At 43.7% G+C, this 863596-nt stretch overlaps 2 protein-coding genes across 5 annotated transcripts; one reads left to right on the top strand and one right to left on the bottom strand.

Moving 5' to 3' along the window:
- The first annotated feature begins 97999 nt into the window (after positions 1-97999).
- dctd (dCMP deaminase) lies at positions 98000-152147 on the top strand. Its single transcript, XM_041185565.1, has 6 exons — positions 98000-98521; positions 103460-103568; positions 106032-106167; positions 121251-121367; positions 147662-147758; positions 151790-152147. The coding sequence occupies exons 1-6, from the start codon at positions 98436-98438 to the stop codon at positions 151857-151859; spliced, it is 615 nt and encodes a 204-aa protein (XP_041041499.1). The 5' UTR covers positions 98000-98435; the 3' UTR covers positions 151860-152147.
- A 105102-nt stretch (positions 152148-257249) lies between these two features.
- On the bottom strand, positions 257250-842021 carry tenm3 (teneurin transmembrane protein 3). 4 transcript variants are annotated; one of them, XM_041186059.1, is made up of 28 exons: positions 841738-842021; positions 821387-821668; positions 588040-588258; positions 531055-531292; positions 496860-497098; positions 473881-474003; positions 459796-460010; positions 441374-441584; positions 438469-438570; positions 436575-436769; positions 424300-424500; positions 414624-414809; positions 371718-371864; positions 352221-352437; positions 344814-344933; positions 335705-335966; positions 334017-334284; positions 328346-328489; positions 308850-309099; positions 294583-294815; positions 293454-293608; positions 283331-284205; positions 281471-281646; positions 276327-276562; positions 273777-274073; positions 271857-273468; positions 261462-261592; positions 257250-258942 (listed from the first exon to the last, which is right to left on the bottom strand). In XM_041186059.1, the coding sequence occupies exons 1-28, from the start codon at positions 841964-841966 to the stop codon at positions 258187-258189; spliced, it is 8319 nt and encodes a 2772-aa protein (XP_041041993.1). In that variant the 5' UTR covers positions 841967-842021; the 3' UTR covers positions 257250-258186. The 4 variants fall into 4 exon arrangements, with proteins under 4 accessions (XP_041041993.1, XP_041041994.1, XP_041041997.1 ...); XM_041186060.1 differs by lacking the exon at positions 424300-424500; XM_041186063.1 differs by lacking the exons at positions 821387-821668; positions 841738-842021 and adding an exon at positions 659746-659783.
- Positions 842022-863596: the final 21575 nt, after the last annotated feature.

The raw sequence follows: 863596 nt of genomic DNA on the forward strand, positions 1-863596 counted from the left end.
AGCCGACTGAGGAAAAGAGCATTTGAGACCAGGACCTTAAACAGGAGACTAAGGTCATGGTTTACTGGGCAGCAACACTGCCCACGCTCCTATATGCTTCAGAAACTTGGATGACCTACAGCAGGCACCTTAAGCACTGGAGAGGTAGCACCAGCATGTCTTCACAAAATCCTTTAAATCTGGTGGCAGAAAAGGCAGTCCAAAGGCAGCATCTTCGCTCAAGCAACATACACAGCATCAAGGCACTAATCAATCAAAACCAGCTCCATTGGGTAGGACATTTCATTCATATGCCTGACACCTGACCCCTGAGGTAACTGTTTTACCTGGAACTTGCTTGTGGCAGGAGACACCCAGGAGGACAGTGGAAAAACTTTAGGGATGTCCTCAAAGCATCCCTGATTATGTCAAACATCCCTGTCAACTCATAGGAGCCTCTGGCTTGTGATCAACCAAAATGGAGAAGGTTCATTTGGGAAAACACCGAACACATTGGGAAGCTTCCTCTGGAGTAGGCAGAGGCATAGTCAAAGCATCGGAGGGAGCACACAAACCTCCAAATAATTCATCTACCCCACCCTCCAAGCACTGCCTGCCCCACATGTAGCAGGATCTGCAGAACATGCATTGTACTGAGGAGCCATCTCAGGACCCATTGAAACAGAATGGAAGCAAGTCATCCTCGATCCTGGGGAACTGCCTAAGAAGATTTTTAGTGGAGAATTTTCTCCTCATCAAGGGGGCTGAGCAGGAGCAGGCGTGGGCGCACCTGCGATTCGTTGGGTGCCGCCATTTTGCGGTGGGTGGGCAAATGCAATTAAGGCCCGCCCAGCGTGACGCGCACCCGGAAGCGCTCAGCGCTCCCTGTGCAGGCGGGGGGAGTAGGTTGAGTCGGGGCCTGCGCTCTTTTGTGCATGTGCACGAAAGAGCGCAGAAATCTCCCTGAGGCACAGAGCTGCCTCAGAGAGATTGGTTTGATTTTTTTAAATTTTAATAAAGGAAAAAAAAAAATGTTTTAAGACATGTTCCCTCATGTGACAGTGTCACATCAGCTGGGACATGTCAATGAACTTTAATTTAAAAATTTATTTCATTTATAATCCCTTCATGAAACCTCACCCCGCCCGTGGACGAGGTTTCATGATAAATGCGAAGGTCGACTGGTCTCTTCGCCTGTCCGCCAACCTTAAGGTTGGACGGGCAGCTCAGTTAATAACTTTAATTAGTTTTTAAATGGCCTTAATAGACCTTTGACAGTTCGGCGGGTGTGCAGCCGACTTCGCTGCACAGTGACGTCAGGACGCACGCCCGATGTCACCATGCATCATTTTACTCGTTGGAAAGCAGGTCCCGCCCCCGCTCGCCGACCCGAAGATTCTGGCCTTAGTGATTTTGAATCAGGTTACTCACAGCTGGAGGACTGGACACCCTTATTGAAAATGCTTATTTTTGCTGATATACCCATTTATTAAAACTGCAACAGGTTACTTACTCTTGAATACATCAAAATATAATTTTAAATGGAAAGAAAGAAAGAAATTATTACATTCGACTGCACCTGGTCCATGGAACCGTTATGATTAATGAGTCTTAGTGCAAATTTGAAGCTTAACCTAACAAACACAATTTTAAATACATTATGGGTGTGAATTCCCGATTGCATCTAAAGTGGAAACTCAGTAAAGAATACACGACTGGTGGGAGTTGTCTACAGACTTTCTGACAGTAGTGATATAGAGGGTGGATATATAAATAAAGAGAAGGAACCATACAGCAAAAATGACGTAGTTATAATTATTTTAATTTTTACATGGACTGGGAGAATTGGAATAGACTCATAGAATAGTTACAGCACAGAAGAGGCCATTCAACCAGTCATGTCTATGCTGGCTCTCTGGAAGAGCAACTCACCTAGTCCCAGTCCCCTGCCTTTTCCCAATAGCCCGGCAATATTCTTTCATTTCAGATAATTATTCAATTCTCCTTTGAAACCTTGATTGAATCTACTTCCATCACATGCTCAGACAAAGCGTTCCAGATCCTAGTCATGCGCTGAGTAAAGAAATTTTTCCTCATGTTGCTGTTGTTTCCTCTGCCAATCAGCCTAAATCAGTATCCTCTGGTTCTCAACCTTTCGCAAATGAGAACCATTTCTGCATATCTACTCTAGCTAGACCCCCCATGATTTTGAAAACCTCTATTAAATCTCTTCTTAATCTTCTCTTTTCCAAGGATAACAACCCCAGCTTCCCAGAGGAGGTGGGGATTGCCAGTGATCAAGTGGGTTTTGTTTAATTTATTTGTTCACGGGACGTGGACAATGCTGGCTAGGCCAACGTTTATTGCCCATCCCTAATTGCTCTTGAGAAGGCGGTGGTGAGCCGCCAAATTGAACCATGTGGTGTAGGTCCATGGGCCAGAACTTTTACTTTGTTGGGCGGGCATGGCTGGCGGGTGGACCGGGGAGCAGTCGCGAAGCCGGTGATTGGGCCCCGACATTGATTTCGGCTGGCTGGCCAACTAACGGCCAGCCAGCGTGAAACACGTGCTGTAAAGTTCAGCACTGCCAGGGTGGGGGGAGGGGGGGGGGGCCGCGGGAGGAGCGCACACGCGCAAGTTCGCGCATGCGCATGAGTTTGTGCAATGAAAGTTCCCTGAGGCACAGAGCTGTATAAGTAAAGAATAAAGAAATAAGGAAAACATGCCCCCTCATGTGACTCTGTCACATGAGCAGGGACATGTTAGAAATGCCCGTGGATGAGGTTTCATTAAAAATGCAAAGGCCGCTTGGCCTATTCGCCTGCCTGCCAACCAAACGGTTGGACTGGCAGCGAAAAATTCAAATTACTTAATTGATTAAGGGCTTTAATAGGCCACATAATTGCTGGCGGGTGAACTGCCACCTCTCGCCCATGCCCGCTGAGCAAAATATGGCGAGGGTGCGTGATGACGTCGGGACGTTTGCCTGGCGTCATCGCACACTATTTTACTCTCTTTCAGGTTGGCTGCGTGCCCACCCGATGAGAGAAAAATTCAGCCCCAAGTGCTGCTAGGAAGGGATCAGCTGGTATCAGAGGTATAATACACGCACAGACATCCCACAAGACAACAAAAAGTCTATGTGCCATAATGTCTGCAGATCCAGAATTGGCCTCACCAGCTATCTTTGGACTCATGAAGACATCATCCTCGCTAGCAAGGGATAGCCAATAATATTCCCAAAAGCAGGTTTTTAATATAATTACTGCTAGACTGCATTTTATGCCGGCATTTGAACATGGCTATAACAGGTCATTGCATGTTGACAGGTATATCGACACAGATTTTGTGTTGGTTATGCTGGTGATACTGGCTGCATTCACCATCATTCTCCGGAAGTGCTCTCAGTGATCCTATGCTTTTGCAGAGGGCACTGCTTAGGCACTTTCCGAGACTGAAATCGGTGGGAGACCTATGAATTGATGCAAACTTACTCTCTTACACTGTTAGTCTCTCTGTAAAAAATATTGAAACAGTTACTTCTTGTTAAATGAGAAGTAACTGCTGCTAGACCCTCTCACTGACCCTGAAAAGCTAATTTTATATTTGTGGAATGACAAATTTCTCCAGTGCGACTAAAACAAAACTTACGAATATGCAGAATTTTTAAAGTTTGTTTATATAGATATTTTAATTTATATCTAAATTCAATAATAATCATTTATTTTGCTACCTGAAAATTTAAACTAAAGTGAGAGATAAAGTGTTTTTAACTGTGTGGTTTGCTGCCTATGTGAATAGATTCAATAGATTATCTAGATTCAATATGGAGTGAATTTAAATAACATGTCAAGAGGCATGGGAGAGGCAATGGCATAGTGGTATTGTAATCCAGAGATCCAGTGTAATGTTCTAGGGACCTGGGTTCAAATCCTGCCATGGCAGATGGTGGGATTTGAATTCAATAACAGTCTGGAATTAAAAGTCTAATGATGACAATGAAATGATTGTTGTAAAAGCCCATCTGGTTCACCCATGCCCTTCAGGGAAGGAAATCTGTTGTCCTTACCTGGTCTGGCCTACGTGTGACTCCAGACCCACAGCAATGTGGTTGATTCTTAAATGCCTCTGAACAAGGGCAATTAGGGATGGGCAATAAATGCTGGCCTGCCCATTGATGCCCACATCCCATGACTAAACTTTTAAAAAAGTGACATTGAGCAGAGTTTGAACTGCTAAGGGGTAGGGTGGGGGGATGACTTAAAGTCTCAGAAAAGGTTACCCAACACGTTCCTACTCACTTCCAGATTTAACCTGGGTAGGCAAGCGGTGAGCCCTTGTGGAGCTGTTAGGTAAATAATTAATATTCAAAGATCTTACTGTTACTATTTTGAGGTTTACCCAGTATTCTGGCCTTAACAACAAACACACAGCTTTCCTGAGTTGTGTGGAACTTGCCAGAGTCAATCAGAGGAGAGCTCAGTTGGGAATGCTTCTTCATTGAAACTGACAGGCTGGGAAGCCTTCAAAAAGTGAAAACAGAAGAGCTGCAGCCAAGTCTAGATGGCAGCAGCACCAGCAACATTGACAACAGCAGGAGAAATGTCAGCAGCAGCACCTTCTCCTCAGCCACATGCCGCTCCACAGGACAAAGAAGGTGGAAACAAAGGTCCAAGTGGAAGGAGGTGAGGCACCCAACACAGCATCCACAGGCAGAGGATCAGGTGTTTTGACATGAGTGAGCATTGGTGATGAATGTGAATGTTGGCTGTCCAGATGGAAATTTGAGGAGATGCCTGTAGAGCTGCAACGTGCGTTGGTCTAAGGAGTGCTGTGCAGGAGAATTCTGGGAAAGTCAGACTGTGTGTCTTGGCACCTAAATGTCACTCACTTTTTCCACTTTGTGAGGTTCTGGATCCTCTTGGGGCTCAGTCTCCAAGTTCAAGGGACAACACTCCTGCTGCCGACTTCCCCAGCCACTTTCATCTGCACCTGCTTGGTTGGAGAGGCTAGCCTCTTCTGCTCTCTTTGGCAACATCACCTCAATTCAGTCCCTTAGGTTTCACAGGAGAGCCTCCAGCTTAGGGTTTGAGACCTGGGGATAAATGCCAGCTCTCATCTCCATTCCTGTCTTTTCTGAATCTACAGGAACCAATCTACAGTTCAGTTCTCCTGCCAGGTCTGACAATCATTCCCTTCACAGGTTTGGCATGCCATTCCACCCACCTGCTCTGATTGGGCAGGAAACCCGAAAATGAGATGTTAAAGATGTTAAAGAGCCATGGCGAGGCCCGTGAGAAAACAAACTGTTCCCACCCACAATGACTTACCCACTATGTGCAGGTCTGTTTAAGTAAAATTTGGCCCACAACAGTTAGCATTTTCTGTAGCCAAATGTCTCATATTCAATGATGAAGTAATGGAGATAGCTGGTGAATGTAGTGCGGGTTGATGTAATACATATGAATTTTTAAAAGGCATTCCATAAAGCTCCACAAACTAGACTTGTAAGCAAAATTGAAACCCATGGAATTAAATGGCCAGTGGTAGCATGGGTACAAGGTACAGGAAGCTGTAAGTAGTGGTGAACGTTTGCTGTTGCTTTTCAAATTGGGATGGTGGGGTTCGCAAGTGTACAGTAGCTTCCCCAGGGGTCAGTGTTAGGACCAAAGCTAATTTTGATATATGTTAATGACCTGGACTTGGGTACAGGGCATAATTTTCAAAGTCAGTAGATGTCATGAAATTTGGAGATATAGTAAACCATGCAGAGGTTAGCACCATATCTCAATAAGACATAGTCAGACTGGTGTAATAGGTGGGCATATGGCAGATAAACTTAACATAGAGTAGTGTGAGATGATACCTTTTGAAAGAGAAAGTGAGGAGAGGGAATGTAAACTAAATGGTAGAGTTTTAATGAGAATGCAGAGAGACTTTAAGGTTTATGTATAGAAATCTTTGTAGGAGGCATGACAAATTGAGTTGGCTCTTAATAAAGCATCTGGGACCTGGTGGGATAGTATTGGTTACAGAATATGTCAAAGAAGTCTTCATGGTTTTCTGTACGTTAACGGAAAATCTTTATGAACTACTTGTAGCTATATTTTTAAATTAATCTAAGGGATGTGGGCATCACTGGCTAGACCAGCATTTATTGCCCATCCCTAATTACCCGTGAGAAGGTGGTAGCGAGCTGCCTTCTTCAACCGCTGCAGTCCATGTGGTGTAGGTACACCCACAGTGCTGTTAGGGAGGGAGTTGTAGGATTTTGACTCAGCAACAGTGAAGGAGCGGTGACATATTTCCAAGCCACAATAGTGAGTCGTTTGCAGGAGAACTTCCAGGCTTTTGGTGTTCCCATGTATCTGCTGCCCTTGTCCTTCTAGCTGCTGGTGGTTGAGGGCTTGGAAAGTTCTGCCTAAGGAGCTTTGTTGAGTTTCTGCAGTGCACTTTGTAGATGGTAGACACAGCTGCCACAGTGCATCGGTGGTAGAGGGAATGAATGTTTGTGGAAGTGGTGCCAATCAAGTGGGCTGCTTTGGCCTGGATGATGTTAGTTTCTTGAATGTTGTTGGAGCTGCACACACACAGGCAAGTGGAGAGTATTCCATCTCACTCCTGACTTGTGCCTTCTAGATGGCAGACAGCTTTGGGGAGTCAGGAGATGAGTTACTCGCCATAGGATTCCAAGCCTCTGACTTGCTCTTGTAGCCACAGTATTTATATGGCTAGTCCAGTTCAGTTTGTGATCAATGGAAACACTGAGGATGCTAGTGGGGTTTCAGCAATGGTAATGCAATTGAATGTCAAAGGGCAATGGTTAGATTCTCTCTTATTGGAGATGGACATTGCTCGCCACTTGTCAACCCAAGCCTGGATATTGTCCAGGTCTTGCTGCATTTGGACAAGGACTGCTTCAGTATCTGAGGAGTTGCGAATGGTGCTGAACATTGTGCAATCATCAGCGAACATCTCCATTCTTGACCTTATAATAGAAGGAAGGTCATTGATGAAGCAGCTGAAGATGGTTGGGCCGAGGACACTACCCTGAGGAACTCCTGAAGTGATGTCCTGGAACTGAGATGATAGACCTCTAACAATCACAGCCATCCTTCCTTTGTGCTTGGTATGACTCCATCCAGTGCAGAGTTTCCCCCCTGATTCCTACTGACTCCAGCTTTGCTAGGAATCCCTGATGCCACACTCGGTCAAATGCTGCCATGAGATCAAGGGCAGTCACTGGCAAGACCACATTTATTGCCCCATGACAAGATGCCAACCGAAGGTGGTGGGTGGCCTTCTTCTAGAACTACTACATTTCCTGTGATAATAGAACTCTCTCCTGGGTAAAAAACATCCCCACTTCTGAGTTGAAGATGGTTGGGTCTAGGACACTACCCTGAGGAACTTCTGCAGTGATGTCGTGGAACTAAGATGATTGACCTCCAACAACCACAACCATCTTCCTTTGTGCTAGGTATGACTCCAACCAGCAGAGAGCTTTCCCCCTGATTCTCATTGACTCCAGTTTTGTTCCTTAATGTCACACTCAGTCTAATGCTGCCTTGTTGTCATGGTCAGTCACTCTTACCTCACCTCTGGAGTTCAGCTCTTTTGTCCATATTCAAACCAAAGCCGTAATGAGGGCAGAAGCTGAGTGACCCTGGCAGAACCCAAACGGAGTATCAGTGAGCTTGAACAAGTGCTGCTTGATAGCACTGTTGATGACCCCTGCCATCACCTTACTGATGATCGAGAGTAGACTGATGGGGCAGTAATTGGCCGGGTTCGATTTGTCCTGCATTTTGTATACAGGACATACCAGGGTAATTTTCCACATAGCCGGGTAGATGCCAGTGTTGTAGCTGCACTGGAACAGCTTGGCAAGGGGCACAGCAAGTTCTGGAGCACAAGTCTTCAGCATTATTGGCGGAATATTGTCAGGGCCCATAGCCTTTGCACTATCCAGTACCTTCAGCTGTTTCTTGATATCACGTGGAGTGAATTGAATTGGCTGAAGACTGACCTCTGTGATGCTGGGGTCCTCTAGCGGAGGCCAAGATGGATCATCCACTCAGCACTTCTGGCTGAAGATTGTTGCAGATCTTCAGCCTTATATTTTGCACTGATGTGCTGGGCTCCTCCATCATTGAGGATGGAGAAATTTGTGGAGTCTTCTCCTCCAGTGAGTTGTTTAATTGTCCACCACCATTCACGACTGGATATGGCAGGACTGCAGATCTGTTGGTTGTGGAATCGCTTAGCTCTGTCTATCGCTGGCTGTTTGTGCTGTTTATGCTGTTTGGCATGCAAGTAGTCCTGTGTTGTAGCTTCACCAGGTTGACACCTCATTTTTGAGTATGCCTGGTGCTGCTCCTAGCTTGCCCTCCTGCACTCCCCATTGAACTAGGGTTGATCCCCTGGCTTGGTGATAGTGGTAGACCGGGGAATATGCCTGGCTATGAGCTTTCAGATTCTGGTTGAGTAAACTTCTGCTGCTACTGATGGCCCACAGTGCCCCTTGGTTGCCCAGTCATGAGTTGCTAGGTCTGTTCAAAATCTATCCCGTTTAGCATGGTGGTAGTGCCACACCATACGAGGAGGGCATCCTCAATGTGAAGGTGAGACTCCATTTCCACAAGGGCTGTGCAGTGGTCACTTCTACAGTTACTGTCGTGGATAGATGCATCTGTGGCTGGCAGGTTGGTTAGGATGAAGATTATGTCTGTCCCTCTTGTTGGTTCCCTCATCACCTGCAGCAGACCCATTCTAGCAGCTATGTCCTTTCAGACTCAGCCACTTTGGTCTGTGGTGGTGCTACCGAGCCATTCTTGGTGATGGACATTGAAGTCCCCCATCCAGAGTGCATTCTGCTCCCTTACTACCCTCAGTGCTCCGTCCAAGTGGTATTTAATATGGAGGAGAACTGACTCATTAGCTGAGGTGGTGTGGGGGGGCGGGGGGAGGTGTGACACGTGGTAATCAGTAGGAGGTTTCCTTGTCCATGTTTGGCCTGATGCCATGAGACTTCATGTGGTCCAGAGTTGAAGTTGAGGGACTCCCAGGGCAATTCCCCCCCAACTGTATACCACTGTGCTGCCAAGTCTGCTCTGTCCTGCCGGTGGGACAGGACATACTCAGGGATGGTGATGGTGGTGTCTGGGACATTATCTATAAGATAGGATTCCTTGAGGATGACGGAATAGGATGACTATGTCAGACTATGACTATGTGAGACAGCTCTCCCAATTGTGGCACAAGTCCCCAGATGTTAGTAAGGAGGATAAAAGCAAAATACTGCAGAAGCTGGAGATCTGAAACAAAAACAAAAATAGCTGGAAAAACTCAGCAGGTCTGACAGCAACTGCGGAGAGGAATACAGTTAATGTTTTGAGTCCGTATGACTCTTCATTAGAACTAAGGAAAACTTAGAAATGAGGTGAAATATAAGCTGGTTGAGGGGGGTGGGACAGCTAGAGTTGGATAGAGGGCCAGTGATAGGTGGAGGCAAAGAAGAGATTGCCAAAGATGTCACAGACAAAAGGACAAAGGGGTGTTGACGGTGGTGATATTATCTAAGGAATGTGCTAATGGTGACATTAAGGGTAGAAAGCAGGACGAGCAAGTGACAGATAACCCTAGTGGGGGTGGGGTGGGGGGAATGGATCGAAATAGGCTAAAAGCTGGAGATAAAACAATGGATGGAAATAAATTTAAAAATAATAGAAACAGGTGGGAAAAGAAAAATATATAAAAGAAAATATATTAGAAATATATAACTTATTGGAAAAAGGGGGATCGGAAAAAGGGTGGGGATGGAAGAGAGAGTTCATGATCTGAAGTTGTTGAACTCAATGTTAAGTCCGAAAGGTTGTAGAGTGCCTAGTCAGAAGATGAGGTGCTGTTCCTCCAGTTTGCTTTGAGCTTCACTGGAACATTGCAGCAGGCCAAGGATGGACATGTAGGCATGAGAGCAGGGTAGTGTGTTGAAAAGACAAGCGACAGGGAGGTCTGGGTCATGCTTGTGGACAGACCGAAGATGTTCCACAAAGCAGTCACCCAGTCTGCGTTTGGTCTCTCCAATGTAGAGGAAACTGCATTGGGAGTGGTGAATGCTTTAGACTAAATTGAGGGAAGTGCAAGTGATGCACTGCTTCACTTGAAAGGAGTGTTTGGGCCCTTGGATGGTGAGGAGTGGGGGAGTAAAGGGGCAGGTGTTGCACCTTCTGCAGTTGCATGAGAAGGTGCTGTGGGAGGGGGTTGAGGTGTAGAGGGTGATGGAGGAATGGACCAGGGTGTCCTGGAGGGAACGATCCCTGTGGAATGCTGCCGGGGCGGGGTGAAGGGAAGATGTGTTTGGTGGTGGCATCATGCTGGAGTTGGCGGAAATGCTGGAGGATGCTCCTTTGAATGCGAAGGCTGGTGGGGTGATAATTGAAGACAAGGGGGACCCTATCATGTTTCTGGGAGGAAGGAGAAGGCATGAGGGCGGATGCGCGGGAGATGGGCCGGAAACAGTTGAGGGCCCTGTCAACCACCGTGGGTGGAAAACCTCGGTTAAGGAAGAAGGAAGACATGTCAGGGGAACTATTTTGGAAAGTGGCATCATCAGAACAGATGCAACGGAGCTGAAGGAACTGAGAGAATGGGATGGAGACCTTACAGGAAGCAGGGTGTGAGGAGCTGTAGTTGAAGTTTTAATATATTTTTCTTTTCCCACCTATTTCTAAATTTATTTCCATCCATTGTTTTATCTCCACCTTTTAGCCTATTCGATCCCTTCCCCCCACCCCACCCTCTCTAGGGCTTTCTGTCACTTGCTCATCTTGCTCTTTACCTTAATGTCACCATTAGCACATTCCTTAGCTAACATCACCACCGTCAACACCCCTTTTGTCTATGACATCTTTGGCAATCTCTTCTTTGCCTTCAGCTATCACTGGCCCTCTATTCAGCCTTACCTGCCCCACCCCCCTCAACCAGCTTATATTTCACCTCATTTCTATTTTTCCTTAGTTCTGATGAAGAGTCATATGGACTCAAAACGTTAACTGTGTTCCTCTCTGCAGGTGCTGTCAGACCTGCTGAGTTTTTCCAGCTATTTTTGTTTGTGTAAGGAGGACTTTGCAAGGTCAACTGGGCTGAGTTTGCCATTGTCATTTCTGATGCCTAGGTCGATGTACAGTGGTCCGTGAGGTTTCATTCCTTTTACTGACATTTTAGCAGTTTTGATACAACTGTGTGTCAATTTATGAGTCAACCACATTACTGCAGACCAGGAGTCAAATGTAGCCCAGACCAGGTGTGGATATTAGTAAATCAGATAGATCTTCAGAATGACAATTGACAATGGTTTCATAGTCATCAATAGACTATTAATTCCAGATATTTATTGAATTCAAATTCTGCTGTGGTAGGATTTGAATCTAGGTCCCCAGCATTACCCTGACTCTCTGAATTACCAGTCCAGTGACAATATCACTATGCCATCACCTCCCTCCTAATATACAGTAAAGGGTACAGACATGGAGCTATCTCCATCTTAGGTCTTAACACATTTCTGGCCAACACCACACTGACACCAGGTTTAGTCGTGTGCCTTCTTACATCACTGTGTGGGCGGCACTGTACTCAGTCCCACATTAACGCTGTATGAGCCAGATCCTTCTACCACAGGATCTATGAGTTTATACATAGAGGCAAAGAGTACAAAAGTAAGGGATTCTGCTAAATCTTTATAAATCTGTAATTAGTCTTTAGCTGAAGTGTTTTGTCTGAAAAACAACCACTCATTACTACTCTCAGTTTCTTCTCACTCAGTCAACTTCGTATCCATGCTGCCATTGTCCCTTTTATTCCATTCAACTTTACTGGCGGGTCTAGTATGTGGCACTTTATCAAATGTCTTTTGGAAGCCCATACACTCTGCATTAACTGCATTACCCACATTTACCCCTTCTGTTACCACATCAAAAAATACAATCAAGTCAGTTGAACACGATTTGCTTTTGACAACTCTATGCTGAATTTCCTCAATTAATCCACACTTGTCCAAGCAACTGTTAATTTTGTCCCAGATTATCGTTTGTAACAATTTTCTCACCAGTGAGGTTAAACAGACTGGCCTGTAGTATCTGGATTTATCCTTACATCGTGTTTTGAGCAAATGTGTAACATTTGCAATTCTCCAGTCCTCTGGCACTGCCTCCATATATAAGGAGGATTGGAAGATTGTGGCCAGCAACTCTGTAATTTACTGCCTTATTTCCCTCAGTACCCTCAGAAGCACCTGATCCAGTCAACTTTAAGTAGAACTGGCCCTTTAATACCTCTTCGTTATCAATTTTTAGTATATCCAGGATCTCAAATGCCTCCTTTTTCACTATGAAGTTGGCAGCATCATTTCCCTTGGTAAAAAAAAATGCAAATTATTCATTTAACACCTCATCCATAGCCTCTGCCTTCATGTGCGGACACTTCTTTTAATCTCTAACCAACCCCACCACTCCTCTTTCTATCCTTTTATTATTTATATGCTACAACAACCTTTTGGTTAACTTTCATGTTAGTTGCTCATCTTTTCTCATACTCTCTCTTTCCTTCTCTTATTTCCTTTATTACTAATGGCATCAAGTCAAACATAGGCAAGTAAATCTCCAGCTGGATGACTACCTACCTCCCTTCATCAACTAATGATTCAGTGCTCTTCATCCATGTTGTACACTACTTGGGCACTGAGGGTAACAAGGGCATAAAATGAACTCTGGGCTGTACTTCAATGTCCATCACCAAAAGTGGCTCAGTAGCTCCAATACTGATGGAGCTGGCCAAGCCCGGAAGAACATATCTGTTAGACTGGGCCTGGGGTAGGGGGGTGAGGGAACCAACAAGTGGGAAACACTTACATGACTCATCCCCTATAATCCACCTGTCGCAGATGCATCTGTCCATGACAATATTGGTAGGAGTGACAAAGTCTCTATTGTTTAATGTGGCACTACCATCTTGCTGATTGGGAAAGACTCAAAACATGTCTAGCAACTCAAACTGGACATCCATTAGGTGCTGCGGGCCATCACCAGCAGCAGAATTGTACTCAACCACAATGTAACCTCATGGCAAAGCAAATCCCTCACTCCACCATTATCATCAAGCCCAGGGGCCAGCCTTGGTTCAATGAGGAGTATAGGAGAGCATACCAGGTGCAGTACCAAACACACCTAAAGATGAGATGCCAACCGGATGAAGTTGCCCACAGGACTATATGTCTGCTAAACCATGGAAGCAGCATACAATAAACAGAGCTGAGCGATCCTACAACCAGCAGATCAGATCAAAGCTCTGCAGTCTTGCCACATCCAGTCATGAATGGTGGTAGACAATTAAACAACTAACAAGAGGATCCAGAAACATTCCTATTCTCAATGATGGCAGAACCTAGCATGACAGCATGCAAAAGACAAGGCTGAAACATTTGCAAATGGCTTTTGTCAGGAGCACTGAGTGGATGATTTATCTCAGCCTCCTCCTGAAGTCTCCACCTTCATTGAAGTCAGTCTTCAGCCAATTCAATTCACTCCATATGATATGAAGAAATAGCAAAAGCTATGAGCCCTGACAACATGCTGGCTGTAGTAGTAAAGACTTGGGTTCCAAAACTAGCTGTTCCCTTAACCAAGCAAATAAATTTTGGCTGCAACATTGGCATATACTGTTTTTACTCCCAACTGTCAGCAAAGTAATGTAAATCATTGACAGTGTTATCAAGCAGCACTTATTCAGCAGGAACCTACTCCCTGATGCTCGATTTGTATTCAGCCAGGGCCACTCAGCTCCAGACCTCATTAAAGCCTTAGTCCAAACATGGACAATGGAACTGAATACAAGAGATGAGGTAAGTGTGACTGCCTTTTAAGGCAGCATTTGACCAAATGCTTCACCAAGGGGCCCTAGCAAAATTGAAGTCAATGTTTGCACCTTCTCAGATACTGAAGTAGCCTGTGTCCACATGCAACAAGACTTGGACAACATTTAGGCTTGGGTTGATGAGTAGAAAGTGACATTTGTGCCAGGCAATGACCATGAGAATCTAACCATCTCCCTTTGATGTTCAATGGTATTACCATCACGGAATCTGCTACCATCAACGTCCTGGGGGGGTTACCATTAACCAAAAAGTTAATTGAGCCAGCTATATAAATACTATGTTTACAAGAGCAGGTCAAAGGCTGGGAATTCTGTGGTGAGTAACTCACCTCCTGACTTCCATTGTTTATTGTAAGGGGATTGATTACAAAAGTGGTGAGATTATGCTTTTGCTATATAGGGCACAGGTGAGACCACAGCTGGAATACTGTGTACAGCATTGGTCTCCTTATTTAAGGAAGAATGTAAATGCATTGGAAGCAGTTCAGTTAAGGTTTACTAAACTAATACCAGGAATGGGCGAGTTGTCTTTCGAGGAAAGGTTGGACAGGTTAGGCTTGTATCCACTGGAGTTTGGAAGAGTAAGAGGTGACTTGATTGAAACCTTTAAGATCCTGAGGGATCTTGACAGGGTGGATGTGGAGAGGGTGTTTCCTCTTGTGGGGGAATCCAGAACTAGGATTCATTGTTTAAGAATAAGGGGCTGCTAATTTAAGACAGAGATGAGAAGAAATGTTTTCTCTCAGAGGGTCGTGAGTCTTTGAAACTCTTTGCCTCAAAAGGCAGTGGAAGCAGAGTCTGAATATTTTTTAGGCAGAGCTACATAGATTCTTGATTAACAAGCGGATGAAAGGTTATTCGGGGCAGGTAGGTAGTGGAGTGGAGATAACAATCAGATTAGCCATGATCTTAGTGAATGGCAGAGCAGGCTCAAGGGGCCAAGTGGCCTATTTCTGCTCTTAATTCATATGCTTGTATGTTCATATGTCCACCATCTACAAGGCACAAAACAGGAGTATGATGCAATACACTCCACTTGCCTGAATGAATGCAGCTCCAAGAACACTCAAGAAGCTCAACATCATCTAGGACAAAGCAACCCTCTTGATTGGCACCCATCCTCCAACTTAAGCATTCACCCCCTCCACCACTTGTGCATGGTGGTAACAATTTGTGCTGTCTACAATATGCACCTCAGCAACTCACCAAAGTTCCTTTGACTGCAGCTTCCATTCCCACGACCTCTCCTCAAACCAACTTCTCTTTAAAGGCAGCCCTTTGTTCCACTACAGTTTTGCCTGCCAATCTCCCATTTAAATTTACGCAGGACAGATCCATTCTCAACCCACTGAATGTATCCCTCCTTCAATTAAGTGTTTTCATTCTATATAGTTCCTTGTCCTTTTGCATAGCTAATCTACACAACATGATATTATGATCACACTTCCCTAAATGTTACCCTACCCACACTTGATCCAGCTGCCCCACCTCATTCCCACAACTAAATCTAGCAATGTCTCATTCCTCGTTGGGTCAGAAATGTACTGATCAAGAAAATACTTCTGAAGTCACTTCAGAAACGCTTCTCGCTTTCTGCCCTTTACAATATTGCTATCTCAATCTATACTCAAAGATGAGATTAAAATCAGCAAAAAAAAAGAGAAGTGAACTAACTTAGAGGTGTTTCTTTTTTTAAATCCAGGCCAGAGGGCAGGGGCGAAGTAACTAAGTTTGTTTGAAGAGCGGTATGTCTGGAAGTTCTGTCTTAGCAGAGGTATAATTATTCACATCTGCAACATATTAGCTCCAGATTTATAATTGGCATTACTAACCTGAATTGCTCTGACTGTGGCTGCTACAGTTAAAACTGCTAATAATATTACTGCAACTGGTTCATTCACCTGGGGAGGTGGGATGGGGGAAGATAAAGAGGCAATCCACTGCTTCGGCCTAAAAGTAGAAGCAGGGTGGATTAATTTGGAAGGATGGCAGTTTTATTCACTCTCTGGAGTGTGCAGAGAAACAAAAATGACAGAGTGCTACGTTGGATTTCTTAGAATTCTGACAATGATTAATTGTTCCGGACTGAAATTTTCCATCAATAAGATGATATGCATCAACTGAAAAGTATTTAGCTTCCTTCATATGTAAATGGTTTGCAGTTGTGAAAATGTAAACTAAATTCTTGGACACTTTCAAGGTTAAATATTCTTTAATATCTCAATTATTCAACCACAATGATGGAACTTCAGAGCTGGCCCTTGGGGGATAATGGATATATCTGGTACACCGTGACTCACATAGATCACCTTAAAACACCAACCAAGCGCACAATATAACCAGACACATTTTATCATTAAAGCAACATCATGAGATGTTAAAGCAACAAATTTGAGGCTTGGATGGCTCCAGAAGTGCCCTATAGTATATGTGATGCATTACGTTAACATTTATTAATGGATTTGGCTCCTGTATGTACAGATACTCATATTCATAGTTCTTGCACATCATTAATAGTGCCACTGCTGTTAAGATTACCACCATCTATCAATTCCAAGGCTTTCATGTGAATGATAGTAGAACTGGGAAAGTGATAAGATCCTGAATTAAATTTTGAGGTTGCTCTACTACTGCTTCAACAATGGTGAGGCATAAAAGTAACTGGAAATTTCTGAACAGCACACCAGACAGATGACAACCTGACCTCCTCATGGATAATGAGAGGATTGGAAAATGATGGTCAGAGTCTCTACTATTTCCTCCTTTGCTTCTCTTAACAGCCTGGGCTAATTTAGCCCAGGCCTGGCAATTTATCTACTTTTAAAGGTACTAAGCCCTTTAATATTTTCTCTCTCACTATGTTTGTCCCATTCAATATTTCACACTCCTCATCCATAGTGGCTGTATCCTCATTCTCTTTTATGAAGATAGACACAAAGTATTCATTAAGAACCATGCCCACATCTTCTGCCTCCACACACAGGTTTTTGATGTCTAAGTGGCCCCCCTCTTTCCTTATTCACCCGCTTGCTTTCTTTGTATTTATAAAACATCTTTGAGTTTTCCTAGATTTCAATTATCAATTATTTTTTAATGTCCTCTATTTGCTTTCCTAATTTCCTTTTTCATTTCACCCCCGCACTTTCCACACTCCTCTAGACTTTCTACAGTATCGAAACCTGATATAAGTTCCCCTATTTTTGCTTTATCCTACCCTTTATGCTCTTTGACATCCAACGGGCTCTAGCTTTAAGAGTCCCACTCTTCTTCTTTGTTGGAATACATTTGTTCTGAATCCTCACTATTTCCTCCTTGAATGATTCCCACCACTATTCACCTTCAAGTAACTGTTTCCAATCCACTTTTTCAAATCACATCTCAGTTTATTAGAATTGGCCATTCCCCAATTGAGAACTTTCACACCTTGTCTAATTTGATAGGTATGTATGTACTATGTTCACACTCTCCAAACCTCTCCCCTTCTCTTTGCTCCTTTAAGCTACTTCTTAAAACCTATGACTTGGACCAAGCTTACGATCATCTGTCCTAATGCCTCCTTATATGCTAAATTTTGGTTGGTAATGCAGCTGTAAAGCATCTTGGAACATTTTTACCACATTAAAGGTGCTACAGGAAAATCTCTTGTTACCTGGCATGCTCCAGGAATGGGGAGTACCAGCTAATCAAATATGTCGGTTAGCTGAGATGTAAGGTGAGTTCCGGCATCTTCATCCTGGATGATTACACGGGTGTTGAGGCCTCACGAGAGGTGCAGGGCCATGCGAATCAAGTAAGGGGTGCCAAGGGGAGATGGTGCTGTAGGGCAGTGGGAAGCTGAGACCGGAGCAAGGACAGGCCGCTGATGACTACTACCAGTGGGTTTGGTACGTCCAATCAAAAATCAGGCCCAACACTGGAATTCTGGTCAATAGAGAATTTTAGTTGGTAGAGTGCCTGATAACAGAAATTTTATTGTACATAAATGCAAACTATTTTTGTAACATTTGTCATGTTTAATTCAGGATAATAATATATTGTGAAACTCTCAAATTCAATAAAAATTATTAGATGAACTCCCTACTATAGAATATCAAAAGCACGACACCCAATTCACTTCAAAAACTACATTAAGAAAATATGTGCCATTCTCTCCTCTGAAGGAAACAGGATTCCTTTTCCGATCCATTAACTCTGTTTCTCTTTTTGCAGATGCTGCTAGACCTGCTAAGTATTCCCTGTGTTTTCTGGTTTTATTTCTGGTATCTAGTTTGCTAATCATGACTAGTTATTGAATCCAATATCTTTACCTGCCTAGTTCACAGCAGTCAACCTACTGAAGATATTTTTATTTCAATTTTTTATTATACAACTTTGACTCTTTTTCAGACTCATGGTGACACAGTCCCCTGGGTGTCAGCTGTTCTCCAGTGTCACAATATTCAATCTTCACATTGGAGCTGAGACTGACTTTCAGCAAGCTATTTGACTATGGAGGGCATCATAGCTAATCCTGATTCCATTCTTTTTCTGATGCCACATCCACACACTTTCCAGCACAGCTGATGGAGTTGTGAGCAAGAATTGGAATCTGGTTGATATTTAGTTACATTTCCTGGCCTGGGCACACAGCTCTGAGGTTAATTATACCATCTCACTGTTGCCTAAATGGAGGCCAGTTCTTAGAATAGACCAAGATTGAAAAGAGACCTTCTCAACCTTCTCGACCACACTGAGTAGTTCTTTAAGCAACAGACCATTCAGCAAACTCTTCCCAGGTTCTTATCATAAAGATTGCATTAACCGTTCTTCATCCTTTTCCTCTGTTTTTCTTTGTGTATTAGGGTTGAAGGAATCAAACTTGTCCAAAGCATAAAGGGATACCACTTTGAAAGCTCTTCCACTATCGATTCAACTTCCTGCTCAATGAACCATCACTTCCTTACTCTATTTGATTGAATGCAACGTTCTGCTTCATTTAACTGTTCATGGAACCATTCGGGATTGAGAGCCTGATTTCTGGTTGTTAAGTTAATTGAGATCATTATTGGAAATGTGTTTTTATCTGATGGTTTTGTTTACCATGTTATAATAGAGGAAATGGCATTCTTAAAAGGAGCATGGCTCCTCCTCTTATTTATTACAAGTGCCATGAAAGTCACACAGCAAGAAAACCCCATTTCTAAGAACATAAGAACTTAAGAAATAGGAACAGGAGTAAACCACTCAGCCCCGCGAGCCATTCAATGAGATCAAGGCTGATCTTCTTGTGTTTTGATTTCCACATTCCCATCTAACTCCAATAACCTTTGATTCCCTTGCCTAACAAGAATCTATCTACCTCTGCCTTAAAAATATTCAATGACCCCGCCTCCACCATCTTCTGAGGCAGAGTTCCAAAGTTGCAGAACCCTCTGAGAGAAAATATTTCTCCTCCGTTCTGTCCTAAAAGAGCGCCCCCTAATTTTAAAACAGTGCCCCCTATTTTTGGACTCACCCAGAAGAAGAAACATCCTTTTGATGTCCACCTTGTCAAGGCCATTCAGGATCTTGTATACTTCAATCAAAACACTCCTTGCTCTTCTAAACTCCGGTGGAAACAAACTCAGTCTTTCCAACCTTGCCTTATAAAACAACCCACTCATTCCAGGTATCAATCTAGTAAACCTCCTTTGAACCACCTCCAATATATTTACATCCCTCCTTAAATAAGGAGACCAAAACTGCACACAGGTGTGGTCTCACCAATGCCCTGTATAACTGAAGCATAACATCCTTACTTTTATGTTCAATTCCTCTTGTAATAAAGGATAGCATTCTATTAAGCTTATTAATTACTTGCTATACCTGCATACTAACTTTTTGTGACACATGTACTAGGATATCTAGGTCCCTCGTATCTCAGAATTATGCAGACATTTAAGTAATGCTGTGCTTTTTTTGTTCTTTCTGCCAAAGTGAACTTTGAAAACAAAGAAAACTTCACATTTTCCCACATTAAACTCCATTTGCCAGATCTTTGCCTATTCATTCAGCCTACCGATATCCATCTGCAACCTCCTCATGTCCTAGTCACAACATACTTTCCTACCTATCTTTGTGTCATCTCCAAATTTAGTTACCATGTCTTCACTCCCCTTATCTAAGTCTTTAATGTAAATCTTAAAGAGTTGAGGCCCCAGTACAGATTCCTGTGGGACTCCACTCTTCACATCCTGCCAATCAGAAAAAGACCCATTTATGCATACTCTCTGCTTTCTACCAGCCAGCCAATCTTCTATCCATGCTAATGTTACCCCCTACGCCATGCACTCTAACTTTCCATAATAACCTTTGATGTGGCACCTTATCAAATGCCCTCTGGAAATCCAAGCACAATATGCCTACAGGCTCCCCTTTATCCACTGCTCATGTTCCTCCTTCAAAAAACTCCAATAAATTGATTAAACATGCTTTTCCTTTCGCAAAAACATGCTGACTCTTCCTGATTGCCTTGAACTCTTTTAAGTGCCTAGCTATAACCTCCTTAATGATCGATTCTAATAACTTCCCCACAACAGACATCAAGCTAAAAGGCCTATAGTTTCCTCTTTTCTGTCTCCTTCCTTCTTGAATAAAGGGGTTATATTTGCTACTTTCCAGTATGATGGAACCTTTCCAGAATCTAGTGAATTTTTGAAAATTAACACCAGCGCATTTACTACCTCATTAGCCAGATCTTTTAAGTCACTAGGATGCAGTCCTTCGGGACCCAGAGACTTGCCAGCCCGCAGCTCCATCGATTTGCTCAGTATCATTTCCTTAGTGATTTTAATTTCACCAAGTTCCTTTCTCCCATTTGTCTTCTGATTTGTAGCTATTTACCTGAATATTTTTTGTATTCTCTTTCGTGAATACAGAAGCAAAATATTTGTTCATTTCTTCTACCATTTCCTTATTATCTACCATTAACTCCCCACTGTCACTCTCGAGAGGACCTACATTCACTTTACTTACTCTTTTCCTTTTTAAGTATCTGTAGAAACTCTTGCTAGCCGTTTTCCCATTTCTAGCCAGCTTCCTTTCATACTCTAATTTCTTTCTACTGATTAACCTTTTAGCCATTCTCTGCTGTTCTTTGTATTCTGTCCAGTCATCTGTCCTGTCACTCATCTTTGTGGAGTTGTATGCTTTTTCCTAAAGTTTGATGCTTTCCTTAACTTCTTTAGTTAACCACAGATGGTGATCCCTCCCCTTAGAATTTTTCTTTATAATAGGAATGTGCTTATTCTGAATACTTTGAAATATCCCCTTAAATGTCTGCCATTGCTTCTGTATTGATTTATACTCTAGCCTTGTTTCTCAGTTCACTTCAGCTAGCTCAGCTTTCATCCCCACATAGTTGCCCTTATTTAGGCTTAAGATACTAGTCTTAGACCCACTCTTCTTCCTTTCAAACTGGAGGTAAAATTCAATCATTGTTGTCGCTGCTACCTAGGAGTGCCTTTACTCTGAGGTCATTAATTAATCCTGTCACATTACACAATACTAAGTCTAATATAATCTGCTTTCTGGTTGGTTCCAGAACATGCTGCTCTAAGAAACTATCTTGAAAACATTCTAAGATCTCCTCATCCAGGCCACCAGTGCCAATCTAATTTTCCAGTTTATGTGTAGATTAATATCAGCCATGATTATTGCTGTCCCTTTATCACAAGTACACAATTTTTCTTTTGAATACTTTGTCCTACTGTTCGGGGGCCTGTTGACCACTCCCACTTTTGACTTTCCCCCCCTGCTATTCCTCATCTCCACCCAAACCGATTCTGCAGCCTGATCTCCTGAATCAAGGTCATCTCTAATTATTGCACCATTGCCTTCTTTGATTAACAGTGCTATCCCTCCACCTTTACCTAGCTTCCTACTATTCTTGAATGTTATGTACCCCTCAATATTAAGAATCCAATCTTTGTTGTCTTGCAGCCACGTTTCTGTAATTGCTATCAGATCATATTTATTTACTTCAATGTAGCCCATCAATTCATTTACTTTGGTATGAATGCTATGCGCATTCAGATAGAGAGACTTCAGTTTTGTGTTCCTGTTAACTTTGTAACATCTAGTCTTGACTGTTGATGTATCCTTAGGTTTTATCTCTCTGTCCTTTCCTGCCATTCTCTGACCCTCATTTCTTATATTACTATTTTGCTCTCCTGTCTTGACTCCACACCTTGAATTGCTACCTCTACCCAAGCTTGATTCCTTGCCCCTCTTGCTTAGTGTAAAGCCCTCTCTACTTCCTAAGTTATGCAATTTGCGAGGACACTCCTCCCAGCACAGTTCAGATGTAAACCATCCCAACAGTACAGCCCCCACAATCCCCAATACTGATGCCAGCGCCCCACAAACTGGAACCCACTTATCCCACACCAGTCTTTCAGCCATGCAGTCATCCCTCTAATCTTATTTGCCCTATGCTTATTTGCACATGGCTCAGATTAAATTAAATCCAGAGATTATTACCTTTGAGGTCCTGCTCCTTAATTTGGTACCTAGCTCCTCATGCTGACTTTGCAGAACCTCTTTCTTAGTTCTACCTATGTCATTGATACCTACATGGACCACAACAACTGGATCCTACCCCACCACCCCCACCCCACCACCACTCCCACTGCAAGTTCCTCTCCAGCCCTGAGCAAATGTCCCAAACCCTGGCACTGGGCAGGCAACATAGCCATCTAGACTCTCACGATTTGCTGCAGAGAACAGTGTCAACACCCCTCACTATACTGTCCCCTACTACAACTGCACTCCTTTTTGGTCCCCCCGCTTGAATGGCTTCCTGTACCACAATGCCATGGCCAGTCAGCTCATCCACCTTGCAGACTTCGCTTTCATCCACACAGGTTGTGAGCACCTCAAACCTGTTTGATAATTGCAAAGTCTGAGGCTCCTCCACTACTGTTTGCTTGGTCCCATTACCTGCCTCACTGTCAGTCACATCCTCCTGTCCCTCACTGCTGACCAAAACAGAAGACCCTCTTCTAAGAGTTGTGACTGTCTTCTGGAACAAAGTATCCCGGTATTTCTCCCCCTCCCTTATAAGAACATAGAACATAAAAACTAGGAGCAGGAGTAGACAATTCAGCCCCTCTAGGCTACCCTGCCATTCAATACGGTCATGGCTGGTCTTATTTCGGTCCCAACTCCAATTTCACAACCTCTCCCCATAATCTTTCAACCCGTTACTAACTAAAAATCTGTTTATCTGTTCCTTAAATTTATTCAGCATCCATTGCACTCTGAGGTAGTGAATTCCACAGATTCATGACCCTTTGAGAAAAGTAATTCCTCCTCATTTCTGATTTAAATCTACCATCCCAGCCTAAAACTATGACCTCTCATTCTAGAAAGCCCCACAAAGGGAAACATTGGCTCCACATCTACTTTGTCTATCCCCTTTAGCATCTTATACACCTCAATTAGGTCTCCTCTCATCCTTCTGAACTCCAGCGAGTACAGTTGTTATGTTGTGCAGTGTCTGTATTTCGGTTTCCAGATCAATAATCCTGATCCAGAATTCCTCAAGCTGCTTACACTTCCTGCAGACGTGTTTGTTGTGGATCACCTTGGCGTCCAAAGGCTCCCACATACCACAACTGCAACATAACACCTGTCTTGCCTTTCTAACTTATGTTATTTAGTTAATTTGTTTTAATTACTTTCTTCCTATGTATGCTACACTTTACTAAAGAGATTTAATCAGGTTTTAGCTCCTTTATTCAAAGACTTCACTGATTGATCACATTATTTTTGGGCTGCAACAACTACATTTCAGGAACAATTACATTTTACTTGTTATCGGTTATGGTTAACCAATTCTGTTTTTAAAAAATCCTCTGTTAACATTGCTCTGTAACTGGTTGGTTGGTGTAGCATATAATCACCCCCATCCAGTAACTCATTCTTCACTTCTTTCCCACTCCTGTGGCTATTATCCTCTCCAACCATTGCCTCTCCAGCCACCCAACATGAGGGCTTAGATTTTCAGCTCCCATTGGGGCCATGATCGGAAGCTTGCAAGAACTAAAAATAGGCCCACCCGCCTGCCAGTTCCTGGCACCATCCCTCCTCCCATCCATTTTTCCAGAGCTGTGAGGGGGGGGCCAACAGGACCAGCTGCCTGCATGCAGCAGGTAGCTGACACAGCTCATTAAGACCATTTAAGATCAATTAATGGAGGTCAACTGTGATTTTCTAGTTGGTCTCCAGGTTCCTGAAGGCAGCTCTGTAGTTTAGGTGCCTGGAGGTAGCCTCCTGACAGCAGGCTGGGAAGTGGTGGGGTGGGGGGGGGGGGGTGTGGGGGGCAGCGCTTCAGGCATGCCTCATGGCCCTCCCTGCCTTCCTAGGTGAAGGTGAAGCCACAGGCTCCTCTGTAGAGGGGATTCCCCCCGACACCAGTGGTGACCTGGCTGCAAGATTCATATTTTAGTTTAGCTTATAAAAATTGCCTCCATCTTGAAGCTCCATCTTCCTTATTGCTCTCCATTGCAGCCCACTGGTCCTTTCAAGCTTTGAGAGCCCACCCAGCATCCTTATTTGGATGGTGAGCCCACCTCCAGGCCAATTAAGGAGGCGTCCTCACAATAAGTGACTGTTTCTTCCTACAGGCAGGTTTAGGATCTGGAAATAGCCCCAATCTGTGTTTCCTGCCCAACGAATTTGCCACATTGTACATCACAACCTCACCCCAAAATAATTTATTCTACATTAAGAGTATTAAGTTGCAATTCACTTTGAACTGGTGCTATGAGTGCAAGACTTTACAAGACAGTTATTAAAATGTTTCTTCTAACCTACAGGAAAATAGAATGTCCTGAATAAGGGGGATAGTGATCATATGAAACTCTGGCTAGAGGCAGGCCCAATGATCTGTAACCAAAACCTACAGAAAATTAAATGATAGTTTTCACATCTTGACACAAAAGAGGGGCAGATGGTTCTCTGGACACAGAGACATGGAGAGGAAGACAGAAACTGCTGCTGTTTTGAAAAGCAAAGGAAAAGGTTACCCGCCAAGCAGGATGCTGGTGAGAACTGGTTCTCCATTTGAAGAGCCAGGGCTTGTGGAAATTTAAGGAACAAGGAATCACTGGAGTGGGCCTTTCTGTTGGAAGTCAATTCGATGATACTCAGAAGGCTAAGTTGAATGAATTTCAAGAGACACTGGAAGACTTGCCCTGGCATGACAGGGAGAAGGGAGCTTGCTGAAAAGCAGAAAGGAGTTTGGAACTTAATCTTCAAGGCTACATTTCTGCTGGTAGCATGGTGTAAAGTAAAATGTGTCATGAAGTATTTCAGTACAATTTCTTTAGTTTTTTTTATTCAGTCGTGGAATGAGGACCTCGCTGGCTAGGCCAGCATTTATTGCTGGCTAGACCAGCATCCCTAATTGCCCCTGAGAGGTTGGTGTATTAGTTGCCTGTTAAGCAATGTTTAGTATTAGTTGATTTTAGTTTATTTGTTACAGTAAAAGACTTAAAATGTGAAATCTTATCCTTTGATTCTTTCCATTATTCGCTGGGAAATTCAGCTCTCTTTTTAAAAATTATTGGTCTGTATGGGTATCATAACACTGGAAACTTGGGATACCATTTGTATCAACTGGCAAATGTTTGAATGTGGTGTGAAGTTATTCACGTCAGATAAAATAAGATAAAAAGAATAATCCAAGTAACATATTTGAAATACAAATTTCCCCAGACTAAGTATTTTGAAATGGATGATGAAATAAATTTCCAGCTTTTCTTCCAAACCTATTAGCAATAACATCTTAAGTACATAAGCTACTATCACAAACAGATGTAATCTAAAGAATTGAAGACAATGGCACTATGCAAGAGAAAATACACAAATGCAAATGGAATTCAGCAAGCAACATTCCTTTTGCTAATACCACAATAATTATACCTATACAATGTTCGCTCTCCACCCATTGTTAACTTAATTAAATAGAATACACATACCAAATAGGAAGTATTGTTATTGCTTGTTCAGCTTATAAAAACAAAGATTTATTTGAAACAACAGAATGCTTATCAGCAAATCATAGAAATTGCAACACAGAAAGAGATACTGCAGTTGTACCATAAATCTTCAACCATATAGTGTAATCCCATTTCTTCACTTTTTCCCAATATTCATTTATATTCTTAATTTTCAAATAATTATCCAACTCCCTTTCAAATCATTGTATTAACAACCGCTTGTAGTACAGGATTACATGACAGAATTATAGCATTTCTTCAAACATCCTCCCACATTCTTTGCATGATAATCCTCATTTTATTACCATTGTTACCATTTGCTAGCCAGTTGAAGCAAATTGGCTTCACAATTTGCTCTCTCAAAACCTTTCATAGTCTTAAAGATCTCCATTAGATCCTCTCTAACCATTTCATGTTCCAATGAAGAAAGACAAAACTTTTGTGCGTAATGATAACTTCTCATTTCTAGTATAATCTTTGGCAGACGCTTTTCTAATATCCTCCCTATTCAAGGGTCCACAGAACTGTACACAATATTCCAACTCTGACCAAGCCAATGCTTTGTACAAATTCAACATTGCCTTCTTAGTTTTACATTAAATACATCTCTGTTAAATCCAGGTTCCTATTTTCTTTTAATGCACCTTTCTTACATTGCTTTGCCTTGATAATTTGAAGCAAATGTTTTGGGTGATATTGTGCACCAGTTAAAATTGAAAGATACTGTGGGTTGCTAAAAAGAACACTGAAGTAAGGTCAATGGCAGAGCATGCAAGTCCACTGAGGGATTGCATTGCAAAGTGACAGGAACCTCAGAAAATTTTCAGCCAGGTCACCTGGAACATACATATAGCAAAGGTGTCGTGAGGCAAAGTGCTGGAGGGAAAATCAGAGGCAGATTTAATGCAAGGATCTGTGGTATACTCCAGTTGGTCCAAATCTTTGTGCAGTATTAAGAAAGGGCTTGGTGTAGATTATCTGTCCACCCGCTTGGCTGAGAATTGGCAAGCTTAAATACTTAAAGTACTAACTTAAAATTGAATGGAGGCAAAGAACACTTCAATTAAGAGTTATACAAGCCATTATGATTGTTGACACTAAGTAAATGTCAACAGCATAATTCAGGGACTTATATATAAGGCATGACATCAGCACCAGAGAGTTCTTTAAACTGTCACATCTTACAGGCTGATAGCAATTTATCTGGTGCACAATATCACAAAAATTTGCTTCACATTATCAAGACAAAGCAATGTAAAAAAGATAAAAGCAAAAAACTGCGGATGCTGGAAATCCAAAACAAAAACAAAAATACCTGGAAAAACTCAGCAGGTCTGACAGCATCTGCGGAGAGGAACACAGTTAATGTTTCGAGTCCGTATGGCTCCTCAACAGAACTAAGGAAAAATAGAAAAGAGGTGAAATATAAGCTGGGTTAAGGTGGGGTGGGACAAGTAGAGCTGGATAGAGGGCCAGTGATAGGTGGAGATAACCAAAAGATGTCATAGACAAAAGGACAAAGAGGTGTTGAAGCTGGTGATATTATCTAAGGAATGTGATAATAAAGGTACAGATAGCCCGAGTGGGGGTGGGGGAAGGGATCGAAATAGGCTAAAAGGCAAAGATAAAACAATGGATGGAAATACATTTAAAATAATGGAAATAGGTGGGAAAAGAAAAAACTATATAAATTATTGGAAAAAATGGGGATCGGAAAGGGGGTGGGGATGGAGGAGAAAGTTTGTGATCTAAAATTGTTGAACTCTATATTCAGTCCGGAAGGCTGTAAAGTGCCTAGTCAGAAGATGAGGTGCTGTTCCTCCAGTTTGTGTTGTGTAAGAAAGGTGCTTTGCAGGATGAAAAGGATTGATGTGTTGTTACTCTGCTGGCTCTTAGGCATTTCTGCTCTGCATCTTAACTATTTAAGGACTGTATTTTACACTTAACATAAATCAAAACTGTAGACGAAGTTATAGGGGTGAGTATGATAAATGGACAGTACTTATCTCTAGAGAAGTCATAATTTTTAAACAATCATGGTGATATCAACAAAGAGAATTTAAATCCTTAAGAAGAAATAAAATGAGAAATGACCAATTGGTTTATTAAGGCTATTCCTGCCGTACGACATGCACAATCCACTGTATTCAACTCAGTTCATCTTCAGATAAAAGATTTACAAAGTTTCTCATTGGCACAACCAAAAGTGAATCACGCAACAATTCTGGCCTTACATCATACATGAATTATAAATCCTTGGCCAATTACATTGTCAACTCACCCCCAATCCCTAATTTTCATGTGTAAATGCTTACTTTACATTTTTTAATTGGTTCTGGAATGACACTGGCAAGGCTACACAGTAAAGTATGAGGGGAAAATTTGCCATGGTAGATAGGGAAACTACATTAAAAGGTATGATGGTAGACAGGCAATGGTTAGCATTTAAAGAATGAATACATGGTTTACAACAGATTTACATTCTTTAGAGGCACAAAAATCCATCAGGAAAGGTGATCCAACTATTGCTAACAAGAGAAGTTAAAGTTTCTATTAAATGAAAGGAAGAGGCTCATGAAGTTCCGTTAAAAAAGTAGCAAGTCTCAGGATTGGAAGCATTTTAGAATCAGCAATTGAGGACCAAGAAACTGATCAATAAAGAGAAAATAGAATATGAAAGTAAATTAGAAAGAAACATGTAAATAGACTGTAAAAGTTTCTATAGGTATGTAAAAAGGAAAAGGTTAATGAAGACAAATGTTGACCCATTATAGGCAAAGATAGGAGAATTTATTATGAAGAATGAGGACATCGCAGAGAAACTAAACAAATACTTCTGTCTGTCTTCATGGAGGAATGTACAAGAAACCTCCCAGGAATACTTAAGAACCAACAAGCCAGCAAGGATGAGCAACAGAAAGAAATTAGTATTAGTTAAAATGTAGCACTGGAGAAACTAATGGGACTGAAAGCTAATAAATCCCCTGGATCTGATGATCTACATCCCAGATCGTTGAAAGAGTTGTCTGTTGACATAATGGTTGATTGGCGATCATCTTCCAAAATTCTATGGCTTCTGGAACAGTTCCTGCAGTTTGGAAGGTAGCAAATGTAATCCCACTATTTAAGAAAGGAGGGAGCAAGAAAACAGGGAACTGCTGACCTGTTAGCTTGACATCAGGAGTATTGAAAATGCTAGAATCTATTCTAAAGGATTTGATAATTGGACACTTAGAAAATAATGGTAGGATTCGGCAGTGTCAACATGGATTTATGAAAGGTAAATCATGTTTAACAAACCGGTTAGAGTTTTTTGAGGATGTACCTAGCAGAGTAGATAAGGGGGAGCCAGTTCAAGTGGTGCATTTGGACTTTCAGAAGGCTTTTGGTAAGGTCCCACACAAGAGGTTAGTAAGCAAAATTGGAGCGCATGGGATAGGGGTAATATTCTGGCACGGATTGAGAATTGATTAATGGACAGAAAGCAGAGACTAGCAAGTGGGTCATTCTCGGGTTGCTGGGCTGTGGCTAGTGGGTACTTTAAGGATCGGAACTTGGGCCCCAGATATTCACAATCTATATCAATGATTTGGATGTGGGGACCAAATGTAATATTTCCAAGTTTGCTGATGACACAAAACTAGGTGGGAATGTGAATTGTGAGGAAGGTGCAAAAAGGCTCCAGGGAGATTTAGAGCAGCTAAGTTAGTGGGCAAGAACATGGCAAATGGAATATAACATGGAAAAATGTGAAGTTATCCACTTTGATTGGAAAAAGAGAAATATAGAATATTTCTTAAATGGTAAGAGACTCTGCTTCCTTCTTGAGGGATTTCAACATTTTACTTTCAAAGATCCACCCTCCGAATTCCCATGAAAGCCGCTCCAGCCTGGGCTGCCACAACAACTGCTGAAGCTCGCAACCCTGAGTAGGTGTCTTCTTCGAATCAAAGGACAGCTGACGACAAGGTTCCTCCTCTACTTAGAGGTGCTGCAATTGTGGTCAAAGGACTGACAGTGGTGCATGGAAAAGAATTGAATCTCGTACTCAAACCTGTCTGAATACAGTGCTTGAATCAGCCAGATAGGTGTATGGGACAAAGTCCTCAGCAACAAATCCCAGGGATAGATTCTATACTAGATAATCAATTGTTGCAGGAAAATATAAAAGAATGACTGGGCTTTAAAAGTATATGCAATCAATCAGTACTAATCAGAATTGCTGCCGCACATAAAACACAGTTATTACTGTTATTTTTGAAATCACCATCAATTCCATCTGATGTCGAGTCAGTCTATCAGTCACTCACAAGCACAGAGATTACTCTCTTATGTTTACTCCACTGCATCTTTAAAATTATTTCCTCAAATTTATACATTTTTTTCTACTCCCTTTGCATCAAATTTTAGTCCAAAGAGCAGAAAGATAACTTGCTGCTGGGCCTCCCTCAAATACCACTCTGTAGCTGGCTTCTAAGAAATACTTAACAGTAGTTTGGGATGATTTAGCTGTAATCCTAAACATCAAGAGGAACTGACTTTCATTCAGTGCAGTGCCTGGGAAAGATTCAGAGGAGGGCCACTAGATTATCTCCAAGTTTAAAATGCTTTAGTCACCCAGATAGGGTTTAAAATCTGGTTCTATAGAAATCTAGATTTAGGTGATGTGATTGAGATCAACAAAAGGATTAGATTGTGTGACAAATTAGTTCATTTTGATAAATTGAGGAGGACCAGAGATCACATGTATGATTAAATATAGGATTCAGATTTTACATGGTTCTTTTCCCAGACAATAGGAGACCCGTGGAACAAGTTGCTGCTTTGTGCACTGAGCGCTTATTCACTCTAAAAGAGCGAAGAGAGGGCTGGACTTCTCCCCTCGTGAGGAGAATGTGTCATACAAGAGGTAGGTGCTAAATAATACGAGGCATGATTGACATGATCCTAGGACTAATTTCAATTGCTTTGGGAATGATGAGAAATCTCCAGACCTTTTTTTTCCCTAATTGGTTATGGGTTTCTGACCTCATTTTTATTTGCCCAGGAGATTATATGACACTCCGGGAGTCCGGAACCCCTTAACATGATGCGTATAGCATCACACTTGTATGGATTAGGCTAGCTAGGCTAGCTTTTTGGACACTTGTGTATGCCTGAATGTATCAATTTCTTTATGCACAATGGCTAATCAAATTCACGTGGAAAATAAATACATGTTAGAGTGATCCCAAATTCCAAGTAATAAGGAAACAAAAATCAAAAATAAATTGCAGGCACTGGAAATCTAAAACAAAAACAGATGATGGGTTATACCTGAAATGTTAACAATTTTTCCTTTCTTTACAGGTGATGCCCAGGCCTGAATTGATTTTTCAGCATTTTCTATTTTTGTCCCTTATGAGAAGGGCTTCGGGAAGACCTAACAAGGGCAAATTGGATAACTTTGACTTACTAGTTCAGAGTTCATTCCTAGCACCAACATCAAAAATGCTGCCTAATCCATTCCTGTTCCTTGACCTCTCAATATCAACCTGCAGTGTTCTAGTCCGACACTTTCAGTAACTCATACTAATGTCTCCCTGAATCCCCACTTCTCCTTTCAAATCAATTGTGATCACATTCAGTGTGCCTCAGGATGACATAAATGAAATGAAGTTGTCCTTGATTTATGCTGAAGATTGTCCCAAATGACTGCTGGAGGTATTAAATTAACTGCCCAGCACTGGCTTAATCTTTTGATTTCAACACTAAATCTGCACAATATTCACGCTGAGTATTTATATGAATCTCCTTCTTTGAAATGTAGAACAAGCGTGCTTAAACTTGAGAACTGCTACTCAGAAACCTGACCGCGTAAATAACTCTGCACACTTTATGGCTGCTGGTGACAGTTTTGCACATTCAAATAAATGCCGTTCATACCAATTTATAAGAAACTTTAGTGCTGCAGACATAGTTGCCTTGGAATTTAAATTGAGGCGGGCCAAATGTTTTTCATCAGTTGCCTCCTGATAGATCATATAAAATAGATTGGAAGCAGTAGGCATTCAGCTAGGTTGTCCTCACACCGCCTTTGATGTGTGCTGACCTGTAAGAATTTTGGCTCACTGACTGTGCCATTCCCTGCCTGTGTTGTGTCCTGGGGCTTGATTTTAATCACTGTTGAACTGTCTTTAAGTTGGTATAACTCAGTGAACCAAAGGAGATATGCCAACAAAGGACAAACTATAGCAGGAAATGCCATCAGGTGAGGTGATGTTTGTGGAAGTGTTTAAAATTTCTGTGACATTTATGTGCAATGATTTAAGGTCCAATGGAAACATAAAACGATGTGAGTGCACAGCAGGTCTGCCGGCATCTGAAAAAAGAGAAGAGTTAATGTGGCCAGGAAACTGTATGCTGATGGTGCTAATCTTCCTGATATGCTTTCCTTGCCTGTGCCAGGAGCAATGAAGCAGAAAATCCTGGTCTAGCAATCCAATCGGAGACATTGGATAAGCAGTAAAGAGTGTGAATTCTGGTTAATGTTTTTCTATCCTTACCTTAAGTGACAGTGGATCTGGTAGAACTCATGGTTTACATCCCACTTTAGAGACTTGGGGCAGAAGTTTCTGTGCCTGCTGGCATCAGGCGGCATGAGCAGCCAAAAATTGGTTTCACGGCCAGAGCGGGTGTAGAGGACATCACAGTGGGCCTCCAAGGCATCCAAAAGGCGCTGAAGGGATGTGTCACTAAAACTGGGGGCTGCAGTCTCCTTGCCTTTTGGGGCCATGTCTTCTTCGCAGCAGTCCTGGATTGGAAGCACTGAGAGGGATGTGCGTGGCTGTACTTTAAATGTGGTGGGCAGCATGATGAAGCAGCGAGGTGATGGCATGGCGGGCAAATCGGAGCCTGCCTGCCATTGAAACAGCATATGTCCTAGGAATGTATAATTAATGTGGTGGGATTGGGACAATATGGCGCGAGAAGCCACCATTGCGGCCAGCAGGTAAAACCTTGTTGTTCCTGTCCGCCACCCCACTTAGTGCAAATCTGGGTCGTTTCCACACTTGGGCACAAAATATAGGTTGTAGTATTGAGAGAGCACTACGCTAATGGAAGTGCCATTCTTTTTGGATGACACTAAACCATGTCTCGGGCGACATAAAAGATTCCATGGCACCCCACCCACTACCTTGGGCATTCACTCCCTCCACCACCACGTACAGTGGCTGCAGTGTGTACCATCTACAAGATGCACTGCAGCAATCGCCAAGCCTCCTTGGGCAGCACCATCCAAACCCACAATCTCTACCATCTAGAAGCACAGGAACAGCATACACATGGGAACGCCACACCTACAACCTCCTTTCCAAGACATACACCATCCTGAGTTGGAAATATATCGCCGTTCCTTCATTGTCGGTGGGTCAAAATCCTGGAACACCCTTCCTAACAGCACTGTGGGTGTACCTCCACCACATGGACTGCAGCAGTTCGGAAGACTGCTCACAGCCATCTTTTCAAGAACAATTAGAGATGGGCAATAAATGCTGGCTTAGACAGCAATGTTTACATTTCATGAAAAAATATATTCGGAGAAGTGCAGGTGAGTTTTTCCTGGTGTCCCTTAACCAACATCACTGAAACAGATGATCTAATATTTTATCTCATTGCTGTTTGTGGAACCTTGCGCTTCCTACATTACAACTTGTGATTCCCTTCATAAGTAGTTCATTGACTGTAAAGTACTTTGGGGCACCCTTAAGTCATGAAAGTCACCAAATACATGTATGATGTTCTCCTTTTCAGATTTGAACTATCAGAGATACTCAGACAAGCACTGTTTTGCTCCTTCTTTCCTCTGCAGTTTTCCTTCAATTCTATCTTTAATCATCTTCTCCTGAAGATGCTGGCATACTGTCGCACAACAAACACTTTAAAACACGAGAGAATCTGTACATGTACTTCAAACCTAAACTAGAACATTGAATTCTGAGAGGGATACTGGGGTTGAGCTGATTCCTACTGCCATAATTTTTAAAGTGTCATAACTACCAAGTCTCCTAGAGGAGGGTTGTTGGAGGATAGTATAAACATTCTACAGTAAAGGTGATTTTCTTGGACTGCACATACCATGGATAACTCTCCCCTATTTGTAAAAGGGAAGAGTGTAGAATTTGTCTGTCTAACTTGTGCACTTCGGCCAATAATATTTGCATGCACTGCTCCAGTGTGAGAAATTTGCTTATCTGAAAGCTGCTTATCTAATATCAGTCCAATTAATACCTGCTGCATGGTTCCAATGTGTCCAGATATTTCCTGTTCTTGTGAATTGTAAGCATGACCTTTACAGTCATTCTCCATTTGGACATCAGAAGGTTGAGAAACTATTTACTTTGTGGTGTCAAATCCATCTTCAGTCTCTCACTTGAGATATCAAACTTTTGCCCTTGCAGAGCATCCTGAAGGTCTGGGGATGTAGGGATCAGCAACGTGGGACTTGTGCAACTCCATAACAACCATTAAGCTCACTCCTTGCCCAAATTCTGTTTAATCACCCAAGGGAACATTCTGCAAAATTCCACTTGAAAAGATATTTAAGAAAGGCTTCAGAAAATTTATCCACTCCTGAATCTCTACTGTTCATCTCAACCGTTTGCTTCTCATAGATGACAACACTTTCCACAAAATATCAATCATCAAGTTCTATTTATGTACCTGCCTCAGTAACTTTCCAACCAATTTCTAACTGGATAGCAGCAAACATTCCTAAGGTTAAGACCATTCAAGCAACTCGCTCTGTGACTACCTTCCTCTCTTTTCCTCCCCTATTCCCAATTTCTTCCCACCACCCACCAATTTCCCATCCAAACTGCCTCAGATCCCTTGTCACTCTATACTTTCTCTCCATTCTGTCCCCTGGCCTGACCTTTCAAACTTCTCTCCCATAATATCCATTCCCACTAACTTGATTCACTCTATCTCTGCAACTTCCTCCAGTCTATATCTATTTCTGTACTCTCCAGTCCTCCAACTCTGGCCTTTTAGCATCACGCTTCTCTTCACCCTATCATTGGTAGCAGAGCTCACAGCTACAATGTCCTAGCCAATGGAATTCTTTTCCTAAATCATTCCACACCTCTAGTTTACTCCCCACTTTGAAAAAACCTTCTCAAACTGACCTCTTCAACCAAGCTTTCAGTTAGCGTTCCTACCATGGCTCACACTTTTTATCTTTTGTATTCATTTTTTCCCCTATTCTGTCAAGTATTTTAGCTTGGAACTTTCATATCAAAAATGCAATAAAAAGGCAAGTTATTACTGTTGATGAAATTTTTGCATTCTTGCTTTCAAGGTATTTGTTAATACATAATTAAATGTTTCTGCAGAGTTGGTTCCATCAGTTTTTATTCCAGTCTGGGTATTATCAAGAATACGGGCTCCAAAATCTTGCATTTGGGAATGCTAAGCCCTACTGTGGTGGTACACCTTGGAATACATTGCAGACAAGATAATTATAGGCACACAGAAAAGAAGCAATGGTTGTGTCTTAGTTTTTGCCTTCATTTTCTACTTAGCTCATGGCTTGTGTTGATTTTTGCGATTTTTGTGTGTTGGGATGAGAGAAGGCTCGGTTTGTCATTCTGATCTGTGGAACAGATGGGATTAATGTGGGGTGCCACTAATAGCAGAGCTGCAGCTGTGAATGTCTGTCAATAAATAATAACAATATTTTCCAGAAAATAGTTTTCACTCTAGTCTTATTACTCTGCTGCACTGACCAGAACGAAATTAAAAATATAGCAGTTGCATTGTCAGCTGAACTACTGCAGCAGGAATAAACGTCAGCTCTGTATACATATCAGAAAATAGCACCTTTAGACTGAATACAAAGGGAACAATGTTTCCCAGCTCAGAAATCAGGTTAGCACAATTTCGTAATATGTCAGAGCATGATAGTGTGTTCCTGCTGTCAACAATGGGAGACTGAGACAAGGCACTTTCCCCAGAGAGCAGGGGACAACGCCAGTTGCTGCTTTTATCTAGATTGGCCAACTGTGGTTGGACACTTCCTGGGGGTTTCACTTAATGCCAACCCTCCTCCAATTGCTCAGTCAAAGAAATTTTTTTCCCCTTCTTGAATATTTTTAATAATATTTTTCTCATTTAAAAAGGCTGTTCACCATCTACAGGGCACAAGTTAGGAGTGTGATGGAATACTCTCCACTTGCCTGGATGAGTGCAGCTCAAACTTGACACCATCCAGGACAAAGCAGCCCGCTTTATTGGTGGTCCATTACTACCTCCAACGTCCACTTCCTCCAGCACTGATGGACAGTGGCAGCAGTGAGTGCTATCTACAAGAAACACTGCAGCAGCTCACCAAGGCTCCTTCGACAGCACCTTCCAAACCCACGACCTCTTCCTGCTAGAAGGACAAGGGCAGCAGTGGAAACACCACGACCTCCACATTCCTCTGCAAGCCACATACCGTCCTGACTTACATACGAGCAGAAGAACATACGAATTAGGAGCAGGAGTAGGTCACTCGGCCCCTCGAGCTTGCCCCGCCATTTAGTAAAATGACGGCTGATCTGATTGTAAACTCAACTCCACATTCCCACATACCCCCTATAACCTTTCACCCTCTTGCTTATCAAGAATCCATCTACCTCTGCCTTAAAAATATTCAAAGACTCTGCTTCAACTGTGTTTTGAGGAAAAGAGTTCCAAAGACTCACGGCCCCCTGAAAGAAAATGTTTTCCTCATCTCTGTCTTAGATGAGTGACCCCTTACTTTTCAACAGTGATCCCTAGTTCTAGATTTGCACAAGAGAAAACATACTCTTCACATTCACCCTATCAAGGCCCCCTCAGGAGCTTATATGTTTCAATCAAGTCGCCTCTTACCCTTCTTAACTCCAGCAGATACAAGCCTACCCTGTCTAACCTTTCCTCAAAAGACATTGTGCCCATTCCTGGTATTAATTTCGTAAACGTTCACTGAACTGCTTCCAAAGCATTTACATCCTTCCTTAAATAAAGAGACCAGTACTGTATACATTACTCCAAATGTAGTCTCACCTATGCTCTATATAACTGAAGCATAATCTCTCTACTTTTGTTCTCAATTCCCCTTACAAACAACTATAACATTTTATCAACTTTCCTTATTACTTGCTGTACCTGCGTACTAACCTTTTGTGATTCATGTAGCAGGATACCTAGATCCCCCTGCATCTCGGAGCTCTGCAATCTCTCACCATTTAGATAATATGCTCCTTTTTTATTTTTCCTGCCAAAGTCTACAGTTTCACATTTCCCACATTTTTGGCCATTTGCCAGATCTTTGCCCACTCACTTAACCTAGGTATATCTCTTTGAAGCCTCCTTATGTCCTCTTCACATCTTACTTTCCTACGTATCTTTGCGTCGTCAGCAAATTTAGCAACCATCCCTTCAGTCCCTTCATCCAAGTCATTTATATAAATTGTAAAAAGTTGATACCCCAGCACTGATCCCTGAGGCACACCACTTGTTACATCCTGTCAACCAGAAAAAGACACTTTTGTGCCTGCCCCCTGTTTCCTGTTAGCTAGCCAATCTCTATCCATGACAAATGTCACCCTTACACCATGAGCTTTTCTTTTTCACAATAACCTTTGATGCGGCACCTTATCAAACACCTCCTGGCAATCTAAGTACAGTACATCCACCAGTTCTCCTTTATCCATAGCATATGTTACTCCTTCAAAGAACTCCAATAAATTGGTTAAACATGATTTCCCTTTCACAAAACCATGTTGACTCTCCTGATTACCTTGAGTTTTTCCAAGTACCCTATTATAACACTTTTAATAATAACTTTGAACATTTTCCTTATGACAGATGTTAAGCTAAATGGCCTGTAGTTTCCTGCTTTCTACCTCTACCGAACACCCCCCCCCACTCAAACTTTTGAATAAAGGAGTTACGTTCGCTGTTTTCCAATCTAATGGAACATTCATCAAATCTAGTAAATTTTGGAAAATTAAAACCAATGCATCAACTATCTAACTAGTTGCTTCTTCATCCCCAGGATGAAGCCAATCGGGACCCAGGAACTTGTCAACCTGCAGCTCCAACAATTGGCTCAGTACCACTTTCCTGGTGATTTTAATTTTCTTGATTTCCTCCCTCCCTCCCATTTCCTGATTTACAGCTATTTCTGGGGTGTTACATGTGTGCTCTATAGCAGAAACTGAGGAAAATTCAATTCATCTGCCATCTCCCTATTTTCCATTAGTAAATCCCTGGACTCACTTTCCATAGGACCACACTCACTTTGTTAATTCTTTTCTTTTTAAATATCTATAGAAACTCTTACTATCTGTCTTTATATACCTAGCTAGCTTTCTCTCATACTCTAACTTTTCCTTCTTATCAATCTTTTAACATTGTTTGCTGTTATTTATATTCTGTCCAAACTTCTGATCTACAAGCCATCTTTGCACAATTAAACACTTTTTCTTTAAGTTTGATACTACCTTTAACTTTTTAGTTAACCACAGGTCGTAGATCCTCCCCTTGGATTGTTTCTTTCTCATTGGAATGTATATATTCTGTGTATTCTGAAATATCCCCTTAAATCTGCCTCTGCATCTCTGTAGACCTATCCCTTAACATAGCTTGCCAGTTCACTTTAGCTAGCTCTGCTTTCATGCCCTCATAATTGCCCTCATTAAAGTTTAAAATACCACTCTTAGATCCTATCTTCTCTCTCTCAAATTGACTGTAAAACTCAATTATATTGTGAATGCTGCTTCCTAGGGGCGCCTTCACAATGAAGTCATTAATTACTCCTATCTCATTGCACAATCCATATCTAGTATAGCCTGCTATCTGGTTGATGCCAGAACATACTGTTGTAAGAAACTATTCCAAAAACATTCTATGAGTTCCTCATCTAGGTTACCTTTGCCTGTCTGAGTTTTCCAGTCTATATGTGGTTTAAAATCCCCCATGATGATTGCTGTACCTTTCTGGCAAGCTCCCATTATTTCTTCCATTATACCCTGTCCTACTATATGGTTACTGTTAGGGGGCCTGTACACCACTCCCACAAGAGCCTTCTTGCCTTTATCATTTCTTAGCTCTACCCAAACCGCTTCTACATCCTGGTTTCCCGAATTTAGTTATTCCTCTCTATTGTGCTAATACCATCCTTAACTAAGAGACCCAAATTTCTACCTTTTCCTAGCTTCCTGTCCTTCCTAAATTTCATGTACCCTTCAATATTCAGGTCCCAGTCTATGTTACCCTGCAGCCATGTCTCCATAACGGCTATTTCTATTAGCACTACCAGTTCATCCGTTTTGTTTTGAATGCTATTCAGATACAGAACCATTAGTTTTGTCCTTTTATTATTTTTGTATCCTATAGCATTATTTGCTAAGTTACTGTTAGACTTGTACTCTCTGTCCCTTCCTGTCATGGTCTGTTTATCATTTCCCACATTAATGCCTTTCTCTCTTGCCTTGCCTCTACTCTTTGTTTTAAAATAACTTACCAAATTTGATCTCTTGGCCCCACTAATTAGTTTAAAGCCCTCTCTACTTCCTTAGTTATGTGACTCACTAGAACACCTCCCAGGACGGATCAGGTGTAAACCGTCCCAATGGTACAGCCCCCCTTTCCCCAGTACTGGTGCCAGTGCCACATGAACTGGAGGCCACTTCTTCCACACCAATCTTTGAACCACGCATTCATCTCTCTAATTTTATGTACCTATGACAATCTGCATGTGGCTCAGGTTATAATCCAGAGATTATTACCTTTGACATTCTACTTTTTAATTTAGTGCTTAGCTCTTCTTACTGGCTATGCAGAACCTCTTTCCTATTTCTGCCTATTTCATTGGTGCCTACATGGACCACAACGCCAGGATCCTCCCCATCTCGCTGCAAGTTCCTCTCCAGCACTGAGCAGATGTCCCGAACCCTGGTACTGGACAGGCAACACAGCCATCTGGACTCTCACTCTTTGCTGCAGAAACAGTGCCAATCTTCCTCACTATACTGTCCCCTGCCACACACTACATTCCTTTTTTGCTCCCCACACTTGAATGGCTTCCTGCATCATGGTGCCATGGTCAGTCAGCTCTTCCACCCTTCAGCCCCTGCTCTCAACCAAAAAAGCTGAGGGAACCTCAAACCTATTGGAGAATTGCAAAAGCTGAGGCTCCTGCATTCCTACCCTTTGGGCCCCTTATCTGCCTCACTCAGTCACACTTTCCTGTCCCTGACCACTGACCAAGCATGAAGGCCCTATCCTCAGGGTGTGACTATCTCCTGGTGCAAAGCTTCTAGGTAACTTTCACCCTCCCTGATGTGTTGCAATGTCTCAGCATCAGGCTCAATGATTCCGAGCCGAAGCTCCTCGAGGCACAAACACTACAGATGCTGGATCACACTGCCATCCAGGAGTACCTGCTGCAGCCGTGTCACATCACTTGTCCTGCCACCCTTAATGTGTTTTAATTCACTACTTAATTATATTACTCAGTTATTTATTTTCCTATTTTGTATATATTTTATTAAACTTACCACCAGTTCCTGTACTATTTTAAACTTTAGAAATTAAATAGCCATCAGGTACTCACCACACAGATAGGCTCTTTCCCTGTCGTAGAATAAGAACAATTCCTACAGGGTGAAAAAGTTAGAAAAAGTGAATGGAAAGGAACACCTTGCCCACCTCACCTAACTCCCCCACTCACCAAACTACCCAGGTATACACTCAATTCCAAACTGCACTCACTTGCAAGGCTGCACCAAAGACCCCTGAACTTACATTAAACTGAACTGCCGCTACAGAAACCAGATTAAACCAATGTTTTCTTGGAACTATATCACCATTCTTTCACTTTTGCAAGGTCAACATCCTGGAACTCCCTCCCAAACAGCATTGTGGGTGTATCTACACCATATCTACATCTGGACTGCAGCGGTTCAAGAAGGCAGCTCACCACCACCTTCTCAAAGGCAACTAGGGTTGGACAATAAAAACACTGGCCAGCCAGTGACGCCCATTACCTGTGAAAGAATTAAAAGTATTAAACAAATGTGTTCAAAGAGAAGAAATAAAAGCTGATTCTAAAATGACATGTTTGATGTTGTGGGATTGGGACAGAGTCAATATTTCATGGATAACTTAGTAACCTGAGTTCAGCAGCTTCAGGCCATGAACTCTCTCCTCCATTTTTACCATTTTTTAAATCAAATTTTAAAATTTTTAATTATTTTTATTTATTCATTCATTTTTAAAATTCTTTTAACCAACCCTCCCACCCGCACCCCACCCTCCAACCCCACCCCCCACAGGGCACGTCTGTCACTTGCTTCTATATTGTACTTTCACAGAGCACTGACCCTGGTTTTGCTATTAACATATTCTGCTGTCTTATCTTTATGCCTCTATCAGCACCTTCTTTAGTTTTTAACACTACCATTAACACTCTCTTTGTCTTGTGTCCATGACATCTTTGTCAATCTCTCCTTAGCTCCCACCTATCCCTGACTTTCTATTTTGCTCCACCTGCTCTACCCCTCTTAATCAGTATAAAATCATCACATTTCTACTTCTCTTTAGCTCTGAAGAAGTGTCATAAAGGCTCAAAAGGTTAACTCTGTTTCTCTCTCCACAGATGCTGCCAGACCTGCTGAGTTTTCCCAGCATTTTCTGTTTTTATTTTAGATTTCCAGTATCCGCAGTATTTTGCTTTTATCTTAGCAATCTGATATCTGTGCCTGTCAGATCTGCAGTACTCCAGATCATTTTGATAGCTGTCTAGCCAGCCTGCTTCATTGATGGGATCTGAAGAGGTAGGCTGGCCACAGAGGTTAGGGTTCATCCTACTGGCTTCCAGGTGACCCCAAAGCAATCCCCTAAAGGGTAGTGTGGCTCTAGATGGTGAAGCATTAGTAAACTGTGCAGTTCTTGCTATTTAATCTCCAGGTAAGTGTTCTATGGGTGCCAGAAATCCCTAAGCCATGGATCTTGCCAACCAGGAGCCAAAAGCAGAATTTTCAGTTCTGGAGACTAAGAGTTGTGTCGGGTGGGAAAATCAGCGTGAATCCCATGAGGTGGCAGGGCGGGTTCTTGTGCCAGATTGCCTGTTTTTCAGTTCATTATGCATCAGCGAGGAGCTCATCGAATCTCATGGTGGTGCAGGCAAGGATTCATCTGCCCCACTGTTACCTCATGGGGTTGAAGGTCCAGGTGCCATATTTAAATGGCACCTACACACACAGTCACACCCTGTAGGGCAGGCATGTGTGGAACCTATTGAAAATCGCGACCAGAAGATCCAAACCATCTGCCCCAAAGTTCAGCAACACCTCCTTGGAGAGACTCCTCTAGGTGATTGATGATTACTTTTGGGTCACCAGGAATGGTGGGAGGTCCTCTTTTACGAGGAATGGAGCCAGAGATCCACCAACCAGCCCATGGCAGCCTAGGAGGAGCTTGCTAGGGTGTCACTGCATGTGGACCCAGGAAGTGCAGGAAGAAGATGAATGATCTCATCCGCTCCGTCAAGGTAAGTCAACCTTCTCCTCACTCCAAACTCACACTCTCATAAGGGCAGCAAGCAATCTAAGGGTTACAGTCCATAGGGATCTCATACACTACCAGCAGAAAGGACATCCGGTTGTCTGAATGACATTTTAACCATCCTGCACAATGGCATCTTCATCCCTTACTGGGGAGGACTCAGCACACACAGCAGGCATCATGCTTCTGATCTGCTCCTTCATCCATGGTGACAGTCAAACCGACTGTCTTTATGCAGGACAAGATCACCCACAACAACAGGGAGAGATTGATGACTGGAGCGGGGATGCTGGAATTGAGGCCACTGTCCCCCTACGAGGAGCAGGCGGCAGAACTCTCTGGTGAGGACAGAGACCGTTCCTGCATGGAAGGTGAAATCGGCATCCACCAACCACCAGTAAGAGAATGTGGAGGGAAAGCATCAGTCAGCGCATCAGCCCCAGCCCCTAGAGCATCTCGAAGGGGGAGGAGGCTAAAGAGGCATCTGTAGAAGACCCATCACTATGTTCAAATACACCCTCCACCAGTGCAGATACACACAACTTGGTGGGTCCTAATTCTAGAGTAGGTTTGGGGTTGCTATCCGTTGATCACCTCACAGACACATGTCCACAGCAGACAGAGGCAGAGGCAGCTGAGGTCTTTGACACTTGGCAGACTGAGGGAGACCAAGCCCCGCGAAGTCTGAGCCTCTGGGATCAGCCCTCAGAGAAATGTTGGGGCTGCAAAAACAGGCAGGGGAACATCAGGCAGGGTTGCCAGAGGCTGTCACCAGATTAGAACAAAGAATGGAGAAATCCATCCACAGTCTGGATCTATCCACCCAGGAGTCCACAACGTTGTCCTGCCACTTCAAATCCCCTCTGCCTGTGACCCCATCCACTCCAGCAGGTCAGCCAAGGAGGGTGCACCTGATCCAGAGCAGGAGACCCTTAGCAAACAGGGACCCTCCAGGCCTCAGATCCTCCAGAGGATGCCCACCAAGGTAATCTCAGACAACAGGACATAGCAGTCAGCAGGCAACTCCACCTCTGCTGCGGATGTCAGGGCTGCACCTAGATGATAGTAAGAAAAGTTCAGAAATTCTAAAAGCACAATGGTGGCATGGGTGTTCAATCACTATTTATACTTGCACCTTTGTAAATATATTTTGCTTCTCTCCATCAAAGTCTCAGGTTCTGAATGGCTCTTCCATATGATACAATGTTCTGTGGTCATTGAAGGGTTACAGATGCACCCCACCCCCATCCATCCCCCTCAATTATCCCCCATAGTGTCCCTCAGTTTTATGCTGTCTCACTCAATCTCAGCTCAGTCAGTCGTCTCGATGTCCACATAAGTGACACGAACAAAACCAGTTTCCATTTGAACATGATGGTTGGACAGTGCATATGTAAGCCTTGCATCAGTGGATCATATAATGTGGCCTCATGAGTATAGCTCTAGGAAGGTTATTGATTATCCTGATGTAGCTGAAGTCTGTTCTTTGCCTATATTATAGGTATTTTTCATGACCTGCATTGCAGTTATTCTAACCAAGTGCAATTTTCAATGGCCTCCATGTAATGACTGTCAGGTTTGAGTTACAGTTTAATTAAACATAGAGGACCTTAGCATTTCATGCCTGCCTACAACGTTATCTGGTTACTACATTTATAGTTGGACATTAGTCTTTTATTAGTACCCACTCTACACATGCATGATGCTGAGCAATAAAAGTAGTTTGCACTTGTTGACATTTGAATTGCCTGCTAGGCAGCAATGGGTCTGTGATGTTATAAGTGTGTGCCTAGCCTCATGATACTGCCTTGTTACATGTGATGATGTTAGTTTGCCCATGCAGATCTGGCTAGCATGGCTTGATGGAATCCATGTATTAGGTCTCATAAGGTCAATCGACATGGATCTCTGAACGTGACAGTGCCATCAATGTGTTAGGTTTCCTCATACGTATTGCACTCTGGCAGAATGAAAATCTGGAGGACTGTAATGGGGTGAGAATGAAGCCCCTGAGTCTCTCCTGAGTGGTTTTTAGTATTTATGAGGGTATTATGTTATCCTTAAATGCTGCATCAATACAGATGGGCCATGTCTCTCCCAGATGCCAAGGCAAAGCTGGACGTGAACTTGGGAAGCTTCCAATGAAAACAGGTCATGAGTGCTTGTCAATGATCATACAATCATACAATCTTCCTGCTGAAGCACTCTCTGTGATTACAAACTCACAGATTCGCTTCCATGCTGTAGAGTGACAGATCACAGTGTCCCTAAAAATGATGTCATCCTGTAGGCTTAGTGTGAAGATGAGGCCCAGCCATTCATCATGCATGGGAGATGGCATTTGGAGATACCCTGCTGTGTGGGTTTAGATCCATCCTCAGATGATCAAGCGATAAACAGTGGCAGAAGATTTTCCTCCTTGAGGTGCCTTGCTATGTTCCTACCACACTGCCATGAGTAAATTGATGTTTGCACTGGCATTCCAGCCTCTCAAAAACTGCCATGGTCAGTGAAATGTTGGCACAATTCTTGAAAGGACAGTACCATATCCACTTAATTAGACTGAGTGCTGGTGGAGTTCTTGCCCAATTATAGAATGGCCAGATACTCCATAGCGTGCTTAGCCTTTCAAGGATGAGGCCATCATTATGCAGGATTATGACTATTCATTCTGAGATTGATATCTTTCATTAAGATGTTGATGATAACAAAGAAGGTCTTAATGTCTACCCTGCATCGAAAGGACGGGAGAAATGCACTTGTCTGAGCTAATCTTAACCTTAATCACCTTGGAACCTTATTGCTATGAGGGTCTCACATGCACGTCTACCGCATGGTGTCTGTGCAATGATCTCCTCCTGTGAGGTTTCATCATCTTCAATTTCATCCCTCTCCATGCCCTCCTTGTCCGAAGAGACGTGGGCCTCCTCCATTTCCCCATGTGGCAACTCATCTCTTCTTTGCAGTCCTAGGTTGTGTAGGGTGCAGCAAACCACTATGATGTGGAACACCCTCTGTGGAGAGTACTGTAGCCATCTGGTCAGTCCAAACATCTGGAACACATCAACGTGCCAATTGTCTGTTCCATTAAGGACCGTATTGCAGAATATGCATGTTGCACCTCTCCAGATGCACTCTGTAGGTGTTGGTGCCATTGGCCACATCTACCTTTTATCACCAAGGAGTCAATCCTGAATGGGCTGAGAGCGCTCAAAGATCTGTGGCACCTGCGAGTGACTCAAGATTTAAGAGTCATGCGATCTCCCAAGGGACCTGGCACAAACATGCATCATCTGCTTTCAGTGATCACAGATCAGCTGCACGTTGAGAGAGTAGAACTCTTTTTGATTGATAAATCTTACTCGTAAGGCCACTTGTGTGCAGTCAATGGCACTTGTGAGAATCCAGAGATCACTGTGAATCCCTCTGCTCTAGTAGCCTGGCTTGCTTCATCTATGCTGAATTGGACATAACTGTGTGCCTTATTGAAAAGGCATTGGTCACCTCCCTTATGCATTTACGATTACAATATTCTACAGAGGATCCCAGTGGAGGCCTGGAATGATATGCTGGCAAAAAAGTTGAAAGTGGCATTTGCCTATAGCATGACCAGCATTGGATGACTCCCAAGTCGTGCAGAGTGAGATCCTCATGGAGAATGTGACAGATATGATCCACTACAGCCCTTGACAAATGAAGGAGTCTATGGCACTGTCTCTCGTCAACTCCATGTATAGTAAGCATCTTCTGTACACCCTAGGTTGTGCCAAACACCTCTGCGGATGTGGTCCCTCCTTGTCAGCACCTGGTTCTTCCTGGGTCCCTGCTCGTTCTTGTTCCTCTGGGTGACACACTTCCCTGAGCTCAGGCATATGGCACCAGGCCCTTCTTCTCCTCATCCGCATCAGTGCTATCAAGAAGACAGCATTGCCTGCAGCCTGCGTTCTACTCCTCCTCGCATCTTTAGACCAATAGAATGGAGACATGATAGCACCTTACCCTGGAATATTCTCCCTCCATCGGCAAGCAAGGAAGCCAGTGTGGAGCCATGGGGCTGCCCTCATTCCTAACATGGCATCCCCAAGCCACACCTTACAGCTAAAGGACATCCCTGAATGTTCATAGGTGGCTGAGCATCCCCTTCCGACATGACTGCACATTTACAATGAGGCTTTGATCAGGGTGAATACAGTCATGTGTTTATACCCTAAGTCAGACTATTGTCAGACTGCCTCCTTTAGCCTAGGCACTAGCACAGCCTCCCTCCAATTTCATGACGGCAAGCATTGTGGCCCATAAGCCACGACCATTGAAAAGATTATGTGGAGCCTTGTCTCAAGCTTGTTGCTTATGTAAAACAGCTGTGGCCCCCTAATTATTTGCACTCACTTCCCTCCTTATGGACATGTGGGCAACCAGACCAAATCAAATGTTTCCCCAAGCATTAACGGATTCTCGCATGAATGCGCTCCATGTGTTAAGGTGCCGAACTACTTCAATGGGCATTAGACACATGTTAATGGATCTCAGCTGAGCCATGGTCTGTAGGACTTGCTCTGAAGAAGGGTCAAATGGACTCGAAACGTTAACTCTGTTTCTCTCTCCACAGATGCTCCTGGACCTGCTGAATTTTTCCAGCATTTGCTGATTCTGTTTCAGATTTCCAGCATCCGCAGTATTTTGCTTTTATTTTTATCCGAAAGTTATTAGGATGCCTCTTCAATCAGCCCAAAATTGCAGACATTGACTCCTCCCACACATCCTTAGGGCACTCCCCAGGCAACTTTCTTCACACTTCATTTTTCAACTGTGTCATTCCAGCGCCTAGTCACGATAATGGTGCTGCAATTTATCTTTGAGACCAACTTCCAGCCTCCCGCCTTACCCTCCAAGTCCCTCCTATCCTCCTCCACCCTCACCACATCCAAATTCCCCTTCCTCCGATCACTCTCCTGCCTCCCCCTTAACCCTGGAGCCAATCTTGATTGTGATTGATATTCCTGTCCTCTCCCCGAACTCCTTTCTGTTGATGTCCCAGTGCCTTATGTTGACCTGACCCCTTCCCTTCTCGAGGCTGCATGTACCGTGACTTTCAGGGACATCTCCCCATGAGACCTGCCAACACCCATCCATGACTTATATGCTCCCACTTTACTGGATGCAGATGTGTCTCCTGACCATGACTGCGCCATCTGCTTCCCAATGATGATTCTCCAAACCCTAGGACCAACCTCTCTAGCACACTGATCACGCCTTGCACATCATGCTGTGTCTGACCATCCCTGCCCAGGGAGGCCTTCCCCTTCCTAGAACTGGGACCACTACATGCCTACCATGCAGGGTCCTCTAGCATAGCTTGCTCATCCCCAGGACCGTCTGCAGAATCTGCCCCCTGATAGTGTGGCCTCAGCCCCAGGACAGTCTCATATTACTAACCTCTGTACCGTTGACAACAGCGCCCCTACAATCCCCTCTCCCACCCGCCCGCCACCCCAGTCATGCACCTGTGTTGCAGTCTTCCCTCCCTGACTGAGCTCACTTGCACCCCCCCCCAAGTTATGCCTCTGCCTTCCCCCCCTTGCTCCACTCACTTCCTCCCAGTCATACCTCTGTCTTCACCCTCCCCACCGCTATTGCCTCCCGCGCAGCAGCCTTGGCACCGAGGTTTCGCAGCAGCAGTGAAAGGTAGGCGAAAGAAGCATCTACGTATCTCAAAGTTGCCATCGAAGTGAAGGTTGCCAGGTGCAAGCCACTTATATACGGCCGTGAAACAAACTGTTCTAATTTTCCGCTGGTGTGGCATTTAAAGTTGGAGGGCAAATGTGATTCCGGCACGTTGCCTTTTTAATGATGATTCATGAGATGCAAAGGGACACAAACGTGGTTCCCAAAATGGATCAGTGGGAAACTCGAGCTGCCATGAAAGTTGGGAGAAGAAAATTCCAAACTTATTTTCCGTCGGTGGGAAACTGACTTTTGCCATCGTTCCAAATTTTGTGCCCCCGCCTGCCACGAGTCCCACTGCCGGCAGGAGCAGAAAATCCCACCCTATGTTTTTTGAGCTCAGCTAAGTGTGATGTGGCTGTGGGCGAGCGAGGGTGAATAACAGAAACTTTAGTAGCTTTGTCTCGAAACTCTTTGGTGAACAGCTTCACCGTGTGCCAAACTGGCAACTGACACAAGAAAAATCACAATTCTAGTATTTTTTAATAGAATTGTAAGGGGTTTCAGTCGACTGAAGTTATTACATGCATCTGAGAATTGAAGTATGCACTGAAAATATGCCAGTAAATTGAAAAAGTTATAACTCACTGCTTTCAATAAATCCACATTTAAAATATTGCTTTCAGAATTCCTTCTCCCCACTCCACAGTGGGAAGCCACTCTAGAGAAAAGTTAACTTGGGCCAGATGGACACTTCCAACATGAGGTGGTATTTTTTAATTGCAGCAATCCTGTAAGTTAGTTTGAAGCTGATGTAAGAGATTGATTGCAAATGTAGGACACAGGGGGTGAAAGTGGTTTGAAGGGAGGGAGAGTCATCATATCTGCCTCAATACTGAAATGTGATAAACCCTTTGTGGCCCAGAATTCTTACCTTTGAAAATTGCCTTGAAAGGAAAATAGGTTAAGAGGTTGATTCATGACACATTTGTGGGTCTCAAATGGATTTGCAACATAACAATCCTTTTAAAAATCTGCTTTAAATTGTCTTGTAGGCATGAGAGTATAACCAATATATTACCAACAAAGTGAAACTCAATATTGCAACTTCAAATTTCTTGTTCTTTTCTATTTTTTTTCCTTTGCTCCTCTACTCTGCTACAGATCGTATCACCCAACTCCAGAGGCAAATACAATCTTCAATAAATTACTGGAGGGACCATTCTTTATGTGTGAGAGTATGCAGTGAATATCAGCAGACCTGTAACAATGGGAAACATTAGATCCAAGCACGATGCCTATTTACATGCCTTTACATGAGACACAGCAAAACAAGTGGGAGCACAAACTCTAACTGATCATATCGTCCTTAGCCTTAGAGGTGCCAAGGCCAATTTAAACACCTCAACTGCTACCCCTCGCTGTCTAAGCTAACTTAGGACAGACCTTGGGTCAAACCTGGAATTTTCCTGGCCCAGTACCCCACCACCAAAACTGCAATCCAGTCAATAAGAAATGATTCATCTACATCTGAACCATTGATGTCTCTTAGCAAATGCCTGTTTCCAACATGTTTTGGTTTTATCACAGTTTCCAGCGCCTGCATTTTAAAACCAAAAATCAGCTAACAAAAGACTCCTCTGTGATTTTATATTAAAACGCCCTGCAATAATTAAACACAGAGTAGTTTGGCATGCTCCTTGTGGCAATGGGATGTTGTTAAATTTTCTAGGATCCATTATGGAAATGTAAGAGGCTACGTAGAATGATTCAGATTCCAGGATCTGTACTAATTGTCCTTTGTTAATGCTTTGTCTTTTACACAGTGTCCGCTGGGGAATTCAGTAAAAGTTATTTTGCAATCTATCACGAAGTCAATGTCTGGCAGGAAAATAAGGACATTTCAAGCTGTCAATCAACATAAATTCCACAGTCTAGTTACCTTTTAACTCACAGCACAGTGCCCCCCTGGCAGTGCATGGATGAGTAAGGCAGATTAGAACAGAAGAAAGAACAGACCTAGAAGACTTAGAACAGCCAAAATATATCTTTTTTCTGTAAAAGATTGTCCATTGATTGGCAAATATCTCACACTTAAATTATATGTGTTTCTAGGTTCTGTTAGTCAATCAAAAATTGATTTGGTATGTTGCTACTGATTTAAGCTTTTGGTACTTAAGCAGCACAAATTTCAGATTCCAAACTGTTTGGTGTTGGCAAAGTTGTGTAGCTTGTTGAAAATTATTATGTAGTCAAAGTTAAAATGTTACTGGATTCAATACAAATGAAGACATGATGGAACAAACTCTACAGTTCCTTTAATGAGGTTAAAGGATAGGTCTTTAGGGATGCAGTGGCAGACATTTAAAGGGATATTTCAGAATATACAGAATAGATACATTCCAATGAGAAAGAATAATTCCAAGGGGAAAACCCACCATCTGTGGTTCACTAGAAAAGTTAAAGACAGTATCAAACTTAAAGAAAAAGCACATAATTGCACAAAGATGGGAGGCAGGTCAGAAGATTGGACAGACTACAAAGAACAGCAAAGAATGACAAAAAGATTAAAAAGCAGGGAAAAATTAAGGGTACGGGAAAAAGCTAGCTAGAAATAAAAAGATGGATAGCAAGACTTTCTATGGATATTTAAATAAGAAAAGAGTTAACAAAGTGAAAGTTGGTCCTATAAAAAGTGAGTCTGGGAAATTAATAATGAAAAGTAAGGAGATGGCAGGTGAATTGAACAGGTATTTTGCATCGGTTTTCACTATGGAGGATATGAGTAACATCCCAGAAATAGCTGTAAATCAGGAAATGGGAGGGAGGGAAGAACTAAAATTACAATCACCAGATTAACGCTATTGGGCAAATTGTTGTGGCTGTGGGCTAATAAATCCCTGGGTCCTGATGGACTTCATCCTAGGGTCTTGAAAGAAGTGACTAGTGAGATAGTTGATGCACTGGTTTTAATTTTCCAAAACTATCTAGATTTGGGGAGTGTTCCATTAGATTGGAAAGTGGCAAATGTAACTCCTTTATTCAAAAAAGGAGGGAGACAGAAATCAGGAAGCTACATGCTAGTTAGCTTAACATCTGTCAGGGAAAATGTTAAAAGCTATTATTAAAGATATTATAGCAGGGCATTTAGAAAAGTTTAAGGCAATCAGGCAGGGTGAACATGGTTTTGCGAAAGAGGAATCATGTTTCGCCAATTTATTGGAGTTCTTTGAAAGAGTCACATGAGCTGTGGATAAAGGGGAACCCATGGATGTACTGTACTTAGATTTCCAGAAGGCATTTGTTAAGGTGCAACATCATGATGTAGGGGGTAACATACTTGTATGCATGGAAGGTTGGCTAGCTAACAGGAAACTGAGAGTAGCCATAATTGGGTCTTTTTCTGGTTAGTGGTTTGTAACAAGCGGTGTGTCACAGGGATCAGTGCTGTGACCTCAACTTTTTACGATTTATATAAAGAACTTGGATTAAGGGACAGATGGGATGGCTGCTAAATTTGCTGACAACACAAACAGGAAAGTAAGTTGCAAAGAGGACGTAAAGAGGCTACAAAGGGATATAAATAGTTTAAGTGAGTGGGCAAAGGCCTGGCAAATGGTGTATAAGTGGCCAAATGTGAAATTGTCCATTTTGGCAGGAGGAATAAAAAAGAAGCATATTATCTAAATGGCGAGAGATTGCGGAGCTCTGACTTTCAGATGAGCCTGGGTGTCCTAGTGCATGAATCACAAAAGATTAGCATGCAGGTACAGCAGGTAATTAGGAAAGCTATAGAATGTTGTTATTTATTGTGAGGGGAATTGATTACAAAAGTAGGGAGGTTATGCTTCAGTTGTATAGGGCACTGGTGAGCCCACATCTGGAGTACTGCGTACAGTATTGGTCTCCTTATTTAAGGAAAGATGTAAATGTGTTAGAAGCAGTTCAGAGAAGGTTTACTAGACTAATATCAGGAATGGGTAGGTTGTCTTATGAGCAAAGGTTGGACAGGTTAAATTTGCATCCACTGGAGTTTAGAAGAGTAAGAGGTGCCTTGATCAAAACCTTTAAGATCCTGAGGGGTCTTGACAGGGTGGAAGTGGAGAGGATGTTTCCACTTGCGGAAGAATCTAGAACTAGGGGTCATGGGTTAAAAATAAGGGGTCGCTCATTTAAGACAGAATTTTTTTCTCTCAGGGAGTCATGAGTTTTTGGAGCTTGCTTTCTCAAAAGGCAGTGGAAGCAGAGTCTTTGAGTATTTTTAAGACAGAGCTACATAGATTCTTGATTAACAACGGGGTGAAGGGTTATCGGGGGTAGGTGGGAGGTTACAATCAGATCAGCTATGTTCTTATTGAATGGCAGAGCAGGTTTGAAGGGCCATGTGCCTACTCCTAGTTCATATGTATGCTCATATTTACGAACGTACGAACACATGTTTGATATCCATATTCTGGTTGCAGGAACACTTGTGGTTCACTGTGAGTAGGGGGAAGCTCAATTTAAAATTATCGCAGAAATCCCTGGGCTGGGAGAGAATATGAGCTCAAAATCTTGCCTATTCTTGTGAACAGCTCTTAATGATCCTAACAATGAATGCCAACAAGAGCTTACCTTTATCTTGATGGAGCATCACCAAGATGACACGTGTATTACAAAGGTAACCAATCACTTTGTCGACAAATTCACTTGTAGCTGCACTTTGTTTCCGGTATGTAATTGCCAACAGCAGTATACTTACATATTGCTTTTAACAGAATGAAACATCCCAAGGAGCTTCACTGGGGCATTATAAAACAGAGTATGATATCCATAAATCTTGCAAGCTAGCACCATTAACCATGCTGCTAACACAAACTATCCTCATGCTGTATGTTCATGGATTCGCAAGGGGTAAAATTGACATAAGAAAATTGAGTGGGATTTTAAAAAAACTGCCATTTCAATTTTGCCCATTGATACCACCATCAATCTTGGTCAGCAAGGCACACATCACCGAGTCTGAAAATGAGCCCAGGCTAATTTGTAAGTTGATAGGCTTGGTCTGATAAAGTCATAGATAAAGATTTCAGAGGCCAGGTGGAATTAGGAATGGAAGTGGGACATATTGTTGAGGCAGAGGTAGTGGTTTTAGTCAGAATGTGGTTTCAAGCTCATCTCAAGGCCAAACAGAAGCCTAATAGAGTAGTTGGTAGAAGGATGGAATTGGCAGCCAAGTAATGGTGGAGGTGTAGAGGGGGCGGGGGGTGTGGGAGGTGATGGTGGTGAAGTGAAAGGATTTGCGAATGCGTGTGAAGGGTGGGGTTGAGGGAAGGCAGGACCAGAGTGAAATCAGGAGAGATAGAGATGGAGAGTTGAGGTATAGATTGAATCGTGAAGGAGAAGAAGTAGAGTCTTCAGTGCAGCATCTGAAGAAAGAGAAAGAAGGACATCTATGAGGATATCAGTGTAGGTTTTGAGGACAGTAAGCAGCAAGGTTTTTAGGAAAGAGAAGTGAGAGATGGGAAGGACTAAGATGCTCAAAGAAGGAGAAAGTGCTAGAGCAGCAGGAAGAAAGGTCAAGATGAGACTTTGTGAGAGGACCATGATGTTATTATAACAGTTTGATTGGGCTTCAAGTCAAAAGTAAGCCAAGGTGAGATGGGGGAGCTTCTGTAAGGACATTACTAGCCAAAAATTAATCTTGGAGGAGTGCACATGGCAACTTGGTTGCTGGGAGAAAAGTATGAGCCAGTTTGTATTTCTGCTCTTGGACAGCCACTGATAGCTCTCACAGTTGACTCAATAACAAATGTTAGCAGAGGCACAGAGGGAAGCAACTTCCTATGGGAGAGATTGAGCATGTGTCAATGGTTTGTCTTGTGGAGTAGTGATAGGTGAGAAGAGGGATCAAGACTGACAGGATAGTGGAAAAGGCAGAGTCAAAAGGTTGCATGGCTGGGTAAGAGGGAAAGAAGAGATCGGGGGCCAGTTTGTGCAGAAACAGCTCTGGATTAAGCAGATCGGAGTCTTAGGATTAGGATATAGTGGACAGGAGATAATCAATAACCAAATCTGAGGGCCCCGAAGGTCAGGAAACAACAATTGCACATTAGATGTAGTGGGAGGATCATGCAGTAGCAATTAGCTCGTAAGAAAATAAATCAACTTTTAGGTAGATAGGGAAGAAAAGGGGGGCTTCGGGACCATTGGAGGAGTGAAGTATCAATCCCAAGACACAAATGGAATTTGCTAAGGATCCAGTGGACTCAAGGATCCAGAGGTGAGGTGGAGAGTCAATCAGGCACCAGTGGAAATCGCTCCAACTTTCCAGAGGAGTGGAGAATGATCCTGGCAGTAGCAGGAGTGTAACACAGCAATGGAACAGATTGGGTCCCAGGAAATTATGAGCTCTCCAGCTGACCATCAACCAAGTGAAGAAAGGAACCCATGAGGCCAAGGAACCAAAAGAAAAGCAGCCCTAATCAGGAAATAAGTGGTGGGGAACAGGGCAGTAGGAACTCAGCCAAGGAGGTCATTAGAGCAATAGATGAAGAAATGAGAAGAAGGGAAGAAAATGGCAGATGGTTCAACCCAGCAATGTGGTAAAAGACCAGTAAAGAGTAATCTTTCCTTGATTAACCATTTGTCCAGTCATTTAGAAAAGTAAAGGAAACCTGATTGCATGCTTTCACATACATAAATCTATACTTATTGTCATAGACATGTTAATGGAGTAGAATGTCTTTTTGTTTATGAAGTGGGAGGGAGAAGGGATTGGGGCCTAAATGTGATAAATAATGACCTGTGCTTTCAAAAATCTTGCCATGATAAACATTTCTGTGGGGAAATTATCAAAGGAGATTGTCCTGTCAAATAAGACATCAATTGCCTGCTTGATGCATTGGTCCAATGCTGCTTGGACGATTTGGTTTATGTTCATTGCTGTTGCTTGGAAGGAGCCTAAATCATAAAGGTTCAGAGCACTCATCACATTAACTGCTTAGCCATACCTCTCTTGGAACTATTCTGAACCATTGGCATCAGGAAAGGGCATATTTCTGTCATGAGCTTCCTTGTGAATTGTAGCCTTCCAAAGGAGATCACCATTGATGCATTAGGGTCAGTCAGTGATTGGATAAAGGCAGGTGTGGCAAGGCCATCAAAGGTGTAAAATTAGCTCCCTTTCATTCCTCCTTAGATTCTTCTCTTCCTTCTCTATAGGCAGAAAATGTTGTGATATAGTGAACAAAATGATCCTATTTAGGTCTGTGGTGCCTATGGTAAACTTAATAGACACCCAACAATATGAGGTAGGGTCCTGATAGAAAATAGCAACAATTAATACAATAGGGCAAAATAAAAATGACAAATGCATCAGGCAAGATAGACAGGGAATTTTTCATTCCCTTTAGTAAAGCAAGTTCCAAAATGGCTGAAGGGACTTCCAGGTAGTGTTCCTCTCACATGAAGGATGAATAATCGGTTTGTTTCTGGCACTAATCTAGCATTAGGTTGGAAATACCTCATTTATATTTTTTCAATGTCTTAATGAGAGGAGTGCAATCCATGTGTACTTGTCCTCTGTTCCTCTGTCACTGTCAGTCTATATTATGGTGTGTTCAGCATTTTAGGAAAACCATCAGCTAAGACCTGACTGCCTGATAATGCAGGTCCTTCTTGTCGTAGGCCGGTATTTTCTGTGTCCATTGCCTTTGGGCATGTTTGGTGGTGTGAGTGGGCAATACGATGAGAAGGCCAAAAATCCATTTCACAACATCGCGAAACCAGTTTGTGATCGATTGCTCAGCCCAAAAATGGCGGGCCGCATTTCCAGCCATCGGATCTCGGGAACCTCATCATAATACATCTGTATTATAACATTATAAGGCTAGCCCGCTGGATTGTCTGCCTCATATCGGAGGGAAAACACACCTACATGTTTCACAACACCATATACAAGGCGTGCACTTGGCGACTGCACTTCATTTGGGACTTCAAGGTTTGTTTGCCTACCTTGCTTCGAGCAGCACTCACAGTCATCAGTGCCAGGCTTCACAGATAGCACCACATCACTTTTAGGGGTCTCATGGACAGGCCTCTACCTACCAGATCAGTCATATGTGGGTGGCTTTTCAACAGCTGCAGGGCTAGGTCTTGCTTGAGAAAGGGGGAGAAGTGGCCTCAGGTGAGGGAAGAGGCTGCAGAGCAAGGGCTGTACTGGGGAAGGAGGGTATCTCAGGGTGAATGTGGGGGCACATGCTGATCTGTGCAAGTGGCCTCAAGATGGTGAGGACTGAGGAGGCAGCTTCCAGAGGAGGTGAGGCCAGATGGATATGTGAAAGTATGAGCGTGAGATTGGGTGGTGATGTCCCTTGAGCTGGCAGTGAGCGAGATGTCAATGAAAGTGTGATGGGTTGAGTGGGTGAGTTTAGAGTGTGGAGATAGTTGCCATACCCTGGCTGATGGATGAGATAATTCATCCTCTATCTGCATTGGACGGCCAGCCTGTTCTGTGCAGCATTGGCACCGATCACCACTGCCGTCGCCTACTAAGCCATAGTGTTAATGTTGCTGCCCCTCCTGCGGCCAGTGCAGGTGTAGAGGACATCACAGTGGGCCTCCATGGCATCCAAAAGGTGCTCAAGAGCATACATCTTCTTGTCTTTTGGGGCCATGTCTTCTTTGCTGCAGTCCTGGGCTGTAAGCCCTGATCGCGGCTGTACTTTGCATTAGATGCCTTGCATGATGAAGTGGAGGGGTGACAGCTTACAGGCGAATCAGAGTCCACCTGCCATTGAAACGGCGCGTATCCCAGGCACATATAATCAATGCAGCAGGTTTGGGATGATACGATGTGAAAAGTCATCATGGCGGCTGGTGGCTAAAACATTGTTTTTCTTGCCTGCTGCTGCACTTAGTGCAAATCTGGGATGATTCCACCCCCAGAATCACATACAAGTTGCCACACAGAAACAGGCAGTGTTGGTGTTTATCTTTCACATAAACAGTCATCCTTGCAACTGCCCTCTGGGAGTCATATTTGTGTGTATGAAGGTGTGGGGTGTGAAAAAATCCAATTTTGGAAGCACATAAAATCCATCCCGCTACCTACCTGCCGAAATTCCATGGGGGTGTGGGAGACATCAGGCAACCTGACCATGCTCGGGCCTATTGAGGCCCTTGAGTGGCCAATTAATAGCCACTTAGGGCCTCATTCCCCTTGGTGGGTGAAGGGCCATGCCATGCAGTAAGCCTGACAGCTTTAGCTGATGTCAGGCAAGGCCGGGGGGACCTCCTTTGCAGATGCCCTGGGCTCATCGGAGGCACTCATCCCCCAAAGGTCATCCCTCCCTTTAATTCTCCCCACTGGCCTGTTGAACCCAGCCCCCCACACTCCTCAGCCCCCTTGCCAAAACCCCTAATCCCAGACCTACCTGGGTTCCTTGGTATGGTGGGCTGGCCTGTAGTCCCAGAAGTGGCCACCAGGCCTGGTTGGCGCTGCTGGGACTATAGAGCCGTCCAATTGGCCAGCAGGTCTCTAAGGCAATCCAGCATTAATTACTGTCGGGCAGCCATTGGTATTGTGGGTGGATTTCTCTCCAACTTTTTATCTGGAGTTGGCTTAGACTATGCAGCCCTTAAAATCCAGACTGTTGTGGTCATGAAAAGCATTAGATAAATGCAAGTCTTTATTTACATCTTCTTCTTATCTCACTGAGGTTTGCCTTTTCCGGCCTATCACTCGACACCTCAGAGACCGAAAATCCGCTGAGACCTGGTTCCAGCCTGCACTGAGAGTACTCACAGGGCCCTCTCAAGGGCAGAATTCCAGGCAAGCAGATGTCTGAAACGTGCAATAGTGGCTCGGGCACCTGCCACCCAAACTTAAATGTGGTGACCTTTCACTGACCCTACATACTTCAGTAAGGTTAGAGGTGGAGATCTCCACTAGGTATAGTCCTGGCACAGTTCTGGCAATGCTGTTTCATCAAATTTCTGACCTTTCATCACACTTTCTTATCTTTACAACCTAGCTATATTATAGTTACTGTCTCCCAATAGTTCTCCTGGCCTCACATCAGTTAGTTGTCCTACTTCAACTCCTATATCAATGCCTGTCCCTCAGGTTTAAAATCCTTACTACTTAAGAAGAAGTCTTGGATGAATTCTGAAAGTCTTCCCCACTTTGACTACTTTATTTCAGTCTGTTGTGGAATAATTAAAATCACCCAACATTGTTCTAACATGAATTTCTGAAATGCCTGAGGAATTCTCTCCCTAAACCTCTCTGCCTCCTTACCTCCCTCATTCCTCCTTAAACCACTTTTTTGGCCAAGCTTTTGGTCAATTGTCCTCTCTCTCTTGCAGTCCCTCAAAGCGAGGAGGAAGCTTGACACGGAGCCTGTGACAAGATCTTGCATGCCAAGACTTTTAATGTGGGGATGAAGATGCGCTGCAGCTGCCACATAGTTCTGGCTGACTGGGAAACTCCATCCATTCTCATCGCCTGCCATAGGGGTATTGGAAGGATTTACAGGTTAATGATCAACTGCTTGGTTATAAGATGAACGCACTTTTCATGGCCATCAAGTCCTGGGATGAAACTCGAGCCAGGAGTTTCTAGCTCAGAGGTAGGGATGCTACCCGCTGTACCACAAGACCTCCTTATCAATTGCCCTAATATACCCTTTTGAGGCTTACTTTCAAATAATATCTGCAAATGCTCCTGTGGGGCTCCTTGGGTTGATTTACTATTTTAAAGGTGCTATATAGATGCAAGTTGTTTTTGTGTTGTTTTAGAAGTAGTTGTCCCATCAGTAACTTGCCATATCTTTCAGCTTCTGGGTTCATTATCTTACTTGTAAATAAAAGGGTGAAAAATCAAGTTCAAAGATGCCAAGGTGCATCCTGCACAAAGAATCAATTGAATAATAGTGACCTTGCATATTTATTATTGCTTTGAACAAGTATAATTAGATTAACACCAAGGACAAAGTGACCTGACTCAACTGGAGATCAAAGAACCTGCCTGCATTCTGATAGACAGCCGGCATCTATTTTGTTGGTTAATCAGCAAAAACACAACTTCCTTCTAAACTCTAGTCATTTCTAGATCAAATTTGCCCTGCCTGGCTAAGTAGCGTACAAAAAAAATACAGATTTATTTTTCTGTTTGATCCAGAGAAAAAGGCTCTGCGTTTCTCACATGTAGTAGCAATTTCTTCGGTGGCTACTGGAGCTAATTTATGCCTGAGGGGTTGAACTATAGCCTTATTAAACATTACAGCTTTAATCCATTAAATGAAACAGTTTTTAATTTTCAATCGTAAAGGTGCATTGATCCATAATTAAGCTCTCGGTCATTTGAACAAATTAGCTTTTGTTCACATTCTCTACTTCTTGGCACCAACTATGGATGTGGGGATACCTGTTTTAAACTTGTCAGTTTATAAAGAGTGGAGTGGAAGGGCAGAGGGAGAGGACTGGATGGGCTGAGGGCTGGATTTCATGGGGTCAACCGGGGTCTTGCCTGTCGGCTGAGAACCGGCAGGGAACCCTGTGTGTTACATGGAAGCAAGTTCCCTTAGGGTCAGCATCGGGCCTTCCCCACGATTGAGGTCCACAGTGGAGGAAGTCTCACCCACTGAGAGGCACCGGCCAATCAAAGGCCAGTAGCTACTAGTCGCCGCCAGTAGGGAGCTGGTAGCACTACACCCACCAGAGGCCCAGGAATGTTATGGGTCCCAGACCAAACGTGAGTGACGGCAGGATGGGGGGGTGGGGGAGTGGGTCATGGGAGAGTGGGGTGGAGGGTCAGAGGCAAGGGCAGGGGAGCTGACTTTTAGTGGCCCCCACATCCCTCCTGATGCCGGGTCCCCTGATCAGGCACGGACAATGAGGGACCCCCGCCCCTTCATTGATACCACTGGCAAACTGAACAGGGTCCATTGGGCGGCCTTCCAAGGGCACAGGAAATCTCCCTTGAACCATGACTAAACTGTGGTGGCCCCAGGGATAGTGGGTGTGAGTTGGCTCATTAAGGAGCTGGGAGACTGATGCAGGGCCTGTCCTGTGATTAAATGGGCTCAATCACCATGGCTCCCACCATGATAGGCTGCATTAAATCCAGCCTAGAGCGCCACTCTTTAAACTGAGCCATAGAGTACTTTATTTTATGATTTGTCTAATAATGCCAATTGATAGTAAGACATTATGTAGTGCCTAGATACCCCTTTTGTTCTGCAATGTTAAGGTATTTATAATAAGCTTAACAGCCCAAGCTTTTTATCTTCATTTAGGAGAAATGCAAATTCACACTTTTCAGGTAATTACTATCAGAAACCATAGCCATTTTAAAGAATTTAGTATAACCTGAATGTTTGGTAATAAAGGCATTACCTGTCTATTTGACTTTAAATATATAAGATTACTCTACCCATGTTATAGTCAACACTCAAGGACTTTTCATAACTTCCTAAGCCCAAAGGAAAAGTAATTTCTTCTCCCTCCTCACCAATTTGTTCCTGCTAATTTCTGTCCACACCCCTTTTCTCCTGAAATATGAACTTGCTGAGGTACAACCCTGGTCACCAATTTGCTCTTCAGTACCTTATGCAAGAGCTGTTATTCATAGGTGAATCCTTACAGTGAGTGTGGGCAACTGCTCAGCTTGCAGGGGCAGTCCAGCTGAACTTGACCCTGGCTTCACCGGATGGCCACTTCCAGCAGAGGCCCCTATGCAATGGTCAGGAGTTTGAACCTTGGCTGAATTTCTGCCCTCTAATGCAAGAGTGCTGAGGGCAATCTTTGGTGTTCCTACTGCTGCTCCAGCCATGATCAACTCACTAAAGTCATGATGAGATTAATGCCTATAATGTTCTTCAAAATTATTTTTTAAAATAGAGTTTGGTGGTGTGTTTTTGTGTGTGTGTGTGTGTTAATTGGATTAAAGCCACCTAGATGGGTGCTTTGATGTATAGAAAGAAGTAGGTTTGAAATGTGGCAGATGGAACATAATGTGGGGAAGTGTCAGTTTATGTACTTTGACGGCATGAATAGAGGAGCTGAATATTATTTAAACGGAGAAAGACTGAAGAAAGCTGCAGCACAGACAGATTTGGGGATCCTCGTACATGAATCCCAAAAAGCTAGCATACAAGTTCAGCAAGTAATAAGTAAGGCAAATGGAATGTTAGCCTTTATTTCAAAGTGAATGGAGTATAAAAATAGGGAAGTATTGCTAAAACTCTGCAAGGCAGTAGTTACACCACACCTAGAAGACTGAACAGTTTTGGTCCCCTTATCTAAGGAAAGATATACTGGCATTGGAGGCAGTCTAGAGAAGGTTCACTAGGTTGATTCTGGGGATGGAGGAATTTTCTTATGAGGAGAGGTTGAGTAGGTTGGGTCTGTACTCATTGGAGTTTAGAAGAATGAGAGGTGACCTTATTGAAATATATAAGATTCTTAGGAGACTTGACAGGGTAGATGCTGAGAGGTTGTTTCCCCTTGTGGGAGAGTCTAGGACTAGAGGGCATAATCTCAGAGTAAGGGGGTGCCTACTTAAAACAGAGATGAGGAGGAATTTCTTCTCTCAGAGGGTAGTCAATTTGTGGAATTCTTTACCACAGAGAGCTGTAGAGGGTCGTTAAGAATATTCATGGCTGAGATAGACAGATTTTTAATCAGTAAGGGAATCAAGGGTTATGGGGAAATGACAGGAAAGTGGAGTTGAGGATTATCAGACCAGCCATGATCTCATTGAATGGTGGAGCAGAGTTGATGGGCCAAATGCCCTACTTCTGCTCCTATGTCTTATGGTATTATGGTAATTAGATAAACATGGGGAAGTTTAGAAACATCAATGTCAAGGGGATGCATTTACATTTGTTGGATAAACTATTCAAGACTGTGGGTGAAATTTTGCACCTAGCTAGAAGATGCCAAGCAATGTGTTCATTTTTTTTAGCTTACTAATAAAATTGGTGGAATCAAAGGGTGTTATTGTTAGAATAATTAGAAAAATTAAAAATCTAATAATACAATGGGTAATTTACATTCAAAGAAAAAGCTAGGTATAAACAGAAAGGTGTTTGTATGTGTAAGTCAGAGGGATTTAAGGTCTAACCAGCCTGTATGCCTGCAATTGTGTCTGCAAGGAGCCTTATTTTGAATTTGTAAGGTCAAATGTGCTTTGCCTGGGGTCTTTTAAAATCTATGAGTTTTACTGTTGCCTTAATGGGGGTGTAACTGAGAGTCAGATTAATTAGGAGATATTTGTAGTTATTATAGTAATAATTTTGTAGATATATGTATGTGTTTACAATTTTTCTTGCATTAATAAATGTTTAATTTAGTCTTATAAAAACCCTCTTGAGACCCGGTGGTCTTATTACTAATAAATTCAAAGCCTGCATCTCAAAACGTACAAATTGCAAAAAATAGATTATGACATTGTTTCGAGTTTCCCTCTGGGATTTGAACAATTCAGCCCTTACCATCGGTTGTGTCACAATACTAAGCACAGACTGAGGGTCAAAGCTGCAATGTCCTCTGCCAGCTACTCACGGGATAAATTTAACAATGGGGTGAATTTGTCCTTGGGATTTTTCCACAGAGATGCTTTGGAAACCTTGGAATAAAATGCATAAACGACGTTTCTCATGGATTTTTCAATGCATTTGAAGCCGATGATCAAAATAACCCCCATGATAATTCACCCACTGAATCTCTATGGAAACTATATCGCACAATTTCAATTAACTAGCAGTTTATATAAAAGAAGAACTTCATACTTCAGATTTAGTCAGTTAACCCTGGCATCATATGCTCTGCAGAAAAAAACAGGTTCTGGAAGATATAATAAAGTAATATAGCTGTGGGTTCTTGATCACATTGCTCCCTTTGAGGCCAGGTCACCGACATATATGGTCCAGAAGTATGCACTATTGAAGTGTTAGTAGTATTCTGAATGATATACTGTCTAACCATTGTATGCACGACTGCAGAATGCACACTATCTAACCACATGCACTGCTGGGGGAGACAGAATGTATAACCATTGTTGCAGGATGCACAATGTCTAAGCCTTGAATGTACTGTTGCAGAATCAACATTGTGTAACCATTTGTATGTACTGTTGGAGAAGACACAATATTTAACCATTGTATGTACTGTTGCAGAATGCACAATATCTAACTATTGCAAGCACTGTTGCAGAAAAATATTTTGTAATTACTGTTTGCAACACTCCGGAATGCACAATATCTAACCATTAAGTACCACTGCAAAAGTGCAGTTTAAACATCATGGCTTTGAAATTCAATGGGAGCTCTTTTGATCTCCTGCTATAACTTATAAACTGTGACCCTGAAAAATAGCAATAATTGAGGTGGACAGAATGGAGATCCTCCAGTGACAAAGGGCCTGACCTACCCCTTACCCCTGCAGTGGCAGGATTCCGGAGGAGAATTCTGCTTGTATGTACATAGTAGAAGGGGTATTTTAAAAGATTCATCCTGGCGCAAAAACAAAACCTCGGTTTTTTTTTACACTTAAGATCTAGAGAACACTGTGTAACTGGGTTTCACATAGTTTAGATAAATATAAGTTCAGAAGCCCATATTTCAGTATGTTTGCTGTGGAGAGGAGAGAGACTAGGAATTCTGACCTACTACATTCCTGAATGTCTTATTTTTACACAAATGCCTGGTAAATGAGTTACCACCTATTTAAAAACAGCCACACAGGAATGTAGTAAGAATGTGTTAACCATTCATACATGAACTTGCCAATGATGTGTCTACCCTTCGGTTTCCAATTAAACCCATTTTAAAGAGTGAGATGATTTTACTCAGTCTTACTTTGAAATCTGCATTGCAAATTGTTTTCAAATTTTTGCCAATTTTGTTCTCATGTATGTGAGAGGTGTCAGCGCTGGGGAATAGGAGCTTTTCCATTTCAGATGTGGAGTAAATCATCCTCTACTCTGCCCCAACAATGGATATTGGGCGGTTCGGGGGCAGTTTAAACTGGAGAAAACGGGTGAGTTTTGGATCAGGAAGGGGTGGGGGGGTGGGGGGGTTAAAGCTTAAAAATTAGGTTCCCAAAACAAATTCATCTCCAAACCACCCGCTTCCAGCTTTGGCGGGAAATCCCCCTTCTCACCACTGAACCCCTCTTTCCCACCAAAGGATCCAACCCATCCAGTCCCCCTTTATCTCCCGGCATGAAGTTACCTTGTCCTGCGACCTTCGCCGGCACAGCATGGAGGGGATTCCTGACTTTGAATTCTCCATGACTTCCTGGCCCATCCACTGCTGGCTGGTCTTGAAAGTAAAAACCCACACCAACATGTCTGAGCCTCAAATTCAGAAGAGTATTCCTCACTGCACCAGTTTTCATTGTCTATACCAGCAATCTCACGATATGAATGAGTGGGGTTGGCGTGTTACAGTTCACTCAGGGAGTGCAAGTTGCAGTGGTAGCATGCGCTTTTACATGCATGTTGTACTCTGGAGCTATGAAAAGCGATGGTAGAGGCTCCAACTTTATTTTCATCACATGGTTGACAAGGATCCTCCCCCACTCTTACCACCTGCCGTTAGCATACATTGGAAGAATTTGCAGATTGATAATCAACCTGTTTGGCCACTTCATGAACACATTCCTTGGCCATCAAGTCCTGGGTGGGATTCAAACGCAGAATTTCTGGCTCAGAGGCAGGGACACTACCCAATTCACCACAAGACATCTATGCCATTGCACAGAGATAAAAACAAAAAAACTGCGGATGCTGGAAATCCAAAACAAAAACAGAATTACCTGGAAAAACTCAGCAGGTCTGGCAGCATCGGCGGAGAAGAAAAGAGTTGATGTTTTGAGTCCTCATGACCCTTTGACAGAACTTGAGTTCGAGTCCAAGAAAGAGTTGAAATATAAGCTGGTTTAAGGTGTGTGGGGTGGGGGGGGGTGGGGGGGGGGTGCGGAGAGAGAGAGGGAGAGAGAAGTGGAGGGGGTTGGTGTGGTTGTGGGGACAAACAAGCAGTGATAGAAGCAAAACAAAAACAGAATTACCTGGAAAAACTCAGCAGGTCTGGCAGCATCGGCGGAGAAGAAAAGAGTTGACGTTTCGAGTCCTCATGACCCTTCAGAAGCAGATCATCAAAAGATGTCAACAACAATAGAACAAAAGAACACATAGGTGTTAAAGTTGGTGATATTATCTAAACGAATGTGCTAATTAAGAATGGATGGTAGGGCACTCAAGGTATAGCTCTAGTGGGGGTGGGGAGAGCATAAAAGATTTTAAAATATTTAAAAATAATGGAAATAGGTGGGAAAAGAAAAATCTATATAATTTATTGGGAAAAAAAAGGAAGGGGGAAACAGAAAGGGGGTGGGGATGGGGGAGGGAGCTCAAGACCTAAAGTAGTTGAATTCAATATTCAGTCCGGAAGGCTGTAAAGTGCCTAGTCAGAAGATGAGGTGTTGTTCCTCCAGTTTGCGTTGGGCTTCACTGGAACAATGCAGCAAGCCAAGGACAGACATGTGGGCAAGAGAGCAGGGTGGAGTGTTAAAATGGCAAGCGACAGGGAGGTTTGGGTCATTCTTGCAGACAGACCACACAGGTTTGTCAAATTAGTGTCTGTTTTGTGCTTTGGCCCCAGAACCATTAGAAACTGCAGTGAGATTGTCCAAATGTAGCTAACAAAGGAGAAACTTTCATAGTGTCAGCCTTTAATTGGCCCCCTATGTGAAAGACCAGTGTTTGACTTATATGGAACTGCAGATTACCATTTGTCAAAGCTGACTGCTTTTCAACATCATTTCTTAGGATCTGTGTTTAATTATTTCTGACTTATATCTGTGGAGCTGACTGTTCAGAGAGAAAAAGTTGTGAAGCTCATTGCCATGAAAATCTGTGGAACATTATCTCAGCAATTTTCAATTTCCCCTGGGTCAGCTGCGGTTCAGTTGGTTGAATTCTCATCTCTGAGTCAGAGAGTTCATAGCGGCCATTCCAGAGGCCTGAGTACAAAATCCAGAATGACACTTCTGCATGGTACTGACGAGGAAGTGCTGTACTGATGAACCACTGTCACATGTTGCCAAATGTATCAAAAATGATGATGTATGAAATGGATGAAAAGAATTTCCAAAAATATACTTTCTCCATCAAATTTGTAAAGGTACATTACTTAGCAGTTCAACCTTAAAATTACATATAGTGCAAAATAGATCAGTTCTTCACCATACATTATGTGGCACTTTGAGGTGCCTAGCCACATTTGCAATTACGGGTTACATTTACAATATTCATTTAATGTTAAACATTCAGCCTGAGGGGCTTTACACCATTTCTAGCCCCTCCCCCTATAGCAGGAGGGCCTTAGACTGTGGCCTTTCCCTGTTGAGCCTTTGCGGCAGATGCTCCAAGCTTTACAGAACATAGTCTTGTATCTCGAAATTTGCTAGTCTGCAACACTCAGTCATCAACAGTTCTTTGCAGTAGAAGACCAGTACGTTTTGGGCAGCCAAAAGCAGCATCTTTCATCGGGTTGATGTTCCTCAAAATGGGTAAATCACTGATGAAGTGATGTAATTTATGTTTAAGCACTGTATCCCAAAGACCCTGTCGTTGGTGGTTGCAGCACTTAGCCCCCTGTTATACACATCATCATTGCTGATGCATACGGTGACTGTGTGACACTCAACAATCAATAAAGCATTCCAGGGCTTGCTCATGAGAAAGATAAGCTGTGCCACATAAACTGCTGGTCCAGAGACCACAGGTATAAAGGGTTGTTAAGAAATCAAGTCCTGACAGATAAATTATAAAAGACAAAATCTGACTGCTGATAAAATATCCAGATCTTCCCTTATCACTAATGCAGAGCTCAGCACTCCCATTACTGGCAGTCATGACACAGAAGCAAAAATGTGCAAGAATTTACGTGGTCTGAGGTGAAGGAGAACGTCCGGAATTTAAATCACTCCCAGTCATGTCTTTGAAATTATTGTCCAGAGCAAAGGAAAGATATTAGATGAATTCCTTGCATAGATATAGTTACAATGAAGGATCACTTGCTGCTACCTGATCCTCTTTTAAAAAAATGTTCACACCTAAAATTCTTTGCTGTTACAAGAAAAGCATTGCATTCATGAGAGGCCAAATGTTCCAGACCAGTATTTCTTGCATGGTTTTTTGTTAAACCAGTTTCCTTTACCAAACAAATCACAATGGGCAGAATTTTCCCATCGGCAATTTGGGGGCGGGGCCCGCTTGCCGACAGGAAAATGATGTGGGATGATGTCGAGAGGAACCCCCGATGCATCCAGGTTCATTTAAATATTGAGGAAGGCGGGCGGATAGCGAAATCAGCTGTCCGCCCGCCGACCTGTCAATGGCCAATTAAGGCCATTGACAGGATAATTAAGCTTGTTAAATGCCCTGCCCGTTCAACCTTAAGGTTGGCGGGCAGGCCAGGAGCCCCAGCGGACTTCTGATAAAACATGAAATCTCATCCACTGGCGGGATGAGGTTTCATGTCCGTTTTTAAAAACTTCAATAAAGTTTATGTGCTTCTTATTAACATGTCCCATCTCGTGTGACATTGTCACATGAGGAGGACATGTTAATAATTTTAAAATTTTTCTATTTTTAAAGATTTTTATACTGTCAGTAATCTCCCTGAGACAGCACTTAGTCTCAGGGAGATGTGCGCTCTTTCGGGCGCTTCCTGTCGGGCAGGCCGCTGGGTGGGCCTTAATTGGCCCGCCCACTTAAAATGGCGATGGGCCCCGTTTCGGTGGCGGAGTTCAGCTGCCTACCTGCTGCCGAGTTCGTGGGGCCCGCCTGCCCATCAAGGTAAAAATTCTGGCCAGTGAATGTAACTGCTGAAAGATACCAAAAGTATTTTTAAAAATTTAGGAACCTCCACAAATGGCCCCAATGGGTAAATGCAACATCTCATGTGGTGATACAAAAGAAAGAGCTTCCATTTGCATAGTGCTTTTCAGGACCTCATGACCTCCCAAAGCATTTTACAGCCATTGAAGTACTTTTTGAAGTGTAGGCACTGTTGTAATGTAGGAAACTACATTAACTCACCTACTGACACCCAAAAGCCTGTCCACCATCTATAAGGCACAAGTCAGGAGTGTGATGGAATACTCCCCACTTGCTTGGGTGAGTGCAGCTCAAACAACACTCAAGAAGCTTGACATCGTCCAGGACAAAGCAGGTCGCTTGATTGGCACCACATCCACACACATTCACTCCCTCCACCACTGAAGTGCAGTAGCAGCAGTGTGTACCATCTACAATATGCACTGCAGGAATTCACCAAGGCTCCTTCAACAGCACCTTCCAAACACACAACTATTACCATCTAGAAGGACAAGGGCAGCAGATAGATTGGAATACCACCAGCTGGAGGTTCCCCTCCAAGTCAGTCACCATCCTGACTTGGAAATGTATCGCCGTTCCTTCACTATCACTGGGTCAAAATCCTGGAACTCCCTTCCTAACAGCACTGTGGGTGTACCTACACCACATGGACTGCAGCGGTTCAAGAAGGCAGCTCAACACCACCTTCTCAAGGGCAACTAGGGATGGGCAATAAATGCTGGCCCAGCCAGCGAAGTCCACATCCTGTGAATGAATAAAGCAAAACACAGCAGTTAATGTGCACACAGTGGGATCCCACAAACAGTAATGTCGTCAGATCATCTGTTTTTAGTGATGTTGATTGAGGGATAAATATTGGCTAGGTCATCAGGGAGAACCCCCCAGCTCTTCACAAAAGCACAGAATTGGGAGCAGGAATAGACCACATGGCCCATCAAGCCTGCTCCGCCATTCAATATGATCATGGCTGATCTTGGGCTCCAACTCCACTTTCCCACCTGCTCCCCATATCCCTTGAATCCCTGAGAGACCAAAAATCTGTCTATCCCAGCCTTAAATATATTTAACAATGGAGCATTCACAACACTCTGGGGTACAGAATTCTAAAAATTCATGACCCTTCAAGTGAAGAAATTTCTCCTCATCTCATCCTAAATGATCATCCACTTTTCCTGAGTGTGTCCCTGCCCTCCCCCAACATCTTAGATTCTGCTGGCAGCAGAAATAAACCTCCCAATGTCAACCCTGTCAAGCCCTCAGAATCTTGTATGTCTTCTTTGAAATAGAGCCACAAGGTCTTTTAGGTTCACCTAATAAACTATTCAGATCTGTAAAGTGCCTGGATTGGTTCCTGTTTCTGCTCAGTTGGCTGATCTTAGCCAGGCCTGGAACTGAGGGTTTACATTTGGCTTCACAGCCCCAAGATTAAACAGAACAGATTGATGTCCAGTGACTCCTGCTGGAAACTAAACATTTGTAACCATCAGATGAGGGCAGGATCAGGCTCAGTTGTGACACACCCCATGCTTGCAACATAGCTTGCAACAATCACAGTCAGGGTTCACACATGAAAAACGGCCTCTTGGGTGAGGTATTGGGACCTTGCTAGGTCCACTGAAGTACAAGGCAGCAAGGAAAAGAGAAGGGGAGAAAATTGGGGTTAAAAATAAGAAAGTGATTGCAGGTTGGGTTTTTGCATTGATAGCTTCAAGAGTTATAATGTTCAATGGTCTGCGTGGAGTTTTGTATTTATCTTCTAGCTTTTGTGCAAATTGCAGTTCTAAACTGGGGGAGATATAGCGGCTAGAAAATAAAAAGGTGAACTGTAATTTTTAAAAATCTACTTGAAGCAGTATAACTGGGTATTGGCTGATCTCAAACAGGACAATTGATCTCTCAGTCTCTGGAGCCAAGAGGACAAAACAAGCCAGTTTTCCTGCTCCTGATTATTTTTATGTATATTTGGAAAAAGCAGAATCAAATACAGCTGAAGTGCCCCTGTGGTTGTTTGGCCTCCCATTGCTCACTGTATAAGGTCCTACATTTACTGATACTCATCTCAGTCAATGTCCAGAAATGTCTGCTTTGCTATAGCAGGTGTGACGTAGCAATCAAGAATGATGAAATCCTGGATGATGTTTTCCCCTCTGCAGCCAAGGGGCACCGAGGCAGGTGACAGCATCTCTACTGCCATTCCAAAGTAAAATAATTAACTGATAATAACATAATAGAAGCAAGAGTAAGCCATATGACCCCTTGAGCCTGTTCCATCACAGAATCACAGAATCACAGAATTTTTACAGTGCAGAAGCAGGCCATTCAGCTCATCATGCCCACCAGCTCTCTAAATGCGCAATTTAATTAGTGCCATTCTCTCGTTTTCTCCACATAATCCTGCATATTCCTCCTTTTCAAATAATAGCCTAATTCACTTTGAATGCCTCGATTGAACCTGCCTCCACCACACTCTCAGGTAGTGCACTCCAGACCTTAACCACTTTGTGTGTGAAATTTCTTTTGCAAATTACCTTAAACCTGTGCTCTCTCATTCTCGATCCTTTCGTGAGTGGAAATAGTTTCTCCCTATCTACTCTGTCCAGACCCCTCATGATTTTGGATACCTCTATCAGATCTCCCCTCAGCCTTCTCTCTTCCAAGGAAACAGTCCCAACTTCTCCAATTTACTTTCGTAACTGATGTCCCCCATACCTGGAACTATTCTCGTGAATCTTTTCTGCACTCTGTCCAATACCTTCATGTCCTTCCTATAACGTGGCGCCCAGAATTGTATATAATACTCCAGCTGAGGTCTAACAAGTGTCTTATATAAATTCAGCATAACCTCTCTGCTCTGCTACTCTATGCCCCTACTAATAAAGCCCAGGATACTATATGCTTTATTAACTGCTCTTTCTACCTGATCTGCCACCTTCAATGAGTTATGCACATATACACCCAAGTCTTTCTGCTCCGGCACCCTCTTCAAAATTTCACCCCTTATTTTATATTGTCTGTCCATTTTCCTCCTACCAAAAAGAATCACACCACATTTCTCTGCATTGAATTTCATCTTCTATCTGTCCGCCCATTCCACCAACTTGTTTATGTCCTTTCAAAGTTCTACATTATCCTCCTCACAGTTCACAATACTTCCAAAAATTGTTTGCAAATTTTGAAATTGTGCCCTGCACACCAAGGTTTAGGTCATTAAGATATGGAAGAGCAAAGGTCCCAATAATGACCGTGGGGAGCCCTACTTCAAACATTCCTCTAGCATGAAAGACATCCATTAACCACTACTAGTTGTTTTCTACCACTCAGCCAATTTTGTATCCATGTTGCTACTTTCCTTTTTATGCCATGAGCTATATCTTTGCTCACAAGTCTGTCCTACAGGACTGTATCAAATGCCTTTCGGAAATCCATGTATTCCACATCAATAGCCTTGCCCTCATCAACCCTCGCTGTCACCTCTTCAAAAAACCTCAGCAGATTAGTTAAACATGATCTCCCCTTAAAAAATCCATGCTGGTTTTTCTTAATTAACCTGTATTTGTTCACGTAACTATTAATTTTGTCCCGAATTATTGTATCTAGAATTTCCCCACCACCAAAGTTAAAATGACTGGCCTGTAGTGGCTGGGCTTATCTTTACACCCTTTTTTGAACAGGGGTGTTTGCAATTCTCCAGTCCCCTGGCACCACCCCTGAGTTATTCATTAAGATCTTGGCTGATCATCTACCTTAACTCTACTTTTCTGGCCTGTGTGACTCACTATCACATCCCATGATGTCTTATCCAACTGAGTCTTCAGAAAACCCGTCACGCAATTAGAACATGTACTTTTAAATTTACAACGCTGGATTCTTTTGGATCAGTTAATTTGGTGTCTAGCGAGCTTGCCTGATACTTGCTAGCATCCCCTAGCATTTTTACTTTGACCAAGCTTTGTACCTGCCTAATTCTACAGGAGTGCTTCAATTCAATAGAGCCTGGCATGCAAAAAAGAGCCTTTGATACTGCTGATTTTTAGGTGGGAACACAGTCCAGCATTATATAAAAAAAACAAAATATTGTGGATGCTGGAGATCTTAAATCAAGAACAGAAGGTGCTGGCAATACTCGGCAGCTCTGGCAGCATCTGCAAAGAGAAAAACAGAGTTAATGTTTCAAGCCCAACATGACTCTTCTTCGGAACTGAAAAGTAGAAATGTGATGGGTTTTACATTGTTGTAAAAGGCGGGAGGGGCAGGTGGAGCAAAAGAGAAGGTCAAGGATAGGTTAAAGACACAAAGCTTGGTCAGAACAGGTGTTCATAACAGAATAAAGATGAGCGCTGTCTGAAAGCAAAATAGCAGATTGTGTTAATAGCAGAATAAAGATCAGTGCTGTCTGAAAGCAAAACATGAGGAAAAAGATACAGATGGGCACTAGGGGAAAACATTTTCAAAATGGAGGACAGAGTTCAGGGTCTGAAGTCCAAGTTCATGGTCCAGCATTGCTTCCACTCATTAACACTAGGCCTGAAATTTCTTCCAAGTTTCTTTTGTTCCACCACTGTATCTTCACTAGAGTTGAGCTATTATTTTTAACATTTATCTGACTCACTACAACAGGCATCTCTCCTAAAAAAATTCCAGTATACTTCAGTCCTATTGCAAACAGATCCATTAATTTCTGCCAGCATTTTTGTAATAGGATAGAGCATTGTACTTGAGTGATGAAAAGCTTTCATGAAATGCCCATTTTATTGTAAACGGGTGGGGGCACCTCTGCCCCAGAATTCTTCGAAAAGTTTTTGAAACTTTTTTTAATTTTTGAAAAAAAGTCCTCTTGTCCACCTCATCTCAGTTACATGGTTGCCATGGCGATTTGGGTTAGGTATTGGCTCCATTGCACGAGAGATAGAAGAAAATATATTTTTTTTCCTCAACTATGGTAGCATGGAACTAAAGTTTTAATTTCTCATATCAATCCCACATAGTCAGTGAACTGAGGTTTTAAATGGACAGTTATAATCCTTCTTAGGCTGCCCTCAGAATTGAGGATGTCTTGCTTCCACTCAAGTTCAATGCGTTGTGAGATGGCTGATAAGTCCAATGCGCGATCTGCAGACTCTGTCACATGCGGGGCTGGTGCTGCTAGAAAGGTTGGGTCGATGGGTTGATTGGAAGTTTGAGCACTCCCTCCAAAGGCTCAACTTGACCTCAGTATGTTCCTAACAAAGTCTCTCGATGTGTGCAGTTAATGAGACTTCTTGAATGAGCCTTCCCTGGCAACCAGGATTAAGGAAAATCCCAAGGCCTTTTATACATATGTAAAAAGCAAGAGGGTAGCCAGGGAAAGGGTATACACACTCAGGGACAGAGGTAGGAATCTGTGTGTGGAGCCAGAAGAAATGGGAGAGATACTAAATGAATACTTCTCATCAGTATTCACCAAAGAGAAGGACTTAGCGGTTGATTTGACTAGGGAAGAGTGTGTAGAAAGCCTGGCTCATGTTGAGATCAAAAAAGAGGTGTTAGGCATCTTGAAGAATATTAAATTGAATAAGTCCCCAGGGCCAGATGGGATCTACCCCAGAGTACCGAGGGAGGCAAGGGAGGAGATTGCTGGGGCCTTGACAAAAATCTTTGTAATTCACTGGCTATGGGTAAGGTCCCAGAGGACTGGAGAGTGGCCAATGTTGTTCCATTCTTTAAGAAGGGTTGCAGGGATAATCCAGGAAATTACAGGCCGGTGAGCCTTACATCAGTGGTAGGGAAGTTATTGGAGAAGATTATTCGTGACAGGATTTATTACCATTTGGAAGCAAATGGGCGTATTAGTGAGAGGCAGCATGGTTTTGTGAAGGGGAGGTCGTGTCTCACTAACTTGATTGAGTTTTTCGAGGAAGTGACAAAGATGATCGACGATGGAAGGGCAGTGGATGTTATATACATGGATTTCAGTAAGGCCTTTGACAAGGTCCCTCATGGCAGACTGGTACAGAAGGTAAAGTCGCATGGGATCAGAGGTGAGCTGGCAAGATGCATACAGAATTGGCTTGGTCATAGAAGACAGAGGGTAGCAGTGGAAGGGTGCTTTTCTGAATGGAGAGCTGTGACTAGTGGTGTTCTGCAGAGATCATTGCTGGGACCTTTACTGTTTATAGTATACATAAATGATTTGGAGGAAAATGTAACTGGGCTAATTAGTAAGTTTGGAGACAACACTAAGGTTGGAGGAGTTGCAGATAGTGAAGAGGATTGTCAAGGATACAACAGGATATAGATCGGTTGGAAACTTGGGCGGAGAAATGGCAGATGGCGTTTAATCTGGACAAATGCGAGGTAATGCATTTTGGAAATTCTAATACAGGCGGGAATTATATAGTAAATGGCAGAACCCTTAAGTGCATTGACAGGCAGAGGGATCTGAGTGTACAGGTCCACAGGTCACTGAAAGTGGCAACGCAGGTGGATAAGGTAGTCAGGAAGGCATATGGCATGCTTGCCTTCATTGGCAGGGGTTTTGAGTATAAAAGCTGGGAAGTCATGCTGCAGCTGTATAGAACCTTGGTTAGGCCACACTTGGAATATTGCAGGCAATTCTGGTCGCCACATTACCAGAAGGATATGGAGGCGTTGGAGAGGATGCCGAGGAGGTTTACCAGGATGCTGCCTGGTCTGGAAGTTATTAGCTATGAGGAGAGGTTGGAGAAACTCGGATTGTTCTCACTAGAGCAACGGAGATTGAGGGGCGACTTGATAGAAGTTTACAAAATTATGAGTGGCATGGACAGAGTAGATAGTCAGAAGCTTTTTCCCAGGGTGGAAGAGTCAATTACTAGGGGACATAGATTTAAGGTGAGAGGAGAAAACTATAGAGGAGATGTGCGGGGCAAGTTTTTTACGCAGAGGGTAGTGAGTGTCTGGAATGCGCTGCCAGAGGAGGTGGTGCAAGCAGGTACGATAGTGGTGTTTAAGAGGCAGCTTGACAAATACATGAATAGGATAGGAATAGAGGGATACGGACACCGGAAGTGCAAAATGTTTTAGTTGACTTAGCAATATGATCGGCGCAAGCTTGGAGGGCCAAAGGGCCTGTTCCTGTGCTGTAGTTTTCTTTGTTCTTTGCTCTTCTCCATTTTGGTCACTCACAAGCCAACTAGGGTCTCCCATGTGTCGGAGGGTATGTTTGACCATGAATCACTTAAAACCAGCTCCATGGACAGGCCACGTCATTCATTTGCCTGTCACCGGTCTCCCGAAGCAACTGCTTGACTCGGGATTCAGTTGCGGCAGGAGACTACCAGGAAGACAGTGGAAATGCTTTAAGAAATGCTGTTGTCCTCAAACAGTTATGATAACACTCCTTTTGCATGCAGTTTTTGTAATTTTGTAATTAATTGATTCAAAACAATTTCACCTGTGTTCTCATTAATAATATTCCCTTATTGTATATTCTTCGCTAACGTTTTGAAAAGCTCCTGTGGCCCTGCACTATTAATGTAAGTGTGTTCCTCTTTTCCCCAGGTCATTTGTATTTGCAGGCAGGATTGCCTGAGCCTATTAGTGCAAATCAACAATATCCATAGAACCTTAGAAAAGTTACAGCACAGAAGAAGGCCATTCAGCCCATCTTGTCCATGCCAGCCCGAGGACACCCAGGTGCCCTTTCTAATCCCACCTTTCTGTACCTGGCCCATAGCCCTGCAGCTTACAGCACTTAAGGTGCAGATCCAAGTACTTTTTAAAAGAGTTTAGAGTTTCTGCCTCTACCACCAACTTGGGCAATGAATTCCAGACACTCACCCTCTGTGTGAAAAAGTTCTTCCTCATGTCCTCCCTACACCTTCTGCCACTTATCTTGAATCTATGTCCCCTGGTTCTAGAATTCTCCACCAAAGGAAACAATCCATCCCAGCCATACCTGATTCGCTCTCCTAAAGTGGAATGGATCATCCTAAACCCAAAGTGAGTTGAAGAAAAGTTTCAAAAATATTTAATTCCTCAGCTATTACTGTAGTCTCTAGATACTATAGAAGGTAAGGAATCACTCTGCAAATGATTACTTTATTCTAATAATGGTTTGAGGCCTATAGCAAAAAGATTCTTGCCATTTTTCAACTGGTGTGTGCTGCCAAGGCCTTTCAAGGGCATTAAGACAGGGCTTCCTTGCAGAGTCAGAGGAACTCATTCTTTTTATTTGTTCATTGGATGTAGGCATCCCTGGCTAGGCCACTAAAGGATATTAGTGAACCAGATGGGTTTTCACAACAATCGGCAATGGTTTCATGGTCATCATCAGACTTCTAATTCCAGAGTTTTACTGAATTCAAATTTCAGTATCTGCCATGGTGGGATTTGAATATGGGTCCCCCGAGCATTACCTTAGATCACAGAATCACACAGTGCAGAAGAGGCCCCTTGGCCCATCGATTCGGCACCGACACGTGAGAAACACATCTCTGGAATACCAGTGGGTGACAATCCCACTATGCCACTGCCTCCCCTAGATGCACTTGTGACACACTCACTTGATCTGGATACCGTGGGTGGAAGATTTGCTCATCGTCTGATAATTTCAGCAGGGCGGAACCCTATCCACATTGAGCTCCCCCAGGCAAAAAGGGGACCCTTTCTGCCATCTCAAGAATTTTGGTACCCAGCAGTCCAAATAAAAGTCTTTTAAGCAACTATCTGGATGGGACAGTAACTTGCTACAAATTATTTTTTTTCAGGATGTGCAAAATGCTTAACGGGGATGGAAATTAAATGTATGCTAAAGAAGGCAAGGTATGTTTCAATTTATCAAAACAATGAACAGAGTCATTAAGATGGCTGTCTTGAGGTATCTCATGCAAAGGGAACATGAATACGGGGTTAGGAGGTGGGGTGGGGATATTTACTGCCAATCACTAACTTCAGAAAAAAATAATTACTTTACTAGAAATGGTGGCGGATGTAAATCTATAATAGCTATGTAAAGGGAAGTAGAGGAAATTTAGAAAAAAAAAAGGAAAGGGGTTGAGGACAAGGGTAATGAGGCTGCTGGCGGAATTTTCCGCTCCAGAGGCTAAGTGCTGGGGCAGGCAGGGTTAGCGACGAGTTTCCCGCTGATTGGCAGGTCAGGTTCTGAGGTCTGATCTTCTGCTTGGAACCCCATTAATTAAGCATAGGCGAGATGCTCGCTGAATCATGTAGCAGGGTGGGCACTGTTTCATCCGCCCGCCATCCACCTCATGGGATTATAGCCCCTGGCGCCATATTCAAACATCGCCCGAGCACACCCATTACCCTCTGCAGCCCGGCTGTGTGGTCAGAAATTCCAGAGGTGGGTCCAAGGAACAAGAAGAGCACGCAAAGGTTTAGCCACAGCTCCCTTGGAGCCTTTAATTAGCGGTGTCTGTCAGCACTGGGAGGTTCTTTTTTCCTGGGGTGGATGCTGGAGGTCCACCAACCTCACCTCGCTGGCCTGGGAGGCTGTAATGATGGAGGTCAGCACTGCGGACAGCCTCCAGCGAAATGCCATCCAGTGCAGGAAGAAGGTGAATGATCTCACCTGCACTGCCAGGGTAGGTCACTCTTCAGCTCACCCCAAACTCACACTCTCATCATGGCATTATGCACTCAAAGCTTTGCACAGTTCAGTGATCTCACACAATATTAGTGGTGGAGGTATCAGCATTGAAAGCCTATTCACCAGCATCTCACCTATCATCCCGCACAAACAGCATTTTCAGCCTTTACTGGGGAGGGCTCAGCACACACTGGAGGCATGAATGCTTCCAAAGCTCTGCTCCATCCCTTCACATCACATCCCATCCATTTGTCTTCATGCAGGCCAAACTTACCCATGACAAAAGGGAGAGATCCTAGACTGATGGAAAGGCAGCCAACATCCAGGAGCTCTCCAAATACGTGGAGGATGCTGCCAGGTTGGAAGGGGAGGACAGAGATTGCTCCTGTGGTGAAGGTTAGATCAGCCTCTCCCAGCAAGCCAGTATGGATCTGCTGTCCATGAGTTAATCACATCCTGACATTCACAGTGAGTGACATGCAATATTGTATTCAGCCTGTTCATGAACTAGATCTATCTTCTCTCTCTTACAGGCAGCACCAGGTCCAGACAGACCAGCACAGACAACATAAGACCCAGCTCCCAAACAGCCTCAGAGGAGGCTGGTGAGGATCCATTTGAAGAAGACCCATCACTGCGTTCACCTGCACCCTCCAGCAGCACAGAGAGACACACACCATGGTGGATCACACATCTAGTTTAGGCTCGGTGTCACATTCTGGGGAACAATTCACTGACACGCCTCTGCAGCAGTCGGAGGCAATGACAGCCCAGATCTCTGACACTCGGAGGACTGCTAGAGAACAGGCACCTGCTGAGTCCAAGACAGATGATGAGCTTCTGGATGTGGCTGTTGCAAACATACTGGACATGCAAAGACAGGCACTGCAACATCAGGCAGAGCTGTGAGAGGCAGTGAACAGACTAGAGAGAAGAATGGAGAAATCCATCAGCATTCTGTCTGATGTCATAGCTCTGACATTCAAGCACTTTGAGATCTCCGTGGGAAAGGTGGCAGACCTTGGTCCAGCAGCTTCTGCTGGATTTGTGCTCGGACCTTCCCTCAATCATGATAGGCATTGGTGGGATCTATTTATGGCTAGGAGGAGAGGGGGCAGGGCACCTAGACTGCCCACCTGGTGCCCTCTCTCCTCAAGGAGTCAGGTAGGGGCCCTCAGGCACCCACAGGGGTAGGCGCAGCAGCTGGAGACCCTGGGGCCACCTACTCGGGTGACTCCACAAGTGTTCAGCTGATCCCAATCCGCTTTGCTTGTGAATCCCATCACCTCCAGCTGCACAGGCCAAGGATGGTGCACCTGCCTCATACCAGGAGACCCAAAGCAGGCCAGGGCTCTCCAGGCCTCAGGCCTTCAGAGGATGCCCGCCAAAGTCATCAATGACAACAGGGGGCAGCAGTGACCAGACTGACTTCACCTCTGTTACTGATTTCGGGGACCCACCAAGAAGTAGCATAGGATTAGAAAGATGAAGGAACCTTGATATTACTTTTGGGTCATGGGTGTTCACTCATTGTATATATCATGCACTTTTGTAAAAACATTTGCTGCTCATGACAATGGTCTTGTCATTTGAATACATCTATCTGGGCTCTTATTACTAGTGTGACCCACGCTCCCACTCTATGATTGCCTCCCTTTGTTAGCCTCACATCATGTGATGTCTAGCTGACTCATGTTAGTTGCTTGCCCCTTGTCTAATATCAGGGAGATGTCAACCTCTTTATTGTAAGTAACTGCAACTTATGTTAGGAAGTGATATTTATTAAAAGACATGGAGTTGTGCGTGCTCAATTGCATTGCAGGGTTACCACTCATGTTGTCTCATCGTCAAATAGCTGTCTTCATTGTTTGCGCCAAAGCACAAGGTTTGCAGCCATGTTCACATCTCTGTGACAGCAAGAAATGACTCATTCAGGAGGCCACAAGTGCATCAAGTCCACTTGGCACAGGCTTCGTGCTGGCGTGTTGCCTTTCATGTCCCAGAGCCGTTACATACAGCTTTGACTGCTGACCTTTCCAAAGATTAGGGCCTGGTGAAACATGAGGGTTGGAGGTCCAAGGCCAATGCTGACCTTGCTCTTGATGCTAGTGGTTGTAAAGGCCTTTCAGATCACTGGCCTTCCATGGGGCAGTATCCTTGCCTGCACTTTACTCCTCCTGGAACCTTGTGGGTATGAGTGGGTCAGGGGCATGTCTTCCACGTCTTGCAGCTTCGATTACATACTTGCATGGAAGCTCCCTATCATTGCCCTCTTCAGGTTCTGCCTTTCCAAATCTTCCTGATCCGAGCAGTTCTCAGCCTCCTCCATGTCTTCCTCTGGCAAGTGATCTCCCCTTTGAAGCGCCAGGTTGTGCACTGCCCAAACACCATGGTGATGTGGGACACCCTCTGTGGAGAGTACTGCAGAACCCCACCTGAGCAGTCCAAGCATTGGAATCACATCTTCAGGATACCAATGGTGGATGATGGATCTTGTCAAACTACGCACTGCTTTGTATCTTTCTTCCGAGGCACTTTGCAGTTGACGCATGGGTGTCATGAGCCATTGTTTCTGCAGGTACCCCTTATCACCAAACAGCCAGCCCTGTAAGCGCCACGGCCTAGTGAATATCTGAGACACCTGGGAGTGCCTCAGGATGTATGATTCAGGGGAAGTCCCAGGGTATCTGGCTTAAAGAAGCATGATGTGCTTCTGATAATCTCACACCAATTGAATGTTCATGGAGTGGAACCCTTTCCTGTTAATGAACATTAGGGGCTGCTGCCATGAGCTCTCAAAGCCACATGTGCGCAATCGATCGCACCCTGTACCCTAGGGAAGACAGAGATTTCAGCAAAACCCAGGAAACTAGCAGCCTGGCTAGCTTCATCCAGTATGAACTTTATACAATGATGAGCCTTACTGTAAAAGGCATCCTTCACCTCCTTGATACATTTATGTATTGAGGGCTGAGAGATTTCATATAGTCCCTGTAATGACCTGCAGGCAAAAAAATTGAGTGTGGTGGTAAACTTCGGGGGTACTGGCAGGTGATGTCCTCCCAGTCCATGCAGCATTAGCTCCTGCCACAGGATGTGGCAGATATAAGCGGCCACATCTCTTGACAAGCATAGACGTGCACAGCATTGTCTCTCACTTATCTCCAGATAGAAGCGCAATATTTGGTAGGCCCTTAGTTGTGTATGTTGCCTCCGTGGAATGGGTCTAATCTCCTTATCCTCCGGGTCTTGCTGGGGTTCCCCTAGACCATGGTCCTCAGGCTGGGCCCTTCTCGAAGCTGTGCTAGGCAGCACAGGGCCCTTCTTCACCTCCTTAATCGGATCACTGCCTTCAAGAAAGCAGCATTAAGCACAGGCTCCATTATGCAATCCTCCTTCTCTCGGTGGACAGATAGATCCAATAGATTAAAGGGTAATGGACAACTATAGTAGATTGCGACCAGAAAGCCACCGTCATGTTCTATAACTGTGCGTGCGTAACGCGTCTTTCCTTGATGCAGCGTTCCAGCTGAGGCTCAGCCTCACAGATCTAGCTGACCAGGATGTCACCCCAGCTACTTAACATTTAATCCCAGGATATATTCAACCATATCTAATGCACTCCTACTATGTCTGACCTGGTATACTCATTATGCCTAACCTGCCCTATTGGAATGACTGGATGCCCTTTAGGCCATTAGCCATGCCAATTGCAGAAAATGCCTCAGCCCCCTCCCTTGCAGATTCGTTTCCAGTTTCATTTTTAAGTTGCATCATAACTTTGGGGTCTCTAGATGGTGGTGCTGCATTTTTACTTTGAGACCAACTTCAGTCTTCCCCCTGTCAAAGTTCAGGTCTCCTTGATCTTCCTGGAACCTCATGTTGTGCATGTAGAATTCCTTCCAGTGATTCCCTGGCCTCCCCCGTACCCCTGAATCCCATTGTCATTGTTGTGGACATTCCTGCCTTCCCCACTGAAACCCATCACTGTTGATGTCCCATGCCCCATGTGGACCTCACCCCTCCCCATCTTGAGGCCATATACACCGTCACACACAGAGGTGATCCTCCCCCCCCAGGAGAGTTTTGAGTAAACCCCCCCCCCCACCACTAACTTTATTCCATAATCCCCATTTACACACTGCAAATGCATCTCCTGACCATAACCATCCCACCTGCAGCCCAGTACTGAGTCAGACACCCTCATCACCACTGTCTATGAGGCTATGACCACACCCTGCATACCAAGCTTTGCCTGATCCCCATTGAACATACAGGCTCCTTGGAGCAGGAACACGACATACCTGCCAAGCATAGCCCTGTAGCATGGCCCTTAGAGCTCCCAGACTGACGTTAATCTCTCAACCTGACCTCTTGGCACCAGTCCAGGGTCTATGACTGTCTTTCACTCAGGTCTCCAGCTCCTCAATGAATGATCACAAGATTTTTTCCCTTCCCCCCTACCCATGGGTCCCTGTGCAAGCTGTCCCTCTTGTGCAAGCCTTCCCCGGCCACCCCACTCATGAGCCTCTGTGCAACTCTTCCCTCTTGTTCCACTCTAACCCCCCTCCTTTTCGTATTTTAAAGTGTGCGTGCATCCCCTCCCGTTCATGCAAATCAAATCCCATCGAGCCCCTCCTGTGTCTGCGTTCTCCTGTTCCATGTTGGGCTCCAGCTTCCCTACCCCAATCTTCCCTCTGCCTGCCACTGTTCTGCCCTTCCAACCCTACTATTTCCCTTCATCCTCATATCTCTGTCATCTCCCCCCCACCCCTCCCCAGTCGCCATGTTGGTCTCTATTTTAGAGTGCAGCCCTGCCTGAGACTTGCAGCACAGAATGCTCTCCTGCTGGAGTAGCGCAGCAACCATGGTGAGCAGCCCAACTCAACACGCCTGGCAACCACGATGAGCAGCCCAGCCCAACACCCCAGGTAACCACAGTGAGCAGCCCAGCACAACACGCGAGGCAGCCACGGTGAGCAGCCCCACCCTACATCCCCACCAGTGTGGGCTAACATTGGCATCACTGAGGAACCAGAGCAGCGCTGTTGTAGGTAGGCTTTGAATATTGCACTCACCTCGAAGTTACAAGTGAAGTGAGTGTGGACATCTGCAAGCCACTTGTATCTGGTTGTGATTTAGACCAGTCTAATTTCCCACTGGCGTGGCATATAATTGGGAGGGGGAATGTGATTGCGATGAGTTGAGTTTTTAATGAGTATTCATGACATGCTAATGCATGCAAATGAAATTCCCGACATGGGAAAATTCACTCGTTTATCTGCCAGTGGGAATCCGGCTTATGGCCTCACTCCGTATTTTCTGCTCCCTCCTGCCACGAAACCTGCTGCTGGCAAGACCATAATATTCTGCGCTATGTTGCTTGATCTGTGAGCGAGGGTATTTTGGGCTGAGTGGGCTCTTTCTGTATTGCAAAATTTCTGAATAGATGAGAATGTAAAGTAGAATTTCTCTTTTTCTCCCGCCCACCCTATCCACTTGCTCTACTAAACTTAACAAATGGCAGTCATGATAGTCATATATATTGAAAACATCAAATAACCTTAGAATAACCTATTTTGCTTAGAGTTACTGACATATAAACAGTCTGTCCCCTGGTGAGTTAAATGCAGACTCATTCAGAAGGGGGGTTGGATTCATTCATGATTCAGTAAGGAATGAAGCGTGTGAATTTGCGGTAGGAAAAATAATTTTTATTAAACGGTCAGTTTGGGAATAATGTTGCAAGGCCAACGATAGAGGAGGAATGGGGTGAACAGATATGAATGAAGTGAACAGGAAGAATGAACTGAGTGGGATGAATGGCCTTGTTCCTGCATTCTTGGCTTCTGATGTAATGCAATGTTCATGGCACAACTCCTAGGTGTGGTTCAGTTATTTGTGAATATGGTAAACAAGCAGCCTGGTGTGTGTGGGTTGGTCAATTGACAGGTTGTTCACCAAAGGCATGAAAGACATTGCCAATCAGTACAAATTGACATCCCTTTACATCTTTCAAATCCTCAGAATCCTTGTGACTACAAAGCAGTTCACAACAAAATATTTTAGAGTGCAGGCACCATTGTTTTGTTGTCAAACACATCAGTCATATTAACAGTAATAGACTGAGGGATAAATGTTAAAAAAGGACATGCATATATATATATATATATGTATATATGTTTTATATATATATATAATATATAAAGTCCATAATCACCAATTTAATGATTTTGACATGTAGTCACTGTTATAATATAGTAAACACAGCAGCCAAGTTTAATAAAAACAGAAAATGCTTGAAAAACTCAGCAGGTCTGACAGCATCTGTGGAGAGGGGAACAGAGTTAACATCTAGAGTCCGTATGACTCTTCTTCAGAGCTAAAAGTTCTGTCAAGTCAGTGACGATGAAGGAATGGTGATATAGTTCCAAGTCAGGATGATGTATGACTTGGAGAGGAACTTGGAGTTGACAGAGCTTCCATGCGCTTACTGTCTTTGTCCTACTCATTGGTAGAGGTCAAGAATTTGGGAGGCTCTGTCACAAAAGTGTTGATGAGTTTCTGCAGTAGATGGTGCGTACTACAGCCCCAGTGCACTAGTGATGGAGCGAGTGAATGTTTAAGGTGGTGAATAGGGCAGTGATCAAGCTTTGCCCTGGATAGCATCAAGCTTCTTAAGTGTTGTTGGAGCTGCACTCATCCAGGCAGGTGGAGAGTGCTCCATCACACTCCTGACCTGTGCCTTGAATGTGGTGGAGACGCTTTGGGGAAATTAGGAAATGAGCCGCTCACCACCTCAGTCTCTGATCTGTTCTCGCAGCCATGGCTTTTATGTGGCTGGTCCTGTTAAGATTCTGGCCAATGTTGACCCTAGGGTGTTGATGGTGGGGGATTCAATAGTAATATCAAGGAGACATCGCTGCATTAGCTTCAGGAATTGAGAATGGAACTGAAAACTTTTTTTTTTATTTGTTTCTGGGATGTGAGTGTCACTGGCAAGCCCATCCGTAATTGCCCTTGAGAAGGTGGTGGTGGACTGCCTTAATGAACCACTGCAGCTGCCTTGTTGAACCACTGCAGTCCATGTGGTGTGGATACCGCTACAGTGCTGTTAGGAAGGAAGTTCCAGGAATTTGACCGAGCAATAGTGAAGGAATAGCAATATAGTCCCAAGTCAGAATGGTGAGTGGCTTGGAGGGGAACTTGCAGGTGGTGGTGTTCCCATGTGTCTGCTGCCTTTGTTGTTCTTGGTAGTGGAGGTCATGGGTTTGGAAGCTGCTGTCAAAGGAGGCTTTAGGAATTGCTGCAGTGCATCTGTAGATGGTAATCACCACTGCCTCTGTGCTATGTTGGTGGAGGAAGTGAATGTTTAAGGTGCTAGATGGGGTGCCAATCAAGTAGGCAGCTTTGCCTTGATGGTGTTGAGCTTCTTGAGTGTTGCTGGAGCTGCACTCATCCAGGCAACTGGGGAGTATTTCATCACATTCCCGACTTGTGCCTTGTAGATGGTGGACAGACTTTGGGGAATCAGGAGGTGAGTTACTCACCACACAATTCCCTGCCTCTGACCTGCTCTTGTAGCATAGCTAAAGATGGTTGGGCCTAGTACACTGCCCTGAGGAACACCTGCAGCAATGTCCTGGGACTGAGATGATTGGCCTCCAACCACCAGAATCTTTTGTGCTAGATATGACTCCAACCAGTGGAGAGCTTTCCTGCTGATTCCCATTGGCTTCAATTTTACTAGGGCTCCTTGATGCCACACTGGGTTACATGCTGCCTAGATGTCAAGGGCAGTCACTCTCACCTCACCTCTGGAATTAAACTCTCTTTTCCATATTTGGACTAAGGCAGTAATGAGGTCTGGAGGTGACAGACCCTGAACTCATGAACAAAAAACAGCTGTGGGGGGAATATAACAATATTTTGCAAGATTAGGAATCTCTGAAGAAGCAGGAGGTCATTGCAGGTGTGGTACTGAGATTGAAAAGGAAAGTATAGTGGTAGATGGGAAGAGACATATGACAGATGTTTGCATGAAGTGAGGGAGGACTGTAGTGAAAGTTATTAGTGGGAACCGAAAGGAGCCAGCGTAAACTGAATGGCAACAGAAATAGGAGGGGTAGAGGGTTAATATCAACTGAGAGGGGTGATAACAGGGATACCGGGGAGAAGGTTGCTAACTCAGACGGGAAGGGAGGAGGCAGAGGGGTGCAAGGTTTTTGTAATGAAGGGGTGATGGTCAGAAGCAGGAAGCTCTTCTGTGAATTGAAGGAAAATGGATAGAGGGAGAAAATGCCTCTGAGAAGAAAAGAATGCCTTTGTGAAGGAGAAAGTGAATGTTAAGGTATCATCTGCTGGTTGGTTTGGCCTGTTAAACATGGATATAGCAAATGCCATTCATATTTTTCCTATTACTTTTACATTAAAAAGAATAAATTGTTGAAATAAAAAAGTCTTTAACAGCAAGCTATCATTTTCAATATAAAAGCTCTCTTGGGGAGCGTGGCCTTGACCAAATAAAAACAGAAAGTGCTCAAAAAACTACAGCTCTGAAGAGCAGTCAGATTGGAAGTGAGACATTAGCTCTGTTTCTCTCTCCACAGATGCTATCAGACCTGCTGAGTTTTTCCGGCACTTTCTGCCTTTATTTCAGATTTCCAGCATCCGCAGTATTTTGCTTTTATGTCCTGGTCCAATATGCGTGAAGACAATTTTATATTTGCTGCATATGCCCCTGATTGAACCTGGAGCCATTTACCGCCTGTTCCGCTTAGTAAATTCAATAAGCCATTTTCTGGTTTATTTTAAGAAAACAATGCATTGGTAAAGAATAGTTGGTGCATTAACTAATCATCAACAAGCTTGTCATCAAATTCTATAAACAGAAAAACCTGAGTGCCAAACGATCTTGGAATCAAGTCACCAAGCTCATTGACATTGTTTGGGACAGACATTTCTCTGGATTTTATTTTTGGCTTCATGCAGACACCCACATGCTTACAAATTCGAGGCTTCTTAACAAATCTTTCTTATCCATTCAAAACGTGTGCCAAAGCATCACTAATATGATAGTAAAGGGTTTTTTTTGTGTTCCAAGGACAAATTCAACCTTTCAACAAAGCAGTCAATGTTACCAAATGTAAATAATTCAAACCAATGATGGAGCACCACCTGGTGGCTTCCAGAAGGCTGTCACTCATGATTAAGTGTCACAGTTTGCTGCTAATTTCGAGTAGCTTTAAATATAATGATTTGGGTCAGTATTAAATTTCAATTCCACTGTTATTTATATTATTCAATTAGTATTATTGGATTGTTTGAATTTTTGCCTCAAAACAGGAATAGACTAGTTCATTCAGAATATTCAACTTCAAATTAAAAGTGTTTATCTTCTCCCCAGAATGCTTTATTATTACATGAATGACACCTGGAACATGGAAGCATTTACACATAACTGAATTAAATGATAAAAATCTCAAAACAATAAGTTCTAATTGTGATCAGCTGCCTCCCCATGTATTTTTAAAATTAATTCTAAGTATGCGCTACCAAGGCTGAAATTTATTGCCTATCCCCGAGTACCCTTGTGAAGCTGGTGTTTGGTGAATTATTTTCTTAAAGTGTTGCAGCCTGTGTGGCAAACGTTCTCCCAGAGTGCTGTTAGCTAGAGAGTTCCAGGGTTTAGACCCAGCTTAGGTAAAGCTCTCTGGCCACAGGAGAGGTGCCAGAGGACTGGACGACAGCGAATGTGTTACCATTATTCAAGAAGGGTAACAGGGATAAACTAGGTAATTATAGGCTGGTGAGTCTAACATCCATGGTAGGGAAACTATTGGAAAAATATTCTGAGGGACAGGATTAATTCACACTTGGAGAGGCAGGGATTAATCAGGGATAGTCAGCATGGCTTTGTCAGGGGGCAGATAATGTCTATCAAATTTGACTGAATTTTTCGAGGTCAGGAAGGTAAGAGTCCATGGGATTCAGGGCAATTTGGCAAATTGGATCCAAAATTGGCTTGTAGCAGGAGGCGGAGGGTGATGGTCGAAGGTTGTTTTTGCGATTGGAAGCATGTGACAAAGGATCGGTGCTAGGACCCTTGCTGTTTGTAGTGTACATTAATGATTTGAATATAGGAGGTATGATCAGTAAGTTAGCAGATGACATGAAAATTGGTGGTGTCGTAAATAGTGAGGAGGAAAGCCTTAGATTACATGATGATATAGATGGGCTGGTAAGATGGGCAGAGGTGAATGGAATTTAATCCTGAGAAGTGTGAGGTGGTGCATTTTGAGAGGACTGGCACAGCAAGGGAATACACAATGAATGGTAGGACCCTAGGAAGTACAGAGGATCAGAGGGACCTTGGTGTACATGTCCATGAATCCCTGAGGGCAGCAGCGCAGGTGGGAGGGTTGGTTGGAAGGTCATATAGGATATTTGTCTTTATCGGCCAAGGTGTAGAATATGGGAGCAGGGAGGTTATGTTGGAGCTGTATAAAATGCTAGTTGAGCCATGGCTAGAGTGTTGTTTGTAGTTCTGGTCGTCGCACTATGGGAAGGGTGTGATTGCACTGGGGAGGGTGTAGGGGAGATCCACCAGAATGTTGCCTGGGCTGGAATGTTTCAGCTGTGAAAAGAGACTGGATAGGCTAGGGTTGCTTTCCTTAGAGCAGAGGGGGGACCCGATAGAGATATACAAAATTATGGGGGGCATAGATAGGGTCGATAGGAAGAAACTTTTCCCCTTAGCAGAGGTTTCAATAACCAGGGGGCATAGATTTAAGGTAAGGAGCAGGAGGTTTAGAGGGGATTCGAGGAAAACCTTTTTCTCCCAGAGGGTGGTTGGAACCTGGAACACACTGCCTGAGGGGGTGGTAGAGGCAGAAACCCTCACAACATTTAAGAAGTATTTAGATGAGCATTTGAAACACCATAGCCTACAGGGCTATGGGCCAAGTGCTGGAAAAAGGGATTAGAATAGATAGGTGCTTGGTGGCTGGCATGGACACGATGGGCTGTAGGGCCTGTTTCTGTGCTGTATAACTCTATGACTCTATGATAATGGTGGTGTATGTCTGAGAGATGGGATGTGACTTGAAGAGGAACTTGAAAGCGTTCCCTTGCTTTTGCTGCCCTTGACTTTCAAGGTGGTATAGGTCATGGGCTTGGTAACTGATGTCTGCAAATTGGTAACTTGTCACTATTTGTGGTAGATAGAATTACTGGAGAAAGTGTTTCACCACACATAAAATCCACAACGACATGGCAAATAAAATTTAGTGCTGAGAAGTGTAAAATGATACTTTGTTGTAGGCAAATTGAGAGGGGGTAATGTTAACTCATTGATATAATTTTAAAGGGGGTGCAGGAACAGAGGGACTTGCGCATATATAAATATTTCAATGTGGCTGGACAAGTTGAAAAGGCTGTTTAAAAAATGGAATCTTTGGCTTTAAAAGCAATGAAGTTATGCCAAACTATTATAAAACACTGGTGAGGTCTCAGCTGGAGCATTGAGTTCACTTCTGGGCACCCACTTTGGGAAGGATGGCAAGCACTTTGAGAAGGTGCAGCACAGATTTATTTGAATGGTACAAGGAATGAGGGACTTCTCTTAAATGGCAGGCTGGTTAAACTTGCGCTGTTCTCCGTAAATCAGAGAAGATTAACAGGAAAATTGATGGAAGTGTTCAAAATCATGATTGATTGTTAGAGTACAGAAGGAGAAACTGCTTCCAATGGCAGAAGAGTTGATAACCAGGGGATGCAGATTTAAGACAGAAGAATTAAGGGTGGCATGTGAAAAGATATTAAGCAGTAGATTGTGATCTGGGATGAGGTGTCTGAAAAGGTGGTGGAAGCAGCCTCAATAATAACTTTCAAAAGCAGTAAAAACTTGAAGTGGAAACAAGTTGCAGAGCTATGAGGAAAGAGAAGGGGAATGGAACTAATTGGATCACTCTATGAATCTATGTATGGTGATTACCAGGATTTGTAGAACCTCTTGATCGTGGAATAAGAAAATACCTCAAGCAAGGGTCCCTGTGTTATTTCTAATGAACAGTTTAGCACAGAAAATTCCTTTTTGTACAATAGATTGAAACCTTACCATGTGATATGAGATAAAAATAGAAAATGCTGGAAACACCCAGCAGGGCTAACAGCATCTGTGGAGAGAGAAAGACAGAGTTAACCTTTCAGGTCACCTGATGAATGGTCATCGATTCTGAAACATTGAGCTGGATTTTACAAAGTGCTGGGCTGCTGAAAGCTTATATGTGTGTAATCTAAAGATGGCTCTTGATGTTTTCAACTGATGGGGCTATGACTATTTCCTTTGGCAACTTGTTTTAATGTGGGATTGTCCTTGGGAAGAAACGTTGATACACTGTCTTGTAATTGTGTGGATGGCTACCTTGTGTTTGTCATTGTCAGAGGGCACTAGGTACTTGTTTCTGTCAATTCTCACCAGTCCCATTCCATATTTTATAAAAGTTGGTCAGTCTATTTTTTTTCTCTCCCTCCTTTGCTGTAGTGATTCCCATTCCAAATCTTTGATCAAAGATGTGACACTGGTGTATTTCAGAATCATGCAGCACATCTTTGGATTGCTTCAATTTTATTTATATCTCTCGCCATGTAAGGATCCCACACACAACTTGCATACCTGAGGAATGAACAAATGTACGTCTGGTAAGCCATAGCACTGATATTTTTGTTGCAGTACCAAAGATTTCAGCCCAGAAATCCAAGAACCCTGTTTGCTTTGGATGTTATTGGCTGAATGTGGAATCCCCATTGAAGATTGTTTTTACGATGGACTTCCAGGTATGGTTGTGCATCTAGATGACAGAGAATTTGATTACAGAACTTAAAGTTATCGGTTGGTGGATCCTTTTTCTTGGTGATATACATGACATCCCATTTTTTGGCATTGAATGCCATCTGCCATTGTTTGCAATTCCAGAAGATCACCTTGCAGTTAATTGACATGATCTTGAGTTTTCCCTGTTGTGTAAATATTTTTGTAGTAGACCATATGAAATGAATAATGTCTCTGATGTTTTTATAAAAGATATTTTAAGGTTGCAGACAATGCTGGTAAGGCTGCATTTATTGCTCCTGTGATTGTATTTGGTAGCAAATTTCAGGATTTGGATCTTGCAATGATAGATTCCCTGATATATATTAATGATCTAGACCTTCGTGTGCAGGGACAATTTCAAAGTTTGTAAATGATACAAAACTTGGAAGCATTATAAACTGTGAGGAGGAGGACAGTGCAGAGCTTCAAAAGGACATAGATAAGTTGGTGAAGTGGGCAGATAGGTGGCAGATGAAGTTCAATGCAGAGAAGTGTGAGGCAATTCATTTTGGAAGGAAGAACATTGAGAGACAATATAAAATAAAGGGTACAACTCTAAAGGGTGTGCAAGAGCAGAGCGACCTGGGTGTATATATAAATAAGTCATTAGAGGTGGAGAGAACAGTTAATAAAACATACAGTATCATATTACTTATTAATAGGGGCATAGAATACAAGAACAAAGAGGTTATGCTGAACTTGTACAGGACACTAGTTAGGCCTCAGCTGGAGTATTTTGTATAGTTCTGGGTGCTACACTTTAGGAAGGATGTAAATGCATTGGAGAGAGTGCAGAAGTTTACAAAAATGGTCTAAGGGATGAGAAAGTTCAGTTATGAAGATAAATTGGAGAAACTGGCACTGTTCTCCTTGGAGAGGAGCAAGCTCAGAGGAGATTTGATAGAGGCATTCAAAACCATGGGGAGGGCTGGACAGAGTATATAGGGAGAAACGGTCCCTGCTGGTAAAGTGATTGAAATGAGAGGGCACAGATTAAAGTGATTTTCAAAAGAAGCAAATGTGATGTGAGAAAAAACGTTTTCACACAGTGAGTAGTTAGGCTCTGGAACGCACTGCCTGGAAGTGTGGTGGAGGCAGATTCAATCGAGGCATTAGATGATTATTTAAATAGAAACAATGTGCAGAGTTACGGGGAAAAGGCAGGAGAATGTCACAGAGCCATAATGCTAATTCGGAGAGCTGGTGCAGAAATGATGGGCCAAATGGCCTCCTTTTGCACCGTAACAACTCAATTCTATGTATTTTCCCACTGTTTCTCAATCTCTTTATGGCAATTGCTGCCTTTCCCCTCAATAACTCTCTATAAAGCTTTCATGGCTATCCAAGACTTGAATACTACTCCCACATCTGGAGAAGCAGCTTTAGTGTCACTGTCATAATCTTGGAAGGATGCAAGAAAACGTCAATGTCAGTCAATCCCCCTCTCAGTTCAAAGCTTTGCCCCTTTTCACTCACTTTCCATGCTAACTTTTCTTCTTTCCCTCCTTTTACTTCATCATCTATGAACCTTTCAACTTGTTCCTTCTAGAGACCGCTCTCCTGGTTGTGCAGAAATTAAAACGCATCATATGAGTCCTCTTGGAAGATAATCTCTGGAACTCAAAGACTATGGAACCTGCTACCATAGATTATCAACACAGACTTGTCACATAAATTACACCTGGATCCCAACACAGATAATAACCTGAAACATAGAAAATAGGAGCAGGAGTCAGTTATTCAGCTCTTTGAGCCTGCCCACCACCCGATATGATCATGGCTGATCCTCTATCTCAACACCACACTCATCTCTCCCCACAGCCCTTGACACCTTTAGAGTCCAGGAATCTATCTATTTCTTTAAATATATTCAGTGACTTGGCCTCCACAGCCCTCTGTGGTAAAGAATTCCACAGGTTCACCTCCCTCTGAGTGAAAAGTTTCTCCTCATCTCAGTCCTAAGTGGCCTACCCCGTATCCTGAGACTGTGACCCCTTGTTCTAGACCCCACCCAGGCCAGAGGAAACATCATCCCTGCATCCGGTCTGTCCATGCCTGTCAGAATTTTATATGTTTCAATGAGATCCCCTCTCATTCTTCTAAACTCCAGTGAATAAAGGCCTAGTTGGCTTAATCTCTCCTCATACGACAATCCTGCCATCCCAGGAATCAGTCTGGTGAACCTTCGCTGCACTCCCCCTATGACAAGTATATCCTTTCTTAGGTAAGGAGACCAAAACTGAACAAAATACTCCAGGTGTGGTCTCACCGAGGCTCTGTACTGCTGCAGTAAGACATCCTTGCTCCTGTACTCAAATCCTCTCACCATTTGCCCTCTTAGCTGCTTGCTGCATCTACATGCTTGCTTTCAGTGATTGGCGTACAAGGACATCCAGGTCCCTTTGTACATTAACATTTCCCAATCTATCACTATTTAAATAATATTCTGCCATTCTGTTTTTCCTGCCAAAGAGAATTAATTAACACTTAACCACATTATGCTGCATCTGTCATGCATTTGCCCACTCACTCAACTTGCCTAGATCATCTTGAAGCCTCTTATCACCCTCCTGACCACTCACATTCCCACCAAGTTTCTTGTCTTCAGCAAACTTGGAATATATTACATTACGTTCCCTCACCCAAATCATTGATATATACTGTGAATAGCTGTGGCCCAAGCGTTATCTTGACTCCCTTCTCTCTCCCCTTGTCCAGTCCCTTCCCACCTACATCCGTGATTCCTCTGACACCTTACCTCACATCAACAATTTCCAGTTCCCTGGCCCCAACCGCTTACTCTTCACCATGGACGTCCAATCCCTCTACACCTCCATCCCCCACAAGGATGGTCTGAGGGCCCTTAGCTTCTTCCTCGAACAGAGGCCCGAACAATTCCCATCCACCACTACTCTCCTCCGTCTGGCTGAACTTGTTCTCACACTGAACAATTTCTCCTTCAACTCCTCTCACTTCCTCCAAATAAAAGGTGTGACTATGGGTACCCGCATGGGCCCCAGCTATGCCTGTCTCTTTATGGGGTATGTGGAACATTCCTTGTTGCAGTCCTACTCCGGCCCCCTTCCACAACTCTTTCTCCGGTACATCGATGATTACTTTGGTGCCGCTTCATGCTCTCGTCAGGACTTGGAAAAATTTATTAATTTTGCTTCCAATCTCCACTCCTCCATCACTTTCACGTGGTCCATCTCTGACACTTCCCTTCCCTTCCTTGACCTCTCTGTCTCAATCTCTAGTGATAGACTGTCCACCAATATCCATTACAAACCCACCGACTCCCACAGCTATCTCGACTACAGCTCCTCACACCCCGCTTCCTGTAAGGACTCCATCCCATTCTCTCAGTTCCTTCGCCTCCATCGCATCTGTTCCGATGATGCTACATTCAAAAACAGTTCCTCTGACATGTCCTCCTTCTTCCTTAACCGAGGTTTTCCACCCACGGTCGTTGACAGGGCCCTCAACCGTGTCCGGCCCATCTCCCGCGCATCCGCCCTCACGCCTTCTCCTCCCTCCCAGAAATGTGATAGGGTCCCCCTTGTCCTCAATTATCACCCCATCAGCCTCCGCATTCAAAGGATCACCCTCTGCCATTTCCGCCAACTCCAGCGTGATGCCACCACCAAACACATCTTCCCTTCACCCCCCTTATCGGCATTCCGTAGGGATCGCTCCCTCCGGGACACCCTGGTCCACTCCTCCATCACCCCCTACTCCTCAACCCCCTCCTATGGCACCACCCCATGCCCACGCAAAAGATGCAACACCTGCCCCTTCACTTCCTCTCTCCTCACCGTCCAAGGACCCAAACACTCCTTTCAAGTGAAGCAGCATTTCACTTGCATTTCCCCCAACTTAGTCTACTGCATTCGTTGCTCCCAATGTGGTCTCCTCTACATTGGAGAGACCAAACGTAAACTGGGCGACCGCTTTGCAGAACACCTGCGGTCTGTCTGCAAGAATGACCCAAACCTCCCTGTCGCTTGCCATTTCAACACTCCACCCTGCTCTCTTGCCCACATGTCTGTCCTTGACTTGCTGCATTGTTCCAGTGAAGCCCAACGCAAACTGGAGGAACAACACCTCATCTTCCGACTAGGGACTTTACAGCCTTCCGGACTGAATATTGAATTCAACAACTTTAGGTCGTAAGCTCCCTTCCCCATCCCCACCCCCTTTCTGTTTCCCCCTTCCCTTTTTTTTCCAATAAATTATAAAGATTTTCCTTTTCCCACCTATTTCCATTATATAAAAAAAAACCCCACTAGAGCTATACCTTGAGTGCCCTACCATCATTCTTAATTAGCACATTCGTTTAGATAATATCACCAACTTTAATTTTAACACCTATGTGTTCTATTGTACTACTGTCGTTGACATCTTTTGATGATCTGCTTCTATCACTGCTTGTTTGTCACTACAACCGCACCCCCCCCACCTCTTTGTCTCTCTATCTCTCCGCCCCCCACACACACACCTTAAACCAGCTTATATTTCAACTCTTTCTTGGACTCGAACGCAAGTTCTGTCGAAGGGTCATGAGGACTCGAAACGTCAACTCTTTTCTTCTCCACCGATGCTGCCAGACCTGCTGAGTTTTTCCAGGTAATTCTGTTTTTGTTTTGGCCCAAGCACTGATCCCTGCAGTGCCTGCACCAGTCACTGCCTGCCGCTCCAAAGACCCATTTATCCCTAACAAATACAGAATTACCTGGAAAAACTCAGCAGGTCTGGCAGCATCGGCGGAGAAGAAAAGAGTTGACGTTTCGAGTCCTCATGACCCTTCGACAGAACTTGAGTGAGTCCAAGAAAGGGGTGAAATATAAGCTGGTTTAAGGTGTGTGGGGGTGGGGGGAGTTTGGGTGGGGGGAGAGAGAGAGAGAAGTGGAGTGGGGGTGTGGTTATAGGGACAAACAAGCAGTGATAGAAGCAGATCATCAAAAGATGTCACAAACAACAGAACAAAAGAACACATAGGTGTTGAAGTTGGTGATATTATCTAAACGAATGTGCTAATTAAGAATGGATGGTAGGGCACTCAAGGTATAGCTCTAGTGGGGGTGGGGGAGCATAAAAGATTTTAAAATATTTAAAAATAATGGAAATAGGTGGGAAAAGAAAAATGTATATAATTTATTGGAAAAAACAAACGGAAGGGGGAAACAGAAAGGGGGTGGGGATGGAGGAGGGAGCTCAAGACCTAAAGTTGTTGAATTCAATATTCAGTCCGGAAGGCTGTAAAGTGCCTAGTCGGAAGATGAGGTGTTGTTCCTCCAGTTTGCATTGGGCTTCACTGGAACAATGCAGCAAGCCAAGGACAGACATGTGGGCAAGAGAGCAGGGTGGAGTGTTGACATGGCAAGCGACAGGGAGGTTTGGGTCATTCTTGCGGACAGACCGCAGGTGTTCTGCAAAGCGGTCGCCCAGTTTACGTTTGGTCTCTCCAATGTAGAGGAGACCACATTGGGAGCAACGAATGCAGTAGACTAAGTTGGGGGAAATGCAAGTGAAATGCTGCTTCACTTGAAAGGAGTGTTTGGGCCCTTGGACGGTGAGGAGAGAGGAAGTGAAGGGGCAGGTGTTGCATCTTTTGCGTGGGCATGGGGTGGTGCCATAGGAGGGGGTTGAGGAGTAGGGGGTGATGGAGGAGTGGACCAGGGTGTCCCGGAGGGAACGATCCCTACGGAATGCCAATAGGGGGGGTGAAGGGAAGATGTGTTTGGTGGTGGCATCATGCTGGAGTTGACAGAAATGGCGGAGGATGATCCTTTGAATGCGGAGGCTGATGGGGTGATAAGTGAGGACAAGGGGGACCCTATCACATTTCTGGGAGGGAGGAGAAGGCGTGAAGGTGGATGCGCGGGAGATGGGCCGGACACGACCGTGGGTGGAAATCCTCGGTTAAGGAAGAAGGAGGACATGTCAGAGGAACTGTTTTTGAAGGTAGCATCATCGGAACAGATGCGACGGAGGCGAAGGAACTGAGAGAATGGGATGGAGTCCTTACAGGAAGTGGGGTGTGAGGAGCTGTAGTCGAGATAGCTGTGGGAGTCGGTAGGTTTGTAATGGATATTGGTGGACAGTCTATCACCAGAGATTGAGACAGAGAGGTCAAGGAAGAGAAAGGAAGTGTCAGAGATGGACCACGTGAAAATGATGGAGGGGAAGCAAAATTAATAAATTTTTCCAAGTCCCGACGAGAGCATGAAGCAGCACCAAAGTAATCATCGATGTACCGGAGAAAGAGTTGTGGAAGGGGGCCGGAGTAGGACTGGAACAAGGAATGTTCCACATACCCCATAAAGAGACAGGCATAGCTGGGGCCCATGCGGGTACCCATAGCCACACCTTTTATTTGGAGGAAGTGAGAGGAGTTGAAGGAGAAATTGTTCAGCATGAGAACAAGTTCAGCCAGACGGAGGAGAGTAGTGGTGGATGGGGATTGTTCGGGCCTCTGTTCGAGGAAGAAGCTAAGGGCCCTCAGACCATCCTGGTGGGGGATGGAGGTGTAGAGGGATTGGACGTCCATGGTGAAGAGTAAGCGGTTGCGGCCAGGGAACTGGAAATTGTTGATGTGAGGTAAGGTGTCAGAGGAATCACAGACGTAGGTGGGAAGGGACTGGACAAGGAGAGAGAGCAGGGAGTCAAGATAACGAGAAATGAGTTCTGTGGGGCAGGAGCAAGCTGAGACGATCGGTCTACCGGGGAAGTTCTGTTTGTGGATTTTGGGTAGGAGATAGAAGCGGGCCGTCCGAGGTTGGGCGACTATCAGGTTGGAAGCTGTGGGAGGAAGATCCCCAGAGGAGATGAGGTCAGTGACAGTCCTGGAAACAATGGCTTGATGTTCAGTGGTGGGGTCATGGTCCAGGGAGAGGTAGGAGGAAGTGTCTGCGAGTTGACGCTCAGCCTCCGCAAGGTAGAGGTCAGTGCGCCAGACAACAACAGCACCACCCTTGTCAGCGGGTTTGATGACAATGTCAGGGTTGGACCTGAGAGAATGGAATGCAGTAAGTTGAGAGAGAGAGAGATTAGAATGGGTGAGAGGAGCAGAGAAATTGAGATGATTAATGTCGCGCTGACAGTTCTCAATGAAAAGATCAAGAGAAGGTAAGAATCCAGAGGGAGGGGTCTAGGTGGAGGGAGAATATTGGAAGTGGGTGAAAGTATCTGTTGAATGGGGAGAGGACTCCTGCCCAAAGAAGTGAGCCCGGAGACGAAGACGGCGGAAGAAGAGTTCAGCATCGTGCCGAGCCCGAAATTCATTGAGATGAATTATCCCTATTCTGTTTCCCTACTGCTAACCAATCCTCAATCCATGTCAGTAAATTACCCCACCCCCATCCTTTGCTTCAAAGGCAAAATTCTGACCCGCCCCCTGAGCGAGCCGCTCCGACTCCACTCCCTGAGCGAGCCGCTCCGGCCTCGCCCCCTGAGCGAGCAGCTCCGATTCCTCCCCCTGAGCGAGCCGCTCCGACTCCACTCTCTGAGCGAGCCGTTCTGACCCCGCCCTCTTAGCGAGCCGCTCCGACTCCTCCGCCTGAGATCCTCTCTGACCTCGACCGCTGATCGATCCGATCTGGCCCCGCCCCACTGATCGATCCCCTCTGACCCTGCCCCCGCGTGAGCGAGCTACTCTGACCCCGTCCCCTGAGCGTGTCGCTCTCACTCCGCCCCCTGACCGTGACGCTCTCACTCCGCCCCCTGACAGTGACGAGTCAAACGCGACAAAAAAAGGGAAAATAACAGTGATTCCAGAGGAAAGTCACAATCGAATAAATCGACAAATCTCGAGTGCGTGAAGGTGAAGAAGCCTACAGTAAGAGACTTGGGCAATTCACAGAGAGAAAAAACCTCCTACAATCGCTGTAAAGTGAGAGAGAGGAAACGCAGAGGGACAGAGAAAGCCTCATGATGCTTGGTTCTGATTCTGTGGAGAAGGGAACATCCAGTGAAATCCCTAAGGAGAAAGGTCCCAGTCTGCGAACACATCCCTGGTAAATTATTATTATTAACATGCAGACATTTCCTGTAACTACAGCAAATTTCAGGTAATATAATTATAACAAGGTAAATATTTGGTGATTCTTATCATGACCGTGAACGACGGCTAATATACCTGCAGTAATAAACTGCAAATCATGCTTAGAAGGTAGGTAAACTACAGTTAATCTTCTCAGACAGTCCCAGAGGATCAAAGATGACTTGCTTCCACTCTGGTTGGATGGGTTCTGAGACGGCTGATAACTCCAATGTGTGATCTCCAGGCTTTGCCACATGCAGGCCAGGTAGTGCTTGGAGAGTTGGATAGACACATTGGAGGTTTGTCCGCTCTCCCCGGTGCCTTACTTCACCTCTGTGTCCCAATGAATTTGGGGTCTTCCTGAATAAACCATCTCCATTTTGATCACAAGCCAGGGATTCCCATGAGTCAGTGGGGATACTTGATCTCTTCAGGGATGCTTTGAAGAATTCAATGGCAGTAAAACCATCCTGGGCTAGGGACAGTCATCAACAGCATGCTCCTCTTCCATTTTGAACCCCCCAGTGGCCGAGACCCGAGGTAGCCACAGAGCTGTACAAGTGCTGAGGCAGGCTAGTTAAAGGGTCCACCTTCATCCTCTGGCACTTCAGCCCACCTCTATTAAAGACTGTTAGGCCCTCTCATTCCTCACACTGCCTCACCAACACTGTATGCAGCCTCCATGCCTCCCCATACTCCCAATGCCCCCTCCATGTTCCCTTATTTCCCCATGCCCTCCATGTATCTTCCATAGCTATTCACTCAGTGTTCACTATGGGCAGACATCAGGATAAAAACATATTAAGCTTATGACAATCTAATAGAGCTGTCACTCATACACATTTCATACAGAAAAGAACTCTCATTCATAAAACCCATGCAAAAGATGTAAATCCCTTCAAATGGTCAATCAGTTCTAAAAATAAGCAAATATCTATTTCACTTACCTCATCAAAGACAGATAATTCTTTAATAACCTCTTAAAACTGTCAATCTAAATGTCTATATGGCCACCTGCTGAATAAGTAGTTGTAGACCTTTTGAAATTCAGCCAAGCATTCATGATGTGCTCAGCTATAATACAAACTGTAGGAAATCTAAACAATGGAGTTAATTGAAATTGCAAAAACAGATGGCTAATGGTTTTTACTAAGCTACACCAGATGGCCTGTTAATCAATGCACTCTAGCAGCTGGTGTCTGTTTTTCCCCCTATGTGAAATCTGCACCATATTTCCCTTTTTATAAGCATGACATTTAAAGTTTTAAACCGTCTAACTATCCTTCATGCACATTAGGTGGAGTATGTTTAAGAACATGCAGTCATGGAAACTTTTCACATTTGAATGTGGCTCATACTGATGCCATAAAAATATATTCATAGAAGCCAAATATGCAATGCAGGTCTCAATAATAAATTCTTAAACATTGCAATAACACCAGAAAAAATAACTTTTTCTGCTTTCCCTAAAAATTAGGTTTTAATTTTTACATCTGTACATCACTTAGACCACCCATTTCCACCTGTAAAATATTATCTTACTTTGCTCCTGTTTCAGCCCATTTTTTGCTAGAACCCTCATTCATGCCCTTGTTACCTCTAGACTTAACTATTCCAGTGCACTCCTGGCTGGTCTCCCATATTCTATCCTGCGTAAACTTGAGGTCATCCAAAGCTCTGCTGCCTATGTCTTAACGCGCACCAAGTCCTGTTCCCTTATCATCCCTGTGCTCACTGACCCATGCTGGCTCCCGGTAAAGCAGCATCTTGATTTTAATCAAAAACAGAAAATGCTTGAAAACCTCAGCAGGTCTAACAGCATCTGTGGAGAGAAAGACAGAGTTAACATTTTGAGTCTTTCTCTCCACTGATGCTGTTAGACCTGCTGAGTTTTCCCAGCATTTTCTGTTTTTGTTTCAGATTTCCAGCATCCACAGTATTTTGCTTTTATTTTGATTTTAATTTCTCACCCTTGTTTCCAAATCTCTCTATGGCTTTATCCCTTCCTACCTCTGTAATCTCCTCCAGCCGCTCAAACCTCTGAAATGTCTCATCTTAAGATAATTCTAATTTTCAGCATCCTCAATTTTAATTGCTCCACCATTGGTAGCTGAACCTTCAGATGTTTTGACACTTGGCTCTGGAATTTCCTCCCTACATCTCTCCACCTCGCTTTCCTTCTTTAAGAACTACCTCTTTGACCAAGGTTTTGGTCCCCTGACCTGATATCTCTTTATTTGACTTGGTGTCATTTTTCTTTATAATGCTCTCTGAGGTGCCTTGGAATGTTATGTTCTGTTAAAAGTGCTATACTAATATAAGTTCTTGTTTTTGTTGTTGTTTTTCCTTGAGCCAGTGTAAATGCAGGAAATTTTCTGTCACAGCTCTTTATCTTGGGAAGGTAGCCATTGCAATAAGCCCAGATGGTTTTTAGGAAAGGATCGATAGGTGGCCAAAAATGTCTTCGAGTCAATAGGAAACAAAGAGGCTATTCTGCCCATTGAGTCTCATGCTGGGAGCAAGGAAATTCAGGCATACTGTATTGCATGCATAACACACTTTCCCCAAGTGTCCCTAGGTATCAGGACACAGGAAATCCTACCCTCGTGAGTGTCTGGCTATGTTTTTGCCATGTCTAGAAACTGAGAATTGCACGCACAAGGACAAGGAAAATCTCCCTAAAATTCAATATAAATGGGATGATTTGACTAACAGTTGTTATTAACTTGAAGAGGATGAAAGTGTATAAATTAATTTAAAACAAATTTTGCGAGACTTACTCAGCAGGTGAATCAGCATCTGAAAGAAGATTGGTTAACTAAATGAATTAATTCAAAAGTTTCCTCATTGTTATTGGTCAGTGTTCTGCAGGACCGCACCTGCATTCTAAACGTTCCTTTACCTTCCCACATACAGCTGAGCCAGCTCCGTATTTCCAATTTTTTTTTTGTCTTACTTCTGATTCTGTCTAGACTTGGATCTACTTTGTCTTTGTAGAAACTAAGGGCGGCATTTTGTTAGTGGCGTGCCGTTCCCGACGGCGTTCTGGAAATGTGTACCCCTCACCTCTCTTTCTTTTTGTCGGTTTCCACATGATACTACTTAAAATTTAAAGTGCATGGGGAGACACATGCGATCAGGCGGGTGGGGTAATGCTTTTCAGTGGTGAGACCTGCCCTCAGCTGACAATGAAGCAGGTATGGGTGAGCTAAGAAAGAACCTCCTGGTCAAACAGACCCTTCAACACGGCCACAACTTTCCTGCCCAGCTCCATTGCCATGAACGGAAGAGTTGAGGGCACAAAGGGTAGCACGCGTGTTTTTCCAAATTAAATTTTACTTGCAAGTATTTCACATTACATATTTATTGAGACTAGCTTAATCAAAGAGATTAATATGCTGGTACACCTCGGTTGGCACAGATTGATGGTTACAGGGGAGTTTCTTGTGGAAGGAACAGTGTAGTGATTTTTTTTTGTTTACCCTTTATTGAATGTCCATGTTAGTGTCCAGTGTTGTACTCCATACTCTATGGGACTTGGCTAAACTTGCAGGCTCAGCTGGGCCTCCCTTCTATGCATTGCAAAGGACATTGTCTGAGAGCAGCCTCAGCAGGGATCATTGAGTTGTTGTAGGTGGATGCAAAGCCCTCTAAGGACTCTGTCAGCCAACACCCTGAGATGGACCCACATTTAGTCAATATTCACCCTGCCCTTTAGGCCCCTCAATTTCTTGACCGACTATTCCCACCACACCTGGGATGCCAGGCCCTTCCCACTTCACTCTCCATGCCCCTAACCCCATCCTCTGTTCCCCCCTTGGGACCCTCTTTCACTCCTCTATGCCCCCGACCCGACCCTACACCACACCATAGCCCCAAGCACCACTGACTCATTTTGCCGGTCCGGAGCCTCTATGCAACCTACCATTCTCCTGCTCCCCTCCCTTTTGCTACAGGGTTCAGCAAGAATACCGCTGACCTCAGACACAGCAGCACAAAGCCAATAGGTGCACGCCGCCATTAAACGAGCATCAAGTGAGTGTGATGCGATTCTCATGCACTGCTGTCTTTATCTTGAAGATAGGGCTTCATTTTAAAAAGGTTTGACGCTAATGAGTATTCATAGCATGCAAATGTATCACAAGTACGAACCCGCCACAGGACGGCGCGAGGCTCGATGCCCAAACACACCGCTGACTTAATCTCTGCATCTCAACCTGCCATTGGGAAATTGAAATCTCCCGTTCTGCCTCAGTCATCCCGCACGCCATGTTTCCTACTCTTGCAGGGTCCATAAAATGCCCCCCACTAAGACTCATTACAGTGATCTACTTGAGATGTCCTCTTGATTCCAAAGCTTATTGTACTTGTTACCACGTTATTATCTCGCTTTTATATTCCATTTGTGTTTTTTTTTCCATCCCTTTCTTGTCTATTCTACAAAGTACAAATTTTTGAAAGTGTTGAAGATTCAATGATCTTTAAATCAATCTGCTCATTGTGTAACAACACAATAACACATGAATAAAGTCTTGTGCGTAATCTGACAAAACCACACATCTGCTGACAGCTGAAGTGAACAGACCCTACCTGAAATTTTAGATTCTATATTATTTTTCACTCTGCAGGTGTGCTTTGAATTTCCAGCATTTGTAGTTTTTTTGTGTGTTTTATCTCTGAATCGAGTAATTGACAGTTGTATTTTCACAGCTTTTACAGAGAATGCAGAACTTTAGGGCTGATTTTCAATCACTTGTCACTGCTCACCTGTGTAGAAGGAATCCCATGTGAGACTCCTTGTGATTTATGCACGTTTGCCACAATGGCCCTTGTATTGAGTAATGCCAGATCAAATTAGAACAATGTTGCAAACAGTGCCTGCATGATGAGATTGTGTTTAATTTTACTACAGGAGTGATACAGTGCCATGCAAAAAACGGGAGGAGTATCTCGAGTGGTCAGAATATTTTATGGCTGTTGCTTTTCTATCAGCACAGAGGAGCAAGGACCCAAACTCCCAGGTAAAAGTCAATGGGAATGGAGAACTTCAGATCACAAGCAGGTGCTCAACATGCACACAATGTGCGATTCAGTCGCTCGCTCGTTTATTGTCTTTGGGCAAGCTGTGAGCAATGATTATTTTTTCTTGAAATATTTACTCAATTCCCCTTTTGAAACATGCTATTGACTGATGTCACTGCCCTTTCGGACACTAAATTCCAGAGCAATTACTATTTTTGACAATGACTTACCCAGTCAGAGATTGTTGCCTAGGCATTTCATCCCTTGTCTCTGTCTATTCAACTCTCTTTCTCATTATCAGCATTATTATGCTCAGTGCTTCTCTGAACTTGCTTTTCTTGTTTCTTCAACACACCAAATGTGCTGTTCTCCGTGCCTTTCCATCTGCTTGCATCCCGGTAATGTTCTGGGCTTTCTTCTAACACTTTTACTTTTGGCCATGGCAGCGACAAGAGGCAGTTTCCCCAGGCAGACTATGATCCTATAAACCAAAATTGCACCCTTACAGGACTTGAGTGAGATAGTGTATTACAGGACCTTTCTCTTTGCCTCTCTATCTCTCTTTTCTGCTTTTAAGATGCTCCTTAAAACCTACCACTTTGACCAGGCTTTTAGCCATCTGCTCTAATATTGCCTTATGTGGCTCAGTGGCAAATCCTGCTTTATAATGCCCCTGTGAAGCGCCTACGGATATTTATTTACATTAAAAGCACTAGCTAAATAGAAGTTGTTGTTTAAATTATGGTAAAACACATCAGAGATCATGTGGAAAGTCCATCCTATTTACGATAATTGGCACAAAAATCAGGGGCAGGGTGCATCAGGGGAATGAGGAGTTGGTGAGTTTACACAGTGAGTTGTTTTGATCTGGAATTTGGTGTCTGAAAGGGTGGTGGAAGCAGTCAATAGCATCTTTTAAAGGGGAATTGAGTAACTTTTTCAAGAAAAAATTTTCAGGGCATTGGGGAAAGAGTCGGGGTGTGGGACCAATGGCTAACTCTTTAAAAGAGCCAGCACACTCGATGGGCTGAATGGCCTTGTTCTGTGTTCTATGATTCATATATCTACCCTTAAAGGGACTAAATGCCATTGCATTCGGGATAGAAATCGACCAAATTTACTTACAAGAAAAACAATTAGCCAGCAGCAAACAACAGGAAGATACCAAAGATACTTGGAAAAGATAGTATCCATCCAGAAGAGTTTTTATACCCTTTCCTGGAATATATTTCTCAAACTATTTCAGTGTGACGAAGCTTTTAGATAGACCTTCAACAATACGAAGCTGTATGTGAGTTATGTGATAGCTGTGGATTATGAAAAATTCAACAGTCAGTTCCAGAAACTGAAGTATTGACAAAAGTCTGCCCTATATATTTCAGACCAAATGTCCTCTGGATAAAGTGATGTCAGTCAGCCACACTTTGAATGGGAAGGAGATGTTTGCATTCCATGCTAATGAACACATTGCCAGCATATGAGGAATGCTATAGAAATTCAGATTGTTGTTGTGCAGTGTTCTAAATGTACACTACAGCTTTACAAAAACGGTGATTTATATTTTAGTTGTACAGTGCAGAGTTGCCCAAACAGTTCCCTGTGGTGTCTGGCTATCAGGCATCCCCAAAGGCCTTGAGTCTCGCTCTTGTACTGACTCACTTATTCCGAGTTTTAGTTTTGCGTTGCAGATTTTGGCTGTTAGAACTTGGCCAGTTGGAAAGCTCTGTGCTAAATGACCCATTGAGTCCACCAGTAAAGGAATGGAACTCAGAACTGGCCATCTCAGACCCAACATTAAATAGAAAGGAGCATTCAAAATTCCACCAAGTTCAGATTATAATATAACTGGAGGGAGAATGAGGCATTGAGGGCATCCCTTAATTTTGTTTGTTCTGTAATTCTTTGTTTATATCTCCATGGTAACCAAGCAACCAAAAACAAGTTTGACCAACACCAGTAGATCGATAAAATGTTTGAGTTCAAATCATAAGTTTTAGTTTCAAAAGCCTGGCATTTTTAGCCTTGACACTGAAATTCAAAATTGTAATAATGTCCGTTTTACAAGTCACTGCAGCATATTCTGCAGAGTGATAATAGAATCGGGGCAAGGTGAGGTGACTTTTTTTTGCGCAGTGAGTTATGATCTGGAATACACTGTCTGAATTTGGAACTTCTGCCTTTCATTAGTGATGCAGTAATGGCTGCTTTATTGTGCCTGGAAAGTTATGAAATGATGGTGCCAGATAGAACTATTTTACTAGGGAATAAAATGTATGTTATTGCTACGGAAAAGGAAAGATTGTTTTACTGAATGCTAATAAACACCCTGTTTACTCCAGCATTATAAATATCATTGTATAAGTAGACTGGGTTATAGTGCATGTGAAATGTGAGGCCAAATTATATCGACCAAGCTCTGTTCTACTGTGAATGATGGTGATCAATATTTGATCTGAATACAGGTTGGCGCTTGTATCGTGAACCCTGAAAACAAGATAGTTGGCATTGGGTACAATGGGATGCCAAATGGATGCAGCGATGATCTTTTACCGTGGGCAAGAACTGCCTCAAATAAACTGGACACAAAATACTTGTATGGTAAGAATTGTGAAGACTAAAGAGATTATCTGGAGCTGTTTCTTCATAATATGGTTCCACTGAATAATTCAAAATAATGGCGAGGGTTGAAGAAGAGTGGGCTTGTACTGGTGAAGAATTGGGGTTTGCAAAATACTGAGGGGTTTGACTGATCTAAATCTGATTCTGTTGTCCTGAAGCCAAATGGTGTTCAAGGTCTCGGGTCCATACTGAGAATGACCATTTGGCAACAAAGGGGTGGATTTTTTTTACCTAGGTGGGTAGCTTGAGTCAGGAAATTTCCCAATTTGCTAGCTCCACCCCAGTAAAAAGTGCCCTGTTACATGTGGTTTTTGCTCAGGGAGGAGTGCAGGATAGGGATGGATGAGTGCCAAGGAGAGCTGGTTAGAAGGCCCGCCTTGGTTCTCTAGGACTTTGTCCCAATTATTTCAGAAGTTGTTAGGCCCTCTAGCTCTTAACCCTGATCCTCCCCGCATGGCCTCACATACCCTTCATACCAGCTCAATGCTAATTCATGCCCCCTCATAGCCCCCATGCCAACAGAATGCCAGTTCATGCTCCCAACCACCCCATGCCCCCCAAATAGTCCCCATTGCTACCTCCATAGCCATTCACCCAATATCCACCATGGGCAGACATCAGGAGCTTTGGAGATAGGGGGGAAACCTTCTAACAAAGTAAGCTCTTAATTATATAGACTTCATAGTGAAAAAGCTACCATTTATGAAATCCATACCAAGGATTTAAATTTGCTGAAGTGGTTAATCTGTTATAAAAGCAAACTTTTATTCAGATCCTACATCAAAGACAGCTAATTCTTTACTAGAGCCATAGAAAAGTTATTGCACAGAAAGAGGCCATTCAGCCCATCGTGTCTCCTCCGACCAAAAAAGAGAAAAAAAGAAATAGCCGCTCATTTTAATCCCACTTTCCAGCACCTGGTCCGTAGCCTTGTAGGGTACAGCACTTCACGTGCAGATCCAGGTATCTTTTAAATGAGTTGAGCATTTCAGCCTCGGCCACCAACTTAGGCAGTGAATTCCAGCCACTCACCAACTCTGGGTGCAAAGTTTTTCCTCATGTCCCCTCTAATCCTTCTACCAATCACCTTAAACCTATACCCCTAGGGGTAACCTAGACAGTAACTGCCAATAATCTATCGGGGGGGGTGGGGAAGTGGCATGTCTAAATCCAATATTGTCCTCAGCTATCCTTCATGCTCAGGCACTTTACAGCAATGTTCCCTGGATAGCGATCAGGAGTGGGAGCTCTTGGGACCTTCCCAATCTATAGAGCCAAATACATGTGCTTTCAAGAAAATTATTCTGTCTAAGTGAAAACATAACGACAACGCCAACTTGTATTTACATAGTGCCTTTAATATAATAAATAGTTCACAGGAACTTCATGGGGACTAAATCAGACAAAAACTGGCATGGACCCAGAGAAGGAGGCATTAGGACAGGTGATCAAAACCTTGATCAAAGAGCTAGTATTAGCGTCTTAAAGGAGGAGAGAGAAGTAAACAGTCGGAGAGGTTAAAGGGAGGAATTCTAGACCGTTGACCCTTGGCAGCTGAAAACGTGGCTGTAAGTCATGGGCTGAAGTTAGTTGGGTGTTCAAGAGTCCATTTTTTTCAACAAATTTTGATAAGAAAATACTGAATAGACTGAAAGGAAACTATGAAAAGCAAAAACTAAATTTCACTAAAACTTTGGAACAAAAGACTAGACTAAAAGTAGAACTTAGTGCCCTCCAACAACCACAAATGAAATAAAAGTAAAAATTTGTAGACCAGAGAACATGACCACTGCTAGAATTATTTCTAGGACCAAGATGTGTTGTTGATTTGGAGAAGCATTAGAATCATAGGGCTGGATTTTCATCCTCGAGGCGGCTAGCGGGTGGCGGGAAAGTCGCTATCTTGGCCCGCCTTCGAAGAAAGTGCCCACAAGGACAGGATTTCCATTGTGGTTGGGGGTAAGAGTCGGGTTAGCTGACCGAGGAAAAAGTTCTGGGGCAGCCACAGTAGCCACTGGGTGTGGAGGCGGATTGTTTAAAAGGCTTGCCTCGGTGCTGTGGGATTACATCCCAATTGGAATAAAAACAGAAACTCCCTCCAGATCTCACCCCTCATAATCACTCACCCCCACGCACTCCCCATTCCCCATTCATGCCACCTCACATCCCCCCACCCACCCCCATGTCCCCTCATACCTCCATGCCAAACTACGCCCACCCCAAACAACCCAATGGCACCTGGGAACGGTGGGATCTGTACGAGGCAAACGGGTTGCACCTGAACCGGAATGAAACCGACATCCTTGCAGGGCGGTTTGCTAGTGCTGTTGGGGAGGGTTTAGACTAACTTGGCAGGGGGATGGGATCCTGAAAGGAGGTTCAGCAGGGTGTGATGCACAGCCAAAATTGGAAGAGAGAGCAAGTGAGTCTGGAAGGCATAGAAGTTATAGGCCAGTTAAGGCACAAGGGAGTTTGGCAAGGTTGGATGGTATTTATTGTGACAAATAAGGCAGATGAGTTGAGGGCACAAATTAACACATGGAAGTATGATTGCTGTCACAGAGACATGGTTGAGAGAGGGGCAAGATTGGCAGCTCAATATTCCAGGATATAGGGTCTTCAGGCGAGACAGGGAAGGAGGTAAAAGAAGAGGAGAAAACTGCAATATTGATCAAGGAATGAATTACAACAGTAAGGAGGGATGACATCTTAGAAGGCTCCACAAAGGAAGCCATATCGGTAGAACTTAAGGAGCAATCACATTGCTGGGAGTGTATTATAGGCCCTCAAACAGCCAGAGAGAATTAGAAGAGCAGACATGTAGGCAAATTTCAGAAAATAAGACGCTGATACAGCTAGAGTATTGCATGGCAGTTCTGGAATCCGCATTATAGGAAGGATGTGATTGCACAAGAGAGAGTGCAGAGGAGATTTACCAGGATGTTGCCTGGGCTGGGAAGTTTTAGTTGTGAGGAGAGATTGGATAGACTGGGGTTATTTTCCCTGGAGCAGAGGAGATTGAGGGGGGTCATGATTGAGATTGTGAGGAGCATAGATAGGGTAGACAGGAAGGAACTTTTCCACTTGGTGAAGAGATCAGTAACCAGCGGGCATAGATTTAAGGTAAGGGGCAGGAGGTTTAGAGGGGATTTTGTGGAAGAATTTTTTCACCCAGAGGGTAATGGGAATCTGGAACTCACTGCCTGAAAGGGTGGTAGAGGCAGAAACCCTCATAACATTTAAGAAGTATTTGGATGTGCACTTGTGATGCCATGGCATACAAGGCTACGAGCCTAGTGCTGGAAAATGGGATGAGAATAGTTAGGTAATTGTTTGACCGGCGTAGACTCAATGAGCTGAAGGGCCATTTTCTATGCTGTAGACCTCTATGACTCAAGCCCACATGCCAAGGCATGCCTCCCACCACCCCTGTGACCCTTCATGCCCCCCATGAAGGGGCCAAGAGGCTATGGGACTTTCATGCTCATTTTAACCATGATACACTATAGAAGCAATGAACCCTATGGTAATAGTAGGATGTTTAAAAGAAAGCTTCAAAAGAATTATTAATTGACAACTTTCCACTTTCTTAAAAATGCTCTTTTTTTCTAATTGTCAATCATCTAGACCCTTTAAAGTATCAATAGCAGGAACTGCGAGCACTTGAAACCTATTTATCTTGTGTAAATAAATATTGTGAAATTGACAGCATAGATCAGAGGGTAAGAACTGTCAATCAAGCAGTGTTTTCCCTGGGGCTCAGATGTTTTTGTATTCCAATGGACGTCTGGGCTCTCAGCCAAGAACACATAATGAGGCTTGGCTGAGAGCCGAGAAATCCATTAGCCTGTTGAAATACCTGAGCCCCCGGTAGCTGAGGGGGGCAGTGGCATGAGGGGCCATAGGGGTTGTTTGGAGGGGTGTACCTTGGCATGAGTGGCCCTGGGATTGGGTGGGGCCATACCTTAGATTAAGGGGCATAAAGAGGACCTTTTGAACTTGTCTTTTAAAAGATTCCCTCCTGCAGACTATGGTTCAGAACATTTCTAAGGTGCCGTGAACCGTATCTCTTTGAAAAGCTGGCTCGATTCCATGCAACTTGTGAAGGACTAGGACATGGCTATCCCTGCAGTGGAGCCGGCTAGGTAAGGAGTGCAGTTTGGGCCGCGAGCCTGCACCTTTAAAAGGCTCTACTGAAAATCAGAAGCTCCAGGAATAGACTCAGGAATCCCAGCGTTGGGCCTCAGTCGCCATTTTCACCCCTCCAAGGAGTATCCATGAAAATCTAGCCTTTGAGGGAAACGACACATCCCAACGTTTTCCCCTTAACCCTACAACTTGATTCTCTTCAAGCGCATGCAAATGCAAGTCTTTTTTTTCCTCTCATTGAATGCAATAGAATATCTTTCCTTGGGATTTTAATTCTTTATCTCAAGGTTGCTTGTCCAGTACCAAAACCATTAGGTTACCATCACAGGCAGTAATCGGGTTACCTGTAGGTCATAGAGGTCTACAGCACAGAAAAAGGCCCTTCAGCCCATCGAGTCTGCATCGGTCAAGCAATTACATAACTATTCTAATCCCATTTTCCAGCACTAGGCCCATAGCCTTGTATGCCATGGCATCACAAGTACACATCCAAGTACTTCTTAAATGTTATGAGGGTGTCTGCCTCTACCACCCTTTCAAGCAGTGAGTTCCAGATTCCCACCACCTTCTGGGTGAAAAAATTCTTCCTCACTTCTCCTCTAAACCTCCTGCCCCTTGCTTTAAATCTATGCCCCCTGGTTATTGATCTCTCTACCAAGTGGAAAAGTTCCTTCCTGTCTACCCTATCTATGCTCCTCATAATTTTATACATCTCAATCATGTCCCCCCTCAATCTCCTCTGCTCCAAGGAAAATAACCCCAGTCTATCCAATCTCCCCTCAACTAAAACTCCCTAGCACAGGCAACATCCTGGTGAATCTCCTCTGCACTCTCTCTAGTGCAATCACATCCTTCCTATAATGCGGATTCCAGAACTGCACGCAATACTCTAGCCGTGGCCTAACCAGCGTCTTATACAGCATAACCTCCCTGCTCTTATATTCTAAGCCTCGGCTAATAAAGGCAAGTATCCCATATGCCTTCTTAATCACCTTACCTACCTGTCTCACTACCTTAAGGGATCGGTGGACATGTACACCAAGGTCCCTCTGATCCTTGGTACTTCTCAGGGTCCTACCATTCATAGTGTATTCCTGTGCCTTGTTTGTCCTGCCTGAGTGCATCACCTCACACTTATCCGGATTAAATTCCATTTGCTACTGATCAGCCCATCTGACCAGTCTGTCTATATCCTCCTGTAATCTAAGGCTATCCTCCTCACTATTTAGCACCCCACCAATTTTCATCTCATTCGCGAACTTACTGATCAACCCTCTTACATTCAAGTCTAAATCATTTATATAAACCACAATCAGCAAGGGACTCAACACTGATCCCTGTGAAACCCCACTGGACACAGGTATCCAGTCCCAAAAACACCCCTCGACCATCACCCTCTGCTTGCTGCCACTCGACCAATTCTGGATCCAATTTGCCAAATTGCCTTGGATCCCATGGGCTCTTACCTTTGTTATCAGTCTACCATGCGGGACCTTATCAAAAGTCTTGCTGAAGTCCAAGTAGACTACGTCAAATGCATTGCCTTCATCTACACACTTGGTCACCGAAAAATTCAATCGAATTGGTCGGACATGACCTCCCCTTAACAAAACCATGCTGACTGTCCTTTATTAATCCCTGCCTTTCCAAGTGTAGATTAATTCTGTCCCTCAGAATTGCTTCCAATAGTTTCCCCAACACTGAGGTTAGACTGACTGGCCTGTAGTTCCCTGGTTTATCCCTTCCTCCCTTCTTGAATAATGGCGCCACATTGACTGTCCTCCAGTCCTCAGGCTCCTCTCCTGTGGCCAGCGAGGTATTGAAAATTATTTCCAGCACCCCTGCTACCTCCTCCCTTGCCTCAGTCAACAGCTGGGATACATTTCATCCGGGCCTGGAGATTTATCTACTTTTAAGCCTGCCAGACTACTTAGAACATCCTCCCTTTCTATGCTAATTTCTTTAATTAGATCACAGTCCTTCTGCCTGGTTTCCATACCCATATTGTCCCCCTCACTTGTGAACACCGAATACAAAGTATTCATTTAGAACCCTACCTACATCTTCTGGCTCCACACAGAAATTCCCACCATGGTCCTTAATGGGCCCTACTCTTTCCCTTGTTATCCCCTTACTCTTAATGTATTTGTAAAATAACTTTGGATTTTCCTTTATTTTACCTGCCAGTGTTTTTTCACGCCCCATTTTTGCTCTCTTAATTTTCTTTTTAAGTTCCACCCCACACATTCTATATTCCTCCAGGGCTTCCACTGTTTTGAGCCCTCGGTATCTGCCATAAGCGTCCCTTTTTTTCTTTATCCAATCCTATATATCCCTCGACATCCAGGGCTCCCTGGATTTGTTGGTCCCACCCTTTGTCTTTACTGGAATCTGTTGGCCTTGCAGTCTCTCTGTTTACTTTTTGAATGAGTCCTACAACTCTGATGCAGATTTTCCTAAAAGTAGCTGCTCCCAGTCCACACTGGCCAAACCATATCTGATCTTATTAAAATCGGCCTTCCCCTAATTTAGAACTCTGATTTTTGGCTCATCCTTGTCCTTTTCCATAACAACCTTGAATCTAACATTATGATCACTATCTGCAATTTGCTCCCCCACTGATACCTCTACCACTTGCCCAGCTTCGTTCCCTAAAATTAAGTCCAGGACTACCCCCTCTCTTGTAGGATCTTCTATGTACTGGCTTAAAAAGCTCTCCTGGATGCATTTTAAGAATTCCACTCCCTCTAAATCTATCATACTATGACTAACCTAGTTAATGTTGGGGAAGTTGATATCCCCCACTCTTACTACCCTATTATTTTTACACTTTTTACACTTAACACCATAACAAGTGTTATGTGGTTCAAGAGAATTGGGAGCGTAAAAGAACATTTGGAGTGAAGAAAAGCCAAATAACTAAATTATGTACACTTTCTGTACAAAGACACTTTCAAAAAAATAGTTTTGACAGTTGTTGTAGTTACACAGGAGTGTGTTGAGAAAACCATATGGAGGCCCTCTGTAAAATGAATATCCAATATAACCTTCATGTGGCCGTTAAATTGGCTCCCCATGCACTTGAACCTTGCATAACATGAATTATTAAGCATTTTAATTTGCTTCAGTGGTGCAGTCTAATAAAAAACAAAACTCATTAAATCAGGCCATGCAAATGGGTATTTTATACAACCTTATTGCACTTTATTTGAATCTATTGAAACCTTCAACAGCTACTTTATCAAAATGAAATACAAATGACTGCTGTTTTTATTATGAGAACGGGCCTCAGTCCCAACCTGCAAAAGAATATCCCACTGTTGCAACACTTGTCCATTTTCCCCCATCAGTCCTCTTGCGTGCCTTCCTAAGAAAATGATTATTGGTACCAAACTGTGGAATTGAGTTTGGAATTGAGACCACCAGATCCGTCACGTGCAATACTTACAGCTACTGGACAAGGGAGTCCGTGATCTCACGTGTCTAAGCTGGATTTGACCCCATGCCCCAGAGTGAAAGACCAGAATCTTTCCTGCTTTCCCCTATGCATTCTAACCAATTTGAGGAGGTTCTTTAGCTTTGCTCCTTCCCCGTGGCAAAACACATCTATGATGTTTCTGCATCTGCAAGGATTTTAATCTTTGCTCTGCTCGCTATCCGGCATCCTTGCTTTGGCTTCATGGATTTTGCTTTCTTCTGCCTCACAGTGCCTAATTCATATCACCAGTAGAGGCCACTGCTGCATCAGATTTTACAGCGAGTTAGTTTTTTAACTGCATATCCCTCAACCTACTGTGTGTTGAAAGGATGGAATTCTGGTCACTGTTTGGGGCTGCTGCATGGTTTCCTGTAGTCATGGCAAATCAGGTGGCATTTTGTTGTAGTTGACAATTTGGACATCTTGTCGATCACTGCCACTGTTCTTATCAGGAAATCCAGGTTAAAGGTTTTGGTCAGCTGTGAAATGTAGCTAATTGTCCTTTCTGATGAGTTTTTTGAAAAGCAAAGCAAAAACTGTTTATACTGTCGGGAACTTCACAATCAGAAGTCTGAGGATATATTCTCAGATTGCTTGTTTATTGTTTAGCTCTGTAAAATGATTAGTACAGAGTAAATTCCTCTCTAACTGCTTGGTTGAAATTATAGCAGAGAGCCAGAATTTGCTTAGCAAAACAACAGCGAGTTTAATAGTGCTCACTGTTATCAATGTGTAAATTGTCAAACATTTTGTGGCAAGGAAGAGACGGGGCATGAGTCGTTGATCACCACAAATTGATGGACAAATTGTGTCTCATCCTTAACCCACCCACCCACCACAACTGTTTGCTTCAAGAAATTGCTGTATTTGCACATTAATTACTGAGTTAAGGTCTGTTTTCTCGCAGTGTATGTGTACTACAAGATTTATGTCCATTTAATGTCACTGAACTTCTCGGGCCCAGAAAGGAAACATTTGATGCAGTGGAATCACATTTCTGCTGGCAGTAAATTTTTCAGAGATTATTTAAATTTAAAACTTAATATTTTGGATTTTTTTTTCTTTCATTTCCTTTTTGGCTCTCTATTTTTCTCTGTTTCTTAAACCAATCATTCTGACGCTCTTTTTATTTTGATTTCTGATTTGATTTTAATTGCTCCATCAATGACAGCCAGGCATTCAGCTACCTAAATCCTAAACCCTGGAATTTCCTCTTTACACCTCTCCACCTCTCTTTCCTCCTTCAGGATGCTCCTTAACACTTACCTCTTTGATCAAGCTTTTGGACATCTGCCTTAATATCTCCTTGTGTGGCTTGGTGTCAAATTTTGCTTCATAATAAACCTAGGAAGTGCCTTGAAATGTTAAAGGTGCTATCTAAATAAAAGTTGGTGCTGACACTAATTCACCCTATTTCCTTCTCCACCATTTCTCTGCTTCTTTCTTAATCCCTAAATCTCATTGGCTAAAGAAATAACCAGTCACTATTGGCCTCCTTGTCCAAGATCTCATATGCACTGTTAACCCCATTGCACTTTTATCAGATCATAATCCAAGCAATTTACAGAGCAAAATATTTTCAAGGTGAAGTATGGAAACTAGCTAACTAACTGGGTGCATTGCAAGTTTTTTTATTCTTTGACAGGATATGGGCGTCACTGGCTAGACCAGTATTTGTTGCCCATCCCTGATTGGCCTTGCGAAGCTGGTGGTGAGCTGCGTTCTTGAACCGCTGCAGTCCATGTGGTGTAGGTACCTCCCACTCCAACAAATTCCCGGCCAGTGGCTTTGGTGAAATTATGAGACCTTCTTCCATAACCGTAGGTTTTTTTTATTTGATCCTGGGATGTGAGTGTCACTGGTAAGGTCAACATTTGTTGCCCACCCCTAATTTGCTTTGCAAAGATGGTGAAGAACTGCTGTTTTGAACCACTGCAGTCCATATGATGTAGGCACTTCCACTGTGCTGCTAGAAAGGGAGTTCCAGGAATTTGAACCAGCAACAGTGAAGGGAATTACGATAGAGTTCCAAGTTAGGATGGTATGTGACTTAGAAGGGAACTTGCAGGTGATGATGTTCCCATGTGTCTGCTGCTCTTGTCCTTGTAGGTGCTTGAGGTTGTGGGTTTGGAAGATGCTGTTGAAGGAACCTTGGCAAGTTGCTGTAGTGCATCTTGTAGATTGTACGTACTGTTCCACTGAGGGAGTGAATGCTTGTTTAAGGTGGTGGCTGAGGTGCCAATTAAGTGGGTTGCTTTGTCCTGGATGCCGCCGATCTTGAGTGTTGTTGAAGCTGCACTCATCCAGGCAAGTGGGGATTATTCCCTCACACTCCTGACTTGTGTCTTGTAGATGGTGGACAGACTTTGGGGAGGCAGGAGGTGAGTTACTCGCTGCAGAGTTCTTAGCCTTTGTAGGCACAATATTTATATGACTGAGCCAGTTAAGTTTCTGGCCGATGGTAAGCCCACTCCTCCAGGATGTTGCTGATGGAGATTCAGCAATGGTAATGCCATTAATTGTCATGGGAAGATGGTTAGATTCTCTCTTGTTGGAGATGGTCATTTCCTGGAACAAATGTCTTGCGAATGTAACTTGTCACTTATCAGCTCAAGCCTGGATATTGTCCAGGTCTTGGACATGGCCTGCTTCAGCATCTGAGGAGTCGTGAATGGTGCTGAACGTTGTTCAATCATCAGCGAAATTTCCTACTTCTGACCTTATGATGGAAAGAAGGTCATTGATGAAGCAGCTGAAGATGGATGGGCCAAGGACACTAACCTGAGGACCTCCTGCAGCATTATGCTGGGGTTGTGATGATTTGTCTTCAACAACCACAACCTGCTTTGTTTGTGCTGGGTATGGCTCTAACCCATGGAAAGTTTTCCCCCGATTCTCGTTGTTTTCAGTTTTGCTAGGGCTCCTTGATGCCACACTCTAGATGAATATCTAATCTGTAAATGACTACAGGAAGTTACTTTATTTGCCATTGCCACCCCCCCCCCCTCCCCCTCCTTAGTGAGAGAGCAGGACATCTAAACCAGTTGCACTGTGGAAGCTTAGAGTACCTGGTTAAGCATTGTAATGCTACCTCTAGGTCCCCCTCTCAGCAGCTTTAGAAATAGGGAAACCCTAGTTACTGACATGAATGCCAGTCCACTTTCCTCCTCCTCCCCAGTTACAATTTTAAATAGCAAATTTGTGGAAAATGCAATTAGAGAAAATCCAGAAAGTGCTCTTAATTTTAAGCACTTACTTAACATCTCATTGGAATAAAATGTTTTGAATTGCAGCTGCTTCACAGTTTTCATTTTCCCCTATCATCCTCCAGCTGTTTGCCTGGTGCTTGTCATTGTTAAGTTGCTCTTGCTTTCCTTTTCACACTGGCACACTGTGCAGTAAGGTTTAGCAGCCTCACACAGTTCTTTTAGATTCTCTGGTGGAATAAAGCTGCAGAGATAGATGGAGCTACCATCTCTGTTGAAAATCACTTGGGATTTTTTTCCGTGAAGAGATAAAACTGCATTAATGTTAATGGCTTGTTATAAATGTTGCAAGACATTGAAAACTGATATCTACTTTTTCTAGGCTGCCTTAAAATGTCATTAGTAGTTACTTTTACGAAAAGAGTCGGGGCCTTCCTATATTCTGAGCTGGGTGTGTGTATTTGTATTTTTTTTTTGTTGTTGGCTTCTTCGCAGCCACAATCCTCGGGAGGTTTCAGCGGTTGCAGCACTCAACAGCTGATGAAGACATTTGAATCTATCGGAGCTGACACTCAGACTTCCCCGACAGGGAGAGAGTTGCCATGTCTGTGGGAAGCAGAGTAAACTCTTGGGGGAAGAGGAGAAATAAAGAAGAAACACTGCACATTGAAGGCTTTAACAGACAATATGTTAAAAACAAAATGGCCACTGCATTTTGGATAAAATGGTAGCCAAAGATAGTGGGGAGGGTAATTTATGCATCCAGGCAGTAACCCTAATGTTTGTGCTTATCTTGAAAAGTGAGGGGGAATGTGAGGAAAGAGTGCTTTACTGAGCTTAGTCTTATTTTTAGCATTCAAACTACAGCACAACATCTTTTGGACAGTATATTTGGAGGTCATGATTCCTGCCACAAAATGGAACATGCACCACCAGTGGCAGAAAATAAATGGTCTGTTGAGCAGATCTATAAATGTTAGTAATAAAATAAAAGTGAAATACTGTGGATGCTAGAAATCTAAAATAAAAATGAAGTGCTGGATAAACTCAGCAGGCTTGGCAGCATCTGTGGAGAAAAACAGAGGCTGGGATTTTCCATTCCGGGGCCTAAGTTCTGTGGCGGGAGCAGGAACCGCGAGCCTTTCCAGCCACAAAGCCCGGTGGAAGTTCACGCCGAATCGCACAATGCTGGGCTCATTAATTATGCAGTTGGGTGTTCCCTGATATATTGCAGGCTGGATGAGCACTCTGCTGTCATATCTGGGCACCCGGACATCAACTTCTCCTGCTGAGGGCTGACTTTTTGCTTTAGAAGAGCCTGTTGGCCTTGGCTGCTTTTCCCCACCACCTACTGTCATCTTGGACATTGGTGATGGAACTGTAGACATTGGTCATCTATCCACCTCTTCCGATATCTAAGGATGGCTTGCGGAGATCAGAGGTAAAGAAACCTTGGTCTTGAATTGCTTTGGCTGGTGATGGTTATTTTTGGTTGCTCATGTGGTAATGTGTTTTGACCATCATAAAGAAGGACAAACAGCCTGCAAAAAAACCTCTACCTTGCAGAGGCTGAGTGTGAACTCGCAGACACTTCCTTCTACCTTCCCCTGGACCATGACCCCGCCAATGAACATCAAGCCATTGTTTCCAGGATTGTTACTGACCTCATCTCCTCTGGAGATCTTCCTTTCACAGCTTCCAACCTCATTGTCTCCTAACCTTGGACGGCCCGCTTCTATCCCCTACCCAAAATCCACAAACAGGACTAACCCGGCAGACCGATCGTGTCAACCTGTTCCTGCCCCACGGAACACATTTCTTGCTATCTTGACTCCATTCTCTCTCCCCTTGTCCAGTCCCTTCCCACCTACATCCGTGATTCCTCTGACACCCTACATCATATCAACAATTTCCAGTTCCCTGGCCCCAACCCGCCTCTTCACCATGGATGTCCAATCCCTCTACACCTCCATCCCCCAACGGGATGGTCTGATGGCTCTCCGCTTCTTCCTCGAACAGAGGCCCGAACAATCCCCATCCACCACTACTCTCCGTCTGGCTGAACTTGTTCTCACACTGAACAATTTCTCATTAAACTCCTCTCACTTCCTGCAAATAAAAGGTGTGGCTATAGGTGTCCGCATGGGCCCCAGTTATGCTTGTCTCTTTATGGGGTATGTGGAACATTCTTTGTTCCAGTCCTACTCTGGCCCCCTCCTACAACTCTTTCTCCGGTACATCGATGATTGCTTCGGTGCTGCTTCATGCTCTCGTCTGGACCAGGAAAAATTTATTAATTTTGCTTCCAATTTCCACCCCTCCATCATTTTCACATGGTCCATTGCTGATACTTCCCTTCCCATCGTTGACCTCTCTGTCTCAATTTCTGGTGATAGACTGTCCACTAATATTCATTACAAGCCTACCAACTCCCACAGCTACCTCGACTACAGCTCCTCGCACCCCACTTCCTGTAAGGACTCCATCCCATTCTCTCAGTTCCTTCGCCTCCGTCGCATCTGTTCTGATGATGCTACCTTCAGAAACAGTTCCTCTGACATGTCTTCTTTCTTCCTTAGCCGAGGTTTTCCACCCACAGTGGTTGACAGGGCCTTCAACCGTGTGTCCGGCCCATCTCCCGCACATCCGCCCTCACACCTTCCTCTCCCTCCTAAAACCATGATAGGATCCCCCTTGTCCTCACTTATCACCCCACCAGCCTCCGCATTCAAAGGATCATCCTCCGCCATTTCCGCCAACTCCAGCATTATGCCACCGCCAAACACATCTTCCCTTCATCCCCCTGGTGGTGTTCCGCAGGGATCGTTTCCTCCGGGACACCCTGGTCCACTCCTCCGTGAACCCCTACACCTCAACCCCCTCCCATGTCACCTTCCCATGCACCGCAGAAGGTGCAACACCTGCCCCTTTACTTCCCCTCTCCTCATTGTCCAAGGGCCCAAACACTCCTTTCAAGTGAAGCAGCATTTCACTTGCACTTCCCTCAATTTAGCCTACTGCATTCGCTGCTCCCAATGCAGTTTCTTCTACATTGGAGAGACCAAACGCAGACTGGATGACCACTTCGCAGAACACCTTCGGTCTGTCCGCAAGCATGACCCAGACCTCCCTGTCGCTTGCCATTTTAACACTCCGCCCTGCTCTCATGCCCACATGTCCGTCCTTGGCCTGCTGCATTGTTCCAGTGAAGCTCAATGCAAACTGGAGGAACAGCACCTCATCTTCTGACTAGGCACTTTACAGTCTTCCAGACTGAATATTGAGTTCAACAATTTTAGATCATGAACTCTCTCCTCCATTCCCACCCCCTTTCTGATCCCCCTTTTTTTCCCAATAATTTATATAGATTTTTCTTTTCCCACCTATTTCCATTATTTTTAAATGTATTTCCATCCATTGTTTTATCTCTAGCTTTTAGCCTATTTCGATCCCTTCCCTTCACCCCACCCCATCCCCACCAGGGCTCTCTGTACCTTGCTTGCCCTGCTTTCTACCCTTAATTAGCACATTCCTTAGATAATATCACCACCTTCAACACCTCTTTGTCCTTTTGTCTATGATATCTTTTGGCTATCTCCACATATCACTGGCCCTCTATCCAGCTCTACCTGTCCCACCTCCTCCCCACCCTTAAACCAGCTTATATTTCATCTCTTTTCTATTTTTACTTAGTTCTGTTGAAGAGTCATATGGACTCGAAACATTAACTGTGCTCCTCTCCGCAGATGCTGCCAGACCTGCTGAGTTTTTCCAGGTATTTTTATTTTTGTTTTGGATTTCCAGCATCCACAGTTTTTTGCTCTTACCTGCTAAAAAATATGTTTATGATATAGGCTGAGATGTTAAATCATTAGGATTACTGATCCAAGTGTATTATAATGTGGCCAGATAAACTCTTGGCAACTACTTCAGAATTGTTATCCTATGTAAATGGTGGAACAAATTTTCTGCTTACTAAAAAGCAGGATGGAAAATGGGATTTTTTTTTTTAGTTTGCCTTTTTTTGCTGTTTATGGTATCTTCTGAGCCTCTTGATCTCTAACAAGAATGTAAGGAACTGGTTATTTAATCCCAACTCTGACAGAAATCCCTCCTCTTCAAAGGTTGTGTGGAAACACAAGGCCAGATGAGGATTAATTGGAACGCTAGCTGCTTTGCTTATGCATCTTATTTTTAATTCTCTTATGACTTATTATTCTCTCCTCTAGTTTGTCACGCAGAATTAAATGCGATTCTGAACAAGAACTCTGCTGACGTTAAGGGATGCACGATGTATGTGGCCTTGTTCCCCTGTAATGAATGTGCTAAACTCATCATCCAGTCAGGTAAGGATTTGCAATTGTTCCAACTTCGATTTGCTGCATTTATATACCAGCATGTAGCTCAATATCTCATTACAGAGCAAGTATTTTTTTAAACTGGTACCCTTTGGTCCAAATTAATCATACAATCAGTTGTGCAAAAAATTATCCCTTGCTGTCGCTGAGCAATGTCAGGTTCCCAGTGACTAATTGCTCTATGCGCGACTCTTAACATGTTTTTAATTTAAATCAGCGACCTTCTAAAACATGGGCTGCCAAATAAGAACTCAAACCGTGTGCATAATTAATGTCAGGTTCTTGCACTTTAAAGATCCTGAGCACACATTTGAAAGATTGATGGAGAAACTATAGTCGGAAACAGATTCCATTGGCAGATTACCATTTTCTGCTCCATTAAAAATGTTGGTAAAGCAGAGAAGATGTGGTTACTCACCCCACCCCAGCCATTATCATCACCCCATCCTGAAAATTTTTGTTGCTGGGGTAGGACTTCCTTTGGGTAACTGACCCAAGCAACTATTCTTAACATGTGAGCCTTGACTTACGATTGCTACAGGGTTATTAAACTTCGATGGGCATCAGCCATTGAGCCTGATCCTCTCATCACACGCTCTTTGCAGCACGTGGCCATAAGATAATGGGGAGGAGAACCCTGACTAACCCCATTTCTTTTAATCTCCCATGGTTCAAGGGCACTGTGCTTCATTGTATTACATCTAATGTCAGCCTGGCTAAAGTTGACTGAGTTGTTTGCAGTCCAGGCATCAAAGCAGCAGCATCCCTGATTTGAAATGGCCCGCTGTCTTGCCAGGTGTTGCATTTTACCCACTGTACCATTTGGAACTAAGTTATGGCATTAAAAAGTACAATCTCTGTGTCTGCTGTTAGCCAATTTTCCGTTACTGAAAGAACGCATAAATAAACTCTGGCCTACTGCACTCCCAATGGGAAGCTACACTCGAAGGATAAAGAATGGGCCCTCTGGCCTTGCAGCCTTATCTCAGATCAAACCTTCAAACACTTCTGCCCACTGGGAGTGCAGCATCAGTGAAGATGATTGTGCACTGAAGTTCAGAAGCTAATTTATTGAGAAATGTCTTCAACTGTAATGGTTTTAAAGTTTGAAGAATCCTTGACATTTACCGTCGGTTGCGAACTGATGTTGGATAAGGATTTGCAGAGGTAATGATTGAGGCTATTAATCTACTGCTGCATTCACATTGTTCAGCTATATGCCCAAGTGTCAGAGCAATTTACATCCAACAAGCAGGCTTCCATAAAAGTGAATGGATAATATCTTTGCTTAAATGTTGTAGACACTTGCAATGACTTAACTGGTTAAGGAAATAAGTAGCTGAACCATAAAAACAATGACACTCAATCCCTAGTCTATGCTGCCTGAGCTCATTGATCTCAGCAGGGCTAGTGGCTGGGTTACTTTAATTGGCACCTGCCCCTGAATTAGGAGAGAACTGTTAGTCAGGGTTCCCTTTCTCAATTTGCTATACAGTTAATCTGGTTGGTAGCATGCGTATGGACACGGGTTAAGACAGTGTTAGGTCCTTCAGTATTGCTATCTGCAATTGTATAGTCCACTGACATTTACTGTCCAGGCTTGTGCACAAATAACAACTTCCTGAGCAAGTTACTGTTTGCTGCCAATGGATGCCATATCCCAGCAAGGAATCAAGGGAGGAGAGAAAATGTTTGATGATCTTTGCCAGGAAAAGGGAGAGGGATCATGGTACTTTGATTACGAAGTCAAATTAAATTGCAACTGCAAGACATTGAGGCACAGGTGCAAAGTGTTAAGACACAAGTTCAGGACTAATATGAGAAATATAATTTCTTCACCTCAGTTGCTCCTTTGGCTAGTGTAGTTACATGGAGTCCACAGCATGGCAACAGGCCATTCAGTCCATCTGGGCTGTGCCACTATTTATGCTACACAGGAGGCTTCTTCCACTCATTTTCATCCAGCCCAATCACCACGCCCTTCTGTTCCTTTGTCCCTTATGTGCTTATCTAGATTCTGCTTAAATGCATCTATGCTGTTCAACTCATCTAGTGCTTCTGATAGCACACCCCACATTCTTTCCAGTTCGAATAAAAAAGCATCTTCCTAATTCTCCTTTGGGTTTATTAGTGACTATTTTATAATTATGTTTCGGACTTCCCTACAGATGGAAATATTTTCTCTGTGTCACCAAGACACATCATGAGATATTATAGCTGATGACCAAAAGTTTGGTCAAAGGTAGATTTTAAGGAGTGTCTTAAAGGACGGAAGAGAGGCAGAGAGGAAATTCCAGAAGTTAAGGCCTTGGCAGCTGAAGGCAATGTTGGTGTGATTGAAATCAGGCATGGTCAGGGGCCAGAAATGGGCGAGCATAGATATCTTGGAGGGGAGGATGTAGGGCTGAAGGAGATTATAGACAGGTGGGGAGATGGGGGTAGGGTGGGTCATAAGGCCATTTGAAAACCAAGGTAAGAATTTTAATATAGAGATGCTGTTTAGCCGGGAGCCAATGTAGGTCAGCGAACACAGGAATGATGGGTGAACTGAACTTGGTGCAAGTTAGGATACAGGCAGCAAAATTACCTCTGATTTACATGGGTAGAACTTGGGAGGCCACCAAGGAATGCATTGGAATAGTCACATCTAGTTTATAGATTAATTTGATTTCATATTTATTCGTCATTTCTGATTATTTATGTATGGCAGATACTTTGCCTAAAGGATGTTATTCTCTTAATACTTAGATTAATGATAAGTTAAACACTTAACTATCACTGTGATCCTCCTGATAGGCTATGCTGCTAGTACCTCTGACTACCCCTGTCATCTGCCAGTCGTAGACCCCCAGTAGGTACTGCTGCTGCCACCTCTCACTTGTTTAAATATCACTGTAGTTCTCCCAATGAATTCTGCTAAAGTGGAGACTAAACTCCAGAAATACTCAAGAGGCATTTAGATGCTGTGATGGAATTGCAGACATCTATGGAAGAATGAGGCAGATGGGCTGACTGGCCTCTCTCACCTGCATTGGTTGTACGTCTGGGATTGGCAGGCTGTTGGTAAACCCTTGTGTGCTGAAAATTTCTAATCTATCAGTAAAAGTTGGTTAGGCAGCTGGGATTGTGACCACATAGTTGTAGCTCCTAGTATTAATGGAGTTCTGAGCGATGTGTTAATTTGTTTCTCTGTGATTAAATCTATATTTTGGGGATTGTTTTTGTCTGTGTGCGCGCATTTTAGGTGTGGAGCCACAGTTACTTTGCATCTGTAAGGGTGACCTCTGGTTGACTGGGGATAGTAACGTTTAGGGTACAGAATGTGCCAAGGGTTGATATATTCCTACCTAGGAAAAGGGGCGGAATCATGTTGGGAGATATTAACGGGTCATACAGTTCCATTCAAGGCACAAAGTGAACAGCAGTCCGTTGGAAGCAGACAGAGAGGAGAGTCAACTCCATGCAGCTGAACTGCTGCCATTTGCTCGGTGCTGCTAAGAGCTGGGGCTCATGGAAACCCAGAAGCAGTTGTTGGCAGCAGCATAGCTGAGAATCTGGGACCGTGCCCATTTTTAGATACAGGCGTGTCGTCTGGCCAGCACAGGGTGGAATGCTGTCTCAGTAGGACATCAGCTCAGCTGGAAAAGAAGACTAAGGAGACTCGACCTGGGAGCACATTTGAGGGAAATCTGGAATAGTGTGCCTTTTGGGTTAAGGTTTTACCTGTGGAACACGGGTAGAGTAAAGCTGCTGTTGGCTGGGGATCAGATTAGCTCTTTGAAAGAGAGAGAAGCAGAAATCCCTTAGGAGGAAGACAGGGTTTTAAAGAATTTTTGTGATTCCCTGGCATTCGTGTGGGTTGCTGAGAAAATTCAGGGGACCTGTCTTGGTTCTGTCTGCTGTTTAATGTGCAGCTTGTGGTGTGTTCGACCACAGTTTGCCTGTTCGTTCATGTTTACCTCATGTTAATTCTACATGTTCAAGTGTACAACAGAGTATATAGACTGTTTGCTTGGTTGGTTTTATTAGTAAATTTTTTTCTGTTCATTTGAAATTGTGAAATCTTGTGCCTTTATTTGCTTTGTGAGTAACTGGGGTTTCAAATTTCGTCTACTTGAACAAAAAAGATTATTGGTCCCTAACCAGATTGTAACAAATTTTGGAATCTCGTGCAGGACCATAACAAGATATGGGAGTCTGGTATGGGATTGTAACATTCAAACCAGTTAAGTTTCAATTGAGAAGCAAACAAATAATTGTAATGGACATGCCCTATTGTAGGCTATTGGCGACTTCTTAGCTTCCTGGCTCCTAATCCCAACTGTTTTCAAGTTGAGTAGCTGCTTTACTTGATATTTACCCGATTCTTTTGGATTGAGTTCCATGCTTTTTATTTCTATATACTTTTTTTTTCCAAAAAAAAGAAACAGAAGATGGAACACTATCTGTGGGCAGTGAAAGGTCATGAGGAAGCCTTCTGATATTATTGCAAGCACGCTGCTGAAAGATGGGAGATAGAGTGGGAATCAAATAACACAGGCATTGAGATGCTTGCTCTGACCCTGTGTATTCAGGGGAGTGTGAAGTGAGCAGCATTTTCACTGCTCTGCCACTGTGCCTGTGATCAGCACAGTTGTCTCTTGAGGGGAGATGCCAAGAACAGTAAGTGTAGTTTCAAAAAGCAATTGCACATTAGCTGTGTAAGGCATAACTATATTTGTCAGCTAAATATTTTCTTTCTAGCATAACAGTTATAGGATCAAAAATAAATTATTGTGCTTAAAAACAATTCTTCTTAATTGGCCCTTTCATGTAAGACATGGTGTTACCACGAATAGCACACATTACTTAAATCAAATGGGAAGGCTGCGAGTTGGTGTATAACCTATCACCTTCCAGTTTTCTTCCATGTTTTTCCTGATGGTATTGCTTCACGTTGGATTGTGAACATATAAAAATGACAAGCCGAAAACCAGCTGGTATTTCAAACCTTGCCCCACATTAATAATTTTTGCAGCATCATGACCAGATGCTCCTCACCAACAGTCATGTAATCTACTGAGAGCTTCCTTAAAAATAACTGAGCCAATAAAAGTGGGTGGTAAACTGCTTCCGCAGATGCTACCCTCTGAAGCCACCTGATGCAGCTGGGCGGTGTCCACACTGCAGCCTTGACAGTGACTGACCACAGCGATGCCCAGTCATTTCTGCCAGCTGCGACTCAGCTGGTAGCATTCTCACTTATGATTCGAAGGTTGTTGGTTCAAGGCCTACTCCAGAGACTTGAACACAAATTTAGGCTGACGCTCCAGCACAGCACAGGGGGAGTAGTATGCACAGCCTGTGGTACCATCTTTCGGGTGAGATGTTAAACCAAGGTCCCGTCTACCCTCTCAGGTGGATGTAAAAGACTCCAGTAAAATATTACAAAGTGGAGTGGGAAAATCATCCTCGGTGTCCTGGCCGATATCTATCCCTCAATCTACATCATTAAAGCAGATTATTTGGTCCTTATTACATTGCTGTTTGTGGGAACTTGCTGTATGTGGATTGTCTGTTGCGTTTCCTACATTGCAACAGTAACCACACCTTAAAAGCATTTTATTGGCTGTAATGTGCCTTGGAACGTCCTGAGGTTGTGAAAGGGGCTGTATCAATGCAAGTCTTTTTTCTTTCTTGACAGTATCACTATGTGCACTTTCCAGGAGATGAAGGATAGTAGCGAGAATTGGAAATCATGGGTGTTTCTCGCCCACTCCCACTCCCATATCTCCCCTCCTCCCCTGAGCCAGGCACCCCCAGGCCATTTAAAGCACTATTGTAGGCAACCAAGCTGAGACCAACTAATTTGACACTGTCTGGGGATAGAACCTGGAACCTTTCTGCTTCGTTGCACAGTGCATTTAGCTCCACAGCCCATTTAACCTGAGGTTTACAGAGAACAGGAATGTATATCTTTAATAATAAAAACAGAAAGTACTGGAATTCTCAGCAGGCCTGGCAGCCTCTATAGAGAGAGAAAAACAGAGATAACAGGTAGAATTTTCTGTTTTGGACACCAAGTGCGGTGGCGGGCGGGAAAATGGCAGGGTTCCCGCTAGCTGGCAGGGTGGGTTTTTGCGTCCAATCTTCTACCTTTCAGCTTATTAGTTATGCAGCAGCGAGGTGCTTGTCGAATCTTTTGGTGGGGTGGGCAGCAATTCATCCACCCTGCAATTACCTCATGGGGTCGAAAGTCCTGGTGTCATATCTAAATGGCACCTGCACACACTTTCACTCACTGCAGCCCAGGTGTATTAGGAACTTCTTTGCAATGGCAGACAAAAAAACAAACCCATCTGGTCCACAGTTCAGTGAGGACTCCCTGGAGTTTCTCATCCAGGAAAGGTGGGAGGTCCTCTTCCCTTGGGATGGGAGCAGGAAGCCCTTCCACTGGACCTTGGTGGCCTTGGAAGAAGTTGCCAGGGAGGTCAGTGCCTATGCCAACCGAAAAAGGACTGCCCTGCAGTGCAGGAAGAGAATGAATGATATGTTCCACTCCGGCAGGGTAAGTGAACCTTCTAATAAAAACAAAAAAACTGAGGATGCTGGAAATCCAAAACAAAAACAGAATTACCTGGAAAAACTCAGCAGATCTGGCAGCATCGGCGGAGAAGAAAAGAGTTGACGTTTCGAATCCTCGTGACCCTTCAACAGAACTGATGCTGCCAGACCTGCTGAGTTTTTCCAGGTAATTCTGTTTTTGTAATTGAACCTTCTACTCACTCCAAACTCACACTTTCTTAAGGGTATCAGGCACTCTAAGGGTTAGAGTCAACAGGGACGTCACACTCTACCAGTAGATGGGACAGCAGCACTGATTGTCAGCCAGTTGCTTTAACATCAACATCTCATGTAAGATCCTGCACAAACAGCATCTTCAGCAGTTACAGGAGAGGGCTTAGCACGCACAGCAGGCATGCATGCTTCTAAACTGCTCTTTCATCCATAGTGCTCACAGTCAATCCATCTGTCAGTATGCAGGACAGGATAGCCCACAACAAAAGGGAGAGAGACAACACTGGAGATGGTACCCTGTAATTGTGGGACCTCTCCACCTTGGAGGAGGAGGATGCTGAGTTGTCTGTTGAGGACAAAGATACAAAGATCGTTCCTTCATGGAAGGCGAGATCCACCTCTCAGAACAAGTCAGTGAGGATGCATCCAGTATACATCAGCAACATGCAGACACTGAGTGTACCTGCCTAGCCAATCACTATTTGCCTCTTCCCTTTGTTCCAGATACCAGCAAGAAAAGGCGGAGGAAGAGGCCCAGCCTGCGCCTCAGCCCTTGCCCACCTTAGATGAGGTGGCTGAGGATCCATTTATAGAAAATCTGTCAATGCACCCTCCAGTAGCACAGATACACACACTCCAGTGGGCTCTAGTTCTAGAGTAGGTTCAAGTTCACAACCTGGTGATCACTTCACGGATCTGTGCCCACAGTAGGTGAAGGTGGTAGCAGGTGAAGGCGATGGCAGCCAAGGTCTCTGACAGTTGGTGGACAGTTGGAGACTAGGCCCCTGCTGAGTCCAAGGATGAGCCTCTGCACTCAACCCACAGAGAAATGTTGAAGATGCAAAGACAGGCAAGGGAACATGAGGCGTTGAAGTGGATGATCAGCCATGATTGTATTGAATGGTGGAGCAGGCTTAATGGGCTGAATGGTCTCCACTTGCTCTTATGTTCCTATCAGACAAAATTGTGAGAGGCTGTCACCAGACTCGAATGAAGGATGGAGGAGTCCGTCCACATTCTGTCTGATGTCGTGGCTGCAGGATGCAAGCGCATCATAGCCTCCATTGGGAGGGTGGTGGTTGCCTTGGAGATCCAGATCCATAAAGCGCACAGTTTCTGCCAGATTTGCATTCGGACCCACACTCCATGGCTTTAGACATGGGTGCATTCCAGCAGCAGCTAGGCGAGAGGGGGGAACGAAGCACCTTGACGTATCTCCAGGTGCTTCCTCGGGTGCTGTGCCTTCCAAGGATGACCGCTTTGTTAGGGGTGAAGGCAACTTATGCTTCCCGCTTCTCATCTTGTGATTGTTCACTTCTTGTGAGATGTTCAGGATGACAATGAAGGTCTTATTGTCTCTCCTACGTCAAGATGTCAGGAGAACTTGTGCTCGCCTTCACCTTATTCCTCTTGGAATCTTGTCGCTATGAGTTTGTCATGGGCATGTCTTCCGCATGCACGTACAATGGCATCCCCTTCATTGTCCTCCTCTTAAGAGACGTGTAGCTCCTCCGTGTCTCCATGTGGCAACTCATCTCCCCCTTTGCAGCGCTAGGTTGTACAGGGTGCAGCAAACAATGATGATGCAGGATACCTTCTGTGGTGAATACTGAAGAGCCCCACCTGATTGGTCCAAACATCTGAAATGCATCTTTAAGAAGTTAACAGTCTGTTCCATTGTGGCTGAATGTGCGGCATTGTATCTCCCTTAAGGTGCACTCTGTGGATGACGAACCGGCGTCATTAGATACATCTTTAAGGGCTAGCCCTTATCACCCAGGAGCTAACCCTCTTTGCGCTGAGGGCCCTCATAGACCTGTGGCACCCTTAAGTGACTCAAGATGTAAGATTCGTGGGAGCTGCAATGGTACCTAGCACAATCATACATGATCTGCTTGGTGTGATCACAGATCAGCAGGACATTGAGAGCGAAATCCTTTTCTATTAATGATTCGCACTGGTTGTTGCCAGGGAGCTCTCAAGGGTACTTTACAGTTGATGCCCTGCACTTGCAAGAAGCCTGAGAGCACAGCGAATCCCACAGCTCTGGCAGCCTGGTGTGCTTCATCCATGCTGAAGTGCACGTAATGGTGAGCTTCATTGAAAAGGACATTGGCCACTTGCCTTCTGCATTTATGTGTAGCCAATTGTGAGATTCCGCAGAGGTCCCCATTGGAGCTCTAGAAGGATCCACTGGAAAAAATGTTGGGGGTAGTGGTAACCTTGAGAGCAACCGGTATTAGATGGCCTCCCATTCCATGTGGTGTCAGATCTTCACCGAGATTGTTATAGATATCAGCCACCAAATACCAAGTCAAGCGAAGGCATCTGCGACACTGTCTTTTGCTCATCTTGAGGTGTGAAATGCATTTTCTGTAGACCCTTGGTTGGGCCAAACGTCTCAGTCGATTGAGTACTCTTGTATTCAGTCCTCTAGAAATAAAGGCCCACATTCCATTTGCCTTCCTAATTGCTTGCTACACCTGCATGCTAACTTTGTGTTCCTTGTACAAGTACACCTGAGGTCACTTTGACCTTTCCCCCGGATTTTGTCACAAAAATCCAGAACGTGCTCGTCGACTTGTCTAAGACAAAAGGTTGCACTGGGTCGCTGCTAATGTTCTAAGTCTTCCGCTTAGGGAGGGCGGTCAAGTGCTGGTGTGCCTAGGTACCCAGGTGGCGACTTTCTGCCTTCAGGCGCTGCAGCGATACCTTTACGTTGAGATCCCTCCAAGATGGTGTGCCCTGGTGACGTATTTCTTCCGCCGGGTGCATGGCCTGTGTTATGACGTGCTGCTCCTGTTTGTAGACCTGAAGGACCTTTGTGGCTCCTTGCAGGTGTTGCACGTCTTTTACCAGGACCTGATCAAAGTCTGGAATATGGTCGCCTCGCGCCGTAGCTCTCCTCTGTCAGAAGTAGCAGCTATCATCAGAGAGCCGCTGCTCAGGAATCTGCACTTCTGCCCTTTCCAGTGGCTGGCAGAGAGGAGGGCGGTGGCTCCCGGGGTGACCAGGATCAGGGATGTGCTGAGTGGTGGAGGAGTGGGCTTGATGTTTCTGCAAGAATTGAAACATTGCATGTCCATGGACATCCGGCTCGCGGCCAATGCCATTGAACACCTTAGGACAGGTGTGCTCAGCCCTGATGTCATTCTGGGTCTTGAGGTGGCGCAGGTGCGCTATGGTCTTCTGTCTAAGCTTACCCCTGTTCGGACAGAATTCCATGTTGGCCCCAAGCCTGAACCCTCCTTTTGGAGCCAGTGCCCCGCTACCTGAGTTGCCCCGCGGAAATACCCTCCGTGCCCTTTAGCATGGTACGGAGGGGTTTCCTATATGGGCTGCTGCTTCACATCCTTGACCTTGCCCGCCGCCTGGACATGCCCTGACATGCTTTGTTGCCGACCAGTAGTGGAGGTCCCCAGTGGGGGGCCCTGTACAGGGGGTGTCCTCCCATTTTCCATTGGGGACCTGGGATGGAGGGTGTTGCACGCAGCAGTCCTATACAACTGTAGGATGTGCCAATTCACAGATTCCCAAGATGCCTGCATTTTTTGGGGCCTTGTGGAGTCTGTTGACCACACGTATATAAGTTGTCGTAGGCTGCACCCCCTATTTAGTTACTTGAAAAACCTTTTGCTTCTGTTTTGTTTGCACTTCAGACCTATGCTTCTGATCTACAGGCAACCGGTGCGGAGGGGGGCCGGGAAGGAGGAGGACCTCTTCTTGAACCTGCTCCTAGTTGGCCATTAACAGGTCCAGGCAGCAGGCTATCGAGGGTGTTGTCCGACCTGACTGTCTGCCCCTTTTCTGCAGCTACGTTCGTGGCCGGGTGTCCATGGAGAGGGAGCACGCTATGTCTGCCAGCACTGTCAAGGCCTTCCATGCTCGGTGGACACTGCAGGGACTGGGGTGTTTTACTGACCCTCTTAATCACATTTTGGTTTAATGTTTGTAAGTTTCCTTTAAATTTTGCCTTTGTTTCTGCAGTTTCCCTTTAAGGGGCTGCTTTTTAATTTGTCCCCAATTTTGTTAATTTAGTTTATTTGGGTGACTCAAAAAGAGTTACACCAGAGTCCCTCTGAGTATTAACATTTACAAGTTTCATGCCTTTTAAAAGATAAGGTGCTTTTCTATTCCAACTACCAAAATGAATGACCTCACGTTCCCCATGTTATATTCCATCTCCTTGTTGCCCACTCACTTAACCAGTCTATCTCTTTGCAACCTCTTTCTATCCTCCTCACAGCTTACATCCTACCTAGCTTTGAATTGCCAGCAAATTTAGATACATTACTCTCAGCCTCTTAATCTAAGCCATTAATATAGATTGTAAATAGCTGAGGCCCCAGCACTGACCCTTGCGGCATTCCATCAATCGCAGCCTGCCAGTTTGAAAATGCCTCGTTTATCCCTACTCTTTACTTCCTGTCTCTTAACCAATTGTATGTCCATACTAACTTATTACACCTGACTCCAAGGTATTCTGTGCCCACTGGCTTTGGGCATGTTCGGTGGCACAAGTGGACAATATGGTGAGAAGGCCAAAAATCGGTTTCACGATGTCGTGAAACCACTTTGTGATTGTCTGCTCCCCCCGCCAATGGCGGATGGTGTTTCCCACCATTGGGCGTTGGGAACCTCATTGTAATACATCAGCATATCTTTAAAAGGCCAGCCCGCTGGAATCGTGTCCACCCCGCTGGATCATCCAAGCTCGTAGGAGTGATTGCATACCGACATATTTCACAACAGCATATAAAAGGCATGCACTTGGCGGGCTGCACTTTGAGAGGAACTTGGAGGTAAGTACACAGTAACATTGTGGAGCGCTTGCCCGGGACATCTGTTGGACTCTAAGGTTGAGGCGCTTTGGGGGGCCAAGGGCTTCCCTGCAGTTGAGGTGACTTAGCAGGGGGTGGGGGATCCAAGGGTTCCCCTGCAGTTGAAGGTAGCGCACCAGCACATACAAGGTGGGAGGGTGGGGGATGGGTAAGGGAAGAGGCCACACATTAGTGAAACCTTGTATAAAGCGACCATTACTTTGCAGCTGAGGCAGTTCAGGCGCAGCCACGTTGATATTGCAGTTGGGCCCCTAGCTTATCTGCCCACTCAAGCAACACAGGGGCATCAAAGTGCCACCAAGTGCTCCAGAGCTATTCGCTCTTCGGGCATAGACTGCAAAGTAATGAATGTTTTAGTGTTCTGCAGAACAGTTGGACGACTGGGCACATTGTACAATCTCCTTGCTAAAGCTGACTGTGGAGCGGCCACTGCTGGAGGCACTCACAGCCCTTTGCAATTTCGTCATCCCAGTTTGGCCAGTCTCCCCCATGGTTCAAGCTAACAGTGCAGTCTTGCAGCGCGGGTTGGGAGAATGCCTGAGCTGAGAGCACACTGTGCAGTACAATGGGCAAAATTGTCACCAATTGGTTGGGTAGAGTGGGGCAGAGGTGGTGGGGTTTCAGGCATCCATGCAGTGCATTAATCTCTGGTCATCCAAGTGATGGCCAGCATTCTCCGCGATGTGTTACGGGCCTTCAGACTTAACCAGGACAGGTTCTTAATACACCCATGCTAACCATGTGTCTCTCTCTTTCATCCTGTAGGAGGAGTACATTAGGATCATGGAGCCTGGTGACCTCGCTGTATGCTTCATGGCTTACAGAGAGTGAAGACGGCGGAGAAGAGAGAGACTGAAGTGCTTGGCTGCTAAGAGGGAGGAGCAACACCCTGTGGAAGAAGGGGCAGCTGGGGCTCCCGCACATGTCATAGTGAGTCATCGCTGATCGGTGCCTAGCTAAACCCCAGAGTCTATAGACGTTGCCTTTCATTTCTGCAGATGACTGAGAGCCAGTGTCGCCGAAGACTGCGCATGTCCAGGGAACTGGTCGGTCACATCTGCCAGCTACTGCAGGATTTGAGGCCACGGGGACGTGGAGGGCATCCACCACCAGTGGCCGTGAAAGTGACAGTGGCGCTCAATTTCTATGCCAGTGGCTGCTTTCAGGGCTCCACAGGCGACCTCTGTGGGATATCACAAGCCTCCAACCACAAATGCATCTGTGAGATCACAGATGCCAACTTCGCGAGGGCACACAACTTTGTGCATTTCACCTGTGACCAGGACAGCCAGGATGTAAGAGTAATTGGATTTGCCCACATCTCAGGTTTCCCACAGATGCAGGGTGCCATCGACTGCACTCACGTGGTGCTCTAATCTCCATCGCAACACACGGTGAACTGTGTCAACTGCAAAGGATTCCATTTGCTGAATGTGTAGCTGATGTGCGACCACCACAAACTCATCCTGCAGGTGTGCGCACGGTTTCCAGGGAGTGTGCATGACTCCTACATTCTCAGTTGGTCACAGATCCCTGAAGTCCATAAACGATGTCACGCATCGTCTGCTGTGCCCTTTGCTGCGCCAGGTTGTAATGGGGAGAGGAGCTGTACGAAAAAGATATGGAGGAACTGGAGGTCTCCTTTGACAGGGATGAGAGTGAGGAGTTCCTTGAAGTCGACAATGACTGGGATGAGGCTCTTGCACTGACCAGGCGAGGCAGGCGCGGATGAGAGGCCCTCATAGCTGCGAGATTTGTGGAGGATGATGACAACATGCAGTGAGGACATGCCATAGATCTTCACATAGCCTCCGAGAATGTGACTCCTGTCCGGCCAAGGGCAGCTCGCTTATGCTCTGTCGTATCAGTGAGACTCAGCCTTGAAACTTTAGAAGCATCTGATCCTTTGTCAGCCTTCAGCATCTGACCTCTTCAGGAGCACAGCATCACTGGTCACAGATGCTGAAGAGGTGGTGGCCAGCCCCACCTTAAAGGTGATGAGAGCGCACAGAGAGAACGAATGGACTCTGTGACGCCTGCCCACGGCATTCTGGCAGCAATGACAAGCACCGTCGAGGTGCAGGCATCAGTAATGTGTCCAGTGAGTGTGAGGCCAGACCATCACTTTGGTCTGAAGGCTGCACAAAGCACAGGGAGGAGGGTCTGGACTGAAACACCTGCCTCTAGCTTGTGCAGAAAGGTGCCATGTCTGAGCGACACGAACACTGCTCATCGGAACAAGGAGCCATAGGTAGGGAGACATTCTTGGGAGTTTATTGACAAAAGTGAACAGAATGTACAAGTGATTAACACCCAGGCTGTGCTAACAAAAGAGTTAGATCATCTTAACTTCCCTAACACTGCCGCTATGTCCTGGTGCTTCCCGGACATCCACGGCAGAGGTGGAGGCAGCCTGTAGACTGCTATTTCCCATCTGTGATGACTTTGGTGGGTGTCCTCTAGAGGGCTGAGACCTGATGGGCTCTGACCTACTTTTGGGGTCCCGCTGTGTGGCAGTGGCCCCCTCCTCGGCCTGTGGAGGTGGAGCTGCTGAGGTCACAAGAAGAGGGGATTAGGATGGGCCGGACCCTCCCGGAGTCACCTGGATGGATGGCCGTTAGGGGGCACACCTGCTGGAGGCCAACTATGGCATCAATGATGGTGTTGACCCCATGCAGCAGTGCAAGAGTGACATCCTGGGCAGAGATCTCCATGGCGGCTGCCATCCTGCCAGTGTTGTCCTTTGTGCATTGGCATGATGGTGCTATCACCTCAACCTGAAGGCGGACAGACTCTTCTATCATGCCTTGCAATCTGAGGGGTGCAGTGGCCACCCCTTCCTGACGTTCCGAGCTTGCCTTTGCAGCTCCAGCAACTGTAACTTGACCGGGTCTAGATGCTCATTATTTATCTCGGACTCAGCAAATTTCTTGCCTCCAGCAGTCCTCTGAGTGCTGGACACCTGGGAAGTCCATACCGCCACCTGGTGTCGATCAGCCAGTGTGATGTGCTCACCGGGTTGTGATCCCGAGGCTATTGTAAAGCTAAGCCCCACCGCTGTGTGTGTCCCTGCACTGGTGGAGAGTGTTGGTGAGCGCTGTGATGGGACTTCAAGGAGGGTGCCTCCAAATTCCTCTTCAGAGAAAGCCTCAGGGTTTGATTGGAGGCCATGGGTTGTGGATTCCGTTGGCTGTTTCCCAAATGTGCCTGCGGAAGCAAGGGGAGATAATTAGTGTATGGCAGTGGCCTGTGAAACAGGACACATCACTCACGGCATAGTTGTTTGGTGGATGTTACATTGCTGGGTCCTCACTTAGTAGAGTATCACCGACCTCACTGCCAACACAGGAACGGTCCAGATTGTTGCCAGCCAGCTGAATGGCTCTGTTTTCAAAGTCGGTGAGGATCTTGATTTTAGGCATTCCTCCACCGGTCTGCAGCCTTTTCTTCTCGTGTGCCAGCTGTCCTACATGAATAGAGATGGAGAGAGTGTAAGCCTGCCAGGCCATTTGATAAGTAAGCCTGGCATGTGTGGGTGCTGATAACGGATTAGGACAATGAAGGTGTGTGTGAGAGTGAATGGTGATGTCCCTTGAACTGGCAGTGAGTGAGGGCCCTGTGGGCATGTGATGGGTTTGTGAGTGTGTGAGTTGAGAGTGATGAGAAGAGTGACTTACCCTGGCAGAACGGACGAGATCATTCATCCTCGTGCGGCATTGGGTGGATGTCCTCTTTTGAAGGGCGTTGGCGCTGACCACTGTTGCCACTGCCTCCCAAGCCTAGCCAGTCATGACGCTGCCCATCCTGCGGCCAGAGCGGAGGTAGAGGACATCGTGGCAGGCCTCCACTGTGTCCAAAAGTTGCTCCAGTGATGCATCATTAAAACTGGGGACTGCTGCCTTTTTGCCTTTCCTGGACATCCTCCCTACAGAAGCCCTGGGCTGGAAGTATGGACATGTGTGCTTCTGGCTGGACTTTAAATCTGGCGCCTAGTGTGATGAAGCAGCAAGGTGATGGCGTAGCGGGTGAATGGGAGCCTGCCCACTATGGAAACAGTGTGTTTCCAGGGAATGCATAATTAATACGGCGGGTTTGGGACGATACGTTTTACCTGCCAGCCATCACCGCATTTAGTGCAAATCTGGGATGATTCCGCCTCATGAGTCCTTGGCTGGGATTTTCCATGCCCACTGGCGTCGGGCGTGTTCGGTGGCGTGAGTGGACAATATGCAAGAAGGCCAGAAATCAGTTTCACGATGTTGTGAAATCAGTTTGAGACCATCCACTCAGTGGGCCACATTCCCTGCCATCAGATGTCAGGAACCTCATTGTAGTACGCCAGCATACCATTATAAGGCCAGCCCACCGGACTCATCCCTGCCGCCACCGCTGGATCATCTCCCCATGTCGGGAAAACACACTGACATGTTTCACAACACCAGATACAAGGCATATACTTAGCGGGCTGCACTTTGCTCTGGAATTCAAGGTTTGTTTGCCTATCTTGCTTCAGTCAGCACTCACAGTCATCAGCTCCAGGCTTCACAGACAGCACCACCACTTTTAGGGGGCTCACAGGTAGGTCTCTACTCATCAGATCAGCCATATATGGGCGGCTTTTCAATGGCTACAGGGCAAGGGCTTGCTTGGGGAGGGGCGAAGAGTTGGCCTCAGGCAATGGAAGAGGCTGTGGACAAGGGCTGTACTACAGAAGGAGGGTGAGTGGGCACACATGTTGATTTGTGCAAGTGGTCTCCAGATTGTGAGGGCTGAGGAGGCAGGCTCCAGAGGAGATGCGGCCAGATGGACATGTGAGGGTATGTGTGTGAGAATGGGTGGTGATGTTCCTTGAGCTGGCAGTGAGTGTGATGCCAGTGAATGCATGATGGGCTTGAGTGTGTGAGTTTAGAGTGCAGAGATAGTTGCCATACCATGGCACACAACAAGATCATTCCATCCTCTATCTGCATTGGATGGCCAACCTCTTCTGTGCAGCATTGGCACTGATCACCACTGCCATCACCTTCCAAGCTGGAGTGGTAATGTTGCTGCCCCTTCTGCTGCCAGAGTGGGGATACAGGACATCACAGCTGGCCTCCACGGCGTCCAAAAGCCGCTCGAGGCCTTTTGGGACTATGTCTTCTTTGCTGCGGTCCTGGGCTGGAAGCCTTGAGCACAGCTGTACTTTAAATATGATGTCTAGTGTGATGAAATGGTGTGATGATGGCATGGCAGGCGAATGGGAACCTGCCTGGCATGGAAACAGCGTGTATCCCGGGAATGCATAATTAATGCAGCGGGTTTGGAATGAAATGGCATGAAAAATCACAATTGTGGCCAGCAGGTAAAGCGTCATTTTCCTGCCTGTTACCGCACTTAGTAAAAATCTGGGACAATTCCATCCCTTATTTTGCGTATTCACCTTGTGTGTAGCACCTTATCAAATGGCTTTTAGGAATCCAGGTATATTTAATCCACAGATTCCCTTTTACCTACCCTAATAGCTATACCTGCAAAAAACTCTAAGTTTTCAAACACAATTTCACTTTCATAAAAATCCATGTTGTCTTAATCATACTTTGATTTTTTAGGTGCATCATTAAGACTTCATTAATGATAGATTCCAGCGCATTCTTGATGACTGATGTCTGGTTAACTAGTCGGCAGTTCCCTTTTTTTCTCTCCGCCTCCTTTCTTGAGTAGCGCTGTTACATTTACTAACTTTCATTCTTCTGGGACCATTCTAGAATCTAGGGAATTGTGGAAAATCATAACCAGTGCATCCACTAAACAAACTCTCCCTTTATGTTGTGATGCATTTATATCTGGCCTGTGCCAGCTGTTGTAAGTGGAGCTGTATACATACACTTCAGCATACCAATCGCTGGCTGCTTGACCTAATGTTTCAATTGACACTGAGCCAAGAGGTTTGCAAGCATGGCACTAATTTATACAGTTGTATTAATTCTCTCTGTGTTGACATTTCTCTTGCAGATAAGGCATTTAATGATGTTTATAGACAGACAAAGGACAGACTGATACTGGGGATAAAATTTCTTGACAGTCTTGATTCAATACAGAGAAAATACATGGGACAAGCACGGGAACTCCTGCTGTTAAATCTTTGCATGCGAAACAATTGAGATCCGAGGCCAGAAAACTGCCTTTGAATGTAAAATGCGTGAATGCCTATTTTGCACAGTAATTAATTCCACACTGCATTGAAATGTGAGCTTTCATTACTTGGTCATTAATTACAAAGAAAAAGGCATTCTTTTAAAAGAAATATCACCCCCTCCCTCCCCAAAAGGTTGGTGTTTTAAGCCATCTGTTAAAAGGCAATGGTTGTTTTCTTTTTGCAGCTCAACACCAAAAAGTTACCATGAATAGAATATTACAGCGATGTGCTGGATGATTTAAAAGGAGTTATTTTACTTGCCTGATGGACCTCATGAATCATTAACACTGTTTTTCAAGTGAGTGATGAGCTCTCTGCAGTATTGACAACTCAAAACCACTTTTCAGAAACTGCTGGCACTTTGATCCTTTAATAATTCCGAAATGAAACCACAACTGTCGCACTGGGTTTGAATGGGGGAGGTGGTTGTGAGAGATTTTGTCCAGCATAATGGAGTGCAATCTGACTGGATGGTGGACTCTATTTATTAGATGTTTTTAGCATTCTGTGCTTGCCGTGCACCCCCAGCCCCAATCTGCCCCACTAAAACTAGACACTGATTATTCACTTACAGATATTGCATCTCCTGGCGCCCCTTGACTCAGTGGCTCTGACGTAGTCATTTTTAGTTTCTGATCGGACCATGATCTTTATATCTCCCACTATCTAATTGGAATCACCGGCTACAGATGACAGCGCTTCCCTTTAAGGTGTGTCTTTGTAGCCTTGTGTAGCTCAAGGAAATGCATGGGTATAGTGCATGAATAAGCAACTGAGAGGTCACCTGTTGAAAATTTCATCTCGTAATGTCGAGACTAGGTTGTTATGGTGTTTACTGCTTCTGAGGGAGCTGAGCTGCCGTTTGAGTTTCAAAGTGTGCTGTATTAAATTAGCTTTGTTAAGCAACGAGCACGGTTTCTTTTGAGTTCAGATGACTAGGTTTCAAAATCCAATACAGGAGCACAGAATCTAGGCTGACATTTGAGCGCAGCACTGAAGGAGGGCCACTTTATCAAAAGGCTGTACTTCAATTGAGCTGTTAAACCAAAGCCCTGCCTGCCTGTTGTGCTAGTTTATGTGGATGCTGCCGGTCCAATGTGAAGCTTCAAAGATAAAGCTTCCTGGTGTCCTGCTGAATGCTACTACGACAAACTACATTTACTTAGCACCTTTAACATAGTAAAATGTCCAAAGGCACATTGTAGCAGCATTATCAAACAAAATTTGACATTGAACCACACAAGGAGATAGTAGGGCAGGTTGGTCCAAGAGGTAAGTTTTAAGGATCATTTTGAAAGAGATAGAGGGGTTTCGGGTGTGAATTCTAAATCTTAGGACTGATTCTTTGCTCGATAAGGCTACCATGTTTGTCCACATAACAGAAGTCACTGCACATGTCACAAAGTTGTATGTCCAGTGCATTGAGATATGAGGCAAGATCTAGAATTAAAAGACTTTCTTTAAATTTTATTTTGGTAACTTTTGGGGTAGCTGGTGGCATAGTTGTAATGTCACTGGACTAGTAATCCAGAAGCCAAGGCTAATGTTCTGGGGACACGGGTTCAAATCCCGCCACGACAGCTGGTAGAATTTAAATTCAATTAATAATCCGGAATTGAAAAGCTAGCCTCAGTAACGATGACCATGAAGCCATTGCTGATTGTCATAAAAACCCACCTGATTCACTAATGTCCTTTAAGGAAGGAAATCTGCCATCCTTACCTGGTCTGGCCTACATGTGACCTGTCTTGTCTGTCTATCTGTCGCTCTCTCTCTCTCTGCCTCTCTCTCTGTGATTGACTCTTAACTGCCCTCTAAAATGATGTGGCAAACCACTCAGCTCAAGGGCAATTAGGGATGGGCAACAAATGCTAATCTTGCCAGCAAAGCCCATATCCCATAGAATTAAAAAAAAACTAGGGTTATCTGATTTCTATCTTTGCAATTTTCAGTTTCACATAATAAAAAATATTCTGGGAAAAGTCATAAATAGGCACATAGAATGTTTATTTGAAAAGGACACAAACCTGACTTGACGATACATATTCCAAAGATGGTGAACACTGCAAACCAGTAGAAATCTGATCAAATGATGTACCCCATTTTTCTCTACAACTGGTGACTGGACATTTCCAGCAGTTTTAATATCTGTATACTTCATTAAAATATGCTATTTATGTCATGCAGTGCTTATTTGCACAACACCATCAGGATGTGTGGTCACATCCTTAAGTAGCATTGCTAGCCCTGTTTCCTGCAAGCTGCTCCATGGTTAGTGCTGTGGGACCCGCAGGATACTTCAGTAGTTTCTAAAAACCATTTTTACAATAAAACCTGATCTTGCGGCGAGTATGTCATCATCTTTAGTTTAGACTTCCTTAGAGTTTATAAAGCACACAGTATGTTTTGAACACTTAACTTGGCAGTTCAAAGAATCATGCAGTGCAGAAGGGGGGATTGGTTGACCCATTGTACCTGCGTCGACCCTTTGATAGAACCACCCAGTTAGTTTCACTCTTTGGCTCTTTCTCCATATCCCTGCAATGCTTTCCCTTTTCAAGGTTACTATTGACTCTGCTTCCACCACCAATCCAGATCATCATCATTTGCTGTGTAAAATAAAGTGTCATCTCTCCCCTGTTGTAAGGTGTTGGGCGTAGCTTGATAGGTCTTATTAAGGTTTTCGTAGTCTTAGGTAGTTCAACAGTAAGCATTTATTAACTATATACATAGATACAGTAAAGGTCCAAGCTAGGAGTTGTCTCCATGCTTGCTTCTACACACAGCTCTGTCCCACACTACACTAACCCCTAGGTGGGTATCATGTGTTCTCCTACATCACTGTGTGGGCGGTACTGTATTCAGTCCCACATTAACCCTTCATGTGTCAGGCCTTTATGGTACAACCCCCCCCAAGTCTTTATCCAACATATTTACAATTTATCCCAGTTTGCCATTACTATTACCCCATTTTCCCCCTTCAAGTCTCTGAGTCCATATATTCAGGAGGTCTGTAGGCCTTATAACCTTCCATACCTTGTTCTCGTTACTGTCGCAGATGTGGTAGGCTCTGTCACTGCAGTTAAAATGTGTTGAATTGGAGGTTATTCTGGCATCTGATGTCTTCCTCAATTTCTCTCCATTGATACTGGAACGGACCCATTGATGAATGAGAAGGATGCTCATCCTGTTCCTCCTGATCATACACTCTAGGGTGCCAGCAGATATGACTAGGGTTGGTCATCATCTTTCCGGATAGTGCGCTCTCCCTTGTGGTCTTTAATCCAGACCTTCTTGTCCTTTTGTAGTTGTGGCAAGTGCCTGGCGTGGTACCTTTTGTTGTAGGCGGAAGCCTGCTTCTGCCTATAGAACTGTTTTCAGTCTTGGATGTCCTAGTAACCCTTGGCTACTGACCCTGGTACGAGTTTCTTCGGCAGGATTGGGAGTTGCGCGTAGAACTCTTTTGTCTGTCAGGAGTTCAGATGGGGTTAGGCTGCGTTATAATGGGGTGGATCTGTAGGTTAACAATGTTGTTTGGAATTCTTTGTTCTTTATTAGGAGAGCTTGTATAATGCAGACCCCTTTTTCAGCCTCCCCTTTTGACTGTGGATATCTTGGGGAGCTGGTATGGTGGTGGAAGCCGGATGTCATGGTAAATTGGGTGAAATACTCGTTTGAAAATTGTGGGCTGTTATCAGGATGCTGTGGCTCGTGAACATCTCCTTCAGTGCTTTAACTACTGCTTGTCGTGTATAGTTGCTTCTCTTCAACCCATCTGGAAAAGTAATCCACCACAATAAAGAATGGTTCTCTGTTGAAGACAAATAAATCGATGCCCAGCCTCTCCCATGGCCTGGTAGGAAACTGTGGGGATAAGGGGGCTCCCTTTGGTTCTGCTTGTGCAGCACACACATCTGACAGTTCATTATCATGACCTCAATTGCCCTGGAAATGCCTGGCCTCCAGGCAGTGGATTGGGCCGGTGTCCTGCACTTGGTGATGCCCAGGAGGCCCTAGTGTATTTTTTTTGGAGGCTTTCTTGCTGAAGGGAAACTAGGATGACCTAGCTGCTCATTGTAAACCAAGAGATTGTCTATGACTGTTAAGTGTTTCTGTTGCTTGAACCAAGCTTTCATGGTTATCACCACTTGATCACTGTTTTGGCCAGCCTTGTTGGCAGTAACGGTGGATGTGGGCACACTCCTCCTCGCATTTGCTCCTGGTGAATCTGTTGGAGTTTACTAACGGTTGCTAGCTTGTGTCTCTTTGTCAAATGGGAGTATGCGTCAAGCTCCCCGATCAGATTGACATCCTGTTTTGTTGTAAGGTCCACTGTGGCTCTGGAAAGTGCGTCTGCCATTGTTAGGTTTTTGCGCTGGACATATACCGTCTTGTAGGCGAACCTCAGGAGACGTAGGCGGAATCTCTGGATTCTAGGAAGCATCTTTGCCAGCTCCTTCTCATCGAGCAATGAGACCAGTAGTTTATTGTCTGTTTCAATAGTGACCTTTTGGGCTGATGATGTAGTCTGAAAATTTCTCGCACACTCATGTGATGGCGAGGGCTTCCTTTTCGATAACTGCATATCTCATCTCTGTGACCAAAGATTCTCTGGAAGTGTAATACACCGGCAGGCTCCATCCATCCAGTTGCTCATGAAATAAGACTGCTCTGAGGCCTGTAGATGAAGCATCAGTTACTGTGGTGGTGGGCAGGGATGGGTCGTAGTGGGCTGTGAATGTCAGTTGAGAGGTGCATCGCTTTGATGCGAGTGAATGCTTCCTCTTGATGTGTGCCCCAGCACCATGCCTGGTCTTTCTTAAGTAGGTGTCTCAAAGGTTCTGTGACCTGTGCCAGATTTGATAAGAATTTTGCTAAGTGCTTCACCATCCCTAGGAAGCTTTGGAAGTCCAGGCTTGAGGATGGGGTTGGAAAGTTGCTAATAGCTTTTGTTTTCTCTGGGTCTGCTTTGATGCCTTTATTGCTGGCAATGTGCCCCAGGAATCAAATTGATATCTTGGAGAACTCATATTTCTCATTCAGCGTCAGCCCTGCTTCCTGCAGGCTTTCTAGGACTGCTGTGAGTCTTCTGTCGTTTTTCTCCAATGTTGTACCATGAACTAAAACATTGTTCATATGGTGGATGACACCATGTAGGCCTTGCAAAATACCTGACGTTGTACGTTGAAATATTTCTGGTGCTGAGATGATTCCAAATGGCAGGGAGTTGAAGCAGAATCTGCCAAATGAGGTAATGAATGTGGTCAGCAACCTGGGCTCTTCATCTGGGGGAAGTTACCAAAAGCTGCTGTTGGCGTCGAGTTTTGAAAATACCGTGCTCTTAGAGAAGTTAGTCAGCCTGTTTTCCACTGAGGCTATGAGGTGTGCTCCTCTGGCTATAGCTTTATTGAGCTGTGTCAAATCAGTGCAAATATCGATGGATCCATTCAGTTTTGGGACTGAGACCATCCTGGAAAACCAAGTGGTTGGTTGTGTGACCAGGGAAATTGGTCCCATATTTGTCAACTTGTTTAGCTGCTGCTGCACTTGCTTCATGAGTAGATGGGGAATCTTTCTTGGTATGAAGAGGCACACAAGTTTAGCATTTTCCCTTAGTGTGATCTTGTATATGTTCTCCAGTTGCCCCAATCCTGTAAAGCCAGGCCTTTGTTGGTTGACTTCATCAATTTTTTGTAAAAGGCTAAGATCGACACAGGCTTTTCAGCTGAACAGTGAACAGTCCTGGTTGTGGCATACGAACAGGGGGTCTCAGTTTTTTTTGTCTTTGTACCTGAGTGTCGCCTGGTGAATACCTTTCACTGGGAGTTTGCTGCCTCCTGCTTTGTACAGGTGGGTTGTGGGTGGCATCAACCATTGGTTCATGAGCCATAGTTCTCTCTCTGGTAGAACTGAAGCACTGGCTCCGGTGTCCAACTTAAAAACTTGTGAGATGGCCATTAACCAAGATGTCCACATTCCAGAATGAAAATCTAGGATCTTTGACTTCACCCAGGAAACATGGTTGTGTGCTCTCTTGGTGTGCTGTCTCAACCTCCTAAATCCTCTGTGCGTTTTGATGTTTTGCCTTTGCACAACTTCCCGACCTGAAGGAGTCATTTATTTAAGGAATCTCTTTCTCCATGTTGTAAGGTGTTGGGCGTAGTTTGGTAGGTCTTACCAAGATTTTCGTAATCTTGGGTAGTTCAACAATAAGTATTTATTAGCCACTAGAAACTATATAAATAGGTACAGTGAAGGCCCAAACTAGAAACTGTCTCCATGCTTGCCTCTACACATGGCTCTGTCCAACACAATACTGGCCCTTTGGTGCAGGTCATGTGTTCTCTTACATCACTGTCTGGGTGGTACTGTACTCAGTCCCACGTTAACCCATTATGTGCCACATCCTTAGACTACATCCTCCTTGCTCCTGTTTGCAAATTCCGTTAAGTCTGCCCATTGTCTCTGGTTACGACCTCTCCTGTCAGAGGAAACTGGCTATCCAAAACTCATTATTTTGAACATTTTTATTTTAAGCACATCTCCCTGCGCACACCCATTGAACTGCATCATAAGCACTCTCCTGTGGTCAACAAGTCCTGATGTGGGACTTGAACCTGGAGCTTCTGGCGCACAGGTAGGTGCTTATTAAAAAGCAACTGCCATAAAATATTCTGACCACTCAAGGTACTCCTCCTGTTTTTTGCATGGCACTGCATCACCTCTGCAGTAAAATTAAACACAATCCGATCATGCAGGCACTATTTGCAACACTGTTCTAATCTGATTTTGCATTGCTCAGTACAAGAGCTAATTTGACCAACATGCATAAATCACAGGGAGTCTCACATGGGATGCCTTCTGAGCAGTGACAAGTGATTGAAAATCAGCCCTAAGGTTCTGCATTTTCTCTAAAAGCTGTGAAAATACAACTGTCAATTACTCAATTCAGAGATAAAACACACAAAAAAACTACAAATGCTGGAAATTCATAGCACACCTGCAGAGTGAAAAATAATATAGAATCTAAAATTTCAGGTAGGGTCTGTTCACTTCAGCTGTCAGCAGATGTGTGGTTTTGTCAGATTACACACAAGACTTTATTCATGTGTTATTGTGTTGTTACACAATGAGCAGATTGATTTAAAGATCATTGAATCTTCAACACATTCAAAAATTTGTACTTTGTAGAAGAGACAAGGAAGGGATGGAAAAAAAACCACAAATGGACTATAAAAGCGAAATAATACCGTGGTAACGAGTACGATAGGCTTTGGAATCCAGAGGATGTGCTCGAGTAGATCACTGTAATGAGTCTTGGTGGGGGGGAATCTTATGGACCCTGCAAGAGCGGGAAACGTGTGCGGGGTGACTAAATGAGGCAGAACGAGAGATTTTAATTTCCAAACGGCAGGTTGAGATGCAGAGATTAAGTCAGCAGTGTGTTTGGGCATCGAGCCTCGCGCTGTCCTGTGGCGGGTTTGTACTTGTGATGCATTTGCATGCCATGAATACTCATTAACATTAACTAAAAGTTAAATACATTTTTAAAAAAGTTTTAAAATAAAGTCCTACCTTCAAGATAAAGTCAGCTGTGCATGAGAATCTCATCACACTCTTTTGACGTTTGTTTACTGGTGGCGTGCACCTATTGGCTTTGTGCAGTTGTGTCTGAGGTCTGTGGTCGTATTGCTGAACTCTGCAGCAAAAGGGAGAGGAGCAGGAGAATGGTAAATTGCGTGGAGGCTCCGGACCGGCAAAGGTGAGTCAGTGGTGGTGGGGGGGTGGTGTATGGTGTGGGGTCAGGTCGGGGACATGGAGGAGTGGAAGTGGGCTCCAAGGGAGGGCAGAGGGTAGGTTTGGTGTCATGGAGGTATTAAATCTCCCTGAATCTTCTCTGCCTTAGTTTGCAATTCTGTTTTTTAAGATTTTAATGAAGGATGCAAACACGTTTGAGGCAGTTTACTTGTTTGATACCTGGAATGCGCAGGTTGTCTTATGAGAAAAGGTTGGACAAACTGGGCTTGTTTCCACTGGAGTTTAGAAGAGTGAGGGGTGACTTGATTGAAGTATATAAGATCCTGAACGGTCTCGACAAGGTGGACTTGGAAAGGACGTTTTCTCTTGTGTGTCGATCCAGAACTAGGAGGCACTGCAAATTAAGTGTTGCCCTTTTAGGACAGAGATGAGGAGAAATTTTTTCACAGCGGGTTCTGCAACTTTGGAACTTTCTGCCTCAGAAGGTGATGGAGGCGGGGGCATTGAATATTGTTAAGGTGGAGCTAGATAGATTCTTGTTAGGCAAGGGAATCAAAGGTTAGTGGGGTTAGATGGGAATGTGGAATTTGAAACACAAACATATCAGCCATGAGCTTATTGAATGGCGGAGCAGGCTCGAGGGGCAGAATGGCCTACTTCTGCTCCTATTTCATATCTCCATATGTACTTGGCATCTTGAATGTGTTTTTGCTTTTTTTCGTCTGCAGGCATAAGTAAAGTTACTTATATGTCAGACAAGTACCGTGACACACCAGAAATGAAGGCCTCCAAGCTCATGTTGGACATGGCTGGTGTAGAATGCAGGTAAGTGGATGGCATGCTGTATTGTAATCCAAGTCCTGAATACAACCTCAGAACCAAGGTAAATAAGAACTATCCACAGGAATAATGCCTCACTGTGCTAATATTATACATAACGTTTTTCTAATGAAGTGGCGTTAAGTGACAGGTTTAATTCAATCACAAAAACAATCTGGGTTGTGGTTAGTGATTTTAATGTGGTGACGCTGTGTTTCATGGACACTGGCTCGCAGTGTGAAAGATTGATCACCTGACTCAGAGTTGCCATCTAGCTTTGTCCATCTGTCTCCCCCACCCCTCCCCAACCCCTCTTGACGGTGTCCTGGACAGTTCTCAAAGCACAAAATAAATCAGTTCATTCACCTAACTGACTTGAGGCACTGCACTTCAGGCCAAGCAATCGCATCCTTTAAAGTGTCTGTGAGCGTTTCTGTCAGATGATCTCTTGACATTAATTTGACCTAGTTCCTTTTAGACCGTTACATTTACTCCATCAAACCACAGTTTCCAAATACCTTCCAGCTGTATCACTAATTCTCTGTGGAGCTTTCTGCAGCTTCTGAGCTGTTTTGTCTGTATGCTTCGGGTGACATGAGCAGTGAGAACTGCACATTGTGCAGACTGTAGCTCTCTATGTGAAGTTACAGTGCTTTACTATCCAGTGAAGGAAGCATCAAGCTTTCTGCCTTTGGCCAGCTTGTGAAAAATTCAAAAACCCTCGAGAAGCCATCTGTGTCATCCTCTTCTTTAAAATATGATAAAACTATTCTACATTAGCTGGATTGACTTTACACTTAGCGCATTCCCCATAGACCTGCCTTTCTCTGTCAGTTCAAGTGTGCTGCTGCTGCTTTTCCTCTGCCTTGGAATTGTACACAACTTCCTCATGCTGGTATTGACACTCCTTTATCCTTGTATCTACCCTGGTTCTTTTTGCCAACCCTGTTCGGCTTGAAGCAAACACTCTTGTGTTTACCTTGAGCCTTCCTGCATTTGTGCTTTCTTCTTGTACTTCTGGCTAGACTGCATCCAATACATTGCATAGTGTTTACAGCACACAAATAGGCCATTTGGTCTGAGGTCTATGCTATCGTTTGTGCTCCATACAAACCTTTTCACAACTCTATTCACCCATTAGAAACAACATATCTTTCAATTCCTTTTTCCCTCATGTACTTACTATTTTCCCCAGAAACCCATCTATACTATGCTCCTTAACTAATACTTATAGTAGTAAGTTCCACATTCTAGGTAAAGAATTTTCTCCCAAATTCCTGAGTGCTTTTATTTATGCCTGCCTTATATTTCCGGGCCGTAATTTAAAATGCAATACCATGCTGTCTAATAGCCTTTAAGCCAGATACACAACTCTCAACATCAGGAACATGGCAGTAGTGAGTTTAATGATTGAAAAAATCAACAGGACTTTGCAGCATATATAGATGGGTTTATTGTCCTACATGTGATATACGTCAAACAAGGCGACATCAAAATGATCACGCCTCATTCCAAATGAATGGGAATTGATGGGCTTGTAAATTATTTCAGTAATTTGCTGCTTTGGGTGGGTATCACTAGCAGCGGAAATGTGTAATTCCTCAATGCTGCACATTCGCCACAAAGTTGTTTGTTTGAAATTCAACTTGGTCTGGAGAGGAATTGTCTGTCCATTGGTGATTCATCCATTTGATGGTTACTAAAATCTCTTTTTGAAGTTTTGAAGTTCCCCTGCTCGATCTGTGAGGCTTATTGCTGTCTGTTGAATTATATAACCAGTGCTTCATCTCACATGGGAAGATGAAACACCCTAATGTGTACAGAGGATTCCCCCCCCACCCCCCCCCAAACATTAGTCGAGTTGATGAGATTAAACACAAAAGGTAACTCCATGTAAGTAATGTCGGGTATGAAGATACTTTTGTCAGATCACGGTTCTCTACTTTAAGGTGTTGGTGAGAGATAAGCCTGTAACATAAATAGCTGCACTGCACAGAAGGCTGATGTGGACATTTTAATTTCTTCCCCAGGCCCCTCTCTGAGGCGGTGGGGGGAAAGAAAGCATCAGGACAAGTGGACAGAACATCTGACTGAAATCGCTTTTTCCATTGGAAATTTTGCAAATATTTTTGCAAGCCAAACTGTCTGCACTTCAATTGGCATACAGTCTCTCCCTTCAAAACCCTGCTCATTGACAAATTCACATCAGCTGGGCATGGGTTTTAATTGCAGTTTGTGAGGACACATTCAACTTTTACTTTCAGATCGGCTAGAGCTTCTGGCTAATTTTTGGATTTTTATGAATAAATGTTAAAATGGGCTATTAGGGTCTTTGTACAAAATTCCACATTGCATTTCTGTCTCACAAAGAAAGTTTATTTTTTTGGTTGCGACTTCTACATCAGACCTTGAAAGTATTAATTTGAGCACATGCGGATTGCACATTAGAAATGAATAAAGACCTGTCCAAATTGACTGGTGCAATAAACAAAGATCTGATAATCTGTTCACATTACAGCCAAACCGCACCCCACCCCCCCCCCCCACCCCGCACCAGAGGTATGGACAGATTATTGTGTCCTTTTATTGTCAGGGCTAATTTTTCATTCCAACCCAGGGATGAGCTCTTCACCTGCTTAAAAAGAAAGTTTTAGCGTTGCTGCCTTGTAGGGGGTCTTCATATTGTGTCCGTGAATGATAAAGTCTCAAGGAGCATGTATCTTAGTGAATCCAACCTGTAGTGTTATTGCAGATTTGACGAGCTGAAGCCAGACCACATTGTAATAGTGCTTCCACTGGAATTAGTCCCATGATGTAAATAGTATATCAGTAGACCTGCAATTGTGATTCAGTGAGGTGGTTAAATCAATGTGAACCCAAAATCACTAGTTTTCTGTTTTGGTAGAAATTAACTCCCTTGTGGCAAATCCTTTCCACAAATCAAGCGTCAGTTCAGCTGGTAGGCAGCTTTGTTAGATAACGACAAAATGGAAGAAACAGGGTTTTTTGAAGTGATTTTTATTTTCCATACGCACATAATACGTAGCTGAGCAAATAGAAAATGTTGAAAATACTCAGCAAGTCTTGCAGCATTTGTGGAGAAAGAAACAGATTTAACAGCTGGACTCTTGTGCCCTCCCCTGTGGTGGGTTTGGTGGTGAGGGGCATTTAATCAAATGGGAGGGCGGTGGGTGGGGACCCCACCACCTTCCTGCCTTCACCCTGTTTAAGTCTGTGGTGGGAAAGCCTCTGGACGGCCTTCACGCCCTGCCACCAGTTGAAGCCCTTAAGTGTGCAGTTAATGCTCACTTAACAACTTCACCCTGCCGCCACTGGTATTAACTCAGTAGGGGGCCTGCCATGCAGAAATACAAGTAAACCTGTGCATGTATGTTTGTGGGTACCTGGGGGTGTCCCTCGTTCAAAGACATTTGGTGCCTGATCAAAGGACCCAGCATCGGGAAGGGGGAGGCCCGCTGAGAGCCATCCCTCTGCCCATGCTCCTGACCCGCCCTCCCCGGTGAACCCCCACCCAGTGAACCCCACCTCTTCCATCACTCCCATCTGGCTTGGTGTCCAGAGGCGATCCTGGGCCTTGGGACTTACAGCAACTGCCACTGCCTCCCCAGTGGTGCTGATCTTCAATCGAGATGCCAGCCTTTGATTGGCTGGCAGCTCTCGGTGGGTGGGACTTCTACCCCCCAGGTTCCCTGATCCCAGGGGAAGGCCTGTCAAGTGCCTGAGTGGAATAAAAGGCAGCAGACCTTCCTGAAAAGAGGTGATGCTGGGGTCTTGCCAGCTCTCCAGCCAGTGGCCAAAACCCCTTCGCCCCCAGTAGATTCCAACCAACATTACAGGTGGATGAACTTTCAGCAGAACATCACAGACCTGAACCATTAACAATGAGCCAAGGACCTGCTTTCGAGCAGAGCACCCATGAATGAGTGAATAGTATATGTAAAATGTGTATGTGTGTGTCCTGGTTTAAAAACTAAATGCATATATGTACTAATACACTTCTTTCTTTTGTTTTATAGCAAATTTACTCCAAAGAATAAAACAATAACCATTGATTTTGAGTCAATAAACATGGTGAAAGTTGTTTAGAAATGTGCCAGACTGCCTCCACATCATCGCCATGAAGCTGCATCCTGGAGAATCTCATTTTCTACTTCCATATTTTCCAAGTTTGTTTTTGTACTTACTCTTTCAAACAAATGTCCTGCTGACAGTCTGTATTCTAAACAGTACAGATGGATCAGTGAATGTATCACAAATATAGTAAAAGAGTTTTTTTTTTGTTGCAGTTAATACTGAGCTGCTGTTGTGCTTCAGCTTGTGTATATGCATTTATTTTGTTTTCTATGTTTACAGAAATAAATCTTCGGTAAGTCATTAGTCACTAGGAACCTTACTTCTAGCAGGAGGGCAGGAGATAAGACAGAGTCCTGGATTTTCCTCAGAGCTCTATTTGGGGCTTCAGATTTATTCTGGACTCCTGAACACTCCCAAATGTTTCTTTCTGGCCCCTTAATAAACAAGGTTCATGGAGAAGGGAGCAGCATTCCCCTTCCATCCTGCCCCCTCTATAACTAGTATGCTCTGATACAGTTTGCAGCCTCCTGAGGCAGATGTCTGATGTTACTCCTAGTGATGTGGGCACCCAACCGGAACATTTAAAATGAGACCTCTTCTCAAATATGCAAACTTTGGTGGGTCAGGTTACGGTTGTGTTGTTTATACTGTATCCCTGGGCTTTTCACTGACTACCCAACAAAATTGTGGCAGAGAACCCCTGTGGGATTAAGTCCGACAAGTCAACCATCCTAGACAATGATTGCCTGCAGCCATCTTGCATTTAAAGATACAGTTTTATTTTGTGACAGCATCTTTAAAGACCGTGAATACAAATCATTACCAAACAAATTTTCTGTTTATTTGCTAACTCTCCAGCCAGAGAACTTGTGGTTCTGTAGCATCCTTTAAAGCAAAATTGATAGTGGAAATGATTGACTATCATTGCCCGCACCGCGCCCCCCCCCCCCCCCCCCCCCCCCCCCCCCCCCTCCGGCCACCTCTGTCTTTCCTAAATTATGCACTGTTTGCATAGATCCCTGACTGTTGAAAGAGGCTGACTGTGCTCCTTTGAGTAACCAGTTCAGATATTAACGGGTTTCCTTCTAACAGAATCATACAGAACAGAAAGATACCATTCAGCCCATTGTTCCTGTGCCATATCTTTGACAGGGCTATCTTGTTCATCGTAATCCTCTGGTCTTTCCCCATAGCCCTCTAAGTTTCTCCCTTTTAAGTATTTACCCAATTCCCTTTTAAAAATTGTTATTTAAACTGCTCCCAGGACCCTTTCAGACAGTGCATTCCAAATCATAACATCCTGCAGAAAAGAAATTCTCATTTCCCCATCCCACTCTTTTGGGAGTTATGTGAACTGTGCCCTCTTCTGCTAGTGGAAATAATTCCTCCTTATCTACTCTATCAAAACTGCTCATAATTGTGAACAGGTCAATCAAACCCAGCCCGCAACCCCCCTCCCCTCCCCAACCTTCTCTGCTTTCAAGAAAACAATCCCAGTTTCTTTACCATATTCTACATTTTTAAATTTGGAAACATGTTCAACAATTAGTGCCTTGTGTTTACTTGGATCTTTTGAAAATGTTGGACGTTTTGCAGGAAAGCGTTAGAAGCACCTTGCATTGTTGGGTGGGGTGCACATTGTCCCAGGTTTCAAGGGGAGTTAACTTTGTTCAGAGGGATATCGAGGTTCCTTGATATAATTGTGCCACAGTCATGATCTGTTAGGCCCGGATGTCAGTTTATATTATTGTTGAATGTTTCTTTGATAGTTTTAAAATAAAGTGTGACCTCTGCTCAGTGGTCAAACTCTTGCCTCTAAATCAGAGGTCATTGGATTTGAATCACACTCCAGAGCTCTAATGGAAAAATCTAGGCTAATGATTTGGTGTAGTACTGTGGGAGTGCTACATTATCAGAGGTACTGATTTCAGATGAGATTTTAAAGAAAAATGCTGTTTGTCTGTTAAAGTCCATGCACAAGGACCCTGTGACATCACAAATGGAAGAACAGTGTCTTGACCAATATTTATCCCTCTACCAACAACACTGAACTCAGATTAAGTGGTCATTTCTGTTTGCAGGATCTTGCTGTGTACAATTCAATCATGATTATGCTTCAAAAGTAACTAATTGTTTAGGAATTGCTTTGGAACATACTGTGGACTGGAAAGATGCTACATAAATGCAAGTTATTATTTTTAAAAAGTGGCACTGTTTTTATTGTTGATCTTGAGGTTCATTATCAAACAATGCAACAGCAAGGGTGAGGTCTAGCGGTACTGCCATGGGCACAAATTTACACTTAAATCCTTTTGAACAATTTTGTTCACCAAACTACCAAAACAGAGACTAGTTCCACTGTAGATATTTACCTGAAATAATATTTGGAACAGATTTCAGAAGGAGATATTTGAATCGGATCAAATAATGCCTCAAAAATGGGACTGAATTGATACATTCAGAAGGCCTATTGAGGGTTATTGACACATGGACTCCCTGGGTCATTTTCTTGCTCCTCAGGATCTTATATTTTTCAATGAAGTCACCTCTTACTCTTCTAAACTCCAGTAGATACAAGCTTAGCTTGTCCAACCTCATCTGGTAAATCTCTGAACTGCTTCCAATGCATTTGCATCCTTCATTAAATATTAAATAAGGTGATCAATACTGTACACAGTACTCCAGGGGAAGAATTTTCCCCCTGTCGGGGGGGAAATTCAGGAGCAGGTGCACCTCCGATTGGGGGCGTGCTGCCATTTTATGTGGGTGGGCCAATTAAGGCCCGCCCATCATTACGTCCACCAGGAAGCGCTATGCGCTCCCTGTGCGGGCGGGGCGGGGGGGGGATTCCCTAAGCCGAGAGTGCGCTCTTCCATGCATGCACACAAAAGAGCACGCTCATCTCGAGATCGGCACCAAATTCAAAAATGTGAAATATAGAAAAATAACATTTCCCTGACCTGTCCCCACATGTGACACCGTCACGTGAGTTGGGACATGTCCATCACTTTTAATTAAAATTATATTAAATTTTAAAAAACCTACATGAAACCTCATCCCGCCCGTGGATGAGGTTTCATGACTTTTCCAATGCCCGCCAGGGCTCCCGGCCTGCCCGCCAACCTTATGGTTGGATGGGCAGGACCTTTAATGAGCTCAGTTAGTTTTCAAATGGCCTCAATAGGCCATTGACAGGTCGGCGGGCACACAGCTGATTCGGCTGTGCCCCCGCCGACCTGAAAATTGATATGACGCGGGGTGAGGTTGGGAGTTCCTCCTGACGTCATCCCGCGTCATTTTACGTGTCGGCAAGCGGGCCCCGCCCACCTGCTCACCGAACTCAGTATCCTGCCCAAGATTTGGCCTCACTAGTGCTCTGTATAACTAAACCATAACTTCCCTACTTTTGTATTTAATGCCCCTCGCAATAAATAGTAACATTCTATTAGCTTTCCTAATTACTTGCTGTACCTGCATACTAACCTTTTACAATTCATGCACTAAGACACCCAGATCTCTCGGCATCTCAGAGCTCTGCAATCTCTCACCATTTAGATAATATGCTTCTCTTTTATTCTTCCTGCCAAATGGACAACTTCATATTTTCCCACATTATACTCCATTTGCCAGACCTTTGCCCACTCACTTAACCTATCTATATCTTTTTGTAGCCTCCTTTTGTCCTCTTCACAATTTACTTTCCTACCTATCTTTGTGTCATCAGCAAATTTAGCCACCATCCCATCCATCCCTTCATCTGAGTCATTTATATAAGTCCCAGCACTGATCTCTGTGGCACACCACTTGTTACATCGTTTCTGGATATAGAATCACTCCATATGGCCCTTTGAACTAATACTAGTATACCAATTTAGTCAAAAAGTTTCAATTATCCCAGCATTCACAGCCTTTTAGGAGGAGAAAGTTCCAGATCTCCCCCTACCATTGTATGAAACCGTGTTTCCAGATTTCACCCCTGAATGGCCTGGCTCTAATGTTAAGGTTATGTCCCTTTGTTCTGGATTCACCTACCAGTGGAAATAGTTTTTCTCTGTTGAATCCTTTTTGCATTTCAAACACCGCAGTTAGATACCCACCTGAGCCTTCTACACTGAAGGGATTGCAAGTCAACTTTATGCAAACTCCCTTCATAATTTAACCCTTTAAATCCCCATCTCATTCTGAATCCCACTGTGCTCCCTTCTAACGAATTGCTCATTTTGCTCCCTATTCTGTTTTGTATTTTCCTCTGATCCTCGGAAGGTGCCTATACTTGAGGGAATGAATCTTATCCCATAGAATGGGCTTACAGTGATTCTGTGCCCATTGGGCACAAAAATTGAACAGGTTATTGATTAATCATTGTCTCCCCTTTACTTCAGTTTTTTTATGGATTGTTCTTTAAATTAACTCTACTTTAATAAATTCTTTGTTTCTCGATGTGTGTTGGCTTTTGTGTGGATATCTAAACTCTGCTGTTTCGACCCCAAATCAAAATTTTCTGTGTGTGAGATTTAAGAATAGGTAAATGCAAAATCCTTTATCCATGTCTAAAAATACTTTTAATGGCAAGTGCTATGTGAGAACAGGCCAAATGATCTGCAGTCCGTCTGTATTCAGTTCAATAATGGCCAAACATTGTGCTTGGCATTTAATGTACTTCAGTGAGCACCTCCTGTCTGATACAAAACAAGTGAAATTTTTATCTCTATATTTGTGTTTGTCAATGTACTGCTCTCAAGGTTCTTAAACTGCCGATCAGAAGAGCAGCACCATTTAAGATCGTGTTTAAGGATTCCATTACTTCGATAATGCAGCTGCCTCTTATTTTAGAGGGCTGGTGTATATTCCAAAAACAAAATGAGGAATTATTGGAAAGAGATCAATTCCAAATAACCCTTTGTTTCCGATAAGTTTAAAAAAAACCTCTTAAAGCTTGATAAATAAAGTTAATACATTTAAATAGAATACATCAATCCAGATAGACGTCATAACCTGACACCCTCAGAAAGGCTAAATGACATGATAATCATTTTATCCTCGCCATCAAGCCAAGCCATTAAGATCCTGAAGAAGGAAATTAGCTCTCTAGGGAAATAAACATGTTTCACTTCTAGCTTTTGTTTACTGTTTCATTATAATCTGAGTGATGCGCGACCAGGGCCAAGTCTTTGCAACTTCAGCAATCTGTTAACAACACTGGATAATCATCTCCCTTTTTGTTTTCAACATAACGAGTGCAGACGAAATGGAAGCTCTTTGCATATTTTGTCTAATCTACTCAGATTGCCTTCTGGCCTATTGGGGGCTTTCATTATATACTGCAATTGGCATATGAACTGTTGATAATAGCTTTTATATTCCATCTAATCTGTGGATTGCAAAACAGCTTCCAATTCATTTTTGAGTCTTGGTCTCGAGTGCATTTCTTTTGGACCGATGTCAGTTTATTAATGTGTAACTTTTCTGGTAGCAGAGATGAAATGCTAGCAAGGATTGGGCTTGTGCAATTAAAGTGCGTTTGCATTTCAGTGTTTCAATTTACAATTTAAAAACGCACTTTCCGTGTATCCTTAGAATTCCAATTATTATAGTTTGGTTCTTATGTTCAGTGAAGCCTTTTCTTCATGTAGCAATTCGTCTGAACTTAACTTGTCAGTTCTTCTTCACTTACTAGACAGATTTTTAAAAATCTTTTTGTAGTATATGCAAGCTTTAGAAGTGTTAGCAATGTCTTGTGGGAGTTTTGTACCCAAAGATTCTTGCAAACATTGATAAATGGTGCTTATGCTTTATGTGAATCCTTCACTTGATTTCAGATCCGTGTTGGATGGAGTGTTGATAGAGGTAACAGATCTTCTCTGTTAAAATGTAAAGAAAGATTTGCATTTATGTTATGCCTTTCATCATGCCCCAAAGTGCTTTACAGACAATTTTTGAAGTGTAGTTGCCATTGTAACGTAGGAAATACAGTACCCAATTTGCACAAAGCGAACTCCCACAAACAGCAATGGAATAATGACCAAATCTATTTGACTCCTCATCCAAAGGTCAGCGCATCTGATAGTGCAGCACTTCCTCAACAACAACTTAAATTTTGTGCTCAAGTCTCAGGACCAGGATTTGAACCCACAACCTTCTGACTCAGAAGTGAGTGTGCTACTCTTCCTGTGCACTTCCATTGGCGTTATCAGAGCTATTTGGTCTGAAGGGATTAGGTGGAGTGGCCAAGAAAATGCTCAAGAAAACGGGTTTAGTGAAGGATGTCAAATATCCCGTGATACTATTTGAAGAACAGGGGTGTGCTGCCAGTATTGATTCACTTCTATACCTCAACCAATACCACTAGAGACACAGATAACCTGGTCATCTATCTTATTGCTGTCTGTGGGACCTTCTGTACAGCAATCAGCATGTTTAGTTACATAACCGTGTGGCTATACGTAAAAAGTAGTTAGCTGTGAAGCTGAGGAATTTTGAGGTTGTGAGAAAGCACTATGTGAATAAACGTTCTTGCTTTCTGATATACTTTCTTAATTTGTAATCTGCAAGTAGGCAAGGTTTGCGTGGCAAAGTAGTAAGTCTTTTCTGTTGATGTTGTAATGTGCCCTTTAATTATGAAAATTATATCGGTTGGTGAAAATGACTTTCTGTAAAAATTAATTTGCCAGTAGATTACTGTTTACAAGAGCGGTTGTTGGATTGTTTTGCTTTTTATGTATTTCAGCACTAATGAAATAATTTTAACGACTTTAATTTCTATAAAAGCAATTTAAAACCAGGAAAAAGCTGCTAACAAATGTGGGTCATAATGAAATATTTCGCAAAAAATTTAAATATTTAAAATCTTCTGTTCCATGATTTAAGAAATAATTATAATTTTTAACCTGCGTCTATTTTTTCCTTAATTCCTATTTTGTTGGATCGGAGCAGTCATGAATATTAAAAAAGAATAAACACTAGCTGGTGCCAAATTAATTTTTACAGAAAGTCATTTTCACCAACTGATATAATTTTCATAATTAAAGGGCACATTACAACATCAACAGAAAAGACTTACTACTTTGCCACGCAAACCTTGCCTACTTGCAGATTACAAATTAAGAAAGTATATCAGAAAGCAAGAACGTTTATTCACATAGTGCTTTCTCACAACCTCAAAATTCCTCAGCTTCACAGCTAACTACTTTTTACGTATAGCCACACGGTTATGTAACTAAACATGCTGATTGCTGTACAGAAGGTCCCACAGACAGCAATAAGAGAGACGACAACCAAATAGACTTTTATCGTATCTTGCACTCTATTATCCTTTCATTATATCAGTAGAAGATAAAGCATCTGCCCAAAATCCAGAGGGAAAGAGTAACTGTCTCCTGTAATGTCTGTGGCACAAAAGCTGAAGGTCTTTAGTGAGCTTCAGAGCCATTGATAGTGAATGGCAAGCAGTTGATCCTGTGCAAGTGAATGGAGGACAGATAGCACACCTCAATCACAGTCAGCCTGCTCAGATTGAAGTTCTTTACAAACTCTCTCTGCCGTGCTCAGGTAGCTGCCTCTATTGCAACACATCTTATGGTTGAGGGTCACTCCTGCTGAAAGCTTTAAACCTCCTATGCCCTTTGAGTTTCCAGGTTGCCCTTCTCTTTTTCTGACCGAGTGATCAACCACCCTTGCATACAGAAAATACCTGCATGCTATGCTTTATTCTCATTTCTGAGGCAACATTTAAACATCTTCCCCTCTTTAAGCTCACTGAGGATAATTCTAACTGCAATAACGTAAAATAGTGGCCCTGAATTTGCTGTCCCTGTTGACATAGGGCATCATAGCGGGGAGCGGAGCGTGGCTGGGCGAGGTAAGAGGGAATAGCGAGAATTGGAGAGGGCAGAGTGAGCCCATAGGGTGTGACAGTAGAAGGGACAGCAAGGATGGTTGGTGCAGATTTGGAGGCAGGCACTGACCCTGGGTCTGGGAAGGAAGAGGTCAGGGTGGGTCAATGTGGATGGGGGTGGGATCCTCAGGACTATAGGAAATGTGCATGTTCACCTGGACATCCCCGAAAGAAAAGGGTTCTGGTTGGTAAATGATGGTGGGGAGGTGAAAGGTTCCTGCGGGGTCAACAGTGATGGGGGATAGGACATGGGTGATTGCGGGAGGGGAAAGGAAAGGGGAGCTGAAGACATTCTTAACAACCACCACGCTTCTAAAATTGAAAGTGAGCAGAGCCTCGTGTTGGGCAGGCACAGATGCTTCATGGGAGTGCATGATCAGTGGGTGGGTAGAGATGCAGCTCAGCTCAGATGGACAACTGAAAGAGAACCCCAGCAGGCAGCATTGAAAATGCTTGGGACATTTGAGAAGAGTGTGATGGAGGAAGGCTCCACGTGCATGGGAGAATGCTTGTACGAGGCTCCAAAAGGCCTTGCCACACACACACTTCTCCCTTCAGAATCACTCGTGGGCCAGCTGCGTGCAGCTGAACTGCTAGCTGGGGGTGTGGGGATGCAGTGGGAGGACTCATGAAGCCTGTAAATGGAGCTGAAAGACCATTACACATTATTACAGTGAAAGTGAATATATTTTCAGATTATAAAGTGACAAAATGTGTTCACCCTTGCAAGCACTTGTGATCAGAATTTCTTAACTTTTCTAGGGCTATCACTTTTTCTAGGTGCTGCCCTGACATCCGCAGCAGGGGTGGAGACAGCCTGTGCAATGGTTGGCTCTGTTGCCTCTGATGACTTTGGCGTGGGTCCTTTGGAGAGCTGAAGCCTTGAGGCCCCGGCTTGTTTTAGCTGCCCTCCAGTGGGCCAGTTGCTCCCTCTGTGGTGACAGACCAAGGTTAAGAGGGTCACAGGCAAAGATGACTTGGAGGGAGAGGACAGCCTCAGTGATTCCTGAGTGGATGACCAGGGGTGTCCAGCTGTCACTCCTCCTCCCTTCGGGTGTATGGGGGCCCCGGCCTGACTCCTTGAAGAGAAGGAGCACCTGGAGGGACGTCAAGGTGTCCTGTTTTCTCTCATGTTTTAACCTGCAGGAACTCACCCATGGCTGCCACAATAGAGTGCAGGTCTGTGCGCATCTCCCCGTTCTTCTGGACAAGGTGTCTGCCATCCTTCCCACGGAGACCTCCATACACGCACACGTGGGCACCACTTCATCAAAGAGCAGGTGAACGCACTCCTCCGACTCACGTGCCACTCTGCTGAGGGCTTCCAGCAGCTCTGCGTGATGTTCCCACGCCTTCTGCTGACTCTCCACGATGAGTTGGAAGGCCGAATCTAGAGGCTCATCATCTGACTCAGACCTCACAGGTGCCTCTTCCCCAGCAGCCCTCCAAACACCAGGGAGTTCAGCTGAACCTGCCTCCTCCGGCTGCAGACACATGCGGTGACCACCAGACTGTGAATCCGAGGCTACTCTAGATCCCATGGAGTTGTCTGTCTGTTGAGTTGGTGGAGGGGGTGGGTAAGTGTGGTGACATATCTTCCAGGCTGCTTATTTCCAGCTCTTCAATGGAGGAGGTGTCCTCTTCTCTGCAGCTGCAGACCTGGATGGAGCTGAAGGATTGGCTGGCTGAGGGAGTCGGTTGCTTGGCGGAGCTCCCTGTGACCCAAAGTAGAGATAATTAGTGCATGGCAGCAGAATCAAAAACAGGAGGGAGAGCACTCACAGTTGCGTTGAGAGAGGGATGATGTGCAGGAGAGTGTTCACCTCATGAGGATGTTTATCGCTGACCTCACCGTCCCCGCAGGCATGGTCCGCATCCTCACCAGTCAGCGTGATGGCATGCTCCTCCAAGTGAGCGAGGGGCCTAATGTGGGCCACTCCACCCCCAGTGTAGGACCTCTCCCTACTAATGTGTATCAGCTTCTCCTGCACAAAAGCAGATGGAGGGACTGTGAGCCTGACACATGGCACTGTGTGGAATGTTTGTGTGGAGAGCAGAGCCATGGACAGGATGAGGACGCAAGCTCCAGAGGGTATGAGCTGATGGACATGTGAGGGTGTGTGTGAGAGTTAGTGGTGTTGTCAGTTGAGGTGTGAGATCTCTGTGGATGTGTGATGGGTTTAAGAGTGTGTGAGTTGAGAGTGATGAGAAGAGTGACTTACCCTGGCGGAATGGATGAGACCATTCATCCTCTTCCTGCACTTGGTGGCCTCTTCAGCAGGGCATTGGCACTGACCACGGCTGCCACCGCCTCCCATGCTGGATTGGTGACGTCGCTTGCTGGCCTTTGCCCAGAATGGCGGTAGAGGACATTGCAGCGGACCTCCACTGCGTCCAGCAGCACTTCAGGGAGGTGTTGCTAAACCTTGGGGCAGCATGTTTCCTCCCTTTGGTAGCCATCTGTTGAAGAATGCTAGCTCTTTGCAGGTGAAGCCTTTAAATATGGCTGCTGAAGGCCTGAGGCGATGGCGGGGGTGGGCGAATCAGAGGATGCTTCCCCCCACCCCACCTCCAGCGACTGGAGGTGTTTCCTGTGAATGCATAATTAATGAGGCTGGAATGGGACAATACAGCGAGAAAACCCACCATTGCAGCCAGAGGGTAAAATATCCTTTTTCCCACCCACTACCGCACTTAGTGCAAGTCTGGGATGCTTCCGCCCAGTGAATCAGCAACCTGTTTTACATTTCTCTCCATTTTCATTTCCATTGAAGCCAATCAAAATAAAAATGAAAAACAAAAACAGAAACAGAAATACCTGGAAAAACTCAGCAGGTCTGGCAGCATTGGCGGAGAAGAGCACAGTTGACATTTCGAGTCCCCATGACCCTCATGACCCTCATGAGGACTCGAAATGTCAACTGTGTTCTTCTCCACCGATGCTGCCAGACCTGCTGAGTTTTTCCAGGTATTTCTGCTTCTGTTTTTGTTTTGGATTTCCAGCATCCACAGTTCTTCGCTTTTAAAATAAAAATGAACATTGGAGTGGGATGGTATGGTCAACTGTGTCCAAAAACTACAGGCAAGTCAAGGAGAGTAGGGAGTTTTGGAGACCCTGATTACAGTCACATCGGGCCGAATCTTCTAACAAGTAGCAACCCCCTCAACTATTTTCTTACCCAATGCCAGAGCTCCACATTTCTGGCCCAGACTTCAGAACTGGGCCTGTTCAGAAATACAGAACCCACCTATTCTCAGAGTCTTTCCTCATAGTGCTGGATCATCGGGGGAAGCCAAGCCACAGCCCCATCTTATGGCACCTGCTGCCGTCCTCTGCTAAATCTTCATTCACTGACACGGAAAAGCTTTAGGACATCTAAGTACCTTTTCAGTGCGTTAGTGAATAAGTGTGAGTGAGGTAAGTGGGTAGGGTGGTAGGCAGGCTGGTGAGGGCAGGTCAGGGCTGGGAGGTGAGTTGGAGCTTCGGGTGAGTTGGAGGGTCAGGGAGGTTGAAGGGGAGTTCGAGGGTCTGGAGCAGCTGGAAGGTCAGGGTGAGTCAGTCAGGGGGAGTCAGAAGGTTAGGGGTCGGAGGTTCAGGGGGTTGGAGGGTCGTCGGAGGGCCGGGGGGAGTCGGGAGGTCAGTGGGGAGTTGGGGGGAGTCAGTTGTATAGTTACCCTGGAGTTGGAGAGTTACCCTGGAGTTGTATAGTTACCTTGGAGTTAGACACTTTTTTTTCAGTCTAACATTTCTTGGGTAACTATCTAGGTGAGTCAGAACCTCTGAAGTCTTCGACTCCAACTCAGTTGGGCACATTTTCAGAGGGCTCTGGGGAGCTGGGGAATTGCCCTTTGGAAGTTGAAACTTCCCGGGCAATTCCTGCAGAGTCCTTACATTGGGGTTTCCTTGGGGTCCTCTAGTGCATTTTCCAGGGTACGTCTGGCCTTCAACCATCCGGAAACTGGAAGACCTGGGCCATAGCAAATATTTGTTACTTTGACAATGGCCATTTCAGTGCTGTGGCACAGGGATGAAACCTAACAAAAAAATCAAATATGAATAAAAAATGCTGGAAAAGCTCAGCAGGTCAGACAGCATCTGTGGATTCCAGGTCCATGACCTTAGATCAGAACATCGAGCTGCTTAACCTGCTAAATTTTTCCAGCACTTTTTGTTCTTATTTCAGATTTCCAGCATCCGCAGTATTTTGCATTTTTTAAAAAAAATAGCAAATATAATAAATTAAAATTGTTTTATGTAACATGAGTGACAAATACATTGGCAGAGGGAAGTTCTTTGAACATTATTTCGACAATGTTATTGCAAATGTGTTAAATCAGTTGAGCAGAGGAATTTTATATAAACTCTTTAATGTGCTTGGCTGAGATTTTCCACGCCTAACCCTGGCATCAGGCATGTTCGGTGGCATGAGTGGACAATATGGCACGACCGGCTTCACGACGGCAGGAAACCTGTTTGCTATTGTCCGCTCAGCCCCCCCGGTGGCGGGCTGTGTTTCCTGCCTACGGACTTTGGGAATCTCTTTGTAAAATATCTGCGTATTGTTATTGGGCCAGCCCACCAAAATCATCCCCCCGCCGCTGGATTGTCCATCCACGTCGGCGTGCTTTCCCGCCGACATGTTTCACACCATACAAAAGGCGTGCATTTGGCGGGCTGCACTTTGAGCGGAATTCGGAGGTGAGTGTACAGTAACGATGTGTGGCAATCGCCAGGGTCGCCTGTTGGAATTCAAGCTCGAAACATGTTGGGCTGGGGGGAGAGAAGGGTTGCCTTGCAGTTGAGGTGACTTGTTGGGAGGCATGGGCAGCCCTACCATTGAGGCGACTTGTCGGGAGGGGGCTGCAAGGGCTGCTTTGCGGCTGAGGTGACTTGTTTGCAATCTGAGGAGTGCAGCAGACATCCTGTCCTGTCCTGATGCTTCTCAAGCTTGCCTTTGCAGCTCCAGCAACTGTGACATGACTGAGTCTAGGGGCTCATCATTTGACTCAGACCCAACAAATTTCTGGCCTCCAATAGTCCTCTGACTGCCAGACACTTGAGAAGTCCCTGCCACTGCCTGCTGTTGATCAGAAAGTGCAGTGTGCGATTGTGATCCTGAGACTATTCTAAAGCTATATCCCACCGACGTGTGTGTCTCTGCGCTGGTGGAGGGTGTGGGTGAACAGTGTGATGGGACTTGAAGCAGGATGCCTCCAGATTCCTCTTGAGGTTTATTTGAGGCTTGATTGGAGGCCCTGGATCATGGACTCCATCGGCTGTTTCCTAGATGTGCCTGTGGAAGCAAGGAGAGATAATTAGTGCATAAGCAATGGCCTGTGAAAGAGGACACATCACTCACAGCATTGTTGTCTGATGAATGTTGTACTGCTGGACATTTACTTGGTAGAGCACCGCTGGACTGGTCCAGATCATCACCAGCCAGCTGGATGGCTCTGTTTTCTAGGTTGGTGAGGACCTTGATTTCAGGCATTCCTCCACCGGTCTGCAACCGCTCCCTGTTGTGTGCCAGATTGTCCTGCATGAATCGAGATGGAGAGAGTGTAAGCAGGACGCCTGTCAGGCCGGATGATAAGTATGCCTGGTATGTGTGGGTGCTGAGTGGTCCCAGGGACGGGATGAGGACAATGACGGTGTGTGTGAGAGATTGCCTGGTGATGTCCCTTGAGCTGGCAGTGAGTGAGATCCCTGTGGATGGTTTGTGACTGTGTGAGTTGAGAGTGATGAGAAGAGCGATTCAGCCTGGTGGAACGGAGGAGATCATTCATCCTTTGGTGGCACTGGGTGGCTGTCCTCTTTTGCAGGGCATTGGCGCTGACCCACCGCTGCCACCACCTCCCAAGCCTGGTTAATCACGCCGCTGCCCACCCTGCAGCCAGAGATGGGGTAGAGGACATTGCGGGAGGCCTCCACAGCATCCAAAAGGCGTTCCAGTGATATGTCTCTAAACCTGGGGGCTACAGTCTTCTTGCCTTTCGTGGACATCTTCCCTGCAACAGTCATGGGCTGGAAGCACCGCGATGTGGACTTTAAATATGGTACTCAGTGTGATGAAGCGGTGAGGTGATGGCAGGCGGATGAATGAGAACTCGCCCGCCATCGAGACGGCGTGTTTCCCAGGAAATGCATAAATAATGTGGCAGGTTTGGGACAACACGGCGTAAAAGCCCGCCTTCACGGCCGGCAGGTAAAATGTCGTTTCTACCGTACTTAGTGCAAATCTGGGCCGATTCCGCCCCTTGTTTCTAAAATTGACCAATCCGAACTCCACTGACTGTCCCACCCTCTGCTCAAGAGCTTTGCAAAGTTTGATTTGAACTGTGAACCGATAATTATTTGGACTAAAAGGAACCCCAAATATCTGTTTTTTGCAAAACAACTGAACAGGAATATGTCCCAAACTGGTGCTTGCTGTTGCAGCTGACCTTCCCTGTGAGGCTGTCTTTGGAACATGCCAGCAGTAGCTCATCTTACCACATAGAACGGTCATAACATTATTGGAGGTTGTGACAGGCTGGAGAGTGTGAGAGTGAAATGTCCCTCTGTGCAAAACTGCTTCTAGTAAATCTTTCGCACCACATCATCCTGCCTATCTAGATTTGCATCGACAGCAGGAAGCTGTGTTTCTTAACACTGCATAATGGAATAGGACAAACATACACAAAGCACAGTGTGTGTCAGCATGGCAGAACACATAGACTCAAGTATGAAAAATGGCTGTTATTGCAGTAAGCCACAAGTTCAGAAGGAGCTATGAAAGGTGATAATAAATATCCTGATTATTACTGGAGCAGAGAGCTGAGATGCTTCATGTCCTTTGCGAGCAGTATTCATATTTCCATCTAATGTTTTCAATTTCCCACTTGGCACAATTCCATGAACATCATCCCATCAACAGTAAAAAAAGTATAAATAATGTTGCGCCCTCTCATTCTCCATTAGCCTCTGTTGTCAGATAATTCACATGCCTGATGTTCAGTTCCGTAAGCAGCAAGTTATCCTGCAGAAAGAGTGACATAATTGTCTTAGACAACACATCTGTTATTTCCCATTTATGAACAAATGTGCTGCAAAAAACACTTCAGATCATGACAGATACATATGGGGCAATAAAATTCTCTTGCTGCAGCTATGCTAACATCTTTTCTGTTCATAATGGAGTGCACTATTTATATCCATTGTCAACAATGAATGCCAGCTTTAGTGGTTGCCATCTTGAATTCAACAATTTCACCCACAGTACAATAACATTGCGATTGCTATCCTGATTTTGCCCCCCTGCTTGCAGGGCTTTCAATGTTAAATGGTCAGTGTGAAAGATTCAATTAAGTTCTGCATCTAATTCGCATTTGCCAACACAGGAGACTGCTGTGAAATTTCCAACCAATCCTGATCACATTTACATTTAATTGGCAGAAATTATTTTTTAATCACTTACATTACTCAATACAGCTTTCACGGCACCTCGTAGAATTAATTGCTTACTTAGAATTAATAACTGTAACACTATCTAGTTAAAGCATCCTGGCAGTTGCCGCCAATGGGGGTGGTGGAAGCAGAGATGATCAATGATTTGAAAAGGAAATTGGGTGGGCACTTGAACAAAATAAACTTGCAGAGATATGGGTATAGACCAGGAGAATGGGACTAATTGGTTTGCTCTACAGACAGCTAGCATAGGGCCCGAAGGGCCGAATGGCCTCCTCCTGGGCCATAAATGACTCTATGACATTAAAACGATTAAAAATAAGATGTAAAAAAAAAACTACCAGGCAATCATTTTAAACATTGACTTCATAGCAATTCCAGTGTAACTAGCAGTAAAGAACCAGAGGGCGCCAATTTAAAGTGATTGGCAAAAGAAGCAATGGCAATGTAAGGAAAAACCTTTTTTACAGAGCAAGCGGTTAAGACCTGGAATGCACTGCCTGAGACTGTGGTGGAGGCAGCTTCAATCGTGGCTTTCAAAAGGGAATTGGAAAAAATTGCAGGGCTGCAGGGATAAGGTGGGAGAATGGCACTAGGTGAATTGCTCTTGCAGAGAGCTGGCACAGACACAATGGGCTGAATAGCCCCCTTCTGTGCTGTTCCATAGGATGAAGGTGGTTTTATAGCTCTTGCCTAAGTTCAACTTGCACAACTGTGCACCCAAATTATCTGCTAAAACTGAAGGAAAATACTGCAGATGCTGGAAATCTGATATAAAAACAGGAAATGCTGGAAAACACTCAGCAGTTTCTGTGGAGAGAGAGAGACAGACAGGGTTAATATTCCAAGTCGATGACCTTTCATCAGAAATGTGTGTACTAAATGATACCATGCTCCCCAATGCCCTGTCTAACCATGAGGTGAGTGTTAAACCGCATATCTGTTTGTCATTAAGACTGTTTCTTCTTCATTTAATGAAGTACCCGCATATGCCTCTACTTCATCCCCAGGGCTGCTGAGATCTATTTCCTTCATCTTCTCAGATGCTGGACTTCCTGGCCTCTTCTTTGCAAGGCTTCACAGGGTAAATTTTCAAGTTGCTGCCTGGGTGTAGAACCTGGCATCTCAGATCGGCCAACTTTTGTGAACGTCGGCCAATTATCCTGTCCCCACCATGCCCAAGAATTGTAAACCCTCTGGTCCACGTCCTCTTGGAAAAAATTTACTTCTTTCTATCATCTTACTGTGTGTGCCCCAACAGATTCCTTTCAAGGTCTTTGTCTTTACCTAAAATCACCCTAACCTATGTGAAGAAATTTTCTCCAGTTGCTCACCCCAGTGTTGCATCCTCCATTCTTCCGGACCTTGGCTACATTTGTTCCCTTCTCTCTCTCCACTTCACTGCCACCACTCGCTTGCCCTTCCAGAGCCACTTAACCCTGTTGCTCTAGTATAAGTGGTCTATCAGATTGATTTGAATTTTATATGTACACCTCCTGAAATATAGATGACCTTAAACCTTGACTGTCAGGGAAATGGATGCCTGAGATAGACAGATAGCTCTCATCAACCACAAAAGAGAAGCAGGCTCCTCCGACAATTACCCTCCTCCAACTCCTAATGAAATAGACCGAAGAGACACGTGTACAGGATTATCATGGGAACAGATGCATAGCCAGTAGGCCACTATGTAAATCAGACAGATTGGATGCACACATCAAAGGAAGTGAAAAAGGAGAAAAAGGTTCCCACGTACTGATCATGATACGAGGAGCCTGCAAAACACTGAGACACAGAAACGTTTGTCACAATTTGCTGCATGGTGTCTTCGATGTACAGATGGGGGTAACTGGAAAAATGCCCATTGCTTATGTGACAATTTGAATTTTCTTTAAAAAAAAAGCACCATCTCATACAGATCATTGGCATGGAATCAAATATTTAGGAAGAAATCTGAATCACCCGACTCAGGTTAACCAAGTTTAGAGTTGTTTTGAAAGTTACCTGAAGGCGGAGTTGCAGATGTGTTGTCCAAAATAGAATTGAATATGCAGCCCACCTACCCTCTCCTTCAGCTGCTGAATCAGCTTTCCTCCTTGTTAAACACCACTTGGAAGAAAGCAGTGAGGTTGGCAAGGGCACAGAATGTACTCTGCTTGGGAGACTTCAATGTCCATCACCAAGCGTGGCTCAGTAGAACCACTACTGGCCAAGTTGGAAATGTCCTGAAAGACGTATCAGCCAGACTAGGCCCACGGCTGGTGAGAGAACCAATGAAAAACCTACTTGAACTCATCCTCTCCAATCTACCTGTCACAGATGCATCTCTCCATGACAGTATTGGTAGGAGTCACCATTGCACAGTCCATGTGGAGATGAAGCACTGAGGGCATGCTCCAGGGTATTGTGTAGCACTACCACTGTGCTAAATGGGATGGACCCAGAACAGATCTAGCAGTTCAAAACTGGGCACCCATGAGGTGCCGTGGGCCATCAACAACGGCAGAATTGTATTCAACCATAATCTGTAACCTCATGCCCTCACTTGTCCCTCACTCTACCATTACTATAAACCCTGTGTACCAACCCTGCTTCAATGAAGAGAGTAGGAGAGCAGAATCAGGCATACTTAAAAATGAGGTAGCAGCCTGGTGAAGCTACGATACAGGACTATATGCACGCTTAACAGTGGAATAGCGTGTTATAGGCAGAGTTAAGCAATTCTACAAACAATGGATCAGATCAAAGCTCTCCAGTTCTGCCAAATTCATTCATGAATGGTGGTGGACAATTAAATAACCAACCGGAGCAGGAGGCTCCACAAATATTCCCAACCTAAAAGATGGTGGAGCCCAGCACCTCAGTGCAAAAGACAAGGCTAAAGCATTTGCAACAATCTTCAGCCAGAAGTGCTGGGTGGATTATCCATCTTGGCCTTCTCCGGAGGTCCCCAGCATCACAGATGCCAGTCTTCAGCCAATTCAATTCGTTCTGCGTGATATCAAGAAACGACTGAAGGCACTGGATACTACAAAGGCTATGGACCCTGACAATATTCCGGCAATAGTACTGAAGACTTGTGGTCCTGAACTAGCTGCACCCCTAGCCAAACTGTTCCAGTCCAGCTACAAAACTGGCATCTACCCAACAGTTTGGAAAATTGCCAATTATTTCCAGTGCCAAAAAAGCAGGACAAGTCCAAGCTGCCCAGTTACTGGCCCAGCAGTCTACTCTCAATCATCAACAAAGAGATGGAAGTTGTCATTGACATGCTATTAAGTGGCACTTGCTCAGCAATAAGCTGCTCATTGAGGCTCCAGACTCATTACAGCCTTGGTCCATAAGGACAAAAGAGCTGAATTCCAGAGGTGAGGTGAGAGTAACTACTCTTGACATTAAAGCAGCATTTGATTGAGTGTGGCATCAAGGAGCCCCAGCAAACTCAAAGTCAATGGGAATCAGGAGGTAAACTTTCTAATCGATGGTGTCATACCTAACACCAAGGAATATTATTGTGGCTGTTGGATGATAACCTTAGACCAAGGACCTTACTGTAAGAGTTCCTTAGGGTAATGTCCTAGCATCTTCAGCTGCTTCATCAATGCCCTTCCATGTCCAAATGCAGCAAGACCTGGTCAACATTCAGACTTGGACCCCTAAGTGGCAAGTAACATTTGCACCATACAGGCAATGACCATCTCCAACAAGAGATAATCCAACCATCTTCCCTTGATATCCAATGGAATTACCATCTTTGAATCTCCCACCATCAACATCCTGGGGGTTATCATTGACCTGAAACTTAACTGGAACAGTCATATAAATACCATGGCTGCAAGAGCAAGTTAGAAGCTGTGAGTAACTCATCTCCTGAATCCCCGAAGCCTGTCCACCATCTACAAGGCACAAGTCAGGAGTGTGATGGAATACTCTCCACTTGCCTGGATGAGTGCAGCTCCCACAACACTCAAGAAGCTCGATAGTATCCAGGACAAAGCAGCCCGCTTGATCAGGAACCCATCCACCAATCAGTTCCAGAACTCAACACAGTCATGTTCCAAACATGGACAAAAAGAGCTGATTCAAGAGGAGAGGTGAGAATGGCTGCCCTTGAATATCCCTCTACCACCAGCGCACCATGATAACAGTGTGTACCATCTACAAGATGCACTTCAGCAGTGCACCAAGACTGCTTCGACAGTACTTTCCAAACCTGCAACCTCTACCTCTAGAAGTACAAAGGAGCAGATGCATGGGAACACCACCAGCTGCAAGTTCCCCTCCAAGCAACACACCATCCTGACTTGGAACTATATCACTGTTCCTTCACAGCCGCTATATCAAAAACCTGGAACTCCCTTTCTAACAGCGTTGTGGATGTAACTACACCAGATGGACTGTAGCAGTTTAAGAAAGCAGTTCACCAACACCAGTTAGCGATGGGCAACAAATGCTGGCATCTGTTATTGTTGGGTTGTCTCTAGTAAGTGAACTGGCTGGGGGGGGTGGGGGGGGGGGGTAAAGATCTTTCCTTAAAAGTGCTTTTATTAATATAATTAACTATATGTAAGATTACAGAACACCAGGATAGAACTGCTGCTCCTGTGTTAGTTTCTTCTCACTCACGTCTCTCTGAATGACATCATTATGAAATAGCTCCTTACGCACATGCAGAATAGCTATTATTAAGGTAATGTTATAGTTTTACACTTTACCCCACATCTTCCTACACTATTATATACACATCTTCCTAAGCCTCCCTACAAAGTCATTGTTTTTTGTTTTTTTATTCATTCACTGGATGTGGGCCTCATTGGCTGGGCCAGCATTTATTGCTCATCCCTAATTGCCCCTGAGAAGGTGGTGGTGAGCTGTCTCCTTGAATCACTGCAGTCCATGTGGTGTAGACACACCCACGGTGCTGTTAGGGAGGGAGCTCCAGGACTTTGACCCAGTGACAATGAAGGAACGGCAATATATTTTCAAGTCAGGATGGTGAGTGGCTTGGAGAGGAACTTCCAGGTGGTTGTGTTCCAAAGTGTCTGCTGCCCTTGTCCTTCTAAATAATAGTGATCATAGGTTTGGAAGGTGCTGTCTAAGGTAACTTTGGTGAGTTCCTGCAGTGAATCATGTAAATGATACACACTGCTGCCAATGTGCTTTGGTGGTGGAGGGAGTCAATGTTTGTGGATGTAGTGTCAATCAAACGAGCTGCTCTGTCAAGGATGGTGTCAAACTTCTTGAGTGTTGTCGGAGCTGCACTCATCCAGCCAAGTGGGGAGTATTCCATCACACTCCTGACTCGTGCCTTGTAGATGGTGGACAGACTTTGGGGAGTCAGGAGGCGAGTTACTCATCACACGATTCCTAGCCTCTGACCTGCTCTTGTAGGCACAGCATTTATATAGCTAGTCCAGTTCGGTTTCTGGTCAATGGTAACCCCCAGAATGTTGATAGTGGGGGATTCAGCGATGGTAATGCCTTTGAATGTCATGGGATGATGGTTAGATTTTCACTCGTTGGAGATGGGCATTGCCTGACATTTGTGTGGCACGAATGTTACTTGCCACCTGTCAGCCCAAGCTTGGATATTGTCCAGGTCTTGCTGCATTTGGACATGGACTGCTTCAGTATCTGAGGAGTCGTGAATGGTGCTGAATATTATGCAATCATCAGCAAACATCACCATTTCTGACCTTATGATGGAAGGAAGGTCATTGATGAAGCAACTGATTAGGCTTACGACACTAGGAACTCCTGTAGTGATGCCCTGGGACTGAGATGACTGACCTCCAACAACCACAGCCATCTTACTATCTGCTAGGTATGACTCCAACCAACGGAGAGTTTTCCCCCGATTCCAATTGACTCTACTTTTACGAGGGTCCTTGATGCCACCCTTGGTCACATGCTGCTCTGATGTCAAGGGCAGTTTTTCACACCTCACCTCTACAGTTCGGCTCTTTTGCCAATGTTTGAACCAAGGCTGTAATGAGGTCAGGAGCTGGGTGATCCTGGCAGAACCAAAACCTGGTGTCAGTGATCAGGTTATTGCTAAGCAAGTGCTGCTTGGTAGCAATGTTGATGACGTCTTCCATCCCTTTACTGAAGATGGGGAGTAAACTGATGGGACTGTAATTGGCCGGTTGGATTTGCCCTGCTTTTTGTGTACAAAACATAACTGGACAATATTTCACATTGCTGGGTAGAAGCCAGTGTTGTAGCTGTACTGGAACAGCTTGGCTAGGGGCACGGCAAGTTCTGGAGCACAAGTCTTCAGTAATATTGCCAGAATATGTCAGGCTGTTGCTTGACGGGTCTGTGAGACCGCTCTCCCAATTTTGGCATTAGCCCCCAGATGTTAATGAGGAGGACTTTGCAGGGTTGACAGGGCTGAGTTTGCAGTTGTCATTCCCAGTGCCTAGGTCGATGCCGGATGGTCTGTTCGTTTCATTCCTTTGTCTTTTTTGCAGATTGATACAACTGAATGGCTCGCTTGGCCATTTCAGAGGGCATTTAAGAGTCAACCACATTGCAGTTGGTCTGGAATGACATGTAGGCCAGACCATGCAAGGACAGCAGACTACCTTCCCTAAAGGACGTTAGTGAACCAGATGGGTTTTTACTTCAATTGACAATTGTTTCATGGTCATCATTAGACTTCTAATTCTAGATTTTTATTGAATTCAAATTTCACCTTCTGCCATGGTGAAACTTGAACCTGGGTTCCCAGAACATTACCCTCTGTCTCTGGATTACTAGTCCAGTGACAATACCACTATGCTACTGCCTTCCCCCAAAAGGGGCGGAATAGTCTCTCTAGCGGTTTCACCAATCTCCCTAAATGTGTACCAAGTTCCTTTTGTGGTTGATGAGAATCTGTTTGCTCCCAACTTGTTCCCTGAAAGTTGCCACTCCTTGTTTCCCTCGATGGTCATTCTGCAGGCGTGATGCCATCCTGGGGGTCAGGGTATGGAACCCATGCTGCTAATGGTTTTCTGTTTATTGAAGTCAGCTCTGTAACTTTCTTCCCTTTGTCTGGCACGACCATGGTCTTCTACCATGACATTTGGTATCAATGTGTGGGGAAGGAAAGGAAGTTGTGTTCTTAGCCTGCAGCTTATCAAAAACTCACGTGGGGTGCAACGGTTCTGCAACCGTGTAGAGCGATAGCTGAGCAGGGCTACCCAAAGATCTTAATTTTTTCTGAGGTGGTCTTCAATGGTACGTACCCCTCTCTCAGCGTCTCTGTAGGCCTGAGGGTACTTCAGTGAACTTGTGACTTGAACAAATCCATAAAATGCTGCAAAGGAGTGGAAACACTCGTTGGTGAAATGTGGCCCATTATCAGAGACGATAATGTCTGGAATTCCATGTGTGGAAAACATCCTCCTCAGAGTGGTTATAACAGCTTCAGAGTTGAGGCCAGGTAGGTGTTGCACCTCTATCCAGTGGGAATAATAACCAACAATGAGAAATACTTTCCCCTTGAGTTTGCATAAGTCCATACCAAGATATGCCCATGGCCTGGATGGGAAGGAGGAGGAGGGCAGAAATGGTTCGTTCTGCTCCCGTCTGTGAATGGTGAAGATGGCACAGTTGGAGACCATGTCATCGATAGAGTGTGATAAACCTGGCCACCGCTTAGTCTGTTGTGCCCTGGCCCAACACTTGGAATACCAAAATGTCCATGATGAATCTTCTCTAAGACTTCGGGTGGAGAGCTTGTTGAGCCACCAACTGCTCATTATAGACCAAGAGGTCAACTATGATGCTGATGTGATTACGTAGTTCAAAGTACTGCTTGACGACAGGGTTACCAGGAACATACTGTGGCCACCCATCAAGGCCATAAGTGCGAATCTGCATACATTCTTCATCTCGCCTTTGTGAGCCTCTCGAAATTCTTGCAACTTCCGCTCTGTTGTTGGCAATTATTGAGTGGCTAACGTCGTGAAGGCCTTGACTTCCTCAATGAAAGCTTTATCTTCCAATTCTGGGTAGTTGGTGGGTATTCGTATGGATTGTCAACAGTAGACTAGTATTTACCCTGCAAGTACACCATAGTAGTGTTTTATTAAATGATTCTCAATTTGAAGCTCTGGATTCAGGATGGCATCCTTGCAATTTCTTTGGTGTAACAAAGTTACCAGAGGTTTTTGATCAGTTTCGATCTTGAATTGTAGGCTCAAGACGTCATCACAAAATTTTTCACATGCCCAAGTGGTCACGAGGACTTCTTTCGAAATGACAGCATAGAGCTTTTCAGTCTCAGTCAAGGAATTTGATACATAATAGAAGATCTTCTTGTTCCATTACTCTGGATCTGGAATAACACTGCTCCCAGTCTTGTTGCTGTTACATCCACCGCTACGATAGTTGGAAGTTCAAGGTCTTAGCGAGCTAGGATCACCAAAGATATCAATATGGTATTGATTCGTTCAAATGTCGATGTTGATGCTCAGTCCAGCGCCATTCCTGATCTCGTCACAAAAGTTGTCTTAGAGGTTCATTTACTCGAGCTAGGTGAGATAGGAATTTTCCCAGTTGGTTGACCATACCTTTGTATTTCGCTGATATCCCTGGGCAGTGGAATTTTCTTATGGCTTTTGTCTTCTGTGGGTCTGCAGTGATTCCTGTAGCTTGGATAATTTGGCCTCAGGACTTTATTGTGACTTCGGAAAACTCACACTTTCAGTCGAGTGTTAAGCCAACACCTTGCTGTGTTCTTCGTGTTTTTCTTATTCTTTTGTCATGTTCTCCCTTTGTTAAGCCATGGATTAAAACATTGTTCATGTGGCATATAATGTCTTCCATCCCTTCTAGTATGTTGGACATCATCTTTTGGAAAATTTCCAGCATGGACATGATGCCAAAAGGCAGGAACAGTAGCGTGCAAACAGTATTATGAAGGTGGTTAGAAGTTTAGACTCTTGATCCAACCGTAACTGCCTGAATCTGCTGTTTGCGTCCAGCTTGGTAAAGATTGTATTCTCTGTGAGTTTGGCTGGGTTCCTGCCTATCGACTTCATTGGATGTATTTCTTGTTCCACCATCTTGTTCAGTTACATCAGGTCGATGCAAATTTGGATGGAGCCATCTGATTTGGGAATTGGTAACATACCAGAGCACCACCTGGTTGGTTTAGCAACTGGCAAAATAACCCCTTGTTGAAACATCGCTTCTATCTCACTCCTTACCCATTTCAGAAGTGGGTTTGGGACCTTACTTGGTGTAAATGGACAAATGGGTGTCTTGAGCGTGATGTAGTACACAGTCTTCAATTTTCCCAAGCCTCTGAAGAGTTTTCAAAATTCTCTGCTAAATTCATTGTCTTGTCCTTGTTCATTGACTTCACCGACTTTCAGGGTTACAGATTTTTCTGCTCAATGAAGTACGTTCCTAGTTCTGAATGACATTTAGGGCCTGAACTTCCACAGAGTGACAATCAGAGTTGGATTGCCACTCCACTCCTACTTCCTTACCTGGAATTCTTCTCGATCCTGTCTTACCCAACCTTCCAACTCAGGCCAGGTGAGAACTGTATAGGGCAGTGCGCTCCTGAGGCCTTTAGTCAAGCACTGCAAAATCAGGCAGAAGGGTGCCACACCGTCTCTTACAGCACTGGCTACCAAAAATCAGGTAAGTTTAAAGGTCCAGCCACTTTTAAGCCAGGGAGGAAGTAGGTTTGTTAGGTAAGTGGTTAGAACTTAGGGGGAGGGGGTGGGATCTGACAGTCAGCGGGGTGCAGTCAGATAGTTGGGGGTTGCATTGATGAAGGTTGCAGAGTAATTTTTTGCAGTCACTGAACCAAGGTTCCAGCTTCTGTGTCCAATTTAAATTCTGTATGATGTCCTTTGACTTCAATGTTAGCGATCCAGTCTTGGCATTTATTTTCTGTTATTTCTCCTAGGAAAGTGATTTCTTGGTTGTCTGGTTCCTGTATTTCTTGTATAGAGCTCCTTTGAAAAGACTTTTTTTTTGCTTCGCAAACACCGGCTTTTTTGAACAACATACTGTTTTAGCATGACTAACCTTGCCACACCCTTGGCACTGTGTAGTTTGGGCAAGATATTCTTTGCACCTGTGGATCTTCTTTCCACCTCAGCAGGGCATTGCCAAGTGGTGGCTGGTGCCCTTTTAGTGCACTTCCCTGGTTGCTGCCGTAATGTACTTTCAGTTTTGCACCTGACAGACTGAATGGCTTCATCCGGCTGTCCCTGCTAGATTTCTCTCCCACCCCTTACAAAGACTCGGTTTTGCCTTCGCTCTTTGGTCTGCCTAGCCAGTTGTACAGCGTTACTTAGTGTCAAATCTTCCCGAGATTGTAGAAAGTCTGACAGGATTTCCTCCAAAAAAAAACACAACTTTATTCTATTTCTTATCAAATTGTCTTTCAATGCCCTGTATTTGCGGATGTCAGCCAAATAATAGAGATCATTTGTAAATGAATTGATTCCCTCGCCTGGTCTTTGGCTTTGTCAATTAAATTTTTCCCTCTCTATTACGATGTTTCGCTATGGGCTGAGGTCCCTGTTTCCAGCATTGCTTCCCATGCTAGTGGCTGGGCAATCCTAGTGCTTTCCCTCGCTGGTCTGACTACTGGGTTGGCCTTGAAGCCTTTCACCCACTGCTCTCTGCTGCTGCTGGGCTTCTCTTCCAGTTGTTTCCCACCTTTTTTTTGCTGTTTCTCTGTAAGTGTAGTCACTGCTGCCATCATCTGTTGTTGTTGAGTTGTTTCTGAAAATACCGAGTGTCTTACTGTAGTAAGAGATCTGGCTGAAGGAAAAAATCTTTCCTTAAAAGTACCTTTATTACATAACTATTTATACACAAGATTACAGAACTTCAGGGCAGAAATATGAAACAAAAACAAAAATAGATGGAAAAGCTCAGCAGGTCTGACAGCATCTGTGGAGAGGAATACAGTTAATGTTTCGAGTCCGTATGACTCTTCATCAGAACTAAAGAAAAATAGAAATGAGGTGAAATATAAGCTGGTTGAGGAGGGTGGGACAGGTAGAGCTGGATAGAGGGCCAGTGATAGGAGGATCCTATCACTGAACCTCTCACTGGCCCTCTATCCAGCTCTACCTGTCCCACCGCCCCCCTCAAACAAGCTTATATTTCACCTCATTTCTATTTTTCTTTAATTCTCATGAAGTGTCATCCAGACTTGAAACGTTAACTGTGTTCCTTTCCACAGATGCTGTACACCTGCTGAGTTTTTCCAGCTATTTTTGTTTTTGTTTCAGACTTCCAGCATCCGCAGTATTTTGCTTTTATCTTAGGACAGAAATATAATTCTCCTCTCTTAGGTTTTTCTCACTCATCTCTCTGAGTGACATCATTACAACATAGCTCCTTAAGCACATGCTCTGGAGCTATTATTGGAGTAATGTTAGAATTAACCCATTACTCTACAGCCTTGCCAGTGAGGCTCACATTCCCTGAATGAATAATAAAAAAAACAGATTCATGGGGACAATTTTAACTTTAATTAAACAGGTAAAAAATATGGATGATCATGATCAGCAAAAGAGGAAAAAGGGAAATCGGGCGAAGTGTAAAACAGGATGCTGATTCATTGGTGCTAAAGGTTGTCCTCCTTTGTTTGATTATCAGTTGGTACTGAGTTAACTGATCTCAAACAGGACAGTGGCAAAGGACACTTCAAGTGACCCCAGTGCCCATGATTGGCAAGGGGACAAAAGTAAGCCAGGGTCTGTAATGTCGATTGTTATACTATGGTTTTAATGGAACATACACACTTGGACACTCAGTGAGGGCTTAAACTGACGCTCACACAATCAAATGGCCTGTTGACCACTAGCATATATTGTTTGAATTCAGGTTTCTAGCACAGGACACCACTTGGAGCACATTATTCAGAATTCAGGTTTAGAAGTCAGCAGGCCCCACAGCAATTTTTTTACATTCATTAACAGGATGTGGGCATCATTGGCTAGACCAGCATTTATTGCCCATCCCTAATTGTCCTTGAGAAGGTGAGCTGCTTTCATGAACTGCTGCAGTCCAGGTGGTGTAGGAACTTCCACAGTGCTGTTAGGGAGGGAGTTCCAGGATCTTGACCCAACAACAGGGAAGGAATGGTCATATAGTTCCAAATGAGGATGGTATGTACCTTAGAGGGGAATTTGCAGGTGGTGGTGTTCCCTTGCATCTGCTGCCCTTATCCTTCAAGGTGATAGAGGTCACAAGTTTGGAAGGTGCTGTCAAAGGAGCCATGGTGAGTTGCTGCAGTGCATTGTAGATGGTACACACCGTTGCCATGTGCGTTGGTGGTGGGGGAAGTGAATGTTTATTGTGGTGGGTGGGGTGCCAGTCAAGTGGGCCGTTTTGTCCTGGATGGTCTCCAGCTTCTTGAGTGTTGCTGGACCTGCACTCATCCAGGTAAGTGGAGAGTATTCCATTACATTCCTGACCTGTGCCTTGTAGATGATGGACAGGCTTTGGGGAGACAGGAGGTGAGTTACTCTCTGCAGAATTCCGAGCCTCTGACCTGTTCTAGTAGCCACAGTATTTGTATGGCTTGTCCCATTCAGTTTCAGATCAATGGTAACCCCCAGGTTGTTGATAGTGGGGGATTCAGTGATGGTAATGCCATTGAATGTCAAGAGGCGATGATTACATTCTCTCTTGTCGGAGATGGTCATTGCCTGACACTTGTATGGCGTGTATATTACTTGCCATTTATCAGCCTAAGCCTGAATATTGTCTAGGTCTTTTGTCCTCTGTTCTGGACTATGCTGAGGGGACATTCTGACCTCTGTGTCGGAATTGCTGTCAAACTTACCTCAATGCCCAGAGTCACACATCAAGAGTCAGTTGGGTGATGTACAAGAGGACAGCTAGACCTTGTGGAACAACACCTTCAATGAATTAACACCTTAAGTTGAGGAGAAAGAAAAAATGAAAACATGTTTAAAATAGAATGTAATCCTAATTGCAGTGAAGGGCCAAAGTTACATGTACATTTGTTTTGCCAACTCTGATTCAAAGGTGACCTTTTTAATGACTTGAAGTGCCATTGATTATAAAATGCCTTGAATTTTATGGGGTGAGAGTTATTTTTATAAAAACAAAAAAACTGCGGATGCTGGAAATCCAAAACAAAAACAGAATTACCTGGAAAAACTCAGCAGGTCTGGCAGCATCGGCGGAGAAGAAAAGAGTTGATGTTTCGAGTCCTCATGACCCTTCGACAGAACTTGAGTTCGAGTCCAGGAAAGAGCTGAAATATAAGCTGGTTTAAGGTGTGTGTGTGGGGGGCGGAGAGACAGAGAGACAGAGAGGTGGAGGGGGGTGGTGTGGTTGTAGGGACAAACAAGCAGTGATAGAAGCAGATCATCAAAAGATGTCAACGACAATAGTACAATAGAACACATAGGTGTTAAAGTTAAAGTTGGTGATATTATTTAAACGAATGTGCTAATTAAGAATGGATGGTAGGGCACTCAAGGAATAGCTCTAGTGGGGTTTTTTTTATAATGGAAATAGGTGGGAAAAGGAAAATCTTTATAATTTATTGGAAAAAAAAAGGAAGGGGGAAACAGAAAGGGGGTGGGGATGGGGGAGGGAGCTCACGACCTAAAGCTGTTGAATTCAATATTCAGTCCGGAAGGCTGTAAAGTCCCTAGTCGGAAGATGAGGTGTTGTTCCTCCAGTTTGCGTTGGGCTTCACTGGAACAATGCAGCAAGCCAAGGACAGACATGTGGGCAAGAGAGCAGGGTGGAGTGTTAAAATGGCAAGCGACAGGGAGGTTTGGGTCATTCTTGCGGACAGACCGCAGGTGTTCTGCAAAGCGGTCGCCCAGTTTACGTTTGGTCTCTCCAATGTAGAGGAGACCACATTGGGAGCAATGAATGCAATAGACTAAGTTGGGGGAAATGCAAGTGAAATGCTGCTTCACTTGAAAGGAGTGTTTGGGTCCTTGGACGGTGAGGAGAGAGGAAGTGAAGGGGCAGGTGTTGCATCTTTTGCGTGGGCATGGGGTGGTGCCATAGGAGGGTGTTGAGGAGTAGGGGGTGATGGAGGAGTGGACCAGGGTGTCCCGGAGGGAGCGATCCCTACGGAATGCCGATAAGGGGGGTGAAGGGAAGATGCGTTTGGTGGTGGCATCATGCTGGAGTTGGCGGAAATGGCGGAGGATGATCCTTTGAATGCGGAGGCTGGTGGGGTGATAAGTGAGGACAAGGGGGACCCTATCATGTTTCTGGGAGGGAGGAGAAGGCGTGAGGGCGGATGCGCGGGAGATGGGCCGGACACGGTTGAGGGCCCTGTCAACAACTGTGGGTGGAAAACCTCGGTTAAGGAAGAAGGAGGACATGTCAGAGGAACTGTTTTTGAATGTAGCATCATCGGAACAGATGCGACGGAGGCGAAGGAACTGAGAGAATGGGATGGAGTCCTTACAGGAAGCGGGGTGTGAGGAGCTGTAGTCGAGATAGCTGTGGGAGTCGGTGGGTTTGTAATGGATATTGGTGGACAGTTATTTTTAAATATGTGGAAACTGAAAGCTCAAGAAACAAGAAAAGTTGGCTGCTTTTGTAAAGAAGAGTTGTAAAATGTCTTGTCTGGAGTTTATTTACAATTAGTTAAGAACTCACAGTTGGTGAAATTTTACACTGTATTTATCTTCTCTGCTTAAATAAATCTTCCATTGTTAATTTATCTTCCTTGCTGTGAGTGCTTTTGCTAAAGATGTGCGACATGCAGTTGAGATAATGGGCACCAAACTGGCAGAGATTGCATCACTCTGTGTTCGTAACTGAAGCAAATTTATTTGTTAACAAGCTGACTTAATTACTTACAGTGAAGGAGAGCCTTTTCAGGCTCAGAGGGACATTAGGAAGATGAAGCAGGATTCATTTATAAGAACTCCCAATTATGCAAAAATGATTTGAAGTAATTTAGCTGTTAGCTGTAATCTGTCGCCAATCTTAGTTGTAAAAGTACCTGCAATTTAGTGCCACTAACTGAATGCTCAGTCGAATGCTCCTCAAAAGACAATTGAATTTGGACTGCACTTTATCAAGCTGCTATCTGATTCAATGGGTAGCAGTAGGGAGGGAGATCTGCAAGAGATTGGAAAAGCCAGCAGAGTGTGCTTTGCAGCTTTAACTGGGCAATTGCCAAGAGCAAACCATTTCACCAAGCTAATGGGAGAGCTGCAGGTATAAATGGTAAGGTGGGAAGGGGAGAGCATACAAGCTGATAAATGAAAGATAATTGGACACTGCATATGAAGGCACTGCTGAAGTCAATAAATCAATCATTTGCACATTAAGTTGTTCGATCATAAAATCCTCAAAATTCAGATCAAGAATTTCAAAAGTCTGACGATTTTAGGAAGTAGGAAAGATTACTGTTAAACAGGAGGCAAGGAATTCCACAGTTTGGGAGGACAAAATGATTTAGAGTAGAAGACAGGGTGATGAGTCTTGCTTGCCACTGAGTGAATGTAGGAAGCATGTTGAAGAATGCCTGTGCAGTCTTGATGCAGAACCATGGACTGCAGAAGAAATTATGAAAGAAGAACAACAAAGTTTATTTATTTAGTGCCTTTAACATGATGAAAGGTACCAAGGAGCTTCACAGGAGCATTATAAACAAAGTCACTGAGAAACATAAGGACATATTTAGGTTAAAAACAAAAAAACAGAATTACCTGGAAAAACCCAGCAGGTCTGGCTTTATCGGCGGAGAAGGAAAGAGTTGACGTTTCGAGTCCTCATGACCCTTAAAAAGAACTGAGTGAATATTAGGAGAGGGGTGAAATATAAGCTGGTTTAAGGTGGGGTGTGGGGGGGGGAGAGAATTTGGGGGGCGGGGGTGGTGTGGTTGTAAGGACAAGCAAACAGTGATAGGAGCAGATAATCAAAAGGTGTCACAGACAAAGGAACAAAGAGGTATTGAAGGTGGTGATATTATCTAAACGAATGTGCTAATTAAGAATGGATGGCAGGGCACTCAAGGTACAGCTCTAGTGGGGGTGGGGTGGAAAGACTAGCAGGGCATACAAGATTTAAAAATAATGGAAATAGGTGGGAAAAGAAAAATCTATATAAATTATTGGAAAAAATAAAAGGAAGGGGGAAGAAACGGAAGCGGGGTGGGGATGGAGGAGGGAGTTCAAGATCTAAAGTTGTTGAATTCAATATTCAGTCCGGAAGGCTGTAAAGTGCCTAGTCGGAAGATGAGGTGCTGTTTCTCCAGTTTGCACTGGGCTTCACTGGAACAATGCAGCAAGCCAAGGACAGACATGTGGGCAAGAGAGCAGGGTGGAGTGTTAAAATGGCAAGCGACAGGGATGTTTGGGTCTTTCTTGCGGATAGACCGCAGGTGTTCTGCAAAGCGGTCGCCCAGCTTACGTTTGGTCTCTCCAATGTAGAGGAGACCGCATTGGGAGCAACAAATGCAGTAGACTAAGTTGGGGGAAATGCAAGTGAAATGCTGCTTCACTTGAAAGGAGTGTTTGGGTCCTTGGACGGTGAGGAGAGAGGAAATGAAGGGGCAGGTGTTGCATCTTTTGCGTGGGCATGGGGTGGTGCCATAGGTGTGGGTTGAGGAGAAGGCGGTGATGGAGGAGTGGACCAGGGTGTCCCGGAGGGAACAATCCCTACGGAATGCCGCCGGCGGGGTGAAGGAAAGATGTGTTTGGTGGTGGCATCATGCTGGAGTTGGCGGAAATGCCTGAGAATGATCCTTTGAATGCGGAGGCTGGTGGGGTGATAAGTGAGGACAAGGGGGACCCTATCATGTTTCTGGGAGGGAGGAGAAGGCGTGAGGGTGGATGCGCGGGAGATGGGCCAGACACGATTGAGGGCCCTGTCAACGACCGTGGGTGGAAAACCTCGGTTAAGGAAGAAGGAGGACATGTCAGAGGAACTGTGGTTATATTTAGATTAGTTGAGCAAAAGCTTGGCCAAAGTGGTAGGTTTTAATGAGTGTCTTAAAGGAGGAAATCGAGGGATACAGGTGGAAGGGTGAAGGGAGGGAATTCCAGAGCTTGGGGCCTAGGCAAATAAACGCATGGCAACCAATGGGCATGTGATTTAAAAACTGGGGAGGTGCAAGAAGCCAGGATTTGAAGAATCCTAATCCTTTTCTAAAAATCTAATTTTGTTTGTGTTTAACATTTAACATCTAACTTAAATTTACTGTTTAAATTCTAAGTTTCATCCAGGCTTAAGCAGAGATATATAAGCTCTCCACTGGAGAGCAGAGTGTGACTTTGAACAAGCTAGGAGTTGGGTGAGTGAGGGAGTTATTGGAGAGGGGACGGTAGTTAATAAGCAGTTAATTAAACACATTAAAGATGGCAGGACACGTGATGTGTCACTGCTGCAGCAGGCGGAAACTCCTTTGCTTTTCTAACTTTTTCACTCTGTAAGAATTGGCTCTTACTCCACTACTCATCCACCCTACAGCTCCCACTCTCATCCAAACATGCTGAAATAACCTCAAACTTGTTGACAATTGCAACGGCGGAGGTTTCTGCACTCCTCCTGGTTCCACTTACCTGCCTTCCTCACAGTCACAATCTCCTGCCCTTGACCACTTACCCTCAATCAGAAGACCCTCTCCTAAGGGGTATTACTGCCTCCTGGTACAAAGCGTCCAGGCAACTTCCCGCTCCTTGATGCACTGCAGTGTTTGCAGCTCAGCCTCCAGCTCAATGACGCTGCCTCTCAAGCCGCACACACTTACTGCAGACGTGTTGACCCTGGATCACAATGGCATCCAGGAGCTCCCACATGCTGCAGCTATGACACATCACCTGTCCTGCCATCCTAAATGTGTTTTAATTAAATAATTATTTTATTCAATTAATTATTTTCCCTTCTTTACATATTTTATTAACCTTACTGCAAATTTGTATGCTATTTTATACCTTAGGAATAGAATAGACCGTATTCACTTACCAGATACTCACAAAATAGATGGAATATAAAGGAGGAAATAATAAGAACTTGTCAGAAAGGTATAGCGATAATCATGGGGGATTTTAATCTACCTATAGACTGGAAAAATCAGATGGACAAAGGTAGTCTAGATGAGGAGTTGATAGAATGTTTTTGGGATAGTTTCTGAAAACAGCACATTCTGGAACCAACCAGAAAGCAGGCTATAGATATGGGATTAATTAATGACCTCATAGTGAAGGTACCCCTAGGTAGCAGCAATCATAATATGATTGAATTTTTCATTCAGTTTGAGGGAGGGAAGACTAGTATTTTAAATTTAAATAAAGGCAATTATAAGGGCATGAAAGCAGAGCTAGCTTTCGCAAATAAGGTTAAGGGTTAGGTCAAGAGATGCAGTGGCAGGCATTGAAAGGGATATTTCAGAATACGCAGAATAGATATGTTCCAATGAGGAAGAAAAACTCCAAGGGAAGAACCACCATTCGTGGTTAACTAAAAAAGTTAAAGACAGTATCAGACTGAAAGAAAAAGCATATAATTGCATAAGAATGGGTGGCAGGTCAGAAGATTTGACAGAATATAAAAAATAGCAAAGAATGACTAAAAGATTAATAAAGAGATAAAAATTAGAGTACAAGAAAAAGCTAGCTAGAAGTATAAAGATGGATAGTAAGAGTTTCTTTGGATATTTAAAAAAGAAAGGATTTAGCAAAGTAAGCATTGGTCCTAAAGAAAATGAGTCTGGGGGATTAATAAAAGAAAAAGGAGATGGCAGATGAATTAAACAGGTATTTTGCATCGGTCTTCATTATAGACGACAAGTAACATCCCAGAATTAGCTATAAATCAGGAAATGGAAGGGAGGGAGGAACTCAAAGAAATTACAATCACCAGAGAAGTGGTATTGAGCAAATTGCTGGAGCTGCGAGCTGTCAAGTCCCCAGTTACTGATGGATTTCACCCTAGGGCCTTAAGAGAAGTGGCTGGTGAGAAAGTTAATGCGTTGGTTTTAATTTTTCACAATTTCCTAGATTTGAGGAAGGTTCCATTAGATTGGCATATAGTGAAAGTAGCTCCTTTATACAAAAAGGGAGGGAGACAGCAAGAAATGACAGGCCAGTCAGCTTAACATCGGCCATAGAGAAAATGTTAGAAGCTAATATTAAATATGTTATAGCAGGGCATTTAGATGAATCCAAAGTACTCAGGCAGAGCCAACATGGTTTTGTAAGAAGCAAATCATGTTTAACCAATTTTTTGGAGTTCCCTGAAGAAGTAACATGTGCTGTGGATAAAGGGCAACTGGTGAATGTATCATACTTAGTTTTTCAGAAGGCATTTGATAAGGTCACACAGAATAACAGTGCAGAGGAGGCCCTTCGGCCCATCAAGTCTGCACCGACACATGAGAAACACCTGACCTACCTACCTAATCCCACTTAACAGTACTTGACCCATAGCCTTGAATGTTATGACGTGCTAAGTGCTCATCCAGGTACTTTTTAAAGGATGTGAGGCAACCCGCCCCCACCACCATCCCAGGCAGCGCATTCCAGACTGTCACCACTCTCTGGGTAAAAAAGTTTTTCCTCACATCCCCTTAAACCTCCTGCACCTCATCTTGAACTTATGTCCCCTTGTGACTGACCCTATGGGGACTAACTAAGGGGAACAGCTGCTTCCTATCCACCCTGTCCATACCCCTCATAATCTTGAACAGCTTGATCAGGTCACCCCTCAGTCTTCTCTGCTCCAACGAAAACAACCCAAGTCTATCCAATCTCTCTTCATAACTTAAATGTTTCATCCCAGGCAACATCCTGGTGAATCTCCTCTACACCCCCTCCAGTGCAATCACATACTTCCTATAATGTGTCGACCAGAGTTGCACACAATACTCCACCCGTGGCCTCACCAAGGTTCTATATAACTCCAACATGACCTCCCTACTTTTGTAATCTATGCCTTGATTGATAAAGGCAAGTGTCCCATATGCCTTTTTCACCACCCCACTAACATGCCCCTCCGCTTTCAGTGATGTATGGACACACACACCAAGGTCCCTTTGTTCCTCAGAACTTCCTAGTGCCATGCCGTTCATTGAATACTTCCTTGTCAAATTATTCCTTCCAAAATGTATCACCTCACACTTTTCAGGGTTAAATTCCATCTGCCACTTATCTGCCCATTTGACCATCCCGTCTATATCTTCCCGTAGCCCAATACACTCAACCTCACTGTTAACCACCCGGCCAATCTTTGTGTCATCCGCAAACTTACTAATCTTGCCCCCGACATAGTCAAGAAGAGTCGTTTATATCAATGACAAATAATAGGGGACCCAGCACAGATTCCTGTGGTACACCACTGGACACTGGCTTCCAGTCACTAAGGCATCCTTCTGTCATCACCCTCTGTCTCCTACAACTAAGCCAATTTTGAATCCACCTTATCAAATTACCCTGTATCCCATGTGCATTTGCCTTCTTTGTAAGTCTCCCATGTGGGACCTTGTCAAAGACTTTGCTGAAATCTATATAAACTACATCAACTGCACTACCCTCATCTACACACCTGGTCACCTCTTCAAAAAACTATTTCAAATTTGTAAGGCATGACCTCCCTCTCACAAAGCCATGCTGACTATCCCTGATCAAACCTTGCCTCTCTAAGTCGAGATAGATTCTCTCCTTCAGAATTTTCTCCAATAGTTTCCGTACCACTGACGTGAGACTCACTGGCCTGTAGTTCCCTGGCTTCTCTCTACAACCTTTCTTAAATAGCAGAACCCCATTAGCTGTTCTCCAGTCCTATGGCACCTCCCCCATGGCCAGAGAGGAATTAAAAATTTGGGTCAGAGCCCCTGCAATCTCCTCCCTTGCCTCCCTCAGCAGTCTGGGACACAAATCATCTGGACCTGGAGATGTGCCCACTTTTAAGCCTGCCAACACTTCCAATAACTTGTCACTCCCTATATCAATTTGCTCAAGAATTTCACAGTCTCTCTCCCTGAGTTCGATACTTTCATCCTGATTCTCTTGGGTGAAGACGGATGTGAAGTAGTCATTCAACACTCTAGCAATGTTCTCTGGCTCCACCCATAGATTGCCCCCTTGGTCCCTTATGGGCACTACTCTTTCCCTGGTTATCCTCTTCCCATTGATATACTTATAGAATATCTTTGGATTTTCCCTACTTTTACCAGCCAGAGCTTTCTCATATCCCTTCCTTGCTGGCCTAATTGATTTCTTAAGCTCCACCCTGCACTGTCTGTACTCCACTAATGCCTCTGCTGATTTGGTCCCTTTGTACCTGCTAAAAGCATCTCTTTTCCTTCTCATCGTATCCTCATTATCTCTGGTCATCCATGGTTCTTTAGGCTTGTTACTCCTTCCTATCACCCTGGAGGGAACATGTTGAGCCTATACCCTCCCCTTTTCCTTTTTGAACAGCCCCCACTGCTTCTCTGTAGAGTTCCCCACAAGTAGCTGTTCCCAGTCTACCTTGGCCAGGTCCTGCCTTATTTTACTAAAATCTACTCTACCCCAGTCCAAAACAATTTTTTCCAACATGTCTATTTCTTTGTCCATACAAGCTTAAATTGTACCATGTTATGGTCGCTATCACTTAAATGCTCCCCCATCACCACCCCAGCTGTCTGTCTGGCTTCATTCCCCAGAATTAGGTCCAGCACTGCGCCGTCTCTTGTTGGACCTTCTACATATTGACCTAAAAAGTTCTCCTGTACACATTTCAAGAAATCCACTCCATCCAAGCCCTTAACACTATGCCTATCCCAATTAATGTTGAGAAAGTTGAAATCACCTAATATAACAATGTGGCTGCCCCTTTTTTATTCTAGCCATAAAGCTTCATTCGATGCCCCCTCCAAGGTATTGTCTCTCCTTAGTGCAGTAACTGATTCCTTAACTAATAATGTAATGCCTCCTCCTCTTTTACGCCCTCCCCTGTCTCACCTGAAGATTCTATATCCTGGAATGTTGAGCTGCTGATCCTGCCCTTCCCTCAACCACATCTCAGTGATGGCTATTATATCACAATTCCACATGTCAATCCTCACCCTTAACTCATTCGTTTTACCTGTAATACTCCTGGCATTAAAGGAGAGGCCTTCCAGCCTGGCCTTACTCTCTTGAAACTTAATGCAGCTATACTCCCTCCGACTTGATTGTTTTACTGTATTACTGTGCCCCTATTCTGCTAACATTCTGTGTCCCCTCCCCCTGCTGAACTAGGTTAAACTCCCCCAACAGCACTAGCAAACCTGCCCGCAAGAATGTTAGTCCCACTCTGGTTCAGATGTAGACCGTCCTACTTGTACAGGTCCCACCCTCCCCAGAAACAGTAACAGCGATCCAGGAATCTAAAACCCTCCCTCCTGCACGAACTCTTAAGCTACGTATTCATCTGTGCTATTCTCCTATTTCTGAGCTCACTAACACGTGGCACTGGGAGTAATCCAGAGATTACAACCCAAGAGGTCTTGCTTTCTAGTCTACTGTCTAACTCCCTGAATTCTTGATGCAAGACCTCATCCCTCTTTCTATCTATGTCATTGGCGCCAACATGTAACATGACCTCTGCCTTATCACCCTCCCCTTTCAGGATGCCCTGCAGCCGTTCAGTGACATCCCGGACCCTGGCACCAGGGAGGCAATACACCTTCCTGGAGTCACTTTGATGGCCACAGTAGCGCCTATCTGTTCCCCTGACTATAGGCTCCCCTATTACTGTTGCTCTTCCTCCTCTCCTGTACAGACAGGCTGCTTGTGGTGCCAGAAGCCTGGCTTTGTCTGTACTTCCTGAAGGAACCAGTGCCTTCATCAGCCTCCAAAATGGAATACCGATTTGCGAGCAGGACCCCAGGGAACTCCTGAACTACCTGCCTGTTTCTCTTGTGCTGCCTGGTGGTCACCCATTCCCTTCCTTCCTCAAGTCCCTTCAGCTGCAGTGTGACCACCTCACTAACCATGTTATTCACGATGTTCTCAGACTCAAGGATGCTCCACAGTGTCCCCAGCCACCGTTCCAGCTCTGAAGCCTGAGCTTCCAGGAGCTGCAGCTGGACACACTTACTACACACATGCTGGTCCCAGGTACTGGAAACGTTCCCGGCTTCCCACATGGAGCATGAGGAGCACACCACGGCTTTGAGCTCTCCTGCCATGCCTTATCCCTTTAAATTAAATCTTTTAAATAAATTTCTCTAGGGCCCTTCTTTCCTGATCCTCGTTACCACAGAATATACAAACTATAAACCACAAAAAGACCTTAAACTATAAGCGATGAAATTAGTAAATACTTTTCTGACCTTACCCACTACTTACCAGTCATTCCTTTCCCTTGTCGCCTGTACTGCTGCAGCAGCGCAAGACCACTCTCTGAAGATTTAAGAAGTTGGATAGCAAAGAAAAAAATGCAAAGAGCACCTCTTCCCCTCTGCACCGAATTCCCACTGTGTGCCAAATTGCCAATACCCACACTCACTCTGGCTGTGTCTCACTCACGATGAGGGCTCTCCCCTGTTCGTGTGCAAGCACACTGTAGTGTGCTTCTAAATAGATCCTTTCTTAAATAAAGCTGAGAGACTCACACTAGTTAAGCTTCAACTAGTAATCAACGCCTAGTCAGGCCCTAATCAGAGTTCAGGTGATTGACAGTTAACTGTCACACAGTCAGCTGAGTCAGCTGCCTTACCAACCTTTTAATTAGACTACTGAACTTACAAAAATTAAAGAGAAATGAAAGAGAAAGACTTACCATTTCAATTCCTACTGTGCACCAAATTGCCAATACCCACACTCACCCTGGCTGTGTCTCACTCAGGATGAGCTCTCTCCCCTGTTCGTGTGCCACATCAAAGGTTATTGCAAAAAATAAAAGCTCATGGTGTAAGTGGTAATATATTGGCGTGGGTAGAAGATTGGCTAGCTAACAGGAAGCAGAGAGTAGGCATAAATGGGTCATTTTCTGTTTGGCAAGGTGTAATGAGTGGTGTGCCACAGGGGTCAAAGCTGGGGCCTAAACTTTTTCAATTTATACAAATGACTATGGTTACTAAATTTGCTAATGATACCAAGATAGGTAGGAAAGTAGGTTGTGAAGAGGACATACAGAGGCTACAAAGGGATATAGATAGGGCAAGTGAATGGGCAAAGTTCTGGCAAATGGAGTATAATGTGGGAAAATATGAAAATGTCCATTTTGGCAGGAAGAATAAAAAAGCATATTATCTAAATGGTGAGAGATTGCAGAACTTTGGGATGCAGAGGGATCATGATGCACAAAAGGCTAGTGTGCAGGCACAGCAGGTAATTAGGAAAGCTAATAGAATGTTATTGTTTATTGTGAGGGGAATTGAAAATAAAACTAAGGGGCACTATTTAAGAATAAGGGGTTGCCCATTTAAGACAGGGATGAGGACTTCAGTTTTACCGGGTCTTAGTGAGCCCACACCTGCAGTACTGTATACAGTATTGGCCTCCTTATTTAAGGAAGGATGTAAAGCAGCTCACCACCTCCTTCCCAAGGGTAATTATGGAAGGGCAAACAATGCTGGCCTAGCCAACGTGCCCACATACCATGAATGAATAAAAAAAATATGTGGATGCAGTTGAGAGAAGGTTTACTATACCAATCCCTGGAATGGGAAGGTTGTCTTATGAATAAGATTGGATAGGCTAGGCTTGTATCTGCTGGAGTTTATAAGAGTAAGCATATAAGCATATTGAAGCATATAAGATCCTAAGGGGTCTTGGCAAGGTGGATGTGAACAGGATGTTTCCTCTTTTGTGGGAATCTAGAACCAAGGGGCACTATTTAAGAATAAGGGGTTGCCCATTTAAGTCAGGGATGAGGAGAAAGTTTTTCTCTCAGAGGGTAGTGAGTCTTTGGAACTCTCTTCCACAAAAGTGGTAGAATATTTTTAAGGCACAGGTAGATAGATTCTTGATAAGCAAGGGAATGAAAGGTTGTCGGGGTGGGTGGGAATGTGAAGTTGAGGTTACAATCAGATCAGCCATGATGTTATTGAATGGTGGAGCTGACTCGGGTCGAGTGACCTCGTCTGGTCCTAACTCAAATGTGTATATGTTCATATGACTGTCCGCCAACCTATGCCCCTCCACCCACCATCCATAGTCCCCCATGCCAATCTTTGCCCCAAGCCATCCCCCGTGGCCCCTCATACCCTCCATGCCAACCTATGGCACTTCCATGCCCATTCACTAGATGTGCACTCTGCTCAGAACCACTAAACCCTACAGTAACAGTAGCTCTGTGATAAGCTTTAAAGCTGTCATTCATTCAGAAGAATTGATTTTACTGCAGCCCTCTAAAAGTGTCAATCATCCAGATCCTTTAAAGTATCAGTAGCAGAAAATGTAAACTTGAAACCTCTTCATCTTGTGTAAATAAACGTTGTTCAATTGACAGAATTAATCAGAAAGAAGAGCTGTCAATTGTGCAATGTGTTCCCTGGTGCACAGATGTTTCAATAGAGTAATGGATGTCTGGGCTCTCAGCCAATCTTCATTATGCATTCTTAGCTCATAGCATAAATACCCCTTACTCTGTTGGAACAACTGCACCCCTGGAAAAATATGGCAGTTCTCCTCTTTGATCTAGTCTGTCAATTGCACAATGCTTATTTAAACAAGTGCTTGCAGTTTCAGCTAATGATACCTTAAAGCGTCTGGATGATCTTCTCTTTTATTTGTCTGCAGCAAATGCACTTTTTATGAATGAATGACTTTTTTTAAAGCTTTTTCACAAATGCTATTGTTACTTCAATGTTTGGTGGTTCTGTGCAGAGTGTATACTGGATGAATGGGCATGGAAGTGCCATAGGTTGACTTGGAGGTTATGATGAGCCATAGGGGGTGGGGAAAGAGGTAGCATGGGTTGGCATGGATGGGACATGGGGAGTTATTGGGTGTGAGGGAGCTGAGGAGGTGTGAAGGATGAGGGCCAAATGGCCGTTTTTGTTTTTTTGAATTCATTGTAACTGGAACAAAGTGCCAGAACACTGAGGCAGGCCTTTAAAACAGCATGCCTTGGCACCCAGAAGCCTCTGTGACTGCCTCCAACTGCTTTCCGGGGGCATAAGGTCGGACTCCAGCCACGACCCACCGAACACAAGTCCTACCTTTGCAGGCATTCTCTCCCAATGCAGATGCTCTAATTTCCTGACTCCAGCTACCCACCTTGAAGATGAAAATCCAGCCCACAAAGTTCTTTTGGTGCTGGACAGGCTGGACATTGAGAAAATGTTTCCCCAGGCTGAGGATCCAGCAATCGGGATCACAGTCTCAGGATAAGAGGACAATCATTCGGACTGAGATGAGAAGACATTTTTTCACTCAAAGGATTGTGAATCTTTGGAATTCTCTACCCAGAGAGCTGTGCATTCTCAGTTGTTGAGTCTATTCAAGACAAAGCTGTTCCTTTCTGACCTTGCCCTCACCATTCTACCTGTCACAGATGCATCTATTCATGACAATATTGGTGGGAGTGACCTCTGTACCATCAATGCCTGGGGTCAATAAGAGTGTAGTGGGCAGATGAGAGTCTCTGGGAGTGTGTAAGGTTATGGCATCTTCAATGATGAGTTCAAATCGAGAGTACCCATCACTTGTCAACTTACAGAGCCTCAGTGAGGCACGTGTCTATTTTGGCAAGCAACTGTCGTGCTTGCATAGACACTTAGTGATGATGTTCTTAACTAACATATTCTGTTTCTCCCTGAGAAGCGCCATCCTCACGATGCATGGCTGATCCCATTGACATCTGCCGAGCGATGCACCCATGTCACATCCGCACTCTGCATCAAGCACCAGCGCAGATACAGGAACATCAGTGGGCTAAAGTGCATCGGCTCCATTTGCACTGGGGCGAGGATACATCACACCCGCATGAGGAACTGGCAGAGGCATCAGGAAGATATAATAATTCTCATAATGTTATTGGAATTTATTGTAAAATAATTGGGGGGAGTGTGTGTGTGTGTGTGTGTGTGTGTTTGTGAGTTAATTGGATTCAAGGCAGCTGGTCTGAAGACTTTGATGTAAACATGTTAAACATGGGGCAAGTTTAGAATGTAAGGTGTAAAAGGACATTTGCATTTTTAAATAAACCAGACTAGGTTGTTTCAGAGGAAGAGTGAAATGCTCACCTAGCTGGTGAAGTTTAGAAACAGTGGGCACGTAAATACACGTAATTACATTCTTTAAAACCTACATGAAACCTCATCCCACATGTGGATGAGTTTTCATGATTTTTCCAATGCCCGCCAGGGCTCCTGGCCTGCCCGCCAACCTTAAAGTTGGACGGGCAGGTCCATTAATTAGTTTAATGACTTTGTAAATGGCCTCAGTTGGCCACCGACAGGTTGGCGGGCGCACAGCTGATTCTGCTGAGCCCCCGCCTACCTGAAAATTGAAATGGGGCGGGGTGACGTCGGGAGTTCCGCCCGGCATCATCCCGCGTCATTTTTCGTGTCGGCGAGCGGGCCCCACCAGCTCAGCGGCGGGCAGGCAGCCAAACTCCGCTGCTGAAATGGGCCCCGCTGCCATTTTGAGTGGGCGGGCTGCCCAACAGGAAGCGCTATGCACTTCCTGTGCAGGGGTGAGGGAGGGATTCCCCAACTGTCAAAGTGCGCTCTTTCGCGTATGTGCACAAAAGAGCACACTACTGCTCCCTGAGGCTACGTGCTGTCTCAGGGAGATTGGTGACAGTTTAAAAAATATCAAAAATAGAAAAATAAAAAAATTATTAACATGTCCCCCTCATGTGACAATGTCACACGAGATGGGACAGGTTAATAAAAATGACATAAAGTTTATTAAAGAATTTTAAAACGGACATGAAACCTCAACCCGCCGGTGGATGAGGTTTCATGTTTTATCAGAAGTCCGCTGGGGCTCCTGGCCTGCCCGCCAGCCTTAAGGTTGGATGGGCAGGTCTTTAATTATCTTTAATTATCCTGTCAATGGCCTCAGTTGGCCATTGACAGGTCAGCGGGCGGACAGCTGATTTCGCTGTTCACCCATCATCCTGAATATTTAAATGGGGCGGGATGACATGGGGGATTCCTCCCGATGTCATCCTGTGTCATTTTCCCCTCGGCGAGCGGCCCCCGCCCCCAACTCGCTGGTGGAAAAATTCTGGCCAGTGTGTTTATTTTTGCAAAAGATTACTGGTAAAACTTAGCTCTATGAGAGATTTTTATTATCAGAAAGGTAAAGTCCAAAGACATGGGCCAGGATTTCCCGGTCGGCAAGCAGGGGGCAGGGCCCACTCGCCAACGTGTAAAATGACGCACGATGATACCAATCGGAACTCCCGACGTCACCCCGCCCCATTTCAATTTTCAGGTAGGTGGGGGCTCAGCAGAATCAGCCGTGCGCCCACCAACCTGTCAATGGCCAATTGAGGCCTTTTACAAAGTCATTAAACTAATTAATGGACATGCCCGTCCAACTTTAAGGTTGGCGGGCAGGCCAGGAGCCCTGGCGGGCATTGGAAAAATCATGAAAACTCATCCACATGCTGGATGAGGTTTCATGTAGGTTTTAAAGAATGTAATTATGTGTATTTAAAAGTAATGGACATGTCCCAACTCATGTGACAGTGTCACATGAGGGGACATGTCAGGGAAATTTTATTTTTCTATTTTTAAGATTTTTTATTGTGGAGCCAATCTCCCTGAGACAGCACTTAGCCTCAGGGAGATGAGTGCACTCTTTTGTGAGCATATGCGAAAGAGCACACTCTCAGCTCAGGGATCGGGGAGCACAAAGCACTTCCTCGCAGACGTCACGCTGGGAGGGACTTAATTGACCCACCCATGTAAAATGGTGGTGCACCCTTGATTTGGGGGGGGGGGGGGGTGGGGGGTGGGGGGGGTCGCCGATTGGAGGTGCACCCACACTTAAACTTCCCCCGCAATGGGGGGAAAATTCTGCCCATGGTGAAACAATGGGAATTTGCCTTCAAAGGGAAAAAATACCTATAAAGAAGCAAAGGTTGTGTGTAAGGATAATCATTTTTAAGATCTAACAAGTATGAAAAGCCTTCCGCATCTCTGCCTCAAGCTGCTGTTTTCAAAGAACTGAAATTAAGAAACTCACTCTGAATTCAGTTGGTTCAGGGTATTGTCACATTGCCTGGGTCTTTTAAAATTTATGTGTCTTACTGCTGCCTTGATGAAAGTGAAACTGGGAGTCAGATTAATTAGGAGATTTAGAAATTATCATACTAGTAATTTGTAGATTTATGTATGTGTTTAAAATCATTTCTCTTATTAATAATTGTTTAATCTAGTTTGGTTAAAAAAAACTATAAGACTTGGTGGCCTTATTACTACTGAATTCAAAGCACACATCTCAAAATTTACACAAATTGCAAAACAAGTTGTGGCAGTTGTTTCAAGTTTCCCTTTGGGATTTGAACAACTCAGCATTTACCATCGACTGTGCCATAAATAGTTGGGGGCTCTTTGCAGGATCTTTTTGGAATTCCTTGATTGGTTAGGAGTTGGTGAGTCTTAAAGTTATGAATACGAGACACATTTTTAATTCAGTAGTTGGTGTGAGGTTTTTTTAAAGTGGTGAGACTGCAATATGGCTTTGGCAGTTGCTCAGTTTTGTCTTGGAGTTGAAGTTATAAATTTGGCTGGTTTACACAAGGTAACTAAAGTTAAGTTAATGGAATTGGCGGATAAATCACAATTGAAGTTACCTGCAGGGGCAAAGAAAGCAGGTATAATTGAAAGTATAGTACAGTATTTAAAGTTGGAAGTGTTATCTGTGTAAGTCACAGGTGGAGGTAGTGGGGTTTCAGTTAGAAATGAAGAGGTTTGAATTTGAACAAGCAAAAGAACTGAGAAAATTTGAATTGGAGGCAAATGAAAAGGAAAAAGAATTGGAAATAAAAAAACTGGAACTAGAGGCAGAAGAAAAAGGAAGAGCATTTCAAAGGGATCAGGCAAAAAGGCAGAAGAGAGAATGAAAACAAGAAAGTAAATTAGAAATGGCAAAGTTGGAAGAGGGGGAAAGAGAAAGAGAGAGAGAGAGAGAATTCCAGCTTAAAATGCAGGCAAATAAAAAAGAGATACCAGTAGGTGAGGAAGGACTTATTTCCAGGTCAGAACCCAGTGGGGAGATATTTAAATTTGTACAAGTTCTTCCAAAGTTTGAGGAAAGAGATGCGGAAGCATTTTTTATTTCATTTGAGAAGATAGCTAAGCAGATGAAATGGCCACAGGAAAACTGGACATTGTTGTTACAATCCAGATTGGTGGGTCGAGCACATGAGGTTTATGATTCACTTTCAGAAGAAATGTCGGTGAACTATGATGTGGTAAAAAAACGGCTATTTTGAATGCATATGATTCGGTCCCTCAGGCATACAGGCAGAAATTTAGGAATATGAGAAAACAGCCTGGGCAAACTTATATTGAGTTTGAAAGAGTAAAACAAAGTATTTTGACTGGTGGATACGGGCATTAATGATAGAGACAACATATGCAGCTTTTCGAGAGGTAATTCTTTTGGAAGAATTTAAAAGATTCAATTCCTTTGGTAGTGAGAACTCATGTGAAGGAACAGAGGATTGAAGTGGTAAGGCAAGCAGCAGAGCTAGCTAATGTTGAAGAGTTAGTTCATAAAGCTAAACATTTTTTCATTACCCTTTTAAATCAATAAAGGATAGAAAGTGGGAAGGCGAAAGGAAGGTGGATAGGCAGGGAAGAGAAGGAGTAAGTAGAAATTTACGGGAAGTTTTTTCTCAGAATAAAATGGAAGATGCGAAGGGTAGAAGTGACATTTGAAAATTGAGGTGTTTTAATTGTAATAAAGTTGGCCATGCGAAATCTGTCTGCTGGAAATTGCAGGGAAGATCTGTTGGAATTATACGGGTGCATAAAGCTTCTGGAAGCAGAAGTACTGTGGGTTCTGAGGGTCAGGAACAGGAAAAACCAGGGGCTGAGTTTTCTGGCTGGTGGGGAGGGGTGGCAGAGCAGGAGAGGGCATGGGCCCAATCGCCGCCCATGATCGGGTCTGCACCGCCATTTTACACAGGCGGGCCAATTAAGGCCCGCCTAGCGTGAATTGCGGCTCCCGAAGACAGCGGGAGTGGGTGGACAGCGGCAGGTCTGCAATGATCACCAGGTCCATTGGCAACCCAGCGGCCCATTTTAAAAAGTTGCTGCAGCCTTTCCAAGGTTGCGAATCATGGCCAGTGGAAGGGCTCCCCAGAGTTCTACTGGTGAACAGGCCAGGCAGGACGGTCAGGTGGGGGTGGGGGTCACTGTGCCCCTCGTTTTTCCGATGATTGCCTTGCTGCCCTCCTCGAGGAGGTGGCAGCACAGTGGGAGGTCCTCATTCCCCAGGTTGGGAGCAGGAGGCCCCCCTCCACATGACCAAACCTGCCTGGGAGGGGGTGGTGGAGGTGGTGAGCTCCCGCGGCATGGTGCGGTGCACCAGGGTCCAGCGTCGCAAGCGCTTCAATGACCTGTTACGCTCAGGAAGAATGAGCCCCATGTTGGAATTGGTCACTTAACCCAGCAGGTCGGCTTTCCCCCTGGTGCACCCCTGGCCTCCAAGTCTGAGTGTAGTGACTGCTTTGAATCATTGACGGTATGTGTCCTTCGCTGGCTGAGCCAGCAGATATTACCCATGCCGAGGTCACCCTGAGAGGGTGGTGAAGAGATGGGTTCTGCCCCCGCAGCCTGTGGTACTCTGAGACCCACATTACTGTTTTGGGGGTAACCTGGAGGATCTGCACCGAGGCACAGCACTGGAACTCCAGGACATGTCAAAGTCAGGGTGCTGACAGGCTGGGAAGAGAGCTTCAAAGTGGTGTGGCACCTATCGATCTGCTGTCCTCTGCGCTCCACGTGCTTGCCTTCCTTGCTGTGGAAGATTAGACTGTGTGGTGCCTAACGTGATGTAGGCGGCATTTGGCCAAGGGGGTGGGGGAGTGGTGGGGACAGGCCTAGCATCTTTGTGTGAGGGTTCGGCAACAGTGCGGTGAGAAGACACTTGAATCCTGCAATGTCCCACTCTGGTTGGAGTGGGCCGTCTGCAAAGAGAGTCCAGGTACAATTAGCACTAATCAATACTCTTCTCTCCTTTTCAGGAGAAGGATGCACATAATGCAGCTGAGCGGGTGAGGACTGGCAGAGGGCCGGCACAGTTAGCGATTCTCAGCCACTTCGAGCAGGAGGCCCTAGATTTGGAAAGACGCCATGTGCCCAGGTCCACCGGTGTCAGTGAGGCTGAGGTGCCATAAGCAGATATGCTTGCCCAGCAGTGAGGTCACCGTTGTTCTCCCAGCAGCCATGGCAGTGCTGAATGTTCAGTAGCTGAAGTTTGCAACATGGCTAGACCATTGCTTATGGAAGGATGAGCGCATAATGAACAGGGGGACAGGGATACACATTGACATTGTCTCCATGTTAACTGATCCAATGTCCTTGTTCTTCCTTTCAGCGGAGCAGGGCCAGGAGGAGGAGCAGCAGAGCCCCCCTCTCACACCAAGGGCCCTGAAGCCTCACCAGCGTCACACCATCTCTGCCAGGCAGGCACCAGCACAAATACTAGCACCTCGGTGGGATTTAGAACATCGGCTAGTGTCCTGGGGCACTGCGGTGAGGGCACTTCACAGTCGCTGGAGGAGCTGGCAGAAACAGAGAGTGCCCAGGGCACCAGCAGTCGGAGGACTGCAGGGGACCAGGCACATGCTCAGTCGGTACCTGATGATGTGCCTCTGGAGTCGTCTGCGATGCAGCAGGTGCAGGAAATGCGGCCGCATGTGTGGGAGCATCTGGGGGAGATACATGAGGCTATACTTGGCTTAGTGTCCATTGTGGAGGAGTCTACGTGGATGATCGCTGATGCAATGAGCCTCATGGCCGAGTGCCATGCTTCCTCCATGGACAGAGTGGCGACTTTCTTGGAGAGGCTACTCCAGGAGACCCATCAGGGCTTCCTGGGGATGCACTCAGACCAGCAAGCCCTCACATCGGCATTGACCTCAGCTGGTCTGTGCCTGTGTGGGAGATGGTTCTGGGCACCAAGTTTCCCAGCTCGGTGCCCATCCATCCACGGTGAGCAGGGTGGTCCGAAGTGACCTCACATTGGCGCAGCAACTGTCTGTCATCTCTGCGGGCTCCTCCCAGGGTGCTCCAGATGTGGGCGGCAGCTCCTCCGCCCCTTTGCCAGTGACTGTTGCATCCGGTGAGGCTGGGACGAGTGGGGAGATGCCAGATATGGAACTGGCAGCTCCCTCCCAAGTGGGGCCAACACAGGCTCCATGGACCAGAGGTCGACCGCCAAGGTCATCGAGGCCAAGAGGACAGCAGAGTTAGCAGGCTGTTTCAGATGCCACTGTCAGTGAGGGGTCAGCACCAAGACGTGGCACATATGTAAACATAAGGCACCTTAGACACACCATGGGTTTATCATTAGTGCTTTTGTGTTGGCCCGCAATGAAGTCTTTATGAGCTGGTGTGATTTTTAACACCTTTTTCATTTTGTTTCATTAAGTTTCTTTGGTTGCAAAAATAAATTCAGACATGTCACCATGACTGAGGTTGCCTCTTTTGTTCTGCAGGTGGATGGTTCAAAATAATGTAATGAGTGCTTTGTGGGACATTCAGCTTTATTAACAAGAACCATAGTTAATGTTTCTAACCAGGGAAATTTTGCACTTAGGTCTTGAATACGGAGCATAGAGCCCAGGCTTGTCCTGGAGGTCCATATGTGGTGTGCTAGCTGAAGGTTCATTGGATTAAAGCCTCCCGGGTGTCCCTGCCTCCTTGGAGTATGCCCGGGTCAGTGTCTACCCCCTCAGCATTTCCCTGTGTATGATCATTCTCGGACGCACTGTTGGACTCATCGTGTGCATCCACAGCCAATGCGTCTACGTCTTCATCGTCCACAGCGTCCCCCCTTTCCAGAGCGAGATTGTGGAGAGTGCAGCATGCACTCAGTGACACACGACCTGGGGGGTACTGGAGTGCGCCCCCTGAGCTGTCCAGGCATCGGAGGTGCATCTTGAGAAGACCAATGGCTCTCTCCACCACAGCCCTTGTGGAGGCGTGGCTCCTGTTGTAGCACTGCTCAGCTTCTGATATTGGATGGCGGAGAGGCGTCATGAGCCACCTACTGAGGGGATAGCCCTTGTCACCCAGCAGCCATCCATTGAGCCGGCTGGAGCACTGAAGAGCCCCGGCACTGGGAGTGTCTGAGGATCTAGGCGTCGTGGGAGCTGCCTGGATACCTTGCACAGACTTGTAGAATCAGCGTCCTGTGATCACACACTATCTGCATGTTCATGGAGTGGAAGCCGTTCCTGTTGTCGAAGGCACCGGGCTCACCTGCTGGCGCCTTGATGGCCACATGTGTACAGTCTATTGCACCCTGGACGCGGGGGAAGCCAGCAATGGCCGCGAAGCCTCTGGCTCACTGTGTCTGACTTGCCTGGTCCCAATGGTAGAGGATGAAGGTCAATGCACACTTGAACAGAACATCTGTGACCTGCTTGATGCAAGTGTGGACAGCTGATGGGGGACACCGCAAAGATCACACACCGAGCCCTGGAAGGAACCAGAGGCATAGAAATTGAGGGCAGCAGTGACTTATGGAGCCACTGGCATGGGGTGTCCACCCACACAGTTAGCGGAGATCTCAGGGCCAATCATCTGACAGATATAGTTAACTGTCTCCCTTTGTCACTGCACCTCAGACATATTGAGGTAGCTGCTTCACTGCCTGTATACCCAGGCAGCTCCCACGACGCCTACAGCCTCAGCCACTCCCAGGTGCCGGGGCTCTTCAGTCCTCCAGCCTGGCTGGGTGGATGGCATCTACTGTGGCCCCTACCGCCTTGGGCTATCTCTTGGCCCTGCATCCCTTGTGCCCATGCCTGACCTCCCAAAGGTGGCTCCCCTGGAGGCTGAATGTGCACTCCTGGCCTCCTCCCCTTTCTAGCCCTCCCTTCCTCCTCAGAGGACGAGACTCCAGTGGAGAGTTCAGCTCCCATTACCAGGCTAAGGGAAGACTTCCTGAACCTGCAGGCCCAAAAAATATCTCTCATTGCAGAGTGTTGTCCTGAAGGTTGTGAGTCCAGACCAGGCAGCTGGTATGTGTTTGGAGGTATTGCAGATCACACAGGCAAGTGTCAGTAACTTTGAAACATCTCGCAACCTCACTGAACCCTCCTTACCCGCCTGTGGATGTGGTTTATACAGATGTGTCCTACCTGCCTGCCCGTTGTGCCCGTGCACTGACCTGAAGATTGCATGGGCGCTGAAAATTCTTGGTCAGTTGGGGCCTTGAGGGCCTTAGGCGGCCCATTAATCAATGGCGGGCGTGCATTGGAGAGCATTGCGCACCCGCCCAATGAAATATTGCATTGGCACATGGTGATGTTGGGATGCTTGCCTGATGTCACCGTGCATCATTTAATGAGTGTGCGTACAGGGCCCACCCCTGCACGCCAATGGGATAATTCTGCCCCAGTGGTTTTTATGTAGGTGATACTGGAAGAATCAGTGATAGGTAAAGAATTGGGAATGTGTTCACAATTTACCGAAGAGAATTTTGAGGAGCAGACTGCAGAAATGTTTAGAAACAAGCTATAGCTCATAGTTTTGTTGCTGGGGAGAAAGTGCTAGTTCTGTTACCAATACTAGGTGACTTATTAAAAGCAAGATTAAGGCTTGAAATTGCTGATTCATTGAAATGAAACTGAGTGAAGTGAATTATTTAATAAATATTCCAGATGGAAGAAATAAGCAGAGAGTGTGTCATGTAAGTACGCTTAAAATGTACTTTGACAGGGAAGAGCACCAAAAGGAGGTGTTAGTGGTGGTAGATAATGAGAAAGAAGTAGAAATGCAGGATTCTGAAATTGATTTTCCTCTAATAAAATTGGATAATGAGGAGGTACTTGAAAATTTAAATGTAATATTGAGTTACCTTCCAGACAAGTATCAAAATGATTTGTTAAAGCTACTGTGGCCACACAAAGATTTTGTGGAAATAAGCTGGGGAGGATGAATTTAGCCATACATGATGTGTCTGTAGAAGTTTCATCTTCGCTAAGGCAACATCCTTATATATTAAATTTGGCAAAGTTATTACAGGTACAGAAAGAAATTGAATTCATGCTTCAAATTGGTACCATTGAGTCTAGTTGCAGTACCTAGAGCTTGCCTCTTGTGCTGGTACCAAAACTGATGGAACACAAAGACTGTGTGGACACAGGGGAAAGGTGAAAGCGGTGACAAAAGTGGATTCATATCCTATACCATGGTTGGAAGATTGTGTTGAGAAAGTGGGAAAATGAAAATTTATCACAAAGATTGTCTTGCTAAAAGGATAGTGGCAAGTACCGTTATCAGAGAGAGCAAAGGAGATATCAGCTTGTATGATGCCAGATGGACTATATCAGTTTAAAATCATGCTGTTTGATAGGAAAAATGCACCTGCAACATTTCAAAGACTGACAAAGTAATTGCAGGTCTGAGCAATTGTGCTGTTTATATTGACAACTTGATAGTTTTCAGTCAGATGTGGGAGGAGCATTTACAACATCTGGAAGAATTATTTACTTGATTATAAGAAACTAATTTGGTGATGAACTTTACTAAAAGTGAATTTGCAAAAGCACAAGTTACGAATCTAGGCCATGCTATTGGAAATGGTAAGGTGGCTCCGGCAGATATGAAAGTCAAGGCTATTGTGGATTTCCCCATGTCTACAACAAAACAAGGAGTTTTGAGATTTCTGGGCATGAGTGGTTTCTTTTGGAAATTTGTACCAAATTTTAGCAGTGTGGTTGCTCCACTGATTGAACTATTAAAAAAGAACAATTAGTTTCAATGGACACAAGAGTGTCAGAAGGCATTTGACAATTTGAAAGCTGTATTAACTACAACACCAGTTTTGACAGTATCCAATTACACCAAGCAATTTAAGTTGGCCATTGACACAAGCGACACAGGCATCGGGGCTGTACTCTTACAAGAAGATGACACTGGAATTGAAAAATTGATAGGGTGTTTTTCATGGAAGTTGAATGCACAACAGAGAAGATATTCAACAATCGAAAAGGAGACTTTGGGTTTGGTGTTAGCACTACAGCATTTTGAGATTTATGTTGCAAACAATTCATCGGAAACAATTGTCTATACAGACCACAACCCTTTAAAGTTTCTGGACAAATTTCAAGATAGAAGTGCAAGATTATTCAGATGGAGTTCATTACTGCAGCCATTTGATCTACAGATTATACATGTAGTGGGATGAGAAAATCTGATTGTAGATGCGTTATCAAGAGTTTGAATCTTAACGGCAAAATTGGACATTTAAAACCTGGACACTGAACTGAAATGATTTCTGTTCATACAAAGGATTTGTGTATATATATTGTTATGTTATTGCATGCCTCTGGTAATGTAATAGTCTAAGAATATAGATAAGTATAGGAGATAGTATAAGATGGGTTAATAAAAATGAAGCCGTCTTTTTAAATTATGACGGTTCATTTCTTAATAAGGAGGGAAATGGCAGGAAGATATCACAATTCTCATAATGTTATTGGAATTTATTGTAAAATAGTGGCATCTGTGTCTGTATGTGCATGTGTGAGACTTAATTGGATTCAAGGCAGCTGGTCTGAAGGCTTTGATGTAAACATGTTAAACATGGGGATAGTGCAGAACGTAAGGTGTACAAGGACATTTGGATTTTAAAGTAAACCAGACTAGGTTGTTTTCAAAGGAGGAGTGAAATATGTTACCTAGCCAGCTGAAGTTTAGGAACAGTGTGTTTATTTTTCCCATGGATTACTGGTAAAATTTAGGGCGATGATAGATTTTTATTATCAGGATGATAAAGTCCAAAGGCATAGTGAAACAATGGGAATTTGCATTCAAAGGGGAAATTATGTATAAAGGAGTGAAGGCTGTTTGTAAGGGTAGGCATTTTTAAGACCTAACAAGTGTGAAAAGCCTTCAGCATCTCTGCCTCAAGCTGCTGTTTTCAAAGAACTGAAGTTAAGAAAACTCACTTTGAATTCGACTGGTTCAGGGTATTGTGTGTCACATTGCCTGGGTCTTTTAAAATCTGTGTGTCTTACTGTTGCCGTGATGAAAGTGTAACTGGGAGTCAGATTAATTAGGGGATTTAGAAGTTATCATGATAGTAATTTGTAGATCTATGTATGTGTTTAAAATCATTTCTCTTATTAATAAGTGTTTAATCTAGTTTTGTAAAAACCTAAAAGTTCTTGTGGTCTTACCACTACTGAATTCAAGGTACGCATCTTCCAATTTATATAAATTGCAAATCAAGTTGTGGCAGTTATTTCAAGTTTCCCTTTGGGATTTGACCAACTCAGCATTTACCATCAGCTGTGCCATAACAGAGGCAGAGAGTGCCCAGGGCGTGGGCAGTCAGAGAACTGCTGAGTCTGAGGCAGGTGATGAGCCTCTGGAGTTGTCCATCAGGTGGCAAATGCTGGATATCCAGCGGGATGTGTGGGAAGATCTGGTGGAGATCTCTGAGGGTCTGTGTGCCATGGTATCTGTCATGGAGGAATTCATGCAGAATGTGAGCACTCTATTGACCCTAAACACCAAGCGCACAGCCTCATCCATTGAGAGAGCAGTGACTCTCATGGAGAAGCAACTCCAAGAATAGAATCAGGGGTTCCTGGAGTCGTGATCAGACCTGCACTTCCACACATTGGCAGTGGCGTCAGGAGGTCATAGCCAGTGTGAGAGATGGATAAGACACCTAGTCTCTCTGCTAGGTGCCCATCCATCAATGGTGGGCAGGGATGTCCAGATATATCTCATGCTGGTGGACGAGTTGCATGTTGTCTCTGTTGGGTCCTCTCATGGCGTCCCTCATGAGGTTGGCAGCTACTCTGCCCCTCTGCTAATGACTGTGCCATCTTCTGATGCCATGATGACTGATGAGTGCCTAGCCATTTTGCTGGTCATACCCTCCCAGGCAGAGCCTGCTCAGGCCCCACCAGCCAGAAGAGACAACCAAGGTCATCAGGGCAGTTCAGCAATTTGCCTCCAATACCACTGCTAGTTGTTGGGGTGGGGTGGGGTGGGGGGAGCACCAAGATGCAGCACTCACAAGCTTAAGCTTAAGACACCATGAGCACAGGATGGCGTTATCACGGGTGACATGCATTCATTTCACCAGTATTATGTATTGTTTTTATGTGACTTTGGCAATCATTTTATGTTTTTTTCCTTGTTTGCAACTCTGGTAAAGATATAAAGCAAGATTTTGTTCCAATGCCCTGAGTCTCCCTCATGTTTTCCATAGGTGCAGGCCTGATCAGTGCCTTATAGATGGCAGGGAAAGGAAACTTGATTACAGAGGTTGTAAGGTGACATTGGGGCCCTGGCATTGCCTTCTCAGAAATGTGTGTGACGGAGGTAGTACCCTTGCACTGAGACGGAAGCCAAGCCTTGGCAGCCTAGTTGAAATAGGATTGAATGGTTGAATCAAGGCCTCCCTGGTATCCCTTCCTCCCTGAAGGTTCATCAAGTCTGCCTCCGCATCCTCCCTTGTGATTGCCTGGGCTCATCATCAGTTCCATCAGTAGAGTTTTCCTCTGAGGCCTGTGGAGCTGCCTTGCTATCCTCATCCTCCAATGGGTCCCTCCTTGCCAGCGCCAGTTTGAGCAGAGCGCAACAGACCATGACAATAAGCAACACATGCTCTGAAGGATTTTGCAGTGCATCCCCTGATTGGTCCAGGCAGTGGAGCCCCATCTTCAGTAACCCTACTGTCCTTTCAACCACTGCCCTTGTGGAAGCATGACTCCTATTCTGCCTCTGTCCTAGGGTGCCGGAGTGGCGTCATGAGTCACCTTTTCAACGGATATCATTTGTCACGCAGCAACCAACCATGCAGCCGAGCTGAAGCCACAAACAGCCTTGGTACCTGGGAGTGTCGCAGGATGTATGAATCATGGGAGCTGCCAGGGTGCCTTGGACAGACTTGCAGAATCTGGGTCTTGGAGTCACACACTATCTGCACGTTCATGGAGTGGTAACCCATCCCATTCACAAAGGCATCTGGCTGACCTGCTGGCGCCTTGATGCCACATGAGTGCAGTCCATGGCATCCTGGATGCGGGGGAACCTGGCAAGAGTTGCAAAGCCTCTGGGCCACTCAGCCAGGCTGGCTTGGTCCTTCTGATAATGAATGAATGTGAGGACCCTTTTGAACAGAGCATTAGTAACGAGCTTGATGCAGCTTTGGACAGCTGATTAGCACACTTCACATAGATCGCCCACTGACCCATGGAAAGATTTGGATGCAAAAAATTGAGGGCGACTATAACGTTCAGAGCCAATGGCATTGGGTGCTCACCCACACAGTTGGAGGTGATCTCTGGCCCAATCATATGGCATAATGATGTCACAGTGTCCCTGGAGAGGCAGAGCCTCCTGCGGCAGTGGACCTCAGACATGGAGACGGAGTTGGATCGCTGCCTGTACATCCTGGCAGCAGGATATTGGCGTCTTCTGTGGTCCTGCCTGCCTTGCTGTCCCTTCTGGCCCTGCACCCATTATGCCTGCACCTCTCCTCCCACAGGTCTCTCCCTGCGACTCTGCCTGCGGACACCGGGCCTCCTCTCCCTTTTGCCCCCTCGTCCTCCTCAGAGGAGGTGCCCCCAGCAGAATACACAGTCCCCAACTGCTGAGATGCAGATGGCACTGCCACGTGCACTGAAGGCTGCACTGGGCAGAAATGCTCCAACAGAGTTGACAAAACCACAGAGTCCTCAGAACAAGGCTAACAAAGTAAATATTTCAGAAGAAACCAGAGGAAAAGTTCTGAAATCTCAGCATTAAAGCGACAGCAAATTCTCACCTGAACTCCTAACAACTCACACAGCCAATGCTCCTGCCCCTTTTTATCCTGCCCTCAGATGAGAAAGGGTTGGCTGTCTGCCTGTGCGCCGAACGACTAATCGCAATGCAATGCAAACTTCAAGTCAATTGCACTTTTAATTGCCTTAAGTGGCTGATTAGTTGTTGGCGGGTGCACTGCTGACTTGAGCGCACACCCACCAACCGTGCTATCACGCACCTGAGCGATGACATCGGGACGCTCGCCTGAAGTCATTAAGCACGATCTAATGTTCTTCCGGGTCGGCCGTGTGCCTGAAAATAACATGTAAAATTCTGGCCCTGGAATTCCCTTCATACATACCTTAGCCTCTTTACCTCTCCTCCTTTAATAGGATCCTTGAAATCTACCTCTTTAACCAGGCTTTTGACCCTCTGACTTAGTGCCTTATATTACGTAATGTGTCTTGGTGCCATATTTTGCTTCATAATGCTGCTGTGAAGCATCTTGGGATGTTTGATTACACTAAAGGTTGCTATATATATACAAGTTGTTATTATACATCTCTGGAAGATGACATCAGACCTTTCCAGGCTAAAGAGCTCAAGTTTCCCCAGTCTCTCCTCATAACTCAGGCCTCTAACTCTTGGAATTGGTTTCATAGCTGATCTGCATTTGGCTCTAATTCTGGAATATCTTTCTTGGATCTTGGGACCAGAGCTGGACACAGTATTCTAGGCGTTTTCTTGAGAAGAGCATTGTATAAATTGATCATGACTTCCTCTGCCTTTTGTTTACTGGTTTTGGTCTTGTCACAGGATCCCTAGCCTCTGACCTGCTCTTGTAGCCACAGATTCTAGTCAATAGTAACCCCCAGGATGTTGATAGTGGGGGAATTCAGTGATGGTAATGCCACTGAACATCAAGTGGTGATTGTTGGATTCTCTCTTGTTGGAGATGGTCATTGCCTAGCACTTATGTGGTGCAAATGTTACTGGCCACTTGTCAGCCCATGCCTGGATATTGTCCAGGTCTTGCTGCATATGGACATGTGTTTCAGTATCTGAGGAGATGTGAGTGGTGCTGAACATTGTGCAATCATCAGCAAACATCCCCACTTCTGACTTTATGATGGAAGGAAGGTCATTGATGAAGCAGCTGAAGATGGTTGGGCCGAGCACACTACCCTGAGGAACCCTGCAGTGATGTTCTGGAGCTGAGATTACTGACCTCTAACAACCACAACCATCTTCCTTTGTGCTAGGTATAAATCCAACCAGCAGATAGTTTTCCCCCGATACCAGTTTTGCGAGGTCTCCTTGATGCCACACTCGGTCAAATACAGCTTTGACGTCAAGGGCAGTCACTCTCGCCTCACCTCAGGAGTTCAGCTCTTTTGTCCATGTTAGAACCAAGGCTGTAACGAGGTCAGGAGCTGAGTGGCCCTGGCAGAACCCAAACTGGGTGTCAGTGAGCAGGTCATTGCTAAGCAAGTACCGCATGATATCACTGCTGATGACCCCTTCCATTACTTTACTGATGATTGAGAGTAGGCTGATTGGTGTTAATTGGCCAGGTTGGATTTGTCCTTCATTTTGTATACAGGACATACTAGGGCAATTTTTCACATAGCCAGGTAGATGCTGGTGTTGTAGCTGTACTGGAACAGGTTGACAAGAGGCACGGCAAGTTCTGGAGCACAAGTCCAGCATATTTCTGGAATATTGTCAGGGCCCATAGCCTTTACACTATCTAGTGCCTTCAGCCATTTCTTGATATCATGTGGAGTGAATCAAATGGCATCCGTGATGCTGGGGACCCCTGGAGGAGGCCAAGATGGATCATTCACTAGCAAATGCATGAGCCTTATCTTTTGCACTGATGTACTGGGCTCCCCCGTCATTGAGGTTGGGGTATTTGTGGAGCCTCTTCCTCCAGTGAGTTGTTTAATTGTCCACCACCACTCACGACTGGATGTGGCAGGACTTAGATCTGATCCGTTGGTTGTGGGATCGCTTAGCTCTGTCTATCACTTGCTGCTTGGCATGCAAGTAGTCCTGTGTTATAGCTTCACCAGGTTGACACCTTATTTTTAGGTATGGCTGATGCTACAGCTGGCATGCCTTCCTGCACTCTTCATTGAATCAGGGTTGATGGTAGTGGTAGAATGGGGATATCCCAGGCCATGAGATTACATATTGTGGTTGAGTACAATTCTGCTGCTGCGGATGGCCCACAGTACTTCATGGATGTCCAGTTGCTAGATCTGTTTGAAATCTATCCCATTTAGCATGGTGGTAGTGCTACACAACACGATGAGGGTTTCCCCAATATGAAGGCACACAATGACTGTTCAGTTGTCACTCCTACCGATGCTGTCGTGGACAGATGCATCTGCGGCAGGCAGGTTGGTGAGGATGAGGTCAAGTATTTTTTTCCCCTCTTGTTGGTTCCCTCATCACCTGACATGGCAATATCAGTCAGTAATGAGGCTACTGAGTCACTGTTGATAATAGAAGTCCCCCACCCAGAGTGCATTCTGCACCCTTGTCACCCTCAGTGTTTCCTCCAGGAGGCACTCAACATGGAGGAGAACTGATTCATCAGCTGAGGGGGTGGGGTGGTACATGGGAATCAGCAGGAGGTTCCCTTGCCCATGGTTGGGCTGATGCCATGAGATTTTGCAGAGTCAATGTTGAGGACTCCCAGGGCAACTCCCTCCCGACTGTATACCACTGTGCCACCACCTCTGCTGGGTCTGTCCTGCCCATGGGACAGGATGTACTCAGGGACGTTATCTGTAAGACATGATTCCTTGAGAATGACTATGTCAGGCTGTTGCTTGACTAGTCTGTGAGACAGCTCTCCCAATTTTTGCACTTACCCAAGGGCTTTGCAGGGTCGACAGGGCTGAGTTTGCCATTGTCTTTTCCGGTGCCTTGGTTTCATTGACTTTGTAGTGGTTTGTTACAACTGAGGAGCTTGCTAAGCCATTCAGAGTCAACCACATTGCTGTGGGTCTGGGTCTGGAGTCACATGTAGGCCAGGTAAGGATGGCAGATTTCCTTCCCTAAGGGGCATTAGCAAACCAGAAGGGTCTTTACAACAATGGTTTCGTGGTCATATTAGGCTTTTAATTCCGGTATTTTATTGAACTCAAATTCTGCCATCTGCCCTGGTGGGATTCAAACCCAGGTCCCCAGCGCTTTACCCTGGGTCTCTGGATTACTGGTCCAGCAACAATACCACTATGCCATCTCCTCCCCCTACTCAACCATCATGGCCCAGCATATTCCTCACTCTATCATCATCACCAAGTCAGGGGATCAATCCTGGTTCAATGAGGAGGGCATGCCAGGAGCAGCACCAGGCATACCTAAAAATGAGGTGTCAACCTGGTGAAGCTATAACATAGGACTACTTGCGTACCAAACAGCATAAGCAGCAAGCAATAGACAGAGCTAAGCGAACCCACAACCAACGGATCAAATCTAAGCTCTGCAGTCCTGCCACATCCAGGCGGAATTGTAATGAGCAAGACTTCAGTGGGCAGGGCAGGGCTTAACTTTATGGAAATAGACTTTTAATTAAAAACAAACAAAAAGTATGACAAGGGAGCTCAGTCCCATGTGTTGTGCAGCATGTGGGAATTCTTAGACACTCCTTGCAGTCTGGATGACCACATGTGCAGGAAGTGCCACCGGCTTGACCAGCTTCAGCAACAGGTTTCAGAGCTTGAGCATCAGCTGGAGACACAGCGGTGTATCCACGAGGCTGAGGGTTACATGGATAGCACGTTTTTAGATGTGGGTCACTCCACAGCTTAAGGAAGTGCAGTCAGAGAGGGAATGTGTGACCACCAGTCAGAAGAAGGGAAGCAGGCAGGTAGTCAGGAAAGCCCCAAAGTGCATCTCACTCAAGAACCGTCTTTCTATATTGGAAAACAGTGAGGGTGATGTTTCTCCTGGAGATTGCAGCCAGAGCCAAGTTCACAGAGCAGTGGGTAGCTCAGCTGCACAAGGGGGAGGAGTAATAGTGCAAGAGCAATAGTGGTAAGAGACTCAATTGTGAGTGATGCAGACAGGAGCTTATGCCGCCATAGATGTGACTTTAGGATGGTGTGTTGCCTCCCCGGTGCCAGGGTCAAGGATATCACAGAACGGCTGCAGACCATTCTGAAGGGGGAGGGTGAACAGTCAGAGGTTGTGGTTCACATTGGTACCAACGACATCGGTAGAAAGAGGGATGAGATCCTGCAATGAGAATTTAGGGAACTAGGTAGCAGATTAAAAAGCAGCACCTCAAAGGTTGTAATCTCTGGATTATGCCCTATGCCATGTGCTAGTGAGTATAGGAATATGAGGATAGAGAGGATGAATGCGTGGTTGAAGAGATGGTACAGGAAGGAGGGCTTTAGTTTCCTGGATCACTGGGTCTGTTTCTGGTGAAGGTGGGGCCTGTACAAGTCAGATGGGTTGCATGTATGCCAGAATGGGACCAACATCCTTGCAGGGAGGTTTGTTAGTGCTGTTGGGTTGGTGGGGGGTGGGGTTTAAACTAATTTGGCAGGGGAATGAGATACAGAGTAGAGATACAGTAGGAGGTGATGCACAGCCAAATATAGAAGAGAAATTAAGTCAGTCTGGAAGGCAAAGCAAATATAGACCTGTTAAGGCACAAGGGAATAATGTGAGGCTGAATTGCATCTATTTTAACGCAAGGAGTCTTACAAGTAAGGCAGTTGAATTGAGGGTGCTGATTAACACATGGGAATATGATATTGTTGCTATCACAGAGACATGGTTGTGAGAAGGGCAGGACTGGCAGCTCAATAATCCAGGGTATAGAATCTTCAGGCATGACGGGGGTGGAGGGGATATAAAAGAGGAGGCAGTATTGTATTATTGATCAAGGAGTCAATTACTATAATAAGGAAGGATGGTATCTTAGAAGATTCCTCAAATGAGGCCATATGGGTAGAAATTGAAAACAAAAAGTGAGCAATCACTTTGCTGGGAGTGTACTCTAGGCCTCCAAATAGTCAGGGGGAGATAGAGGAGCAGATGTGTAGGCAAATCTCAGAGAAGTGTAAAAATAATAGGGTAATTATGGTAGGGGATTTCAACTTCCCCAGTATTAATAGGGATAGTCTTAGTGTGAAAGGCTTAGAGGGGGTGGAATTCTTAAAGTGCACGTAGGAGAGCTTTCTGAGCCAGCATGTAGAAAGTTCCACAAGAGAAGGGCAGCACTGAAATGAAGCTGGGCAAGTGGTAGAAGTTCAGTGGGGGAGCATTTTGGGGATAATGACCATAACTCTGTAAGACTTAAGTTAATTATGGAAAAGGACAAAGATGGACAGGAAATAAAGGTCCTGAATTGGGGGGAGGCCAATTTTAATATGATAAGACAGGATCTGACCAAAGTGGATTGGGAGCAACTACTTGTAGGAAAGTCTACATCAGACCATTGGGAGTCATTCAAAAAGGAAATAGTGAGAGTTCAGGGCCAACACGTTCCCGTAAAGGTGAAGGGTAAGTCCAACAAGTCTGGGTGTCAAGCGATATAGAGGATTGAATAAGGAAAAAAAAGGAGGCTCATAGCAGATACAGAGGGCTGAAAACAGCAGAAGTCCTAGAGGAGTATAGAAAGTGTAGGAGGGTACTTAAAAAAGTAATTAGGAGTGCCAAAGAGGGGTTATGAAAAAACACTGGCTGGCAAGATAAAGGAAAATCCCAAGGCATTTTATAAATATATTAAGGGCAAGAGGATAACCAGGGAAAGAGTAGGGCCCATTAGGGATCAAAGTGGCAATCTGTACATGGAGCTGGAGGACATGGGTGAGGATTAGAATGATTACATCTGTGTTCACATTGGAGAAGGACGATGTAGGCATAGAAATCTAGGAGGGGGACTGTGATATACTTCAACAAATTAGCGTTGAAAGGAAGGAGGTATTAACGGTTTTAGTGGGCTTAAAAGTGGATAAATCCCCAGGCCCAGATAAGATGTATCCCAGGCTGTTACGTAAGGCAAGAGACAAGTTTGCAGGGCTCTGACATGAATTTTCAAATCCTCTCTGGCCACAGGAGAGGTGCCAGAGGACTGGAGAACAGCGAAAATGGTACCATTATTCAAGAAGGGTAGTAGGGATAAAACAGATAATTACAGGCCAGTGAGTCTAACATCAGTGGTAGGGAAACTATTGGAAAAAATTCTGAGGGACAGGGTTAATCTCCACTTGGAGAGGCAGGGATTAATCAGGGATAGTCAGGATGGCTTAGTCAGGGGGAGATCATGTCTAACAAATTTGATCAAATTTTTCGAGGAGGTGACGAATTGTGTAGATGAGGGTAGTGCAGTTGATATGGACGTAAATAAAGCTTTTGACAAGGTCCCGCATAGGAGAATGATCATGAAGGTAACAGCCCATGGGATCCAAGGCAATTTGGCAAATTGGATCCAAAATTGGCTTAGTAGCAGGAGGCAGAGAGTGATAGTCAAAGGTTGTTTTTGCGATTGGAAGCCTGTGACGAGTGGTATACCGCAGGGATCAGTGCTAGGACCCTTGCTATTTGTATGGTACATTAATGATTTAGAGCTGAATATAGGAGGTATGATCAGTAAGTTCGCAGATGATATGAAAATTTCTGGTGTTGTAAATAGTGGGGAGGAAAGCCTTAGATTACAGGACGATATAAATGGGCTGGTAAGATGGGCAGAGCAATGGCAACTAGAGTTTAATCCTGAGAAGTGTGAAGTGATGAATTTTGGGAGGAGTAAATTGCAAGGGAAACAGAATGGATGATAGGACCCTAGGAAATACAGAGGATCAGAGGGACCTTGGTGCACATGTCCATAGATCCCTGAAGGCAGCACCACAGGTAGATAAGGTGTTTAAGAAGGCATATGGGATACTTGCCTTTATTAGCCGAGGCATAGAATATAAGAGCAGGGAGGTTATGTTGGAGCTATGTAAAATGCTAGTTAGGCCACAGCTGGAGTTCTGTGTGTAGTTCTGGTTGCCACACTATAGGAAGGATGTGATTGCACTGGAGAGGATGCAGAGTAGACTCACAAGCATTTTGCCTGGGCTGGCGTGTTTCAGCAATGAAGAGAGACTGCATAGGTAGGGTTGTTTTCCTTAGAGCAGAGAGGGCTCGGGGGAACCTGATAGAGGTATACAAAATTATGAGAGGCATAGATAGGGTAGCTAGGAAGAAACTTTTCCACTTATTGGAGGTGTCAATAATCAGGGGGCAGAGATGTAAGTTAAGGGGCAGGAGGTTTAGAGGGGATTTGAGAAAAACCTCTTTCACCCAGAAGGTGGTTGGAATCTGGAACACACTGTCTGAGGGGATGGTAGAGGCAGGAACCCTCAAAACATTTAAGAAGTATTTAGATGAACACTTGAAACGCCATTGCATACAGGGCTATGGGCCAAGTGCTGGAAAATGTTATTAGGATAAATAGGTGCTTGATGGCTGGGATGGACACGATGGGCCAAAGGGCCTGTTTCTGTGCTGTACAACTCAGTTACCTCTAGACTCAATGTCGTGAATGGTCATGACTCCTCAGATACTGAGGCAGTTCATGTCCAAATGCAGGAACACCTGGACAATATCTAGACTTGGGCTGGCAAGTGGCAAGTAACATTCGTGCCACACAAGTGCAAGGTAATGACCATCTCCAAAAAGAGAGAATCTAACCATCTCTCCTTGACATTCAATTGCAATCCATCGCTGAATTCCCCAGGAGTGTGTTGGAATACTTTCCACTTACCTGGATGAGTGCAGCTCCAACAGCACTCAAGAAGCTTGACACCATCCAGGGCAAAGCAGCCCGCTTTATTGGCAATCCATCCACAAACATCCACTCCCTCCACCACTGACACACAGTGGCAACAGTGTGTACCATCTACGAGGTGCACTGCAGAAACTCACCAAGCCTCCTTAGACAGCACCTTCCAACCCCACAACCACTATCACCTGGAAGGACAAGGGCAGCAGACTGATGGGAACACCACCATCTGCAAGTTCCCCTCCAAGCCACTCACCATCCTGACTTGAAACTATATCACCGTTCCTTCACTTTCACTTGGTCAGGATTGTGGGTATGCCAACAACACGTGGACTACAGCAGTTCAAGAAGGCAGCTCACCACCACCTTCTCAAGAGCAGTTAGGGATGGGCAATAAATGCTGACCTGCCAGCAATGCCCACATCCCATGAATGAATAAAATAAAAAGCAATGATAGTTGTCATGGTCAACATTATCAAGACTAGCTTTAAATTCCCAAATTATTAACTGAATTTAAATTCCACAGTGAAATTTGAACCCCTATCCACAACTCCAGGAGATTTTCACCTAGGACTGTGGATTACTAGCCCAGTGACATTACCATTACACCACCACCTCCCCCACACTATGCTTATCTGGATATGACTAGATATTTGGAGAATTGAACAGACGTAGCTACACTATTATAATGGTGCAGGTTTCCAGCAAGTTCCAGTCAATGAAAGAGCTAGAATATGTTTACATAGAGAGATTATTTCAATTAGGTAAATTAGCAAAGACCAAGGGCAGAACTGGGTTAAATTAACCTTTTCCCAGGCAATAATACCAGTGGAACAAATTGCCAACTCATGTGGTCAGTGCTGATTCCCTGTGCTCTTTCGAAAGAGAAATAGTTCAGCTTCAAGGCTGGGGTGGGTATTACAACATATAAAAGATAGAAGGCTTATTAAAAAGTAAAAATCTCAATCAACATGATCTCTAGGTTCAGTTTGGAGATACATTTTCCAAGTTTTATTCTCCCTCAATTGTTATTAGATATTTTATGTCTTTTTAAATTTTTCCTGTCCCGGGAGCGATGGTTGGGGTTGTGACTCCTGATGTTTAAAGGCACCCTCACTGTGCATAGCCAGATTCAATGGACTAACGAATCTTTTCCTGTCTGTTATTTCTTTATGTGTTTAAGTGTACATTGGGTGGGTACAGCTTAGATGCAAAAATATAATGAATCACTAAGGACAGGAAGGTGAGATTTATATTGGAATTATCTGCATACAATGACATATATATACAGGTCAGAGCTACAATTGTGAGAGCACTGATAGATGATGTGCTGTGTTAATATATAGTGGGTGCATAATAGTGCTTGAAGACGCTTGAGGGCTTCGAGCATTGTCAGAAACTACTAGATAAAAGTTTGAACACTTTATGATGATAATCTTGGACACACTCCCAGAAATGTTTTCATTTTATCTATATCTAATATGCAGTCTTTTTTCTGCATTAGTAAGCTAGCTTCTTTCAATGTGAATAGGAGTGCTCATCTTTTTCTGTTAACATCATCAATTTTTCTATATTGCCACTTCTTCATTTTTTGTTTGATGACCAAAAGAAAGATTTTATTGCAAAATGGTGCACTTTTTCTACTGGGTCAGGATGTTCTTACATCTGTAGATATACACACACACACACACACACACACACATGCATATATATATATAATATATATATATTTATATATATAGAAAATCATGTATTAAATAGGAATTAGCTGTAATGATCACTTTCAATTTAAACGACATCCTTGCTGTTTCTCTAGGCATGTTCTCCTTTTCTCATTATCAAAGTGCCATTGGAGAACTGGAGTTTTGCCATGACTGTCTAATCTTGTTCCATTTTACACAAAGTTTGACCTTTCCGCCATATTGGTTTGATAGTTTTGAGTGGGGTAATAAATGAAGAAGAATGGACTGTAGATAGTTTTTGGGTGGTTGGAATTACTTTAACTTTATTTTTAATCCAATACCAACACATTAAGTAAAGGAGGCAGTTTGATTTTGTATAAATGTCTTATAAGAGATCAATCAGGATTTTGACCCAACGACAATGAAGGAATGGCAATATATTTCCAAGTCAGGATGGTGTGTGGCTTGGAGGGGAAATTAAAGGTGGTGGCGGACCTATGTATCTCCTGCCCTTGTCCTTCTAGGTGATGGAGGTTGCGGGTTTGGTGTTGTCGAAGGAGTCTTGGGGAATTGCTGCAGTGCAATCTATATGATGCACCACTGCGGGCACTGTGTTTTGGTGGTGGAAGGAGTGAATGTTTAAGGTGGTGAATGGGGTACCAACCAAGTGGGCTGCTTTGTCCTGGGTGGTGTTGAGTTTTTTGACTGTTGTTGGAGCTGCACTCATCTAGGCAAGTTGAAAGAATTCCGTCACACTCCTGACTTGAGCCCTGTAGATGATGGACAGGCTTTGGGAAGTCAGGAGGTGAGTTACTCGCCACAGGATTCCTAGCTTCTGACCTGCTCTTGTAGCCAAAGTATTTATATGGCTGGTCCAGTTCAGTTTCTGGTCAATGGTAACCCCCAGAATGTTGATATTGGGGGATTCAGCGATGGTAATGCCATTGAATATCAAGGGGCGATAGTTAGATTTTCTCTGGTTGGAGATGGTCATTGCCTGGCACTTATGTGGTATGAATGTTACCTGCCACTTATCAGCCCAAACCTGAATGTTGCCCAGATCTTGTTTCACATGGACATGGACTCTTTCATCTGGGCTGGAGTGGCTCTCAACATGAGTTGGACTAGCTGTCAGGAAGGGTTCAACAGTTCAAGTTCACAGGGCTGATTGTGCAGAAACAAAGAAGAGTTCCAGCGTGGAAACTGCAGACTTAGTAAACGGTGAAGCTCCAGCACGTAGCGTAGCAAGACCATGAAGCCATCAGAGCGGAAGAATCCATGACAGGGATCAAACATGTCGAATTGTGCCCAAAGCTCAGATGTAAAGTGAAAGCCAGGCGAGTGGTCAAGTTACTGTAGTAGTAGTCCTGGTACATACAAGGTTACTGTGGAACTAAGTACAGTTCTGCCCACACAGTGATGTAAGAAAGCACATGACCCAGAGCCAGGATCAGTCTAGAGATGGACAGAGAGGTGTAAAGTCCTAAGGGGGAGTCAGCTCCATACCTGTACCCTCTACTGTATGTATAATAATAAAGACCTGCTGTGAGTATACTCAAGACTACGAAGCTTACTTCATGATGTCCGAAACAGAGTTCTTCATGGTGGCAGCATCTGGATCAAACTCCCTCATCCTCACAAGAATGAAGAAAAACTAAGAAAAAGGATTCAATGGGTTCTGAACTGAAACAAACTCCCAAATAAAGGCACGTATGTGGAGAAAATTCACCAGAAAGCAAAAGCTCCGGGAAGAGAAGAGCCCGGAAGTGAACAAGTAGAAGTTTTACTCCAGCATAAGACTCCATTGAATCTCCCTTGGAAGCTTCAGCAAGCCGAGGGTCACAGTCTGCAAGGGTGAGATGAAATTTTTTAAATTCCTGGCCAGCCAGCCCTGAGAAACCCTTTTCCATTCGTTCAGTTGGAAGTGCCGTTTGAAAGAAACCCGCTGCTAATCCCAATCCCCGTCTTCGAGTCTCAACACGTGGCCCCCGAGTTCGGCAAAGAAAAAATAAATTTTGTCTTCTTCGGGTGCTTTGTGACAGTCCGATTTCCTGAACAGCAAGCCTACGGTTCTTTTCTACGCGTCCCAACTCGCAATGCTACACCACTGATTAAATTAAGCCAGCAGCCAGCCAACCCACACAGCCATTGCAGATCCTTCTTCTTCAGGCAGGAGCCCACCATTGCCATTTTGGAAAGCCCATCAAAATCCAGCAAGCACGGGAATATCCATTGTTCGACAATGAATGGCAATGCCACCTTGGAAGCCTGTGATTTGTTAAAGCTGTGCCAACACTTGTAAAATGAATCACAAATCCAACTCACTGGATTGGTTTGGACCAACCCAAGAACCAAATCCAGCAGAACATTCGGCATCCTTGAGCAGCGATTTTTTTTACATTACTTGAGTACATTAGAACCATAGAACCATAGGGCAGAATCGTCAGTGCACGCTGGCGTCAGGCGTGTTCGGTGGCGTGAGTGGACAATATGGTGATAGGCCAAAAATCGGTTTCACTGCGTTGTGAAACCAGCATGCGATCTTCCGCTCAGCCTGTAGATGACAGGCTGCATTTCCCACCACCGGACATTGGGAACCTCACTGTAATACAACAGCATATCATCCCCCCCACCATTGGATCGTCTGCCCACGTTGGCGCGATTGCATGCCAACATGTTTCACAACAGCATATATAAGGCATGCACTTGGCAAGCTGCACATTGAGGAGAACTCAGAGGTGAGTGCATAGCACTCGTGAGGGAGGCCTGTTGGACTTCAAGGTTGAGGCCGGTTGTGGGGGTGGATAGAGCAAAGGCTGCTCTGTGGTTGAGGCGACTTTGGAGAGGGCAAAGGCTGCCCTGTGTTTGAGGCAACTTTGGGAGGAAGGCAAGGGCTGCCCTGCGGTTCAGATAAATTTGGGGTGGGGGGGGACGGTGCAAAGGCTGCCCTGCGGTTGAAGGTAGCACACAAGCACTTGCAGGGTGAGTGATGGTGTGCGAGGGAAACGAACACGCATTAGGGACATCTGTCTAAAGTGAGCATTTCTTTGCAGCTGAGACAGTTCAGGCACAATCCACATTGATATGACTGGAATCAGGCCTTGAGGTTACCTGCCCACTCAAGCAACACAGAGGCATGAAAATGCCACTAAGTGCTCCAGAGCTTTTCACCCATCAGACACAGACTGCAAAGTCATGAGCATTTTAGTGGACTGCAGAACAGTTGACAGCTGGGCATATTGTGCAAACTCCTTGCTAAAGCTTGCCATAGAGCAGTCACTGGTGGAGGCGCTCACAGCCCCTTGCAATGTTATCAGCCCCAGCTTGGACCACTTTCCCCCATGGTTCAAGTTAACAGTTCAGCCTTGCAGTGTGGGTTAGGAGAATGCCTGCACCTGAGCTGAGAGCACAGCATGCAGTCCGGTGGGCAAAGCTGCCGCCAATCGGTCAGGTGGAGTGGGGGAGAGGTGATTGGGGTTTCGGGCAGCCATGCAGCGCATTAATCTCTGGCCATTCAGACTTAATTAAGAGAGGTTCTTACTACAGCTATGCTGACCCACACGTCTCTCTCTTTTATTCTACAGGAGGAGTAAATCAGGATCATGGAGCCTGGTGGACTAGATGTATGCCTTGTGGCATACAGATGGCAGAGAAGAGAGCAACTGAGGTTCCTGGCTGCACATAAGGAGCGGCAGCATCCTCTGGAAGAAGGGTGGGGCTCCCGCATATGCCACTGAAGAGCCACAGCGAGCTGTCGTCGGTCAGCGCCTAGCTAAACCCAGGGTCTATAAACACCGCCTTTCATTCCTGTGGATGACCAAGAAACAGTGTCGCCGAAGACTGTGTGTTATGACTGAGCAGTTGGTAAAGCTGAGTTTTTTAAAAATCCCAGAGAGAAACTTTAAACAACTGTCATAACCTATTATTTTAAGTATTACATTTGAGATGCAACTCTAAATTCAGGAATCATACTACCAGTTCTTGAGAGGTTTTATATTAAGCTAAATGAAACCTTTTATTAATTTACACAAGTTAAATATATACACATGGCTTCAAATTACTACGATCATAACTTTTAACAAATTCTCAAACTAATCTCCATTAAGGCAACAGCAACCCATAGACTTAACCAAACACCAGGCAAAACATTTTCACCTTACAAATTCAAAATTAGGTTATTTTCACTTTGGTTCCTGTGGAGACAGTTGGAGGCTTTCAGCTGCTTTTGATCTCACATTGCTTCTGTTCTACATACACAAAACTGCTGAAGTTATACCTAGCACTGTTCATTGGATGTAAATTCTCATTGTATCACCAGCCTCCTTGAACTCCACCTTTTAACAATAAAACCCCTTTGATTTTAGTAGCAATATAAACATACTGCTTGGTATCTGTTAGCTAGGTAGCAGTTTTCACCCCACTTCCTGAATGCTCTACTCAAAAAATACAAATGCACTCTATCTCTCTTACATATCAAAACTAATACATAACAAAGCTCCCAGACTAGCTGGCTTTAATCCAATTAAGACACACCCACAGACTAAACCCCTATTTAAAAAAATATTTTCCAATAATATTATATACGTTAATAGCTTCATGACACTATGCATGTCTAGGGAACTGGTTGGTCACATCCGTCAGCTGCTGCAGGATTTGGCGCCCCGGGGACATAGAGGGCATCCACCGCCAGTGGCCATGAAAGTGACAGCGGCACTCAGTTTCTATGCCAGTGGCTCCTTTCAGGGCTCCACAGGTGACCTCTGTGGTATCTCACAAGTCTCTGCCCACAAATGCATCCATGAGGTCACGGATGCCATCTTCCCGAGGTCACACAACTTTGTACCTTTCACCCGGGACCAAGACAGCCAGGATGCAAGAGAGATTGGATTTGCCCAGTTCTTGGGTTTCCCACAGGTGCAGGGTGCCATCAACTGCACTGACTGCTCAGGTCTCTGTTGCAACACACGTTTAACTGCCAGGGATTCCATTTGCTGAATGTGCAGCTGGTGTGCGACCACCACAAACTCATCCTGCAGGCGTGTGCACGCTTTCCAAGGAATGTTGCATGACTTCTACATTCTCAGCCGCCCATGGATCCCTGACCTCTTCCAGGGTCCACAGAAGCTGCAGGGTTGGCTCCTCGGGGACAGGGGCTACCATCAGAGGCCGTGGCTGATGATACCTGTGCAGCAGCCTCAGACTGCAGCAGAGCGATGGTATAATAAGGCTCTTGCTGCAACTCGCAACTTGATGGAGAAGACCATTGGGATGCTGAAGATGAGGTTCAGGTGCCTGGACCAGTCTGGTGGAGCCCTGCAATACAGCCCACAGAGGTTGCCACACATCAGTGTCACTGAAACCTGGCGCTGCAACAGGGAGAGGAGTTGGCTGAGGAGGGGATGATGGAGCTGGAGATTGCCCCCGATAAGGATGAGTCAATGGTGATGAGGCTGAGGAGTTCCTCGGAGTTGACAATGACGGCGATGAGGCCCTCGCACTGACCAGACGAGACAGGCGTGTTTGGGAGGCCCTCATAGCTGCTAGCTTTGTGAAGGATAATGACAACATGAGGAGACATTATAAAATCGCCACATTGCATCTATGAACATTTAACTCCAGTCTGACTTATGCTCCTGTCATGAAGAAGCAGTGCAAGTCCTAATAGTTGCTCAGTTGGAGGAGGATGATAACAACTTGCAGTGAGGATACTCCATAGATCTTCACATAGCCTCTGAGAATGCCTGACCCCTGTCTGGCCGAGGGCAGCTCATTTGCGCTCTGTGATCAGGGTTATTTAACAGAGACGCAGCCATGAAACTTTAAAAGCATCTGATCCTTTGTCTGCCTTCAACACCTGAGCCCTTCAGGAGCACAGGGTCACTGGTCACAGATGCTGAAGAGATGGGGTCCAGCCCCACCTTAAAGGTGCTGAGAGCACACAGAGAGAATGACGGGAACTCTGTGACGCCTGCCCACAACATTCTGGCAGCAATGACAAGCACTGTCAAGATGCAGGCATCAGTAATGTGCCCAGGGAGTGTAAGGCTGGACCATTTTGATCTGAAGGCTGCACAAAGCACAGGGAAGAGGCCCTGGACTGAGACATCTGCCTTTATCTTGTGCAGAAAGTCTTCACATCTGAGTGACAGGAACACTGCTCATCAGAACAAAGAGCCATAGGCAGGGAGACATTCTTGGGAGTTTATTGACAATAGTGAACATTATGTACAAGTGATTAATACCCATGCCCAGGCTATGCAATTAATTCTTCTTAACTTTCCTAAACCCACTGCTATGTCTTGGGGCTCCCCGGACATCCACAGCAGAGGTGGAGGCAGTCTGCTGTCTGTCACACCCTGTTTATGATGACCTTGGTGGACGTCCTCTGGAGGCCAAGACCTGGATGTCCCCGATCTGCTTTTGGGGACCTGCTGTGTGGCAGAGACAGCCTCCTCCATCTGTGGAGCTGGAGCTGCTGGGATCACAGGAAGAAGGGATGGGCCAGACACTCCCGCTGTCATCTGTGTGGATGGCCCCAGGGTGTGCACTTGCTGATCCTCCTCCCTATAGATGCCCAAGTGCCCCAGGCTGACTCCTTGAGGAGAAGGGGTAGCTGGATTGAGATCAACCTGCTCCAAACCCCTCTCACGTACACACTGTTGGAGGCCAACTATATCATCAGCAATGGAGTTCAGCCCACGCATCAATGTAGGAGCAAAATCCTGGACCATGGTCTCCATGGCGGCCGCCATACTACAGAGTTTACTCAGTGCGTTGGCATGCCGGCGCTATCATCTCAGCCTAATGTGGACAGACTCCTCCATTGTGCCTTGCAATCTGAGGAGTGCAGCGGACATCCCTTCCTGTTGTTCCCGAGCTTGCCTTTGCAGCTCCAGCAAATGGGGCATGACCGAGTCCAGAGGCTCACCACCTCAGACTCGTCAAATTTCTGGCCGCCAGCAGTCCTCCGAGCGCTGATCAGATGGTGCGATGTGCTCACCAGATTGTGATCCCGAAGCTACTGCAATGCTGGGTTCCTTTGAGGTTTGTGTCTCTGCACTGGGGAGGGTGTGGGTGAGCGCTGTGACAAGACTTCAGCAAGGATGCCCCCAGATTCCTCTTCAGAGATTCTTTCAGGGCTTGATTGCCGTGTCATACGGACTCAAAACATTAACTGTCTTCCTCTCCGCAGATGCTGTCAGACCTGCTGAGTTTTTCCAGCTATTTTTGTTTTTGTTTCAGATTTCCAGCATCCGCAGTATTTTGCTTTTATTCTAGTAAGTCTCCTCTGCACTCTCTCCAGACCAATTATATCCTTCTTGTAATGTGGTGACCAGAACTGTTTGCAAAATTCCAGCTGTGGCTTAACCAGTGTTTTATATGGTTCCAGTATTACATCCCCGCTTTTGTATTCAATACCTTGCCCAATAAAGGAAAGCATTCCATATGCTTTCTTGACCACCTTGTCCTGCCACTTTCAGTGGACATGCACTCCAAGGTCTCTCACTTCCTCAACCTCTCTCAATTTTCTCCCATTTATTGAGTATTCCCTTGCTTTGTTTGCCCTCCCCAAATGCATTGCCTCACACTTCTCTGGATTGAATTCCATTTACCGCTTCCCTGCCCACTCAACCAAACCATTGATATAATTCTGGAGTTGACAGCTAGTCTTCTTCACTATCAATTACACAGCCAATTTTTGTGTCATCTGCAAATTTCCCAATCTTGCCTCCCACATTTAAGTCTAATTCATTAGTATATAGAACAAACAGCCTGGGCGCCAACACTGAGCCCTATGGAACACCACTGGAAACCTCAGTAAAAAATCAGAGGAACACCAGATTAATGTTTTTTTAGTGAAGGGTCATACAGACTCGAAACGTTAACTGTATTCTTCTCCGCAGATGCTGTCAGACCTGCTGAGTTTTTCCAGGTATTTTTGTTTTTGTTTCGAATTTCCAGCATCAGCAGTTTTTTGCTTTTATCTGAATGTTTTTTTGAACTGGTTGGGTGATCTTGTCAATCATGTTCTCCTGATGCAAGACATTGATGGATCTGAAACCAGCCTTTGATGAATATTTTAATCTTCCAGCTGAGGAGAGCTCAGAGTTTAAAAAGAGGCATGGGAAACCCCCAGAAAAATGATGGAAAGGCAAATGACAGCACCTGAACAAACCACACGAGGGTGCCAGAGAGACACGGTACCTTCCAGAAGTCCCAGTGATACATCTTTACCCAGAGCCCAAGGCAGAAGTCCCAAATGATTTCCTTTTCTTGGACGCTCTTCCAGAGCTGTGTGAGCGGATCGCAGTGAATGACAAGGAAAGAGCTCTGCACCAGGTGGGCCAAGAAAAAGCAGAGATTCACTCAGAAAATCTTCATGTCAAATGTCTATTGAAGATCTAATACAGGCAGGAATTATACAGTAAAATGGCAGAACCTTTAAGTGCATTGACGGGCAGAGGGATCTGGGTGTACAGGTCGACAGGTCACTGAAAGTGGCAACGCAGGTGGATAAGGTAGTCAGGAAGGTATATGGCATGCTTGCCTTCATTGGCAGGGGTATTGGGTATAAAAGCTGGGAAGTCATGCTGCAGCTGTATAGAACCTTGGTTAGGCCACACTTGGAATATTGCGTGCAATTCTGGTCACCACATTACCAGAAGGATATGGAGGCTTTGGAGAGGGTGCAGAGGAGGTTTACCAGGATGCTGCCTGATCTGGAGGTTATTAGCTATGAGGAGAGGTTGGAGAAACTCGGATCGTTCTCACTAGAGCGACGGAGATTGAGGGGCGACTTGATAGAAGGTGACAAAATTATGAGTGGCATGGTCAGAATAGATAGAAGTTTTTTCCCAGGGTGGAAGAGTCAATTACTAGAGGACATAGATTTAAGGTGAGAGGAGAAAACTATAGAGGAGATGTGCAGGGCAAGTTTTTTACGCAGAGGGTAGTGAGTATCTGGAATTCGCTGCCAGAGGAGGGGGTGGAAGCAGGTATGATAGTGGTGTTTAAGAGGCAGCTTGACAAATACATGAAAAGGATGGGAAGAGGGATACGAACCCCGGAAGTGCAAAATGTTTTAGTTGACGGGCAATATGATCGGCGCAGGCTTGGAGGGCCGAAGGGCCTGTTCCTGTGCTGTAGTTTTCTTTGTTCTTTGTATTTTGTGAGTTGGACGAACTCAACCTTTAGCATAGCCAGGCATGATAGCAGACAAGAAAAGCACCCATGATGCTCACTGCCTTGAAAAACTCTTTGACAAACATACATGACCCTGGAAAAACACAAGGGCCAGAATTTTCCAGCCCCCTGCCCCGAGTGGTGGATTCCCCTGTGGCGGGGCCAGCGAACCACTGAAATCGCCGTTTACATCAGCGGAACCGGAAAATCCTGCTGGCGTGAGGGGCTGGGAAATACAGGCTGAGGAGTTGGAAAAGACTATGAGTGCTAATTCAGAAAAAGCTGTGTTGGATCTGTCAGCATTGACAAAGCTATACACTAACACACAAATTCAGAAGACAGGGCTGAACAAGAAAATAAACAGTTGAAATAGCAGCTAATTGTCCTTCAGGTTCAGATTCAAAAACAATCCATTACCCTTCAGCAATACAGCTGAATTAAGGATATCTTGAGCAGCAGAATGGCAGAACAGCAGAACAAACTCAATGACACTCTGCTAAGTGACAAGAAAACTCAAGACAATGTACTTGAGCTTTGCAACAAAAAGGAAAACTTGTTGAAGGATCTTTGCATGCTATAAGGATCCCTCAGGTCTGAGTTTGTCCCTCTACAAAGCGAGACAAAATTAATTTAATGCCACTCTGAAAGAACCGACGACTCGGTTTTCAGAGAAGGCTCAGGACTGTTCACCATTCCGGGAGGAAGCCGAGAGGTACAAGAATGAGACTGCAGCACTGAGGGAAGCAATTGCACATTTGGAAGGAATCTTGGAAAAGCATTACATTCCAAAACAAGTATGTATACAAAGAGATGAACATCCAGAACATGGAATAGCAAGTGAAGGTAGAAGTTCTCACTAAAGCGTGTGAAGTCTTTCAAAAATAATTGGCAGAAGTGCTATTACAGAATGTGACCTTGAAAGGTAGCACAGAGGAATTATATTCTGCCAAAGAAAAACTGATTCAGTGGAGAGAATCCAACATGGAGCAGCAAACAGATCTTTGAGCTGATGTATGTTGTCCGTAATCAGCCTTTCTCTCTTCTGAGCAGAGATGCCTGCGTAGCCCTAGATTTCTTCCAGATGACTGAAGATGTCAAGACCACCACTATTGTTGGCCAGCCAGAACGGCACGGTTTTGAGTCCTCAAACCCTAAAGAGCATTCAGACTCTGATTTCACCTGCAATCTCTCTTCTCTTTTTGAGGAGCAGGTTTGTACATCAACAAAAGTCCCCAATGGGGGACCAACCTACTGCACATGAGATTACCATAGCACCTCCAGTGAAAGTGTTTCCAGAGATGGATCAACAATCTGAGGAGCCTCTACCTCCAACTACGATGACTAGTACAGTTGGTAGACACACCAACCAAGGCAACTTCCAGCCAATGTGCCCGAACCACAAGGGATACTGTCTCATACCATCAACAACAACAAACAGAGATGAGTGTGCTACTCAATATTCTTCTTGCCACAGAAACTCCCTTCTTCAGCCTCAGAGAGCTTCTCAACAGCCTAAATGGAAAAAGAAGAAGAAAAGCAGACAAATACCGTTGAAAGCTCCGAGGAATACTCTGGTACTAAATTTCAACACTCGGAGTCCAGATGCAATTTCAAGTGGTTCCTTTATTACGCATGCGGGGAGAAAACGCTGGGCAATCCAGGTGCTTCTCCACCAAGGTTCAAATGAGCAGAGTTTGTATATCTTTTACTATCAGTTACAACTTAATGGTATTCGTTAGACAAAGGCCACAGCACAATGACCCCCTGGTGGGCTGATAATTGTGTTCTTGTACAGATTTTCCCACCATTTTCTCTGATCAGTGGGTGAGTCAAATGAGTTCCAATTGTTCTTTATCATTTTGCCAATCAAATTTTATATTGTCAGCTAAATGCTGTATCAGGGATCCCTCTGGTCCCTACTCGAGTTTGTCACTACTGGCCATATCTGGGTCAGACAGTCGTGGTATTGTTGTCGTCAGCGGTACGGTTCTACCTGGATCCTTTCTGACCGAACTCGTTATTTGCGACTAATACCGGATGTAATTGTAACAATCTATAATAGAAGCGTTTCTACCCCACCCTTACCACCCCTTGAACTATTGCCTGGAATCTAGGTTTCGGATACGCGTGGCACCTGACACTTCCTGGGTTGGGACGGAGTTGGATTTAGTATGAATAAAAATGTTCTCATACTGTGACTCGTCCCAGTTCCCCATCGGTGTCCTGTGTCCTTTGTACCCTGCTCACAGCGCCAATTGAAAGGTCCGAGGAATACTCTGGTACAAAATTTCAACACTCGGAGTCCAGATGCAATATTCAAGTGGTTCCTTTATTACGCATGCGGGGAGCAAACGCTGGGCAATCCAGGCGCTTCTTCACCGAGGTTCAAATGAGCAGAGTTTATATATTTTTTTACTATCAGTTATAACTTAATGGTATTCGTTAGACAAAGGTCGCAGCACAATGACCCCCCAGTGGTCTGATAATTGTGTTTCTGTACAGTAATTGCAGTGCAGAGACTGGGCATTGTCTTTTTTGAAGATGGCTATCAGACGGTGTGAAATGGCCTTCCCCATCTCTTGATTGAGTTATCCATGTCCCCACCCGTGTGTCTCCCATTTCGTAATTGCAAATTTACAGCAGAGCCCTTTGTACAAGTTTATAGCTTTCATGTAAGGCTGCAACTGTTTGTATATGCTTTGGTGCTTTAGCTGCTGGTCCTGGCTCGTACTTTAAAATAAATTCAAATTTTCAGCATTCTTCACCATCCACCCCACAAGAAACGATCAAAAATAACAACAACCATGCACCACCAAACCAGCCAGAGCAACCAGGTGTGGTTTAACATCAAGCAATGGAAAAAATGGATGAAATCAAACCTAAATGCCAGTCCAACCTCCAAGCCAACAAGAAGCAGAACCACCAGAGCCTACCATTCTCCCAACAGAACAGTGAAAGAGGTATAAGGCCCCCAGGCCACCTGAACATCAAACTTCAAGGATTTGAAGTGGGGAGATGGGGTAGCGAGAATGTTGTTAATGCTAATACTGTAATAGCAATAATATTGGAATAACATTAAGGTTGTAACAATAAGGTAACTGCACAAGACTTGTAACAATGTAATATGTGAAGTAAACTGAAGTAACTCTATGACCATGTGGTAAAGATTGGAGGGAGGTGTAGTTGCAGAGTCAGGTACATTCAAGATTAATATGGGACTGAGTACAGTACCGCCTACACAGTGATGTAAGAAGACATATGACACAGGGTCAATCTAGAGATGTGTAAAGACCTAGGATGGAGTCAGCTCCATATCTGTAACTGTATGTATGCCTATAGTTATGCGTTGTTAATAAATACTTGCTGTTAATATACTCCAGACTATAAAACCCACTTTATGATGTCCAAATCAGGATTCTTCAGTTACTGCCTTGGTTTGATAAGTGTAACTCTTGTTTCTTAATAAATTGTCCTGATTTACTAAATCAAAATATCTCCTTTTGCCTTCCTGGTTTTAGTCTTGTCAAGCTAAATCTTGAGTGGGGCAAAAACCCACAGGAGGAAGGCTCCCTCCGGTGCACTATGCGTAACTATTAACACATTTATAAAGAGTAGAATTACAATTACATTGCATAAACAGTACAGAGGTATTCTTTCCTCCAGCTACTTTTGAAGTTGAATTGCATGGTTCTCCAGTAAATAAACATTCCTTATGATTCCAAATTTATTGTTTTTTTTATCATGTGGAGAGGATGAGAGTTAAAATGGTTAAATATGCTGCAGGAAAAAGACCAGAGCCATACGAGGCAGGAAGATTTGATGACAATTTCCACAATGCACTGACTTTGCCCACCTTAACCCAAGCATAATGTGGTTCCCGTGTTGTCAACTATGGCTCGGTGGGTAGCTCTCTAACCTCTGAGTTAGAAAGTTTGTGGGCTTGAGTCCCACTTTGGAGTTTTAGCACAGAATCTAGGCTGGCACTACAGAGCAGTGCTGAGGTAAGGTTTTAAATGAGTACTTTGCATCTGTATTCACTATAGAGAAGGATGAAGCAGGTACAGAAATCAACAAGGGGGACTGAGATACACTTGAACAAAATAGCATTGAGAGGGAGGAGATATTAATGGTTTTAGTGGGCTTAAAAGTGGATAAATCCCCAGTCCCAGATGAGATATACCCCAGGCTGCTGTGGGAGGCAAGGGAGGAGATTTCAGGAGCCTTGACATTAATTTTCAAATCCTCTCTGGCCACAGGAGAGGTGCCAGTGGACTGGAGGACATCTAACAGGATACCATTATTCAAGAAGGGTATTAGGGATAAATCAGGGAACTATAGGCCAGTGAGTCTAACATCAGTGGTAGGGCAACTTTTAGGAAAAAATTCTGAGGGACAGAATTAATCTCCACTTGGAGAGGTAAGGATTAATCAAGAATAGTCAGCATGGCTTTGTCAGGGGTAGATCATGGGCAGGATTTCCTGGTTGGCGAGCGGGGGGGGGGTGCCTGCTTGGGGTGGGGGGGGCCTGCTTGCCGACGCGTAAAATGACACAGGATGACGTTGGACAGAACTCCCAATGTCACCTCGCATCATTACAATTTTCAGATCGGCTGGGGTGCAGCCGAATCAGCTGTGCGCCTGCCAACCTGTCAATGGCCAATTGAGGACATTTAAAAAGTAATTGCTGTAGTTAAAGGACCTGACTGTCCAACCTTAAGGTTGACGGGCAGGCAGGGAGCCCTGGCGGGCTTCAGAGAAAGCAGGAAACCTCATCCACGTGCAGGTTGAGATTTCATATGGGTTTTTAAAAATTTAATAAAAGTTTAACTAAAAGTGATGGACATGTCCTAACTCATGTGACAGTGTCATATGAGGGGACATGTCAGGGAAATTTTATTTTTCTATTTTTAACATTTTTGAATTTGGCGCCGATCTCCCTGAGGCAGCACCTAGCCTCAGGGAGATGAGTGCGCTCTTTCTTGATATGCACGAAAGAGCGCACTCTCGGCTCAGGGAATCCCTCCCCCCAGCCTGCAAAGGGAGTGCATAGCGCTTTCTGGCTGATGTCACACTGGGCGGGCCTTAATTGGCCCGCCCATGTAAAATGGCGGCACACCCCCGACAGGGGGCACTGATCAGAGGTTTGCCTGCATGCTCCCACTCCTGAACATCCCCCCCCCCAATGGAGGGAAAATTTTGCTCCACATCTAACAAATCTGACTGAATTTTTCGAGGAGGTGACTAGGTGTCTAGATAAGGGCATTGCAGTTTATGTTGGCTACATCGACTTCAGTAAGTCTTTGACAAGGTGTCACATGGGAAACTGGTGAAGAAGACAAGAGCCCATGGGATCCAGGCCAATTTGGCAAATTGGATCCAAAATTGGCTTTGTGGCAGGAGGCAGAAGGTGATGGTCGAAGGTTGTTTTGGTGACTGGAAGCCTGTGTCCATGTGTGTACCACAGTGTTTGGTGCCGGGTCCCTTGCTATTTGTAGTGTACATTAATGATCTAGGCAGGAATGTAGGAGGTATGATCAGTAAGTTCGCAGATGACACAAAAATTGCTGGTGGGGTAAATAGGGAGGAGAAAAGCCTTAGACTACAGGACAATATAGTTGAGCTAGTCAGATAAACAGAATAGTGGCCAATGGAATTTAATCCTGAGTGTGAGGTGATGCATTTTGGGAGGACTAACATGGCAAGGAGTACACGATGAATGGTAGGACCCTAGGAAGTACAGTGGATCAGAGGGACCTTGGTGTGCATATCCATTGATCCTTGAAGGCTGCAGGACAGGTAGATAAGGTGGTTAATAAGGAATATGGGATTAGTTGAGGCATTGAATACAAGAGTAGGGAGGTTATGATGGAGCTGTATAAAGTGTTAGTTTGGCCACAGCTGGAGTACTGTGTGCAGCTCTGAACGCCACACTATAGGAAGGATGTGATTGCACCGCAGAGGGTGCAGAGGAGATTCACCAGGATGTTGCTGGGCTGGAGTGTTTCAGCTATGAAGAGAGATTGGATAGGCTGGGGTTGTTTTCCTTAGAGCAGAGATGGCTGACTGACTGATGTGTACAAAATTATGAGGGGCATAGATAGGGTAGATAGGAAGAAACTTTTCCCCTTAGTGTAGGGGTCAATAACCAGAGGGCTTCGATTTAAGGGAAGGGGCAGGAGGTTTAGAGGGGATTTGAGGAAAAAAAAATTCATCCAGAGGGTGGGGCATATCGGGAACTCACTGCCTGAAAGGGTGGTAGAGGCAGGAACCCTCACAACATTTAAGAAGTATTTAGATGAACACTTGAAATGCCATAGCATACAGGGCTATGGGCCAAGTGCTGGAAAATGCGATTAGTGTAGATAGGGGCTTGATGGCCGGCACGGACACGATGGGCCAAAGGGCCCCTTTCCGTGCTGTAAAACTCTATGATTCTAGATGATAAAAAACCTTTTCACACAGCAAGTAGTTAGGGCACTGCCTGGAAGTGTGGTGGAGGCAGGTTCAACTGAGGCATTCAATAGGGCATTAGATGATTATTTAAATAGAACCAATGTGCAGGGTTAAAGGGAAAAGGCAGGAGACTGGCACTAAGTTAAAATGCTCAGAGAGCCGGTGCAGACATGATGGGCCAAATGGCCTCCTAAATAGTAAACTCATAAATAGAATGTAAATGATTGAGAATTTAATGAACTCAACCTGACACATGGACTTTAATACAAAATGCAGAGTGCCATAGACCTTTCATTTTTATTCTGTAAGTTGAGAAGTTTTGCAATGTATTGTAATTACCTGTATACTGAAATCTTCATAATTGTGCAATTCTTTCGTTATTTTATACTTTAATTTTATTTTATAATATAATTATGTTATGAATTATGAATACGTTTTATTTGTATCATCATCATAATTTGGCACATGTCACCATGAGAATTTTTCAATAAACCAATTATTTCCTCTCTCACTATCCAGTAAAATAGAAGAAAATGACATATACTTTTAGGAAAAAGCTGGAATTAAATAATTGATAGATCTGCCAGCATTTGAAATTAAAAAGATAGGTTGAAGTTTTGAGTGTAATGTATCTCTGGACAGCGAATGTGTGTTTTGTGTACGTATGTTGATTAGTGAAAATAGGAACTAGCTTGGCTATGAGGTCTCCTCCCCCTTTGCCCTTCCCGATGGAAAACTTAATGCTTCCCCCGGCTCACACCTGCAGTAGAGCCTTTTGGATGAATTGCCAGAGGGCTACCAGTAACAGTGGAAACAAACCCCAAGATCAGTCGCAACTAATGGGGGAGAAAACTGAGTCTAGAGAACGAAGAGTAAATGGTAGGGGGAATTAGCAGTTGAACAGAAGTGCTTCTAGATATTGTCGTGCTAATAAGGCGTCAGTGCAAGCAGGGGGAGCCCAGGTCTTCTGCTTGACCATAACACAGATGGGAGTGAGGCAGGGGAGGAACCTCCGTCTCCAAACAGGATGACAGAATCTTTCCGTAGGGGGGTCAAGTCTCGTTGCCGGGGCCAAAAGCCGCAGCCAACCCTGCTCTGGCGGACGGTGCGGCCCTGGGGCTACTGTGGTATAAAGGAGAAAAAAATGGATCGAAGTAATGAAATACCAGTGATGATTCAACGTTGTCTGGATTGCATCTGCACACCTCTATCACCTGACCCGTAACAGTATCAGTGCAGAGGTAATGACACCCAGCTCATTGCATGGAACGGCCCCAATCTGAATCTTTTGCTGACTGCCATACATTTGCCCTTTAAAAGAACATTGTGAATTATAAAGCAGCATTGTAGAAATTATTTTTGATGTGCCTTCCCACAAACAGCCATCTTGACCAGCGGGACAGTAACAGTTAATACAATTATGTAGGGATGTGTGGCATTTTGAACTAGGTGCAAATTTGAAATAAAATTTTATTGTACTGCGATATTACCTTCTGAGCTGATGGCCTCTCTGCATTTTTCATCTCTTCAAAAATGATTGTGAAAACAGTCTAATGGGTGCAATCATTCTAAGGCATAAGAGAGCTATTTGTGAATTAGAAACGAAAAGATCACAGAGAGGTAAGTTTCAACTTCATTTTCTTTAAGCTTTGGGGCTGCTAGATTTTGCTGGAAGGATTGCAAGTGCTATTTTTGTGAGCCATCCCTGGGGCATTACTTTAATTGCCTTGATTGTAGCATAGTATCTGCAGTGTATAAAAACACTATAAAATCTTCACATAATTACTTCTGTACTATTGGGTTCCTTCACAATTACCATTAAGCCACTGCTGCATTACCATTTAATTACTCAGTTTTGACTATTCATGCTATAGAAAATTGTTGTGGAATCTCTACATAATTACTTTTGGTTCATCACTTGCTTTATTCATAATTGCCAGAGTCAATGATTAATATCGATTCAGGCACCACATTTTCCTCATTCAACCACCTTGTTTAACATATTTAAATTCTCCTTCAATATGACGAATCCCAACATTTGTTGTATTTATAGAACCATAGGTCAGCAACGTGTTTGGTTTTTTTCTGATGTGAGCCATGAAGTTGCTCCTGCGTTACTAATGACTCAGTTCAACCCATTGCAAATTATTTCCACCATTATGTCAGGGAGGCAAGAGTTGCTGCAGGTGACCCTTAAAATTCAGCATTAATCCCCAGTACACAGGCAGAGGACAAGCAGTGAAGTCTTCTACATCATTGGTTTGGCTTGTGGGGCTCATCCATGTAGTATCATTGCCTAGAATTCTTGTCACCTCACACAGAAGTACAAATGTGGAGTCAGCCATTAGCTGATGAAACAGACTTGGGACATATGCTTGAGGCCAGATTTTAGCCTTGACACTCCAGTAGAAATTCTATAGCCATAAATCACTGGAATTACACGCAAAATCTGGCTTTGGTGTCACTTAATTCCAACTGCACCATTTGCTGCAAATAAAGGCAGCAATATAAAGATGATATACTTTGATCATTCTTCATTCGCTATAGATTGACAAGTGAGTGTAAATGATAATAGTTGTCTCTATGAAATAGAAACACAGTATAAAATACTCAAAACACTGGAGTCTTTACACCTACTTGATCACAAAACTGGACTCACAAATCACTGAGTTTTGTATGATTGTAACTCTTTACCTAAGGAAGGATATACTTGCCTTGGACGCTGTGCAATGAAGGTTCACAAGATTGTTTCCTGGAATGAGAAGGCTATCGTATGAGGAGATGTGAGCCTATATTCTCTGGAGTTTAGAAAAGTGAGAGGTGATCTCATCAAAACCTATAAAATTCTGACAGGACTTAACAGGGAAGATGCTGAAAGGTTTTATCCCCCCTGGCTGGAGAGTCTAGAATTCGGGGCATAGTCTCAGGATAAGGAGTTGGCCATTTAGGAGTGAGTTGAGGCAAAATTTCTTCACTCAAAGGGTGTTGTGAGTTTTAAGAACTCTGTACCTCAGAAAGTTGTGAATGTTCAGTCATTGGGTTATCTCCAAGGGTGAAATTGATTGATTTCTGGGCACTAAGAGAATTGAGGGATATGGGGGTAATTCAGGAAAGTGGAGCTGAGGTAAAAGGTCGGTCATGATCATATTGAATGGCAGATCATACTCAAGGGGAAAATGGCCTCCTGCTCCTATTTCTTTTGTACCTATGTATGTCAGATATTATTGTGTACAATTAGTGAAAAGTGAGGATTTCTTAGCTCTTGTGTTAGTTGGATAGCCTGAAGCTAGAGATTTTTGTATTGTCAGGAGCAGGGCTGATGTGTGTCATTTTCAGAGAGAGGTGTTTCGAAAGGTCAGTCACCAAAGTTAAGCTGGATTGCTCCTTCTTGTTTGTAATTCTGGTAATGTGAGTCAAAATACATTCTCATCTGCTGCACAAAGACAAGTAACTGATGCCTTATTGCATTGCAGAGTTGTGTGCTTGCCGCTATGGCGGAGGTTCAGCATGAATTCTTCAATAGGTCGTCTGAGGCCTCAGAACACAGATAAATTTCCAGCACATCTTGATCCTGTTACTCAGAGTAAGAGGCATGTATGAGATTAAGATGCATCACATACAACTGCAAACAACTGGTACCCACTTCTCCCATTAAAACAATAGAAGATATGAGTGCTGATGCAGAAGTCATTCTGCCTGGGGCAAGATTGCTGGGATGTGTTATAAAACATAAATATGTCAGGCATTGTATCTGATTTTGCTGCTGTATTGTAGAAAATGTTGCTTAATGTTTGGGGAAACCAGATCTCTGGAGCATTATTCTGGCCATGACTAAATTAGTGCAGTGAACACGGTTGAACGAGACTTAACTTTTAAACCAAATACTAACCTGCAGTTAGCACAATAAAGTTTTCCAAAAGCATGTTACTCTCGGGTAGTAACACCACCAAGCATTGAGGCTCATGTCCTCTTTTGCTAATCATGCAGCTTAAATGTCAAATGAGGCAAGATTCTGGAGCACCTCGGAGCTTACATTAATTTTTGTGTTCTCATTACAGGTGCGGAACGACTCTCGGGAGATATGCTTCTGCAATCTGAGAGCGCTTTCTAGACCATAAAGTAGTCTAAAGATAAAGAAAGATATCCCTTGTGGTTTAAAGGCATCATGTAACATTCCAGTTAATGTGCCTTTTTGTTGTCCTGTTAAGGCAATTAGGACCTTGCCCTTTACAGCTTCAAAATGGACTTTTGTACACGAGATCATACGCTTGACCTCATTGTTTCATATCCCTTTTTTTCAAATGACTGGATACCTCATGTGGTACGTGTTAAATTATTTGTGTCAAGAGAATAAGTGCAGCTTGTTACCAGACTTCAAATGGTTTGTTCTGATGCTTCACAGAATGTTCAGTGCATTCAAAGCAACTGAGGGATTTCTGTGCAAAAACAAAATACAGCGGATGCTGGAAATATGAAATAAAAACAGACAATTCTGGGAATACTCAGCAGGCCCGGCTGCATCTATGGAGAGAGAAAAATAGAGTTAATGTTTCAGGTCGATGACCTGTTGTATTCCAGAGTTCAGAACATCAGTTACAACTGGTGGTTGTAAATTTAAGGCTGTTTGGGTTTCATATCCCTTACTGTATTCACTTAGATGAGCTGATAGCATGAGTACACAAAAGCACAGAAGGACCACTGTTGGATTTGACTGCAATATTTTATGTTACCTATCAAAGATTGTGCTGCATCACTGGAACTGATGGGATTTTGGGCTGGATTTTCACCAAGCCGTAATGACTTGGAATCCCTTTAAAAAGTGTAGGCAGATCCCGATTCCTGACCCCATTCCTGGGCTTTCTGATTTACAAGAGTGCCTTCTGAAGGTGTTGGTTGGTTCAGGTTGCGAATCCGCACTCTGCACTCCTGACCTGGCTAGCTCCACTGCCAGGATAGGCATGTCCTAGTCCTCTGTAATCTTAATGGAGTCGGGCCAGCTTTTCTAAGAGTTGTGGTTCACAGCACCTCAGTGGTGTTGTGAACCATAGTCTGCATGAGGGAGCCTTTTGAAAGGTAAGTTGAAAAGGTCTTCCTCATGCCCCCAAGCCAAAGTATGACCCCAAACAACCCCTATGGCCTCTCATATCTTCCATGCCAAGCTATGGAACCTCCATGCCCATTCACCTACTATACACTGATAGAGCCAATGAACCCTATAGTGACACTAGAATGTATAAAAACAACATTTTAAAAAGTCATTCATTGATATTTTACACTTTCTTAAAGAAAAACTCCATTTTACTACAGAAGTGTCAATCATCCAGGTTCTTTAAAGTATCAATAGCTGAAACTGCAAGCATTTGAAACCTCTACCTTATATGTAAATAAACATTTGTGAAATTGACAGCCAGAGCTGTCAATCAAGCAATGTTTTCCCTGGGGTTCAGGTGTCTCAACAGGCTAATGGATTTCACAGCTCTCAGCCAAACCTCAATATGTATTCTTGGCTGAGAGACCAGACAGAAACACCTGAGCCCCAGGAAAAGCATTGCTTGAATGATAACCTTGGTTCTTTTTAAAAAATTGACAGGGAGGTGCTCATTTTCAATCATCTAGCAAGCAACTTAACATTTTTGTCTGAGAACTGGATAGCCAGGAGAAAATCATAATGGCCCTGAGCCGCAAGATATTATTTTGAAACCCTGACTCCTGATAAATTCTGAGATGGAAAATAGAGTACATTGGATTCCAATTAATGTATGAGTCATAAATCCTTTTTTAAGCAGTTTCCATATTGAGTAAGATAAAATAACAAACATGCTGCTGACAATCAGTTGTCACTGTAAATGCATATGTAACATGTCTGTTCCTCACTGTATAGGTAGCTTCAAATGTCAGAATGAGACACCTTTGTGCCACAGGGGGCTCATCTTACCAGAAGTGTTGTCAACATTCTTAAACACAACATGTGCCCATTTCCCCTGTGTGCAACTTAAGTATGGTACAGCAGGCATATCTGTTATTCTCAAATTGATTCACATAAATAAACTCACACAGCTTTGGGCAATTGATTGTCTGTGGAAAGTAAGCATTGGTAAGTGCTCTATCAACAACAACTTGTGTTTATGCAGCTTCTTTAATGTAGTAAATTGTCCCAGATATTCATAGGAGCGCTATCAAAATTAAATGGTACCAAGCCACATAAGGAGGCATTAGGGCAGATGACCCAAAACTTGATCAAAGAAGTATGTTTTAAGGAGTGTCTTATAGGAGGGAAGAGAGGTAGGGAGGTGGAGATGTTTAGGAAGGTAATTCCAGAGCTTAGGACCTTGGCAGTTGAAGGCATGGCTGCCAATGGTGGAATGATTACAATTGAGGGTATGCAAGAGGCCAAAATTGGATGAGCTCAGATATCTTGGAGGATTGAAGTGCGAGAAAAGATGGAGTTAGAGTGGGGTGAGGCCATGGATGGATTTGAAAACAAGCACGAGAATTTTAAAAGCAAGGTGTTGCTTAGCTGGGAACCAGTCTGAGTCAGCGAGCACAGGGTGATGGATGAACGGAGGGTAGAAAGTTGGAGGCTGGTCAGGGGTGCTTTGGAACAGACAACTCTAAATGTAACAAAAGGTATGATGAGGGTTTCAGCAGCAGATGAACTGAGACAAGGACAGAGTTGGGCAATGTTATGGAGTTGGAAATAGGTGGCCTTGGTGATGGCGTGGATATGTGGACAGAGTCTCCTCTCAGGATCAAATATTATACCGTGGTTGTGAACTGTCTGGTTCAGCCTCAGACAGTTGCCAGGCAGGGGGATGGAGTCAATCATTAGGAAACAGAGTTTGTGTAGGGACCAAAAGCAATGACTTTGGTCTTCCCACTATTTAGTTGGAGGAAATTTCTCTTCATCCCATACTAGATGTACTAAATGTCTGACAAGCAGTATACTTTAGGGACAGTGGATTGGTCAACCTGACCAATTACTGCTCCATCAGTCTATTCTCAATCAATGGTAAAGTGATGGAATTTGTCATCAACAGTGCTATCAAGTGGTACTTAATCAGTAATAACCTGCTCACTGATGCTCAGTTTGGGTTCTGCCACAGCCACTCAGCTCCTGACCTCATTACAGGCTTGGTCCAAACATTGGCAAAAGAGCTGAACTCCCGAGGTGAGGTGTGAGTGACTGCCTTTGACATCAAGGCAGCATTTCACCGAGTGTGGCATCAAGGGGCCCTAGTAAAACTGGAGTCAATGGGAATCAAGGGGAAAACTCTCCACTGGTTGAAGTCATACCGAGCACAAAGGAAGATGGTTCCGATTATTGGAGGTTAATCATCTCAGTCCTGGGATATCACTACAGGAGTTCCTCAGGGTAGTGTCCTCAGCCCAACCATCTTCAGCTGCTTCATCTATGACCTTCCATCATAAGGTCAGAAGTGGGGATGTTCACTGATGATTGCACAATGTTTATCACCATTCATGACTCGTCAGATATTGAAGCAGTCCATGTCCAAATGCAGCAAGGCGTGGACGACAAGGTTTGGGCTGACAAGTGGCAAGTAACATTGCAACACACAAGTGTCAGGCAATGACCATCTCCAACAAGAGAGAATCCAACCATCAACCCTTGATGCTCAATGGCATTACCATCACTGAATCCCCCACTATCAACATCCTGGGGGTTACCATTGACCAGAAACTGAACTGGACTAGCCATATACATACTGTGGCTATAAGGGCAGGTCAGAGGCTAGGAATTCTGCAGACAGTAATTCACTGCTTGACTCCTCAAATCCTGTCCACCATCTGCAAGGCACAAGTCAGGAGTGTGATGGAGCACTCTCCACTTGCCTGGATGATTGCAGCTCCACTACAATAAAAGAAGCTTGACACCACCCAGGGCAAAACAGACCGCTTGACTGGCACCTCATCCAGTACCTTTAACAACTACTCCCTCCACTACTGATGAACAGTGGCAGCAATGTGTACCATCTACAAGATGCACTGCAGCAACTTGCCAAGGCTCCTTTGACAGAACCTTCTAAACCCGTGAGTTCTACCAACTAGAAGGATAAGTGCAGCAAATGCATGGGAACACCACCACCTGCAAGTTCTACATAAATCCATGTACTATCCTGACTTAGAACAATATCATTGTTCCTTCACTGTCCCCGGGTCAAAATCCTGGAACACCCTCCCTAACAGTACTTAGGGTGCACCCACACCATATGGACTGCTGCGATTCAAGAAGGTGGCTCACCACTACCTCCTCAGGGGCAATTAGGGATGGCCAATAAACGCTGGTCTATCCAGCGACACCCACATCCCATGAAAGATTGAAAAAAAGAGAGCAGTGATGGTGAGGTAGAGCTGGTGCTGTTGGCATACATGTGAAAACTAATATTATGTTTTTGGATGTTGTCACTGAAGGAGCAGCATGTAGATGAGAAAAAGAAGTGGGGGCTAAGGATAGATCCTTGGGGGACACCAGTGATAACAGTGTAGAAGCAGAAAGAGAAGCCACCAATTTGCAATTCTCTGGCTATGACAGGTAAGAATGGAACCAGGCAAGCGCAGTCTTATCCAGCTTGACAGCAGCAGAGAGGCATTGGAGGAGGAAGGTGTGATCAACTTCATGGAAGGTTGCAGACAGCCTAAGTGTAGGACGAGGTGAGAAAGTTCACCTTTGTCACAGTTGCCTAGCTGTCGTTTGTGACTTTGATTAGAGTTGTTTTACTACTGTGGTACGAATTGAAACAATTCAAACATGGAGTTCTTGGTAAGATGGGCATAGTCTTGTGAAATAACAGCATGTTCAAAAACTTTCAAGATGGCAGGGAGGTTGGAGATGGAACAAAGGTTTGCAAGGCTGGAAGGGTCAAGGGTTGACGGGTGGAGGGGGGGGAGGTGATGGCAGATTTGAAGGTGAGGGAGTCAGTTGCTGAGGGCAGTGAACTGCTAGCGTTTTTGGTTAACATGAGAGCCAAAAAGGAAATTGGGTGGATGTGAGTTTTGTGGGGATAGGGTTGACGGAGCAGCAGATGGGTCTCATGGTCAAGATTAACTGAGAGAGGACATGAGGGGAAGAGGAAGAGAATCTAGAGAATGATATGAATTCAGAGATAGGGCAGGGGAAACCTGACTGGAAATTTAGGCCTGTGGTCAGGAGAAGAAGGGATGCAAAGGAGTCAGCTGAGGCAACGTCTTAATCTTTGTGACAAAGAAGTCCATGAATCCCTTGTACTTGTTATTGGAGGTGAGGATGAAGGAGACAGAGAGATGGGTTTAAGAAGATTGGTTTGCAGGAGAGGGATTATCTTTGCATTCCAGTATGACCCTGGAATATTGAGTAGTTTTAGAAGACGAGCAGGATGGTCCAGCCAGACCTAGTGATGAATGGCAATAAACATTCGTCCACCATATCTGATCAAGTCTGTGTCCTTTGGACCTAATGTTGTGGAGATGAGGGTTGTATCAGTGGAATAGCCAGGGTGAGAGCAAGAGCAATGAATTAAATGGGGTCTAGCGTGTTAAAGGTGGGGGATGTGTGTGACCTGTCAACGGCCAATTGAGGCCATTTAAAAAGTAATCGAAATAATTAGTGGACCTGCCTGTCCAACCTTAAGGTTGGCGAGCAGGCCAGGAGCCCTTGCGGGCTTCAGATAAAGCATGAAACCTCATCTACGGGCAGGACGAAGTTTCATGAGGGCTTTTAAAAATTTAATAAATGTTTGATTTAAAGTGATGGACATGTCCCAACTCATGTGACAGTGTCACACGAGGTGACATGTCAGGGAAATTTTATTTTTGCCCCTTCACCATTTTTAAATTTGGCACTGATCTCCCTGAGGCAGCACTTAGCCTCAGGGAGATGAGATGAGTGTACTGTTCTGCGCACTTGCGTGAAAGAGCACACTCTCGGCTGAGGGAATCCTCCCCCCCCCCCGCCGCCCACACAGGGGTCACATAGTGCTTCCGGGCGGACGTCATGCTGGGCGGGCCTTAATTGGCCCTCCCAGGTAAAATGGCGACGTGCCCCTGAACGGGGGTGCCGATCGGAGGCCTGCCCGCTCCTCCACTTCCCCCCCCCGACGGGCGGAAAATTCTTCCCCAAGTTTACTTATACGCGAATTGGGGTGGGGGGCAAACAGAAGGAAGTAAGGTTGGGAAGGGAAAGCGGTTGTGGATGGAGAGTGATAAAAGGAAATGATCAGAGATCTGTGATGAACACCATGAGAGTAGTGAGGTTAAGGAGTTGGCCTGTGTGGTTTATATGGAAGGGGAGATTATGGGAGAATATGAGGGCAGTGAACGTACAGGAGAGAGAGCATAATGAGCTAAGATGAAGTTTGAAGTCACTGAGGATAAGGAGTTGCTCTGTGCAAAAGTAGTCAAGTTACCTCGGGGAGAAAATATTTATGCTTGGAGCTTGAGGGTTTTAAATGAGGAGTGGGGGTTGGAACGAGATGAGATGCTCAAAGGAGGAGAAGGTTCAGGAGGAGTAAGGAGCTAGACTAAGGTGTGATTGGGTGATAAGAGCCACATGGCCACCACAATGGTCTGGGCAGGGTAAGGTATAGCTAAGCAGGGAGGCTTCATTCTACCACTGGGCAGAGTATTATGAAAGGGAGACAGATGTTTCTCACTGGCGTTCAATTTAATTGAAGCGTTGCTTGAGAATGCCTTAACCCACCTTTGTTATCCATTCAACAGTACATCCGGGATTCTGAATTTGGAAAGAAGAACCTCAAAATTCTATAGACTCATGCCCTGAAAGTTTGTAATTTGGGGGAATAGGATGTAATTGTAAAATTGGGATAATACCAATCGTTGGAAAACAGTGGCAGAATTGGACAGAGTCAGCATGGATTTATGAAAGGGAAGTCATGCTTGACAAATCTACTGGAAGTTTTCGAGGATGTAACTAGTAGAGTTGATGAGGGGGAGCCAGTGGATGTGGTTTATTTGGACTTTCAGAAGGCTTTCGACAAAGTCCCACATAAGAGATTGGCGTGCAAAATTAAAGCACATGGCATTGGGGGTAGTGTATTGAGATGGATAGAAAACTGGTTGGCAGACAGGAAACAAAGAGTAGGATTCTGTCGAAGGGTCATGAGGACTCGAAACGTCAACTCTTTTCTTCTCCGCCGATGCTGCCAGACCTGCTGAGTTTTTCCAGGTAATTCTGTTTTTGTTTTGGATTTCCAGCATCCGCAGTTTTTTTGTTTTTATCTAAAGAGTAGGATTATATGGGTCCTTTTCCAAATGGCAGGCAATGACTAGTGGGGTACCGCAGGGATTGGTGCTGGGACCCCAGCTATTCACAATATATATTAATGATTTAGGTGAGGGAACTAAATATAATATCTCCATATTTGCAGATGACACAAAGCTGGGTGGGAAGGTGAGCTGTGAGGAGGATGCAGAGATGCTTCAATGTGATTTGGACAAGCTGTGAGTGGGCAAATGCATGGCAGATGCAGTATATTGTGGATAAATGTGAGATTATCCATTTTGGTAGCAAAAACAGGGAGGCAGATTATTATTTGAATGGCTATAAATTGAGAGAGGGGAATGTGCAACAAGACCTGGGTGTCCACTTACACCAGTCGCTGAAGGTAAGCATGCAGGTGCAGCAGGCGGTAAAGAAGGCAAATGGTATGTTGGCCTTCATAGCCAGAGGATTCGAGTACAGTAACAGGGATGGCTTGCTGCAATTGTACAGGGCCTTGGTGAGACCATAACTGGAATATTATGTGCAGTTTTGCTCTCATCTGAGGAAGGATGTTCTTGCTATAGAGGGAGTGCAACGAAGATTTACCCGACTGATTCCTGGAATGGTGGGACTGACATATGAGGAGAGATTGAGTCTGTTAGGATTATATTCCCTAGAGTTCAGGGGAATGAGGGGGGATCTCAGAAACCTATAAAATTCTAACAGGACTAGACAGGGTAGATGCAGGAAGGATGTTCCCAATGGTGAGAGAACCGGGGGTCACAGTCTGAGGATACGGGGTTTAGGACTGAGATGAGGAGAAATTTCTTCACCTGGAGAGTGGTGAGCCTGTGGAATGCGCTACCACAGAAAGTAGTTCTGTTAGGAGTTAGATGTAGGTCTTGGGGCAAAAGAGATCAAAGGATATGGGGAAAAAGCGGGAGCAGGCTATTGAGTTGGGTGATCAGCCATGATCATGATGAATGGCAGAGCAGGCTCGAAGGGCCAAAAGGCCTCCGCCAGCTCCTATTTTCTATGTTTCGGATTCCATCACTAAGACAGCAGAAATTTTCAGGCGTATTCAAGAGCAGGCTATTAGTGGTGTAGAAATGCATTTATTGCAATAACCAGTTTCTTCAGCCCTCAGCTGCTTCTTGCCCCTTCTAGCAGTCCCGAGCAGACAGGTAAATGTGTCAGGATTCTCTGGACATGATTGTGGTGGGGCAAGGTGGATTGAAACCTGGATCAGGACCACTCCTACTCTTCCAGCCCCACAGGGAAACCTCTTTTTAAAAAATAACAACTTACCTAGGTTCTCCTGTCCCTTATACTTTGCAGAATTTTCTCTGGCTGTGATCAACAGTGTGACCCACGCGATAAGGGGTTAAAATTGAGACGCGGTCTGAATGACTTCATTGGACCATGGTAACATGCTTGCCTGGGAAAGTGCTTCATGCACTGACCAAAATATGCTTGAAAAGATACTGTGCGGCACAAAGACGGTGTTGATATCGTTCTCTGATTTAATTTTGCTGCACTTGTGCCAGTTGAATGCAATGGGAGTAGTCCAGGCCCAGGCTTTTTGGAGAGGCTAAACATTTAAACTTAAAGTAAAGATAATTCAGTTAAACAGAATGAAGAATATAATTTTTGATTTTTTAATTTTTCTTGTTCACTAGGTATCATCCTCAATTATTTATGGGTTGCTGAACTACAGTCGTGCTGTGGTTTTCTACAGGGCAGGGCAAGGAGGCAGGCCCTAAGTTTTCAGCCAGAACAGAGATCAAACTCTGTCTTGTTGACATAATTCTGTTCCACATGTCAGCTGTCTAGTCAAATTAGCTATACCATATCTAAACCCTTACATAAGAAATAGTGGGAGTAGGCCATATGGCCCCTCAAGTTTGCCTCGCCATTCAATAAGATCATGGCTGATCTGCCCCAGGCCTCAACTCCTCTTTTGTGCCAGTTCCTCATTGCGCTCAACTCCCCGATATTTCAAAAATCTATCCAGTTCCTCTTTAAATACTTTCAGTGATGTAGCCTCCACAACTCTCTGGGGTAGAGAATTCCAGACATTCACTACCCTCTGAGAGAAGAAATTCCTTCACATCTCAATTTTAAATGAGTGTCCCCTTATTCTGTAACTATGTCCCCTCAGAATCTTGTACATCTTGTACCTTAATTTCTTTAAACTCTTATTTTATAGAGTAGAAACTTTATTTACTGATTAAAAAGTAGCTGTTATATATTGTTGTATTATCTGTAAATATCTGTAAAGAGCTAGGGCCTAATTAGCTAGGAACTAATTTTATATATAAGTGTTCCAGGGGCTACTTTTCATGGCTGCACTAGAGGGTCATGTGATGTGTAACAGAACCAGTTCAAACCAGTCCTTGTACAAGGCCGCATGGCAAATATTAAATGTAAAGAGCTCTCATCCTTCTAAGCTTTAAGTATTATTATTATCAACATCTGGAAACCAAAAGACAACAAGAACACATAGCATGGTGTCAGCGAGTATCTGTGAGTAAGCCTAAATCTTTAAATTAATTTTGTGCTGATTTGGAAAATCGACCAACATTAGCCCAGAAGAAAATCTGAGTGAATTGTGCGAAAACCAAAAGCAAAATGTTGCCCGGTGCAGCGATGAATGCACAGCCACAGCTTATAATGAATTAGAAGCTGATGGTGTCATAGAGGCTTTAGCAAAGTTTAAACAAAAGTGCAGATTGACATTCAGTCATTTCCTAAAAGGCACCAGCAATGAAGAGGGAGTCAGCTACATCCTTCTGTGGGCAGGAAATCCAGGATTAAATTTGTCTAACAGCTGGGAGCTTACTTAAGAGGACTGCAAAAACCCAGACACATAGTTTTGAAAAGTTCAGCACCCATATCCAGCCCAAAAGCGAATTATCGGATTGACCGGTATGAATTCCAAGGCCTCAGACAGGAATTAGGTGAGCCTATTGATAAACTTAACAACAGAATTTAAAAGTGCAGCTAGAAAATGTAAGTTTAAGGACACAGATTTCAACATATTTGGGGTCCTGCACACCCTGAAGTACAGGAAGCACTAATCGGAAAACAAGCTCGCAATATCGCAGACTGTAGACGCTGCCAGGACACAGGCAGATGGAGGCACTGATTACCCAAACAGCTTGTCTTCAGTTAAGCCAAGGGAAAGGCAGCAGTGCAGAAGCAACAAAAGAAAGTACACAAAACAGAGAGAACTATGGCCAGGAGATATGGATGACCACATGAACTCACGGACAGAAGGAAATGTCCTGCATATGGTTCAATCTGCAAAGCTTGCTGCAAGGCCAAGCATTGGCAAAAGATGTGCAGAATAAAAGTAGAGGGTGCTGGACAAGGCACCAGAGCCAGAGCAACAGGATGAATGGCCAGGAAAAGAAGCCAAAACATCCATACCCTTGAAGATGACGGTGAGTATGAGAACCCATAGACATTGGAATCACACATTCAGATCAGGAAGAGGCTGAGAGAAAATCCCACAGTGATAAATCTGAAGGTGAAGATTGATACCGGGGTGCAGAGAAACATCATCCAGCTCAGACTATGCCAAAAGATCTTTCCTGAAAATTTGGACGAAAATGGTTATCCAAAGAAAGATGCTCTGAAAGCGAGCAATGCCATACTAACAGCTCGGATTTCAACAGCTCAGACCAACCCAAATCAGAGGGACACACAAAGGAAGAGACGTTAACTGCATGTTCTATTCCACTGAAACAGATGATCCTGCTATCCTAGGGTTGAGCAGTTACAAAAAGCTACAGATTATCTCAGTAAACCATGAGGTAAAGGAGGTGACACTGAGTGTTGAAGAAAGTACACCCATTGAAAAGCACTGTCTGATCAGAGGCAAAGGAGACCTGGTGCAAATGTACCCAGAGTGTTTTGATGAGACAGCTGGATGCTTTGAAGATTTTGAGAGTCACATCACTATTGAAGCAGTGAAGAAACCAGTGATTCATACCCCATGTAAAGTACCAATAGAACTAAAAGGAAATATGGAAAAAGAGCTCCAGGAGATGGAAGAAAAGAAGGTGATCACAGAGTCTACAAGATTGGGTAAATTCTATTGTGGTGAGAGAGAAGTCAAATGGACAGCTAAGAATTTGCCTGGATCCCAAAGATTTTAATCAAGCCATAAAGAGGGATCACTACCCCATTGCAACACTGGAAGACATCACACCAGCACTGGCAGGGGTAAACGTTTTCAGCAAGCTCAATGCCAGAAATGGCTACTGGAATGTAAAACAAGATGCAGAATCTTTTCTGTTGACAACACTCAACACACCCTTTGGGTGGTACAAATTCCTGTGTCTACCTTTTGGCCTTGAAGTGAGACATGATGTGTTCCAGCAGAAATTAGATGAGACGCACAGAGGATGCAAAGGAGAAGTTGGCCTGGCAGATAATATCCAGATATATGGTGTAAACAAAAGAGATGAGGAGCATCTACATGAAGCCATGGAGAGAACCAGGAAATCTGGGTTAAAGTTAAATGTAGACAAACACATTGTGAAAATGACAGAATGCCAGTTCTTCAGAATGGTGGACATACCTGACGGAATCAAGCCAAGCCCTAAAAGAGTCATGGCTACCTCTGGGATGGAAGCCCCAAGAGCTAAGAGAGAGTTGAGAAGCTTTCTTGAAGAGCTTCTTCATACCACCTTTGTCAGAGCACACAGCAAACCTGCGGGAACTGATGAAAGAAGATGTTGAGTACCAGTGGTCAGGTCACACAACAGGAGTTGCAACAAACATGAAAAGGTGATATGCCAGGAGACAAGTCTACTACGACAAAGAAACCTGTTGCTCTGCAAGGAGGTCTCTATTTTCCAAGCTTAAACTGTGATTCTTAACAACATTTGGGAAACTAAAGACGACAAGAGCACAGAGCAGAAGCAAAGGTTAAATAAAAAAGCTGGAAGTGTTTTGAGTGATATGTGGGAATCCAGTGACTGGACTTTGCAATCACAGGTTGTTGTAACTGCATAATAGCAGCTATTAATATCACACAGTGCTATCTACAAGAGCAACAGATAATACAGGTACCTATAACATGGATGGAAATTTCCTTTCAGTCCATTTTTGCCTCTGAAATAGGAGGTATACCACAATTCAGAGACCCAAAGCTCACCCACATTGAGCCATTTTCATAGCTTAGTTGCCATTTTTATGCCTTCAAAATGAATGTAGCATCAATGAGTTTCTAGCCCAACAAATTTTCAGTAAATCTCTGACCCTCACCCCATAATCAATACATATTAGGCACACTGATAAATCTAAATCGATCTTGTTCTCTGACCTGTAAGATAATAAACATGGGTGGCAAAATGTGTCCTTTTTGAGGACCTCATTTTATCTGAGGCACAAATTCTACTTTCCAAGAATTGTTATTTAATGCTTATGGAAAGCTCATTAAATAAAGTCATTAAGAAATTTTTAAAAAATTGACAATGAATTATTAACCAGCTTGATGGTGAAGATTTGTCAAAATTGAAATCTCACGCACTGGTTATCAGAAAGATGAATAGCAGGGCTCAGAATCACAGAATCACACATTGAAGAAAAGACCCTTCAGCCCATCGAGTCTGCACCAACACGTGAGAAACACCTGACCTACCTACCTAATTCCCATTTACCAGCACTTGGCCCATAGCCTTGAATGTTATGGCATGCCAAATGCTCATCCAGGTACTTTTTAAAGGATCTGAGGCAACCTGCGTCCACCACCCTACCAGGCAGCGCATTCCCACCCTCTGGGTAAAAAAGCTTTTCCTCACATCCCCCCTAAACCTCCTGCTCCTCACCTTGAACTTATGTCCCTTTGTGACTGACCCCTCAATTAAGAGGAACAGCTGCTCCCTATCCACCCTGTCCTTGCCCCTCATAATCTTGTACACCTCGATCAGGTCACCCCTCAGTCTTCTCTGCTCCAACGAAAACAACCCAAGTCTTTCCAACTTCTCTTCATAACTTAAATGTTTCATCCCAGGCAACATCCTGGTGAATCTCATCTGCACCCCCTCCAGTGCAGTTACATCCTTCCTATAATGTGGCGATCAGAACTGCACACAGCACTCCAGCTGTGGCTCACCAATGTTCGATACAACTCCAACATGACCTCCCTACTTTTGTAATCTATGCCTTGATTGATAAAGGCAAGCATCCCATATGCTCTTTTTAACCACTCCACTAACATGCCCCTCCGCCTTCAGAGATCTATGGACACACATGCCAAGGTCCCTTTGTTCCTCTGAACTTCCAAGTGCCAGGTTGTTCATTGAATACTTCCTTGTCAAATTACTTTTTCCAAAGTGTATCACCTCACACTTTTCAGGGTTAAATTCCATCTGCCACTTATCTGCCCATTTGACCATCCCGCCTATATTTTCCTGTAGCCCAAGACACTCAACCTTACTGTTAACCACCCAGCAAATCTTTGTGTCATCCGCAAACTTACTAATCCTACCCCCCACATAGTCATCTATGTCGTTTATATAAATGACAAATAACAGGGGATCCAGCAAAGATCCCTGTGGGACGCCACTGGACACTGGCTTCCAGCCACTAAAGCATCCTTCTGTCATCACCCTCTGCCTCCTACAGCTAAGCCAATTTTGAATCCACCTTATCAAATTACCCTGTATCCCATGCACATTTACCTTCTTTATAAGTCTCCCATGTGGGACCTTGTCAAAGGCTCAGTCGAGAAATTTTGCAAAAAAAAAAAAATCTCAGCTATTTTCTATTTTGTTAATAAGGAGCTACATGATCAAAAATGTTCCAAGGTGACAATTCTCCAATTAACAATCAATGCTTTTGAGTTGAGGAAAGTGGTTATGGTACTGGGCTTGAAACCCCAAGATCAAGAGTTCAAATCTCACAATGGCAAACTATGAAACAATGTAACTTCATCTGAATAGGAACAGATGGAAACGTGTTTGCACTCGAAAGAGTTACACGGCTGATCTCCAACATTAAGAATTTACCTCTTTTCTTCCAGGTTAAATGAATTGGAAAAGTCTGTGCTGATGCATATTATACATGGTCTGTTACAAGTCTCAGTCTCTTTGGGTTAAGTACCCTTGCTTCATGTTGTATTTAATTTGCTTGGGTTTGCCTGGAATTTGGGTTCAATCAGTTCCTCACTGGGTTCTCTGGTCACTTTTCTTCCTTCACTTCCAAGGTCCTGCTCCTTAGAGGTGCCCAATGTAACAGAATTGATGGAACCTTTGTGGTGATGTAAATGGACTGGATTATCCTCGCTTCTCAATGGAAGTTTCCAATTGATTTAAATTGTCGCACAGAAGAATTTTATTTTTCAACTTTTGTTAGCATGAAAGAAATTGCAGATTGATTTGATAAGAGACATTCAAAATGATGGACTGAAGACTTGGTTCCATGTTTTGGTTTCTATGAAATTCTACGTAAATGCTATGTTGCAGTTTCCTCTTCTAAAAGCAACGCCTTATAGGAAAAAGTCAATAGGAACAGGAGTAGGACATTTGGCCCCTCGAGGCTTTTACACCATTCAATTAGATAATGGCTGATCTGCTACCTCAATGCCATTTTCCCGCACTATCACCATATCCCCTGATTTCTTTAATATCTAGAAATCTATCGGTTCTGTCTTGAATGTACTCAATGACTGAGTCTCCACAGTCCTGTGGGTAAAAGAATTCCAAAGATTCACCACCCTCTGAGTGAAGAACTTTCTCTTCATCTCAGTTCTAAATGGCTTATCCCTTATTCTGAGACCGTGTCCCCTAGTTTTAGACTCCCAGCCAGGGGGAAACATCTTGAGCCATGTAAGAATTTTGTATGCTTCAATGAGATCACATCTCATTCTTCTAAACTCTAGAGAATACAGGCCCAGTGTCCTCAATCTCTCTTCATAGGACAATCTCACCGCCCCAGGAATCAATTTGGTGAACATTCTTTGCACTTCCTCTGTGACCAAAACTGTACAAAGTCTCACCAAGACTCACTCTCATATACACTTGCCATCTATTGGTACCTCACCCATATCATGTTTCAGACCTTTGCATTGAGTGTAGAAAGGCCATTTGACTAAATGGGGCCTCATAGTTAAGTGGATTCCAACTGTTACACCACACCCATAAGCATACACTGTGTAATAGAAATCACCAGGTATTAGGAACCCTGGCTAATATTCTCAGAGGGAAAACATGGGCTAATTTTCAGCATGCTATTGTTAGTCTGACCTCAACTAACTCATCACGGGTGGGCAATACTAACTCATCAAATTTTGCCAATAATTCTGAATGGTTCAGCTTTAGAAATGAGTGCTTTCTGTGAAATAATTTGTGCCCAACCACCATTTTCCTACGTTGGGGCTCAGTATTTGTGCAGGGCAAATTCCCAGAGGTTTCCTGCCAACAAGAGGGGATCCACTACTGACTTATTCCAGATCTTACCCATTCTGCAGCCATCTGCTGATGCAGCACCAGGAAGCCAGCATTTAAAGGTGGAGCAGAAGCCTTGTAAGCTTTGTCCAAGACACTGTGAGATGCCCTCACGGTCCCTGCCTCAGAAACCACCCCAACTCTCAGAGTGATTGGGCTGGCAGCACCTGGAGATTGTCTGCTATTCTGAATTAGACGGCAAGCCAGGATACAGCCAATGAGGTGACCACCTCTGGTAAAATCACAGAGCTAGTCCTATTGCCTGCAAGTGCAGGCTCAGGACTCCCATTTGGCCCTGACATCAGGGTCCCAAAGCTTGTGGCAAAATTCCGCCCAATGAGTTATTGCAGGAGGAGGTGGAATAAAGTGTGGTGTAGCGATTGGAGGAGAGAGAAGGGAAATGGGGGCGGGAAGGCTTCTGAGTACGGGGGCTCTAGGTGGTGGTTAGCTGAGGAGAGAATAATTGTACAAGAAAAGCAATTAAACTCACTGCCCCTTGCGCTCCCAGTAGTGTGCTATTTCAAATATGTATCCAATTTTCCAGAACATGATGCAATGGTCTCTGGTTCAACTAAACCCTGTGGCAAAACACGCCATGCTCAAACAACCCTCTGTGTAAAAACATTTCTTCTAACCGCTCTCCTCACTCTCTAAGTGATGCCTTGCAATTGACAATCCAACCAGAGAAAGTTGCTTTTCCTTATTTAGTCTATCAAGATGTTTCATTGTTTTAGACATCTCCATTGGTTTTCTATTCTCCAGTGAGAATAGTCCACTTCTATTCATGGCTATTGTTTCCCATCCCAGGTGTTATCCTGATGAAACATTATGCCCTTTCTATGTGGACCAACCAAAACTGAACACCACATTCTAAATGGCCTAACCAATGTATTTTAAATACATTCATCATTATTTCACATTAACTCATTATTTTTGTACTCAGATGCCTCTATTTATAAAAGTCAAAATTCTATGATTTCTGATGGCTTTACCTGCCAGTACTCACACTGCAGTGAATTATTAATTTGAATCGCTAATTCTCTCTGCTCATCCACTCTTTGTTCACCATGTTTTCATTAAGCATATTATCCAATTTTTCGTCTTTTCTTCCAAAATGTTTAATCTCACATATACCCCAGAATTAAAGTATATTTGGCACATGTCTGCCCATTTTTCTCATCTGTGTCTTCCTACATCTTTTGCTGTCCTCCTCACTGCTAAACTTGCAACTTCTGTGCTGTAAACAAATTTCAGGGATAAGCTGAAATCCAAATCATCTATACATAATTGAAGAACAAAAGCGGATTCAGCACTAACTGTTGGGGTGCACCACTACCAAACCTACTCTAGTCTAAGCAATACCTATTTGCCCTCTGTTTCCTGCCCATTAACCAACTTTCTATTCTGCTATTTGCTGCTATATTTCCTTACACCATCCGACCAATTTTGACAAGCCTCTTGTGAAGCTCCTTACAAAAGTCCGTTTGGTTAAAGGCCCTGGTTTCGTGCGAATCACCTGTAAATCTAAGGTAGAATGAGTATCTATATCACATACTTAAAGATCTTACAGTAACACACCAAGCATTCTTTGCCTAGGAAGTCTTATTCTAGGGTAGTGTTACCACAGAATTTCTGTGTATTATCATGTTTGACTTTGGACTGGGGACAGTAATCTAAGTTGTGGTACTTATCATTACTCCACATGATATTAAATACAGTTTTAACAGAATAGCTCAAATTCACTCAACCAATCACTAAGGAGTTGATTTGCATCTGAACAAGGTAAACTGGTGTTATCTTCTAAAACGTCCATCAACTTAAAGCCCCTGAGTTGAGGACCATAATCTGTCAAAGGGACAGCCATCGACAAACGCCCCCATTGAGGGGGTGGAAGAAAACAGTAAAGGTGGTCTTTTGGGGCCAAAGATTCCCCACATTTTGTTCCATTTTATGTTCTGAGAATGGTGAAATCCCAGAGGATTGTCTACCCTGGAAGCTTAATGCCAAACTGTGTTACCGATTTTTTGATGCAGCTCGAAAACTGTCTAAATTCTTGAAATTTACCACCTCACGAACATCAGTCTCCAGTTTTGTATTTATTCCTCCAAGATAAATGGATAAAAATGAAGTACCATCCCGGCATAAGTGGTCTCTTCTGCAGACCACGCTAAAGGTCATAGGGTGCGCAGAGTTGGGGGGCGAGGTAGGGGCAAGAACAGCCATGAGTAGAGGAGGGCCTTTGGTGAGTTTGAGGCACGTCAGAGGGAGAAAGGGCTGGAAATTTTTGTGCAAGTCTTTTGAGTGAGCGAAGTTTGATGGGTTCACCTTGGAAATGGCTGCCTCAATCAGTGAGCTGCTTGCAATATTTTTGAGAAAGATTTGCATTCCTGATTTTTGGTGGTGGCCAAGACCCCAATCCAGGGCTGGGCACGCAGATGGTTCCCACATCACTATCCGTCCAGCGAGAGCTTAGATATGCCAACCTTACTCCAAAGACCCGACTGACAGTGTTCCTGCCCTCACTTCTGTAAATGGACTTTGCAATAATGACAGAAATTTGTAGCCTCGCAAAGCCATTCTGGGACCTGATGTATCTAGGTCCAAGTGGATTCAGATGGTTTACTATCATAAAGGCAATATATAAATTCAAGTTGCTGTTTGCAGTTGTTCTGGGCTGCTGCAAGGGTACAGTGGACTCCATTGCAATAGCTGTTGATTTTCAACCCAAGGAAGTCCATTTTAAAAGCCCATTGCCACCCCATGAAACAATTTATCGTGCCATTGGACATTGCCTTTGATGGTTTCATCTCTGCTTTAATACCATTGAAACACATTTCTCTTTCTTTAAATAAGAAGCAATAATAGACTTTATAATGTAAATTACTAAGGATTGTGTGCAGTTTTGGTCCCCTTAGCTAAGAAAGGATATACTTGCCACAGACGGAGTGCAGCAAAGGTTCACCAGACTGATTCCTGGGATGGCAGGATTGTCGTATGAGGAGAGATTGGGGTTGACTAGGCCTGTATTCACTGCAGTTTAGAAAAATGAGAGGGGATCTCATTGAAGCGTATAAAAATGCTGACAGGCCTGGACAGACTGGATGCAGGGATGATGTTTCCTCTGGCTGGGGGGGATCTAGAGCAAGGGGTCACCATCTCAGGATACGGGGTAGGTAATTTAGGACTGAGATGAGGAGAAGCCTCTTCACTCAGAGGGTGGTGAACCTGTGGAATTCTCTACCACAGAAGGCTGTGGAGGCCAAGTCACTGAATATATTTAAGGAAATAGATTTCTAGACTCTAAGGGTGTCAAGGGGTATAGGGAGAAAGCAGGAGTATGGCGTTGAGATGGAGGATTGGCCATGATCATACTGCATGGCGGAGCAGGCTCGAAGGGCCGAATGACCTACTCCCATTTTCTATGTTTCTATATTTTCTGTGATCGTTTTGAGGAACAACTCTTTGGGATACTCTGTGCGAGTAGGCATCTGATCAAGCTTTTTTGAAAAAACAAAATCCTTTCAAAACATATTTCATCCTTTCATTTTTGTATTTGCTACATGGTTTGCTAACCTCTATGAACCTCATTTAACCTCTAAAGTAATCAGAATGATTGGCAGTTACTACATAGGCAGAATATATTTCTTATACAGTATTAAAAAATGGGACTTGTCACAATCTCAGGATGTCCTAAAGTGTTATACAGTCAATGAAGTACTTTTTATGTGACATTACTGTTGCAGAGTAGGAAGCCCTTCAGCAAGGGTGCGTACAGCAAGGTCCCACAAACAGCAAAGATTAAACTAGTTTGGTAGTGTTGGGTGAGGCTTAAATATTGGCCAGGACACCAGGATAACTCCCTTGCTCTTTTTTTGAAAAGAGCGCCTGTGGATTCTTTTACACTCACCTGAGGGGGAAAACCAGACCTTGGTTTAAAGTCTCATTCAAAAGATGACACCTCCGACAGTGCAGCACTCATAACCAGGTGACTTGATACGAAAAGATATATGAGATGTCACATTGTCAGCGATTTATTTATAAATGACTTCGAGGGGTGGCCGACATAAATTAAGTTTCACCCCCTTATATATGCAATTTCTCTGCACAAGTTGAGGAATGTTTTCTGCAATTTTTTTGCCACAATCTTCCACGACACAAATGCTGCATTAATGCAAGTTCCATCTCATACTCTAAAATCCAGACCAAATTTTCATTAACATACTGAAAACATACCTCTGGCAACTTAATAAGTTAGTAATGGACTTTCCTCAAAATCAAGGTCTATATTGGTTTTAAGAAGTAATAAGGGGTGACAGATTTGAACATGAAATGCGATAGCGAAAAGGATTGCCTTGCAGCATCTCATTCCCCCTTAAATTAAAAACCAGGTTACAAGACAGCCACTGTATTTTAAAGATTTTATTTTCAAGTATAAACTTCTTTGAAACACTTTACATAAATTAACATCTTTTGAGACTAGTATCTGATGAACAGTAAATTGGAATTCATATAAAAACTCCATAAGGTACTGGTCTCACACACTTTACAAAAAAGAAAAAAAGTTTTCCTTCGCTTTGCTGTGAGGGTGATCTTGTATGTCGTGTAACTTCCCAAGGCAAATCCCATGGCATTGCAAAATTGAGAAGAGTCATTTTCTGTTGGTGCCACAGTCAATACAACTTTGCACAAAATGTCATTGTATAAAGCAGCACAGCTGAAAGCAGGGGGAAACCCTCCGCTCCACAGTACGGTGATAAAACTGCATTGTTTGTGTTCTGTGCCACGGGTCCAATGTGTTACATTGCTTACTGTGGGGAAAGATTAAGACTACTTCTGGTAAGCAAAGGTTACTCATGTCATAATACACAGTTAGTTTCTGTATCTGGACACTGATTCTAATGCTTAATACAGTGTTTCTTAAACAACAGAAAACAGTCAACAGATTTGGCCAAGTACAAAACAGTTAAGCTTTTTTTTACATGTTAGTCCAACCTTGGGTCTGGGTGTAGTGGCATTCAACTGTAAACAATTATTTTTTGAAGCAGTTGACAATCTGATTTATCAAGGATGATTTGAAGTTTCTTTTTGCAGTAACCACCCTTCTTCACCTTTGTAGGCTCCAGCTGAGCAGAAAAAGAGTTCCACCAATTCCAACAGCTCTAGGAAAGAACTTGTGCTACAGATAGATTTGAACAGAGGTCTAGCTCAAGCTTCAGTTATATTTCAGTTTCCTCAGTTTACCATGTGGTAACTAAGGGCAGCAAAACTAATATTCTGTTCCCCCAGAAAGAGAAGACAGTGCTAAGTTTATTTCTTTGGCAGCCACCAACTAGCCTGTGTGTTACCTCTTTCCTATTTCGTTCTGTCTTAAGAACTGAATATTGTTCGCACTGTCTGCTAGCTCTGGGTATTGCTCCACAGAGAGTACATAGTACCCATCATATCCTTGCACTTTGGCAGCGCTCAGAAGCTGTCGCTTTTCTCCTTCTGTCCATAACCTGATCCCTTCCTCGCCGTCTCTCACTCTTTGCTGCTCTCTGGTCCAAGCACTCACCAGCGCTCTCTGCCTGGCCTGTTCCAGTATGCGAGCCTTCTCCTCGTCCAGAGTCGTCCCGTAGCGAACATGGAGAGACAAAGCACTGTACTGCATTTCGACATCGGCAAACCTTCGAGTCCTGCCATTCACCACAGTGGTGGACTGGGAAACAGTGACGTTGATGCCGTTCTCTAACGCCTTGCGCCCGCTGGTCAGCCTCAGAGTTCCGAGGTCACTTTCGGGTGAGGCAGCTTTGATGAAGTAGTGAGTGTCTTTGCCCTCAATTGTGTAATGTAAGTTGTCCAAGTAGTACGCTCCATTTAGCACTGCCGCAACTTTTATGCAGTCTTCGTTTGCGATGTTGAGCACGTTGGTCGTCACTTTTCCTTGGCTGACTGCAAGCATGACTCCCTTGCCGACCAGAGACTTGACCGTTCCAAACCAGAGCCATGGCTTTGCTCCGCTGGCCTGGTGTTTGCCAGTCTGAATTTCTGGCATTTTCCCCAGGCCCATAAAAGCCTTTGCTTGTCTTGCTACGGTTTGTTGCACTCCAGACAAAAACTAGAAACAAGGCCAAAAAAGATTTTAAGAATTAAGTATGAGTGAGTACAGAAAAAGTTCCCTTTTTGTTCTGAAAAAAAACCTTTTTTATTAAACGATGTATTTCTTATTTACCTTGCAAGGGAACTATAATGGTATGATACATTTCCAAATACAGAGTGGATCTAAAGAAACATCAATGCAATTTAGTAAATGTAAATCAATGTGGGGAGTCGTGAGGCATCCAGTTTGAACCTAAAAGATCAGGATATTTTCTAACAATGAGAAGCTCAGAACTGTGGAGGAGAGATTAGGGGATGCATGTATAGAAATCACTGAGAACTAAAGGATAGGTACAAATGTAAAAGGCTAATGGAATGCTGGCCTTTATCTAAAGGGAACTGGAATGCAAAGGAGTGGAGATTGTGCTACAGTTAAAGCCCTGCTTAGACCCCACGTAGAGTACAATGTTCCATTCTGGGATCTGCACCTCAGATAGGCTATATTGGCCTTGGAGGGAGTGCAGCACAGATTCACCAGAAAGATACCAGGGTTAAAAGATCTAAATTACAAGGATAGGTTGAGAAGGCTCGGTTTGTATTACCTTGAGTATAGAAGTTTCAGGGTGATTTACAGGATGTGATTGGGTAGATAGAGAGAAACTATTTCCCCGGTGGGGGAAGTTCAGAACAAGCGGGCATGATCTTAAAATTAGAGCTCAGCTGTACAAGGATAATGTCAGGGAACACTTCTTCACACACAAGGTAGTGGAAAGAGGGGTGCAACAATTTATTTCCGTGCATGTGGGCCCGTGGCACAGCTCCTGCTCTCTATCAAGTAAAACAGATATCATGTAGGGTTAGGCCAAGATGTGCTGCCTTCTCCATGGCCAAATAGCCCACTGTCAAACACATTTTATGCCCACACATGAAGAGCTGCCATTTGGCAAGGTAATGGAAGGGATGCCAGTTCCCTTGGATGTGCCTTTTTGAGAGGAGTGAGAAAATGGCGAGAAGTCACGTCACTCATTTCAACATCATACTGCAATCAATAAATGAACCATCCACTGAAAAATAACCATGGGTAAGATCATTTCTAAATAAGTTGCAAACTTTAAAAAAAATCAATGAAAACAATTGAACATCTGTTTTGTCAGCTGCAGCATTGTATTATTTAATTAATTGAAAAGGAAATGATGTTTCAAACTATTAAAATATGGCTGCATTATTTTCTTTCACCTTTTTGCTGAGAAGCGATAAATCTTTCGCACCACAAAGTATCAGCAGCTAAATGTACCTCTGACCATTGAAGACAACAATCTGTCACTATATGGAAACAATGATGACTGCAAAGATCCTATTGGCTCAAACCCGCCTATCTCTGAAGCTAATAATCTTGTCTGTACAGTTAATGTATGTGTGATAATAGGAAGGATTTCTCTGGAGCTCAGTTTTGATGTAGACTAACAGCACAGGTGGATGGGAGGGAAATCTTCCACTTGCATATGGCAGGAGCGGAAGGAGCAGCCTGTGGTGAAACTGGTCAGGGTAGAGGAAGGAAATGCAGGTCAATGGTGAGGCAAGTCTCATTGTCCAAACCTATCCTCATTCTGAGTTGGATAGAAGCTGTGAATCCAGCCCTAACTTTATGAAAAAGGGAAATATTTGTATATTTAATTGTCCTTTTCTTTCCTCAAAAGGTACTTTATACCAACACTTGAAACTGCTTCTTCCTGATAGTTCATGGCCACCATTTCACAATAAGGGGAGGTGTTGAACATATGAATTAGAAGCAGCAGTAGGTCACTCTGCACCTTGACCCTGCTCTGCCATTCAATAAGATCATGGCTGATCTGATTGTAACTTCTTGCCTATCCCCTTGTTTATCAATAATCTATCTATCTCTGCCTTAAAAATATTCAAAGACTCTGCTTCCACCGCCTTTTGAGGAAGGGGATTCCAAAGATTCATTACCATCTGAGAGAAAAAAAATTCTCCTGATCTTTGTCTTAAGTGAGCAATCTCTTATTTTTAAACAGTGACCCCTAGTTTTAGATTCTCCCACAAGGGGAAACATCTTCTCCACATCCACTCTGTCAAGACCCCTCAGGATCTTAAAGGTTTCAATCAAGTCACCTCTTACTCTTCTGAACTCCAGTGGATACAAGCCTAACCTGTCCAACCTTTCCTCATAAGACAACACACGCATTCCAGGTATTTGTCTAGTAAACCTTCTCTGCACTGCTTCTAAAGTATTTACACCCTTCCTTAAATAAGTAGACCACAGTAGTTCAGATGTGGTCTCACCAGTGTCCTGTACAACTGAAACATAACCTCCGTACTTTTATATTCAGTTCCGCTCACAATAAATGATAACATTCTATTAGCTTTCCTAATTACCTGCTGATGACTCAGCCTTTTCCTTCAAGGAGCTGGGTTATCAACCCATCACCTCCATGACATCAACTCTGCTCTCAGAAGTCAAAGGTTTGGTTTATTCTATTATTTAGTCATATGACAGATAGTGATGAAGAATCTTACCGGTACATCATCCCATTCTTGACTCTTTAAAAGCTCATATGAAGGTTCTTCCAGCCCCTGCCTGGGCACAGGAAAACCAGGAATAACATTGTGGAGTTGGAACCCAAACATCAGTAGCCAACTGTTGACATCTGTGGAGACAAGATAATATTGAGAAGGAGAATCCAATGAAGGTGTGGTACACTCAGCACTTTCAGAAACAGATGATCCACACACTACAAAGAGAATGCTTATTTTTTATGCACACTTGAAACATCAGCATGTTTAATATGTGTAATATCCTCTGTTATTTATAAATACAACCATTGCCTTTATTTTCTAAAAACATACACTTTTTGGGAACCATCTTTTCCTCCATGTTTTACACAATTCTCCTTTGATAATAGTTGTAAAAGAGCCTAACAGTGAGAAGTGTAATGGCAGTAGGAGATGTGGCAGGAGGGTTATGACATTAAGGAGTTCCTCAGTCAATTGGCCATATCCATATGCGAGCCTCGATAGTGCAGATCTTCATCACAGATGAACCTCTACAAACTGTGAGAATGGATGTCATTTAAAAAATATATTTTTGGGGAATATTGTGTTATTCTGTAAAGAAGGTGGTGTGTTTGTGTGTGTGTGTGTGTGTGTGTGTGTGTGTGTGTGTGTGTGTGTGTGTGTGTGTGAGAGAGAGAGAGAGAGAGAGAGATTTAATTAAATTGGGCAAGGGATTGATCGGAGTCAGGTTGCCTGGGGGATTTAAAACATTAAAAAGTTAGAGGTGTTAAGTTTGAGGTACAAGTAAAAAGGTTAGATCTAACATTGAGATAAAAACAAAAAAACTGCGGATGCTGGAAATCCAAAACAAAAACAGAATTACCTGGAAAAACTCAGCAGGTCTGGCAGCATCGGCGGAGAAGAAAAGAGTTGACGTTTCGAGTCCTCATGACCCTTCGACAGAACTTGAGTTCGAGTCCAGGAAAGAGCTGAAATATAAGCTGGTTTAAGGTGTGTGTGTGGGGGGCGGAGAGATAGAGAGACAGAGAGGTGGAGGGGGTTGGTGTGGTTGTAGCGACAAACAAGCAGTGATAGAAGCAGATCATCAAAAGATGTCAACAACAATAGTACAATAGAACACATAGGTGTTAAAGTTAAAGTTGGTGATATTATCTAAACGAATGTGCTAATTAAGAATGGATGGTAGGGCACTCAAGGTATAGCTCTAGTGGGTTTTTTTTTATATAATGGAAATAGGTGGGAAAAGGAAAATCTTTATAATTTATTGGGAAAAAAAAAAGAAGGGGGAAACAGAAAGGGGGTGGGGATGGGGGAGGGGACTCACGACCTAAAGTTGTTGAATTCAATATTCAGTCCGGAAGGCTGTAAAGTCCCTAGTCGGAAGATGAGGTGTTGTTCCTCCAGTTTGCGTTGGGCTTCACTGGAACAATGCAGCAAGCCAAGGACAGACATGTGGGCAAGAGAGCAGGGTGGAGTGTTAAAATGGCAAGCGACAGGGAGGTTTGGGTCATTCTTGCGGACAGACCGCAGGTGTTCTGCAAAGCGGTCGCCCAGTTTACGTTTGGAGAGACCAAACGTAAACTGGGCGACCGCTTTGCAGAACACCTGCGGTCTGTCCGCAAGAATGACCCAAACCTCCCTGTCGCTTGCCATTTTAACACTCCACCCTGCTCTCTTGCCCACATGTCTGTCCTTGGCTTGAACGTAAACTGGGCGACCGCTTTGCAGAACACCTGCGGTCTGTCCGCAAGAATGACCCAAACCTCCCTGTCGCTTGCCATTTTAACACTCCACCCTGCTCTCTTGCCCACATGTCTGTCCTTGGCTTGCTGCATTGTTCCAGTGAAGCCCAACGCAAACTGGAGGAACAACACCTCATCTTCCGACTAGGGACTTTACAGCCTTCCGGACTGAATATTGAATTCAACAACTTTAGGTCGTGAGTCCCCTACCCCATCCCCACCCCCTTTCTGTTTCCCCCTTCTTTTTTTTTTTCCCAATAAATTATAAAGATTTTCCTTTTCCCACCTATTTCCATTATATAAAAAAAAACCCACTAGAGCTATACCTTGAGTGCCCTACCATCCATTCTTAATTAGCACATTCGTTTAGATAATATCACCAACTTTAACTTTAACACCTATGTGTTCTATTGTACTATTGTTGTTGACATCTTTTGATGATCTGCTTCTATCACTGCTTGTTTGTCGCTACAACCACACCAACCCCCTCCACCTCTCTGTCTCTCTATCTCTCCGCCCCCCACACACACACCTTAAACCAGCTTATATTTCAGCTCTTTCCTGGACTCGAACTCAAGTTCTGTCGAAGGGTCATGAGGACTCGAAACGTCAACTCTTTTCTTCTCCGCCGATGCTGCCAGACCTGCTGAGTTTTTCCAGGTAATTCTGTTTTTGTTTTAGATCTAACATTTGCATTTTCAGATAAGTTGAGAGTTTATTTGAATATCAAAGGGGAGTCTCAGGGACCTGTTTGCATCTTGTAGGAGTTCCATAAGTAAATAGTAGTGGGGATATTATGTTTTTTTTGACCCAAAAGCAAAGACAAGATAGAGACATACAAGATTTTATATCTGGAAGGATTTTAGTTTCAAAGAGATGTGAGAACAATGGAACCAAAGATGAAAGGGAAGAGAGATATTTTAGAGTTATTGTGGATAGCTGGAGTAGCTATAGAGATAACTGGAGCTGTTGAGCTGTAGCTGGAGTTCTGGGCTGGGAGAGGATGCCTTTTGAATTAGCCATCCAGTAAAGCCAGATAAGTCTTGGACTGCAACAAGCAGTTTGATTCTGAAGTGGATTCCACCACAGAGTGGAAGAGGGTAGAGGGCATGTGGTATACCTTTATTGAAGCTACAGCAGTTTGCCTTGTGTAATATTCCTAGATTTTATAGTTAAACATCTATAAAGAAGTGTTGCCTGGAAGGTGTTACTTATGGGTTTCACCAAGTAGAGCGTTCTTTTGGGGAATGTTTTGAAAGACTAACCTTAACTGTGTAAATGTAACCTTGTGTGATTAAATTTGTCTTTTATTCTTGTTAACAAGATGTTTACTTTTAATGTTTAAAATTCCAAAAGTGTTACTGGATGCCTTACTGCTGAGATTGGTATGTCGTCGTCAGCTCCTTTTCAGAATACAAAAGAAAAGGTATGGCCCATAAGCCAAGTTTCCCTCAGGGATTTAGTTTGCGCAGCAATTAACATCGGCTGTGGTCATAACAATACTTACACAAGCACACGCTCATACACATACAGAAACACACACACACCACACCCTCCCACCCGCGCAGGCAAGCACATACACAATTCCAGCAGCAGGGCCTGTTTGCTTGCAGTCTGGAGAAGAAATTCAGACCAATTAGCCTTCTCTACTCAAGAGCATTTCATCCAATTGTAAGGATAAGATTTTTTTTCACATATTTTTTACAGTGAAATAAACTGCAGTCGATATTTGTACCATTTTATTTGGAATTCATACTGATCTATGGTTTAAACATATCCACCACTGTAAATGAAACATCGATAAATGCTTTAATGCAGTCAATAAACTATTGAAAATTACCTTGCCTGGATGCAGAGCACTCACTGAAGCTTTTCTTATGAATAAATTAAAAGACATATTCTGGGGTGCTCAATGACAGGTTAGCATAGATGCAATTTTCTCGTCAACTGGTTAAGGAGGCTGCATTACAACATGTCTGTCGATGAAAGCTGCAACTGAGTCAACCCAGAATGGAAGACTTGATAATCTGATAACTGTACCAGGCAAGACCACATTAAATCCAGAGCATGGGGGATAACTGATCACACAGCCTGGTTCATTAGTGACATCTGTATAGGCAGCACTGTCATAGGATAAACCTGCCAGCCAATATTTCGATGGGTGCAATGATGCTGGTTGGATAATAGCAGAAAATCATGTGATTCGAACATAACTCTGTGTCCCTAAGTCTTAGCTGCTACTAACGTATGTCAGAGCTCTTTGGGTTTAGGGAATTCAGGTGGGTCCTTACAAGGAGACTTTACGCAAGAAGCTCTATTTATGTGACAGACACACAGCCGATCAGAACAAAAGGAAACTTTTACCCACCCACAGGGCTTCATTCTTTTGGACAATAATAACTTGGGAGAAGAAGTTTGAACAGTTCTCCAAACCCTGCCTTTCCTGCTCCTCTAAGTAACACTAGGAGTCTTCATTTCTAAGGCACGGTCGCTTTAATGTTTCCTGGAAAGCTTAGTGATAAAGGTTCATCTGATAAACCAGTAAGTGTCTGTATTGTGTAGTGTGGTACTGAGCCAGTGAGGGTCTGCGTTGTGCAGTGTGACACTGAGCCAGTGAGGGTCTGCGTTGTGCAGTGTGACACCGAGCCAGTGAGGGTCCGCATTGTGCAGTGTGACACTGAGCTAGTGAGGGTCTGCATTGTGCAGTGTGACACTGAGCCAGTGATGGTCTGCATTGTGCAGTGTGACACTGAGCCAGTGAGGGTCTGCATTGTGCAGTGTGACACTGAGCCAGTGAGGGTCTACATTGTGCAGTGTGACACTGAGCCAGTGATGGTCTGCATTGTGCAGTGTGACACTGAGCCAGTGAGGGTCTGCACTGTGCAGTGTGACATTGAGCCAGTGAGGGTCTACATTGTGCAGTGTAACACTGAGCCAGTGAGGGTCTGCATTGTGCAGTGTGACACTGAGCCAGTGATGGTCTACATTGTGCAGTGTGACACTGAGCCAGTGAGGGTCTACATTGTGCAGTGTGACACTGAGCTAGTGAGGGTCTACATTGTGCAGTGTGACACTGAGCCAGTGACGGTCTGCATTGTGCAGTGTGACACTGAGCCAGTGACGGTCTGCATTGTGCAGTGTGACACTGAGCCAGTGAGGGTCTACATTGTGCAGTGTGACACTGAGCCAGTGATGGTCTGCATTGTGCAGTGTGACACTGAGCCAGTGAGGGTCTACATTGTGCAGTGTGACACTGAGCTAGTGAGGGTCTGCATTGTGCAGTGTGACACTGAGCTAGTGAGGGTCTGCATTGTGCAGTGTGACACTGAGCCAGTGATGGTCTGCATTGTGCAGTGTGACACTGAGCCAGTGAGGGTCTGCATTGTGCAGTGTGACACTGAGCCAGTGAGGGTCTGCATTGTGTAGTTTGACACTGAGACTCACAATCTAGGAAAAGTCCAAATATCATGTTGACCAATGCGATCACCGCAGAGGTACACTAAGTCCCTGTTTTAAGTTGCCCTATTTTAAGTAGTTCATCTTTAACATCGGTCAGTTAATTGGGCCACTCTCCTTGTTTTGCATCAAAAGTTTCATTTTAATGTCGTTTTGCACCAGGTCTGACCTGGTGTTGTGTGATCCGATTGGGGCCAATTTAGAGCAGCCTCTCCCGCTCCCGGACCCTCCAGCTCATGGCCTCTCCCACTCCTTGACTCTCTCAGTCACTGCCAACCCTCCAGTTTCAGGCCACTGCCGCTCCCCAACCTTCCTGGATGCTGCCCACCCTCTCTCTCTCGCCACCCCTCCAGATTGTGGCGTGCCTCCTGCATGTTGAAGCTGCTCTTCCTGCCTCTTGCCACTTAAGCTATGGAGCTGCAGAAACACCCGTCTATACCCCTCACTATTGAGTCTTCTACCACTATTGCTCTTTTTCTCTTTCTCCTCCCCCCTTGTGCAGCTGGGCTCTGGCTGCACTGCCCAGAGGAACCGTCACTCTCACCATATTCCAACACAGAAAAACAGTTCTCAAGTGAGATGTATTCTAGGGCTTTTCTGACTACCTGCCTGCCTCTCTTCTTCTGACTGGTGGTCAGCCATTCCCTCTCTGACTGCACTTCCTTAAGCTGTGGGGTGACCATGTCTAAAAACGTGCTACCCACGTAACTCTCAGCCCCGTGGATGCATTGCTGTGCCTCGAGTCGATGCTCAAGCTCTGAAACCCGGCGCTCCAACTGGTCAAACCGGTGGCAATTCCTGCCAGGGGCGTCTAAGACTTCCCAGATCCTGCAGGCCGTGCACCACACGGAATTGAGCTCCCCTGCCGTATCTTTAGCTAAAATACTCTTAACCTAGATTTAAGACACAGAAAGGTATTTAAGTTTTTTTTTTAAAAAAACCTTTCCTTAATGCAGCTTCAAAGCGGAGAAAAACAACTTACCCACTACCTACCAATTAGCTCTCTGCTTTGCACTGATGTCACTTTTGTCAGCCTTTCTGAATTCTGGCAGGGTTCCTCTTGGGGTTAGCTGCTGCTCCGACTGGCTCCACCTGCATCTCAACCCTCAGGCTTTTATTGAGAAGCTCCACTGGCGCCGTTCACCCTCAGGTTCGCACTGTTCTGGCTGTTGCTCCAACTGGATGCTCTGCCTTCCAGACTGATTTGGTTTTTCTTCTACACTCTTCTATGCAGACTCTTCTCTGCACAAAGTGATATTCCTTTGCTGAATTCTCACCTTACAAAGTATAATGTTTTAATGCTTTTTTTCCTGATGATAAAGGTGCTACATAACCCAAATACAGATTTTACATTGGTTTAATGGGAAAATCTGTAGTTTTTTCAGGAATGCAAATACAACTTTAAGTGAGCACTAACTGTACTCTGACTGATCTTGGTGTTTGTCAACTGGGGGAGTGTTAAGCCAACAATCACAGTTCCTGCTCCTGATTGCAAAGTAAAGACTGTCACCTCTGTGTAGTGCCCTGTGCATGTATGTGCTGTGTACCACAAATGCGTGTGTGTTGGAGTGTCCATGTGTACTGTGGAACATTTGCGTGCACATGCGTACAAATCTGCAGGTCCAACCTTGTTGTACTGGATTACCCCACTCCCTACTTCGAACACACCTCCAGCACTCAATATTTGAGCACACAAATAGAAGGTAGCGGCACATGGTGCAACATTCACTACAGATGGCTGCGGGTACGATGTTGATAGACAGCTAGCAGTAGTGGGACTATCACCAACCAGAGATGGCTAACTTCGGGATCAGATAGAACAAAGGAAAATAAAGTAGGTTAGTGGTAAATTGCCCATTTTCCTGGTTTTCTAATTATTTGTTATATTGTAACAAATATTGAAAACTATATTTCCAGGAGCTTATTTGTCTCAGTCTGTGTATTTTAGTTGCTTCTTATATTATTCTAACATCAGTGAAGACTATAATGGCATCTACGCTAAATTCACCAATATAATCATTCAATTCTTCCTCATCATGTGACAACTGTATCACATCACTGTGCTGTACAGATTTTGACAGTAACCATGGTGATCTGCTCCAAATAAACATGGAAGATCAAGCCCAATTTGTGGCCAACTATTTTCTCTGCACAAGATGATTTTCCTTTGCTGCATTTTCATGTATAATATAGCACATCTATCAAACAAGGTCAAATCCTGCTCCAGACTCAGGCTGCAGACTCTAATCTCAGCATCAAGCCACTGAACATGCTCCTATCTTAGTCTTCCATTTGACCTCTCAGATTCCAATCATGTAGTGAGCTCCCTGCTGCCTCACATCAGAGAAAAGAAAAATCCTCTCAAAATCTAAAAACCAAAAACAGGACTGGACTTTGTGCTAATGTAAAGATGATAGTACAAAGCTATTTTAAAATTAAATAAGGTCCATGTGGTTTCTGCAAGCTGCCTAAGAGATGTACATGGGAGAAGAAATAAGGGACGCAATTTTAGCTTTGAAGTTGAGAGACTCTGCTCCCCGCACAGAGGGCAGGTTTTTAAATCAAAGTCGGGAACCTGACACCCAGATGTATTCCAGGTCCTGAACTGCTTCGATCTTGAAACACTTTTAACAATATATAACTGCCCTAATTGGGCAGGAGGCATCTTGGGTGCTCAATCAGTGATGCAAATCTGCCCAGGAAGTGGGAGCTGCTTGCGTGGCATCAGTGGCAAAAGCAGAGAGCGGCCATGTTGAGGCCTGCCACTGCCTTACTGAAGACAGCTGCTCACCAGAGGGCCAGGAGGATAAATTATTGTTCTGGAGGTCGAACGGGCCAAATTAAGGTAATGCATACATTCTGGCTAAGATTACCTGTGAGCCCCATAAATTCTACCATCAGAAGATCTTTCCTCTGGCTTCGCAATGAACATGATAGTTTTGCACTAATGTGTACCAGCTGGTACTGGTTCGCTGAAATCAGAACTGAAAGTTGCCTTCCAGAATGCCCTGGCCGCTTAACAAGCTCCTAAAGGTACTTAATGGGCTGGGAATTGATGCCGAGTGGGCTCCTTGTTTCCTCCCTCCCGCCTTCTGCTAACCCTTTGAAAATTGGAAACTGGCTTGGAGGCACTGGGATCCTGTAGGTGAACTCCAGGACCGCCATTTTCAAAAATACCCATGCTGGGTTCTGCCCCTGCTGGAGTTTGAAAATCTGGCACAGAATGTCATTTGACGAGAGTATGGACGGCAGAGCAAGAGGTCAACACAGCCGATTCACGCTGCGCCAAGCAATCCGGGATGTTATGCTCCAAGCAAATGAAGTTCCGCACTGCAAGTGGAGTCTTGCCATTTCAGATGTTTTGTGTTTTTTTGATTATTTTCATTTCAATATTCATAAAGTACCTTTAAATGACATTCATTTGTTCTATCAATCTAATTGCTGTAAAGCCACTTGCAATGTATAATGTCAGAAAAGCCATCATAGAAGAAGCCTTCTTCTCCTAATCAGGACTACCTAAGGCCTCATTTTCGTTATTAACACTGGGAAGCAGGAGAGAAGTAAAATATAATGTTGTGATAACAGCCAAAAGTAAAATAAATCAGTGAAGAATCTCTCTCAATGGGCAGTGGATTAATGTATATAAATGTCGAACTGATTCATAAACACCAATAAAATCCCACGTTCCAATCTGAAGGATCTTAGCTGGGATGACAAGTGGTGCTGCTAAGATTGGCCTCAGCAGTTTTAGCTCAAGAAGCAAGAATCAGTCTTGGTACTCACTTCAATCAGTCAGGGTTATAGAATAGCACCCACTGGGAAATGTGTTTGTGGGCATCACAATTAGGCCCGGTTATAATTGCTTATAGTACACTAACATTCAGAGTATGGCTCACATGCAAAGTGTGGACACTGAGCATAAGCAACAATGAATTAGATTTAGGTACAGCCTTTAATGCAAAAAGACGATCCCAAGGCACTTCACAAGAACGTTATAAATAAAAATATGTCACCGAGGCACATAGGAAATTTCAGGTCAGATGGCCAAATGAGGTCAAAGAGCTGGATTTTAAGAAATGTCTTAAAGGAGGAATGTGAGGTAAAGATGCAGAGGTGTTTAAGGGAGGGTATTCTAGAGCTAAGGGCCTAGGCAGCTGAAAGCAAGGATACCGATGGTGGGCTGATTAAATAAATCAGAGATACTGGAGGCCATGGAAAGACTTGAAAGCATGGATGAAAATTTTAAAATCAAGGCATTGCTTGACCAGGTGTCAAAGCAGGTCAGTGAGTATGGGGGTGATGGGTGATGAGGACTTGATGCAAGTTAAGGCACGGTTAAACCCATTTTAAATACATAGAGCTGATTTTAATACTTTAAAATTAGATTCCACCTGTAAACAAAAACAAGGATGCCTAATGTTAATTGTGTATCAATTGGGCGTTAACTGTATTTAGTTGGTAGATATTAACTGGGGATTCAGAAAGAGCAGGCTGAAAGAGGGCTTGTTTATGTGTGTGTGTGTGTGTGTTTGTAAATGGGAGTTTGTAAGTGTGCAAAGACTAGACTTCAGTTCTCTCATTCACCAACTGGCAGCCAAGTTCTAACACCTAATTCCAAAATGAGTGCAATTTGATGGGAAGCAAACAAATGGAACAATGCCAGCACTGCCTTCAAATGGTTATGTGCACACCAAACTATGCAGTCTGTTTGTGGGAAAAGGTGCAGGCAGTTGACATATCTCTGAGCAGCAAAAGCACTTTGCTTTTTAACTCACGCTGGGTTATAAACAACAGATGATTTTTCTTTCCTCTCAAAATTCCAGCATCAAATTTTCTGCAGAAGTGTTGCCCTGTTGTATGATAAAATATCAATCAACCCCTTCTTATCACATCCTGGAAAACAATATACGCATCTGTCAACCCCCTCTCACTGTATTTATCAAACTATTTCTATCTCCAGAAACACCTTTTATTTAACCCATTTATTTCACCTGCTCCTTTGATCTTCCCATGACATTTCCTCCAGTACTTCCACGTGACAATAATTCTCCCCAACTTCCACACCCCCTCAAGGAATTTTTAACTTGTCTCTTCGACATACTGAACAATCAGCTTGGAGATATTTTGCCAACTCCTCATTCAGTAAACGTGCACTTTGACAGATTTATCCAAATTACTTGGTTTGGTTGACTTTCCTTACCTGTAATGTAATCCTTGATATTCTCAACTTTGCCCACAGGGTTGTTGTTTCTGAACATGTACAGGTTGAATGGGGCCGGGTCACTGGCAACTTTCATCCAAACGGTGATGTCAGGCGTTGTCCATCGGCCAGCCAGGATATCATAGTCCTTCTCACCAAAATGAATCAGCTTAGTTAAAGGATCATAGAGGCCGCCATGGAACCCTATCACGAGCTGAAAGTCAGGGTTGGAATCCAGGTATATTTCGCCGTAGGCGGTATATTGAATTTGCTTAATCATCAGACCATTGCTGCTGAACACGGCTAGTGGCGTGCCAGTATTGTCCGAAGCAATGTAGAACTCCTCCCCACTGCTAATCTCCATGGCAAAGACGTGGCCCTGAAGGTCATAATAGAGGGAAGTGATCTCAGAGCTGGAGTGATTATAGACGTGAGTTATTCGGTTTGGGTAGTTCAGATCAGCGTAGAAGAACTGAAGGTGCTGACCGATGCTGGTCTTGCTAGAGACACGACGTCCTAGGCCATCATAACGGTACTGTATGTTCCAGCCACCAGCCTTGCTGTAAACTCTAGTCAAAAGCCCCTTGGAATTGTATTCAAAAATGTCACCCCCGCGCTGATGCAGGAAGCCATCTTCGTCCAGCCTGTACTGGACATCACCTAAGCGAGTGATTCGGTCTCGTAGGTCGTAGCGGAGAGGGGTCAGGCGGGCACTGCTACCTGGGTTTAGCAAATGCAAGTTGCCGTTCAAATCGTAGTTGTATCGCCACATGATTTTGTCATTCAAGTAGACGGTTTGTAGCTGCCCGTCAACATCATACTCATAGCCATATTTGGTGGTGTTGGCAAAGGGGCCAATCTTCATCTCTCGCTTTGTAACTCGCCCCATGTTGTCGTACTGAATGGTGATCCAGTACATCAGCGACCGGAATATTTCGTACTGGATCTCCTTGATTCGCCCGTGTGCATCGAAATGTTTGGTGTAGGTCATCACGGCTGTTGAAATGATCTGGTTGATGTCATAGTAGATCACGCCAAATTTCCCAAACTGCTCAAATTTGCCTGATATGTCATCGAATTGATACAGATCAATCGGCAAAGGGGTCTCGTTGATCACAGCTTGCATACTGGTCACCCGGAAGTTGTTGTCATAGCTGTAATCAAAGCGAGCGTTCACCATTCCGTCTTCGCTGAAACGGAAGATCTGCCTGTCGATCAGAGGGCCAATTTGCCGGTATCTGATGGTGCAGATAAAGCCCTCGCTCTGCAGGTTCACCGTCTTGAGCACCCCGGCGGTCTCATCATAGGTGAAGCTGACGCGCGTGCTGTCATACAGGAGCTCGGACAGCTTAGACATCCGCCTGTACTTGTAGAGCACGCGCCGGCCTGTTCCCAGGTAAGCTGTCTGCAAGAGCAGTCCTTCCTCACTGTAGTCCACAATCATGGAGGCGTTGCTTTCCGGAGGGTTATAAATGTTACGGTAATAGCCAATGGAGCGAATGGTCTGCATGGTGTGACGGGCAACACTGGGCATCGTGACTGCAGACAGACGATCCAGTAAGTCATACTCAAAAATGTACTGCCGCTGGCTGTGGAGAAGTAGCACCATGGACTGTAAAATAGAACAGAATATAATTGCATACTTAGGAATGAAAATGCAAATTAGATGACAGAAGAAATTAACACTCCAAATGATGATGCATTTGTTTAATTAAGTCATCCTTGACCTACAAGTCTTTAGCAAAGCTCGGCATAATCTACTTGTACGTATAAATTTGAAGCTTCAGATTATTAGTTCCATCTACATAATGTACAACTACGCCATGCCAGGCTATGCTTCATTTTGTGTCAGACACAGTTAAGAGAAACGGTATGCGATCAAACTCTTCTGCGTACAGTAGGTACTCCCTTGTTCCTCACCTTGTCGAGGTACGTGTAACTCCAGGTTTTTCCGTCATTCAGTACACGGGACACAATTCTCCCCTGGGTATCGTACTCAATTCTTTCCCCCAGCGGGCCCCGCTGAATACCAGAGATTTGGCCGGTAGAGGAATAAGTGATGTTGACAGCTGTTAGCCGGCTGCTGGGTAGCCAGAGAGTGGGGTGGCCTGACTGATCGTAGAGGATCCTCAGCTGAAATTTACGGTGATCATCATAGATCCTCTCTGTCCGAGTTGTTCGATCAAAGTCAATGGAGAGGAGGTTCCTGCCGTTCACCTTAGGTAAAAACACCCGGAACAAATCAATTAGGAGCATTCATGTTCCCACCCCGTTATTGCTTTTCAGACAAACTAGCTGTTTTCTAAAGGGTACTCAGAGTGATTGATCCTTCCTTGGTGCAAAGTACTTGACAAAATTCTTGATGTAAATGAAGAGCAAGTTTAACTGCCTTTCAATATGTTAAAAGACAGCTTGGCTTCTGTTCAAGCCTGATTCACATTAACTGCTGCAAGTTCACATTATTAGTAAAACATTTATTAGCAAAACATCTGAGATTGTCCACTTTCAAGTCTTCCCAAGACACCAACCTGCCTGAGCTCCGTTAATGACTGTAGGGTTTGTTCATTTTCGAAAAAGAAGCAAGGCTTGATCCATTACCCACTATAATTCACAAAAAATAAGGATGTGCCAGTGCATGGGGTAACCATAGCAGTACCTTGCCAAGCATAACCATGAACCAACCCATGGAAGTCCATGGTTGCCAGCGCCCTCTTAGGGCATGGCACCTGAAGAGAGAGAGAGCTGGTCAGTGACAATCCTAATGATTTGCTGGTGGTAGGCATTGCTGGGGGGACAGGGTGTGCAATTGATCAATGATAGTTTCACTATAATGTCGAAGTGATGTTAGTGAAACACCACAAATGGAAGAATGATGTTGGGCAATCACTACCTCACTTTAGTGATGTGACGCCAGTGACTTAGAATGCCATTATAATTCAGCTACCAAGGTCCTAAGCTTTGGAATTCATTCATTAAACCTCTCTGACTGTCTTTCCACCTTTAAGATGCTCCCTAAAAACTAACTCTTTGTCAAGTTTTTGATCATCTGCCCGAACATCTCCTTACACGGTTTGGTTTCAAGCTTTCATTTTATGATGCTTATGTGAAATGCCTTGTGACAATTTACTACACTGAAGGCACTATATAAGCACAAGTTGCTTCTGTGATGTTGATCAGTGAAAATGTCGCTATAATGAGAAGAGGTTGGGGGTGCTCGAGGTTAGTCAGTCACAATACTCCAACATTAAAGAGTTGTTGGTGTTCATCCCTTGTTCTCTCGATGTTGATGCCCGTGAGTGACGCTTCCAGTGTAACATGCATCAAAATGTATAGCACTGTTTAATATAACTATTACAACTAATACAGGTGCCAGTTTTGAAAACTGTCATTGCCTTGACCTTCAAGCAAAGCTTGTATAAAGGGTTCCACAGGATGGACCCACTGAATGGTGCTTGTTAAAATTCAACCTGTACTGGTTGTTAAAAATCAACCAACAAATACTCAATTACACAAAAATCTTTTTTGAGGTACGGTTTGCTCACTACCATCTTGCTCAAGTAGCCATATTCATGCAGGATCTGAGACAAGTGTCACAACTAAACCCGGCTCTTTTCTCAGCCAAAAGTCACACATACGTAATCCTGGCAGAGCTCATTGGTAAAGATCAGGAATTGTCTCCACAGCAATTTGTACAAAAAAGACTAGCATTTATGTGGTGCCTTTCATGGCCTCAGGACATCCAAAAGTGCTTTACAGCTAATGAAGTACTTCTGAAGCATAGTCATTATTGTTAGGCAGGAGTTGCATCAGCCAATTTGTACACAGCAAGATCCCACAAATAGCAATCTAATAATAACCAAATAATCTGTTTTTGTGATGTTGATTAGGGCTGCAAATACAAACCAGGTCAACTCTCTGGCTCTTCTTCAATATAGTATCATTGTACCTTTTCCAGCCATCTGAGAGAGAAGGCTTGTCTTTGGTTTAACTTGACAGCACAGCACACCTTCAGTATTGCACTGGAGTGCCAACCTAGATTCTTGTGCTCATGTCCTGGGGTAGGACTTGAACCTACAACCATCTAACTTAGAAGCCAAGAATGCTACTAACTAAGCCACAGGTGAGACAAAGAGTTTTCCACACCCAGTGGATCACTTGAACGTAACGAACATTGGGAAACCAGGTAAGGGAGTGCACATTCTTAAGGGGGCCCTCCCTCTTCTTTAGTAATTTAAATTAATGGTTGAAACATTGGATTGGTTTTGACTGGCGTTGTGTTCCTCCTTGCTCAATTTCCCAATCTTTCCTAGGTGCAGGATATCCAATAGCCTAGGCACAGGAACAGAAAAATGCGCCCTGCAATGTGATTCAGTGAGTTTACAACAAGCAGACTTTTCAATTGTTAGTGTCAAACCGGTTTAAAGGAAACAAAGGTAACAGTTAATGATTCATTAACAGAAGGCTTTTTACCCTCAGTTTGCGCCCAAAGATACTGATCTTTCCTCTGGTTTGTTCCTTTCTGAACCGCCACTCCACCAGGTTCAGACTGTTTTCCACAGGGAGCGTGATGTTGCGCCTGGCTATGATTGGATTCACTGTGCCAGCCAAGATATGGGGCTCTGTCTGGAAGTTAGTATCCATGCCATTGGCATACATTACCCGGAGGGAGCTATCATAACCAACCTGGTAGCTGTTTCTCAACTGATCTAAAATACAATAGAAAATTAATATTAATCAAAATGCAATGTACATCTAAACATTAATATTCATAAAGTAATAACACTGCAGATTTAAAAGGTGCACCTGCCACAAGCCTAAATTTTCATTTCTAAAGCATCATAATTCTTAAAGAATACAGCTGAGAAATGATTATTGGTGATGTTATCACTTAATGCCTCCATTGAAGCAACGGGATAGAAGTGCATTAAATATTTATGTAATTTCTATTCTTACATTTTGCTGCCTCAATGTAAAACGACACTACACCGTGTGCAGTTTGAGTCTGGCTCCTACTCTATCAAATCCATCATGTGAATCCACTATAATTATTTTAGAAACACAATGGCTATTTTCTTATAGATACACATTTGCAAGTCTAACTGGAATCTCGTTGGCCCTTTAATATTTGTCGTGTTTCAATACGATGAAAAGACTCAATCTTCAGAAACAGAATAACAGAGAAAAGACCAACATGAACTCACAAGACAAAATGCACTGGTTGGAAAACTGGTTGGAAATACATTTCAGGATCAGAGTGTCTCATACTGCACCTGGAGCTGCTGAATTCATCATCATTACTCTCAATATGAAAACTGCAAAATAGTCAAAAGGTGTTTTTTGATGCATCTCGTTATTAAAAAAAAAAATACTTCTGCCAGTGTAGGTTCTTCCTTCCCCTTCCCATCTCACCAGTGAGCAAATAACGAGCCAGAGAGAGAGAGAGAACATACGGCCATGCTTGAATCCTCAGTTTCCCTATGGTTGAGCTGGTGTGACTGATACCATTTTATAGCTGCCTTAGTATTGTAACAATTGCCTGATCACACCGCTCCTGCTTGACCGACATTCAAAAGAAGGTTGCGATGTCAGGAGGGTTTGTACCAAGCTGTTCAGGGTATGAACTTCACTGTAACCTGAAGAACGAGTGAATGAGAGGGGCTTGGGGGCGGGGAGGGGGGTGATGAGGGGGGGAGGTGGTTGTAGTTCCACTGGGCTCCATTAACACTAACATTAAATTCCTGCGTGGGCATTTAAAAAAAGTTGTTGATTCATTTTTGACAGGTTAATGACTTTGTTAAAAAGCATGCACAGAGATTTCAATTTTAACCCCTAAACTCCAGGGTTTGCTCTTTACTCATTTAGAATATGCTCAGCAGTGCTTTACTCTCCTCAATATCTCTTCCACCCTCTGCAATTTATTCCTTCAGTGCTTTGCTGGTAACAGGTCAGAGGGTGGGAAGGCCTTGGGAACCACATGATTTTCTAAAGATGCATATAAAGAAGCTCATTGACTTGAAGCTGGGTAACCAGGAGCTGATGTAAGGCTTTTAATTTATGCATGTCCACATCGGACTTCGGTTCCGTTTTTAGCAAACTATAGCTAGTCCCTGGACTGATAGTGAGTCCACTTGGGTATCTTCAGACATGATATTGCACATTCTGGTTTCCTTCTTGCCAAGTGCAGCCATTCTTTGAGGGAGATCCAACTGCTTACAACCTATACAACAATCAGCACACCGAGTTCAGCGTGACTTAATATATCTCATTGGTGCTAGTGCATCAGATATAACAATGGTGCTACCTGTGACTCAACTGTATTAATAATATGTGGAATAACACTACTTTTTCCATAGAGTAACTCTAAAACTCAGCCAAAAATATAATGATAAAAAAGAGTTCTTCAGACATTAATTAAAGGTGGGCATTTCTTATACTTTATTCATAGAGTCATAGAGGTCTACAGCACAGAAAAAGGTGCTTCGGCCCATCGAGTCTGCACTGGTCAAACAAGTACCTAACTATTCTAATCCCGTTTTCCAGCACTAGGCCCATAGCCTTGTACGTCATGGCATCACAAGTGCACATCCAAATACTTCTTAAATGTTATGAGGGTTTCTGGCCCTACCACTACTTCAGGCAGTGAGTTCCAGGCTCCCATCACCCTCGGGTGAAAAAATTCTTCCTCACATCCCCTCTAAACCTCCTGTTCCTTACCTTAAATCTATGCCCCTGGTTATTGATCCCTCCATCAAGAGGAAAAATTCCTTCCTGTCGACCCTATCTATGCCCCTCATAATTTTATATACCTCACTCATGTCCTCCTTCAATCTCCTCTGCTCCAGGGAAAATAACCCCAGTCTATCCAAAACAAAAACAGAATTACCTGGAAAAACTCAGCAGGTCTGGCAGCATTGGCGGAGAAGAACAAAGTTGACGTTTCGATTCCTCATGACCCTTCAACAGAACTGAATAAAAATAGGTCCTATTTCCCCAACACCATTTCCCTACTAATACTAATTTTTTTTCAGTTCCTCCCTCTCACTAAACCCTGTGTTCCCCAACATTTCTGGTATGTTATTTGTGTCCTCCTTTGTGAAGGCAGAACCAAAGTATGTATTTAGTTGGTCAGCCATTTCTTTGTTCCCCATTATAAATTCCCCTGTTTCTGACTGTAAGGGACCTACATTTGTCTTCACCAATCTTTTTCTCTTCACTTTTTTAGTCAGTTTTTATGTTCCCTGCAAGCTTACTCTCATACTCTATTTTCCCCTTCTTAATAAATCCCTTGGTCCTCCTTTGCTGAATTCTAAACTGCTCCCAATCCTCAGGTCTGTTGTTTTTTCTGGCCAATTTGTATGTCTCTTCCTTGCATCTAATACTATCTCTAATTTCCCTTGTAAGCCATGGTTTGGCCACCTTTCCTGTTTTACTTTTGCGCCAAACAGGAATAAACAATTGCTGCAGTTCACCCATGCACTCACCCAATGTTGGCTTCTCTCAGGAAATTAAGTTCTGCTTTAAAAAACTGTAGCAGGTTCATAATGATCATGTCTCTGCATTGCATTTCAGAGAGTGATCCACCGCTACAAAAATACTTTCTGGATCTAACCTAATTTAGCCTACAGATTTTATAGGCATAGCCTTTAGCCCTACCATACCTATCTATTTCAAATAACCTATATTACTGCATCCTATCCTATTCTGAGCTATCTCTCCTGGCATAACCAGTCCTGTAAAATTTACCTTCAAAATTGTGCACAAATTGATCCGTGTGCACCAACTCTTGACAGCAACCTTAACCCATCCTATCCCTACCATTGCTTCCAACTTCTTCAATATAGTGTCATTGGAACTTTTCCAGCCACCCGAGGGGGAAGGCTTGTCTTTGGTTTAACTTGACAGCACAGCACACCCTCAGTATTGCACTGTTGCTCTAGAACACTATTTCAATTCATATTTGTCAAAGGTTTTGAATCCAGCTTACTGTAATTTACTGTAATCCTGTAATTTACTTCCTAAAACCTACCCATCTTAGTACATCTCTCTGCGTCTTCAAAAACGTTCCCAGGACCTACTCTTTGACTACACATCTCCCCAAATTTCCTCTTAGCTCTTGCTGAGTGACTCTCAGTGATGACTTGCTATGTTAACGGTGCCGTGAGAACAGAAGTTATTATAATCCTGTTCGGGTCGCTAAGATACAAGGGAAATATTCAAGCTCTGGTGACAGTTTAGAGAAGAATCACAAGACAGGTTTTCTACTTTTGAAAGGCTGAGTTGTAAAAAGAGACTGGAGAGACTTGGGATTTTCAGCCTTGTTGGGGAAGTGGCTCATAAAGGCAACTTTTAAAAATTTACTCTTTCACAGGATGTGGGCATCGCTGGCAAGGCCAGCATTTATTGCCCATCTCTAATTACCCTTAAGCCGAGTGGCGTACCACACCATTTCAGAGAAGAATCAAAAATCAACCACATTGCTGTGGATCTGGAGTCACATGTAGGCCAGATCAGGTAAAGATGGCAGATTTCCTCCTTAAAAGACATTCGTGAACCAGATGGGATTTTACAAAAATCAGTGATAGCTACAGTCAACATTACAGAGACATGCTTTACAATTCCTGATTATTAATTGAATTTAAATTTCACCAGCTGCCTTGGTGGGATTTGAACCCTCACCACCAGTGCATTAAGCCTAGGCCTCCAGATTACTAGTGCAGTGACATTACCACTACACCATCATCTCCACATGGCTAATAAAAAAAAGTGCTAGCAAATGAAAGGTAAATTTGAGGAAGTGGATGGTATAGTGGATTAGACACTGTCATTGTCATTCTAACTCTAACAACTGGGCTCAAATCCAACCCAGACTGAAGGGATGAAAGGTTCCTGTTTACTGGCAGATATACACATTCTAAGACATGAATTTGGGTGTCTCAATTCAGTTCCCATTAGCATTGGGCCCACAGCACAAATTTGCCCCTCATTCAAGAGTAATTGACTATCTCACTCAAACAATTGATAGTGCTTATCTGCAATTATGGAATAATCACACCCTCCCTATCTGGCTGAGGAGGTGGGTTTTGAGAATCAGAAACAAAATATTGATCGTTCCTGATTTTTGAAACATCTGTTGCTGTGCTTGTCTGTTGCCAAAGAGTTTCTGCTTATGTGTCACGGACAGGAAATTGCACACGGTTCTCCCAATCTCCCATAATAACTTCGGGAGAAGGCTGATGGAACCCCCCCCCCAATCCTGCCCGCTCCACCTTACCACCACCCCAACAACCCGGAGAAATGAAGGAGACAACAACTTTCGGCTATCTATGATGTTTCTCTGGGGAAAGCTGCTGAAAGTGCGAGCAGAGATACTGCGAGACATCTGAAACTTGACCCCCTCCCCACCACAGAAAAATCGCACAGCCGCTATCTAAATTCTCCACATGTCACCTAGAAATTCTGCCCTGACTTGAACACTGATATGTTCCTTTCAGCAATGAAACAAAAATGCCTGCCCAATGAGCCTTGTGGTTTGGAGCATTAATTGCAAACATTGTGGGCCTGAGTATGAGTTTGGTGCAACGATGGCAGCAGTGTGCTGAGTACCACTAAAGTACCTTGGACAAGGGTGTAGAAGGCATCCACTGAAGAAAGGTTGGTGGTGATGGTGACATCATCCTCCCTGTTGGACGTTTCAATATTCACAGTTATCGCCTTCTCCATCTCCCCATGGAGATTCGAGACCACACCAGTGGGAAATGTGACATTCGTCAGTCGGCCTTCACTGTCATAGCTGAAGAAAGCAATTTAAAGAGTGGCCTTTTTAACAGGAGACTGAAGGATTTATTTTCCAAACACTTACCCTTTAAGGCAACTGGCCTTCCTGAAAAATAATAACATTCTCTTTCACTTTTACCAATAAAATGTAATGCTGAACCTCAAGAAGCAAATTCTGATATATTTTTCAAAGACAGGAGCCCTTTTTAGAATCACCTCTCACAGAAATTCCCTTATATAACACTCCATGTGCAGAACATTTCCACTGACTGACCTAGAATTTCAGTTAAGATCAGTCCAACAGAGCATGTACAATCTATCCTGTCATGGAATCTTCCTGATTTCTTTAACCTCCTGAGGGAGGTGAATAACCACAGGCAACACATCCAAGAAGATCAAACCAAAAATTCTCTCTGACCTTGAATGCAACTGAGTGAAAAACTCAAGTTGACACAGCTCAGCCTGTTCCACTGTAATAACGTAGAGGGGTGATGGCGGGGGGGGGGGGGGGTGAAATTGGACAGAGTGTACAAACCACTTTCACCTGTCCTGCACTTCTGCCAAAGAGAAATTTCGCCATCAATCTCTCTGCAGACTGAAAAGGGCTGGGACATGATGGGCGGAATTTTGGCAGCCCGCCAAAGGTAGGAACGGAGGGTGGTGAGCCTGGAATTTCCCGCTGCTGGCTGGAATGCCAACATGGTCTTGTATCTGGACCATTCTTAAAGAGGCCAGGTCGGGGGTGCCGCGGGCAAATCCGCTACCCGTCGGTAAGCCAACTGAGGCTGCTAAGGGTCCCACTTTCCATTAGGCAGTTGGTCCCCTGTGGTGGCTGAAACATGGCCAGTGAGAGGAGGGTTCCCTCAAACCCTGCTGCCAATACAGAAGAACGGTCACCCCTGTTGCCTTCTCTCTCCCTTAACTTCAAATGGCAGGCAGCAACTTTCTCATTACCGGAGGGCCTCCTATTGGTCCCTCCTGTGTTCAGGAGCCTGCCCACAATCCTTAATAGGGTGGCAAGCGCATCCTCTGGCCTTTAGTTGACCAATTCCAACAAAAGTCGCATTGGATGTGTATTACGGGAACAGGGAGGGAAAGCCTCTGGTGTTTATAAGTGCTGCTGTAAAGGGGACGGAAGATGTTGTTCGGAGGGCATGGAATAGAACTCAACTCCCTGTGGTTGAAGTCTGATGATGCTCAAGCCAGGACCACTTATGCTTGTCGGTTTGTGATTTGCCATCGAGTAAAGGTGGAATATTGGGATCTGATGAGTGTAGAAGTGGAAAACTGTCCACACTCACACATAAGGAAAGGGCAAGGAATTGGATGTCTACCTATTGTCTGTTCCAGCAAATGCCTCCACTTTCAGGAGGGTAAGAGTTAGAATGGGGGGGGCGGGGGGGGGGTCGCGAAAGGAGCAAAACACCACTGTGGGTGTACCTATACCACATGGACTGCAGCAGTTCAAGAAGGCAGCTCGCTGCCACCTTCTCGAGAGCAATTAGGGATGGGCAACAAATGCTGGCCCAGCCAGCAAAGCTCACATCCCAAAAATGAACAAGAATGAATAAAAAAAAGAGGCAGTGAAAACTCAAACAGAAGTCAACATCAAAATCTACAAAAGACAGTTTTATGAACTAAAAATAATTTCATACTCTACTTTTTTGTTCAGCTTTACTAGAAGATAAGGAGACTCTTACTCAAAGAAAGTTGTCCAGCCAGTCTTGTCGCTTTTTGTTGCCAAGAGGCCACTGTAGCTGTGGTAGGTGAGTAAAACCAGCTCTTGACCCTGGGCTGTCATGCCCTTCAATCCTCCATTGGTGCCAATAGTCAGCCAGATCACTTGGTTGTCTGGAGACACAATTCGCACTGGCATGCGGTTGGGATCCCTTCGGATCCGCAGGGTGTTTCCATTGTTGTCTGTCACAGCTGTGATGTCATTTTCGTTGCTGTAGCTGAAGTTGTAGAGGTAGTCGTTTGTGATCAGGCTCTTGGTATACAGGTGTGTGCCATTGACGTCAAAGATGTATAGCTCCTGCTCTGAAGGTGATGCCACCTTGTACAAATTCACAGACGTCAACACTGGCTTGTTCTTGGAGGCCGCTCGGATCCGAATGTTGCCCATGTCAGCAATGTACAGTGTGCCGTCAGGAGAGACAGCCAGTGAGGATGGGGAGTTGAGCTTGGCATCTTTGGCATAGCCATCGCCGGTCTGGTAACAGTCGCAGTTGACATCATTCTTGCAGTCGCAGTCCGAGGGTGCGCCGGCGAGGAGTGAGATCTCTCCGTCGGTGGTTACCTGCCTCACGCGGTTTATTTTCTTTTCATCGGTTTCTGCGATGTAGAGGACACCGCTGTAGGACACCGAGATGGCGCTGGCTGATTCGAGCGCCGTGTGAACTGCTTGTTTCCCTAGTGTGTACTCGACGCCTGGTACCTGGCAGTGCATGGGCCGACCGGCTGCAATGCGCACCTGGTGATTCTCTGTGATCTGCAGCACAATGTTGTTGTCCAGCACATAGAGGGAGTTATCCATCGGGTTGATAGCGAGATCTGTTGGCCACTCCAAGCGGACCTGACATTAGAGACACACTTGTTTTTAAGATTGCAAATGTCACCGAAAGGGTCAAATTTCCTCCCAAGTATCAACATCACCAGTATATATTAATGAAGTTCCCTGTGTTCCTCATGAAAGGATGAGGCTGTTCTTTCAGCAAGTTTATCATTTTGTTACAGGAAATTTTCACCCGTATGGCTGCACAGAGAAACTAAAGGCATTGTTACATCAAGAAGCCCTATGTCCCTCTGCCTCTCCAATACATTCCCCTCCTCTCCTGAGGCACAGGCCCATGCTGTGTTTGGTTTTAAGGGTCCCAAAAGCACTCCATTATTTTGCTTGGGAGACCATTACGGGTCATAGGCGCAGAAAGGGAATATGAGCAGCAGTGTTGCAAACCCTGAGTCATGGACAATGTCATGGTACTGCTTTTTTCAATTCAATGTGTATGATTTGCGAGAAAGGAAGAAAGAGAGAAAGAAAAATGTTCTCTCGCCTTCTCCTTTCCAACTTGGAAAATCAAGCACTAAACCAACAATGCAAAGTTAGCAAATTTTTAAACAGCACCGTAAGTGATGAAAGATGCATCACAGCCATGCCCAATCCTCTCGCCTCTAATGTTCACAATGTGCAACAGAGGTCAGTAGACAGTGTAGGTTTATTTTAACTGCAGTAGAATGACTGATTTTACTTAGTACATCTTGATCTAGCAATTAAAGTTCTGAATGAATCTGAGCATGTACTGGTAAACCCAGTGCATTTTATTGATTTTCACAATAAATTTTCCTTCAATGCACATGCAGACAAGATAGTAAGTGCAGCAAAACCATAAAAAGAACTCATTTACCTTCTGTAATTTATGATGTACAGCAACTTGACGCATTGTACTGTTCTCTGAGGAAAAGCATAAACTTGCATCTATCATAGGGTCTAAGTGACGCTTTTGGAGGCTCTGGTTACAGCCTGGCACGAAACAACTTAAAGAAAAATTGTCCCAATATTTTGCACTATTTTGTATTTGACGGGGGGAGAAACAAAAGGCTGAAATTGTGCAACATTGGAACCAAATGCACCCTAGAATTTGTCTCACAATCCTCTCTATGCTATTTTAATAAGTGCAGTTTGATGCACCTGTTAACACACCAAAGAAGTTTTGAATGGACCTTAATGTACATTTTATTGATGTTACGCAGCATAATTTCAACCAGCATGGAGGTGAGAGGTCTGGCAAGGCATTGCCATGGTGGGGCAGTATTAAAAAGGCTAAGTGAAAATCCTCTCTTTGTGGATTGCAGCACTGGGATTTGGGCAGAGCTGGGGGGACGGGGTTGCCAGTGGGGGGATGTTGGGGGCGGTGGGTTTCATAACCCAACCTCCACTCAGTAAGTTGCCATGTCCTGATGTGAACAATGATAGAAATCTACAACCATTGACTGGGATGGTTAGGAAAGTCTCAACCACTGTTTAGCATGAGCCCATTATCAAGTATTAATTCAGCAGTAAGCTCCCCATCTGCATTCATTTTAAAGTTCTGAATACCTCTTATTTGCCCTATATTGCATCCTATGTTCTCCCCAGGTGACAGCTCCAACACTGTAGGAATTTGAGGCAAAAATAGAGAAAGAAGAAGGAGAAGAAACATAGAAAGTGGAAAAAATAATAAGAGAGCGAAACAACTGAAGCAGGGAGACAAAGAAAGGAAGAAGAGAAACAAAAGTGGAGCAATGGGAGATGCAAGTGAGGGAAGAGGAAGGGAAATGTGAAGGAATGGAGAAGGAGGAGAAGAAAGTGAGGGAGGAGAGGTAGAAGTGACAGTGTCATGGAGGCAGGTTCAACTGAAGCATCGAAAGGGAACTAGGCTGTTATCCAAAAATGAAGAATGTGCAGGGTTATGGGAAGAAGGTAGGAGAATGGTACTAGGTGAGGTGCTCATTTCATGAGACGGTGAAGACACGATGGGCCCAATGGCCTCCTCCTGCACTGTAACAATTCTGTGATTCTGTGAAGTGAGAGGAAGCATGAAATAGAAGTGATGGAGAGGAAGATTTTGTTTTATGGACACCAGAGCAGCAAGTGCCTTTGGCTAAATCTTTTGCATGAGGCCAGCCCAAAACATTTGAGAGCCCCTAAATCTGACAGTCTTGTCATGAATGACAATTGGTTTGAGGGACCTCTGAGTGAAAGCAAGAATATTCACGTGGCCAAGCTTCTAATATCTACAAAGCTGAGAGATCAGAAAGGGATTGTGCGCACAAAACCAAATCTGGATTTGATTTTCACTTTTTTACTTAATAGAGTAGGATGATCCTCTTCTAGTACAAGTCGAAGAGAAATTGTTGAACAAGTCAAATGTATGACAGAAGTTACACTGATTTACCAGAAGGTGGGGCTACAGCTTTACATTTGAGAACAAACGGGAAGCAGAAAATGGACTGGAAGAGACAGGACAGAGATAGGGATTTTTCATGCCCGCCGGCATCAGGTGTGTTCAGTGGCATGAGCAGACAATGTGGCAAGAAGGCTAAAAATCAGTTACAAGTGAAACCGGTCTGTGATCGACTGCTCCGCCCGCTGATGGTGGGCCGCGTTTCCCTGCCATCGGATATCGGGACACTCATTGTAATACATCAGCATATCATTATAAGGCCAGCCCACTGGAGTCATCGCCCCTGCCCCCCCACTGGTTTGTCCGCTCATATCTGCAGGAAACACAGCAGCATATATAAGGCATGTACTTGGCGGGCTGCACTTTGTTCGGGACTTCAAGGTCAACACTCTCAGCTGTCAGCGCCAGGCTTCACAGACAGCACCACATCACTTTTAGGGGGACTCACAGGTAGGTCCCAACTAACAAATCAGCTTTTCCATGGCTGCAGGGCAAGGTCTCATTTGAGGAATGGGGAGAACTGGCCTCAGCCAAGGGAAAATAATGTTATTCATAGCTGGTTCTACACTATGCCCTAGGGTGTGTGGGGGCACATGCTGATCTGTGCAAGTGATCTTAATATGTTGAGGGCTAAGGAGGTAGTTTCCAGAGGAGATGAAGTCAGATGGACATGAGGATATGTGTGAAAGAATGGGTGGTGATGTCCCTTAAGCTGGCAGTGAGTGAGATGCCAGTGAATGTGTATTGGGCTTGAGTGTGTGAGTTTAGAGCACTGAGACGATTGCCATACCCTGGCTGCACAGATGAGATCATTCATCCTCTATCTGCATTGGATGGCCAACCACTTCTGTGCAACACTAGCACTGATCACCAGTGCCATCACCTACCAAGCTGGAGTGGTAATGTTGCTGCCCTTCCTGTGGCCAGAGAGGGGGTAGAGGACATCATAGCGGGTCACCATGGTGTCCAAAAGGCGGTGAGGGCTGCAGTCTTCTTGCCTTTTGGGGCCATGTCTTCTGTGCTGCAGTCCTAGGCTGGAAGCACTGAGCGTTGCTGTACTTTAAATGTGATGCCTGGCGTGATGAAGCAGTGAGGTGACGGCGTGGCAGGCGAATTGGAGCATGCCCACCATGGAAACGGTGTGTTTCCCAGGAATGCATAATTAATGCGGCAGGTTTGGCATGAAAAGGTGCAAAAAGCTGCTTTTGCAGCTGGTGAGTAAAGCGTCGTTTTACCCGCTTGCTACTGCACTCAGTGCAAATCTGGGGTGATTCCTCCCAGAGAGTTTAACAGTATCAATATATCAACGAATAAGGTCTGTGCAAAAAATTGTGCTTGAAAAAAACAATTAAAGATTTCATCTGAATGCATAAAGCATTTGTAATAAGATAGATGAACTGGCGGCAAAATAAAGATAAATGGGTTTGATCAAATCACCATCACAAAGACATGGTTCTAAGGTGACCAAGGTGAAATAAATATTCCAGGGTATGCAACATTTTGAAAGGGTGGGCAGAATGGAAAAAGAGGAGTAGCCCTGATGGTAAAGGATGACATAAGGGAGGTAATAAGAAAGGATCTTGGCTCAGTAAATCGGGAAATAGAATCAGTATGGGTGGAGATTAGGGATAACAACAGTCAGAAAACAGTGGGAGTAGTTTATATGCCTCCTAACAGCAGTTATATGGACTGAGCATTAAGGAAGAAACAATCGGAGCTTGTAACAAGGGCAATGTAATAATCATGGAATTTAATATTCACATCGTCAGGACAAATCTAATTGGCAAAGGTTGTCCGAAAGTTGAGTTTGTAGAATGCTTTTGCTCCAGTTTCCAGGAACAAAAGGTTGTAGAACCAACAATGAATAACATTATGATAAAAGCAAAAAACTGCAGATGCTGGAAATCTGAAACAAAAACAAAAATTGCTGTAAAAACCCAGCAGGTCTGACAGCATCTGTGGAGAGGGATACAGTTAACATTTCGAGTCCGATTGACTCGTCATCAGAACTAAAGAGAAATAGAAATGAGGTGAAATATAAGCTGTTACACTATTTTAGGTCTAGTATTGTGTAATGAGGCAGGATTAATTAATAACCTCATAGTAAAAAGATTTTCTGGAAGAAAGTAATGGAATTCCCAAGTAAGTTTGAAAGCAACCATACTTGAGCCCAAAACAGGAATTGAAACCTTAAACAAAGCCAACTTCATAGATATGAAGGGAGAGCTGGCTAAGATTGATGGGGCAAATTGAAGGTACAGCGGGAAGCAAACATTGGAAAATATTGAAAGAAATGACTCTAAATTTTCAAAAAATACAACCCATATCAAAACTAAAACTCACCTGTGTCTTACTTGGTAAGTTAAGCAGAGATTTAGATTAAAAGAAAAGGCTTATAGTGTTATGAAGAATCATAGTAAACCTGGGCATTGGGACAGTTTTAGAAGCCAGCAGAAGGTGACCAAAAGGTTGATAAAAAGGAAGAAAAAATGGAATATGACAGGAAACCAACCAGGAATATAAAAATAGATTGCAAGAGCTTTTACAAGTTTATAAAAAAAGGAGAGTTGCCAAGGTAAACATTGGTCTCTTTGATACAGAGATAGGAGGAATTATCATGAGAAATGAGAAAATGGCAGAGGCATTCAACAAATAGTTTGTGCCTATCTTCACAAGACACAGATTTCATACTACAAATAAAGGGTAGCCAAGGGGCTAATGAGAGTGAGGAATCTAAAGCAATTAACGTCAGCAGAGAAAAAGTGCTGGAGAAACTTAAGTGACTAATTGCTGAAAAATGTCCAGGACCTGATGGCCTACCTCCCAATGTTCTAAAAGAGGTCGAAGCAGAGATACTGGGCAAAATATAGCCCTCAATGGGCGGGTGGGCCCCACCGGCTCGGTGGTGGGCGGGCAGCCAAACTCTGCCGCCGAAACAGGCCCCGCTGCCATTTTGAGTGGGCGGGCCAAATTAAGGCCCGCCCAGCGGGCTGCCCAATGGGAAACGCTATGCACCTCCTGTGCGAAGGGGGGGAGGGATTCCCCAACTGTCAAAGTGCGCTCTTTCACACATGCGGGTGAAAGAGCGCACTGCTCCCTGAGACTAAGTGCTGTCTCAGGGAGATTGGTGAAAGTTTAAAAAACATCAGAAATAGCAAAATAAAAAAAATTATTAACATGTCCCCCTCATGTGACAATGATTAAAGATTTTTTAAACAGATATGAAACCTCATCCCACCAGTGGATGAGGTTTCATGTTTTTTTTCCTTACCGCTGGCGCTCCTGGTCTGCCAGCCAGCCTTAAGGTTGGATGGGCAGGTCATTTAATTAGCTTAATTATCCTGTCAATGACCTCAATTGGCCATTGACAGGTCGGTGGGCAGACAGCTGATCTTGCTGTCTGCTCGCCTTCCTGAATATTTAAATGGGGTGGGATGACGTCGGGGGTTCCTCCCGACATCATCCTGTGCCATTTTCCTGTTGGCGAGCAGGCCCCACCCCCAACTTGCCGACGGAAAAATTCTGGCCAATGGTTTCACTGGTTATGATTTTCCAAAATTTCCTAGATTCCTGAATAGTCCCAGTGGATTGGAAGTTAGCAAATGTAATTGCTATTCAAGAAAGGAAGGAGACAGAAAACAGGGGACTCCCTTCAGTTAGCCTGGCATCAGTCATCTGAAAAATGCTGGAATCTATTATTAAGGAAGTCTTAATAATGGGCTTAGAAAATCAGTGTGATCAGACAGAGTCGACATGGATTTATGAAAGTGAAATCATGGTTGACAAATTTATTATAGTTTTTTGAGGATGCATCTAATAGGGTCAATAAAGGGGAATCAGTATAATACTACGCTTGGATTTCCAAAAGGCTTTTGATAAGGTGCCATGCAAAAGATTAATTGGCAAGATAAGGGCTCATAGAGTTGGGAATCAGCATGGTTAGAGGATTGGTTAATTTGAGAGGAAGCAGAGAATAAAGATAAATGCGGTATTTTCAAGTTGGCACACTGGAACTAGTACAGTGCCACAAAGATCAGTGCTGGGGCCTCAGCTATTTACAATCTATATTGATGACTTAGACAAAGAGACCGAGAGTAATGTATCTAAGTTTTCTGACAATACAAAGCTAGGTGGGAATGCAAGCTGTGAGGAGGTCACAAAGAAGCTGCAAAGAAATATTGAGCGGGCAAAATGTGGGGAAATATGAGGTTATTGTCTTTCGTGGTAAGAATAAAAAGCAGGATGTTTTTAAAAGGTGTACAAGTTATAAATGTTGATGTTCAGAGAGATTTGGGTGTAATTGTACAGGGAACACAGAAAGTTCAGATGTGGGTACAACAAGCAATTAGGAAGGCAAATTGTCTATCGACCTGTATTGCTGCTGAGTATTTCTAGCATTTTCTGTTTTTATTTCAGAATTTCAGCACTTTGCTTTTACTTTGCTTATGTGCTGTGTTATTTACACTGACTAATTCAAATTATCCAACAAAATTGAATTTTGTTCAATGCCAAAGACTTTTGAGATATCGTATATTCTGAAATCGGTAGGGATTTCAACTTCCATAGAATGCCAAATTAGTCACAAATTAAGGGATTATTTCATTATTCACTTAAAGCTATCTGTATTTAGAGGTTTGCTTGCATTTCTTGTTTTCTTCAACGGACCAATTTTGCAGATTACAATTGAATCATAGGGCAGAATTTTCCCCCCGTCGGAGTAGGCGGGGGGGGGGGAAGTTCGTGGAAGCGCGCCTCCCATCGCTGCCATTTTACATGGGTGGGCCAATTAAGGCCCACCCAGTGTGACATCTGCTTGGAAGTGCTATGCGCTCCCTGTGCAGGCAGGGGGCGATCCTTAAACCTGAGCGTGTTCTCTTTCGCACATGCACACGAAACAGTGCACTCATCTTCCTGAGGGAGATCGGCTGCACATTGAAAAATATTAAAAATAGAAAAAAATAAATTCCCTGACATGTCCCCACTCATGTGACGGTGTCACATGAGTTGGGACATGTCCATAACTTTTAAAAACACTTCAATTAAATTTTTAAAAACCTACACGAAACCTCATCCCGCCCGTTTCATACTTTTTCTAATACCTGCCGGGGCTCCTGGCCTGCTCGCCAACCTTAAGGTTGGACGGGCAGGTCCATTAATTACTTTAATGACTTTAATCGGCCATTGACAGGTCGGCGGGTGCACAGCTGATTTTGCTGAGCCCCCACCTTCCTGAAAATTGAAATGGGGCGGGGTGACGTTCTGCCCGACATCATCCCGCCTCATTTTACGAGTCAACAAGCAGGCCCCACCCCCCCGGCGGGAAAATCCTGGCCATATTCTGCTCCTGTTTTTAAAATATCTCTGAATACTATAAAGATACTGCCGTATTTCCAGGAGTATGGGTGCAATGGCTTATTTACAACATGTGATACACTAACTCCTACTACACATGTTGTGAGAGCTCTCTGGAAGGTAACTTAAACAGTCATTCCAGTCCATTTCACTTTAGATTCAGTTGGTTGCTTTCTCATGTCTGAGGAACACTGGGTCAGGGTGAAGGAGACAATTTTAGCTCTGGGCTGACTGATTGGTGGAGAACACCGACAACGTGCCCATTTCAGCAGTGAAGAGATCGGCATCATTTTGTGGCCTGGGCCTCATTTAAATAGAACCAGCGAACTAAAGGCACAAGGTGGGCAGCTTGTTGGAGTCAGATGGTGCAGCAGGTGAGGAGAGGCAGAGAGTGCAGTGGTAAAACCTAAGTAATTTTTTGGAGCCTGGAACATCATTCGTCCTCTTCCTGGCCCCACAAAAATAATTGAAAACTATTTTCCAGGACCTCGTCAACTCTATTGCTGGATGGAGAGTGAATGCCACACACCTGAGTCAGTTCAATTCTATGGAGGGAGGAGTCCCATGTATGTCTAAGTTGAATATTTTTTCTTATTTGTTCATGGATTGTGGGGGTTGCTGACTAGACCAACATTTATTATTATCATTTATTTATTTATTATTGCCCATCCCTAATTGCCTTTGTTCAGAGGGCAGATAAGAGTCAACCACGTTGCTGTGGGTCAGGAGTTACATGTAGGCCAGACCAGGTAAGGATGGCAGGTTTCCTTCCCTAAAGGGAATTAGTGAATCAGATGGGTTTGTGAAAACAATTGGCAATGGCTTAATCAGATTTTTATTGAACTCAAATTTCACCATCAGCTGTGGCAGGATATGAATCCAGGTCCCCAGAGCCTTATCCTGGGTCTCTGGCATACCAGTCCAGTGACAATACCACTGTGCCACCACCTCCAACTATTAATAAGGCCATCCCACCTGAAAGAGGGAAGCGTTTTGGCTGCCCAGGGTTGGCCACTGTTAAAACAACAGAGGGTCTAACCGTAGGGTAACCCTGATGCTAAGTTGATCAATCCCATTTTGAGGCCTCTCGTAACAATTTTGCCAAATTAAAATTGACTTGTGGAACCTTGAGTGCATCATCTAACATGACGCTTGAGTTCAGTACTGGGGGGAGTGGAATATTGACTCTTGGGTGGAAGGTTAAACAGGGACTTTCTTCAGTTAGATGTTTTTTTTTAAAAAAACCAACAGCGTCACAGTTCAGGGAGATGGTCTAGTATTTTGATCAAAAATCTGTCAACCAAAGCTGTCACAAACTGATTAACTGCTCATTGAACACATTTATCGTTTGCAGGGCCTTGCTGTGTTATAACTGATATTAAAGATACCATGTGGATGCAAGTTTTTTTTTCCCATTCCCATTAGTTTGTTATTTGGGGCAGCCGCTTCAATCCTATCAGCATTGATCAAACACTGTTTCCTGTATCTTCTCTTGTTTAAAGGCTGAACCTTTTGTGCAGAACCATACCTGGCTTATATGCATGGTGGTGTCACAGGTCAAGGGTCGAGCCGATGTGAGGTCATTGGATCCTAGCAGTGTGGAAATGATTCCATTCTGATCCACCTTTCTGATCATGGTTCCATCCACAAAGTACATCAAACCATTTTTGTCGATGGCAATTCCTGTCACCAAGAAATAAAATCACGTTGACGCTGACAGACCTCAAAACAATAATCGAGACTTTTATGGCTGTTACATTAAATATTGATGTTGCTAAATTAAACAAGTGCCTAATGGCAACAGATCTGCTCAGGCAGGAGGAGGAAGAGAACACAGAGGTATCAGAAGGTGTTGTCTGCACAATACTCTAACTGGGTTTCTATGCTTCTAACTTCCAACTATTCCCCATTCAAAATATCAGAATTAGAGACAAACTGGCAAGCAAAGGTTTTGTGATGTACTGGGTTTTTCCTTGAATCTCCCTGCCTTTATACACTGTTCATTATTCGCCACTTCCCTTAGAGTTTGCTGGTATCAAACTGAAAGTCTCTGAGTGCTTTTATGAAAATTTCATCCAATTATAAGACTCACTTGTGATACTGAGGGTCTCAGAGTGCTAATGTGGAAATGCACAGTATCCTCATTATAAAGCTCTCATTTATTGCACTATCTTTGTTCTGAGGCTCCTCTCACTGTGACTCCTGACTCTTGAATGTTCTGGGACATTCATTACAGCACAGATCTTATTATAGCATAGCCACAGACTGGTTTGAGTGTTTTAGCTTTCTTCAGTGAAACTATAAGCAAATGTATAAAAACTGACATTAGTCATTTTAAGTAATTAATACCTCAGAACCTGCTTCTGTTCATAACAAATGCTTCACAAATTCTGTCACTCTCTTAAATCATTAAATTGTAACAACCCAGCCTGTGTAGCAAGTCATCCTAACTCTGGTACCAACATGGGTATAGTTCAGTCTGCAACAAACATAATCTCAGTTTGGTTAAGAGTGCAGAACTTTGCGAGCAAAGGAATGTTTTTACCTGCGTGCATATGTGAATGTGTGTACGTATGTGCTTTTGAGTGTATGTAATTTTGTGTATGACCATGTGTATATATACCATGTTTGTGTGTGTGTGTGTATACACAACATACCTTTAGGACTCATCAGTGAAGCTTCTACAGCTTTGCCTCCATCTCCACATCGAGCTTCATCAAATGGCAGACATTGTTCTCCAGTCCCTGCTACCACTTCAGAGTTGGCCGTCAGATCTTTAGCACCAATCAGGGATTTTGGATGATAGATCCTCCGTGTGTTGGTATCTGAGATATATAGATCTCCAGTGACTGGGTCAGTTGCCAGGAAATATCTATGTGCTGGGTTATTGCTGTAAAAAGAAACACATTTCTTTTAATAAAAGGTATTTTTCAAGATATTGAATTCAAACAGAGCAATGGCCCAGTGGTATTGTTTGCAATGGCTGGAAAAAGCAGTGGAATCTCCTCCATACCGGAGAGCAGATGGTACTCAGCATCCTTTATAATGATTCTGTTGAACATTTTAACATGTTTTTATTGTAACAGAGGACAGAAAACTCATTAAAGAACAAGTTAAAACCAGGTTTAATCATTCAACACCAACTATACTAACCCAACACACACCAGAGTGTTCATTACACCATCCATATATAGGATTACAGCAAGAACTCATTAATAGTAGCAGTTTAAGAGATCCCAATACCGATACTCCCACTGAGTGAATTAATTCTACAAATCATTACTTGTATCAAGACTACTCCTGTTCTGTAAACCTGCTTATGTACAATGTATTGGTGGTATATTCAATGAGAGAGAGTGGGATACATGGTGCCTTTTTCATGTACTCCTGTTCATTACGAGATTTTGGCAACAATAGAGCTCTTCTGTTAAGGGAAGACCAGCATTGAATGCTGCCTGAGTTTTACCATTAGGTTGTAGTTCTAAAAGAATTGTAGCTTCAACCAAATGGGGAAGGTGCAGCTTCTTTTTCAATTACTGTCCCCCATTTGCTCAGCAGCAAGGCTTCCCCCTAGATATAGGTGCTTGGATTCCCTCCAGATGTTCTGGAGAGAAATGCTGCTCTTCATTAACACTGAAGAAAAAGATAGTAAAGCATACTTTAATGGGTTGAATCAGTTTAAGTGGAACCAAATAGGCAGAAAATTGGTCTACCCGAGTAGCACAATCCAAATTCATAGCGTCTTATTTCATTTGCACTGACGCCAATTCATCATGAGCCTGTTTTGCGCTACTGGCTACCGGCAGGGATTAATTTCACACCCATAGTATTCCGCCCTGGAAGCAATGATGGATCTTATACAGTTTACCCCAGCACTCATTCTAATCTTCATTTCAGAGAGGGTACATGGAATTATGAAGGGAATTGAGAATGCTGCTTAGGGCCACGTTCAGGGAAGCTGCAATAGTTTGAACAATGACTGGTGAAACTTTCTCTGCCATGGCCATTCAGCATATGACAACCAGTTGGATTTAGTTAGGCTGGTGTAGGCACTCGTGGAGTTGAGGTCACTTCCCCACAAGCAGGGGAAAACCCTGCCAACGTAACAATTGGTCCTAACATTTTAACAGAGTGTTTTCACTTGCCCTTTGAATGCTGGTGAAGACAAAGATCTTCACAGCTTTCTGACTCTGGCCAGCAAGAGGAAGAGATTCTACAAAGAGAAAAAAAAAAAATCAGTTCTGTCAACATTTTAGAGGCGGTTGGAGCAAGAAAGGAGGTCTGAGACACAAGAAGTGATGTGGCCTTCAAGGGCTACAGGTGAAGGAGGCACCGACTGAACCCCAGATATTAATATGAGTAATACTGGGCTGGATTTTAAAGACCTCCGCCAGTGCATTTGAAGGCAGTGGGGCGTGGTGAGGGCGGAGAGGGCTCGTAAAATAAAGCAGATGGCCTTCCCACCACCTTCCCACCCACCCCCAACCTGTATCCCATTTTAGGACAGCCCGCCCTGTTGAGACTACTTAAGGGACTCAAATCTGTCGCTATTTTACGTGTGGCAGGGGAAGGCTGGTTTTCACTGTTAGGCAGGAAGAGCGAGTTACCTCTTTTGGGGTGATCCCCTGTGCCCATCGGAGGCTAACTCCATAAGATTATACCCCACCCCTCCTTAACTCTCACCCCCAAGCCTCTCCAATCCACCCCACCCACCTCTCTTCCCCCTGCCTCCCCAACTCACTGGGGTCTTCCAGCCAGGCCCATCCAAAATCAAGAGTCATTTTTAAGTTGGGGCTATATCACTTCTTTTTCTTCGGGATTGCCTGTAGTTCTACCAGTGGCCACCACTTGACCCTGGTGCTGCTGGGACTACAAAGCTGCCAGTCAAACAGATTTGGCTGACAATTCTCTAAGGCAGGACTTCCTCCCACCCATGATTATCTTTTTCTTATAAAAACAAAAAAACTGCGGATGCTGGAAATCCAAAACAAAAACAGAATTACCTGGAAAAACTCAGCAGGTCTGGCAGCATCGGCGGAGAAGAAAAGAGTTGAAGTTTCGAGTCCTCATGACCCTTCGTTCTGTCGAAGGGTCATGAGGACTCGAAACGTCAACTCTTTTCTTCTCCGCCGATGCTGCCAGACCTGCTGAGTTTTTCCAGGTAATTCTGTTTTTGTTTTTATCTTTTTCTTTCCTGTCTCTTTGTCCTGATCTGACTTCTGGACAAATAATGAATCTTTAACCTGCAGGTCATTTGTCAGACGCTGCAATTTGCTGAGTCTTCTCAAGCCGAGGAACTGAGATAAAAAATTGGAAGACCTTGATGCTTCATAGTCAAAAGGGTCAGCCAGCCCCAATGATTTGTATTGGCCATTAAATGATACATTACACTTGGTTGTCAATTAAGACTGCTCCCAGCCAAATATGGCTGCAGGGCAGCCAGGGTTGGATGGACAGGCTGATGACTGACATTTCGTTTGGTGGGGGGGTTGTGGTGGATGGTTGGGAATACGGTGTCCTGTAAAATCCAGTCCATTGTTTCCTACTAATCTCCGATGCAACAGAAATGTGGCTTGGAAGCAAATTGCAACAGTCGGACATCAAAATCAGTCAAGGGTCACAAGAAAGTGGGCATGACAGCACAACAGATTCCATGACAGCAAAACAAATAACAACATTAATGTGGAATAATATAATTTATGGAAGATGTGATGAACTTTTATTACCTAAACATGGCATACATCTAAGCCACACTAAGATGCACCATGTAAGTTTTCAAGTTGAAACTACCACAGCATTCAATGTTGCACATTGTAAGACCAAGATTCAACATATTTAACAAGACTTGCATTTATACAGCACTTTTCATGGCCGCAGGACATCTCAAAGCTCTTTCCAGCCAATGAAGTATTTTTGAATATAGTCATTGTTGCAACGTTGGAAATCTAGCAGCCAATATGCTCACAGCAAACTCTCACAAACAGCAACGTGATAATGCCAAGTGATAATGATCTGTTTTTGTGATGTTGATTGAGTGATTAATACTGGGCAGGATACCAGGGATAACTTCTTGTTTCTTCAAAATAGCACCATCAGTTCATTTACATCCACACGAGCAGTGAGATGGGACCTCGGTTTAATGTCTCATCCAAAAGACAATGCCTCCAAAAGTGCACCACTCTCTCTCACTGCCATGCTGGAGTGAAAGCCTTGATTTTGAGCTTAAATTCTGGCATGGGACTTGAACCCGGAACCTTGTGACTCAGAATTGAGAGTGCTACCAAAAGGGCCACAGCCGACAGTCTAAACAAAGAAATTTAAAACTAATTTAGTCACATTAACTATGAGTGGCAGTGTAGAAATCTGCTATCATGCAGGGAAGTAATGTTAAGGAGGTAGCAGGATCCCTTACCTACTCACAATGTCATAGAAATATAGAAAGGATCTCAAGGAGGCTGGCAGGAACTAGTTTTGGTGACAAATAGGATGTAATAAGAAATGACTGAATAGTAATTAAATGTGAATGTGCATTGATGATAGATTCAAATTTATTGGATCCCGTTTACTTGCATCATTTATCTTCCAGATCGCTTTAATATCTTATGTTGACAACCAAATGTAATGTATCATTTAATGGCCAATACAAATCATTGGGGCTGGCTGACCCTTTTGACTATGAAGCATCAAGGTCTTCCAACTTTTTATCTTAGCTTCCCAGCTTGAGAAGATTCAGCAAATTGCAGCGTTTGACAAATGACCTGCAGGTTAAAAAATTCATTATTTGTCCAGAAGTCAGATCAGGACAAAGAATCAGGAAAGAAAAAGATAATCATGCAGAATATCCTGTAAATGGAGGTGTCACCAGGGACAAATCATCCATTGATAAGAACAAGATAGGTGTCCCAGGATGCAAAGAAGGTCACACTGCAGGGGATAAGGGGCTGGTGGTGGTAAAGAAAAAGCAAGATGCACATTAATCTATCATTTGCAAAGCCACCTCTAAAATCACCCAATTCTACAACCAATTGCCATATTCTGGTCAGGGATAAAATGGGGAAGTAGAATTGGTACCTCATAGACAGTTTATGATGTTCAATGGAGGGACCACTTGCCCTTCTGTGTTCAGAACTTATGTGATGATAGCTGATATTTTGTGTTAATGATCGATTATTGTAAGACTCTTCATAATTTCCTCATCCACTGAGGTAACTATAAACAACGACAACTGTGGCAAGGCAATGTGGATACATCAAGCGGAAAGGTAGGCAAGACCAGTGTTACATGCTCTTAGTAACTTGACAAAGATTTCTTGGAAAGTGATGAAATTTATGGAATTCTACCTTGCTAATATTGTGAGTTCCAGCTAAGTGCATAACTGATCCAAATATTAAACAACTTCCGATCACCTTGATTGAAAAGAACTCAATCGAAACAGAATGGATAGATGAAAAGTATCTATTCACCTATAAATTGTCAATGACAGAGGGTTTGATTCTGAACACACAAAGTAAATCTACCCCGAGATCAAGTTTGATCAGATAGAACTATGCCTTAAAATGAGGACCATTGAATATTAGTGATTTTAATAGATGAACTGATCAATTCATTTTAGCATTAAAATAAAGTGATAAAGGAATTGTGTGCAAGTGCTAATGTTCAATTTCAAGGCACATGTCTTCAATTTTCATTTATTTAGACTGAAATACAAGGATTAAATGGTTGCTACTTTGCTATTTTTTCAGCAATTAGCAGCACTATAATGAACATTTTACTGGTCTTCTAATGCCCTAACAGGTAAGCTGCAGTTCACAGAAAGGATAGGTCAGACGATTGGGTCTGTAAATATGTAACCCTATTTCTGGCCTTGGCCCGCTACAGTATGATGGATCCTCCACAGGGTTTATGGGATGATGGATTCATTCCCAATTGTTTAATCATCTAGTCAACAGTGAAGTTGAAGAAGGAGGGGAGACATGTACACCCCTGAACTCTGCCTATTACGACCAACTGAAGGGACGTTCTGTTTGATTTGGTCAGCCAATCATTGGGACGTACGGCCCACGTACCTGGAGGCATTGCACCTGCACTAGAATTTAACAAATCAAACAGCATGTTCCTCCAGCTGCTCGTGATAGGCAGCATACAGAACGTACTCAACCAGCCCATGCTTGCAAAACCCAAAACAAAATGTCTGCTGTTAGATGTGACTCTGTGATTGGGCAGCACTTGCTGAACAAGATAACCAATCAAGCTCATAGAGTGGCTCATTTACACTTGCTAGAAGTGACATACATTCCCACACAAGGACCATTCTCTGCAAACAGAAGGAATATATTAAAGCCCTGCGCCCATCTGGGAGCCTGTAGTTATTATTGGGGACCTTAAAGCTCCCCGTTGCTTTCTCCTTGGAAATGTCTTGGTCCATCAGGGTCAACTTGCCAATTGATCATCACCCTATTCTCCTACATTAGAAATTGTAATGATCATTTCAAATTTGACATTCTTGCATTTGTCCTGATGAGTGCAGGATGAAAAGCTTCGGCAACATGTCTCTGTCTCAGAAATAAAAATTATTTCCAATACAGCTGATACTATGTGATAAACATAATCAATATCAGCAAATTGGAAGTAATTAAATACACACTACCAGGTGGTGGCACAGTGGGAGGGAGTTTCCCTGGGAGTCCTCAACATTGACTCCGGCCCCCATGAAGTCTCATGGCATCAGGTCAAATGCGGAGAAGGAAACGTCTGGCTGATTACCACATACTGATGCTCCCAACCTCCACCACTCCCACTCAGCTGATGAATCAGTGCTCCTCCATGTGAAACACCATTTGGAGGAAGCACTGAGGGTGTCAAAGCACAGAATGTACTCAGGGTGGGGGAATTTCAATGTCCATTACCAAGGGTGGCTCTGTAGCACCACTATTGACTGAGCTGGTCGAGATCTAGCAACTTAAGAGTGGGCAGCCATGAGGCACTGTGGGCCATCTGCAGCAACAGAACTGCATTCAACCACAATCTGTAACCTCATGGTCTGGCATATCCCACATTCTGCCGTAGCCACCAAGCCAGGGGATCAACCTTGGTTCAATGAAGAGTGCAGGAAGGCAGCAGCAGGCATACTCAAGAATGAGGTGTCAACCTGATGAAGCAACAACACAGAACGACTTGTGTGCCAAACAACATAAGCAGCATAAGCATAGACAGAGCTAAGTGATTCCACGACCAATGGGTCAGATCTAAATTCTGCAGTCCTGCCACATCCAGTCTTGAATGGTCGTGGACAATTAAATAACTTGCTGGAGGAAGAGGCTCCACAAATATCCCCATCCTCATTGATGGGGGAGACCAGCACATCAGTGCAAAAGATAAGGCTGAAGCATTTGCAACAAGCTTTAGCCTGAAGTGCCAAGTGGATGATCCATCTCATCTTCCACTGGAGGTCCCCAGCATCACAGACGTCAGTCTTCAGCCAATTTGATTCACTCCACGTGATGCCAAGAAATGGCTGAAGGCACTGGATACTGCAAAGGCTATGGGCCCTAACAATATTCTAGCAATAGTGTTGAAGATTTGTGCTCCAGAGTTTGCCACGCCCTGAGCCAAGCTGTTCCAGTACAGCTACGACACTGGCATCCATCCAGCAATGTGGAAAATTGCCCAGGTATGTCCTGTGTACAAAAAGCTGGACAAATCCATCCCAGCCAATTACCACCCCATCAGTAAGGTGATGGAAGAGGTCATCAACAGTACTATCAAGCAGCACTTGCTTAGCAACAACCTGCTCACTGACGACCAGTTTGGGTTCCGCCTGGGTCGCTCAGCTGCTGGCCTCATTACAGCCTTGGTTCAAACATGGACAAAAGAGCTGAACTCAGTAGATGAGGTGAGAGTGATTGCCCTTGATATCAAGGCAGCATTTGGCTGAGTGTGGCATCAAGGAGCTCTAACAAAATTGGAGTCAATGGGAATCAGGGGGTAAACTTTCCGATGGTTGGAGTCATACTCTGACTACGAGAGCAGGTCAGAGGCTGTAAATCCTGCAGCGAGTAACTCACCTCCTGACTTCCCAAAGCCTGTCTACAGCCTGCAACAGACAAGTCAGGAGTATGATGGAATACTCACCAGTTGCCCAGATGAGCACAGCGCCAACAACACTCAAGAAGCTTGACACCATCTAGGGCAAAGCAACCCACTTGATTGGCGCTCCTTCCACAAACCCACCATCGACGCACGGTCACTGCAGTGTGTACCATCTACAAGATGCACTGCATGAACTCACCATGGCTCCTTAGACAGCACCTTCCAAACCCATGACCACTACCATCTAGAAGGACAAGGGCAGCAGATAGATGGGAACACCATCATGTGGAAGTTCCCCTCCACGCTACACAACATCCTGAATTGGAAATATATCGCTGTTCCTTCACTGTCGTTGGGTCAAAATCCTGGAACTCCCTCTCTCACAGCACTGTGGGTGTAGATACACCACATGGACTGCAGCGGTTCAAGAAGGCAGCTCACCACCACCTTCTCAAGGGCATTCGATGTGGGCAATAAATGCTTATCTAGCCAGCAACACCCACATCCCATTAATGAATAAAAAAAACACAACAGGCATAGGTCAAACCTTGATTTAAGTCCAGGTAAACTCCTTCCACTTCCCAGTTCTGCATTTTAGCAAATATTTTGAATTGCCTGATTTGGTTCTTACAATACCAGTTTCAATTTCTCAGACCAGACTCCAGTTTTCCACTTTACAATTCCCCTTTTCTAACTCCAACAATGTCAGCTCAACCTTAACCTGCATCCAGTTTCATTTCACTGTTCTAATTCTAGTCTTACCTGTCTCCATTTGTTGTTCAAGTTCTGCTGGTACCCCTTTCAAAACCTTGTCTAACTCTAGTCATACTCTTCTCCATTTCCCTGTACCAACTCCACCTAAACCCTTTTCCATGTCCTCTTCCCTTTTCTTAAGTGAGCTTTCCATTTTAATTCTTCACATCTTGATGTGACAGTTTCTATTTCCCTCAGCAAGGTTCTGGGTTTCAACTCTCAGATATTGCAGTCAAATAACTGCTGCTTATTGCAGTCAAAAATCTAATTTGCACAAGTTTTTTGATACAAAGATTGGTCCAGCCACTGAACGTAGCAACAATATATATGTGTTTGTGACAAATTGCTCTGTTTGTCAATTCGAGTGAAATCATAATTGCCTCCTTTAGAACGTTTATCTTTTCACCAGAAGTAACAGCGAGGGACAAAAACACTTTCCAACGTAAGCGCACAGAGCGACAATCCTTATCGCCAAATATGTGAATGTGTTCTGTGTTTATTGAAAAGATCTGGACCATTTATTTCTGAGTAGGGTGGAGGTGTGATTGTCTTAGATATTTGTTCAATTAAGTTATTCAATATATGCATGATTTAAAAAAAAATCCCTTCCAGTTCTCTAATCGAGGGGAGGCAAGTTGTCTGCTCCAAAGAAATTGCTCTGCTCCTGGTCAGCAAGAGATGGCGCATGAGAGCAACTCTGGGTGGTTACCTCAAATACTATTTCTTCCATTTGACCTCTGCTCAGCGATTCCCTGCCTAGGTGTGCACATGATATGACTTACCCTTCCATGCCGCAGCATATTGCAGCACCACAGAGCTTTGTACCTGGCCCTGGAAACTGAGAATTCATGACGTGCAGCAACACAAAGTGCCTATTAAGCTGAAGTCATCAAAAAATACATTTATTCCATAAACAATTTATTTTTTAAATCACCACTACATTTTCTGTTAAGTAAGCTCTTTAAAACCATTTGCATTTTTATATCGACACTTATTCTTCAAGTTGATAAAACAATGCCTATTTAAAACTCACTTGATATTTGGAACTATTCCCAGCTCTTTATTCACCACGGGTGCAAAATAAAGTCTGCCAGTAAAGCAGATTAACTAATGCTGCTGATACAAACATATGGAAGCTGCTGTACAATTGATTTTCATCAAAGTCTGTTAATACAGGGGCTTCACAAAATTTTGAGGGGAATTATATTTTGTGATGGCGTGCTTAAGGGTCAGGTGAAAATGCTTTTTAATCTCCTTTTGCATCTCAATTTTATTTCAGGTGTGACATTAACAAAGCAAATGACTAGGCCAGGCCGCTGAACACGATTATAAATATTGTGACTATTTTGAGCTACAAACTAGTTTGGTGATAGTATTGGAAATTGATGATTGTTGTTAAAACTGGCACGAGTTCACCAATGAAAACTTATTACAAGGGCACGAGTGAAGGAAAATGCCTCAACTCATTATTATGTCCGATCTTGCCACAACCATTCATAGGGTCAATGAATCATACAACACAGATGGAAGCCTTTCAGCCCATTTTGCCTGTGCCGGCTCTTTGAACAAGTTATCTAATTTAGTCCCACTTTTTCCCCCATATTCCTGCAAATTCATCCTCCTTTAGGACATGTCCCATTGCCTTTTGAAATTTACTACAGAATCTGATTGCACCACCTTTTTAGGTAGGGCATTTCAGGTCATAACAACCCCTGAATGAAGAATTTCCACAATTCCCCTCTGATTCTTTTCTCAGTTATGTTAAATCTATCATCTTTAATGACAGATCCATTAGCCAGAGGAAATAGTTTCTCCCTGCTTCCTCTACCAAAAACCCTCACAATTTTGAATATCTCTATTCGGTCTCCCCTTAGCCTCCTCTGTTCTAAAGAGAACACCCCACCTTCTCCAATCTCCCTACCTAACTGAACTCCCTCATCCCTGGTATCATCCTGGTAAATCTCCTCTGTATCTTCATCAAGGGTTTGACAGCCTTCCTGAGATTACAATTAAATCATTTCATTGGTCTAAAATTATTTGGCAAAATTCATTTTGTGTTCAAATATTATAGCCTCAATCAGATGCTTAATCTTGCTTGCAGCAGCAGCAAGAGGGGGGACTCTCTGCAGGAAATATTATGCTGTGCAATTTGCTCGACTCCGACACAAGAGCTGAAGATACATGCATGGGGTCCCACCACTGGTGAGATTTCTTTCGAATTAAAAGAGGTAGTTAGAGAATTGGCTGGTTTTGATTAGTACATAACACAAAGCAGCCCCTTCGATGCCCAAAGGTATACTGACATCAGTCAACATTAGCAGTGTTAGTTAGCCAACACAAAGAACGTTTCTTTAAAAATTCATTCATGGGGTGTGGGCTAGGCCAGCATTTATTGTCTATTCTTAGTTGCCCTTGAGAAGGTGGTGGCGAGCTGCCTTCTTGAACTGCCACAGTCCATGTGGTATAGGTACACCCACAGTACTGTTAGGAAGGTAGTTCCAGGATTTTGACCCAGCGACAGTGTAGGAACGGCGATATATTTCCAAGTCAGGATGGTGAGTGACTTGGAGGGAAACTTCTAGATGGTGGTGTTCCCATCTATCTACTGCCCTTGTCCTTCTAGGTGGTAGTGGTTGGGGGTTTGGTAGGTGCTGTTGAAGGAACCTTGGTGAATTCCTGCAGTGCATCTTGTAGATGGTACACACTGCTGCTACTGTGCGTCAGTGGTGGAGGGAGTAAATGTTTGTGGATGTGGTGCCAATCAAGCGGGCTGCTTTGTTTTGAACGATGTCAAACTTCTTGAGTGTTGTGGAAGCTGCACTCATCCGGGCGAGTGGGGAATATTCCATCACACTCCTGACTTGTGCCTTGTAGATGGCGGACAGGCTATGGGGAGTCAGGAGATGATTTACTTTTTGCATAATTCCTAGCCTTGCAATGCAATTCAATACTTTGCATCTCAGCAATACACTGATGCCAAGAAAAGACAATTGTGTGGGAGAAAATAACCACAAAACATGAGCAGTTGGGTGATGCATCTTTCACATGTTAAGGGCTTCCAGAAGTGCTTCACATAGCCAAATCATTATTTTTGAATTATGGTCTCAGTTGTCATGTGGGGAAATGTGACAGTCGATATTCACATGGTAAAATCCTAGCAACAAAAAAACGGCTGGCCAATTAATCTGTTCACTTGGCATTGCCTAAGGGAGGAACATTGGCCTGGGCAATTGGAAAGCTTCCTGATATTCTGAAAAAAAATGGCCAAGGAAATTTTTTTTAAGCGCACCTGAATATGCCTAACTTCAACGTTTCATTTATAACACAGCATTTCTGGGAACCTCAGTACTGTACTCAAGTGTCAGCCCAGATGATGTGTTCAAGTCTATGGTGGGGATTTGGAGGACTTAGTGGGACCACTAAGCCAAGCGGATTTTAAAAGATGGTGTATAATGAATGCAGGAAACAAAATGATGGGAAACCATGCATAGTGTCTCAATCACATCTGTTATTTTCATTGCACAGGAGGAAAGGAAGAAGAAATGAGAGAAATGAGTTGACCTGATAATACAAAATCTCCAATACTCAGGAATCAAGCTTCAATTCTCCTGGTACTAAAGACTGTAGAAATGGTTTAATGGGTCCTGAAGATCCAAATTTAATAATATTTTTTGTGAATGCAGCTATAACCATTCGGTAACTAACTGGACTCTATGGGGAAGGTGCTGAGGGAAGTGAAGGAGGGAAAGAAGAAGGGTAGGAGCTCAACTGACACAAGAGAGAAAGACCAAAGAGAGTCAAAGCAATGATCTATAAAACGGAAAAACAGAGCACAATAAAACAAGCAGTTTGTGATTCAAAAACTTTTAAAAGCTGCAAGAACTTGAAATTCTATGTTATTCATGAGGGATTTCAGTTATGTGGAGAGACCAAAATTCTCTTTAGAACAGAGAAGGTTAAAGGCTAGAATTAATAAAACTGTTTAGGATCATGAATGGCATTGATAAAGTAACTTAAGGAAAAACTGTTTCCTGTGGCTGGAGGGTCAGTAACCAGAGGACAAAGATTTAAGATGACTGGCAAAAAAACCAGGGGAAAGATAAGGAGGCTTTATTTGACTCAACGAATTGTCATGATTGGCAATGCACTGCCTGAAAGGACAGATGAAGCAGATTCATATTAACTTTCAAAAGGAAATTAGATATATACTTGAAAAGGGAACATTTAATTTTTCACAGAGTAAGTCACGTTGGCTGATAGCAGTTAGCCTTTCTCATGTTTTTGCCTCACAGAGTTTGAAATGTTAATCTTAAATAGGACTGAAATGACTGTTCTCATTTTTTGTGTCAGTCCATACTAAATCAATTCCGAGAGTCTGCTTCTGTTAAGGAATATCGGGTAAGAGCAAATAAGGGGGATTAATTGGATAGCTCTGTCAAAGAGCCGGCGCAGATAAGGGGGGATGAATTGCCCCTTTCTGTGCTGTACAATTCTATGAGCGAATGTAATAAAATAAGCTCGAATTTAATTCTTTAATATTTCTTGTAAGCAATGAGGTTTTGTTTCTGGGTTTATATGATTTTAATGGTGAAGATATCGATTTGTATAGATGGCTCCTCAGTGGTACACTCTCCATCTTCCCCCTGATCAAACTCCCAATAAAGTACTAAAAGCAAATGCAGATCCAGCACCTCTGTGAGTATAGTTGGGGCTTAGGCATTATAATGAAAGGACAATTTATATAGGAGAAGAAAGTTAATTAGAACATAGAAACTGATGTAAACACAGTCAAGGACACAACAGTTCTCAAAACTTACCTATGTCTAAAATCTTTATTTCTTAGTACGTAGCAAGAAAGAAAAGAGAAGAAAAGTGTGAATTAGGCGTGGAACATAAAACAAGTGAGTCCAGTTTGAATAAAGTGCATCTATATCAGTGTGTCAAAGTGGTTCAAACTGTTTACACTATATTAGAAGAGGAGCCGTCACGTCATTTTAATGTCATGCGAACAGAACACAGTTTCCAGGCAAATCAGCTTTGCTTCACTACAAGTGCACGCTAATAGCAATCTGCAACACAGATTGACTTTGACGTGTTCGCCAGTGCGCTGACCAGACACTTGTTCATTTTATCCTTCATAACAAGACAGATAGAAATTTTGAATGTGTAACCCTTTCATTGCAACAGCACTGTATTAATGGTTGCCAGCAGTGACCCACATGCAAGCAATGGTAACCTAGATTTCTGCTGGTGACAAAAAGAATTCTTATTGAGTCAATGAACTTTCATACCACGTGACATTCCATGAATGCAAATAGAAATACAATTTAATGAACAGTTGAACAAAGCTGTACAACAGCTAGTGCATGGATTATTCAAGTTGTACAAATTAATTTAACCACATTATTTATATATTTGCAACTGTTGAGCTTTGGAAGTGCCATCGGTTCTTCAAGAAACTGCATGGCCAATCGTATTCTAATGAGTGCACTTTAGAAACTTGCAAGTTCCTCACTAGAAAGGGGACTTGAAACTAATTAAAGCATTTGGCAATGACCTTATGCTTTAAATCAATTGTCTTCCTCTCTGCAGCAGTGAACCACTGCGTTCAAATATTCCTGTCAAATTAAGAAAGACAGGCAACACTTAAAAACAACTTAAAACCAATTCAGATTCAATGCTGTATTAATAGCTTCTTTATTGGCTGATGAAGGGGTAGTTAGTCTTCCTCTTTTTTATCTTCATCACAGAATTTCACATTTTAATCTTTAAGGGACTGGAATGTTTGACTTTTCTAATCTTCTGTGTCGATTCAAATAAAATCAAATCATGACTTCTAACAAGGTGTGTGTCTACATTAATGTAAGTCTTCCACAAGGATGGGCAGGGGTTGCGGGGGGGGGCGGGGGGTGCGGGGAGATGGTCTTGCAGAGGTATAAAATTTTATGAGTTAACTTGTATAGCCTCTCAGATTCTTTGGCTTGGGGGGAAAGTAGGGGAGGGTAAGGACTGGAAAAAAAAAACATTTTCTATTATGCAGAAGCTGTAGCATGCAGGATAGATTTTATTGTTCTAGACCTACCTCAGCTCTAGAATGCTTGTCACATTTCCTGAAGGAAAGATACGGCGGATGTAGTTGAAATCACCGACATACAAACTGCCATCAATGCCACACGCCAAAGCCACGGGAGCTAGGAGCTTGTTGCCATCTGATTGGCCATTGCAGCTTGGGCACGAGATGCTGCGTCTACGTCCATTGCCCATGATGCTGTTGATCACAGCTGGCTGTTGAGAGATGAACTGATTTTCCCCATTTCCTTTGTACAGGATTCCTAATAGGAGGATGATAAGACTAACTTTATCACTGTCACAAGCAATAAGGCATTTTCCTTGATTGCAAAATCATCATCATAAATCATAAAGTGCAATTTAAATTTCACATTAGTCCACACCAATCAAAACAATTGATTAAGACAGGTTGTGCCTCCAGCAATTCTGGAAAGAGAATACAGATTAAATCATTGTTGAATGTCAAGCCTACATCAATCTCTAAAGGTTAGAATCATTTGACATTCACCTGTTGTTTGATCAGCTAAAGTATAAACACAATGATTAGATCTTAGTCATGTCCATCAAGCATGCTGGGTGAAGCAGACTTGTTACTCAAGGAAAAGAGGTTAGATGAAAACAATTTTTAACTGATGACTGTTACTTATAAACATTTATTTGGTTATTATATGGAGGTTGAAGAGTTAGTTATAAACAGTTTACTAATCTCTCTTCCTACCCACTTTGTCTTCCTCTGCTTTACATACTTACTATTCTTTCCTCAAAAGATTCTGTCTCAACTCAGTTTGTTTAAGAGAGGTGTTATGCTCCAGTGTTGTAGAACAGATTTCACCAAAACGAACATGACAGAAAAGAAAGGAGTTCCCTTCTATGAGTTCTACAAGCAAAGTCCGGCAGATTTTTAAAGAAAGCATCTTTATCACCCTAATTTATCATTGTTCTACCTCAAAGCCATGATATGCTAGATTACAACTCCATGGATACTGGTAGTCCTCTTGTTCCTCATCCTGCTGGTGAATCTTCATGCAAAAGCTGAGGATCTGAGTGTTGGCATGGCCACTGCAGCCACGTCTGATCATGTCCTCATTGGCCTACAAGCAAAGATTATGGGATGGCAATAAGAAGCAGGAACAATGGATTATTTATTCCTCCCGTGTATAGATGGACACACCATGGCCAGCTACAGCTCTCCCACCATTACTCTGACTGAGATCCGCAGGCTAGCACAGACTGGGATCAAACCCATCAAACATCCTTGTGGCATTACCCCGACAAGATCTGTAATTGCTCAAGAGGTAGGCCCACCATCATCTTCTCGGGGCAACTGGGGACGGGTTATAAACATCCCAAGAACGGCGTTTAAAAAGTCCTGGGTGGAATCATCCCAGATTTGCACTAAGTGCGGTAGCAGGCGGGTAAAATGATGTTTTACCCACCGGCTGCAATGGCGGGTTTTCATGCCGTATCATCTCAAACCCGTCACATTACTTATGCATTTTTGGGAAACACACAATTTCCATTGTGGGTGGGCTCTCCATTGCCCGCCATGTTATCACCTCGCCGCTTCAGCACGCCGGGCATTACATTTAAAGCCCAATCATGCGCATACATTTCAGTGCTTCCAGCCCACGACTGCTACAAGGAAGATGTCCACGAAAGACAAAAAAGACTGCAGCCCTCAGGTTTAGCGACTCATCACTGGAATGCCTTTTGGATGCCGTGGAGGCCCGCCGTGATGTCCTCTGCCCCCGCTCTGGCCGGAGGATGGGCAGCGAAGTGACCAACCAGGCTTGGCAGGCGGTGGCAGCTGTGGTCAATGCCAACATCCTTCAAAAGAGGACAGCCACCCAGTGCTGAAAGAGGATGAATGATCTCCTTTGTTCTGCCTGGGTAAGTCACCCTCTCACACTCTCAACTCTCACACTCACAAACCCATTACATATCCTAGGGGCCCTCACTCACTGCCGGTTCAAGGGACAACCCCATTCACTCTCTCACACACACCTTCATTGTCCTCATCCCACGCACACTTATCATCTGGCCTGGCAGGGGTCTTGCCATCTCTATTCATGCAGGGCAAGCTGGCACACAACAGGGAGAAGTCGCAGGCTGGTGGAGGAATGCCTGAAATCCAGTTCCTCATGGACTTTGAAAAAAAGAGCCATCCAGCTGGCCGGTGACACCTTACCAAGTGAGGACCCAGCAGTACAACATCCATCAGACAACCAATCAGTGAGTGATGTGTCCTTTCTCACAAGCAACTGCTATGCACTAATTATCTCCCCTTGCTTCCGCAGGCACATCTGGGAAACAGCTGACCGAGTTGACCACCCAGAGCCTCGAATTAAGCCCCGAAGAAACCTCTGAAGGGGAATCTGAAGGCACCCTCCTTGAAGTCCCATCACAGCGCGCACCCACACCCTCCACCAGCGCAGAGACCCATATCTCGGTGGGATTGGTCGGATGGACTGGGGCGGGAGTGGGTGGGGTCTCGGGTAGCCATGCAGCGCACTAACCTCTGGTCATCCAAGTGGTGGCCAGCACTCTTCGGGAAGCATTAAGGAGCCTTCAGACTTAACCAGGATAGGTTGTTAGTACACCCATGCTAACCCACATGTCTCTCTCTCTCTTTCATCCTACAGGAGGACTACATTAAGATCATGGGGCCTGGTGAACTAGCTGTATGCCTTGTGGCGTACAGAGAGCGAAGACGATGGAGGATAGAGTGACTGAGGTGCTTGGCTGTGCATAGGGAGGAGCTGCACCCTCAGGAAGAAGGGGCAGCTGGGCTCTCCTCCCACACACACTGCTGAAGAGTCACAGCGATCCATCGCTGGTCAGTGCTTAATGACACCCAAGGCCTATAGACGCTGCCTTTCATTTCTGTAGATGACCAAGAAGCAGTGCCGCCGAAGACTGTGCATGTCCAGGGAACTGGTCAGCCACATCTGTCACCTGCTGCAGGATTTAGCACCACGGGGACATGGAGGGCATCCACTGCCAGTTGCTGTGAAAGTGACAGCGGCATTCCATTTCTATGCCAGTGGCTGCTTTCAGGGCTCCACAGGTGACCTCTGTGGGATCTCACAAGCCTCCACCCACAAATGCATCCATGAGGTCACGGATGCCAGCTTCACGAGGGTACACAACTTTGTGCATTTAGCCCAGGACCAGGACAGCCAGGATGCAAGAGCGATTGGATTTGTCCAGTTCTCGGGTTTCCCACAGGTGCAGGTGCCATCGACTGCACTTACTGCTCAGGTCTCCGTCACAATGAGGTCGACTACATCAGCAAGGGGTTCCATTCACTGAATCTGCAGCCGGTGTGCGACTCCACAAACTCATCCTGCAGGTGTCTGCACGGTTTCCAGGGAGTGTGCACGACTCTTATATCCTCAGTTGGTCACAGATCCCTGAAGTCTTCCAGGAACCACGGAAGCTGCAGGGATGGCTCCTTGGGGACAAGGGATACCCCGCAGAGGCTGTGGCTGATGACACCTGTGAGGCGGTTTCAGACTGCAGCGAAACAATGGTATAATGAGGCTTTTGCTGCAGTTCACAACTTGATGGAGCAGACCATCTGGATGCTGAAAATGAAGTTTTCAGTGCCCTGGATGGGTCTGGTGGAGCCCCACAATATATTCCATAGAGGGTGTCATGTATTGTCCTGACCTTTTGTTCACCTTCAGCACCTGACCCCTTCAGGAGGACAGCGTTACTGGTCACAGATGCTAAAGAGATGGGGGCCAGCCCCACCTTAAAGGTGCTGAGAGCACTCTGGGAGAATGACAGAATTCTGTGATGCCTGCCCACGACATTCTGGCAGCAATGATGAGCACCAACGAGGTGCAAGCATTGGTAACGTGTCCAGGGGCTGTGAGGCCGGACCATCACTTTGGTTTGAAGGTTACATACTGCACAGGGAAGAGGCCCTGAACTGAGACACCTGCCTTTACCTTGTGCAGAAAGGTTTCACATCTGAGTGACACGAACACTGCTCATCGGAACAATGGGCCATTTGGACTGCATACTGTGCTCTCAGCTCAGGCACAGGCATTCTCCTAGCCTGCACAGCAAGGCTGCACTGTTAGCTGGAGCCAGGGGGGGGGACTGATCAAAACCAGGATGATGACATAGCAAGGGGCTGTGCGCGTCTCCACCAGTGACTGCCCTATGGTGAGCTTGCTCATGACTTTGCAGTCTGTGCTGGCAGGGGGAGGGGCTGATGGGTGAAAAGTTCTGGAGCACTTGGTGACATTTGATGCCTCTGTGTTGCTTGAGTGGGCAGATAAGCTAGAGGCCTCACTCCAATCATATCAATGGCTGCACCTGAACTGTCGCAGTTGCACCTTATATAAAGTGACCGCTCCAGTATGAATGTAGCACACAAGCATTAGGGGTGGGGGGTATGATGGGCAAGGGAAGCGACCACGCTTTATTACACACCTAGAATGAGTTCATTATAAATGAATAAGTCAGAATAACAAGTTTCCAGTTTGGAAAGTGAAAGCGTTTGTGGCTATAGGCATGCACAGTTGTGAAGCACCCCACACATAGCACTGCACAACTGACATTCCAGGATTCAAATCAAATTGAGTTTTGAACATAAACATACATGTTAGGATGGTAGATGGAGTGGAACTGATGGTCACAAATGGCTAAACAGCAATGTTGAAAGTGGGAGCTTTTAACTAACCAGCACAGAATCGCAGAATCTCACAGTGCAGAAGAGGCCCTTCAGCCCATCGAGTCTGCACCGACATGTGCGAAACACCTGATCTACCTACCTAATCCCATCTACCAGCACTTGGCCCATAGCCTTGAATGTTATGACGTGCCAAATGCTCATCCAGGTACTTTTTAAAGGATGTGAGGCAACCCACCTCCACCACCCTCCCAGGCAGCGCATTCCAGACTGTCACCACCCTCTGGGTAAAAGAGTTTTTCCTCACATCCCCCTAAACCTCCTGCCCTTCACCTTGAACTTATGTCCCCTTGTGACTGGCCCTTCAACTAAGGGGAACAGCTGCTCCCTATCCACCTTATCCGTGCCTCTCATAATCTTGTACACCTCGACCAGGTCACCCCTCAGTCTTCTCTGCTCCAACGAAAACAACCCAAGTCTATCCAACCTCTCTTCATAACTTAAATGTTTCATCCCAGGCAACATCCTGGTGAATCTCCTCTGCACCCCCTCCAGTGCAATCACATCCTTCCTATAATGTGGCGACCAGAACTGCACACAATACTCCAGATGTGGCCTCACCAAGGTTCTGTACAGTGGAATATAAAACTGTAATTTATGGAAATATTTACTTGGAAATCCTTATTACAGTGTTCTGTTGTTTCTGAGTGCAAAACCTTTTTGCTTTATTTATGTATTTATTTATTTATATGTAAAACAGTAAAAAGCTTTCTGCACCTAGAAAGTTGGTTCGTCTCCACTGCAGACGGGTGGTCTTTATAAATAAGTAGGGCGGAATCTTGCGCAGGCGACGGGGGTCTCAGCTGTCAGCTGGAGAGCTGGTGAGAGCCCCCACATCGTATCTTTCTAGGAAGGCCCACTGCAGCTTGTTCCACTCAGGCACTTGACAGGCCAGTGGCAGGCCTTTTCTGGGATCATGAACTTCTGGGCAGAAGTCCCACCTGTCGAGAGCTGCCAGCCAATTGGAAGCTGGCAGATCTACTTCAACGGCAACGGCACCGGTGAGGTGATGGCTGCTGCTGGTGCGACACCCAGCTCAGGCCCACTATCGTCACTGGGTCCCAGGTCAGAGTTGAGTGATGGTGGGGGGGGGGGCGGGCGGGGGATGGGGAGTGGAGTCAGCAGCAAGGGCAGAGGGGATGGTTCTCAACAGTGCCCCCTTCCCAGATGCCGGATCGCTCGATCAGGCACCAAGTGCCTTTGACTGAGGGGCCCCCCTGCTCCCCTTCTTTACAATTCAGTACATTCACATCTATTAGCTTTCCTTGTGGGAAAGCAGCTGAGCATCTGTCTCCTTCTTTCCTGGGGCTGGGGGTGGGGAGAGGTGAACGGGAGGGAAAACTTTCAGGCATGAAGAGTGCTAACATGCAGAGTTGCTGCTGACTGCATTAATGGGCATATGTGGGAAGAAGTATGTGAACTGTTGTGGGCGGTGGGACAAGAAAGCTGAAGGTTACACCTTGTTCTCATCTTCAAAGGAGAACTTCAAAGTCAGAAATACTCTCCTCACACTGTTAAATAATTCATAGCAAACACGATGTTTGCATCTGCAGCCAGCTTGATATTAGCGCTGTTTTTTTTAATTCCCTAAACAGAACAAGGACTGCACACAGAGTCCTACTGTGTGGACAGTCAGTTATAAATTTAGCATGGTTTGTGCGTGGATGGACAAACTGTGTAAAACTAGGAAAGGAACATAGTTGCATACAGGAATCTGTGATCTACTGCAGCCAATAAAATAAAGTGCATTGTCGCTCTGAAGCATTAATTTCCCTGGGCAACTTTCAAATATTGAGGAAAAAAATATATATACGTTAGGTACAAAAGTCTTCTGTTTGCCACAAGAAAGTCGCACATGAGATGTTACGCTCTGGTTACACTCCAAAGCGGCAAACTCTTATTGTAGATGCAAAATAATTTTTAAAACAAAAATAAGCCACACGATGGACTTCTGCTCCAATATCTTATATTCTTATCATCAACCTTAGATTTACAGGCTTTCCCATGTCTCATGATGCATGAGGCTGACAAAGCATATTGTTTACATTTGTTTCCATGGCTAGTTTTTCCTGGAAAAGGTTGCAAGCCTGTTGCCAGAGGCTATAGCTTGAGGGGTGCCACCCCGCATCAAGCATGGCAGTTCCGAAGACTTTCCCAATCTTACCACCTGCCATTGGTGTATTGGGAGCACTTGTAGGTTGATAATCAACCTGTCTGGTGACGTTATGAATGCACTTTCTGTGGCCATCAAGACCTGGGCTGAGACGCAAACCAAGAGCTCCTGGCTCAGGGCAGAGACACTGCCCAGTGCACCACAAGACCTCCCTTACCATTGGCCAGGAACCCTAAATTAACAAGTACCCGCCAATCTGCAACTACAACTTTAATTGGCTTCATCTTCCAGTTATCTAACAACAATTTAGACCTGGTAGCATGACCAGGACCCAACTCTGCCTTTGCAGCAGGATAATACATTACAGATTATATGGACTGAACCACATCTTATGTATCATTAGATTTATCGGGAGCAATGCCAGGGGAAGTCTACTAGTTAATTATATATGAAAACATAATAACCACATCACTTTAATTAAATCAACATGACAGGGGAAGGGTCAATTCCTGTAGGGTTTCTTCCAACATGCTGCCGTAACCTTGGCAGGAACCTTGTTAAGAGGCCTAATGCCAATTTTAGGATCCCTTTTCCATATTGCTCAAAAACTAAAGAGCTGCTTTTACATATGGGGCTGTGGGTCAGTGACTTCAGCAGAGAGGGGAGAAAATTGGGGGCTAAAATACATATACACACCATCAGCAGGAAAATTGTACAGGACTTTTGACTGTTTGACAAAACCATGATTCAAGAGTGTGAAATTTTTATGCTTCACTCACATCAGGCATTCATAAATTAATTTATCCCACAGAATAGCTTTAAAACAAGCTATAACAGTTTTAGTGTACATTTACAACACCCAACTGTGACAATTACTTTCCCCAAATAGCTGAGTTCTGGTAATGTTCATCAAAGAACTCTTCTGTGTCAGTGTGCTTTGTTATTATACCTGATACATTCAGCCATTATGTTGAAAAATTACTACTTTACAATTTCCCTCCATAAAATACAAAGGGAATGATGAACAGTATTTTATCTTCATTAGAATATTTATCACTATTTTTCTGGGTGCCCTAACATCAGCCACAGTCTGTATTCTGCTCCAGAATAAATCTCTCCAGTTAATGCAGCTTGTCATAACAACTAATCACTGTGTTTATTCAATTAGACACAATTCACTTCAGAATGTTATTGCCTGTCACTGCACATCCTAGAATAATTCAAAGAATCGATTCACCAGCACAATGCATTTTTGAGAATTGACTTGTCCAAATTTTTTTTTTTTAATTGCTTCATCCTATATGTTCACTAGATCATAATTCAATTATCTCTTTGTTCCAACAGAACTATCTCTGATGTCGCACTGTAAAAGCTTCAATTAGGGAAATTGGTAGACTTGTAATACAAATGGATCAACCACCGATTTTATTCACAATAGAATGGAAAGAAACGGATGAATTTTCCATGGTTTGTTCAATTCAGGCCACGTTAGATTCACCTATCCCAGTGAACAGTTTTAAAAGAAGCGACAATTATTTTAGTATAAAATGGCAGAATCCAGCTTTGACAACTGCTTTCCCCAAATATTTATATTTATATTTTTAACTGTTCATTGTAAACTGATGAGAAGGTATTATTATTGTGGACTACCCAAATTCCAGGACTACATGCTAAGGGACGCACTAAAGTTTGGGGCAGCCACCGCAGAGTTGCAATGGGGAAAGATCGCTGTTTAAGACCTTTCAGCTGAAGCACACAGTGGGGCTGGGAATTGTATAGACCCCCTTGGGCTATATAACTCACATTGAATGTATGGAGTGAATATTACATGTATCACAAATATATTGAAGCACCCCAGGGTGCAACATGATCTATGTAGACAACTTAACTACCTTTGCACTTTCTCTAACTACCATTTTGAAATGTTTGTAATGTTCCTTTGATTTTATTGAAGCACCTCAAGGTGCAACATGATCTATGTAGACAACTTAAATACCATTGCATTTTCTGTAATGGCCATTTTGAAATGTTTTGCAATGTTCTTTCAGGTATTTTATGAATAAAGAATACTTCTGCAAAAAAAAAAATATTGTGGACTACAGAATTCTATCCAAGGTCATTGCCAATAAGGTCAAGTTTGCTCTGGAGTTGGTGATCCACCCTGATCAGACCTGTGCTGTATCTGGCAGGATGATCTCTGACAGCCTCACACTACTCAGGGATACAATTGCCTATGTGCGGGAAAGGGGTATGGACATCTGCTTCATCAGCTTGGACTAGGAAAAGGCCTTTGGCAGAATATCGCACACCTACGTGATGGGTATAGTCTCCAAAATGGGATCTGGAGAGGAAATCTGCAATTGGATCCAACTGCTCTATACAAATGTCATTCACACAATTTCATCCAATGGGAATTGGAAAGCTTTCTGATCAAATCTGGAGTCAGGCAGGGTTGCCCTCTCTCCCCTGTCCTGTTCGTGTGTTGCACAGGACCCTTTGCTGAGTCCATCAGGAGGGATTCAGGCATAAGAGGGGTGATGATCCCAGGCAGTGGAGGCACTCAAGCCAAAGCCTCCCTGTACATGGACGATGTCACTGTCCTCTGCTCAGGTGTGCTGTCAGTGCCGAGACTGCTGAGCATCTGCGATTAGTTAATCATGGCAAGAATGAGGTCATGTTCTCTTGGAACTGGGCCAACTGATCCTTTGCCCCCTTCACCGTCAGGTTAGGCTGCCTGAAGGTGCTGGGGATACAACTGGGAGGACTGTGGCGTGTGCTAAAAACTGGATGGATTGAATAGCTATGGTGAAAAACTGGGAGTGATGCTCCCTCTCCATTGCAGGTAAAAACCTGGTCATCAGGTGTGAGGCACTCTCGGTGTTGCTGTACATGGCGCAGGTCTGGCCCATCCCTCAATCCTGCGCTGTAGCGATTACCCGAGCCATCTTCCGCTTTATATGGAGGTCAAAAATGGACCACGTTTGCAGGGACATGAAGTACAAACCTCTAGATAAAAGGGGAAAAAAACATACCCAAAATTGCCCTCACCCTGATGGCTACCTTTGTGTCTGGCTGCATCAGGCTGTGCACAGACCCTCAGTATGCGAACACCAAATGTCACTATGTGCTGAGGTTCTACCTGTCTTTGGGGTTGCGAAGGATGGGTTTGGTCACGTTGCCATGCAAAAGTCCAGCAGTTGGACCATGCCATACCATCTAACCCTAGTGGAAAAGTTTATGCAGAAAAACACCTTTGACTACAAGTCCACCAGGCTATAGCCTGCATGTATTGTCTTAAAGGCCCCGCTGGAAAAGAAGTTGGTAGATCCTAGATGGTTCCCTGAGCAGACTGTCAAAGTCATTTGGCAGAATGCCTCATTACCAGAACTTTCAAATAAGCACCCAAGATGTAGCCTAACAGGTGGTGAGAAAGGCCCTCCCCATCAAATCCTTCCTACATGCCCAGAATCTCACACCCTATGCTCATTGCCCTGGACCTGGCTATGGTGGGGAAGAAACCGTTGTTCACCTCCTTCTGGAATGTGCCTTTGCAAAGCAGGGCTGGAGAGAGATGCAATGGTTTTTGTTGAGGTTCATTCCAAGCAGCCCTGTGTCTTGCAGGACTCAGGCATGCACACTGAGACAAACATCAACTGGAGAATCGTCAATTCCGTGAAAGATGCTCTTTGGTCTTCCCGAAATTTGCTAGTCTTCCAGTGAAAAGAGTTGCCCACAACTGAATGTTGAAGACTGGCGCATTCCAAGATCCAGGATAATATGCTGACGAATGCACTAAAGCCTGAGACAGCCACCACAGAGGCACAATGGGGCAGGTCGCAGTCTAAGCCCATTCAGCCATAGTACATCCAGGGGCAGGAATATGTGTAAATCCGCTCGGGCTGCATGACTTGCATGTAAGTTATACTTCGCGAATATCAAGAGTATTGAAATTGCATTGCAGCACCTCAGAGAGGAACATGCTGTATGAAGAAAAGTTGAACTCTATTGCACTTCCTGTAGGTTTTCAATTTGAAATATTTTTGCCCTCTAGCTGTATGCCTGACATGGAATGTGTATTGTAAATATCAAGACTATTATAATTGTATAGAGGCACCTGGGAGTGGTACATGCTGTGTGGAGACAAATCGATTTTATAACATTTTCTGTAACTTTCAAGTTGGAATGTTTTGGAATGTACCTTTACAAATTTTATGAATGAAGTATATTTATGGGGAAAAAAATCATTAAGGTCCAGGACTATGTGCTGAGGGATGCACTAAAGCTTGGGACAGCTGCTACAAAGGCAAAAGGGGTAAGGCCTTTGACTAAGAGCCTCCCGCCGCAGTACTAACTCAGGAGTTAGAAACTGTGTAAAACCCCTTGGGCTGCATGCTTGGCACAAAATGAATATTGTAAATAAATGGTGTAATTGTAAGTGTAATACGTCAGAGGGCCACATACTGTATTGAAAGGAGCTGGTCTGCCTTGCACCTCATGTAAAATCAACTTTGAGCTGTTACGTAATGTACTTTCATAAATTTTACAAATTAAGTATATTTTTAGGAAAAATATTGTTATTGAGAAATATAAATGTGTATTTTCCGTTTGCTCTTCAACTTTCCCCTCTTTGCTCTTGGAGACTTGAGAGTTTAGTTTTCCTCCCTCCATACATCTTAGCATCTGGGTGGTGCATAGTTGCAAGTGCCCAACTTGAGATCCGAGCTGTGTTTTCAGGTTCAGCTAATTTAAATGTTCTGGGTGGGCACTGAGTGGAAACTACCGTTTTGTGTGGGGTTGTCATCTTTCATGATTTTTGTCTACTTGGCTAAAGAGGAATTTGAGGTTAATTTATAGGAAGATGTTGCCATTAAGTATTGGGGAGAGAAGCTATTGCAAGAGGCGCCCAAGCTACGATCAAAAAGTTAAAAATCCTACTCAACTGGACAAGAGTTGGCGAGACAAATATTGAGCAAAGCTTCAGGTTGTTCATCCATCTTCAAAATGCCTGCTTCAAAATGCTTAGCCTACTGTCCTTCGGTGAATATTTCCCTTTGCCTTGGCTTCACAGTTGCTGTTCTGTTCTGTGCAGTATTTGATCACTTCAATCTATATCTGTCCCTGCAGTTACCAGCCCTGCTTCCATTCTGATAATTTGATCCAGTTGCTTTTTAAAGTTAATTGTCTCAGCTTCAGATGATTTCACTGGGAATTTGTCCCACATATCGAAGACTCTGCAGGGGAATGAAAAATTTCTTTGACCTCTAGTTTCATTTCAGTGATTCTAATTTTAAACCTGAGCTCTGTGGTTTTGCTCTCGCAATCCGAGTCTAAATAGTCTGCTTAATTCTACATCAATCTACACCACAACCCCAACACAATCAAAAACAAATTAAGGAGTCACTCACCCCACCTACTGTTTGCGGGAACTTGTGCATCAATTGGTTGCTGCAATTCCTTACATAACAACGGTAACTGCACTTCAACAAGGTAATTTCTTGGCTGGGAAACCTTTTGGTAAATTATGAGGGCGTGATAAGGCGCTACTTAAAGGTAAGTTCTTGCTTTCTTCGTATTCAGAGAAACCTGGGTTACATCCCTCTTCAAACTTTTCAAGAGTGCCATCCATGATGATCAGGCATAGATTGAAAGAGGATGCCGTCAATAAAACCAGAAAAAAATACATGAACTGTCGCTTCTTGTCTGGAACATCATCATCTTCAAGTTCCTCTCCAAGTCCTACACCATTCGGACTTGGGCACATAACACTATTATTTTACTGTGCCTGCTTAAAAGTCCTGGAATTTGTTACTTAATGGGATTATGGGAATGCCATCAGCAAAAAATACTGCAGTAGTTCAAGATGGAGGCCCACGATCAACTTTGCAAGACAACCTGGTGCTTTTGGCCACATCTCAAGGAGAAAGGAAATAGATAAAATGTTAACTAGTCCAGTGGTGCCCCTGGTGTTGTGGCCAATATTCCTCCCTCACTTGAAGGTAGCAAAAATAAAACTTTGATCAACAGGTGTCTTTGCTGTTTATGGAAATTTCCCACAGGATTCCCACATTTTCCTACAAAAAGATCAATAGTTGTTCAAAAGGAATTCAGCATGAAGGACACTGATGTGATAGGCTGTTATGTATAAACAATTTTTTCTTCTTTCATGGGATATGGGCATCACTGACAAAGCCAGCATTTGTTGTCCGTCCCTAATTGCCCTTGAACTGAGGGCAGATTCCCATCCCTAAAGAGCATTAGTGAACTAAATGGGTTTTTACAACAAATGATGAATGTTGGCATGTTCACCATTATTGAGATTAGCTTTATATTTATATTCCAGATTTATTAATTGAATTCAAATTCTACCAGCTGCCATGGTTGGATTTGGACTATATTAGTCTGGGCCTCAGTGATATTACTACCATGCCACCATCGCCCCCAATTACAGTTACCAATTGATCTCTCATGGTGTTGCTCATGCACAGAATATTGTCTAATAAAAACAGTCCTAAAAATTATAAATTAATTATTTAAAAACTTCTAAAAATTATAAATGAATTATTTCGGACAAAAATAACATTTATATTTGTTATGAGGAACTGGAGAAGCTACAAAATGCATTCAACATTGGGTTTTTTTAAATTTAATGAGCAAATCTGACATAAGGAAAATGTTAGAAGCTATTATTTAAGGTTATAACAGGGCATTTAGATAAATTCAAGGTAATCAGATAGTCAACATGGCTTTGTAAAAGGAAAATCATTTTTAATCAATTTATTGGAGTTCTTTGATGTGGATGAAGGGGAACTGGTGGATGTACTGTACTTAGATTTCCAGAAGGCATTTGATTAAGGTGCCACATCAAAGATTATTGTGGAAATTAAAAGCTCATGGTGTAGGGGGTAACATACTGACATGGATAGAAGATTAGCTAGCTAACAGGAAACAGAGTGGGTATAAATAGGTTATTTTCTAGTTGGCAGGATGTAACAAGCGATGTGCCACAGGGATCAATGTTGGGGCCTCAACTTTTTACAACTTATATAAATGACTTGGATGAAGGGACTGAAGGTATGGTTGCTAAATTTGATGATGACACAAAGATAGGTAGGAAAGTAAGTTGTGAAGAGGACATAAGGAGGCAATGAAGGGATAAAGGTAGGTTAAGTGAGTGGGCAAAGATCTGGCAAATGGGGTATAATTTGGGGGAAATGTGAAATTGTCCATTTTAGCAAGAAGAATGAAAAAAATGCATATCATCTAAATGGTGAGAGATTGCAGAGCTTTGAGATACAGAGGGATTTGGGTGTCCCAGTGCTTGAATTGCAAAAGGTTAGTATGTAGGTACAGCAAGTAATTAGGAAGGCTAATAGAATGTTACTGTTTATTTCGAGGGGGATTAAATACAAATGTATGGAGGTAATACTTCAGTTATACAGGGCATTGGTGATACCACATCTGGAGTACTGTGTACCGTACTGGTCACCTTATTTAAGGAAGAATGCAAACGCATTGGAAGCAGTTCAGAGGAAATTTACTAGACTAATACCAGGATTGGGTGGGTTGTCTTATGAGGAAAAGGCTAGGCTTGTATCTGCTTAGAAGAACAAGAGGTGACTTGATTGAAACCTTTAAGATCCTGAGGGGTCTTGACTGGGTGTATGTGGAGGAGATGTTTCTTTTTGTGGGAGAATCTAGAACTAGGGGTCACTGTTTAAAAATAAGGAGTCTTTGGAACTCTCTTCCTCAAAGGGGGAGGCGATGGCATAGTGGTATTGTCACTTGACTAGTAGTCCAGAGACACAGGGTAATGCTCCGGGGACCCACGTTCGAATTTGAATTCAATAAAAATCTGTGGTTGACTCTTAAATGGCTTAGTTGTATCAAACTACTACTAAGTCACAAAAAAGGAATAAGATCAGACGGACAACCCAGCATCAACCTAGGCACCGGAAATGACAATGGCAATCTCAACCCTGTCAACCCTGCAAAGTCCTCCTTACTAACATCCGGGGGTTAGTGCCAAAATTGGGAGAGCTGTCTCACAGGCTAGTTAAGCAACAACCTGACATAGTCATACTCATGGAATCATACCTTACAGACAATGTCCTAGACACCACCATCCGTGGGTATATCCTGTCCCACTGGCCCAGGACCCAGTCTGCGGCAGGTGGTGAGGGAACTAACAAGAGGGAAAAACATACCTCAGCCTCACCAACCTGTCTGTCCCTGCTTCATCTGTCCATGACAACCGCAGAGTTTTTGTGGAGGCAAAGTCCCGCATTCACATTGACGATACCCTCCATTGTGTTGTTTAACACTACCACTGTGCTGAATGGGATAGATTTCAAACATAACTAGCAACTCAAGACTGGGCATTCATGATGCGTTGTGGGCCATCAGCAGCAGCCGAATTGTACTCAAACACAACCTCATGGCCTAGCATAACCCCCACTCTACCATTACCATTAAGCCTGGGGATCAACCCTAGTTCAATGAAGAGGGCATGCCAGGAGGAGCACCAGGCATACCTAAAAATAAGGTGTCAATCTGGTGAAGCTACAGCACAGGACTACTTGTGTGCCAAACAGCATAAGCAGCAAGTGATAGACAGAGCTAAGTGATCACACAACCAAAAGATCAGATCTAAATTCTGCAGTCCTGCCATATCCAGTTGTGAATGGTGGTGGACAATTAAACAACTCACTGGTGGAGGAGGAGGTTCCAAAATATTCCCATCCTTAATGATGGAAGAGCCCAGCACATCAGTGCAAATGATAAGGCTGAAGCATTTGCTACAATCATCAGCCAGAAGTGCCGAGTGGATGATCCATCTCGGCCTCCTCCAGAGGTCCCCAGCATCACAGAAACCAGTCTTCAGCCAATTCGATTCACTCCATGTGATATCAAGAAATGGCTGAAGGCACTGGATACTGCAAAGGCCATGGGCCCTGACAATATTCTGGCAATAGTACTGAAGACCTGTACTCCCAAACTAGCTGCGTAACTAGCCAAGCTGTTCCAGTACAACTACAACACTGGCATCTACCTGGCTTTGTGGAAAATTGCCCAGCTATGTCCTGTACACAAAAAGCAGGACAAATCCAACCTGGCCAATTAACGCCCCATCAGTCTACTCTCAATCATCAGTAATGTAAGGGGTCATTGACAGTGCTATCAAGCGGCACTTGCTTAGCAATAACCTGCTCACGGATGCCGAGTTTAGGTTCTGCCAGGGCCATTCAGTTCCTGGCCTCATTATAGCCTTGGTTCAAACATGGACAAAATAGCTGAACTCCCAAGGTGAGGTGAGAGGCTCCCTTGACATCAAAGCCGCATTTCACCGAGTGTAGCATCAAGGAGCCCTAGCAAAACTGAAGTCATTGGGAGTCAGGGGGAAAACTCTCCGTTGGTTGGAGTCATACCTAGCACAAAGGAAGATGTTAGTGGTTGTTGGAGGTCAGTCACCTCAGCTCCAAGACACAGAAGTTGCTCAGGGTAGTGTCCTCGGCCCAACCATCTTCAGCTGCTTCACAATGACCTCCCTTCAATCACAAGGTCAGAACTGGGGATCTTGGCTGATGATTGCACAATGTTCAGCACCATTCACAACTCCTTAGATACTGAGGCAGTCCATGTCCAAGTGCAGCAAGACATGGACAATATCAAGGCTTGCGCTGACAAATGGCAAGTAACATTTGCGCCACACAAGTGTCAGGCAATGACCACCTCCAACAAGAGAGAACCCAATCATCAACCCCTGATGTGTAATGGCATCACCATCACTGAATCCCCCATTATCAACATCCTGGGGGTTACCATTGACCAGAAACTGAACTGGACTAGCCATATAAATACTGTGGCTACAAGAGCAGGTCAGAAGCTAGGAATCCTGCAATGAGTAACTCACCTCCTGACTCCCAAAAGCCTGGATGAGTGCAGCTCCCACAACACTCAAGCTTGACACCATCCAGGACAAAGCACTTGATTGGCAAAACATCCACAAACATTCACTCCCTCCACCACCGATGCACAGTAGCAGCAGTGTGTATCATCTACAAGATGCACTGCAGGAATTCACCAAGGCTTCTTCGACAGCACCTTCCAAACCCAAGGCCACTACCCTCTAGAAGGACAAGGGCAGCGGATAGATGGAATACCAATTGGAAGTTGCCCTCCAAGTCATTCACCATTCCCTCACAGTCACTGGGTCAAAATCCTGGAACTCCCATCTAAACAGCGCTGTGTGTGTACCTGTACCACATGGACTGCAGTGGTTCAAGAAGGCAGCTCACCACCACCTTCTCAAGGGCAATTAGGGATGGGCAATAAATGCTGGCCCAGCCAGCGATGCCCACATCCCATGAATGAATTAAAAAAACGGTGGTGGAAGCAGAGTCTTTGAATATTTTTAATGCAGGGGTAGATAGATTCTTGATTAACAAGGGGGTGAAAGGGTTTCCGGAGTAGACGGGAAAGTGGAGTTGTGGTTACAGTCAGATCAGCCATGATCTTATTGAATGGCGGAGCAGGTTCGAGGGGCCGAGTGGCCTACTCCTGCTCCTAATTTGTATGTTCGTACATATATTTGTATTAGTCATTATTTCACTAAGTTCATTATTTCATAAGTTCTTTATTTAAATCAGGCAATAAATGCAGTAACTTATTATTAGCTGCAGATAGTAATTTATTAATTATTAAATGTAGTTCTAAATGAATTAATTACACTGACATCTGTAGATGTTAAAATGAAGATTTGCTTTTCTGCAGGATGTCATGAAATTTGAATATTTACAGTTTCCAGTATTTACAATGAAATTTCTCTGAGGTTCATAGAAATCTAATCATCTTTCTTCTAAGAAAAAAATCTAAAAATACGTTTCGTTATTGATTTAGACCGTGAAATTAGTCCCTGAAGGTTGCTTTGCTTTCCTGCCTCAACTTAGTGAGTGATGGATGAAGTTGATGCAGAAGGGCCGTAAATGCCTGTTCACAACATTTCTCTGAGAATGTCACAAACATTTTGCCAAAGACCCGTGACAACCCCTGTGGAAATCTGGGGCCATTATGTCTTCCTATGAATGAATCGGTAATAAGGGCACAGACTTTGAAGTCAGTGTTGAACTGATGGCACTCTCTCCTGACCAGAAAAAAACTGCCCCCAGGAGCTAGCAATCTCTGTGGTGTCGATTTCCCCTTATTTGTTTGTTCATACATCAAGCCAAGGGGATCTCCAGGTGGCCAGCAACAGTGATGTCAGCAAGCAGGCGAAACAGCCAGTCACATTGAAGTATTCTTGCAGGCAGCAAATCAGGGAGGAAAATGGGCTGCCACCCTTTCTTTTAATTACATTTTTACAGAGAGCGAAATAGGTGATTCGGGCATCTACTTGGGATTCAGGTAGAAGCTGAAATATTATAAACAAACTTTAAAAAAAATGTTAATTTTAATCATAATGGAGACATTTGCCATTGCACAAATATAAAATTAGTTTTTCAAAGGCAGTAACACTGCATAATTTAGCAGTAATTATGAACTTAGTACCTCATTAAAAATCCTGTTACAATCTTATTCAACAAGTTATACATTTTTCTAGGGTTTTAACAATGAGGTTAGTCATATAAAAGGACAGGTTTTCATCAGTTCAGTGATTTCTACTTGATTACAGCTGCAGGAATCTTCAACTGTGTGGTGAAATGTAGAATTATTGACATCATTTTCTCAATTTCCATCGTGAATTGTGATTGAGCGGATTCCGGAAGGAGTTGTCAGCTTCAAAGTTGAACAGCACTGAACGCTGACAGTTATGCTGCCTCAAATGTTGTCAATGTTGCAAATGTTTGCATGAAACACTGCAAGGAAACTTGTGCTGACTCTCAAACCATGATCACACACAAATACAATTTACTATGTACCTTATTCCATTGGCATGACACTATCACATATTATATGGTGGCATACTGTACTGCATCATTTCTATTATTATACATGGTAGGAGTAATATTATGAGGCTTCACTGCCGGGAATGGGGTCAGAAACAGGGCTGTAACATTACAGCATCAATTCTCAGACCCATACTTGGAGAACTGGGTGGGAACAGAAACCGTCATGCTTACACCAAAAAGATGGATGCTGGGTTTTCGCAGGAACAGGAGGTGAAGAGAAATTCTGCCCGCTCCATACAAGGCAAGGCTGCTTGGAAAGCTTCATAAATTGAGTTTTCTGCAGCTCCCTCCTCCATAGAACCCAGTGATTTGGAAGTCTGGAAGAAACCAAAATCCAGATCCTTGCCAAGAGTCCCACTGGGCCTTTGCATGGCAGATCTTGCTCACACTGGTGCCAGCTGAAAATATTTAAATTAAATAACGTTGGGAACACCAGAAGTTGATGGAACACAGGTCGGGGTCACAGCTGTATTCCCATTCCATTCCCCTTATGTTAGTGCAGTGGGCCTGAGCATTTTTGGAACTTTTCAAATTAACTGTGAACCTTCTGTGGCTCTGGTCAAGACAGAGGAAATTTCTCTCAGGTGTGATGCTCAATGTCAGAAAGCTCTATTGGGTGGTAGTTGTATGGAGCTGCAGGTGTGACTGTGTGTCACAGTCAGGTACCCAAATAAGGAATGTGTGACATATATAGCCATAGATAGACAGATAAGCATTGTATGTCTTTCACCATCTGAATGACTTACCATTTTGAACATCTAAAACGTGGTGTTTGTTCAGTGACCAGCCACCCATGTTTGAAGAATCCAATTCATACCCTTGCAGAACAGCCGTTCTCTTCTCCCAGAGGATGAGATCCAGACAGGACTCGTACTCATAACCAACGGAGACTGGACAAAGACAAAACCATCATTAATTGACTGCTGGGCACGAACATTTTCTTGCAAAATTCATAAGGCTGAAAGACAAACAAGAAGCACTATTGCACACAAAACATAGTAGAAATTTGGAACTTCCTTCTCCGAAAGGCTGTGGGCTTTAGGTCAATTGAAACTTTCAAGGCTGTAGACAGATATTTGTTTGGTAATGGTATCAAGGAATTGTCGATCAAAGACCTGAAAACAGGGTTGAAATGCAACTGAGTCATGATCTAATTGAATGGTAGAGAGGCCTCAAGGACTGAATGACCAACTTCTGTTCCTGGGATCCGACAAAGCAAAATCGGATTTACGTTTCTCCTACCTGAGCATCAGCACATTTTTGGTGCCATGTTCCATAGAAAATCAAAAAGAAATTTGTTTTCCTCAGTCTTTTTTCTGCCACTGAGCAGCCTTAGTTGGATAAATTATAATGGTGAAAATCGCCTACAATTCTGTAGGTTTCTTTGTGCTGTACTGTTAATGTGGGATTTGGCAAAAATACATTTTTCACTTTTCAAACGTAAATACGTAACTGCTTCTTTCTTTCCACAGGGCCGTAGATGCCTACAACATAGAAGGAGACCATAAGGCATCTTGTGCCTGTGCTGTTAGGATTTTCTCCTTCCAGCAGAGAAGGTTAAGTGGAGATTTGATAAAGGTACTCAAAGTCATGAAGGGGTTTTGATAGGGTAAATAAGGAGAAACTGTTTCCAGTGGCAGAAGGGTCAGAAACCAGATGACAGAGTTAAGATAATTTGTAAAAGAACCAGAGGCCAGATGAAGATTATTGTTTTTTTTTTTACACAGAGTGCTGTTATGATCTGGAATGCACAGCCTGAAAGAGTGGTGGAAGCTTTATTATTTATTATTTGAAGGTGAAATAATAACCTTCAAAAGGAAATTGGATAAATGCTTGAAGAGGAATTAATTGCCAAACTTTGGGGACTAATTGGGTTGCTCTATCAAAGAGCTGATTCTGGCATGAAGGGCCGAATGGCTTATTTGTGTATTTAGCATTCTATGATTCTAAAAACTCTCTGCATAAAAAAACTTCATTTAAGCCCTCTCTTCAATCTTTTAGAGGCACTTTTAACTTGATGGTTCCTTCACATTGACCAAAAGTTGGGCCCATTAAGGATTGAAAGGAAAATCTTCATGTAGAAACAGAGGGCATGGCTAAAGAGTTAAATGATTACTTTGCATCCGATGCACAAAGGAAGCAGATAATATGAAGGTTACACTAAAGATGAGTGGGAAGCTATGGGTAAGATAGTAAAAGATGGGAGAAAATGCACCAAAAAGATCATGACTGAAAATTGGTAAGTCAGCTTGTCAAGGTAAAATGCATCCTAGGGATTGTTGCAAGAAGCAAAGGTAGAAATAGCAGAGTCATTATTCAGAATTTATCAGTCCAACGTGGTACAGGACTACCACACAGGAGGAGTGCTAATGTCATACCACTAGTCAAGAATGAGGAAAAAGATATACCAGGAAATTACAGATCAGTCAGACTAACATTGGTGGTGGGGAAGTTATTGGAAATAATTATCACAGGGGAAATATGCTTTCATTTGGAATGGAATTGATTAGTCAAAGGTAGTCAGCATGCATTTGTTAAAGGCAAATCATGCCTGATTAACTTGATTGAATTCTTTAATCAGATAACAAAGAAGGTGATCAAAGTAATGCTGTAGATAATATTATATACAGACCTTCAATAGAAAAATGCCACATAGCAGTCTTAAAAGCCAATGGAATTAAGCTGAAAATGGTGGAATGGATGCAAAATTGATTCTTTGACAGGAAACGAGGGGGCAGGTTTACAGTGGTGTTCCCGACTGGTCAGTTTTGTGTCCATTAATCTTCAATTTTTATAAACAACTTAGATTCTGGTGTGGGGAGCAGCATTATAAAATTTTCAGATGATATAGAAGTTAACAGAGCAGTAAGTGGTGATGAGGATTGTTATAGGTTTCAGGATGAGATAGACAGGATGGTGAAGTGAGCAGAAGAATGGCAGATGGGGTTCAATATGGAGTGTGTGAAGTGATGAATTTTGAAGAGACTTAATATGGAAAGACAATGTACAATAAATGATTCCACTTATTGCAGGGCAAGTTGGTATGGTGTTTTCAAAACAATATGTGGGTTTCTTGGGTTTATAAATAGAGGAACAGCATATAAAAACAAAGAGATCATGTTAGAACTTCGTAAATCATTGGTTAGGCCTCAGCTGGAGTATTGTGAACAAGCTGGGCACCATTCTTCAGGAAAGATGTAAAAGCTTTAGAGAATGTATAGAGGAGGTTTACCAGGATGTTACCGGGGAAGAGGGGCTTCAGTTACCAGGAAACGTTGGAAAGGTTGGGACCATTTGTCTTGGAACAGAAAAGATTAAGACGTGATCTAATAGATGTTTCCAAAATGATGAGAGGGTTTGCTGGAGAAATTATTCCCCCTGGTGATTGGGTCAATAACTAATGAGCATAGATTCAAAATCATTGGCAAAATATCAAGAGGGAAGATGAGAAGGCATTTTTGCACTCAGAGAGTGATCTGGAATGCTATGCCTGAAGAAATGCTGGAACTGGATTCCATAATTAACTTTAAAAGAGTTGAAAAGTGCTTGAGGATGAGGAACTCACAGGGTTACGGGAAAAACATGGGCACGTGGGACTAAGCACGACTACACTTTCAAAAGAGTCACCACATGCATGATCTTTCCTGTTGTAAGTTTCTATAATTCTATATCTAAATCTGGTTGGATTTTAAAGTCTCAATTGAATATTCTCTTCACTTTTTATGCTGCAGTAGAAATAGTCTAATTATTTTGTTTTTATTTATTTGTCCACGGGATGCAGGAGCCACTGGCGAGGTCAGCATTTGTTGCCCATCCCTGATAGCCCTTGAGCTTGGCCACTTCAGAGGGAAGTTAGGAGTTAACCACATTGCTGTGGATCTGGAGTCATATATAGGCCAGATTGGGTAAGGACGGCAGATTTCCATCCCTGAATAGGTTTTCATGACAATCGTTGATTGTCATCTCCCCACCGAAGTTATCTGAAATCACTCATAACAATAACTTACACACAGCAACTCTCATGGTGTTTCAGGATAAAGACATGGCAAATGAGCAGGAAATGAGCTTTGTCAGTTATTAAATCACAATGAACCCACTTCCTATTTCATCAAGTACTGGAAACCATTAGTGGTCGATGATCTCCAATGTCTTTAATAATACAACAAAGATACAGAGCAACCTCTAGTAAACCAATTTCTGACCTTTACATCCTACAACAATGCCGGCAGCGGGGTTTAACTGAACATTTGCTGCGCCTGGTAATGCGATGCCAAGGAAAAGGGAAAGCCCTGTGACACGAGTGCTAAAAAGTACCAGAAAACATCGCAGCAGAAACTCTGAGAAAATAGAATTTTTTTTGTATAATTGAGAGTTCTTTTACAGTGAAAAGCTGGAGCTTGCGTTTGTCTATGGAATCTCTATATTTTATTGCACTCTGTAGTTTAAAACCTTTAATTTGAAAAGGCTTACTCGGTTTAAAAATATAAATATTCCCTTAGAGAACCTGTGCACTCAATTCTTGTAGTTCATGCCATTAATTAACATGAGTGATAAAATCAACCTTTTTGCTTAGAATTAGGTATTGCTGCAGGGATCTGGGGGCACTGATAAAAATGTCTAGTTTGATCTCCCCTGACTGTGCTGAGTGGAACTGAACCACACACACCAATCTGTGCTGATTTAGTAGGATTGTGCCAACTGCACGTGGTGGTGAGGGAAAAATCAGCTGCAGTTAAAATGCTGCGTCCAGTATGAGACACCATTGGGATAGTTTGATAGAGATTCATTAAGATTACATCAGGGGCTGAAAGGCTTAAGTTATGAAGTTTATAGGAGAGATTAGAGAAATAGAGGGGGGCTTGTTTCATCAGAGAAGGCTAAGAGGAGATCTGTTCAAGGTGTTCAAAATTGTGAGAAGTTTTGGTGAGGTGAATAGGGAAAAATCCTTTTCACTGGTCAATGAGTTTGTAACGAGAGGACACCAATTTTAGATCATTATCAAAAGAGCAAAGGGAAAGGTTGGGAGAATTTTCTTTAAGCAGTATGTTGTTAGCCTGTGGAATGTTGCCTCAGGAAAAATGGTGAAGTAGAAGACACACTAGCTTTTTAAAAAAACTGGATGTGTGTTAAAAAATAAAAACTGAGATGGGATGAAGTTGGTCGTCACAATGGACCAAATGGCTTCCTTCTCTACTGTAAGTTTTTAAGATTATAGACTCTTAACTTCCCATTGGGTTGCATCTTCCGGTCAGCGAGCGGGGGGCGGAGCCCCCTTGCCAATGTGTAAAATGATGCGGGGTGATGTCAGGCATATGTCCCGATGTCACCCCACGTCACTTAGATATTCAGTTCGGCGGGCGCGCAGCCAAATTGGCTGCTCGCCCACTGAACTGTCAAAAGGCCTATTAAGATCATTAAAAAAGCAATTAACATGATTAATAGACCAATAGACCTGCCCATCCAACCTTAAGGTTGGCAGGCAGGCGAAAAGCCCAGGAGGACTTCAGCAAAAACATGAAACCTCATCCAAAGGCGGGATGAGGTTTCATAAGGGCATTAAATTTTTTGTGAAATGTTTAAGTATAAGAAATTGACATGTTCCAGCTCATGTGACACTGTCACATGAAGGGACATGTCAGGAAAATGTTTTCCACCCTTCAAAATTTTTTTTACAACTTTGCCTCAGGGAGAACTGCACGCTCTTTTGCGTGCAAGTGCGAAAGAGTGCACTCCTGGCTCAGGGAATCATTCCCTGCCCACACAGGGATCATAGAACGTTTCTGAGTGGACATCACGCTGGGCGGGCCTTAATTGGCCCGCCCATGTAAAATGGCGGTGCGTCCCTGATTGGGATCAGGAACCCGCCTGCCCCCGACGGGGTGAAAATGCTAACCATTGTTACGGAACTGATCTCAGCTGAAAGTTCATGAGCATTGACAGGAGGTGAGGGTAGTGTTTGGAACTGAAATAGTAAATGCTGGAAATACTCAGAAGGTCTGGCAGCCTCTGTGGAGAGTGAAACAGAGTTAACGATTCAGATCAATGGCCTTTCATAATCTGTTCTAATGACAGGTTGCAGACCTGAAATGTTAACGCTACTTTCCTCTCCACAGATGCTGCCGGATGTGCTGATTATTACCAGCAATTTCTACTTTTAATTCAGATTTCCAGCATCCACAGTATCTTGTTTTTGTATTGTGTGAGGGCAGTATTGGGTTTGCTTGTACTGTTCACCACAGTTGGTAATTTGCCATCAATCCCTGGCAACAGGGCTAAAATCAAGAACAATGACTTTGAAGAGGTGCTTTGTGTGGCTGGGTCCAATGCTTTTTGTTTGTAGCTTCAGGTGCAGAGAAGAGAAAGCTGGAGATGCACAATAAGCAAATACACCAAGGCAAAGTTCTCTTTTCAACTTACCGACTGCCTCAGACAAGCCAAAGACCTTTTGATTGTAGGCATCAGTTTTGTCCCATATGAAGCTGTAGGACAGGTTTGGCGACGCAGGGAACCATTTCTGGAACAGTCGGCCCACCACAGCCACCATCAGGTGAACCTTCATCAAGTTGAACGGTACGGTGCTCTGGGTCATTGTGATTTTAAGAACCGGCTTATAACCAGGAGCACGTGAACTCAGGTAGGTTAGCTTCAGGTCAGTGCCAGGAATCTCTGTCTCTTCATGAAGCACCTGGAGGATATATCGGAGAGAGAGAGAGAGAGAATCAGAAACAGAGAGAAGATCAGAGAGAGAGAGAAAAGAAACTTTGTTTACAGCAGAAGTAAAGGCCATGACAATGCATACAATCACTGGGGAGATCTTAAGACCAAAACAAAAAAAAATCACTTATTTCATTTCAACTGTGATTTCTCCTGGGCAGGCATTACCAACACTCCATTAGACAGTACAGATGGAGCCATCAATATGGAATGGGAAATTTGATTGAAGAATGTAATTATGTCTGTACACAGTGCCACAAAGTTTATATTAGCACAGACCCCAGGTGTGTGAACGTGAATCTTGTAATAAAACAATGTCATAATGCTAAGGTGATGGGGTGATGCCGCATGTTGGAAAATCAATGTCTGGCAAGGCATAAGAGAGGAATTTCCCCAATCTCCACCATCTTGGTGAAAGAAGATGGTGAGAACAAGTTCCTCCCACCTATGGAGTTGCTGAGACAAAGAAGGGATAACAGCAGCAAGGGAAAAAGTGAGCTGAAAGTTACAATGTTTTACAGACTAGGAATCTCCCCAGTTTCATTGCTGGTTTGCGAATGAGTTAGCTGTTTCAACTGGGCAGGGTGTTCCCACTTATTTGGAGAATCCAGAACTAAGGAAAATAAATATAAATAGCCACTATTAAATCTAATAAAGAATTCAGGAGTAATTCCTTTAACTGAGAGTGGTGAGAATGCGGGACTTGGTACCTTGAGATGAATCGCTTAGCTGCATCTAAGGGGAAGCTAGGTGAGTATATGAGGAAGGAAGGAATAGAAGGATAAGGAGATAGGGTGAAATGAAGTAGGGTGGGCGGATGCTCATGTGGAGCACAAACACTGGCATAAACCAGCTGGGCTGATCTGCTGCGATATGGTAAACTCCATGTAACATAATTCTATGTAAACAATTCGGTGTGAAACCAGCTGCATGTTTTTCATTCTCTGTTTTTTTACTTTCTCCAGTAGTTGGTACTGCTAGTGGTGATGGGAGGGGCAGGAGGCACAAGATTGCACTGTTGGGAGCACAGCATGGGTTTCAAAGGCTTTTCCTCGCCAGTCTTTTCACTGTTTGTATGACTCCCCACGTACAGCTGGTGGGTGAAGACGGGATCAGAGACAGCTGCAATGACTCCCGCATTTGAACAGTCTGCTGCACGTGGTGACGTGTGAACGTTATCTTACAATCGGGTGAGGGGTCAGACAACAGCCGTCCAGTGTGCAAGTGCCTTGAGGGGTATAAATGAACAGAATGGAGAAAAAGGGAAAAACACCGCGCGATGGTCTCAAAGAGGTTGCTGGAAAGCACTGAATGCTCTAAATATTTGACTTTTCTTGTAGTTTTCATTAGTTGCCGTACATGAGGAGAATGTGGGGCAGGGAGCCATCTACCTGTGTCTCAGGAATAATGGGGCTCTCCGAAGGAGATGACCGGAAAAAGGTGGACAGAGGCGAAGCCAAGATGATGGGATTCGGCCTCACGAATCCGCTCAGATCGCAGCTGGGAATCTCATTCTCTTCCTTCTTCATGACCATGGTATCCATTACATAAAAAACATTCCAGGGAATCCACACGGTGTGGTGCTGGGTGATGAATGGGACACGTTCGAAACACAGAGTGAGGGAGGCCCCGCCATTTGCCACCAAGTCAAACCTTGATTAAAAGACGAATCAGAGAAGGAAGATCAATATCACTCAAGGCATCAAACTACATTATAGAGCTGGGCTTTATCTTTAGTATTACTGAGCACGACACCCTGTGCCACTCAATCACATTAAAATCATTCACAATTGTTACTGTGGCTGCTACAACACTACAACTGAATAGAAAGTGGTGATTTTCCTTTTGAGAGAATAATTTCAGGCCTGCAAGCAAGAAAATACAATTTACAGAAACTATTCATGAAATTACACTACTGATGACAACAGGTAGTGGCGAAGAAATTGGGCCTAATGTAATCATTGTTTGGAAATCATGGAATTGTTCAGTCCACAAATGTATTGCTTGGTCTGGAGCTGGATCATGGAGATCAAGAAGGCTCAAGATTCCTTTCCTGGCTTCCATTGAGTTAAGCGACAACAGCTGCATGGTAATTAGGTAGCTACAAAGGGCCTCAGCACCTGTAGATAAAAACAAAAAACTGCGGATGCTGGAAATCCAAAACAGAAATACCTGGAAAAACTCAGCAGGTCTGGCAGCATTGCCAGAGAAGAGCACAGTTGACGTTTCGAGACCTCATGACCCTTCAACAAAACTAAGTAAAATTAGGAAAGGGGTGAAATATAAGCTGGATTAAGGGGGGAGCAGGGTGGTTTTTTGGGACAAGCAGCCAGTGATAGGAGGAGATAACCAAAAGCTGTCACAGACAAAAGAACAAAGAGGTGTTGAAGGTGGTGATATTATCTAAAGGAATGTGCTAATTAAGAGTATAAGCCAGGACAGATAAGGTACAGATAGCTCTAGTGGGGGTGGGGGAATACTAACAGGTAGAAATAAACAATGGTGGAAATACATTTGAAATTAGTGGTAATCGGTGGGAAAAGAAAAAATCTATATAAATTATTGGAAAAAACAAAGAGGGGGAAGAAATGGGGAAGAAAGTGTCTCCTTTCAAGTGAAGCAGCATTTTAGTTGCACTTCCCCCAACTTAGTCTACTGCATTTGCTGCTCCCAATGCGGTTTCCTCTCCATTGGAAAGACCAAACGCAGACTGGGTGACCGCTTTGCAGAACACCTTTGATCTGTCCGCAAGAATGACCCAAACCTCCCTGTCAATTGCCATTTTAACACTCCACCCTGCTCTCTTGCCCACATGTCTGTCCTTGGCTTGCTGCATTGTTCCATTGAAGCTCAACGCAAGCTGGAGGAACAGCACCTCATCTTCCGACTAGGCACTTTACAGCCTTCCGGACTGAATATTGAGTTCAACAATTTTAGATCTTGAACTCTCTCCTCCATCCCCATCCCCTTCCCCGTTTCTTCCCGCTCCTTTTTGTTTTTTCCAATAATTTATATAGATTTTTTTCTTTTCCCACCTATTTCCACTAATTTTAAATGTATTTCCACCATTGTTTATTTCTATCTTTTAGTACTCCCCCACCCCCACTAGAGCTATCTGTACCTTATCTGTCCAGTCTTATACTCTTAATTAGCACATTCCTTTAGATAATATGACCACCTTCAACACCTCTTTGTTCTTTTGTCTGTGACAGCTTTTGGTTATCTCCTCCTATCACTGGCTGCTTGTATCAAAAAACCACCCCCCCCCCCCACCTTAAATCAGCTTATATTTCACCCCTTTCCTAATTTTACTTAGTTCTGTTGAAGGACTCGGAACATCAACTGTACTCTTCTCCGCCGATGCTGCCAGACCTGCTGAGTTTTTCCAGGTATTTTTGTTTCTGTTTTTGCTCAGCACCTGTAGGTTGGCAGAGAGCGCTGTGTGGGGTTTTTGGTTAAAGTTCCTAGCCACTCCTGCTTTAAAGTGAGCATCTAGTGAGGACAGTATTGGGCTCAGAAGCTGATTCTTCCTGTGGTCAAAAGCCTGCTAACACACCATCTCAGCTCTCACATGCCCTGCTGGGCATTGTACACAAAGAAGTTAAGCACCTGGAAAACCCATACCTGTATAAGTAATGCTGTGATAGAAGAAATGGTGAGAAAGCTGAAGGGAGGGAAATGATTTTGCACAGGATAAAGAATTAGAACACCATATTGTTCTTTGCCTCCCTCTCGATCTTAAAAATCTTTCAATTAGGTTAACTTGAATGCTTTTTAATAAACAGACCGGTCATAATTCATAAAATTAACAATTATTGACCTACAAATTTAGATACGCGATGCCTAAAATCATCCTGGCTGCTCATCTTATTGTCTCAGAAGGGCAGTACAACAGCCTATCTTTATATAGAGCCTCTAATCCAATAAAACACTCCAAGGTGCATCAGAGGGGCATTATTAAACAAGACTTGACATCGAGCCACATAAGGATATATTAGGGAAGATGGCCTAAAGCTTGGTTAAAGAGGTAAATTTTAAGGAGCATCTTAAAGAAAGAAAGAGAAGTAGGGAGGTAAAAAGGTTTGGAGAGGGAATTCCAAAGCTTAGCCCCTAGGTAGCTGAAGGCTCAGTCACCAGTGGCAGTGTGATTAAAATTGAGATGCTCAAGAGGCCAGAATTAAAGGAGCACAGATATGTTGGAGGGTTGTAATGTTAGAGAAGGTTACAGAAATAAGGAGGGATAGGTCATGGAGGGAAAGTAAAGATGAGAATGTTAAAATCAAGACATTGCTTAATTGGGAGCCAATGTAGGTTAGCAAGTACAGGGGTAATAACTGAATGGGTACAAGTCAGGTGATTGCAAGTTCACAGTGAGTGGAACATAGGAAATCAGCCAGCAGTGCTTTAGAATAAACAAATGTAGAGATATTGAAAGCATGAATGAGGTTTCAGCAGCAGATGAATAATAGCCTTCCTGTCATGATGGACAGCTCAAGTAGCTTCCTCTAGTGTAACCCACTTAAGTTGCAATGTCACATCTCTGGTCGCCTCTTTTTGTCTTCTGCCTTTATGATGTCAATTAATTGCCTCAGGCTTACAAACCAAAAATTCAACCTGAGACCAGAGTAGGTGTCAGAGTAGGCATTGACATAACCTTCTACTCTGTATTCCTTGTGCACAAAGTTCCCATATGGGATCACAGAATATGAGAATATGGGATCACCCTGCAATCTTAGCAACTAAAACATAACAGGAAATCTTTGTTTTAAGCACCTATTACTGCTACAGGGCTTTTTCCTTATTTGTTTTCACCTCCGAGTTCTCTTCAAACTCACAGCGGTTGGACATATATGAATGTTCCTTCATCATCACTGGGTCAAAATCATGGAATTTCCTACCCACACCATCACGAGTGCACCTTCAGTTCAAGGAATGCAGTGATTCAAGTAGAAGATTTATTACCACCTTCCCGGAATAATGAATGCAGCTTTGTGAGCTTTGTTCAGCAGCTCCAGAGTTTGCCCTGTCTCCTTAGGGTCAGTAAATAGCGGTGTAAACTCATTGTGCCATCAGGGGAAGTTCTTCAATCTGATTTTCTCCCTTTTCCAGATGGCCACTACATATTTGTTTGGCCACTAAGCGCTGTACACCTGGATCTCTCTCCCACCCTCCAGAAACCTCTGTCTCTGGGGAAGTCCGGGTGAGCATGCCAGTGAATCGGGAGACATCTTTTTGTTAGGACTGTCTGATCCTTTGTCCTAATTTGTTCTTCAGTTACACAAGATGCAAGTGAAATAGGATCAATATTTTGATGTGAAAAGGGAATGTTGCAAATGCTGGAAATCAGAAATCAAAGCAAAACAAATTTACATTTCAGACAGAGACTCTGTTAGAGCTCAGAGCAGGTTTCCACATGAAGTCTTAACCTTACTTGTTCCTATTCAGAGGCAGATGGGCATTTTACTGTGGGTTCAGCACAATTAAAGCACCATCTGTAAGGATGAAGGCTACAAATTAGATCAAATAAATGGCACTTGAAGACGATGCAAGAATTTGGTGGGGCAAGCATGACAAGCAGAGTTCAGGACAAGGGGTCAGAACTTTAAAATTAGAATTAAGTGATTCAGGAGATGCTTCTTCACCCAAAAAGCAGTGGAAATCTGGAACTCTCTCCCTCGAAAAGCTGTTGAGGTTAGGTCAATTAAAAAGTTCAGAACTGAGGTAGATTTTCTTTAGGGAAGGGTATTAAAAGATAGGGAGCAAAAGTAGGTAAATAGCGTTAAGGTAAACCATAATCTATCTGAAGGGCAGAACAGGCTCCAGGGGGCCAATGTTGATGTGTGTGATTGCTTAATTATGGGACATTGCATCAGTGGCCTAAAGGGGGACATGTTTTGATCATTGCAAAAGAGAAATGACTGCAGACAGCACTGAAAAGTTAAATAATCGTTTCAATGGCAGAGGCATAAAGAAAAGCCATAAATGCTAGAACGGAACAGTCATGCTAATATAATTACTATTTTTGTTACTATTTGAGTGAGTGGTTGAAGTGCCTTTAATCATAAGTTTAATCACCAGTCATTTATCAGCTAGTCATTTGGTAGGAGAGAACTTGAAAAGAGAGGCATGTTGCCGAAGCTTTTCATCTTGCACTCAACGGGACAAATGCAAGACTGCCAAATTTCAAACAATCACAACAATTTATACGACAGGAGAAAAGGGTCTCAAATGGGTTGACAAGTCGACTCTGATTGGCTGAGGCGTTGCCATGGAGAAGGCAACAGGAAAAACAAAACTATCAAACACTACATTTATAAAACTCTAATAGTATTTCAGATATTGTGATTTCACAGAATCACAGAATTTTAATGGCACAGAAGGAAGCCATTTGGCCCATCATGTCTACACTGGCTCTCCAAATGAGCATTGTGACTTAATGTCATTGCCCTGCACATTTCTAATAGGCAAATAATCATCCAATGCCCTTTTGAATGCCTTGATTGAACCTGCCTCCACCACACTTCCAGGCTGTGCATTCAAGACCCAAACCACTCGTCGTGTGAAAAAGATTTTTCTCACATTACATTTAATGATAACATATCAAGCTCAACATGATCCATGTTTTATAGTTGGAATATATACAGCTCCCTGTGTTCTTCAATATCAACTGATCTTCGTCTTTCAGATGCTGACTGGCTTATGACTTTTAAAGTAATTATTTCTCTTTTTACTGAAGAATTTAGAAAATAACGTTGAAATAATAAAACATAGTCAGTGACTTAAATCTGTTTTGAGCTACTAAAAGGAGTAAGTGCTATTAACTTATTCTTTTGGTCTAATTTTACACAATGGTGCAACTTAAAAACTCTTACATTTGGGCTAATATCCAATTTTAACAACTGAGAAATTGATCTTTCTTATCTATTCATGGGATGTGGGCTTCACTGGCTGGGCCAGCATATATTGCCCTTCCCTAATTGCCCTTGAGAAGGTGGTGGTGAGCTGCCTTCTTGAACCGCTGCAGTCCATGTGGTGTAGGTACACCCACAGTGCTGTTGGGAAGGGAGTTCCAGGATTTTGACCAAGCGCCAGTGAAGAAATGGCAATATATTTCCAAGTCAGGATGTTGTGTGGCTTGGAGGGGAACTTCCAGCTGGTGGTGTTCCCATCTATCTGCTGCCCTTGTCATTCTAGATGGTAGTGGCTGTGGGTTTGGAAGGTGCTGTCGATGGAGCCTTGGCAAATTCCTGCAGTGCATCTTGTAGATGGTACATGCTGCTGCTACTATGCGTCGGTGGTGGAGGGAGTGAATGTTTGTGGATGTGGTGCCAATCAAGCGGGCTGCTTTGTCCTGGGCGAAGTCAAACTTCTTGAGTGTTGTGGGAGCTGCAAGCATCCAGGCAAGTGCCTGACTTGTGCCTTGTAGGTGGTGGGCAGGCTCTGGGGAGTCAGGAGGTGGGTTACTCGTCACATGATTCCTAGCCTCTGACCTGCTCTTCTAGCCATTGTATTTATATGGCTGGTCCAGTTCAGTTTCTGATCAATGGTAACCCCTAGGAAGTTGATAGTGGGGGATTCAGAGAAGGTAATGCTATTGAACATCAAGGGATGATGGTTAGGTGTTCTCTTGTTGGAGATTATCATTACATGCCCCTTGTGTGGTGCGAATGTTCCTTGCCACTTGGCAGCCCAAGCCTGGATATTGTCCAGGTCTTGCTGCATTTGGACATGGACTGCTTCAGTATCTGAGGAGTTGCAAATGGTGCTGAAAATTGTGCAATCATCAGCGAACATCCACACTTCTGACCTTATGATGGAAGGAAGGTCACTGATGAAACAACTGAAGGTGGTTGAGCCGAGGACACTACCCTGAAGAACTCCTGCAGTGATGTCCTGGAGCTGAGATGACTGATCTCCAACAACCACAACCAACTTCCTTTGTGCTAGCTATGACTTTAAACAGTGGAGAATTATCCCTCTGATTCCCACTGACCTCAGTTTTGCTAGGGGTCCTTGATGCCACACTCTGTCAAATGCGGCCTTGATGACAAGGCCAGTCACTCTCACCTCACCTCGAGAGTTCAGCTCTTTTGTCCATGTTTGAACCAAGGCTGTAATGAGGTCAGCTGCTGAGTGGCCCTGGCAGAATCAAAATTGGGCATCAGTGAGCAGGTTATAGCTAAGCAAGTGCCGCTTGATAGCACTGTTCATGACCCCTACCATTACTTTACTGATGATGGAGAGTAGATTGATGGGATGGTTAATTGGCCAGGTTGGATTTCTCCTGCTTTTTGTGTACTGGACAATTTTCCAGATAGCCGAGTAGATGCCAGTATTGTAGCTGTACTGGAACAGCTTGGCTAGGGGCGTGGCAAATTCTGGAGTACAAGTCTTCAGTACTATTGTTGAAATATTGTCTGGGCCCATAGCCTTTGCTGTATCCAGTGCCTTCAGCAGTTTCTTGGTATCATGTGGAGTGAATCGAATTGGCTGAAGACTGGCATCTACGAGCTGGGGTCCTCTGGAGGAAGCCGAGATGGGTCATCCACTTGACACTTCTGGCTGAAGATTGTAGCAAATGCTTCAGCCTTGTCTTTTGCACTGATGTGCTGGGCTCGCCCTACATTGAGGATGGGATAGGAATATTTGTGGAACCTCCTCCTCCAGTGAGTTGTTTAACTGCCCACCACCATTCACCACTGGATGTGGCAGGACTACAGAACTTAGATCTGATCTGTTGGTTGTGGAATCGCTTAGCTCTATCACTTACTGCTTATGCTGTTTGGAACGCAAGTAGTCCTGTGTTGTAGCTTCATCATTTTTTCGGTATGCCTGGTGCTGCTCCTACCATGCCCCCTTGCACTCTTCATTGAACTAGGGTTGATCCCCTGGCTTAGTGGTAATGGTAGAGTGGTAGGGCCATGAGGTTACAGATTGTGGCTGAGTACAGTTCCACTACTTCTCATGGTTGCCCAGGCTTGTGTTGCTAGATTTGTTCAAAATCTATCCCATTTAGCACGTTGGTGGTGCCACACAGCATGATGGAACATATCCCCAATGTGAAGATTCGACTTTGTCTCCACGAGTACTGTGGTCACCCCTATTGATACGTCATGGACAGATGCATCTGCGGCAGGCAGGTTAGTGAGGATGAGGTAAAGTATGTTTTTGCCTCTTGTCGGTTCCCTCAACAACTGCCACATACCCAGTCTAGCAGCTATGTCCTTTCGGGCTCGGCCAGCTTGGACTTTACTGGCGCTACTGAGCCTCTCTTGGTGATTGACATTGAAATAACCCAACCCAGGGTACATTCTGCACCCTTGCCACCCTCAGTGCTTCCAAGTGGTGTTCAACATGGAAGAGCACTGATTCATCAGCTGAGCGGGGACCATACGTGTTAAGTGTTTAATTCAAAGTCCTGTCAGACTTGCTGCCGTGAATAGGTATGTCATGAATCATTAGCAGGTACAGCACGTGATTAGGAAGGCAAATTGAATTTTCATTTTTATTGCAAGGGAATGAGATATAAAAGTAAGGATGTTTTACTGCAGCTGTATGGAGAGACCACATCTAGAATACTGTGTACAGTTTTGGTCTCCTTATTTAGAAGAGGATATAATTACGTTAGAAGCAGTTCAGAGAAGGTTTATGTGACTCATTCCAGGAATTAAGGTCTTATCTTATGAAGAAAGGTTGAGAAGGTTGGGCCACACCCATTGGAGTTTAGAAGAATGAAAAGTGACCTTATTGAAACATACAAGATCCTGAGGGCACTTGATAGGGTGGATAGGGAAGGATGTTTCCTCTTGTGGTGGAGACAAGAACCAGGGGACACACTTGAAAAATAAGAAGTCTCCCATTTTAAGACGGAGATGAGATTTTTTTTCTCTCAGGGGTTATTTGTCTGATGAATTTGCTTACCCAGAATGCAGTGGAGGCTGGGTCATTGATTTTATTCAAAGCTAAGTTAGACAGATTTTTGATGGACAAGGGAATCAAAGGGTTAGGGAGGGCAGACACGAAAGTGCAGTTGAGACCACAATCGGATCAGCCATGATCTTATTGAATAGAAGAGCGGGTTTGAAGGGTCAGATGGCCTAATCCTGCTCCTAGGTTCTATGTTCCTACGAAACAGGACAATGCAGAGGCGGAATTTCAATAGGTTTCTTCGGCAATAGACTGTATGTACACTGTAAGCTGATTTCCATATTCTCTGTGGGGCAGTAACACTCTGAAAATCACAATCACAGCATTGAACATATCCTGTTCCCATTCCGAGATGAAACTTGTCCAAGCCTCCATCCAAATATCATTTGATGGAGTCACGCAATTGCAAACAGGATAACTGAACTTGAAGCGCACCTGGATCATGGAACAACTACAAATTGGTATTTGAATGCAAAACATGTTGCTATTCTACTTAGGTGCGATACCTGATTACTGCCTCACGGAGTTAAATCACGCGCAAGCTGCATTTTATTTCTACCAGCAAAAACTCACATTCCATCCTGGCGTGTGATGGTGTAGCCATATTGTGGGTAATGTAGAAAGGACACGTTTACTCCAATGAGGGGTGTTCCATCTGCAGTCAGCACTTGCCCTCTGATAACGGAGCTCAGGCTGTGGGGAGTATGTCGGGGAAGAGAGAAAAAGAGGGGAATCAAATACCTTTTGAAGGAATTGTTCGTGCACTGAAATGTTCTGTCTGAAAACCTGTTCTAGATGAAAACCCCATCAAAACAAATATGATCAAATAATACCAGCAAAGACATTCCAAAATAATTCATCTTCATAAAACACTAATATTATTTCAGATATTGTGATTTAATGCAGGCATTCCCCAGGCAACTTATCAAGCTCAGCATGATCCATGTTTTATAGTTGGAATATATACAGCTCCATTTCCCTGTGTTCTTTAATTTCATATGTTATATTTCAACTTAGCATGTAAATAAATAATGAATTGATTATTAAAACTTCCTGGAAATTACAAATGGGATTGGTTGCGGGGGAAGGGTAGGTAGTTGATAGGAAATAGGAAACAGGCATTATACAAGCTTTAATTAAATTCAGTGGCTAAACTGCATCAGGGCAATTTAAATAACTGGAGGTTCCTAGACTCTGCTGTACATCAAGAGCTTGTGCTCTGCGAATGCACCTGCTAGTTTTGTTCACACTTTATTTCCAGGTCATTACAAATTCATAAAAAGCGCATTAAATAATTTGTGCCCCGTTATTGCACTTCGTTAGGGCCTTTATTAAATTTGTGCCTTACTTGATTAGTCTGCTTTGAAGTTCTTAACAGACTTTTAAAGAGTTATCCAGTTAGCCTGAAGCAAGGGAATCTATTGGAGAATTTGTGGATTTACAATGGATATGCTCCCATCAAAAACATGAAGGCGACTTGTGCAGCTTGAAAATCAGTGCATTAAGGCTCTGTTTCTGCAATTGTAATTCTTTAGATCATTCTTAGGCTCAGAGTTTTGGCGAAATATGCAACATTATGTTTTTAAAAAATTACCTGATGGTGATCGTGAATCCCAAACTCTGGTTCACACTCTCCTTCAGTTTGTGTCACACTGTGCACAGTAGGAAGTCAGCTGATCGCAAAGTGTACCTTAGGACATTCAATTCACCACTGATTTATTTTACATGTTGTTTCTTGGCTAATAAGGGCAAACGGGCAATTAGTTTAGAACAAAAAACTGCTGAAATAAAAATAGGAAATACTGCAAATACAGAACAAAAAAGTCAGTGGCTATAAAGAAAAAGACTGTTTTGTGCCATTCATCAGAACCCAAGGCTAAAAGATAGCAAGTACATTAGCACCATTAGGAAAAAAATAGAGAATCTGGAGGGGGGAGGGAAGAGAATCAGCAGATAATGGGAATCACTGCAACGTTTGAAAATAGATTGAGTGATCTGCTAATTACTAGGTAATAATAACATATAATTCCATTCTATCTTTTTTTTCATGAAACATATTCTATAACAAAAACAAAAATTGCTGGAAAAACTCAGCAGGTCTGACAGCATCTGTGGAGAGGAAGACAGAGAGGACTTTGTCTTCCTCTCCACAGATGCTGTCAGACCTGCTGAGTTTTTCCAGCAATTTTTGTTTTTGTTTCAGATTTCCAGCATCTGCAGTATTTTGCTTTTATCTTTGAACATGTTCTATACTTGGGTACAACCCGTTTTCAGGTCTTTATAATTCTAGCTAAAGACAATTCCTCATATTGCAATCCAGGTATCTTGGGCTCTTATTTTGTTTCTCACTGTTCCTCGGTGGGGAAGTGTCTAACCTCCACATGGCTCCTTTTCTCTGTCAGGGTGCACAACATTTTTGGAAGTCAATGCAAGTGCAAAAATAATGCCTTTTCCCAAAATGGCACAGTTGTGAATAAGCCCTTGCCATCTCAATTTGTTTCATGTGCTACAATTTATGCATCTCCTGTAGCTAGCGTGTAGCCAAGAAAATACATGGCTCTCTCATCTCCTTAATTCCAACTGAAAGGGCACTATGTCTAAATGTCTGCAGTCACTATGAGTTGTCTGACCTGATCATCACATGCTAACAGCAGGTAACATAGCCAGGACATATGACTGAAGAGAACTAACTCCATTTTTGTCCACAGCCACCAAGAGATGCCTGACCTGTCAATCACACTGAAATGCCAGCTCTCGCAGAACAGAGGTGGAATTTCCTCTCTGTTTTGAATTCATGAGCTGTAAATAAGCAGTTCATTTTCTCTGATATACACACACATCACAGGGACAAGCCCAAATCAAACTTAAGTGCGGGATTTACTGAAAGGTCTTTCTTAACACAGCAGTTACATCTTGATTTAACAGTGGGTCCCCAATTTAAACTAACCCTTTAAACTAATTATATGTACATTACTTAACTCTGCACTGATGATGTTTCATACCATCTAGCAATTATTATCAAGTAGTTTGTAGATCACTCAATCTATTTTCAGTGATTCCCATTATCAGCTGATTCTCTTCCCTCCCCCTCCAGATTCTCTGTATTTTTTCCTAATGGTGCTAATGTACTTGCTATCTTTTAGCCTCGGGTTCTGATGAATGGCACAAAACAGTCTTTTTCATTATAGCCACTGACTCTTTTTGTTCTGTATTTGCAGTATTTCCTATTTTTATTTCAGCAGTTTTTTGTTATAAACTGATTGCCTGTTTGCCCTTATTAGCCAAGAAACAACTTGTAAAATAAATCAGTGGTGAATTGAATGGTACACTTCGTGATCAGCTGACTTCCTACTGTGCACAGCGTGACACAAACTGAAGGAGAGTGTAAACCAGAGCTTGGGATTCACAATCACCATCAGGTAATTTTTTTAAAGCTTTATGTTGGATATCTTGTCAAAACTCTGAGCCTAACAAGTATATTGTGAGGAACCTGCCCTTCACGCACAACAACGCCCCCCCACAATAGAACTCCCACACAAAGCAACTGCAACTCAACTACATCTAAATGGAAGGGCAGCAGCGTGGTGGTATTGTCATTGACTAGTAATCCAGAAACCCAGGGAAATGCTCTGGGGCCTGGGTCTGAATTCCACCAAGGCAGATGGTGAAATTTGAATTCAATCAAAATCTGGAATTAAAGGTCTGGTGTTGACCATGAAACCATTGCCGATTGCCATAAAAACCTATCTGGTTTGTTAATGCTCTTTAGGGAAGGAAATCTGGCCTACATGTGACTCCAGACCTACAGCAATGTGATTGACTCTTAAATGCCCTCTGAAAAAGGGCAGTTGGGGTTGGGCAATAAACGCTGGCCTTGCCAGCATGGTCCACATCCCACAAATGAATAAAAGAAAATCCAAACCAATTGGTAACTAACAGTCTGTCCAGGCTTTATGAATTCACGAGCAGCACTGCAAGGTGTTTTTTTTTCCTTTCTATATGTTTGCACAGAGATTTCAACAGAACAATCAGTTATTTAAAAATGGTCAATGCAATGAAATCGTCTACAGGAAACTAAGCATTATCTTCCATCAATGAGAGTGCGTATTCAATCAGTGAGGTGCTACAAGCCACCATGTGTGAAAACAAATCAGAGCATTAAATAAAAAGGACTAACAATGATCAGAATGTTGTAGCCACCAAATGCTCAAACTTTGTTTCTTTTTAAAAATAAATACTGATACTTCTAAATCTGAGTCAAGAACTAGGAAGGCAATGTGCTAGCTATATTCAAAACTATATTTGTGACTTCAAGATCGCCTTTTATTCAGCACAGACCAGGGATTGAACCTAAACAACTGAACCTAAATAAATCTCCAAAAGACAGCAAGGAATGCCAAGGAACACTTGGTGGTGAGTCAATGTAGGCTGTAGAACTGGATATTGGGTGGCAGGCATATAGGTGAATAACAAAGGCCAGACCAGGAAATATCTGGGATGAGGACTTCATTTGTTTGGAGAGACAATAGAAGCTGGGGTTGTTTTCTTTACAGCAGAGATGGTTAGAAGAGGATTTAATAGAGATGTTCTATTAATAGAAATTTTATAGATCATTAAGACCATTTGCCTTAGATTTAAGCAGGCATTAACTAGTCATTGCACTGTAATCTTGCTCTGCACTGTGCCTATCCCCAGGAATTTCCAGACTCTCATTGAAACAGAGTTTAAAGCTTTTGAAATGAGCAAGAAAAAAAATTCAAAATTTGAAAGCGCCAATTAACAGATTTTGCAGTTTGCATAGATCTGACTTGTCGTGGATCTACTTACACATTGGTTGCCATGTTCACCTACATACCAAAAGTGGCTGCATCTCAAAAACAATTCATTGGCTGTGAAATACTTTGAAATGTCCTGAGATTGTACAAGGCATTATATAAATGTAAATGCTTTTTTTCATTTTTACCCTGACTGCACCTTCTGTCAGATACATTCAGCTGACAGCCCTCCCAATATCGTGGTGCAGGAATATCCACCCTATTTGAGCAGGGTTCAGATCTAGGTGACAAAGCCATTGACTGGGTCATATACAATTAAAACTCTTTGTGGTCAGGCAAAATTGTGATTAAACAGCATGGCCAATATACCCATTTTCTTTTCAATGAGATATTTGCACACTTAATCAATAACACAAGAACGTAAGAAATAGGAGCTGGAGTAGGTCATACAGCCCTTTGAGCCTGTTGCACCATTCAATAAGATCATGGCTGATCTTCTGCCTCAGCTCCTCTTTCCTGCCCTACCCACATATCCCTTGACTCTCTTCGTGTCCAAAAATCTATCGATTACAATCTTGAATGTACTCAACATCTGCAAATTTGAAGCTATTATCAGTAAATATGTGACTCCCAGAAGGAAAGAAAACAAAACAGTAAAAATTGGGAAGTAAGAATATTGGTCCAAACTGGTCTTGATACCTTAAAATGGAACGCCAGTAAAAACAGGGAAATAAAACTACTGGTCTGAACTGTTTTTTTCCTTCTGGGTTCTCCCACATGTATTAAAAATCCCAACACAGCCTGCCATGGTTCACCACCAAGTGATCCTTGTCTCTCCTGTTGCTGTCTTTTGAGGATTTATTTTGGTTCAATTGTTTAAGTTACGTCTCTAGTCTGTTAGCAGAGTTAGACGATCTTCAGTGGTCAAAAACGCGGCAGGTAGGGTGTAATTTGGGAAAATGTGAACTTGTCCATTTTGACAGGAAGAATAGAAAACAGTATCCTATTTAAATGGAGAGAGATTGCAGAACCCGGTGGTACAGAACGATCTGGTTTTCCTGGTACTTTAATCACAAAAAGTTAGTATGCAGATACAGCAAGTGATTCGGAAGGCAAATGGAATGTTAGCATTTATTGCAAGGGGAATGGAATATAAAAGTGGGGAAGGTCTACTCCAGCTGTACAGGGCCTTGGTGAGACCACATCTGGAATATTGTGTACAGTGGTCTCCTTATTTGATAAAGGATATAATTGTGTTAGAGCAGTTCAGAGAAGGTTCACTTGACTCCTTCCTGGGATGAAGCACTTATCTTTTGATGAGGTTGAGCAGGTTGGGCCTATATCCATTGGACTTTAGAAAAGTGAGAGGTGGATAGAGTGGATACTGGGAGGATGTTTCCTCTTGTAGGGGAAACTAGAATTAGAGTACACAATTTAATAATAAGGGGCCTCCCGTTTAAGATGGAGATGAGAATTTTCTTTCTCTCGAGGGCTGTTAGTCTGTGGAATTCTCTTCCCCATAAAGCAATGGAGATGGGGCGGGGGGTCATTGAACCTATTCAAGGCTGAATTAGACTTTTGATAGAGAAGGGAGTCAAAGGTTTTGGGGGAAAGACAGGAAAGTAGAGTTGACACCACACCATAATCTTATTGAATGGCGGAACAGTCTCGAAGGGCCAAAGGGCTTACTCTCTGCTCCTAAGTCCTATGTTCCTAACCAGAATAACAGTGAGCTGTTTCAATTAGCCTTGGTGTGCTTGAAAAGGGGGTGGAGAAGAAGCAGCCAAACTTGATGTTCCTCGTCACTATCCAAAGGCTCCAACTGGAAAGCAGAGGAACTGGGTAAGCATAGCCTTCGACTCAGCTCTAATGCCCTCAGCCAACCTTCACTGTCCAGTTTGGTGTGAAAAAATGGGCACTTGTGTGGACTATCAGCGGATTACTGATACCTGTGTGCCTGCACCCCAACGAGGAGTCAGTGTCAGTGGCATAGCAGGGGGGAACAGGGCAGCAGATGGTGAAATGCAAAGCAAACAGCAGCAATATGCCACCCTGCGAGCTTCAGTTAAAATGTTATCAATACAGGAAAGGAATAACTTACGTCTATACAGAGCCTTTTACAAGCTCAGGACATTCCTGAGCTTTTTGTAACCAACTGAAAAGTATCCATTTAGGCTCAGTAACATTACACAAACAACAATGGGACAACTAACCAGTTATCATGTTTTTGATGGTATTGGTTGAAGTGACAAATCTTAGCCAGGTTAACTTCCATGCTCTCCTCTGAACTGTGATATTTTGCACTCACATGGATAGGGCATCTGTTTACTGTCTCATTTGATAGACAGTACCTCTGATGCGCTTCTGCACCTCTCTACATTGCATCGAGTGGCAGCCTAGACTAGGTACTGTGGTAATAAAAACAGAGAATGCTGGAAAAACTTAGCAGGTCTGGCAGCATCTGTGGAGAGAGAAAGAGAGTTAACATTTGGAGTCTGTGTGACTCTTCTTCAGAGCTAAAGAGAAGTCGAAATGTGATGGATTTTATACTATTTAAGAGGGGGTGGAGCAGGTGGAGCAAAATAGAAGGTCAGGGATAGGTGGGAGCTAAGGACAGATTGACAAAGTTTTCATGGACACAGGACCAAAGGGAGTGTTAATGATAATGTTAAAGACTAACAAAGGTGCTGACAGTGGCATAAAAGTAAGATAGCAGAATGTGCTAACAGCAAAACAAAGATCAGCAGAACTGCTCCGCCATTCAATAAGATCACCTGCTCCACCCCTGCTTAAACAGTATAAAATCCATCACATTTCTACTTCTCTTTAGCTCTGAAGAAGTCATACAGGCATGAAACGTTAACTCTTTCTCTCTCCACAGACCCGCTGAGCTTTTCTAGCATTTTCTGATTTTATTGCAGATTTCCAACATCCGCAGTATTTTGCTTTTATGTTAGGTGCTGTGGTCTTGGAATGAAGCTTAATCCCACAAACATCTGATTCACATACAAGAGTGCTACCACTCATAGCCTTGATATGGGAGCCAGAGGTGTTTTAATGGCATAAAGCAACAATCCAAAATGTACTTGAGGAATGAAATATAGTGTGGACAAAGTCTGTGATTACATTTCAACAAAATAGACAACATACTACATCACTGTGTGATTGGATTTATATGCGTTCATCTCAGCACTGACAGACTAACCTCTTGTTGAAAGGATTCTCCCCAGGTAGGACATGACTGCTGTCTGGTCCAATCAGAAACTTGATACGATCATGGAAGGACCGGGCAGCTTGCTGGGAGGGTGGCTGCTGGCTTTGACCAATAATGTCCAGTGGGTCAGGAGATCCGCGGCAATAGGGCTGGTTCTGGCAGGAGCTGTGTAAACAGCAGTCTGGATCCATGCAGTCAATCAGACCATCTGCAAAATGGAAAAGCAGTCAAGTGAAAAATGTCTTCTCCAACCACATGTGAAGATATTGAACTGTCGGCTTGCTGTCTTAACTCATGTCCAAAAACAGCAGCACAGAGCAGCAAGCATACAGTTATATAAATATCCATTTGTAGACAGCTACAAGGACATTGTGTGTATGTTAGCTTATACACATCTAACAGTTCACAAGGAATTCCTTTATTTTCTATTTGAACTCTCTTCGGTTTAACGCCTTTGTTTAAGGAATGAAAATGGGTTGTCATTTTTGACAACAATATTCACAACTGCACCCTAGCGAGAAGTCAGGCTATATTTGCAAAAATTCTGACATGGGGTTTTGCACAGGAAGCAGGCATCTTATTAACATCTCTGTGGGATGTAGTCAAACTTACTGCAAATGTGAAGCCCTCCTGAAATGTTAATCTGTCTCTTGCTTTCAAATATTGAGCAATGTGGGGGTCAATGCATGTGTGGTTGGGGTTTGGGGGTGTGGGGGTGGGTGCGGCGGCATATGCTCTTTCTGTTGACAATTTTAGCAACAACAAAAGCCAGAGTGGCGGTTCTTGAGTTTTCTGTCCAAAGGCAGGTCTGACTCGCAGTGCGACGACCTTCACCATGGATGGGGCAAGGAGGCTGGCCCCAAATCTACCCCAGCTGGAACAGGGATCAAACCCCATGCTGTTGGCACCAATCTGATCCACACTGGTCATCCAGCCAATTGAGCCAACCGCGCCCCCCCCCCCCCGGCAAGGAGTCTGAGTCACTGTGGCAACATACACTTTTACATGCATGTTGTAGCCTGGCACAATGGATAGTGATGGTAGAGGCTCCAATTTCTTTCCATCATATGGCTGATCAGGAATCTCTCCCACTCTTACCGCCTGCCATTGGCATATGTTGGAAGGATTTACAAGTTGGTATTCAACTTGTATGGGCATGTTATGAATGCCCCTTCCTTGGCCATCAAGTCGCAGAGTGGGACCTGAACCCACGGCTTCTGGTCCAGAGACAGGCACACTGTCCACTGCACCACAAGACCTCCCCCTGAGTGATTACAAAAGAGGAAATCACATTTTGTGTGCACCTCAATTCTTTTGCCAGTATTGTCACCAATATCAGTCCTCCACTCTGCTTTTCTAGCATCTTTTGTTCTTACTTCCAGACTTGGGGCATTGTGCTTTTCATTTTACTTTGTTGAGGTGTGAATCACAGCCTTCGATTCAAGTGAGGTTGATGGTACCTTTCAGTTTTCCTCCCAAATGATCCAAAGGCCTTTGTATATAATAAATCCAATCATTGACTGAAGTGTGCACATTTACAATGGATGCCAATAAGAGATTCTAACCCAATTCAATGCAACAGTCTAAGTAACATTCATAAGATATGGAGAGAGTTATGGTGCTTCAGGAAGACTGAAGGCATTGTGATATTGCAAGTGGGAGCTGGTATTTGCTTTCCTTTGCCCAGATTCAGACTTGCAAACATCCATCTGTCTTATTCCCTGCATGACCTGTATGTCATTTTGGAGGACATTGCTTGCCTGGGAAATAACATTAGGTGAAGGGAGGAAAAATGAAAAAATAATGTTCAGATGATCACAGGTTTCCTCTGAGATGACCTGAAACTGAAGCAGGAACCTCTATCCCTGCCCTAATATTTCCTTTCAATTAACTCTTTCATGACTGAAGACTACTGGGGGCCACTTTCTGAGAAATGTGCTGGCAGTAGGGAACTTCACTTCCTCAAGTGCATAGTTGAAAATTAATCGCATAGCTTCCTTTTTGGATCTGCGAACTGAATGCTCAATATTATCTTTAATATCATTGTGGTTATTAAGAAAGTGCCCCTGATTGTTGCAACCATCTTTTTTCAAAGGGAGAACATATATGGTGCTTTTAGTTAGCTGCAGTTGCAGCACAGAGAGAGTTAAAGTTCTTTTGTAGCAGTACTGCTGCACAGTCCTCTCCCTCAGGAAATACAGAAGAGAAGGAGAGAAAGAAGCACACTCAAATTTAGTCATTCATCTTTGTTAGTTTATGTAAAGCAAATGTACATCTGGCACGTAGTCTGCAGGTCATAAAACAGCAAGAGATTGACACCCGCAGAACTAATCAGCTGGAAATGCATTTTTACAAGCTCCTCTGAAAACATCAATCAGAAACAAGAATCTCATTTTCAGTGGCTGGGAAGGAGCCTGAAGTGCATGGTTATTTTTCGATGGAGTTTATCAACTACTTGCCTGAGTGAGTGACGGATGACTGTGGAACTCTTTTCCCATAACTTGAGAAGTTATTCTTCATTACTTGATGCCCTCATACAGCCAGCATTATTTATTGTCACTTACTTGATTGCACCACTGTTTTTTCGAAAGATTGTTGCTATTACATAACATGGCAATGGAAGTCTTGGGATCTCTTGATAGGGTTCCTCCTAACCGACTACCTGACCACAACCAACAAAACACCCTCTTCGCTCAAGCATGTCACCCTATGGTGCCAGTATGTACAACAGGACCTACCGACATACTGCATCACTGTGGGTTCCTTCAAATATGGTGTTAGTTTTTTTTTTGTCTGCAGGATTTGAGCATCACTGGCTAGGCCAGCATTTGTTACCCATCCCTAATTACCTGTAACAAGGTGGTAGTGAGCTGCCTTCTTGAAACGCTGGAGTCCATGCAGTGTACCCACGGTGCCATTAGGAAAGGAGTTTGACACAGTGATGAAGGAACTGCCATACGGTTCCAAGTCAGGATGATGAGTAACATGGAGGGGAATGTGCAGATGGTGCTGTTCCCAAGTCTGGTGCCCTTGTTATTCTGGGAGGTAGAGTTTGTGGCATTGGAAGGTGCTTCAAAGGAGCCTTGGTGAGTTGTCGAAGTACATCGTGTAGATGGTACACGCTGCTGCCACTGTGCATCGGTGTTGGAAAGACTAAATATATAAGGTGGTAGGTAGGGTGCCAGTTAAATGGGCTGCTTTGTCTTGGATGGTGTTGAGCTTCTTGAGTGTTACTGGGGCTGCACTCATCCAGGCAGCAGTGGATAGTACTCCATCACACTCCTGAGTTATGCCTTTTGGATGATGGACATGCTTTGGGCAGAATTCTCAGCCTCTTGCTGATCTTGTAGCCATATATTTATATGGCTGGTGCAGTTAAGTTTTGGAACAATGGTAACTTCCTGGTGTAATTGTGGGGTTGCAGCGATGGTAATGTCGTTGAATGCCAGGAGAAATGGTTAGATTCTTTCCTGTTGGAGATGGTCATTGCCTGGCACGAATGTTACTTGCCACTTATCAGGCCAAGTTTGAATGTTGCTCAGATTTTACTGCATGTGACCATGGACTACTTCATTATCTGAGGAATTGAAAGTTCTACTGAACACTGTGCAATCATTAGCAAGCATCCCCGCTTTGACTTTATGATGAAGGAAAGGTAATTGAGAAGCAGCTGAAGATTGTTGGGTCTGGGACACTACCTTGAGGAACTCCTGATGTCCTGGGACTGAGATGATTGGCCTCCAACAACCACAGCCATCTTCCTTTATGTTGGGTAAGACTCCAACCTGTGGAGAGTTTTCCTCTTGATTGCCAGTGACTGCAATTTTGCCAGGGATCCTGATGCCACACTCAGTCAAACGCTGCCTTGATATCAAGGTCACTCTCATCTTATCTCTGGAATTCAACTCTTTTGTCCATGTTTGGACCCAGGCTGTAATGAGGCCTAGAGCTGAGTGGCCCACCGAGCCCAAATTCAGCATCACTGAGCAGGTTATTTTTGAGTAAGTGCCACCTAATAACACTGTCAATGACACCATCCATCACTTTGCTGATGAAGAAGAGACAACTGATGAGGGTAGTAATTGGCCAAGTTGGATTTGTCCTGCTTTTTTTGGACAGGACATACCTGGTTAATTTTCCACTTTGTCAGATAGATGTCAGTCAGCTGTACTGGCTAGGGGTGCAGCTAGTTCTTGAGCACAAGTCTTTAGATCAAAAGCTAGGATCATGTCCGGCCCCATGGCCTTTGCTGTATCTAGTGCCTTCAGCCAGTTTTTGGCTTCATGAAGAGTGAATCAAATTGGCTGAAAACCGGTATCTGGGATGCTGGGAACCTCAGACAGAGGCCAAAATGGATCATCCACTCAGTACTTCTGCGAATATCTTAGCCTTGTCTTTTGCACGGAGGTGCTGGGCTCCATCATCATTGAGGATGAGGATGCTTTTGGAGTCTCTTCCTCCTGTTAGTTGTTTAATTTTCCACCACACCGGCTGACTGGATGTAGCAAAACTACAGAGTTTTAACCTGACCTGTTGGTTATGGAATTGCTTAACTCTATTGCATGCTGCTGCTGCTGCTGCTGTTCAGCATGCATGTGGTCCTGTCTTGTAGCTTCACCAGGTTGGCATCTCATTCTTAGGTCTGCCTGGTGCCACTCTGGCATGTCCTCCTGCACTCTTCATTGAAGCAGGGTTTGACACTTGGCTTGGTAGTAATGTAGAATGAAGGATATGCTGGGCCATGGGGTTACAGATTGCGATTGAATACAATCCTGTTGTTGCTGATGGCCCATGGCACCTCTTGGAGGTCCAGTTTTGAATTGCTTAATCAGCTTTGAGTCTTTTCCATTCAGCATGCTGGTCGTGCCACACCATACAATGTAGGGAATTTCAGAGTGAAGATGGGAGTTAATCTCTGCACGGACTTTGTGTTGGTCACTTCTGCCAACTCAGTGATGGACAGATCAGATGTAGCTGTGGCAGTTAAATTGGTGAAAGTGTGGTCAAGCTCTTGTTGATTCTCTCATCAACCATTACAGGTCCAATCTGGCAGATATGTCCATCAGGACTCGGTCAACTCGGTCTGTAGTGGTACTACCAAGCTACTCTTGGTGATGGGAATTGAAGCCTCCCCCCAACTCAGAGTCCATTCAGTGCTCTTGTTACCCTCAGTGCTTCTTCCAGCATGGAGGAGTACTGATTCATCAGCTGAAGGAGGGCTGTAGGTGCTAAACAGCAGGAGGTTTTCTTGGTTGACCTGATGCCATTTTACTTCAATGTTGAAGTCTCCCAGGGCCACCACTTCTGCTGGGTCTGTCCTGCCAATGGGGCAGCACATACCCAGGATGGTGATGGAGGTGTCCTGGGCCTTGGCTTTAAGGTACGATTTGGTGAGTATGATTATGTCAGGCTGTTGTTTAACTAGTCCGTGGGACAGCCTTTCTAATTTTGGTACAATTCCCTAGTTGTCAGTGAGGGTGACTTTGCAGGGTTGACTGGGCAGAGTTTGCCTTTGTTGTTTCCAGTGCCTAGGTCGATGCTGGGTGGTTCATCCAGTTTTATACTTATTTAACTTTTCTGTAGTGATTTGATACAATTGAGTGGCTTGATGGGACATTTCTGAGTTGGGGTTAAGAGTCAACGACATTGCTGTGGGTTTGGAATCACGTGTAGGCTAGATCGGGTAAGGATGGCGATTTCCATCCCTGAAGGACATTAGTGGATCAGATGGATTTTTATAACAATCTGGTAGTTTCTCGATAATTATAATTAAGACTAGGATTTCATTCCAGGTTTTATTAATTAATTGAATTTAAAATCGACCAGCTGCATGGGGGGATCTAAACTCATATCTCTGGATCATTAGTGTGCCAAGAAGCGAAGGTGCTTAAATCACAGTTGAAATGTCCATATCACAGGGAGAATTGCATTGGCAGTAATTTATATTCCATTGATTTCAAAATTATCTAGTTTATTTCTGTTATAAAAAAAATCCAGAGATTCAAGTGAAAGCCTGGAAAATTATGGAGTAAAAGTCATTTTTATGCAGAAGTTCACATAGCTGGGGTTGATTTTGTGGGGCAGCTGGATCACCGGTAGCAGAGGTGAAAGGTCTGCTGAGATTTCGAGGCCCTGGCCTCATTGAATTTGGTAGGTGAGCTATGATGTCAAATGGGTGCCCTAAAGCAGATCCGAATCCTCTGATCTCTGAAACGTCTGGAGACACCAGCAGAGGCCTACAAGTAGCTGCCCAAGGGAGAGGTAATGTCAAGGTGGAGCAAGGCCTGGCTGGCAGCAGCCTGCAGTATAATGTGGGAGTAAGGAGGAGCCCTTCTAATGCTTCCAGATCCACAAAACAAAATCAATGCTTAAAATCTTTCTGGCCCTTTCCTGACTACCAGTACACAGGAACGAACAGTTTGCATCATAAGCTCTGGCCCTGTGCTTCCTAAAATTGTGAAAAGCTCATAATTATGTTATTAAGGCACAACTTTGGGTGGGATAGAGGTAAACCCCTTGTTTTAAGCAGGCACTTTGGCAGCCCAGTGGTAGGCCCCTCTGAAATGGGTCGATTGTTGGGGTTGAATTGGCATTAATGCTAAGAAGCTCCTTTTTAGTCCCTTAGGTCCCGTTAACGCTAATTATCCCAAAGTGAAAACTGGTGCCAGTGAACAGTTGAAGTGGGTTTTTAGAGAGGGGTATCATTGAGTTGGTCTGTACAGACCTAGTTCAGTTCCCCATTTTAATGTTGTATATTTTATTCTTTGCATAATACTTTAATTTTATGGTGCGGCTTAGAGGTAGGTAGCCAAAAATTGATCCTTTGGGAAGCAGAAGAGTCAAAAAGCCTGTCTGGTCAAGGAGAGAGGAGCGGTACAACTGAGGCACGATGGCACCACTGCTGGCAGGAGGGCATTATTACATCACAGCCAACTTGCATGTGTCATTCACAGTGAATGTACACATAGGACATCACAGGACCAGAACAATTTATAATAGTAAAAGCTGACACAGGATGTGGATTTTTTAAAACCATAATCACTATAACAGACACAAGATGGTTATATGAAAAAAGTTATACCTACAAAAATGTGAATGGCTTTCACTTGAATCTCTGGATTTTTTTTATAACAGAAATAAACTAGATAACTCTGTCACCAGTATTACTCACTAAGTTACAATATTGCAGTAAATGCATTTGTGATGTAGACTTTATTGGACGACACTGAAGAAATATCAAGAGAAGACAGACATGCCTTTCATGACCTCAGGACATCCCAAAGCGCTTTACAATCCAATTAAGTTCTGTTAAAGTACGGTCATCGTATTGTAGGCAATAATTTTCTCAAATTGCACACAGCAAGATCCCACAAACAGCAAGGATATAAATGGCCAGATAATCTGTTTTAGTGATGTCGGTTGAGGGATAAAGTTTGGCCAGGACACTGGGGAGGGTTCAGCTGCTCTTTTTCAAAATAGTACCATTGGAACCTCATGGATTCAGCTGAACGAGCCTCATCTAATTGAAAATATGACCTCTGACAGTGTAGTACACCATCAGTACTGCACTGAAGTGTGAGCCCAGATTTTAGGCTCAAATCTCTGGAGTGGAGTTTGAACCTTCAATCTTCTGGCTTAGAAACAAAAATGCTACAACTGCACCACAGTAAACAAGTAGATGCTATAAATAATGGCAGAAGACAACTCAATAGAGCAAGATGAAGAGTGCATCCTGCAACCTTGAAATGCATTGGCATATTTTAAAGGGACTAAAAATAAGAAATATCTGTTAAATGTCATTGGCAAGCCCAGCAGTGGTCGAGAAGCTAAGCTGAACTGGAATTGACTGGAGGGAGCAAATGCATCCACTGTCACTCTGTTGTCATATTCTAAGTGAATTGACATGATGTTACTTGACTCCTACTGGGTTAGGGTGCATTTTTATTCAAGACCATATCTTGTATACTATTTATATATGCAACATTCTTTATGCTCACAAGTCCTTTTTTCCCCTCTCCGTGTCCCTCTACGCTTCCCCTCATGGCTGATTCCAGTATGGTAATCACAGGTCCCGTTCACCATCCAGCACTTTGCTAGATTTGCCCTGACTCATATCCACATCTTGACAGTGAGCTGCAAAAGTGAGTGATGGCAGACTATTTGACTATGGGATGTATTGCAGATGAGCTTAGTCCTGCCCTACCCCAACATCCACAAATTTCCAGCAGAGGTCATTGGGTAGTGATCATAAGAAGGGAAAACCTGGTGACTGTTTTCCCCTCTGAAACCAAGGCTGATGAAACACCTTGCATATCTGTCCTGGATGAGGCCAGAAAACTCAGCACAGATTGTGAGCAGAATTGGGACTTTGCTAGTCAATGGCACTTGAGTGTTAATTATATAAACCTGTCAAGTCATCAGGAGAGCTTTTAACTTTTATTTAATTAAAATTTCAGTATTGAGAGGTTAAGAACATCGATCGCATCTGTGGAGGGAAAAACATCTGGCCCTGCCATGGGAATGGGGCGGGTCAGGACCGGAAGATCCCGATGGCGGGTGGGGCCAGAACATCCTGGTCAGAGTTTACATTTCAGGTTGATGACCTTTCTTTGGGTATTTCCAGCATTTTCTGTATTTAGAATGAAAACAGAGACAAGTGCATGGGTGGTGCAGTGCATCTGCGCTCTGATTTTGCCTCAGGATTCTGGGTTTAAATCAAGCCAGACTGATGGGGTGCGAGTCCTCCCCTAGTATTCTAAGTGAAAGGAGTTGCAGGCAGGGAAGCTGGAAAGATGATTGATATGGAAATTTCTAATGCTACACTGTGCAGCAAAGGTTGTTCCTCTGACATTGGGAAAAGTTAGGAAGTGTACAGGCAACTTTACTCTCTCCACCTAACCTGGCAACAATCTCCACCTGACTTGGAAGTACTTGAATGAGTGCTGTGGGTGACAACAACAGAAAAATGTTCTATTCATTGTTACCTCACTGAGTGACAAGATATCAATGCCAATGTAGAGCAAACAGAGGAAGATCTTGATGATAGGCTGCGGCAAAAATTAAAAGTGTAGTTTATGATTTATTAAATTGTTTGCTTCGTTCCTTCTTGTTAAGACATGCGTAGGGTGAAAGCAGATTCAATTCAAGAACTTACCCAATCTGGACATCTATGCAGAAGCAGAGCAACATTGACTGAACAATGAATCACAAAGTGCGTTTAATATACTAGTGCTTAAGTGCAAAATCAATAATGGTATTCTGTTCAGAATCAGTCCTAATATAAATTTATAAGGCTACGGAGAAAGAGCAAGGGTGAGGGTGGGGAGTGGACTAATTGGATAGCTGTTTCATAAGGTCACCATAGGCATGAAAGGCTGAATGGCCTCCTCCTGTGCTGTACAATTCTTTATCTCTTTATTTAGATGTCCTACATCACAGATATGAACTTCAGAGTTTACTCTGATCAGAAAGCATCCTTTGTGTTTGGCATCCTGTGGATATTTGCCAGCCTGATGCAATCATAAAACATAAATAATTGATATGTATAGTCCCAGGCTGAACTTCAAAAGTATTAGGAAGTACAACTCGGGTATAGTGTCCCGAGTCTGAAGGGGGAGGGAGGAGGCTTTGTTGCAGGTTAGTGTGAACACCTACACAAAGTTATGGCCTGGCATCTTGTTTCAGGTCTTGTTTTACACTGAATTGTAGAGACTATTCATTTTCTCAAATCAGAATGCATTGTTATGCTTTTTTGTAAATAGTTGTCTAACAACAGTGACTACATCTCAAAAAGTACTGAACTGGCTGTTAAGTACTTTGGGATGCACTGAATGATGAAAAGTGCTACACAAATGTAAGTTCTTCATCTGCTGTTACCCTTTGTTACTGGTTACTTTAAAGTCAATGCAGTTTGCTTGGTTGGTTTATTCTACGGCTCTCTGAAGTCAGGGAAATCATATGTGAGCACATATGGCAAGTGGAAATACAGTGACAAAAGGTTTTGATGCTGGGCTCATGAGACATACCCAGATATTGGATATATGAAGCTTTATGAGTACTGGTATGGCCACAGGTTATAAAATAAAAGTTCTGTTTGAGGTCTTTCACAAAATAGTGAAGAAAGCACAGATGGAAAATTGGAAATCCATCATGATATTACAGAAAGAAATGTGTCACTTAATCTTAGGAAATGGGAGGCAGGAATACAGCTAGGTGATGCTGACTCAGTCGCAGTGGGTCATCGCTGACTCAAACACACATAAGCCTTACTCTTCGAAATGTGGCAGTTATATTAATTGGTTCCGCTCAAGTAAAACACCAACCGTGTACTAACGGTGGATAGAGTTTGAAATGGTAAACAAACCACAACCTTTTTTTCCTAAAGCCTACTTATTAGTGACGTATTTAACACCAATAATGTTACATGTGAGCAGCAGCGATTAATGGTAATTGCATACTCTGGCAGGGAAGATTAAAGTACTGTACATTTATCTTTGCCAACGTCACTGTTATAGTCAATGGATTAGGAAGTCTGGATTGCCACCCCAATGGGTAAACTGTTCATCTGTTTCCAATTAGCAAAGTGCCATTAACCTACTTCTAAAGGTCTTGGATTTGAATGTGATGTCACATTGCTGTTCTGTACAATTTGTAATGAAATGGTTCCCTGCATCTACAACAGTGACCTAACTCACTCAGTTGAAACTCTAAGGGCACAGGCAGATTTTACAGTTTTACAGTTGGGAGTAAAGCACCTGTGGCTGAATTATAAGAAGCAAATTAGGCTTCCATATTTTACAGTCACCTAATTTAATATTAACTCTTAGGCATACAGCATACAGAATTTCTGTGATCTGGGAACTTAGTGGGGTATGATTTACACATAGCCTTCTAAAGACTCAGCAAAAGTCACAAGTGTGACTTTACAGTAGTGCAGCTTTTCCTACAGTAATAATGAGTGCACTTATTGTGTCAAGTATCACATTTCTCAGTAAACAAAGATGTTTTGAGAGAAAATTAGATCTTAAGAAATAAGAGCAGGAGTAGGCCATTCGGCCCCTGAAGCCTGCCCTGCCATTCAATAAGATTATGGCTGATTTGTCGCAGGCCTCAACTCCTCTTTCCTGACAGCTCCTCATAGCCCTCAACTCCCTGATATTTCAAAAATCTATCTATGTCCTCTTTCAATACTTTCAGTGATCTAGCCTCCTCAACTCTCTGGGTAGAGAATTCCAGACATTCACGACCCTCTGAGAGAAAAAAATTCCTTCGCATCTCAGTTTTAGATGAGTGTCCCCTTATTCTGTAATTATGTGCTCTAGTTTGAGATTCCCCCACTAGTGGAAACATCTTCTCAACACCTATCCTGTCAAGCCCCCTCAGAATCTTGTACGTTTCAATAAGATCACCCCTCATTCTTCTAAACTCTAATGAATAAAGGCCTAACCTGTTTAGCCATTCTTGATAAGTCAACCCCTTCATCCCAGGAATCAGCCTAGTGAATCTCTTTTGAACTGCCTCTAATGCCAGTAAAGCCTTTTTTAAATACGGGGACCAAAACTGTATACAATACTCCAGGTGCGGCCTCACCAACACCATGTACAGTTGGAACAAGACTTCCCTATTTTAAACTCCAACCCCTAGCAATACAGGCCAAAATTCTATTTGCCTTCTTAATTACTTGCTGTACCTGCATGCTAACTTATTGTGTTTCATGCACAAGAACACCCATGATCCCTCTGTGCTGCACATTTTTGGAGTCTCTCTCTGTTTAAATAATATTCTGTCTTTTGATTCTTCCTACCATACTTTCCTACATTAAATTCCACCTGCCAAGTTTTTGCCCACTTACTTAACCTATCTATATCCCCTTGCAGATTGTCTATGTCCTCATCACAACTTGCCCTCCCACCTATTTTTGTATCGTCAGCAAATTTGGATACATTACACTCTGCCCCCTCCTCCAAGTCATTAATATTGATAGTAAATAACTGAGGCTCTAGGACTGATCCTTGAGGCACTCCACTAGTTACGTCTTTCCAACCTGAAAAATAGCTATTTTTCCCGACTCTCTGTCTTGTGTGTGTTAACCAATCCTCAATCCATACTAATACATTACCCCCAATACCATGAGCCCCTATCTTGTGCCATAACTTTTTATGTGGCACTGTCATGAAACTATTAAAGTATATAATATTTGGGAAATTATTTTTTCTTTAAAAATAGAGGTTTGGTCTGCCAGCTAGTCTGGGTGCTTTGATATGTGCTAGTTTAAGAAGTAAACAGAGAGGTAGAGTGTATTTGCACTTTTTTAATAGAGCATTCAAGAAGTGGGGTGAAAACTTGACGCCTATCTAGCAGATACCAAGCAATATGTTCATATATTAATAAAATTGGTACTACGAAAGGGATTTCATTGTTAAAAGGTGAAGTTCAAAGAGGATGTTGATACAATGAGAATTTGAATTCAATCAGTGGTTGTAGGTATAACTTCAGTAATTTCTGGGTGTGCAGGCAGAGGCAATGTAAGATCAAGAGGTAGCTGCAAGCCCCCAACTGACTCAGTGAAAAGAACCTCATTTTGAATTCGTAAGGTGAAAATGCTTTGCCTGGTGTTTGGTTAAGTCTATGGGTTGCTGTTGCCTTGATGGAGATTAGTTTGGGAATTTGTTAAAAGCTAAGATAGTAGTAATTTGTAGCCATGTATATCTATCTTAACCTGTGTAAATTAATAAAATGTTTCACTTTGTTTAATGTAAAACCTCAAGAACTGATGGTCTGATTCCTGAATTTAAGGTCACATCTTAAACATAACACTTTAAGTTAATGGTTATGACAGTTGTTTAAGGTTTCCCTCTGGGACTTTTAAGTAACTCCACTTTACCAACTGCATCGATCATAACAGGCTGGATGCCTTCTGGAAATCCAAATACACTACATCAACTGGTTCTCCTTTTCAACTTTGCTTGTTATATCCTCATTGAACTGTGACAAATTTGTCAAACATGATTTCCCTTTCACAAAACCATGTTGACTCTGATTGCGTTAAGCTTTTCTAAATGTCCTGCTATTTCTTCCTTAATAATGGACTCCAGCATTTTCCCAACAACAGATGTTAGACTGACTGGCCTATAGTTTCCTGTTTTTTGTCTCCTCCTCTTCTTGAGCAGGGCATCACATTAGCAGTTTTCCAATCCTTTGGGACCCTCCCGGAATCCAGTGAGTTCTGGAATATTTAGACCAATACCTCCACTATCTCTGCATCCACTTCCTTTAAAACACTTGGATGCTGGCCACCAGGTCCTGGTGACTTGTCTGCCTTTAGTCCCATTAGTTTGTCAAATACTTTGTCCCTTGTGGTAGAGACTGTTACAAGATCTTTCCTCCCATTAGCTCCTTGCTTATCTGATATCTTTGGGACGTTTATATTGTCTTCCACCATGAAGACCAATGCAAAATTTTTGTTTGAATTATCTATTTCCCTGTTCCCTGTTATCAATTCTCCAAGGGTCCCACGCTCGTTTTAGCCACTCTTTTGATATACCTGTAGAAGCTCTTGTTTTTGTTTTTATATTTCTTGCCAATTTACTTTCATAATCAATTTTCTCCCTCTTTATTAGCTTTTTAGTCATCCACTGCTGGTTCCTAAAAAATACCCAATCTTCTGGCCTACCACTAGTTTTCTCTGCTTTGTATGCCTTAGTTTTTGATTGGATACTCTCCTTGGCTGCCTTTGTTAACCACGGATGGTTCATCCTTCTCATCGAGTCTTTCTTTTTGACCAGGATAAATTTTTGCTGAGCGTTATGAAATATCTGCTTAAATGTCTGCCATTGCTCATCCACTGATCTTCCCCTTAGTCTATTTTCCCAGCCCGCTTTAGACAACTCTTTCTTCATAGCTCTGTAATTGCCCTTATTTAAGTTGAGGACGCTAGTTTGAGACCTGAGTTCTTCGCCCTCAGACTGAATTTGAAATTCTACCATGTTGTGATTGCTACTCCCTAGAAGATCCTTAACTACAATATCTCTCATTAGTTCCTTACATATTAGTAGATTTGAAATAGTCTGTTCCTGGGTAGGTTCTGCAATGTACTGCTCTAAAAAGCAATCCCTGATGCAATCTACAAATTCGACCTCCATGTTACCCCTGCCAATTTGATTTGTCTGGTCAATATGCAGATTAAAATCACCCATGACAATTGTAGTACCCTTCTTATACACCTCCATTATTTCTGAATTTATACTTTGTCCTATTGTGAGGCAACACTTCGGGGGCATATAGATGACTCCCACCTGTGACTTCTTCCCCTTGCTATTCCTTATTTCTACTCAAACCTACTCCACATCATGATCTATTGCACCTATATCACGAGTCACCACTGCACTGATACCTTCCTTTCTTAATAAAGCTATCCCACCTCCTTTTCCTTTTTTCCTATTTTTCTGGATGGGTCAAATACCCTTGAAAATTGAGTTTCCAGTCCCCTGAAGTGGCCGAGCAAGCCCTTTAGTTGTAGTCAAGAAAGTGGCTCACCACATCTTCTCAAATGCAATTAGGGATGAATAACAAATGCTGGCCTTTTCAGCAATGCTCATAATCCTGTAAATGAACAAAGGAAACAGTTCCACTATGGATATGAGTGGCCGAATGGCCTCCTTCTGTACCGTAATGACTCAATGACTCTAGTGAGGATGAGGGGTGCACTTAATGCAAAATAATCCCTCGTGACATCTGAATGTAATAAGATTGTCATTTTTTGGTGAGGGTATGGAGAAAATAATGAGATTTTAAAACTATGTGATATTGCAGATTTAAATGCATTTTTTTTGTTGTTTAGTCATTGTTTACCACTCAGTCTTATATTCCTCTATTCTTTTTTCCATGTATTAAATTGCATCTGCTATATTTTCAAATTAACTGTTATTTCTATTTTTCTTCATGTTTCCCATTACAGTGCTGAATGCTATATATCAACCTAGTTAATCACTTCACCAGGACATTGTGTTTAATGAAGAACTCTCAGCATGGTACTAAGTTCTGACTGATGTGGATTTGTGTTTGAAGTTTGCTTTTCCTTATTCATTTTTAAAGGCTTCATTCACTGAGTCTGTTTCATGCATTCTCGATTCCCAGTTTGTCACTCAGATTTGAAGATTTATTGATTGCAAAAAGGAGACTAGCGCTGTAAACCTAAATATACATTAACAATATCCCGGAGTCCATCTTTAGAGTCGATGTTTCTGCTCTATTCACAATGCCTTAAGAAGAAGTTGCAATAATCTCATAGGCTCTGTGCTAAAGGAATGTTAAGAATATCATGAATAATACAGTTTGTTCCACTGTTCGTGACACCACTAATACTCCTTTATCTTGTAATGCCCAAAGCTATTCTGACCTTCTGTTAAGATGCTGCATCTGGGAATGGAAAATAAATTGGCTGAAAGATAGGAAGCAGCGCCCTACTTGTTGGAGGAGTAATATCAGGGCCGACAGGGGGGTGGATGGCAGGGGGGATGTACTGAGTTGAGTGCCTCAGGGATTGTGTTGTGACCACTGCAGCTGTTAATTTACATCAATGGCTTGGATTCAGAAACTCAGTGAAAACTGGTCAAATGAGTAGACGATACAAATCTTGAAGAATCTGAAGGGTGGATCGCCAAAACGAATTGGATAAATCTGAAAGAGGGAAGAAACAATGGCAGGTGGAATATAATATGGACAAGTGAAAGGCATTCTAGGCTGGGAGAAAAGATAGTCAACACATGTACCTCATGAATGGGCTGAAATAACTTAGTATGAAGTTGAATCAGATTGAGGCATGTTAGTTGACTTGGCCCTAAACTGGTCCAGTCACTGCGGAGCCACAATCAAGAAAGAAAATAGCATGCTGAATTTTACAGCCAAATTAGTAGGGAACATGATAAAGGTTGTCATGTTGCAGTGCTTTTGTCAGGCTGCACGTTTACCACTGAGTCTAGCTTTGGTCACTGTCATTTAAGAGAAGCATTCAACAAAGCAGTTGCACAGGACAACTAAAGTTAGATTCTCATTCTCAGTTGACTGAGTTGTGAGGAAAACGCTTGAAATTTGAAAGGAGGTGATGAGGAAAGGGCCTCATTTAGATATAAAAGACAGTAAAGTATGAATGAAAAGTAAATGTGGAATGCTGCTTCAAAGGAAATCATGATATCAAGACAAGCGGACATTTGTACACAGGTGAAAGGCCAGTTTAGCTCTTCTTCATACAAAGAGCCATCAAATGACTTCTCAGTTCCATAGCTGAGGTAAATCGGATAACATTAACACCTTAAGATCGGGGTGGGGGGGGGGGGGGGGGGGGGGGGGGGGGGGGGGGGGGGGGGGGTGTTGGTGTGTGGTTGGGGTTGGGTAAATGAAATTTTAAAGATCTCAAACCCAATACAAACCTGGCCAAATCTGGTTCAACGGAGGTGGGACAAGGGCCGGGTAGCAAACCCAGGAGGCAGGTTCTCCATTTAAGTATTATAGTAATGGAGACCAACATTTAACCTAATTTACAGTTTACCACTGGTTGGATTGGTTTAGAAGGCCTTTTGAAACTTGTCACGTTTCTTTGTGGAGAAGTTAAGTGCCTCTCGGTACTGCCTGTCGGCTAGGAGAAGCAGGAGTGTTTCCCCCTGGCCCTGCAAGCTTACCTCCTTCACTGGAGTCACTCCACTACATGCCCCTTCCATTCCAGCTTTGGAAATGGCCTTCCTTCTCCAGGCTCCTCACCTTTGACTACAATCAACTCTGCAGTGTTTCAGCCCAGCTGGAAGCAAAGCTCACCAAATCAGGGGAAACCTATACTTCAGTGTTCCAAACATTGCACCTCCCCACTCCCCATATTCAGCCCTTTACAAAATGCTCCCCACTCAATATTGGGGTCAGAAACTTGGGAATCATGTAAGGAACTTTTCATATGTCTGTAACCTCCTTCTGCTCTACAATGCACCGCCAACACCAAATTCGATTTCCCTGGCTCCAGCCTCCTGTTCACGTTTCTCCCTTTGCTTTGCCATACCTGGCTGTGCCTTCGGCCACCTAGGTTGCATTCTGGATTTTGCTTCATAAGTCTCTCCAGCTCCCTCTTCCCCTTTCAGACCTTCCTCTGTGATCAAGCTTTTGGTCATCCCTCTTCATCTTTCTTTCTTTAGCCTGGCATCTGTTTTACCCATGCCTTTGTGAAACACCTTAGCATGTGTATCGATATTAAAATGCTGTTTAAACCATTTTTTTCCCCTTATGGATAGATGAGTTGCATGGCTTTCCTTATCTGTGTGAATCTTGTGAACCAGGGGTTGATACATTAGGGAATCCGTGCTAAGTTAGGAGTATCTATATGTTCTGGATAGGTAACCACTAGCATACAGGTTGAGGTTGTCTAAATACACAGATAGGAGCCTTTAACTGGCAGAGGCAAAAGCCAACAATCTCTCCAAGGGTTCTCTTGATCAGTCACCTTTTATCCAAAGTTTCTGCCGATCTTCCGGTGTGGAAATGGTGTTTGGTCAAGAGAACCTCTGAGAAAATCCCTGGCAGTTCTTTCTCCTCATCAACCTGGGTTTAACACAAACACAACTGTTGGAGACTTTCAGCTAAATATTTCCGACATTACCTCAGTGACTGCACTAGGAAAGTACACCATTGGCTGTGAAATGTTTTGGGATGGTTTAGGGTTGTGAATGCCGCCAAATAAGTGCAAGTTCATTCTGTCATTCTTTCTTCTTCGAAATATGGATCAGGCTTTCAAGGAAAATATAGTAGCTGCTTAAAAAATACTTCAAAGTAATTCTAACTAAAATGAAAAGAAGTTAGCAGCCAACTCAAACCAGCTACTTCGGAAACCCGCTTTATCAGTTGGAGTTGGGGGGTGACTTGCCACGCACACATCAGGAGTGCAGATTGTATGTGTGTTGAACTAGTTTCCAAATTAATGCTTTAGTCAAGTGCCTTGCTCAAACAATGTTTACCACCTAGGATCATTTGTCCTGGAAAACCTGTCAACAATCGAGCCAGCATGGGAAGCACAAAGCAACGTTAATCACGTGGAGAAAAGAAATACAATAATACAACTTCAATTCACAAATGTTGAGATAATTTTCCAAAGAACTGAGTAGAAACCCTTAAGAGATTGACCATTTTTAAAGAAAGTGGAGCCCTTCTTTGATCACTTCCAAGGTGGGCAATTCTGGTGCAAGGATCGGGTCACTCTGTTCATTAAAATGCATATTTTAGAGCTCCCCTAAGGGTCAGAAGATTTCCCAGTGACTACCTGGGCAATGGTGAGGGTGGGCGATCCCAGCTTTGATCCACGTTTTGAGCTGATTAAGCTGATTTCAGCTTGGTTTCTGGATATTACACACGGCTGCAGTATATATGACTAAAGCAGCAGAGATCCGTGTTCCTCATTACTATTGAGAGAATCACTGGAAACATTTCTGTGGATGGTGGATGAGAACAGGATGAGGCTTGAACTGTCTGTCAATACCCAATGTTAATTTTTTTTTTTATTTGTTCGTGGGAAGTGGGCGTCGCTGGCAGGGCCAGCATTTATTGCCCATCCTTAATTGCCCTAGCTCAGAGGGCATTTAAGAGATTGATGTAAGAATAATGGCTGCTTTGTTACAGCATTAGTTGGTGATCAGTGCCTATGGGAACGAAACTCACTAAGGATTTCTGCTGGAATTAAGAGAAATTATACATTTATGCGCTGCCACTCATGGGAATGAGGACTTGGCTGAACAGGAAGGACTACATCGACTTGGACTGGACTAGACAGTTAGGACTGGAATAGACAGTGAGAACTGCACTGGACTGGAATATTGACACTCGACATCACTGGTAAAGTGGAATTGGAAAGTAAGGCTGACCTCTTTGACTCAATTGATTCTTAACTTCAACAGAATGGCATATCTACATGTTGAAAAGGGGGCCTAGATTTCAAGTGATTGGCAGAAAGATTAGAGGGAAGATGAGGAATTTTTTTTTCACCCAGGGGGTTGTGGGGGCCTGTAACTCATGGCTGAAAGGGTGGTATAGGCAGAAACCCTCAACTCATTTGAAGGGTGTCTGGATATGCACCTCAGGTGCCGGACCTGCTAGGCTACAGGCCAAATTCAAGTGGGATTAAGCTGAGTGGCTTGTTTTTCACCTGGTGCAGACACGATGGGCCAAGTGGCCTCTTTCTGTGCCAAAAACTTCTGATGATTCTATAAAAGATTTTGCTGCATTTTTGCAAAATCCTTTATTTGCTTTTGCTGTGAAATTGTATTTGAATTGTACATTGCTTAATTCAATGATTAATTACATCTGTTTAACATGCATGAAAGGCTCCAAAAAGTATCAAGCATTATTCCAAAGAAAGAATCAGTGGGTAGTAAATCTGCATAAATGTTTCATGTCATTCGTGTTAACCTTTGTTTTCAGGCATGGACAGCTGCAAGGGTTGAATATCTGTATTCTTACCTCCTTCGTTGTCCTTGCTATCAGAGCATGCAGTCTCCATGGCAACGTCGCACCCGGCTCCTCTCCACCCCATCTGGCAAACACAATGCCAGCCATTTTGGTCAAGGGTACACCTTCCATTACTATTGCAAAGACCAGGACAACCCTCTGAGAAAAGAATACAGAGAATAAATACTAAACATAATGCTCTGTTGCTGTGTTATGCAAATAAACACTCATGGAGGATCATCAGCTACAAGCCTTTTATTGAAGCACAGATACCATAATTTCACATGGATAAACTGTACCCTTCTGCAGTAGAAACTATGAATATTTGTTACTCTTTGAAAGGCACAAACAAAGCAGAATCATTGAATGGTAATTGCAATATTATATCCAAATGTGTAATCTATGCATATATAGTTGGCTGAAGGAATATGAAAAAGTCAGATCTTGATAAAAATTATGTTATATATAGGAATCTTATGAGGAAATTTCAAATTATCCATTATTCTTATGAATAACATTATGGTTACCAAGGAAACCAAATATGTGGATGTGGAGTCCTCTCAGAGTCCTGAAGATACAATAGAGAAACAGCACAGAAAATAATGGAAAGAAGTGTGAATTATGTAACAAAAGGCCTTTTACTATTACAATTACAAGAACATGAAATTCCATGCTCGATCCAGTAACGGTCACTTCAACTAAAGTGATTTTCTGAACTGAAATTAATTGCGACTTCCTCAGAACTGTGGTCACACATAACTTTGCCAGCTATGGTTTTCTGCTGCACTTCCAGCAGAATTATGGTGATGGAACGGGACTAGGAGCAGTTCCAAGGAAATCCTGTGCCTGGGCTAGATGGTTTGCGAGTGCACAATATTGTCCCCTTTTACCTGTCAGAACTGGAGGCAAGGAGACGAAGATTCCATCACTCTGTTGTCTGTTAAGAAAGGCAAGTGAATTGTGGTTCAATCCATTACCCAATGGACCAGGTTACGGTAAAGAGATGATCCAAATTCACCATGATTCTATGGTTCCAAGACATTCCCAGAACTGACAGGCTAACTGCTGGGGTGAGTCTTGGGTGCATCGTGCACTGGGAACTTTGGCTGCTGATGAGGAGTGGGAAGCCATTCAGCTCTTTTACTATTCCAATCAAGGTAGCCCTGGCCTGTCTACTGAACATGAGAGCCCTGAGGCATTTGAACATTTGGTCACTCCAACTTTAGCCATCAAATTTTGAAAAGGCGATAAAAGCCCTGTAATACACCCAATCACGAATACTCGAACAGAATACTGGCTCCAACCCAAAGGTTCCCTAGTGAATGTGTTCCCTGGAGCCTGACCTCATCCGAGAACATCTGGGAAGGTAAAATAGAGGGAAATTTGTTGGGACTTTTCATGCATCTCCCAATTACCTTTGGTGGAGGCATAGGAACAGACCCTCACTGTCAGGGACCCGTAATGTGGCAGGCATTACAGGTTCACATAACGGGGAAAAACAAAATGGTGGGCGGGGGGGCATTAAATAGCAACAAAAGATAACCAAGAATAACAAACGGTTGGTCAGTGGTGTCTAATGTTCTTAGCTACCCTTTTGAAGCTAGGCAAGTGCCAGTGAAACTGATGGCTCAATATGTTTGCAGCTTCAGGCTTTGTATGTGAACTATGTCAATTGGACTTAACCTGAAGAGTCCTATTACCCACTGTAAATAAGTACTGAGTAGAAATTTACCACTTCAAAATACTAGCCCAGATTTTTCACTCATGCTGTGATGTGCTAGCTTTCCCGATGCACCAGGAATATATGATTCTTGATCAGCAGCTGTGCCACTGAATGTTCATTCAGCAACAGTATAGGGTTCTATCGCCCCACCAAATTTTCTCTGCTCCTTTTCTAAAAGCACTTCTCTTCAATTGGCAGAAGGTACCACAGGTGCCAACCACCCCACCCACTGAGGCTTCATTCTGGCCATTCTTCATGTGTATCAATGGAACCGCAGTCCAATCAAAATCCTCACAGACATGCATTTTCCAGCAAGAGTCATTGGATAGGCTTATAATCATAGAAACATAGAAACTAGGAGCAGGAGGAGGCCATTCAACCCTTCGAGCCTGCACTGCCATTCATTATGATCATGGCTGGTCATCTAAATCAATAGCCTGCTCCTGCTTTCTCCCCATATCCTTTGATCCCTTTCGCCCCAAGAGCTACATCTAATTCCTTCTTGAAAACATACAATGTTTTGGCCTCAACCACTTTCTGTGGTAGTGAATTCCACAGGCTCACCACTCTCTGGGTGAAGAAATTTCTCCTCAACTCAGTCCTAAATGGTCTACCCCATATCCTCAGACTGTGACCACTGATTCTAGACTACCCCACCATTGGGAACATCCTTCCTGCATCTACCCTTTCTAGTCCTGTTAGAATTTTATAGGCTTCTATGAGATCCCCCCTCATTCTTCTGAACTCCAGCAAATATAATCCTAACCGACTCAATCTCTCCTCATATGTCAGTCCCGCCAACCCAGGAATCAGTCTGGTAAACTCTCGCTGCACTCCCTCTATAGCAAGAACATCCTTCCTCAGATAAGGAGACCAAAACTGCACACAATATTCCAGGTGTGGTCTCACCAAGGCCCTGTATAGTTGCAGCAAGACATCCCTGTTCCTGTACTCGAATCGTCTCGTTTTGAAGGCCAACATACCATTTGCTTTCTTTACCACCTGCTGCACCTGCATGCTTACCTTCAGCGACTGGAGTATGAGGACACCCAGGTCTCTTGCACATTCCCCTCTCTCAATTTATAGCCATTCAGATAATAATCTGCCTTCCTGTTTTTGCTACCAAACATAACCTCACATTTATCCACATTATACTGCATCTACCATAATCCCTTGTGTATAAGTGATTATTTGGTGGACTAACTGATGTATTCAAGATGATCAATGGATTGAATAGAGTAGATAGAGCGGGACTATTTTTTCTCATAGAGGGGATCCAGACAAATGGGACATGGCTTTAAAGCTAGAACTAGGCAATTCAGGGATAATATCAGGAAGTACTTCTTCGTTTAAAGGGTAGTGCAAATCTGCAACTCCTTCTAACTGAGGCTATGTCAATCAAAAATTTCAGAACTGTGATAGGTAGATTTTTGTCAGGCAAGAGTTATGGTTACCAATGGGTAGATGGAGTTAATATGCTTAGCAGCCATTATTTACATGGCAGTCAGGACAGGTTCCAGGGCTGAATGGCCTACCCTGTTCCGATCTTCTTACAGCAGTCGGGAATGAAAACCACAGATTAATTTTCCAGTCCTAGCTGAGAAATGCTGAAGCCAGTTGCAGCCTCCAATTGTTGTCTGTGCTGAGACTAGAGCATGGAGAACTGGTTAGGATTTCAGTCTGGCTCCATGTGGTTTAGATTCACATCAGGTGGTGCTTTGTACTCAACAGGTTAAACATCTGAAGGACTTAAACCTCAAGAGTTATTTCCAAAGAACTAATAAACCTTGCTTGTAATTTCTGAGATTTATCTTTTCTCTCCATTTTCCTCTGTGTTTATCCTCTTGTAGACAACTCCTCAGCACAGGAGGCTAGGACTATATGGCTTGACACACAACCCCCACACAGATGAAGATCAGCATACCAATTCAGCATGAAACATTTGGGGGCAAGAACCGTGTCGGTTTCTGTCTCCTGCACCCATTCTCTCAAACTGCAGATAGGATCTCTTACTATTGTGGAGCTTTCAAGTTGATGCTTATTCATGTGAAATTATGGCAACTGAAATAGATGAACAAAGTATAGGTAAGGTATTTATAACTATACTTTATTGATAACGAAAAAAAACTTTTAAGCTTTAAAAACTCACATTCCTTTCAAAAGAGTAAGCAAAGGTCAGGAAACAAGTGAGTGCTGAGCACCTAATCAAGACTGCGGATGGGCTGAACGGGACGGACAAGGTTTTCAACAGAAACAGCAGCTTGGCATGTCGTACGACTTAAGACGGACAGAACGTAATAACCATAAGAACCACAATGGACATAGACTAAAAGCCTGAACAGAAAAAAAAGTCAACAAAAAAGAACTTAAAAATAAAAAAAATCACGCTAAATGACGTGCTTGAAGACAGATAGCGGAGAGGGATTGTCCGTAACAATCTCCCTAGGGCTTTTGTCTTTACCTTTATATCCTATCTTGTCTGCTATTATGGACAAGGAGGAAAATTGTGGAAAACATAATTAAAAGTAATGGCATATTCAGAATCTGTATTTATACAAAACAGAAGAAAAAGGATGCTCGCATTTACAAAGATGTGAGTGAGTTGAACAGAACTTCTATTGCTGCTCTTAATAATGAAGACTGGATTCATTGTCAAAGCTATCAGCTTAAATAAGACATGTCTGGAAATGCAGCTACAGGAACATTTCTGCAAACTAAATAACATATTTCAGAAATGCTGCGAAAACACATAAATACTATTAATGAAAGATGAGATGCCATGATCATTAAACTTGTATCAAATTTACCCCAAGCCACTTAACAGTTTCACACATAGCTTACAAATAGTGCTTGACATCGTTATGAATGATTTCTTCTTGCATGATGAAATTACTCCTCAAAAATTCTGCATTCTGTGGCTCATTTTTTTTCTCCTGCATCAACTATTAATGCGTAACAGGAATGAACTGCTCTCAATTACTTTTGAGCAATTTTGCAGTGCCACATTAGGTGAGTTTGCATCCGTACCACCAGCTACAAAGGGAGAGCAAATGAATCTGAAACAAATGTATTGCTAGCTAATTGACTTTCAAGATTTTCAGGTACTAATTGCTGTAAAAATATTGCAGACATAACTCAGTGTAAATGGTTCATTAATGCATTAACTGACAAAAGCTTGAATAATGAAGTCATGACACAAGTAAGTAAGAGAGTCAGTTACTTATTGACTGTATATACAGGGTCAGCATAACAAGAACAACAAAAAAACATGCAGTACCTTTAACAATCTTATCCAGAAAGTGTGCTTTGGAAATAAAACATACAGACATTTAGGAATAGCATCATACAGTACAGGGAAATCACTGCATTCTTGGCTTTCAAATGTGTTCTCAAATCTGTTTTATATACTCTTAAATTGCAATTTTCCTGAGGTGCAACACATTGCCGCATATTGCTTACAGTGTACACGATTCTGGAGGCCAGAATGTCTTGAAGAGCTTATCCTTAACATGAGAGCCCTGCTGCTCAAGGGTGATGTCAAGAAGCCCATTTTCACAAACTCTCCTAAGGCAGGTAGATGCAGTTAAGATAAAGATCAGTGATGAGCTAACTGAATGGTGGAATAGGTTTGAGAGGCTGACCCACTCCTGTTCCAGTGTTAGGATGGCAATCTGGAGAGAGAATTGCAGCTGATTTTCCTTTCCCTAGCTGAGGGATGCTGAAGCCAAGTGAAGCCTCCAATTGGTTGCCCTGCCAAGATCAAAGAATGGGGAGCAGATTGTTCATACGTTCCCCTATGTCAGTCCTTGAAAGTGACCCTGGTGTCTTATTCTGGGGCAGACAGGAATGGAGCTAATGCATTCAATAGGACCAGTAACATGGATGTGGCACTACAGAAAAGAGATTACAATCAAATCAAACACTATATGACTTTGTTCTGTTTTACGAGATTAGTACAAGTACAACAAGCTATTTTCATAAAACATAAGACAGTAAATGACTTGTCGGCTGTAAAAGACTTGGTAGGTACATCAAATAGTTGCTTTGGAAAAGAATCAGGAAAGTGAGGATGGTTAGCCGAAAATTTAGGCTGATTGTTAAGAGTTGGTGCAGGGTATCATCAACAAGACAGGAAGATTCTCTCTGATCGGTAACTCTAGCTAAAAACTAAAATGTATTTTAAGATGCGAAGGGGAAGAACTTCCCTGGTCACCACATATTTCGCCTTCATAAGTACATTCTTAAAAATATACATGTTTAAACAATAAGTGATTAACCTTCAAAAATAATTTAACATACGTGTAGTAATTTGGGATCTGCTGTAAAGTACAATATAAAGGCAAGCTCTTTTTTATGAGGCTGCTGCACAACATGATCAATTTGGTGCAGAGTACATTATTACTAAGCAACCAGAGAAGAAACCTTCCCTATTCCTTTGTTAAACAAAATAACGGGTCTGACTTGTTTAGATATCAAATTCCCGGCCTGATCTATGTATTTCTTTTCAGAATGCAGTCTTAGTACATGTTAACTTGGTAACAAAGGATAGAACCTTGTGCCCCCCCCCTCCCAACTTGGTGAGGTTGGTAGGGGGAGGGGCTTTTAATTGGGCAGAAAAGTGGGGGGTGGGGACCCCGCCATATTCCTGCCTCCATCCTGATTAAGTCTGGGGAGGAAGGCCCCAATGCCAATGGAGGCTCTTAAGTTGGCATTAATTGACAGCTTAATGGCTTCGTCCTGCCGATGCTGGTGTTAACCCAGAGACGAGCAGGAGGGCTTCCCCTCAAATGTATCTCAGCAAGTTGCCTCAATTACTCATCATGGCTATGAGTTCCACATTCTCATTACAGCGTTGGTTCAAACATGAACAAAAGAGCTGAACTCCCGAGGTGAGGTAAGAGTGACATTCCTTGACATCAAGGCAGTACTTGACCGGGTGTGGCATCAAGGAGCCCTAGCAAAATAGGGGTCAATGGGAATCAGGGAGAAAATTCTCCACTGGTTGGAGGCATACTTAGCACAAAGGAAGATGGCTGTGGTTGTTGGAGGTCAATCATCTCAGCTCCAGGACATTACTGCAGGAGTTCCTCAGGGTACTGTCCTGGACCCAACCTTCTTCAGCTGATTCATCATTGACATTCCTTCCATCATAAGGTCAGAAGTGGGGATGTTCGCCGATGATTGCACAATGTTCAGCACCATTTGCAACTCCTCAGATACTGAAGCAGTCCATGTCCAAATGCAGTGAGACTTGGACAATATCCAGGCTAACATTTGTATCATACAAGTGCCAGGCAAAGACCATCTTCAACAAGAGGGAATCTAACCTTCGCCCCTTGATATTCAATGGCATTACCATCACTGAATCCCCCATTATCAACATCCTGGAGTTACCATTGACCAGAAACTGAACTGGACTAGCCACATAAATGCTGTGGCTACATGAGCAGGTCAAAGGCTAGAAATCCTGTGGTGAGTAACTCACCTCCTGATTTCCCAAAGCCTGTCCACCATCTGCAAAGCACAGGTCAGGAATGTGATGGAATACTCTCCACTGCCTGGATGAGTGCAGCTGCAACAACACTCAAGAAGCTTAATACAGCCTGCTTGATTGGCACCCCATCCACAAACATTCACTCCCTCCACCACTGACGCACAGTGGCAGCAATGTGTACCATCTACAAGATGCACTGCAGGAACTCACCAAGCCTCCTTGGATAGCACCTGTCAGATGCACAACCACTACTGTCTAGATGGATGAAAGCAAATAGATGGGAACACCACCACCTTGAAGTTCTCCAAGCCATCCACCATCCTGACTTGAAAATACATCACTGTTCCTTCACTGTCGCTGGGTCAAAATCCTGGAACTCCCTCACTAACAACTCTGTGGGCGGACCTACAGAACATGGGCTGCAGCAGTTAGGCAGCTCAGCATTACCTTCTCAAGGGCAATTAGGGATGGGCAATAATTGCTGGCCTAGCCAGCGACACCCACATCCCATGAATGAATAATAAAAGAAAATTCTAATCATTCACTGGGTAAAGAAGTCCTGATTTAGTGACTATCTTATCTAACAAAATCATGAGTGTTCTGGATGGAGTGGATAGGGAGAAGCTATTCTCACTCATGAAAGGATCGAGAACAAGGGGGCACAGATTTAAGCTAATTTGCAAAAGAAGCAAAAGCAATACGAGGATAAACCTTTTCATGCAGTGAGCGATTAAGGTCTAGAATGCACTGCCTCAGTGTGTGGTAGAGGCAGGTTCAGTCGAGGCATTCAAATGGGAATTAGACTTTTATTTGAAAAGGAGCAATGTGCTGGATTATGGAGAGAAAGTGGAAAAAAAGACACTAATTAAACTGCTCACTTGGACATTTGGTGTAGATACAATGGGCCGAATGGCCTCCTTCTGTGCTGCGCAAATTATGTGATTGTTCTCTTTAATGCTTGTTACGAGTTCTGTATTTACCACTGGTTCTTTAAGGGATTTGTGTCCTAGCAAAACACTTATTTTAACAATAGCAGAACTCTCTTTTTAAGATGATGCATCCAGCATTTCTACTGTGCTGTATATTATAACATCTAATGGTGGGATACTGATGGTATTCATATTAAAAAAGGACCAATGGTCATAGTCCTCCCAAACCTTATAAAAGGTCTAAGTGTGACCAGTGGCTTTTTATGCCCCTGCTACAAGTGCCATACCTTTGTCAACAGCTGTATCCCTCTCACTGACCATTGACTCAATGTATGACAGCTTCACTGAGCTTTAGGGTGGGATTTTCCAGCCCCGCTCGTGGTGGATGTCATGGAAATTATCAAGATCGGGAAAATCAGTTTATTACCATCCTAAAAGCAGCCCGGGATCGTCCGCTCCAGCTGTCAATGGCGGGCCACATTTCCCACAGCAGCACACCGAGAACGGCATTTTAATACCTTTGCATCTCATAGTGAGGGCTGCGCTCCAGAATCAACTGCTAACACTGGATCAAGAGGGCATGTCTGCATTCAATTAGACTGACAACTGTATATAAGCGACGTGCACTTCACTCGTGACATTGCGGTTCATTCGCCTATCTTGACATCGCGCAGCGCTCGTGGCAACTCAGACTCAGTGCCAGACCACGCAGGCAGCACCACATCGCAGAGCGAGGGCTCCACTGAGGAAGGAGGGAAACTGGCCTGAGGCATGGAAAGGGGCTGTAGGGCAAGGCCTCCACTTAGGGGTTAAGTGTGGGGAAGACTGCACTCAGTCACGACTGCGGGGTGGTGGGGGGACGGTGGGGAAGCATCCTCAGCATTAGGATAGGGAGAGAGTTAGTTACAGAATGACATCAGCGGCTTTGGGCCAGAATGGGAGGATTGCTGAGTGAAGAAGTGCTGCAATATTGAGCTTGCAAAGACTCTCCTTGTCCCAGTCCAGGCAGGGGGCATGTCAGTCCAGTCTCAGTTGTACCCAGGATGTTGTGCATTGTTGCTTTCATCACGTGCCTTGGTCCAGGGGGTTTCTGGCATCAGAAGACACTCAGTTAGAGGAGGCATCTGCAGCCTTTAGCTGGGCAAAAGGTATTGTGGAGGCATCAGACGTTGTCAGAAGGGGGGAGAGCGGAATATGACAGGCTGTGCAAGTGTCCTCAAGATGGGGAGGGGTGAAGTCCACACCCCTCCTGGAAGGTGATGGCGTAGTGGTATTGTTGCTAGACTAGCGATCCAGAGACCCAGGGTAATGCTCTGAGGACCCGGGTTTGAATCCTGCCACAGCACGTGGTAGAATCTGAATTCAGTAAAAATCTGGAATTAAAAATCTAATGATGATCATGAAATCATTGTCAATTATTGTAAAAACCCACCTGGTTCACTAATGCCCTTTAGAGAAGGAAATCTGTCTAGACAACATGTGACTTCAGACCACAGTAACGTGGTTGACTCTTAAATGTCCTCTGAAATGGCCTAGCAAACCACTCAGTCATAACACACCGCAACAAAGTCACAAAAAAGGAATGAAACTGGACAGACCACCTGGCATCGACCTAGACACCAGAAACAACAATGACAATTGACCCTGCAAAGTTCTCCTTACTAACATCTGGGGGCTAGTGCCAAAATTGGGAAAGCTGTCTCACAGGCTAGTCAAGCAACAGCCTGACACAGTCATCCTCATGGAATCATACCTTTGAGATAATGTCCCAGGCATCATCATCCCTGGAATCCCTGGGTATGTCCTGTCCCAACAGCCCAGCAGAGGTGGCGGCACAGTGGTATAGAGTCAGGAGGGAGTTGTCCTGGGAGTCCTCGACTTCGACTCTGGACCCCATGAAGTCTCATGGCATCAGGTCAAACATGGGCAAGGAAACCTCTTGCTGATTACCACATACCGCCCTCCCTCAGCTGATGAATCAGTGCTCCTCCATGTTGAATACTCCTTGGAGGAAGCACTGAGGGTGGCAAGGGCACAGAATAGACTCTGGATGGGGAACTTCAATGTCTATCACTAAGAGTGGCTCGGTAGCATCACGAATGGCCGAGTCCTAAAGGACTTAGCTGCTCGACTTGGTCTGCGGCAGGTGGTGAGGGAACCAACAAGAGGGAAAAACATACTTGACATCCTCACCAACCTACCTGCCACAGATGCATCTATCCATGACTGTATCAGTAGGAGTGACCACAGCACAGTGGAGTCAATGTCTCAGCTTAACATTGAGGATACCCTCCATCATGTTGTGTGGCACAACCATCGTGCTAAATGGGATAGGCTTAGATTTTGAACAGATCTAGCAACTCAAGCCTGAGCACCCATGAGGCGCTGTGGGCCATCAGCAGCAACAGAATTGTACTCAAACACAATCTGTAACCTCATGGTCCGGCATATCCCCCTCTCTACCATTACCATCAAGCCAGGGCATCAACCCTGGTTCAATGAAGAGTGCAGGAGCACCACCAGGTATACCTAAAAATGAGGTGTCAACCTATAACACAGGACTACTTGCGTGCCAAACAGCATAAGCAGCAAGTGATAGACAGGGCTAAGCACTCCCACAACCAACTGATCAGATCTAAGCTCTGCAGTCCTGCCACATCCAGTCTTGAATGGTGGTGGGCAATTAAACAACTCATTGGAGGAAGAGGCTCTACAAATAACCTCATCCTCAATGATGAAGGAGCCCAGCACCAGTGCAAAAGACAAGGCTGAAGCATTTGTTATAATCTTCAGCCAGAAGTGCCGAGTGGATGATCCACCTCAGACTCTTCCGGGGTCCCCAGCATCACAGATGCCAGTGTTCAGCTAATTCGATTCACTCCCCATTATATTAAGAAATGGCTGAAGGCACTGGATACTGCAAAGGCTATGGGCCCTGACAATATTCTGGCAATAGTACTGAAAACCTCTGCTCCAGAACTTGTCACGACCCTAGCCAAGCTGTTCCAGTACAGCTACAACACTGGCATCTACCCAGCTATGTGGAAAATTGCCCAGGTATGTCCTTCACACAAAAAGCAGGTGAAATCCAACCCGGCCAATTACCTCCCCATCAGTCTACTCTTGATCATCAGTGAAGTAATTGAAGGGGTCATTAACAGTGTTATCATGCGGCACTTGCTTAGCAATAACAGCTCACTGCTGCCAAGTTTGGGTTCTGCCAGAGCCACTCAGCTCCTTATTACAACCTTGGTTCAAACATGGACAGGAGGGCTGAACACCTGAGGTGAAGTGAGAGTGACTGCCCTTGACATCAAGGCAGCACTTGACAGAGTGTGGCATCAAGGAGCCCTAGCAAAACTGGAGTTTGGTATCCCTTTAATTGCTTCCTCCAGTGCATGCACCTGCCCTCCAATCGGCCCACAGAGCCCTCACCAGCTGCAACGGGGGGAGGACTTGCTAGATGCCGACATGGAGGAGACACACATCTCCTCCGATGAGGATGACATCAAAGGGGATGAGGGCATGGAGTTCGAGGAAGCCAAAGCTGCAGGGGAAGAGGCCAATGCACGGGCCAGACAAGGCAGGCATGCACGTGAGGCCCTAATATCCACCAGATTGCTCCAGGAGGATGAGTAGTTATAGTGAGTACCCGCTTTAACAAGAGTCTTCTGTCATTGGCCAACATGTGCACCTGTGTTGCAATTCCTCTCATTTCACTGAGGCACTTCAATATGCAAGCGAATAGTTACACATCCGGCTCATATTGTCCTGATCTTTTGAAGGATAAAGCAGCCTTTGGAGCGCATGTCCTTGCTGAGACGAGGTGCCAGCTGGAGAAGGGAGTCCCGGCATCAGATGTCAGAAGATGCTGACTCTTCAAGTGTCTCTCCAGTATTCCAGTTGCACTAGCAGCCTACGAGAGCCAGGAGCTATTCTTCTATCCTTAGCGGTATCGTAGCTGTATGCCTTCAATCTGACAAAGCACCTCGAGGAGATCCAACTCCAGCAATGGAACAACACATTCTGTGTAATGTCAATGGTGAAATTGATAGGTGACACTTGGGCTAAGGCAGCCGAGGGCATTCTGCAGTTGTGCATCTGTTCAGAGATGACTTAATCCTCTATGTCGCCTTCTTCTCTATCACATTAACATCCAGCACTCTCAGTTAGGGATGCTGGCCTGTTTTTATCCTCACCTTACTATGCATGTGGACCACCTAAAGATGATGACGTCCAACCACCTGCGTGCCACTAATATCAAGAATGATTTGAAAAAGGGGCACACACTGTGGTGATATGGAAGCACAGTGCATAGACAAGAGGCCCATGATAGCAACATCTATGATAAGTGGAGGGAGGGACCATGGTATCATACCAGGTTGATAGCAATATAGTTCAACATGAAAAGGAGGCATACACAAGAGATGTGAAATGAATGCGATTCTATTTACATTGTGAACATTAGGTACATATTCTGAACACCTGTGCCACCGCTGTGCTCCTAAATTTTTATAACCTTCCTAACCCTACTGCTAAGCCTGGGTGCATCCCCGGCATCTGCAGCAGAGGTGGAGGCAGCCTGCTGATTGCTTTTCCCTGTTGTCTGTGATGACTAGCGTGTTTCCTCTGGAGGACAAAGACCTGGAGGACACTAGCCTGCTTTGGGCGTCCTGTCGGCAGGCAAATGCACCCTTCTTGGTCTGTGGAGCAGATGGTGATGGGGTCACAGGAAGAGGGGATTGGGATTGGCCGGAGAGTCCTGGAGTCATCTGGGTAGATGGTCCCGGGGTGTCCAGCTGCTGGGCCTCCTCCCTATAGGTGCCCAAGGGCCCCTGGCTGATTCCTTGAGGAGAATGGGAAGCTGGAATGAGATCTAGGTGCACTCCCTCTCACATAACCACTGATGGCCACAGCAAAGGAGGGCTGCTCCTGCAGCAGTGCAGGACTAATGTCCTGGGCCAAGGTCTCCATGGTGGCAACCAGCCTACCAGTGTTGAGCTTGGTGCATTGGCATGTCGATGCTATCACTTCAGACTGAACGTGGCCGGGCTCCTCCATCGTCCATTGCAATCTGAGGCATGCAGCTAACATCCCATCCTGATGTTCTCCTCCTTGTTGCTGCAGTTCCACTAACTGATTTGGTACCAAGTCTGGAGGCTCGTCATCTGACTCGGCCTCCACAGATTCCAGGCCTCCAACAGTCCTTCGAGCGCCACCGCTCTTGGATGTTTCTACCTCCGCCTTCTGTGGACCAGACTGTGCGCTGTGCTCACCAGATTGTGACCCTGAGGCTGCTCCGGAACTAGGTCCAAACTCTGGTGGCAGGCGCAGATGAGAATTGTGAGTGCCCTTCCATGGTGCTCTCCTCTGGCTCCTCATCTGAGGTGTCATTGGGGCTGGAGCTGGATGCTTTTGGATGCTTTCCAGAGATGCCGATAAGAAAAAGGAGACAATTAGTGCATGACAGGCGACTCTAAAACAGGACAATGTCCTCAGTGTGAGGGATGAGGTGGTGCTGGACCCACATAGGGTGTGCACCATCCACCTAACTGTCAGCACAGGCATGGTCCATGTCCTCTCCAGCCAGCTTGATGGCTCAAATGTCATAGGGAGTGAAGGCCTTGAGTTCGGCCATGCCACTCATGGTCTGAGACCTCTCCCTTCAGTTGTGTGCAAGCTTGTCCTGCCTAAAGACAGATGGAGAGTGTGAGCAGGATGTATGTCAGGGCAGATGATAGGGATACCTGCCATGTGTGGGTGGTGAGTGCAGCCATGGGCAGGATGAGGACGTGAGCTGCAGAAGATATGAGGTCAGAGGGAGATGTGAGGATTATGTGTGTGAGAGAGTGAGTAGTGATGTCTTTTGAGGTGGCAGTGAGTGATATGCCAGCGAACATGTGATGGGCTGGTGAGTGTGAGAGTTTAGAGTGATGAGATGTGGCAGTATGGATAAGATCTGCATTGCTGACCTCTGCTGTGCTGCATTGGCACTGACCACCACTGCCACCGCCTGCTAAGCGGAAGTGGTGATTTTGGTGGACGCCACCGCCCCCCCCCCGCCCCGATTTCATGGGGTTGCAGACATCTCGGAGGGCCTCGACTGCGTCCAGCAGGCGCTCCAGGGACGTGTCACTGAATTTGGGCACAGCTGCCTTTTTCATGTTCGGGCACCTCTCTCATCTGTGGCAGTCCTGGGCTGGAGACATTGACAAAGCTCCACACAGGTGCCGTTTAAATATGGCGCCTGGAGTGAGAAAGCCCTGAGCTTGCGGCGGGGGCGGATGAATTGCGCCGTGATCTGGCATGTTTCCCATGCGTGCATAATTATTGCGACGGGAGGTGGACGATAGGGTGCGAAAACCTGCCATTGCGGTAGGCGGATAGAATGCAATTTTTCATGCCTACTGCCGCGCTTGGTGCAATGGTGGGGGGTGGGGGGTGGGGAAAGACCCACCCTAATACTGAGGTAAAACAAGTGTTAAGAATAATTTTCCCTTCAGCAGATGAGTTTCTTCACAAGGGCATCATATCATTATAATAACATTTAATTTAGTTCAACTCCAAAGTGAGGGAACTCAGCATCTGTCACTCCATTGTCAATCTTCTAGCACTGTAACCACGGCTGGAAGAATAAAAAAGAAAACAGCAATAGGTCTTGGGTTTGGTTCTTACTTCAGGAACTGAACATTTACTGAGGTAAACCTGCCAAACAGGATTCTAATTTCTGCCTCATGAACAGATTTTTAATTCTGTTATTATTCAGCTGATTTTATTTGGTTGCTTATGCAGTTTGGACCTAGAGTCCGAATAAATGCATCAAATAACTCACTGGACTGAATTACACATTTTGAGTGCCTTCCCTGGAGTATTCCATTATCATTTCAAGGTATTTTTTGCAGCACTGTAGTTTTGGACGTACATACAAATCAAGGTGCAGCAGATCTAAATTTAAAATTTATCGGCATGTTATTCTTAGTGGGTACCCACTTTGAATTACCACAGGGAAAACCATTCGCCAGATTGGATTTGTTCTGCTTTCTGAGGACTGAATATAGCTGGGCAATTTTCTCAGGTGGATGCCAGTGTTGTAGCTGTACTGGACCAGCATGGCTAAGGGCACAGTCTTGTTGTCATGACTTCTATCAGTAACTCTAGTTGTGCATTGTACAGCTTCAGGTTCTGGGGCTGTACATTGCAGAGGGTTCCTCAGCACCTCCTGTTTACTGATTTAAATCTATTATATCTATTCTTATATCTATGTCCATCCTTCTGTTCTAAAGGACAATCCCTAATAACACTGTTTCTCTCCACTGTGTGCCATCCTTTCAGAATTTTAACTTGCTTCCGTCAAATCATCTTGTAATCTGAGATTCAAACAAATACAGCCCTCATTATTCAAGTGTTTTTTGGTATTATTTCATCACAGGCAGCATTCTAATGAACCTGTACTGTGCTTCTTCCATTGTCTCAACATTCAACCTTTAGTCTGAAGTTACAGACTGGAAATGGTACTTCAATGGTTGTTTTGCTAAGTTTTATACATGTAGTATAAAGGGCTAATAGAATGGTTATGGTAAAGGGTGATGTCGATCATGATGCAACAGCAACATCAGACCCTTGGGAGAGAGGATGGAACACTCTGTACTCATGACGGACATACCTACTCTGTAACCTATCTTATATAAAGTCTTAATAAACCAGTTTGTAGCAACTACCCGAGTCAGACGACCGTAACTCAAGATCAGATAGGAAAAGCAACCAGCTTTCGAAGCAAAACACAGATTCCTTATTGCAACTCAACTTTCATATTCTATCCTTCTAGCCATAAACTTGTATTTCAGTAGCTTGTTACAGCCTCGTTCATTTGAGGTGTGTTATGAGCCTGAATACACAATTCTCTTACGGTTCCACATCACCCAGCATTCCCCCATTCAAAGCATAATTATTACATTTCCTTAATCAAAATGTACCACATCACATTTACTGACGTTGAACTTCATTGGTCACTTTTTTGGCCGTTCTACCACCTTATTATCCCCTTGCTGTTTCCTTTGGCCTCAAGAATTATTTACTATGTCTCCTATTTCAGAATTATTTACTATTTTAGAATTGCCTGCAAATATGGGCACCAGTCCCTCTAGCACTCAATTCATATCATTCTTGTACACACTGAACAGAAACAGTTTCAGAACAAAGCCTTGCGGCACTTCCAACTTCTCTGAGAAACTGAATTGAACTCTTACCCTTCCCTTTCTTCGAGCCAGTTTTAAATTCAATTTTCTACCCTACACGTAATTCTATACGCCTTAATATTCTCCAATAGTCTCCTATCTGCAGCTTGCCAAAGCCTCTTCTTCCATCCATCAGATCTGTCACCTCCTTCAAAAACTCTTATCAGGTTTGTCAAGCATAAGCTTCCTTAATGAAATCAGTGCTGGCTGCTTCTAATGATTATCTCTTTGTCTAATAATTTCCATTTTAAAATTCCAGGATTTTCCTGACCACAGGCGTTGAAGAACTGTCCCAGAATTCCTGAGTTAGCTCAGCTTCCTTTTTGAGAGAAGGATTTTACACTGGCCACTCTCCAGTTCTTCGGCGCATATCCAATGGAACCCTGAAATACAGGGTCATTTACATTCACTACTCATGCACAAAACATTAAGGTGTGGCTGCCCATTGTAAGAACCATTCAGTTTTCTTTAAATCGATTTGAATGGAATTGCCAGGCAACATAGTGGCTCTTGCAATATTCAAAGTGCAGGTGGCACTATAGAGTGAAACTTAGAATATCAGAGGGATTTATTTCAAATGGTGAATTGGCTTATTCTTATTCTTGACATTTTTAATCTTCTTGGTAAGTAAGACTTTCTCCTGATATATTTATATTACATTTCTTTTCACCAATTTCCATTTCTGATCTCTGTTCTTCATTTCTGACTTTGAAATAATAATGAGGGTACCTCATCTGTACCATTTATTAATAATATTTGATGTGCTTCATTGAGGCTGTCCCACCTTGACACTGGCATTTTTCTGAGCTGTGGAATCCGAGTTCTGTAGCCTTCCCTCAGTTTTCATTAATTTCCAATTGGGAGCAGCCTAGTGGGTTTTTTCTGTGCCCTTTCCACTGTATGTGTATCTATTTCGTTGGTGTGAAGACTTACAGTGAATAAAATATAGATGATTTGCCATTTTGGATTTTTACTCTTGTGATTTATCAAAGATTGTTTCCCCTTCGAATATGCACAGGATCTGAAAGCCATCCTCTAGTTAATTATCTTCCTGAATGGCCAGTGAAGACTCTTCATTAACAATTAACCTCACTTTTACAGCAATCTTTGCAATGAATAGTAACTGCTATCATTAATGCTCCATTAAGGAAATAAATAGATGGAACTCATCAGCAGACCCAGATTATTCACTGTCAGATATTAATAGCTATGATGAAACAGTAATAATGTACAAGTGGGTATACATTAACTGTGTTCAGTTCAATCATTGAGCCCTGAATCTGGCTAAATTGCCCAAGCACTGTTTCTTCATCGCTTAATTATTATTCATCACACAATTCTGCCACTTCACATAAACTGATACAGTTATAATAAATTATTTTTATTGTGCATATATTGAGCAATTTTGTTACCTGAAAATTATCATCTAATCTTATTAGGCTTCTTTTCAAGTTCATTTCTTTCCATACACGGCCGTATTCTGCATTATGATCAACATCAGCCCAGACTCATGACAATCAGCTAATCTGAATCCTTTTATCACCAGTCTTAACTTGCTGCTTGAAGCTTACAAGGTTGTTTTTCCATCATTTAGCAGTGAAACCAATAATTAAATGCTGAATTGTTGCTGTAGTATGACAGATGCTGCAATATTGTAAGATGTAATAGATTTTGTAATATCAAAAATATTGTAATATGTACTAAGTCTGTACTATCAATGATCCTATAATATGTAATAGAAACTGTAAGCACTGGAAGATCACACATGATTGATACTGTGCTATGAAAGTTACTCTAATCTGTAATAGATTCTGTACCTTGAGAGATATTGTAACATGTAAAATAAACAAAATGGCACATTTTGGAATATTGTAATAGATATTACTCTGTACAATAAATTCAGCAAAGGAGTGAGGCTTTATAGAGTTCAAATCCTAACATGACAGTTTGACAATTTAAATTCAGCTTTTAAGAATCTGGAAATAAAAATCAAATGCAAGTATCTTTAAAGAATGATTATGAAACTGTTGGATTATCATAAAAACCCATCTGGTTCACTTAAGTCCTTTAGGGAAGGAAACCTGCCTGGCCTGTATGTGGGTCCAGTCCTGTGCATGGTTGACTCTTAACAGCTTCTGAGCAGCCCTAACAAGATGCAGCACAACCTTCTCAAGGCAACTAAGGATGGGCAACAAACCTCACATCCCAAGAATGAATTTAAAAACCTAAGTTTATTTAAGTATTTGAATATGGTTGTCATTGGCGAGGTCAGCATCCATTGCCTGGCCCTAACAACCTTTGGGAAAGTGGTTCTTCTTGAACTGCTGCAGTCCATGTGGTATAGGTACACCCAAACTGCTGTTAGGTAGGGAACAGGATTTTGACCCAGCAATAGTAAAGGAACAATGATCCAAGTTATGATGGCATGTGACTTGGATATGCTATAATTTCTTTTTACTCTTTCACTGGATGTGAGCTTTGCTGGAAATGATGCAACTTTCCAACAGTCATATGTAATAAATACATATTGTGATAATGTACAATAAACTGAAATATGAAGGATAATGCAATGCCTGTAATATATCCTGTAATATGCAAAAAAACTGCAAAGCTAAGATTATTATAGGCAGATGGCAATTACATGTTATCATGCAAGAAGTTTTTTCTAGTCCTGTTTCATGGCCTCACATGAGAAAACATGGAGAATAGGTACTGAAAATCTAAATAATGAAGAACTAAAAGGAGAATGTGGACAACAATAAGAACCAGCTTGCAATATAATTTCTCATTGGGTAGTTCTAGAAGAAATGATGCCCAAGATCCTCATAGTTGGGACATTGATTAGGATATTTTGAGGATAATAAATAATTTGTACATCAGATCTCTAAGAGAATAAAGCTCTGTTCAGTTGGTTTAAATAACTAATGAAGGGTGAACTTCAAGTTAGACAATAAGACCATAAGGCATAGCAGCAGAAATTAGGCCATTCAGCCCATCGAGTCTGCTCTACCATTCAGTCATGGCTGATAAGTTTCTCAACCCCATTCACCCGCCTTCCCCCCATAACCTTTGATCCCCTTACCAATCAAGAACCTATCTATCTCGGTCTTAAATACGCTCAATGACCTGGCCTCCACAGCCTTCTGTGGCAATGAATTCCATAGATTCACCACTCTCTGGCTAAAGAAGTTTCTCCTCATCTCTGTTCTAAAAGATCTTCCCTTTACTCTGAGGCTGTGCCCTCAGGTCCTAGTCTCTCCTACTAATGGAAATATCTTCCCCGCGTCCACTCTATCCAGACCTTTCAGTATTCTGTAAGTTTCAATCAGATCCCCTCTCATCCTTCTAAACTCCATCAAGTATAGACCCAGAGTCCTCAAACATTCCTCATATGTTAAGCCTTTCATTCCTGAGATCGTTCTCATGAACCTCCTCTGGACCCTCTCCAGGGCCAGGACATCTTTCCTGAGATACGGGGCCCAAAATTGCTCACAATATTCTAAATATGTTCTGACCAGAGCCTTATAAAGCCTCAGCAGCACATCCTGGCTTTTATATTCTAGTCCTCTTGAAATAAATGCCAACATTGCATTTGCCTTCCTAACTACCGACTCAACCTGCAAGTTAACCTTAAGAGAATCCTGGACTAGGATTCCCAAGTCCCTTTGCACTCCAGATTTCTGAATTCTCTCCTCATTTAGAAAATAGTGTATGCCTCTATTCTTCCTACCAAGGTGCATGACCTCACACTTCCCCACGTTGTATTCCATCTGCCACTTCTTTGCCCATGCTCCTAACCTGTCCAAATCCTTCTGCAGCCTCCCCACCTCCTCAATACTACCTGTCCCTCCACCTATCTTTGTATCATCTGCAAACTTATCCAAAATGCCCTCAGTTCCTTCATCCAGATCATTAATGTATAAAGTGAAAAGTTGTGGTCCCAACACTGACCCCTGCGGAACTCCACTAGTCACCGGCCGCCATCCTGAGAAGGACACCCTTATCCCCACTCTCTGCCTCCTGCCAGACAGCCAATCTTCTATCCATGCTAGTACCTTGCCTCTAACACCATGGGCTCTTATCTTACTGAGCAGCCTCCTGTGCGGCACCTTTTCAAAAGCCTTCTGGAAGTCCAAGTACATAACATCCATTGGCTCTCCTTTGTCTAACCTACTCGTTACCTCCTCAAAGAATTCTAATAGATTTGTCAGGCATAACCTCCCTTTGATGAATCCATGCTGACTTTGCCCTATTTTACCATGCACTTCCAAGTATTCTGAAATCTCATCCTTAATAACGGACTCTAAAATCTTACCAACGACCGAGGTCAGGCTAATCGGCCTGTAATTTCCCGTCTTTTGCCTCACTCCCTTCTTAAACAGGGAGGTTACATTAGGAGTTTCCAGTCCTCTGGGACCCTCCCTGACTCCAGTGATTCCTGAAAGATCACCACTAACGCCTCTACTATCTCTTCAACTATCTCCTTCAGAACTCTGGGGTGTAATCCATCTGGTCCAGGTGATTTATCCACCTTCAGACCTTTCAGATTTCCTAGCTCCTTCTCCTTAGTAATGGCCACCATACTCACCTCTGCCCCCTGACTCTCTTGAATTTTGGGGATGTCATTCATGTCTTCCACTGTGAAGACTGATGCAAAGTACTTATTCAGTTCCTCTGCCATTTCTTTGTTCCCAACTACTACTTCTCCAGCATCATTTTCCAGCGGCCCAATCTCCACTTTTGCCTCTCTCTTACCCTTTATATATCTAAAAAAACTCTTGCAATCTTCTTTTATATTACTGGCTAGTTTACCCTCATATTTAATTTTCTCCCTCCTTATTTCTTTTTTCGTTGTCCTCTGTTGGTCTTTGTAGGCTTCCCAATCCCCTGGTTCCCCACTGCTCTTCGCCGCTTTCTCTTTAGCTTTTATGCTGTCCCTAAATTCCCTTGTCAGTCATGCCAGTCATGTCCCTCAATCTCCCTTTAGTATGCTTCTTCTTCCTAGGGATGAATTTTCGCTGTCTCTCCCAAATTACTCCCAGAAACTCCTGCCATTGCTGTTCCACTGTCTTTCCTGCTAGGTTCATCTCCCAGTCAATTCTGGCCAGCTTCTCCCTCATGCCTCTGTGGTTGCCTTTATTCAACTGTAATACCGTTACATCTGATTCCAGCTTTTTCCTCTCAAATTGCAGGGTAAATTCTATCATATTATGGTCACTTCCTCCTAAGGGTTCCTTCACCTTAAGCTCCCTTATCAAATCTGCCTCATTACGCATCACTAAATCTAGAATTGCCTGTTCCCTAGTAGGCTCCACCACAAGCTGCTCCAAAAAGCCATCTCGTAGACATTCCACAAATTCCTTTTCTTGGGATCCACTACCAACCTGATTTTCCCAGTCTACCTGCATTTTGAAATCCCCCATGATCACTGTAAACTTGCCTTTTCTATCTCATGGTGTATCTTGTGCCCCACATCCTGACTACTGTTCGGAGGCCTGTACATAACTCCCATTATGGTTTTTTCACCTTTGCGGTTCCTCAACTCTACCCACACAGATTCTATGTCATCTGACCCTACATCATTTCTTGCTATCGATTTATTTTCATTTCTTACTAACAAAGCAACCCCATCCCCTCTGCCAACCTGCCTATCTTTTCGATATCTTGGATATTTAGCTCCCAGTCCTGATCCCCTTGCAGCCATGTCTCCGTGATGCCCACCACATCATACCTGCCAATTTCAATCTGTGCCACAAGCTCATTTACCTTATTTCTTATACTGCGTGCATTCAGATACAACACTTTCAGTCCTGTATTTTCCATCCCCTTTCTCATTGTTGTCCCCTTATCTGATGTGCTTGAAGTTAGATTCCTAGCCCTTTCCAAACACTCTGTCCTATTTTGTGTTCTGGGGACTTTAATAACCTCTCCTGGGCTCTCCTTTCTTTTCAGTTTGTTCATAATTTTCCATGAAGTTGAATCCACCCCCACACACGCTAACCTGCTGCTTTGTTTCCCATTAGTCATACTTCTTGGAGTTTTACCCTTCCCTCCCCCCCAACTTTCTAGTTTAAAGTCCTGTTGACCACCCTATTTACGTTTTTCACTAGAACTTTGGTCCCAGACCGGTTCAGATGGAGACCGTCCCAACGGTACAGATCCCTCCTGTTCCAATACCGATGCCAGTGTCCCAAGAAATGGAACCCCTTTTTCCCACACCAATCCTTTAGCCACGTGTATACTTCCCTTATTCTCGCGTCCCTATGCCAATTTGCATGTGGCTCGGGTAGTAATCCGGAGATTATAACCCTTGAGGACCTGTTCTTTAATTTAGTTCCTAGTTTCTGATAATCCCCAAACAGATCCTCTTTCTTAGTTTTACCTGTTATTTGTCCCCTCCCTCTCCAATATCCTTTCAAGCCGGTCAGAGATGTCCCTCGCCCTGGCACCGGGCAGGCAACATACCATGCGGGACTCTCGATCGTGCTTACAAAGGATGCTATCAATTCCCCTAATTATAGAATCCCCTACAACTACCTCTTGTCTTTTTGCTCCCCCCTCTTGAATGGTCTTCTGTGCCATGGTGCCATGGTCAGCTGGCTCATCCTCCTTACAGCCCTGTTCCTCATCCACACTGGGAGCAAGTACCTCATACCTGTTGGACAAGGTCAAGAGCTGATGCTCCTCTATTCCTGAACACAGGATCCCTGTACCTTTACTGTTGGAATGCACAGCATTCCAGAGGGGCATAGAGGCAATGCAATCAACCACGGAGCACGTTGTCAGCTCTATGAACAGTGCTGATGGGTCAACAGTATTGACGTCTCTAGGATCAGCTCTGATAGCTTCATTGAAAACTCAGCCTGCTGCCTTCTTGGTTCTAGGTTCCAACATCTCCTTTGGCTTTCAAAGCATGATTATGGAAAGTGTCTTTCAAAGAATTAGAAGGACTATAGAGTTTAGAGTAGAGAGGGCGGCCATGTGACACAGCATGTACGAACTCATCAATTGTAGCTCTCTATTTCCATCTTGCTGCTCTCTCACCATGTGCATTTATAGTCTTCCTTTTTGAAATACTTAACCAATTCCCTTTTCAATTATAGTTCTCTCCACATGTGGTAAAGCATTCCTTATTCCCAATAACTTGAGAGAAAACAAATGCTTCTGACTTTCCCCCATACTCTTCAAGTAACAATCCAATCTATCCACTTTGGATACTGTTATGCTATGGCAGGTGGTAATTGCCAGGTTGACCAAATCCCAAAGAGAAACTTGGCCAAGCTATCACAACGATTTGCAATTTGTATTTTTATTATGAGAAGATATGCGTACTGAATTCAGAAGTAAAGATTCCACTATCACTTTTGGAGATTTTAAATATTAAAATATTAAATTAAAACATTTATTAATAAAAAGAAACTTAGATACACAAGATTACAGTTACAGAGTTAAATTTAGTCTTATAACATTTCCCAAAAGATTCTTACTTAGCTAGATTCGCAAATAAACAACGTTTTCCAGGCAACAGTCCAAATAGATTTTTAATCTATAAAACATGAATTACCACAAGGCACTCACTGTTGCTATAAGGGACATATTTCACAAGCTTCCCTCTCCCTCTCACTAGACAATGGAAATCCAAGGCTGAAACAAAACATTGCTTTCTGAAACAAGCAAGTATTTCTCTGGGGTATCTAGAAACTGCTACTTCACAGTATATTCTTCAAGATCTCACATGGCCACTCACATACAGCTTTCAATCTTCCCTTAAATATATTTTCTCCCCTTCTATCTCTAAACCCATTGTTCTAAACTTTCTTTGGAAGTTACCTTTCCCAGAACATAAAAATCTTTTATGTTGACATTAAAGCCAGCACTTGCGGGAAAAATAAATTTAATAACTTTGCCTTATTTATTTATGTTTTTTGCCTGTTGTAAAACTTCTTGTTATACCTCTTTGAAATTCAATAGCTAACAACTCACTCCTCACTTATCTCCGAATGCAAATTCCCATTCATACTGTATGAACTGGGATCTCATCTTAGCACGCCCATCTTCATTTCAAAATACCTAACCCGTTTGATGATTTAAACGTTGCAGTGTGACTGTCTTCAGTTTAATTAAATTTGTCTCACATACAGCCCTCACAAGCCTGCTTCACAATATCCAACAGTAATATTAAGAAAACTGATATTCTCTTTACACTACCAATCCCTCATCTGATGAAAACCGTTTTTGACAACTTAATCTCTCAAAATTCTCCATAATTTTCAAAACCTTCATTAGATCACTTGTAACTTTCTCTGCTGTGAAATAACTCCAATATATTTTGATCCTTTATAACCATAACCTATTTCTGGTGTTCTCAGATCATAAATTCTGATAATGAGGTGCCCAGAACTGCAACAGAACTCCAGCTATGGCTCAAACAATTTATGTACAAATTCAAAATCTTTGCTTTTATATTCAGTGCTTTTTTGTACAAAACTAGGGCCTGAATATCACTTGGCTGCAGGGCACTCTGAGTCGGCGGGGACTCTTGGGATGGTGAGAAGGGAAACCCTGCCATTCGAAAAATTTAGGCCTCGGAATCTCTTTTCACAAGATTGCAGGATTTGTATAGATGAGTAAGGCCATTCGGCTTAGTTTAATTCATCCATCGTGAATAACACTTGTCCTGCACACTTTATGATTGCAGCATCTAATTGTTTCTTAAATGATTTCAGGGATTTCACCTCCAGCACAACCTTTCACACCCATCTTTGTCCCTACCTTTGAGGGTCTGTTGCTGAAATCTTTATCCATGCCTTTGTCACTATTAGACTATTCCAATGTTCTCTTGATTGTCCGCTCGTTCTCTACCATCCGTAATCTTTGCCTCATCCAAAACTCTGCTGATTATGGTCAATCCCGTTAACATTAGCTATTATATAAATTCAAACTGTTGTCAAAACATAGGGCAGGTGGGAGCACATTTAAGAGAGTCCATTCGTTTTTCAGATGGAAAATAATTTTCCTCTATTCAGTACCCTCAAAGTGACCTAACATGTTAGAACCATAGAACACTACACTACAGCACAGAAAAACAGGCCATTCGGCCCTCCTAGTCTGCTGAAATATTATTCCGCTAGTCCCATTGACCTGCACCCGGTCCATAACCCTCCAGACCTCTCCCATCCATGTATCTATCCAATTTATTCTTAAAACTTAAGAGTGATCCCGCATTTACCAAGTCAGATGGTAGCTCGTTCCACACTCCCAGCACTCTCTGAGTGAAGAAGTTCCCTCTAATGTTCCCCCTAAACCTTTCCCCTTTCACCCTAAAGCCATGTGCTCTCGTGTTTATCTCTCCTAATCTAAGTGGAAAGAGCCTACTCGCATTTATTCTGTCTATACCCCTCATAATTTTGTAAACTTTTATCAAATCTCCCCTCATTCTTCCATGCTCCAAGGAATAAATTCCTAACCTGTTTAATCTTTCCCTGTAACTCAACTCCTGAAGACCCGGCAACATCCTAGTAAATCTTCTCTGCACTCTTTCAATCTTACTAATATCCTCCTGTAGTTAGGCGACCAAAACTGCACACAATATTCCAAAGTTGGCCTCACCAACGTCCTATACAATCTCACCATAACATCCCAACTCCTATATACAATACTTTGATTTATGAAGGCCAGTATGCCAAAAGCTTTCTTTACAACCCTGTCTACCTGTGATGCCACTTTTAGGGAATTATGTATCTGAACACCCAGATCCCTTTGTTCCTCCGCACTCCTCAGTGCCCTACCATTTACTGTGTATTTCCTACCTTGGTTTGTCCTTCCAAAATGCAACACCTCACACTTTTCTGCATTAAATTCCATCTGCCATTTTCTGGCCCATTTTTCTAGTTGGTCCAGATCCCTCTGCAAGCTTTGAAAGCCTTCCTCGCTGTCCACAATGCCCCCAATCTTAGTGTCATCAGCAAACTTGCTGATCCAATTTACCACATTATCATCTAGATCATTGATATAGACAACAAACAACAATGGTCCCAGCACAGATCCCTGAGGCACACCACTAGTCACAGGCCTCCAGTCTGAGAAGCAATCTTCCACTACCACTCTCTGTCTTCTCCTACACAGCCAATTTCGAATCCAGTTTACAACATCTTCATGGATACCAAGTGTCTGAACCTTCTGAACTAACCTCCCATGTGGGACCCTGTCAAAGGCCTTACTAAAGTCCATGCAGACAACATCCACAGCCTTTCCTTCATCTACTTTCTTGGTAACCTCCTCGAAAAACTCTACAAGGTTCGTTAAACATGACCTACCACGCACAAAGCCATGCTGACTATCCTTAATCAGCCCTTGGCTGTCCAAATAATTGTAAATCTGAACTCTCAGAACACCTTCCAATAATTTACCTCCTACTGACGACAGGCTCACTGGCCTGTAATTACCTGGTTTACTTTTGGAGCCTTTTTTAAACAATGGAACAACATGAGCTACCCTCCTCCAGCACCTCACCCGTGGCTAAGGACATTTTAAATATTTCTGCCAGGGCCCCTGCAGTTTCTGCACTAGTCTCCCTCAAGGTCCGAGTGAATATCATGTCAGGCCCGGGGGATTTATCTATCTTTATTCGCTGTAAGGCAGCAAGCACCTCCACCTCTTTAATCACTATATGTTCCATGACACTACTGCTTGTTTCCTTCCTTCCTTATACACTATGCCAGTTTCCTGAGTAAATACTGATGCAAAAAACTGTTTAAGATCTCCCCCATCTCGTGAGGCTCCACACATAGACGACCACTCTGATCTTCAAGGGGACCAATTGTGTCCCTTACTATCCTTTTACTCTTACTATACTGTAGAAACCCTTTGGGTTTACCTTCACATTATCTGCCAAAGCAACCTCATGTCTTCTTTTTGCCTTCCTGATTTCCTTCTTTAGTATTTCCTTACAATTTCTATACTCTACAAGTACCTAATTTGTTCCTTGTTCCCTATACCTCTCTCTTCTTAACCAGATCGCCAATATCTCTTGAAAACCAAGGTTCCCTATGCCTGTTAACTTTGCCTTTAATCCTGACAGGAACATGCAAACTCTGCACTCTCAAAATTTCGCCTTTGAATGTCTTCCACTTAATGAATACATTCTTGCCAGAAAACAACTTATCCCAATCCACTCTTCCTAGATCCTTTCTCATTTCCACAAAATTGGCCTTTCTCCAATTTAGAATCTCAACTCGAGCACCAGACCTATTCTTATCCATAATTAACTTAAAACTAATGACAAGCCAAGGAGCTTTCTGGAGGGACATGTGTACTGAGGCAGACACAAGCTCAAATCAGTAAGCACCTTCCGGGGGGTACAAGATGTTCAGGCAAAGAAACTGAAAAATCTGCCCCCGTAAATTTTAATCTTGAACACTCTGACAAATTGCCTGAGAAAATAAAAGGGTGTGAAATGATCATTTGTGTTTAGACGGCTTTAATTACAGTTGACTTAACAGGATGGGAATGTTGTCAAAATCTTATAAGTATCTGATCTGATGATCTGAGAGAGTCATTGTCAGTGTTGATGTTTCTACACTGAATTTTTTTTTTCCAGAAAGTAGATGTGGTAACTTGTTTGATGTCTTTCTGAACAACTGCCCAATGTAAGACTAATTTGTGTGGAGCGGAGCCAACAGTATTTCCCTCCCCATTTGTTGTGACCTTGAAGGCAATGCTGGATGAATTTCTTCTAAGTTCTGGGTTCGATGAAACTATTTGTGGGATTAGCTGTTGTCATTTCTGAAAGTTTCAGAAACAGATATTCAAACTTGTGCTGACTTGTGCCTGTTCCTCTCTGATGGTAACAATCGTTACCTTAAATATAGGTAGACAAATATGGGTTTAAAAAGAGATCGCCAGTGCAGTTGTGTTGCTGTCATTAAGCAACTATTTTGTTCAAACCAAGGAGCTTTCTGGAGGGACATGTGTACTGAGGCAGACACAAGCTCAAATCAGTAAGCACCTTCCGGGGGGTACAAGATGTAAACTGCAGCAGATGCCGTTCCCTTATATAGTGCTCAGAGTAGAGAGGAAAATGAGAAGTTTAAACACCATTAAACTCTTGCTTCCATTAACCACAGGGGTGTTAAATTAAAAACGCAAGACTGACATTTAGCTACAGTTATGGGATTGGTATTTAACCATCACGTTTACATATTATATATATATTTTATATATATATATTTTATATATACACACATGCATGGGTTGAAATATTAATTCTAGTCATGACCACATTCCTTCCAAAGTCTAACAATTAAAGAATTGCAGTTAGTATCTCACAACGTTAGTAAAATGCTTCAGGCAGATTATACAAACAGATGGTATCAACCACCCTTGTTTGATGTTAAAAACCTTTATTTTAAAGCAACATTGGCAGGTCAGAACCATAATGCAAATAATTCATGGAAATTGACTGAGTTACATGAAACATTAGTCCAAGTTAAGTCAACACTCAGGCAAAATTGCTACTCCATAGTGGAGAATAGGCCAGTTTTGGCGTAATTAGGCCAAATTATTGGAACTTAGTGATTAATATAAATAATCATTGCCCCTTCCCATTGTGCCCTGCCCCTCACCCCTGACCCCCACCAATGATCACTGAAATTCCAATTTAGTTACTGTATTCACTGCTCACAATGTAGTTTTCTCCACAAAGCAAGACCAAATGTAGATTTTATGGGCGATTTGCTGAACATGTCAGTCCAATCTTCAGGCTTCTTCCAAGAATCATTGCAAATATTTTTGAGAACAGGATATTCATTATCAAAGGTCAACTATATGTTTTTAAATTCTTCTTCTCTAAATATTACTGTCATGAAGGAAGTTTGCTGATATTATTTATAATTAATAACCGCATAACTGAGATAAAAACAAAAAGACAAAAAAACTGCGGATGCTGGAAATCCAAAACAAAAACAGAATTACCTGGAAAAACTCAGCAGGTCTGGCAGCATCGGCGGAGAAGAAAAGAGTTGACGTTTCGAGTCCTCATGACCCTTCGACAGAACTTGCGTTCGAGTCCAAGAAAGAGTTGAAATATAAGCTGGTTTAAGGTGTGTGTGTGGGGGGCGGAGAGATAGAGAGAGAGAGAGGTGGGGGGGGCGGTGTGGTTGTAGGGACAAACAAGCGGTGATAGAAGCAGATCATCAAAAGATGTCAACGACAATAGTACAATAGAACACATAGGTGTTAAAGTTAAAGTTGGTGATATTATCTAAACGAATGTGCTAATTAAGAATGGATGGTAGGGCACTCAAGGTATAGCTCTAGTGGGGTTTTTTTAAAATTTTTTTTTATAATGGAAATAGGTGGGAAGAGGAAAATCTTTATAATTTATTGGAAAAAAAAGGAAGGGGGAAACAGAAATGGGGTGGGGATGGGGGAGGGAGCTCACGACCTAAAGTTGTTGAATTCAATATTCAGTCCGGAAGGCTATAAAGTCCCTAGTCGGAAGATGAGGTGTTGTTCCTCCAGTTTGCGTTGGGCTTCACTGGAACAGTGCAGCAAGCCAAGGACAGACATGTGGGCAAGAGAGCAGGGTGGAGTGTTAAAATGGCAAGCGACAGGGAGGTTTGGGTCATTCTTGCGGACAGACCGCAGGTGTTCTGCAAAGCGGTCGCCCAGTTTACGTTTGGTCTCTCCAATGTAGAGGAGATCACATTGGGAGCAACGAATGCAGTAGACTAAATTGGGGGAAATGCAAGTGAAATGCTGCTTCACTTGAAAGGAGTGTTTGGGTCCTTGGACGGTGAGGAGAGAGGAAGTGAAGGGGCAGGTGTTGCATCTTTTGCGTGGGCATGGGGTGGTGCCATAGGAGGGGGTTGAGGAGTAGGGGGTGATGGAGGAGTGGACCAGGGTGTCCCGGAGGGAGCGATCCCTACGGAATGCCGATAAGGGGGGTGAAGGGAAGATGTGTTTGGTGGTGGCATCATGCTGGAGTTGGCGGAAATGGCGGAGGATGATCCTTTGAATGCGGAGGCTGGTGGGGTGATAAGTGAGGACAAGGGGGACCCTATCATGTTTCTGGGAGGGAGGAGAAGGCATGAGGGTGGATGCGCGGGAGATGGGCCGGACACGGTTGAGGGCCCTGTCAACGACCGTGGGTGGAAAACCTTGGTTAAGGAAGAAGGAGGATATGTCAGAGGAACTGTTTTTGAATGTAGCATTATCGGAACAGATGCGACGGAGGCGAAGGAACTGAGAGAATGGGATGGAGTCCTTACAGGAAGCGGGTGTGAGGAGCTGTAGTCGAGATAGCTGTGGGAGTTGGTGGGTTTGTAATGGATATTGGTGGACAGTCTATCACCAGAGATTGAGACAGAGAGGTCAAGGAAGGGAAGGGAAGTGTCAGAGATGGACCACGTGAAAATGATGGAGGGGTGGAGATTGGAAGCAAAATTAATAAATTTTTCCAAGTCCCGACGAGAGCAGGAAGCGGCACCGAAGTAATCATCGATGTACCGGAGAAAGAATTGTGGAAGGGGGCCACCTACATCCGTGATTCCTCTGACACCTTACGTCACATCAACAATTTCCAGTTCCCTAGCCCCAACCGCTTCCTCTTCACCATGGACGTCCAATCCCTCTACACCTCCATCCCCCACCAGGATGGTCTGAGGGCCCTTAGCTTCTTCCTCAAACAGAGGCCCGAACAATCCCCATCCACCACTACTCTCCTCCGTCTGGCTGAACTTGTTCTCACGCTGAACAATTTCTCCTTCAACTCCTCTCACCTCCTCCAAATAAAAGGTGTGGCTATGGGTACCCGCATGGGCCCCAGCTATGCCTGTCTCTTTATGGGGTATGTGGAACATTCCTTGTTGCAGTCCTACTCCAGCCCCCTTCCACAACTCTTTCTCCGGTACATCGATGATTACTTCGGTGCCGCTTCATGCTCTCGTCGGGACTTGGAAAAATTTATTAATTTTGCTTCCAATCTCCACCCCTCCATCATTTTCACGTGGTCCATCTCTGACACTTCCCTTCCCTTCCTTGACCTCTCTGTCTCAATCTCTGGTGATAGACTGTCCACCAATATCCATTACAAACCCACCAACTCCCACAGCTATCTCGACTACTGCTCCTCACACCCCGCTTCCTGTAAGGACTCCATCCCATTCTCTCAGTTCCTTCGTCTCCGTCGCATCTGTTCCGATGATGCTACATTCAAAAACAGTTCCTCTGACATATCCTCCTTCTTCCTTAACCGAGGTTTTCCACCCATGGTCGTTGACAGGGCCCTCAACCGTGTCCGGCCCATCTCCCGCGCATCCGCCCTCACACCTTCTCCTCCCTCCCAGAAACATGATAGGGTCCCCCTTGTCCTCACTTATCACCCCACCAGCCTCCGCATTCAAAGGATCATCCTTCGCCATTTCCACCAACTCCAGCATGATGCCACCACCAAACACATCTTCCCTTCACCCCCCTTATCGCTCCCTCCGGGACACCCTGGTCCACTCCTCCATCACCCCCTACTCCTCAACCCCCTCCTATGGCACCACCCCATGCCCACGCAAAAGATGCAACACCTGCCCCTTCACTTCCTCTCTCCTCACCGTCCAAGGACCCAAACACTCCTTTCAAGTGAAGCAGCATTTCACTTGCATTTCCCCCAACTTAGTCTACTGCATTCGTTGCTCCCAATGTGATCTCCTCTACATTGGAGAGACCAAACGTAAACTGGGCGACCGCTTTGCAGAACACCTGCGGTCTGTCCGCAAGAATGACCCAAACCTCCCTGTCGCTTGCCATTTTAACACTCCACCCTGCTCTCTTGCCCACATGTCGGTCCTTGGCTTGCTGCATTGTTCCAGTGAAGCCCAACGCAAACTGGAGGAACAACACCTCATCTTCCGACTAGGGACTTTATAGCCTTCCGGACTGAATATTGAATTCAACAACTTTAGGTCGTGAGCTCCCTCCCCCATCCCCACCCCCTTTCTGTTTCCCCCTTCCTTTTTTTTCAAATAAATTATAAAGATTTTCCTTTTCCCACCTATTTCCATTATAAAAAAAATTAAAAAAAAAACCCCACTAGAGCTATACCTTGAGTGCCCTACCATCCATTCTTAATTAGCACATTCGTTTAGATAATATCACCAACTTTAACACCTATGTGTTCTATTGTACTATTGTCGTTGACATCTTTTGATGATCTGCTTCTATCACTGCTTGTTTGTCCCTACAAGCACACCGCCCCCCCCACCTCTCTCTCTCTCTATCTCTCCGCCCCCCACACACACACCTTAAACCAGCTTATATTTCAACTCTTTCTTGGACTCGAACTCAAGTTCCGTCGAAGGGTCATGAGGACTCGAAACGTCAACTCTTTTCTTCTCCGCCGATGCTGCCAGACCTGCTGAGTTTTTCCAGGTAATTCTGTTTTTGAACCGCATAACTGTTCCTCCTTCGGTCGCCTGTTATTTTAATTCTATACCCCACTCCCACCTCTCTGGGCTTGGCCTTCTACGTTGTTCCAAGGAAGCTCAATGAAAGCTAAAGGGTCAGCATCTTATCTTTCGATCAGGCACTTCACATCTTTCAGAACTCGACACTGAGCTCAATAATTTCAGATCATGACTTCTTTCCCCCATTTGTTCAGCCTGCAGGTGCCAGAAATGGCTCTGCTGAATTTTTTTTCCTTTTTATTCTTCGATGGGATTTGGGCATCACTGGCAAGGCCAACATTTGTTGCCCTTGAACTGAGGGGCTTGCTAGGCCATTTCCAAGGGCAGTTAAGAGTCAACAACATTGCCTTGGGTCTGGAGTCAGATGTAGGCCAGACTGAGTAAGGATGGCACATTTCCTTTCCTAAAAAGCATCAATGAACCAGATGGGTTTTTACAACAATCAGTGCTCGTTGTCATGGTCACAAGCTTTACATTCCAGGTTTTTATTAATTTGCATTTAAATTCCATCGGCTGCTGTGGTGGGGCTTGAATGCATGTCCCCACAGCATTAGCCTGGGCCTCCGGATTATTAGCTGAATTATTACCCAGTACATCACCACTATGCCACCTTCTCCCCCGTTCACTAAATCACTCCCACCTTCCCCCATCACAAGCCTTTCCCTTTTGTTCTTTCCTCCCCTTGTGCCTTTTCCTCCACCTGCGCTTGCTTAAAACTTGCTCCACCTGTAATGTTCTAACATTTTCCACTTCTGACGATAGGTCACAGTCCAGCAATGTTAACTCGATTCCTTGCCTGGCCTGCTAAGTATTTCCAGCAGTTTTGCTTGTATTATTAGGCAAGGGTCCTGCAGGGTGAAACTTCCACTGGCAAAACTGAACTGGTGCTGTTTTCCTGCATGTGGGTAAACCTGTCGTTCCACCAGAAATTGTTGAATGAATCATGGCTCTGCTGAATTTTTTTTCCTCTTTATTCTTTGATGGGATTTGGGCATCACTGGCAAGGCCAACATTTGTTGCCCTTGAACTGAGGGGCTTGCTAGGCCATTTCCAAGGGCAGTTAAGAGTCAACAACATGCCAGGGCCAGTTTGAATTTTAATCTAAAATGACTCTCAAATGGATTTATCCAAAAATGTATTATAAATATTTTGGAGGGCCACTGGTGGAATATTTCTGTGGATTGCTGGTTAGATTCAGATGCATGGACTGAGAAGTAGCATTCAAATGTTGGGGAGCTATTATTGGAGAACTGTTCAAGAATCAGAACAGAAATTTCTTTATAACAGAATATTCATTGTTGATGGTCGAAAATATGTTTTAAATTCTACTTCACTGAATGCTGTGACCATGAAGGAAGCTTACCAATATTTTGTATCATTTAATAATCGTTGCTCCATATCATTTATGTGAATTTAAGAAAAAATAGCCCCATCTCCAATGGCACAACAAATCTATCCAGCGAATTAGATGAGTCTTACGAACATCACTTTTTGTGCTGCATTAGGTAGTCTCAGTTGATCAGCAATCGGGGAGTTACAACTGAGCCCAGCATCCCTGAGTTAATGAAATGAAAATTGGCTGTGATTCCCCTGTCTTCATAATTGTGAATGTGCAAGGGCAGGTGTGAGTGAGAACCGTGTCCCGCTTGGTGAATAGCCGATGAACAAATGAATAACTGCCTCATTACTGGGGAGACGGTGTAGTGGTATTCTCAATAGACTAGCAATCCAGGGACCCAGGGTAATGCTTTGGGGACTTGGGTTCAAATCCCACCACAGCTGCTAGATGGGGTCTGTGGTAGGTAGTGAGGGAACCAACATGAGGGGAAAGACCTACTTGACCTCATCCTCACCATGGCAGTATCGGTAGGGGTGACCTCCGCACAATCCTTGTAAAGACAAAACACCATCTTCATATTGAGGATACCCTCCATTGTGTTGTGTAGCACTACCACGGTACTAAATGGGGTAGATTTTGAACAGATCTAGCAACTCAAGACTGGGCAGCCACGCGGCACTGTGAGCCATCAGCAACAGCAGAATTATACTCAAACACAATCTGTAACAATCTGTAATACGGTCTGTCATATCCCCCACTCCACCAAGCCAGGGGATCAAACCTGGTTCAATGAAAAGTGAAGGAGGGCATGCCAGGGGCAGCACCAGGCATACCTAAAAATGAGGTGTCAACCTGGTGAAGCTGCAACACAGGACTACTTGCATGCCAAACAGCATAAGCAGCAAATGATAGACAGAGGTAAGCAATTCCACAACCAATGGATCAGATCTAAGCTCTGCAGTCCTGCCATATCCAGTCATGAATGGTGGTGGACAATTAAACAACTCACTGGAGGAAGAGGCTCCACAAATATCTCCATCCTCAGTGATGGGGGAGCCCAGCACATCAGTGCAAAAGGTAAGGCTGAAGCATTTGCAACAAGCTTCAGGCAGAAGTGCCAAGTAGATGATCTATCTCAGCCTACTTTGGAGACCCCCAACATCACAGATACCAGTCTTCAGCCAATTTGATTCACTCCAGGTGATATCATGCAATGGCTGAGGGCACTGAATAGTGCAAAAGACTATGAGCCCTGACAATATTCCGGCATTAGTACTGAAGACATGTGCTCCAGAATTTGCCGTGCCCTGAGCCAAGCTGTTCCAGTACAGCTACAACACTAGCAACTACCGGCTATGTGGAAAATTGCTCAGATATGACCTGTACACAAAAAACAGGACAAATACAACCCGGCCAATTACCGCCCCATCAGTCTACTCTTGATCATCAGTAAAGTGAAGAAAAGGATCATCAACAGTGCTATCAAGCGGCATTGCTTAACAATAACCTGCTCACTGACAATCAGTTTGGGTTCTGCCTGGGTCACTCAGCTCCTGACCTCATTACAGTCTTGGTTCAAACTTGGACAAAAAGAGCTGAGCTCCAGAGGTGAGGTGAGAGTGACTGTCCTTGACAGCAAGGCAGCTTTTGACCGAGTGTGGCATCAAGGAGCCCTAGCAAAACTAGAGTCAATGGGAATTGGGATGGGGGGGTGTGCGGTGGTGTGGCCTGGTGGGAAACTCCCTGCTGGTTGGAGTCATACCTAGCGCAAAGGAAGATGGTTGTGGTTGTTGGAGGTCAGTCATCTCAACTCCAGGACATCACTGCAGGAGATCCTCTGGGTCGTGTTCTCAGCCCAACCATCTTCAGCTGCTTCATCAATGACCTTGCTTCCGTCAGAAGCTCAGAAGTGAGGATGTTTGCTAATGATTGTACAGCGTTCAGCACCATTTGTGACTCCTCAGGTACTGAAGCCATCCAAGCCCAAATGCAACAAGTCCTGAACAATATCCAGGCCTGAGCTGACAAGCAGCAAATAACTTTTGTGCCATACAAGTGCCAGGCAATGAACATCTCCAACAAAAAAGAATCTAACCATCTCCTCTTGATATTCAATGGCATTACCATCACTGAATCCCCCACTATCAACATCCTGGGGGGTTACCATTGACTAGGAACTGTACTGGACTGGCCATATAAATACTATGGTTACAAGAGCAGGTCAGAGGCTAGGAATCCTACAATGAGTAACTCTTCCCAAAGCATGTCCACTGTCTACATGGCACATGTGATGGAATACTCTCCACTTGTCTGGATGAATGCAGCTCCAACAACACTCAAGAAGCTTGACACCATCCAGGACAAAGCAGTCTGCTTGATGCGCACCTCATTTGTAAACATTCACTCCCTCCACCACCAACGCACAGTAGCAGCAGTGTGTACCATCTACAAGATGCACTGCAGGAACTCACCAAGGCTCCTGAGACAGCACATTCCAAACCCACGAATGCAACCATCTACAAGACAAGGGCAGCAGATAGATGGGAATGCCACCACCTGGAAGTTCCCCTCCGAGCCACTCACCATCCTGACTTGAAATATATCGCTGTTCTTTCATTATCCCTGGGTCAATATCCTGGAACTCTCTCCCTAAAAACACTGTGAGTGTACCTACACTACAGCAGTTCAAGAAAGCAGCTCACCACCACCTTCTCAAGGGCAATTAGGGGATGGGCAATAAATGTTGACCTAACCACTGAAGCCCACATCCCGTGAATGAATTAAAAAAGGTGGTCAGTCAGTGCATGTGGAACTATGCAGAACACAGTCCATGCCTCCAGGAGGAGGGCAGGGGAGAAAATTGCAATGAAAATTGCCCATTTTTCCATCACTCCACAGTATGCACAGCAGATAGCCCAATACCAGGATGAACTCACCAAATGTCATGTGAAAAATAAGCCAACAGGGAATGAGAGCTCCATCAACATTCATTCTATGCCCTTGTGAGTTATGCACCCTGTATGTCAAATTATTCAGTAGATAACCACTAATTCAAAACTCATTCAATAAAACCAAGAAACCCAAGCCATAACTTCCACTCAACTGACTGGGCACAACATTAATGTCACAAATTGAGTACTAATTGGTAGAGGGGCGGTACTGATGATTGCTTCACAGAGGACACTTTCTTAGTGACCCATTGACGTAATCCCACTTAAACTGGTGTGGAGGGGCCCTGCTTAATGAAATGATTTGTAAATGAGGAAATTCATCCTAACCAGGATATCCCACTTCTGACTACACTGCCAGAATTCCTTCCTCTTGATAAGAAATCCGGAAAAATGCAAGGTAATGCATTTTGGAAGGTCTAATACAGGCAGGAATTACACAGTAAATGGCAGAACCCTTAAGTGCATCGACGGGCAGAGGGATCTGGGTGTACAGGTCGACAGGTCACTGAAAGTGGCAACGCAGGTGGATTAGGTAGTCAGGAAGGCATATGACACGCTTGCCTTCATCGGCAGGGGTATTGAGTATAAAGCTGGGAAGTCATGCGGCAGCTGTATAGAGCCTTGGTTAGGCCACACTTGGAATATTGCGTGCAATTCTGGTCGCCACATTACCAGAAGGATATGGAGTCATTGGAGAGGGTGCAGAGGAGGTTTACCAGGATGCTGCCTGGTCTGGAGGTTATTAGCTATGAGGAGAGGTTGGAAAAACTCAGATTGTTCTCACTAGAGTGACGGAGATTGAGGGGCGACTTGATAGAAGTTTACAAAATTATGAGTGGCATGGACAGAGTAGATAGTCAGAAGCTTTTTCCCAGGATGGAAGAGTCGATTACTAGGGGACATAGATTTAAGGTGAGAGGAGAAAACTATAGAAGAGATGTGCGGGGCAAGTTTTTTACGCAGAGGGTATTGAGTGTTTGGAATTCGCTGCCAGAGGAGGTGGTGGAAGCAGGTATGATAGTGGTGTTTAAGAGGCAGCTTGACAAATACATGAATAGGATGGGAAGAGAGGGATACGGACCCCGGAAGTGCAAAATGTTTTAGTTGACGGGCAATATGATTGGCACAGGCTTCGAGGGCCGAAGGGCCTTTTCCTTGTTCTTTGAAATGTCAAAGTGACCAAAGAGTAGTCATAAGTGAAGAGAAGGGAGGATATTATGCAACATTGAAAAAAAAATTGTAATTTCAAAACATGGAGGATACTAATATCTCTCTGAACACTATCAGTACTGATGTGTTATTGATGGATCATTCAGCACTGCCGGCTGTAATTTTGTAAAAGAAAATTGATCAACACCTTGCATTTGTTAACGATCTAGTTCCCCGCTCTATTGAAGCATTAGAATGCAAACAGACTGCTGGCAAAATTCCCCACCTCCCTCTCCCCATTCCAGCATCACCTTCGCCCGCAGCTTAAAGGAATTAGAACTGCCCTCAGGCAAAGGCCCGTTTGAATGCCTAACTGCACAAACATGAAAATCAATGTCAGTCGATAAACATGAAAGTGTTGAAGGCACTGACAGGAAGTGAGTGCCAGTACAAGATTATCACTGAATCAAAACATTTTTTTTTTAAAATGAAGGATTTTGAGAATGTTGGTTGGCCTTCCCAAACATCAACTGGCTCAAGAATGGGACATGCTGTTCAGCATAGGAGTCGACAGCTAATGCAATAGCACAAACACATTCAGAGGTCAGTTTTTTCTTTCTTCTTTCACAGGATGCGACGCCGGCAAGGCCAATATTTATTGCCCATCCTTCATTGCCCTTGAACTGAGTGGCTTGCTCAGCCATTTCAGAGGGCAGTTAAGAGTCAACCACATTCCTGTGGCTCTGGAGTCACATGTAGGCCAGACCAGGTAAGGATGGCAGATTTCCTTCCCAAAAGGGCATTCGTGAACCAGGTTGGTTTTTGCAACAATCGATGATCATTTCATGGTCACCATCACTGATGGCTAGCTTTATATTCCAGATTTATTAATGGTATTTAAATTCCACCAGCTGCCATGGTGGGATTTGAACTGTGTCCCCAGAGTGTTCGCCTGGGCCTCTGAATTACTAACCCAGTGATATTACCATTACAGTGTGAAGGAATGGAGGTATATTTCCAGATCAAGATGGTGAGTGGCTAGGAGGAGATTTCCACGTGATGGTGTTCCCATGCATCTGGTGCCCATGTCCTTCCAGGTGCTAGTGGTTGTGGGTTTGGAAAGTGCTGTCTAAGGAGCCTTGGTGAGATTCTGCAGTGCATCTTGTAGATGGTACACACTGCTGCCACTGTTCGTCGGCAGTGGAGGGGCTGAATGTTTGCGGATGGGTTGCCAATCAAGTGGGCTACTTTGTCCTGGATGGCGTCAAACTTCTTGCGTGTTGTTGGAGCTGCACACATCCAGGCAAGTGGAAAGTGTTCCATCAAACTCTTTACCTGTGCCTTGTAGATGGTGGACAGCCTTTAGGGGAGTCAGGAGGTGGTTGAGAGATGACCATTGGTTCATCTGGTCTACTCATCCAAATATCCCATTAGCTTCTTTACCATGATTCTGGAACATGTATTCTCTTTCCTAATAGGAATGCCATGAAATTGAAACATCCATTTTCTTTCTTACACACCAAGTCCAGTAAAGTGATCTTCCCCAAATGTTTTGTGACTCCAATGGGTAATGGTCTACTAGTAGCACAAGTGTGTCCCAGGTTTGATCCCCTGTTCTATCCAATATATTTCCTGATCTCAGTACAACTGACGTGAGTGCCCCTGGTTTAGAGAAAGGAAATTCGGTCCTGGCACCTACGCTTAATCAGTGTTCAGCTACTGATAATCTGCAAATATGAACTTCAAGTGAAGCTAAAACCTGGCTCAGATTAGCACCCTTCCTCACCTGAATTGAACAACCTGCTAACACTTACCATCAAGATTTACACATTAACAATGGTTGGTGGGCTGGTGTATCAAAGGGCACCTGTGAGGTAATACCCAACGACAATGAACATTTATGTTGCATCTTTAACATAGTAAAACGTCCCAAACCACTTTAAAGGAATGTTACCAAACAAAGTTTAACATTGAATCAAATATTGGGGCCGATGATCAAAAGCTTAATTAAAGAGATAGGTTTAGAGGAGCATCTTAAAGGAGGAAAAGGGAGTTAGGGAGGTGGATGGAATTAGAGCTTTGGGCTTCAGCTGCTGAAAATGCAACTGCCAACGGGATAGCAATTAAAACCAGGGATGTGCAAGAGGCCAGAATTGATGGAGCGCAGATATCCCGGGGGGTTTTTTGGCTGCAGGAGAACACAGAGATAGGAAAGGGGGGAGGCCGTTAAGGGATTTGAAAACAAGGATGAGAAGTTTAAAATTGATCCACTGCTTAACTGAGAGACAATACAGGTCAACGAGCAGAAGACTGATGGGTGAACAGGGCTTGGTGCAAGTTAGGAGTTTTGGATGAGCTTAAGTTTATGTGGGGGTGGTGGTGGTGGGGGGAGAGATGGGAAGGCCGTCCAAACATGAAGAGAACATCTTTAGCAGACAAGGAGTGGCAAGGAGTACACTGGAATGTAATGGTATTCTCAATAGGCAGCGGGTCAGAAGGTGTTCAGTGCACTGAACTTCCAACATGTTATGTTGGGGATACAGATAGCTAGATGTCACGGAGTGGCAGGAGACAGATGGTTGGATCAATAGTAATAACTCACATAGGGCAAGTGGCACAGGGAAAATCAATTCAGGGGCTTTAAAAGCTTATGAGGATTGGCCCAAAATGCAAAAATAGGGAATGCAAAGTGTATGTATTTGGATGCTGAACGCAATTTGTTTTAGCCACTCAATAAACTTGCCGGACTTTGTGAGAGATGAAAGAGAAGATTTAACCACCTTGATTGAAGACTTCAATAACAATTTTCTACCACTCTTTGCAAAGGATATTTCACTTTATTCACAGGCTCAGAAAATGACTGAATTTTGAGAGACATTTGAAGGGAAATAAATTGCAGTATAAGTTTCTCAGATTCAAAACTCGCAAAAGGTCATGGTGATAGCTGGCATGATTTAACGCCTTTCTACAAAATTGTTAAAACTGTCATTTGAATTCCATCTGACATAATGGGTGGTAGTTAATGGAGGCAAAAGGAATCTTGCCCGCTGGCAAGAGCTTTCTGGGAAGGTTCACTGAACCGAGCACCACTCAGCCATTTGACAGGCCGGGGGCGAACATTCCCTGGGATCAAGGACCCCAGGGCGGAATTACTGCCCTCCAAGAACAGCAGTGCCACCGGGGTGGCTGCTACGGGAACAACAATCATCTGAGGCCTATGATTGTGAATGGACCCAGGTCACAGGTGAGTGATGGAGAGAGGGGTTTCGCAGGGGAGGGTCATTGGTGGGGGTAGGCCACAAGAGCAGGGAGTTGTCTCTCAGCAGCCCCCTCCTTCCTGATGTCAGGTCCCTCGATCAGACATTGAATGCCTCTGAATGAGACATCCCTCTGGCAGCCACCAAGCAACCCGGCATGGGTTTGCTTGCAATGCTCCCCACATGGTGAGCTCCCCACCCCTTGCTGGGTTAATACCAACGGCTGCCCTTAAGTGTACATTAACTGCCCCCTTCAAGGCTCAACTGGCAGCGGGTCGGGAAGGCCGTCTGCAGGTCTTCACATCACGGACTTCATCAGGTGGGGGCAGGAAGGTGGCGGGGTCACCCTCCCGCCTGATTGAAAGTCCTCCCTGCCGCCAAACTCGCCATGCTGTAGGGCATTAAATTCTGCTCAACCTGTGTACCTTCACATTTTCCCTGTATTTTTCTTTTTGCTACTCATCACTTTATTAAAATTAAGTTTGCCTGCTTAAAAAATCATGATTAAAGCTGTACCAATGGAACCAAATGTCAAGGCCGTGAGACAAAAAAGCACTAGAGTCTTGATACAGCAAGTTCCAAGAGGAAATGACTAGAGGTTTGATGCGCCAAGACTTCAACATATGGAGAGTGCTGCTTGTGCTCAGACCCACACTCCTGGATTACCCACAGTTAGTCTCCTGCTCCCTTAAGCTGCCTTTATTTACTCCAGCTACACCACAATAGTTATACTCTCAAACTTGCCCAGGCATCGATGATGTGCCAATGATATCCTGTCTCCTGGTTAATAAGTGGAACAGTCAACATTACCTCAGTGCTCATAGTCTGAATTTGACAACCGTGTGTCAGAAGAAAAATCTGTTTTCAGCTTATTCCAAACATCTATCATTCCCTGAATAAAGGAACTTTCCTTATATACCTGTATTAAATTTACTAACCACTATTTTTTATTTATTTTCGATGTACTTACTTTCTTAGCAATTCTTTGAAGATAAATATGGATGTGCCTTCTCAGAGACTAAACGTTATTTTCACAACCATTATTAGCAAAGGAAAAATTACTGCCAGTCTATTGTGTTGAACACTGTGCATAGTACGGACTTCTGAATACCTGATTTTACAAAGACACAGGGGGAGAAACCCCCCACCCCAGCCATTAGTCATACAGAAGTCTCACTATGTAGCTTTGATGGGTTTTTCCATGAAAATTAGGAACAAGAAAAATGTCACTTCCACTCAGTGCTCTTATATAACAAATCAAATCAAATCATGTACAGATATCAGAAACAGTAAGAGTGTTCCCACCGAACATTCTCATTACTGCACCACAGGCAATTCTGCATACAAGATGACATAATCCCCAACACTCTCAACTAAGGGCCTACCTATGGTGCAGTGTTCACCGTTCCAGCCCTGGTTGCATTCGCACTTGCCATCTTTGCAGGTTCCATGCTCCAAACAGCGAGGGTGACACGCTCTCTGGTCACAAGCTGCACCGGTCCAGCCTTCCTCACAGCGGCAGGCACCCGCCAGGCAAACGCCGTGTGTTCCGCACTCCACAGCACAAATTTCTGTGGAACAAAAAATAGACCCAGCACAGTCAGTGCATGTTCAAATATCATCAATGCACAATTAATACTTATGGAAGGTACTGCATTTGTATCTTGTCAGATTCCTCAAATCAGACTTGTAATAACGCACAAGTCAAGCTTGCATGTGGCACAACAGAATTTTCACAAGTAAAGAAAAATATTGCACTTAATGTTCTGTCATCAGCACCCAATTATTTTAATATATAAAATACTCCTGTTTCAGAATAAATACAGCAATTATTTCCTCCCAATTATATGCTTACATTTACAGGTTTTGTAAATAGCTGGCGTAAACCCACATTATGTTCGTTGACTGCATTCTACACATCAACAACTCTTCAAGGCATTGGACAGCCTGCCTAGGAGCTGCTGCATCATGCCTGAGAGTATGAAGGAATCCATGATGTGCAAGGCATCAGCACCCTGCAGCCTACCAAGGTGCCTGAAGTTGCTTCTAAGGATGCTGCAGTCAGGCTGCATGATAATGTGCACCAACGTCTCTTTCGGATCTGATCAAAGCTCAAACTGGTGCTACTCAGGCTCTGAGCTCCATCATGTCTGTCACCTGCTTAAAGCTGGAGACAGGCTGCTAAGGCCTTCAATTGAATCTCAGATCTGCTACAGTCTTCAGTACTCAGGATCAATGGGAATGCTGAGCCACAGCTTCACAGAGTGGGGGCCTTCCTCTCTGTCAGGTTGAGAGCACATCTTTTCCCATTTCAATCCCTCCAGCCATTGACCACCATGATACCAAGGCTGGACTGCCCCAGCAGCAGCTGAAATGCTGCGCTCTGCAATGGGCCCTCTTTAACCTGAGCTCCTAGTGGTTGCTGACTACGAGCATGTCAAGGCCCCCCCTTCTGAGCATTAGTCATTTTCTGTCATCCACGAGCAAAATTGTCACTTAAGAAAGGCATGATGGACTAACATGTAGGTAATAATGTTGGGGATTGTGACTTAGTCTGCAAGCTGGTCCTACAGGACCTGCTGAAAGTTGCAATGTCAGGCTTTGTACATACTAGTGTTAGTCAGTGGTTGGAAGTACTTGATCAAGGATAAGAATGACTGGAAGGAGTAGTTCAGATGAAGCAACTTTGATCAAATATTGCCAAAGAGATATGGGCTACAGGCTGGTATTGCTGCACACCTGCTCCATCTTCACTAACAATGAAATATTCCTCATCAAATGGTGGCAGGTCTTCTTCATTTGCTCCTCTGTTGCATTGTAAAGCTGCGTAGAATACAGTGGATGGCTAAACATACAACATATGAATTAGGAACAGGGGTAAGCCACTCAGCCCGTCAAGCCTGCTACACCATTCAATGAGATGATGGCTGATCTGATTGTAATCTCAACTCCACATTCCCATCTACCCCCAATAGTGTCACTTATTGAGGTTGTCAGCTGTACTGTAGAAAGCTCCCCGACCTCAAGCAGTGGCAGCATTTTTGGACATTCCAGTAGTTTGCTCGATGACAGCTCACATGGCTCAGGTTCTATATCCATGAACCTGATAAGGTGGAGATTTGGAGAAGTGTCTGCGAGTGAGAAATAAAGAGGGTACTCCTCGTCGCCAGCAGTTCTTGCCTGACTTGCTGTGCTGGGTCAAAGAGTAAGGAGTTGGAGAACTGGAGCAGTAAGTAGGCATCCTGATATCTGCCAGGCAGGCACTGACCTGAATGATATGCTGGCGGTGGTTAGTCACCAGCCGAATATTAAAAAAGTGGATTTATTTGCAGCTGATAAAAGTTGCTGGTTCACTGAGAGGTACCCTGATAACTACATGGGTGTCGTCAATCACATTCTGACTGGTTGTCCAGATGCCCACTTAAAGCGGGCATTAGGCCCCATAAGTACACAAGGACTCAGGCTGCAAATTCCAGGCACATATGAGTGGTGCTAGAGCAATACATGTAACCCTTAGTTGTACCTGATCAGCTCAGGAGACCATGAGTTTTTATTTTTGTGCAGCCATAGGAACCAGCAATGTTGCTCTTGGACCTACAAAAAATATATAGCTCCCTGCCAAATGGGTTCAAACCTTCCACACTCCATCCCCACAAGACCTGACTTGCTGACTCTCTGGAGTGCAGAAGCTGAACAATTTGCTGCCCTCCGCAATCTGTGAACCACAGTGGGGCAGCGGGCGGGGCGGTGGGGGTGGTGGTGGTGCTGTTGGCGGGATCTGTTTAGCACTCACATCCTACCTTAAGTGAGAGCAGAAGCCAAATGTGCCTCGAGCCTCAGGCTGCAAGTTGAATTTCTTGGCAATTATTTGAATGCACAGCTTTAGTGCTACCGTACTTTTTATATACAACCCATAAGGCGTGCAGATGCCTCCTGCTTCTTACCATGTCTGAAGAACTTTAACGTAAACCTAACCAACTGCTCAACTGTTAACTGAATGACAGGAACATGGGACAGATGGACATCGGAACATTAGGACTTAGGAGCAGGAGAAGGCCATTTGGCCCTTCAAGTTTGCTCCGCAATTCGATAAGATTATGACTGATCTGATGGTGGTCTCAACTCCACTTTCCGGCCTCCCCATAACTCTTGATTCTCTTGTCTATTAAAGATCTATCTAACTCAGCCTTGAATAACTTCAACGTCCCAGCCTCCACTGCTTTCTGGGGAATTAAATTCCACAGACTAACGACCCTTTGAGAGAAAAGGTTTTTGCTCATCTCCATCTTAAAAGGGGGACTTCTCATTTTTAAACTGTGTTGCCTAGTTTTAGTCTCTCCTACAAGGGGAAACATCCTTCTGGTATCCACCTTATCAAGTCTCCTCAGGATCTTGCATGTTTCAATAAGGTCACCTCTCATTCTTTTGAACTCCAATGGGTAAAGGCCACTGAGGCAGAAATATGTGGAGGCCGTTTACCATGCCTGCACTACTGGGCAGTCCCAACAATGCATGTAACTTCTGTCAGTGGGTACAAAAATCATGGCAGGATCCTATTGATGTCCTTGGACCCTGATATGAATACCGTAATGAGGCTCCTGTCTACAGTTAGCAGGAACCTGTTTAGATGAAGGCCCCACAAAAGTAGTGGTGGGTAAATTGGAGCATGAGCTACTGCACTGTCCCTGCCTGATGGAGGGAGTTAAAATCAATCCTGATGTGTCCATTACAATCTTTACTGTTATGGGACATTGGTTAAATATCGCTAAGTTTGATGAAGTCTTCATAGTCTTTAGTAGGTTAACTGTAAGTCTTTATTAAATACTAGAACTATTTACAAATATACAGTAAGGGGTATAATCTAGGAGCTATCTCCATACTTAGGTCTGCATGCAGCTCTGTGCTACACCACAATAGTCCTGGGTGTGGGTCATGTGCTCTCTTACATCACTGTGTGGGCAGTGCTGTATTCAGTCCTAAGTAAACCCAGTATGTGCCAGGCCCTTCCCCCCAGTCTTTATCCAATGTATTCGGAATTATACTGGTTTACTTAATGTCTTATAGTGTTATCACTACATTATCACTATCCCATCAGCTCCCTTCAAGTCCTTGAATTTAAAGGTTCAGGTGGTCCTTGTAACCCTTCCATTTCTCATTCACACTTCTGTTGGAGGAGCACAAGGCTCTGTCCTTGCTGGTTCTTCCTGTTAGTTTGGAGGTTCAGCAGGCATCCTTTTTATCTTTTGCTTCCATTCCTTTGTGTTGACCCGCACTGGGTTGTTCAGCTGTCGTGTTGACCGGCAGTTGCTGCTACTCTAGCTCATTTCTTATCAGATGGACGAACATTGTGCTTGTCTCCTTGTCACTTCTTTTGCTTTTTCCATCACCTTGTGGGTCATTTTGATGTCCTCTGTAGCTGAGGAACAGTGTTCCTGTGACTAGAATAAGGTTTATTGGTATGTTCAACTCCGCTTTGGTTGCCGGCCATGGCCAGCTGCTACCAGGTTCCAGCATCTCTTGTGGCTTTGACATGCTGGCTGGGAGTTGCTGCATGTGCACAGCAGTTGCAGTGTTGGCCTGCTGTACTGTCATCGGGGTGGGAGGTAAGGGTTCCTCAGATTGCTGATTGCTCTCTTTCACCTCTTCCACAGAAGGCATCATGGTTACCTCCTGGGTGGTTGGCTGGTCTGACCACCGAGGGTTTTCCAGGACTTGTAACGAAAATGGACAAACCTGCTCTGCGAAGAGAAAAGACAGTTCAGAGCTGAAGTCCGAGTCAGGATACTCTTTCTTTGTTTGTGTAGTCGGGAACCTGCAGTTATGTTTGGTTAACGACAGTGGTTGTTTTGACATCGTCTGCTGTTTTGAGGAGAGCCAAGGCTGCTCAGAAGAGAGAGAGGCTGGTTACAGGTGACATACATCAGCTCGAATGTCTGTTTGCCACAATACCTTCGTGGTTTCAGGTCGTATCAATGACTAGAAGTCAAATTCATCCGGGCCAGTAAAGTGGTGTGTCCATTGTTCGAAGCCAGAAGTCTTTCAGCCACAATTCTTTGTCCAACAGAGCTGTAATGCTGGCTCCTGTATCTAATTTAAAATTTGTTAGATCGCCATTGACCAAAGACTTCATAGTCTTTAGCAGGTTAACTGTAAGTCTTTATTAATTATTAGAACTATTTACAAATATACTGTAAAGGATAAGTGCTGTCTCCATGCTTAGGTCTGTATATGGCTCTGTTCAACATCACACTGACCCTGGGTGCGGGTCATGTGCTCTCTTACATCATTGTGTGGGCAGTACTGTACTCAGTCCAACATGAACCCAAAATGTGCCAGACCCTGATACTACGTTTACCAGGGAGAATTCTTGGGGAGGATTTGAATAGTTTCTTCTTCATCGAATGATCTAGGTTTTCTCGTGCCTGTTGGATGCTTTGCTTGTGGTGAGAGGTGAGATGGATTTTCAATCTGCAAAACAGCACGCAATCTTGTGCAAGTGCCTCTCATTGTAGTGGAGGCCCCTCACTCTATATGGTCCGTGAAACCAGCAGACTTGGGGCTCTACTGCAATGGACATTGAGCTTCATGTAAGTCAATGGGGAGCGCTATAATAAGTTTAAAGTTGACGATTGGGAATCATTGGTGTTCGAGATGCATCTTGGCATGCACAGCACTGAAACCAAGTCATCTATCCCCACCCCATTTATTCTTTTATGTGAGCGACAAGGTCAGCATTTGTTGCCCATCCCTAATTGCCCTGGAACTGAGTGGCTTGCTCGGCCATTTCAAAGGGCAGGTAAGGGTCAACCACATGCAGTCACATGTAGGCCAGACCAGGTGAGGATGCCAGATTTCCTTCCCTGAAGGGCATTAGGGTTTTTATGACAATTGATAATAGCTATTACAGTCACTTTTATTGAGACTAGCTTCCAATTCCTGATTTTGTTAACTGAATTTAAATTCCACCATCTGCAGTGGTGGGATTCAAACCCATGCCCCAACAGCGTTAGCTTGGGCCTCTGGTTGACAAGTCTAGTGACATTACCACTATGTCACCATCTCCCCCCCATAATGCCATGCAGCCATCGGGGGAAATAAAAGCAAAGTAAACTAAAGTAACTAAATGATCTAAAAGAAAAGTTTCAATAAAAAGCATCTGCAGTCCCTTATTGCTGCAAACAATGATCAGAAAAACCTATCCAACTGGGATTAGTCACAGTTTCATCAGTTGCTGCCTGCTATGGTGCTTGGGGAACACACTGTCTGTTCATTGTAGTCCTTCCAATGATTTCTTTATATATACTCTGCTCTCCTCTGAATCAAGCTTTCAATTAAAGGACCTTGGATGGGCTGATTAACCTCGATGCAGCAAAATATTAACTCAGCTTTGCGAGGAAAAGTTTTTTTTATCCTGAGCCTTGTTTCTCCTGTGAATCAATCTAATCAATTTTTCATTAGCACCAAGGTGTTTATCAGCCTTTAGCACACCATCTTCAAGCACGGTCGTGTCAATTGTCGCTACAAACTTATTAATTGAAGTTCATTTAATTGAAATGAAATTGTGCAACTAATTAATAGTTGGTCTTCTGTGCAAAGATCAAATAATGTTTTGGCAGCATCAATTTCATCATGGAAGACTGGTGCATCATACAAGTGCCTCGGCGGAGGTACAGTGGGTCTGTGTTAATTTGGTGGGCTTGAATAGACAATGATACACAGAGCTCAACAAGCAACCTAAAAGTGAAACCATTTAGTTAACACGGGCCAGAACTCCTCCCACTATTCTCTAATCTTAATGTGAAAAGTAGGATTGAGGACAATTGATGGCTGTATTGGTTCAGAATAATAGTTATTGCTTTCCTGATGCATTCGAAAAGACCCTCATAATGAAGATATTACTGGCAAAGTGACTGTCAATTAGTCAAGTGGCCGCAAATGTTCACATTTGATTGGTGGTGAAACCTACAGGGATACATTTGCTCTCTTACTTTACTACTGTTGCTGTTCCATTGTGACTAAATATTGTGTAAACATCTATTGTTCCATTTGTTGGATTAATCCCGTGGTAAGCAAATTGCTTCTCATGATTTCTTCCTTGTAATTTAACTCAGTCAAAGCCTGAAATTAAAAGACCACTCAGCCCATCCAGCTTGCTCTATCATTCCAGGTTCTGCTCAGTTTCCTTTTATTCTGCCTTGCACACAGTTCTGATACAATGGGCAGAATTTTCCCATTGGCGTGCGGGGGCAGGCCCCACTCGCCAACGCGTGTATTTCGTAAGTCCTAAATAAATATTAAGCTACTCCATAAAGTGATTTATATCTCATGACACACCACTCAAGTCATCACACCCAATAAAGCTGGGAAAAGAAATCTAACAAAGTTCATCAAAATGTAAGCAAATCATAAAACAGGAAACTCAATAGCCAACTCATTGAAATTTTTCCTTTCCAGGTAGGTTTGCTTTTGGCTAATGTTTTAAACTCAGAAGACTGCCTTATGTTAACTTATCACCAGGCTACTGACTTTGCATGTAATTCCTAGAATTCCACTTACTGCCAGTACACACCAGAGATGCAAGCTGCAAAACGCTGTAAGTTTGACAGTTAAAACCTGGAATTAAGCAGCAAACAATTCAACACAGAAAGAAATAAGGTGCCCAAGTGAAGACCTGCATGAAAAAAACCATAGCAACCATAAAAACCCCCAATCATAATCCAAGCTGTTTGGAGGTTCTCCCAAAAAATCCACTGAACAGAGCGATGGGGAAGATATATATTATAACTTATCTTTCGGAAGAAAATTCATGTTCAGATTCTGCTTTTCATTCGAAACACCATTTAATTTCTTTGCAGCTGAAGCCTTATCATGCTGACACCTGAACAAGCAGCATTATGATTAATTGATATTTCTGCCATTAATTAAGTGCGTTGGGATCAGCTAAACTTCTATCGAGCTCAGTAATTGTTTTTTGTTGTAGTAATTTCCCTTCACCCGTTTCCTTTTTTTTGTGTGTAATCTTTTCTTTAAAAAGCCATCATATTTGACCGTGGAAAGATAAATTTTTAAAGCATATAATTTTACAATTCAGCGCATTTCAAAGCTGCTTTTTTTTTGCTTCGGCTGACTAGTCAAGACTTCAGCAGCAAGCATGACCTGAAAGCAGATTCCTTCCAATAAGACTGTAGCAAACAGCTTAGAGGGAGGTAGGGTTATTCTGCTTCATGCTACAAACTGCTGTGGGGTATTTTACTGAGTACCTTCCTCTTCAAACTGGGAACGTGTTGAGTATGTTGTGGATTACATTTGTGGCGAACTGGAGGCACAGCCCTTATGAAGGAAGAAGGGAGACCTCAGGATGTCCCAAACCATTTTATCACCACAGAGGTACTTTTGAAGCGTAGTCACTGTTGTAATGTAAGAAATGTGGCAGTCAATTTGCAGACAGCAAGGTCCCACAAATAGCAATGACCAGAAAATCAGTTTCAGTGGTATTGGTTGAGGGATAAGTCAGGACATAGGACATAACTCCACTAATCTTCTTCAAAATAGTGCCATGGAATCTCTTAGGGACAGGTAGGGGCTTGGCTTCATATTTCACTCCAACAACAGCACCTCCTCTGTACTACACCAGAGTGTCAGCTTGGAAATGATGATGAAGTCTCAGGAATGAGGCTTGAACCCACAACTTTCTGGTTCAGACATGAGCGTACACCAACTGAGCCAGAGCTGATAACCAACAGGAATGGTCATCCTTGAAGGATACAACACCCTGGAAACTTGACAAAGCATGCAGAAGAAAAAGAACTGCTGGTAAAAATAAATATTCCAGTTGTTCAGTTCCTGGATAATACCATCATCCACTGAAATTTATTGAGAAAAAGCTGCTTTTAAACAACACAGGATTGGGGTTAGACTCAGGAGTTTTTTCCCTAATGGAATGTTGATAGATTCAGTGGAAAACGGAGAATTGATAACACCGAGTACAAAGTGTGTAGATTTAAGGTGACATTGTCAGAAACACCCAGCTTACAAGCTAGTAATGTCTACAGGCGCAAAGTTTCCAGATTGCAGTATTAATATTAATAAGGAGAAAAGGAAAACAGTGCCACTTTCACAATAAAGTCTCTTCCTCCATCCAAAAGATTACATTGGTGTACAGTACCATGAGCAGGAGCTGTCCTTCAGTATCTTGGCCAAATGGTGAACTGCAATGTGTGGATTTTTGACAGCGAGCAACAGGTAAATATTCAACCATTGCACCTGAGTCCAGTCCTAAGTCTAACGTGGACTGCAGCTGTTCAAGAAGGCAGCTCACCACCACCTTCTCAAGGGCAATTAGGGATGGGCATTAAACTCTGGCCTAGCCAGCAACGCCCACATCCCATGCATGAATTTACAAAAAAAATATAATCCAGTGATCAGGAACAGGAAGCCAAGCTGAATTTATTTATCTCTCTCACTAACCCAGAGAGAGAGAGAGACAAGGGCAGCAGTTGCCCCTGCGGAGATCTTTGGGTTCAACACAAGAGTGCTCTTTGTCGTCTGTGTGCCTCGGTAGCAGGCCAGATGGTGAACTCATCCACCTTTTCTCGGGCAATTAGGGATGGGCAATAAATGCTGGCCTTGCCAGTGATACTCACATCCCATGAATGGATAATAAAACTAAGCCATGGAACATTTTGGAACTATTGTTCAAAAAGCGCATGATCATAAAAAAAACATTACACCAAAGGAAGGTCTTTATTGTGAAGCCCACACTTTGAAAGAACATTCATCGGACTGCTAACTGGCTGCTATCTTTATAAAGAAGTTTCTCATCTGCCCGCCACAAAAATTTGGCCTCCAAAAATGGAGGACTGTTTAAGCAGCTCAGACCATTAAAATGAACGACAGATTTGCTGAGGTAATCTATCCACTGACGACGAACAATCACCAGGTTACTTTGTAACTCAGTAAGTATGCTGCTGCTGCTGCTGCAGCATTAGACCCTTGGGAATTAAGGCTCTCAACATTTCACCACTTATGGGATGATTTGCAAGGTATCCTCTGTCTACTAACCCACTGAGCAGTCTGTGCCTGTCCAATTTGGATCACAAGTGCAGTAACCACTCTCCTGAAGGTAGGTCCCATGGCCAGAGCACTGATCGGGGCACATGGTTTTCGAATTTTCACAGTTTGCACCGCCCCATCCCGGACTGCAGTGGCATTCCCCGTGGATACAGACGCCATGGTTCGAACAGGTCGGATCGTAGCAGTCCGCTGGAAGAAAAAAAGAAATCATCCTTTGCCCTAAGAGATGAGAAATAGCAGAGACTGGCAAGACTTGGTCCTCTAATTCACTTTAATGTGCTTTAGATGATGAGATCTAATTTAACAATTTGACTCAATAAAATTTTACACTTGTGGGGTCAACAACCTGAAAATTTAATCTCTTCAGCACTAATTGCCTTACTGTAAGAACAAAGATCAATAAAATCAATATTTCTGAGGTAGAGAAATTGGATTTTGCACTTGAAAAATGAACTGATCTTTCATAGCTTCCTCCTCAATACCATAATTACGGCAAAGGAACAAAAAAGTGACCAATTGTCATCATAATTTACCAGCATCAGCTATCTTGTCAGTTCTTCTCAGTGACTGAAAGACTACAGTCCATGATAGCAGAGTATCAATATATTTGACTGAGGCAATTCTTTACTCTGTGATGTGGAAAAACACTAATGTCTTCTCATTGTTTTATCATCTCAAAGTGAAGAACATTACTCAGCAAGTGCAGACTGCCTTCAGTATCTGTTTTCACTTCCAGAGCAGTTAGGCAAACCTCTTCTATTATTTGGAAACCCTACCTTTTGAAAGAGATAAGCACAATAGCATAACAGCAGATTGCATGACAACTGCCATTCTGTGCCCATTTAGTTCTGGGAAATGACCTTTGATCAAACCTCACTTCTAGTTATCAACTATTTGAAGAAAACTCCTGCTCTTGAATAATTGTACAGTACCATTATACAAACCACCTCTCGTAGGGGAGATTTTCAATTTACTGCCCAGGTGTAAAACTCGTATTGCGATTGGCAATATGTTGGAGAAACTGCTCAATTTTCATTACCAAATTGAAAATGTATCCATTTCAATATGCAGAGAACTGCTTTGTGAATGCCTATTTATTCCACTTACCTGTCGCTCCCCATTCCCAACCTGGTCGCACAGATGTCTCCACCCTCTCAATGACTGACTTGCAAATAGCTTTAAGCTAATAACTGCAACGTAACCTGCACATCACCTTACTTATTACTGCAAGCCTAGGCTTACCGTGGCATATCTCCAGAGATGTATAAATTGCCTTATGTGAAGAGAGGGGAATTTGAGATGGAGACACATCAGTATCATAGCTGTGGGCGCTCTCGACTCACCCTTGCCAGTTGATGCCGAGCAGCTGTATTAAAAATGCTGACTAGGACTTGGAGTTCACGCAATACATGCTTAAACAGTATGCATTTTCTATCCCTTACAACAGCAACATTTTGGCTCCAAGCTGTTTTGGTTGCTTTCATGAATAATAGCTTACAGTCAGTTGGTCATGCCATATCTGTGACTGATAACATCTCGCTCTGGGTGGGGCATTCTCGACATGGCCAGCAGAGCAGAACAAAAGTTCCATTTTACCCTGCTTCATGTTACTTTAAAATAGCAAGATTTTGGGCTAGATCATTTAGATATTCACTTGCATTGCCATAGCCTCCAGGGCTATGAGCCAAGCGCTGGAAAATGGGATTAGTGTAGTCAGATCTTTGTTGACCGGTGCGGGCACGATGGGCTGAATGACTTCCTTCTGCAGAAGTTTAGGAGTCTATTGGTGTGTTGCTTTCGAGCACAACTGCAAAATGCTATATTATGGAAAGTGTTATCTTCCTCAACATGGATAATAGAATTTTGCAAGGAGAAACCGATTCTACTGAGGGCTAGAAGGATAAAGCACCACTTCAGTTATTGAAAATAATAGCCACAAATTCTGAGGTCTGTCTGTGTTTGTAAAGGGAAGTGCCTGTCTTTTAGATATAAACCCGACATCTGCATTGAAAATGTTAACTTGTCTTTTCTCTTTACTGGTGCTGATGGATCTGCTGTCTACTGCCAGCAATTCAGATTTCCACCATTTGTAGCCTCTTTCTCTTTATTGCAGCTGCTGTTAGTTCCTTAGTTTGCATGTTTAGTTCCAGCGAGCTGTGGAGTTTCGACAGTTTCCAAAAACGTCCAGCTGGAAACTTAGGTTGAAATCTTTAGTAATCAGGAAGCCCACTGCCCTATCTTACAATTTCAACAAACATTTAATCAGAATTTCCTTTTTATTTACAAGATTAATTGCAGTTTTCTTCTAGTTACTAACAGCGCTGCTACAAAGAGATATACAGAGATATGTGTACACAGAGATCACCCAATGGTTTACTTTGAACTTATCAAAATGACAAGCAGCAAAGATAAAAATGGCTGGCGTTTACTGTCTGATGCATGATTTTAAACATCAATCAGCCTCATAATTAGGACTGTAGTATCTTACATATTTAAATTTCTACACAAAAGTGAAGCCATTATTTGTTTTTGCAACTTTAGAGTAAAGTTTGGGCAGCCAGATTTTGAAGGAGAGAAAATTTACCTTAAATTATTGGAAAAGGGATATTTAAACTCATTACTTATTGTACCTTGGGTACTGGTCACAAAATTTCGCAGTAATTTAACTATAGGTTATTTATAATTCAGTAGCAATAATGTTTCACTCATTAACCATGCTTTGGTTACATGCTCAAGGACAGTTTAGCAACAGTCTACAGCTCTACTGATGATCATGGCTGCACAGGAATGGACTTCAGAGGAATCAGGATTGCAACTCCATAAAATTTACAGTATGCTGCACAGGAAAATAACAAGTAACCTCGTGTAATTACAAGGCAGTATTCCTGAGTTGACACGACAATTAAAACATACACTTGAGGTTCAGTTGATGACAACATTTGAACTCATTACATTACTGCATTGTAATCGCTCAGCTACCCATTAATGTTTCTACAATAATTATCCCAATATTTCATATATACCAGTGACAGGACCAAGCAAATGAATACAGAGCTTTGGAATGAAAAGACACCAAACACATGACTCTGGAGATATGGGCTTACATATGAACATACGAATTAGGAGCAGGAGTAAGCTACTCAGCCCCTCGAGCCTGCTCCACCATTCAATAAGGTCATGGCTGATCTGAATGTAACCTCAACCCCACATTCCTGCCTATCTCTGGTTACCATTCACCCTTTGTTAATCTTGAAGGTTTGAGGGTTTCCACTCAGCAATCAGTCTCGGGAAAGTTACTTCTCAGCTTTTAGCAAAACGAACACTAAAAGAGTCTAGTTAGCTAAGATTAGGATGCTTGTCCAACAATCCCTTCTCTGTTTTCTTGTAAACACAGAACCCTTGAGGCCTGCTGCAGTTTTTCTACTGCCCAGACAAGATCGCCATTTGAACTAATGGGGCATGCCTCATTTCTTAGTGGGATTCATTGCATTACAGGGTCAAGTAAAGCTGGAAAAGTCCAACTCACCGGTCTGTGAGTGATATTAAATAATCTGCTTTACAGATTGTTCTCCTCATTCCTTGAGGAGGAATTATCCGCATGTAAGTAACCGGAAGTGACATGGCTGCTCATGGGAGTAGACCTCTGAAGATGTTTATCTGCCTGAAAGTGTTAATCCTTCCTCCCTCTCTCCACAGACGCTGCCTTGACCTGCTGAGTGTTTCTGACATTTTCAGTTTTTAGTTCAGGTTTCCAGCACCTGGTGCATTTTGCTTTTTTTTTCCCTCCGACCTTTCTGACTTCCCACAGGCAATAGTCAAAGAGCCACAATCATCTCATCCAGCTAGCACTGATTATAAGGCCTCACCGTGAGGGTCCTCCTCAGTTTTTCTGATGGAAGTAGAGGTTGAAGGCACTGACTTAATATAATGATGGTCATTACAGGCACAATAATTTGACACAAAGTGCTAGGTGGGAGGGAGCTTTTCAGGTGGAAGATGATTTATGTCCAAAGCATGAGAAATATAATGAATCTGTCTGTTCTTTATTTAGTCATCCTCTACATGCAAATGATTTATGCCTTATTGGTACAAGAATGTGTTTGAAAACTACAAAGTCATTTTCAAGCCAGTTTGCATAGAAGCACCAATGTGTGCATCAACCACACCGCACAGATCAAGAAAATACTGATTTGTAGTTGCATGGCATTCACTGCATTTGAACATCTTCCCAGGTAGGGAACTGAGAAAAAACAATACAGGCCAAAAGTGCTGACAGTAAACATAAAATTCGCCTTTGCCTTGCCTGGGGGTTAATGGCCAGTTGTAGGATATCACAAAGAATTTTATCACCTGCTGCTCTTAGACTGGGCAATGTTTGTGGTGCTGATGAGGCAAACGTAGATCATAATGGTTTTTCGTCTCCAGACAGGAAGAACAGAGGGCGCGGTAAAGCTTTTAAACATTTGGCACCATGGGTTCTCGAGACAGAAGCAGCAGCAATTTCTGTCAGAAATCTTGGCTAGAGGTTCAGGACTGCACGAAGAGTGCCAATATACAAAAAGGCATTTTATCCACCAGGTCCGGGGCTTTGCCAGCCTCTTGCCCCGAAAAAGTAATCAATGATCTAGCCCTGGGTGGCCTCAGGAAACTCATTCCACATTTGGAAATAAGAGCAACAATTATACAGCTGAAAACTCTGACAGATCTGGAAATCAGCAGATTTTAATCCCTGATTTCACTCCTCTGGGCAGTAATAATTTTCCATATGGCCATTTAACAAACTAAGTGACAGACCTTGAGAAAGCAAGGGTTACAACTAGTGAACAGCTGAATCATTACAATCTGCCAGCAAAAGATGAAGCTTTTATATTCGAGGATGAAAGCATATGTCTGCTTTCTCTGAAAGTGTTAATAAAGCACTGCTCTCAAGAGCTAAGCTAGAGAGTCTAAGGCAGTCGGACAATTTTGACCTTTTAGTTCCAACAACAGGTCTTGTCAGTTGAAGAGACTTATGGCCAGCTGATGTTTCAGGTTTGAGAACTTGATTTTCTTTGGCCAGGAGGGAGTTATATCAGGACCATGGCTGTTTCCTGCGGGGGATCTGGTAGATGAACATTTAGATGAAGGGAACAAGGAAATGAAGGGAACAAGGTAGGACTTTTTAAAAATTTACCGTAAATTAGGGCCAGGAGAAGCAATATTGCTCCTCCTGGTCCCGGGAACTACTGTGAGTCATGATCAGCGCACATTGATCTGCTCCACACACCCCTCCCCCAGGCCCCTACAACACCTGATCTCCCTGAGGGCCTCTACCAACAGCACAGCTGACCTAAAGTGGTCCAGGAAGATGGGCAGGTACCTACAGTTTGTCAGAATTATCCAGATGAGGCCTGGGGCCTAATTGTGGATAAGTGTTGGGCTTCAGGTGTATGATGTGCACTACATCAATTCAGGCTTGAAAAAAAAAATCCCTCTCGAGTCTTTGTTGGAGCCAGATGAACTACCAAGCAGCTGCGGCGATATTTGCTGGTGTATCTACCTAGGTAATTAGATTGGATTTGTAAGGCTTTGCCTTCCAATGAGCTCTGGCCTGATTGACTTATCTAGCATGCCGTTAAGCTTCTACTTAAAAACTTATACAACTTTTGCCAAAAAGCTCATTCTCGTTAAAATGATTCATTTGAAGCTTATCCCAGAGGTCAAAGAGAAAGTGCAATGCATGAAGTGAAAGACAGTGGAGTTCGCAGACCACACCGCTATGTCTTGGATCTTCATGATGAGTTATTCTGTTGTCTTAGCAGTGCAGCTAACATGAAAGTCTGAAAACAAATTATCCCTGACAGAGGTGAGCATCTTTAGTATATGTCACTCAGCGGATGAACTCAGTTCAGCTCAGGCAAAACAATATTCACACTTGTCGATTAGAAAGTGTCCAATCTTTTGAATTCTTCCTTAAGAGCAATACGTATTTCATTGATCATCAGCATCCAAAAGATTCAACAACTGTGATTATGAAGGTTGCCAACCAACCTTGATATCAAAGTCAATGTGATCATTCTGTTTCTAGCCATACCCACAGAGGAACACGATTAACGATTAGCCCTTTGCTGCTTATACATCCATAAAAAGTGGTGTGGTCATTATGGGTAGCTCTTTCATAGACCATTCCTAAGAAGCTGCAGGTGTTTGGCACTGCCATCTGCCATGAGCTAAATTAATGGACTCATGGAAAGTGTGAATAATAAAGATTAACGAAGGAGACTGCCTTAGATAGAGCAGTGGATTGGCAGGAGCTGCAATGGGTTAGTCAGAGTGGCTCACAGAGTCTGGAGAGCTGGACAACAGCCCAGTGCATCCCAGCTAATGACCAACAGAACATTTAGCAAACATTGGGTCAATGCCAAGTTTCTGGGAAAGTGCCCATTGTAGTTTAAATAATGTCTTAATGCTACAACAATACACATTTATCAGTCCAATATGTAATGATACAGATTTCAAATCAGAATAATTTGTATGAAAAGCTTTAGCAGTTATACATAAAGATATCACAATTGCTAACTGACATGCTTAACGCCTAACTGAGATAAATCCTTTATTGCTGCAGTGACTAACTTGTCCTAGCTCGTATCTTAAGGCTGGATATTCCTGGCCTCAGAGACAGAGTTAGAGGCAGGTGGGCCAGAATAATAGAGGGAAGCCACAACAGGAAAGCACCCTGTTGCATCCCCACCTTCGGGGAAGTTTCCGAGGAGTGGGCTGGGGAGGCAGCAGTTGCGGCCAATTCCAATCACAAGAAGAGGTATCCCTTCCATTCTGATGGACTTCTACTGGCCTTGATCTTGCTAATTTCTGCACTGATGTGCAGTCCAGCAAGGGTGCCTCCATTCAAGGTGACTTTGGGATCCCTGACCTGCCTCAGCTGTGCCCACCTCTCCCTGTGGGACTACCGAGGTTCCAGAGCTGCTGGCCCTCTAATTGAGCCTGCTGCTTGCCGTCCTTGGAGGAGTCAATTAGCGATGCTGATAAGTGTGGGCACGGGACCCCCATTGGGTCCTGAGGTCTGAGTTCTGAAACCTGTGGGAAAATCCAGCCCATAGTTTCACCATTAGACAGTGATGATCAACACTGCTCTGGCAAGTTGCAGGATTCACCACTGTGAACGAACCCAGAGTCTGAATGCTAATGCTGTGATTCTAGACTCCTTATGTCCAATAGTGACTTTGTTTGAACTGGACTTAAGCACGAAGGACTGAGAAATACCATCATTCTTCATTGATCATTTTACAGTGTTTCAGATGTTTGTGCACAGTCCTGTCCAGAAGCCAAGAGGCAGCAGCATGCTGCAAGAAGTTAAGATATGTGGCAAGGTAATGTAGACAATATTAGTTTCTGGAAAGACTTGATGGTAGGCTGTGCAATCTTCGAATCCAACCACCTCCTTGGTCTTCGGGACAACCAAATCAGTGAGTGACGTTTTCACCAAAGAATGGAAATTCATACAAGAAAATATGGTAAGTGCTTTGCAGGAGTTTGCAAGGTTTAAACTGGTTAATTTCCCAAAAACCAGGACTAATTGAGGGCAGAACTAATAGCCTGAAAACTGTTTCTCCCCTGCTTGTGTACCAACAGTAGAATATTGCTGCCAGCAGTTGGAGATTATTGACAGTCTACAATAAGGACAATTCACAGAGTTTGTGAGAGAAATATTTTAAATTGCGGCACCTTGTCATCTCCCTTGTTGTCTCAAGGCCTATTCAGGATGGCTTTCTCCATCACCGCATTCGAGTGCACATAAAAACAGTCAACAACATGCAGAAGAACAGATATATAAGGTCTAGATGAATGAATCAATGGAAATGAATATTAAATGTTGCAGATGCACAATTCAGGAGAATAACATAAAGAAACTGAAGTTAGGACATGTAGACAAACAAACAAAAATCAGGAAAAGACCAGCTGCTCCATCAAGCGTGTCCCACACTCATTTTAGCGGAGCATCATGACTTAGACATTTATAACCCTGATGTGGCCTTTAATCTCTTGCAAGTGGTAGAACAGAGAAAAACCCAGCACAAATTAAGGAAAAAAATACAATGGAAACTTACTCGCCAATCCCTTCGGAAACTAGTCTAGGAAATAACATATGGATTGCGTAATCAGTGAATCCACTTACCATCCACGTGATGCAAAACTTAAATATTTCATTTCTAACATTGGAAAGGGAGATCTGCCATGTGTGTGTCATTATTATTAAATCATTGATTCATAGAATGATACAGCACAAGGGAGGCCATTTGTCCCATCATGCCTGTGTTGGCTCTTTGATAGTACTACCCGATTAATCCCAATCCCCTGTTCTTTCCCAATAGCCCTGCACTTTTCTTTTCACCTTCAAATGCACATACAATTCTGTTTTGAATGTTATGATTGTATCTGCTTCCATCCCCTTTCAGACAGTGCACTCTGGATCCTAATTCACTATGTAAAAAGAATGTTTGTTGCCTCTGGCTCTTTTGCCATTCACCTTAAATCTGTGCCCTTTGGTTACTGACCCTTCTGTCATTGGAAAGGGTTTCTCCTAATTCCCTCCATCAAAATCAGTCATCATTTTGAACACCCCTCTGCTACCTCCTCTCAGCCTTCTCTGCTCTCAGGAGAACAATCCCAGTGTCTCAGACTCTCCACATAACTGAAGCCCTTCATCCCTGGTGTCATTCTGGTAAATCTCTTCTATATCCACTCCAAGCTTTGACATTCTTCCTAAAGTGTGGTGCCCAGAAATGCCCCAGCATTTTCTACAGGTTCCTTGGTTTTATACTTAATGCCTCTATTTATAAAGCCAAGGATCCCATTTGGTATTTTAATAGCCTTCTCAACTTGTCCTGTTACCTTCAAAGCTTTGTGTTCTTATACTCTGTTCCTGCACCCCCTTTACAATTGTATCATTTAGTTTGTATTGCTCTCTACACATTCTCCCTCCCAAAATTCATTTCACACTGTAAGCTTTAAGGCTCAGGAGCCACAGATTGCCGAAAAAGATTTTAAAAATTCTTACATGAGATGTGGGCATCACTGGCAAGGCCATCCCTAATTGCTCTTGAACTGAGTGGCTAGCTAGGCCATTTCAGGTAACAATTAACCACATTGCTATGGGTCTGGAATCATACGTAAACCAGAATGGGGAAGGACATCTGTGAACCAGATGGATTTTTACAACAACTGATGATAGTTTAATGGTCACCATGACTGAAACTAGCTTTATATTCCAGGTTTATTCATTGAATTTAAATTCTCCCAGCTGCCGGGGTGGGATTTGAACCCATGTTCCCAGACCAATAGCCTGGACTTCCAGATTATTATTCCAGTGATGTCATCACTATGCCAACATCTCCCTCAGCCTTATAAGTAACTCGTTATTAAGTAGTTTATTAAGAAGCAACAATTTAAATATGATGTATTAGCTAAACAGGCAGGAAAAGCTTAGGACCCATGACAGTTGACATGGTGGCAGTCTCTTGGCTGTTCTGTTCACAGCTTTTTTTTGCTCTCTGTCCTTTTGAGTTGACCAGGAGCAGAGGCGCTCTCTACTAGATGATATCATTTTAGCCCCAAATTGGCCCTACCCAATCTTGGGCTATCCTTTTACTATTTATATGTTTGTTAGAGATATTTAGGTTCCCTTTTATGTTAGCTGCTGATCTATTCTCATACCCTCTCTTTGCCCATCTTATTCCCTTCTTTACATCTCCTGTGTACTTTCTATATTCAATGAACCATACAACTGTCATACTTCTTTTATTTGTGCATCTTTAGTCATCCAGGGAATTCTAGTTTTGGATGCCCTACTTTTCCCCTGCAAGGGGATATGCAAAGTCTGAATAACACCTATAATTTATATTTATATAGTACCTTTAACGTAATAAAGCATTCAAAGGTACAGTACCCAAGCCATTTCCTCCCCGAAGATCTCACATTATTCAGTTACTGTTTTGCCAACCAATTTTGGATTCCAATTGGCCTGGGCCAGGTCCCTTTCCAGCTCACTGAAGGTAACCCTCCTGTAGCTATGTATTTTTACTCTTGAGTGTCCTTGTCCTTTTTCCAAAACCATTCTAAAATGGTATTATGATCAGTGTTTCACAAATGCTCCCCCACTGCCACTTGCCCCACTTCATTCCACAGAAACAGATCCAGCACTGCTTCCCTTCTTGTCGGACTGGAAACACACCAAAGGAGAAAGTTCTCTTGTACACATTTCAGGGATTTCTCCCTCTCTCTGCTTGGTGCTATCACAGCCTGTAGTAGGATAACTAAACTTCCCAGTAACACCAGTTCTTGCACCTTTCCGTAAATTGCCTGCAAATTTTCTCCTCTATCTTCTTCCCACTATTTGGTATCCTATAGCACACAATCAATAGCATAATAGCTCCTCTATTGATGTGTTGCACTATAGACTTCTTTCAGGGAAAATTTCATAAAATTAGCCTGCGATTTGTTCCATGTTGTAAGGAGAGGAAGGGACAATAAATGCTCTTGTGAAACAACATTGCCTTTGTGGAGAAATAAATAAACAAACTTTTTTTTTTAACTTAAACTCAACCCTGTTGTCACTGACAAAAATCCTGAACTAATTATAAAATGGCTGCTTCTATCATGGAGACAAATAACAGCTTCTGACAACTGAAAATAATAAGGCTTACATGTCAATGGACTTTCACTTTACTCTCAGAATCACAGACAATTATTGGTAAACTTAAGTCAGATTTTTTTTTAGGAGATTGATTTACGCAGTTTCCCTTTGTGAAAAGCAACTTCCTGGTGCCAAGACTCAACATCTTCTCATGATGAAGCAAGTACTTGAGTGACAATACCTATGAGCCTTCTATAGCAGATGGACACAAATGTATATTATTTTGGGGTGAGTCACACAAGAACATTATTGGTTAGAATCTAGCACACTGTTATGGCGATGTGTTATGTAGAATATATTAATTTATACTATCATTGGCTGGACATATGCTACTTTATAATGTCATTGGCTGGACATACATAGGTATTGAACATTTTTTTAAAAGAACACTTTTCCTAAGCAAAGGACACTGGCTTACCGCATCTATTATGTCGCATTTGCAAAGGATACAAGCAGCTTTTATGGAGACACATAGTCTATGGAGCTCTGAGACAGTTTTTTTGAGCTAATTTTTTAAAAATCTTTTTCTGGCCAGCACAGGCATGATGAACTGAATGGCCTCTTTCTGAGTCGTAAGTTTTCTATGGTTACATGATTCAGCTCTTGGATGTAAAAATGATACTGGATTTAGAATACTCAGACAGAGACTGCCACAGGGGCAACAGCTTTACCCTATCTCTCGTTCTTCTGAAAACTCTCTCATCAGCTGAGCTGCTTGTGAGTTGAAAAACGCGCCAGAAGACCTCATTGCTGCAAACTGAGAGTTCTTAAAGGAGAATTCCGAATTAACCAGCCACAATTGCAGACCAACTACTCCATTGTGGAAAGGGACCCTTCAGCTGTAAACAAGCCTCTGGACAATCAGTGATTTTTTTTTTCTGACTTTACTTGTTAGTTGGCCATGGTTTTAGGACCTGATATTCTGCAGTTTTATTTATTTTTTTGCATGCTTGTGTGTGATGGACATAGGGGGATTGCCTGTATGTTGTTTTTGTAATAGTAGGTATTTGGACATCTTGGTACACTTTAAATCTTTCGTTAATCATTTCTGCATCTTTACCTGAATAAGTTTTAGCAATTAAAACCAACTTGTTAACTTAAGGAAACTGTCTGGCTTATTTCTTGCACTGAGCTGTACACAGATATATGAGCTGTACACACAAATATATTCAATTGGCAATATCACCTCCCTTTTAAATTCAAACTCTGTTATAACCAACTCAGGAGTGGGGCAAAGAGAGGGGTCAGTTTGCCTCTGTTGACCTTATAACTTATTTCAATAGAGTAGGGTAGAACTTCCAAATCAGAGAAGTCCATATCCAACAACAATGCACTATGAATACCTCAGTGTGTATTACTGACAGGGAAGTATTCAAGCTAAATAAGTTTACAGTTGCATACAAAACGCATGTCCAGGAAAATTATATAAGCATATTAAGGAGTCAGATCTTTATGAACTTTGCTGATCAGAAGTTCTACCTTAAAATCTCAGTGCGTCATGCCACACTGCACTTTAAATTCATTTCCAACAAGACAATTCCTGTGACTTTACCGCACTTCAATTTTGCTGTACCTTGCTCACACATTTCTCCTTTGTAACCCGAGTTGCAAACACAGGATCCCATGATGCAGACGCCATGTGCTCCACACAGAGGGTCGATGCACTGGGTTGAGGGCACATCACACTCCGTTCCCTTCCAGCCACTGTAACAAAGGCAACGCCCCTTGGAATATTGGCCATTGCCACTACATAATATTGGACATGTTGCTGTATAAGAGAAACGAGATTAAGTTACCACCAGGTTGGAAATAACAAAGGAATTACGTGCAAATAAACAGACATCAAATGATCTTTTAATTAAATGACCGTAGCAGTTACAGTAATTCTCAATGATATTCAATTTGTTTGGGCTTCAAAAAATAAGATCTTTACCATCCATAAGCATGGAAAAATAAAGGTTATTATTGCAGACTCTAGGTCGGATTTTTGCTATTGAGGCGCGTAGCTCAAGTTGGGAAATTTTGGTAGACACGTCTTGGTTTAAAGCACCCAGTCACACACAATTTTTGCTCTGGGGGTGGGTGAGGGGTAGAGTCAGGCCCACCTACCTTGGAAGCAGATCATAGGTGGTCATGGAGGTGGAAGGGTGCTGAGGCAGATGGTTAGAAGGCCTGCCTTGGTTCTTTGGGACTTTGTCTCAGTTGTAATAAAAGCAATTAGGTCTTCTAACCCTCACTCCTCAGAACGCTTCACAACATCCAGCCACTCCATATGGCCCCTCATACTCTTCATGTCAAATTAATGCCTACTGATGCCCCTTACATGCCCATTCATCCAGTATCCACTATGTACATAACCAATGAGCCAAATAATAACAACGTCAAGTGTGGAACTGCTGAAAAAAATGCACCCATTCAGAAATGTTCTTTAAATAAACGTTGACTTTCCTTCAACCCTATAAGTGTCAATTAGGCAAACTATTAAAGTATCAATAACAAAAGCTCCAAACACTTCACACCCTTAATCTTGTCCAAATAAATGCTGAGGAATCGACAGAAGAGATCACTGAAACATTTATGATAACCACTTAAAAGTGTCAATCAAGCAAAGTCAACAATTCAAAGTCAAAATAGATCCCTGCTGGGCTGATGTTTTTATTGGTCTGGACTCTCGGCCAAGCATGCATAATGAGGGCAAGTGAAAACCTGGTCAATGTCGCAATGTTTATTTGGAGAAGAAAGAGGTGTGAAATGTTTGAAAACTCTGTTATTGAAGCTTTAGTGGCCTGTCTGATTGACACCTTTATAGTAGGAACAGCAGATTTTTTTCAAAGAACTTTTCAGATTGGGTGTTTTTTTATTCAGCAGATCGACACTTGCCATTGTTGTTATATGGTTCATTGGTTATGTGTCTAGTGCATAATGGGGGAATGAGTTAGGAAGGGGCATTGAGGGGTATGATGGGCCATGGGAAATTGCTGGAGGCATGGATAAGACCTTTTGAATTTACCTTTCAAAAGGTTCCTGAATCCAGAGTATTGTTCGTGAGTCCTCTGAGGGGCCATGAACCATCTTTCATGGAGAAGCTGGCCCGAGTCCATGAAAATTCCGAGTGCTGGGGCCTACTCCCGGAATGGAGCTGGCCAGATTGGGGGTGCAGGGTGCAGTCTCCCTATCCATATCCTTACTCCGCGTTGGCGAAAAATGCTGGTGCCAGGAGTGGGTACGGGGGGCCCAGAATCGGGTCCCACTTGCCATTTTTAAATGGTTCCAGAGTGGTTCAGACTCCACAAAAATCCGGCGCTCAGAGTCTGTTGCCACGTAGGATGCAGTCATAACTAGGGGCAACATTACAGGTTATCTTGCACCATTCCCAAAATTGCTCCATTTCCTGTGTGCACACAATCTCCTGTCCCTGTTGATAATAATCAAATTATTTGGAATTCTAAGCAGGCCTTTTTACATACCTCTGGCACAATCAGGTCCAAAAAATCCAGGAAAACAGTGACAAGCTCCAGAAACACATTCTCCATTTCCATGACAATTTCGTGGACACTCCACGACAGACTCTGTAAGCAATACAATCTTTACAATTACACTGGATTCTCACCTTGAGAAAATACATTGTTAGGTCAAGCAAACGTTACTTTGATAGAAACTTCATTATGAAAACGATAGCTTTCAGAGATAATGGAAATTGGCAGATCATGAGAAGTCACCAATATTTGGTGTTACATATTTAGTGCAATGGAATTGTGGGCCTAATTTTGTAGAGAGGCACAATACAAATATCAGAAACAGAATTTAATCTTTAAAGGCAGAAATAATTTACATTTACATAGCACCCTTTACAACCTCGGGGAATCCCAAAGTGCTTTAGAGTCATTGAGAAGGGTAATGTTGTAATGTAGGAAATGCAGCCAATTTACGCAAAGCAAGCTCCCACAAATAGTAATGAGATAATTAGCAGATGATGTGTTTGAGTGACATTGGATAAATGTTGACCAGGATATAGGGGAAAACTGCCCCTGCTCTTCTAAGATTAGTGCCATGAGATCTTTTCATGCACAGGCATTCACTCCCTCCACCACCGATGCACAGTAGCAGTGTGTACCATCTACAAGATGCACTGCAGGAATTCACCGAGGCTCCTTAGACAGCACCTTCCAAAACCACAACTGCTACCATCTAGAAGGACAAGGGCAACAGACACATGGGAACACCACCACCTGCAAGTTGCCCTCTAAGCCACTCACCATCCTGACTTGGAAATATATCGCCACTCCTTCACTGTCGCTGGGTCAAAATCTTGGAACAATCTCCCTAACAGCACTGTGAGTGTACGCACACCACAGTGACTCAAGAAGGCAGCTCACCATCACCTTCTCAAGGGCAATTAGGGATGGGCAATAAATGCTGGCCTAGCCTGCGACACCCACATCCTTTGAATGAATAAAAAAAACTGAAAGGGCAGATGGAGTCTCAGTTTAATATTTCATCCAAAAGACAGTTTTAATTGGTTTTGCAACTGATTCATTTCAGACAGGACTAGGCTGTTAGTGTGTTGTCCTATGAGATGACAGGCTTTGTCTTGCTATGATTCTGGCAGGTAATCAGGAAAGAAGCTAATGGAGAACGGAGTAATTTATTTTCAGGCATTATTAGACTGTGACAACACAGTAGTATGCTTGTTCATTACAGCACATAAGATACTAGAGTTGGAATTTCTGCCAGGATTCTCCCAATCATCCCTCACAGTTACAGTGGACATTCAGATGAATTCCATGAAAATTCAACTTAATTACTTACTGTGTGCAATCAGTTCAAAATCATGAGGGGTCTGGACAGGGTAAATCATGAGAAAGTGTTCCCACTCGTGAAAGGATCGAGAATGAGAGTGCACAGATTTAAAGTAATTGGCAAAAGAAGCAAAAGTGGAGTGAGGAAAACCTTTTTTAGGCGGCAAGTGGTTAAAGTCTGGAATGCACTGCCTGAGAGTATGGTGGAGGCAGATTCAATCGAGGCATTCAAAAGAGAATTGGATGGTCATTTGAAAAGATATAATTGGCAGGGAGAAGGCATGAGAATGGCACGAGGTGAAATGCTCATTCGGAGAACTGGTGCAGACACAATGGGCCGAATGGCCTTCTTCTGTGCTGTAACAATTCTGTGATTCTATGAAGCTGATCGTGGGCTCTAACCTAAGTCTCTGAGTCCTTTTTAAATGTACGCTGAAGTAATTTGTTTTATACTTTACTTAACGACATTTTGTAGCTTGGTTAACATTTATGGGATCAGCGTCTTCATTATTATGATTGCTTTGGTACTTTTAACAAAATGCTTTTAATTTTGTTCAAAGTAGGATATTATCCCTCCTACCGTCCATCGCGCTAATCCAAGTGTGGGATTTTGACTCTGAATAAGTTAACCAGGTCGCACGTCAGCCCCCTGTCTGTTTCTTGTGACATGCGGCTACAGGGAGGATACGGCTAACTATCCCATCTTACAAACCAGTCAATTTAGAAAGAGGCACCATTGGCTGGATATTGAAAGCACAGGGGATTTCTCTCTAAATCGAAAGTAAAAAGGGATTAAACTTAAATACTTCTATTTTAAATGGAGATCAAGCAGATGCAGCAGTATGTCTGGTGCATTGTCCGCAAGTACAGTATGTCCCCAGTCTCAGCTGTGCACTTGGAACGATGTTTGGAATGGAAACCAGGTCTCCTCACAGGAAGGAGAGTCACTACAGGACTTTACCTTGATGCTCCCTATCGTTTTTTTACAATAGTGTTGGAAAAGGCAATCTCAATCATGGGAAGAAATAAACTTGTGTTTACTATATACCAGATCGTGCCCTCTCAGAAAGATCCCATACAATGGATTACCCTAAAATGTGGTCATGGTTGTAATGTGGGTAAAAGATCGCAGACATTTTGTGCACAGTAAGGCTGCGCAAAAAGCACTGGGATGAATGGCCAGCTGATATCTTTCTGCATACAGGGCATGTTGAAAATGAAAGGAAGTTGCAATACCCGCTTCAAGAATGAACTGGTCTGGTCTCAATGAGTGCGACTGAGCATTACACTGATTGCTGCCATTGACAAGTCTTATTGGGCACTGAATTGGAACCCCCCAATAACTGTGAGAAGACAGAACTATAATCATCATGAAGTTTATGAAGTATATCAAATGCTCAATCGTTCTCTGAATGTTCAATACACAGAAACTGATTGTGGTTAAATTTATCAGAAAATTCTAAACAGTATCGAAAATCATTCATAGCTTAAAGGTGAAAGCATGTGTTGGTCAGTCACTGCTGGAGACGATGCTTTTTCCAACCAATCCACGCATACTGGTATCAGTGCCTACCTATGACGATGGTGTTAAAGGACACATGCTCGGCAGTTTTCCCATCATTGTAAAAAGCCAGGTGCCAGACTCCTGAGTCAAGATACTGGACGAAGCCGGCCTCTTGGAGGCTCACCGCCCTGATGTGCCGTCTTCCGTGCTCAGAATCAGCCAGACTGCGCTTTTCTCTGGCGATCAACCTGCTGCCATCGAGTAGCTCCACAAAATCATACTGAGAGGCAGAGGCACAAAACAGCGGGATCAGACATGAATGCAGAAGCAAAGTAACAGGTCCTTTCCAGGTACAATCAGTTGTAGAAGTTTGGGACGAGAGGAAGCTCCTTTACAGGTCGCCCATAAAAGATTAAAACATTTTTTTCACATGGCCTGTTAGTCTAGAAATGATTTCAAATTCAGATTACGGTTACATTTTTCAACAGTTAGCTTAGTTTTTATTTTGTTAAAGGGAATACATTCATTTAGAGCAACGTTCACCACCTAATATGCACTGGAAGATATGAATAGGTAGCACAGGCTTTGTCCACTGTCTAATATTTTAAGGGACATGAATATAACTGACATGTATGGAAGCACTGAGGGTTAAGATTTTTCAAAATATATCCACAGGCCAAGTTCCACATTTTGACTGGATCTCTGGAGATGGACCAGCACTGATTGATGTGAATTATAAGATATGAATCATAACTTGCTGGATTTTATAAATAGAGGCAAAGATTACAAAAGCTATGATATTATTATAAATCTATACAAAACACTCGTCCATGCCCATCTGAAGTATTGTTTCCAATTCTGGGCCCCACACTTTGGTAAGGATATGAATACTTTGGCAAGGGTACAGAGGGGATTTACGAGAATGGTTCTGGGGATGAGAGATTAGTTACATGGACAGAGGAAGAGACTGCCGGAGTTGGGGTTATTCTCCTTGGAGCAGAGAAGACCATGAGGAGGCATAGCTGTTTAAAGTCATGAAGGTTTAAATAGAGCAAAAGAGTCAATAACCGTATCACAAAAGGAGACTGGCAAAAGAAACAGGGGGAACAACTAATTTACACAATTGGCTAGGATTTGGAATGCACTGCTAGATACATTGGTGGATACAGATTCAATACTGGCTTTCAAAGGAGAATCGGATAAATACTTGGAGGAGGAAAAATTGTAGGGATATGGGGAAAGAGTGTGGGGGGTGGTGCTAACAGGGTTTAGCTTTTCAGGCTCTTCAAATGATTTGGTACAGATTCGATAGCCTCTGCGCTGTACTATTCTATGATTCTATAATAGAGAATTCTATTTTTACACATCAAAGACATGACTAATATTTTCAACAGCTACTAAAGTAGAGGCTGTTTCATTTCTTCTCATTTTTAAATGTAGTCCTTTATGATATCAATTTTAAATAGAATTTCTCTTTCATAGGAATTAAAACTAAGACCTTCAATATATTAAGTGTCCACTGAAAATGGAAAAGATTAAACACATAGAAAAAGCTCTTAAGCTCTAAATAAGATCAGAAGAAAAAATGGGCAAACATCTCACATTGAGCTTTGATTAGCCACGCCTCAGGGATTGGAATCACTATTGAGCTGCAGACTTAACATACGGAAAACAGGCATGATATGACAGAAGAGAAGACTTGCTATCAAGTATGTCAAGTAGTGCATACCAACAGTGTTTAAAAAGAGATTAGTCCATTTGAGGATTAACATGTGTCAAGTACAGCTGATGTCACAAGTCTCTGGCTGTTGTTTCTCCCAATGTCTTTCCTTTTATGCACTGACGAACATGACCTATGATGAGGCGCTGCTCAGTTGATACCGGCTGCTCTCCAGCACCAATCTGGAAATGGCCTTGACAGTGACAGACTACAGGTTGCAGCTAGTAACCCACCCTCAATCACCATCTGCAAGGTACTCACTCTCCAGCAAGAGTCACTAATCAACAGGACTGGGGAATCTCCTGTTATTTCCTGCAACACCCCGACCCCATGTGATTCAACTACTGCTTAAATTGAGACCAGCTAATTCAGCACGGATAGTGATTCAAAAAATCTTGCTTACTTAAGAATAGCCACTACAATTTCAATGTGATTGAAGTGTTAGACTTCACCTCGTTGGCACATTTGTATAATTGGTAAGACTTAAATTATCAAATTGTACTGTACATAAGCTCAATGATAAAAAGTATTAACTTGTATGTATTATTGGAATGATGCATGAATTTTGGGGTATGTTGTTAAAGAAATTTTAAAGTTGGCATTTTTCTAAGTGCCAAATACTGTCCTGTAACTTTAAGAAAGAACACCAGGGTCCTTTGGGAGTGAACTGAAGTTATAACTTGGACACATTTGCACATTTAGGCTCCAGCGAGTCTAGCTTAGCAGTAAAGGAAAGTCAAAGCTACAGTGCTGATTGACCAGGAAGGTGGCCTGAGGACTAAAAACATAAAAACAAAAAACTGCGGATGCTGGAAACTGTTGAAGGGTCACGAGGACTTGAAACGTCAACTCTTTTCTTCTCCACGGATGCTGCCAGAACTGCTGAGTTTTTCCAGGTAATTCTGTTTTTGTTTTGGCCTGAGGACTAGATGTTCCAGGGCCTCCAGTCAAAGATACAAGTTATATTTTAGCAGTTAGAAGGGACATCAAGGCTGCAAAGCTGATCGGCTAGAAGAATGGCCTTGGGCCGAGAAATTTCAAAGGACCTCCAATTGGAGATAGAAATTAGATTATTGTGGGGGGGCTCTAGGAGCACCTTTCCTGTTGGTCAAGAGTTGCAAATAATCAGAAGTCGTTAGTTGTGTTGATTCAGGTACTTGGGCTAAATGTTGCAATGCTACATGCTAAAAGGGCATAAAAATAGGAGTGCATCACAGAGGTCTTTGTACTTGCCAAGGGTTAGCATTTGTCACAGGACACTTGTGGGGGCATTTGTCAGAAGAGAGAATTAGGAGCAAGGTACTTGTTGAGAGAGCATTTGCCAGGAGTAGGGCACTTGCTAGGCAGTTAGCATTTGCGTAGGACACTGCCAATCAATGGGTATTTGTCACTGGCTGAGGGGCTACCATATGAAAACAGTATTAGGTTTAATTAGGGTCTAAAGTAACTGTCACAGGGCTGATGATTGCTAGAAGAATCCAGTATTGGAGATCAGTGTATCCAGCAGAGACAGGTTTAGCAGGGCTAAAGTAATTGCCTTAAGAGAGAGTGAATAGAAAATGTATAGCCACTTAGCTGCCAAGGAATCATTCAGTCTAGCTTGGGACAAATCAGTAGTAAAGTAAAGTCTTAGTCATTTTAGGAAAGCCACAGTCTTTATTAGAAAGCTGCTTCCAGCAAAGTGAGAGAGTGATAGTGAGAGAGCAGGCAGCTGTGAAGTGTGTAGTTTCCAGCAAATAAGGTGGACTGTAAGCATCAGCAGTTAAGGTAGACTGGGAAGTTGTGAATTGGAAAGGATCCACTAGAGTTGAAGTCTTCAAGCTGCAAAGCAATTTATACGTATGTTAGAGTTAGGTTGGTTCAGATACCAGGTTCAAGGAATCAAGAAGAACAGACTTCAGAAGTCCCAGGGATCCATGGGAAAGACAGCAACAGGCATTGAACTTGAGCATCATGCCATGCCTCAACCAATGAAATGCTAAATATCGATCCCTATTGTCCAATAAACCTTGTTAGTTTGCATTCTAAATTAATGCTTATCCTTTTTGCCACTATAATTCTTCCTCAACAAGAATTTTCTTATTCTGGGGTTTACTATAGACTCCAAGGGCAGAATTAGCAAACCTTTTAATTGTCAGCGGGTGCGCTGCCAGCTCCGGCGCCCACCTGCCGACCAAACTATTGCACAACTGCATGTTGATGTTGGCACGCTCGACCGACATCAACGTGCGTTATTTCATGCTCAAGCGGGCTAGGCTATCGCCCGTCCACCGAGTGAAAATTTCTGCCCTAAATCCTAAAAGAAGCTTTAAATATTAAAAAAATCTTTTAAAGGGACATTCCAAGTGTAAATGGCCGAGTAATACTTGGGGTGCTTCACTTATCCAAAACTGAGTGTGCCATTTTGCAATAATAGTTAGGATATTGTGAAAATGGGTGTTATTATTTTAATATTTTTGGGAATATGGTGGTATTCTGTAATGAAGGCTGTGTCTCCATGGGTAATTAAATTGGGGGAAGTTTAGTAAAGACAGCTTGTCTGTGGGAACTGAGAGATGAAAGGTAAAGTAGCTAGATGCATGCATTTGTAACAAGAGGCTATGGTGAAGTTCAACGTATGAGTAAATAGGTTGGGTTTTAAAATTTGCATTAGGTAGGGATTTGACATTTCAGCTGTTAAATTTTAAAGGGTAGTTTAGAAGTGACAAGGGAATTTTACAACTTACAAAGGTTTCTTTAGTAAACAAGGGAAGGTTATTAAATTTTATCTGACCCGAAAGGGGAGGCACTAGGAAGACATGAAAGATTTTTATCTTTTGGAAAAGTTGAGCTCAAAGAGCTGCTGAGGACAATGGAATCTAAGATGAAAGGGAAAAGGGATATTTAAGGAAAGATGTGGGGACAATTGTAGGTGGCTGTGTGAGGGAAATGTCCTGAGGCCAGCTCTGTGCTGTGAAAAGTTGTGAATTTGAAGCAGCCATCCAGTTTCAAGCCAAAAACGTCTTTGTTTTCAGAAAGCAGTCTGTTTCTGAACCTTCTTGGATTTCTACTGCAGCATGGAAGAGATTGGGAAGTTGTGTAGTAGACTTTACTAAAGTAGCAGCAGTTTTAGCTTTGGGTAATATTACTGGATTTTTTATGGTTAAAAATCTATAAAGGAGCTGTTGCCAAGCAGTTTACTTGTGTGCTCTGACCAAATGGCTTTTTTAGCTGTGGGGAATGTTTTGTAAAACTTTATTAACTGTGTAATTTTAATCTTGTGTGCTTAAGTTTTTTTCTCCTCTTGTGACTAAATCTTTTAATTTTAAAACCCTAAAAGTGTTACTGGGATTCTATGCTCCTGGGATCAGTAGTTTCCTCCTCATATTCAAAATACAAAAACAAAGGTTATGATCAGTAGCACAAGTTTCCCAGTGGGGTTTGGCTTGCTCAGCAAATAATGTCGGCTGCAGTCATAACAAATTTTGGTAGCTCTTTGTGGGATTTAAAATTCTTGGTCGAATTGTTATTTGTGAATTTAAAAGATACAAGTACAAGGAGAGTACTAAACTCAGGAGTTTTGTGTTGAAGTGCTTGAAAGTAGTTGGACAGCAAAATGGCTTTGGCAACGGCCAAGACTTTTTTTGGGGAGTGGAGGATGTGACTGTGGAATATTTGAAATCTTTGCCTAAAATTCAGCTGAGAGTGTTCGCAGAAAAAGTTCAGAATTTTGTAAGGCTGATATGGTTAAAGTACTCTCTCAGCAGTTAAAGTTAGAGGAGCAGACACCTGAAACTAGTATGTTACGGCTGGTGACAGTAAGAATTCAGTTGCAAATGAAGCAGCTTAAATAGAAAGAAATAGAGAAAGGCAAATGCTTGACTTGGAAGAAAGATAAAAAGAGAGAGAAAGGAAAAACTCGAGTTAGAAGGAAAAAGAAAAGGATTAATTATAAGGACTAGAAATAAAAAAGCTTCAATGGGAAAGACCAGCAAGAAAGATTGCAACGAATAGAAATGTGAAAGCTTGAACTTCAACTTGAGAGAGAGAAGTTAGCAAGTGAGGAAAGGAAGAAGGAAAGAGATAAGGAGCTTCAGAGAGACAAAGCGGCCAGACAGTATGAGTTGTCTAAAGTGAAACTTAGGACAAAGTTTTCCCCCGGTTGGGGGCGGAAAGGCGGGGGTGGGTGGCCTTCCGAATGGCACCCCTGATCAGGGAGGAGGGGGGGGGGCGCGCATCATTTTTAGTGGGCGGGCCTCAGGCAGATTGGTTCCCAAAGTAAAAATGTTACTGCAGTGAGAATTTCATTCACCATCCATGTCGCCACATGTGTCACATGAGTTGGGACGTGGACATGACGTTAATTAAAAGTGCCTCTTAATTTTTTGATTCAGCAATGAAACCTCATCCTGCCCATGGATGAGGTTTCATGCTTTTTCATGTGGCTGCCAACGCTCTCGACCTGCCCACCAACCTTATGGTTGGATGGGCAGGTCAACTAATGAGCTTAATTATTTTTTCGATGGCCTGAATAGGCCGTTGACAGGTCAACGGGCGCACAGCTGACTCGGCTGTGCCCCCGCCGACCTGAAAATGCAAATGATGTGGGATGATGTCAGGAGTTCCGCCCGACGTCATTCCCCATCCTTTTACACGTCGGCGAGTGGGCCCCGCCCCCGCTCGCCGACGGGAAACTTCATGCCTTAGAGTAAAGGAGGAAAGCAGAGATAGTGATTTAGACGGTAACTTTGATTCCTTTGAGGAATTTGATTTAACTAAAAATCTTTTGAAGAGTTCTATAAGTAAGAATGCTGTGGACTCTGAGACCCAAGTACAAGACAGACCAGTAGCCTTTGTACAATTGAAAAAGGAAGAGTCAGTATTAGCCAGAGTGGTGGGAATGTGTTCATAACCTGCCAAAGGAAGTTCTGAACGCAAGTTACAGAGATGTTTAAAGGTTTTATGTGTGAAGGGAAAGTATACCCATGTTTTCCAGGAACAGCAGGGAAGATTGTTAAGATCTTAAAAGATACAGGGTCTAGCTAGTCATTAATGTTATGGAATAGTGCCATCTGCTGTTCAGAAGGGTTATTGCAGAAAAAAAGTGTTAGTTAGTGGAATTCACGGAGGGTTCAAGCTTATTTCATTACATAAAGTAAATGTAAAGAATGATTTGAAAACAGATGAGGTGAATGTTGGAATGGTGGAGAAATTGCTCATTTCAGGGGTCCAATTTATTCTAGGGAATGATATAGCTAGGTCGCAAATATTGACTATGCCTACTGTAGTAGAGGGACCTGTTGAGATGAAATCAACAGAGGTTTTACAGAAAGAACTTCCCAGATTATTTCCAGATTGTGTGGTGAAGAAATCACAGACACACAAACTTAAACAGGAAGAGGAAGAATCTAAAAGACAGGGAGAGGATACTGAATCTCAGTTGGCCATATAAATCTTTGAAAAGATTACTCAGGAAGAGGGGATTAGAGAGAATGAGGCTAAGGTGGTTAGTTCATTGAATTTAGTGGAGTTACAGCATCAGGATCCAGACCTAAAGCAGTTATACCAGACAGCTTATTCGGAAAGTGAAGCAAAATACATTCTAGAGTACTATTATCTTAAAGATGTGTTAATGAGGGAGTGGAGACCATGTTCTGGCAGAAGAATAGTAGGCGATAGTGCACCAAGTAGTGATAAAATTTCATTCCACTACCCAGATTGTAAGACTGGTTCATGAAATCCCAATAGCTGGACATTTGGGAATTAGGAAAACTCAAGCTAAGATACAAAAATATTTCTAATGGTCTGGACTACATAAAGGTGGAGTTAAATTCTGTCAAATTAAACCCGCACTTTTAATTCCAATTCTAGCATTTGAGGAACCCTTTAGCAGCATCCTGATTAATTACGTAGTACCCCTTCCTAAGACTAAAAGTGGAACTTAGTACTTACTGACAATCACAGGTGTGTCCACAAGGTTTTCAGAAACAATAAGGAAAAACAGAAGGAGATATTGATAGTTGTAAGGAGGAAGAAACAGAAATTAAAGATTCTGAAATTGACCTTTCTCCGAGTGCTTAAGAATTTAAATGTGACATTAACTTAACTTCCAGAAAACTGTCGAAGTGATTTATAAGAACTGTTGCAGTCACACAAAGCAATTTGTGGAAATAGACCAGGGAAGACAAATTTGGCTTTGCATGATGTTGATGTGGGAGATTCGGTTTCAATGAGGCAACACCCATACAGATTAAATCCAGTAAAATTGGCTCGTGTGTGGAAAGAAATTGAATTTCTTCTTGAAAATGACACCATAGAGCCCAGTCACAGTAATTGGAGTCCACCCATTGTAATGTTGCCCAAACCAGATGGATCACAAAGACTATGTCTTGATTGCTACAATGTAAACATGTAACAAAGGTGGATTCATATCCAATTCCACGATTGGAGGATTGTATCGGGAGGTTGCAACAGTCAGCTTTTATCATAAAAATTGACTTGCTGTGAGAGTACTGGCAAGTACCCTTATTGGGGAGGGCAAAAGGGATCAGCTTTTGTGACAGCAGATGGTTTATACCAATGCAAATAATTGGCCTTTGGTATGAAAAATGCATCAGTAACATTTCAGAGACTAACAGATAAAGTGATTGAAGGCCTTAGTGATTGTGCTATCTATATTGATGACTTAGTGGTATTCAGTCAAACCTGGGAAGAACATCTATGACATTTAAAGGAACTGTTTGACCAACTACAGAAATCCAATTTGGTCGTAAATTTGGCTAAAATTGAATTTTCAAAAGCAGAAGTTACATGTTTAGGCCACACTGTTGGATAAGTGGCCCCATGAGATGAGAAAGTAAAAGCTATTGTAGAGGTTACAGTGCCTACAACAAAATGGGAAGCTTTGAGATTTCTGGGCATGAGTGGATTTTATTGAAAATTCGTGCCAAATTTCAGCAGTGGAGTTGCTTCACTAGCTGAGCTATTGAACAGGAGATTCCAATGGGCACAGGGGTATCAGACTGCATTTGACAACGTGGAAACTGTACTGACCAGTACACCTGTCCTAGAAGCACCTCATTATACAAAACAGTTTAAAAAGGCTGTTGACAACAGTGATCTGGGTGTTGATGCTCTGTTGCTTCAGGAAGATGAATAGGGACTTGAGAAGTCAGTGGGGTATTTCTTGAATGTGCATCAGAAGAAATATTCAACTATAAAACAGAAACTTTAAATTTTGTTTAGCTTTGCAGCATTTTGAAGTGTATGTTGCAAACAACTCTTCACAGACAATTGTATATACAGACTACAATCCTTTGAAGTTTCTGGAAAAGTTTTGAGATAAAAACACCTGACAGTTCTGGTAGAGTTTGTTATTGCAACTGTTCAATTGAAAAATTATATGTCTGGCTGGGCGAGAGAATTTAATTACAGATGCATTGACCAAAATAGATGGGAAAGTAAGTTACAATGAAGAAATAAGCAATTTACAAATGGATATGGACAGGTTAGGTGAATGGGCCAAAATTTGGCAGATGGAGTTTAACATGGGTAAGTGTGGGGTTATCCATTTTGGTCGGAAGAATAAAAAGGTGACTTATTATTTAAATGGAGAGAAACTTCAGAATGCTTCAGTGCAGAGGGATCTGGGTATCTTCGTGCATGAATCGCTGAAAGCTAGTATACAGGTACAGCAGGTAATAAGGAAGGCAAATGGAATTTTGGCATTTATTGCTAAAAGAATAGAGTATAAAAATAGGGAAGTGTTGTTGCAACTGTACAAGGCATTGGTGAGACTGCGCCTGGAGTACTGTGCACAGTTTTGGTCCCCTTACTTGAGGAAGGATGTAGTTGCATTGGAGGCGGTTCAGAGCAGGTTCAATAGATTGATTCTAGAGATGCAGGGCTTGCCTTATGAGGAGAGATTGAGCAGTTTAGGCCTATACTCGCTAGAGCATAGAAGGATTAGAGGAGATCTAACTGAGGTATATAAGATGCTAAAGGGGACAGGTAAAGTAGATGTGGAGTGGATGTTTCCCCTTGTGGGGCATTCTAGAATGAAAGGCCATAGTTTTAGGGAGATAGATTTAAATCAGAGATGAGGAGGAATTACTTTTTTCAAAGGGTTGTGAATCTGTGGAGTTCACTACCTCAGAGTGCAGTGGATGCTGGGATGCTGAATAAATTTGAGGAGGAGATAGACAGGTTCTAATTAGTAACGGGTTGAAAGGTTATGGGGAGAGGGCAGAAATTTAGAGTTGAGGCTGATATGAGATCAGCCATGATCGTATTGAATGGCGGGGCAGGCTTGAAGGGCTGAATTGCCTACTCCTGCTTCTAGTTCTTATGTTCTCATTGTCAAGAGCTTAAATTCAAAAGCACTTGGATGTTAGGAAATTGAGAATGGACTTGAATGAACGTAATTCGTACAAAAGAATTGTATATATATTCATGGTTGAAGCGTGTATACCATAGTGTAATAGTTTTTTGTGTAGAGGTAAGTATAGCAATAATATGAAGTGGGCTGAGAAAATGAAAATGCCATTTTAAAATATGATATTTCATTTCTTCTGATGAGGGAGGTGTGAAGATGGATGTTATTATTTTAATATTTTTGGGAATATGGTGCTATTCTGTAAAGAAGGCTGGGTGTATGTTTGTGTGTATGTATGTGTCCACGATTAATTAAACTGGAGGAAGGTTAGTAAAGACAGCTTGTCTGTGGGAACTGAGAGATGAAAGGTAAAGTTTCTAGATGCATGCATTTGTAATGAGAGGCTATGGTGAAGTTGAATGAATTGTAAATAGGCTGGGTTTTAAAATTTGCATTAGGTGATAGGTAGGGATTTGACATTTCAGCTGATAAATTTCAAATGGTAGTTCAAAAGTGACAAGGGACTTTTACAACTTACAAAGGTTTCATAAGTAAAGAGAGGAAGGTTATTAAATTTTATTTGACCCGAAAGTGGAGGCACTAGGAAGACATGAAAGATTTTTATATTTTGGAAAAGTTGAGTTCAAACAGACCAGCTCTGTGCTGAGAAAAGTTGTGAATTTGAAGCAGCCATCCAGTTTCAAGCCAGAAAAATCTTTGTTTCCTGAAAGCAGTCTGTTTCTGAACCTTCTTGGATTTTCATAGCAGAGCAGAAGAGATTGAGAAGTTGTGTGGTATACTTTACAAAGCAGGAGCAGATTTTTGCCTTGGGTAATATTACTTGATTTTTATGGTTAAAAATCTGTAAGGGAGCTGTTGCCAAGTAGTTTATTTGTGTGTTCTAATCAAGTGTTTTTTTTTTGGGTGGTGAGGGGGTGGAGGGGGCAATGTTTTGTAAGACTGCTTTAACTGTGTAATTTTAATCTTTTGTGCTTAAATTCTTTTTTTTCTTCTTGTGAATAAACCTTTTAATTTTAAAATCCTAAAAGTGTTACTAGGATTCTATGCTTCTGCGATCAGCAGTTTGCCATTTGTTTTCAAAATTTAAAAAAAATGACGTGATCAGTAAGAAAAGTTTCCCTATGGGATTTGGCTTGCTCAGCATGCAGTGAAGATTAACATTTCCCCCAATATGTTGTTCTCTTCTTAAAGAGGTAGGAAAACTCTTCCTGGAAATTTAGTCCATCAAGCTCAGCCGCAAGCTAGTTGGATTCTTCATCAATAAAATAACTGCACAATGACAGCTCATATGCACTCCACTCCTCAGCAGAAGCTGTGGCTGTTAATGGATCACAACAAACTGCCCATGGCAGTTCCTAAGGTGCTGTTTCAAAACAGCTTCTTCCCCAACCTTAGCAGCATGCAGCTGGGAGCTCAGTATGGGTGCCCGATGAGGGCAATGATTCTCAAGCAGCATCCAAAACGGGTACCGAGTTGCTGGAGTGGCCCTCTACCCGTCCAATGGGGCTGGCATGAGATTCAAGCTATTTCGAAGGCTGGATATCACTAACATGCTGCCAGCCAGCTGCAAAAAACAGGTAGACTCCTGTGCCCTCCCCCGTTGTGGGTTTGGTGGTGGGGAGGCATTTAACCAAGTGGAGAGACCCTACAACATTCCTCTTTCCTGACTTCACCCCGATTAAGTCTGTAGGGCAGGAAGGCCTGTGGATCGTCTTCCTGCTGCGCTGCCAACTGAGGCCTGTAAACGGGCAATTTTTTTTCATTCACGGGAATGTGGGCATTGCTGGCTCAGCCAGCATTTATTACCCATCCTTGGCATTTAAGCGTCAACCATATTGCTGTGGGCCTCGAGTCACATGTAGGCCAGACCAGGTAAGGACAGCAGATTTCCTTCTCTCAAGGACAGTAGTGAACCAGGTGGGTTTTTACAACAATCAACAGTGGTTTAATGGTCATCATTAGACTTTAGTTCCAGATTTTTATTGGATTCAAATTCCACCATTTGCCGTGGGGGGATTCAAACCCGGGTCCCCAGAGCATTACCCTGGGTCTTTGGATTACTAGTCCAGTGACAATACCACTTTGCCGTCGCCTCCCACTTTGGGCCTCATCCCACCACTGCTGATATTAACCCAGAGGCAATATCTGGCAAGGGGGGGGTGGTGTGGGGGTTGGTTTGGGGGCGGGGGGGGGGTGGGGTGCGAGGGGGGAGGCAGTGTTTGGCCATGCGGGGAGGTAGCACCCCAGGAACCCTGGTGTATTTTCTTTCAGACTCCTGGGGCAATTCTCTCATTTGAAAACACTCATACCTGATGAAGGCACCCAGAATCGGGAAGGTTGAATGCCATCCCCCGCTCTTGAGCTCAAACCCCCTCCCACTCCAACCCCAACCCCCACCCTGCTACTCCTCCCTTCCACCATCCTCACCTGTGCCTTGCTCCCTCCTTGATCCGAGGCCTCGGGTGGTTGTAGTACAAGCAGCAGCCACTGCCTCCCCAGTGGTACTGCTGAGTACAGAAAAGTTGCTGGCTTCTGATTGGCCAGCAGCTGCTGACAAGCGGGATTCCTGTCCTTGATCTTGGGGGAAAGGCCCGCCTCTAGCCTGTAAGTGGCGCAAGATGCAGTGGGCCTTCCAAACAAAAGGCAACACAGGGGTCTCGCCATACCTTTAGCTGGCAGTCAAGACTCCTGTCACTTCCACACGGTTCCACCCAACATAACCAAATCTCCCTTCATTCCCAGTTTACATTCAGGAAATGTTAATATCAACAGCTCTTCATCATCAACAATGCACTTCCCCTCTCATTAAGATCCAAGTACATTTTGCTGCTGTGGAAATTTTGGGGTTTTGTTTTGTGGCTGAGAAATAGCAGATCAGCAACTGAAAATTGGCAGGGTGTGTGGTGGGGCAAGAGGAACCCCTTGGGCCACCTGATTAATGATAAAGTACTACCTGATGTAACCAATCTTGCTGTAGCAAACAAGTGCAATAGTGTATTTTTAGTATTAAGACTCCAAACTTTTATGCTCATGGTTAAGATTCAATTCTTGTCCTCATGTCAATACAAGATCGTTCAATTTTTTTATTCCCATTGTGAATTGCCAGTGGGTACATGTGGATCCATGCAAAGTATTGTTTAGAAGGCAAGAGCAGTAACAGCTACAAAAACATTAATAAATCAGAATTTGAACAACACTGCTTTACTGCTATAATACATAATTGGAACCCTGGGCCTGCACAGTGTTTAATGTAACAGTGTATTAAAGATATATGAAGGAGACAGAACGCTACATGACTATCAGTGACACAGCACAGTCAGAGTTTGATAGATTCTATGCAAAGTATACTGTTCCCATCCTCCAGCTACACCAAGCTGATCAGTGCTGCCTGCGGTAGGTTTCGATAAATAAATTGCTTCTTGCTTCCTCACTCTTGACTAGGATTTTTCATCCAAAGACAAATTTCAGATTGAGATATGATCTATATCTCTCAAAGCAACAGATAATTTGCAATTTTAATGTAAAGTTTTTGTCGATGTCCATCTCCTCTCCAAACTAGGCAACACCTATTTAGCTGAGCTCTCATCCCCATGTAACAATCTATTTGGTTTTCCTACCATTTGTCTTCTAATACTATGGATCTGAATTTTTCTAAGAAGCCTTGCGAGTTATCCTGTTGAACGTTCTTAAAAAATATACCCATGGCACTGAGTGCTTTCTTTTTTTAAATCTATCCAATTAGTCAGCTTTTCAAAGACCTCTACTAAATTTGCCAAACATTTGCCTTTAACAAGGTTGCACTGGTTGTTGATTCCATAGAATTACATAGCCTTTACAGCAAAGAAACAGGTTAATTGGAGAAGTGGTCTATGCTGTTGTATGTGCTCTGTGAAAATCTCCTTCCATTCTGCTTCATCTAATCCTTTCTCCTAATGTACTTATCTAGATTTTCTGTAAATGCATCTATCCCTATTTCCCTCAGCTACTCCATGCAGCAGAAGCATTCCGCATTCAAGCTACTCCCTGGAAAGCAAATTACTCCAAATTCCTTATTGGATTTATTAGTGACTAACTTAAATGTATGACGTCCAGCTTTCCCCCCCTCGGTGGAAACATCGTTCCAAATCTTCTGGTCTCTGGATCATTGGAGACCAGATGTATGACGGTAGGTTAGGTGCACGTCAGGAACCTGCAGGAGTCCTGACAAGTGGACCTACTTGAGAATTGCCCAGGATGTTTAAACTTCTGATGGGCAATTCCCCTGCTCCCTGGGAACCTGCATGAATGTCTCCCACTCTAGGTTAGAGTCAGAGACTTCAGACAGATCTGTGCTACTTACCTGGATAGTTACCCAGGAAATGTTAGAGCGTTTAAAACCTGGTCCAACATCTGGGTAACTGCATAACTGAGCTTCCAATTACCTCCCTTACTATCCCCCCACACCCTCGATCACCCAACCACACCCGACAACCCAACAACACCTCCCCAACCGGATCTGACAACTCCCCCAACTTGACTACCCCTTGACCACCCAACTACTCTCTTGACCCAACAATCCCCTGACCAGACCTGACAAACCCCCCCGTCCCCCAACCTGACTAAACCCTTCAGACCCAATTAAACCCTCCTGACCCCATTACCCCCACAACCAAACCATTCACTCATCCATTCACCAACCCACATTCGAACACTGGACCTTTAATCTTACCAGACAGAACATGGCCGCTAATGCCTTAAAAAGGGTTTGGGGGTTGGGGGGGGGGGGGTATGTCCTGTCTTCTCTGACTCTACTGTGTTCCGATGGAGTTGCCCAAGGGACGCTGCACTGTGCATTTCTTCTTCAGCTGGGATTGGAAGATTCAGGCCATCTTCCACATGTCTACCCTATTGAACCTCTTCATAATTTTAAAAACCTCCATTCAATAGCTCTCCCCTTAGTCTTCTCGTTTCTAGAGAAATGAGCTCAAGTTTGTTCTGTTTCCTGAATAACCCGTGCATTTCTAAATGCTCACTTATTTCCTCTCCAATTATTGATTCGAATTATTTGGCAACAACTGACATTTGACTAATTGGTCTATGGTTACCCAGTTAATCCACTGGTTACCTAATTTAACCTTCCCTTCCTTCTTGTAACAAAGTTGTGGTGTTAGCCACACTCAATTGGTGTGACACAATCTGCATATTTAGTATTCATGATATAAGCTCACACCCAAAATATAGACACTTGGGCAAATTAGTGGGCAGTGGTCTATGTGTGTGGATCCATAACTCTACAGGTGACAGCACTTTCAGGAAAGAAGTGGAGAACATTGGAGTGGAAGATAATTTTAAAAGATTATTTTTTAAAAAGCAAGTCTTCTAAGGTTTTTGCATTGTAGCTTCCATTCACATCGTGTGCTTGTGGCAATATGGCAAGCTGAGGTATTGAAAAAGACACATGTAAGTGTTTCTTTATTAGGTGACCATGATGGTCAAGCAGATTAGTCAAATAAACTGCATGACTGTACATGTGGCAAATGTGATCTTTGTATAATTGACGAATGTATTGAACGAGGTCCGATAAAAGCAGATAACATCGTACCATGTGGCACAAGTGGTCAGCATGGATTCTCATTAAGAATTTAGGTTAAGTTCTGAATAGTTTGTATTGTTCCTTTTATTCTGAACAAGGGAGCTATTGATCTGCTAGCTACATTAAAATTAAAATTTTTAGAAAGTGGTGTGCAGTAGTTTCAGGCAGCTGTTGTTTTTCTTGTATCAGCCTTCTTCACCATCCACATTGACCTAATTTATTTAACAAAGCTTAAAGCAATTTCAGGCAAAGAGTGTGGCGTTTGCTCGGTGTGAATGATATATTCTCATTTGCTGAATGAGACATGTGGGGCAATTGAAAGGATTAGAGGTACACACTTGGCATCCAGGTTGGAGGTAGGCATCTGGTATTCAGCAGCTATATGGAAGCTGGATGGATTGTGGGGTTTAGCACTGAAGATTGTCTTTTGGTTTGGCAGAGTGCTGATGGTGAAGGGGACTGGTGAGGGGTGTAATCTTGGGCCTATATTGAACTGAAGCTGGAGCCTATAGTTTGGAGCATTCTGGAATCTTGCCAGAACTATGGAGAGGATTTCAGGGCCTGACAACATAGAGGTTGAAGTCTGGGGTTGGTCAACACTGAGGGGTTGTTCCTGTTGCTTTGGCAGCACTGGAGTAGAGAGGTCCTGGGTTTGATAACTCTGTGGATGGGATAATTAAGTCTGGCAGCAATGGGCACTGATTGTCTTGAGTTTGGCAGGGATAAATGTGCAATGCCGGGCATGACATCAGGAGGCAAATTCCTTGCATCTGGTTTCATTGTGGTAGGAAAATCTGGGATTGGTAGCACAGCGCATGTGAGTCACAGGCCTGGCAGTCTTGTTGCTGGGAAAACCCAGGTCTGGCAGCAATAGGATGAGGGTCTTGGGGTCTGGCAGCAATGGAGGAGGCTCCAGGGACCAGCAGAGCTGGGTGGAGATCCTGATGTTTGACAGGAAGGAATGGGAAGCAAAGGAATTTGATCAAAGGTCTAATATCATCCTTTTGCCAATAAAACAAGTAATTTATATTCCGCCATAGACCTAACTACGCCCTTTATCAGTTCTGAAATATCTTTCATTTGTTATTGAAGCATTGATTTAGGAGTCGTAATTCAAAACAGATACAGAGTGTGCTTTTTAAAAAAATAAAGATATTCTGCTCTGTATGATCCTTACGCAAAGATGAAAGATTGTCAATTCATTATGTATTTATCAAGATTCGACTACAATGCTGATTTATAAAATAGGAATAACTTCTAGCAATTCCTTGTTACACAGATCTAAGAAACCAAGAAAATGATCTTTTATTACTTGACCAAGGTGATGCAGAGACATTCTTGCAATCCTCAGGGGTTTACAGTCTGTGAAACTAATACTTTGCAGAATTCAAAGCAGTTTTTTTAAAAAGAGATTGCACAATAATATACTGAACAAGGTAGAGAATTTCAATCAGTTTGGTACCATCAATTTTTGAGAATTGCAAATAAAATCTGGGGAATTGAAAACAAACAGATCTGCCTCTAAATAAAGAAAGAGTGAATACCAATGAGTAAAGAATAAACCATAGCTCCCTTTTCATGGGTAATGACTGGCAGGAAGTGCAAAGTGATAAGTATTCTTTTCCGAGAGATGAGCATTAATAAACAAAGTGAAGAACTGACAAATATTATACTGTAGTTAAGCAGCAATGCTACCATAAATAGTTATGGGGTGAGGGGGATTGGTATGGGTTGCAAATGTTCTTTCAATGGCGTTGGGAATGGAGAGGGTATCGGTGGAAGACAAACTGAATATAAATGAAAATGAAGTGGATTGAGGGAAGAGAGATAATTATCGTGTCAACTGTGATGAAGTCGGCAGGTGACATTCATATTTCCATTTCTCCCCTCCCCTCTCCATCCCCAATATGTGCTTCAGGGTAGCTTGTTATAGATAGAAAGGTAAATGGTAGTTGAAAAGAGCGTTAAGAGTTCAAAAGGGCAGCAGGGGAATGCGAGCAGGGTTATGGACACTGTATAAAATGAGCAGAACTTGTAGAGTGGGTTCATCAGGATGCCATATGGATGGGAAACATAGTTAGGAGAAGAGGCATGAGCCAATGGGCATTATTTCCAACAGAGCAGAGATTGGATATTTAGTAGAGGCTGTTTTTAAAACCATGAGGGGTTTTCATTGCCTGAATAAGGAAAGAGGATTTCCTCAGTTTGGGGAGTGGGTGGCTCAGGGAGCACCCTCACACTTCTTTAAGGGATAATTAGATAAATATTTGAAGCAGAGGAAGAAACAGGAATAACAGAGGAATCAAGGCAATTAGATCAGTTGGGACAGGCTGATAGACTGAGTTGCATCCTTCTGCATCCTAAATTTGCATAGTTCATTAATGGTGGAGGATATAAAAATTATACAGAGCTACGATGACAGGAGAAAGTTATATTGAGTTGGAGCAGTGATCGGGTAACATGGAAATAAAAAGGTAATTGTTCAGATCAGCCATGATCTTAGTGAATGGCGGAGCAGTCTTGAGGGACTGAGTGGCCAATACTGCTCCTAATTTATATATTCGTATGATGGTGTGTTAATCTATATTTTGGGCATAGCTGTGTTCTGCACAGATACTAATAGCATCAGGAAATAATAAAATTGAGGACCTAGCTGAGGAACAACTGAGGAAAAGATTGGGAAAAGGAACAAATATGTCAAATAGTTTATCCAGCCTGTGAACTCCAGTAGCTTAACTGTTCAACTGATAGCCAATAACCTACAGCCATGTTCAAGACCGAAGGAATTACTGCTAAATGGAGGATACTTATGTTACGAGCCATACCTGAGTGTGTGAAGGAGGGAGCCCTTTCCTGCCATATACTCCAATCAATGCATCCTTCGGAAGGGATATGTTGAACTTCAGGAACTGGGGTTGATCAATAAAAAGTTGAGATCTCCAGAAAACCCCAGGAGGCACCTCTTGTATTGTCCACCGACCCAAGTCAACCTCACCTGAATCTATGGTGTTGTTTTCTTGATAAGTGATGCCAAGCTTTCCTTGAAATAAAGAAAATACTTTCAGAATGCAAGATTCCAAGTCGTGGGTTCAGAGTCCTGACATCAATTCCATTCTTTGGGTTGTGAGCCTGGAGGTGATGTTTAATCATGACCATCTTCCTCCAGGCTCCTTTTTCAGAACTGATGCAAGCAATGTACTTGTGTGTACCAATCCTGGGTTGTGAGGTCAATCCCATCATGAAATTAAGTTCACTTACGTGTGGTAATATGTGAATACAACAGGCAAAATTATGCTCTTTTAATCCCCACAATACCTCAGGAATACGATTCAGGAAAGGCGAATCTACCTGGTCTGTATGTGACTCCAGACCCTCACTCTGTGTTGGACTAATGTCCTGTGAAGTGGCCTAACACATTTTTAATATTTTTTATTTATTCGTTCATGGGATGGGGGCATCACTGGCTAGGCCAGCATTTATTGCCCACCCCTAATTGCCCTTGAGAACTGATTGTCTTGCTAGGCCATTTCAGAGGGCATTTACGAGTTAACCGCACTGCTGTGGGTCTGAAGTCACATGTAGACCAGGCCAGGTAAGAAGGTCAGAATTCCTTCCCCAAAAGGGCATTCGTGAACCAGATGGATTTTTACAACAACCAACAATGGTTTCATGGTCATCATTAGACTTTTAATTCAAGGGCAGGATTATTACCTCATCGGGTGGGCGTGGCAGGCAGGCCTGGGAGTGGTTGTGAAAGCGACCACCGTCTGCGATCAGGCACCGACCACAATTTCATGTGAATCGCACGCTGGGAGCCTCAGTGCTGCCGGGGGGGGGGGGGGGGGGGTGGCAAATGGGGACACTGGCGAATGCGCTTGTTTGCACATGAACACGGGTTCCCATAAATAAAGAACTTTAAAAATGTTAAAAGCATGTCCCCTCATGTGACTCTGTCACGTGAGCAGGGACATGCTATAAATGAGATTTCAACATCTTTATTTTTATTTTTAATCCCTGGGTCTCTGGATTACCAGTCCAGTGACAATACCACTACTAATTAAGCAAAAATTGCTTCGGCGAGGTGGCCCATCCACCTTCTTTCTCAGGGCAAAATAGGAAAGGCAATAAAGGTGGGTCTTGTCACCATCACCGACATCTTAGAAATAACTAAGAGCCAAACAATAACGCAGCAGCTTGGTCTGTATTGCTATTGAGCCTCAATTTCATAAGGAGCTTACTGATCTTACTATGTTTGCAATTTTAATCATGCTATTTGGAGACAGCAAGCAAAGGTGGCATTACCCATTCGTGACTGAGTCGCTAAAGTAGGTAAACTTTCTTGGATACTGGCTTTTTTAAAGGCAATGAAGGGGAATGAAAAGACCATTTGGCTCCCCCAGCCTACTCATTTCATCGGCTGTTTTCAGTCTTGGACTTTATCTCATACATTTCAGGGTAAATTCGGCAAGCGAATTCTCCCAGTGAGGAGGCTAGGTTTAAGAATAGATGCGACACTGACGCCCAACTTCCCGGACTCACAACCCTTCCAGCATGGGCTGAGTGAATTTACCCTTTAATCTCTCGAGGGCTATTTCTGCATCAATAATTCCTCATCCTCAAAGACTGTGAAGCAGAATATTCATTCATCCTTAGTATTGAAGCCTGGCCTTCCATCCTGCAGTCAAACATCTTACCCTTTCCCTTGTAGAATGGGACCCAAGTTACCCTCTCCTGAAGTGGAATGGGACCCAAGTTACCCTCTCCTTAGTAGAATGGGACTCAAGTTACCCTCTCCCTAGTAGAATGGGACCCAAGTGGGAATTGTGAGCAAATAGTCAGATCTCATCATATAATTCAGAATGGCTATCAGATTGTGCTGAAGTCTTCTTTATCATTTATATTTCACAGATAACTTGAAGCACTTACCCATGAACATTGCTGTTTTATGAACTAATGACAGGCCATCTATTGTTGGGTCTCTTGAGTATGCAGAGTTAGGTTTTAATACAACTACATGATTAGAATGGGATAGCAGCCATTTCCAAACAGTGTATGCCAAGATCCATTTTGCACAGTAACCATAAAGGTTTACAGTGTAATTCCAGTGATTGTTCATTGTGCCAATCATCAGTCAACCATCAGGATCCAAAGAACAGAACATTAAAAATGGAATTTTAGGGTAAACATGGATAGAATTTTGTTTAGTTTAAAGCCAATTGACTGAAACTTTGGTCTGAATTGTTGTAAAATAAATGAGTTCTTTTTACCAGATTTTACTGGCATGGTTCTAAAACAAACAAACATGGAATGATCATATAATCTGATATCTTTGTGAAAAGGAGCATGGAGTTAATTCCGATGATCCCTGTTCCAGACGTTATTGCTATTATAGAAAATTGAAAAAAAAACTTGTGTAAAATCCTTAAATATTGAGGTCACTTTAATTTCACCAGCTTTATTTTCTTATGTTAGCTTCAGGTACTTCCTAGCCCAGCAGGCATACATCCTGGGACCACTGTGTGTGGTGTCGATAATGCACACAATCAGTTCTCATTCATGCATGTATCCGTCACCTCTGACTCAACAAATGTTGTAAATTATATTCCACAGCATGGGATAAATGAGCAACATGTGGGGCATCTTGATTATGTGAAAGGTAATATTACTTCTAGGCCAAGAATAGTATGTCAACAGTTTGAAAAACTTGAATTCCACAATCCTCTCAGCTATGCTCTTTGTGTTTTACTCCCTAATCCCAAAAGAGATTTTTTTTCAGATGCTTTGTTGGAAAGTTTTTTGGCACATTACATAAACTTACTGGATACAATTTTCTCTTGGGCTCATCTGCTTCTGCCCAGAATAAGAATCTGTAACAAGAGCCAATCAATTTAAATAGGTTTGTGCAGGTGACAGTTAGAGTTGCAATGGGCCAGGAGGCAGGACTATGTTTTGAAGTGGCTTGTGCAGGCAATACCATATCCCCTTTGTGCTTAGCTCGAAGTAATGACCTGCCACTTCCCTCTTCCTGGTTGGGCATGTTGTCTCTTATTTATTATCGCACTCAACAAGCACATCTGTGAGTGAGAAGGCAGGGTTTGGAAAGTCTAAAAGGTTGGTTGTGATGCTCAGGCAGCATCGGTTGGTGCTTTACTCTCTTCTTTCTCTATGTGTACAACACATGAACAATTAAACAGTCCCAAATGCAACAGCAAGGAAATCTGTGTCCCTGTACTTTCAGGGCAGCACATAGGACAAGTGTTGCCTCTCACAGAATTGTAAAAAATGTAAAATAAAATTGCCAAACTTTGCTCAAGGAATAAAAAAAAACCCTGATTTGGTGTTAATAATAAAACGTCCAGAGTACGATTCCCCGAAAACAAGAAAATGTTTGAAATGCTGGTGTGAAAATTAGTGGGGCTGAAGGGTTTTTCACTGACTACGGTGATTGGAGCATTTTCAATGTTTGCGCTGTAAGTGACACTAATTAACATGTCAGGAAGAAGAATAAGCATTCTTCTATTAATCAATATAAATGGAACTTCACATTGAATGAAATATGAGTACCTCTGACCTGCCCACTGTGAGCTGACAGCAAAAATTGTTACCTACAGAAAAAAAAATGCCATCCAGTGAAATCGTACAAAGCTCACTGATCCACCATTCACAACATTAGTTTATCTATTTTTCTCAATTGACTTTTAACAGGACCAGATTTGACTTCTCCACCCTCAGGTTTAATGAAGGTTAAAAAAAGCTACTATTGAAAAGGGTAATGTTAATTGCACTAATTATGAAAATTCACAGCATGTCCATAAAAACCCTCAGCCATTTTGCTGATTTGAAACAGAATATTTAAAATGAAATTAGATTCCTTTCTGGACTTCTGATTACAATCAAACGGGCTATTACTTTCAATTTAGGCTCAAATGACCAAAAAAAAATCCCAATGTTTCCTGGGAAGCTTCAGTGTAACTGCGGCATTATGCCAACTTTATGCCACTTGTTTCCCAGAGACAATTTGTGTGTAACCACGTTGTGCCGGTTTTATGCCAAAACCTCGTTAAGTGACCATTTCCTTTGCCATTCGTATTGCTCTGAGATACAATTCGATGAAACCCTCTGCTGACTTCTGATCACCTTTAACCGTGGCATTGCATATTCTCACTGTGTTCTCTTGATTTTTAAAGGTCACAAGAAATCTGAGCATGCGTTTCGGTCGGCAACACTGGTACATAAACTAATGTATATTTTGGTGTAACTTCTGCAGAAGACCAAATCCAGGAACTTTTGGCTCAAAGTATCTCCTCCTTACACCTGCTCCTCCTTCAGGTACCATGCCCCAAGTGGACACTGGCAATCATGGACTTCCATTGGATTGGTCCATGATTACGCTTGAAAAGTACTTCAGTTGTTTTACTGTTGCCTTCTACAGTCTGGTTGACCAGGAAACTCTCCCGCTCTTACTGTCTGCCATCAGGCACATTCGAAGGATTTACAGGCTGATAATCAACCTATCTGGCCACGTTATAAGTGCCCCTTCTATGTCCAATAAGTCCTGGGACGTGTGGCTTGAACCTGCAGCTTCCGGCCCAGAGCTAAGGACACTACCACAAGACCCTCCAAGTACTGTGGCGTCATAGAGATCATCGAGATAAGGTTAAATGCACCAAGTAAGAATAAGTGAATAACTACAACATTTTACTGGTTGCCAATAAGCAAGTTGAGGCAACGTCTGGTGTCAACACCACGTCACAGTGTGCACCACTTTTTATTTATTTCTCCTTGGGTGTACGAGGCACTGGTAAGGCTGTATTTCCTACCCATGCATGGATGCCATCCATAGCTGCCCTGAGGATCATCTATACAGTGTGGAACTTGTCACATGTAGACCCGACCAGACAAGGATGCTGCTTTCTTTCTCTGAAGGACATCAGTGAACCAATTGGGTCTTGACAACATTCCAACAGTTTTTATTATAATTTCTTAGCTGTTGGTCCACAATTTACGATATTTGTTGAATTTAAAGTTCCAACTTGCTCTGGGGAGAAATTTGAACTCGTGACTTTACTAGGCAGGTACCACAATCACCCAGCAACTGCAGCCTTGGTCATACAAACAATGAAAGTTCAAGCTTTGATTCACAGGTATGGAAGCTGGTTGACATCATGTCCTTCAGCTCATGGAGATGACTCCTTCCACAGAATGTGAACTATCTCAAGAGCAATTAGGGATGGGCAATAAGTGCTGGCCTAACCAGTGATGCCCAATCCTGTGAATGACAAAATCATTCACTCATCACCCAGTTTTAACTCCTCATCTGACACTCCCTGATCCAAAAGACAACAATTAAGGATAAGTATTCATCCCCACACCCCTATTAGTTAACCTTTTACCCTCTACAATCTAAACAGCCTAACATCTGGCACACTATAGGATGAATAGAGGTGCCTAACATTACTTAGAGGGTGTGAGTCGAAGTGGGGTAAATGAACAAAGGGATCTCAAAGCATAAATACACCAATCACTAAAAGTTGCGCCACCGGTTAGCAAGGCCACTTAAAAAAAACAACCCGAGCACTAGGCTTTATTTGTAGTGGAACAGAATTGAAAAGCAGGGAAGCTAGGCTAAACCTGTACCAAAGGATATGGGCGCACTGGAGAGGGTGCAGAAAAGATTTACAAGGATGATATCAGAAATGCATGGACATGCATGTGAGGAAAGGAGGAACAAGGCTAGGTTTCTTTTCTCTTGAAAAAAGAAGGCTGAGGAGTGATCTCAGAGATCTTTACAATTATGAAAGGTGTCGATTGCAGAATGTTTCCTCTTGTGGGGAGAAGCATAACTAGAGAGCATAATCTAAGGTAGTCACCATGAATTCAGAAGAAACTTCCTGACCCAAAGAATAATGACAATGTGGAACAGGGAGTGGATAAAGTGAGTAGTATCGATGCACTTAAGGGGAAGCCAGACAAGCATATGAGGGAACATGGAATAGATTTAGATGAGAAAAAAATAGGAAGAGGCTCAAGTGGAGCATAAATGCCGCATGGTCTGGTTGGACTGAATAGCCTTATATCCTCTGAGCCGTATATCCTACATAATCCTATGTTTTGTTGTCAAGGGTTAAAAAGTTAAATAGTAGAGATAAAAAGAAAGTGCTGGAAAAACTCAGCCAATCTGGCAGCATTTGTGGAGAGAGAAACAGAGTTAGCGTTTCCAGTCCAACTAGACTTTTCTTCGGAAGAGGTGTCATAGGGGACTCAAAATGTTAACTCTGGGTTGGGTATCATGTGCCCACGCCAGGCATGTTCATCAAAGGGGGTGTGTAAAATAGGACTGGTGCCCACCCCATCACCTTCCCAGCTGCCCTCAAGCTCACCCCACAACATGGTAGGTAGGCGGATGTCGAAATCGGCAGTCCACCCACTACATTTAAATAAATAATCAAGGGTAAATTAGGCCTGTTATCAAACCAATTGACCCTGATAATACGCTGCCCATCCCATAAAATGTTTGGGGTGGGCAGCCAGACGGGAGCAGGAGGCCCGTTTTTTACACTTACACGTTTAAAGGGCAGGAAGAGGGGGTCACTCTACGGGGGAGCTGTCCTTCGTCAATCGTGGTGCGGCCCCCCCTCTAAGGTTGAAACCCCCCTTCCTTCCTACCTGCTCCCTCCCTTAAACCCATCCCCTTCCACTCCCGTTCCTTTCATTAACCTACCCAAACCCTCCTGGCCCAGGACCCCGGACTTAGCTGCTCCGGGGATTCACGGGCCTTGGTCATCTTCTTCTTCATCTGCATTCTCGGCAATGGCTACACTGACAGGACTGATGGAGCTGATTGCCCGGCAGCTCCAGAGGGCAGGGCTTCCTCGACCCAGTGTGGGGGTGGAAGTCCTACTCGGCCCTTGTTAATCTGCTTCACTGCGCTTGATGACTGTGGGGCGGGTTGGCATGGAACTTGTTAGCTCCGTACCAACTTTGTTTCTGGTGCGGGGTGGGGTAGGTGGTCACTCGCTGTCCGGCACACCCCCCCCACCCCTCGCCAAGACCCACCACTACCCCTCCCCTGCCAAGCCACCCAAGCCCTCCCCACTTACTTACCTTACCCTGGGATGCACTGGGGGCCTTCTTCTTGGGACAGGTTGCAGTCCTGGAGGCAAGCTTGCCACTGCCCAGAATGCTGGAACTGCCAGCCAATTGGATTGGCCGGTAGCTCTCGAAGGCGGGTCTTCCTCCCAGTGAGGGGTGGAAGTCCCACTGTCAGGCAATTTAGCCCACCCGTGGGGTATTATGGTTATGGTTGGTGTGTAGCAAGTTAACTTTCCGCACCTGTAACATGCAGCCCTCTCTTTCTCTCTCCACAGATGCTGCCAGATCCCGGCTGAGTTTTTCCAACACTTTCTATTTTTATTTCAGTTCTCTCGTGTCCACAGTATTGTACTTTTAAATAGTAGAGACATGGGGATGGATAATCACAAACTATATCTATTCCCATGATCTCCAGCTCTGTTTCCAGCTAAATATTTACCCAACTTCTTTTTAAAAGGAATTACATGACATGTCATCAATTGCCTTTGTGCAGAGCCTGCTCAATATGTCCACTATCTGAAGAGGCAAGATTGAAACTTTTCAATCTGTAACATTGCTTGAGGCTTGATAATTGTGACCACTGTTTTTGTGCCTGTGTGTTGGTGTGTTTCTGATGGAATGAAAGAAATGATGACTGACTAAACTCTTTGGCAAATGTTTGGAACCACCACAACTTGTGTGGTGCAGGAATCAAGAAAAAAAGTTTTACTTTAATAAATTCTTCCTTCTAGTGTGGGAGCACCATTACTCCATCAAGTGGTAAACTTTGACTAAAGCAGAAGCATTGGCATGTCTAACTTATGCTACATTGATGTGTAGCTGAGAACGTTAATTCACTTTTCCACAAATCTGAGATTCATAGCTAGAATTTTACTTTCCTTTGTGGAGCCAATTTTTTTTGGCACATTTCACACGACAGCAACATAAGAGAATGGTGATGATATCCTTCCCAGAATGCACTGTAATCAAAGAATGGTGATGGAGGTGCTCTTCAAAATAAAAAGAAACAGAAAGACGTGCACTTACAAGGGCTTTTCATGACCGCCAGACGTCTCAAAGCTCTTTACAGCCAATAAACTACTTTTGAAGTGTAGTCATTGTAAGAAATGAGGCAGCCAAGCAGCCCTTGTCCAAATGCAGCAAGATCTGGACATTATCCAGGCTAGGGCTGACAAATGACAAGTAACAATCATGCCACACAAGTGCCAGGCAATGACCATCTCCAACAAGGGAGAATCCAACCATTGCCCCTTAACATTCAATGGCACTACCATCGCTGAATCCCCCACTATCAACATCCTGGGGATTACCACTGACCAGAAACTGAACTGGATTAGCCATATAAATACTGTGGGTACAAGAGCAGGGTCAGAGGCTAGGAATCCTGTGGTGAGTAATTCACCTCCTGACTCACCAAAGCCTGTCCACCATCTACAAGACACAAGTCAGGAGTGTGATGGAATATTCCCCACTTGCCTGGAGGAGTGCAGCTCCAACAACATTCAAGAGATTTGACACTATCCAGGACAAAGCAGCCCACTTGATTGACACTCCATCCACAAACATTCAGTCCCTCCACCACCGATGCACAGTAGCAGCAGTGTGTAGCATCTACAAGATGCACTGCAGGAATTCACCAAGGCTCCTTCGACAGCACCTCCCAAACCCATGACTGTTGCTGTTTAGAAGAACAAGGGCAGCAGATACATGGGAACATCACCGCCTGGAAGTTTCCCCCCAAGTCATTCACCATCCTGACTTGGAAATATATCACTGCTCCTTCACTGTGGCTGTGTCAAAATCCTGGACCTGCAAACCCACCCACCACACACACGCGCACGCGCACACGCACACACACACACAGCACTGTAGGTGTACCGACACCACATGGACTGTAGAGGTTCAAGAAGGCAGCTCACCACCACCTTTTCAAGGACAATAAATGCTGGCATGGCCAGCGACGCCCACATCCCATGAATGAATATAAATAAATCTGTACACAGCAAGCTCTGACAAACAGGAATGTGATAATGGCCAGGTATTCTGTTTTTGTAATGTTGATTGAGGGATAATTATTGGCCAGGACACCAGGTTGATTCCCCACTCTTTGAAATAACATCCTTTGATCTTTACACCCACCTGTACAAGCAGATGGGGCCTTATTTTATCGTCTCATTGCAACTCCAACAGGGCAACACTCCCCGAGTGCCAGTGTAGATTTTTGTGTACAAGCTTTGGAGTAGAACTTTAGCCTGGAACCATCAAACTCAGAGAGCTAGGCACTGAGCCACAGCATATACTATCTAAATGCAATGATAGATGCCACAGTTTTCCAGAGTTGAGAACATGTGATAAAAGTAGCTGATCTTGTTCATGAGCTCGCAGCATCAAGATCCAGAAATTTCCAACTTATATTTTAAAAAATGGTTAATTCAATGCTTTTGCTAAAAGCTGTTCATGTTAACTCTCGTATCCACACTGTTCTTGGCCACCTAAGGATGTTGTTCATGCCAAACGAGTGCTGACCATCGTTTGCAGGCTAATCCAGGAACAATCTGCAGCTAATTAGTAGGAATTCCTATGGTTCCTTGCGTCAGGTCTCCCTCCCTGCTAGGCCCAGTGTTATACATTTGGAAGGACGCCATGGGAAACAGCAAGAATCATGGTTTCAAACTGCTCTGAGGTTTGACTGTTATGGAGTAGCCCAGCCCTTGGAAACCGCATCGCAGGCTAGGATGTGGTTTGTTTTTGGAGCCAGGAATCTCGGACTTAGCTCGTGTCATCCAAGAGAGCGATCAACTTGAGGCTCTTCACCGGCAAGGCAACTGGCATTTTAAAAAAAAGTCGGAAGAATTGAATGATTATTTTCTCCCATAAATTGGAGAAACACTTTTAACAAGGTTTTCAATATTACTGATGAAGGTCTCATGGCACAGTTTATGCTAAGTCAAGTGATGTGCTGTTTAATAATGTTGACAGGAAAATTATACCATACAACACCCAATCAAATCTGCTGCTGCTGAAGTGGAGCTACCTTTAACACAGGGCTGCCCTGTGCTTTCTTTCTTTTGCCTCCATTAGGAAGGATTTGTATGATGATGGAAGTCCCATTTGCAGGTCACCATCTCTGGCAAAGATCAGCACAAAGTTGGATTGAAGTTTATAAATGCCAAGGCTGAACAGAATGGTGGAAAAAACTCTTGTACATGGTGCAGCCATAAAGTATACCTAACATCTTGCATATGATGGTTCCAAATGACCTCACAAAAGACCCGTTCTAAACCTGCAGTGTGTTTCTGTTGGCTTTTGTGTCATCAGGATCTTGGGACTTAGAGATACTTAAATCACCAGCACATACAGCACAGTTACTGTCTCTGACTAAAAAGTACTTGTTTTTAGTAATGACTCTCAAGTGAAGTTTGCTTCAAAATTTAAGTAACAAAAGTACTGTAAAGCACTTTGAGACATTCGGTCGTCGTGAAAAGGACTATATGAATGCAAGTCTTTCATTTTTTTTGAAGCGGTATCACTAACTCCTCCATCACCATTCCTTGATTATAGTGCATCACCGTTCTATTATGCTCTGTTGCTGTCATATAAAACTCACCAAAAAACTTTGCCTCCACACAGAGAAAAGTAAAATTTTAGTTATCAACCTCAGGTGTTAATTTGAGGGTTGAATTTCCTCCTGTCGATAATTTAAGATGTTTTTCTTATCTGGTTGATACCTTTTGCTAAAATAAGTAAGTTTGCCTCTTTTCCAGTTGCAGTTTTATAAGCAATTTTTCAAGTTTTATTAAGTTAAAATTCTAATTAAATTTAATATGTAATAATTATGACCATTAAAAAGGAGGGTTTTCAATATTAGTGATGAAGGTCTCATGGCACAGTTTATGCTAAGTCAAATGATATGCTGTTTTATAATGTTGACAGGAAAATTATACCATACAACACCCAATCAAATCTTCTGCTGCTGAAGTGGAGCTACCTTTAACAGGCCTGTCTCTTTAAAACCTTTTCTGTGAATAACCATAAGAATGAGGACAATTAATTTGGTATGCTTGCAGATTGAAAATGCATTTGTAAAATAAATGATTGCCTTTCATTCTCTCTCTTTTATACTTTCTACAGTTTGAATAACGGAGGTTGATTTCCTTCTTTCCAGCAGGGCTTCTCTGCTTACCCCGCTGCCATGAAAATGAACTCATTTCCTCGGTTTCTTAGTCATGGGAGGCAACACCTGGTGGGATTCCAGCTTCTGCAAATAAGGGGAATCTGGATGGAATGAAAACGACTGCAGTTTCTGAAGGCCTCAGCCAAAACTGGACCCTACATGAAGTACTAGGGTCCACTGTGAAGGACAGGGAGTTTCTATTACAGACTCTCCCACTGTCAGGGGGCTTTTGGGCCAGGACCCCTACTAACCCAGGCCGAAGGATGCCTCTTAGCAGGTAGTCCAGTGAGCGGAGATTAAGAGGCAGATGGGATGAGAATCAGTTGGGAAGACTCTCTGTCGGCATTTGCATGTGGCAGGAAGGGAAAGGGAAGCCGGTGGCGTTCCCAGGAGGGACCAATGGTGAAAGGTGGCGGCAGGTCCCACGGTCCCATTTAACTGCCAATTGTGCTGCTATCCTATCCAACACAGGGCAAGCTGGATGATAAAATCCAACCTTTGATGTATGTAAAATTATTTTACAATTTTACATAGGCTTTTAGCACCCTAAAATGTAAACAGAGTGACTACTTCAGATTTCACCAGAATGTTCAGCTTAACAGCATTTTACTGAAAGACACCAACATTGTTTTGACTGAGATGCACTGCTTCGTTTCAAATTCAAAATGTAACGTGAGGCATGGATTTAAACTGATTTACAAATGTAACATTAATTAATTGACACAGCTCATAAAAACTAGCAGATGGAGAAAAATATTAGCGTAGAACAATAAAGTTATCACAGATTCATTTATGGTGACCTGTCAAGGTGGAATCTCACAATCGCTCTTTCAATGTTCACAAACAGAGGACATGATGATATGGTCTGTAATCCGAACACCCGTTTTAAATTCATAGCTTTAATTTCTATATTTAGAAAGCATCAGAACCATTCATTAGAGAATAGATATAGCGGTCACTATCATTTAAGTTTACCTGAGCATCCAAAATGGTGGCTTTGCAGCACTGTTTGTGCAGTTGACAAATTCAGAGCCATACAGAGCAGGAGGAGTCCATTGGCCCATTATACTTATGCCAGCTCTTTGCAAGATATGCCCCAATCCCCAACAATTTCCCCAAAGCTCTGAAAATTGAGCACCCGAATAACCTAGAGGAACTCGGTCAAATTGGCTCAGCTGGTAGCACTCTTGCTATGAGGCAGCGAGTTGTGGATTCAAGCCCCATTTCAGGGTTTGAGTGCATTGTCAAGACTGGCACTCTAGTGCAGTGCTAAGGGAGTGCTGCATTAACACTGATGCTGGCCTTAGGATGAGTTATAGAAACTAGCTCCTATCAGCCTGGCCAAGAGGATGTTAAAAGTTTAGTGCGAAGATGGCAGGGTTGGTAATCTGGGATAATGAGATCAGATTGGTTGTAAACTTTCTGTTAGGAAATCTTTTCAGAGCCAATGTGGTAGGTTGAATAATTTACTCCTGTTACTACATACTGACCACTCCATCTGTTCATATCAGATATCTCAGTATAGGCCTATAACTAACAATGGGACATTCCTGGTTTGCATGACTGTCTATCACAATGGACAATACTGTTAGCAACTGAGTCATGAAGAGAGGTGGATGCATTCTTTTATCGGTATCTGCTGTGTTTCACCCAGTTGCAGTTTCTAAATGTCATTTCACTGTTAGTTGTGGCTCAATTGCTAATGTTCTTGCCTGAGTCATGAGGTCCCTGCCTCAAGTCCAGCTCCTGAACTTGAAAACAAAAGTCTAGATTGGCATTCCTGTGCAGTATGGAGAGAGTAGGAGAGAGATGAAATATTAAAATATAAGGTCCTGTCAGCCCTTTCAGGTGGAAGTAAAAGATTCCATGGCACTATTTTAAGGAAGGCCAGGGGAGTTGTCCTTGATGTCCTGGCCAATATTTATCCCTCAATCAACATCAGAAAAAACAGCTCATCTGGTCATTATCAAATTGCTGTTTGTGGGAGTTTGCTGTGTGCAAATTGGCTGCCATATTTCCTACATTACGACAGTGACTATATTTCTAAAATACTTAATTGGCTTTAAAATGCTTTGAGATATCCGGTAGCTGTGAAAAGTTCTACCTAAATGCAAGTCTTTTTTAATGAGCTAGTTCCTCCTGTGTTGATGTGTTAATATCATAGAAACGGAACCTGAATCTTAGGAATAGAATGCTGAGGTGCTACATCTTGTCATCTATGTTACATGCCTCAGAGGCATGGACAACAAACAAAGAGGCTTTTGATAAGCTGAATGAATTGAGATGTGGACATATGGAAGGATGTTCTGCATATCCTACAAAGACAGAACAACGAATGACAGAGTGCTGGAAATGGTTGGAGAATAGAGAAAATTAGTGCTTAACATCAAAGAGGGAAGATAAAACACCAGTCATGGCAGGCGGTAGACAAAGACAGTTATTGGAAGGGAAGATGGATGAGAAACATAGAAGTGGGAAGCAAAGGAGAAAACGATTGACAGATATAATGGAGTGGGTGCAAATGACTTATGCAGAATGTCTAAAGGTTGAACAAACGAATGAACAAAGCGCCCCCTCTCAATGCACATGAAATATCAACTTTCGTTTACTTTATAGTTTTCTTAATGTCCAAGTCATTGCTTACCACTATCACCTGAAGTTGATATCACCGCATTGGTTGGTGAGCTCTCCGTCTTCACTTTCCCATTTTCAAACATGTAATTTTCGACCTGCTGCAACTGCCAGTTCAGGCCGAGTAGATGCATTGCTGATTAAAAAGAAAAGTGCACATCAAAAACCAAAGGTTCCAGCAATATTTCAAAGCAAAAAATCATTTGGGTTGGAAGAAATCTGCATCGTGTGACATCTTTGTGAAATTTCTGCTGGGGATAAAAATCAGCGCAAGTTCCCTAATTGAGTAACAAACCAGCACGAGAAGAAAAAAATACTCGATTATCTCTGTCATTCCCTCCCTGCTCCCTTCCTGAAAAAGATCAATGGGCAGGTTGTTCCAACATAGCTTGTACCAAATGTATTGCAATATACTAACAGACAGGGTCAGCCCAGACAAAGCTGAATTGGGAGAATGTTTTACTTTTCTGCTTTATCAAAGCTATAAGGCCTTCTTGAATGGACTCTAATACATCTGCAATATACCCAGAGAGAAGCATTGACTTTATTTAAGTCCACGAGGGAAAGAGCAATCTGCATCAAAAAAGTGTTCTGCACTGAAGTGGAGATATCAAGCAAATCCAGTGATAGTTTTATCACTTAAATATACACTTTACATTCCACTTTCCCAAAATTTCAAGAACAATTCTATAAAATTTCTCATATGGTGCGTTTTTTAAGATGTACACCAATAAGAAAATGAAGTATTTTTAACATAACTTTATTGGAACAAAAATGGTAAATTTCACATGAGCTGCACTTTTAAGGGGCAATTTTAGCTCTGTTACAATCACCCAGTGACTTATTTGTCCATGCTTGCTTCCTCCCCGCAGTCTTCCATTTTTCAATGAGCAGGGAGAAGAACTCATGCTGAAAACTGCTGGGGCCGGGTTTTCAAAACAAAGTTGCGAACCCAACTCCCAAATAAATTCCAACTAGTAGCACTGAGCGCCTCCAAGAGATAGGAGCTGTCTGCCTGGTGTTAGTGACAAAGACAGGCAGCAGCCATGTTGGAGGATGCTGCTGTCTTTCCGAATAGAGCAGTCAGTTCCTTACAAGGCCAGTAGTGTTGTTGGGGCTGAATGGGACCATGCAGGAAAAATAAAGGTCCAGAGCCAACACTGGCGCATGTCAGTCCATGAAAATACAGTTTAGTACAAAGACAAATAAACTTTGCTTGGCCCCGCGGCGATCCTGACAGCTTTGCAATAGCATACAATTTGAGCTCGCTAAAATAACATTTAAAAATTCCATTCCCGTAAAGGACAGGCCCTTTGACAAGCAGCTAAGGAGCTTAATGGGCAATTAATTGGCAGCGAGCAGGTTTCCCATCACCCTCCCACCCAACCAGCCCTTTGAAAATTACAAACAGTCCCAGAGGTGTTAGGATCCCGAGACAAACTCTGGGACTGTGATTTTGAAATTGCACCCACACTGGGTCCCGACCCCGCACCCCTGGGGTCCTTCTTTAAATATGCAGATCATTGGCACCCAACTGCTATTTTAACCAAGGGCCTGACCAGAGAAGCCATTGTGGGTTTCCCACCAGTTCAGCCCAGTGGGAAGAGGAGCCAGGACTAGAAAAGGCCGAGGGAGGCAAACCTTCTAAACTGTTTTTTTAATTACTTATTTTGTAGGTCACAGGGAGCAGAAGGGCTCCACTGGACTACTCGAGGAAAGGTTAAGCCTCCTTTGCACCCAAGATTTCTCCTCCCAACAATGGTTGAGAGATCTTCCTGAAGCCCTGTGTCTGTCACTTACCTGAATGCCACCAACCAATCCTTTGCCCCCCCCGCCACTAGCCACACTGCCACTTCCCACTGCTTTCAACTGGCAAGAACATGTTGATGAGGCTTGGGCATTAAAATAACTTGGATCTCAAGCTGCTCAGGTCTACACAGTTTGCCTTCATGCGATTCATGCCTTGTGTTAAAATCAGTTCTTTGCTCTCTGGTTTGATCATAGTGTTGGAAAATAACCCTGTCTTTTCACTCTAGAAATAGTTAATTGCTTATCGCAAGCAAAATTTAATTGTTTCCACCTTGTGTGGTAATGTCCTTGTGTATATAGGTTTCTACTGACCTTGTTTGAACACACTGACCATTGGAAATAGAATTAGAAGCAATCAAACTCATAGCAAACTCTGAAATTGCATCCTTCTCCTTTTTAAGCATGACTTACTTTGACCAGCGTGGAACTTTATTGAAGTAATAAAGAATAATTGACTGCATTGGAATGGGAAGAAATGTATTTGGCATAAGGCAGCAAATATTGGTTAACCAATAATGAAAAGGCCTTGATTTCACAATGGTTCATATTGCCATTGCGCTATTATTAAATCATTTGCAAAATCACAAGGCTGGTTCAGATGAAGCAAGCCTGCAGCCCATTTGATCTGATTCTACTAGATTATCAGTTCCTTCCCATGACAGCAGTTAGATGTTTCAGAAATGCGTTGTGAGCTCAAATGCCCTTCTGAGCAACCAGGTGCTGATCTCCACTTGTGTAAAGACCATGATATCTAAGCATACTTTTGAGGATAGTGTTTTTCCGCTTGTTCTCTGAAAGGCAAACATCAGCCACCTTTTCCTAAGCACAAAAAAGCCAATTATAGAATGTCTATGCTGCAGCAAAGACAAAAAAAAACCCTCATTATATTTCTCTTTTTCCATATATATTATATATATATATATATAAAGATCTTGGGGAGAGTGAAAAAGAATAAATGAATCTATCACATCCCAGTGTCTGGAAAAAAACAGGCAATGCACAGACAGAGCAAAAACACCAAATGCCTCATCGCCAAGTGATCTTCAGCCAAGTTATTTGCATGTTGATGACAGATAAACGCTTCACCTGATGAAAAGATTTAATATCAAGCACAAAAGGGTCAAATTAATTTAATGCTAAATGACACACTAGGCTGCTGATTTCTTCCTTTTTTTGTTGTGCAATAGTCTGTGTGCATATTTGGAACTCATGAATAGCTAACATACAGTTACAGGTTTACTTTCATGTCCTGTATTAAATCTGACAGGATTTCACACAAAGCACAACGTGTGGCTTATAAAGCTTTGAGCAAAGCAGGAAGCAAGGCTTTCAAAATACTCGGAATACTATAATCAAAACAAGAAATGAAGATGAAGCACACAGAAGGGAAGATGCATAGTCATGTTCACCCCTTCTGGGGTTTCTGTGTGATTATGCATGCATAATTCTCCATAAATTAGCCTTTATCTCAAACCTCCTGCTGAGTTCATATGCTTCCTGACTGATAGCAAGTGAATTGTAGAGTAAGTTTTCAAACTATTATTGCATGTTGTGCTGTTTCCAATAATAGGGCTCTCGTGCTAACCAACTGAGTTTGAGCTACAAATAAAGGAGCTTCTTTGCTGCTTGCAGTGCATTCTGGGCCTGCCTTGGATGTACTGTCTTCAAAAAATGTGGCACAAGAGATTTCAGGGGTTTTTTTAAATTTATAAATCTTTACCTTACTCTTACTGCACCCTGAGGAAATTTGAACTCGGAGAAACACTGGAAATCTTTAATCAAGCCAAGAGAATAAGAGGTAAAAAATGGAGATTAAGAGCTGTCAGTTCTGTCATGATAATTGTTATTAATGCTGCATTATCACTTAGTGCAGTCAGGAATAACAGAAAAATCACTTAGCTTGCAAGGGAAAAAGCTCTCTTAACCGAAGGCTTGAGCATTTACCAAGCTTATAGTGTCCCAGGAGTATCATGGGCATTCAGTTACCCACTTCAGTTAATCATCATCATTCTCAAGCTCTGCTGCCCATAACAAGTGGCAAGGTTCAAAAAACTATTCTGAGCAAGAAGCAGCCAAGAGTTTTCACAGTGGAGTGACTTTGTGCTTGCCAGCTGTTTCATTTTTAATTTTTTTTCACTTTCATTCCCTCCAACTCCCCCCATCCCTGAACCACCCCAAATTTAAGCTCTTTGTTGCTTGCTTTCTTATTCCAGGCAAGAATATTTATATTACAGGCTTCAACACGGGCTGAATGGACGCTGCACTTCCTCGTAAGATATTCACGGATCCTTTTCCTTGCATAAATATTGCCATGGGGCAGCTCACAATCAAGCGTCACTTCTGTTATGATCCCAGCTGATGTTACCATTGGACAAGCCTGATCACAGAGTGGAACCCAGCTTGATAGATCCTAACTTTTAATTTCTTTGCTTAGATATGTGGAGAGTGGCTACTGAACAGGGTCACCAGAATCAGCTAATGAACTTTTAACAAAAGAATAAAAAATTTATTAAACAAGTAAAGATTAACTATATTACAATACTCCTTCACCCACAGCTTTACCTTTACAGATATATACAGATTTGTAAGGATAACACAAGCTACAAAAGTTATCTTATACACTAATGTCTGCAGTAAGTGCACAGTCCATGTAAACCACTAGGCACCCTGTGGTCAGACACACCATACTCTGAAACCAAGCCACAGATGTCACCTTAACCAGATGCTATGGATCTCTTATCAACTCCCCCCAGACGCTTGTCACACCATAAGCCAACTGGTCTCACTACACTCCGTCTTTCACATGAGAGTTTCCAAGCTCTACGCTCCAAGAACTTGCCTTAGGATCTTCTCCCAAACCGATGATTTCTCCCGGATGCCTTCCACAAGGGTTCACTTCCAGGGTTTCGAACTCTCCTTCCGATGTTCCTCTCCCCTGGGTCACCACAAGCATTCAAGCTTTCCTCCATGAACTCTCTCTCACTGCCTCAGCTCTGAACAGTACACCACAGCTTCACATGCCCATAGCAAAAGTTACAAACCTTCAGTTGTCTCTTTGGACCTACTGGCTTTTCCCAAGCCTCTTGGGAAAGCTTGAAGCTTGAAGCTTGGAGCCTTTCTCTGCTCCTCACTTTTAACTTCACTTAACAGGACCTTTTCCAGGTTCCTGTCCTTCCTTTGACTAGAAGGTCTTTTTGGGGCTTTATCCTGTCCAGCTCCTCCAGATTTGGGGACTTGCTTCTTTAGCTTGGGACTTGTTACCTGTCCCTTTTGCTCCAGTCTCTCTCTGGTAGCTACTTTTAACCAACTTTAGCTGGGGACTGACTATCTGAGCCTTCTAGGCTGCTTCTGCCTGGCAACTGTCTTCAAACTGAACTCAAAATTGCTGTTTCTTTAGCTTTTCTGTGTGTGTGTGTGTGTGTGTGTGTGTGTGTGTGTGTGTGTGTGTTGTGTGTGTGTTGGGCGGGGGCCTGCCCCTCTTGACACCTGTTGCTTGGCAACAACACAGTTTTTTCTACTCTTGTGTTTGCTTAACTTCTTTTAGGCCTGAATCTTCGGCTTGGCGAGCAGGAGCGGGGCCCACTTGCCAAGGCATAAAATGATGCGTGGTGACGTCGGGCGGGCATTCAGACATCACCGCACGTCATCTGGATTTTTAGTTTGGCAAGCCTGCAGCCGAGTCGACTGTGCAGAACTTTCAAAGGCTTATTAAGGCCATTTAACAAATGATTAAAGTAATTAATGGAGTTGCCTGACCAACCTTAAGGTTGGCGGCAGGTGAAGAGCCCAGGTGGCTTTCGCATTTTTCACGGAACCTCATCCACGGGCGGGATGAGATTTCATGAAGGGTTTATAAATTTAAAAAAATTTTTCATTAATGTTCATTGACATGTCCTTTTTCTTTTCTTTATTAAAGTTTTGGGAACTTAAACTAATCTCCCTGAGGCAGCTCTGTGCCTCAGGGAGATTTCTGTGCTCTTTCACATGCATGTGCGAAAGAGCACAGGCCCCGATTCAGGGAACCCCCTCACCCGCACAGGGTGCTGGGCATAAAATGGCGGCATGGACCCAATCGGGGGCTCCCATCGGGTCCACACCTGCCCCTGTCCTCGCCCACCCCTGCATAACTAACCCCCCACTCAACCCAACGGGGGGAAAATTCTCCCCTTAGAGTTGTAAAACCAGGCGCCTTGTCAAGCGAAACTAAAACTCAACTTGACCTTCTCTTAACACACAAATACAGTAATACAAATCAAAATTACAGCTAAAACTCATTCCTAACACCCACGAATACAAATATAACTTACTTAAACTGTCTCTATTTCCAAACACTGCCCTTACCGCTGGGAAGAGAACGGTCTCTTCACAGCTGCCACAAGGCTTGAGATTTTGAATCTGCAACCCTGCAGCTGAAAGTGGCTTTAATATAGCTATACATATCTGCTGTTGTTAGTTCGTGAACTCATCACTCCCTGACTGAGGTTAGAACACAGGAACAAACCTCTGTAGCTTTTTCTCTGGGCACTCAAACAAACAAGGTTCGCATAGGTGAAGAGATATCAGGAATAAGTTTTGGTAAAAATTGGAACGAGCACAGAGTAATTTACCCCAAGTATAGTAAAAGAGGCTCCATCACATTGCCACTAAGCAGCAATGATTGTTGCATCTGTACGTGCCCTGTATTAGGCAGGCCAAGGAAGACTGGCAGCGGCAATGTACCTGATGTTTGCAATGCACAAATAGCAGACTGCAGTCATACTCCACGTTGATTGGAGTCTCACAGGTACTGAGATGCAATGAAGTGCACTCGGTGCTGCGGTCTCCTAACAGCTCATTGTGAAAGTAAAATAAGGAGAAATAAAGGACTTGCATACATAACATCTTTCACGATCTCAAGTTGTCCCAAAGCACTCACAGCCAATGAAGAACTTTTGAAGTGTAAGGTAGTTGTAAGGTAGTATTGGCAAGAGAACATACAAACATATGAAATAGGAGCAGGAGTAGGCTATTCTGCCCCTCGTGCCTGCTACGCCATTTTATAAGACCGTGGCTGATCTGATTGTGGCCTCAGTGCCACTTTCCTTTCTGTTCCCTATACCCTTTGGCTCTCTTGTCAATCGAGAATCTATCTAACACAGCCTTAAAATTATTCAATGACTGCCTCCATTGCTCTCTCGAGGAGGAATTGTGTAGTTTTTCCTGACTTGAAGAATATTTGCAAGCTTCTGGGCAAGGATGGGTCCAACATTTGAAATGCAAGCTTACATTGGATTGCGGTTATACTACACTCAGCGTAAAATAGAAGTGATATGAGCCATTGTAGTGGAGAGGATCTTATAGTAGCTTATTTACTGCAGTTGAATGTGAAATCAGAACCTGACAACCAAGGTATACTGCTACTTTTTGCATCAAAGCACAGCTAAGATTGTTTCACATTGACACACACACACATGATAATGCTATACTTCCAAGTCTCAGAATCACCAGATGAACAGGAACAGCAGGTGGGAGACAGTTGGCCCATTGTTTTGGAACTCTCCTATAAAGAGGTCTGCTGGATGATCTGCTAACTTCCAGCATATTGCACTGATATCCATGCTACTCAACTGCCCGCTTGTACCACATCTGACCAGTGCCCTTGCAACAAGTTCCATTCCTCTATAACCCCTGCTGATGTACATTGGCTCCAGGTCAAGCACCAACTTGAATTCAAAATTTTCATCTTTGTCTTCAAATTCTTCCATGAGCTAGTCCTTCCCTAATCTCCTGCAATCTCCTCCAGCCCCACAAACCCTCCCAGGTACCTGTGCTCCTCTGATTCTGGCCTCATTGGTATCCTGATTTTTATTGCTCCACCATTGGTGGCTGTGCCTTCAGCTGCCTAAGGCCTTAAGATCTGAACTTACCTTCCTACAGTTCTCAGATTCTCTTTTCCTTCCTTTAAGCCACTCCTCAGGACCTACCTCTTTGACCCAGCTTTTGGCCATCTGCCCAAATATCACCTTATGTGGCTCAGTGATTTATAATGCTCCCGTGAAGCTCCTTGGAATGTTTTATTACACTCATGGGGCTATATAAATATAAGTTGCTGTTGGCACCTGTCTTCTAAAATCCACTTGGCCTACCTACACACAAAGGGATGGATGTTCACTTGGTGTGACTGTGTATAAGGAGTAGTAGCAAACAGTAAACCTAGTTTACAGCCCTCCTGATTTTGAAGTCAATGGAAATTGGGAGGGATTACAAGCTCAAATCAAGGGCTTTAAAATCAAGAATAAAGTTGATGACCATGGTTGTGAATTTCCTTGAAACTGTTCTGCTGTCATAACTAATCACTGCCACACCTCCAGAACTTTCAGTCACTTCCGCAGTACTGCAGCACAGCTCCATGGAAATTCCCGGACAATGTCTGCTTTGCAAAAAATTAACTGCTGCCGCTCCAAAAATGCAGTCTTTTAAATTACTGTGAAAAAAAATGATACCAGCAATTCAATGTCAAATATGACGGAGCACTGAGTTCTCAGGACACTTAGCACAAGTGCTTCCTCTGGATTTCCTTGTGCCTTTCAGTTTTAAAATCTACAGCCTATAGCATTAAGAAACAACAACAATGCCAGAAATACATTACCCAGTGTTCCAGTCACTGGAACCTCATGGAAATGTTCGATGAAGCACTGCAGCTAAGGTTCACATGGAGGGTGGCACATTACAGCCACCATGGGTTGCCTCTTTGGGTGGGTGGATGGAGGTCAGAGAGGCAAAAGAATTGACTGAATAATGACACGTATGATTTACTTTGCTGCGTAGTGTAATCAAAGACTGAGATGCCAATGCAGCTGAAGATGTCAAGGTAGACACAGCACGGCAACATTTTCAAAATACTCCTGACGCGTGACAGCATTTCCTTAAAAATAATAATTGGTTTGATGTCTGGCACTCACTTGTTAGAGGCAGGTTCAGCTGGGTCAGTTCCTGGGTAACAAAACAATGTTTTTATGATAATGCCAAACCATTTCGCAAATGTCAAACATGGCATAAATGCCAGCAAATGAGGCACTGGAGATCTGTGAGGTAACTGCAGGTTGCGGTTGGTAGAGCAGTAAAGTGAACAGGTCCATTTAGTGAAAGAAAAATGATCAGTTGGGTACACTACTGTGGAGATAATGGATAGTGCAGATTGCGGATTATTGGCACGCTGTCACTGCCAAATGTTAAACTGCACCCCCTGTACCACTCTCAAGATTACAATTGTGAGCACAGTGAAAGATTTAATGCTGTGTTCCAATGACCCATTTGCATTCCGGTTCCTTTAGGGATTGAGCTAGACCACCTCAGTTGCAATTTGCTGCTTCAGTTTGGAGATTATTTTGCAAGTTGTTGCAAGCAGTGTGCAAAAACAGTTCCCCAAAATGAATCTGACTTATCAGCTGAGTTGTGGTCTCTCTGGGCACTTTTTGTTAACAAGTCCAGCACGGCTTACCCAATGCTTTGGCTGGTTGTAATAACCTAACCCACTGAGGGTAGAACACAGATCAGACATGGCTGGTTTGAGTTAGAAGTTAGGGCTGCTACAAAAGGCTTTAATGACCTTGGTCTATATGTGGGTTGGGAAAGGAATTAACAAAGTTTCTGTTACAGTTATGAGATTTGGAAGATTATGATGTTTTGGGGCTCTATCTTTAAGTTTTGGGTAAGTTGAAAGAGGGTCATGTGCCCTGTTTTGTAGTCTACCTGATAGTAAACCTGGGTGGTTTGATTCTTAGAGATCAAAGGAAGGCTTAGCTTGTTTTACTGGGAAGATGATGCAACACATTTATCCTTGGAGACAATGGCAGCAGCAAGTCTGTTAATGGTGGAGATGGTGAGTCTCCAAAGTCCCAGAAAAGTGTTGAGAATGGTGGGTTGTAAATAGTTGTGCTTTCAAGTTCTCATTTAATTCCTAGATGAAAGAGAATTGGGCTCTCAAAGATAGCTAATTTGCATTTCTATCTAGATACACATTGCTAAGGGGAAGGATGCAGAGGAAACCATTGTAAATATCAGGTTAAAGGCTTTCCAAGAATATCATTATATATCACACACAGTGTTTTTGAGTCTGCCTGGATTCAGGAGAGAGGGAGCAGCTAGAAAAAATGGTTTTGCCACACAGTAATGTTGGTGGGAGCTTGCGTTCGAGTAAAAATGATCAAATCATGGGGAGTTAAAACAAGGCTAGAACTGTTGCTTAGTTTGGGCTCAAGGGAGGGTCTCTGGGAAAATAAAATTTACTGTGAATGGCAGTTCTAAGATTGCAAGTTACCAGGCTGAGACAAGGAAAAAACGGGAATAAACTTGCAGGAGCTAATAATCACTTTGGATTGGTTCTGGTAAACTGAATGTCTAGTGAAGGACAGTGTAAAGTATACTTATGAAGTGTATTTTTTTGGTTGTGTTAAAAATAAGAAGCAGGGGCTATTCTGTAAGACTCAGACATTTACAGCATAGGAGGAGGCCATTTGGCCCATTGTGTCTGCGCCAGTCAAAAAAGATCTGACTACACTAAGCCCATTTTCCAGCACTTGGTCCACAGCTCGGGAGGCTATGGCAATGCAAGTGAATATCTAAGTACTTCTTAAATGTTACAAGAGTTTCTGACTCAACCACCCTTTCAGGCAGTTGGATCCAGACTCCCATCACCCTCTGGTGAAAAAAATTTCTCCTCAACTCCCCTCTTGGCCTTCTACCTCTTACCTTAAGTCTAAGCCCCCTGGTTATCAATCCCTCTATTAATGGGAAAAGTGCCTTCCTGTCCACTCTACCTATGCCTCTCATAATCTTGTACAACTCTATCAGCTCCCCTCTCAATCTTCACTGATCCAAGGAAAACCACCTCAGACTGTCCAATCTTTCCTCATAGCTCTGACCCTCCAGCCCAGACAGCATTCTGATAAATCTCCTCTGCATCCTCTCCAGTGCAATCACATCCTTCCTGTAACGTGGTGACAATAACTACACATGGTACTCCAGTTGTAGCCTAACCAGTGTTTTATATAATTCCAACATAACCTCCCTGCTCTTGTATTCTATGCCTTGGCTAATAAAGGGAAGTATTACATATGCCTTCTTAACCACCTTATCTTCTACCTGTCCTGCTACCTACCATCAGGGATCTGTGGATATGCACGCCAAGGTCTCTCTGATCTTCAGTAATTTCCTGGGTCCTACCAATCATAGTGTAACCCCTTGTTTTGTTTGCCCTACCCAAGTGCATTAGCTCTCACTTTTCCAGGTTGAATTCCATTTGCCACTGCTCTGCCCACCTGACCAATCCATTGATATCCTCCTGCAGTTTACGGCTATCCTCCTCACTACTTACCACCCTTCCAATTTTTGTGTCATCCGCAAACTTCTTCATCTTAGCCCCTGCATTTAAGTCCAAATCATTTTTGTACACCACAAACAGCAAGGGCCCCAGCACCAAGTCCTGTGGAACCCCACTGGAAACAGACTTCCAGTCACAGAAAAATCCCTCTACCATCACCTTCTGTTTTCTGCCTCTCAGCCAATTTGGGATAGAATGTGCCACTTTGCCTTGGATCCCATGGGCTCTTACTTCCTTGGCCAGTCCGCCATTAGGAACCTTATCAAAAGTCTTACTAAAGTCTATGTATAGCACATCAAATGCCTTACCTTACCCTCATCAACAATACTGGCTACCTCCTCAAAAAATTCGATCAAATTTGTCAAACATGACCTTGCCTTAACAAATCCATGCTGACTATCCTTGATTAATCTGTGTCTCTCCAAGTGCAGATATATTCTGTCCCTCAGAATTCTTTCAAGTAACTTCCCCACCACCCAGGTTAGACCGACTGACCTGTAATTTCCTGATCTATCTTTTCCCCCCTTTTTTAATAATGGGACAACATTAGCAGTCCTCCAGTCCTCTGGCACCTCACCTGTGGACAGAGGGGATTTGAAATTTCCTGCCAGAGCCCCTGATATCATCTCTTCCCTTGCCTCTCTCAACAGCCTTGGATACATCTCACCTGGGCCTGTGGATTTATGCATTTTTAAGGCCACTTAACGCGCCAGTACCTCCTCTCTCTATGTTAATTTCTTCTAATATTTCACATTCCTCCACCCTGATGTCTATACCTGCATCGTCCTTTTCCATTATGAAGACTGGCGCAAAGTATTCATTGAGGACTGTACCCATGTCTTCCGGGTCGACACACAGATTACCTCTATGGTCCCTAATTGGCCCTACTCTTTCCCTAGTTATTCTGTTGTTCTTTATATTTATATATTTCTTAAAAAAAAACCTTCTACCCACCAATAATTTCTCATGCACTCTTTTAGCTTTCCTAATTTCTTTTTTAAGTTCTCCCCTGCACTTTTTATACTCCTCTTAGGACTTTGCCATATTGAGCCCCTGTTCTGTGGTTCAAAGCATATGTCGCCTACAGAGATAGTGTTTAGTTAACAGTGCTTTTAGAATATTGTCATAGCAAGTGTGAAATCTTGACATGTCATTCTTTCAGCTATTGACTGCATGAGGAAACCTGTTGTTGGATTTTCTGTGGGTTTTCTGGTAGAGGCTGAAGGCTACAACTCTCGACGTGCCCGGGAGTTCCAACGCAAGCACAGAGCACAGCAGGGAGACAGGCATTCTGTTGACAGCTGCCGGGATTGGGCAGTGTGCCTGTGTGGGGCTGCGGCATGAAACAATGACCACGGGATTGGAATGAAGCATGAAAAAGGAGCCCCCCATGGCAAGACTGGTCAGGAGCTGAAGAGGTGCTGAAGGTCACTAGCTCTGTGCAGCTGGGGCTCAGAGAAGCCCATGGGGATCTGGGGCTGAGGAAAGCCCAGGAGCAGTTGATAACTCCATGCTGCTGACGAGCTGGGGCTCAGAGAAGCCCCGGGGCAGTGCCAGCTTTAGTGAAACCTAAGTGCAGTTGTCTGCTACATGGAGAGCAGTTGCTGGCAGCAATGTAGCTGAGGAGCCGGGACCACGCGATGCTGGATCTTGTATCCTGGCCAACACAGTGGGACACAGCCTCAGAAGTAGGTCGACTCAGCTGAAAAAGAAGAAAGCTGGATCTGGAAGATGATCTGAGAGGGATCTGGAACAGTGTCTCTTTTGGTGAGGATTAAACCCGTGGAACTCGGTTGGAGTTGAACTGCTTTCGGGTGGGGCTCAGACCAGCTCTTTGAATGAGAAGAGCTGAAATATCTTGTGAGGAAGGCAGAGTTTAAAGACTAAAATTAAAGCAAAACGCGGCAGATGCTGAAACTCTAAAATAAAAACAGAGTGTGCTGGAAAGCTTCAGCAGGTCTGGCAGTATCTGTGGTGAGAGAAACAGAGTTAATTTTTCGAGTCCAATATGACTCCAAAGAAGAGTCATATTAGACTCAACATGCTAACTCTTTTTCTCTCTCCACATATGTTGTCAGACCTGCTGAGTTTATCCAGCACTTTCTGTTTTTATTTCAGAGTTTCAAAGAATTTTGTGACTGACAGTGATCACTGGCGGTGGGTTGCTGAGAAAGTTCGCGGGATCTGCTTTGGTCATGTTTGCTATGTAATGCACAGTTTGACCACACCACAGTTTGCTTGAAAATTCTGTATGTTAGAGTATAAGAGAGATAGTGCTGAGTCTTGTACAATAAAATTTCTTCTGTTGGTTGGAAACCATGGAATCTTGCGGCTTTATTCTCCTCGTAAGCAATTGAAATTTCAAATTTCATCTACTTTACAGCATAAGTTATTGGTCCCTAACCGGATCGAAGCAACTGGAAGTTTGAACTTCTTTTTAAAAAGTTATTGGTCTCTATGGGGATTGTAACACTTCCCACTCCAATTAGGTGCTCAGTGGTAGCACTCCCACCTCTGATTCAGAACAGTGTGTGTTTGAGTCCTACTCAAAGAGACATGAGCACATTATTTAGGCTCATATTTTAATACTGAGAACGCGATGCGCTGTCAGAGATGCTGTCTTTTGGACCACACTGAAACTGGGGCCTTGTCTGCCCACTCAGGTGAACGTAAAATATCCTGTGGCACTATTTCAAAAAAAATTTTGCTTCTGTCTTCACTATAGAGGATACGAAAAACATTCCAGAAATAACTGTAAATCAAGAGGTGGAGGGCAGAGAGGAACCCGGTGAAATTACAATCACTAGGAAAGCAGCACTGAGCAGACTGATGGAGCTGCGGGCTGACAGGTGTCTGGGTTCAGATGGACTTTATCCTAGGGTCTTAAAGTGGCGGCTAATGAGGTAGTGGATGCATTGGTGTTAATTTTCCAAAATTCCCTAGAATTTGGAAAGGTTCCATCAGACTAGAAAGTAGCAAATATGACCCCTCTATTCAAGAAGGGAGGGAAGGCAGAAAACAGGAAACAATAGGCTAGTTAGCTTGATGTCTGTCATGGAGAAGACGTTAGGGTCAATTATTAAAGAGGTTATAGCTGGGCACTTAGAAAAGCTCAAGGTAATCAGGAAGAGTTAGCACAGCTTTACAAAAGGGAAATCATGTTATAACCAATTTATCAGAGTTCTTTGAAGGAGTAACATGTGCAGTGGTTACAGGAGAGCTGGTAGATATTCTGTATTCTGATAAGGTGCCACATCAAAAGTTACTGCGGAAAATAAAAGCTCATAGTGTAGGAGATAGCATACTAGCCTGGTTAGAAGATTGGTTGGCTGGTAGAAAACAGAGAACATGCATAAATGGGTCTTGGTCTGATTGGCAGGATGTGATGAGTGGAGTCCAGCTGGGGTCTCTGCTGGGGCCTCAACTTTTTATAATTTATATCAATGAAGGCATGATAGCTAAATTTGCAGATGGCACAAAGATCGGTAGGATGGAATTTCTGAAGAAGTAATAAAGAAACAAGAAATAGGAACAGGCATAGACCATTCGGCCCCTCAAGCCTGCTCTGTCATTCGATAAGATAATGGCTGATCCGCTTGAGTTTCAAATTCCACATTCTCATCTACCCCGGTTACCCTTTGAATGCTTTGCCTAACAAGGATCTATCTACCTTCTCCTTAAAAGTATGCAGTGATCCCCCTACATCTCTGCCACCTTCAGAGACAGAGAGTTCCAAAGTCGCACAACCCTTGAGAGGAAACATTTCTCCTCATCTCTGTTGTAAAATTGACACCCCTAATTTTAAAACAGTGCTCCCTAGTTCTGAAACATCCTTTCAATATCCACCTTGTCAAGGCCATTTAGGATCTTGTATACTTCAATAAAGTCACCCCTCACTCTTCTAAACTCCAGTGGAAACAAGTCCAGTCTGTCTAACTTTTCCTCATAAGACAACCCACTTATTCCAGGTATCAATCTAGCAAACCTTCTCTGAACCACCTCCAATACGTTTACATTCTTCCCTAAATAAGGAGACCAAAACTGCACACAGTATTCTAGATGCAGTCTCACCAAAGCCCTGTATAACTGAAGCATAACATCTTTACTTTTATGTTCAACTCCTTGCGTAATAAAGGATAGCATTCCATTAGCCTTCTAAATTACTTGCTGTACCTGCTTACTAACTTTTTGTGACTCATGTACTAGAACACCTAGATCCCTCTGCACCTCAGAGTAATGCAGCCGTTCTCCATTTGAGTAATACTCTGCTTTTTTACTTGTCCTGCTAAAGTGAACAACTTCACATTTTCCCACATTAAACTCCATTTGCCAGATCTTTGCCCACTCACTCAGCCTTGCAGATGGATATAGATAAGTTGAGTGAGTGGGAAAAAAATCTGGCAGATGGAGTATAATGTGGAAAAATGTGAAGTTGTTCACTTTGGCAGGAAGAATGAAAAAGTAGAGTATTATTTAAATGGAGACAACAGCGGAATTCCGAGGTGCAGAGGGATCTAAGGCCAGAATTTTATGTCCCGTGGGCGTACAAGCACACAACCCAAACAGACGTGAAATAGTGTGCGATGACGCTGGCGAGCATTCCAACATCATCGCACACTCGTGATATTTCGCTCGGGGGGCACATGCGGCAGCTGGAAGCATGCCCACCGACAGTTAAGCAGGCAATTAAGCCCATTAACGGTGCAATTAAGTGATTTTACATGGCCCATCCACATTTAAGGTTGGCGGATGGGTCAATCTTCCAGGCGACATTCACATTTTTGCTCAAACTTCAATCCAGGGCAGGATGAAATCTCCACTGGGAAATAAAATAAAAAGAGATATCTGGGGACTGTTTTTTTTTGTGAGGTATGCTTTCAGGCACTTGATTGTGCTGCATGAGCATATTTTGCAGCAGGTTTTTCATTTCCTTTAATCTGTGGAGATCTGCAGCTTCCTGGAGCAGCTGTTTGCCTTCAGGGAGCTCACTGGAAGCATTCACCCACACCCCCCAGTTAGGTGGGCACCTGCCCTCTTCTCGCCCCCCCCACCCCGGCAGCATTGAGCATTTCTCAGCGCACATTTCACACTGGCTGGCCGTTAATTAACCAGCCAGCGTGAAATCACAGTCAGGGGCCGATCGCGGCTGGAGGTCCATTTCCCATCTGCTTCCAGGCCTGACAAATGAAAATTTCAGGCCTAGGTGTTCTTCTGCATGAGGCACAAAATGTTAGTATATGGGTACAGCATGTAATTAAGACTAACCCTTTATTATGAGCAGGATTGAACATGAAAGTAAGGAAGCTATGCTTCAGTTATACAGGGCATTGGTGAGATTGCATCTCGAATACTATGAGCAATTTTGTTTTTCTTATTTAAGGAAGGATATAAATGCGTTGAAGGCAGGTTAGAGGAGGTCTACTAGATTGATACCTGGAATGAGTTGTGTTATGAGGATAGGTTGGACTGGTTGGGCTTGTTTCCACTGGAGTTTAGAATATTGAGGGATGACTTGATTGAAGTATATAAGATCCTGAATGGTCTTGACAAGGTGGACATGGAAAGGATGTTTCGTCTTGTGGGTGAGTCCAGAACTAGGGGTCGCTCTTACCGACAGAGATGAGGAAAGGTATTTTCCTCTCAGAGGGTTGTGCAGTTTGGAACTCTCTGCCTCAGAAGGCAGTAGAGGCAGGAACACTGAATACTTTTAAGGCACAGGTAGATAGATTCTTGTTAGGCAAGGGAATCAAAGGGTATCAGGGTAGATGGGAATGTAGAACTCAAAACACAACCAGATCAGCCATGATCTTATTGAATGGCAGAACAGGTTCGAGGATCCCAATAGCTTACTTCTGCTCCTGTTTTATATGTTTGTAAAAGCAGGGGAGCTCTTTCTCATGTCCTGGCCAATATTTATGCCTCATCAAACATCATTAAACCCATCATCTGGCCATGAATAATTTGTTCTCTGTGGGATCTTGCTGCGTGGGAACTGGCTGCCCCATTTCCCGCATTACAATTGTGACTACACTTCAAACGTACGTCACTGTTGTAAAGCACTTTGGGACACCCTAAGGCTGGGAAAGGCACTACATAAATGCATGTGCTTTGTTTTATCTGTACACTGGAAGCAATGAATTTGTGGGTAAAAGTTAAGGATAGCATTGTGGTTGACAGTGATGCCGCTAAAGAAGCCACCTTTTGCCAAGTCTAAACCTGGATCTGAGGTGGAGCATAATAAAAGGAGGGGCCGGTTTGCGGCTTGAACTCTTCTTTTTCTGTTATTGCTTATAAAACATATCGAAAAACATTCATAACCAATAATAATAAATGCCATCACATCCTGAGACAGAGAAATAGGTGTGGATTTATATTCAAAACACTAGACTTTCTTCCTCGAGTTACCTTCTGGAAATTTTCTGAACTTCTGGTCTAAACTCAAACAAGTGGTAATATTAGACGTTCCTCACCCCCCACTACTATCAACCTTACCCTTCAACATACAATGTCTAGGTTTTGCACATTCCACTTTGGTACTAGAGAACATCTGATTACTTTGGAACCATCCCAAAGCATGGGGTGTGGTTGGAAGGGTGGGGGTTGGCAGGGGGAGTGGGGAAGAGGTGAGACAAAGAGAACAACTGCATTGTAGGAAGTCTAAACTCCAAGTGTAACATTAAAGAAACCTCAGGGTGAAACAGAAGCACTCTGGGAGTAGGAGGAGGATTTTAGCAAGATCACACACAAAGTGATTTCGAGGTGTTAAACCTGTGTTATGAATTCTTTTGATCACGTTCCAATGGAACACATGCCTTCTGAAGAGAGGGGAGCACAAACACCAAGGGGAGCTGGCCCAGAGCCAGTGGTGTGCATTCAAATCAGCATCACTTTTTCTGTCATCCCGTCAGTACTGCAGTTCCTTGGCACCGTTACAAAATATGAATCCTCTAACATTACAAGAGATTTGTCTCCCTAGCCTCAGTTAAACACTCAGGCTTATGCACCTGACCAAACCCAGCTGGGATCACAGCCTAGCCGGCATGAAGGAGTGGGAATTTAGGTTGGCAGTAGGCTGCGGCCAAAGAAAGGGTCCTGGCATTCAGTTCAGTGGTGAGGGGGATTATGATGGGGGTAGGTGGGGACTGAGGGGCAGTGGGGAGGCAGAGGAAGGATGAGGTTTCCTTATGGGGCCTGCAGCAGGATTGTAAGTGCTAACTTTTCTTTGCGGTATTAACCCTTTGAACAATTGAGCTTTGTTGCTGAGCATTTTGTTTTACCAACATTGACTAAACTTGCTTAACTAAGTTCTAAGTTAACTAGGAAACAGTACAAAATTAACCCCAGTGGGCACTGGGCGCACAGAATATCTTGAAGAAATTATTCCAACAGGCAACTAATTTCCCCGTATATAAGATATGTCCTAGCAATGCTATTCAACAATTTCTACATCTATGTGAGGGAAACTGGTCACTGAACAAATGCTGAATCTGGTGCCCTGTCCTAAAGAAGCAGTTCACCACTGTATTGCAGCTGGTCTACTATGGTCAAGGGAAGATACTTGTCAGCTGTTCAATATTAGGGCTTCATTCTGTTTAATTCTGTCCTACCTCAACAGAAATTGCAACTGAAGCTGCCTGTGACCCTGATAACATTTTACCAAACCTACATCACACACAGAGGAAGTAAACCACTGCATTGGCGACATGACGTTACCCAAATATGTCTAAAAACAGCAGGCGACGGAATTGAGACCCATAGTTAATGAGTGCCCATTTCAGCCTTTCGGCTGTACTGCTCAAACAGACCAGGCGCAGGGAGGCATTTTACTATAAATATAACACACCAACTCCTGATGCCTCTCAGTAGGGACACGAGCCACTGGGCTCGATTGCACACCACAAACTACTTCACCACAAACAATGAGGCTTGCGCTGAGCTCCAGCAACATTATTATTTTGCTTGGCAACAAAGTGTTTATTTTCAAATTCAAATTAACTTCTCTCACTATATATATAAGTGCCAACTTGAATCAGCGGCAGCACTATTACCTTGGAGTCATATGTTCAAGGTTCATTCCAGCAATACGGACCTGTGTGCTGCACTGTTGGAAGATTGGGATGGGAGGTTAAACTGTGGCCCAATTGGCAGGTGCATATAAAAGATTCCATGGGCTGGATTTTATCCAGAAGTGGTGGCCCCGCTCCCCCCAGCTTAAAAGTCAGGGGTGAGCCCGCCTCCACTAGGCTGTTAATTGGCTTAGGGTGGGACTTCTGTCCCCAACTGGGAGGTGCCATACAATCAAATGGCTGGCAGTTCTCTTGTGCTAGCAACGCCACTGGGATTGGTGGGCACTGCTTGGGAGACAGGCCATCTCCAGTGCTGAGGAGCCATGGAGCCAAATTAGAAGGAGGGGCGGGTTTTGCCAAGGCCAATCTGGCAGGCCCCATCAAGGGTTTGGAGGATCAAGTTTAGGAGGGTAGAGTGCGGAACACAAGGAGATGGGGAGTTATGACGGGGGTGAACCTGCAGAGTGCCCAATCAAAAGAGAACCCCAGCCCGCAATAAGGCCGAGCATCCTTGTCATGTGGCCTGTGCAACACCATGGAGGTGAGTAGGCAACGAGCACAGCACTACTACAATGGTACACAATTTTATGCACACCCCCCCAACCTGATAGCTCGTTCCTGGGTGGGGATGGGGTTAAATTCCACTCTATGTCACTATTTTAAAAGTAGGGATGGTACCCTACCAAACATTTATTATCCATCAGAACAGATTAGCTGGTCACAACTCATTACTGTTCATGGGATCTTGCTTTGCACAGATATTAGCCAACAGAGCAACATAACTGCATGCCACAAGTATTTTTCTGACTAAGCATGCAAAAGATGCTGTATGAATGCACGATTCTTCCTTTACTTGTAAAAAAAAGTTTCCTGAAATATCCGTAAATATAAGTATTACTTCAAAATAAAATTGAAAGGATATAAAATCCACTCAACTAGTGGAAAGCAAAACCTGTACAGTTATTGGTGTCAATGTGTTGCTGCTGTTGTTGAGAGGAGGAATGAGGAATTCAATATCCGGAGTCACTTAAGGGTCACCTCTACTCCCAAGCATCGAGGCTCATTGAAGAGCAAGTCCAATAAAGTTGACAAGAATGTTTGGATCCCTACCCATCTCAAAGAATATATTAGATGTCTAGAAGTGAGAGGATTTAGACAGCACCACATATCATTAAAGACCTATTAAGATCCCAGGTTTGACAGATATACAAGGCCTCTGGTAGAGAGAATTTAAAATATCAAAGCCACCAAGATAATGGAACTTTATTCTAACTCTATTCTATTTAGTGCAAGCATTCCAAAGGTGAAATCTAGCTCAAACTTTGGCAAATAACAGGAATGTGTGACCACTGAAAAGGTGCCAATGAGAGCAGACCACATGGGCTGGGGTATCCTTGGGGCAGCTCCCACTCTGTCACTATAACTTTTTCAGACGTGTGGTGAATGCTCCACGCTTCTTGTCAAGTTACGGCAGTGAAGTTACCTTAACTCTGAGGAATTTCTGGCCTGTATTAGTTCCACCGTCACCTGCCCTCTATAATGCAAAGTTTGTCTCTCAGTGGGATCCGAGTCGGTCATATTCTTTGGGTCTTAAAACTGCCAGGGCTTTCGCTTACAGTTCAGCACTGGGATCAGGATTCATTTGTTTTCATTTGTGTTACATCATGGCCTCTGACCTTTGATTAGGAGTGTTAGTACCAGCAAAAACAAATGGGGAAGGATACTGCACAGCGCTTGGGAGTGATGGGACCTTGGTGAGAACGCATATTTGTTACTATGGATGAGAATTCCATGGCCTCGAGTGAACTGTGACCAGCTGCAAAATGTATTCACCAATGGAAAGCAGTGTCTGCCACTCTTTGGCGATCTTAGGGCAGCTATTGTACCCACTTAAAAATGCTATACCCAAGTATTCAAATCGCTTATGCCAGATCTCTAGAAATGTGAACATCGACATAAATGGTGCAGAGATCAGCAAGCATAAATATGAAAATTGAAATCAAGGCTTTCAGTGGATGTAAAAAATCCTAGAGCATAATTTGATGCAGGGGAGACCTGCCAATGCCCCAGCCAACATTCATCCCTCAAAACAAATCGGCAAAAGGGGTTGAATTGGTCACTTATCTCAGCTCTGTTTGTCTGGATAACAACAACTGTGCTTTAGAAGTATTTTTCCGATGTTAAATAAATGAAAATTCATTTTTTGTTGCTCCTTTAGTTCTTTACACAAACTTGTTTGATCAAAGCTGGTTTCACAATGTTAGCTAAATCACAACATCATAGAAACCGCTGTTCCTTCACTGACACTGGGTCAAAACCCTGGAATTCCCTCCCTAACACCTCGTGGACTGCAGCAGTTCAAGGCGGCAGCTCACCGCCAACTTCTCACGGGCAATTAAGGATAGGCAATAAGTGCTGGCCCAGCCAGCGATGCCCACATCCCATGGAAGAAGAACAAAAAACATGGTATTGACTAACAAAATGTCTCCTTCCACCGGGCAGCAGGGCTGTGCTTGTGGTGATAGAAAAAACCTGATTTTTCTATTTCACATGTTGACGGGTTTTTATTTCATATTCGGGTTGGCAGGCTGTCAGCTTTAGCCATGGGTTTCTGGGGATACCTTCCACTTTAACAACATCTTGCAAGTGAACTAAATCTGGGAATCTGTGTCCTGAGGCATTGCATTCAGGTCATACTAATCAATTGGAATTGAATATGACTTCTTAAATGGGAGGGGAGGTGGGAGTGAGGCTAGAATATAAAGTGCGAATATTGCAGGAGTTTGAAAAGAAATAAGTAAACATTTCTCCTCAAATACCTGTTCCTCTCTTCTGAAAAAGCTGACTAATCCTGGACTGAGATCCACGGGAACCAGCTGGTGCCTCACCCAAGCGGCCATTTGCATGTGTGAAGTTGGACAGTAAGTAATAGGAAGACATGCATCTGTGGACATCATTAATTAAGCCTGTTATGTTCTCCATTGGCTGCCTGCACACGAACAAATGCCATTGGCCAGCAACCAGGTGCAAGAACCTTGAGTTGTTTTACTGAACCCTAGTTAGAGGCAGGAAGGCCAATTGTTGCTAGCTTGCTGCTTGAGTTGTAAAGGAAGAACTGTATTATCCTTATAAAATACATATAGTTACGCCACGGATAGGGTTAGAAGTGCAAGTATATATCCATCATTTCCATTCCGAATGGTATTTTCTTTAAAAACATATAACAATAGAAACAATAAATACATTTTGATCTGTCCATGATTTATTTATTTTGTATTCTCTTTGGGATTTGTACTGCAGCCTGAATTTGTTTTGATGTGAAATTCCAAATTCTTCTGAGAGACCGAGAGAGGGAGATTGAAAACCTGGTTCGTTCCAGAATCTAATGGCAAACTACACTGGGACCCTTTTTGTTTCCAAAGATAACTTTTTCTTGCCTTTTCGATCTGAGCTGATATACATTCATCAACTCAGTAAATGACTGGGTCATGCACTAAAAAATCTTCAAATATCAGCAAAGCTCACGAGGCAACCCATCAAAACGAAGTAGCAGCAGAGAATGCTCTCTCCAAAGGGGAACAGGCTTCCATCAGGTCGCTGCTGTCAAACCTTTTGAAAACACAGCAACAACTTCTCCAATATTACAGTGACCTTTAGATATAAATAACGCCATAAATCATTCAGAAATCATGCATGCTTCCTACAGAGACAATAGAAAAACACAACCGAGGTAATGATGTGTGGCTAAGCACCTACCTATGAAATAAGACAGCAGTACTGCCAGTATGACTGACACACCGATTGCACAAAGGGCTGTGCACTTCCAACTGCAGTACTTGGATGATTTCTTGAACTTAAAAGCACTTCTGGAAAGAGTGTTCCTAGGCAGTGGGCGTGGAGGCGGTGAATAGACGGCACTCGAGGCCATGGTGTAACCAGGCGAGGCTGTGCTGAATAACGGCGTCGTGCCTGTTCCGGTTTTGAAGAGAAAATGCCTGAAAAGAAAGAGTGGAGAGGAATTGTGAAGAAATGCGAGTGACACAACATTCAACACGGAGCTTGATGATAAAACGCACAAACACCTGGGTTTCTCACAGTCGGGTTGAACATACAAACATGAAGCGCACGGGGTGAACAAGGCAGCTTAAGATGGCTGAAGGACTTGGAAATGGAATTGAAAAAATAGCTCACTCCAGATTTATAGGAGTGTTCACACAAAAACCAAGTGATTGATTCTACAGACTGAAATACTCCAAAGGCACTTCCTACGCTGAGTTTAAAGGAAATGTTTACCAAACACATTAAGTATTCTTGCTTAATAAGGAGGGTGGGAAAAGCAATACTACATTACCATTGGCTGTATTAATAGTCTTTAATTTACTTTACTTCCAAACAATAGTGTTAATTGTTTAATTGTTCATATTGTGAAGGGTTTTTGAAAAAAATCCTGACAGACTTTATTTTATTGAACAAGTTAAACCAGTGCTCCGATGAAATTGATTATTTTTTAAAAACTTATTTTGCAAGAATTACTGGTCTGTTTATTTTAATCAATGTACAACTATTGCATTCTGACATTCCAAAATGTTTAGGGCTTAACCTGCAAAGAAAAGTTCAGCCTGAGTGAAACTTCTCAGTTTGACCTCAAAAAGAAGGTGCAACTTAAAAGGGCCCAGTGTCATCTACAACAGGATTCAGGAAAAGGGCCACACACTTTCAGCACCAGTCTGATATGCCTGTCCTGCAGGTGGGCTTCCAGTTGAGACAAGCGCCTTTTTAGTCAGTCTAAAATACAAGGCCAGCTGAGAGGTAATGCCAGTTTCTCTTTCATCAGCCTAGGGTAGTGCAGTGCAATTCCTGAAGGCTTGGTGAGGGAGTCGGGTTGGTCTTCTCACAGTGAATCTTTCAGCAATATTAAATGACATTTAGCAGTTGAGTACATTGCAACCCTCTTAAAATGAGTTACTTGCTGAAGGTTGTCCGGGTTAGGACATTTCAGTAGTAAGAGGATTCAAGCTAGGAGGGTGATTGAAAACCCAATATTAATCCACTGGTCCACATATGCTCTCGTTTACTATCTTGCATCTGCTTTACATACAAGAGCTTGTTTTGTTTTACACTCTGTCCCGTCCAATTTCATAGGCCGTTCTTTAACAGTATATTCAATGACAGTTAACTTTTAAGGCTCTATGTCCAGTACATAGGAACAGGAATGAGCCATTCAGCCCTTCAAGCCTGCTCATTCAATAAGAACATGGCTGATCTGGTTGTGGTCTCAACTCCACTTTGCCATCTGCCCCCCATAATCCTTGTTTCCCTTGCCCATCAAAAATCTGTTTAACTCTGCCTTGAATAAATTCAATGACCCAGCCTTCACCACTTCCTGGAGAAGAGAATTCCACATATTAACAAATCTCTGAGAGAAAAAAAAATGCTCCTCATCTCCATCTTAGACGGTAGACTTCTTATTATTAAACTGTGTCCCCCAGTTTTGGTCTCTCCCACAAGTGGAAACATGTTCCTGGTATCCTCCCACTGGATTTAAAACAATTTCAGTATCAACTTGTGGCACATTTTATTAGAAATGACATGGGTACAGACTTGACAGTGGGGCAATGCTAACAAAGAAATATACTGAGGGGTAAAACTTCTGAGACAAGTGCCAGTTCTTTAGCTGCTGCAATATTTGCCTAGGAAATCTTTAATGAGTGAACTGTGTAAAAAGTTCTTGTCGCAAAATGTGTTGGATGATGCTAACCTACACGGTGACTCACTCATTAGTAGATAAATAAACTGCCTGCAGTATTGAACAAATGCCTCCGGATCAATCCTCTGTCCTTTCTATGTGCACATATCTGAGCCAGGTAGCAGTGGGAGTACTTCTATTAACCTCTCAGTGCATACAGGTTAGGAAATAGGAGTAAAATCTGTCTGTCTGCCCTGTAGTCACTATCCAGTGACCTCATGCTAGAAAGTGTGGATCTTGGGTGAGATTGAGGTTGAACTCAGGTGTGGTGTTTCCCATAGTCAAATATTCTGCCAGGGCTCACTGCCTTGGTCTAAACCTCTATGTGGACATATTTAATTACAGCAGCGATGTAAAATGGGTCGGTGACACCCTGACCAATTTTCCTCTCCCTCGAAGTAAACAGAATGGATATTCCGGTGGAGTGTAAAATGGGCAGTCAAATGCTACCGGTTATAACTATCAGGAAAGACTGAACAGGCTGGGGCTCTTTTCTCCAGAAAAGAGAAGGTTGAGAAATAACCTGACAGGTGTTTGACAGGTATCTTGCGCCCCAGGGAAGTAGAGTTTTGCCCCCATAGAATGGTCATTTGAATAAGGTACCAAAGGTTGCCAATGTCACTGGAACCACAGCCTAATGAGAGTCACAAAATCCAGTAGAGGACAGAAACAAGGGGATAAGGGAGAGTGTGGGTTTTTTTCATTACACAAGAGGTTCTTTAGGTGATACCTAGCAGCTTCTTGAGGTGCAGAGTGCTCTTCAGCGTTTTAAATGGTTACTGTCAACTGGTGAAGTGTCCTGTCAGGCATTTCAAATGGGGCAGTCCATAAAATGGTGAAGGACATAATCTCATCAGGTCATAATTGAGTCTGTCACTAAAACGTTCTACATCTGCATGTAAAGTGCAGCAAAAGACTGGAATGGAAATCAGAAAAAGTGCAGAACACGGGATTCAATTCCATGACTTCATGTTTGTGCAGAGTTTATTTTCTGGTATCCTGTTCCTGGAACAGAAGCTGCTTACCACGCTCTGTGCACAGTTCTGAACACCGTACTATACTAAAAAAGATAAAGAAGTACGGGAGAAGATGAGAAAAAGATTTCCAAGAAAGATACCAGAACTGAAAGGTTATAACTATCAGGAAAGACTGAACAGACTGGGGCTTTTTCCTCCAGAAAAGAGGAGGTTGAGAAATAGTCTGATAGGTGTTCGACAGGGTAAATAAAGGCAAGATGGTTCCACTTGGTGGGGAATCCAAAACTGGGCACCATAAATATAAGATGGTCACTAATACACCCATTAGGGAATTCAGTATTGGTTAGAATGCAGATCTTGCTACCATGTAGGGTAGCAAGTGAATAGCATTGATGCATTTAAGGGGAAGCTAGATAAGTAGATGAGGGAGAAATGAATAGAAGGGTGCATTGATATAGTGGGATGAATTAAGGTGGGAAGAGGCTCATGTGGAGCAAATGCTGGCATAGATAGGTTGGGTCAAATGGCCTTCTTCTGTGCCATTCATTCTGCTTATATGTAGTCTCTACACAGTGCAGTAACAACCTCTCCTAAAATGAGCTATTTCATTCTTTTGATATGCAGGCTGATGTCAGTAATATTATCTCACTGACAAGAATACCTGTCCAACCACCATTCAAGAGGTCTTGAAACAATTACAATATGTATGCCAGAGTAGCGCCTGGGGACTATGGAGCTATTATTCACATCGCCAAGCTTGTGATGCCCTCAAAACAGATTTGCTTAAAAATGACTGCTTTATATTTGTGCGGCTTAAACAGAAAGCTTGATGGACAGTGGTGAAGTATGATAAATAACTCCACTCGTGAGGCAGTCCAGAGCTCACTTGCTACCTCCGTGCTTGTGAACAACCAAGACAGCTTCACGCAAAGATATTTATGAAATCCTACCATTTCTCTATATACATTTCATTTTTAAATTTCCTAGCTTCCAGATGTCTCCTCTCTGATCCTGGGGTACCATCCATGTGTACCGTACTAAGTGGCCATTCTTCACACAGACAGTGAAGATCTGTAGGCAAGGCAGGTCCAGTCAGCAAGGGTCTGAGCAGAAAGCCATGAGAAAGCCTTTTCCGCTTTGTAGACCATGGACACTGAAGCCTAGTCCAGCACCTCTACCACCATCATGACCAGCTTGCATAACAAACTGGGTTGGGCAAGGAGGGGCAATCATTCTGGGCTAAGGCATTCCATTCTAGGTTGCACACATAGAAACTCAGCTACAAAGAGAGCTCCATTTTAACTAATGCAACACAGAAGCTTTGACACATTTTATCAATACAAAGTTAACAATAAAAGTGAATAATGATTTGAAACACAAGTAACAGCAATTACAACTCAGAGACAGCAGCACAGAGGATAACTGTGAAAGGCATTTATAACTTTCATACAGACTGTACATGAAAAAGAACATCACACAATAGCAGGGTTCATTTGAGGCCCATTTTGCAAATTAAATAATATTCAGGCCAGTTTGCTGCAGCAAATGAAAGTTAACTGAATAAAGAACAAAAAAAATTAGCAAAGTGAAGCAATTCTCAACTGCACTTTTGTTTTCTTTGAGACATTAATGCAAACAAATACTACATTCAGGACAGGGAATTGAAAAGGTACAGATATAAAACGATGCAAGCTGTGACACGAGCTATCAGCACGGCAAAGATCAAATTTGCTTCAGGGTAAAATCAGGTTGCAATTTTTAACAAGTTGTATTCATTTCTAAAGGATGTAAGCTGGTATATAATCCAATTAAATTGTACTGCAACCTCCAATGTAATCAGGCTATGTCCTTAAAATCACTTTGCTATTACAATGCTAATGTCTGGGCAATTTTAATGAATAAGCCTTCTGAGTCCCAAAAATCACTCGTCTGCTAGCCAGGGAAATGGAATTTTTAGGTAAATATATGATTCAGGCAAATTAGGGCTCTTTGATGTTTCTGAGGTTATTATATGTTTCCGTTATTTCCTCCTGTTCGGATCTGCAAACAGCAGGCTGCTTTAAATGATGTCGCTGCGCAAACACTGTTTCACCGTCAGGGGCAGATCTTTTTCTTGGCCCCGTCCACACAAATTCTATTCTTAGACTCCCTTTTCCCTTGGCCTTTCAAAAGCCTCCTTAAAAGCCACACTTCGATTATGCCTACAGTCACCCATGCCATTTCTTCTACCTCGTTCGACAACAATAACAACTCACATTTATATCGTGCCTTCAACACAGATAACTGTCCACTGGTGCTCCATAGAGACATGAAGAACATGGATGTTGAGCCGAAAAACAAGGCCTCAGGGGAGGTGACAAAAATCTTAGTTAACAATGTGTTTTAAAGTGGGTCTTAAAGGAGGACAGCGAGTTGAAGAAGCAGGTGGGTATAGTAAGCATTTTACAGGGTCTTAACTTAAGAATATAAGAAATAGGAGCAATTGGCCCCTCGAGCTTGCTCCACAATTCAATAAGATCATGGCTCATCTATCGTGGCCTCAACTCCACTTCCCTGCCTGCCCCCCCTTACCCTTGACTCCTTTGTAGATCAAAAATCTGTCTAACTCAGTCTTGAATATATTCAATGAATCAGCCTCCACGACTCTCTCAGGTAGAGAATTCCAAAGATTAACAACATGCAGAAGAAATTCCTTCCCACCTCTGTCTTTTCCCCTGACAGTATTCTGAACCTGTGCCCTCTAGATCGAAATTCCCTCGGGGAGGGAAACATCCTCTCAGCACCTCGTGCCTCAGAATCTTATGTTTCAATCAGGTCACCTCTCATTCTTTTAAACTCCAATGAGTATAAACACAACCTGCTCAATTTTTCTTCATAAGACAATCGCTTCATCTAAAGAATCAGTCTTGTGAACCTTCTCTGAAATCCCTCCAATGCAAGTACACACCTCCTTAAATAAGAAGAGCAAAACTGAACACCGTACTCTAGGTGTGGTCTCACCAACATCCTGTAAAGCTTCAGCTGACTCCCCAAAACCTGTCCACCATCTACAAGGCAGAAGTCAGGAGTGTGATGGAATACTCTCCACTTGCCTGAATGAGTGCAGCTCCAACAACACTCAAGAAGCTCGACACCAGCCAGGACAAAGCAGCCTGCTTGATAGGCACCCCAGCCACAAACATTCACTCCCTCCACCACCGACGTACAGTGGCAGCAGTGTGTACCACCTACAAGATGCATTGCAGGAATTCACCAAGCCTCCTTAGACAGCACCTTCCAAGCCCACGACCACTACCATCTAGAATGACAATGGCAGTAGGCACATGGGAACACCACCACCTGGAAGTTCCCCTCTAAGCTGCTCACCATCCTGACTGGGAAATATATCACCATTCCTTCACTGTTGCTGGGTCAAAATCCTGGGACTCACTTCCTAACAGCGCTGTGGGTGTGCCTGCACCACACGGACTGCATTAGTTCAAGGCAGCTCACCAAGGTCAATTAGGGATGGACAATAATGCTGTCCTCACCAGAGATGCCCACATTCCATGAATAAATTTAAAAAAGCAAGGCTTCATAACTTCTATACCCTATCCCCCTTACAATAAAGGCCAACATTCCATTTGCCCTCATAATTACTTGCTGTACCTGAAGGCTATCTTTTTGTGATTCTTGTCTTCCATTTGGAGATGCACCTTGAGGTGTTTTCTATGTTAAAGGTACTTTATATATTAAGAACAATGGCACTATTTTGACTGAAGGCACATTAGCAAATGCCTCAGAATATTCATCTGGTTAGAAAAATGGGTAAAAGAAAAAGGCTTGGGTCAGTTGGTGGTACTCTTAGTTCTGAACCAGAAAATTGACAGTTCAAGCATGGTTCTAGAATCTGTTTGCCTAATCTCAGTTAAGACCAACCCATTACTGAGGGATTGCCACATTGTACCAGTTGCTGCTCTTCACAGGAAACATTAAACTGCAGACTTTTTCTTGCTCAGGTGGGCATTGTGTTTTGTTCATTCATGGAATGTGGGCGTTGCTGACTAGGCCAGCATTTATTGCCCATCCCTAATTGCCCTTGAGAAGGTGGTGGTGGGCTGCCTTCTTGAACTGCTGCAGTCCCTATGGTGCAGGTATGCACACAGTGCTATTACTGAGGGAGAAACAAGAAACTTCCTTTGATGTGCTATCCAACATTCCTCACCTAACATGTTCATCTCAATTTCAGCTTGTGAGATCTCACTATGCGACAATTGGCTGCCATTTTTGTTAATGCAACAGTAATGACTGCACCTCAGTGCTTTCAGCTATCTTGAGGTCACAAAAGCCGCTACATAAATGTAAGTTCCGTCTTTCTTTCAACTTTTCCCATCCAGAGACACAACTAAATGCTGATCCACAGCTTGCTGTCTAGATCGAATAGAGAGAGCATGGCTTGCCCAATGGCTGTTGCTAAATGCACTGCCTGTTGTCGAATTGGGTTATAGAGACCAGGAAGATTGCAGGTTCTGTGCTCAGTTAGCCGAGATAAACTGGGGCAGCAATAGGAACAAAATAACTTGGCCTCAGCACATCTAAACTAAGGAGAGAAAAACGAGCAAGGGATTCTGCTTACGTTCAGTATTCAAGAGAGCTGTGCCAGAAGGGGAGTCTCGGAGCTCGGGTATGGGCGGGATCAGCGTAGACTGCTATGCAGGAGAGGTAAAAATGTCTCTTTAATGAACTCAGGGCTAAGAGCAGGTAATCCCTGCAGATGTAGAACACGTTTCAACTGGTGCTTTCCTTGACTTCCAGCGAAATCAGGCTGAGTTCAGCCCCCAAGTGATGAGCCCAGTGCCCAAGATACTTTATATATCCTTGAACCTTACGATGGGGATGAGGAGGGGAAGAGAATTTGAACCACAAGCCCCTGGTTGAAAACCCAACAATTAAACGCTAGGGGCCGGATTTTCCCCCATCGCAAATAGGGACGGAGCAGGGTCAGAATGGAAAAGGAAGTGGCGCTGGCGGCCTGCGTGCTGGTCTGTCATGTCCATTCCTGACTCTGCTGACTTTCCTAAGGTAGACAGGGGGGGAGGGGGAGAGGATTGGGGGTGGGTGGGTGGGGGGGTTGTGGGGGGGGGGAATGAAGCTGCCTGCCCCGTTATATGGGTCTGTTGAGCTCTCTCCTTCTGACTTGGCGAGATTTTCATGGGGCTGGGCAGCCGCTGGGAGCTCTGTGAAGCCGACCACCTCCAACCTGATGGGAACGGCAGCACTAAAAACAGTTTTGTTTGACGAGAAATTTATTTGGACAAAAGAAATGACTGAGCAGCAATGAAATTTTAATAACCAACCTTTCCCTACCCTCTCCTGGGTCCCAGCTCTCCATTTGCTCTGGCCACTTCAAAGATGAAGATCAAGGCCATGCCACAGCAATGGCAGCTGATTCGGCTCAGGATGTAGCCCACCTCCCTGACTTCCTGCCTCCCTGGCCACTAATTGGGTGACAGACTGGTCTCCAGAATCACGAGAGCCCTGACCCTGTGAAAATCCCACCTCCCAGCAGGCTGGCAACAGAAGCGGGAATGTGAGCTGGGGTCAGTCCCGCCTCCCATTTCCCACTTCGAACGGGACAATCCGACCCAAAACTTCAACAAGATCCTTTGAGAGCCGACGAGCAGATTTCTGAATTTCCCTCTCTGTTGGAAGCTTGTTAAACATCTCCTCGTTTTATTTCAGACGGTTTGGTTATTACTGGAAGTTTACAGTGAAGCACCAACATGCTGCACCTGTCACAAGGAAAAGCTTCCTCCACCAATCATGGCTGTGCCTCTTCTGCCATTTAAAATTTTGGACAGTGAATCCCAATCACGTTAGAGAATGTGATTACAACACAGATACAAGCTGGGGCTACCCTAATTAGATAGTCTTAAAACGATCTATATGCAGAATAAAATCCCAAGTTAAACTTTACTTTGCAGACCAAAGGAATCACAAACAGGAAGAAAAAAATTGGAAATTAGATGCTTTTGACAGCCGATGATAATGAATAAAATCAAAATACTTAAGTTGCTTACGCAGGTTTAATTATTATTATTGTACAATAGCAGATCGGCTTGCGTGAACAGGAAATGAATTGCTGCAAGGCTGCCAGACGAGTGATTTTCTTTATTACCTTATGACCAAGTGCTGCTATAGTTAGAAATTCAGCTTGTTTGTACTCAAGAGAAATCAGAGAACAGGTCTCTGGCCTCGAGACGTCACAAATGCCGTCAACAACAAAAAAAATCAAAACAAGGTTTTATTGAGAAGTTATGTTTGGTACCATTGTCACAGTGATATACAGGGTTCTGTGCTGGCAGCTTGCGTCACTTTTTGCTTTAGTTTTTCAGAATGACATACCCGTCCCCGTAACTCCCATCGTGACACGGTGGAGTAAAAACATCCATCTCTATAAGGTTGTCATGCCCATTTTCAAGAACTGCCTGCTTTGCTAATTTTCTATGTGCAGAAATGAGATATAAAATGTTAAAGGAGTCAGGGGCAGCATTTACCATCAGCATCATAAACAGCAATCAGGGAACTATATATATATATATATATATACATATATATATACACATTCAATTAAAAAGGAACACGTAGACTGCATTTGTATGAGGTGCTTTCTGCAGTAAAGGCGTAACCTTGTGCAAGTCAGGTTAAAAAGAAATACAACAGCCCCATTGCAACACTCTTGGCGGTTCGAGATTGCTAGTGCTTTTTTTTTACAAATCTCCTCACATGTGAAGTCATATAATAAAGAAACCTGTTCAATATACATGTGTAGTTCAAACTGAGTGGCTAGGGTGATGAGTTGTGGTAATTATCACTTGTCAGGGCATTCCACAACTCCTTCCTCACTGAGGCGTTCATAAGACAGCTTTGTTTGTGGAAATATTTGTCATGTCTTCCCCCTGGCCAAGGAATATCCAGTTATTTATCGCTTCTGCATGGCTTCAGGAAACAAAGATCATATTTCCAGTTGAGCTACTCACTGAGGCAATGATGTCGCTAGCCAGTTTGTGATTTCGCAGACTTCCAATGAAATTTATTGCCACAAAAGAACTGCATGCTGTGTATATACTTGTGTTACAAATGGAATGCAATAGAGATGACAACTCTACACTTGAGATATTTCCACTCATGAGGTAGCTCAGGCTTTGCTTCTTAGATAACATAGTTGGCTACACTCATCAAAATAAAATCCACAGTGCTATCTAAGTTGATCTTATGTGAAGGCAAAGCACTGGCTGGGTTTTACGCTCCTCTGTCTGCAGGATTGAAGACAAAGTGCCGTGTAAAATTCAGCAAGAAGCTGGCCTGCTGTCTACTTACTCGTCTGCACCCCGCCCCGACCTACCTGAAATTTCATGGAGGGGGCAGGGGAGGTGTTGAACTTCATTTGATCCACCCTTGGGTCAATTAATGGCAACTTAAGGGCCTCATCCTGCCGCTGCAGGCATTTTATCAGTGGCGGGGGGGGGGGTGGTGGTGGGCGACGCTGTGCGGGAAAGCCGGCAGTTTCAGCTGCGCAGGATGCTGTCAGGCGGTGGTGGGTAGAGGGGGTGCTGTGTGTGGAATCCTCCTTTGAAGACCTCTGGCCCATCAGAAGCACTACCTCACCAGGTCATCTCCCTTTTAACCCACCCACCAGGCCTCTTGAACTTGACTTCAACCCCCCTGGCCCTCCTCGTCCAGACCCCCGATTCCAGACTTACGCAGGCTACTTGACATGGTGGGGCTGTCTGTAGTTCCAGCAGTGGCCACCATGCCCATCTGGTGCAGTGCTGGTCCCAGCGCTAAGTTGCTGTGCGGAAGCTATTTGGGTGGACTCCACCCCTACTTTTCAGCCGGGAGGTCAGGGACCACGTCACCCCATAAAACTCAGCCCTTTTATTAATGTTTCTATTCTTTATTTTTTATAACTTGATAGAATATACAGCACAGATACAGGACAATTGACCATAGCTCTATGCCAATGTTTATGTTCCACATGAGTCTCTCCTCACCCTTCTTCATCCTAGCGCAAACTTCTATTACTTTCTCCCTCACATGGTTGTTGTAAGTGTGTCAGCAGCAATGAGGAACAATTTGAGGTAATGAATTAGGTGTCACAAAACATTAAATGGTGCCATTTTAGCCAAGGCTACAGGCTGTTAATATCAGTAGTTACAAAATGCCTCATAGGATCACTGGTAAACCAAATGTTCCTTTCGGAGAAATACAGACCAAATTAAAGAAAAATGGAACAATTCTGGGCTGTGTACTGTTCTTATGAGCATTGCATTGGGGTAATAGTATAGTTAGGAACATAGGAACAGGAGCAGGCCATTTACAGCATCCCCCCCCACAACCCCCCCTGACTGCTCCACTGAACCTGTTCTGCCATTCATGGAGATCAAGGCTGCGCTGTGACCTAAATCCATATACCCGCTTTTGCCCCTTACCCCTTAATAATCTTTACACCACAAACCCTATGAATCTCAGATTTAAAATGAACAGCTGGTCTAGCATCAACTACCATTTGCAGATGGAAGTTTTTTACGTGGAGGAGGGTTTCCGAATATCATGCCTGAAAGGTCTGACTTTCTTTCTATTCTCTGATCCCTAGTCCCTAGACTCCTCAACTAGCAGAAACAGTTTGCCCACATGTATTCTCTCTGTTCCCCTTAATGTCTCAAAAACGTCAATTAAATCAGCTTTAGTTTTCAAAATACAAGGCAATACAACACTGATTTGTATAAATCTTGGAGAGATGAACACTTGGAGTACAGGTATTATTATTGTAGCAAATCAGTGTTGCACTCCTTCCAAAGCCAATATATTCTTCCTAAGGGGTAGGGCCCTGAACTGCTCGCAGTAATGCAGGTATGGTCCAACCAGGACTGAAGCATTGCTATGACCCACTTGTATTCTAGTCCTCTCGATATAAAGGGCAACATTCCATGAATCTTTTTGATTGTTTTCTGTATCTGTTCATGACATATTAAAAGTCTGTACATCTGGACCCCCAAGTCCCTTTGCCCCTTCACTGTTTCTAGTTTCTCACCATTTAGAAAGTACACTGTTGATAATGCCTTTAGTTCCAATAGCTTCAACTTTGGCAAACGGTTTCTTGTGAAGGACTCTACCCAATGCCTTCTGAAAGTCCATGCGAGCAACAATTATATATATTCCCCTGTCCAGTATTTTAGTCACCTCTTCAAACAATTCCATCAGATTTGCCAGACATGAGCCACCCTTCACTAAGCCATGCTGGCTTTCTCTGAGCTGCTGAAAAATATCTGGTGTATTTTTTTACATTTGTTCATGGGCTGTGGGCGTCACTGGCTGGGCCAATACCTACTGCCCATCCTTAATTGCCCTTGAGGTGGTGGTGGTGAGCTGCCTTCTTGAACTACTGCAGTCCATGTGGTGTGGTGACATATTTCCAAGTCAGGACGGTGAGGGACTTCCAGGTGGTAATTTTCCCATCTATTTGCTGCCCTTGTCCTTCTAGATGGTGGCAGTTGTGAGTTTGAAAGGTGCTGCCTAAGAAACCTTGGTGATTTACTTCAGTGCATCTTGCAGATGGTACACCTGCTGTCACTGTTGATGGTGGAGGGATTGAATGTTTGTGCCTGGGGTGCCAATCAAGGGGGTTGCTTTGGATAGTGTCGAGCTTCATGAGCTGCACTCATCCAGACAAGTGGTGAGTATTCCATCCTGACTTGTGTCTTGTAGATGGTGCACAGGCTTTGGGGAGTCAGGAGGTGACTTACTCGCCACAGAATTCCCAGCCTCTGACCTGCTCTTATAGCCACAGTACTTATATGGCTAGTCCAGTTCAGTTTCTCGTCAATGGTAAGTCGCAGGATGTTGGTAGTGAGGGATTCAGCTATTGAATGTCATGGGGTGATGGTTGGATTCTCTCTTGTTGGAAATGGCTATTGCCTAGCACTTGTGTGGCGCGAATGTTAATTGTCACTTATCAGCCCAAGCCTGAATGTTGTCCAGGTTTTGCTGCTTATGGACACGGGCTGCTCAGTATCTAAGGAGTTGTGAAGAGTGCTGAACATTATACAATCATTCGCGAACATCCCACTTCTGATCTTATGATGCAGGGAAGGTCAGTCATTACATGTTCAATCATCATATCCTTAATAAAAGACACAAGTAATTTTTCGCCAATTGATGTTAGGCAATTTAGTCTATAATTCTCTTGTTTCCCTCTTTCACTTCTCTTAAATAGCAGAGTAGGGTATATAATTTTCCAATCAAAGCCTTCCTCCCACCCATCTCTGAATAAGGATAGGTCGATGCAGAGAAGATAAGGAGAAACTCTTCCCATTGGTGGAAGCATCAAGAACCAGAGGACACAGGTTTTAAGGTGATTGACAAGAGAACCAACAATGACTCGGGGAAGAACATTTTTTTTTAACACAGTGTATGGTTAGAATCTTGCACTGCCCGAGAATGGGGTGGAGGCAGATACAATTGTGTCTTTCAAAAGGGAATTGGGCTACCGTATGAAGAGAAAAAAAAGTAGGGCTGTAGGGAAAGTGTAGGGGAGTGGGACTTGCTAAATTGTTCTTACAGAGCCAGCATGGACTTGATGGGCCAAATGGCCTCCTTCTGTGTGTAATGTGAAGATGGATATTATTATTTTAATAGTTTTGGGAATATGGTGATATTCTGTAAAGAAGGCTGTGTGTGTGTCCATGGGTAATTAAACTGGGGAGAGGGTTAGTGAAGTCTGTGGGAAGTGAGAGATGAAAGATAAAGGTGCTAGATGTAAGCATTTGTAATGAGAGGCTACAATGAAGTTGGAATTACAAGTAAATAAGACGGGTTTTAAAATTTGCATCAGGTGATAAGTAAGGACTCGGTCTCTCAGCTGCTAAGTTTCAAAGGGAGTTTAAGGGACGTTTACAACTTACAAGGGTTTTGTAAGTAAACAAGGGTAGGTTATTAAAATTTATTTGCCCCAAAAATGGAGGCAATAGGAATATTTTTATATTTTGGAAAATTTGAGTTCAAAGAGGTGCTTAGGACAATGGATTCTAGGATGAAAGGGAAAAAGGATATTTACGGGAGGTGTTTAGTTGAGTTGAGGTAGCTGAGTGGGGGAGACTTCCTGAGACTGGCTCTGTGCTGAGAAAAGCAGCCAACCAGTTTCAAGCCTGAAAAGTTTCTGTTTCCAGAAACCAGCCTGTTTCTGAACTTCCTTCGGCTTTCCACAACCGAGTGGAACAAAGTGAGAAGTCGTGTGGTATACTTTATTAAAGCAGCAACAGTTTTTGCCTTGGGTAATATTGCTGGATTTCTATGGTTCAAAAAAAAAAATAAGGGAGCTATTGCCAAGTAGCTTACTTGTGTGTTCTGACCAAGTGGGGCAGAATCCTCCGGTTGGCGTGTGGGGGCAGGCCTGACGTGGTCCTGACGTCATTGCGCGATATCGCGATATTTCAATAGGCGGGTGCACGCCGGAGTTGGTTGTGCACCCGCCGAAATGTTAAGGGCCTATTAAGGTCAAAAAGAAATTAAAGTCCTTAAGAGCGCTGCCTGTCTAACCTTAAGGTTGCCAGGCAGGCGAAAAGCCCAAGCGGCCTTCGCGTTTTCCAGGAACCCTCGCCCACGGGCGGGATGAGGGTTCCTGAAGCTTTTATAAAATAAGTAAATAGATTTTCCCACCTTTACAAACATGTCCCAACTCATGTGACATGAGGGGATATGTTTGAATAAGATTTTTAATTCGATTCTGTCATGATTTCAGTGCCTCAGGGAGATTGCTGCGTTCTTTTGAGTGCATGCGTGAAAGAGCACAGGCCTCGACTCTCCCTCCTTCCCTCGCCCGCACAGGTAGCGCTGAGCACTACCGGCCACGCATTATGCTGGGCGGGCCTTAATCGGCTCACCTGGGTAAAATTGCAGTGTGGAGCCAATCGCAGGCAGCGATCGGCTCCGCACCCTCTCACCCCCGCCCGCTCCCACCCACCATAGGAAAAATCCTGGCCGTGGGATTTTTTGGGGAATGTTTTGTAAGGCTGTTTCAACTTGTACGTTTAAGTTATTTTTTTTCTTCTTGTGAATAAATCTTTTAATTTTAAAATCCTGAACACATTACTGGGCTTCTATGTTTCTGGGATTAGAAGTTTTCCCCTCATTTTCAAATTTAAAAAAGTTATTATCAGTAAGACAAGTTTCCCTCTGGGATTTGGCTTGCTCAGCGAATAACATCAGCTGCGGTCATAACAGTAACCATGTTGTTATTCTACGGCTAGAAATTTTCTGTCGGCGATTTGAGGGCAGGGCCCGCTCGCTGACGGGAAAATGACACAGGATGACATCGGGAGGAACACCCGACATCATTCCGCCCCATTTAAATATTCAGGAAGGCGGCCGGACAGCGAACTCAGCTGTCCGCCTGCCAACCTGTCAATGGCCAATTGAGGCCATTGACAGGATAATTAACCCAATTAAAGGCCCTGCCCATCCAACCTTAAGGCTGGTGGGCAGGCCAGGAGCTCCAGGGGGCAGTAGAAAAAACATGAAATCTCATCCACTGGCGGGATGAGGTTTCACGTCCATTTTTAAAATCTTTATTAAACTTAATGTCATATTTATTAACATGTCCCATCTCGTGTGACATTGTCACATGAGGGGGACATGTTAATAATGTTTTTATTTTTGAAGTTTTTTAAACTGTCACCAATCTCCCTGAGGCAGCACTTAGTCTTGGGGAGCAATGCGCTCTTTCACGCGTATGCGCGACAGAGCGCATTTGACAGTTGGGGAATTCCTCCCCCCACCCCCCCCTCCCGCATAGCACTTCCCATTGGGCAGCCCGCTGGGCGGGCTAATTGGCGGGGCCTGTTTTGGCGGCAGAGTTCGGCTGCCCGCCCACCGCCGAGCCAGTGAGGCCCGCCCACCCATCGAGGGTTAAATTCTGCCCTTTAATTCCAAGAGGGTTTGAAGATCCAGAGAGAGAGAGTGGGAAAAGCAAAAAGGTAGAGAAGTGGGCTTCTGAAGAATCAAGATAGCGAAACAGAGCAAGAGATTTTGAAGAGCCAGTATGGAGAAAGAAGTACACACAGGAAAATAACTACAGGACCTGAGGGAAGAAAAGTCAAATAGCCCCAGAACTGGAGACTTCCGGAGTAAGAATCTGGACTGAGAAACTGATTTTAAAAATTATTGCAATCAAATATAAAAGGCGAGGATAGATAAAATAAAGACATTAAAGTCTCTTTCAATTTAGTTGTATGGAAAATTAGTTTTAAGCTAATAAGTTTTCAATTAATTTATCACAATTAACCTATATTCTTGAAGGACTGATATCCTGTATATAGGTTATGATTTAATGTACTAATTCATAATTAATCTAATTTTCTCTTGGAGCACAATGCTCATTGTGACTTTATCAAAGGAGTTATTAAGCAAGTTAATTTGTTTTTGCTGCTAAAAAAAAAGTCAATACTCATAGAATTTGTACTACTAATAAATGAACCGTGGGGCTGTCCGACAGAGTTGTGGTGATAAATCCCATAAATCCCCCATTCATGTTGGGTATATGGACTTTCAAAAGGCATTTACTGAAGTACCATTTAATAGAGTTGTTAACAAAATTGAAGCCCATGGATTAAAGGGGCAGTGGCTACATGGATCTGAAATTAGCTGAGAGACAGGAAGCAGTGAGCGATGCTGAACAGTTGTTTTCAGGCTAGAAAAATATGCAGTGGTGTCCCTTAGGGGGTCAGTTTTTGGACCACTGCTGTTTTTGATACATCTTAATGAGATAATAATTTCACAGTTTAAAGATGATACAAAACTGAGAAATGTAGCAAACAATAAATAGGATAATAACAGACTTCAGAAGAATATGGATAGACTGGCGAAATGAGCAGAGACATGGCTGATGAAATTTAATGCTCTAAGTGTGAACTGATGTATTTTGTTAGGAAGACTGAGGGGGTTGCAATATAAACAAAATGGTACAGTTTTAAAATGGGCGATGGAACAGAGAGCCCTTGGGGTACATGCACACAAATCTCTGAAGGTGGCACGATTAGTTCAAAAGGCTGTTCAACAGCATTGGTTGGGATTCTTGGGGAGAATTTCTTCCCTGTCAGGGGGGTTAGATGGGGGCGGGTGGATGCACAGCTGATCGGCACCCCTCATCGGCTGGGCTGCTTTATGTGGACGGTCCAATTAAGGCCCGCCCAGCATGACGCACACCTGGAAACGCTGAGCACTCCCTGTGCGAGCGGGGGTGGGGTGGGGTTTTGCCTGAGTCGGGGAGTGCGCTATTTCGCGCATGCGCATGAAAAAGCGCAGAATTCTCCCTGAGGCAAAGAGCTGCCTCATGGAGATTAGTTGACGTTCTGAAAATTTTAATAAAGAAAAAAAAATTAAGACATCCCCTCATGTGAAAGTGTCACATGAGCTGGGACATGTCCATTAACGTTATTAAAAATTTTCATAAAACTTTAAATACCTTCATGAAACCTCATCCTGCCTGTGGATGAGGTTCCGAAGACTGCCTGGGCTCTTTGCCTGTCCGCCAACCTTAACATTGGATGGGCAGCTCATTAATTGTTTTAATTGATATTTAAATGGACTTAATAGGCCTTTGACCGACTTGGGTGTGTGTCCGCCCAACTGAAAATCTGAATGACGGGCGGTGATGTCAGGATGCACACCCGATGTCACTGTGCATCATTTTACGCATCGGCGAGCGGGCCCCACCTCTGCTCGCCAACCTGAAAACTTTGGTCCTTGGCTTTATAAATAGATGCTTACAGTACAAAAGCAACGGATTGAAGATTGACTTTCAAAAAAACACTGGTTCTGCCTCAGTTTGAGTATTGTGTCTAACTCTGGGCACTATACTTTTAGGAAGGATTTCAAGGCCTTAGAGAGGGTGCCGAGGAGATTTACTAGAATGGTATCAGGGATGATAGACTTTGGTTATGTGGAAAGACTGGAGAAGCTAGGGTTGTCCTCCTTAGAGCAGAAAAGGTACAGGAAAATTTAACAGTGGTGTTCAAAATCAGGAAGGGTTTTAATAAATGAAATAAGGAGAAACTGTTTCCAGTGGCTGAAGAGTTGGCAACCAGAGGTCACAGATTTACAACAACTGATAAAGGAACTGGATGTGAGATTAGATGCCTTTTTTTTAAGGTGCTGAGCTGTTGTGATCTTTAAGTCACTGCCTGAAAGTAATGGAAGCAAGTTCAATGGAAACTTTTGAAGGGGGATTGGATAAATACTTCAAGAGGAAAAATTCACAGAGTTATTGGTAAAAGCAGAAAAATTAGATTAATCGGACAGCTCCAAAAAGAATCAATGTAAACTCAATGGACTGAATGGTCTCCTTTTGTGCTGTATCATTGTTTAGTTTTTAAAAATATCATTAATGACTGCTGACTTTCCTCCTTCTTTCTAGCAGCTGAATGAGAGCAACCATAACGAGGATCCCCTTTAGGTGCAATCGGAAAATTACCCCATAAAGTGTTTGAAATTGCCGTTCCCTTGTCTGGGTGCATTGGATCACCTAGTTGTGGTGCACAGAGGAAAATTAGAAAGGAACATAGGAACGGAAATAGGTCAATCAGCATCTTGAGCCTGCTCTGCCATTCGATGAGATGATGGCTGTATCTCAGCGCTTTTCACTCACCTTGGTTCCATAACAGCTAATGCCCTTAGCTAAATCTAAAAAAGCCATCATCTCTGAAATTTTCAATTGACACCCCCTAGCCCCAAAAGCTTTTGAGAGCAGGCATTCCAGATTTCATCTAGCCTTTGTATGAAGTTATCACTCCTGAATGACATAGCTCGAATTTTAAGATGCTCCCTTGTTCTGATCTTCCACACCAGAGGAAATAGTTTCTCTCCATCTACCCTATCATATCCTTTATCATCTTGAAGAACTCCATTAATCACCTCTTAATTTTTTTTGCTCAAGAACAAGTCGATTCTTTGCAACCTATCCTCATAATTTAACACCTTTAGCCGCTGGTGAGTCTGCAATGCAGCTCCCTCCAAGGCCAACACATCTTTCCTAAGGTGTAAGGCCCACTTCATGGACATCATCTGAACCTCTTGCTTGCTCTAAAAATAAATCTTAGTTTCATTTTAGAGGGAAAAGGGAATGCCCAAGGTAGTATCATGAAACCAGATGATCTGGTTATAATCAAATAGCTGTTAGTGGGACCTTGCTGTGTGCAGATAGGCTTTCACGATTCCTACAATACAACAATGATTGCACTTCAAGAGCATTTCATCGACTGTAAAGTACTGAGGGACATCCCGAGACTGTGAAACACACTGTATAAATGCAAGCCTATCTTGCTTTATGTCTTTCTAAAAGTCTTAATTTTAACCTATTTATGGTCTCTAGAAGCTTACCCACTATTGATTTTAGGCTAACCTGTCTAAAGTTACCTGATTTATTCTTTTCTCCTACTGAATAGAGGTGCTACATTACCTGTCCTCTGGTTTTCTCAAACAACTTCCATATCCAAGAATGATCTAAAATGCTTTATGTGATTCTGCAGAGAAAAAATGTCATTCCTTCCCCCTGTACTATATTTAGCCCAGGTGCCAAAGCTACAAAACATTTTCTGATAAAATAATAGCTAATTTTTTTCCTGAATATGCAAAGCTATGAAGATTAAATCCATCAGTGACATCATTTCTTCAGCTTCACTTTGTAGTGGGAAGGGACAGGGGGAGGGGTGTGGGGGTGGGGGAAGAACCACCTTATAGTATTATATCAGCTATTATAATTATACTGATCAAGAGCAATTCTGCAGATGAATGAAGAAACCTCAGTCTGACCCGCTGTAAAATGTGACATTTCCATTTTCAGGCACATTAAATTCTGGATACCTGCCTGTGAAATAGGTGCAGTCAAATAACACAGGGTTGAGGGAGAACGGAAGGGAGGTGAGGGTGATTCTAACCCTACATTCTCTGAGTTACATACCCACCCTCAGGCTTTCAGCTTTCCATTGTCTCAGTGTCCATAGATTGAAAAGGGATGTGATTGGCTCAAGTTAAGCTATCTACAGAATCCTACTGGAAATGCGGACAGCAGGTGAAAAGAGAGCCAGCTTTAGCTATAATTCCCTCCTTTGAGAATTAGTCTGCCAACATGCACTATAAAGACCCACAGGTGGGTAATGGTCTCTTGACTGATGTAAACATGGTCGCCTGATGCCCGTGGGATTGTATCCCAGGAGGGACTCAACTAAATCAAGAGAGGAGAGGTGGGAGGAGAGAAAATGGAAATAACTGTATAATAAGGAAGTTCTACATTTTAAGATTTTGATTAAATAACCCTCGACACAAAATACTTCTTGATGCATAAGAAAAATGGAGGTCCTTCACTCCAGTGCAGCTGGATAAGTTGTGGCTGACAATGGTTAACTGGAGAGCAACAAGAGCTGTCACACAGAAACCAATTATCTTCCTTCATTGATCTCAACATGAACTGAAGTTTCCATCGGTGAAAGCCAGAGGCTGTATCTAATGATGAGACATGTTACGTATACTCTGAACGTGCTACTAGGGCAAACGTCTTATAAATCATGCAGCAACAAACTGTGAGCTGCCACCTCTCTATAATACACTACATACAGGTGTCTCATTTCTGAGACGTGGAAAAAAAAGCTCAGTACATTTGCTGAGCTTGAAAGTCTTGTCACATATAAACTGGGAAATGGAAAACATACAGTCTGGATTTCAAATAGCCAATCTGAACTAGATTTTGCATGCATATTGACCTACGGGTAAGGCAGAATTTGGACATTTTTATAATTTATATTTTGAGTTTGGGAAAGACTTGTGTGTTTTGAATTTCTCAAAAGGATGTCAAATCTTTGCTGAAAGGTTAATTCACTTGAAGGCCAGAGGGATTTTGCTCAGCACTGACTGTTCTTATGTTCACTTAGGTAGTGAGGACTGGAACATTTATCTCCTCTTGCACTTAGCTCCAGCCTCAAGCATTCTGAGGTCAGGTACAGTTCAGATTTCAGGAACAGATTCATTCAGCTTCACCCAAATGTGCCCTGTATAACTCCAAGGCCAAAAGAACAACTTTGCCCATCTCCCTTTCTCACACCAAATGACCTCCTGCCTCAGGGAGACCACCAGTTTGGTGCCAAATTGTAGTTGGACTGACAATGGACAATTCTCCACTAGATTGAATCACACTCTTATCATTGGTAAAGAGAGAATTCCAATGAAGCCTAGTCCTGGTAGGAAACAAAAACAAAAAAGTTCCCATACATCGCTAGACATAAACGGGGAGATGATGGTGTAGTGGTAACATCACTGGACTAGTAATCCAGGGGCCCAGGCTAATGTTCTGGGGGACATGGGGTCAAACTGGAATTTGAATTCAATTAATAATTCTGGAATATAAAGCTTGTCTCGGTAATGGTGATGATGACAACTATCATCGATTGTCATAAAATCCCATCTAGTTCACCAATGCCCTTTAGGGAAGGAAATCTGCCATCCTTACCTGGTCTGGCCTATATATGACTCCATTAACTGCCCTCTGAAATGACCAAGCAAACCACTCAGTTCAAGGGCAATTAGGGATGGCAACAAATGCTGGCCTTGCCAGCGACGCCCATATCTCATAAAAGAATTAAAACAAAACTTGGCATCCTGCTACTAAAGACTGACATAGAAAATGAAGACACAATTTCCTGCCTACAAACCACCAAATGACAATTGAATGCAACTGTTTTACTACAAAACAAAGCACATTTAAGTGCCTTAAGAATGTTAGCATCCATTCTATGAACAGGAGCTCACAGCGAGCGCTGTCAAAATAAGAGTAAACCTTAACTCAGAAAGATCCATCACCTGAGGAACCTCAACACAATAATAAGTTTTAAATATAAAATCAACGAAAATTGAGGCTATCTCACCACCTACAAGGAGCCACCAGCCATAACTGTGATGATCAGAGCTGTAACTAAACAGCAAGAGTCTTGTGAGATGTCTTCCTTAATACAAGAATACTGTAAAACAGCCCATATTAACAATCATTTGAAAACAGAAGATCAGTTGTCCTCTGCAGACAATCTGTCAAAACTACAAAGAAAAACTCTGGTTGAATAATTTCTCCTTTAAAACTGTAGTCAGTGTCCAATCACTTGCCTGTCAAGTTCATCAGACAGAAGGTAGATAGAAAGCTCTGTGAACTCAGGCTGATTGAGAAGCAGGAATGATGAGTGGAGATGAAAAAAAAAACTCCCACAAGCTTGTTCTTGATAGGGATTCACCTCATTTCACGTTGCTCCTGCCCAGCAGGTGTTGCTGGAAAGGGCTAATTTAGATTTTGTACTCAGGATGAGGCAATGCTGCATTTATTTCCCATCTTTAGTTGCCCTTCGAAGCAGGTGGTGGGAAGAAGTTTAAAGTTTGTTTGAGTACATATCCAGGGCCGCAAAGTGTTGGTGCATTGATGGGAAAAGACAAGGGTCGGTCTGTGGGCATCCTAAGATAAGTTCAGAATTCGTCATGCTGTCAGGAGAACACAGCAACTGGAGGGAAAATACTTCTCGACAGGTAGCAAGAAAATAATCCAGAAAATGAGTCAATACTAACTCCATTTGGGCACTTATTAGTGTCAACAAGAAAGAAAGCCTTGCATTTATATAGCACCTTCATGACCTCAGATTTTGGGCTGGACAGCATGGCTTGCAAGTGGAATTCACTGGCATTTCTAAAATGTAAACCTGACATTGACTGTGTGACTTAAATAATTTGTAAGCATCAATGATTTAAGGTAAGGGGTAGCAAATTTTTTAATCATACTCGATGTCAATCTCAGAGGCCAAGCAATGACCCCATCCCAACATGTTCCCAGTTGGACTTGTCAAAAATCAGCAATTCTGATGGCTTAATATAAACTCCACCTGCTGTTTCAAAAAACTGAAGGGATCACTAGTCGGAACAACAGGAGGGACAGATATAACAACTTTAATCCAAAGTCTTTTACACGTTTCTAGCAATTTAATTAGATGACCAACAAAGCAATGAATGCTACTGAAACAGTGGCGGTTAAGAAAGGTTACAAATCCCAGGATATTAAGATCTGCTGTTCTAATACAAAAATACATTGTGGTATTACCACGTGCTTGCATTTGTGACACGCAATATTTCCTACATCCACAAATAGTCATTTACTCCGTCAGATTTAAAAGGTTTTGTCACTGATTCCCCTTGCTGGTCACCTGGAACCAATAGCTTTATAAAAATGTCAGTACTTTGCTTTCAAAAAGCATCTAAAACACATGAAACATTGTCTACATAAGACACAAATATACAATGTGGTACTTAAACACAAAACTGACCAAGCACTGCAAAGAGACATTCATTGTGCAGTTCCCTTCTTTTTTAAGCTAACCTACAGCAACTATTAATTGCAAAATAACTCTTCGTCACCTGAAAAATTCCCAAAAATCACAGCATTAAAAAAAGGTGGCAGAGGGGAAAATAGATACCCAGGGGGTTAAGGATGTGATTTGATCAAAAGGTTCAGATGATAAATATAAGCTGGCTCCATCTTATTTTTTAATGCTTATATGCTGTGGAGCTGATTGGTTAAATCTACTTTGTTTTCATTGTGGGACTTAATTTTACAGGTCCTGAAGGATTAATAATTGTAATGTAAGCTTATTGAGTTAATAATGGGGGAAGAGTTAGTCAAAATTATGACAAGTTTCACACCTCCTTCAAGGGCCCATGCGCTGTATTGCCCTGAGGACGTGTGGTTTAACTTGTTGTCCAATTATTGTGAACTTAAGTATTTGAAAGGCAAGCCAGAGGTATGTGAACACTACCTCATCTGGTTCACCCTGGCAGTCTCTCCAGTTTAGAGGAAGTGCTTTCAGAAACCTTTCCACACATCCCTGTGACATACAATAGCTCTCCCTATGATGATTAAAGATCATGAAACTAAGGCCCAAGCCCAACCAACAGCCTTTCTTTCAGTTCAGAGTCATAGAGGTCTACAGCGCACAAAAAGGGCCTTTGGCCCATCAAGTCTGCACCGGTGAAACAAATACCTAACTGTTCTAATCCCATTTTCCAGCTCTAGGCCCATAGCCTTGTATGCCATGGCATCGCAAGTACACATCCAAATACTTCTTAAATGTTATGAGGGTTTCTGCCTCTGCCACCCTTTCAGGCAGTGAGTTCCAGATTCCCACCACTCTCTGGGTGAAAAAATTCTTCCTCACATCCCCTCTAAACCTCCTGCCCCTTACCTTAAATCTATGCCCCCTGGTTATTGATCCCTCCACCAAGGGGAAACATTCCTTCCTGTCTACCCTATCTATGCCTCTCATAATTTTATGCACCTCAATCATGTCCCCCCTCAAACTCCTCTGCTCCAGGGAAAATAACCTCAGTCTATCCAATCTCTCCTCATAAGTAAAACTCTCCAGCCCAGGCAACGTCCTGGGCCAGAATTTTTCCGTTGGCGAGTTGGGAGTGGGGCCCGCTCGCCGACGGGAAATTGACACGGGATGATGTTGTGAGGACCCCCCGACGTCATCCCGCCCCATTTAAATATTCGGGAAGGCAGGCGGAAAACGAAATCAGCTGTCTGCCCGCTGACCTGTCAATGGCCAATTGAGGCCATTGACAGGATAATTAAGCCACTTAAAGTCCCTGCCCATCCAACCTTAAGGCTGGTGGGCAGGCCAGGAGCTCCAGCGAGCTCCTGGTAATACATGAAATCTCATCCACTGGCAGGATGAGGTTTCATGTCTGTTCAAAAAATCTTTAATAAAGTTTTTGTCATATTTATTAACATGTTCCATCTTGTGTGACATTGTCACATGAGGGGGACATGTTAATAATTTTTTTGTTTTTCTATCTTTGAGGTTTATCAAACTTTCAGTGCTCTTCCTGAGACAGCACTTAGTCTCAGGGAGATGTGTGCTCTTTCGCACACTCTGATAGTTGGTGAATCCCTCCACCACCCCCACCCCTTGCACAGGAAGCGCAGGCCACTGGGCGGGCCTTAATCGGCCCGCCCACTCAAAATGGCGGCAGGGCCCGTTACGGCAGTGGCAATCAGCTGCCCGCCCATCAAAGGCAAAATTTTTCCCTGGTAAATCTCCTCTGCACTCTCTCAAGTGCAATCACATCCTTCCTATAATGCGGATTCCAGAAATGCATGCAATACTCTAGCTATGGCTTAACCAGCATTTTATACAGTTCCAGCATAACCTCCCTGCTCTTATATTCTATGCCTCGGCTAATAGAGGCAAGTACCCCATATGCCTTCTTAACCACCTTATCTACCTGTCCCGATACCTTAAGGGGCCAGTGGACATATACACCAATGTCCCTCTGATCCTCGGTGCTTCCAACGGTCCTACCATTCATCATGTATTCCCGTGCCTTGTTTGTCCTGCCCAAGTGCATCACCTCACTCTTATCCGGATTAAATTCCATTTGCTACTGATCAGCCCATCTATATCCTCCTGTAATCTAAGGCTAACCTCCTCACTATTTACCACCCCACCAATTTTCATGTCATCCTCGAACTTACTGATCAACCCTCCTACATTCAAGTCTAAATCATTTAGATATACCACAAACAGCAAAGCACCCACCACTGATCCCTGTGGAACTTCACTGGACACAGGCATCCGGTCACTAAAATACCCCTCGACCATCACCCTCTACTTCCTGTGATTCAGCCAATTCTGGATCCAGTTTGCCAAATTGCCTTGGATTCCATGGGCTCTTACCTTCAATATCAGTCTACCATACGGGACCTTATCAAGAGCCTTGCTGAAGTCCAAGCAGACTACGTCAAATATATTGCCCTCATCTACACACCTGGTCACCTCTTCGAAAAATTCAATCAAATTGGTCAGGCATGACCTCCCCTTCACAAAACCATGCTGACTGTCCTGGTTAATCCCTGCCTCTCCAAGTGCAGATTAATTCTGTCCTTCAGAATTGCTTCCAATAGTTTCCCCACCACTGAGGTTGGACTGACTGGCCTGTAGTTCCCTGGTTTATCCCTTCTTGAATAACGGTGCCACATTGGCTGTCCTCCAGTCCTCTGGCTCCTCTCCTGTGGCCAGAGAAGTATTGAAAATTATTGCCAGTGCCCCTGCTATCTCCTCCCTTGCCTCAATCAATAGCCTGGGATACATTTCACCCAGGCCTGGAGATTTACCTACTTTTAAGCCTGCCAGACAACTAAGAACTTCCTCCCTTTCTATGCTAATTTCTTTAATTATATCACAGTCCTTCTACCTGATTTCCATACCCATGTTATCCCTCTCACTTGTGAACACCATTCATTTAGAACCCTACCTAAGTCTTCTGGCTCCACATACAAATTCCCACTGTGGTCCTTAATGGGCCCTTCTCTTTCCCTAGTTATCCTCTTACTCTTAACGTACTTGTAAAATAACTTTGGATTTTCCTTTATTTTACCTGCCAATGTTTTTCATGCCCGCTTTTTGCTCTCCTAATTTCCTTTTAAGTTCCCCCCTACACATTCTATACGCCTCCAGAGCTTCCGCTGTTTTGAGCTCTCGGTATCTGCCATAAGCCTCTTTTTTTCTCTTTATCCAATCCTGTATATCCCTCAACATCCAGGGTTCCCTGGATTTGTCGGTCCCACCCTTTGTCTTTACTGGAATATGTTGGCCCTGTACTCTCCCTATTTCCTTCTTGAATGAGTCTCACTGCTCTGACGCAGATTTACCTAAAAGTAGCTGCTCCCAGTCCACTCTGGCCAAATCATATCTGATCTTATTAAAATCGGCCTTCCCCCAATTTAGAACTCTGATTTCTGGCCTATCCTTGTCCTTTTCCATAACAACCTTGAACCTAACGGAGCTATGATCACTATCTGCAAAATGCTCCACCACTGATACCTCTACCACTTGCCTGGCTTCATTCCCTAAAATTAAGGCCAGGACCATTCCCTCTCTTGTAGGAGAGTTCATTATTCTATTCACCAGATTGACTGCCCCTGTTTCTTGAAACTAATGAATTGTACTGGAATACAGTCCCACAACTGCCAAATGGCTATACCTGGTATGGGGGTCTTATTTGGGCTGACGAGATATTTGATATTCGGAAGCAGCAGAGAATAACTAATGTTTTCCCTCTCCAATGTACACATAGGTACGCTTTCCAACAGATGAGAAGAAATGTTTTTATGTAGCGAATTGCTATGATCTGGAATGCATTGCCTGAAAGGTAGGTGGAAGGAGATTCAATAATAACTTGTAAAAGGGAATTGGACATACTCGAATGGGAAATATTGCAGGGCTTTGAGGGAAAAGCAGGTCAATGAGGCTAATTGGAAAGCTTTCTCAAAGAGTTGTTAAAAGCAAAGTGGCTCGAATGGCCTCCTTCTATGCTGTTCTTTCTATGATAATAATCAATGGATTCCAGCTGGTATTTTCCCCTCTCTAGTACAAGGTCACTGTAGAATATTCAACATATTCCCAAATTTGGTCACACAGGTCGCAGTGATTTCCTCCAGTCTTGTGCATTCCTGAGCTCTAAATCAGGCCCAAGGTTCACCCAGGTCTATTATAATACAACCCATCCTTGCTCCAGCTGTGACTGACTTAACTCAACGTTGATCGAATCTGGCATAGTTCATAGCTCAGTGCCAACATCACGGCAAGAGCAATTGGTGCCGGGATTTGAGAGGGAAGTATCAGGACAGGTGAGGCCATTTCTCAACAGGAATGAGACTGCAGTTTACTGGAGCTTTTTGCCAAAGAAGTGGAACGACATGAAACTGGCTCTGTGATTTTCTGAGCTATGCTTTCCAATTGCTGAATTCACATATAAAAACTTGATGTCACACTGTGTTCCTCTATTCCTTATTTTTAAGTGGACATCAATATCTGCCCAGCATACAAATGAATGTAGTACAAGCACTTTGGGGTAAATGTTAGTTTTTATTGCCTGGACAGTGAATTCGCTGATCATCGCAGAATCGATCCAACATTCAGAATGAAAATCAAAAAGGTCCTAGAGAGGGAGCGAAATCTGCTCTGTCAGACTAACACCTAGGCAGTGAAGACATGAATTTACTCCATAAGTGTGAACTTGCCAATCTGAAAATAAAACCCTCTACAAATTAAATCAGAGATGACTTCTTTACTCCAAGAGCTTTTAGAACGTGGAACTCGCTACCACATAGAATTTTTGAAGCGAGTAGCATAAATGCATTTAAATAAACATTGACCTCAAAGTGCTTGTACTACATTCATTTGTATACATTTAAAGTGAAGCTACATTAGTACACGAAGGAGCTGAAAGGATGACATGGGGCAGAATCCTCCAGTCAGCGTGCGGAGGTGGGCCCGACACGTGTAAAATGACGCACGATGACGTCAGGCATGTGTCCTGACATCATCGCATGCCATCAGGATATTTCATTCGACAGGTGTGCACAAGGGTTGGCTGCGTGCCCACCAAAATGTCAATGGCCTATTAAGGTCATTAAGATATTAATTAAGGTAGTTAAGAACGCTGCCTGTCCAACCTTAAGGTTGCCGGGCAGGCGAAAACCCAAGTGGCCTTCGCGTTTTTCAGGAAACCTCATTCCTGAAGCTTTTATAAAATAAATAAATAAAATTTCCCACCTTTACAAACATGTCCCAACTCATGTGACACTGTCACATGAGGGGACATGTTTGAATAAATTTTTAAATCCATTCTTTAATTATTTTCCTAACCATTCAATCTCCCTGAGGCAGCTCCGTGCCTCAGGGAGGTTGCTGCACTCTTTCACGCACATGTGCGAAAGTTGCTGGCTCTGGCTCTCCCTTCTCCCCCCCGCCACACAGGTAGCACTGAGCGCTACCGGCCGCTACTGGTGATCGGCTCTGTGCCCGCCCCCCCACCCAGCCTACCTGCCATTGGAAAATTCCAGGCCCTGAAATATGGTGACAGGAGGCTCATGCACAGCATATACACCAAGATAAGAAATAGGAGCAGGAGTACAGCACACAGCCCACCGAGCCTACTCTGCCACTTAATATGATCATGGCTGATTTTGGGCTTCAACTCTATTTTCCTATCTGTTCTCCATACCCCTTCATTCCCTGAGAGGCCAAAAATCTGTCTATCCCAGCCTTAAATGTATTCAATGGCTGAGCATCCACAACGCTCTGGGATATAGAATTCCAAAGATTCACAACCCTGTCAGTGAAGAAATTTCTCCTTATCTCAGTCCTAAAAGATTGGCCCCTTAACCTGAGACTGTGCCCCAGTGCGACCAATGGAAACAATCTCTCAACATTCACCCTATCAAACCCCTTCAGTATTTTGTAGCTTTCAAGGAGATTGTCTCTCATTCTTCCAAAACTCAGAGAACGTAAGTCCAAGTTGGTGAACCTTCTCAGTATCGCCCCCAATGCAAGCATCTCCTTTCTTAAACATGGAGACCAAAACTACACAGATGTGGTCTCACCAAAACCCTGAACAATAGTAGCAAGACTTCTTTATTCTTGTACTCCTTGCATAAAGACCAACGTGCCATGTGCCTTCCTAATTGCTTGCTGCACCTGCATACTAACTTTCTGCATTCCTTGTCCCAGCACACTCAAGTCTCTTTGGATATCAACATTTACAAGCTTCTCACCTTTTAAAAAATATTCTGCTTTTTTATTCTTACAACCAAAGTGAATAACTTCATACTTCCCTATCCTATACTCCATCTGTCATCTTGTTGCCCATTTATCTAACCTGTCTACATCCCTTTGCAACCTCTCTGTGTCCTTCCCACAGTTTACTTTTCCACCTAGCTTGTTATCATCAGCAAAGGTAGATACGTTACTCTATGTCTCTTCATCTAAGTCATAAATAAAGATTGCAAATAGCTGAGGCCCCAGCACTGATCCTTACAACAGTCCACAATCCACTGCCTGCCAACTTGAAAAAGTCCAGTTTATGTCCACTCTCTGTTTTCTATCTATTAACCATCCTCTGTCAATGCTAATATATTATTCCCAACTCCATGAGCCCATATTTTTGCCTATTAACCTTTTGTGCGGTACTTTCCTATCAAATGCCTTTTGGAAATCTAGGTATACTACAACTACTGGTTCTCCTTTATCTGTCCTACTAGTTAAATCCTCAAAAAACTCTAATAAATTTGTCAAACAAAATTTCCCTTCAGTAAAACCACAAGTGGAATTTTATGTCCTTGTCGCTGTGGGGGCAGGGCCGTAAAACACAGCGAGCCATTCAAAAGTTCGTTATCTTTGGCAGGACTAGAAAACCCTGCCGGTGGGAGGGGCTGTAAAATTCCACCCCAAGTTCACTTGTTCTAATCATACTCTGCTTTTCTAAGTGCATTGTTAAGACTTTCTTAATAATAGATTCCAGCATTTTCCCAACAACTGATATTAGGCCAATTGGCTTGTAGTTCACTACTTTCCCTCTCCTTCCTTTCAACTTCCAATCTAGTGGGATCATTCCTGAAGCTGAGGAATTTTGGAAATTCATAGCTAGCACGTTCACTTTCTCTGCAGCTCTTGTAGAACCCAGAGTGTAAGGCCATAAGGTCCCAGGAATTTGTTGGATTTTAGTCCCATAAGTTTCTCTAATACTTTATCTCCACTGAAATTAATTTTCTTAATTTCCTCACTCTTCTACTGTGAAGACACGCACAAAATATTTGTTCAATGCCTCTCCCATTTCCTCGTTCCCTATGATAATTGCTCTTGTCTCTGCTTCTAAGGGCCCAATGTTTACTTTAGCTAATCCCTTCCTTTTTTACATACTTATAAAAGCTGACAATCTGTTTTTACATTTCTGGCTAGTTTACTTGCATATTCTATTTTTTTCCCTTTTTATAGACTTTTTGGTGACCCTTTGCTGGTTTCTGCAATATTCCCAATCCTCAGACTTGATACTGTTTTTGCACCATTATAAGCCTCTTCTTTTCATCTAATACTATCCTTAACTTCCTGAGTGAGCCATGGATGGGTCCTTCTTGCTGATCTTTTGTTTGTCAATGGAATATATTTTTGTTGAAGATTTTGAATTGCTTTTTTAAATATTCCCCACTCTCACCTCCATACCTTTTGGCCTATTTACCAATTAAACAGCCAGTTCTCCCATTATACCTACGTTATTGGCTTTGTGTAAGATTTCTGTTTGCGATTGGAATATGCCACTATCAAACTTAACAAGGAATTAAATAGTATTACGGTTGCTATTTCCCAGTGGATCTTTTACTATGATGCTTCATTGTACAATATTAGATCTAAGATAGCTTTATCCCTAGATGATTCCATAACGTAATGCTCCAAGAAACTGTCACAAAAACATTCTACAATCTCATCTTGACATTTCTTGCCCATTAGATTGTCCTAGTCTATCTGAATATTAAAGTTCTCCGCAATTATTACATTTCCTTTGTTACAAGCCCCAATAATTTCTTGTTTAATGCTCCGTCCAATGGTATAACTATTGTTAGGGGGCCTATAAACTACTCCCACCTGTGTTTTCTGACTCTTGCTATTCCTAATTTCTACTCAAATAATGGAATTAAATAATTTAACATAGGGAGCGAAGAATAGAGCTAAACAAAGTCACTTCTGCTAAATGAAAGGATACCTGGCTGAATCATTCCTGTTTCCCTGACTGGCTTCTATATTGGTTGTGTGAAAATTCCAGCTAATTGCTTTTTTTGTGTGTACTCGGCAAACAAACAATATGTAAGTATGACACATTTTAAATTTCCCTGTAATTTTGTTTTGGAACTGTTAAGTAATTACCTTACAATAAATGCAAGGCTGTTAATTCCCCTGTAATCATGCTTGAGAACTGCTAAATAGTTCTCATTTTCCCTCCTGAGAATCCTATTAAGCAATAATGTCATCAGAAAGGACTGAGTAGTCTACACTCAATGTAATTTTGCCCATGTTAAATGGGCTTCCTTTCATCGAGCAGATTATTCCAGATATTTAAATATGCATTTTTAAAAACACATTGATTTTAGAGATAGTCAACCTTGTCATTTAATCCCCGGGTTCAGGTTGGACCCATAAACTAGGCCGACCTTCGCTCTCACTGTTTAGAATGCCATCTAATCTCCAAGATTGAATTACTGCTCACTCCCAGCCACTCATAATTACACGTTTCAACTGTGACAAGTGCAACCAGCATGGCTCTGTTTGAAAAAGCGATACACTGGGAAAGGAATGCAAGTAGCTTCACGCACATCGTGGCCAGTCTCCATTTCCTTTCATACATTTGAAAACTGTGGGCTGAAAGTCTAGTTTACAAAGCAGGAGACCAGTGGGTTGAAAATTGTGGAAGAGGTGAGTGTAGTGCCTGCTGTGGTCCTTTCTGGGTACGTTATGAATTGGCTGATCATAAATGGGTGAAAGTAGGGACGCCACTATTGTCAGGATTTCCTTGTTGGGGCGGCGTTGGGGGAGGGGGAATAAGTCTATCAGGGAATGTGTGACTGATGACTGATTGCTTTCCCTTGACTTCTACTGGAAAGTGTGATCACATGTGTGTGTGCGTGTTGTGTGTATACATGTGTGTCCAACTGTGATGCCCCTCACACAGTAATAAAGTCATGTTGACATACACTGGCTGGGGCTATATGTGAAGCACAGCTGGTGAGGTATTCAATTCTGAACTCTGGAGAGCTGAACCCCATTGTGAGTCAGCACCTTCAGGGAAAGGGAGAGCAGCAAAGTAGGTAGGGGAAAGAAAATTAACCAAAAAAAAAATCTTTTAGCAAAGAACAAAGCAATGCATCCCATAATCTGGGCACCTGTACTTGAATATTAAATAAATGTTGCCTTATGTGACTTGGTCTTTAATTTTGTTTCATAATGCCTTTGCAAAATGCCTTATTGTGATAAAGGTGCTATATAAAAATAAATAATAGTTGTTGACCCCCTTCACCCTATCAGCCAAACTAAAGCACCCCATAGTGAGAAATGCATTCATAAAGATTACCCTGTCTGTCAGTGAGCGGCAAGAGGGCCCATTTACTCCTCAAAATTATATCTAGCCTAATATGCACCAATGACACACAGAATTCTTCTTTGCCTCTCTGTTGAAACCCAAATAAAACCAGACAAAAACTAAATCAGTCAAAATAGACTGTTTTCTTTTAACAGATGCTGAGCAGGCTGTGGCTGAATTCTACTGTTGCTAAGAAGCCCTAATATGTACCAGTTTCCCGCTTAAGTATCTCAACTTCAAAAAAAAGAGAAGGGATTATCACCAGCTTTAAAGAGACACTTTCAAATAAGAATGGTTCATTAGAGATTGACCTCCCTGTCTACTTGTTCTTCATGACCTATCTCATTGAGTATAATCAGAAAGATACATCTCAAAAAGACTGATGAGATAGGGCGAACAACCAAGAATATGTAATTGATAAACAGTACTCAGCAGAATTGAAATAAAAATAATCCCAATCTTGGTTGTTTTTCTGTCTAATTCTGTGACTATAACGTTCAGTGAGGTCCATAAATGCATATAATACAAATGAGTGCCGATGCAGGAATCCACCCCTTGTAGATGTGTGAGGATAATTCCATGATACAAACTTAATTACAGCAGCAAAAACATTTTTTTAAAGCAAGAATATTAAAGGATTTGGACTCAATGCAGCTGAATGGAGTTAGAATACAGATGAGGCATCATCCTACTGAATGGCGGAACAAACTTGAGTAGCTGAATGGCCTACCCCTGTTCCTATGTATTTCTGCATGACAGAAAAGCAAATGATTTCATGAGGATGTTGATTTCTTTTAACAAAGCTACTTTTTTTTTTGAATGCTGGCACACGTACAGTTTGGATTCTGAGAGATTGGAGCCTGTGTGTAGCCTGTTCCCCCAACACCCTCTCAACTGAGCAATGTTTACAAATTAAATCCAACTCTCCGACCCAGTGGCAGAATAGCAAGCATGCAGAGAACCTGGGACTGTCATCCTGCCACGACGAGAAGGGGAGCCATCCCAGCTTAGCAGTGGAAGAGCCAGGAGACTCCCCCAGAATCCCAGGCAAGCAGGTGCCATCATTTAAAAAAAAAAGTTTGGCTGGTACGCATCGATTCTTGCATTAAGCGCTCATCAGAACATTACATTATCGCCTCATTTGAAATGGCAGGCTCTCGACTGGTAGCAAGGGTGTTTACGCTTGGTTTCGTGTGTGTACCTGGTCTCCAGTGGCACATTGCTGCCAAGAACCCAGCTGTCCTGCAGCTGAACAGATTCTGGCGTGGTGGGCAGCTCGTTGGGCAGGACGGCCGCTGGGGCCGGGCTCTGGTTCCTCCTCTGGCTCAGCGAGTTCCTGTTGAGCGAAGTGACGGACGGATGCTGCTGGGTCAGGTGCTGCTTGTGCACAGGGGGGAGCGGCTGTAATGTTGACTGGCTCTGCTGGCTGGGTGGTTGCTCTAAAGGGAGAGGGACAGAAAAGAGGGGAGGGGGGAGAAAATAGATTGCAAACAACGTCAGTGTGTTTCAAGCTTTTGTCTGCTGGAGTCTTAGATGAGCGAGGGAGTGTGGTTTGGATTGACTCCCTTGCTCATCACAGCTCCATATTGTTAACATACATTCTCATTCAGTCTTTTAAATATATATAGGAGTCAGCTGGCCTGTCAAGCTACTACTCAAAGTGTTAATGGATGAGTGTGGCAAATTTATGGTACAAGACAACTGAATGTCACATCAGCTCAGTGATAGAATACAGTGCAGGAAGCCATTTGGCCCATTATACCCTGTGCTGGCACTTTGGAATAGTTATCCAATTAGCCCTAAAGCCCTGCTCTTTCTCCGTAGCCCTGCATTTTTTTTTCTTTTTCAAGTATTTATCCAATTCCCTGTTGAAAGTTAGTATTGAATCTGCTTGCACCACCCTTGAAGGGAGTGCATTCTGCATGGGAAGTTCTTCCTGCAAAAAAAAAATTCTCATCACTCTCCCTGTCACCAATTCTCTTAAATCTGATTTCTCCGGTATCCACTTAGACCTCCTTGAGTTGTGCCATTTTCTAGAAACCTGCACAAAGTGCTTTTGAAGGAGATACAGTGCCCTGGCTCTCGGACTGGTGAATGGATTCACAACTGCAACAAAAGGTTGCATCTCTGCTGATGTTAATTAAATTCTTTGGCACAGTTGGGCTTTGCGTCACCCCTCAGCTATTTCACCTGATGAGGTTCAGTACAACTTACGTTATTAAAAAAACAAAGTATGAAATAAATAAACTGAAGTAAAAAAAGCAGGGTTAGAACTTAAATCATGCCCCCTGAAGATTCAATTGTAAACCTGATGTGTTACTGAGCCAAGAAGGGCAGGAGGGACGCAGATTTGATTCCCCAATATGTGCTGAGTAAAAGCATTTATCTCATGTTGGCATCTTGTGGGACTCTCACCTGTTGAATGCACCTGCATGCTGCCTGCACCATGTTAGTGATGCGACATGTTCCACTGAGCAAGCAGGAGTATTCCATATACACACGCACTCCCTTTGGCAGAAACCCATTCTACGGAGCAGATGTTGCTTTCGTGCCCATTTAACAGATTGTAGCACATGCTGATTATCACTTTCAAAACATCATATACCTAATGACCATTAAATCCATTAGGCTGCCCATTTCCTCGACTCAAGCTGCACATTTTCCTGACTTTGCAGGAGGCACACGCTGGGACACCCGGCCTGGAGCTGGGGAACCTCCTCCGAGCAGTTGGTAGTGTCTCGATTACTTACACGGCTGCCTCCTGATTAATACGCCACTGGTCTGCCAAGAGAGGCTGCACTGCAGGTCTCATTTCTGTACACAGCTTCAAAGGGCACTACCAGCTCAATTAGGGGGCTTGTGCGTTGGCTCACTTCCTGAAATAGCTGACTCTGGACTTCCGTTGGTATGCTAAGTTCACTCTGCATTAAAAACTGTGACTGCCCACAGCATTGTCTTTTACAATCCAAGCATACCCAGGTTTACACACAGTTTAACAAAGACTGAGACAATAATAACATATCTTCAGCAGCAGAAATGACTGCATTACTCAATTTTATAACACAGCATGAATTCTTGCATTTTTATAGTGAGGATGAATCTATCTTGAGCAGCAGTACAAAACAGGTGATTATGAATAAACAGGCTGTTTTACACCCCACCAAAATATTGGAGTGGGGGCAGGAGTATGAAAGGGACCACCAATCTTTTCACACATTCTTGTGTTATCGCCCATGTTCAGTGTCATTTCCCTTCCCCCTCCAGTGTTTGGCAACGCTAAAACATCAGTGCTTCACACAACAGACCACTTATAAAGCACAGTCATTGCTGATACTCAGGCAAGGACATGTCCAATAAAATTGTCTTACAAGATAAATTTAGAGTGCCTGCTTAAGATCAGCTTTTGCATGTCAAAAGGCACCGCATAAATACAAATTGTTGATGCATATTGATTTCTTTCCACTACCTTTTCAAGGTATGACTGGGTTTCATCTTCTGCCATCAACACTGTACTGTGAACTTATTGAAGCAGCAATCTGTAGGATGTACAGCGAGGAACACTGGAAATTATTGTAACCAATTCAAGGGTCTTTTCCAGACTCAGAACCACAGACTGGCTACAGCAGAGAAGGAGGTCATTCAGCCCGTTGTGTCTGTGCTGGCCCTCCGAAGGAACAATTCACCTAGTGCCACTCCCCTGCCTTTTCCCCGCAGCCCTGCAAATTTTCCTTTTTCAGATAATGATCCAATTCCCTTTTGAAAGCCTCGATTGCACGGTCTCCATCACACTCTCAGGTGCGGCATTCCAGATCCTAACCACTCGCTGAGTGAAAAAGTTTTAGCTCATGTTGCCATTGCTTCTTTTCCCAATTACCATAAATCTGTGCCCTCGCTTTCTTGATCCTTCCACGAATGGGAACAGTTTTTCCTTATCTACTCTGTCCAGATCTCTCATGGTTTTCAATAACTCTAATAAATCTCTGCTCAAACTTCTCCAAGGAAAACAAGCTCAACTTCTTTAATCTATCCAAGTAACTGAAGTTCCTCATCCCTGGAGCCATTCTCGTGAATCTTTTCTGCACCCTCTCTGATGCCTCCACATCCTGCCTAACATGCAGTGCCCAGAACTGGATGCAAAACCCCATCTGAGGCCGAGCCAGTTCTTTTGGACTCGTAAATAGTTCAAAAACACATTAAAACACAAAACACTCACAGATGGGGCCCACCTATGTGTTTTCAGACTGCTTAAGAAAATATGACAGAGGTCATTTTTCTATGAATGTCTTAGCCACTTGGTTTTACACAGTATTGGGCCATAGCTTTCAGTAACCAGTTATCTAATTGTTGTTAGTTAGACTTGCCCTTTGCAAGTTTAGGTGTTTAATGTTTTTACGTGGCATGTTGCTGAAACTGCAAGATGGTAATGCTGTATTGAGGAAAACTGGGCATCTGGGTACTGAGTGACCAAGGGCAAGCAACTGAATCTCCTTTACCAATTTCAGATTAAAGGATTGAGTGCTAGGGCTAAGCAGGAAGTGTGAATTATAGTGGGTGAGTTCAATGTCAAATCAGATACAGAAAGAGACAAAGGGCAGGGCTTTCCCTCCATGGGGGACGGAGGTGTGGAAACAGAGGGCTACATTTTACATGCCCCCGGCACGCGAGCTTCCCACGGTGGGGGCATGGAAAATAGGGCAGGTGCCCACCCCACCACATTCCCGCCCACCCCCATAATGTGGGGTGGGTCAGCAGGTGCCAAAATTGGCAGCTCACCCACCATATTTAAATAAATAATCAAGGGTCAATTAGGCTTGTTATCAAGTCAATTGTGTTGCCATGCCATAAAACAGCCGGGCGGGAGTGGGCAGCCCGATTTTTTCTCTTACACATTTAAACGGCAGGAAGGCGGGGGGGGGGGGGGGGGGGGGGGGTCGCTTTTCGGCGGCTGAGTTTTGCTGATCATGGGGCGCCCCGCACCAACCCTCAAGGTCAAATCCCCCTTCCTTCCTATCCACTCCTTCCCTTAAACCCATCCGCTCACCCCAGCCACCCCTCCACCCCTCTCCCTAATCTATCCAAATTCTCCCAGCCAATGATACCGGACCTACCTGCTCCAGAGATCCATGGGTCTTGGTTTTCTTCTTCTGCACTGACGCCCTCATGCCATCCAATCCGATTGGCCAGCAGCTCCAGAGGGCAGAGCTTCCTCCCCACTGAGGGGCAGAAGTCCCATTAGGCCCTCGTTAATCTGCCCTGCAGCGCTTTATAGCTGGGGGGTGGATCAGTTTGAAGGAGGTCAGCTCCATGACAACTTTGTTTTCTGAGGTGGGATCGATCTAGCACCGCTGTATTATTCCGCCCAGAGGTCGGGATTCTTTCCAGGTCCCAAACCTGTCCCCACAGTGAAACCGTCACATTCTTGTGATATTTACAGGGGCGCTACCTTAACTGGTCCAGGGATAGGCTCGTCATCCAATTAAGGCCTTCCAGCTTGAAAGGAGCAGCAGGCTACAATGGAAGGTAAGTAAGAGAGAGAGGGCACATCAAGATAAAGATGCCTCTCTCCAACTTCTTAAAATCTAAATGTAAAAAATGGCTTTTGCAGCTAGGCCACCTACTATGTCGTGTGAGTGGGAGAGCCTCTCGAAAGGCTGGCCTGTGGCTGCGCCTGCACATAGGCAGAGTGCAGCGCCAAAGGGATTAACAGCCTTACGTAAAGCTGGGCCAAAGTCTCAAAGAACTGAGAAGGGTCTTCGAACCAGCTCACCTCAGCACTCACCAGCCTCCATGGCTGCCTCCAAACTGCCTCTTGAGGCAGAATGCCCAACTCGATCATGCTCCTGTCTCCCCCATAGAAAAGATTGTGCATTCATGGGTTGTTTCCATGGAGACGGATCTGCCAAGTCGGGAGATCTCCTGACTCGAGAATTCCGCCTCCATGATGCAAATCCAGCCCAAAGTTACTTGTTTGAAAAGTCCAACAACCATTAAAACCTGAAGGAAATAAGGCCCACCACTTGAAATGCTTAATTCTGAGTGCCTGAGAGGTTAACTGGCAGCAAATATCATTTAGCACATTGCTAAAATTGTACTTAGCAAGTTTAGTTTGTGTCTACTGTGCTAACACAGCAACTTGACAGTATTCAATAGATATCTGCAGTAAGGCAGATATTGGCATGCTACTTTCACATGGCTAACAGCAGGCTGCTGCAAATTCTGGATTTTTGGGTTTAATTGCGCATTGGCCCCTTACCTGAAGCTGCAGTACTATTTGTATATAATTAACAGCAAGTGCCGTTAGCCTGACCGCTAGTTTGACAGAAAATGGTGGCCCATTTGATCGAATTTTTTGAGGAGATAACCAGGAGCGTTGATGAGGGTGGTGCATTTGATGTGGTCTACATGGACTTTATCAAGGCCCCTCATGGCAGACTGGTCAAAGAAGTAAGATCCCATGGGATGCAAGGCAAAGTGGCATGTTGGATCCAAAATGGACAGAGAAACAGGAAGCAGAGGGTGATGGTAGAGGGGTGTTTCTGTGACTGGAAGTTTGTTTCCAGTGAGGTTCCGCAGGGCTTGATGCTGGCGCCCTTGCTGTTTGTGGTGTACATAAATGATTTGGACTTAAATGTAGGGAGTGTGATCAAGAAGTTCTTGGATGACACGAAAATTGATAGGGCGGTAAATAGTGAGGAAGATAGCCGTAAACTGCAGGAGGATATCAATGGACTGGTCAGGTGGGCAGAGCAGCAGCAAATGGAACTCAATCTAGAAAGCTGTGAGATAATGCACTTGGAGAGGGCTAACAAGGCAAGGAATTATACTATGAAGGGTAGGACCGTGGGAATCACTGGAAATCAGAGGGACCTTGGTGTGCATATCCACAGATCCCTGAGGGTAGCAGGGCAGGTAGATAAGGTGGTTAAGAAGGCACATGGGATACTTGCCTTTATTAGCCGAGGCACAGAATACAAGAGCAGGGAGGTTATGCTGGAACTGTTTAAAATGCTGGTTAGGTCACAATTGGAATACTGTGTGCAGTTCTGGTCACCACATTATAGGAAGGATGTGATTGCACTGGAGAGGGTGCAGAGGAGATTTACCAGGATGCTGTCTGGGTTAGAGGGTCTGAGCTATGAGGAAAGATTGAATAAGCTGGGGTTGTTTTCCTTGGAGCAGAAAAGGTTGAGAGGGGAACCCCCTCATCATTGGAACATATATAATTGGGAGCTAGCAGTCTGAAAGTTTAGACAGTCGGTGTTTTCAGAGTTTGGATTGTGAGAGAATGATTTCCAGGTACTAACAGCAACTCCATTATCCTGACAGGTTACCCTTTAAAAGTTGAAGTGCCGAACTGGATTTTCTCACTTTAACAATGGGAATTGTAAATCTCTGGCCTTGAACGGAGGTGTATAAGATCATGAGGGATGTGGATACGGTGGAGAGGAAGGCACTTCTTCCAACAGCAGAGGGGTCAATAACTAGGGAGCATAGATTTAAGGTAAGAGGCAGAAGGCTAAGAGGGGAGTTGAGAAATTTTTTTCACCCAGAGGGTGATGGGAGTCTGGAACTCACTGCCTGAAAGGGTGGTTGAGTCAGAAATTCTCATAACGCTTAAGTAGTATTTAGATATTCACTTGCATTGCCATAACCTCCAGTGCTATGGGCCAAGCGTTGGAAAGTGGGATTAGTGTAGTCAGATCTTTGGTGACCAGTGCGGACACGATGGTCCAAATGGCCTCCTTCTGTGCTGTAAACGTCTCAGTCTATTAAATTGCACAGGAAGTTGTTCAGGCTGAGAAGATATTTCTCACAAAAAACACCTCTCCAAAGAAAAAAATTAGGCCGTGATCTTTTTCCCTCCCAGGCATTTCTTTTCTTTGTTTCATGTTTCCCACTGCACCTGCAGCTACTGCAAACACTCCCTTGGGTCATTATCTGAGATTGCAGAGTGTGAGCTGACTCTTACACTTAGCACTGCAATATAGACGAGTGCACGACTTCATCGTGTTTCCCTGGCTGGTTCCCGCAATTTCCATCTGGCTTCAATCTGGAACCTCCTCATCATTGGAACATATATAATTGGGAGCTAGCAGTCTGAAAGTTTAGACAGTCGGTGTTTTCAGAGTTTGGATTTTGAGAGAATGATTTCCAGGTACTAACAGCAACTCCATTATCCTGACAGGTTACCCTTTAAAAGTTGAAGTGCCGAACTGGATTTTCTCACTTTAACAATGGGAATTGTAAATCTCTGGCCTTGAACGGAGAAAGTAACTCATGGGGGTCAAAGGTTTCCATTTCAGTGGTATCCTAGTTTATTATATATGGACTATTGGAATGATTCCCAAGCCCAGCTGGCAATGAACATTTCAGTTCCACTGTTTAATGCTTCTTTAGCCGGGGGTACGAATCCTGCCATACTGTAATGGAAGCTGGATGGTCAGAGCAGGATTCCCATCCGGGGTGTTGCGGGGGGGGGGAGACAAAATGTCCTGTCGTACAGGAGACACTAGAAACATTTTATCCCCACTTGCTTGGTGAGTGGAGAGAAACTTTCCACTCAAAAGAAAAACAGGTAAATGGCTTTGGCTTGCCTTGGGCACATTTAAAATATTTCCCTTCTCAAACATACAGATCATGTATTTTGGATAAAAAAAATCTGTTTTTTTGGAGACAGGGGCATGATTGGAAGATGCGAAACACTAGAAAATTGAGAGTACATTCCCCCAACACATGAATTATTACTTCTTATTGAATGCTGTCACGTGGCATCCTGGTGAAAGGCAGCAAAAGTATGCTATTACTTTGTGTACTGCAGTAACCCCTGGTGACAGGCAGTTATAGTTCAAAGGAGCCAAGAGGCATGTCACCCACATAAAAAGAGCAATTTATTAGCAGGTAGAGAGGAGCTGCTTTTTTTAAAAAAAAAATTAACTGCACAATCCTGCATACTCTCAACACGGAGCTCAATGAACATGGGTTAAGGGAGGACTGGGACCGAATGAGTCTGTGATTGATTATACTCTGCTTGGCCACTTAATGCATTAGGTACAGATGCCAAAATATAGAGCAAATCATAGCACGAGCTGTAAGGATTACAAAGTGAAATTTATGGAGCAACTAAAAGATTTCAGATTTCTTTGGGCAGCAGAAACCTGATTACAAGGCATGTACTTTGCTCACTATTTTTCAATGTCATACTGTCATGGGGTGCCCATCAGTGGGCTGTTATTTCAAAAGCTTTTGATTAATATTTCATGGAAGAACTGAAATTACATCCTTTGTAGTTTGCTGTTTTAATGGGGCTGAGTGGTATCTGGCAAATATCTTTTTACGGCTGTGCCTAGTTTAATTTGAGGCTACTTCCACAAATCGCACTCAGTTTATCAGAAGGCTGTTCAAACTTTGCTGTAAACAAATCAATGCTATAAAGGTGAGGTGATGTGCAGCATTGCAGCCGCATAGTCTCTCTAGGACCTGCTGCAATCTGAGAAAGCACAGGGAGCCCAAACACAACAAAGGACAAGCAACTTAAATCCAGCTCGAAAATGAGTGAAGAGGGCACTCAGTAGAGCGCGTACCTCCAGCATGTTGTGTTAACTCAACGTTAATACAATTACGTAGGTCTTCCTTGAGGCTTTTCATTGCTTGTCGATGCTCTGCAACTACAAAGCTGAAAAAAAGAAATCCTTTTAACAGCTTCCATCTCACAGAGATGGCTTCAGGCCAATTCTCATCCAACAACCTGCTCTGAAAACTCTGCTCACATTTTGACAGCTGAGAGAAATTCTGCCACAGCAGCTGAGATAATCCAGAACATTCTAAAACAATCAACAAGGTTCTAAATCAAACAACCCACAACATTCTAAAAGAAAAAGTCAATTTGGGCCACCTCTTAAATTTAATGGTTTCTTTCCAAAAAATTTCCAGGATCCAGGTCTACTTCTTCACCGAACTTCTTCCATGGGCCATACGTTACCTGAATACCAAGTTTTGTTGAAATCTGTCCATTCATTTTTGAGATTTTTGTTTAGACAACCAGACTAACAGGGGCAAAAACATGACATCTGCCCAGCTTCAGTGGCAAGTGGTAATTAATAAAAAGAAACATTCCTTTGAGCTATTCTCTTTACCAGCAATCAGCAAGGGAAATATGAATTATAGTGAGTGACTATGGGCTGGATTTTGCAGCCCTGCCCACCGCTGGGATCATCTGGTCCTGCCAAAAGTCAGTGTACTTTTGGCTGGGCTGCCGAATCTCCCGCTACAGGTCCAGTCACGACGGGGCTGGAAAATCCCAGCCTATATCATTTAGTGGGATGAGTCTAACTATACCAGCCCAGCAGAAAATAGGCGGGCAGGCAATTATTATCAACCATCACTGAGCTGTCAATGCCTAATTCTGTTCCCACTGTCTGGAATTTTAACATGCTCTTCTGAGCAGACGACAAGGACATGTGCCTAAAGCCAGTAGGCTCCCTCTTTAAACATCTAAATCCGTCACTGGGCCTTGACTGCAGTTTTAACTGGTGACCTAAGCAGGGAACGCCAGAGAAGAGGACCCAGGACCAGAAGATGGGGTCTGAATGGGAATAATGGCATAGTCGTACTGTTAGTGGACTAGTAAACCAGAGGCCTGGACTGATACTCCAAGGACACAAGTTTAAATCCTTTCATGGCAGCTGGGGAAATTTAAATTCAATTAATTAATAAATCTGGAACAAGATCTGAGTTTCATTAATAATGATGATGAAGCTACCAGACTGTTGTTAAAAACCCATCTGGGTCACTAATGTCCTTTGGGGAAACATCTGCCATCCTTACATGGTCTGGCCTACACGTGACTCCAGACTCGCAACAATGTAGTTGACTCTTGACTACCTTCTGAAATGCCTAGCAAGCCACACGGTTGCATCAAATTGCTCCAGAGAAGAGCACATTGGATGTACCTCCACCACATGGACAGCAGTGGTTCAAGGTGGCTCACTACCTCAATCACAAGGGGAGTTAAGGGTGAACAATAAATATTGGCCTTGACAGCGACACTCACATCTCAAGAACGAATAAAAAAATGCTATGTTTTATTAACTTTTTTTTAAGCTTTCCTTGTGAGGGGCCATGAAGAGCAGGAATGGTCTTCCGGGGCCCAACCAGAAAAATTTTGGCCTTGCATGCTCCAAGCATCCCCCCTTCATGAACATGAGGACCTCCCATACTCCTCTCCCAAGACTTATCTGCCAGCTGCTGATCATAACATTGGGCCTGGAAATGGAGTCCTACTACCTGACATCGTAATCCTGCCTGCCAACCAGTTTCTGTTTCCCACCCGTCCCAGGCAGGCAGCCGACAGATGAGACCTGGAGTTAAAATCAACTCAGCTGCATGCTGCCAAGGTTAGGGGGCTTTGCCTCACCACCTGCCCAAGCCTCAGGTTAAAATCAAGACTCTTGATATTTCTAATTCAGTAGCTTGCAAGTGTCGCGTCGAGCTCTGGGACTAGTTAAAAATCTATCGCCAGTGATCAGGAAAGAACAATGGTGCAAATGCTATCAACCTATAATTTAAATCCATTTCTCTCTCTCCACAGATTCTGCCTGAGCTGCTGAGTGCTTCCAGCACTTTCTGTTTTTATTTCAGGCTTCTAACATATGCAGCATTTTGCTTTTGTGATGGTGTAAATGTCCTGCTATTCTCGCAGCCTCAGACGCCAGCAGGAATGTCAGGGAATAATGGATGCATGCTCCATGATTTGCTGCCCATTGAAAATTCTCTACCACATGAACAATTAACCCTCCTAAAGAAATGGGTAAACAATTAATGTTGAAATAGGGACATAAGGAAAATTGTTTGCGATAAGTATTAGGCATTCTCATGGTATTGCCTACATTGGGCTAACACTACTCTCCAAACAGAGCATTCACACACTTGTATTCACAAAGTATTTGAAAGTAGTAGTGTATTCATAAATTGTGAGAAGAATTTGATGGTGCCTATAGGGTCAATGGTCCTCAATACCTTGCTGCTTCCGTCTATACTCTGAGGTTGCCAGCTGCCTGATTTCAGATCTTGCTATCTTAAACTCTCCCAGTTAGGAAATGCTATATTTTTCCGTGTGGTGACCACGCTGTGGAACTGCATGTGAACAAAAGCAAGGAAAGGCGCTGGTGATGACTTTGCAGTGAATTGGAGGCATCCAGAACTTTTTAGGTGAACTTTTTTTTTGGCGGGGGGGGGGGGCACATGTTTGGCAGTGGTGGTGGGAAACAAAGGCGTGCATTGAATTATCACTTTAAGTCCAGTCTGGCTATATCAACATTTCCATTATTCAGGTTCAATCCACCTCAGAGCAGTTAATCTGCAAGGAGCTGGAAACTAGCATATGAGTGCACAATGTAACATAGTTTTAAACTTTAAGAATAAATCTTTATTCCTTTTATCATTCAATCCAGGATTATAATGAATATGAGAACAAATTTGCCACAGAACAGGTTTTACAAGTTCAGAGTTTTGGGCAGTGGGAGTAAGAATCGGAAACTTTGCAGGGATCTGCATACCTCACAAGATTAACTGCCTAATAGTATGTAAAACCTATCCTAGTTACACAGGTTAAAAATGGGAAATATTTATGTTTCCTTCAGCAATACTTAAAGTGCAGACTTTCCTCTTTTATAATATTAATTGAGCTTTGCTCTGATATGGACACCTCCCTTTGCCTCATATGTTTCTATGCGTATCTAAAAGGAAAGTGCACCACTGTGTCAGATACATAATTGAGCAGAACAAGGTGAGTGGAATAAATCACTTCAAAATCATGGCAGGATTGCAGAAGGAATACCCCACTGGAATTTGACCTCAATTCACTAAAGCCAACTTCAAAAGCATCACATTCTGATGGGCCTGATCAGTGCACTGTATCAGTGTTAACATCACTTCTGGTGTGATAACTCTCAACTACAGTCCTCAAATCTTACAGTAATTCTATATCTATTATTCCTCCTTAATTGTCTGCCCTTTATCTCTTCTCCTGTCACAAATGTACAGGTGTACGTTCCCCCAGTGCAAGCCACTCACTATTATCTCATCGCAGTGACTATTCCACATGCATCAACCAAGACAGGGAGCATCAGCGGACACTTTAACTTTGGGGGGCATCACAGTGAAGTCCAACCTGCTATCATCAGGTCTCCGTGCCTACAGACGCACATTTCTGCAGCACTAAGTGGAAAGTTATCAGGGTTAAGGAGACTGGCTGGGCCTCCTTAGCTGAGAAGTAGTGATGCCGCTTGTATACATGCCACTGTCACCCTCCTTGGAATAAGCCATTTGGCACAGATGAGAAAATTTAGCCTATAAAGCTCACTGCACTTAATGCTGATATTCCATGCAGCCCAATGCTAACAAACTCAGTTTATGTTTGGTGCACATCCTTTCCCGTTCAAAGTATTTCCAGAGAACAAGGCTGTTATATTTTACTTGCCCGAAAACCTTAACAGATGACCTTCAAAGGTTTACGCATACGTGTGAGGCAGGCAAAGTGTGAGCTATCTCAAACTGAATTTGCAATAAAAAATCTATCCTCAAATCCAATGAACAGGTTACAGCAGACCAGATCAAAACAAAATGCAGCCAAGGACAATTGCTCCATAAAATATTGATGCATTTCTGGGAGTTGTTTAGTACCAACAAAGAAGCACGGTGATCGAAAAGCGAATTCACACAGAAGCAGTCTTAGAACAGGGTCTAGCTGTTCATATGGAGAAAAGATGAGGCGCTCAATTTCTTTGGATTTTCTGTTGCTGGGTAATTTCACTGGAAGGGTGGATTAAATAGGGTTTCCAGTAGAGCGGTGGCAAAAAGTTGGGGAAGTTCAGCCGAGTTACAAGCACAATATGACAGATACATAAATCTCAGAAAATTCTTCAAACAGCGTCAACTTATCACGACAAGACTGGGTTTTTCATTCAGCGGGTGCCGCAAGCGGCAGGTCCAGGAGCAGCTGCGGAACGGACCCTTGACCGTGATCAGCCCCCGACCGTGAATTCATGCAGGCTGGCCAATTAACAGGGTGGTGGTGGGGTTGGGGGGGGGGGGGTTGCGGGAGGAGGGCAAGTGCCGGAGTCAGCGCGGGTGCAGGGGATGTATCAAGCTCCCTGAAGGAGACGTATCAGAATCAGTCACCGGTACATACACCAGATGAAAATACTGCGCAAGCATTTTTATTTTTTAAAATTAATGTCGGAAACCTCATCCCACCCTTGGATGAGGTTTCCTCAAAAAGGCAAAGGCCGACTGGCTAATCCGTCTGCCAGCCAACTGTAACGTTGGATGGGCAGTGAAAAATCACGGTTGATTGACACGTTAATGGCCTTAAAAGGCCTCTTAATTGTCAGCGGGTGTACTACCGACTCTTGCGCGTGGTCACTGACCGAAATATCATGTGAGTGCACGATGACGTCGGGACGCTTGCCCAACGTCATCACGTGCTATTTCATGCTTGAGCTTGTCGGGCATGTGCCCGCACACCAAGCGAAAAATTCTGCCCTAAGAATGTTAGCAATTAAAAGGAAACTATGGTTCCATAGCCCTTCTCTGAGCCTTCATGCCTCTGGAATTTCTTCAACTAACTCAGAAAAAACAGGGAGCAAAAATGACAGTAACACTTGTCTCGTTTTGGGTTAGTTGCATAAATACACATAGAAGATCTACAGCTGATGTTTATCAAGATCACACTGGTGTTTTAGAGCACTGAGCTGGTTTGAAATGGGAGAACAGGCTTAAATTGCAATCTCAGTCATGGCTGAAGTGATTATCCAACCATTCTCTGGCTGTGGTTTTCTGACCTCAAACGAGTTGGTAATTATGGTTATTTAAAGGAGCGAGCCAGACTTCATGAGGGGAGAACAGATAACATCAAAGGTGCCCACAAATAGAGACCAAATCACTTTGTGCTTTCACTTTAGAAACTATGTGAGCCTCACATCCTTGTCCTCGGCCATCCAAATTCACAAATATATAAATCAAATGGTCCTTAGATGAACTAACCTCAAGGAGGCATGGGGTCAACTGCACCTGGCCATCTGGATTCTCTTGATACCCAGCTCAATGTCAGATCCAACATCCTTAACTCTGACCAGGTCTTCATTGTCAAGGTGCTTAGCCAACATCAAGTTATGGATGAACCAGCACTTCTTTCACTTGAACATCAGAAAGAACAAAACCATCCCATTGACTGCTCCTGCCAAAAAAAACTATCCCCCTAATTCCATTCCACTTCCCAGCTATTCTCTTATGCACTCTGATCAACACTGAACTCATAAATTAACTCATAAATTATCGAGGTATTCCAAAGTTCAAGTACAACTTAATCCACAACAGAAATTCCTCGATCAATGTTTTCCAAAAACTTGCCATTTAATTGACAGCCTGAACTGTCACTCTGCACCTGACATTTCTCAGGATCACACTGGTATTTTAGAGCATTGAGCTGGTTTGAAATGGCAGAACAGGCCTAAATTGCAATCTCAGTCATGGCTGAAGTGATTACCCAGCCATTACAAGTGAACACCAGTACACACACATTCAAGTCAAATGTTGTTCATGAAATTAAGTAATTTCTGATCTAAAATATATTCAATACACAAATAGTCACATATATCTCTCATCTAAGAACATGTCACCTCTCTCAGCTGATGAATCAATTTGCCCCCATGTTGAACACCATTTGGGAAAAGCACTGAAGGTGGCCAGGGCACAGAATGTACTCTGGGTGGGGGACTGCAATGTCCGGCACCAAGAGTGGATCAGTAGCGCCACTCCTGACTGAGCTGGCCAGATCCTAAAGGCCATGGCTGCAAGATTGGGTCTGTGGCAGATGGTGAAGGAACCAACAAGAGGGAAAAACATACTTGACCTCATCCTCACCAACCTGCCTGCTGTAAATACATCTGTCCAAGACAGTATCAATAGGAGTAACCACTACACAATCCTTGTGGAGACGAGACTGCGTATCCACATTGAGGATAACCTCCAACTACCACCTTGCTAAAAGGGATAGATTTTGAACAGATCTAGCAACTCAAGACCGGGCATCCATGAGATGCTGTGGGGAATCAGCAGCAGCAGAATTGTACTCAACCACAATCATTAATCTCATGGCCCTAAATACCCCCCATTACCACCAAGCTGGGGATCAACCCTGGTTAAATGAAGAGTGCAGGAGGGCATGCCTGGAGTAGCATCAGGTATGCGTAAAAATGAGCTGCCAAGCTGGTGAAGCTACAACTCAGGACTACTTGCGTGCCAAACAGCATTAGAAATTTTGAGATTGACAGAGCTGAGTGATCCACAACTAGCAAGTCAGATCTAAGCTCTGCAGTCCTGCCAGTCGTGAATGGTGGTGGGCAATTAAACAACTCACTGGAGGAGGAGGCTCCACAAATATCCCCATCCTTAATGATGAGGGAGCCTAGCACATCAGTGCAGCTAGAAGTGCAGAGTGGATGATCCATCTAGGCCTCCTTTGGAGGACCCCAGTATCATGGATGCCAGTCTCCAGCCAATTTAATTCACTCCACATGATATCAAGAAACAGATAAATGCACTGGATAGTGCAAAGGCTATGGGCCCTGACAATATTCCAGCACTAGTACTGGAGAGTTGTGCTCCAGAACTTGCCGTGCCCGTAGCCAAGCTGTTCGAGTACAGATGCAACACTGGCACATAACCGGCGATGTGGAAAATTGTCTAAGTATGTCCTGTACACAAAAAGCAGGACAAATTCATCCCAGCCAATTACCCCCCGATCAGTTTACTCTCAATCATCAGCAAAAGGGAAGTAAAGTAAAGTTAAATAAGTATTAAAGTAAACCAAAGTAAGATAAAGTTAGTGTAAGCGTAGTAAAGTTGTTACTTGTAGTTCATTCTACTTACTCTAAGTGTAATAAATAGTTTTAGAGTTAGGGAATGGCAGGTCAGCTCAGCAAAGTGGAATGTACATCCTGGGTATGTGTGAAGTCGTGGGCACACCAAGTGTCCCTGACAAACACATCTGTAGGCAGTGTCACCAGCTGCACAAGCTTGAGCTCCGGGTTTTGGAACTTGAACAGTCACTGTTGTGCATCTGTGAGGCACAGCACTATGTGGATAGCACATTTAGGGAGGTGGTCACAACACAGGTCAGAAGCACACAGCCAGAGAGGGAATGGGTGACCATCAGGCAGTCTAAGAGAACCAGGCAGATAGCGCAGGAGTCCCCTGAGTCTATCCTGCTTGCTAATCGGTTTTCCATTTTGGAACCATCATTCATGAGGGCAATGGTTCCTCAGCAGAGTGCAGCACAGAGCCAAGCCTGAGGCACAATGGGCAGCTCAGCTATTTTTTAATTAATTCATGGGATGTGGGCATCGCTGGCCAGCATTTATTGCCCAGCCATAACTGCCCTTGTTCAGAGGGCATTTAAGAGTCAACCATATTGCTGTTGATCCGGAGCCACATGTTGGCCAGACCAGGTAAGGACAGCAGATTTCCTTCCCTAAAGGGCATTAGTGAAACGGATGTTTTTTTTTTAAAAGACAATCAACATTGGTTTCGTGGTCATCATTAGGTTTTTAATTCCAGATTTTTATTTACAGATTTTTATGTGTCGTGGTGGGATTCAAACCCAGGTCCCTAGAGCATTACCCTGGGTCTCTGGATTACCAGTCCAGTGACAATACCACTATGCCATCGCCTCCTCAAGCTGTACAGGGGGGCAGATTTGGGAGGGGGGGGGGCGGGGGGGGAAGGAAAAAAATGGAAGGGCGATAGTGACAGGGGATTCCATAGTGAGGGGATTGGACAGGCGTTTCTGTGGCAGAAAACGTGACTTCAGGATGGTGTGTTGCCTCCCTGTTGTCAGGGTCAAAGATGTTGTGGAGTGGCTGCAGGACATCCTTCAGCCAGAAGTCGTGGTCCACAATTGTACCAATGACATTGGTAGGAAGAGGGATGAGGTCCTGAAATCAGATTTAAGGGAGCTAGCAAGCAAATTAAAAAGCAGGACTTCAAGAGCAGTAATCTCAGGATTACTCCCAGTGCCACATGCTAGTGAGCATAGGAATAGGAGGATCGATTGATTAAATAAGTGGCTGGAGAACTTGTGGAGGAGGGGGGCATCAGATTTCTGAGGCATTGGGACCAGTTCTGGGGCAGGTGGGACCTGTACAAGCCAGATGAGTTACATCTTAACAGCACCGGGAGATGTGCTAGTGCTGCTGGGGTGGGTTTAAACTAGCTTTTCAGGGGCGGGAACTTGAGGGGTGGCCCAAATTGGAAAATGTAAAGTTGATAATAGGAAGTAGTGGTGAGACTAGAAGGCAGGAGAAACAAAGCAGAGCATTGAGTATGCTTCGAATGCGGAATGTCGTCAAAAAGACACGTTAAGGACACTCTACCTGAATGCGTGTAGCATTCACAATAAGGCAGATGATCTAAAGGCACAAATAGAGGTAAAAGGGTACAATATAATTGCCATTACGGAAACATGGCTGTATGGTGACCAAGACTGGAAGCTGAATATTCAAGGATATTTGACATTTATGAAGGGCAGATAAGAAGGGAAAGGAGATGGAGTTGTGCTGATAATAAGGGATGTGGTCAGTGCATTAGTAAGGGAGGATCTCAGATCAGAGGAACAATGTGTAGAATCTGTTTGGGTGGAGCTAAGAAACAGCAAAGGGCAGCAGAGTTGTTGTTTATTGGCCACCAAACACTGGTGGTAGTGTGGGACATGGTAATAATCATGAGATGAGAGAAGCATGTAGCATGGGCAATACAGTAATCATGGGTGACTTTGATCTGTATATAGACAGGGGAAACCAATTGAGCACTAATGCTGTGGAAGTTCCTGGAGTATGTTAGGAATGTTTTTCAAGAGCAATATGTTGAGGAGCTGACTAGAGGACAGGCTATTTTAGATCTAGTATTATGTAATGAAAAGGGGCTAATTAATAATCTTGTTGTAAAAGAACCTTTAGGGATGAGTGACCACAATATGACAGAATTTTACCAAACATTTGAAAGTGAGGTAGTTCACTCTGAAACAAGGGTTTAAAGTTGAATAAAGGAAATTATGAAGGCTTGAGGGACAAATTGGCTGAGGTGAATTGGGAAAATTCACTAAAAAGGTATGACTGTACATAGGCAATGCATAGGCTTCAAAAGAACTATTACATAGCTTACAGCACCTATACATTCCTTCAAGGTGCAAAAAACCAAAAAAAGTCAGGATTCCTTGAGGATGACTATGTCAGGCTGTTGCTTGACAAGTCTGTGGGACAGCTCCCCCAATCTTGGCACTAGCCCCCAGACGTTAGTAAGGAAGTCAACAGGGCTGACTTTGCCGTTGTTGCTTCTGGTGCCTAGGTCAATGCTGGGTAGTCAGTCCAGTTTCATTCCTTTTTTGGGGCTTTGTAGCAGTTTGATACAACTGAGTGGCTTGCTAAGCCATTTCAGAGGGCATTTAGGAGTCAACTTAACTTGCTGTGGTTCTGGAGTCACATGAGACCAGAACAGGTAAGGACCGCAGATTTCCTTTCCTAAAGGCCATTAGTGAGCCAGATAGATTTTTACAACAATCGACAATGGTTATATGATCATCATTTTTATTGAATTCAAATTCCACCATCCTGCCAAGACAGGGTTCAAACCCAGACTCCCAAAGCATTACCCTGGGTCTCTGGATAACTGGTCCAGCAACAATACCACTAACCATTGCTCCCCTGAATATGGAAAAATGTGCACTCTGATAGAAGGAACAGATGTGCAGAGTATTTCCTAAATGGTAAGAAATTGGGAAGTGCACATATACAAAGGGACCAGGGTGTCCTTGTCCACAAGTCACTGAAGACTAATATGCAGGTGCAGCAAGCTATTGGGAAGGCTAATGGAATGTTAGCCTTTATCGCAAAAGGATTTGAATACAGGAGTAGTGCAGTCTTGCTTCAATTTTTTAGAAGCTTGGTTTGGCCCCACCTGGAGTACTGTGCAGTTTTGGTCCCCTTACCTCAGAAAGGATATTATTGCCACAGAGGGAGTGCAACAAAGGTTCATCAGACTTGTTCCGGGGATGGAGGGACTGTTTTATGAAGAGAGATTGGGGAAACTGGGCCTGTATTCTCTGGAGTTTCGAAGAATGAGAGGTGATCTCATTGAGACCGACAAAATACTTAAAGGAATAGACAGGGTAGATGCAGATAAGATGCTTCCCTGGCTGGGGAGCCTAGAACCAGGGACACAATTTCAAAATAAGGAGGAAGCCACATGACCAAGATGAGGGGAAATTTCTTTACTTAGAGGGCTGTGAATCTTTGGAAATCTCTACCCAAGAGGGCCGTGGAAGCTCAGTCATTTGAGTATGTTTAAGGTAGAGATTGATGGGTCTCTGATTAACAATAACGTAAAGGGTTATGGGGATAGTGTGGGTAAAAAGACATTGAAGTGTTCGATCAGCCATGATCGTATTGAATGGTGGAGCAGGCTTGATGGGCTGAATGGCCTCCTCCTGTTCCTATGTTCACAAGATAGACTGGAGAAGCTGGAACTCTATTGGAGAAGGCTGAGAGGAGATTTGATAGAAATATTCAAAACCATGAGGGAGGAGGCCGGACAGTGTCGGTTGGGAGAAACTGTTCCCATTGGTGGAAGGATCGAGAACCAGATGGCACAGGTTTAAAGTAATTGGTAAAAGGAGCAAAAGTGATATGATAAAGAACTTCTTCACGCAGCAAGTGGTTATGGTTTGGTAAGCACTGCCTGAAAGTGTGGTGAAGGCAGGTTCAATCGAGGCATTCAAGAGGAAATTAGGTGAATATTTGAAAAGAAACAATGTGCAAGGCTTTGGGGGGAAGGCAGGGGAATGGCACAGGGTGAAATGCTCATTCGGAGAGCTGGTGCAGACATGATGGGCTGAATGGCCTCCTTCTGCACTGTAACAATTCTGTGATTATACTTTACAGTGATGTGGACATTTTGACTAGTAGAGACACAGAAAGTAAGCGCTGCAGGGTAACACTGCCTCGGTGATTAATGTTTGTATCAAAATTATAAGCACGGAATAGGTGTTTGTGCCTATCCTAGGAATAATGTATGTATTCGCTACGATTCAAATTTTCATTTATGTCCACGTTACTTGGTCTTGTTTTAGTATAAATGACAACCATTACTGGGAGCAGACGCAGCTGCCAATGCAATCATGTCCTTGTGTCGCCATTTTCAATACCCTGCTTTGCTGCATTAACCTGTTAATTGTCTTTTAGCATCAGCTATCAGACAATGAGGCCTTTTCAAGTGTGACACTTACACTAAGCAAATTCTGCTGGTTGCTCAGTCACAGTAACTGAGTTGGCCCTCAGGACTACCTGATGCCCTTGCTCCTGAAAGTGAACAGAAACACATGTTGACAGTCATTTTGTGTTACTTATTCAATATTTTCCCTTTCTTTTCTTAAAATAGCTATCAGGGCCACCAGCAGCTAATTTAAAACTGTACACATTCCTTCCAAATGCTAATTCCCACATAAATCCTTCAGTGCTTGTATTTCATTTTTTATATTAAGATAGTACATTTGTGTTCAATTTCAAGTTATTTCGCAATTTTTAAAACAATTTTAGACTATGAAAAGTGAAATTAATCGTCATCTATGTCCATCAGGCCAATTAAACCACAATTCCCTAAAAAGCCAGACAGATAAAAATTATTGTGCAAAATAAAAGCTCATGGTGTAGCAGGTAGCATATTGGTGTATGGATAGAAGATTGGCTAGCTAACAGGAAACAGAGGGTAGCCATAAAAAGGTCTTTTTCTCATTGACGGGAGTAACGAGTGGAACGGTTACTAAATTTGCTGACGACACAAAGATCAGAAGGAAAGTAAGTTGCGAAGAGGACGTAAAGAAGCTACAAAATGACACAGATAGATTTAGTGAGTGGGCAATGACCTGGCAAATGGAGTACAATGTGGGCAAATGAGAAATTGTCCATTTTGGCAAGAAGACTAGAAAAGTAGCATATTATCCAAATGGTGAGAGATTGCAGGGCTCAGATTCAGAGGGATCTGGGTGTCCTCATGCTTGAATCACAAAAGGTTAGCTTGTGGTTACAGCAAGTAATTAGGAAAGCACTGTTGATGACCCCTTCCATCATTTTACTGATCATCAAGAGTAGGCTGATGGCAGAATAATTGGTTGGTTCGCATTTGTCCTGCTTTTTGTGTACAGGACACACCTGGGCAATTTTCTACATTGCCAGATAGATGCCAGTGTTGTAGCTGTACTGGAACAGCTTGGCTAGGGGCACAGCATGTTCTCAAGCACAATTCTTCAATATTATTGCCGGAATGTTGTCAGGGTCCACAGCCTTTGCAGTATCCAGTGTCTTCAGCCATTTCTTGATATCACGTGGAGTGAAATGAATTGGCTGAAGACTGGCATCTGTGATGCTAGGGACCTCTGGAGGAGGCCAAGATGGATCAGCCACTCGGCACTTCTGGCTGAAGACTGTAGCAAATGCTTCAATCTTATCTTTTGCACTGATGTGCTGGGCTCCCCACCATTGAGGACGGGGATATTTGTGGAGCCTCCTCCAGTAAGTTGTTTAATTGTCCACCACCATTCACGACTGGATGTGGCAGGACTGCAGAGCTCAGGGATCACTTAGCTCTGTTTATCACTTACTGCTAATGCTGTTTGGCACTCAAGTAGTCCTGTGTTGTAGCTTCACCAGGTTGACACCTCATTTTTAGATATGCCTGGTGCTGACCGTGGCATGCCCTCCTGCACTATTCACTGAACCAGGGTTGATCCACTGGCTTGGTGGACTGAGGTCTTCATCTTCACAAGGACTGTGCGTGATCACTCCAGCTCACAGAGACAATCTTTTCCTCTGACATCCTCCATCTGTTCAGAAGTATTTTTTCCCCTCTGATCCTTCTAATTCATAGAGGACTTGCCCTTTCTGATGCACTGCTCACTGATATCTTGGTGACAGTTCTTTTCTGACTGTAGGAGAAGACACTGTGCTGTGGGAGGCAATTACAGATCGTAAGGCCAGCAATTCCAACTTGTAGCAGAGCGGAGGAGCAAAATCAGGAGTGAGCTGTAGTCAGGACTGGCTGTGCGAAGATGGACATGAGTGCAACAATGATTTCCTGATCAGATCTCCTAACACAGGCTTAGCTGCCCCATGATGTAAAAAGTAGACCCGTTTGCATAGACTGGCCTTATCCCTGCTGACCTGTCCTAGTTGGGTACATCAAGGAATGATCAGCATCTCACTCATGTGACATTCCTCAACTGGGGTCAAAGACAGTTAAGTGTCGGCAAAGCCTTCACCTGACGTGCGCATTCAATCAGGCGGCAATGGATTGCAACCAGTAACAGTACCATGGCTACTATTCCCTGCTCTTAGCCCAAGTCAATTCCATTTGTCCCTACCATTATCCTGTCTGAAATGAGCTACTTCAACACAAATCAGGGATCAAACCTGGGATCTTCCTCATCAATTAGTATCAAAGGCAGCCACATTTACTCATTGAATGATCCAAATAACTGATAGCTTTTCATTTCAGAGTCAATTTGCCCTGTACGTAATGCCCTGGGAGGGAAGCTATATATTTCAGAGTCAATTTGCCCTGTACATAATGCCCTGGGGGGGAAGCTGTAAATTTCAGAGTCAATTTGCTCTGTACATAATGCCCTGGGAGGGAAGCTGTATTGAACTGGAGTAAATCCTTGCTGATGTTCTCTGGGAATTGCTAAGCTGAAGGGACAACAGAAACCCCCTTACTTGCTGCAGGGACCTGGCATCACTGAGTGTGGGGAAGGGAAGACTGGTAAACTGACTCAAGGGATTCTTCAAGCTTGCCTGGAGAATATATAAAGAGATTACCATGGGAACTAACTCCAGTTGAATGATATGAGCAGTTTCTGAAAGGTACATGTCATTTATCATCAAGCAGCTGCAAAAATTATAGTTTGGTAAATATACATTACAACAATCAAATCTCCCTAGCTGCTTTTGCTGCTGTTAGTTTAGTTCAGATTCAAGAAGGCTAACATCTGTGATCCAGCTCCCAAAGGTTACACTGCTAAATCCTATTATCGCAATGTTAGAATCACACTGTTAACTTTTTGAGGGCTTACGATTCTGCCACTACATGAAGGGACCCAGGCTTAGCAGTCCAAACACTGAATTACATCAGCCAGAATGGGTAGACAGTGGTGTAATGGTAATGTCATTGTACTAATAATTCTAATGGTCTGGGGAGGTGGGTTCAAATCCCACCACAGCAGCTGGTAGGATTTAAATTCAGTTAATTAAAAAAATCTGGAATTGAAAAGCTAGATTCAATAATGGTTTACTAATGCCCTTAAGGGAAGAGAATTAGCCATCCTTGCCCACTCTGGCCTGCAAGTGACTACAGACCCACTGCAACTGGCCTTTGAAAAGGCCTAGCAAGCCATTCTGTTCAAGGGCAATAAGGGATGAGTGTCAAATACTGACCTTACCAGTGACACCCACATCCCATAACAGAATGAAGAAGCCCGTTCCATGAATGCTATTTTGCAGGTAAACTGGTACTAATAGCATTGAAAAGCTGGGCACTATGGTAAGGAACATATGTTTTTATTTTCTGTTGGACTTTGGATTAAAATTACAATAGCTGCAGTTTGAAAGACTGGAACAGTATGAGGGATATATACAATGTTGGCGTCCTGGAACAGAGTGTGCCATGAAAGACAGGATGGTGCCAAAGAGGAGTCTAGTCTAACGGGGAACTGCCTAGCAACAACGTTTTAACCGGCTCCTGACCAGGTGACCAGGTTTTGTGTGAGAGCAGTGCAGCTGAATAGCTCCTAGCCTGAAAGGAAAATGACCTAAAACTTCTTGCTCCTGTGTGTGGAAGATTCCAGTAATTCCACAATAATAGCTAGCTGGCTTTTTTTTCTCATACCTCTATAACCTGCTCTCTCTCTGAAAACCCCTGTCAAGAGGCAAAGGGGAAAATCCCTGTTAAAGACATTGAAAGGCAAGTGCTTAACCAGTGAACTAAACGCTGAAAGTGCTGGAAGACCACCTCACGTCATCAACAAGAACTGAAAGGAAGACATCGATCAAAATCAGCCCATCGAATCCTGTACTCCAGAATTGGTGCTATTGAACTGTTCTTTCCCACCCTTAAAATCCATGTTTTTGTGTGTCTTATATGTCTTGTATGTGTGTGTATAGGGATTTAAGAAGGGGTAGAGTTTAGGTTATAGAGTTATAAAATTAGCAGTTCACATTTCTTTCTTTTGCCACTGGTTGAAGACAATTTATCCAATACACAGTTATTTACTGACCAAGTTTACAAACCTGGTGCTCGTATTTTGTTAACATAATTTAAAAATTAGGTGGGTCGATCAAACTTTTTCATATTTGTCACGGCTCAGGGGGCAGTGAGGCTTGATATTGCAGTGCACTATCTCCAGTGAGTCATGACACTACAAAGACAAATTTTGCGGCCTCCTCCTCTTTAGTTTCGGTTGTCATGTGGAGGGACATTATAAATGTGTTCACGAAGGTTTCCTCTGGCTGATACCATTTATGAAATTATAAACAGCAACACTTTTAAACCACGGAAGGTCTCAGAGTTGTAAGTAACACAATTTGCGCTTAAAATCCCACACTCTTTTTGCAAAGGTTAAACCAATTTTGGCCAAATTACACAGAAAAAACCAGTACAATAAGCGGAAACTCTTGAGTTCAGTTTCTTGTCTAGCCCAAATTGAAGACAACTGAAACAAAAATTGCTGGAAAAACTCAGCAGGTCTGATAGCATAGACACCACTTCAAATTTCCACTCTTAGGTTTGTTATGTTTAGGTTGTGTTAACATTGCATATTGCAACAATTAGCCATGAATTATCATTCACAGGGTTCCTGCTGCTTTCTTTTACTGTACAGTCTGTGATACCAATTTCCAGTTAACGTTTCGAGTCCGTATGACTCTTCTTCAGAACTTCTTCAGAAATTGAGTTGATGACTCATGATTACTAGTACTGGATTATGGCTGTTCAAATGTTTAATTTGCACCTTCACAATCAATAGATCCAAGATGATTTTCCCCAATTAGTTTAGATTGGGTTCTAACCTAAGAATACCTGGAGTGACTAGTCCAATGCTCTTCTATTCAACCTGCCATCCTCCAAATTCCACAAACCTCTGCACATCCAAAGATCTTTTGACAGTAGCCTACCCTGCACTGAGTCCATGTCGTCCCTGTGCTTGTCGATTGACACTGGTTCCTGGTCCTGCAATCCTTCAACTTTAAGATTGCATCCTTGTGTTTAAACCCGCCCAAGATTGTATTCTTCCTGGGCTTGCCATGGCTGATATAATGGCGGTCTGGAGCCTCCTACAGACGGCCACGAGCTTTTTCTTGGTGCCGCTATCTCTGTGCTAATGAGGCCAGTGTCTTCAATTTGGAGTGGACACTTCGCTGTTTGGCCACTGAAGAACTGCACAGAGGGAAGGTCCGCCCTCCAGCGGGATGGATAATCCGCTGTGCCACTCAGTACCCCAGATCACGACTTCCTAACTGCTCCCAAAATTCCATCATTTTCTAACTCTAAGATCAAACGGAACATGTCAGTAGATTGATGTTTACAAAGAAACAGTATCTCAATACAAAAGGGTGATCACAGCCATTGAAACAAAACACCATCCACTTAGGGTCAGCTTGACAATTTTTCAGACAATCTCTGAAAAAGCTTTCATAGAAGCAGCTTAAAAGATTGCAAGTTTTTTGCGATCCTGCTTGACTGTTTTGTTTATTTTGGTTAAGGGTTAAAGAATACACTAATTTCTAAATATCACCACCAAATTAGCATAGACACCACTTCAAATTTCCACTCTTAGGTTTGTTATGTTTAGGTTGTGTTAACATTGCATATTGCAACAATTAGCCATGAATCATCATTCACAGGGCTCCTGCTGCTTTCTTTTACTGTACAGTCTGTGATACCAATTTCCAGGAAGCAGTACTTATACATTCCGTATCCCATTGATGAGGTATTGTTCTCCACAGATCCCTCCATTCTTTTCCCTCAAGTGGAACAAGTGGGCAGTTTTAAAGCTCTATGTGCCAAAGATCAGGGCTATAGCAATGTTAACGTGTAGGGTAATTTGATTTGCCACCCTCTAGATAGATGGCTTGAGTGAGAATTGAAGAACATTGAGCTGGATTTACACTTCAAATTGTACCTACTGGAAATTTAGCTTATTTAAAAAGATATAAATACCTGGGTCTATTTTCCTGATACATCGAAGAGGCTGACAGCCCTTGGACCCTTTCATGCAAGTTAGTAGTCAGAACCATTAATTCTCTCACAGTTCTAGCCTCCAGCATTACAATCACAAAATGGCAACATAGTCCATATGCTTCAGTGCAATGAAGAACGCAGACCAACTCCTGGCAATTGGAATTTAGGCCAGTGTAAGGTCTAAGAACACTGGCTAACTCTAGGGAATAAGAAAACAGTGAGGGAAACAGGAATGCCTTAGAAAAATCCATGGCACAATATTGATGTCAACTGATGTCTGAAATTTAGTCAACTTTTGTCGTGATTTTTAAACTTCGAATTTTTCCTCACGAACATGATTTATGCTCTATGATCGCTTTAGATATCAGTTGAATACGGAGTACTTTGAAGGAAATTAAATTATGCTAAATGATCACAAATGATGTTGTTTGAGTGCTGTGTGATTTCATTTGATGCCAATTCATGACTGATGGTGTCATTTGATCACTTCTGGGATGTCAAATGATGGCTAAATGATCACTTTTGAATGTAGGTGGTGTTAAATGATGGCTAAAGGATGGCTTCTGAGTGTAGATGATCACAAATGGTCTCATATGATGTGTATTGAGCGTTATTAAATACAAATTATATTATAGCTTCCTGCGCCGTATCATCCCATACCTGGCACATCCCGCCTCATTAATAATGCTGGCGGGCAGGCGTGCTCAGGTTTCCCCACCCCGCGGCAACCTCAGTGCTTCCTCGCACTGGGCGCCACATACGAAGCACACCAGAGTGCATGCCTACTTCAGGTCTGCAGACCAGGACTGCTCCAGGCAGCAGATGGCCCCCAAAGCAAAGAAGACAGCAGCCCCAAATGTAGTGACGCCTCTCTGGGATGCTTGCTGGACACAGTGGAAGGTCGCCACATTGTCCTCTACCCCCACTCTGGCCGCAGGAGGTCCACGAGAGTCGCCAATCCGCTCACAAACCCATCATACATCCACAGGGATCTCACACCTCAAGAGACAACACCACTGACTCTCACACACACACTGAAATTTCCATCAGGCTCATATCCTCTGGAGTACGCTTCCTCATCTCGTTCATGGCTCTGCTCATCACAAAATCATTCCACGCAATGCCATGCTAGATCACAACAGCAGGGAGAGGTCCCAGACTGGGGTGGAGTGGCCCACATTAGGCCCTTCACTCACTTTGAGGAGCGAGCCCTCACGCTGACTGGTACAGAATGGACCCTGCGTGCAACCGCATTGAGATCGGTGGCGAACACCCACGTGGGGATCCTGCACCACACCATCCCTCTCTCAACGCAACTGTCAGTGCTCTGTCTCCTGCTTTTGACTCTGCTGCCATGCACTAATTATCTTCACTTGGGTTCACAGGGAGCTCTGTGGTATACAAGTGAACATTTTCAGATTATTAAGTGTTGAAGTATATGTTCACTTCAACTGAATAATGTGTAATGTTGTCTTTCAGCTTCATTGACAGGCTTTGTGAGTTCTCCTACTGCATCCCCTACCCGCCCCGACACGACACTAGCAGTTAAGCTGCACGCAGCCAGACTACAAGTGATTCTGGAGGGTGAAGTGTGTGTGTGGCAGGGACTTTCGGAGCCTTGTGCAAACACAGTCCCACACACACAGAGTCTTCCTCCATCACACTCATCTCAAAGTTCCGAACACTTTCAATGCTGTTTTCAGTTGTCCATCTGAGCTGGCCTGCAGCTCCTCCTACCTACTGATCGTGCTCTCATGCAGCAACTGTGCCTGTCCAACACGAGACACCGCCCACTTTCAATTTCGACAATATCATGGTCAAGTTTTTGCTCAACTCCCCCATCTTTCCCCTTCCCCAGTCACCCTTGTCCTTTCCCCCCATCACTGTTGACCCGCCCCGGCATCACTTTCCACCTCCCCATCGTCACCTTCCTTCCAGGATGTCCAGGTGAGCATGTACATTCCCTACTTTCCTGAGAAACTCACCCCCTTCCACACTGACCTCCCCGACCTTCTCCTTCCACCCCCTGGTTCTGTGTCTGCCTCTCAGTCCCCACCAACCACCTTGCTGCCCCTTCTACTATGACTGACACACCCTCACCCTTCTGGTTCCCTCTGCCTCCTTTGCATACTTACCATTCCCTACTAGCACACCAGCCCTTAGCTCGCTCCCTATGAGGCAGTCGTTGACTGCACTGACTCCTCCCTTGCATGTTCACCTGGTCATCCCATTCCCCCTTACTCCCTCCTTCATCCTTACTCCTGCCTCCCACCAGATACCTCCCCGGGACTCCTTCCCCCATCCAAAGCCCTCCTCCCTCGTGCTCCTTCCATTACATTTCCATCCCCGCTTACCCCTACTTCCCCACTTGCCGCATTCTCCCCGTTATACCTCACCCCCCCCTCAATCTCACGTCCCCAACACCTTCATTCACCCCCCCCTCTCAACATAAACCCTTCCCGCCGGTACACCTTCCTCTCCCAGTCAGACCTAGACGTTGCTCTCCTACCTGCCCCCCACCCGGTACACCTGCCTCTCTCAGTCACAGCTGGACCTTCCTCTCCCCTGCATTGCCAATCACCTGTAGCAGCGCATGGCCAAGACTATGATGTTCTGAAGCAGAGCTGAGACGTGAATGGAGACATCCCACCTTATGTAAGCTGCTTCGTGGTGGAGCTATGTCTACAAGAATCCACCCAGCATGCGATACGCCTGTTGCTCAGGGGCTAGCTGTAGTGCTCCAGCATTTTCTGCTCCTCGGATGCAAACTGAGCAAGGCCCTACTATGTTAAGTCCTGACTTCTGCACATCACACTTCTCCAGATGTGTTCTGCACCAGCACGTTTTCCCACCGGCGTAATCTGGTGTGGGAGGGACGATTCCGGTCAGGCCTTACTTTTCATCCCATTAGCGGGATGCAAAGCGGGTTCCTGCCAGCCTCAAGCCAGTCTGCCATTGCAGACACCATCGGATAGTCTCGCTGTGCTTTCATGCCAGCATGAAACTGATTTTTAGGCTTCTCGCCATATTGTTCCCCCCACCCACGCCCACCCCCCCGCCCACCATGATGCCCAATGCCAACAGGGCTGGAAAACTCCGGCCGTAGTTACAAAATGATCCAATCTTATCCATCAAGGTCTGGATACACGGTTAACCAGCAGGACTGTTTTAACAGTGGCAATAAGATTGAGGATTGCACTGATGTTTATGCTTCTGGATCCTGCCATAGGCTATAGTGGCCATGACCCAGTATGTTATCCACCACAGTGTCAAGGGACTTATTTGCTTTACTTTGTGACACAGCAGCCTCTCTGTCCAATTCAACAAGGACTGTTAGCAACAATATGAGAGACATATTTGAATGGAAGACAATTCAACTTCCCCAGTGCAGAGGCACAACAGATACCATAAATGTAATCATTTCAGTCCCCAGTGCACTTCTTTCACTGTCAAATCTCAAAAGAAAAGACTTATACTATATGAACATATCTCAAAAACGTGCTCGGGAAGGCATGCATCACTAGCAATGTTTGAACCAAAACCAATCAGCGTTTATCTCGCTTTGCGATTGGGAGATGCAGAGGCCACACCTCCCAATAGATCATGTGCAGTCTGCAGGATGCCTTCCCGTGCTGGGCCGTCTCCATGGTGCTGCATTCACTGTACTGGTCACTAGACGAGGCTGAGAGCAAGTCTGCGGCCGGAAGGGAGAGTGCTGGGCCGAGAGCGCAACAGTAGCCTGGGAGGAGAGCAGGACAGTGGCCTGGGTCCGAGAGCTGGACCACGGCCTAGGAGGAGAGTGGGTTCAAGGCATGGGGCTGAGAGCAAGGCCAAGGCCAAGGGCAGTGGGGCTGGGATTCAGGGCCTGGAGTGCAAGCTGGGCTGGGATGGCAGGGGTTGGGGGGGCGGTTGGGGTTGCAAGAGCTGAAATGATGGGAGCTTTCCCACATCTGGGCAAGGTGGCAAAATCCAGGTGGAGGTGGAGAAAGAGGAGGGGGTAAGTGAGTAAGTGGGGACTTAGGCATTCAATGGATGGCATGAGTGAATGAGTAGGGGCTCAGTGGGGATGGAAGGGCATGAGTAAGTGAGTGGTGTTTAAGTGGGGATGGGAAGGAAGGAGACCATGAGTGAGTAAGTGGGGGCTGAGTAGGGATGGAAGGGCATGAATGAGTGAGTGGAAGCTGGGTGGGGATGAGAGGGCATGAGTTACTGAGTGGGCTTAAGTGGGGTTGGGGTGGGGGGGTGGGCATGTGTGAGTGTGTGTGGGGGTGAGGGGTGACCTAATGATTGTGTTTGATGCCCCATTCACCTTTTGATGTCAAATGATGTTACTGTGTGTTGAAAGTGCATTTCAATGCAACTAATATTAAAAAATCCCGGTAGAGAGAGACTCAGGGAACCCTACTCACTCACACAGCCCTTCCATCCCCACTGCCAGGAACATCATTACAAACCAATGTTAGGGAGTACTGACTAATAGGAATAGGAATACAGATCGAAATCAGGAAACAGGAATGCAGACCAACAGTTTAAGGGGAATGTATATGCTACATGCAAGTAATTATGGTCAAACGAACAGACAGGTAAAGCAAATGTAGTTGCCTGACATCCCCCATCATTTTGTTGTGTGCAAATTGGCTGCTGTATTTACCCAAATAGCATTTAATTGGTTATGATGCACTTTGGGATGTCCTGGGGCCATTGAAAGCACTTTCTAAGTGCATTTTCTTCCTTCCTGATGGTGACCAGTCAGTGTTCTCTGACTGGGAATATCATGGTGCTCAGTGTTTAACTGCTCACGTGTTATGCCTTGCACGGCCTCCCTTTGAGACCGAAATCTTTAAGTTCATGCCTGGCTCCATAATGCAATCAGCATATTCAGACATATTCAGCTCACTAGTGTGTCAGTCACTGCAGCTGATCTGTGGGGAGTTTGAACCAGCTGGGTTACGACTACACCAAAACAAATCTAACAAAAAAAATAATAATGATAATTGCCTGAAAAGGCATTCTCTAGAGAAATCAGGATACAACATACCCTCATTAAAAAATAAACAAAGTAAAACTCCTTTCACTTCATTAATTACCTTTTCTCAACAGCATGGCTGGGATTTTCTGTGCCTGATAGCGTCAGGCGTGTTTGGTAGCATGAGCGGACAATGTACCACAACGGCATGAAAACAGCTTGCAATTGTCCGCTCCACCCACCGATGCGTTCCCCACCTTCAGACTTTGGGAAGCTCATTACAATGCATCATATATAAGGCCAGCCTGCCAGACTCATCCCCCACCCCCCTGATGGATCGTCCCCCAATGGGAAAACACGCCGATGCATTTCACAACAGCATATATAAAGGTGTACACTTCGCTCAGGGCTTCAAAGTTACTTTGCCCACCGTGCTTCGGTCAACACTCGCAGCTGTCAGCACCAGGCTTCATGGGCAGCACATCACTTTTAGGGGGGGGGAGCTCAAAAGCAGGTTTCTAACTACCAGATCCACCAGAAGTGGGTGGCTTTTCAAAGGCCAATGGGCAAGGGCTTGCTTGGGGAAGAGGGAGAAGTGGCCTCTGGCAAGGGAAGAGGCTACAGGACGAGGGCTGTACTGGAGAAGGAGAATATCGCAGGGTGTGAGTAGGGGCACATGCTGACTTGTGCAAGTGGCCTCAAAATGGTAAGGGATGAGGAGGCAGTTTCCAGAGGAGATGAAGCCAGATGGACATATAAAGGTATGTGTGGAAGAATGGTGATGTCCCTTGAGCTGGCAGTAAGATGCCAGTGAATGTGTGATGGGCTTGAGTGTGTGAGTTTAGATTGATGAGATGTTTGCCATACCCCGGCTGCACAGATGAGATCATTCATCCTTGATCAACATTGGATAGCCAACATCTTCTGAGCAACATTGGCACTGATCACCACTGCCATTGCCTACCAAGCTGTAGTGGTAATGTTGCTGCCCCTTCTGTGGCCAGAGCGGGGTTAGAGGACATCACAGTGGGTGTTCAAAAGGTCTGCAGTCTTCTTGCCTTTCAGGGCCATGTCCTCTTTGCTGCAGTCCTGGGCTGGAAGCACTGAGCATGGCTGGACTTCAAATGTGATGCCTGGCATGATGAAGTGGTGAGGTGATTGCGTGGTGGGCAAATGGAAGTGGTGTGTTGCCCAGAAGTGCAGCAGGTTTGGGACGATACGGTGTGAAAACCCGCCATCGCGTCCGGTGGGTAAAACACTTGGAGCAAACCTGGGATGATTCTGCCCTCTATTTAATATCAAAAGGACCAAACTGTACTCATAATTCAGGTCATCCCAAAGTATCTCACAGGAAACAGAATACTTTCAAAGAGCAGTCACAGAGACAAAATTGGCAGCTAATGTATGCATAGTGTCACGCTCATGTAGTTATGCCGGCAAATTTATGAAAAAGATGGATACTTCACTATTAAAAATCAGAAATAAAAATGGACAATTTAACTTGACACAAGATGGAGTCCAGGGGGGTCAGATGACCTTCTCCCTTGTTTGCAAATATACCTGAAACTGCTCAAGGTTGGAAGTAGTCTGCTTGTCAGGACAAGACATTAAAATGTAAACGTTTTTGGGACATACCCTTGAAGAGATGTTAAAATGCATCAAATCTATCTTTAGGAGTTAACAGTTACTATTGTCTAAACATCCACAGAAAATCAGGTACAACGGTTGTCCAGATTTAGTGTCCGCAAGTTGAAATTCCACAAAATGGGTGTAAAGAAAACATTCAATCACAATGTGATACAAACAGCCGAGGTTCAAACCCCACTGGGTGCCCACACTAACGTCATCAAGAATCATTTGTGTGGACAATGGGAATACTGCTACTGTGGTCACATGACAGAAACTAGCTTATGGTAAGAAACACGTTATTAACTCACATCTTGAGCAGCCCATACCAGTCAGTCTTAGAGACAGAGACATAGAGGGAAAAGATCCTGCCCAGTAAAAGAAAGGATTTGGCTTAGCATCCCCTTACAAGCAGAGAAAGTGGGGCTATCCTTTTTCTACTGAACTGCAGAACCAAGCCAGACACCTACTGTTGCCAGGGAATTAGCCACTATGAATTCATTGCCAGAAACTTCCAATCTCCATTGTCTTCACTGAACCAAGGAAGAATCCTCAGGCCTGCACCATTCCCAGCTACCATTTCGAAAACTAAGAGTAAAAGTGACTTTTGGACTCTTTGGAAAATATAAATGCATGCTACTTCACTTATAATCATCTTTGCTTGTGCCTGTTTTTATGTGTGTGTGTGTCTGAGTGTGCCTCGCGTGAATGAGTGAATGGGTGCTGATGCAATTACACTTTGGCTGTTGAGAAAACAAATGTTTATTTCTTTTAATTTAAACTTGCGAGAAAGCCTATCTTGCATCTGTTCTTGAAAGTCACAGTATTCAAGAAGCTAGAACAGTTCTTCTTTAAAACACATCTTTTTGCAGTTAGTCAAGAGGTGGAAAAAACTGGAGCCATCCCATCATTTCTCCCCTGTCCATAGCAAGGTCCCAGAAATGCAAGAGGCAATTGAAGGAGAAATGCTGGTCAGGACACAGGGACCACTCTCTGCTCTTCTTTGAATAGTGCTCCTTTACAGTCTTTTAAATTCTGAGGGACAGGATTAATCTCCATTTGGAGAGGCAGGGATTAATCAGGGAAAATCAGCATGGCTTTGTCAGGGGGAGATCATGTCTAACAAATTTGATTGAATTTTTTGAGGTGGTGTGGATGAGGGTAACCTACATGGAGTTCAGTAAGGCTTTTGACAAGGTCCTGCATGGGAGAATGTGTCAAGAAGGTAAGAGCCCATGGGATCCAGGGCAATTTGGCACATTGGATCCAAAATTGGCTTAGCGGTAGGAGGCAGAAGGTAATGGTCAAAGGTTATTTTTGTGATTGGAAGCCTGTGATGAGTGGTATACCACAGGGATCGATGCTGGGACCCTTGCAGTTTGTACTGTACATAAATGATTTTGAAGTGAATATAGGTATGATCAGTGAGTTCGCAGATGAAAATTGGTGGTGTTATAACTAGTGAGGAGGAAAGCCTTAGATTACAGGATGATATAGATGGGCTGGTAAGATGGGCAGAGCAGTAGCAAATGGAATTTAATGCCAAGAAGTGTGAGGTGATGCATTTTGGGAGGACTAACAAGGCAAGGGAATACAGAATGAATGGTAGGACCCTAGGAAATACAGAGAATCAGAGGGGCCTTTGTGTACATGTCCATAGATCCCTGAAGGTAGCAACACAGGCAGATAAGGTGGTTAAGAAAGCATATGGGATACTTGCCTTTATTAGCCAAGGCATAGAATATGAGAGCAGGGAGGTTACGTTGGAGCTGTATAAAATGCTAGTTAGGCCACAGTTGGAGTAGTGTGTGCAGTTCTGGTCGCACTGTAGGAAGGATGTGATTGCACTGGAGAGGGTTCAGAGGAGATTCACCAGGATGTTGCCTGGGCTGGAGCATTTCAGCAATGAAGAGAGACTGGATAGGCTAGGGTTGTTTTCCTTACAGCAGAGAAGATTGAGGGGGGACCTGATAGAGATATACTCAATTATGGGAGGCATAGATAGGAAGAAACTTTTCCCCTTAGCAAAGGTGTCAAAAACCAGAGGGCGTAGATTTAAGATAAGGGACAGGAGGTTTAAAGAGGATTTGAGGAAAACTTTTTTCACTCAGAGGGTGGTTGGAACCTGGAACTCATTGCCTGAGGGGGGTGGTAGAGGCAGGAACCCTCACAACATTTAAGAAGTATTTAGATGAGTACTTGAAATGGCACAGCATACAGGGCTATGGGCCAAGTGCTTAGAATAGATAGGTGCTTGCTGGCCGGCACGGACACAATGGGCTGCAGGGCCTGTTTCTGTGCTGTATAGCAGAACAGCCAGAGGGTTGTGCGGGGGTGGGTGCGAACCCGATCGGGCTGCCATTTTACATGGGTGGGCCAATTAAGGCCCGTCCAGCATGACATGCGCCCGGAAGTGCTGTGCGCTCCCTGTGCGAACAGACAGGGGGGGTGGGGGATTCTGAGTCGGGGCCTGCGCTCTTTCGCGTACCTCAGGGAGATTTGTTTAATTCATGGAAATTTGAATTAAGGTGGGAAAAAAATTTAAGGACATGTCCCCTCATGTGAAACTGTCGCATGAGCTGGGACACGTCCATTATTCATTTCAACAATTTTTATTGAAATAATAAACACTTCATGAAACCTCATTCTGCCTGTGGATGAGGTTTTATTAAAAATGTGAAGGCCACCTGGGCTCTTTGCCTGCCCACCAACCTTTAGGTTGGACGGGCAGCTCAGTTAATTACTTCAATTACTTTTTAAACAGGCCTTTGATAGTTTGGTGGGCGCGCAGCCGACTCTGCTGTGTGCCTGCTGAACCGAAAATCTAAATGATGCATGGTGACGCCCACCCGGTGTCACCATGCGTCATTTTACGCATCGGCGAGCGGGCCCCACCCCTGCTCGCCGACCGGAGAATTCTGCCCTATGACTCTAAGTGGGCAGATTGCACTGGAGTTCTTATGTCAGGTGAAAAATATCACCTCCAAAAATGCAGCACTCCCTCAACACTGCCAGCCTAGATTATGTGCTCAAGCCTGTTCCAAGACTTGAAAGTACAACCTGAAATAATCAGAATTTTACTCTGGTGGTGCTGTTTGATGAGGAAGATCACTGGAGCAGGTTTTCCATTCTGTAGACCAATGAAATTGTTGGGTTAGTTTTAATTGTGAAAATAGGAGTGGTAGAATAAAAAGCAGAAACAAAAACAGAATTACCTGGAAAAACTCAGCGGGTCTGGCAGCATCGGCGGAGAAGAAAAGAGTTGACGTTTCGAGTCCTCATAACCCTTCGACAGAACTTGAGTTCGAGTCCAAGAAAGAGTTGAAATATAAGCTGGTTTAAGGTGTGTGTGTGGGGGGGCGGAGAGATAGAGAGAGAGGTGGGGGGGGGGTGGTGTGGTTGTAGGGACAAACAAGCAGTGATAGAAGCAGATCATCAAAAGATGTCAACGACAATAGTACAATAGAACACATAGGTGTTAAAGTTAAAGTTGGTGATATTATCTAAACGAATGTGCTAATTAAGAATGGATGGTAGGGCACTCAAGGTATAGCTCTAGTGGGGGTTTTTTTTATATATAATGGAAATAGGTGGGAAAAGGAAAATCTTTATAATTTATTGGGAAAAAAAGGAAGGGGGAAACAGAAAGGGGGTGGGGATGGGGGAGGGAGCTCACGACCTAAAGTTGTTGAATTCAGTATTCAGTCCGGAAGGCTGTAAAGTCCCTAGTCGGAAGATGAGGTGTTGTTCCTCCAGTTTACGTTGGGCTTCACTGGAACAATGCAGCAAGCCAAGGACAGACATGTGGGCAAGAGAGCAGGGTGGAGTGTTAAAATGGCAAGCGACAGGGAGGTTTGGGTCATTCTTGCGGACAGACCGCAGGTGTTCTGCAAAGCGGTCGCCCAGTTTACGTTTGGTCTCTCCAATGTAGAGGAGACCACATTGGGAGCAACGAATGCAATAGACTAAGTTGGGGGAAATGCAAGTGAAATGCTGCTTCACTTGAAAGGAGTGTTTGGGTCCTTGAACGGTGAGGAGAGAGGAAGTGAAGGGCCAGGTGTTGCATCTTTTGCGTGGGCATGGGGTGGTGCCATAGGAGGGGGTTGAGGAGTAGGGGGTGATGGAGGAGTGGACCAGGGTGTCCCGGAGGGAGCGATCCCTACGGAATGCCGATAAGGGGGGTGAAGGGAAAATGTGTTTGGCGGTGGCATCATGCTGGAGTTGGCGGAAATGGCGGAGGATGATCCTTTGAATGCGGAGGCTGGTGGGGTGATAAGTGAGGACAAGGGGGACCCTATCATGTTTCTGGGAGGGAGGAGAAGGCGTGAGGGCGGATGCGCGGGAGATGGGCTGGACACGGTTGAGGGCCCTGTCAACGACCGTGGGTGGAAAACCTCGGTTAAGGAAGAAGGAGGACATGTCAGAGGAACTGTTTTTGAATGTAGCATCATCGGAACAGATGCGACGGAGGCGAAGGAACTGAGAGAATGGGATGGAGTCCTTACAGGAAGCGGGGTGTGAGGAGCTGTAGTCGAGATAGCTGTGGGAGTCGGTGGGTTTGTAATGGATATTGGTGGACAGTCTATCACCAGAGATTGAGACAGAGAGGTCAAGGAAGGGAAGGGAAATGTCAGAGATGGACCACGTGAAAATGATGGAGGGGTGGAGATTGGAAGCAAAATTAATAAATTTTTCCAAGTCCCGACGAGAGCATGAAGCGGCACCGAAGTAATCATCGATGTACCGGAGAAAAAGTTGTGGAAGGGGGCCGGAGTAGGACTGCAACAAGGAATGTTCCACATACCCCATAAAGAGACAGGCATAGCTGGGGCCCATGCGGGTACCCATAGCCACACCTTTTATTTGGAGGAAGTGAGAGGAGTTGAAGGAGAAATTGTTCAGCGTGAGAACAAGTTCAGCCAGACAGAGGAGAGTAGTGGTGGATGGGGATTGTTCGGGCCTCTGTTCGAGGAAGAAGCTAAGGGTCCTCAGACCATCCTGGTGGGGGATGGAGGTGTAGAGGGATTGGACGTCCATGGTGAAGAGGAAGCGGTTGGGGCCAGGGAACTGGAAATTGTTGATATGACGTAAGGTGTCAGAGGAATCACGGATGTAGGTGGGAAGGGACTGGACAAGGGGAGAGAGAAGGGAGTCAAGATAACGAGAAATGAGTTCCGCGGGGCAGGAGCAAGCTGAGACGATCGATCTACCGGGGCAGTTCTGTTTGTGGATTTTGGGTAGGAGATAGAAGCGGGCCGACCGAGGTTGGGCGACTATCAGGTTGGAAGCTGTGGGAGGGAGATCCCCAGAGGAGATGAGGTCAGTGAAAGTCCTGGAAACAATGGCTTGATGTTCAGTGGTGGGGTCATGGTCCAGGGAGAGGTAGGAGGAAGTGTCTGCGAGTTGACGCTCAGCCTCCGTGAGGTAGAGGTCAGTGCGCCAGACAACAACAGCACCACCCTTGTCAGCGGGTTTGATGACAATGTCAGGGTTGGACCTGAGAGAATGGAGTGCAGTAAGTTCAGAGAGAGACAGGTTAGAATGGGTGAGAGGAGCAGAGAAATTGAGACGACTAATGTCGCGCTGACAGTTCTCAATGAAAAGATCGAGAGAAGTAAGAATCCAGAGGGAGGGGTCCAGGTGGAGAGAGACCTTATCGGCATTCCGTAGGGATCGCTCCCTCCGGGACACCCTGGTCCACTCCTCCATCACCCCCTACTCCTCAACCCCCTCCTATGGCACCACCCCATGCCCACGCAAAAGATGCAACACCTGCCCCTTCACTTCCTCTCTCCTCACCGTCCAAGGACCCAAACACTCCTTTCAAGTGAAGCAGCATTTCACTTGCATTTCCCCCAACTTAGTCTATTGCATTCGTTGCTCCCAATGTGGTCTCCTCTACATTGGAGAGACCAAACGTAAACTGGGCGACCGCTTTGCAGAACACCTGCGGTCTGTCCGCAAGAATGACCCAAACCTCCCTGTCGCTTGCCATTTTAACACTCCACCCTGCTCTCTTGCCCACATGTCTGTCCTTGGCTTGCTGCATTGTTCCAGTGAAGCCCAACGTAAACTGGAGGAACAACACCTCATCTTCCGACTAGGGACTTTACAGCCTTCCGGACTGAATATTGAATTCAACAACTTTAGGTCGTGAGCTCCCTCCCCCATCCCCACCCCCTTTCTGTTTCCCCCTCCCTTTTTTTTCCAATAAATTATAAAGATTTTCCTTTTCCCACCTATTTCCATTATATAAAAAAAAACCCCACTAGAGCTATACCTTGAGTGCCCTACCATCCATTCTTAATTAGCACATTCGTTTAGATATCACCAACTTTAACTTTAACACCTATGTGTTCTATTGTACTATTGTCGTTGACATCTTTTGATGATCTGCTTCTATCACTGCTTGTTTGTCCCTACAACCACACCACCCCCCCCCCCCCCCCACCTCTCTCTCTATCTCTCCGCCCCCCACACACACACCTTAAACCAGCTTATATTTCAACTCTTTCTTGGACTCGAACTCAAGTTCTGTCGAAGGGTCATGAGGACTCGAAACGTCAACTCTTTTCTTCTCCGCCGATGCTGCCAGACCTGCTGAGTTTTTCCAGGTAATTCTGTTTTTGTTTTGGATTTCCAGCATCCGCAGTTTTTTTGTTTTTATCTCTGTGTTAAAAAGCAGAAAGGTTGGATCTGAACCTGAAAGGACAAGAGTAGATTTAATCCAGGACATTGAAGGTCAAGCCAGCCACATTCGTTGAGGAGGTATGGGCTGGTGGAGCTGCAAGGTGGTCACTGGCAGGGGTTAGAACTCGGGTTTGAGTAAGACTTTAGACTGAGGACACTTGATCTCAGTTTTTCCAAAGAACTATAGCTTAACCATTGCAACTAACCCATCATGTGTAATGTTAAATATTTGTTTAGTGCTGCAGTGTGTGGAAATATCTATGCTTCTCCCACAAAGAGAGAATGTGGTATTTTCGACATTGAGTACTTTCCATTACAATATTTTCCCATGGTAGAGATTGCAGTGAACGCACACTGTACAATACATAAACAATGTATAGATAGTTCTATTATAAACAACCTGGCGATATCCTGTTCCATTTCTCAGGATACTGTTCTGATGGAAGGTCATTGTCCTGAAATGTTAACTCTTTGCTTCTCTCCCACCAATGCTGCCTGACCTGGCTCAGTTTTAGCACTCTTGGCTCTGAGGCAATCCAGGCTGATGCTCCAGTGACAATGCCCATCAAAATCACCAATCCACGGATTTGAAACTTTTGATCACTCAAATGTAGTTTTGTTAGCAGGTCTGTTATGGAAAAACAATGCGCACTTCAGTTTGGCTCAGTGGTAACACTTGCACCTCTTTGTCAAGGAGCAAAGGTTTCCATTCCAGCACCTTCAAGCATCACTGATATTTCAGTGAATTAATCAGGATGTCTTTCGAATGATGTGTCAAAGTATGCTTAGGTAGATGCATGAGATGGCATTATTTGAAGGCCAAGCGAATTCTCCTGGTCTGCTGACTAGCATTAATTCCTCTACCAATATTACAAAAATCAGATTACCTACTCATTTAAGTCTTAAGCTTATTTCACTTAATTTAGTTTTTAGTCTAATAGACAGAAGCATGGCAGGACACCTCAGTCCTGTGAAATGAGCTTCTTGTTCCATGTGGGAACCTCAGCACGTTTCTTGTGCTCTGCTCAACCACATGTGCAAATGTCAACAGCTGGAGGAGCTTGAATTCTGGGTGTCAGAGCAGCTGACATCACTGTGGTGCATCCATGAGGTTGAGAGCAGTTTGCGGAATCTTGCTGTGTGCAAATTTAGCTGTTGTGTTTGCCTATGCAACACCAGCAACTATACTTCAATAGGATACTGATGGCTGTAAAGCACTCTTGCAAGTCCAGGGCATATGAAAGCAGCTATATAAATGTCAATTCTCTCTTTTTAATGAGGGGCCATTTTAAGCTTGAATGAAGAGACAGAGGGGCTGAAATCACATTAGTACCAAATGCATTAACAGATTTGTATAAAACTCATTTAAGACTTTAACAAAAGCATTTAAAAAAAATTAGTTATCACTGTCATTTAAAAAGCTGGGAGAGCACTTCCTAAGGATGCAGGAACACTTTTGTGCAGGAACACTTCTGAGAATTTAAAAACACGGGAGGCAAATCATTCTACAACAGGAACAATTATAGCAAGTATGATTATAACAACCATAACTATTAGTGTCTGTAGTACTAAACACCACTATAGTATAATGCACTGTGTTACAGAATGCCATACCAGGCCATTTAAATGTTCCCAGCACTGTCCTCCGCACTGTGATCTCTCTGAGTTGTACTGTGCACTCGGGGGGAAGCAGGCACTAGACACTGCTCCCAGAAAGAGGCAAAGCTCTTAAATGAATCATTGCACCACAACAGAATACATCAACAAGGAAGCATGAGGGAGTAAGTCTACAGTAAGCATTTAACTTAATCAATCTATAATGTAAGCTAGATCAATTAATTAGTATAAAGACAAAAAATAAGCCAGTTTGATAAGACAAACTGTAATTTATTTTATACATTGCATATTGTATAATTTATATAATTATGGTCATAGATTAATTAATTAATCAGATCTCGCTTAATTAATCAGATCTATGTGGATAAAGTTACAATTAAATTGAAAGAGATAGGAACACAAAAGGGTTCTTATTTGTTTATGAAATTAAAATCTGAGTTATGTAGACACTAAGAGTTAAGTAAAACATTAACGCTAACCACCCAATAAAATAAAGTGACATCAAAACAAGGGAAGCAGCTGATTGGTGGGTAGATCATGAATAATTATTCAAGTTTTAATTTTATTTCTCTTAATTTAGTTCATAGTCTAATAAATAGAAACATGGCAGGGCACCTCAGCGCTCGGGGGAGACAACGGTGTGGTGGTAATATTGCTGGAGTAGTAATCCAGATGCCTAGGCTAATGCTCTGTGGACATGAGTTCACATGGCAGCTTGAGGAATTTGAGTTCAGTTAATAAATCTGGAATGTAAAGCTAGTCTCAGTAATGGTGACCATAAGACAATCATTGATTGTTGTAAAAACCCATCTGGTTCATTAATGCCCCTTTTGGGGAAGGAACTCTGACATCCTTACTCAATCTGGCCTGGCCTATGTGTAACTTCAGTTGACTCTTCACTGCCTAGCAAGCCACTCAGTTGAAAGGAAATTATGGATAGGCAACAAATAGTGGCCTTGCCAGTGATGTCCACGCCCTAAAAAGGAGCTTGTGCTTTGAGGTTTTGGAGATTGAGCAGCATCCAGTGTCATTGCGGTGCAACGTGGATGACGCATTTCGAGATGTGGTCACTCCGCAGCTTAAGAATGAACAGAGAGAAGGAATGGGTTACTGCCAGGCAGTCAAGGAGGACCAGGGCAGGTAGTGCAAGAGTCCCGAGAGCATCTTGCCTTCCAACCAGTATTCAGTTTATGCGCTCCCTGTGCGGGCGAGGGAGGAATTCCCAAAGCCGAGAGTGCACTCTTCCATGCGCATCTCCCTGAGGCTAAGTGCTGCCTCAGGGAGATCGGCGACAAATTCTAAAATGTTAAAAATAGAAAAATAAAATTTCCCTGACATGTCCCCTCATGTGACACTGTCCATCACTTTCAGTTAAACTTTTATTAAATTTTTAAAAACCTACATGAAACCTCATCCCGTCCTTGGATCAGGTTTCATGCTTTTTCTGAAGCCCGCCAGGGCTCCCAGCCTACCTGCCAACCTTAATGTTGGACGGGCAGGTCCTTTAACTAGTGCAATTACTTTTTAAATGGCCTCAATTGGCCGTTGACAGGTCGGTGGGTGCACAGCTGTTTCGGCTGAGCCCCCACCGACCTAAAAATTGAAATGAGGCACGGTGATGTCTGGAGCTCCGCCCAAGGTCATCCCGTGTCAGCGAGCAGGCCAACCAGGAAATCCTGCCCGTGGAAACTTCTGTCAAAATTCTAGGAACATTTGCCCCAGACTCTGCAGTAATCTATAGAGCTGCAGGGATGCTTGGAGATAGGAGAGAGTATAACTGATGTTTCCTCTTCACCCAGCACTTTTAGACAAGGTCTTCACCCTTCTTTCTCTCTCTTTATTTGATGGCATTACCTCAGTCTCTTGCAGACCTCAGGCTGTAACACAGTCAGTGGGTTCACAGCGTAACCAGCATCACTTCCCAAATCCAGAATTTTCACGTCGGCGTGCAGGGGCGCCAATGCGTAAAATGATGCGCGGTGAGGTTGGGCATCACCACGCGTCATTCAGATCTTTTGTTCGGCGGGCGGGTGCCAGAGGTGGCTGCGTGCCCGCCGAACTGTCAAAGGCCTGTTAAGGCCATTAGGAAAGTAATTCAGATAATTAACAGGGCTGCCCGTCAAACCTTAAGGTTGGCGGGCAGGCGAAGAGCCCAAGCGGCCTTCGCGTTTTTCAGGAAACTTCACCCATGGGCGGCATGAGGTTTCCTGAAGGTTTAATAAAATCTATAAATAATTTTTGAACAATTCGTAAACATGTCCCAACTGATGTGGCACTATCATATGAGGGAACATGTCAAAATAATTTTTATCTTTCTTTATTTAAAGATTCCAATGTGAACTTAATCTCCCTGAGGCAGCCCCGACACTCCCTCCTCCGCCCGCCTGCACAGGTAGCACTGAGCGCTACAGGCCGTGCATCACGCTGGGCGGGCCTTAATTGGCCTGCCCACATAAAATGGCGCGGAGCCGATCACGGGCGGCGGTCGGCTCCATGACCGTCCCACCTGACATGGGGAAAGTTCTCCCCAGTCAGTCAGAATGCTCTTTCAAACCCTCCAGTTACCAAAGTGTTGCTTCTTTTCTGAAGCCACAGAGCATTCCTTTACTCACATATGTATTTTTTAACTGATGTTGACTGCAGTAAAATGAAAGCCTGTCCACCATCTAAAAGGCTAAAGTCAGGAGGGTGATGGAGCACTCTCACTTGCCTGGATGAGTGCAGCTCCAACGACACTGAAGAAGCTCAACACCATCCAGGACAAAGCAGCCCACTTGGTTGGCACCTCGCACAGGCACTCCCTCCATCACCAGTGCAGCAGTGTGTACCATCTGCAAGATGTAAAGCAGAAACTCACCAAGGCTCTTTTAACAGCACCTTCCAAACCCATGACCTCGAACAACTAGAAGGGCAAGGGCAGCAGACATGTGGGAACATCACCATCTGCAAGTTCCAATCTAATAAAAGGTTGGTTAGCAAAAATTGAGGTACAGAGAATTAGGAAAGGAGATGTTGACACAGTGGTAAGGTCACTAGGCCCAAGCTAACGCTGAGGACATAGGTTCAAATACCACTATCTGACTGAATTCTATTGATAAATTAAACTAATTAATTGAAAATAAGAAAAACTGAAATGAAAGCTCAATTCAGTATTAGTGACCATGAAAGCATCAGCTTGTTGTAAAAACTCATCTTTTTAAAATTCATTTACAGGATGTAGACATCGCCGGCTAGGCCAGTGTTTATTGCCCATCCCTAATTGCCCTTGAGAAGGTGGTGGTGAGCTGTCTTCTAGAACCACTGCAGTTCAGGTGGTGTAGGTACACCCACAGTGCTGTTAGGGAGGGAGTTCCAGGATGTTGACCCAGCAACAGTGAAGGAACGGCGATATATTTCCAAGTCAGGATGGTGAGTGGCTTGGAGGGAACTTCCAGGTGATGGTGCTCCCATCTATCTGCTGCCATTGTCCTTCTAGATGGTAGTGGTCATGGGTTTGGAAGGTGCTATCTAAGGAGCCTTGGTGAATTCCTGCAGTGCATCTTGTAGATGGTACACACTGCTGCTACTGTGCTTTGGTGGTGGAGGGAGTAAATGTTTGGGTAAGGGGTGCCGGTCAAGCGGGCTGCTTTGTCCTGGATGCTGTCAAGCTTCCTGAGTGTTGTAGAAGCTGCACTCATCCAGGCAAGTGGGGAGTATTCCATCACACTCCTGACTTCTGCCTTGCAGATGGTGGACTGTTTTTGGGGAGCCAGGTGAGTTACTTGCCTGCAGGATTCCTAGCCTGACCTGTTCTTGCAGCCATTGTATTTATATGGTTCTTCCAGTTCAGTTTCTGGTCAATGGTAAGCCCGAGGAAGCTGACAGTGGAGGATTCAGTGATGGTAATGCCATTGAATCTCAAGGGGCGATGGTTAGATTCTCTCTTGTTGGAGATAGTCATTGTCTGGCACTTTTGTGGTGTGAATGTTACTTGCCACTTGTCAGCCCAAAGTGTGGCATCAAGGAGCCCTCGATAAACTGGAGTCAATGGGAATCAGGGGGAAAGCTCTCCGCTGGTTGGAGTCATACCTAGCACAAAGGAAGATGGCTTGGTGGTTGGAGGTCCATAATCTGAGTTCCAGGACCTTACTGCAGGAGTTCCTCAGGGTAGTTTCCTCGGCTCAACCATCTTTAGCTGCTTAATCAGTGACCTTCCTTCCATCATAAGATCTGAAGTGAAGATGTTTGCTGATCATTGCACAATGTTCAGAACTATTCACGACTCCTCAGATACAGAAGCGGTCCATATGCCAATGCAGCAAATGCAGCCTTGATGTCAAGGGCAGTGACTCTCACTTCACCTCTGGAGTCCAGCTGTTTAGTCCACATTTGAACCGAGGCTGTAATAAGGTCAGAAGCTGAGTGGCCCCGGTGGAACCAAAACTGAGCATCAGCAAGCAGGTTACTGCAAAGCAAGTTCCCCTTGATAGCCCTGTTGATGACCCCTTCCATCACTTTTCTAATGGTGGAGAGTAGACTAATGAGGCGGTAAATGGCCAGGTTGGATTTGTTCTGCTTTTTGTGTACAGGACATATCTGGGCAATTTTCCACATTGCCAGGTAGGTGCCTGTGTTGTAGCTGTACTGGAACAGCTTGGCTAGGGGCGCAGCAAGTGCTGGAGCACAAGTCTTCAGCACCATTGCTGGAATATTGTCAGGGCCCATAGCCTTTGCAGTGTCCAGTGCCTTCAGTTGTTTCTTGATATCACATGGAATGAATCACAGAATTTTAATAACACAGGTCATTCGGCCCATCGTGTCTGCACTGGCTCTCCAAATGAGCAAAATAACCTTGTGCCATTGCCCTGCCTTTTCCCTGTACCTGATCCCACCACCGTAACCCTCAATTGAACCTGCCTCCACCACACTTCCGGGTAGTGCATTCCAGACCTGAGCTACTTGTTGTGTGAGAAAGTTTCTTCTCACATCACATATGCTTCATTTGCAAATCACTTTAAATCTGTGCCCTCTCGTTATTGATCCTTTTACAGGCAGGACCAGCTTCTCCCTATCTACTTTGTCCAGTGCCCTCATGATTTTGAACATCTATATCAAACCTCCTCTTAGCCTCCTTCTCTCCAAGGAGAACAGCACCAACCTCTCCAATCTATCTTCGTAACTCAAGTTTCTCATCCATGGAACCATTCTTGTAAACCTCTTCTGCAACATGTTCACATCCTTCCTATAATGTGGCACTCAGAACTGCACACAATATTCCAGCTGAGGTCTAACGAGTGTCTTACATAAATTCAGCACAATCTCCCTGCTCTTGTACTCTATGCCCCTATTAATAAAGCCCAAGAAACTACATGCTTTATTAACTGCTCTCTCCATCTGTGCTGCCACATTCAATGCATTCCCTTCAAAATTTCACCCCTTATTTTATATTATCTGTCCATGTTCTTCCTACCAAAATCCGTCACCTTACACTTCTCCACATTGAACTTCATCTGCCATCTACCAACTCCACCAACTTGTCTATGTCCTCTTGAAGTTTCACATCATCCTCCTCGCAGTTCACAACACTCCCAAGCTTCTTATGATCCGCAAACTTCAAAACTGTCCCCTGCACACCAAGATATAGATCATTAATATATTTCATGAAAAGCAAGGTCCCCACTACCGACCCCTGGCAGACTCCACTACAAACCTTCCTCCAGCCCGAAATATATCCATTGACCATTACTCTCTGCTTCTTATTTTTCAGCAAATTTTGTATCCACATTGCTACTGTCCCTTTTATTCCATGAGCAATAACTTCCCTCACAAGTCTGTTGTGTGGCACTGTATCAAATGCTTTTGAAAGTCCATGTACACCACATCAATAGCATTACCCTCATTGATCTTTTCTGTTACTTCTTCAGAGAAGTCCAGCAAGTTAGTTAAACAGGATTTCCCCTTTAGAAACCCATGCTGTCCCTTCCTTATCAACCCATATTTTTCCACGTGACTACTAATTCTATCCTGAATAACTGTTTCTCGAATCTTGCCCACCACTGAAGTTAAACTGATTGGTCTGTAATTGCTGGGCTTATCCTTACAACTTTTTTCGAACAAGGGCGTAATATTTGCAATTCTCTAGTCCTCTGGCACCTCCCAACTCTAGGGAAGACTGAAAAATTATGGCCAGTGCCCATTTCTACTCTCACTTACTTCAATATCCTTGGATGCAACTTGTCCAGTCCCGGTGCCTTATCAACTTTAAATACCGACAGTCTATTCAACACTTCCTCCTTACCAATTTTGAACCCTTCTCATGACAGAGTTTCCTCGTCTATCACCATGGCCTGGGTAGCATCTACCTCCTTGGTAAAGACAGATGCAAAGTATTAACTTAACACTTCAGCCAGGACCCCTTCATCCATGTATAAATTCCCTTTAGGCCCCTAATCAGCTCTACTCCTCCTCTTACCACCCTTTTACTATTTATATGCCTATAGAAGACTTTGTGATTACCCTTTACATTGGCTGCAGTCTTTTCTCATAATCCCTCTTCGCTTCTCTTATTTGTTTTTTCAGCTCCCCTCTGAATCTTCTGTATGCCTATTGGTTCTCATTTGTATTTTCTACCTGACGCCTGTCATAAGCACACTTTTTCTTCTTTACCTTAATTTCTATCGCCATTTTCATCCAGGGAGCTCTGGATTTGTTTGCTCTACCTTTCCCTTTCGATGAAATATACCTTGACTGTGCCCGAACCAATTCTCATTTGAAGGTAGCCCATTGTTCAGCTATAGTTTTTCCCACCAATGTTTTGCTCCAATCTATCTGGCCCAGCTCCGTTCTTGCCCCACCGATGTCGGCTCTCGTCCAGTTGCTTATTCTTACTCTGGCTTGCCTATCATTCTTTTCTATCAACTTCCTAAAACATACAATACAAGAAGACTGTCTCCTAAATGTTCTCCCACCGACTATTTGGCCCACCTCATTTCCAAGAACCTGGTCCAACAGTGCATCGAATTGGCTGAAGACTGGCATCTGTGATGCTGGGGGCCTCTGGAGGTGGCTGAGATGGATCAGCTACTCGGCACTTCTAGCTGAAGATTGCAGCTAATGCTTCAGCCTGATCTTTTGTACTGATGTGCTGGGCTCCTCCCATCATTGTGAATGGGGATATTTGTGGAGACTCCTCCTCCAGTGAGTTGTTTAATTGTCCTCCACTATTCACAACTGGATAATGCAGGACTATAGAGCTTAGAACTGATCCATTGCTTGCGGAATCCCTTAGCTCTGTCTATTGCTTGCTACTTATGCTGTTTGGCATGCAAGTAGTCCTGTGTTGTAGCTTCACCAGGTTGGCACCCTATTTTTAGCTCTGCCTGGTGCTGCTCCTGGCATGCCCTCCTGGGTTCTTCATTGAACCAGGGTTGATCCGCTAGCTTGGTGGTTATGGTAGAATGAGGGATATGATGGGCTAAGAGGTTGCAGTTGGTGTTTGAGTACAATTCTGCTGTTACTGATGGTCCACAGCGTCTCATGGATGCCCAGTCTCGAGTTTCTAGATCTGTTTGAAATCTATCCCATTTAGCATGGTGGTAGTGCCATACTACATAATGAAAGGTATCCTCGGTGTGAAGATGGGACTTCATCTCCACAACGGCTATGCGGTGGTCACTCCTACCGATACTGTCATGGACAGATGCATGTGTGGCAGGCAGGCTGGTGAGAATAGAGTCAAGTATGTTTTTCCCTCTTGTTGGTTCCCTCACCAGTAGACCCAGACTAGCAGCCTTGTCATTTAGGACTCGGCCAGCTCGGTCTGTGGTGCTGCTACTGAGCCACTCTTAGTGATAGACATTGAAGTCCCCCACCCAAAGTACATCCTGTGCTCCTGCCACCCTCAGTGCCTCCTCCAAGTGATGTTCAACACGGAGGTGCACTAATTCATCAGCTGAGGGAGGGCAGTACGAGGTCATCAGCAGGAGATTTCCTTGCCCATGTTTGACCTGATGCCATGAGACGTCATGAGGTCCGGAGTCGGTGTTGAGGACTCCAAGGGCAACTTCCTTCTGACTGTATACCACTGTGCCGCCACCTCTGCTGGGTCTGTCCTGTCGGTGGGACAGGACATATCCAGGAAAGGTGATGGTGGAGTCTGGGACATTATCTGTAAGGTATGATTCCATGAGGATGACTATGTCAGGCAGTTGCTTGACTAGTCTGTGAGACAGCGCTCCCAATTTTGGCACTAGCCCCAGAGATTAGTAAGGAGGACTTTGCAGAGTCGACAGGACCGCGTTTGCCGTTGTAGTTTCTGGTGCCTAGGTTGATGCCGGTGGTCCGTCTGGATTCATTCCTTTTTAGTGATTTTGTAGCGGTTTGATACAACTGAGTGGCTCACTAGGCCATTTCAGAGGGCGCTTAAAAGTCAACCACGTTGCTGTGGGTCTGGAGTCACATGTCAGCTAGACCAGTTGAGGACAGCAAATTTCCTTCCCTTTCCACCTGCTCTGGTGGGATTCAAACCCGGGTCCCCAGAGCATTACCCTGGGTCTCTGGATTACTAGTCCAGTGACAATACCACCACGTCACCGCTTCTCTAATGTCCTTTGGTGTAGGAAGTTGGCCATCCTTACCTGGTGTGACCTGCATGTGACTCTGGACCCTCAGCAATGTGACTGACTCTTAACTGCCCCCAAAGGGGCAGGGGTGGCAGCCCGGCGTGCCAGGAGTTGGGAGGGTGAGCACAGTCGGGATCGGGGGGTGTGGGAGTAGAGCTGGGCGTGCCACATTGTAGAGCTAGAATTAAAAGTGGATCAAAGAGAACATTCAAACTTATTAAAAACAAAAGGGCGTGTCTGCAGCTCATAACATCAAAGGCAACATGGATTGACTGGAACTGCACCTCCTCACTAGGCTACTAGAAATCTCCCAGTGTCCTGGTCAACACTTAACATCATAAAACCAAAACAGAATAACTGGCCACTTATTTCATTGATGCCTATGACACAACTCGATTATTGCAATTTTGTACTTCAATAATTGCGCTCCAAATTACTTCTGTAAAGCTTTTGGTATGTCCTGTGGTTGTGAAAGGTGCTATCTAAATGTAACTTCTTTCTTTGATGCCCATGTGTCCTTTCTGGGGTACAAATGCATGGGCACCTGAAGACCTGCAGCTTAAAACAATCGACAGGCTATTCAACTGCAGAGAACCTCATAACTGAGACCGGGGATGATCTCACCTAATATCCACACATGATCACTTGCCTGTAGGTGTCAGGAAGGGAGGAGGATAATCTTTGGATAACAATCAGTAATCTCCAATGTCTGTACTGGACCTAAGATCATTGAAATCATTTTGAAATCAGTGTGGCCAGAGGTAATTGATAGGATAAGGCTTTGAAGGAGTCAAAGGTATGTTTTGATGTCATTAAGCATTACCCGGACATTGTTGAGATACTGGTGGAGTGAAAGGAAACAAATGGAAGGACAGATTTTTTTGCCTTTGGCACTCTGTGCTTTGGAAAATTGCATATCCGCAGCTCATGATATTTCCTTAATTTTAATAGGTGGAAAATGACGGGCTGGGAGTGCGCAATTCCCCAGCATACGCAAGTAATAAGGTGGAAAATCTATCTTGTAGTGGCTACGTTCAGAAAGGACAACACACCTAACCAGTTAACTATGGCATTGTAAGCCTAACATCAAAATCAGCGAAAATAATACACATTATTTTAATAGATAGGGTGCAAGGGTACTTCAAATGCCCAGCAACAATCAGATGTATACAATTAATCAGGAAAGATTCTGTTTAACAAGTGTATTTTGACTCCACCACAAACATAGAAACTCCTGTGATGTCAGTCATTTGGACTTGGACTTTCAAAAAAACTTTAGCAGCTCTATTCATCAAAAGATTCTACTGGAACAAAAGCATGCTTTCGCATTGTTGACTGGGTCTTGGGGATCAATCGAAGTGCACACTTTGCTGCGTTTGCACTTCAACACTGTGGCTTAAGTGCTCTGTGCATAAAGTGGCTGTCGGTTTGGTCCCAATTTTCAGTGCATGGGCAGGCTTTCTGTGACTGTGACAGTGCGTGTATGTGATGTGCTAGTGTCATGATGCCGTCAATGAGCCAAGAAAACAATGCATCTGACCAGATATATATGTCTGTGCTGTACTACCCACCCCTTGTGGAAAAGCCTGTGTCGAAAAATACCTTTCACCACAAGTCCATCAGGCAGTGGTCTGCATGGAATGTCCTCGAGCCCCTTGGGAAAGGACTCTTGTCAGATGGTTCCCTGAGCAGATGATCAAAGTCACTTGGCAGAATGCATCATCATCAGAACTTTCAAATAAGCATCAAAACATAGCTTGATTGGTGGTGAGAAGGGCCCTCCCCAACAGATCCTTCCTGCACGCACAGAGAATCACTGCCTCCGCACACAGCCCTCAATGCGACCACTGGGGACGAGACCATCACCCACCTTCTTATGGAACGCGCCTCTGCAAAGAAAGACGCAGTGTTTTTTGTCGAGGTTCATCCCGAGCACCTCTGCAACACAGTACTTTGTGCTCTGTGGGTTGTTTATAGGGTTGCACACAGAGGACCAGCGATGCAGTGAAAGAGGCTCTTTGGTTTGCCCCAAACCTGTTGGTCTTCCATTGAAAAGAGTTGATGATGACCAAGTGCTGCACACTGGCACATTCCAAAGTCCAGGACGACGTGCTGAGGGGCGCGCTAAAGCTTGGGGCGGCCACTAGGAAGGCTCAATAGGGAAAGGCCAGTGTCTAAGCCCCTCCTGCCATTGGATATTGAGGGGCTGGAAGCCATGTAAAGCCCTTTGGGCTCTATGCACCAGGGGACATTTGACATAAAATGCAAATGTACATTGTAAATATAACCTGTAATGGCAAGTGTATGAGAGATGCTTTATGCACTCGATTGAAAGAATCTGATTCGTATTGCACTTCATGCATTGTCAAATTTGAACCATTATGTTATGAATATATTTTTGAGAAAAAACTATCTTCTTCATCCATAGCATCTAGTCTATAACATGGGATTGCTAAGAGTTTGGTAGAATATGAGACAAGAGAAGAAATTGGTACAAAAGTGGGAAACAGAGCACTCATGAGAGTTGAAAGGTCAGAGTGCAGCGGGGAGTTGAGTGTGGAATTGGTGCTTAGATTTTTTTGATTCCAATCTACATTAACGAGCTGGATACCAAAAGTAAATGTTGTTTGCCTGATTTCCTGACAATATTTGACCAGGAAAACTAGCAGAGACGGAGGAGGCAGCATAACATCTGCTGGAGGTTTTGGATCATTTATGCAACTGGTCAAGTGGCAAATTGAAGTTCAAATTGTAAATCGTAAAGCAATTGCTCAAAAGTTGCAAAATTTAAAAACTTATGTGGACAGTAATCAGTACTGAATTAGCACAGGGAAATTAGAAAGGGAATAACCAGAGATACAGCACTTTCAATCTCAACAATATGATTAATAATGCTAACAAAATGCTGAAATATATCACAAAAATAGTACAGTACAAGCCTATGTTGGCCTTGCTAAAATTTCATAATACACTGGCAAGCTCACAAGGTGCCCAACTCTCACCATACACAACAGAAAAAATTCATTCCTCATGAATTGGGAAGGGTTCAAATTCAGCTGAGTCTAAAAGAGATGATCCGTGAGTAAAGATTACAGACACTTAATCTCAATTGTTTAGAAAGAAGATGGTTAAAGGGGCTAATGGGATCTTGTTGTGGTACTTTTAAAATATTAAATCTCCTTCAGGTGGATAACGTTAATTCAAAGTATTATTTCAAGGTGAATCAAAAAGTTGAACCAGGGGACTTTGTTGAGGGTATAACCGACTCATTCCATCTCAGAACTGACCAGGTCCACAGTTCCATCTCATCCACTAACCAAATTTTATCTTCCTTTCAGGTGTGAAGGTTGCAAGCTTCAACAACACATGGTTACCAACACACCTCCAGATCCTTCCCTCTGATCCTACCCCTTCTTCGAATCTCACTTTTAGTCATGTATTCACAACATTCTCTGATCTTCCCCTCTCTGATTCTGAATGATCTCTCCTCAGCAAAGGCCTCAATTTCATCCTCTTACACCCCCACTTCAATTAATTTCAAGCTTGGAAGAAGTTGAGCTTTTCTTCTATTGCCTCGGTCTCTTGCGCCCGCTTCTTTGGACAGGTGTCTTCCCCCCTACTCAGCGGACCCTTTTACTCATCTCCATTATTCTCCATCCACCTGGATCCTTCTCTCTGGCCTTTATTCTCCCTCGATCCTGTTATTGAGAACAGTCAGTGTGATATCGGCCATCTCAATTTCACTGTTGCCCTCACTCACTCCAACCTGCATCCCTCTGAAGTGGCAGCACACTGCTCTCTCAGACCCAACTCTAACATTGTTATCACACTTGTTGACAATGATGGTGCTGTTCTTGCCTTGCATTCTGGCCTCCATCCAGCCAAGGCCAAATATCAACTCCCTGACTCTTCCACTTCCCTCCTGAATCACGAGCCCACTACTGAACATCAAGCCATTGTAACCAATGACTGTCCTCCAGAGGTCTTCCCTCCACGGCCAACAACCTCATAGTCTCCCAACCCTGAACATCCTGCTTCTGCCTCCTTCCCAAAATCCATAAACAGGATTGTCCCCCCACCGCTCCCCAAAAAAATGTTCTGATGAGAGTTTGAAGAGTTTGGTGAAATTTACTCATCCTGGTGGTGAGCTTATCCACTGGCCTGAGAGCCATTGGCCTTTTCCCAGAGTCCCATCTGTCAATATTGGTCAGTGGCCAGGGCACAGTCCCTCAAGGAGACCAAGACCTGTCAGTTCCAAATTGCCTCAAGTAGTTGGTCAATGATACCGTTAGCCAGAGCTGAAAAGGGCAGCCATGGTCTCCAACAGACCATTCTTGCTACTTGATGTGTCCTCCAAATACCCTTGGCAGACTAGCTTATCTTAAATTCAGAGCAACCTGAAATGTGACCTGATAATCTCGTTTTAAATTCTTTCACGGGATGGCCAGCATCCTGTGGCAAGGCCAGCATTTGTTATCCATCCCTAATTGTCCTTGTTGAGAAGGTAGTGGTGAGCCACCATCTTGAACTGCTGTAGTCCATGTGGTGTAGGTACATCCATGATGCTGTTAGGAAGTGAGTTCCAGGATTTTAACCTTGGGACAGCAAAGGAATCAGGCGCTGACCTGCTTGATTCTGTGTTGTTGGTCAGTGATTGTTAGGATATGGAAGGGGAATTACCTGCGGTTCATGGAATTCTAGATAGTGCGGGGAGGGGGGAAGCATACGATCCAGCAGATCCCTTGGAGGGTCCTGAATGATAGATAAATGGCCTTGTTTTCTCAGCCTGCTGGTGGATTTTCAGGAGGAAAGTGATGGAGTTGATATTTTGAGAGAGCTTGGAATAAGCCAGAGGCCAGAGTTCACCGCTGCAGTGACCTCGCCCTGACGAGTACCGCTCCTGCAGAGGAGGCGGATTGCAAAGCAGATTGAAGTAGGCAGCCTCCATTGTGAATCATGCCTGTAGAGGCAGTTTTTCCCAAGTGTGCCTGAGATTGTAGATATGGCTAAGATTTGGTGCAAACAAACCTGGCGCACAACCCTATTTCAGTGTCTTCCTCTGTGAAACGACACGAAAGCAGAGAAATGTCAGAAGGAATTTCCAGGTCCAGGTTTTTTCATTGTAGCAATGAAAAATCTTGCAGCTGAAAATCTGGAGCAAATACTTTCAAAAGCAAACAATTTGCCCAAATTGTGTTCTCATAAACCCAACGTTGAAGTTCACTTTTATAAATGCTCAAAAGTAAAAAATACAGCTGCTTCCCCTTTAAACTCTGTCTTCCTGTCACCCCAAGCTTACCTTGAGACTCTCAGTCTGTTTTATTTGGATGATGTGAGTGTATAGCACATTATCAATGAGAACAATGAGAAATTGTGTTCAATTCCATTCCGTTATACTGCAGTATAACTTGAAACAGTTCTTTCCCATTTTTGGTGAGAGCACTTAAGGGCAGCCTAAATGGCCAACCTATGGCGCACAATTGGTGGCGATCTGCTGACCACAATTTCTGCCCCTTGTGCCCATCTACCATGGTGTCACCTATCATGCAGAACAGAAGACCTGCCTTTTTAAAATTTTGACTGACTTTTTCTTTCAAAGCTTTGATATTAGAATTCTATAACTTACCACTTGGAGCATATTCTAAACTCAGTCCGAAGGATAAAGCTCTCAAACAGACATTCTTGTTACATTGCCAGATTGTCAGCCTTTGCTTAATGGCAGCACGCTTGCCTCCAAGTTGGGGATTGTGCGTTCAAGTCCCACTCCAGGAACATGAGCACGTAATCTAGGTTGACTGTACCGAGAGAATGCTTCAGCATCCGAGGTGCCATCTTTTAGATTAAACTGTCTTTTGGTTGAGCCATTAGCATGAGGCCCTGTCTGCTCTCTCAGGTGGACGTAAAAGATGCCATGGCACTATTCAAAGCAGCACAGGGGAGTTCTCCTGATGCCCTGGCCAATATCTATCCGACAGAGCAAAATGAGGCAGTTGCATTGCTCTACATTAAGTACTGACTGTGCTTAACGAACTGTAAAAGCGCTTTGAAAAATCCTGAGAGCATGAAAGATACTTTATAAATGCAAGTTATTTCTTTCCGTCTATATGATGAGAGGCATGCTTGACTAACACCGGTTTTTAATGATAACCCTGTACTCTAACTGATACCTCTTTGCATGAAGGAATTTCTGGTTTGCAAGTATTAATCTCTAAAGTCAATGTTTTACAAGATTACACATTACAAAAAAAGGATAAAGGATAAAAAAGGAGGATAAAAGGGACATGCAGGGTTTCAGTGCATACATTCAGAACCCACAACAGTGCCTGTCAGTGACTGTATTTTTTCAGTCTTAGGTTTCTTACACTGATTTTATATTTTAAACTGGCTGTTGCTGAAACTAAAAAGCGCACCCTTAAACAACACCAACAAAGTATGTACATCATATTTGTAATCTGCAAAGTGAGCTAACCCAAATGTACAATCAAAGCATTGAAACATCCCCTGGTAGTGAGCAAAAACCTGAAGAAAAGCACAAAGCTTCTTATTATTTATTGTTGAGTCTTTTTCTTTCTAAGCGACGGGAAAAAAAACAAGAACTAAAATCTCGCCAGGCTCCCAGTGCTGTGGTTAAACAAAATAATCATGCACTAAAATATGTAATCACTGCATTCCCAGAAGAAAATTAGATTGCAAAGAATGAGAAAACAACCAAGAGAGCCCTGACTGGTGTTATAACTGCATGCTTCATTCAGATCGAATACATCCTACAGTGCCATATGAAAGTACGCCTCAGTGCTTTGTTTCCCCAAACAGCAAGCCAATAGTTGGGTAAGAACTTCTTGATTTTTGAAGCACCTTGTTTAACTGCAATGGCTGGCCAACAGCCAACAGGCCTGCTGCTTAGGTACAAGGCTCCGATTGAGCAATCTCTGCATGTGTTCCCAACTCCGCCCACTGAAGGAAAAGTTATTGAAATTTCTGTATCATACTGGAGAATTCCCACTTCTGCACCCACTGTACCTGGTAATGGCAATCCTCAGTTAAATAGCAAGCCAAGGGGTTGACTTGGCTTGTCTGCAACTCGGATCTGAATGTGCTTTAACAAAACGGGGTTAATACTTGACGCAGCCCTTAATGGATTAAGTGACAACAAGGACAAAGGGAAGAGGCTTGACGTGCAATAAAGCTTCTTGTTAGGAGTAAATGCAGAGAAGAACGGTTTAGTAAGTGGCTGGGAGGTAAATTGTCATGAAGACCAGTCCTCCCAAACCTCTTCCAGCTAAAAGAATTGCTCAGAAGTTAGAAAGTGCCAAGAAGCAGGAGGAGTTGACAGATGCAGGCAATTTCTTACCATTACTGGCCACACAGACTGTGCCTGAACTGGCCTGAGCTAGATATGAATTTGCATTGTATTCCTCATCATCTGTGTCAGAGTCATGAACCGGCTGCGTGCTGCTGTTGCCAAGCAGCCGTCTTTGGTTGCCATTGGCATTGGGCGATGAAATTGGGGAACCAGACTGCTCAATGGCTGATGGACTGGACGAGGAGGAGGAGGATGGCATGGGAGGACCTGAGGAAAGACAAAATGAGGGTTTTGATGTGTGATGGTAACGACAAAGCATATATATATAAAAAAAAAGATGCACAAGTGAGACATTCAAAAGCAAAATGAATAGACAAAGAAATCAATTTGCTGCAATCCTCTTGTGTTTCATAGAGTAAAATAAAAAGTTGAACAGGATAGATGCTTTCTGTATGCTAATCCTTTTTACAAGTTGCTTTTAGTTTCCAAAGTAAAATGATTTAAACTATTATGTACATTAGCTAGTTTCAATAACAGTGCATAGCTTCTAATGAACACAGAAAGAAACACATTTTCCATGGCCTCTCTGGACATGGTTAAGCTCAGGCTAGTGGAAGATTTGCCTTTGTGCCTAAGCTGCTTTTTTTTTTTTTACTGTGCTATTTGCTCCTGGTTCAGGAGTTTTCTGTGAGCTGTTCTGCCTGCCTCTTACACATTAATCTATGGAGTTTGGTCCCCATGCATCGTGCAGTTCTGATGCCAAATGCAGAGATCTGATTGCTGAAGACTGCAAACACAGAGGGATAACCCCATGCAAATATCTAACAGCAAAAATCCCCATAATCCAGCAACAGACTCACAGTCCTGCCTGCCTGTGGCGATATGGTGCAGTTGGTTCCCTTTGCTGGCTCGAGTTATTCATAAGGAACACAGCCGACAGTAGGAACACCTCAGATGGGAAAAGGCATTCTGATGCTGTATTAGCATGGAACGAACCTTCAGTGCATGGTTTCAGAGCCCAGCGCTTTGAAGTATTCCTGTAGCTGCCAGTGGGCAGCTTTGGCCTGCTCACATCTTTATGTCAAGACTAAGTAGTGAAAATCAATAGAGTATTACCAACCAACAATTACTGTCTCTGTCAAAAACGTTCCGGCGGTTATACTACTATAGGCTGCTTGGATGTGACACTTTTACTGAAAAGCAAGTTCTTACTAGCAATTCTATAAATGTCTTTTAAATAGTTGCCCCATCCCCACCTTGCACGTATGGCGTTAGAGCACGGCAGCTGTTCCAGCCATGTTTGGCTGCAGATAACCCTTTCAGGGCCCAGTGCCTGCACACTTCTCTGTTACGCTGTCCAGATATTCAGAACATTTAAATTATAAGTAACATTTAACCCGAGATGACAACTGTAGCAGTTTGCCACATTGGAAAGCTGCATCAAAGCTAAAACGACAGAAGCTGTGATGTACAAATAAAGACGGCAAGGGTTAGAAAAAGAGGATGATGACAGATTTGATTTAAGGCCATGCAAAAGGGGATCTTGTCCCTTGAGTAACCAGCAGTCAGTACGGATGAATACTAAATCCAAGCCTGTCACTCCCCTTTAACCTGCCCGTTTAGTATTTTCACATCAAGTGCAATCCATTCTCAGCTTCATAAAAAAAAATTCAAAGGAAAATAAATTGGTAAATAATTGTAGATATAGAATAGTGCAATTCAAGCTAAAACAACAATACCCACATATCCACAAGTCAAGGGGGCTCAATGACTGCCCTTTAAATCTAAAGTGAAAAAGTTGGCTTTGTCCCATCTGGCAAGCCCTTCATCAGCTACTTTTCCTAAAACAACAGAGGTCTAAAAGGGATGATCATTTTAATCCAAAATGGACAGTGGGTTCAGTGGGAGTTTTAATGACAAAGTAAAATGTTCTCTATTTCTTTAGAGAAATAATGGTTCTGAGTTTGACTTGTGACTAATTATTACGTCACCTCACTCGGTGACGTTAAACTGTGGATTTGCGATGTTTGTGACACGTAGCGCCATCTGGAAGTGGCTAAAACCAACTCTGATTTCTGGATCCCCAATTGCCTCTGAGTACCTGCAAGGGAATGGATGCCACCGGTGGCAGGTGTTGTTCTGGCAGCTTGGTCAGGTGACCTTTTAAAAAAAATGTGTCGGAAGAGACTGGGGCCTTGATTTTAACTCAGGGACCAGGCCTTGGAGAATTCAGGGTTCGGCAATTTTAACTCCTGGGTGAGCCACACTTGAAGTGCTTTGAGCTGTCTCCTGCCTGAAGTTTGCAGAAAATGAGGCTGATGCTGATGATTGGGAGCAGTGCGGCAGGAGCATGATGCTGTCAGTGACCATGGAAATGGTCTTAGGTAAGGGCAAGTCAACAAGGAGGTCCAGGCAGTCCAGGGGAGTGGGACTTAAGGCCAGGGCAGAGGAGGCCCAGGGTTTTCCTGTTAGGTCAGAAGCAGGAGTGCTCCTGCTGCTCTTAGGCCACAAGAAACCTTACCACAATGATCAAACTGAATTCTCACCTGAGCCTCTTCTAGCCTGTTGCTGCTCGCGACTACCTTTGGCAGGCAGAGACCACAGGTATTGAATTGTCAAAATTAAGTTGGGGCCTAACAATTCTGAGGCCCTCATAATCCATGCTCCTAAAAACCTGGGATGTAAAAATTGTGCAACGCAGGGGTGCTATGATAAGCGAAGCAGGTTGTACCCGGCTGCTATTTTAACATATTGTTTCCACTGGGGAGGTGGGGTTAAAAATCGGGGCTTTCAATGTTGGCGTTGCAACTCAACAGCATAAGGCAGAATCACAGGGAATGTGGTTCTGGCCAGGTAAGGGCACTTCACAGTGCAGGTCAATGGATAATGATTAGGCCTGGAAACTGCAACTAATGCCCATCCGCAGCCACTACCCTACCATCAGCCTACCCTGCATCAGGGCTAACTGTAGTACTCTCTTGCAGCTCCCTAACCACGTCAACGACCATAGCAAAGCCAGACACATCATGCAAAGGCTGAAGATTGCAACTGCTGCTTTAGATATTCAAGTAACTGCTAGAAAGGGAAGAGTTAAAACAAAATCCAGCTGGTGAGACTGTCAGCAAGGCGAGTGATGTGTCTTGGTGCAGTATCCTGTGAATTTCCACACCTTTTCCTCAAAATTAGCTATCGGGCCGTGGGCGAAGCTGGCATGCCTGCATTTATTACCCGCCCCTAGTTGCCACCGCCGCCACCCCCCCCACCCCGCCAACCCACCCCCCACCCACCCCAACCCCTCCCCCGAGTAGTTGCTGAGATTTTTGCTTGTATCCTACAGTGTTACATTAAGAGGCGGTGAACATTCTGTTTTCAGAACAGATGGCAGTGGTAACAAATCATTTGCCATAATCATCTGCCATTCTCATTTTTAGAAAGTACTTCCTTTGCAGAAAGTGTTTTTTGTTTAGCACTTCATATTATGAAACAGTTATTGTCCCCGATAGCAGTTTTTAATAGAAATATATTCAGCTGGAAAATTTACTGCCATTTCATCACATAACCCGAGCTGTCATTTCACATCCACAATTAGCGTACAGAATTACAGCAGTCAATCCAGGATCATTCTTATATCCTTTGTTGTAGTAAATGCTAGCTCAAGCTATAATAATTACTTCTTCCCATATGGAATTCAACAGACAAAAGAGGCCAGAGATAAAATTGTATTCTCCGTCAATTAATTCACATTTGGTTAATTACCAAAATAGGGTTTTGTTCCAACTGCAGGATACTAAAACTGATTGAGGAAAGAAAGAGCACAACAATAGCAGTCTGCCTCAAAAATAAAGCAATTTGTCTGGCATTAGTTTGCAATAATGAAACACTTTAGGACACACAGGAAAATGAAGGGCCTAATCTCTTCGTGCTGAATACTTCATGAGTCTACTTCAACTTAACAATATTTTGACACAAATAATGCTGAGGTGACTCAGCACTTATTTCTTTTTCTGAGCCTGCACGTGTACAGGCTATGATCCCCCACCTGCACTTGATGGACTTGATGGGCCTGTCAGCAGGATTGAGAGTACATTTCCATAAAAGGGAGAGGGCACCTTTAAAACAAGAGAGTAAGCATTTGTGCGAAGGAGGAGGGGGCACCTGTAAAAGTGGGTAGAAAGTATGTGTGTAAACGGAGGGGGAGCATGTTTAAAAGGATGGGGGGGGGGTAGTATGCGAAAGGATGGAGGGACTGTGTGCAAAAGGAGAGAGAGATCTTTAAAAGGAGAGAGTGTTTGTGTGTAAAAGGAGGTAGAGCGTCTGTAAAAGCTGCAAGAGTGTGTGCAAAAGGAGAGAGTTTTTTTTTTATTCATTCATAGGGTGTGGACATCACTGGCTGACCCAGCATTTATTGCCCATCCCTAATTGCCCTTGTTCAGAGAGCGTTTAAGAGTCAACCACATTGCTGTGGGTCTGGAGTCACATGTAGGCCAAACCAGGTAAGGACAGAAGAGTGTGTGTGTAAAAGGAGGGAGAGTGCACCTGCAAAAGGAGTGGGTATGTGTATAGAAGGAGAGAGTGTGTATAAAAGGAGGAAGAGAGAGTGTATGAAGGAAAAGAGTATGTAAAAGGAGAGAGAGAGAATGTGTAAAATGATGGGGAAAGTGTGTGTAAAAGGAGGGAGAGAGCATGTTTAAAAGGGAGAGAGTGTTTAAAAGGGAGAAAGTGTGCAAGAGGACAGAGAACACGTGTTTAAAAGGACAGAGAGAACGTGCTTAAAAGGACAGAGAGAAGGTGTTTAAAATGAGGGAGAGAGTGTGTAAAAGGAGGGAGAGAGTGTGCGAGAGGACAGAGAGAGTGTGTGAAAGGAGGGAGAGAGTCTGTAAAAGGAAATCGAGATTGTGTGCAAAAGGAGGGAAAATGTCTCTGTGCCGCGAGAGGACATAGACAGATTATGATGATGGAGATAAACCTGGGTGTCACAACATTATCTGATTAACAATATAAGAAGTTGTGAAGCACTGATGCATGGAAAATAATATTTTTCAAATCAAAGTAAATTATGCAGTGTTGTCACTGGCCTTATTTATTGTGTAAGTACAATAGACGATTTGAAAATTCACTTAAAATTGCACATTTGAAAGCTGGATACATTTCTGATGTGATCACTTCAAGTTACTGCCATCAGCTTTGAGACTTGTAACCAGCGATTCACCCCGATTCAAAATACTCTCCACCTGTGTGCAGACGGACATAATTTGCAATTGAATTGTAAAACTGGGTGTTTTTTTTTTCCACCATCTAGGAAGGCTTGGTATGAACACGTGACCTGCCCAGCACTGAACATTATTCAAATCTGTAATTGTAAATGTCTCTGACTCAATGTTTCATACCTTCGCACGGTTAACTCCTCAGCCTCACCAGATAAGGCAGGGTCCTTAAAGGGGAAGGGATGCCTTGCAAGGAGTTGTATAGAGAGATTCGAATTTGCAGAAACCTTCCTTGTACAAGTCTCCATCCCGCTCACTCGGGAATTCTTTTCTTATTGGAATGCAACCTTCTGCAGTGCAAGCTTTTCCCCAGTGCTTTAATCAGACAAACATCTTCGTTTTATTTATAGTTTCAAAAGGGATGTACTGTATGATGTGTAGTGAGCACATCATTCTGCAGTAAACATCATGAAGTACCTCAAGACGCTCCTGCTGCGGGCTTATTGCCATCACCATTGATGGTCAACTAGCCATGTAACGGGGGTTGATGGTGAGCTCCCGCAAAATAGATTACATAGAATTAGACAGAGTATAGAGCACAGAAACGTGCCATTTGGCCTGCTGGTGATTAAACTCCAAAAAGGCTTCCTCCCATTCCCCCTGTCTCTTCTCAGTCTTTTTATCTTTCTATTGTCCAGGTTCCTTTTGAAAGCATCTAAGCTGCAAAAGGAGGGAAGTAGTGTCTTTTGATTACTTTACTGTTGATGGTAACCCAGCAATATAACACAGGCTGGTGGCAGAGATGGTGCACTCCAAACAGGTTACATACACCTCAAACACTGCAAGTTCCACATTTCAACCACTCTAAGTGAATAAATTCCTTCTGATTTCCCTTTTAGAATTATTAGTAATTATCTTGTATTCATGACCCGAGATTTGGAAGCACCAGTGCTTCCAATTAAAATGAGCGGAGAAAAACTGTGGAATACATGCACCCAAATTCCATATACCCGGGCCCTCATCCCACAGCACACAGTATTTCAGGGAGAATTCTCAACGCTGGAAATTTTGGAATTTCAGGATTCTCTCATAACCTAAGATAAAAGCAAAATACTGCGGATGCTGGAAATCTGAAACAAAAACAAAAATTGCTAGAAAAACTCAGCAGGTCTGACAGCAGCTGCGGAGAGAAAGACAGATTTAGTGTTTCGAGTCCATATGACTCTTCATCAGACACCATGAATGCCCCATGTCATGTTATTACAGCAGTTTGTGCCCTGTTAGCAAATGGTGACAAGGTTTTCTACATGTGCGTATCTGAGATTTAAAGGGTCACACTCACAGCAAATTCTAACGAGGTTCAAAATAAAAATATTAACATTCTTAAATGTGCAATGCTGAAGCGGTTCCTCAGAGCAACCAGTAGGGCTTGTTCAATACTGTTATCCCAAAGCTTTCAGCAGGAAAATAATTATACCATTTATCAGAGTCTGGAGATCTTTTCAGCAGTCGCACCTGGGGATTGGCTCAGCCAGTTAAACTACAAAATTTGCTTCAACGTAAGGCCAGTTTAGTCTCACATGCACTGTACCTTGGGTGAAAAGTGACCTGAACTGAACAGCATGGACATGCTGCTAAAGGGAGGGTACCACGACAGGGTAAAATCTGCACTATAAAAGGCAGCTTTAAAAAACACCATTTTTAGTTACTTTTTAAAAAAAAAAATTATAATTAAACTCATGTTCAACCCTGTCCTTATTTAAAGCTCTGGACACTAACCCCCACTGACAAGATTGATCTCACAAACTCCAGTCTCCCTCAGTTATACACCAAGAAGCAGGTCAGAAGTTGCTATGATTTCCAACCACGATGGACAACAGCGTAAAATATTGATTTCATTTCACTTCATTTGTAAGTACTCAAATTCAATTTTAAACCAGAAAGGACTTGTTTATGAGAGACATATGTTTCCTTTCATTTATATCCCTCACCTTATATCCACTTCTTAAAAACAGTGTTTTAATTCTCCTGACATGGAGCAGCACATCTCCATGTCACATAGCTAGAAATGGAGTGTTGAGGACAACACAATATTTAGCTGCCTCCTCCAGGTGCTATGCCCTAAGAGGGCACCATGGACTCCCATTGGATGGTCCATGATTATGCCTGGCAAAGCACTGCAGCTGAAGAAGTTCTATTGAAGAGTCATATGGACTCAAAACATTAACTGTGTTCCTCTCCACAGATGCTGTCAGACCTGCTGAGTTTTTCCCAGGTATTTTTGTTTTTGTAAAGTACTGCAGTGGTTTGCTATTGCCTTCCACAGTATGGCTGACTAGGAAACTCTCCCGCTCTTACTGCCTGCCATCAGGCGTACTGGAAGGAATTACAGGCTGATAATCTACCCGTTTGGCCATGTTATGAATGCACCTTTCACTGCCATCAAGTCCTGAAGTGGGACTTGAACCCAGAGCTTCTGGCCCAGAGGTAGGGATGCTACCCACTGCACCACAAGATCTCCTCATTTACCTGCCAATGTACTAAAATGTGATTCATGTGATAAGATCCCATTCAATCGTGGCATCACTTTGGGCCAAGGTGGATAGGTTTGCAGATCACCACTGATTATATCTAATGGGTTTATCCTCTGGGTTCAGTGCCACCCTCTGACACCACAATGTCATATACTTCCTAGCTTCTTTCATGATCATAATTGACCTTTTAACTAAGATAAAGGCAAAATACAGAGGATGCTGGAAATCTGAAACAAAAACAAAAAATGCTGGAAAAACTCAGCAGGTCTGACAGCATCTGTGGAAAGACGGAGTTAATGTTTCGAGTCTGGCTCTAAAGAAGAGTCATATGGACTCGAAACATTAACTCCGTCTTTCTCTCTACAGATGTTGTCAGACCTGCTGAGTTTTCCCAGCATTTTTTGTTTTGTTTCGCGCTTTTACCTGCTTGCTTGACCTATGCCCCAGGTACTCAAGGGGCAGCGAACACACAAAAGGTCTGGGCAGACAAACCAAATGCAGCCAACATGGTTTTCCAGCTCAGTGCATTTCTTAACTACTTGTGTTCCAAAGCGCAGAGTATGGGGAATGATATCTCAGGTACTACAGAATTACTAAACTACTGATTGTTCTTTCAAGGACTTAAGTTTCGGGATACTCCAGGATCAACTTAAAATGTTGTGGAAAGTTCAGTACTCAAAAAACCAGCTGAGAAACGTGGACAAAGATACCATTTTTCTCCCTCCTTTTAGGCCATCATAATTTTAAAAAATCACCTTTTCCATAACTGAGGAAAAGAGTCATTCCACTTATTTATCAGAGTTAGTGGTTTTCACACTTGCCTTGATCTTATGCCGATTTAATTGGTCACTGAGTTAATCCATCATTCCACATTCCAACATCTTAAACTGTGTTCAATCTCTTTTCAATGCCATCCTCAAAGTGACTGTTTACGACAGGCCATAAATAGCTCGCAGCATCACTCACTTCTTTTGGAAAAGTAGTGGCCCAATAAGCTCGAGCTCTACTGGTGAAAAAGAGGAAAGCTGCTCACATAAAAGACAAAACAAGGGAGAGCAGAGTCCATACTGCTGTGGGAATGTGCCAATTAGCAACACGAAGGCCAGAATTTTACCGCCCTGCTATGGCTTGTCTCCCTCCGGCGGATGCGGCGAGCCATTTAAAACTCCGTTCCGTTCGGTGAGACCATAATATTCTGCCGGGGGTGACGGGCCATAAAATCCTGGCCAAAGTCTAGAACTGAAATAAGCGAAAGCTTATTTCAAGGCACTTTATAAAACTGAGAGTGAGAAATAGATAGATAGATAGGTAGATAGAAAGATAGAGAGAGGCCCTGAAATTAAATGTAGGAGAAGACCTGATTCCAAAATAGATTTTTCTTACTAAGATAAAAGCAAAAAGCTGCGGATGCTGGAAATTGACAACAAAAACAAAAATACCTGGAAAAACTCAGCAGGTCCGGCACCATCTGTGGAAGGGAGCATAGTTGACGTTTCGAGTCCACATGACTCTTTTTCTGTTCTGTTGAAGTGTCATGCGGACTCGAAACGTTAACTGTGCTCCCTTCCACAGATGCTGCCAGACCTGCTGAGTTTTTTCAGGTATTTTTGTTTTTGTTATAGATTTTTCTTCCCTAAAAATTGAAACCTTTGAGATCCCCATTTTACAACTAAGTCCAAAGAACAGGGCCAATAGTATTTTTACTGCAGTCATTTGTTGTGGAAAAGCAAACAAAGAATTATTTTCACCTACAGATGCTTCTTGGATTCCCTTTTGCAATATTCTAATCTCATAATGCAAATTAAAAGGAGTCTAGCTTTCTCCTAACTTAGCTTAGTAAACATGGGCTGAAATGGCTGCAATAATAATTGCAATTAACCCACTCACGCTGCTGGCAGCCTTGGGGGTATTAAATTGAAACTACGCGTCCGATAGAGCAGTGAATGTTGGGACTCACTCTGGACGCATGGGCACACAATTTCACACACACGAGCACAAACACTTCGACCCTAATCCACCATTCCGACTGTAGGAGTGTTCCATTTATTCTTGAAACGGCACAAACACAGAACACTGCCAGGGGTAATGCTGCAGATCAAAAGAAAAAGGCTGCAAAAAAAAAAAGCACTCAAAGTGGCTTGTATGTATAAGTTAAGAGGGCTGAGTCGCACAAAACTGACAGGCTCGGAAAGAATAATTAAAATTAAACAAGCATCTAAGTCAGAAGTTTGTGCAGCATGGAAATCGGCAGCACAGCATCTCGCTGACATTAGAATGACAGGCAATTTCTAGCATCAATAAAGCAGATCTACACGGTTGGCACGGAGGTCCATGGTTGGGAGGACAGGGAGGACAACTGGGAAAATGTCTCGGCAACTCACCGGGCTGACAGTCCATTGCCTTGTCACCATTAACATCCATGGAGAAAATGACAAAGAAAGTTTGTTTCTCTGTTGTATGGAGTTTGTAGCTCATCTATTCCTGTCATGTCTCCAGGGGGCAGCTACTGAGAAGTGTTCAGGTTTTAATCCTCCCTGTCTGATAGTAAGCACCACACGGAGCTCTCTCCCTCCTTCCCTCGATCAACCTGGAGATGACGGCACCGATCAACCTATTTCTTACACATGCATCGCAGTACGAGCCGGGTCAGCACTTCAGTGGGAAGGCAAGGGCCAAGGTGAATAATAGACAAATAACAGCAGTAGGGGCAGCTGGAAGAGATCGTTCTCTGGAAAATTATTCAGCTATTATAATAGCTTTAAACGCTGCCCCTTTGGCTAGATGGAAAAGCCTCTCCGAGTTGTACGCACTTAAAACGAGCATCGCCAGAGCTTTTATTTTGCCATTCTGAGCATCTTCAATTAAGTTGTGTCCTAAAAACACTGAACTGAAACCTTTCTGCCCTGCCGAGTACAAGGCCTGTCATAATTCATCTATAACAGTGCTTCGCTCAGGCGTCCATCAAGCAAGCAACCTCCAACAAAACTGCTGAGTGAACAGCAGTCTCTCCTGAGACATTGGGAGCACTCTGCTGTGACTTGCCAGTATCTGTGAAGCCAACAGTCTCTGAATGGACAATGTCAGTGACCTCTGACACTTGCCTGAAGCAGTGGTGGGTGGGTAGGGGATGGGCTACATGGGAGGACATAAGGGGAGTTCTGCTACTCACAAAAGATAAACACTGCTGCACCTGACTTCAACTGTCCGCAAGAGATTACATTGGCAAGTTGAACTCCATTACCCCTTTGTTCTTTTCTCATTTATTCGCGTGGTGTGGGCTTCATTGGCCGGGCCAGCATTTATTGTCCATCCCTAGTTGCCCATGAGAAGGTGGTGGTGAGCTGCCTTCTTGAACCGCTGCAGTCCATGTGGTCCAGGTACACCCATAGTGCTGTTAAGAAGGGACTTCCAGGATTCTAACCCAGCAACAGTGAAGGAACGGCAATATATTTCCAAGTCAGGATGGTGAGTGACTTGGAGGGACACTTCCAGGTAGCAGTGTTCCCATTTTTCTGCTGTCCTTGTCCTTCTAGATGGTAGTGCTTATGGGTTTGGAAGGCTCTGACTAAGGAGCCTTGGTGAAGTCCTGCAGTACATCTTGTAGGTGGTACACACTGCTGCTACCGCGCATCAGTGGTGGAGGGAGTGAATGTCTATGGATGTGGTACCAATCAACCAATGGCCTGCTGTGTCCTGGATGGTGTCAAACTTCTTGTGGGAGCTGCACTCATCATCCAGGTAAGTGAGGAGTATTCCATCACACTGTTGACTTGTGCCTTGTAGATGGTGGACAGGCTTTGGGGAGTCAGGAGGTGAGTTACTTGTCACAGGATTTCTAGCCTCTGACCTGCTCCTGTAGCCACAGTATTTATATGTCTAATCCAGTTCAATTTCTGGTCAATGGTAACCCCCCAGGATGTTAATAGTGGGAGATTTAGTGATGGTAATGCCATTGAATGTCAAGGGGTGATGGTAGAATTCTATCTTGTTGGAGATGGTCATTGCCTGGCACTTGTGTGGCACAAAAGGACTTTGCAGGGTCGACACGTCTCAGTTTGCCTTTGTCCTTTCCAGTGACAAGGTTGATGCCAGATGGTCTGTCCAGTTTCATTTCTTTTTTGAGGCTTTGTAGAAGTTTGATATAACTGAGTGGCTTGCTGGGCCATATCAGAGGGCATTTAAGAGTCAACCACATCGCTGTGGATCTGGAATCACATATGGGCAAGACAAGGTAAGGACAGCAGATTTCCTTCCCAAAAAAGCATTAGTGAAACAGTTGGGTTTTTTACAATAATCAACAATGCTTTCATAGTCATCATTAGACTTTTAATTCCAGATTTTTATTAAATTTAAATTCTACCATCAGCCGTGGCGGGATTCAAACCCAAGTCCCAGAGCTTTACCCTCCAGTCCAGCGACAATACCGCTCCACCATCGCCTCCCCCACTCAAGTAATGAACTGAGACCAACATCAGGAAAAAGCACCCTGCTGGTACTGGAGACAATTTTCAACAATAAACAGTTCAGAGAGACAGCAAGTGGCTTCAATTCCGAGATCAGCCAAAGTCATTGCTATTGCTTCACTTGAGATTCAGGCCTCACACTGGCAGTGATACATGCTTAGAGATATCTAAACTGCTACCAACTCAGACACAGTTCACCACTGTCTAGAATAAACTGGCAGAATTTTGATTAAATGTCTCCAGGACAGCATTAATCTATATTTAAAGTGGTATTGGCTGTCCCGCAGAACAGGTGAGTAATTACAGTAATATCTGAAACTTGCTGAGGCCATTATGTGTGGTGATAGAGGCCTGTAAGCGTCTCTCATTGCTGTTAATGAAGCTATATGAAGAGTTGTGATGTTCTCTTCCTCCATCTGGCCCCCTGGCCTGGAAAATCCTACCCCTTGTGCAGTACACTTCAATGACTGCCACCAAGTCTCACACTTTGACCACTATTCATGGGAACACAATAAGTGAATGTTGGCATGTTAGTCATCCTCAGCAGGATGGTTGATTCCATCCTTGATCGATGTTTACATGTTAACTAACCCCTTCCCAGCAGCAGTCACTGAATAGCGATCAGAAGCAGGGGCCCTGCATTTATTCCCTCCCACCCCACTAGCATGGAGATGCTAAAGCCAATTGTAGTATCCTTTACAGGGGCTTGGAATGAGGTCAGCGAAGGCCAACCGTTCTAACCTGGAACCTTCCTGCCTTATATGGCCTCCAGGCTGGGCCGTGCCCTTGCAAATTGAGCCATCGAAAGACCAGCTTCTGATATGCTGATTCAAAGCAGTTGAAACTCTTGGCATCGCTGAAATGATGACAAGACGAGCGAGCTGGAGGCATTGTGGATCCTGCTAAATGAGCCATTCATTTCTAGCAGGAAACTTCTGTTCTGCAAGCCAGAATTTTGTGACCAAATTTCCCTTTGACCTCTGAACCTGCCCCTCATCTTTGCTTGTGCAGCTGCCAGAGCATCTCGTGTGGACATTGATCAGTGGGTGAACGACTTCCGATACCAAATACAAGTTAATCAAAAATATTTATTTTCAAGTAGTGGATCCTCTGCAGCATTGCTTGTAGCAAGACATACAATCTCCTATTTTACCACATTAGGCTATGAAGTGCTGCTGGAGTGGGGAAATGAGTCTTTAAACTAAATGTCTGTGACACACTACGACTCAACTCAGGTCCTTCAGATGAAATTGAGCTGCATAGTTAATAATCCCAAAGTCCAACCTCCATACATCACTAATAAAATTTTAGTTCTGAAATGATGCAAGGGCAAGAGTAACTTTAAGTGCAGATTTCACTCCAGGGCTCAATGAAATGGCTGACAGTGTCTAGCGTTAACATTGCATGGCATACTTTCAATGCGGAACACTATTTAAACTCTCCATTCCCCATATGCCAAAACACTCATTCTGCATTGTTTGAGGAAAAAAAAGAAAGAAATACTTGCATTTGTATAGCGCTCTTCATGACTCAAAGCACGTTACAGCCAAAGAGTACATTTTTGAAGTGTAGTCACTGTCTTGAAATAGGGAATCTGGCAGCCAATGCGTGCAACAGCAAGCAAACAGCAATGTGATAATGACCACATAAATCTGTCTTTGTGATGTTGACTGAGGGATAAATATTGTCCAGGGCACCAGGGACAACACTCCCCTGCTCTTCTTCAGAAAGTTGGATGGTTCAAGGCATAATTGACAAAGAGACAAAATGGAAGAGGAGAGCAGGAAGGCAAGGCACACTTTCAGTCAGAGAAACAAATTCTCCATCAACTAAAAAGACTGTAATTGTACTTATTTTTTTGTATCTTATTTAATGTTCAGACTGCCATCCTGAGAATTTAAGCAGAAATGCTTCCTAACTAAACCCACTTGTTTTAAACTGTCTCAAGCATCAAAGAATCCAAGTGTGAAGAAAACCACTTGAAAGCCTTTTTTCAAAGGAAGGGCCATGGTATTGTGTCTAATAAACACTTTCCTTTCACTCAAAAGATAAAGCTGAAAAGAATTACAACCTAAAGGATAAGGAAAGGCCAAGTAGCATTCCTCTTCTTTCAAAGAAAAAAAATTACCCTGATATCTCTAACTTTTAAAGAAATATCGTAATTTCTACATCAATGGTGGAGTAACTTTTAGAAACAATGGCTGGAATTTTCCAGCCCCTCTGGCGTCAGGTGTCATGTGGTGAGGGGGGGGGGGGGGGGGGGGGGGGGGGGGGGGGGGGGGGGGGGGGGCGGTGGCGGGGGGTGGAGGAGGAGGAGAGGATGACACTATATGGCGCAAAGATCGAAAATCGGTTTCATCCTATCATGAAACTAGTTTGAGATCTCCCATTCCACCCATCAATGGCGGGCCGTGTTTCCCATTGCTGCACGTCAGGAACCTAATTTCAATACTGTAGCATCTCATTATAAGCCCTGCTCACCAGAATCATCCCCCCACCCACGCTGGATCATCCGGACACATCAGTGTGATTGCACACCGACATGTTTCACAACTGTACATAAGTGACGTGCACCTGGTGAGCTGCACTTTGCTCAGGACTCCGACGTTTGTTTGCCTACCTTGCTTCGGGCAGCACTCACGGTCATCAGGGCCAGGCTTCACAGGCAGCGCCACATCACTTAAATAGGGGAGGCTCACGGGTGGGTCTCTACCTATCAGTCCAGGCGTAAGATGGGATTGGCTTTTCAAAGGCTGCAGGGGTAGGGCTTGCTTGGGGAAGGGGAAGAAGTGACCTCAGGCAAGGGAAGATGCTGCAGGATGAGGGCTGTACTGGGGAAGGCGTGGGGTATATCAGGGTGTGTGTGGGAGGACACATGTTGATCTGTGCAAGTGGCCTCAAGATGGTGAGGGATGAGGAGGCAGTCTCCAGAGGAGATGAGGCCAGATGGTGATGTGAGGGTGTGTGTGTGAGAGTGTAAGTGGTGATGTCCCTTGAGCTGGCAGTGAGTGAGTTGCCAGTGAATGTATGATGGCCTTGTGAGTGTGAGAGTTTAGAGTGATAAGATGGTTGCCTTACCCTAACAGTATGGTTAAGTTAATTCATCTATTTTCTGCACTGGATGGCTGACCTCTTGTGTGCAGCATCGGCACTGGCCACCTCTGCCACCGCCTCCCAAGCTGGAGTAATAAGACTGAAGGACCTCCTGCAGCCACAGCTGGGGTAGAGGACATCAGAGCAGGCCCCCAAAGCATCCAGGAAGCACCAGGGATGCGTCACTGAATCAGGGCGGCTGCACGTCTTGGCATTTTGGGGCCGTGTCTTCACCGGAGAGGTCCTGGGCTGAAAGCATTGAGAAGTGTGCGTGTGGCTGCAGTTTAAACATGGCGCCCCTATACGAGGAAGTGGGAAGGCAACAGCATGTTGGGCAAATCGGAGGCCGCCCATCACGAGACTGTATGTTTCCTGTGGCTACATAATTAATGAGATGGAAATGGGACTTAACAACGTGAAAACCCGCCATTGCGGCCAGTGGGTTAAATGACTTTTTCCTGTCTGCTACTGCACTTTGTGTAGATCTGAGACGATTCCGCCCAACAATGCAGGACAAAACCTGGACAAATGTGAATTAATTAAGGAAAGCCAGCACTGATTCCTTAAGGGCGAATCACATTTAACTAATTTACTTGAGTTTTTTTAGCCATTTATTTCCAAATTTTTTGATGAGATAACAGAGAGGGTTGATTAGGAAAATGCAGTTGATGTGATGTACATGGACTTTCAAAAGGCCTTTCATAAAGTGCAATATAACAGGCTTATGACCAAAGTTAAATAGAGCCTGTGGAATAAGGATGCTAGCAGCATGGATAAAAAACAATAGTCTAAGTGACAGGAAACAGAATTTTTTTTTGGACTGGAGAAGGGGCTATACTGGGGTTCCCCAGAGGTCAGTGTTAGGACCCCTAGAATTGGATGTACAGGCCACAGTTCCAAAATTTGTGGATGACACAAAACTTATTGCATGTACTGTGAGAAGGTTAGTGATGGACTTCAAGAGGTGGAATGGCCGGACAGGTAGCAGATGAAATTTAATGAAGAGAAGTATGAAGTGATCTGTTCTGGTACAAGAACAAGGAGAGGTGATGCAAAATAAAGATAAAAATAAATAAAGAACACACTTCTAAAGGAGTGCAGGAGCAGAGACCTAGGGGCATATGTACACAAATCGTTAAAGGTGGCAGAACAGGTTGAGAAAGCAGTCAATAAAGCATACAGGATTCTGGGCTTTATAAATAGTGCCATAGGGTACAAAAACAAGTACGTTATGAAAAACTTGTATAAAACACTGGCTGGGCACAAAACTGGAGTATTGTGTACAGTTCTGGAGACCACACTTTAGTAAAGGTGCGAAGGCATTAGAGAGAGTGCAGAAAAGATTCACGAGAATAGTTCTAAGGGTGAAGGACTTCAGTTACATAGACAGGAGAAGCTAAGACCATTCCTCTTGGAGAAGAGAAAATTAAGAGATTCATGAGAGGTCCAGATAGAGCAGATAGGGAGAAACTGTTCCCGTTAGCAGTAGGATCATGAACCAGAGAATACCGATTGGCAAAAGAAGCAATGATAACTTGAGGAAAAGCTTTTTTTATGTACTGAGTGGTTAGGATCTGGAATGCACTGTCTGAGGGTGTGGTGGAGGCAGGGTCAATCAAGGCTTTCAAAAGGGAATTGGATGATTATCTGAAGAGTGAAAGTTCACTGGGCTATGGGGAACCGGTGGGGGAGTAGAACCAGATGAGTCGTTCTTGCAAAGTCAGCACGGATACGTTGGGCCTAATGATCTTGCTTTTTGCTGTAACCATTCACTGATTCTATTAGCAAAGCATGCTCTTTGTTGCCCACCTCTGGCTGCCCACCCCTAGCTGCCCTGTGATAGTGGTTTAATAGAACTGATTGCCTTCCATGCTAGGGTCACATAAAGACCAGATTGGCTAAGGGCAGCAGATTTCCTTCTTCAAAGCTTATGGGTGAGTTTGATGGGTATTTACAGCAATGCAACAGCCTCACTGCCACTTATTTCCATATTGTTTTAAACTGAAATTAGATTTAAGCTCAGTTTTCCTGGACCCCAGCAAGCATCTGCATTACTCATCTAGTAACATAACCACTGCACTATTGCACCCTTTAGTTTACTTGCGAGTTCCAAACTGCTCCATTACAGCCTGGCCTGTAATAGTTCCACTGACACCTGTCAGGCCCAGTCCTCCGGGAGCAGCCTAAGGACTGATACAAAGATACGCATCATGGAGAAAGTAACATCAGTCAAATGTGAAATGATACTCAGGTGGTTAATGATTGATCCTCAGTCTGTGGGCCAACTTAACAGGGGCTACCAATTGAATAATTACAAATTAGGCTGAGTATCCCTCGGCTGGAGAGAGGAAAAGCCTCAATTGCTCTCCGCTAACTCATGCTGCAAAATGCCTTTCTGTGGTTTATGTGGAGATGAGGAGATACATACGTACATATATATATATATATATATATACACACATACATACATACACACACACACATATATATATATCCATATGCGTGTATATTAAATGTAAGAAAGGCTTGCATTTATATAGAACCTTTCATAACCTCCCAAAGCACTTCAATCCCTTTGTCCTTTAGTTCATGACATCTTTCTCGATCCCTCCTTTGTCCCCACCTATCACTGGCCTTCTATCCAGCTCCACCTGCCCCACCTCCCCTTAAACAGTATAAATTTCATCACATTTCCACTTCTCTTCATCTCTGAAGAAGGGTCATAAGGACTCGAAACGTTAACTTTGTTTTTCTTTCTCCGCAGATGCTGTCGGACTTGCTGGGATTTTCCAGCGTTTTCTGTTTTTGCCCGAAAGCACTTCATTGCCAATGAAATACAGCTGCTATTGTAAATAGTACAGTATTCCCTCAGTACTGCACAAGTGTCAGCCTCAATTTTGTATTGGTGTATCTGGAGTGAGATTTGAACCGCAACCTTTCATTTCCAAATTGGTCATGTTGCATCACCCCCACTGACGAAACATCATGCCAGTCTCCAATAATCAGCACCGAAATCGGCAGCCTGCCCGCCTTTTTGAAATCATTAATTAACAAGCTATTTAATCAAGCTTGTTAATAACCCAACTGTCCATAATTTTTTGCTGCCTGCTGAATTTTCTGGGCATCGGACATAAAAAAAAGCTTGATAGTCCTTTACGCCAGCTAAAACAAGACAGCGCCAGGGCAATAGAAAAGGCCTGAATGTACCAGCAGATTCTGTTGGGGAAGGTGACAGCGTCGGTATGATCTTTCATGTCATTGGTTATAATTCTAGCCGTGAATGTGCCATTACCCCTCTGCCACATGAAGTCCTGGCCTCCGGTGCCAATTTGCAGAACCCAACACTTATGCATTCACCCCAAGACGTGATTCATATTCCAGTGTGAATGTAACTGCAACAAAGATTCATCACTATATTTTTTTTTATATTAACTCAAAGTCACAAGGGCTGACTTGTAGCACCTAAAGACAGGCATGAGAAATGGCCCTAAGAATAATAGAAGGGTTTGTGGTCAGGGGGCAAGCTTCCTTTGCACCTATAATTGGCCCCCTTCCCACCGGACGGCCACTAATTGGCCATCCGACACTTGATTCAACACGCAGAAATGGTGGGGGCAGGAGTGAGTGGACCTCTCAGTTTCAGTTCCACCTCCCCCACCCTGCTGATAAATATAAAAATTCCAGCCCAGAGTCTAGGTTGCTACCAACTGAGTCACAACCGACACATTAAAAACATTGATGCGTGCACGTTACCTCAGTGCACATATATTTGGTTGTGAAGATCAGCCTCAGGCGTGATGCCCCCCCATAGTTAAATAACCTTCTCCTGTTCTTACATGAAGTTGGTCAGCAACTGTAAAAGCATGCCCGGCTTGATTTGGTAGTGTCAATGTAACTGCATATAATACGCATGCTGCCAGGCCATCAGGCAACTGATTGGAATACAGTTCCAAAGTAGCACACCAGATGTGATTCCTTCCCATCTTCAGGAATTCCTCATCTGAGTATCACTATTCCGGACAGAGGAAACCCTAATTCAAGCAGAAAATCTTCCCCAGTTCTCTGGTTTTCAATGCTTAGCACACTAACAATGAATCTACTGCCAAATTTTACCTCAAGATATCATCGCATAAGGCCGAATCATTTTTTTGTGTGAAATGATTTATCTAAGTGATCTCTCCAGACGCTATGCTGTCTGACTTACTAAACAAATGATTTAAATGGGCTGTGCTACAAGCTCTTTCAAACTGGTTTTTAAAAATAAATCACTCTGGTAATTTTCTCTCCTCTCCTAGTCATCACACCTTTGCTGGGGTAAGGCCCATGCCACGGATGGAGGTTGTCCTTCAGTAACTTGTCAGCTGTAACTCAGTGTTCTACCTCTCACCTCCCTGAATCAGAAGGTTGCAGTTTAAGCCTCATTTCAAGGCTTCAAAACATCACCTACACAGATGCTTCAGTCCAGTGCTGAGAAACTAGAGTATTGGTAGTGCTGTTGTCTGCAGATAAGACGCTAAACTGAGAATCCTCATTTGAAGAGAAAGAGGGGATTTCTCCTGGTGTCCTGCTCATTAAGTATCTCTCAACCGAGACCATCAAAACAAATTAACTAGCCTATTACCTCATTTGCCATTTTTGGAGCTTGCTGTGTGCAAACTGACTACTGCGTTTGTCTACAAAGCAACAGAGTCAACATGTAAAAAAAGCAATTCATTGAGACATCCCGAAGATGAGAAAAGTGCTAACTTCTTCTTCTTCATATTCTTCCTCCTTCACCTTTACCCATGTTACCTTACAATGACCTAGAAAGCACTATCACCAACCCTGTGTATGGCCTGTCTCAGCGGCAGGACAGACCCACCAGAGGTGGCGGCACAGTGGTATACAGTCGGGAGGGAGTTGTCCTGGCAATCCTCAACATTGACTCCAGGCCCCATGAAGTCTCATGGACAAGGAAACCACCTACCGCACAACCCCAAGTGCGCGCGCGCGCGCACACACACACACACCCGCTCCCCCCCCGCCCCCCCCAACCCCACAACCGGCCAGCAGACTAACAGTGCTCTAGGTGAGGGACTTCAATGCCCATCACCAAGAGTGGCTCAGTAGCACCACTACTGATCGAGCTTGCCGAGTCCAAAGGACATATCTGCCAGACTGGGTCTACAGCAGGTGGTAAGAGAACCAATAAGAGCTTAAAACCTACTTGACCTTGTCCTCACCAATCTACCTGTGGCAGATGCATTGGTCCATGACAGTATCAGTAGGAGTGACCACCGCACAGTTCTTGTGGAGACAAGGACATGACTTCACTTTGAGAATACCGTCTGTTGTGTTGTGTGGCACTAGCACTGTGCTAAATGGGATAGATTTTGAACAGATCAAGCAACTCAAAACTAGGAATCCATGTTACTGTGCACCATCAGCAGCAAAAGAATTGTATGCAGCTACAATCTATAACATCATGGCCCTGCATATCCCCCACTCTACCATTACCAATAAGCCAGGCGACCAACCCTGGTTCAATGAAGAGTGCAGGAGGGCATGCCAGGAGCAGCACCAGGCATACCTAAAAATGAGGTGTCAACCTGGTGAAGCGACAAGATAGGAGGACTGCATGCCTGCTAAATACCATAAGCAGCAAGGGATAAACAGAACTAAGCAATCCCAAAACCAATAGATCATGTCTAAGCTCTGCAGTCCTGCCATATCCAGTCATGAATAGTGGTGGACAATTAAACAACTCACTGGAGGAGAGGCTCCATAAATATCCCCAGCCTCAATGACGGAGATGCCAAGCACATCAATGCAAAAGATAAGGCTGAAGCATTTGCTACAATCTTCAGCCAGAAATGCCAAGTAGATGGCCCCTCTCAGCCTCCTCCAGAGGTCAGCAGCATCATCCCCAGATGCCAGTTTTCAGCAAATTCGATTCGCTCCATGTGATACCAAGAAACAAAAGAAGATACTGGATATAGCAAAGACTATGGGCCCTGACAATATTCCAGCAATAGTACTGAAGACTTTTGTCCCAGAAAGAACTGCATTTATATCGTGCTTCTCATGACCACCAGATGCCTCAAAGTGTTTTATAAGCAATGTAATAGCCACTGCTGTAATGTAGGAAACATGGCAGCCAATTTACACTCAGCAAATCCCCACAAGCAGCAGTGTGATAATGGCTAAATAATCTGTTTTTCTGTGATGTTAATTGAGGGGTAAATATTGGCCAGGACTCTGAGGATAACTCCCCTGCTCTTCTTCACTATTGTGCTGTGTAATTTTTTACATCCACCCAAGCTGGAAGATGCGGTCTCAGTTTAAGCTCTCCTCCAAAAGACAGCACCACTTCCGCAGTATTGCACTGGAGTGTCAGCCTTGATTGTTGCATTCAAGTCCTCGAGTGGAATTTAAACCCAGAACCTTGTGACTCATAAGCATGAGTGCTGCCAACTGAGGCACAGCTGACTTGATTGTCACTATTAAATCTCTCCTTAAATCTTTTCTGCACTAGGGAGTCTCTCCATGTAAACTCTGCTCTTCCTGGTCCCATAAAAATCTTAAGAAGAAACTTACCTTTGGGGAGAGGTCTCCAGCAGTCCCTTTAAGGCCCCTCAGCACCTGGAAAAAGTGGGACATGTACTGTGCATGCTTTGCCAATTTCTCCTTTAAAATTAGAATCGGGATCATTAAAGCGATGTAAAATCATGATTTTTGCTTAATTAAATAGCCTCCTGCCTTTAGGGCAGGGTGCTAGGCGTCCATTTAAAGGCCAGTCTGAATGTTGATTCAGATGGATAAATGGGGCCGCAAAGTCCTTAGCAGATTTCCAACTCTGGTCACCTAAAACAAATGAACATTAGTCAAGAGTCTCTCTCTTTGTTGACGAAGATCAATGGGAAATTGATCCACACATAAATAAAGTCTCAGTAGTTAAGAAAGTATTTCAATTTTAGTGTAGCTCAGACCGACAAATCCAATAAATCACTACTGCTTTCACATTCAGTCCAGCTTCATTCAGGTGGCCAAAATGCTAAGAGATTTAAAGCCCAGCTTACACCAAAAAAATGCTCCTCGAGGCAAAAGTCTTACAATGCATTTCAATGAAGGCAAATGTGGGCTAGTTTACCATTAACCTTTCAGCCCAAGCAGGCCATTGTTTGCATCGCAGATGCCAACACACTTGCAAGGGTTGAAGAAGTCAGAATGATCGGAAGTGATGAGTCGGCAGTTTAGACTTGACACATCCCCTTTAAGGAAGGAAGACCTTTGACCCGATTCCTTTCTTTTCTTCAGTTTTGTGTTTGTTAGCAACTTTGTAGTGACATTGCTTTTCTTTTTTTCTAAGGAGATGATTTGCCTTCATGTGACCAACAAGTCAGTGGAAGGAACGTATTGCAAAGCGCTTTCTTTAGACTGCCAGCAATTATTTTCACTTTGAAGAAACAAACAGATAAAATATATTCAAAGAACAATGTTTCAAGGATGCATCAAAAGCAAACTTGACAATTAATCAAATGCTCATTTAACTACCCCCGGTCTTGACCCACACTCTCACTAATTACTCCTCCTCCGGCCCTCAATCTTGCTCCTGTTAATCTTTTGGGGTTAGAGAAAAAATCCTCCTTGACAATTTCCCCATCCCACCCCAGCCACATAGCACAGATGGATTTACAGGCAAGTGAGTTGAGTACATGAGGGAGAAATGATGGAAGGATTTGCTGATAGGGTTAGATGAAGTAAGGTTGGGAGGAGGCCCACATAAAGAACTAAATACCAGCAGAGAACAGTTGGACTCTGTGTCCTGTTTCTCTGCTGCAGTTTCTATGAAACTCTTAACAACAATAGCAAATGTCTCCACTGCATCCTTCACATTGGATATTGTTTTATTAGCTCACTTTCTCATTAATCTAGATTGCTTGTCTGTGCTAAGCTACCATATCCTATCAATCTACAATTGCGGTGCTAGAACTGGCCTGGGACTTCCAGTGTTAGGAAGGGATGAGAGAGCAGGTGAGAGTCTCTTGCTCTTCGATGCTGCCTGCTGACTACTGGTGGAATTAAGGTTGCCATTTGTCATGGAGTCACCATGGATTGAAAATTGAACTCGAGGACACTGCTGCCAAAGGACCCAAGAGAAAAATCGAAGTGGCATTAAAGAAATAGTATTATCTTTTCTCACATACCTTGAACACTTTCATTTATAAGTTGGAAGAACATTGGAGATGAACAAAAAGGCCGTTCATTTGACAGTCAAGAGTCATCTAGTCAGGTGACTGGGAAGGAAGTGTGCCATGAGGACAAATGCCTTAATATAAAATAATAAGATGGTCACCAAGAAATCTGATAGGGAATTCAGAAGAAACTCCTTTACCCAAGGAGTAGTGAGAATATGGAACTTACTACCCCCAGGAATGGTTGAAGTGAACAGTATAGATGCATTTAAGGGAGGTTAAACAAGCATATGAGGGAGAAGGGATTAGAGGATTTTGATGATAAACTTAGACGAGGAAAGATAGGACGAAGCTTAGATAGATAATTGGTTTATTGAAAAATCATCATGGTGGCAGGTGCCGAATTGTAATGACAAAACAAATTAAACAAGTAATCATAATTCATAACAGTTATAGGCATTCATTAAAATAAAAAAAAGTATAAAATAAGAAAATAATTTCACCATTATGAACATGTGTGAGCATAAATGCTGGCATGGACTGGTTGGGCCAAATGGCCCGTTTCTGTGCTGTGTATCCTTTTTAAGATGTAATTCTGTGCTGCACAACCAATAATAGTGTAGGGTGCAGGGCACTTGAAGGTGGAAGGTCATGTGACAAAACCTCCACAATTGCATGCAACCAGAGCTGACGGCCTGAGCTGCAGGACAGGGCTGGGTTTAGCTGCGCTGTTTTCAGTGGTTAGACAGTTGGCCAACATTCTCCTCTAGGCTCACAAGCGAAGATATCGGTGAGCTGCTGCTGCAGTCTATGTAAAACACCCCTGCACAGATCAAGAGGAGGGGGGAAACAGAGAGAAAACTGGAAAACTAAACCACCCTACTCTATTAATGCCTTTTTGTTTCAAATATTGTAACCTCTCTCTAGGCTCCCAGGGTCTATAATTACTGCTGTGCTGTACAAAATGCAGTCACTCGTTTTATAGCTTCCTCTGATTTACTTGATCTGCTCTTCTCTTTTCCCTCCTCTCTTGGATAAGCCAATTCATGGTGGATCATAACTGCACTTAGACAGGTAGGATCATTTTGTTGAAAATGTGACCCCAGCAGGCAAAGCCCACATGATGGACTATCAAAAAACACACCCCTTTGAGACAGTATGCAATTTAACTGTGGGAGCCATTGCAGTTACCCTCACCCAATGTCTACACACAGTTCTCTCTCCACAGATGTTGTCAGACCTGCTGAGTTTTTCCAGCATTTTCTGTTTTTGATTCTACACACATGCTGTTCCAGTGACGACTGTTGGATGACAATCAAGAATAGGAGCTCTGGTTGATTTGATTTCCCTCCAAGGGTGGGGGAGGCATTGAGGGTAATGGTTTGCACCACTGGCAACTAGCTATCATAGTGACATGTTTATTCTTTCATTCGTTCGCAGGATGTGGTGTCACCAGCATTCATGGCCCATCCCTAACTACCCTTGTTCAGAGGGCATTTCAGAGTCAACCACATTGCTGGAGTCACATACAGGCCAGACCAGTTAAGGATTGCAGATTTCCTTCCATAGTGGACAAGATGGGCTTTTACTTCAACTGGCAATGATTTCATGGTTGTCATCAGACTTTAAACTCCAGATTTTGATTGAATTCAAATTTTACCATTTACTGTGGTGGGATTCAAACCCGGGCCCCCTTAGCATTAATTGCCCTGGGTCCCTGGAATACTAGTCAGTGACAATACCACTATGCCAGTGCCTCTCCCGATTGGGAGAGCTAAGCCATAGGCTCTCTCTACATCCTAGATGTCTCTGTAAAACAAGAATGCAAAGTCAGAGGAATGTGTAGAGAGCTCTCAACTTTATAGCTGGAATAAATAAGTAATGAGGTTACCTTCCATTAAACCGTGCTGCAACAATATTGCAGGGTAGCCAATGGGTGCAGCCCGATTGTAGCACCGTGCTATCATTTAAAGCAGGTGGCCAATGGCCTGGACATCCATGTGGATGCTGAATGGCAATCAATCTTCATTCTAAGCGATCAGTCAATGGGGCTATTCCAATGGAAGAGCAGCTATTGGGACAAGCTCCTTGTGCTGGCACCATGGCCAGCTTCTACAATACATATGTGCTGTTAAACAAGAGGCTGGTGGTCGGCCAGTGACCTGCATTTGTATTGAATCAGCTGACTCAAAGAAATTAACTTGGGAGGTATTGCCTACCAATGATACAGCTGAAAAACAAAATCAACACTTTGAAAAGGACAACCTGGAAAATTACTGATGGCTGTGCTACACCAAGAATGCGTAATGTGCTTGTCATGAGTTCCTGTCTCTGCTGTTTTATAAGAGGAATTAACCTGTTGATATGATTTCATTTGAATTTTCACCCTTATGGCAACAAAGGTGCAACATAAATAGATACCAAAAAAGGATGAGCTTGAGCAAAATCAACAGTCTTCAAGGTGGAAGAGAAGGGCAATCAAATAGGCAGCTGAAAAGAAAGACAGATTATACAATGTTTCCAGGAGAGAAAGGGTTGGACTCCACAGAGCGGAGGGGTTTACAAAAGCATGTTAGGAGGAATGAAAGGACCCTATAGATAAGCATAGCAAAAGAAGCTCAGTTTTAATAATGTTCTTACACTATTTTAATATCAAAGACACGGTTTGAGAGAAAGTTAACACTCCAAAAAAGATAAGCAAGCCAAGGGAGATCTATTTGAATCATTTTTGGATATATTGAATAGAAAGTACAATGCAAAACTATTTAATTTCAGAATTTTAATTCAATCTGGCAGTGGTATTGGATACCTTAAAGGGATTTAAGACAAAATGATCTCCCGGGTCTGTTGGTAGAGATGCAAAAGCTCCAAAAGAATCTAGGGAGTAAATTTGCAGGCTACTGGCTGTTATCCTGAGGGAATAATTTGAGTGCTCATGAGATTGCACAGGACTGGAAGCAAGAAGGCATTGACCAAACCTGACCTCTATAATGATGGGGCCATTAGTCTACCATCAGTAACAGGCACTGGAATTTAAGCAATTCAAGGGGGACCAGTTAGAAGAGTGTCGGTACAGCAATAACCTAAGAAAAAAGGTTATTAAGGGAATTAATCTGCCTGACAAATCTCTTTGATTGCTTTCAGGATTTACAGATATAAAGTAGCTGGTAGAACTCCATTTGATATACTTTACTTCAACTATTAAAAAACATTGAATGAAGTTCCACAAGACTTTAAATTAAGACACCACTCTTCCACCTCTCCCTCGACCCGTTTCCCTTTCCTGGTGTCCGACTCTCAGATCCACGCAAAACTTGGGCAAAGGAGCTGGATGTCACAGCAGAAATGACAGGAGCCAGCTCACTAGCACTGGTCTCCCAGGATATGAACTTAAAAAGGAAGAAATAACAGAGGATCTACCAAAAAGAAATTCAGCCAAATTTTAAGGTGCCAAATAATAAATTAAGTATTCACCGTTGCAAAGCAGTTTACATGGCTTTTTAGTGACTGGCTTTGTCATTTGCTCGTACAAGACTTGAGTATTGCTGAAAAAAAAGAGACATGTTGTCGAAGCTTTTCATCAGGGCAGAATCACAATACCCCCAAATCTCAAAGTGAACAACAATTTATACTGCATGAGAAGAGGGTGCTGATTGGTTGGCAAGAGGAGTCCGACTGGTTGAGGCATTGCCATGGAGATTGCACCAGGGAACAATTAATTGCAAAACTTTTGTTTAAATTCAGACCAGGCAAGTTGACTGACTGGTCAAGGCATTGCCATGGGGAATGATCCAACGAATGGTTGTCCACCAAGCTTTTATTTAGTTGAAAAATGCGTGGACATGTTCTTTCTGTTTGCCGTGTGTGTGAATATATGTAACTTCTAGCATGTGTAAGTGAGCCACACTGTGAGTCCAACTGAATATTAAATTGGTTGTTAGTGTAATTCTTAGTACAATGAGAATTGTTTAGTGAGTAGTGTCCAATCACGGAATCATATCTAATGTCAGACAATATGTTCTGAGTGTTACAAGCATGGGCTAGTTGAGTACGGTCAATACTTTGCCTGTTGTGAACAGCCGAAGGAGCGTGCTGTTTGATATGAACTACCAGCTGTTGGGATGTTCAATATACGCATTGGGATTCCTACAGTTGTGCACGCTATAAGATTGACATTATCGGCAACCTCGTAAATTGGGCCCAGGCCATTTGTTCACCGTGCAAGCTTGATGCCATCAAAGCTATCCTGCAGGATAATTGCTACCCCGATCAGATCATTACTGCTGTATACCTCGGATTACCCTGGAAGGGTAAGATGTCTTAAAAAATTTGAGCAACAGATGAAGCTAATTTTTGCTACTACGCAGGAGGAACATGAGTGGTATTCTCCACTAACAGGATGTTGGCATTAAACCAAAAAGGTATTCAGCTTACCACACAAATGAGTAATGTGGCACATTAATTTCAGTGCTGGTGTGATGCCAGGTATGTAGGTTGTACGTCCCAATAACCGGTAGATCGTGCCAAACAGTATGTCTCTTTGCCTGTTGCAAACAGCCAAAGTACTGACCATACTCAACCAGCCTGTGCTTGCAAAACTCAAAACAGCGTCCAACATTAGGTGTGATTCTGCAATTGGACAACACTTACAAAACAATCCCGACAATGCTTAGAATTACACTAACAACCAATTTAAGATTATCAGTCAGATTCACAATGTGGCACACTTACGCATGCTAGAAGTTACATGTATTCACAAACAGGGTCCTGTCCTTCATAGACAGAAAACATGTCCACGCAATGCACCTTTTTCAAATAAAAGCCTGGGGACAGCCATTCATTGGTTCATTCCCCATGGCAATGCCTTGACCAGTCAGAGATGGTGTAGCTTTTATGCCACCTTTGGGAAAACATAGGAGGTGAAAATTCTGCCCTCAGTATCTTTCATATTCAAATCTGCGTACTTGTGCCTGTTGTAGGACCCCACCCCGTGAAAATCAGTCATGGAAAATGGGACAGCTTGTGCCCCAGATGCTCCACCCAGTTGCTGTGCATTTTGAGCAGCTGAGACCTTAAAAATTTGGAAGCTGCTCAACAAACAGCCAGAAAACTATTAATAGTTTCATTTCTGTGGAGTCAGAAGGAGGAGGAGTGCACTGCCTTGCCCATGAAAATACTGCATGCCATTACCACTCTAGGCCCAACCCACCCCTCCCTTGCTTTGCCTCTCTGCCCCGCCCCACTCCAGATCTCAGTGGCACAAGGCGGACAGATGTTATTAGACGCTGACTGGCTTGTTGTATAGGGATGCCCAATTGGCATCCGCAGCTTGCTGCCTTCATCTAGAAGAAGCCTGGGGCTCCACTTCAAAGGGGGCCTTAAACTGACATCTTGTGGTCAGATTTATGAATAGGAGTTGAGCTACTTAAGAAAGGCCGTGTAATTTGGAGCAGCAACTGACATGAGTTGAATTTCTTCCCTGAAAACACTGAATAATGTGTCCTGTAAAGCAGCCAAAAAACAGCTGTGTGGTGCATGGATATTTTATCATCTTCACTGCCCGTAGTAATCTGGCAGAAAACATTCCCACCCTTCATAGAGACTGCTCAATTTCCAATTTGTTTTGGTGAAGGCAAAAATCCACTCATACACATCCTCATAATTTGTGCTGCAGTTTCACATTGCATGACACAAGTATCAGCTGTGGCTCAGTTGAAAATACGCTTGGCTCTGGCCGGGATTTTCCGTGCCCGCCGGCGTTGGGTGTGTTTGGCGGCCTGAGCGGACAACATGGCGAGAAGGCCAAAAGTCGGTTTCGCGACGTTGCAAAACCAGTTTGCGGACATCTGCTCCACTCACCCATGACAGGCCGTGTTCCTGGCCATCGGATGTGGGGAACTTCATTGTAATGCACCAGCATATCATTCTCATGATATGGCCTTGCGGTTGGCGAGCAGGCGAAAAGGCTAAGCGGCCTTTGCATTCTTTTGGCAACCTCAGCCATGGGCGGGATGAGGTTTCTAAAAGCAAATAAAGATCAAATAAAAACTTTATTTTTTCATTAATAACATGTCCCTGCTAGGGGACATGTTTCATAGCATTTATAAAATATTTATTTTTTTTTTAAAAATCAGTTCACCTCCCTGAGGCAGCCCCGCTCGCCCTCCTCCCCTGACAGCACAGGCAGCACTGAGCGCTGACACTCACGTTTCACACTGGGCTGGCCTTAATTGGCCCACCAGTGTGAAATTGCCTTCCGGACCTGATCACAGGCAGCGGTTGGCTTCCCAGCTGACCTTCTGAGCCCGCACGCCAAGGGCAAAATTCTGCCCCTGGTGCATGAATCACAAAAGGCTAGTATGCAGATACAGCAAATAATTAGGAAAGCTAATAGAATGTTATCATTCATTGTGAGGGGAATTGATTACGAAAGTAGGGAGGTGATCCTTCAGTTGTACGGGGCACTGATGGGACTACATCTGGAGTATTATATACAGTACTGGCCTTCTTATTTCACAGAATCACACAGTGCAGAAGAGGCCCTTCAGCCCATCGAGTCTGCACTGTCACATGAGAAACACCTGACCTACCTGCCTAATCCCATTTACCAGCACTTGGCCCATAGCCTTGAATGTTATGACGTGCCAAGTGCTCATCCAGGTACTTTTTAAAGGATGTGAGGCAACTCGCCTCCACCACCCTCCCAGGCAGCGCATTCTAGACTGTCACCACCCGCTGAGTAAAAAAGTTTTTCCTCACATCCCCCCTAAACCTCCTACACCTCACCTTGAACTTATGTCCCCTTGTGACCGACCCTTCAACTAAGGGGAACAGTTGTTCCCTATCCACCATGTCCATGCCCCTCATAATCTTGTACACCTCAATTTAAGGAAAGATGTAAATGCATTAGGAGTAGTTCAGAGACGGTTCACTAGACTAATACTAGGAATGGGAAGGTTGTTTTATGAGGAAAGGTTGGACAGGTTAGCATCGCATCTACTGGAGTTTAGAAGAGTAAAAGGTGACTTGATTGAAACCTTTAAGATCCTGAGGGGTCTTGACAGGGTGGATATGGAGAGGATGTTTTCCTCCTGTGGGATGATCTAGGACTAGGGGGCACTGTTTAAAAATAAGAGGCCGCTCATTTAAGGCAGATAAAGGAGAATTTTTTTCTCTCAGAGGGTAGAGAGCCTTCAGAACTCTGGGGTAAAGAGTCTTTGGAATTCTCTTCCTCCAAAGGCAGTGGAAGCAGAATCTTTGAATATTTTTAAGGCAGAGCTAGATAGATTCTTGGGTAACAAGGGAGTGAAAGGTTATCAGGGGTGGGCAGGAATGTGAGGTTGAGGTTACAATCAGATCAGCCATGATCTTATTGAATGCTGGAGCTGGCTTGAGGGGCCGAGTGGCCTACTCCTGCTCCTAATTTGTATGTTCGTATGATTGCATTAGTAAGGATACAGAGGAGATTTACGAGGATGTTGCCAAGACTGGAAAATTGCAACTATGAAGAAAGGTTGGGTAAGCTGGGGTTGTTCTCCTTGGAACAGATGGGAGATTTGATTGAGATGTGCAAAATTGCGGGGGGCCTGGATAGAGTGGATGGGAAGGGCCTATCTACTTTAGCAGAGAGGTCAGTGACAAGGGGGCATAGATCTAATATGATTGGTAGAAAGGTTAGAGGGGAGATGAGGAAAAACCTTTTCACCCAGAGGGTTGTGGGGGTCTGGAACTCACTGCCTGAAAGGGTGGTAGAAGCAGAAACCCTCAAATCATTTAAATAGGTGTCTGGATATGCACCTCAAGTACTGTAACCTGCAGCGCTAAGGACCAAATGCTAGCAAGTGGGATTAGGCTGGGTAGCTAATTTTGCCGCTGGCGCAGACAAGATGGGCCAAGTGGCCTCCTTCCATGCCATAAGCTTTCTATGATTCTGTGAAAGACAATACAGAAATGCAAGACTTTCTCTTTTTAACTGGCAAGTTGACTTTTGGAGTACTAGGTTCAACTGTAGTCATTTCAACTCAAAACACATACACCAATGTTGGAGATTGTGTAGAGCAAAGCAGCAATCTGATTGCAAAAGAAAAGGGGATGAGCTATGAAGAAAGATTAGAGACACTTGCACTGCATAGTCTAGAAAGAAGACACTTGAGGGAAGGATAAGAAACATCAAGAACATAAGTTCAAAGTTAGACCAGAAGACATATAAAAATTAAATGAGTGAAAAGTAATTTAAAACACATATTAGAAAGAACATTTGTTCAAAGGACGGTAAGTATTCAGAACAATCTGTCAGACAGGATTGTGGAGATAAAAAACATTGGAAACGTTTAAATATAGTTTGATGGTATAATGGGAGAGTTGGAGTACCATAGGGATGAGCTTTAATGGACCAAGTAGCTTTTTCTTAATCTTAACATTTTTTGCGTATGTTTGGTACTCCGTGATCTGTGAGAAAAAACCCCAAAAGGCAACTTTTGATTTTTTTTTTAAAGTCAAGAAAGGAGAAACCAAGCAAATATTCACTTTTATTTCAAACCAGCTCCACACAGCTCACTTCATTACAATTGCAATGCACCTGGGTATCACATACTGTCTTGGTCAATGTTAAAAACATTGTGACACATTTAAGATTCAGATTCTATTAGAGATCTAAAAAGGACAGCTTCTTTTTTCACACCATCTGCAAATTTCCATCCCTATATTTCTGTTGCAGCTCTCATTCACAACAGAGATCTATCTGCTGTGACCCATTTTCAATAGAAATATTTCACAGTCACGAGGGACACATTAAAAAAAAACAGGTCTCTCAGGTTTGGATGTGTTCACTTATAAAACTTTACTAAACTTGCCTTTGGTGTTTTATTTTCTGAATAATTGCCAACCTCAAAGCACAAATCTCACGATAAAATGAATTCCACCTGTTCGAAAACGTCCTGTCAATGGGGACTCAAAAGCCTTAAACCCGGCTGTAAAGTATGGCAACATAGGTATGGTACAATAATTCAGTCTCACTGAATGCTTAAATCTCCAGTGACTGCAGCAAAGGAAAAAAAGATGAGAATGATGAGAATGACATGGGAGAGGGGCATCACAGAATCACAGAACTGTTAAGACGCAGAAGGAGGCAATGCCGCACCGTGCCTACACCGGCTCTCCAAATGAGCATTTGCCACTAGGTTATAGCTCCTGCCTTTACCCATAACCCTGCATTTTGTTTCCATTTAAATAATCATTTATTGCCTTCTTGAATGCCTCGATTGAACCTGTCTCCGCCATATTTCCAAGTAGTGCATTCCAGAGCCGAGCTACTCGCTGTGTGAAAAAGCGTTTCTCACATCACGTTTACTTCTTTTGCAAATCATTTTAAATCTGTGCCCTCTCATTCTCGACCCTTTTACAAGCGGGAATAATTTCTCCTGATGTTCTCTATCCAGCTCCCTCATGATTCTGAACAGCTCTATCAAATCTTCTCTTAGCCTTCTCTCCAAGGAGAACAGTCCCAACCTCTCCAATCTATCTTCATAACTCAAGTTTCTTATCCCTGGAACCATTTTTGTAAACCTCTTCTGCACTCTCTCCATGGTGTTCACATCTTTCCAAATGTGGCACCCAGAACTGTACACAATACTCCAGCCACAGTCCAACGAGTGTCTTATATACATTCAGTATAACCTCCTTCCCTCTTGTACTCTATGCCTCTATTAATAAAGCCCAAGATACTGTATGCTTTATTAACTGCTCTCTCCACCTCTCCTACCACCTTCAATGATCTATGCACATATACACCTGGGTCCCTCTGCTCCTCCACCCCCTTAAGAATTATACCCCTTATTTTATATTGCTTCTCCATGTTCTTTATACCAAAATGTATCACCTCACACTTCTCCATATTGAACTTCATCTGCCACCTATCTGCCCACTCCACTAACTTGTCTATGCCCTTTTGAAGTTCTACACTGTCCTCCTCACAGTTTACAATGCTTCCAAGTTTCGTATCATCCACAAACTTTGAAATTGTCCCCTGCACCCCAAGATCTAGATCAACAATATATATCAGGAAAAGCAAGGGTCCCAATACCGACCCCATGGGGAACTACAAACCTTCCTCCAGCCTGATAAATATCTATTAACTATTACTCACTGTTTCCTATTACTCAGCCAATTTTGTAACCACATTGCTACTGCCCCTCTTATTCCATGAGCTATAACCTTTCTCAAAAGTCTGTTGTGTGGCACTGTATCGAATGCCTTTTCAAAATCCATGTACACCATGTCAACAGCATTACCCTCATCTACTCTCTCTGTTACCTCTTCAGAAAAACTCCAGCAATTTAGTTAAACATGATTTCCCCTTTAGAAATCCATGCTGGCTCTTCCTAATTAACCCATATTTTTCCATGTGACTACTAATTTTATCCCAAATAATTGTTATTCAAAGCTTCCCCACCACGGAAGTTAAACTGACTGGTCTGTAATTGCTGGGCTTATCCTTACAATCTTTTTTGAACAAGAGCATAATGTTTGCAATTCTCCAGTCCTCTGGCACCTCCCCTGAGTCTAGGGAAGACTGAAAAATTGTCAGTGCCCCTGCAACTTCTACTCACACTTCCTTCAAAATCCCTGGATGCATCTCATTCGGTCCCAGTGCCTTTTCAACTTTAAATAATGACAGCTTATCCAACACTTCCTCCTTATCAATTTTGAACCCTTCTAGTGACAGAGTTTCCTCCTCTGTGACTGTGACCTTGGTAGCATCTGCTTCCTTGGTAAAGACATTGCAAAGTATTCATTTAACACCTCAGCCATGTCCCCTACCTCCATGTGTAAATCCCATTTTTGGTCCCTAATCGGCCCTACTCTTTTTACCACCCTCTCAATATTTGTGTGCTGATAGAAGACTTTTGGATTCCCCTTTATATTGGCTGCCAATCTTTTCTCACAATCCGTCTTTGCTTCTCTTATTTGCTTTTTCACCTCCTCCCTGAACCTTACGTATTCTGCTTGATTCTCAATTGCGTTTTCTACCTGATACCTGCCATAAGCCAAAGATGAGAAGTGCCACAAGGAGCTCTCATTCTGAGGAAAAGGATCTATCATTTAAATAACCAACCCAGATACAAGTTCATGACAGGTAATGCCAAAAACAATCCGCCACATCGGACTACTTGGGTAGCCACATCAAGGACTATGATGGCAACTGCTGTCCTCCCCAGGTATGGCATTGGACACTTGAAATTATCAGTCTGCAATGAGCAAATTTACAAGACACACATCTTGCTGGATTGCTTACAGAGTGTGTATTACATCAGTTTCTGTGGGATTAGCAGCAATAACAGAATAAGTCAAATAGAAGTTGACTAGGCTGAACAAGATTTTTTAATGTCCTGGGACCAATAAACTGCACGCACAAACGCACTCGCACATGAACTGAGAAGGATTACATCTCTTGGAATCGAAAACATTACCATTGCAACCGTCTAGGTTGTGTGCAGTACCAAGGGCAGGATCATTAGCTTTTAATAGGAGCAAGCCAGTGCCTTTCTGGCCTGTGAGTCGGGGAGCAACATAGTAATCAACACTTTCCGTTACACTCCTCTGCACAACCTACACCCTCGCAATTCTTCCAAAGGGACGAGCTATATATTCAGGACGTGGCAATCAGTTCCACAGAGAAAATCATACATGTTGGTAAAAGTACAAGCCCAACCTTTAGATCCCTCAGAGGATTTATGAGCTTCACTTGTGCAAGGTTAGCAAAATCTCTGGTGGGAATATTTGGCTGCCAGAGACCAGCTACTGCTCAATGTTACCAGGTTAGCTGGTTTGAATCATTTGACATATGTTTGACTGGAACCAACCGAATTGGAAATGTGAGAAATCTGGGTCACAGCTCACATTTAAAGATATCTGAGCATTTAAAAGGTAAACAGTTACATATGGAGGCAAATATTGAAGCCTTTATAATGATTCAAAAGTGATTGTAATTCTTTATCCACCTTTGCCAAGGCTGAGAAAGAAGTAAAGTGAAAGGAAACTCAATATAAAGACATCAAATGGAATCTGTGGAAAAGTGGCAGAGGGAATAATCTTCATTTCTAATTGGAAAGAAAACCGGGCAGTCTGCTGCCACACGATTTCCATCCACTTCTGAAGTGAAAGTGGATGTTTAACTGCATAAGCCCCTCTCTGATGGCTGGCCAAGTGGAGGTGCTACTGCATGATGTGGGCATGAGAATAGATGCCCCAAAGTGCCCTTGGGAATTACAATGCATTTTGTTAGTGGGGAGATGATTCAATAGTCTGCTTTGTACACGGGAATGCAAGACGCTACCATATTTCAGTAACCAGTGTTGCTAGGGAGTTAAGAGATGGATTGTTCTAAATTTTAAATGCCTTGCAATCCAAGTGTAATCAATTACAGGGCAATCACTGTACTTGGCAATCACTATCACTTTCAAAACATGTGGCACGTTGTTCAGCTTCTTTGAGCCGACTGGCCACACTTCATAGTCATAGCCAGACAAGGCCACTGACATTATTTGAGAGTTATTTTTCTCTTGCCTCCTTATTTCTCTCTCTCTCTCTCTCTCCAATAGGTGCTATCCATCCTTCAGCCCACCCCTCTCACTGCCCCCAACTCAATGCTATACAGGTTTGATTGCTGAAACTTACATGAGACATGACATTCTTTCTGCTTGAGATTAAATCTGTTTAACCCCTCCTGTAACAGAAATATATCTGCACAAATACATTGCCTGTGCTGGTGGATGCTAAAGAATCATATTCAAAGTAGTACAGGGAGTGTTTATAGATGCTGTTAACATATTAACTAGCCAATCATTCCCTTACTGTGTTTGGGACTTCGCTGTGCACAGATTGAGTACTGCATTTGTCCACATTACAGTGACGACTTTCCAACATTTCACTGGCTGTAAAACAGCTTCTGAGAATATGAAAGGTTCCATAGGATTGCAGGTTCTGTGTATCCTTGCCAACTCACTTCAAGAAATCGCCAATGATGGTAAAATTCATAAGCCTTTCAAAAATTGATTTTCAAGCTTTTAATCTTTCGTTGTGGAAAAAAAAATCACAATATTTCAGATTCTGTCCCAAAGCAATCAATTCATTGAGCAAACAGAAAGACTACTTTCCCTTGCTCCATTGATCACACTAATGATCCAATTAGGTTTAATGCCAGGACATAGGATGTTTAGTGTAGCAGGGCCTGTGTATCAAATTCCAACATTTTTGCATTTTGAGTTCATACTGGTCATTACTATGAAAGTAGATTAAATTTCAAGCAACTTCACAATTGATCAAAAATTGCTTGGATTTAAATGCCCTGTTGCTGTTCATTGAATAACCAGGCAATTGGTTTTCGGGAATCCATAGTTTGATGACAACAGGTATTTCGATGATAGCTGACAATCGCAGTTTAGGCGCAATGACTGACGTGTATCCCATTTCCCCTCAGTACCTGTTTGTACCCATTGCCTTCTCCTCACTTGTGCTGACTCTGGGAGTAGGCAGTAGGACTGAGGTCCGCAGCCACTAATTTTTGCATTTTATTTTTGCTTTGCTCTTGCAGGGGTGATAGGTTATCGGGCGTAGGTGGGACGCAGATTTCAGATTACTGTCAGATCAGCCACGATCTTATTAAATGGCAGAGCAAGCTCGAGGGGCTGAGTAGCTTACTCGGGCTCCTCATTTGTATGTTCGCATTAAGCCTATATTGAATATTTAAAGCTATTTTCAATATTCAAAATCTGGCTTTATAGACACTCATTTAAACCTAGATGTGATTGTGCTTTGATTATTGATCAATTATATAATCAGTACTATTGTTAACTGGAGATTTGGACATTTTCCCCAAGGTTTTCTCTTGCACATTGTGCGAGCAGCTGATGTTTTGCTGCTTTGACTGGACATTGTAGATGCGCCGCCACTTAAAACAAAAATTCCCAATTAAAAAAAAAGAACCGTTCTTACTATATTGACAAGGGTGCTGAGTGGCCTTACATGGGGTGGTCAATTGGTGTGATCAGCAGGAGATGGACATAACACTTGATGGACGGCAGATGGAAAGACACCATCAACAAGGTGCGTAAACAACTTAGATATTGTGAAGTCTGCATGACCTTGCACTGCCTGTGAGGAGAATTGATAAGGACTTCTGTATGTCTGAATGACTTCAGAATGTCTGAACCAACCCTTGAAAGGCTGGAATGGAGCCAGAAATTTGGCTTAAAGGTACACTGCTTCTAGGACTCAGGGCTTCAGCCAGAGTGGAAGAGTCAGCCACTGAAGACTATAGGAGGAATGTCCAGGGACAGAGTGACTGACTGTAGTGCCCACCCGTTGTATGGTAATGTATGCACCAAGGCGAGTGTTACCAAATTAGGTTCCTGTCACAGAACGGGCCAGTTTGAGGTTATCCATTTTGGTGAGCTGTCCCGAATTTGGGTTTAACGTTTGTGATATAGTATAGTGCGTTTCTGTAAGTAGAGTTGTCTTTCTTCCTTCCTTTTGATACATAAAGTGCTTTCTCCTTTCAGTGAAGTTATCTTTCTTCTTATTTATTTCTTTCTATATTATCAATTATAATTTCATATAATTGTTATAATGATCCATATTCAATAAAATTGTTGTTTTAACACATTACTTGGCATTGTCACGCAGTCCTGTTACGTCCAGAGTACGGCTCCGAACCCAAGTGAGAATCCACAAGCGACTCCCACGCCCCTTACAAGGGCATTCAGAGTGGAACAAGTTCCATCTTATCTGAAGTTTAGAAATGTTGTGAAGCTTCACTCTCTGCACATTGCAATCTGGCTCACATTGGCATAAGCAGACACATGGGCCACTGCAATGCATGATGAAAAGGATGCAGATGGATTGACTGTAACTACCAAAAAAACAATGTCTGACAGAAACTAAAAGTTCTACTGTCCTTTAAACACCAATCACTATGGAAATGCGAAACATTCCAGTTTGCAAAGGGTTGGACACATGGGGATTAAACCCCGCTTGCCCTTTTCCACCCATTTTTCTCCAGTCTCCATGCCATCTCTTTCATAATACTGCATGATTTCCAACTGCACCCTCCCCCAACCTTGCCTATCACTGTGAGGGCAGGACTTCTTCATGTTTTCTGCAATCAGCCAGGAGAAAGAAGCAATACAATTCCTTTCTCTCTCTCCTCCACACCACAGCACCCCCACCAGCCCCACCTCCCCGACCCCTACAGCACCAATGGCATGCTATGCTCCAGTGGCCTTGCAAAGATGTGCTGAAAATGAGCCACCCAAGAGGCAAAGCATCTTCAAATGATAAACAACCCTGCATCATAAGGCTCCATTTCTTATCTTGCCAAGGGTTCGATGCGCAACTTCATTAAGACAGCAGTGCACACTGTTTATGAAACAGTCGGGAGGAGAATAGCGCAAACAAAACAGTAGGATTTCGGCTGACTGGGGGCTAAATAGAGGGCGGCTGCAAAAGACACATCACTGTTTTAAGCAAGTCAATCTGCCTTTCATCTTCCATAACAGTACCCACAGTATCACACAACTTCATGCTTCTTGTCAACTTTTTTCCCCAGTATTCGGCCACCGTGTGAATTTCTGGAACATTTGCCAAGCTGGGTTGGTTATACTATTGATTTTCTGAGCAAATTGAGGAACAATGGCTAAAATGTGACTAATTGAATAATAATGGATTTAGTCTCATAACCAATCAATCAGCGAAATAAATAACCTTCACACCCTTAATGGATTACGCTGTGCTCTGAGGAACACAACAGCACATAATGCTGACGGTAAGCCACTTGCATTGGTTTCAGCTTTCATGTAAGTGCCTGCTAATACGTTTTTTCGGGAAAAATTCTCAAATGATATTTCAGAAGATGTCATATTCATGAGAGGAAATAAAAGAAAATCCCATCAAAATCATTTCTGGTTTCCCAGGCGGATTTAGGAGAAGAATAAATCTAGAGCTGCACATGGTTTCAATAGATGACATGGAGTTGGATACATTGAGCCAGATTTCCTTGGACCGAATTGGGTCAGTCAGATTGGGGGCAGGGGCTGGTACAACTGAATAAAAACGGCGCCAACATCATGTATCATGATGTTCTGCCTCCATTTCTGGCCCTGTGATTTTTGCGAGGCCTGTTTTCACCCATACGGAAATGAATAAATGTCATTACCCGCCTGAACAGATCTTTTGTCACCAGCTTGATGCAAACTGTGCACAGCTGATTGGGAGACTCCACACAGATCCCCCACTGACCCCTGGAAAGAGCCGGAGGCACAGAAGTTGAGGGCCACTGTGACCTTCAGAGCCACAAGCATGGGGTGTCCACCCACACATTTGGAGGTGATCTCAAGCCCAATCATGTGACAACTGGAGGTCACGGTCTCCCCGGAGATGCAGAGCCTCCTTCGGCGTTGCATCTCGGACTTACGGAGGTAGCTGCATCCCTTCCTGTAAACCCCTGGCAGCAGGATAGTGGCATCTTCTGTGGCCACTTCCGCAGAACTTGGACTTCCTGCCGGCCCTGCACCTCTTCTCCCATGGGTCATTCTCCTGGAAGCTGCATAGGGACATCTGGCCTCCTCCCTCTTCTGTCCTTCTCTTCCTCCTCAGAGGAGGTGCCATCAGCAGAGAGCGCAATCCCCATTACCAGGGTAAGGGAAGGCTGTCTGATACCTGAAAGGGTCCACATGGTCAAAATCCTCTGGGGACCTTGGAGACACCAATGAGTCCTGAAATGAGCTTAGAAATGCTAGGGATGATAGTCAAAACAAAGATGAAGATGTCAAGTTCAATTAAGCAACCAGCAGCAAGCTATCTTCTAAACTCCTCACTACTTACACTGGCAATGCTGCTGACCCTTTTTATCCCGTCCTTGGATGAGGTTTTGCCTAACCATTTTGCCCATGTGATGAGCAGGAAATTGCTCGGGCAACATAAAAGTGGGTACAATTGGGTTTTTAATGGCCTTAAGTGGCCTCACAATTGATGCTGGTCGCGGCTCTGACCCCCGCGCGTGCCCACCAAATGGAAGCTTATGCGCGTGCGGGATGATGTTGGGACGCTTGCCCAATGTCTTCTCCCGCTATTTTATGCTCAATTGGGTCAGGTGTGCACCCACCCACGAGGCGTAAAGTTCTGCCCTAAGTGTTACTCAGTCTGAGTCATGAACTGTCTCCTTCTAGACACTAAGGCATGTGATTCTCTCTTACATCATCATGTGAGTGGTATTGTTTCTCCAGTGCCACACATGAACTCTTTCAGCCCTGAACACCCTAATGCTACAGAGTTTAACATCTCATTTGAAAGATGACGTATGTGACAACACTTTACAGGGGTGATTCGGTGGCCCTGTGCTCCCAGCCAGGGAGCCGCACTAACAGGAGCCCAGGTCAGAGTTGGGACCAAAGATTTGTAGTGGTCAATACTCAAACGTTCGATATGTTCGATATCAACACAGCTCTCTGCTGGGAGCACAGGATCATGAATGTATGAAATCGCACACTCAGGTACTGAAGTGCAGCTTGAACACAAAGCTTTCTAATTTAACTGAGTGTTGTTCAATTTAACGATGTTACACTCTGTTCCTTGCTAAAGTCAGAAATCTGTCAAATATACTAATTCTTAAAATTCCTCTGATTTCTCACTGAGTTTTAAAAGCAAAAACATGCAGATGAGGTGCTGTACTGTGCCAAAATACAGTGTGACATATTGATAGAACCCAGATCCACTCTCTCTGTGCTCCATCACAAATAAATCATTGTGGGTACTCACTGCAGACTTTTTTTATGCATTGCACAGTTTGCACAAAGTTGGGCAATATCCATGTTTAAGAGAAAGAATTCCTAGAAAATTAGCAGAAACTAAGCACTAAAATTGCCCACAAAAAAAATCAGATTCTATGCATGTCAACCTAATCATCCAAATTTTTGTGTGTGTACCACGTCATTCAGATTTCTCTTTTTAGATTTAATTAGGTGTTCATTTTAAATTTTGACCGATGAATGATAAAATGCTTGGTTCCACTCTTCCAATTCTTTACATTTTTATCTACTCAAATCAAATTGCAACGAGATAAGCAGCTGTGTCATTTTTAATGGTAACCATTTTGCTAAATTAAAGCTGGGGTCTGTTATTCTTTTACATTTTATTTCCTTTTCTGAATAAAACACCCAGATATCCTTTAGTTCTTCGTTCAAGTTACTTGTCTTTAAACAGGAGTCAATCGTCATGCAACCTGTAAAACGCGCCTTCTTTTGTGTTATAAAATTCAACCAAAAATCCCACCAGAGAGAAAAAAAATACAGTAACAGTCATGGTCAGAGTGTCCTTGCACATTTTCCAACTATCCAGTTCAGATTGGCAGCAGTAGAGGCCTCAGGATCAGTCCTCAACCCACCCAGCGTGAAACTGATTTGGGAAAGAAAAATCGCTCACCCCAAAATGATGCCAAAATCTCCATTGCCCATGTAGCTGTTGCAGACTGTGAGACACGTTGCCTTATTTCGTAACTTCTTTTGTAATGGCAAATTCAGTTCCCTTTTCTTCCAACAAATCTAAATTACATTTCTTCTATTTCTACATTTTGCACCCATCTTCATTCCTGAGCTTCAAGTGCAACTGCGCCACATGGTGATCAAACATGTGATGATGCTCCTGGGGAAGGGGGAAGGAGCAGTGACCACCATAATGCCAGAGATTGGGCAGTTCCACTGCAGTTAGTCCTGTGCCAGGAGACATCAGCTGATCAGTGGGGAGACAGTGGCATAATAAGGTTGGTCCTCTGGACTACTAATGCCCTAGGGGGCACAAGTTCAAATCCCACCCCAGCAGCTGGTGGAATTGAAATTCAATTAATAAATCTGGAATATAAATCTTGTTTCAGTGATGGTGACCATGAAACTATCATCAATTGTTGTAAAAACCCATCTGGTTCACTCATGTCCTTTAGAGAAGGAAATCTATCCTTACCCAGTCTAGCCTGCATGCAATGGCAAACCCATAGCAATGTGATTGACTATTAACTGCCCTCTGCAATGGCCTAGCAAGCCACTCAATTCAAGGGCAATTGGGGATGGGCAGATGCTGGCTTTGCCAACCATGCTCACATCCCAAGGAAGAATAAAGGAGAAAAATCAGAAAGCAGTGCCATGAAAAGTGTAATCACATTGCCCTGAATTCTAACATCTTACTCATTCCACCTTGACAAACTCTATCAAGAAGAATAATTTAATTCACTGCTCCAAACTGTGACAAGAGGAAAATAAACCATAGAAAACTGACGGGATATTTTTAAAAGTATGTTCTAGTGTAATTTTACAGTTGTGTTTTTTTTAAATGCAAACTGGACTGATTTACTTATTATTGACGGTATTGAACAGAGAAACAGAGTAAAGCTGCCGTAGTCACTTGATTCCTAAAATTAAGTTATGTATTGCAGTTTAATCCAAGCATGCTTCACAGAGACACTTCAATATGTTAATAAACATGTGAAGATAAAAACACCAAGTAAAAAGTTTGAATCACATAATAAGGACTGCACTTCAAAAAGGAATTCAATGGATGTGAATTGCTTTGGGGTAGCCAAAGAGATTTAATAAAAAGCTCTTATAAATGCAAGTGCCTTATTTTTCTTTCTTTAGTCAGTGAAATCCAAGGGAATAACTGTTTTACTGTCCTCAACTTGCAGAATATATGCATAGATAAGTGTGTATGCATGGGTGTGTGCCTGTGTGTGTGTGGGGTGGGTGGTGGGGGGGGTGGTTGCAAGGGGGTGGGTAGAATATAGGGGGTAGCCCACTAACCAGGTAGCTAATGGTGACAGGAACGTACATTCCAACAGGGCTTCCAGAAACCAGCTATGTTAATCTTATCAACAGGTCAATGCATTTACGTCGTGCAAATACTTGAATACCTTTTCGATACAGCATCTATTAACGTAGCTTGCTCCATTTCATTCTGGCCACTAAAACAAAAGAGGCATTCGAGCCCAGGAGCCAGTGATTAGAAGGATCACTGGACTGATCTCTCTTTAGTTGTGAGGAAAAACTGGTGGAGTTTGGGCTTTTAACCCAGAAAGAGGTCACTGAGAGATGATACCCATCTCCTTTTCCTTCTTAGGCAGTCCTTCGGAATCGAGGATGACTTGCTTCCGCTCTGGTTCAATGGATTCCGAGATGGCTGATCAGTCAAGTGTATGATCTGCAGACGCTGCTACATGTGGTGCTTGAAGAGCGGAGTAGATGAGTTAATTGGAAATTTGTGCACTCCCTCCAACTTTGTTCTGTGTTCCCAATAAAGTCTCTCAATATGTTTGGTGCCTTTCCGAATGAGCCTTCTCCATTTTCGTCGCCCATGAGCCAGGGTCTCCCATAAGTCGGCGGGAATGTCTGACCTCTTCAAGGATGCTTCGAGGGCATCCCTAATTCCACTGTCCTCCTGGCAGTCTTTCTTTTTTATTTATTCTTTCATAGGATGCAGGCATTGCTGGCAAGGCCAGCATTTGTTACCCACCCCTAATTGCCCTTGATTGAGTGGCTTGGTTGCCCAGTCCAGAAGACGATTAAGAGTCAACCACATTGCTGTGCGTCTGGAGTCACATTTAACCCAGGCCCGGTACGAATGGCAGATTTCCTTCCCTAAAGATCATTAGTGAACCAGATATGTTTTTACAACAATCGTTGTCATGGTCACCATTACTGAGACTAGCTTTATTTTGCAGATTTATAAGTTGAATTTAAATCCCACCGGCTGCTGTGGTGGCACATGAACCTGTACCCCACGAGCCTGGGCCTCTCGATTGCTACTCCAGTTACATTGCCACTACACTACCATCTCCCCCGTGACAAGCAGTCTCCTGCCATGACCAAGTTCCAAGTAGAGTAGTTGCTTCAGGTGTCTAGTGTCAGGAATATGAGTGATATGTCCCATCCAGTACAGCTTGTTTTGAATCACCAGCACCTCAATGCTGGGGCATGTTATCTTGCAGGCGGACGCTGCTGTTGGCCCGCCTCTCTTACCACCAGATTTGGAGGATCTTGTGAAGGAACTGCTGGTGATACTTCTCCAGTGCTTTGAGGTCCTGCTGCAGATCGTCCAAGTTTTTGAAGAGTACAGGAGCATGGGAATCACCGCTGCCTGGTAAAGGACCCCATTTAGATATATTGAAGATGTTAGCGGTATGAACATTTACACATTAAACCTTGACAGTAGGACACAAGGTAACAGGTTCAAACCAATAAAAGGACTGAATCAGAAAGCTCATCTTCACACAAGTAACTGGAATGGATTCCGGGTCAGACAGAGGAGACAAAAACCTTGAAATCTTTTAAGGAACAATTAGTTGTCCGTTAGCTCTTAGCACACTCAAGATTGTTCAGCAAGTGCTGTCCAAATGTTGAATCACATCTAACAGTAGACACTTTGTTTTGGGTTTTGCAAGCATAGACTGTTCACTGTCTGTTACAAACAACTGAAGGAACATGCTGTTTGATTTGATTACTGGGACGAATGGCCTATGTACCTGGCATCACAATGGCACTGAAATTCATACACGACATTGCTCAGTTACGCGCTAGGCAGGATATCTTTTTAGATGCACAGCAGCATCCTGTTAGTGGAAAATACCACATACCACTGCATAGTGGCAGCGTGAAACAGCTTGTTCCTGTTCTGAGCCTGTTGTTCAAATGTTTGAACTTTTGTGAATATTTACTTATTCAGAGCAAAAATCAACCAAACCACTCTCCAGGAGTTTCCTGTATTCTTACAATTTGGTAGAGTTCTCTCTCCTACCCTCGTACCCTCCACAGCCTCTCACTGTTTCTTAAGTAATTCTAGGGTTTTGGCATGTGGTTTTGGTGTATATGAACAATCAGTGGAATAACGGTGCCCAACTCAGAAATAAAACAAGAGTCTGACTTTCTACTTTATACTCTCCGCCACCTACTGCTCCCTGCCTGACCCTGACTCTTCAGTCTATGATCCTCACGGCCTTCCCTAACTTTGATCATTAGTCCTTCCTGGTTTCAATGTTCGCTCTGTGCGCAATTACTGTGCGTAGATCGCGGCATATAAGTCAACCCAGGATATAAGACAACTCAACTTTTCAACCGCAAGATTCATGTTTTTGCACACACACAGTGTATAAGTCGACCCCTGTTGACCCCCCCACCCTCCACTTTTCAGTCATGGCACACTATACTTGCATTAGTAGTCAGCCTCAATTTTCCATCCCATAAATGGATGTTTTACTTAATAACTGGGCACAAGGGATCAAGCAGGCAATATGGGCTGTATTGCAAAGATGTCCGGGAGTCTATGGCAAAGATGGCAGCCACCCACACCGGTGGCTCACTTTTATACTTGGCCACAAAAGTTGTATCCCATTTTTGGTGGAATTTTTTTTGAGGCTTCAGAAGTTTACTTTTATGCTGACGTCAATGGTAAGCCTGAAAGTGTGCAGTGCACACAAAAGTGAATGGGCTTAAAGGGGCCATATTTGTAAAAGTCTCTTTAAACACAGTTTTGTACTTCAGTAATTTTTCTCCGCAATATTTCAGCAGAGAAATATGTCATGGGCTTATGGGAATTATCCCATGGTGCCAGTTCTCGTTTTTGTTGGGTTTTTTTCCCTGTCCGATTGTCCGATAGCATATAAGCTCATTACTTTAATAGCCGACTCCGGGACTTGATGGTCATGACACAGTCAAACAGGTCATTTATCAACCTGCAAATCCTTCCAATACCAAGAGGTCATGTGACGTGGTGAGATTGCAAAGTTCAATGCACTACTGGCCATCAGCCCTAAGCTTCCTGTGCCAGCTTGATGTTAGAAAATAACCAGATCAGAAATAAACTGGAGACAAATCATGGACGGAACATCTCATCAACCAATTGGTCAATATGTGTAAATGGGCTAAGCAAGAGGAAACTTTAATCAGAAAGGCTCAACTTGACAAATTAAATGTTTGTAATGTGGAATGTTCATCAGCATATACACTATTAATTTCCGTGCGGTTTGGCGAGGGAATTATCTCATCACTGGCAGTGTTTCCACAAACCATCTGTTGACACTATCGTGGATGATCGGGAGAAAGTGGAAATTCTACCTCATTGTTATTGTGACAAGAACAAACATGAACACTTCACAACAGAAATTTTCCTGCATTCACGTGCTACGGAGTAAACTGCAGGATGCTGCACCACATCAGCAAAACGCATGTGTCTTCATTACTGAGAATGGGTCACTTCAGACAGCCAATTACATGATGTCCTGTTGAAGACCTGTTAAGTGATTTTAATGGTCATTAAGATGTTTGGAAAAATGTTACCCTGCAAATGCACATGTGTGCTTTGTGGGTTTGAGTAAAAAAAATGGATGACCTGAGGAAAGGAGACCAACTTCTGTAAAACCCTCGAGAGATCTAAAACAGACAGGTGTGGGATATTTATCTATCAGTACTCCAGATTTACCCAAAATCATCAATCCCGCAATCTGTGAAGCAGACTAGAAAGTCAAGTCACAATGTATTGTACATAACGAGGACAGAAGCCAAATCTAATTTAGGCATATCATGACTTTTCTATCAAGAAAATTGAAACCTATCACATTTCATTTTTTTAATTAAATTGCTATTGTTTATTCTGTATTTGTAATGCATACTGCAGCCGGATACTCCTTAAATGGGCAGGCGGCTTAGTAAAGACCCATGCCAACTCTCTCCTTACAATATGAGGCTTGACGAATTTGGTTTCTTTTGGTGTTCAGGGCCATGAATATATTTTTCTTCCCCATCCCTCCCCTACCCATCATCTGGAGAAGGTGTGTTGAGTTGGGTTCTAGTTTCAGTACATCTTGATAATGAGTGTCAGATGGTGTCCATTTAAGATTAATCTCAAAGGTAAAAAATAGAGAATTCAGGAGAAATTACTTAGTGCAGGTGAACAAAGGAGGAGTCCCGATCTGGGGGAAAAAAAACATTTTGGTCATTCTGACCAGCCTCAGAGTTCAAAAATAAAATGCACAGTTCACTGAACTACATTCATCAGCTGATCTTACTGCCAAATACCTGTCCAACTCAGTCTTCAAATTACTGATTTCATCAGTCTCGACTGCCTCCCTAACATTCCATTCCAAATGTGCATCGTCCCATGTGTGAATTAGATATATTTGATCTGTCCATTTACCTCCCCCCCTTTCTGAGATTTGTTCCAGAGTTCACCTTGCTGATAATCTTATTCTTGCATTCAGAATCCTTAAGGGTATAGTCCAGGCCTTCATTGCTCTAGTTTCTGAACTCTGCTGCTCAGATGGCTGATGTTAGGTATTAGATTGTTGCATCTTTAGCTGTACCATGAAGTCCACCCTGACATAATAATCACCGGAACGCATTATGAACTGCATCAGGTGATAAATCAGTGGCTCTGTAAAGATCCAGTATCTCCTCCAGTGGTCTGTGTGCTCTCCCAAGAGTTACTTGCTTTACTTACCACAGCTGTATACTGCAACTGGATAAAAAAAATTCAGGAACAGATTTATGGTGCTTTGGTCAGGCCACACCTTGCGGGCAGTGCCAAGAGGAGTACTGAGATTGATCCCTGGAGTCAGGTGTCTGAACTATGTGGAATGGCTGGAGAAACTTGCATGTTTCAGACTGGAAAGGAGGTCTCTGGGGCACGGGGAAGAGGGAAGAGGTTACCTTATTGAGGCATACAAAGGAGCTGAGGTAATTGTAAAGGTGACCAAAAAATTACTTTATCATGAGCAAAAACAAAAATACCTGGAAAAACTCAGCAGGTCTGATAGCATCTGCGGAGAGGGATACAGTTGACGTTTTGAGTCTGTATCACCCTTCATCAGAACTAAGACATATAGAAATGAGATGAAATATAAACTGGTAGCGGGGGGGTGGGACACGTGGAGCTCAATAGGGGGCCAGTGATAGGTGGAGGCCTTAGTTCTTAGTTCTGATGAAGGGTCATACAGACTTGAAACATCAACTGTATCCCTCTCCATAGATGCTGTCAGACCTGCTGAGTTTTTCCAGTTATTTTTGTTTTGGTTCTAGATTTCCAGCATCCGCAGTATTTTGACTTTATGATGAGAGTAGGGCAACATAGATTCAATGGCTAAGAGGTAAATTTAGGACTGCTATCACAAGACACTTCTTCACAGGGATCAATGTATGGTACAGACTTCCAACAAGGGTACCAGGGCTAAAGCTCTGGAATTTTGCAGGAGACATTTGGATGCTGACAAGGGGATTTAGGATCTTTCTGGTTGGATAAAATATGATGATTTGAATGAATTCCTTATTTGTAACAATTTTGTAATCTGCCTACCAATACCCTCCAAATCCTTTTCTTGTGTTATATCCTGTGAATTGGTGCCATTTTATTAATAATTCCTCATCACACGACTTTCCCTTTTCTCATCCTAACTTCCCAATCTGTCTGGATCCTTCGTTCTAGTATTGATTCTTTGCAAGTACTCCTGCTCATTTTGTTGACATTGTCAAATTTTGACAGCTTTGTTGGGTTTGGAAATGCTGGATGCTAAATCCACTGTGGCTTTTTCAAAGCGAAGAGAATAAATATTTGAAAAGGACATGCTTTTCAGAAAGTGGAGAGAAAACAGGGAAATTGGACCGAGCGGTAGCTCTTTCAGAGAGCTGTCACAATGGTGGTGAAGAACTAAGTGGTCTCCTTCCATGCTAGCAAGATGCTTAGCCATGGAGGGAATCACAGATTAGCCTTATATTATCCACAGATATACACTTTTTAGCAAAGGCTACAGAGATCAGTTAACTCAACACAAAACAGGAATTAAATATAGGAGCACCCTTAGCTACCCTTAATGCACAGTTCAGCAATACTCCATACTAAACCTCATTGCACAAGAGAGGTTTTCTTATTCACACTGTGCTTGGGACGTGATGTTTCCAGGGGTAGGGTAGAGGAAATAGGACAGAGATCTACTGTAGCATATGCCCCCCCCCACCCACTCCCCCCACCTCACCCAGTGCACTGGCATTTCTGGAGCTTTATACTTTACATAACTGGCCTGCAGCTGTAATAGGTGTAGGTCCAGCAGTGCTTTTATAATGAAGCACAAAGGGTTTACCAGAAATCTCAAGGGGAGTCAGCGGAATAATGGTATTGTCACTGGACTAGTAACCTAGAGACCCAGGGTAATGGTCTGGGGACCTGGGTTTGAATCCCACCATGGCAAACAGTGGAATTTGAATTCAATAAAAATCTGGAATTAAAAGTCTGATGATGACCATGAAACCATTGCTGATTGTCATAAAAACCCATCTGGTTCACTAATGTCCTTTAGGGAAGGAAACCTGCTGGCCTACATGTGACTCCAGACCCTCAGCAATGTGGTTTGCTAGGGATGGGCAATAATTGCTGGCCCAGCCAGTAACACCCACATCCCATGAACAAATAAAAAAAAATCTCATTGCAATCATCTGTGGCTCAATGTAAAGCATGTGTGCCTCTGAATCAGAAGGTTGTGGGATCAAGTCCCAATCTAGAGACTTGAGCAGAAAATTCTAGCCTGATATACTAGTGCCACATTGAGGGAGTGCTGAACTGTTGGATGTGCTGTCTTCCATTCAGGATGGTCCCAATGTCTTGAAGTATTTGACTGACGGCTGTTCCAGCGCCAACGTCACTTTGTCTTTGTCCCTAATATCTCGGTAGGGCCTAGGCTGAGGATGCCCGGACTGAACCTGGGCCCTGCAAATACTTCAGGGAGCAAGTCTTATCTCAGAATCCAGAAGATGAAAATAAGTCCACTGACACCCTTACAAAATCAGAACCTCTCATAGTGTAGCCCATATCTACTCAAATATTATTCTCAGCAGGAATGCAGCAAAGCCACTAATTCGAAAAGAATGGATATTCCTATGTTATCTCAGGTTAAACAAGGCCATCAGGTTGTATGACACATTTCACCCTCTGAACCAAGTGATGAAGCGGTCTTGACACTTCACTGCTCGTGATTGAGACCTGGTACAATAAGTGGCGAGTAATTTTACTCTTAGAAAATATGTTACAATAGATCAAAACTGATTTGAAATGAGGTTTATTTGCAGCTGCCTCCTAAGCCTGAGAGTTCTGTTCTTCTTTCCAAAGAAGAAGCCTATTTTGGAGATACGCTGCTGGGTAGCTCTGTTCAAAATACTGCAAATTCATTCACCTTCCATCAAGGACTGGTTGAACCAGAAACCAAACTTTTTTGGCCTCAGTGTATGATTTATAAAATTGTTCTGAATGAAAGTGTTAGACAGTTGGGCAAACTTATGGAAAAACTTAGGGAGGTTTGGGATATAGGGTGAACTAAGAAGGAGGCTGAGCATGGACAAGCCTGAATATATTTCCTCATCACAACATAAAAAAGGAAATTCATACACTCTTTTGACTGTTGAACAGCAGTGTGTTGTTGAAGTCTTTCCAATATAAAATATCCAGTAAGTCAGACTATCCCATTCATTCAAGATCAATTGCCCAATGTTATGTACAAACTCTAGCTCAGGTCAGCTGCCTGGTAAACAAACCCCCTGATCTCCCTTACCACTGAAGTCAATAATGGGGACACAATGGTTGGTCAATGCAATATCAACCATTTTGCACCCGCCCTCCACAACCCAACAAAGTTGACTTCTACTTCTCAAAAGTGCTATGTACCACTGCACAAATCAAACATCGGATTCAAAACAAAGCATGGGAAATCTGGTCAGGTTTTAAGACACGTCAACTTAAGGATTTCAAACAAGTATTTACAATCATAACCTCAATTATTTGACCGTGTCATTTAAATCTCTAAACAGAGACACTCTACCATCAGGTTAAGCATTGCAAGGTAGTACATTCTTCACTGTTTTAATGGGAGTCTGCAAGAAGACACTGTAGCATTGATCCTCACATTTCAAAGACAGCTTTGTGTGTCTGCCTGTGGAAGGGTTGGCTGAGTATAACTGAAAAAAAACACATGTTGCTAAAGCTTATCATCTTGCACTCACTAGGACAATTTACAGGAATACCAAATGTAAAGGGGACAATTTATACTGCATGAGAAGAAAGTGTGGAATTGTTGGCAAGTAGACTCTAATTGATAGAGGCATTGCCATGCAGAATGCACCAGTTAACTGATAGTTAACTGCCAAGCTTTGTTTAAATTCAAATCAGGCAGGGTGGCTCTGATTGGTCAAGACATTGCCCTGGGCAATGAACTGGAGAATGGCTGTAGCCTACTTTGTTTAGGTGAAAAAGGCACAATGTGTTTACATGTTCTGTCTGTCTGCAAAGGACAAAACTCTGTATTAATATATGTAACTTCCAACACATGTAAATAAGCCACAGTCCTAAATTGGTTTTCAGTGTAATTCTTAGCATACTCAGGGTTGCTTAGCAAATGTTGTCCAATCTCAGAATCACATCTAATGTTGGACGCCGTGTTTTGAGTTTTGTAAACATGGGCTGTGGATACAATCGATATCTTGTCAACAGCTGAAGGAACACGCTGTTTGATATGATCCAGCAGTCTTGGGGATGTACGGCCTACATACTTAGCACCACACTGGCATGAAATTCATATATCCTGTTGCTCATTTGTGTGATGGGTAGAATGTCTTATTGACTCGATGATAGCATCCTATTAGCAGCAAAAAGTGCCCAGTCTACCTCAGATTATGCTGAAATGGTAAGGCATCTCAAAAATTTGAGCAACAGGTGAAGCTAGCTGTTTCACGCTGTTACTATACAGTAGCAACACGAGTGGTTTGCCACTAACAGGATGCTGCCATCAAGCCAAAAAGACGTTCTGCCTATTACACAAATGAGTAGGTGGTATATGAATTTCAGTGCCAGTGTGATGCCAAGTATGCAGGCTGTACGTCCCAAAGACTGGTGGATCGTGTCAAACAGCACGTCCCTTAGGGTGTTTGCAACAGGCAAGGTACTGACCGAAACCAGCCGGCCAGCGCTTGCAAAGCTCAAAACACAGTGTCCAACATTCCGCGATTGGAAAACATTTGCTAAACAGTCCTGAGTGTGCTCAGAATTACACTGAAATCTAATTTAGGATGATCAGTCGGGCTCGCAGCATGGCTCATGTGCACGTGCTAGAAGCTATTAATACACAGAGCCCTGTTTGTAAACAGAAAGAACATGAACATACATTTCACTTTTTTCAACTGAACAAAATAGGTTCATTCCCCAGGGCAATGCTTTAATCAAATTCAACCTGGCAAAGCTTGGCAATTAACTATCAGTCATCAGTTAACGGTGCATTCTGCATGGCAATGCTTCTACCAATCAGAGTCTATTTGCCAACCAATCAGTACAGTCTTCTCATGAAGTATGAATTGTTGTTCGCTTTAGATTCGGAATTCTTACGAATTGTCCTAATGAGTGCAAGACAAAGGGCTTCGACAACACGTGTCTTTTTTAGCACTATCAAGCTCTGGGCTACCAAACAACTATTTGTGGTCCATTCCCAACACATTTGTATTCCATATGCTTTAGGACCAGATCTTTTCTCCTCTGATGGATGGCACACTCAGTACAAGCACCATCTATTTGTTGTAAGTTACTCTTTGACTTACTTTTTCCTTTGTTAATACACAGAAGGTAGCTTGCCCAATAGGCTAAAGTGTGATGGTAATTGCCCAATGGCACAATAAATGAACATTGCAAGCCCAAATTAACGTATGAATGAAAGAAGACTGCACTCAACCACCTAGGATGAAATCTTGTTGTTGTGCAGACAGTTTTGCCCCATGAGGGGCAAAAATAGCCTCTGAGTTCATGTTTCAATTTTGAAATTAAATTAGCTTGTTTGGACAATCATTTATGCCCCCTGAAAATAGTTTGCCTTTTTGCAGGGCTCTTAAAGACTCAGGGTAGTATACAAAGGATGAAAACTGACAATGATCCTTTTGTGGAGGATCTAGTGGAGGTAACTCAGAGTAGAATTGAATTCATTGGTTTTGAGAAGATGTTTAAAGATAGCGAGAATCATAGTTTCATTAAATAGTACAGCACAGGAAGCCATTTGGCTCAGCAAGAGGAAGCCAGGCCAAAAGATTCACAGAGGGAGCTTCAGAAACGCTTTCTCACAAGACTTCACAAAAGAATTTTTAAAATAAGTTTTGAAGCAAAGGACAAGACAACCTCAAAACGATCGTATCTGTCACAAACCATTAATGCTAAATCTGATAATATTTCCAATTAATTTGACAATTAATCAAAAGGATACTCTGAGTAGGCAGGAGCCATTAAAAAGAGATTGTAAGTCTCCAATGTTACTTGATGGAAAAGCATTTGCTTTGATTAATAAGAGAGATGCAAGTGAAATGAATAATTTCAATTCAGTTCTTTTGACCTCGGATAATAATCCTGTCTTATACTTAAATACTGTTAGTTCACACTTTGCATGACTGACTTAATTCAGATCATGTTTTATGAATATATTTTTGCTCTGTCATTCCTCCACTTGGGATCTTGGTTGAACAATATGTGTTTTGTCTTTCTGGCTGAGTGTCAATAAAGAGAAGTTCTTCCAATTGAGACAGATCTTTTGCTTTGAGTCAGAGAGTTTATGAAGTTAAGACTGAGCAGATTACCGTCGGTTCCATTTTGATTCTAGCCTAATTCAAGCAAAAATCTCCAACCCCAACCCACCAACAAATTTAAAAGATACCAGAGGCACTGAGATTCTTGTGTAAAAATAAAACTTGCATTTATAAAGCGCTCTTCACAACCAGCACTTTACAGCCCATGAGGTACTTTCTGAAGCGCAGTCACTGTTGTAATGTAAGAAAAGCAGCAGCTAACTGGCACTCAGCAACTTCTTACAAACACTAATGTGATAATGGCCAGTGAGTTTGTTTTTGTGATGTTGATTGAGGGAGAAATATTGGACAGGACACTGGGATAACTCCCCTGCCCTTCTTCAAAACTAAAATAAATGAGAGCTAGCTCAGACTCAAGTCCTTTGAAGAAATTAGAGGCGAGTTCTTCAGAGAACAGTAAAAACTGATCAGTAGTCCACCGGCTGCAGTGTAAACAGCAAAGGCACAGGATGTGGCTCTTCTGATTGGCATTACAATGTCAAATTCGGAAAGGGGAGATGGGGATTGCATACTGCAATCTTGGCAGCCACACCCCTTGGGTTAGGTAGAACCTTAGAGTTGGTCAATGGTCAGGGACACGGGGGTATGACTGCGAGTCAGGCAAGTAAGGGGAATCAGCATGCAATGATGGAGGAGCTTCAGCCCCTGACTTTGTCCAACAGGTACGAGGTGCTGGCTACCTGTGTGGATGAGAAGGACTGCAAGGTGCATGAGCGGACTGGCCACGGCACCATGAAGGATACTATTCAAGTGGGAACAGCAAAGAGGAATGTGGTAGTGATAAGGACTGTATAGTTAGGGGGATAGATATTGTTCCCTGCAGCCACGACCGGGAGCTCCGAAGGTTGTGTTGCCCACCTGATGCCAGGGTTAAGGACATCTCCTTATGGCTAAGAGGAATTTGGGGCGGAATCATCCCAGATTTGCACTAAGTGCGGCAGCGGGCAAGAAAAAGAATCTTTTACCCGCAGCCGCAATGGTGGCTTTTCACGCCAGATAGTCCCAATCCTGCCTCGTTAATCACGCGCTCCAAGGAAACACATTTCGATGATGGGCAAGCACTCATTTGCCCACCACGCCGAGTGCCATATTTAAAGTGCAGCCGCGCGCAAGCCTTTCAGTGGTTCCAGCCCAGCACTGCTGCACAGAAGACATGGCCCTGAAAGGCAAGAAGACTGCAGCTCCCCCGATTCAGTGGCGCATGACTGGAACACCTTTTGGATGGTGTGGAGGCCACTGTGATGTCCTTTATCCCCCCTCTGGCCACAGGAGGTCAAGCAATCTCACCACTTCAGCTTGGTAGACAATGGCAGTGCTGATCAGTGTCAATGCTGCACACAAGAGTTTGGCCATTCAGTGCAGAAAGAGAATGAATGATCTTATCTGTGCCACCAGGTTAAGGCAGCAATCTCATCACTCTAAACTCACGCACGCACAAGCCCATCAAACATTCAATGACATCTCACTCACCCCAGTGCAAAGGGCATCACCACCCACTCTCTCTCACACACATACCCTGACATCTCCATCTGGCCTCATCTCCTCTGGAGGCTGCCTCCTCAGCCCTTACCATCGTAAGGCCACTTGCACTAGGATACATACCCTAGCTTAATTGCTTTTTTATGGCCTCATAATAGATGGCAGGCATGGCTCCAACTCCTGCACACGCCCGCCAATCGAAATATCGCACGAGTGCGCAATGAAATTGGCGCGCTCGCCCGATGTCATCATGCGCTATTTTACGCTCGAGTGGGTCGGGCGCGTGCCCGCCTGCTCAGCGTAAAAGTTCTGCCCCAGGAGAGGACCACCAAAAATTTGATAAAAAGGGAAAAAATAGAGTGTGATCCAGAAATATAAAGGGCGGGATTTTCTGGCCCTAGTGCTGCTGGGATTGCCAGTCCCACCTAAAGTCAATTGCCTTTGGCTAGGCCATCAAATGTCCTGTGGCAGGTCCCGCCACAAAGAGACCGGAAAATCCCAACCAAAAACAGATTATAAGAGCTTTCATACAGTATATAAATAGGGAGAGAGTAGCTAAAGCAAACGTTAGCCCCTTAGAAGCATAGCCAGGAGAAATTATCACGGGAAATGAGGAAATAGCAGAGGCTTTGAACAAGTATTTTGTGTCTGTCTCCACAGTAGAAGATGCAAGTTTCATGCCAGAAATAGACAGTAACCTAGGGGACAAAAAGAGTGAGGAAATTTAGGAAATTAATATTAGCAGAGAAAAATATTGGTGAAGCTTAAGGGTCTAAAATCTGACAAATCCCTGGGACCTGATGGCCTACACCCTAGGGTTCTAAAAAATAGATAGCTGCAGAGATAATGGATGTGCTGGCTATGATTTTCCAAAATTCCTTGGATTCATGAATGGTCCATTAGATTGGAAGTTGGCATATGTGACACTGCTTTTCAAAAAAGGAGGGAGAGAGAAAACAGTGAACCACAGACCAGTTGGCCTAACATCAGTTGTTGGGAAAATTTTATAACCTATTATGAAGGACGCCTTAACAATACATTGAGAAAAGCACAATATGATCAGAACAAGTCAACATGGCTTTACTAAAGGGAAATCCTATTTGGCCAATTTATTAGAGTTTTTTTGATAGGGTAGATAAAGAGGAACCAGTAGATCTAGTATAACTGGATTTCCACAAGGCATTTGATAAGGTGCCACATAAAACTTGGGTAGGCAAGGTAAGCGCTCATGGAGTTGGGGGTAATATATTAGCATGCATAGAGGATTGTCTAACAGATAGAAAACAGAGAATGGGCATTAACGGGGCTTTTTTCAAAAAGGCAGGCAATGAATGGTGGAGTGCCACAAGGATCAGTGCTGGAGCCTTAGCTACCTACAATCTATATTTATGACTTAGATGAAGAGAGAGTGTAATGCATTAAAGTTTGCTGATGATACCAAGCTAGGCGGGAAAGTAAGCTGTGGGGAGAACATAGAAAGACTGCAAAGAGATAAAGACAGGTTGAGTGAGTAGGATACAAGATGGCAGATGAGTATAATGTAGGGAAGTGTGAAGTTATTCACTTCGATTGTAAGAACAGAAAAGCAGAATATTTCTTAAAAGGTGTGAAACTTATCAGTGTTGATGTTCAAAGAGACTTGGGTGTGGTCGAATAAGAAACACAAAGTTAGCATGCAAGAAATTAGGAAGGCAAATGGCATGTTGGCCTTTTTAGCAAGGGGACTGAAGTACAAGAATAGAGAAGTCTTGCGGCAATTGTACAGGGTTTTGGTGACAACGCATCTGGAATACTGTGTGTGGTTTTCATCTCCACATTTAAGAAGGGATATACTTGCATTGTTGGTGGTACAGCGAAGGTTCACTAGATTGATGCCTGGAATGAGGGGCTTGTCCATTAATGAGAGGCTAAGTTAATTGGGCTTATATTCTCTGGAGTTTCAAAGAATGAGAGGTGATCGCATTGAAACCTGTAAAATTCTGAAGGCGTTTGATAGGGTAGATGGTGAGAGATTGTTTCCACGGGTTGGGGAGTCTAAAATGCAGGGGCACAGAGCAGGTCAAGAGCAGGAATACTGCAGCAAGTAACTGAATTCCTGACTCCCTAAAGCCTGTCCATCATCTACAAGGCACAAGTCAGGAGTGTGATGGAATACTCCTCACTTGCCTGGATGAGTGCGCTCCAACAACACTCAGGAAGCTTGACACCATCCAGGACAAAGCAGCCCACATGATTGGCACCCTTCCATAAACATTCACTCCCTCCACCACCGATACACCGTAGCAGCAGTGTGTACCACCTACAAGATGCACTGCAGGAGCTCACCAACTCTCCTTAGACAGCACCTTCCAAACCTACGACCACTGCCATCTAGAAGGACAAGGTCATCAGCAAGGGCAACATGGGAACACTACCGCCTGGAAGTTCCCCTCCAAGCCACTTACCATCCTGACTTGGAAATATATTGCCATTCCTTCACTGTCGCTGGGTTAAAATACAGAAACACCCTCCCTAATAGCACTGTAGGTGTACCTATGCCACATGGACTGCAGCAGTTCAAGAAGGCAACTCACCGCCACCTTCTCAAGGGCAATCAGAGATGGGCATTAAAATGCTGGCTTGACCAGTGGCAGCCACATCCCATGAATGAAAAAAATAAGTCTCAGGAGAAGGGGGCCAATCATTTAGGACTGTGATGAGGATAAATTACTTCACTCAAAGGATTGTGAATTTTTGGAAATCTCTACCCGTAGGGTTGTGGTTGCTCTATCGTTGATTATATTTAAGGCTGCGATAGACAAATTTTCAGTCTCTCACAGAATAAAGGGATATTAGGAGAAGCCCATGATCAGCCATGATCATATCAAATGTTGCAGCAGGGCCATATATTCCTCTCCTGCTCCTATTTCTTGTATTCTTATGTTCAAAGGGCCAGTAATGGGGCGCCACTACAGAGCCATTGAAATCCTCATTGAGTTGGCCTTGCATATTGTGAGGCCAAATCATTTTTCAGTATTCTCCGTGGCATGCAGCACATGATTCACTGGGTGTGCCACATGTCTCCAGACTCAGTACCTCAGCAGCCAATCAAGGGCACTGGTCATCTTTGAAACATATTCTTCTCTGCCTATCCTTGGGGCACCACTTTCCCATTGGTAAAATATCCATTGGACACCTTCGCAGAGCTGAGCAGTGCAGTAAAGTTGGCCCTCTAGCTATGGCTGAACATACTCCAGATTGAAATGTAATGTTTTTGAATCAGTCTTATCTGAAGCAGAGTGAGAGAGAGAGAAAGAGAAAGAGAGAGAGAGAAAGAGAGAGGGAGGGAGAGAGAGAGAGAGAGAGAGAGAGGAGGGAGAGAGAGAGAGAGGGACACAGAGAAGATTTTAAACCATAACCTTAGAGGTTTTAACCATTTTTAAACATTTGAAGATGCTTAATTTTTATAAATGAGTCAGTCCACAGGTTCTGGCACTCTGGATGTCCCCTGCCCGTAGTTCCCCAAGTTCAGTTAATCAGATGCATGGCTCATAGACCTCCATGCCCAATACAGTGAAGCTCCGATACCTCAGGTGCTACATGTTTCTTTGTCACTGCAGCCACACTTTCAGCCTCATAGTGATCAGAGGCAACAATTTGTGGCTTCTATAAACAGTCCATGAGATTCAGAATACCTGCAAACTATTTAATGCTGACTATTATAAAAGAAAAATGTCAACAAATCAACACTACTGGTTTATAGTGAAATATGAATTATGTTTGAGAGCAAAACTGTGGTTTAAAATACATAAGCCTTACACTTAAAATCATGTGACTTGACAGGCCTGCATTGACTCTTCAGTTTTGGTATTAATTATCAGGGAGATGGCTGATTTAACTTGAAAGCTCGCAGCAGGGTTCTCACAATTATAAAAAGAAACATTCTGCGCTGGTTTTGTTACGTGGTTGGCCGACAAGTAAGAGAATTTTATGTCCACACTGGAGCATAATTTCTGAATTTTTTGTCACAATACACAGAAGACCGAATGGCAAGGCTAACAGATAGATATCATAAGTCCCAGCTGGACATTTGCCAGCTCATTTGTCACTGAATAAACCAAAGGGGGTAATTCTCCTCAACTCTCCTCTAGCTCAAGGAAGTTAATTTTGGCTGCACCATTAAGGACATGATTTCCCACTTTACTGGTCCCTTAATTCTTCATTCAGAGGTATGCTCCACAGGGCATATTTTCCTGTTCCAAATGTCATATCCTGCCCATCTCCCATTTCCTTCGCTCCACCATTGACAGCTGCCTAGGCCCTAAGCTCTGGAATTACTTCTCTTAATCTCTCTGCCTCTCCCTCCTCCTTCAATCACACCCACAAACCTACCTCTTTGACCAATATTTTGACTAGCTGGCCTAATGTCTCTTAATGCACTCGGTATGAAATTTGGTCCAATAACACCCCAGTAAAGCATCTTTGAATGTTTAACTGTGGTAAAGGCACAATATAAATGCAAGTAATAGTTATTGTAGCTTTTGCATCCGAGTATACTCGATCACTTGAGCACAGCACAGATGAAAACTGGACAGGGAGGGACACTCTCATCGTGGAACCCATTCAACATCCCATTCAATCAATCTTGTGTGACATACTGAACCAATTTTCCTCTATTTGCTGCTTCCTGCTAACTCAAGATGCCTTGGCGCAAGAACAGGAGTAGCAATTTTGTTTTTGTTTAGCAATCTATATTTCTCTTGATGGCAATGTCATTTGTAAACATGGTCTACCTGTGGTTTATTCTCTAAGGAAGCATAATCCCATTTAAAACAAAAGGTGGGATTTACTGGCTCCACTCGCCACTGGAATCATCTGGTCCCGCCAAAAGTCAACGGACTTCTAACTGGGCCGCCGAATCTCCCGCGTGGATCCCGCCACAAGAGAGTCGGAAAATCCCGGCTGAAAAGTCTGGAAGTGATGATTTGTAAAGAAACTAATTTCATACTCTGTCAAAAAGCAGTTGATGAGGTGATGAAACATGACAAATGTGAAGGCTCCAGGCTGGAGTTCCATATAAAAGTATTTAAGTGCTTTTTACTTCCAAGCAAATCCATTAGGAATTTTTGTCACTCCCCAAGGTGGTTACATAAAAAAAATTGCCCTTACAGGTCACACACGGGCTTCCAACTGTTTGATTTCAAATGATGAAAATCCTGAGACAGAAGTATTCCTCAAAGAATTGGAGGTTCTTTCTGTAACATGATTATTCTGCCTTTGCTGAGGACTCCACCTTTGATTGCCTACTTATTGGTGCCCCATTGTGCTCTCAGTGTCACTATGAGAATTGCCTAGGAAGCAAAAAGTCACCATTTCCCTACAGGGTCTCATTTTCAATCTTGGAAGTGATCTCTAATTAGATTAACAGCTAAATAGAAATAGCCAGTCAGGGGACTACTCTCAGACCATCTAAAGCACTCAACAAAGCATCAGTTGATGCAACATGCAATCATTTAGTCCCTATCGAAGCAGACTTTTGTTGGTACATCATCATGGTTTAGTGTGCAAGAGTTATAATTGGAATGGGCTCAAGCAGGAAATTGCAAACTTGTGGCATGTCATCTGCCAGTCGAGTCCCTAATATATCTATTACGGGACAGTGTAACATCTCATCCATGCAGATTACGGATTGAATCATGACCCTTGCTCAGTAAAAGACCTGCTTCAGTTTAGTTCACTCAATAGAAATATTTGATAAAATGGACAAGTAAAAAGATAGGAGCATGTATCTCTGCACAGAGGCTCACAATCATGGAATAAAGTTATTGTCCTGACAGATGTGCAAGTTTCAGATTTGATTCCACTTAATTATCAAACAGGTTTCAATAGCTAGTGAATATCATCAAAACTGGTTGCTGCATCTGGTTCAATCACATTACCACTTTTGTGATGACCCGTGCGCTAGGAAAAGCCTGTATTTTCTTTAGTGTAATGTTCCTTTAAGTCCAAAGTAGGCTGGGGAGTGTCCTGAAAGAGGGTTAAATAGGTTCCTGATTATGACATCCTTCGGTTCCAAGAAATGCCTATGTGATCTGAAATTGTCATGGGTTTGAATAGTTAAGCTGTGAAGCATAAATAGAAAGATAAATGCAGTGGGGTTGGAACAGTGTTTTCTGCTTGGCAGTTTGGAACATACAGAATTCATGTGAAGAGGAAACAAGGAAGATTCTTTCCAAATGGAACAGTTTTCTGTTTGGCAGTCTTCAAACAGATCCTGGTGTTGAAGCAAGTGTCTGAGAATATAGCAGAGACTATGTTACTACATGTGTGTTATACAGTTCAAAAGACTAGAGAGCTGATGACAGGAAGGCACGGGGTTGTTGATTAAACAAGACCCATTGCTGTTGTTTCAGTGGGCTGAATTTTCCCCCCATCAGGGGGGAAGTTGATGGGCGGGCGCAGTGCCATTTTACGTGGGCGGACCAGTTAAGGTCCGACCAGCGTGATGTCGACAGGGAAGCATTATGCGCTTCCTGTGCGGTCAGGTGGAATGCCTAAAATCGAGAATGCACTCTTTCGCACATGTACGCAAAAGAGCGCACTCATTGCCCTGAGGCTAAGTGCTGCCTCAGGGAGATCGCCTCTACTTACAAAGATATTAAAAATAGAAAAAAAAAAATTTCCCTTACATGTCCCCTTGTGATAATGTTACATGAGTTGGGACATGTTCATAATTTCCAAAAAAACTTCATTAAAATTTTAAAAACTCTACTTGAAACCTCATCCCGCCTGTTTCTACTTCCCGCTGGGGCTCCTGGCCTGCTGCTAACCTTAAGGTTGGATGGGCAGGTCCACTAATTATTTTAATTGCTCTGTCAATTACCTCAATTGGCCATTGACAGGTCGGCGGGGTGGGGTGACGCCGGGAGTTCCGCCCGACAACATCCTGCGTAATTTTACACATCGAGGAGTGGGCCCCGCCCCCGCTCGCCGATGGTAAAATCCAGCCCAGTGTTTCCAGACCCCATCAAGCCACCTAAAGGGTCACAGAATGGCATCTCTGGGTATTTCTTGCCAATAGGACTGCCGTGACCCAAGCGAGAGAAATTTCGTAGACATGCATTTGTCGATGGTAATTGTGTCTGGAGACTTTGGATAGAATATGGCTGCTAGAGAATGTGACTCAAGGTCCGAAACAATTGAGTGGGAAGTGAAAGACTGCATAACTGCGCCAAGTTGGAAAGACTGTGAGATTGCACACGGTTCCTCGTTTGTGTGGGAAGTATGCCGAGTGCTTGCAATTACATGAGGTGCATCTTTGCTTCATTAACTACTTAAAGTGAAATTTACCTTTTATCCTTAATATCTTTAACCTGTTAACTAATGTTTGAGTTTTGTTGATTCGAGTTGGTTTGCTACAGTTAAAGTTTTGAAAAGTGAAATTTTGTTCAGTGGTTTCCTTTCTGTTGGTATCGTGGGGATTCCTTTCTTTTTAAAAAGTTATCGATCTCTCCAGGGATCATAACAATTCCTTATGTGATTATGTTACAGCAATATTAATCCAGAGGCCGAGCCTAATGATTTGGAGACCTGAGTCCGAATCCCACTAAGGCAGCTGGGGAATTTAAATTTGGTCAAATTAAATAAATCTGGAATTTAAAAAAGAGCTAATATCAGTAATGGTAACCATGAAGCTTTGGAGCATCAAAAAACTCATCTGGAACAATAATGTCCTATAGAGAAAGAACTGTGCCGGCCTTAATCACTTTGGCCTACGTGCGTTTCCAGGCTCACAGCAATGTGGCTGACTCTTAACTGCCCTCTGAAAAGACCTAGCAAGCCATACAGTTGTACAAAACAGCAACCCTTGCAGTGGTTCATAAGGGTAGGTCACCACTACCTTCTCAAGGGCAATAAATGCTGGCTGGGATTTGCTGGTCCCATTAGCAGCAGGAATCATTGCAGGTAGGGCTGGAAGATTTGGAGAGCTGCCAAAAGTCCGTTGACTTTGGACTGAACTCCTGTTCGTTGGCTGGGTGCACAAATTTTTTGAAACAAGCTTCCCTAGCTCACCTCGTCATCAATCTGTATTGCTCCAGTCAACCAGATAGCAAGGGATACTGAAAGAGGCAAGAGGCAATCAAAACGAAACCCTGACTTCTACTGGACAATACTTATGGCCTGTGACATATAAGTTCTTGGAAGTCACAGCATCTCAGAAATTGTTGCAATACCTCAGCTTCTGCATCTTACAGTCTACTTTCCAACTTAATGTTAGAATGATGCTGTCAATGCTGGGAGCTCATATATTTAACCATCAGACTGACAGACAGTTTGGACTTTTGTGCCACGTCTGAGCTGTTGAACTGGATGAGTGTATGCTTTTAAAGAGGAGACAAATTCGGGCTTTTTTTATGTTAAAAGGTTATTCATATCCTTATTGCAAGATCAGAAAAAGGGTTCCCTGGAGCATCATATTTGTTCCAACTTGGTGATTCCTCTTCACCAGTAGTGATGCTGGCCAAATTTTGCTGCAGCAGGGCATCTCACAGTGCCTTACATTTGACTTGGCCTTGCACATTCAGGTTTTTTAAATTTAGTACGTGGTAAGTTACTGAAGTATGAGCTGATAACATCGCACTGCAGGAAACTGAGCATCTGGCGACCGAGTAAAAGGGACAAGCAACTTTGCATTTGCTTAACCAATCAGATTGAAGGATTGTGAAATAAACAGCACAAGGGCTGAAAAGGATTAGAATGGGTAAATTAAGTATATGGAAAGAGAAATAAAAGGGCAAGAAAGGATAAGTTAAAAATAGTTGTTTTTTTTTGCTTTTATATTTTTAAAATCTCCAACAGCAATTTAAACCTGAAGAAATGAGAGTCCAGCCTTGTCATGGTTCATTTTCAATAAAGAGTGACTAATTGGCAACAAATAACAATTACCACATTGTTAACTCAGTACTTAGATTTGAAAAGACTTAACTTCCTGTGGTGTGTTTAATTTGTATCTGCTCCACAAATAAAGTATCCCCTTGCCATTCAATTTATTTCAGTAGTGCAGAAAACAGGAGGAATGTTTATTTTGCAAAGTTAACCATGAAGGGACTCAACCTGGACAGTAACATTTGGAGATCCTCATTAAGCCTCACATCTAGCCTTGCCTGAAGTTGATGTTCTAAATGTACATAAATAACATTGAGCACAATTAGCATCATTGTTATACTGACAGCAAATTCTGACCAATTGGGCTGAATTTAGTGGAGCCCACCAAAGTGGGCTTGATGACGGCGTTGGGGGTGGTGGGGAATGGGCAGGAGTATCGGTCGGGAGTACCCATGCTTGATTCCTGATATCAGGAAAACTATTCACGATTAAGCCAATTATCCCTGAGTCCACCAGAATGTTGTGATGGCTAAGGGATTTAACAGGACTCGCATGAATCTCCCATGATTCCCAAAGGCTGTCTGGAGAACCACGGCCTTGTGGATGGGGTCCCTCATTGATAGGGCAATTCAGTGCACAATCGACAGTCCTAGCATCAGGAAAGGTGGGGGCGGGGCCACCCTCTACCTCCCTTCCTTGCCTCTTCCACACCCCACCAACCCCAACTGCCAACCCCCTCCCCTTGACAACTATCCTGCTCTACTTATCTATCTCCAGGGATCCATTGTTGATCCTCTGGGTTGGCCTTGGAGCATTACCGACAGCAACCACCACTCCTGATGGTGCTGCTGGTAATTGAGACCTGTCAGCCTCTGACTGGCGGCAGCTCTTGGAGCCAGGGTTTCCATCCTCAGCCATCCTTGATCACATGGGAGGCCCAACACTGGCTAGCTAATTGACCCAGTGGACTTAATTTACTTCGGGCTCTCCCACAGAAGTGATGCGGAGTTCCCACCAGAACTCCAACTCGTGGCAGGGATCCTACAGCACTAGAACTTAATTCCACCCATTGTCTTTGCTGATCATGATCCATTCTACAGCAGATTAAGATGGCATGTAAACAATAAAGCTGCAGCCAATCACGGCAGATAGGCATAGAAGAATTTGGCAACATATCAGAAGACAATAAATAATTTTCAAATTGACAATCTGGTAGATATAATTGCTTGCTTTTCTTTGTCTCACAAGCGTGTAAATCTTTGGAATTCTAAACTTTCTGCTACTTGATTTAATAGTTGCACCTGAAGCATACATGGGACAAAAAGTGACAATGTGTCCGACTGTGATGAGTAACTTGCCTCTTGACTCCCCAAAGCCCTTCCACCATCTACAGGGCACAAGTCAGGAGTCTGATGGAATACTCCCAACTTGCCTGGAGGAGTGCAGCTCCAACAACACTCTAGAAGCTTGACACCATCCAGGACAAAGCAGCCTGCTTGATTGGCACCACATCCACAAACATTCACTCCTTCCACCACCGATGCACTGTAGCAGCAATGTGTACCATCTACAAGATGCACTGCAGGAATTCACCAAAGCTCTTTCAGCAACACCTTCCAAACCCACAACCACTACCATCTAGAAGGACAAGGGCAGCAGAAAGGTGGGGACACCACCACCTTGAAGTTCCCCTCCAAGCCACTGACCATCCTGACTTGGAAATATATCCCTGTTCCTTCACTGTCGCTGGGTCAAAATCCTGGAACTCCTTTCCTAACAGCATTGTGGGTGTACTGACACCACATGGACTGCAGTGGTTCAAGAAGGCAGCTCACCACCACCTTCTCAAGGGCAACTACAGATGGGCAATGAATGTTGGCCCTGGCAGCAAAGCCCACATCCTGCGACTGAATTTGAAACAACTTGTCGCTGTCAGTAACTCGTGTTGTACACTTGCCTGGTGATGAAATACTGTAGCCCTTTTGTAGCGGGTCAGAGAGCAATGTCACCTAATGGAAATTGCTGATTAGTCACAGCCATGGTTACAGGGTCACTACTTTAGTCTTATGCACCAGTACTAGTAAAAAGCTCCATATACACACTGTGGTGGATTTTAGGGGAGATGGATTACCTGCCCCCACCGACCTAAAAGTCAGTTGGCACCTCGCCAACGTGAAATCTGGCTGCCCTGCAGTGATAATACACAGGGAGATGCTTTAATTGGTGCAGTGTGGGGTGTCCGCCCCTCAGAGACAGGACATCCTGGCCTGGAGGGCTGCTGGCCAATCAGATTGGCTGGCAGCTCTGTAGTCCCAACAGTGCCAGAAGACATTAGTGGCCACTGCTGGGATTACAACCAATCCCTACAAAGCAGCGAAGCTGTCTCCTGGACCTCTGCTCAGTCTGGGGATTTTGGGCGGGCATGGCTGGAAGACATCAGGGAGGGTGTGGTGGGGAATCAGGATTTGGATCAGTGAGGCCAGGGTGTAGAGATTAAAAGGGGGATGTACCATCTTTGGGGAAAGGTGCCTTCTGTAATATGGCAGCAGGTCAGGGATGGGCGGGAAGGCAGCAGCAAGCTGGCCACCCACTTTATTTCACGTGCCCCCTCCCCCCCCATCCCATGACACTGGCCAAGAGCTGTAAAACACACCCCGCTGAATACACAGGAGAATGTACATTGCATTCACATACTTACGTACAAGCATCCATCACCATTCCGTAAGTACGGAAATAAAGCACTCTCGCCAGTTACAAGACACTTGCACAGTCTGCTTTACGCGTTCCCACTTTACCATAACTCTACAAAAATTAAAGTACATATGCATCCATGCTTAACAACAGCATTCATCACTCATTTTTAAGTTGCTCATGAGAATTGCAATGAGCATTTGGATTCTCAATTAGCCACGTGCCTAGAATCATTCAAGCCAATAAGTGGACGAAGACAACCAGCTCCATGTTAGAGTTCATTCGCAAAGTGGGAGATATGCAGCTTGGCTACTACTGCTAGAGTGTCAGCTTCCCATGTGAAAAACAAGCTTACAGGATCAGCACGAGAATAAAGCTGGATAAATGCTTACACCAGACATCCACATTCAAGTCAGGAAGATATAAGTTACTGAAATCCCAAAAATCTGAACTGAATACTTTCTTGCAAAAGTCACATGCACCACTTTTTTTTGCCTGTGTCACTCTCCCTCAGAAGGTGCCACTGCTATCACTTGTTGAGATGAGATTCTATATAAATGTAGTGCTATAAAAATGTGACTTCCCTGCTAGTATTTTAGTACAATTTCCTGAATTTTTTTTGGCATTATGAGGAACTATCAGGAAAGTTGTGAGGTGCCAGTCTCATTATGAATACCTCCACTGCATGCTGTTGTAAGACATCTTAAAAAGCTGAAAAACAAACTTCCCACCCACAGGAATTGGTTTCCCTAAAATGTAAATAGGATTTACAGAATAATAGTGATGAGTAATCTCCACTTCCAAACAGGCTAACAACTGTCGAGTAAGATACTCAAGTTGGCAAATATGAAGGTTGACCAAGCCTAGGATTCTTAATCTTACAGGTCCATAGACCTACATCAAAGCTACAAGGCTACCTTTTTCTGACATAAAGCACTGAGCCATTGCTAACAGCCCATATTGTTCGAAGTAAGTTATACTTTTCCCCTCTACCAGCCCCACCCGATACTCCTGCAACAGGATGACATTGCACCTTTAATGAACAGAATTCCATACTGTTAGCATCAAATGCTTAAAGGGTTAATAACGCACAGGCCAAAATAACCACAAAGGTCCCAGGCTCATTATAATGCAATGTCAGCCTAGCTCACAGACCCCAGGGTCTTTCAGCTGAATAATCAGTAAACTAAACCGCAAATAGCTGCCTACCCATACCTCTGACACCTTGTTGAAACCTTATTCTGAGAACCATCTTGGGGCTTGAAAGCAGCAAAGCAATAGAATCATTTTAAACAAACTATTTTGACATTTACTGACCAATTCTGTACATTCAATATCTCTGGCTTGTTGACCCCCTTCGCCCCACCCCCAGCCTCCCTCCGCAGAGGCAGAAATGGGTCCATCAGTAAAAATAAGAACACTCTTCGACAATGAAATAACCTTTCCGGGGAATAAACTAGAATTGGTGACTTAATGGTCTTACACGCTGACATTTTCGTGGAATTCCCTTCCAAAGACCTAAGGAAAGGGCATTCTGAAACTCTAATTTTCGGCATGGAATGTTAGTCCCACGGTAAAACAAAACAAATTAATTTGTTGAGATCAATCATCTTGATTTGTCTCATAGTGTGGGCAAGTGAGTTTTCTCAATTTCAAAGCGAAAGATAACACTTTGGGAACTGCCTGGAATTCGACACAGCAGGAAATGTCTGTCCAATTGTTTTTTTATTTATTCAGGAGTCTCTGCTCAATGACTGATGGACCTTCTTTAGGGATTCAGCTGTTCTGAAACATAATTTGTTCCCCAGGGAATGCTTTAAGCAGGATTTTAAATGTTTCACTGCTACAGTTGAAGAAGCCTCTTGTTAAAAGCCATCAGCTCTTTTCCCAGAGCTGGTAATCATTGCTCAAAGTAAATGCATTTTCTTTTTCCAATCATAATGCAATGGTTCTTGCAGCATGCGCCATCTGTTTATTGCAGCCAGGTCGGGCACGAGATGGTTCAGTTTACATCAGGCCTCATTCATGAATGATCCCAATGTTTTAACTCCAGCATTACAAGTGGACTCCATACTTCAACACGTTCCATTTCTTCCAGCGGTCATTCTTAAGAGTCCCTCTTGAGCAAGATTGCCCAATTAGTACTGATTCACAGCTGGCTTTGTACAGTTATACATTTGTTCATCATGTAATTTGCTGGGACTGACCAACATCATTTCACAGAATAGCCATTTAGAGAGAACTTTATCATCCCATTAGTCTGAACTGGATTCAGCTCAGGTCCAAGACTTGGATGTTTTGTTCCAGCCTATAACAATACCTACAAAATCTCCTCTTCACACCCACTCACATCAGTAAAAATGTTTTGTCTTTCAGAAAAGGAATAAAATGACGAGGAAACTGACTCTAAAATGGCATAATGAGTAAGGACACAAAATGCTGTCATTTCATGTTGTGGCTCGATGGGGCTCCCAAGGTTGTCTGACCAGTTCACCAAAAGCACAGAGGATAGAAATAATGCAGGATTGGAATGTAGCAAGAAATTTGCAATTGTCATCTTAAATGATGCCTGATAGCAAATCACACTGTCAAGTGTTTTCCTCAAGAAAAGTAACATGAAATTCATATTTCATATTTGGCCTAACATTACTAAAATGTCTGAAAACAACTCTCTTTAGGACTGATTTAAGCATCAAGGATAGATGTATTTGCAATTACTTTAATGTCTGCACAGGTTTTTATGGTAATAGCTATTCTCCATTTTGGCTAGCTATTACACACCCCATAAGTTCCAACTCATCCCCCATATCAAGCTCCATTCAAAAGAATCATAAGATGACCTACAAGAACCTACAAAACTGTGAAGGAATACAGTTCAATACCTCAGCATATATTTTTTTTCCTTTTATTCTGCAGGGTGGTGCCTAACCTCAGCTCACAACTTTCACCTTAACCTGACAGCATCAGTGGGGAACCATCAGTCAAAAAAGTTCTCTTCGCGCTTTGTGCTACATTGCATTATTTCCTCCCCTTCCACAAGGATGACCAACTGAGAGACAGTGATTCAATCCGCTGGGAGATGTTTGGCTCTTTGGCGAAGTTTCATATTAATTATTTTGCTTCAGTTTATTTCTGGATGGTATTAGTCCAGTTTTTTTTTACCATTTATATTGACTAAGCATGTACCCAATGGATGCAGCTCAATTAAGTGAAAGCATTTACACTTTTTTAATCATTCGTGGGATGTGGGCATCACCGCCAAGGTCGGCATTTTAGCCCATCTCTTACTGCTTTTGAGGCCAGTTAAGAGTCAACCACATTGCTGTGGATCTGGAGTCGCATGTAGGCCAGACCAGCTAAGGATGACAGGTTTCCTTCCCTAAAGGACGTGAGTGAACCAGATGGGTTTTTACAACAATCGAAGATAATTTAATGATTACCTTTCAAAGAGGCTAGCTTTCAATTCCAGATTTTTTTATTAATTGAATTTAAATTCCGCCAGGTGCCATGGTGAAATTTGAACCCATATACCCAGAGCATTAGCCTGGGCCGTTGGGTTACAAGTCCAGTGACATTGCCACCACATCACCATCTCCACTTAAACATAATTAGATTTTCTGAAAGAGAAAGGTCTCAGGGTGAATTGAGCAGAATCTTGGGCTGCTTAACATAACACAAACGAATTACAATGGCTGGTGAAACCAAAATAATGTGAATGCCAATGGGAAACCAAGCAGGAACTTGGCCTATGTGGTCCTGATTTGATTTGGCAGCCTTCCTTCTCATGAGACCACCAAGGACAACAGACTCAAAGCTGCTACAAAATCAGCAATGAATGTGAAAACTTGGCTCATTTCTAAGGTTTCCTCCAGCCTGTACAATTCTTTATTGTATTTAAGTCTGGAATGAATAAAGTGCGATTTTAGGCAGATCCAGCTGACCATTTTCACTACCATTCGTAGGAACTTCCAATGTAATGCCCCAAACTACGTAATGTTAAATAACTGACCTGAAATGAGTGCAAATCCTTCAAAAGTTGAAGTCCCATCATGTTGGCTGGTTCTTAACAAATCTAAAAACTTGATTCAGTTTTTTGGGGTTCCAATTTATGGGTGAAGGGGTGAAATCCATTGGAGACAGTATTTGGGCTATTTAGAGAAGTTGGCTTGATGATCTTAGCGATCTTCTGTCTCACTCCATCCTTTTCTCTGTTCTTCATGCTTTTTCAATTGAATTTTCATATGTATAACAACCAAAGAGTCTTTACAATTTTCAATGACAGAAAAACAATTACACCAGCTTGGCAACTCTATTAGTTCAACTCGTCAAATACACAGAAAAGAAGCAATGACTGAAGTTTTAGTCGACAAGATAAAAATCCCTGATGTATATGAAGTTGAAACTGCTCTCCATAACCTTTTAACTGTGGCAAGGTGCATGGAAATTTACAGTGACAACACTGTACATACAAACAAAACATAAAAGTCTATATTTTTTTTTAACCAATCCTAGCACCCAAAGCAATTGTGTTCACACTGAAGCCAAATGCAGTGCATATGTCAGCGTACCTTATCAGAGACAGTTCTTCAATCTCTCTCTGTGCGGTTATATACCAGGACTAAACCAATCAAACAGCAACCACGGACCAGAACTCAAATGCTTGAGTGCACTGTTAGTGTGATTTGGGAATATATTACTCATGAATCATCCTGTTATGAGTGTAAACACACCCCAGGTCATGTTAGAATAAATGGAAGAACAGAATAAGCGCACTTTATTTTACATCAGCACTCTTCCTTCGCTGATTTTTAATCCAACAGTAATACTGGCACTATTGGTGTTTTTAAAAGCACAATCCCAGAATGTAATTTTCCAGCCTCATTAGTGATAAGCAAGACTGTGGAAAAAAAATGCTGTCATTTTCTGTGAATTTTTTTTTTCCTCTATCTATTGCTCTATGACCAAGAGATGGATATTTTCAGGCCTTTCTTTTCATCCTGACTCTTTTTTGCTCTCTTTCTGATGATTACTTCTGTGCTGAGAGCTGGAAATCATGTGAAATGTTCCTTTATCTGATTAATCTTCCACTTCATCCAACAACTCACTTCTTCCTAAGACCTGCAAAGTTTTAAGATCAGAGCACATCATTAGCTAGTCATTACTCTCTGATTTACATGATGTTCCAGTCCATTCTACAAAAGATAGACTTGCATTCACATAGCACCTTTCACAGCCTCAGGATATCCTTAAGTACTTAATAACCAATACCTGTGAAGTGTAGTCAATGTATGAAGAGCACAAAATCTGGTTCTGTACTGCAAAATGAGATTAGCTTCTTCTCAATTAAAAAATAAATCGTTAATAATCATCCCCCCCCATAAAAAAAACCTTTCACCACAGTCCCCCCAACTCCCCACACCGCCCCACCTTCATCTGAAAGCAGGGAGGCCTAAACTTTGCCTGTGGGACCTGGAGAAAGGCACCTGCTCACACCAGGCACACAAGGAAAGTCAAATAAATCTTTTGGAATCTCTTCTGATCCCAGCTCCTGTTCTTGCTAGGCTGACCTGGCAAGAAAGCCAGAACATCATCCCAGTGTAGGCTTCTGTTTAAAATAGGCGTCATTGGAGCCTGACATGCATATTTAAAGAAGGACCCCCCTGGTTTCTGGCAGGAAGTCCCTCTTGCTACCTCTGAAGAGCAAGTGAAAATCAGAACCTGTGGGGTCAGTGTGGGATGTTGGTGGGCACGAGTCTGACCAAAATTTTTTACCATGCACCACTTGGTTTCTCACAAGAGGGAAAGGTTAAAATTGCTCTTTGAATGACAGCAGGGTACTCGGTAATGCGCAGATCACAGTCAGTCTGACCCTGGTCTTGCGTGACATCAAGATCAGTAAATCTTCCAGCGAGAGTCACTAGATAGAGTCAGAGAAGGGGATTATTCTTTCAATAGCAGGGGAGATATAAAGCCCTGTTCTAGCCTACCATCACTGAACAGTTAACTTGATGTAGATGGTAGCTTTAAACCTGGAACCTTCCTGACGTAGAGGTCTATTTATTCAGTGTGTGCCACAAATAATCATATTTAATGAGAAGGATACTGACTATTTGTTTTGCTGCCCATTTGCCAGCCTACGGTGCAGGAAGAAAACCCTTTTCCATATCTCAAGAGATTGTGCTGCGGAAGGCTCTGCTCAATGAAATGAGAAAGCTTTTGCCAATGAAACTGTTTTGTTTTAAACACTCGCACCCCCACAACCGCCCCCTCCACCACACACACACACACACGCATGTAAACATTCAACCAAAAGAAGCTTACAAACTGAAGTTGTCCTGAGCAACGGTTGAAATTGGGCCTGGCATCATCACAGCATTAGGATACGAGACTGTCCAGATGCTGATCACAAGTTTAAACACAAATATCCTTCTGAGACAGACATTCCTGCAGCTGCTTTCAAAAGTTGCAATTAATTGATTCGACATTGGGATCTGGCATTGATTTCCACACATCACAGCTAAAGAATACAAATGAGTGCTTTCTCTCTTCTCCGTTAAGCAGCAGTCCATCAGCCAGGTTCTCACTGCATTCAAATCATCCCTGCAAGTGGATAATAATGTCACCCAATTTTGCTACGCGCTGAATTGAAACTCAATATAAGCAGCCTGCTACAATGAGTGCACTACAAAGAGGTTCCACTTCTGTTCAAACCTTATTCAAACATGCACGCTGTTTTATACAGAAGACGAAAGTCAGTCTAATTAATGGTCTGCCCCAAAACCACTTAATACAGCACAAAGTATTGGACATTGCAAAGTCAGGTTTGAGTTTTATTGCTGTTACTCAATTGGAGAAGTAATATTAATTGCTTCTGGCCAAGTTCCATGGGAAATTAGGCATTGTGTGCAGCTCTTTTAAACTGATGCATTCGTTTCCCAGCAGAGTACAGGATACCATTACTATCCAGGGCTCAAAAAGGAAGATATTTATTGAGCCTTGCTATACAGATATGCCTAGTATCTCATACAGTTATTAACCAGCGGTTGCCAGGTGGCATCAGTACTTTGTGACAAAATGATACTACTGGTCTTTCTGAATTCACTGCTTTCTTTTCTATTTTTTGTTTATTTATTTGTTCATGGGCTAGACCAGCATTTATCTCCCATCCCTAACTGCCCTTGTTCAGTGGGCATTTTAAGAGTCAACCACATTGCTGTGGGTCTGGAGTCACATGTAGGCCAGACCAGGTAAGGACAGCAGATTTCCTTCCCTAAAGGGCATCACTGAGCCAGATGGGTTTTTATAACACTCGACAATGGTTTCACGGTTATCATCAGGCTTTTAATTCCAGAATTTTATTGAATTCAAATTTTACCATCTGCCGTGGCCAGGTCCCCAGGGCATTATCCTGGGTCACTAGAATACGAGTCCAGCAACAATACCACTATGCCACTGCCTCCCTTGTCAATACCACAGGCGTTCAGGTCTGCATCGGTTCCACTCTGACCCGCACACTTGGCTACCATGTTTGCTCTGGTGAACCAAATGCTCATTGCCAGCAAGGCAAATGTTGGCCATTTAATTTGACAGATGAGCTTAGGTGCTCCTTAACAAAGCCTGGTTTCCAGAGTCACAATCCTTGGTAATATGTCCCATGTGGCAGTGAATCAGGAATTCGGGATTGGTCTGTGCTGTATTAGCTGCTTTCAGTGACCCGGCCCTGCTGTGATTGGAAATGGGGGATGTCAGTTAGGGTTCTCCGCACCCCTTATACCTTACCTATTTCAACGTGCCTGTGTGTAGATAGCAGATGCGAATGGTTTTTTGGGGGGTGGGGAACGCACGGGGGCAATGTCGGGGCTATGAAGCTGCCAGGAAGTCAAATGGCTGTTCACTGTTCAGCTCTCACTTCAGAAAGGTGAGCCTGGACACCACCAAACTCTGGATCCACACCCCAACATAAGGTGAGCAGAGAAAATGCTAAAGTTCGGGGAGCAGCACGTAGAGGAATCTAGGCTGGGAAGCAGCTAAGAGTTCACTCTGGCAAATTCAACATCAATTTTAGTACTGAAAAATTCAAGTGTTCAGAAAGTTTGAAATAAGTAAACAACACCACAAAAGGAGGAATTTAATGCTGGCTATATTAAAAAAAAATCAAGATCAGAGAGTTCACATTAAGTGACTTTGAATTAAGAGATGATTTGGTGTTTTCTCTGAATTTAATCTGAAGCAATGCGGAGGCCAGAACTTGTCCTTTAACTTCAATCCAAACAGAGCTGCTGTTGGAGAATGAATTATTAATAAGCCTGTGGTGGGTTTCATAATTGCTGCTAATAAAGTGATGTCCAAGTACTGTGTACAAACATTTAGGGTAAAATCTGCATTTCATTACCACTTCAGTAAGAGACTCAGTCTTGGAAGCTCTTATAGAAAAAAATAATGAAGATGATTTGCTTTTAGGCCAGACACCATCATGACTGCCACTTTAGAGGTACCGCGTTAGTGGGCACGATCATTTCGATGGGTGGAGGGAGGTGTGCATTCAGGTATGAATCCTGAAGCTTGGCAGTGGGGGTCCCAGGCAGTAACATGAGATGGTTACATTTATCGACGCTGCCAGGAACTCTTGCTGCTGCCAACTGTTTCAGAAATCCTAACAGATTGTGAATAAAAGTGTAACTGAAGTAGTGTGGCTCGCATTTCACACAGAATCTTCAGGTCTCACGGGGGCCCTCAAACATCAAGGGAGAAAAGGGGGAGAAAAAAGCCTTACAAAATATTAAAACAATCCTTTCAAAAATAATATAGCTGAATATCAATATTGAGCGCTCCAGTTATGCAATATGTCATAAGAGAGGACAAAGTAGTTTCATTTAAGAGGCTGTAACCTGGCATTAAAAAAATATTAATATTGCCTCTTAGAAACATCTCATAGCACATCACCAGCCATGAATTACTGTGGAGTGACTGGCGCTGAAGACGCCAAGGTGGAAGTCATTTTGTGCACAGTGCAAAACAGCAACAAAGACAGACAGATAGACTTGAATTTATATAGTGCCTTCCATAACTTAGGGAGGACTCAATGGGCTTTACAGACAATTAAGTGCTTTTGAAGTGCAGCCACTTTTGTAGCGTCACCTGCGGCTTAGTGGGTAGCCCTCTTACCTCTAACCCAGAAGTTTGTGGGGTCCAGAAGACCATAAGACGTAGGAGCAGAAGTAGCCATTCGGCCCATCAAGTCTGCTCCACCATTCAATGAGATCATGGCTGATCAGATAATCCTCGAATCCATTTTCCTGCCTTTTCCCCATACTCCTTGATTCCCCCACTGAGTAAAAATCTGTCTATCTCAGCCTTGAATATACTGAATGTCCCAGCCTCTACAGCCCTCTGCGGTAAAGAATTCCACAGATTGACTACCCTCTGAGAGAAGAAATTCCTCCTCATCTCTGTCTTAAATGGGCATCCCCTTACTTTGAGATTATGCCCTCTGGTCCTAGACTCTCCCACAAGGGGAAACAACCTCTCAGCATCTACCCTGTCAAGCTCCCTAAGAATCTTATATGTTTCAATAAGGTTGCCTCTCATTCTTCTAAACTCCACTGAGTACAGGCCCAGCTTACTCAACCTCCCCTCATAAGAAAACCCCTCCACAGCCGAGATCAAAATAGCGAACCTTCTCTGTTCTGCCTTCAATGCCAATATATCCTTCCTTAGATAAGGGGAGCAAAATTGTTCACAGTATTCTAAGTGTGGTCTAACTAGTGCCTTGTATAATTTTAGCAACACTTCTCTATTTTTATACCCCATTCCCTTTGAAATAAAGGCCAACAATCCAATTGCCTTACCTATGGGGAGGTGGTGGCATAGTGGTATTGTTGCTGGTCTAGTAATCCAGAGATGCTTTGGGGACCTGAGTTCAAATCCTGCAAATGGTGGAATTTGATTTCAATAAAAGTCTGGAATTAAAAGTCTAATAATGGCCATGAAGCCATTATAAATTGATGTAAAAACTCACCTGGTTCAGTAATGTCCAATAGGGAAGAAAATCTGCTGTCTTTACCTGGTTTGACCTACATGTGGATAATTAGGGATGGGCAATAAATGTTGGCCCACATGAATGAATTTTTAAAAACTATGCTAGCTTTTTGTGATTCATGGACGAAGACCCCCAAATCCCTCTGTGCTGCAGCTTTCTAGAGTGTTTCTCCATTTAAGTAATATTCAGCTCCTGTATTCTCCCTGCCAAAGTGCATAACCTCATATTTTCCCAAATTATATTACATCTGCCACGTTTTTGTCCACTCACTTAACCTGTCTATATCCTTCTGGAGACTGTGTGTCATCCTCACCCACCTATTTCTGTGTCACCTGCAAACTTGGCAACAATACATTCATTTCCCTCATCCAAGTCATTAATATATGTTGTAAATAATTGTGGCCCCAGCACTGACCCATGGCACTCCACTAGTTACACGTTGCCATCCTAAAAATGCCCCCATATCCCAACACACTGTTTTCTATTGGTCAGCCAGTCCTCTATCCATGCTAATATACTACCTCCAACACCTAATTAAGTAGCCTAATGTGTGGTACCTTATCGTACACCTTCTGGAAATCCAAATATATTACATTTACTGGTTCCCCTTTATCCATCCCGCTTGTTACCTCTTCAAAGAATTCTAATAAGTTTGTCAGGCAAGATTTCCCCTTCATGAAGTCATGCTGACTCTGCTTGATTATATTATGCTCTGCTATCACATCCTTTATAATAGATTCTAACATTTTTCCAATGACAGATGTTAAGCTAACTGGCCTATAGTTACCCGTTTTTTTTTGCCTCCCTCCCTTTTTGAATAAGGGTGTTACATTAGCAGTTTTCCAATCCTCTGGGGCTTTTCCAGAATCTAAGGACTCTTGGAAGATTACTACCAGTGCATCCACTATCTCTGCAGCTACTTCCTTTAATATCCTAGGATGCAACCCATCAGGTCCAGAGGATGTATCGGCCTTTAGTCCCATTAGTTTCCCTCGTACTTTTTCTCTAGTGATAGTTATTGTATTTATTTCCTCTCCCCCATTTTGCCCCTTGATTATTTAATATTTTTGGGGTGCTATTAGTGTCTTCTACTGTGAAGACTGATGCAAAGTACTTATTCAACTCCTCTGCCATTTCCTGGTTCCACATTATTATTTCCCCATGAATTATTTTCTTAAACGTCTGCCATTGTTCATCAACCATCTTTTCTGCTAAACTCTTTTCCCAGTCCACTCCAGCCAACTCTGCCCTCATTCCTTTGTAATTACCCTTATTTAAGTTTAGCACAGCTGTTTCCAAACTAAGTTTCTCACTCTCAAACTGAATGCAAAATTCCACCATGTTATGGTCACTCTTTCCCAGGGAATCTTTTACTCTGAGGCCATTTATTAAACTTGCCACATTGCACATTACCAGGTACAAAATAGCCTGATCCCTGGTTGGATTCACAGCAGCTCTAGGAAGCAGTCCCGAATACACTCTATGAAATCTTGCTGATGGATACTTCTGCTAATTTGATTTTCCCAATCTACATGAGGATTAAAGTCACCCTTGATTAATATACTGCCTTTTTTACATGCCCTCGTTATCTCCTGATTTATTCTCCATCCTACAGCATAGTTACTGTAGGGGACTGCAGACTTCTCCCACCAGTGTCTTCTTCCCCTTGTTATTTTTTACCTCCACCCATATGGATGCTACATCTTCCGATCCAAGGTCATTTCTTGCTGTTGTACTTATTCCATCTCGTACTAACAAAGCTACCCCACCACCCTTTCCTTGCTGCCTGACCTTTTGAAAGGTCACATACCCCTGAATATTTAGTTCTCAGCTATGATCTCCTTGTAACCACGTCTCCATAACGGCTATAAGATCATACCCATTAACCTTTATTTGTGCCGTCAATTCATTTATTTTCTTCTGAATACTGCGTGCATTTAAGTAAAGAGCCATTAATTTTGTCTTTTTAACCATTCTTTCCCCCTTTGACCTATTTGCTGCTGTTTTATGTTTGTATAGTCTGTCCTTTCCTATCACACTCTGGGTGTCATTATCTAAATAGCTGCCCTGCAAGGCCGTCATGTCCTTTTGCTTTGTAAGCCTACTTATATCCTCTCCAGAACACTCCACACCCCTATTTAGTTTAAAGCCCTCCCTACAACCCGAGTTATTCAATTTGCCTGGACACTGGTCCCAGCATGGTTCAGGTGAAGCCCATCCCACTGAAACAGCTCCCTTCTACCCCAGCACTGATGACAGTGCCCCATGAATTGAAACCCATTCCTCCCACACCAATCTTTGTGAGCCACGCATTTAACTCCTTGACTTTATTTACCCAAATGCCAGTTTGACTGTGGTTCAGGTATTAATTCCAGGATATTACCTTGGAGGTTCTGCTTTTTAATTTACCTCCTAACTGTTCAAATTCTTTCAGAAGAACCTCCTTTCTACTCCTATCAACATCATTGGTACCAATATGGATGATGACGAAAGGGTCCCTCTCCTTCCCACTCCAGGTTCCTCTCCAGCCCTGAGGAAATGTCCTTAACCCTGGCACCGGGCAGGCAAAACAGCCTCGGGACTCATGCTCACGGCTGCAGAGAACAATATCTATCCCCTTAATTATACTGTCCCCGACCACTACAACATTCCTATTTCCTCCCCCTACTTGAATGGTTTCCTGTACCACGGTGCCATGGTCAGTTCGCTTATTCTCCCTGCAGTTCCTGCTCTCGTCCACACAGCTTGCAAGAATCTTGTAACTTTGGACAGTTGCAGGGGCTGAGGCTCCTCGAATGTTACCCCCTGGGTCCCCATACCTGTCTCACACGCTCCTGTCCCTGATCACAGACCAAATTCAAATGATCTAACCTGTGGGGTGTGACTGCCTCCTGCGGCAAAGTGTCCAGGTGATTTAGCCCCTCCCTGATGTGACGCAATGTCTGCAGCTCAGACTCCAGCTCCATAACTCGGATCTGAAGTTCCTCAAGCTGTAAACGCTTACCACAGATGTGCTTGCTTTGGATCACCTTGGTGTCCAGCAGTGCCCACATGCTGCAGCAGCAGCACATCACCCATCCTTCCATCGCCATCTTATTTTATTTATTAATTAATTACTCTAGTATCCCTGCTCTTTACACATCATTGAAATTAATTATTTACACCAGTATCGATCTTATATTTAACAAGCTATTTTTACGAAAAAGAAAGTAAAGACTAGAGATCTAAACACTAACTATAGACCTTCATTTTAATCTAAAGACGAGAAAAATTTACCAATTCAACTCACTAATCAGCTACTTTCTATGCTCTTTTTAAATGAAGTCTCCCCACTCTTTGTTTTAAATAAAATCCACATGCTCAACCACTCTCTGTTCCTCACTACAGGGACTTGAACACAAAATCTAAGCTGGCACTCCCGTGCAGTTCTGGGTGAGGGCTGCACTGTTGCAGATATTGTATTTAACATTAAACAGTCACTGGGCTGGATTTAATGGGCATCTCACCCACCAGTTGAAGCACCCTTTAGCTCTGCGGGGGGAGGGGTGGGGAGGGGGTGCGCGACAGAATTAAGTGGCCTTCCAGCACTTAACTGGCCATTGTTGGGCCACCCCCTGCATTGTGGATCCCAGGGGTGGAAAGTCAGGCCACTGAGAACTGCTGGCTAACCAGAGGCCAACGGCTCCTCCCTGCCATCAGCACCACTTGGTGCATTAATAAGCATAATTGACATCCCACCAGCTGCGGTCAGGAATTCCGCATTGGGCCCTTTCCGTCTCCAACTTAATTGGGGACAGTTTTCCTGACGCTGGGAATGTGATACGAGTACACACGTGCCCAATTCTCCCAGTACCTCTCCCTCCCCCTCCATTTCGCAATCATGCCCACTCTGGCGGGCTCACTTAAATTCGGCTCCCTGTTTTCCCTTTCAAGATCCCATGGCACTATTTTGAAGAAGAGCAGATGCATTCTTGCTGGCCAATATTTATCCCTCATCCAATATCACTAAAACAAAAGACTGGCTGACATGTTTCCTACATCATAGCAGTGGCAAGCCTTCAAATGTACCACAATGGCTAAGGGATTTTCCATTTCAGATAGGGTCTCAATTTAATGTCAAATCTGACAGACTCCAACAGTGCAGCACTCCATTATTACTGTACTGTTGTGTCAGCAAAGAGAAGTGCTAATTAAGTATGTATTTTGTGGAAGTTGATGTTTTTGCAGGACTCTCTACTCTTTGAATAGTGCTAGGGGAACTTTTAATGTAAACAGGAATGGGAAAAGTCAGTTTTGCATGCCTTCTGAATGAATGACAATCCAAGTCCACAGCAGTATTTCAGTGCCAGCAGAGAAACCCACCCCTGGCCATGCCTAATAGGAAATTGTGGACGCACTGCCCACAATTTTACATCCATTGAATGCCAATTTGGTGAATTAATCCTTATGTTCTCAGGCCCTGGAGAGGACTTTAACCCAGAGACAACAGACAGCGCTCCTGAGCCACGTTCTCTTGATATCTACACAGTATTAATATCCATCTATCTGCTTGCTCAAGTAACTTTTGACTAGCTGTGATCATATGATCATAATGAATGGGAGCAGGAGTAGGCCATTTGGACTCTCGAGTCTGCTCTGTCATTCAATAATACCATGAAAAGATTGGGCCTTAACTCCACTTTCCTGCCTGTCCCTCATAACCCTGTTTAATACATGAATCTGTCCAGCTCAATCTTGAATATATATAATGACTCAGCCTCCAGTGCTCTCTGTGGAAGAGAATTCCAAAGATTAACAACCCTCTGAGAAAATAAATTCTTCTTCATCTCCGTCTTAAATGGGAGACCCCATACTTTTAAACTCTGTTTCCTCGCATTTACATTTCAATTTGTTGTAACATTTATTGTAGATTATATATATCAGTTACATCCAGATGGGTTTCTTTTTCAGAAAAGCTTTTTTATTTTTAGCTCGTTCTTCATTGAAAACAGTGACTCCATTATAGAAGTCATAAAATCCTAAGTAACATGGACATACCAACGCCAAAACTCAGTGACAACTGAATCCACCCAAGTAACTGCTTCAGTGAGGCTAATTCCCATGTCCTATCATAGCAAAAAATCATAAACTCAACACTTCATATTATGTGGCACTATCACCGTGCTAAATGGGATAGATTTCAAACAGATCTAGCAACTCAAGACTGGGCATCCATGAGGCGCTGTGGGCCATCAGCAGCAGCAGATATGTATTCAACCACAATCTGTAACTTCACGGCGCGGCATATCCCACACTCAACAATCACCATCAAGCCAGGGGGAATCAACCCTGGTTCAATGAACAGTGCATGCCAGGAGCAGCACCAGGCACACCTAAAAATAGAGTGTCAACCTAGTGAAGCTACAACACAGGACTAGTTGCAAGCCAAACAGCATTAGCAGCAACTGATAGACAGAGCTAAGCGATCCCACAACCAACGGATCAGATATAAACTCTGTAGTCCTGCCACATCCAGTCATGAATGGTGGTGGACAATTAAACAATCACTGGAGGAGGAGGCTCCGCCATATTCTCGTGCTCAATGATGGGGAGCCCAGCACATCAGTGCAAAGGATAAGGCTGAAGCATTTGCTACAATTTTCAGCCAGAAGTGCCAAGTGGATGATACATCTTGGCCTCCTCCAGAGGTCCCCAGCATTATAGGTGCCAGTCTTCAGCCAATTCAATTCATTCTGCGTGATATCAAGAAATGGCTGAAATCATTGGATACTGCAAAGGCTATGGGCCCTGACAATATTCTGGCAATAGTACTGAAGACTTGTGTTCCAGAACTTGCTGTACCCCTAGCCAAGCTATTCCAGCACAGCTACAACTCTGGCGTCTACCCAGCCAATCCAAAAATTGCCCAGGTATGTCCTGTACACAAAAAGCAGGAAAAATTCAAACCAGCCAATTAGTGCCCATCAGTCTACTCTCCATCATCAGTAAAGTAACAGAAGGGATCATCAATAGTACTTACAAGTAGCACTTGCTTAGCAATAACCTGCTCACTGACGCTCAGTTTGGGTTCCGCCAGAGCCACTCAGCTCCTGACCTCATTACAGCCTTGATTCAAACATGGGCAAAAGAGCTGAACTGCAGAGACGAGGTGAGAGTGACTGCCCTTGAAATCAAAGCAACACTTGACCGAGTGTGGCATCAGGTAGCCCCGAGCAAAACTGGAGTGAATGGGAATCAGGAGGAAAACTCCCCACTGGTTGTAATCATACCTAGCACAAAGAAAGATGATTGTGGCTGTTGGAGGTCAATCATCTCAGCTCCAGGACATCACTGCAGGAGATCCCCAAGGTAATGTCCTCGGCCCAAACATCTTCAGCTAGTTTATCAATGACCTTCCTTCTATCATAAGGTCAGGAGTGGGAATGTTTGCTGATGACTGCACAATATTTAGCACCATTTGCAGCTCCACAAATACTGAAGCAGTCCATGTCCAAATGCAGCAAGACAATATCTAGGCTTGGCTGACAAATAGCAAGGAACATTTGCACCATGCAAGTGCCGGACAATGGCCATCTCCTACAAGAGAGAATCTAACCATCGTCACTTGACATTCAATGACATTACCATCACTGAATCCCCACTATAAAACATCCTGGGGGTTACCATTGACCACAAACTGAACTGGACTAACCTAAAAAATACTGTGACTACAAGAGCCAGTCAGAGGCTAGGAATCCCATGGTGAATAACTCACCTCCTGACTCCTCAAAGCCTGTCCACCATCTACAAGGCACAAGTCAGGAGTGTGATGGAATACGCCCCACCTGCCTGGATGAGTGCAGCTCCCACAACATTCAAGAAGCTTGACACCATCCAGGGCAAAGCAGCCCGCTTGATTGGCACCACATCTACAAACATTCACTCTCTCCACCACCGACGCACAGTAGCAGCAGTGTAAACCATCTACAAGATGCACTGCAGGAATTTACCAAGAATCCTTAGACAGCACCTTCCAAACTCACGACTGCTACTAAATAGAAGGACAAGGGCAGCAGATAGATGGGAACACCATCACCTGGAAGTTACCCTCCATGTCATTCACCATCCTGACTTGGAAATACATTGCCGTTCCTTCACTGTTGCTGGGTCAAAATCCTGGAGCTCCCTCCGTAACAGCACTGTGGGTGTACCTACAGCACAAGGAATGTAGTGGTTCAGGAAGGCATCTCACCACCAGCTTCTCAAAGGCAACTAGGGATGGGCAATAACTGCTGGCCCAGCCAGTGAAGCTCACATCCCATCAACTAATAAAAAAAAGTTTAGAAACAAACTTATGGTTTCAATTCACAAGTCTAAGTGCAAACTAAGAAACATCCATTCACTACTATTCTCTGCTTTTCATTCTTCATGGTAAAGATTTTTCTCCATGCCATTAGAAATGCAATGCATCATCACGAGTGGCTATTGAGGCCAAGCCATCTAATAGAGAAATAGATAAATATTTAAAGAGAAAAGGTATTAAAGAATATGGGGAAGCAAGGGTAAATGCACTTGGGAGTGGATAGCTCTAGTGTGCAGCTAACCCTGGAAGTGGCATGATGGGCCAAATGGCCTCCTAATGTGAAGTTTCAATAATTCTAAAAACGAGTGGAATGACTAACTTTGAAGATTAATATTAAGTAAATTGATACAAGTTCATACTTGTAATGCAGTATTTAATTAGTCTTGCTCTCCATCCAGACAGGAATTTAAACCTTCGTTCAAAACACAAATGGATAAACTCCAGGAATAGAAATTTCCATTTTGCCAAGTACACTTAATCAGGAATTTGTAATATTTGTTCACTCAACATAGTATTTCAAAAGATTTTTTTCAGGGGTTTTTTTTTTGAAATTGGCACTTAGTTCCATCTTGCCGGGAGACCGACAGTAACTAATGACAATGAATTCCTATATATGTTACATTTAACCCACAGATAAAGTCAAAGTGACTTTGCCCAGAAGGTGAATATAACTCATGCAGAAATTTCTACCCATATACCCTAAAAGTTAATATTTCAGAAAACAGCTAAGGGTGCCGAAAATAGTTTTTAAAAAGTGTTTTAATGCAATGGATGCAGGTCCTTTTCGACTGTTTTGTTTTCTCACAACAGTATAACTTACTAAGAGCGTCTATTTTCTGCAGATCCTAAACAGTAATCAGACACACCTATGCAGCTTAACCCACTCCTTGTGACAGTTTATTGCTCACAGTTTACAAGGCCCGGTATGATAGGAAGCCAATTGGCCGAGGGACAAATAATTTTTTTTAAAAATGAAAGTGTGGGATGTGAGTTGTGGATTCACACATGACCCATTCACCCCTGGGCTCTGGGTTTGAAAACGTTTTATTGACTGCAAGGGTTCTGCGGTGAAATCTGGTCAGGTAAGCCTCGAGGCTCTGATACTGCACTAGCAACCCAGAGGTCTCAGGTACAAATCTCACTATGGTAAGATGTAAAATGGAATTCAAAAATTCATTTGGGAGATAGAACCAGAGAGGCAGAGCATAACTGTAATTTGTAGTTATGAAGATCAAGGAGGCTGACACTGATGTCCATCTAAATAAGCTACAGGGGTTGGATAGGCTCCTTTGCTCTAGTCTCCTGGCTTGACTTGAAATTGTGATCTGGATGCACCTTCTCCACAGCATTTAAATGCTTCTCTGGAATTGATCCAATAATCTGCGACAGCACAAATCAAAATAATACAGATGGCTGAGAATCTCCTCTTGGAGGGTCTGCTCCAAGTGATGAGAGAACCCAAAGGGTGAGGGAGTTGTCAGTTTTCACTGCTACTGGATGCCCATGTCATCTCCTTGGGCCAAAATGCCACACTTCAGTCTTGCACCCTCCGGGGTTTGAATGTTTCTCAGTTCCAAAGAGTCTGTATTGCAACGCCACACCGAATGAAGGTTGGTGCCTGAAACTGTGCATAGTGATTAAGGTGGCTCTAATCAGGGCCTGAGCAGTATTAGCAATGGCATCTAACAGACTTGCTTTTAAGTGACACAGGCAAGGAGTCCAGTTGAAAACTTGAAGTCACTTACGGAGGAACAATTGGATCCTATAAAGAAGGATGGTAGGATCTTTAGGGTACATACTATTACGTGGTATTTACAAAACAAAAACAAGCCATTCGGCTCAGCAGGCTTATGCCAAGTGTTCATGCACCACATGAGCTCCCTCCTGCCTTATTTCACCCCATATATATATGTACATAAAAAACTATTAAGCTATTTCTATTTTTTGAAAAGCCTCCTGACTTGATCTGCTCGAATTGCACCTGATACTGAGATGAGGAAATTTCAGCAATCACACTGCTGCCTGCTCATCGGGCTGCCATTGGCATCTTCCTGTGAGGGGTTAAAAAGAAGCGACAATACAGCTAAAGAAAAATAGATCACATTTCAGTGCACTCCACTCCTAGATATCCACAGAGATAAAAAATCACCGTCTGATATCAAACAAAGGGCATCTGTGCAACGGACTGACACCAGAAAATTGATCTCTGACACAACGAGCGTTATTTAGTCAGCATCTGTTTCCAGGCTCTCTTTCTCAGCCTGCTGGGATAGAGATCTCGGCTTCAGACTTGAATTTCAACAGACCAGTCTAAACCAATTTTGCCTCCACAAATATGCAAGTCATGACATGAACAAAAAGGAAAAAAAAATACGGTGCCATTCACAATGCCAATGCCATCCTGGAGTAAAAGCATATTGGGCCCATCTGGTATGAAACACAAAGTTTATACACAGACTCTAGCCTCAAAATTACAGTGATGAATATCAGCACAAAATCACTGAGTGTTCCATCCAAATTCTTTGCCTAGGCTTCTACAGGAGGTGTTAATCCGTGCTCATATGTAGTTCCTTTAGTATTTACATAGGTTAAGGCTCTTACAAAAATAGTCAACAAACATATTGCATTGATAGACAGGATAACTTCAAGGCCATTGTAGTTCAGACATTGCAATTTGTCAGCACTTATGAGATGAAAGCTTGGAGTATAGCCAGACTCGGCTCCCTCAGAATATTTCGTAAAATTTTTGCCCTCCAACAAGTTCTCTTTTTGTTCAAATTCAGCGCAAATTCAGATTAATTCTGAAGTCGCAGTTTCCAAGCAAATAAATACTTTTTGGATCATGCATTTCATTTCCAAGAGCAGCAAGAAAAGCAAACAGCCCCACAAGACTTTTTATTCTTTCCCTTGGATTTCGGATGTTTCAAAGTCAAGCACTACAGCATGAATTCGACTCTTAAAGCAAGATTCTCTCCAATAACTTCCTGCCCCTTCTTCACTGGGTTAATGCCTGAATGTACCTAACTATCTTTCTTTTTAAAATAGTGAGTTAGGAGGTGAAAAATGGTCTTGTGTAAGTTGTGATATGTTTAATGTACCACATTTTGGGGGAGAAGAATGTTAAGTAGTTCTCAGGGTTTTTCCATTTAATGGAATTCCCAGTCTCCGCTTGGAATAATTTGGAACATATGAACTGGAGAAGGCTATTCAGTCCCTCGAGTCTGTTCAGCCAGTCGATTAGATCACGGCTGATCTGTTTCTCAACTCCGTGTACCAGCCTTGGTTCTGTGGCACTTAATACCCTTACCTAACAGAAATCTATCATTCTGTTTGGACAATTTCAATTGAACTAGCCTTCACATCATCTTACAGGAGGGTTTAGATTTCCACTGCGCTTTGTATGAAGAAGTGCTTCCTGACATCCCCTTTGAGTAGGCTAGCTCTAATTTTATGATAGAGGGAAACATTTGGCAGCTATTCACTTGAGTATACGATGGGTGTTTACTATGATAGATATGGTCTGAAATGACAAAAACCCTCCATCTGGCGTCATGGGTCCTGTGCATTTTTAAATTTATTCATTCATGGGAACGTGGGCATCGCTGGATCGGCCAGCATATGATGCCCATCCCTAACTGCCCTTGAGAAGTGATGAGCCTGCAATCTGTGTGTTGCAGGTACATGCAAGGCTGTTAGAAAAGGAGCTCCAGGATTTTGACCCAGTGACAGTGAAGAAATGTTGTATACAAGCCAACTACCAGTGTTTGGTCGGAGCAGTTGGATGTTTTATGGGAGGCTCTTGCATCAGCATTTACTGATGAAAATCAAACCTCCTCAACCTCCAGTGATTCCTGGCCCATGCCTGGTGTTTAATTTATCTGTTCTTCCTCTTGGTGCTGCTCCATATACCAGGGGCAGAAAGTCTTGTGAGGATAGGAGTTCCTGCTCCTATAAGAAGAGGCAGCAATTTTCTATGAGTGCAGGAAGCAGTAAAGTAAAGCAACTTTTTTCTGGTACTTAGCTATTGGGCTCAAGTAAGAGTGATGGGTGGGGTGGGGTGGTGCTGGTGGTGCATAGGCAAGTGTGGGAAAGGATAATGTGTTGGGAGAGAAGGGGGTTGATCCCAGGATTTGGGTGAGGTGGCATATATAACAGTGAGAGAAGGGAGGGGAGAGAAAGGGTAGTAGACAGTAAATAAATGGCAACAGAGGAAATATAAGGCAACGTGGTGGCAAAGATAAGAGGCATAAGCTGGCAGCAGTACACTAAGGGGGAAATGGAAAAATAGCCAACAGGAGGACAAGCATGAACTGGGAGGAGGTGGTGGAGGACATGAGTTCCAGGCTGAATTGATGAGGAAGAGGACGGTTGAAGAATTTAAAAAAATAGTCATTCATGGGACTGGGCATCGCTAACTAGGTCAGCATTTGCTGCCCATCCTTAATTCCCTTGGGAAGGTGATGGTGAGCTGCCTTCTTGAACCAAGTGGTGTAGGTACACCCACAGTGCTGTTAGGGAGGGAGTTCCAGGATTTTGACCCAGCAACAGTGAAGGAACAGCGATATATTTCCAGTGGCTTGGAGAGGAAATTCCAGGTGGTGATGTTTCCATGTGTCTGCAGCCCTTGTCCTTCTTCTAGATGGTAGTGCTCATGGGTTTGGAAGGTGTTGTCGAAGAAGCCTTGGTGAGTTCCTGCAGTGCATTTTGTAGATGGTACACACTGCTGCCACTTCTCATCAGTGGTGGAGGCAGTGAATATTTGTGGATGAGGTGCCAATCAAATGGGCTGTTTTGTCCTGGATGGTGTCAAGCTTCTTGAGTGTTGCTGGAACTGCACTCATCCAGGCAAGTGGGCAGTATTCCATCACACTCCTGACTTGTGCCTTGTAGATGGTGGACAGGCTTTGGGAAGTAAGGAAGTGAGTTACTCGCCACAGAATACCCATTCTCTGACTTGCTCTTGTAGCCATAGCATATATATAGCTGGCCCAGTTCAGTTTCTGGTCTATGGTAACCCCAAGCATGTTGATAGTGGGGGATTCAGAGATGGTAATTCCACGGAATGTCAAGATTCTACCTTGTTGGCGATGGTCATTGCCTGATTCTTGTGTGGCGTGATTGCACTTACCACTTGTCAGCCCAAGGCTGGATATTGTCCAGGTCTTGCTACATTTGGACATGGACTGCTTCAGTATTTGAGGAGTCGCAAATGTTGCTGAACATTGTGCTATCATTCACAAACATCCCCACTTCTGACCTAATGATGGAGGGAAGGTCATTGGTGAAGCAGCTGAAGATGGTTGGGCCGAGGACACTACCCTGATGAGCTCCTACTGCGATGTCCTGGAGCTGAAGTGACTGACCTCCAACAACCACAACCATCTTCCCTTGTGCTAGGCATGACTCCAACCATTGGAGAGTTTTACCCTTGATTCCCACTGACCCCAGTTTTGTCAGGGCTCCTTGATGCCACACTGAGTCAAAAGCTGCCTTGATGTCAAGGGCATTCACTCTTACCTCACCCCTGGAGTTCAACTCTTTTGACCCTCTTGCTATAACTGCCAATTTGGCTCAATTAATGCACTGACATCTACTTAGGTCCTACAGTGAGATTTGCATCAATCTCACCTAATCTCCGATGACATTCAATTGCATTACTTTGGGAGTTCCTGCACTGTTAGAAGGTGCCATCCTTTGGATAAGACATTATGCCAAATGCCTCATCTGTTCAGATGAATATGAAAGATCACATGGTGCTATTTGGCAAACATTTATCCTTCAATCAATATCACCGAACAAGGTTAGTTGGTCATTCTTTTCATTGCCTGGGCAAATTGTTTGCTGCATTTGCCTACGTAGCACTGTACTTTAACAATTAACTCATTGACCCGTGAGGTGCTTCAAGACATTCTGAAGACATGTAAGGAGAAAAATAAATGAAGGCTTTTCTTTCTTGCAGCAACTGACAATAAGTATAGAAATGTCTTTACCAAGTAGATCCACATACCGCTGATTCCACTTAAACAGGAAAAAAATCACTGATGAATACATCAGACATGCTCGTACAGTACACAAAACACTATAGTCCATTAGAAATTGCTAACACTACAATTTCAAATTTAGAAAGGAAAGTTAGCTGTAGCTGTCTCATAAAAGTGAAAGACTTAGCCTGATCATTAAGAGATTGAAGAACAAAATAATTCAGCCATTAAATCTTGTGCTTCCAATGACTCCAATTGATCCGCTTGCTTTGCATGACCTAGATGTCACATTTTCCATAGATAGATAACCACAGATCCCTTCAATTACTGTACCTCAAACATCCTGCCAGAAACCTTCAGAGAACCTTTGAAAATACTACAAGACACGTAAGAATTACTGCAACACATGGCCACACACCTTCTGCCGTGCTTCCTGAAACAGAGTGTAGCAGTCTCATAGATAAGATCTGACAGGGATTAAAGCCAATAGACAAGTTCTATATCAAACAGAAAAAAAAACAATCCCCATGATATTTTAAACTGCAATCTAGAAAATTCACCATTGATGGGATCACTGAGCATAGAGACAGATTGCTCAGGTGCACCATCTTCCTGTCTGCACTTTGTCTGTTAGGCTAATACCTTTGAAGTTTCTTTACGGGCTCTGTCTCAAGGTGTGCATGATACCCCATTTAGACAAATGATGTTACACATCTTAAACCCACGATCAGTTTCAAATTCAGAAGGCTAGATCTATTTCACCAAGTTGTAAAGGTGTGCAATGCCAAAGAAACACATTTCAGCTGAAACCACTGGAAATGTTTTCTACCAACTCAATAGCATTTGCAGCCAGGCTGTTGCAAATGTTGACAGCCAGAATGATTGAGACATCAGAGCTTTTCTCCACCGTAGCAGAATAGCATTCTTTCACAACCTTATTTTCATCTTTTTGATCCATTTAAGTACTATTGATGGATGGCCTGGCCTTTTAGCTCTTTGAAGGCCAAAAGCATGTCCTACCACACCCCTTCCAGAAATAATGTGATTGGAATATTTCATTTCCTTTTGGTGTATAAAGCAGGTCCCCTTTCTGTTTGCTCAATCAAGCCTCAGCCAATGGAAGTGAAAGCATTTAAATCCAATATATTGCTCTTTTACCCTCCGCTCTTAAAGGCACTGACCCACGCTGACCTTGGATTCCACAGGCAGACCTCCAGTGTCTTGTGCAAGTGGCTGTTTTCGTGTGCGAGCCTGCACTGTAGCAGGTCAGAGCTTGACTGAACTATGATGCTAGCCGCAGATGAATAGCCTGCCAAAACTGATCACATAGGTTCACACTTGAAGGATAGCCACCTGGTCAAGCTACAAAAAGAAGACTGCCCTATATCAATCCACCAACAGGAGTGGACACATACAGGAGAGGGGGTGCAAACATTGACATAAATTAATAAATACATATATGAATAAAATATAAAGGAATTCAGGAGAAGCTGACGTTATTCCACTAATAATCATATTGCGGTACATTTTATCATTTACACATTTGACTGAATGCCAGTTTGGTTCAGCTGATAGCACTTTTTCCAATAATTCAGAAAATTGTGGATTGTTCTCTTCCAAGACTTAAGCATATAAAGTAGACTGACACTTACAGTGCAGTACTGAAAGATTGCTGCTTTGTTTAGAGTTCCATCTTTCAGATAGGATGCTAAACCAAGACTCATACAGACCATAAAAAGGTGATACTGTTCCAATGATCCAAGTTTTCCTCGCCATCATTTATGTCTCAGTCAACATCATGAAAATCAGGTTAAAATGGTCAATTATCTCCTCTGCTGTTTCTGGGACCTTTCAGTGTACAAATGGGTTGCCTACATAACAACAGTGACTACACTTCAAAAGCAACTAACTGGCAGTAAAATGCTTTGAGGCACTGTGAGAACTTGAAGATGATAGGTAATTGCAAGTTTGTTCTTTTCAATATAATTTGCAAGACAGTGAAAAATGCCACATTAAGTGATAGTATTTTACCAAATGACAATTATGGGCACTGTGTAAATGCTACACAAAATTATCTTTCCTGCTGTTCCAGTTAAACATCTGAAGTAATGCAACAAACACATTGTGTTAGCACATCCCCCTCCCTTCTCTCTCATCAGGTACAGACATATCACTGTGTGGATTTGTCGAGCTGCTCTTCCTGCCTTTACCCAGCTGCATTCATTCCATGGGACAGCTTTGCTTGGCTTAATTTTTTGCTTAGGGATTTGACTGTTGTGAACAAATCCCACAAAATCCAATAAGTCGTGTTGTTTCATAGGTTCCAATATAATCCCCTATGATAGCTTTGAAATCCTATAGGAATTCTAGCAAGGGGTTAGTCCTGTAAGTTTGCTTAATAGTTTTCTGTATTGATTGTTGAAATTATCCAGATTCTTCATTGCCAGTGAAATTCATCAATTTAACAAGTGGAAGCTGACTTGAAGAGTGATATTGATGACACATGATGGATTTGGGACAGGTATTTAGAAAAGTTCTGTTTTTGAGCCCAAATAGAAATTCTTTCAAATTTAAGGAGTGAATTTAAAATGGTCCATTAGGTAACTCCATCAAACCCCTCATGCCAGACATCAGTATCAGGTTGCATTCGTCTCTTTGCCCCGAGACCCCAGGTGGATCACCAATGATAGATCCCCACATTCACTGTTAAACTGGTCCAGCCTAGGATGAGATCTTAACACTGTCACAAACTGGACTACCAGACAGAGAACCATTACCTCTGTTTCCTTTAGGATTAACAATACCTTGGGTTTATACAGCCTACTTAACATTTAAAAAAAAACACCCCCAGGTGCTTCACAGAGGCTACCAAAACCTTTTGCCTTGCTCTCGAACAAGGCCACAGATTGGCAAATATTCCCTCCTGAGTGTTATTTTCCTGATTCTGACGAATATACTATCAGAATTGGTCTGTTATTCCCCTGAAGGAACTGTAAGGTGTTAGGTCCTACTCCCATGATCACTGCTACTGCTACTGTTCAGTATTATTCACTTCCAAACCAAGACCAGTTTAGGAGAGTACACCTTTCATTCTACACAGGTTATAATTCACCTACATGCCACTTAATCATTGATAGCAAGGGAAAAAAACACTCAAGAAATATAAGAGGAACCGAATAAAAAGCCCTTTAGATGGCTGATGGGGCATATTGATCCATACAAAGAATACATGCAAGCTAATTCATTGAAGGAAACATGTGCTAACTGCTAACTGATGCACAAAAAATGATTTTAAAATGTTCCAAAAAATGGTCATCACCTTTCAACTGTGGTTCAGCTGGCAGCACTCTCAACAATAAGTCAGAAGGTTGTGAGTTCAAGTCTCACTCCAGGACGTGAGCACAATAATCAAAGTTGACACTGGTGCAGTGCGAAGGGAGTGCTGCACTGTCAGTGGTGCTGTCTTTTAGATGAGATGTTAATAAATCAAGGCCCTGTCTGCTCCTCAGGTAAAAGTAAATGTCCCATATGGCACTATTTCAAAGAGCAGCAAGGAAATTATCCCCCGTTTCCTGGCCAATATTTATCTCCTAAGCAACATCATGCAAATGGATTATCTGGTCATTATCATATTGCTGTTTGTGGGAGCTTTCTTTGTGCAAATTACTTGTTTTGTAAGTCAAACATTACAACAGCGACTACATTTCAAAATGTATTTCATTGGCTTCAAAGTGATTTTGGACATCCTGTAGTTGTGAAAGGCACTATATAAATGAATGCAAGTCTTTTGTTTATCTCTTTGTGTATTCAGTTACCACTGCCGACCACGGACAGTGAGCACCAATGAAAGATGACAGAGATAACGGTAACGCATGTTGTTGATGGGATATTTCATCTGTCTTGCTCAAGAAAGTCATCATTTTATTTTGTGGACAGACTGGCCATTCCAAATCTGTGTGAATCAAAATGAATCCAAACTATCCCAACCATCTGTTGCTCCAAAAGTAACCAAAATGGGTCTAATTGGGAAAGTTTAAATCAGTGCCACAAGCGACAGTGCTCAGCCCCCATTATTAGATCCTTTCCTTGCTTTGTCACATCAGGAGCATTATTATCAGCAAAAAAGGCAACTTAAAGTTCCTTTGTATTTTTTTTGCATTATCTTTGCCACACAAACCTTACAGACCAGATATGGAAGTGTCAATTCAGATTGAGAAAGCTCCCCAGCCTCAACAGTCCCAATACACCACATCTTCTGAGTGCAGGATTGAGGGGAAATGTTAAAGACTGCAGAGTATGCTGTAAAGCACTTGCAATACCCTGAGGAGTACCAACATAAAACAGATCACATTGCACTGCAATACCTACTTGCAACTAGAGACATGAATAGACATGTTCACATGTTCTCCACAGCAGTGGCTGCAACTCAAAGCTCTGAGGTAACATCATTGTGTTATTATACATTAATAACTGCATTTATTCCTGTTACATTGTGCACAGGGCCTGAACAATAAATCAGTAGATTAATACATGTTGGTCACGTAAATCTAAACCACGTTCTTTAACCTAGTTTCCCCCTCGACTTTCTCACCTCCCTGAAGGCGTCAACTCCCTCACTGGGTACAACTCCACGGGTTGCAGTCACCATTCGCCACTTTGACATTTTACTTGTGCAAGTGTGGAAAGCTATGTGACTGCGGAGAGCACCGCCTGCCGTGTGAGATCCTCTACTCACCTGGTGCCCATGCACTTCTCCACTAATGGTCGCTGGATAGGGATTGAGTGTGGGAGCTCTTGCTTAAGTTTATTCCCTAACCCAGAGGCCGGTGTGGCTAACTGCGGTGTCCTCAACTTTATAGGTCGACACCAGAGGACATAGAATTTACAACATAGTTACAGGCTGCTGAGCCCAATCACAAAACATGCCAAGGTGTTTATCCTTCACATGAGCGCAGTCTTAATTCCATGTCAGCGCCTGGTTCCCGTGTGCCTTTACCTCTTTTCCTTCAACCTATCTAACCTATTCTTAAAAATCACTGCTCCAAGCCCTAACTCCAGTGCTACCTTCCACAATCCTCCAGGTGAAAATCTTTCTCCTGCTCTTTGCCCTAAATCGGTAACATTTAATCGTATATATCTCGGTTTTCATTCTCGGCCATTCAATTACAGCAGACTGTTTTCCAATTGCTCTGTTACATCACTTCATAATTCTAAAATGCAGCAAATCACCACTTAATCTCTGTTCTTACAGAAATATACCCAATTTGACTTTGTATTTCTTCACACCGGGCAGAATCCAGTGAGCTAATGACTCAATACTTCCAGGCTCTCTGCCGTAATTTGTGAGCTTTTGTATTAAAGGAGTTCTGTTGACGGCAGATGCAGTTCTCCCACCATCATTGGTTTCTATCACTGCCATGATGGGCTTCTCCAGAAATCCACGAGCATTTGATGCTAACCTGTGAGCTGTCAAGTTACTCCTAAATGGGTAGAACTGGGTGTTACTTGGTGCGTACAGATATGTATGCCACTATTCTGCAATTGCACCTTCCACATTGCAACTTAACTTGAGCATTCTGCACGAATCACAATGAAATGGTGGGTCTTCAGTTGCATTGTTAAAAGCTGCAGCTACGTATTTCTAAATGTCTTGTAAATACGCCCTGATTTCAGTCTCTCAGTTATCCTGGATTGTGCGTGCACAGCTGTGGAAATCATGGGAAGGCACAAAATGCAGGACCTGGAGGAAAAATAAACACTCTCCAACCTGCCTTAATTAGCAGTGATGGGCCAGCACTAACCCGAGGTAAACAACGGGGAGCAGTACACGAAGATCAGGGGCCTCTGATTGAGAAACACTCTCTCAGTCGTTCGTCAAATATAAAACTGCTTTTTGTTCCAAGCACCCACTCACAACTCCGAAGTACCAACTTTCTCTGCACCTCCCCCCGACCCCACCCCCTCCTACCAACCCTCATCCCCTCTCCCTCCACACCACCCAATCTTGGGTGAAACACAAAACAGTGACCTTCCATCAACACTTTCTCCTCAGTTTCGTTGTGCACAATATGTAACTCTCAGTGATTATCTGGTATCAGGCAAACTCCAGCTAATATATTCATATATGCTGTTCAAATGGAAAGAAAAGGATTTCGGCAATCTTGTTCACAAAAATATATCTGCATCCGTGCAGCATACCAGATTGCTTGCAAGTCCTGACAAAGATAGCAGGATTATTCTCCCTGTCCAAAATATGACAATATATTTTCTGCAACAACAATCTGTCTATATATAAAATGTAGAAAATGCACAGAAACTTTCAAGCACTTGTCTGAAATAGAGAGCAAGTCCTTTCAGATTAAATGATTGCATCCAGCTTGGATCAGGATAGAGTGAGCTAAATGTAACCTTGCAGAGTTTATCACTCAGCTGGACAGGATCAAATTTCTAACCTGACCCATGTACCACCAGCCAGAGAACTCTGAATCATGACTGCCAACACTTAGCCAGATTCCAATTCTTATTACTTTGCAGATAGCTCTCAGGATGGGATGGGAGCATCCAGAGTTCCTGTGGAGAAAGGACAAAGCAACTAAATGCACCATTTCTAGCCGTACTATCTACACATTTGCGGCCGCTGCATTCCACAGAGGGTTAACAGGTGAAAGGAAAAATTGCCCCTTGCCAAAGTCAGCTGGAGTCATCCTCCGAGAGAGCCCGCCCCCTTCGTATTGAAAAAAGTGTTCGATGCTAGTTCAGCGCCGATAGGATAATGACGGAATGAAAATTCGGCGACTAGTATGAATGCATACATCAATGTGAAATCTTTCCGCGAAATAAGGTACAACATTTACATTCGAGCCTTTCATCATTTTCACCAAGTAAAAAGAGCGCCGGGGTGTGGTTTAATGTTCCCATAGTTGCTGGAGTATGAATAATCTGACATACAGAATGAGAAGACACTGTTAGGACAGGTACTATTTCAGGTCTAATTATAGTCGATAATAAAACGACAACGTATAAATGTGAGGAGTCCGGGGCCATGAATGCACAATTCTTTTACATGACAAGGTAAAATCACGGCCACTTCATCACCTAAAGAACGGATAAAAAGAGATAGTGTTCAAGGCTGGGAATCCGGTAACCTGACATCACATCAAACATCCACCAACTCTTTGTGCAGGCTACAAGACAGAACACCCCCACCCACGCTAAAGTTCCTTTTGATTCCGGAAATCATAACTCCCGACCAGACACAATCTGCTCTTGCTCTGATATGATTCTTTTTTCTATAATTACCTGAGAATTTACTGGCCGGGGCTTTAGCTCCTGAAATCATGCTTCTGTTGCCAAGAAGCACGGGAGCAGAAATTCATTGTGTTGCAAGCAGACTCCTGGCACTGCCTCCTGTTCAAAACCTCTCTGTCTGGAGATTCCTTGAGAGAATATTCCCATAATTTGCTTTCTGCCGCTTAAAAGTAAAATGCAGGGGGAATAACAGGATGGCCAAGTCGACTGCCAAGCAGAAATACTCTGCTACCAAGAGATTTTCCACTGCAGCATTATATGAGCTGAAGCACGTGATCTCAGCTACTGTAGGTGAAGCTATTAACTTTCAAGTTTTTTTTTGCTTCAATATATAAGACTGTTTAAGAGAGAGGGGGTGGGAGGGGGGTGGGGGGAAAAGCCCTGACAGAAACGAACTGCAGGTATGCCCATCGATTCTGCCAGCAGAAGTTTCCAGATGTTTCAGGCTCGGGGGTTCCAACTTCTTCCGCCACTTCCCACACACCGACCGGAGAGCAGCAACAAAACTGTCAATTCAGCTGCTTCATTCAGCGATGCTGTGCTATCAGGAGACCTCGCAAGTAATTAACACTGCCTTCAGCCTGCTCCAACCGAGTCACGATGGCACACCAGCGCTTCTTCATGTAAATTTGGACAGATGATGTTCCCTACCCTTCCCTTCCTTTTCCTCCTCTCTTCGCCTTAAGATTTGAGGCACTTAACGAATCCGAATTAAAGTCCCAAAGCGCTGACACCTCGCCACTGAGAAATATTAACTTTGGTCTAATTTCTCAAGCAGCAGAGTGGGGCTTCTTTCAATATAAATTTCAGATGCTTCAAACGCTTTTTAAAAATTCCAGCAACCGCACCAATATACTTTAGACAGAATATATATATTTTTTTTTCCAAAATGCCCAGCATGGAAAATATCACACTTGTCTTAAATTGTATTCAACCCTCCGAGTGACAAAATTCCCTTTTCACTTTCAGAAGGCCCCTGTTGGTGGCCATTTTGACTTTGAGAGGAATCATCCCAGATTTGCACAAAGTGCGAGAGCAGGCGGGAAAAATGCGGGCGGGTTTTCGGTGCTGTATTGTCCCATTCCTGCCTTATTAATTACGCAGACACAGGAAACAAACGTTCTTGCTGGTGGGTGATCTCGGATTTGTCTGCCACGCTGTCACCTCGCCGCTTCCTCACGCAGGGCACCACATTTAAACTGCAGTCACACGCACTCTTCTCAATGCTCGCAGCCTGGGACTGCTCCGGTGAAGACATGGCCCCAAAAGCCAAGAATAATGCAGCCCCCAATTCAGTGGCGCATCCCTGGGTCACCTTCTGGACACCATGCAAGCCCACCATGATGTCCTCTACCCCTGCTCTGGCCGTAGGAGGCCCATCAGTCTCACCACTCGGGCTTGGGAGGCAGTGGCAGAGGTGGTCAGTACCAATGCTGCACACAAGAGGTCAGCCATCCAGTGCAGAAAATGGATGAATGATCACATCCTTGCCGCCAGGGTAAGGCAACCATATTATCACTCTAAACTCTCACACTCTCAAGGCCATCACACATTCACTGGCATCTCACTCACTGCCAGCTCAAGGGTTATCACCACTCACTCACACACATACTCTCACATCACCATCTGGCTTCATCTCCACTGGAAACTGCCTCCTCAGCCTCCACCACCTTGAGGCCTCTTGTACAGATCAACATGTTCCCCACCACACACCCTGGGATACCCCCCTTACTCAGTACAGCCCTCATACCTGCAGCCTCTTTGCTTGCCTGAGGCCCCTTCACCCCCTTCCCCAAGCACGCCCTAGCCCTAGCAGCCACTGAAAAGCTTGCCCCACCTTATGGCTGGTCTGGTAGGTAGAGGCCTGCCTGTGAACTCCCTAAAAGTGATATGGTGCTGCCTGTGAAGGCTGGCGCTGATTATCACGAGTGCTGCCTGAAGCAAGGTAAGCAAACAAACCCTCAAAGTCCTGAGCAAAGTGCAGCTCGCCAGGTGAATTAGGCTTATGTACAGTTGTGAACACATGCCCGGATAATCTAGCATGGGGGGGGGGGGGGGGCATTAATTCAGGTGAGCAGGACTTATAATGAGATGCTAATGGGAGGTGGTGGCATAGTGGTATTGTCACTGACCAGTGCTCCAGAGACCCAGGGTAATGGTCTGGGGACCAGGGTTCAGCAGATGGTGAAATTTGAATTCAATAAAAATATGAAATTAAAAGTCTGATGATGACCATGAAACCAATGTTGATTGTTGTAAAAACCCACCTGGTTCACTAATGTCCTCGAGGGAAGGAAATTTGCCGTCCTTTACCTGGTCTGGCCTACATGTGGCTCCAGATCCACAGCAATGTGGTTAACTCTTAAATGCCCTCTGAATGAGGGCAATTAAGGCAATAAATGCTGGCGTAGCCAGTGACGCCCACATCCCACGAATGAATTTTATAAAAGTATTGAAATTAGGAAATGGTGTCGGAAAATGCAGTCCACCATTGACGGGTAGAGTGGACCATCATAAATTGGTTTCACAATGGCGTGAAACTTATTTTTGGCCATCTCACCATATTGTCACCCCCACTCTCCATGAGGCCCGACACTAATGTGGCCAGAAAATTCTGTGACGCTGTAAAACTGTAAAATTATTCAAGGCAATGGAAATAAAAATCAGGAGAAATGTAAAATGGGCTGTCGATTCACTATCACTCTTTTTACAGTATCACACAAAGTCAAAGTGAACCCCACATAGCTTTAACATGAATCACGCCCGATGAATCCTGAATATTATAAGGGATCATTGGGAAACCAAACACTTGTAAAAATACCAAAGAATAATCGAGAGGAGAACTTCCATGCTATCATCTCATAGCTGTGTCTGCTTTTTGAATTTAGTTTTGTTATTGTATATGGTAGAACTGTGCAATTGACACAGGGAATCTGCAAAAGGAGGAGGCTCACCTTTCAGGGACCGAGGTGAAAAGGCAAAGTAAAACATGGATTTATTATAAGAACACCGACATGGATTTTGATTACCATAGAATCACAATATTGCACACTGCAGAAATCGGGGTGCAGTTGTAATGTCACTGGACTAGTAATCCAGGCGCCCAGCCTAATTCCAAGGGGACAAGGGTTCAAATGCCACCTCAGCAACTGGTGGAATTTAAATTCATTTGAATCTGGAATTGAAGCCTATTCTCAGTAATGGTGACCTTGAAATGATTACAGATTGTTGTAAAGGCTCATCTGGTTCACTAATGTTCCTGTGCTGTACTTTTCTTTGTTCTTTGTTCTAATGTCCTTTGGGGGAAAGAAATCAGCCATCCTTACCTGGTCTAGCCTACATGTAACTCCAGACCTACTACAACGTGGTTGACTCTTAACTGCCCTCTGAAATGGCCTGGCAAGCCATTCAGTTCAAGGGCAATAAGAGACGGGCAACAAATACTGATCTTGCCAGTGATGCCCACATCCCATGAAAGAATATGAAAAAAGCCCATTGAATCTGCGATGGCACTTTCAAAGAGTGATCTTATTAGTCCCACTTCCCTGCACTTTACTTGGCAATGTTTTCTCCATCAAGTATTTATCCGACTCCATTTTAAAGGCTACTATTGAATCTGTATCACCAATGCATCAGACAATGCATTCCAAATCTTATCCACCCATGTAAAAATGTTTTTCCCGTCTGCCTCTAGTTCTTTTGCCTATCATGTTAAATCTGTGCTCTCTGGTTTTCGATCCATCAGTCATTGGAAACAGTTACTTTATTTACTCCATCTATACCCTTCATGATTAAATCTCCTCTTATCCTTTTCTAATCCAAGGAGAGCAACCCAACTTCTTCCATCTATCCACATAACTGTAATCCCTTGGCCCTGGAAACATTCTAGTGATGTTCTTCTGTACCCTCTCCAAAGCCTTCACATCCTTCTTGCAGTGTGGTGCCCAGAATTGGATGCAATACTCCATCTGGGATTGAACTAGTATTTTGTATAGGCTTAGCATAGTTTCCTGCCTTTTGTAATCTCTAACTCTTATTATAGAGCCTAGAATATCATATGCTTTATTAACTGCTCTGTTTATCTGTCCTACCTTCAAAGCTTTGTGCGCAAGTGCCCTCAGGTTTCTCTCATCTTGCACCCCCTTATAAATTGCACCATTTAGTACGTATTGTCTTTCCTGATTCTACCTACCAAACTGTATCGCCTCATGCTTTGCTGCATTAAATTGAACTTGCCAGATGTCCAAATTTCTAACCAAACTCAACTTCTGTCCTGTTTCCACAGCTTCGGCAGATTAAGCTGGTTCTTTTCAATCAGTAAATGCTTGGATGCTTACATGGACAATCAGCACTCCATAGGGGTGTAGTGGTGTTGTCACTAGACTGGTAATCCAGAGACCCAGGATGATGCTTTTGGGACCTCGGTTCAAATCCCACCACAGCAGATGGCATTTGAGTTCAATAAAAATCTGGAATAAAAAGTCTAATGTTGACCATGAAGCCATTGTCGATTGTTGTTAAAAACCCATCTGGTTCACTAATGTCCTTTAGAGAAGGAAATCTGCTGTCCTTACCTGGCCGACATGTGGCTCCAGCCCCACAGTAATGGCCCTCTTAACAGAGCAATAGGGATGGGCAATAAATGCTGGCCTAGCCAGTGATGCCCACATCCCATGAACAAACAAAAAAAAAGATTTACTTGTGGGAAGTTTTAAAACTCCCATTAGTTACAATTTGTGGCTCAGTGGGATTCTCACCACTAAGCTACAATGGTATCGGTTCAAATCCACCTTGGGCACTTAATCTAGGCTGACTGAGGTATGCTAAGGGAGTGCTACTGTTGAATGAGATACCCTCAGTAGTTGTCTGACTACAGATGGAGAATAGGGTGAATGTGAAGTTACTTGAAGCAAAAAAGTGCAGCAATAGCTCAGAAGTGAAAACAAGGTACAAAGTTTCTAAGGCATCAAATTGAGGGGTGTCCAGAATAAATAGTGCTACTCAGCAAGCTTTTAGAACATGAAGTATTTGCTATTGAAACTGAGTCAATCCACAACACTGAGAGGAAATTAGATAGAGCATCTAAATAAGAAAAATGTTAAAGGTTTTGAGAAGTGAGCGGGGAACAGGATTAGAGTAAATTGCTTTGATACGGAGCGAGCACCAGCACAAGCATGAGGGACTGAAAGATTGGTGAAATTTCTATGATTCTACCATCATGACCATTTGAGAACTGCGGGAATATGCCTTGTGGGTCAGAGGTTCCATAAACTCCAGATAACAGCCACTTGGCAAATTTTCATATCATGGAGCATTGAAACATCAATGCAGCAACTCAGTCATAATACACACAGGACCAACACAGATCTGACACATAAATTTTACACCACTGACTATGTCTCTGGGCAAGGTGTGCTGGCGGGGACTGTATCCAGTGTAAGGAGTGTTGTAAAACAGGTAATTGGCAGATACTTTATGCATTTATCAGGGATCAAAATTTGGTCCTGCTCCACAAAGGCAATAATGCACTACATCAATAGAAGCCTGACAGCAACAGAACACAAAGCTAAACCCAATTTAATGCCAATATACAGGCCAGAGCAGTGCCAATGGGCACATCTCTTATTGCGTTTCACATGCCATGTGGACAAGTGGGTCGAATGTGATCTTTCAATAGAGTCAAAATTGATAAAATATCCCCAGGAGCTATAATGTCACATACTTATTTTATACCATTTTTTTTAATTGTAAAGAATGGCTGTCATTTAGTGCCTCAAACCTTTTTCTAAAATTGGATGAATTCAGAAATATTCAATAATTCCTCTAACTAGTCTGAACTGTTGAAATAGAGCTTCTTTTTGTAACAGTTAAAGCCTGAGATTTAAAAATACCAAGGACTTCCACATTTTTAGATGGATGGATATTTGATTATTCAAGATTTAGAGCATTTCCTTTAACATTCATTTAAACATCAGTCAAACCCCTTTACTGAGTGATGCCATACTCTCAGCAATTTAATGAAATGTAATATGTGGGAGAGAATCGTAGAGGTTTGTATCAAAGAAGAGGGCCATTTGACCCATCTTGTCTGTGCCATCTCCTTGCTAGAGCATTCAAAAACTAATGCCACTGCTCTGCATTCTCTTCATGTGTCATCCTCTACTTCAAAGGTATATCCAATTTTCCCTTAAGAGAGGCAATGGTCTCTGCCCCTTTGTTGCTCACAAGAAAAACATTCCATTTTATTAATTTTAAATTGATGACAACCAGAGAAAATAGTTTCTCTACTCACTCTATCAAAACCATTTATCATTTTGAAAAACTCCGTTAAATCTAAATGATACCAGGAAGGCCTGACATTCGATCCATTGTGTGGATTGAGTTACCTGATCTGGCCCAGGTGGCAGAAATGGTCCACAACTTGCTTCGACAACCCTGGGCTCAGAACATGAAAAATAAGTAGCAGTCTCCCTAGCCCCTTCCTGCCTCCTAATTGGTTATCAATAACTTGTCGGGAAGAACATGTGTGTGTGTGTTTGCGCACGTGTGCACACGCATATGTGAAGACGACAGGATATGCCTTAGCCACAGTCCTCCCAAGTTGGCTAACCTTCTTGTCAAAAGATCACGCATGACGAATAGCTACTCAGCAAGGTATGGGAGGGCTGCAATCATCTGTGGAATTATAACCCCAATGAGAGTCAGTGGCCTAGGTTTTCCAGATGTTACCCTGACAGTAAGCCATTAAAATTAATAGCTTATCAGAATTATGACCAGAAATCCTACGCCAGTATCTTTGTGAACGAGGGCAGAAGATTTGGGGGCTGGGGAATAAGATGGCAAAGAAGATGATCTTCTGGCAGTCAAGTACTCAAATCTAAAACCCAGCTCTTAATAAGCAGCTGCAACAATTCTATTGTATTTATAATGGAGTGTTCATTTTAAAAACCTTGTACTCTAACTCTGCAGATCATTAACTGAAGGTGGATACAATAAAAGGGCACTGACTGACGCCAAGCAAGAGTGAGTCTCAGGCTGGGCAGATCTTGTCCCCCTGGGGAGGTTCTGGAGGAGTGCCCAAAGCCTTACACACACAGCACTTAGAGAAACAGGATCTCCTCAGCAGCATCGACAAGAGCACAGACCACACCGATTAACACTTAACAACAGCAATCCCAATCACAAACACCAAAACACTTAGGCTTGCACACATACTCGTGATGACTTTTCTGTCAATTTATAAAAGTCATAGTAAACAAAGGCTGGCAGCACAGTTACAGACAGACATATCGATTGCATGCCCAACACAACACTTATATATTCTGACTCTTTTTTTGGGTTCTATTTCTGATTTTTTTTGTGTGTTCAAAATCATTTTCATTCCAATTGTGAGCAGTGATGGTATTATTTGGAGAACATGTTTGGAAGGGTTATTGAGAAAAAACGGTGTTGCAGAGGTGAATTTAAGTGGCCAAGTCCATTGAGGTTAATCTAGTTCCTTTTCAGTCAGACTCACTGACTCCTCCAAGCTGGTTCTTCACAGTTAGGACCAGTTCTTTCAGATATGAATGTAACAAAATGAGCAAGACATTTATTTAGGAGTGATTGCTGAGGTGGCTCTTGTGATTCTGGTATCAGTTTTAGCTCAGTGGTAGCACTTTCAGCTCCGAGTCAGAAGATTCTGGATTTAAATCTATGCTGATACTTTCCTCAGTGCAGTACCGAGGGAGTGCCTCACTGTCTGAGGTGCCATCTCTCAGATGAGACATGGAGTCCAGATCTGCGCTCTCAGGTAGACAGCTATTTGAAGAACAGTAGGGGAGTTCCTCCTGGTTTTCTGACCAATATTTATTCCTCACTAAAAAACTGATCATTGGTCTTTATCACATTGCTATCTATGGGCCCTTCCTGTGTAAATCAGTTGCCGCGGTTTCTACACCACAACAGTGACTACACTAGACAAGTATTAGCTGTAAATTGTTATAGGACACCCTGAGGCCATGAAAAATGCTCCATAAACGCAAATTCTTTCTTTTCATATTGCTGCTTATTATTGTCATGACAGCAGATCACAGCCTCGAATTAGTTACGGACATATTGAACCTTTTAGATAAAAAAAGTTGCTTTAAAAAGACCTACAAGCAAAAGCTGGCTGAGAATGTAAAGTAACCACTTTCTGGAAAATTCTGATATGGGTTACACTTGACCAACTAGTCCAGAGAATAGGGAATGTAGCACCTAAATAGACCTACTTCACACACAGGCATTTGAAAGGGAGAGATGCAAAAGACTGAACTTTAATCTCCTGTGGTTATAGAGACAATGGAGACTGATTACTAGCTCAGCAGAAACCATCTCCTGTTGAGTTATATCTCAGAATATGGAAATGCTTTGAATTGAAAGAAAGCAGAATCTGAGTGAAAGACATGGTTGTTATTCCTTTCCATGGAATACACAAGAAAATGGGTTAAAAAGCCAGCTGCAAACCTGATCGATGTGTTTTAGTTCTGGTGTGCTAATGTGTGCTGTGAAGATCACAGCAAAACAACAACAACTAGACGTTCCTGCAGCTTGTAGGTAAAACTCTCTCTCTCTCTCTCTCTCTGGCTGGAAGAAAGTCAGCAAAGCCACATTCAAAAAGGAAAACAGGACAACTCCTTCAGCTAACCTGTAGAACCAAGTGTCTCCGAACCAACTGCTCAACTGCCAAAGTCAGCTCTGCTGGAATCACCCAACGTAACAGCCACAACATTTAGCCATCTGCTCCTCATGGACAAGCCAAAGACTGATTCGCATATCTTTTTTAACTTTTATTTTTGGACTCAACTTCTCATTTCTGATCTGTGTGTATGTTTGTTGTGTTTTTTTTATTTTTTTCCTCAGGTTTTTAGTAACTAATAAATTCATTCTTTGACTCAAGAAAGCCTGGTTAAATTGGCTCCTTATAAAGCATAAATACATTTGGACTGGGAAAAGGTATCCACAAGGGTTTCCACGATCCATTTTAAATTAAACCTTGTTGCGGCCACCTAAGGGGGTTGAATAAAGAAGGGGAACCAGCTCATTGTTCCTCACCCAGGAGCATAACAAAATTGGGGTCCCTCAGGAAGTTAACAATTTCTCCTCATCTGGGATCATAACAAAGAGTGGAACCTCGCCCGGGGACTGGCCATAATATTCTACTCTCTGCAGATCTGCCAGTGATGTGGTTGGAAGGGGAGAAGGGGCAGATGAGACCACACAGATTCATGATGGGAGCCAGGACAAGAAATGAATGGAATGCAATGGAAGGTGATTGTGTTAGGCAAGAGATGATTATGAAAATTGTGGCGTGATGGAGGATGGAAGGAGACAATCAATGCCCATTGACTCAGCAGTGAATTGTTGCACCCTTTTGGGACACATTGGGTTGAAATCGGAACTTGTGACAAGAGTGAAAAATCAATACTGTCAGGAAAAATTAAATCATGTCAGTTGACAGACATGGATATAAGTGTCTCAGTGAGTTACTGCTTTGAAGCATGCACTCACCAACATGCAGTTTGGAAGATTTGAGGCTCAGTGTGACAGGTGCGTAAGGGAGCCACAACAGCAAAGAATGAAATACAGGTTGGGCAGACAGCACTGCTAACAAGAAGAGAGCTCTATTTCTTGAAAAACTATTTCTACCACATTTTCAACACATGCATTTAAGTAACATTAATGTCACAACGGCAATGCAAGGGACACAAGAATTATCACAAAAAGACTGGTAGTAGGCTAACAAGGGGCGATAGGTTAGAGGGCAGGAGAGGTTTGCACATAGACCTCCCTTTTGTTCTTCCCCCAACCTTTCATTTCCACGAAAGCCCACTACATTCCTACCCTCATCCAGTTCTGGGTCCCTTGAGCTGAAACGTTAACTCTTTCCCTCTCCACAGAAGCTGCAGACCCGCTGAGTTTAACCAGCACTTTCTATTTTTATTGCAGCTATTTCAGTCAGGACTGGCTAGGGCATGATTAACTGATACTGTGAGCGGACTTGCAGAAGAGTAAAAAATGAACTTGCACGGAGAAACAGGCGGGTCCTGTTGCTACTCTTCCAGACCATCATCATCTTCGAATTTACAGTGCATTGAAGACAATGCAGTTGTGCAGTCCTGCCTCCAACCAGCTGTGGTACATTTACTAACTGAAGCAGCACAGGAGCAGATTCTGTCAATGTGTTACAAGTGGGTCAAGGGACTACAAGTGGGCAATGCCTTCAGAAATTTTTATCTTATTGAGAACAAAGCGGTGACAACTGAAGATTGTACACCTGCAATTAGATTTTCAAGCGTGCAATCTCTAAAAGATACAAACCCAGAAATGAATGTTGACAATATCAGTGCCGTCAGCAAGTTCATGAGGGTTAATGCCTCAGTTAAAACAGCAGACATAGACTTCAGATCCAAAGTCATTAAAACATCCATGTGCCCTAATTGCAACAGCAATTCCTGAGAGATACACAAAGATGAGAATGATGGTAAAAAGAGAAAATATAGGCATGACTCAGCAAGTAACACAAGGAAAGGTGTTAGGGAAAAAATCCTTGGTCTGGACTGCAAACCTGCACCTTTTCCCACTTGGGTAAGGGCTGGCCTTGTCTTTTGAATATGACATAGAAGTTTAACCATGATGTTATTGAATGGTGGAGCAGGCTTGAGCACCATAACGCCTACCTGTGCTCTTATTTTTTGTTTACAGTCACTTCTGAAAGTGCGGAGTGGGCATGTTTTCACACACAAGCTGTTGCACCAAGAAACGAAAACTTCAACCATGTAGTAACCGGGACAAGGTCTGCTCTGCCATTGTTGCTGCAATTGTTTGATGGCATTACAGCTATTGTGGCCACTTGACTCAATCGCCGTGTACAGTAATCATCCTTTCAATCATAAAAACACCCAGAGAAAAGATGACTGAATGCTTTTTGACAATCAGATCTTAGCATTCGCCCTACCAAAAAACATAACACGCAACAATGAGTTATTGGCCTGATGATTTGTGCCTGTGGAAACCAAGAACATTTGCTAGTGCCAAATATCTAGCCTTGCAGCTGCCTAAGATAAACATATCCCCTTTAGCTGTCTAGTCATATTTTACTGTAATGCTCCTATTTTTGATGATATATACTTCAGCTATTTTCACTGCTAATTGGAAAATACAGACTAATGCCCAGCTTAAGTGCTGTCACCTAATGCTTCTCTTCAGACAGAAGCAACTCTTCCAGTCTGCTCCGCCTCTCTTCAGCTCCATCCGTCACATTGAAAAGATAAAAATGGCCACGGGGCTTGTAACAGATCCATTCAGAGCTCAGCCTGAAGCACAGCACAGTGCTCAGCCATATACCTCACAAAGATCTCAGGCTCAGCCCTTGTGCTGAAATAGATGATCTTGGCTTGTTCAATGTGATGGGGTAGAAGGAGGTGTGAGGACACTTACCGTGGGCCTCTACATTTCCCAGGCTTGGAAAAAGCAAAACAATCAATGGTCCAGTGCCTAGTTGTTATCCAGTGCCTAATTGTTATCCAGTGCCCTCGTGCCAGAATGTGTGTGTTTACACGCACAGTGGTTAAGGATTATGCCAGGTTCAGACTCTATTATGAAGCCATTTGTAGTCAAATAGTCCGTCATTACTCAGTGTGAGTGTTCAGATATGAAGGATGGTCACCTGGTCCAGGTTGCACAGTGAAAGTCTGGTACCCGCAAGCTTGGCTGTGATCCCATCCAAAATTAAATAGGCCGCTAAAACTTTCTCAGCTCAAGAGAGAAATAGAGACTAATAGCAGCGGGCAGCTAATCACTGTGAAACCAGCAACAGCTGCCGTCTTCAGATGAGGGGAAGACAAGCGAGCGAGAAAAACATGCACAACACCCATAGGAGCTCACCACTTAGTTTTCTTTCAGCATCCAGCCATCCCCGAGTCCTCTGTGCCACACACACAGGCAACTTGGAGGGCACTTTGTGACTTGCTAAGCACCTGTAATAGATTTTCAGATGGGGCCTAAAAACTCCCTATTCTGGTGTAAGGACGTCTCGTCAGTTCTTGATTAATGACAATTAGGTAGAAGTTAGCGGAAGAAAGCTGCGAGGGAGACAGCAATCAGTAATGCTTGACAGTGCCTCTCCTGTGATAAAGAAGAGAGCTTTGAGCAGTCACAAAGTAACCAAATGGCTTTTCCCGCCCAAGCCAACCTCAGGCTCCGCTTCTGACAATTGTGCTCAATGCGTATAAATGCTTCCCCAGAACCAGGCCTCAACCTTATCATTAATCCAAATGGTCCTGTTTAAATAAGCCGGCCTTCTTGTTCATCCCTAAACAAAGACCGCAGTAATTATTATTATTTTAAGAGATTTGCCTCTTCTTTGCCACACCCCCTCATCCCCCATCAACACAGCCCTCCGTCAACATAAATAAACTGCTTTTTAAAACGTCAGCAGATCCCAGTTGGATGGTGAGCTGGGATAATATATTCAGTCAGGAGGAGGAAGGTGGACATCTGATGTAACTGGTAACAGATCTTTCGCACACTATCAATGCCCAATGAGTCATCTGGCATGAGAACAGCAAAGGTTGCTGATTTGCAGTTTTTGAGGGAAAATGGATGGGAACATTGAATTCAAGTATAAGATATTATTATATTATGGTATAATTAGATTTTTTTTGGCTTTGAATATGGCGTAAAGCATATGTCCATCAAGATCTGAGCAACTGCTCTGCACAAACCCACTGCTTAGTTTAACCCTCAGTGAGACACTGGGTGACTTACACACTGAACTGGTTTTCACCAGCTTCTACTTAATTCTTATATCTCATCCCAGTCGTTAGCCATCACACAACATCCCACTCTCAGCTGTTTTGCCAGTTCTTAAGACAGTGAATCATAGTCCTGCAGCAAAGGAGGTCACTCAGCCTATCTGAAGAAGAGTCATATTGGACTCAAAACGGGAACTCTCGTTTATCTCTCCAAAGATGCTGCCAAACCTGCTGAGTTTTCCCAGCACTTTCTGTTTTTATTTCAGGTCTCCTGCATCCGCAGCAATTTATTATGTTTTTAGGTGTTGGTTGAGGGATAAATATTGGCTGGGACACCAGGGAGAACTTTCTTATTCTTCACGTAGTGCCATGGGACTTTTATGTCAACCCAAAAGGGTAGAGTGGCTCTCAGTTTAACATCTCACCAGGAAGATAGCAACTTTGGAGAGTGCAGCACTCCCTTGGTACCACACTGACGTCTCAACGTATACTTTATGCTCAAATCCCTGGACTAAGACTTGAACTTACAGCCTTTTGACTCAGAGGCAAAGGTGATACCAACCGAGTCACGGCTGACATAAGGCTTGAATTAAGTCCAAGGTGTCACACCGGTAAGACCAATTTTTTTTTCTGGTTACTGTGCATTTTGCAGTTATTGTTTGTAATCCAGTGCACGTAGGCCAGATTCAGAGATGCATCCAAGGCAGCCTTTGTCATTCTTACTCATTGCTGTTGTAAGCGACGATCAATTTTCTGCTGACCTTTTCTTGAACAGAGTTTGTTTTTTAAATTTTCTGATCCCAGTGCAGCTATTTCCTGCACTGGTGAGGAGTTCAATTGATCCTGAGATCAATGGGAATCACAAATCCTCTTGACAATCTTTGTGGGAGGCTACAAGCTGCTTTAAAAAGTAAGATTGAAAGAGAATGATCAGCCATAGGACCATTGGGATCTATTTCTGCTACCCAACTTCCACTGCACTGAAACCAGCCCTGGATTCAACGGGAAACATTTTACTTTGGGCTTCAAGATCTCAGTGTCAGCCTTAAATGAGAGGGAATGGGGCAGGAGCGGGGGGTTGGGGGGGAGGGGGAGGGGTGATTTTTCCCGAATTGGCTAATTAGTGGCCAGGGGGTGGGCTTGCCATCTAGTTAAGAATAGTGGGTGGGCTCTTGAAGTTGGAGACCCAATAGAAGACCTCCCAAAAAGAACTTATATTTATACAGCACCTTTAATGTAATGATATGTGGTTATACTGCATTGCTCTTTTCACTTAAGTCCTGGAGTGGGATTTGAACACACAACCGTGAGACATAAAGGTAAGAGTGCTACCAACTGAGCTACAGCTAACATTAAAGTACATCCATTTACACAAATCTCAATCTGCAGGTACTAACAGACCTTTGGCTTTCTGACTGAGGATTAATCAACTAATGAGGGCATGGTGCTACAAGCAGCCTTTTCCAAACCATCAAGTATACAAAACTCAATTAGTGCAAACTAGATAGTCAGGGACAAATCGATAAATTAAAATGGGATTGCCTGTGCTTCATGGGCCAGGTCGACATGGCTTCTGGAATACCTATGGCTCTCATGCCATAGTTAGGAGAGGGCGGGATGTAGGTGCTTTTACATTTAATGCAGACAGATGCCCTCCCATTTACACAGTTAGAAATGACTCTCTCTTTGAGATCTTTTGCAGCAGCATAAGTTCGGGAGGATGGTGCAAGAACATCACTTCCCTGTGACCTGTGCTGCAGAAGCACCATACATAAAGCACAGAAGCTTTCTGATTGCATCCCCAAACTTCCCTGGTGTTGGCATGTAAACTCAGGAGGAAGCTGTGCTTCCAGTCTCACCCACTAACAGGTATGCTGATGCCTGGCTAGTGGAGAGTGACCTGATCTGAATAATTTATCATGAGTTAGAAAGTGCACAAATATTGCAGTTGATGTTTGTTAGAGTAACTGAAGTCTAAGTCCATGCAACCGCAAGCGGTCAGGTTGCCTTTCTTCAGATGGAGTGGCAGCTGGACAAAAAATGAACTGCCAACCATTGAATAATCAGAGATGACTCTAGACAGTGACCGTACTCATGTATATTTTCACCAGTGTTGCCAGTCCCCAGCCCCTCACCTAGTGACTACCTATAGCAATGGCCTTAGATGGCGATGGTGGACAGATTATTCAGTCATAATGGCCATTAGTGCTAAGGCTGATGTTGCTCAACATCATCGCATATGCAGCCCCCAGCAAAAGTAGTGACTATCCTGAAAGCTTCACTTCAGAACTGTCAAACTGTCTTTCTAAAGCTCACCTGCACCTTAGCTCTGTGGAGAATGCGAGCTCCCAAGGGGTAGGTTGACTGAGCCACTTAGCATGCTGAAATATTACATAACTTGTCCCATGTGTGAGTTGTGTTCTCAATAGAAAGTGACTGGGGATTCACACAGTGCATTCACACTAGGCAGCTGCCAATCCCTTGGCACAGCGCCATGGAGAAAAGGTGGGAGATTAGAACTCTCTGTTTAATATAAGGCCATCTAAATAACTCAAATATCAGCTCAATCAATGGACAAAATGGCAAACTGCACAAGTAGAGTTTCTACCTTGCATTTCAGAAAAAGACAAAGGCATGCATACATCAAAAAATAATTCAAGTTTCCCAATCGCGTAGATGTGCCAGGTAATCCTGCCCCTTATCGTCAGTGGGTAGATGCGTCATGCAGTGCATTAATGAGCAACACAGGGCTGTGAGGTACAAGGTTTGTCACCTGGTTTGTGCTGATTCAGATGATGTTGGTCAGGCTGCCACTTTATGTTACCCTAGTGAGGAATGGGAAACTGGCCACTGATACCAGAGAAAGACGGAATCAGCTTCAACTGTGATGCCGCAGCAGGAATCACCAACTTCAGGTGATGGGAGTCAGGGCAAAGGGACCAACTGGAGGAGAAAAGAAAAGGTTCAAGTAATGCGAAAGAAGGGCTGGAACAAAGAAAGCCAAAGAAAAGATCTTAAAAATCTGAAATTAAAAAATGCTGGAAATGCTCAGAAGCTCAAAGCAGCTTCTGTGAAGGAAGGTAAAGAGGGTCAGGGCGATGTACTTTTGTCAGATCAGATGGTAACTGAGCACTGGATGTAACATTAATACCCTGTTAGGGAGGGGGAAATCGATTAGCCAGGGTTCATGCTCCCAACTGCTAGCAAGTGTGCAAGTGCTCAATGAGAAATGGATCTGACCTGCCTGCAATTCCACAACCCCCCCTCCCACCCCAGTAGAATGGCCTGTGGACTGTCACTCTCTTGGCTCATAAAACATGATTCGCCACTCAAATGAGGCATTCTGGGGGGCAGACGTTGACAACTTTGGAACGCCTGAACACCAACCCAATATTGCTTAACGCCTTCAGAAGAGGGAGAGAATTGGGAAGGGGGGAATTTTTTAAAAATTCATTCATGGGATTTGGACGTCGCTGCTGATTAGACCATTTATTGCCCTTGCCCTTGTACAGAGGGCATTTTTAAAAGTCAGCCACATTGCTGTGGGTGCTGTGGATCTGGGGTCATATGTAGGCCAGACCAGGTAAGGAAGATTTCCTTCCCTAAAGGACATTAGTGAACCAGATGGGTTTTTACAATAATCAGACTTTTTTTAAAAAAACTGGATTCAAATTTCACTATCTGCCATCCCAGAGCTTTGTTCTGTGTCTCTGGAATATTAGTCAGTGACAATACCACTATGCCACTGCCTCTCCATAGTGGAGATGTAACCCTTGTGTCATGTGTCCAATTGCACATAACTACATGGTTCACAACTGGTTAATAGGAAAAGGTTAAAATACAGTAATTGTTCTGCTCTATTAAGCTGCTCTTTATGGGATCTGAATCATTCACATAATGGAGTGAAAGCAGTGTCAGAATTCACATGCACGCAGTTAAAGAACTATTCCAAATATTCTACAAAGAAACCTGCTTTGGCTCTTTTACACTGCCATTCACAAGATAACATGAACAAACAGGATCACTCCTCTCACAGCTAAAATTAACATTCTTCCCCCTTAATGCAACTGACACTGATTTAAAAGCTCACTGAGTTACTATTTTGTTGAGGCAGACAGTGAACTAAGGAATGCTTATCCAATACAGATCTGCAAAATCAAATACCTAATCCATTAATGGCCAGTGGCAAAATTTCTATTCAATAGTCTTTTAGGTGGCTTTGTAAAAAGATTAGAATATGAAAAATTTGCATTTATATAGCACCTTTCATGACCTCCAGTACTTAGAGTGCTTTACATCAATTAAGTACTTAGCAAGCGTATAATTGTTATATAGAAAACCCTGCAGTCAATGTACTCACATCAGGTTCTCACAAGCAGCAATGTGACAATGGCCAGATCATCTGTTTTAGTGGTGTTGACAGAGAGCTAAATCTTGGTCAGATGGGCATCATTTGAAGGCATGAGGACAACTTCCATACGTATGCTGATGACATACAGCCCTATTCCTCCACCACCTTGTTCGACACTCCCCTGAACCCCACCACCCCAACAACCCCACTTTTTCTCCATTGTCAGACTACTTGTCCAATTTCCAATCTTGAATGAGCCACAATTTCTTCCAGATAAGCACTGGAAAGGCCCAAGCCAAAGCGAATACTCCTCAGTGACCCCACTATGAGGGGAAAACCCCAGCCACTAACTCCAAAGAACAACAAACAATATTCAAAATGTGAGTTCTCTGCCAGCGGTCTTTCCATCCAGGCAAAAAAAAAATCGCAAGGTGAGCTACGTTCAGAGTCTTGCTACCTATTGAGCCAAGCTGCTATCACGAATGAAAGGATGCTTATATACGAGTTACTTGTTTAGTTTGGATGGTGGACAAGCAGTTATACTGATAATGCTGCCTGCGCAACAAGAGAATTGGGTAGTAGCAGTGTGAGCAGGTCATTGAGCATTGTAATTGCGTGCCTGTGTGTGTGTGTGTGTGTGTGTGTGCGGTAAAGATGCACACACAATGGATTTTGAAAGAAATTGTTCAAAAGTTGATGCTTACCCACTGTACAGTTACTTTGAATACAGTAAACCCTCTGTCACATCACTCAAATCCACATGAGCAAGCTGTGTACAATGAAGTGCCTTATTTCAAGTTATCAAAGCTGGGAAGTTAATGGTTAGTGGAGTTTGCAATCCTTTCAGTTTTCCCAATAACTTGAAGCTCCTACAGCAGAATGAGGAAAATGTTGCAGGAAGCTTTATTCTCAGTCAATCAACTGAAACCCAGTGAAGAAAGCAGCTGCGTTCGGACAAAATAAAAGTTTTACTTGCGATTGGAAAGGGTGAGTGAGAAGTGGTGGCGGGAGTGGGCCAGTGGTGGACAGGATGATTCCCCGAGCTTCAGGCATTGAGTGGAGTCACTTCACATAGGCGCAAACCTGTACTGGCACCAGCTCACCAAGGTGAGTAACTGCAGATGCACCAGCAGAGCAGTGGGAGCCCAAGTGCACATGCGCAACTGGTTCCAGCAGCGGATAGATCAGTGTCAGAAGTTACAGGGTAAATGAAAAGCTAACTTGGTTTTTTTCTCCAGCAGGAAGTCTTGTCACTTTGGTTGATATATCTGCCTTGTTCCCCATCACACACAATTATTATTCTTTGGCGTTAGCACGTGTTGTATCAGAGACTCCAGTATCTTTGTCATTGGGATCTGTACAATGCAACCCACCCAATTTGTCTTACTGACAGAAACTATGCAATAACAAAGTCCTGCCAAGAGCAGCTGCACAGTTGATAATACACTGGACTTGTTTAGAAGGCGTGAGTTTACAATTAAAGATGCAGAGGTAGCTTCCACTGGCTGTGTCAGCATAATCTGGGCAGAATTGGCCAAACTAGCGCTAAAGATTGGGGAATTCTAAGCACAAGTGAGTTACACTCAAAACTACTTTCATGTTTTCTGTAATTTTTCCTGCTAGTTCAAGATGCAATTGGCTTGGATCAGACCAGCTCACAAAACTGACCATGCCTCAGGTCAGAATTGCAGGACTCCTTTGATTGCACTGATTCAGAAAGACTCTTCAAAATGGCGCTCGTCTTCTTAAGCACACTGTCAATAGTAAGTGAATATAGCGATATTTTAAAAGTTGTTTGATATCAATACATATTTAATTTACTAAGAAACTTACCGGTGTACACCAATGAAAATATTATATCGTTCAATATAGATTTTTAAAGTTATTTTCAGTGTTTTTTTTACAATGATTACTCACTGGTAGAGGCACTGTTATTAAAATGCTTAATTTTGGTGACAACCTCATTTGCAGCTGAGTTAATAAAACTGCACCAGGTTACCACTTTTAAATACATAAAGGAATACTTTCAATGGAAAGAGAAAAAAAATCCTTTCTATTAGGCTGGTTCACTGAAGATCTTCTGTTTGTTTAATTAGGCAAATAAAGTTTACTGTAAACATGAACTGTAACTGAACCAGCACAATTTCGATCACATTTTGGGTGCAATTTTCCAATTGTGCCCAAAGTGGAATCTCTACCACTTTTTTTTTAAACTCAAGGGCGTTTTTTTTTTTTACCCTTCTTCTGTGCCCATTTTCTCTCTTCCAGGTTCATCCAGCCTGCACACCTTGTCCTCTCTGGAGGAAGAGCTGGACAACCAGACTCATGACCTCCGCCACACTTAGCAGCCAGTAGGGGGAGCTTGAGTATAAGTCCCACAAGATGGAAACAACCAATTCTTGCTTCCCTCAGCTGAACAATGCATCTTTCTAAACATTGGGTGCTACTCACACATAGTTTCCAACTTTCCACCAGAAATCAAGGCAGGATCAACAGTTCTTCAAGCCCTTGATTTTGCAGATCTCCAAAATGATCTACATATAGATATATTATTTATTATACACACACAGATTTATGTAAATACTTTATATAGGATGTAGAGGCAGAAGCAGAATAAGCAACACATTTTCTCAATCATACTGCCTGGATAGATGGATAGATTCAGGATATAGGCAGATGAAGACAAATAGGCAGAGTTAGGCAGGCTCACTCATCAGCTAAGTAACAATTTAAAATATACTGATATATGTTTATATTCTGCATATAAAAACATTGAAATTATAGCGTGTCATTATAAATTCTGTTTAAAAGGGGTAGAAAGGTTGATGTAAATGTATCAAAGGGTGACACAACTGAATTACCAACAAGCAGTTTTTATATAAAAGTCTTAATTGACAGATTACTGGCAGCAGATACATTTCCTGCTTGCTAAGTTCAACAGAAAAGTAAGTAAAATAAATCAAGCCACTTTGCCCTTATGTCTACTTCTTTGTAGGAATTGGCAAACAGAGGAAAATTTACTGATGATTCCACTACCAACTGCAGACAGCAGACCCCTCATGCATTCCACAGCCATATCTTCAAGTAGCCGACATTGATTGCAATACAAATTAACTGCACACACACCTCAATAACCAGCCACAGATATTAAGCACTGACCTGCTTCATTTCCTACTTTATTAAGTTGAGTTGTTTCAAAAAGGAATCAATAGAGTCATTAAAATTCAATAGGTTTAAAAAGAAAACCAAAGCTATTTCTTTTCTCTCCCCCCCCACCCCCCACCCCCCACAATTGTAACACAGACTGCAGGCCTTGGTATGATACCCCTCCCTCCCCAGGGGCTCCTATTACCAACGGTAAATCCTGCTGGGATCTAGGGCCCGACTTTTCTTTCAGGTTATGCTGGTTCTGAAGCATTCATTATAGTGGCCGCTTAGTTAGAACAAGCAGAAGGTTCATCTCCTTTAGCTGCACGTTCTAATGAGGGCACTGCCCATTACCTACAGCAGTTAAACCACTTCACATTACATACAATCAATCACTTCAAAACATATAATGAAGTCAATTCAAAAGAAAATCATACACACACTGCTCCAACTTCTCTGGAAACAATTAGGAAGCAAGCACAAACTGAACACCAGTCTTTAGATTGTACTGTCCAGAAAGTATTGTGTCCTAAATGTATGCAAACAACTTCAAATGTAACATGTGCTAAATCTTTCATTGCTTTCAAGGGGTTAAAACAATAGAAACCTTCCTTGTACCTCACATGTGAATGTTAATGTCCATTCTGATTCAGATTACTTTCACATTCCTCACCACCCCCCACGACCAACAACCCAAAAGCACTCCCCGGGCAGGATAACATACGTTGGCAACAAGCGATATTAATGACTCTACATTCTGCCAAGAATCACTGTTTATCCTGGCCTCCCCACCAGGTCAAACGGCCAAGCAACTGGTCACCCACCTTTCTCCGCCGTCTCTTCGCACTGTGTGAGAATAACTGAGAGCTCACACAGTGTCTGTGGGTTTACCCAGCACTATCCTGGATCACATTACACAGGCCGGCTCCGGGGGAGCGGGGACCTGCAGTTAGTCAGGATAGGCTGAAGCGCCCAGCTGTTTCTCCCAGTCGCGGAGAGAGAAAGAAAGAGAGAGAGAGAGGGAGGGCTGGGCTAAACTACCTTCAACTTTTTTTTTACCGAGGTTAAAATAATATCAAGGAGTATAGGCACATCACAATCTCCTTTGACAATGATTATTGTGGGATGCTGGGGAGGAGGAGGCTCTGCAACAGCGTCTGGTCCTTTCGTAAGTGAATAGATCAGTGGATCAGTTTGCTGGAGAGGCAGTTTGCTTGGAATGAGCTGCATGTGTTCCTGGACTGTTCTGGGTCAGCTCGTTCTCTCTCCTCCCCACCACCTTTATTCAAGACGGTCGGAGTTTTCCAACAGGTCCATTTCAATTTTGTTCTACATGTCTGAATTCAGCTAAATTAGTTTTGTCTGCACGCTCAAGCAGTAGATCAATTGCATCTGTTTGCACTCTGGGGCTGAATTAATAAAATATGAGACAGAATTAGACTGTAGGTACAGAATGCGCAAATCTGCTTCCACCAGTCTCTAATAAACCAGTTTATATTCAGAACTCTTCACGCACACAGTCCCTGTGATGCCGAGTTTTCTCAATCGGACTACTGTGAATTAGATTTCAGCTTCGGAGGCTACAGTGAAAGCAATCTCCCTGATTTTTTTCCCATCAGTTCCCAATATATGCATTGCTACTGACCAATTGTTAAAATAAAGCAATGGCACTTACTTTCCGGCTTTAACGTGAAGCATTGTGCAATGCTAACTTTTATTTTCCCACTATCTCCACAATCTTCAAATTTGCCCTGCAGATCACATTCCCACATTTCAGTATATATCAGAGGATCCTACTCCACGTTTGAGAAGATTGGGACTGCGATCATTTAGATTTGAACTTGGGCTGTTCAGCTTTTAAAGCAGACAGTTTGGACATTTCTAAAATTGGTACAGTTTTTTAAACTATTAAACTGATAATCTGGTTTCTTCAATTCCTCTGGACCTTACAATACAATATATCCAAACCATGGCTCATGGACCATTTCTGGGCTACATGCCCCAGCAATCTAGCTCAATCAATAAGAATGTGCATTTACATAGAAGCACAGAATAATGCAGAGGCCTCTGGGCCCATCATGCCTGTGCTGGCTCTTTGGTAGAGCTATCCAATTAATCTCACTCCTCTGCTCTTTCCCCATAGTCTAGTAACTTATTTTCCCTTCAAGTATTTCTCCATTTCCCTTTTGAATGATTCTCCTGAGTCTGCTTCCAACACCTTTTCAAGCAGTGCATTGAGATGAGAACAAGTCATTCTGTAAAAGTAGGTACCCTCATGACACCCCAGGCTCTTTTGCACATAAATCTGTGCACTCTGGTTGCTGGTCCTTCTGCTACTGGAAAAGATCAATAAATTAGCACACCTCAATCAAGTTTCCCCTCTTCTGCTTTAAAGACTAGCCCCAGCTTCTCCATTCTTTCCACAACACTGAACTCCCTCACCTCTGGTATCCATCTCATAAATCCCTTCTGCACCCTTTCTAAGGCTTTGACATCCTCCCTGAAGCCCAGTGCCCAGAATTGGAAACAATACTTCAGCTGAGGCTTAAACAGTATTTTATAAGGTTTTAACACAACTTCCTTGCTTTTGTCTTGTAACAAAACCAAGAATTCTGCTTTTAGCAATCTTTTCACTTGCCTGGCTGCCTTCAAAGGTTGTGTACCCACATCCCAGGCCTCTCTGGTCCTGTCCCCCTTTAAAATTGCACCATTTAATTCATATTGCCTCTCCACATTCTTCTTATCAAGATGGGTCACTTGATGCATCTTTGCTTTAAAATTCGTCTGCCAAGTGTCTGTCCATTTCATCAGTTGTCTAGGGCCTTCTGAAGCCTGTTACCTCCTCAGAAGTCCCTTCATTGTTTTCTACATTTCCAAGTTTCATATCATCTGCAAATTTTGAAATTCTGCCCTATACCCAAGGCCAGGTCATTAATCTATATTAAAAACAGCAGGGATCCTAATACCAACCCCTGGTGAATACTGCTGTGTATTTCCTCCAGTCTGAAAAATAAGCATTCCCAACTGCTCTCTGCTCCTTATTCAATTTTGTACATGTGCTGCCACTGTCTCTTTAAACATATCTAACAAATCTATGACATAGTACACTCTCAAATGCCTTTTGAAAGTCCATGTACAAAACATCTACTGCACTACCCTCATCAAGCCTCTCCATTATTGCATCAAAGAACTTGGTCAAGTTAGTCAAGCATAATTTGTCTTTAACAGGTCCGTGCTGACATTCATTGATGCCCATACTTTTCCAAGTTTTGCCCCAGATTATTGTCTCTAAAAATTTCCCCACCACTGGTTCAGCTGACGGGCCTCTAGTTTTCAGGTTTATCCCTCTCCCCTTTTTTAAACAGTGTGGCAACATTTGCAATTCTTCAATCGTCTAGCACCATGCCCATTTGCAAGAAAGGTTGGAAGATTGTGGCCAGAGCCTCCCAAGTTTCCATCTTTAGGTCTCTCAGTAACTTAGGATGTACCTCATCTGGGCCTTTTGTACTTTGAGGACTGCCAAAGTTTTAAGTACCCTCCACCTCTGGCTATTTTTATCCTATACAATATCACTGCTGCCTCCTACTTTACTGCCACATTGGCAGCATCTGCTAATCCATTCTCATACTTGCTTTTTGCTCCCTGTATTCCCTTTTTAAGATCTCCTTTGTACTTTTTATATTAAGCTTGGTTCCACACTGAATGTTACAATTGTCATAAGCCTCCTTTCTCAGTCACATTTTAACCTCCATATCTTTAGGCATTCAGGGGGCCCCAACTTTTGGATACCTAACTTTTCCTGCTCATGAAAATAAGTCTACTCTTTACCTGAAGCGTAATCTCATTTAAGGGCTCGCATTGTTCATTTACTGCTTTGCCTACCAATTTTTGATTCCTAACCACCTAAACCAGATCCTCTTTCAAATCACTGCAATTAGACCTCCTCCAGTTAAGTATTCTTATCCTTGATTGAACTTTGTCCTTTTGCATGACTATTCTAAATCTGATAATAGCGCATTTAACATATAAAACATCCCAAGGCGTTTCATAGAAGCATTGCCAGACGAAAGTTGACACTGAGCCACGTAAGGAGATATTCAGCAGGTGACCAAAGGCTTGATGAGAGAGACAGGTTGTGATGAGCTTCTGAAAGGAGTGAGACAGACAGGAGGTTTAGGGAGGGCATTCCAGAAATCAGCTCTATTTGTCCTTTATATTTCTTACTGGTTGGTCTGCGCTGTTCAAAATTCATGATCCTGGTGGTTTGGACTTAATGCTGTTACCTCCTGGGTGGATGCATCGTAAATCCTAACTCCTTTTTTTGAGGCACAGTGGCTGTTCTTACAACACACGGGCCAAAATTTTATGTCTCACAGGCAGGCGGGCGCCCGACCCGAACGGACAAGAAATAGCGCAGGATGACATTGGAAGAGCATCCCCACGCCATCCTGCACGCGAGCAATCTTCAGGTCGACGGGTGCCCGCGGGTGTTGGGAGCCATGCCCACCAACAATTAAAGGGCCATGTAAGGCCATTAAAAAGGCAATCGAGCCCCATTTTACGTCGCCTATGCAATTTCACGCTGGTCGCACGGGCAGGTGGGTAGCCCACTTTTAATGAAACCTCATCCAAGGGCGACAGCATTGCCCTTAGGAGTACTGAGGAGTTGAGGAGACAGTTGCTTATATGAACTTGATCGTTTCATCTCTGTTCTGAGCTTTAGTTTTAGCATTTCTAGGCTTCATTTCAGGGCTCACTGATGTCTCCAAGTCTCCCAGAGGATTTTGACCGTGCGGACCCTTCCAGGTATCAGACAACCTTCTGTGACCCTGGTAATGGGGACTGTGGTCTCTGCTGGAGGCACCTCCTCTGAGGAGGAAGAGAGGTGCTGAAGGGAGAGGAGGCCAGGTGGCCCAAAGCTGCTTCCAGGGGAGCGACCTGTGGGAGGAGAGGCACAGAGACATGGCCGCAGGGCCAGCAGGTAGTCAAAGATAGAAGGTGCTGCAGAAGACACCACTACCCTGCTGCCAGGGTTTACAGGCAATGATGCAGCTACCTCAATATGTCAAAGGTGCAATGTCAAAGGAGGCTCCACCTCTCCAGGGAGACTGTGACCTCTACTGTCAGACGATTGGGCTTGAGATCGCCTCCAGCTGTGGAAACCCCATGCCAGTGGCTCTGAAGGTCACAATGGCTCGCAACTTCTATGCCCCTGGCTCTTTCCAGCGGTCAGTGGGGGATCTGTGTGGAGTGTCCCAATCAGGTGTCCACAGTTGTGTCAAGCTGGTGACAGAAGCTCTGTTCAGGCGGGTAATGACATTTACTCATTTCTGTATGGACGGGACCAGCCAGACTGAGTGAGCCAGAGGCTTTGCAGTGATTGCTGTGTTCCCCTGCATCTAGGGTGCCATCGACTGCATGCATGTGGCCATCAAGGCACCAGCAGGTCAGCTGGGTGCCTTCGTCAACAGGAAGGGCTTCCATTCCATGAACGTCCAGATAGTTTGTGACCACAAGATGCAGATTATGCATGTCTCTGCAAGGTACCCTGGCAGCTCCCATGACGCTTGCACCCTCAGACACTCACAGGTGCCAAGGCTAATCACTGCTCCAGCTGAACTGGATAGATGGCTACTGGGTGACAAAAGCTATCTGTTGAAAAGGTGGCTTATGGTGGTGTTATAATAGGAGTCATGTCTCCACAAGGTCCATGACAGAAAGGACCATAGGTCTTCTGAAGATACGCTTCCGGTGCCTGGACCATTCAGGGGGAGCACGACAATGCACCCCAGAGCAGGTGTCACTGATAGCGGTTGCATACTGTGCTCTCCACAATCTGGCACTGGCAAGGGGGGTACCCACTGGAAGAAGAGGATTTTGACACACTCCACAGGCCACAGATGATGAATCCAGTAGTGAGTCAGAAGAAGAGCATGGTGAGGAGAATGCTGAGGCCATGGAGGCAGACCTCTGGATCCTTCAAGAAAGTAGGGACACCAGAGATGCCATGATCCAACACTCCTTCAGCTAGGCTGCCAACGATCTCCTTCCATCTTATGCCAGGGCTGCCACCTCCATTCCGGATTGTGAAATGACCCTTTCCTTTGAGGCCAAAGTCCATCAGTGCTCGTGTGATAAAGTTTAGAGCCACCCATGTGCAGCATGAGATACAGGCATGCCCTGCACCTACAAAACAAGTGAAGCATACTCAGGCCATTAACACAAAAGCAAATATTATTTCATGTTGGCACTCACATCAAATGAAGATAGCAATACATGGTGTTAAAGGGTTAATGGTCACATCAGTAAACACATTAACAAAACATGGCAGAACAGAAGATCAACCATGAACAGTCCCTCTAGTGCTCATGGTGCCTTAAACTTACATCTGCGGGTGCTGCATCTTGTTGCCCCTCCCCCCCCCCCCCCACCCCATCGGCCCCCTGCCCCCCAGCCCCCCACCTCCCGGCAGCATTTGAGGGAGTCTGCTGACTCGGCTGTCCTGTTGGCCTTGATTGCCTTGGCGGTCAACCTCTGGCCCGTGGAGCCTGTGCTGGCCCCACCTGGGAAGGACTGGCCGGTGCCACAGCTGGCATCTCCCCAGTCATCGCAGACTCATCAGATGCCCCGGTCACTGGCAAAGGGGCAGAGGAGCTGTTGCTGTCATCCAGAGCACCCTGAGAAGAGCTTACAGAGATGACAACCTGCTCGTGCACCAAAATGAGGTTGCTCTGGACTTCCCTGCTCACCACTGATGGATGGGCACCGGGCTGGGATACTGGGGCCTCATCCATCTCCCACACTGGTACAAACCACCTGAGGTCGTTGCCTGTGTGAGGGCTTCCAAGTCCGAGCTCAACCCCAGGAATCCCTGATTCTGCCTCTCAAGATTCCACTCTCTCATTGCGCTTGGCCATGAGGGTCAATGCAGTTCTCATGCTCCACAAGGACTCCTCCACAACAGAGACCATGGCACACATACCCTAATGGATCTCCGCCAGATCCTCCCACACATCCCACTGAACATCCAGCATCTGCCGCCTAATGGATGACTCCAGAGGCTCATCATCTGCCCTCGAATCAGCATCGTCCTAGTCTCCAGCAGTCCTCTGACTGCCGGTGCCCTGGGCACTCTGCTGCTGCCTGCTCCTGAAGCGAGTGTGAAGTGCCCTCACTGTTATGCACCGACATTCTAGTCAATGATCTAATGCCCACCGAGGTACTGGTATCTGCACTGGTGCTTGGTGCAGAGATGGAATGTGTCGCAGGTGCATCTAAAGCTAAGTGGTCCTCTGGCGTCAAGGGTGGCTCTTCGGGGTCCTTTGTTCATGGGTGAGCTGGCGGTTCTAAAAGAGGACAATGACATGTCATTAATTTAAGTCATCACACTGTCATTGTGCATACCAGGCACCAGGGTAAAACGATGGAGTTCTGCAACATGGTGCCATCATCTTCCAATGATCAATGGGGACTCCAGGTGAAGCTCCCATTAATGATGAAACTACACAAGAATGTTTGCACCATCCAAATCTCTACCTCTGTGCACTGACCTTCGTCAGAGACCCCTGCTTCTCCATGACTGGCTGACTAAGGTGGGTGACGGCACTTCAGCTCCAAGACATCCATCTCATACCTCATCAGAATGAGGGGGTTTGGGGGCGCTCCGCCTGTCTTAGTTCTTTCGTTGGTGTTCTGGCTTCTCTTCTGAAATGAGAGAGGAGCATTGATTTGTCCACTCTCTACCCGCAGTGCCATTGCAGCCTTGTAAACCACTCCCATTGGGACACCTTGCAGGGCACGTCGACCCTCAAGGCACTCAGGCCGAGCAGCCCCAGGGCTCACCCCCTTGGCCAGCACTGGTGTCAGTGACAGTTGGCACTCAGGCTCTAGCACCCCTGAGCTCCACAGGTGGATGGCCAGCCCTTAACGCTTCTCCACACTGATCCAAGCCAACTTGCTGAGTGTAGCAGATTGTTGAAACTTTTGCGCCGCTGTACCCATGTGCATCACACAACACCGTGGCCGCTGACCTCAGCCGCCACTTCCTCCCAGGCATTTTAGTCAGGTGCGGTGGCCTCCTCCTGCCACCCCTGGATACTAGAGTGTCCTGGCTGACACCGACCTCCTCCACAAGGACCGCGAGGCACTCATCCGAGAAATGGGGGGGTCGAGTGTCCATGCGACTTGCCCTCCTGCCTGACGTCTCCAGCCACTGGTGAGGCCATTGTTTGAATGAAATAGTTTCATGGACAGACTCCAAAGATTCTCCCCTGACAGCCTTCAGGGAGCTACCGCTGCCGGTTTTAAAGCGCCCGCTAAGTCTCCATTGGACCTGGCGCCTGACAGGCTCCCACTCCCACCCGGCCCTTCCCGACCATTGAGAGGGGGATCTTAATTGGCCATCCAACGTGAAATCGTGTTTGCAACCACGTCTGGGAGCAGATTCCGAATCTGCTTCCGCCAACTTGGCACGCATACCAAGCATGAAATTCAGGCCGTGGACTGTAGCAGTTCAAGAAGGCAGGTCACCACCATTGTCTCAAGAGCAATTAGTGATGGATAATAAATGCCAGCGATGCCCACATCCCATGAATAAATTTTAAAAAATCACAACATCTGAAATTGTAAGAATCACCAGCTTGTGATCCATGAGAACAGAAAAAGCATTCACTTAAACCTTAAAAGGGTTTACTGTCCAAATATATATTGGTGTGTGATGTACACATTCAGAAAATTAAATGTAGCTCCATGACGTGCGACTAAGCGGTACATAAAGGTCAAAAATTCAGACACTTCTGTTATAGAGGCATCGATATGTGAAGGTTGTCAATGAAAATATTAGAGTGCAAACCCATGCACTGAAGCCTATCACCCTGAGCTTGTGGAGGACAGAATGTGGCATCCTGAATTCCAAAGATGGGTCTGAAGTTAGTGGGTCACATCCTGACTCCTTGACCATCTTGAATATCCTTGCATACAATGACTGAAATCTGTTATTCTGTTGTTGTCTTCAGTGGGCCATTCCTACCAAGCCCAATCAAGTTTCTAACTAAACAAAAACGCCAACGTTTCATATACTCTTAAAAGAAAACTTTAATGTTCACTGCTTTTAGTGCTTAGGAGATAATTGTGCAAAGCTCCGTTGGTAAAGGGGGGTGGGGGGGGCCTCATCAGACAGGAGCATGTGTCAGCAATAAGACCATAACCACAGGTCCGTTTATGTCTGTACTATGAAATCCGCTGTGCCCATACATTTACACAGATGTAAAATAGTTGGCATGAGAAAGTACTGTTGCCCTAGTTACACCATTTTGTAATGCTGCATTCTCGCCTCCTTCACTTTTTTTTGAACCCTGGTTGACAGTAGTTCAGCATAACTGAATGAAACAAGGACAGCACGGTGATTAGCATAACAAAATAGGTTTTACACTGGCAACCAGTGGAGGGAAACTATTGGGATAAGGGAGACGATTTTAGTCAAGTTATTGCAATAATCTAGCCTTTCTTTTTATGGGATCCTGTATAATATCAAGTATCAGGATACATATAAACCAGCACCCCTGTTCAAATGGAAAAATTGCATATGGAGGGCACCGTTGCTAAACTAACGAAGCTCGACGTGCAAGCAAGAAAAATGCTTCAAGCTTCTACATCGCTCAAAAGTTCATATTTAGTAATAAAATTTTGCTGCATTTAAACACTGTATGAAGTCCCAGCCAATCAACAATGACCATTTAGATACACCATCCCTACAAAAACAAATGTGAACCAGAACTTTTTTAAAATTCAGTCAGACAATGTGGGTGTTGCTGGTAAAGCTACTATTTATGATTGCCCATCCATAATTGTCCTTGAGGAGGTGGTGGTGAGCTGCCTTTTTGATAACTGTACGACTTGCTAGGCAGAAGGCAGTTAAGAGTCACGTCACATTGCTGTGGGTCCGGAATCACATGTAGGCCAGACCGAGTAAGTATGGCAAATTACCTTTCCTAAAGGACATTAATGAACCAGATGTGTTTTTCACAACAATTCAGTAGTTATTTGCTCACCAGGACAGATACTTGCTTTTTATTCCAGATCCATTTAAATTTCCTTGCTGCTTTGGTGGGATTTGAACTCATCATATCAACTGATCATCAGCCCAGGCCTTTGGATTATTCCAGTAACATAACCACTTTGTTACCCCATTCAATGGCTTGAAGCATTAGTACAAAAACACAGTTGTCTCTAGGTGCTCAAAATATATTTTACCCCCACATGCCATTGACAGCATTTTGCATGGGCCAAATATGTTACATTATCATCTGCTTCTCTCTGCTGCCGTAATATATCAAGATGACATATCAATTTCATGCTAATGGCTGCGGAATTTATTCATGGTCCTTAGCTACAGAGAAACTGTTCTATAATCACAGGGGATTGTGGAGTTTTTCTCACTCTTTGCAGGATGGCTCAGTTGTGCCTCTGCATTAGTATAAAAGTGGTCTGCGAACCGAAAAAGTTAGTGAAAAAAACAGATCAGAGGAGGAGAAAGAACTGAGAAGGCAAAAGTGAAAACTCTGAAATTATTTAAGAAACAGTTAGATGTCACATCAGGTCATTCTGGATGGATGAACTAAAATGGGCTGGATCGTCTTTCTCATCCATATTTATCTTGTGACACAAAATAATGACCTTATGAGCGATACTTCACCAAATACATAGTGGCAACCTTGGATTTCAGCAGACTGCTGATTGCTTACAGATTTGCTCAATTCATTGATTCGACTGCAGTTAGAATATGGTGCTCAGTTTCGGATCCCTACTGCAGGAAGGATATAAACATGCAGAAGATACCCAGGAGAAGGGTTTTTAAATTATGAGCAGAGAATAGAGAAACTGACTTCATTAGATCAAAGCTTAAGACTTGATCTGATAAAGGTGTTGAAAATTATTAGAGCCTTTAACGCTGTGAATCAAGAAAAGTGCTTTTCATTGGTTGCTGAATGGGTAACAACAGAGGCCATGAGTTTAACATCATCATGAAAGAGCAAAGAACTGGTTAGAAGAGTTCTTTCAATGCAAAGGTTTACTAGGATGTGGAATGTTCTACCAGAAACAGTGGTGGAATCCATAACTGCTTTTTCAGAGGGAAGTGGTCAAATATTTGCGAAAAAAATAAGAATTAAAAGAAGGGGATCAAGTGGACAGGTCGCACAAAAGAGCTGGCATAGGCTTGGTGGACCAAATGGCCTCTTGTGCTGCCAAATCTTCTGATTCTATAAATCTAGATTGCCATTCAAGTCTATGTGCCAGAATTAAGCACAGTTTGTCTCCGTTGCTAGTATTTCTACCTGACTAAAAAGGTGAAGGGTTCTGCACCATGAGACCACAATCTAACGTGACACATCAGAACAATGCTGAATGGGTGCTGCATTGTTGAAGCAGCCATATTTCAGGTGGAAATTAAATCATGGCTCTGTTCCAGGTGGATAGATGTCAGGGCATTATTAAATAAGAGCATCCAAATCACCATTATAACACAAAAAATAAGCCAAATGAATTAATCCATCAGCCTATTGTTATTTGTGGAACCTCATGTAAGAGGTGGCTGCCTGCACATGAAGGAGTTTATTGCACTTCCACAGTAACTCATTGCATATGAAGAGCTTTTGACTGTTTCTGAGAGACAGGAAGAAGAAGCTATATAAACATAAATCTTTTATTGCTACACATTGCAAGGTGATGCTACAAAATTGCTTGCTTTCATCTTCCTCTTGTGCGAGCCAGGCTGAGGATTTAAACAGTCAAAGGGATGACCTTGAATGTGCAAAATCATAATTTTGGCTGTTCGCCTTTAAACCCCATCCACCCCGACCCCACTGCAGCACCCATCCACCTTTCCTTCTGTGCCTAGCTCTTAGAGGAAGATTGATCCAATTTAATTAGACACTCACTAGAATTGGACAAGGTAGTCACACATGAATGTCTCCCGAGAACATAAACAATAGCATTATTCAGCAAAATTCTCTTCTGCTGTGCTGCTCTGCTCATAAAGAACCTGGATAATTGTCATCCTTGTACATGGCCAGCAAACATTTTGTTTTATGGCTGCATTTTGATCATCATCAAACTTTCAGCCACCCTAAATTACAATAAGGATTTTCAAAAAAATATGAAGGGCTAGCTGAAACAGAGCCCCAGTTGAAGTTAATAAGAGGCACTGCTGTTTTATGGCTGTGAATTTGCAAAGGTCTAACAGTGGGGAGCCACGGCCTATTAGAGAGCCTATTAACAACACATACATGGAGCAGGTGCACTTGGAACTCCTACACTCACCCAAAGCTGCAGAGAAGCAACATGAAATTGATTAAAAAACAGGTAAAAAGCAGCATGTGAACTGCAACCCTATTCATTTTACCACTCTCCTCCTGATAGATTGTAGCTAATGGCAAATACTTTCTCTACTCGAGGGTGCACTTAGAAATACAACTAACACAACGGAGTGACCCACTTATAACCCGCTCTGCGTTTGCCTGGGTCCATTTGATTGACATTTAGTGTAAATGCATTAAGGGGAGGCAGCTCTCCTCAAACCAGCCCTGCGATTGGAAAGGGGCCCACACCTTCCACCAGAGCCTCAGGTTTATTCAAAATCCGACTTTCACCTTAAACAATATAATTTTTGTCCTGGGGTATTTTGCATCTCACAATTTAAATTAGTAATCAAGTTAATCAATCTGAGCATTTGATCATTGCCCTGTTCACCTCTGAAAATGAGCACACTGAGCTGGACACTGCTGTGCATTAACAGTGTCCAATCTGGTAGGAATTGCTTAACACCTCTTCTGAGCAGAAACGTGTTCACTCACTTAATAATAAATTAACAGTTTTGCCCCTTCGCCAGCCAGAAGAGTGGATAACAGGGATGTCAAAGTTAATTGCTCAGACATTCTAGGCTGTACTTTTCCTCAGATCAGCTCACTATGACATTTCAATATGTGTTCAGTACAGGTTATGTGCAATTTCTCACGGAAAGGTTGTGAACACGTCTAGTTCCATTAACTTGCTCCTCGTAATGATTGAGAGAAGCTGATACTGCGGGCAGAGCCATGTCCATTGACTCTGCTGATTTCCTGCCATAGCTTTGGTGGAAAATCGAGGGAAAAAACAAAATCACAGAATTGTTACAGTGCAGAAGGAGGCCATTTGGCCCATTGTGTCTGCATGCAAAAGGTTCAAAGATGAGCATTATGACTCCTGCCTTTTCCCTAAAAACCCTGCATATTGTTTCTATTTAACTAATCATCTAATGCCTTCTTGAATGCTTCGATTGAACCTGCCTCCACCACGCTTCCAGGCAGTGCATTCCAGGCTCGAACCACTCTCTCTGTGAAAAAGTTTTTTCTCACATCGCATTTGCTCCTTCTGCGAATCACTTTAAATCTGTCCCCTCTCGTATTCGATCCTTTTACAAGTAGGGATAGTTTCTCCCTATCTACTCTGTCCAGCTCCCTCATAATTTTGAGCACCTCTATCAAATCTCCTCTTAGCTTTCTCCTCTCCAAAGAGAACAGTCCCAACTTCTCCAATCTATCTTCATAACTGAAATTTCTCATCCCTGGAACCATTTTTAAAAAACTCTTCTGCACTCTCTCTAATGCTTTCACATCATTCCTAAAGTGTGGCACCCAGAACTGTACACAATACTCCAGCTGAGGTCTAACTAATGTTCTATACAAGTTTAGCATAGCCTCCTTGTTCTCGTGTACTCTATGCCTCTATTAATAAAGCCTAGGATACTGTATGGTTTATTAACTGCTCTCTCCACCTGTCCTGCCATCTTTAATAACTTATGCACGTAAACATCGAGGGCCCTTTGCTTTTGCACACATTTTAGAGTTGTGCCCCTTACTTTATATTGTCTCTCCATGTTCTTCATACCAAAATGAATCACCTCATGCTTCTCTGCTTTGAACTTCATCTGCCACCTATTTGCCCACTCCACCAACTTGTCTACGTCCTTTTGAAGTTCTCCACTGTCCTCCTTGCAGTTTACAATGCTTCCAAGTATACAAGATCCTGAACGGCCTTGACAAGGTGGACGTCGAAAGGATGTTTCCCCTTGTGCATGAGTCCAGATCTAGGGGGCACTGTTTTAAAATTAGGGGTTGCCCTTTTAGGACAGAGATGGGGAGAAATTTTCTCTCTCAGAGGGTTGTGCGACTTTGGAATTCTCTTCGTCAGAAGGTGGTGGAGACGGGGTCATTGAATATGTTTAAGGCAGAGGTAGATTGATTCTTGTCAGGCAAGGGAACAAAGGTTATCAGGGTTAGATGGGAATGTGGAAATTGAAACACAAGATCAGCCATGATCTTATTGAATGGCGGAGCAGGCTCGAGGATCCAAATGATCTACTCCTGTTCCTATTTCTTATGTTGTTATATATCACCCACAAACTTTGAAATTATCCTCTGCACACCAAGATCTAGATCATTAATATATATTAGGAAAAGCAAGGGTCCCAATACCGACCCCTGGGGAACTACACTATAAACCTTCCTCCAGCCTGATAAATATCCATTAACCATTACTCACAGTTTCCTATTACACAGCTAATTTTGTGTCCATGTTGCTACTATCCCTTTTATTCCATGAGCTATAACTTTTCTCACAAGTCTGTTGTGCAGCACTGTATTGAGTGCCTTTTGGGAAGTCCATGTGCATCATATTAACAGCAATACCCCTTTCAACTCTCTGTTAGCTCTTCAAAAACTCCAGGAAGTTAGTTAAACACAATTTCCCCTTAAGAAATCCATGCTGGCTCTTCCTAATCAACTCATATTTTTTCATGTGACTATTAATTCTATCCCAAACAATTGTTTCTAGAAGCTTCCCCACCACCAAAGTTAAACTGACTGGTCTATAATTACTGGGCTTATCCTTACGTTTTTGGAACAAGGGATAATGATTGCAATTCTTGAGTCCTCAGGCACCACCTCTGAGTCTAGGGAAGACTGAAAGATTATGGCCAGTGCCCCTGCAATTTCCACCTCTTTCAATATCCTTGGATGCGTCTTATCCAGTCCCGGTGTCTTGTCAACTTTAAGCACCAACAGTTTTTTCCAATAAACCCTCCTTATCAATTTTGAACTCTTCCAGTGACAAGAGTTTCTTCCTCTGTCACTTTGGCTTGGGTGGCATCTGGTTCCTTAGTATAGACAATTGCAAACTATTCATTTAACACCTCAGTTATGCTCCCTGCCTCCATATGTAAATCCCCTTTTAGGTCCCTAATTGGCCCTACTCCTCCTTTTACCACCCTTGTACTATTAATATGCCTATAGAAAGACTTCAGGATTCCCCTTTGTGTTGGCTGCCAGTCTTTTCTCATAATCCTTCTTTGCTTCTCTAATTTGCTTTTTCACCTCTCCTCTGAGCCTTCTGTATTCAGCTTGGTTCTCAATTGTATTTTCTACCTGACACCCGTTGGAACCACACTTTATTTTCTTTATCTTAATTTCTATCTCCTTTTTCATTCAGAAATTTCTGGGTTTGTTTGACCTACCTTTTCCATTTTGTGGGAATATTCCTTTACTGTGCCTGAGCCATTTCTTCTTTGAAGGTAGCCCATTGTTCAGCTACAGTTTTTCCCACCAATCTTTGGTTCCAGTCTCTCCTGCCCAGTTTTGTTCTTGTCCCATTGAAGTCAGCTCTCCCCCTGTTAATTATTCTTACTCTGGACTGCCCATTGTCCTTTGCTACCATCATTCTAAAACAGACAACACAATAATCACTATCTCCTAAATGTTCCCCCACTAACACTTGATCTACTTGGCCCATCTCGTTTCCAAGAACGAGGTGCCTCCTTTCTTGTTGGACTGGATACATACTGTTGTAGACAATTCTCCTGAACACACTCTAGGAATTCTTGCCTCTCTGCCATTTAATTACCTGAATATGGACTGGGATAGTGGTACTGTAAAGTTCCCCCATTATAACTATAATGTTTGCACCTCTCTGTAATTTCCCTGCAGATTTGTTCCTCCACATCCTTCCCACTGGTAGGTGGCCTATAGACTACAACAAGCAATGTAATTGCACCCTTTTTGTTCCTTAGCTCTAGCCAAATTGATTCAGTCCTTGAACCATCTGGGACATCCTCTTTCTCCAGCACTGCAATGCTCTCCTTAACCAAAGCAGCCACCCCTCCTCTTTTTCTTCCAGTCCTATCTTTCCTGAAAACTTTGTACCCAGGAATATTTAACACCCAGTCCTGCCCTTCCTTGAGTCAAGTCTCTGTTATCGCCACAATATCATAATTCTGCATGGCAATCTGCACCTGTAACTCCCCAATCTTATTTACTACACTCTGTCCATTCAAACACATACAGTATAACCTTGATTTAGACTTCATTACTTTTTCCCTTACCCCGACTCCATCTATTAACTTATCATTCTCTATTCTAGTGCTATCTGTCTCTCCCAGTATTTTATGCACCTTGGTATTACTCTCTGATATTCTCTCCTGGTTTGCACACCATTGCCAAGTTGGGTTAAAGCCCCCCGCACAACAACACCAGCAAAACGCCCTGCAAGGAACTCAGTCCCGGCTCTGTTCAGGTGCAACCTGTCTGGCTTGTGCAGGTGCCATCTCCCCCGGAGCTAGCCCCAGTGCCCCAGGAATCCAAGACCCTCCTTCCTGCACCATCTTTCCAGCCATGCACTCATCTGCCTTATCCTCCTATTTCTTTACTTGCACGTGGCACTGGGAGTAATTACTACTTTTGAGGTCCTGCTTGCTAATTTTCTACCTAGCTCCCTCAATTCTGTCTGCAGGACCACATCCCCCTTCCTACCTAAGTCTTTGGTACCAATGTGGCTATTCACCCTCCCCCAAAAGAATGGCCTGCAGCTGTTTGGTGACATCCTTTACACTGGCCAGTACCGGGCAGGCAACATACCATCCTATGACCACAGAAATACCTGTCTGTTCCCTAACTAACGAATCCCCTATTACTATTGCTCTTCCTTTCTTCTTTGTGCCTTCCGGTATAGCCGAGCCACTTGTGATGCCACAAATTTGGCTCTGACTGCACTCCTCTGAGGAGCCAATGCCCTCACCAGCATTCAAAACTGTAAAATGACAAGCAAGCAGGAGCCCAGTGGACTCCTACACTATCTGCCTGATGGTCATCTATTTCCTTTCTACTTCCATGCCCCAAACCTGCTATCCACATAACTCTCAGCCTTGCAAATACATCACAGTGACTCCAGCCGCCACTCAAACTCCAAAACCGGGAGCTCAAATTTCTGCAGCTGGCTGCACTTCCTGAACTTGTGGTCGTTTAGGTCAACAATAGTGTCTATGTCTTCCCACATATTACAGGACACACACTGCACATGACCGAGCTGCCCTGCCATTTCCTAACTTTACTTCCCTTACGTTAACTTTATTTTACTTTGTTTTACTTATATTACTTTATGTTACTGGCCCTGACTTTCCCCTATTCCTAGTGTTTCTTACTCAAATCCAAGTAGCCACTTCTTTAAAAATAATACGCTTTTCTAATTTACTATTTAAAGACATTCCCCAACAGCAGTTTCTTACCAACCAATGAATTTACAGTCTTCCTGTGATGTCACCGTTCATTTTCTTCTCAAGCTCAGCTCCAAAGTTGAGGTTTACACACAGGTCTGTTTCTGCTCAGCTGCTCCTGTTCCTGACTTAGAATAATTCCTATGTATACCACACCGCTTTCACCATGCACCAAATTCCCACATGAGCCTAATTCGCTACTCACTCAGTCTCCATCTCACTCCGGCGTGATCGTCTGTCTCCTCACGGGCGTCTTATTGACCGTGCGGTTTATAAAGCCTGTCTCTTTTATAGACCCTCTGATGAGTTACTAGCTAGTTTAGCTTCCTGCTACACCACTTGAACCAACTGCTTTCAGGTGATTGACAGACAGCTGCCACTCCAGGCAATTCTCTACTAAACAAACTAGCCTAATTTAACTACGTCAGATCTTGATTCTTGATCTATAGTTAAACTCGAAAAGGGCCTACCAGACCTTACTACGTGAGCTTAATTTGATACTGACTCGGTGTCCATCTCACTCTGGCGTAGTCGCCTGTCTCCTCACGCCCTTACTGCCTGTAACTTTAGAGAAGCTGGCATGAAGACCTGTTTACTCCGAGGTTGCTGCAGGAATTCCAGAGGATGCTGGTGGAAATTCCACGCACAACCCCCACGCCCCCCCACCCACCCCGCCCCCCCACCTCCCCCGCCACATAAAAAATATTTTCAGTTACAACAGCCCTGAAACAAAACTGATCCAACAAAAAATTGCTTGAAATCTATCAGAATAGTCATTTTAAAATGCACTTTTAATTTCTCCCACAATGCCCCATATGTACATAAGATCAATGAGATAGATTTTCACCCCTTTATATTCCCCCTCCTGGGGGCTTCCGAATTGCAAGGTCTCCTGCTAACTTGTGAGTCTGTACATGTTAGCACCTAATTCTTCCCCCCCACCAGCAAGCCCCTGCTTCACCTCCCAACGCCCTACCCCCCCCACCCCCGCCATCTCACACACACTTGAGTGCAGCTGACTCAGCACAACTTGGGGAATGAACTCTGCTCCTCCCTTTTCTGCACTGCTCAATGTCACACTGTACAGTATCTCGACTCACAAAGCACTGCTGGGAGAGGGCTGCTTCAGCTCTTATTCTCAGTAGGTGGGCTGCAACAACATGATGTGTTTCAGCCGCTCACTCGCAGTCCCTTCTGCCTGAGGAAAATTACCTGGTTGCTAATGTGATGTCACCAAGTCTTTTGCCTCTTTCTACACCGCTTCCCCTCCTCCAATCTGTTGAATTTTTTTTTATCTGCATGAAATATTTATGGAATAAGCTGACTTGCATCAGATATTCGGGGTCAGAACAAGGCTAAATATATTTCATAAATATTAAAGAACGCTGCTCCATTCAGCACCCATTGTTGTTGACTTCGTCCTTTAAATTAAATTAGATTAATTTTAGATTAAATTGATCATATCCTTAAATCAATAAAATTTTCTTGCAAAAATTTTACTTAAATAAATGTGTTGGAGCAAATTGAGTCTGTTATTTGTTGAAATCAAATAAAAGCAAAAGTGTTAAGAAGTGCGAATGACTTTCATTTAAGGAAAAGGTGGATGCTGCAATGGGAGGACTGGAGGGTTTTTCTGGGTGGTTGAGATAGGGGCATCCTTTCTATTATGGTTAGAGACTGACGTTAACCGTTCATTCTTTTTAATCTCTCAGATGGTTCAACAGCCTCGCGCACTGACGTAACAAGGATAGTTTTGATAATCTCTCATTCTGGTTCAGCTGATTGTGAGGGGCATCACAACAGGAGGGAGAGGATTAGAGGAAGGGGAGAGAGAAAGGGGAGATGGAGAGAGGCAGGAGGGTAATTAGCGAGGTCTCCTGATGTCCCAGTGAATGGTTCCATACCACTACAGCATCGCCTCCTCCTTTCTCCGTGAGTATCTCATGCTTTCTTGAGGGGGAGGGGCAGCAGAAGAGAGGAGTAAAAGGCAAAGCAGATTGTGGAAAAGGAATACATAGGGTTGTGGCCATTTGGCCTGACTAGTCCATGCCTGTGTTTATGCTTCACTCGTGCCGCCTCCCACCTTTCCTCATCTAAATCTACCAATGTGACCATTTATTCCCTTTTTCCTCAAATGCTTGTTTAGTGTCCAGAGGGAGTAATATAAGTGAAGGCTCAGAACTGTGAGAGTCCTTAGTTTGAAGGCACAGTCCATCCACATGAATGCATTCTGCTGCGATTGTACCCCTTTGAAACTTGCACCTTCCTGATCTCGGCAGTTGCAGCAATCTCTGACACTGCACCTCCGGCTGGGAGGTCACCTCTGAAGCTCTGCCGGGCTCCCAACACTGCAGAAGGCCCATGTGATGCCAGCGAGCTTGCATCACCACCAGAAAATGGCAAGGCCTTAATGACCTTGATTGCCTGCCCCCCTTCGTTGAGCAGGTTGCCAACTCCAACAGCAGACCCCCACCCTCTCCCCTCCCCCACTAACTCCAGGAAACCTGTGTGGAAGCATCATCACATCGGGGAGCCATCCCAATGGTTTCCCACTGCTTTCTAGGCCCCCACCCCCAACCCACCTCCATGGAGCAGGGAAAAGTCCCCTTCCTGCCAGCTCTGTTTCTCTCTCCAGAGACACTGCCAGACCTGATGCGTATTTCTGGCATTTTCTGTTTTTCCTTCAGATACAATAAATCTTCTGCAACACTGGCCCTATGGTCCTCAAAGGGAGTTAAGCTAAAATCCCTGGATAGTTGTCCATTTGAAAAGGCAGAGCTGTATCTTCCTTCCCGATTACACGTGGCTTTGTAAATTCTGGCTTTGCAACTTAAAAAAAATATCATTACATAAACAGAAAAGAATGACGTGCTGATAGCAGGCCATTAAAGCTTACATGGAGCCCCTGACCAAAGATACCCATTCAGTCTGCACTGTTTCTTGATAAACGAGTTGAATATATTGAACAGGGGCTCCTCTCTTTGTATAATAATTACAAAGTTATAAATTATCCTTCCTTCGCCGTTAATTCTCTGCAAATCCAGATAGGCCAGCCAACTTTAGGGATATTGCACTTTAAAGCGAAAACTCACAGGGACTGTCTCTTTCGCTCTCCCTCAAACCATCTTAACTATTTCCCTGCACCATCAGTCAATCAGTTTATGACATTACCTCTGCAGCAGAGAAACAGCCAGGATAGGGTGGAATTTTACAGCCTTGTCGTGGCGATGGTGGAGGGGAGGGGGTGCGGAAAATATGGCAAGCCATTCAAAAGTCCATTGACTTCAATGGGATCTTCCGGAAGATCCCGCCGATGGGTGGAGCTGTAAAGCTCTGCCCATTGTCAGCACAACAGATGCTACCTGCTCCTAAAGAAATCAGAGTACTTACCAACCCAGTACAATATCTTCCTTGTGATTGCTTCTTCCATACTGGTGACAATGGGCCCTTCACACCTCTGCTTCCTAAAACATGGGGCTTACACAGCAACCCTCCCAATGGAAACCCGCTGGATTCCTTATCAGGGAAGATCAGTTTTTTCATTAATTCGTTTTATTTATACATGGGATGTTGGCATTGCTGGCTAGGCCAGCATTTATTGTCCACACCTAACTTTCCTTTTTCAGAGGGCAGTTAAGAGTCAACCACGTGCTGTGGGCCTAGAGTCACATGTAGGCCAGACCAGCTAAGGACGGCAGATTTCCTCCCCTAAAGGACATGAGTGAACCAGATGGGTTTTTATGACAATCAGCAATGGTTTCATGGTCACCATCAGACTGTTAATTCAAAGTTCACCATCTACCATAGTGGGATTCAAACCCAGGACCCCAGAGCATTACCCTGAGTCTCTGGAACACTAGTCCAATGACAATACCACTATGCCACCGCCTCCCACTATTGGCACGTTTAATTACGGATGCCAGTGGTTGCATGGGACTCCACTCTATGTGAATGGGGTCCAAATGTGCCACCAACAACAATACATAGACTGCTCTCATTCTGCACTCGACGAGGGGGTTCACTTTGTCGTGATAGCGGCTTAAGGTAGCTCTTGAGCTGGCAGCCCTGGTGCAATTGCTGCTTCTGACAGTTCTTGGACATGTTTTCAAGCGATGCTGCCAAAGAGAAGTACTTGTGCAGCCCTGACAACTGGCTCCTGAATTCGGTGATTTGCAGAATTTGATATCATGCTGACGATTCACAAGGAAAATCGAATCATAGTTTTCATGAATCAGGAACAATGGGGAGAAAGTTAAACCTGGCGCAGTACTTGCAATAAGTCTGCAACTCTGAACATTTTCTTCAGTGTGAATTCCAGTCAACCACAAAAAGCTACATTTTCTCCACAGTGAAACTCAGAAACTGTATTTATTAAATTCATTCACGGGATGTGGGCGTCCCTGGTTAGGCCAGCATTTATTGCCCATCCCTAACTGCCCTTGAGAAGGTGGTAGTGAGAGGCCTTCTTGAACTGCCGCAATCCAACCATTGCCAGTCATCATTACCGCAAATTTTTAAAAAATGGCAGAACCAGCTGAATAAAGGCACCAGTCAAGATGCTGTTTTGAGTTGCTATGGCGGCGAGGAGGTGTTTGAATTTGGAGCTGGTGTTTAGGCCTGAATTATATACTTGGAACATCCTACAATACACAATAGGCTCCGAGCCTGTCTGCGTGTTTCTTTTAACAGTTAAGTCCCTTTTATTCACAATTAATTCTTGTTATTAAGATTTTTTCCATGAATTTACATTCACAATGAAGGAAACGTCAGAACTCATAACCCCACCTTCCCTGTCCGGTTTGAGATGTGACAATCTAAGTGGTGGAGATTTCGGCAGCCATCTATCTGCAAGCTTATTCATTTACTAATGTGTGCTCTGCCAAAGGCAGGCCCCTGGGCTCATTTTATGCTGATACTTCATCCTGAGCTGTTTTCCTGGCAGTTTTTTTTTTTGTCAGTGGTGGTTTACCATTGCCTTCCACTCTCAGGAGTGGGTCGAGGAGGCAGCTCCCAAGTCCACCTCTGCCAGAACAGGAATCAAATACATGCTGTTGTCTGATCTGCTCACTATGCATTCAGCCAGCTGAGCTAACCAGCCCCCTGCGAGCATATAATCCCAGAGTTAAATAACCAAAAGGCTAGCGGCACTGAATATTAGGAAACACAGCAACAGAAGAACAAAAAATTTGACAAGTCTGACTGCGATTCATGGGGATTCCTTTTCTTTAATGGTTTCCGTATCTTTTTTAAAAAGACCCTGAACCAGTGTATCAAATATCCTAACATTTCTCTGGAACTGCCTCCAACGTGATGAGAAGACCAGACTCGGGGCTGAATCTTCTGGTGCGTGTTGTGACCCTGATGTCGGGATGATATTGTACATGCTGTCAGGGTGCACGCTGCTGCAACTTTCCAGAAGGTGGCCTCCCCATTGGCCATCTCCAGGTTCGCCATCTAATTAAGGATGGCAGGCAGGCTCCCAAGGCTGGGACCCAATCAGAGGGCCCGCAACACGAGCCATCCAGCAGCCTGAATGGGAGAGGTGGGTGCTGCTGATGCATGTGGGAGAACGCGGGGGGGGAACTCAAGATGGGGTTGTCCCCTGAATAGTTCGGCAGAGTTAAAAGTGATGAATGGCTGTGAAGGAATGTAACTATAAATAGAATGTTATAAGAGAATCCAGCTATAAGGAGATATAAGATTAAAAAGAGTGATTTGCCTATGAAGTAGGGATTCAAAATTAAAAGCAGAGTTCACCTGCTGGACAAAGGTTTAAAAGTTTACAAACATGCCTTGGGCATAATTGCGTGCTCAGGGACAACAACATCCAGTGGCATAGAATATGGTATATCCTCTAACACAAGCTTGTTGAACCTTTTCACATGGGGGGTCACATTTCCATTTTTTCCCTCTCAAGGGTCCAATGGGCAAATTTCATAAAGATAAGGTTTGACAAAACATTAAACAGAAAGAAACAACTTGCTGAGCAAAAATAAAACAACGTCAAAACAATAATTTGATATATTTTTTAAAGAAAGTAATTAATAAAGATAAGCATCAGGGTCTGAGGAGCTCACAGTATGTGTGTCCAGCTTACTCCCAGTCTCAGGGTGCTCACTCATTCACCCTCACCCACTATGTGAGTGGGTGTTAGTATGTGTCGGTGGGTGGGGGTGAGGGGGACTGAGCACCCTGAGAGTGGGAGTCAGCCAGACCCACACACACTCTCTCTCCCCACACATACACTCTCCCTCCCCACACATACACTCTCTCTCTCCCCCATACACTCTCTCTCTCCCTCAATCTCCCTCTCTCCCCACACACACACTCTCTCTCCCATATACTCTCTCTCCTCCAGTCTCTCTCTCTCCCCTGCAACACACACATTCTCCCTCTCCCCGACATTCTCTCTCGCCCCTACATACACACTTTCTCTCTCTCTCTCTCTCTCTCCCCCGCACGCATGCTCACACACACAGGATAAAATCACGCATGTTGACGTCAGGTGTGCAAGATATTTTGGTTGCTGGGCGCATGAAGGAATCGGCGGCGCATGAAGGAATCGGGCAGCGCATCTGCCGACAATTAAAAGGCCTGTTAAGGCCATTAAAGTCTCAATTAACTTACGTTTTTCGCTGCCTATCCAACGTTATGGTTAGCTGGCAGGTGAAAAGTCAAAGTGACTTTTGTTCTTCTTAGGAAACCTCATCCACGGGTGGGATGAGATTTCCAATAGCAAATAGAAATAAAATTAAAAATTTAAAATTTAATTAATAACATGTCCCTGCTTATGTGACAGAGTCACATGAGGGGATGTGTTTTACAACATTTTTCAATTCTTTATTATTTTTCTTGAAAACTCTTCAGAGCTGCTTCAGGGAGATTCTCAGGCGCGCACAGGCAGTGCTGAGTGCTGCCATTTGCATTTCACGCTGGGCGGGCTTTAATTGTCCTGCCAGCGTGAAATTGCCTTCTGGCCTCAATCGCGGGCAGTGGTCAGCTTCCCAGCCGAGTCCACCCAACAAGGATTAAATTCTGCCCACACTCTTTCTCTCTCTCAGACACCCACACACTCGCAGCCAGTCTCTCCCAGACTGTTCATCCTGGGCCCTACAGCCAGTCTCTTTCTCCCCCTCGATCCTTCTCCCTGAAATCCTCTATTTTTCCCATCATACTCAGCGACACTGGTGTTCGCTGTTTCTCCAGTTGGAGACAGTTTCACTCCCACATTTGCTGCTGATCAGCAGCTAATGCGAGAGTGAAGCGGCCTGCGATTGGAGGAGCAGCTCTTTGCATAACCCTCCACTCCACTTACCCATCTGAGCAGCATTTGGAAGAGTGGCTCCGGGGGGCCACATCGAATGACTTGGGGGGCCACAATGTGGCCCACGGCCGCGCGTTGGACAAACCTCCTCTAACAGAAGGCAGTCCTGCAAACACAGGCATTGGCCTCTACATCACCTCAGCAAGGCATTGATAAATCCTCAGATACTACAATCTAACGATGGCTAATCTTCAGGATAGCCCTAAGTAACTTGTCAATTGAATCTTGGAAACTGAGCATAGTGACCATTCTCTGCAACTCTCAGGGTCCCATTTGCTTGAAGGATGCTGACTAAAATGAAGGATGCTGCTGAAGACAAAGGATATTGTCCAACATGAGTGCTCAACATGCTTCCTGCTGCTTCAGCTCTTTTACGGTATAAATATTGGGACCATACAGTAGGATTTTTAGATTTGTTGGATTCACTCCAACGTCTCTCACAGTAAAGGCATGGTGCTGTAACTTAAGGATGGTAGTAGTTCTCCCCTCAATTGAGATAGAAGCATCTTGCCAAACTTGGTAGCTTTCTACCCTGGGATTTAAGGTAAATGTTACTTCAAATATTGATGGATATCTTAAATATCTCTCTGTAACATTAGTAGAACTTGGATTTTCTATTAGAAACAAGGCTATTTTTCCTAGAACCATTAATGTTGCGATTACCATCAAAAGTGATTTGCATGTTCGGTTCTTTAACAGATTTTTATATAATTTAGGAAAAATATTGTCTCTTATAGTCGTCTGTATCAAAACTCGAGAGCTATCTCTGTACGCTCTTCAGTGGAGAGGTCCATTGCTGAGGAGAGGTGCCCGGACCCTTATAATATCTGGGTGGTTATATTCTTGCTAAAACGTGTTAAAAAGGCTAACTGGAGGGCGGTAATATTCTCTGGTGGTTCCTTTCCTTCATGCAGATTTGGATCAGATCTTCAGACCCATTTAAGTGTCTGTGGGGCTTGTCTTTCTCAATGTTAAGTGAGAATGATCATCTCAGGAGTACGTCTAATCTGGAATAGTCCCAAAAAGGGGCTAGGATTATACCCACTTCATGGCCACAGCCATCAGGGTGGAGGGGGAACCTACATGGGCCCTCCTGCCTCTTCATGATGGTGGGAGTCATAGGAGATGTCAATGGCAGTGCCCACCCCCACCCCCCCCAACTCCTCCCCCAGGCCTCCTGCCAATAGGCCTCCTCCAAGCACCTGTTGGGGTTCGGCCTCAGCAGGGATCAACCCAATGTCGGAAAGATCCCGATGGCTTCAGCAATTTGCCCCAAAGTGGACACGTAATTGTTCTAATTGGCTACATGTTGCTGCTGCGTGGGTAGCCAGTTTAAAACCGCCCACAGCAACATGACCCAAAGGCAGGAACACGTTGGCAGGAGACCTGCCTCGTAAACCACCTTGCTAGGTTGGGAAAATTCACCCCTACATGCCTGTCACATTGTCAAATTCTAATAATGCCAGCCATTACAGGACTAAGGAATCAAACCCTGTTCCTGTGCAATGTCCTCCCAAGTAAGCTAGGGCTGCACATGGTGCCAAAGTTAAAACTGAGTGCTGGGGAAGTGAACCATTCCACCAGAGTACTTAAAACGCGTCAACATTGGCAGACTGAGGACCTCGTGCTTGTGCAAGGTCTCCTTCTGACTTCAGTGCACTTTGCAATTACATGGCTGATTTTAACTTGTTATTTTCTCCAAAAGCATGAAAAAAGAACCAGATGTTTGATGCTCACTGACCTAGCGGCTGCACCATGAACGGACCGAGGACTCATTACCATCAAACCAATCAGTTACTTTCACAGCCAGGGTGTCACTCCGAGCAGAGTGAGATTTGAACTGGAAGGTTGCTATGGTTATGATTATACAGTCTTGAATGATTTTAACACCAATCTCATTGGTTGTTACCTGATGATTAATGTGGCCTACATGTTATTCAAGGTAGGCTGTATGGTTCATCCTCAAGAACACTTGAGAATAAATTGGTATCGTTATAATGACAGCTAAAATAAAGACTTGAATTTATGTAATGCCTTTCATGGTGCCATGATGTTGTAAAGAGCTTTGCAGCTGGTGGAGTGTTGCCACTGTTGTGATGTAGGAAATATGGCAGACAGTTTGTGCACAGCAAGCTCCCACAAACAGCAGTGTGATAATAACCCGATAATCTGCTTTTAGGTGCTGGTTGAGGGATAAGTACATTAAACCAGGGGGAAGGTACCTGGTCTTTAAATAGCACCATGGGATCTTGTAAATCCACCTGAGGGAGCAGGCGAGGGCTCAGTTCAAACTCTCAACTGAAAGGCAGCATTGCTGGCAGTGTAGCACCACTTCCTGAGTACTGCAGTGAAGTGTCATCAGCCCAGATTTTGTGTGCACATCTCTGGAGTGGGATTTGAACCCACAATCTTCTGACTTAAGAGACACAAGTGCTACCAGCTCAGCCACAGCTGGCAATTGAGACCAGGGAGGCCCCCAACTTCACAAGCACTGTTTTTGCCAAAAGTGCCAAGACCAAATTTAAAAAGGGTTTTCACCGTTCTCTCTGGAGAAGAGCACAACTGCCCATGGCACAGGATCATATGTCGACGCTGCCATCAGAGAGGCTGGCATTATCTTGCTGCCTGAGCCCTTGGTTTCCTCGCTGGCCTCTTTAAAGAGTTTCTAGGCACCAGGGAAGATCCAGCAGGCCGAAAAGAAAACACTCGCTTTCGACAAGGGCAGCATGTGCATGGGTTGTGCTCTGCAGTGAAATGTGTTAAATCATTTCAGCTTTAGGCACCTTCGAACTAGACGTGAGAGGATTCTCATAGCCCCATACCCCCTTCCAATGGTCTCACCAGAAAAAGCTGCATGAACAGTCAAGAGGCAGCCAGGGCATCTTGAGCAGGGAGCCCCCTTACATGGTTCAGCTATAGCTATGAAGTGAAAGGGCACCACTTGCAAGAAAGAAGCATGGTTGTTGCAGTGCAAAACCATTGTCCTTTGTATTTGAATGATGAGTTTAAACCAAGTTATGAGGTGTTGCCAGTATTATTATGCAATTTCAGTGAGTCGATACTGCTGAAATCTAAGCTCTCCCCACCTTTGCTTTCGTCCCTGCGATTCACTTCCCTACCTTCGAGTCCCTTCCTTGCCAGCCCTCGGTTTCTCTTCTTCATTTCCTGGCTCTCAGAACATCCTGCTCAACAACTATCGCCACAAAAACAGGAGCAAAAGTACACAACCATAGGAAATCCGGCATTTATATGGTAAATAGAATAACATTTACAGATGTTGCATGTTGTTATGTGATCAAGCCTCCAGGAATTCTCCAAGCAGAGTTGGGAATTCTATATCAGCTTTACAGTCCTGAAAAGTTCTAGACATGTTGGGCTGGGGGTCGGGCCCTTGCCAACTCCTTCCCTGCCGCTGGTAAAATTGCAGTGGAGGTGGCCAGGAGTGCCACTGGCATGGTGCCCAATTTTATGGCCACCCCCCCTCCCCACCACCTGCTATTGTGTAATGAGTTCGCTTATCCCAGCCAGGCTGGCAATGGGCAATAGACTTAGCCTTAGTCTCGCAAACTGGAATGATCTAGGCCATATAGTCCTGATGAAAAAAGTGCATGTGTATACTGGGTGAGGGCAGGATCTAACACAACAATGGTTCCTCCCCTCATAGTTGACTAACTTGTTGACACTCATTGGTATTCGGCGTCAGCGTGGGCTCAGTGGTAACATTATCCAACATCGGAAGGCAGTGGGTTCAGGAACCACTCCAGGATCTGACACTCCAGTGCAGTATTGACAGACTGCTACACAGTCAGAGGCACTACTTTGAAGATGAGGTGTCATATGTAGGTCCCATCTGCCCTCTCCGGTAGATGTAAAAGATCCATGGCACTTTTCTGAAGAAAAGCAAGGGATATCTCCTCAGTGTCCTGGCCAATGGTTATCCCTCAACCAATATCATTACAGCAACTGATCTGGTCATTTTCTCAGTGATGCTGTAGGACCTTGCTGTACATAACTTGGCTGCTGCTTTTCTGACATGACAACACCGACAATGGATGGATTTTACGTTCCTCCGCTGGCAGGTTGGTAAACGGTAGTGGGGTGGGCATGTAAAATCCTACTCACATCTACTCACATGCCCCCAATCTTTCTGAATGTTACAGGGGGGTGGGGGAAGTACTGGTCGACCTGCTCGCCCTTCAGCCTATTGAGGGTCTTAAGTGACCAATTAATGGCCACTTCAGGGCCTCATCCCACCTCTGCCGAATGGCTTCCTTCTGTGCCATGAATCTTTCGATGTTTCTATGTTAGATGTCCTTCACTAATGTGCTGATTTCAGAATCCTGTTCTGAGATAGTGCTCTCATTGGCTTACCTCACAATTTAAACAATATGGCACAACACTGGCATTGCTGGTTCCTGACTTATGAACCCCTGCATGGCTGGTGGCACTCTCATAGTCAGGCCGTCAGATTTGCTGCCAGAAAGACCAGGTCAGAAATGTTCTCAATGGCTCCTGGTGGTCCCAGCTGCATAAGGGAACTGTACATCAGGAACTCGTGGTGTTAACACGGTCTCACACAGTCCATTGTTTAATACCGACTTGAAAGAAATCTTACCTGCCTTGACCTGAGGAAACACTGTCGACCATCGAACCCAACCATGGTGGTGTAACACCACAGAAGGTGACCGAATGCGAAAGAAATAACACTCTTAGGCTGTATATTAGATAGTGCTGATCGGTTGCTTATTATATATTTCTCTAAATTCTCATGTCCATTGACCTTTTTAACACCTACCCATATTATTCTCTTATAGAGCAGATGCAACTTTAAAGACGTCAAAAACGAACCCTTCTTTCATTTTATCTCCAGATCAATGCCTGTATCCCGTAAAAGCTTCATTTTCTTCCAAGATGTTTCACAATTTTAATCTACTCGTTCATCTTCTCTCCATTTTTCAACTCCACTTTCCTCTCATGCTGTTTGTTCGGCCTTACATTTACGAATCTCCGTGGCTTATTAATAATCAAAATCAAGTGAATTGTCCAAATCAGGTTATTTCCAATCTCCCTTCCTCCTTATCTGAAAGATCGTACCTCCATTGCTCCAGTTGAATTTTCATCACCCTGGCAGTTAGCCAATGCTAATACACAACAGTGTGTTTCGAAATGAATTCCCCCTCTCACTCCATCCCTGGCATCCTCAACCTCAGCTGCTGAAGTCACCATTGCTGCTCAGGAAAGCTCAGCCCTTCCTCGCTCCCTGACCCCTACACTCCCGGTCGCTTGTTTGCCAGTTACTGAGATTCAGACAATGGTTGAGGCGTCAGTCATGACAAATAGTCACGAATGCTCTGAAACTGTCAGGTTAAAGTTCCACATTTCTATCGAAGATGGTGCTTTAAATATTTAATCATTGGGTTTTGTGATTTATTTGAGTTGCACTGCATTTTATGGTTTGTGCACTTTTCACAGATAAGGCATAAAAACTGGGGAATGAGGCCGGGAGGAGAAATAAGACATTTCTTGGCACTGTTATTTCACCTTTAGTGACTTCAACGGATGCTTGAAGCTGAATTGGATGAATGAGTAGAATTTTTCAATATTTTCCATGGGTGAATGCCCTCAGATTCTCTGTTAAATGGAAAATGAATGATGGTTCAACTAAGCATTATTTCTGGGAGCTGGTTTTCTGTGGTGTCTGGTGTACACAAGCAAGTCCTTAGCTCCTGACTCTTACCTGCTATTTGCTTTCAATGTGCCCTCCAGTTCCTTAGTTACATCTTCTTCCCTTCCCTTCTTTAAGTTCAAATATTTCTGTCACACACCATTTCTCCTCTCACGAACACCGGCAGACACTATTCCTCATCTTCTCCTAACCAAATTCTCAATTCGCATTTCCAAATTTTGCTTTGCAGCCTTCTCCCTGAATGTGGGCTCCTTTGTCTCTGCCACCACTGTTCTAAAGCCAGCCGCTGGTTTTATATCAGCAAGGCCCAGCTTACAATCTAGCCTGTGAGGAATTGCCTGAGTTCTCCTGACAGCCGACTAATATTTGATGGAGGAGAATTCGGAAGCTGACAGGGAAGAGGAATGAAGTGATTCATTGATGAATTATGAGTCAGAAGACGCTTCTCAGACAGAATCCCTGAAGAAACATATAACCCGCGGGTAAGTGCATGTAAATCAGAACTGCCCTGAACAAATCATGGTACTTAACAAGGACGCGCTCTATAAGGATTCCTCCTGAGAATATACTCCAAGCAGGTGCAGAAAAGGTGGTGGATAATCAGATGTATACAGCAGAGTGCACTGAATCCAATGCTGGTGAAGACAAACCCTTGTTCTTTTCCTAATTACAAACTCCAGAAACTCATAAAGCTCTACTTCCTTTTTTTTTGCTGATGTCTGGTGTGGCTTCACATATTTTCGTGGCTAACAAATCGTTGGATGGATTAACCGGAGTGGTTAAAAAGATTTCCCATCTCGCTTTCACCATAGAAATCAATCGGCTCCCAGCCTGTGAAGATGACACGATAATACATTCAAGTTTGAGGCTTAAGATCTCTGAAGCTTTGTGCGTGATTAATCAGCAATCAATGATTAGATCATGCCTAATAAACATCGTTGCTTTGAAATGATCTTCAGTTCTTGGATGAAAGCTTTATTACTTTTATTTGAAATGGCACCAAACGAATTCCGCTTGCATTGCACTCACATTTTGGAATTCCACAGTAAGTTAAAAGGTTATTATTCCCCCTCATCTCCCTCAGTTTTATTATGATTATAATTGTTTTCCTGTTACTATTTATTTAACTGTCAGTTTCTTTAACTATCGGCTGGCAAATTTTACAATTTCTCACACACAAAAAAAAAGGCTTATATTTCCACAGCATTTTTCATGACCACTGGGGATCTCAAAGCACTTTACAACTAACAAAGTACTTTTTGAAGTATAGTCACGGTTGTAATGTAGGAAACATGGCTGACAATATTTGTGCATAGCAAGCTCACATAAACAGCAATGCGATAACCAGATAATATGTTTCTGTGTTTGAGGGATAATTATTGTCTAGGACACCATGACAAGCTCTCCTGCTCTTATCTGAAATAGTAGCATTGGATCTTTTATATTCACATCAACAAGCATCTCATCTGAAAGCCAGCACCTCCAGCAGTGCAGTATTCCCTCAGTACTGCATTAGAGAGTCAGCCTTAATTTTTGTGCTTAAGTCCTGGAGAGTGGGACCATCAAACTGCTTATCTGACATCCAGGACTGGATGAGCAGAAATTTCCTCCAATTAAATATTGGAAAAGCTCCTACAGACTCTGTTCCCTAGCTACCAATCCCTCTCCCTGGCAACTCATCTGTTCGCAACCTTGTCATATCTGTCCCTGAAATGAGCTTCCAACCACATATCCGTGCCATCACTAAGACCATTTCCACCTGTGTAGCCTTGCTCAATTTGACCCTGCCACAGCTCAACTAGGCAACTAGTGATGGCCAATAAATGCTGGCCCAGCCAGTGAAGCCCGCATCCCGTAAATGAATACAAAAAAATCTGCTTTTGAAATTCACAGAATAATCTGCGCTCCTCCAGTTCCAGTCTCTAGAACATCCCTGGTTTTAATCACTACCTTTTGGGGCTGTGCCTTCAGCTGTCTGGGCCCTAAGCTCTGGAATTCCTTGCCTAAACCTCTCCATCTCTCTGACTTGCTTCATAAAACTTACATCTTTGACCAAACTTTTGATTATCTGCCATAATATCTCCTGGTGGTTCAGTTTCAAATTTTGTTCAATAACACTCTTGTGAAGCATCTTGAGACATTTCCCTACAGGAAAGGTGCTAAACAGATGCAAGCTGCTGTTGTTGTGAATTAGAAAACACCACAGGACTGGAGGAGAAGGAGGAGGAGGGAAGCATTGCAGCGTTAATGACTTCCACTGTTTTGAGCTGATTCACTTACAAGAATGAGACTTTGAAAGGTGAACTTTCCATCTTAAAAAAAAACTCCTTCGGCCTTTTACAATGACTGATAAGTCGATCTTAACTCAGTTTCATCCATTTGAAATCAGCTAACAGGCTCTCTCTACATGCAAGGGTTGACTTTGGAACAGAGAAAGAAAGACTTTAATTTGGAAGACTTGCAGAGGTAGTCACAAAAAGAATACCCAAAATGTTTTCCCTCCACCCATTTTCCAAAACAACAAACAAACAGAAACAGTCAATGCTACCAGGGAAATTTCTGAAGGAATGGAGCTAAATCTAGTCAAATGAACAGATTTTATTCTGTGACTTAAACTTGCGAACTCTCACCCAGAGTAAACATAACTTGCTTTGTATCCTAAACAAAAACAGAATTACCTGGAAAAACTCAGCAGGTCTGGCAACATCGGCGGAGAAGAAAAGAGTTGACGTTTCGAGTCCTCATGACCCTTCAGCACATCCTGATGGGTGTGCAGAGGCTGATATTGTAACATTTTGTCACTGGACAACATTTTCACACATTAGAGTTCTGTTGAAGGGTCATGAGGACTCGAAACGTCAACTTTGCTCTTCTCCGCCGATGCTGCCAGACCTGCTGAGTTTTTCCAGGTATTTCTGCTTTTATTTTCACACATTAGCCTCATGAGACAGCCACGTCTTTTATTCAACTCTTTTAATTCGTGAAGAGGCTGCCTAGTGTCTAGCTGCCTTTTAAACCCTTTCCGTGTGGCCTTCCTTCAAGAGTGAATCTTTATACTCTATTGCCCTACCCAAGATCAGCAGAGAGATTAGTGATTGAATGTGGGATCTTCACAGTTTGGATGATCCTGTAATGCTGAGCTCAAGCTTGGAGGCATGTTCTAGTACTCCTGGCAGCTCAACCCTGCTAGGCTTATATTTCTTATTCACTAGTTAAACTTGATCAAAAACATTGGTCGTGGATTTTGGGAACACCATTAATTAGCCCCACTGGCTCATTTGGATAAATCCTGACCAGAACACCGAGATATAGTGATGTCAGCAACTTGAAGATAATCGTAAATTAAACTGAGCATTGGTTTAAATGTCATGTGGCCCTCAGGCTCCATGATACAAGCCTAGCTCAGCTGGCCAACTGGGAGTAGCTCAATTGGACCAGTCTCAATTTCCATTGAAAACTAGGCCCACTGATTTTACCTCCTGGATTATATGGCATCAACAAAGGCATAAAAATGGATAGCACCATAGGATTAATGTGCCTGGGTCTCAGGAGTTAGATTACCAGGGTATCCATCCAGAATAGCAGGTTGGATACTTCAGTTTTACAGAATCACACAAGATCTCAGGTTCAAGGCTTTAACTAATCTCCGTGATCTCAAGTAGGAAAATGCTGTGCAAAGGCTCATATTTGAAGAATGACAATTTTTGAAGGATTTAAAAGGTAGTATGCTAATGCAAAGTTAATAATTGTCATTGTCCCTCTTTACCAGCTCCTTCCTTTAGCACCCGAGCCCCGGGAATGAACTGAGAGCTGAACTAGCTCTCATTTCTTTGCTGCACTGCAGGCAGACACCATCAACAAACCACAGACTCTCCAAACAAGGGCTGTTCATACTGCTGTGGCTGCCAAATGTCACTGAATTCAGCAGCAATTTATTAAGACCAGAATTTTTAACTATTATATACAAATAAATACAAGCAGCTGTGAATCCCACTTGTGCAGCTTTATTGCTTGGAGCTTTTGTCAGTCTGGTACTTTTAATGGTAAATCTTGCCCGTTTCTTGGCTTCAGTGAGAAAACTAATCGATGCACCTCATTGGGAATAAAGCAAGGGGAGGTACTTGGCTGGAACAGTTATGGTCTGAGCAATAGGTGTCTCTATAGGGTTCTTTTTATTTGCTCATGGGATGTGAGCATCGCTGGCTTGGCCAGCATTTATTGCCCATCCCGAATTGACCTTGTTCAGAGGGCATTTAAGAGTCGACCACATTGCTGTGGGTCTGGAGTCACATGTAGGCCAGGCCAGGTAAGGACAGCAGATTTCCTTCCTGAAAGGTGACACATTGCTGCAGTCCATCCCATTTAAAAGGACCCAGTGTCCTCTAGAGCATGGTTGATGGTAAATTCTCATGTCTCCCTCAGTTTGCAGTAAGAAACATGTTATTCAGGCAATGGACTGCATTTTACACCCATAACACTATGGCTCTATAGGCGGAATCTTCCGGTCCCTTCGGCAGTGGAATCATGGTGGGTGGGGGCACTTAATTTGGCAGGAGGCAAGAAAATCTGCTTCCTGGCAGCGGGATAAACTGTTGGAATTTTGTTCTCCAGCTTTCAAGGCGGGTTGAGTTTCCCGAAAAACAATGTCTGGAAGCTCAATTTCATGCATCAACATCTCCTGCATGCTCATTAAAAGGCCACCTCACCGGAATTAATTTGTCCTCCAAATTAACTTCCTTGCCAGCGAGAATTTCGAACATTCAGTTTTATGACTGTCTATAAGTGACGTCCACCTGGCGAGCCTCTTCCACAACTCTGAGGGAAGTAGAAGTTGCTTTCACCTTCTTGGAGACCTTGCATAACTTCACTCAGGTGCTGCTGGCAAACGCTGTGCCAAGGCTGGACCAGGGAGGTGGGCGAAGGCTAGAAGTGGGGTGTAGGGTGGAAAGGTAGAGTGAAAGCTAGACAGGGAGGCAGGCTAAGCAGGGAATTTGGGGGGGGGGGGGGTTGCGGGGTTGGGGGGGGTGGTGCGATGGACAGTGTCCAGGGAGGAAATGAGGGGTAGAGTGTCCAGGGAGGGTGAGTGAGAGTGTCCAGGGAAAGGGGAGGGGAGAGTGTCAGGGGAAGGGTTAGGGAAGAGTGTCTTAGATGGAGGTGGGGTCCTGGGGGGTGAACATAGGGTACTGGAGATAGGAAGGAACAGTCACAGTCAGAGTGGGGAGTGGGATGCTGTAGGGTGGCAGGTCCAGGATGAGAGTTCGGTAGGTGAAGGCTGATGATGGGGTAGGGAATCATTGGGGGGATTAGACAGGTGACTCAAATAATGGGAGGGACAAGGGTCAGGGTGAGCATGGACATGGTAGTGAGTATCAGTTCTGAAGGGAGGTGAGGCATGTGGATGTGGATCATGGTAGGGTGCAGGGTAATGCGGGGAGGTTCAAGGATGACAGAGGGGAAAGGAATGGTGATATTGGATGGGGCAACTTGGGGGATGTTGGTGGGAGGAGAGTAGTAGGTGGTGGACCCTGTCTGGAAGGTAATGTGCACCATTTTGCAAATTTGACCTTAACCGCACAGTTAGTTAGTCAACGAGATCCCATGAAATAGGAGGAGTGTCTATTCGGATGGGTAGAGCTCAAGGTGGCCAACTTAAGGGACATCCTAATAACTACAAGGCAACTGGATATCAACCTTGCTCAGTTGTCTTCTCTTCTCTATGGTGAAGCCCAAACAGCAGCAGGTTTGTTCCCGAATCTTGGGTCTCATAACATTGAGATCCTAGCAAGGTGTGGAGCTGCCATTCACTCTGTGCTGTTTACCGTCGGCTGCAGTCAGAGGCAGGGATGAAGGGAGGGATGGAGGAGCATGCCTCCAAGGGGCATGGGCACTACCCTTCCCCTGTCATCCACCAACTTCCTCCCAACCACCTTGACACACTCAATATCACCATTATCTTCCCACTGTCACCCTTGAACACATCCCCCCATTATCACAATCCACCTCCACATGCCTTTCCTCCCCTCAGAGCTGACATCCATTTCTGTCCTCATGCCCATCCCTGACCTTGGCCCATCCCAATATCCAAGACAGGTGCCTAGTCCCCCTCCGTGTGCCCCTCACCATGAGACCCTCACCTACCAAACTCTCACCCAGGACCTGGCACTCTACTGCATCTCACTCCTCCCTCTGACTGCGACTGTTCCCTCCTATCTCCATAATCCTGAGTTCACTCCCCCCAGGACCCCACCATCGACACCACTGATCCCGGCCTCACAGACACTCTCCCTGCCCATGTCCCCAGACACTGATCCCTCCCTACCTTCTCTGGACACTCTACCTCCCCCAATTAGCGAGTTGAAACAGCCATCCTCCCGAGTGAATGGTCATGGCTGATAAGGGCTTAGGTAGTTAGAATTTCTATGCTGCCAAGGCAATGGTCTCTTTAAAGAGTCTCGAGGGTAGTGCAGGCAAGTGGAATAGCATCAGAGGAAGGCTTCTGCACATTGTTCTCATTACCCTGATCAAAGAGCAATGTCTCCATGCTCAGTCATGTATGAATAGGTGGAACATCAATCTCTGGTCCTTCAGGATGTCACCTGCAAGGGGTGGGATGCGGATGCCATGTCTGGATGGAGGCCAGGCAAAGGGGTAGCACAGTCCTGTTGGCTTTGAGATGGAGGGAAACCTGTAAAGGACATGTTCACTTAATGTATCACTTCAATCCATTCAGAAGGAAAAAGGCAGCAGATAGATGGGAACACTACCACCTGGAAGTTCCCCTCCAAGCCACTCACCATCCTGACTTAGAAAAATATCGCCGTTCCTTCATTGTCGCTGGGTCAAAATCCTGTAACCCCCTCCCTAACAGCACTGTGGGTGTACCTGCACCACATGGACTGCAACAGTTCAAGAAGGCAGCTCACCACCACCTTCTCAAGGGCACCTAGGGACGGGCAATAAATGCTGGTCTAGCCAGTATTAAATAATTTTTAAAAAGTACTGGCAAATGCTGTCTAATCAGTTTATTGGATTTTAAATGTAGAGGCTTTGAAGATGAATGTACCAAAGTTGTAACTGATAAAACTGGAATCTGTGCTTAATTATTGTGTTGAAATTTTCATGTACATGAAAATAGTGGTTGTTGAGAGCTCAGCAGCCTATCCTGAAAGAGTCCAACATTGGGGATTTACATGTGCCATGGGGTTATCAATGATCAATTCTTTAAAAGCCAGGGCAACCTGATTTTATCACTTGAAGGCTCAAATATCTTTGCTACCAATTAGTGATTTGTCACAACTTAAGGTCTAATTTTATTGATTAGTTACTGAATGTGCCTGTGTTAGCTTTTGCAAAAAATTGAATATTTAGAGCTTCAAATAACACTAGTTGTTGGCAAGTTAATTCCAGGGTGGCATCTACATGTAAGTAGGAGCTAACCTGATCTGAACTGCTGGACCTGTATTGAAAAGTATCTGCACACAGACACCACTTAATTAAGCAGCAACAGCCTCAATAAATGCCCTGTTTGGCAGGTCCAGTCAATTCTTCTCCACAGAGCCACCTCACAGTGTAACATCTCTTGCCAGCTGGAGAATAATGGCTCTGTAGCTTGTGGTCCAGATTGTCCAATCCCTCATGGTGATGCCTAGAAGGAGTGGGGAAGCCATCAACAACAACAAGGCTTTTTTTCATTGGATATTTTAGTTGAAAGTTCTATATGGCATTTTAGATGGAGAACATCAGTATTTTAAAACCTCTCACAACAATCTTCAAACCTCTCCAGCTTTGGCATTGGGTTAGATGGTCCTAAACTTGTGCTGAAACAATCTGTAAAATTGAGAGCAGCTTGCCTTGCACTTATATAGCACATTTCATGATCCCAGTGCATTCCCAAGTGCTTCACAGTCATTTAAGCACTTTCGAAGTGCAGTTGCTGTTTTAACGTAGGGCAAATGACAGTCAATTTGCTCACAGCAAGCTGCCACAAACAACAATGAAACAGTGATGCTGGCTGTAAGATGAATGTTGGCCAGGACATTGGGAGAAACTCCCCTCCTCTTTTTCAAATAGCACCATGGATTCCTTTCCCTCCACCTGAGAGATTGGACAGGAGCTTGGTTTAACATGTCACCTGAAAGATGGCCCTTTGACAGTGCAGCACTCTTACAATACAGTACTGGGGTATCAGTCTAAATTTTGTGCTCACATTTCTGGTGTGGGAGTTGGACCCGTACAACTTTGTGGCACAGAGGTGAGCATACTACCAGCTGGACTATGGTTGACACTTAAGGTCAGCTTCACTTAATTCAGTTTCTTTCTATACAAGCTAGATTACACATATCTGCCTCAGTAAACTATAAACTCCTCAAGGTGATACAACCAGAGAGATTTATTACAAGCGTTATAAATGTCACAATAGAAAGGTTAATGTTTGCTGCAGAGGTTATTGTTGTTGCACATCACTGGGAAGCTGCTGATGGATGCCATTTAGGAACTAATTTGCTTGCTTAATGATAAGATGTGTAACAGATACAAACAACCTGTATAAGTTACACTGAAGGAATCCTGTCTCACTGAAGCCCTCTGAGCAACTTGCTGCAATGTAGTTGCTTCAAAAAGATTTCAGATGCGTGTGCCAAAAATAAATTCTACACAAAATAACAAGCCATGTCCAAGGAATGTAGAAGCTGAACATCCATTTTCAACAGAAGGCAAGATACACCAAACCCATTCATGGATTGAGCAGGAGACACATGTTCCCTCCTCTCCTTTCTAGCCCAATTTAAGATTTTCCAGACAGTGCTGCTGAATTGTCAAAGCTGATTAAAACAATTTTGTCCAAATTTGAAAACACTCTCAACTCAAACCTTTCCTTTCCTGTTACCCACAGCAGTAACCTCTTTCTTATTCTGTACCATCAGCAAAACCTTGTACTAAATTTGTATTCCAATGAAGTGAAGTATTTGCTTTCAAAACTTAACACAAAAACATGTGACAACCAAAAAGGTCTTTGCCTTATAACCCTGGTTACTAAGTGGTCATAATTCCAGCCAAAGTGTACATGGACTTTTGACATAGTTATGTGGCCCTTATGTTCTGACACTGTTTGAAGATTGGCTCTCTCACCATTTGGGAAGCAGCAACTCCTGGGATAAGCATTTGCTTTATCTGGTATTCCAACGTCTCAGCTCTCCGCAAAGGCTGAAATCCAGTCCCATCACCTACAACTCCACAGTGATTAGCTGTGAGCCAAAACAAAGGTCAACAGAATTATCTTAAAATATGTACGAAGAAAGAAAACATCATTGACTGAAGAAGATTGAGTGTTAGATTGAGGGATAATTGGACAGGATATCATTCGGAAAATATCAGGAAATGACACTATTTTGAATTGATTTTTCACTAGTTCATTAATGAACAAATTTCCAGAGTCAGTTAAACTGATTCAGGAATTTATAATATTTTTAGCATATGTAGTATGAAACCCTGTCGCTTCAAGAAAGAAAATTTATTTTCCAACCTTTTGGTCTAAATTCCCACGCTTGAGAGTCAAGTATTTTGCCTGAAATTAAGCTTCTGGTCACCTTTTCTCATCTCTCTTTCTGTGCCTTGGCATGCATTTTGTTTCCTTATGCCTCTGTGAAACTTCCTGAGACATTGTTCTAAGCATTAAGGTTTCAATTTAAATGTGACTTCTTGTATTGATATTTGTTCCAGCAGCCACTGATTCGCTTTGGGATATATACCAAATTGATGCTGAGGCATGAAGAGCCTTGACTATTCCCTGCAACCTGGCGGTTTTTGAATGATTGACAGTCCCAAGCATGTTTGTTACGAAAGGGAGAGCAGCTGAACTGAAATGATCTGAATTGGAACAAATTCAAATCCAGGCAAACTAACTCAGCCTACATAGGCCAACTTAGGCCAAATTTGCATTCAGTTGAGTCTGGCATTTATTCATACCACAGTCCGACTCTGGGATATGACATATTGTTTATTGGTCTTTCATTAATAGAAAAACTCCATGAAGCCCTCACTGTGTACACAGTCTGATAAATAGAGTCTACTGTAATTCTGTCAGAGACAGCTTTAAGAGGCTGGATGCATTTTTCTTGGTTATATTTAATTCAAATGGCAGACACTCATGGGCAGGCCTCAGGAGGCGTGGGGGAGGCGGGGTCAGGGGTGGTTCTTGGGCTACAATGGGTTATGCTAACTTCCCTGGTGCATAGGCTAATGGCAGAAATAAATCTTCAAACAAAACACACCATTGTTCTTGCGAGTGTCCCGACGTTTACCCCGGGACACAATTGGGAAATGAATCTGAAACAGACGACGTAGATCTACTACATCATGAATCAGGCGTTCTGCGAGTGATACTGTACCAATGAAAGAGAAGACCTGGCAGAGAACAGTGCAGATGATGCACAGCCCAAATCTACTCACTGCCGGGAATTAAACAGATGGATTACAGTGCTAAGTGATCAGTGAGTCCTCTCCTGTCCTGCCAATCAGGAGGTTGTAGCAGCAATTCAGATCTCCAATTCAGCCCAAGTAGAGGAAGCATGTTAAAAACTTTCTGTATTTTAGGCATCAGTCAATCTCCTGTGGAGACGCACAAAAGCTTATCAAGACCAAGGGCAGGTTTCAGGTGAAGTGATTTAAAAGTGAAAAAGGCAGGGGATAATTGGACCAGGGCCCAAAGGTGCAATTTTAAAGTCCTGCATTCAGCCATTATCTTGCACAATGCTTTTTGATACTATTTATGGTTGAACAACAAGGTTTATGGCAATCTGTGAAGCACAGAAATAGAACTGATTGCAGCCTAAAGGAAGTTTACTGCAGGACAGCTCAAGGTGTTAGGAGATATAAAACTGTAGCACTACAGCACCAGAAGCAAGGGATTGTAAACGCAGCACGTCAAAGTTGTAGAGGCAATTTCTATTATACGCGCAGACAGAGAAACTGTAAAGGGAAAAGCTGGCAACAGGAAATAAGGAATAAGGGAATTTGTCAACAGGAGGTGCATACAGGTGTAAGATTTTTCAGATAACATACACAGATATCTAAACAAAATGTCCAAACAATGTGCTGATAGTAGGCAGATAAAAGACTGGTGCAGACACAATGGGGTTAAGTCTGCTCTGATTTGTGCCCTAGGTAAGCTTACTTCCAGCAAGGGCTGGAGATCTACTATAATGGAAATCTGCTTACTTTGCATTTCAGCTCATTTCTGCAGCTGGGGGTATCCCCAAGACAGCAGCAGAGAGCTTCCACCTGAAACAGGAAAATGGCATGTTAATCAGGTGGAAATTACAGCGAAATGCCTTTCGCCTCTTTTGAAATGAAAACAACATGCTGGAAAAACTCAGCAGATCCGTGGAGGGAGAATCCGAGTTAATATTTCAAGTCAAATGACTCTTCTTTGGATTCAGTTCCTGGAGTGGCACTTGAACCCACCATGTTCTCTGAGGCCCAAGTGCTGCCAACTGAGCTCCAACTGACACTGACAAGGAAGCTGGTTTGAGCAATCTAAATGTAGTGTGTTAGCACAGGGGCATCACCGGTCCACATATTAAAGAGCCTGCAAACAACTGTGAACGACTGGAGAGGAGGTGAGACTTCAGAAGCTTTTTACTTTTCTTTGAGAACTTTTTCCTGAGGCATGCCGTAAATAAAGTCAAAAACAAAAAAACTGCGGATGCTGGAAATCCAAAACAAAAACAGAATTACCTGGAAAAACTCAGCAGGTCTGGCAGCATCGGCGGAGAAGAAAAGAGTTGACGTTTAGAGTCCTCATGACCCTTCGACAGAACGCATCGGCGGAGAAGAAAAGAGTTGACGTTTCGAGTCCTCATGACCCTTCGACAGAACTGAAGTTCTGTCGAAGGGTCATGAGGACTCGAAACGTCAACTCTTTTGTTCTCTGCCGATGCTGCCAGACCTGCTGAGTTTTTCCAGGTAATTCTGTTTTTGTTCCGTAAATAAAGTCACCAGCCATTCTTTGTCATGAAACATCTGACCCACGCAATCAGCAAATGCTGTTTGGGAAAATAGTGAACTTGATATGATAAAAAACATTGAGATTTTATGTTATTTTCCCCACTACCATGAAAGGTATGTTTTTTCCTTTATCCTTTCATGGGATGTGAACGTCACTGGCAAGGACAGCAGTTGTTGCCCATCCCTATTTGCCCTTGAACCAAACGTTTCAGAGGACAGTTAAGAGTCAATTACATTGTTGCGGGTCTGGAGTTACACATAGGCCAGACCAGGTAAGGACAGCAGATTTCCCTCGCTAAAGGGCATGGGTGAACCAGATGGGTCTTTACAACAATCAATAATAGTTTCATGGTCACCATTACTATAACTAGCTTCATATTCCAGATTTATTAATTGAACTCAAATCCAGTTGCCATGGTGGAGATTTTAACCTATGCCCCCACAGCATTAGCCTAGGTCCCTGGATTACTAGTCCAGTGACGTCACCACTCTGCCACAGAATCAGATTCCTTAAACTTGAAAGAAATTTGGAGCTAGTTAATCAAAGTTAACTTGTTGAATTGAGATATTTCAGTTGAACCCCACAGGAAATATGAACACTCTTTCAAGCGGAAATATTTGCCTTGGCACTCTGACTAAGGACAGATGTGTAGGATCTACAATAACACCTTAAAGTATATCCTGGTCAATGTGACTTCTCAGGGAATAATTACAAAACTATTAATCCTCCTGCAAGAGCCTGGGTATATTGAATAATTATTAATATCATTAAAATATTATCGCACATCAACAATCTTGGTGTCTCCAACAGCCAACAGCATAAAAACAGATCAAAAACTTAAATACCCCAAACTTATGGTATTTAAAAGGTACACACAATTATGAAAGTAGAGTCAATCTGCTGGCTGTCAGTCCCCCTCCTCTGTTTCAGAGTAAAAATAATTTCTGCCGAGTAATGGGATTCAAAACAGCTCTCATAATCTGAATATGTACGACCTGCTTAAAGACACATGGCAATGTTGAGATTTGCAGCGCGAGTGTCAATATTCACCATCAACATGTACTCCATGCAGTATGTGCTAAATATGTTCATTTTGAAGCAACTGTGCCAATGAGAAACAGAATAACAGTGCAAGCTATGACTGTACTACAAACAAAGATATGGTAATAGAAGCCAGATCAAGTTCGTGGACTGGGACAGAATTATAAGCCAACTCTATGTTTACACAAGGGCCTTGGGAGATAGGTGTTCAAACAGAGACCTGCCCTATTGCATGAGCCACTCTTTTCTGTATAAGTTAGTTGGCCCCAACGTTCTTAATCAAGGTTTATTGGAAGCTGTAGAGTGCCAATTCCCGCAATTAAAAGATAGAAAGTGCAATGCGACATGTTTACTTTGAACTGGAGATATTACAGCAGTGGGGTCTCCACAGATCAAGACCTTCACATTATGGATGGCAATCGATTGCAGAAGTGTCACATATTTGCAACTGAGCACATTCATTTTCATAAAAAGGTGTCTCAAGGCACGTCAGCTGAATCTTACAAGCACGTTGGGAGTTGGGCTGGGGGGGTGGGATAACTGAGAAATGGCACGGGAAGGCTTTGGGCGGCATGTCTGACATCTTTTTGCTGCTATGCCATTTTGCCAGTGATGAGAAAGGTGGTCGACGGACAGCCCGCCCACCCAGAACGCAATTAAGCCACTGAAGTGGCCAATTAAGGGCCCCTTCCTGCCTTGGCTGGCATTTCAGCAGCAGCTACGGGCCCTTGCCAGGTGCTGACCTCCCAGCAGGCTCTGGTGGGCGATGTGGTTCTTCATTTTGGGCCATCCTCGGCACAGGGAGGAACCCCCTGGCAGCAATGGCTGGCCCAGTGGCATGTGGCGCCACCTTTCCTCAGTGACCAGGCCCCCCAATCCCCCTTGCCATGTCAGGCCCCACCTGACCAGCCCTAGTGCCCCAGACCCCTGCTTACCTAGCTGGGAGGGCATATGGCCAACGATGTGGCCTCAATTGCAGATGCAATCCCAGCAATGGCCACTGCTCTCAGTGGTGCTGCTGAGGCTGCTGAGCTTCTGGCTTGCTGATTGGCTGGCAGCTCTTGGGGGTGGGCTGCAGTCCTTAACAGATCACTTAATTGGCTGCCACTGGCTGCCCCTAAGTCCCACCGCCTACTTTCAGGATTTCTACCACGTCTGCTAAATGCTGGCCATCCTCTCTATTGCTTCCTGCTGCCTCAGCAGGGGAGAGTTTGATAGCTGTAATTCACATTGTTCCACTAGTAACTTTATTTCCTCTAATTTGTTGCCGGGATATGAGCAACACTAAAAAGTTCACATTTTTGGTCTTGAAAAGGAGATGATATTGTTAGTGAGGGAATTCCAAGAGATTGACTCAGTTGCATGAAGGAATGGTGAGAAGTATCCTTGTTGGGACAGTGTGTGGCTCAGTGAGCCCACAGGAGCTCGTAGGAAGCTCTCTTCATCTAGGGAAAAGATTAACTGCTGTTCAGTAGCAGGGAACAAATGAAGCCTCTCATGTGGCAGAACAAAGGCCTCCACATTCTCAGCTGTAAATATACACGGCCAACCTCACTGCAATTAGGCCACAGCCATATAAATGCAACAAACCAATGCACTCGATAACTGCCTTGTAAATTAGCAAGCAGTGCTGATCATTTTTGTCGTGGCTGTCGGACCCTAAACTCGACCTAACTGGCGAAAACCTGCATGAACAGGATGTCGGTCTCTGCATCGTCATGAATTTTGATTGGTTGACAGTGAAATCAGGATACCTATCCCTACAAAGAGATAGGTTTTGCTCAGTTGGGACAACAGCTAGCATGGTGCTATTGCTTTCAGTGCCCCCTGGGCTAGGAAAGTTTAAAAGAATCAGCAAAGAGCCAGAGGGCACATGAGGTTTTTTTTAATGCGGGATGTTGTTATGTCTTGTGTGAAAAGGCAGTGGAAGCAGATTCAGCAGTAACTTTCAAAAGGGAATCTGATAGCTGCCTGAAAAGGAAAAATTTGCAGGGCTATGGGGGAGTGGGTCTAAGTGAGTAGTACTTTTTGGCATAGAAATGGCACAGGCACGATGGACTAAATGGCCTGGTTCTGCACCATCTGATCTCCTTCCTAATTGATTCCCAGTTACCTGCTGATCAGCTTGGCACATTGAACATTAGACGAGACCAGGATTGGGCTGGGTTGGGCTACGATGGCCTTCACGATTCAGCAGCTACTGTTTCGGATCGCAAAGCAAGACAGGGCAAAATGCTGGAAGCGCAGTTTGCGAAGGCAGAACCATATCACAGCAAGGGTCAGCAGCTTTAGGAGGGAAAGGAAGTAAATTAGGAGGAAATGTATAGCACTCTGCTTCGGAAAGGTATTTCTGGCTGCACAAAGGTCAAAGGGTAGATTTGAGTGCTAGAAAAGGACCGGCTGAATAGTTGTTTAAATACTTATTTTTATAAGGGACAAATCTGTGTGGTCAGTGAAGAGAACAATTGAGGTAATTTGATCCACACACTCATACATTACCTAATCAGGTTGCAAACCCATTACTGCAAAATGTCATGGATTTTATGACAATCACAGTGCTCATGTTGGTTGATTGATTCAGGAAACATCACGCATTAGTGTTCCCACTCACTCACACTATAATAAATGGTTGAAAATCTGACCGATTCAGGTGTCACCCATGTGAAAAAAAAACTAAAGATCTGTACTGGTGCTTTATGAGTCTTTTCATTTGTTTTATTTTCATTTTATCAAGTTATTATGTAGTGGGATCATTTCTTGTGCTAGCACGTGGCAGACCTTTTTCTGTTTCCAGGCGAAGACTTCTCTAACAAGACAGGAGCACATAACTGGGCTTCTGCACAACGAATACCATAGCAACAAGATGAGAGTGAGCCTTGTTTTCACTGCTACCATAGAAGGATCATTCCCCCAGTTAACCTGCAGTGACTAAATACCGTAATTCCCACAACACTGTTGTATGTTCAGCATGGTGAAAATATTCAACACCTTCAGGGAGCTTCCACAAGGCAGAATTCCATTACTGCTTTCATGCCACGCGAGCATGCACCCTTGGGATGAGAGATGTGGTATGCTATGAAATTTATGATCCTTGAGAACTTTCTGAACAGAATTGTCCTGGCCGCAGTCTTAATATTGCAAATATTTATCAGGGTGGCCTCCACACTGGACTTTGTGCGACAGTGAAAAACAGGTCTTGGCGAACCTGTTTTACATCCCTCCCTATTTTACACCAATGGGCAAAGCCAAAACCTCCCCCTGGATGCCTAAATTTGGCTGAGTAAATGGGGCTGCACAGTGACTAAATAGCATTATGGCGTATTCATGGCTAGGTGGCACTGCTGAATAACATACTACTCCCAGTTGCTGCCTCACACATCGGAGACACTCGAATTGAACTGATGAAAGTTGTTGAGAGGGCTTTACTAATTTTAAACATGGAAAACATTAAAGGAACAAAACTTCAGGGAATAAAATCATTCCTTTCATTGCATTGCCAATTCTTGTTTGCATTTTAGTTGCTGTGTTGATGTCTCAGACATTTCTCATCCTACCCTCATAGCACTCAGTGTTCTCTCACTTTGTCCAGCTGGTTGGACAAAAGGCACATTTTTCCCGGGCAAGTGATGAGGATTTCGCTCAAACATTGGTTTATTTTGAGAAATCTTTTTCAGTTAAACAAAAGGTGTGTGAAATCTTGTCAAATGGGTCTATTACAGGGGTACTTCAAAGCAAATTTGTATGAAAAGGCTGACCAAGTCCTTTCTTTTGGGAAGTAAGCTGTGAGTTAAGTTTTTTTTTCATTTCTGCTTCTTGCATTTCTGTACAGTATTCTCCCAGGAGACAGAGTCTTACAACATTGATCTGCCATCGAAGACAGTTTACTTGCTGAAAGTGTTATTTGCAAACTATTTTTTAAATCGTAGTTGCAAACTCCTTTTAATAGTTTCTTTTGATTTATCTGCTGCAAGAATATAATTCCTTAGCATATTAAAGGCTGAGTTAATCAGTTAATGTGAACAGCTTCACTTTGTTCCATTTTTAGTGTCGTGTCTCTTTTCCTTCTCCGTTTCTGTACCACACACTATTACCCAGAATAGGGAACAGGAGAGGAGAAATGCTAAAAACAAAAAAACTGCGGATGCTGGAAATCCAAAACAAAAACAAAAACAGAATTACCTGGAAAAACTCAGCAGGTCTGGCAGCATCGGCGGAGAAGAAAAGAGTTGATGTTTCGAGTCCTCATGACCCTTCGACAGAACTTGAGTTCGAGTCCAAGAAAGAGTTGAAATATAAGCTGGTTTAAGGTGTGTGTGTGGGGGGCGGAGAGAGAGAGAGAGAGAGAAGTGGAGTGGGGGTGTGGTTGTAGGGACAAACAAGCAGTGATAGAAGCAGATCATCAAAAGATGTCAACAACAATAGGAGAAATGCTGTTTGATGATACATGAAGGTGTGTCAAACACCTTGAGATTATTACCATTCCAGCTTCCAACTCACCCTGCCTAGCTCAGGATCCTCTACAACTGCAGATATTTAGTGTGTGGATGTGACCTCAGTTGACTATCAATTGCTCACCGAGATGGAAAATATTAGGTGCAGTCCAAATCAGCTGGAGAACTTTATGAAGCAGTCAAATCCTCTGAACTGGTTGGGCATTATCCTCCAGCATTTCTGGGGAGTTCAGCACAGGGAGATCCACCATTACTTCAGCCACACTTCTTCTCTGTAACACAGGCCTTGCAAGGGATGAGTGGATAGCATACCCAGTCTTTCTCTTTACTCATCCTCATTACGTTTGGAATTTTCCTTCTGATTCTTCTTCGCTTTCTTCCAAACCATCAATGCCCAGATTGTCGTCTGATAATAGTCAGAAGTGTACAAGGTAGAGCAAGCCTGGTCAACGAAGTGTGCGATGCATCTAGTTAATAGGCTTTCATTTTTTTCAGATAGCAGGACAGTACCCAAAAGGGATTCATCAAACTGTGAAGGTGAAAGTTTTAATATTTGTGGGTATAAATTGATGCTGTGTGAATTCCAGATGTTTTGGGATTGATTTTCCTTTTCCATCCCAAACAGAGTTGAGCTTCTGCCCACTGCTCCGACATTTCCATGGTTCTGGCCTGCCTGGGTTTCTGGGCTGGGTGGTATTTTCTCTGCAGCGCAGCTCCCTGACAGCATGCAGAAGCCTGTTAGAAGGCTGTCAAGAAAATCCATTTAATTCTGCCGTGGGACCACTGACTACTGCAATCTCAGCACAAGTGGGTGTCAAGCTTAAAGGCTTCCAGGATGTCAGCCAATTGTTTAATGGAAGGAGACTACTATTGGGCAGATTTCGAGGCCTTCCCAGTCCTACACTAGAGACCAGTTCTAGGAGTAGAGGAGGGAAATGGGCTGGGACCACTTGTATGGAGCAAGTTGAGCAGGGAGGTTGCCAACAGCAATGTTGGAGGAAGTACACTGAGGTTGGGTGTTGTAGGAGGTGGCAGAAGACCTCACTGTCTGATTTTCCCCACTGTTGTCACCAGTCAATTAGAGGCTTGAAAGCAAAGGAAAATCCAAGCCTTTCACTCCCTTTATCAGTTATGAAAGAAGTTTAATTACATAGATTGTGTCGACCCCAGTCAGCCCATACATCCAACTCAAGGCAACTTTCCCCCAGTTCCCCAAATCCAATTCTCACTCACATGCTGTTTTAATGAAATGCTGGCTGTTTCTGTTTCCTACCTTATATTTATGACCTAAAGTCCCACTGTTTCAACAGAAGTTAAATCATTTTTTTTTTTACCTTGACAGGAATTTAAGTTTACATCTCATTCAGCCTGTGTAAGTGAGCCATACAATGTGATTCCCATTTATTTCTTCCTTTAAACCATCCAGCTGACGCTCTTAAAGTGACACACAATAATTTTTTCAAGCTGTTAGTTTTATTCCAGCTCTAAATTGGTTTCTCATTGGATTCTACCTGTATAAATTGGCAATTCAAAGTGAAATCACTTGCTTTCACACAATTCATCATGTTTGATGCACTAAAGGTCAGCAGACATATGCTGGAGCGTGACACGAGCTGCAGTAAGCATCATGTTCAAATGCTTCAATCAAACGTTGTTCTGTCTGGCAGAGTCAGGAAGTGAGCTCTGTCACTTGGGAAAATGCTGTGCAGAACCGCAAGGAGCACACAAAAAGAATAACAGGGCTTAACTCCCATCCAGTTACCTAAATGATTGGATTCCACTTGTCTTTTCTAGAAACCAGGCTGTATTTGCATCTCTTCTTTCAAAAGTTATGAAAGGTCAAAAGTTTTATCGTAATGCCTCCCTGCAAGACATCTTGTGTTGCAGCTCAGGGGAAGCTAGATCAGCACATGAGGGAGAAGGAATAGGATGTTACCCTCCTAGATGTAGATGAAGTAGAGTTGGAGGAGGCTCATGTGGAATGCAGACACGTGAACTGTCCTGACAAAAGCCAGGATACGCTTTGGCAGTAATAACCAGATCAAGCTGGGTTGCGAAAGAACACTTTCACTCTGCACTTTTCATTAAAAAAAAACCTTGGAATGTGCTTAATAATAGGATCATAAGAAATAGGAGCATGAGTAGGCCATTCGGCCCATCAAGTCTGCTCCGCCATTTAACAAGATCATGGCTGGTCTGATTGCGACCTTAACACCACTTTCCTGCCTTCCTGCCCCCTCCCCCATACCCTTGACTCCCTTGTCTATCAAAAATCTATCTAGCTCAGCCTTGAAAATATTCAATGACCCAGCCTCCACTGCTCTCTGGGGAAGAGAATTCTAAAGACTAATGGTCCTCTGAGAGAAGAAATTCTTCCTCATCTCTATCTTAAATGGGAGAGCCCTTACTTTTAAAATGTACCCTAGTACTAGATTCCCCCTGCAGTAAAAGGAAAAGTCTATTGTTGCATGATACTTGTACACAATTTCAGGCCACAATCCTATGTCACCAATTCTGTTTGGTGATACAGGCACATTTAATTAAAAGCATTCACAAATGGTATGATCAAAATGATAATTTTATAGTAAGGCAGAGAGCCATCCACTGTAATGAAATGTTTCTGCAGTGTAACAGGATCGGGATATTTCAGCTCTACTGCCACGATATACTATTACCTGTTTCCTCAGAAATAAATTGGCAGGAAGCATGTTAATCCAGCACACATACTCAACACTATTATTATTAAAAAAAGGGCATATTGTATGCTGCAAGAATTGGCACATGCATCCTGTTGGTGTCAGCCATGTTCTTTGGCCAGCAAGCATTTGATCTTACAGCAGCAATACCTCAGGCCCACTCCCCTGCTCTTCCCCTTTTTCCCTACACATTACCCCCCTTGAAGTATATCACCATCGTCTTCTAAGCATGCAACCTCTGCCACCTAGAAGAGCAAGGGCAGCAGACGCATGGGAACACAGCCACCTGTAAGTTCCCCTCCAAGTCACACACCATCCTGACTTGGAAATATATCACCTTTCCTTCTTCGAATCTGGGTCAAAATCTTAGAGCACTATCCCAAACAGCACCGTGAGTGTACTTACACTACATGGACTGCAGTGGTTCAAGAAGGCAGCTTATCTTTTGGTGTGATTCATGAAGCAATGGCCAAAGATATCAGCCATTATAGTTGCATTACCTTCATATAGTTCTATTTTCTTGAACTGGTACTACCACACATTAACCAGCTTCAACATAGCGCAGTCCACACCTCAAGGCTGCCAAGTTACTTGGTTACCATTATCAGAATGCCCAAAGCCTCTCCTGAAAACTCAAGATAACAATGACCTGATCATTAATGTGGCAAATTAATTTGAATTCAATGTTTTTATTTTTATTCATTCATGGGATGTGTGCATCCCTGGCTGGGCCAGCATTTATTGCCCATCCCTAATTGCCCTTGAGAACTGAGTGACTTACTAGGCCATTTCAGAGGGCATTTAAGAGTCAACCACATTGCTATGGATCCAGAGACACATGTAGGCCAGGCCAGGAAGGACGGAAGATTTTCTTCCCTGAAGGGCATTTTACTTCCAGATTTCTTTTACTGAATTCAAATTTCACCATCTGCCAGGTCCCCTGGATGTGTGGATTACTAGTCCAGTGACAATACCACTGCGTCAGTGCCTCCCCTCAGGCTAGATTGGCTGCAAAACCTCCCTCTGAGGAAGATGGACAGTTTTTGACAAATCAGGTGCCCCATTCTGTCAACATGCATGCCGTCTACAAAATGGACTGCGAAAATGCCAAAAAAATGTGAAAGTTAGCAGAATAATGCAAAAAATAAAATAATGAACAGAGAAAAAAAAAGATGAGGGAAAATCAGAGGTGATGCATTTCTATTTATTTATTTTAGTAATAGACCATGAATACTAGAAATATTAAGTCAGAATTGCCATCTAAGCTGCGTTATTACTGCAAATATTTGAAGATTTTACAGTGTCACAATGTATGGTAAAGTGGAGTGATATGTAACTTTAAGAGAATGTAATTAGTTGACCATGTGACTATATCGACCAATTGCTACACAGTGGGGGCCTATGGGGTCTGGGATAACTGCAAGTCCAGAGCTGGAGGTGATTGAAGCAGTGCTCTGTTCTTAGTTTCAATAAACCCACCGGTATTTGTTCAGTTAATCGGTCTCTGCCTGCATTGTTTCAAGCACCAACTAATATGTTAGTATCATGGGTTTAGCTAGTGGACAAAGTGAATCTGATAACCAAAAACATAAAACTGGCGACGAAGACAAACCGGATCAATTGATGGCAATCAAGGAAGCCACAGTAAGCCAGCTATGTTACTTTGCTACTACTTTGAAAGCTGTTTGAAAGCACAGTCTCCTTAGTCATCGAGTATGCCGTGGTTTGAGCATCTTGAACCATTTGACACCGTTTCCGATGATTGATCTCATTACATTGAATACCTAGTGTTCTTCTTTACCGCTAACGACATCACTGGAGAAGACAATAAGAGGTTGGTTCTTTTGTCCACATGTGGGAGTAAAACATATGGGCTGATCCGCAGCCTCACATCACCTAACACCCCCGATACAAAGACTTTCAACTGAGTTAGTAAACATTGTTAAAAAAACCACCTGAAGCCAAAGCCCTCAGTTGCTATGCAGCATTTTAAATTCAATTTGAGGAATAGGCTTCCAGGAGAGACAATTGCTGGCTATGTAGCTGCTTTAAAGGAATTAATGGAATATTGAGAGTTCGGAACTTCAATTAATGACATGTTGAGAGACCGATTGATATGAAGAATCGGGGACGATGCTATTCAAAAGCAATTGCTATCTGAAACTAATTTACACTTCAGTAAAGCATTAGAATTGGCAACAGCCATGGAGAGTGCTGTTAGAGACTTGGAGGCAATAAAAGATACACAAAGTGGTGCCGTCCATCTTGTAGGGCAGGAAGGGCCAGTAACAAAAGGCCGGACTCCGAGAAAGACGGGAAATGCCCCCTGTGTACAGACCATTAAAGAACAACAGTACTACGGTGAAAACCCACAACATTAATGAGAGAAATGCATCCAGGCAGCCTGCAGGCAAACGACAGTTCAGAAATATCGAATGCTTTTCCTGCTACCGCAATGGACACATAATGCGGCACTGTCAAGGTCGGCTGAGACAGCATTTTAAAAACAAAGGTAGAAATCACAAATTCTGTCTCGTTGAAGAACTAGAGGAAGCAGAATCTGACACCTATTCATTATACAACCTGGACGTGGGTAGAACTGAGCCAATCCGGGTAGTCATTAGAGTCAATGAACAACCCATCATTATGGAGGTGGATACTGGGGCATCAATGTCTGTCATAGAAGAACATGCGTTCATACACTTGAATAAAGGAGTCTGTCCTTTAAGTTTGGAAGAATCGGACCCAAAATTAAAAACATATACGAGCAAAGAAATAAGAGTGAAAGGGATATGTCAAGTCCTGGTGCAGTATGGGGATCAGTCTGCAAATTTACCCATTATAGTAGTAGCTGGGGTGGGCCCCAGTTTAATTGGTCGCAATTGGCTCAAAAAAGATTAAATTGCAATGGGCCAAGATTTTTCAAATCAGAACGAGAAACTTATGGCAAAAGTATGCTTCCATTTTCAGTGACGAGCTAGAAAAGATTAGTGGGCTACAAGCCAAAATCCATGTAGACACTACGCAACCCCCAGATTTATCAGAGCCAGACCAGTCCCTACGGGACAAGGTCGAGACCAAGGTAAACAAGCCGGAAAATGCTGGGTATCTTACAACCTGTGCAATTTTCGAGTGGGTGGCACCCATAGTACCCCTACTGAAGCCAGACCAAAATGTTTGCTTATGCGGTGACAATAAGTTAACTGTAAACAGAGTGGCCAAACTTGATAGACACCTGATACCGAAGACTGATGAATTATATTCAAAATTGGCAGAGAATTACACATTCAAAGCTCGACATGAGCCATGCCTACCAGCAGGTAGAGTTGGAAGAAGGCTCTAGGGAACTCGTGACCATCAATACACATCAAGGATTGTATCTGTATACTTGACTACCCTTTGGGGTCTCATTGGCGTGTGCTATTTTCCAGCGTACCATAGAAAATCTACTTCAGGGACTGCCCATGTCATTGTTTATTTGGGTGATGTCTTAGTCACTGGATGAACTGACAAAGAACACTTAGCTAATTTGGAGGAGGTGCTGAAATGCTTCGCACAAGTAGGGGTGCACTTGAAGCAAGAAAAATGTATTTTCCAAGCCAATGAGGAAGTTTATTTGGGCCATAGGGCTGCATCTTTCAGTCGGCGAGCAAGGGCGGAGTCCACTTGCCGACGTGTAAAATGATGTGGGGGTAATGTCGGACATGCATCCCAACGTCAACCCGCATCATTTAGATTTTCAGTTTGGCGGGCGCGCAGCCCACTCCCACACAACCCTGCCCCCCGTGCAATGAGGGGAAATTGCTGCTCATAAGGGGTCTATGCACAAAGCCTGCATCCCGTGGAAGAAAAGGTCAAGGCTATTCATGGGGCAACTGCACCAAGAAACACTACAGAGCTAAAGGCCTCCTTAGGCATGATAAACTACTATGGACAGTCTCTCCCAAATTCTATCCACCATACTGGCTCTGTTATTGCTTAAGAAGAACCATGAATGGATTTAGCAAGCTCCGCAACAGGATGTGTTTCTGAAGGTAAAACAATTGTTAAAATCATCAGCCCTACTGGTCCACTTTGACACAAAGAAAGAATTGATTTTAACCTGCGATACATCCCCTTATGGGGTAGGGGCCATACTTTCACATCAGATGGCGGATGGCTCAGAACGACCATTGGTTATACAACCCGCACGCTCAGTGCTGCAGAGTGACGATATTCTCAAATTGAGGAGGGCTTGTCTGTTGTGTTTGGTGTTCAGAAATTCCAGCAATACATCCACGGTTGCCATTTTTACACTATATCCGATCACAAGCTTCTTTTGGGGTTATTTGGAGAGTATAGGGCGATAACCCCTATCACATCTGCTCACATCTAGAGGTGGGCACTGATATTGGCTGCTTACAAATGCACTTTTACTCACCGATCGGGAAGCCAGATTGCACATGCTGACGCACTGAGCCGCCTCCCCTTACCAGATAATAACGTGAAGGATCCAATTCCCCAGGAACTTGTCTTAGTATTAAACTTTTTGGATTCCTCCCCTGTCCAGGCCAAACAATTCCGTGAGTGCACAAGTCGAAATCCACTTTTATCTCACGTCCAGGAGCAGGTCTTAAATGGATGGTCAGGCCAACCAAAGTCTGATGACATGAAACCCTATTTCAATCACAGATATAAGCTCACCTGCCAGGACGGTTTACAAGAATGTTGCCAGGGTTAGAAAAGTGTAGCTACAAGGAGAGATTGGATAGGTTGGGGTTATTTTTCTTTAGAACAAAGAAGGAAGAGAGGTGACTCGATTAAGGTGTACAAAATTATGAGGGGAATAGATGGAATGAACAGGATAAAACAGGAGAATTCTAGAACCAGGGGACATAGAATCAAGATAAGTGGCAGAGGGTGTAGGGGTGACATGAGGAAGAACTTTTTTACGCAGAGGGTACTGGGTGTCTGGAGTCTTCCCAAGTTGGTGGTAGAGGCAGAAACTTTAAACTATTTTAAAAAGTACCTGGATCTGCACCTAAAGTGCTGTAAGCTGCAGGGCTATGGACCGGGTGCAGGAAGGTGGGATTAGAAAGGGCACCTGGGTGTCCTCGGGCTGGCATGGATAAGATGGGCCGAATGGTCTCCTTCTGTGCTGTAACTTTTCTATGGTTCTATGGACGGCATATTGCTCTGGGGAGCAGGGGTTATCATGTCCCTGAGAGGGCGAAGGCCATAACTGGCCAAATAAGATAGTGGCCACCCTGGCATTAGAAGGATGAAAATGCTCGCGTGCAGCTACTTGTGGTGGCCAGGGATGGATGCGGACATCGAAACTCTGGTCAAAGGTTGTCTTCAATGTCAGGCACAAAAGCTACCCCCCTTAGCTCCATTGCACCCCTGGGAATGTCTGGGGTGGCCATGGGTGCGCCTCCATGTCAACTACGTGGGGCCCTTCTTGGGCACAATGTCCTTTTTACTAATAGACGTCAATCCAGTTGGATGGATGTCTACGAAGTCCGGTCAGCCATGTCTGTTGCTACCATAGACTGTTTGTGACAGAGTTTTGCAGTGCACAGGTTACCAGAGGCACTCATGTCAGACAATGGGACGGCATTTACCACAGGTTTACAACCCTCAACGGAATAAATTATATCAAAACCTTGCCTTACTACCCGGCCTCTAATGGCTTGGCTGAGCGGGTGGTCCAAACTTTTAAATCCAGGATGAAAAAGCTGGACGTGGTTTCCATCAGCATCAGATTATCATGGTTCCTGTTCGCATACTGGACAATGCACACACACGAACACTGGTATTGTCCCCACTGAGTTACTAATGAAGAGACGTCTCTGCACCCATCTAACTCTTATCAAGCCGAATTTAGCGGGGAGGGTGGGGAGAAGCCAAGTGGCCCAGAAGGCTAGACATGATAGCCATTATCATGAAAGAAATTTCACAGTAGGAAATACAGTTCTCGCAAAGAACTTTGGAGATGGGCCCAACTGGCTATTAGACCAAGTGAGTGCTGTGACAGGACCTCTCCCCTATAATGTGTTGGTAAACAACCAAATAATTTGATGACACGTGGGTCTTCTTCGGAGAAGAGAGACAACCCCACAAGAAGGAATGCCATCATAATTTGCGTTTGAGTCTGTACCGCATGTGGAAGAAACGTCACACGATTTGGAAGTACCAGTGGGGCCTGTTGGACCCGAGAAGGTCGAAGACAAAAACTTTCCCACTTCCACTGAAGAGCCTGGTGGGCAGTTGACCCCTGAGAAGGGGGTCTTGGACCAACCAGCCGAGGCCATTAAGCTACAACGCTCGATACATCCAAGGAAGCCTTCTGAGAGACTTGACTTGTAAATAGTTATTCTTGTAAATAATTGGGATGTTGTGATGCTTGTCAATTGTACTTTCAAGTAAAGGGGGAGGGATGTGGTAAAGTGGAGTGCTATGAGAGAATGTAGTTAGTTGACCGTATGACCGTATTGACCAGTCGCTACACAGTGGGGACTTCTGGGGTAACTGTAAGTCTGGAGCTGGAGGTGATTGAAGAAGCACACATGGTATTAGTGCTCTGTTCTTAGTTTCAATAAACCACCAGTGTTTGTTCAGTTAATCAGTCTCTGCCTGTATTGTTTCAAGCACCAACTAATGTGTTAACATCAAGGGTGCAGCTAGTGTTCACCAGACAAAGCGAACCTAATAACCAAAAACATAAAAATGAGCTAAAACCTTAAAATCCACTTGACTGAATCTACAAGCCAGCATGCTGAATTCCCTGGAACTGCCTGTAGTCTAAATGCAGAAATTAAAAAGAAACACTCTAACATAACATTTAATGTTGCAGGGTCAAGTGACACCATTGCTCTTGCCTTCATGAGGCTTCATTTTCCCAGCGCTCTATTCTTAGCCCAATACTTGATGTGTTTCTGTCAAGTTCCTTTGTGTCCAATTTCAACACAATGTTTGAAACAGAGATTTGACAGAAAGGCGCTGGGACCAGTCTGTTAAAAGTATCGCACAGCGGAAAATAAGCCCACATTGAGGTAAGGATTGTTTGGGCCGTTATGTGTAGTGTACATTCATCCGCGAACAAACATTGAAATAAATAAAAGTATTCAAGATTTTGCTTGAAAAATCAGGGGAAACCTCCAACACTTATTTATGATGCCACAGCACACGTTTCCTCCACGCAAAACTCCCCAACCAACGTCACAAAATTAATCAGTGATCATTTCCTCACCACTCAGGATGTAAAGCTGGATTTGAATCCACATGCTGAGGTATAAATGTTGCAGTTGATACACTGTAGTACAGCCAGTGATGTTAATCGACCATGATTCAGAGTAGAAAAGGGCAATTTCTGATGTCTATACACTGCCAGCCTAAATTGCCAATAAAGAATATCAGCTGAGGAACCAGGCAGGAGCTGCAAGCTGACACTTTGTGTGCTTGTGCACGTTTCAGTTCCTGTACCTCATTAATACGGCGGTCCATCCACAGCTGCCCCTTACACCTGTCTGTAAGGTGATAAACCCCGGCTCCCTCGAGAGCACAATACAGCTCCAAAATTAACCTGGCTTCTGTGAGCAAGGTTGTCAGACAGTGTAAAAACAAGCTATTCGCTGCTATCACACGCTTTCTGAATGTAAAAACCACCATGCTCCCTGGAATGGCCACAGCACTGTTACCAGGGCAGGATTATGAACTCTCAGCACCTCAAGCACCTGACTTCAAAATTCTTAATTTTGTTTTCAAACCTTGATGTTCGGTAGGGATAAATGTGAGGTCGTAAATTTTGGTAGGACGAATCGGGAGGTCACTTGTTACTTGGAAGATACAAATCTAGGTGGGGAAGAGGAACAAAGGGATCTCAGAGTATAAATACACCAATCACCAAAAGTTGTGCCACAGGTTAGCAAGGCCACAAAAAAAAGCAAACCAAGCACTAGGCTTTATTGCTGGGGCGGCGGTGGGAGTGGGGGGAGGGGGGGGGTGGAGCTTGAATTGAAAGGTAGGGAAGTTATGCTATATCTGTATTGAACTTTGATTGGACCACACTCAGTGTGAAGGATTAACAGGATGGATATCTTTTCTCTTGACAAAAGAAGGCTGAAGGGTGACCTAAAAGTGCTCTTTAAAATTATGAAATGTTGCGATAGCATGAACACTGAGACAATGTTTCTTCTTGTTTGAAGGAGCATAACTAGAGGCCATCAATATGAGATAGTCACCAAAAAAGCCAATAGTAAATTCAGAAGAAACTTCTTTACCCAAAAAGTGGTAAGAATGTGGAACTTGCTACCACAGGGAGTGGTCGATGTGAATAGCATAGGTGCATTTAAGGGAAACTAGACAAGCATTTGAGGGAGAAGGGAATTCATGGTTAAGATGATAGATTTAGATGAGGAAAGGCGGGAAGAGGCTTGATTGAAGCATAAACACCAGCATGGACTGGTTGGGCTGAACAGCCTGTTACTGTGTCGATATCCAAGCAATCCTATGTAATCTCTTCATGGACTCATCCTTGCTTATCCAGCCCTACAACCCTCTGAAATCTCTGTGCTCCTTCAATTCTGGCATCTTGCATATTGCCAATCTTAATTGCTCCACAACTGGCAGCTGTGCCTTCAGCCCTAAGCTCTGAAATTCCTTCCCCAAACATCTACACTTCTCTCTCTTCCTTTAACACGTTCCTTGAAACCTACCTCTTCGATCAAGCAATTGGTCACTTGTCCTTTGATCTCTTCACATGGCTTGGTGTCAAATTTTGTTTGATCACACTCCTGTGAAGCATCTTGGGATGTTTTACTACATGAAGGGTGCTATATAAATGCCAGTTGTTGTTTTGCTGTATTTGTCTTTGGATTGTACAGCCAGCAGTGAATGGGTACCTCACATTGGAGAGGCACCTCTTCTGTCAGTGATAGGAATGCATGGATGTGTACAAAGAGCGTCTACATTATGGAAGCACGGCTTGCTCATTCATTTTTTGATTAGGTTTACTGATGAATGGTTCTAGCTATTTATGTTGGGATTGCACTGCTCTCTAGTGATGGGATGCGCAGAGAAACCTCCTCTGTTCATGCTAGGGATGCACAGCTCCTTCTTTTCAAATTAAGGACGCCGTGTATCTGATTTATTTTAGGGATGCACTGTTGGCGGCTGTAGAAAAATGAGTGACAGTGAACTGTCAGCCTATTTCACATCTCTCATGATTTTTATTTCCATGGGCTTCAATCGGAAAAGAAGTAAGATAAGCTGCCAATTCACCATATACAATCACAGCAAGTCAACATGCCCCCTTTGTGATTTATTTCAGGGAGGCACAGCTCCTTCTATATTATTAAGGATACGCTGTTTACTTGATTTATTGATACTTTGCTCCTTTGGTTTGTGTTTCGAACGTGGGCTTCCCTCTATCCATGTTAGGATTGTGCATCTCCCTCAATTCACATTGGAGGCAATCTATAGCCTCAGGGAAGTGAATTTTACTCGCTTAAGATTTAATTCATTTCACAGGAGTGAAATTTTGTATGTGCAAATGAAGACCTTTTGGTTCAGTTTCATTTATTAATCTAGAAAACCCCACAGCATCTAACTGCCTTTGAGAAGATCCCAGGATTTTCACTGTCCTACCTGAGGAAGTCCAATTCAAGTGCTCACTCTTTCATAAAGTGGATTTTGTGACATTAGTCCCACATTTCCATAAACAAATCCTAATCTTTCTTCCAGCATCAAGAACTTACAGAGACAAAGAGACCAATTTAAATTAACTCACCAGTTTTATACTCTGTCCAATATTGACTTTAACGAAGAGTACAATTGGACAGGGTGTAAAACTGTCATTTTTCCGATGGACGAGTTGGGTTAATACTGTTCCTAAAGCTCCCCAACATCACTGTGACCAAGCACCTCATCTCAGCACCCACTTGAAGAAGACTTACATTTGTGTACCTCTCAAAGTACTTCACAGTCAGTGAAATTCTTATTGTCGCTGTTGTGATGGCACTACACTTATGCTGAACATGTTATTCTTATAGCATCAAACTGAAAACTAAGTGAAACTTAATTTCAGTGTGAAATTTTATCCACTGCCATCAATTGACATACTTCTGAAGGAGGGATAGCTTGCCCTTGGAGAAGAACTAAAATCTCTGAAAACAATTTAGCCGGATTCCAATCATTCATTTATGGAGGTAGTCGTGAATCAGTATTCAAACCTGTAGCAAGGGATTCATGTGGATCTTTCCTGGTGACAAATGCAAAGAATGGACCACAATTGGAATATTATGTTCATCTGATTGGAGCAGCTCAAAAAAAAACCTTTTTGCATTAGAGATGAAATGAGAAAAAAGCAACAAGACTTGTCTCACAGATACAGGGGATGTTCCTTGAGATAAGAATACAGAAGTACAAATTCTATAATCTAAGATAAAAACTAGGGCCAAGGTTTTACGGCCCCTCCCGCCCGCCAATCTGAATGGAGATCGAAATGGCTCACCGCATCCTTCAGGGGGAGACTCGTTGTGGCAGGGCCATAAAATCCTGGCCTAGAAAGAAGTGGGGGGGCAGGGGCCTTGATATAGCACGTTAAGTAATAAATTAAGTAGATATGGTTTAGCACAGAAAGTCAAGAAAGTAAAACTGGATGAAATAAATTGAAACTAGTGGAGAGTAAATTTAGAGCAGATATTAGGACAAATGTCTTTACTCAAATAGTGATAAGTATTTGGAATGATCTACCAAGCAAGGAAATAGAGGTTAAGGTATTCAGGCAATTTAAAATATAATTAGAAACGTGATGGGGTAGTTAAAGTTGTTGCGATAAAAGGCCTTTTCTCAGTCCTGATTTTTCTCCTGTTCTTACGTTGCATGGCTGCCTCTTGGCAGAACATTGTGCCATGAGCATTGTACTTTTTTCATGCTTTCAAATATTGGCATTCCCGGCCTCAGTTATTGCGTTTGCTGCAATGTTCTCTCTAATTTCCCTTCGCCATTTGTTGCACCGTGTGATCCCTTTAAGATTGCCGCGCAGCCACGCCTGTGTGCATCTTCAAGGGGCCACTGATTGAGTGCGGCCAGTTTTGCCCCTGCGTGGCACATACCCGATTGTTGTGCGGCTGCATGCCCACACATTGGTTTGCCGGCACTTAAATCTCAGGCCACTCTGTGGGTCTGAGATCCCTCAACGGTTACCCTGGCATCATCTTTCATTCCCCATTTTCAAAAATGGAGGCAACATGACACCCAAAGGTGGCTTTAGTTCAAGTCAGTGCTGGTTGCTGGAATTCAGCAATATTCAGCTTTTAAATGCGGAGTCGAAAGATGGATTCAGTCTGACCTCCAACTTCAAAAAAAAAGAATTCTTGCCACCTGGGCGTCATCATGAAATGATAGAGTGATACAGCATACAAGGAGACTACTCGACCCATCAAGCCTCTTGAAAGAGCAATCAAGTTAGTCCCACTCCCCTGCTTTTCCCTCTTTGCCCTACAAATTTCTCACCCTTCAATTATTTATCCAATTCCCTTTCAAAAGTTACTTTTGAATCTACTTCTGCCTCATATCAGACAGTACATTCCAGATCATAACAGTTTGCTGCATAAATTCCTTTCCCTTCATGCCTCTTCTGGTTCTTTTGCCAATTTTAGCTCATCATGGCAAGAAAATTCTCAACCCATGTGGAAAACGAATCATTTGATAGCACCTTCCCTTCTGACTGTCTGCCACCACACAGCAGGGAAACCTGTTTATAATAACCCTAGGTGATTACCCTTGGTTTATTTATCCTTGAATTTAATGTACCCTCTGCAGCCGCTACTGACTGGGTGGTGTGTATATCACAGATTGGAGGGTAGCTAACGTAACCCCACTATTTAAAAAGGGAGGTAGAGAGAAAACAGGGAATTATGCACCAGTCAGCCTGACGTCGGTAGTGGGGAAAATTCTAGAGTCCATGATAAAAGATTTAATAGCTGAGCACTTGGATAACAGTGGCAGAATTGGACAGAGTCAGCATGGATTTATGAAAGGGAAATCACGCTTGACAAATCTACTGGAATTTTTTGAGGATGTAACTAGTAGAGTTGATGAGGGGGAGCCAGTGGATGTGGTTTATTTAGACTTTCAGAAGGCTTTCGGCAAAGTCCTACATAAGAGATTGGCATGTAAAATTAAAGCACATGGGATTGGGGGTAATGTATTGAGATGGATAGAAAACTGGTTGGCAGACAGAAAACAAAGAATAAGAATAAACGGGTCTTTTTCTGAATGGCAGGCAGTGACTAGTTGGGTACCGCAGGGATCGGTGCTGGGACCCCAGCTATTCACAATATATATTAATGATTTAGATGAGGGAACTAAATGTAATATCTCCAAATTTGCAGATGACACAAAGCTGGGTGGGAGGGTGAGCTGTGAGGAGGATGCAGGGATGCTTCAGTGTGATTTAGACAAGCTGAGTGAGTGGACAAATGCATGGCAGATGCAATATAATATGGATAAATGTGAGGTTATCCATTTTGGAAACAAAAACAGCAAGGCAGATTATTATCTGAATGCCTATAAATTGAGAGAGGGGAATGTGCAATGAGAACTGGGTGTCCTCGTATATCTGTCGCTGAAGGTAAGCATGCAGGTGCAGCAGGCGGTAAAGAAGGCAAATGATATGTTGGCCTTCATGGCCAGAGGATTTGAGTACAGGAGCAGGGATGTCTTGCTGCAATTATACAGGGCCTTGGTGAGACCACACCTGGAATATTGTGTGCAGTTTTGGTCTCCTTATCTAAGGAAGGATGTTCTTGCTATAGAGGGTGTGCAGCGAAAGTTTACCAGACTGATTCCTGGGATGGCGGGACTGATATATGAGGAGAGATTGAGTTGGTTAGGATTATATTCTGGAGTTCAGAAAGATGAGGGGGGATCTCATAGAAATCTATAAAATTCTAACAGGACTAGGCAGGGTAGATGCAGGAAGGATGTTCCTGATGATGGGGGGGGGGTTCCAGAACCAGGGGTCACAGTCTGAGGATATGGGGTAGACCATTTAGGACTGAGATGAGGAGAAATTCCTTCACCCAGAGTGTGGGGAGCCTATGGAACTTGCTACCACAGAAAGTAGTTGAGGCCAAAACATTGTATGCTTTCAAGAAGGAATTAGATATAGCTCTTGGGGTGAAAGGGATCAAAGGATATGGGGAGAAAGCGGGAGCAGGCTATTGAATTGGATGATCAGCCATGCCCATAATGAAATGGCGGAGCAGGTTCGAAGGGCTGAATGGTCTACTCCTGCTCCTATTTTCCATGTTTCTATAAACCTGCAGGCTAACTGAGCCACTGAGCCATACTGCTTTGCTCCCTCTGTTCTCCGAGCAAAATATAAACCACAATCAGGGTACATATTTATTTCCATAGCTTTCACTGACATCTTCAAATGATAAAGAATTGTTTTTAAATCTCTGTCCTCAGCAGATCTAGTACATATATATACATACATATATAGGTGTCTTCCCCTTCCCGAGTAACCGCTCCAAACAATGGCCTGGATCTCTGCTCACATTTTTGCCACTCCTTTGTAATGTGATGGGAATTTCTGCATAAATGGAATTTCTGTTGTACGCAAAGTTATGACAGCACAGCAGCTTAAAGTCCAAGGCAATTTCGGGTCAGTGTCTTAGAATGCTGTTGGACTCAAAATTTCAAAAGCGCAACATCTCAATGGAGCACAGAGTCTAATTCAACACCATGGCACAGTAGTTACATATATTTTTAAATAATCATTTCAATCCCATCAATGCACGCCTTTTAAGTAGTCTTGGCTTTTGTTGCAGCAAGCTGCTGCAATCAAACTAAACTATGATTGAGCATTTACAGTGTAATTGCAGAATTAATGAAGCATTACGTTGTAGATTGCTTGTATTCTGCCCATCTTCCATACCGTCTGTTTAACTTTACTGCCTGGATATAAGGCCTGCATAGCAACAAGCAGCTGATGGCACACTCATTTAGTCACATAATGCTGCACTGTACATAGTCCACGATTCATGTTAACTAGCAGGGGGGAAATGATCTGTAAGGTTAATGGCAAATCACATTTCTTCAGTTGCACATTTGAAGAGAACATCTTTCATGCATCAAGCAAGATAGTCACATTTTTTTCATTAACTCTTTCTAAGTACTCAACTACTCTTCAGAGATTCAAATTACATCACAAAAAATCTACAAAGCTTTGAATCCTGAAAACAGGGCAACACTGGGCTATTGTCTCCTTCGCCCAGGAGTGCAAAGATCATTTCTATAGGCCCTGATGCCACCTGATTCAGCTCAGCACGGACAGGGGGATGGATTTTCTGCAGTCGAAGCCCCACATCAGGTACATTTCTGGATTCTAACTCTGTGTCGCTGCGGCACCTGATGCCTGATGTGATTTATAACAGGCAGGCTAATTAATGTCCAGGGTGCATACTTGCCGTCCAATTAAGGGTGGGTGGTCTCCTGAGGCTGGAAGCTCTCCAACACTGAAAGGTGGACATGGCCCTAGCCAATGTCTAACCATCAACAACGATCAAACAACAACCAAACAGATTAACTCATCATTTACGTTACTTGCTGTTTGCAAGTCTGTTTTGTGCTTAAATTGATAGCTGCACTTTTCAGGCATAACAGTGTCCACAAACTTTTAGCAATAATTCATTGGTTGATGGGCTAAATGTCCTTTTCCTGTTTCTATGCTGTAAAGCACTTGGGGTGCAGGGCTTTTCTTTATAACCCTTTAAAAATACTGACCAATCATTCACAGCCATTGCCATTTAGTGTTCTTACCCCTATAGTGATCTACAATGATTTAAATGGATCAATCTTCAAGTTAGAAACTCGCCATCATTTAAAAATCTAATTACACTGCTCGGTTGGTAGCACTCATAAGGTTGTGAGTTCAAGATTCACTCCACAGACTTGAGCACAAAAATCTAAGTTGACAATTCACTGTACTACTGAAGGAATGAGATGCTGTCTTTCAGATGAAATGTCAAACTGAGGTCCTATTCTCCCTCTAAGTTGGATGCAAAAGATCCTTTGGTACACTATTTTGAAGAAGAATAAGGGACTTGTTCCCATAAGCTGACCAATATTTATCCCTCAACTAACATCACAAAAACAGATCAGCCTGTCACTTCCGAGTTCCGGGGCAGTGTATTGGGGTGGGCCAATTTGGGGTGGGTGGTACCCCAAACATGCGCTGGGTAATGCTTCCCTCCACCGAAGTTCCCAGGTAAAGATTGCATGGCAATTGCCCAGGAAGTTCAAGCTTCCATTGTGCAACTGCCCTGCACTGGGAACCATCCAAAAACGTGATTTAAATCACAAACTTCAGATGGTTCCGGCTGTTTTACAGTAACAGTCACCCAGAAAAAGTTAGAAGAATTAAAACTACTTCTGGGTAACTATTGTACTGACCTCCCCTGACCCCCCCATGGGACAGCTGACTAACCCCCTCAACCACACCACCCTGACCCCCCACAGGAAGCCCCCCTCACACTCCCGACTCCTCATGGGTCCCCTTCCCACACCCCACCGACTCCCCACAGGACCTCCCAACTACCTCCCAGCCCCCAGACTACTCCCCACCCTCACAGACTGCCCCCCTGATCCCCTTAATGGGATGCCCCGAACCCCTCCACAACACGCATGGAACCCTCCAACTACACATTCCCCCAGTTACAACCTCCCCGACTACACCACCCCCCGACTACACACCTCCTTTGATACACCCCACCAGACTGCCTGCCCTCCGTCAAACCACCTGAAACCCACATCCGACCTCCACCACCCATCAGACCACCTGACCCTGCCCTGGACCATCCATCCGTACCACCCCTGCTTCCACTCACTGACCACCTCCACCCCCAATCCTGCCCACTTACCTTACAAACTGAGCTCTCCCTGACTTCTCAGCGGCTGGATCTTTAAACTTACTTGCTTTGCGGCAGCTAGTGCATTAAAAAAGGGGATGTGTGTTACTTACCTTCGACTGAGCTACCCTCGACTGTGCTGCTTGGGAACCCGCTGCCTTGCGGTAATCTCTCCGGCCTGAGTCAGAAGGTCAGGCAAGACAGGACTTGGGTTTCAAGTCTGGGTTTCAAGGTACGTAATTACAAGCGGAGTGGCAATCCGACTGAACTTGCACTCTATCGGAAGTTACAGTCCAATTATCTGGTCATGATGACCTTACTGTTTGTGGAAGTCTGCTGTGAGCAATTGGCTGCCATGTCTTTAAAACAGTGAATGCTCTTCAAAAGTATTTCATTGGCCGGAAAGCACTTTGGGATTCCCTGAGGCGCTACTTTAATACAAATCTTTCTTTTTCACCCTTTTTTTGTCTATCACAGAAAATCGATAAAGCTTTGAATTGTGAATGTGAAGGAAAGGGGGAGGAGGAGATTTTAAATGGGAGCAAGTATCAAGGGGGCACATGGGGGGGGGGCAAGGAGTCAAACCCAACAACAACTTTGGTTTGAAGCTGGTGGGGGCTATTTTAACTCCAGGGTATTATTACATTCCACTGTGAGACGCCTGATCAAAATGGGCAAATCAGAGGCAGTTGGTGGTTGGCCAGTGGGCCAGAATTGTGCCGGCTGCTGGGTAAGTGGCAGGAAGGGGGTCTTGTGGTTGAGAAGGCGAGTGGGATAAGTTGGGGCACTCCTGGCCCCAATAAAGAAAGTTTGACACTAACTTTCTGTGGCCACTTTTGGTTTTCAGAGCAGCTTACACTCAACCCTATGTTACACACTCAGACCATGATTAAAAAGTCTTCAGGGTCCTAATGACATAATAAGACCCCCATTTTCAGACAAGGGGTGGGGAAATTGGACTTGTGCCAACTCCATTAATTTGGCTGTGGGCCTTGTCAGGATGATGCTGGTAAATTGCTGGCACAACAAGGAATCCTGTCGCAGCTCATGATTTGGGAAGGTCGGGAAATCGATTGGCTTTCACACAGAGTTTGCCGGCAGGTCGGGAATCAGGGGAGAGGTCAATCCCAGTGGGAATGGGGGCAGGCCTCTAAATCGCAAACTCCAAAGCAGTCAGCGGATATTTTCTGTGACCATCTCCTTCCTTCCCATCTCTGATGCCTGCATCCAATTCCACAAGAAGTTGATTTGCTCAGGTGTGACATTCCTCGACCAATGGGTATTTTTCAAAAGAAGGACTCGGTTTACCCTAGAATGCTCATTCCTCACTGAAAAGATTTCCCGATGCAAACATGCAGTTAATTTGAAATCGCTTTAATGGTCTTTCTTTGCTCTGAAGAAAATAGTTTTCAATACATCTAAACACAGCAATTATTTCCATCAGAGAGCTCTGCAGTTTCTGTCTCCGTAATCCACTGATGCAGAAGGGATGCAAATGGAAAATAATTGATGTATCTCTCACAGTTTGGGACCACGTTATACAAGCTGTGCTTCTACAGATTAACAGCTTCAATATTACCTTTCAATATTTCAAAGTAATAATAATACTTGTCAATTCACTTGCATCAGCCACATGCAATAATGTCCTGACAACTAATATCTCAATTATTTCAAAAGCCATCACATGAAAATACCTCATATTGTGCCTCAAACAGTTCAGTTTGCTTCGTGAACAATTACTCCAAATCACTGGGATGCGGAAGTAAGGTGATGATGTAACCAGACTAGTAATCCGGCGACACGAGTTCAAATCCCACCATTCCAGCTGGGAATTTTATGATCAATCAATCAAATTAAATCTGGAATTTAAAAGGAAAAGCTGGTACCGTAAAAGCTAGCCCATGAAACTATTGGATTATTGTAAAACCCATCTGGTCCACTCATATCCTTTAGCAAAGGAAATCTGCCGTCCTTACCTGGTCTGGCTTACGTGTGATCATTTAACGGTCTGACTGCCTGTGATGGTCCAGAATCTGATCAAACTCAGTAGGCGCTCTATTTAAAGGCCAACATCCTCTGGGATTTTGGCATGGATTCTGAATTTAAACAGTTTCTGTTCAGGAGTTTCAAAGATGCTGGCTGACAGGTATCTCTGCTGCACTATGTACAACAAAGGTGAAACAAGGAAGATTTTTCAATATTTGTACTTTTGACATCTCATAAACCATTTTGTTGGGAAATGTTCTTTTTAGCCATTGAAAACATGGCCAAGACGCGTTTTTTGTTTCTCTGATTCATTTTGCTGAGCTGGAGGCAGTGATCAATGGTGTTGTAATCACCAGTACCTCTCTGATACTTTGCCAGTTAGTCATTATAGAATCCAAGGTTGAATGTCAGCTGGCTGCAGAAGATCACAACAGGTCCTCACCTCCTGCCAACATCTCTGCTTATGCCAATTTTTTCTTTATTCTGTTATGGGAAGTGGGTGTTATCCACAAGACAACATCCCAGATTGCCCTTAAACTGAATGGCTTGCGAGGCTATTTCAGAGGGCAGTCAAGAGTCAATCACATTGCTGTGGGTCTGGAGTCACATGGAGACCAGGCCAGGTGAGGACAACAGATTAGTGAACCAGATGGGTTTTTAACAACAACCAATGATGGTTGTCACAGGGACAACCAGCTGCTACGGTGGGATTTGAACTCATGTCCCCAGAGCATTAGCCTGAGTCTCTGGATTACTAGTCCAGCAACATTACCACAACAACACCATCTCCCCACTCCTGCACAGGTTGCTGAACAGGAATCAGGAGAAGGAGCTCTGCTTCCTAACTCAAGGAAGCTGAAGTGAAAGCGCGACCTTGTGCTACCCCAAAATAACAATCAGCAAACTCAGCAGATGTCAGACAGTGAAGCTGAACCTTTATTTGTCCATAACATGGGAGAATAACCTTAAAATTAGAGAAGACCTGTCAGAGCTGATGTGAAAAAGTGCTAGCTCAGGAAAATATTCTGGAAACAAAGAATGGTTTCTTGATAAATCTAGAGTGTTAGGGTGGGTGCATAGCGAATGTCAAAACTGAGATTGATAGATTTTTCTTAGGTAAGGTTTTTGAGGGATATGTAAGCCAGGCGGGTAAATGGAGCTGAGGTGTACATGAGTCATGATCAAAGTGAATGGCCTATTTCTCTTCCTATGTCTATGTAGTAATGTGACTCAAAGTGAATAGGTTTACTTTGCCTGAGAGAAGGGCAGATTGCTGAGAGGCAGAAAATGCTGAAGAAACTAGCTGAGAAGAAACTCGGGGACAGGTTTCTCACAGTTTAATGGAATGCACAGTCCGCAAAAATCTGGTTCAGAAAGTAATAGATAAAATTGAAACCTGTGGAAAGGGGCAGGCTTGTAGGCAACAGCATTGTCTGTGAGAATGTTTCACAGGCAGGAGACAGCAGGGTGTGAAGATTTCCCTGGGATCTTGTGCAAACCTTTTGAATTGATACAGAATGGAGTGCAGCTGGAGCAACTCTTGGGTTCCTGGCAGAGATGGAAATCTGGCTTGAAAGCATTAGCAACTCCTGTGGTGTTGCTCCCAGTCAACCAAGCTAGAAACCTCCACCACAAAATTAAATTTAAGATACGCACACATACAAAGAAAATCTGCATTTATCGATTTCTGGGCAGCAAGCTCCAGTCTGGGAATGGAAAAAGTAGCAATATTGTAACTGCCCATATTCATTTTGCTCATACAACTTACCTGTATTCATTCATATATGCCCTTGAAACCTCCCATGACACTTCACAGAAGTGCAAACAGACAAAAATTCACACTGAGGCAAGGATGGAAATTGTAGGAAGAGTGATCAAAGCTTGGTCAAAAATGTTGGTTTCAAGGGTGGTCTTAAAGGAACAGAAAGAATTGGAGAGATTTAGGGAGGGAATTTAAGAAATTAGCGCCTAGACGTGTGAAGGCATTGCCGCCAATGGTGAAGCAAAGGGTGGGGGACGGTGCAAAAGAGGCAGAAGTTGCAGGAATGCAGTATTCTCAGAGGATTCTACAACTGCGTGAGGTTACAGAGATAGGGAGGGATGAGGCCATGGGAATAGCCCGATTGTTTTAAATCTGAGGCTTTGGCGGACCCAAAGACTATCCAGGTCAGCAAGCATGGGTGATGTGCAATGTTCCTGCCAGGCTGTATGGGTGCACAGCTGCACAGGAAGCTGGAAGGTACCACACAAGCCTTGGTTGGTTATAGATATGGCGCATGTGTGGTGGCGACAAAAAAGATTAAAGGGACTTCACACTGAGCACGGTGGCAGATGGGCCCAGTGTTTCACCCTACTGGCTGGCATGCTAATTCCCTGGCATCATCCTGCCCTGTCCTCGAGCCATTTTCCTGGAGGCAGGATTTTTTGTTGTGGAGTTGGCAGGGTTAGGGGCAGCATGCTTACCCATCTGCAAGCACCGATGCAGCTTATTGAAGGCCTAGTGTCACAGGCCAACTGGAATTTTCCAGTAGCATTGTGGAGCAGTGTAGCTGTCTGAAGGCGGCCTCCTGGCAGCCAGCCAGTGGAACAGCACTGCACGCCAACTTGGAGGTGCTCCCCGCCTGCCTGGCTTCAGCTGCATCGCAGACAGACCCATGGAGGAGTAATTTCCCCTCCTCAATGGTGGCCCGGTTACTAATTTTTTTTTAAACTTGAAAAAGTTGTAGATATGGCACCTCTAAACCTGGCGCCTTCTCTCATATCTGAAAACTCAGGCAACATACGAACATACGAATTAGGAGCAGGAATAGGCCACTCGGTCCCTTGAGCCTGGTCTGTCATTCAATAACCACCACGCTTTTCGCTTACACTTCTAGGTGGTGGCTACTGCGACCTTTTTAGTGCTGGAGGATCTGCTATTGCCCGCCCAGCTTCAAGAGCCCACCAACTGTCCTTAACTGGGCAGTGAACCTGCTCTCCCACTACTAACTTATCAATTAGAAACACAGTGGGCCATTCGGCCTCTTGAACCTGCTCCGCCACTCAACTGGATCATGGCTGATCTTCCCGCATTTTCCCGCACTATCTCCATATACCTTGATGACTTTAATATATAAAAATCTGTCGATCTCTGTGTTGAACATACTCAATGACTGAGGCTCCACAACCCTCTGGAGTCAGGAATTCTAAAGATTTACCACCCTCTGAGTGAAGAAAATCCTCCTCACCGCAATCCTAAATGCCCTACCTCTTATTCTGAGACTGTGTCCCCTAGTTCTAGACACCCCCCAGAAAGGGGAAATATCTTTCCTGCATCCACACTATCGAACCCTGTAAGAATTTTGTATGCTTCAAATTGGGGAAATCACACCTGGGTGACTGTTTCCCACAAAGTGTCGGCTTCTGACCCCTATTTGACCCTGACTGTGGGGTCCTGAAGCCCGCAGGGAAAACCCTGCCCTGCTTGACACGTAAAGTTACTCATGTAAGTTATTTCAAGGCCAGTCTATCTCTCGTGGTTCAACATTTGTAAGTTTTACCTTTCTGGAAATTGACTGCAGCCACTTATCTTCCGGAAAACCTCTTATATATACAATGCCGATCAGCCATAATTTTTAGATGCAAATTAATCAACCTTATACAGTCTCCCAAGTAATTGGAAGGAAAACAAACCATTTTTAATGGAAATTATGGTAAAAATGAGAAATGAATTCGTTGTCTAAGTGAGAAAGGGACTACGTGTGAGAATCCTGATTTTGATAATATCTACCATGGCTGTGGTTAAGGTGCTACAATTGGCCTCAGGCATGCCAGGCAAAGGGTGGAAGGACATCAATCTGCATTCTCGCTCCCGAATGCTAGTATGGAACATTGCTGGGAAACCTTCTATGTGCGAAGGTGGGGCAAGGTAGAATCAGGTTAAACTATGATGCCTTCCCCCCCAACAATCTCTCTTCTATGGAAGAATAGGCACTTGGCACTGGTCTAGGTTTGGACACCAAGGGTGGTTACTTGGTTGAGATACTCAAGATGGTTACACATATAGAACCGTACCCCAGCTTGAGGTGCAGGAAAGGGAAGGTAGCATGCTTGTCTCTGAACCAGGACGTCACCATCTTTTTGAAATTCAACATCCTTTCACTAACAATACGCCGTCTGGGATTTTGCAACCAGTGATACACCATTATGTTGTCTGTGGGTAGCTGATAAACAGAAAACCTAGTATAACAGCCCCCTCGATAATGTTCATGATCACTGGTTCTGCCCACGTCATAAAGATGGCAATATAGGAAGAGGCCTCTGTGCCTCTCCCGCACCTGACTTGCTGACAGATATGCCATGACCTCCCAATTTCCCTTTTGATATCAAAATATTATTTGTCTGTAGAAAAGGAGAATTGATTGAAACACAGGCCTTCGGCTTTAGCTTGGGAACTGGTCCTTAAAAGCATCCTTGTTTGTGGATACCTTTGGCACGTACTGATTGACATACTTTATGTCATGCTGTCAAACTTGTATCACAGTAAAATGTTAAGCTGACATTTCAAATTCAAGCTGAGGAAAGTGACAGCTGGATGTAATAAAGAGATAGAGTTGAACAAAAAAAAAGGCTGGAATGGAGTTGTGCATTCACAAATGACCTTTATATTCATGAAAAGCTCGAGTCTCAACAGAGCTCCCCCGCAAGTTACATCTGAACCTATCTCTAATTTATCATGCGAGGCAAACTAACCTGACAGTATAAGCCAGTAATCTATTTTAAGTCCTCGGCAACAGAAAGTACCAAGTACAATATTGGTCCCCATCACAGGAGCGGGCTGTCTGTCTCGAGACGCAAACAGTGCTTAGCACTTGCCCTGTCAAACTCTTCATTGATATTTATCAACACATTGGCTTTAGGATCACAAAGGCAAATCATATTAAAGGGGCAAAGGAAAGATTGTGAGCAATGTGGCTCAGTTTCCTGGGTGATAACAGTAATTGCTTCATGCCTCAGTGCAGAATGACAGGCTGGACCATAGGTGGAGGAGGCAGAAATTAACATTCTACCGGAAATCAGCTCAGGTATCTGGCACTCCTTAGTAGGTGTGGACCATGGCACTAAATTACATACAGAAATTATCAAAGAGAGACACCACTAGATTATAAGCATGGAAGATAGAGGGGGGTTGGGGGGATAATCATACTGGCCATACAGTTATCTTCTGGAGGTTAGAGTTAAATCACTTGCCAGGGTTGAGTAGTTAACTCTGTATATTTGTATATAGAGACAGTTTCCAGTGGCAGGAGGGTTGGTAACGAGAGGATACAGATTGAACATAATTGGCAAGATAAACTGGAGGGAGATGCAGAGAATTATTTTTACACAGTGAGTTGTTAGGATGTGGAATGCACTGCCTGAAAGGACAGTGGAAGCAAGTTCAATAGTAACTTCCAAGACAGAACTGATAAATACTTGAAGACAAAATATTTGTAGGGCTTTGGGGAAAGGGTAGAACTACTTGGATAATTCATTCAATGAGTCAACATAGGTACGATGGGTTGAATGGCCTTCTTCTGGATGGATAATTTTATGACTTGACTGCTACAACTTCTGACAGCACTCAGTCCCCTTTCCTGTGGGGTGAAATTTGCTGCACTTACAACCAAGAGGAAATTCCCACAACCAAAAGTAAGTGATCTGCTCCTCAGCATGAACACACTTCTCACCTTGTAGGAAAGCACCAAATCAATGAATAAACAGACTTTCTAGGAAATGAGCTCCAAAATCTTGCTCAGAATTGGGATTGATTGATGCTTGGTTAGGTTGGGTTTATTCTATAAGTGGCACCTCACCAGTTTGGACCTAGCTCAACTTCAGACTCTGCTATTCTCTTTTGTTTATGTAAAATGATAGGTATTGGGGCTGTGAAACCAAAAGCTGGACTATGGAACCTAAGTCAATGTTTGAAAACCAATTCAAATCTCACATCATCTGAATGCTTGGGGCAAGAGTTGTAAGGTATACACCTGACACTCCAGGCATGCATATTTTGAAACAGAGCATAACTTTCCATTAAGGCAAATGGGCAGAAAATCACAGGGCAGGAATCAGGAGTATAGAAGTGGAATTTTTGCCACCTATATCTCTAAAATAATCAACATCACATTAGCATTGCTATCCTTTGGGATGAACATGGTGAGGATTGGACACAAGAATGGACCAGTTTTAAGAGCCTGAGAAGAATGCAAGGCGACCTTATTGAATCAAAAAAGATTCTTAGAGGGCTTGTCAGGGTAGGTGCTGAGAGGTTGTTTCCTCTTGTGGGAGAGTCTAGGGCCAGAGGGCATAATCTCAGGGTAAGGGGTCACCCATTTAAAACAGAGATAAGGAGGAATTTCATCTCTCAGAGGGTAGTTAATCTGTGGAATTCTTTACCACAGAGGGCTGTAGAGGCTGGGTCGTTAAGTATATTCGAGGCTGAGATAGATAGATTTTTAATCAGGAAGTGAATCTAGGGTTATGGGGAAAAGGCAGGAAATTGGAGTTGAGGATTATCAGATCAGCCATGATCTCATTGAATGGCGGGGCCGACTTGATGGGCCGAATAGCCTACTTCTGCTCCTGCGTCTTATGGTCTTATGGACAGAAAATCCTGGGGGGGATGTGCTCACCTCCATGTAAAGTCTTGAACCAAGTGTGCAAAGCTGTAAAAATCTTCCTCTTTCTTTTACCATAACAATCCACGGAGTGAAGGTAATTGTCAGTCCAATAAAACATTGCTACATCCAAGGGCTTTGGGCTCTTTAAGGGGTCACAGAGCAATTCACAGTGATTGTTTTTACTTACTGTTAAACTCAAACCTGCAAAAAATTTGAACATCAAAACTGACAGACTAATGTAATTTTATTTTGCCTTGTTGCTTAGCTTCTTGAAAAAGGGACAAGTACAATCACAGAAATTACTACAGAGCTAGACCCACTATGCCAATGCTGGTGATAGCTCTTCAACCCTCTTCCCAGCTTCCCACCTTTTCCCACAATCCTTTTACAATAACTGCTTTAGAAATGCAATTGTAAGTTGCGGGTAAGATCACTTTGGCCTGGATTTTCACTGAGTTGGGTTGACTCAGGTGCCCTTTAAAAATGGCGGGTGGGTCCCGATTCCAAGATTCCTGACCCCATTCCCGGGCTGTCTGATTTTCAAATGTGCATCCTGCACCCCTGACCTGGTCAGCTCCATTGTGGAGATAGGGATCTTCTACTCCTCCACAATTTTCATGGAGTCGGGCCAGGTTTTTAAAGATTCGTGGTTCACGGCCCCTCAGAGGAGTCATGAACCCTAGTGTGCATGAAGGGACCTTTTAAAAGGTAATTTCAAAAGGTTCTCCTCCTGCCCCCTATGCCAAGCTCTCCCATTCCACCCACCCCCATGGTCCCTCGTGCATCCTATGCCAAGCTCTGCCCTTCCAACCACCACTATGGCTCTTCATGCCCCCTATGCCAAGCTATGGCACTTACATGCCCATTCATCCACTCTACACATTCGCGAACCAATTAATCTTATAGTGTATAGTTGGTTGCATTAAAAAAATCATTAAAAAAAGTTGCTTATATTTCACCCCTCTCCTAATATTCACTCAGTACTGTTGAAGGATCATGAGGACTTGAAACGTCAACTCTTTTCTTCTCCACCAATGCTGCCAGACCTGCTGAGTTTTTCCAGGTAATTCTGTTTTTGTTTTGTATTAAAAAAAGTAATTCATTCATAGCTTTCTCCTATGTTTGAAAAAAAAGTCCTCACTGCAAGCAAATAAAAATGTCAATCATCCCTTCCCTTTAAAGTATAAAAAATCACAAGCCACAAACCCTTGAAACCATTTAACTTATGTCAACAAACATTGTGAAATTGACAAGAGAGATCAGAGTTACTGAGCTGTCAATCAAACATTGTTTCCTCTGGGGAACAGCTGTTTCTACAAACTTAATGGTTGTCTTGGCTCTCAGCCAACCTTCATTTTGTATGCTTGATTGAGAGCCCAGACAGTGAGAGTGCTAGAAAAGGTGAGTGGAACAGCAGCACTTGGCATGGGGGCATGAGGAGCCATAGGCGGTGGGTGGAAGGGTAGGCCTTGGCATAGGAGGCATGAGGGGCCATAGTGGGTGGATGGGAGCATGGGGAGCATTTGGAGGGTGAGGGGATGCGAGGGGTGAGGGTTGGTGGGTCTTTCTGTTTATATTTTAACAGGGACAAAATCCCACGGCGCTGAGATGGGCCTTTTAAACAGACCATCTCCACATCCAGCAGCTCCCATGGGTGCCTCCGCACTTCTTCCCAGGTCAGCCCACCTAACTCCTGCTTGCACCTGCACACGCCCACAACCCCGCCCCCCCACCCACCCCCCGCCACCCAGCAATGAAGATCCCGCCTTTGCAGGCACTTTCTCCCGAGGTGGGCAGGATGAGCTGGCAATTTTTCCCACTCCCACTACCCATCTCGAGGATGATAATCCACGCCTTTGTGTCTTTCATAGAAAAATGACCTTGATACTGCTCCATGTAATACAAAGAGAATTTGATTGATTTGGTACAGTCTTGGCATCAGTATTGGAACAGGAGGGATCTGTACCGTTGGGACAGTCTCCACCTGAACCGATCTGGAATCAATGTTCTAGCGAAAAGGGTAAATAGGGTGGTCAACAGGACTTTAAACTAGAAAGTGAGGGGGAAGGGAAGGATAAAACTCCAAGAAGTATGACTAATGGGAAACAAAGCAGCAGGTTAGCATGTGGGGGGGGGGGGGGAATTCAACTTCATGGAAAATTATAAAAAAACTAAAAAGGAGAGCCCAGGAGAGGCTATTAAATTCTCCAGAACACTAAATAGGAAGAGTTTGGAAAGGGCTAGGAATCTAACTTCAAGCACATGAGATAAAGGGACGACAATGAAAAAGGGGACAGGAAATACAAGACTGAAGGTGTTGTATCTGAGTGCACGCAGTATACGAAATAAGGTAAATGAGCTTGTGACGCAGATTGAATTTGGCAGGTATGATGTGGTGGGCATCACGGAGACATGGCTGCAAGGAGATCAGGACTGGGAGCTAAATATCCAAGGATATACATCCTATCGAAAAGATAGGCAGGTTGGCAGAGGGGGTGGGGTTGCTTTGTAAGTAAGAAATGAAATTAAATCGATAACAAGAAATGATGTAGGGTCAGATGATGTAGAATCTGTGTGGATAGAGCTGAGGAACTGCAAAGGTAAAAAAAAACCATAATGGGAGTTATGTACAGGTCTCCGAACAGTAGTCAGGATGTGGGGCACAAGATACACCAGAGATAGGAAAGGCGTGTAAGAAAGGCAAGGTTACAGTGATCATGGGGGGTTTCAATATGCAGGTAGACTGGGAAAATCAGGTTGGTAGTGGGTCCCAAGAAAAGGAATTTGTGGAATGTCTACGAGAAGGCTTTTTGGAGCAGCTTGTGGTGGAGCCCACTAGGGAACAGGCAATTCTAGATTTAGTGATGTGTAATGAGGCAGATTTGATAAGGGAGCTTAAGGTGAAGGAACCCTTAGGAGGAAGTGACCATAATATGATAGAATTTACCCTGCAATTTGAGAGGAAAAAGCTGGAATCAGATGTAACGGTATTACAGTTGAATAAAGGCAACTACAGAGGCATGAGGGAGGAGCTGGCCAGAATTGACTGGGAGATGAACCTAGCAGGAAAGACAGTGGAACAGCAATGGCAGGAGTTTCTGGGAGTAATTTGGGAGACACAGCAAAAATTCATCCCTAGGAAGAAGAAGCATACTAAAGAGAGCAAGAGGGATCCATGGCTGACAAGGGAAGTCAGGGACAGCATAAAAGCTAAAGAGAAAGCATTCAATGCGGCGAAGAGCAGTGGAAAATCAGGGGATTGGGAAGCCTACATAGACCAACAGAGGACAACTAAAAAAGAAATAAGGAGGGAGAAGATTAAATATGAGAGTAAACTAGCTAGTAATATAAAAGAAGATTGCAAGAGTTTTTTTAGATATATAAAGGGTATGGGGGATGCAAAAGTGGACATTGGGCCGCTGGAAAATGACGCTGGAGAAACAGTAGTGGGGAACAAAGAAATGGCGGAGGAACTGAATAGGTATTTTGCGTCAGTCTTCATGATGGAAGACATGAGCAACATCCCCAAAGTACAAGAGAGTCGGGGGGCAGAGGTGAGTATGGTGGCCATTACCAAGGAGAAGGTGCTAGGAAAACTGAAAGGTCTGAAGGTGGATAAATCACCTGGGCCAGATGGATTACACCCCAGAGTTCTGAAGGAGATAGTTGAAGAGATAGTGGAGGCGTTAGTGGTGATCTTTCAGGAATCACTGGAGTCAGGGAGGGTCCCACAGGACTGGAAAATCACTAATGTAACCCCCCTGTTTAAGAAGGGAGTGAGGCAAAAGACGAGAAATTACAGGCCGATTAGCCTGACCTTGGTCGTTGGTAAGATTTTAGAGTCCTTTATTAAGGATGAGATTTCAGAATACTTGGAAGTGCATGATAAAATAGGGCAAAGTCAGCATGGTTTCATCAAGGGGAGTTCATGCCTGACAAATGTGTTAGAATTCTTTGAGGAGGTAACGAGTAGGTTAGACAAAGGAGAGCCAATTGATGTTATCTACTTGGACTTCCAGAAGGCCTTTGACAAGGTGCCGCACAGGAGGCTGCTCAGTAAGATAAGAGCTCATGGTGTTAGAGGCAAGGTACTAGCATGGATAGAAGATTGGCTGTCTGGCAGGAGGCAGAGAGTGGGGATAAGGGGGTCCTTCTCAGGATGGCGGCCGGTGACTAGTGGAGTTCCGCAGGGGTCAGTGTTGGGACCACAACTTTTTGCTTTATACATTAATGATCTAGATGAAGGAACTGAGGGTATCCTGGCTAAGTTTGCAGATGATACAAAGATAGGTGGAGGGACAGGTAGTGTTGAGGAGGCAGGGAGGCCACAGAAGGATTTGGACAGGTTAGGAGAATGGGCAAAGAAGTAGCAGATGGAATACAATGTGGGCAAGTGTGAGGTCAAGCACTTTGGTAGGAAGAATAGAGGCATAGACTATTTTCTAAATGGGGAGAGAATTCAGAAATCTGGAGTGCAAAGGGACTTGGGAGACCTAGTCCAGGATTCTCTTAAGGTTAACTTACAGGTTGAGTCGGTAGTTAGGAAGGCAAATGCAATGTTGGCATTTATTTCAAGAGGACTAGAATATAAAAGCAGGGATGTGCTGTTTAGGCTTTATAAGGCTTTGGTCAGACCACATTTAGAATATTGTGAACAATTTTGGGCCCTGTATCTCAGGAAGGATGTTCTGGCCCTGGAGAGGGTCCAGAAGAGGTTCACGAGAACGATTCCAGGAATGAAAGGCTTAACATATGAGGAACATTTGAGGACTCTGGGTCTATACTTGATGGAGTTCAGAAGGATGAGGGGGAATCTGATTGAAACTTACAGAATACTGAAAGGCCTGGATAGAGTGGACATGGGGAAGATGTTTCCATTAGTAGGAGAGCCTAGGACCCGAGGGCACAGCCTGAGAGTAAAGGAAAGACCTTCTAGAACAGAGATGAGGAGAAACTTCTTTAGCCAGAGAGTGGTGAATCTATGGAATTAATTGCCCCAGAAGGCTGTGGAGGGCAGGTCATTGAGTGTATTTAAGACTGAGATAGATAGGTTCTTGATTGGTAAGGGGATCAAAGGTTATGGGGAGAAGGCGGGAGAATGGGGTTGAGAATCTTATCAGCCATGATTGAATGGCGGAGCAGATTCGATGGGCCGAATGGCCTAATTTCTGCTCCTATGTCTTATGGTCTTATGGTCTTTATTCGTCGTCTTCATCGAAGATAATCACAACTTTGAACATTGTGGACAATCTTCCATTTGCAATGCAGAAACTCAGAGGCCAATTGCCAAACTACCAGTAGAAACCCAGGAATTCCACATTGTTAAAACTGAATTTGACGTATTCAATTGCTGTAGGTAGTACTCTTGGTTACAAGAAAAATATCAATGGAGGTGTTTATGCAGTCCAAATATTGTGATCCCTGTGCTACTGGGCCTTGGAAGATCCCCCCTGTGCAAAGTAACTAATCATATTTGAATAATGGAGGTGCAATTGCAAATAAATTACTTTTTAATTTTGCTCTGACATTGAAGGGAATAAAATTTTGCAGAACATTCTCGCTGGAGATTAAGTAAGGCATTCAGTTCATGATAGTGTTGATTTTACATGTTCTGTGGAAAGGAACAGGCTTGATGGGTTGAACGGTTGAATCACATCCAACGTCGTGGTCAATATTGATTCCCAAACAACATCGCTAAAAGCAGATTATCCGGTCATTATCATATTGCTGTTGGACCTTGGCTGTGCACAAACTGGCTGCTGCGTTTCTTACAACAGTGATGAAGCATCAAAAGTTATTAACTTTAAAGTGCTTTGGAATATCCCGAGGTCATGAAAGGTACTATACAAATGCAAGTCGGTTTTTCATGCTTAGTAATACCCATGTCTGGTAAGTGGTAGGACACAGTGAATAGTAGCCATTCTCCTGTTAAGTGACATAGGTCAGGAATACTTGAAGTGCAATCAAAAGAAAGAAAGAACTGGCAGTTATATAGTCATAATCTCAGAATATCCCAAAGAGTTTCACAGTCATTTGTACAGGGTTGCCACTGTTGCAATGTAGTGAAGTGTGGCAGCCAGTATTCACACTGCAAGGTCCAAAAACACAAATGACCAGGTCATCTGTTTTGGTAGCGTTCATTGAGAGAAAAATGTGGGTCAGGACTCAGGCAGAACTCGTTGACTTTTTTTCACATATAATCGGGGAATCTTTGATGCCCACATGAGCTGCAGTCAAGACCTGATTTTAAAGTCACACCCAAAGGAAGCCACCTCCGACAGTGTACTGAACTCAAGTGACAGTCTGGATCATATGCTCAAACCCTTCTGACTCTGAAGTGAGAGTGCTACCACTGAGCCATGTCTGACACCTAAAGAGCAGTAAATCTGTTGCACATTGGTAAGTGCAAGAAGACTGGAAGAGATGGATTAGATTGGTCGATTGCAACAATTCTGGACATAACCTTAAGTAAAAGTACGACAGAGGAGCAAGATTATTCTGTAGCTACACATAGCACGTGAAGGATGTCTTCCCTGGAAGCAATAATTTGTTCCTGCCTATCCTTGTAATTTATTTTTCTGCTATATAATTCACAGCAGGTAAGGATAACATTGCTGAATCAACCACTTAGCATAGGCTTGTGTACTGGCATTGCTGAGCTCCCTAAATTGGTCCCTAAATGTTCTTAAATTATTACATAAAATTTCTAAATGATATGGTGAGATTCTTCTTAATGTCATTATTGAAATGATTTGCACGCATTTGCTGACTCTTCTGTACTGGGAAAAAACCCTCCGAATACGGCATTTAAATAAATTAGGCCAGTGAAAAATTGCCTGATAACTTTGTTGTGGGATTAATTCTGCAGGATATATCATCAACAAGATTACCTTTGGCATCCCTTGTGCCGAGAACTCATCTTTGTACATGCAAAGCCTACTAATGCTACAGTATCAGGGGCCAGATATTGAATGATCTGTCACTATTCGATATTTAATCCAGCAATTGATGCCACTAAAAGGATGCAGGAGGCATCAAGATGAATGAATTTTGACCTCAAAACTCACAAAAAGACAACACAAGCAATTTATCTTTCTGACCTTTGCTTCAGCTGCCTGTACACTGTTGCGACTGCTAGGAGGTATTAAAATTAGTCTTCCTCAAATTTGGATTTGTAGATTGATCAATGCCACATTAGCAAAGTAGCAAGGACAAAGCCTGGGGACTCATGCAACATAACCACATCTGTTTAAGGAGCATTATTTAGATAATTTGGCTTAATCCACATTGAGAGATAAACTGCTCTCATATCCTATTAAGTGAAAAATTAATCTGTACTTAATATCTACAAATGGAAGCTCAGGTTTCCTGGAGGGGGTGAATTGTGAAAGTAACAGGAAGATCAAACAAGTCCCCGCACCCCCACCCCCCCACCCAACCCCCACCAATCCTCCAACCCCAAAGCTGCAAGCAATTCAATGCTTAGTATTGTCCTCTGCTGGGATAATATTCAACAACCTGATCTGCTGTGTGCTCACTAAAGTGTTAAATACCACACGAGCCTATCACCAATATTTATAAACACCAATCTGGCAGAACAGGAATCCCTTAAAATCAGGAGTACCTACATTAAGCTTCATCCAGCTGGACCATCAGGCAATCTCAAAGGACTAGTAGGTAGCTTGTACAAAAAGGGACCTTTAAAACTTTCTGTAGACAATTGCCTGCATGAACATCATGCATTTTACAGCTTGGCGATTCACTGTGGCATTGCAGATAATGCCCATAGGGAATGTAACAGAATATAAATTATTAAACAGCTTTCCCCAAGAACATCAGCATTGGGCACTACAAAGGCTTGGCATGTCCTGTCAAGTACAAAAGCATCTGTGATTTTTGGAAGAGTCACTAGAGCTGAGGAACAGCTGGCTGTGCAGTTTTCTGTGTCACCTGGGATACACTCACTGCTGTCTGTCATCTCCAAGTACGATGCCAATATTGTCTGTAAAGCACAAAACCCAGTTGAGGGACATGGCTCATAGATCTCCCTGGAGATTTTTCAGCTGTTTTATAAACTGACCTCTTCAGAGCTTGTATGGTGTTAAAGAGATTTACAGGGGCAGAAAAGCATAAACGCCCACCACAAAACAGCCAACTACTGCTAGTCAAAAAGGTCCTTTTTATTCATATGGGCTTTCTGCCCAGTTAGCTTTGGCAGCCATGGCTCAGTTGGTATCACTCTTGCCACTGAGTCATAAGGTTCTGGATTCAAGTCCCAGTTGAGGGCTTGAGCCCAAATAATTGTGGTTGACACTCTAGAGTAGTGGTGAGGGAGTGATACAGTGTCGGAGGTGCCATCTTCTGGATCTGATATTAAACCGAGGTCCCCTTCAGGTGAATGCAAAAGAGCCCATAGCAGTATTTTGAAGAGCAAAGGAGTTATCCCCAGTGTCCTGGCCAATATTTATCCCTCAATCAACATCACAAAAACAAATTATCCGGTCATTAGTACATTGCTCGTGCTGTGTGTAAATTGGCTGATGGGTTTCTACATCAATGACTACACTTCAAACATGTTTCATTGGCTAAAAAGTGCTTTAAGATCTCTGGTGATCATGAAAAATGCTGTATAAAAGCAAATCTTTCTTTTTCTTTTCACTTATTTTAGAATGCCACTGATTTACAAATTTATTTCTTCAAGCTTTGTGGCAAGTTGATGTTGTGTGAAACTATTACAGCTATTTATTTTATCTTCAAAGGGGCTGACCTGTACAGTAATTTGGGGATAAATTACCAATCCCATCAAATGCTTAATTCTTTTCTCTTGCTGATTTACTTGTTGGAGCGCGTCAATACATAAAAGGCAGATTCAACACCAGCCAGCCCGTATCAACTTGGGATGAACTGCAGTGCATTTGAACAAGAAACACTCTACTCCCTCTCACCAAACCAATAGAAGATGCCATTTGAAAATCAATCAATCCCATTGACTGGAGCAGCATCCCACAAAATGACACTGCTACATATTTTATAGATCTCAGAGCAATGTAAAAGTGACATTAGCTTCTAAGTGTGCAACAGGTTTATCTACAGGTGTTTTAAAATATCTCTGCAATCACAAAATGTCTGCACTCATGTTAATAGCTCAGTTTCTAGGTTTTCCTGTGATGTCTGATTACTTTGCTCTGACTCCACACCCAGGCTTCACTAATCAAGCACAGTGAGCATTGATCAGTTACCAGACTTGCACAACCAAACACAGACCAACAAAACAATTGAATGCTACACTCACAATACTCTCTATAACGTCAGATAGGAAAATGGATTTGAGGCCATGCTCGGATCAGCCATGATCTTAACAAATGGTGGAGCAGGCTCGAGAGACCGAATGGCCTACTCTTGCTCCTAATTCGTATGTTCATATGTTAACCTCGGATGAGTAGTTGCTTGATTCCTCCAGTACACAGTTTGTTTGAAAAAGAACTGTGCAAATAAGATAAGTTTAATAATTTCAGATAATATTTGAACTCGTTAGTAGTTAACAGTATATCACAAGACAAACCTCCCCAATAACAACTGTGAAAGAAAACTAAAAATAAATCTCCTCCAATTTTTCTCTCCTCCCCTCTGTCACTGATTTACAATTTTATTACTATAAACTTTGTGATGAGTTGATGTGTGAAACCACTGCCAGCTTTTCATTTTATCTTCAAAGGGGCTGACCAGAAGCTGTTGACTTAACAGGTACCAATTACCCCTTTGGTAATTCACCCAAGTGGCTGTTATTCATGTGATCCTTGACATGGAGCAGGCTATTGAACTTAAGGAGGTATCGCAGCCAAAACTGATCCTGTGAACGCCCACAGCGACACCTTTAGGAGTCTCTGTAGAGCAATCAGGATTGGAAGCTCTTGCAGGCTGTGCCCTCCTCAGCCCAGCAGTTCTGGGATCAACTCTAGCACTCAGATCATCATCCAGACTGAGACCCAACCAGTTTGATCCAGCATTCAGTCAGATCGTGGGTGAGCTAATTAACATCCTCTGTTACACAATAATGCTAAGTTGTATTCATATAACGCCTTTAATGTAAGAAAATTGTCCCAAGGTGCTTCACAGGAGCATTATAAAGCAGAACTGAGCCACAGAAGGTGATAATAGAGCAGATGAACAAAAGCTTGGTCAAGGAGGCAGATTTCAAAGAATATCTTAAAGTAGAGAAGAAAATCAACGAGACAGAAAAATTTAGGGAGGGAATTCCAGAGCTTAGATCCTTGGCAGCAGAAGGCACAGCTGTCAATGGTGGAGCAATTAAAATTGAAGATGTTCAAGGGGCCAGAATTAGATGAGCGCAGATATCTCGGACGGTTGTGGGGCTGGAGGAGATGACAGAGGTAGGGAGGGGTGAGACTGTGGAGGGATTTGAATATGAGGATGAGAATTTTAAAATCAAGGCATTGCATATGTAGGTCAGCGAGCACAGGGGTGATAGGTCAATGAAACTTGAGCAGCAGAGGAAGGACAAGAGCAGCAGAGTTTTGGATAACCTCAGGCTTACAGACGGCAGAACATGAAAGGCCAGCCAGAAGTGCGTTGGCATAATGATGTCTAGAGGGTTTCAGCGGATGAGCTGAGGCAAGGGCTGAGTCCAGCACAGTGTAAACCACTACATACAGCAAACCATCAAACAAGAAAGAGAGGAAAATACATTTAAGCAGCAGGTTCTGATTTAACCAAAGACATTCAATCTCAACGACCTACATATGAACACCAGTGTAAATTCAGGACTTGGTCTTTGGAAATTCGGACTGAGGTTGGCACGTTACACACATTGCACCTATCATCATGACTAACTGTGCTTGCAAAAAGGCCAGACCAATGATGCCCACAGGACACAGGCAAACCTTTTTCTACTTCGTTTGTTGACAACGTCAAGGGTCACGATTGGCAGAACATTATTCAGTTAAGATTCAGCTGGTTAAATTCTGCTCCACTACAGCCGAGAAAATGGCCTTTCCGACATTCAGTTACAAAGGGAGGAGAAGAGAATGGGGAGCGAAGGGGTAACAGAATCTAAAAAACTGAATAGATCGTAAGGAAACATTGGAAGTTTCACAATTACTTCAACCTCTTACACAATACTGAGGGAAACAGGTTTTCAGGTGAAAAAATGATTTTAGACACTGAAGAAATGAGACCTAGGCCAGGATTTCCTATGCCCGCCGGTGTCAGGCATGTACAGTGGCATGAGTGGACAATATGGCGCGATCACGATGGCGTGAAACCAGTTTGCAATCGTCCGCTCGGCGTTTCCCGCCATTGGAAGTCGGGAACCTTACTGTAATACATCAGCACATCATTATTAGGCCACCCGCCAGAAACGTTCCCCTCCCACTGGATCGTCCACCCATGTCAGCAGGAAAACACGTGACGTGTTTCACAACTGTACATAAGCGACGTGCGCCTCGTGAGCTGCACTTCGCTTGGGACTTCAAGGTTTGTTTGCCTACCTTGCTTCAGGCAGCACTCGCAGTCATCAGCTCCAGGTTTCACAGGCAGCGCCACATCACTTTTAGGGGGGCTCATGGCAGGTCTCTACCTACCAGATCAGCCATGTGTGGGTAGCTTTTCAATGGCTGTAGGGTTAGGGCTTGCTTGGCAAAGGGGGAGAAGTAGCCTCAGGAAATGAAAGAGGCTGCAAGATGAGGGCTGTACTGGGGAAGGGGGCCATCCCACGGTGTGTGGGGGGGGGCACATGTTGATCTGTGCAAGTGGCCTCAAGATGGTGAGGGCTGAGGAGGCAGTCTCCAGAGGAGATGAGGCCAGATGGACATGTGAGGGTATGTGTGTGAGAATGGATGGTGATGTCCCTTGAGCTGGCAGTGAGTGAGATGCCAGTGAATGTGTGATGGGCTTGAGTGTGTGAGTTTAGAGTGATAAGATGGTTGCCTTACCCTGGCTGCATGGATGAGATCATTCATCCTCTATCTGCATTGGATGACCAACCTCTTCTGTGCAACATTGGCACTGATCATCATTGTCACCGCCTCCCAAGCCTGGTTGGTCATGCCGCTGCCAATCCTATAGCCAGAGCAGGAGTAGAGGACATCACGACAAGCCTCCACAGCATTGAAATGGCATTTTAGTAATGCATCACTAAACTTGGGGGGCTGCAATATTTTAGCCTTTCATGGACATCTTCCCTGCAGTAATCCTATGCTGGAAGCAATGAGATGGGAGTGTGTGTCGGGACTTTAAATATGGTGCCTGGTGTGATGAAACGGCAAGGTGATGGCATTGCGGCCGAAGGACAGCACGCTCGCCATTGAAATGGTGAGTTTCCCGGGAATACATAACTATTGCAGTGGGTTTGGGATGATACGGCGTGAAAACCCACCATTGTGGCCGGCGGGTAAAATGTCATTTTACCCGCCCATTACCGCACTTAGTTGAAAATCTGGGCTGATTCTGCCCATTTTCTTGTTTTCCAGGCTTCCTTTGAAATAAACTTGCTGCTGTGATACATAAGCTGTAAACATATGGCAAATATTGCTGCAAGTTTACTTGGCAATGAGCAAAATGAAAGCAATGTAAACAGTCTAATTTGTTTAGGGTGCACAAGATGTAGTCTCCAGCAAAACAAGGGAAACCTCAACATATGTTTCAAAAATAAAGCATTTCAGTGTAATTCACACTAAATTACTAATCACCGTGGATTTAGTTTCTATAGCCATCACACTGCTGCAGATCCAGAGACAACACTCGACAGAGATTAGCCAGGCAAAAGGCCTCAAACAGCACTCAGTTTTGTTCTTATTTCAGAAGATGTTAAATAGGGTTGGAACTCGAGTTCAGGGCATTTCACACACTGCAGAAACTTATTTGACAGCACCTCCCAAACTTATAAACTCCACCACACGGAAGAACGAGCATTTTAAGTGAATGGGAACCCCATCACCTCCAAGTCACCCACCATCCAGACTTGGACATCTATCATTGTCCCTTACTTGTCACTGGGTCAAAATCTTGGAACTGCCTCCCGAACAGCGCTATGAGAATACCTTTCCTACACAGGCAGCAACCATTTAAGATGGCAACTCACCACCACTGCTCAAGGGCAGCTAGTGATTGGCAGTAAGTGCTGGACTTGCCAGTGATGCCCATCACCTGAGAATTTTTTAAATTTATTAAAAAGAGGCCATTCTGCCTTTCGTGCCTGTCCTGGATTTTTTGAAACAGGTTTCCAAATAGTCCCACTCCTCCCCTCTTTCCCCACGGCCTTGAAAATGTTTCCTGTTCAATTTCTCATCACATCACCTCCCACCTTTAACAACCAACAGTCAAATAAGTTCATTTTTATCATCTCCAATATTTATGTAACTAATAAACTGCTTAATGGTTCAAAGAAAACAATGGCCAGAGTTTTGACCTTGATGGGCAGGTGGGCCCCACCAGCTAGGCAGCGGGGGGCAGCCGAACTCCGTCGCCGAAACGGGGCCCGCCGCCATTTTGAGTGGGCGGGCCAATTAAGGCCCCCCCAGCGGGCCGCCCGACAGGAAGCGCTATGTACTTCCTGTGCAGGGGGTGGGGGGGGGGGGGGAGGGATACCCCTTCTGTCAAAGTGCGCTCTTTCATGCATGCTGTCTTATGGAGAGCGCTGAATGTTTAAAAAACTTTAAAAATAGAGAAAGAAAAACATTATTAACGTCTCCCCCTCATGTGACACTGTCACACGAGATGGGACATGTTAATAAATATGAGTGAAACTTTAATAAACTTTTTAAAAACTGAGATGAAAACTCATCCCGCCAGTGGATGAGGTTTTACCTTTTTTCAGAAGCCCGCCTGGGGCTCCTGGCCTGCCCGCCAGCCTTAAGGTTGGACGGGCAGGTCTTTCAATGAGCTCAATTGGCCATTGACAGGTCGGTGGGCGGACAGCTGATTTCGCTGTCCGCCCGCCTTCCTAAAGATTTAAATGGACCGGGATGACGTCAGGGGTTCCTCCCGACATCATCCGGCGTCATTTTCCCCTCGGCGAGCGGGCCCCGCCCCCAAATCGCCGACGGGAAAATTCTGGCCAATGGTTTAATGCCTCTACAATCTTTCTCTGGGGTTTCCACAGCCGCAACCATCTTTAATTCCTAGAGGTTCCAGAGCTATCCTGGAGGACTGGCAACACTAGGAGCAAGATTTTACGTCCCATGGGCGGGCAAGCGTTTGACCCGATTGGGCGTAAAATTACGCGCAATGACATCGGGTGAATGTCCCGATATCACCGCGCAGTCACGTGATCTTTCAGTCAGCGGGCGGAAGAATCAGCCAGGCGGTCCTTGGATTTTTTATGAAATTACGTTTACAGGCGGGATGAGGTTTCCAGAAGTAATTTAAAAAAACAATTTTTAAACATCATTTTAAACATCTCCCTCTTCATGTGGCTGAGTCACATGTGGGGACACGTTTCTCTCATTTTTAAAATGTTTATTTTTGTGTCCACAATTCTTCAGCTCCCCCTAAGGCAGCTCTGTGCCCTCAGCGAGCTTTCAGTGCACGCTCCCCTGCGCACGCGCAGACTTCAGCCCTCGCCCTCCTCCTGCCCCCATCCCGGCAGTGCTGAGCCCCTCAGCGCGCGTTTCACACTGGCTGGCCATTAACTGGCGGGGCGCCAAGACATAGCACTCGTAAAGGTAAGCTTAAGGGACCATGAGCACAAGGGGGCCTGGTCATGGGTGATCTTCTGTTCTGTAATGTTTTGATTATATGTTTACTGGTGTGGAAATGATTTGGATTTTTAATGGCCTTAAGTTGCCTTTTAATTGATGGTGGGCGCAGCTCCAACACCCACCTGCGCCCGCCGACTTGAAGATTGCACGGGTGCGAGATGACAGCAAAGCGCTTTGCCTGACGTCTTCTTGCATGATTTTATGCCCGATCGGGTTGGGTGTGTGCCCACCCGCAAATAAAATTCTGCCCAAGGGGGGAGTGGCCATCACGGTTACGCTCACATCAAATCCCCGACCAACATTCATATAAACACTTTCCTTCTATGGGAGTCAGGACGGCTGTTTTTCTCACTTCTAAGACTAAGAATACAGTGACAAAGTTTAATGACACCTTCTTGTCCTAACAAGATCAGCTCAACTGGTACAGAATTTGGCTTCGTTCAGAGAAGCTGAATGTTTTAAAGTGGGTGGCCTCGAACTGGTGTTTGGCTCCCATTTGCAAATTCAGCGGGCTTAATGCTCCATTCAGGCATGGGCTCTGGACACTTCTTTTTCTACTTGTACCAATATTTGGGACAGTGGACTTCTAGCATACCATGGGCATCAATGTCCCATCCATCACATTCAATGCTTCAAAGCCACTTTTCATTTGAAAAACTGATGCAACACCTTCAAATTGCTGGGCCCAAACCCAGATCATCAGACCGCCAGCTGGGCAAGGATGTAAGAGGGCATTAAAAAGCACCAACACTTGTGGGCAATAAATGATTTCATAAGGCTAATTTCAGAAGAAATCCATTCTTTACCAAAAGTAAGCTGATTAACTTTTTGCCCGAAATCGATGAGTTTGATAGAGTCAGAAAGAATGATTAACTTTGAGAAAACACCCTGTTTGTTTTCACTGGAAGTTCAATGAAAGCTGCTAGAATAGAGATAAAGAATTGATTCTACTAGCAACTGTATTCAGCACCAATCAATGAACTCACAACAGTTACCATCTACATTAGGAACAAAAGGGCCACAACATCAGTTTCAGCACCTGTCTCACATTCGAGCTCATGATGAACGGTGCAGTTAAAAACAACACCTTAAGGTCATACAATTACATAGAGTATGTGCTGATCTTATGTTCATCTTAAATCTTAAATCACTCTCATATGTAAATCGCAAGTCCTCATATCTTCCAACGTTTTTATCTGTGCTTGTGAAATGAGCAGGAAAACCTGTATGGGAATTGTTTTCAGCAATTAAATTTTTGCCATGCCTTCCTTTGATCTCAATGCAATCTTTGAAAGTGGTAGAGTATCATAACTGACATGCTTGTAAGTTTAACATTTAAAGTTTAATGTTTTACAGAAGATGAACAAGCAAATACATAAGATCCGTATAATAGTTATACTGTATTTTTAAAGTATGTATTTATATAAATGTATACATATATATATATACTATAAATATATGTATATTAAAAAAACATATATATACAAAATATATATAAACAGTCAGTGTACGAGGCATTAGAATAATCCAAACTGCTTTTTGGAAATTTCAAACCAACGTTTCTCTCAAACTAACTGCGTCTTTCAATGAAATTCCAAATTGAATCTCAATTTAACCAGAATACACCTTTTTAATAACCCAAAAAATGTTATCAGGAAGTCTGAGATTTTGACTATTTGACCATAAAAATTTGAAATCGAGCTTTGTGTCGTGCACAACCAGAGGCAATCATGCAATCTTTACAATATTCTTTTTGTTTTCATTACTCCTCCTTCTAACATGTAAACAATGGGACTTACGTTAGAACTGTGTTGAGACAGGATTCTGAACTAGTCTTTTTTAATGTTACTAACGTTAAATTGTATATTTAAAGTAACAGGTTCAAAGTAGACAAATGCTTCTTTTGTCACAGATGCTCTTCAAAAAGTACAAGACTACAAAGCAAGTTATGATGACCGGCAAACTAATGCAATTAACTAATGTCCATTTTACAGTTTCTATTTAATCCCTCTGATCTCACTCCCCATGACTGCATTCAGTTTATGTGAATTCTTTTCCAACTCAAACTGAATACAACCTCTCTGTTTTTGATGATGGCCTGGGGTCAGTTCACATGTGGGTGGTTACATTTCCTGTTTTACATTGACACTATTCCCTTTAGTTCCATCTAGTTTGCAATTCCTATTCATTCATTTAGTAGCCAACTGACAGAAGACAAGATGCCATGGGTTGCCAGAGAGATAAAGGACCAATTAGCCTTGTTTCAGTGGTGTGGTTTGAGTCAGAGTGTTGGGATATAACATCAATGAGAATTCCTCGGCATTGCTAACAACACAGGGTAAATTCTTGTCTTCAACACTGGGCAATAAGTTACTCACCCACCTGTTACTGTGCCAGGGTTAATCACCCATCTGATCCTGTGCTAGAGATAATCACCCGCCTGTTACTGTGCCAGCCCAAGCTTAATTCCAATCATCATTTGGATCCACCTGAACAGGCAGACAGTCCATCAGTTTCAGCCTCAGTCAAAGGCAGTGCTTCCTTAATACTGCACCGAAAGCATAAGCACAGATTTAGCGCTCACATCCCAGCAGCAGAGCTTGTACGCTTCCTCTGCAACATATCACTCAATAAGAGTGGCATCCAGGCATCAAGGAACCATGACAAAATTCAATTCATTGGGAATTGGGGGAAATCTCTTCACTGGTTGGAGTCATATCTACCACAAACAGGAGTGTCACTGCAGGAGTTCCTCACGGTAGTGTCCTAGGCTCAACCATCTTCAGCTGCTTCATCAATGACCTTCCCTCCACCATAAGGTCAGAAGTAGGGATGTTTGCTCATGATTGCACAATGTTCAGAACCATTCGTGACTCTTCAGATACTGAAGCAGTCTGTGTGCATATGCACAAAACCTGGACAATATCCAAACTTGGGCTGAGAAGTGGCAACTAACATTTACACCACACAAGCACCAGGCAATAACCATCCCCAACAAGAGAGAACCTAACCATTTCCCCATTACATTTAATAGCACAATGATCACTGAATCTCCCATGATCAACATCCTGGGGGGTTACCATTAAACAGAAACTGAACCAGACTAGCCATATAAATACTGTGATTACAAGATCAGATCAGAGACAAGGAATTTTGAGGTGTGTAACTCACCTCCTGACTTCCCAGAGCCTGTCCACCATCTACAAGGCACAAGTCAGGAATGTGATGGAACCCACTTGCCTGAATGAGTGCAGCTCCAAAAACACTCAAAAAGCTCACACCATCCAGGAGAAAGCAGTCCACTTGATCAGCAGCCCATCCATCAACTTAAACTTAAACTCCCTCCATCACCAATGCATAGTGTCATCTGCATTTACCTGGGAGAGGTGGGTGCATGAGGTTTATTTTTTATTATTCATTCATGGGATATGGGTGTCACTGGCTGGGCCAGCATTTGTTACCAAGCCCTAATTGCCCTTGAGAAGGTGGTGGTGAGCTGCCTTCTTGAACCGCTGTAGTCCATGTGGTGTAGGTACACCCACAGTGCTGTTAGGGAGGGAGTTCCAGGATTTTGACCCAGTGACAGTGAAGGAACGGCGACATATTTCCAAGTCAGGATGGTGAGTGACTTGGAGAGGAACTTCCAGGTGGTGGTGTTCCCATCTATCTGCTGCCCTTGTCCTTCTAGATGGTAGTGGTTGTGGGTTTGGCAGGGGCCGTCTAAGGAGCTTTGGTGAATTCCTGTAGTGCATCTTGTAGGTGGTACACACTGCTGCCACTGTGCGTCAGCAGTGGAGGGAGTAAATGTTTGTGGATGTGGTGCCAATCAAGTGGGCTGCTTTGTCCTGGATGGTGTCAAGCTTCTTGAGTGTCATGGGAGCTACACTCATCCAGGCAAGTGGGGAGTATTCCATTACTCTCCTGACTTGTGCCTTGTAGATGGTGGACAGTCTTTGGGAAGTCAGGGGGTGATTTACTCGTCGCAGGATTCCTAGCCTCTGGCCTACTCTTGTAGCCACAGTATTTATATGGCTAGTCCAGTTCAGCTTCTGCTCAATGGTACCCTCAGGATGGTGGTAAAGGAGGATTCAGTGATGGCAATGCCATTGAACGTCAAGGGATGATGGTTAGATTCTCTCTTGTTGGAAATGGTCATTGCCTGGCACTTGTGTGGCACAAATGTTACTTGTCACTTGTCAGCCCAAGCCTGGCTATTGTCCAGGTCTTGCTGCATTTGGGCATGGACTGCTTCAGTATCTGAGGAGTCATGAACGGTGCTGAACATTGTGCAATCCTCAATGAACATCCCCGCTTCTGACCTTATGATGGAAGGAAGGTCATTGATGAAGCAGCTGAAGATGGTTGGGCCCTGGACACTACCTTGACGAACTCCTGCAGTGGTGTCCTGGAGCTGAGATGATTGACCTCCAACAACCACAACCATCTTCCTTTGTGCTTGGTAATGACTCCAACCAGTGAAGAATTTTCCCCCTGATTCCCATTGACTTAAGTTTTGCTAGGACTCCTTGATGCCGCACTTGGTCAAATGACTTGATGTCAAAGGCAGTCACTCCCAGCTGACCTTGGGAGATCAGCTCTTTTGTTCATGTTTGAACCAAGGCTGCAATGAGGTCAGAAGCTGAGTGGTCCTGGCAGAGCCCAAACTGGGCAGTGAGCAGGTTATTGCTAAGCAAGTGCCGCTTGATAGCACTGTTGATGATCCCTTCCATTACTTTACAGATGACTGAGAGAGACTGATGGGGCGGTAATTGGCCAGGTTGGATTTGTCCTGCTTTTTGTGTATAGGACATAGCTGGGCAATTTTCCACATAGCCGGGTAGATGCCAGTGTTATAGCTGTACTGGAACAGCTTGACCAGGGCTGTGGCAAGTTCTGGAGCACAAGTTTCAGTACTATTGCTGGAATACTGGTAGGGCCCATAGCCTTTGCAGTGTCCAGTGCCTTCAGCCGTTTCTTGAAATTATGTTGGGTGAATCAAATTAGCTAAAGACTGGCATCTGTGATGCTGGGGACCGCTGGAGGAGGCCGAGATGGATCATCCGCTCGGCACTTCTGGCTGAAGATTGTAGCAAATGCTTTAACCTTATCTTTTGCAGTGATGTGCTGGACTCCCCCATCATTGAGGATGGGGATATTTGTGGAGCCTTCTCCTCCAGTGAGTTGTTTAATTGTCCACCACCATTCACGACTGGATATAGCAGCACTGCAGATCTTAGATCTGATCCGTTAGTTGTGGGATTGCTTAGCTCTGTCTATCACTTGCTGCTTATGCTGTTTGGCATGCGAGTAGTCCTGTGTTGTAGCTTCACCAGGTTAACACTTCATTTTTAGGTAGACCTGGTGCTGCTCCTGGCATGCCCTCCTGCACTCTTCATTGAACCAGGGTTGATTCCCTGTCTTGATGGTAATGGTAGAGTGGAGGATATGCCAGGCCATGAGGTTACAGATTGTGTTTGTGTACAATTCTGCTGCTGCTGCTGACCCACAGCGCCTCATGGTTGCCCAGTCTTGAGTTGCTAGATCTGTTCAAAATCTATCCCATTTAGCACGGTGGTAGTGCCACACAACATGATGGAGGGTATCGTCAATGTGAAGGTGGGACTTCATCTCCACAATAACTGTGCGGTGGTCGCTCCTTTTGATAGTGTCATGGACAGATGCATCTGCGGCAGGCAGAATGGTGAGGATTAGGTCAAGCATGTTTTTCCCTCTTGTTGGTTCCCTCATCAGCGGCCGCTGACCCAGTCTAGCAGCTATGTCATTTAGGACTCGGCCAGCACGGTCAGTAGTGGTGCTAACGAGCCACTCTTGGTGATGGACATTGAAGTCCCCCATCCAGAGTACATTCTGTGCCCTTGCCACTGTCAGTGCTTCATCCAAGAGGTGTTCAACATGGAGGAGCATTGTTTCTTCAGCTGAGGGAGGGCGGTATGTGGTAATCAGCAGTAAATTTCCTTGCCCATGTTTGACCTGATGCCATGAGGCTTCATGGGGTCTGGAGTTAATGATGAGGACTCCTAGGACAACTCCCTCCCGATTGCATACCACTGTGCTGCCACCTCTTCTGTGTCTGTCCTGCCAGTGGGACAAGGCATACCCAGGAATGGTGATGGTGGTGTCTGGGACATTATCTGTAAGGTATGACTCCATGAGACTGTTGCTTGACTAGTCTGTGAGACAACTCTCCCAATTTTGGCACTAGCCCCCAGATGTTAGTAAGGAGGACTTTGCAGGGTCGACAGGGCTGAGCTTGCCATTGTCGTTTCCGATGCCTAGATTGGTGTTGGGTGGTCCGTCTGGTTTCATTCCTTTTTTGAGACTTCGTAACAGTTTAATACAACTGAGTGGCTTGCTAGGCCATTTAAGAGGACAATTAAGAGTCAAGCACATTGCTGTGGTTCTGGAGTCACATGTAGGCCGGACCAGGTAAGGCCGGCAGATTTCCTTCCCTAAAGGACATGAGTGAACCAGATAGGTTCAAAACACCAGGGCCCATGCCCGGTGCATTAAGCTCAACTCGCAGCTTTTGCCTTTGCCTTAACTGGCAGCACCACCCTTCTCCATCTCAAGTGGTTGCCTCAGGCCTTGAATGCGAGCACATGGTTACATTGACCACTTTGAATCTGGAACGCCCAACGCGAGCTCTGATCCAGGACAAAGTTCCAGTGCTCGAGATCTGATTGTCCTGGAGCGAGAGCCAGAATCTGTACAGCCAATTGTTTTGACAGGACGCATCCTGCATGTTGTGGTCCATCCTTGGTCGCACCCTCACTCTCCTGCGGTGGTGCCAGTTCACTAAAGGACTACAGGGCCCAAAGAACATCGCGAAGATGCTCAACGGAAGCCAAAATTGGAGGGACACAGCATGACAGACTTGAGCAGTTCATAAGGGTGAGGTAAAACCAATTTTTGCAATGATACAAGCCTTTCTAAAATTATTTTAGGGAAGTGGTATAGTTAACCCGAACAATTATAAGTAAATATTCAGAGGTACAGAGTCATTCTTTTCCAAGTTATGTCCAATGCATAGCTAATTTTCAGGGCCTGGATTTTATCTTTGGTGGATGAAGTTGGATTTCTGTGTGCTACGAGGGGGGTAGGGGGTGTGGGTATCAATTTGCAGTGCAGGCCAGGTGGAAAGTGGGGGGGGTTCTATCTTGCGAGAGGGTCTCTCCAATGCGCAAAGGGAAACACCTAACAAATGTTAGAACCCTCCTTCCTTCACGCCCCTTTAAAATGGGCTGCAACTCTCGCCTGCTTGCCCACGCCAACCATGTTATGGGCGGCCTAAATTGGGGTCAATTGAGCTTATTTATTTACATGTGGTTGGGCGGGCTGCCGTATTACAGGGGACAGCTCTGGAGTGGGCGAGGAGGTGGTGGGCCAGCTATCCTTTGTATTTTACATGCCCCCTTGCCGAAAACATGCTCAGCAGGGGCCCGTAAAATCCAGCCCCCAGTGTTTCCCAGAAATTTGCAGAAATGTGCAGAGTAGGCAGATAATAACATCAATCAGCAAGTAACATTGGTCTGATGCCAACGCTGCCATTTTGGAGCAACAGGCTTTAACTTGCATTCTGACTTAACCTCACACAGCTGAACAAGCGGTCAACATGCATGATTGAGTGGAAAGGTTAAAGGAGGGGGCGGGGGATTGTGGGCAGCAGGGATAAGGGGCCTGGAAACAGGAGAAGTGCCAGGGTCCCATGATTTCTCTCCCTGGCCCTATGTACAAGCTGCACTGTGTCAACTCACAAAAGCTCCTTCGACAGCACCTTCCAAACCTTTGCCCTCTCCCACCTAGATGAACATCACCACATAGAAATTCCTCTCCAAGCTACACACCATCTTGGCTTGGAACTATATTGCTGTTCTTTCAAAATTCTGGAACTCCCTTCCTAAGGGTTACGGGGAAAAGGCAGGAGATTGGCACTAAGTTAAAATGCTCAGAGAGCCAGCGCAGACATGCTGGGCCAAATGGCCTCCTTCTACACCGTAATAATTCTGTGATTCTAGTCGCACTATAGGTGTCCCTACACCAGTTGGATTGCAGTGGTTCAAGAAGGTGGTTCGCCAGCACTTTCTCAAGGGCAATTAAGGATGGGTAACAAATCTCGGCCTTACCAGCATCCGACATCCCATAAAAGAATTTAAAATGTAGATTTTGAGCATGGAATACACTGTTTATTTCAAACCTTCACCAATGTCACTAAAACCCAACAACTATTTGAACAAAGCAGGCATATTACGCATAGGCACGACCAAAAGTTCAACAAACTGTTACTCGATAGTAACGGAGAAAATGTTGAAAGGGAACTTCTGTCTCAACTTTCCAATTGCAACAAATAGCTCTAATTGATAATCTGGAATAATCTACCATATCTCTCATGTGTAATGTTGAGCATATTTTCATCACATACGAACCGAAGGCTGCCATTAATTGTTTCTTCTGGCAGCTCTCCTACAGCTTTCAAGAAAACAGTACTGTCTGGTTTGGTACTGAATCATGCACACGAGGGAGGTCCACCCCATCAATTCAATCACCACTCTGAGCTGAGTAAGCTTTCCTATTTTAATCTTCCACTCCTGAAGGCAGTAACTGATCTTGGGGGTAATAGCTGTTAAGCCAGAAACACCTCCCCATTGCCTTGCCCAAGTGACTTACTTATTGCAGAGCTCTGACAGTGCTTCTGGGCTATTTGACCATAAGGAGCCATCTTTAATAAGCCTCGTTACAATGGGGCAATTGCTGCAAGCTATAAAGAACAGTAATAGCAGAGGGAAGCTTGGACATTTCTGCCTTTTGCTATACAGAAGCAACAGAGCTAATTGTAAAATCTTGACTACCACTTGGATGAGATCAACTCATGCAGCATCAGAAACCAAGGAAAGGAGGCTCCTGAACCTAAATTGCTCAATCCAATAAATTATGATGCAGTTATGGCATCAGGGGAGTTCAACAAGTTAGTTTTTTTCTTTATTCTTTCATGGGATGTGGGTGTCACTGTCAAGGCCAGCATTTATTAGCCATCCAGAATTGCCCTTGGAGAGCGTTTATGTGGCATTTGAGAACATTTGTGTGGATGGTCCAGTTTAGTTTCTGGTCAATGGTAACCCCCTGGATGTTGAACGTGGGGGATTCAGTAATGGTAATGCCATTGAATATCAAGGAGAGATGGTAAGATAATATCTTGTTGGAGAAGTTCATTGCTCGACACTTGTGTTTTTTTTCTCTTTATTCTTTCATGGGATGTGGGCATCACTGGCAAGGCCCTAAATGACTGAGTGCCTTGCCAGGCCATTTCAGAGGGCAGTTAAGAGTCAACCACATGGCTGTGGGTCTGGAGTCTGTCGTGACAGCAAATCACAGCCCCAATTACTTACGGGCATATTGAACTTTTTTAAGGAAGACGTGTTTTTTTTAAAAAGCCACACAAGCAAAAGCTGGCTGAGAATGTAAAGTAACCACCTTCTGGAAAATTCCTATGCAGATTATACTTGACCGACTAGTCCAGATAAACATGGAATCTCACACCAAAAAGGTGTCAAGGCCCACTTCAGACAGAAACATTTAAAAGGAAGAAATGCAATGCAAAAGACTGAACTTTAATCTCCTGTGGTTGTGGAGAAAATGGATATTGATTATCACCTCAGCAGAAACCATCTCCTGTTGAAATATGTCTCAGAATATGGACATGATCTGAGCTGAAAGAAAGCAGATTCTGGGCGAAGGACAATTTTGTTTTTCCCTTCTAGGAATACACAAGAAAATGGGTTAAAAATCCAGCTGCAAACCTGATCGGTGTGCTCTAGTTCTCAAAGCAGAAGAACAGCAACTAGACATCCCTGCAGCTTGTAGGTAAAACTCTATCTTTCTTTCTCTCTCTCTCTGGTTGGAGGCAAGTCAGCAAAGCCACAGTCAAAAAGGAAACAGGACAACTCCTTTAGCTAACCTGCAGGACCAAATGTCTCCAAGCCAACTGTTCAACTGCCTAAGTCAGCTCTACCGGAATCACCCAACTTAATGGCTGCAACATTTTGCCAGCTACTCCTCACAGACAAGCCAAAGACTGATTCATATATCTTTTTTAACTTTTATCTTTGGACTCAACTTCTCACTTCTGATATGCGTGTACGTTTGTTGTATTTTTATTATTTTTTATCGGGTTTTTTGTAACTAATAAACTTACTCTTTCTTTGAGTCAAGAAGCCTGGTTAAATCAGCTCCTTTTAAAACATAAATACATTTGGACTAAGACAAGGTATCCACGAGGAGAGGGATCCTTTTAAAATTAACCTTGTTGTGACCAACCGAGGGTGCTGAATAAAGAAGGGGAACCAGCTCATTCCTCCTTATCCAGGAGCATAAATGTGGGGTCCCATTTGGGAAGTTAACAATTTGGGGTACTGATCGTAACAATGGGGGAAGGACAGCAGATTTCCTTCCTAAAAGGTATCAGTGAACCAGATAGGTTTTTGCAACAATCAACGATAGCCACCATTACTGAGACTAGGTTTCAATGCCAAATTTGGGATTTAAACCAGTGCCCTCAGACCATTAGCCTGGGCCTCTGAATTACTAGTCCAATTACTAGACATTACCATTACACCACTGTCACCCTGAGGTAACAAGTAACAATTCTGGAATGTCTGTCAACCACACAGAATATAGACCATCTGCACAGACAAAGTGATGTGTGGAACACTGCATGTCCAGACCGCACATGGCTGTGACTATGTTCTGAATTACAGCTTTGCAGTATTTGTCCATTTTAACGGGAACAAGGGCAATCTAATTGAGCTGTTTGAATGTGATAAAAGGTGTTGATGGGGGAGATGGAGAGAAACTATTTCCCTGGGGGGTGGGAGGGGGTAGGGGGAGGTGGTATGGAGGAGGAGTTCATTACCTTAAAATTAGAACCAGGTTGTTCAGGGATGTGATGATGTCAGGAAGTATTTCTTCATACAAAGTGTCATGAAAATCAACAAAAAACTATTGAAGCTGGGTCAAATGAAAATTTCAAAACTGAGATTGATAGATTTTTGTTTGGTAAGGGTGAGCAAAGGGGTTCGTGGAGCTGAGGTACAGATCAGCCATAATCCAGCCGAATAGTAGAATTTGAAGAGCTGAATGGCCTCCTCCTGTTCCTATTGTCCTGTGGTTATAGTGGCACTAGTCCCTACCATATGTAGCCTGGTCATAAGACCGAAACAAAAGTGGCTAGAAGATATCAGAGTAAGACTCAAACCTGAGTATTTGTGCAACAATAAACATAGATTGTGATTAACATTTTCAAAGCAATATAATTATCGAAAACTCTAATGAAAGAAGGCAGGGTGAAGATGGATGAGCTTTCTTAAATGGTTACTTTCTGTCCCTTTTCAAAACATGGATAAGGGGATCTACTTTCCTTTCTCTTTTTCTTTACACATTCTGAGGGAAATAAAATGTCAGCATCAGCACTTCTGGCCCACTTCAAATCATTAATTAAAGATTTCACAGGTGCTGGAGCCATTATCAAGGACAATAAAGCTCCATCCAAAATCAAAAGAGCAACTTCATCACTTTGAGAAATTTACAGCACACTCTGATCCCAACAAAGCAAGGAACCCCCTTCAAATATCACTCGAGAGATAAGGCAAGTGTTTCCTCTGTCCAAAAAGAGGCTCTTCTGTTAATGGAGAACTGGGCATATTTGAATTTGATAAATAAGATGAAGCATAAAGATCTTTGGTAGCGAAACATGGACTAGCCAAAGTGATGCCTGTAATCTTCCCCATACTTAACACAAAACTGAAGCAATACAGGGAGATTGCTTCTCACAGCAAATTATCAGATATCTTGTGTAAACTAGGTATTTTTCTATCATGACTGACGCTGACCGCAGCAATACCTCTGGTTTCACACAGATTACATGCTGTCAGACACTGATTATAGTGAGTGGTTAGAAAACAGAACCCTCAATCCACGCCCCGTCATTGATGCTCTTTGAAAAGACATAGATTTTTTGATTGGTTGCTAGATTCATGATGTAACAAGACCATGAAACCTTATATGAAGAGAAGTACAAAGAAATAGCACTGTAATAAAACACATTGAGGCACATTTTTTTTGCAGAACAGCCACACGTGAATGTGATTAGTTTTGGGCTTTCAAGAGATTGAGGTACATCAAATACGAGAACAATGAGGCCCTTCACAGTCCCACTTTACATTTTATTCATAGGCAAGGGAAGACAGTTAAGAACAAAAAGCAAGAAAAATGAACCCAGTCAATAATTAGAAAACTGAGAAAGGATCAGAAAATGGCAGAAACATGCAAGTGGTCAGTCAACATCAGTGGGAGAGTAGGTGGAGCAACACTGCAGAACGTTGACCATTAAGACACTGGTCTGTTGTTCTCTCCAGCTTCGCTGTCTGACCTGTTACTCAGAATCTCAGAATCTTTTCAGTGCAGAAGGAGGCCATTTGGCCCAGCAAATCTGCACTGGATCTCTGAAAGAGCATTCTACCTCATCCCACTCCCCCCTGCCTCATCCCTGTAACCTTGCACATTCTTTCTTTTCAGATAGCAATCCAATTCCATTTTGAATACCTCGATCAAACCTGCCTCCACCACCCTCTCAGGAAGTTTGTTCCAGACTCCAACCACCCTCTGGGTGAAAAAACTTTTCCTCGCATCACTTCTACTTCTCTTGCCCATTATTTTGAATCTGTGCCTCCTAATTATTGATGTAATCTTGAGTCGGAACAGTTGGTCACTCTCTACCCTGTCCATACACCTCGGGATCTTGAATACCTCTATCAAATCTCTTCTCAGCCTTCTTTTCTCCAAGGAAAACAGACCCATGCTTCCAAATTCAAAAAGTTACAGTTCAGATGGCTTCCTCCAAGAGAAGGAAGATTGAGTTTTATTTTTACTTAAGTCTCAGCCAATATGCAGGAGCAATTTCAATGGTCTGGGAGAATACAGCGAAATGTTAAGCAAGTTTTCGGTAAGCCACCTTTGGAACGGTGCAGGCTTGGAGCCTGTGGGTGCAAGTGGGCCCCATTCTAAAAATGAAAAGATGCACTGGAGCAGGGAAGAGGAAAGTCTAAAGGCAGATTTTAGCTTTAAAAATTCAAGCAACGCAGGATAGCACAGCAGATCCTTTACAATTTCAATTCAATCCCATGAAAGCAGCAGACTAAGCAGTGCCTCCAGACACTAGCCGGCTGCCCTGAGGGAAAAAGGAGTGGGAATCAAAAGACATCCAACTGCGAAGTGGAAGAGACCACACTGACATGACGGCACACAGATTGAGGCCCAGTGTAACAACACTGATTTGAACCCATTATGATGCATTCTAAATGCCTGTTGTACATCACTCAGTCCTAGACAATGTTAATTCTACACAGTGAGCAAAGGCTCAGAGTGACTGCAACTTGTAAATAGCATTTCTATGACAGGTTCAGGTGTGAGAAATGCTTGAAAGCATTGCAGCAACTCGTTCAGATACAGAACAATGCTTCCACTGCTCATTTAAAGTGCTCAGGACTGCTGCTCTCGACAGAGTGAGGAATGTCTGGGATTTAGTAATGCCCATTGCATTGGATACCTAGAAGCAATTATGGAATTGCAATCTAATCAAGGGAGTTGAAATGTTGATGAGAACCACACAAGAATTAAATGCATAACCATTGTCTGAAAGGCATGATTAGATTTTTAAAATGGTTTACATATATATGTAAATGTTCTATTTGTGCTTGCTCTCTACACTGGTAGCAGATCAACCGCAAAAAGTAATGAACAAAACAAGTTGCCCTGACAATAATTACCACACAGCTACTGACATTTTCTTTGTTCTTTCCCTTTATTTCTATTTTGCCAATGTGGACTTTGCTGTTTCATTCCACAGGCCATAGACACCCCTCTGGTATCTTGCCAAAGATGCATTTCATCATGCATGCATCTAGATAATCAAGGCTAATGGAATGCTATCCTTTATTACGAGAAGGATTGAACATAAAAGTAAGGATGTTATGCTTCAGTTATATAGGACATTGGTGAGACCGCACCTTGAATACTGTGTGCAGTTTTGGTCTCCTTATTTAAGGAAGGATGAAAATGCATTGGAGGTGATTCAAAGGTACTTGATTGTTACCTGGAATGAATGGGTTGTCTTATGAGGAAAGGTTGGACAGACTGAGCTTGTTTCCACTGGAGTTGAGAAGAGTGAGGGGTGATTTGAGTGAACTACACAAGATCCTGAACAGCCTTGACAAGGTGGACATTGAAAAGATGTTTCCTCTTGTGGGTGAGTCCAGAATGAGGGGGCACTGTTTTAAAATTAAGGAACGCCAGAGATGAACGCCAGAACGGCAGAGATGAGGAGAAATTTTTTCTCTTAGATGTTTGCACGACTTTGTAATTCTCTGCCTCAGAAGGTGATGGAGGTGAGGCCATTGAATATTTTTAAGGCGGAGGTAGATAGATTCTTGTTAGGCTAGGGAATCTAAGGTTATCAGAGTTAGATGGGAATGTGGAAATCGAAACACAAGAAGATCAGCCACGATCTTATTGAATGACGGAGCAGGCTCGAGGGGCCAAATGGTCTACTCCTGTTCCTATTTCTTGTGCTATTATGAAGGGATGGGAGGCCCAAGCATGGTCCCTGAGCCCTGCTAATTTGGGCCCGCAGAGCCCAGGCAATGCTTTCCTATTTCCGCTTTTATTCATTAACTATTGCGTTGTTCCGCTTCCACCTTGAGATTCAGAAAAGGCTGCTCATACCACCACTGTCTCACTGGCAGATAAATCAGAGCTTTGCTTTTTGTTAAAGAGAGCAGCTTGGGATGCAAATGAACAAACAGGATTGTGGTTTTAGGCCAGAATTTCCACCCCTCCTCTGCCAGGCTTTACAGATGGGTAGGGATAGCAAGTAGGTTGGTGACCTTTCCTGCTGGATTCCTAACCACTTCTTTGGCTGCTTAAATTTCCGCCAGAAAAAATGGGATGATGTACCTGGAGTCCACTTGGATATGGATGGAGATATTTAAAGATAGTTGTTTGGTAGTACAGAACTTGAGTTTTGCTGAAAAAAGAGACATGTCTAAGCTTTTCGTCTTGCACTCATCAGGACACTTGCAAGAATACCAAGATATAAACCAACAATTTATACTGTATGTGAAAAGAGTGCTGATTGGTTGGCAAGTGGTGTTGCCATAGAGAATGCACCACTGATGGTGACTGACAGTTAACTGCCAAGCATTGTTCGAAATTTAAAACAGGCAGCTTCACCCTGATTGGTCAAGGCATTGCCCTGAGGAGCACATCATTGAATGGCTATCACTTATTTTGTTCACCTGAAACAGGCACAATGTGTGTACATGTTCTTTCTGTCCATCCTGTGTATTAATATATGTAGCTTCCAGTACACGCAAATGTACCACGTTGTGAGCCCGGCTGACAATCTTAAATTGGTTGTCAGCGTAATTCTTAGCACACTGATGATTATTTAGCAAATGTTGTCCAATTGCAGAATCACATCTAATGTTGAACACTGTGTTTTGAGTTTTGCAAGCATCGGCTGGTTGGGTACAACCCGTACCCTACCCGTTGGGAACAGTGGCTGGGGCATGCTTCTTGATGCAATCCGCCAGTCTTTGGGATGTATGGCCTACATACCTAGCATCGTACTGGCACTGAAATTCATAAACCACATTATCATATTGGTATTCTTGTGAGGGTCCTGATGAGTGCAAGACAAAAAGCTTAGACATGTTTCTTTTTTCAGCAATATTTAAAGATATTCAAAGGATGGATGTATATACTCCCTCCCGAGACTTGGGCACATAATGTATGCTGTCACTTCAGTGGAATACTGAAGGACTACTACATTGTAGGAGGTGCTGTTCTTCAGGCAAGATGTTAAACTGAGGTTCACATTGCTATTTGTGGGGCACAGTATACAAATTGGGTACTGCACATCCCTATATTACAAAAGAGTAGCTGTACTTCAAAAGTACCTCATTCACTGTAAAAAGTGTTGGGAATTTGTGAAAGTTTCAAGTTCTTTTCTCGCCCACTCAGTCATTAGGGGAGCTTTTTATTCAAATATAATCAGCAAACAATGACTGCAACTTTCATGGCCACGTTGTAAAGTAGCTGATTAATTTGGAATTAGTCAAATGGTGAGAGCGAAACCTGAGCATTTATCTGAACGAAGGTCAAAGGGCATCCTTTTGATATTATTATATGATAATGTGATGGGAGGGAAATCTGAAGCTTTCACACATACACCACACTCTTTCAGGTGTCACTTCTAATTAGAGTTAAGATCACGATTCACACTGCCAAAAGGAAGGGAGTTTTTAAAAAATTATTTCATGGCATGTGGGTGTTGCTGGCCCATCCCTAATTGCTCTTCCGGGCCACATTCTTGAACTGCTGTAGTCCATGTGGTGTAGGTACATCCTCGGTGCTGTTAGGAAAAGAGTGCCAGGATTTTGATCCAGCGATTGTGAAGGAATGGCGATATATTTCCAAGTAAGGATGGTGTGTAGCTTGGAGGAGAATTTGCAGGTGGTGGTATTCCCATGCGCTTGCTGCTCTTGTCCTTCTAGTTGGTCGAGGTCACAGGTTTGGAAGATGCTCTTGAAGGAGCTTTGGTGAGTTACTATAGTGCATCTTGTATATGGTACACACAGTTACCACGATGTGTCAGTAGTGGAGGGAGTGAATAAACGTAGTGGATTGGGTCCCAATCAAGCGGGCTGCTTTGTCCTGGATGGTGCTGAGCTTCTTGAGTATTATTTGAGCTGCACTCACCCAGGCAAATAGAGAGTATTCCATCACACTCCTGACTTCTGCCTTGTTGATGGTGAACAAGCTTTGGGGAGTCAGGAGGTGAGTTACCCGCTGCAGAATTCCCAGCATCTGACCCGCTCTTTTTAGCCACAGTGTTTATGTGGCTGGCCCAGTTGAGTTTCAAGTGAAGACCCGAATGCAGCTTCCCAAACTCGTGGAACCTTAAGTCTCCAATTCCATAGCTTCAGTGTCCAGAGATTGGAACCATCATATGGCAGGATACAGTGTACATCCCCCAGCAACAGCTTTCCTTCAAGTAAATAAAACTGCTTCATTTTACATTCTGAGAGGAGGGGACAAAAGGGAAAAACTGGGAGAGAGGGAAGGAATTCAACCATCTACCTCTCCACCTGCCTCCCAACCAAACTCGACCACCCACCCTGCTACTGTTGATTTTCTTTGAAATTTCTGTCTAAATGGTGAATATTAATGATATTAAGGGAAGTGGCAGCAATGACAGAGCCTGGCTGAGTAAGGGAGCTGAATTAATATCTCTAGAGCCTCCATCATTAATCTAAGGCACTTTATTGATTCTGTCATTTCTACTGTATGTATTATTGATGTAACTCCCTCACCCTGTCATTAACTGTCATAGGCACTAACTCCTTCCCCAGTTCACCCAATTAATTCATTAGCATTCAGCATTTAAACATCTTCATCAAAGACAAAGAAGGAAAAACAGATTGTTCAATATAAACCTAATTTTTACTCATTTTGATCTTCCATTCTGCAATTATCCGCTTTCTCTGTCAGAAAATGTGGTGCAGCCTCAGGAAGAGAAAATAATTCATAAATGCTGCCACCGCACCCCCACCCGATGCTCTCAAGAAAAAAAAATCCTCTGCTCTTCTCCTGAAGGGGCTGATTGAACTGCTGCACAATTCCACAGGCGTCAGCAACCTTACTTCGTGGCCATTGCACAGTTCATGCTGTGCAGGTGTGAATCTTTAATGAACTGATGGAAATTAAATGCTGCAATATTATAACACTACCAGGGTTCAAATGCCTCCCCTGAACGGCCCAGTCTCAGATTGACTTGTTAGAAAACTTATAGAGCCTGGAAGCAGAAAAGGAGGCCCAATCCAATTTGGCATCTGGGCCTTATTTAGATTCAGCGGGCTCATTATGTTTGAATAACCAGCCACACCAATTGCTGTGTGGAAAGAACAGACTTGCATTTCTATAGTGCTTCTCCCATGCTCAGGATTTCTGAGGCACCTAACAGGGAATAAACTATTTTGAAGTATATTGCATATCTATGATTTCCTTCACTTCACCTTTGGAGGCTGTGCCTTCAGCTGCCTTGGCCCTTAGCGCTGGAATTCCCTCCCTAAACCTCCCCAACTCTCTCCCTCCTCCTTTTAAGCCACGTCTGCCTCTTTGACCAAGCTTTTGGTCACCTGTCTTAATATCGGCTTATGTGATTCGGTGTCAATTTTAGAGTCATAGCGTTATACAGCACAGAAACAGGCCCTTCAGCCCATCGTGTCCATGCCAGCCTTCAAGCACCCACCCATTCTAATCCCATTTTCCAGCACTTGGCCCATAGCCCCGTATGCTATGGTGTTTCAAGTGTTCATCTAAATATGTCTTAAATGTTGTGAGGATTCCTGCCTCCACCTCCCCCTCAGACAGTGTGTTCCAAGTTCCAACCACCCTCTGGGTGAAAATTTTTTTCCTCAAATCTCCTCTAAACCTCTTGCCCCTTACCTTAAATCCATGCCCCCGGTTATTGGCGCCTCTGTTGAGGGGAAAAATTTCTTTCTGTCAATGCCCCTCTTAATTTTGTATACCTCTATCGGGTCCCCCCTCAGCCCTCTCTGCTCTAAGGAAAACAACCCTAGTCTATCGCCCCTCTCTTCATAGCTGAAACACTCCAGCCCAGGCAACATCCTGGTGAATCTCCTCTGCACCGTCTCCAGTGCAATCACATCCTTCCTATAGTGTGGCGACCAGAACTGCACACAGTACTCAAGCTGTGACCTAACTAGCATATTATACAGCTCAAACGTAACCTCCCTGCACTCATGTCCTATGCCTCAGCTAATAGTCTCTGCACTCCTTCAATTCTGGCCTCTTGTACATCCCTGATTTTCATTTCTTCACCTTTCAGGTTGTGCCTTCAGCTGCCTAGGCCCTAAACTCTGGAATTCCATCCCCAAACCTCTCTGCCCTTCTACCTCTCTCTCTCCTCCTTTCAGCCACTCCTTAAAATCTACTTCCACTTGGCTTGATACATCCTTGGGCTGCATTTTACGTGCCCCGCCAGGGGTGTTTTTGGTGAGGGGAGGCATGTAAAATATAATCACTCCTGTGAAGCACCTTGGGATATTTTACTACGTTAAAGGCTCAGTATAAATGCAAGCTGTTTTCTTAGATAATTGGATAATGGAACTATCAACGTGTTGGGGAGGGAGCCACATGCAGCTTTAAGTGGAAATCATGAAGACAAATTTGACCTCAACATGCATGGGGCAAAACCAATACGAAAATGCATTAAAAGAAAAACCCCATTGTTCACTTGTTGCCTGATTTGGTGAAATTTTGGCCTTGATTTGGCAGGAGTCTTTAAATAGGGTAATTAGACTCATTTATACTGGATAATCTTTCTGTCATGCTGTTTAGTGCCACAGTGATTTTGTTACTGATCTAGTAGCACAGACGCCTGAACTAATAATCTGGAGATATAACTTCAAATCCCACCCTGACAGCTGGGAAATTTGAATTCAGTTTGCTAAACAAATCTGGAATAAAAAGTTAGTTTCAGTAATGGTGGCCAAGAAACCACCAAATTGTCATAAAAACACATCTGCTTCACTAATGCCCTTTCGGGAAGGAAATCTGCCACTCTTACCCAAATTTCCAATATGTGACTCTGGGCCAACAGCAATGTTGTTGATTCTTAACTGCATTTTGAAATATCTTAGCAAGCCACTCAGCTGTATCAAACCCGCTAAGCTTGCATTAGTTCAAAAAGGAAGCTCAACACCACCTTCTCGAGAGTGACTAGGGATGGGCAATGAATGCCGGAATTGCCAGTGGTGCGCACATCCTGTGAACGAATTAAAAAAATGCCCAGGAAACATTTAGTTCTCAGAAGCAAGGATGAGGAAAAGGGACAGAGACCTGTGAAACCAAGAGTTCATTGCTGAGGGTTTTCTGGCATTCTCTTGGGGAAGGAGGGGCAGAAAGTGAAATAAGAACAGAAAATGCTGGAAAAACTCAGCAGGTCTGACAGCCTCCGTGGAGAGGGAAACAGAGCTAACGTTTTGAGTCCATATGACTCCATACAGACTCAGAAACATTAACTCTGTTTCTCTCTCCACAGATGCTGTCAGACCTGCTGAGTTTTTCCAACATTTTCTGCTTTTATTTCAGATTTCCAGCATCCACGGTATTTTATTTCTATCTAGGGGCACAAAGTGCTTGTGCATGCAGTCGACTAATGCAAATAGCAGAGATGCTAATGAGTATTGCTGAATAAAGAGACATGTCAAAGCTTTTCATTTTGCACTCATCAGGACACCGCAGAATACCAATATCAGGGGAAAACAACGATTTATTCTACATATAAAGAGAGCGCTGATTGGTTGGCAAGTGGATTCTGATTGGTGGTGGTGTTGCCATGGGGAATGCACCAGTGATTGTGATTGACACTTAACTGCCAAACATTATTTGAAATTTAAACCAGGCACCTTGACCCTGTTTGGTCAAGGCATTGCCCTGACACTGGAAGCTACATATATTAATATGCAGGTCTTTGTTCTTTGCAGACAGAAAGAACAGGAACAACATTGTGCCTGTTTCAGGTAAACAAAGTAACTGACAGCCATTTGCTGACTCATTCCTCAGGGCAATGCCTTGACCAATCAGCATCAAGTTGCCTGGTTTAAATTTCAAACAATGCTTGGCAATTAACTGTCAGTCACCATCATTAGTGCATTCCCTATGGTAACGCCTCTACCAATCGGAGTCCACTTGCCAACAAATCAATACTCTCTTCACATACTGTATAAATTGTTGTTTTCCCCTTATTTTAGCATTCTTGTGAAGTGTCCTGGTGAGTGCAAGACGAAAAGCTTCAACATGTCTCTTTTTTCAGCAATACTCTCTTCACATACTGTATAAATTGTTGTTTTCCCCTTATTTTAGCATTCTTGTGAAGTGTCCTGGTGAGTGCAAGATGAAAAGCTTCAACATGTCTCTTTTTTCAGCAATACTCAAGTTCTGTACTACCAAATGACTAGATATTAATGAGATGGGCAGAAGCATAATGGACCCTTCTAGATCAATACCCCACTCCAGTGTTGAAAAGATACCCAAAAAAGGAGGATTTTGGTCTCACAATCAGCACCTGACAGCTACAAAGGCTTAGATGCCAGAATGTGGAGATGAAAAGACATTTGCTTTACACAGTGAGTGGCTCTGAATTGGAATACACTGAAAAAGCATCAGAAGCAGATTCAATTGTAATATTCAAAGAGACTGGATAAATACTTGAAAATGAAAAATTTACTGAGCTATGGGGAAAGAGCAAAGGAGTGAAGTTAATTGGATAGCATGTTCGAAGATGTGATGGACTCTATTTGTCACAAAAACAAAAATTTCTGGAAAAACCCAGCAGGCCTGACAGCATCTGTGGAGATAAATTCACTCAGTTCTGTTGAAGGGTCATCAGGACTCGAAACGTCAAATCTTTTCTTCTCCGCCGATGCTGCCAGACCTGCTGAGTTTTTCCAGGTAATTCTGTTTTTGTTTTGGATTTCCAGCATCCGCAGTTTTTTTGTTTTTAGCATCTGTGGAGAGAAAGACAGAGTTAACATCTCGAGTCCGAATGACTCTTCATCAGAACTCCTATTCCGATGAAGAGTCACGCAGACTCGAGACGTTAACTCTGTCTTCCTCTCCACAAATGCTGTCAGGCCTGCTGGGTTTTTCCAGCAATTTTTGTTTTTGTTTCAGATTTCCAGCATCCGCAGTATTTTGCTTTTATCTGGACTCTGTGCTGTAAGATTCCATGTTTTATCCTTTCAAGAACAGAGAGACAAGAATGAGAAGTGGGAACATTTTGGCTTCACTTTGCTGGCTGCAGCCAGAAGGCCACAAATCCAGAGACCATTACACACTTCTCCTGGTTTTGTTTCCAAGCACAAGGCCCCTGTATACACCAGAACTAAATGACCTGAACTAACAAAACACCTGCAATGGTCAGATCAAGCCAAGCTTCAGAAAGAAAGGAGCCCTTGAAGCGACTACCGTACGTAGGAAAGGTTTCTACTCTTAAAGATCTGACTAGTATTTAAGTGGATTTGCAAAAGGCCGCAATATCATTTCCCGCAAAAAAATAAAATTAAGTTGATTGCTGAAGGGGAGGAGGAATCAATTTTTGAATAATTTTAGCAGGAAAAGAGAGGAGTAAAATACAAGGGCCATATATTATGTCCAATGTTGAAATGCCTCAGCAGCCATAAAGTATGCCTGTCATTAACATTGGATTAATAGTAGCAAATATCGCTGAACAAACACCTGATTTGGCTTCTGCTACCATGATGAGTGACACAATCTTAAATAAAATTCCAAATTAGGCTAAACCCATTACTGAAGTCTGTTGGACAAGATCAGGCTCTTCATTTTCCACACTGCTCTAAACTGCAAATGGCAGTGATAACAAAGCCCCAAAGACACGGCTGTCGCCAAGCTGCCTATCCCTTACTTGCCTAAGGCACGATCTTCAGTACAACAGTTCCAGCATCCGCAGTATTTTGCTTTTATCTTCGGTACAACAGAATTGGCTTTATGAGCATTTATTGGTATTGCGTATCTAAATGATTAAACTTGTGGATCTGAAATTCCACATGCACCTGACATCGAATACAACAGGTCAGTGAATGCCAATAATTTTTAAACATGCATATGGATTTTAAAAAATCTTTCCACCATTCCCTAGTGCTGGGTGCATGAACAGAGGCACTGAAATGTGGTCAGAGGTCTCTTGAACTGGAAGGTAAGCTGGAGAGCTAAGGTTTAGACTGATGCCAGCCTTGATTTTTAAGTAATGATTTCTCCTCCCAGTAATAAAAATTCCCAACATTATAAAGGGAATTTTAAAAATACCCCAACCCCCTCCATTCCTCCTGTGCATGTCATAATGGGACATTCAGGGAGTCCTACCCTTCATTCTGGCTTGGTATTGCACTCTCAGTATCAACTAGCCCAGTGTGGGCTTTGTCAGGGAAGCCCGACATCAGACATCAGAGGGACATGTGGGCAGTTTCTAAGGTATATTGCTTTTCATAGTTTGAATCTGGAGTAATGAATGTGCTGTTCTGGGCCCCACCAGCATATTGTGGGCTTCTCCCCTACCCCTCCCAGTCAAGTTTCCTATTGGAGCCCCCCAACTCCCCAATCCTAATACCTGGCTGATGGGCCACTGGTTGCAGCCTGTAACCGAGCGTTTTCCTGCACTCACCAGCCAGCCTTTGGATCAACCCACATGCACTTAGGGTGTGAGTCAGTCCACTGGCCCCTTTCTCTCCTCTTGCCCAAGGTTAAAAGCAGGACTCATAAATTGAATAGTCATTGTGCAGCAGCATAGATCTGTAAGTACAGATCTGCTATAGACATTGATTCTGAACTAAATACCCTTGGCTGCTGCTGAACTTTGAAAATACATAACTTTGGCACGGCATTCCCAGGGTAAGACTGCAGCCCTCTACACCACGTGCTGCTACAACAAGACAGAGAGCAAGCTATGTTTATCCTTTCACAGTAAGTACTCCATCATTTTTGAACAAATCTGCATCTAGGTTCCAAAACAATCTACCATTGGACTGTATGCTTTGTCTCGAATGTCTAAATGCCATCAGTGTGTTGGGCATTGCAAAAATCTGTCAGGTAAACAGCTGTTCGTTTTGCAGCACCTCCCATGTTGAATGAGATATAGCATTCCAGCTAGCCTGTAACTATAATTGTTCAAGAGGCAGGGTTTGTGAACATGATGCCAACATGATGTACATTACCCTACGGTGTCCCTTGAGTAAATAGGGCTTTGTATGGAGTCAATAAATATGGTGCTATCATAATCTAACAACATTGAATCTCTTTTTACCTCAAAGTGCCCCCTCCACCTTTTAATTAGTGGTGTAGTTTTGAACTTGATATGAGTATGGACCTTCACAGAGTGACCATATGTCGCACTCTCATGGGTTGTGAACCAGGTCCTGGTCTCAACCAATGCTCACAATGCACTCCTGCTATCCCCTGCAACCCTGCTCCAATAAATGTGCGAGTTCCTTCCACTGACACTGTGAGGTCAATTCAAACCTGACTGCTGAGCTAAGTTCTGTGCATCAGCATCAGGTCGTAAGTACACTGACGCCAAAGAACAGGCTCAGCGGGTTGACAAGGCTGCTGAGGGGAGTTTTACCTTACCCTGTGACAGGTCAGACCTAGGATAGGCTTCAGTGCTGTCGGACAAATTGCCTGTTCACTTTGATGCTGGTGTCAACTGTGCACAGGCTCCAGCATCAGGAGTTAGTAGCATCACTCTAATATTAAAACACCTTCAGAGGTGAAGACATGAAACTTTTTGTGCTGCGGATCAAAGCAGGTTCTCAGTTCAATGACCTCCAGAAGCTGCTCTAACATCTGCTCCTCACAGTCCTCAAGACACACCTTATAAAATGCTTTCAGCTCCTAATGGAACACTATTTCAATTGCATGCATTACCTTTGCTTTTTAAACATGATGAATTTGTACTCTAACTTCCAATCACCCCCATCCTCTCCCCACCTGCATCATGAATAAAGCATCCTCCGCGGTTACTCATCCATTCACAAGAATCGACATGTTTCTGCTGTGTTTCCTTGATGACGATTAGACAAAGACACCTTTCATTTGAAGAAGGCCCAGGGCATTATTTTATCACCATGAGCTGTGCATCTCTGCTGAAAATACGCAGGTGGCATGGGTGGATGTAAATCTTCCTATCTTCTACCCTCCCCCACCACCCCCCTGCCCTCCCCACTTTAAAACCAAACCCATCAAATCCGCATTAATCTCCCAGCAGTTCCTGGTCCCTCAGCCCAGGCTGTCAGGAATGCCATCAGAGGATTTGCGAGGCAAATTAATCATGATTTAGACAATGCTCCATCTCAAAGATATATCCAAGATAATGATGGAGGTCCCTGGCATTATACAGCTTGTCCACATTGATCTGGTGCAATGACAGTACTCAAGGACATGGCATCCATGGAAAAATATGGAAAAAGGAAACTTGTTCCTGTGACGGTTGAGGAAGATAGAGAGAGAGAGAGAGAGAGAGAAAACTGCTAGCCAGTGTACTTGGAATTTTAAAGAAGCTTCTGAACTCACCAGTCTCACTGTCTGATTTGTTGTTTTCGTGCTCCGTATCGGTTAGTGTGAGGGCGGAGTTGGAACGACTGGAAAGGCAGGAGCTGCGTCCAGATTTGACTCCCCTGCCCCAGAGCCTCATGGCGTGCTCCGGGGACATCACTCCTTCGTTTTCTGTGTCGGCGTCAGATCCTGCGTTCACGGAGTATCCTCGGTGGGGGAGCCCCATCTCCGAACAGAACGCCAGCCCTCGTCGAGTGGCAGGCTCACAGATTCCCAATTCCCTCAGGGAGAAATTTGCCCCTGTCATGGGAATAATAGTGGAAGTGAGCTTTGTTTTCCCCCTTCTCTCCTCCTACGGCAAATAAACACACACAAATAACGCATCCAGGCATGCATGCGTGCATGCACACAGACACTGACACACACACAACATACATATGCACACACACTCAGTCAGGCATCACATAGAGGTGTCTTGCTAAGCTTATGGTGTGAGGTGATCAAGATCTGTCCTTTTGTCTGCTGCATTCCACAGCATTCACACACATCATAGCAGCTCAGCCCTGCTTTTGTCATCTCAAGCCCCTGTCACTTCCATTCAGGTGCCAAACAAAAACAAGCTGACAGGTATAGAAGAAGTTGGGGGTCGGGAGAATGCTTTACCAAGAGTTTAGGGACAATTGAAGGAGAATAGGGATGGGCACGAAAGGTGTGAAAACCGATAGCAGGCCCTTTGTCTCAACTCCTCTAAGCTTACTTAAACAATGCTTCAGGGCTTTAGCCAAACTGCATTAGCGATGACACCTGTCATGAAAGAGCAGGGAAAAGGATTGAAGGCTGAGATTCCTATCTGACCATTTAAAAAAATGTTGCATCCTCATCGTGTTCCAGCCCATTAGAGTGATGATAGAACAACCAGAAACTGTTGTCGGAACTCTTTTAGTTTTGCTTACAGAATGCTTCTCCTCTTAAAAGAATGTTTTTTTTTTTACCATTCTGGGTCCTTACCTCTATTTCAGCACAACCAGCAGCCTGAATCCAGGCTTTAAGAAAATCATTTTGTGTCTAAACACCTCATGCAGTGGGCCAGGTGCTGTAGCTGCTCAGGGGGAGAATCTCAGGCAAGAATCACTCAATCTTACCTGATAGCATAAAGTCAGTAGTTTCAATTATTTTTTTCACCCACTCCTGGCTGGCTTCCTATTTTTATACTCTTCATAAACAAGAGGTCATCCAGAACCCTGCTACCGGTGGTTCTAACTCACACCACGTTTTGTTCACCCATGAACCCTGTCTCACTGACCTGCACTGAGTCCCAGTTAAGTAATGCCTTGATTTTAGAATTCTAATTCTTGCTTTCAAATCTCTCCACAGCCTCACCCCTCTCTATCTGTCTAATCACCTCAAGTCCTACAGCCCTCCGATGACATTAATAGTGGGAGATGACGATCAGAATCAGTTTGGGGAGAGATAATAGCAAAGATAAGGAGTCACTTGTAGGAGTAATTCGGTACATCTGGGGTACTATAAACAGTTTTGGTCTTCTTACCTAAGTAATGCTATAATTGCATTAGAAGCAGTTAAGAGAAGATTCAGTCAACTGGTTCCTGAGATGAAGGGGTTATATTACGAGGAAAGGTTGAGCTAGTTGGGAATATACCCATGGGAGTTTAAGGTTGAGCTGGTTGGGAAAATAATCATGGGAGTTTAGAAGAATGAGAGGCGATCTTATTGAATCATATAAGATCCTCAGGTGACTGGACAGGGTGGATGCTAAGAGCATGTTTCCCCTTGCAGAGGAATCCAGAACTAATGGACACAGTTTAAAAACTAAGGGTCTCCCTTTTAAGGCTGAGATAAGGAGAAATTTTTTTCTCTCAAAGGGTCATTAGTCTTTGAAAACCTCTTCCCCAGAAAGAAACGGAGGCTGGGTCATTCAATATATTCAAGGCTGAGTTAGATTTTTCATCGACAAGGAAGTCAAGGTTATGGGGAGCAGACGGGAAAGTGGAGTTGAGGCCACAATCAGATCAGCCATGATCGTATTGAATGGCGGAGCAAGCTCAAGGAGCCAATTGGCCTACTCCTGCTCCTAATTCTTGTGTTCTTGGCTCTTGAGATATCAACACTCTTTTCCATTCTAGCTTCTTGAGAATGCTTGATTTTAATCGCTCCACCATTGGCAGCTGTGTCTTCAGTTGACAGGCCCTAAGTTTGGGAATGCCCTCCTTAAATCTCTCCACCTTTCTTTCTTTATTTAAGACGCTCCTTGGAACCTACCTCTTTGACCAAGTTTTTGGTCATCTGCCCTAATATCTCCTTAGGTTGACAGAACGTGCTGAACAATCTGACAGTACATATCTTAATTGCATGTGCCTCGGTGTCCCTGGTAATACGTTACTAAGTCGAGGGGGTTGTGTGGAGTCGGGCAAGAGTGAGCACAAACCTGATCAGGGACTCAATCGGGTGTGTGCCACCATTTTATGTGGGTGGGCCAATTAAGGCCCGCCCAGCGTGACACTCACCCGGAAGCGCTGAGCACTCCCTGTGTGGGCGGGGCGGGGGGGGGGATTCTCTGAGTTGGGAGGGCGCTAAAAATCCCTGAGGCACAGGAGATTCGTTTAAGTTTAAAATTTCTAAATAAAGCATTTGAAAACTTTTAAACCATGTACCTTCATGCGACACTGAATTTTTAAACACTTCATGAATCCTCATCCTGCCCATGGATGGGGTTCCATGAAAAATGCCAAGGCCTCCTGGACTCTTCACCTGCCAGCCAAACCTTAAGGTTGGATCGGCAGCTCAATTTTTTGTTTAAATTAGTTTTTAACAGACCTTTGACAGTTTGGCGCGCCCGCTGAACTGAAAATCTAAATGACGTGCAGTGACATCAGGACGCCTGCCCGATGTCACCACGTGTCATTTTACACATCAGCAAGAGGGCCCCGCCCTCCCACTTGCCAACCAGAGATTTCAGCCCTATGACAAGGAATGCTGAATTTCCTGACAGGACACTTCCTTTGCGTCTCTTACAGTATCTGACCATGTCCCTAGCAGCATGTGGCTGAATCCCTGGCAGACATACCCAGCCCCTGGCAAATTGTGCCTAATTCTCCAATGACAGGTGTCTGAGTCCCTGTCTTATGCGTCTTGACTCCTTGGTCGCACAGCAAGGTACAAGAGGCTGGGCTCCACGATCACTGGTGTCTGTGCCCTTAATATTCAAATATCTTTTATTGGCCTGCTGCTCCAGTTAAATTTTAAACAATATTGAACCACTTGCAAAGCTTTTCTTTTGGAAAATTCGAATTCTAAACCTCCTGAATTGAAAATTTAATGAAATCTTTGTCATTCCTAGGATAAGTAACTGCTGATTTGAGTGATGCTGTGTGAAAACCAGCATTGTGGGAACAGCAGGCTAGAGAAGAGAATGGGTGAGAATGTTGGAAATAACTATACTCTAGTTCACTTTCTCATTCATGCACTGAAACAATCCTCAATAGAACTTCATTCCAGCAGCATCTTGGCTGACTTAATGTTAACTCTGCCTGTTAATTGGTTCATTGCCCTGGTCATATCACCCTACACCATTCAGCATTAAGTAGAGCCTTGAATGCTAAATGGGGTCTGACAGCGAGACTCATAAATTATGAAAATCAACTGCTATAATTAACTGCAAATCAAACATCAGCTGTCACAGATTTGAAATGCAGGAATACCTGAACTGATTGCTTGGGAGACCTAATGAAGTGAAACAAATAGAAAACAGCCAAATATCAGTCTCCAGTGCAATGTCACGCTTTCGAACAGTGACACTGCCCAGCTCAGAAGAGACTTTTAACTTGAATTTTATTTTTCCCTTGTATTTGCTGCAGTTCTGCAACAGTTGTTATGGTAAATTGCTGCAGTTTCTGGGTTATTTTAATAACCCTTTAAGGACCGAAAAATCTTAACATCAAAAAGATATTTATCTTTAATTCTCTCTCACCTCTTCTGTCATCAATTGCGGATTCCTGATTTGCATTGCTGCACTATTTGTGACCATGCCTGAGCCCTGAACTCCAGAATTCCCTCCCTATGCCTTTCTTCCTTGCTACCTCCCTTCCTTACTTTAAGATGCTTCATCACGTTTGGTCCATTGTCCTAATATCCCCTTATTTGACTTGGTGTTAAATTTTGTCTGATGAGGATCCTTTCCCTCTCCCCAAATAACTCTGTTAGTTTAGCAATATAAATACAAGTTTTTGTTGTATGCTTTGATAACCACCACCCACCCCCACCACTTCCCCTTGCTTGGGGTATACTATCTGTCGTTGGTGATTCTCTAGGTAGCTCACCTACATGCTGTCGCTATTCAAATCCGGGGGCAGAATTTCCCCCTGTCAGGGGGGAAGTTCAAGAGCGGGCGCGTGGAGGCCGCCTCCGATCGGCGCCCCCAATTGGGGGGGGGGGCGCTGCCAATTTACGTGGGTGGGCCAATTAAGCTATGCGCTCCCTGTGCGGGTGGGGGGGGGGGGGGATTCCCTCAACAGAGATTGCACTTTTTTGCACATGCGCACGAAAGAGCATACTCATCTCCCTGAGGCTAGGTGCTGCAGCAGGGAGATCGGCTACACAGTGAAAAGTTTTAAAACCAGAGAAAAAAAAAAATTCTCTGGCATGTCCCCTCATGTGACACTGTCACATGAGTTGGGACATGTCCATCACTTTCAGTTTCACTTTTATTAATAACTTATAAACATACATGAAACCTCATCCCACCCGTGGATGAGGTTTCATGCTTTTTCTGAAGCCCGCCAGGGCTCCCAGCCTGGCCGCCAACCTTAAGGTTGGGTGGGCAGGTCCACTAATTACATTAATTACTTTGTCAATGGCCTCAATTGGCTATTGACAGGTAGGCGGGGGCACAGCTGATTCGGCTTGGCCCTCGTCGACCTGAAAATTTAAATGGGGCAGGATGACGTCAGGAGGTGCTTGGCCTAAATAGTCAAGTGGTTATGGTACTGGGTTTGTAAACTCAAGATCAAGAGTTCAAATCTCACAACGGCAAACTATGAAACAATGTAACTTCATCTGAATAAACAGATGGAAACGGGTTTGTACTCGAAAGAGTGACGTTGGGAGTTCCACCCGACACCATCCCACCTCATTTTACACGTCAGTGAGTGGACCCCGTCCCCCTGCTCGCCGACCGGGAAATCCTGGCCCGAGTCTCCAAAGTGGCAGGCTAATTCACCACACACACGTCAAAGTTAAATGCAGTTCTGTCACCAACAAACATCGTAAAATGGAAACTTATAGCACAACACACTTGACAGTGCTCAGGAGCAGCACCTCTAGCTGAGTTTCCTTTCCTTTCACTGTTCAAGGGAGCTTACCATGTGCAAATTGGCTGCCAAGTTCCTAACATTACCGCAGTGAATACATTTCATGGGTTATGAAACGCTTTAGGATGCCCTGAAACATGCAAGCTCTTCCTTTTGTTCCCTATTCTAGGTGCACCAAGGTTAATCGTAAGCCCCACCCCCGCCACACCACCCCCTGACCCCAGCTCCAACTGCAGTTCCAACTGAGATCAGCTAACTCAGCATAGGCTGATAACTGAAGCTCCATGAAACATTTTCTTAACTTGTGCAATAGGCACATACTCAGATCAGTCGAAATTGATATTCTGAAAACTGTTAAAAAGAAAGATCTGCAGTAAGGTCTCAGGGCTGATTCCTGCTCTCTGCTGAGTTTAATCCAGGGCAGCCCCCAGGGTGATGCAATTAGCCTCGGTCCCTGTGGGCTGCAGAGAGAAACATCTCTTGATCACTATTTTGTGATCCCCTGAGTGGACATGTGATTAGAAGCTGTAGACTATTGTGCACTCTCGCTCCTTGGTGGTAGGGTGGTGGGTGCAAGTTTTTTAATATTCATTCACAGGATGTGGGCTTCAAGTGCCTGCAGTCCCACTCCAGGCACTTGAACACAAAATCTAGCTGATTCTCCAGTGCAGTACTGAGAGAGTGCTGCAATATTAGAGATGCTGTCTTTTGGATGAGGTGTTAAACCCTTTCAGGTGAATGTAAAAGAACTATTTCAAAGAGAAGGGGAGTGCTCCCTGGTGTCCTGGTTAATATTTATCTCTCAACTAACATCACTAAAATAGATTATCAGGTCATTTATCTCATTGCTGTTTGTGAAATCTTGCTGTGTGCAAATTGTCTGTCACATTTCCTACACTGCAACAGTGACGACACTTCAATAAGTGCTTCATTGGTTGTAAAGTGCTTTGTGGTGCTCTGATGTCACGAAAGGCACTATATAAATGCAAATAATTTTCTGTCTTAAACGTCAGCCATCAGATAAGGACCAGATTCATCTCATCTGTGATGCCCTCTGTGGTGGAAGAGTCTACTGACTATGGGCTCACAAATGCAGAAATGACTCTTCAGCAAGACGTGTCCAGCAGCTGTGGAAGATTCAGCTTGAGAAGTGGATGAGATCGGGGAAGAGAACACTGACCAGAACAATAATTGCAAATAGCAATAACTTGTATTTGTATAGCGCCTTTAACATAATAAAATGTCCTGAGGTTGGAGCACAAGAGTGCAATAAAGCATAATTTGATATTGAATCGCATAAGGAGATATTAGTCAAAGAGACAGGTTTAAGGGAGCATCTTAAAGGAGGACAGCAAGGTTGATAGGCGCAGGGAGGGAATTCCAGAGCTTTGGGCCCAGGCAGCTAAGGTACGGCCACCAACCGTGGTGAGATTAAAATTGGGGAGCACAAACTTAGAGGAACACAGCTATCTCAAAACTTTATAGGGCTGGAGAAGATTACAGAGATGGGCAGGGGCGAGACCATGGGGAGATCTGGAAACAAGGATGAGAATTTTGAGATTGTAACTTAACTAGGAGCCAGTGTGGGTCAGAGAATACAGGCGCTATGGATGAACATACTTGGCACAAATAAAGACACGGGCAGCAGAGTTTTGGACGGCCTCAAATTTACAGAGGGTAGAATGTGAGGGCCTGAGCAGGTGTGTGTTGGAATAGACAAGTCTAGAGATGCCAAAGTCATGAATGAGGGCTTCACCAGCAGAAGAGCTAAGACAGGGGCAGAATCAGGTGTTGTTACAGAGGTGTTAATGGGCAGTCCTAGTGATGGTGGGAATATGTGGTCAGAAGCTCATCTTGGCATTAAATATGACACCAGCACTGCAAATAATCTACTTCAGCCTCAGACAGTTGCCCAAATGCTCAAGAGTTTGATCTTTTTTGTTACAGGGACAGGGGTGCTGAGTTCCATACCATATCAGACTTTCTACTTTGTTTCAGAGGGCGATATTGCAATATTGCAAATGCTCGTACTGCATCAAACGAAGTATATGTCTAGACTGTAAACTAATGCCCAAGTTGTGGCACTGTTGGGTCAGGTTTGAAGGAGCTGGAGCAATGGAAAATCCACCAACATCCTCTTCACCTGCTGGCTCCCAGGAACATACTTACAGGCAGTCTTGTTTTTGTTTTAATGCTGTGAACCTCAAAGGGTTAAGGGCCTGACAGCAAGTAGCACAAATTGTGCGCTCGGTTGCACACTTGTAACGTGGAATTGAAAAATCTTTAAAACCAGCAGTTAAATCAATGACAGCATTCAGCATTTATCCTTGTTAGAGCAGCTAGCTTTTCCACATCCTGAAGCTTTGTGAAGTTGGGGAAGGGTGGCTTGCGGGGGCAACACAGTTCACAGAATCACTCCAGAGGCCGTGCAAAACATCTCGAGGAAATACATCTGATCCCCATGACGCCAAGGAAAATAATCTACCTTGTAAGGATGTGTAGGCCCCCCCCCACCCCCCCTCACCAAACCATCCAGTGCCACTGGAGCCGACTCCAACCTTAGGGCAGCTCTTCTATTTTAAAGATCTGGTGCCCCACATAATCAGGAAACAGCATCAGCTTTGCTTTGGAATCAAACAAGCTTGTGCCTGCTGATTCGTAAACTCAACACAAGGAATCCCTGGGCCCCTCCAGCTTTGACTGATTGCCATGGAAACTCCATCCTGGGCTCCTGATCCTCAACCATGTCTGTGACATCCTAACACGACCATGAAGTCATAAGAAATCGCAATCTCATAATCCTCCTGCGCAATTGCCCTCCCACCGCCAACACAGGTTCACACGGGTCCCTGGCTGCGGCCTCCTGATGGCAAATTCCAGCTCCTACTCAAACCCCCTTGGCCAGTTAGCAGATCTGGCTGGGCACAAGGGAACTCCAGGAACTCTTATGTAAACAAGGACTGGCCATTAAGGCCGGGGGAATTGTCACACCTCCAGAATCTTCAGGTGCTCCTGCTGCATTGGGGCTTCATTCACCAATCTTGTCGACGCACTCCCCCAGCCTTTAAAATCGGGCCAGTGCCTCTACTATAAGTGGTTCACCACCAATTTGGATGTACTGCCCTTAACATAGTAAAAAATCCCAAATTGCTTCACGGGAGAGATTAAAACGGGGGAGAGAGGTGGTGGTGAGGTAGAGCTGGGTGTTATCAGCATACGTGGGGAACCTGACATCACGCTTTCCAATGATGTCGCCAAAGGGCAGCATGCAGATGAGAAATAGGGGGGGAGGCCAAGGATAGATCCTTGGGGGACACCAGAGGTAACTGTGCAGGAACAGAAAGAGAAGGTGATTAGATAGAAAAGAATGGAACCAGGCAAGTGCAGTCCACCCAGCTGGATGACAGTGGAGAAGCATTGGGAGAAGATGGTGTCATCAACCATGCCAAAGGCTACAGGCAGGTTGAGAGGGATGAGGAGGGATAGTTTATCTTTTTTACCGTCACATAGGATGTCAGTTGTGACTTTGATGAGAGCTGCTTCCACACTGTGGCAAGACGGAAATCTGACTGAGGGGATTCAAGAGCAATCAAAGACCGCTGCTGCTAGCATTTTAGGTTCCCATCCAGCCCCAGCCCTTCAATTACCTTTTTGTATCCCTGTACCAATGGGCTTTTCTCACGGAAGTTTATTTAAAAGCTTGTTTTTGAGAACAATCACTGTGCACATTCCAGGGTGTCTGTAAATGAGCTGGAAGTTAGCCTAAGGTGTGAATCCTGGGCTGCTTCAGAGGATTTATAAGTATAGCCTGGGACACAGAGGGGTTGCTCCCTTCATGATTATTTTGTTTTCTGACAGAGACTGAAAACAGTGTTATAATAAAAGCAAAATACTGTGGATGCTGGAAATCTGAAACAAAAACAAAACTTGCCAGAAAAACCCAGCAGGTCTGACAGCATCCATGGAGAAAGACAGAGCCAACGTTTCGAGTCTGTATGACTCTTCCTCAGAACTAAAGAGAAGTAGAAATGTGGTGAAATTTATACCATTTAAGGGAGGGTGGGACAGGTGAAGCTGGATAGAAGGCCAGTGATAGGTGGAGGCAAAGGAGAGATTGCAAAAGATCTCATAAACAAAAGGCTGAAGGGGTGTTAATGGTGGTGATACTGGCTAAAGGAGGTGCTCATGATGAAATTAAGAGTAGAAAGCAGGATGAGCAAGTGACAATTGGCCCTGGTGGGGGTGTGATGGGGGGAGGGGACGGTGTGGGGAAAAAGATCGAAATAGGCTAAAAGGTGGGGTTAAAACAAATGTAAATACAATTTAAAAATAATAATAGAAATAGGTGGGAAAAAATATATATATAAAAATTAAAAAATAAATATTTAAAAAAGGGGATCAAAAAGGGGTGAGGATGGAGGAGAGAGTTCATGATCTGAAATTGTTGAACTCAATGTTAAGTCCAAAAGGCTGTAAAGCGCCTAATCGGAAGATGAGGTGCTGTTCCTCCAGATTGCATTGAGCTTCACTGGAACATTGCAGTAGGCCAAGGGCGGACATGTGGGCATGAGAGCAGGGTGGAGTGTTCGAGTGGCAAGTGACAGAGAGGTCTGGCTCATGCTTGCGGACAGACCGTAAGTATTCTGCAAAGCGGTCACCCAGTCTGCGTTTGGTCTCTCCAATGTAGAGGAAACTGCATTTGGAGCAGCGAATGCAGTAGACTAAATTGAGGGAAGTGCAAGTGAAATGCTGCTTCACTTGAAAGGAATGTTTGGGCCCTTGGGGGGTGAGGAGAGGGGAAGTAAAGGGGCAGGTGTTGCACCTTCTGCGGTTGCATGGGAAGGTGCCGTGGGAGGGGGTTGAGGTGTTGGGGATGGTGGAGGAGTGGACCAGGGCGATCCGGAGGGAACAGTCCCTATGGAATGGTGTTGGGGTGGCGGGGGGGGTGCGAGGAAAGATGTGTTTGGTGGTGGCAATCATTCTGGAGCTGGTGGAAATGGCAAAGAATGATCCTTTGCCTCCACCTATCACTGGCCTTCTATCCAGCTTCACCTGTCCCATCCCCCTTAAACAGTATATATTTCACCACATTTCTACTACTCTTTAGTTCTGAAGAAGAGTCATACGGACACGAAACATTGTCTCTATCTTTCTCCACGGATGCTGTCAGACCTGTTGGGTTTTTCCAGCAATTTTTGTTTTTGGTAAACAGTGTTGCTACCGTGAACCTTGATTCGCGGGATTATTCACCCACAGGATATGGGTGTTGCTATGGCAAGATTGCATTTATTGGCCAACTCAGCGGGAATGGGCAGGGGCGGTCCCGGCCCCACCGCGATTTCACACAGCCAGGCTAATTAAGGCCCACCTGGCATCGATCGCGAGCCACAGCATAAGCACTACCTGTGCGGGTGGGGGGGAGGAGGGAGAGTCGGGTCCAGTGCTCTTTTGCGCATATGCGTGAAAGAGCGCTTCAATCTCCCTGAGGCAGAGAGCTGCCCCAGGGAGGTTGAAGCGCTTTTTAAAGAAATTATTAAAAACATTAAAAATTGATTGAAACATGTGCCCCCATGTGACTCGTGGATGAGGTTTCCTAAAAAAAAGTAAAGGCCGCTTGGCCTTTTTGCCTGCCCGCCAACCATTAGTTTGGATGGGCAGCGTAAATTAGGATTCAATTAGCACATTAATGGCCTTAACAGGCCTTTCAATTATCGGCGGGCGCGCAGCCGACTCCAGCACGCGCCCACGAATGAAACATCATGAGACAGTGTGATGACATCAGGACACACGCCCAACGGCATCTTACATCATTTTACGTTCCGGCATGTTGGGCTCGCCCCTGTTGCCGAATGTAAAATTCTGCCTTATGAGAAAAATCCAGATTGACTTCAAAAACCATGCTGAAGTACAATCAACCTTTGCCAGACATGAGATTGCTGAACACGCAGCTCAAAATGATGGGCTCAGTGCTTCAGGTGTCCGACTATCTTGCTGGTAGATACATATCAAAGCAAAAGTACTTGAAGTTAGATAGTGCTGTCCAAGACCCCTCACATTGCATGTTGAAGTTGGTTCCCATTTATGTTACCTCTTGGTACAGTATGGGTATAAGTGGGAAGTAGCCATTAGGTTCAGATTCAGCGACAGCACTGTCACTGTCAGCCATGGTTCAGTGATGATCCTTTTGCCTCTGAATGGGAAGGTTGTGATTTCAAGACCCACTCCAGAGACATGAGCATAATCCAGGTTTAGGCTTCATGAGGAAGCACTGACACTTCAGTGCAGTACCGAGGGAGTGCTGCACCATAAGAGCGGGGAGGAAAGAGAGTATTTTAGATGAGACTTTATGCCAAGGCCCCGCTTGCTCTGTAAAGTGGATGTAAAAGATCCAATGGCACCATTTCAAAGCAGAGCGGGGGAGTTCTCCCCAGTGCCTTGGCCAATATTTATCTTGTAAGCAACATCAAAAAGGTTATCTGGCCTTAATCGCATTGCTGCTTATGGAAGCTTGCTGTGCACAAATTAGCTGCTACTTTTCCTACAATACAACTATGACTTACCTCAAGAAGTATTTTATTGGTTGTAAAGTGCTTTGGCATGCCCTGTGGTTGTGAAAGACACTTTATAAAATGCAATCTTTTTCCTGCTCTTTCTTAATTACAAAGACCACCTCACCATCCTTAAGTTGCTTCTGCATCCAATGCAGTGAACAGCCTTTGGCAGATGTTAGCTGAGAGTGGGAGGGCAGCATTAAGCTAGTCTTTTTACTTATTTAATAAAAATCAGACTTGATTGAATCCATAATGTGTTTTTGACTTGTTTTATATGGTTTAAGTATTTAAAGTCTTCAGAGACCTGAATTAGTAAACCGTCAGTTAATATTAGTGTGAAACTCTTTAGTTTCAAGGGATTTAAATTTTATGGCTTCAGGAACACTGACATGCTAATTGCATTTTAATTCTCTTGTCTTCAAGTTGAAAGGTGCATTATTAATGGCTGACATTTAATTTCACTGGAATTTCATCTTAATGTGTTTCTCCGCACACCCCCAGCCCACCAACACCATTATTTCCCCTCCTCTCATTAGGAGGAAGGCAAATGGTATGTTGGCCTTTATTGTAAGAGGATTTTGAGTTTGGTGAGACCACACCTGGAGTTAAGCGTATTGTGTACAGTTTTGGCCTCCTTGCCTAGGGAAGGATATACCTGCCATAGAGGGAATGCAACGAAGGTTCACCAGACTAATTCCTGGGACAGCCAGCATATCCTATGGGGAGAGACTGAGAAGACTGGGCTTCTATTCATGGGAGTTTAGAAGATTGAGAGGTGATCTCACTGAAGCATTAAAAATTCTTAAAGGGTCCAACAGGGTAGATGCAGGAAGGATGCTTCCCTAGGCTGGGAGGGTCTAGAACCAGGGGACACAGCCTCAGAGTAAGGCGTAGGCTACTTAGGACTGCGATGGGGAGGAATTTCTTCACTCAGAGAGTGAATTATCTCTGGGGTTCTTTGGAATTCTCTACCCCAGGGGGCTGTGGAGTATATTCAAATCGATAGATTTCTAAATATTAAAGATATCCAGGGATATGAGGACAATGAGGGAAAATGGTGTTGAGGGAGAAGATCAGCCATGATCTCGCTGAATTGCAAAGCAGGCTCGAGGGGCCAAATGGCCTACTCATGTTCCTATTCCCTGTGTTCCTATGTTCTTATGAAATCTCCTCTTTAAGCTTAAAGCAGAGTATGACCTAGAATTTGGATGAGAAATTAGCTGAAGAGTGGGAAGCATCAGACACTTGTTAAGCTGCTTTAATACTGCTTGAGACCCACACTATTGACACGGGCTTTGAAAGTCCTGTCGGGACTTGGCTAAAACTCTCCGGTAGGAAGGCCTATTTTTAAATCTCTGGCGTTGCTTGTTCCTCAGTTGGCATCTAGGAGGTACACAAGGCCAGTGTGTCTTTTAATATTTCCTCCATCTCTCCCTGTAAGAGGGAGAGGTAGAGTATTCATCCCACTGATTATATGGCTGAGAAAGCCAACAGTATAAACAAATAGGAGTTTGATTACAATGAGTGGCACCAATTAAAGGAGCTGACATTGGCACAGCTGCAATGGGCTGAATGATCACCTTCAATGGTTCTAGCAGCTCAAAAACTTGTGTGAAATTCTAGGTAGAGAGCGTCTTTGCAGTGCACCCCCTGTCTAGCTTGTGGAACAGGCAGTTTACACAGTACTTCTATTAAAGAGGAACCACAATCCTGCTGAGTTTCTTCTTGGCCTACGTTTCAATGTGAGCTTTCAGTTTCTACAGAGTGCCCCTGAGTGTGCAGCTGGTAAGAGCAGCCTTTCAGGTGGATCCCTACAGGTAAATGAGACCCGATGCTATATCAGACAGCTTATCGTTGCTGATAAAACAACCCAAGTCTTAATTCTGAACCATTTCTCGGAAGCAGCAAGCCAATGCTTGGATCGCTTCATGACATCTTTAAAGAAACTGGGTTAAGGCCATTAGAAGTAGAATTGGGAATGCTCAAGGGGGACAGTAGCATGGTGTTAAGGTCACTGACTTAGTATTCCACAGATGAGGGCTGAAACCTCTAGTGACATGAGTTCAAATCCTGTCGCAGCAGTTGGGGGACTTTAAATTCAGTTAATAGATTGGAAGTAAAATTATTATTAATAATGATCATTAAAACTACTAGATTGTTGTGAAACTCCAAATACTGATGTCATTCAGAGGAGGAAGTCTACCATGAGAAGGAAAACTGCTGGGAATACTCAGCAGGCCTCAGGAGGAAATCTGCCACCCTTCCAAGTGGCTCCCGATTTACTACCATGTGGTTGGCTAGCCTCTCAAACATGACGGCAAGTCACTCGGGCGTATCAAACTGCTACAGAAAAAAAAACATTGTGGGGGACCGACACCACATGGACCAGAGCAGTTCAAGAAGGCGGCTCACCATCGCCTTCTAAAGGGCAAATAGGAATGGGCAATAAATGCTGGCCTTGCCAGCATTGCTCACATCCCAAGAACAAATAAAAGATATAACGATGGTGAGTTGTCATGAATGGCAAATAATTCAGCGAACATTACTAGGAGCTCCACTTTAAAGTTTATAGTGGGAATGAGCTGCAAATGTTCCCAGTTTCACAGGTCACATTTATTTTTATATCATTTCTCATTATATTTATATATCAGTGGTGTAAAAGATCCCATGACACTATTTGTGAAAAGAACAGGGGAGCTCTTCCCAGTGTCCTGACCAATATTTATCCCCAAGATAAAAGTAAAATACTGTGGATACTGGAGATCTGAAATAAAAACAGTAAGTGCTGGGAAAACTCTGCAGGTCTGGCAGCTTTTGTGGAGGGAAAAATAGAGTTAATGGGCAGGATTTACCCCCTTTCAGGGGCGAAGCTGAATGGCGGGTGTGCACAGGCGCGCTTCCGATCGGTGCCCCTGATTGGGGGCGCGGCGCCATTTTACATGGGTGGGCCAATTAAGACCCACCCAGCACAACATCTGCACGGAAACGCTATGTGCCCCCTGTGCAGGGGAGGGGGGGAATCCCAAAATCGAGAGTGCACTCTATTGCGCATGCCCATGAAAGAGCGCACTCATTTCCCTGAGGCTAAGTGCTGCCTCAGGGAGATCGGCTGTTCTGTGACAAATATTAAAAATAGGGAGAAAAAAATCCTGACATGTCCCCTCATGTGACACTGTCACATGAGTTAGGACATGTCCATAATTTTTACAAAAACTTTAATAACATTTTTTAAAGCCCACATGAAACCTCATCCCACCCATGGATGAGGTTTCATGCTTTTTCTAATTCCCGCCAGGGCTCCTGGCCTGCTCATCAACATTAACATTGGACGGGCAGGTCCATTAATTAACTAAATGACTCTGTCAATGGCCTCAATTGGCCATTGACAGGTTGGTAGGTGCACAGCTGATTTTGCTGCGCCCCTGCCTACCAGAACATTTAAATGGGGCACAGTGACGTTGGGAGTTCTACCCAATGTCACCGCGCATCATTTTATGCGTCGGTGAATGGGCCCCACCCCTCGCTCGCCAATGGGAAAATCCTGCCCAAGGTTTTGAGTAGGAGTCCTACTTCTTTGGAACATGTGGCTCTTCAATTCCGACAAGGAGTCATATTAGACTCGTACGTCCCACATACCTAGCATCACACTGGCACTGAAATTCATACGCCACATTACTCATTTGTGTGATAGGAAGAACGTCTTTTTAAATTAATTTCAGTGCCATTGTGATGCTAGTTACATAGGCCATATGTCCCAAAGACTGGCAGATCATATAAAACAGCATGTCCCTTCCACTGTGCGCAATGGGCAAGGTACAGACTATACCCAACCAGCCCGTACTTTCAAAAACTTAAAACATAGTGTCCGACATTAGATGTGATTCCATGACTGGACACCATTTGTTAAATAATCCTCAGTGTGCTAAGAATTATGCTGACAACCAATTTAAGATTGTCAGTCAGGCTCGCAGTGTGATGCATTTGCATGTACTGGAAGCTACATATATTAACACACAGGGCCCTGTTCTTTGCAGACAGAAAGAACATGTACATTGTGCCTGTTTCAGCTAAACAAAATAAATGACAGCCACTCACTGGTTCATTCCCCAGGGCAATGTCTTGACCAATTAGAGTCATGCTGTCTGGTTTAAGTTTCAAACAACACTTGGCAGTTAACTGTCAATCACAATCCACTGATGCATTCTCCATGGCAACACTTCTGCCAATCAGAGTCCACTTGCCAACCAATCAGCAATCTCTTCTCATACAGTATAAATTGGTTGCTTCCCCTGACATTGGTATTTTCTTACAGATTGTCCTGATGAGAGCTGGACAAAAAGCTTTGACAAAATATATCTCTTTTTTTCAGCAATACTCAAGTTCTGTGCTACTGAACGACTTACTCCAAAAGTACTTTGTTGATCATAACGCGCTTTGGGACCTCCTGAGGTCATTGAAGGTGCTATTTAAGCTGGTTTAAGGTTGTTCGAGGTAAAAGTGGAAATTCTCAAGGGGACTTCCTTTTTGAATAATAATAAAAAATACAAACTTCCAGTGAAGGTGGGACCAGAACTGGTTGATCTGAGGTTGAATGGCGTCACTGGCATTACTTCCATGTTGCATTACCACAGACATTGCATTTAATATAATGTGAGTTATTATGCTGTGAATGACTATGAGAGTGAGCCAAGGTAATTTCCCCATCCCATTTTCTCTTTCTCTCCCCCTCTGCTGAAGACACAGCCACTTCCAGGGTAGAGCTCCAAACCCATTAGCAGCTACTTCTTCTTTCATGTATCCGTTCTTCATTTGTGTCAATGTTGGCAGACTACTTGATAATTGGGAATCACAGCTAACCCAGATCCTAGTTTCAGTTGATTCTCACCCACTCAACTTCCAGGGCACTTACCAAACCATAAGCTTTCCCTATATCTCCAAAAATGGATTTTCTACAGAATTCCAATGCAGACACAATCAACAACAGAGCAAAATCCATCTTCCCCGTTGATAAAATGTGGAAAACATCATGATATTGAAATTTTTTTCTTTACAAATGTCCTATTGTTCAGATTCTTATTGCTGTCACACATTACTTCTAACCATTTTCTAGTTTGTCTTTAATTACTTTAGCAGATTTTTGACCTCCTCACACCACAGTGGACCAGATAAAACTCCAAAATGCCCCAAATGGAAGGGGTGTGAAAACCTGAATTCTGCACTTGTTTTTCTAATTTAAGACTGAGATGAGGAGAAATTCCTTTGCTCAAAAGGTTGTGAATCTTTGGAATTCTGCATCCCAGGGGATTGTGCATGTGCCATCATCAAGTATATTGAAGAACAAGATAGGCAAGTATTTGGTCTCTCAGGGAATCAAGGGATCTGGGGAGTGGGTAGCAAAGTGGAGTTGAAGTCCAAGATCAACCATGATGGTGTAAAATGGCAGAGCAGGTTCAATGGGCATATGATCTACTATTTCTTATTTTCTTACCTTCAGATGTGAACAAAGCCATTTGCAGAAAAGAATGATGGAGAGTGACGTATTTGATTCTGAGACTAGGGTCCTGAATCTTAATAAAGGAAACCACGATGGTCTGAGGCACAAGTTGACTATGATGGATTGGGAAACGTTACTTAAAGCGATGATGGTGGATAGGCAATGGCAAACATTCACAGAGAGCATGAGTGAACTTCAACAATTGTTTATTCCTGTCTGGTGCAAAAGTAAAACAGGAAAGGTGGCAAAACCATGGCTTACAAGGGAAATTAGAGATAGTATTAAATGCAAGGAAGAGGCATTCAAATTGGCCAGAAAAAGCAACAGGCCTGAGGATTGGGAACAGTTTAGAATTCAGCAAACAAGGACCAAAGGATTGATTAAGAAGGAGAAAATAGAGTACGAGAATAAGCTTGCAGGGAACATAAAAACTGGCTGTAAAAGTTTTGATAGGTATGTGAAGAGAAAAAGATTGGTGAAGACAATGTAGGTCCCTTACAGTCAGAAACAGGGGAATTTATAATAGGGAACAAAGGAATGGCTGACCAACTAAATAAATACTTTGGCTCTGTCTTCACAAGGAGGACACAAATAACATACCAGAAATGTTGGGGAACACAGGGTTTAGTGAGAGGGAGGAACTGAAAGAAAGTATTAGGAGGGAAATGGTGTTGGGGAAATTGATGGATTGAAGGCCGTTAAATCCCCAGGGCCTGATAATCTACATCCCAGAGTACTTAAGGAAGTGGCTCTAGAAATAGTGGGTGCATTGGTGGTCATCTTCTGAGATTCTATAGACTCTGGAACAGCTCCTACAGATTGGAGGGTAGCTAATGTAACCTCACTATTTAAAAAGCGGGGAAGAGAGAAAACAGGGAATTATAGACCAGTCAGCCTGACATCAGTAGTGGGGAAAATTCTAAAGTCCATTATAAAAGATTTAATAGCTGAGCATGTGGAAAACAGTGGTAGAATTGGCAGAGCCAGCATGGATTTATGAAAGGGAAATCATGCTTGACTAATCTACTGGAATTTTTTGAGGATCTAACTAGTAGAGTTGATGAGGGAGAGCCAGTGGATGTGGTTTATTTGGACTTTCAGAAGGCTTTCGACAAAGTCACACATAAGAGATCGCCATGTAAAATTAAAGCACATGGGATTGGGGGTAGTGTATTGAGATGGATATAAAACTCGTTGGCAGACAGAAAACAGAGAGTAAGAATAAACAGGTTTTTTTCTGAATGGCAGGCAGTGACTAGTTGGGTATCGCAGGGATCGGTGCTGGGACCCCAGTTATACATAATATATATTAATGATTTAGATGAGGGAACTAAATGTAATGTCTCCAAATTTGCAGATGACACAAAGTTGGGTGGGAGGGTGAGTTGTGAGGAGGATGCAGAAATGCTTCAGTGTGATTTGGACAAGCTGAGTGAGTGGACAAATGCATGGCAGATACAGTATAATGTGGATAAGTGTGAGATTATCCACTTTGGTAGCAAAAACAGGAAGGCAGATTATTATCTGAATGGCTATAAATTGAGAGAGGGGAATGTACATTGAGACCTGGGTGTCCTTGTATACCATTCGCTGAAGGTAAGCATGTAGGTGCAGTAGGCGGTAAAGAAGGCAAATGGTATGTTGGCCTTCATCGCCAGAAGATTCAAGTACAGGAACAGGAATAGAATTACCTGGAAAAACTCAGCAGGTCTGGCAGCATCGGCGGAGAAGAAAAGAGTTGACGTTTCGAGTCCTCATGACCCTTCGACAGAACTAGGCGAATCCCAGGAAGGGTTGAAATATAAGCTGGTTTAAGGTGGTGAGGGGGCGGGGTTGGGTGGGGGGAGAGAAGTGGAAGGGGGTGGTGTGGTTGTAGGCAAAAGCAGTGATAGAAGCAGATCATCAAAAGATGTCACAGACAGCAGAACAAAAGAACACATAGGTGTCGAAGTTGGTGAGATTATCTAAACGAATGTACTAATTAAGAATGGATGATAGGGCACTCAAGGTATAGCTCTAGTGGGGGTGGGGGGAGCATAAAAGATTTAAAAATATTTTAAAATAATGGAAATAGGTGGGAAAAAGAAAAATCTATATAATTTATTGGAAAAAAACAAAAGGAAGGGGGTAGAAACAGAAAGGGGGTGGGGATGGAGGGGGGAGGTCAAGATCTAAAGTTGTTGAATTCAATATTCAGTCCGGAAGGCTGTAAAGTGCCTAGTCGGAAGATGAGGTGTTGTTCCTCCAGTTTGCGTTGGGCTTCACTGGAACAATGCAGCAAGCCAAGGACAGACATGTGGGCAAGAGAGCAGGGTGGAGTCTATTCTGGAATCTTTGGAATTACATGCCTTTTTACAGTTAACAGCTCCCCACTGATCATATTGCAACTTCTGGACACCTATCATCTTTCTCCAACACCTGGATTCCCATTCCCTTTCTCACACTTCCAGTGCGTATCAGTCAGTTTGCATTAGAATCATATTTCTCACTTCCTGGGAAGTTGCTGTGACAAGGCTTTTTTAATATGTAGTTCATAAATTGTAAGGTGCACCTCATTATCATGTTGCTTGGCAGATATGGCATAAAGTGACCCATCATCCCCATAAGAAGAAAGTACATCAATGGGATACATTACTTCTTTTGTTTTTGCTAGCCAGTATTATCCTATTGGCCTGAGAGCATGAATAGTCAACCATACAGTATGGGCTTGGAGTCACATGTAGGCTGAACCAGTTAGGCCAGGCCAAGTAGCAGCAGCAGCACGATTGCTCCTTTGAAGGATGCTAGTGAATCTGCTGACTTTTTATGCAGCTTTCATGGCCTTTATTCTGCTGTGAGGTGACAAACTAACAGTTTGATTCATCATATTTGTCAAAATTGCCATGGAGAGAGTTAAACTCATGACTTTGGGTTGCTAAGCCAGGAATATAGCCATGAAGTTACCAAAACACACAGCTATAAATGGTTATGCAATATTAAGTGAATTTATCTTTTTACCTGGCCTTGTGTACTCATCAGCCTCCCTGTGCACCAAATCTTTGACCCTGTTTCCATACAAGAGTCTTGTATCGTGGTCATAGGCTTTAAGAGTTTCGCTGGAGCTATAGGATTTCTGAGTGGGCACGCGACACTCGTCGTTGTCTACTGACGAGCTTGTGTAGCGTCGCTCTTTATCACGCCTGTTTTTTGTCAGGGAGCAGTAAGGCCTACGTTCTTTCACATCCATACTTCAGGCATTATGTGTCCAACCTTCCACTGTCTCGTTTTAATCTCCTCTTGATGCTCAGTTCAGCTCAGCAAGACCTGCACAAGACAAAACAAAAAGTGGTCAAACAGAGCATGTCCGTCATGCCCACTGTGTGGCTTTTGCCATCACTCACTTTCTCACGACTCTTTTTCTATGCTCTGCGAGCCTACATCTTTTCCAGCAGAGAAATGAAACAGGCATTTTCTCACAAGTTGACTCATTGAAATGCAAAAACCCATGGATCTATTTTATTCCACATTTGAATTTCCCCCACAACCTGCAGCATCACCTGCAAAGCACAGATTAACTAATCGTTTCTGCTCTCTTCTTCATTTTCACATTTGTAGTGCCTGAGCAAAGCATTGGAACAAAGGAATGGGCAGCCAGGTAAAAAGATTCACAAATGAGAGAGAACGCCTCCATTGGAGAGTTGTCAGGAGAAGGGAAAGATGGGCCTCAGCTCCCCGTGTTGACTTGGCTCCAAGTGAGCAGGTTTAGTACCGTTTCCATGGCAGCAATTGTCAAATTAACTTTGGGTTCAGAGCTGTCATTCAAAAGAAGCACATGCCCACACCGGTAGCAAATTAAAAGTGTTCACCTTCTTGTCGCCATAATATCTCTATATCTCAGAGATTGTAAGTGGTTTTCTGAATTGTGGGGCAGTCTTGGGATTTGATTAGCAAAGCCCAGTATTAATGTAAAGTTGATGAATTCATTTTACTAAAATTAGCTACTCTCTCATTCAGACTCCAGGTGTCCCACACTTGCATCTCTTACATAGCATCTTCTCGCATACTAGGGGGAATTCAACCATTATTGAAGTCTATAATTGGGTGTAGTGCTGGTGTCAGTGATGACTGATAATGCACTTAGCTGGATGGTTACCCTACGCAAGATGTTAAAAGAAAAATTGCGTTTGGAAACTGCTTGAACAAGCTTGCCAATAAAGCAAACTGATGTCACGCATTTAATACTTCCATGAAAATCTGGGCCGACAGTTTTGTCAGAGCTCCAGAGATCATGCCCTTGATGTTGGCATGTGCTGTTGTTGGCGACAAAGCAGTTGTCTGACCTAATGTAAAATGACCCTGGATAAGCCATCTGAAATGAATCCTAGAGGGTCAATATTAACAGGTTTCACATCCACTGATCTCTGCTTAGTTGAACACCTGATGAATAACTGTATGCTTTCATTAACTAAGTGGAAATTGAAAATTTGAACAATGTTTTATCTACCTTGATAGTACTGACTTCCATCTATTTGTTTTCTTTGGCTGAATTACATAGTCATTTTCTACATATATCATGACCTTATATCTGTCCAACTGATGTATATTTGGGTTTCGAGAAAAGTGATGAAGCTTCACATTTGGAATCAATGGCTAGTAATAGAAGAGGAGGCAGTGCAGGCTAGAAAATTGGTTGAAAAAATTGCTGATAGTAGCCATGAATGGAAGATAATGTAGGGATAATTATTTTATCATTTTAGATACTTGGGCCAATGGCTGGCAGATGTAGTTAAATATTATTAATTGTGAAATAATTAGTACGGAAGTGAATAACCAGACCTGGAGACAACATATATAATTCCCTAATATGTATTGGTATAGGCCTTAAACTGAGAGTCAGAACAGCTTTCTATTTGGCACATTGCTTGTGAATTCAGTAAAGCCAATCTAATTTTTAAGCTTAATTTTCATCTAGTGGGTAGAATAAGATTTTCCAGTGGAATTCCCAAAGGAAAGAATTCTGATTGCAAGAATCCTTTGATTATTGCCTCTTCCAATGCTATCCACCAGATTTGAATGAGATAAAGAAAGAGGTGGGAGGAGAGAGCGAGAGAGTGTGTGTGTGTGAGAGAGAGAGAGAAAGGAGAAAGAGAGAAAAAAGAAAGATGAAAAGAATGAAAAGAAAGCTTGGCAGCTGCTAGGAAAATTGTAATTCTGGAACAATGCCCTGCAATAACTGGTAGACCACAGGGCAGTGACAATGCAACGTGTGGACAGGAAATGAATAGAACCCACAAAGCAAGATTTGTTTTAAACAAGTTCATTGCTAGCATTTCATTTTTCTTGGAGACTTAATTACAACCAACACTTGGCATCTTTGAGAATTAATTATCGCTGTGATGAAGCCTTCAAGACAGACAAAACATTGATCATTAAATTCACTAAAAAATGCATTGAAAACAGCGTACTGAATCCTATATCTATGAAACAGGTTGATTCACCATTGACTTAAATCTGCATCTAATGGCACTTACAAGTGAGCAGCCTACATTTCTCCTGGTAGCAGACTGATCATATACTCTTGAGTACTAAACTAAGAAAACAGCCTGTGGAGGGAAGTATCAAAGAATGAAAGATGGAAGGATGTCAACACAAACTACTCTCAGAGAGGTCTGAAAACAGATTGTCTCCTGTGTTTCCTGCCAAGGAATGTAATTTGATGATGGATTAGAATACAGATTGAGTAGGATAAAGCTGAAAGAAAAGCCCAGTACATCCCGTTCCCCTCCTTCCCAGAAGCACATTAAGGTTCCCCTTGCCCTCATCTTCCAGCTCACCAGCCTCCTTACTCAATAGACTATCCTCCACCATTTCCATTATCTCCAGTGTGATGCCACCACCAAACACAACGTCTGCTCCACTCCTATTTTGTATTCTGAAGGAACAGTTCTGTGATGCCTAGGTCCATTCCTCAGTCACCAGCAACACCCCCTCCCTTTCCTATTACATCTCTCTATGCAAGCAGAGGAGAGGCAAATTTTACCTCCTCCCCTCGCCGTTCAACGCCCCAAACATTGCTTAGTGAAAATACGATTTACTTCTACTTCTTTCAATTTCATATACTCTGCAGCTCACAATATGGTCTCCTCCACTTTGGGGAGGCCAAACGCAAATTGGGTGGTTGCTTTGTGGAACACCTTTGTTCAGTCAACAAACATGATACCTGAGCTTCCAACCACCTGCCAATTTAATTCTCCACCTTGCTCCCACTCTAACCATTCTGCTATTGGCTGCTACAGTGTTATTTTTTCTTTATTCTTTCATGGGATTTGGGTGTCGCTGGCAAAGCTGGCATTTGTTGCCTATCCCTAATTGCTCTTGAACTGAGAAGCTTGGGGCTAGGCCATTTCAGAGGGCAGTTAAGAGTCAACCACATTGCTGTGGCTGTGGACTCACATGTAGGCCAGACCAGCTAAGGACAGCAGATTTCCTTCCCTGAAAGACAGGGAGAAAACTCTCCACTGGCTGGAGTCATACCTACCACAAAGGAAGATGGTTGTGGTTGTCATAGGCCTGTCATCTCAGCGCCAGGACATCACTGCAGGAGTTTCTCAGGGTAGTGGCCTTGGCCCAACCATCTTCAGCTGTTTCATCGATGACCTTCCTTCCATCATAAGGTCAGAAGTGGGGATGTTCGTTGATGATTGCACAACGTTCAGCACCATTCGTGACTCCTCAGATACTGAAGTAGTCCAAGTCTAAATGCAGCAAGACCTGGGCAACATCCCGGTTTGCACTGACAAGTGGCAAGTAACATTCGCACCACACAAGTGTCAGGCAATGACCATCTCCAACAAGACAGAGTCAACCATCGGCCCTTGATGTTCAATGGCATTACCATCACTGAATGCCCCCACTATCAACATACTGAGGGTTACCATTAACCAGAAACTGAGCTGCCCCTTGATGCTCACTGGCATAACCATTGCTGAATTCCCACCATCAACTTCCTGGGGAGTTACCATTGACCAGAAACTGAACTGGACCAGCCATATAAATACTGTGGCTATAACAGCAGGTCAGAGGCTAGGAATCGTGCGATGAGTAACTCACCTCCTGACTCCCCAAAGCCTGTCCACCATCTACAAGGCACAAGTCAGGAGTGTGATGGAATACTGCCCACTTGCCTGGATGAGCGCAGCTCCCACAACATTCAAGAAGCTTGACACCACCCAGGACAAAGCAGCCCATTTGATTGGCACCACATCCACAAATATTCACTCCCTCCTCCGCCAATGCACAGTAGCAGCAGTGTGTACCATTTGCAAGATGCACTGCAGGAATTCACCAAGACTCCTTTGACAGCACCTTCCAATCCCATGACCACTATCTATAAGGACAAGGGCAGCAGGTAGATGGGAACACCAACGCCTGGAAGTTCCCCTCCAAGTCACTGTCTTGGAAATATATCAACATTCCTTCACTGTCGCTGGATTAAAATCCTGGAACTCCCTTCCTAACAGCACTGTGGGTGTATCTACACCACATGGACTGCAGCGGTTCAAGAAGGCAGCTCACCATCACCTTCTCAAGGCTAATTAGGGATGGGCAATAAATGCTGGCCCAGCCAGCGAAGCCCATATCCAGTGAATGAAAAAAAACCCCTCAATTTTAAAATTCTCATCCTTGCTTTTAAAACTTTCCACAGCCTTACCCCTCCCTACATCTGTAGTGTCCTCCAGCCCACAACCCTTTGAGATAACTACATTCATCTAATTCTGAAAGTTTGAGCACCTCTGATTTTAATCGCTTCAACTGGGACATGAGCTCTGGAATGCTCTCTCTAAACCTCTCTGCTTTTCTACCTCTCTTTCTTCCTTTAAGTTGTTCCTTAAAACCTATCTCTTTGACCAAGTGTTTCATCATTTGCCCTTATGTAGCTCGGTATCAAATTTTGTTTCATCATGGTCCTGTAAAGGCACTATATGAACACAACTCATAGTTGCTGTTGCAACCCTCTCGAACAATTAACAACAAAGTTCCCACTAAATTGCTGGGGTATGCGTAGTAATCGGCAACGTGCTGTGCAGGGAACATAGCGGCTGCACAAAAGCAGCATTCCCTTTAGGATGCTCGCATTCCCTTTAGGATGCTCGCATGCCCAGCCATTTGTCAATCTTAAAGGGGCTGTGCAGTCCAACAAGCAGGCTGTATACAGCAAATAAAAGTTAGAGGGAATGTTGCTCAGTCACCCTTCCTTGAAATGACAAGCCCATTGGAGCAGCAGCCTTTGACCGCACCCATTCACTGCCATTACCTGATTCCACTCTCACCCAGGCAAACAACTATTTGCCCCAGCTTCATCTCCAAGTAGACAAAGCTCTGTAATCTTTTCACATCTGAGACTTTGATTATCCTCTGCCACTCCAAACATACTCCAGGTAAACACCTGGTGTTTAGCAATAATTACAAGAGTTTTAAACAGCAACAGCACCTTGTATTTATATAGTGCCTGTAATGTAAAAAAATATCCTGAGGTGCTTCAGAGGGGTCATGGAGGATGGGGTGAAGGAGGGGAAAACAAAATAAATAGGAATGCATAAAGGAGTGGCTAAAAACTTGATCAAAAAGTTGGGTTTTGAGACTATTTTTTAATGAGGAGAGAGAAATATGGAGGTGGAGTGTTTTCATCGCAGAGAGTACCAGAGAGTGGGGCTTGAAGAGACGCAGAATCTGCCCTCAATGGAGTGGCAGAGGGAGGAAAGATGCAGAAAGGAATGCAGAGAGATGGAGGAATGAAGCTTGGAAGTGGAGAGGACGCAGAGTGAAGCTGCAGAATTTGGACAATGTGAGCTCTGGAAGAAATTGAAGATTTAAATTTTCAAATGAATGTGTCAAAAAACTGGGAGCCAATATAGAACAGGACGGTGATAGGAGAGTTCGGCCAAGTGTGGGAGTGGACTTGAGTGGCTGCATATTCAATTAGTCAGGAGATTACGTCGGGTTGAGGCTAGGTGGCCATTTAAGAAGGCCTTGGAGAAATTGAGTCTAATGGTGCAGACAGTGTGGCTAAAATAAGGAACAAGACAGGTCGTGGCTAATGCAATAATGAAAATGATATCCAACCCTTATCCCCTTGCTGGTTCTCTTCCCAACTCCCCTGAACCTGCACAGAACTTGCATCACAGACCACTCTTCTCCGCAGCACTGTAACCTCTGACCCGCTCCGCCTCATCAAAAATGCAGTCCCTGTACACAAACCACATAACATTTGAACTAACTAACCATCCACAAGCCCATTTAAGATGTCTAAAAAAATAACATTGAAGCAACAGCAATAACTCTTGCCTGAAGCAAGGGACATTAAACCGGACATTCAAATGAAAATTTCCACATCAGAAGTTGATACTTTGTTAACAATATCTCTGGAAGCATTCCATCGGAATTGATGCTTGGGGAAGAATGATGAACATGATTTGGAGCTCAGATCCACTGTCAGTTATAATGATAAAGCCTTACACCCACAGCCCGTTGCAAATCATCAGTGTCCACATCTCACTGCTTAGACGAGTCTAACAATCTTTTCAACTTAATATGTAGTGAGTTGCTGTTTGCTCATCAACTAACTGACCTGCCAGAAATTGCTGAAGACGGACACTCAATCCCGAACCACTTAAGCCGTTCACTTCCAGCCATTAAAGTTCATCCTTCAGGAACAGACAAAACCCAGAGTAAAAGGACTCAGTGTGGGGTGCTATGAAGTCCTTTCAAATGAACAATGCCTCTTGCATCGAGTTACCGTCACAGGTATTGTGCCTCAGAGAGCAGGTTTTTATCGTTAGTAATTGTTCTGGTCACAAAACATGAAAAGAGGAACAGGTAATTGAAAGGTACTGAACAGAGGTGTTGCCTGCAGCTCTATGTTAAGCTGTTGTATCCACCCCATTTCTATATGAAAAGCCAAATCAGTGTCGCATAGTTGCTTGCCACACAAACGATTTTACATTAAATTATAATTCATGTTACGTTAAGTGATAGTTGTGTTGTCGAAAATGGAATTCTTCACAAAAGAACCAATGTTTCCAATTCAAGTGCTTTTTTCTTTTCTTATTATAGTTTACAGTGGCCCTCCAGGGCTTACTTAGTCTTCATCAAGGTTTTATGACTTTTTTAATTAAAAATCCCACCCTCAGTAGCATTCTTTCAATTTGTTGAATGAAACTGTCAAGGTGTTTCTATTTGTTTTCTTCATTTCCAAGTATGTTAGTTAAGGCACTGTTACAGGACCAGTTCTTTTTGCCTCTAGGAACAAAGGTCTCATTTAGGCGATGGATGTGCTCCATTTTAAGACTTTGACCTTGCTGTGGGGTGAAGTACAACTTCACATATTGAAACTGGGTTTGTTATTCAAACACATTTTAACATGAGTTACATCTTCTATATTTGTCCCTCTAATTTCATTTCCTCATCAACTTGTCGTGGTGATTCATTTGTGGCACAGCTACACAAACGACAGCAGCCGCCCTTCAGTGTTTCATTACTATTGGTCATTATTAAGATGTTGTCCTAAAAGGTGCCATTCAGCCATTCTCATCATTGGTGACCTTGTTCTCGCCCCTCACCCGACATCCCCACATACAAAGATCCAGCAAGGGTGCAGCAAAATGAAGACTTTAGCAGCTGTAGGTCTCGAGTGGAGTGGGCCCATATTTTCCATGGCTTAGGAGAAAGGCTAGCTCATTGAAATGGATAATTTTTTAGAGGGCTTGACAGAGTAGATGCTGAAAGGTGTTTCTTCAGACTAGAAAGTCCAGAACTCATGGCCATAGTCTCAGGATAATGGGTGGGCCATTTTGGACTGAGATGTGAAGAAATTACTTAGAGAATTGGGAATCTTTGGAACTATCTACCCCTGAGAACTGTCGATGTTCAGTCATTGAATATATTTAAAACAGTGATTAATAGACTTTTGAACCCCAAGGGAATCATGGGATATGGGGATAGGGCAGGAAAGTAGAGTTTTTTTTTATTCATATATGGGATGTGGGCATCACTGGCTAGGCCAGCATTTATTGCCCATCCCTAATTGCCCTTGAGGAGGTGATGGTGAGCTGCCTTCTTGAGCTGCTGTAGTCCATGACTTTCTAGCAGCTTTCGATCCCTTAGAGTGAGCTAGTTCTGCGCAGGGGCAACCTTAAAACATGGCGCCCGGATCACTGAAAGCTTGAGGTGATGGTGGGGCAGGCTAATCAGAGGCTGCTCCACCAACAATCCAGTGTGTTTCCCATGAATGCATTATTAACGAGGCGGGACCAGCTGGGAAGGGGACGAAACAGTGCGAAAACCCGCCATTGCGGCCAGTGGGTAAAATGACTATTTTCACGCCCGCTACCGCACTAAGTGCAAATCTGGGACAATTGCACCCGCTATCTCTGACAATGCAACACTGTCTCAGTGCTACACAGGGGTGTCAGCCTGGGTTATGTGCTCACGTCTCTGGAGTGGGTGTTGAACCCACAACGTTCTGATTCAGGGTGAGAGTGCTCCCACTCAGCACTGCATTTAAGAATAATATACAACGGTTCATTTAAAATGCAGACAAAGAGCATATTAAAATTACTGTTGAATTTACTTGGCTTTGCGCTGGGACTGTGGTTCCAGGTGGTTGTGGAATTAATAATCAAACTGGTATTACAATGTTGGGCAGGATGCCACATTAGCTTGGAGATCTAGTGTGGTCTTTCATTTGCTGCAATATACCATTTGTTGCTTCATCCTGATCCTACTTAGGAGTTTAATGCCAACTGCAGTGTGATGGATCATTATAAATTGGCATAATATGCTTGCTAAAGGCATACCATGGAGGTGGCAGGAAGTGAGGACAGAAGCATAAAAATCAATAGTCAACCAAGGCGTCAAGTGTCAACTGTGGCTCAGTGGCATTCATTTTGCCTCTGGATCACAAGGTTCTGTGTTTAAGTCCCACTCCAGGCCTTGAGCACAAAAGTCAAGAAAGACTCTCCATTGCAGTTCTGAGGGAGTGCTGCACTGTTAAAGCTTCCATCTTTGGATGGGATGTTAAGCTGAGGCCCTGTCTGCCCTGTCAGGTGGACATTAGACACTATTTCAAATAAGCGCAGTGCAGATATTCCTGGCTCAACATTTCTCTCTCAAATCAACATCACAAAAACAGATTACCTGGCCATTAACACATTGCTACTTGTCAGAGTCCACTGTGTGCAAATTGGCTGCCGAGATCCCTATATTACAACACGGTCTACACTTCAAAAGTACTTCATTGAATGTAAAGCATGTTGGGACTTCCTAAGGTTATGAAATGCACGATAGAAATACAAGTTCTTCCTTCTTTTTAATAGCATAGGAGGATATCCATTTGCAGTGTGGATCGGGAGGGGATTGGATTTGGTATGAAATGTTGCCCTGACTATTCCTGTCTGATTCTGATGCCCAGAGTAATAATGTGTTGTCGACAAAGAACGCATACTGGCCTTCCTCTCAGTTAGTTGCACTTGACTAGGGTGGCCCTAGTTGGACAAGCAATGAAAAGATTACCAGTGCCATGGTCTGGTGGACTGCTTGAAAGGGGTCACTGAAACTTGCCTGTTGCTGCCCTGCATCTAATCTTTGTGGACTTGTGAGTTGTAGTCTTGCAGGTGGAGCATGCACACTCCATACTGGGAAAGCGGAAACTTAACCTGACTCTATTTCCGTGAACAAGTAGCTTGCATGCGATGATGGGTTTCATCACGTCTTAGATATCTGGTTGATCAAAAGAAAAAGAAGGGGAATTCCGTCTCTCATCACCAGGTTTTATTTCTTCTCACCTTTTTTTAGAAATGGCATTTAGCTGGAGTTGTGCAGTGTTAGGGCATGAATGGGTAAGAGACAAAAAGTGACAGGATGTGGCGTCCAAATCCTAATCCCAAGCACTGCTGCTTACAGCGTAAACAGATTTGACTGGGGAAAAGTAAAATAACTTGATATAGGGCTCAGTATGTTTATCTAATGAGTAGCTGAGTGATAGAGAGCAGGTTCAATCCCTTACTTTACATACGATTTACAGGACAGAAACAAGCCATTCAGCTCAACTGGTCTGTGATGATGTTTATGCTCCACATGAGAATCACAGAAAGTTTACAGCCCATCATGTCTGTGCTAGTTGAAAAATGAACCACCCAGCCTAATCCCACTTTCCAGCATTTGGTCTGCAGCCCTGCAGGTTACCGCGCTTGAGGTGCATTTTTTTTATTAATTCATGGGATGTGAGCTTCACTGGCTGGGCCAGCATTTATTGCCCAACCCTAATTGTCCTTGAGAAAGTGGTGGTGAGCTGCCTTCTTGAACTGCTGCAGTTCCTGTGGTGTAGGTACACCCACAGTGCTGTTAGGAGGGAGTTCCAAGATTTTGACCAATCCAGACACCTTTTAAATGAGCTGAGTGTTTCTGCCTCTAGTGCCCTTTCAGACAGTGAGTTCCAGATCCCCACAACCTCTGAGTGAAACATTTTTTCTCCATCTCCCCTCTAATCTTTCTACCAATCACTTTGAACCTATGCCTCCCTAGTCACTGACCTCTCTGCTAAGGTAAATAGATCCTTCCCTTTCACTCTATCCAGGCCCCTCACAATTCTGTAGATCTCAACCAAATCTCCCCTCATCCTCCTCTGGTCCGAGGAGAATAGCCCCAGCCTATCCAATCTTTCCTCACAGCTGTATTTTTTCCAATCCTGGCAGCACCTTCATAAATCTCCACATCTCCTTCCACCCTCCTTCATCTAATCCTATCTCCATATCCCTCCGTTCCCATCTCCATCACGTATTCATATTGCTGTCCTTTAAACGCAAGGTTGTCCAACATCCGGCCTGCCGTACCTCTCCATCCGGCCCATGGACTCACTGTTCAAAATACAGGTTAGTGACAGATCTGCATGGAGCTGCTCCTCCAATCACAGACCCTTTCTCTCTCACATTTGTTGCTGAAAGGCCCACCAGTGAGCTTTTTTTACACATCCTATTATAACTATAGGGTTCATTGGTTCTATACAGTGTATAGTGGGTAAGTAAGCATGCAAGTACCATATCTTGGCATGGGGGGGCAGAGACGGTAGGTGGGGGGGGCATTTCTTGGCATGGGGACATGAAGGTCCATTAGGCTGGATGAGAGGGTATAGCTTGGCATGGGTGCATGAGGGGCAACAGTGGGTGGGTGAGGGGGGATACTTTGGCATGGGACTCATGAGGAGGACCTTTCAAACATACCTTTTAGAAGGTTCCCAATTCCTCTGGGGTGACATGAACCACGACGCATTGAATACCTGGCCCACTTCCATGAAAATTGCAGAGGACTAGGACATGCCTAATGCTGCAGTGGAGCTGGCCAGGTCAGAGTGCAGGGTGCGGGGTCGCAGGCCAAACCATCCCACACCCTTAAAAAGCACTCCTGAAAATTGGAAACCCCGGGAATAGTGTCGGCAATCCCTGAATCGGGTTCCAGCCGCCATTTTTAGAGGGCTCCCAAGTCATCCTGTCTTGGTGAAAATCCAGGGCTAAATCCAGACCTTAAAGCACAGAGATAGGAATAACTATTTCAGAGGGCAGCAGTCCTCTCTGTGGGAAGACCCTCACAATGTAGTGACTACAGAATGCTTTGATTGGTTGCCGTGGGGTATTCTGTGATTTCTTTGCGGCATGCCTCAATGAAACAGTCACAATGAATGTGAACACCAAAGAATAGCTGGCAAGAGAGATTACAATCTAAATCAACCCAGTGTTTCTGGAGTCAACAGATTATGCATCATGAATCAGGATGGTTGCTCTGCCTTTGGCCTATTAACATTTAATACTTGGATTTTTCAGTATACTTTTTCCTCTTCTCCGGAAGGCACTCACTGACCTCACGCTGCCATATAGTGCATGTACATGGCAGCTCCCTTTGCCCTGGTTGAAATGAACTTACTCAGTCTAGCCAGGGGCTGAACCTGACACTGACCCGATCGACGTGGTTCAATTCCACATTAGGTGATGGATTGAGCCACGTAATGGGAAACTTTGACTTTAAATTGGTATTTTGAAGGTGCACGTTGATAATGCAATCATGGCAATACTTATTCATAAAGTGGCCATGTGTAGCAACCAGAACATCCTTAATTAGGATAGTTTGGCCACAGAGGTTGTGCAAAGGTGGCCATTTTTATTGTGGTGCTGACTTAGTGTGATACACACCAAAATCTTCTAGATGATTGGTGCGCAAAATGTGTCACTTTTTTGGATGGAAATACTGATGACAAATGTACCTCTCTCTTAGGCACATGCAAAGAATTCAAAACACCAGACTTAAGAAGACTACCTGGGTCTCAGCAGCCTCAATGCACCTCACCCACCAGCAACATGTAACCTCCTGGGAGAGACAAAAAAGCAGATTTTTAAAAGTCCACGGCTAATTCAGGAGGCAAAAATGCTGCAAAACTCCTGCTCCAAAGGTGATCACAAAACAGTTCCAGGAGATAACAGCTGTCATCTTGTGTGTGATCGTCGGTGTTCTGCAATGAATTTCTCAAGCATGTTTCGACACCAAGAGTGAAGGAATATGCCACAAGCTCTTTGAAAACAACTCTTCACCTATCTGATTACTGAATCCTTAGATAGCTTTCCAAGCAACCCCTTTTCTGTTGCCTACTTGACAGTGATAACACTCGCCTCTTAATTCTGACAGAGACAGGTTCAAGTCCCACTCCAGAGGCTTGACCAGCTGAGGCTAATAGTTCAGTGCATTACTGCACTGTCGGAGGTGAGGTGTTAAATCGACCCTGCTTTATCAAGTAGGCTTAAAAGATTCAAAGACGAGTGGGGATTCTCCCAGTATCCTGGGAGAATATTTATCCCTCAACCAACTTCAGCGAAAACAGATTAGGACGTAAATTGGTCTTTGTTGCACCTATTGCACCCCCCCCCACCCCCGTCCCGGCCCTTTCCTATGCCAATAAAGGGCCTTAAGCTCAGTTTTTAGGGCCCCAACAGAATTCGGGCTGCTCTGAGCACGAAGCTGGTGATCATTTTGCTCAAATTTTGCCAGCTTGAATGAGGCTCAGGAAATGGCTGGCACCAAAAGGCTAAGTAAAAGTTCTCCCCCTGGCTCCATGGTCCTTCTGCTGGCCACAGTCAGCCTCTCCCCATCCTGTTGTCTTCCCTCTCCTGGGGGCAAGGTAAGCCATCCAAAATTGAAAATTGTGGAAGGGTGAATATTTAGGCAAGACCCAATTTCAGAATGATCTTGGGCCTCGCAGTTCTGGCATGCACTGCTCGTGCTGTACTGAGCCGGGATCTAAATACAGATAGAGTTTACCCCACTATCAGGTCTTGGAATTCATTGCTGCTTGCTGGACCTTGTGCTTAAAGTGGCAGCTATATTTTCCTAAATTACGACCGTGAACACACCTCAAGAGTGTTTGATTGGCTGCAAAACGCTTTGGGACATCGTGAGGTCATGAAAGCCGTTAACTAAGTACAAGTTCTTTCTTTCAACTAACACAGCGTCATTTTCTAGACTTGAATAATCACAGCAATTAGTTTGAGAAATTTTCAGAACCCCATTTACTACGTTCTCTGAATTTATTTTAGTATTTGTGCACACAAGCTGACAGATTGGAGAGTTCATTTGATTTAACTCCAGTAACACCAGAGATCTTGTCTTCAGCTCTGGAAATCCAGACACGTGCCTCTGACTCAGACAAAATTCACATCACTGTTGAAAAGCAATAGCATTGGCGCTCTAATTGGAGGAGTGAGATAGATCTGTACCCAAGGTGAAGATGAGGAGATGAGTAAGTGAGTCTCTGATTTAGATAGACAACATAATGTTTATGTCGAAGCTTGAGATTCCCCAGCTGGTCATTTCCATTTTTAAAATGATGGGACTTATTTGTGACCAACCACTCACAGAACATTAACAGCCAGCCACATAGTGTGAAATTGGAGTCAGCTGAAGGCCAGACTAGGAAGAAGTGGCAAGTTCCTTTTCTAAATGATATTTAATGAATCTGTTATTCCTCCTCACACCACATTTATTAAAATTCAATTTGATAATTTGCCAAGGTGTGATTTAAATTCACAACTTTTGGATTACAGGCCTATTGCCGCCGCAACTACTGCCTCACAACCCAATTGCAGGCATCTGACTGTTTTAATCTGTATCGCTCTAATTCTACGCAATTTCTGCTTTGTTTCCTCTGTGGCTGCTTTTCTTCTGTGCCTTTGTCTATGTAGTTGGATGAGCTTTCCTTTCCAGCTAATGTTTCTCTGCTCTGCCTTGCCTTCCACCTCAATCTCTTGTTTCTTTCTGGTTTCTACTATGATGCTTCAGTGGCTACTGTGTCTTCTTTCACTTTTTAGGACTGTTCTCTCTTCTCTCCAGACATTTTAACATCTTTTGCCGAACCTGCAATTTGCTGGCACAAAACTTCTTCAAAGTCACGGAAAATATTGACTTCAGCCTTTCAAGCATGTGGGCCTGGACCATGATAATCAGGGAAGTTCCAGGGTATGATCCATGTACCAGTGCTAAGTTAATTGATCTGTTTTCAGGACAATGGTGGATGCACTATGATTGTGCTCAGTTACCATAGTTTAGCGCGGTGTAAAAAAAATAGGTTTGCCTCTGTTTTTCTCTATGGCAGCTACTGAAAGTATGTGCATATATCAGGCCTGCATTAGGCTCAACACATACTGCACCTTGAAAATGCACACATTTAGAGTGCGGCCACTTGAGATAACAGCTGGCATCCAGGTAACTATATCTGGCACACATCGGGGAAGACAAGAGATGAAGACTTCACTTTGCTCTGACCCCAAGTGTTCTTCATTCCCAGTATTGGACATAGTGTCTTGTTGCTGTAGCCAGAGAATCATTTGAAATTGTTACAACCAGTCCCAGGCAAGGTTTCCTCAATTTATTATAATCCCAGACGAGATACCCCAAATTGTTATGCCCCAGTGAAAAAGAATTAATTGACTCCCCTTCTTTATCCAACCCCCTCCATTGGTCGCAATAACGTTAATTTAAAAAGGATCACTTCCTCTGGGGATACCTTTTCCCAGTCATGTTTTAGAAGGAGCCAATTTAACCAGGCTTTCTTGAGTCAAAGAAAGAATAAGTTTATTAGTTACTAAAACCAAGAAAAAAATAATAAAACACAAAACACAAACACAAAGATTAGAAATGGGAGGTTGGGTCCAAAAATAAAAGTAAAAAAAAAACACAAATCAGTCTTTGGCTTGTCTGTGAGGACTAGATGGCAAAACATTGTGGCCATTAAGTTGGGTGATCCCAGTAGAGTTGACTTTAGCAGTTGAGCAGTTGGTTTGGAGATACTTGGTTCTGCAGGTTAGCTGAAGGAGTTGTCTGGTTTCCTTTTTGTCGATGGCTTTGCTAACTTGCCTCCAGCCAGAGAGAGAGAGACTTCTACCTGCAAGTTGGAGGGGTGTCTCGTGCTGTTCTTCTGCTGTGACCTTCACAGCACGCAAAGAACACCAGAACTAGAACACACAGATCAGGATTGCAGCTAGCTTTTTAAACTCCATTTTTTGTGTATTCCTGGAAGGGAAAAATAAACAGGTCTTTTGCCCAGAATCAATTTTCCCTCAACCCAGATCATGTCCACATTCTGAGATATAACTCAACAGGAGATGGTTTCTGCTAATATGTGGTAACCAGTCTCCATTGTCTCTGCAACCACAGGAGATTAAAGTTCAGTCTTTTACATTGCATCTCTCCCTTTCAAGTGCCTCTGTCGGCAGTGGGCCCTGACACCCTTTTTGGTGAGACATTCCAGGGCCTCTCTGAACTAGTTGGTCAAGTATAATCCACAAAAGAATTTTCCAGAAAGTGGTCACTTTACAGTCTCAGTCAGCTTTAGATTGTATGTCCCTTTTTAAAAAAAAAATGTCTTCCTCAAACAGTTCAATGTGCCCATAAGTAATTCGGGCTGTGATCCGCTGTCATGACAAAATGCTTCTCTCCCTGCTCCCATACTGTTATCTCTGGTGCTCTCCAAGGATCTAACCTTGGTCCCCTGCTATTTCTCACCTACTGGCTGTCCCTTGTTACAACATCCAAAAACACAGGGCTGGATTTTACACACCATTGCCAGTGGGTTTGAAGGTGGGGTGGGGCACATAAAATCCATTGGGTGGCCTGCCTGCCCTTGACCTATCTGAAATTTTTTGGGGCACAGGGAAGGCATCAGATGGCTCACCTGCCCTTGGACCTATTGAGGCCATTAAGGAGTCAATTAATGACCACAAAAGGGCCTCATTCCACTGCCATCGGTATTTTCTCCACAGCAGGGGAAAGCTCACACTACATGGGCTGCTATCGGGCAATAGGAGGAGACCTCCTTTGTAGGCCTTTAACTCTCCCCTCTGGCCTCTTGAACCCAGCCCCTACCCACAGTCCCACTCACCCCTCTCTCCAAGGCTCCCAACCATGAACCCAGCTGTCAGTCCAGCCTCCTCAGTATTAGTGGCAACTTGCAGTCCCAGCAGTGGCCACTCTCCCAGCTGGCACTGCTGGGATTACAGGGCTGCCAGTCAATCCAATTGACCAGCAGCTCCCTAACTGGGACTTTCTCCCAAGGGGTGGAAGTCACGTTAAAGCAATTAATGCTTCTCCCCTTGTTAAATTGCTGCAGGGCAACCATTGGGATTGTGGGTGGGCTCCCCCACTTCACAGTTTTTTTGCCAGGGAGGGGTGGGGACCATGGTGCCATGTAAAATCAGCCCACAGCATTAGTTTTCACATGTATGTTGACGATAGCCAGCCCAAGCTTTTGGCTATTTCTCCTAATATATTCTTGCATCTGTTTGATGTGAAGAAGTATTTGATAACACTCTTGTGAAGTGCCTGGTCATTTTACTACATTAAAGGCACTCTGTAAAGACAAGCTGCTGTTGTTCTAATATAAACCACGAGAGACTGTCCAGTACATGTTTAAAGCCGAATTAAATAATTTTAAGGGAGTGATATTTAAGCTGCAGATAAATCTTCATTTTCGCATCTGGTGATAAAAACAGTCCAGTCTCTTTTCAATATATCAATTGGCTGAGATGAAGTAAGGAGGCAGGATTTGGGGTGGGGGGGGGGGGGGGTGGTTCTGCAGAGGCTCATGTGCAGCATAATGGTAATCCCTTGTAAATTCCAGAAATCTGATGTTTGATTAATTTAAGATTGAGCCTGTTTATTTCAGCAGTCCGGTAACCCCATTAACAGCTTTCACTACTCTTAAATTAGTTTAGACACTACCTTCTGCATTCATTGATAGAGGGAGAGAACATGGCTCGAACAAGACTATGCTTTACAGCTGAAGAACTTTTAGTACCACACCAACTTGACTGCTACATGTAACACTTTGCGTCTGACACGGACCCCCTGAAAGGTCCTTAAGATTCTTTAGTCCTTTTCATCTCATCCTTTGAAAGAAATGCAGGAGTTTTTTTTAAGTGTCTGAAACAGCAGCTTTCTACAAGATTTAATCTAAAGCCACACAGGCTATTAGCATTTTTACACTGATTGATCTAGAGCAAGCCTTAACACACTCACATACCTAATGCATTAACTGAAGTAGACCAATTTGAAACTAGAGTTCAGGTCAATAGATAGGTTTACATCACCATTTGTGGGAAAAAGCAGAGGGCTTCAGTGGTGCACAAAAGGTTTCTAATTCCACAGGTTCCAGCTTATCCTGCTCAAAGTTCATTTCAGTGAGCACACTAAATTAGATATGTTCCCTTCCTGACCTTTGACATCTATGCTCTTAGACCGGGTGGGTTCCAAATCCCAAGCTATCAGCCCCAGCAAATCTTCCTGTCAGCAGTGCATGCACTGTTGTCTACTTGAGCAGATTGTTCAAAGTGAAAGCCAAACCAAATTAATTTCTGCTTTAAGTGGCAGATACAACACATACCAATCATGACACAAAGCTTAAACTCTTTTTCTTTGAGGGATACTGTAGCATCTTTCCATTGTGGCCACACTGAGAGATAGAACAAATTTAATGATATCATTCAAGTGCGAAGAGCAAGGCTGCTCAACCCATCTCTGTTCATCCATCCAAAATGCCCTAAGGTCTTCCTACAATGCCATGCAACTGTTACTTATAATGACTTAAACACAGGGGACTGGCTGCCACAATTCTGCTGCGGGGATAAGGGAACGAGATTTACCAGTGCAAATATGGGAAGCTTGTGCAGATGCTCTGAAGTAAACAGGCACTGGTGTAACTTTCATGCATCTAGTTTTTTGGCTCCATCACCCTACACATTGCATCCATTGCACATGATGATCATTTGCAGGCTAAAGCTTCACCTTGGACAGTTGTACAAAGTTGGGTGGAATTGCATAACCTATCTGCTCCACTCCAGTTGGAGCGTACATGCTGCCCTCCCTGCTCTCTGCTGCCCTCTCTGCTGTGGAGGTTAAATAAAGTTAGTTCACTGGCTACCTGCTGTGAGTCCATATGTTAATCTTCCCTCAGAGCAGCATACAACAAAAAGATGGCAATGAGGCTGGGATAGAATTCGTTTTTACATTTTGTAGTATAAGGGTCTGGCACCTATAGGGTTAATGTGGGACTGAATACAGTACGTCCACACAGTAATATGAAAGAGCACACGACCTGCACCCAGGGTCAGTCTAGCATTGGACAGAGCAGTGTGTACCAGCAAGCATGGAGGCAGCTCCTAGCTTGAACTTTGCTGCATATTTGTACATAGTTCTAGTAATTAATAAGACCTACAGTTAACCTACATATGACTACAACTTATTCAGACCTACTGAACTGTAATCAACACCCAACAACATATTTCATTTGAGAAGCTAAGGTTTGAAAAATATTGTGACTTATTTTTGAAGCTGAAGTTAGTTCCAAAGAAGTTTGAACAATTTGAAAGATTGCTCAGTGTGTGCACATCGTGTACACATGCAAAAGAGCTCAGGAGTTCAGAGAGAGAGAGCCCATAAAGCAGCGCAGAGTTCAGAGACAGAGCAAGAGCCCATAAAGCAGTGCAGAGTTCAGAGAGAGAGAGCTCATAATGCAGCACAGAGTTCGGAGAGAGAGAGAAAAAGTCAATAAAGCAGTGCAGATTTTGGCGAGAGAGGGAGAGCCCATAAGGCAGCGTAGAGTTTGGAGAGAGAGAGAGAGAGAGAGAGAAAGAGAGACATAAAGCAGCTCAGTGTTCAGAGAGAGGGAGAGAGAGAGAGCCCATAAAGCAGCGCACATTCAGAGAGAGGGAAAGAGAGAGAGAGAGCGAAAGCATGTGCTCAGCTTGAAAAAACTGAGCAAAAAACAACTGTGACATCATAGGAAACTAGTAAGTTGATTGGCCGCTAAGTGCTCAATGCAAGGGACAGCTTAGGACACCAGAGTTAAGGTATATCTATAAATAAAAAGAGCTAAAACTTTAAAATAAAATCAGTAAAAATAAAATAATTAAAATAAATACCTAAAACGCATAGCTGTGTAATTAAGAAACATATAACTTTTAGTTGTCGGTGGTACTAGCATTTAAAAAGTACAGTAAATTGTAGTGGCTATAGGAATTATTCTAAGTTAATTAAAAAAGTAATTAAATTAATTAAATAACATAAGTAATAATGGCAGAACAAGTATTACGTTGTGGGTGTGAGATGTGGGTGCTTTTGGACACCGAGGAAATCCAGAACAACCAAGTCTACAGCAAGTGCAAACAACTAGAAGAATTCCGGATCTTCATTTACTGCGCAACATAAGGGAGGGGGAGAAATACCTGGATATTTTGTTCCAGAAGACGTCACACCTCTTAGAATAGGGTCGTCTGTTTTGTTCAGTTGGAGGGACAGGAGAATATGACCGTGAGTGAGGCAGGTAAAGGAACTGAGCAGACAGTTGTGGAGGAGCCTCAGACTTTGTAATTGTCAAACAGATGCCAAGTGACCGACACCCTCAGCCAGCCAGTCCTTCAGCCCTATCCACGTCCTCACTTCCAGCCAAGGGGGCTCCTCCTCCATCGAAGAGCTGGAAATAAGCAGCCTGGAAGAACCATCATAGCGCTTACCCACAGCCTGCACCAGCGCAGGGACACACACCTCGGCAGGACCTCGACCTAGAGCAGGCTCAGGTTCACAGTCTCGTGGTCACCGCACAGACGTGTCCGCAGCAAGAGGGGGCGGATTCAGCTGAGCTCCCCAGCACTCGGAGGACTGCTGGGGAAGAGGCATCTGTGAGGTCCGAATCAGATGACAAACCTCTGGATTTGGCCTTCCAACTCATCCTGGAGAATCAACAGAAGGCGGGGGAACATCACGCAGAGCTGTTGGAAGCCTTCAACAAAGTGGCACATGAGTCAGAGGAGTGTGCCCGCCTGCTCTCTGATGAAGTGGTGCCTAAATGTGCGCGTATGGCAGTCTCCATGGGGAGGATGGTGGATGCCATGGAGACCATGATCCAACAGAACATGGAGATTTGTGTGAACCTGCATTCCTTCGAAGGAGTCATGGGCGAGTTCCCGCAATGATGGCGCAAGAGGGAAATGGGGCACCTTGACGTCCCCCCAGGTGCTCTTTCCTCCCAAGAAGTCAGGCCTGGGTCCCTGGGCACCCGAAGGGAGGCGCAGCGGCAGCTGGACACCCATGGGTCATCCACTCAGGAATCTTAGAGGCTGTACTCTCCCTCCGAGTCCCCTTTGCCAGTGACCCCCTCAACCTCATCCTCTGTCACTGCAGAGGGAGCAGCTGGCCCACAGGAGGACGGCCAAAGTAAGCCGGGGCCCTCAAGGCCTTAGTTCTCCGGTGGACCCATGCCAAAGGCATCAGAGGCAACAGAGCTGTCTCCACCCCTGCTGTGGATGTCAGGGTAACAACTAGAATTCTAAGGTGTTCAAAGGTTAAGAAATTCTGATCACAGTTGGTTGCATAGGTGAACACATTTTGTCACTTTACAATCTGGAAATATATTCACTTTCACTGAATAATGTGTGATGGTGTCTTTCAGCTTCACTGACAGGCTTTGCGAGACCTCCACTGCATCCCACCTCCCACCAGTAGTTTAGCTGCAAGCAGCTGGCCCACACGTGATTCTGGAGGGAGGAGTGGGTGTGTGGCAGGGCCTTTTGCAGTCTCATGCAAGCATTGTCCCATGCAAGCAGATCATTCCTGTATCGCACTCCTTTCAATGTCCTGAGCATTTTCAATGCTGCCTGCTGGGGTTCACTTTCAATTGACAATCTGAGCTGACCTGCATCTCTGCTCACCCATTGATCACACACTTCCAGGCAGCACCTGATCTCGCCCATCACGACTGTCGTTTCACTTTTGATTTAGCCAGCACATTAGTAATATAGTTTTTCTTTCATTCCCCCATCTGCTCTCCTCCACCACTTGCCCATTTCCTTCCTCTCATCACTGTCGACCTTCTGGGCATCAACTTCCACCTCCCCTCCATGACCTACCAGACACAAGCCTTTCCTTTGGTGATGCCAAGGTGAATGTGCATGTTCCCTTCCTTCCCGAAAATCCCACCCCCATCCACATTAACCTCCCTGGCCTCCTCTTTCCCACACCTAGGGCAGAATTTTACAAGTCGGCGAGCGGGGGAAGAGCCCGCTCACCGACGCATAAAATGCTGCGTGGTGATGTCAGGGGGACTCCCGACGTCACCATGCCATATTTAAATTTTCAGGTAGGTGGGGGCGCAGCAAAATCAGCAGCGTGCCCGCTGACCTGTCAGTGGCCAATTGAGGCCATTGACAGAGTCAATTAAGTAATTAATGGACCTGCCCGTCCAACCTTAAGGCTGCTGGGCAGGCCAGCCCTGGCGGGAACTAGAAAAAGC

Source organism: Carcharodon carcharias, chromosome 4, assembly GCF_017639515.1.
Source record: "Carcharodon carcharias isolate sCarCar2 chromosome 4, sCarCar2.pri, whole genome shotgun sequence".
In the NCBI taxonomy this organism is placed as follows: Eukaryota; Metazoa; Chordata; class Chondrichthyes; order Lamniformes; family Lamnidae; genus Carcharodon; species Carcharodon carcharias.

Bases quoted from the DNA above. Each gene is read 5' to 3' on its own strand.
- tenm3 (XM_041186059.1), bottom strand. From the start codon at position 841,966: ATGGATGTGAAAGAACGTAGGCCTTACTGCTCCCTGACAAAAAACAGG. The intron at 309,100-328,345 runs GTAAGTCATTCA...TCCTCCTATTAG, and splicing joins CGTTTTAGATGTTCAAAATG to GAATCCTGTACAAAGGAAAT. The intron at 293,609-294,582 runs GTATGTTGTGTA...TCTTGGTGACAG, and splicing joins TTCACTGATGAGTCCTAAAG to GAATTGCCATCGACAAAAAT.
- dctd (XM_041185565.1), top strand. From the start codon at position 98,436: ATGATGCTTGGTTCTGATTCTGTGGAGAAGGGAACATCCAGTGAAATC. The intron at 98,522-103,459 runs GTAAATTATTAT...ATTTTACTACAG, and splicing joins AGTCTGCGAACACATCCCTG to GAGTGATACAGTGCCATGCA. The intron at 121,368-147,661 runs GTAAGGATTTGC...TTTCGTCTGCAG, and splicing joins TAAACTCATCATCCAGTCAG to GCATAAGTAAAGTTACTTAT.